Genomic DNA, 1,132,964 nt, shown 5'->3' on the forward strand with positions numbered 1-1,132,964 from the left:
CCATAATGTGGGAATTATCCCTCAATCTCAGTCTTCTGCTGTCAGTTGAAGTTTCATTTGCTTATAAACAATGCTCCCCACTCAGCAGCAGGAAACACCCAGAGGATGGCTTTCTTGCAGCACATAGGCAAGAAACAGTTGACACATAAGTTAGCTGGCAAAGTTCACATGAAAGCAAGACTGCTGGCCCACACTGTCCCCATCAGCATTGCTCTCAAATCCAAACTCTTGGGCAGCCCTCCCCAGCCTGGTGCCCTCCAGATGTGTTGGACTGCAACTCCCATGATTCCCAGCCAGCACGGCTGGGAATGGTTGCAGCCTAACACATCTGGAGGGCACCAGGCTGGAGAAGGCGGGGTTTGAGATAACTGTAATTGATGCTGCTTTATCCCTTTTGCCTAAGCCAACCTAAAATGCCAGGGTAGAACAGAGTTGAAAGATATTTGCGTACAGAGGGATTAAAGATGCATTTTCATATCACAAAACAGATAGCTAGAGCAGAAAGGCTAACAACCTGATATTGTTTCTTTCAGCCTTATTATTAAGCACCTCTGTCACACTTTGTTAAACTGCTTCCAGCAAGTTCTAACAAGACTATTTTGCTGAGGGCTGTTTCTGGAACTACCGTATCCATCCTTTTAGCATCCAAGGTGAGGGTGGGTGAGAGAGGCTGTGTTGCCAGATTATCAATGTGGAAACCTCAACCCAGAGCCTCAAAAATCCAAGGTTTTATTCAGAACTGCCTCAGAGGACTGAGAAACTCCAGCCTTGGCCTCCTGCATCCACTCCTTTTCTCTTGCATTAGCTCTCAGGTACCACTGAACTGAAGTGGAAACAATCCGGTTGTCTCTTTCTGTTGGCAACTTCTCTCTTTTCACCTCAGTCAGCAGTGAGTCCCAGAATTATCCATTGCCCTTCAGCCCAAACCTAGCTTAAAGGGAAGCCCAGCCTTTTCTACTGCATTTCCCCAGTGGTGTTGCCAGAGGGAAGCCGTCTGCAATCAATCAAGACAAAATTAGAGAGAAAAAAGCTTCCCCTACACTATGCTGCTGTTGCTATTAGTGCTGCAGCTATAGCGGGAGGGAATACATGACCAGAAACCACCCCAGTGGTTGAGGCAATGACAACATTAGAGGAGAGAAAACCCACCCACTCTCCACTCCATCCAGCCCACTCTTTCACTTGTAGGAACATCTACTGTGTTCCCCTCCCCAAACAATAGATGGCTCAGTTCAACAAACTTTATGGATATAAAATTAATTATAAGTCAGAGTGGATGAGCATTAATCTACAATATGAGTTAGTTAATGAAATAACTAGAAAAACATTTAAACATAAGACAATACCTTTATTTGGCCAAAGCAAAGGTAAAAAAAATTAGTGTGCAAGTTTTCAAGTTCTTGAGAACTCTACATCAGGCCAGATGGTAAAGAAGGCAAGAAGGTGGGTGGAGGAGTGGCTGATGCTGAAGCCATGGAGTTTACATTTAGTCCCAGTCTTCAGATGGAATGTGGGAAGCAACTGCAAACATTCAAATTAGGCTCTACTAGGTGGTTTCAGGTTGCACCTAGGATTGGCCCTAGGACTGCTGGGATGAAGAAACAAATGAACAAATTATGGTTGATTCCCCATTTTTTAAAATATAAAACCCAGCTGCTCCAAATAACGAAGAGACTCTTAATTTCAGTAATCAAAAAAATTAATCAAGGGATTTTTAGAAGAACTGAACTGTTGGCAACATCTTAAACTTATCCTGTCTGGGCAAACTGGTTTTGGTTAAAATGAAGATAACTGCCCCAAATTTTGTTTTTATTGTCTAATATCCCATTGGAATGTGTTGTTCAGTTGTTGTTCAGTCGTTCAGTTGTGTCCGACTCTTCGTGACCCCATGGACCATAGCACACCAGGCCTTCCTGTCCTGCACTCTCTCCCGGAGCGTGCTCAAGTTCATATTAATTGCATCGGTGATGCTATCTAGCCATCTCATCCTCTGCCGTCCCCTTCTCCTTTTGCCTTCAGTCTTTCCCAGCATCAGGGTCTTTTCCAGAGAGTTTTCTCTTCGCATTAGGTGGCCAAAATATTGGAGCTTCAGCTTCATTATCTGTCCTTCCAATGAGCAGTCAGGGTTGATTTCCTTTAGGATGGACTGATTTGACCTCCTTGCAGTCCAGGGGACTCGTAAGAGTCTTCTCCAGCACCACAGTTCGAAAGCATCAATTCTTCGGCGCTCAGCCTTCCTTATAGTCCAGCTTGGAATGTGACTCACCCATTAATTAAAAAATTGTAAAAATCCTTTGAGTTTATCTGGGCCAAGAAACCACCTAAAATTGCTAAGAGTCTTGTGGGATCTTATAGACATGGAGTGGGAAACCTAACCTACCTCACAGGGTTATGAAGGTAAAAGATAGAGGATCGAGTATGCTGCCTTGGGCTCCTTGGAGGAAAGGCAGAATATACATTTTCAATGCCCTTCAAAGGAAAAGTATTCTGGAAGGGTTGAAATGTCCCTCAAAAAAACATGTTTCAGATATTGCATGGTGTTTTATTGGAAAGCATTTTGTAGAAAGCACTGACCTGGTTTGCACATCATGGTAGCAACTGTGTGCGGGGACACACAGAGCGTGTCAGCCATTCCCAGTTTAAATAACAGCCTACACATGCCCATTCGTAGGTTGTTAGTGAGACATCTGGACACCCAGATACTGTGGCCTGGTCTGTACATAACAAGAACTCAGAATACAGATTTGAGTATGCGTTGTCATTGAATCATGGATTGTTGTTGAATCATGGATTGTTATGTGCAAACCCTACACTTTGGTTTAACTATGGGGTTAACCACAAACAACTCAGAGTTAAAATCCCAACAACAAAGCATGGATTCTCTTCCAGGGTTGTTTGTGGTTAACAATCCATTGTTAAACCATAGTGCAGGGTTTGAACTTAATGCCAACCCACGATTCAGCAACAACCCATTCTCAACCCATGCTCTGGGTTGTTGTTACATGCAAACCAAGCCTATGGGTTGTTTATAGGTTAAACAACCCAGAGTTAACCCATGGTTAACAACCTACAAACTGGGAGATAATAGGTTAATTGAAAACAGAAATGGCTCTCCTGCTTCGAATGTCCTCACAAATTGTGGGTTAATTAACCCATGGTTTCCTGCCATTATATGCTTCAATTCAAATCTGACAGTTTGTGGAATGTGCTGGTTGTTGGGCACATTTAAGAACTACCTATGATGGACATAGGAATATAGGAAGCTGCCTTATACTGAGTCAGAGCACTGGTCCATCTAAACCAGTGGCTCTCCAGGGTTTCAGACAGGAATTTTTCCAGCCCTTTCTGAAGATGCTGGGGATTGAACCTGCATATTCGCAGGAATTCAAACCTCCTATCCATCGGGCAAAGAATTGTGGCCGAAACAAAAGCAAAATCAATCAGAGGAAAATAACCTAATTTGTTTCAGGTTCGTGTTGTTGTTACTGTGTTGTAACAACTTCTTGGACATCGAACTTTTGAAACGGTGGCGCTAACCCGAATGCACGAGCCTCCCTACTTTAGAGAAGTGAGGAGGTGACTCCTAAGTATTTCCCTAACATTCCTTGCATTGCTTACAGACAGCACACGACGAACATCACCAGGCTGAAACTGCATATTTGTCCACTCTCAGCAGCTTCTGTTCTGCTACTATTGTAAAATCTCCCCAACGAAAGGGAGACGTCACCACGACGCTCCCACCAAGCGGATGAAACTTAGACGTCACACGTGTTAGGGGGAATGAAAACGGAGGGAGGGGGCGCTCTTAAATCAACCTATAAGAGCTGCGGGAAGTTGCGATTGACACTCGAGAGATTCAATGGAGGTCACGGTGCCCCTGGAAAATGAACTTTGGGCAACTCCGTTTAGCCAATAAGGTCAATTTGGAGGCAGGGCTGGTTTCTTTCTCCCGCCCTCTCCGCCCCCCCCCCCACCCCTTTGGTGTGTGCAAAGATTAGGTTGCGATCTAGCAGTGGGAGCTGCCTTCTCCACTCTCTCCTTTTGCTCTACTGTAGCTGCGTTTCAAGCAGGGAGCTCTCGAGACCAGCGGCGCTTAAGAGGAGGAGAAGCCTCAAAAAGCCAAACCAAAGGACACCAGTCTCGCAGGGATGGATCATTATGACTCCCAGCAAACCAATGACTATATGCAGCCCGAGGACGACTGGGACAGGGATCTGCTTTTGGATCCAGCTTGGGAAAAGCAGCAGAGAAAGGTAAACCTGGATGGATCCCACCTCCCTCCGGCTCCCAGGGCGGGGAAGGGATCGGAGGAGGCTGCGGAGAACTCCATTCGAGAAGGCATTTACCAGTGTGGAGAGGGCGGGGAGGGATAAGCATCTCGTTGGACACGCCGCGAGGGAGATCCATGTATGCGCGCACATGCCGCTTCTGCGCCTCGCCTTTTCCCGTGTTTTGCATCTCTTCACCAGGCTTCCATGCTGTAGAGATCCAGAGCGCTACTGAGCTGCTGGTGCTGGCTGCGCACCCTATAGAGACCCCCCTCCCAAAATAAACACACACGCGCGCGCACACACCGAGGCTGCCTACATGGCCCACTCGTTGATATCTCGTGTAATCATTTCAACGCGATTTTACTTCTCTCCATGTGTGCGTCAGGGAGGGCTGTGGTGTGATGGTAACAGTCAGCCCAACCCGGCGAAGGATTTGTCTCTACGGGAGACCTCCCCCGCCCTCGCGCCCCGGCCCCCAATCTGGAAATAATGTCGTGCGAGGACAGTGGCGCCCCGCTCCTTGTGCACAAGAGCTGGCGGGAGCTCATCTGATCACCAGTAACTCCTTGAAAAAAATGAGCTGGAGTTACGGAATTGGCTTGGTGGTCGTAGTAGGTGATGAGGATGAATATCTGTAGGGGCAGAGCAGTGTTGTGAGATTTCGGTCGGTATGCGTGTAGCCTGTTATTTGTTTTGTTTTTAATGTGTTTTTAGTTTTTTAATTTGTCAAATGCGAGCATGAGGTTGCTGGAGAAGCGAGCGGAGATGACGTGCAGCGGGGAGGCGGGTTGGGGTGGTGGTGGGGAGATGTTGCTGAAAGAATACGATCGCTCATGGAAGTGTGTGGCGGAAGGTAAAGAAAGGGAGGCGTTTGTATTGCTCAATTCAGTGGCTCCGAAGTTGCCTTCTCTGCCGCCACCGCCGCCGCCTCCTCTTCTAATGCAACAGATGTTTCCAGCGCCGGGAGACAGGCTGTCTCTACTGTCCCCTCTAGCTTTCGCAATGCAACCGACAAAAGCCACCTTCCCGGAGGGGCTCTTCGAACAGGGAAGTGGCTGCAGTTTGCACGCCCAGCCGCCGCCGCTTTGGTTGGTGCGAGGCTGGGCTCCAGCCCAGAGGGGAGGGCGGCGCGCAGGTAACGTGTGTTCCTGCCACACAGTGTCATTCCGAACTGCAACGCTTGCCCTCCCAAAGTGCAGTTGACCCGCCAAGGAAAGTTGCTTTAAGGAGGGATTTTAAAATTAGCGGTGGAAGAACGCGGAAAAAAAGAATCGGGGTCTAAAGTTGCCTTTTAGAAAGCCAAGAAAGCTTTCCCGGGGATGCAGCTGCAGTGCATGTTCTGGAGCCTCCGGTTCTTTCTAGTATCCCGGGAAAACCGGAGTGGGCACGTCTCTGTGTTCTCTCGGGAGATCAAGCGGATCGACTGAATGACTTTTAAGACTATATGGAGGGAAAGCCACGTTCTCCCTCCCTTCGGCACCCCACAAAAATCCCTTCATCGCGGGATGGTGGCTCACTTCAAGCTTTGAATGGTGCGGTTTAGGGCTGGGCTTGTGCGAAACTCATGTCCAAAAATGGTAACATTCATCCCATTTTTAAATTTAAGGAGGCGGGGGAGGGAGGTTAGGAGGCGTTCTAGCTTCTTCATTCCTCCCCCCACCCACCTAAAAAATGAGGAGAAATTACCAAAGGCATCCTGTATTAACTCACTCTGGAATCCTAAACCCTTCAACATTTCCCTTTAGTCATTTGTCAGACATTAAAGCGCGATTAGAAAGAGGAGGGGAAATATTTGGCAAAGTTGCCTCCTAGCAATGTGGCACATAGAGGTCAGTGGAGGGAATGGCTTCTTCAGACTTGAAGTTGTTGTTGTTTTTTTAAAGAACATTTTGCCATTTAAGAGGACTTTGGCAGGGTGGGTTGGGGGAATTGGCTGGTGGGTGAAAGGAATACCTTACAACCATATTTTTAAAGGAAGTTTTTATTACAAGGAGCTCTGAACAGAGGTGGGAATTTGTCAGTTGGAAGAACATATTAATTAGTGAATAGCCTGTTGTTGTTCCCCTTGCCTAGTTTTAAAAGAATGTATAGATACTTTAAATGACGTGTTTTCAATGGAGGCAAAGTTAATTAAAGCATTCCTGTCAGTCCTATGCATCCTGGCTTGACAAGGCTTCATAGAGACAATAAAGGCAAGAGAAATAAACCATGAAAACAAGGTTACTTACTGAAGAGTGGAGTTTGTGGTGGGTGACCCTGGCATGACAACAAAGAGGAGAGGAATGGTAATTTAATTCCCAGTCCATGTGGCTAGAATGTTAAATTGCTGGCCCATAGGATCTACCAGCAACTAAGAGATCCTTTGTAAAAAAAAAAAAAACCCTCAAAAGAATTATTGACAGATGATCCATCATTCTTACCGATTTTTTTAGGATAACACAGTGTGCTGACTAGTAAACCTTGCTTATGCAGTTAAAGTGAGAAATTCTGTGGATCATGTCCTGTGCATAGAAAAAAGGGACTTATCCCTCATTTCTCATACACAATGTATTTTTATCTATTTTTTACAGTTAACAACATGTTTACTTGCCAAGCAGAATTTACATGTAAGCAGCATGCATAGACAATAAACAATAACAAAACCCTTCATAAAATCAGATGTCATAAAAATTCATAATTGCAAGATAAAATATGATCAAATGCAATTAAAACAGTATAAAAGCAAAGCTTCTAAGATGCCCATCCTAGTATTATATCTGGGTGAATTTATACTTTGTTCTATAAAAATTTCAAAGATAGGCGTAAATAAATCTCTTTAGTAGTGAATTCCATAGTGTTTGGAGCCCCCAGTGAAAAGTGTCTGCATTGTGGCCCTGTCATTCTAACCTTCTGCTGTGAGGGAACCCCAATCAGGCCTTTATCTGTCAGTCTTAATGGGGAGACAGGGTAATATAGTGAAAAGTACTCCAAAGGCATTGTGGGCTGAAGCAGTGGAGGGCTGACATCCTAAACACACCTACTAGGGAATAGGGCCAACTCTGGGATTTACTTTTGAGCAAGAAGGATCATGCTGTTAGGGTTTATAGGTTAAAAAACAGCACCTCGAACTTGGTCTTGAAACTAACTGGCAACTTATTTAGTACTGCAGATATATGTTCCTCGAGGGCAGGCCATTCCTGATTGGGGTGGGAGGCATCTGATGCCTCAGTTCTTATTTTAAATTAACCCAGACTGAATTTTCTTACATGCCAAAGACTTTGGAGCTACTTTGGAAAACTAAGGATGGAAAGATGTTTGTAATTTTTATCTCATCTTTCCCCTAACATTCAGGGTGTGTAATAGCATTTCCTTAATCTGTTCTTCCTCATACTTGAGTCACTGTTCCCTTTTATACACACACACACACACACAACTGAGGCACTCCTGAGAGCTACTAGTGACTCCATGGCTGAGCAGGGATTTGAATTAAAGACTCACAGGGGTCTGTTTCTACTGTTGTTCTCTGGGCCAAACCAGCACATGGAACAATGGGCTGGAACCCTAGCTGATGTTTCTCAGACTGCAGGGGCAGGGAGGAATAATTCTGCATGTCTTGTTGGGAATAACAGGCTATCCACAGTCAAAGTTCACTGAGTTCTCCTGACCACATTTTCTCTCTCTTTTTCTGGAAAGGAAGAATGCTGCCATGGCACTCTGACTGATCCTAGTCTGGTGATGTTTGGCTAGAGATCCAGAGAATGGCAAGAGGGGAGAATAGAATCTGGGGAGAGACAGAATGTGGGAGTAACATGAATTAGCTTGGCAGGTTAGGATGAATTTGGGGTGGGGCCCAAAGAAGATATCGGAAGTTTAGAAGTGGGTATGATTTCATCAAGTTTGAGAAGCACTGGACTAACGTTGAATTGGTAAATGTGGCAGGAAGTTAATGTACTATGATGGATGACAGCCTTCCCCAAACTGATGCACGCCAGATGTTTTGGACTACGTGGTCATGCTAGATGGGGATGAAGGGAATTGACTAACATACCTGGACGGCACCAGTTTCGGAAGGCTGACCTAAAAGATCCTTTTTTTCCTACACAGGAATGCCGAATCCTTCCATTGCTCTTAAGCAACAGTTCTTTTAAGCCAGCATTTAGACATTCACATTTCCTTTTCTCACAAGCTCATTCAATTAATGTTGCTATCATTGCAAAATCAGTCTGGTTGAAACAAGGTAACCCCTAGCCTGGCCTATTGAAATGCAGTTCCCGTTTCAACATTGCATTTATTTATTTGTATTCTACCTTTCAGCAGATGCTTCTGAGGCAGCTAGTAACAGAAAGGGGAAAAATCAACATTTAGCATTAAGATTAACACAATAAACTACTTAAAATCACAATAAAAGTACAGCAATAAAAATAGGAACACCAGGAATACAATAAAATATCAATTTAAAGCTCCTGAGAATAAAATTATCTTCACCTGGTGCTGAAAAGCTATGGAAGTCAGCATCAGCTGAGAGACACTCTGGGTCTCTGGGGAGTGTTCTCCCCTCAGGTGCCACAACCCCAAAAGCCCTGTCTTCAGTCCTTACTTGCCTCCTCCCTGAAGGCAGCGTACCTAGACCAAGGGCTCTGATGCAGATACTCAAGGAGTGGTCTGCATGGGAGCAAGCAGCCCTTCACAAATGTGTGTTATTTGTCACTAGAGCCTGCTGCTTGGGTATGATGGGAGGTGTAGCCCAACACATCTGGAGCGCATCAGGTTAGGGAACGTGCACTAGAGGCTCTGTGACTTATTTTTCATCCGTACATTGTGTGGGTCTCAAATTCAAATGGAGTGATATGGTCAGTGGACTTGCAGAGGCATATCTAACAATAATTAAGCCTTTTGCTTTACAACATGCTGGGTTTGCTCAGCAACATTAACAGCCATACATGAGGAGTAGAGATGTTGGTCTTTATCTATGTAGTGTCATGGCTTTGCATTTCACTAGGCTGTCTTCCACTGAACATACTTGTATGTATGACTCCTTGCAGAATCAGTGCTTTTTAAAGTTAGTCTTTTAGCATAATAAGTACTATGCAAGGAAAACATCTCGCAGAAGAAATACGCCTGGAGCTTGGCTGTGCAGTTGCGCTCAGTTCACTACTTTTGCACAGGAAATGAGACAAAGGAAGTATGTTTCTCATGGGCTGAAAGTGTGACTGCTGGTGTGCAGACTGGCCCCATAACCACAGAAAGCAGTCAGCCAGGGAGCAGTGTGGGCTGAGGGAACCAGTGAGTGCACATCTGTCTCACTTCAAAACTACCATGCAGATGTAGCATCCTGAGTTTTTATGTGACTCACCTTTGTGTTATTTCAGCATGCATATGGATCTGTGTCTTTTATTTTCTCATTTTCTGTTGAATGCATTTCTTGCTACTTGCCCCTGAGATGTTCAGAGAGAAGGTGATTGAATGTGTGTGTGTGTGTGTGTGTGTGTGTGTGTTTTAAATTAAGGGCCTTGAGATCTTGGATAGAGAACTGTGAACTTGATAAACACTAGGGATGTATTGGCCTTCTCTCAAAAGCCAGCCTTAGAGTTCCGTACATCTCATTCATTCACATGCCACCACCACAAAAAAGAGCTGCATAGCTATCCAGGATCTTGGGAAATAGTCACTCAGTTAAGTTTCATAGATCACTGACTATCACTTCTTGGAAAAGCATGATTTTCCCGTGTTTGTTTGTTTGTTTGTTTGTTTTGCATAATAGGCTGTGTGTCTATGTGGGTGTTGTGCCTTGCTGACAGTTTAAAAAAGAATTCAAAAGCTCATCCTAGGATTGATTCTCGTTTTTTTTTAAAGAGGGGTGGGGGAAGAATGATTAACAGAACTAGTTCTGACTTTTAATAAGTTTCTGAACAGCCATTTGTGCTTTACACAGGTTGTTTGTGTTATGGGATTAACATACTTTTCTTCTTTAATACCAAAACATTTTTGGAAGTTCCTACTAGCTGAACTGCTTGACCCTCTTTCAATCCATTCCCTAACCTATAAACCTCAAGTAAACATTATCCATCTAAAGTAACCCTTGGAGAGCTTTAATAGGCTAACTGCTGTTTCTTACTGTTACATAATGAAACTTGGAAAAAGTCCTGTGCTAATATAATTGCGGTATGATGCAGACAGGCTGGGACCTAGTGTTCGTAAAGTTGTTGACATTTAATTGCACATCTATGCAGCTAGGTCTTCTTGAAAACCTCATACAACTAACCACTAATTTTGAAATCAACCAGGTTTCTCAGGTTCTATGAACCATACATAACCAAAGAAAGTCAGGTTGCCAAATAGCACTTGTTTTAAGAGAATGCTACTACTCCCAGATATGGCATCTCAACAGATAACAGTAGACAGCCCTCCAGATGTGTTGGTTGGGGATGATGGATGTTGTAATCCAACACATCTGGAGGATGCCAAGTTGGGGAGGGCTGACCAAAGATGGCCCCTTTTGAGAAATGTTTCAGCTACCAGTTTATGGCAACCCCTTTTATGGGTTGACATGCAAATGTGATGGGTAATGCATGCAAAGGTAAGTAATGGGCCTAATTCAGAACTGAGAAATAATATACTCAGCCTCTCAAGCTGTCCTGTGCACTGATCAAACCTGCCTTCTCAGTAGGATCAAGAATATATTCTTGTATGGATTCCTTTAGGAATAGTTGTTCTTGTTTATTTAAAGTGGTGGCAGTAAATTAGTCTCAAAGGAAGGAAATCCACTAGTTTAAAATAGATAATTAATGCCATTTTGTGTTCACACAAGTCTTCTTTATGCCAAATTACATGGGAATACATTGCCTACAAGTTCATTACATTAACTTATGGGTTTGCAAGAAGAACATTTTTGCCCAGTTAGCCCAGGTTTAAGAGCGAACCAGGTTAAAAGGAGAATAACCTTGTCATGAATTTAAAGGAGGTTACGGAGAGCAAATGGATGACCTGAGGAACCTGAAATATAAATTGCCAAGGAGTGTGTGAGTGTGAATAGCTAGAGGATTAATTAATTAATAAATTAATACAAGAGTATTTGTATTAATACTCAGATGTGTCACATAACAAATTTTATGTTATGTGTCTTTAATGCACAGTGCCCTATATATCACCTTAAAGTACCAAGCAAATATTACTCTAGTCTGCGCTGTGTTGTGAATTCCCAGAAGGATCCCAACAAAAGAAGCAAATTATTCTAGAGCAAAGGTAACTTCTTATGTTACATTTTGCAGATGTGGGAGGTTTTCCTGAGTTTGCAAACATAGCCAGTGCTCTTATATTGTTAATTCATACGTCCCAGATATGTGCCCTGTGGAGGTGTTTTCCAGAGTTTTAGGTTTCATGGGGTGTGCCAGAGTCATGAGGATGTTACTAATTTACACAAGATATTGGGTGTGACTGCAAGCTAATTTTAAAACTCACCCCAGTTTCACAAACTTATTTCAGCACAAAAGAGTGCTGTGCTCGAAATCAAACAAAGGCTGCCTGTAAACCTTGAACTGCACTGTTCTGGGTTGTAGCCATTATGTGAATGTAAGTCAACGGGTCATAGAAGATGATTCATGTAATAAACATGTGCCTTTGGTAGAATATTCTTTTCTGGGTATGCACTAAGCCATCAGTCAATGCTGAAGCACTTGCTACTGCAGGCAGAAAGAAGGGGTGAGTAAAGGGACGGTTGGACCTGTGGAGACTGAGGTCCCACTTCTGCACATCGGTGGTAGCTCATGCCTGCAAAAAGTAGGGATGATACAAGCCTTTCCCACCCTGCCAAGCTACTCCTATACTTCCCCTTGGCTCCAGCCACCTAGCCCTCCTCCTACCTGATCTGACCCATAGAAGCCCCTCTTATTATCCATATAAATTGCCTTTGAACATGGAGGTTCGCTATAACTGAATACTAACTATCGGGGACAAAGATTTTGCCCTTTATCTGTAACAGCTTGCGGGTGAATCTAGCAGCAAACCACCATTATTATATTTTGCTGCCACTGCGTTGCTGGATTGGTGATGTGGAGGGGACGGGGGGACTGCGTGTGGTCCGTGGGCCATGTGTTGCCCACCCCTGGACTAGACAGACCTAGACAGACTCGACAGAACCAGCAGGAATTTTCTGAAATTCTTGTGCAACAATCAAACCCAGTTATTTATTGTTTATTTGAAGTATTTTTAGGGTGCCTTATTTAGGGTCAAACCATCACAAGGCAGATTACATAACAGAAACGGAATATAAAATTAGAACATTGCATAAAACATAATCACCATAAAACATCATAAAAGTGGGAATCGGAAGCAATGAAATAGCAGTAAAACAGCAATAGCAATACATAACCATGTTCAGCCCAGCATAATATTGTTAATCAGATAGAAAAAAATTCCTACAACTCCCAGCATTTCCCAGCTGAGTTATAGGAATTTGTAGGAATGCTGGGAATTGTAGAATTATTTTCTGTCTAAACATATATAGGGTTGCATCTTTAGACAAATAAAGCACCAGGTCAAGCAGTAGCAACATAGTAGACTATCATGAAAAAGTGACTTGGAACGAATAGGTCTTTAATGCCTGTTTGAAGGCTTGTAATGATGGAACTGATGAACCACACTTGGAATTACACTCTCCTGCTCTATTAATTAATTAATTTAAATTTATTAATCGCCCATCTGGCCGGTCACCCAGCCACTCTATGTGTACTTTTTACAGATTCCATTTCCCCAAAATTAATTTCTTCCCAAACTTTAATTTCCCTCCCAGATTCCCCCACACACAAATAATTTCCCCTTCAAAAAAGGGGAAGGTATCCATGATAACATCCTGTGACAGAAGCTTTCAGTATCCAAAATCCTACCAACAGCCTCTTTCAGGAGAGTGACATACACTGTAGTAACCCCAAGCAGAGTCCTGTGTGACTTGGCTCTATAGACTTCCCCTTTGAGGTGTACCATACATGTAACCATTCATGTGTTGAGAATTGCCTTGATTACAGGGTTGGCATAGCATTTACTGGGGTGTTTTTGCAACTTGGGGTGTGTGTGTTTTTCCACCCTGGGAAAGGCAAATTTGTTTCTCCCACTATGGAAGAAAAAGTAGTTTCAAACTAGATCAGACATTTTTTTCAGATAACTTCTGTTATAACAACTGTTTGATTATATGGAAGCGCTGAAGATGATTGTACATGATTAAGTTTCAAACTTGGAGGGAGCAATCCTATGGCCACTAGTCAGCGGCTGGACGGCCATAGGATACATTGATTCCCAGAGAACCGACCCCCCCCCCCGCTGCCTTGGAAGAGGAGTGCAGAGCAGGGAAAACGGGGCGTTTCGGGGCCGGAAAGGTGGAAATGCCGGTATGACACATCATGTGCTGTCCAGCAGCTGCCTCTCCCGCTTCACCTTCCTGTGGCTAGACAGCCGAAATCGGCTGTCTAGCTACAAATACAGGGCAGCTGAAGCACAGAGGGGATGATCTGCTCCATGCGTCTCCTGCCCTGCATTGGATAGGCAGTCACCTCTGAGTTTAGAGGCGGCTGCCTATCCCCATAGGATTGCACCCTAAGTTGTTTAACCCTAAGCAACCTAGAGTGTCAAGTTCAGATGTCACAACAACAACCCAGGGTCAGGGTGTTCCTGGGTTGTTTAGGGAAGTGGAAGCAAACAGCACACAGGAGACAGTGTGGTCACTCGCTGCCATGCGGCTACAAGTAATCCATAGTTGTTAACGTGTGAACTGGGTCCTTGTGTGGCCCATGTCTGCCATGGACTCACTGATTAAGGTCACATGTCATGTCAAACTATGTATTGGCAGTATGGAAATGAGCCCTGTGCTCTCTTGTGCTTCCTTGTACATTGCACGTTCCACTTAATTAGTTACATTCTGGTTTACAGCAAACCACCTTTGCCTTTACATCTGAACTGGTAAAGTGTGGTTTGTGGGCAAACCTGCCAACCTAGATGTCAACCTACATCTAGGTTGGCAGTTTAAACCTGTTCTGGAAGACAAACGCAAACCATAGTTTGCTGTTTTGGATGTAATGGCAAAGTATAGATTGATGAAAACAGATTAATAACTTATTTGTGCAGGGGAGGACTGAGCACATGAGGACAATATTCAGCGATGTGATGCCAACCATGCTTTGGTGTTACATTTAGGCAACCCACTGTGTTGCCCTTGACCAGTTACTGTCTCTTAGCCTCAGCTCTACATCTGTATAATGAGAATTATAGTAATCTGCCTTTCACAGTGTTCTGAGAGCAAACATATAAAGCCTTTAAAGTACAGTGTAACTTATGATCATGTTGGATAAATATCAATTTCCAAAAATCAGATTTTTAATCAGACTTTTTTTTTTACTTTTTAGAATTCCCGTCATAGTAAGGGTCACTTTTAAAAAAATAATCAGGTTTAAAGTGAAATTTTAATTTAATACGAAGTCTGTATTGTTATAATCTGTTAAAACAGAGCCTACAGCCTGGCTCAACACGCTTGAGCTACTTTGGTATATAAAAGCAAACTATGGGTGGGTTGGGGATATATAACTTGAGTCACTCTTCAGTCATTACAAATATAAACAACAGGTCATGTATTGTACCATGTTGTCTTTACTATTGGGGAAAACTATGACTGTTTATGTCTCTAACAACCAAATATAACTTTACATATTATATAGAAAATTGTTTTGCCCAGCAAGCATTGGCCTTTTTCCTGGAAATTCTGGGCACTTCAGCCTGGGTCCAAAGAGGACTCGGCTTAGGATCGCGGAAAGGGCAGTTTCCTTTTTGAACAGGTGACCCCTCACCCAGTCTATAATAAACAGGCTCATAGCTGGTGGTTTGTAAAATCACCCCTCTCTGCTTGTTCTGTGGGTGTATTCATGTTTTCGCTCTGAAGACACTTTCATGTGTTCCAGTTCAAAGCATCCTTCAGTGTTCAGCACAAGTCATTCTCTGTTTCCTCCCCACCTCTTCCTTTGAGACAAGCTGATGTATGGGTAAACAATTCACTACAGCAATGATAAACCTTCACTAAGATGCTGTAGTAAATATGGTTCTTATTTAAAAGTGAAACTTCAGAGCTACCTCCCAATTGCTACATAGTAAATACAAAGCCCACCCACCCTGTGCAGCACCAGTTAAGAGTCTATACTTATAACAGTTGGTAGAGTTGTTTGTGATTACCAAAAGAAATAATTCTAAAATAAATTACTAGCAGCAGAAACGTTGGAAGAAAGGAATGTTTTTTAGGCATTCAGCCAGTTCAAAAGATGAAGAATGTTTTTTCTTCATTTTTTGAATTATCTGTTCAAAGCTGATAAACTTGGGGCTCCATACCAGCCTCCCCCAACATTGCACCAGATGTGTTGGACTGCAACTCCTACCACTGCCAGCCAACAGGGTAATTAGGCAATGATGGGAGTTGTAGTCCAGCACATCTGGATGGCACCAGGTTGGGAAAAGTTGCCGTACACCCAGGTGGGCAACCTTTCTACCCTCAAGTTCCACATATGCTGGTGGGTTGGGGCCACATGTTGACAATGGGTGTGGCCAAAGCCAATAGTAGGCAGGGCCTGGGCTTCATTCTCTTTTTCCCTTGCATGCACGCACGCGTGCACGCACACACATGCGCACACACATGCGTGCACACACACACACACACACTACACTGACTGACTCTTACATGCACACACTCCCCCCCCTTCCCCTCTTATCTCCCCAGGTTCTTGGGAGAAGTAAGGGTTAAACCTCCTCTCCACCCTGTGGCTCTTTCTCTCTCTGCTTTGAGAGGAGAGGTGGCTGTTATAGCTCATCTTACTCCATGGGTTCTGTATCAAGAATGTTGTTCTTGACAGAGAAAACATGGAGTACAGCAGGCTAGAGCAGCCAAAGAGACTCTAGCCCACTGCGCTCTGTGGTTTCCTTCTCAATAATGAAATTCTTGAAAGCCAGACCACAGAGTACAGTGGGCTAGAGTGGCAAGAGAGTCTGTTTTAGGCCCCAGGGAACATAGGTAAGGTGAGAGAGGTTCAGGTAGGGGAATTTGGGGATGGTGGCAGACTGCAGGGGAGAACCCCATCAAAGGCTGTGGGTTGCCCACATGTACCATACACCATCAAAATGGATATTTCATTACAGGAGCTCCATGGCCATTTGGATGTGGACTGGTAGTCTACTTCTCCTAAGGCTGGTTGAAAGCTTCCAGAGCCAAGGCAATGATTTGATCTAGTATTTGACTTAACTTTTATAATAAAATCCTATGATATCTAGTACAGATTTCCTTGAAAAATAAAGTAGAACTTTACCAAAGTAAAAGTGTAGGTGCATGGACATCCAAGGTTTCATATAACTATATTGATAACGTATCAGCAGAGTGGGTTGACATCAAGGCAGTTTAAATCACCAGGAAGGAAATCCCAATGTAAAATTGCTGATTTAAATCAACTTTCCCATTCTGTTAGTTATATATTTCCAGAATAAGCATGCTTGTTAACTGGTTGCTAAACAGGAACATACTGGTTTTCAACAAAATAGAGTCTTTGTATTACTTGGAAGCATAGTCCCAGACCCTTGCTCACGCAGCACATATCTTTTGCATTATAGAATTATATATGTTTGGAGGGATGTGTAATTAATCAATTAATCAATTTCTGTTTGGCCTTCTCTGTGCATATCCTAAAGCCAGGATCCAAAGAAGAGAACAAGCAGGTGTAGTCCAATTAGCAGCCACTTGCCATGATGTGCCAGCCTGCCTCCACTCCACTATGCCTCCTTCACAATCATGAGACACCAGTGCTGGCATAACTGCAACACTCAGGCTTGGTCATTCATGGCACTTGGGGAGTGGATCCTGCAAACCCCATTTAGTATCTTTCCAGTTTGCCTGCATGTCCCTGCAACCTCAAAACAACTACCACCACCCTACAGTTTAGTTTTCATGAAGACCTGATAGAAATGAATTACTATTGATTGATTGAGGTTGCACACATGTACATTCATTCTTATTTATTATTTTGCCCTTTTAAAATATGGTGGTGCAGTAAGCTGTCCAGAAGTTGGAAGTGCACAAATTGATCAGTGGTGATGTTACATAGTAGATTGGGAACCTTGACATAATTTGTGCATGTCTGCTTGATGATCTGATGACTGATTATAGAGTTTTGAAGCTAGATTCCTCTTCCCCCTTCTACACAGTATTGGTCAGACTGCGGCAGCAAATGAATTAAAGTAGTACTAATTGCTGCCTTGAGAATGCAGATCCATGTAGCATACAGAGAAAAATTTAACACTGACTGCCACATCATCTTTATTTGCACTAGAGTAGGGGTGTTGAACCTCAGGGGTGTTGAACCTGTGGGACACTGTTTGTATGATATGGACAGCACTCACATGGATCATTTTAATGATGTCAGCTGAACTACCTGAAAATGAATGATTCCAGTGATTCCCCCAGTTTATATCCACTTCATGTGCTGCAAGCATACCACTCGAGTAATTTGAGTATTAGGACACAGATGGTTGTTTCTGAGGCAGTAAAGTGTGTGGTGACTTTGTCACTTTAGTCTTATCTGATTTTACAACTTAATTACATAAGCAAGAGATAAATGCCAGGATAGGAATAAATATGCAGGCAAGGAAATCCTAAAGCTTAGTTTCTTAGGCACACTAAGAGCTTACATACAACAACCTGACAAAACAGCTGGCTTGTGAAATCTTCCTTCCTGTGGCTAACGACTTTCTTACCATGATGCAAGTCTTTTGCAGTTGCCTTCTTGTGGAAATATCTGGGTGGTTAGACAGGTCCCTGGTTGCATTGCTCCTGTGTGCAGAGAGTACCTGTCTTTGAGACTTTATGAGTACATACTGTCAGCAGAATAAGTGGACATATCATAAGACTTTCCACATGGAGGTTTCCCACCATTGATGGAGTGTAAAAATAAAAATCACCTTTGAGTAAAAGGCAGTTTATGTGAGCCAGTGTGTTAGATGTTTTCTGTTAATAAACAGGAGTGATCCCCCAGCGTATGCAGGCCATTTTGTAATGAAATGCTCAATAAGTAATCATGACCCAGTAAAGCTACTTTAACAGATTTCTTACCTGGTGAACTAAGTTTTATCATACAGTGTCTCAGAAACTGGGTCAACCAACAGAAGTTTGAGGTGATATGATCAAGGCCTCAAGTCTTGGTAAGGAATGAAGATGGTAATATGAGCAGTGGGTTGTTTGGCAATGGCTACAACAATAAATACTGGATGGCGGTGGGTGGGAAGGGAGGACAGGATGTTGAAGCAACCAAAACATGCCAACCATATGACACTGCAACTACAAGTATTAAAAAGATTAGCAAAGAGTTCTTTTCCAGTTTCGAATACTTTCTTTCCTTTTTTATTTTAACAATGCAGGGCAATAGCATATTTGTGGTAGGGCTTGGAGCCAAGGCAGGCCTCTTCACTCCCTACTGGGCAGTAAAGTAGCATTTTTCCCCTTTGTATCTATTTCCTGCCATATTGCAGTACTGCTGTCACTGAAACCTAACTCTTAGTGGTGGAGCTACTGTACTGCCTTGCCTATCTCAGTTGCTGCCACCGGAGACAGCTTCCATGGGGTATAGTCTGGAAAAGGTTACATAATCAGGTGTGGTGTTCCTTTTCTGCTGTTTCACATTCTTTTTCCCTTCTCACAAAAGTGGATTTTGAGGGGATGTAGGGGGGTGTCACTCTTCACCTTAAGAGATATTTATCACAACCTGGCAAAACATGTCAAAAACTAGCTCACTCGCCTAACCTATGCATACACTAGTCATTTGTGGCACATTGGTTGCCAGAAAGAACAAATAAAAAAGCTCTCTTACACTTTACAAAAGTTTTGCTGCTAGAGAAGAAACTCCTTTGGGCATTTGGCCAACAGGTGGGGTTGAAAAATACAAGAAATAAATACTTGCTGTAGGCAAGTAAATAGAAAATACTAGCAGCTTGCTTAATGGAAGATTAAGCTTGTAGAGGCTGCATCCTGGGAAGAGAACTGTACACATTTAAAAAACTGCTTTAAGGCTGTGCAATAATTTATCTTTGGAAACAAATTACCTATAGAAGATCAGTTTTTGAGAGCAAGTGATCAGCTCAGATGATGAGGCCCAGGCATCACTATAAGATGTCCTCTGACACAACCCTGTAGTTAATGCAGTGTCAGGATGACAGCATCTTTGCACTGTGTTTGAGCCTTGACATGGGCTGCACCGGTTCCCTTTTGTTCCATCAGTATGTAGATGCTGGCAATGGAAGTTCTAAATCCTGATGTTTCTACCATCATGTAGATGAGGCCTAAGGCTTTATTGGTTATAATTCATCTCTTTCAAAGTGGCTATGCTATGGAAAGTAGTTCTTTCTCTGAAGGTGTTTTTCTTCTTCTGCTCCTCCTCCTATTCGCCCACTGAAGAATGTAAATCTATTACTGTTATCCGTACGTGGACAGCCAAGTCTGAGTTCATTCCTGGCAGAAGTACCACATTTCATTGCCTTTACCCTGCTAGAGAATTCCTCCTCTGGCCCTAGAGTTTGATTCAAGCTTAAATAGGGGAGCCAGTCTATAGATACGGCAAGGCCATCTGATTCCTGCTGAGATGTGGGTGGATTGCAAGGATGTATCTAACTCAGACGTGCTTTTTTGGATGGGGAAAATGAGAGAGGTTCCTTATTATGGGGCTAAGAAGATATAGGAGAGATCAGTGCCTGTTCCTGCCAGTTGTGGACTTCGTTCATAAAAACAAACTGAAGCCCTGCTGTTCTTCACCAAATAAGGAGTTTTACATCACAGTGCTGATAGCACTATCTCTGATGAGCTGTCTTAGTGCTGCCTCTGATGAGCTGTCTTACTGCTATCAGTTTATTTCTTCTGTTTATCAGAGAATCTCCTGGGGTGAACACTGAAGATAATGTACTGTGTATTAATTACCCTGCTTTAAATTCTGTTTTGTTAACACAATTAAGTTGATTATATATATATGTGTGTGTGTGTGTGTGTGTGTGAGAGAGAGAGAGAGAGAGAGAGAGAGAGAGAGAGAGTGAGTGAGTGTATACAAGGCCTGAGGCATATGGTAACTATTCCAGATTAATTAATCCAGAATTAAAATTTATGGTCTTGTTATTTTATATATAGTTAGAGAAGGATTCTTGGATCATGGTTTATCGCTTAACAAATGACAAATGGATAGGTGCAGAAAAGTCACTCAAAACTGATCCAAGTTGTGTTACAGGCATACCTGGTTCCATGTGGCAATGAGAGCCTGCAAGTGGAAATCTGTGAAACTTCACACACAGTGCACCTTACCCTTTCTCTTCTGTCTTCTCTTTCTCTTTTTTTATGTTCCTTCTCTCTCTTTTCTCTCCCACTTTGATTTCCCCAGTTTCCTCTCTCTCATGCTGAATTCCGAACCAACTTTTGTTTCTCACTCCTAGCCTTTCACCTTTTCCCCGCTTTGCTTGTTGGGAAAGGTGCCCAGTCTGCTGTTTGCGACAGAAGATAGAGCAGCTTCCTTGGGTGTAAAATCTGCTAGTCAGGAAAGCACTTAATTTGCTGCAAAGCAGGTTAATGCAAGAGGAAACTGGATATTTTCCTCCTTTGCTCCTATTTAGATATAGCCTATCATGAGGATGTGGCTTGGTTGGCTGTTTCCTGTTCTTGGAATGTTGAGGGATGGATGAAGTCAGATATATTCAACATGGTGTGAAGCCAAGTGTTGACATCATAGAGCTGGCAAAACTGAGAGGTGGTGTGTTTTATGCGTGTGTGTGTGTGTGTGTCTGTGTAAGTGGGCACTTTCTGCTTCAAACCCTTGAAGCTTGAGATTTGTTTCAGTCCCTGATTCAGCTGCTGTTGGCAGCGTGGAAACAATTTAAAGAGGCGCACACAAAGACAAACATTTGGAGAACTCCCATTGTTAAACAGTTTCCTTGCTACAATAAATTAATAGGCCATCTTATAGTGACCATTTTTCAGTGCATGTCGTTACATCTTATAATTGCATATAACAATCTCTAAAGCATGATAGAACAAAGGTAAATATTAAAATGTACATATTAGCCTAAAGTGTGCCTTTAGGTTTGAGTAATGTAGATATTGTAGATTATAAATCCTGTAAATATAGTGTGAAGCCTCATCAAGCTGGTAACTCTTTTGCTTCAAGCAGTTGAGATGCATCCTTACTACTGTCTATATTGATGCATCCATTCATGGACACATTACTAGTGAGAGTGGTGCAGCTAGATAATTTTAGACCCTGGATGTAATGGTTTTATGCCCCCCCCCTTTAGATGGTCATGTGCATTACTTCAGTTGTGAAGCTAACAACTAACATTTCTCCACCCCCCTGCCGCCGGCTGCCATTCCATGCTTTAAAACTCTTTCTACATTCCTAATATGTTATAACAACAGCAACAAAATTATTTGCCAGTCCTGATTAAAACAGCAACAAAACCCTGAGCATGTACAGTTTTGCATGGTAAATTCACTTAAATCATAGCACCACCCAGGAATAAATGGAGTTGCTTCTGCTGCCCAGATAGACCAATCTCCTGGGTGGTCATTTGGGGGGTGGGGGCTTGGCTGCAGGACCCTGGACTTTGGCCCCCAAGGCCCAGCTCTACCTGCACCACTGATTAGTGAGACAAGACGGGTGGGGCTGAAATGGCTTTTTAGGAATTCCTCCCACCCTCACCGATAATGAGGTTTGTTTGTTTAAAAGCTTTTGACTGACTATACTCACAATCAGCTGCTCATTACTATGGTACCACAAGAATGTTAAAACTAGTACTGCCTATATAAGCAGGGCTGGAAAAACTTCTGCCATAGCCTTGTAGGGGAAATCTGAAACTTGGCAGGCAGTAGAAGTCTGGCAGACAAGATACTAGGTGTCTAAACTAGAAGGTGTCTAGGAGAATACCTTAAGTTTGTGTCTGGAGATATACAGTATGTGCTCCCACACATTCACCGCAGTAATAGATGTGCGATCTGGGTTAGTATTGTATTTTCTCTAGTGCAAACTGCAGTGCATCCAGATCAGAGAAGATGCAATAGCAACACAAGCACAACCTCAAGGGAGGATGTGGAGCATATGCCACAAATAAGTAGCAATGGCACACTTAGACTGCAGTCTTATACACACACTTATCATAGAATCATAGAATAGTAGGGCTGGAAGGGGCCCACAAGGCCATCGAGTCCAACCCCCTGCTCAATGCAGGAATCCAAGTCAGAGCATCCCTGACAAATGGCTGTCCAGCCTCGTCTTAAAGGCCTCCAGTGTGGGAGAGCCCACCACCTCCCCAGGTAATTGGTTCCATTGTTGTATTGCTCTTACAGTCAGGAAGTTCTGAGAATCTGAGAGTAAGTCTCATTGATCTGAGAGTAAGTCTCATTGATTTTAGTGAAGCTTACCTCTGAACAGACATGTATCGGATTGCACTGTTCTTGTACTATAAACTTGTAGAATTGCCCTTAGGTTCAAATTCTGTCACTCCAGGGGGTTAACACTATCTATCCCAAGGCTACACACTCTCAGACTCAGTTCCTCATCTATACAGTGGGTTTAGTGGGAACCAAATTCACTTACTTGTTGGTGTGATGAGAAATGCAGCGAAGCCCTTTGTAACTTGTAAAAATTATTATTGATTGATAGGTGACATTTTTGACCAAATGTTACTATCTTCCATTTGTGAATGAAAATCAAGAGATACTGTGAAGCAATGTGGTTGGAAGAGATTAGTGCTAAGGGTAAAGGGAAAGTAACGCTTGAACTTGTTTTTGTTTGTTGTTTTTAACAAAGGAATTACAGTATTTCTTTTCTTGCTGAGATGTTATATGTGCTCTTGTGCCCTGAAGAGCTTTATTTTTCTAAATATGTTTCAGTGAGTCAGTCTTTTGTCTCTGCTGACTCATTCACAGCTGAACCTCAGACTTCTCTTCCTGTCTTTCCCATTGTTGGGCCAAGTAGTGGCAAACCTACAGTCTGTTCCTCCCCCTTTACCGTGTCCTCCACCTGTCTAGCTACTTGAATAACCCTTATACACTTTTTCACACACTCAGTCTCTATTCTTCACTGTGTATAGTACTGGATCTATTGTCTTATATTACTCAGCATCACACTTTGGACAATAGATAATACAAATAACACAAAATAAGTTGATTATTGTGTAGGAGGGGGAAACATCATGAAGAATTCAAGCATCTTGTAAAGCCCAAAATATTGTGGCATGAAGTGGGGGGAAAGAGGAGAGGCAAAAGATAGTTTAGAGACGAACAAAACACAAAAGATGTGACAATGTTGAAATACTGGTGTGTCGTAGTGCCAAATTCTGTCAATTTTCAGACTGGATGTGCTGTGAGGTTGAATTGGTTTGTTCTTGTGTGTGTGTTGACCTATGGCATGACTGGGGAAACAACAGGAAAACCCAGCTGGGGTTCCTTAGAGCAGCATGTATTAGAGCAGCCCTCAGTGGCATGCTGGCTGGGGATGATGGGAGTTGTAGTCTGACACATCTGGAGGGCACTAAGTTGGGGGAGGCTGCCGTGTTAGAGGCAAAGAAGAAACATCCCCTGCTACAGACATCATGATGGTCTTGGCATATTTTAGGAGTCAAAGCTGTTCATTCTTCCTTGGGGGAAAAACAACAACAAATACTTTGTTCTCAAAATAATTTGGCTAATATATGCAAATTAGCTCATTTTTGCACAAATAATTTGCATACCTGGTTACTACTATTTAATTTGTATTTTGTGCTGGTAGTGTGCTAAGTGCTGTACAGAACTCTGAAATAATGCTAGAGAATGCAGGACAGGAAAACAACTGGCATACAGGCATACGGCCCCTGATGCTGGAGGTATAGCCATTATGACTAGTAGGCATCGATAGTCATATCATAAGAGCATAAGGAGAGCTATGCTGGATCAGATAGCTCTCCTTAGGGTCCATCTTGTCCAGCATTCTGTTCACACAGTGGCCAACCAGCTGTCAACCAGGAACCCACAAGCAGGGCATGAGCACAACCACCTGATGTACATAGGCTCATTGCCTAATCTCCATGAATTTCTTTAATCCCCCTTTAAAGCCTCCAAGTTGGTGACCATCACTACATTTTGTGGTAACAAATTCCATAGTTTAACTATGCATTGTGTGAGGATGTACTTCCTTTTATCTGTCCTGAATCTCTTGCCATTCACCTTCATTGGATGACCCTGGGTTCTAGTACTGAGAGGGAAAAAAAACTTCTCCTTATCCACTTTCTCCACACCATGCACAATTTTATACACATCTATCATGTCCCCCCTGCACACACACACACACACACACACTTTACTCACCTTTCTTTAAGCTAAACAGCCTCAAACATCTGTAACTTTTCCTTATAGGGGACTTGCTCCAGCTCCTTGATCATTTTGGCTGCCCTTTTCTGCACCTATTTTTCAACTGTTACGATATAACTTTTGATACGAAGTGACAGATTTTATTGTCTTGGGCTCCAAGATCACCGCAGACGGTGACTGTAGCCATGAAATTAAAAGACTCTTGCTCCTTGGGAGGAAAGCTATGGCAAACCTAGACAGTGTCAGGGTGGACACTGAGCCCATAGAATCCCAGAGTAGTTCTGATTCTGAGGAAGAGCAGTCGCTCCTGGGAGAGGAGCGCGCTCCTCTTTCCCAGGACCAACACCTGATGGAGATTCCTCCCACCAGCATTCCTAGTTTAGTTAGCAGTCCAGGGAGTGACCAAGCACAGATAGCAGACTTGGTGGATGCGCGACGCAGATGCAGAGAGCGGCGCCAGATGGAGGGCGCAGAAAGGAGGCGTAATGCCAGGTTGGCGTGCAAACAACGGCTGTGCCCCGAGGATCCAAGGGAAAAGGGGAGGGACTCTCCCTAGTCCTTAAGTTCAGGGGTCTGCCAGTAATTCCCTTTCAAACGGGGACCAACTGTTCCAACTTAGGGCATAGGTACTGTGCTGCTCAGATCTAGTTGCAATCAGTATAGTTGTTAAGTTGTAAAAGAAGAATAAAGCTTTGAAAGGAATTCCTTTGTCTGTGTCTGGACTTGGCTACTGGATTAGACTGAGAGAGGCCTCCAAGGAGCCCCTGACAGACAGCATAGTAAGAAGCAGAGCCATCACCTTGCCGACAAAGGTCCGTATCATCAAAGCTATAGTTTTCCCAGTAGTAATGTATGGCTGTGAGAGCTGGACTATAAGGAAGGCTGAGTGCCGAAGAATTGATGCTTTCAAACTGTGGTGCTGGAGAAGACTCTTACGAGTCCCCTGGACTGCAAGGAGGTCAAATCAGTCCATCCTAAAGGAAATCAACCCTGACTGCTCATTGGAAGGACATATACTGAAGCTGAAGCTCCAATATTTTGGCCACCTAATGCGAAGAGAAAACTCCCTGGAAAAGACCCTGATGCTGGGAAAGATTGAAGGCAAAAGGAGAAGGGGACGGCAGAGGATGAGATGGCTAGATAGCATCACCGATGCAATGAATATGAACTTGGGCACACTCCGGGAGAGAGCGCAGGACAGGAAGGCCTGGTGTGCTATGGTCCATGGGGTCACGAAGAGTCGGACACGACTGAACGACTGAACAACAATGAAGTGACCAGAACTATACACAATATTCCAAGTGTAGTCGCATCGTAGCTTTGTATAAAAGCATTATGGTATTGGCAATTTCCTTTTTTATTTTCCTTTCTTAATTATTCCCAACATGGAATTTGACTTTTTTTTATAGCGCTGGGTGATGTCAAGGGCTCCTTGGTGGCCTGTCTCAGTCTAATCCAGTAGCCAAGTCCAGACACAGACAAAGGGATTCTTTTCAAAGCTTTATTCCTCTTTTACAACTTAATAACTCTACTGTTAGCAATTAGATATGAGCAGCAGAGTACCTATGCCGTACGTTGGAACAGTTGGTCCCCGTTTGAAGGAGAATCACTGGCAGACCCTGAACTTATGGGCTAGGGAGAGTCCCTCCCCTTTTCCCTTGGATCCTCTGGGCGCAACCATTGTTTGCAGGCCAACTGGGCACTACGCCTCCTTTCCGCGCCCTCCATTTGGTGCCGCTCCCTGTGTCGGCATCACGCGTCCAGCAAGTCTTCTTCCTGCGCTCTCTCACTCCCAGGACTGCTATCTATGCCAGGAATACCGGTGGGAGGAATCTCTGCCAGCTGTTGGCCCTGGGAAGGATGAGCGCAGTCCTCTCCCAGGAGCGGCTGCCTTCCTCAGAGTCAGAACTACTCTGGGATTCTATGGGCTCAGTGTCCACCCTGACAGGTGAATACTTTCATTAAATTATCCACCACAGTCCCAAGATTCCTCAGATCCTATCACCTTGTATGTGAAGTTCAAAAAAATGCCACAATTTGCATGAATTTATAGTTGCTTATATTGAACTGCATTTGGCATTTTAATTAGGGCTGTGCAGGGACCCCCCGATCCCACTTGGAAGCTGCTTTGTGGCTTTGGAGGCAGGCCTGATTTGGCTCGGGCAGATTTGTGGGGGCCCTGACCCGACTTGGCCCCAAACCCGAAGCAGGATTCAGATGGCGAACCCCACTTCAGGTCCCCCCCGATGCCCCTGCGCAAACCCCCTTACCTTGCCATTGCTGTCCTCACTGCCACTGCCCGTTCCGCCGCTTCTGTTGCTGCCGCTGCCTCTGTCGCTACCACCACCACCATCGCTGTCCCCACCACTGTTTTCACCGCCTTCGCCGCCGCTGCCACCATTCTCACCGCCTTCTCTGCCGCCATCCTCACCGCCGCTAACTCCTGAGGCCTGGACACACGCGCCGACTCTTATTGCAGGGCGTTGCCATTTTTAAAATGGCAACTTCCTGGAAGTTCTCATTGTAAAAATGGCGACTCCCTGCAATAAGGGTCGGTGTGCACAACCAAGCCTCAGGAGCTGGCGGCAGCGAGGACGGCGGTGGAGAAGGCGGCAGCGGCGAGGACAGCGGTGATGAAGGCAGCGAGGACGGCAGCGCTGAGAACGGCAAAGGCGGCGGTGGAGGTGGCAGCAGCAGCTCAGGTAAGGACCTGGTGTGGCTGGGCTGGGGGTGCTGAAGCTCTGATGCACACCGAGTTCTTCGGAGAGCTCCCGACCCGCTCTGGGTTGCTTCATGCCCCCTCTACTTCACCTTGGAAGGGGCGCAAAGTGACCTGAAGCAGCCCGCTTTGACTTGGGGTTCAGGCCTCGGGCTGAAGCGGTACACAGCCCTAATTTTAATGCCATTTGTAGGAAGAGGAAATGACACAGAAGCACAGCATGCACCAATAGCCACAAATGGCTCAGAAGTGTTCATTGAACCCAGTATTACCTGGACATCACCCCTCACACCCTTAAAAAAAAAAATCAGATTATCAGGAATTTTAATTTTGCTCCAGAAATTAAATTCTATACAAAATGTCCCAACTAATGGAAGGGAAAAAGATCTGATCTTAATTCACTGTGTTTTATTTTATTTTATTTTATTAAATTTATTAATCGCCCATCTGGCTGGTCACCCAGCCACTCTGGGTGATGTACAAGCATATAATAAAACAGTTTAAAACAATAAAATTCTACAATAAAAACACTTTCTAAAATACCCTAACCCACCCCAAATGCCTGCCTGAACAACCACGTTTTTAATGCACGGCGGAAGCTCATTAAAGAGGGGGCATGGCGGAGTTCCCTAAGGAGGGAGTTCCACAGAGTGGGGGCCACCACAGAAAAGGCCCTCTCCCTCATCCCCACCAGTCTAGCTGTCCTGGCTGAAGGGACAGAGAGAAGGCCATCTGAGGCTGATCTTGTTAAGCGGTCTGTCTGGTGTTGCTGGAGGCGCTGCTTAAGAAAGGCTGGGCCGGAACCATATAGGGTTTTAAAGGTCAAAACCAACACCTTGAATTTGGCCCGGAAAACAACTGGTAACCAGTGCAACTCCTTCAGCACTGGAGTGATGTGATCTCGCCGGCGGCTGCCTTTAATCAGGCGTTCTGTACCAGCTGCAGCTTCCAAACCATCTTAAGGGTAACCCCACGTAGAGCGCATTACAATAGTCTAGATGAGAGGAGACCAGGATGTGTACTACCGATGGGAGCAGATGGTCGGGAAGGAAGGGGCACAGCCGCCGTATCAGATGGAGTTGATACAGCGCTGTCTGGCTCACAGCTGACACCTGAGCCTCCATGGACAGCTGGGAGTCCAAAATGACCCCCAGGCTGCGGACCTGGTCTTTCAAGGGTAGCTGTACCCCATTCACCACCAGGTCAACATCCCTCAGCCTCCTCTTGTCTCCCACCAAAAGTACCTTGGTCTTGTCAGGGTTCAGCTTCAGCTTATTCCTCCCCATCCAGCCACTCACCATCTCCAGACATCTGGACAGGGATTCTACGGCCAACCGTGGTGAAGATTTGAACGAGAGGTAGAGCTGCATGTCATCCGCATATTGATGACACCACACCCCAAACCTCCTGATGATAGCCCCCAGCGGCTTCACATAGATGTTAAATAGCATCAGGGAGAGGATGGAACCCTGTGGCACCCCACAAGTGAGTGGCCACGGGTCCGAAACCTCCTCTCCCAGAGCTACCCTCTGGTACCTGCCGGAGAGGAAGGACCGGAACCACCACAATACGGTGTCTCCAATGCCCAACCTCTCCAGGTGGTCCAGGAGGATACCGTGGTCAACGGTATCAAAAGCTGCTGAGAGGTCGAGGAGAACAAGGAAGGAGCATTCACCCCTATCCAGAGCCCTCCTCATTTCATCCACCAAGGTGACCAAGGCCGTTTCTGTCCCATGCCCAAGCCTGAAGTCCGACTGAAATGGGTCTAGATAATCGGTTTCTTCCAAGTGTGCCTTCAACTGCATCGCCACCACCTGCTTAATCACCTTGCCCCAAAATGGCAGCAAGAGGCTCTTTAGATCCTCTTCGCTTTCTGCCATTAGGGTGGTATCGTCTGCATATCTCAGGTTGTTGATAATTCTCCTGGCAATCTTAATTCCGACCTGTGATTCATCCAACCCAGCATTTCTCATGATGTATTCTGCATATAAATTAAATAAGCAGGGCAACAATATACAGCCTTGTCGTACTCCTTTCCCAATTTTGAACCAATGGGTTGTTCCATGTCCGGCTCTTACTGTTGCTTCTTGACCCTCGTACAGGTTTCTCAGGAGACAGGTGAGATGGTCTGGTACTCCCATCTCTTTAAGAATTTGCCAGTTTGTTGTGATCCACACAATCAAAGGCTTTAGCATAGTCAAATGAAGCAGAAATAGACGTTTTTCTGGAATTCTCTTGCTTTCTCCATGATCCAGTTAATGTTGGTGATTTGATCTCTAGTTCCTCTGCCTCTTCGAAACCCAGCTTGTACTTCCGGTAGTTCTCGGTTCACAAGTGCTGAAGCCTAGCTTGTAGGATTTTGAGCATAACCTTGCTGGCATGTGAAATGAGTGCAATTGTACGGTAGTTTGAACACTCTTTGGCATTGCCCTTCTTTGGAATTGGAATGTAAGCTGACCTTTTCCAGTCTTGTGGCCACTGTCAAGTGTTCCAAATTTGTTGGCATATTGAGTGCAGCACTTTAACAGCATCATCTTTTAGGATTTTAAATAGCTCAGCTGGAATACTGTCATCTCCACTGACTTTGTTGTTAGTAATGCTTCCTAAGGCCCACTTGACTTCACTCTCTAGGATGTCCAGCTCAAATTCAGTGAGCGCACTTTCATGGACATTAAGATCTTTCCTGTATAGTTCTTCAGTGTATTCTTTCCACCTCTTCTTAATCTCATCTGCTTCTGTTAGGTCCCTGCCTTCTTTGTCCTTTATCATGCCTGTCTTTGCACAAAACGTTCCCTTGAGATCTCAGATTTTCTTGAAGAGATCTCTAGTCTTTCCCATTCTGTTGTTTTCCTCGATTTCTTTGCATTGTTCATTTAAGAAGGCCTTCTTGTCTCTCCTTGCTATTCTCTGGAACTCTGCATTCAGTTGACTATATCTTCCCCTTTCTCCCTTGCTTTTCACTTCCCTTCTTTCCTCAGCTATTTGTAAAGCCTCATCAGACAGCCACTTGGCTTTCTTGCATTTCTTTTTCTTTGGGATGGATTTAGTGGCTGCCTCCTGAACAATGTTACGGACCTCAGTCCATAGTTCCTCAGGCACTCTATCAGGTCTAATCCCTTAAATCTCTTCCTCACCTCCACTGTATATTCATAAGGGATATGATTTAGGCCATACCTGAATGGTTTAGTGGTTTTCCCTACGTTCTTCAATTTAAGCCGAAATTTTGCATGAAGCAGCTCATGATCTGAGCCACAGTCAGCTCCAGGTCTTGTTTTTACTGACTGTATAGAGCTTCTCCATCTTTGGCTGCAAAGTATATAATCAATCTGATTTCGATATTGACCATCTGGTGATGTCCATGTGTAGAGTCACCTCTTGTGCTGTTGGAAAAGAGTGTTTGCTATTATCAGTATGTTCTCTTGGCAAAGCTCTATTAGCTTTTGTCCTGTTTCATTTTGTACACCAAGGCCATGCTTGCCTGTTGTCCCGGTGATTTCTTGACTTCCTACTTTAGCATTCCAATCCCCTATAATGAAAAGGACATCTTTTTTTGGTGTTAGTTCTAGAAGGTGTTGTAGGTCTTCATAGAACCGATCAACCTCAGCTTCTTCGGCCTCAGTGGTTGGGGCATAGACTTGAATTACTGTGATGTTGAATGGTTTGCCTTGGATTCGTACTGAGATCATTCGATCGTTTTTGAGATTGTACCCCAGTACTGCTTTTCCCACGCTTGTGTTGACTATGAGTGCTACTCCATTTCTTCTAAGGGATTCTTGCCCACAGTAGTAGATATGATGGTCACCTGAATTAAATTCGCCCATGCTTGTCCATTTTAGTTCGCTGATTACCAAGATGTCGATGTTCAGTCTTGCCATCTCATGTTTGACCACCTCCAGCTGACCTTGATTCATTGATCTGACATTCCAGGTTCCTAAACGATATTGTTCTTTACAGCATCGGACTTTCTTTTCACCACCAGACACATCCACAGCTGAGTGTCCTTTTGGCTTTGGCCCAGCGGCTTCACTCTTTCTGGTGCTACTTGGAAATCCCCACTGCTCTTCCCCAGTAGTATATTGGACACCTTCCGACCTGAGGGTCTCATCTTCCGGCGTCATATCTTTTAGCCTTGTGATATGTTCCATGGGGTTTTCTTGGCAAAAATACTGGAGTGGGTTGCCATTTCCTTCTCCAGTGGACCACATTTTGTCAGAATTCTCTGCCATGACCTGTCCATCTTGGGTGGCCCTGCATGGCATAGCTTATGGCTTCACTGAGTTACGCAAGCCCCTTCGCCACAACAAGGCAGTGATCCATGAAGGGGTATCAGGCAGGCTACCCACCCCTAAAAACACAACAGAATCCCCCAGAAATTAAACAAAAAAATAAAAATCCCCTTAAAAGGATTTTAAGCCAGGCAGGATTCCACAGTAGTGATAGTGGTGGTGGCGGCGGCACAGCAGCACCAGCCGGCACAGCAGCAGCAGGCATGCCTCTTCCCCGGTGGTGGCAGCTTCTCCTGCAGGCTCTGGCTCTCCCAGGCAGAGGCCTGAGTCTTCTGCTGTATCATATGCACTTGCTATAATGATGGAGGCTTGTGGGGAGGAACCCATTTTTTTCTCTTTTCCCCTGCCTGCCATTCCCATTCTTGTGATTATCTTGGAGAATTGGGAGGCCAATTATTGTTGGTGGTTTTGGTATTAATTTGATCTCCTTCCTAACAGCATTATTCTTGCATTTCTGTAGCTCAGTGATGTATAATCCGGACTGTACAATCTAAAGAAAATCTAAAGGGTACCAATTGTTTTGTTAAGAAATGGATAGAATCCTCCAAAATCACTCCAGTGCCAAAGCCTGTCCCAGAGGTTTAATGTACTACAACTACATTAAAACAGACCTTCTGTTGAGAGTTGAGTTGTAAATACCCACATGCCCTCTTATCCTTTTTTCTGACTACTGGTGGAAGACCCAGCTTGTAATTGTTCCCTTCCCCACACACTCTCTGAAATATATACAGCCTGCTCTCCTAACCACCTAATCGTGCACACCTAAATATATGTCCTTCAGTTCATCTCTGCTTGTCAATAATTGCACTTGATTTGGACAGTGAAAGTAAGTGGTCATTTTCAGATAGATTTCTGCACTGTCACAAGATGTTTGGTTTTCCACAAGAAGAGACAAGGAAAAATTACCGATAGTTTGGCTTGTGCGGCCTCCCCACCCCCATTACTTGTTACAGTGTTAAACTATTCTGCCATCATTACTGTTCATTGCTCTGATCACCATGAGTTCTGCTTTTGATTAATGTGCTGCCGTTTTTCAGTGCTTTGGGGAGTTTTACTTTTTCATTTCAAGTAACTGGCTTTCACACTCCATGTATTCCTGAATGGATATGACCATGGAAAGGAAGTACTGGGAAACAATGCTACCATTGATGAATGATTGGCTATTATCTCCAGTTTCTGCTTTTTGTATGATGTCCTAATTGTGCCATTTTTGAGGGAAATAAAAAAATACACCCCCCACCTCCGCTGATGACTAATACTTGCCACCCCTGCCATTTGTTCATTTTCTTTCAAATATGGCATAAATGGATTCTGCAAAGGTAGTTTGAAGAATGCATTCAGGAACAGTCTCTTATATGAAATACCACAATCCTTCATCTAGAACTCTATGTACTGTACAGTGGCTGAAACACTGTATGTAAACATACCTAAGTAGACGTGGAAGGATGGTCTTGAGACGAAAACAATGAACAGGGATTCTAAAGTATTTGAAACTCTTGATGGCTTGGTTTATTTATTTAAAATATAGGCCACCTTTCCAGACTGATTCCCCTCAATGCAGCTTATAGACACATTAAACCATAAAATCACAATTCACCAGTTATACATTTTCATATTTTTCTTTGTTACCGTGAGCATGTTGGGTAGTGTTGGTAGTATATGAGGAACTTTCTTCTCTACACACCCTCCAAAGAAATGTATTCCTTGCAGCCTTAGTGTGCAGCCTATACATGTTTACTCAGAATTAAGTCCCATCAAGTTCAATGGGGCTTACTCCCCCAAAAGTGGGTATAGGATTGCAGTCTGTCTGTTTTCTTTTTTCATTATAATGCAAGACATTGGTGTTTAAATCCTTCGGAGTTTTTGAATGACTAACAGAGCAAACAAATGCTATTCACTCAGAAGTAATTCCCTTGTGTTCAAAAGGGCTTACTCCCAGGAAAGCGTGCATCCTAAACACAAGTTCCTAGGGAATAAGCCTCCTTGAGCACAGTGGGACTCACTTCCAATGATAACTTTGAACAATAACCCATCTGCATTTGATAGAAAAACAGCTTTTAAAGCTCTGAGTAGGTGCACATTTAATAAAGTGCTCACATTTCTGAAGACAAATATTGAAACCCATTCATTCTCAAGAGTAAATGTCATCTGCAATCTGCCTCCAGAGGCTTGGTTGGTTGGAGGGGGCACCCAGTTGACTGGATAACTGTGTATCAGATTTGATGGGCAGTGTTCTTTCTGTATCATCTTAGCAAATTCCTTTAAATGCAAATAATAATAATAATAATAATAATAGATAAGTGGGGAGATGCAGCCATATAAATAAAATCTACTCATACAGAAGTATGCAAACTAAAATAGTTTTTCTTGTAGTCCTTACAGTATGCCCAGATTTGCGGGGGTGTTTTGTTGTAGTAGTTGCATGTTTAAAGTGCAATTCTGTGCATGTCTGGCTCAGTGGAGCTTGCTCCCTTGTAACTGTGCTTAGGATTGGAGTCTTAGTTGCAGCGCAAAGAGACGGCGCAGTCTACCCATTTTGGCCCTGATTAGTCTTCTGGGCTAGTTAATTTTATGTGTGTAAAACCTAGAACTTCACAGAAACTGGTTGGGGGTGGGGGGCGGGAACAAATTTGTTTTATTTCTACCCCAACTTTTAGAGCAAGATCTCACAAAGCAGCTTACAATAGAAATTCTAAAAACACTACAATAGTAGGATGAATAACATACAACAAAAACATCAGGTAAAATCAGATATAGCTGCCAACACTAAAATAAATAGAAAGCTTGGTGAGATAAAATAATCTTTAGGGTCCACTTAAAGGCTGCAAGTGAAAATCTTCTTGGGGTAGGGAGTCCTACAAGTGTGGGGCTCCACTGAGAAGGCCCTGTCTCTCTGGTACCTGCCAACCTCGGTGAGCCAGTGAGCAGGGGCCCAGAAGCCAATCATAGGGCTTGGGCAGTTTCCCTTGGGTGTAGGTGGTGCTTCAAATAATTTGATCCCAAATTGTTCAGGGGTTTAAAGGTTAATATCAGTACTTTAAATTAAGCCTGCAAACAAATGGGTGACCAATACAACTGATGCCAAATTGTATATTATGATCAAACTATCTAGCCCCCAACAGCATTCTGGCAGCTGAATTTTGCACCAGCTGACGTTTCTGAACCATTTTTAGCAGCTGCCTACACATAAGAGAGTGTTACAGTAATCTAGCCTGGATGTAACCAGCACCCATGTAGCTCGGCAAAATTAATATTTTACCTTAGCAATTTGCCTGGCCCAAACTTGTCACTTTTAATCCTTTTCTTTTCTTAAAAAAAAGGGGGGGGGTTAAAGCTGATTTGATGCACTTATTCAGCATAGACTAACTGCTAATTTCCTGGAGGGAGGACTATGATTTATTAGTCTGACCAAGTATGTTAAGATCCTCCCCCACCCAATACTTTTGTTTGCTTATTTGCCTGTCACTCTGTATCAAAAGTATTTGTATCCATATATGGATACAAGTCAGCCTTATTTTTGAGGAGAAATAGGTCCAAACCACATGTTAATGTTAAACCTGTAGTTCAGCCTTGCATGCTTATATTTTCAGCTTTACACAGCAACCTCAGAGGGCCTTGATTGGAACCATGCAGAGAGGGGTGTGTGGGGAAGAGTTTTTAACCCTTTACTCCTGCAGTGCAGTCCCAATGAAAACTGCCCCCTAAAGCTGCTATTTGTGTTGAGAGAAAAACTGCCGTTGGCATCAACTTTCTTGCAAAATGCAAATAACAGCTCCGTCTGCTTTGCATCTGCTTTCCAAAGCAATCCAGGAATGGTTTGTTGTTGGGTTAAAACCCTAGGTTGTTTAATCCTCAACAATCCAGAGTGCCAGGTTAGGATGTCATGACCAACAACCCAGGAACAGGGTGTTTCTGGGTTGTTTCAGAAAGCAGATGCAAAGCAGAAGTGGTGAGTAGGCGGAAGGCAGTGCGCTCGCTCCTGCATAGCTCTGCCAATTCATGGGTCGTTTAACCCATGAATTAGAATTATGTGTGAACCAGGTCAAGGTGAGGGCCAAAACAGACATTACTTTAAATTTGTGTCTAGCTAGCAGCTTGTCCTTTTTTATTTTTACTCTAGAGTAGGAGCAGAGGTCCCAGTCTGGATCTGAAAAGCCCGCCCTATCTCTTACACTAGGGTCCCAATTCATATTGGAGGCTCTGCCCTAGTTTAGAGTAAAAGGGAAAAAAAGAAGACATAGCTGCTAGACGTTTACAGTAACATTTGTTTTGGCCCTAATAGTATTACAGTCCTTGCTCAGACACCCTTCTTTCATGTTACTCAGTGAACAAGAGTTGGCTGACATGCACCAACTGATGTGGGGGTCTTCCTCCTGTTACTGCCACTCAAGAGTGCCAACATAAAGAGAGTTAACTGCAGTATTACAGGGCAAAGGCCGCTTTGCATGCACCCCTGTTTAATCAGGGTCGGCATTTAAATCTATAAGATTAGCATTCAAGCTCAAGCCTCTGAAACAATGTGTGCATTTCATGTCAGTGCTCTTGTTAATCTATGCAGACGACCATCAGTTTCCTGCATCTGTCTATTTATGGGGCATTGCCAGCGTAGAAAGGCATGTGCTTCCAATGCAGAAAGGCAAGTGTTTCCTAATGTTTTTGCTTAGAAAATTTATTTGATAAGATATATTTTCTTTGTTCTGGACTACTTCAGTCTATGCGGGTGTGGGAGACAGGTTTTTTTTTTTTTTGAAATGTGTAATAGTAGAACTTAGAAATGTTAATTTCCAAGCACATCTTCTAAGGGTGTTTAATTTTTAGGGTAGAGAAGGTCATTAATTTCTAAACCCCCATTCCCCTTGGCGACCTCATAGTACCAGAGCAGTATGTCATGGCAAGTTTATTGTCAGGAATCCAGAAGGCCTGATTCCAATTACTGATTTTTCTATCAGTAGCTGGGAACAAGCCTTCTAGTCTTAAAGTCAGAACACTCGAGGGGATCAGAAGGCCATCTTCAGTCTTCTACAGGCAGAGTTATCAATACAAAAGATTGGGCCTGTGAATAGGCATTCATTGTGGCAACTGGTAAGCAAAAGTCTTCTAAGCAAAAATACCAGGCAAGGAAGCACAAAGGTACTTGTGCGCAGGTGGCTTCTTTCCAGGTTTTTCCTCCTTCAGCTAATAATTATTAGTATTTCTGAAGCACCTACAGCAATTAGGAGCTATATAAAAGATAATTAAATAGTTACAGTCCATACTCCCAAGATTATACTCTAAGGCAGCCTTCCTCAACCTGGCACCCTCCAGTTGTGTTTGACTACAACTCCCATCATCCTCAGCCAACATTGCCATGGACACTGAGGAACACCCCCCCAAAAAAAATAATAACTAGATAGGCTGGGCCCATTATTTGTAGTAATTAGGTAGGCCTGCCTCCCCCTGAATAACACCCCTAATTCTCCTGTCCTTGGGAGGTTAGAGAAAGAAAGGAAATTAGCTCTTCTTGGAAGTTTCTGAAATCCCTGAAGAAGAATACATAGTGGCTCATAACATGTTAGATGTTTAAAGAGAGATTATTATAATCTTATTTACAACCACTTTGGGGTGTTCTCTTTCCTTTTTGTTACAATCTGAGGTAGACATAACACATGGGGAAAGCAAAGGATGAAATGTAATTGGAAACCAGAAAGGTGGCACCAATCTGAAGAGGAAAAAAAAGAGAGAGTAAAAAATTGGTTAGAAAAAAACATGAGAGGGAATTTGAGTTTTGAGCAGTTCTGAGTGGTAGCTAGCAATTAATTAGTATGAATATCAAGGCCAAGTGTATTCTGGAAATAAGGTGCTGGAATAGAGTACGAATGGGTAGCAGAAAAAAATCAGAGAAGTTGGGGACTGTTAAGATTAGAACAAGCAGAATAAGGGGAACGGGAAGGAACATAGAAGCAAAAGAAAAATGTGAAGTGGCAAGAGTGGAGAGCTTTAAAACAACAAAACAATAAGCTTTTACTTAATATGAAAAGGTTATATTGAGGAAATCAGTGAATATAGAGATACATTGTTGGAATAGTGGCAGGCAAAAAGATAAGTCAAGTAGTAGGATGAAAACTGGAAGCAAACTGGAAATGAGGAATAGATAATCCAGTGAAGAGAGCATTGCCACAGTCAACAGAAGAAATAACCTCAGAAATAACCTCAGAGGAGAGTAAGAGAAAAAGAGAGAGGGAGATGATATTTTAGAGACATTGCATAGATGGATGCAGCAGGTTTTACCAGTGGATCAAATCTGATGTTAGATAGTCAAATATAATGCCCAGGTTAATGACCAGCTACGGGCATATGATGAAATTGCCATATCTGAAGAAGTATTTGGCAGCTCTTAAATAGACTGGAATCTTCTAATGGGTCAGCGGTACATGATACATTGTCTGTTTCTTGCAGCTGATCCACTCTTGTAAGGTAGAGTGCACAGTTCACAGATTCCCTCTTCTTTTTCACTCTCACTTCTGCACATGCATTGATTTTTCAATTATTATTTTTTGCAATAGACAAGCAATTAACTAACAAGGAGGAGAAAGCAGAGTAGGAGGCCTGGAAAGTGTGCAAGGTTGGACATGAATACATCCCACTTAGCTAATCTAAATTGGAGCCCAGCACCAGTTACGATACCAAAATGTATCTCAGTGTTTTGCTTAGCAACTGTTGTCAAGGACAGTCTGTATGATAACATGATGAACAGATCTTGCTGCATTCTCATGTTAATCGTGCTTTATGTTCAGGGGGTGCGGTGCTTTAAATACATTATAAGCACTTTGACTTGTCTGTAACTGACTGACAGAAAATGTGCTGTGCAGGGGTGGGAGAATGTATTTTGGTTATGTATTAAGTAAAGTTTAATGAAATTGTATGCTTGGCTAAGTGTTCTTGGCTGCTGCCATTGTGTATATGTGTGACAATGATGGTAGCCTCCTGTTTATACCAGACTTCTGGCAATGAGATAGGCCCCTTTGATTTTGCAGTTGTGCACAAATCTGTATACTAGGAATTTGAATTGGAGCCACATAGCAAAATAAAGCAGTAAAGCTTTTCTTGGACTGAATCACTTGAAGCTCTGTGTGTGTGTGTGTGTGTGTGTGTGTGTGTATTTTATGCATAAATACTTCCAGTGGAGGCTGGTGGCTCTGATGTCAGTGGGGTGGTGGCTTTGTTCTGGGTTTCAGTCAGAATTCTAAAGGAGCTGTCCAAGGTATCAACATGGGGAAACAGCCCACTTCTACAGCCTCTAGTAGTAAAATCTAGGGAAAGTGTCACCTCTTGATTCTGCTGAATTGTATAGACTGACTCTTTGTGGAAGGGTACAGAAAATGTCTTGATGGGCTGGCAGAAGTACACTGGGGGCAATGCAGTGCAAAAGTTGCAGGAATACTTGGGGATTTATTTAATTTTTTAAAAGTTCATGAGCATCAGTTCTAATGGCATTACTGTTGACACTGCAGGGAATTTTGTCCAGGCATTCTTGCTTGGGCAAAGAGGAAATAACTTAAAATTCCCTTATGAGAAATACATTTTTCCACAATAGCTTCAAATCATCCCTTTTTTCCTATTTCATGTTCCTGCTCTTGCTTTTTCTGGTCTCTTCATCAGTGTTAACTGTCGCAAAGGTACTATGTGCACGTGAGCTCACATTTCATTTCTTCATTCTGTCCAGAGTGGAACTGCAAATGTGGCACTTCTCTGCATTGTGTTGGGAATTCAGAAATGCGGTGTAGATAGCTGTATCTTCATGGGTATGCAGTTTGGTTACTCAAAAGTCATGTACTACAATGGAATAGCCCAGCCTTCCCACACATGGTGCCCTCAAAATGTGTTGGATTACAGCTCCCATCATCTCCAGTCAGCATGATCAATGGACAGTTGTGATGGAATTTGTTGTCCAAAACATCTGGAGGTACCAGGTTGGGGAAGGCTGGAGTAGCAGCATGAGGGCAGATGGTGTAAATATTCCAGTAGTTAGCCCTTCTTAGAAGTATCTTCCCTTTCACTGCTGATCATACTGGAGAAATGTCTGGAAGCACCCAATTGCAAGAAAAACCAATTTGACTAAAAACAAAGTGGTTTAGTTTTAAGCAACTTAAAACCAGAGTCTTGGACAAGAATTTATTCAAAAGTATCTTTCCCTCTCTTAAAAGAACTGAAGCATCCACATTTTAAGTAGTTACTGAACTGATTTAATGCTATCAAACTAAGGAAGTTCCCTAAAGGGTGGCTGTATACAAGCAGTAAGAAAAAGCTGTCATCATTTGAACAAATCTGTTCTCTATTTTCAGAATGTTTCCAACTATAATCCCTTATAGCTGTGTCCTATTAATTATCATCTCTCTCATATTGGAATTATACATTTATGAATGATAAATGGATTGTAATTGGACACATACTAGAGAGGGTTATAGTGTCTTTTTTTCAACAATCATTTCTACTGTTTCATCACTGAAGACAGCTGTAATTGAGTTAATTGTGAACTGTATCTATTCTTGCTTATAAGTGGAAACATAATAAAACAAGGAGGAAAAAAGATTGCCCGTTCCTATAGTGTTTTATGTTTGCGTGTTGATGCTGAGGAATTTCAGTACATACATGTTGACAAGTGACATGAATATCTATGTAGCTTATTCAGAGAGAGTCTCATGAGCAGTAGCAACATACATAAGAATATAAAGGTCCATCTAGCCTAGCATTCTGTTCACACAGTGGCCAACCAGCTGCCCATAGGAAACCCACAAGCAGGACATGAGTTTAATAGCACCCTCCTGCCCATGTTCCCCTGCAGCTGGTGTACATAGGCATACTGGAGTGATTGTTGAATGAGTGGAGTGTATGAGTTGAATGGTTGATTGTGTATTTGAATGGTGGGTGGCTGTGGAGCATGTATGGGTATTTTATGGCGGTAAGGATGTGCCTAGGAGACTCTAATGTGGGGACCCATGGAGGGGGCACCACTATTCCAGTGACTTGGGGCAGAAGGAGATACGGCAGGAGGAGGGGGTTGGGATATCAAAGTAGAATGGGCCACAGGTGTTTATACACTGTTCCCCTTCTACCCCCCTCCTCTAGCTCTCATGTACCTGGTAGCTCTTCCACTGTGCCCTCCTGTCTTGTGGTGCTGCTATTTAATGCCAGATCGGTCTGCAATAAGACTGCACTCATTCCCGATTTAATTGTGGATGAGAGGGCTGACCTGGCGTGTATCACTGAGACTTCGGTGGGTGAGCTGGGTGGAGTCAGCCTGACTCAGCTCTGCCCACCTGGGTACTCAGTGCAGCACCAACATAGATTGGAGGGCTGGGGGGGAGGAGTTGCCGTGGTTCACAGAACTTCCATTTCTATCACCAGGAGACCACTCCACCTTGGAGCGGGCCTTGAGGGGTTGCACCTGGTGTTTGGCCATAGAGACAGATTGGGGATGCTGCTGGTATACCGCCCACCCTGCTGCCCAGCATCCTCCCTGACTGAGCTGGCAGAGGCAGTCGCAAGTGTGGTGTTGGAGGAACCCAGGACGGTGGTTCTGGGTGACTTCAACTTCCATGCTGAGGCTGTCTCTGGAGTTCCAGCTCAGGACTTCATAGCCTCCATGACAACCATGGGGCTGTCTCAGTATGTCACCAGCCCAACATATGAAGCAGGGCACACCCTTGATTTGGTTTTTGCTCCAACTTGTGAGATGGATAATCTGAAGATTGCGGGGCTCCAAGTAACCCCATTGTCATGGTCAGACCATTTCCTGGTGAGATTTGAACTTATGGCATTACTCTCCTCCTGCGGGGGTGGGGGGCCTATTCGGATGGTCCACCCTAGGAGACTGATGGAATCCAATGGATTTCTGAATGCTCTTGGGGATTTTCCAGTGGAGAGAGCTGGTGATCCAACCGAGGCCCTAGCCTCACTGTGGAACAGTGAGATGCGGAGGGCAAAAGACATGATCGCACCTGAGTGCCCTCTCCGGCACTGTGGAGCCCATTCTGCTCCCTGGTATACTGGGGAGCTGGCTGGACGTCAGCTGGAGCGCAAATGGCGCAAGACTCGAAGTGAAGACGACTGAGCACCTCTAGAGTGCATAATTGTGCCTATTGCATGGCAGTGTGGGCAGCAAAGAAGGTTTATTTTGCTTCCTCCATTGTGTCCTTAAGTAGCCGTCCAGCAGAGCTCTTCCGGGTGATCCGGCGGTTATTAACATCTTCCCCAGTAAATGGGGCCCTGGCCCCGTCGAGGACCCGCTGTGACCTTTTTGCATCGCACTTTGAGGAGAAAATCGCTTGTCTCTGCAGCGACCTTGATGCTGTTGTTAGTGCAGTACCAGTCGAGGTGTCTGATGCCACCATCTGCCCGATTTTGTGGGATCAGTTCCAGTTGTTACAGTCTGATGATGTGGACAAGATGCTTGCAATAATGCGACTGACCGCGTGCCCTCTTGATCCCTATCCCTCCTGGCTAATAAAAGCTAGCCGAAGGGGTATGACTGGGTGGGTCCAGGGAGTGATAAATGCTTCCCTACGGGAAGGGGTGGTCCCTGCAGAGGATAAGTTCAACTAGCCCCAGATGTGATGACGCAGCTAGCTCAAAGCCGAAAGGATGGCTAGCAGCCGATGGTGCTGGTGATGAACGATGAATCCGATGTTCTAAAGATCAACACACCACAGGAACCTGGAATGTAAGATCTATGAGCCAGGGCAAATTGGATGTAGTTATTGGGGAGATGTCAAGATTAAATATAGACATTTTGGGTGTCAGTGAACTGAAATCAGTGAACCACATCACTTCACATCAAATGACCACCAGATCTACTACTGTGGACAAGAGGACCACAGAAGAAATGGAGTAGCCTTCATAATTAATAATAAAGTGGCTAAAGCAGTGCTTGGATACAATCCAAAAAATGACAGCATGATCTCAATTCGAATTCAGGGTAAGGAATTTAACATCACAGTGATCCAAATATACGCCCCAACCACAGATGCTGAAGAAGCAGAAGGAGATCAGTTCTATGAGGATCTGCAGCACCTACTGGATAGTACGCCAAACAAAGATGTTATTTTCATTACAGGAGACTGGAATGCTAAGGTGGGTAGTCAAACGACACCTGAAATTACAGGCAAGCATGGTCTGGGAGAACAAAATGAAGCAGGACATAGGCTGATAGAATTTTGCCAAGACAGCTCACTGTGCATAACGAACACTCTCTTCCAACAACCTAAGAGACGACTTTATACATGGACTTCACCAGATGGTCGACACCGAAATCAGATTGACTACATCCTTTGTAGCCAAAGATGGTGGACATCTATGCATCTTGGTAAAAACAAGACCTGGAGCTGATTGTAGTTCAGATCACGAACTTCTTATTGCACAATTTAGAATCAGACTAAAGAGAATAGGGAAGACCCACAGAGCAGTTAGATATGAGCTCACGAATATTCCTCATGAATATGCAGTGGAGGTGAAGAATAGATTTAAGGGACTAGATTTAGTAGATAGGGTCCTGGAAGAACTATGGACAGAAGTTCGCAACATTATTCAGGAGGCGGCAACAAAGAACATCCCAAAGAAAAAGAAAACCAAGAAGGCAAGATGGCTGTCTGCTGAGACACTGGAAGCAGCCCAAGAAAGAAGGAAAGCAAAAGGCAACAGTGATAGGGGGAGATATGCCCAATTAAATGCAAAATTCCAGAGGTTAGCCAGAAGAGATCAGGAATTATTTTTAAACAAGCAATGCGCGGAAGCGGAAGAAGATAATAGAATAGGAAGGACAAGAGACCTGTTCCAGAAAATTAGAAACATCGGAGGTAAATTCCAGGCAAAAATGGGTATGGAAATTTGGAAAACACAAGCATGGCCAACAGATTGGAAAAAATCAACCTATATCCCCATACCAAAAAAGGGAAGCACCACAGAATGTTCAAACTATCAAACAGTGGCACTTATTTCACATGCCAGTAAGGTAATGCTCAAGATCTTGCAAGGTAGACTCCAGCAATTCATGGAACGAGAATTGCCAGATGTACAAGCTGGGTTTCAAAAAGGCAGAGGAACTAGAGACCAAATTGCCAATATCCGCTGGATAATGGAGAAAGCCAGGGAGTTTCAGAAAAACATCTATTTCTGTTTTATTGACTATTCTAAAGCCTTTGACTGTGAGGATCATAACAAATTGTGGCAAGTTCTTGGTAGGATGGGGATACCAAGTCATCCCATTGTATAACGACCAAGTAGCAATGGTAAGAACAGACCACGGAACAACGGACTGGTTTAAGATTGGGCAAGGAGTACGGCAGGGTTGTATACTCTCACCCTACCTATTCAACCTGTACGCAGAACACATCATGTGACATGCTGGGCTTGATGAAGCCAAGGCTGGAGTTAAAATCGCTGGAAGAAACATTAACAATCTCAGATATGCAGATGATACCACTTTGATGGCTGAAAGCAAGGAGGAGCTGAGGAACCTCATGACGAAGGTGAAAGAAGAAAGTGCAAAAGCTGGGTTGCAGTTAAACCTCAAAAAAACCAAGATTATGGCAACCAGCTTGATTGATAACTGGCAAATAGAGGGAGAAAACGTGGAGGCAGTGACAGACTTTGTCTTTCTAGGCACAAAGATTACTGCAGACGCTGACTGCAGCCAGGAAATCAGAAGACGTATACTTCTTGGGAGGACAGCAATGACAAATCTTGATAAAATAGTGAAGAGCAGAGACATCACACTGGCAACAAAGGTCCGCATAGTGAAAGCAATGGCAAAACTGAAGTACTTTGGCCACATAATGAGAAGACAGGATACCCTGGAGAAGATGCTGATGCTAGGGAAAGTGGAAGGCAAAAGGAAGAGGGGCCGACCAACGGCAAGGTGGATGGGTGATATTCTGGAGGTGACGGGCTCGACCTTGGAGGAGCTGGGGGTGGCGACGGCTGACAGGAAGCTCTGGCATGGGCTGGTCCATGAAGTCACGAAGAGTCGGAAGCGACTGACCAAAAAAACAAAGTGTGGCTACTCCTGAAGAAGCCCACCCTGGACTCAATGGTATTAGACAACTACTGCCCAGTTGCAAATACCCCTCTTCTAGGGAAGGTACTTGAGAGGGTTGTGGCGAACCAATTGCAGGCACTCTTGGAGGATACTGATTGTTGTTGTTGTTGTTGTTCAGTCGTGTCCGACTCTTCGTGACCCCATGGACCATAGCACGCCAGGCCTTCCTGTCCTGCGCTCTCTCCCGGAGCGTGCTCAAGTTCATATTCATTGCATCCGTGATGCTATCTAGCCATCTCATCCTCTGCCGTCCCCTTCTCCTTTTGCCTTCCGTCTTTCCCAGCATCAGGGTCTTTTCCAGGGAGTTTTCTCTTCGCATTAGGTGGCCAAAATATTGGAGCTTCAGCTTCAGTATCTGTCCTTCCAATGAGCACTCAGGGTTGATTTCCTTTAGGATGGACTGATTTGACCTCCTTGCAGTCCAGGGGACTCGTAAGAGTCTTCTCCAGCACCACAGTTCGAAAGCATCGATTCTTCGGCGCTCAGCCTTCCTTATAGTCCAGCTCTCACAGCCATACATTACTACTGGGAAAACCATAGCTTTGATTAGACGGACCTTTGTCGGCAAGGTGATGTCTCTGCTTCTTACTATGCTGTCTAGGTTTGCCATAGCTTTCCTCCCAAGGAGCAAGCGTCTTTTAATTTCATGGCTACAGTCACCGTCTGCGGTGATCTTGGAGCCCAAGAAAGTAAAATCTGTCACTGCTTCCATTTCTTCCCCTTCTATATGCCAGGAAGTGATGGGGCCAGATGCCATGATCTTCGTTTTTTTAATGTTGAGTTTCAAACCAGCTTTTGCACTCTCCTCTTTCACCCTCAACAAGAGGCTCTTGAGATCCTCTTCGCTTTCTGCCATTAGGGTGGTATCGTCTGCATATCGGAGGTTGTTGATAATTCTCCCGGCAATCTTAATTCCGACCTCTGATTCATCCAACCCGGCATTTCTCATGATGTACTCTGCATATAAGTTAAATAAGCAGGGTGACAATATGCAGCCTTGTCGTACTCCTTTCCCAATTTTGAACCACTCGGTTGTTCCATGTCTGGTTCTTACTGTTGCTTCTTGACCCTCGTACAGGTTTCTCAGGAGACAGGTAAGGTGGTCTGGTACTCCCATCACTTTAAGAATTTGCCACAGTTTGTTGTGATCCACACAATCAAAGGCTTTAGCGTAGTCAATGAAGCAGAAATAGACGTTTTTCTGGAATTCTCTTGCTTTCTCCATGATGCAGCGAATGTTGGCGATTTGATCTCTAGTTCCTCTGCCTCTTCGAAACCCAGCTTGTACTTCCGGTAGTTCTCGGTTCGCATACTGCTGAAGCCTAGCTTGTAGGATTTTGAGCATCACCTTGCTGGCATGTGAAATGAGCGCAATTGTGCGGTAGTTTGAACACTCTTTGGCGTTGCCCTTCTTTGGAATTGGAATGTAAACTGACCTTTTCCAGTCTTGTGGCCACTGTTGAGTGTTCCAGATTTGTTGGCATATTGAATGCAGCACTTTAACAGCATCATCTTTTAGGATTTTAAATAGCTCGGCTGGAATACTGTCATCTCCGCTAGCTTTGTTGTTACTAATGCTTCCTAAGGCCCACTTGATTTCACTCTCTAGGATGTCCGGCTCAAGTTCAGTGACCGCACTATCATGGCTATCAGGGACATTCAGATCTTTCCTGTATAGTTCTTCTGTGTATTCTTGCCACCTCTTCTTAATCTCATCTGCTTCTGTTAGGTCCCTGCCTTCTTTGTCCTTTATCATGCCCGTCTTTGCACAAAACGTTCCCTTGAGATCTCCAATTTTCTTGAAGAGATCTCTAGTCTTTCCCATTCTGTTGTTTTCCTCGATTTCTTTGCATTGTTCATTTAAGAAGGCCTTCTTGTCTCTCCTTGCTATTCTCTGGAACTCTGCATTCAGTTGGGTATATCTTCCCCTTTCTCCCTTGCTTTTCGCTTCCCTTCTTTCGTGAGCTACTTGTAAAGCCTCATCAGACAGCCACTTGGCTTTCTTGCATTTCTTTTTCTTTGGGACGGATTTCGTTGCTGCCTCCTGAACAATGTTACGGACCTCAGTCCATAGTTCCTCAGGCACTCTGTCTATCAGGTCTAATCCCTGAAATCTATTCCTCACCTCCACTGTATATTCATCAGGGATATGATTTAGGTCATACCTGAACGGTTTAGTGGTTTTCCCTACGTTCTTCAATTTAAGCCGAAATTTTGCAAGAAGCAGCTCATGATCTGAGCCACAGTCAGCTCCAGGTCTTGTTTTTACTGACTGTATGGAGCTTCTCCATCTTTGGCTGCAAAGGACATAATCAATCTGATTTCGATATTGACCATCTGGTGACGTCCATGTGTAGAGTCGCCTCTTGTGCTGTTGGAAAAGAGTGTTTGCTATGATCAGCATGTTCTCTTGGCAAAACTCTATTAGCTTTTGTCCTGCTTCATTTTGTACACCAAGGCCATGCTTGCCTGTTATCCCAGTGATTTCTTGACTTCCTACTTTAGCATTCCAATCCCCTATGATGAAGAGGACATCTTTTTTTGGTGTTAGTTCTAGAAGGTGTTGTAGGTCTTCATAGAACCGATCAACCTCAGCTTCTTCAGCCTCAGTGGTTGGGGCATAGACTTGAATTACTGTGATGTTGAATGGTTTGCCTTGGATTCGTACTGAGACAATTCTATCATTTTTAAGATTGTACCCCAGTACTGCTTTTCCCACCCTTTTGTTGACTATGAGTGCTACTCCATTTCTTCTAAGGGATTCTTGCCCACAATAGTAGATATGATGGTCACCTGAATTAAATTCGCCCATGCCTGTCCATTTGAGTTCGCTGATTCCCAAGATGTCGATGTTCAATCTTGCCATCTCATGTTTGACCACCTCCAGCTTACCTTGATTCATTGATCTGACATTCCAGGTTCCTAAACAATATTGTTCTTTACAGCATCGGATTTTCTTTTCACCGCCAGACACATCCACAGCTGAGTGTCCTTTCGGGTTTGGCCCAGCCGCTTCACTCTTTCTGGCGCTACTTGGAAATACCCTCTGCTCTTCCCCAGTAGCATATTGGACACCTTCCGACCTGAGGGGCTCATCTTCCGGCGTCATCTCTTTTAGCCTTGTGATACGTTCCATGGGGTTTTCTTGGCAAGAATACTGGAGTGGGTTGCCATTTCCTTCTCCAGTGGACCACATTTTGTCAGAACTCTCTGCCATGACCTGTCCGTCTTGGGTGGCCCTGCACGGCATAGCTTATGGCTTCACTGAGTTACGCAAGCCCCTTCGCCACAACAAGGCAGTGATCCATGAAGGGGGGATACTGATTATCTAGGCCCATTTCAGTCTGGGTTTTGTTCTGGTTACAGGACTGAATCAGCCTTGGTCACCCTGATGGATGACCCTCATCGAGAGAGGGACAGGGGGAGTGCAACCCTGTTAATTCTGCTCGATCTCTCTTCGGCTTTTGATACCATTGACCATGATATCCTCCTGGATCGACTCGATGGGATGGGTATTGGAGGCACTGTGTTACAGTGGTTCTGGTCTTACCTATGGGGCCGATTTCAGAGACTAACATTGGGTGACTATTCCTCGGCCCCTTGGCAATTGAACTATGGAGTTCCTCAGGGTACCATCCTGTCCCCAATGTTGTTTAATCTTTAACATCTATATGAAGTTGCTGGGAGCGGTCATTAGGGGATTTGGAGCTAAATGCCATCAGTATGCTGATGCCACACAGCTCTATCTCCCTGTGACATCTGAATCGGGAGAGCCTGTGCAAGTCCTGAATCAGTGCCTAGACTCAGTGATGGGCTGGATGAGGGCCAATAAACTGAAACTGAATCCTGGAAAGACGGAAGCCCTGTGGGTGAGTGGTTCCTGGGTCCAGGAGATAGGCTCATTGCCTGTTCTAGATGGGGTTGCACTCCCTCTGAAAGATCAGGTCCGTAGTCTGGGGGTACTCCTAGATCCATCATTGTCGCTGGAGGCCCAAGTGGTCGCAGCAGCTCGGAGTGCCTTTTACCACCTTCGGCTGGTTCACCAGCTACGACCTCTCCTGGACAGGGATAGCTTGACCACGGTGGTACAGGCATTAGTAACCTCAAGGCTGGATTACTGCAATGTGCTCTATGTGGGGCTGCCCTTGAGGCTGGTCCAGAAGCTGGAGCTAGTGTAGAATACAGCAGCTCGGCTGTTGTTGGGAGCTGCCCCTTTTCAGCGTGTAACTCCTTTGCTGAGGGAACTGCACTGGCTGCCTATTTGCTACCGGGCCAGGTTTAAGGTATTAGTACTAGTGTACAAAGCCCTAAACAACTTGGGACCAGGCTACCTGAGAGAGCACCTCCTTCCCTATCAAGCTGCCCAGTCACTTAGGTCATCAGAGGGCATGTTCCTGGTGGTTCCACCAGGAACATTGTGTTCTTTCTGGCACCTCCTGAAGACGTTGTTCTTTCAAGAGGCCTTTCCTTGCATGACCAGCCGTCGTTTGTTGAATTCTACTATGTTGGGATTTGTCTTTTAAAAATGTTTTAACTTTTTAAACTCTTTTAACCATTGTTTTATTCTTATCATGCTGTTCACCGCTCTGAAATCTTCTGATGAGGAGCGGTATATAAATATTGTAAATAACCAACCAACCAACCAACCAAACAAATAAATACTGCCTCTGATACTAGTAGCCATTGATAGCCTTCTCCTCCAGGAATTTGTCTAACCCCCTTTTAAAGCCATCCAAATTGGTGGCCATCATTACAAATCTCTGTTCCCAAAAGATAAAATTCTGCTGGGTATACCAAGAGCCCATTGCCTTCCAATGCAGTGCATAAAGACACAGGGGGAGCCAGTTCAGAGTGAACACAGAGTGCCAGATGTTACATAATTATGGAGAAGTAACTTTTAATCCAGCCATTTCAGGAAGCTTTTGCTTGGTGTCAGATTAGTCTCATCTTCCTTTTGTTAGTACTTTTATACTGACCATGCTCAAAAGACCATTCTCAGTACCCTGCTGTCTTTCCTTCAGATGTGTGATTTTCAGCTCAAAGTTTGCTGTTATTCTCTATCAGACTTTATATGCAAATCCTTCTACTTACATCACCCACTCCATTAATCTAGGGTGCTTCCAGAGAGAGGACTCCTGGTTTAACATTGGGAAAGGATACTCTCACCCTACCTATTCAACCTGTACGCAGAACACATCATGTGACATGCTGGGCTTGATGAATCCAAGGCTGGAGTTAAAATCGCTGGAAGAAACATTAACATTCTCAGATATGCAAATGATACCACTTTGATGGCTGAAAGCAAGGAGGAGCTGAGGAACCTTATGACAAAGGTGAAAGAAGAAAGTGCAAAAGCTGGGTTGCAGTTAAACCTCAAAAAAACCAAGATTATGGCAACCAGCTGGATTGACCACTGGCAAATAGAGGGAGAAAACGTGGAGGCAGTGACAGACTTTGTCTTTCTATGCGCAAAGATTACTGCAGACGCTGACTGCAGCCAGGAAGATGTTTACTTCTTGGGAGGAGAGCAATGACAAAACTTGATAAAATAGTGAAGAGCAGAGACATGACACTGACAACAAAGGTCCGCATAGTTAAAGCAACGGTATTCCCCATTGTAACCTGTGGCTGCGAGAGCTGGACCATAAGGAAGGCTGAGTGAAGGAAGATAGATGCTTTTGAATTGTGGTGTTGGAGGAAAATTCTGAGAGTGCCTTGGACTGCAAGAAGATCAAACCAGTCCATACTCTAGGAAATAAAGCCAGACTGCTCACTTGAGGGAAACTGAACTACTTTGGCCACATAATGAGAAGACAGGATACCCTGGAGAAGATGCTGCTGCTAGGGAAAGTGGAAGGCAAAAGGAAGAGGGGCTGACCAAGGGCAAGATAGATGGATGATATTCTGGAGGTGACGGACTTGACCTTGGGGGAGCTGGGGGTGGCAACAGCCGCCAGGAAGCTCTGGCGTGGGCTGGTCCATGAAGTCACGAAGAGTCGGAAGCGACTGAATGAATAAACAACAACAACAACAAACAGATCAAAAGGCATTGTGGAGCTATTTTGTCTTTCCCTTCTTAACAGGTTTTTTTCTGGTAAGGAAAAGGACAAGAGAAGTGGTGAGAAAACACAGGAAGGTAACAAATTGATGATGATGTCATCTGGATCCCCTGTAAATTCTATGAGGTAAAAGCCTCAACTGGAAGCACCCCGTTAATAGTAGAAAACAAACACACCAGTCCATGTAGTGCTGTGCCAAAAAATTATCCTACATTTTTTCCCACCATTCTCATTCCACTTGATAGAACAGAAATTGCTTTCAAAAAGAAATTCAGTGGTGAAGAAATTTCAGAGAAATTCTCATGGGTTGGGTTTGAGGTTCTTGTGCCTACTTTACTTAGGAAGTGGCCAAGGAGTGTGTGTGAGTGCCCTGTTTTTCTTTGTACAATAATCTCCCTGGTAGCCTGTAGCCTTCTCAGCTTCCTACACTTCAATTAAAGCCCAGGGGAAGGGATCATGAAGTAATTCTTCCCATAGGGTCTTTTCAGCTCTGGAAGTACAGGTAGCCTGGGAGTCTAGCAATGATTAGGCAAGCTCAAAAACACCACACACAAAAATTATAAAACACCCTGAGAATGACATAGAACAATGGAAGCCTCTTTTGCGGGGGAAGGAAATTTTAAGGAGCTAGACACAACACTGCCCCCCTCACATCTGCATTGTGAAGGTTGCAAAATGGGGACCAGCCTACCAAGATAGTGGATGTTGTTTCAGAACCAAAAAACAAAAATAAAAAACATCCTTATGGAAAAGGAAAACTATGCAACAATCTCTGGCAATGGTGAACCCTGCCTGTGAGGAATTGTGCAGAATGTCTCCTCTTCCTGGAGAAATTCAGTGAAATTGTTCCCCCAATTTCTCTGCCCACAAATAGAGTGGAGAATTTCGAGAGGCTACTTGCACACAGCTCTGAATCCATGCCCTTGGGGTGACAGCTTTCCGCATGGGAATTAGTAAGGTCCTGTCTAGATTGCAAATGTCTGTGGTGCACTGGTTCAGCATGAGGGTCATAAGAACATAAGAAGAGCCCTGCTGGATCAGACCAAGGGTCCATCTAGCCCAGCATTTTGTTCACATGGTGGCCAACCAGCTGGTCGACCAGTAACTCACAAGCAGGACACAAGTGCAACAGCACCCCCCCCCCCAAGCCATGTTCCCCAGCAACTGGTGTACATAGGCACACTGCCTCTGGTACTGGAGATAACACATAGCCATCAAGACTAGTAGACACTGGCAGTCCTATGTAAACCCTTTAGCTGGAAGAACCATGAGGGATGCTGAAGTTTGAAGATGATGGATATATGTCTATATCATTATTAAATCAGTGTAAACCTAGTTTTAACATGTAGAAATGCAAACTTTCATCTACATGATTGTGTGTGACACATTCCACCTGCGTTTGTTTTATAATCTGTCATTTTGTCTTTTAACATAGATGTTATGTAGCTCTTGTGCAAACAGATTAGGACTCATATTGAAATTTTACTTGTTTCTTGTCTGTATCCACTTTTTCCTTTTCACCTTGCTCCAATCTGGGACAATCTAGATTAGTTACCATGTTACTTTGTTACCATGGCAGCTGATCTCAGCTTTATATGTCTTAAGTTCTGCATATCTTTGACTCATTTCAAATAACCAGCAGTTGGTTAGGTTCTTTTCTTGTTTTTCTTTTAAAGTGAAGGAGTCCTGCATTGCTACTACCTACCCTATATACTAAGATGAGCAGAAAGAGAGTGCTTTGAATATGAGGATATCTAATTTCTGCCTTTTAAAGGTTGTTGTTGTTCAGTCATTCAGTCGTGTCCGACTCTTCGTGACCCCATGGACCATAGCACGCCAGGCCTTCCTGTCCTGCGCTCGTGCTCAAGTTCATATTCATTGCATCGGTGATGCTATCTAGCCATCTCATCCTCTGCCATCCCCTTCTCCTTTTGCCTTCGATCTTTCCCAGCATCAGAGTCTTTTCCAGAGAGTTTTCTCTTTGCATTAGGTGGCCAAAATATTTCAGCTTCAGCTTCAGTATCTGTCCTTCCAATGAGCACTCAGGGTTGATTTCCTTTAGGATGGACTGCTTTGACCTCCTTGCAGTCCAGGGGACTCGTAAGAGTCTTCTCCAGCACCACAGTTCGAAAGCATCAATTCTTCGGCACTCAGCCTTCCTTATAGTCCAGCTCTCACAGCCATACATTACTACTGGGAAAACCATAGCTTTGATTATACGGACCTTTGTTGGCAAGGTGATGCCTCTGCTTCTTACTATGCTGTCTAGGTTTGCCATAGCTTTCCTCCCAAGGAGCAAGCGTCGTTTAATTTCATGGCTACAGTCAGCGTCTGCGGTGATCTTGGAGCCCAAGAAAATGAAATCTGTCACAGCTTCCATTTCTTCCCCTTCTATATGCCAGGAAGTAAGTATTAATTGTAATAGTATGCATAGCTAGTTCAACCTTGTAAGTAAGTACGAATCCTGCTTGAGCTCATTGGATCAACAAGTATTCGTACTTCCTCCCTCGACATTCCCTTTGTCTGTGGCGTATCCTTTTGCTGCACCACTGTATCCTTGCTAGGACCTTGCTTTCTAGTGTGGACACTAAGGGCTTTAGCAAGTTTTTAAGAATCCAGGTATTTGTATCTGGGAATAAAAACGATAAAACATGGGGCCTGCATCTGCAGGAATGAAGGGGTTTAAAGGCAAAATTCTAGTTCTGCCAACCTGTTATTTTGTTCCTCAGAGTAATTGATTATTTGACTTTAGAAACGGTCAATGTATTGGAAGATAATTTGAGTTGCTACTTGAGACAGGATTGTTTCTAGGCCCTTTTGGCACTCAACGTGAAGTATTAACTCATCCCTAACTTGCTCTGAATCCTCGACCCTGGACTGAACACTTCTCCTTACCAATTTTACTTAGCCCTCTTGATTGATTGGCCTTCTTTCACACCTCTGCACACTCATGCCAGCTGTATGCTCCCTGCTCACATGCTTCTTAGCTGCTCCTCCCAGTGAGAGCAGCTGGATTCTTTGCCTTGTACTAATGTTAAGATCCCTAGGGTATTCCTTGAAGCTTTCATGCCTCTGTCTAGTGTTAAGCCACTATCCTTTCTTCCTGAGCAGCGTAAGCACTTCCAGCCAAGGCATTGCTAGGAAAGGAAAATTCTTCCCATCTGTGGCCACAGCAAAATGCTAGTAGTATTGAGGCTGGCACAATAACTTTGCATGGTAATACCATGATTATACCCACTTTGTTAGACCCTGTTCCAAAAACATAAATCTTTCCTGCCCTTAATGTTCATGCACTCTTCTGAAGGCCATTCCTGTTTCTTGAGCTTGAATAGTGGTGGCAACTGAAGACAAAAGGGCTGTTCACATTAGACATTTACGAAAGGGCAATTCTTCTAGCTGCTAGAGCTTCTGCATATTTCAGTTGCCCTGGCATAATAATTGCTACTTGTTTTTAGATGGAAGCCCTGCTGCAAATCAGGAAGAGCATCGACTTGTGACTACTGTGGAATACAGAAATGCTGTGAATATGTCCAGTTCCAGGTTACTAACCTGAATTTAAGAAGTACTCGGTAATCCTAAGGATTGGATGCTGCCTATGGAGTTCATCTCTGTGTTGATTAGACTGTCACACAGCTGCTATGGTGTCTGGTTGTCAAGGTGCTGAGAATATTTACATGCTCAAGGTTACCTCTGTCTCCTGGATACAGGACTGACTGCACTGGCTGTTTGCTTGCACTTATGCCTCCTCCACTTCAGTATCTTTGTGTCAGGAGCCAGAGGTCTTGGCCTATTCATACAATACTCACCTCTCCCCACATATCGTCTGTATGCGTCGTAAGATTGGGAGGGTCTGTCAGGCTCACACACACCTCCTTCCTCACTAGGGCTTCAGTTCCTTGAAAGCAGGGTTTGGATAACAGTTTTGAGGGACATACTGCACTGAAATAAACGTATCTCATGAATCAGGTGTTATGTTCTGTATGGATGGGGAGGGGGGCCAAGACCTAGTCCTGTTCCTCATTGCACATACACATTTGGGGTGTGAAAGAGACCATCATCTGAAAGCAGGTTCATTAATTTATTAATTTATTACATGTCTATACCGCCCAATAACCTAAGCTCTCTGGGTGGTTTACAAAGATTAAAAACCATTAAAATACATTATACATATGCAAACATATAAACAGACAGTACACACAAGATACACATATATCTAAAACAATTTTAAACAGTAAACAATTAAGAAAAATCCAGGACCTGATTAAAACCTTATCATATGCTGCCAAATGCCTGAGAGAAGAGAAAGCTCTTAACCCGGTGCTGAAAAAATAACTGTGTTGGCACCAGGTGGGACTTGTTGGGGGAATCGTTCCATAATTGGGGGGACATCACCAAGAAGGCCCTCTCCCTTGTTGCCACCTTCCAAGCCTCCCCTGGAGGAGGCAGCTGGAGGAAGGCCTTAGATGATGAACGTAGTATCATGGGTAGATTCATGCCAGGAGAGGTGTTCCATCAGGTATTGCGGTCCTGCGTCTTGTAAGACTTCATAGGTTAAAGCCAGCATCTTGAATCAGGCTTGGAAACATACAGGCAGACAGCGCAAGTGGGCAAGAATCAGTTTTATGTGTTTGGACCTTCTTGTCGCTGTTATCAATCTGGCTGCTGCATTTTGCATGAGGTGCAGTTTCTGAACCATCTTCAAAGGCAACCCCATGTAGAGTGCATTGCAGTAATCTGTCTTGGAGGTTACCAGAGCATAGACAACAGAAGCCAGATTATCCCTGTCCAGATAGCGTCGTAGCTGGGCCACCAACCAAAGTTAGGAGAAGGCATTCTGTTCCACTGAGGCCACCTGAGCCTCAAGTGACAGTGTTGACTCCAGGAGAACCCTCAAGCTACCAACCTGCTCCTTCAGGGGGAATGCAACCCCATCCAGAACAGGTTGAGTACCCTCCATCCGGTTCAAAGTCTTGTCTGCTGCTCTGTGACACGACAGGGTTCAGCTGGCAGCCTTCCCCCTCCACAAGTTATTTCATCGTTGTTGAGCTCTCTGCATGCTAATTGCTCCTGATTGCTATTGATTTCAGGTAGTATCTTTCTCCAATAAATCTGTTTAAACCTATTGACAGTAGTGCCTCCATTTTGTTCCCTCTCTTTCTCCATAGCCTTCAGTCTCTCAGTGCGCCATGGAGATGTTTGCTTCCCTGTGGCAACTGATCCCCCTTCCGCTGTAATGTACCCAAGTGCTCACTACCTGGAATTGGGCCATCACATGTGTCTCTATGTTCCCAGTGGCTGCAGGAGAGGGTGTGGAGTTTCACAGCATGATAGTCCTTATCTACCTGGTAAACACTTCTGAATGTTACAGTGTGCGAGAGGGTATCTGTTCCCAGGGGGAGACCATTTTTGGCAGCATCCCTGTAGCTAACAGTGCGTGCTCAGGCCTTCCGTGTTCTTCAGTTTCCATGGTAATCACAGCTAGCCAATAGCCAGTCTCTTTCCCTGGGCTCTTTTTTTAGTTGGTCTCTCTCCCATAGGGTTCACTAAATTATCTTCATATTTATAGAGCATGGCAGCCTGTCCATATCATAAGGAACTTCAATTTCTGTCACACAATTTGGTGTTCTGTTTCTAAATTTGTATTGTTGATGAAATCTATCTCTAGCACACTCATGAATTTGCTGCTTCCCACCCAAATTGGCAGCAGTGAGACTCCTCAGTCTTCTGCCAATCTTTGTGTATAAAAATCAGCATGAAGTACACACAGTCTTGATCCTCCTTCAGAAACGGAATGTGTATGTGTTGGACTGATTACCCATGCCCATTCTCAATTTCTATTGTCAAATAAATGCCTCCTGCCCAAAGCAAGGACGATTGTTGTGTCTCTTTATAGCTTTCTACATTTCTGTACTCCTGTTTCTTCCCAGCAAGACTGTAACGGTGGCAGCAACCTGATGCAGGTGCTCTTTGCATGCTACTCCCTATCCCCTCACCTCTCTACATGCACTGAGATCAGGAGAAGGCAAAGGGCCCATATGCTCCCTTTTCCTCCCCACCCTTCCCCTAAACATATATTAGAAGAGAGATCCTGGGATGGCTGGTAAAGGAAATCTCCCTTGATAGTGGGTATTGAACAATCCTGTATTGTAGGAACTGGAGTGATGTATTTGTTTAAGGCATTTAGTCCCTGCCTTGCCATTAATACATTCAGGGCAGATTACAATTTAAAAAATAGTTTTAAACTTTTCAGTTTTCATACAAAGCAGCCAGGGTACCACGAACCCCACCCTGACCTGAGTCTGACAGTGTATCTGACACAAAAATAATTTGTTAATGACCGTGGGGATTATATTATCTGTTGATTTAGATTTCACCCTTCCTCCAAGGAGCAACATAGGGTGGAATAGTTTCTGTAATGGAAAATGTTCTGTCCCACATCACTGTTTGGGCAGATGGTGCAATCTAAATACAACAAATATATATGTATGTATGTATATATGTATGTTTATATATATTTGCAGAAATGTTTAATTCCTAAAAATCAGTGTTTCATATTAATTGCAATAACAGTTAAACTGGGAAGCATCAGAGTTATGATTAGCTCTTTAAAGGTGACTATCCCTAGAGAGCATATGCAATACATATATCTTACAAACACACATGGCCATTCATTTGCAAACTGTGTGTGTGTGCAATTAAAACCAAAAGTACACATAATCCAAACATGCAAAATCAGATCCCAATCAGTTTTGGGCATCAGACTCGTATCAGGGGCTGGAAACTGCTGAGTCACATTTTAACCTGAGAACAATCCTGTGAGTTACATTAGATTCAGAAATAATGGTTGTCCCAAGGCCGCCCTGTGAGCTTCGTAACCAAATGGCGTTTTGTTTAAAAGAAGACAAGAGATTGTGAACCCTATAGGGCAAGAATGGGAGGCCTCTGGCCCATCTAGCCTGCACAATTTTTATTCATTTAAAATTATATTTAGGCCACTTTAAGAGTAGATCATTTTAAGGGTGATCAGAGATAGGCGAGTATTTAAAGGCAATTAAACTTTAAATACACTGCATAGCATTGAGCTGTTGCTTTGCAGGCGTGAAAGCTGTTGCACAGAATTGCCTATAGAGGTTTTTTAGTCTGCCTGTAGATGACCAAATACTCAGAAAACTGAACATAATTAGTGTTACATTTTAATTTGTATAAATTAATTGCAGTTATAGGCACTGGTATGGTATGCGCTACAGTAGTAACTATGATCAGGTAAGGGGAATTAACCATACCAGTATTTAACCACTGGTGTAGTTAATCCCTCTTTGCTTGGGGTCATGTATTTGTCTGCTAATGAAAGTAGTGATGATTGTTCCTTGGCTTTCCAGTGTTAGCGCAGAAATGCAGTGTTGTCTTCTCTCCTTCCCTTCTCCACCATAAGATGATGTGCAAGGTTTGGGGTGGAGGAGGAGTATTGGTCTCTGTGTGTCCTTCTTCTCTGGGGGAAGTCTTATAGATTTCACTACCACTCCCATGTTCCACATAGCAAGAGCTCAAAAGATTGTGAGGAGCTGTACTGAAGAGCACCTTGTGGCCTCCTTTATTTCCATCTCTCAGGATAGGGCAAGACATTGAGATCTGCCCCCCCTCATATGCCCAGGACTATGTATGAAATTTATATATTGCCTTGGTCACACCCTAAAACAGAGGGGTTAATACAGGTAGTACGTCACCTTTTCAACAACTCCTGATGATATATATGAGGCTAGAGTGGCTTTGATACAGAAGTGCTATCTGTAGTGAATAGTTACATTAAATTCCTATACAAAAGCAGAGCCCCAGTTACTGGCCCCTGAACTCTGAGAACCTTTCCTTTGGAAAATGGCAAGGAGCTGTGTTTTTACTGCTTTTGGTTTAAAAAAACATACCCACAAAGAAAATAGGCCCCACTCTAAGCAGCTTAGAATATTGACCTTCATGTAATCCAAACAGTATTGTTTGTGAGTACATACAGATTTTCCTTAGCAGACAATGCCTGGAATACAGTAGTGATAGCTTAAAATATAATCTTGGGCAGCCATATTTGTATGGGGACTCCAATTTTTACAGTCAAACGTGTGTACGGGAGAGGGAATTGAAGCCTCTTACCTCTCACTGTGTTTGAGTCCTTTCAGGTGCTTTTCTTCCCAGCCCTGTTCCAATACCAGATATGAGTTGAGTTTGGAAGAAAAGTGCCTGAGGAGACAAACCTCAGGTACGTAAGGCAGAGGAGGGTACAGCTCATATCAACACAGGAAACTGCCTTATACCAGCTCACACTGTATATTGGTTAATCTAGCTCAGTATTAAGTAGCTCAGGGCCAAACTGAGTTTAAGAGGTGATTTCATGTATATTCTTAAGGAATCTTGCCACAATTAAAAGAGTTGCTCAAAAGATCAAGCAGTGGCTGAAGTCCTGAAATATGTTCAGTTCGTTGTTGTTTTTAATGGGGCCATGGATGTATTAATTATACTAATGTTTAATCCTTTAATCCTACTAAGCATTTTACATCAGTGACAGGCTCTGGCAACGAGTTCTACAGGTTAATTCATTGCATGTAAAAGCATTTGATCTGTTAAAACTCCATGCCTTCTTTGCTTTTGCCTGACTCTTCTACTGTGTATAAGGGGAATATTTCCACCCTGATCTCACTTTTTGTAAACTTGTCAAACATTTTGTGGATCTCTCATTCAAGGATTTTGGTACTCTGTGAACACATTATTCTGACCTGCCTTCCCATCCCAAAAACAAGCTAGTGCAGGGTCATTATCACTTTGCACCTTAACACACTTTATTCTTTGGTATTTACAAAAGGATTGGTAATTGCTGTAATTCTGTTCATCCTTCTTTTTTAATTAAGGCTTACACTACAGTACTTGGAGAGGGGTAGTGCACAGTTTATAAAGAACTAAAAATGAAAAGAAATTTACAAAAAACAAAAGCTTTTTCAAAATAGGTCTTAAACATTTTTTTCTCCTATGGTTGACACTACTGTTTGATGGAGGAGGCCACAGAGGAATGGAGGAGGCCACAGAGCCTCAAAAGGCTTTAAAAAATCAAACAAGGCTTTTTAGAGTCGCAAAATGGTGTGTGTATGGGGGGCACTTGAGTCACTCCTCACTGTTCATGTCACAAATAATATCAAAAAGGTTCCAGGGACCTCTGTGCAACTACATTCCACACAACAATTACAACAGCAATGGATGCACTACATGAGTGAAGAACTCATTTTGCCAGGCAAATGTAGTACATCCGGTGCTGAGAAAAGTTACAGGAAGTGGATACAGTAATCAGGTTAAACTGGATGTGGTTTCACACACATGGTAAATCTGGGGGAATCAAGCTGAGGTAGTTCACAAAGATAAGGGTGATGCTGACTCTTCATTTTAAAATGTTTTTGTTAGTAAAAGTATCTCCTTTTAATACACCAGTGTGCCTCTGGACATTTAACGTGGCTAAGGATGGATTGAAGCTTCTCCCATTGACCTCAGAGATCCTCACTGCTGATAGAGCAAGGCATTCAAGGGAGCTGAATTTCATATAGTCACTCAAAAGACTCCCAGCACTGAGCAGATTTGATAACCCTGTTATAACCATAGGTTAGTTTCAGAGATTTGGGCCATTAGATCTCTGTACTTAGGCCAACTTCTTTCCTCTTATTTATTGGTTTATTACATTTATATCCTCTCTTTCCTCCATGGTGCTCAAGATTGCATATAACAGGGCTATAGAACCCCAGACCTGGGATCCTAATTTGGCCTCCTGGCGTCCTCTGGAGGCCATGCCCCCTTCTTCTGTTCCCAACCCCTTTCCCTCAGTCCTTGATCAGGTGGCTTCCTGGCTTTTGTGCAGTTTTCCCCTCATTCAAAAAAGGGTTAAATGCCGCTCCTTAAGTCTTAGTGATTGACAGTAAGAGCTTTAAGATAAAATGTCCAGGTATCTTTGGCCCCACTCCCTTTTTCATCAGCCTCACCCACCATTGGAATGTAGTCCTCAAGAGCTTCTCCAAAATTCAGTTAGACGCTCAGGCTGAAAAAGGTTCAACACTCCAGCATACATAGTTCTCCCCCATGGTTCTCTCCCCCCGCTCCCCCAGCACTATCTGAAGAGGGCTGGGTCACCCAAAGACCTTCAGAACAGAGAAAAGGAATTACTTCAGAGAATGCATGATTACCTTATGGAATTCATAAACCCCAACATGTGGTGATGGCCACAGTTTTTTGAAGGATTAGACGAATTCATGGAAAATAGGTTTATCAATGGATCAATAAATATTAGCTATATTAAGCTAAATGGAGCCTTCATGGTCTGAGGCAGTGTTCCTTTGCTGGATGTTGGGGACAAACATTGTTGTGGCTATTATATTACACCCTGCATATGACCTCGTTGCATCTGGCTGGCCACTGCTGGAGTCAGAATTCTGGACTATTTGGACTCTTGGTCTGAGCCAGCTGGTTGATTTTTAAGAACACGAGTGCAGCCACACACTGTACTCACTCTTAACTGTATGTTCCTATAAATTCATAGTTCTGCTTGAGAAGGCTAGAACAGTTGTTCTCTTGATCTCAGGACACTCGCCATGGCACAGTGTAAAAACCTTTGCTCTACACTTGTGCCAATCTCTGATTTATGACAGATGTCACATGTTCCATTCTTTTATTGAAGTTTCATAGCATAAGAACAATAACATCCCCCCCAACCTGTGCTTTTTAAATAAATAGAACGATCACTTCAGATATCCATGAAGAAGGGTGTCTCCCCCACCCTCCACCCCTGACTGACTTTTTTTTTTTTTTGCACTTGTGTGACAAAAGTGGCACAGTTGGTAAGGTTGTCAAATTAATAACTAAAGGAATAATAATAATAATAGTTTGGACTATGAAAAATGCTTCTACATTCAAACTATTGCCTTTTGGCTGAAAGATAAAACATGGTCTGGTATATGAGCCCTTTTAAAATCTAGCTTCCAAACCTAATTTTAGCAAAAGAGTCTAAATAGAGTGCAGAATAGAGGTGAAAAAAAATCCTTCAGCATCTGGCTTCAATTAAAAATGTCTGTCTCAGTAAAGGTTGTATTTACACTGAAGAGTGTAGCAGACAGTGAAAAGAATCCTAATGCTCTTAACATCTGAGAGCACTGTAGAACTGATCCTGACCTTCCATTGGAGTCTTCCATCAAACATACCTTTGTTTTGTAATCTTACCCCCCTACTCTGGCCACAGGTAACTAACCTAGATTGGCTGCTATCCTGTTAGCTAGGATGGCCATGTACTATCCTGGATGAGGTTTGAGTATCTTTTCAAGGCCTGTGGCAAGGCAGAACTCTGCCAAGCAACAAGTTCACTCCCTGCTTCACTGTGCTGCTTCAGCTTTCCTTTCTTTTTCTTCTTCTCCCAACAGCTTATATACTGTAGCACAGCCTCCTGCAGCCTGTTGCCTTCTAGCACCATGCTGGCTGGGAATGATGGGAGTTGCAGTCCCAACACAATTGGAGGACACCGAGTTGGGGAAGGCTGCTGTTGTTGTTCAGTCGTTAAGTCGTGTCCGACTCTTCGTGACCCTATGGACCATAGCACGCCAGGCCTTCCTGTCCTCCACTGTCTCCCGGAGTGTGCTCAAGTTCATATTCATTGCATCAGTGATACTATCTAGCCATCTCATCCTCTGTCGTCCCCTTCTCCTTTTGCCTTCAATCTTTCCCAGCATCAGGGTCTTTTCCAGGGAGTTCTCTCTTTGCATTAGGTGGCCAAAATATTTGAGCTTCAGCTTCATTATCTGTCCTTCCAATGAGCACTCAGGGTTGATTTCCTTTAGGATGGACTGCTTTGACCTCCTTACAGTCCAGGGGACTCGTAAGAGTCTTCTCCAGCACCACAGTTTGAAAGCATCAATTCTTCGGCGCTCAGCCTTCCTTATAGTCCAGCTCCCACAGCCCTGTATTACTATTGGGAAAACCATAGCTTTGATTATATGAACCTTTGTCAGCAAGGTGATGTCTCTGCTTCTTACTATGCTGTCTAGGTTTGCCATAGCTTTCCTCCGAAGGAGCAAGCGTCTTTTAATTTCATGGCTACAGTCACCATCTGTGGTGATCTTGGAGCCCAAGAAAATGAAATCTGTCACTGCTTCCATTTCTTCCCCTTCTATATGCCAGGGAGTGATGGGGCCAGATGCCATGATCTTAGTTTGTTTAATGTTGAGTTTCAAACCAGCTTTTGCACTCTCCTCTTTAACCCTCAGCAAGAGGCTCTTTAGATCCTCTTTGCTTCTGCCATTAGGGTGGTATCATCTGCGTATCTGAGGTTGTTGATAATTCTCCCGGCAATCTTAATTCCGACCTGTGATTCATCCAACCTGGTGTTTCTCATGATGTACTCTGCATATAAGTTAAATAAGCAGGGCGACAATATGCAGCCTTGTCGTACTCCTTTCCCAATTTGGAACCAGTTGGTTGTTCCATGTCCGGTTCTTACTGTTACTTCTTGACCCTCATACAGGTTTCTCAGGAGACAGGTGAGGTGGTCTGGTACTCCCATCTCTTTCAGAATTTGCCACAGTTTGTTGTGATCCACACAACCAAAGGCTTTAGCATAGTCAATGAAGCAGAAATAGATGTTTTTCTGGAATTCTTTTGCTTTCTCCATGATCCAGCGAATGTTGGCGATTTGATCTCTAGTTCCTCTGCCTCTTCAAAACCCCACTTGTACTTCCAGTAGTTCTCGGTTCACATGCTGCTGAAGCCTAGCTTGTAGGATTTTGAGCATAACCTCGCTGGCATGTGAAATGAGCGCAATTGTGCGATAATTTGAACACTCTTTGGCATTGCCCTTCTTTGGAATTGGAATGTAAACTGACCTTTTCCAGTCTTGTGGCCACTGTTGAGTGTTCCAGATTTGTTGGCATATTGAGTGCAGCACTTTAACAGCATCATCTTTTAGGATTTTAAATAGCTCAGCTGGAATACTGTCATCTCTGCTAGCTTTGTTGTTAGTAATGCTTCCTAAGGTCCATTTGACTTCACTCTCTAGGATGTCCAGCTCAAGTTCAGTGACTGCACTATCATGGCTATCAGGGACATTAAGATCTTTCCTGCATAGTTCTTCTGTGTATTCTTTCTTAATCTCATCTGCTTCTGTTAGGTCCCTGCCTTCTTTGTCCTTTATCATGCCCGTCTTTGCACAAAACGTTCCCTTGAGATCTCCGATTTTCTTGAAGAGATCTCTAGTCTTTCCCATTCTGTTGTTTTCCTCGATTTCTTTGCAGTGTTCATTTAAGAAGGCCTCTTGTCTCTCCTTGCTATTCTCTGGAACTCTGCATTCAGTTGGATATATCTTCCCCTTTCTCCCTTGCTTTTTGCTTCCGTTCTTTCCTCAGCCACTTGTAAAGCCTCATCAGACAGCCACTTGGCTTTCTTGCATTTCTTTTTCTTTGGGATGGATTTAGTTGCTGCCTCCTGAACAATGTTACAGACCTCCGTCCATAGTTCCTCAGGCACTCTGTCTACCAGGTCTAATCCCTTAAATCTAATCCTCACCTCCACTGTATATTCATAAGGGATATGATTTAGGCCATACCTGAATGGTTTAGTGGTTTTCCCTACGTTATTCAATTTAAGCCGAAATTTTGCAAGAAGCAGCTCATGATCTGAGCCACAGTCAGCTCCAGGTCTTGTTTTTACTGACTGTATAGTGCTTCTCCATCTTTGACTGCAAAGTACATAATCAATCTGATTTCGATATTGACCATCTGGTGATGTCCAAGTGTAGAGTCGCCTCTTGTGCTGTTGGAAAAGAGTGTTTGCTATGATCAGCAAAACTCTATGAGCCTTTGTCCTGCTTCATTTTGTACACCAAGGTCATGCTTGCCTGTTATCCCGGTGATTTCTTGACTTCCTACTTTAGTATTCCAATCCCCTATGATGAAAAGGACATCTTTTTTTGGTGTTAGTTCTAGAAGGTGTTGTAGGTCTTCACAGAACCGATCAACCTCAGCTTCTTCGGCCTCAGTGGTTGGGGCATAGACTTGAATTACTGTGATGTTGAATGGTTTGCCTTGGATTTGTACTGAGATCATTCTATCATTTTCAAGATTGTACCCCAGTACTGCTTTTCCCGCTCTTTTGTTGACTATGAGTGCTACTCCATTTCTTCTAAGGGATTCTTGCCCACAGTAGTAGATAAAATGGTCACCTGAATTAAATTCGCCCATGCCTGTCCATTTTAGTTCACTGATTCCCAAGATGTCGATGTTCAATCTTGCCATCTCATGTTTGACCACCTCCAGCTTACCTTGATTCACTGATCTGACATTCCAGGTTCCTAAACAATATTGTTTTTTATAGCATCAGACTTTCTTTTCACCACCAGACACATCCACAGCAGAGTGTCCTTTTGGCTTTGGCCCAGCGGCTTCACTCTTTCTGGAGCTACTTGGAAATTCCCTCTGCTCTTCCCCAGTAGTATATTGGACACCTTCCGACCTGAGGGGCTCATCTTCCAGCGTCATATCTTTTAGCCTTGTGATACGTTCCATGGGGTTTTCTTGGCAAGAATACTGGAGTGGGTTGCCATTACATATATACAGAGAGAGAGAGTGTGTGTGTGTTATAGCTCACAGGCGGAAGGGGAGACAGACCCTAATAGCAATCTGAAAGGGAGATTGGGTTGGTATCTATTATACCTTGCCCTACTACAAGGCTTTAAAGATACCAGACTGTTGTCCAAAACTCAAGGTGCCAGCCACTCCCCAAAGCAGGAGAGGCTGCAATAGCTCATTTGCACGATCAACATGGAACTGGCGTGATAGCACATTTCATTGTGCCAAGCAAATAATTTCTTATAATTTTAATATAAGTTCAAAATTTAAAATTGAAATTAACTAGGATTGAGGCTGAGTTTTAAAATAAAACTCCCTTGGTCAGAAAAAACAAAACCTCATTAGGCTCCTTTAATACCGTCCAGGTGGCACTATTAGTTTATGATGGTGCGTCCTACCTAAACTGGATAAATTGAGTCAGTTTATCTCAGCCCTTTACCAGAAAATCTTACATTCTGTCTAATTCTGTCTTGCTTTCACTGTCTTTCCTGAAGCTCAAAGCAAGCATTTCTCACTGCTTGTAGACAAAAAAGGCTTTATAAATGCGATGTGCTGTTTTCTCAAAATCACCCATGATAAACTCTTTCTGCGTGTCATCTAGTTCTGAAATGAAATTTGGACACACCCTTTCAGTTCACTGCTTTTATCATCATGTAAACTGTGCCCCTTGTGTCAGCATCACAATTTGGCCCCATCAGCGATACAGCCAAAGGCACAGTGAGTATTACAGGGGTTGGTGGTGCATCAGATGGATGCAATAATGAATACTGAACATCTCAGTCGGGGCTGCCTTAAGTGGACAGTGTGGTGGGGGAGAACTCTGTGCCAACCATCTGCCACCGCTAGTCATCACTGGATAGAAACTGTGTCAGACCTCATCTGCCTTCCGTGGTAAAAGCAGAAAGGACATGACAACTGAACATCCAAAATATCTGCAGAAGTTATTAAAATTGCTAGCTTAGATTATTGTACTTAATTTTTAGTGACTTGGATTGCGAGGAACAGGAGCAAATGCCTGAGGGAAACAAATATTTCTATATCGGCTATGGCCCACAGCAGGAGTTTTGGCATAATATAGAAGAGATACAACGTGGCTTTTCCTGATGCTGTTGATGTTGCGGTTACAGTTAGTTTTACATTTGAGGTGAGGCTGAGGTCCACATGTATCCTCACCACCACATTCAGACTGGCTTGAACCTTCATCCCCGTAGCTTTTAGAAGCATGTAAATTACTGTACACTTCCTCCTTTTTAAAACTTGCCCATAAGGAGATATTTCTCTTTCACTTTATTTGTTCTTATGAAAGCATACCCATTCCTCCTCCTCGTCCCTCATTATTATTGGACAGTGTTAGAGTACATGACCTCTTACAGAGTTATATAGGTGAAAATAGACAGGTCTCTGCCCCCAAAGAGCTTACAACCTAAAACAGATAAGGAGGAAAACAACAGGGTGAGGGCATAGGCCTCCTTTCAAACTACTGCCAAATGTGCAGCCATGGGGGGTGGGGGAGGGAGTGTTATTGCCATTGGGCATGGCAGCAGCAGGGGGCATGGCTTACAGGTATGTTCTCACTGCCCCGCTCAAAACATGAAGGAGTTAATTGTGCATTAAGCTGATAAGCCAAGTTTTGAGGGGGGATTTAAAGAAGGGACAGAGGTGGCACCATGTACATGTTCAGAAACATGTGTTCCACATGTGGGGGGTGGAGGCAGGGGTAGCAAGATAGAATGTGAAGAACCATTTTTTTAAATGTAACTTATTTGGTCCAAAGTTTGTCCAAGTCAAAACTCAGTCCTGAGTATCACTAAAGCAGCCTTCCCTAACCTAGTGCTCTCCAGTTGTTTTGGACTTCAACTCCCATCAGCCCCTGCCAGCATGTCCAATGGTCATGAATTGTGGGAGTTGTGGTCCAAAGCATCTGGGGGGGGCAACAGGTTGGGGAAGGTTACAGTAGAGCTTTAATTTTAAATCCTCAAGATTGCAATGTTTCAGTGCCTCTGCTGTTTTCTCATAAGGAAGCTTATATATGAATTTATTCTGAGCTAAATAAATAGGGTTGGATCCAGACTAAGTTAGTTGAACATAGTTCCTATTGAAATAATAGGACGTCAGTTAAATCATGATTAACTTGTGCCATTGAATTCAATGGGATCCAAGTTCGACTAACTTAGTCTGGATCTAGCCCATTGTCAGTTTAGCCTGCAAGTAGTGTAGCCTCTGATCACTGGCACTTTCCAGGCCTCAGAGCAACTCCAGATTTTACACAGCTGGCATGCTATTCTGGTGTTCGATAGGCCACAGTAAATATATAAAGTGTGAAGGGGAGATTCATGTTCCTAAGTTTATAATGGGCACCTGCCCACGATTTCTGGCTTTACACTATTGTGTTTACGGTGGCAAACACTTGTGTAAACTGCTGCAGCATAGCGAAGCAGCCCTCAGTCAGAGGGCTTTTCTCAGCCTGCTACCTGAGAGTCTTCAGTCAGGTAAAAGAAAACAGAGGCTTTACTACTGACCTGTGGCTTGTGCTACATTTCCGTTTTGTCCTGTAATCACGCTACTGTTCTGCTTTTTTAAATGGTGCCTGTCTGGTCATGCTAGAAGCCAGAAGACCTGTGGGATTCAACACCTAGCATTTTACGGGTTGCCTTCTGCATTTCTTCTGTCTTCTATAGCCTTGTAAAGTCTCTGTCTATAATTTTAGCCGTTGCGGCTCAAACCCTTTCCTTTTCACTGTTCATAAACTTTCCTTGCTGTGCCATATGTTAAATTAATCTTTTAGCCAGAGACAGTAGTGCAGTATTGGTAACCTAGGTTAGGCTAGTCAAATCTGAAGGGAGGAATGATCAGAAGGAAATAAAAGGTTTCAGAAAAGCAAGGCTTGGGCTAAGGAAATCCAACATCCTCTGCAGTAGAATATGCTGTCACTTGAGATATTCTTTTCTCTTTGTGCTTTTACCATCATTTTTATGATAGTCCCTTCATCACTTTATTGCCTACCATGATCATGCCTGTTGCTCTTCATGAAACTATATTTGTCCCTTTACAGGCCACTTCTCTTGGAATAGCCTTTCAGGGACAGGAACTCTTCTTTGCTGCTACATTTTGTGTGGCAGTGGGGGCTTCGAGGTGGGGTGGATACTCTGGTGCCCAAATGTATTGGATTTCTCCATTGATTCCAATGGGAGCTCTCCCTTCCATCCCTGAGGACATTTAAAAATAGCTTCTCAGTATGAGCCAGAAAATAATCCATGTAGACAATGAGTTGGTTCTCTCTGACATTTTTGTAACTGTGTGTTCCTTGGCCCACTTTTGCTATTTTCTGTCGGAGGACAAGAGAGGAGGCGCTAAATAGAGCAAAGGACAAAGGAGGAAGAGCGACAGAGATATAACTGGCCATCTTCTACTCTCCTCCTCATCCTTTTTGTGCCCCTTGCCTTCTTTCAGCTAGCCTCTCCTGCCCACTGACCAGTGGTGTTTTCTCTTGCTTTTGTAGCCATGCTTTGCTCTTCACCAGGTACTTTCATTTCATTTCATTTCATTTCATTTCTTACATTTCTATACTGCCCAACAGCCAAAGCTCTCTGGGCAGTTTACAAAGATTAAAATCTTAAAAATACAGTATTATGCATAATGTAAAAACAGTTTAGCTACAAATGTATAAACAGAGCAGACACATGCACACATGCAATATTCCATGACCTAATTAAAAACCTATCATATGCTGCCAAATGCCTTGGAGTAGAGGAAGGTCTTCATCTGGCATCGAAAAGATAACAATGTTGGCACCAGGCTGGCCTCACTGGGGAGTTCATTTCACAGTTGTGGGCTGCCACTGAGAAGGCCCTCTCTCCCTTGGGGGAGGCACCCGGAAAAGGACTTCTGACCATGAGCGTAGTGTACAGGTAGCTTCATGCTGGGAGACGCGCTCCATTGGGTATTGTGGTCCTGAGCCGTGTAAGGCTTTATAGGTCAAAACCAGCACCTTGAATTGGGCTCAGAAACATACAGGCAGCTGCTGCAGGTGGGCCAGAATTGGTGTTATGTGTTTGGAACTTCTTGTCCCTGTTATCAATCTGTCTGCTGCATTTTGCACAAGCTGCAGCTTCTGAACTGTCTTCAAGAGCAGCCCCACATAGAATGCATTGCAGTAATCTAACTTTAAGATTACCAGAGTATAGGCAACTGAAGCTAGGTTATCCCTGCCCAGATAGGGGTGTAGCTGGTCCACCAATCGAAGTTGATAGAAAGCACTCTGTGCCACTGAGGCCACCGTAACCTCAAGTGACAAAGATGGCTCCAGATGAACCCCCAAGCTACAAACCTGCTCCTTCAGGGGGAGTGCAACCCCATCTAGAACAGGTTGAGCCCCCTCCATCCAGTAAGAAGAACCATACACTACCAGCATCTCGATCTTGTCTGGCTTGAGCTTCATTTTATTAGCCCCCATCCAGTCCATTGTTGTGGCCAGGCACTGATCTAGCTTCTCCCAGCCAATTCCATCCCTCTCCATCAATTTCTTTTTTGACTGACTCCATGTTCTATGGCTACTGAGGACACTCAGTCCTCACTGTGTTGTTTTGGAAGCCCCCCCTCCCCAGTTTTTTTCTAAAGATTTTTTGTGTACTTCTGCAAACATTGGGGGTCCACTCTAGCCTGCTGATACCTCCCTTTTGTGCATGGATGATGCTGTTTTGGCTGCATTGTCACTGGAGAATGAGTTCAGTATTAGTAATGCCTCCCACACTTGAATGCCTCCCATGCTGGAGGCATTCAAGATGAAGCTGGACAGTCATCTGTCAGGGATGCTTTGACTTGGATTTCTGCATTGAGCAGGGGGTTGGACTCAATGGTCTTATAGGCCCCTTCCATCCCTACTATTCTATGAGTCTATGATTCTGATTCTAAGTTATCCCTACACAGTTTTGTTCAGCAGCAGCAACCAGAGCCTCTTGTTCTCTAAACAGAAATCTGTCACCTTAAGGTGTGTGTATTTTGGAAAAAAGGAGGGGAACTTTAATGATTATAGTAAAGAAGACTGAAGTTAAAATCAGTACTTCTCACTGTTAAAAAATAAGTGGACCATTACTTTTCTAGCCCTCCACCTTTCTTTTTTTTAGGCTGAAGTTTGGTCTATAGTATGTTAGGAAGGTAAACATGTCAGAATTCAACACAAACGCTTTCTGTTGTGTGTGCCCTTTTTCCACCATGCCAATGGCTATAATCCTTTTTTTGAAACAAAAGTTGAATCACTGGTGACTTAAATCAAAAGTTTGCACAACTGGGCAAAACTGCAGTGTCCTCTGTACCATACATTATACATGCCTAGTAAGCATGCTGACCAAAACAGATTTTCAGAATTGAAAAAATATTAAAAACCAAGGTAAGTGTCAAAACAGCTGTGCTTTGCAAAGCAGAATGATAATTGTATCTTTGCCTTAGAAGAATTCTGTTCTCTGCATTGCCAGTCATTTTGTTTGGAGTTGCTAGGGCTACCTTCAATGCAAGTGTGAGTTTGTGTGTGAGTGTGTGTGTGTGAATGCTTTTGACTATTCTCTACAACTGTTTTTCCACTTATTATGAAGTGGGTCATGTTTTCTTTTATCTTACTGATTATAAATGTCCTCTGGTTCATTGGTGTAAATTTAAAGTGAGTATACTGTATGGCTTCTCTGCCCTTGTATTGTGAAGAGCAAATATTATTCCAGGGTTTGGTTATAACCTCTCTAGTTCAACCAGTCCTTGATTATGGGTATATATTAACTAGTGTTTGACACTAGTTTTGAGGATTGATAGGCCAATGGGCTCCTGGTCACTGCTGTAACATCGTTACTGCTATCTCCTAAGCAAATCAGATAGCTATTTTAATTTTTGCATTGTATTTTATTGTGTCTTCGCAATTTTAGAGATGATTTTGATAGTGTTGATGCATTACAATGTTTTATATGAGTTGTTAGCTGCCCTGGGCTCCTTTCAAGGAAGGGCTTTTTCTCTGGGAAACACTAATATTTACAAGTAGACTAGTTTTGGCGATTAAATAATCAGAAACCAAAAATATATTCACCCATTTTTGCAAATCATGTTCCAGTATTTCACCAGCACTGGAAATACTCTCCTTTGTGGGAAGCATATGATGCTTATTTAAGAAACACTTTCATTAACCTCCAATCACTCTTTGAAAAAATGCAAATACTATTAAGAAACAAACTACAGAAATTAGGTATTGTTCATAAAAAATGTCTTGCCTTTGGTGATTAGTAATCAGCTCAAAACAAGTAAGATGTGATTGAAGCTTACAATATATTTTGTGTAGCCAAATCAGTTTTATACTGAAAACATAGTTGGCTTGAAAGTTAAAATAAATTAAGGTATTTGTTAGCTAGATTAATTTCTATGAAGCTTTTACAAGATATTGTCCCATATTAAAAGGTCAGGTGGTAGGTTTGCTAATTACTTTGAAGCTATGACAAATGAATTCAGTAATAATTATTTAAATCTATATGCTTCAGATAAACCTGAGGCAGAAATGCATGACTAAGAACATGAGAAGAACCATGCTGGATCAGGCCAAAGATTCATCCAGTCCAGCATTCTGTTCACACAGTGGCCCATGAGCTGCCTGTGGGAAACTCACAAGCAGGACATGAGTGCAATACCACCCTCCCGCTCATGTTCCCCAGCAGCTGGTGTACATAGGCATACTGCTTCTGATACTGGAGGTAGCACATAGCCATCAGGACTAATAAGCATCGGGACTAGTAGCCACTGATAGCCTTATCCTCCATGAATTTGTCCAATCCACTTTTAAAGCTATCCAAATAGCCTTTAAAACCATCCAAATTCACTCTGGGATCAAGCATAAATGAGATATCATCCACATTCTCTGATGTAGCAAGAAGTCCATGTGATGTATTAGTTCTCCTGGTTTGCCATGCCAGGAAGTGCCTGAATCAGCTCACAGGCACTTGCTTTCATTTTCCTGTCCACCCTTGCCTGCAGAAGTATACTGCATGGCCTATTCTCAGTAATCTTTATTTATTAAACTGGTTGTTATTGGTTTTGCATCCTCTGTGTGACCTTCTCTTCATGATCATAGAATAGTAGGGTTGGAAGGGGCCTACAAGGCCATCAAGTCCAACCCCCGGATATACTTCACTGGCAACAAAGGAGGGATGCTTCTGAGTATTTTCTCATGAAAAGGGAGGGAGGAGAACATAGTCCTGCTCAAGCTTCAATGAAGCTTTCACTTGAAGTCTTGTGAAAGTCACTACAAAGCATCCCAGGTCAGTGTGCACCTTGTGTGGAATATGGCTACCCTGTGGCCTTCTTGGTGGCTGCTTCCAGGCTCTGGAACTCTCTGCCAAGATAGGCTAGGTTGGTCCTTTCTTTGTTATCCTTCTGCCGGAAGGCAAAAATGTCGTTATTCAGGCAGGTCTTTGTCATATGAACTGGTCTGTTGCTAAAGGGGTTTTCAGTTGTTTAGTGCTGTTTATTTCTTTTATTGTTGTTTAAATTGTGTTCTTCATTTGTTTTTATGTTACGTTTTAATTAAGATTTTGTTTTTATATGGGTTTTATTGTTAGCCGCCGTGAGTACCATTTTTTGGTAGAAAGGTTAATTAATTAAATGTTGAAGAATTCAACCCCAGCATATGGGAAAGTTATGCAGCCAACCTGGAGTTTATTTTGCAGCAAATTGTATAACAGATCCAGAGAAGAAACATGCTGTAATATTCAGTGGCTGTGAAGCAGACACCTTTGAACTAGTCCTGGCCCTGGCCTTCTTTGCACCAGCAAAACTTGCTAATACACGAGAGTCCACTCCATGTTTTTCTACTAGTTCTAACATATCAGAATCTGGAGCAGTTTCAGCCCAGTTTCTACTTGGGACTCAGTCTCTCTCTATTACTTAGATGTTTTCAGGCAGCCATGAAAGATTCTAATAGGCCTTATTCTATATATTTGTTTCTACGAAGGCATAGTAATAAAACCATGCTTTGTCCTGATTATATTTTTCGGTTTTTCATGGGTCCTTGAAGAAATGTACAGGTGGATATAATATTTGTTAAAACGAATATGATGAAACGGGGTTGCTATCTGTGCATTTCCATAATAGGGAAAAGGCTGATATTGCATGGGGGGGTGGGGAAGCAAAGCATGAACATCTCAGAATATCAGATTTTGAGGGATTTTTATCCAGTGGCCTTTTAATAATTTATATGATGACAATGATAAAACTATTATACAGGTTATAATTCTGGGAAGATGAGTGAGTTCTCTGTATGTTTGTCATGGGGGCAGGATGTGCAGGTTCCCTGTTTGGACTTTAGCATACAGAGGGAGTATGAACAGAGGATGAACCCGTCATAAGCACGTTTACTATTCACAGTTCTGTGTAACATCCAGAGTTGCCTGAATGAAGCACTTTTAGAATATATATAACAGTGAGTGAAAGAAGCTTATCTGGAGGGAGCGTACTTGGTCCCCAGAGCTCCTATGTAAACAGCAGCTGTGTGGTGAGGTCAGCAAAAAAACTGAGTGTTCCAGAATTTGGCACACAATTGAAAGAGAATTCAGAGGTGTAAACATTAAAAGGGTCCATGATACACAGCACTGAATGCTGGAAGAGCCAGTCCTCTCCCTCGAATGGGAAGACAGTTTGGCAAACCATAAACGAATAGAACTGTCATGGGGCCAGGACTGGCCCATCCCAGTAGACAGCATAGGTGCCTGCCTAGGGAGGCAAAATTCCAACGCTCCAAGATATTCTAGAAACTTCTTTAAGGAGATCCACCATTTCCCCTGCCTCCTCAAGGGAACTGTATCTTTTCCAACTCCCAGGTTTTCCTGTCTGTGGAGCCTTTTCTCTCCTCCTGTAGAAGTGAATGGAACAAAAACAGTCATTTGTATGGAGCAGGGGAAAGGGGTTGTAAATGCAATCAATCAACCCTCAAGGAGGAATTGCAATTTGCACCCAACACCTGGATAAAATAAGGCGTGTCTGGTGTGTGTAATTTATTTTTTCCTTGGGCAGCAAAATAACTTCACCCACATAGTGTGGGCAGCTATTTCAATCATAAAGGGATGTCCTTTTGAATTTCCTGGCAAGGATACAGCAGAACCCCTCTGTGAATGCATGGTTGTCATACTACAGAGGTATGTCATTTCTACTTTGTCCAGTTATTGCACTAGGTTCATTCCAGCTGAGTCAGGTTGTGATTATTCTTGGAATGTCTCTGTGTGTACATTAAGTTTAAGCATGGTTTAAACTCATAGCAAGGTAATTAAACTTCTTTCATTTTGACTATCTCTGAACCATCATGATCAGAGACCACTAAAACCTCTGAATGTCCCTCCTTTTGAAACTCTGACCTCAATAAGAGGAGCTATCATACTGGATCAAGTAGTACTAATATTAATTATTATTATAACAGTGATTAAGCCAGCCTTCTCCAACTTGGTGTCCTCCAGATGTGTTGGGCTACAACTTCCATTTGAATTTTCTCCAGGTTGCGGGAGGTTGACTTAAGCTATGTGAAGTGCTTTGAACTCTTAGGAAATCCTTACATCATATTGTTGTTGTTCAGTCGTTCAGTCATGTCCGACTCTTCATGACCCCATGGACCATAGCACGCCAGGCCTTCCTGTCCTCCGCTCTCTCCCGGAGTGTGCTCAAGTTCATATTCATTGCATCGGTGATGCTATCTAGCCATCTCATCCTCTGCCGTCCCCTTCTCCTTTTGCCTTCAGTCTTTCCCAGCATCAGGGTCTTTTCCAGAGAGTTTTCTCTTCGCATTAGGTGGCCAAAATATTGGAGCTTCAGCTTCAGTATCTGTCCTTCCAATGAGCACTCAGGGTTGATTTCCTTTAGGATGGACTGATTTGACCTCCTTGCAGTCCAGGGCACTCATAAGAGTCTTCTCCAGCACCACAGTTCGAAAGCATCAATTCTTCGGCGCTAAGCCTTCCTTACAGTCCAGCTCTCACAGCCATACATTACTACTGGGAAAACCATAGCTTTGATTAGACGGACCTTTGTCAGCAAGATGATGTCTCTGCTTCTTACTATGCTGTCTAGGTTTGCCATAGCTTTCCTCCCAAGGAAATTTCATTTAATTTCATGGCTACAGTCACCGTCTGCAGTGATCTTGGAGCCCAAGAAAGCAAAATCTGACACTGCTTCCATTTCTTCCCCTTCTATATGCCAGGAAGTGATGGGGCCAGATGCCATGATCTTAGTTTTTTTAATGTTTACATCATATAGCCGTATATTATTCTCCCCATATTGCAGATGGGGGAGACTGAGGATCAGAGATAGTGGGGGTGTTCACACAAAATGACACCCCACCTGTGTGTCCCACCTGTGAAGCTGCGGTGCATGTGGGATGTGTGCGGCTGCCATTCTGAATATGCAGTCCCAACTTGAGGGTTGTCGTGTTGTGAGAACCCAGCAAGTGTGGGTTATGCAAGGGTTAAACAACCCTCGCATAACCCATGCTTGCCAGGTTCGCACAACCCCTGAGTGGGGATTGTATATGCAACATGGTGCCTGTGGGCACTCTGGCTCATCATGGGTTAAATGTTGTTTGAATCCAGTCAGTGCCTCGCTGAAGTGAGATCTGAAGCAGGGAGTTCTGGTTCACCACTCTTTTATTCATCACTCAGATAGTGTCTCTTCTATTGCAAATATACTTTGAGGGTCTCAGACAGAAGAATTTCTTGCTCCTGCCGGCTGAGATCCGTTAACTCAAGATACCAACAACTGAACCTTGGTGCTTATGCAAGCAAATAATGTGTAACAACACTGAGCTATGGGCCCCTCCCGATCTAGTTTCTGCATGTGTGTGCTTTCCATGCAGCTGCCCTTGAATCTGCTGATGTGGAGCTTGCCTTTCAGCGCAGGTCCTGCCTTGACTGTAAAGCTGCCTCTGTGAAATGCTTCTGTGCCAGGAAGCTTGGGTTAATAGGTGAACCGAGGAACTAGTGGACAGCAAGATATTAAGGAGGGAGTAAAAGAGCAGATGTAAAGGTCACTTACAATTGGCATGTCTCTTTGAAAGCTGTAAGAGACCAAACTGCCTGTTTGGCTTTTTAAATATCTGGCATTTGTATGATTGCAACATCGACATTTAGACTGCAGAAATCGCTGAAGGGCTCAAGTGACTTATAACTTCAATATCTTTTTTTCTGCAGTGGTTAGCGCTTCTGTGTTTCTTGCAACAGTGGCCCTTGTTGGTATGTTACTTAATGAAAAAATACTGCCACTTTTGCAAATAAACATAATAGTGGAAAGAACCTCGTATGCTACAGGGATTGACTGGACCTTTTTTCTGTATTCAAAACACTGGTGTAGAGAGGTCAGTTCTAAAGAAATTGCAGGAAGGGCAGAAGTATGTGTGATAAGAAACATGATGCTGCCACCTGAAACAGCCACCCTGTAGCTTTCTCTGTAACGTGTAGTACAATACTCCTTCCCCTGACATTATCCGTGCTAGTGGCAGCCAATGATACGGGATGGAGTATCATTGGCTGGTTTATAACAAAATCTAAATTTAACTCAAAGAAATATACTGAAGCCTACATTTATAATCTCAGGAAACAGAAATGATTGGACAAATGAGCCAGGTTCCACGTGACCAAATCAACAATTGGCTTGTATTTGTCAAACAGTAATCCTCCATGCCACATGGCAAACCACTTTTGAAACTAATCCTGGGGCCAAATTCCAATTTGGGAATAGTGTTGGGGCTGCATTCCAGAGTGGGCAGGACTAAGGGTACAGGGCAGGGCCAAGGACAGAGTACGTGGGCCAAAACAAAGTGAGCAGGGCCAGATGTAATTCATACCAGTTTGGACATTCTATACATGTCTGCTCAAGAGTAAGCCCCAGTGCAACAACTTTCATGCCTACAAAGCACAGCTCAGTTCTCTGCAACAGCTTTCATGCGTGCAAATCACAGGTCATTTCTATGCAGGATATTTAAAAATGCCCCCTCTGAGGGAGGTTCAGTTGGATAGCAACAAGGGAGAGGGCCTTCTTGTGGTGGCCCCCAACTGTGGAATATTTTCCCCAGTAAGGTCCATATGGCCCAAACATTTTCATATTTTCAGTGCCAGGTTGAGACTTTACTCTCAGGCATTTGATAGCATATGATAAGGTAGTTTAGGTTTTTATCAGGTCCTGGTAATTTTATTGCTAAACATTTTAACTTGTTTTTAAACTGTTTTAAACTCTTGAATGTTAAACTGGCCAGAGAATGTTGGCTGTTGGGTGGTACAGAAATGTAATAAATGAATGGATGTATTTAAAAGCATTGCTGGCTGGGGAATGCTGGGAGATGTAGGACTTTTTTCTGTCTAAACATGTTTAGGATTACACCCTAAATGTCTTGAAACATCCTCTTATCTCCAACCACTGACCAGAGATAACAGCAAAAGAAGCTTGTTGGAGGATAGGGAACACCAATGGGCTGGAGGTTCTCTATTCCTGAAGTAAGGGGACCCTCTAAAGCAGTTTGATGTGGCATGCGTTTGTGCCATTTTAAAAGAAAGAAAAAGTCAAAATTCTACTGGGCATACCCAAGCCCTTGTCATTGTCTAAAGTGTTTGGATCCTGGCCATTGAATTATACCATACTCTTTATGTAAAAGAAAGAACCAGGAAAAGCATTTCACTGTTGAGGTCAAGCATGATAAGTATGACACAATTGGTCTTATATTTATCACTGCGAGTGTCGTACTGGACCCAGAAATTGGCAAGTCATCATAACTGCTAGGATCAAAGAGAACACCAACCTGTATTTCACCAGGATTATCCATGGACCCCATCTTGGGTGGAGACAGCCTGTAGGACATAGTAGGAATATAGAAAAGAGAAGATGGGAATTGATAAATGGATAGTGGGGCCAAGAACGTCTTTAACAGAAAGAGCTGAAGGATTTCTGAAGCAGAGGCAGGATATTCTGAGCATGGTGCTGACCTGAATGTGATGGCAGGGACACATAGCAGCAGTCTTGTTGCCATAGAGAGGGCAGCCCCTTTCTACAGCTGTAGTGTTCAGCCAACCTGGTTGAATAGCTTGTGTCTCATTTCAAATTGATATGCTCAAAGGTGACAGCAGAAAAAGGGAAAATACACAGGACCCCATGCAAAAAATCTCAGTAGCTTGGGCTGGAAGCAAACTGTCTCGGAGGGGCACGCAGTTCCAGCTCACAGGGACAGACATGTGTAGATATGCTCTAAACAGATGGACGGCTTGGGGCTGGGGTTGGCAGGAGATGCGGGGATGGGATCAGCAAACACCCCCTCCACATGGTGTTAATTGCGTAGAGAGAAGGACTCCTTAATAGGGCTACTGTAATTAAAGAAATTAGTTGGGCAGGCCTACTGCAAATTTCCATACCTACTAAGCCCTGCTTAGCCTTGCTTGCTGTACCCTGCCTCTCTCTCCCTGCCCTTTGCTAGCTCGCTATTCATGATTGTCAGCTGATCCTAATAAATTGGGTATTAAGCTATGTACTGCTGGTCTTTGGGGGTCGTGTATAGACACACACACACATAGCTATAGATTGGGGCAGGCAACATGCAGACCCTGCAACCCCCCAGTGCAGCCCCCCCAAATTCAAGGGGACCCCGCAAATCTATGTATCTCTCTGTCTGCAAACAAAATGGTCTCTGGAGCTGCTACAGGATACCAACGTGGTCAAAATTAGCAGCTACTTTTGACCCTTTGGGCACTCTGTAGCAGCTCCAGATGCCATTTTGTTTGTTGGTTTTATCCCCCCCCCCATATTTGGCACACACAGGGGACGAAAATGGCCCCCAGACTTCCTGAAGTTGCCCATCCCTGATATAGATTAACACAGCTGCTTGCACTTTGGATTCACTTAGGGCATGGCTATGGGGCTGTCATGATGAGTGCCTGCCCTTCAACATTTACTACTACAACATTGCTGCTGCCTTAGGCTTGGAACTTTACCTGGCTTTATGGACTTGGGGCCTCTCCACATGGGGCTTTTATCCTGCGATTGAGATTGGTCAGTGACAGAAGTTTGCGGGCCCTGTACATGACGTCATCAACCTCCAGCGCCTCTCTCGTACTTTCCAAGCATTTCCACGGCTTAATTTGAAACAGAAATAATCTAGTAATTTATTTATTTATTTAATTTCTTGATCAGCCATCTGGCTGGTCACCCAGCCACTCTGGCCGATGTGCCGGGTGACCAGTAACAAGAAGATCCGTTTTCATTTCTCTGTGAAAAGAGGAAATCCGCAATAACAGGTGCTAGGCCATAGCGCCATCTAGTGGCTGTATAAATGAAACATATAGTCCTCACAGATGAAGGGGAAAAAGGGGCGGGGGGGAAGGAAAGAAGTTCATGTAAAGGGTGATCTTAATCCCGGAAAGAATCCGGAAGCCGAAGCACTGTTAAAATTGCAGAACAAAAAGCCCCTGTGTGGGGAAGCCCTTAGTTACAAGCCTGCCTTTTCAGTCATACTCACTGGAAATTTAGCATCACCAAAGCCCAGATGCTACATATCAGTATCTAGACAGATCATACTAGGGTGCAGAGACAGATTTATTAATAAATCAACAAACCCTCAATGTGTGATTTGAGCCACAGATGACCCTTCATCAGAGGAATTGCCTGCATTTAGAAAGCACAGTTATGGATCAAGGGAGTCAAAAAAGCATGCTGACACATCTATGACCTAGCTTTTGGTTCAAATGGTGGCATATGTCGGGGAAAGACATTGAATCTGCCTTTTCAAATGGTGACAGGTATGCTAAAATGGGGTGATGTGTAAAAATAGTAGGGCACCCCCTATTTTAAGGAAAGTGGTTTAAGTAATTTAAATATGTTAATATTACATTATAACCTCAGAGCAGTGAACATGGAGTGTCTTTCCTTCGCACCCCTGCCCTGCTTTTATTCTCATAGCAATCATGTGAGGTAGGTTAGATTGGGAGAGGGTGACTGACCTGTCATCGAGTTCACTTCATGCCTGAGACAAGTCTGATAGCCCAAGAGTTCTTTTTGTTCCTGGAGAACTGCTCACTGCTTCCAAGGATCTCGGGAAACACAGGTGTTTGTCACCACTTTTTGTCACTGTCAGTGTTTTTAAAGGAAGTGAACTTGGCATCTTTCAGCAGACTTTCCTCTTTCAAAAACCCACACAAACACACCCGTACTCCTTCCCATAGAAAGCATTAGAACCCATACCGATTTCCTACTGCTGCTTGCTTTAGCTAGTTATGATTAAGAGTCACAGAGGGAAAAATCAATGGTATTCTTTTTAGAAGGGATGTTATAGTAGGATTCTGTGAATAAAGATGGCCTGTAATTCCACATGAAGCCAGATGTCTAAATGTTGTTTCAGCCAAGAGCAATCTACTGTCAAAGGCAGAGCGACATGATTTGCATGTGGAATATAGCACCAAATTTAGGCTCCTGTTGAACCTCTAGTTTTAAGATACTTTCAATTTCTGCTTCATTTTTTTTAGTAAGACTCTCTTTCATAATCTACATGGTGCTGTTATTCAGGATGCATAGTTACAATGGAGGGCTGTATGAATGATATGAGTGTATGAATTCACAGAATTAAGCAGAAGGGTCTCTCATACACAATTATGTCCATTGGACATAAAAAGCTGTTCCAGCCTGACATGGCTCAGTGAGTGTCGGAAGTAGAAAGGGAGTTGCCATACCTCAGGAGGGGAGAGAAGACAACACCTGCCACTAAGGATACGAGGGCTGCATTGTGACAGCAGAGTCCAGTAGGATTAATTGCACTCACTCATGAAAAGGGCAGTGACTCCTGCCCTTTCGAACAGATGGCAGCATAATATAAATGAGAAGATAAATCCAGTGCTTAAAATCAAGCAGGATGTGAGCATGTGTTCTTGGCTCTGACATTATTGACTGGTCAATTAAACAGTCAAATAGTGCCAATCGGCTACTTTATCTTAGAAACCATAAGTGCTAATGCAGTTGGCTACCAAATATATATCAGTTGGCTGCTATGAAAGAAAATTCTGTTTTCCTAAGTGGTATGGTTCTTGCCTTTATAGCAAAGTAATTAAAATTGTTCTATTTATGTATAGCATGGTTTTATGTAAAAACAACGAAGGGTATTATAGCACCTTAAAGGCTAACAAATTTGTTATGACATTTTATTTATTATTTATTTATTAAATTTATTAATCGCCCATCTGGCTGGTCACCCAGCCACTCTGGGCGATGTACAACATATAATAAAACAGTTTAAAACAATAAAATTCTACAATAAAAACATCTTCTAAAATACCCTAACCCACCCCAAATGCCTGCCTGAACAACCACGTTTTTAATGCATGATGGAAGCTCATTAAAGAGGGGGGCATGACGGAGTTCCTTAGGGAGGGAGTTCCACAGAGTGGGGGCCACCACAGAAAAGGCCCTCTCCCTCGTCCCCACCAGTCTAGCTGTCCTGGCTGATGGGACAGAGAGAAGGCCATCCGAGGCTGATCTTGTTAAGCGGTCTGTCTGGTGTTGCTGGAGGCGCTCCTTAAGATAGGTTGGGCCGGAACCATATAGGGTTTTAAAGATCAAAACCAACACCTGGAATTTGGCCCGGAAAAAAACTGGTAACCAGTGCAACTCCTTCAGCACTAGAGTGATGTGATCTCGCCGGCGGCTACCTTTAATCAGGCGAGCCGCTGTGTTCTGTACCAGCTGCAGCTTCCGAACCGTCTTCAAGGGTAACCCCACGTAGAGCGCATTACAGTAGTCTAAACGAGAAGAGACCAGGGCATGTACTACCGATGGGAGGAGATGGTCGGGAAGGAAGGGGCGCAGCCGCCGTATCAGATGGAGTTGATACAGCACTGTCCAGCTCACAGCTGACACCTGAGCCTCCATGGACAGCTGGGAGTCCAAAATGACCCCCAGGCTGCGGACCTGGTCTTTCAAGGGTAGCCGTACCCCATTCAACACCAGGTCAGCATCCCCCAGCCTCCTGTTGTCTCCCATCAAAAGTACCTTGGTCTTGTCAGGGTTCAGCTTCAGCTTATTCCTCCCCATCCAGCCACTCACCGTCTCCAGACATTTGGACAGGGATTCTACAGCCAACCTTGGTAAAGATTTGAACGAGAGGTAGAGCTGTGTGTCATCTGCATACTGATGACACCAAACCCCAAACTTCCTGATGATAGCCCCCAGCGGCTTCACATAGATGTTAAATAGCATTGGGGGGAGGATGGAACCCTGTGGCACCCCACAAGTGAGCGGCCACAGGTCCGAAACAAGATTTGGGGGTTTCAGATGTATGCGGCATAGGCATAACACCTGCTAGCTTAATCAAGTGTTAAGTATGGAACTGCAAGGCAAGTATCATCGATTGACTTATGGGATATGATGGTCGGTCTTCTTCTGGATCAATAAGTGGTTAAAGAATAGGAAGCAGATAGTAGGAATAAATGGACACCTTCACAATGGAGAGAAATAAGAACTGAAGTCCCCTGAGGATCTGTATTGGGAGTGGAGCCTTTTTATTTGTTCATACATTGTCTGGAGCAGGGGCCGCAGGCCAAATCCAGCCCACCTGGGATTCCAGTCTGGCTCTCCTGGGCTTCCCAAATGGCCACGCCTCCTTCCTCCGGCCTTACCTCCTTTAGGCCCCCTAAAAGAAATTTGAAGGACGACATGATTTTACTTCCTGTCTTCTAGACGAGGTGTGTTGTTATTGTCTTGACACAATAAAGTGCTGCGTTTCTTATATAAATATATTATTTACACATACAACCAGTTAGAGTGAAATAAAGGACTTTTATTATAAAGATTAATTCACACACACCATTCATTCCTAATACAGAAACAGAAAAGAAAGACTTAGACTTACAACAATTCTGCCAGCAGAAGCCCTGTCCCTTTCTCACCAAGAAGAAGTTCTTTTAGAGTTGGGATAGAAGGCAGGAACCTCGTCCATTAGGTAACATTTTCTTTTATACCCATACATACTTATTTATTTGTGTCAGAAGCATCACAATTAAAAAACATACTATAACACATAACATTTAAAATATAAAATGTAGAAGTTAAATTATATAAAAATTAGACAAATATTGCCCAGAAACTAGCAATAGCGTTAATTGCGTTCTGTCACGCTGTCATAAGGTCCTCATGTGTACATTGGTCAGGGCACAAAGGGCAAGTATACATATGTGTTGTTGTCTGCAAGTCTCCGCAGACAACAACACATAGTTGTTGTTACGTATGGGATAGTCTACCCATATGTACTATGCTAACCCTTTACCTAATACTATATGTAGTATCTATTATGCTATAAGCTTACTGATTGGTTATTATAAGATGGTCTAGCATAATTTAAGCCCCTTACTTTAAATCTAAGTGTCTCCCTTCTGAAAACATTATTACTGTCGTCTTAGCTAATTCCAGAACTCACAAAGTTCTCAACTTCTGCTGAAGCATTCTGTCTCTATACCCTGTGGTTGGCGATATATCTAAAAAAGGTGCATTAACCACAAGCTTTTCCCCATAAACCTCTCTCATTTTCAGAGTCAAAGGATTACTCTGTTATCCAAATAAACACTTCCCAAAATTCACTCGTTCTCAAACTTGGTGCACAAAACCAAGATGTTATCAGGCCTGCTAATCTTTGGTTCTCTTAGCTATCCCATCCTATATCCATCTTACGCTGCTCTTATATAAGGAAAAACCTTATGGCAGGTTCATATAGCCGTCGGTTTTAAAATAAGCTCAGCTACAATGCCTTATAAGCTTCCAGCACCCCTACTGCCAATCGTTTGGTGATTTCCTGGCTTTTGCGCTGTGCGCTGCCCCCCCCCCCCCGGCATTCTGAAAGGTTGAAATGCCTCTCCTAAGACTTAGTTACTGGCAGTAAGAGATTAAAGCTGAAATATGCTGTTATTTTGGGCCCTGTCCCTTTTGCCTTTAGCCTCACCCACCACTGGTATGTGGCTCTCAAGAGCTTCTCCAAAATTGAATTCAGCCCTTGAAGTTCAACATCTGGATTTAGGGATGAGCAATGAAGGGGTCAAGATTGTGGATGAGGATACCAAATTATTCAAGGTGATGGATTCCTTGAGCTCCAAAAGGATCTCTCTAAACTGAGTGAATGGGCAGCAAAATGGTGAATGAAGATCGATGTAAATAAATGTAAAGTGATGCACAGTGGGCCCAAAGAATCCTACTTTAAAATATACACTCATAGGTCCTGAATTGGTGGTGACTAACCAGGACAAAGATCTTGGGGTCACGGTTTATAGCTTAATGAAAACATTGACCCAGTATGTGGCAGCTGTGAAAAAGGTGAATTCCATGTTAGAGGTAATTAGGATAGGGATTGAAAATAAAACTGCCAGTATACAAATCTGTGGTACGGCCACACTTGGAAAAATAGTTTTTCACAGTGTCACCATAAATCTCTCTGCCATAAAGGAAACTGACACCAAGGCTATCCCAGGTCACACACTGCTCAGGGAACTGAGAGCAAACTAACAGGGTACAAACATGAACACATTTGTACCCTGGTCTCCTTTTTTTAATCCTAGCCCTGTTTTTTTTTGTTTCTAATCACATTGTGGTTTAACCATCATCTTCATATGTGCGTGGTTAGACTGCAGAACATTGCCGTAACTACATAAAATTCTTGCTATCAGCAGGTGTGGCAACTGTATTTTCCTATTTTCTAAGGGGAAGTCCTAGGTTTCAATTGCACAGTCTTATATCAGATCTCATGGGATGCTGTCAGATGAATGCTAGTAGTCATAGGCACAAAGCTCTGATTTTAATCTATTCATCGTTTCCCTAATTAAGAGCCAGTTAATGAGTTGCCAATTGTAATGCTTCACTGTTATTTCATGGTACTTTCCTCCTCTTTAAAAGCTGCATAGGTCAGTCGCCTGGAGCAATAGCTCATCTCTTACTGTTTTCCAAACCATTTTCTCTGTGGAAGCTTTACTTGGTGATTAGCTTCAAATAGATGGCTTTTCTCCAGTGCAGCGTAACTGTCTTATTTCTGGCTATTATATGGCATGATTTCTCCAGGAGAGGCTGGTGGCTTCAGTTTCGGTGGGGTGAAGATTCCATTTCGGGTTTTGGTTACAACCAACCAGAAGTCTAAAGGAGCTATCCAAGGTGCTGAGTCCAATCCCTAAAATGGGTCCAGCACCTTGGATAACTCCTTTAGACTTCTGATTGGTTGTAACTAAAACCCAGAATGGGATCTTTGCCCTACTGAAACTAGAGCCTCCAGCCTCCCCTGGATTTCTCTTCACTCTCTTACTTGGAAAGCACTCTTCCATCGAAATAACTGTTGTGCTTGCTCAAAGGATGGCCACTGGCTTACATCACTGTGAATAAGAGACGAGGTGTATGGAGCACACAATTATTCTAGCCATGTCTGTTCTGTCACATTAAAGCTGTCTCTAAATAGCCATCTCAGAGCTTAATATGTGGAAGATTCAACAAGATTGTTGAACAATATTACAACTGAAGATGTCTGTTAAGAATAGACCAATATCAGTGGAAGGGGTGATCTTCCGGTCTTTTATATGGGTTATGTTTCTGCTTTTTGCTGATGCTGTTTTGCCATTGTTTTTAGATTGCTGGTTGTATTGTTGTTGGAATTTTGTATTTTTAATTTGATTGTGAGCTTCCCTGGGAATGCCAATTAGTATTGAAGGTGTAGGATATAAATTTTGTTGTTGTTGTTCTGTTGTTAAGTCGTGTCCGACTCTTCGTGACCCCATGGACTATAGCACGCCAGGCCTTCCTGTCCTCCGCTCTCTCCCGGACTGTGCTCAAGTTCATATTCATTGCAACAGTGATGCTATCTAGCCATCTCATCCTCTGCCGTCCCCTTCTCCTTTTGCCTTCAATCTTTCCCAGCATCAGGGTCTTTTCCAGGGTCTTTTTTCTTTACATTAGGTGGCCAAAATATTTGAGCTTCAGCTTCAGTATCTGTCCTTCCAATGAGCAGTCAGGGTTGATTTCCTTTAGGATGGACTGCTTTGACCTCCTTGCAGTCCAGGGGACTCATAGGAGTCTTCTCCAGCACCACAGTTCGAAAGCATCAATTCTTTGGCGCTAAGCCTTCCTTATAGTTCAGCTGTCACAGCCATACATTACTACTGGGAAAACCATAGCTTTGATTATATGGACCTTTGTTGGCAAGGTGATGTCTCTGCTTCTTACTATGCTGTCTAGGTTTGCCATAGCTTTCCTCCCAGGAAGCAAGCGTCTTTTAATTTCATGACTACAGTCACCATCTGCGGTGATCTTGGAGCCCAAGAAAATAAAATCTGTCACTGCTTCCATTTCTTCCCCTTCTATATGCCAGGAAGTGATGGGGCCAGATGCCATGATCTTAGTTTTTTTTAATGTTGAGTTTCAAACCAGCTTTTGCACTTTCCACTTTCACCCTCAACAAGAGGCTCTTTAGATCCTCTTCGCTTTCTGCCATTAGGGTGGTATCATCTGCGTATCTGAGGTTGTTGATAATTCTCCCAGCAATCTTAATTCCGACCTGTGATTCATCCAACCCGGCGTTTCTCATGATGTACTCTGCATAGAAGTTAAATAAGCAGGGTGACAATATACAGCCTTCATGTACTCCTTTCCCAATTTGGAGCCAATCGGTTGTTCCATGTTTGGTTCTTACTGTTGCTTCTTGTCCCTCATACAGGTTTCTCAGGAGACAGGTAAGATGGTCTGGTACTCCCATCTCTGTAAGAATTTACCACAGTTTGTTGTGATCCACACAATCAGAGGCTTTAGCATAGTCAATGAAGCAGAAATAGACGTTTTTCTGGAATTCTCTTGCTTTCTCCAAGATCCAGCGAATGTTGGCGATTTGATCTCTAGTTCCTCTGCCTCTTCGGAACCCAGCTTGTACTTCTGGTAGTTCTCAGTTCACATGCTGCTGAAGCCTAGCTTGTAAAATTTTGAGCATAACCTTGCTGCCATGTGAAATGAGTGCAGTTGTATGGTAGTTTGAACACTCTTTGGCATTGCCTTTCTTTGGAACTGGAATGTAAACTGACCTTTTCCAGTCTTGTGGCCACTGTTGAGTGTTCCAGATTTGTTGGCATATTGAAATTGGTAGTCTGATGTTGGATGTAGCACATAAAGCAATTTTTATCTAGCCCCCAGCAGCACTGCCATTTTTTAATCAATGTGTGGAAAAACATTTGTGGTGCCGTTGTACTCATAAGGAAAAGAAAATGGTTACCCAAAGGCACATGTCTGAGAGGCCCTTCTCAAATGCATATCCTCTGTTACTTAGAATGCAGCAAACAAAGACGTTATGGAAACAATTATAAAAAACTCAGATAAAAACACTTAACATAGATCAGACAAAAATGAGAACTAAACAAGTTATTTAGGAACAGTTCATGTACAACAAATGTAATAAGTCAGGTTGTCTAACAATAACATATATACACAATAATAAGTTCATTCAAATTTGTACTAAAAAAACAGAATGTGTTTCAACCTGACAGGTTTTCATTAGTGGTACAATAATCAACAATGTACGTCCACAGCCTCTCCAACTAATATGCTTGCAGAACAATAATGAGAAAAATAATATAGGGGGAAAGTGTGTCCAATGTAATAAATATACAACTTCATCAGTGGCAGGCCCAGAATAGAATAGGCATAATATCTACATCTTGTAAAAAAAATTCATTTAAAAGGAAGACAATTTCCTGCAAATAGTTGTGCAAGATAGATAGATGGACCAGGGATAACCTGACAAAGTATATTTTCACCCTTATCAGTAGGGGTCAAAAAAACACTTAATAACAAAAAGAATCAGTTCCCAGTCTAGTGCAGGACAAACCACCTCACCTCACCTCTTAAGAAGGCACTGTCAAAGCGAGCTACAAAAATGCTTATATTCCATCAGCTATATTAAGTGTTTTAATATGAGCTTTTAAATAATTATTTCCATAACGTCTTAATTTGTTGTGTTTGTTTTAAAAAAATCTCCTTTCACGTCTTCTCTGTTACTTTGAAGCCCTTACTACTACGTGGTGCCCTTCATTGTAACAGTGGCATTAACAAGGGGAATAGAACATCTCTGACTGCCTTGCTAAAACCACACACAGGACAATGCAGTGAGAACAAAGCAGCAGCTCTTCCTGAATAAAGTTGAGATGGTGGGGCAAGCCATCATGTACCTACAAATCCAATGTGATTCAAGAAGTTTCCTTTGCTAGAGGGCATTCAGCCCAAGCATGGCTTGGTTGGTGAGGGGAGGAAAGCTCCACCTGTCTCAAGTACCTATTCTCCCTTCTAGGTATTCCATGCAGGGTTTGTTGTTGTTGTTCAGTCGTTCAGTCGTGTCCGACTCTTTGTGACCCCATGGACCATAGCACGCCAGGCCTTCCTGTCCTCCGCTCTCCCAGAGTGTGCTCAAGTTCATATTCATTGCATCGGTGATGCTATCTAGCCATCTCATCCTCTGCCATCCCCTTCTCCTTTTGCCTTCAGTCTTTCCCAGCATCAGGGTCTTTTCCAGAGAGTTTTCTCTTCGCATTTGGTGGCCAAAATATTTGAGCTTCAGTTTCAGTATCTGTCCTTCCAATGAGCAGTCAGGGTTGATTTCCTTTAGGATGGACTGATTTGACCTCCTTGCCGTCCAGGGGACTCGTAAGAGTCTTCTCCAGCACCACAGTTCGAAAGCATCAATTCTTCGGCGCTCAGCCTTCCTTATAGTCCAGCTCTCACAGCCATATGTTGCTACTGGGAAAACCATAGCTTTGATTAGACGGACCTTTGTCGGCAAGGTGATGCCTCTGCTTCTTACTATGCTGTCTAGGTTTAAATCAAATTGAGTCTGAAGTCTCAATTTTAGTCTCAATTGAAGACTCAAAATGAGTCTGAAGGACTCAATTTTAATGATTTAAATCACAGTTTAAATCACTAGTGGGGAAGATTCTATTTAATCCTCATTTTCAGTAGAAGTACATTATTGTTTCATATAACCTTAAGGATACATGCAGCAGAAGTTTCCTCAGGAGTCAGGACTGTATTAATATGTTCTGTTTGCTTTTGGCTGCACTTTCTATTGCCCTCCGCTCTCCTTTGCATTTATATCCAGACCCCTCCTCCTTGTTCAGATCTCCTACATCTCCCCACGTTCGCTATACATCGACCTTGTCTATCTCTGCGCTTAGAGAGAGGCAAGGCCTTGAGAGAGCAAGAACGAGAGAGAGCAAGCACTTCTGTACACTACCTGCAGTGAAGAATAGGACTGATCAGGTTATCTCCCATCTCTATAAACTGCTGTTAACATATTCATAGAATATAATTAGAAGTTGTATAATTAGTATTCATGATGATGTCTTTGACCTAGACTCCTTTTTTTTTTTTACTAATTTTTTAAAGAAAATGTCAAAATCAGATTTAAATTAAAAAAAAAGATTTTTAATTTTTTAAAAAATCACTGATTTGTATCAACCCTGATTCCATGCTTTCCAATGGGGGGCACCCTACAGTTTGAGAGCCGCTAATAGAGGATATAGTTGATAGTGTGCAAGGATTGGAGAGGAGACCTACATGCTTGATATGTTTGGAAAAGAGGCAAGGCTGCAAACACCAGGCCTTGAAGGAAGCTCCTCAAGCCTTGAGAACAGCACCACATGAAGAGGATTGGCAAGAGTTTCCTCTATTGAAGCAGCATGATGGCAAAAGCCACACTTCTTTGGCATCTCCCTGCCATTCAACACCTTGAAAGCATAGCCGTTGGAGACTTGTTTGGATCAGGACTTGGCAATCCTAGTTGAAAAGAACCTTCACTTTGTCCTGGAAGAATGAGTGCGTTCTGTCTTTGATGAGAAGCCTGCTGAAACAGTAAATGCAGGAAGCCTTTTGTGAGAGTATGACCCAGTTCACACGTAATGACTATGGGTTAAACAACCTCCCGCATGCTTGCCGCTTCTGCTTTCCTTCCTACTTATTAAACAACTCAGGGATGCTCTGTTCCTGGGTTGTTTGTTGTGAACCATCGGTTTGAACTCCGGGTTGTTTGTCCCTTAACAACCCAGAGTTCCAGGTTCAGACATTGCAGCAAACAACCGAGGAATGCGGTGTTCCTGGGTTGTTTTGTAAGTAGGAAGTAAAGTGGAAGCGGGAAGAGGTCACGAGACAGTGTACTCACTCGCTCCCAACTAACCATGAGTTAGTGAGTTGATTACCCACAGATTGGCATTATATGCAAACAGGGCCTCATGTTGCATTTGAATCCATGAAATACATTCTGGCTGAGTGGCCAATTGACTCAAGAGTCTGTCGTTGCAGCACCGATACTCACTTGTGTACATGGAATTGCCTTTTTTCAGCTAGGGATTTTGTTTGCAGGACTTTTCTATGGAACTAGTACACAAAGAACCAATACATCTAAGTATATCTTGCTACTAACTCAGTAAATCACAGCATCAGTGCTTTTGAAATGTTATGGATTTCTTTGCAGCAGCCCTGTAAGTTTATGATTGATTGATTGATTGATTGATTGCATTTATACCCCACCTTTTTTCCTCTTGCAAGGAACCCAAGGCGGCTTATATTATCCTCCTCCTCTCCATTTTATCCTCACAACAACAACCCTGTGAGGTGGGTTGGGCTGAGAGCGTGTGACTGGCCCAAAGTCACCCAGTGAGCTTCTATGGCCGAGTGGGGACTAGAACCCGGATCTCCCAGTTCCTACTCCAACACTCTTGCCACTACACCATACTGGCTCTCTCTTAGGAGATTAGTGATTCTCTTTACATCTCCTTTCATCTTTTTCCAGACGTTTACAGCCTGGTGCAACTCTCACCTCCGCAAGGCTGGCACACAGATTGAGAACATAGAAGAAGATTTCAGGGATGGCCTTAAACTTATGCTACTCCTGGAAGTCATATCAGGTAAGCCACTCATTGTGCAATGGCTAAATGATTTGGGGCATTCTCTCAGACCTCATGAGTTGCAGAAATACAGAAACCAATAGTTCAAGTTTTCCCAACGGTAATGAAGAAAAAGCATCCCAGAGCGTGAGGGGAAATAACCCCCAAGATGCAAAAAATTGGAGTCTACTGGCATTCATCACCATTCATTCACAGAAGAAGCAGAGTTAGACCTGGTTCACAAGACATGATAGTCCACCGTGGCTTAATTTACCTGCAGGGGCTATTGTGACATGCTGGGCACCCATGGGTGCCTGGCTTGCCATGGCTTGTTGTGTCATGCGAACCCAGGTGACAGGGTTGTTTGAGGGTTAGACAGCCCTCAAATAACCTTTTAAAAGCCATGGGTTATTTGAGGGTTATTTAACCCTCCAACAACCCCTCCCACCTGGGTTCACACAACACAACAAGCTGTGGTAACCTCTGTCCAGGGCTTGCATATTCAAAATAGAGGCTGGCACGCCCCACAATGGCTTGCAAGGGTTAATGGACCCACGGTGGCTTGAGGTGACATGCAAACTGGCCCTGTATTAACACAAGAAACAGATGCAATGTGGAGTTGCATCTTTCCACATTGTACCCACTGGCAGGGTGTGCTGTGTATGTCAGCACTGCTTACTCAGCCAACCCACACACAGGCTCAGAGAAAAGACAAGAGCAGAGCTGACCCCTCCTCTACCTAGTTTCCTTAGGCAGCCCCTCTCATCCTTTGCTATATAGTCCTATGGGGCTTCCCAGGTGTGTGTGTGAGTTTGGTTTTTGTTTGTTTACTCTTCAGAAACAAAAGGCTTTGGGCAAACAAAAAACATTCTCCTTCCCATGCTGATTCAAATAGTTCAGGGTTCAAAATGCTGCAGAATTTGGAAGCCAGGAACTGAGAGGTCCCTGTGACATGACTTTCTTTGATGCCTGCCAGAAACCAGCTGAGTTGAGTCCCTCGCGTTATTTATTTTTGCCTTATTTATCTTGTTAGTGAAGTGCTCGCTCATGCATATGGAAGGAGATGAAAGCTGAGAGGAAGCAGTGTACAGACCATGATAGGAGGAGGGCAAATGACTGGGAGGGTGGGGGATTGTCTAGTTATTTCAGTTTTAAGAGCATTGGCATGTTACTGCCCAACACATACTCCTTGGCATTGCATTCTTGCCTCCCACCCTTCATCTCTCCTTATTTTTCTTTTTTTAGTATGCTTTTTTTTTTTTTAGTTTACACACTCAAGTAAGCCAACATACTATAGAAAAGCCCCTTGCTGCATGATTGGCACTGTTAAATCACGTAATTCTTGGTCTCTTCAAGGCCCAAATGACTCCTCTTTTCTCTGTAGAAAAACCAGGCTGGAAACCCTTTCTTTCCTATTTAGCAATATGGGATCACAAACGTACCCTTGGCATGTGCCCATGATCCCTTTTTGAAAGTGTAGGACAAGCACCCATTTTGTTGTGCCATCGTCGGGTGAAAAATACCATGACCACAGCAGGAGAGTCAATGGCGTCTTGTCAGAAGTAAATGGGGCTGTTGTTCTGTCTCTCTCAAGTTCATTTCTGGTTGCTTTTGGCAGCAGTTCAAAGTAAACGCTAACTTATAAAGGCTGGGCAGGCAGTATTTTGAAGTGAAAGGGTAAGTAACAGAAGGAAAGCAAGGACTATTGTGGACCAAGGCCCTTGTAACTCAAGCGGGTCCAATGCATTAGACCTCATCCCACCCCCCAAATAAGTGGTCATACCATTTTACAGCAGTTTTACCGATGGCCACTTGTCTTGAGACACACTCTTTATGTGTTTAAAATGGAACATGGGGGAAAATGCACATAAGCTTCATGCCAAAACCTCTGTGGGAAGCAGTCCTCAGTGCTGTGGTACACCAATGTTAACCCCACTCTCCTGCTTTTGATTAGAAGTATGCTTTGTGTACCCCTTCATGGATCGCTGCCTTGTTGTGGCAAAGGGGCTTGCGTAACTCAGTGAAGCCATAAGCTATGCCGTGCAGGGCCACCCAAGACGGACAGGTCATGGTGGAGAGTTCTGACAAAATGTGGTCCACTGGAGAAGGAAGTGGCAACCCACTCCAGTATTCTTGCCAAGAAAACCCCATGGAACGTATCACAAGGCTAAAACATATGACGCCGGAAGATGAGCCCCTCAGGTCGGAAGGTGTCCAATATACTACTGGGGAAGAGCAGAGGGAATTTCCAAGTAGCGCCAGAAAGAGTGAAGCGGCTGGGCCAAAGCCGAAAGGACACTCAGCTGTGGATGTGTCTGGTGGTGAAAAGAAAATCCGATGCTGTAAAGAACAATATTGTTTAGGAACCTGGAATGTAAGGTCAGTGAATCAAGGTAAGCTGGAGGTGGCCAAACATGAGATGGCAAGATTGAACATCGACATCTTGGGAATCAGCGAACTAAACTGGACAAGCATGGGCGAATTTAATTCAGGTGACCATCATATCTACTACTGTGGGCAAGAATCCCTTAGAAGAAATGGAGTAGCACTCATAGTCAACAAAAGGGTGGGAAAAGCAGTACTGGGGTACAATCTCAAAAACGACAGAATGATCTCAGTACGAATCCAAGGCAAACCATTCAACATCACAGTAATTCAAGTCTATGCCCCAACCACTGAGGCCGAAGAAGCTGAGGTTGATCGGTTCTATGAAGACCTACAACACCTTCTAGAACTAACACCAAAAAAGAATGTCCTTTTCATCATAGGGGATTGGAATACCAAAGCAGGAAGTCAAGAAATCACCGGGATAACAGGCAAGCATGGCCTTGGTGTACAAAATGAAGCAGGACAAAGGCCAATAGAGTTTTGCCAAGAGAACACGCTGATCATAGCAAACACTCTTTTCCAACAGCACAGAAGGCAACTCTATACATGGACATCACCAGATGGTCAATATCGAAATCAGATTGATTATGTCCTTTGCAGCCAAAGATGGAGAAGCACTATACAGTCAGCAAAAACAAGACCTGGAGCTGACTGTGGCTCAGATCATGAGCTGCTTCTTGCAAAATTTCGGCTTAAATTGAAGAACGTCGGGAAAACCACTAAACCATTCAAGTATGACCTAAATCATATCCCTTATGAATATACAGTGGAGGTGAGGAATAGATTTAAGGGATTAGATCTGATAGACAGAGTGCCTGAGGAACTATGGACGGAGGTCCGTAGCATTGTTCATGAGCAGCCACTAAATCCATCCCAAAGAAAAAGAAATGCAAGAAAGCCAAGTGGCTGTCTGATGAGGCTTTACAAGTAGCTGAGGAAAGAAGGGAAGCGAAAAGCAAAGGAGAAAGGGGAAAATATATCCAACTGAATGCAGAGTTCCAGAGAATAGCAAGGAGAGACAAGAAGGCCTTCTTAAATGAACAATGCAAAGAAATTGAGGAAAACAATAGAATGGGAAAGACTAGAGATCTTTTCAAGAAAATCGGAGATATCAAGGGAACGTTTTGTGCAAAGATGGGCATGATAAAGGACAAAGAAGGCAGGGACCTAACAGAAGCAGATGAGATTAAGAAGAGGTGGAAAGAATACACTGAAGAACTATACAGGAAAGATCTTAATGTCCCTGATAGCCATGGTAGTGCGCTCACTGAACTTGAGCCGGACATCCTAGAGAGTGAAGTCAAGTGGGCCTTAGGAAGCATTACAAAGCTAGCAGAGATGACAGTATTCCAGCTGAGCTATTTAAAATCCTAAAAGATGATGCTGTTAAAGTGCTGCACTCAATATGCCAACAAATTTGGAACACTCAACAATGGCCACAAGACTGGAAAAGGTCAGTTTACATTCCAATTCCAAAGAAGGGCAATGCCAAACAGTGTTCAAACTACTGTACAACTGCGCTCATTTCACATGCCAGCAAGGTTATGCTCAAAATCCTACAAGCTAGGCTTCAGCACTATGTGAAATGAGAACTACCGGAAGTACAAGCTGGGTTTTGAAGAGGCAGAGGAACTAGAGATCAAATCGCCAACATTCGCTGGATCATGGAGAATGCAAGAGAATTCCAGAAAAACGTCTATTTCTGCTTCATTGACTATGCTAAAGCCTCTGATTGTGTGGATCACAACAAACTCTGGCAAATTCTTAAAGAGATGGGAGTACCAGACCATTGTACCTGTCTCCTGAGAAACCTGTACGAGGGTCAAAAAGCAACAGTAAGAACCGGACATGGAACAACCGACTGTTTCAAAATTGGGAAAGGAGTACGACGAGGCTGCATATTGTCGCCCTGCTTATTTAACTTATATGCAGAGTACATCATGAGAAATGCTGGGTTGGATGAATCACAGGTCGACTTAAGATTGCCGGGAGAATTATCAACAACCTCAGATATGCAGACGATACCACCCTAATGGCAGAAAGCGAAGAGGATCTAAAGAGCCTCTAGTTGAGGGTGAAAGTGGAGAGTGCAAAAGCTGGTTTGAAAGTCAACATTAAAAAACTCAGATCATGGCATCTGGCCCCATCACTCCCTGGCACATAGAAGGGGAAGAAATGGAAGCAGTGACAGATCTTATTTTTTTGAGCTCCAAGATCACCACAGACGGTGACTGTAGCTATGAAATTAAAAGACGCTTGCTCCTTGGGAGGAAAGCTATGGCAAACCTAGACAGCATAGTCAGAAGCAGAGACATCACCTTGCCTTCAAAGGTCCGCATAATCAAAGCTATGGTTTTCCCAGTAGTAACGTATGGCTGTGAGAGCTGGACTATAAGGAAGGCTGAGCGCTGAAGAATTGATGCTTTCGAACTGCGGTGCTGGAGAAGACTCTTACAAGTCCCCTGGACTGCAAGGAGGTCAAAGCAGTCCATCCTAAAGGAAATCAACCTTGACTGCTCATTGGAAGGACAGATACTGAAACTGAAGCTCAAATATTTTGGCCACCAAATGCGAAGAGAAAACTCCCTGGAAAAGACCCTGATGCTGGGAAAGATTGAAGGCAAAAGGAGAAGGGGACGACAGAGGAGGAGATGGCTAGATAGCATCACCGATGCAATGAATATGAACTTGAGCACACTCTGGGAGAGAGCAGAAGACAGAAAGGCCTGGCGTGCTATGGTCCATGGGGTCACGAAGAGTCGGACGCGACTTAACGACTGAACAACAACAATGCTTTGTGTATCACCAATATGAAGGCAATCAAGCACAGCATTTCAAGCACTTCGCTCTGTCTTGGCAGGGTTCTTATAAATGTTCAACACGAGAGTTGCACGTTTATTTTTCAACTTTTGAGGCACTTCCGAGGCACAGGTAGGATGAACGCACATATTAGGAAAAAGCATGTGAAACAGTCTTCCTGGAACTGTACCATTTCAGAATACAAGTGTTGGGCTTAATATTTAAATACTCCCTGGTTCAAAAACTCCCTGCTTGTGGAAAGGTACCACATCAGGATGAAGATTTTAGCTTAGCCTGTTCCCTGATGTCCTAGTTTACTATATGTAGTGACATTTTTATGTGGGAAAGTATTCAAACATGCAATTCCCCCAATTGCTTTCTGAAATGGTGGAGTGTCAAGAGTGCATTAAATCTCAAATGTGAACAAAGCCCTATAGTTAGAAGTTGTGGTTTTACAACAAAAGATAAACTCAATGTTTCTTCAACTCTCTTCTTTGGATTGTATATAACTTGTTTACTGAGATGGAATGACACAGTTCATTAGAAAAGTGGCAAACTTTCTTTTTCTGACTAGGTGAACGTTTGGCTAAACCGGAAAGAGGCAAAATGCGAGTCCACAAAATCTCGAATGTCAACAAAGCCCTGGATTTCATTGCTAGCAAAGGAGTCAAGCTCGTATCTATTGGAGCAGAAGGTAAGCAGCAATCAACTCCAAGGCCACTGATATGATTACAGGAACTGGCCCTCTTTTTCATTGTCATTCCCCTCTGAGATAGCGATTTTTGTGGAATCCTGTCTTGTGAATAAGTTCAACGCGCACACACTTAGCAAGCACAGGATGCAAGGGATACTTTGGCAGACCATATTGCATATTGAGATAATTTGTAAGTCCGGTTCCACAAGACTCTCCATCATGTAGTTTCTACCCAAGTCTAGAAAAGTGCGTGGAATATGCACTGCCTTTGAATCTTTTGTTTTGCCTCCCTCCATTATATTTAAGGGATAGAAACCCTCAGAGCATGGGGTTACAGTGTCTGGATTGGCTGGAAGTTCTCTTTGACAGGGTTTGGATGATCAGCAGGGGAAACAATTCATTACTGGTTGTTGCCCCTGCTGGTCATGCAACCGGGATTACCCTAATTACCTGTGCCATGTCATGGATTGCCATGTCATCTGAACCCAGCATGTGTCACTGGCGTAGTGACTTTACACCCTCCCTAAAATGCCTACTGCAAGCCATGGGTTGTAGGGTGAGTGAAAAGTCACTATGCCTGGGTTTGCACAACATGGCAACCTGTGACGCAGTATGGGTAATTAGGGTAATCCTGGTCGTGTGACCAGTACCCACGGGGATGGGGGAAACAACTGACTATGTGTTGTTTCCCCTGCTGATCGTCCAAATATGGCCTTTGTGTGCTTCAGCTAGAGGTGTGTTCCCTCCATGTTCCTTCTGCTGTTTGTACACACTTCCTGGATAATTATTCTGCCTGACTGTGCTTGCATTCTGAGGGGAGAGGAGGAGCTTCCATTGCCTCTGTCCATTTTAAAAGAGGAACATTATGCCATCATCCACTAATTCAGGAACATGGTGAACCAGAGCTACATTCTTGCATCTGGAACTTGGCATATATCTCATGTGGCTTTCCAAAGGTTAAACGCAGGTGGAAATATTAACAATATGTGTGATTACAAGCTCACGTTGTGTCATGTAAGTGTCCCCACCCCCAGTCTCTATGGAATAGTCCAGTGTGTAGGAACAGGGAGATACTTAAAGAATAAGATAGAGGTTTGATTTATTTATGTTGTGGGGGTGATGTGTTGTTGTTGTACATTATTCCTTAATATCAGCATGAGGTGTAACAAGACTGTGGGCTGTAACCAGGTTGACATGTTTCACGAATATGCTTTAATTCCTCCAACTCAAACCTATATGTGCAAGCCAGAATTAATTCTAAACTGCTTTCTGTTAATATAAAAATAAACGTAGGCATAGTATGTGGATTCCTGTTCCACCCCACTGGAGGCATTTTATTTTGTGTGAAGACTGTAACACAGTATTTAAGTGGGTGTCTGGGGTTGACTGACAGCTCTCTGGTACAGTGCTTGCCCTATGAAAAGGATTTCCAGACTATGAATTTTAAAGGACTTAAATTAAAATGTTTAAAAGCTGTCACTGCTGTAAACTAGAAAATAAAAATCAATGAAGCAGTCAGAATGTTGTTAATGTGGCTCAGGAAGAATAAGCCACATCAAGCAGGTAGGAATTAACTAGAAAATCATATTGGATTAATAGAGAAGTTTTTAAAAATATATATTTTTAAGAACACCCTTAGCAGCATATGTTGCCTAAGGCTTTCCAGTGTTACTCAGCCTATTAAAAGGTTGCAGTGCCACACTGCTGTGTAATTACCTTCTTTGCTCCAAAACACTGATAAGCCAGCAATAGTAGTATCACAAATTTGAGGAAAGCAGAATTGATCCTGTACTGGCAATGTCAAAATTGCTCTCTGTGGTGTGAAAGAGGAAGAGTTTGAGCAACAGCTACAGAAAATTAGAAGTGGCTCTAAAGAAATTATATTTATACGACTGAAATCGATAACACTGGAAAGTTGTTGTTTTGTTTTTCGAATGGGTAAAGCGGAGGCTTACTTATCAAAGGGCTTGCAGTACTGCAAGGCCACTCTGGAAACTGTGGGTTAAAGGAAGCCCTTTGCTGGTGTGGTTTCTGAACAGTCAATGAACTGCTCATCCTGCTTGGATTCTTGTGAGCGGCACACTAGAAGTCCACATTTGATTATTAAATAGACTGCAACATGGAGTTAAATACTATTGAGAAAAGTAAAAATAGTGTTTTCACTCTCCTGTCATTGCATTTCCACTATATCAAAGGCTATCAGCTTCTTAAACTCTTGGGTCCTGATCTCATGGTATAACTCTGATCTAAAGTACTCCTGAGGTATGTAAGCAAGGAGGAAATTAAACTTTTATACTGTAGTAACAGGACAACCTTGGTTAATCAAGACCTCTTTCCACTTCAGTGAAAAGCAGTGCAAACATGCAGGCTTGGCTGTCTGTTAATGAGAAGAAGAGAACTATGGATTTCATCATTAAAAACCAGCAGCTAGTTGTTCTAGGCTTTTTCTCACTCATAACTGGGGAAGTGGGAGAGTGACTGACAGGGCTATGTTTCATTTTGCCTCCACTCTATATATACTAATCAATCAAGTGTGTTGAAATCAAAGCCATAACAAACATACGGCCTAGCTTTTATAATGCTTTTCAGGCTACCTCGCATGTTTCCTGTAGGCCTCAGGCTAGAAGGATGCCCCTCATTTTGGCTGCAGTCCATAAACCACTTAAACTAGCCCCTGTGCAATTAACATACTAATACACTGTGCAAGGCAATGACTGGGATATGGTTAGGTACAAATGAAGAGGGGACATGTTGGAGGTTGGACGTGCGACTAGCAACATCAGTGCAACCCTGCCTGTATCAGTGGGAAGAAGGAGCTTGCACTGCTGGAAGTAGTGCAGCAGTAGCTCTGTATCAGGGGTGGGGAACCCTTGGCCCCCCAAATGTTGTTGGACTACAACTCCCATTATCCCTGACCACTGGCCATATTGACCATGGCTGATGGGAGGTGGAGTCCATAAAATTTGGAGGGCCCCAGGTTTCCCACCTATAAAATAGGTTGCTAGAAATCCTTGTCCGATTGACTCTAGTTGGGTGAAGCTGCCAGATATTTTGGCTTAAATAGCTATGGCTTTCACTGCCTGTATGCCTTCTATTAGTATAAGAAAAATCCTGGGATAACAAGGGTGCTTCTTACCTTCTTGGAAATTGTAGTGCTGAAGCAGAATGTATTATGTGAAAACAGTATTAAATCATATTAAAAAAAAACTAGAACAGGTAGTTGATTGAATAGGTGGCATGTTGATTATTTATTTATTAAAAATATTTCTTCGCTGCCTTTCAGGGCAGAAGCCCTCCTGAGGCAGTGTATAACGATAAAACATATAAAAACAGTATATTAAGAATGATAAAAAACACAATAAAAACAGTAAGAAATACAGCAATAAAAAGAACATTAAAATAGCAATAAAAACAACAGTAGAACCAGCAATAAAAACAGCAACAAAAGCAATCATAGAAGGCAAGAGTAAAATAATATGTTTTTAAGGCCTTCTTAAAAGCCTTCAGTGTTGGAACATGGCGGAGCTCCAATGGCAACGTATTCCTTTTTTTTTGGTAGAAGGCACATTCATCACTTTTTTCCTCCCTGACAATTAACACTGACAATTAACACTGGAGAGCCAGTGTAGTGTAGTGGTGAGAGTGACGGACTGGGAGCCGGGAGATCCGGGTTCTAGTCCCCACTTGGCCATGGAAGCTCACTGGGTGACTTTGAGCCAGTCACAGACTCTCAGCCCAACCTACCTCACAGGGTTGTTGTTGTGAGGATACAACGGTGAGGAGGAGGAGAATGTAAGCCGCCTTGAGTTCCTTGCGAGAGGGAGAAAGGCGGGGTATAAATGCAATAAATAAATAAATAACAGTGGACGTAACACACTGGGCTGAGTTCACACATCATGGTAAACTGGTTCATCATGAATAAGGGTTAATATGTTTTAGGTGTTTAAATTATTTATTGTTTTATACTGTTTAAATTGATTTTATCTATATGCCACCCTGAGATCTTAATGATACATTATTTAAATGTTTTAAATGAATAAAATAAATAAGGAAAGGTGCTGGCACATGCTGCTCAATTGCTCCCACTTGACTTCTTCTTAAAGTGGGAGTAGCTAAATAAGCCAGGGAATCTTCATCCGTAGTTTGTTTAGTGTTGCACTGAAACTGGGATCTCTGGTTTGTTGCTCTCCTAACAAGCCTGAATCATAAGACAAGAACAAACCCTGGATTACAGCACACTTGCTCATTCACAATAAATCAGAGTTCTTAAGAATGTTGGCTTACCATGACAGGCAAACTGGGCTATGTGCTGGGAAAGTTGAGTGGATGTTAGTCCCAAGAGATCAGTTGTGACTTCTTGCAAAACAATGCTTATCCAACATTTAATCTTGTAGTATCAACCCCTTTCTCCCCTTCAGGGTATTCAGTGGCTGTGCTATTTCTGAAAGTACAGTCAAAAGGCCAAGAGACAATATAGTTCCTAAAAGTGGATTTGCTAGATTGTCATTTGAATTTGGAATGGAGGAAGAAGACTATACAGTACAACTGTATGCATATCTACTCAGAAGTAAGTCCCATGACCCACAGGCTGGGTTGTGAATAGGATTATAGCTTTAGTTACTCTCCCAAGGATTAGGATTACTGGACTGTGAATGTGCAAGAGGTGATGGCATTTCAGAATCCTGTTCTCTCAAGCAACCAAGTTTTATTTTGAAATATTCAATATTTATTGCCCTTCCACAAAAAATGGCCGCCAAGAAAGGAAAATGCTATCTTTATTTGTTAACAGAGGACTATTATAATAAAAGCAATGAGATGGAAACTAGTGCAACCCCCCTCCCCCCAAAAAACACATGGTTTCCTGTTACTGACTGCAAAGCCCCTTCCGTTCCAGTTCTTTAAACAACTCTCCCTCCCCAACTGAATGTAGATTTCAGGAAGAATCTCTGCTTGCTAATAGTACTGTGAAAAGCAACCTGGGGTTACTAGTAAGGAAGCAGAGAACGGTTGTAGAGTTCACACCTGGAGGGTGTTTTTTTTTGTAATCAAAACAAAGAAAGAGCCTTGTGGTGGCACCTTAAAAACTAACACATTTATTCTGGCATAAGCTTTCATGGACTATAGCCCTCTTCATCAAAGCATGGAGTATTATGGAGAGTTTCAGGTTTTGATCAAACCCACTTTTGCTTAGAGTTGCTTAGGTTAATGGAAAAGAAATACGTTGAAGTGCTTATTAGACTGGCTTTAGGTCACCATAAATTGCAACAGTTTCACAGGGTTCTATTTTACGCCCCATGCTGTTCAACATATACATGAAACCACTGGGGCAGGTTACCTGGAAGTGTGGGCTGAGGTGTCCCTGCCTTTCTATCAAAAATGGTAATGAAGGCAGCTTATAAGCACAATTAAGCTTGATTAAAACAGTAAAACAATGCATTAAAATACAGTTAAACATATTATAGAAAAAATTTAAAGCAGCATGCAACCCAACAGACCCACTTGCTTTCTTGAATGAAGCTGTCTTTGCCTGCCAGAGGAAGGACAGCAGAGAGAGAGTGAACCTAGCTTCCCTTGGGAGGGAGTTCCACAGCCTAGAAGTGGCCACCGAAAAGGCTCTCTCTCAGGTCACCACAACATGCACCTCAGAAGGTGGTGGTCTTAAAAGAAGGGCCTCTTCAGAAGATCGTAAGACCTGGGCAGACTCATTTGGGAGAAGGCAGTCTTTGAGGTAGACTGATCCCACGCCATATAGGGCTTCATGGGTCATAACCAGCACTTCGAATTTTGCCCGGAAAAAGCATTCTGGACCAGCTGAAGTTTTTGAACAATTTTCAAGGCAGTCCCACATAGAGCGTGTTACAGTAGTCCAAACGGGATGTAACTAAGACATGCGTGATCATGGCCAGGTCAAACATCTTTAAGAATGGGTGCAGTTGGTGCAGTAGCCTCAGCTGTACAAACACACTCCTGGCCGCTGCCAGGACCTGGGCATCCAGGTTCAGGATCAAGTCTAAGAGTGCACCCAAACTGCTAGCCTGAGTCTTCAGGGAGAGTGTAACCCCATCAAGCACAGGTTGAATCCCTATTCCATGTTCTGACCAAAAAAGCACTTGTCTTGCCTAGATTAAGCTTCAATTTGTTACTGACAATATGCAGATGACACCCAGCTCTGTCTCTCTTTTTCATCAAAACCGGTGAGGCAGTAGGTGTTCTGAATCAGTGTCTGAGTGTGGTAATGGACTGTGTGAGGGTCAGTATACTCAGGGCTGGCCCTACCATTACGTGGGCTCATGCAGCTCATTGTGTCACTATCTCACCGCTACCTCCCTACCTCCTCCAGCGGGTGTTCTGGAGAGCCCTGTCAGCTGCTCTCCTGCTGTGGCATTTGCCGCAGCAAGAGAGCAGCTGGTGGGGCTCTCTGGAGCAACCTTCTGTCATGCACTGCCACTTCCCCTTGCTGCAGCTATTGGGCCTCGCACGATTTCGACCAAACACAGGAGCTCTGTGGCCAGAAAGGGGTGCAAAGAAGCAGCAGCAGCTCGCTGGTTGGTAGCCAGATGGCAGCTCTAGCAGCAGCGGTGTGGTGTTCTTGCCTGAGACAGCGAGATACATTGGGCTGGGCCTGAATACACTCTCTCTGCACAGTTGGGTCTCTCTGATGAGAACTGTACATCTACATGCTTGTCAAGCTTTCCCTTCACGAGGGGTGTGTGTGTCTATACTTGGCTAAGTTCTGCTTAGTCTTCAAGTTTTGAGATGTGGGAAAGTATCTGTCGGCAGGATGTACCAGTCAGGAGCATGCCTTGGGGTAATACATTGCTCAGCCTTTTCCTTCATTTTGAGGAACGCAGACAACTAAACTGGAAGGTATGATGATTATGTGAAGACAGGATGTCATTGGCCCTGATGAGCATCTCCTACCTATGGAGTTGTTAAGAGTTATGCTGTCTCTCAGTCATGGATTTGCTACCATACACATCTGCGGGAATCAACTCAAGTTTCAGTACTGCCTAATTGGGGGCATATAAATATAGGTTTGCCACTGTACTGACTCGAGCTGATCCAGGCAATTTTCTGGACCACTGAACTGCTCAAATGAATGAAGATCATCTCCTGGCAAGAAGATGGTTGTATACGGTCTTTTCCAACAATTTGTGTGGTGGTACAATTCTGATTGGCTGGGTCTGCCAAGGGGTGCATTTAAAGCATTGTGGACTTATCTGCATGTAAAAGGATAATCAAACTGCTAAAGTGGCATAGAAGTGCTTACTAAGTTTTCAGTGTAATTCTGCTAATGTGATTTAGGTTTGCTGTGACTGATAACTTGGGGAGCTCTAGTAGCAGATAGGGCCTTACTGGCAGGTGTCTTGAGCTTATTCAGGGGAGCAGGAACTAATGGGAACCTCTGAGCACCAGATTGAAGAAGATGTAGGACATGACCCACTTCCCCCAAATACTCTCAGAATGCTGTTGCTAAGCAAGAATGGCTTCCCCAGCAGTACGGGCTGAGCTGCCTCTTAGGTGCAGTTCTATGCACAGGCACTGCAGTACACCAATAGACAATCAGCACTATTTTTTTTATTGTGAAATGGTGCTAATTGTACCAAACAAATTCACATCTCAAGAACAATGACTGTGGAAGGGCTTTCTAGCAGCTGTGTCTGCTTTTTAAACACAGATACACAATTTAATGCTCGAAGAATAGGAAGCACTAAAAAAGCCAGTCGTGAACAGCCAGAAAGTTCAAATGGGCATTCTAACAAGGGAACCAGATTGTAACCAAGCAAAATGAAACAAGAGATACGCAGTTGAGCCCTTTGATGTTTTTCTGCCTTGTTAATGATTGTAGATCTTTATCACACTCAGAGTATTTGTTATTATCTGTGCATTCAATGCAACACATTGGGCTGGTTCGCACGATCGCTGGCACCCACCATGGTTTAAATAATGGTTGTAGTAGGTGGTCGCCATGGCTTATTATGATATGTGAACCCGGGCAGGGTGGCTTGTTGCCATGTTTCCAAGCCACCCCAGAAACCTACAACAGCCCATGGGTTCTGGGTGGCTTGTTACCCACAGCAACAAGCCACCCTGCCTCGGTTTGCACGTAACGATAAGCTGTGGAGACAGCCCACCAGAGCTTGTATATTCACAATGGCAGCTGGCACATGGCGCAACCCACTGTGGTCTCAAGTGCAAGTAGCAAACTGCTTAGCTCTGACGCTGGGTTAATAGTATCTTAAAACGTATGCTTTTTAGTTGTTTAAGTTGTTTTTCTCTCTTGCAGAAATTGTTGATGGGAACGCAAAAATGACCCTTGGAATGATCTGGACCATCATTCTCCGTTTTGCCATTCAGGATATCTCAGTGGAAGGTAAATCCCAATGAGCCTACATCCCCCATAAAAGTATATCCTATGAGTATTGCATGTTATGGATTTCTGAAATGGAAATGATGTGAAACCCATGTACAGATCATCATAGCTGGTGAACATACAAGGGGTGTGTGTGTGTATGCAGTTGCTCCCTATGCATGAGCTGAGAAATCGTTTGTGCTAACACTATCCAGCAAGCAGAAACATTGTCAAAACTTGCTGACTCTATTTACAATGACAAAATTCAGGGTTTAGGGACCTCCAGCCTGTGTAGTCCCCATGAGTTCTGATAGGTATGGATGGGCTGATCTGTCAGTCTGGGTTTTGCTGAGGCTGTCATTTTTTTGAGTTCAAGCTCCTTCTGTTCTGTTTCTGTACAAGCTTGCAGTTAAAAAAAAAAAAAAAGCCATGCAGAAATTTGTAGGTTTTTGTGCACATTTTTCCTAATGTATGCATTCGTGTGTGCATTTTTAAATATATATTTTCCCCCAAGTACTTACATTACTGCAATGCTGCTTTTTATACAGTTTTCTCAAATATATGTATTTTGTGCATACTTCCCCTAATACGCACTTTTTGTGTGTGTGTTTTCCTGAGATGAGCCACATTGGAAAGCTTGCAAAAATGTGGATTTCGGAACACAATTTACTGAAGGCTTGGGAGGTGCAAATTGGGTAAATTGGGAGTGAATTTCTCATCCATTCATACTAGTGACTTGCTGCACAGGCCTGCTGGCTGCAAGTGGCTGCAAGCTTGTTGATTCCAAGACACTGTGGGCCACGTTGTCCTTGACCTGGAGGACCATCTTGTCTGCTCCCACAGGCAGAATAGCAAGGTCACGATTTATGCACGAGGGTTCCTGAGAACAATTAAAAGAATTGTATGGGCATTGTCTTCGAATACAAAGCCTTTTCCTTTCTTTTTGTGATTCTCTGCAATTTGATGGGCAGCGTTATTAAATATAAACCGTGTTTATTTTGTGGGAGGAGCTATTTTAAGCAATTAATCTACTCAAAAAATACGTGCTCAGAGCAATAGTTCTAGCACAGTGGTCTTAGAGAACAGCTTGCCCTTTCCAACTCTTATGTGACTGTGTGGCCTCTCATGGCACTACTCATAGCTGTGCCCCAAACCAGTGCTCACCCTGTAGTGTGTATGAGAACCTATTAATATTGCCATAAGTTAGGCTTGTAATTAGTCACCTGTGGTGAGTAAGAGTTCCAACCAGATGACCCTTTGCTCTTCCTTCTAGAGCTAAAAAGCTAGTACCTCCAGGGAACTCGAGGAAATGCGCAAAGGGATTGGGTTGAGATATGGGAACTGGCTAGAGTCACTCACCTAGCTTCAACTTCAGGTGGGGACTTAAAGCTGGGTCTTTCTGGATGTCCAAATCCCATACTCTATCCACTATGCTACAGTAGCCCTTTTAAGTTTAGATAGGAGACAGAGAAAGCTCCACATCTAGTCACCATAATGCAACCCTGTTTAATGTAAGGCTGCTTTCCATCCATCTTCCCAATTTATAACATGTAGCTTTTGTGTTTACAATGGAAATAGAGAGCAGCTGCGGATTCCACTATGCTGCAGAAATGTGTCACTAGTGGCGGTTGCCCATTTTGCCACTTTTGAAGGGCAGCATTATGAAATATAAACCATGTTTATTTTGTGGGAGGAGCTATTTTAAGCTTTGAAAGGTGCAATCCTATGCATGTTTAGACAGAACAACAGGCCTACAATGGCTTGCTGGGGCATGCTGGGAGATGTAGGCCTTTTTTCTGTCTAAACATGTATAGGGTTGTGTCCTAAACTCTTCAAAAAAATACATGCTCACGGCTAGATTTAAACACCAATAGTTCTAGCACAGTGGTCTGTGGTTGCCCATTTTGCCTCTCTCTTTCTGACTTGGGTGCCAGTGACTGGGGGGGATCTTAGTGTAGGAGAAGAGGGGCATGGGGAGGAAACTAAACTTCTATTTTTACAAGACTGCCATCACCTTTGATAATTAATTTGCAGTCTATGTAATCCTATGTAATCATACTGTTGTTGTTTTTTAAACTAAGTTCAGCGATTGTTCAGTAACCCTGATAAAAATGGCTGTCACAGAGGTTTTGAGTTGCACATGCTGGGCTTCAGTGTAAATGGAAGGAGTAGCCCAAATCCTCCTCAATGGCTTCAAAAGTTTTAAAGGTCAGAATGAATAGGCGGCTTTTAAAAGTTGTGGAAAAGCCCCACAGAGGTTGGCTAATCCTTGTATCTTTTGTTCCCTAGAGACATCTGCTAAAGAAGGGCTTTTGTTATGGTGTCAAAGGAAGACTGCTCCATACAAAAACGTGAACATCCAAAACTTCCATATTAGGTAATGCAAACGTGAAGGGCAGTAGCCTGTAACTTGTAATCTTGCATTTTCTAGGGAACTGGGACGCTGCTTCGTGCTTAGCCTGTCTTTAACTTACCATCGTAGACCATTAAAGGGGTGGTGGTGGAGTAGTTGTACTCTTAAAGCTGCCCTTCCTGCTCAGAGTTAAAAGACTTGAGACTGGCTGAGGGTTTCTTCCTGCACTATTCTCAGCACACAGTTATGCCTTTATTTCTGTGTCTGATATTAATTAAAAGGCTCGTGCTCTTTTTATTTTTGTGCTGTAGGTCCAAACACACATAGGCCCAATTCATATATACATTCCCAGCTTGCTAAACCATTGTTTAGCCAGCCAGAAATTAGTGTTAGAACCACATGTTCCTCCCTCACCCCTCATCTCACCTCTTCATCAATGTACCAGTCCTGGTGAACTTAAAATACAGTTCCTTGTTAAGTCCAAAAGAAGGAGGAACTGTGGTTTGATGTCAGATTACTAATCAGGGTCTTAAACCACATTGTGATGGGGAACTGTAGTTTTAAGCTAAACTGGTTTGGCAAGCCAGGAATGCATGTCCAAATTGGGCCACAGTCGCCAGGTGTTGTAGAACTGGGCCTATATAAATATATAATGAGGTGTAATCCTGTTCTTGTGCTTCAGGCAGTGGGGACTCCTTTTGTGGTCTTCCACAGGGTGTGAGGACATATCCTTCTGCTTCAATTGCAAACGAGAGAACAGTTCTGGGTACTGGGGATTTCCTCATCACTGTCCTACACATATACACACTGCAGTCACTTAACACATGTGTATAAAAATATCTCCCTGTGAGACTTGTTTCTACAAGCATTTTTGTACATGAAAATGTTTAAAGCTTGAATTTTAAAACTGGGACTGACCCTGTAGACAAGATGGAAGGAGTGGATCATATTCTGATAGCATAGTTGTACTTGCTTTCCCCACCCTCTACTTGTGAGCCATTACAATGCATCTAGTCAACAAGAACCCTGCCAAAAATCTGGAAGGGACAAGAACAAAGAGAGCAGCTACATGTTCAGGTTCATAAAGAGGTGTCTGTGGTTATGGTTCTTTCCACTTCCACATAAGTTCTGTTAAACTAACTATATTTGCCTTATTTTGAAGAAAAGATCATGTGTCATGTTAGATATTGAATCTGATACATTACATTCCCTCTCATCTTTTTACATAAACTGGTGTAATTCCTTGTCCAGGTCTGGCAAAAGAGGGAGCAAACTGCAGATTAAAATTATTTTACCAGGTACATCCAACAGGGATCAGTGAAAGAGTATATGTTCTTCATGTTTAATTCTCAGTCTGGTTCAGCACCACTATTCTCAGAACTCTTCTTACTAAAAGCTTTGTAGTTGGCATTGGTTGGGTTTACACAACTTGCTAACCCACACTCAGTGGTTGAGTGCAGGTTGTTGTTGAACCGTGGGTTATCGTGTTGTCTGAACATGGCATATTTTCTGCAGGGTGGCTTGTTAACCAACAGGGTGGCTTTTTAACCAGCCTGAACAACCCAACAACAAACCATGGGTTCTCAAAGTGGCAGGTTCAAGAAAAATAAGCCACACTGCATGGTTAACAAGCCATCCTGTGGAAAACACTCTGTGTTCAGACAACACAATAACCCGTGTTACAACAACCCACAGTTCAGCAACAGCCTACACTCAACCACTGAGTGTGGGGTAGCGCGTTGTGTGAACCCAGCCAGTGTGAAGAGACTTAAGCTGAAACAGAGGTCAGACTTTACAAGGTACTGAAGAAAAAGTAGATGAGGCCCAAATATAATCATTCTCTAAACACAGCTGTCCTCAACCCAGGTCTCTCCAGATGTTGGACTACAAATTCCATCACCCCTGACTGTTGACCATGCCGGCTGGGGATGATGTCAATTATATTTCAACATCACCTCTGGGGATTCAAGGTTCGAAAGACACAGCCTTCCCCGACCCAGCTCGGTCCAGATGGTCTTGGACTACAACTCCCATAATCCCCAGTTAGTCTGATCAACAGTTGGAGATGGTGGAAGTTGTAGTCCAACAATATCCATTGGGATTCTGGTTGGGGAAGACTACAGTCTAGACCAACAGCATTATTTGTGGCCTATGGTCTCCATGGGGAATACTGCTGATCAAAATTCTCGGTGGTTCCTTGATGAATGTCATTAATTGTGTCCTATCTGTCTCACAGCTGGAAGGATGGCCTTGGTTTCTGTGCCTTGATTCACAGACATCGTCCAGAGCTCATTGACTATGGAAAACTAAGAAAGGTACCGTTTTATATTCTGGGATATTCCAAGTAAAAACATTCTGAGAAGATGGTTTCTACCAGTTAGTTCCTGATGGAGATTTAGACCAGCAGCAAGTAAGGAATTACCTTGGTCTTAGAAAGTACGATTCAGGTAATTCGCAAGTTCAGACAGATGAAGACTGTCACATTCAGCTATGCTAGATTGGAAGCTGATTGGAAATATTTTCTTAGACTGATTGAGCTTATCAGTCCAGTCAACATTGGCCTTGGCGTCCTTGAAGAAAGCAGGTGCTTTCTGTGGATTAAGTATCCCACCAGTGCCTTGTTAAAAGCTTTAGTGCAGCCTTCCCCACTGTTGTGCCCTCCAGATGTTTTGGACCACAACTTGTAGGATTCCTGACAACTGGCGATGCTGTCTGGGGCTGATCAGAGTTGAAATCCAAAACATCTGACGGGTGCCATGTTGAGGAAGGCTGCCTTAATGGAATGCATGAAAACTCTTTCATTGGTTGTACAAAACTGCATATTTGGCCAGAAGACTTCTTTAAACTATTTTTGTGAGCCTTGTGAGGACAGGACTTTTAACATTTAGAAAAACAGTGTTAAGCCACTCTGAGTCCACAGGATATAATCAGCTAAATGAATAAACACCCCTTTCCTTGTCCTGCTTAAATCAGGATAGGCAAGGATGACCAAAAAAGTAAATTCTGCTAATAAGTAGATTTGCGTGTGCCAAAAGAGGCATCGAATCCTCTTTCTTACTGTTGCCTTCAAGCTGTAAGTTTGCTATATCCTAACAGTAGGCCATGAATTTGATCTTCTTGTCCACTAAGGAAGCTGGATGAATGCTTAACATTTTCCTCCAATAACCTCAGAAACATGCCACATTGGTCAGTAAGAACAGCATATTTTTGTGCCTGACACCTCCCATCTTGATTATTTTAATGTCATCATCATCATCATGAATTTAATTTCTGTACTGCCCAAAGCTCTCTTGGCAGTTCACAAAAATTAAAACTCTAAAATACAACATGATAAAAATTAATATAAAACCTTAACATACAAAAATTTAAAACAAGTTAAAACAGCTAAAAACAATTAACAATACAATATCAGGACCCGATAAGACAACGATCACCAAAAACATTTTTGGTAAAACTACATTTTACTAGGTGAGTTTATGACAGGCGTGGTTAACAGCTTTTACACAGTCCTCCTACCTTGCTTCAACAGTTTTGCAGATTTGCTGTTGCGAGAAAGCCAGTGATTGCTAATATTGCAGTAATACTGACTGGTGATATGGCAACATCTTACGAAATGTAGAGAGTTAGAACTTACTGGTAGGAGGGAAATAGTCTGTGCAAGTCGGCATTTTTATGCTGGGGTAGGGGAGAAGCAGTAGGGAATCTAGCATTAATTTCTCTTGTCAGCAGGTAAATGTACATTAAAAAAAAATCTGAATAGTAGTATTAGCTACTAAAACTGTAATAATCCTTATAAGTAAGGTTCATTTTTTTCTTTTGTAACTGCTGTTGAGCACAGCCTGGTTCTGTGTTTATGTATAAACTTAAACTTCTCAATAACTCAGTGGTTAACTCGTGGTTTGTTGTTGGGTTAACCTCTGGGTCGTTTAGCCTCTAAACAACCCAGCAGTCCGGGTTTGGATGTCATGCTCACCAGTCTATGAAGAAGCTGATGGTGGGCTGCTGAGTAAAAGTGGAAGAGGTGGGGCACATTGCAGGCATATGCTGTCTCTTTAAACTGATGGGTTGTCGTTATGAGCGAACCAGGTCAGTGTAGCATTTTGGGACCAATTCAATGAGAATTACAGTTGCACAGACATCCTCAAACTGCCTGTGCACACTTACCTAGGAATAGGTCCCATTTAGGTCAGCAGAACAGATCATGAAAAATGTGTGTTGATTTCCTCACAAGTGTTACAAAGACAAAACAAAGATAGACATTTCAACTATCTTAGCTAACTCTCTTCCATAGGAAAAGACCAAATAAAGGAAAACCAAAGTGTTTGTGTGTGTGTGGGGGGGGGGGGGGGGGATGGGAAAAGGCCGCCTGGTTCCTAGCCTGTTTAACATTTACCAAGAGCAAAATTTCGGCAAAATGCCAATGAAATCTATGTTTGTGCTAATAGTTCTCAGTCATATAGTTCAAGTGGTTTAGCAGTTGGCCTATTCCTATTGTACTAAACAGGAGAGAATAGAGTTGGTGTTCCACCTGAGGGGTGTGTGTGTGTGTGTGTGTGTGGCATGCTCTTGGCCGTTTGCCATTAATATAGGGGAAGGCTTCTCAAACATTGTCATACTGACCCTCCCCACGTCAAGGCATAAAAATGGTTTGAGCCTTCTCCAGTTGTAACTAACACTAAACAAGGACAAATGGCTTAGCTGGAAGCTCTCATGCTCACTGATGGTGCAGGAAGTAAAGCAGACTAATGGAAAAGGGAGAACAGGATCCATGGTGTCTGTTCAAGGTCTGTAAAGAAAGCTTTCTGGAGAGGCCATTTGGAAAACACATATAGCTCTTGTAGTTCCCTTTTACTGCATTAATGGGGTGGGTGGGATGGCGGTTATGTCAACCCTCCGCCTCCTGGGTCAGTCAGTACAAACAATCTGAGCTGAGGATTCCAAGGAGGAATTTGCACATCCCCTAATGACTGACTCCCTGTCTTCAGGAGGCCTGCCTGCCTCCCACTTTGAGGATCCAGCCTGGAGTTGGTACACAAGTGCAGTTCTATGTCAACTGTTGTGCAGGGAAAGTGAGGCCGCTATCATTACACTTAACTTTCTAGTGTGCCTGTCCTTTGGTGTAATGTCATCATTTCCTCTTATCTGGTTGGCTAGGCTTTCCAATTAAGAGCATAGTTATGTGGTGTATGTGTCTGATATTAATGCTATAGTTATCAGTCTGTATGATGACTCCATTGATCTTGTTTATTTATTTTATGTATACCCCACCTTTCCACCCAAAAATGGTGCTCAAGGTGCCTAACAGTAATAAAACCAAACTTAAAATAAGCTTAGTTAAAACAATCTTTGGCCTATCAATGACCCAAGGTTGTGTATCAATCCTATTAAAATGGTTTCTTCTGTTGTGTACTTATTGCTGATTTAAGAGTATTTCTTTCCTAGGATGATCCTCTCACTAACCTGAACACAGCTTTTGATGTGGCTGAAAGGTACCTAGATATCCCCAAGATGTTGGATGCAGAAGGTAAAGTAGAATCCAATTTTGATTGATTTCTTTCCTCCCTCCACCCCCAAAGAGGTTCCTCAAACTTTCCTTATGTACTTACTAGATCTTTCAGATGCACCCCCCCCCCATCACATATCTAGTCTAGAGTAAGTCCTGATACATATGTTACTACTGCAGCCTTGAAGTTGCTTTCTAAGGGCTGGATCCTACACAATCCTAATAACATTTGAAACATGGAATAACATGGGATGTACAGATAATGTAAGTTTCTACATTGGTGCCCCCAGCGGAGAGTAGCAGCATAGATTTAGAACCTTCTAACATGATCTGTCAGTTCTGCATGATTCTGTTCAAAAGTTACCAGGTTGACATGAATGGTGAATTAGGCTCCACTCAGCATCAAAAATGTATGAATCAGACCCAAGATGGATAATGGCAGGGTTGTGTTCTTGCTTCCTTCCATTTGCACCTGGTGTGAATGTCTCAAACCTGCTCTGTAGCTTGTTATTGAGAGGCTTATTTATAAGGCAGGAATAAATTCAGTAGTAGGTGGACACCTGTCTCTGACTGGGTTGGTGCTCCACCTTCAACAAACAAATTGGATTCTCATCAGACAGCAAATGGCATGGTAACTCTGCAATACATAAGGAGAGGAGAAAACAAAGGCCGGTCATCCCCCATTGTCTCCCACATCTTAGTTACGTTTCTCTGAACATTTTATTTCCTGAACCATTGTACTAATTAATCAAACCAAATAAAGCAATCCAAAAGGCATAACCTGCAGTACTTTAGATTCCTGGATACAATTTTAAATATCCCTTTTTGCCAAGTTGTCAGTTTTGCATTTTGAAAATCTACACTGGCACTGAAATTTATAGTTTTCTAGTTGCCCTTGTTCTTCAGTTCCCATTCATGACAATTTCTTTCCTTTCTTCCTTAAACTTTGGGAAAATATTTTGCTGCTGGTGGGCTCTGTCCAGTCCTGTTTTCCTCTTTCCAGGTCATATATTCTGTGGTTGCTTCCAGATGAGACTTTTGTCATGCAATCATCCTGCCTCCTTCATAGAATTTTACAGGGGGTACAGATGACAACGTCTTCAACTTGTCACCCTCCCATGTTTTCCCACTATTTCTTCCATCTTTTTTCTTTCCACAAAAAAATCTATTAAGTAAGAAAAGATGGAATAGCTACACAATGTCTTTTGACTGCTAGAGCTAGGAGCTCTCTGTCAGGAAGCACCCTGGGACCTTTTTGAGAAGTGTTGTTGACCATAAGCAGAAGTGGAAGACACACTCTGCTAGATCTGATCGCCACTCCATCCACTGTTTAATTATTTTAAATCATGCTTTAGTTGTAGTTGGTCCTCATCTTCATCCCCAGCAAGTAGCCTTAGGTGGGAGTCCCCAAGTTGCTGGCTCTGAATTTTACTAAGAGCATTTCTTACCCACTGGGCTTTCCCAAGGTATTGAAATGGTTAGTCGCATGGCAATGCATTTTTCCTTTTGTGCCTTAACAGCTATCATTCTTACTCATCATCATCCTTCTCATAGCAGCAAGGAAATGCTCTGAAAAACATTGCATGGCCTGAGCTTGAGAGGCGATGCGCACCTGCTTCTCCCACTAAAATAAGGGATGCCTGGCAAATTCCGACCAGCGACAGCATACTGGGAATGGTGCACAGTGGGGTGGGGAGAGGGGAGCACTAGTGTGCATTCAGTACAGCAGCACTGTGGGGTCATTTTCCACCTTGCTAATCTAATCGACTTCTCCCTCTGGAAGTGCCACTTGGCACATTTCCCCCAAAATAATACCTTGTAGTGAGGGGAAGAGGGCAGGGACAATTGCCCTAAATGTAGGGGAGAAATCTTGTGGTGAGAAAGTCTGCAAAGACCTGGGTAGAGAACATGCAGGTGCTAACATTCACACCCATCCCTGACTTGGTGTCCCCAGTACCTCACTTTGTTCACTCCCCATCAATTGATACGCTCTTTAACTTCAGGTTTTCTTTGACAGACATTGTTGGAACAGCCCGTCCTGACGAGAAGGCCATCATGACCTATGTTTCTAGCTTCTACCACGCCTTCTCAGGAGCCCAGAAGGTATCGCAGGATTCCAAGCTCCCTCCACACAGCGCACCTGGTCCTCTTGCTAATGTCCAAACCTTTTTTCTTTCTCTCTCTCCTCTCTAGCTACGGGCATCCTTATTATTATTTTTGGCAGTGTTGGCTTATTGGCTTGGGGTGGCACCTCAGAGATATAGCATTTTGGAAATGCAGATTGGTCAAACACAGTCCCACGGTCAGTGGTGTCATGCAAATCCATTCTTGTATGCAAAACTGTGGGTCACTTTGATGGCATTGGGAGCTCTGCTCTTACTCATTGAATGCAAGGATCTCTTTAGAGGTGAGCCTCCGGAAAGACAACTTTAACCAGGAAAACAGCTAACAATCTTCTGCATAGTTATTTCTCATAATACATACATTTGCTAGCAACATAACATTCTTCATGTCAATCCATGCTGAATTGCTTTGCTGAGTACTGACAGCATTTGGGCTCTTTTTGAAACCTCTGGTGTAGACGCCCTCCTTACTTTGCAAAAGTGCATCTTCTTCAGAAATAGGACCTGGATGCCTGCCACGGAGCAGTACATGTGCATTCTATTTTCTGACTCTGAAAATATAATTAAAGAAATGTCCCAAATAGAAGCATTGTAGCTTGATGAATCAACTGGTACCTAAGAGCTCAGTATGAATCAGATGGGCTTTGCAGTACAAGTCCATGCATGTCAGAAGTAAATCCCACTGACTTCAACAGAGCCTACGCCCAAGTAAGTGTGCAGCGAATTGTAGCCTTAGTGAACTGCAGTTGCTGTGATTATCTAGTAGTAGGTGTCGGCTTTGTGAGATGCTTCCCATGTTTCTTTTAGAAGAGACAGGTGTACACATCTGCATATGACGATGCATGGAAATGTAACATTAGAAAATTGATTATGGATTTCCAAGGGAAGATGTAGGTAGAGCAAAGCTTGAAAGTAGATCAAGAAGTCATGGCACTTCCCTTAGAAGTAGATTATGTGTCATATTTAGATGTAGCTTAAGATAGTGATGGATACAAGGTACACTACAGCCCACCAAAGGACCACCTGCTGGTTTCTGGGATTCTTGCAAAAAAGGCTGGACTAGATGGACTTTGATCTGATTTAGCTAACACATGTTTTTAACCAAGCGTGTATAATCAGGATCACATAATAGATTAGTTAATTAGTTATGCCTTAACTCTTAAGAGATTTTCAATATGCAGTCTTGCTTTATACATTTAAAAACACATCAGCGGGCCACAGGGGGTTTAATTAAAATGGGCCGTTCAGGACTGCAGCCTGCCTTCTTTGCCTTAAGAGACAGATGTCTCTTTGTCTCCTACAATGAAATGGGGAGCAGTACTGAAACATTTGTTCTTATATTTTGAACCTGCCATACTTGTGATGTGAGCTGCTTTTCCAGAATTTCCCTGGCCATGCAATTGTATGTCTTCTGTCATTTATTGCAATGGTATGGCACCATTGCCTTAATATCTGCTACACCAAGCAAGGGATTGCACTGCATTTTCTAGTGCACCTGACTGAACTAACAAGCATTCAGCAATTTGGAATGTCTGGTGACTGAACCTTTTAGGTGCCACTGCATTATCAGCTAATCTGTGTGTTCAGAAGACACACAGAGGACAGCCCTCCTGGGACCGTAAGTGCTTCAAAGTGCATATTGGGGATTTGCATGAGTGAATGATTTCCCTGTGGTAACAACTCCCTGTCTGTGAAAAGCTAGCATGACAGGGAAAATGCTAATCTAGAACTCTGTTTCAATGATCAGGGATTTTTGCTGTTGGGGAACAGTCAATCAAGGAAGTCCTTCATGTGCGTTTTGAGGTGTCATAATCCCTAGAGGCCTGTAAGTGATTCTCCTGAATATGAAGCTTGGCTCCAATCTGCCAAGAGAAATAGCTTATTTCTCAGTGGTGGAATATGATGCTATTAAGGTTTTCTGAGGGTACAAAAGTTAGAATAAGCATCATATGGAAATGTTCTTCTTAGTGATGAAGTGGCTGTCCTAAGACAAATGTAATGTTGCTCCATTTTGCCATGTCTAACTTTTGCTGGAGGGTCTTTATCAAATTTATCTACTTTACTCCTTTGTGTAGGATAGGCACACAAAACTGACTGTTCACTCCCCAGAAAAAGTTAGTTCTACTCTTGTTTTCAAGTGGGTTGAACCTACTGACTGTGGAGTTGTGTCAAAAATAATAATGATAATGTACACTAGGGCTGAAAATGGGTGGTGGCAACTGGTGCCACTGGAGTCCACAAAGCCAACCCTGCTGGTCACATTCTGGTCTCAATTCCCAGCTCTCCGCATGGAAATCTGTTTGGCCTGTCCTGCAATGCATGATGGGAAGTTTCCCCCCTTTCTTACCACCCATGACTGTTTTATTTTATTCTGTGTGCTGCTTCTTACTTTATCCTTTCAACCTCTTCTCCTTCTTTGCACAGATATTATAGGCACGCTAAGGCCGGATGAGAAGGCCATTATGACCTATGTTTCATGTTACTACCACGCCTTCTCAGGTGCGCAGAAGGTGAGACTTTACTCCTAACAAACCCCCTCCTCTTCCTTCTGTTTCCTGCCCATCAAATTCAGAGGAAGCGATCCTAAACCATTAGAGGTATGGAATCCCATGCTGGCTTTCACATTGAGCTATGAAACGTTACTACAACTTCTTGGGGATAAAAGTCCTTTAGCTTTGCTGAGGACTGTCTGGATTTCTTTCATCATAGTAGATCTCTGGCTTCTCTGAAGGTTTTCTACCTAGAACTGCTAGGCTGTAACCACACAAGTCCAAGTTAAGATTGGAATCAATATATTCAAAAGTGACGGGTGTGATGCCTGTCTGTTTGGAAGTGCCCTGTTAGCTCCGGTTCGGTGCTGGGTCCCTTAAGAGCCCACTAGGCCAAATTATTTTTGATGTCTGATACAACTCTAGTCCACCACTGGCAGTGTGAAATCTGTTGCGGGTGTTAAAAAAGCTGTTTTTAGCAGGGGTAATAATTACTGTAGTAGTAGGTGGCTGAGGTCCAAAGTACAAGTGACCTCAGAAGGGGGAGTTGGAGATCCGACCCCCAAGCCTGACCCCCCACAGCTGGCGCAGAGAGAACCACGCCAGTGTCAGGGGCTCCTTGGAGGCCTCTCTCAGTCTAATCCAGTAGCCAAGTCCAGACACAGACAAAGGAATTCCTTTCAAAGCTTTATTCTTCTTTTACAACTTAACAACTATACTGATTGCAACTAGATCTGAGCAGCACAGTACCTATGCCCTACGTTGGAACAGTTGGTCCCCGTTTGAAAGGGAATTACTGGCAGACCCCTGAACTTAAGGACTAGGGAGAGTCCCTCCCCTTTTCCCTTGGATCCTCTGGGCGCAGCCGTTGTTTGCGCGCCAACCGGGCACTGCGCCTCCTTTCCGCGCCCTCCATCTGGCGCCGCTCTCTGCGTCTGCGTCACGCATCCACCAAGTCTGCTATCTGTGCTTGGTCACTCCCTGGACTGCTAACTAAACTAGGAATGCTGGTGGGAGGAATCTCCGTCAGGTGTTGGTCCTGGGAAAGAGGAGCGCGCTCCTCTCCCAGGAGCGACTGCTCTTCCTCAGAATCAGAACTGCTCTGGGATTCTATGGGCTCAGTGTCCACCCTGACATCCAGCTGCCTCCCCAAGGTCGGAAAATCAACCTCAGAGAGGAGGAAAAGGGGGCATTTCAGTGGGTGGTGAGGGGAGGAGACCGGAGAGGCCAGGATAGATTTATCCTGAGCCTCCTTCGCTCCCCCTCTGAAGTGCCATTGCTACACAGGCAGAAAAGCCCGTCTGTCAAAAGATCAGAGGGCAGGGAGGCAAAGATCTCCTCCACCGCTCCTCCCGCACTGCTCTCTTCAGCCCAGCAGGGCACAGGAATCTCAGCAGCCTCCGAGTTCAGGGGCTTCTGAGCAGCGAGGGCCCAGTCCATAGGACTGCACCCTAATTCAAGACCAAACTCCAGTGATTTTTGCAAGTTGAGATGGCTGTCCTATCCAGCCTTTACTAACCTGGTGCCCTCCAGATGTGTTGGAACACAACTCCCCATCAACGATCGTGTTGTCTGGGGATGATGGGACTTGTAGTCCAACACATCTGGAGGACGCCAGGTTGGGGAAGGCTGTGTTACATCTTTCTAAAACATCCAGCCCTGGTGCCAGATTCGATTATAACAGTCTCTGCATGGTGCTCTTAACGCTTCCTTTTCTGCCCCCATCTTGCTTCTCCTTGCTCCCCCCCTTTTTTGTTCTTCCTCCACCTTCGGGTGCTTTCCTTCCTCATACCATTTGTGGTGTTTCTCTACCTCTACAGCTGTTTGGTTTTTTTTAGTCTATGTAGTCATCTCTCAACTGATGTCTCCATGTCTTAGGGCTGGTCCTCCCTTGACACTTTGTACTCAGGTACAAAATACATTTGCCTTTATTGATTGTCCATGTATTTTGTGGGAAAGCAGTGATTTTCACTTGAGTGTCATTCAGAACAGGCACTAGCTGCTTTCATCCATACCCGAGTATAGGCTGTCCAAGAGGAAAGCAGCCCTTATGCCAAACTCCTCTGGCTTCACACTGGGCAGCTCAGCTCCAATAAGAGCAGCTATTGTGTCGCTAATTCAGAACTTCTCCCTCACTATACCAGGCAGCCGTATGAAGTCCACTTTCTTAGAAGATAACCTTTGCCCTGTCTTCCCTTTATGCAGTCACATCATAATATCTTAATAAAAATGAGCATGCACATCTTTTTCTTTCCCCGACTTTGTTACCAAACTTGTGGGGGTTCCAAGACACAGATGTATATGCTAAACTGAAATATTACAAACTGAACTGAAAATTGTCACTCTGGGTCCCAATTTATGGGTTACCAACATGCCATGTTAGCTGCTGAAAAACCTCCCTTTCCCATGGTCTGCTTCTGCGTCACTTTGGAAGTGTACGAGTTAGACCTCATTCTCCATATTATGTTTTAAAAAGCACTCTCTTTTAAAATACTAGAGTGACAGCAGACCTTCTAAATGTGTCTTTTTTGCAGAACACATTTGACTCCTTTTAGACTGCAGTTGTATACTCAACTTACCTGGGGGTAAGCCCTTTGAACTCAGTGGGTCTTACTTCTGAGTAGAGATTATAGGATTGGTCTACAAGTATGAGAAAGTGTTTTAAGGCCCAATCTTATGCATGTTTAGAAAGAAAAAACTCCTACAATGAAATAGGAGAAGGCTGGCTGGGGAATGCTGCGAGTTGTAGGACTTTTTTTCTGTCTAAACATGCATAAGATTGCACCCTTAATCTGGAAAAGTCTGGGACACTAGCACATTCAAATTTTATTTAAATACCATGTTACCAGTTTGCTAAAAGCTTTACCCTAAATTTGTGTAAAACTCTTCTGGCATTAGGCAATATCTTGTTTAATAGACAACATAGATTATGGATCTGAGCATGCCATTTTCTAGAATAGGAAACAACAGCTTTGTTCAGTTCTGGTTGGGGTCTATTGCTATATGCAAAGTAGTTGATGCCTTGAAACTACTACTAAGATGCAAATGAGAGCATCAGTTGCATGACGTTGGGACCGTGTGGCTGTAAATATTTACCCGTGACATGAATGAAGTTGATGAAGAAGAACCTCTTCAGTAAATTATCTGAAGTTGAGCAGAATGCCAAGCCCTCAATATTTAATGTTAATTTTTCAGAGCACATACCAACTTTCTGATAAAGCTGAAGTTAACATACAAAGCCAATTCTCAATTCATCACATGAACAACTGAGAATTCTGGTTGAATTTGTGAATTTGATTATTTCATTTCTTTGCAAGGAGATACTCAAGGTAATGGTGGGGGGGGGGATGTTCAGCAAGTTTACATTTGTGAACTGGAACCCATTCCATGTGCAACCCAGCAAATGAACTAATATATATCAAAAAGTCCTACAACTCCCAGCATTCCCCAGCCAGCATGTTGTAGGCCTTTTTTCTGTCTAAACATGCATAGGATTGTGCCCTTAACTTTGTACTTAAAAATAATAATTCAATATTCATTCTGTTGAATGATTATCTGAACTTGATTGTCAAAATGACCAGTTCCATCCACAAAATGTTGGCGCCTGTGTCTAGCCAGCAATTGGTGCTAATAACCAGGCTGTCACACACATTGTTGAGCTGTAAAATATTTGTCACTGAACAAAGCCACTGCAGTAAGAATTCAGAGTTAGTTATTAAGGCATCAAGCCTGAGCTGATTTTAAAGGAAAGGTGTTTTTTTAAAAGTTGACTGCACTGTCAGCTGGCCAGTTAGTCTAGTTGTGTATTCACCTCCTAGAGGAGAGGGTCTTGTTCCTTTCCCTTTTGAAGCTCTCCCAATGCCAGTCTTCTAACAGCCCGCTGTTGAGAGAGACAGGCTCCAAATCTGGGGCTAATGCAGAGTGATTAGTAAGCATGTATTTCAGACTAGGCCCAGGAGCACAGAGTAGCTTTTCAAACTCTGCCCTCTTCCTTGACAAGGTGACTTACTGTGATGTCGCTCCATTTCTCATTCAGATTTCTCATTACTGCTACCAGCCCTGAAGGGGAGGTCACATGATCAACTTTCTGCTTCTTTCATTCTCTTATACTGAGTCTTTAAAGGTACAGGGGGCCCAGCCTGCCATGACATGTATGTGACTGGCTGCGTTTCCTTCATATTATTTGTTTGTGTGTGTCTGTGTATTTCTTCACATATACTTGCTTTGGTCAGTTTGCTTTTTTCCCCTGACTGCCTCTAACTTTCGTAACACTAAACTGCATGAATGTTTTTTTTTTTTTAAACTTCATGGGTTTAATAATACGTCTTTAATACATTGTGGAAATGGATTTCTCAAAATAATTTCCGGCTAGCCTTTTGAATAAACTTTGCTTTGGTGGGGCTAGCATCTCAGGACCTGATTGCTAATCTGTGCTGGTGAAAAGACAGATGCCTGGTATAATGCCTGCACTCACTCACTTTACAGGTAGTCTAGAAGCCAAGGGAGATACAGTAGGTAGGCATACCTATGCTGTACTTTCTTAATGAGGTATTGAGACAAAGTGGTGAGACAAAGAGGTGAGACAATACTAGCAAAATCTTCAATCTCTAGACTTGGCTGTTTTGTGAGTAGTTTCCAGTGCTATCGATCTAGTAACTTTCTGGAAAATCTTGTGGGTATGCCTTTGTCCAAGCTATAACTCATGAATTAAATTAATACCCCCTTTGGTACTGCACAGTAGAACAGGTTAGCCAGAGAAGTTGTGAAGTCTCTGTCCCTGAAAGTTTTTATTAGGAGACAAGAAAAGTAGCTTGATTTATTTTATATGATTTTAATTTATTTATTACTGTATTTCTATAGCTTGCGCTGTAACAGACATTCTCTGGGTGACTCAGAAAAAAGCAAAACATTAAAAAAAACACTCTGAAACAATAATAACTCTTTCTTAGCTTTAATCATTCTAACACAAGTTCTTTGATGGAGCAAACTTATTAATCAGTTCACATTCCTTTGGTTATGTCAGATAGTGGCCGAATGACAGAGCTTTCCCCTCTGCATTACACACATAGAATGCAGTACATTTTATCAGCTGGTAATGTCAGGCTACTTTCATGGCTCCAGAAGCTAGGATCGCCTTTCAGAGAGTCACAGCACCACAAGAAACTGGTTTATTGCTTGAGCTCTAAGTATCTGCCATTTTGAAGTGGCTAATAGGGCAAAGCTGCCAGCTCTTCTGGAGAGCTCCGACACTGGAGCCTCCAACATATACAAAGCTTTGCTGGCACAAGCCTGGCAGGGTGGAAGAGAGGATGGGGCATCGTTCCCCCCAGTCGTCCCCCCCATGCATGTTTTGATTTGGACACTCCCTCTCTTTAAATGGGGTGATCTCACCACACACACAGACACACACACACACACACACACATATATATATATATATATATATCCCACATCTCCCCTAAAAGTGCCTTAAGGCAGACGCATCAGATGCTAATAAAGCTCAAGTCTGTGCTAAAAGCAGACAAAGTAAAAAAAATTAAAGAAGTCTTAGAACACTTTTGAAAGAAGCTTGGACATTTAGTCCAAAGAGAGTGTGTTGAAAAGTTGCAAGGCAGCTGCTGAAAAAATATGTCTACGTCCCCCAGATGCCCTGGATTGGCAAGTAGATGGTTCCATCCATCTTGGGGACTGTGAATGGAACATGGAGGATGAAGGAGCCTCTCAGTTCTGTTAAACTAGAGGTTTGATGTTGTTGTTTTTACTAGTATCAGCAAAGCCCAAGGGGAAAGTAGGAGGAGGGTTTCAAACTGAAAACAACCAAAGGCTCATGTTGGTATTTTTAAAAAGGAAATTACTTTCCTCTGAAGAGCTCGAAAATCATTCAGTCAATTTGCCACATAGAAGTCCCAGTTCAAGTAAAGGATACATGACTGCCAAGGGATAGTTTTACAGCATCTTTAGTACAGATGGACAGTACTGTTCCCTTTGGATTCTGAATTGCACTTCATTTTTGAACTTGGGGATTATTGAAATTCCTGCTGCCTCCAGTCAGCTACTTCGCTTAGGCCCTCTTTCCTCAAATGGCTTTGGAGGCTGCATTCGCAAATTTGGGACAGTGTGTGGAACCAGTCCAACACAGGATTGCTTTGAGTGTTTAGTCCTAAACCTATACAGCCTTCCTCAACCTGGTGTCTTCCAGATGTGTTGGATTACAACTGTCCGTATCCCCCAGCCTGTTTGCTGAGGAATGCTGGATGCTGTAGTCCAATATATCTGGAGGGACACACTGCTTTTTGTTTAAAATCTAGTATATGTAATAATCAGAACTCTTACATGTATGGAATAGATCTCAACAGCATACCAACGGCTTCATGCTTTCTTCAGGGATAGGTTACTTTTGGTGTGGAGTGATTATCTGCAGCACCCAAAAATTAAGGTGGCAAAATAATTAAGCAAATGGGCAATGTCAGTCATTCAAAGCAATGGGGTTAGGCTTTACAGCAGTTAAGTTATATAAGCCAGTCTCAAAGCAGAATTGAATGTCCACTTACTACTTCAAACCCCCCCCCACACACACACGCACACGCATACATACACACACACGTTCTAGCTCATGCCATGCATTGGTGTGCACAGATGAAGCTGTTTCCATGAGTTATCAGCACCTGGCAATAAATACTGACACATATGGCTATACGTGTAAATGCATGAAAGATCAGGGTTGGGGAATCTCTGGCCCCTTCAGACTACAACTCCCACCATCCCTGATCATAGGCCATGCTGGCTGGAGATGATGGGAGTTGGAGTTGCAAAATCTTCTGGAGGACACCAGGTTCCCTATCTCCAATTTACAGTGAAAAACATCTTCGGGAGGGCAAGTGCACTTTCCAATCGAAACTTTCAGAATGTGTCTGTTATCCTGACAAGCAAGATGTGGTAGTGATAGCAAGTCACCTCTAAAGTTTTGTAGCATGGAGATAAATTTCGATCGGTAATGGTATCTTACAGAGAGACAGAATGGACTCTTACCTTTTCCAATAGGCAAGGAGAAGGAAGCTAAATAATGTATCATCTTCACTAATGATATATGTTGCTTTCTGTTTTCTGACAGGCGGAAACAGCAGCCAATCGTATCTGCAAGGTGCTGGCGGTTAATCAAGAGAATGAACAGTTAATGGAAGACTATGAGAAGCTGGCCAGTGATGTAGGTATTCCTGCTTTTGATTTCTTCACAGGGCTATGTGGAAATGCAAAGCCATCCAGTCCATAGAATGGATGTATTTCTCAGTGTTTTATCCTAGCAGGGCAACACAACAGGTATTTTGAAGTATGCAGTTGCATCTCTTTTTAAAGTGGGAGAGTCTGTAATGTTTCATTCATTCCAGCAGATAGTGTAAGTAAAGCTCCTTCCAAGTCCTCTAGTAATTTGTTTATTTAAACCACCACCACCACCACAACAACACTGTATAGGGCTGAGGCTATGGAAACAAACACAAATAGATCAGGAAAATATATCTGTCACTTAGGCTATAGGGAAGAAAGCATTAAACAGTGGTTAAAAATGGCTTGTGGCATGTGAGTAGGACGGTATCTTCAAATAGTGGAATTGTCAGTGGGCAAAACAAACTTTTAAAACTAATTGCAATGCTACTGCGGAAACTGCCAGAGGAAGTCTGTAGTCTCTAAAAAATATGGGGGTGGGGCAGGTTGCTTTCACAAAAAGAATCTAACCTGAAAGCCACAAGGCCTAGACAGTTATGTGGACTTGTGGAAAGCAATCCTTGGAGCCAGCCTGGCACCAAAGACTGGGGAAATAAATGAATTCAAAGCATGATTCAGGGAGCAATCCTATGGCCGCTAGTCAGCGGCTAGACAGCCATAGGATAGGTCGGTTCCTGGGAACTGACCTCGGAGCCTGTGCTCCGAGGTCAGTTCCATGAGAACCGACCCCGCCCCGTACTACCTTGCAGGCAATGTGGAACAGCCCCGTGTTCCACACTCGGAAGAGGAGTGCGGAGCGGCAAAAACGGGGCGTTCCTCTGGGTGTGTCGGGGTGGGGAAGTCAGAAATGCTGGTATGACACACCCTACGTGTCGTCTGTCCGCTGCTTCCTGCGCTCCAAGTTCCCATGGCTAGACAGCTGAAATTGGCTTAGCCGTAAATGCAGGGCAGCTGAAGCGTGGAGGGGATGATCCCCTCTGCACTTCTCCTGCCCTGCATTGAATAGGTGGTTGGCTCCGAGTTTGGAGGCGGCTGCCTACCCCGATAGGATTGCGCCCTTAGAAACTCTCGGCAGTGTTCAGTGTGATACTACCATGACTAGAACTGATGTTACTCTAGTGTAAATGACCGCTAGTGCAACACCGATAAGGCGTGCTGGTTCAATGGGTTTCCCAGGGAAACCTGCTAGCGTAATGTAATTTACATGAGTGGAATTGTCACACTGGATGCTGCCCACTGTTCAGCTCTATTGAAAATTAAAAGCTGAATTCCCTGTTTATCTTACTCGAGGCTCCAGTTCCTTATATATGCTTGTTAGTGTAAAATGTAGAGATGCAAACTATAAACACACGCACGCACACGTCCTTCTGCAAACCCCAAAGCTGGCAAAAATGCTTGTAGCCAAGAATAGACAAAGGTTATCATAAGGCTGAGGATACAAAAACTGTCCTTAAAAAAAAAATCTTTCCCATATCAAACATCAGCTATTTAGCTATTTAGCTTAGAGCCATCCCTGTGTTTTTCCTCCTTGGCATTTCCAGCTGCTGGAGTGGATCAGCCGCACCATACCCTGGCTGGAGAATCGGGCACCAGAGAACACCATGCAAGCCATGCAGCAGAAACTGGAGGACTTCCGAGATTACCGCCGCCTCCACAAGCCTCCCAAGGTTCAAGAGAAGTGCCAGCTAGAAATCAACTTCAACACCTTGCAGACCAAGCTGCGGCTTAGCAACAGGCCGGCCTTCATGCCTTCGGAAGGGAAAATGGTCTCGGTGAGTACATTAAGCTGAGGGGGTTCTGAGCATAATTACTTGGGGAAAACACATGTTTTCTAGGTAGATGCTCCATTGCCACTACAGCTTTCGAGAGACAATGATATTCCTATGTGCTGGTTTCGTGTGCTATGGAGCACTTTGGTTCTTATGGACCTCCTCAGTACAATTTGTGGCCCACACAATAATCATATCATAACCCTTTATGAAGAAGGGTCTGTAAATGGCAGGGCTCTTGCAAGTGGACTGTTTGCCCCTTCTAGGCACCCAGTAACTACAAAACAGTGATGCAAAAGGGGTGCTGTTATATGGGTGTGCCATGAGACAGGTTGTCCTTGCCCAGGACCCAGACACTTCTGCATCAGAATAGCAGTCCTGGGACATCAGGGACCCTGTTTGTGGGGAAGACCCTCTCCCTAGATCATCTTCGGAAGTGCCCACTCCTTCCATACCCTTGCTGAGGTGAAGATGGTTCCCAAGGGATTGCACTGCTTCTGTCTCCAGCTCCAGAGAATGTTTCCTTGCCAACCTTCTCAAATAACAAAACTCCTTCAACTCTGTTCCTTCACCACCACCTCTGGTCCCAGGTGCAGCAGGAGCCAATCAGACCTTGCCAGAGCACACACCTCAGAGGAAGAGCACTGGATCTTTAACTGGGGACTGATCTCCAGGGAAGCAGGGACTGGAAAGCACACCTCCCTGCAGGAGCGTTTCAGTCCTCAGTAGGCTTCAGATCAATGCAGCTGTCCAGGTTAGCTGCTGTGTGGCCTGGACGCTTGCAGGTTATCTATCATCGTGCCTCTAGCTCCCACATCGCACTGCCCCTGGTTCTGGTGTTGGAGTGTCACTGTTGCAGCCTACCAGCCTTCCAGGTTCTGTAGCCTGTCCATGGTCAGGACTGTGCAGGTATTCCACAGCCTTAACCCTCACCATGGCATTAGTGGCTCCTCTATGGACTTTGGACATGAAGGGGAGATAAATGGGGGCCTCCTTCAGACCCAGGAGTTTGTTTCTTAAATTGCTTGTGAATAGTGCAATGGCTTGCCTGCCTTTCCGGTTGATTTGCCATTGTCTTCTAGTGTAATCATACTGTCTGTCAGATTATTTGCACACTGCAATTCACAGTTCTTTGTGGGGTGATACTGCCTTTCATTAGCACATGCCGATCACAGGCTTGTTTGGGGAAACTATGGGAGGACAATGTTCTGGAACGTTTTGCTTCTTTCGAACGTTCCCCTCCTTTCTCGACAACGTTGTGCTTCTGCTTTGATCGTTACAGGATATAAATAATGCATGGGGTGGCCTAGAACAGGCTGAGAAGGGCTACGAGGAGTGGCTTTTGAATGAGATTCGAAGATTAGAGCGGCTGGATCACCTGGCTGAGAAGTTCCGGCAAAAAGCTTCTATTCATGAATCCTGGACAGATGGTAATGCAGGTCTTAAGTGTGTCCCATTAGCAGGGCTGTGTGTATTGTGAGCTAAAGTGTTTAAAAAAGAAAATCTGTATCAAGGGATCCCAAATTCTATGGCAACAAGAGTAGAATTCAATGACTTGTGTGTGTGTGTTTGCATACTTTATTTTAGGGGCAGGCAGAGGGTAGATCAGGATCACCTGGTGTGGTTTGCAGTGTAAATGGCCAGGGGTCCTGAATCTCAGTTGTTTGGTAATAACAGCAAAAATACTCATCCATAATTTGAGATGCACATACATGCATGGCATTTGACAGCATATTATCCTATTTAATCATAGGTGTCTATATAAGCAGACCAGATTTTCTGATAGATAGCCATGTGTCCACAATAGGTCATGCATTCAAATACTCAGCCCCTGGGTCATTGCTAGGCCTGGGCCCATGGGACCCTGACTCCAAATCTATTTCCTGAGGCCTAAATCTTTTCCTCAGAACCCTGAATATCAATTAGTGCAAATGGAAGAGTTTTCTTTTCTTAACTTAATTTCCATGAAGGGGGCAATGTTCAATGGGAATTGCAGCTGGGGAGGGAAGGGTTAACTGCCCCCCTCCCCATATGCTGCAGCCTCCCCCTCCCATGCACACACACACAAATCTTCCCCTGAATAGCAATTCAGCTTGGAAAAACCTTTTTCCATTTGTTTGGGATAATCCTGGGTAGGGTACAAATTAATTGAATAATATTTTATTTGAGATTACTTAAGTGCATCATTAATTGGTTGGCTTTGCCTCCTGTGAAATTTAAATAAGTCCTAGTAAGTACTTCTACATTTACATATATAGATATAAATCAACATATGCAAACTTTGTGCATATTTGTGTCCTATGGGCCTGGGTCCCAAACCCTTTAAGAGCCTAGCAATACCTCTGCTGAGTCTGTTGGTGAACGGAAGGCAGATGTCAGTCTTTCTAGGTCCCCGCAATATAGGACTCTAAGGGCGCAATCCTATGCATGTTGAGAAAGAAAAAAAGGTCTACAACTCCCAGCATGCACCAGCCAGTATGGTTGGCTGTGGAATTCTGGGAGCTGTAGGACTTTTTTTCTGTCCAAACATGCATAGGATTGCACCCTAAGTCACCATAACAGCTTGTAAGAGCCAGGCTGAATGTCTATCTGATAGGCCTCAAGTAGCAGATAAAGCTCAACAGTATGCAAGTGTAATTATTTATTTGTTTGTTTAAATAATTTCTTAGCCGGCCTTTCAGGGCAGAAGCCCTCCCAAGGTGGCTTACAGCAGTAAAATACAGAAAAACAATTAAAATATTAAAAGCGATAAAAACAACAATAAAATCCAACAATAAAACCAGCAGCAACTACACCAGTAACAGCAACAATAACAGTCATATCAAGAGAAGGCCACGGTAAAGTAATATGTTTGCAATGCCTTCTTAAATGCCTGCAATGATGGAGCATGGCAGACCTCCAATGGCAATGTGTTCCAAAGGTGTGGGGCCACTGCAGAGAAGGCCCTCTCATATGTGATGACCCACCTGACTGCTCTCATGGGTGGGCAAATGAGAAGGGCCTCTCTTTCTGATCTTAAAGTGTGGGCAGGCTGATATGGGTGAAGGCAGTCCTTTAAGTAATTTGGTCCCAAACCATTTAAGGCTTTAAAGGTCAAAACCAGCACTTTGAACTGGGCTTGGAAATATTTATTTATTTATTTATTTATTTAATCAGTCAATCAATCAATCGCCCATCTGGCTGGTCAGCCAGCCACTCTGGGCGATGTATATAATAAAAGAGTTTAAAACAATAAAATTCTACAATAAAAACATTTTCTAAAATACCCTAACCCACCCCAAATGCCTGCCTGAACAACCACGTTTTTAATGCACGGCAGAAGCTCATTAAAGAGGGGGCATGGCAGAGTTCAAATACACCAGTAACCAGTGCAACTGGTGCCGTATAAGACATTGTGTGATCAAATCGCCTTGCCCCTACCAATACTCGAGCGGCTGCATTCTGCACAAGCTAGAGTTTTTGAACCGTCCTCAAAGGCAGCCCCATGTACAGCACATTACAGTCCAGCCTGGATGTGACTAGTGCGTGGATAACTGAGGCAAGGTCTGTCCTCTCCAGATAGGGCTGCAGCTGGCGTACTAGCTCAAGCTGGTAAATAGCACTCCTGGACACCACATCGTAATAGCAATGTTCCTGTGACCAGATTGAGTCAGATGCAGATATCTGACCAGAAGGGGGTTATTATTGGGCAGCTCCCCATCATGTGCCAAAGACCTTACAGCGCCAATACTGGAAACTTCCTTCACGGTCAGAAAAAGATATTTAAGCTAAAGTGGATCAGCCACAACAACATAATAAAGGTGTAGATTTCAAGTCTGCATTTCATATCATGAAACTCACTTGTTAAGAATAATACTGGCTGCTCTATAGAAACTTCTGTTGGAGGAATGAAAATCTATACGGGCCAATCACTTGTTGGCCCGTTGCTCATTTGCCTGTGTTTTGGCCCCCCCTGTAGGTAAAGAAGCAATGTTGCAGCAGAAGGATTACGAAACTGCCACCCTCTCAGAGATCAAGGCCCTGTTAAAGAAACACGAGGCATTTGAAAGTGATCTTGCTGCTCACCAGGACCGTGTGGAACAGATTGCTGCTATTGCCCAAGAACTCAAGTATGGCTTCTGCATCACGCATGAGCTTCACTTTTGAGCACATAACCCAACAATGGAGTTTTCAGAACTCGGTCTGCTTTCCAATCCAATTCAGCTCAAAGGCAAACCTACTCCTTTCAGAACAAGGGTTTAGAGAAGCACCCTTGTTTGGAATAAAACCTTGACTAGTCAGTGAGCACAAAAACAGTGGTGTAGACTGACTAGGGGAGAAAGGATGTCTTTACTGTGACATTTGAGAAAACTTGCTAAGAGTTACGCAGCTGGCGTGCATAGGTGATGTAGATTCACATTTAAACACCCGTCTCTTGGAGTTCATGTTGTCTGCAAGCCCAAATAAGGGTTTACCTGAGCTCATAAGAGGTGACTTACAGCAGACATAATAGAGGCTGATAAAACTATGCACGATGTAGAGCAAGTGGATAGAGAAACATATTTCTCCACATATAATACTAAAAAGAGAGCTTTGGCTATCGGGCAGTATAGAAATGAACTAAAGAAATAAATAAAAATGTGGGGTCATCCAACAAAACTGGGAAGGAAACCTGCCACGCTAACAAGCGCCACTGACGTCACACAAGCATTGGTTTCTGCTAGTGCAACGTGAATAGCACTAGCAGCTGGAAACCACTGGATCTTTCCCATTGGCAGGAGATTCAGGACTCAGAGAAGAAAGTACTTCTTCACAAAGCGCATTAAGTCTGTTGACAACTATTACCCATAATGGCTAAATGTAGCCTCCATGTGCAGAGGCACTATACCACTGGGTGGAACAGGACAGGGCAAACAGTGGAGGAGATTCAGCTGGCCTTTGTTGGAAACAGGATGGTGGGCTAGATTGACTTTTGGTCTGATCCAGCAAGGCTGTTCTTCTGATCTTTGCAGTGTCATCAGCTGTTTCTGTTGTTGCAAGAGGGCTTTTTAAAGTATTATTAATAGATCCAAACTTTTATCAGTGTGTATCTGAAAAGTGTTTTCCCCCCATTATTTTTGTTAGTGAGCTGGATTATTATGATTCACCAAGTGTCAATGCCAGGTGCCAGAAAATATGTGACCAGTGGGATAACCTTGGGGCTCTGACCCAGAAACGACGAGAAGCATTGGAGGTAAGAGATGCTTGTGCATTTTAAGACTCAAATGTTACTTTTTTCCTAGGTTTCCTGACTACCCTTCTCTCAAAGGCTGGGAATGGGAATCAGTGCAGTTTCAAATAAATATCTCAACAGACAGCCTAGCCTCAGTGATCCATGCTCTGGTAACATCTAGGAGCATTTCTACATAAGGCATCCTGCACCTTTACTGCAGCTTCTGCGTCCAGATTCTTTGTGGGATTAAGATCAGTGCTTTACACAGCTGGTTTTTCTTTACATGCATAACACTACCTGCCACTTACACTGGTGTGTGGAGCCTGGCAGGATGTCATCAGATGTCAACAGTGTTGTATGCCCTTTGTCTACCCCCTCTAGGGTAGCCCCTCCCCCCTCTCAGCATAAACGTTTCCATTTCAACTTCCTTGTTTCCCCTTTTCACTTCAACTGCTTCCAGTCCCTACCTTGATCATGTTTACATAGAATCCACAGTACTTTTGCAACTTCAGAAGCATGCTCTCCTCCACACCCCAAAGCAACCAGTTACCCTTTTCTCATTCGTGTGTACATGGGAACTGAGTGGAAAAGGGTTAAAACCTTTCTGGGCAGCAACTGCAAAGAGGAGTGATCCTCCAGTCCCATTGTAAAGCACTGAAAGGAGGAGGAGGAAGCTGAAAGGGGTTGCATGTATAGAACCCACAGTACTTTTGCAACTTTGGAAGTCTGCTCCCCCCCCTACACACAAACACACACAAAGCAAGCAGTTGCACTTTTCTCATTTAAGTGTACCTGGGGATTGAGTAGAAAGGGGTTAAACTTTTCTGGGCAGCAAATGCAGAGCAGAGCGAAGCACCAGCTACAATTCCCCACCCCCACCCCATAAAGTTCTAGAAGGAGGAAGCAGCTGAAAGGGGTTGCACATGTCCACAGTACTTTTGCAACTTCGGAAGTCTCCTCTTCCCTCCCCGCCCCCAGCAAGTTACACTTTTCTCATTTGTGTGTACATGGGGACTGAGTGGAAAGGGTTAAAACACTTCTGGGCAGCAACTGCAGAGCACAGCGATCTCCCAATCCCATTGTAAAGTGGGGACAGCTGCGGTATCATTCTGGAACTACAGAAAATACTGCAGTTTCCCCATTCAGAGAATGCACTGGAAAAGCAGGTAGAAGGCACAGGATGAACGCTGGAGAAGAACGATGTTGTGTAAAGCAGCTGGAGAACATCATGCCGGAAGAATGACAGTCGCGCTACAAAACCCTCGTGGAGAGAAGCCCTACGTTAGACTGCTGCAATGTGGCCTATGTGGGACTGTTCAGAAACTGCAGTTAGTTCAGAATGCGGCAGCTAGGTTACTAGTGATCATATTACATCTGTGCTATACGCTGGCTCCCAGTCTTTTTCCAGGCCCAATTAAAGTACTGGTTTGGGTCTTTAAGGGCACAGCCCTATGTATGTTTAGACAGAAGAAAAGGTCTACATCTCCCAGCATGCCCCAGCCAACATAGACCAGGGTACCTGAAGGGCCTTCTGTATGTATATATGCCTGCCCATACATTAAGATATTCTGCTGAGGGCCTTGTGAGAGTGCCGCTGTCATCTGAAGCAAGGTGGGAGGCTACCAGTGAAAGGGCCTTCCCGGTGGTGGTGCCCCAATTGTTGGAACGCTTCCTCAGAGCACGCCTTTTGGCGTCTGCTTCATTATCCTTGGATGTTGCCAGGCAAATTCTTTTTATTTTTCTAGTCCTTTTAGATTTAGGTTTAGCCTTCATGATTTGTGATTGTTCTGATTTATTTTACTAATATCTTCATAATTTTTGTATTTCCCTTTTATGTTCACCGCCCTGGGAATTTCTCTTGAAGGATGGTATAGAAATGTCATTCATTCATTCATTCATTCATTCAGAAAGGAAGAAAGAAAGAAAGAAAGAAAGAAAGAAAGAAAGAAAGAAAGAAAGGCATATGCTCCTAAAACCAGTTTAAAAGCTTTTCAGGCAGGCATAAAACAATATTTATAAGATGATTCACACTGTTGATTATTTATTACATTTATATCCCACCCTCCCCACACAGAGCTCAGTGGTGTACACAGTTCTCCCACAGCCTTTTATCTTCACAGCTAGGCTAGGCTGTAAGGTAGGCTAGGCTGAGTGATAGTGACCAACCCAAGGTCACCCACTGAACTTCATGGCTGAGTGAGGATTTAAATGCTGGTCTTCCCAGCCCTAGTCTGACGCTCTACCCGTCATATCACGCTAGCTGATTTAGATGCCTTGTAGAATCTGGATTATTCAAACGTTGATTATATGTGTCTCCAATTCACTGTTTACTCTTCATATAAATAAGAACCACTTTCTGATCACAATTTCAGATTATTAGTGCTTTTAGATATCCTGTGAACTGTCCAGAAAAAGAAAATTGTTTTGAATGCCAAAAATGTGAAGCCCTTTGCTTGGGTGGTTTAATTAGGGCACAATCCCATGTAGATTGCCAGCAGCCTCCGAACTTGGAGGCTGCCAAGTATCCAATGCAGGGCGGGAGGACAGCAGAGGCAATCTTCACCTTCACACTCCAGGCGCCCTGCATGTCTGCTAGACAGGCAATTTCACCCATCTAGTGGTGGTGCCTCAGGGGGAGAGGGAAGGAGGCTACGGTAGCCATAGGATACATCGTCTTGCAGACGCCCCAGTCTCCTCCCTGCCCCCAGGAACATCCCCTTCTCCCTGTCTGCACGCTCCATTTTCCGAGCACGGAGAGGTGACCGTCACAGTTCTCTCCACACCGGCTGTGAGGGGAGGGGAGCACGGTTTCCTGTCTCTGATCTTGGAGCCCTGTCTCTGACCTCAGAGCCCGCTCTCCCAGTATCTTTTAAAGAAAATACCAGGAGAAAGGCCAGCTAGAACACAAAAGAAGAAATAGTGCAGTGTTCAGGATGTGATGCCTACTTTCTTGTCTAACTGTCTCTTTTTCTGGGGATTTCACAGAGAACAGAAAAATTACTGGAGACGATTGACCAGTTGTATCTAGAATATGCCAAACGAGCTGCCCCTTTCAATAACTGGATGGAGGGAGCTATGGAGGATCTTCAGGACACCTTCATTGTCCATACCATTGAGGAGATCCAGGTATCTATGAGGCCCTCTCTCTCACTGGATCCGCCTGCTTTCACTGTGGTTGCAGCTGGTGCTGTGTTCAGGGTATTAAACATCGACAGGTTCTAGCACTTACTGCCACCCTGTAGCAAAGGAAATGCCTACCCTCTCCCAAAGACTTAACAAAAAAATGAAACCACACAAACATTCGCATTTATTTTCATATGTAACTTTCCCTAATCTACACACTTTTGTATACAAGCTTCCCTGATATACCCATTTTTGTATGCAATTTGGAGAAGTGTTCAGTCCAAAGGATCACTGTGTTCCAATCCACATTTTAGTTCAGCAAATGCAAGTTAGGTTGATTCACTTAAAAATGTGGATCCATTCCTAATGCTTTGAAAATAAACGTTGTGATCTCTCCTTAACTTTTGACTCAGGGCCAAACTACATGTTATGTTTAATGTGTAACATGCAACTACATCTGTTGTTTAATTTGAATTAATTATAGTGGTGGGAGGGGGCAGGGGGACTGCAGTGCATGGGAAACTTATCCCTTCCCTCCCTGGCTGTGACCCCCCGAAAATGCCCTCCCCTCCACTGCCACTAGGGGATTAGTAAAAAAGTTCCCATATATATCAATAGGAACGTTTTTTGCTATACCAAATAGTGGTGGGGAGAAGGCAGTTTTCAGGGTGGAATGGCTGGGGAGAGAAGGAATATGCCTCCTTTCCCCACTTGCTGTGATCCCAATAACAATCAGTCTCCCCCGCCACAAACACACACAACTGTAATTATTTAAAGTAAAACAACAGACTTCCAGCAGTACATGTGAAGGGTGCAATCCTATGCATATTTAGACAGAAAAAAGTCCCACAATTCCCAGCATGCCCCAGCCAACGTTCAGTGGCTGGGGGAAAGGGGGTGGAGCCGGTGGAAGGGGAGTATGGGCCTTCTGGGGATCGCTGGAGGATTTGATTTGGCCCTCCAGGGGGCCAAATTTGGGCCCCGGGCCTGCAGCTTTGCACCCCTGATTGAAAGTGTGCTTGCCTTTTAATGAATGAAATGTAACAGATCTAGCAGTGGCTCAATAGGACAAGCAGAACTGTGCCTCTTGTGGGCATAACTGTGTGTGTCTAGAACAGCAAGCACTGGGCAGGCCACAGTCCCTGTGATGTGGATAGCTGGGCTTGAGAGGCTTGGTTTGCAAGACTGACAGGGATTTTCCTGGAATGAATATGTGGTAAGGAGGCTTTAGGCATATCTTCAAGTATGCTTTCTCTCACTTCTGTTTAAAAAGGGAAATCCCCATCAGTGTTTCAAAGTAGATGCACTCTTTATCCCAACCCTTAAGTTATGTAAAAGCCAGCCTCCAAGAATAGTAAAATGATTCTTTGTTTTTGGCAGTCTTGCCTTAAAACATTTCTAACAGGTCCTTTAGCAGTCATGCTGTGGAAAGCTGTATTTGCTGCACATTTATATTTCCACTGTCTCAACTGGGCTGTACAAATCTCTTAACATTCCAAGATATGGAAAACTGCACTGCTTAAGTTGCTCTGCTGTTCTGTTACAGACACAGATTTTCTGTACTGTGTTGGTGTTTCTCACACGTCATTCTGGAGAACGTTCCTTTTCTCTTTTTATTTATTCTCATATTGTCTGTTTCATTCAGGGATTGACCACAGCCCACGAACAATTCAAAGCTACCTTGCCAGATGCTGACAAGGAGCGCCAAGCCATCCTAGGAATCCACAACGAAGTGTCAAAAATCGTTCAAACCTACCATGTCAACATGGCAGGAACCAACCCTTACACCACCATCACACCCCAGGAAATCAATGGCAAATGGGACCATGTGAGTTTCTTTCCAGACTTGGAAATTATTCCTATAAGTAGGAAGCCTTAAGTCCCCATTGGCAGCTCAATCCCATGCATTTTTTTCCTCAGGAGTAAATCCTGTTAAGTTCAACAGGGCTTCCTCTGAAGTAAGCATGCATAGGATTGCAGCCATTGTGTAAATTCTCTTTGATGCACACTTGTGCACTCATTACTTGTCTTTCGTTTTGTAAGCAAGTAATCCACAATGCAGATCAGCTTTCCCCAACCTCGTGCCTTCCAGATATGTTGGACTACAACTTCCAGCATCCCCCAGCCAGCATAGTAGTCCAACGCACCTGGAGGCCACCAAGTTGGGGAAGGCTGGGATAGATTATTAAAGCTAATTCTGAATTTAATGTTACTCTCGTCTTGTGTGAAATAATTAATGCCAATGAAAGAGGTATTTCTTGAGAGGCCTGCTGACGTATGTCACTAGTGCTCCCACAGAGGAGAAATAATTTCTTCAGAGCACTTAATGGAATTGTTGGGATGCCATCTGCATGATCCATCTTGCCTTTGGTTGATCCGTTGAATTTTCCAGTGTAACATCTCATCTGCTAATAAATGTGCAGGTTTGATTTTGCTCTGTGGACATTAATTCACTTGAAGTGAAAATCCATTTCTAATAACTGCTGGTGCAGAAGAGTGTCGGATTTCATTTTCAATTAGCAGTGTATAAAACTTTGCGTCACCAGCTGCAGAATGCTTTGTGTTTATTAATACTGAACACCATTCAGTGAAATACGCTAAGCTTTGATCTTTTTGCTGAAGGTGAGACAACTTGTTCCCAGGCGGGATCAGGCCCTGATGGAAGAACATGCACGCCAGCAGCACAATGAGAGACTCCGCAAGCAGTTTGGCGCTCAGGCCAATGTCATCGGGCCCTGGATCCAGACCAAGATGGAGGTAGAAACTTGTTAATAGTTCAACTCACCGCTGTCTGCCGAAGAGCCTCCTATTATGCATTGTCTTTTCATGCATTAAAAAAAAGTGAAAAGAGTTCATGCACAAAGCAGAAAGAGAGACGTCCTGGGCTGCTTCCACACTAGGTGTTTACTGTTGAATAGCCACACCTCATTCACTCACTTTTTATGTCGTTAAATCATTGCCTTCAACCAGTGCTTTGGGGTAGGAAAAGGGGGTGGGGAGGACGAGAGAGCTGGTATCATCCTGGATTGGAATGGGGAGAGAAAAGCTTTCATTGGGGATTAGCCAAATTGATGGAGGATGAGGCTATCAATAGCTACTTGTCATGATGGCTATATATTACCTCCGGTATTGGAGGCAGTATGCCTCTCAATACCGGTTGCTGGAACTTGAGTGGGAGCATGCTATTGCACTCATGCTCTGCTTGCGGGCTTCCCATAAGCATCTGGTTGGCCACTGCGGGAACAGAATGCCAGACTAAACAGGCTGTTGGTCTGATCCAGCATGGAGCTTCCTACGTGAAGATAAAGCACTTTATTAGATGCAATGTGGAATTTCAGTTGTAATCTCACTTCCAATTTATCACACAAGAGTAATACCTCAGCAGCGGTAAGAGGCTCTAGTCTGGAAGCACCCCTGCTGACTAACCACTTTGTTCCTCTTTCTTTGAAGTTGGTGGATGCTGCATACATGTTTTATTTGAGATACTCTGTTGCCAGCCCCCCAAACTCTCTCAGTTACTTTTTATTTACTTTCTAAATTAAAATTACATTTTGAAGAACCACTTCCTTGAGAAGTTTTCCTATAATAAAAATATTGTCCCAGAGTTAACTAAATATGTTCGAATAAAGGTGACTGTGTATGCACCATCATTATAGCTTCCCCGTCTATACTGGAGCCAAGGTGATATTAGACACTTTCCTTTACTTAACAACTGAAATAGGGGGTAGCTTGCTTGGATGACACGGCAGCCCGTTCTGGGTTAATTAACCCTTGAGGAGCTGCAGTGTGGCCAGCCACCATTATGAATATGCAACCCCCAGTGGGGGCTATTTGAGAATTAAACAACACTTTCATAACCCTACAACAGACCATGGGTTACACGATGGTTATTTAACCCTCCAATAACCCCTGCCAGCTGGGTTCGCATGACACGACAACCCCCAGTCGGGGGTTGCACATTTATAACGGCAGCCAGTACACACCGCAGCTCCTCAAGGGTAAATTAATCCACAATGGGACAAACCGGGTCAGTATCCATGGCCACCAGTAGCGGGCTCATGTGTTCCTGTCACCCTGAGTAGACCCTTTAAAATGTGCATAATATTCTCAGTGACAGCTATGTTCCGTAATCTTGCTAACCAATTTTCAGTAGTTGGGACAACAGTCTCCTTCCATATTTTGGCCAAACATCTTTTTGCTGCAATTAATTGATTGCTGCAATTCATTCTTGTTCATCACAACTTGCAATATCTGGAATATATCCCAGCAACAAAAATTCAGGTGCATCTGGTGTTGGCTCTGCTATGACTCCAATTCTTAGAAGACCACTTCTAAGAAGACCAATTAGACCAACTATGAGGTCTGGCCAAAATTGTGTCAGCTGGGAACATCCAAACTGGGCACATCGCTGCTGCACGGCCAGCAAAAAAAAAAAAAAGTGGGGGTTGCCACCACTGTGGAAGCTTTAAAAGGATAAATAACTGAGCGATGTGGCAGCTGGGGGGGCGGGCGCATCAGAGCAGGGGGGAGGGGTGCATGCAGCTCATAGGCTCCATGTTGCCCACCCCTGCTTAGACCCTTGGCATGTGTCTGAGGAGTTTGACTGATGACTGTTGAGATGCATCTTGGAACCACTTTATGCTTCACATTTTTAGTATGTATGTGTTCCACGTTTGTTCTATATGAGTTAACTACAGATAGGCTTTAAAACATATACACTACAACCAGCTGCAGGTCCACACCCCATGTGCTCATAATGTATGTGCAGCTCTGAATCTACATTCATTTTTTAACTGCATCTACAATGTGGGTACCCGCAGGGGAAGCTGCGGCGAATCGTGGCACACTTTTAAAACAATATTTAGCTAATTCAGATGCTACCAGGCCCCCATTTACATGAGCCATTTACCCCAGGGCCGCTGTGGTCCGAGGACCTTCGAGACATATGATGCAGTCACCATTTCGCAGCCAAACCATAGTTTTCACAGGGAAAATACAGTGTTTTGCAGAGGCATTTTGCTGTGAGCTTTTAGATTGCTGTGGGTTTACCGTGGTTGCTCAGCCGTCTGTCCCTTCCTCGAACTGACTTCACAATATGCAGTGGGCATCAGGTAGGCATGCTTAGTGATTGTGTCACTCTGTGATGCCTCTTCACTCCTCCTTGTGCCTCCCTGTTCCTTTGCAGTAACAGAGGCACACCTGAAGCTCAGGGGGATCCATTTTGGAATGATGGGCAGGCACATACCTCTCACGCGGGCATGCCCCTTCACATGTGCAAACCGTCGCAAGAGTGTGAGGCTGGCGGACTGCCATTGTGATTGGGTACAAACAGTTGGCATGGTAACGGAGCAGACTGCCCACATCTTACCAAAGAGGAGCAGACAGACACAAAAGAACCCCTAAAATACCAAACAAGATTATAACCCAAAATGTCACACCCCACCCTCACGTGGCTGCGTGGCTGTGCTTTTAAATATAATGGTTAAAAAAAGAGCTGTGCGACCGCCGCCATTTACTTCACTTTAACGGCTATGTGTCAGGGCACAGTGGATTTTTCTGTTGGAGAAGTCAGCAGTAAATCATGCGTGTACCGCAGCACGAGCTAATTTGCAGCTGCAGTGCTGCGCAGTTATGACAGAATGAGCATTGAAAGCGGTGCCGTGTAGATGGCCCCCAGGTTTAACAGGTCTGTAATGTGTGCCCACTAAATGTTGCCCTAATTTGGATGATGGAAACAATTGTTTCCATCATCTAAAATATGTCCTGGAAACCAACCAAAAATGTGTTCTGGGAGCTAACACAGTTGGACAAGTCTTCAGCTGTTGTTAAAATATTGGTAGAGCTAGAAGGTTTTACGCCAACAACGAGAATCTAACCAAATTCTGTTTACTGCTCCTCTGAATAGCCTGCAAGCAGGGCTCTGTCCCCTTGAGATTACAAGGCCTGTGGTTAAAGCATTTTAGCTCATTTAGTGAACACTTGCAGGCAAGTGGCATACATGTTGAAACATGTCACTCATCTGCCCGTTTCCTTTGGGCTCCTGCAGGAGATTGGTCGCATCTCCATAGAGATGCACGGGACTCTGGAGGACCAGCTCAATCACCTGCGGCAGTATGAGAAGAGCATCGTCAACTACAAACCAAAGATTGATCAGCTGGAGGGAGATCACCAACAGATTCAGGAGGCGCTCATCTTTGACAATAAGCACACCAACTATACCATGGAGGTAAAGGCCATGGGAGGTCTGTGGGAGTACAGCGCAGCCATGCAAGCAAAGGGCTAGCTTCAGTCTTTGCATACACTGAACTTCCCTGTACCATCCAGCCCTGCTCTTGGTAAAACTGTTGTTGTAAAAGGGGAGAAGCTGCTAGCATTGGCTGGCCATGCTGCTGTGTACAAACATGGATGTGCAACGCATCTTGCTCATACGGTAAAATGGTCGTATAGAAGCCAGGGCAAATCCAGCAGCACAGTCTGAAAAACTCACTTGACTCCACTTAGCCTGAGGTCCATACTTGGCAGCCAGGATTAAACTTATGACTGTGTAGCTGATAATGGGGAACACAATCCTGATTTCATGTGGACTGCACAGTCCTTTAGGGATTCAATGTTTGAGGCAAGAAACTGCAGGGAGTGAAAACATGCTGCGAACAAGCCGATGGACTCCATGCCAGCCATTTAATCTTTGGTAAAGGAGGCCTTCTGTTTTAGAAACAGTTTCTTATTTTCACTGTCGAAGGAACAAAGTACACATTATATTAAATTCATAATATGTAGAGCTCTTATTTTGTATTACTCTAAAGTAAGTGTTTGGGGCTGCGGTGGCTTAGTGGTTAAGACGCTGAACTGCAGACTGGAAGGTCGGCAGGACAGCAGTTCGAGACCCGAGTGCTGCATGACAGAGTGAGCTCCCGTCTTCAGTCCCAGCTCCTGCCAACCTAGCAGTTCGAAAGCAAGAAATTGCAAGTAGATAAATAGGTACCGCTTCGGCGGGAAAGGTAACAGCGTTCCGTGCACCTCAGTGTTCAGCCATGCCGGCCACATGACCACGGAAGCGTCTTCGGACAGCGCTAGCTCTTCGGCTTAGAAATGGAGATGAGCACCACACCCTAGAGTCGGACATGACTGGTTGGGGACACCTTTACCTTTCTTTTTAAAGTAAGTGTGCCCCCGATATGGATTGGGACCTCAGCACATGGAGAGGGAGATTTAATTCTTCCCCACACATACAAATTGCCCCCTCACACACACACACGGCAGTCAGAGATTTATTTTTTTTTTAAAGCCCCTGGTAGTGCCAATGGGAGGTTTTTCTACTATCTCTAACTGCTAGATGAGGGGTGGGGATAGATTTGCTAGTAGGGAAGGAAAGATTAAACTTTAGCTCCCCATATGCTGTGGTCCCATTCCAGATTAGGGGACCCTGTGCCTACTTGAGAGTAAAATAAGCAGAGAGCTACATGCTATGAATTTAATGTAACATGTCGTTTGACCCGAAAGGAAATCTAGACATGTGCTTCCTTTTCCTGCTGGACAGCGTATATTTCAAGTGTAGGATCACTTAACTGAATTTGAATTAGACTTCAAATGCTGCTTCTCAGCGTTAAAAGTCTGAAAAAATATCCTCCCTTTTCTTCTTCAGCATATCAGAGTGGGCTGGGAGCAGCTCCTCACAACAATCGCTAGAACTATCAATGAAGTGGAAAACCAGATTCTGACCCGGGATGCCAAAGGAATCAGCCAGGAACAGATGAATGAATTCCGTGCCTCCTTCAACCACTTTGACAGGGTAAGGAGGGATTAGTAGTATCCAGGCCTGAAGGCAAAAGGGGGCGGGGCTAAAGGAAAAGGGTGGGGCCATCTGGGAAAACCCTCAGGGCTGGATTTGGCCCCCGGGCCTGAGGTTCTGCACCCTTGCTTTAAATGGTAGAACTCCCAACTCAAGCCACTGGATCCAGATGAAATATTGTATTCAGCAATCATATAAGGGAAGTATAACTGGCCACACAGAATGGTTGTACAAACTGAATTTGCCTCATGAGCTAACAGTGTGCAGCTTTTAAGTGTGCTCTGCTGAGCCTTCTGTCTCACCTGCATTTTAATATGGCTTATATTCACTATGTGGTCTTTTAAAAAAAATTTACAAGGTAAAAGTTACTGGGGACAAATTAATCTTGTATCATATCTGTGGGGGCATTCCTAAGTTAAATACAGTGATTCACTTTTCATTGTTGAGAGCTTCAAGCAGCAGACTCAGTCATACTTCTGTTGCATATATAAACTTTTGACTTAAAATGACTGCACTTGACTGAGATGTAGTTATTTGTAAACTACATCTGCTAGCATCTCCTTGCAAATCCATAGCTTCTCAAGAATGTGCAGTTTATTCTAAACTCAAAAGATTTCATTCTTGCTTTGACAGCAGGATTTTTCAAATGCTTCTGTGCAGTTTGAGTCAATGTGACAATGCTAAAGTGACTGAAGAAAATATAATTGATTTCTAAGGGGCAGAGGGTCTGAAGGAAAGTGGTTTTCAAAGCTTGCTACTAGCAATGGTTGATACGCAAACATTTGGTCTGACGTTGCCAAGTTTTGTGAGAAATAAACTTTAAAAAAAAAAAAGCATTACCACAATTGGAAATGTCGACATAGTATCTAACTTTGTGCACTTTTTATCCCTCCCTGCCTTTTTCTGCATGCTATTCTCTGCCCCCCTCATCCCTTTCTTCACCCACGGCATGGTGCACCTCCCTTTGTCCCACCTTCCCCTGCCCTTTTCTCTTCTGCTTCTTTCCTTTGTCTCATGCCACCACTCCTCCACTGCCACTGCATGTCCTGCTGCCTGGCGCACTGCATAACCAGGACCACTCCGGCACACTTGGCCCTGAGGAATTCAAAGCCTGCCTCATCAGCTTGGGTTACGATATTGGAAACGATGCACAGGTACTGAATGCTAGTGGGGAACACACCCAGATATCGAACTATAAGGAAATAACACATTTCTCCCCTCTCTTCTTTTTTGTTTCAATCCATCTGTTGTCGATGTTCTTATATTTTGTTGTGCATATTTCCATGTGCTATTGTGTGTTTTATCACAATTGCATTCTTTCTCTTTATGTGTTTTCAAATTTGTTCTTTTTGCTCTCTATTAAACATTCCATTTGCCTAATTCCCTAAACTTTTTCTGTCTTGCTTTGCCTTTCCCATTTTTCATTTCTTCTAATATCTCCATTCCCTTTTTCTTCTTGCCTATATTTAAACTTGCATTTCCATCTTTATTTTCTATGGAATGTGTCCATCTCTTTCTTTCTCAAACCATTGTAATGTTTTGTTTCATTGTTCAATACATCTTGTCTTCCATTTCTCCTTCATGTAAATCCATTCTTTGTAACATCTTCTGTGAGTTCATCTCTTCTTGGACTGCTTTCCATTTCTATCTCTCTTTTATTCCTCCATCCTTGAATTACGCTTTGTAGAAGAAGACTGGCATGATGGATAGCGAAGATTTCCGCACCTGCCTTATCTCCATTGGTTACAATATGGTAATCTATCACTTCTATTCACAATGGTATATTTGGCCCTTAAACAGGGAAGGGCATACATCTAGCAAATCAAGGTAAAGCCACATCAGTCCCATGACTTTCAAACATAAAATGTTGTATAGTTTAACATCTTTATCTTGCAGTTGTGTCTGGAAGGGAATCAAAAGCATACTTATTTACAAATTGGATTGATTTAATGTGAACTATATTTTGGAAGGAGAAACAGAATATTATCCGAATTGATTCCTCTGAGGATCTGGATGACTAATCTCTGAATAATTTAGCTAAGATTGAAACAAAACAGTATAAAGATCTTTTCCCATGGTCCATATTTTTTGTATAAAAAATATGTATCACTGACTTGTTGTGCAGGCCACACAATTTCCCATCAAGGCTGCACTTCTGCTGTAGGAATATTGCATTTTCCCAGCATTTACACTGCCAGATTTAGTTCTTACAAAAATGGAATTATTTCTTCATTGAGTACATCCATTGTTGTTTATTTTCATTTGCCAAAAATGGCATTCAGGGTAGCTTACACAAATCCATACAAACAATTGGATTTGTTTGCAATAAAATCCCACTGCAAAATCAGCAATCCATCAAACAGGTGAACACCAGTTTAATTCTGAAGCGATGCACTTTTTGAATATTTTCAGTGATGTCAGCACTGAAGAGCAATACAACTCCGCCAATCATTTTGTGAGTGGCTTACGTTTTTGCAGGGCAAGCCTAACCATGTTTGTTGTTGTTCAGTCGTTCAGTCGTGTCCGACTCTTCGTGACCCCATGGACCATAGCACACCAGGCCTTCCTGTCCTGCGTGCTCTCCCGGAGCGTGCTCAAGTTCATATTCATTGCATCGGTGATACTATCTAGCCATCTCATCCTCTGCCGTCCCCTTCTCCTTTTGCCTTCAGTCTTTCCCAGCATCAGGGTCTTTTCCAGAGAGTTTTCTCTTCGCATTAGGTGGCCAAAATATTTGAGCTTCAGCTTCAGTATCTGTCCTTCCAATGAGCATTCAGGGTTGATTTCCTTTAGGATGGACTGATTTGACCTCCTTGCAGTCCAGGGAACTCGTAAGAGTCTTCTCCAGCACCACAGTTTGAAAGCATCAATTCTTCGGCGCTCAGCCTTCCTTATAGTCCAGCTCTCACAGCCATACATTACTACTGGGAAAACCATAGCTTTGATTAGACGGACCTTTGTCGGCAAGGTGATGTCTCTGCTTCTTACTATGCTGTCTAGGTTTGCCATAGCTTTCCTCCCAAGGAGCAAGCGTCTTTTAATTTCATGGCTACAGTCACCGTCTGCGGTGATCTTGGAGCCCAAGAAAGTAAAATCTGTCACTGCTTCCATTTCTTCCCCTTCTATATGCCAGGAAGTGATGGGGCCAGATGCCATGATCTTCGTTTTTTTAATGTTGAGTTTCAAACCAGCTTTTGCACTCTCCTCTTTCACCCTCAACAAGAGGCTCTTGAGATCCTCTTCGCTTTCTGCCATTAGGGTGGTATCGTCTGCATATCGGAGGTTGTTGATAATTCTCCCGGCAATCTTAATTCCGACCTGTGATTCATCCAACCCGGCGTTTCTCATGGTGTACTCTGCATATAAGTTAAATAAGCAGGGTGACAATATGCAGCCTTGTCATACTCCTTTCCCAATTTTGAACCACTCAGTTGGTCCATGTCTGGTTCTTACTGTTGCTTCTTGACCCATGTTTACTCAGATGTAAGTTGTACTGCATCCAACGGGGCTTACTCCCAGTAAAGTGTGCATAGGATTGTAGCCTCACAGAGCAACCCTACATCAGAACTGGAGATACATCACCACTGCAGCAGTGGGACATCTGTTGTATCCAGTGCATGTTCAACTCGGGAGGGGAAAGGGAAAACACACAGGTTGAAGATACAGAAATGGTTTAACAATGGCAAGCGTGCCCCCAGCATCCCCAAAAACTCCATCAGTGCTCGCATGCCATCTCCACAGGGAGGAAGCCAATGAACAGACAACGGTGGGGACGCACCCCTGCACCACCACACACCCAACAGGCAACTTGATGCCAGAGCACCCCCCACTCCTTCAGCCCCAGCAGCTCTGCCAGGAGCGACCCCATCTGGGCAGTTCTGCTTGCGTACCTGTCATGGTGGTGTTCTGTTGCATCAGTGAGGCATCCCCCAAAACCCGTAGCCCATCAGCCGACAGATGGACAGTATAGGATTGCGCTCTCAGTAGTTTCTATTTAATGCCTGCAATAGTTGTGTATTCCCTACCACCACCACCTGGCTGCCCTAAGACAGAAAATTGCAATACACGCATACAAGGGCAATGAGTGAGCCTTGGGTGGCAAAGCAGAAAAGGCCAGCTTGGACATTCGGTCAGCTTCCTGATCCCAATCCAACTAAACTTAGTCGTGACATGACTAAGGCTTCAGTCATACGCATGGTAGCTTGCGTGTGCGTTTCATGGAACTTGGTGGGACAACTTCCGAGTAAACATTCATAAGATTAGGCTGTAAGCAGCACTGAAACCAACAGAATAACTTAGCTGTGAATTAACTCATCTTGTTGTATTGGTTTCAGTGGGACTTGGGCCGCAATCCTATGCATACTTATCTGGGAGTAAATCCCATTAAGCAAAGTGGGACTTGCTTCTGAGTAAACGTATTGCATTGCACTCCGAGTATGTTTAGCTGCAACATTAGAGGCCAATGAGTTTGTTTTATTTATTTCCAGCAACCCCTGTGGTCTTGAAAATCTACTTTAGAGCTTCCCTGTTCATGGATGTTACTGAAGCTGAACTCCATGAATTGCTTGCCTACGTGTTACTTTGCTCCAATGAATAGCCCAGTTGCATGGGCCAAGGGAAAAATAGAATAAAAGAGCAAGTGGAACATGTCAGTCAGGCCCTGATCTTGCTCTTGCTGAATTATTGGTAAAAGAGGGAAAGGAAGGCTTGACATCTAGAATAATATAAGAGGATGTGTGTCTGTCTATCAGCACTATAGCCTCAAGACCATGAAACCTAGACACCTGAAACTTGGCATGCTTACTAAGGGGACTGTAGGGGTGTGTGCCTCAGGGTCATTTGGTTTTAAAACACATTAATTTTAATTAATTTAAATGTATTGGTGTGTTTGAAGCTTGCAGTACCACCTTCAGTCACTAGGTGGCAGACTTCCCTAGCCAGTGCATAGCTTTGCAGTCCACACAGTTTGAAGTCAGGGGAAGTAGTCTGAGGTACAGCATTAAAAAGCTGCCCCCTCCCTCGCGCTGTGGGGCAGCTCCTCAGGGGAATGGAGTAGACAGAGCTCTTCCTCAGGATGCTACAGGGGTGCACCAAGGCAGGGGCTGTGCCTATGGATAGCAGTGGGCATGGCTTCACTCAGACAGGGTGAGCATAATGTGCCCAACTCTGACTTTCCTTGAAAGCTTCACTGTATCAAACTAAGGGCTATTCCAACCTATGCAAAGACCAGTCTGTTTGCTTGTTATAGAAATAAAATAAACTCGCAGAGTTGCTACTCATACATTATACACTGCTCATACAAGCAAGTAAGTAGCCAGTTGTCATGTGTAAAATATTATAAATCTTAATCTCTAGTGAGATCAGCTTTTTTAGCCATATGTTTCCTAGCCATGAAGATGCCAAGAATATTTTCCTGATATTTTGCCTGTCTGTAAAGGGAGTAACCATACATAACACTACCTTTTGTCTGCCCCCTAGCTACAGCTTCCCCTTGTTGTGCAACCAGTTCTCACATAACTGGGATAAGGGGCAATGGCTTCCAAGCCAAAGATTTGGGCAGTCATGGATTTGAATCCCAGCAGCTCCCATTTTAGAAATTAAGCACTGCTTGAATTACAGGGCTGGATATAAAGAGAAAGGATAAGTGGAAGTGCTGAAAACAAGAGATGGGGTCAGCCATAAGCTAAGAAAGGAGTAGTGGAGGGAGAGAAAGAAAGAAGCCGTGGGAAGGAGGAGTAGAGAGGGTGCTGAGAGAAGTGGAAGCTGGAGAAAGGGGAAGAGAGCAAAGACAGCCAGACATTTGCTGGGCTACTGTGAGGTCACAGAATGTTCTAGGGAGAAACCTCAACCAATGGGCTCTACATGCTGCCATTGGAAGGTGTGGACAGGCAAGGAGAGCTGAATTTCACATACCTACTGGTTCGCACAATGTGAGCGTTATTTAACCCTCAAATAACCAGCCCCAGCCAACAAGCCACAGACTCAACAAGCCATGGTAACCCCTGGTTGGGCTTGCATATTCATAATGGCAGCCAGCATGTGCCACAGCTCCTGAAGGGCAAATTAACCCACGATGTGCAAACAGGCCCACTGTTTGCTTGTCTCCCAGTGACAAGGATCATTATGTGAAAGTCAAGCAAAGCTGTATTTAAGATAGCACCTCTGTACATGCATGTATGACTCATGGCAGGATAGAGAGTAGAGACACAAAGAGGGCTGGATTTGGAATACATCAATTACAACAAATCTTTCTGCAAGTTTTTGTAGGCGTACACTTCTAAAAACATTAATTGCTGAGAGCTTATAGCTGAGTTATTAAGAACAAAGTAATAGCAACGTTATTAGCATTGGTCCATGCTTGAAGAATACCTGCACCTGAAAGATTTATGCCATTAGTTTCCATTTGTTGCTGCCTTATCATAAGGTCGGAGATAATAGAAGCAGCCCTCTGGGATTCAGCTGCATTGTTCTGGAGTCAGTGCTGGAGGATACAGTGCTGCCAACCCTTTTCGATTTGTCTTCCTTACACACACCCTCCCCACTTCAAATGCATTGAAATTATTTCAGTTCTTCTTGTGCCACATTCTAGATGCCCTATTACTCTTATCACGCCTAGCTAGCAAGCCAATGGCCCTGCTGGCTAGGGATGATGGTTGTTATAGTTCAACATATCTGGAGGGTACCAGGTTGGGAAAGGATGCCCTAGGGAAGAGTGTGCATGTGTACCAAATTTATATTTTCTCCTTTCCTGCTGCCAGTAGATTGATATTATTCAAACCCTTGTCTCACTGCCCAGGGTGAAGCAGAGTTTGCTCGAATCATGAGCATTGTAGATCCCAACCGCATTGGCGTAGTGACGTTCCAGGCCTTCATTGACTTCATGTCCCGAGAAACAGCAGATACCGATACGGCTGACCAGGTTATGGCCTCCTTCAAGATCCTGGCTGGAGATAAAGTGAGTTCAGACTTGAATGGGGTTCATGCAGTCTTGGAACACAATATAGCCTGGTTTTCAGGGTGGCCGAAATACATACATAGAAGAAAGGTTTTAGGACTGTTTTTACAAGATCATGGTGGCCATCCAGGCAAACCATTGTCCCTTAATCTTGCAAAAATCCCATTAGGAATTGTGAGCAAACCCCATGACGTAATTTCAGTGAAATATCTGAGCATCCAGATTGGTGCTCAGATATTTACAGAATTCTTCTTCCACCCACCAATATTTTGCCCTTACTTTTACGTGGTGAAGGAAGCATGTTCAGTGGAATCGAAGTCCTAATATTATTATTATTATGTTTTATTACACTTCTATACTGCCCCATAGCCGAAGCTCTCTGGGCAGTTTACAGAAGTAGTGAGTGCCTTGAATACCTTCATGCATGTACAGTTCACTTGGGCATGTCTACTGCATTCATGGATATTGATGGCTTGATTGCCACTTTCGGTAGGCAGATGGGGCACAAGTCAAACACAGACAAATAAATGGGTATTATTTAGTTACACTACCATGAGTCAGAACAACTGAGTTAATTGCGTACGTGCAAAGGCATCCAAGGCCTGTATTCGCCCTGTCCTTGGATGCTTTTATGCAAGCATGATCCATCCATTCCACTATTATGGAGGGATGGGGAGAGAGGCCCTCCACAGTAATGGAGGCAAAGGTGCCCAGGCTTAAGGTTGGGCAGATGTCTCAAACGTAGAGGGATCAATTACAGCATCGGTGCTACAGCCTTGAAGAAGAAGGCCTACAAAACCTCGCTGTAGATTCTGGCAAGTCCACCTATGTCTCCAGCTTCCCCTCAAATTTGGCCTTGGGAAAAGTTTGGCAAAAAACCTTATGGAGATTGGTTTACATACTCTTGAGAGCAAGGGGATGGAATGTTTCAATGAGAACTGGTATTGCAAAGTGGTGAAGAGACTGAGCTATGAACTGGGAAGTCCCTGGTCTAAATTTTGCCTCTTCTGTGTATTCACTAGCTAGCCTTTGGCAAGCCACACCCTTGCAGCCTCAGTTACCCCATCTGCAATATGGGGATAATAATACTGATTTACCTTAGTTGTTGTAAGGATGACAACTAGATAATTGTTGCACACAAAGCACTCTGAACATTTGAAAGCACTATACAAACATTATGCGTTGTTTATTGGTAAATATATGTAGGGCACAATCCTATGCATGTGTAGACAGAACAAGGTCCTACAATTCCCAGCATGCCACATTTGGGAATGCTGGGGTTGTTGGACTTTTTTCTGTCTAAACCTCCATAGGATTGCACCCTTCACTGTTGGTAAATATATGTAACTAAAGATATTTAACAATCCAAATCTGCTAAGTATCTAACACTGTTACACATAAATATAGTTTCTACTTCCGTATAGTTTGAAATATTAACCAGAATCTAGTGGCTTTCATTTAAAGTTTTCAGAGAGCTGTATTTTTCATGTTTTAAAAGCAAAGAAGGTTGAATATTTAAGTCACCCAGCTACAGTTATTTATTTATTTACTTACTTACACTGTTTTTACTCCGCGATTCAACCAAAAAAGGCTCCCAGAGTGGCTTACAAAGATTAATAATGACACACTGGGCCGGTTTGCATAATCAAACAAGCCACCGTGGCATATTTAAGCCACCGTGGCTTGTTTTGATTGTGCGAACCGGGTCGGTCCCTGCCCTCAGGCTTACAATCTAAAAGACGTGACACGAAAGGAAAAAGGCTCGGGAAGGAGGAGGAAAGAAAGCAAAACTCCAGTACCAGCTTTCAGTTTCAGAGTTCTTTAAAGTGTTCTTTCTGGCAAGAAAGGTGAAAACAAGCTCCCTGCTGATGTTCCTCCTCCGGCCATTGTAGGGGGTCAGGTGGGACTCCCCCTGACTGTGATGTTCTTCCTGGGAGGCAGGGGGTACAACCTCCCAGGGGCCCTTGGTTCTCCAGCTGATGGGTGAAGTACTCCAGGTTTCAAAATACTCTGGGTTATAAAAGATTCTGAATCCCAGTAAACATATGAGAGCATAACAAAATATTTAACAAATGAAGCTTTGATTTAATATGCAAATAAGGTACTGTTCATATTAATACAATTGTGTCTACCTCATCCAGTTAAAATGGAAATGGAACATCCCTGTGTTTTCTTACAGAACTATATCACTGTGGATGAATTGCGACGGGAACTGCCTCCTGATCAAGCTGAATATTGCATTGCTAGAATGGCACCTTACACTGGGCTGGATTCTGTACCGGGTGCCCTGGACTACATGTCTTTCTCTACAGCTCTCTATGGCGAAAGTGACCTTTAACTATCACCTGTCTATCCACCACACATCCTTACCCTCTCCCATCCAGGCGCACTTTTCTTTCTGTCTGCAAAGCGGGCCCCGCTCCGCCTCCCCTGCCCCTTCCTGTTTCCACTTCAGAGAACAGATCCCATTTGGGGAGGGAGGGAGGCAGAGGGAAGGATGTTGAAATGAAACAGGCTATCATACCCCTGAAAAATGACGGTTTACAAAATTATTTTCTGGGAAAAAAGTTACACTTAAGCAAATGTATTTTATTATAGAAAAAAGTATTTTTCTCCAAGATTGAAGCCTAAATAGAAAATTTTAAAAAGTATTACACAAAATGCGTGCAGGTTTTTTTCTTATTCTTGTTGGTGAGACATAGGAAACGGGGTTCAGTGTTGCATCCCGTCCTTACATACCGAAGTTCAGCCCCACTTCTTCTACCACAAGCCAACTTTCTCATCTGTCTCTATTTCCTTATCACATTTGTTTTTAGAGGGGGAGGCATGCAAGAACATGTATTGCTGGTTCACTCATTTCATGAAAATATTTTACAATAAAACTTTTTTGAAATTGCTGTGTTTTTTTAGGGAAAAATAATGTACACAGCTCATGTTTTCATATTTAATTAAAATTACAATATGCCTACTATGTGTTGTTGCTGAAAGTTGTCTGGTTTCCAAATACGGCGCTTGAGAGTTGGCATCTTTGATAATGCTTGTCACAGATGATATTAAAAAAACTTCTTGTGATAACAAATCTAGACTACATTCTTTTGTCTAGTTAACTTGTCTAATTCTATTTAGCTATTTCCAGAAAGACTTTCCAGCAGTTTTCAAAATATATTTGGTAGCTTGGGATTTTTTGTATATTATTCTGATGTCAATGTTTTTATCTGTTTTCTTAAATGCAAGACACCAAAGTGCTTTTCCCCACCCCCTACCTTCTTGCTTTGAACTGTATTGAAGTTTACGTGGCTGGTATTACTGCTTCAAATGAAGATACACTTATCATAATAAAATGCTATCTTGGACCAAATATGATAGTTGGACATCTCTGGAAATACCATTTTTATTTTTCCAGCAAAGAAATAGTTAATAATTTTACTGTTTTAATTGACTTAAGGCACAATCTTACTCATATTTAGACAGAAAAAAATCCTTCAACTCCCAGCATTCTCTAGCCAGCTATGCTGGCTGGAGCATGCTGGGAGTGGGAGGACTTTTTTTCTGTCTAAACGTGCATAAGATTGCTCCCTCACAGCCTGTTCTTATGCAAGTTTATTCAAAAGTAAGTCCCACTGCATTCACTGAAGCTTACTCCTAGGTAACTGTGCATAGAATTGCACCCTTAATTTAAAAATTCTTATCCCTATCAGCTGTCCCATAATCTCCAATCCTAGGCACTGGAAGATATGAAATTGACCCTGCTCCCCACCCCAGTGTACAAGACTGGCTTCTAAACAATTGTTTTCAAATACAATAAATTTTGTGTGTTTAGTCTGTCTTGGGCTTTTCTTTTCAGCTTTTGTGTATGTTTTAGTCTCCTGTCCGCACCTTTCTCCACAATGATAGATACAGCAATATATTTTTACACAGATGAGGAGAACAGATCTCCAAATCATACTAAGCAGAATCCTGGAGATTTTAGGGGAACAAGTGTCACAAAAGACTTATCGTGAACAGCACTGCACTGAAGTATCCCTTTACAAAACAAAAAAAAAAAGGATGAGAAAGATATCAGGGGGAAGAAGTGTTTTTCTCCAGTGCTAGTTTTCCCCCAAGAGTGTTTGAGCCTGTGTAGGCAATAGGGATTCTTGCTACAGTACTATAATTTAATTGTTGTTCCAAGAACAAGATTCCTATTAAGCAGTAATCTGCAAATTCACATGGGGCATCTGTTTTTCCTTGGTGTTAGCCAAGTAGCACCATGCTGCAGCGCTCACAAGAACACTGCTATGAAGTACCCTCACTTCATTTAAGTTTTTATTTACTGTAGTAGTACCTGTTTATTATTTAACTGCAAGGTCATTATAATATTGTATAGAAATACTAAAACAACAATAAAAATAAATTTCCTTCCAGGAGGCCATTATGGTACATCTGAAAAACACCTATGACAAATGCCCTTCTTGACAATTCACAACACTTGCTTCTATGAATGCCCAGTTCAGCTGCTTTATTTGCACCACCAATGTAGCAATGCTATTAGTTAAACTATTTTTCCTGGGTGAACAGAACGCACTCCATCTCCAGCTGTTCATTTGCATCTGGTATGCAGTCTAGAAGTTCAAATATAAACTTTCCCCAAGGCTCAACATATATCATTAGTTAGTATGATATCCTGTTCTCTGTAATCCGTATACACATAATCGCTGGTTGAACGGGACCTTAAAGCTCAGTCCTCCCAAGAATTGCATTGGTATAGTTTGAGATCCAAGGGCTCAAAAGGCCCTACGGAGGAAGCTAAAATTTATATCATGGAAATAAATAAGCCTTGGGGTGCAATCCTATGCCAGTTTAGACAGGAAAAATGGCTGGCTGGGGGATGCTGGGGGTTGTGGGACTTTTTTCTGTCTAAACATGCATAGGTTTGCAGCCTGTATTTTAAAATTTTTATTTATCATTCTTTTGTGTTCTATGCTTACTCAGAAGATCTCAAAACAGTGAACAGGGGTTTATAATTTTATTCTTGCAACAACCCTGTGGTTACCCTCTGAACTTAATGGCTGGACAGAGGCTCAAGTGTAGATTTTCCCCATCCAAATCCAGCTCAGCAGCCACCAGATTACAATGGCTCTTCACACACTCACTTTCTGCTGCTTTGTTGGCTGTGTGTATGATGTGAGAAATTTGTATGAATTACATTTAGGACTTCCCAACTTGAACTGTCCTGATTTCTGTAGAAGGTGGACAATAATGTTCTGTCTTATGAAAACAATATCTTGCCCCATGCCGCCCTCTTCTTTAAAATAAAACTCAGAATTGGGATTTGCTAAGCCTTTCTATTCCATATATATAAGGTTTCTTCTAGGTGTTCCCCAATACTTTGTGTACTCTGTTTATAGTACTAATAACTATTTCTCACACAGCCATTGCTCCCATAACAGAAATCCCTGTTTCTGTGTTAAGAAAACGGGATAGGTGTTGGTTTCTGGAAGGGAGGCTTATTTGCATCTCTTAGATTAGGTAGGAGCCTTCTTTTGTTACCTGACTTCACCAGAATGTACATGCTTTACACACCATGCTGATTACAAGCAAACCTAAGAAAGAAGGGTCTTTAGCTGAATTTTGGGAAATCCTTTTGCTTTCTCGATTTCTGCTGACTGTGATGTACTTCAGTGGGCAGTCAAAATCCCTGCTTGAGCCAGGCAAAATGGACAGTTGCACATTTCTCCTGTCTGCCTCTTTACTAGGGAAGTCAAACTTCAGGCTCATGGGCCAAATCCTTTTCAGAGGAACATGGCATGTCCTCACTTAAGGTCCTTGAAATACATAGGTTTTCTCTCCAGCCTGCAGCCCATCACATGGTAGCATTTTGGTGGCAGGAAAGTAAAGAAACAAGTTCCAAATTTATAGTTAATCTCCTGAATTAGGCCTAGTAATATAGAAAACTGCCATACGGTAAGCCAGAGTATTGGTCCATCTAGTTCACTATTGTCTACAACAGGTGGGAACATGTGGTCCTCCAGATGTTGTACTGCAACTCCCATCGGCTCTAGTCAACATAGCCAATGGTGAGGGATGGTGGGACTTGTAGTCGAACATACGGAGGGCCACACATTCCTCATCCCTGGTATACAACGATACAGCAGCAGCTTTCCCAAGGTTTCAGAAAAGAATCTTTCCCAGCCCTCCCTGGATATGCTGGAGACTGAAACTGGGATGTTCTGCATGCAAAGCATGTGCTCCATCACTGCGTTAAGCCTAGAAAAACGAGGCTACATAATTAGTCATTCCTGAAGTACTTGGCCACACATATATTGGTGGGAGGAGCCATTTGTGTGTAGCACCAGGATCAGCCCCCAGCAGAACAGTTTGTCTCCACAATGAAATGTTGTCAGGGCTAATTCATGATACTATGGTCATGAAGGAGCTGCTTCCCAGTGGTTGTCGTTACAGGGATGGGAAATTTGTGGCCCTCCAGACGTTTTGGCCTACAATTCCCCTCAGTCCTAGCCAGCATAACCAATGGCAAGGGATGATGGAAGTTGTAGGCCAAAAACAACTGGAGGGCCACAAGCTGCCCACCACTGTGATATGTAGGCTATGCAAGTAGGGTGAAACAGTAACTGGTTTTATTTCTTGTTTTTTTTCTTCCTATGGCATCAGTCTTAGACCCACACCCAAAAGCCCAGCACTGCAGCATGCTTAGTTCCAACTTATGCAAAAACATAAATATCTCTTACCGTCCTATTAGTGCTGTATCAGTATAGTATGGAACAGGAACCATGTGGGTCAGGTGAATGTTATGGTTACTTCACAGGCCAATAGAAAGCCACTTCCATAATTGCCCAACCTCAGCCTACGCGGTGGTTTGCAGCAAGCAGTCTGGAGAAATGAACTCAGTGGCAGCCAATACGCACAACTAGCCCCCTTTGGAAAGCCAAGGTTCAAAGACTAAAGAGAGATCTAAGGTGCTTCCTTTAAAACAAAGCATAACCTTCTGATCAAGTCTATATTGCATACATAGGTTTGATTGATGTGGAAATGTTCAGAAGGGTGTGTGCCATCAATATATAATTAGGCACAACATCTTGCTCCTAGTTTTGACCTGTAGTCTCATGCATGAAATTTAACCTAGATCAAAATATTTAACCAGCAATGGCCAGAAGGTCTCTCGAGATCTTTGGGTGAGTTGCAGTAGACCAGCAAGAATTTCTGACTCCCAATTATTTAACAGTGTCAAATGGAGAGCCAATATAGTGTAGGGGTTAGAGTGTTGGACTAGGACTCGGGAGGTCAGGGTTCAAAACTCCACTCCGCCATGAAGCTCACTGGGTGACTTTGGGCCAGTCACTGACTCTCAGCCTAACCTAACTCACAGGTAGTTGTGAAGATAAAATGGAGAGGACCATGTACACCACCTTACATTCCTTGCAAGAGGAAAAATTGCAGGATATAAATATAACAATATAAATAAAAATTTAAAAATAGCAATAAAATGACTCCCCTCCTGCTCTAAATTGTACTTCAGAAATGAAGAAAGCTTGTGGTAACATGGAGTGGATTTTAGTGTGGAGACTGTAAACTCTGTTCACTTCTGGTTCTCAAAACAAATTCCTGAGCTCAGAATTCTTTAATTCTGTGTGTGTTTTGCACCAGGCTCAAATTCACTGGTCTCAGGATTCTGGTAAAAAACGAAGTAGATCCTGCAAGCCTGAAGTCTGCCAACCCCAGTATTAAACAAATGGTAATCCTTGTGTATTTGCCTTTTGGCTTCTTCTCAAATAACAATTCACACTCTTAACTCATTGCATCAAATTAATGCAAATTAGAATGGAAGAAACACACCTTATAATAATATGTATGCATGTATTTAATAATATTTATGAATTGCTTATATCAAAGACATTTCTAAGTGATGTACAGAGGACAAGATTACCTTCCTGGGAATGCCTGTTGGAAAAGGTTATGTTTTTAGTTGGTGCTGAAAACCCAGAAGGGTTAGTGCCTGCCTACATTAGGGAGTTCCAGAGAGTGGACACTATGACACAGAAGGCCCTGTTCTGAATCATGGGGGACAGAACATCCGAAAGCTTGTGTTCCACCAAGAGGGTATCTCCTGAGCAGGCTGGTAGGGGATTAGGGGATCTCTTGGTCCTGAGTTGTTTGGGGCTTTGTAAACAAATTCAAAAACCTTAAATCTGGCCTGGGAGCATATCTGGCCAGTCAGTGTAATTCCACCAGTATAGATGTAATATGCTGGCCGCTCCAGTTTCCAAGCTGGCTGCAGCCTTCTGCACCAACTGCAGCTTCCAGGCCAACCTTGAGGGCATCCTCACATAAAGTGCATTGTAGTAATCCAGTGTTGAGATTACCAATGCATGGACCACAGTGGTCAAGCTATCCCTGTCCAGGAATCGTCATAACTGTTTTGCCCACCAGAGCTGGCAAAAGGCATTCCTAGCCACTGAAGACACCTGTTCCTCCACTGATAGTGCTGGATCAGTGAGCACCCCCAGACTTGCTCCTTTAGGGGGACTGTGGCCCCATCCAGAGTATGCAACTAACCCAGTTACCAGACACAAGAACCACTCACCCACAAAGCCTCTTTCTTGCTCGATTCAGACTCAGTTTATTGGCCCTCATCCAACCCACCACTGCATCCAGGCACTGGTTCAGGGCTTGCACAGCTTCCCGTGATTCAGATGTTACAAAGAAATAGATATGGGTGTCATCAGCATATTGATGGCACCTCACTCCAAATCCCCTAATGACCATCCCCAGTGGCTTCATATAGATATTAAATAGAATTGGCAACAAAACAGTGCCCTGTGGCACCCCACAGCCTAAACACCAGGGGGCCATGATCACTCCCCCAAAATACTCTGAGACTGACTCTGCAAATAAGACCAGAACCACTGATACCCATCTCATGAAGTCAGTCCAGGAGGATACCATGATGGAACAGTATAAAAAAAACATTGAAAGATCCAGTATGAGCAACAGGGTAGCACTCTCCCCAGCCCTCTCCCAGTAAAGTTCATCCATCAGGGCGACCAAGAAAGATTCAGTCCCAAAACCGGACCTGGACCCAGGCTGGAATGAGTCAAGATAATCAGTATCCTTCAAGCATGTCTGCAGTTGCCCTGCCACGACTCTCTTGAGAACGTATGAAGTTGCCTTATTCTGAATTAGACCATTGGCCCATCTAGCCTACTACTGTTTATTCTGACAAGCAACTCTCCAAGGTCTCAGGTAGTGGTTTTTCTCTTGGCCTTGTTACTTAACATCCTTTCTAAACTAGAGATGACAGGGATTGAGCTTGGGGTGTTTATATGCAAACACATGCGCTAAGCTACGTCCACTCTGTTTCTACATAGATCAATTAGTTGACTTAGACTTATAGAATCCCCTCCATCCCAAGAGCTAGGAGCAGGTAACAATAAATATTCTGCCACAGTTTTGCCCAACCTGGTGCCCCCCAGATGCCCCAGACTACAACTCCCAGAATCCTGGCTGTGGGGTTCGGGGAGCTGTTGTCCAATATATTAACTGATTGATTTTCTGTACTGTCCAATAGCTGAGGCTCTCTGGGTAGTTCACAACAATTAAAACCATAAAATACTGCATGACAAAAGACAATATAAAAGTTTTAAAATACCACATAAAACCAAAGTAAAACCCAGCAGCAGTTACAGCCCAGGGAAAGCCTGGATGAGAAGGTGCATTTTCAGGAGGGGTTTAAAAGTCACATTTTCTGCCACATTTTCCCGAACTGCACGAAGGTTTTCCGGGGGTGGCCGAGTGCCGCTACAAAGAAGGCCCACCATGTTGAGGAAGGCTGTTCTCCCGTATCTCTGGTCATCAAAAGCCATTCTAAATAAAAACGTTTTACGTCCTTCAGGAAGACACAGCTTCGGCGATTTTGCGGAAAAACAGAACTGCAAAAATGCCTCTGCGCCTCGGGAGAGGTTAACAGCCTCCCCCAACCCGCTGCCCTCCAGTTTTTTGGACTACACCTCCCAGCATTCCTGACCAGTGGCCATGCTGGCTGGGGCTGATGAGAGTTGCAGTCCAAGCACTTCAGGAGGACACCAGGCTGGGGAAGGCTGGGTTTATTTTATTGTTCGAAAGCACATTATTGTATCGAAGAATGGTAAGCCGAGCGTGTACACATAAATACACAAGGAGAGGCTAGTCGTTATTCTAGATTAATTAATCTGGAATAAAAACATGCTTTATTTACACGTCCTCACTGACGTTCCGAAAGTGCGCGAGATTAACATCTACGAGGACCAGGCGGTTGTTGTGCAACACTTTTCCTCCGAATGACAACACATCCCATCCTGCCTTTCTACCAACCCCCGCTCTCCACGAGGCCGTTCTAGTGGACAGCCGCCTACAATTCCCAAGGAAGTAAGCCCTCCCTCTATCCGTGTCTAATAAGGCGTTTGGGGCGCGCACTGCCATCTGGGAGCTGTAGTCCACAAGCGGGTTGGAGGGAAAGGACTGCGCAGCCGCAGCCGCCTCTGCTGCCGCTCCTCCTAGGGGAAGTAGCGCCGCCATTTTCTCTGGCGGACCGAAGTGAGTGTTGCGAGCGCGCACGGGGGCAACGAGTTTAGTTAAACGCCAGCACCGTCGGTGAGTGTCCGTCTCCTTTCGGGAGAGGAGCCCGGGGCAGAGTAGGAGGGAGTGGAAAGGCGAGGCGGCCGGAGCCCCAGCAGCAAGAGCGGGCAGGCTTTGTTTATCCGTTGCGGCAAACGGAGCGCAGCCAGGCGGTGAGGCCGGAGCGCAGCCTTGGTTGGGCCCTGCGTGGTATCCTTTCCCGGTATTGGCTGCTCGGTGAGGGCTTCGCCTCCTTTCCCCCGACGACCTCTTCCGTTTCGGCTCCATTTCTCTCAACCTTCTGCCGCTAACAGTCTCGCTTCCCCCTCCCTCTCTCCCCTTCTGCCTCCGGCCCCCCGCCCCCCACGCTTATTTTGCTTCCTTCCAGGTTCTCCAGGCCAGGCCTCGTAGACACGTCTAAACAGTCAAACTTCATCCATCCCACTCGAAAGGTAACTATTGGGAAGGAGGTGCATTTGCGTGGGATATTCCTTCATTTTAAGGCCTGGCGTGCTATGGTCCGTGGGGTCACGAAGAGTCGGACACGACTTAACGACTGAACAACAAAATTCCTTCGTTTTATTTTTCCTGTCTGTCTTGGGAAGCACCTCATGCTGGTTCTGTGTCTGATTCTGGCTCGTCATGAACACTAGGGGTGGCCTGGCAATCTTTTACTGAGCCATCTCCTCTTGCTGGAAGAGCATGCCAGCCTTTGAGTTACAGAAGAGTTCTGTGCAACTTGAAAGGCTTTCATGCTCCCATGCCAGTCGGAATTGGTGCGAGGAAAGCGATCTGTTTAATTATTTATTTCAGTGGAGTTGATGTTTGACTGCTTGTCTTGATAGTTCATTGGGTGCATTCTTAATAAATTTAGACCGTTTCAGTTGTCTGCAACTGTATCGGTATGCAATTTGCCACAAGCACAGTAAATAAATAAAAAGAAATAGATTATCATAAGAAATACATTACACTCAGGTGTCTAATCTGCATTTAAGGTCTCTGGACCTGGCTGGGTTTTGGTATACATTTAATAAAACTCTTAATGAGAACTACTAAACTTCGCTTTTTGCAGCGTAGATTAAAATGAGTGGTTGTCGTGTCTTCGTTGGACGTCTAAGTCCTCATGCTCGGGAGCGAGATGTGGAGAAATTTTTCAAAGGATATGGCCGTATACGTGAGATCAATCTGAAAAATGGCTTTGGTTTTGTGGTAGGTTCATCTGTTTTTAAAGATCTTTTATTTACCTGACTTATAAGACTGTAGGCAACTATCAATACATTATAATGTACAAACAGTAAGAAATATGATTAAAACATCAGAAATGTTAAACTTAAATGTTCTCTTAAACTGCCTAAATCTTTCTGTAAAATGTTCTTGTCCTGTGGTAACTCGCTGTTAGAGAAAGGAATTCTGAGGAAGGACTCTCTGAAATTATATGGTAACATGGTTTTTAGGTGAGATAAATCCGCCTTACAAGTAATCAGGATGGTGGGTAGCTTATACCCTGATTCGCTCACCTGAACTCCCCCTCCACCTCACCATTTCTCTCCACTCCTAGAACAGAGGGATCTGTTTTCACAGTCTCTTCCCCACTCCCAAAGATATTGATGAGACAGGTGGGGCTGCTACCATTTGTACTGCACTGTTTCTTCATTATGTAACACTAATAGCAGCAGTATCAATTCTCTCTCATGGACTTAGCTAAAGGTAAATACTCAGGGTGGCAAGTAAAGCTAAAGTCTGGGAGGAAAAAGGAGAAACAGGAACTATGGCAGACTCTGTAATAGGGGTGAGCTAACCAGTTTTGTGTGATGTGCTTCTTTTTGTACTAGAATTCCAGTGGTCTGATGGGTGTTAAAAGTACAAAGCAAGAGAGTGTACTTTTAACAGTAAGGAATAATTAAGCTGTGTTAAGTGATTCTGAGTGTGCATGTATGAATATAAGTGCCTTCCTGCATAAGACCAAGACCTTTCTAGCCCACCATTCTTAGCAAGAATTCCAGCAACTAGCAGGCATTATTATATGGTCCTCCAGGGAACCACAGTCATATTTTTTGCATACCTCTGTTCCATAATTCTGCTGCAGAAACTGGGCATGGGAGAGAAAAAAGCCATCTAGCTCTGCTTGACTGGGAAGCACAACAGGGCTGGTGGGCTGCATATCCTCTTTCTGTCCCCCTCTTTCTATCAGGAAGAGAGGAACAGAAAGAAATTAGTAACTGGCTGTTTTGCATGAGGCTTTGTGGACAGGAAGGCCTGGCATGCTATGGTCCATGGGGTCATGAAGAGTCGGACACGACTTAATGACTGAACAGCAACAATTCTCTGTTCCCCTATTAGTGAGAGAAGCCAACCTGCCCAGCTGGTTTCAACCAGCTGAACAAAGGGGTACATCGATTCTTTCTCCTCCCTGCCCCACAATCACAGCAAGGAAGAAAAAGAATGCTAGCCTATCTAGCTGATGTATATCCTATCAGACAGTGCCTTGCTGATGATAGGACTTCATTTTGGAGATGGCATATGTGACGTTTCACTCTGTCCCTGTAAGGAGGAGATAGGCAATCCGGCCTGCGGTCTTTAGAGCAAAGGAGCAACACTCTTAGCTATTTCTTCCAAAGGGAGGGGGAGAAATAGTCCCACATGCTACCTCCAAGGTTACATATAAATTGAGTGGAGGCTTACCTTTTCTCCCTTTCCTGCATGGTGGAAAGTGGATGCCCTTGCATGCAGCCTTCAACATTTATAGAGGCTGCATCCGTAGTTATTTTGCCTGGAGGCAATCTTTACTCACCCCAAGTGAGTGGTGGTTTTTCTTCTAGTTTGCACCATGTTCAGCACTGTAGATGCTACGTTAGACACAACTCTAAAACACAATAAGCAAGTTAAAATATTTATATACATAGAAACTTGCAGATTGGGTTTTTGTCTTAAGAAGAGGTTTATATAAAAACATTGTATTTTCTTTATATCACAGAAGTGGTTGTTCCTGAACTGTAATTAATACTAGTAAAGTGACCTAATGCTTTATTTTAATCCTGTTCAGTCAAAAGTTACTTTTTCTAATTCACATCTAGAAAATTGCATGTCAAAAAGTTGTATTGAATCAATCCATCCTCAAGTCCTTCCAAGCACACACCTGTAGATGAAAAGGATGCTTGCTTTTCTTTCACTTCAGTCAATGGAGCGATTCGTGTTGGAAAAGTAGTATGTAGCAGCAGGGCCTGATACTAACAGCATAGCAGCAGCCATCAGCACTTGCGCTGGTGGCTGTCCCCTGCCTCCAGAGCACTGCAGCAGTATTGCAGAAGGGTACTTGTGTCACATGGCAAAGGAAGCAGGGTTACCTTTGGGGCCTTTGCCATGAAGGATCTGATGGGTCTTTTGTGCTTATGCTTTTTCCCCTTGGCATCTCTCCCTGCTTTGCCTGGGGAAGGAGTAGAATATTACGGCTCACAGAGGTACCAGCTACTTACTACAACACTGTAGCTGCTACAGATCAGCACAACTGGGCTATAAGGAATTTGGGCAACTTTTGCAGCAAAGGGAGCTGTAATACTGTGTTTTTAAACTCCAGCTTTATGCTTTAAACTCCAAGGACCAAGCTGTGGTACTATTATTTTAATGAGAGTTTTATGTGCAATGTAAAGAATAATATACTGCATAAAATACTTTGTATGATTGTTACTATTGTTTAGTGATCAGACTTAAAATATATTAATGAATATGTAGCTGCAGAAGATTTGTGCACTATGTAGAATGTCCTCTTTTATGAGGAGTGAGGGGCAGCCTCCAAACCTGCAGTGGTGTAAGCCACAGGTGGATGAGATGGGAAACTTAGGCTGCAGAATACCAGTTGTGTTTGGAGCAGACCAGCATGTTATGTGATTGTAGCATATAGCATGAGGTTATTTTGATCTGAAAGCAGATGGGAATATATCATAAGCCACTTCTGGATAGAAGCATGGCCCATTTAGTATGATTTTATGATGGCATAGGAGCACTTGCTGCTGAACGCTGCCCCTTTGTGCCAGGAGTCCCTGGTCCTGGTGATAACCTCTTCACACCACCAATGTTTGGCAGATTTCCTGTGTAGTGTACTTAAGTGGCACCACTTGTATGAGTAGTTACACCAAAAGTGGTGATTTCTCAGCCTCTTTGTCCCTACAGAGAGGTCTTAACTTTTATTTACATAGAAGGTTTTAATTGTTTCACACATATACAACAACTCTATACCACCAAGCAGCAGCTGGCTTTTGCAGTTGCCAGGCATCGCACCCCTTAATTTTAAAAAATGAATCAGTACAGCAGCCTTTGAAACCTAGCACCTTCCAGATGTGTTTGACTACAACTCCCAGGATCCCCAGTCAACATGACCAATAAAATTGATTGGGCTGGATATAGATAAAATCACTTGGAAGCTGGCTGGCAGGAACTGACTTTTGTGTTCCATCCTCCCCCTGGCAGCCTCCCCAAAAGCCTCACCTAAGAGTTAGGAGACCCTGTTGAATGAGGTTGACAAGAAGGGAGATCCCACAAAATCGGGGCAGGGGCACCTTCTGCAAGCAGAGTTCCCACTCATGGAATGTGTGTCAGCCCAATTTTCAAGGAAACCCCCCCCCCCCCCCAATGCTGCAGTCCACACCATTCAGCATGGTTCCACAGACCTTGGGAAAAACTTTTCAGAGGGCTGCCTGGGAGAGCAGGGGTGGGAAAGTTGGCTTCTGATAGCCCCTTGCATGGGCTTTCTTATTCGGCTACCCTTTATGTATAATGATGATATATACAGTTCTGATAGGTTAAGTATTTTGGAGTTCTAGTTAACCAAAAATATCCATCAAGTTCTGTATACATACATCGTACAATATATTTTCATGAACCACACACTCTTTTTTATTATAAGAACTCTCACAGGAATGCCATTTTATACAATACTTAAAGAACAGTAAAGAATAAGCATCAAACTTAAATAAAAACACACACACACATTCAAATCAAAGCCAATGGCTAACACTTTCCATTGATTGACATTGTCTTATTCCAGTATTTAATAAAATGACTCCCAAGTCTTTTATCCAGCTTAGATTCTCCCCTCCCATAGATGTTCATCAATACTGTGTTGACTGAATGTATTCAATCAACATAGTATTCCAGGTTCTGTATTCCCACACATCTGTGATGGTAACTGATGTCTCCAAAGTTTCACCAACAAAATCCTGCTCATAGTTAACATATTTGCTACTAATCATAATTTACATACCTTTTCCAGTATTTTTTTTGAAGAATCATAGGAGTCAGTGGACCCTCTTAAACTATATTAAGAACATAAGAACAGCCATACTGGATCAAACAAGGATCTATCTAGTCCAGCATTCTGGTCACACAGTGGCCAACCAGCTGTCGACCAGGAACACATAAGCAGGGCATTAGCGCAACCTCACCCTCCCACCCATGTTCCCCAGCAACTGGTGTACATAGGTTCACTGCCTCTGGTACTGGAGGTAGCACATAGCCATCAAGACCAGTAGCCATTGATAGCCTTTTCCTCCAGGAATTTGTCCAACCCCCTTTTAAAGCCATCCAAATTGGTGGCCGTCACTACATCCTGTTGTAGCGAATTCCATAGTTTAAGTATGCACTGTGTGAAGAAGTACTTTTATCTGCCCTGAATCGTATTACCTGATATATTATGGAATGTGTTCTAAATATTTTTGTGCATATACAGTCTCAACACCTTGCACTTCCGTACAAACCTCTTAGGATTCCATACATCTTCTGTAGGTGTATAGTACAATCTATCCTGTATCTAATAAAAATTCTCCCTAAAAACCATATCTAATGAGCATCTGAATGATTTGTCACAGATTCTAAAGCCTTTGTGTTTCAAAAACCTTAATTTTTAAATCGCTGTTTTGTGTTAATGTACAACTTGAATGTGTTATATCTATTTCCATTAGATTTTTATATATTTGGGATAAAAGGCCAAACAACCTCAGAGGTTCAAAAGTTGTTAAACATCTATTGATGTTATAGATTGGGGTGGCTTCGCTGTGTATGGCCTCTCCCCAGTCAGGGAAAGCTTGTGTACGGCAAAGCTGGGTCCCCAGCTTAAGGGGTCAGCTGGATGAACTAGCACTTTAGCCAGGGACACTAGATGATGTCGGGGCTGTGGACTTACCCCATGGAGGACTGAGTGAGGGGTCATCTTCCCCCCCCACTATAGTTTGTCACCCCTGTTAAAGTACTTTAGATGAAACTTTGAAATTGTAAATTTTAGAAAAACTAGGTACTCGTTAGTTAAGTAAATGAAAGAAGGCTGCCATCTTTTGTGACATCTGGTAATACATGTCAATCAAGCGCTGTTAGTTTATCTCACATTTTCAATATTAGGAACATAGGAAGCTGCCTTATACTGAGTCATATGCAAAGTACTATAACAGGGTTGGGGTATCTCCATCCCTGTTATAATACTTTGGATGAAACTATATATGGTGGAAATAAAAGGATTTGGAAAAAAGTCCCTAGTGGGGAAATAAGATTTCACTCTTTAAAAATCTGACTGCATGACTCATTCCTTCTTTTCCTTTCCTAGGAATTTGAGGATCACAGAGATGCAGATGATGCAGTTTATGAACTGAATGGTAAAGAACTGTGCAATGAAAGGTAATGTCTGCATATGCACCTTACTGAGACAAAGATTGTGTGTTCCATTTTTCCAGGGGAGGGAAAGAGAAAGATGGCTTTCATGAAAGGGCATCTTATTTTTTCAGCTTCTCAAAGTGGAGCTGATTTTCCCTTTATTGGAGTTTGGCCTCTGTTCATCTTAGGGTTTGTTTCATGGTGGTGAACCATCACAAACTTCATCCACTGAACTCTGCTTTCACGTACCTTCCAGATTCTGTTCTTGATAAAGGGAGAGAGGGAGTCTTACATGGAGATACGATCAGTGTTAATTTGAACAACTTTCTTCATTATTTTTCTGTAATTATACTCCTGAGCATCGTATGTAACTAACGGAAAACAGCTAGACTAAAATTATTCTTTTATTAGAACTTTGGAAGTAGTCACATTACACTTTCTTTTTAACTGAGTTGTCTGGTCTTCATATGAAAGCTAGATTGCAAGTTACACTGACATTCAGAAATAATTTGCTCTTGCACCTCTGGCAAGGATGCCCAGCATTTTGTGCATACACTTTCCTAAACTCACTTGTACTGCAGTTTGGAGAAGGTAAGAAACTGTGTACTTCATGAGTGCCAGGTGCAAGGAAGAGAGACGGTCTCCTCTCATTGGCATTGTGATTTAAAGAAGATAAGAAACAGCATAAAGAACACTTCTTCACACTCCATCATGCATGAGAGAGAACCCCACTTCTCCTTCATGCATTCTGTCAAGCACAGAGAGTTTGGGAGAGAGGTGGAGTCTTGCCTCACTTGTGCAGAAGTTTGGATGAGATACAGCAGGAGTCTCTTCCCTCTGCTTCCTCCCTTCTCTATTCTTTGGCACAAATGAGAGATGACTAGAGGACTTGGAGAGTTTGGTGGCAAGCCAAATATTGGCTTGGCTTTCTAGTCAGCCTCTTTGTCAACCCCTGAGCAAATAAATTAAAAGCAAATATCTCTCATTTGGGTATCTTGTGGACAGTTTAAGTTGTCTATAACAGATGGATGTCTAAAGAACGTCAAGATATAGTAAGGATGAGAGATTATCTTGGTTACACTGGTCTGAGTAGGCTAGCATTTGTTTTTGTTTTCAAGTACCCAAAATTACTTTCATTTATTTGAATAATTTGGAGGAAGATACGTATTCTTGGTGTGTTCATTTTCAATAGAAAAAGATTGAAGTATTAAATAAGTGATGTATATTTTTAATTTTATTTTAAAGGGTTACAATTGAACATGCCAGAGCCCGAAGAGGGGGTAGGGGCAGATACCCACAGCGGTTCAATTATTACCAGTCTTACGGGGGTGGATCTAGGTAAGAAATCTGTTCTGTTTAGTGTAATCTCACTTGTGAAGTAAATGATATTAGACTAGATGTCTGAACATTCTGCATGCATTCAGGACTGCTAAATATTTCACATTCCTAGGTAGCTGCATGAGATTTCAAGGTGTCTGTAAGACCAGACAGCTGGGATTTTTCTACTCCTCTTTAACTTTTTAATCCTTGGTAGTGTAGCTCCCTGCACAGAATCTTGTGCTAACAATCGGTTCATTGAAGATGCTGGACTCCAACTATCATCTCTAAAGCTGAGAAAGAGAGGTGTGCCAGTGAAATAACTTAATTACTACTCTGTAACTAGCTGGAGGGATTTATCAGTAGCATGTGATACCTTCTTTATACCTGTTAATACTGATTGTGATGCAGAAGTTGTACTCAGTCTTATGTCAGCAGCCCAGTTTTGTCAGAGGATAAACTTCAGTCTTACAGCTCTAGTCCTGTATGAGCCTTACTGCAGGAGTAGGCAGCTTGGTGCCCTCCAGATGTTTTGGACTCCAACTCCCATAATCTGTTATCATTGGCCAGTCTGGCTGGGAATGATGGAGTTGTAGGCCAAAACAACTGCAGGGCATTATGCTGCCTATTCCTGCTTTATTGGGCTTTGCATGAATGGACTCTGCCCAAATTGGCTACAATTTTGGGCTGGAGCATGGTGGACTGCAGATGACTGTTACTGTTAAACAGGAACTAAATGTTAGTAATACCCCAAGTTTAGCAGAACCTACAATAAAACAGAATTTGAGGTCTGCAAGGATTGCAGTATAAGGCCAATATTTGTTTGAAATTTACAGGAGCCATTATAGAATGTATGTCTGGTGCATATTTGATACCATCTGTGGAAAATACTACTTTTTAAAGGGCACTATTGAGTAGTGCTGCTGCACCTCCATTAGTTCCATCGGGCTTAACCGCTAGTGCAACAGAAAGGAACTAGTGGTTCTTAAAGCAATCCTGGAAATGAGTGGAAATACTTTTCTGGAATGGGACATGTCAGTGGAGCTTCCTTCTGCAGGCTCCGCTGACCTGCCCTGAAAACAAGTGTTTCCACTGTTTCTGCTTGCTTCCACAACTTTCTTCCTGTTGTGCTAGTGGTGGGTCCCACTGATCCATGGGCAGCATTGGATACTGCCCAAAACATTTATCTCCCTTAACCTGTCTATTTCTCTATTACAAGCTGCTGCTTCAAGTAATCAGTACATGAAATTATTTAGACACTTGTAATGATTGTATAAAGTGTTGCTTTGAAATAGTTTACGTTTTTGCATTTTATTCAGAGACAGCCTTCTTGCCATCCTCATGTTTAAAAAAAACATTGGGAACAAATTTTGCATATTGAAGCATGCTGTTTAGATTCTCTTTTCTTTAGTGCAGTGATGTTGCTGCAGTAAGAGTGATCCAAGGTCCAGGCTAAAAGTGAACTTTTAAAGTAGGATATGTGACTGACGTTCATGGGCATCTGGCATGGTAGTCACGTTCATGACATCAGGCACATGGTGCCAGACAAGAAGAGACTACTATTTCCAGTAGTGAAAAGTGGGACTCGGCCTGCCAGTTGGGGGATTCTGGAACTTCTGTTTAAATGCTCTGAAGATCTGGATATTCTGAAAATGTGGGGCATTTAGAGGTATGCAAATGAAATGGCGTTGCCTCTGCTTCAGTGTCCAAAAGGAGCACATGTTGGTTGTCGCGTTTTATGTGATATGAAAGTACCACCATTTGGAGTGGATTTTGGCAGCTACCCTGAAGAAATCACAGTTGCTCGTACTATCACTTTATAATATTTGGGGTTTTGATGACAGTAAGCCAGATCTTGTAGTAGCACAAATATATTCATACAAAATGTACTAGATAGTGCCTCAGGTCACTGCAGTTTATTGAAGTACCATATTGTAGTAAGCATACACTTTCCATTGCCTTACTCTCCTAGGGCTGATTCATTCATGCCTGCATGTTCATTACTTGATACAAGTCTGCTAAATGTATGAACTCCACCAAAAACGTTCATGTTAGGTGATATCTGCAATTATGAACGTTTTCTGTGCTAGCTGTTGCACACATGGAAGCCATCAACTGATGAACACATTTGTGTGAACTGGCCGATAGTCTTTTGGCCCATGTCTTGTCATTTGTGTGTATATTCAACTTGCCTTTCCTACTGTGAACAGCAAGCAGCTGCCTTATAGCCTTGCCCCCATTGAAATAGAGAGTGGCTAAATTTCTGTGAAGATGTGCTGGTTTGCTGAACACATGAAACAATCTATCAAAGCAGAATGTATTTTAGTTTTCTGCAGGAGGTATAAATGAACAATAATGGGAAAACATGTTTCTCTTGTAGCCAGTATGGTCCACCTCTTCGTACTGAACACAGACTTATAGTTGAGAATCTTTCTTCACGTGTTAGCTGGCAGGTGAGTTGGACTTGATGTTAAATAACATTGGTTTACGCAAAACATGTTTTTTTGTTTCCTGAAGGAGGCGGCATAAAATTTAAGATTACAGTTAAAGCAGTCAGAACATTTTTATTAAAACCAAGGCTTAAAGTTTTCTAATACTTTATATACCAATACTTTACATACCAATTACATACCAGTGAATAAGCATTTAAGCAGCATGCTTTTGTTTTAAAACTCGACAGCTGATTAGTGTTTCTTGGACAACTATAATCCTCATCTAATAAGAATGGTAAAAATCAATTTTAAAGCATTAATATTTTTAATTGAAAAGCATGTCTCGCTCAATGGGAAGGTCTGCAGCTTGTTTCCAGTTTGTATCTGGCTTCAATAGAATGAACAGAATGCCACGTCATTAACGTTTTGATTCCTAATGCAGAATTTCGTGCATTATGTATCTATATTCCGAAAGGGGATTGTGGCCTACATTGAGTAGCTAATGTGTATTTTAAATATCGAATTCGTACATAAATTTAGACATAAATATTGGCACTGAAACTAGTTTTTTTCAAAGGCATAGCTTTTGCTCTTCTTTCCCTGCAAAGTATAATAAACACGTTACTTAAGCCTGAAAGCTTGTGCCACAAACTTGTTTGCCTTTAAGGTGCTCACAAGGTCCTTGTCATTTTAACTCTACTATATTGATGGGATTGCCATGGACCCCAGCAGTGGTTTGAAGTATTTGTTAAAAATTAGGAAACCTGAACCACTTTATACTCCACCTACTCCTCAACAACTACAGGGTTAGTTGTCCTGTGGTGTTTTATGTCTTCCCCCTTTCAGTTTTTCAAAAAATTACATTTAACTTTCTAAACTATCAGGGATCTGATTCATCCCTATTAAAATGAATGGGAAAGTGAAACTATCAAACACCTAGAGCTAACTGATCCATTCTATTCCCATCAACTTCTCAAAATAGGGTAGGGAAAACCTTAGCATTTTTCCTGTTTCATAAATTCCATTTTTATGTGGTTCACAGAGTATTTAAGTAGATTGTTTATGTTTTTGTAAAAATAAATAAATTAAATCCGTACTTTGCTCTGTGTACAAAAAATAATAATCCAAAGGATTTCTGTGGTCCACAAGACCCCAGGAATAATTTGACCCTAAGGGGTTAGTTTTGTTCCAAGTTGGCTTTATCTTAACACAGGAGTTAACATAGTAGCACTGTTACTATGTAACCTGCAGCACTGATTTCTTACTTGTAATGTTATTTTGAAATATAAGTCTAATGTGCCTAGGTATTTTTTGTTTCTATTTGGCTTTACCTTCTGTTAACACCATGAGGTGCAGTGTTCCCCAATAGCTTTTGTGTTAACTATGTTTTCGGAATGTGATGCCAATAATATCATGAGTTTTTTCCTGTTAAATGAATCATTTAAAAATCAATCATAAACTTTATTTCCAGCTAGGATTTGAAAGGGGTTCATAAGACACCAATAGCATATTGATACTGTCTCCACAAAAATGGTGGCAGGTTAAGTTGGCTATTTCACATGCCAGATAAATGCGATATAATTCTTGGTTGCAGTCTTTCAGTCTCTTGAGACCTGCTTCACACATTGTAGTTTCCATGCAAGTGTGGGTATGTTTGGATGGGGAGAAACTTGTGTACCCCATCATGTGTGATCACATAAATATTTTACCAGGTATGTTCTTCCAACCAGTTGCCATCTCAGAAGTGCAAGATGGCCTTTAGGTTGGCAGGCTTGCTATACTAAACAATTCATTTTGATTATACCAATCAAAATGAATAATATTTACCCTTAGTCTGAACATTACTTTTGATTCTTCCCTTTAGTTACTGCCTTCAGAATAGACCAGCTTCCTTTCTCATTTAGCTTTAATGCCTAGCAAAGCTAGCTAACCTTAACTGCTTCATAGGCCTTTAATTCTAAGGCTTGAATCCAGATTTAGGCACATGCAATGGGGGTGGCAGGAGCACATTTCTCAGCCCCTTCTTTTGTGTATTATTTTCAGAAGGCTCAAGGGACTGCTGTGGGGAGAGGGCTGGGAAGTCCATGTTCACTAGCCTTGTTGCACTTGCCTAAATATGGATCCAACTCTAAATCTGAAACAAAATTAGAGATTTCATTAAATCAGTAATGTTTAAATGTGTGAATTATATGTAGTACATTTAAGAAATTAGCCCATTTGTCATATCTAACTTAAAGCTGGTTATGAAGTTATGGTAGCCCTTGTTCTTCTAAAACTATATTTGTGTAATACTTTCTACAAAAGAGGAATTTGAAAATGAAGCTTCAGGTTTGCTGTATAGCTTGTAGCATGCATTCAGGACATATTAACATATTTGTGCAGGTTCTGCTACAGAGTATTTCGCCAATCAGTTTCCGGGTGTAGTGGTTGCATCCACGTTGGAGGCTAAATCTTTAACAAAGCAAACAAACCCCACATTCTGTTTACATCATGTCCTGAGTTCTGCAACTGTAGCCTCTATGAATAGTTAGGTGCTGTTGTGCTTAAATGAGCACCAGTTCTAACCTTCATTTTGATCGGCACCATCATGATATGATTATACGGTTGTCATTTTTACCTAACCTCAATTTTATCTTAATTGATGTCGGTTTCAACATGGGAAATGCCTTGCTTTTTAACTATGCTATAAACATCTGTTCTTCAAACAGGATTTTCCCTGGCACCTGAAGGGAGGAAGAAAGAGTAGGAACAGGTTGGGAGTAATTGCACAATTCAGGAACAAGAGAACTGTCAAGAGAATAATTGCAGAAACCTATTTAACATACTGCACAATAATCTTAGCTGAAAGTAAAGAGACAGGGCATGCTATTATGGAAAAAAAATCTGAAGCAAGTGAGCCTTCGTTGGCTGGCATAGTAAGTTGTGAAAGGCATGATGTGCTTGCCCTAAGTTTAGAGGCTCACATGAGGGATAAAGGGAAGCTTGGCACATACATTTGGGGGTTCCTTGTTTGTGAAAATATCAACTGAATCCATTTTAGAACAAAGTACACGTATTTGATATAAAAATGCTATTGTATCTTTCCAGAATTAAAGGGTTTAATTGCTGCCTTTCCAAGAAGTTGCTCAAAGCAGCATACAGATAAATATCAAGCTTGAGAGGAATGGGGTGCCAGTTCTTCAGCCACTTAAATTTTGTCCTTGTATTTTAATGTCAACATGGGACTCCTTCTACAGAGGCTACATTCAGTGTTACAGTTCCCTACTTGCATTTTAGAAAAACCTGGAGTAAAATAGCTAGAAAAAACAATACTTTGTCTTGGTGTTTATAATTAAAAGTGTTTAAAACTCTACTAAGTTCTGTTCAGAGAACAGAAAATGTATGTCCCTGCAAGAATCTCGTAGATAGGAACCAGTCAGAGATAGAACCATGAAGAGAAAACAAAAACAAATGCATGTAGAATCCAGATATGTAGCATTCACTTTACAGATAACCAGGTGGGCTGGCCACTGGTAGGAGTCTGTCCTAGGAAGGAGGAGCCCAATGGCAGTTCTTTTTCCAGAACAAAACACTACTGAATCACATCCAGGGGGCACCTAGTCTAGCATCTGGTTTCTATTAATGGCCAGCAAATGCCTTTGGAAAGTGTACATGCAGGGCTGGAAGTAACAGCTGTCCTCGTCTTTTATTCCCAACATCTGATATTCAGACTTACGCACTTCTTTATACAGAGGTTCCATTTAGCAACTATGGATATTCTTCCATTAATTTTGTCCCAGCCAGGTTGATGGAGAGAACTTAACTCCCTGTTCCTCCTCTTCTGACAACTGCCACATGCATTGGCCTTTTGATTATACTTGCATGTTACTGTTCTGACAATTCAGTCTAAGACCTGTGTACCACAAACTTCCCACTACATTTTCTGAAGTTTGTGTGTGCTGTACTTGTGTCTGTCCTTCCTGATGTCAGGGTTGGATCTGAGCCCATAGAGCCCCAAAGTAGCTCTAATTCTGAGGAGGAGATAGAGTCCGTGGGAAAGGAACCCCCTCAGGTTTCAGAGGCGCAGCTGGAGGGGGAGCGCCTCCCCGCTTACATTCCTGTGAGTGATACTGACCCTGGCATGGAAAGGGAGGGACAACAAGCTTTTAGATGCCAGGTGCAGGCTCAATCGAGAGGTTATGGTAGCCGAGCTGAGGTGCTCAGCCCGTTTGGCTCGACATCAGCAGCTCCAGCCCGAGGCCCCACGGGAAAGGGAGAGAATTTCCCCTCCTACTTCTTAAGTTCAGAGACTTGCTGCGTTTTTCTCCAAACGGAGACCAACTGACATCCTAACCCTTGGAAACCCCTGGTAGGCTGTTCCTTTGTATTTCCTCCCAATTAGCATCTATAAGCCTCATTAGGTTGAAAATAAAGCTTTGGAAAACAGCCCTTTTGTCTGACGGTTGATTCTGTCTATTGGAGGACTCAGAAGACTACAGGAGCATTCCTGACACCTGACATTATAAAGATGCAGCCACTTTCTGTATGCTTTACATATGTTCTAAAAATATAACATCAGAAAATATAACATCAGAAGCAGCCCTTGGGCAAACCCATCAGTACATTTATGACTAATGTGTTTGTTCTGGCAGTTCTGTTGTCCTATATCTAGTGTGACTACACTGAGGCCTAATTTACATGTACAGTAATGGTGTGGTGCCCTTGCTTTGCTCTAAAGGAAGGACAGGCAACTTGTAGCCCTCCAGATGTTTTAATCTACATTTCCCATCAGTCCTAGTCAGTATTGCCAGTGGTGAGGGATGATGGGAGTTGTAGGCCAAAGCATCTGGAGGGCCACAGATTGCCCATTTCTGTTCTAAAGTGTAGTTTACCCATGCAGCGACACTGCAGAAACTGCTTGGAGTTTCTCATGGCAAGCTGTTGGTATGAAGTTGCTTGCATTGCAGTTTTCACTGGGTACCTTGGGCCCTGCCTGGCTCTGCAGAAATGTGTTTTAAAAATAGCCAGAACCATTTGCTAGGCTGCTTCACCCGGCAGCTTGCTGCATGGAGCAACGTAGTTCCATTTTAAGCACCTACTGTGTTGTTTTTTCATGAGTGAATCCAGCCTTAGAACAAATTAAGGAGGGGAACACAACACGGTTTTTTGTTCTAATCAACATAAAAGCAGTGATCTTTTGGGGAGGATTTTGAATAGCAAAGTAAACATTTTCTGTTCACATCTGTTTTGCTGCCATGATACAAACTACTGGCTGTTTTATGGAAAAGTCATGTATGCTTTTGGTATAGGTGAGATTACCAATTGTATGAGAAACACTAAATTATTACAGGTACTAGATTATTTTAGAGGTTATTCAGTGCTTAGAGTTCTCATTATGCTTGGAAGAAGGTAGTGATTTTAACCTCAGGACAGCTTGACAAATGTTTTAATGCCTGCCTTATGTAGTCAGAAAGAAAATTTTGCCATATTGCATCCATGCCCATTTTTCTTCACTAACTAGTGCATAAACACACATTAAGTATGCCCGACTTTATCATTTCCATACACTTTGAAACAGAGGCTTAGCAGGAACCCCAGAAGTTTCTGATACATCATTTCCCATTTTAACATAATTAAATATAGCATCTGCTCAAGCCCTTGTCTCTTGGTACATATCTGGATTGCACGAAATAAATTACCGTAACTTGAAACCCTTACAAAGATTTAAACCCATTATTTTTGGTTTGTTAAGGCTGAGCACACATAACTGAGTGCAAGATCGTAGGCTTGGGATGCAATCTGGAAAATAAGCTAACAGTTTTCAAAGCCTGTTGGAATCAGGTTGTGGTTGCCTCATTTATTTTAGTGAGATTTAAAACAATAAAATTAGCTGCTCGCTTGATGTGAGTAGCAGTTGCCCCCAGGTAAGTACCTGTGTCTGGTCACTAGCCTTTTAAGCTTACAGGAGAGAGTGGGAGCCAGCCTGCAGCTGAGGGAGGAGCAGCAGAGATGACTGAGGCAAGGCTGTAGTTAAGCTCATAGGTTCTCTGGATTGTGCCCTGATGTTCAAAACTCACTAATGAACATCTCATGATCCTAGCATGCACTAAGCAAGCTTTAAGATGAGAGTACATATATCTGCTTTTCAAAGCCATTACATTCTGGTGTTTAAAGGTGTCACAATCTCCTATTGATTTCTGCCTTTTAAAATCCAGAACCCCTGATAGTGCATATTTGTTACAGCTGGTTTTCCCCTGCCCCGTACAAGTTCTCCATATGCCTAAGATGGGAAGCCAGAAATGTTGGGGTTTTTTATGAAAAGGTGTTGATATACAGAGATTTCAGATTTTTACGGTTCTTCTGAGTTCTAGAGAAAAAATTTAAGCTGTGAACTTCTGTACGTATTTTCCTTTTTGATATGTATAATGTTTAAAATTAAATTTACAGTAGATAGGCAATCAAATTTCAAATGTATCATCAAATTTTTAAATTTAGATATGTGCCCATGTAAATTACTCAAGAAGTGATAAACAACTTTTTGGCTTTGTCTGTTATGTACTGTGGATATAATCAGTTTGAAGTATTTTTTAACATTTTACATTATATGTTGTAAACTTTGTATTGGGAGGATTCAGTCCTACAGATGCTATGTACTTCAGTCTTGACAGTGCAAAGCTCTTGTGTCCATTGTTTAAGTGTGATTAGAAACTTTGCCACCAATAGGTCGTATACATTTGAGATGTGCATGTATAAATGTCATGCAGAATTTGGGCTAGAGTGCTCAGTATGTTGTAGAACTGAATCCTTCCATGAAGAAATGTCTGCTCTTAAAGCTTGTTTCATGTTAGGATAAAAGTTCAGGTTTCCAGACTGTGTTTGATTCACATGCTAGTTTATAAAAACTAAACTGAACTTTATTAAACACTAAATAAATTGAGGCATCCTGTAATCTGTAGTTCAGTTTTAGGCTTTTTGTTTGTATTTTTTTTTCACAAATATATCTCTAACCAAGTTCATTTTGAACCTCTTTTAACAGCCTTGCTTTGGGTTAGCCCTCGTTTCTCTTGTGTGGAGGAGAAAGAACCCAAGAGGTTGGGGTTCCTAGTGGCTGAATTTCTAGGGCTTGGCCTGTTCTGAGTTTTCCCTTTGGTACCCATGACACACCTATCTTGGCGATGTAGATCTTGGTTGGCCCACAGCTCGATTGGCTAGCACAGGTCAACCTCAGGTTCTAGAGCTGCTTCCGGAGACTGTGTCCAGTGCTTTCAGGGTCTCTGGTACATCCCCCTGAAGCACATTGCTATGATCCATTCCTCTGCCCCTCCCATGTAAGGGAGTTCCTCTTGGTCTGCTAGGCAATTATTGGACAAGCGACTCTTTGCTTAAGGTACCTGCTTATATCATCTGACCACTTGTGGTATGTTGTGGTAAGTAGCCTGTGGCTATAAAATGTCAGCTATTATTTGGGGCACTTTGTAAAGGTTAAGAAATAATTCATAAACAGCTTGTTTTAAAGCCTCTTTAACACTTAAGTTGTGTAGTGTTGCAACATAGACTCAGTCTCAATTACATTAAATGCAAGTCTCTGTTAAAATAACACTGAGGTTGTGACACAGACTGATAAAAGTCAGAAAAGTGGTTGCTACTGCCTTTTGACAGCTTGTGGCAGAATCTTAGCATTAACTTAATAAAGACATTTGTGTTTAATTTATATAGAAGAAAATAGGAAGAATGTTTGCAGGCAAACCTTTAATTTATATGTGAACTGAGACTTCAGTTTTGCTCAAATGCTTGCATTTAATAATGCCATTCATATATGAGATAGTTAAAATATATGTGGTAATCCTTTAAATTATAAGTTATATTGCCATATCTGAGCTATGTGATTAGCTTAATTTTGCTCATTATAGCTGTAATATATGGGACTTTACTATAATTTTTAGCCGTAACAAGGAGGTGTGTTTAGCACTATAGCTTGAGTTCTAGCTTCATTTTCTAAGCTGAACTGTAACTTTTACTGCAGGATTTGAAAGATTTCATGAGAAAAGCTGGAGAAGTGACCTTTGTGGATGCTCACAGAAACAATCCAAATGAAGGGTAAGGGCAAATTTTGTATCCAATGCAGTGAACGGCATAGATCCAAATAGCTATTTTTACATGTATCATGGGGATGGGGGTTTAAACAGCAGAACTGCCATATAGAAACCAGCTTTCAAAAGTCTTCTCAGTTTCAGACTTCATTTACCATGGTATAGGGGACTTCTGTTCAAAATAAGAATTCCAAAGCCCCTTTAGGTTCATAGAGCTCTTGTATGGTTCTTTGGTTCCCAGCCATTGGGTTCATGTTGTTATCCCAAGCTTGTTTGGCTCCAAACATCATGATAAGGATGTTACCCGTTGCAGCATACACAGGATGAGTAGAAGGAAATGAAGTTGTCTACTCCTGTGCAACTCTGTTTTCAGATAGGTTTCCTAGACAACCATTCCAAATGTTTTTGGCTACAAATTGAAAAGTGCTCTTGTAGAAGTTTTTAAGAAGCGACAAGGAACATATTTCCTGTGCTCTTAAATCTTTAGGTCATATCCTGGAATTCTCGAGAGTTTGGGAATTCAGCACTGATATTTATTTATTGCAATATTGTAACGATAATAGGTATTGAAGAAAGGTAGGCTCGTTGCTAATCCAAGCAGGAGAACAAACTATAATTTTTCATGTGTAGTAAAAGCAGAGTATTTATTTCCTATCACTATCATCAACTTATATGGCAGTTTTGCTTATGGCTATACAGTGTTGTGGAGTTTGCATCATCCAGTGACATGAAGAGTGCATTGGACAAGTTGGATGGCAGCGAGTTGAATGGGCGCAGAATTAAACTAATTGAAGATCGCAAAAGGCGCAGGTAAGTTACCACATAAGCACATCTGATGGACAGTAAAATGTCATCACTGGAAAAACAGCCCTCCCTTTTTGGATGTTCAGGATATATTGGAGCCCCAAATCTTCCTACCAAAGTATAACTGATCTGTCCGCTTCTGAATAATCATGAATAACAGTTTTTGCATACTGTGTGCTTAAGTACATCTACATCTTCCTGGATTTTGTAGCCAGCCATTATTTTCTAGTAGCCAGCTTTTGGTTCCTGTCCAACCACAGTATACTGAGTATCAGTAGCTGACAAATGTTCCTGCCAGGGGAAGAGAATATATGGAGAATAGGGCCTTTGAGTCGTGATCAAAGGGCATTCTATCCACACTCTGTATAAAGGAATATTTTCAAACATTTATTGCTTCATAAGTTTGGCAACCCATTTAGTTAATTCCATCATCCCAAAAGCTATTTGGTTATTGTCACACACTTCTCAGCTTCTTCCCTCCTGTGCATTTAGCTAAGGTAAGTAGTGTTAACATCACAATCCTATGCATTATTTACTTAGAAATAAGGCCCATAGCGTTCAGTGATTACTCCCAAGTTACTGAATATGGTAGAACAAAGCTTTTAAGCTGATGCATCATGAACCCACCCAGTAGTTTCCTTGATGCCTGCTCTCATGCTCAGTGTGAGAAGACCAGGGGTATGCATCATATTGAGTCTTGAGACAGCTAAACAAATGTATACTTTGCTGAATGAGAAATTAGGCTATATGGAACATCCTGGAGACATTCACACAGTATCTCCCTTCCAATCATGATTTTGGGAAGAGATTTATTTCCATCACCTCTGGCTACAAACCAGAAATGTTTGTAGCCAGCTATACAGATGGCAAACAACCTGGGAAACAGCCACTTGATAAGAAAAGACTTCCAGGTTGCTTAGTCAAGCTTGGCTTCCTTTTAAGACATTTTACCAACTCACTGCTTTTTTGTTTTCTGTCTAGCAGGTACATCCGAGGTAGAGGTGGTAAGAGGCTAGGTCTGTTTGGCGATGTCGAAGTAGAAGGGAGAAGAGGGACTCCCAATTATTAAACCTAACTACCCATCCTGGAAGCAACTCTCCCAGCTCTAGTTCACTTCATACAAATCTGCTGACTTGCTGAAAGTGAAACTAGCATTCACAGACCAGCTGCTAGCTGCCCTTTATACCTTCTCTCCAGAGGTTCTGCTTTGCTCCACAGGCAGCACCATTTTCCCACCAGTGGCTGAGGCCAGCATAGCAGCACCAACAGGAGACAGGGAATTTTGCCAGTGCACACGTGGTCCATATGTCTTGGTATCTAAATTGTGCAAGGAATGATGGAGGACAACAGACAACACACACAACACAGTGAAAGCACCTGAAACTGCTGCTGCTTCCACCTTTTGCCCTGCCTGAGGGGGTGGGCTGAGAGACCATTCCTCCTTCTCCAAATGGTACAGGAAAGGAAGAGTAGTTTCTCTCCCTCATGCTAGGTTTCTGCAGGAGGCATCAGCAAAAGTGAAGGGGACCCTTTGGGTGGATGTGTGGGAGAGGTGCATAGACACTTGCCAGAAAGGAAAGAGGCTATTGCTATTGGTAAGGAGATGAGCAGTTTTATGGAATCCTGTTGAAAGCTGCTTGCAGAACACAATATTAAAGCATCTGTTCTGCTGGTGGTCATAGTAATATTATGACTCATGCTTGTACTACTAGTATACCACAAGTATTAAAAACGCCTACAAACCCTTTTACTGTTTCAGGGATCACCATATATTATGAAGCATATAGGAATTCTTCACTTAGACCCAGACTCTGTCTCCTTCATGAAAGGAGGGTCAGATAGAAACTGAAATGAACTAAGTAGTAGTTGAAGGGAACTAAGAGACACTATATTGGCAGGGGAAGGAACAATAGTTAGCTCTGGATACAGGTTTGTGTTTCTCTATGATGTAACAGATTACAGGAGTCTGAGATGCCACTTAACTACAATTAGCGTTGAACATCCAGGATACAAATGGTTATGAAGGCAGTTTCTGCACATGCAGCAGGGCTTTTGAGTATCCCTTTCCAATTTCCATGCTCTGTAAACTTCTATTCAGCTCCCTCAAAAGCTCACATGAACGTCTTAAGAGCAACCTCTGATTATAATATGAAAAGGTATGAGTCAAAGGAAACAGGGAAGCCCTTGTGTGCATTTGTACAAAGGAGCATTTTGAATCCGAGCTGTAACTTAACGCTTTGGAATAGACCAGAAAGGAGAAACTTGAAGTTTGCAAACTAATCATTCTGTATGTTTGTTCCCACTTCTCTTTGCCTCCAGAGGTTGGCACTCCAGCAAGCAGTAAGTACTGTAAGTGAAGCTGAGGTAGGGAGCAAAAGAGAGACCTTCATTCTCAAGATTTTCTGTAGATAAAAAGAGCCAAGCTGAAAGAATTCAGACTCTAACATTGGTTATTTGGAGAGGTGCTGCCCAGTGTATAGGATCTTGATAGGCTCCACAGTTATGTGGTAGAAATATGCAAGACTGGATACCAACAAAGCATTTGATGAATATGAATACTGGATGTAGATTGTCATGCTTGAAACCTTTGAAACATTTTGCTGAATTGTTCAATATTTATTAGGAGCAGATCCCGTTCACGGAGTTATTCAAGATCTCGCAGCAAGTCTAGATCTGCAAGATCTTCCAAGTCAAGCAGCAAGTCTCGTTCTCGAAGCCGTACACCTGAAAAGAGGGGCTCTCGGAGCCGTACACCTGAAAGGAAGGGGTCTGAGAAAAACCACCACTCTGGCCCACAGAATTCCTCTCCATCTCCTCCTCCAGCGAAGAAGAGGTCTCGTTCTAGGTCGAGCTCTGCTGAAAGCCGCAGTTAAGGTATTTTGAGAGATGTATAAATATTTCATTTCTAAGTCAAATTTTCTACAAGCTTGAATAAGTTGCGAATGGGGGGGAAGGATAATTCATCAGGTGAGCATAGACCTCTGAAGAGTGGATGTAAACTGTCCCTCACTCCACCCTTAATAGAGTTAGGAAAATTGTAACCAGTAATAAAACAATTTCAATTGGCAAATTATAATTACCCAGATGTACTATGTACTGCTGTAGGTGAAGCCTTGCTGACTAAAGCTACACACATATTGGAGTTTTATCTTTGCTGTTGAATATGATGAATTTAAGACATGGACTGTGGTGCCACTTTTTCAGGGTCCTTTCACTGTGCTTCTTGTTTGCACATAGATTATCTTCTACGTAGCATTGAGTAAACCACCATGGCTGAGTTCAGCTGGCTATTTACCTGCAGTTTTGAGAAGCTCCACCTTGCATTCCCTATATACAGCCATTCTTTAGTGCTGCACAGGAGGGTATCTCAATTGTGAATGGTTTTGCTTATTCTAAACTAGTATTACATGAAACGTAGCAAAGAGGGAAGATGTTTAATTTGTTAACTTGTTAAGCAGACACTGTGTTTTGAAATGCTAGTAGAGAATAAGCCCTGGTCACGAAGTGGGTTTCCTCTTTAAGTTTCATCTGGACTGGGTACAAAGTTCTTCATAACTTAATACCTGTTAGAAATTATTCAGACAGAAGGAAGACTTCAGTAGAGCAGATTAGGAAAATATTTAATCTGTTGTCTGAGAAGGCTTCATTTTACAGAGGATGCCCTTTATACACCACTTGAAATGTCAAGTTTTTATTTTAATATTGCAAAGAGTGCATTGTTCTGTACGGCTACCAGAGTGTGACACTAAATACTGCAGGTACATGTGGTATCAGAAGCAGTACATTGTCAAACTTGATAGGGAAGGATTATTTTCAAACTGTTGAAACAAATTTCCAGTAAAGCTTAACGTGATGTGAATTTATTAATGCTAAAGTGTAAAAGGGCATTTTCCTTAGGTTTACAAAACATGATTTAGTTTTTGTTAGTAGATAGTACTTTGTTAATCCTTAACAACTTTGTGATCACTAAACTATCTGGCTTCCATATACCTAAAATGAGGGAATCTGCTTGAAATATTTGTAATTGACCCTAAAATGTTTAAATGTATTGATGTGATACAGTAAATACAATAAATGTTTCTCCCCTGCTTACTGCAGCTTCAGCGGTCTTTCTGTGTTGCTCATTAAAGCTAAGTTTGTAAACTTTTTCTTTGTTAGCAACAGTTTTTATTTTCAATAAAATTGATACATAATGAAACCTTAGTTTGTCGATCATTGTCCAAACTCATTACAAACGGGGGAGTTACACAAAACCATTGAGGAAGAGTATGTCCACCACCTTGGATTGAAGAGTGATGAAAATTTTGGGGAACACTCACTGCTAACAAGCCAGTTCCAAGCCTAAGGCCCATAATCCTCCAGAATAAGATAGGTTCAGTTGGTTAAATTCAGCTTTAGAACTAGCTCTAAGGGGCAGCCCCACATAGAGCACATTACAGTAATCCAGTGTCAAGGTTACCAGTGTGTGGGTCACTGTGGCCAGGCTATCCCTGTCTAGGAACAGGCATAGTTGGCATACCAACCTAAACTGGTAGTAGACACTCCTAGCTATGGAGATCACTTGGGCCTCCAATGACAGCAGTGGATCCAGGAGCACCACCAAACTATCAGGGGGAGTGCTGGTAATTCCCAGACTTGGGAACAACTCACCCACCGTGCGTCCATCTTAATGAGATTCATCTTACTGGCCCCTGCACTCAGGCACCAATCTAGGTTATGCATGATCTCTCAATTCAGATATAATGGAGAAATAGAGCAGGGTGTCATCAGCATACTTACAGCATTTCACCTCAAATTACTTAATGATTACCTGTGGTGGCGTTATACAGACATTAAATAGCAGGCAAGATGGTACATTGAGGCACTGCACAGCAAGATTGCCAGCGGGTTGACATATAGTCCCCACAATGCTATTTGGAACCTGCCCTGCAGACAGAAGCGAGACCACCATAAAACAGCGCCACCAATCCCCAATCTGCAGAGTCGATCCAAGAGAATACTATGACTGATGGTATCAAAAGCCACTGAGAAATCAAGTAAAAGTAAGTCTCACAATCTCTCTCCCAATAAGGGTCATCCATCAGGGCAACCAAGACTGATTCCATTTCATAACTGAGCTGGAACCCAAACTAGAATTGGTCCAGATAATCAGTATACAAGAATGCCTGTAGTTGAATAGCCACCACCTATTCTCAAGTACCTTGCCCCAAAAGGAGGCATTCACCAGGTAGTAGTTATGATAAAATCTCGGAGTCCAGGGAGGTTTTTTTCAGGGGTGATTGTACCATTACCTCCCTCACAATTATGTGGCCACCACTCCCTGAATCAACTCAGTCAAACCCCCTCAGCTAGTCTGATGAATCAGTCATGATGGGCAAAGGAGCGCCCATCTTAAGGAGCGCCTCCAGCAACACCAGACAGGCCGCTTAACAAGATCAGCCTCGGATGGCCTTCTCTCTGTCCCATCAGCCAGGACAGCTAGACTGGTGGGGACAAGGGAGAGGGCCTTCTCTGTGGTGGCCCCCACTCTGTGGAACTCCCTCCCTAGGGAACTCCGTCATGCCCCCTCTTTAATGAGCTTCCGTCGTGCATTAAAAACGTGGTGGTTCAGGCAGGCATTTGGGGTGGGTTAGGGTATTTTTTTTAAAAAAAATTTATGGTAAAATTGTATTGTTTTAAATTGTTTATGGTGGGTTGTACATCGCCCAGAGTGGCTGGGTGACCAGCCAGATGGGCGATTAATAAATTTAATAAATAAATAAATAAATAAATAAAGGTCCAGAAGACGGGGGTTGAACTGCTACAAGAAAAGGCAAGGGGGGAGTAGTGGCATGATTGAACTTTATAAAATTATATGGAGACAATCGATTTTCCTCATAATACTAGAATTCTGGGTCATTTGGTGAAACAGATTGGCAGTAGATTCAGGACAGACAAAAGTAAATACATTTGAGTCACTTTAAACACCAGACCGTAACAGTAATTGCAGATTTTTCTGTCAAATGATGTGATGGCTGCTAGCTTAGGTGACTGCAAAAGATTAGACAAAGTCATGGAAGATAATGCTTATAACAGCCATGTGTACCTTCTTGGTTTAGAAGCAATATGCCATTGACTACCAAGTACTAGGCAAGGGCTATAGCCCTTATGTACTTGAGGGTTTCCTCAAGGCATCTGGTTTGGAGCTAGGATCTATAGAGTAGAGGTGGACAACTTCAGGGGGACTGGGGTGATTTTTTCCTCCACGACCCCACTCCTCTGATGTGCTGCACTCTGGCAGCCACCACTGGGCCACTGAATTCAGGGGTGGTAAAATAACCTAGCAATTTGCCTCTGATTTTCTGTGGTAAACCATTACAGAAGGCTAAGATGACCACATTTAGCTGGAAAAACAAGCTAAATTTGGCCATTTGAGCCTTCCGTAGAGGTTTGCCACTGGAATTTGGCAGCAAACTACCAATGTGGCCATTCAGGTAAAGGGGAGAAGTCTCTCTCGGGCTACTCCAATCCCTATGCAGTGTCTCCCAAATTTCTGATAACAGGCACACTTTTGCTTCTGTTGAAATTGGAGGAACTCTACACTCAAAAGGGTATACATGTATTTCCTCAGTAAGTTCCCAGAGCAGTATTTCCTCCTTGCAAAACTAGTACAGGTCAGCTGATACTGCCTCCAGCCCTCCCTATTGATCAGTCAGGTAAGAGACTGATTTCTGAGCTAGGGTGATAGTCAGAGATTCACCCATACTTCCCAGATCTAGCCCAGGCTGCCTCAGGGAATCCCAGTACATCCTGTGGGATAACACTGCTGACGCATTGGCAGAGAAAAAGGATATCAATGTTGCACAGGGTCCTCCTGTTTAAAGAGTGATGGATGCATCCAATGGGGCTTAATTATTAAAGGCAAATGTCCCTTTTGCAGTACTGTTTGGTAAATGCTGCCCAAATGCGTCTCCAGAGCCTGCTATATTGTGGGATGGGGCAGGGTTACCAACTGAAGAATAGGGTAGCTCTATTTTGTAGTCATCTGCTCATGTAAATACAACCTGGACATTGAGGCATATGGAGTATTCACAGAAGAATGGTTGTTCATGCCAATGAACATTAGTCCTGCTTTTTTTGGATAACTTTCCTGAGTTGGGGCCTAATACATTCGAAAAATCTCCTCCTACCACTAAACTTCTATTATTGTTTAGTCCTAATGCTTTATTTCTGTTGAACTATCCGGGGCTTTTGCCTCTCTTCAAACAGCCTAAATGTTACTCTAGTGTGCTGGCTTTAAAAGCTGCAGCCTAATTGTTACACACTGCAACCGGTTTGGTAGATGCACTGACTTCCACCTTCAGCTTTTTTTCACTGAGGGGAACTGATTTGAACTCATTATACCACTAGAGGACACCCTTGATCTTTGCTGGACAATCAATTCAGATTTTGACCCAGATTTAGGTATATCAGAGTTACACTATCTAGAATTCCAGCATCTTATAACAAACCGGGGAAGGAGGTGAGGAAGCCTTTCTGGATTACTTCTGTAGCTAGCTGTTCTTGAGAGTATCAACAGTAAGTGGATGGCACTTCTCATGAACGTGAAAGGACTGGATGCAGCTGCACCACTGGGCACAGACCTTGGGGCCAAAGTCTGGAGCCCTGCAAAAGAAGACCCTGATTTCCTATTTTAAAAAAGGCTACCTCCTGCTGCCCACTGCAATAGTCAAGATGGCCTGATGGCTTTTTTGTTTTTTCCCCTCTTTAAAATGAAGCTGCAGGACTCAGAACATAGCCCAGCTTTGCTTTAAAATGAGAGCAGCAGAAGTGCTTGTGGGGTGGTGGAGGAAATGCACCTGGGAGTGAAGGTAAAGTGTGGGGAAATGAAAGGGCAGATTGGGGGGGGGGGGAGCCTGCCAATACTATCACCTAACTTAGAGGGACTGTTATCCACCAAAGGCTCCAGCTGAAGGAAGAGGATGAGGTGACTTTCCCCAGTTCCACCTTCTCCCTGCAACCCCATGCTGTTCTGGTGGGCCTCCCAACCATCCAGTGCAGTGTTTCAGGAGACACAGAGGGCTGCGGTGGGAAGGTGGAAGTAGGGCAAAAATTGCTCCCCTTGTCCCACACTCCAACAGCAGAAATCTGTGAGCAGAGTTCCATTCACAGGACGACAGGCTCTAAGCCACTGGTTCAGATTACAGAAATAAACTGAAATTATGATAGCATTTTTCAAAGGTTTATTTGCTGAAATGGAGCAAGATACAAATACAATAAATACTTTCCTTACAAGTTTTTTTTTTTTTACACATGTAGCCAGTTCCTATGCATGGTTTACGCACCTTCACAGACACCCCATACTTCCATGCATGTACTCTTCCACTCTATTCTCCTCCTCCTCCTCTCTCTCTCTCTCTCTCTCTCTCTCTCTCTCTCTCTCACACACACACACACACACACACACACACCCTCCCTCTCTCCCTCTCAATTCTGTATGGAAATCTAAAGGCACATTTCAACCACTAGATGGCACTCATGCTGCAACTGAAAGATTGACCAACTTTGGGGGCGGGGGGGGGAGGGGGGACCCACACCTTAAAAAAAACCTTTTAAAAATAGTTGTATAGTTCACCAGTTCACGTACAGGCAGGCAGAATTAATGAGAAACAGACTGAGTTAGCTTTTTCAACATCATGCTTTAGGGGTGGGGAATAGGAGCTTAAAAAAAAAAGTGGCTGCAGATACATCCATGAATAACTATTCTTTATGCAAGTTCAAGGTTGGTCAGATTTTTAGAAGAGGGGGAGGGAAGAAGAGTGTTGGTATTCTCTAAGCCAGAGGTGTGCTGAAGGTAGATCTCCAGATGGTTTGGACATCAACAAATTTATGATTGTAAGCTGCCTTAAATGCAATTTTTCTTGGTAGAAAGACGGGGTACAAACACCCAGAAGCCCCTGCCAGCATGGCCAATGGTCAAGAATGCTGGGAGTTGAAGTCCAAAACATCTGGAGATCTACTTTCTGCCCATCCTGCTCTAAACAATAGCTTCTGTAGGTTCTTAGTCTACAAACACATGTCTCTGCTTAAGTTTAATCATATTGACAATTCCACCAGGTAAAGCTAAGGCCTGTGAATATCCAAATTGCAGCAGGTGTGGAAGGCACTGGTGTAATGTACAGTATCAGACTAGGACTAAGGGGACATAGTAATCCAGGGCAGAAATGCCATATTTGAGGCCAACATGGGATTTTAGTGTGACATTGATGGAATTTGGATAGGCACAATGCCAGGGTGTCTTTTAAGGAACAGTCTTGGGATGGTTAGATGACTGTGAAAAGTTAGCACAAAGTTCACCCACTGAGAGGACTGAGTGAATGGAATCAGAACCTACTCCAGTAAGAGCCATTCCTTCTCCTGTTTCAATATACAGCTCTTATAATCATAGATCAGTGGAAGAGCACAAGGTTTGCATGCAGAAAATCCAAGGTCCAATCCTTGGCAGAACCCATTAAAAAGGGATCAGGTAGCAAGTGATCCCTACCTGAGACTTTGGAGAGTCACTGGGAGTAAGTAGGTGATACTGAGCTAGATGAACACACTGTCTAACCTGATATAAGGAAGCTTCTGGTGTCTTAAACTGTTAGTGGGTTGCTTCATTCTGAAAAAAAGTAATTTTAAAATATTTGTCCCATAGTATTTAGAGGGCTCATAATGAAGGAAAGCAATTGGTGTGTGCAATAATTCTAGCCAGTTGTCACCATTATTTGGTATGCCATTGCCATAGCAGCAAAAATCTATACAAATTGCAGTAACATTGACCCAAAATTGATTCCCCCAGTAATTTACCATCATTACCAAGGGTGTTAGCTTGGCACTGAAAGGACAATGTGGGCACTAGCCTAGCTTTCCTAAGAAGAGCCTGCCATAACTGGAGGACCACCACTCGGAAGGCCCTCTCTCTCATAGCCATCTTCCAAACCTCAGACTGATGGCACATTCAGAAGGGAGCCTCCACAAATGACCTTAAGACACAGGCAGTTACATATACAAGGAGGTGTTCCATCAGGTCCCAAGGCAGAGCTTTATTGGTCAAAACCAGCAAAACCAAATTCAATTTCAGATAAGTTCTTGGGGTACATGTTTCAGTGGTGGGCAGGACAAAGGGGACATGGCAAAAATACAAAGAAAGTACCTGCATATTATAGCTTAAAGCTCTGACTGCTAGCAGCTAAGCCTCTGGAGAGGCATTTCAACCTTTTAGAAGGGGGGGACGACTGCACAAGTGCCAGGAAACCAAACAATCAGTGGTTTGGGGAAAGAGGGCGTGGCCGTCTGGGAAACTGCAGAGGGCCAGATTGGGACCTCAGGTAGGCCAGATTTGGCACACAGGCCCAAGGTTAATCATCCCTGCTCTAATGACAGTGGTGGATCCCAAGAGCTACACGCTTGGTCCTTCAGGGGAGTGCAACCCCCTCCAGAACAGGTCAAGTCTCACTCGTTTGGGATAAGGAACCACCTACTTACAGGGCCTCAGTCTTGTCTGGATTAAGCCTCACAAACAGTTAGCCTTCCTTCATCCAGTCTATTACTGCAGCCAGACACCAATCCATCACCCCCCACAGACACACTTGGCTCTCATGAGAAGCAGAAATAGAGCTGTGTGTCATCAGCATACCTAAGACAACACACTCCAAGCCCCGCAATTGCCTCCCTCAGCTGTTTCATGTAGATGTTAAACAGCATGAGGGATAAGATGGGGCTTCGTGGGAACCTGAGGCAAAGATGCCACGGGTTGAGTAGAATTCCCCCAGCATCTTCTGGAAACAGCTGCCAAATATGAGAAATCCAAACACAAATCCGCCTTCACCCAGCTCAGACAGTTGCTCCGAAAGCATACAATGAAAGGTGCCAAGAGATCAAGGAGAATAAACAGGGTTGCACTTATTTGTTACACTTTTAGATCACCTAGGGAGCAATCCTATCAAGATAGGAGGCTGCCTCCGAACTTGGAGGCGACCGTCTATCCTAAGCAAGGCAGGAGAAGCACGGGGGAATCGTTCCCTCCATGTCTCTTCTGCCCTTCTATTTTCCACTAGGCAGCTGTTTTCGGCTGTCTAGCCGTGGGCGGCCATCTGGGACAGGAGGCTGTGCGTACGACACATAGGATGTGTCATACACACAGCTCCGCTCTCCCCGCCCTGGAACGCCCCCAGCCCCACCCCTTTTCAGTCACTCCACGCTCCTCTTGTGAGTGCAGAGGACGGGGCTTCTCCGCGCTGCTTCCGAGGCAGCACGGACATGGGGGGAGGTCAGTTTTACGGGAACTGACTTCAGAGCGCGGACTCCAAGGTTGGGTCCTAGAAAAGAGCATATCCTATGACCCTCTAGACAATGTCTAGTGGCCATAGGATTGCTGCCCTAGTAATCAAAGTTCCCTGGGCAACATACAAGTACATTTTTGAAAGGTATAAAAACAGAATAAAACAATAATAAAATAGCACAAGATATAATAACACAAAGTAAAATTAGCAGCTGGGGGTCAATACAAAACAGCACATAATAAAACCAAAGTCAAACCACCCGCAAAAATAAAACAATGTAGAGATCTAAAAGCACCAAAATAGTCCTTAAAATGCCTGAGAGAATAAAAAGGTATTCACCTAGCACCCAAAAGACCATAATGTAGGTGCCAGGTGAGACTCTCTGGAGAAGTCATGCCACAGATGGGGCCCACCACTAAAAAGGTGCTCTCTCTTATAGCCACACAGCTGGTCTCATTTGGTGGGGGCAACTGGGGGAGGACCTTGAATTATGACATTAGGGTCTGCTCAGGTAAAAATGGGAGAACACACTCCTTCAGTTAATCTGGCCCCAAGCCATTTAAGGCTTTAAAGGCTGAAACCAGCACTCTGAATTGGGCCCAGAAATGGACTGGTAGCTAGTGCAGATGGCAGAGCACTGACATGATTCTGACATATTATGACATAATATGACACAATTATGACATAATATGATGGTGTTGGCCAGTCCCAGTTAACAATCTAGCCACTCTATTTTGGACTACTGAAGTTTCTGGAGCATTTTCAAATGCCCAGGTGTAATAATCCAAATGGGAGGGTACCGGAGCATGAATAATTGTCACAAGGCTATCTCTGGTTAGATAGAGAAATAGTTGGCATATCTGTCTGAGTTGATTAAAGGTGCTCTGCCCCACACAGGCCACCTGTCTCTAGTGACAATGATGGACCCAAGAGCATCCCCAAACTTCAGACCTGATCCTTTGGGGAGAGTGCAACCTGCTCCAGAGCAGGCTGAATGCCACTTAACCACACAGGTGAATTATCCCAAACTGTATATCCATCTTGTCTGGAATGAATCTCAGTTTATTGGCCCTCATCCAACCCAAGCACTGGTTGAGAACATCAACTGCCTTACTTGCATTAGATGAAATGAAGAGATAGAGATAGGAGAGAGAGAGTTGGGTATCATATTGCTGACACTTTAGCCTATATCCCTGGATAACCTTCCCAGCAGTTTTATGTGGATGTTGAAAAGTATGGGGGATAAAATACAGCTCTGAGGAACCCACAGAACAACTGCTATGGGGCAGAGCAATAATCTCCCAGTGCCACGTTCTGGAATAAGCAACTCATGTAGAAGCAGAAGCACTACAATACAGTGCCCCCACATCCCAACCCAGACAGCATATCCAGGAGGATATCATGGTCAATGGTATCAAAAGCCACCGAGAGGTTGAAGAGAACCAACAGGGTCACACTCCATCCCAGGGTGCCTGGAGTTGATTAGTGACCACTCGCTAGAGTACCTTGGCTAGGAAGTGGATGTTGCCAATCAGCCTAAAGTTATTTTCATCTTTTGGTTCCAGTTTAAGTTTCTTCAGGACAGGCCTCACCATTGCTTCTTCTAAAGAGGCTAGTACTGCCCCTTCTCTCAAAGAGGAATTTACAACCTTCTGCACTCAGTTGGACATTTGTCTCCCCATTAGATATCATAAGCTGGGAGGGGCAAGGGGCATGCATACAAGTGGCCAGCCAAACATGACCAAGCATTCTGTCCACATCCTCAGGCTCCAACAACTGAAACTTATTGAACACAGTGGACACAACCACTATTGGAATTGCACCAACTGTGGAGTTCAAGTCCCCTAACTCTCCTGACAGAGGTCATCCCACAGGGCAACCAAGGGAGTTCTACTGCCAAAACCAGGCCTAATCTCTGATTGAAATAGACAGAAAATCAGTCTTATTCAAGAGAGCCTGGATCTGGTCTGCCACATGTTCGAGCAAGGAGAGGACATTTCACACTAGCCTATAATTATTAAGACTTTCTGGGTCCAATGAAAGTTTCTTCAGGAGAAGTCATACTACTGCAGGGGTGGGCAACTTGTGGCTCTCCAGATGTTTTGACTACAACTCCCATGATCACTCAACATAGGCCATGCTGGCTAGGGCTGATGGGACTTGTTGGCCAAACACCTGGAGAGCCACAAGTTGCCCATCCCTGTATAACTGCCTCCTTTAAGGAGGCTAGGACCACTTCCCTCTCTTAAAGAGATGACATCCAGGACCAAGCCAGCTGTTCCCTCCTTGCCAGGTGTAATCAGCCATGAGGGTCAAGGGTCAAGAAAGCATGTGGTCAGCTGAACACTACCTATTACCTTGTCCACATTCTCTGGCCCCACAAACTGAGTCATCTAGTAATATAGGATCAGACTCTGGACATCTCCATAGACTGACCTGTATCAACTGCAGAGTCCAGGCTGTGATAGATACAAGTGATATTTCTTTTTTGCTTCTTTGCCACCATAACTGCCACTGAGTAAGCTCAGTAATGAGCTCTTACTAGTGTTAGATTATATTCAGTCGATACGATCCACTTGCATTCTAGATGTCTCCGCTTGCATTCTAGATGTCTCCTGGCTTGCTTCATCATCCTCAGCTCAGGTGTATACCAAGGAGCTGCCCAGGCTCTGCCAAGCAAGAGAGGTCGCTTGGGATCAATCATGTCAACCACCCAGTCATCTCTGCATTCCACAGCTTGACCAAGGCTTCAACAGAAGCGCCAACCATACCAGCCAGAACACTCCCCAGAGTCCTCTGGAATCAATTGCAATCCATCAGCCTCTGGGGACGCATTATCCTAATACGTCCCCCAAAGATGCAGAGGGGAACAGCCACCTTAAGTCTGAATCTCAGCAGGAAGCGCTCTGACCATGACAAGAAAAAAGTTGTAAAATCCCCCACCTTCAGGCCTTTATCTTCCTGCCCTGTAGAGAAAACCAAGTCTAACGTGTATCCTGTTACATATATTGGGACAGCCCTATGGTCATCATGGCAGCCAAAAGCTGTCCTGCGGTGCCTGCATGAATACTGAGGTCCCCAGGACAATCTTTTGGTGGGGTCCTTGATACCAGATCTGAGACAACCTCTGTCAGCTCAGGCAGAGAGACTACTGGGCAAGGGATGGGTGGGTGGCTCACCAGCAAAAATCCCAATTTATCCCTCTGCTTGCACAACAGAGGATACAAACACTCCAGTGTTGCACATATTAAACCAATACATCTTGATGTCCCAGCAGCCAGAGTTAAGGGAAGGTGAGTGCAGTTAGAAATTAACCATTCCTGACACCTCCACCCACCTCCCCCAAAACTACCAATTTAACTCTCCAGTGCTTGAAAGAGGTTAGGGCCCAATTTCTTTATAAATGCCATAGGTCTCTACTTAGAAATAAAAATGTGAACTGCAGCGCATTAAAACAGCTCATTATAAGTATTATAAGTCTTTGTACAGAATGGGGAAGGACACAGAGCATGCCCATAAACAGACATGGACACAGCCATGTAGGAAGAAAAGTACTCCTTTACCCTGCCCCACCTCACACACATACAGGGCAGACTCTTGCTAAAACTGAAGGACTGTCAGGTCCCCCACTCCACCCCACCCATATGTCAACAAAAGAGAAAATCAAGCTAGAATATGTATAGGCTGCAGTAGGCTGTTCCAGCCATAGTTTGTATTCCCTTCCCCCATGAGGCTGGAGTCAGTCATGCACAGAGGGCTTCTTTGGTGTTTAATCCCACCTGGGCACTTTCCAATTGTTCTAGAATGCATTCTTTTTGCTCGTTGGTCCTGATCACTCTGAGAGCTGTATGTTAAAATGCTTTACTCAAGACAAACCCAGACAGACATTTCCAGACTACAGAACTTCTAACAGCTGCAAAAGCAGCGGCAACAACGCTGGAATCCAGACCACAGCCTTGACGCTTCAGTGTTCAGAGAAGCACCTGAATGTGTAATTAAAGCTCTTGTGTCTGAAATTCAGCACTGGAATTACAGTGGTAAAGTTTCCCACGCCTTCACTCCTGATTGGCTAGTTCAGGACATTGCCTGATTGGTTGTTCTAGGTCATAAGGATATTTACTAAGATACCCAAAACAACTTTTTTTTTTTATCAAGTTATGCATACAAGACATTGGCAGTGGCTGGAACCTTTTTTTGTTCAGTTTTGCATCCTTGTAATCATGTTCACCTTCTTATCTGTGTCTCAGCTACTCCCCCAAACTATTTGCTGAAGAAGTTCTCTATGTATTTGGGTCGCTAACGTTTAAACTAGTGGGGGGCTTCCTGGAGAGATCAGCTTTGAACATCTCCCAGGAGAGCTTTCCCTCCTCCTATCGTCGTTGACTTGTTTTAATACAATTCTTGCCTCACCTTGTCCTGATCCTGCAAGCTATGTCTTGAACTTGAATCTGTCTGGCTGTAATCTTTGTGTGTCTACCCAGACTCTTCCAAATGGCTTTTTACTGTGTGTGTTTTTCAAGCACTTAGCTTTATTTTTTATCCGTGCTTTCTAAAAGTCTACTCTCACTCTCTCTTAAGGCTTAGCTACTGGCAGTAAAAGCTTTAGGGAGCAATCCTAAGCAGATAGGCATCCGCCTCCGAACTCAGAGGCAACTGCCTATCCAATGCAGAGCAGGAGAAGCATGGAGGGGATTGTTCCCTTCGCGCTTCTCCTGCCCTGCATGTTTGGCTAGACAGCTGATTTTGGCTGTCTAGCCACAGGACAGCGGAGCAGGGGATGAGGCTGCCAGATGACACATTGGATGTGTCATACTGGCATTTCCGCCCTCTCTGCCCCAGAACACCCCGTTTTGGCTGCTCTGCTCCTCTTGGGAGCACAGTGCATGGGGCTTTTCTGGGCTGCCTGTGAGGCAGTGCGGAAGGGGGGGGGGAGGTCAGTTCTCCAGGAACCGACCTCGGAGCACAGGCTCCAAGGTTGGTTCCCAGAAAACAAGCTATCCTATGGCCGTCTAGCTGCTGACTAGCAGCCATAGGATTGCTCCCTTAAAGTATAACATACTGGTATTCTTTGTGTGTCCCCTGCCCTTTTGACTTTGGCCCCACCACTTTACCTTTGGCCCTGTCCTTCACTGGAATGCAGCCCCTGAGAGCTTCTCTGAAACTGAATTTGGCCCGTGGGCTGAGAGGTTCCCTACTCCTGACTTAAACCTTCTCCGTCAGCATTCTGCCCCATTGCTGAGTCCCAATAAGATCTCTGAATTTTAAAAACTCCTACCTAAGCTATTTTGTTTCTATTACAGTGGCACCTGAAGATCCTAACAGCAGTCAAGACTTTGAAAGATGATGCCCAGTTAGAATGTGGATATAGAAATTATGAAATTAGCATAATTGGAGTAGTCTGCCATTGGAAGCTCGACACACTGATAACCTGTCTGGTTCAACTGAATAAGAATTATACCATGTCAATTATCTCTGAAGACAGAGCATTGTTTGGCTGATGAACACTTTATTCCATAATGACCTACCTGAGAATTAATTGAGCTGCCGGTCTGACTCTGCCTATTAGTGTATATATACAAGTAATGGTTAAGACACAACAAGAATTAATGGCATTACAGAAAATAATGGTTTAAATGTCTTTAAATTGAAGTAGACAATCTATGGATGCTTAAAGAACTTTTTGCAGCCCACGAAAGAGCCTTTTACATCATTCCAATCACTGGGAGCAAATGATCTTAATATTGAACATTGCTAAAGGAACTTGATTACCTTACTACGATATTTCTTGTTGCTGTGCTGTAGTCCTCTCTCTCCAGCTAGCAACTGCTCTCAAAATTCTCTCTTGCTCTGGATTGCATTCAATGGTGTCATTCTGCTAGTGGCAGAGCTCCAAGTAGGGACGTACAAAAGTCACTTACCTTTTCGAAGGGTGACATTCGCGGTGGGGGGAGGCGGTCCGTCCCTCCCCCCGAAATTCTTCCCAGCTGGCTCCGCTCCGCGGCAACTCCGCTGGACATCAGGCCACTGGGCAGCCTGCACAGGGACGCTGTAGCTGCAGCCATTTGCGTCCCTGTATTTTGCCGTGAGAGGCTACGTAAATATTTACGTAGCCTATCACGGCAAAAAAAAAGGGAACACAAATGACGGCCGCCATAGCCACCGCCATTTGGGTTCCTTTTTTTTTTTTTTTGCTGTGATAGGCTACGTAAATACTTACGTAGCCTATCACGGCCTCCTCAGGGACGCAAATGGCGTCCCTGCATTAGCCGTGATAGGCTATGTAAGTATTTACGTAGCCTATCATGGCTATAACGAAGAAGCAAATGGCGGCCGCAGATGCGGCCGCCATTCACAAAGCAGCACGAATGGCAGCACATAGGTGCTCCGTTTCACGCGCCTTTCGTGGGGTGGGGAGGTGGGGGGCTTCGTTCTGCCACGGATTTCAGGGGGCCGAATGCAATGACATTCGGCCTCACCTAGATCCATGGTGGAATTCTGTGACATCCCTAGCTCCAAGTGCACTGAAGTGGGGTCTGCAAGAGAAAGGGGAGATCAATGAAAATGGCCTCCCCTCTTCTTCCAGCAGGAACCTCAATTAGACCCTTGGGTGCTTCCAGATAGAGGACTCTTTGTACTACTGATCAAAAAGCTCTGTGCAGCTATTCTGACTTTTTCTTCTTATCAGAATTTCTGCAGTGAGAGAAAAGATGGAAGAAGTGATGGAAAAACACTGGTTGGTTATAAGTGGAAGATGGTAATGTCTGGACCCCCTGTAAAATTTTGTGAATGAGGCTCTGAATGAACTGCACCACTTCAAAACAAAATAAATGGCCATCAGTAGTGAACCCAAGTTATAAATTTATAGATTTAAATGTTTTAAATTAAAAATTTACAGATTTAAAGTGTGTGTGTGTGTGTGTGTATATATACAAACGAACAGATTTCAAAATGTGATACATTTCGGTATAAAACACCAGTTTCAGTGTTTTACACCAAAATGTTTCACATTTTAAAATCTGTTTATACCTGTCTATCTATCTATCTATCTATAAATTATATCTAACAATTTTAAATTGTATTTTTTAAAATAAATTAAATTATAAATTTATAACTGGATGTGCTACTGGTGGTCATTTATCTTGTTTTGGAGTGCTGGCTTAGTGGTTAAGACGCTGAACTGCAGACTGGAAGGTCGGCAGGTCAGCAGTTCGAGACCCGAGTGCTGTGTGACGGAGTGAGCTCCCGTCTTCAGTCCCAGGTTCTGCCAACCTAGCAGTTCGAAAGCAAGAAATTGCAAGTAGATAAATAGGTACCGCCTCGGCAGGAAAGGTAACAGCGTTCCGTGCACCTCGGTGTTCAGTCATGCTGGCCACATGACCACGGAAGCGTCTTCGGACAGCGCTGGCTCTTTGGCTTAGAAACGGGGATGAGCACCGCACCCTAGAGTCGGACACGACTGGTTGGGGACACCTTTACCTTTTATCATGTGTATCACATCACCTACATGTTGGGTCAATTGCACCATAAAAGCCTTGACTGGAAGCACTCTCAGTCCCTTCTGTGACATCTGCATCCAACCTCTAGGATCCAGTGCTGCATTTCAAACAATTCTGGCCATCTCTTTGTTTTACCATAAATACGGTGGTAATAACAATCCTAATATTTCCAGCCAAAACATCTCCTATTCCACACTTCTCCGACACTGATAAACATAATTTTATTCCCCTATCACCATGGACCACCTAAATCCCTCTTTTCTTCAACATTTCTAAAATCTGTTCTTTAGTTGTTTAGACTACCGGGTGCATGTCCAGTCACCCCTGTTCAAATACTGTCCCTCTCTCTACACACACCCTCCAATGAATCTCTGGTTATTTATTTCTTTAAGCTTCTCCACAGATGTTTAGCCATTTTTTTCTTGCATACATTTCAAACTTCTAGCCTGGGGCACTGCTAGGTACTTAAGAGATTTGGGGCATGAGCCCATAAGACCACCCCGAGAATAATTCAGTATGCCAAAAGCTTGCAGAAGGGTTAACAGCTGAGGAACACTATTGTATAGATGCAAAATTAATTTCATCCAAATCACACCACATTCTTCAATTAATGGCAGCCCATCCCCAGATCGCCCCATTTTATAAAGGGAATAGGAGAAGTTATAGGATAACTGGGTAAGGAGGATGCCTTGAGAAAAAGCATGAGAAGACAATTATGAATGCAGGGTTTTTTCCCCAGGAGTAAAATGCTTTGCAGGGTATTTTATTTATTTATTTTTATTTATTTATTTCATTTCTATACCGCCCAATAGCCGAAGCTCTCTGGGCGGTTCACAAAAATTAAAACCAAACAGCACACAATACAACCACAATAAAACTTAGCAGCAGTGCAGGAATTTAAAATACAAATTTAAAACAGCAAAGCTAAAAGTTTAGAAAGCTAAAATGCTAAAATGATGGCCACAGCCCTCCTGCACTGTTTGTCCCCCAAGTAACTGGTAAAGAGATACATTGCTTTTGAAAATGGAAGTTCCATTATTGTGGCTAATACCCTTTGATAGACCTCTCCTCCATTAATGTGTCTAATCCTTTTTAAAAAGCCATCAAGGCCACGGCCCTCCCAACGTCTTGTGACTGTGAATCCCATATGTTAATTATATATTAGGGCAGAGAAACAGTAGGGACTAGGATGCAAGATTTGGAGAAATTGGCCACAGAGATGTAAAGGAGGGGAGGGGGGAAGACTTTGCACTATGGCAAAAGCTGGTTTGAAACTCAACATTAAAAAAACGAAGATCATGGCATCTGGCCCCATCACTTCCTGGCATATAGAAGGGGAAGAAATGGAAGCAGTGACAGATTTTACTTTCTTGGGCTCCAAGATCACCGCAGACGGTGACTGTAGCCATGAAATTAAAAGACGCTTGCTCCTTGGGAGGAAAGCTATGGCCAACCTAGACAGCATAGTCAGAAGCAGAGACATCACCTTGCCGACAAAGGTCCGTCTAATCAAAGCTATGGTTTTCCCAGTAGTAATGTATGGCTGTGAGAGCTGGACTATAAGGAAGGCTGAGCGCCGAAGAATCGATGCTTTCGAACTGTGGTGCTGGAGAAGACTCTTACGAGTGCCCTGGACTGCAAGGAGGTCAAATCAGTCCATCCTAAAGGAAATCAACCCTGAGTGCTCATTGGAAGGACAGATAATGAAGCTGAAGCTCCAATATTTTGGCCACCTAATGCGAAGAGAAAACTCCCTGGAAAAGACCCTGATGCTGGGAAAGACTGAAGGCAAAAGGAGAAGGGGACGGCAGAGGATGAGATGGCTAGATAGCATCACTGATGCAATGAATATGAACTTGAGCACGCTCCGGGAGAGAGCGCAGGACAGGAAGGCCTGGCATGCTATGGTCCATGGGGTCACGAAGAGTCGGACACGACTGAACGACTGAACAACAACAAAGCCAGGGGTCTTGGGAGGAAAGAGGCTTCTCCTCTTCCTCTGTACCTTCCCCAGCTATCTGCTGTCTAGCTCCCTGGTGGTATGCCTGCTTCCCACCCCACCCGAACCCTGCCCTCAAGAAAAGAAAAGAAAAACCCATGCAAAAAAATAACATTCACACATCTAGAGGCTAGCTGAGAGTTGGGGCATGGGCTCCATATACCCACTCCTAGCAATGCCCATGTTTCTAGCACTTTTCACTACTATGATTCCACTTACATCTCATCTCATCTTTTCCCTTCTTCTTGCTCCCTTTACTTCACCCAAGTTTTTGTTCTTTTCTTTCCTTATTGCTTTAGTTATGGAGAATGGTGGAGGGAGGTTATTCTAGATATAGGGATCAGCAGGAATGAAGGTACTTAATATCTTCATTTCTGCTGTTCCCTATATCTGGAATAACCTCTCTTCACCATTCTCTGTAACTCAAGCAATAAGGAAAGAAAGGAGCACCTTCAGCCCCCTTCCTAAAACCTCTCTCTTCAGAAAGCTATTCCCCAATCACCATGGACTTTATCCAAGTTATATTATCACCATTTAGTACTCCTCGCTTTCATTCATACTTACCATGCTGTATAAAATCCTACCTTGTCATTTCATGTTACAAGCCTACAAAGCAGGAATCACAGGACCTTCGGGTTCCATCCAGTTTCCAGGGCATTCGATTGGTGATAAATAAATAATAATATTTCAGATCAATACACAAAGAGTATTTGCTACAATTTCTTGGGAACTGGCACTGCTTTCCAATGCAAAACCTAGCTCAAACCACAACTGTGAAATCACAGTGGCACATTTATGATAGTATGGAAATAGCAGATGTTATCACTGAAAGACAACTATTACCCACATTCTCTCTCCCTTTTAATGAAAACTATACACAGCTATCTTACATCCTTATTCTGTACTGAGGCAGGTATTGGTGGCCTCTGGGTAGCATCCAGCCTAGCAAAAGTTTTCCAGAGGCCCACAGAACTTTCCCTGCTGCCATGTGGTGACTCATCTGTGAGTTAGTCCTCTCAAGGCAACTGAAGGAAAAACCCTGAGGGACTTTAAAGTAATGTTCACTACACTTCTCCGAGTGCTAAGTACAGAGCATACTCAGTAAGAAAGAACAGAGATACTTAGTTTCCTCCAGAGGCCATGGGAAGCTTATGGCATTTTGTAATAGTTGAGTATATTTACAACTATACAGGTTTAGTATAGATGGAGGCATAGTCTAAATACTGCAATAGACAGCCAAATCCTCTCCCCTACACCAGATCTCCAGAGACACCACTGATACTGCTAGTTTATGGAGCCCCCCCCCCCCAAACTCAGCTTTCTGTCACTTTCTCTCTTTGTCTCATCAAACTGCAGTCTGCTATTCTTTTCACACACAGAGATTACGTGTGTGTGTGTGTGTGTGTGTGTGTGTGAGAGAGAGAGAGAGAGAGAGAGAGAGAGAGAAAGAGAGAGAGAGAGAGAGACAGAGGGAGAGGGAGAGGGAGAGGGAGGGTGGGGAAGGAGGGAGGGAGGGATCAGGGGTCTTCTTTTGCCCTATTCAGAAGATTTAAGTCTCTAACAAATTAGTTCCCATGGAAACACATCACCTGTAATTTCCATGACAAGAGAGATGTCTGGCAACTTTGCCATGCACATCAAAGGGCATTTGCAGTTGTTCTGCCCCATTAACCCTCTCCTGTCCAAACCACTAATCTTTCAACATTATCCTCAGGGGTGGCAGAAGATGTCCTGCCTCCTGAGGTGGGATAATAACACCTGCTTCTCCCCTGCCACTGTTCTCCCTGCTCCTCTCACCACTCTCCTTGTGCCTCTTCCTCCCTCTCCCTCTCCCCAATGCCTTGCTCCAAGGGGTCCTTCCTCAGGGCTCTCTGGAGCAGTGGCAGTGGTGGGGGCTTCCTGGGATTTGTGTGTGTGTGTGCACACACAATTCGCCACCCCTCACTCTCCTTATGGGAGGGCTGGCCCTGATTACACTGGTTACTGTTAATCTACATACTTTGTTGTGCACATTAGATATGAGCCAGACATAACAGTCAATATACTGATTTGAGATGTTGCCACTGATGAATTTAGTTCTACCAAAGGCCAGTGTTGTACAGTAACTCCCTCCGCCCTACTCATAGTATGTCTGCTAGTGGCTTCATAGCATTATGCCCACAGAGCCTTGTGTCCACTTTCACTTCTAGCCCTTGCCATGAGGTGGCCTTTTGCTTGTTGCAGCAAAGGTCATAATCAATGATGGAGTTTGCATCTTTGTACATAGGGCATGCCAGAGGTCACTATACGCCTCCTTAAGCAAACAGGGATCCACGCCAGTTGATAAATCATTTACAAGCAGAAGTCAGAAGTGAAGAGCTAGAGATTAACCAGGTCACTGGGTGTCTTGGCAGAATGACGTGTTGGAAGAGCTGAACCAGCAGCTCCTAGAACAATAACCAATAAGATCCTCATGAATTGGCTGAAATGCATGAGAAAAACAAAACACCCTTGGGAGATTGGTAGAATCATTACTGCCAGTATGGATTAATGGCTAAAGAATTTAGCTTTGAATTTAGAGACCAAAGTTCAGAACTTTGCTCAGACATGAAATCATGCATGATTTTAGGAAAGTCACTGTCTCTCGGCCTCAGTTTTCCATTTATGTTATATTTTATATTTTTAAATAAATTTATAAGCAAAACATCCACCATTCTAATGGCTGGAGGATGGGTTTAAAAACGAGGCCTGTATGTTACAAGGGTCCTGGTGGTGGTGGAGCCGCTGCGTTAATTGCTCCTTAAACGAGCACTTCACCTTAGAGTGACTTTTCAAGCCCAGCACAATCAGGAAAGGAAGGATGCTTCTCACCAAGCTGCACAGCAACCTCATAAGCATGCCCTTCCTTAAGGACCTTATTCACATCTCCTCATTTGTCTCATCTAGAATAAAAGTCACTAATATCTACAGTGGAGGCTGGTGGCTCTGATGTCAAGTGAGGCAGTGAATTGCTTGGGGTTTCAGTCAGAATTCTAAAGGAGCTATCCAAGGTGTGGAAGCCACCCACCTCCACTATGTATCCATGACCATGGACAGTGATTCAACCTTTATGTGAAGGTGAATCAGACAGATATGGGAGGGTGCCAGCAAGGAGAGAGAAATCAACCAGAGAGAAAACATCATTTGTCTTTTCTGTTTCTGAGAGATAAACTACTGCACGCACACATACACACACACACACACACACACACACACGATCAGACATACCTGCTTCCTTCTGGAGATTTAAGGAGCCTTCTCCAGTGGAGGGGAGTGCAATGGAAGAATGCTGAGCATCTGCTTTTCAATAGACTGTAAGGGACTGAACCTTTGGGAAGAAGAGCTGCTGAACACAGCCCCACATTTTAAAAGATGTATGCTGCAGGCAGTGCTATATTGCTTAGGAAGAAACCCTTCAAGAGTTCTGGAAGCGTAAATGCCTTCATGTTCAATACTTAAAATATTTTTACCCCTCCTTTCCTTATGAACAAAAACTATAAAATACAACAGTATAGGAGTACTGAACCACTATGATTTTCATCATATAACATAATCTTTCCTTTACTATCATAATATTCCCCCCCCCATCCCCATCCCCAAATTAGGCTTATGTTTCAAAGCCTAAGATGTTGGTTTTACCACCTGGACAGACAAGCTAGTTTAATCAACAACAACAACAACAACATAGTGACAACAATATGGGTGTTGCTTTGCAAAATAACAAAAAAGGCCCTGCCCTTGTGCCCTGCAGAGCTCACAATCTAAAATTCAACACAGGAGTAGGCAACAGGGGCAAGGGAGCAAGATAGGAAGGATAGCTGGGGATGAATATTTATCTAGTTAAGTTGGCATCCCAATTGCTGTTTAGGAAGATAGGATGAGTACATTTGCTAGAGATGTTTGCTAAAATGATCAGTAGTGAGGCTTCATAAAATAATGACATTTTAAATAATCAGCACTGTATCTCAGAATTGTGTTGAATGGAAGTAGCCGAAATTGCATACAAACATGTATTCATTCACTGTGTGGTTCCCACCTGAATGATTCCCGTTAAAGTGGGGGGTGGGGGGATTGCCTGGGCCTCACACATGGAGGGGGCTACATCAATATTGACCAACACTACTTCCCAACTGAGAGAAATATGACATTGACACAGGGTGCAATGAGAAGGAAGGAGAGCTTCAAATTAACATTCAGCCCCCAGAGCCTTTCAGAGTCTTTAAAATGGGAATGTTCCCATATCAGTCAAAATGGAAGTAATGCTGTGTTTAAAACAAAAGTTCGGGTTCCAGAGTAAAAGTGTGTGTCAATGGGTGGATTCCCAGATTTCCTCACTGCCATGCAGGTGACAGTATGTATTACACCCTAAGGACAGTAAAGGCAGTGACTGCAGGAAGGTGCAGAGGTGTTATGAAAAGAGAGATGTCACCCTCCTAAATTGTATTGCATGGATTAATGAGATCACTGTCTGTTATTGACAATTAACCAAGATTCTCTACTATGATTAGAATAAATTTGAAGTCTTCTTTAGGCTCTGGAGAGAGCATAGTTACCAATCCCAGCCCTGAACAGGGAGTGAGTCACAATTCCACTGTGTTAGAAAAGGCTTCCTCAGTATGAGCTTTTTCACTTTAAAGTATGAAATAAGCTAAGCTGTCCACCTCAGCCCTGGTCTAGTAGCATAGAATTTGACTGAGGTGAAACTTCCTCAGAATTTTAAAAAACAAAAAGAAAACACTAGATCTTGAATGGGTGGAGTGTGAGAGTCAGTCAGTCAGTCTCTCTCTCTCTCTCTCTCTCTCTCACACACATTCACACTCACACACTTACACTTACACTTTTGCTTACATTTCTGCTAGTTTCCTGACAGGTTATTTTATCTTCATTATTTGTAAAAAGAGGTTTTAAAATGTGGGACTTGATTGTATTTCTCCACAGATTTCCCTCCTATGTTTTGCCCTGAACACTTTTACTGTATCTGAGTAGAAATGGTTACAGGCCTTCTGTGAACTTTTTGCAGCCAAGCCTGCTCATGAATGACATACCAGCCATTTGTTATTTCAGGGTAACTCTTTTGTGCAATGCTAATTCAATAGCTCTGATAAAAGTTGGGTTGTGAAGGATTTATGGTTTGTTTTCTGTTGTAATTAAAAGAGCATCGAAGAATTCTGCCAGAGTTGAAAGACTTTGGATGAAGATCTAAAAGAAAAGGTAGGTCATCTAGGTTTCTCAATTGTGCCCCTTTAATTGTAATCGGACACAAGCCAGGTAACCTATTAAGCCCTTTGCCCCTTGCACTGCAAGACGATAACAGCACGTAAAGTCCAGTAACTCTTTAACTAGGAGACTGAGCATTATTTTAGTTGAACAACAAATACTCTTTTGTTTCTTTGCCTCAGAGTTGCTAACAGGAGTATCTGCTCCACAACCCACAGTACCTCAAAGCAAAGAGCATCTGCTTTGCCAAAAAAAGAAAAGAAAAAACCCCCAATTTTTTTTTGTTTCTTTGGCTCAAAGTTGCTGAGCAGAGTTGCTGCTTCACAGCAGACTACTGCAAAGCAAAGTGCGTCTGCTTTGCCGAAAATGACTCTCTCTCTCGTCCCATATTTGGTGGCCCCCCTTGTAAAAATCCTTATACGCAGCTTTTATTGGGTATCTGTCCCTCACAGAGAAAAAAACATTACCATGTTTCCCATCTCCAGAATTTTTAGTGTTTTTTAAGCTGCAGTTAAAGGCTGTATGCTTAACTTTAACTAATGTAACCTTGTGCAGTGCAGCTCCCTCTGGCATGCCTGGGGCACGGCCCCTTTTGCGCCTTAGGAGCCACAGCAGAGGACTAAAGGGTTTGGTCTGAGGAGACTGGGGAGGAGTTCTGAGGAGATTCTGAGGAGAGTTATTCACAAAAATTCAGAGGGGAAAGAGACTGAGGCAGCTATAGAGCCAGAGAGAAGAAAAACAACCATTATCCAAAAAAGACAGTGGAGGTGAAAGCAGTGGCACCCCACTGCCCTCACATATACAATACAATAGCACACAATAACAATAGTTAGCATGTCTATCCATTGTTCTAACTGTTCCATAAGCATGGTCTCCATGATCACACCAAACCAGGTGTGGCATCAGATACATTATTGCATTTAATGTGCAGGTATATTTAAAATGGAAATAGCAACCTGGGGAGGGAGGGAAAAAAGACTGGGGCCACGATAGGCAGGAAAGGTAGTGCACTGCTATTTGCATTAGGTCACTATGCTATACCAGCTCTCACTCACTAGGGAGCTTCTCTTCCTCATGCAAGGGGAGTTTTGATTCTGGCCTGTGCAAATCAAGGAGACCAGATGCATACAAGTTAAAGTATTTTCATAAGAGCGTAGAACACATAGACCTCACCTCTGAAGAAAAATAAGCTCTGCATGCAGAGGCATTTTCAGAAAATGTAAAGCTTCCCACGCATCAGAAATCTGATTGCTATCTTACATTGCCTTAACATATGAGAATTTAACAATTAAAGTGGTCCACCTCTTAAAATTGAGCTGTTTCACTTATGCAAAATGTGACACAAAATGAGCACACACACGTGTCAAAAGTGAAGGTACTTTTAATTATTTATTATATTTCTATACCACCCAATAGCCAAAGTTCTTGGAATCATTACAAAAAAAGACTTTGAAAAATATTAAAACAAACATAAACAAGAAGTGGGATTGCTACTGTGTTAAGTCATCAAGAACAAGATATTCAAAATAGGTATGACAAATAATTTGTAGGTCCCACTTTTGTTCATGTAAGACAGGGGTGGGCAAATTGTGGCCTTCCAGATGTTCTGGCCTACAGTTCCCATGATCTCGCACCATTGGCTATGCTGGCTAGGGCTGATGGGAGTTGTAGGCCAAAGCATCTGGAGGACCATAAGTTGCCCACCCCTGATGTAACAGGACATAAGCATTTACATTATTCAGAACTCTTTGTAAGGACTACCTCACCACCTTACAGTGGTAATGGCAGGCACCAAATCCATTCGTCTCCCTATTCTTGTGGAAATTAGAATCGTTTAATGGAGTAAAATGGCAAATGCAGCTTAATGTAAGCAAGTGTAAAGTGATGCACATTGGGGCAAAAGATCCCAGCTTCAAGTATGAGCTAGCAGTGACTGATCAAAAAAGAGATCTTGGGGTTGTGGTGGAGAGCTTGATGAAAATGTTGACCCAGTATGTGGTTGGTGTGAAAAAGGCAAATTCCATGTTAGGCATAATTAGGAAAGGAATTGCAAATAAAACTGCTAAGATCATACTCCCCTTATACAAATTGATGGTGCAACCACACTCAGAATACTGTGTACAGTTCTGGTCACTGCACCTAAAAAGGCGTATTGTAGAGCTGGAAAAAGTGCAGAAAAGGGCAACTAAAATAATCAAGGGGCTGGAGCAATTCCCCTATGAGGAAAGGTTATAACAGCTGGCATTTTTTAGCTTAGAAAAAAAGGTAAGTAAGGGGAGGCATGATAGAGGTGTACAAAATTATGCATGGTGTGGAGGAAGTGGATAGGGAGACATTTTTCTCCCTTTCTCATAATATTAGAACCCAGGATCATCCCATGAAGCTGATTGGTGGGAGATTCAGGACAGATAAAAGGCAGTACTTCACACAGTGCATAGTTAAACTATGAAATTCACTTCCACAAGATGTAGTGATAGCCACCACTTTGGATGGCTTTAAATGGGGATTGGACAATTAAGAACATAAGAGCCATGCTGGATCAGACCAAGGGTCCATCTACTCCATCATTCTGTTCACACGGTGGCCAACCAGCTGTCAACTGGGAATCCACAAGCAGGACACAAGTACAACAGTACCCTCCCACCCATGTTCCCCAGCAACTGCTGTATATAGGCACACTGCCTCTGATACTGGAGGTAGCACATAGCCATCAGGACTATTAGCCATTGACAGCTTTCTCCTCCAGGAATTTATCTAACCCCTTTTAAAGTCATCCAAACTGGTGGCCATCACCACATCCTGTGGTAACAATTTCCAAAGTTTAACTATGTGCTGTGCGAAGAAGTACTTCCTTTTATCTGTCCTGAATCTCCCACCAATCAGCTTCATGGGATGATCCTGGGTTCTAGTATTATGAGAGAGGGAGAGGATAAAGCTATCAATAACTCCTAGTACTGACGGCTATATGCCTCCTCCAGTATCAGAGGCAGTATACCTATGTACACTAGTTGCTGGGGAACTTGGGCAGGAAGGTGCTGTTGCACTCATGTCCTGCTTGTGGGTTTCCCATGGGCAGCTGATTGGCCACTGTGTGAACAGTATGCTGGATTAAATGGACCCTTGGTCTGATCCAGCATGGCTCTTCTTATGTTCTTAATGTAGGTTGGAGACAGTCATCATGCACCACAGAAGCGTCAAACTGGAGCACTTCTCTTCCATTCTTGCCACATTGGCACCTAGTGGGAATGCAGGGGTGGCTGCAATCTCGCACAGATGATGGGAATAGGACATATTTTGGACATCACATGCAGAAGAATCTGGTCATGGTTGTGCTGACACATCCTAAAAGCATAATATGCATTTAGAAATTCAACCCATTTTCCCAAACCGCAACCACACTGAACTGATTGCAGATACTGCCCCTGAGTTAAGTATATTTTGTTCTATCATTCTTTGAAATCAAGTCTTTACTGTTATACTGAATGCTGGAATGAAGAGTCATTGCAGGAGGTGAAATTATGGGAAATGCTTTTACAGTTTTGAAAGCAAAGAAAGATTATATTACCACATGATGTGAGACATTCTCCCTACACAAATTCACAAAAAGTTACTTCATTGGATGAACTTTGACCGAACAATTTAAACATGGCACCATGACCTCAGGTTTCACTTCATGAAAGGGAAACCAAACCGAGAAGTGAATACTTTTGAAATAAAACTCAAGTTTGTAATGGGAGGAGCAGAGTCACTAGCCACATCCTGACTGCTCAGGTTGTTTATAGCTGGCGAAAGTCCCTCTAAAATTAACCTTCCACTGACTTAACCATTAGCTCTGCAACATTAATAACTGACATCCCTTCTCCATCCCTCCCAGTTGCTGTTCTTATTCAAAACCGTAATGGATTGGATCCAGACTCTCCCCTCCCCCACACCCAGCCCCACTGCTAACCGAACAGATCCTTCCATCCACAGAGGGAACTGAGATCCAGAGGAGGCTTCCCACTTGAGGCAGGGAGCAGAGCAGTGATTCCCCTTCCCCCTGCAGCCCCCACTGCCTCTTCCCACACTGTTCTAGGGGTCCCCTGGCTTTCCAGAGCAGCTTTCCAGGGGGCACAGGAGTCTGCAGCAGCAGGAGTTACAGGTGAAAATTGCCACCCTGCTCCTTCCTCCAGCACTAGCTGAACTCCACTGCACACAACTCTGGACCCAATCCATTGTATTAAATAAAAATTAATATACTCCCCCACTAGATAAGTTATTGTTGTTCTTCCATATATCAGATGTCACATTAGCACACAGTGGATACCACAATACACAAGATTTATGTCATCACAGATCCAGCCAATAGTAAGTAAGAACTCCACAAATGTATAGGGTTGGATCCAGGATCTGCCTTCCATTGACAGAAGGACTCCATACTCATGGAAGGTGCCTCTGTCCAATTTTCAGGGATCCCCTCTTTCCGCCCCACACCACACTTCACTCCATTCAACAGGGTCCCCTGACTCTCTATGAAGCATTTTCTGGGGGCTGGAGGAGCTGCTATGGGGAAGAGGGGGTGGGCACATCTGCTTCCATCACCCCAGCTGTATGCATCTAAGTGTAGATTCAACCCCTAGAGTACAGGTGAGGAACTACTTTCAGCACGAGCGCCTAATTCAATTTTGGAGGAGCTCTCAGGGGCTACATTCCAGTGATGGGTGGGGCCAAAGGTAAAGGGGGTGGGGCCAAAAATACAATACTGGCTCTTACTGCCAGTAAGTAAGCCTTATTAGAGGTATTTCAAATTTTTTAGATTGGGGAAAAGCTGCATGAAAACTGGGAAGCCACCAAATGATCAGTGGTTGGGGGAAAGTCGGTGAGGCCACGGAAGGGGGAGTGGCCAACTGGGGAACCCTGGAGGGCCACATTGGGACCCTGGGCCTGAGGTCCCCCACCTTGCCATAGAAACATACTTGGATATATGCCTTTGGTTAAATTTCATATACCTTTAAAAAACAAAAAGGGGGTGGTGGTGGAAGGGAAGTATACTGAGATCTTACCAAAGACAATTCAGTTTTAAATTTTAAGAAATTCTGTCAATTGTGACATGTGGTAAAATTAATAAGTTGCCAGCTCTAAAATTTAATTTGGGGGCCACTTTCTGTAATGAGTACTGAAGTTTCCATGTTGAAATGTTTTGCTGAAACTGGAAATGGAGTAAAAGTGCAATGATGTTAACCACAGTTGTGTTTCCATTATTCTACAGAGCAACAGTCACCTTAGCATGAATGTTGCTAAATGTTGCTGTCAAATTCTATTAGACAGAATCATTTTTTACTGCATTTTTAAAGTTAGAAGAAGCAGTTTTGCAGGCCACTCTTGAGGTAATTATCACTGTCAGTAGTCATTCCAGTTTCCTCTGACCTTAGGCACTAGGCAAGCCTCTCTGGGAAGGGCATTCCACAATCAGGGTGCTGCTGCTGAAAAGGCCTTTCTTCTAGTAGCACACTGCTGAACCTCACTTGGCAGGGGCACCCAGAGGAAGGCTTCTGGAGATGACCTTAGGTCCTGGTAAGTAAAAATGAAAGGAGGAGTTAATCTGGTCACAAGCCATTTAGGGCTTTAGAGGTTAGCACTGGCACTTTGAACTGGGCCCAGGAATAGAGTGGTAGCCAGGGTAGGTGAAAAAACACTGGCAGAATATGATTAAAACAGTCTGCCCCGTCAATAATCTTCTGCCCTATTTTAGACAAGCTGAAGTTTCTGGATCATTTCCAAAGGCAGCCCCACGTACAATGCATTGTAGCAATCCAAATAGGAAAGTAAATATATAAGAAGAGCCATGCTGGATTAGACCAAGGGTCCACCTAGTCCAGCATTCTGTTTACACAGTGGCCAACCAGCTGTCGACAGGAAACCCACAAGCAGGACATGAGTGCAACAGCACCTTCTCGCCCATGTTCCTCAGCAACTGGTGTGCACAACCAGAGCATGGATAACTGTTTTGTGTCTCCAGTTAGGGTAACAGTTTATCAACCTAAGCTGATAAAAGGCACATGATGCCACCGAGACTATCTGCATCTCCAATGGCACTGATAATTCAGGAAGCAATCCCAAACTGCAAGCCCGATCTGGTCAGATAAGCAGAACTTAAATTGGCGGGAGTGGAGGGGAAATGACCCCACACATAGCCCTCCATGGGCCAGATGACACCAGAGGGTGGGGCCACCCCCACCCCCACCCCCCAACACAATCAGGTCCGTGGCTGAAGCTCCACAATCCAGCACTTTCGTAGGGGACAGGGCTTTGCCTGCACCATGCTACCCCTATTGGGAAGGACTGCTCACTTTCCAAATTGGGAGGAAAAGTGGTGCAAAGGGAATACCCACTGTTATCTCCAATCCCTGATCGGAGATAACAGCAGGGATTCCTCTCCCCACTAGCCCTGAAGGGGTGGGGCTTGGGGGGTGGGGCTTGGCTGAGACTCTGCAGGACAGACTGGCAGGCAAAATTTGCCCCACACACTGGAGGTCCCCCCCTCCCTGTTTTAGAGGAAGTGCTTGGTTGCTCTCCCATTAAACATGTGGTTGAGTTTCAAAACAACTCAAAAGAAAGTCTGCCTCACATGGAAGCTCAACTTAAAAAAGAACTACTATTTACAGGGGATTGGGGTTTATTTCTGTGCAAATAGGAAAGGAAATATATTATCAAACTTTGACTACAGGGGGAAGTCCAAACTCAAACTTTATTGCAAACAATTGTTCATTGCAAAGGTGGAATATATGAAATTAACTCTGAAAATCTGAAGCTATTCAATGGCTTTTCAAGCTTTGAGAGAGGATTGTTGTCATTGCTTTTCAACGTGTCACAAAAGAGCAAGAAACAATAAACAGGTCCAACCTGGCCTATCTTATGTGATCTGTGAGTCATTCTTGTAAATCATATTAGTCTGCTTCAAAAGACTTTTGACATCTAATAATCAGCTGGGAGGGGGGGAGCTGTACAAAGCATCATCTTCCCTGTTCTCACTTAGCATGACCTCATTCTGTCTTGGTTATCCATTATACCACAAGGAGTTCAACAGTCTCTATTTAATTAACTTAATTCACCTTTCTTAGTATAAGTCTACAACATACTTTATCAGTACTCTCACCTGGCAACTGCTTTCCAGCAAAGAAAATATGCCCTTTCGGACTACTACACTTCTGTGGATCAAGGTACACCTGATCATTTTAATGAACTTGTTTAGAAAATGCTGAACCCTGTTGGTACTGTTTCATGCTCTCCTACTTCCACAAGCGGTCAAGCCAGTTGACTTACAACAATACCATCAAAGGACTGCAGCATACTTGAAGGTGAAGCTGGAGCTTTCAGTGATGTGGAAGTCAAGTTGCCAGACTGCAACTTAGTCTTCTTGCCTGTGGGTTACCAGGTTGCCAGCTAGAAATCTCACCTGTCTCTTTAACAACTCCACAGCCACAAGAGAGGATGCAGCTGTGGCTTCTCCTCCCCCAGTCCCACTGCACACCGTTCTGCCTGCTAGAGCAAGTAGGACTCTGGTTTTACCTCACAGCAGAGGGGCCAGTGGAAAAACGGGGTGGGAGGCACAGCTGCAGCTACATCCTCTCCTGCTGCCTATGAATCTTTAAAGCGATAGGCAAGATGATCTCCAGTTTGTGAGCTGTCAGCCCCATGAGGATTTCATCTTCCACTTTGCTTTAAGTGACCCTTGAAAGTTCCTTCCTAGAAAAGTGAAGCACTTTAACCATCTCACCTGGTCTCTTGCAAAGCCTCCTTTTCAGAACATAAGGTTGCTGAGAGCTACTTCACTTTTAAGAGTTGCATAGAAAGAAAACGTTCTACTCCATGCAGCCTCTCCAAACACTGCAGAGCTGTAACACTGAAGCTGCACCTGGCACACTCCTTTCTATGCAATTTTTTTTAAGTAAAAAGGCCTCTCAGGGTCTAGAGTTGGCATCCCAGATATAGCTCCATTTTGTCCATTACAACAGCAATTCAAATAAGGTGCATATGTGAAATACTGGGCCAGAATCCGATTCTCTTATGCCCCAATTGCACTGCACAAGTGGCCCCGACCGCTTGCGCAGTGGTAATTTAGCCCTTCCGGGGCAAACCGAAAAGAGTAGAAACACTCATTTCTAGAAGGAGGCAGGTTGGCAGAACTCACATCTGCCTCCTTCCAGAAATGAGCATTTCCACTCATTTCAGGGCTTCCTTTAGGAAGCACTAAATCTACCTTATGTAAGCGGTGGGTCCTGCTTGCACAACGGAATCGACAGGGCAGAAAAGTGTGTGTTCATATCCCAGGCATTTTTTTTCCCTTTCAGCAGCAATTTCTATTTTTCTCACAAGGAATCACTTGTAGGAATCACTATTCATGTGACCCCAATTCAAAGCCCCGTGCGTGCTCCCATGGGCACATGCCTCAACTGTTCATGTGGGCTTCCCCTTTAGTTCAATTGGAAGGGAATGCCTCAGTGACAAAAGAATGCACACACAGATCTCTCCCTCCAGTAGTGAGTGACTAACTAACATGCTGTCATTCACAGGAGTCACAAAATTCCCACAGTAGGCGGAGGTGTAATAACAAGAAGAGTCTCCAGTTTAAAAACTAATAATTAGAAACTGGAATAGAGATGCCTGAAGCAATTTATCTCTATGAATGTTATGTTATCCAACTGCAGTATTTCCTTCATTAGCCTCTGTGTTTGTTTATTTTCACTGAACACAAATAATGCAGTGGAGCCCTGCTGCATTTAGGATGCAACACAGGCCTGCACAATTTGTGAGAAAACCAAATGCAGCCCACCAGCCATGCATGGGCTTTATAAACACCATGTTGTTGTTGCCTGGCTGGAACTGCAAGAACAGGGATGGGAAGATGCCAAGCACCTGGCAGGCACAATACTTTATGGGTGGATCACATTTGGCTTGTTGGTGAGTCAGACGTTGCGTATTGCTTCACCGTGTAAGACAGATCCAGATAAATACATTTTACCTTGTAAAATTAAGAATTCAAAACCCTTTCGGTAATTTTGCAAAGTCATAAAAATGGGGATGGAAATGAGGTCTGTGGGAAAGTCAGACATCCAGAATGCACAGCAACAGGCCTACATTGGTGTGAAATGACAGCATTCATGTTTAGGACATCATTAGGTTGTGCACAATCTCAAATGATGCAACGGAGAAAGCTAGCGTATAAACCTTCATCTCTTCTATTTCTGTTACGACGTACCCTGCCTATAACTACAACAACTCCTCCTCCTCCTCTTCTCCTACTTCTCCTATGGATTGTAATATCGTTAGCTGCCTTGGGCAATGTTTATGGGGATGCAGGAATAAAATTATAAATAAACAAATAAATTATTCCTGTTGAATAATACCATTGGTACTTTCAAACTGATATTCCCAACCCAGAGGTCTCTGCTACACGCCGTCATTCAAAAGCAATTCCTGTCCAAAAAAGAAAAATAAAACAACAAAAATACTTTTAACTTGTATGTGCTTATGTTTGTCATAATGGAGTCCATCTTCCTATATATTCTGCAGCCTGCACTATGTGTCACACCCCTTTTTATTCTTGGCTGATCTACCATGACAACAGATAACCATCACAGGATTGTCAGGCTGGATACGTTTGAAAGCCAGTCCCTGCAATGGAGCAGACTCCTTAACAGATTTTGACCCATGAAGTTATCATGGGTTGGATCCAAATTTAATAATCGGTAGAGGTGACCCATTAAAGACAATTAGACTTAACTGAATCAGGACTTACTTGTCCTATTAATTTCAATGGATCTACTCTAAGCATGCCCCTTCATGGATCATTGCCTTGTTGTGGCGAAGGGGCTTGCGTAACTCAGTGAAGCCATGCCATGCAGGGCCACCCAAGACGGACAGGTCATGGTGGAGAGTTCTGACAAAATGTGGTCCACTGGAGAAGGAAATGGCAATCCACTCCAGTATTCTTGCCACGAAAACCCCATGGAACGTATCACAAGGCTAAAAGATATGACGCCGGAAGATGAGCCCCTCAGGTCGGAAGGTGTCCACTATACTACTGGGGAAGAGCAGAGGGGATTTCCAAGTAGGGCCAGAAAGAGTGAAGCCGCTGGGCCAAAGCCAAAAGGACACTCAGCTGTGGATGTGTCTGGTGGTGAAAAGAACATCCAATGCTGTAAAGAACAATATTGTTTAGGAACCTGGAATGTAACATCAATGAATCAAGGTAAGCTGGAGGTGGTCAAACATGAGATGGCAAGATTGAACATCGACATCTTGGGAATCAGCGAACTAAAATGGACAGGCATGGGTGAATTTAATTCAGGTGACCATTATATCTACTACTGTGGGCAAGAATCCCTTAGAAGAAATGGTGTAGCACTCATAGTCAACAAAAGGGTGGGAAAAGCAGTACTGGGGTACAATCTCAAAAACGATAGAATGTTCTCAGTACGAATCCAAGGGAAACCATTCAACATCACAGTAATTCAAGTCTGTGCCCCAACCACTGAGGCCAAAGAAGCTGAGGTTGATCGGTTCTATGAAGACCTACAACACCTTCTAGAACTAACACCAAAAAAAGATGTCCTCTTCATCATAGGGGATTCGAATGCTAAAGGAGGAAGTCAAGAAATCACCAGGATAACAGGCAGGCATGGCTTTGGTGTACAAAATGAAGCAGGACAAAGGCTAATAGAGAACACCAAGAGAACATGCTGATCATAGCAAACACTCTTTTCCAACAGCACAAGAGGCGACTCTACACATAGACATCACCAGATGGTCAATATCGAAATCAGATTGATTATGTACATTGCAGCCAAAGATGGAGAAGCTCCATACAGTCAGTAAAAACAAGACCTGGAGCTGACTGTGGCTCAGATCATGAGCTGCTTCTTGCAAAATTTCGGCTTAAATTGAAGAACGTAGGGAAAACTACTAAACCATTCAGGTATGACCTCAATCATATCCCTTATGAATATGAATGCAGTGGAGGTGAGGAATAGATTTCAGGGATTCGACCTGATAGACAGAGTGCCTGAGGAACTATGGACGGAGGTCTGTCACATTGTTCAGGAGGCAGCAACAAAATCCATCCCAAAGAAAAAGACATGCAAGAAAGCAAAGTGGCTGTCTGATGAGGCTTTACAAGTAGCTGAGGAAAGAAGGGAAGCAAAAAGCAAGGAGAAAGGGGAAGATATATCCAACTGAACGCAGAGCTGCAGAGAACAGCAAGGAGAGACAAGAAGGCCTTCTTAAATGAACAATGCAAAGACATCGAGGAAAACAATAGAATGGGAAAGACTAGAGATCTCTTCAAGAAAATCGGAGATCTCAAGGGAACGTTTTGTGTAAAGACGGGCATGATATAGGACAAAGAAGGCAGGGACCTAACAGAAGCAGATGAGATTAAGAAGAGGTGGAAAGAATAGTTTAGTGGCTAGAGTGTTGGACTGGGAGCTGGGAGATCCGGGTTCTAGTCCCCACTCAGCCATGGAAGCTCACTGGGTGACTTTGGGCCAGTCACAGACTTTCAGCCCAACCTACCTCACAGGGTTGTTGTTGTGAGGATAACATGGAGAGGAGGAGGATAATGTACGCCGCCTTGGGTTCCTTGCAAGAGGAAAAAAGGCAGGATATAAATTAAATAAATAAAAATAAATAAAATACAGGAAAGATCTTAATGTCCCTGATAGCCATGATAGTGCACTCACTGAACTTGAGCAGGACATCCTAGAGAGTGAAGTCAAGTAGGCCTTAGGAAGCATTACTAACAACAAAGCTAGCGGAGATGACAGTATTCCAGCTGAGCTATTTAAAATCCTAAAAGATGATGCTGTTAAAGTGCTGCACTCAATATGCCAACAAATTTGGAACACTCAACAGTGGCCAAAAGACTGGAAAAGGTCAGTTTATATTCCAATTCGAAAGAAGGGCAACGCCAAAGAGTGTTCAAACTACCGCACAATTGCGCTCATTTCAAATGCCAGCAAGGTGATGCTCAAAATCCTACAAGCTAGGCTTCAGCAGCATGTGAACTGAGAACTACGGGAAGTACAAGCTGGGTTTAGAAGAGGCAGAGGAACTAGAGATCAAATCACCAACATTCGCTGGATCATGGAGAAAGCAAGAGAATTCCAGAAAAACGTGTATTTCTGCTTCATTGACTATGCTAAAGCCTTTGATTGTGTGGATCACAACAAACTGTGGCAAATTCTGAAAGAGATGGGAGTACCAGACCACCTTACCTGTCTCCTGAGAAACCTGTACGAGGGTCAAGAAGCAACAGTAAGAACTGGACATGGAACAACCGATTGGTTCCAAATTGGGAAAGGAGTACGACAAGGCTGTATATTGTCGCCCTGCTTATTTAATTTATATGCAGAGTACATCATGAGAAACGCTGGGTTGGATGAATCACAGGTCGGAATTAAGATTGCCGGGAGAATTATCAACAACCTCAGATAAGCAGACGATACCACCCTAATGGCAGAAAGCGAAGAGGATCTAAAGAGCCTCTTGTTGAGGGTGAAAGTGGAGAGTGCAAAAGCTGGTTTGAAACTCAACATTAAACAAACGAAGATCATGGCATCTGGCCCCATCACTTCCTGACATATAGAAGGGGAAGAAATGGAAGCAGTGACAGATTTTACTTTCTTGGGCTCCAAGATCACCGCAGACGGTGACTGTAGCCATGAAATTAAAAGATGCTTGCTCCTTGGGAGGAAAGCTATGGCAAACCTAGACAGCAGAGTAAGAAGCAGAGACATCACCTTGCTGACAAAGGTCCGTATAATCAAAGCTATGGTTTTCCCAGTAGTAACGTATGGCTGTAAGAGCTGGACTATAAGGAAGGCTCAGCGCTGAAGAATTGATGCCTTCGAACTGTGGTGCTGGAGAAGACTTTTACGAGTCCCCTGGACTGCAAGGAGGTCAAAGCAGTCCATCCTAAAGGAAATCAACCCTGACTGCTCATGGGAAGGACAGATACTGAAGCTGAAGCTCAAATATTTTGGCCACCTAATGCGAAGAGAAAACTCCCTGGAAAAGACCCTGATGCTGGGAAAGATTGAAGGCAAAAGGAGAAGGGGACGGCAGAGGATGAGATGGCTAGATAGCATCATCGATGCAATGAATATGAACTTGAGCACACTCCAGGAGAGAGCAGAGGACAGGAAGGCCTGGCGTGCTATGGTCCATAAGGTCACGAAGAGTCGGACACGACCTAACGACTGAACAACAACTCTAAGCATGACTAAGTTTCGATCCAACCCAATGTGTCCAGAACTTAGTATCCAAGGTGCACCATGCCTGAGGCCATACATGTCATGCCATATACATTCCAAAATGTGGGGCAGGCCAAGATCCTACAGAGACAAACAAGGTTTTTTGGGAAGGTCTGAGCTCCATCTTGACCATTCCCTGTTCGGTTTTTGTGAGATAAACATTCGTCATCAGAAAGGGAAGTGACAACTTAGGCTTTCACCATCAGTGCAGTGCAAGCAACTATTGGCATGCATACACCCACCAAGTGCACAAAGTTGTGTTTGTCCTGTGGGACTGCTGCAATGGCCCTCACTACGTGACAGATGATAAGGCCATTGGTGGTGGCCCCCGCCCACAGGTACTTAAGGCGGGGCTGCCAGAGGCTGCTCGGGAAGGAGCCTGGGAAAGGAGGACCAGCCAGCTGCTGCACCGGGTGATCCTGAGCCTGAGCCTGCTTCTGCCCCCGCCCACAGGTACTTAAGGCGGGGCTGCCAGAGGCAGCGCCTCGGCGTTGCGCCAAGTGCGACGCTAAGTGCGCACTTAGCGTCGCAGTTGGAGTCACGTAGGACCTGAAGACCTACCCACCTGCTTCTCCAGAGACACCAGCAGCCACAATACCAGCAGCAAATAGCGGCAGCAGAGGGCAGCAGCTTTAAAGACAAGGGGAAAGGAGCAAACGTGGGCTTTATCTGCTCCTTCTTAGTTGCTGTTCTCTTTTATCTCTTTTATATTCTTTTAAACTGTTGTGCTATTTATATCTTAACATTTTAATATGTGCCTGGGAGGACTATTGAAAACTCAGGGAGTCAGAGAGGTGCCACCATAACTGTGGTCACGGGCAGGGGGAGGTATGGCATTGGGGGATTAACAGGCCAGATGAGAAGAGGGGCTAGACACCTTACAGCTGTCCCCTCTTCTGGTTCTTCCCCCAACCTGATGGTTCCTGGCAGCCTTACCAGTCTGCCCTCGGGTCTGGTGGTGCTGCTGCTGAATGCCAGGTCGGTCCAAAATAAAATCTCCCTCATCCATGATTTGATTGTGGATGAGGGGGCTGACCTGGCATGTATTACTGAGACCTGGGTGGGGGAACTGGGAGGGGTCACTCTCTCCCAGCTGTGCCCTCCTGGGTACTCGGTGCAGCACCAACACCGACTTGAGGGTCGGGGAGGGGGGGTTGCCGTGGTCTATAGGAATTCAATCTCCCTCTCCAGGCTTCCTGCTCATTCGAGCGCAGACCTTGAGTGTTTGTACCTTGTGTTGGGTACCCAGGACAGATTGGGGATTCTGTTGGTGTACCGACCACCCCGCTGCCCATCAGACTCCCTGCCTGAGCTGACGGAGGTGGTCTCGGACTTGGTGTTGAGGACCCCTAGGATGATGGTCCTGGGGGATCTCAACTTCCATGCCGAGGCCGCTGTATCCAGGGCGGCTCAGGACTTCATGGCCGCCTTGACAACCATGGGGCTGTCCCAACATGTTATCGGCCTAACGCATACAAAAGGACACACGCTTGATCTGGTTTTCTTGACTGGGCAGGAGGACGGTGATCTTAAAGTGGAGGAATTAACATCTGTCCCTTTGTCATGGTCAGATCACTTCCTGCTGAGGTTTAGACTCCTGGCGGCCTTTCCCCTCTGCAAGGGTGGGGGACCTATTAAAATGGTCCGCCCCCGGAGATTAATGGATTCCAATGGATTCCAGAGGGCTCTGGGGGATTTTCCTGCTGGTATGGCTGGTGCTCCTGTCAAAGCCCAGGTCGCTCTGTGGAATGCAGAGATGACTCGGGCGGTTGACACGATCGCGCCCAAGCGCCCTCTCCCTCTGAGCAGAGCCTGGCCAGCTCCTTGGTATACACCTGAGCTGAGGGCAATGAAGCAAGAGGGGAGACGGCTAGAATGCAGGTGGAGGAAAACTCGTGCTGAGTCTGACCGAACACAGGTAAGAGCCCACTATCGAGCCTACTCTGTGGCGGTGAGGGTAGCAAAGAGACAGTTCTTTTCCACCAGCATTGCTTTTTCTCAGTGTCGTCCAGCGGAGCTTTTCCGAGTGGTTCGCGGCCTGTTACATTCTGGGCCAGGGAGAGAGACGGTGGAACCCTCGGTAGCACGCTGTGACGAGTTTGCGCGGCACTTTGAGGATAAAGTCGCTCAGATTCGTCATGAATTGGACACCACCATTAATGCAGTTCCATTGGTAGAGGCGTTCAGAGCACTGTCTGGTCCAGTTTTATTGGATGAGTTTCAGTTACTGAGGCCTGAGGATGCGGACAAGGTGCTTGGCCAAGTCCGATCGACCACTTGTGTGCTTGACCCTTGCCCTTCATGGCTTATTAAATCAAACAAGGAGGGGTTGTCCGGCTGGGTCCAGGAGGTTGTAAATTCCTCCTTGAGAGAGGGAGTGGTGCCTGCCGCTTTAAAAGAGGCAGTAATTAGACCACTCCTGAAAAAGCCTAACCTGGACCCAGAGGATGTTAACAATTATAGGCCAGTGGCCAACATCCCCTTCCTGGGCAAGGTGCTTGAGTGGGTGGTTGTAGGACAACTCCAGGCACTCTTGAATGAAACGGATTACCTAGATCCATTTCAATCGGGCTTCAGGCCTGGTTTTGGAACGGAAACTGCCTTGGTCGCCCTGTGGGATGACCTCTGCCGGGAGAGGGACAGGGGGAGTGCGACTCTGTTGATTCTCCTGGACCTCTCAGCCGCTTTCGATACCATCGACCATGGTATCCTTCTGGATAGGTTGTCTGGGTTGGGAGTAGGAGGCACTGCACTACAGTGGTTCCGCTCCTACTTGGATGGCCGATTCCAGAAGGTGGTGCTGGGGGATTACTGCTCTGTGCCATGGCAATTGTGCTATGGGGTTCCACAGGGCTCTATTTTATCCCCCATGCTGTTTAACATCTACATGAAACCACTGGGGGAGGTTATATGGAGGTGTGGGCTGAGGTGCCATCAATATGCAGATGACACCCAGCTCTACCTCTCTTTTACATCAAAACCAGGTGAGGCAGTGACTGTTCTGAATCAGTGCCTGGGCACGGTAATGGACTGGATGAGGGCTAATAAACTGAAACTCAATCCAGACAAGACAGAGGAACTGTTAGTGGGTGGTTCGTCTGCCCGGCTAGGTGATATTCAACCTGTTCTGGAGGGGGTTGCACTCCCCCTAAAGGATCAGGTTCGTAGTTTGGGGGTGCTCTTGGATCCAGAACTGTCACTTGAGGCACAGCTGAACTCAGTGGCACGGAGCACTTTTTATCAGCTTAGGCTGATATACCAACTACGCCCTTATCTGGACAGAGATAGCCTTGCTACAGTTATCCATGCTCTGATAACTTCTCGTCTGGATTAGTGCAATGCGTTATACGTGGGGCTGCCTTTGAAAATGGTCCGGAAACTTCAGCTGGTCCAAAATAGGGGAGCAAGATTGTTAACAGGGACTGGCCTGTGAGCTCATATTATGCCAGTACTTTTCCAGCTGCACTGGCTGCCAGTCCATTTCCGGGCCCGATTCAAAGTGCTGGTGTTAACATTCAAAGCCCTTAACGGCTTGGGGCCAGGTTACCTGAAGGATCGCCTCCTCCTGTATGTGCCTGCCCGGACCTTAAGATCATCATCAGCGGCCCTTCTCCGTGAGCCCCTGCCAAAGGAAGTGAGGCGGGTGGCTACTAGGAGGAGGGCTTTTTCTGCTGTGGCACCCCGGCTCTGGAATGAGCTCCCTAGTGAGGTTCGCCTGGCGCCTACATTGTATTCCTTTCGGCGCCAGGTGAAGACCTTTTTATTTTCCCAGGCATTTTAGCATTTTAGCTTTCTAAATTTTTATCTTTGCTGTTTTAAATCTGTATTTTAAACTCTTGCACTGCTGCTAGGTTTTATTGTGGTTGTATTGTTATATTGTGGTTTTAATGTTCTGTATATTTTAAATTGTTTTATTGTGTGTTGTTTGGATTTAATTTTTGTGAACCGCCCAGAGAGCTTCGGCTATTGGGCGGTATAGAAATGAAATAAATAAATAATAAATAAATAATAAATTCAGGACTGATTAAAACTCATCATTTGCTGCCAAATGCCTGGGAAAAGGGACAGGTCTTAACCTGGCGCCCAAAAGATAATAATGTTGGTGCCAGACAGACCTTATCAGGGAAGCTTGTTCCACAGATGGGGGGGGGGCACCACTGAGAAGGCCTTCTCCCTTGTTATTTGCTGCCTTCCAAGCTTCCCTTGGAGAAGACGCTTGGAGGAGGACCTTAAATGCTGAATGTAGCGTATGGGTAGGTTCATTTCAGGAGAGGCATGCTGTCATGCATTGCGGTCCCAAGCCATGTAGGACTTTATAGGTTAAAACCAGCACCTTGAATTGAGTTCGGAAGCATGTAGGCAGCCAGTGCTAGTGGGCTAGAGTCAGATTTATATGTTCAGACCTTCCGATCCCTGTTATCAATCTGGCCACTGCATTTTGCAAGAGCTGCAGCTTCCGAACTGTCTTCAAAGGCAGCCCCACGTAGAGCGCATTGCAGTAATCTAACTTGGAAGTTACCAGAGCATAGACAACTGAAGCCAGGTTATTCCTGTCCAAATAGGGGCATAGCTGGGCCACCAACTGAAGTTGGTAGAAGGCACTCCATGCCACTGGGGCCACCTGAGCCTCAAGTGACAAAGATGGTTCCAGGAGGACCCCCAAGCTATGGACCTGCTCCTTCAGGGGGAGTGCAACCCCATCCAGAACAGGTTGAACACCTTCCATCCAGCCAGTAGAACCACCCACCAGCAGCATCTCAGTCTTATCTGGATTGAGCTTCAGTTTATTAGCCCTCATCCAGTCCATTGTCACAGCCAGGCACTGATCCAGCACATCCACAGCCTCACCTGAAGATGAAAAGGAGAAATAGAGCTGCGTGTCACCAGCATACTGATGATGACACACTCCAAAACTCCGGATGACTGCACTTAGTGGTTTCATGTAGGGGGACAAAACTGACCCATGTGGAACCCCATATTGGAGAATCCACGGGGCCAAGCAATGTTCCTCAGGCACCACCGCTGGAGCCAACACTCCAAGTAGGAGCGAAATCACTGCAATGCAGTGCCTCCCACTCCCAACTCAGAGAGCCATCCAAGAAGGATACCATGGTGGATGGTACTGAAAGCTGCTGAGAGAACAAGGAGAATCAACAGGGTCACACTCGCACTGTCTTTCTCCCAACGTAGGTCATCATACAGGGCGACCGAGGCTGTTTCTGTGCCAAAACCTGGCCTGAGCCCCGACTGAAATGGATCCAGATAATCGGTCTCATCCAAGAGTGTCTGCAGCTGGTTGGCAACCACTAGCTCAAGGACCTTGCCCAGGAATAGAACATTTGCAACCAGCCTATAATTATTAAGGTTTTCCAGGTCTAGGGAGGATTTCTTCAGGAGTGGTCTCACCACCACCTCTTTCAGGCGGCCCAGGACCACTCCTTCTTGCAAGGAGACACTAATCACCTCCCTAGCCCAGCCAGCTGTTCCCTCCCTGCTAGTTTTTATTAGCCAAGAGAGGCAAGGATCCAATATGGAAGTGGTTGCATGAACTTGTCCAAGCACCTTGTCCACGTCCTTGAGCTGTACCAACTGAAACTCATTCAAGGAAACTGGACAAGACTGTGCTCTGGATACCTCACCAGATTCACCTGCAGTTATACTGGAGTCTAAGTCTCAGTGGATGCAAGATATTTTATTCTGGAAGTGCCTAGCCAGTGCATTACAGCGGGCCTCAGATGGTTCCATAGTGTCCTTAGGGTCAGAATGTAAAAGGCCCTGGACAACCCTAAAAAGCTCCACTGGGTGGCATATGGATGACTGAATAGAGGCAGTGAAAAAATGTTCCTTGCCGCTGTCACTGCCTTTTAATATAGGCCATAGGCACACACCAGGGTTCAATTGCATCCACTAGGAGTTTTTCTCCACCTGCACTCAAGCCATCTCCTATTTTGTTTCATCACTCTCAGCTCCAGGTTATACCATGGAGCCAACCGTACAAGCTCTACTCTGGAGAGGACACTCAGGAGAGATCGTGTCAACCTCCCAGGTCATATCTGCATTCCACAGGTCAACCAGGGCTTCGACAGGAGTGCCCGCCATATCAGCCAGAAAACTCCCCAGAGCCCTCTGGAAACCATCTGGATCCATTAGCTTCCAGGGGCAGACCATCTTAATAGGTCCCCCACCCTTGCAGAGGGGAAAAGCTGCTATAAGTCTAAACCTCAGCAGGAAGTGATCTGACCATGACAATGGGACTGATGCAAAGTCCCCCACCTTCAGATCACCATCTTCATGTCCAGTTGAGAAAAACAGGTCTAGCATATACCCCGCTATATGTGTTGAGCCAATGTCATGCTGGGACACCCCATGGCTGTCATGGAGACCATGAAAGCCTGAGCTGCCCCAGACAAGGTGCCCTCAGCGTGAGTATTGACATCTCCCATAACCAACAGTCTGGGGGATCTCAGCAGCACACCCGAGACCACCTCTGTCAGCTCATCTAGGGAATCTGTTGAGCAGAGGGGTGGGTAGTACACCAACAGAATCCCTAATCTGACCCAACACAAGGTGCAAATGCTCTAGACCAGTAATCACATGGGCAGGGAGCATGCAGAAGGAGATGGAATTCCTATAGACCACAGCGACCCCCACTCCCTGGCCCTCAAACCTTCCCTGATACTGGAGCAAGTACCACAGTGGGCATAGCTAGGAGAGACCGACTCTGCCTTGCCCACCCACCCAGGTCTTGGTTATACATGCCGGATCGGCCGCCTCATCCACTATTAAGTCATGGATAAGTGGGGCCTTATTCTGAACCGATCTGGCATTTAAAAGCAGCATCTGGAGACCCAAGGGCAGGCTGATAGGGCAACCACCAAACCTGCAGGTGTGGGGAGGACCAGAACATGGCACAGCCAGTAACTGTCTCGGCTGTGTTCCCTTACCTGGCAAGTCCTCCTCATAACGACGTATCTCCCTCTACCCATCACTACACTGATTCCCCCCCACCTCAGGTCCCCCCAGTTGGCCCAATATCCTCCCTCCCAGGCACAGACTCAGGCCACCAGAAAGTCAGGCAGAGGAACAGGGTCAAAATCCTGCAGGGCCTCCTTAGGTTGCCTCCTTTTCAACCCCCTTCTCCCCGAGAAGCCCCTTGTGTGATGCTATTGTACCACATAGGGACTTTTAACCTGGCACTGGCATAGCTATGCCAAGAGTTGGTGCTGCCCTGGGGCAGGGCTGATTTCCAACTCTGGGCAAAGGAAATGAGTCTGAAATGAAGCCCTTGTGGCAGTTCTGGAAGCCTAGTGCTAGGTCCTATGCTTTGTCAACTTCAATCAATTGTTTGGCCTAACCTACATACACCTGAACAGAACAGTGCATAGTTGGTGTGCTGCCAGTGTTCTGTTCTGGGAATGGGTATTAATGCCATATGTACATAACTACTGTTTTACTCACAGATGAAAACAAATGAAGCCAAGGTTATTCTCAGACACCTTTTTGTCAGGTAGTCATCCAGCCCTTATTACAATAACAGTAATTATTATTACATGCTCCCTTATTATGCTCAAGTTCAGGTAGCTTTTTCCCATGGATTAGTAACTCCATGTTCTCATGATTCACTTATGATTCTTTCCCAATGTTCCAGGAATAGGAATATATTTTCTCTTGAAAGCGGTAGCTACTTTTAAGTAAGAGATGGAGAGATAACATGTCACTTACATGGCTCAATCATTTTACATCTGTGCTAAGTCACTCACATACTATGGGCTACACAAACAGAAAAGTAAGTATGGGGAAGTATATCAGGGCAACTCAACCCTAATCGAATATTAAAATAAAGATTCAGTGCTATTTCGGAGCTTATTTTTCCAGTGTACAGACATGGATCACTGTCTTCTTGTGGTGAAGGGGCTTGCGTAACTCAGTGAAGCCATGCCATGCAGGGCCACCCAAGACAGACAGGTCATGGTGGAGAGTTCTGACAAAATGTGGTCCACTGGAGAAGGAAATGGCAACCCACTCCACTATTCCTTCCAAGAAAACCCCATGGAACGTATCACAAGGCTAAAAGATATGATGCCGGAAGATGAGCCCCTCAGGTCAGAAGGAGTCCAATATACTACTGGGGAAGAGCAGAGGGGATTTCCAAGTAGCGCCAGAAAGAGTGAAGCGGCTGGGCCAAAGCCAAAAGGACACTCAGCTGTGGATGTGTCTGGTGGTGAAAAGAACATCCAATGCTGTAAAGAATAATATTGTTTAGGAACCTGGAATGTAACATCAATGAATCAAGGTAAGCTGGAGGTGGTCAAACATGAGATGGCAAGATTGAACATCGACATCTAGGGAATCAGCGAACTAAAATGGACAGGCATGGGCGAATTTAATTCAGGTGACCATTATATCTACTACTGTGGGCAAGAATCCCTTAGAAGAAATGGAGTAGCACCATAGTCAACAAAAGGGTGGGAAAAGCAGTATTGGGGTGCAATCTCAAAAACGATACAATGATCTCAGTACAAATCCAAGGCAAACCATTCAACATCACAGTAATTCAAGTCTATGCCTCAACCACTGAGGCCGAAGAAGCTGAGGCTGATCAGTTCTATGAAGACCTACAACACTTTCTAGAACTAACACCAAAAAAAGATGTCCTCTTCATCATAGGGGATTGGAATGCTAAAGGAGGAAGTCAAGAAATCACTGGGATAACAGGCAAGCATGGCCTTGGTGTACAAAATGAAGCAGGACAAAGGCTAATAGAGTTTTGCCAAGAGAACACACTGATCATAGTAAACACTCTTTTCCAATAACACAAGAGGCGACTCTACACATGGACATCACCAGATGGTCAATATTGAAATCAGATTGATTATGTACTTTGCAGCCAAAGATGGAGAAGCTCCATACAGTCAGTAAAAACAAGACCTGGAGCTGACTGTGGCTCAGATCATGAGCTGCTTCTTGCAAAATTTCGGCTTAAATTGAAGGACGTAGGGAAAACCGCTAAACAATTCAGGTATGACCTAAATCATATCCCTCATGAATATACAGTGGAGGTGAGGAATAGATTTCAGGGATTCGACCTGATAGACAGAGTGCCTGAGGAACTATGGACGGAGGTCCGTCACATTGTTCAGGAGGCAGCAACGAAATCCATCCCAAAGAAAAAGAAATGCAAGAAAGCCAAGTGGCTGTCTGATGAGGCTTTACAAGTAGCTGAGGAAAGAAGGGAAGCAAAAAGCAAGGAGAAAGGGGAAGATATATCCAACTGAATGCAGAGTTCTAGAGAATAGCAAGGAGAGACAAGAAGGCCTTCTTAAATGAACAATGCAAAGAAATTGAGGAAAACAATAGAATGGGAAAGACTAGAGATCTTTTCAAAAAAATCGGAGATATCAAGGGAACGTTTTGTGCAAAGACAGGCATGATAAAGGACAAAGAAGGCAGGGACCTAACAGAAGCAGATGAGATTAAGAAGAGGTGGCAAGAATACACAGAAGAACTATACAGGAAAGATCTGAATTTCCCTGATAGCCATGATAGTGCGCTCACTGAACTTGAGCTGGACATCCTAGAGAGTGAAGTCAAGTGGGCCTTAGGAAGCATTACTAGCAACAAAGCTAGCGGAGATGACAGTATTCCAGCTGAGCTATTTAAAATCCTAAAAGATGATGCTGTTAAAGTGCTGCACTCAATATGCCAACAAATTTGGAACACTCAACAGTGGCCACAAGACTGGAAAAGGTCAGATTACATTCCAATTCCAAAGAAGGGCAACGCCAAAGAGTGTTCAAACTACCGCACAACTGCGCTCATTTCACATGCCAGCAAGGTTATGCTCAAAATCCTACAAGCTAGGCTTCAGCAGCTTGTGAACCGAGAACTACCGGAAGTACAAGTGGGGTTTTGAAGAGGCAGAGGAACTAGAGAGCAAATCGCCAACATTCGCTGCATCATGGAGAAAGCAAGAGAATTCCAGAAAAATGTCTATTTCCACTTCATTGACTATGCTAAAGCCTTTGATTGTGTGGATCACAACAAACTGTGGCAAATTCTGAAAGAGATGGGAGTACCAGACCACTTTACCTGACTCCTGAGAAACCTGTACGAGGGTCAAGAAACAACAGTAAGAACCGGACATGGAACAACCAAGTGGTTCAAAATTGGGAAAGGAGTACGACAAGGCTGCATATTGTCACCCTGCTTATTTAACTTATATGCAGAGTACATCATGAGAAACGCCGGGTTGGATGAATCACAGGTCGAATTAAGATTGCCGGGAGAATTATCAACAACCTCAGATACGCAGATGATACCACCCTAATGGTAGAAAGCGAAGAGGATCTAAAGAGCCTCTTGTTGAGGGTGAAAGAGGAGAGTGAAAAAGCTGGTTTGAAACTCAACATTAAAAAAACTAAGATCATGACATCTGGCCCCATTACATCCTGGCATATAGAAGGAGAAGAAATGGAAGCAGGGACAGATTTTACTTTCTTGGGCTCCAAGATCACTGCAGACGGTGACTAGCCATGAAATTAAAAGACGCTTGCTCCTTGGGAGGAAAGCTGTGGCACACCTAGACAGCATAGTCAGAAGCAGAGACATCACCTTGCCGACAAAGGTCCGTCTAATCAAAGCTATGGTTTTCCCAGTAGTAATGTATGGCTGTGAGAGCTGGACTATAAGGAAGGCTGAGCGCCCAAGAATGGATGCTTTCGAACTGTGGTGCTGGAGAAGAGTCTTATGAGTCCCCTGGACTGCAAGGAGGTCAAATCAGTCCATCCTGAAGGAGATCAACCCTGACTGCTCATTGGAAGGACAGATACTGAAGCTGAAGCTCAAATATTTTGGCCACCTAATGCGAAGAGAAAACTCCCTGGAAAAGACCCTGATGCTGGGAAAGACTGAAGGCAAAAGGAGAAGGGGACGGCAGAGGATGAGATGGCTAGATAGCATCACCGATGCAATGAATATGAACTTGAGCACGCTCCGGGAGAGAGCGGAGGACAGGAAGGCCTGGCATGCTATGGTCCATGGGGTCACAAAGAGTCGGACACGACTTAACGACTGAACAACAACAACAACAGACCTTTCCCCCTGAGCAAAATGAAGGGGCATGAGGCAAATTGCTTGTGTGTATTGGCCATGCTGAGTGTGTATTCAGTAATGGCAGCGGTAAGTGCAAGAACAGGTACTGTGGGCACACAATGGCTCATCCTGACAATCTCAGCTTTTGTTATTTAAAAGAGGGGGAAATCTCTAGGCTTCTTTAAAGCTGCAAAAACAGTTTTCAAAGTCTGTAGGCAATGCCTGATGAAACCTCAAAGATCCCAATGGGTGAGCTGTATATAATCCACATTAAGCCAAAAGCATTTCCCGTACCTGTTTCTTTTAAAACACTGTACCACACTACAGTCTTGAAGACAGGGCATGCATAGTTTATTTAAGAAGTAGTGCATCTCATCTGTAAGTAGTTCTGTAGCAGTTCTATTTCAAAACAGTGTAAAGTTGGTTTAATTTGGACAGGATTTCACAGAACTAGCAAAAAAGCTCCTTTCTGATCTCCCAGCTTCCTCACTGCCAAATGTCAAAATCCTGCTCCAAGCACTGGAGGCGGTACTAGACCTAGTAAAATATATATGGTTTGAAAACATTTAACATTGGCAAAACTGGCTGAAGTTCTTTCACTACCCTTCTTGCTTACTGAGAAAAAGCTATAGTATCGGAAATTTCAGAACAAACAGGATAAGATTTTCACAGGTCTGAATGTATTATGTCACCATGAAGTCACTACAGCATTATATATTCATGAACACAGCACATTTATATCCTGCCCGCCCCTCCTCCAAGGAACTGAGGGTAGCATATTTGGAATAATCCTATTTTCATCTTCACTACTCCATCAGAGTGACAATCTAAGGGACTGCCTGTCACATCATGAACCTGTCTGGTTATTGCAATCTGCAGGAGAGGTCCTCTTGAGGACACCGTTACCTGCAGAAGCCTGTTTGCTGGGCACGTGTGAAAGGGCTTTCTCCTGTGTTGCCCTCAACTGTGGAATGTGCTCCCTCAAAAACTACAATTGGCCCCCACCCTCTTGGCTTTTAGAAAGAGTGTGAAGACACTTTTTTTTTTTACTACATCTGTACATCTGTAAATATTGCAAATACTATAAAGACACAATGGGTAGGATCCAGACTCTCATATTTAGAGTAGAACCATTGCAATAAATGGAATGTAAATTAGTCATGACTAACTTAAATGTCCTTGATTTCAAAAGGTCTACTCTTAGTATGAGAGTCTGGATTCAACCCATTGTTTCCAAGGCTCTTTCCTCCAAAGGAAACAAAATCCTACTTCTTACTGCTCAAGGAAGTGGGTTGTACATGCAACAACAGGAGACAGTAATCACAAAGCTGTCATGAAGACAGATAAAAGCTATAGAAGCACAAAAGTGGCAAAATCCTATCCTTGTCTACTCAGAAGTAAATCTCACTGACTTCAACCAGATTTATTTCCATGCTGAACAGACAACCTAAGGCTACAATCCAATACACATTTACTTAGGAGTAAGTCCCATTTGACCTAGTGGAGCTTACTTCAGAACAGGCACGCATAGGATTAGGCTTTGTAAGTGCTATGCAAGTAAACAAAAATAATAGTTTTGCTACTCTGCTTTCTTGTGATGTCCATTTTCTTAGAGACATTTAGTTCTATTCTGGTGGCTCAGTTTGAACAAGATGTTAATTTGACAAAGGTCAAGTTTGGACATCCTTTGCGTCATTCTTACACTGGAAGGCGTCCAAATGTTCAGCTGCAAGTTTTGAATGATGAGACACTACGCAATGAATGGGAGGAACAGCTAAAAGTTACTATCACTGACTATTTCAGTGGCTTTTCCACTTTTAACACGATTCTACAGCTAAATATTAAAAGCCAGACCAACTTGTTTGGAGTTTTCCAGTTTTTCTTTGAGCTTTGGGATCTGAGAGCATTCCCCCAAACATAGAGTAGCCTGGAAATTGCTTTTGGTCATGCTGAACAGACAACAGACCCAAGGGGATATTAATGCAGAAAGGGATTACTGGCACCTGTAAAAATGGCCTCTGCAGCACCAAAGGCAGCAGGCAGGGGGATAACAGCATTGACAACAGCTCTGTGTCCCTATTTCCCCACCCCAGAAATAATCCACACTCCTATGCATACTTCTTCTAAAGTAAAACAAAAAACAAAAACAGAAGGTGGCGCTGGAGGAGTTGAGCCCACAGTCACACCTTCCTAAAGTCAATCTGTTTCTTTTTCTACGATGACCTATTTTATTGTTGTTATGGATTATCTAAAGCACTTATACGGCCCTGTGAACTTGCATAGGGCTTGACAAACAGAGATAAAACAAGCTCCCTGCCCTAAAGTCTTACGGTTTAAATAAGAGCAAGACAAACACAAGATAACACATGGGGACACAACAATACCAGCAGAACAGGGTGTAGGGATTATTAGCAATGAGGAAAAGGGTGTGTGCTCTGAGGAGTGAACTGAAGAGGGGGTGGCTATGAGATGAAGGTAGAGGAACTGTTAAAACACAACTGGATTCCTCAGAGTTGTCTGTCTAAAGCAGGACAGGGTGCGTGTCCTGTACAACAGAACTGGGAAAGCATTACATTTTATTTATACATAGATACCAAGTGTGTACTGTACACTTTACAGAGTTTTAGAGGTAAACAATTTCAGGTCTCTGCTCCCAAAGAGCTTACAATCTAAATTTTGACCATGAGGAAGACAACGGAGGTAGCAACAAAGTGCAACAAAGGTAGCAACAGATGAATGTGACCAAATGTATTTAGGCTTGATTACAACTGGCATTATAGTTGTGGATAGGGATTCAGTGAAAGAGAGGTGGTACCAGGAACATGTCCAGGGAGCGGATTGCAGCAAACATAAGGAACAACAAAAGATAATGGGACAGGGGGAGTTAGGAGAGCAGGAAACCTTGGTGGATGAGGACAGTAGTGCTGCAAGAGCAAAAGTCACTGGTATTGACATATTAGGAGACAAGGGCAGAAAGACAGGACAGAGCAAGAATACGGAGAGAGTTTGGAAAGTAAGGACAAGAAGTTTGTGCTAGATGTGGAAGGGATTAGAAGTGAGGCATCACATGGTCAGATTACCAAGAGAAGTGGACTATTTTGGCAGCAGAGTTCTGGATGGAAGCAGAGAATGAATCAGAATTTTAGAATGTTAAATATTTATTTATTTATTTATTTATTTTATTAAATGTCTTAATCACCCATCTGGCCAGTCACCCAGCCACTCTGGGCGATGTACAACAATGCAAACAATTTAAAACAATAAAATTACACATTAAAACATCTTATTTCTAAAATTACCCTAACCCACCCCAAATGCCTGCCTGAACAACCATGTTTTCAACATGTGGCGGAAGCTCATTAAAGACAGAGCATGACAGAGTTCCCTAGGGAGGGAGTTCCAAAGAGTGGGGGCCACCACAGAGAAGGCCCTCTCCCTCATCCCCACCAGCCTAGCTATCCTGGCTGATGGGACAGAGAGAAGGCCATCCGAGGCTGATACTGTAGAGTGGCCTGTCTGGTGTTGCCGGAGGCGCTCCTTAAGATAGGCTGGGCCGGAACCATATAGGATTTTAAAGGTCAAAACCAACACCTTGAATTTGGCCAGGAAACCAACTAGTAGCCAGTGCAACTGCTTCAGCACCCGAGTGATGTGATCATGCTGACAGCTGCCTTTAATCAGGCGAGCAGCTGTGTTCTGCACTAGCTGCAGCTTCTGAACTGTCTTCAAGGGTAACTCCACATAGAGCGCATTACAGTAGTCTAGACAACAGGAGACCAGGGCATGTACTACCGATGGGAGCAGATGGTCGGGAAGGAAGGGGCGCAGCCGCCGTATTAGATGGAGTTGGCACAGCGCTGGCTGGCTCACAGCTGACACCTGAGCCTCCATGGACAGCTGGGAGTCCAAAATGACCCCCAGGCTGCAGACCTGGTCTTTCAAGGGTAGCTGTACCCCATTCAACACCAGGTCGACATCCCCCAACCTCCTCTTGTCTCCCACCAAAAGTACCTCAGTCTTGTCAGGGTTCAGCTTCAGCTTATTCCTCCCCATCCAGCCACTCACCATCTCCAGACATTTGGACAGGGATTCTACAGCCAACCTTGGTGAAGATTTGAACGAGAGGTACAGCTGCGTGTCATCCGCATATTGATGACATCGCACCCCAAACCTCCTGATGATAGCCCCCAGCAGCTTCACATAGATGTTAAATAGCATCAGGGAGAGGATGGAACCCTGTGGCACCCCACAAGTAAGCTACCATGGGTCCGAAAACTCCCCTCCCAGTGCTATCCTCTGGTACCTGCCGGAGAGGAAGAACCAGAACCACCGTAATACGGTGTCTCCAATGCCCAACCCCTCCAGGCGGTCCAGAAGGTTACCGTGGTCAACGTTATCAAAAGCCGCTGAGAGGTTGAGGAGAACAAGGAAGGAGCATTCACCCCTATCCAAAGCCCTCCCCCTATCATCCATCAAGGCGACCAAGGCCATTTCTGTCCCATGCCCACGCCTGAAGCCCGACTGAAATGGATCTAGATAATCGGCTTCTTCCAAGTGTGCCTTCAACTGCATCACTACCACCCGCTCAATCACCTTGCCCCCAAATGGCAGATTTAGGGATGTACGAAAGTCACTTACCTTTTAACGAAATTTGATTCGGGTGGGGGGGGAGACGCTCCATCCCTCCCCCCCGAAATTCTGGCCGGGGGGGGGAGGCGCTCCGTCCCTCCCCCCCCCCGAATCCTGGCCGGCCGGGTCCGCAAATGGCAGCGGCCATAGCCGCCGCCGTTTGCATCCCTGCAGTCAGCCGTGATAGGCTACGTAAATGTTTATGTAGCCTATCACGGCTGATTAAAAAAAAACACACGCGCATATGCAAATGGCGGCGCCCATGGGCGCCGCCATTTGTGTTCCTTATTTTGGCACGTCTAGTCTATGTAAACATTTACGTAGACTATGGCGAAAATAAGGGGAACGCAAATAGCGTAGACGTTACGCTATTTGCGTTCCCCTTATTTTCGCCGTAGTCTACGTAAATGTTTACGTAGACTAAGGCGTGTTAAAATAAGGAATGCAAATGGCGGCACCCATGGGCACCGCCATTTGCGTACGCGCGGGTTTTTTTTCTTCTTTTAAATCAGCCGTGATAGGCTACGTAAACATTTACGTAGCCTATCACGGTATTTTTTAAAAATCTAGCCGTGATAGGCTACGTAAATCTTTACGTAGCCTATCACATTTTTTTGTTTTTTGGGTTTTTTTTACTGGAAATGGCGGTGGTGGCAGCCAGTCGGAAGACCTGCCGTCGAACTGTGGCCGGAGCCGCCGCCGCCGCCAGGAAGACTCGCCCAAGGTAAGTCCCGTCCCGGGGGGGGGGCAGACCGTTTCGCCACCGATTTCGGGGGGCCGAATGCACTGGCATTCGGCCTCCCCGAGATTCGTGGCGAAATTCTCTGACATCCTTAGGCAGATTCGAAACTGGGCGAAACTTGTTCAGGACTTGGGGATCCAAGGAGGGCTTTTTTAAGAGCGGTCTTATCACTGCCTTCTTGAGAGCTGATGGCATCACTCCCTCCTCAAGGGAGGCATTTACCACCACCCTGATCCCCTCACCCAGCCTCTCTCTGCTATCGTGCCACATATATGGTGCCACAGAAGCTGAAACAGTTCTCAGATCCACTTAGAAAATTAAAAATGTACAGTTAAAATATCAATGAAGTATTTATTTTTAAAACAGGATTAAAAACCTACGGGACTTCAGTAAGACATAAAAACAGGCCAATTAAAATAGCAATCTGCATCACCTGCCAGATGCCTGTCAAAACAAGATCTTAATTTCTTTCTGAAAAGTGAGGACAGAGTTAGCCTAGTGTAGGGGTGAGGTGACCTATTTCTGTTGAGGGCCACATTCCCAGCAGGGGTAGTCTTTTTTGGAGCCATATACCAGCAGTGGGTAGGGCCTGAGCAAAAGTGGATGGGGCTACTGTCTTCTCTCTCCCTCCCCCTGTGAGGGAGGGGGAAATTGTTCTTGCCAGACGTCTGAACTGATCATCTGCAAAAAGCATTTGAAATTAGGCCAAGAGCCGCATGTTGCCAACCCCTGGCTTAGTGGGCCTCCCTGGGAAAAGAGCGCCAGAGAGAAGCTATTAGTGCTGAGAATGTAGCTCCCTATTCCTGCCAATTTGACTTCAGATGAAGGTGAAGGTCAAACTTGGCACATTCAACTATGCTTGGAAACAGTTCAGAGATAATGGAATGGTTAAAATGCCCCCTATAACTCAGTTTCTAAAGAGTCTTCAAAGGCATCCCTTTATAGCACATTACAGTGCGGAAGCCTGGAGGGTACCACAACACAGACCATGAATAGATCATTTCTGCAATGTCCTTCTCTGAGAGATCTTCCTGGCATCGTCACTATACATTTAGATAGCAGGTTAAGACTTCCTCTTCCAGCAGGCATTTCATCTTTAATCTATTGCTTTTATTTTTAACTTCACCGCTGACTCTTCAATATTGTAATGTATTTTAATGTTTTAATATTTTATTACATTGATATTTTCACTGTTATATTTATTGTTTTTGTTGTTATTTTATTGTTCTTTGGATGGGGTTACAACTGTAAATTGCCCCAAGGGCAATTGTCTGTTGGGTGGTATATACATTTAGGGCACAATCCTAACTAGATAGGTGGCCGCCTCCGACCTCAGAGGCGACTGCCTATCCAAAGCAAGGCAGGAGAGGCATGGGGGGATCGTTCCCTCCACGCCTCTCCTGCCTTGCTCTTTTTCGCTAGACAGCCGTTTTCAGCTGTCTAGGGGTGGGGGGGGCAACCAGGAGAGGAAGATGCCACATGACACATAGGATGTGTCATACGCACAGCTCTGCTCTCCCCACCCTGGAATGCCCCCAGCCCCTCCGCTTTTCAGTCACTCCGTGCTCGTCTTCCGAGCGCAGAGGACGGGACTTCTCCGCGCTGCCTCCAAGGAAGCGTGGACGAGGGGGGAGGTTGGATTTCCGGGAACCGACCTCGGCGCACAGGCTCTGAGGTCGATTCCCAGAACAGAGCATATCCTAGGGCCCCCTAGACAGTGTCTAGTGGCCACAGGATTGCGCCCTTAATTTATAAATAGCAGCCACCATGTTTAAAGGTACAGAAACACACTTTCTTCCCACCATGTGACAACTCAAGCTGCCAAGCCACTCAAGTCACTCACCCACATAGGAAGGGACTGAGAGAAATTTGGAGGTTACTGAAATACTGAATGGGAAGAAGTGATATGGCAACTAAATGAACATAAGAAGCAAAGGAGAGGTAGGAATCAAAGATAAAGCCAACAAGGTGAACAAAGACTGACAAAAGAGAAGACAGCTTGGGAGGAGTGTAAGGTGGACATCAGTTCAGTCCATAGAGAGCAGTATAGGAAAAGGCATCAATCTATTAAAAAAAGGAGGAGGAAACTATGAATGCAGATCTGGGAAAGAAGCTCAGAGGTAGCGGGTGATAATCCTGTTATTTGTTTGTAGCGCCAGAAAGAGTGAAGCGGCTGGGCCAAAGCTGAAAGGACACTCAGCTGTGGATGTGTCTGGTGGTGAAAAGAAAATCCGATGCTGTAAAGAACAATATTGTTTAGGAACCTGGAATGTAAGATCAATGAATCAAGGTAAGCTGGAGGTGGTCAAACATGAGATGGCAAGATTGAACATCGACATCTTGGGAATCAGTGAACTAAAATGGACAAGCATGGGCGAATTTAATTCAGGTGACCATCATATCTACTACTGTGGGCAAGAATCCCTTAGAAGAAATGGAGTAGCATTCATAGTCAATAAAAGGGTGGGAAAAGCAGTACTGGGGTACAATCTCAAGAACAACAGAATGATCTCAGTACGAATCCAAGGCAAACCATTCAACATCACAGTAATTCAAGTCTATGCCCCAACCACTGAGGCCGAAGAAGCTGAGGTTGATCGGTTCTATGAAGACCTACAACACCTTCTAGAACTAACACCAAAAAAAGATGTCCTCTTCATCATAGGGGATTCGAATGCTAAAGAAGGAGGTCAAGAAATCACTGGGATAACAGGCAAGCATGGCCTTGGTGTACAAAATGAAGCAGGACAAAGGCTAATAGAGAACACCAAGAGAACATGCTGATCATAGCAAACACTCTTTTCCAACAGCACAAGAGGCGACTCTACACATGGACATCACCAGATGGTCAATATCGAAATCAGATTGATTATGTAGTTTGCAGCCAAAGATGGAGAAGCTCCATACAGTCAGTAAAAACAAGACCTGGAGCTGACTGTGGCTCAGATCATGAGCTGCTTCATGCAAAATTTCGGCTTAAATTGAAGAACGTAGGGAAAACCACTAAACCATTCAGGTATGACCTCAATCATATCCCTTATGAATATGAATGCAGTGGAGGTGAGGAATAGATTTCAGGGATTCGACCTGATAGACAGAGTGCCTGAGGAACTATGGACGGAGATCCGTAACACTGTTCAGGAGGCAGCAACTCAATCCATCCCAAAGAAAAAGACATGCAAGAAAGCAAAGTGGCTGTCTGATGAGGCTTTGCAAGTAGCTGAGGAAAGAAGGGAAGTGAAAAGCAAGGGAGAAAGGGGAAGATATATCCAACTGAATGCAGAGTTCCAGAGAATAGCAAGGAGAGACAAGAAGGCCTTCTTAAATGAACAATGCAAAGAAATCGAGGAAAACAACAGAATGGGAAAGACTAGAAATCTTTTCAAGAAAATTGGAGATCTCAAGGAAATGTTTTGTGTAAAGACGGGCATGATAAAGGACAAAAAAGGCAGGGACCTAACAGAAGCAGATGAGATTAAGAAGAGGTGGCAAGAATACACAGAAGAACTATACAGGAAAGATCTGAATTTCCCTGATAGCCATGATAGTGCGCTCACTGAACTTGAGCTGGACATCCTCGAGAGTGAAGTCAAGTGGGCCTTAGGAAGCATTACTAGCAACAAAGCTAGCGGAGATGACAGTATTCCAGCTGAGCTATTTAAAATCCTAAAAGATGATGCTGTTAAAGTGCTGCACTCAATATGCCAACAAATCTGGAACACTCAACAGTGGCCACAAGACTGGAAAAGGTCAGTTTACATTCCAATTCCAAAGAAGGGCAACGCCAAAGAGTGTTCAAACTACCATACAACTGCGCTCATTTCACATGCCAGCAAGGTTATGCTGAAAATCCTACAAGCTAGGCTTCAGCAGCATGTGAACCAAGAACTACCGGAAATACAAGCTGGGTTTCGAAGAGGCAGAGGAACTAGAGATCAAATGGATCATGGAGAAAGCAAGAGAATTCCAGAAAAGCGTCTATTTCTGCTTCATTGACTACACTAAAGCCTTTGATTGTGTGGATCACAACAAACTGTGGCAAATTCTGAAAGAGATGGGAGTACCAGACCACTTTACCTGTCTCCTGAGAAACCTGTATGAGGGTCAAGAAGCAACAGTAAGAACTGGACATGGAACAACCGATTGGTTCAAAATTGGGAAAGGAGTACGACAAGGCTGTATATTGTCGCCCTGCTTATTTAATTTATATGCAGAGTACATCATGAGAAACGCCGGGTTGGATGAATCACAGGTCGAATTAAGATTGCCAGGAGAATTATCAACAACCTCCGATACGCAGATGATACCACCCTAATGGCAGAAAGCGAAGAGGATCTAAAGAGCCTCTTGTCGCGGATGAAAGTGGAGCGTGCAAAAGCTGGTTTGAAACTCAACATTAAACAAACGAAGATTATGGCATCTGGCCCCATCACTTCCTGGCATATGGAAGGGGAAGAAATGGAAGCAGTGACAGATTTTACTTTCTTGGGCTCCAGGATCACCGCAGACGGTGACTGTAGCCATGAAATTAAAAGACGCTTGCTCCTTGGGAGGAAAGCTATGGCAAACCTAGACAGCATAGTAAGAAGCAGAGACATCACCTTACCGACAAAGATTCATATAATCAAAGCTATGGTTTTCCCAGTAGCGACGTATGGCTGTGAGAGCTGGACTATAAGGAAGGCTGAGCGCCCAAGAATTGATGCCTTCGAACTGTGGTGCTGGAGAAGACTCTTACGAGTCCCCTGGACTGCAAGGAGGTCAACTCAGTCAATCCTAAAGGAAATCAACCCTGAGTGCTCATTGGAAGGACAGATACTGAAGCTGAAGCTCAAATATTTTTGCCACCAAATCCGAAGAGAAAAGTCACTGGAAAAGACCCTGATGCTCGGAAAGATTGAAGGCAAAAGGAGAAGGGGACGGCAGAGGATAAGATGGCTAGATAGCATCACCGATGCAATGAATATGAATTTGACCACACTCCGGGAAAGAGCGGAGGACGGGAAGGCCTGGCGTGCTATGGTCCATGGGGCCACGAAGAGTCGGACATGACTGAACGACTGAACAACAACAACAACATACAGCTTGATATATTAAAATCCCTCTGTAGTTCACAATAAAATACAATATAACACTAAAAAGCAAGATAAAAGTAATATATAATTAATTAAAAACATTAAAACATTACAAATATTACAGCACCAAAAACAATGAAACGCAGTAGTAGCAGAGTCCCTCACAGGTCAGCAAAAGCCTGGGTGAGCAAGTGTGCTTTCAAGAGCCATTTAAAACTAGCCACTGCGTCTGCCTCTTGAACTACACATATTCTAAACCCTATAATGGGAGAATAAAGGCCCTGCTACCAGCTCAGTTCTGGCTGAATCTTACATACCCCTCATCCTTTCCCGCCATTCTGTCTCTCTCTCTTACACACACACACACACACACAGATGAAACACGTGTTCTTGATTCATTTCCATTAGGTTTTATATCTGGCTTTGTGACAAAAATGGTATTGATTTCCCTCACAGACAATATTTGTTTGGAGATAGACAGTGGGTGTGATGGCCCTGTTTGTCAGACTAAATCACTAAGCCACACCTCCACAAAGGCACACAAACAGATGTTTCATGTTGCCTTTCCCTGTAGCTTGAGTTTTTCAACTTACTGCTGCCAGTAGCCACAGCCCAGCTCAGAATGACCTCCCCTGAGACCTCCAGCTCAGAATCCTCCTCCAGATCACATCATGACATTAATCTTGTTCTCCCTACATCTAGCATAACTGCAAGGCCCTCAACCTGTGCTGTCACTTTATGGTACCAGTTCCTAAATATTGACAGACTGCTGCAGCGAGATACAAACCGCCACAAAGAAAAAATAGAGTCCTTGTTTGGTTTTTTAAGAAGTGGGACCACGATTTCTGCAGAATAAAATCTTAAAGGAATTTTCCTTTAGGAGCCCCTCTTTCAGAGATTCAGGTCCCCTGCGAGTCCTCCCTCCCACCCTGCTGCAAAGAGCCACAATATGTTCTACCTGCCCAGCCAGTACCTATTTAAGACCCCCAAGCAAGGCAAACAAGGCAACTTCCAAGGCACCTGCATTTACAGCAGAGGTGTCAAACCTCTTTCAGCCCGAGGGCCAAATATAGTTTCAGAGCTCTCCGAGGCCACATTCCAGTGGCAGGTGGAGCTGAAGGCAAAATGGGTGGGGCCCTAAATATCCCCTCCCCCCAATACCAGCATATTTCTGCTTAAAGCACTTACTGCCAGTAACTCAGCCTTGGGAGATGTATTAGAATGGGAAAAAACTGCAAAAGCCAGGAAACCATCAGACAATTAGCGGTCAGGGGCGAAGCGGGTGTGGACATCTAGATTTGGCCCACGGGCCTGAGGTTCAACGCCCCTGCTTTGCAGTGCAAACCTGTGCATGTTTGCTCAGAAGTAAGTCCCACTGTGATCAATAGGTAAGCGTGCATAGGCTTGCTCAGAAGCAAGTCTCACTGACTTTATTGGGATTTACTCCCATGTAAGGGTTCATAGGATTGCACCCTTAGTTATGTTTTTGAGAGAGCTGCTTCTTGCACTTTTAGAGTTATCCACTTGTTTCAATTAACGTTTCTAGATGAGAGTGTGATTCTAATCTAAGCTAATGATAGTACCCAGGAATCTGGAGCCCTATTTAAGTGTTCATTTCTCCACATGCTTAACATTGAATAGAAACAGCTGAGCCCCATACGCTGCCCCCGCGTTCCCTGCTGGTCTCACCCCCACACTGTCCATGTGCTGAGGGTATATCTGCAGATGAGAAGACTGATGAATGTGTGTAGGCTGCCCCTATGAACTGGAAACCTGATTGCCCAGAGTTCCAGATCATGGGGACAGCCTATGCATGTTCAGCAAGCTTCCCACTATGTACATGTCTCCAGTGCGTGGAAACCATGGGGATGTGACATCAGGGGTGGGGCTAAGAAAACAATCATATAGACCTCTTTCACTGCTAAATGTGGATTATAAGATCATGGCTACTGCGCAGGTATCAAGGTTACATTAATATTTCCCCTTAGTATGTTCTGAAGGATCAGGCTGGCTTTGTAAAAGGGAGAAAATTGGCAGTTAATATGAGGAAGGTGAACAACTGGATTGTCACTGGAAAAATGCAAGGAAAAGAGGGGGGAAAAGATGGAGAACATTTTTATGATGGTGGATGCTCAAAAATAATTCAGTTTGGTAGAATAGCCCTATTTAAAAGCAGTACTAACTAAATATGCATTTGGAAATCAAATAATTTTCAATTACTTATGACAGGCCCATATCAAGTATCACTATGAATAAAGGTATTACACTAATGTGGATTATGAATAATGTGTTATCAGACCCAATCATATTGGAAAGAGGAACATGGCAAGGATACCCCTTGTTTCTAGTACCATTTGTTCTAAATAGAGATTTAGCAATGGCTATTAAGACAACTGTAGAAGGCATGAGGATGAGAGAAAAAGTAAACTAGCATTGTATGCAGACAAAATTGTACAGATTTTGGTAGATCCAGCAAATTAATTAGAAGAGGCTCTAGCAAGGATACAGAAACATGTTTCATGATATAAACTAACCAAATCAAAATCTGAAATAGCGGGCATAAAGATGGAACAGCAGGTAATCAATAAAATCTCATTGTTTTGTGAAACTCTACAGAAGAAGAAGGTTAAATATGTAGAAGTAGTGAAAGCAGCATCTTTTATGTTCACTGAATTATTCTCTGGACATAAATGAGATGCAACAGATGAAAAAATGGTCTAAAATACAGCTTTCTTGGACAGAGAAAATGGCTTCTATTAAAGAATGTAATGTCAAAGTTTTTTTATTTTTAACTTTACCTATTGCTATCCCTAAAAAGGGGGGCTAGATGATAAAGATATTAGCGCAAGTAAAAGATCTCGAATTGTGTATGAAGCGTTACATCAAAATAAGGCAAACAGAGGCATGAGAATACATAGTATAAAAACATAGGCAAAGATCCAGTGGTGTCATGGCACTAGTACTACTGATGTTGCACTAGCATGAACCACTGCTAGTACAATGGGTTGGAAACCCATCACACTAGCGATTACTACTGATGTTGTGCTAACAATATTTTAAACCAGCATTGGATCCTTCCCATATAATGTAGCGTCACAGATGGCTGGATTATCACCAGGGTTTTAGGTCTTTTGCTTAAGGACTAGTAAACATGCAAGAACAAGGTGGCATACACAGTCCTCCCCATTTTATCCTCATAACAACCCCTGTGAGGTAGAGCTGAGAAAAAGTGACTGGCTCAAGGTAATCCAGTGAGCTTCATGGCTGAGTGGGGATTTGAACCCATGTTTTCCTAGTCCAGCACTCTAACATTGCACCACACTGGTTTAAATTATTTAAAAAATTAAAGAAGACCTGTCAGTTTGGAGAAGCATGAATACTTTATTTTTAGGAAGATGGGCAAAGCAGTCCTATATACCAGTTACGCAACGGGAAGAGTCATGCTGTTGCTATGCTGGTAAAATGGTTGCCATATCCAGTACTCACTTCCCCTGGAGCGGGACAACACAACACAGAAAATCCAAATACGGTAAATACTTCTTCAGCATCCCTTGGTCAACCAGTCAGGAAATGTGCTGGAAACAACACCCACATGCTGCCCACACATGGGAGACAATGAACTCACAATAACATACCACTAGCACACACTCCTACATCACAACATGTACAACAATGCCACAGAGCTCCCAGTCCATCAGCAGCAGTGGCACAATTACTGCAAGTGCCCAGACATCCCTCCAAACAGATGTTTGAATCCCCTTATGGTGCTCTTTAGGAGCATTTTGGAGCATAGCACAGAAAGAGAAGGAGAGACCACACAGACACCCCACATAGCTCCTGTGGCAGGATGCCTGCAGAGATAATATGCAGTTCTTGAACAAGGGTTTAAAACTCACCCAGAAATGAAAAAAAAAAAAACTCTTTTGATAAGCAGCCACAAGTGGGGGGCCTGTGTCTGGAGTCCCAAGATGAGGTATCTATTATGGCCTAGTGCCTAGTAAAGAAATGTTAGGAATTTGCACAAGTTCCCATGTGTGTTCTGGAGACAGCCTGTTTTGTGCAATGTGCTCCCTTTTTATGTAAAGTTTCCTTTCTACCTGTTTGCTGTTACCAGAGTTCCCCTTGGGACTGTCATGCTGACGGCAGGGGCGATTTCTCTTTAAAGGCAGGGGGGAAGTGCCCTGCCATCATTCTATGCCAGAGCTTTCCAAACTGTGTGCCACGACACATTAGTGTGTCGGCGGCAGTGTGTAGGTGTGTCATGCGAAATGCAGAAAATCATGCGGAAGGGCACCACGGAGCTCCCTGACTCGCGTTTGCTTCCCTTGGCCCCTGGAACTTCCTAAAGCAGCTACTGTTAAAGCAGCTAAGGCTTAGCTGCTTTAACATTAGCTGCTTTAGGATCATGTGGCATCTTGACGCAGGGCGCTTGTGATTGGTGGTGTTGGAGCATACAGCGAGGTAGAGGCATGGGGCAAAGAGAGGGGCAGGGAGGCACCGCCCTGGGAGCAGAGCTTGGCCGGCGCAGAGAAGTGGCAGCGGCCCCCGGCCCTGCGAGATTTCGAGTGCACCCTTCACAGACTTCTGCACCACACTTCTGCATGGCCAGGCCAGAGTAGTGCGCAAGCAGGCCGTCCATTGTCTTGGCCAGTCGGAATGGAGCTCAGTGGAGGCCAGAAGCCTCAGAATCAGTGTGCTCCCAATCACCCAGGCGAGCGCAGCTGCAGGCTGTCACCCAGTCAATGCACCTGCTGCTGGCTGAAGGGTGGCCACCCTCCCAAGCCCAATGTGGCAAACAGCAAGCCACCCACCATGTGGCACTTATAATTTGATTTCCGCCATTTATTTTTATTTTTACTCTGCTGTAATTGTGGATTAACCACCCACCGGCAGTATACCACCGGAGAGTGCTGGAACTGGACTCTGGACATAGGCATTGCAAATATTTACAGCAATATAGCCTTGTAGTGAGACATATATATTTACACCATTTTTGTTGGACTTTTGCTTCTCTACTTCATGTGTTTTTGCAGCTGAGCTCCTACCTGGGCCTATGTGTCCTAATATGTACTGTAAATACTTCAGTTAATTTTGTTTATATTTCACATTTTCTTGCAATTATTTACATACTGTTACTCACAAATGACAACAATGTATGTTATTATCTTACAAATCATATATTTTTAAAAATATAAATGAAAGGTTTTCATGAGATATGTTCTATCCCCATACATTTCATTATTACAATTTATGTATGTGTCTGTATCTCTTATAATGGGTTAGTTTAACCTCCGGTTTGCTAGTAAAACTGAATTACCATGTCACAAAATGATGCATGTCTAAAAAGTGTGTCACCAACATGAAAAGTTTGGAAAGCTCTGTTCTATACCTTTCCCAAGAGAGAGAAGTCATTCATTTACTGTGCAGTCTTTTCCCAACCTCTGTTATTGCTGCTGGCATTAGGTGGAGGGGGGTGGGGTGGTGCTTCTGAGTACACATGCCTCCCTGTTCTCTGTTTCCTTCTTCTGGGCTGGGTAAGGCATTCTCAATCACTATTGAATTTCCCTAAGGAGGTAGCAGGCAGGCAGATCAGTCATCTTGGATGTTCTGCTGGATTTCCAAATATGGTCCTGATTGGTTCTCCCAGAACAGGGCAGCACTTCAGGGTGCCCACAGCCAATCAATACACTTGGTTATTACCAGGTGTTTTAAAAAATTCTTTCTGTGTCTGCTGGGCCCTTGAGAGATTGGAGGAAAGGGAGTAGCAGTAGCTGCAGCCAGAAGGTTGCTTCCTTTGTGAGTTTAATTGTGGGGAGGGGGGATTTCCGTGGGTGGGAGTAATTTGTTATTTTAAAAAACTAAAGGCCTGGGAGCATTTCAGAGAAGGGGGGGCTGTCCCAGGAGCCTCCAACCCCTTACTATTTCCCCCCTTTTCCTCCCATCCCCCTATTTTGCTCTATTTTTCTAGTTTGGTTTGCAGACATGATCTTAAAGTTAATTTGTCTCAGTTTCCCTTTTTTGTGTAATGTGTTGCTGCTGCTGTGGATTCACTGCTTTTGTGTGTTGCTGCGCGGATCACTCCTCCCCGAACTCTCAGCTTTGCAGGCATAATCTCCAAGTCAATTTGCCTCTGTTTCCATTTTCTGTGCAACGGGGTTGTTGCCTTGGCTCCACCTACTGCACACTCAGCATTGCCCACCATTGGCTGCCCTGCTATCAGTTTATCTCGAGTTCTGTCGGTGTAGTGGGGCTTTTGCCATACTTCAACCAGCATAAGGTTTTAATCCTGTGTTCACTTATTTGGTATAAGCCCTTTTGAAGTCTGTGGGGCTTACTTCTAAGGCTTTTTGGCTCAAGGTGAAGGACCCTTTTATCTTCCCAAGTTTTTATTCTTAAAGACTTGGGGGGGGGTACTTTTTGGATAGGTTGTACTGATGCTATTCGCTGTTGCTGATTTTATTTTGTTGCTCTTTCACTCTGTTATAGGTTTTCATTTCATTTATTTTCTGTTTTATTATTTTAATGGTTTATTTCTAAACTACCTGAAGAACTTTTGTTATCAGGTGGTATATAAATATTGAAAAGAAATAAACAAAACACACATAGGATTGAGCTGGCAATGTAGTCAGGATCACTGTATTACCAAAATGTAAGATTTACAATGCAAGAAATGGAAATGGTTTGTTCTGTCATAAGGAAAGGGGGATTTTGTGCATGCCTTAGAAATGCACAAGAGCTCAAAGATGTTGGGATATGACTTATGTTGTTGTTGTTCAGTCGTTAAGTTGTGTCTGACTCTTCGTGACCCCATGGACCATAGCACGCCAGGCCTTCCTGTCCTCCGCTCTCTCCCGGAGTGTGCTCAAGTCCATATTCATTGCATCGGTGATGCTATCTAGCCATCTTATCCTCTGCTGTCCCCTTCTCCTTTTGCCTTCAGTCTTTCCCAGCATCAGGAAAGTCTTTTCCAGTGAGTTTTCTCTTCGCATTAGGTGGCCAAAATATTTGAGCTTCAGCATCTGTCTTTCCAATGAACACTCAGGGTTGATTTCCTTTAGGATTGACTGAGTTGACCTCCTTGCAGTCCAGGGGACTCGTAAGAGTCTTCTCCAGCACCACAGTTTGAAAGCATCAATTCTTCGGCGCTCAGCCTTCCTTATAGTCCAGCTCTCACAGCCATACATTACTACTGGGAAAACCATAGCTTTGATTAGACGGACCTTTGTCGGCAAGGTGATGTCTCTGCTTCTTACTATGCTGTCTAGGTGTGCCATAGCTTTCCTCCCAAGGAGCAAGCGTCTTTTAATTTCATGGCTACAGTCACCGTCTGCGGTGATCCTGGAGCCCAAGAAAGTAAAATCTGTCACAGCTTCCATTTCTTCCCCTTCTATATGCCAGGAAGTGATAGGGCCAGATGACATGATCTTCGTTTGTTTGATGTTGAGTTTCAAACCAGCTTTTGCACTCTCCACTTTCACCCTCAACAAGAGGCTCTTGAGATCCTCTTCGCTTTCTGACATTAGGGTGGTATCTTCTGCGTATCTGAGGTGGTTGATAATTCTCCCGGCAATCTTAATTCGACCTGTGATTCGTCCAACCCGGCGTTTCTCATGATGCACTCTGCATATAAGTTAAATAAGCAGGGCGACAATATACAGCCTTGTCGTACTCCTTTCCCAATTTGGAACCAATCGGTTGTTCCATGTCCAGTTCTTACTGTTGCTTCTTGACCCTTGTACAGGTTTCTCAGGAGACAGGTAAGGTGGTCTGGTACTCCCATCTCTTTAGGAATTTGTCACAGTTTGTTGTGATCCACACAATCAAAGGCTTTAGCGTAGTCAATGAAGCAGAAATAGACGTTTTTCTGGAATTCTCTTGCTTTCTCCATGATCCAGCGAATGTTGGCGATTTGCTCTCTAGTTCCTCTGCATCTTCGAAACCCAGCTTGTATTTCCGGTAGTTCTCGGTTCACATGCTGCTGAAGCCTAGCATGTAGGATTTTGAGCATCACCTTGCTGGCATGTGAAATGAGCGCAATTGTGCGGTAGTTTGTTTATCCTTAAACCCATTTATTTATTTATTTATTTATTCATTCATTCATTCATGTCAGAAGCATCACAATTAAAAAACATACTATAACACATAACATTTAAAATATAGAAGTTAAAATATATAAAAATTAGACAAATCCTGCCCCGAAACTAGCAACTTTAATTGTGTTCTGTCGCGCTGTCATAAGGTCCTCATGTGTACATTGGTCAGGGCACAAATGTATACTTAAACCCATTAATATTTCTTTTAACCTACATAAAGCATGTAGTACCTGAAAAAATGTATAATCTTGTATGCATTGGTTGCAGCCAGAATGACATGCTAAACTAAAAACAGGGTGGCCAGATGCAAAAGAGTCCTCCTGCACCTTTAATAATTTTGCAGAAGAGGGCATTTCAGTAGGTGGAGCCTGCATGAGAAAAGTGGAATTGAATTGTAGAAATTACTGTGGATTAAAATATTAAGATCTAAATAAACCTGTCTTAACGACCATAACTGAGCTGTTTTCCCTGATGTATCACCCATCAGGGAAATAGTTACTAATAAGCTGAAACATAAACAAATTAATCGTTCTGTTCTGTGGCAGTTGCATTAATATTTCCACTAGAATCTATAACAGGCTCTTTAGGTTCTGTTCTTTTATAGGGGAGTAAGCCAAAATGATACCTCTGTATTTTCCAGTTATCTTGTGGAACACTTTATGATACAGGTGTTGGAGTCAACAATACTGCTATGTTGATCCTTGCCCAGGAAATCAAACTCTTCTGTTATCTTCATCACCCTACCCACACCATAGCACTCCCTAGTATTTACATAGTGTATTTCAGGAATTTCAAGTGTTTCACAAAATAAATAAATCCAAAGTGCTACACATACATTTGCCTTGATCCAACAGGAGGAAAAAACAGCTACTGCATGTACTTTCCCTGGGCTAAAAAAGCATGATCAGGAGGAGATGGCGTTTTGCCTGATGTCAATTATCTGTTTGTGGCATGAGAGGTGGGCCAGATTCAGTTATCCCTCTTCTCACATCCCTAGGTGACTGATGCTACTGATGATAATTTGAAAGGAACTGCACATGCCTAGCACCAGTTCTTGGGCTGGACTTTCCTGCCCAGGGAAATGGGCATGTATCAGTTTGTACAACTTCTGCCCCCTGTTGGATTGGGACAAACATCTCTATAATTATTACAACAACCCTGTGAAATTGGCCAGTATTTCTTTATTTATGTATAAAAATTAAATCCCACCATTCAATCACAAAACGATCCCAGGGTGGGTCACAATACAAAATATGTCATTAAAACCAAGAAAACCAGTAAAAATGCATAACAACTGTATCAGTATCAAAAATTCCATATAGACCACCAATTACTTGCTCTAATTCATAGGCCCAACCATCTATTCAAAAGGCCTATTGAAAAAGGATGGTTTTCACCTGACACTGAAAGCTAACCAATGTTGACACCAGCATTGCACAACCAGGGTCCCACCACCAAGAAGGCCCTATTATGAGCTGCGGAAGTCCAGACTTCGTTAGATGGTGGTATAACCAGAGGTGCCTCTGCAGTGAATCTCAATTCAAAGGCAGGATGATAAAGAGAGAGGTGCTCCTTTAGGCAGCCAAGTCCTAAGCTATTTAGGCCACAGTCCTATGGTGGTAGACGTCAGCCCCTGAACTCAAAGGCTGACATCTATGCAATGCAGGGCGGGTGGAGCATGGAGGGAATTCTCTCCTCCGTGCTCTGGCCACCCTGCATTTTTGGCTGGATGTGTGATTTTGGCTGTCTAGCTGGGGCATGTTGGAGCGGGAAGGGGGGAGGCTGCACGGCACATAGGAAGGCTTGTAAAGAGGCTTCTGCAGTCACTTCCACCCCTGCCCCCAAGAAAACCCCCTTTTTGCCCTCCTCAAGCTCTTTTTCTGAGTGCGGAGACAGGCAAGAACTGCACCGTCTATGGGGAGCACAGTTTCTAGGAACTAAGCTCGGAGGCCTTGCTCCCAACTCAGTTCCCAGAAACCAAAAGACTTATGGCCCTCTAGACACTGTCTAGAGGGCCATAGGAGCACTCTCTTAGGGCTTTAAACATCAAAACCTTGAACTGGGCTCAGCAACAAACAGGCAGTCAGTGCAACTCTCTAATGACTGATGTGATGTACTCTTGCACAGCTGAACCTGTCAACACCCATGACCCATGCAGCTGCATTTTCAAAACTGCAATCTCCAGACCATGTTCAAGGGCTGCCCCAGGTGGGGCGCATTATCATAGTCTAACCAGGACATGAATTATTGTGGCCAGGCTATCCCTGTCCAAGAATGGCTGTAGCTAGTGAACCAGCTGGAGCTAGAAGTCACTCCATCTCAGTACAGCCTCTTCTATACCTATTCCTACAAGGTGTGTGCAAATAAAGACATCCAGAGCAGACCACTCTGATTCCCAGACCCAAGAACCACCAATCCACAGTACCACTGTCTTGTCGGGTCCCCATAGCACAAATGTCAAGGGGCCAAGTAGAAATTCTTCAGTGCTACTTTCCACGACTGGCCCTAAAGGTAGGTGTGGAACCACTGTAATACCATGCCTCCAGCTTCCAATCCATAGAGCTTCCCCTCCCCCCCCCACACACACTTTTCCCAATTGAAATGATGTCACTTTTGCCTCTTTTCTCTCCCCCACCCCCTTAAACTGATCATTGTTGGCAAGCAGAGACGAGCCAATAAAAACGCAGCTTCAAATAATCTTAGTGTTGAAATGATTTTCTAGTGCCCTCCTTTGAACCTGGCAATCTTGGGAAAAACCCTGAAATAACAATTAAATAGGGCTTTTAAAAGGCACTGAGTCCAGGGAAATCTGCAGATCCAGAGGGCAATAGCATAAGAGAACATACTCCAATTGTTCCCTTTATTCTCAGTTGTGTCAACAGAATAACAGAATTTATATACAGTGAGAGAGAGAGAGAATGGTAAAATAAGAGAACTAGTTGTCTGTTGGATTGGAATGTTGCATTACCATTGCGTAATTCAATGTGGTTTACACACAATGACTGGGTTTGCATGACACAACTCACTGTGGGTGACAAGCCACGGTGGGTGGTTGTGTTGTGCAAACGTGGTCTGATTCCCACAGGGTAGCTTGTGCATGGGCAACAAGCCACCCTAACAACCCATGGCTTGTTGTTGGGGTTGTTTAACCCATGATGGGTTGGCGTGTCCTCTGAACCTGGCACTGCCAACCCATCGTGGGTTGTGGGCATCGGTGAGTGAGCCGTTTGGCAAGAGTGGCAGAAACCCTTGCTGCTCTTGCCGAGCAATATCGCCCACGAGTAAGCGATAGCCTTTCTGACAGTGCCTAAGTGGCACTTTGGAGGGCCTGCCACTTGTTCACTAACACCCCCCCTTTAAAAAAAAAAAAATTGTCCTCTGGACATTTGTGCAAATTGGGGCCCAGTAATGTGTACAAATATCCCTGTAATTTTTGTAAAATTATTTTTGTCAGATTTTTGGAGTTGGGGAAGTGCACAACTCCAAAATAGATAGGCTTGTCTGCTAACTTGTATGTTTCAGCTGTCAAACATACAAAGTAACTGACACTGTATATTGGCTGATTTCACAGCCTTTGATAGTTGACAGGTGGGGAAAAGGGGTGATCACTCCCTTAGCAGGGTGATCCCCAGGATTTTAAGTATTACCCTGACCCTTGGTGGTGCCCTGTTTTGAATCTCCACTTGTCCATGTCCCCAGCATGTCATTTTCATAGAAACCACCCCCTTTTTCACACCTGTTCAGAGTAACCACGGCTACATTTGACCAAGGTTGCCACAGTTAGTGTGAATAGGACTCAAAAAGGGGTTGCATGTAGAGTTCCTGCAAAGAGGAGGACTTGGTGGCAGACAAAATGGGTTCTGCTGCCAAGTCCCCTGGGATACCTGTCGGGGTCAACAGGAGGACCGAGGGGGAGAACAACCCACGGTAAGCCTGATTGCCAGGTTCACCATGGGTTGTTCTGACAACCCACACTGCATGGCTTATTTCGCAGGGTGGGTTGTTGAACTCGACCACCCTCTGTATTTTGGCTGATCAGACAGAGCTTGGGGTATAGAGAAATCTGAATCCTTGCTTCTCAGTCAGCGCAGGTAGATAACATGCCCATGCAAACGTGGCTTGTCTATTGGTGTAAATAATGCAACGTCCAGGCCAGTTCACATTAGTTGGCAGGTTGTGAGCACTTCAGGACTGTGCAGGGCTGTTGGGCATGTGCCTAAGCAGTACACAGCTATCTACATGACTGTCTAGATTTGTACGACCATGGCAATATTCTTTTGAGCCACTGAACTTGTGCAAATTGCCATTACAGTCAGTTCCTCGACTTGTTAACACCAAAGGTGCTTGCTGCTCTATGAATGCTGCCAAGCTGCAGACATGGCAGCCTCACACACTAATCAGGCACTCCCATGGGGGCCACCAGCTAAAGCTAGAATTAAGCAGCCCTCTGAGGAAGGGAGATCACAGCTCCTCCTTCACATTTAGGCAAATTGCTAGACAGGAGCAAACAGAACAGGGAGTTGGGCCAAGGCATGCTTGCTGGGATTCCTCAGTTTAACCATGCTGATCTGAAATTAGCAGAGTTCAGGCCTCCTTGGAGGTATAACAAGTGTTTCAAGCCACCCTGGAATAGCAAAAACTACTGAGAACTAACATCTATTGAATTCAGCGGGATGGATCTACTTCTGAGTAAACACTTTTAAAAATCAGGCTTCTGGTCTACACATGAACGTTAAGCATATAAAGTAGCAAGTTTTAAATCAAGTTTTTACTCTAGAAAACAGCGCTTACAGCAGACGTTCAAGCGCAGGCTTTTAAAAAATGATGTAAGCGTCACTTGAGGGGGGGGGAACCTTTAGGCCATAGAAAGAGGACGGCCCCTAACATTTCCGGCGACAGGCGCTGAAGAGGAGGAGCTTCTCATTGGCTCGCAACCTCTGAGTTGGGCTTTACAAAAAGGGAGGGGCCATTTCCGAGTCTCTCGCCTTTTCTCCCTCCTCCGCCCCTTCAGTCGCTGCAAACGCCTCCTTTTCGCTAGCTATGTTCGTCCTTTTAAGAGTTCTGCCTGGCAAAGAGCTAAGGAAAGGGAGGGAGGGGTGCGGCGTCGCTGACGAGTTCCCCACCACGCGCAAGCTAAAGTTAAATGAAAGTTCCGCGCCGGGCTCTTGTGTCTGGTATTGATTAGCTGGAAGAAGAAAATGCTTTAGAAAACAGTTTCATTCGGCTTACCAAAAAGACGGGGCGGGCAGGGGGAGAAAAAAGACAAGACACAAACATCCTATTTTAACTAGTAACACGTTTGAGGTATTTACATGATTGCGAGCGTGGGCTGTTTCCTGCAGCAGAATCTTGCCAGTTTCCAACGAAACGGAAAAAAGGAGTAACGCTGGAAGGGGAGGGGGAGAATTGTGAACCAGCGTGTAGCGACTCAGCTCGCAAAAATACAAAGGCAGCAGGGCGCCGTTAAAAATGGAGGCAATCGGCTTTAATCAGAGCGGACCAGAGGCAAGGCTGCCCCAAACCAGGAGGCTGTTGGGAGTTGGGAAAGGCCTGTACGATCGAAGCCACTTCAAATGTTCCCAGGGGAGAGGAAGTAAAGCGGTGCGAGGTGACCGAGATGCAAGCGCGGAGAGCTGTGGACTCCCGCTCTAAGCGCCGCTAGCCAGTGGCCTAATTGCGTCGCAATGGAAATTGCATCGCAGCCGCGCGGTTTCATAACAACTCGAGCATTTTTGAAATATCGCCCTATAAACGTCTGCGGGCTTGTGTGGGTGACACCTTGCTGTAACCAGGACACATGGAAATCGGAAGGAAAGAAAGATTGGTATTTCCACTTCAGTCTAACCTTGTATCCCACAACGGCGGGAGGGGGGGGGCGGATGTGCAGCGCAATCGTCTTTCTCTTCTAGATGCGAATTGCAGAGTAGCGCCCTGTGTGTTGTGTCAAGAGATCGACTGTGTCACGTTCCGATGCATGTGACCATAACTCCAATCCCGCCAAAAAAAACACGCCACCATGAAATAAAATCTGAATAAATCGGGAAACCATCTGCTAAATAGTTACAAGAAACGGAGCGGGTGGGCGGAAACAAAGCAGAAAGATAAGTCACCCATTGTTCAAACACGGACATTAAAAAATAGGTCGCATTTTCAGAAAGTTTACCAATACTGGAATCAAAAGCAGTATTTGAGAAAACTTTTGCAAACCGGTCTCTAAAATGGGGGGGGGGGGAAGCTGGAGGAAGCTCTACAAGACTCCAGAAATGACTTGTGTACGCAAACCTCTTAGGATTTTCTTGTCCCCCGCCCACACTCCTCCTTACAGACCTGCTTGCAGTATTTTTCAGATACTGGTTTTGATTCCAACACTGATAAACTATGTTTCTGCACAGACGACCGGATTTTTTGTTTTAATGCTGGAACTTCAGTACTGAAAAAAAAGGGGCGAACACACCTCCTCACCGCCTCTAACCCCGTCTCTAACTTGCACGTTTTAGCTTCACAGTCCCCGGCAAAAGGAGAAGAAAAAAAACTTCTGCAAGTTCTTGTGTATCCCATCCCAGCCTTACACACGCTTAGACGGAAGCCAGCTCTTTGATTTTAACAGAACTTAACTTCCAAGTAATCGTGCCTGTGGTCAGAGCCGCGCAGCCTGTTCCTATTCTTGCGGTGCTTACTCAGAAGTAAGTCTTGCTGAGTTCAATTGGTTTACTTCCCAAATAAGTGGACGTGCGGGTTCAAGCCTAACTGCGCACGTGATCAAATAAGCTCCTTTTCCCTTCGTCAGTGTTAAAATAAAGTCTAGTTTCCCCTTTGTTTTCTCAGCAACATGGAGGAACGAGGAAAGTGAAGTAACCAAGCTGCCCAGAAAACTATTTCAAAGGAAGACCTGAAAGTTTTGTGCGAGGAAAACAGTTGATCCCGCCTTTAAGCAAGGGGGGGGGCAGGCCCGAGTGGGTGCAGTGAATAGCGTCACATGTTGCATTCAAGTTTTGACAAAAGAGTCTTCTCGAGTCCTCCCCCCTCTCGTTGCCTAATTAGAGGTAACTTGCACAAACACTGTCGCACTCCTTAAAACTTTTTTTCCCTTTAAAAACAAGCTTCGTTTAGAAACTGTCTTTAAAGTACTCCCCCTCCCCCTCTTTCGTCCTCCTTGAAAGTTTTTGAAGATTTGACCGCATGGATGACTCAAGTCTTCACGTCAGGCAGCTGCCTCCTCCTCCTCGCTCATTTAAATGAAGTTGGAGCTCCTCCCACGGGGTAAGGTCTGAAACTTTATAAATCGAGCTTTACGCAAACTTCTTTGGAAGGAGAAAGGAGAATTGTTGGAGCTGGAGGGGGTAAAAGGAGTCCATCCCAGGGAAACTGGAGGCTGTGCCTTGCAACTGTGATTCATTTTATTTTTCTATTAGAACTATTCCACACGTTCATCCCTCTTTTTTTCTAGTTGAAGATGTCTACAGCCCTCGTGTCTCCAACCATCTTCGAGCTGAGTGAAGTTTTATGCAAAGTAAGTTGCCTCCCGCATTCTCTTCTAAAACTTAAAACACATAACTTTTTCGACCGTGTGAGGAAACTAAAAGCGATTGATCTCTCACGCTGCATCTGGTACACACCCCATCCCGTTTTTCTTCCATATTCAACGGTTAGGACATGGGGGGCGGGGGTTCCGTTTTAGGCAACACAAGATTTGTTTGTGATTGTAACTAGTGTGTAGTGCTGATAAGGTATTTAGAGGGACTTGCCTAAGGAAGAAGTTTAAGGTCGGTTGCTGCGCCAAAAGTCTGAATAAAACGCTGTTTTAAGTTTTAAGATTTTTTTCTTCAACCTAATTGTGTTTGGCTCTCTTTGACTTCCCTTCCCTTCCCTCAAGTCTTTGAAAATCGGATGCCTTCTCAAAACAAACTTTCTAGATGTTTTTAGTGACTTGCTGGGATTGCATGGCAACCGTTTTGGAATGCAGCATTTCTCTCTTTTTGTAAACCAGTTTAGAATGTGTGAAGCCGTGTGTGTATAAATCCGTGGAAAAATTACTGACTCTCGATTTGTATGGATCAGACAGCGTGTTTAGGATTGCAGCCTCTTTTCTTCTGGAAGTCCCCCTCCATCGTAGATTCTGTACTTTGAACTAAGGCGTGTTCTCTCCCTCCGGCCCCCCTCCTCCTTCCGCAGTGTTGTGGAATGCAAAACTGAAATAATTTGTGCGTTTCGGAGAGCAAAACCAACCGCTGGCATTCACGGGAAGGCTTACAGTGTGTGTTGGAAAGTTGTGGCTTGCGATGACTTGTTTGCTACACATCTAATTGCTTATACGGGGTGGGGAAAGATGGCTGTTGTCACGATTTCTCGCGACTCTGGTCTGTAGGTGCTTCACATTTATGGGTCTCTTCGTGCTTGTAGAGGGAAATCATGTGTGTCCGGGCTGAGGCTTCTGCAAAATAACGCTAGTAGGCAGTCACCCCGCCCCCCTCTAGTTTTGCAGCTCTTAAGAGTTTGCTTCTTCTGCAGTTTGCCTTCCTTATCTCGCAACCCACTCATGTGGCTTGGTTCTTCTCTTTCTCGAGAGCTTATCTTTGTTTAGCCAAAGTCCCTGCCTGTATGCATTTCCCCCATTTTTATGACTTAGTCTGAGGAGTGTTTCTGAACAGTTAGAGCTAACGTCGTGGGAAAGCCAGTTACTAGGCTTTCTTGAGAACAATGTCCTACTAAAATAGTTGAAATTCTGAAGTTGTACAATTGTTTCTGCTTTCTCGGGAACGTCCAGCGATTCCTAAAACGGAGTTAACCTGGGCGTTCTGTATCTAGTTTGCTGCTTTAGTTTTAGATGTTAAATATGGACACACAAGAGTAACTTTGGAAAAAGAAGCCTTCTTGGATAAGCCTGAAACGTATGCGTTCCCTGCCCCGCCCCTCATTCTTCTATACTTTTAAGCGGTTTAAAGCTGAGGCTGCAGACTTTTCTTTACAGCCCAAAGGCTAATTGCAAAGGAATCCACTTGTGGTTATGGGTGAAATTTGCCATGGATCACATGAAATGCAGTTCCTGTGCAGGAGGTGGAACAAGAGGGATGGGATTAATTTAGATTAGTAGCTAGTATGTTTCCCAGTATCACACCTCCTTTCAATTTAAGTCCACTTTCCCCCCTCTGAGACAGAACTTTTTGGGCTGCCGAAAGATGTTTTATATAACACACTTATAAAGTAATAGCTAAACATGCCTTCCCTTCACCTCCTACCCATAAAATGCCTGATTCTTTCAAACTGGAAGGGCATTGGAGTACGGGTTGAATAATGTACTGAGAGATTTGGAAGGGATTAACGTTAGGCCCTTGAGCATAAATTACTGTGGAAGACCAAAACTGGGACAGTAGTATGCTTTGGGGATGTGGCTGTTATGGCTGCTTTAGGAGTGGTTAGGTAGGCCGCTAGGGCCTTGCCTGAGGCAGGGAAACAAAATGTGTTTTGTTGAAGTGGCGGGAACAGATGAACCTGAGGCAAATGCAGCATTGTTTTCTGTGCTGCTTGGAAGCATTTTGATATACGGCTGTTCCATGACAGCCATAAGCTCATGTTTGTGCCCTTTCTTTACCTTGATGAGCCAGCAGGGCTTGGTCTAGTGACTTTTGTCAAGTCTGCTGGGCAGATACAGAAAGGGTAGCACAGAAAGGGTAGCGCAGAGGACAAGTTTAGGCTGCATCTCAAAGTGTAGCAAAAAGGTTCTTGAGAACGTTGGATTGCTGACTGCTTTCTTGCTTCCTACTTGCAGAGTAACAAGATGCTGAACTACAACCCCTCAGCGGTTGGAGGGTGCCTCTTGGACAGGAAGGCAGTGGGGACTCCGGCTGGCGGGGGTTTCCCCAGGAGGCATTCTGTCACCTTGCCGAATTCCAAGTTCCACCAAGCCCAGCTCCTCAGCAGCCTCAAGGGGGAGCCAGCCTCAGCCCTGGGGCCCAGGGAGAACCGCTTCCGGGACCGCTCCTTCTCTGAAGGTGGTGAGCGACTCCTTCAGCAAAAGCAACCTGGCGGCCAAGTCAACTCAAGCCGCTACAAGACGGAGCTGTGCCGCCCCTTCGAGGAGAATGGAGCCTGCAAATATGGAGACAAGTGCCAGTTTGCCCATGGCATCCACGAGCTGCGGAGCCTGACGCGCCATCCCAAGTACAAGACGGAGTTGTGCCGCACTTTCCATACCATTGGCTTCTGCCCTTATGGGCCTCGTTGTCATTTCATCCACAATGCTGAGGAGCGGCGGGCTGTCGCAGGTGGGCGGGAGCCTGCCATCACCGAAAGACCCCGCCTCCAACACAGCTTCAGCTTTGCTGGTTTCCCAAGTGCTGTTGCTGCCAATGGGCTGCTGGACAGCCCCACTTCGATAACCCCTCCACCCATCATGAGTGCTGATGACCTCCTGGGCTCTCCGACTCTGACTGACTGTGCCAGCAATCCCTTCACCTTCTCCAGCCAGGAGCTGACCAATCTTTTTGCTCCCAGTATGGGGGTTCAGGTTTCTGGTGGGGGTTCGCCCACTGCTTTCCTCCTGAGACCCATGTCTGAATCCCCCAACATGTTTGACTCACCTCCAAGTCCTCAGGACTCCCTCTCTGACCATGAAGGCTATCTGAGCAGCTCTAGCAGCAGCCACAGTGGCTCAGATTCGCCCATCCTTGACACCTCGAGACGTCTTCCCATCTTCAGCAGACTCTCCATCTCTGATGAGTAACCTGGTGTTGCCTCTTGGCCTCTTCCCACCTCTCTTTTACAAAGTTAAGCTTGTAATCGCTCTCTCTCCCTCCCCCCCTCTCCTCACCCCAACCCTCCCCCAAGTTTCCTTAACATCTCTGGGTTAGATGTTAACACAAAGGAAGTCCACCTGCCAAGAGTCCACTCACTGGCTGAAACCATAAGTGCCAAATAACAACAAAAAGTGATAATCGTTTACAAATGTAGTGCCTTTTAACATGTTCACTGTGACTATATTACCTCCCCAGCTGCAGAGGGCACCAGCAGCCTCCATAAAGCTCTGTGCATATCCAGATGTGCAGGGAATATCCGGAACCAGCAGCTCCCATCACTGACCATGATGCAGGATCCTTCTTCTTCCTTTCCTCCCCTTCCTTTCTTTTGACTAGTGTTTTGTAGACATAATGGCATGTGGACACCTGTTTAACATAAAACCCTTTCCACCTTTTAAAGACTAATTTTGCCTGAATCTACTCAGGTCAGCCAGAAGAACAGCTGAGAATGGACAGTAACTATATAACATGCACGGGACTTGGGAACTGGAGAGGGAAGCCAGATGGACAATGAAAGACTTGCTTTTGGTGCTACAAGTTCCCCGTGTGTACATGTGACATCTTCAAAAAAAAATGGGGAGGGGGTGTTTAACGGTGTTCATTCCACACATGCAAGTTCTGTGTAAACAAAGTTCCAGTAGACATAGCTTTAATGGTTTTGCTCTAGAGTACAATAGATCCATCTGTAGAGCACTCACGCCAAGCTTTTTTATTTTTTTTTTCCTGGGTTTTTAATTTTGTATAACTTTTCAGAAATTGGAGAGCAAATTTTGCTTGTCACTGCACAACAATATAAAGCTTATTTAACTTATCAAAACGTATTTATTGCTGAAACCTATGCTTTTTTTTGTTAATTTTGTTCATATTTATCTGGATGATGAATTCATAGAATATATTCTTTTATGTTTAAATTATGATCTTCCATATTAATCTTAAGATTGTGAAGTCTTTTTCTTTCCCCCTCCCCCACAGTTTAATATATTATACTACAATGACATTTTTTGTAACTTTACACTTTTTTGGTTATTTTATTTTAAAAAAATGAAAAATTAATTTAAAAAAATGCAACAGCTGTGTTTGGATTATTTATTTTAGATCGTCCCCCTTTTGTGTCGGACTGCAAATTGAGTTTAATGTGCTTCTTTGCCTCTCTTTGCCCCAGAAGGCCTCTCCCAGATGGGATGGAATTCTGACCATGCTGATGTCATTGGAAGCTTTGTCACTGATTTCAGTAGGGTGAGGATTTCACTGCAGGCCTCTAGAATGTATATGCACAAGCTGTGCTGTGAGACGATAAAAAGGAAGGCTGCTTGCCTCCTTTTTTTGTAAGTATTTAAAGGAAAAAAAAATCTACCCTTTGCTTTCAAGTGCCTATCTTAAAGACATTCCAAATGCCGTTTGTCTTTGCATTTCTGTATTCCAAGAATGGAGTGTTTCCTCTTTTAAGGTAAACATTACTGGCACAAAGAACACATTGAATGTAATTTTTCCCATTACTGTTCACTACATTGCCTTTTTCTTTTTTCCCTTTGTGTGAGTTTATTTAAAAGAATCTTTTGTAACGACTGTTTGCAGTTTAAATCAATAAATCCCAAGTGTTTTTTCAAGAATTTGACAGTGAAACTGGTTTTACTTGCAAAAATGTTAAAGAACTGTTTAGAACAAGATTCTGTTTTGCCAAAAACTCTTGCACTAGAATAGAAATTAATTTGCACAAACGTCTTTAGTAGTGCATGCTGACTTTCCTTAAGATCTGTATGAAGTTAAGCTGAGCTAATATTTCTGGATCTTTTGGCTTTCATTCTTCTCTGGGCTATTTTAAGTGCTTTAATATCTAAATCAGAACTTACTTGATCCTTGCTTTAAGAGCATATTTCATTGGGTGGGAGAAACAGAAAAGTATTGTCAAAATGCCAAATAGCTCATCTAGTAGCACAGCAAAAACATTGGGTGGTTTGCCTTATAATCCAAACTTTATCTTCAGTTTCCAGGAATTGTTAAAATAATGTCGCTGCTTGGTATACGAGCTCCTGACTAAGAACCTCTTGTCTCCATACCCCACCCCACACACGCCATGTGTTTCAGTCTTAGCATTTTGCTAAATTGCATGACGGTTCTTACTTGCACCGTGTGTGGAAAAACTTTCAGAAGTACTTAAAGAAATTTTTCTTGCCTTAACACAACACATGCACATACAATCTTCTGAATTGTGCTACATTTGTCTTGCATGCCTCTGGGGATTTAAAGAAGGCTACACAAAGTAGATTAATAAAAAGCAAAAGTGACCAGAACACAAACCAAACATGGTATACTTACACTCATAACCCTTCAGAAGTGTTTGTTCAAACCATTGTTTGTCTCAACTACCTTCATTAACTAGAAAACGTGGTCAAACTAGGAAACAAACTGATATCTGGATTCACTTCTAGAGAGGGGAACTGTTAGTCTTTTGCAACAACAAAACTTGTGGCACTTTAAAAGTAGTTTTATGGTATAGGCCTTTAAAGATCACTTTGTCAGATGCATGAAGTGTTACCCTCAGTTGACAGATTATATACACACAGATGTACAGAAGGGGGGAAATTAAAGCAAGACATAGTAGGCCTTACATGTTTATGCTTGTCATAGACCTACTGTGCTTCTTGCATTTCATAACCTAACGTTTTTGAGAAGTTTGTGTGTACCTTCAGTCTAAGGGTAACAATGCATTTGATGAAGTGGGCCCTAGTCTGAAAGCTTGTGCCGTAGATGTATTTTTTAAGGTGTTGCAAAACACTTCAAAATCTGGGCTCTGTTGTGTGCCTGTCACAGTGAAGCCTCTGACTAGCCCTGTTCAGACGCACTTGGGGAGAGGTTGGTTAAGGTAACGGGGGGGGGGGGGTGTTAGTGAAACCACGATGTGTGGGCCTGCCAGACGATCGCAGAACCATGCAAACCATGTGGTTCTGCTACCCCCACGTCCGTGGTTACCTGGCAATCATCCCGGCATGGTTAGTACGCATCCCAGCATCCTCAGCAGCACAAATGGGCAGCAAGCGGCCCCTTAGGCGTCCAAAGTGGTCACGTGGCCATAGAGAAAAGTCTGCAGCTGCTAAAGCGTCAACAGCAGTGGTGGGCAGTTTAGCTGGCAGACTCTGGTTGCAGCCTAGAAGTCTTCTGGAGCCTGTTTTAACCACCGGGGAGCCTGCCAGATGACATGCTAAGCAAAAACCAGGGCCCCTTAACCCTGTTGCAGGGTGGTGGTTAGGCGGGGTGGCATACTAACCCCAAGGAATGTGGTTTTCTCCCCCTATATGACATGCTAAGCTGCCGTGGTTAGCAAAAAATGCCTAACCATCATGGCTTAGCTTGACATCTGAAAAGGATCTGTATGTTGGCCATGCCCCCCAATGCACAGTCTGTCCATGTCCAATGCACAGTCTGTCCCTCAAACCACGTGTTTGACCAGTATGTGAATGATCCCTACATGTACAGAACACCTCCACATGATGGGAGATCCTGGGCCAATCAGGATCTCCCCTTGCATGCAGGCAACTCTATGTATAGGATCACCTCACATGCTTAAAAATGTGGCCAATGGGGGGGGGGGCAGAATAACACTGCTTCCCTCCCCATGAAAACCCTGAATGATTGGCAGAGGTGGTTTGATGTTAAAAGAATTTTACCAACATTTGAACAGAGATTTAAGGTGTTAATAATAGAGCCTTTGCAGTCTAGGCTCTGTGAGGAAAAGAGAAAACTCCATTTGTCAGGGATTAAAAGGCTGCATAGGCCTTAGGGGCAGAAAAAGTTCTGGAGCAGGTGGGCAACCTGAGGAATAGAAGTAAAAGGATGTAGGAAAAGTAGGATATGGGTTTTAGAGACTGAGTGCTTTGAAGGAAGAAGACAGTGAAGAGATACTGGAGCCTGGAAGAATGGGAGGTAGAGACTGAAACTCGAGAAAAAGGATGGGAAAGGAAGGGTCATAGGTCAGTGGCGCAGAGCATATGCTTTGCATGCAGAACGCCCCTGGCATCTCCAGGTAGGGCTAGAAAAAAAAACTGCCTGACACCCTGGAGAGCTGATGGACTAATGGTCTAAGTCAGATTTCTATATTCCTATAGCCTGACAACCCCAAGGAGGCAGCAGCAGTAGCAAGAGCTGGAAGGCAGTGCAGTGGATTGAAGTTCACCTGTTAATTTGAATTATACTTATTAATTGGAACTAGACAGCACTGTGCTTCTAGTCTCAAGTGTTTTCTCATTTAAAAGGTGAGTGCAAAGGATTCAGGAGCCTTGTGAGGAATATTTGGGAACTGGGCCTTTGCCATGATGAGTTTCTCCTGACTAGCCCACCACTTCTCTTTTCATGAGCACTACAGTGCAACTTGGAATAAGCCATTTTAGCACATGGGACTCCTAAAGGGGAGTGAGTGGTATATATGTAGAAACTGGATTAGCAAGGTAATCTAGGAGTACTTCACATACATTTGGGAAGTGTCCTTGGGAAACCTTTGTGAAGGGAGTTGCAGTGGTTCCAGGGAGGCTTCTGCAGTGAAGGTAGGTAATTGGGCAGAATACAGAGCAAGAGCACAAGATGGTATCTTGGTTACAACTAATAAGTGCTACGAGTCAAAACTGTTCTTACTTGACTACCATGCCAGAGGCTGCAGGCATCAAGATGAGAAAATCTTGCATGAGATTTTGCATAAGCATGAGAAAAGATGCTTATGCTTCCCACTCAAAAACACAAAACAGGATTTTTTTTCCTCCTTCATAGGCCATTTGTAAGGCGAGTATCCAGATAACAGAGGGCACATGAACTCACTTTATCCCTTTATCCCGGTGCTCTCTGTTTACAACGCTTTTGTCTACGATGATGTTGACTTCATCTGCTCCTGCATCCAAGCCTCAGTTTCTTGTTTTACAACGTTCATGTGCCCCACAGGGTTATGCCAGAGTAATTGGCATGTCTCAAGAGAAATGTGTATTCTTAATTAAAAGATAACTGTTTTAAGCCAATTAGTAACCAAACAGCACATTCAACATTTCTCAAAGAAAGCACAGTTTCTCATCTTCCCTTTCCGCACAGCCTTGAAACAAACAGTATGATTGCAATGTATTCATATGCAAGGAGCTTCCAGAGAAATAAGCTTAGCTGGATTGGCCCATTACCTTCAGTGCTGTGGGCAATGGCAGAACAATACAAAGGAACACTGGGTTAGTCCATGCATGGCAACCATTAAGCCAAAGTTGGGGGTTGAAGGAAGATTTCTGTCCACCCACATGCTTTGTTATTTTGCTGCTGCAAGTTGCAATGGATTTCTTTATGCAGAATTTCCCTAGACAACCTCCGTATTTATAACAGTCTTTAAAACATCCTAAATGAATACCTGCTGTGCTTTGATTGAATACTAAGGGCAAACCTGCTATTGATTTATGGCCTCCCCCTCTAAACCAAAGAGGGTTCCAAAGGAACCCACTACAGTGTTTAAATATAGCCAAAGGCGTTGAGGACCAGAGTTCTGCAATAACAACAACAAAGGAAACAGGACTTTAGGTCAGTTGCTTCCAGGCGTGATGTGGTTAATTACGTTTCCTCATGGGTATAACAGAACTCCTATTTGCTGTTGCTTTTTATGAGCCAGCCTGGGTTGCATTGAAGTGATTGCGCTGCAAATATTTTGAATTCCACCACTTCATTTATAAGTTCTGTCCTCCCTCAAGCTCCGCATTTTGATCCTTGAACTACTATTACCTGCCAGTGTCTTGGAAACAGTTTCACTCAGAACCATGGCTTTATACTAAAGAGGAACATTAAAGCTCTTGCTGCTTTAATACCTGCTACAAATTAATCTTTAAAAAAAAATAGCTTCATCTAAGATCTCCTGCCACCACCCTCTTGCTCAACACGCAGAAGTGAAACCTCCATTTAACTGCCTCCAGATTTTTTCAACTGCCTGTTTTAACATCTGGCTGCCATCTTCAGAACTTTCACAGTGTGGCATGGCAATTGGTATTTCCTAACTTTCTAAAATGCTGGGGAAATAATTGGAACTAATAAAGTCATTAAGGGTGCAATCCTATGCATGATTAGACAGGAAAAATTCTGGGGAATGCTGGGACTGATAAGACCTTTTTCTGTCTAAAATGGTTGCTTAACCTGTTCTGGATGGGGTTGCACTCCCCTAGAAGAAGCAGGTTTGAAGCTTGGGGGTTCTCCTGGAGCCATCTCTATTACTTGAGGCTCAGGTGGCCTCAGTGGCATGGAGTGCCTTTCGCCAGCTTCAGCTGGTGGCCCACCTACACCCCTATCTGGACAGAGATAACCTGGTTTCAGTAGTCTATGCTCTGGTTATCTCCAAGTTAGATTACTGCGATGCACTCTATGTGGGGCTGCCCTTGAAGACTGTTCAGAAGCTGCAGCTTGTGCAAAATGAGGCAGCCAGATTAATAACTGAGACTGGAACATCTGAGCATATAAGAAATTCTAACCCACTTGCATTGGCTAATTGTATGTTTCTGAGCCCAATTCAAGGTGCTAGTTTTAACCTATAAAGCCTTACATAGTTCGGGACCACAATACCTGACAGAACACCTCCCCCGACCTGAACCTACCTGCAGACTATGATCAACATCTGAGGCCTTCCTCTGAGTGCCACCTCTAAGGGAGTCTCAGAGGCTGGCAACAAGGCAGAAGGCCTTCTTGGTGGTGGCCCCCCGACTGTGAGGCCCACCTGGCATCTTTTTGGTGCCTGGTTAAGACTGCCCTCTATGCCCTAGCATTTAATGGCATATGATGGGGCACTTATGTCAGCTGTCTTGAACAGCTGTATTATTGACATTGTTTTTAGCTGTTTAAATTGTTTAAAATTTTGTATGTTAATTTTTTTTTAGACTATGTTTTATTGTAATGTTGTATAATCTTGTCATTTGTATTTTTCGTGAACTGTTGTGAATAGCCCAGAGAGCTTCAGCTATTGGGTAGTATAGGAATGAAATTATTATTATTGTTATTGTTGTTGTTGTTGTTGTTGTTGCATAGGGTTGCACCCTGAAAGGCGAAACCCTACCTTAATCTGCTGGTAACAACAGAGGTGTACATGCTTTATTACAATACACATCCTTAGGTCTGTTTGTTTTTCTATAGCAGTTCTAACTGTCAGCATGCAATGCTGTGAGTGCAATTGTTATTATTCCTGCGTATAATAGCGATAATAAATCATTATTCCTATATTAAGGGAATTTAACATGGGTGAAAACTTAATAATTTCACTGTTGAGCTGCACTTCCTCTTCCCCACAGTACACTTTGCCCTTCAACCAGAATATGGCATTGAGAATGAGGCACATACATACCAAAGTCTTGATTGCCTCTTACACAAGTATTTGGAAGCCTTAACTATGTGTATGTCTTCTGATTCTGAATGTTCTTCTTCTAGGAAAACATGAGGAGAAAAATGTAGGTTTTATGCACGTTCTTTTGGAGTAACATTAAGATTCTTTAATCTGCAGGACTGCAGGCACTTTGCAAATGTTAAAGTACTGTAAAAGTCTTTAGAGGTAGGCAAATATAAACAAGTCCCTTTTACAACTGAATTACTCGGCAAAAGATTAGTAGTGAGTCAACAGAAGCCCTAGGAATAGCATTTAGAAGCCCTGCCCACCCCTCTTCTCTACCTCACTCCACTCCCGCACCCTCTTCTCTCTCAAATCCACAGGAAATATTCCCTCTGAGAGCTGTGGATGGTTGGGATGAATAGATGTCAATGTTGATTCACAGGTCAAAGTAGTAGAACTGAATCCTTTGAAATACCAGTGCTGTGCAGGCCAAAAGCAGATGTGCTTTCTGGAGAAGAGACCAAGATACATGGAATAAAGGAGGAGTTGTTTTTAAATGCACTTGCTTTACTTGAAAGTATGTTATATTCATTTTCTTCTGCTATTTTGTAGGATGCAGTTGTGTACTAGTTAAGGGAGCCATGAATTAACAGCATGAGCTGTCAGGTGGAAGTAAAAGCTCACCTCAGCCAGGAACTCACTGGGTTGCCTTAGGTAAGCAACTCTGTCTCTCAACCTTGATCTGTAATATGTGGGATAATACCACTACCTTACCTTAAAGAGTGGTTGCAAGGATTATTGAAATAATGTATGTGAAACACTTTCAGCATTTGTAAAAAGAGCTATATAAATATCCATTTCATTCATTCATTACATTTCTATACCACCCAATAGCTAAAGCTCTCTGGGCAGTTCACAAAAATTAAAAAATATAAACCCTTATTACAATATTTATTAGTAGGTGTTTTTATACCACTCCTCAATCATACTGCCAGGGTGATTTACAAGAAAGAATAGAATGAAAATTCAAAACGTAATAAACTAAAAGGTCACAAAAGCACCATTAAAAAGTCAGTAAGATTAAAAGCGTATATAAAAAGCTTGGGAAAATAGTACGGTTTTTGCCTGGCACTGAAAATACCATAAAGTAGGTGCAGGCAAACATTTCTGGAGGGTGCATTCTACAACTGGGGCACCACCACCAAGAAGGCCCTCTTTCTGATAGCCATCCACCTCACCTCAGACAGCAGATGCACTGCAGTAGACCTTCCAGTGAAGATCTTCATGTGTGGGTAGATAAGAATTTCTCTGTAGCGGCACCCACCCTCTGGAAAACCCTTCCCTGTGCAGTTCAGGGGGCAGAAAATGTGGCATCTTTCAAATGCCTCCTAAAAACGCACCTTTTTGCCCAGGCTTTCCCTGGGCTGTAACTGCTGTTGGGTTTTTACTTTGGTTTTATGTGGTACTTTAAAACTTTTAAGTTGTATGTTATGTTTTATCATGTTGTATTTTATGATTTTAATTGTTGTGAACTGCCCAGGAAAATGTAGTAGTAGTAAGAGTAGCAGCAATAAAATAACAACAACAACAACAACCGTAAGAAGAGCCCTGCTGAATTAGACCAAAGGCCTATCTAGTCCAGCATTCAGCTCATACAGTGGCCAACCAAATGCCTTTGGGAAGCTCACAAGTAGAACATGAGCGCAACAGCACCCACCAGCTTGAGTTCCCCAACAACTGATATACAGAGGGATACTGCCTCCAATACACATAAGGGCAGACCGTTCTTCAATAAATATTTAATTTCTTTGTACCAAAGTGTCATACTGCTAACAGCCTACACTTTGTCTTTTCTGTATGCTTCTGCTTAGTGTTTCTGGCAGGCATTTATTCCTTCACTCTATTTGCACTTACCAGGGAGTGAACGAAAAGGGAGAACTAAGAGGAGTTTGGCAAGAGAATTTGCCGGAGGAGGTCCCTAACAAAATTTCCCCATAGGTCAGCGTGTGCTTAGAAGGGTCCACCAACTGAGCAGTGAAGGGAATAAGAAGAAGAAATGGCCACTGCATTGATAGCAAAGGGGGAAGGCCCACATGGAAGATAAAATGGACAGATGCGATTCAGCAGTGATGACCTACAAAATATGCAGTATGTTTGTTTTCCTGCCTAAAGATAAGATAGCATACATTTGCAGCAAGTGCAAGCTGCTTGCATTACTAGAAGAAAAGGTAAGAGTTCTGGAACAGTGAGTGGCCACGCTCCAGTGTGTAAGAGAGGATGAAGAGTTCTTGCACAGTATACAGGAGGTGCTGCAAGGACAACTGCAGAGGGCCACTCGGAAAGAGGAGCAGGATGATTGAAAAGAGGAGCAACCTGCATGCATGAGTGACACTCAGCAGAGATTCAGAAGCTACTCTGCACTGCTGGAGCTAAGAAACTGCTTTGAGGCTCTTGCAGGAGAGAGTGGCTGTGAGCCTTCAAGGGAAGATCTACAGCAGACCTCTGAAGACAGGAAGCAAGATGCTGGAGCACTATGGGACAGATGGGATGGAACTGCTCCCTGCAGCAAGGGGACGAGAAGGGTGGTCATGGCTGGTGACTCCCTACTGTGAGGAATAGAAGGGGATGTGTGCTGGCCAAGAAGTATGTTGTCTCCCAGGAGCATGGATTACAGATGTGATGGAACAGCTGCCAAAACTCATCAAGTCCAGTGATAGTTATCCCCTACTGCTTATCTAGTAGGGCAACAAAGATGATCAGGGGACTAGAAACTAAGTCCTACAAGGAAAGCTTGAAGGAACCTGGTATGTTTAGCCAAGAGAAGAGTAAGGGGGAATATGATAGCACTTTTCCAGTACCTATGGGGTTGTCACACAGAAGAGGGCCACAACCTGTTCTCTGTCATCCAAAATTGTAGAACACAAAGTAACAGGCTTAAATTACAGGAAGGCAGATTTCAGTTGAACATCAGGAAAAAAACTTCCTAATGGTCAGAGCGGTCAGCCAATGGAACCAATTGGCCAGGGAGGTGGAGGGCTCTCCATTGCTGGTGGTATTTGATCAAAGACTGGGCAGTCATCTGTCACGTATGCTTTAAACTGATTCTTACACTGAGCAGGGGGTTGGACTCAATAACCTAAATGGCCCCTTCCAACTCTGATTCTATGACAATTGGCTTTACAGTGTTACATTTATTTTCCCCAACTTTGCTCTTGCTTCACGACTGGTTCCAAATCCTTCCAAGAGTGCATCAAGCTTCTTTGTTTGCATACTGCTGCAAAACTGAGACTGATGCTTCCCAATGTCTACAGTGCTTTAGACAATTGTATTAACTTATCATAATTTATTTATTTATTTATTGCATTTATACCCCGCCTTTCTCCCTCTCGCAAGGAACTCAAGGCGGCTTACATTATCCTCCTCCTCACCGTTGTATCCTCACAACAACCCTGTGAGGTAGGTTGGGCTGAGAGTCTGTGACTGGCCCAAAGTCACCCAGTGAGCTTCCATGGCCAAGTGGGGACTAGAACCCGGATCTCCCGGCTCCCAGTCCGTCACTCTCACCACTACACTATACTGGCTCTCATCATAAGCCAGAGACACTTTTTTTTCTCCTCCATTTTAAATATGAGCTACATTTCACTTACCCTCTTTGGTTACCATTGTGAAAAGCCCTGCCTGTGGTAAGCTAGCATGTTGGGGAGAAAGGTTATAGCATTATTCACAGTTGCATTAGGGTTGGAGCAAGAGTTTGTCCGAGTCTGGCTTGGGGTTGAACCCAAGGAGTTTGGAAGACCTTGAGTCCAAATCACACATGGAACTTTCCAGCCTCTAAGCATCCTCTCTTATCCTTCAAAATCCGAGTGCTTGTGAGAGTAAGTCCCATACCCTACTCTTGCCTCTTCCACCTTCCTCCCACCCCAAAGCAATTCCTGCCTCTTCACTACTCAAACACCCTCCTTTCTCTTCCTTTCTTAGGAGGAGCAGTAGTCACAAGATGAGAGAACTGAAATAAAACCCCCTTCCCCTCTCTATAGTCACCTAGAGTAATGCTGATCATTGGCAAATTCTGGGAGTGGTAGTTCATTCAAGAGTTCCTTCAACTGCAGGACATCAAGTAATGTCTTACATGTGTGAAACAGCTACCATTGACCAAGCACCCCAGAGAGAACTTCCATACCACATTAAATGAAACATTTTCAGCTGAAGTAATTCACACATTCAGTTGTGAGTCATTGATGAGGAGTAGGCAAGTTTGCTTGTTGCAGCAGAAACAATAAAGAATCTTGTAGTATCATACAGACTCACAGATTTATTGTGGCATAAGCTTTTGTGGACTAAAGCCCAATCTGCTGCTGGACTCAGTCACCAGGCTTCAATAACAACCTTCTAAGGGAGGCTTCAACATGAAATTGTTAAACTATAGTTTATAGTATATTCTATTCCATTATGGCTTGATAAGAACTGTGGATTTCTTTCTCTCTGCAGGTGTTAAATTAGCATAGCTTAGCATAGCAAGATGGCATTCTCACCAATTACTGCTGTTGTAAATTGGTCACTCTGTTTGTACCTTGTATACATCCCATGCATTTCATAGCCTTTTGACCCTACCATCTACCATTTGTATGCACTATAGCTATGGATGTATAATATATATAATCTACCAAGTGAGGATAACCATGCATCTGACAAAGAGGGTTAACTCTATACTTATGCCATAATAAATCTAGTCTTTAAGGTGCCACAAGCATCTTTATTGAGTGATGAGTTATCAAGTGATGCATATGTCAGTTGGCTCATAGTGTTCTCATAACAAGGATAGAGAAGTTACTTGTTATAAACTTTAAGGTAGATATATTTCCCACCCTAACCACCATGAATGTTTTAAGTACTCATATTCCCTCTGCCTGTGCTGAATACCAGGGGTAAATATACAGAAGAAACCTTCTACTACTTAGTAAATATCTGAGGAGGAAGGGAGATTAGGGTGGGAAAAGAGAGTAAGAAAAGTAAGAGGTGAGATGAGAAAAGAGGTAGGTTTGAGAAGTGTGTCCTAAATTTAGCTCATGATAACCTCTGAAGGTTTGATCTATTTGCCGGATATAACAGTGCCTCAGCACCAGGTGGGGCATGCCTCCGCATGGTGCAAACATTTGCCTGCTCTAGCATGCCCTGTTCCCACCGGTTAACCTCACCCTTCTTCCCATACAAGACAGAATCAGAAGACCCAAAAAAAGCCATGCAGAACTGTATGTTCTTCTGGGTGTTTTTAACCACATACTTCCTCTTACTGTGTTATTTTGCTTCTGCACTAGAACTGAGGCCTGACTGGCGGTGGAGGGTGTGGGGCTTGCGGCACTGACTAAACACAACACTTCTTCATGGAGAGTGCTGCTGCTTCAGCAGTCACACATCTACCATTGTTGTTTTTGCTTCTAACCCAAGTTGCAGCTGTCTCAGAGCAAATCTTTACTGTAGCTGATAAGAGGCATACCAGACAAAACCAAAAGGCCATGTAGTCCATTGTCCTATCTCCAGCAGTAGCTAATGGGAGGAAGGGGGCTGACTTCCAGAAAATTTTCCCAGTTGTGCAATGTTATTCTATGGAAAGGGAAAAGAAAACAATTATTTAGCCTGAGGAGGAAAAGAATATGTTATGCAAAGTTTATTATTATAGTTAATTACACCTTTGGGTGTAGGAAAATTGTAACTGGGTTGAGATAATCAGATGACCTAAAATATAAGTGTATTCCCCACATAATAATAATTAGCCATCAATTAAGGTGGAAACCAATCCCTGGCCCAAAGAGGGTCCCTGTGCCCTTAACAACTGAATGTATAAAGTTCTAAGACTTGGACTGATATTGGTGTCTTCCATCTCCATAGACAGAAACCTCTAGTTCTTGCTCCAAATGGTAGACCCATTCAGCTTTTCAAGATCAGTAAGTAATAATTTAAGTTGCTCAGGAGTTAACTGTCCTTCATAGAACTGGATGGCCATCCCAACTGGTTCAAAGCTCTGTTTTGGCCTTCTCCAACCTGGTGCCTCCCAGATGTGCTGGACTACAACTCCCACATTCCCCAGCCAGCATCATTGGCTGGGGAATGCTGGGAGTTGTAGTCTAGCACATCTGGAGGACACCAGGTTGGGGAAGGCTACCCTATTTAAACTTGGTGAGTTTAGCTACCCTTCAACCTTGTACAATATACAAGTTGCCTTTGCTATGTGCTACATTTCACACTTTTCCATCTGCTCAGCGGTGTCTGATCGTGCTTCTTTTTTACAAGTAGCTGCTGTCTAGTTTTGCTTGTTCTCCTTTTGTATGCTACAGATTGCCTTTCTGGAAATTTTTTCAACTACCAGACCATAGTAAGTATTTAACCTCATCATAACTCCTGGTAAAATTGGACTCTCCTGGACAGAGAGCCATACTTCCTGGAAATCCACGTAACTGAAGTTGTAATGGCTCAGGACCAGAAATAATAAACAAGTCCAAGAAAGGTTTGGTAGCCAGTTCGGCATATCAGAATCAACCAACTTAATTCTAGTATCCATGGGGAAATTGATAATTAATATTGTCATATTGTCTCTGCCCTTAAGGCTACATGGCCAAACATACTAGACAGAAAAGTGTAACATTTGCACAGGAATTTGGAAAATGGAGAAAGGTAACACTGAAATATACCCAAATTTAAATATGGTAAACTGCACTGCTAACAATAAGAGTGCTGAGCTTAACTTTCATGTTGGGCTTAAAATGGCTGGATGTTTGATATTTAAATATGATGGGGGTGGAATGTACATGGTTTAAATTAAAACCATACATTAAACGCTTCTTTTGCTCAAATCACACAACTCCATGTTCCCCAGTTCCCCTTATCATCTTTTGGATGTTTCTATCTCAGAGTCTGGACACTGGGAAGTTGCTGCACTCTGCACTGCCTAGGACCCTGGAAATCTAACCACCACCACAAATGCAGTATCTGTTGGGGAACTAGGTGCTTCACAAACTTTATTGATCACATTTTTTTAACCATCCAGAACCTGAAGTTCTCTGGACAGTGCACAAATTAAAACCACAAAATACAAAGTAACAATAAAAGAATAATAAACAGGTCCAAGAAAAACAGCAACAGAACACAATAAAACCAAACATAAAACTAGCAACATGGGTAAAACAGTGCAAAGATCTAAAACAAGGGTGAGCAGCTTCAGGCAGTTTGGGGGCCAGCCCCCCCCCCCTCGCCATGGACCGCACTCCCCCTACCACCACTCCTCAAGAAAAGAGGGAAAGCAAGTTAAATTTGTAAATTTAATTGTTTTCTAACTACATTTGTCCATTTGTGTTCCTTGCAAGAGGAAAAAAGGCGGGGTATAAATGCAATAAATAAATAAATAAATAAATAATTTGAAACCTCTATAATGGGTTGCCACCAGATTTTGAGGGCAAATCATTACTTTTTCTGTCTTTTGAAATAAAAAAAAATAGCAGTGCCAGGGGCATACTGGGGGGTGGCAGAGGCTGTATATTGCCCAATCCTAATCTAAAAGCACTAAAAACAGTTCCTAACATGCCTGAGAAAGCAAAACGTTCTTCACCTGGCACCAGAAAGACCATAATGTGAGACTCTCTGGGGAGGGCATTCCAGGTGAGAGACCAGGTGAGGCTCTCTGGGACGGCATTCCATAGATGGGCTGCTGCCATTGAAAAGGTTCCCTCTCTTATAAGCATTTGCCTCACCTCATTTGGAGAAGGGCCTTAGATGAGGACCCATAGGGCAACGGTTTCAACAAGAACTTTTATGAGTCAGAGAGACCACGTATGCACTGTTGTACTCAAGACTGGGGGAGAAGCACTCAGCAGACAACAGAAATATCGGGCTGTATCCCCCTCCCACCATGAAACTGTTAATTCTCCTAATATACTTTGCCATGGATTGCAGCCCTAAAACATCAGGCCTTCACCCTGCCTGCAAACTTGAGGAAACCCCAAAGGTATTAAAAAAAAGAAGTAACCCCGCTTTCATATGTCACAAGTTTAAGTTCATTGCTTCATCGTTATCCACAGAGCTTCTTTCTACCAAGGAAATGAAGGGCTTCTTCAGACTGAGCTTTTATCCTGCTATTGAGATTGCTTATTCACAGACGTTTGTGGGTCCTTTAGATGATGTCGCCAACCTCCAGAGCTATCAAATTACAGCTCTTGAGTTCCCTCCTGAAAGGAGGAAAAGGCGCAATAAGAGGAGCTAGAGCACAGTGCAGTGGTGTAAAGAAACATATGGAAGACTCAGATGAGGGGGGAAAGGGGGAGGGGAGGAAGCACGTGTAAAGGGAGTCTGTCATGATCCTGCATTTGAAACAGAAGCAGAAAGCCCCATTTTAAATGCGTGATTTTAGGCTGGTGTAAAGACACTCGAAGACTGAGAGCCAAACTAGGCCCAGTCTCAGCAAATGCATGGTTCCAGACCTATGTTCATTGAGATACTGGGGAATGTAGAGGGATGGAGGTGGACATACAGGGGAGGATTGGCAGGCAGAGGGATCCTCTCCCCCACCCACCAATTCTTCTCTGGCTTGTTCCGAAGCTGGAATTACAGAGTTTCCCAGTTCTGACATGGCAAAGTCTGGTTAATTAGAGATACCCGATTTGATAGTTTGTACCAGGAAGAGAGGGTGAAGAGGCTGCACATGCAGGGAAAAAAATTATTGACATCTAGGCGTATTAAGCTGAGATATGCTGGTCCGAATGCAGGCACTGTCAATCGGCTCCAGCAATTTACTGGTTTTATTATCTTAAACTAGGCCAACCAGTCCTATCCCAGACCCAGCAATCACACAACCCAGCTTCAAAAGCCACAGCTTTTTCAGTTGTTCTGTTTCATTACCACACAGCTAAAAACAACATTTTGACTCAAAACCCAAAGAATTTGGTAGCTGGAAAAAGATCTAAGTATCAAATAACATCACTGAATTAAAAGGAGCAACAGACTTTAGTCTCCCCATGTCATTTTGCCATCTTAACACAGAACCTGTTTTCTGGGGGAATTATCTTTTGTTGTATGATACACTTCTATGTTTGGAGCTTCTCTACTGCTTCTTCTGGGATTGCAGTCCAAAGCCTGAGCAATGGCAGGAAGTTGTATTCACTCTTCCCAGCAAGAGAGTACTGCTGCTACTGATTTATCACCCATCCCGTTGCAAATTCTGCAGTGTGCAGCTGGACGAGGTTAGCAGGCTTTGACTTCACACTGCAGAGGGAAGGAAGATTAGGTACCAATAGTGTCTCTACATGAGGCATTTATCATATGCTTGTAATTGTTCACTCAAGGAAGTATATGGGTCCTTTTAATGACATCACCCTCCGATGCCTCTCCCACAGTTTTCAAGTGGGAATCTGCCATTTTATAAAACCCTGAAAATGCCATAATAAATCAAAATTGCACAATAAAACAGCACCATCTGCTGGCGGCATAACTGAAACATATGTGAAGGAAACCAGCAAAAACAAGTGGGAGGGAATGCAAGTATTGTGCCGATTGTTAAACCCACGAAGGCTCCAGAAGACAAAGCCCCGGTAATGCTGTGGGAATTTTGCTAAATATGGAGATGCCCTAAGACAACAATAACAAGAAGTGCAATAGTTGCTGCTGCAAACTTGTCAAAATTATGCATGCAGAGTTTGGAGTATGAAATGAATGAATTTTAACTCTATGCAACCTTTACAAAACAATTAAAAGGCGTCTGATCTGGGTTTCCACTCCACTGAGACTGGGAGTTTGTCCTGTAGGTAAGCACAGTTACGATTGTATTTTCTCACAGTCCTGGTCTGAAGAGGCATTCAACAAGGTAGGTAGGGATGGATGAAACTGCCAGTTTCATTTTCTTCCATTTTCTCAGTTTTCCAATCTTAAACTGGAACTTTTGGAACTTAAATTGGAACATCTCGAACTTTGAGAACTTCTCCAGTCTTAAGTTCAGCTCACCCTGAACGGAGATTTTTTTTTTTTTTAAGTTTGCATGAAAATTCATAAGTAAAGTTGTGTATACTTCTCCTAATACATGCATTTTTGTAAGCATTTTATAAAAGGGCTTCCTCCCTTGAGGCTTTCCACTACTGCTGCCTACTGAGTGCCTGACAGCTGAGTGAGGAGGAGGAGGAGGAGGAGGAGGAGGTAACAAAAAAACCAAAAATGCCTGGCTCTGCTTTCAGGCACTCAGCTGGCAGCAGTACTGGAAAGCCCCAAAGGAGGAAGTCCTGGCTAATAGGGGGCTTTACAGAAAGCTGAAGCAGCGCATAGGTTCCAAACCACAGGAGAAGGGGACTTAAGTAGAAAAAGAAGGAGCACATACACACACACCTTGACCACCTCGTTACAGTAAGGTAAGCCCTTAAGCACTGCACCTAAGAAACGTCTTTGAAATTCTCACCCCTCAGTGTTAGGATGTGAGTTCTTTTCGCCCCTCACCCCAATGAATGGGCAAAATTACATATATTGAAGAATACGGAACAGCTCTACTTTATACAAAACTATAGTGTGACCATACTTGGAATATCATATACAGTTCTGGTCACCGCATTTCAAAAAGGATATTGTAGAGCTGGAAAAGGTGTAGAAAAAGGCAAACAAAATGATCAGGGTGCTGGAACAGCTCACCTATAAGGAAAGGTTGCAACATCTGGGATTGTTTAGCTTAGAAGAAAAGGTGAGTAAGGGGAACAGTGATAGAGGTTTATAAAATTGTGCTTAGCGTGGAGAAACTGGATCAATATTTTTTTTTACCCTCTCATAATACCAGAAGCCAGAGTCATCCAATGAAAGTGAATGGTGGGAGATTCAGGACAGATAACAGCATGGTAGCAGCCATTCCAGCAGGCTGAACTGAGGGGGATGAGTGGGGGAAACCAGGGCATTCCCCCAGTCCTGCTAAAAAAAAGGTTTTTTTTCCTCTCCTCTCCTCTTCCCACCCTATTCCTTTTTCCTTATGTGTTGTGTCTTCTCAATTGTAAGCCTGTGGGCAGGGACTGTATTCTTTTATTTATAATTTGTAAGCTGCTCCGGGAGCCTTTTTGGTTGTGGAGCAGGATAAAAAAAGACTTTAAAAAAAGGTATTTCTTCACACACCACATGGACCCTCATCCAACAATGTGGGGTGCACTTTTCATTGCAAAATTTACACAGATGTAGACAGACCTACAATCTAGTCCTAGGAGATTGTCACCTGTGTGGGAGTAAAAAAAAAAAGTCCCCAGATTTCAGCCACTTCCCACTTAGGGTGCAAACCTATGCATGTTTAGACAGAAAAAGTCTGTTGTGGGGCATTTTTCTGCCCAGACATGCATAGGATTGCACCCTTTGTTTTCTTTCTCTACACAAAAAGGGCCAGGGGCAGAAAATGTCACCGAGCACGAAACAGCAGCTACTGAATCCTTGGTTTGTCTCAATCAATGTAACATGTTGGGAAACTTTTTTTCCAACAAAAAACAATCAAGAGGAGCAGATTTGAGTGCCCATACACTTTTCTTTCTGAAAGCCAAAAAGAGCCTCAAACAAAAAATAACCCAAGAAATCTGTTGCGTTTTGCCACTGAAATGCTTTTGTCCCAGCCAACGTTAAGGTATCGGGATTAAGAAATTTTAAAAAATGTCCCACTGGGATTTTTAAAATGCCCCATGATACAAGCAAGCAAAATGAAGTGCATTTCTTCTGTAACCAGACATGAGGCTTTGTTTGGGAGACATTTCACTACAAGATATATTTGAGGGTGGCTTGGAGGAATAAAATACCCCAGAAATCATCTATGTCAGGGTTCTTTGTGGTTGGGAGTTTTCTACGACGGTTAAACTATGGAATTTGCTACCACAAGATGTTGGGATGATCAACAATTTGAGTGGTCTTAAAAGGGGACTAGACAAATTTGTAGAAGATAAGGCTATCAATGGCTACTAGTAATGCGGGCTACAAAGTAGTGGTCAGAGGCAACATGCCTCTGAATTCCAGTTGCTGGAGAACAGCAGGCGAGAGCTATTGTCTTCATGGCCTACGTGTGGGTTTCCTACGCCTGATGCTGTTTGCTGAATAGTGCTCCAACTTCCTTATTGTCTTCCTGTACTTCCTTTCTTTTCAGTAAGAAAAATTGAGAGAGAAAGAGGAAAGAACGAATGAAAGCTCTTTCAGTGATTCTTTTAGGGACCTCAGAAACATCACATGGGAAATGAACCCACGTGACTTCTTCCACAGAAACGCATGAGTTGCATGCTCCAAAATATGGCGAGAGTTGCGAGATGGAGAGATAAAAACATAAGAACCCTGCTGAATCAGACCAAAGGCCTGTCTAGTTCAGAATTCTGTTGCCACAGTGACCAACCAGCTGCCAATGGAAAGCCCTCAAGCAGGACATGAGTGCAATAGCACCCTCCCCGCTCATGTTCCCGAGCAACTGGTATACAGAGGCATTTGGTTGACCAGTGTAGGAAACAGGGGGCAGGACTAGGCAGGCTTTTGGTTTGATCAAGCAGGACTCTTTTTGTGCTTTTAGGTTCCTCTACATTATGAAAGCCTGACGGGAGCTATATTGTAGTGTAGTGACTAAGAATATGAGTTAGGAAGTCCCTAGTCCAAATATCACCTCAGCCATAGACCCCCATCTGCAATATGGGAGTGATAAACAATGCTAGCCTACTTTACAGGGTTATTGTAATGATTACTGAGATAATGTATGTAAAGCATTTTCAGCACTCAAAAAGCACTATATAAATGCTAAGCATGCTCATGTTATGTGTGAAGATGTGGCTTTCTGTTCTGTACGGCCTATTAGACTAAACTCCTCTTGGTGGACCTTTTGCCCCAAACAAGATGTATCAGCTTTCTCTGGTCATTGAGGGTGTCTTGCACATTTCAGTCTGAAGTATCTGTAGGGCAGGAACCTTATTATCTTCTATCTGATGTATACTTAGTGCACTATCAAGTGATCAGGAAAGAAGCAAAACAGGTACTGCAAGGGCAGTGACAAAGCAAACTGCCTTCACAGATAGACTTCAGGTCAGCCTGCAGCAGGGTGGGGAAGGCTGCTCCAGATAGACACACCCACAACTCCAGGGTTAGCATCAGTCCCACTTAAACAGTATTTCAGACTAACTGGTTATTATATCTAGGCTGATTGGCATTCGGTATAGGCAGACCTACACAACCTACAACCTTCTAAGATGAATGCAGCCCACCAGTATGTATCGTGGGCTGCCAGTTGCTTGACGTCACAGGCACACACCACCAATTTCTGCAGTTCCAGGCAGGTTTACTGAACCCCTGATGGGCCACCATACAACACTGGTGGGCTTGTACAGGGGGCAATTGGAAGTACAGAGGGTGGCCAGGAGGGAGAGGGAATTTTTAGTGGTGCGTCCCTTCCCACCTCCTGGCTAAGACTTCTTAATTCTCCCAAGCATTTCGACATGTTTTAATAAGTTTAAAGATTATTTTAAAAAGAAAAGATTGTTACTAGTATTAGTAGTCTTTTCTTTTGATGCCGGTTGAACTAGTCTTAGCTCTAACTCTCCGCCAGCCTTCCCCAGCCTGATGCCCTCCAGATGTGTTGGACTACAACTCCCATCATGCTCCCAGCCAGCATAGCCAGCCAGCATAATGGCTGGGAATGATGGGAGTTGTAGTTAAACACATCTGGAGGGCACCAGGTTGGGGAAGGCTACTCTGTATGATCAGGTGACTTGACTGAGGTTGGTATCTGTTTTAATGTCTGTGCTGGTTCTGTATTTTGGGGCACAATCCTATGCATGTTTAAACAAACAAAAAAGTCCTACAGCGTGCTGGCTCAGGAATGCTGGGAGTTGCAGGACTTTTTTCTGTCTAAACATGCACAGGATTGCTCCTTAGTGTTGAAATTCATTGAATTATTGTATGTTACATTTTACTTCTGTTTTAAACATCACCTGGTGAACTAATAAGTGTCAGGGTGGAAACTGAGCCCATAGAGCCCCAGAGCAGTTCTGATTTTGAGGAGGAACAGCAATCAGCAATGGAGCTCGCTCATCTCTCACATGCACAGCAGCTGGCAGAGATTCCTCCTGCCAGCATTCCTGGGATAGATAGTGACCCTGGCAGTGATAGAGCGCTGGAGGGGGGCTTGCTGGACACTCGGCGCAGACGCAGGGAGCGACGACAGATGGAAGGTGCAGAAAGGAGGCGTAGTGCTCGTTTGGTGCGCAAACAACGGTCGCATCCCGAGGACCCAAGGGAAAGAGGGAGGATCTCTCCCTAGCCCATAAGTTCAGGGTCTTCCCGTGGTTCTCCTTGAAACGGGGACCAACTCTGGGCTACTCTGCTATCTTTCCCCAGTGCTGTTCCTTGCTTTGTCGGTAGTGATTAGTATCTGAAAGAGTCATAAAGTAATAAAGGAATAAAGTCTCGGAAAGAATTCCTCGTCGTCTGTGTCCTGAGTTAGCTATTGGTGGGGACTGCAAGAAGCAGCTAGGGCGCTCCTGACAATAAGGCTAGTAACAGTTGTTTATTTTTAAAATGAGCACCTTTTGGCCTGAACAAGTATGGAACTGCTGAACAGACTTGGTGAATGAGACTGGAGAAAGAGAAACAGTGGGCCTTTTCTGTAAGAATACCCAGGCTAGACTTGTGGCTCCCAGAGATGTTGAAGGTGATTCTGAAGAGAAAGTATTGAGGGAGGATAGGTCAGGTGGTTAATACTGTGCAGAAAACATTAGTTCCGACTCTTCCTACGACTGAGTTCTTTTGCAAACTTTGCCTTCTTACATTGCAATGTTGTGTGTAGTTGTCATTAGCAAGGAACAGTTTGCAAAAATCCTGACTTCGAGAGAATGAGGGAAAATGGAAAGAATGAAGTCAGTAAACAATACAAAATGGGAGACAAAAAAGAAAAGAGAAGTATAATGGCAATGATCTCACACTGACCAACACCACGAATATGATAACCCATCCAGAACTGGCTTTAAATAGCATGGAGAAGGAAAAATTTTAAAAACGTTTTTTGGATACAATTTCCTGAAATGGTTAGCAGCATGAGGGGTTGTAAAGGAAGGTTTGCTGCTGTTTAAAAAAATTCTTTTTTTTAAACTAGGACCAGCTAGTGTGTGAAAGAGTGCGCAGTGAGGAGAACATCCCACCCTGCAATTTACAACTGTAAAGTTCCTAACACTGCATGGGTGTGGGGGGTTGTTAGTTGTCTGATAGGTCTATGATACTCACACAACTACATTCCACACTGCAAGCCAACAAAAATCGATACACTTGTTGGGGGGAAATTGTGTTTTCTCTGGTGGAAGATGAGACAACAGAAGCTAAATCTCAAGGAAATCTCAAGGAGACAAGAGGAGGTTGAGGGATGTTGACCTGGTGTTGAATGGGGTATGGCTACCGTTGAAAGACCAGGTCCGCAGCCTGGGGGTCATTTTAGACTCCCAGCTGTCCATGGAGACTCAGGTGTCAGCCATGAGCCTGACAGCATTGTATCAACTCCATACAGCGGCTGCGCCCCTACCTTCCCGACCATCTGCTCCCATCGGTAGTACATGCCCGGGTCTCCTCTCGTCTAGACTACTGTAATGCGCTCTATGTGGGGTTACCCTTGGAAGACGGTTCGGAAGCTGCAACTGGTGCAGAATGCGGCGGCTCGCCAGATTAAAGGCAGCCGCCGGCATGATCACATCACTCCGGTGCTGAAGGAGTTGCACTGGCTACCACTTGTTTTCCCAGCCAAATTCAAGGTGTTGGTTTTGACCTTTAAAACCCTATATGGTTCTGGCCCAGCCTGTCTTAAGGAGTGCCTCCAACAACTCCAGACAGGCCGCTCAACAAGATCAGCCTCAGATGGCCTTCTCTCTGTCCCATCAGCCAGGACAGCTAGGCTGGTGAGGACGAGGGAGAGGGCCTTCTCTGTGGTGGCCCCCACTCCGTGGAACTCCCTCCCTAGGGAACTCCGCCATGCCCCCTCTTTAATGAGCTTCCGCCATGCACTGAAAACTGGGTTATTCAGGCAGGCATTGGGGTGGGTTAGGGTATTTTTAAATAATGTTTTAATGTGTAATTTTCCTGTTTTAAATTGTACTGCTGTACATTGCCCAGAGTGGCTGGGTGACTGGCCAGATGGGCAATTCAGAAATTTAATAAATGAATAAATGAATGAATGAATGAATGAATGCATGAATGAATGAATTTGTTTGGATAGCCCCAAACCAATGGGTAAAAGTGCATTTAACATGTTATAACCTGGTTATCTAGAAAGGCTTTAAGAAAAGGAACTATATTAAGGGGGCAATCCTAAGTAGATAGGCAGCCGCCTCCAACCTCGGGGGCGGCCACCTATCCAAAGCAAGGCAGGAGAGGCATGGGGGGATTGTTCCCTCCGCACCTCTCCTGCCTTGCTCTTTTTCGCTAGACAGCCATTTTCGGCTGTCTAGCAGCGGGGCGGCCGACCGGGAGAGGAAGCTGTCATACGACACATAGGATGTGTTGTACACGCAGATCCTCTCTCCCTGCCCCAGAGCACCCCCAGTCCCGCCCTTTTCAGTCACTCTGCGCTCGTCTTCTGAGCAAAGAGGACGGGGCTTCTCTGCACTGCCTCTGAGGCAGCACAGACGAGGTGGGGAGGTCAGATTTCCGGGAACCGACCTTGTAGCGCAGGCTCCGAGGTCGGTTCCCGGAATGAAGCATATCCTATGGCCCGCTAGGCAGTGTTTAGCAGCCATAGGATTGCTCCCTAATATTGCTACAATAAAGAGGCGTGTGAGTTCTTCAGGAAGGGGAAAGATTTGTTTGGCCTATTCTTCAACAGGCTTATTCAGGTCAGCATTCTATGGCACCGGCTCAGAACTCTGGTCAAATAAGCTGCTACTCTTTCCATGTGCATAAACCAATAATTTCAGTTTTTTATGTTGTTGGCATATCTTAAGAACTGCAATAAACAGATTTTTTTTGTTCATTAGAGGACATAGTAAAAGAATATGCCATAGTTCCAAAGTTGGAACAATTTCATAAAGAGCTTGATCTTTAAAAAGGCCAAATTGTATTTTTTTTTAAACACTCACACATAAGCCCCTTAATTTGTATGTGTGAAGTGCCTTGCAATCCTTGAAGGATTAAGGCAGCAGTCATTTTTATTCTACCTTTTCAGACAAGATACCATGAGACCTAGGAACATAGAAAGCTGCCTTATACTGAGTCAGACTATTGGTCCATCTAGCCCAGTACTGTCAACACTGACTGGCTGCGGGTCTCCAGGGTTTCAGGCAGGAGTTTCTCCAGCCCTTCCTGGAGATGCCAGGGAACCCTGCTGCATGCAAAGCATGTGCTCCTCTGCTGAGCTATGGCCCTCCCATTCTGTCTGTCTTCTCTCTGCCTTTTTCCTTCTTTCTTCTACTCTGTTTCCTCTTCCCTTCTCCTAAAAACCAGTTAAACAGTAGGAAAGGATAGGAATGGCATCCTTGGGTAAGAATACAGCCCAGTTGTAGGTCAAGACACACCAACTGCAGACAAGCATTCAGGTCATCTTTATAAGTAGTGCTGGGCTTGGGGAAAAAACTCCCCCCCCCCCCGTCCCTCAAATGCAGTTCTATAGAGCTGGTGATATCATGTCTATATAGCTGTCATCACAGACGCGACCTTGGAGGTCCCATGTAGTCCACTGTCCTGCTCAATGCAGGATCTACAATGCAGGATTAAATCAGTGTGCTGTTTTCTACACTTAAGGCAGTATCCAATGCTGCCCACACACTAGTTGTACCTAGTACTGGCACAACGGAATCTAGTGAATCCTGAAGTAAATGGAAACAATGGAAATGCTCATTTCCGGAACAGGGCAGATCAGCGGAGGTTGCAGAAGGGAGGTCTGCTGGTCTGTCCCATGCCAAAATGTTTTTGCTCATTTCCGTGGTTACTTTAGGAAGCGCCAGCTTCCTGCTGTGCTAGCAGTGGGTGCTGCTGGTGCAACAGAAACAGCGGGAGCACAGCGGCACTATTAGATACTGTCCATACAGTGATAAAATCCCAGTGTGATTAAATGCATAGCATTAGCATTCATTCATTTATTTTTCCGTATTTTAATTATTTATATTTTGCCCGTAAGAACAAGTTGTCCCCATTGTTTATACCTAAGCCAGGGATCCCTGGCATGCTAACACTGTGCATGCTGAGACCAATGACCCAATTTAAACATGATGCTGGCCATGTGGAACTCCTCCACAGGCAAGTTTTTTATACACAACCACATCCCTTTAAATACACAGTACACATCCCTTTAAATTGAGCAACCTGCTTTCATTTTGCATTTGCTTTCGGTCTACGTTGTTTTGAAGGGCTTGTCACGAGGGAGGAACTAAACTACTTCACCTCCTTTTCATAAGTTTACTGCCAAAAGTCAGCTGAGCGATGGTGCTGTGGGCAAAATGCATGAAAATTCTAAACTGGGCTGTAGAAAAGCAGCTCACCCTGGGGAAACATGATCTCAAGAATCAAACCCAGTGATGCCAAGAATTGAATTCTGTCCTACCCTAGTTCTTAACCAGCTAGTGCTTTCTACCAGCTTCAGTTGGTGGCTCAACTATGACCCTATCTGGAGAGGGATAATCTAGTTTTGGTAGTCTATGCTCTCCAAATTAAGATTATTGCAATGTGCTCTACGTGGAGATGGTTTGGAATCTGTACCTTGTGCAAAATACAACAATCATACTGATAGCATGGACCAGAAGGTCTGAACATATAACATTGATTCTGGCCTGCTTGTATGTTTCCAAGCCCAATTCAAGGTGCTGGTTTTGACCTATAAAGCCTTACATGGCTCGGGACCATAATACCTGATGAAACCTCCCACTGTGAACCTACCCATATACTATGATCTTCATCTGAGGCCCTTGTCCAAGTGCCTCTTGTGAGGGAGGTTCAGAGGGTGGCAACAAGGAAGTGGGCCTTCTTGGTGGTGCCCCCGCCATTATGGAATACCCTCCCCAGTATGGTCTGCCTGGCACCAATATTGTCATCTTTTTGGCATCAGGTTAAGACCATCCTCATACGAATATGACAGCATATGATAGGGTTTTTAACATCCTGAGATTTCTTATTGCGGATTGTTAAAACCGTTTATATTTTTTATGCGTAAATGGTTTTTATATTATATTACTATATTGTATTTTAAAGATTTTAAGCTTTGTAAATTGTCCAGAGAGCTTTGGCTGTCGGGCAGTATAGAAATGCAATTAAATAAAATTCTCCCCTTCCTCATCCACAGTCCCCACCCCCCATCTTCTCCTGAAGAAGAACAGCCTCTCCCCTGGTGAGAGGGAGTGCTGAATCTGCCTCTGTTTCAAGTTGGTTTTGTGCAGTGCAGGCCCTGTATGGCCAGGCCTCATCTGTTTTACCTAATCCCTTCTTGAAAGTAAATATTGAAAGAGAACAAAAAGTGTAATGTCCCAAGAATTTGGCAAAAGTTTTTCAGAGCCTGAGTCAGGATCGGTGAGTGGGCTTCCAGCATTCCAGATGATGCAATGTTAACTTAAAAGGCGAACCCTGTCTTTTCCTCTGGAGGCCGATGTGGGCAACTATAAGGGAGCACAAGTACATACGGAGATTATGCTGTAGCACACCAGTAGCAGCAAAGGTGCTGCAAACTGGGCGCATGTTTACCAAAGAGCAATGGCAAGACATGCAAGTCTGTTGGTTAGCAGCATTCTCCTCTCTGGAGCAGCAAATGCTCCTCTGTGTCTCAGCTGTGAGCGGCAAAGGCAGGAACCAACTAGTTCTTCAAGGAAGTAGATATTGTAATAAATAGAGTACATGTTACATCTTGTGGATGCATGCAAGCCCCGGTTCCCTGTACTTAGTTAAGAATTTCTTACCATTATCCAAGGGCAGAGGTGTGCTAGCTTTGGTTCAATGCTCGAGTTTAGCCTTTCCTGACTTGGTGCCCTCCAGATGTGGTAGACTGCACCATATGGCCACACTGCTTGGGAATGCTGGGAACTGTAGTCATCCACATCTGGAAGGCACCAGATTGGGAGAGGCTGCCCTGGTCACAGAATCATAGAATAGTAGGTTGGAGGGGGCCTACAAGGCCATCGAGTCCAACCCCCTGCTCAATGCAGGAATCCAAGTCAGAGCATCCCTGACAGATGGCTGTCTAGCCTTGTCTTGAACGCCACCAGTGTGGGAGAGCCCACTACCTCCCTAGGTAATTGGTTCCATTGTCGTATTGCTCTAACAGTCAGGAAGTTTTTCCTGATGTTCAGGCAGAATCTGGCTTCCTGTAACTTGAGCCCATTATTCCATGTCCTGCACCCTGGGATGATGGAGAAGAGATCCTGTCCTTCCTCTCTCTGACAACCTTTCAAGTACTTGAAGAGCGCTATCGTATCTCCCCTCAGTCTTCTCAAGGCTAAACATGCCCAGTTCTTTCAGTCTCTCTTCATAGGGCTTTGTTTCCAGTCCCCTGATCATCTTTGTTGCCCTCCTCTGAACCCTCTCCAGTTTGTCTGCATCCTTCTTAAAGTGTGGTGCCCAGAACTGGACACAGTACTCCAGATGAGGCCTAACCAGTGCTGAGTAGAGGGGAACTAGTAATTCCCGGGATTTGGAAGCGATGCTTCTATTAATGCAGCCCAAAAGAGCATTGGCCTTTTTTGCAGCCACATCCCATTGTTGGCTCATCTTCAGCTTGTGATCGACAACAATTCCAAGATCCTTCTTGCTTGTAGTGTTGTTGAGCCACGTATCCCCCATCTTGTAACTGTGCATTTGGTTTCTTTTTCCTAGGTGCAGAACTTGGCATTTATTCCTATTAAATGTCATTCTGTTGTTTTCTGCCCAGCGCTCCAGTCTATCAAGATCACTTTGAATTTTGTTTCTGTCTTCCAAAGTATGAGCTATCCCACCCAATTTTGTGTCATCTGCAAATTTGATCAGCATTCCCTGCACCTCCTCCTCCAAGTCATTCATAAAAATGTTGAAGAGCACTGGGCCCAGGACTGAGCCCTGCGGTACCCCACTCGTTACCTCTCCCCAATTTGAGCAGGTCCCATTGATAAGCACTCTTTGAGTCCTATTCTGTAGCCACCTGTGGATCCACCGGATCATTGTCTCATCTAGCCCACTTTGAGCTAGTTTGCTCATCAGGATATCATGGGGCACTTTGTCAAAAACTTTGCTGAAGTCGAGGTATGTGATGTCTACAGCATTCCCACAGTCCACAAGGGAGGTTACTTGACCAAAAAATGAGATCAGATTAGTCTGGCAGGATTTGTTCTTGACAAATCCATGTTGGCTTCGAGTAATCACTGCATTGTTTTCAAGGTGCTTACAGATGGATTGGGTCAAATTATGACCCAGGAAAATGCATGCTGTCCCCTTTAAATGCATACACCTTTGTAATATTAGCTTTCAAATATTCCCTGGTTTAGGTATTTAATTTGAGTCAGGGTCACCAGTCTTAGAACAATTAGGAATAGGCGGGAAAATAGTTTTTAGGGAGAGGAAGTTCCAGGCTACCTTGGAATCCTGATGCTTAAAAACAAAATGGAAACCAATGAATCACTTTCCAGTCCTTACCTATTTCATGTTGGTTAGTATTACCTAGGGAAATGAGGTACCATCAGAGCATGTATTTCAGTTCCTCATCTTCCTTTAGCTTTTGTAAAATTGTGTCTGTGTGTTTCTGAGCTCTGTAGCAGCCACAAACTCTATAGCTACAACAAAGGGCAGCAGCCATATTTTCAGTTGCTCATGTGTTTTATCAACCAAACATCTCCAAGCATAAAATATGCTGTATTTGCTTCTAGCTCAGAGTTAGGGTTTAAAGACACTTCTGCAGAGTCCTCTTAGTTATTTTCTTTTCTTTTCAGTTCCGATGGTGCATACACTGTGTGTGGTACAGCTCCTCTTCTCCACTAGATTTCAGACAATCTAAAACATTCAGAGTGATTGAAAATTCAGATGGATGAATACACTATCTGCATAAAGTCACATATACACGGAAGGTGCCCTTTCAGACAAAAGGTTCATATGAACAGAAGCTCGATTATTAGGATTGCTCTTTCTTTTTTGTATTACTTTTACGTAGTAAATAATAGCTGACTTGAGGCTGCAACATTATACCCACTTGCCTGGGAGTAAGCCCCATTGAACCTAATGGGCTTACTTCTGAGTAGACATGTATAGGATTGCGCTGTAAGGCTGCAGTCCTAAATACACTTAGGGCACAATCCTATTTGGATAGTTGGCCACCTTCAAACTCAGAGGCAGATGACTATCCAATGCAGGGTGGGCAGAGCATGGAGGGGATCCTCTCCTCTGCACTCCAGCTGCCCTGCATTTGCAGCTAGATGGCTGATTTTGGCTATCTAGCTGGGGACATCAGAGCAGGAGCGGGGAAGGCTGCACAGTGCATAGGAAGCGTCGTAATGACATTTCTGCGGTCTCCTCCCCGCCCCTGGGAACACCCCCTTTCACTTGCTCCACACTGCAGTTACGAGTGTGGAGATGGGGAAGAATCGTGCTGCCTACGAGGTGGTGGGAGAGAGGTCGAGGAGCACAGTTTCCGGCAAGCTTAAGATCCGAGCTTGGCTCCCAGAAACCAAAAAATCGTCTGGCCATCTTGATGCTGTTTAGCAGCCATAGGATTGCTCTCCCCGGGTGCAACCCTCTGTGTGTTTAGAAAGAAAAAAGTCCTACAACTCTCAGCATCCCTCCAGCTAGCCATGGTGGCTGGGACATGCTGGGAATTTTAGGACTTTTTTCTGTCTAAACATGGATGGGGTTGCACCCTTAAGGGTCCAGGGAATTTGCTTCTGACTAAATATCCTTAGGGTTGTATTGTAAGTAAGCCAGTATGTAGGCTTTTGAATTTGCCTGGTAGTGTGATATGTCATCCAAACATATGACACACACTGATTTCGTTTGGGTCTGACTTTGAGGCACTTCTCAGTTTTCAAAAATCAAGTCCAACGTGTCTCCCCTCTCACTAATTGCAGTGCAGCTTTGGCCAAATGTTGTGATGCCTAAGGGTGGGTCTGCATAACATTATTAGCCTATAACTGATATCCTTAGGTACCTTCCTAGTGGACAGAAGAGCTTTAAGCAAAAATATACTGGAATTTTGGCTCCACTCCTTTTGCTTTCAGCCCCATCCACCACTAGAATGTCCCGTGTCCCCCCCCCCCCCCGAGCTTTTCCAAAATGGAATTTGGCCCTGGGGTAAGCTGGGCTGAAGACAAAGAGGTGTGGCCAAAGACAAAAGAAGTAGGGCCCAAAATACCAAAAAACACCAGCATATCTTCACTTAAAGCTCTCACTGCCTCCTAAGCCTTAGAAGAGGCATTTCCACCTTGAAGAGTGGGGGGGGGGGGAACTGCACAAAAGCTGGGAAACCACCAAACAGTTGGTGGCTGGGGAAAATGCTGTGTGATCTGGGCATCAGAGGGATCCCAGAGGGCTGGATTGGAAGGGCTGGATTTGGGTTCCCATTCCTCTTGTACAGGATCTCAAGAAAAATTAGATTGCTCTAGCTGAAAATGATCAAGTCATACTAGAATACTCTATTAGTGGTGGTATACATGCTGGCCCGCTTCTGATGCAGTACTGGTTGGACTCAGATCCAGAGAGAGTGGGATCTGTGATGCCCCTCCCTCACTGAAAACCTCTCTCCTGGCGAGGTTTTCTACACCAGGCTGTTAATTGTTATATCTACTTTCAATTTCGTTGCAGAACTCAGATCCAAGCTCTACACAAAGAGCTTTTTCTTTCCTGCTTTCCTGCTATATAACCTCTAGGTGATGCTGTGCTATAGCATAATAGCACAAATACACAGTAGGAAAATGCCTTTTCTTTCACTTTCAGAAAAAAATACCCCATTTTCCCTGCTCTAAAAACCCCCTGGAAAGCGCTCTTAACAAACAGAAGCAAAACTGGAGGATCATGCATGACATCGTCTAAAGTACCCATAAACAGCTATGAGTAAGAAATGAGAGTACAATAAAAACCTCATGTAGAAAAGCTGGATGTCGGCAAGACTTGGCAGCAACTTTGAAACCCAGAAAGTGTCAGACATATAGGAGACCTATGACCTAATGCTGGAAAGCATTATACGAAACTTAGCAGATACTGTGGTTGGTAAAGAATGTAGATACCTGAAGGTGTTTCAGAAAGTAACAGCTACTTGTTGAAAATAACTGTTGCTTTGCAAAACACTTGTGCAGTCCATTATCTGCATGAGTTCCCTTTTCATATTTTGCAGGAAGTGGCGGAAAGTGGATGCGAATCTACTCACGTAGTTGTTCTCAACTACTTCTCGAAATATGCTCAGCAAGCCAAATACATGATACTGCAGCAATGGACCTGCAGCTTCATTTGTCTGCTTTTGTGGTTTTAACACATTTGGGGTGATTTTGTGATGATTAAGAAAGTGGTCTAGGATTTCTTGCCACATAGAACTCAAGCCTAAGAAGGCTGGCTTGTTCAGAACTGGAGAGATTTGTAGGGGGATGTAGCTCAGTGGTAGAGCACATGCTTTATGTAGCAGGTCCCAGGTTCAAATGCAGCATGTTGCTGTATTTACAATGAAATTATCAATTTGGGGATTTTAAATACCATAAAAGTAAGTGAAAGAAGTAAACCAGAAACCATTTCCCCCCAAATTGCTAATGAGAAAGACCAAAACTCTTATAATGAGAGATTTTTAGGCTGCAATACTATCCACATTTGCCTGGGAATAAGTCACATTAAACTCAGTGTGGCTTACTTCTGAGTAGACATGTATAGGATTGCACTGTAAGTTGTCTTTAGTAGTCTTAAATAATATAGATGACTTCTGCTTAAGGATTGTTTGTTGCTTTGTATCCTATCTCAGAATGTGAGTACTGCCCAGTTCAAATTAATTTCAAGAATTAAAAAGTAAAGTGGATGCTGGGACTCTTGAGTACTCTTTCCTATTTTTATAGATGCCAAAATAGGCATCCCATTTAGTCTATTTAAGAAAATCCTATAGGGTTTAATATGGATTAAAAACAATGGGAAACTGGATGGTACAAAAGTGGGAGGGCTAAAAATGAAGATTCAATCAGGATGACAGAATATCAGTCATATATTGCCTGCACATTTTTTGAAACATTAACATTAGAAGTCCCTACTATTTTAATGATAAACAGATTTTACCACAAGACAAATGGGGATCAGGTCTGTCCCTACCATTAGATGGAGTGGGGAGGCTGCCTCAGGTGGCAGATGTGTGTGTGGGAGTGCAGACAAGGAGGTGGCAGAAGGTGCAGAGAAGGAACAGTGTTGAGATGTTGGAGAACAGGGCTGTGTGTGCCACTGCACCTCCTAAGCAAGCCTGCTGCCCTCAGGGGCAGTGGAACATCGCCAGCATCGAAGTAAAATTCAGCTGCCAGTAATTCTTTCTGGGGATCTGATGTGGGTTAGCATATCAGCTGCCTGGCAAGTGTACATGCAGATTAGCTCCACTTATGTTCTGCTTATATTTTTATAAATAAGGAAAAGAAGTGGGGCTTGCAACAAAATGTTGCAGCATATGGTCCTTACTAAAAGGAGTGCTGCTGTTCAAAGTTCCAGCTAGCCATTTCTGGGCCTTTCCACTCCCCCACCCCCCAATCCCATTTTTCTTTTCCAACTATTACTGCACATTCTGTGTCTACTAATCACGTTCAGTCTTTTTGGGGACGGTTTTGAACAAAGCTTAGGGTTTGTTCCTTTTTAATGTTGATGCCTCCCTCTTGTTTCTTAGGGCTCTTCCACATGGAGTTTTTAGTGCGATTGTCATTCTTCAGTCATGGTTTTCCCATGTGCTTTACATGATGCCGTTGCCCTGCGGCTGTTGTCCCGCCTCTCCCCACCCCCACCCCATTTCCCTGTGTTATTTCTTAACAGGGAAAATGCAGCATCAAACTGCCGCCTCCTGCCCGTGAACTTCTGCCCTGACACAATGACCTGCCTTCATGTGGGCGGTTGTTGGGGGCACAGTTATCATGCTGATGCCTGTGAGAACCACAGGATGGGAGAGCCGCACCTTTGCCATTCTGCTATTGGTTGCCTGCAGAGCACAAGGATGGGCTGGGAGTTGTAAGCCTAGTGGAGCAGCTTTGCTGCCTCTCCATTTCTCCTTCTTGCCTGCTCCCACCACCACCCCAGCAGTGCTTTGAAACGGGATTGGGGGATTGCTCTGCAAGTGCCCAGAAAATGTTTATGCCTTCTGTTCAGTCCCCATGTACACAAAAATGAGAGAAGTGTAACCCAGTGTGGTGTAGGGGCGAGAGTGTTGGACTAGGAGCTGGGAGATCTGGGTTCTAGTCCCAACTCAGCCACGGGAGCTCACTGGGTGACTTTGAGCCTGTCACAGACTCTCAGCCCAACCTACCTCATAGGATTATTGTTGTGAGGATAAATTGGAGAGGAGGAGGATTATGTATGCCACTTTTGGTTCCTTACAAAAGGAAAAAAGGCGGGATATAAATGCAAGCAAGCAAGCAAGAAAGAGAAAACTGCTTTCCATTCGATCCCCACTGCCATTGTATACACAAATGAGAAAAGTGTTTCTGCTTTTACAATGACAATACTGAGTTGCGCGTGTCGGGGGTGGGGGGGCAGTCTTCCAAAGATTGATTGATTTATTATTTATTTATTTATTGCATTTATATCCCGCCTTTTTTCTTCTTGTAAGGAACCCAAGGCAGCTTACATTATCCTCCTTCTCTCCATTTTATCCTCACAACAACAACCCTGTGAGGTAGGTTGGGCTGAGAGTCTGTGACTGGCCCAAAATCACCAAGTGAGTTGCCGAGTTGCAAAACTGCAAAATTTCAGCACTTCACACACTAACAACAGAACTATAACTGCTTGCATTGGAGGGGGAAGCTACCCCAGAAGGAGTGGACAGCGTACAATGCTGCTAACATCAGAAAGCATCCTGCCAGGGTCCACCCACCAGTGTAAATGGCAGGTAGCGTTATGCAATTAAAGAAAAACTAGCTGTGTAAAGAGCCCATTTGAATCCTGAAAAGAATCCAGAAGAAGAAGGTGCAGTGAGTTGCGGCATAAAAGCTTCTGTGTGAAGGAGCCCTTAGTGGCCCCATTTTGACTCTGATCCTGGTGGCACTCACCAGCTGAGTTTGCTATTAGAATAAAGCAAATACTACAAAAATACCATAAGTCTCCAGTGCTCTCTCCTCCAAAGGAAAGGAAACATGAGTAGCACCACCCCTGCAGTGTCTTGCTACTTGGGGAAGTGGGGAGAGAGCAACAGTATGTCATTTCATACCAGCTGCTGAGGCATTGCATCTATGCAGCGCACAGCTCCCAGGCGTATTACTAATGCTGGCGATGACCACTTCCACAGAGTTCTGGTGAGAGGTGAATTGCAATAGCTTGATTTCTCTTCCAAAACAACAGATTCAGCATATGAGTTTTGAAACTGCATGGGGCGTGTCAACATTTGTCAACAAATTTCAACATTTCTAGTGTTTCCTCTGCCTCAAAGAGAAATATCACAAGATAAGCAACTCTTTTAGCATTTCAGCACTTTCACTTCCAGTCAAAGGCAGAACCGAGAAGTGTTGAAGCACTAAAATGAAATAAAATTTAAAGCACAGCAGTCATTGAGCCAGTAGCTGTAGCTAAGAGGTGGCTAAATGTGACTAGGACCCAACAGGTGTGAAGAGTTTCAGTGGGAAAAATATAGAAAAGGTAGTTTAAAATACAATCAGAGGATTGGAAACAACTTGAAAATCAACACAGACTAAAGGCACAATCCTATGCATATTTAGACAGAGAAAAGTCCTACAAGTCCCAGCATACCCCAGGGGGATGCTGGGGGTCGTAGGACTTTTTTCTGTCTAAACATGCATAAGATTGCACCCAAAGGGTGCTTCCAGATTAGACTTTTATGGTGCCATTGCCTTACTGCATTAACTGATGTTTATGGGTGGTCCAGGTATTGTCTTCTACTCATGACCCTCTGGAATTTTCTTGTCTCTCCTACCATCTTTTTCCTTAACTCACAAAATCCATTAAAGAGAGAAAGACTAAACATCTGGGGTGGGGAGTGAGGATGTGATTGATGGTTATCTAAACTTAGTTTAATCATGGAGTATCTTAGACAGTTCTGTAATAACCCATAAAACAGATGCAGACTTGATGAACCACACAACACCGCACGGTGCATTCTTATTCATCATCAACAAGTGTTATTAATAATAACGATAATAATAATTTATAGAATAAACAATCAATGTTAGTTTAACATAGATCTGAAAGTAGTTTTGCACCTCTGTTCCTCCCAGGTTACAGCTGAAGTATGTTAGCCTGGGAGTTCAGTACTGAAGCCAGTGCTGCTACCATTGGCCATGGCCAACCTGCTCTATAGACAGAGAACACCATTCTCCGGGCCCAAGTGCCTGCTTGCTTTCTCACCAGCACTAGAATAATATCTATGGAAATCTGTATTTTTAAAAGTGTGATTGGAGCCCCAATCCTGCCTTTGTTCCTGTTCTTTCTCACCCATTTCTATCTGCAGCTAATTAGCGAGCCCCTGCCAGCTTGTTGTCCGGAGTGAGGGGTTCACTCCCTGTTGCTAGGGCACGCCGACATGCAGCAGTGGTGCTAGCTCAGAGTGATGTGGGGGATTGTAGAGAGAAAAGGCTGATCAAACAGTGTGTGTGTGTGTGTGTGTGTGTGTGCGCGCGCGTGTGTGTGTGTGTTTAAATCCACCCATTTCAGCAAGGCTGAAAAGCTCACAATAGAGTGCGGGGAAACCTCGGTGAATGATAAGACCTTAAAAAGCTAATTAATTTGAGGCAAGCTGAGCTATGTGGGCAAGTTATCTAATCCTCCCTTGAAATAGAAGACTTTTTATCAAAGTTGGAGAGCAGGGTCTCTTTATGCTGAAAGGGTCTATGCCTTGAAAAAATGTAATTAGTCCCTCGGATTTTTATTTTAAAATATTAGCTTTCTACATTTCTGGTTTCTTTTAAAGATGGAAGCTGAAGCCTGTTGAAAGTGCTGTATCAACAGCCTCTTGGGCTTTTATTTAACTGCACAAAAACTAATAGTGTCATCATTTGATTTCTCTCTTACACCCATATGTAGTACTTGTCCAAGATCAGCATGAAGCCCCTGCTCTCTGGTGTACTGCTGAAAGTGGTTAGGTTGGTGAGTACCAAGGACAGGGCCTTCTCTGAGGTGGCCCCATATCTCTGAAATGCCCTCTCAGACCCTGCTAGTTCAGAAATGGCTTCTCCCAGTTCTGGTCACCATGAGGTTCACTGAACAACTATTCCTCCTGCTGGAAAACATGATTTATTGAAAGGGCTATCAATATATCACAGATTCCTGCAGGAAGACTACTTGGTGCCTACCACAATCCACCTTATTCATTGCACAGTGCTACATTTAAGGAGCTAAACACAGGACTTTGTTTAGGTTGCAGCATGGAGTCTACATATGGGGCCAATAGGTGCGACCACAAAGTTCCAAAGCTGACTCCCATCTCTATGCACATTGCTCTGTAAGGTGACAAGACCTAATGTTGGATTGTCTCTGTCAGACAACTAGAAGGAATGATAGAAAATCTAACACCTCTTGTGCCACTGTGAACTGTCTATAGACAACAACCTAGGTTCTGGCACTCAGTTGTCTGAGTGGCACAACTAATGTCATCCAGCCTTCCATAAGTAGCAAGAAGCAGGAAGGGCCTGGTCAGGTGGAAACCCTAATATAGCAGCAAAAGCTGTGTTTCCCCACTAATGCTCACCACTGCAATTTGCACAACAAATGAAGGGAACGATTCCCCACACAGCTGCCCAAACTACAGCAATCTCTTCAGCATTGTACCTCCTCAAGCAGGGTAAGGGACAAATCCATGACTGGACCTTCAAATGTCTTTTCCTTTGGTTAAATGCAGCCACAAGATGGCTTGACTTAAAGGAGAGCTGTGACAGTGGGGGCTACTGACACCTAGTGCAGTTCATCCTTGTCCCTGTGCCAGAGCCAGCTGCCTCGACTGCGGTTGCTCACCAATAATGTACTCAATCCTGGCATCGGTGCCAGGCATACTGGGGCATTTGCCAGGGCCCACGCACACTGGTAGGGCCCTCTGGGCTGTTTTCTTGCCTGCCCCCTCCAGTGCCCACCACCATGTAGGCCCCAGGTGGCTGCATTTCTGCAGCTCCCATCCTTCCTCTTGTGCTTGCAAACACACAAGAGGGAGGGGGAGCTGGTGGCTGAACTGCACTCTCGCTCTCAACTGGGCTTATCTGGTGGCAGCAGCAGCACTGAACTGGGCTGGGAGCTGAGCAGCCACTTAGCTCCTACCCGTTACAGTGCCGCCTCCACCTCCAGGCAAGCCTGCTGTCACATAAGCACAAGGAGGAGGCCCAAGTGGCAGCAGATGCTGGGCGGGAGGCATCCTCCAGAATTCGGAGCCAGGCCTGATGACACTGAGAGCTGAGGGCAAGCTGCGGGGCAGCCCATAATGGAAGCGGTAGCCCTGGGACAGGAATCCAGCAGAAGGAGTAGAAACAAAGGAGTGGGATTCCGCCAACTTGCTGGGGAAGATCAAGAAAGTGGTGCTGGACTCTCAGGAATTGCAGGGTCAGAGCAAAAGGAACTAACCGCCAGCTCTGTAAAACCACTGCAGTAAATACTTTCTGGTAATCACTGAAGTCCTCATGTCTGTGCTTCTTCAGAGAGGGGAACCTGTGAATGCTCGTGACACAGAGCTACCCCATCACCGGGCCAAGAGGGGGGTTACTCCTTCCCCTCCTCTGCATGCTGTTTCCTTGACTTAAATTGCAACTCCCACAAGCTCCTGTTAGCTAGCCATGTCTGTTTTCCTCATAGCAGCTAATAGCAGCTTTGAGGGGGGATTTATGTTGGGGAAACCGGGGGAAAGGGTTAAACCTTTTCTATCCTGTCACTGCAGTCCTGATCCAAGTCTCCCGCTGCCCTGCTGCAGCTGCTTTTTATTCAAAGAGAAAGATGCCAGAAGATCCAGTTACAGATCTCGGATGCCACATCTCCTTTGGCCCTAACAAGGCACATGTAAAAGCTGAACAGAAGGGAATGGGGGAGCATCAGCGAGGATCTTCTTGGAGCGTCGTCCGTTGGTTGCCTGCAACTCCTGAAGGAGGCCCACACAAAGGGCTTCTTCACACGGAGCTCCTGCTATTGAGATGGCTCATTCACTGACATTTGTGGGATCTTTAGATGACTTTGTGAACCTCCAGGGTATCTCCCACCATTTCCCCCAGCCTATCCCTTGTTTTTCTCAAACGCAAAAAAATGTGGTATTTTTTTCCAGCCCATGGATCAGGAGCGCCATGACCTCCCCATGAAATTCTCCAATAGCGGAAGAAACCACTGTGTCTGGGCAGCTGTGGGAGTGTTTTCGGTTGTTGACGGCATGGTCAGGATGACGAAGGCACTGAGGATTGGCTGTGGCAGGGAGGGAAGAACTGGTGGGAGGGTTTCTTGCATGGAAGGAGATTGAGCAGATTTGACAGGCATGAGGGCAGGAATCGCCCGCCAACTGTGCTGTCTCCCTTCCTTGCAAGGAGGGGAGGGTGCACGGTTGGAGGGCAACTCCAGCCTCTGCTCAAGTCTTGCAGAAGAAGGATTTTCCTCAATTCAAACCATGCGTCTGCCATGTAAATGCTTGAGCACATTTCTGGATTGGAGGGAGAAGAGGGTAAAATGCCTCCCTTACTTCCAAGTAAGTGTGCTGAGGGTTGCAGACTTACAGTGCAATCTTATGTCTACTCAGAAGTAAGTCCCACTGACTTCAATGGGGCTTACTCCCAAGTAAATGTGCCTAGGGTTGCAGACCTACAACCTTATGTCTACTCATCGTAGCTTTCCTGGGAGCTGCAAGGAAACAGTACAGCACAAGTTAAGAGATGAAAACAAGACTCCCCCTGCTCCTTTGCACACATGCCAGGGAAGGAGGAGAGAGGCACTCCTTTGATTCAAACCATGTCTTCTGAGTGGCAATCATCTAGGACGGCATGGAAGAAGGTGGGGCAGACATCTGCACAGGGTTGGCATGTACGTGCATATAGCCATTGAATAGACTTGCACACATGCCTGTGAAAACATCCGTACGATTGGGAAGCCAGCCAGCATCTCTTCTTCTAGCCTACCTTACAGGGTTATTGGGAAGCCAGAATAAGGGCAGAGAGCAACAACAGCATGTGTGTGGGGGGGGAGCCAGCCACTACCTCTTCTCCTAGCCCACCTTACAGGGTTGTTGGGAAGCCAGAATAAGGGCAAAGAGCAACAACAGCATGTGTGTGTGTGTGTGTGGGGGGGAGCCAGCCACTACCTCTTCTCCTAGCCCACCTTACAGGGTTGTTGGGAAGCCAGTATAAGGGAGAAGAGCAACAACAGCACAGGGCGGGGGGGGGGGGAGCCAGTAGATGTGAAGCTTCCTGTGGAAGCACCATGAGGACCTAAGCAAACATATCTGGAAGGAGGGTTTCCTCCACCTTTACTTCCCTCCTGCTGCGGAGGAGTGGAGGGATGGGTGGAGCCATCAATCGTGTTACAGGAACCAGTGATCAGGGGAGGGGAGGAGTCATGGGGCGAGCAGTCCCCTTCTGCCCTGATTTTTCCATGCAGCTCTGCCCAGCCATGAAAAGGTATAGAACAGAGGGACATGCTGTGAGAGATGCCTGTATACAGGGCCAGTCTAAATCCCAGAAAGGATCCGGAATCAAAAGAACTGGTTTGTAGTGGGATAAAATGCCCGGTGTGAAGAGAGCCAAATATAGGATGCCTCTAGGGGTTCCTGCTAGCCAGAGTGCTTTTTCTGAGGCATTGGGGATCTCCACACCTCACGTTTATTGCACATTCATGGTTGCTCACTCACTGAATTGTGTGGGTCCATTACATGACATCGTCGTTGTCCAGTCATTATACCACTATTTCCTCCCACCTATCCCGGGTTTTCCTCAAACAGAAAAAATTGGGTATTTTTCCAGATATGTACAAATGGAGCGCCATGTCCTCCCTGTGTATTTCTCCCCTAGCGTGAATGAAGCGCTAAGTGTGGTTGTTGGGGGCGTGGTCATGCTGTTGAAGGTGGTGACGAAGGTCTGATGAGGGTTCAGCCTTCTCGCTCCTGTGCCATTTTGGCTCTTCACCATTTTCAGCCTGCCTGTTCAAAGCAGAGCGGCAGCGAGGGGGAGCAGAGGAGGGGCTGGCCAAAGGCATGGAAGAGGGAAGTGGGGCCTGGGGAGATCGCGCGCGGGGGAGGGGGCTGTCTGCATGTCAGTCCCCATCCACCAGTAATGTGCAAGGGGAGGGAAAGGGGCAGGAACCCAGGAGCAAGTATTGCTGAACCTGGAGCGTGTGTAATGCCTCTTCATGGAAACATAATGCTATGGGAACGGCCATCTACAGAGAAGGAAGCGTGTGTAAAGGGAATCAGTTTTGATCCTGCAGAAGTGGAAAGCCCCGTTTTAAATGCAGGGTTTTAGGCTGGTGTAGAGATCCCCATTGTCTCCTGCCAAACAAAAGGGGCTTGGGCCTGATACTGCTATGGGGGCCCTGGTAAGTCTCTCTTCTGCATTCATCTCTGGGCACTCAGTACCTCCATCCATCTGCAGTCACACACAGCTCCCTAGGAGCAGCCACTACACTTCTGTTCCTAGTCGTGGGCGGGGGACGGGGGTCCTGCTTTTCAGCCCTCCAAAAATTCCATCCTGGATTTGAACCAAGCAAAAGGCTAGTTGTGCAGGTGAACTGTGGAGGGGCCTGCGTTCTCTGGGAATGCTGAATATTATTTACTTTCAACAGATGCTTTCAGTTCAGATCTTTAGATATGCAACCCCTCCTTGCTGTTAATCCCTTCTCCCTTCTCCACTCCTAGCATTTACCCCAAGCCATAGGAACAAACTGGGGCCCTTGTTGTATGAGGAGGATGGGATTTTCCACATGGCAGCTCTGCCTGAGAATAGGGCCAGAGTGTTTGATCTCATTCAGGTATCATCAGACATCCCTCTGCAGGCTGTTGTAAAGCAATCCGTTCCAGCTGAAGGCTTTTCTCTGAAGGAGGATCAGTTGTCAGAAGAGACAAGCTGAAGCAAGGAGCTGGAAATACCAGGAAGGAAAGAATCCGCCCACTTCAGATCTTGTGTGTGTGTGTGTTTTGTGTGCGCGCGCGCACGCATGCTTGCAGTTTATTCACATGATCAGTCACAGACCAATTATAAAAAATTTTAAATGAAGCCATTTCTCTAATGCAGCCTTCCCCAACTTGGCACTGCTCCAGATGTGTGGGACTACAACTCCCACAATTCCCATGTGGGGGTTGCAGTCCACACATCTGGAGGGCATCAGGTTGGGGGAGGTAACTCTAATGTTACAGTTCAGGGCCAAACCAGATGTTATAAGGGCCAGGTTATGACTAACACTGAGTCACATGTAAGTCATCCTGTGCTTTTTAAAAAATAACAAAATGCAGCCATGGAGGCTGGATGGAAGAATTACCGAGGGAGGAGGATTTCCATTTTTTGCCTCTGGTTGTTTTTCCCACTGAAAGTTACTCCTCAGCTGCTTTTTCCCCAAAAGGGGAAAACAATGTGGATTCCTGCCCTGCTCCATGTCTTGTTCCCTTTTAAAGTCTCATTCCAACCAGGTAGAACACAATGTCATCCCACTGCATGCTTCCTGCCAGCCAATTATGTGAGCTGGAAATGGGAAGAAGGTGCACAACCAGCCTTTTCATATCATTTGCAGTAGGAATGCCCAGGAAAAGAGAACCGGAGAGGTACACAGCAGTGGCAGCTCCGTGCCTCTGATAACATTATTTAGTTTGGCTTTTAGTAAGCATGCATTATTCCCTTTTACTTCTGTAGAACAGGATTGCTAGAAATGTGGGGTTAATTATCACCAACTCTTAGATTTATAACACTCGCTATGTTACTTAGGTAAGGAGTGAGATGTGCATTTTGTGGTAATATTCCCATTTTAAGTGTTCATACTAGGCTCCCTAGCAAATGACAACAGGAGAGAGCTTTTGCCTTCATGTCCTGCTTGTGGGCTTTCCAGAGGCATCTAGTGGAAAACAGGAAACTTGATGGACCTTTGCTGTGATCCAGCAGGGTTCTTCTTATGTTCTTATAGAAGATTCAGTGCTGGGCAGTCCCCTTTAACAGTTTACGAAGGGAAAATTAGAAAAGTTTCCTTTAACTCTGATGCATGACAAGCCACATCTGCTGAATTTCTTTTGTCTACCTTTCTGTTAAAAGCAGCAGAGTCCTTTCTAGTATTTGACATGGGCACTCTGATGTCATAGATTCATTAAAAACTTAGTATTCTTGCCATGAAAACTAAATGGATCAGTACAACCAGAGATATGTCGGTATACCATCAGAAGATGGGACTCCCAGGTCGGAACATGGTCAAAATGCTACTGGGGAGGAACAGAAGATAAGTTCAACTAGCCCCAGATGTGATGACGCAGCTAGCTCAAAGCCGAAAGGACAGCTAGCGGCCGATGGTGCTGGTGGTGAACGATGAATCCGATGTTCTAAAGATCAAAACACCATAGGAACCTGGAATGTAAGATCTGAGAGCCAGGGCAAATTGGATATGGTCATTGGGGCGATGTCAAGATTAAATATAGACATTTTGGGTGTCAGTGAACTGAAATGGACTGGAATGGGCCCCTTCACATCAAATGACCACCAGATCTACTACTGTGGACAAGAGGACCACAGAAGAAATGGAGTAGCCTTCATAATTAATAATAAAGTGGCTAAAGCAGTGCTTGGATTTGTTGTTGTTCAGTCATGTCCGACTCTTTGTGACCCCATGGACCATAGCACGCCAGGCCTTCCTGTCCTCCGCTCTCTCCCGGAGTGTGCTCAAGTTCATATTCATTGCATCGGTGATGCTATCTAGCCATCTCATCCTCTGCCGCCCCCTTCTCCTTTTGCCTTCAGTCTTTCCCAGCATCAGGGTCTTTTCCAGAGAGTTTTCTCGTTGCATTAGGTGGCCAAAATATTGGAGCTTCAGCTTCAGTATCTGTCCTTCCAATGAGCACTGAGGGTTGATTTCCTTTAAGATGGACTGATTTGACCTCCTTGCAGTCCAGAGGACTCGTAAGAGTCTTCTCCAGCACCACAGTTCGAAAGCATCAATCCTTCGGCGCTCAGCCTTCCTTATAGTCCAGCTCTCACAGCCATACATTACTACTGGGAAAACCATAGCTTTGATTAGACGGACCTTTGTCGGCAAGGTGATGTCTCTGCTTCTTACTATGCTGTCTAGGTTTGCCATAGCTTTCCTCCCAAGGAGGAAGCGTCTTTTAATTTCATGGCTACAGTCACTGTCTGCGGTGATCTTGGAGCCCAAGAAGGTAAAATCTGTCACTGCTTCCATTTCTTCCCTTTCTATATGCCAGGAAGTGATGGGGCCAGATGCCATGATCTTCGTTTGTTTAATGTTGAGTTTCAAACCAGCTTTTGCACTCTCCACTTTCACCCTCAACAAGAGGCTCTTGAGATCCTCTTCGCTTTCTGCCATTAGGGTGGTATCGTCTGCATATCTGAGGTTGTTGATAATTCTCCCAGCAATCTTAATTCCGACCTGTGATTCATCCAACCCGGCATTTCTCATGATGTACTCTGCATATAAGTTAAATAAGCAGGATGACAATATGCAGCCTTGTCGTACTCCTTTCCCAATTTTGAACCACTCGGTTGTTCCATGTCTGGTTCTTACTGTTGCTTCTTGACCCTCATACAGGTTTCTCAGGAGACAGGTAAGGTGGTCTGGTACTCCCATCACTTTAAGAATTTGCCACAGTTTGTTGTGATCCACACAATCAAAGGCTTTAGCGTAATCAATGAAGCAGAAATAGACGTTTTTCTGGAATTCTCTTGCTTTCTCCATGATCCAGCGAACGTTGGCGATTTGATCTCTAGTTCCTCTGCCTCTTCGAAACCCAGCTTGTACTTCCGGTAGTTCTCGGTTCACATACTGCTGAAGCCTAGCTTGTAGGATTTTGAGCATCACCTTGCTGGCATTTGAAATGAGCGCAATTGTGCGGTAGTTTGAACACTCTTTGGTGTTGCCCTTCTTTGGAATTGGAATGTAAACTGACCTTTTCCAGTCTTGCGGCCATTGTTGAGTGTTCCAGATTTGTTGGCATATTGAATGCAGCACTTTAACAACATCATCTTTTAGGATTTTAAATAGCTCAGCTGGAATACTGTCATCTCCGCTAGCTTTGTTGTTAGTAATGCTTCCTAAGGCCCACTTGACTTCACTCTCGAGGATGTCCGGCTCAAGTTCAGTGGCCACACTATCATGGCTATCAGGGACATTAAGATCTTTCCTGTATAGTTCTTCTGTGTATTCTTGCCACCTCTTCTTAATCTCATCTGCTTCTGTTAGGTCCCTGCCTTCTTTGTCCTTTATCATGCCCGTCTTTGCACAAAACGTTCCCTTGAGATCTCCAATTTTCTTGAAGAGATCTCTAGTCTTTCCCATTCTGTTGTTTTCCTCGATTTCTTTGCATTGTTCATTTAAGAAGGCCTTCTTGTCTCTCCTTGCTATTCTCTGGAACTCTGCATTCAGTTGGATATATCTTCCCCTTTCTCCCTTGCTTTTCACTTCCCTTCTTTCTTCAGCTACTTGTAAAGCCTCATCAGACAGCCACTTTGCTTTCTTGCATGTCTTTTTCTTTGGGATGGATTTTGTTGCTGCCTCCTGAACAATGTGACAGACCTCCGTCCATAGTTCCTCAGGCACTCTGTCTATCAGGTCGAATCCCTGAAATCTATTCCTCACCTCCACTGCATTCATATTCATAAGGGATATGATTGAGGTCATACCTGAATGGTTTAGTAGTTTTCCCTACGTTCTTCAATTTAAGCTGAAATTTTGCAAGAAGCAGCTCATGATCTGAGCCACAGTCAGCTCCAGGTCTTGTTTTTACTGACTGTACAGAGCTTCTCCATCTTTGACTGCAAAGGACATAATCAATCTGATTTCGATATTGACCATCTGGTGATGTCCATGTGTAGAGTCACCTCTTGTGCTGTTGGAAAAGAGTGTTTGCTATGATCAGCGTGTTCTCCTGACAAAACTCTATTAGCTTTTGTCCTGCTTCATTTTGTGCACCAAGGCCATGCCTGCCTGTTATCCCAGTGATTTCTTGACTTCCTACTTCAGCATTCCAATCCCCGATTCTGTAAAGAACAATATTGTTTAGGAACCTGGAATGTCAGATCAATGAATCAAGGTAAGCTAGAGGTGGTCAAACATGAGATGGCAAGATTGAACATCGACATCTTGGGAATCAGCGAACTAAAATGGACAGGCAGGGGCAAATTTAATTCAGGTGACCATCATATCTACTACTGTGGGCAAGAATCCCTTAGAAGAAATGGAGTAGCACTCATAGTCAACAAAAGGGTGGGAAAAGCAGTACTGGGGTACAATCTTAAAAACGATAGAATGATCTCAGTACGAATCCAAGGCAAACCATTCAACATCACAGTAATTCAAGTCTATGCCCCAACCACTGATGCCGAAGAAGCTGAGGTTGATCGGTTCTATGAAGACCTACAACACCTTCTAGAACTAACACCAAAAAAAGATGTCCTCTTCATCATAGGAGTGCTTGGATACAATCCAAAAAATGACAGCATGATCTCAATTCGAAGTCAGGGTAAGCCATTTAACATCACAGTGATCCAAATATACGCCCCAACCACAGACGCTGAAGAAGCAGAAGTAGATCAGTTCTATGAGGATCTGCAGCACCTACTGGATAGTACGCCAAACAAAGATGTTATTTTCATTACAGGAGACTGGAATGCTAAGGTGGGTAGTCAAACGACACCTGGAATTACAGGCAAGCATGGTCTGGGAAAACAAAATGAAGCAGGACATAGGCTGATAGAATTTTGCCAAGACAACTCACTGTGCATAATAAACACTCTCTTCCAACACCCTAAGAGACGACTTTATACATGGACTTCACCAGATGGTCGACACCGAAATCAGATTGACTACATCCTTTGTAGCCAAAGGTGGCGGACATCTATGCAGTTGGTAAAAACAAGACCTGGAGCTGATTGTAGTTCAGATCATGAACTTCTTATTGCACAATTTAGAATCAGACTAAAGAGAATAGGGAAGACCCACAGATCAGTTAGATATGAGCTCACTAATATTCCTCATGAATATGCAGTGGAGGTGAAGAATAGATTTAAGGGACTAGATTTAGTAGATAGGGTTCCGGAAGAACTATGGATAGAAGTTCGCAACATCGTTCAGGAGGCGGCAACAAAAAACGTCCCAAAGAAAAAGAAAACCAAGAAGGCAAGATGGCTGTCTGCTGAGACACTGGAAGCAGCCCAAGAAAGAAGGAAAGCAAAAGGCAACAGCGATAGGGGAAGATATGCCCAATTCAATACAAAATTCCAGAGGTTAGCCAGAAGAGATAAGGAATTATTTTTAAACAAGCAATGCGTGGAAGCGGAAGAGGATAATAAAATAGGAAGGACAAGAGACCTCTTCCAGAAAATTAGAAACATTGGAGGTAAATTCCAGGCAAAAATGGGTATGAGCAAAAACAAAGATGGCAAGGATCTAACAGAAGCAGAAGAGATCAAGAAAAGGTGGCAAAGATATACGGAAGATCTGTATAGGAAGGATAATAATATCGGGGATAGATTTGATGGTGTGGTCAGTGAGCTAGAGCCAGACATCCTGAAGAGTGAAGTTGAATGGGCCTTAAGAAGCATTGCTAATAACAAGGCAGCAGGAGATGACAGTATCCCAGCTGAACTGTTTAAAATCTTGCAAGATGACGCTGTCAAGGTGATGCATGCCATATGCCAGCAAAATTGGAAAACACAAGAATGGCCAACAGATTGGAAAAGATCAACTTATATCCCATACCAAAAAAGGGAAGCGCCAAAGAATGTTCCAACTATCAAACAGTGGCACTTATTTCACATGCCAGTAAGGTACTGCTCAAGATCTTGCAAGGTAGACTCCAGCAATTCATGGAACGAGAATTGCCAGCTGTACAAGCTGGGTTTCGAAAAGGCAGAGGAACTAGAGACCAAATTGCAAATATCCGCTGGATAATGGAGAAAGCCAGGGAGTTTCAGAAAAACATCTATTTCTGTTTGATTGACTATTCGAAAGCCTTTGAGTGTGTGGATCATAACAAATTGCGGCAAGTTCTTGTTGGTATGGGGATACCAAGTCATCTTGTCTGCCTCCTGAGAAATCTGTATAACGACCTAGTAGCAACGGTAAGAACAGACCAGGGAACAACGGACTGGTTTAAGATTGGGAAAGGAGTACGGCAGGGTTGTATACTCTCACCCTACCTTTCAACCTGTACGCAGAACACATCATGCGACATGCTGGGCTTGATGAAGCCAAGGCTGGAGTTAAAATTGCTGGAAGAAACATTAACAATCTCAGATATGCAGATGATACCACTTTGATGGCTGAAAGCGAGGAGGAGCTGAGGAACCTCATGACGAAGGTGAAAGAAGAAAGTGCAAACGCTGGGTTGCAGTTAAACCTCAGAAAAACCGAGATTATGGCAACCAGCTTGATTGATAACTGGCAAACAGAGGGAGAAAACATGGAGGCAGTGACAGACTTTGTCTTTCTAGGCGCAATGATTACTGCAGATGCTGACTGCAGCCAGGAAATCAGAAGACGTTTACTTCTTGGGAGGACAGCAATGACAAATGTTGATAAAATAGTGAAGAGCAGAGACATCACACTGACAACAAAGGTCCGCATAGTTCAAGCAATGGTATTCCCCGTAGTAACCTATGGCTGCGAGAGCTGGACCATAAGGAAAGCTGAGCGAAGGAAGATAGATGCTTTTGAACTGTGGTGCTGGAGGAAAATTCTGAGAGTGCCTTGGACTGCAAGAAGATCAAACCAGTCCATACTCCAGGAAATAAAGCCAGACTGCTTACTTGAGGAAATGCTATTAAAGGCAAAACTGAAGTACTTTGGCCACATCATGAGAAGACAGCATACCCTGGAGAAGATGCTGATGCTAGGGAAAGTGGAAGGCAAAAGGAAGAGGGGCCGACCAAGGGCAAGATGGATGGATGATATTCTGGAGGTGACGGACTTGACCTTGGGGGAGCTGGGGGTGGCAACAGCCGACAGGAAGCTCTGGCGTGGGCTGGTCCATGAAGTCACGAAGAGTCGGAAGCGACTGACCGAATAAACAACAACAAATGCTACTTTGTGTCTGGTCTGCACTCAGCCTGATTAGCATGATTAGCATACTGATTAGCATGACTGCTCTACACGTGGCAAGCAGCTTTTCTTTTCAGCCCATATTGCATTTTGCTCATGGCAAAGGGGGCATCCTCACAGGCCTAGATCATGATCAGTCATGCTGCATGCCACTGGATCAATCTGTGCCAAAGCTGCCGGACGTGAGTTGAACACGGTGGCGCTCTCATCTGTGTGCTATGAGCTCATACCAGAGCTTAGTTTGCATGAACAGCAGTGGGAGGGGAGAGCAGCAAATGATCATATTTTTGGCCATGATAATCGGTCCTTATTGTACTCAGATTTATAGTGTGTGAAACTTTTTGTAAAACAAACAAACTTGCATTAGTCACTCTTGACGCTTTTTTGTTTTTTTGGCCGGTACAACCAGAGTTCAAGGCACTGTATCAAATATTAAAAAGTCCAGCTTCTTGCTCCAAGAATTATCTCTGGCATCTCCATGTTAAAAGGATCTCAAGCAGCAGGATCTGGAAGGACCTGCTTGAGATCTTGTAGAGCAGCTGCTGTTCACATTAGATTAGACAGCCGTGAGCTACATGGATCAGTGGTCTGACTCACTATCAGGCGGTTTGAAAAAGCCTGCAAGTTGGAGCAACAGGGCAACTGAGGCTGGAATGTGAGAGAGAGACCGCACAGAACTGGGAGCAAATGCAGCTGCATATACTGTGTTTTGCTAGGAGTAAAGAAGGTAAAGGCCTTATACATGAAGTGACCTATCAAGAAGGATTTGAAGGGTGAAGGAGCATAACAGTGTAAACATCCAGGGAGCAAAGAAGTATATGCAAAGCTTGATAAAAGTTACAAAAGGGAAAATTGCAGACATGAGTGATATTCTTCTTTACTCTAAAGTAAACTCCTAGCAGTCCATGCAGCTGCATTTGCTCAAAACCTTGTTGTATAGTCCAGGTCTCACACTGCTTTCCCATTCCCTCTCTTACTTCCCTTATTTTCCTTTGTATTCTTCCTGAACATTTGAGGCTGCTGTATTATAACTGTTTATTATTAATTGTTGGCTGCCCTGAGAATAGAAATCCTGAAGGGGAGGATGCAATTAAAACACAAACAAATAAATGGTGAATCAGAGTCGGTGGAGGCTGTTGGCTCCGATGTCAGTGGGGTGGTGAATCTCCTCGGGGTTCCAGTCAGAATTCTAAAGGAGCTATCCAAGGTGTGAAGACCACCAGTCTCCACTGATCAGACTATTGTCCATGTAGCCCAGTATAGTCTACTATGAGCGACAGCTGGTCTCCACGGTCTCAGTCAGGTCCTTCCAAGACTTGCTACCTGAGATGCCAGGGATAATTCTTGAAGCAAGAAGCTTGACTTCTTTTATTCATTATTACATTTATATCCCACTGTTTTCCTCTTGCAAGGAACCCAAGGTGGCTTACATGGTCTTCCTACTCTCCATTTTACCCTCACAACAACCTGTGAGGTGGGTTAGGCTGAGAATCAGTGACTGGTCCAAAGTCACCCAGTGAGCTTCGTGGCTGACTGGGGACTTGAACCCAGGTCTCCTGAGCCCCACTCTAGCACCCTAATCACCACAACGCACTGGCTCTCTTATAAAGCCTGAACACCAAGAAGTAGGTTCGTCCAAGGCTGCAAAAAGCCATAAAATGATAACAACCCAGGGCTGGCCCCAGAAGTTACATCGCCCCAAGCACTCAAACCAACCCCTGAGATTTGCATCTTTCATGTCCTCCATGATATCCGCTGCAAGAGTTTCTGGGATGCATCTCTTGGATCACACGCTGCTTCATTGTCATCCCCTACAAATATTGCTACCCCCAAGTGGCTTTTTGGAGGGCTCGTGCAGTCAGGCCAACCTCATGGCAAGTATCTCTTTTGGATGTCAAGAGTGATGACTAACCAATGGGGGAGGGGGTGCTCTGAAAAGAAGCTTAATATGGCCAAAGTGGCTGGGAAGGTAAATAAAGAAGGGCTGATTCACACAACAATTTCCAGTGTGGTGGAACCATCCTGTTAACTGACTTTTTTGTCATGCTGTGCAGACTTGGTTTGGTATCGGGGAAGTTCAAGAGCAGCCATTGTTTTATTTACTTTACTCCAAACATAGAAGCTCATGTTTATATGAATACAAGATGCTTTGTAAGGTTCCAAAAATAGTCTCAACTTTCAGCTGAAGAGAATGCATCAAGACTATTCCCTAGAAAGGGGTGTAGTCATAGCTGTTTTTCCAGTGATTTTTGGTGTGGCCAGGAAGCTGGACCAGAGGTTTGGCTATGCATTGATATTTTTTGCCTATTTTGTAAAAAGCTGTGTACTTGTTTTAGTCAGTAATTTTATCCCAGTTAGCGGGGGGTGGGGGGAATTAATCCCTGTTGAAAAATTAATCCATATACTTGACTTGTGGGCTTCTTTTCTGGTCTCAGCACAGTGCCCCAGTCCGTTATGATGTCTTTGTATCATCACTGCCCCACTGTGAGACAGCATTTGCAGTTACCCTGTGGTGAAGATCCACATAGAAGATGCCATGTAGGTCTTGGAAAAAGCCCCAAACAATTTGGATTTGCAGGCCAACACACAAAGATTGGCAAGCTGAGAAATTCAGGGTTGCCACTGCCAGTTTTATCTTGCTCTGTGATTCTACCTACAGCCCCATTTCCATGTACAGTTTCACCATGAAGTGACTCCAAATCATCTGCATGACAGGAAGGAATGGTACTGTGCTAGTCACTCCTAGACAATTATAATTCTTGACAACTCTTTATTCAGTTTGCCTCTTTTTGGAATTCCATATTTTTACCAGGTCCGTTTGTAAGGAGAGAGTACAGGAGATATATGGTGTTTTTGTAATATCTGCTTTTAATTACAAATATAAAAGTTGAGCAGGGGGACAGGCGAGCATAAAGACAGATAGATAAACAGTACTTGTCTTGCAAGCAGCATCAATTTCTCCAAAGCAACACTATGTATCTTTGGAGCCCACAAATGCTCCTTCTTCCAGGCCAGCTGTAAAGCAGTCTCCTTTTCTCTTTACTAACTGCACTTAAACTGCCAAACTGTTTCGCCCCACTCACATAAGTGGTGTGTGTCAAGTAGCTAGAATCCACCAGCCATCAAAGCATGTTAAGCAAGTACCTTAATCCCAGGCACTATTAAAGATCTTTGAGAGAAGGTCTTTTTGCATATTAAATATTTCAGGGGAAAGCGCGAATGCGGTCCCCCACTACCACAAATTTTGCAGCCAAGTTCTCTGCATTTGGGAAAATTGCAGGGGTCAGTACATCCAGAGTGCAATGGATGAGCCTCACCCTGGGAAAACCTTCATGAACAAAGTGTGTCCTCTGCTTACCTGGCAGGGGTGGAACCTTGATCATGAAAGAGGTCTTTTTACATATCCATAGAGCGCAAATGAGACCTGCAACAAAATGTTGCAGTGTAGAGTGCTCCTGTTCAGGGTTCCACTCAGCTAGCCTGTTTTTCAGGATGTTCCATTCCATACATGGAGGATAAGACTATCAACAGCTACCAGTACTGATGGCTGTATGCTATTTCCAATATCAGAGGCAATATACCTACATATACCAGTTGCTGGGGAACATGACCAGGAGGGTGCTATTGCACTCATGTCCTACTTGAGGATTTCCCGTGGGCAGCTGGTTGGCCACTGTGTGAACAGAATGCTGGACTAGATGAACCCTGGGTCTGATCCAGCAGGGCTCTTCTTGTGTCCCCCACCCCGTTTTTCTGTTTTAACTTTGGCTTACGGTTGAGGTAATCCTGAAACAAACCTAAAATCTCAGTATGACTTATGAAGTATTATCATCATCTGTTGTCAATTACTATAAACCCATCTGCTAAATCCCAGAATGTACAAAGATGAAAGATTGCATAAATGTGTAGTTTCACCTAGGAACTACATGACTGACAGTGTAACATTGCAGAAAAAGAACAAAAAGAAATTGTACAGCAAGGGTAAAGGGCTCAGAGCCAGGCAAGGAACAGGCTGCTCTGCTTTGGACTCCATTATTGGAAATATATGATTTATATCCTCCCCAATGGTATGAACTTCACTCTCAGCTGAATTTCTTCTTGATTAAGGATGGAGAAGATGAACCCTTTGACCTTTACTGGCCCTCCGCATCTTTTACACAACTCACTAGCATTAATATCTGTCACATTTTACTCCTATTACTGAGCCTTGCTGCAAATAACATCGAACGTGCTTGAGAAGGGTTTGGTCGTTCAGGTTCCATATAATTGCATGGCTGCTGCTGCTGCTTCTGCTGCTGCTGCTGTGACATTTTCTAGAGAGGGACCACAGCTCAGTGGAACAACATAGGCTTTTCATGCTGAAGGCCGCAGGTTCAGTCTCTGGCATCTCCAGTTAAAAGGATCTTTCAGTACGCTGATGACACCCAGCTCTGTTTATCTGTAACATCTCAGTCAGAAGAGGCTGTACACATCCTGAGCCAATGCCTGGATGCAGTTATGGGCTGGATGTGGCCTAATAATCTGAGGATGGCTCCTGACAAGACAGAGATCCTATGGGTGAGTGGTTCCCAGGTCCAGGTATTGGGTTCTGGATGGGGTTGCACTCCCTCTGAAGGAACTGGTACATAGTTTTGGGGGTGCTCCTGAATTCATCTTTGTCACTGAAGGCCCAGGTGACCTCAGTGGCCCAGAGCACCCATTACCAAATTTGGCTGGTGTACCAACTATGCCCATTCCTGGATAGGGATAACCTTGCCACTGTGATCCATGCACTAGTGCCCTCACAATTAGACTACTGTAATGTGCTCTGTGTGGGGCTGCCTTTGGCCTGGTTCAAGAAGGTACAGCTCGTGAAGAATGCAGCAACTAGGATGCTCCATGAAGCACCTAGATATACACATATTACACCTGTGTTAAAAGAACAGCACCGGCTGCCTATTAGCTACCAAGCCATGTTCAAGGTTTTGTTGTCACACAAAGCCTTAAACTACTCAAGGGCAGAATGTCTAGCTGACTGCCTTCCCCTATATATACCCAGTTGACTCCTGAGATTTTCTGAGGGGGCCTTCTTCAGCCAATGGAATGTCACCACGTAATGGACGAAAGCGGGGCCTTCTCAATGGTGGCACCAGCCCTTTGGAACACTCCCCCACTTGTGTTTCCAAGAGACAGAAATGGTGGCAAGTCCCTGACCTATAAAGGATTATGTTACTGCCCTGTTTTATTGTTATTTTGTTGCAATGTTTTAAACTATTTATTATTTTATCTTGTTATATTGTATTTTTTAATGTAGACCACTTAGGGATTTTAATATATTACACAGTACAAAAGTGTTATAAATTAAGAAATAAAATGTCAGGTATCAGGGCTGAAAAAGACCGTTCTTTGCCTGGGACCTTGGGGAGCCATTGCCAGTCACTACAGAAAATGCTGGACTAGATGGCAGGTTCTGATGTATGCAGCCTCCTACCAGACTTCTGGCTATAAATGCCTATATAGAGAAAATGGCCAGAATCCAAAGAGCTACTTTGTACTTGTTGTTGTTGTTCAGTCGTGTCCGACTCTTCGTGACCCCATGAACCATAGCACGCCAGGCCTTCCTGTCCTGCGCTCTCTCCCGGAGTGTGCTCAAGTTCATATTCATTGCATCGGTTATGCTATCTAGCCATCTCATCCTCTGTCGTCCCCTTCTCCTTTTGCCTTCAGTCTTTCCCAGCATCAGGGTCTTTTCCAGAGAGTTTTCTCGTCGCATTAGGTGGCCAAAATATTTGAGCTTCAGCTTCAGTATCTGTCCTTCCAATGAGCACTCAGGGTTGATTTCCTTTAGGATGGACTGATTTGACCTCCTTGCAGTCCAGGGGACTCGTAAGAGTCTTCTCCAGCACCACAGTTCAAAAGCATCAATTCTTTGGCGCTCAGCCTTCCTTATAGTCCAGCTCTCACAGCCATACATTACTAATGGAAAAACCATAGCTTTGATTAGACGGACCTTTGTCGGCAAGGTGATGTCTCTGCTTCTTACTATGCTGTCTAGGTTTGCCATAGCTTTCCTCCCAAGGAGCAAGCGTCTTTTAATTTCATGGCTACAGTCACCGTCTGCGGTGATCTTGGAGCCCAAGAAAATAAAATCTGTCACTGCTTCCATTTCTTCCCCTTCCATATGCCAGGAAGTGATGGGGCCAGATGCCATGATCTTCGTTTGTTTAATGTTGAGTTTCAAACCAGCTTTTGCACTCTCCTCTTTCACCCTCAACAAGAGGCTCTTGAGATCCTCTTCGCTTTCTGCCATTAGGGTGGTATCGTCTGCATATCGGAGGTTGTTGATAATTCTCCCGGCAATCTTAATTCCGACCTGTGATTCATCCAACCTGGCGTTTCTCATGATGTACTCTGCATATAAGTTAAATAAGCAGGGTGACAATATGCAGCCTTGTCGTACTCCTTTCCCAATTTTGAACCACTCAGTTGTTCCATGTCTGGTTCTTACTGTTGCTTCTTGACCCTCATACAGGTTTCTCACTGGTGAGCATGCAGAACTAGTTGTGCAGTTCTTTGGATCTAGGCCAATTGCTACAACATCCAGATTTGAGCATCTTAGAATTATTACTGAGTGAGCATAAGTTTTAAAATAACTGCATTACTCATGTCTAACAGAAGCCTTAAAGGGCTGAAGCAGAACTTCCCAAATATGTAAAATCATGCAGTGCCCACCAGCTGCCTCAATGTCTCTCTTGCTTTCTTCTTAAGCTCTGAAAAGCCAAAGGCATAGGGAGCTACCAAGTCTGAGAGTTTGTCCAAAGCCCTCTGGCCCAGGAAGACTGACACCTATTGCCTACAAGGCAGTGATGGTATCAGTTCCACATGCCTAATGCTTTTGATTCCCTTAGATCCCCTTGATGCCCTTCTATCCATTCTCGTAGCCAGTGTAATCAGAGGTGATTTCACAGTAGCCTTTTCCTCCATTGTTGACATCATTTGCACACTCATTTATTTCTGAGAATTCCAGTTATGTTCAGCACAAGCTGTTCCATTCCTTTCTGTTCCAATATGACTCGAGGTTCCCACTGCTGCTAACTGGCTATGGATCTATCAGCATGTGAGTTCTCAGTCTTTGCATTACAAGTGAGAAGTGGGATGCTGGAGGGAGTGAGCAAGTAAACACATTCCCCAAAGACTGATCTTCCCTCCCTTCTAGCCCAACAAGGAAATTCTGCTGGCTTGATAATTGTAGACCCGGCTGCCTACCCTCAGACTGAGCTCTTACTTGGCTCCTTAGCTGGGGAGGCACACAGGGTGATCTTTTCTCATCCAGAAAGTAACTTTTTGTTAGTGCATGGAGACTAGAAAATGTGCCATTGCTACAGAACAGAGCTGTCCTCATTACTGATTCACTGCTGGGATGGATTAGCCTGTGATGAACCCAGGACATTTTCCAATACTGGCCTGGCTCAAGGAATGGATCTGTCTCAAAACTTACAGTAAGCCCTTGCAAATTTGCCCCTGTTCTGCCCAAGCACTCCATGTTCTTCTGCTTAGGCTCTAGTTTGGGCTCACTAGACTGAGTCAGAGCACAATCCTACAGGATGGATGCTCAATAGATGGGGGGCTCCAACACACACACACACACACACACACACACACAAGCAGCCACTATTTCCCCCTCACTATGCCCCAGAACAACATTAAGTCCAGGGCATTGTGGAGAGTGTAGAATGGTGCCCAGGTTACCAACACAAGCACAAACAAACAGGAAAAAACCCTTAGGAAAAAAGAAAAAAGATGCTGTGCTACTGTCACTGCTAATGATGAGAAATTAATTGAAATTATCCCTCCAATTTCTCTGCCACAAGTAGGGTGGAGAATTTAAACAGATCATTTGAGCACTGCTGTTATAAAAACAGCCATTCTAAAGATGAGGGTGCATATTTGGTTTTGTTTCCCAGATGTGGCACAGCAGAGCCATTTCAGAAGAGCCTACTCAGAAGAGCCATTTCCTTCCTGTGTCGCAGAGAAGCAGCAATATCTCTTCAGAGGTTAGTCAAATGAGCATTGTGTCCTGTGCATAAGAGAAGGGAGCTGGCTCTTCTAGAATGTTGTTAGAAGAGGCCATTTCCCAAAGTGTGAGAGGGAATGGGGAATGCCAGGTGGAATGCCTCTTCCATCATCATCTGGTATTTTCTCTTCCTTTACACACAGGAGGGAATGCCTCTTCTAGCATAATCTTAGAAGAGGTATCCCCTCTTCCTCTCACACATAATGCCTCTTCTGCAAGCATGCCTCTTTTAAGATGGCATCAGAAGAGGTATTCCCTCCTCATGCAAGAGAAAGGGAAATGTTCCTTCTTTAAGATGGCATCAGAAGAGGTATTCCCTCCTCATGCAAGAGAAAGGGAAATGTTCCTTCTAAGATGGTCTCTGTTCCCTACATCCAGCATTAGCACCTGGCACCCTAGGGAAGCTACCAGGGCTCCAGCACTTTGGCAGGGCCCACCAAAATCCTGGGCTCACAGCTGTGGGCTTACATGATGGTGGCAGTGGTGGCCATTTTAATTTTCCCCAATGCCTCCCAACACAGCACAACTATGGGGCATTGTAGGAAATTTAAATAGAGGAAACAGCGCAGCAGACATGAGAGGGAGCCCATCAGAGGGCTCTTTGCTAAAGGTTCCTCCAACCCTGAGGGCAGCCCTACAGCTATCCATGGGTTTTTAAATACTTGTACTGAAAATAATTTTTTTAAAACAACAGGAAAGGCTTTTAGTCTAATTGATTAATCAGCTGCACATTGTTAGCTTAGGGTTCAAACAACATAAGCAGTGGAAAATGAAATTTAAAAAAAAAAACCCAATAAAGAAAGGAAATTTGGTTTCTGCTTGAGGGGAAACTGCATTGAAACGCAGGTGATTTGGGGCCCCTTTAAAGACAGAGTTTGAAACAAATCTGACTAGGGATGGGGAAGAATTCATTTGGTTCACATTTTAATTCAAACTCACCTAATTTGCACTTCCCAAAACAGTACATGAACCAAACCACAGTTATATTTCGATATTCGCACTTTTCCAAATTTTGTGATGCAGTTCTCCAATCAAATAACGCATGCAAAATTAGGGGAAACTGCTTGCCAAAAATGCATGTATTAGGGAAAATTGTATGCATAAGAACCTAAGAAGAGCCCTGCTGGATGAGACCCAGGGTTCATCTAGTCCAGCATTCTGTTCATACAGTGGCCAAACAGCTGCCCATGGGAAATCCACCAGCAGGACATGAGTGCAACAGCACCCTCCCACCCATGTTCCCCAGCAACTGGTATACATAGGTATATTGTCTCTGATACTGGAGGTAGCATATAGACATCAGGACTAGTAGCCATTGATATGCAGAAATGCATATATTAATGAAAGCAAAATGTATTATATTAGGGAAAACTGCTTGCCGAAAATGCATATATTAGGCAAAACTGTGGGCAAAATTTGTACAGTAGGTGAAATGCATACAAAAATGCATATACATTTTCATGCAGACTTTTAGGAATAATTCACAAACTGATGTGGGAATTGGGACAAAACAAATTTAATGTTGGAAAAATAAGAATTTGAGAGAACAAATTGACACATCTGTCCATCTCTGTTCACTGCAGTGGGACAGCAGAACCCCAGGCTCAGGGGTGAAATCTGGCCCTCCTGTGGTCTCAATCTGACCCTCCAGGGAACCCCAGATGGCCACTCCCACTTCCTCTGATCCCACCCACTTTCCCTGTGGTTTCCTGGCTTTTGTGCAGTTTTCCCCAACCCCCATTTTAAAGATTAGTTACTGGCAGAGCTTTAAACTAAAATATGCTGGTATTTTTTGGTATTTTTGCCCTGCCCCCTTTTGCCTTTGGCCACCACTGGAATGTGCCCCCGACAGCTTCTTTAAATGGGATTCAGTCCTTGGGCTGAAAGAGGTTCAGTCTCCCTGCACTGCAGCCATAGTTTGCTGAGGTCAATTAGTGAAGCTTCCAAGGTGGCTTGAGATTCTATACAGCTCTGTCTACAAATTAAACACTGGCTCCTGGATCACAATTGGTGATAGGAAAAAAAACAGTGTAGGCATGCCAAACACACACACGATTTAGGAATATAGGAATGTAGGAAGCTGCCGTACACGGAGTCAGACCATTGGACCATCTAGCCCAGTATTGTCGACACTGACTGGCAGTGGCTCTCCAGGGTTTCAGGCAGTTTTTCTTGTCCTACGTAGTGATGCCAGGAATTGAACCTGGGACCTTCTGCATGCAAAGCATCTGCTCTACCACTGAGCTATAACCCCCCTGGGGCCCCTCAGGGTGGTTACTAAAATGATTGGACATACAAATATAGATGTTGCCTGAGCCCATTTTTAGGGTTATATATGGTACACTAACAAATAGTGAAGACTGCAAATTAGGATTTGATCAGAGAGCATGGGAAAAGGAGAGCATTTTTATTCAGAGTTCCCTAGTGCCCCATAAAACCCAAAATATACCATGGTGTAGAAGGGAATTGAGGCTGGCCAATTCATGTATGCAAACACACTCACCCACTCCTTCTCTGCTGCAAAGTGCCATCAGTGAATAGGGATGTCAGAGAATTCCACGACGGATCTCAGTGAGGTCGAATGCCAGTGCATTCGGCCCCCCGAAATCCATTGCGGAACGAAGCCCCCGCCCCCCCAACCCACGAAAGGCGCACAGGATGAAGTCCCCGCTGCCCCCAACCCACAAAAGGTGCACGAAACGGAGCACTTAACTGCTCCCATCCGCGCTGCTTTGCGAATGGCAGCCGTCCTGCGGCCGCCATTCGCTTCCTCCTCATAGCCGTTATAGGTCTACATAAACACGTAGCCTATCACGGCTAATGCAGGGACGCCATTTGCATCCCTGCGGAGGCCATGATAAGCTACGTAAGTATTTATGTAGCCTATCACGGGAGGGGGGGGAAACCCCAGCGTACGCAAATGGCGGCGGCTACCGCCATTTGCATCCCTGTATTGAGCCGTGATAGGCTACGTAAATACTTACGTAGCCTATCACGGCAGGGGGGAAAAAACCCAGCATACGCAAATGGCGGTAGCCACCGCCATTTGCGTACACTGGGGTTTTCCTCCCTGCCGTGATAGGCTACGTAAATATTTACATAGCCTATCACGGCTCAATACAGGGATGCAAATGGCGGCTACGACAGCCGCCATTTGCGTCCCTGCAGGGCTGCCCAGCGGCCGGATGTTCGGCTGCAGGCGGCCGGAGCCAGCCGGTGGCTCTGCGGCCTGGCAGGATTCAGGGGGGGAGGACCGGATCGCCTCCCCCCCATTGAGGATTCCGGGGGGAGGGACGGAGCGCCTCCCCCCCCACCGCGGATTGCCTGGCGCAGAGCCAGGTAGGTGTTCCGCACATCCCTATCAGTGAATGATTTGCAGGAGAGATGTGGTGGACCTGGGGGGCTTAAGTCTTCCTCTACTCATTCTCTTTGTAACCTATGTGTGATAATGTAAATGTCTGTGTTTGAATTATAAAATGTTATCCAAGTAAGTTAGAGTTAATAGAATGTTGGTGTGTGTGTGAAAAGTGGAAAGAGCTTGTGCGTGAGAGAATTCTAAAGCGTTTAAATCAAAAGAACAGGCAAATTAACAGTTAGAGTTTAGAGATTCAGTGAATAGGGTTTTGAGTGAAAGATTTAGAAAGGGTACATAGGTAGGTTAAGAATAAGGTGATTAAATAATAACCTATATAATTCTTCTTGTATTTAATAAAATTTTAGTTGTTTTATTATATATATAATTCCATGCGTTGGTTTGATTTATTAATGCTACCAAATAGAAAAGTCTATTTTCTTGTTACTACTCCTATATCACTTAAAAGAAACCACTTAACTTAGTAGGTGTCTCCTTGACACAAAGTAAAAGGGCTGAAGGTTTGGGATTCAGTGAGGACAACTGACCAAAGCTGAAGCAGACATCCTAAAGTTTTTTTAGTTTCAAGCATGTGTAATCTAGAGGGAAAATAACCCAGAGCAAGAGCGTTACAATCTTCCCCCTTTCCACAGCTGTTTTTCTCCCAGCAGCCTTTTGCCACAATAACATATGGAGTTTAATTCTTTGGAAGAGATGCTGCATCAGCTAGCAAAAGATCAGGGATGGAATGCAACAACTATCTCCATTAGCTACTGTGCAAAATGCCAAGTTCCTGGGTGGGATGATTGCATTTACATTCACATTTTTTGGTGTGAATAAGTACCATGAACATGTGTCCTGAAACAATAGCAAGGGGTGGGGGGTGGGGGTTCTGTGCTGCAGGGGAATTAGTTTGAATAGGAAAGGAAGCCCAGCCTTAAATTTGTGTGGATCAATATCCAGTGCTTGAATCACAGAAAACCAGGGGATTCTCGCCACCTTCCCTTTTGTGCCATGGCCCACTAGCTACTGTTTTTACAAGGCTAAAGAGGGGGTCCCAGTCTGGCTAAAATTGATGGAGTTGAGGATGGGGATTATGGATTGAATTAACAGCCCCTCTTCGTCCCCTTCAATAATTCAAACACTGTATATTTGCTCAAATCTAGGGCAATTAACAGTAAGTGTTTTTATGTCTTTAGCCTTGCTTTTGTACACACTTTAGAATAAAAACTGATATAAGCACTCTTTAAGGTTGAACATTTGCCAAGACCCACATTATTCACAGGCCCCACTGTACACACAACCACTCAGCTCTGTCCTTTGACATGTATAAAATCTAAAGCTGTCACTTCTTGCATTCTGTGGATCGGGGTGGGGGTGGGGAATTGCCTGATGTGTGGGAATGTGGTGGTGCAGCTGAGGTGGACACAAGCCTTTCCCCAGAAGGGAAATACAGACACTGGTTGCTGGAAGAACCACTTCAGAGGTTAGATATTTGGATTTGCTGCTAAAGCCTTTGCTACAAAGCTGGACAGCACAGTGCTCATTTTACAAGCACTGAAATCAGTTTTATTTAAGATCCACTAGAAATTCTAATTTGGACCAAAAATGTGCCATCCATGGAAATAGGCCATGTGCAGGAGAGGATGGTGTGTTTGCAGATTCTGAGATGGGCCTATATAAACAGAAGAATAAATATAGGCAGTCTCAGCACCACAGAGAACAGGCAGTTGACCCAGTGTCCTTTCGCAAGAGAAGCAAAAGAAAGAAAGAGAAAGAGAAAAGAGCGAAATTCTGGAGCATGTTGATTCTGTGTTAGTATTTGCTGCAGGTTCCAAATTGTGAAATCTCTCCACAATGTGGGACAGATGTTGTGGCAAGAAAAACAAAAACAAACAAACTTCAGGCTGGGAAAAGCAGGGGAGACTGAAATGACACTATTTTATAATTCCCTATGGGACAGCTCCATACGGCTTTCCAAATGACTGGACCGAACAAACCATATAAACAGAGCCGCAGCTCGAGGTTTGCAGTCAGTTCTGTGGAACGTCTACAGTGAGCAGCAATTCCCAAAGGCAGGGGAGGGGAAAGGAATATCTGTTTGCTCCAGTGTCTTCTAAATGATCCTGACAATATTCTGTCCAGAGCTGTTTGCATAACAAAATGTAATCAAGTGGATTTTTTACAGTGCTCATTCCGGTTGCTATGGCAGTAGATCAACAAAAGGATATTCAGCTAATTCAGGGGAAGGAATTCCCTCTTGCAGAGGAATTAATTCAGAAGTGGAGGTAAGATAAGGGCAGAGCTGTACCAAAGAAAAATAAGTGGGGGGTTATTTGATTTCTCTCAGAAGAGACATATAAAAGAATCAATATCAAGTACAGCTAGAGAGGGGAAAAGGAAGGGAAAGAGGATAAGTTGCCCCAAGTAGCTAAAGATATTGGGTTAGATCAAGGATCTGCCTTCTGCAAGAGAAAAGTTTCTGCTCGTGCAAGGTCCCTCTGCTGGATTTTTGAGGATGCCCCCTCCCCCACACATCACAACTCACCCCATTCAGCAGGGTCTCCTGAATGCAGCATTCTCAGGGGGCTGGAGGGGCTGCCAGGAGATCTACTTCCACCAGCATAGTTGATCCAGGGATCCAACCCATTACATACATCTTTCAATTACTTTGTCCTGGAAAATTGGCCTGAAAATACTCTTAACAGTCTTCTCCAACCTGATGCCTCCATATATGTTGGGGTAAATGGCCATGCTGGTTGGGGATGATGGGAGTTGTACTCCAACATATCTGGAGGGCACCAGGTTGGGGAAGGCTACTGTATAGAACAGCTTGGAGCATTTCCTTCCCAAGAAGAACCAAGCCACAAAAATACTGGACAAGGCTAAGGCAAATTATGAAATCAAGGATTTGAGAGGAAATTCAGGGAAGTTATTATTTTAAGTGTTTATTTCATCTCTTAATACAACTTGCAAAACCTCAATAGCAGGGGGCTTGGCTTACCTGAGGTGGTGGTGGTAGATTTTAAAAATATATCCTTGCTTAACCCATGTAGTTATTTAAAATAACCTGTAGTCAGAGACAACTTCCTTCTACCCTTAGGGCATAATCCTATGCATGCCTAGACAGAAAAAAAGTGCTTGCTGGCTGGGGAATGCTGGGACTTGTAGGACTTTTTCTGTCTAAACATGCATAGGATTGTGCCCTTATTAACTTAGGGCGCAATCCTATGCATGTTTAGACAGAAAAAAGTCCTACAACTCCCAGCATGCCCCAGCCAGCCTGGGCATCAACCATGCGGGCTAAGAGACGCTGGGAGCTTTCTTGCAAGTATTCTCTTGCTTTCGCCATGATGCAGCGAATGTTGGCGATTTGATCTCTAGTTCCTCTGCCTCTTTGAAACCCAGCTTGTACTTCTGGTAGTTCTCGGTTCGCATACTGCTGAAGCCTAGCTTGTAGGATTTTGAGTAAGAAGATTAACCCTGTTTAACTGGGCAGTTAACTGAATATGACCAGAATACATGGCGAAAGCAAGAGAATTCCAGAAAAATGTCTATTTCTGCTTCATTGACTACGCTAAAGCCTTTGATTGTGTGGATCACAACAAACTGTGGCAAATTCTTAAAGTGATGGGAGTACCAGACCACCTTACCTGTCTCCTGAGAAACCTGTACGATGGTCAAGAAGCAACAGTAAGAACCAGACATGGAACAATCGATTGGTTCAAAATTAGGAAAGGAGTACGACAAGGCTGCATATTGTCACCCTGCTTATTTAACTTATATGCAGAGTACATCTTGAGAAACGCCGGGTTGGATGAATCAGAGGTCGGAATTAAGATTGCTGGGAGAATTATCAACAACCTCCGATATGCAGACGATACCACCCTAATGGCAGAAAGCGAAGAGGATCTCAAGAGCCTCTTGTTGAGGGTGAAAGAGGAGAGTGCAAAAGCTGGTTCGAAACTCAACATTAAACAAACGAAGATCATGGCATCTGGCCCTATCACTTCCTGGCATATAGAAGGGGAAGAAATGGAAGCAGTGACAGATTTTACTTTCTTGGGTTCCAAGATCACTGCAGACGGTGACTGTAGCCATGAAATTAAAAGACGCTTGCTCCTTGGGAGGAAAGCTATGGCAAACCTAGACAGCATAGTAAGAAGCAGAGACATCACCTTGCCGACAAAGGTCCATCTAATCAAAGCTATGGTTTTCCCAGTAGTAATGTATGGCTGAGAGCTGGACTATAAGGAAGGCTGAGTGCCGAAGAATTGATGCTTTCGAACTGTGGTGCTGGAGAAGACTCTTACGAATCCCCTGGACTGCAAGGAGGTCAAATCAGTCCATCCTAAAGGAAATCAACCCTGAGTGCTCATTGGAAGGACAGATACTGAAGCTGAAGCTCCAATATTTTGGCCACCTAATGCGAAGAGAAAACTCCCTGGAAAAGACCCTGATGCTGGGAAAGACTGAAGGCAAAAGGAGAAGGGGACGGCAGAGGATGAGACGGCTAGATAGCATCACCGATGCAATGAATATGAACTTGAGCACACTCCGGGGGAGAGCGCAGGACAGGAAGGCCTGGCGTGCTATAGTCCATGGGGTCACGAAGAGTCGGACACGACTGAACGACTGAACAACAACAACAACAACAACAATCTTCTTACTGTCTAGGCTGTGACACACTGGGAACCTATTAGGTGCTGGCAACCTAGAAAGCCTTTTAAGTTAATTGATTTTTAAACTTGGTTATATTTCCGATCTCTGTTCTGGCTTGATTGTCCTTTATGTCCTGTGATGGCCATCACATGGGAAACCTCTGGAAAGTCTTCCAAATCAGCACTGAGTTCCTTCCAATTTGTCTTTGCTCTTATGCAGCTGTATGCATGCTCAGTGTTACTCAGACAGTTGTCAGTCATTCCTTACTATTCTAAGTTGATTCAGTCGATTAACTGACAACAAATGTCTCAGTGACATGCACAAACATGCTTTCCCTCTTCCATGTGTTCACTGCATTTTAACAAACAATTAATTACTGGCTGATTCAGAAGTTATAGAGAAATAGAGCATTATGTTCTGCTTGGTCACTGATTTACATTGGCCAAACTATTCTGTTTTTTAAAATGTTAATATTATATTATAGGATCTCTCTCAGTGGGTTTTGTGAAGCTTATTTACCTAAGGTTAACATTTGATCAGAATGCTGGTTCAGGACAAGGACACTTCTTGTCAGGACTCATCAAAAGTGGCCTTGAAGTACTTCAGATGGAAGCGGGGGAAATTGTGTGATCAAATTCTCCACTTACTTAAAACTCCCTATGTATAGAAAACAACCATGCCAGGGAAAATAGTTCTAATCTAGCCTTTTCCACGAAGTGCTAATATTCTGACTACAGGAAACGTTTTTACATGGGGAAGCATGCAAACATGTGATTCCTCACCCGCATTATGAAATGCTAGAGTTCCATGAGGATTGTATCATGCACTGTTCTGAACACATAAATCAGTTTTGAGAGTCACAGCATCACCATCACAGGACCTGAAGAGATCTCAAGAGTAATTTAGTTCAAGTTCTTACAGTGAGACAACATTTGCAACACCTAAACTATCTCTCACTGAAGTTTATCTTATCATAGATGTCTGTCTGTAACTTGAGAACTTCCCTAAGCAACTTATTCCACTCACCACCATTTCCATAGGCCAGTAATTCCTAGTTCCTCTTTTATCCAGGATTTTACATCTTTTATCATATTTTCTGCTTTCCTGTATACGTTCTCCAGTTTATGTATTTCTTTAAAAACAGAGCCTAAAATGAGAGACTGTGCTCCATCTGAAGCCTAAAGAATACAAAGAACTCATTGTTTCCAAGTATGTCCCAGATCTTTTGTGTCTACTAATAGGACCCAAAATAATATTTGACATTTTGCAACACCCTCACATTGCTGACACATTTGTGCTCACATGATTGATTTCAACTCCAGAGATTTCTCTGCACTGTTGCTGTACAGCTATTTGTCCCTATTTTGTACTAATGCACTTCAATTTTCCTTTCAAATGGGTGAAGCTTGTTATTCTTTATTTCTATAGCTGTAGCTCAGTGGTAGCAAACATGCTTTGCTTGCAGAAAGTCTCAGGTTTAATTCCGGCATTGCCATCTAAAAAGATCTCAGGCCTTGGAGAGCCACTGCCTGTCAGAAGAGACAATGCTGGGACAGATGGTTCAGTGTGGTCTTAGTATAAGACAGCTTCAATTTATCAAGGGACTGAATTGTACTGCTAGCCTCCCAAGTCTTTTCAAGTTTACTCAGTTTTATTGTCAGCTATATAATAGCTCTGGATACTGTCCCCTTCAGTTCTTTGCTATGCTATTCATATCAATGGTAAGTACCAAATTCAGGAAAACTTGGATGAACTTTATAGGAATAAGAACTGATATTAGGGCTTGCTTACATGTCAAAGGGTCTAGTTTAAAACACAAACATTTTTTGTAACATTATGCTAGTGTTTAAAGTATGGATCTTAATTTTTTTTAACCTCTTCATATTCTCTCTCCTAAACTTGTCATTTCTCAAATAGTTAACAATCATCAAGATATACTATAGCATCCAAACATAGTTTTCAAGGGGCAGTCAACAGAATATTACTGTGAACAGGAACAGGATCATTCCAAAAAAAGTGCCTGCAGTCAGAGCTGGCATCAAGAGTAGGTATGGTTGGGCACCTGCCAAGGGCCCACACCCCAACAGGGGCCCACTGACAAGGGTCCCCTGGGGTTGTTCCTTCTCTTCACCATTGTAACCTGCCTGTTCACCTGCCTCTCACTCTGGCCCAGACAATGGTGGTGGCGAGGAGGAGAAGCAGCAGATACTGCTGCCTATTCATTGGCTCTATGCCTGTAAAGCAAACAAGTGGTAGCAGTGATGAGAAAGCAGATGACAAGCAATAGCAGCTGGTGACAATGGTGGTTAGAAGGTAGACTCACTGAAGGAGGGGGCCCATTGAGGGTGTCTGGCCCAAGGGGCCTCCAAAACATGAAGCCAGCACTGCCTGAAGTCAGGTTTTGTTGTGTTCCTAAACACCTGAGTATATATTCACACTAGTACCTTTGTGCAGATGTGCACATATATTATGTACATACTGTAACATAGACAGACACTTGTTCATCTCTCATTATATGACTGTCCACTGAAAGAGGAAGAGAGAGAAAACGAACATACACTTTTTGAAGAACACTTGCCATCTTGCTATATTTCAGTTGTGGAAAGAGGAACTTATGTGTGACTTGCATAAGAGAAGCCTGCTTTGGGGTGAAAAATATGGTTCCCCTTCACTAGGTAGATCCAACTTCTGCATTCATGGCCAGTTAACATACAATACATACTGGTTTCCTGAAACACATGAGGCAGTCAAGCTTAATGCTGCCCCTAATGGAAGACAGTAGAATGAATGGAGTTAAGTATTCTTTGATTCCAATGTTGCTCATTATATGCATACATTTATTGTGCCAGGATATATCGTTAAAAATCATGAAACAGACCTCATGAAATCCTTCCTTTAAAATCATATTGCAACAAATCACAGAGGTTTCTGCCATTCTTCCTTCCAGAGATGCAACTGGGTTGTAGGTTTTGCTAGAACTTTCAAAATGTAAAAAGGCACTTCATATGTTAAACATTCTGGAAATCTTGTACTCATAGTAGGCATCAGGCATGCCGTTGTGCTCACTACTATGCAGGAATCATGTGCTTATGTATGTACGTGCATTTGCTACACATCGCATGCTACGCTGTATGCACTAAAGGCATACAGACAAGCACCCAGCCACCTCCAACACACACAATTTAAAAAATGATGAGTATCCCAACTAACCTTAAGTCAGCGGAGGCTGGTGGCTCCTAGTTCAGTGGGGCACTGAATCTGCTCTGGGTTTCAGTCAGAACCAGTCAGAACTCTAAAGGAGCTATCCAAGGTGCTGAAGCCATTTTGGGGATAGGGTCCAGCACTTGACCATGAGCACGCTCCGGGAGAGAGCGGAGGACCGGAAGGCCTGGCATGCTATGGTCCATGGGGTCACGAAGAGTCGGACACGACTTAATGACTGAACAACAACCAGCACTTGGGATAGCTCCTTTAGAGTTCTGACTGAAATCCAGAGCAGATTCACTGCCCCACTGAAGTAGGAGGCCCCAGACTCCACTGGTGATGAATGAGGGTGGAATGTTTTTGCTCTTCCTCCCTTCCTCAACTAGAAGGCCTCTCTAAAGGATCCAGATTTAGTCGTACTTCAAGCAAATCCATTGAAATAAATGGTATTGAAGTTTTCTGTACAAATAAGCCTGGATCCAAAGCATTGTTAATATTGTATGCATTAAACACAATTTGTGCAGATTTATAGTTGCCCATTCACAGAGTATTGAGGTTGACCTAAAAAGTGGGGGGAGCAAGGTAGTGGGTGGGGAATCACACACACAACCAGAAGAGAGAAGAAAACAGTGGGCTGGGTTTAAACTCAGACAAAGAACAACATTCCTTCTTCCATAGATTCTCACCAATATAACATACAGGTCTCAAAATGACTTTCTGATGTTATTCAAGACAGTGTATGACTCCCTCTCTCTCTCTCTCTCTCTCTCTGTGTGTGTGTGTGTGTGTGTGTGTGTGTAGAGAGGGGTAGACATGTCAACTAATATTTCAAAAGGTGTGTTCACCACCTTAAGAACTAGAAGCTTAAATGTGTTTGTTTTTAAGTAAAAGCTAGAATTCTCCTCATCATTGGGTTCCAAAAACTGGGGGCCTGTAAGAAAATAACAAATATTGTGGATGTCACAATAAAAATCCTAAAATAGGGTTTACACAAAGTAATGATCACACACACACACAAATCCCCCTGAGAGTAACATTATCATGCAGCTTGGCTTAAGATAAAACATACCACTTTTCTGTCAACAAAAAAGGATGTTCTTTTGTAAACGGACATGTAAATCTCTGAACTGCAGTAGATACAACTTGGACATAGTACAAAGGGTATGCGGAGTAGAACAAGCATGGTTGAGAGAACAAGCATGATCAATGGAACTTGTAGGCTTAAAGTTAAATGGCATGATTACATGGTAGCAGGAGGCAAGGAGTAACTGTCAGTAAAAGGAACAGTGTAAATATTATGCATGATGGATGCTGGCTCTACTGAAAAGGGTTTAAAATATTTATGACATCTTTCTCTGGTCCAAGGGTGAGTATATGTGCAATGTTTCCTGATACGTGCACAAATTTGAAACAAATGTTTAAAATTAAGGAAATCCACATGGGAATAGCTTCACAGTTAAAAAGAGTAGCAATCCAGGATGGGGTGCAGAGTCACACTTTGCAGATTCAACAATGTATAGAGATAGACAGACAGACATAGATAGGATGATAAACAACTTCCTTAAAAAGAAAAGAAAACAATACACGGAAACAACCATTTGGTAGCACATGCCAAATTATACACTCTTGATGGGTCACCTGAAAATGATTTGGGGTGATGTTCCCCCATGATGGCTGGTAATAAATAATAACAGGTGATAATTTTTTTTAAGGTAGTGCCTAATAACATTGAGCCAGCAAATGAAAACAGGTAATCTGAAAATCACTCTATACAAAGAGTTAGAATTCTAGACGTGTGCTATAAGACACACATTCTTATCTCGTCTATACATATAGATTCATATTCTTGGATCTTATCTTTGGCAGCAGGTAAAAAATGAACTTTGGAACTCAGGAAAAGATTGTACAGAAGCATCCAGGACAGGCTTGTCCAGGGATGAAGTTGAGCTCTTTAATCCTGTGCCAGCTGTGCTTTTAGCAAATTTCTTGCAGTGAATTTGAGCAACCTTTGGACTTTTGTAAGATATTTTGCTAAGACCTCTCTCAAGGAAACATTAGTCTGGAATCTCTGGCATAGGGCCTGTGAGATATCCTCTTCCCAGTAAAGCATTAGCGTGCAAGGACAACTAACGATCATATTAATTATTGGCTTCTGCTTTTTAACATGTTTGACTAATAACCTGTCTGAGTGTTTTATTAAGTTTAAATTATATGCTGTAATCAAGCAAAGTATTAATTTGTTAGTCTCTGTGTGTGTGTCTGTGTTGTGTATGCATGCTTACTGTTCACAGCTGGTGACATGCTGTGCTGGAAAGAATAAAGAAACAAATTAATGGATGAAGCAGAGGTTGCACACCTCATGTATGTGTGTAGCTGAGCTATTCCGCACTATGCTATGGATCAGTTGTACATTACCAGGGACAGGCTTCCTGTTAGGCAGAGTGAGGCAGCTGCCGCAGGTGGCAGGTACTGGGTGAGGTGGGGTGGGGAGCAATACCAAGAAGTTGGGGGACATATCTGTGTGTGCCACATGGCCTGCCTTGCAGCATTTAAACTAGTCTGCTGCCCTCAAGTGCAGTGGAGGACCCAACCCCATTGCCTGTGTTGAAATAAGATGCAACTGCCAAGCCAGTTGGTTTCTGTGTGTGGATTGGGAGGGGCATCGTCTTGTCCTTCACCTTAGGCAGTAAAATGTCTTGGGCCAGCCCTGAATTAGGCATACAAGCAATATGACTAATCTGCCCTGCTGGCATCAGCAGAGTGTTGGTAGCCACACTATGTCAGGAAAGTGTGGTGGTTCTTGGCTGCCCCATGACACATGGGTTCTTCATCAAGCAGTTGTGTTTCATCCCATGACAAAACTACATGTTACAACGCTGGCCTCAGATGCAGACTGAACCAAAGATGAGGAACAGTGGATCCCGCCCCCCCCTTTCCCCATCTTACGGATGAAGCACAGCTTGTGATCCATGCTGATGACTGAATAGAGAACCAAAAGTTCAAATCTATTCTAGATTGATTAATATAGAATAAAACATTGTGTTCACATGGCATCTCGGTCATTTAGTGGCAAAGAAATGGAGTAAGCCCCAAGAAGACCTCAGCAACTGGCTTGCAATGGGTTAACACAGGATGTATGTATAATTTGGCACACACTGTCTATAAACAGGAAAGGAGCTGAAATGACTGGCTGTGCTTCAACAGCTTATACTCTTCGCTAAAAGATATTTGCCTCCAAAGGCTAATGAGGTAATCTGAGTCATGCTGAGGCCCCTCCCAGGCAAGAAATTCCCCTGCACTTCATGACCAGCTTGACTGCAGTGACCATCAGAAGACATGTTCCCAGAGAAGCAGGAAGGGTGTGTGTGTGTGTCTGTGTGTGCTCCCCTTGTACATTCTATCTCCAATATGCAGACAGGTCCTAATAATCTTAGCTCATAATTACACTGTCATGGCAGGAATTCTGGGCCTGCTACTTGAGCTGTTGCCATCGCCACCAGCTCTTATACAGAAGAAAATGCTCCCGGGTGCAAATGCACTATAAAAACAGCAAGGAGTCCATTTCCTTTACATGCATAAAGTCAAATTATGTTAATATTTGGAAGTCCTCAGAGTTCCTTTCTCAGTTTCTATAGCAGCTGTCTAACAAACACATTATAGTTATTCTGGATCCATATGGAGTTGCTTTTTTCTTTTCTTTGGTAGTATGTTCCATCACTTGGGATTTCCATAGTAACAACTGGCAAGCAAAACCCTCCCTGAAGCTGACACAGAAGATGTGTTCCCGTTCTGATCACTCAGTGAAATCCAGACATAGAAGGCTAATTACAATATTAAAAGCCAGTTGAAATTCTTATTCACGATGTAGTTGGATGTTTTCCTGTTGTTGCTGACAGAATGCACAACTTTGTCAGTGAAAGAGCCCTGCAGATGTCTGTGGGGCTCCTCTACACAAGAGAAACCAGGATTGTCCAGGATTTCCACTCATGCAGAGGAGCCCCTGCAGGGGTGGACAAACTTTTGGTCATTGAGGGCTGGATGTGCTGATGGGCACTGGGCTGGGAGGTGCACTTTGGTGGTGAACATGGCCACCATCAGTGGGCATGGCCAGGGCCCCCTCACTCTTTCTCTCACAAACATGCACACACAGCCTCCCCCCCTCTTGCACACATCCTTCCCCCCTCACTAGAGCCATACTGGATCAGACTAATGGTCCATCCAGTCCAGCATTCTGTTCACATAGTGGCCAACCAGATGTCGACCGGGAACCACAAGCAGGGCATGAGCACAACAGCACCCTCCCACCCAGGTTCCCCAACAACTGGTGCTGGAGGTAGCACATAGCCATCAAGACTAATAGCCATTGATAGCCTTTTCCTCCAGGAATTTGTCCAACCCCCTTTTAAAGCCATCCAAATTGGTGGCCATCACTACATTCTCTGGTAGTAAATTCCATAGTTTAAGTATGCGCTGTGTGAAGAAATCCTTCTTTTTATCTGTTCTGAATCTCCATGCATGGGATCTCAGTGCATGGGATGGGGAGGTTTAAACTTCCCCTCCCTGCATCCTGAGATACCATCATGCCTCTCTCCTCTTCCCACCACTGCCCAGCTGATGGGTGTGGGAACAGCTGAAGAGAGCTCTCCTCAACTTTTTTCAGTACCAATCAGCTGGGCAGGGTGTGTGTGCACAATTTAAAGGAGGTAGACAGCATGCAGGGATGACCCAGCCTCTTCCCCATTTAAATCACACTCCTGCCAGCCCACCAAACAATTGTTTGGTGTGATTTCAGCAGCAGTGGCAGCAGGAGGTTACCTGTGGGCCGCAGGAGGGGCATCTGTGAACCACATGCAGCCCATGAGCTCTGGAATGCTCATATGTGCCCTACGTGCTGTGCTGCTTCCACCTGCCCCTTCCTGGAGGGGCTACATAAGCTGGCTGGCTGAGGTGGCCTGGGAGAACCAGGGCCTGCAGGAGAAGCTGCCACCACCAGGGAAGAGGCATGCCTGCTGCTGCTGGGCCTGCTGGTGCTGCTGCCACCACCAACACCAGACCTTCCCTGCGGACTTCTGCCTGGCAGACTGCCAGTCCCTGCAGGACCAGGCCCCCAGGTACTGAGCCAGTTATGAGCTCTGAAACAGGAGGTGAGATGGCTAGAGCGCCAGTGGCGGAAGTCTCGCTCCAAACATGATCAGACACGAACTAGAGCTGTATCTTCAGCCTATCACGTGGCGGTGAAGGCAGCAAAAAAGGAATATTATGCTGCCTCTATTGCGTCTGCAGAGTGCTGTCCCAGGAGGCTGTTCCAAGTGGTCCAGAACCTGGTCAGTCCAGTGGCTCCTGAACCACTGGAGCATTCTAAGGCCTGTGAGGCCTCGGCAAGGCACTTTGCAGATAAAATTGATCGGATGAGGAGTGTTACTCCGCACACTGTGAATACAGTTAGTGAGCAAGAGGCAGCCTGTGGCAAACCGGTTTTGTGGGATCAGTTCCAGCTTCTTCCTTCTGATGAAGTGGACAAGGTGCTTTCATCTGTAAGGCTGACCACCTGCTTACTTGATCCTTGCCCATCTTGGCTCATTATGGGCTGCAGAGAGAGACTGGGTGAGGGGATCAGGGCGGTGGTGAACGCCTCCCTTGAGGAGGGAGTGATGCCATCAGCCCTCAAGGAGGCAGTGATAAAACCGCTCTTAAAGAAGCCCTCCTTGGATCCCCAAGTTCTGAACAACTTTCGTCCAGTCTCAAATCTGCCATTTTGGGGCAAGGTGATTGAGCGGGTGGTGGTGATGCAGTTGAAGGCACACTTGGAAGAAACTGATTATCTAGACCCATTGGTCGCCTTGGTGGATGATATGAGGAGGGCTCTGGATAGGGGTGAATACTCCTTCCTTGTTCTCCTCGACCTCTCAGCAGCTTTTGATACTGTTGACCACGGTATCCTCCTGGACCACCTGGAGGGGTTGGGCATTGGAGACACCGTATTGCGGTGGTTCCAGTCCTTCCTGTCTGGCAGGTACCAGAGGGTAGCACTAGGACAGGAGGTTTCGGACCCGTGGCCACTCACTTGTGGGGTGCCACAGGGTTCCATCCTCTCCCCGATGCTATTTAACATCTACGTGAAGCTGCTGGGGGCTATCATCAGGAGGTTTGGGGTGCGGTGTCATCAATATGCGGATGACACGCAGCTCTACCTCTCATTCAAATCTTCACCAAAGTTGGCTGTAGAATCCCTGTCCAGATGTCTGGAGACAGTCAGTAGCTGGATGGGGAGGAATAAGCTGAAGCTGAACCCTGACAAGACCAAGGTACTTTTGGTGGGAGACAAGAGGAGGCTGAGGGATGTTGACCTGGTGGTGAATGGGGTACAGCTACCCTTGAAAGACCAGGTCCGCAGCCTGGGGGTCATTTTGGACTCCCAGCTGTCCATGGAGGCTCAGGTGTCAGCTGTGAGCCAGACAGCGCTGTATCAACTCCATCTGATACGGCGGCTGCGCCCCTTCCTTCCCGACCATCTGCTCCCATCGGTAGTACATGCCCTGGTCTCCTCTCGTTTAGACTACTGTAATGCGCTGTACGTGGGGTTACCCTTGAAGACGGTTCGGAAGCTGCAGCTGGTACAGAACGCGGCGACTCGCCTGATTAAAGGCATGTACTTTAAAGGCAGCCGCTGGCGAGATCACATCACTCCAGTGCTGAAGGAGTTGCACTGGTTACCAGTTGTTTTCCGGGCCAAATTTCAGGTGTTGGTTTTGACCTTTAAAACCCTATATGGTTCCGGCCCAGCCTATCTTAAGGAGCGCCTCCAGCAACACCAGACAGGCCGCTTAACAAGATCAGCCTCGGATGGCCTTCTCTCTGTCCCATCAGCCAGGACAGCTAGACTGGTGGGGACGAGGGAGAGGGCCTTTTCTGTGGTGGCCCCCACTCTGTGGAACTCCCTCCCTAGGGAACTCTGTCATGCCCCCTCTTTAATGAGCTTCTGCCATGCATTAAAAATGTGGTTGTTCAGGCAGGCCTTTGGGGCGGGTTAGGGTGTTTTAGAAAATGTGCTTATTGTAGAATTTTCTTTGTTTTAAACTGTTTTATTATATGCTGTACATCACCCAGAGTGGCTGGGTGACTAATAAATTTAATAAATAAATAAAATAAATCTGTATGCCGATAGAGCAAAAATCGTCCCTAAAGCTGACATGTAAATGCCAAAAGTTTGGCTTCCAGGGTCTGTAGCCAATAGGAATGCTGGCAGTACTTGAGTATGATTCTCACATATTCAGTGGATATGTGGAAGGGTGTTGTGTGAAAATTCCTCTACAGAACAACAATTGGATTGCAGAACTGGGCCGCAGCAACTGGGCCACAGCAAGTGCTATCTCGAAAAGTCGCACATATGTAGAGATAGGGCAAGGACAGGTGTAACCACAACCAGTTAGGAAAATACAAGGGTTTCTAATGCATCCTTAGCCAGCAAACTTTCTGAAGCTCCATTTTGTATTCTACTATCTTCTTGGTGACAATGCTCACCCAGTGGAGAGATGTGGAAGGTTAAAACAAAAGGGATATTGGAAACTTCAAACCTGATTTTATTAGGTTGGGTAGCGGCACAGCTGTTTCTGTGAAAAAACTGGTGAAATTACCATAACCTTCTAATCTCTAGGAATGGCTGATGTATGGAGAACACATACACAACACAAAACCCTTCCAGCCGCATTAAAGTCACGGGATTTATTCCAAGGTTTCATCAGATGCAGCGTGTGCTTTTTGGGAGTGCTGGTGCTCATATAAACTCGGGACAGATGTACGCAATATCTCTCCAAACAGATACTGGGAGGTGGACAGCTAAGTGATTTCATGGCTATAGCAACATGTTCTGGCCAATACATTCTTTTGAATGAAAGGGCAAAGGGAGCCCTTGGTGTGCTATCAGACTGCAGAGGCAACGTTCCATAGCATTCTGCTTGGGAGGGTGTGTCAGTGGAAGAGTAAGAATGATACAAGGGACAATTCCCTGAAGCCTTTCCCCCCTCCCCTCTGAGTTAATGAACCCTACCATCCATTTCTCTTCCTCAACAGTCATTCACAGCTGGGTTTTTAAAGTTGATTAATTTTAATACGTGTTTTACTGGACTTGCCTTTCCAGACAGATTAGCTAACTATATGCTCGGCCTCACTTTACAGCATGGACCAGGACTCTAAATATCTTGGATTTAAAAAAATGATATTGTGTTTTGTTTGTTTTTTATTTTTACCTCACAGCCAACTTCTCTTTTGATTTATAGAATGACTACTTTCCCAGAGATACCAACCAGAGATGCCTCAGATTTGGATTTGTTTTTGTAGTCAAGGTAGGGATAAACTAAACACTGAAGCACATAATGTGTGAGGAAAGAAGATATATGCTCTGGAAAATCAGACTTTCTTTCCTGAACTGTTTTCACCACAGGACAACTAAACACAGAAAGAAAACATTAAGAAAGAGAGAAAGAATGAATGAACGAATGAACTTTGGATGGTTTGAGCTGATCCAAGTTCCTATTTTTAGCAAGCTTATAGTGACCCAAGAGACACTGAATAAATTCTGAAGGGGTGGGTGAGGACTGAAAGACTGCCTGCCCCTGAAGAGGCTATTGTTGTGTGAAGTTCTTTATTTGGAATAACATTCCCAAAATAACACTTTGATATTACCTTGGCATAGAAGAACTCCTATATATGAACAAACACCACCAGTATTAACAGGGAAGCAATAGGAGGCTGTTGTTATTTGAATAATGCTCTGAGTTTGCTATCTGGTTAATGAGTCTAGGGTAGAGAGAAAAGAGGATTAAGGGGCCCGAATAAATGATTGGTTAATAGTCAGTGGGCAAGCTCTGCAAACCACATCTTTTGTTAGAGAAATTACAGATTAATGGCCCAGAACAGCAGTCCCCAACCTGATGCCCTCTGGATGTTTGTACTTCAACTCTCATCAGCCCTGGCTAGTATGGCCAATGGTCAGGAATGCTAGGAGTTGTAGTCCTCTCCCCCCACCTCACCCCATTCACAACTAAGGTGCATTTGTGGGAAGGGAACAATAGAATTGTGTTTTGTGATTGAGGCAGGTAGGGTTGGAACAGAAACATAGACTGAGGATCAAATGACATGTTACCTTTAATATATAATGTGCAGAGATGTCAATGCGTTTTTCTTACTCAAAAGTAGGCATTGGGGAACCTGATCCATATTGGGACCTTACTGTGTGTGTGTGCGTGCACGTGCATGGGGGCTTTAACTCTTTGCCTCCATTGTGCTCCTGACCCAGATTGGAGAGGCTGCACCTGCAATTTCCATAGGAATTAGGGAAAAAAACACCCCATTCACATCAATAGGAGCTTCTTTACTCCAGACACTAGGGGTTCAATCTGGATGAGATCACCCACACTTACTTTGAGTAAGAAAAAAAGCACACAACACTGCTATAGCTGCATGCTACACATTAAAGGTGACATGTAGTTTGGGTTTGAGAAAGAAACTGAAGTTTGGGAGATGGGGAGCTCAGAGGAGGAGAGCTGTGAGCCCTGGAAGGCATCTTGAGTTGTCCAGAGTGCCTCCCTGGGGATCTGATGAGGGCTCAGTGGATTTGCCGCTTGTAGGGTTGCTCCACCTCTGCTCTACTTGTATACCTGTAAATCAGCCTCCCCACAACCTGGTACCCTCAAGATGCTGGCTGGGAATGATGGGAGTTGCAGTCCAACACATCTGGAAGGCACCGGATTGAGGAAAGTGGCACTGTAAATAAACCAAATGTGACAGACTTGACATAGGTTTCCAGTGATCCTACCTCCAAAGAGAAGCCAAAGTAAGTGCTGTCCCTCAACCTTTATTTATTTTATTATTTATTATTAAGATTCATACCTTGCCCTTCAATCAAGTTATCAGGGTGGCTAACTTCTCACTGTTCAGGAAAGTGCGGCGTGTGCAGCAATATAATATTACTTAATAGTAGAGTAGTATTAATTCTATAGCGTCTATGAACTACTAAGCACAAACAGAGCATAAAATGAGTCATGAAACAGAAGGATAAGGAGAAAGGAGCAGCAAGAGAGATTCATTAATTAGTTATTTAGTTCTAGAGCAGGAAATTGAAGGCATTATAAATCCACCTGATGCTAGTACTGAAAGAAGGGCACAACATCTAAAACTGCATTCTTGCACAATATTTGCAAGTGAAACGTGGTTCTGCTCTAATTAACCCCACATAGCTTACATTGGCAAACATGGCAGACTGGATGCAGGAGTCATTCTACACATGAGGAGCTAACATGCAGGTAAACCTTCTATGGCAGGGAGCAACTGTAGAACCCATGCCCACCATGGCACAGAGGCTGGGAGGACTGCAGTGGGCTACCGTGGATGCCAATGTACTACTGCTCAAATTCTCTTCCAGGGTAGTGTAACCAGGTCCCACAAACCATGTGGCACGATAGGAGGATTCCTCCAAGTCTGGGTGGCTTGCTTGGACACCAGGGATAAATATAGCAATCAGAAGGGGCCAATGTGGAGTCTGTATTTCTTCAAAAAGGGCAGGTTGTTGGATGGGGAGAAACCCTAACCTAAAGGGGAAGGCCCTAACCATTTTGGCAAAACATTTGTTCCATTTTCATCACTGCCAGACACAGCAGTAAGATTGCCACAGGTGCCATATAATTAGAGATAATCCAGACTAGTTGCAGAGAGAGTATCTCTTAAAGGAATGAATAGAGCATAGTAATACTTATTTAAGTCTTAAATAATATTTAATAATATTTATCTTAGTCTTAAACCAGGGGAGAGCGGGAGAGACCTCGGGGAGAAGCTAGCAGGCCAGATGGGGACCTCCCATGGCTCAGATACGGCCCATGGCTAGAGGTTCCCCACCACCGATTTAAGAAATTTTTAGGCTGCCATTTAGATATAGTCCTCACAAGGCCATTTCACTAAAACTAAAATCCACAATATACATACGCAAAATACAAGAATCAAAATACAAGAAACATAATCACAAAAAAATAATATCCAGTGATCTATAAAATGAGCACAGCAGTAAAATATCAAACCAGCTAAGACCGCCAAAACCAACTAAAAAAAAGATGTAATACCGCTTCAGTACCAGAATTCAAGCCAATAGTTCTACAGTGTCTTCTTAAACTAGAGTGGAGAACCCGCATCCCATGGGGCATATCTGGCCACTGCTCAGTTTCATTCAGCCTGTGGCCACATTTCTAAGAATATCAAACAAAACTCTCATGGTGCCCTAAGAAAGAAGCAAGGTGCAGGCCCATAGCAGGGCAGAGACAGATTCTGGAAGGGGTCCTTTGGCCAGCACTTCCCCGATCTCCTTTCCTTCTCACCTCTTACTCTAAGATTCATGGGCAAGTGTGAAGACAATAGATCCAGGGGCCCCCTGCCAGCTCTCTTGCAATTGGGGGTGGCGCAAACTGGAAGCCCCTTCCTCATCTAGTACCAGTGGCATCTTTATTCCTGAAGGCACCACCTCAGCTATGGGCACAGCCTAAAATTAAAGGTTGTCTTCTGTGTCAGTATGAAGCCCTCTCCTGCCAATGCTTGCATTACACATGTAATGAATAAAATATATTATGCACTGATTCTATGCCTGTTTACTCTGAAGAAGTCCCACTGATATCCATTGGATGTATGTTACTGATAAGTTCAAGCTTGCTGCCATTTAAAGTATTCTCCTAATGTCTTGACTCTAGAAACTTCCACGTTGCCCAGGTAAGATACATCAACTAAAAGTTTGGGCATACAAGGCAATAAGTCAGATGCACATGCACTGTTCTCTTTTGCATGCCCAACAGGTAGGGTGTTTACTCCTATGCAATGGCTGTGGACCCTCCAGAATATGCAGAGGCCTTCCTCCTACCCAGTCCCTGACCCAACCAAGCCATACAAGGCACATCCTTGACAGTCCATTCTGAGCGCTATAGAACTAAAGACCTCTAGAATGCCCCCCACACCTCAGAGGAAGATCATGTCAAGGGGGAGATCAACCTGGCCCCATATATTAGCCAGAGAAGGAACAGCTGCAAGGACCTTGTTTCACCCTTCCTTCCCAGAAATAGCAACTATAAGAGCTTTGAAACTAAGAACGGGTGCCTGAGTTTTGCTTTTTTCCTCCTCCTTCCCAATCCCTTCTCCTTTTGTGCCATGTCTTTTACAATGTAAGGCAGTGACTGTCTTTATTACTAATCTTTGTAAGCCGTTCTGGGAGCCTTCTTTGGCTGAAGAGTGTGGTAAAAATGTTTTAAATAAATAATGAAGAGGGAAAACATCATGCCAAAGAGCACTGCCACTACTGGTAAACACACTAAGGGCGCAATCCTATCCAGACAGGCGGCTGCCTCCGAACTCGGAGGCGACCGCCTATCCAAAGCAGGGCAGGAGAAGCATGGATTGTTCCCTCCGCACTTCTCCTGCCCTGTATTTTCTGCTAGACAGCTGATTACGGCTGTCAGGCCATGGGAGGGCAGAGCGGGGGAGAAGGCTGCTGTACAACACATTGGATGTGTCGTACAGGCATTTCTGCCCTCCCTGCCCTAGAACGCCCCCAGACACGCCCTTTTTTGGCCGCTCCGCGGTCCTCTTGGAAGTGCGGAGGATGGGGTTGTTCCGCGAGGAAGTGGGGGGAGGTCAGTTCTCTGGGAACCAACCTTGAAGCACGGGCTCCGAGGTCAGTTCCTGGAAAACAAGATATCTTATGGTCGTCTGGCCACTGTCTAGAGGCCATAGGATTGCTCCCTCCTAGTAATTAGCATCAGTAAAGGTTAGGGATCTCTACACAAGGTATGCACACAGACCCTCTTTTGTATCCCCACTCACTCAGTCCCTTCCTACTTTCTTTGTTCTTAGGGGGGGAATCCTTCCCCGCACCCCCCCCCCAAGTTTTAGAAAAGGAATTCTAAAGCTTTAGTTCAGTTCTTTTTTGGTCATCCACTTGCCCCTCCTTCCTTTCCTTGCCTCCTGCAGTCACTTTTCCCAGCTCTGTTTCTTTATTTTGCACTTGGGCAGTTAGGGCTGAAGGGAATATAACAAGATGTCACCTTCGGTTGGTCATCATCACTGCTTTGGTCTGTGCTTTGAGGGCTAGGATGCTTAGTCATCAATTAATTGTGAGGAAATAATTCCAGGTAAGTCCTGCTGATGGAGTGGCTGCAGCATGATAACCCAGTCCTCAGAGTTAAATTGTGCCAAGACTCAGCCCTAGCCATTATTCTCAATGCCAAGGGTTAAGCCTGGAGTGTATGAATAAAAAATGTTTTAAAAACTCGACTACTTTCAAACTCCATGGTCAGAAATGGGGGGCTGCCGCCCAGCACAGAAATGGTCTCGCTCTGCCTATTTTTCATTCTGGCTCCATTTATTGGCGGCTCCGGCCTCCAAATGATTTTTTCTTGTGGTTGATGGCCCTTTATAGAAAATATGTTCCCATCCCTTTTCTAAGAAAAGCAACCCGAAAAAGATGGATCTTCAGAGCCTGCTTGAAGGCCTGTAATGAAGGAGCCAGACATACTGTATCTCACCTGAAATAGAACTCCAGAGCTCTGGAGCCAATCTACATGTGTGATTTACTGCAGAAGGAAAGCACTTCAGGGTCATTCAGGCACAGAATGTGGCCACCCTGCAGCCACCCTGCCACTTCCCCCTTTAAAATGCATATTTTCTGAATGTCGTTTTAGTGCATATTTTACCTTAAATGTGGCTCCTGCCTGCTTCAGCTGCAGGGTGCCCCATTCACCCAAATTAAATCCTGCATGTTGGGCGTGCCTAGGGGTGCGTCTGTGCCTGTGTCTGTGCCTGTTCCGGAGAAAGAGGTTGGGAGAAGAGCTAGCTAGGTCTACTCTGATGTAAGGAGCAGAGGTGAGAAAGCGAGCCAAGGGGGTGGCAAAGGGGCACTGTAAAGAGTTGCCATTCTGCCGCCGCCTGTCCTCCCCACTGCCTCCTTGAGCAGCATGCCCTCTATAGCGCCATTTTCCCATTGGGAAAATCGGAGTGTCCCCCCCCCCCCGCAGTAGAGCTGCTTTCCCATTAGAGGCTTGACTCGTTCATAAAATACAGCCAGGAGGAGTTGGGAGAGAGGGGTTGGGAGAACAACCCAACCTTACATCTACTTAGATGTAGATTACATCTTGCCTCTGCTCCTTACATGTAATCTACTTAGATGTTGATTACATTTTACCTCTGCTCCTTACATCTACTTAGATGTAAGGAGCAGAGGCAAGAAAGCAAGCCAAAGGGGTGGCAAAGGGCGCCATAAGGAGCTGCCAGTTAGAGGTTTGACTCATTCATAGAATACAGCCTGTTTTCTCCCCTCTTAAATGCAGTGTTAATCTTTAATCTTTCACAATATCCCAATGGTGGATGAGAGGGGAGAGGTGTGTGGTTAAACTACAGGGGTTTAATTCAGCGCTTCTAAACTTCCCTGAGCAGGGGAGCATAGACAGGGGCGGGGAACAAGTCTCTCATTTGCTCAGCAGCACCTACGAGTTTGATGATGTTCAGTGCAAGTGGCGGGATTCCACTCACATGACCCCAAAGTAAAGAGGACTGACATGCAACGTGACGTGCAACGTGACCTGTGAAGCACATTTTAAGGTACTGTATACTCTGCTTTTCTGGCTACATGTGTCCCTGATGTACCAAAGTCAATTTCATGAAAATCCACATTAAACTCGAAAGCGCTTCACATCCATTTGCCATGTAGATCTGGCCCTGGCACCACCATCAAGAAGTCCCTGTCTCTCATGCCAAGCAGCCTAATGAGTCTCACTGATAGGAATATGAGAAGGGCCTCCAAAGCCGATTGTAAGCCATGAATGGGTTTGTACTGGTGAAGGGAGTCCTTCTGGTATTACATCAGTAGAATTTAGTATAGTGATTTTGGAGTCCAATTATTTATAAAATAATAAAATATAGTTACAATAAATAGTTCCCAATCTTGGGTCCCCAGATGTTATTGGTTGACGTCTCCCATCATCCATGACAAGTGGCCTGCTGGCTGGGGATGATGGGAGTTGTAGTTCAACAACATCTGGGGGCCAAGATTGGGACCCACTTATTGTAACTATATTTTATTGTTTTAATTAAGCCCTTTTGAGGATCCTTCTGGATCAAAAGGCAGGGTAGAATTCAAATAAATGTAAAAAAATAAAACATGAAGAATAACTATTGTACATAGTCATGACTGTGGAACACCTCATATGCAAGACATTGTTTATAATAGTCTACTGACCTCATACAATTGTTATTTTTATATGAGGTCCTTCACTGTGTAAAACAATAGCTTTGCTACCAAGTGCTCTCTGTATCCTTCATATTCTCCTTCTGGGCAAGAAATATTGATTATTTTTAAATAATCTATGACTATATTGTCCTATCTGATGACCACTCAGGGGTGTTTTGCATTACATGTACTGGGGGAGCCAGGATGGACTATGCCTTCCTTATGCAATCTGTACATGTGCTGTACCAGATGTGATGATCTTGCAAGCTTTCTGCTACCCACCCAGAAATGCCTTCGGTGTAGAAATGGTGTCTTGTGAAAAGCAACCCTTGTTTTTCAATGCTGCTATGTACTGGCTGAAAAGGAACAATTTGACATTTCACAAATCATATCCATTTTGAAAGCACAAGCTCCTTCCCATGTGACTTGCTGTCTGCTTTGCATGTCTCCCATTCCACTCCTTACCATGTCTGTAAGTGCTCACCCAGACTTCCTTGTATTGCTCACACCTCATCTTCTCCTCTTGAAATTAACCTACTGGGCCTTGGCTCTTCTGTTTACTGACACAGTGCAACTGAAGTAGAGAACCAACTACATAATCTATGCTGGAGGCCTTCGTTAATCCATCCACCTAACCCTCCCCCCTCCTCTTGGTTTACTATATTACAGTCTCTTCCAACTTGTGATAGCAGAATGGCCTTTGGGTGACCCCAGATTAATGTAAATATTTGGCTTTCATTGGAAATGTGACATACATTTGGGATAGAAGCTATCCAGAGGCTGCAGGCCTAGGAGCCAAGCTTCTGGGAAAGCAGACACAGTGGTGGCCTCTGCAAGGTATTGATTTCTAAGTGCTTCAGCATTCTCTCCCCCTACCCCCCACTCCTTCCTTTAGAACAGTAACAAACAGCTTTCAGACTACAGCTGCTTGCCTTATAAATGCCAGGTTAGCTGCATTTCTAGGGCAGCCAAATTGTTCTCCATAATTCTCCACAAGAGATTGGAGGGCACTTTGCTGAGCATAATATCTCTCACTTATGTCTGCTACTGCCTGGGAACTGAGGATGCATTCACAGAACAAAGGCAAATGTCATTTAGCACTCCTGAAGGGGATTATTCAATAAGATGTGCATTACTTCAGTACCACCTAAACGGCAATTTCCAGACAGCAGCTTTGCTAGCACTGGCAGTACCAGAACAAGAAAACATCCCAAGACAGGGTACCTAGTAGCGCAGGGATTGGTGCTACTATCCCTAGTTTAGCCACATGGTTGCTATGCTATCCATGCCAATTCTTCCCATCTGTTTGGATCAGCAGCACTCAATGCAGAGGCACAACATAGGCTCTATGAGGTTTTGGGCATCTGGGATGTGGACAGAACCTCCATCTCAAAGTCTCTTTGTGCACAACAGCACTTACTCCAGTTTTACCCCACAAGGAGGAGGATTGTGTTCAGTGACGTCACTAGAGAGTTCTTCAGAGGCTTCCTGTGCTCCGTTTCTAGAGAGGAGTGATGCTAGAATTCCATGGCACTCAAATCTGACCTACATTCTTATGTCTTCTGAGTCTATTGGTCCATTAGTTAATATGCAGAATTGACATCAGGTCCTTATCACAGGACAATATTCTTGACTCTGGAAATGAATAGCTCAACAAAATATGCAATGAGGCAGCATGGGATTTATGTGATGTATGGGTTGACATTTTCGGGAACAACTACAGTTAAAGCAGTTCACTTACTTTCCTTGTGCTGCTGCCCAGACTCACCCATCATTTTCCATTGCAATAGGAAACATTTAAACAGTTTACTTGAAACGGCCTGAACTGTATAATAATGGCTGTAAAAAAAACCAACCCAAGTACCCCAAACCTCTTGGAAATGAAAAACCAAGAAAGAGATTAGATTCTTAAAAAAACAAAAACCCTTGTAATTTTGTTGTTGTTGTTCAGTCGTTCAGTCGTGTCCGACTCTTCGTGACCCCATGGACCATAGCACGCCAGGCCTTCCTGTCCTGCGCTCTCTCCCGGAGCGTGCTCAAGTTCATATTCATTGCATCCGTGATGCCATAATTGTTAAATTCTTCAGAGGCTATGTAATCCCCCTTGGTGCAATTACAGTGCAGGTGTGTTACTGTTCATCAGCAATTTTATCTGAAGTGGTGAAAGAAGCCTTTGGGTGATTTCAACATATGAAGGGGAACAGGCTTATTCTTTCTCGTACCACCATCTAGACTCAGAAGACAGGATCCAGTCAGCTAATGAGACTGTTGAGTCATAGTGATTGCAGTGAAAGAGATTTAAGTATGTGCTCACTCTGGTTGACACAGACAGGAGGATGTGACGAAAAATATTGGAACCTGATGGTGACCCATGACAGGCAGTTGATGGCACACTGCTTTCCATGCATCTATTATAAAGGCTTTTTAATACATTCAGTGTTGCAGAACACTTGGGCCAATTGAGGTTTTGCTCTCAACAGCAGCAGAGATCTTGGATATAGGTCTTCCTTTGCATATGCCATCTACTTACATAATATATAAGGGGGAGGGAATGGCTGATTAAAAGTAATGCCTTTTCTGCTGTGTAATTTTTCCTGACTGAAAGTGAAATATTTATTTATTTATTTATTGCATTTATACCCCGCCTTTCTCCCTCTTGCAAGGAACTCAAGGCGGCTTACATTATCCTCCTCCTCACCATTGTATCCTCACAACAACAACCCTGTGAGGTAGGTTGGGCTGAGAGTCTGTGACTGGCTCAAAGTCACCCAGTAAGCTTCCATGGCCAAGTGGGGACTAGAACCCGGATCTCCCGGCTCCCAGTCCGTCACTCTCACCACTACACCACACTGGCTGTCTACTACACTACACTGGCTCTATTTAGCCTTGAGAAGAGAAGACTGAGAGGAGATATGATAACGCTCTTCAAGTAATAATACTTTAATACTTTAATACCCTTCAGGAGAAGTACTGAAGTACTCAAAGGTGAGTTCAGTTAGAGTGCTCGCCGTTAGGCCATGACATTGTTCTATATGTTCAGCTTGTTTCCTGTCCGCCACCACTGCCACCTCCCTGCTCTGGCCTTTCTTCTCATACAGGGGCAAGCATTTGCATGCAAGATACACCAAATGCTGATGACAAGGCTGGACCCAAAAATGTTGCTGCCTCAGGCAAAGATGGTGCCCAGTCCACTCCATTCCAAATTCAAAAGCTGACTAGACAAGCAACTCAATCTTACTTCAACACTGATGACTGGACAGCATCTTCCATCGCACCTATTAGCAGCTGGCTAGCTTAGAGGGTGCAGGGCAGGCCATGTGGCACACACAGCTGTTATCCAAACTTCAACACCACTCCCCATCACCCAGCGTCTGCTGCCTGAGGGAGCCATCTCATTCTGTCTAATGGCTGGGCTGGCCCAGATTGATGACCCGGGGAGCGAGGAGTGTATGTGTGTATTCACACCATTTCCCTCACACTACTTGCTCCAGAGAGCACAGCCAAAAGGAGACAGAGGTCTGCCTGGATGTGAGTTGACGAAGAACATCACTGTGCAAGTCACGGGCTGCTCTTGTTTGTCAATGCTTCTTAAAGCTGGCAGAAAGCATTGATAATATTAGGTACCTTTAAATAAATAAAGTTCCTAAACAGCATTATCACACTTCAGTCTCTCCTGAACCCACAATAGGAAAGCTTATCTTACTTCTAACTAGAGTTGGGATTAATAATCAGAGCTTGAACCCAGTCCAAACATCCTCAAAATTCAGGGGTTTTCAGCACTGGCATTTGACAATTCTGAATGGTGTACAGACACAAGCTTCAGTGATGTTCAAAGCCAGACCCAAATTTAGAGTGCTGGTATTCAGTGGAGGCTGGTAGCTCCAATGTCAGTGGGGTGGTGAATCCGCTCGAGGTTTCAGTCAGAACTCTAAAGGAGTTATCCAAGGTGCGAAGCCTGGAGCAGATTCACTGCCCCACTGACATCAGAGCCACCAGCCTCTGCTGTCGCTCGTTCTTTTATAGGGCTTATGCTATTTCACAAAGGAAAGGTGATGGGGCTCAGGCATGCCTGGGAGTCAACCACTCTGTCCCAGAAACCTTATCTCCTAAATCCAGAGTGACTCATCCATGAAGGAAATACATAGGCACTCTCCCATGTATGATTACTTCACTGAGTTTTTACATTAAAACCAGGCTGCCAGACCTGATGGGTTTTGCTTCAAAATAAACCCTCACAGAGGTAGAGAAAAAGCTTGTGTTTTTTTGAGTAACGTTAAGTCATGTTAACAAGTTTTGCATGGGCTAGTGAGAATATCTACTTTGTGTAAGATAGGAGTATAACTCCATTAGCTAGCCACATGAGGAATGTAGAAATGGTAAAAGCTCACTGCTTTATTGAGAGGCATGAACTCCTGTCTCCTGTACACATGCCCATACCATAGAGGAAGAGCCCTTTCAATGCCAGAAACAACTTGCTGTCCCAGAATTACAGCTTCACAAGCCATGACCGACTAACAAAAGGTAGGCCAGGCATGGCAAGAGGTGTTTGCAGAATGGAAAAGACACCCTCTCCCCCACAGCCTTTTTTCTTTTTCTGTTTATCAACAGGATATAGGTGCTTGAAGACTGTGCTTCTTGTGAAGCCTCCTTTTCCTTGACAGAACTATAAGCAAACAAGTCTTAGCCTGCTGCCTGTAGGGAAATGGGTTTTGTTATGGAAGGAGCGCCTTGCTCTAAAACAACAAACAGAAGAATGGCTATGTTTGTTTTTTCATGTGCTGGAGGTGAGGGTGCAGCCACCACAGGCCTCCCTTCATATCCTCTCCAAATGACAGAGCAGGGCGAGGCAGAGACGTATGCAAACAGAGAAACTTTCCTGAGGTAATTTAATGAAGGATGATATTCCTTAATCCTTCCTGTATAGATGACCTCACACAGACCATATGGGAACTAATAACGTGTATGTAAACTCAGTTATAGATGTGCCTTCACACGTATAAACCTAAATTATGGGTTGTTTCCATACCAAGCGCATGTACTTAATATAATTATTGTGCAAAATAGTTTCTTGTGATATAGCTGTCTCAAATCCAAGATGAGTGATTAATATGTGTCCTCTTCTATGGTCAAAAGCACATTTATTATAATTATTGTATGCTATTCCACATCTTAGACCACACACCACAAACTTTTTAAAGTTTAAGATTTGTATCTTAATAAATGTCTTAATAAATCAAACCAGCTTACAAAATTATACAATAAAACCTTAATAAAAGCATCAACAATAAAATTACTTCAGCTTGTATAAGTTTAAAATACCATAGCAAAATTCAATCTAAAAGAGCATTAAGTTAAATAATTAAATCCCACTTGGAACAAAAGTGACTTATACCTTGACTTTTTCTAAAAGTAGGCATTAGCCAGGCCAGCCCTCCCCAACCTGGTGCTCTCCCGATGTTTTGGAGTCCAACTGCCAGGATTCTGGACTGTCAGCCATGCTGGCTGGGGCTGATGGAAGTTGAAATCCAAAACATCTGGAGGACATCAGGTTGGCAGAGGCTGGCTTAGGCACTAACCTTGGGAAAAGGCAGGTTGCTTACCTGTAACTGTAGCTCTTTGAGTCGTCATCTGTGAATTACACATATGGGCTCTGTGCCTGTGCGGAGCCTCAGTTTGGGAAATTTCCACAGCTGAGGATCATTTTGGCGGGAACCCTCCCCCACCATCCCACTGAGCATGTCCTAGCAAGTTCCCGCCTATCTCCTCAGTTCCTTTTCAACTGCCTTAGTGGTTGTCTCTTCAGGAGCTTCATCTGTGTTCTTGCAGTAGTTAGAGGTGAGGTTATTCTTTTGTTGTTCTTGTCTAAAAAAAAATGTGTGTGATGCACAGAGACCAGAAGAAGAACCACTGGATCACACATCAGACGGGTACATATGCCAGGGAGCTTGGGTTGGTTGTGGCTCCCTACCATAAATACCTGTGGTGCCATCACACATTTGCTATCAGTAGGTTAGATGAAGCTTCTTCGGCTCCATTCTGCTCAGTATGCTCCCACCAATGGAAGCAGGGAAGAGGGGATCTTTGTGGATTCTCCTCTCCCGCTGCACCCCCCCCACTGCTACCTCCTCCACTGTTCCAGAGGGTACCCCTTTCCTCCCAAGCCGATTTTCGGGGAGCGGGATAAGGGACTACAGTGGAAGGGGAGATTCGATGAAGAACACCACTTCCCCCATTCTGCCAACAGAAACGCACCACTGGATTGGAAGCCTTCCATGGATGGATCCAAGCTAGTATCTTTTTCCCTATGTGCATGAAGTGGGATGAAGCATCTGGGGAAGGATTGTTTTTATTGGGAAAATTCTGGGAGAGCAAGCACAGAGAGGTTGTATTCCCACCACCACACATGGGTCTTCTGCTTCAAATTTCTCAGCTGTATTTTTTTTAAATTTAGCTGTGAAACTACATGCAAGTCAGCATCACACATAGTTTAGCCCAGATATGAATATGCTTAGATATGGACATTCTTGTTCATATGCTTCTGTATTTGTTACAATTTTTATCCTGCCCTTTCTCCAAGGAACACAAGGTGGCACACAATTGGTTTTCCTTCCCCCTAGACACACACACAGGCACATTTTATCTGCACAACAACCCTATGAGGCAAGTTAAGCTGAGAGATAGTGATTGGTCCAAGGATACCCAGTGAGCTTCATGGCCAAATGGGGATTTGAACTCGGGTCTTCCTGCTTGTAGTCTGACGCTCTGACCGTTACACCATACAGGCTTTCATACATGCCTAGAATCCAATTCTGAAACCAATTCAGGATTTGGAAAGGAATACAGCCATTGGGTTATTCCATGCCTGAATTTTTTTCTTGAACCTACTGATCTTAGAAACCTGAATTCCAGTCACACTGTTTCCTTTCAGCATACAGGTTTATGCTGTATCTCCAGCTGTCTTATAAATAATGCTACAAGTTCTCAGAGCTCTGTGGTTAAAAGGAACAAAGTGCTTATCACCACCTTGGCATGAGACCGCCCCCAGTGGGAGACAACAGGGTGGGTAGAGGAGAGTCCAGCAGACTTTGAAATGGAGATTATTTCACACTTCAGTGTTATGACTAATTCAGTTTTAAAATGAGCAGTGATTTATAGCATATTAAGTGTCAATAAGGGATGAACCCACAAGACACCCCAGGGGGTTTGTGAGTGACAGAAACCATCCCCCAAATCTTCTGCATAACTAAGCACTGTCTGGGTCCATAGAAAGATTCCAGCTTAAAAAAGGAGTCAATTTAAAAATAACTTGTTTTGCCTAGCAAGTGTTTTCTAAAATTAGGCCTGGAAAGTCACTATGATTTGTGGAGTAGAAACTAGTCTGGGAATTGGGCAGCTGAACATGTATAATTGGGAAGTTATCAATACTTTCTTCTTTTTAAAAAAGGGATTCCTCTACCCAGTCCTTTTGACACAATCAAATATTTTTACAAGTCTTGAAGTGTTTGCTAGGTTTAATTCAGGATCTGGCAAGGAAGCATTACTGCATGGATTCAGGTCTTCCACTTTTGGGGGGACATGACATGTTGCCAAATCACCAGTAAATATGTCAGCAGTTTTTTTTAGTGCTTTAGGGCGCAATCCTATGGCTGCTAGTCAGCAGCTAGACGGCCATAGGACAGGCCAGTTCCATGAGAAATGACCTCCCCCCCACCCGCTCCCGTGGTGCCTCATAGGCCGCACGGAACAGCTCTGCACTCAGAAGAGGAGCGCAGAGCGGCGAAAACAGGGCATTCCTGGGGGTGTGGTGGGGCAGGCGGAAGTGCCATTCTGACGCTTCCTATGAGCCAGCCAGCGTCTGCCCCCCCGCCTCGAAATTGGCTGTCTAGCCATGAGTGCAGGGCGACTGAAGCGCAGAGGGAATGATCCCCTCCGCACTTTGCCTGCCCTGCATTGTATAGGCAGTCGCCTCCGAGTTTGGAGGCAGCCGCCTATCCCGATAGGATTGCATCCTTAATGTGCTGAAGAGTCATTATTATACCAGGGCTGTGTTTCTACCAGCGATTTACTCCAACCTGCCTGCGCTGTGGGGTCTCTATGGTTCCATGACGTCATGGCAAACCAAATGCACAGTTACAAGATGGGCTATACTTATCTCAAAAATGTTCCAAGCGAGAAGGATCTTGGAATTATTGTAGATCACAAGCTGAATATGAGCCAACAGTGTGATATGGCTGCAAAAAAGGCAAATGCTATTTTGGGCAGCATTAATAGAAATATAGCTTCCAAATCATGTGAAGTACTAGTTCCTCTCTACTCAGCACTGGTTAGGCCTCATCTTGAATACTGTGTCCAGTTCTAGGTGCCACACTTTAAGAAGGATGCAGACAAACTGGAGAGGGTTTAGAGGAGGGCAACAGAGATGATCAGGGGACTGGAAACAAAGCCCTATGAAGAGAGACTGAAGGAACTGGGCATGTTTAGCCTTGAGAAGAGAAGACTGAGGGGAGATATGATAGCGCTCTTCAGGTACTTGAAAGGTTGTCACAGAGGGGAAGGCCAGGATCTCAATCATCCCAGAGTGCAGGACACGGAATAATAGGCTCAAGTTACAGGAAGCCAGATTCCAGCTGACTATCAGGAAAAACATCCTGACTGTTAGAGCAACATGACAATGGAACCAATTACCTAGGGAGGTGGTGGGCTCTCCGACACTGGAGGCATTCAAGATGAACAGCCATCTGTCAGGGATGCTCTGATTTGGATTCCTGCATTGAGCAGGGGGTTGGACTTGATGGTCTTATAGGCCCCTTCCAACCCTACTATTCTATGATTCTATGTGGCATTCAGCCCCAGTGTCACATTTTATCGCTGAAAAACCGCTTCTTCTGAGACTGCTTATAGTCCGACTTTTCCTGTTTATGGCGGTTCCTTTACTGACCTGTTTCCACAATTGCACTGGGTTCGCTGTCTTAGCCCTGACCATGGGGTGTGTAGCCCGGCCTTTGTGGGTGTGTTGCTCTGACCTCAGTGACCCAACCCTTTCCCTCCCTGTTTTCCGGAAGTTTCATTCCTGTTTTGGAGCAGGATGCGGGATGATGAGGGACCAACTTTTAAAATATCATTGAAAATAAGCACTAGAACGCAGCCCATGACCCCAGTCAAGGGGTGTTTTCTCCCACTGTGCTGAATGAGGCTTGCCCTCTCAATGACCACAGAAATGACAGAGAATCCCCTCAATTGACATGGCACATATCAAAGCCCTTAGTTCTTAAATGCGATTAAGCCTGATCTCGAGGCTTCAGTCAATTGCCTTAGGACGTAACTCCTTCACAGCTTCCAAACAAAGATCCTGTGCGTTAAAATGGGGGCTGGTTTCGGACTTTTTCCCACAACTAACCCATTAGTGTCTCCTCAGAAGTAACTCCCATTGCTGTGGATGAGGCAGAGATTCCCCCTCAATTGAAATGGCACAAATTAAAGCCCAATTGCTTAAATGCATTTTGACGAAAGTACTTAGCAGCTTCGTTACAGCTATCCTGCGGGTTACAATGGGGGCTGGATTCTGACTTTGTCTTTACTACTCTCTTTCCCACAACAAACCTATTAGTGTCTCCTCAGAAGTAACTCCCATTGTGCTGAATGAGGCTTGCCTTTGAATGCCTACATCAGAACTTACAGAGATTCCCCCTCAATTGACAGGGCACATATCAAAGCTCTCAGTTCTTGAAATGCGAAATCGGTCCATTGCCTTAGGATGTAACTCCTTCACAGCTTCCGAATAGAGATCCTGTGCATTAAAATGGGAGCTGGTTTCACTCTCTTTCCCACAACAAAGCCATTACTGTCTTGTCAGAAGTAACTCCCATTGTGGTCAATGAGGTCCTCTGGGTTAAAATGGGGGCTAGTTTCCCTCTTTGTGTTCTCCCCCCCCTTTCCCAGCACAAGCATATGTGTGTCTACTCAGAAGTAACTCCCAGTGTGCTCAATGAGGCTTGCTCCTGAAATGCAGGTGCATCTGGACTTTCAGGGGAAAGGAGAAAGGGGGGGAGAGGGGGAAAAACCTTTTTAAAAATCCTGTACTTCTCCATTTGCTTCTCCTTCTGTTGGCCTGGAAACTGGTCTCACGAGGTGGGAACACTGAAGTTGTGTGAAGGAGAGGGGGAGATGATCCTGGAGGGAGCAGTCAGGCACAGATGAAAAGATGCACACATAAGCCCCCGTTTTAGGGGCAAGATAGAAAGTTTAAAGGGGTGTGGGATGCTCCAGACACAGCGCTTTGATTTTTTGCCACTTCATTAATGCACAATTGCGCTTTAAATCCCTGTTTCAGGGACAACAAAGAAGGTTTAAAGGGGGGGGGGGATGCTCCAGACACAGCACCTTGATTTTTTGCCCCTTTGTTAATGCACAAATGTGGTTTCAATTGCCATTTTAGGGGCAACAAGGAAGGTTTAAAGGGGTGGGGATGCTCCAGACACTTTGCTTTGATTTTTCGTTCCTTCTTTAAAGCAAAACAAAAGGGGGGGGGGAAGGCAAGGAGGAGACTGGCCAGAGCAGGAAACTTCAGCGGGGCAGAGGGGGCAAGGGAGGGGGGGAATCAGAAATAGGAGGAGGTGGGACCTCCTTGCAGTCCAGGGGACTCGTAAGAGTCTTCTCCAGCACCACAGTTCGAAAGCATCAATTCTCCGGTGCTCAGCCTTCCTTATAGTCCAGCTCTCACAGCCATACATTACTACTGGAAAAACTATAGCTTTGATTAGACAAACCTTTGTCGGCAAGGTGATGTCTCTGCTTCTTACTATGCTGTCTAGGTTTGCCATAGCTTTCCTCCCAAGGAGCAAGCATCTTTTAATTTCATGGCTACAGTCACCGTCTGCGGTGATCTTGGAGCCCAAGAAAATAAAATCTGACACTGCTTCCATTTCTTCCCCTTCTATATGCCAGGAAGTGATGGGGCCAGATGCCATGATCTTAGTTTTTTTAATATTGAGTTTCAAACCAGCATTTGCACTCTCCACTTTCACCTTCAACAAAGAGGCTCTTTAGATCCTCTTCGCTTTCTGCCATTAGGGTGGTATTGTCTGAGTATCTGAGGTTGTTGATAATTCTCCTGGCAATCTTAATTCTGACCTGTGATTCATCCAACCTGGCGATTCTCATGATGTACTTTGCATATAAGTTAAATAAGCAGGGCGACAATATGCAGCCTTGTTGTACTCCTTTCCCAATTTTGAACCAATTGGTTGTTCCATGTCTGGTTCTTACTGTTGCTTCTTGGCCCTCGTACAGGTTTCTCAGGAGACAGGTAAGGTGGTCTGGTACTCCCATCTCTTTCAGAATTTGCCAGAGTTTGTTGTGATCCACACAATCAAAGGCTTTAGCGTAGTCAATGAAGCAGAAATAGAAATTTTTCTGGAATTCTCTTGCTTTCTCCATGATCTAGTGAATGTTGGCGATTTGATCTCTAGTTCCTCTGCCTCTTCAAAACCCACCTTGTACTTCTGGTAGTTCTCGGTTCACATACTGCTGAAGACTAGCTTGTGGGATTTTAAGCATAACCTTGCTGGCATGTGAAATGAGCGCAATTGTATGGTAGTTTGAACACTCTTTGGCATTGCCCTTCTTGGGAACTGGAATGTAAACTGAGCTTTTCCAGCCTTGTGGCCACTGTTGAGTGTTCCAAATTTGTTGGCATATTGAGTGCAGCACTTTAACAGCATCATCTTTTCGGATTTTAAATAGCTCAGCCGGAATACTGTCATCTCCACTAAGGCCAACTTGACTTCACTCTCTAGGATGTCCTGCTCAAGTTCAGTGAGCGCACTATCATGGCTATCAGGGACATTAAGATCTTAACTGTATAGTTCTTCTGTGTTCTTTCCACTTCTTCTTAATCTCATCTGCTTCTGTTAGGTCCCTGCCTTCTTTGTCCTTTATCATGCCCGTCTTTGCACAAAACGTTCCCTTGAGATCTCCGATTTTCTTGAAAAGATCTCTAGTCTTTCCCATTCTATTGTTTTCCTCGATTTCTTTGCATTGTTCATTTAAGAAGGCCTTCTTGTCTCTCCTTGCTATTCTCTGGAAATCTGCATTCAGTTGGGTATATCTTCCCCTTCCTCCCTTGCTTTTCACTTCCCTTGTTTCTTCAGCTACTTGTAAAGCCTCATCAGACAGCCACTTGGCTTTCTCGCATTTCTTTTTCTTTGGGATGGATTTCGTTGCTGCCTCCTGAACAATGTTACGGACCTCCATCCATAGTTCCTCAGGCACTCTGTCTATCAGGTCTAATCCCTTAAATCTATTCCTCACCTCCACTGTATATTCATAAGGGATATGATTTAGGTCATACCTGAATGGTTTAGTGGTTTTAACTACGTTCTTCAATTTAAGCCGAAATTTTGCAAGAAGCAGCTCATGATCTGAGCCACAGTCAGCTCCAGGTCTTGTTTTTACTGACTGTATGGAGCTTCTCCATCTTTGACTGCAAGGTACATAATCAATCTGATTTCGATATTGACCATCTGATGATGTCCATGTGTAGAGTCGCCTCTTGTGCTGTTGGAAAAGAGTGTTTGCTATGATCAGCGTGTTCTCTTGGCAGAACTCTATTAGCCTTTGTCCTGCTTCATTTTGTACACTAAGGCCATGCTTGCCTGTTATCCCAGTGATTTCTTGACTTCCTCCTTTAGCATTCCAATCCCCTATGATGAAAAGGACATCTTTTTTTGGTGTTAGTTCTAGAAGGTGTTGTAGGTCTTCATAGAACCGATCAACCTCAGCTTCTTTGGCCTCACTGGTTGGGGCATAGACTTGAATTACTGTGATGCTGAATGGTTTCCCTTGGATTCATACTGAGATCATTCTATCGTTTTTGAGATTGTACCTCAGTACTGCTGAGTACCGCCGCCGGGAGCTGCCACCGCCAGGGATATTCGACAAAGGTAAGTCCCATTCCAGGGGGGTGGCGGACCGTTTCTGCACCAATTTCGGGGGGGCAAATGCATTGGCATTCGGCCTCCCAGAGATTCGTGGAGAAATTCTCCGACATCCCTATATTGGACACCTTCCGACCTCAGAGGCTTATCTTCCGGCGTCATATCTTTCAGCCTTGTGATACGTTCCATGGGGTTTTCATGGAAGGAATAGTGGAGTGGGTTGCCATTTCCTTCTCCAGTGGACCACATTTTGTCAGAACTCTCCACGTAAATAGAAGCATAGCTTCCAAATCCCGGGAAGTACTAGTCCCCCTCTACTCAGCACTGGTGGAGTATTATGTCCAGTTCTGGGCACCACATTTTAAGAAGGATGCAGACAAGCTGGAGAGGGTTCAGAGGAGGGCAACAAAGATGATCAGAGGACTGGAAACAAAGCCCTATAAAGAGAGACTGAAAGGACTGGGCATGTTTAGCCTTGAGAAGAGAAGACTGAGGGAGATATGATAGCGCTCTTCGAGTACTTGGAAGGTTGTCATAGAGAGGAAGGCCAGGATCTCTTCTCGATCAACCCAGAGTGCAGGACATGGAATAATGGGCTCAAGTTACAGGATGCCAGATTCCAGCTGAACATCAGGGAAAACGTCCTGACTGTCAGAGCAATACGACAATGGAACCAATGACCTAGGGAGTAGTGGGCTCTCCCACACTGGAGGCATTCAAGACGAGGCTGGACAGCCATCTGTCAGGGATGCTCTGACTTGGATTCCTGCATTAAGCAGAGGGTTGGATTCAATGGCCTTGTAGGCCCCTTCCAACTCTACTATTCTATGATTCTATGATTCTAACACAGTGTCCTGTGGAACGGTGTGCAGCAAGATTGGAATCTTTTGTGTGGGGAGTTCAACCTTCCGCCATATCTGACTGAGGGTATCACAACCTGGTTCATAAAGTTTTTGCTGGCTGCTCAGGTGGGCAGTGGGGAAAAGAGGGTGGAGCACCCCAGGGCTCCGTAGGTCATGGGTTGCCCATATGTGCTAAGGGAAAAAGCTTTGGGAAATAAAAGAGCAATTTGGTCCAGAGAAGTGGCCAGGGGGACCATGTAACCTTTTCTCCACCTGTTGCTTTTCTGCTGAAAACATACGATTGGATTGGAACCCCATGAGGGGAAAGCACCTTGAGGAGGTGGAAATGCAAGAAATCAGGAATGTCATGGTCGGGATTTTGTTACATACATTTGCATGTAACTTGTAAGTTAGGTCCTTAATCAACCTTTACTTTCTGTGTGGAAGTGAGGCAGAGGTAGAAATCCCTCAGAGCCTGTTGCAGGTTGTGGTATGAGCAATGGGTATAGAGACACAAACCAATATACTGACCAGAGGGAAGTGGGGAGAGGAAAGAAGATATTAAAGCTGGAGGGGGAGAAGCACAGGGAACAGAGATAGCCCATCTCTATGATGCCTGAGACAGAAAAATGCAGTCATGTTCCCCATGAAGGTAAACACAATTAAAATAATATACCTGCCTTGCAGTTAAGCACTATCCTGGTAACCACAGGCAACAAGGAATTCCATGCAGGTGAGTGAGTGGGCTGGTGGGGCAGGGCTGCAGTATTCCATCCCTCCTTGCACCCAGAGTAGAAACCAAGAGGGCTGTCAGAGGAGGGAAGCCCCTTCCTGCTACAACCAGCATAGGAATGCAGCAGGTTGCTGCAGGAGGGGTGCAGCTCCCTGTCCCTCCTCTGCCTGTCCCTCCTCTGCCAGTCCCCAGCAGGCTAGAAAAATGTACAGCCCCTTAATAATACACCACATACATATGTAGAAGCTAAAAATACCTGCCTAATAGTCAAGCTGACCTTGACAAAGAGAGGACGGGTCTCTTCCTGAAGGTAGAAGTAACTGCCGATGCAGTATACCCAGCCAATCTGAGGCCTTGAGGGAAAGTCAAGGAACCAAACACTCCACACCCTTAGCTGGACCAGTCTGCACTGCCAGCTGGGGCCAGTTTGCAAAGATGTACACTGTAGTATGGCAGCATGCAATGGAAATGTTTTCTTTTCAACTCCTGCTGCATCCATGAACTACAGATTTGAGGGGTAGTGCTAAGATGCACTGCTACTGCGAACAGGGCTGGCATCGGAGGTGGGCACTGTTGGATGCCTGCCACTCTGCAGGGGGCCCACTGCCAACTCTCAGAGCCTCAGGGCCCTGCTCCTCCTCCTCTTGCTGTCACTGTGTGTTCACCTGCCCTCTCTAAGCATGACTGCAGTGGCCAGCATGATCACTGGCAATAAGAGGTTCAAGCTAAACTATGCTGGCATTTTTGGTAATTTTGCCTCACCCCTTTTGCTTTTGGCCCCACCCACCACTGGAATGCAGCTCCTGAGAGCTTCTCCAAAATGGAATTTGGCCCTTGGGCTGAAAGAGGTTCAACACTCCTACCTTAGTGCTATTAAAACAGTAGGCAGTGGTAAAACCTAACTGAGGAGCTATCTGTTCTGGCAAATAAAGGTGCACTGGATATAATTCTTCAGAATTAATCTGACATACATGAGATATCCTGAATCTTCTTGAAAATAATTTTCTTGCAGCAGCAATCCAGCAACCTTTTCTGTCCCAGAAAAAACAATGTTGGGGCCCAAGGATGTTGGTTCCCAAATCAACTGTTTGCCCAGTCAATATTTCCAATTTGGCATTCATACCAGTTATGAAATTTTGGGTTTGGGCATATCTGAATACTCCAACCTTTATGTGCAAGTAAAATCCATCTAAACCCTGGAATTTGATACTGGAATTTAAGTTTGCAGAATTATTCACAGATTCTGCTACATAATTCTATATATACAAAACAAAGCCACACCATGGCTGCATGTACCAGTTCAGGGGGACAAAGCAGTTATGACCTCACTCACTTTGTTTGATTGTTTGTCTGTTTTCATGTGCATACGTATGTGAAAGAGAGAGAAGTTAGTTAGAACATTGCACAAGATTATGAAATATTGAAAGACCTACAATTAAAATACGATGTTCAGATTTCAATATAAGAACTTTGCATTAGGAAGCTAACCAATATGCATATAAAACCATCACTAGTCATTGTTTTGCAACCTTGTATTTATACAAATTATAAGCAAAGCAAAGAGAGATCGTTACCTTGTCATGGTGCTGGAGCTTGAGCACCTCAATGACATCATGAGCTAAACTGTGAAGTGACACCCAAGACGGGAAGGTCATGGCAGAGAGGTCAGACTAAATACGATATCCGGGGAAGGAAACGGCAACCCACCCCAGTATTCTTGCCATGAAAACTAAATAGATCAGTACAACCAGAGATATGTCAGTATACCATCGGAAGATGGGACTCTCAGGTCGGAAAATGGTCAAACTGCTACTGGGGAGGAACAGAGGATAAGTTCAACTAGCCCCAGATGTGATGACGCAGCTAGCTCAAAGCCGAAAGGAGGGCTAGCAGCCAATGGTGCTGGTGGTGAACGACGAATCCGATGTTCTAAAGATCAACACACCATAGGAACCTGGAATGTAAGATCTATGGGCCAGGGCAAATTGGATGTGGTTATTGGGGAGATGTCAAGATTAAATATCGACATTTTGGGTGTCAGTGATTTCACATCAAATGACCACCAGATCTACTACTGTGGACAAGAGGACCACAGAAGAAATGGAGTAGGCTTCATAATTAATAATGAAGTGGCTAAAGCAGTGCTTGGATACAATCCAAAAAATGACAGAATGATCTCAATTTGAATTCAGGGTAAGCCATTTAACATCACAGTGATCCAAATATACGCCCCAACCACAGATGCTGAAAAAGCAGAAGTAGATCAGTTCTATGAGGATCTGCAGCACCTACTGGATAGTATGCCAAAAAAATATGTTATTTTCATTATAGGAGACTGGAATGCTAAGGTGGGTAGTCAAACGACACCTGGAATTACAGGCAAGCATGGTCTGGGAGAACAAAATGAAGCAGGACATAGGCTGATAGAATTTTGCCAAGACAACTCACTGTGCATAACAAACACTCTCTTCCAACAACCTAAGAGACGACTTTATACATGGACTTCACCAGACGGTTGACACCGAAATCAGATTGACTACATCCTTTGTAGCCAAAGGTGGCGGACATCTATGCAGTTGGTAAAAACAAGACCTGGAGCCGATTGTAGTTCAGATCATGAACTTCTTATTGCACAATTTAGAATCAGACTAAAGAGAATAGGGAAGACCCACAGATCAGTTAGATATGAGCTCACTAATATTCCTCATGAATATGTAGTGGAGGTGAAGAATAGATTTAAGGGATTAGATTTAGTAGATAGGGTCCTGGAAGAATTATGGACAGAAGTTCGCAACATTGTTCAGGAGGCAGCAACAAAAAACGTCCCAAAGAAAAAGAAAACCAAGAAGGCAAGATGGCTGTCTGCTGAGACACTGGAAGCAGCCCAAGAAAGAAGGAAAGCAAAAGGCAACAGTGATCGGGGGAGATATGCCCAATTAAATGCAAAATTCCAGAGGTTAGCCAGAAGAGGTAAGAAATTATTTTTAAACAAGCAATGCGTGGAAGTGGAAGAAGATAATAGAATAGGAAGGACAAGAGACCTGTTCCAGAAAATTAGAAACATCGGAGGTAAATTCCAGGCAAAAATGTGTATGATCAAAAACAAAGATGGCAAGGACCTAACAAAAGCAGAAGAGATCAAGAAAAAGTGGCAAGAATATACGGAAGATCTGTATTGGAAGGATAATAATATCGGGGACAGATTTGACAGTGTGGTCAGTGAGCTAGAGCCAGACATCCTGAAGAGTGAGGTTGAATGGGCCTTAAGAAGCATTGCTAATAACAAGGCAGCCGGAGATGACGATATCCCAGCTGAACTGTTTAAAATCTTGCAAGATGATGCTGTCAAGGTGATGCATGCCATATGCCAGCAAAATTGGAAAACACAAGAATGGCCAACAGATTGGAAAAAATCAACTTATATCCCCATACCAAAAAAGGGAAGCACCAAAGAATGTTCCAACTATCGAACAGTGGCACTTATTTCACATGCCAGTAAGGTAATGCTCAAGATCTTGCAAGGTAGACTCCAGCAATTCATGGAACGAGAATTGCCAGATGTACAAGCTGGGTTTCGAAAAGGCAGAGGAACTAGAGACCAAATTGCCAGTATCTGCTGGACAATGGAGAAAGCCAGGGAGTTTCAGAAAAACATCTATTTCTGTTTGATTGACTATTCGAAAGCCTTTGACTGTGTGGATCATAACAAACTGTGGCAAGTTCTTGGTGGTATGGGGATACCAAGTCATCTTGTCTGCCTTCTGAGGAATCTGTATAACGACCTAGTAGCAACGGTAAGAACAGACTAGGGAACAACGGAGTGGTTTAAGATTGGGAAAGGAGTACGGCAGGGTTGTATACTCTCAGCCTACCTATTCAACCTGTATGCAGAACACATCATGCGACGTGCTGGGCTTGATGAAGCCAAGGCTGGAGTTAAAATAGCTGGAAGAAACATTAACCATCTCAGATATGCAGATGATACCACTTTGATGGCTGAAAGCGAGGAGGAGCTGAGGAACCTCATGACGAAGATGAAAGAAGAAAGTGCAAAAGCTGGGTTGCAGTTAAACTTCAAAAAAACCAAGATTATGGCAACCAGCTTGATTGATAATTGGCAAATAGAGGGAGAAAACGTGGAGGCAGTGACAGACTTTGTCTTCTAGGTGCAATGATTACTGCAGATGCTGACTGCAGCCAGGAAATCAGAAGACGTTTACTTCTTGGGAGGACAGCAATGACAAATCTTGATAAAATAGTGAAGAGCAGAGACATCACACTGACAACAAAGGTCCGCATAGTTCAAGCAATGGTATTCCCCGTAGTAACCTATGGCTGCGAGAGCTGGACCATAAGGAAGGCTGAGCGAAGGAAGATAGATGCTTTTGAACTGTGGTGCTGGAGGAAAATTCTGAGAGTGCCTTGGACTGCAAGAAGATCAAACCAGTCCATACTCCAGGAAATAAAGCCAGACCACTCGCTTGAGGGAATGATCTTAAAGGCAAAACTGAAGTACTTTGGCCACATCATGAGAAGACAGGATACCCTGGAGAAGATGCTGATGCTGGAGAAAGTGGAAGGCAAAAGGAAGAGGGGCCAACCAAGGACAAGATGGATAGATGATATTCTGGAGGTGACAGACTCGACTGGGGGAGCTGGGGGTGGCGACGGCCGACAGGAAGCTCTGGCGTGGGCTGGTCCATGAAGTCACGAAGAGTCGGAAGTGACTGAACGAATAAACAACAACAAATTTATACAAATTATGTATGCACATTATTCTGTACAGACACAATCATATGCAGATTGCAAAGTTTCCACTACATCAAAATAGTTCAAAATTAAGTTCATGTGAAATGCTCTGAGGGGGTCTGGTAGCTTGCCCATAACTGTAGAACATCCTTTCCCCCTGGATCCTTGTCAAGGTCTGAACAGATCTCAGAAGTATTGCAAACCTGGGCAGGTATTTGGTGGCCATGGCTATGCCAACAGGGAGAATGGGGTTGTTTGTTTGTTTGTTTGTTTGAAATCATGTATCAGTTGTAGTCATTTGGCATTTGTTTTTAATGCATTGTTACTAACTTGGAGCTATTTAGCACAAGGTAGTGATCTAATGACTTGAGGCAGGTGGCGAAGGAGAGGGCTTTTTCAGTGGTGGCACTCCAATTGTGAAAAGCCCTCCCAGAGAGGCTCACCTGGCACCTACGTTGTGGCATTTTTGGCACCAGGTAAGACCTTTTTATTTCCCCAGGCTTTTAGTCCTTTGTTTTTGTTTTTATATGTGTTGTTGTGTTTGTAGATCTTTACCCTGCACCTGGTTTTTACTCTGATTTTTACTCTGGTTTTCTTCTGTTTTAAAGTTTTAAAATATGTTTTATCATGTTGCATTTTAGGATTTTAATTTTTGTGACCCGCCCAGAGAGCTTTGGCTATTGTGTGGTATAGAAAGGTAAATAAATAAATCTGAACACAAATAAAATTACATGTACTCATGAACTCAGCATCCTTTGCTTTTTGGACACCATCTGCCTCTACCACAACCCAGTAGCTTGCTTTAATACAATGCAGTTTCTTATATCTTGTAGAGTTTGCTGACAACAGTTGAGGGAAAGTTGACTCTCCAGCTTTTTTGTGGATGGTGATGACAGCATGGTAGTCAGTGGTGGTAGGAATTGTTGGCTGAGCAGGTTGCCGCCCTGCCGCTCCAAAACGAAGAAGCAAAAAGAACCGGCCAGTGTGTGCGTGTCCCCTTTCTTCCGTGCTGTTTTCCAGCATGATCATTGCTGGCTTGCCTCTGACACTGCTGATCATATAGCCACCAGCCAGTTTAAACGTTACTATGGTTTTAGTTGTTGTATCACGCATGGTATGCATGGCAGCGTGCAAGTGCAACTTACCCTCTCCCCAGCCAGGAAAATATAGAGGATTTACTTGGAGGGTGATCATGCCAGGTGATCCTCCTGAGACACAGGATATAATAATACAAAAAAAGGAGAGGAAGCCGAGTTGTTCAGCATCCTAGTCAATCCAATTGTGTGTGGGGGGAATGGGCGGTGGCTAAGGTGCACGGGCCATTGAGCAGCAGCAGCATGTAAAAGGGGGACAGACCAGGCAGCTGAGCTAGCCAATAAAAATGGGGCTGGCTGAGGCTGGGGGACTGGCTGGAGTAGTTGCTTATTTTCTTTTTTGTTGTCTCAGCCATTTTGCTTCCTTTTCTTCGGCACCACCAGAAGATTAATTAATTTTGGGATCTATACTTTAACTTGTGGATTGATTTGAGTTTGAATATGTGTGTGTGTGTGTGTGTGTGTGTGTGTGAGAGAGAGAGAGAGAGAGAGAGAGAGAGAGAGAGCGTGCTCTTATTGAATTGTTCTTTTTCTTCAACCTTTGATGTGAGAGGAGCCAGCAAGAACAACTGCAAACTGAACCAACCGTATGCAAGACATATTTTCTTTTCTTCCTTTTATCCTGGGGTGGGGAGTTGCTGTATTGTTGCTGCTGTTGCTCTTTAAAAGATTATTGCATTTCTGGTTGCTGTGTGCCAGTGGATTTTTTAAAACCCAGTTCTGATGGTTGTGAGCCAGTAACATTTTTTTTCTTAGCAAGATATGATTGCTGTGCGCTTTGGGATTTCCTGCGTAGGATATGGTGGCTGTGAGCTTGGGATTTCCCCTCCAATCCCATATATGTTTGCAGTAGGGCTGTGTGTGTGTGTGCGCGTGCGCGTGCGCGCATGCATACATGTTTCAATCGTTCTGGGGTTGCAGAAACACAAGTGGTAAATGTAGGATAGGGGGAAAAAGTCGTGATATTAGCTATGTCTTTTGGTAGCATATTTATGGTCATATATGTGGGCTATGTGAAACTTCCACTGATAACAGCTCGTCTGATGAACTTGGTAACAACTTGCCTGATGAAGAGATCTGAAGATCCTGAAAGCTTGCACATTTTTGAGGGGTGACCATTAAGTTTGCTTAATAAAGATATTGCCCTAATATGGAATTTGGGTTTTTTTTCTTATGGTCCAAAGAGTTACTTTTGCTTACTGTAGCTTTAGTAAACCATGGACATATTTTAGCCCTGCTCTTTAAACAGCTTCACGGAATTGCAGATGAACTGGCTGGCTCATAAAAACAGCATGTTTATGCAGATTAGTCATCTGGTTTACTCACGTAAATATGAATTCTGCACATAAATATGGGTATATGTGCAAAAGAAAAAAGAAGACATGATCTTCAAGCATGGTGTTATAAGAGTTGCTTGTCATTTATAGTTACTTACATCCAGAGCTATTCTTCAGAAATTCTAACCAAAGTATGTTGGTGTCAGTTATAGGATGAACTTAGCTTGGAATAGCTGGGTTGAATGTATGGAGTGGTTTTACTTCTTATTCTCAGCTTCACATCTGTAAAATAGGAATAACAATGAACTTTTTTTGTTATTGGGGGGTGAATCAGATGAATGGCTAAAGATTGCAAACTCACTTTCTACCAATTAAAAACTGTCTTTAGGAAAGTTTACTAAAATGCTTCCAGATGGTTTAAGGAAGTGAGCAATGCCACATGCTGTGCAGAAAAAGAACAAGAACATCCATATATGCCATTCTGACTTCAGGGGAATGCTCATTCCTCACCCAAAATATCTCTTTTGTAATATTTATTTATTTAAGTGTAATAGTTGTTATTAACAGCTGAGTGTGAAACAAAACCCATTACTGTTTTTTAAAAATCAGCTTTTTAGCCAAGGCCAGCTAAAACATTTTGCTGCATGATGTGGGTTTCAGGGCTGGTGTCAAGGATAGCCATGGCTGGGCACCTGCCAAGGGCCCACACTCCAACCAGGGCCCACTGACAAAAGCTCCCTGGATCTGCATCTCCTCTTCACCATTTCAACCAGCTTGTTCACCTGCCTCTCACTCTGGCCCAGACAATGGTGGTGGTGAGGAGGAGGAGCAGGAGATGCCACTGCCTACTTGCTCACTGTCTCTCTGCTGGTCAGGGAAGCAAGTGGTAGCAATGAGGAGAAAGAGCAGCAATGGCAGCTAGTGATGGTGGTGAGAAGACAGACTCACTGGGGAGGGGAGCCACTGAGGGTGACTTGCCCAAGGGCCCTCAGAAACCTGGAGTTTGATGGGTTTCCATGGGAAATTTGTGGCATGATATTGGGGCATGATTTTTCTTGATGATGTTCCTCCCATGGTTCCTCCCAGATGTTGCCATCCCCACCAATGCAGCAGTGCACAATTCAAAATGGCTGCTACCTTGTCCAGAAAATTGGCAATATCTCCCCAATTTATGATTATACAGCAACCATTTATGACTCAAATTAACAGTAATTGTAAACTCTAAGATACTGGTCTATGTTTAGAACTGTTGTTAAGATGCTAATTGTAGAAAGGGAAGAATCCATGTTTTTGCAATGAGGTGCTTTATAAATAGCACCTCAACAATGACATCAATCAAAATTTGGGTAGAAACCAATATTACAGATGTTCCCAACCATGCTTGGGTTCCCAGATGTTGTTGGACATCACCCCTGATCATTGGCCATACTGGCTGGGGATGGCGCAAACTGTAGTCCAACAATATCTGGGGATATTGTTTAGTCATTCTCATGCATGCATATTTCTCCATGGGTTTTCAAGTCCTGAAGTGATGTCCACTAGTTTCCAGTAAGGCAGCCAAGATTTTTGGAGCAGGATTCTGAATTGCTGGTACTGCACTTTTTGATTTGAAATACATTTTAGTGAATTTATTATAGATTCATCACTGTTGCACAACCTTGGGCTACTGGACACCAGAGATTCATTCCTTTTAAGGGTTTACTGCTAAAACTACCCTCTGGAAATGATCCTACAATTGCAGGGTTTCCACTTCACCAACAGTAGTTCAACCGAGTTTTTATTTCTTTTGAAAGACACCATACTATCGCTATGCATCCAAGGGAAAAGGTAGTGCAGAAGGCCTCAGGATTCAGACTGAAACAGACTTTTTTGGGCAGTATCTCCTTTGTAAAAGTAGCAACCACTCGTTGTATTCCCTTTCTACAGCATTCTTCTCAACTTGAGGAGGAGTGCATGCCAGCCAACCGGAAAATAATCAGTAAAATATCAAGGGAATTTGCATGAAGACACCACAGAAATGAAATAACTAAATAATGATGTTACCAGAGAAGTCAAATATAAAATAATACGGGCAAATGCTGCCTGAATAAGCAAGCAAAAGCACTGTACAGTGGATTTCCTTCCTTTACACTGACATTTCCCCTGGCATCAGGTCAAATGAAGAAAGCCTTGGAAAGGAAAAATATCAGATCTTAAACTCCACCATATATTCTCTCATGTGATGGAGCTGAAAGCTGTGGGTATCTTGGAATTACATGGGGCTGTGAGGGAATATATATGTAGACTAAGGAGTGCACATTGCACATGACAGGGAAAGAGAAGTCTATGACTGAAGAAACAAGCATGTGGTTTGTGAATTACTTGCTCCTTTTTGCTTAGTCTGTAACTGGCCTTACTAACACAGTCAGAGAAGATCCCTTCCTGCCTCCTGATTTAGAAGGAAAGGTCATGTTAATTACATGAGATCGGCTTATTAAATGTCAACAGAGGCAGGAAGCATCCTAATGGACAATGGTTTGATTATGCATGTGGCTCAGTGAGAAAAGGAAGCAGTGAGGCTCTGTCTTGCTATATAACACAGAAGAGACCCTAATCTAGGCTGGGCACTAGGAGCCACCAATAGCTAGCAAAAGTCAATTGCCTACTAGACCCCCCTCTAGTGGGGACAGTGATTGTGCACTTGTGCAAGGTGAATTGCATAGTCTGTGGATCTAAGGTAGGCAGCTGCTGTTTCACAATAGTGATAATATTGTGCAGACTCTGCAGGCCTTCCCCTATGCCAATAGCTGACAAAAGAGAGCTTGCTATTCCAGACCCTCACTTAGGGATGGCGGAGAATTCCGCCACGAATTCGTGGCGGAATGGCCTCCTGCCCCCCTACCCCCCTGCAGAATCCCCCCGGGATGGCACTTACCTGGGGTGGATTTGGGGTGGCAGCGGCAGCTCCGGCGGCGGCAGCAGCTCCAGCGGCTGGTCTCCTGGCCAGCTGCGGCAGGGCTGCTGCCGCTGCCATTGCTGTCCTTGGACCATGATAGGGTATGCAAGAATTTATGTACCCTATCATGGCTAACCTAAAAAAACAACAAAAACGCAGCGTACGCAAATGGCAGCGGCTATGGTGGCTGCCATTTGCGTTCCCTATTTTTTGCCGATTTATCTTACGTATTTATGTAAGATAAAACGGCGAAAAAAAGGGGAACGCAAATAGCGTAGTGGACGTAAATTCTTACGTAGCCTATCACGGTTGTCTGGCTGGACGCAAATGGCGGCCGCTACAGTGGCCACCATTTGTGTCCTCACCAGGCCGTCCGCGGCCGGAAATCTGGCTGCGGACGGCCCTGGCCGGCTGCTCCACGGCCTGGCCGCAGAGCAGAGCCAGCTGTCGAGGATTTCGGGGGGGAGGACTGGATCGCCTCCCCCCCCCCGTTGAGGATTCCGCAGGGAGGGCCGGAGCAAAAGTAAGTGAGTTTCGTACATCCCTACCCTCAGTCATGGCTGATATATGTAGGTAAACTGAATTTCACTTACTAAAGCTGAGATGGCTGATGATACAAGCCCTTTTGGCATTTATTCACTGAGCTGAGGTGTTCTACTGCTCCTAATCAGCATTTTGACATTTGAATGTGACTTTCAAAATGGCCTCCTGTGGAGCTGTGAATGATGGAGTACATATAGAGCTCGAAACCTCTGGAGAAAGACTAGTTTAAGAACAAGTTGTGAACTTAGCCCAGGAGCAAGCAAGGAGTATGTAAATCAGGGGTGCAGAACCTCAGACCCGGGAGTCAAATCCACCTCCCACCCTTAGAGTTACCCAGATGGCAACGCTCCCTTCCCCAGGCCCCACCCCCTTTCTCCCAACCACCAATTGGTTCATGGTTTCCTGGCTTTGGTGCATTCTTTTCTCCATTCTAAAAGGTTGACATTTTATGTATGTATGTATGTATTTAATAATACGTCTATAAGCAGTTTACATTAAAATACAATGTAACAATATAGAAACAAGATAAAAATAATAAATAAAAACAGTTAATAACATTAGATCATAACAATAAAACGGGGCGGTAACAGAGTTCCTCATAGGTCAGGTAAAGCCTGGGTGAATAGGTGCGTTTTCAAGAGGTGTTTAAAATTTGCCACCGTTTCTGCCTTTTGAGGCAGAGCATGTGGGAGAATATTCCAAAGACATATTCTTACTGGCAGTAAGAGCTTCACGCTAAAATATGCTGATATTTCTTGGCCCTGCCCTTTTTGCACTTGGCTCCACTCCTTTTGCCTTCACCCCACCCACCAGTGGAACGTGGCCTCCTAAAGCTTCCCTGAAATGGAATTTGGTCCTTGGGCTAATGGGGATCTGCACTCCTGATATAAATTGACAAGTTCTAGAAAAGGACTTTTGAAATCCTGCATGTATGTCTGACAGTATTTATGTAACTGCTTTTTCTAAAATTTGCAGTTTGTAATATGTGTGACTCATGAAGTTACTATTCTATCTTTTATATATAATAATTTAATATAATAGATTTATGTAATATTTGAAAGTTCATTATACATATTTGCATGAATGTGTATATATTATTGTACCTCGAGGACAATTTTCTCTTTCACTTCCAGTATACATGCTTCTTTCCAGTATACATGCTTCAGCAAGGGATCTCATCAAGTACCACACGACATCCTCATGCGAAAAATGGAACAGGCACTCTCCTCCAACTCCCATGCCCCCCTGCAATGATGAGGGACCTTGATCTCATAAGAAAGTGCTAGCAACATTGTAGGAAAATAAACTCAATGTACAGCAATGACTCGAAGTGCAACATTAAGATTTGTCCTCCCTCCATCCACTTGCACTCCATTTCACTTTGTTGCTGTTTGTTTTCCCTCAGTACAAGACCTTTTATTTATTAGTACTGGATTTCACATTGCTTACATCTGCCATCAGATCACTTTGCAGCTGGATCCTCTTCAGTACAGTTGCTTTAAAAATATGTATTTTATATATTGTGGGGATACTGTTTGTTCCAATGTTTGCATATAGTAAAAAAGATTCTTCACATTTGGGAAAGCTGGGGGGAGCAATATTGTGTTATCCACAGATGTCTATCACTTTCATCAGATCTTGCAGAAAAGATAGATTTTGTAGAAAAGAGAGTGACACTAGACCCAAATCCTTAGGCCCCAGGATAAAAGATAAGGTTCAATTTGAAAATAAGCCGGTGTAGTGTAGTGGCAAGAGTGTTGGACTGGGAGCTGGGAGATCCGGGTTCTAGTCCCCACTCGGCCATGGAAGCCCACTGGGTGACTTTGGGCCAGTCACACACACTCTCAGTCCAACCTACCTCACAGGGTTGTAGTTGTGAGGATAAAATGGAGAGGAGGAGGATAATGTAAGCCGCCTTGGGTTCCTTGCAAGAGGAAAAAAGACGGGATATAAATGCAATAATAAATAATAAATAAATAAATGTTACATGTACTCTGACTGGCTTTGTTTTTGCTCTTTGTAGAATGAAGTTATTGTTGGAGAACCTCTTCAAAAATGTCCTGATCTTGCGAGGCTTTAGAGTAGTGGCCTCCCCTGGCCTCTGGTGCAGCTCCTGAGGCCCCAACACTGTACTGCCAAAATTGCTGGGGCAGCAAAAACCCAGATAGAAATCAGTGATTTGCTGCAGAATTTTAGTGGCAAACTGCTACACAGGCTTCAGAGTGACCAATTCAGCTTGAAAACAAGCTGAACTTCTCAGTTCTAACCTCCCACAGCAGTTTTGCCACTTCAGCCACTGAATTTCAGAAGTGTAGCCTGCAGGAGGGTCCAGGAGGGAAGTGGTCTCCAGACCCCCCAAAGTTGACTACCCCTACTTTAAAGAATCCAGCAATTTGTATGCATAAGATGAATCAAAGCCATCTACTTCTCTCATGTCAACATCAGTAAGTGACAGCGGACCTGGGGGGCATGGTTAGAACAGTGGGGTCTTCCACTCCCAGAATAATATAGCAAAAGGCTTGTTTGCATATATATATCCACAACAAACAAGGAGATGAGAGAACCTTCCAAAACAAGGAAAGAATTACAAAATATACAAAACTAAGCAAGCCTCAGAAATTGTGTGACAAAACGCTGTCCTTTTGACTTACGCATGAACAGAAAACCTGTTGCATGGGGAACAGGGGCAAGCCCCTCTGATGTGGGCCATACTTATTCCAGACATTTCATGCTGTGGTTTCCATCTCCATGTGGTACTGTACAGACGTCATGAAGAAAGCAGGGCAGCACAAGGCTTACAAAGCATACCACACTGGAAAAACAAGCAACAAAACACTAAAGGATTGTAATAGAAGCATGCTGCTGTGGATACAGCCATACAGCAGTATCCTATTATGCCCATGTGCCAGCAGGAGTGACTGCTTGTGCAATGAGTTTTTGCAGTTCTACAAGCAAACCCAAACAAATGCAAATACTCATTTCCGGAAAGGGACAGGTCTGCATAGCTCACAGAAAGGAGCTCTGCTGACCTGTCCCAATCTGGAAACAAGTGTTTCCACGCATTGCCAGGCTTACTTTTAGAACCACAAAAGCCTCATTGCACAAGCTGTCACTCCCACTGGTGCAAAAGAACTAGTGGGAGTGCAGTGGCAGCATAGGATATTGCCCTTGAAGTTTAAAAATAGGGACAGAGTGGACTCCAGAGTGCCTAGAATCTCAGGCATAGGATTAGAAAGAAAAAATGGAAAACTGCTCTTTTCCAATTTCTGCCAAAAACCTGCCAACAGCTCTCTGTGATTTCAAGATTCTCACTCAATTTTTCAGTCTTTAAACACCAGTATTTCATTTACGCTGGCAGTGAGGGAAGGAGAAAATATGAAATTATTAATGTTTATAAATATACTAGTTTCTTGAGTGAAATATCTCTAGACAGACTGATTAAGCAAAATATTTAAGAGCTTTGTCCTTGCAAAATCATAATGTTCTGACAGGACAGGAGAATCTGGTTAAACAACTCCTGCATTTTAAGTTAAAAAAAATATACTACATTCTCTTTCCCCCGTCCACCCCCTGAAGATTCTTGGCTTACACAGACCATGGCAGTTCCTTGGAGACCCAAATGTTCCTCAGTGGAATTTTCCTTGCCATTCAGCCTATTGTGCTGCTGAAAGGTCCTGGAACTAGACATGTGATCATTGGGGTGAGGGGTGCTGCCAGCAGGAGGAAAACCCTTCTGTGCCTTTGAATACTCCCACAAAATATTAAATGGTTATCCGGATCAAATACTGCCCCCCCTCTATCTAGTTAAAGCCAACGGTGGCATATGGCATCAAATGAAAAACACTCCTTTTTATTTTAAATTACCTAACAGGTAACACAGAAGGTGGGGAGCAGTTCTCCCATCCAAGATCTGATTTGCATTTTTTTAAAGTGGCTCATTGAAACAGAATAATGCTCTTGGTAGCTGTAGCAACAATTTCTTTGTGACTGGAGACAAAAGCAAGTGTATGGTTCTAAAAGATTCCCTCGGGATTTACGCTACCCCCCCCCCCACATGTGCATTAATAAAAATAAAGCCGCCGTAGTCCCAAATGATGTCTCAAAAGAGATACAGTCTCTTCCCTGAATGGGGTTATGTGGAGTAATTGTCATGATATGGTGAACAATTTTGCACACAGGAGCTCCAGTGCATGTATGGAACACTCCCCACTTAGACAAAATAATTGCCTATTAATTTAAAGCAGTGGTAGGGAACCTTTTTTGGGCTGAGGGATGAATTAGCTCCGGGCCTGCGTAAGAGCAGTGGGTGGGACCACAACCAAACGTGGGGGGGGGGAGCACAAGCACCCCACTGCTGGCATGTGGTCCCCAATGTGATTTCACACACCCCATTCACATGCTGATACACACACTCTCACACTCACGCACACAAAACGTACTCCTCTCCCCTGAAAATGCTCCCCTGCTACATTTATACTTTTAAAAAACCTGTTTGCAGCTGGAGAGGGGTGATTTTGGAGGGGGGTTTGCAGAGTTGGGGAGGGGTTGGTCCTTTCCTCCCCAGCAGCGACCTCTCTGAAAACACCCCTCATGCTGCATTAGGCTTTTAAAAAGCCTCTCTTGGCACAAATGGAGGCTTTTCCAAAGCCTAAATGCATTGAGGGGTGTGTGGGGGAGCAGGAAAACCTCTTATCTCTGATCAACTGCTGATTCTGGTCTGGGATGGAGAGAGGGTGGGGTCATATGGTATGGGCCATATGGGGACCTCCTGCATCTGGCTGGTGGGTCGGAAGTTGGAGGAGGTGGCAGCTCTTTGCTTGATTCTTTTGTGTGTGGGACTGCTCCCTCTATTGAAAGGCATGGGGAAAGTCTTAGTGTTAATATTGTCACATGGACTGAGGTTGTATGGTTGTTCCCCCCCAAGCTATTAAAAGGGTGAAGAGGAGTCCTATATCAAATTAGAAAAACATTTAACTCCTCATACTGTATTTCGTGAATACTCAGTGCCCCCCTTTCTACAGATGGTAGCCCAGCCAGGCTGAGTAGTTAAGGTATTTGTCCCAAAGACATCTCTTCTTAAGCATGGTTGGTTGCATACACTTTTACGCCCCTCACTGATCTACTAGCCAAACAGCTTTGGCTTGCCTCAGGCTAGGACTTGAAAAACTTTCAAGAGCCTAAGTAGAATCTGTACTTATCATTGTTTTTCATTGGATGTATTATTTTGTCTTCCAAAGGTGTCTGTATATGAAAAAGAAGTTTGATATAATCTAGCCTTTAAAAACAGATGGTCTGAATGTTCGTGACAGGAGTTCCAAAGGTAACTATGTGTGAGAATATATTAAAAATGTCATCCCTAATTTGCTTACTGAAAGACTTAGGGCACAATTCTATGCTTGCTTAGACAGAAAAAAGCCCTACAACTTCCATCATTCCCCAACCAGCATGGCTGGCTGGGGAATGCTGGGAGTTGTAGGGCTTTTTTTCTGTCTAAACATGCATAGGATTGTGCCCTTAAGGAATATTCCAGGGGTGGGGAACCTCATTCAGCCTGAGGGCTGAATTCAATTTTTGGAGAAGCTCTCGGGGGCCTCATTCCAGTGGTGAGCGGGGCCAAAGACAAAGGGGGCGGAGCCAAAGGCAAAAGGGATGGGGCCAAAGTACAAAAATACCAGCACATTTTTGCTTAAAGCTCTTATTGCCAGTCTCTAAGCCTTAGGAGGGGCATTTCAACCTTGTAGAGTGGGGAAAAAACTGCACGAAAGCCAGGAAACCATGAAAAGATTGGTAGTTGGGGGAAAGGGGGTAGGGCCGGCAGAAGCAGGTGTGGTCCTCTGGGACTCCCGGAGGGCTGGACTGGGACCCCAGGAGGGCCAGATTTAGCCTCTGGTGCTGAGGTTCTCCACCCCTGGAATATCCTGACCTTCTTCCCAATATGTTTCATTTAGTACCTGCATGATGAACCATAAGTGTAAGAAGCAAACTAAGTGCTTATCTTGCAAAAACAGGTATCTTTTCATCTGGGAGGCTGTTTCCCGCCTCCCAGCTGAGAAGAGCAGAGCAGAGCAAGCTGTCCAGCTGGTCCAAGGACTACAGAAGCAAGCAAGATCCCAGAGAGCGAGTGACCAGAGCGAGCGAACAGGGGGAGCAAACAGGAGTTGGCCAGGGGAGTTGCAGTGGTAGAAGAGACAAAGGAGACAGAGACTAAGAGGTAAGTGGGCTGCAGGAAGCCCAGGGGGCTGCCCTTTATCCTTCTGAGTGGCTGTGAGCTCACCAGGTGCTTCTGAGAGCTCCAACTGAATTGGGTGTGTGTGGCCTGAGTACTCCCAGCAGCTGAGTGGGCAGGAAACTTCAGTCTGTGTCCCACCTCCCAGCTGAGCAGAGCAGAGCAAGGCGGTCCAGCTGGTCCAGGGACTACAGAAGCAAGCAAGCTCCCAGAGAGCAAGCGACCAGAGCGAGCAAACAGGGGGAGCGAACAGGAGTTGGCCAGGGGAGTTGCAGTGGTAGAAGAGACAAAGGAGACAAAGGAGACAGAGGCTAAGAGGTAAGTGGGCTGCAGGAAACCCAGGGGGCTGCCCTTTATCCTTCTGAGTGGCTGTGAGCTCACCAGGTGCTTCTGAGAGCTCCAACTGAATTGGGGTGTGTGGTCTGAGTACTTTCAGCAGCTGAGTGGGCAGGAAGCTTCAGTCTGTTTCCCGCCTCCCAGCTGAGCAGAGCAGAGCAAGCTGGTCCAGGGACTACAGAAGCAAGCAAGCTCCCAGAGAGCAAGCGACCACAGCGAGCGAACAGGGGGAGCAAACAGGAGTTGGCCAGGGGAGTTGCAGTGGTAGAAGAGACAAAGGAGACAAAGGAGACAGAGGCTAAGAGGTAAGTGGGCTGCAGGAAGCCCAGGGGGCTGCCCTTTATCCTTCTGAGTGGTTGTGAGCTCACCAGGTGCTTCTGAGAGCTCCAACTGAATTGGGGGTGTGTGGCCTGAGTACTCCCAGCAGTTGAGTGGGCAGGAAGCTTCAGTCTGTTTCCCGCCTCCCAGCTGAGCAGAGCAGAGCAAGCTGGTCCAGCTGGTCCAGGGACTACAGAAGCAAGCAGGCTCCCAGAGAGCGAGCGACCAGAGCGAGCGACCAGGGGGAGCAAACAGGAGTTGGCCAGGGGATTTCGGCAGGGGAGGTCAAGGGGGAGGCCCCTAACATTTTTTTTCTTTTTTAACTAACTTTTTTCCCCATTTATTTTTCTTGTAACACACACTTCCACACCAGTGGGACTCTGCTTTTAACTTCTACTGAGTAGAGGAGCAGGCACAGGCTAGTCTAGAACAATCACAAAGCTAGACACAAAAAGGGAAAAGAGGCTATGGAAGGACAAGACTCTCCAGTGGTGGTGACCTGCAAGGTGTGTGCAATGTTTGTTTTCTTGCCTGAGAACAACATGGCCTACACCTGCAACAAGTGCAAGTTGATCACGCTGCTGGAAGAAAAAGTAAGTGGACTGAAGCGGCGACTGTCGACCCTCTGGGGAATAAGAGAACACGAAGAGTTCTTGGACAGAATGGGGGAACTACAGCAGCAAAGGGAAGACCAGAGGCTTGAAGAGCAATAGCAAGATGAGGCAGAAGTGGGAAATGCTGAGGTGAAGGACAAAGGAGTAGAGGATACTCCTTGGAAAAGGGTGACAGTTAGGAGGAGAAGAACTAGACACCACTCTGCACCAGTGGAAGCAATGGAGCTGTGGAACCGATTCCAGGTACTTGCGGATGAGACTGGAGGAAAGCCTGCAAAGGAAGAATCACAGGGGAACCTGCATGAGAGTGAGCAAGAGGCTGAAGGTCAGTCAGAGGCGATGAAACCCAGGCCTACAAGAAGAAGAAGAGAAGAGTGGTAGTAGTGGGAGACTCCTTGCTGCATGGGATCGAGTCCCAAGTATGTCACGAAGATCCGTGGACTCACCAGGTATGTTGCCTCCCTGGAGGACAGATTAGAGACGTGACTGAAAGGTTGCCTGCACTCATAAAGCCCACTGACAGGTATCCCTTTCTTCTCATCCATGTGGGAACAAATGATACCGCCAAGCGGAGCTACGAAGAAATCACATCAGACTTTGAAGCTTTGGGAAGGAAACTCAAGAACTTTGGGGCCCAGATAGTTTTCTCATCCATCCTTCCAGTAGTTAGAAGAGGGATAGAAAGGGAACGAAAAATACTCCTGGTGACTGACTACAAAGGTGGTGCCGATGAGAGAGATTTGGATTCTGGGACCACGGGCTATACTTCCTGGAAGATGGGCTGTTGGCAAGGGACGGGTTGCACCTCACAAAGAATGGGAAGAATGTGTTTGGCCACAGCATGAAAAACTTCATCAGGAGGGCTTTAAACTGAATCCTACGGGGAAGGGAGATGTAAAGTTGGGGGTAACAATGGACGTAGGCTCATGCACTGCAACAGAGAGAACAGCTCTAATAGCGCCCAATAATAGTCTTCAGACACATGTAGGAAGAAAGCCAGACTATGAAGCACATGGTCTTCGATGTCTATATACTAATGCCCAGAGTCTGGGAAACAAACAGAACGAACTTGAACTCTTAATACAAGAGGGAAATTATGACTTGATAGGTATAACTGAGACTTGGTGGGATGTCTGTCATGACTGGAATACAGCAATTGAAGGATATAACTTGTTCAAAAAGAACAGGAGGAACAGAAAGGGAGGCGGGGTTGCACTGTATGTGAAAAATACATATCTCTGCACAGAAATACAGGAGGATGAGCTTGGTAGCCCCATCGAGAGCATCTGGATCAAAATAAATGGAGCAAAGAATAAAAGGAACCTGGTGGTCGGAGTCTACTACTGGCCACCCACCCAATCAAGGAGAAGACAAGCATGAAACTTTTGAAAAGCAAATAGCCAATGTTTTAAGGAAGCATGATGTAGTAGTAATGGGGGACTTCAATTTCCCCGATATTTGTTGGGAGACAAATTCTGCAAAACATGGCCCCTCCAGGAAATTCCTGACTTGTGTGGTGGATAACTTTCTCCTACAGAAAGTAGAGGAAGGAACTAGAGGATCGGCTATCCTTGACTTGATCCTAACCAACAGAGATGACTTAGTGGATAAAGTAGCAGTTACAGGAACTCTGGGGGAAAGCAAGCATGTTGTACTTGAGTTCTTGGTTCTAAGGGAAGCAAAAGCCGAGTGTAGTCAAATGCGTACCCTGGATTTTAGGAAAGCTGATTTTAATAAACTCAGAACAATGATCAGTAAGGTCCCATGGCAAGCGACGCTAACGAGGAAAGGAGTCCAAGATGGGTGGGAGCTTTTAAAAAAGGAAATTCTGAAGGCACAATTACAAACAATTCCAACCAGAAGAAAAGGTGGAAGACAACAGAAGAAGCCAATGTGGCTTCGCAAAAAGCTTAGAGATGACCTGAAAACAAAAAAAGGACACATATAGGAAGTGGAAGGAAGGCAAAGTAACTAAGGAAGAGTACAGGCAGGTAGCACAGAATTGCAGGGATGGCGTCAGGAAGGCTAAAGCTGAGAACGAGCTGAGGTTAGCGAGGGATGCTAAAAACAACAAAAAGGCTTTCTTCAGACACGTGCATAGTAAAAGACAGAGGAAAGAAATGGTGGCTCAGCTATTAAATAAGGATGGCAAAACGATAACAGATGACAAAGAAAAGGCAGAACTGCTCAATTCCTACTTTGGCTCAGTCTTCTCCCAAAAGAGGGTCTATGACCCCCCTGGCGAAGGTGAAGTACAGGTTGAAGGGGCAGGATTGCAGCTTGAGATCGATAGGCATATGGTCAAGGAACACCTAATTAATTTGAATGAGTTCAAATCTCCAGCGCCAGATGAACTGCATCCTAGAGTAATAAAGGAACTGGCAGAAGAACTCTCAGAACCGCTGTCTATTCTCTTTGAGAAATCATGGAGGACGGGGGAAGTGCCAGATGACTGGAGGAGAGCTAATGTTGTCCCTATCTTCAAAAAGGGTAAAAAGGAGGAACCGGGGAACTACAGACCAGTCAGTCTGACCTCAATCCCTGGGAAAATTCTGGAGCAGATGATAAAGCAATCCATCTGGAAGCACCTTGAAAACAATGCAGTGATTACTCGACGCCAACATGGATTTGTCAAGAACCTGATCTCATTTTTTGATCAAGTCACCTCCCTTGTGGACTGTGGGAATGCTGTGGACATCATATACCTCGACTTCAGCAAAGCTTTCGACAGTGCCCCATGATATCCTGATGAGCAAACTAGCTCAAAGTGGGCTAGATGAAACAACGATCCGGTAGATCCACAGTTGGCTACAGAATCAGACTCAAACAGTGCTTATCCTTCTCAAACCGGGGAGAGGTAACGAGTGGGGTACTGCAGGGCTCAGTCCTGGGCCCAGTGCTCTTCAACATTTTTATTAATGACTTGGAGGAGGAGGTGCAGGGAATGCTGATGAAATTTGCAAATGACACAAAATTGGGCAGGATAGCTAATACTTTGGAAGATAGAAACAAAATTCAAAGTGATCTTGATAGACTGGAGCGCTGGGCAGAAAATAACAGAATGACATTTAATAGGGATAAATGCCAAGTTCTGCACCTAGGAAAAAGAAACCAAATGCACAGTGACAAGATGGGGGATACGTGGCTCAACAGCACTACAAGCAAGAAGGATCTTGGAACTGTTGTCGATCACAAGCTGAATATGAGCCAACAATGTGATGTGGCTGCAAAAAAGGCCAATGCTATTTTGGGCTGCATTAATAGAAGCATAGCTTCCAAATCCCGGGAATTACTAGTTCCCCTCTACTCAGCACTGGTTAGGCCTCATCCGGAGTACTGTGTCCAGTTCTGGGCACCACACTTTAGGAAGGATGCAGACAAACTGGAGAGGGTTCAGAGGAGGGCAACAAAGATGATCAGGGGATTGGAAACAAAGCCCTATGAAGAGAGACTGAAAGAACTGAGCATGTTTAGCCTTAAGAGAAGACTGAGGGGAGATATGATAGTGCTCTTCAAGTACTTGAAAGGTTGTCACAGACAGGAAGGCCAGGATCTCTTCTCTATCATCCCAGAGTGCAGGACACAGGATAATGGGCTCAAGTTACAGGAAGTCAGATTCTGGCTGAACATCAGGAAAAACATCCTGACTGTTAGAGCAATATGACAATGGAACCAATTATCTAGGGAGGTGGTGGGCTCTCCCACACTGGAGGCATTCAAGATGAGGCTGGACAGCCATCTGTCAGGGATGCTCTGACTTGGATTCCTGCATTGAGTAGGGGGTTGGACTCAATGGCCTTGTAGGCCCCTTCCAACCCTACTATTCTATGATTCTATGTAGCGCAGTGGCTGAAAGAATGATATCACCTCTGCCATAAACCCACTAGGTGACATTAAACAGGTCATTGTCTTTCAGCTCTAGAACCCTAATCTGCAATATGGTGATAATAATACTGACCTACTGTATTACAACAAGATAATGTTCCTGAAGTGCTTTGAATGCTCCAAGTCACTATATAAATGCTTATTTGTTATTATGTTTGTCATTGCTTCATAATGCAACTGCACTTTCCATAGTGCTGCTAGAAAGATCACACCATCCACACTGGTCTCCCCCGCACTGCTGCTTCTGACAGAGATAGTTCCGGATGATATCATAGTTGAGTGTGGATCGCAGAGGCTGGAGGCTCTCCTTCAAAAGAGGCATGTAAATATATCCTTGCTGTCAAGTATGGACAAATTATGTGATTTTTCTCCCATAAAGCTGGTCTACTTTGGTGCAGCAAAAGTGTATGACGTTAGCCTAATATTTGTGAACTGTTTTGAGAATGGAAACCAACTAGCTGAAATGGAAACCCAACTAGTTGAAATTCATGTTGGCCTTTTGGATTTTGCTGTAAGTGTGCTTTGAAGATTATGATGGACACCGAAGGCTGGCAGAGTTCACTGTAAGTTCTCAAACCTTGTGGATTAGTTTTTGCTGCATCCGACAATAGACAGAGATTAATTTAAAATGCACAGAAAATGGAAGACAAACACGGAACTATATCTCAGTTCTATTAACCAGCAAAGGACATCAGCCTATTGCAGGAGTAGTCAACCTTTTGGGGCCATGGACACATTTGGAAATTTGAGAAACTGTCCTGGGCATCACCACAAAATGGGAGGCATGGCAAAGACACGTAACCTGTCCACAAGACTGAGCACAAGGCAGAAGTGGGGTCTGAGCCCCAGCAGATGAAACAACTCCTTTGAACCCAGTTTTCAGAAACAGAAACCTATTTCACAACAATCCCAGCAGCCTATAAGCAAATATGTTTAAAAAATCTTTTAAAGTGGGAGGGGGTAGGAGACCTTGGCAGTTTCTGGGGGCACATTGGTGGCCTCAGGCACCACATTTCCTATACCTGGCCTATGGAGTTCAAGAATATTACCTTCCACTGTGTTTATGCTAATGTTAATTAAGGAGAACATGAAAGATTAAAGACTCTAGAGTTTATCATTGGTTCAGAAATCTCTGGTAGCCATCACAGTTACACAAAAAAAGCAACTCATACAGAAGTTCTTCCAGACCAAGAAAAACATAGTATCTATTCAGATCAAGTGACTTTTCTTTGTTCTCTGGGCTTCAGCATTCTCTTTTTCCAGTTGTTTGTACTGTTGAACAGCTGCTGTGAACTAGGGAGTATCACTGGTGAAGCTGGATAAAGCCATTTCAGGTTCAATGTTAAAGGTATCTTTCCTCACTTTTATTGCATGCAGTGCAGGACCTGTTCCTTCCCAGCTGCAACATAGCTGATCCTTTTGATCTAATTCTGAAACACACAATAAATAAAACACATTCAGTAAATATGATGTGCTATACATGCCTGTGTTGGTGTGTGTGTTAAGTTTGAATAATATTATTTCTGCAGGCAAAGAGAGACTGGATTCTTTACCCCATCAAGCAACTATTTCCCAATGTCAGCTAGTCTCTGATTGGTTGATATGTGCATCCTCATTTTTCTTCTGATTTTTATAAATGCAAGAATCATTATTCTTGCAGCAGTCAGATCAATTATTCCAGGGGCTTCCAGGCACCAGGTCAGCTGGGAGAGAGACCACTTGAAATAGTCCATTTTAATTTGTATTTTATACTGACTGTTCTTGACCAAAAATATTTTCCCCATTTTACTTGGCTGTCCTCTCCAAGGCAAATTATACTTACCACCTATATTTGTAATAGTCTGTAGACAGAGGCCTCCCCAGTACTTCAAGGGGAAGTTCTGCCACCATTGCTGATCCCCACCCCCGCAGTGTTTTGGGGGCCAGAATGGGGCATTCCAGGGACATGATGGTTTTTAAAAACGAGTCGGCACAGAAACTGGTAAAATAATTTTTTAAAAAAACCTTCTCCCCCACTTTCTGCCCACTGTGAGGCAGCAGGGTTCTGGACACAGATCCTCACCTGCATACTTAGGACTGTTCCACCCATAATACATATTTGACTGACTGAGAACTTGTAGAAGGTCAAACCACGCTATTATAATTGTCCTCACACTAAGCACCAAAGTAATGGGGAATGCTTACAGGTGCAAGCTCCCTCATGAGAGATGGCAGCATTTAGCATTAAATGGGGTAAAATCCCTCAATCCCACTGGTGGCTTTAATAGGAACAAGCCAACATTCAGACTCCTCCACCTGCTGAGCTGAGCAACGCCTTTGTCTATGAGCCAACATTCAGTGGGTGTAGACTGGTATGTTTCCGTTGAAATTGATGAAACATATCTGATTTGTATCTGCTGAGGATGTGGACCAAGCCATATTTATCAGGAAACTCAGCCCTCAGAGAATATGTGATGAAGGGCAAACAGCCCTCTCAGCTACTCTAGCCAATCTATGTATTAGAGATTTTCTAAAGGCAAAAGTATTTACTAAGGTTGGACACTGCCAGGGGAGCTTAAACAAATTTATCTTGCAGCCATTCATCAAGCTGCACCGGAACAATGTTCCTCTGTTGTGTAGGAGACAGACTTGGGGAGAGTATTCCCCAAACCAGGCCAGTACATGGCCTGAGGAGCAGTAAAGAAAGGCGAGAGCTCAAACTTCAAATTGCCAAAGGGTGTAGATGAGGTGGAGGAAAATATTGAAGCCTGTAGTAAGGATGTCCCCTAAGATCATCCACTCATTGCTATAGGCAAATGAAAAGGTAAGAAATGAATAGAGTAGCAAGGATCCAGTTCTTATCAGGAGAAAAATATTCAGTGATAATGAATTACTGCAGATTACATCTCCTTGTTTGGAGGGGAGTTTAGACTGAAAAGAAATGTTTGCTGCTGCTAATTGTACAGCAAGGTGACAGAGACCTAGGCAAATATGTGCTTCCCCATGTTGGATTTCTTCAGCTGATCATTCAAACAAGCGCCATTGTAGTGCTGAAAAGCAAAGTTCCTCCAAGGACCCCCACAGGGCAACATGCACCTAGATGAGCCAACGGCTTTTGTTCAGGAACAAAGCGCTGAAGTATGTCAATAAAGCTGGGTAAAGATGCAGTTTGAAAGTATGGGGATGCACACAAAAGGCCGATGATGAGTCTAATGTGAAGCAGTATATCAACTGGAAAGTTGGGGAGAGGGCAGCATGTGGCCTCTGGAAGAAGAAAGGGAACAGGTATGGGTTTTTTTAAAGACAAAGAAAAGAAAAATAGAAGCACCTCTTCTGTGCTCTCCTTCATAGCACTATCACCCTATCTCCAAGGAAGTAAAGTTAGGCTATGAAATCACCATACCAGATGAACTAGCTCTTTGCAAAACACAGAAGTACCCAGGATCTAGCCTGAAGTTCTTGTCTTGTTCAAGAAATGGAGCTCTTATTTGCCACTTGAAAACCCTAGAAAAAAACTAAGCTGCATATCTCAGCAAATTGTGAGTAGCTTCAGAATGTCCAAACTCCCAATATAGAGTCAGCTTGCACATCTGATGAGCGGGTGAGATGTGCACATTCCCTTTCAGACATCAGGTGGGATTCAGAGCTAGATGAGATATCCACTGGTGTAATGGGGCTTTCCTGGCTCCCCCCTCCCACTACAGCCCCCTGCGCACCCGGAAAAGCTATTCATGAGGGATGAAGGAAACTGTGGAATGGCATGTGATCAAGTACCGGGGACAACAGTGGGATGGGGAAATTGGGAGGATTCAGCAGGGCTGCCTTGTGCAAACAGAAGTTCCTTTCTGCTCACACAAGGCATCTCTGGAGCCAAACTAGTATGGAGAAACAACACCAGAAGAATATGAAAGAGACTGCACTGAACTGGCAGTGCTTCTCAATAACCAGTGTGGTGTAGGGGCGAGAGTGTTGGACTGGGGGCCGGGAGATCAGGGTTCTAGTCCCCACTCGGCCATGGAAGCTCACTGGGTGACTTTGGGCCAGTCACAGACTCTCAGCCCAACCAACCTCACAGGGTTGTTGTTGTGAGGATAAAATAGAGAGGAGGAGGATAATGTAAGCCACCTTGGGTTTCTTGCAAGAGAAAAAACGGCAGGATATAAATGCAATAAAATAAATAACCTTGCAAGCCACTCTAATTACAATAAAGTCCACAGGGTCTGGTTTCCTCATTATTTGTTCCCATAAATGCCACTAGTAGTTTGTACACTTTACATCAAACACTGTGTCCAATTTGAGCTGTACTAGTATTTTTAGCACTAAAGATACTACATAACAAAATAGTTACTAATCTAGCAATGCTAGTGATAGTTGTTTTTCCTAACTCCTTTAACCCTGGACATTGTCTCACAGCTATTTTACCTATATGAGGCCTTACAATTATCTCTTTAAAATTATTTTTACCTGTTTTCACAAGAGATGTCTTTTTAACATTATCTAACTTTTCACACTCCTGCCTATTTGCCATTCTACAGAGATATCTTTTGAAGGTTCTTCCCCTCCCTCCTTTGAAATATTTGCTACACCAGCAAATATAGCAGTGGGTATGCGTGGTGCATGTCTGGTGTGTGCCCATTTGACACACACACACACACACACACACACACACACACTCTGGCCAAAAAATCAAAAAACAACCCAATAATCATAGGCTAAGATCGTCTGCTGGGAACAGCAACAAGCTTTAATACTCTCCTGGCTGAAGACATCTGCTAGTGACCGCTTTGAGGATCGTTCTTCCAGGAGCAATTAACTTCCCTTACAGCTGGATGATTTAAATCACACTAAGACTACCCAAGAGTAGTGGGGAGCTTTTTCGATCCTCTTTCTATGAAGAATTATTGTCAAGAGCAAAGGCAAGTTTAGCTCAAGAGAAGTGAGCTTAACATTTCACGAATGGAACAAAGGCAACCAGGGCCATAACTGGACCACAAGATGGTTGTATGTGAACTCCACAAATTCTTGTAAGAGGGGTAGCATTCATGCCGTCCTGCACAATGTTGCAGAACAGAAAAGGAGCTCCCAACACTGGAAGTTATTTACCCCTGCTGTAGTATTAGTGGGGCACTCTCTCTAGAGCAAACAAAATTACTTTATTTGAAGACTTTCTGAGTGATGTGTGTGTGTGTGTGGGGGGGGGATTTCCCTGCCCTTATATAATCTGCCTTTGGATCTCAGCTTCCTCTGTTAAGATGGCTGGGAGGCAAAAAAGTAGGCTTTCAACCAAATTACAGTGGTGGCAATGTGCTCAGTGACCTGGCCATCCTGTACACACCCAATTCCAGGTGACCAAACACAACTGGAGAGAAATGTTGAATACTGATGGCATGAGATGACTTCTGCACCAAACTGACATTGAAGAAGATCTAATCCCAAGTGTGATTTTGCTTAAATAACTAATAATCTAGTTGATATTGTCCTATTTATAACAGACCTCTATGCTGGCTCCATGCGTTTCATTTCTACAATTTTACCAGAGAAGATATGCTGAGATATCAATATTGTTACAAGATGCACAGATGGAAAGCAGGATAGAAATGAATTTATTCTATTTCTGTTTAGCTACATTTATTCTTCACCTTTCCATAAAATAAGCCCAAGGCATATTAGTTGTGACCTCTATTAATTATTTCCTTGCTCATTGAATGTTTTCCTCGTTCTTGCATGGATGTTGGTATTTCAGACTAAGGGCGCAATCCTATTGTGATAGACAGCCTGTGAAGTCGGAGGTGACTGCCTATCCAATGCAGGGCGGCTGAAGCACAGAGGAGAGGATTCTTTCTATGCTCTGGCTGCCCTGCAGTTTTCCTTAGATGCCTGGTTTTGGGCGTCTAAGTGTGGCTTGGAGGAGGGGGCAGGAACGGGGCTGGAGGCCACATAGGAAGCTGTCTAAAACTACAGTCTCCTCCCCGCCCCGCCCCTGGGAACACCCTCTTTTCGCCCTACCCATGTTCCGTGTTATGAGCATGGACAGGCACAGAGGGGTAGCCGCGGCAGTTCTCTCTGCCCTGGCTACGAGGGGGAGGGGGCGGGGAGCACGGTTCCCAGGCTATGAGCTCATAGTGCTGTCTACGAGCTTGGAACTGGGAAACTAAAAAATCCTATCTCCCCTAGATGCTGCCTAGGGGACATAGGATTGCTCTCTAAAACATGCACGCATTACCTCCTTACCACTGAACACTTTCTTTATATTGATACTTGAAAGTAGATTCCAATACTAATACAGTATACTTCTTTCCTCCTCAGCATTAACAAAGTAAAAGCAAGGCTTTTTAAAGCAGACATCCTTGCAGTGCTCAGAATTTGGTTTCCTTTTAATATTACCCTCAGAAAACCAACTGAGATGGAGGTGGTTGTTGTTGTTGTTGTTGTATGATATTATAAACATTTATATACTACCTTATTTGCTAAAAAGCCATCCAGGATGCGCACAATGATTTTAAAAAATTAAACCTTAAAACGATTTTAAAAATTTCAAACAGTAAAACATTAGAAATACATTTTCTGTTAAAAGGGCCCCAATGTAATAATGTACCACGGCTAGAGATAAACTAACAGTAAAACACAATTATTAACATATGAACACAGTTCTTTATTGCTTTAATAGTAGAGGTGTCAGCCAAGTGAATATTTTTTCTGGCTTTTGGACCAGGGGTGGGGAACATGGGGCCCTCCAGATGTTGTTAGACTGCAACTCTCATCAACCCCAACCAGCATGGCCAGTGGTGAGGGATGATGAGATCTGCAGCCCAACAGCATCTGAAGGGCCACATGTTCCCCAGCCCTGATTAATGGATTAAATGTAAATAAATGTACATATTTAACAACAAAAACAACAATAATTTTAAATTGGTATCTTTTTTGGAATGCCGAAGGAAGAGCTTTTCCTAAGATAAAGATAACCTACAATTTAAGAAAAAAGTACTCTTCTTTCCTTGAACAATGTTTCCTTTTTCATCAAATGTAGTAATATAGTGTACCACAATTATAGTCATACATTAGGACCAAAACGTCTTCTAACATAAACAAATCCAAGGTCTGTGGGGCCGTCTATGCAGTATGCTGCATTGTAAAAGGAATTATGCAATAAAACCCCACTCTTCCTCCAGTCACACAGGGTCCCCATTCTTAAATAAAACCCTGACCCTCTAGCTATTCTTTCTCACCCCTTTAATGTGTAATATATTTTCTGGACAGTCACTGCGAAAGATGCAGCCATTGATTTCAGCTGTGCGCTGTCAAGTGCGTCTGGTTCGTATTTGTACAGGGGGATCCAGAGTAGTTTCATCCAGAATGGCAAGCTGTCTGCTTGTTATCAATACAACCCGGGCTGGAAGGAAAGCTCATTGCTGAGGGAGTTCGTGTGTGTAAAATTTGACTCAAAGAGGAGGGAGATTATGTGTCTGTGCAGTTTACATGGCAGAGGGTCCTTCAAGAGTCCTAAAATCTTTACTTGGTATTATTTCCATGGATTAATCTGGAGGCAAATTTTAATTTCCAACTAATTACACTGATAATCACTTAAAGCTTGCTGCTCCATTCGATGCACCCAGTCAAATTACAAATAGGCCATAATATTGCCATACCCACACTGCTGCTCCCAGCCCGGTCATTCACCCCCACACAAAGCATGCCCCAACGAGGCAGCTGGTTGGGGCATGCTGGGAGTTGTAGAGCTTTTTCTCTCTAAACATGCATAGGATTGCACCTTAAGACACAGAAGCAGACTGACATTCACTTTTACCCATACTGCTACTACCTCCATTGCCAAGTAGGGATAGGTGTAGGGTGATTATAATCTAAAAGAGGGATAGAACTTCTATACCATCCACAGGCTCTAAAATAATAATTTTCTCTATTGCTGGAATACCATGACAGGATCTGTCTTCTTCACAGCTCTTGAAAAGTCCTGTCACTTTTGGAATCTGGGCACTCTGAATAATGTGGGTGAATGTACGGCGAGAGTAAAGGGTTACAGAACCACAAGAAAAGCAATAATGGTTAATGCAAAGCCCGCAGGCTAACTAAAATCCATGGATCATATTGCAAGGATATTCACATGGAGTTGGGAGAATGGAAGAGTGCATGAATTTATGAGTAAGGCAAGGCACTGTGTTTGCCTTCTCAAATGTATATAACTGCTTAGAAATATTTTTGGAAATGGACCATGGCATACAAATCTACTAAATAAAATGAATGAATGAATAAAATTATTAAAATGCCATTTTATTTTGTCATTTCCCTCAAATAAGGATTATATATTTACAGGATTGTTCTATATAACAAATATTTAATAATTCATGAACAGTATAGTTTCAGAGGTTTAAAATAATCACATCTAAGGAAAAGTTGGGTCAAAAATAGAAGAAGGAAATTTGTAACACATCTGGCTTCTAAAGGGGATGGAAAATTCTGGACCAAGGGGCACTCCTAACACTAACTCGAGCTACAGGCTTAATATTCTCCCCACTGGAAAGTTCTAAAACACATTGTTTTTAAACTTCATAAGGGAAACCATTATAAAAATGCACTCTCTAGAGAAGATTCCTGAACTTGTGGGGGGCAGGGGGAGAAACATGAGAGACAGAAATAGAACATAGGGCTGCATGACCTATCAGATGTCACTCAATGGTAATTTATTATTGTAAGCAAGATCCATATCAGAATGTTAACATTTGCTGTGGGATCTGGTTTTTTTATCAGTTTACTATCTGTGGGAGGAAGGGGCTGCTCTGTGATCTTGGAGGAAGACGTACTCAGTGACCTTTTTATGTGCCTCAGTTCTATTATCCGAGATAGTTAAGGCTAGTTGCAAACATTCCCCTCCTCCCTCATTAGAGTCCTTTAAACTACTTTTTTCCTGTAAAATGTTACCTTCCTGGTTTGTTTATTTATTTTGCCTCTGACACCCCTCCCCCATTACAGGCTGCGCCAAAACACGCCCCAAGGCCTAACATTATTAAAGATGTGCTCAGAAATTTCTGTATTGCTGAGATGCATGGCTTTTGCTATAACAGAGGTATAGAGCCATAACAGTGGACTTCATGTGACCTCATTACTACTGATTGTATGCATGAAGTGACCTCACTCGCATGCTTGCACAATGGACTGGGCAACCCCATGCTCCCCAGTATGAACAGTAATGGAGGTTTTGGTAGAGCAGTTAAGCCACTTATGTAGTTTAGCACTCACTTCAAGACAAAGAGCTTTTTAATTATCCCTCCCACACACACACACACACACACACACAGTGTGAATGACAAGAGAAGCTCTGTTAGAGTTCTTCCCTTACATTTCTCAATCCTGTTTCCCTGAGGTACATAAAAAGATGATTCCTGACAGACTCTGTTGCTGTTCATGCTAGCAGGGAGTGGGTGGTGGTTTCAAGAGCCCTTTGTCCAGCAATAGTGGAGCCAGGGCTCACGGGGACGTGACGCCAGTGCTTTTTGGTTAACAGGGCTGCTGATGTCATCTGCCAGTCCCCACAAGAAAATTTCCTGCTCCCTCAGTGCTTAGCTGCAATCCTCACAGTAGATGAAGGAAAAATAATTTCCCTAGACAACAGTATAGAATTGTGAGCTATCCCTGTTATAATGCAAAGTATTGGAGGCAGGGGGTTGATCTTGAATGAGAATCTAAGGGCACAATCCTATGCACATCTAGAAAGAAAAAAGTCCTGGCTGGGGAATGCTGGTAGTTGTAGGACTTTTTTCTGTCTAAATATGCATAATAGGATTGCACCCAAAGACCCTTTATCTTCACAAACAGCCTGATCTTGATATGGATTAACCGCCGCCTGCATTTCTGGCCTCTCCATAGGGGCGGGGCTATGTGGACTGTCATGATGAGCGTCTGCTAAACCGCTCCCTTTGCCTCGGCTCGCATGGGAGCACGTGATGCATAATATGAGAGGTTAGTTAGTGCCTATTTGACAAGGCGCTCGCCTTGATGTGAAGGAAGTCCAAAGCCAAGCATTGTGCCAAATAAAGTATGGACTGCACAAGCCACTCACAATATTTCTAGGCACAAAACGTGTGGAAATTGTGTCAGGACATACTGTAAATCTGCGCACAACCATCCAAAAATTGGGTCACACTACTCTAAGGAAAACTGGATGATATCTCATGTATTTATTTATTTTAGATATTTTGAGGCCACCTTTCAGGGCAGAAGCCCTCCCAGGCAGCTCACAACAATAACATTCATATAATAAAAACTGATGTGGTAATACAAACAGCAAACATTCCTAAAACAATAAACACAGCATAAGGCAAAACCTATAAAATAATTGCAGCTACAACTCAGTACGATAAAACAAAATCATACGGGGACGGCCAGAGTAAACGAGTAAGTCTTCAGGGTCTTCCTAAAAGCCTGCAAAGATGGAGCCTGGCAGGCCCTGAATGGCAACACATTACAAGCTTTTTAAAAGCTTGTAATCTGGCTAATATAATATTACTTAGAGATGACCCAAATAGAGAATCATTATGGAAAATATATACAGGTAGAGGGATCAAATTAGGAAATGATACATACTTCCTGGTTAATCATCTGGGAACCAAGGGATGTTATGTTCCAGAGGTATTAGATACTGCCCATGCTAGATGGTTTAGCACATTTTTTTTCTTTGGTTCAGCTCCAGCAGGAGTTAGAGTGGGGCTTCTGGAGCCAATTGCCTTGAGACTGGCTTAGAAAATCAAAACATGGTGCCTCTACTCAGTCGTTTGATGCTTGCTTTGGCAATAGGTTTTGGGTCAAGGTGGCACAGGTAGACAAAAGGAACGTGGGCCCTTCTGATTCACAGAGCTTTTTGCAGTGTTGCAAACCAGCTGAGAAAGGTTCTCTCAGACCTCTGTGAGCTTTGTGTACTCATGGTTTAGCTTATCTTGAACATACTTGCACAAAAATGCAAGGGTTTGGCAAGGTTTAGGCTGTGTAGTATACAATGGTACAAGCTTTACCCAATACCTATTAAAACAAGGATTAACAGTCTGTATACTAAACCTGGTCCTGCATAGAAATGTACAAACAAAACACCAGAAAATGAATTGACACGTTACCAAAATTGCATTTGTGTTAAGACAGAAAATGTTTTAATGGCCCTGCCTAATTCCATCTCCTTTACAGTGCAGTCCTAACTATGTTTACTCAGAAGTAAGTCTGACCAAATTCAATGGGATGTACTCCCTAATAAGTGTGTTTAGGATTGCTACTATTCCAAGGGATTTTGCAGCGGGTGGCAAAGAACAAGTTGCTCCGCCCAACCTTCTACATGCAGATGCTATCTGGAGGGGTAGCTGAATCGAATTCCCACACTGGTGACAGGGCTATGTTGTTCACACCTCAGGGTAGCAGGCTAGTTTAAGGGGCACAGGGCAGGTTGTGTGGCAGACATACCCCTGTCCTCCAACAACTCATCACCACTCCCTGGCCCCCAGCATCTACTACCCAAGGCAGACACTTCACTCTGCCTTAATGTTAGGGCCAGTCCTAGTACAACACAGTATATTTTCCTATATTTAATAATACTTAGTATCTCTCTTTCATGGTTTAAATATTCTACAATCTGGCATATTTTTGTTTCCTCATTAATTATTATTCCCTCCCATCCAAGGGTCTCTTGTGAACTTTTGCTGCAAGAGACTGATAACAGCTTCTCCTCTAGATGTTGTGACCTTGTTATCTCTCTTCAGGCTTCAGTTATTAAACTTTTAAAATCATTATTCTTTGTTGAATTGTGCTGATTCAACAGATTATCTCCAACAGTGTTCAGGATGTGAAATAACCACAGAAAACAATACAGAAAATACACAACACATTTATTTTAAAGAAGGTAACTGCTAGCCATAAATGTAATTGTGCAGTTTCTGAAAATGAAAAGAAAAAACAAAACGCAAGAGAGTTCCTGCGAAGATGACAAAACCTAAAAGCAGCCACACATTTCTGGGGCAGTCCAAGAAGAGCCATGTTTCACAGGCTTTTGCCAACAACCCCTAAACGTGCCCTTTTTTGGGCTGTGTTTGCTAATTTCAGGCACTTTTAACAAAGTTACGTTAAAGAATTTGGCTTTAAAAGACATATGGCTGGCTGGATGAACTGGTAACTATCACTTTCCATTTTGAAAGTCCCACAAACATACCAGTTTCAAGTAAGACTTTTCAGAGAGATTAGCTACTCCAATGGAGGATTTCTAGGAGCTGAAATCAGGAAACAATTAAGTAAAAGCAGGTGGAGAGCAAAGCAGGAAATAGCAGAGTGTCTGAATGCATTCAAAAGAATGTTCTCTGTCTCTCCCCCTCAGCCCTTGGGCAGCTGCAGTGACTAGCTATCCACCCACTCCTCTGCTGCTCTTATCTCTATCAGCCCCTGAAGACATGCAGTCTTGAAGGCCACAAACACCATTGGCCTGAGTAATCCTCAGCAATTCTGAGCCAGGCCCTGGGAGTATTAGGAGGAAGCTGCCTAGAAGGCAGAAGAAGCAAGAGACCCACCCACTGAATTAAAGGATGAATGAGTAAGAAACACCCTATAAACGCCAGAGGCTGTACCTGAAAGGAACTGTCTAATGCCATGGTTCTAAAAACAAACAAAAGAAAAACCAGGAAAAACATACTATTTTTTTAATAGATCATGTTTAATCTTACAGTTCTTTAAATTGTGAAATCCAGGGATTGAGGTGAAACCTGGGAACTGGATGCTTTGTTTTTGGACTGTGTCTTTTAACTGAGATCTTAGAATGACAAAATAGCCAATAACTATTACATCCATTTAATTATGCAGCTGCATCATGAAGCAGAAGCTCCATCGTTTTAAGCATCTTGCTTTTTCAGTTGAAAGTTCTGGTCCTTGTAAAATCAAGCAGAATTTATCCAATTAATATGAAATTTGATATGGAGAACCTACCCTGTGAGGAGTATTATTTCTCTGGGCAAATTCCAGATAAATTGTGTATAATTCAGCCAATGAAAAATGGCTGAATTATAGTAAACTTTTTGCTTTGAATTTCAGGCATCCAACTTAGAAGCATTTTTCTGCCTACCCAAAATATACCTTCATTTTCTCCCTTCGCAAGCAAAGATAATACTTGCTTCTTAAAAGATATTGCATAGGAATGCCTTTCATGGTGTAATTGCTTCCTAAAACTGGATGCAGAAGGCTTTCAGCCACAGAAGCCAGCTTGGGGGGGGGGGGGACACAGGTGGAGCCAGTATTGTGTGTATGCCTGTGTGAGTGTGAGAGAGAGAGAGAAAGAGAGGCGCCGGCAGCACCACATCTTTGTGTATGTGCAAAGTTTTGCGTTCATGAAGTGCTGCTGTGTTTCCATTTGCTTGCATTTAAATGTGGCTGTTCTTTCTGTGTGAAGTCCTGCTCTCTGTGTTAGTGACTCTAAACTGCTTGTGTGTGTGTGTGTAAGTGAGAGAGAATTCATATTGATCAAGTCATTTCTGTCTCCATTCCTTATCTGTAAAATGCAGAAATGTGTTCTACATGCTAAATTCTTTGATTAATCCTTATTATGACTTCAGTTATAGGGCAGTATACAACAGGGCCTCTGCTGGTTCTGTTGTACTTGTGGGAGTGACTGCTTGTGCAACGGCTTTTGCAGTTCTAAAAATAACACCAGAAAGAAGCAGAAATGCTCGTTTCCAGATCAGGACAAGTCAGCAGGTCTCCCTTCTGCACGCTCCATTGACCTGCCCTGTCCTGAAAACGAAGGTTTCTGCTCATTTTGGATTATTTTTAGGACCACAAAAGCCCTGTTGCACCGGCTGGTGCATGCATATGATAGTACTACTCATAGTATATGGTTTTGCTCACTTCCTTGAGTTATCTGCTCAGTATGTGTTTTGTGATCTCTACCATGTTCACTTGATTTCCAGTGAACATGGACAGTGGACTATATTCATAGTTGCCTTTAGACATTTTGCCCCAGCTTTAGTGCCCCACTGCCCCCTTGGGGCAATATGAGAACAACAACATGTTGAATGTCTAGAACACATCTTGATCCACTTGTCAAACTATATAGATAAAACAGATAATATGGGGAAGTTAATAAAAACGGCATATTTACTAGACAGACAGACAGACGAAGAGAAGATGGGGCTGCAGTTGAAAGACCAAGGGAAAGTGTGAGTGCACGAAGGCTAAGTTGTAAACAAGCACAATGTGTGAGTATAGAATATACTTACATAGTATAGAAGTTAAGCCAGGCACCTTAAACAAGTTTAATGTCTTTTGGTACAATAGTGAATTCGGAAGCACCTTAATTCTTCTGATAAAAGAAAGTTTTTTTTGTTCCTAGTCTATATTGTAATTAAGATTTCCATGTAACAGCAGCAACATGACAGACTTTAATGAAAAGAAAAACTATAGAAAGAGTGGAAATACCAGTATTATATCAAAGATAACAAATTAGATGGATTCATGTTTTAACATAGTTGCATCGGTCTATTCTAATATGGAATAAAAAGACACAGTTACAATTGTTAAGAATAGCACTAATTTCCTGTCCCTTTAATAGGAAACAGACTGATGCAACTATGTTTACAACAAACTGAAACTGTGAATATTGTTCATTCAGAGATGGCACATAGATCCACTCATCACAATGCAGGAGCTCAGCTCTTTAATCACTGCCAAAACACAACAGATGTAATGGGAAGTAAAGAATATGGAAGATTGATTCCTCGTTTAATGCCTAGTTTGTGTTGTGTAAAAGGCATCTTATGCTCTTCCTACTAACATCACTGGAATCTGTCTATCTTGACTCAAATAAAGAAGAAATGTTCTTTTAAGTGTCCAGTCCTATGTATGTCCACGCTGGCTGTGGCATGCTGGAAGCTGTAGGACTTTTTTCTGTCAAAGCATGCACAGGATGTTCCCTGAGCCCCTATACACTAGAAAGTGTATGCTTCCTACTACACCTCTCTATGGAAGACAGCATATCAGTAATAGTCAGCTAGGCCTGCTTGATGACGTGGAAGGAAAATACCTTTTGGGAATAGGATTCTGAGGCCTCATTTGAAATCTGATGTCATCCCTGGTGTTCTCAAGTGAGTAGTTACATACAAACCTGGTGGCCTATTCCTACTTTAAATCATAATAACATGGCACTGCCCCAGACCAGATACCTTACTGTTTAAGGCTGCAATCCTATATACATTTACCTGGGAGTCAGTCCATTGCATTCAATAAGACTTACTTTTTGGTAGATATGTATAGGATTACACTGGAAAGCTTCATGTACACAAATGGAAGTTTGATACTCATTGCTTTCTACCTGTGTTAGAAATAGGGATGTACGGATTGTGTAAAATCTGTTCTGTCTGTGCTTTGTCAAGCGCCTTTCATTGTCAAGCGCCTTTCATTGTCAAGCGCCTTTCATTCCATCATCTGACCATCGACGGAATAATTTTTTTTGTTTCCACATTTGCGAAAATTCACACATGCAAAAATACACAAATTCCCACAAAATGCGCACCCCCAAGTATTCATTTTCATGCTTTAGCCTATGGGAGAAATGCGCATTTTCAGGTAGTTTTTAAAATTGTGCATATTTGTCTATGACAAAATTTGCCCCAAATTCCTAGAGGTTAGAAAAACAGTCCACAAATCTGTGGAATCTGCCAGACAGGGGAAAAGCCGGTCCGCTGCAGAATCCATGGGTCAGATTCATAAAAATCTGAACTCATTTGGTTCTGTTGTGGATTTTTCTGACATTCCTAGTTAGAAGAACTCCTACTTGAATGCTTCTACAATTACCTTTGGTGCATGATCATAGAGAGTGCAGCAGAGGGCTGTGAAGTAGTCACCACGATCTCATCCACTTTCTGTTGGGAAGAGATACTTCAATTCCCTCTTGTCATTAGGGATGGACGGAGCACTTCATTTTCACTCCATCTCTATTTCACATGTGTTGATGCATAATTCTGTCCTGTCTTGTTTCCTCCTCCTCCTTGTCATGTATTACATTAATCTGCAGTTGTTGCTTTTTAATCCATGCAAAATTAATGTTTAAATACATATTATTTTTAATGTATTTTCTTATAAAATACAGATTTCTAAATGTATTTTCTCTCTAAGTACACATTTCTAAACATATTTTGTCCTAAAACACAGATTTTAATTCACATTTGGATATGTTTTTAAACTGACAAGTGCACTACAAAATTCAAAGCTGTGTGAAATCTGAAGGATAACTGTGTTCCAATCCATACATTAGTCTTGAAGTTCATATCAAAATTTGCAAAGAACGAATTCCTCAAGCATCCTTACTTGTCCCTACAACAACTATCCAGACATTTGTCATTGCCCAGTCACCAACCTTGCTTTTGCCTCCCTGGTAGTGCCTCAGACCCAGACCTGGAAAATGTAAATCAGAAAGCTCAAGGAAACCTGAGGGACTTGGTCCAATCTAGAGATGAGCAGAGAAGGGACTGCATTACCAAAAGAGCCTTCTGTCTGATAGGGGTGCCAGACCCAGCAGAGGACCCAACAGGCCAAATGCAAGGGGTGAAAGGGGGCAGGGAAGGGAGGAGACTGGGGATGTGGGGCTATGAGGTATCCCCAGCCATCCCCAGCCTCCTTCCCTCTCTCTCCCTGAAGCCTCCACTAGATGGGTAAAATCACCCGTCTAGCTAAAATGCAGAGCCCATTGCACCTCCCACCCTTCACTGAATACTTGTAAGCCTCTGAGTCTGGAAGCTTATGAGTACCCAGGGTGCATCCCATAGGATTGCACCTGAAGTCATCTTCAAGGGCAGCCCCACATATAATACATTACAGTAATTCAATTGCACCAATCGTAATGCTCCTCCATCATGTGAATTAAAGCACCAGCCTGGTGTGTCCATGAACTGGGCAATGGTTTTGTTCAGTTCAAGCAAGGGCCCACCAGAATGACAAGCTGTGTCACTTCTCCTGGTTGTCCTTCTTTTCTCTCCTTCTTTTCTCTCCTCATTCTTGCATTTCTTCTTTGATCTTTGTCTTCTCTCTTTCCTGCCTTTCTTGATATCATTGGCTGATTTGCTCAAATGGGGTTCTGCAGGCAGACTTGTCAGGGTTGTTGTTGGCACTAATTAACTGCCACGAAAACTGTACCTGTCAGGACTGGGGAACCACTGCCTTCCTGTCCGATTTTGCAACTGGTAATGAAAGGCCTTTTTTTTTTTTTTCTCTGTGCCAGATTTTGCAACCTTTCTCGCTCTGACAGCCATTTAGCTTAGCTGCTCTGATATCACAGAGGACTGGGCAGCCCAGTGCAAGGTAGTGGACTGCTTAGGGGTTTATGGAAAAATTAAACATTTAATTTAACAACTTCAGGAAAAATTCAACTGCTTTCATCTATGGCAGTACCCTACTTTCAAATGGCATCTTGTGTGTGCAAAGCAGTTGAAAATCCTTGAGTGTGAAAGAGAGGGGGACGGGGGGGGGGAGAGAGAGAGAGGACATTTGATGCTTATCTATTAAAAATATCACACATTGCTATGGACTTTGGTGTAGGTGAATATACATTTAATTAAGAAATACACCCTAAAGGCCTTATGTGTTTTGTACATTACCTAAGTTTTTTAGGTCCTTCACGAATAATAAATATTATTATTGGACTCTGCTGCCAAAGTTTCAAGGATCTTCTATTTCTAGGGCCCATTCCTGTGACTGAGGTTGGGACTCCTCCTTACCCCAACTTTCAGGTAAGAATTGAAACAGGGGGTCCAGCTCACAGTTCGTCTTAAGATCACTGTAGAAGAATTTTGACTTTAAATTTGAGAACAAGAACTTGCTTACAATTGCACAGAAGATGCATTAACCAAGAGGCATTAAAATTGCTGGCTTGCAAATTTTTTTCCCAGATTGTGCTTTTGCTTTGGGTCAGTTCGCTTTGTGCCGATTCTGACTTAAAAGAAGCTTTCAATAGACCATTGAATGCAAGGGGTAAGAAAGGATGAGAAAGGAGAAAGCAACTCCTTAAATCTTTGCCCTCTTCAGAGCAAGCATACACATGGAAAGAATGGAAGATATGCATGAGCAGCTCAGTACCTCTGACCTTGTGACCTCTGAGTCCTGTATTCCAGGAAACGTATTCTTCCTTTGCTATGCTTAAAAAAAAACTTGTTTGTATTTACCAGGCTCCTCCTGGGATCCCCTTGTCTTCTCTTTGGTGATCCTGTCTTGTGGCTTTATGGGAACACAACTATTTGTGGATCAGCATTCAGGCAACATGGGTTAAGCATTGCAACAAATCTTTAATTAAATGTCTATGAAGTCTCCCACAGTTCTTCCAGAGGAAAGGCAGGAAAACAATCTTGTGTAATTCAGACCCATTCATCCATTTGCCTGCAGCTCTCTGGCAGAGTGAAAGATTATCTTGCATTAATCCTGGTTAAGTTGCCTATGCCATTCTCAACCCACTACAAGGCAAAGGAGTTTGTTTTTGGTCATTTCAGTAATAATTTAAAAAGAAAAAAAATATGAAGAGTGAAATAGTTAAGAAACAGCATTTGCTTGAGACACAAGCTTAAGTAGCTGAGTGCTCTTTAGAAAGGGGGGTGAGGGAGTGCAAAATAACGTGCTTCCACAACACTGCTTTGTAGTTTCAAGGGTCTATTTAAAAAATAATAATTTTTTTTCTTTGAAATATGGGCAGATGTTCTCTCCTGGCACTAGGAAGCTTTTGTGGGGAGGGGAGAGGAAAGGTGGTCAAAAAAGCAAACAGTCTTTTCCCCTCTCCAACAAGTCTATATCCCCTCCTCCAAGTTGGGGAGAGAGACACTCCGATTGCCATCAACAGGCCTGGCTACTTCCATCTGTCTTGCCCCGCAATTCCAGGAGTCCACAGAAAGCTGATTCTGGAAGGATCTGCAGGGTGAGAGACATTCTGGCAACCATAAAACAGATAGTGAAAGTGTTGTCTCATTTAATCCTGGGAAGGGAGGGTTAGGGTGCAATCTTACGCATGTTTCGACAGAAAATATCCTACAACTCCCAGCATTCCCCAACCAGCATGGCTGCATAGGATTGTGCCCCTTATTGGTCAATCCTTTGAGAACGCCCCTGGTGTGAGGTCGGAGGGAGGCATTGTGTGCGATATTACCTCAAGTGATAGATGGGAGTGGTGGTGAAGGTCACATGGGTGTGATGTTGGGGGTGCATGGGGCACTGCAGGGGGAGTGGAAATCCATTCTGCCAGTGCTCCCTTCTGCTCACAGAACAATACCATTAGATGCAACCCAAAGGTATTTTAAATACTGTTAGAAAAACTTACATAAATAAAACATGTATTGTTTTATTGTATACTTAATTCTTGGCTCAAATTATTTCAACAACCAAAAAGGTTGCTGCACCTCCAACAGTGACAGTGTCATTCTTCCTTGTCATATGTGAGAATAATGTATCAATTTGTTTGTAAATATATGTCTCAAACTTTAGTCAGCCATTTTAGGATGCAATGCTATGCATGTTTAGACAAAAAAGTCCTACAACTCCCAGCATGCCCCAGTCCACCATGAATTAATGCAATTGTGCTGATTTTTATTTCAGTTATTATACTCCTATATATTCAAATCATATTGCCCTGGTTTGTAGTTACTGCTGCTGCTTCAGCCTTGATGCAGTTATTGTGACCCCTTTGATTAGCAGACTGGCATACTGCTAAATTTCACTGTTCCTTCTGTATCCTTTATTGTAGTGCCCTTATGTAACATAAATATTCATTCCTCATTCTTATCACTTCTTTGTATCCTAAGGCAGTAGAATGCTAAAATAAGTGGCTATTAATTTCCTTCTACTGTATTCCCAGCAATATTGCAAACTTATACTTTCTCGAAGCACCACCGATTTCCTGGTCCACTTAGAGATGGTCTCTACATCCTTAGGTTTGCTGATATTCTGTATGCCGAAATCATAAAGAGATCTTTAAAGGCACTAATCAAGACTAGTAAGAATTACTGTTATAATGCCATGGCATCTGACATTAGGAATCACCCACACCATGCCAGACCAAGTATATAAAACGCAGGTGGGCAACTTCTGGCCCTCCCGATATTTTGGCCTATAACTCCCATCTGCCCCAGCCAGCATAGCCAATGGTGAGGGATGAGTGAGGTTGTAGACCAAAACATCTGGAGGGCCATAAATTGCCACCCCATATTATATGTTGAGCCACATTATAGGTTATATGTTGAGCCATATTTAGTGGTCTCTCTTCTTTCTAACTGATCCATCACTCTCTTCATTATTGGGATTTATTTAATTAATTGAAGATTCATAACCCAACCTTTTATCAAGATTTATACCCTGAGGCTTATTTATGCATGTACACAGAGACAAAAACCTTTGTCCCTAATCCCACAGGAAGTGGACATTCTGTTCCTCATGTTTGCAGGCCAACAGCATGTTAACTTTTCTCACTGCTAAAACAAAAAGTTCCTTTGTTATATGTTAATCAACAGACATGTTCGAAACTGTGAGGAGTGAGAGCCAAAGCGGACATGAATCGGGAGATAAGGACATAATAACATAAGGAGAGCCCTGCTGGATCAGACCGAGGATCCATCTAGCCCAGCATTCTGTTCACATAGTGGCCAACCAGCTGTCGACCAGGAACCCACAAGCAGGAGATGAGTGCAACAGCACCCCTCCCCTGCCCACGTTCCCCAGCAACTGCTGTACACAGGCACACTGCCTCTGGTACTGGAGGTAGCCATGGCCATCAGGACTAGTAGCCATTGATAGTCTTCTCCTCCGGGAATTTATCTAACCCCCTTTTAAAGCCATCCAAACTGGTGGCCATCGCTACATGTTGTGAAAGTGAATTCCATAGTTTAACTATGCGCTGTGTGAAGGAGTCCCCCCTGTTATCTGCCCTGAGTCTCCCACCAATCAGCTTCATGGGATGACCCCAGGTTCTAGTATTTTGAGAGAGGGAGAAAAAGGTCTCCCTATCCACATTTTCCACACCAAGCATAATTTTGTACACCTCTATTATGTCTCTCCTTACCCTCCTTTTTTCCAAGCTAAACAATTGCAGCTATTGTAACCTTCCCTCATAGGGGAGATCCCTGACTGAATTTACTCATGCCTTTTGCTTTGTTTAAAAGTATGTGTGTATGTGTGTGTGTGTGTGATTTAGACTGGGGCCACAGTGCTAAGGTATTTATTTATTAAAAATATAAAACAATCAACCAAGGAGCCAGGTTCAGCTGTTAAAACCAAAACATAAAAACATTATCTGCTAAATCATCTTCAACAACTGGCGAGAAACAGGGAGGGAGGGGGCCAATCATTCTTTATGAGGCAAGGTCTTCCATGCTCTGGGTGCAGCCACTGAGAAAGCCCTCTCTGTTGTTCTATTCAAACATCCCTCTGCCCTAGAAGGACACAGAGTAGGCCATGTCCATCTGACTAATTTAAGCACCATTGATTTCAATGGGTCTGCTCTAGGTATGACAACATCTGAATCCAGCCCCAAATCATAAATAAGGGAGGAAATATTTCAGTGTTCAGTTTATTGCTCAATAGCCAACTAAGCTTTTGTATATACATCAGATGAAACATTGGGGGTGGGGGGAGCAAAAGAGAAAAAAAAGGAAGGGCATGAATGTAGTGAGAGGAATGTCAAGAGTTAATCCTTGGTATATTATGCTGGAGGCTAAACTCATGCTGTCAGAAGAACAGTTTATGTAAGATTTACGGGCTCTCCCCCTCCCTCTGTGAACTTTAAGGTAAACCTCAGCCAGGGACTGCTGCATTCCTCATAAACCCCCAGCACAACACACTTCTGCTATTTCAAACTGCTTTCTCATTATTCAATAGCACATTTTTCCACAGCACTCTGCTCTTGTTTGTACATGCTTACTGCAGTACTAGCTTGGATTTTTTTTTAGTCCTACAGTGAAAACACCTGTATTTTATTAAGACTCAGAAATTGTGTTCTACCTCCTCATTTTTACTGCAGTCGGATTAACCCCTTAAGAAGTCTGCTTTTTGATGGCTCTGCTGAATGGAAGGGAAATAAGTTCATAAGAAGAATGGACTGTCAGAGATGCATATGTTGAGGGACAGGAAAGCATCAGGGTAGAATAAAGTGTTTGTCCGGGGAAAAGGAGGCTGGCTCCTCTTATCCTGCATATTTAATAAAATATGAGGGTGGGAGGGAAAAAAATGGGACACAAATCCCACATGGCTGGTGGTTGAGGTGGATTTCTTAGCTCTAGGATACTGCATAGCCATTGCAGAAGGAGGAGTCAGTCTGTTAGAAGTGCCTAGGAGACTATTGCCTTGGGTAACCCTTGCTGCCACATCACACAACGAAGCATGGATAGATGAACAGTTTACTGTAGCCCAAAGCTGTGACCTGGCCGCAGAAAGAAGAGAATAGAGGGGACAGGGTAGCAGACTGACAGCTGGATTTGAAAGGAACTCTGTAGTGACCTGGAATGGGTGAGAAGGGCTTGCAGGGCTCTGGTGGCCACTTGTGAATCTTCCAAAAAGAGGACATGTATAATCAGAAAAGAAGACAAAAGAGGGCACCAATTTGCATAAAATGTGCATATGTGTGTGTGTGTATATATATATATATATATATATATATATATATGCAAATTTAGAAATTATAATTATAATTTAAATAGAATTACAGTACATCTCACCACAGTGCGGAAAACTGTAACTAGGCGACCTGTATGCCTTGCTCAGTCTGCAGTCTGGGTGCTGTTGATGGGCAACTTCAAGGCCCAGCTCTTGCTCGGATGGCTCCTTATCTTTAAATCAGACTTGGATAGGTCAGCCCTTCAAATAGAGGGTGCCTTCAAAATAGAGGACAGTCTATTTTACACACAGAGGATTGTCCTCTGTAAAAAAGGCCCTTGGCCACCCGGCAAGCCCAACATATTTAGTATTTCACCTATGGTACCAAAAACAAAAGCAGGGGCCCTGGGAGGAAGAAGGCTAAAGTGCTTAAGACTGATTATATAGTTCTAATCTCCTTTATACATACTTCAGAAAGAGTCAAATGGGAGCAGAAAGGGGAGATGCTTATGCAATCAGATGTGCTCAATCCACATACATCCAGAAACCAGCACATGGTGATGCGCCACCCATTTGGGCCACAGAAGGGGAATATAGCAGAGCCATAATTTACACAACTCACAGTACTGTATTTGTACAGGGTGCTCCTATGCTATTGTGTGCCTTCTTTGTTTCCAGGAAAATGCTTCCCCTACAGCAGCAAATAGAGGCAGGAGAAATTCCTGTGCAGATGCATCTTTAGTGCTCAGTTGCAGGAATGCTGGAAACAGGAATTTCCCTCAAGATACAATGTGTCCAAGACTCAAAGTCATAAAAAAGCCAGGACAAGTGAACTAATGGAAAACCTTTCAGTACCATTTTCTTGACAGCTTAATGGATGCTGAAAACTTTAAAAAATAGTAAAAATCTTAGTGGCTTGAATGTTTCATTAATTTTATTCTCAGTTGTATCAGAATTATTGGGTACTATTGGCCTCAGTTTGGGCAGTTGTTCTTCTCCCCACCTCCCCACTCTAACAACTGTCTTCAGGCTAACTGGAGAGGGTTCAGAGGAGGGCAACAAAGATGATCAGGGGATTGGAAACAAAGCCCTGTGAGGAGAGACTGAAAGAACTGGGCATGTTTAGCCTTGAGAAGAGAAGACTGAGGGGAGATATGATAGTGCTCTTCAAGTACTTGAAAGGTTGTCACAGACAGGAAGGCCAGGATCTCTTCTTGATCATCCCAGAGTGCAGGACACGGAATAATGGGCTCAAGTGACAGGAAGCCAGATTCTGGCTGAACATCAGGAAAAACGTCCAGACTGTTAAAGCAATACGACAATGGAACCAATTCCCTAGGGAGGTGGTGGGCTCTCCCACACTGGAGGCGTTCAAGACGAGGCTGGACAGCCATCTGTCAGGGATGCTCTGACTTGGATTCCTGCATTGAGCAGGGGGTTGGACTCGATGGCCTTGTAGGCCCCTTCCAACCCTACTATTCTATGATTCTATGAACAAGCACAGATTATGGTATTTGTGACATTCAAAGAAAAATAACCACCTCTTATGTGTTTCTAAACAATATTCTTCTATCTGCAGGCACTCAACAAAAAAGGAAATTTACCATGACATTATAAACTTAATGATTTATGTTAACTTGCACAGAGCCCAGTTTTAGGGTGCCTTCAAAATCTGTATACATACCTACTGTGAGTTTGAAGAGGGAAAATTCTCCTATTTCATCTTAGCATGAAATGTGCTTGGATATATGTTTCGCAGATCAGACATTCCGATTGCTGTCCTTATCAATGCCCTTGCTTGAAGAAGTCATGGTTTCCATTTTTATTTTTTCCTTGATTGTACTTCATGGTATTGTGGAAACTTACTCTCAGTAATACCCATGGTGAAAAAAACATGGGCAATATGAAAGTGCCATCACAAATGAGCAATTTTATTAATGACAATAATCAAGAAAACAGGGGCTAGGATGACGACAGAGACTAAAATGGCCAAGTGGCGCCTGAGGACAAACCAGTTGGCCAGAATGGTCCAATGCACATCAACTGAAAAACAGAGCAGAGCATCTACGCAGGGCATAAATGTGGAATTTGTAAGCTAGTAAGCCACAATCAAACCAAATAAAAGCAATTTAGCTTGTCATGCAGTTACAATATAGAAAAATAAAGAACGATAATTTGGTTGACAGACCTTGTTCTTTTTGCTAACAAATAATTCAAAGGGCAGGAGCATTATATACTTCAAGCCCCCTCCCCCTATTCTGGCCAGGATTGAAAACACTGCATGAGTGGTCCCACGTGCCCAGTGGAATTCTGAATCCTTAAACAGCAGTCCACAAGTCAAAACATTTTTGAACCTGAGGAGACTTCCAAAAGCAGGTTGTGCTCTGACATTGGAGGAGGCAGTCTGCTGTTGAAAGAAACAGGAGACCAAAATCCCACTGGGGATGCCCATGCCCTAAAGTAGTTCTTTAGATCTTGGCCTCCATGATTTATTTAGTTAGTGCATTTTAAGTGCTGTACAAAAATAACTAAGGGAGCAATCCTATGCACGGTTGGACAGAAAAAAATTCTACAATTCCAGCAGTGCTGGCTGGGGCATGCTAGGAATTGTAGGACTTTTTCTGTCTAAACATGCATAGGATTATGCCTTAAGTGAAGCACAGGGGTAAAAGAAGGTCCTGCCAAAATGCTCACTATCTTACCCTACAAAACACATACAAAAATGGGATGGGGAAACAACAAAAAGGAGTAAAGCCAGCTTTGATGGGATTGATCAGATAGGAAATGATCATACAGTTGATGGTAGCAGAGCTGAGAGAGAGCCTTCAGCTCTTGGTCTTCTTTTAGTGCAATTTATACATAGGTGCATCTGAAAACTGAAATCACGTTGTGCAATACACATAAACCATCTTCCAAAGAACCTCACTGTAATTGTATATAAACCTGACTTGCACTTACAGAACTTCACTGGTTGTCAAAGCTGTAATTTGCATTTGGTTGTAAACTGTGGTTTGGAACCATTACGTATCAGAGCTGCAGAATGTGCACAAATTTAGGAAATCACATGGCATCACCACTAATTTACATACAAATGTAAACATCCTTACTCATGAAGTATCCAGAGCCTTGTTATTATGGAGAGTAAACTGCAATGATTCGCCTGTTATTTATACAGCCACCCAAACAGGGCATTTTCTACCACTCTCACCCAGTTGGGCAGCGCAGCAAGGGGTATAAAAGCCATCGGCTGACATATGTTCCAAAATGGCCTCATAATCATCCTTCATAGGTGGCCTGGCCACCTGGATTATGATTCGACAGTAATGTAGGGTTTGCCATTTCTGATGTTCTGGTTGTTGAACCACGTGGCATTCTTTTCCCTCTCTCTCTTTCTCTCTCTCTCTCTTTTACAAAAGCCTAGAGAAAAATGTAGAAACTTAGACATTCCTTCCCTTCCACCTCAGAGCTTTGAACATTTTCCCACTATTGGAATTACTCTGGCTACAGATGGTGTCCCCCACCCATCCCATATTTTCATCCATTCTAGCTGTGGAAATAAGCCCATTGTATTAACTTGTTTCATTCTATTGTACAGTATTTCTTTCTATTTCTTTCTAAACATCAGATTTGCAAGAAGTAAGTACAAACTCTCAAGCATATTGCACTGGCTTTGAAGAAAATGTCAGCAAGCTACTAGCTATGGAAGGTGATATGAAAAATAAATGTATGTGACCAACACTTGTTTCATTTCACCGTTGCCCCTTATTGTCCCAGGAGTAATCTCCCTTATTCCTGTTTCATGTACATACACTCTACTAACAGAATTGCAGGTTGGTTTTATTGTTTAAAAATAAACAAATACATTTATTCTTAATAAATCGTGATTTTTCACAATTGCACCCATCGCACCCAATTTTGATGCAGCTAGTTGAAAAAGATGGAGGAAGGAGCATCTTAAAACATGATCATGAAATAGCCAGGTTTGGCTTCCACTAAAAAAATGGGTACACAAAATCAACATGATATCTAGGTGAATGGTATGATGGCACAGTTGTCAGTAAAAGTGAAAATGAAAAAAGGCTCTGATAATGGCCAGGAAGAGCAACAGTATAATCCTTCTGTCCAGACCAGACCAATCCCTCAAAAGCGTGTTCCTCTTTAATGAGGTTAACCTTTTGTGCACAAACACAAGGAAGTAGAGTGCAAACAATACAGACTGTCGGATGAGGCGAGGGCTGTGCTCCCTTTTCATACAAATATCAACATCAAATTACATTAAAAAACACCTGTCTGCAGGCACCCTAAAATATGGAGCTCAGTAACAATCATAATTGTACATTACTCATGCATGCAAAACTTGTTCAACAAATCTGGTGACTGATAGTTGGTAAATTAGTAGATAAGCATGATCACCTGTAAATTATATGGGATAAAATGGGAAATATGGTAATTACAGAACTGTAGAGTAAGAGAGCCTCTGACATGTCATGGGCATAGATCACTTTGTGGTGGAGGGGAAGGCCATGCACTCTAATTGGCTGACATGCTGAGGAGCACCCCAACACCCCTGTTGAATACCGCTGGATCTAGGCCAAAAAGGTACCTTCATGTGATGAGTGAAAGCGCCTGTGGAAGTGCAATCCTATGCACATTAACTCTGAAGTAGGTCCACTGTGTTCAGTGGAGTTCATTCCTCAGTAAGTGTGTTTAGGATTGCAGCCTTCATTTGTGCTGCTGGACCAGGCCCTGCTCTTGCCATTTGTTCACAAGCTCTGCTACCTCAAGTGGTTTCTGGGTCAGGGGCAACTACCCTGGTCCCTCTGACACTTTTGGGTGGAGCTGATGCTCCTGGAAGCCAGCTGAGTACTGAGATCATGAGTGTGCCAACATGCTGGAAGCTCTGACCACACCACCTGCTTTGGGACTCAACTTTATCAGGGAAAAGGTGGGGCCAGAACATTACCATTAATGGCTGACAGCTAAAGGATGAACACAAAGTAGAGATGTGAAGTTTTACACTAGCTAGGCTCACCCTTCCTACTGAAAAGCTTCCGTCTGCTTCTCCCACTCCCACCTAGGGATGCAGAAGAAATTTCAGATAGATTAAAATGAGTTTGGAATTCTAAGAATGTGACCTGCAGAATCCACTGCAGACCAACCTCCTCAGGCCGCATGGAGTCCATGGACTTTCAGATCTTTTAAAAAAACTTTCCTGAAATGTATGCATATTTATGCATAGGAATAAATATGCAAGTTTCTGCTAAGACTGGTAAATATTCACGGGAAAAAGTTGAATGGAATGGGGGACAATACGCTAAATGTTATATACTGAGGTAAATTATGTAAATTGTTGCGAACCCTCTTACGGAATTATTTGTGTATTTTTCCGCATAATGGAAAAAAATCGAATCCGTTGGTGAGCAGACGACAGAGCAAAAAGCACCTGACAATCCATGACACACAGATGGAGCGGATTTTACACAATCTGTACATCCCTACTCCTACCCCAATCTCGGTCCTTTCAGTGAGAGAGAAGAGGGAATTGGGGGACAGTACAAGCACTTTAAACTCCAGAATCCCTCACACAGGAATTCATCACACACTGTGGCCCTCTTTTTCCAGCTGAAGGGCCAATTAGCAGTCACATTTAGGAGACTTAAACAGGAAGCACCTTTATTTATTTGTTTCACTTATATCCTGCCCTATATCATTAAGATCTCAGGGTGGCATACAGATAAAATCGATTTAAACAGCATAAAAAAGGTAAAGGTGTCCCCAACCAGTCGTGTCCGACTCTAGGGTGTGGTGCTCATCTCCATTTCTAAGCCGAAGAGCCAGCGCTGTCCGAAGACGCTTCCGTGGTCATGTGGCCAGCATGACTGAACACCGAGGTGCACGGAACGCAAACAGCATAAACCAATAAATAATTTAAACAGCTAAAATGTATTAAACCATTAAACAAGCTAATACCAATTAAAATCTAAAACAATAAAACGGTTAAAAGAGTGTGCAACTTTAGGGAATGCATTTATTTAGCCTTCAAAGGCTTTGGTAAAAAGCCATGTTTTTACTTGCGCCAAAATGAAACCAATGTCAGCGCCAATTGGGCCTTGGGGGGGGGGATTCCACAACCAGGGTGCCACAGGAGAGAAGGCCCTCTTCCACGTCCCACCACAGTGTATGTCTCGCACTGGTGAGATGCAGAGGAGGGCCCCTCCAACAGATCTCAGTCCTCAGGCAGGCAAATATAGGGAGAGGCGCTCCCTCAAATATCAAGCACCACTAGGGCTCTGCCAGCAAACAGAGTTGAAAATGGAATCCTACGTCCTGGCTCTTAAGCCTCTTCTCCAACAACTACTGTAAAAGTATCAGGGCTGCTTTCATATTATGCTTCTGTTACATGAGCATGCTCCAGAGTATCAATGCTGTGTCTTAGAATTCTTCCATGATATAATATAGGGAGGCTTGAGATAGCATCTGCCACTGAGGAAAACATGGAGACAAATCAAACACTTCTTGAATTTGGGTGACCTAATCTCCCCCCTTGCCCCATTACATACTGGAAAGTGAGATATGGGAGCAGTCCTGGTCTGTATGAAAGTAACTTTGGAAGAGGTCCTTAGAAAATGAATTAGCTGACATCTAATTTGCACTTATCCATGTTCCTGCAAAGATTAAAGAATAAAAACAAAAACAAGTACCCTGAAAAAAATTGGTTCTTCATTTATTCCATGCTCAAATCTAAGATGTGCAAATTCAGACAGAACAAAATAAAACAGAAAATGGGCATATTTGGACCGATTACTCAACAGGGGTCATTTGTGCCAGGAAATATGGCTTTGTGACTAATAGGCCTGACTTGACTTCCTTCCTCCTTCAATTTTTTTTTATTGCTAAACATCTTTTTTAAAAATGTTAAAGACAAGCAATTTTCCAGGAAAAAAATGGTCTGTGCAATATCTTATGAAGAATCAAGGCTAGAGTACACTCCTCCAAATATTCCTTCCAGGCTTCTTACTAGCGTCATATCTCCCCCTGCTTTGCTCAAAACATATGTCTAGCAGATCCCACTTTCTCCTGAGGGGAGGGGAAGCATATGACTCATATCAACATTTAACTCTGGAATTCCTGACAGGAAAACTAATTCCATAAAGGAAACTAGGGGACTCCTTACATTTTGTACTTTATTCAATGCCATTGCTGGTTCCTAATAATTATTTTGCTTTATGTATACATTGGAAAGCAATTTTGCATACGGACAAGAGTCTGATCTTGATATAGTGGGATGGTTCAGAGCCTAAAACAAAGGCAAAGCCTAATCCACACTGGCCACTGAGAAGGTTTACCTGGTGAAAACTGAGTGGTAGAACTATGCCAAGGCAGAGCATGGAATGCAGCAAGACCCAAAGCTATGGACCAGAAATAAGGTGAGAAGAAACAGATCCCAACAGCCAATGCTAGGAGGAGGTAATAGGGCATGTTCAATTAAGTACAGGGCAGGTTTCAAAAGCTGATATATGATGTCGCTAGATATCATATTATCCATCTAGTCCAGTGTCTGTTTCATACAGACACTGGACTAGGCAGATGCAATACCCCTTCTCTCCAGCAACTGGAATTTCAGAGGCGGCATGCCACTCACATGGAGATTCTTTTTAAGCATTATGACGAATACACCTATCTCCTATAAATTTGTCTACTCCCTTTTAAAACCCCTTATTCCAGTGCCATCACCAGAACTTGTGGTATGTGTCAAAAAGAACTTTCTCTTGTCTGTCCTGAATCTACTACCAAACAGTTTCATTATGTGGTCCTCAGTTATGGCCTTCTGGATACTCAGCCAACTTTTCATCAGAATTTGATGTAACCTAGGAATGGCCAGTCAATGAAAACTGGGTAGGTGGCTACCTATTTAGAAGCCAACACAGACTACTGCTGCAGTAGGCTACAAGTAGGAGGATGGCGTCGGTAGACAATGTCTTGGTATCCTCATAATCAGGCCTGAAATTGCAACATGCCCTAGTCTGAGACTAGTGGGATGTTATACATTATGTCTCTTCATGGAAAGATTCACTATGCCTTCTATTTGGTCTGCATTGTGAATTCGGTATTATTGAGCATTTAGCTGGACAATAAATGGAGAGCAAAAATGTATCTGTTCATCAGAACATTTCATAAATTTGCTGACGCTGGGTTTGGATTTAGAATATATAATATACTGTGTAATTGGGTTGCACAAAAATAAAACCATACATCTAAACATTCTGCATGGACATCCTGGAGTTCAGATCTATCAGAAATAGTAACTGACAATATATGTTGATACTGAGAGGTCAAAATTCATCACCCACAATTCAGAGGATTGCACAGTGTGTGCAGTGGGGCTCTTTGCTTTGGTTTTTTCCCTATTTAGTAAATGTACCCCAAACTGGATTCTGATGCAGTATGAGGAGCTTCTGTTTGGGGACAAAAGTGTGTCCAAAGGGGCTTCTCTCGTCATAGTCCCTGAAATCTGCTGGTAAGTGTGAGTGGGAACCACACAAGCTGAAAAACTGCAGCAAAAATTTAGCCATGAAAGGAACGTAAAGATGAAATGAAAAACACTTGTGTTCTAACTCAACTTATTCGAGAGGGAAACGCTCACCTTGCATCCATCCATCCATCCACCCACCCATCCGCTCACCTGAGATATGCTTTTTGTTACTGTGTGTCTAAGGAAGGGTATGAGGCCTCCCCAATACTTCAAGCTTATTTGCATCTTGCTCTACTTCCATGGCCCTGGCCACAACATGCTCACCATAGAGAAAGCATATGAATAAAGTCATGGATTTAATCAAGTGTGGATTTTGAAGAATAAACAGAAATAATGGAAAAACCTGCTCTTGGTAGAATATCACCAATCGAGGAAGTCAGAAGAGTTATATTCTTTCTGGTTTGTATATTCTTTAGAAGCAAACACAACGAATACAGCAGGAATGTCCTTCTTTTTAAATTAGCCCAGCATGTATGCTTTATGCACCATTTAATGGCAACTGTTGCTGTGAGGCGAAATTCATGCATGTTTATAGGGAACTTGAACAGAAGCCACTTATAGAAATTTAGAGCACTGAAGTGGCCCAACTGACTCACTGAGTGATGTAGAGGAATGGATCACAGGACATAAGGAGGAGCTCAAACCTAGAAGAAAACAGCTTACACTTGACAGTTACCAATGACTCTCCCTGTTTTTTCAGCTTGAAAAGTTTTTATTGTTTTCCTTTCAAACCAATGGTAAAATATTGCGGTAAGTTGAGACCACTTGCATTCTAGTCCAAAGGTGATTGCATGTCCACAACAGCACAGCGTTCCAGGAGCATACATCTGGTAGAAGGCTTAGGGATTCTTTAGATAAACTATGGTATATAAAAGACAGAATATGTTCTACCTGAAATGCACAGAAACTCACATTGCTTTTAATCTCCTTTCAGTTTTTGCTGCGACGATCAGACTTCAATTCCAGATGTTTTCTTTCAGGCTGGTTTGAAGCATGACAGGGTTGCTATTTTCATAGAATAAATAGTCTGGGATGTACATACAGTTATAGTCTACGCACTCCAATATGCCCATTCTTGGAGATTGCTAATGTTCCATTTCTCACAGGGTGGTTAACATATGGGCTGCTAGCATTTGAGGTATGTTAGCAGGGGGTTGAGTGTAGCAGTTTCCATGCACTGCATACATTCCAATGTACAGTAAAAACGGCGCTTCTAGGGGTTTAGCCCCAATGAGTGTTTAGTTGTTACATACATATGTTCCCTTTTTTGAAAAGTTTCCCCTCACATTTGATTCAGAACCCCCCCCCCCCCCCCGTAGAAACCATCTGGCACTTTAACACTTCCAGTTGAGAGCTATTTCTGAAAGTTTATCCAGATCATTCTTAAAAATCATCACCATCATCCTCGTTTCCACAATTGTTTAAACCCTGCCTTGTCAATTTGGCAAAAGTAAAAAAAACCCCTCAGATTACTGACCCATCAACAATCATCATCATTATCATCATCATCACCAAGAAATCAGGCCTACTATCAGTTCAAGTCTTTATAAACTTCCATGGTAATCCAGTGTAATTGTGCCATGGCTGAATTCTTTGTGCCTGTTAGGTGCCACATCACAGATTCTGATGGCAGGGCAGAGCTCTAAAGCAATCAGGTGGCAAGCCACAAAGTCTGGTTATTTAATTTTACGCTGGTTTGTTTTGTGTTTTGGATACCTGTGCCTGATATAAACACTGGTGTAGCCTGAAGGCTTGCAGAAAAACTTCTTTAAATAACTTGATTCAATAAGGATTACTTAGGGCTGGGGAATGCTGGGAGTGCAGGACTATTTACTGTCTAAACATGCATAGGATTGTATCCTTACTGTATGTATTTCACCTTGCACTCACATGACATTTTTTCCCACCAAAGAAAAGTTGGGAGGGGAGTTAGATGTGAAGAAAAGTAATAATGATGAGATAGATTTGCAGGGTTTTCTTCCACATATGTTTTTGTAATGTGGGAAAATTGAAGCGGGGAAATTTACCCTCCTTAAGACTAGTGCAATTTGCAGCATGTTGATAATGACCCCATTTCCAGATTTGTATGGGTCAGGTGTATGGTCCAGATTCCTCAAACTAACAGTGAATTTGAGAAGAAAAGAAACTGAAATGAATTTATCCAAAAGCTCTCTTCGAGATTCACCTCTAATTTTGATGGTGAATATTCTCCAGCTAAGAGGACATTCAGTGAGTAATTGCTCCTCAGCATCCAGGATTGATATCCAAGGGTTTTGCAGTAGCAGTCAGTATCTGAAAGTCTCTGCCATCAGAGATGAAGTGGCAGTCAGTATTTCACAATCTCAGGTGTAATGATCAGATGGCCCATATCACAGAGCACAAAAACGAGCAATAGGCAAACAGAATTTTTCCAACTCCCCGCCACCCACAATTTATTGAAAATGTGGTTTTAAAATATCCCAGAATTCGCAAAGCATTTGACGTTTGCTTTTCTTCCCCAACAGATACTTTCAATAGCTTCAAGAACATCATACGTCAGCAGGAGCAATGCAATGTTTGCATATGTGCAATGGCTGGACCTCAGCAGCAGAGCCCGTGCTTTGCATACAGAAGGTCCCAGAATCAATCTCCAGCTCCAGACAGGGCTAGTGAACATCTCAGTCTGAAACTCTGGAGATCTGCTGCCAGGCAGTGTAGCTAATAATGAGCTGGATGAACCAATGGTCTGGTTTGGTATGAGGCAGCTTCCTATGTTATATAGCAGCTCCACACAGAAAACACGGGTCTCTAGCATTTAGCAATCAGCACTGGACAACCAGCTTGACAGTATCATGCGTGCAACAATCAATATTCTTGACAGCAATCATGTAGTAGCAATCAGTATTTGACAGCGGACTTCTGATAGAATAATTACACATTAACTTCATTCATTTAGCGAATCAAAACAATTGCATTTTCCCCCTGAGTCCAGCTTTCTAACCACAGACTACATTGGCTGTCAAGCTAAGCAGTGCTCCAACCTGAGGCAGCTCCAGCTGTCATTTCTGAGTGGCCTTCAGAGATAGCAAATTCCAGTGGCTTTGGATTAAGCAAACTTCTGAATGAAGCTCTCTGGCTGTTTGAGACTCAACCCGTTTCCAGTCATCCTCGATTTCTAAAATCTTATCCTTTAAGAAAGTTACCCTCAAAACACTTCAGGATTAATGGGCACAGGCTTCTTTCCATACAGTGTTCTTCTTGTTTTGCCCTTGATCCATTTTTTAAATTCTTGATAACAAACTCCCCAGCAGTTAATTAAGAAAGTAGGGATACGAAATCTGAAGCCTGCCTGGAAGCCATTTCCCTTGAACCCATGCTGCCAAATGTCAGGCATGTGGGAGCTGGTCATGATTACCCAGTGGTGAGGGAAAGACTCCCTGCACTTGCCCAGAGGCACTTCAGTACACCCCATGTTCCAGGGCTGGGTCTAAGAATCCAACAACAAGATCCCAACATAAATTAAATACAAAGTTAGCAAGTGAAACTGATATCCATTGAATAGTTCAGAGCCTCTGTCTTTGCTGAAGGCTTGCTGTGCTGGAATCTGCACAAATTCACTGCAGTGTTAAGTTTTTAATTAGTAGTTTTGCCTTTTATATAACTCATATTGTATAACAAAAAATATACACTTGAACACATGCTTAAATCTCTCTATTGCCAGCACTGGATACCATTACAATTTCCTCCTAAAGAAGCACATTCTTCTCAAGCTGCAAGTCTTTCCAGTAATTCCATTCTTCCTTCCTTCAATTTACTTTTTTTACTTTTCTTTTTGCTACCCATTGGTGGTGGTTCTGCCATTTTAAGACTTGGAGAAGTGAGGTTCTCCTGCACGTACTTAAACACTACAGAGGCCAAGACTGAGAGTTTCTTAAAAAGGTCAGTTTTATATAGAAAAGCAAACAGTTGGGCTAATCAACTTTTTTTTTCTATGAAAGCTGCTGGCATCTGGCCCTGTCATGCACAACCTACAGTCTGACCAGGCTTCCTCTTGCTTGTTACTACATGTTCAGCTGTAGAAGTGAAGGGAAACTTATGCCAATTTTTAGCATTTAGACAAAACCACCCCCCATAGGATGCAAATTTAGGGGGGCACTTCAGCAATTTGGGGGGCAAGGGTCTGAACATGGGTGAATTATGTAACAGATTTACCAGTGACAATAAACTGTTCCTCACAAGGCAGAGTGAGGGCAGAAAGCATTGCCCTCAATCTGATGTTTAATGACATCACACAATCGCATGACATCAAATCAGAGGGCAACGCTTCCTGCCCTTACTCTGGAGGCATTGGGGGGTGGGAGATGGTGCCCGCCAGCAGCTAGGGCTCATGGGAATGCGGTCACCACTGCTATTACTTGGAGCCCAAAACAGGTGATGGCAGGTGATAGGGGCAGCTTCATTAAAGGTCCTACTTTCAAGTCCCACTTAGGGTTTTTATTATATTAAGTGGTATAGAAGTATTACTAATAAATAATAAATAAATACACGGAAAAGTTTGGAGAAGAACATTCCACTCATCTCTATTGATTAGAAATTCCGTTATCTGTTTTTAGGTAAGGGAAAGACTCCACCTTCCAAGGGTACTAAGCCTTCTCTTTTTTTGTTCATAGGTTAAATTAATTTCAGAAGAAATTCACCTCGAACTCATGCTGTCAAATGGGGGATACCTGTCACTTATGTTCTTCAAAATGTCCTCTGTGCATTCATAGCAATAGCAGGCATGTGCCACATTAGAACATTCTTGAAAGATGCATCTGCTAGGCTGCCGCTCCTGCTAGGCTGCCGCTCCACCAAGTTCTGCACATGCTCAGAAGACAGGGCCAATGTACAGGCTCACATGTCTCACATGGGAAACAAAACTGCCGTATGATAGATTGGTTATCTGCAGATGCACTGCTGAGTAGGAGTCACTTTCTTGAGATGCAATCCCATGCAGATGCAGCAGGTGTGTACATACTGAAGCCACATGGGTGGAGCTGATCACATTGGTCTTTCCCACCCAACTGCCATCCTGCAGATCAGGTGGGAATGACATACATAATTTTATTCTCAATTTACCTGCTTGTGGCCACACACATACCCGGGCTGTGCAGGATCACACCACAGTAAAGCAGCCTCTATGTAGTGCTACATGAGTGTGATGGCAGCCTTGCATACTCTACATCCAGGCAGAGAGAAGCAATGATATTATTATTTTCTGTTGCTGTCTTTCCTATAGAGTAAGTAGTATTAATTACTGCTGAATGTTGCAGCATCACCTGAATCTTAAATAAGGAGTGATTACCACTGAACTAGCATAACTGCAACATGCTAGGAATGGCATCTTTAAAACAGTAGTTAAAGACATAGCAGACACCTTAGGTAGTATCCTACCATGGTAATCTGCTAATGCAAATTACGTTCCACTAGCATACGGGACTTCTAGTGCAACACCAGTTGTGTTATATGGCACAAGAGGATTCCCAAATCTGATCATGCCAGCTGAGCCAATACAAGTGGTGTTGCACTAGAGGTCCCTTACACTAGCACAACGTAATTTGTGTTAGCAGATGGACATGATAGGATATTGCCTCTGATTTTAAATGGCTTTTACATACTGTTTTGAACTCATATCTTCCTTCCACCCCATATGAAATCATATGAAAAAGTACACATTGTTTAACAATTTAACATGCCTAACAGGCATGGAATAAATAGCATTGTGATGTGCAGAAACTTTAGTATGCAACAAATGGCTTGCTGCACGTAAAGGGAAGCAATGTTTATTAGAACTATAAAATATGTTGGACATGCCAAGCAACACTGAATCTAATCTTCCCTGGCTGTCTCTCTTCTCCCGGGATTCTCCATCTATCTTTAACTTCCCCCTTGTACAAGCTATAAACCAAAGTGTCTCTGGTGTTCTGCATCTGCTCTTCAGATTGCTCACGATTCAGAAAGTAACAGACAAAATCAGAACGATGATATAAAACAGGATATGCTCCTTGAAGCAGCATGAGACCCAGGAGCAAGACAAAATCTGGCAAATGGCAATGAGAATGGAAATAACAGTTGGTATGAAGGAGAAGAGATCTGACTCCTCTTTTCTGAAGCGTCACAGTGCCTACAGTAGAATGATGGTACTGAGTGTACAAGTGCTACAATCGCTCTAGGGATGTGACTAACTGTTGGGACCACTTGCACCCTAAACGAGTTCGCACACTTTTTAAGAAAGCGGACCCAGTCTTCACAGAACAAACCTACAATACATCCAGCAACAGAAGGCACAGCCAAATAGAATTTCATGTTAGGACTGCAGTTCCCTGTCCTTTCTGCTTCTAAGTTCTTCATCAGTCATTTTTCAGAAATGAGAGAATCATTAAAAGATGCCTGAAGCAACAAACCTTACAAAAATACATGGTGGTGCATCTGATCAAAAGTTTACCAGAGTAGGGAATACATCCTCATGGGACAGGGCAGAGAGATCATAAATGTGGGGGAAGGAAGGATGAAGGAATGCAGCTGCAGTGGAAGATTGTAGAGGCCTGGCCATCCTGAAACGTTACAAAGCTGGCTAAACAAACATATATGGATGTGACCAGAAGTGAAGACAAAGAGATGGAAACCAGAGAACCTCAGTGGAGGTTCTGGGGGGTGGGGTGGGGTGGGGTCTAAGTGCACAGTGGCCTTCAATCTCCTTGGCAGAATGTGGATAGGGAAAGCAGCACGTATCTCTGAAGGCAGACCAAGGCACAGGACAATTTTATAGCTTTACCTAATGATTGCTTATCTCCACATATACTTGTCTATCCAATAAGATACTCATGAGAGGTATCAGAGGTACAGTGGGTGGCTACGAGGGAGAGGGCCTTCTCAGTGGTGGCACCCTGATTGCGGAATGCTCCCCTCAGAGACGCCCATCTGATGCCTATCCTGATGTCATTTTGGTGTCATGTGAATACATTTTAATTTTCTTTTGCTTTTTTTTTTTTAATTTTGCAGGCTGTCCTGGGAATTTTATTGAAAGGTAGGATATCAGTCCTTCATATAAATCAAAGTCCCAGTCTAATCCCAAATGGAATTAAGAAAAATGTACCAGGAACTGCTAAATAGAGCTAAAGAAAAGCTTAAGCACTTGTGTTATAATTTTCACATGCAGATTGCAAAATTATTTCCCCAAACTAGAAAGCATGTTATGACTTTCCCTTTTCTTACGCAGTTCACACAACCACAAATCTGCCACTGGACATTATGTTAAAGAAGCTGACCCTGCCACATTCCTGTAAGCCTAATTTGTCTCACTGTCCAGGATACAAGAAAAGTGAGACAGGAATCTTTGTCTATCGAAGTTTCCCATATTATAGGCAGTGGGAAAACTGGGTACAAATGGAATATTTCTAAGAGCTGGTGAAGAGAATTGTAATCTGTTACTGAATATGGGATTGTTGTTTTCGGAAAAGCTGGAAGATATATTCTGTGCCTGGAGGGCTAGAGAGACAAAAAGGCCAGGGGAAACAAAGGAGCACAAAGAACCCAAGGAGGCAAGTGGGTTGGTCCAAACAGACAGTTTGTGCAGGACACAACATGGCAGAACAAAGAGGGAAAGTCAGGCAAGGAGAAGCAAGTTAAGCGAAGGAGGGACCAAGGAGAGAGAGCCAGAGGAAAGCCTCACACAGGGCTTAGCATCTAAAAGGGCTGTGTGCAGCTGGAGAAGTAAAGGAGCTGGTAAGGGACCAAGTCAGTGGACCAGAGGGTTGAATTTCACATACCAAACTCGGAGAACCAGCTAAACCTTTGGATGCAACTAAGATGGAATGCTTGTGCTTCAGTCTTTAATTTGTCTTCAGACTTTTAAAAGATATTTACTATAACGCTTTAGAGCAGGTTTAGGTTCCTAACGTGTACTGACCGAGTACTAAGTGTTACAGTGAGCAGGAAGAACCAAGACACAATGCATAGCAAACAGCAACCTATTATTCAATGGATTCAAGGCATATACGCTTTAGGGATTGAGGGAGAAAGGGATATGGTTTTAATTTCAGGCCTTCACTTTCTAGGTGCCCTCAAGGGGCATACACATTTCCTATATAAAGTTCAGTCTGTTTGCAATTAAGTCCTCCTGCTCTGCTTACTCCTAGCTAAATTAAAAATAGTAAAATCAGGATAACCTTGGACTTTTTGACATAAACAAGGCCACTGTTTCCAGAGGTATAAATATACTGATCAGGTTTATAGGTCTTAGAAACAGTCTTGTGAACTTTTCATGTTGAACAAATGCTACATTTCAAAAGCTAATAAGCAGCGGAGTCTCCTTTTGAAACCTGAAGGCTTTTCAGCTAGAGCAACTTCTGGCTTGAACTTCAAGTGTAGTTAGCGCTGTAGAATATCAGTCCTGGATGCCGCTTCCTTTTTCTGGACTTGCCTCAAATAGCTCTGAAGTGAGTTCTCAAAGGTCACCAGGGTGAGGCACAGGGACCTTTTGTACACTGACTTCTTCTAAGTATGGTTTTGGTCTTCCTAAACTGAAGCCACCACACAACATTCCTGTAAAAGTGGTTTCAGCAATATTCCATCCACAATACATTTGAGGGGAAGGCAAGAGGATGAGGAAAGACTTTCTGCTGTTTGCCACTTCTATCATCCCTTCCATTTCTGAAGTTCAGGGAGGTGAGCCTGGATCCTGATGTAACCAAAACAGCATCACCCATGCAAAGGGCGGAATCCAGCAGGGCCGCTGCACTTATGCAATTGACATAGTGCTGGCAGAAGCAACCTCCGTCACAACGCTAACAGCGTTAGCTGGTGTGATGGGTTTTCTGGGGAAAACCATCATGACAGCTTATGCTAATGGCATTGCACTTGAGGTTGCTTAGGGTAGCACTACCTCAAATGCGTAAGCACAGTGGCACCATTGGATAGTGCTCAACAGAGGGAAGTATTAGCAAGCTTGAGGGAACCCCAAGGTTTACAGAAGTTCAAAAATATATTATCTTTATTTTAAAAACAAAAACTGAGGACTGAGTGTGCTCAGTGGTCACAGAATGCAGACTGACTACTGGGGTATAAAAATGGAAAACAGGGCATTTCTAGAAGAGGATTTGATCATGCTGTCACCCTGCCTCATTCACAGAATTTTATGAGCGGTCCAGCTGATGTCATCATCTAGTTGTAACCCTTCCGTGTTTTCCCACTTCTTCTGTCTTTTGTTTTACTGCAGAAAATCTTTTAAAGAGAAAAACATTATTGACTGATTGACTGCTTGATTGATACTTTTTTATACCACCCAGTAGCCAAAGCTCTCTGGGTGGTTCACAATGCCTTCTAATAAGTAGTAGTAGGAGCCCTCCATCTGGAAGCACCTCTGGGTAGGAGGGGGAATTGACAAGGTTATGAAGCTAATCAGAAGGTCAAGCAACCTAAAAATGAGGAAAAGTAAGGTTCTTCTGAGTAACTGTGGGTTGTTGTCTTTTGATGGCCACATTATCTCAGGTACAAGCAAGATACTCACTGGTTGGTGGGGATGTGTATGGAAAATGCAGCCATAAGGATGGGCTTTAGCTGATGAGTGACAGCTTCCTTCCTTCCTGGAGGAGGCATAGCTGACTGGCTGGAATACTGAACAGGAGCACTCCACACGGCAACCTTTTGTTGCTCCTCCATGTGGAGGAGCACTTAACATGGCAACCTTTTGTTGCAGTTCCCACTTTTCTTTTTAATAGCATAATATACTTTGCTTATAGAGAAGGTCAAAGAGCTATAAAGGGAACTGAAACATGCCCTCTGCAAATCCTGTTCAGCCCTTTCTCTGGTTTCCTCAGTGTCAACCAAAATCACAGCCTTAGAGCCAGCATGCCCAGGCCCCAGTTTGGCGCTATCCCTATGGCTGATGTGGCTTAGCTAGATGGCAGTGGTGACTGTGGGGATGGCTGGCCCTAGCAATGTTGCTGAGTGTAGTTCTGGGCCCGCACACCATGCCTGAACTCACTGACACAATCCCTGCCCTTGAGGTATGCACACTGGGGGTGGGGGCAAAGTAAGTAAGTTGGCTGTGCTAGGGAGTTCAGGTAGCATGTAGGCTTAGAGCTACATTGCACACCATTGCCAGGCCTTGCTGGTTGGCTGGCAGGGATTCTCTTTATCATATCTACTTGTGACAAAAGTTCAATCCTGCCTAGACCTGGAACCTGAGGTCTTCTTGGAGGAGGAGCAGGATCCCCCAGCAGACCCTCACACTGCTAATGACCCTTGGGAACCATCGGAGCCAGACCTCCCCAGCCTGCCTTGGGAGTGGAAGACCCCACTTCAGTTGCCTGGCTGGCTCTCAGAGATCTCATCATCACCTTCAGGACCACAGGAGATGGCAACCCAGCAAGGACTGCCAGCAAAGTCCCCAGCTAGCTGTATGTGAGTCTACTTGGAAGGAAGGGGAAGAATGTGTGAGGGCTTGATGGAGAGCTGGGAAGGGGTGGGCTTGACTGAGCTCTTATATAAGCTCTTAGTCTGAGAAGAAACACTGATGAAGCCATGCTCCCTTAAAGCTCCAAGCCTTTCCAGTCTGGGGAAATGGACACATTGCAACCCTGAAGTCCTGACTGAGTAGAACTGAAGAGAGGCCAGAAGGAGGGCCAGAAGTAAGGGCAGAGAAGGCACCAGGCAGCAGCAATGGTGTAGAGAGGAGGAGGAATGAGAAAGTGGGGGGGCACAGGAAAGAAGGTGTAGAGGAAACAGGGGCCAAGAGGGAAGGACCAACTGGCTCGCTAAGAAAAGCAAGGCAAGCGGGATGGGCATGGAGAGAGAAAGGGCCCAGAGGAAGGGGAAATGAAATGAGGCAGCAGATATGGCAAGAGAGTCAAGGAAAGGAAGAATAGAGAATGCCGGAAATTCAGGGAGGAAGTGCCAAGGGAAAAGAAGGTGGGTGGGGCAAAGCCATCTGGAAACTGGAAGGGGAAGATGGCACTCATCAGCTAAAGCCCATCCTTATGGCTGCATTTCCATACACATCCCCACCAACCAGTGAGTATCTTGCTTGTACCTGAGATAATGTGGCCATCAAAAGACAACAACCCACAGTTACTCAGAAGAACCTTACTTTTCCTCATTTTTAGGTTGCGTGACCTTCTGATTAGCTTCAAGACCAGGTAAAACAGTCACTCACATTATCTAACGGCTAGATGGGAATATTGCTTTTGAAGAAGGAAATGTACAACTAATGGAAACGCTAGTTTTATGATACTTTGTTTATATATACAACAACTTGTTGATGTGTAGAAAAACTTTTGGCAAATGAAGACTCATTTCAGAACATGCATCCTGAAATAAGCAACATGTGGTGGCTCCAGATGCATATCTGAGAGTTTAATACCACCTGCAAGAGAAGGAGTGAAACTCAGCTGGCAAGATCTTGAGGAAGGGGTATTATGGCAAAAAATACAAAATGGTGGTCAATAGACCATATTCATGTACTATGAAATGCTCATACATATACAGTGAGAGAAAATAGTCTATAAATGAGGATGCCATTAGCTGTACGCGACTGACATAACAAGTGGGACGTACAACAAAACGTTGCTGTGTGTCCTAACCCTCTAGCAGGAGTTCTCCTGTTTAGGGTTTCTGCCACCTAGACAGCCATGTCTGCCTGCAGGATATATAAACTTTAAGAAGCTCAAGTGGGGCATTCTATGTCTCTTCCCCAACAGTTTTCCATTTCTCTTTCCCAACAGACACTCACTCTGTGGCTATGGAACACGCTCTGTCTTCACTGGCTGGGGGGGGAATGCCCACTTGGGTTTTTTTAAAACCTTGAGGTTTCCCCAAACATGCTGACACCTCCGTCTTGTTTCTCAGAGGCCCCACTTTGATTCCATTTCTGCCTGCACTCACCACTTGTGTTTGCTCTTACAGAGACTGATGTACATTGTGGCAGAACAGTTTACATCCTCAGAACAATCAAATGACCCCAACAATTCCGACTTTTCAAAACTCAAAAAGAGTGTTTAGGTTTTCTCTGAAAATTCTTCTTGGATGAAGAACCTCTGAAGTTTAAAAGCTCCCTTTGTTTCATTTAAGCAATTAGAGTTTGTCCAATAAAGGATACCATCATCACTTTTTTTCAGCAGCTTGTGATTTTCCAGCTGTAGATGTAAACTTCAACAAGCAAAATGCTGCTAAGTTGTATTTTGTCTGCATTAGCCCCTTCTGCTTCTACACCCTCTCAGCCCTGCATTCTTTGCTCCTTTGTTTATATTTCAGAAACCATATGTGGAGAAAAATAAAAGTTTTTTTTTAAATGAGAAGCATTTTTGTAATCCCCCGACTAAAAAAAAGATTAAGATTTCCACGTTCCTCCTTCCTATCTCTGACACTAAAGAAAATAGGAAATTGTATCTAAATGCAGAAAGGCTAAATGTGAGGTTGTTGTCCCACTGGCCCTACAATATGAGAAGGGGATTGTTTTTCTGGAAGAATGGACTACCTCAGAGGAACAGCAAGGATGTAAAATAAAAGTCACAAAATTATATTTAATGAATATTTTAGCTCTGTATCAAGAATAAAAAAATCTACCAGCGAGGTATCTTTGATGGTGTGAAATATTCTCCCACGTGTAGTGAAAGTGATTACTGTGGTCTCCCAAATGAGTCCCCTTTAAGTGGCAAATAGGTTCAGCAGAAACTAAAGAAAAATATTTTTCTGTGCTTAAGTTTTATTAAATTATACAAGACTGGGGATCTCAGAACAAAATTCTTTACTTTTCTCAAGCACGTAGGCCGGGTATATTTTCACTGGCAATTCTAATGTACTTTATGCTTGCTAGGTCTTTTTAAGCCCGTCACTGCAAAGTTCTATACTATAAACCTGACACTGGCCCAAAACAAAACTTACATATATTTATAAAATGGCAACCATGTCTTAGATGCACAGCAACAGGGAAAGTTTGTTTATTATTAATCAGAGAAGACAGCAGTACCAAACAAAGAATGGAAGTAATAAATTAAAAATTGTGGGGGTAAATGATCTTGTGGGGGTAAATGATCTCTAGTTCAACCTTGCGCTAAGATAGGATGTTCCACAAAAAACATTCCTAGCATATTAATTTATACATAATATACATAATTCACACTGAAGCTTGCAATTAAGGTTGCATGGAGAATTCAGTCTTTGCAAACGTCAATATTAACTGACCTGATTCATACCTCTTGGAGTAATGTGTGGATTAGAACTTTTAGCTTTAGTACTTTCCAAATGTTCCAACACAGTTCTTGGCTCAAATTAAGAAAACATGTTTAAAAATCTGTATTTTGACAAAATATGTTTAGAGAAAATACATTCAAAGATACATACTTAAATGTGAATTTTCAGGTGGATTTTTTTTTTTTTAATCACACTATGCAGAAATGAGATGGAGCAGATTTATGGATAAACAGATGTGAAAGTGACATGGATTGAAAACAGAATGATTCACCCAGTGCTACTTGTCACAAGTACAAACAAAAAGTCTAGAAGGACCAAGGTGCACCATGCTCAATTAACTCTTGAGCAATCTCCAACGCCTCTCACAAAAAGCCACTCAACACTTGCCCCACTCCCCATACCTTTTTTCCCGTGTCTGTCTTGGTGCCACAGGCTAATGCTAATGATAGTGGTGAATTTGGAGTTTCAAACTCCCTCAGTTCAGAAATTCACACACCTTTACAAATAGGGCTCAAGCCCCTCCAAATTCAGTCCTGTTTCATAATTGGCTTGTCCCCGCCACCAGCTGTCCCTGCCTGCCAATTTTTCCAGCCCTTCCAAGAAAACCTACTCTTGGAATTAGTGGCAGCGAGGCCCATTGGCACAGCCAGGAGAGAAGCTCTGCAAGAGAGCATGCTCAGTGTATCCTTTCCTGCCTCAGAGTTCATGGGATTTGTAGTGTTCTATGCCTCCCAACTCAACCCATATTCAGTTAAGCAGAAGCCTGTAAAGCATTTCCCACTGCTGATTTCCACCATTCCTTTGGGAACGTGTCAGTTTGCTTGGAGGTAGGGAGGTTGGCAAGGGTCGATGTCCCCCGCATTCAGGTTTTCTAGCTTTTTCAGAGAAGGCCTGGGAAGACCAAAGACTTTTGTTTAGGATTCTCCAAGAAATCTTTGCAAAAAAACAAATGAAATCTCAGCAAGAGGAGCTTTGCCCAGTCACTGCTTCAGACAAAGGTGCGCCAGTATGCCGGCACATAAAAAGGATACATCTTTTGTACTGACAGCAGCACTGAAAAGTCACAGTGCAGAATGGGATACATGGCAATAAACATACTGAGGAACCGCTCTGAAACAAAGTCAACTTTCTATCCATTCTTCCTGTCAACTTTGGACCTGGGTTTCTAATTCACCCTGCACCCACCAAATATTTGTTAATGATATCCAACGATGAAAGGAGAATTCAGGATGAAGAAAGGCAAAAATTAGCTTTCCACACAGTATCACAGATGCCCCCTCTTCCTTGCCATGTGTTCCTGAAACCTGGGACTGTTCCAAATCTTAAACACACTGGAAAGCATATCCTTAGGCCAGCTGTGATCTGGTCATGCTGTAATGAATGAGAGAAAACCGAAAGCCAATGCAGAGGCAGGCAGACAATAGGGCTCCTTGTTCTAGCCTGGAAGTGATCTTCATCCTCCATACCCCACTCCCCATCAAAGCATCCCGCATAAAGCAGGGTTCTGAGCGGGTTATGCAATATGCCCTGACTGATCCTTCCCTGCCTAAAGTGTCCTCTGTCTTGTTTTGGAGGAGATCCTCCTAGCATTTGAGAACATATGGGATGGGAGCCATTATAGGTCCTTTGAAATAGGTGATCAGCAAAGCAGTCATTATTTCTATTTATAAGCTTTCTGTGGATGTTGTCAGCAGTACATGGGAGGGTTATTTTAAAACAAAATCTCTAAAACAACAAGGATAAGAAGTCTCTTGAGAATGCTGGTTTTAATCTTGCTCAATACAGTTCTGAGAAAATCCACAGACCTTAGAAACCAGACATTGTTAGGGCCCATAACTCCACTGATGCTTTATATATTATACACTATGAGCCAAATTTATCACTACAAACAAACTGTAGCCCTGTTAGTATCTTGACCTTGGATTTTTAAAAAAGCTCCTAAAAATGTTTTCTTTTCATTATCGCTACCAGCCACAAAAGCTGCTAACACTGTACTCCTGTGAATGTTTACTTGGAAGTAAGTCCCACCAATTTCTGTGAGACTTACTCTCAGGAAAGTGCATAGGATTGCAGCTTAATTCAGTGCTTCTCAAATGTTTTGAAACAGACTCATCTGTTAATTTATTCAACATTTCAGGACCCATTTGTACATTAATTCCACCTTTTGAGTCCTACTTTCCCTTTCTGCAAGAGAAAATGCAAGAATGTCTCATCAGTAATTAATGCTGCATAAGTCTAGATTTTATTCATCATTTTTAATATTAATATAGGTCCAACATATAGGGAAGGAGGGAGGCTGTCTTTTAAATGGACATATATACAATGGTGTATTTTCAGCCCAATGAAGAAAGAGAAGAACCTCTGAAAATGAAAACCCCTCACTGTGCAACCCATCCCAGAACATGTTCGAACCTACACTCTGAGAAGCACTGGCTTAGGTCAATACTTGCAGGAGATGAAATTAATGGCATGCTAGATTCTGCATTGAATTAATGATGCTAGGGAACAGCAGTTTCCTTAAGATGCTGATAAATGTAACAGGTTGTTTAATTACGTTGATTATTGAGAGCCAGTGTAATGTTGTGGTTTGAGTGTTGGACTGGGACTCTGAAGATCCAGGTTCTAGTCCCCCCACAGCCTTGAAGCTCACTGGGTGACTTTGGGGCAGTCACTGACGCTCAGTTTAGCCTACCTCACAGGCTTGTTGTGAGGACAAAATGGAGAGGAGGCAGAGGACCATATAAGCCGCCTTGGATTCCTTGCAAGGGGAAAAAAAGTGGGATATAAATGTAATAACAAATAATAATGTAAATAATAATAATAATAATAAATATCCTCTGGTAGTTCATAAGAGATTAGGGAGATTAAGTCCTGTTGGCTGGCCACATTCTCCTTACCATTCATTAGAAGGAATACGGTAGCATCTAGAGCTTCTGCAGAGCCTGTCTTTTTTTAGGCTCCTTGAACATACACCCAAATGATAATTCCCAATTTAACTATTGCTATCTGAGGGCTGGAGTTCAACAAGGCTGTATATTGTCGCCTTGCTTATTTAATTTATATGCAGAGTACATCACGAGAAACGCCGGGTTGGATGAATCACAGGTCGGAATTAAGATTGCCGGGAGAATTATCAACAACCTCAGATACGCAGACGATACCACCCTAATGGCAGAAAGCGAAGAGGATCTCAAGAGCCTCTTGTTGAGGGTGAAAGTGGAGAGTGCAAAAGCTGGTTTGAAACTCAACATTAAACAAACGAAGATCATGGCATCTGGCCCCATCACTCCCTGGCATATAGAAGGGGAAGAAATGGAAGCAGTGACAGATTTTACTTTCTTGGGCTCCAAGATCACCGCAGATGGTGACTGTAGCCATGAAATTAAAAGACGCTTGCTCCTTGGGAGGAAAGCTATGGCCAACCTAGACAGCATAGTAAGAAGCAGAGACATCACCTTGCCAACAAAGGCCCGTCTAATCAAAGCTATGGTTTTCCCAGTAGCAACATATGGCTGTGAGAGCTGGACTATAAGGAAGGCTGAGCGCCGAAGAATCGATGCTTTCAAACTATGGTGCTGGAGAAGACTCTTACGAGTCTCCTGGACTGCAAGGAGGTCAAAGCAGTCCATCCTAAAGGAAATCAACCCTGAGTGCTCATTGGAAGGACAGATACTGAAGCTGAAGCTCCAATATTTTGGCCACCTAATGCGAAGAGAAAACTCCCTGGAAAAGACCCTGATGCTGGGAAAGATTGAAGGCAAAAGGAGAAGGGGACAGCAGAGGATGAGATGGCTAGATAGCATCACCGATGCAATGAATATGGACTTGAGCACACTCCGGGAGAGAGCGGAGAACAGGAAGGCCTGGCATGCTATGGTCCATGGGGTCACGAAGAGTTGGACACGACTGAATGACTGAACAACAAATCTGAGGGCTAGCCGAACATGCTTACAGTCCCCTTTTACTTCTTTAGCTTAAACCAAGGGTGGGCAACATGTGATCCTTCAGATGTTTTGACCGACAACACCTGTGATCTCTCACTATTGGCTATGCTGGCTACAGCTGATGGGAGCTGTAGGCCCAAACATCTGCAGGGCCACAAGTTGCCCAACTCTGTGCTAAACATACCAAGATGTCAAAGGGTAGCTGTGCACACAACAAAGTTGGGGCCATGGCTTGCTAGCACACCCTCGTCCCCCCCGGTCTAACCCTTCACGTGCCTATATAGGGCTTCTCTGTTCTAGAGATGGCCTGGGCCAGCAACTCATTCCTCAGAATATTGCTTGTTCTGTTGTAACACTGCTTCCGATTGGCTCCAGAAAATCTCTCAAGATCTAGACAATAGGTGCAGGGAAATAAATTTCTATAAGTAACCTTAAATTCTACAATTTAGCCTCAATGTTCCCTCTCATGATAATGGGGCTGCATGATAATTCCCCCATGCTTAGGCCCTGGTCATCTTTACTATCTCATGGCAGGAATATATAATTTCAACCAAACAGTGAAAGAGGTCTAAGATAATGACATTTTCAAAGTATGAACGTATACTTAGTCTTCTTACTTCAGTTACCATTACTTTTGTTATCTTCAGTATAGTACATTTCCTTTTTAAAAGTGAGTGTCTGTGTGAAGGGGAGAGAGCAAGAAAGTGAGGCATGAATTAGTCTGGAATGTAATAAAAAAAAAAAAGCCCGCCAAGGTCACAAAATATGGAAAGCAGACAAGAGGGCTATATATAGTACACAATGACTTGCAATAATTTATGTAAAATAAAAAAAGGAAAGAGAAAAATGAGAATTCAGAATCACTAGGGAAATGAATGAGATGTAATGGGAAAAAAATCAGTTTAGTGAAGTTGTTGGAAGCATTTAAGGGACTTGCTGTTATAAAGGCTGCTGGGGGAAAATTGCCACATAGAGTCAGCAGATGTATTGATAAACAATATATGCAGATGATGTATAACTGTACAAATGCTTAAGTTCAAAAGAATGTAAAAGCATTTCTAGCACAGAACACTTAGAACATTCACAACATCACACGTACACCAGCTGTACGAGGAACATATGAACAACTGTGCGCATCCTATGGTTCATTTCATGCAAGTCCAAGAGAAGCCAAAATGTCATATTGGGTGCAAGATGTAGCATCTTGAGAATTTTCGACCTTACTTTTAAGAAGCAAGCTGCCAGCCCTTACTGACTGTGAAAACAGCCTTGGAAGAGTATGGGCAGCCTGCTGAAATCTCAGAAGCCAGAATGGTGCCTAATAAACCAGAATTTCCAATGGTCATGGAGGGTGAGGCATCAGGGACCTGCACAGCTCCCATTACCATGATTGTTGTTGTTGTTCAGTCGTTAAGTCATGTCTGACTCTTCGTGATCCCATGGACCACAGCACGCCAGGCCTTCCTGTCCTCTGCTCTCTCCCAGAGCGTGCCCAAGTTCATATTCATAGCATCAGTGATGCTATCTAGCCATCTCATCCTCTGCCGTCCCCTTCTCCTTTTGCCTTCAATCTTTCCCAGCATCAGGGTCTTTTCCAGGGAGTTTTCTCTTCGCATTAGGTGGCAAAAATATTTGAGCTTCAGTTTCAGTATCTGTCTTTTAATTTCATGGCTACAGTCACTGTCTGCGGTGATCTTGGAGCCCAAGAAAGTAAAATCTGTCACTGCTTCCATTTCTTCCCCTTCTATATGCCAGGGAGTGATGGGGCCAGATGCCATGATCTTCGTTTGTTTAATGTTGAGTTTCAAACCAGCTTTTGCACTCTCCTCTTTCACCCTCAACAAGAGGCTCTTGAGATCCTCTTCGCTTTCTGCCATTAGGGTGGTATCGTCTGCATATCTCAGGTTGTTGATAATTCTCCCAGCAATCTTAATTCCGACCTGTGATTCATCCAACCCGGCGTTTCTCATGATGTACTCTGCATATAAGTTAAATAAGCAGGGCGACAATATGCAGCCTTGTCATACTCCTTTCCCAATTTTGAACCAATCGGTTGTTCCATGTCTGGTTCCTACTGTTGCTTCTTGACCCTCGTACAGGTTTCTCAGGAGACAGGTAAGGTGGTCTGGTACTGCCATCTCTTTAAGAATTTGCCAGAGTTTGTTGTGATCCACACACTCAAAGGCTTTAGCGTAGTCAATGAAGCAGAAATAGACGCTTTTCTGGAATTCTCTTGCTTTCTCTATGATCCAGCAAATGTTGGCGATTTGATCTCTAGTTCCTCTGCCTCTTCGAAACCCAGCTTGTACTTCTGGTAGTTCTCGGTTCACATAGTGCTGAAGCCTAGCTTGTAGGATTTTGAACATCACCTTGCTGGCATGTGAAATGAGCGCAATTGTACGGTAGTTTGAACACTCTTTGGCATTGCCCTTCTTTGGAATTGGAATGTAAACTGATCTTTTCCAGTCTTGTGGCCACTGTTGAGTGTTCCAGATTTGTTGGCATATTGAGTGCAGCAGTTTAACAGCATCATCTTTTAGGGTTTTAAATAGCTCAGCTGGAATACTGTAATCTCCACTAGCTTTGCTGTTAGTAATGCTTCCTAAGGCCCACTTGACTTCACTCTCTAGGATGTCCGGCTCAAGTTCAGTGACCGCACTATCATGACTATCAGGGACATTAAGATCTTTCCTGTATAGTTCTTCTGTGTATTCTTGCCACCTCTTCTTAATCTCATCTGCTTCTGTTAGGTCCCTGCCTTCTTTGTCCTTTATCATGCCCGTCTTTGCACAAAATGTTCCCTTGAGATTTCCGATTTTCTTGAAAAGATCTCTAGTCTTTCCCATTCTATTGTTTTCCTCGATTTCTTTGCATTGTTCATTTAAGAAGGCCTTCTTGTCTCTCCTTGCTATTCTCTGGAACTCTGCATTCAGTTGGATATATCTTCCCCTTTCTCCCTTGCTTTTCGCTTCCCTTCTTTCCTCAGCTACTTGTAAAGTCTCATCAGACAGCCACTTGGCTTTCTTGCATTTCTTTTTCTTTGGGATGGATTGAGTTGCTGCCTCCTGAACAATGTGACGGACCTCTGTCCATAGTTCCTCAGGCACTCTGTCTATCAGGTCTAATCCCTTAAATCTATTCCTCACCTCCACTGTATATTCATAAGGGATATGATTTAGGCCATACCTGAATGGTTTAGTGGTTTTCCCTACGTTCTTCAATTTAAGCCGAAATTTTGCAACAAGAAGCTCATGATCTGAGCCACAGTCAGCTCCAGGTCTTGTTTTTACTGACTGTATAAAGTTTCTCCATCTTTGGCTGCAAAGTACATAATCAATCTGATTTTGATATTGACCATCTGATGATGTCCATGTGTAGAGTCGCCTCTTGTGCTGTTGGAAAAGAGTGTTTGCTATGATCAGCGTGTTCTCTTGGCAAAACTCTTATTAGCCTTTGTCTTGCTTCATTTTGTACACCAAGGCCATGCTTGCCTGTTATCCTGGTTATTTCTTGACTTCCTACTTTGGCATTCCAATCCCCTATGATGAAAAGGACATCTTTTTTTGGTGTAAGTTCTAGAAGGTGTTGTAGGTCTTCATAGAACTGATCAACCTCAGCTTCTTCGGCCTCAGAGCTTGGGGCATAGACTTGAATTACTGTGATGTTGAATGGTTTGCTTTGGATTCGTACTGAGATCATTCTATCTTTTTTGAGATTGTACCCCAGTACTGCTTTTTCCACCCTTTTGTTGACTATGAGTGCTACTCCAGTTCTTCTAAGGGATTCTTGCCCACAGTAGTAGATATAATGGTCACCTGAATTAAATTCGCCCATGCTTGTCCATTTTAGTTCGCTGATTCCCAAGTTGTCGATGTTCAATCTTGCCATCTCATGTTTGACCACCTCCAGCTTACCTTGATTCATTGATCTGACATTCCAGGTTCCTAAACAATATTGTTCTTTACAGCATCGGACTTTCTTTTCACCACCAGACACATCCACAGCCGAGTGTCCCTTCAGCTTTGGCCCAGCGGCTTCACTCTTTCTGGTGCTACTTGGAAATTCCCTCTGCTCTTCCCCAGTAGTATATTGGACACCTTCCGACCTGAGGGGCTCATCTTCCGGCGTCATATCTTTTAGCCTTGTGATACGTTCCATGGGGTTTTCTTGGCAAGAATACTGGAGTGGGTTGCCATTTCCTTCTCCAGTGGACCACATTTTGTCAGAACTCTCCACCATGACCTGTCCGTCTTGGGTGGCCCTGCACAGCATAGCTTATGGCTTCACTGAGTTACGCAAGCTCCTTCGCCACAACAAGGCAGTGATCCATGAAGGGGCATTACCATGATTAGAAGGCAAAATAACGAACCATGCATATTAGAAATGCACGCATATATGTACTTAATTTGCATAATGTATACAAGTTGCAGAATTCAAGTTTGTGCTTTTTTTTTTTTGAGTAAAACATCTTCACATGCACATGTTCCTTCAATTAATCATGGGCAACTTTTTCACTAAAATCTTCAACTGCAGGGGCTCTACACAGGAATACTGTACTGAGATGGCATTGGAAACGGTGGTGTCTGGTTGTACATCACTTTGGAGCTGGAGATACTCTGAGTTAAGAACACTCCTTTGTTTAAATAAAGGACACTATGAAATAATTCAGATACTTAAACTGGCATCCTGCTGTCCAAACATCAGACAGAGGTAGAGCTCATGCTTTGCATGAAGAATTTTCCAGGTTCAATCCCCGACATCTCCAGGAAAAAGCTGGAAAAAACCCTGCCTGGAACTGTGGAGACCCAGTGCCAGACAGCGCTGACAATACTGGGCTTGATGGACCAAAGGTCCAATTCCATTTAAGGCAGCTCCCTATGTTCCTAAAAGGTTTACCTGTGCCTATACCTGTATAGCCACAGACAAACCCTTAGCCTAGAGGTGGGCAGCCTGTGGGCCAGATGCAGCCTCTGACCTCTCTCAATGTAAACTCTGATGCTCCCCCTGGAATTTACCACTGCTGCTGGTAGAAAGAAGAGACTAGTAGGAAGGCCAGTGATGCGGATGTGCAAACACGCCCTTTGAAAGTGCTCTCTGAGTCAGATGTGAGCTTGGAAGCCAAGTAACACAGCATGGTATCTAGAGCGAGAGGTATCATCCTTAGGAACTATGCTCTTGGTATTGTGCTCTGTGATTTGACCTCCAAGCTTGAGAGCACTTTCAAAGGACATTCTTCCCAGGGAGAAGAGGGGGCAGCCTCCTCCATGCCCAAACAGGGATGACTGAGAAATTTGTTCAGTAAGCATTTCAATGCAAACTTTCCAAATTTGCACTTCCTGAACATAAAAACAAATTGGAACAGTTAGATGTTGAAATCTAAACAGTTAGATGTTGAAATTTTCTGAGGTTTACCATGCAGTTAACAAAAAAAGCATGGACAAAAAATGCATACATTTGAAAAAAGTATGCACAAATGTGTACATTTGAAACAGTGCTTACAAAAAATGCCTATTTTTTGAGAAACGTGGCTCTCAACAGATTTCTGCTGAGGGAACGCAGTCCTCAGAGTTTAAAAGGTTGCCCACTTCTGCTTTAGCCACATGTTAAAATTGTGGAAATTTGTCTTTGCTTCTTTTGCTATTTCCAACATCTGAAAGTGTCTTCACTCTCTCCTGCTTTCTAGAACACCCCCAGTTGTGCTGAGACAGCCAAGCTGTCTGATTAAACCCTGGCTCAATTCCAGATAAAATTGGACATAAACTTTAGATACAATAAATTAAGGCTTCCAGGGTCACTGGGTAACTTTTCTGGTCTTCTAGCCCTAAAAAACAACCAACCACCCCACCCCCCCTCCGAAGACATATGATGCTGAGTCCTAAACTAGGATGCAGATTTGAAACTGTTCTGCTGAAGTCAGCAGAAGAGGAAGATTTACTGTAATTGCTTCTGGAGCACTCAATAGTGAGTCAGATTTGTCCTCAACCTGTTTCCTAAGAAATGCGTACAGACCCAGCTGGGTGCTCTTTGTAGTTCTGGCAAAGGTCAGACCTGTCTCTTAGAATACTTAGTGACAAGGAGCAAATTAGAAAAGGACATTTAGTGTAAGCAGTTCTCTGCATTGTTCCAGCAGCAACTGATGGTGTTTTGTCTGATGTATTATACCCAGGTGTGAATAGGCAAGTAATACTACTAAACAGAATGCTCAGTGTAGCCACAACAAGGACAAAAGCACTTGTTCCCATGGATGAGGCAGAAGCTAGATTGCCTGGTTGTTTTTGACTCATTCCATTGTTGCTGTGTTGGTTCCAAAGAAGGGGCACATGGCATTGGCAGGGTGATCCTTTTTACTGAATCAGCTTCAACTGGCTCACTTTCAAGCACATGCATTATCATTCCTTTACTAATTTTATTTTTTAAATGTATTACCTGCCTTTTCAAACAGCTTGTTGCTCAAGGCAGATAGAACTTAACACCATTTCTTAAAAAAATGTTTAAAACATTTTTAAAAATCCACTCGAAGCCCAGAACAGATGTTTGGAACCACAAGAGTGGGTAGAAGACAAAAGCTAAGAAAGAAAGAAAGAAAGAAAGAAAGAAAGAAAGAGAGATAAATTTTGGGTATAATTTAATCTATTGTAAAACTGGAACTACATCACGGAACATTGAGCTGACTTTCTGAGCTCAAAGTTCTGGAAGGGGGTCAGGATCCTTGGTGGTTGGGAGACTAACTTAATAATTCTTGCCGCTTTAGTTAGGAACGTAGGATATTATTTGGTGGCAAACAGCCTATGCTGTCCCAGTTTTTTAGGTTGCACCATCTCCCCAAAGAGCTCTTCCTCTTTCTTATTCAGGGAGGAGAGAGAAACTTCAGAGCCATTTTGCCTTTCTATCTGAAGGGGCGGGAGATTAAGAATTACATAAATGGAGATGCTTGGACAGAGGTGCCAAGCCTGCTGTCTCTACCTGGGACTGAGGGGACTAAACTCTTTTTTTATTTCGTCTGGGTTCTGGGATAGCAGGTGGGTGCTGAGATTTGGGAGTCTGTTCTGGGAAAGAATGGGAGAAGGCCAAACTGGACCCCCACTTCTCAGTGTTGGGTCCAATCCTGCTGAGGAACCTAGAGCCTTGAGCTTCTGGCACTTGGAAGAATGGTGGCACCAGGAATTTCACTTCCCATTTTCTGGGTGAGAATGAAAACAACTCACAGAGCTGGAATAGATTTCAGCAGGCAAAACCACGAACTGTTATCATGTCTTCATAAACAGAAGGGCTACAAATTAGATCTCAAAACAAAACAAACTCCAAGAAATTATGTAGTCATTGCCAATTTGAGAGGGTTTTACTCTTAAAGCCAGGATTAAAATAATTTTACATAAATAAATAGCCGCAATTTACAGGTTTTCCATACTCTTAGAGTAATCACAAGGACCACCAAGAAGAAAAAGGACAATAGTGACAATAAACTGTATTTATCCCAATATTAAGACGGACAAAGAGTCAGACTGGACATTTTAAGATATAGGAAAGTGATCTCTACCAATTGATACCAGTTTCAGCATGTACCTTATGATGTAATTAATGGTCTCCATTAACCATTTTCGGGAGGTCAGAAAGGGGGTACGCCCCAATAAAGTCAGTCAGACTGGACAGTCTGGAATTATGGACACTATTCCCCAACAGATACTGTTTGTTTCATCCTTATACCTCATGATGTAATTATTGGCCCTGAAAAGGGGATTTGGGGGCTGCTGCCACCCCCTAAATGCCCCAGGAGTTGATCATAAGATAAGACGTTTTGAAGGTGCCACAGCTATGTACAGGGTCCAGATAATCAAACCTTTTGTACCTGATGACATAAGTATTTTGACACAGACTGTTAGACTAGCATAGAATCATAGAATAGTAGGCTTGAAAGGAGCCTACAAGACTGTCGAGTCCAACCCCCTGCTCAGTGCAGGAATCCAAGTCAGAACATCCCTGACAGGTGACTGTCCAGCCTTGTCTTGAATGCCGCCAGTGTGGGAAAGCCCACTACCTCCCTAGGTAATTGGTTTCATTGTTGTATTACTCTAACAGTCAGGAGATTTTTCCTGATGTTCAGCTGTAATCTGGCTTCCTGTAACTTGAGCCCATTATTCTGTGTCCTGCACTCTGGGATGATTGAGAAGAGATCCTGGCCTTCCTCTCTGTGACAACCTTTCAAGTACTTGAAGAGCGCTATCATATCTCCCCTCAGTCTTCTCTTCTCGAGGCTAAACAAGCCCAGTTCTTTCAGTCTCTCTTCATAGGGTTTTGTTTCCAGTCCCCTCATCATCCTTGTTGCCCTCCTCTGAACCCTCTCCAGTTTGTCTGCATCCTTCTTAAAGTGTGGTGCCCAGAACTGGACACAGTACTCCAGATGAGGCCTAACCAGTGCTGAGTAGAGGGGAACTAGTAATTCCCGGGATTTCGAAGCTATGCTTCTATTAATGCAGCCCAAAATAGCGTTGGCCTTTTTTGCAGCCACATCACACTGTTGGCTCATATTCAGCTTGTGATCTACAACAATTCCAAGATCCTTCTTGCTTGTATTGTTGTTGAGCCATGTATCCCCCATCTTGTAACTGTGCATTTGGTCTCTTTTTCCTAGGTGCAGAACTTGACATTTATCCCTATTAAATGTCATTCTGTTGTTTTCTGCCCAGAGTTCCAGTCTGTCAAGATCATTCTGAATTTTGTTTCTGTCTTCCAAAGTATGAGCTATCCTGCCCAATTTTGTGTCACCTGCAAATTTGATCAGCATTCCCTGCACTTCCTTATCCAAGTCCTTAATAAAAGTGTTGAAGAGCACAGGGCCCAGGACTGAGCCCTGCAGTACCCCGCTCATTACCACTCCCCAGTTTGACAAGATCCCATTGATAAGCACTCTTTGAGTCTGATTCTGCAGCCAACTGTGGATCCACCTGAGAGTTGTTTCATCTAGCCCACTTTGAGCTAGTTTGCTCATCAGGATATCATGGGGCACTTTGTCAAAAGCTTTGCTGAAGTCGAGGTATGTTATGTCCACAGCATTCCCACATTCCACAAGGGAGGTTACTTATTCCAAAAATGAGATCAGATTAATCTGGCAGGATTTGTTCTTGACAAATCCAAGTTGGCTTCAAGTCATCACTGCATTGTTTTCAAGGTGCTTCCAGATGGATTGCTTTATCATCTGCTCCAGAATTTTCCCAGGGATTGATGTCAGACTGACTGGTCTGTAGTTCCCCGGTTCCTCCTTTTTACCCTTTTTGAAGATAGGGACAACATTAGCTCTCCTCCAGTCATCTGGCCCTTCCCCCGTCCTCCATGATTTCTCAAAGAGAATAGACAGCGGTTCTGAGAGTTCTTCTGCCAGTTCCTTTATTACTCTAGGATGCAGTTCATCTGGCGCTGGAGATTTGAACTCATTCAAATTAATTAGGTGATCCTTGACCATATGCCTATCAATCTCAAGCTGCAATCCTGCTCCATCAGCCTGTACTTCGCCTTTGTCAGGGGGGTCATAGACCCTCTTTTGGGAGAAGACTGAGCCAAAGTAGGAATTGAGCAGTTCTGCCTTTTCTTTGTCATCTGTTATCATTTTGCCATCTTTATTTAATAGCTGAACCACCATTTCTTTCCTCTTTTTACTATGCGCATAGTTGAAGAAAGGCTTTTTGTTGCTTTTAGCCTCCCTTGCTAACCTCAGCTCATTGTGAGCTTTAGCCTTCCTGACGCCATCCCTGCAATTCTGTGCTACCTGCCTGTACTCTTCCTTCCTACCACTTCCTATATGTGTCCTTTTTTGTTTCCAGGTCATCTCTAAGCTTTTTGTGAAGCCACGTTGGCTTCTTCTATTGGCTTCCACTTTTTTTCTTGAATACTATGAATACTCAAAAGAAAAGCAACCAGGTGTTTTTTTGTTTGTTTTTTAAGTCCCAATTGGAGTAACTTTAACTCTGTTGGGAGAACAGCACAACCTCCTGACAACTCCTACATGTATCTCTGTACAAGTGGGCAGGTAAAAGGCCCTCAGACCTTCACACGAAGGCTGGTGGCAAACTGCAGTCTAGCTTTTTGCTATTACACAGATTTAAAATATCTTTAAAACAACCGCTACAGATGTCCTTGCAAACAAAATATTGCAGAATCTGTGTTAACTGACTCATATTAATATAGAAAAAGTGAAGCAAGTTGCTGAAGTCTATTGAGCTCGCTGTTTATGAGGCACGAGAGGGCCGTGGAATGTTTTGGGGCAAGCCAGGCTGGTAAAAAAGGGACAGGTTCCACTTAAACTAGAATGGAACCAGACCTGCTGGTGCTTAACATGGAAAAAATGGCAGAGCATCTTTTAAGTGAAGTCTGGTCACTCACTTATACTGACCGACCAATGTAAACTGAAGCATTGCTGATACAGCAAAAAGTAAATGTGCATTAGATCTGTAAAGGTTCAGGCACTACAAGCCAAAGCAGCATCTTTGTAAGCAAAGCAATTCGGTTATCTTGTACTGCAACAAGGACCTAAGAATTAAAACACATGGCTTGGATCCAGAGTTGCCCTTGCATGGGACTCCTTCCATTTGCAGAAAGGCCATTGATCCAATAGACACTCCTGATGGCAGAAAAGGAGAAGGGAGCCAGTTTTAGTTAATCCCTCCTTCTGCCAACAACCCCTGCGACATTCCACCTATGTTGTTCCAGAGGGTCCTTCAACCCTCCAGAACAGATTTTCAAGGGCATAATGGGAAAGAGGAAACAGCAAACAGTGCCCTCCCACTCCTGTCAGTGGGACTGTCCTGTAACCAGAACTCCGCTCACAGAATCTCCAACCCATATTACTTATTTCCTCTATAAATATACTGTATTACTGTCTAGGTCATATTGTAGAGGTATTCATTAAATATTTTAAAGCTTCTTGCTCAAAGCCTGTCTTCCAAAATGTGAGAAGGGAAGATTTTTTTCCTGTGGGCACACCCATGCCTATTCCATCTTGCTAATAATTCTGCCAGAGATCATATCCTCCAGGCTCTTACACATTCTTCAGAAGTGGAAATTTGGAGGAAGGGCGGGAGGGAAGACTGTATTTACAGTGGGCCAGAATGCATCAAATAACAGGTATTAAAAAATCCCTGGAGGAAGACACCTGCAGCTTCCCTCTCTGGGCCTTCAACCTCACCTTTCTTTCAAAATTATTATATCTTGAATACTGCTCCACATTTTTAAAGGAGCAAAGCTTACAATAAAAAGAACAGCTTCATAGAACTTTGCCAGTGGGTGACTCCTTTGTATGGAAAAGCAATTTTGCTTAAGTAAGGAAACACAGCCTCTCTCGTGACACGCTCCCCCTTCTCCTGGATATTCCCAGCACAGTGAAGTTTCATGTAGACTTTTTTTGTGGAAATTGCCTGTGGCCTGTATTTGCAGAATATTGCTGTGTTAGCTACTGAGAGGCTCACTAATACCAGGAGGGTGCAAACCATGTAAGAAGTACTATTTGTGACCATTTTACATTTTAAGAACATATCCCCAACAAATGGGTACAAAAATTAACATTCCACCTTTCTGTTAAAAGTTTTGGAAGTAAATAAACTCATAGACATTCCAATTCCCCACTATCCTTTGTTGTTAGTAAATGTGGGGCCAATTTATACAGTCATTTTTGGGGCTTCTTTGCAATCCAGGCGTGGTACAAACACATGGAATTCAGAAACTCAATTTATCTGTACCATTTTGATTCCAATTCTGTTTTCATGGTAATTACTACATTTCTGTTGTATCCCAAAGTACACAATTCCATTGCTACTTAACTTCTTTTCCTTCCAAAGCTCACTTGATGCTAAGAAAAAACATTGCAGCTGTCCTATATGTGCTATTGCTCAGGGTTTCCTGTTTCCTTGAAGATAATAAATGAATATGGTACCAGTCCTGACTGGTTCATGACATCGTGCCAGACGTCAAGCAATAAATCTGCTGAGGACAAAGAAAATGGCACAATTTCCTGCACCAGAAGCCTCCACAGTTTTAATAATTCTGCTGCCAGGCCAGAATGGAAAGCAAGGCTTGATTGCTATTGCCTTGCCAAAAAGGCTCATAAGAGGAAGGAATTGTGCCAGTAAGGGTATTACAAATGGAAATATCCACAGAATCAGAGGCCTTTGCCCAGCTAGCAGAGCCTAGTGTAGGAAATTATGAAAGTAAGGTATTTTGTTATATAATATGTATCATACAAGGATAACTGGATAACTTCCTCAGCTGTAGGCACATGGACTAGAATGAGGCTATAAAAAGAGTGAGGAAAAACTGAAGAAGTGTTTCATAGAGAAAGGCCTCGTAAATATAAGTTATATGGTTCTCAATTGTACAGCAAGCAAATACCCATGAGAATCCCCATCTCCTTGTTTCAGAAAATGAAAAATAGTGGTACATGTCATAATTAAGGAAGATTGCTGAAGAAGCTTCCTGGTGACATCAAGGTCCCACTGAGAGCTCAAGAAAAAAATGGAAAAATATCTTTGTAGACAGTGAAAAACTGAATGAATGTGTCATCATGGACAAAAACATACTTCAACCAGTGAAGAACCTTCACATCACAATGAAAATACCTATCGCATTTTCCATATTACTTATCTCAAGTATCTTCTACCTTATTAAAAAAAAAAGGACAAACAATTTATGATGCCTTTTAGTAAATTCTGTTTTAATTTTGCAGTTTGGGATTACCAATTCTCCAGCATGCCAGAGAAGGCACTGTAGTGCCTCCTTCATCCATAATCACCACAGAAGGCATAGGCATGTGCAATCACCCCTAATCACCAGATCTTTTGCCCAAAAGGCCTTAGAAGAGTCTATCACAGTTCAAGCTATGTGAATTTGGGGATCATGGTGGACTATTTGCTTAATGAGATAATCCTTTTGTTTAACACTACCTGTTGTTGTTTATTCGGTCAGTCGCTTCCGACTCTTCGTGACTTCATGGACCAACCCACGCCAGAGCTTCCTGTCAGCCGTCGCCACCCCCAGCTCCCCCAAGGTCGAGTCCGTCACCTCCAGAATATCATCCATCCATCTTGCCCTTGGTCGGCCCCTCTTCCTTTGCCTTCCACTTTCCCTAGCATCAGCATCTTCACCAGGGTATCCTGTCTTCTCATTATGTGGCCAAAGTACTTCAGTTTTGCCTTTAATATCATTCCCAAGGATTAAAGCCTTGAAAAGAATCCTTTTGTCTGTGTCTTCAGTAAGCTATTGGAGTAGACTGAAAGAGGCCACCAGGGCGCTCCTGACACAGTCCAAGGCACTCTCAGAATTTTCCTCCAGCACCACAGTTCAAAAGCATCTATCTTCCTTCGCTCAGCCTTCCTTATGGTCCAGCTCTCGCAGCCATAGGTCACTATGGGGAATACCATTGCTTGAACTATGCGGACCTTTGTTGTCAGTGTGATCTCTGCTCTTCACCATTTTATCAAGATTTGTCATTGCTGTCCTCTCAAGAAATAAACGTCTTCTGATTTCCTGGCTGCAGTCAGTGTCTGCAGTAATCTTTGCACCTAGAAAGACAAAGTCTGTCACTGCCTCCACGTTTTCCCCCTCTATTTGCCAATTATCAATCAAGCTGGTTGCCATAATCTTGGTTTTTTTGAGGTTGAACTGCAACCCAGCTTTTGCACTTTCTTCTTTCATCTTCGTCATGAGGTTCCTCAGCTCCTCCTTGCTTTCAGCCATCAAAGTGGTATCATCTGCATATCAGAGATTGTTAATGTTTCTTCCAGCGATTTTAACTCCAGCCTTGGCTTCATCAAGCCCAGCAGGTCGCATGATGTGTTCTGCATACAGGTTGAATAGGTAGGCTGAGAGTATACAACCCTGCCGTACTCCTTTCCCAATCTTAAACCAGTCTGTTGTTCCCTGGTCTGTTCTTACCATTGCTTGTTGTTGTTCAGTCGTTCAGTCGTGTCCGACTCTTCGTGACCCCATGGACCATAGCACGCCAGGCCTTCCTGTCCTGCGCTCTCTCCTGGAGCGTGCTCAAGTTCATATTCATTGCATCCGTGATGCTATCTAGCCATCTCATCCTCTGCCGTCCCCTTCTCCTTTTGCCTTCAGTCTTTCCCAGCATCAGGGTCTTTTCCAGGGAGTTTTCTCTTCGCATTAGGTGGCCAAAATATTGGAGCTTCAGCTTCATTATCTGTCCTTCCAATGAGCACTCAGGGTTGATTTCCTTTAGGATGGACTGATTTGACCTCCTTGCAGTCCAGGGGACTCGTAAGAGTCTTCTCCAGCACCACAGTTCGAAAGCATCAATTCTTCGGCACTCAGCCTTCCTTATAGTCCAGCTCTCACAGCCATACATTACTACTGGGAAAACCATAGCTTTGATTAGACGGACCTTTGTCGGCAAGGTGATGTCTCTGCTTCTTACTATGCTGTCTAGGTTGGCCATAGCTTTCCTCCCAAGGAGCTAGCGTCTTTTAATTTCATGGCTACAGTCACCGTCTGCGGTGATCTTGGAGCCCAAGAAAGTAAAATCTGTCACTGCTTCCATTTCTTCCCCTTCTATATGCCAGGAAGTGATGGGGCCAGATGCCATGATCTTCGTTTGTTTAATGTTGAGTTTCAAACCAGCTTTTGCACTCTCCTCTTTCACCCTCAACAAGAGGCTCTTGAGATCCTCTTCGCTTTCTGCCATTAGGGTGGTATCGTCTGCATATCGGAGGTTGTTGATAATTCTCCCAGCAATCTTAATTCCGACCTCTGATTCATCCAACCCGGCATTTCTCATGATGTACTCTGCATATAAGTTAAATAAGCAGGGTGACAATATGCAGCCTTGTCGTACTCCTTTCCCAATTTTGAACCAATCGGTTGTTCCATGTCTGGTTCTTACTGTTGCTTCTTGACCCTCGTACAGGTTTCTCAGGAGACAGGTAAGGTGGTCTGGTACTCCCATCACTTTAAGAATTTGCCACAGTTTGTTGTGATCCACACAATCAAAAGTTTTAGCGTAGTCAATGAAGCAGAAATAGACGCTTTTCTGGAATTCTCTTGCTTTCTCCATGATGCAGCGAATGTTGGCGATTTGATCTCTAGTTCCTCTGCCTCTTCTAAACCCAGCTTGTACTTCTGGTAGTTCTCGGTTCGCATACTGCTGAAGCCTAGCTTGTAGGATTTTGAGCATCACCTTGCTGGCATGTGAAATGAGCGCAATTGTGCGGTAGTTTGAACACTCTTTGGCGTTGCCCTTCTTTGGAATTGGAATGTAAACTGACCTTTTCCAGTCTTGTGGCCACTGTTGAGTGTTCCAGATTTGTTGGCATATTGAATGCAGCACTTTAACAGCATCATCTTTTAGGATTTTAAATAGCTCGGCTGGAATACTGTCATCTTCGCTAGCTTTGTTGTTACTAATGCTTCCTAAGGCCCACTTGACTTCACTCTCTAGGATGTCCGGCTCAAGTTCAGTGACCGCACTATCATGGCTATCAGGGGCATTCAGATCTTTCCTGTATAGTTCTTCTGTGTATTCTTGCCACCTCTTCTTAATCTCATCTGCTTCTGTTAGGTCCCTGCCTTCTTTGTCCTTTATCATGCCCGTCTCTGCACAAAACGTTCCCTTGAGATCTCCAATTTTCTTGAAGAGATCTCTAGTCTTTCCCATTCTGTTGTTTTCCTCGATTTCTTTGCATTTTTCATTTAAGAAGGCCTTCTTGTCTCTCCTTGCTATTCTCTGGAACTCTGCATTCAGTTGGGTATATCTTCCCCTTTCTCCCTTGCTTTTCGCTTCCCTTCTTTCCTCAGCTACTTGTAAAGCCTCATCAGACAGCCACTTGGCTTTCTTGCATTTCTTTTTCTTTGGGATGGATTTCGTTGCTGCCTCCTGAACAATGTTACGGACCTCCGTCCATAGTTCCTCAGGCACTCTGTCTATCAGGTCTAATCCCTGAAATCCATTCCTCACCTCCACTGTATATTCATAAGGGATATGATTTAGGTCATACCTGAACGGTTTAGTGGTTTTCCCGACGTTCTTCAATTTAAGACGAAATTTTGCAAGAAGCAGCTCATGATCTGAGCCACAGTCAGCTCCAGGTCTTGTTTTTACTGACTGTATGGAGCTTCTCCATCTTTGGCTGCAAAGGACATAATCAATCTGGTTTCGATATTGACCATCTGGTGACGTCCATGTGTAGAGTCGCCTCTTGTGCTGTTGGAAAAGAGTGTTTGCTATGATCAGCATGTTCTCTTGGCAAAACTCTATTAGCTTTTGTCCTGCTTCATTTTGTACACCAAGGCCATGCCTGCCTGTTATCCCGGTGATTTCTTGACTTCCTACTTTAGCATTCCAATCCCCTATGATGAAGAGGACATCTTTGTTTGGTGTTAGTTCTAGAAGGTGTTGTAGGTCTTCATAGAACCGATCAACCTCAGCTTCTTCGGCCTCAGTGGTTGGGGCATAGACTTGAATTACTGTGATGTTGAATGGTTTGCCTTGGATTCGTACTGAGATCATTCTATCATTTTTAAGATTGTACCCCAGTACTGCTTTTCCCACCCTTTTGTTGACTATGAGTGCTACTCCATTTCTTCTAAGGGATTCTTGCCCACAATAGTAGATATGATGGTCACCTGAATTAAATTCGCCCATGCCTGTCCATTTTAGTTCGCTGATTCCCAAGATGTCGATGTTCAATCTTGCCATCTCATGTTTGACCACCTCCAGCTTACCTTGATTCATTGATCTGACATTCCAGGTTCCTAAACAATATTGTTCTTTACAGCATCGGATTTTCTTTTCACCACCAGACACATCCACAGCTGAGTGTCCTTTCGGCTTTGGCCCAGCCGCTTCACTCTTTCTGGCGCTACTTGGAAATACCCTCTGCTCTTCCCCAGTAGCATATTGGACACCTTCCGACCTGAGGGGCTCATCTTCCGGCGTCATATCTTTTAGCCTTGTGATACGTTCCATGGGGTTTTCTTGGCAAGAATACTGGAGTGGGTTGCCATTTCCTTCTCCAGTGGACCACATTTTGTCAGAACTCTCTGCCATGACCTGTCCGTCTTGGGTGGCCCTGCACGGCATAGCTTATACCATTGCTACTTGGTCGTTATACAATGGGATGACTTGGTATCCCCATACCACTAAGAACTTGCCACAATTTGTTATGATCCACACAGTCAAAGGCTTTAGAACAGTCAATCAAACAGAAATTGATGTTTTTCTGAAACTCCCTGGCTTTCTCCATTATCCAGTGGATATTGGCAATTTGGTCTCTAGTTCCTCTGCCTTTTCGAAACCCAGCTAGTACAGCTGGCAATTCTCGTTCCATGAATTGCTGGAGTCTACCTTGCAAGATCTTGAGCATTACCTTACTGGCATGTGAAATAAGTGCCACTGTTTGATAGTTTGAACATTCTGTGGTGCTTCCCTTTTTTGGTATGGGGATATAGGTTGATCTTTTCCAATCTGTTGGCCATTCTTGTGTTTTCCCAATTTGCTGGCATATGGCATGCATCACCTTGACAGCATCATCTTGCAAGATTTTAAACAGTTCAGCTGGGATACCGTCACCTCCTGCTGCCTTGTTATTAGCAATGCTTCTTAAGGCCCATTCAACCTCACTCTTCAGGATGTCTGGCTCTAGCTCACTGACCACACCGTCAAATCTATCCCCGATATTATTATCCTTCCTATACAGATCTTCCGTATATTCTTGCCACTTTTTCTTGATCTCTTCTGCTTCTGTTAGGTCCTTGCCATCTTTGTTTTTGATCATACCCATTTTTGCCTGGAATTTACCTCCAATGTTTCTAATTTTCTGGAAGAGGTCTCTTGTCCTTCCTATTCTATTATCTTCTTCTGCTTCCACGCATTGCTTGTTTAAAAATAATTCCTTATCTCTTCTGGCTAACCTCTGGAACTTTGCATTTAATTGGGCATATCACCCCCGATCACTGTTGCCTTTTGCTTTCCTTCTTTCTTGGGCTGCTTCCAGTGTCTCAGCAGACAGCCATCTTGCCTTCTTGGTTTTCTTTTTCTTTGGGACTTTTTTTGTTGCCGCCTCCTGAATAATGTTGCGAACTTCTGTCCATAGTTCTTCTGGGACCCCATCTACTAAATCTAGTCCCTTAAATCTATTCTTCACCTCCACTGCATATTCATGAGGAATATTAGTGAACTCATATCTAACTGATCTGTGGGTCTTCCCTATTCTCTTTAGTCTGATTCTAAATTGTGCAATAAGAAGTTCATGATCTGAACTACAATCGGCTCCAGGTCTTGTTTTTACCAACTGCATAGATGTCCGCCACCTTTGGCTACAAAGGATGTAGTCAATCTGATTTCGGTGTCGACCGTCTGGTGAAGTCCATGTATAAAGTCGTTTCTTAGGTTGTTGGAAGAGAGTGTTTGTTATGCACAGTGAGTTGTCTTGGCAAACTTCTATCAGCCTATGTCCTGCTTCATTTTATTCTCCCAGTCCATGCTTGCCTGTAATTCCAGGTGTCCTTTGACTACCCACCTTAGCATTCCAGTCTCCTGTAATGAAAATAACATCTTTGTTTGGCGTACTATCCAGTAGGTGCTGCAGATCCTCATAGAACTGATCTACTTCTGCTTCTTCAGCATCTGTGGTTGGGGCGTATATTTGGATCACTGTGATGTTAAATGGCTTACCCTGAATTCGAATTGAGATCATGCTGTCATTTTTTGGGTTGTATCCAAGCACTGCTTTAGCCACTTCATTATTAATTATGAAGGCTACCCCATTTCTTCTGTGGTCCTCTTGTCCAGCGTAGTAGATCTGGTGGTCATTTGATGTGAAGGGGCCCGTTCCAGTCCATTTCAGTTCACTGACACCCAAAATGTCTATATTTAATCTTGACATCTCCCCAATAACCACATCCAATTTGCCCTGGCTCATAGATCTTACATTCCAGGTTCCTATGGTGTGTTGATCTTTAGAACATCGGATTCGTCGTTCACCACCAGCATCCGCGGCTACTAGCTGTCCTTTCGGCTTTGAGTTAGCTGCATCATCACATCTGGGGCTAGTTGAACTTATCCTCTGTTCCTCCCCAGTAGCATTTTGACCATCTTCCGACCTGAGAGTCCCATCTTCTGATGGTATACCGACATATCTCTGGTTGTACTGATCCATTTAGTTTTCATGGCAAGAATACTGGGGTGGGTTGCCGTTTCCTTCCCCAGGGATCATATTTAGTCTGACCTCTCTGCCATGACCTTCCCATCTTGGGTGTCCCTTCATGGTTTAGCTCATGACATCATTGAGGTGCTCAAGCTCCAGCACCACGACAAGGTAACGATCTCCTTTGCTGAAGTAACACTACCTACTAACTGAAAAACATCATCTTTGAAGAAGAGAGGTACCCTGGTGTAGGAGCTAGAATATTGGTATTGAGTTTAGATTTGGGAAACTCAAACCCCTCTTCTGCTATGAAAAGTGCACTGTCTTGGGCATGTCAGTTTCTGTTAGGGGAGGCAACAATCACACACATAGAATTCCAAATAAAAAAATAAAGTAAATCTAGTTACATATTACCTTCTTGAGTAGAACCTTGGGTTTTAGAACATATGCAGTGTTATTTGCAGAGAAAATTGTCTGAGAGAGAGAGCAACTTTGGACACTTGATTAGATGTTTCCAGGAAGTGAAAACACTCAGCCTAACCTACCTTACTGTGAAGCTAAAATGCCACCCTGAACTCCTTTGAAGACTGGGATGCAAACATAAGAAAAAAAGAAATGCCATAACTAATGGCATTCACAGAAGCATAAAGTTACTTCAAACTTCTTATAATTATAGGGCCACTGTAGTGGCCACTGTAGGGCCACTGCAGACTCATCCTATGTTAAGGATGAGTCCGCTGAATCGCATTCTGTCACTATAATCATAAATTGGGGGACAGTAGATTCTATGGCTTATAGTTAGAAAAGGGCTCAACAGATTGATCTGAAACTTGACAGTGTAAGAGAGGTAGGTTTGAGGTTAGACCATGTTGATTTTGAGGTAGTATGGCAAGGAATGGCTTATTTATAGGAGTTTAAAACTTAATGAGTGCCCACCAGCCATTTGACAGGCATTTTCTGTTTTTCCACATAGACGTACATGGGTTTCACTTTGTAGTAACATTTCTCCATTTGTACAGTGACTTTGGAAAACCGTTTGTCATCTTAGTTAAAGGAGAAGGTGTCATATGTGCTTTGGCCCATAAGAAGCGTATGGCTTTTATAGGTTTTGAAGAAAAAATGCATTTTTTTCACCCCATTTTAGCCTATGGAGTTGATAAGCTCAAATTCACAGGATGGGAGGGGGGGTGTAGAATGGACTGTGAGATTTTTTTTCTGAGGGGACTAGAAAATAGGAGGAAAGTCCTGAGGAAGCTGAAGAAAGACAGCAGTCAGCTGAAGATATACTGTGATTTGCAGATTGAAGTTCATATTTTACTGTAAGATCTATTTAGAATTATATTGAAAATGGGCTCCTAAATACTTACATTCTTTGACCTGTTCCAGTGTATTCCCCCTTAATGTCCAATGAAATATTTTCTATGTTTGGGGAGAGGGGTTTTACAACTCATGATTTTACAACATTTCTAATAAGTTCTTATTTATTTATTTTATTTCATTTCTATATCGCCCAATAGCCGAAGCTCTCTGGGCGGTTCACAAAAACTAAAACCACCAGGTGAAGCATAAAACAATATAAAATATGAAAGCTTAAAACCACAATATAACAGTACAACCAGAATAAAACCTAGCAGCAATGCAGAAATTTAAAATACAGATTTAAAATACCAGAGCTAAAAGACTAGGAAGCTAAAATGCTAAAATACTGGGAGAATAAAGAGGTCTTTACCTGGCGTTGGAAGGAGTACAACATAGGTGCCAGATGAACCTCTCTAGGGAGCTCATTCCAACAGCTGGGGTGCCACAACAGAAAAGACCCTCTTCTTGGTAGCCACCTGCCTCACTTCCTTTGACAGGGGCTCATGGAGAAGGACCCCGGAAGATGAGTTTAGGGTCTGGGCAGGCACATATGGGAGGAGGTGATCTTTCAGATAGCCTGGCCCCAAGCCATTTAGGACTTTGAATGTTAATACCAGTACTTTGAATCAAGCCCAGAAATGGACTGGCAGCCAGTGCAGCTAGAAAAGTACTGGTGTAATGTGATCTCGTTGGCCAGTCCCTGTTAACAATCTTGCTGCCCTATTTTGAACTAGCTGAAGCTTCCGGACCATTTTCAAAGACAGCCCTGTGTATAACGCATTGCAATAATCCAGACGAGAGGTTATCAGAGCATGGATAACTAGAGCTAGGCTATCTCTGTCCAGATAAGAGTGTAGTTGGTATATCAGCCTAAGCTGATAAAAAGTGCTCCATGCCACTGAGTTCATCTGTGCCTCAAGTGACAGTTCTGGGTCCAAGAGCACCCCAAACTACAAACCTGATCCTTTAGGGAGAGTGCAACCCCCCCCCCCCCGAACAGGTTGAACATCTCCTAGCCAGGCAGACGAACCACCCACTAACAGTACTTCCACAGTGTCTGGACTGAGTCTCAGTTTATTAGCCCTCATCCAGTCCATTACCGTGCCCAGGCACTGATTCAGAACAGCCACTGCCTCAGCTGGGACTGATGAGAAAGAGAGGTAGAGCTGGAGGTCATCCGCATATTGATGGCACTACAGCCCACACCTCTGGATAACCTCCCCCAGCAGTTTAATGTAGATGTTGAACAGCATGGGGGATAAAAGAGAGCCTCCTGGAACCCTATGGGATAATTGGGTCCAGGAAAATCAACAGGGTCACACTCCCTTTGTCCCTCTCCTGGCAAAGGTAAGGGACAGAGTGACCGAGGCAGCTTCCATTCCCCAACCAGGCCTGAAGCCCAATTTAAATGGATCTAGATAATCCATTTCATTCAAGAGTACCTGGAGTTGTCCTGCAACCACCCACTCCAGCACCTGCCCAGGAAGGGGATGTTGGCCACTGGCCTATAGTTGTTAACGTCCTCCAGGTCCAAGTTAGGCTTTTTCAGGAGTGATCTGATTACCGCCTCTTTTAAAGCAGCTGGCACCACTTCCACTCTCAAGGATGATTTACAACCTCCTGGACCCAGCCGGACATCCCCTCCTTGTTTGATGTGATAAGCCATGAAGGGCAAGGGTCGAGCACACAGGTGGTCGACTGAACATGGACAAGCACCTTGTCCGCATCCTCAGGCCTCAATAACTGAAACTCATCCAATAAAACTGGACCAGATTCTTATCACAATCATCTGAAATATATAAATAGCTGCTTTAATCCTAATTGGAATAAGGATGATACCTCAGCAGAATCCACATATAACACCAATGGAGTTTCCCTCACACCAAATTTTGGAAGATGACTCTCTGCCATCAACAGTGATGAAACCAGATTATTTTCATGTTTCTTATTCCAAAATGAGATAAAATTAACTGAAACCAACTTCCCAAGTGGGTCAGATTCTAAGGGCAGGTTCCACTACTGGTTGGTTACTTTTGTTGTAAGACGCCTTAGATATTTTATTAAAAAGTATAGTATAAATGTTCAAAATAAATTGGCATGTGTGATGTCCCATAGTAATATCAATATGCATGCTACATGCAGAGAATGGCAAAAAGGACTATCAGCTAAAGTCATTTGTTGGAGATGCTTTGGGATACCAAATGTAGTGATGTTGCATCATGACAGAGCATAGAGATCTGCAAGACCATGCAGTGCTTCGCATGATAGGTCATCACAATGGATCACTCTACTTTCCTTAGGGAGCCTTTAATGCAGCCAGTACTCAACTGTGTCACATGTTATGTCACAAGTGTGATATGTGGCAGGCACAAGGGCCTGCTTATTGATTACATGTTAAGCCCCTTGTTATGTTGCCCGCAAATATGGTTCAGCAACCAGTGGACCCTGGGCTGAATCTGGCTCCCTGAGTGATACCACTTGGCCTTTTAATTTCTATCTCCCGAGGCAGTAGAGGAGTGTGGATGAGCAGCATCTGGGACAGTGGACTACAGCAGGCTATTATGAGACCCGCCGTGCCCCCACTCTCTTGTCAAAAGTGGCTGTCTGATAAAAGCAGTTACTTAGCAGGGCATTCAAAGTTTCAGAAAAAGAAATTCTCATTTTCCTGAACATGCGCTCATGCAGTGGTAACCCACAGTCCCTTCCAACTCTATCATTCTATGTGGATGGTATTGGTTGTACTTGTAACATGGAATGGTACCTTCATTTGCATGATAACTTCAGTTGCATAGACTCCATGTGCCTATTCCAGCGAACAGACAAACTTAGGTCCACCACTCTGCCACTGACAGCCATCCAGCTCCAAGGTAGTGGTGAAGCTGAAACTAACCACAGCATAGGATACCATACCATATGCATATTACCTAAATAATATGTCTGATAAGGGTGTGTAATTTCCCAGCATTTTGGAGATTGAATGAACAGGGACAATCTTTAACATAACGACCTGGTTTGCACAACACAGCCAGGTCATCGTGGGTTATTTAACCCACAATGAGCTGTGGTGAGTGGTGGGTACACGTGGCCACCATTTTGAATAACGCTCAATTAGTAGTAGGGTTATCTGAGGGTTGTTTAACCGTCAAACAACCCTTGAGGGCAGGGTTCACACAAAACACCGCAGCCTCTCAGCTTCGCCAGTTGGCGGCTGCATATGCAAAATGGCAGCCACACACACTGCGGCTCATCGTGGGTTAAATAACCCTCAATGAACTGGGCATGTTGTGTGAACTAGCCCAATATGTTAACCAGAAAGGTTTTCTGTCTATTGAATTTTAAACAAGTAACTAGTGATACCCACTATCTTCAAGCAAATAGAAAGGCAAGTAGTGTGTTAACTAAGACAAAAGAAGATATTGAAACCAGAAGAACTGCATGTAAGTCATCATCATTAATTGCTACCAGATATAGTTCACTTCTACTGGCAACTAGGACACTCATTTTAACACCTGAGAAGAATCGTATTCCAAAAAGTTGCTTCTTCAGATGCAAACACCAAAAAGACATTATGAACATTTCTATAGAAAGGGCTACTCGGTATAAGAAATACCACCTAGAGTTTGAGGGCTGTGTTTATACAAAGTGAGAAGACATGGCTGGCCACAGATAAAAGAATCATCAAGGCCAAATACTCTCAAGTGGAGAGCTTGACACAAATCAGCAACACTTGCTTCCTATTCCTGACAAAGAATTATCACCCTCAAAGAGATAGAACTGGAAGAGCGAAGTTCATATAATTAAACTGTATTTGAGCCATTTGGCACAGCTCCCAGTGGTCCTAGTAACCAGAGCATCAAAATGGCCATGTTGTTCAGAGGCTATTGATGCTAGAAATATATGGGACTTTATATTTTTACCAAAACAAAGGAACTAAATTTAGGTTGAAATCCAATGCGCACTTACGTGGGAGTAAGTCCCACTGAACGTACTAGTGAGTAAAGACACACTGGACTGCACTGTTTATCTATACTGAGCCACCAGGTGCCATATTTTACACTGCAGGTTTGTTTCGGGTGGAGGTTCTTCTTGCTCAGTTCTCTGGAAGATAATTTTAAAAGTTGCTACACAGGTGTGCAAACTCTACAATTACAGTTGTTTTTCCCCTGCTAGCTTTAGCAGAAAAGGCTTATGTGAATGCAGTGCCAGTCAATCCCATCATATCCTGGTTGTGCAATGACCTTTCCAGAGAGGCTTGCTTGGTCCCTACATTGTGGACTTGTTTTATATTATGTTTTATTTTGTTATTTAACAATATAATGTTTTATATAATGTTTTATTTTGTTATTTAATTTATGGTTTTAAAGTCTTATTTTGTGAACTGCCCAGAGAGCTTCAGCTATTGGGTGGTAGAGAAATGTAACAAATAAAACATTAAAATATTAATTAGCTATTTAGCTAAAAATACACAATGTATTTACTAAGAGGGGCTGAGCAGGTAGGGAGGTGAGATAATTTACATAGCAGTTTCATAGTGTTATCACTGCAATGCTAGGCACCATTGTTTGTGCTGTGGCAATAGTGCAGACTATCTGGCACAATGGTTTAGTCATAGCACTGGAGACTGGCTCCATCCCTTGCACTGGATCAAAAGGGGCTGGAATTGTTCTGCCTCCCCAGCCATTTTAGCAGCAAGGGGACAGCAGCATAATCAGTGATAAATAAATGTATGGCTTTGTTCTGAATTGCGACCAAAGTATGCTACTTCTGCTTCAGCAGGCCAAGCTTCTACTCATGCAACAATTGGTGAAGTGTGACCATAGGGTCAGGCTGTAATGAATATCAAATTAAGTTACTTTTATCTTGCAGAGAAGCAACTGATCAGACTACCATATGTAAGCCCCTATCTTCACCTCCTTCAAGAAGGATCTGAACAATGTACACGACACTGCCCTTATCACTGAGGATAGACTTGTAGTGGCTAACTTGTTGACAGCAAAGAAATTACCCAGATTTTTTAAAAGAATTCCCTATGGAATCACAATGTTTGATCCGCTGAACTCACATCCTGGCACATGGTATTTTCTTCAAACCATCCCAGTCTATCACTGCCATTCCCGGACAAGTGTTGGCCTAACGAACTATGATGCCTAGATCAGAGTTGTTTATTTTTATTTATAGATTAATATATCACCCTTCATATTGAAGCAATATAAACAATAACATAGTAATTCATAAAGAAACAATATTAAGTCAGCAGAAAACCAAACAAACTTAATAGCTTTAAAAGGGTTGGGAGAATGAAAAGACATTCTCCTGCTGCTGAAAGTAGCAGAAGAATTCTCAGAACCACTGTCTATTATCTTTGAGAAATCATAGAGGATGGGTGACATGCCAGATGACTGGAGGAGGGCTAATGTTGTCCCTATCTTCAAAAAGGGCAAAAAGGAGGAACCTGGGAACTACAGACCAGTCACTCTGACATCAGTCCCTGGGAAAATTCTGGAGGAGATTATAAAGCGACCAATCTGTAAGCACCTTGAAAACAATGCAGTGATTACTCGATGCCAACATGGATTTGTCAAGAACAAATCCTGCCAGACAAATCTGATCTCATTTTTTGATCAGGTAACCTCCCTTGTGGACTATGGGAATGCTGTGGACATAATATATCTCGACTTCTGCAAAGCTTTCGACAAAGTGCCCCATGCTATCCAGATGAGCAAACTAGCTCAAAGAGGGATAGATGAAGCAACTCTCAGGTAGATCCACAGTTGGCTACAGAATCGGACTCAAAGAGTGCTTATCAATGGGATCTTCTCAAATTGGGGAGAAGTAACAAGTGGGGTACCGCAGGGCTCAGTCCTGAGCCCAGTGCTCTTCAACATTTTTATTAATGACTTGGATGAGGAGGTGCAGGGAATGCTGATGAAATCTGCAGATGATGCCAAATTGGATGGGATAGCTAATACCTTGGAAGACAGAAACAAAATTCAAAGTGATCTTGATAGATTGGAGCACCGGGCAGAAAACAGCCAAATGAAATTTAATAGGGATAAATGCCAACTTCTGCACCTAGGAAAAAGAGACCAAATGCATAGTTACAAGATGGGGGATACTTGGCTCAACAACACTATAAGCAAGAAGGATCTTGGAATTGTTGTAGATCACAAGCTGAATATGAGCCAACAGTGTGATGTGGCTGCAAAAAAGGCCAGCGCTATTTTGGGCTGCATTAATAGAAGCATAGCTTCCAAATCACGTGAAGTACTAGTTCCCCTCTACTCAGCACTGGTTAGGCCTCATCTGGAGTACTGTGTCCAGTTTTGGGCACCACACTTTAAGAAGGATGCAGACAAACTGGAGAGGGTTCAGAGGAGGGCAACAAAGATGATCAGGGGACTGGAAACAAAGCCCTACGAGAACAAAGCCCTATGAGGACAGACTGAAAGAACTGGGCATGTTTAGCCTTGAGAAGAGAAGACTGAGGGGAGATATGATAGAGCTCTTTGAGTACTTGAAAGGTTGTCACAGAGAGGAAGGCCAGGATCTCTTCTCGATCATTTTTATTTATTTTATTTTTATTTATTTCATTTCTATACCGCCCAATAGCTGAAGCTCTCTGGGCGGTTCACAAAAACTAAAACCAAACAACACACAATAAAACAATTTAAAATATATAGAACATTAAAACCACAATATAACAATACAACCACAATAAAACCTAGCAGCAGTACAGGAGTTTAAAATACAGATTTAAAACAGCAAAGATAAAAATTTAGAAAGCTAAAATGCCTGGGAAAATAAAAAGGTCTTCATCTGGCGCCGAAAGGAGTACAATGTAGGCGCCAGGCGAACCTCACGAGGGAGCTCATTCCAGAGCCGGGGTGCCACAACAGAAAAAGCCCTCCTCCTAGTCCGCCTCACTTCCTTTGGCAGGGGCTCACGGAGAAGGGCCACTGATGATGATCTTAAGGTCCGGGCAGGCACATATGGGAGGAGGCGATCCTTCAGGTAACCTGGCCCCAAGCCGTTAAGGGCTTTGAATGTTAACACCAGCACTCTGAATCGGGCCCGGAAATGGACTGGCAGCCAGTGCAGCTGGAAAAGTACTGGCGTAATATGAGCTCGCAGGCCAGTCCCTCTTAACAATCTTGCTGCCCTATTTTGGACCAGCTGAAGTTTCCGGACCGTTTTCAAAGGCAGCCCCACGTATAACGCATTGCACTAATCCAGACGAGAAGTTATCAGAGCATGGATAACTGTAGCTAGGCTATCTCTGTCCAGATAAGGGCGTAGTTGGTATACCAGCCTAAGCTGATAAAAAGTGCTCCGTGCCACTGAGTTCACCTGTGCCTCAAGTGACAGTTCTGGATCCAAGAGCACCCCCAAACTACGAACCTGATCCTTTAGGGGGAGTGCAACCCCCTCCAGAACAGGTTGAATATCACCTAGCCGGGCAGACGAACCACCCACTAACAGTACCTCCGTCTTGTCTGGACTGAGTTTCAGTTTATTAGCCCTCATCCAGTCCATTACCGTGCCCAGGCACTGGTTCAGAACAGCCACTGCCTCACCTGGTTTTGATGAGAAAGAGAGGTAGAGCTGGGTGTCATCCGCATATTGATGGCACCTCAGCCCACACCTCCGGATAACCTCCCCCAGCCGTTTCATGTAGATGTTAAACAGCATGGGGGATAGAACAGAGCCCTGTGGAACCCCATGGCACAATTGCCATGGCACAGAGCAATAATCCCCCAGCACCACCTTCTGGAATTGGCCATCCAAGTAGGAGCGGAACCACTGTAGTGCAGTGCCTCCAACTCCCAACCCAGACAACCTATCCAGAAGGATACCATGGTTGATGGTATCGAAAGCGGCTGAGAGGTCCAGGAGAATCAACAGGGTCGCACTCCCCCTGTCCCTCTCCCGGCAGAGGTCATCCCACAGGGCGACCAAGGCAGTTTCCGTTCCAAAACCAGGCCTGAAGCCCGATTGAAATGGATCTAGATAATCTGTTTCATTCAAGAGTGCCTGGAGCTGTCCTACAACCACCCGCTCCGGCACCTTGCCCAGGAAGGGGATGTTGGCCACTGGCCTATAATTGTTAACATCCTCTGGGTCCAGGTTAGGCTTTTTCAGGAGTGGTCTAATTACTGCCTCTTTTAAAGCAGCAGGCACCACTCCCTCTCTCAAGGAGGAATTTACAACCTCCTGGACCCAGCCGGACAACCCCTCCTTGTTTGATTTAATAAGCCATGAAGGGCAAGGGTCAAGCACACAAGTGGTCGATCGGACTTGGCCAATCATCTTGTCCGCATCCTCAGGCCTCAGTAACTGAAACTCATCCAATAAAACTGGACCAGACGGTGCTCTGAACGCCTCTACCAATGGAACTGCATTAATGGTGGTGTCCAATTCATGACGAATCTGAGCGACTTTATCCTCAAAGTGCCGCGCAAACTCGTCACAGCGTGCTACCGAGGGTTCCACCATCTCTCTCCCTGGCCCAGAATGTAACAGGCCGCGAACCACTCGGAAAAGCTCCGCCGGATGACACTGAGAAGATGCAATGCTGGTGGAAAAGAACTGCCTCTTTGCCACCCTCACCGCCACAGAGTAGGCTCGATAGTGGGCTCTTACCTGTGTTCGGTCAGACTCAGCACAAGTTTTCCTCCACCTGCGTTCTAGCCGTCTCCCCTCTTGCTTCATTGCCCTCAGCTCAGGTGTATACCAAGGAGCTGGCCGGGCTCTGCTCAGAGGGAGAGGGCGCTTGGGTGCGATCGTGTCAACCGCCCGAGTCATCTCTGCATTCCACAGAGCGACCTGGGCTTTGACAGGAGCACCAGCCATACCAGCAGGAAAATCCCCCAGAGCCCTCTGGAATCCATCGGAATCCATTAATCTCCGGGGGCGGACCATTTTAATAGGTCCCCCACCCTTGCAGAGGGGAAAGGCCGCCAGAAGTCTAACCCTCAGCAGGAAGTGATCTGACCATGACAAAGGGACAGATGTTAATTCCTCTACTTTCAGATCACCATCCTCCTGCCCAGTCGAGAAAACCAGATCAAGCGTGTGTCCTTTTATATGCGTTGGGCCGATGACATGTTGGGACAGCCCCATGGTTGTCATGGCGGCCAGCCTATGGCTGCCCGCGGCCTGCGCTTTATCATCCTAAAGCGCAGGTCACAGAATAATGGGCTGAAGTTACAGGAAGCCAGATTCTGGCTAAATATCAGGAAAAACCTCCTAACTGTTAGAGCAACACAACAGTGAAACCAATTACCTAGGGAGATAGTCGGCTCTCCCACACTGGAGGCATTCAAGATGAAGCTGGACAGCCATCTGTCAGGGATACTTTGACTTAAGATTCCTGCACTGAGCGGGAGGTTGGACTTGACGGTCTTATAGGCCCCTTCCAACCCTAGTATTCTATGATTCTATGAAAGGATAGTAGAATAGGCAGGGCTGGCCCAAGACATTTTGCTGCCTGAGGCAAAGGACCAGATCTCTTGCCCCGTCTGCCCTGCAAGCACATGCACACGCATACACTGCACATACAGAAGCCAATCTGACAGGGCTCCTGAACTGTTACCTGCTACCTGTGGACAATTTACCTGTTGAATCCCTGCAGTTAAAGATACAGGAGCCCTTCCATAAAAAGGCAGCAGTCCTGATTATTGAGGAAAAGAGTGTAAGGAAGAATTTCCACATGAGTGCTCAGCAGTGGTTAGTTGCAATGTCAAGTATTAATTTGCATACCAAACACTGTAGCCATAAACATCACGTTTTTTCAATGGACGACGTTCACATTTCGAGCAATAAACACATCCAGTGAGGGTTTATAGGGGGATGTACAGTCAGGGCCAGAAATATTGGAACAAGGATAACTGTTCTGGCAGTTGGCCTCTGTACACCACCACACTGAAGTTGAAAGGAAACACACCCAGATGGGAACAAAGTCAGGACTTTCAGCTGTAATACAAGGGGTTTGACAAAAGTGGGGCACTAACCATTCAGGAAGTACAGCCAGTGGCATACACACGCCCCCAATAGTTGGTGGCTCATAAGTAATGGAACAAACCAACATCATTTCAAACTTAAGGATCACCTTTAATACCTGGATGAAAATCCTTTGCAGTCAATGACTGCCTGAAGTCTGGAACCCATGGACATGAGCAAATGATGAGTTTCCTCCCTCGAGATGCTTTGCCAGGCCTTTACTGCAGCTGCCTTTAGCTGCTGCTTGTTTGTGGGTCTTTCTGCCTTCAGTCTTGTCTTCAGCAAAAGCATGCTTCATTGGGTTGAGATCAGGTGACTGACTTGGCCATTGAAGAACATCCCCCTTGAGAAACCCTTGGGTAGCTTTTGCTGTATGTTTTGGGTCATTATCCATCTGCAATATGAAGCGGCGTCCTATCAGTTTGGCAGCATTCGGCTGAATCTGAGCAGAAAGTATAGCTCTATACACTTCAGAATTCATCCTGCTGCTTTTATCAGCAGTCAGGTCATCAATAAACACCAGTGACCCAGCTCCATTGGCAGCCATACATGCCCATGCCATAACACTGCCTTCACCATGTTTGACAGATGATGTGGTATGCTTTGCATCATGAGCTGTTCCTTTCCTTCTCCATACCTTTCTCTTCCCATCATTCTGGTACAAGTTAATCATGGTTTCATCAGTCCAAAGAATCTTATTCCAGAACTGGGCAGGCTTTTTTAGGTGTTTGCTGGCAAAGGCTAATCTGGCCTTTCTGTTCTTGAGTGTTACCAGTGGTTTGCACCTTGTTGTGAAGCCTCTGTATTTACATTCATAAAGCTGTCTCTTGACTGTAGATGCTGACAATGACATGCCTACCTCCTCAACAGCGTTCTTGACCTGGCTAGATGTTGTGAAAGGGTTCCTCTTCACCATGAGCAGAATTCTGTGGTCATCCACTTTAGTTGTCTTTTGTGGTCTTCCAGGCCTTTTGCTGTTGCTGAGCTTGCTAGTTAAGTCTTTCTTTCTCAGGATGTTCCAAACTGCTGTGTTGGCCACTCCCACTGTTTTTGCTATCTCTCTGATGGGTTTATTTTGTTTCCTCAGCCTAATAATGGCCTCCTTCACTTGCATGGACACCTCTTTGGACCTCATGTTGGGAGTTCCAGTGAACAGCTACCAAATGCACATGTAACACTCAGAACCACCTTCAGGACTTTTATCTGCTTGATTGGTCATGGGGTACCCAGGAAACAGGCCACACCTGGCCATGCAGCCGCTTGTCAGCCATTCGTTCCATTACTTATGAGCCACCAATGATGGGGGCGTGTGTATGCCACTGGCTGTACTTCCTGAATGGTTAGTGCCCCACTTTTGTCAAATCCCTTCAATTACAACTGAAAGTCCTGACTTCACTCCCATCTGGGTGTGTTTCCTTTCAAATACAATGTGGTGGTGTACAGAGGCCAACTGCCAAAACAATTATCCTTTGTTCCAATATTTCTGGCACTGAGTGTACATGCAAAACAGTTCTTAGTTAGTAGGAATTGGGGTGGGGGGAGAAGTGAGGTGGTATCAAGTGCTTACCAGTCAGTGAAATATAAGCCTCACTCCCCATAGATAAATCTATTTAAGAGTTCCTTTCTGGAAAGCTGGCTGCCTAGTCTGGCGATCAAAATCAGGGGCTTTGATAGACTCAGAGGAGATGGAATCTAAAGCAGCTGAGTTGGAGAGAGGACAGGGGCTAGGGAGAGAAAGAAGATGGGATTAGGGATAATTCTAGAGGAATGAGAAGGAAAAGGTAGAGGAAGCACAAGAAGGCTGAAATGCACCAGAAACTAAAGGTCAGGGTTAATGTGTAGAAATCGAGGAAGAGAACAGGAAGGCGGGAAAGGAGTGTGAGGTGAGCGCGGAGAGAATTGCTTGGGTATTGTCTCAGCATAGAAAGGTGGGAAGGGGACTGAAAAAGGTTCAGTTCGCCCTCACTCCAAATTCTCTAAGCTAGACAAGAAATCCAGTCAGAAAATGAGAGCAGGAAAGCAGAACTCAGGCTGCATGATGGTCGACTTCAGCAAGAGTGGGATGTTCCACGGATGGGGAAAGTCAAGGAAGCATGGATGGAAGCACGCTTTCTGTGTTAGTGTGTAGTACTCAGGACAGTGGGAAAGAAGTGCAAGGGGAAAGTGTTGCCAGGCACTTCAGGGACAGTCCTGATGGTTTCTTCTGGGCAGCACCATCATCCACTTGGAACAGCCTTGAGAGGTGGAGGAAACCAGCGGCAGTGCAGAGCTGACATGGTCGAGCATCAAGTGCTACAGGTAGGATGAAGAGCTGGCCAAGCCAAAGAACGTGGTGCAGGGGGCTCATTCCTCTCCCCCTTCACCCTTCATAATACATCAGTGGATGCCAGCTAGTCACCTCCCCCTTCCTATGCAGTGAGCAGAGAAAAATGAGCAATGGCAGCAGGATGACAACAGTAGAGCAGCCAGGGCTGGCCAGCAGCTCCACAGCTAGCAATCTCAGCAAAGGAGGTGGCAGGGAAACACACTTGATGGGGTCCCTCTCCTCTTATCTGGCACCAGTGGGTCACCACTGTTTTTTTCCAGTGCACATAGTGCACTACAAGACAGGAAAGGGTGACGTGAAGAGGGCCCCCATGATCCAGTTCTTCTGGAAGAGGCATCAAGAACTGGTGGGTCGGCTAGCCTGTGAAGTGCGTAGTGAAGGATGACCGGTGGAAGCAGTGGCAGTGGCAACAGTGGTGGCAGTGATGTTAGCCAAGCACTTGCGGTGGTTGGGAGGGTTGCAGGTGGCAGCGGCTGGTGGGCAGCTGCAGCAAGTGAGGGGCCTGGCCCTGACCCACTGCCCTGTCCAGCCCAGCGCCTGAGACAAACGTCTCAGTCTGCCTCACAGGAGGACCGGGCCTGCACATATATGGGCCAGGCAGGCCTCCTTGGAGAGGGAGTTCCATAAATGGGGCACCACAGCCCCAAATGCCCTTTCTCTGGTAAACTCTGATGGTGTCTCACCTCATTTGGAGGAGATTATTGGTAGATGATCTCAGTATATGAGCAGGTTGATGGGGGAGCTGACACTCCTTCAGTTATATGTACTGATTTGGGTAAACAGTATGTGGGATAATCCTTATTTATTTATTTATTTATATTTTTATATTTTTAAAATTGATAAATGGCCCTTCGTCCACAGGATCCCAGGGTGGTATACAGAACATCAAAAACAGACAACAATAACTAGTCCTTAGACAGCCAGTGTGGTGCAGTGGTTAGTGTTGGACTGGGACTCAGGAGATAAGGGATCTAGTCCCCACTCGGCCATGAAGCTCACTGGGTGACTACAGGCCAGTCACTGACTCTCAGCCTAACCTATCTCACAGGGTTGTTGTGAGAATAAAATGGAATCATGTATACCGCCTTGGGCTCCTTGGAGGAAAGGTGGGATATAAATGTAACAAAAACACACAAAAATAAATACAGTGTATGAAATGTGTGCACATGGAACCAGTTGTCCCTAAGGTCCAGCACTTTGCTTTAAAAATACAGGTTCAGTAAAGTCCTATGCAACAATATAACAAATATTTAACCACTCAGAAAACAATATAAAATTCCTGCTCATCTAAGAAAAAAACGTAACTATTAAGAACTTTGTGCATGTATCTGCCATATCAGAGGCTGTTTCTTATTTGTTTATGTATGGTTCTCCTCAGCACCACACATGCAAAGTGCATGCTACTAGTAATATGTCAAAATATAACACATCAGTGAATGAGAAGGTCCCAACACCTCATAAAATAAGCGTGTGGATTGAGAAAATGGAAACAAACAACCTCAGCATTCCCTGGATGAGTGGATTTAGGCCTGTACTTAACCATTCTAAGTTGTGTTTTTCTTATTTGTTTGAGCATGTCTCCAAAAGGCCAAAAAAAAAAGCATGCAGAAAAGAATGAATATAAGAGGTAAATTGCAATTTAATTCTCACCAGTCCTTGCAAAAGTAGAGGTTTTAATGTACTGTCTTATCTCTTGTTTACATCTCGCTTCTTCTTTTATTGTATCTGCACAGGCAAAGCATGCACCCAAAGAGTATATTCTGACATACTGGTAAGTATGCAAACAAAAATGATGTGCACCTTTGCTTAGAAAAATTATAAACTGACTAATCTCATACTGCCAAGTCAGAGGAGTTGCAGTAAGAAAACTAAGTGATGAGAAATACATGTGATATTTTACATTCCTTCATCTGTCTCACTTGCTACTAGCAGCACATATAACAAAACATTAAAAATAGATGCATCCAGATTCTGCCTGGGAGTAGCATGCATAGTCAGTTCAATCACAGTGGAGCTAAATGTGATTTTCAAGTCTTCATATAAAGTGTTACAAATCCCCCCCCCCCACGCACACACGCACACACACACACACACAACCTGGAGGATAAAACTTTAATATTGAAATGAAAGGAATGTATGTGCTCCACTGTGTACATTAGCCAGTGCACCACTCCCTGCAAGCCAGCTGGGGGGAGGGAGGAGTCAGGGCTTTCGGTGCAGTTCCACACTACAAAGGCCTCCTTTGTTATTCTAGCTCTGTTTTAAATATCTGATGACTGTTCTGATCCTTGTCAATGCCAAATTCTCCTGCTTTGCTGCAGACTTCGTACAACAGCACATTGTGGGTAGACTGGATGGGGAAAGGCTGCTGGTGTGCTCCAGTTCCTATGCTTCTCAGGCAGGTTTGCTTATTGTCTCTGCCATCTTTCTTTTTTTTCTTTTCTGTAATCCCCCATGATACTACCTGGCTGCTTTAGGAACACAGAAACACAGCTAGCTCCTGATACAGCAGCTTACCCTCAAGCTGTGTGCCAAGATGAGTGTAATCATTCTTCTTAAACTAAGGAAGGCAAAACAACCGAAGTGTATCCATCTTGCACAGTATAACTGTGTAATAACTGGCTAACCCTGTACCATCTCTTTTGTGATCTAGACAGGAGATTTCCTAGGGGAGCTTAAGTGCTAAATTTGGCAATAATTTAGGAGGTTGTACTTCCTTTAAGACTGAAGCCCTAATCAGGCATTCTCTTACCCAGGCAGATCAAACACCTAAGGAGGGAAATTGCTTCAGCCACACCCCTCTCCCTTGTTCCATCTCTCGCCTTGTACTCGTGGAGGGTGATGGCTGAAGAGGAGAGCCTCCTGTATCCATGGAGGCATTCCACATCAGCCAGAATGCTGGAAAATCGGTGTTCTCCACTGCATGGGGAGCCTCCATGGATACAGGAGACTCTCCTCTTCAGACATCGCCCTCCATAAGAAGAGGGCGAGGGCAATATGCGAGGAGGGAGGTTGGGCTGGAGTGCTCTCCCTCATCTCGTGTTTGATCTACCCAGGTAAGAGAACACCTGAACAGGGCTTATATTAAACACATATCCAGAATCAATAGGTTCAGGAACCAACTTCTTATAACTCTCAGTTAGGGCTGAGGGCTTCGTGAGTAGGCTTCCATTGTCCTGTTGCACCATATTAACATAACGGTGGAAGTGTAAGGGCATGAGTTTTTCACATTACAGTGTTTCACAACATCTATGTATGATTAGGTGTGCACATATCCACATACATCAATATATGTTAGGCACCAATATAAATGTCACCAGAAAACATGGATGAGGCTGCTTTGCTCTGACATGACATTGGCAACATGGACCCTATTCAGGCATTCTCAATGTGGCTAAAGTGAATGCACAAACAGGGGGAATGGGTACGAGTGTGCTAGCCTTGCCTGCACCTCACACATTTGTGTCACCCTCTACATGTGGAGGGTGACTTTTTGAAGGGGAGACCCTCTTCCATTCATAGAGACTCTCCCAGTGATTTGGAACCCTGAAATCATGGGGAGAACCTTAACGGACAGAAGAGGATCTCCCCTCCAGAAAGTCACCCTCTACAAGTGGAGGGAGGGTGATGAAAACAATGGCAGAGGGGGGTGGAGCTAGTGCACTTATCCTGTTCTCCCTCTTCATGTATTTAGCTTACCCATATTTAGAATGCCTGAATAGGGCTCCACAGTATGTATTGGTGCATGCAGATATATGCATGGATGTGTGGTATGAGCGCAAACACACAGTGGAAAAAGTGCAGCTGAGACAGGGGAAGTGAGACACAGTGTGGGCACGTGGCACCTGTGGGCAAATGCTGGGGGCCCAAGTGCTTCAGACAGCCTACCACAGCTGGTGCCAGCACCCTGTTACCCTTTAATTTATTATTTTATTACAGCCCAGCTGTGTACTTAGAAGAAAAGTGTCAGGCTCAGTGGCTGGAGCTGCCCCCCTCTTAATATTCCCATAATTCCTCTGGGCCCCAATGTAATGTTGTACAGTTATGTTAAATTGAGGGCAGAGCCCAGAGGCATTGTGGGGGAATTAAGATGGTGGTGGCCCTAGCCAGTCAGCCCAGAGCTCCTCTTCTGAGTGTCAGAAGATGGCTGATGCCACTGCTCCTTACAGCACTGCTGTTTGTCCCCATTGCTGCCTGGAAAGCCAGAGTGCATGGCTTGGCTGCTAGAAAGGCACCAGATGCAAACTTGCTTATCTCTTCAAAACTAGCACTAGACCTGGGGTATGTGCATGGCCATACCCAATGTAACTTGCACTGAGTGTTCAGCCATACCTTCAACAGTGTGCATTTAAAGGAACAGCTGTGATTGTGGCACATTTGATAGCAGGGGTTGATCTTTGGAGATCTGTCTTGTGACATGGGTTGGACCTGATGGCCTTTTGGTACCTTCCAACCCTTTAATTTTACAGCATTAAGTACGACAGCAATAAAAACAGACTATTAAAGGCTTTAAGAACTGTTTTTTTTTAAAGAAAAAGTATGACAGTACTAATTAACTTGAAGTCTTACCCATTACATTTAGTTCAACAGAGAACCTGACTTTCAAAATTGTCCTGTCACCTGCATTTCAGTTTGCCTTCTTAAATTCCAAAGAGAAATACATTTCTCAGTGACAGTCATGACTCTGAAATTCAGTTCAAAATGTGGAGCAATGGAGTCTGTAGTGAGAAACAGAATAAAGTTTAAATGGGCTACAGATCCCACCACCAATTGCTCAACAACTTGCTGGACTCTTCCCTCTTCCATTGCCAGCATAGTATATGGGTTGAATATGGGGCCTGGAAATGTGAAACTCAGGTTTTAATCCCAACTTCACCACCAAGGTCACAGAGAACCAAACCAGATACGATGCGGGAATCTGTGGTTAAAAAAAATATATTAACAGCAGCCATTGGGTGGTTTAGATTGCAGCTATGGTGCTGAGTAGGGAGAGTTAACCTCTCCCCATCCAAATCTCCACTCCCACAGAGCACTTATTTGTCATTTGGGAGAAAACATATGGATGGGAAAATAGCGGTTTAATGGACTTACACTGAGAACACAGCCTCGGCCCTCAACATGGAGATCCCAATCGGAATTCACCTCCACCACCACCACTGCTGCTATTAATATTTTTTTAAGAATGAAGGAAATCCTGGCCATAGGTCTCCCGTGTCATGTCTGGTTAGCCTGGAGGGGCAAAGTACATGTTGCAGTGCTGCTTTGTAGAACAATGCTCCATCCGCACCATCTCCTTTGCAAACACCCACAGGAGGAAGCACTTTGAAGCACAGTAGCAGTAGAGACAGGAGTGCTTTGCTGTTCCTCTGGTAGTTTCCCCCAGCTATTTTGACCACTACAGGGTCCCAGGTAACATGGGTCCAGAACACTGGATGGGGTAAGAGCACCTGGAAGGAGAAGTGTAAAGCAGCCCCTTCCCTCCTATCCTTTCTCCTATACAAATTCCCCTTTTCTATGGGCAATTTGCAAAGAGAAAGGAACTGTTCTGTTTGCCTCTTAAGCTAAATTAAGCTAAGCTATCACACAGGTTGTTGTCAGGATAAAACACGTTAGTCACATCTACGCCACCCTCAGATCCTTGATGGGAGGACAGAAGAAAAATGAGTAAATAAAAAGCCTACAATGGACTCTGTGCGCATAGGAGGGCTGTACAGCAGGGCTAAGCTATGGCCTATATATTGCAAAGAACAGTCAAAACAGAAAACTGCACAATTTCAAAGCAAGCACTATTTCTTCTTGGCCTATTCTAAGTTTTGCTTCCAAGTCCTTTAAAAGCAATCACTGCAGACCGCTGTGTGTGAAGAACATCGGAGCAATAAAGCCACAGACAAACCTCAAGTGACCCCCCTACCCCATGACATTGTCAAGCTGCCCAGTACAGAGAAAGACTGCACCATGCTCTGAGGTTTGGTATGGGTCCATCTTCTAGCTGTGTTTCAATATGGCTAGATGAGCTGAGTTGGCAGAATCTAACTATGCATGAATTGATCAACAGGTGCTAGCTTACTTTACTTCATGACACATGGAAGTAAAGCAGGAAATGGGTCTGTAGCAGATAGAGCCTATGGGAGAAGAGGGCAAGTAGGAAAGCATCACATTTTAAAAAGTGAGCTTTCCCATCCTTCACTATGCCTGAGCAGGGAAGTCTAAAGCACTGCAGGCTTTCTCCCCAGGCTTTTCCTTCCCATTAAGAACCTAAAGCAATGGAAGCATGAACTGATGGAAGACTGTGAATATGAAATGGGGTGGTGATTTGCTGAAGTACAAGTGTGTGTGGGGGGGAGAGGACCTATGTTTCTCACAGGAGACCTGAGCGATGGTGAAGTGGAGCTAGGACTCGCAGGGTCAGAGTGCCAGGACTTCCTGACTGCCGGACAATGACGTCACCTGCCACCTGCCCTCAGGTTTCTCTTGAGCTCAGCTGCAATCCTCACAGTAGCTGGGGGGGAAATGGATTGCCCGAACAACACTACATTGTTGTGAGCTATCCCTGTTGTAATGCAAAGTATTTTGGGGTGGCCTGGTCTTGAATGGGCAATTAAGACCCATGAACTTGATAAAAGTCCTGCTCCTGGTGGAGCTAAAACTGCTAGTAGTGGTTTGTTGATATGGATCAGGGCAGCTGCCTGCATTTTTGGCCTCTATTAGGGGCATGGCTATGAGGACTGTCACGATGAGTGCCTGCACGTCAAAATTTACTCCTGCACCACAAGACCTGAGTCCACATATAGATTCTTATTTAGAGAAGTCGATGGGCGTTTTATACCTCATTGTCCACTCAGGAGTATGTGTAATTAACAATACACACTTTCTTAACAGACTGGACGTAATGCTCACACTCCTGCATATAACATCTCTCTTTGTGTGAACACAGGAAAAGTGATAGGGAGGGACTGAACTATGTGCTACAAGAGGCAGAGAGTACAGATGGGAATGTGCTCTGTGCGTGGGAAAGGGAAGGGAAGTGTTCACGCATGAACCATGTTCATGTGTGTCCCCAGCACTAGGCACTCCAGACCTATCGATGTGATCCAAAATTTAAAAAAAACAGAGCGCTTAATACATATGGCACTTAAGAGAGGACAATCTTGTTCACTATGTTCATTCACCTGTCACAATCTTGTTCACTTATTCGTTCATCTGCATTTTGACACATGGCAAAGAGGGCTAATATTGTAGACATAATTTAGGGCTGGGCTGAAACTACTCACAGTTTTGTCTTCATGCACATTTCTTTTTTATTGATTATTGGGTAGTCTTCTTGACATGTTCTGTTAATTTAAGTTTCATCTGTGCTTTGAGCACTTGGCACAGTTTTCACACTGGAAGTGTTTTTGGGGCTGACTCAGGGCCTACACAGCTCCTGTGTGCAGCAGCTTCAAAAACAACAACCTCTGCACCTCCCCCCGCCAACGAACACACATTTTTAACATAATAATAATTTAAAAATCACTAATCCACTTAAAAAAATTATTTGTTAAAGGTGAGAATTTTGACTAGAAGATCAAAATCCATTAAAATTTGACACATCCTTATGCAATGAGCATACAATGCTGCATATGATCTCATAAATACATTAAAAATTACTTTGTAAAACAAAGTCAGACAAGTTTATGAACATAAGGATTTATCAATGGATAATCATTAGGATGCTCATTCCTTGGATTAATCGTTTAAAGTGCAACCGGTTGGTAAGAGCACGAAATGGAGAACCCTGTACAATTAAAAGTTCCTGAAGAAGCATCTAGTTGTGAGAATGGTTAAAGGTGATACTGGGCTAGCAACTATGGGTCCAATCCAGCAAAGGTGCTATAAATGCCATTAATGGTCTTAAAACTGGATAAGTGAGATCCAGCATGTGGAGGTACCCAAGAGGGAAGGTTAAAATCAAACTAGGAAATGTATATGTGAGAAAGTAAATAGTATAGAACAGTGTCTTTATTCCTTTCTCCTCCTCCTCTAACAGTCTTTTGTATTTTATAAAATTAGGTGTTCTACATCATAAGATCATGCATGTGCCTCATTTTGCTATCAGCAAGCTGCCTACATTGCAAAGGACCTTAATATAATGGCCATTCTCTCTCTGAGAAGGAACACAGAAGAGATGGATTTGGTGCTAAGGATTCATCCCTAGTTCTTAGAACTTGAATTTACATAAACATGCTTTTCATTTAGCTTGTTCCCTTGAGGATTCCAAGATGCTCAAATTATTGCAGATAAAGGTTTTTAATCACTTGCATGCCTGTCAAGGGGAAGAAAGCCTGAGGGAGGATAGTAGTCTGTGATTACTTGTGTAAATCCACCCCAGGGCCTCTTCTCACCTTACATCTGTAAACAAACTGCTCTCTCAGAAGTTCCACTTATATCTGTTATTTATTTTACTTGTGAAATTAACAGCCAATGTATAAATATAATACACAGTTCTATGGAACATAAGCAACTGTCTCGGTGAAAATACCCATAACACCTGAAGATGCATCCAGATTGTGGAGCTCAGTGTTTTGTATGAACAGGAGCTAGCATTGCTCTGTTTCATGGTGAAACAAACTGAAAAAAGAGCAGGGAAGTAGTTCTGGTCACAGTCCAAGATTTACTGATTTCTGGTCAACCTGTTAAAATGATTAAATCTTGCATCTCAGATAAAACACTTTGGTTGCTGCTAAGAGATGGTGACAGACAAGCTCTTATGCTAACAGATTATGGATGAGATCATTACTAATATAGCCAACAGAACTTCCCACTTCCATTACAGCACAGATATCACTCACATGAACCGAGGAGGAAAAGATACTTGGTACTGAATCAAGGGACAATTATGGTAGATTTTGGTGGGAGAGCTGTTGCAGAAAGAAGTGGTATTATTGGCTGGGCCTTGAGTGTGTTTGTCTGCCCCACCTTCCACACAGATATTTGTCTCCAACTTGCTCAGTGGAAGGGCTATTGCAGAAAAGAGTGGTGTTACTGGCTGAGTCTAAGTATGTTTACACCAGGTATTGGAGACGTCTCCTTGCTGGAAGTGTGAGCCAAAGGGCGAGAGCCAAAGAGCTCTCAACCTGAGGCTATTAGTCATGGGTAAGAAGCTACTAAACAAAAGCAGCTACCTTAAGAGAAGAGTGGAAGTGGTTGAATGCCTGGAGTGGTGAGCAGCCACACACACAACGGGCCACAGCCGTGCAGAGGGCAAGGTCTGGATCAGGCTATTGTTCCTGTTGGGAAGTGCGAGTGTGTGCTGACTCCCACCCTATTCTCCATGTGGAACAACGAGCCTCGTCACCCCAGAATAGGAAGTGTAGAGACCTAGCCAGTGTTGATGAAAGCATAGGGAAGATCCCAAAAATATTATGCTTTACATAGGTTTGATTTTAATCAAGTATTTTAGATGTAGATATTTGGTCTGAACAGAGGCATTTTTAACTATCATTGCTAGCACTCCCCTTTCAGTCCCTTCTGTGTTATGTAGAGCTGAACTAGCTACAGTGACAATACAATTTCAAAATAATGTTAAATATTGGTTAAAATTATCTCCAGTGAGCCTTTGTATCCTCTTAGAATAGCCTTTGATGAAATTAACAATTATTCTTGGAAGGGGTTTTCCATCCTTTGCAGTGAAATTAGGCTTTTCTGAAGTGTATAGACAAAGAATTTGGGGATGGAGCCTGCCAAAAGGTTTTTGAGGCAGAAACTGACTGACATATCCTCACAGATGGACAGAGCAATGGAGGGAGCAATCCTATGGCCTAGTCAGTGGCTAAATGGCCATAGGATATGTCGGTTTTGGGGAATCGACCTCGGAGCCCGCGCTCCAAGGACAGTTCCCTGAGAACCAACCTCCAATTGCACCATGCTCTGAGGTTTGATATGGGTCCATCTTCTAGCTGTGTTTCAATATGGCTAGATGAGCTGAGTTGGCAGAATCTAACTATGCATGAACTGATCAACAGGTGTTAGCTTACTTTACTTCATGACACATGGAAGTAAAGCAGGAAATGGGTCTGTAGCAGATAGAGCTACAGATCCCCTCTGTGCTTCTCCTGCCCTGCACTGGATAGGCAGTCGCCTCTGAGTTCGGAGGCGGCCGCCTATCCCTATAGGATTCTGCCCTAAATCATATTACATAGTTCTTTGCATAATGTGCTAAAGGAACAATATTTGGCTCAGATTTTAGAGAGATATTTGGGGAGGTCTGTCCATGAAACTATCAGCTTTGTGGGCAAGATAGATATCTAACTGCAAAGATGGCATGTTTTCAATCTACAGTAATTGGTGTTATAGAAAATTTTAAAAGGAGAATGTCATGCCTTGTCAGGGAGATTCAGAACTTTAAGTTCATGAGTGATCTATATAATTTCTATTGATATCTACTATCCTTTGTTTAAATATTTGTTTGTGATGATCTGACAACTATCTACAAAAAAACAAATCTGATCTGATTGGGTGGATTTTTAGCCAGCTTTGTGCACCAGGGATTGAAAAGCTGTGGTCCAGCAGTAGATGAATAATTTGGGTACATAAGAAAATAAGAAGAGCCGTGCTGGATCAGACCAAGGGTCCATCTAGTCCAGCATTCTGTTCATACAGTAGCCAACCAGCTGCCGACCAGGAACCCACAAGCGGGTCATGAGTGCAACAGCACCCTCCCACCCATGTTCCCCAGCAACTTGATGTACATAGCCCACTGACAGGTATCCCTTTCTTCTCATCCATGAGGGAACAAATGATACCGCCAAGTGGAGCTACGAAGAGATCACATCAGACTTTGAAGCTTTGGGAAGGAAACTCAAGAACTTTGGGGCCCAGATAGTTTTCTCATCCATCCTTCCAGTAGTTAGAAGAGGGACAGAAAGGGAACGAAAAATACTCCGGGTGAATGACTGGCTACGAAGGTGGTGCCGACGAGAGAGATTTGGATTCTGGGACCCCGGGCTATAATACTTCCTGGAATATGGGCTGTTGGCTAGGGACGGGTTGCACCTCACAAAGGATGGGAAGAATGTGTTTGGCCACAGCATGAAGAACTTCATCAGGAGGGCTTTAAACTGAATCCTACGGGGAAGGGAGATGTAATGTTGGGGGTAACAATGGATGTAGGCGCATGCACTGCAACGGTGAGAACAGCTCTGATAGCGCCCAATAATAGTCTTCAGACACATGTAGGAAGAAAGCCAGACTATGAAGCACATGGTCTTCGATGTCTATATACTAATGCCCAGAGTCTGGGAAACAAACAGAACGAACGTGAACTCTTAATACAAGAGGGAAATTATGACCTGATAGGTATAACTGAGACTTGGTGGGATAACTCTCATGACTGGAATACAGCAATTGAAGGATATAACTTGTTCAAAAAGAACAGGAGGAACAGAAAGGGAGATGGGGTTGCACTGTACGTGAAAAATACATATCTCTGCACAGAAATACAGGAGGAGGAGCTTGGTAGCTCCATCGAGAGCATCTGGGTTGAAATAAATGGAGCAAAGAATAAAAGGAACCTGTTGGTCGGAGTCTACTACCGGCCACCCAATCAAGGAGAAGACAAGGATGAAACTTTTGAAAAGCAAATAGCCAATGTTTTAAGGAAGCATGATGTAGTAGTCATGGGGGACTTCAATTTCCCCGATATTTGTTGGGAGACAAATTCTGTAAAACATGGCCCCTCCAGGAAATGCCTGACTTGTGTGGTGGATAACTTTCTCCTACAGAAAGTAGAGGAAGGAACTAGAGGATCAGCTATCCTTGACTTGATCCTAACCAACAGAGATGACTTAGTGGATAAAGTAGCAGTTACAGGAACTCTGGGGGAAAGCGACCATGTTGTACTTGAGTTCTTGGTTCTAAGGGAAGCAAAAGCCGAGTGTAGTCAAATGCGTACCCTGGATTTTAGGAAAGCTGATTTTAATAAACTCAGAACAATGATCAGTAAGGCCCCATGGCAAGCGACGCTAACGAGAAAAGGAGTCCAAGATGGGTGGGAGCTTTTAAAAAAGGAAATTCTCAAGGCACAATCACAAACAATTCCAACAAGAAGAAAAGGTGGAAGACAACAGAAGAAGCCAATGTGGCTTCACAAAAAGCTTAGGAATGACCTGATAACAAAAAAGGACACATATAGGAAGTGGAAAGAATGCCAAGTAACAAAGGAAGAGTACAGGCAGATAGCACAGAATTGCAGGGATGGCGTCTGGAAGGCTAAAGCTGAGAATGAGCTGAGGTTAGCGAGGGATGCTAAAAACAACAAAAAGGCTTTCTTCAGCTACGTGCATAGTAAAAGGCAGAGGAAAGAAATGGTTCAGCTATTAAATAAGGATGGCAAAACGATAACAGATGACAAAGAAAAGGCAGAGGTGCTCAATTCCTACTTTGGCTCAGTCTTCTCCCAAAAGAGGGTCTATAACCACCCTAGCAAAGGCGAAGTACAGGCTGAAGGGGCAGGATTGCAGCTCGAGATTGATAGGCATATGGTCAAGGAACACCTAATTACTTCGAATGAGTTCAAATCTCCAGGGCCAGATGAACTGCATCCTAGAGTAATAAAGGAACTGGCAGAAGAACTCTCAGAACCACTGTCTATTATCTTTGAGAAATCATGGAGGATGGGGGAAGTGCCAGATGACTGGAGGAGGGCTAATGTTGTCCCTATCTTCACAAAGGGTAAAAAGGAGGAACCTAGGGACTACAGACCAGTCAGTCTGACATCAGTCCCTGGGAAAATTCTGGAGCAGATGATAAAGCAATCCATCTGTAAGCACCTTGAAAACAATACAGTGATTGCTTGAAGCCAACATGGATTTGTCAAGAACAAATCCTGCCAGATGAATCTGATCTCATTTTTTGATCAGGTCACCTCCCTTGTGGACTGTGGGAATGCTGTAGACATCATATACCTCGTCTTCAGCAAAGTTTTTGACAAACTGCCCCATGATATCCTGATGAGCAAACTAGCTCAAAGTGGGCTAGATGAAACAACGATCATGTGGATCCACAGTTGGCTACAGAATCGGACTCAAAGAGTGCTTATCAATGGGACCTTCTCAAACTGGGGAGAGGTAAAGAGTGGGGTACCGCAAGGCTCAGTCCTGGACCCAGTGCTCTTCAACATTTTTATTAATGACTTGGAGGAGGAGGTGCAGGAATGCTGATCAAATTTGCAGATGACACAAAATTGGGCGGGATAGCTAATACTTTGGAAGACAGAAACAAAATTCAAAGTGATCTGGATAGACTGGAGCGCTGGGCCGAAAACAACAGAATGACATTTAATAGGGATAAATGCCAAGTTCTGCACCTAGAAAAAAGAAACCAAATGCACAGTTACAAGATGGGGGATACGTGGCTCAACCACACTACAAGCGAGAAGGATCTCAGAATTGTTGTTGATCACAAGCTGAATATGAGCCAACAATGTGATGTGGCTGCAAAAAAGGCCAATGCTCTTTTGGGCTGCATTAATAGAAGCATAGCTTCCAAATCCCGGGAAGTTCTAGTTCCCCTCTACTCAGCACTGGTTAGGCCTCATCTGGAGTACTGTGTCCAGTTCTGGGCACCACACTTTAAGAAGGATGCAGACAAACTGGAGAGGGTTCAGAGGAGGGCAACAAAGATGATCAGGGGTCTGGAAACAAAGCCCTATGAAGAGAGACTGAAAGAACTGGGCATGTTTAGCCTTGAGAAGAGAAGACTGAGGGGAGAGATGATAGCACTCTTCAAGTACTTGAAAGGTTGTCACAGAGAAGAAGGCCAGGATCTCTTCTTGATCATCCCAGAGTGCAGGACACGGAATAATGGGCTCAAGTGACAGGAAGCCAGATTCCGGCTGAACATCAGGAAAAACGTCCAGACTGTAAGAGCAATATGACAATGGAACCAATTACCTGGGGAGGTGGTGGGCTCTCCCACACTGGAGGCCTTCAAGACGAGGCTGGACAGCCATTTGTCAGGGATGCTCTGACTTGGATTCCTGCAATGAGCAGGGGATTGGACTCGATGGCCTTGTAGGCCCCTACCAACCCTACTATTCTATGATTCTATGATTCTATAGGCTCACTGCCTCTGGTACTGGAGGCAGCACATAGCCATCAAGACTAGTAGCCATTGATAGCCTTTTCCTCCAGAAATTTGTCCAACCCCCTTTTAAAGCCAAATTGGTGGCCATCACTACATCTTGTGGTATTGAATTCTGTAGTTCAACTATGTGCTGTGTGAAGAAGTATTTCCTTTTATCTGTCCTGTAGCACTAGTAAGACATTCTATGCCTATTAGACAGCAATCTTATGGTCCCGGAGAGAGTGTCCCAGGAACCACAGGATTGCTCGGAAATCCTTCTGAGGTCAGAGACAGCGCTCCAACCATAGAAGGGGGAGTTGGAGATCCAACCCACTCCCCCTCGCATATGGTTTAGAGAGAACCATGCCAGCTGCCCCTCTGAGGTTGGAAATGCGACCTTGGAGAGGGGGGAAAGGGGCATTCTGGTGGGTGGGGAGGACAGGAGATTGGAGAGGCTTGGATACAATTCATTCTGAGCCTCCCCCAACTTTCTTCCATCACCTTCCAAAGCACCCTCACTAGATGGGCTGAAAAACCTGTCTAGCGAAAATGAAGGAGATCGGAGGATGGGGAGGCAAAGATCACTTCTGCCATACCTCCTGCTCTGCTGGCTTCAGCCTGGCAGGGGGGCACAGGAATCTCAGAAGCACCTGATTTTGGAGGCTTCCAAACAGCGAGAACGCAGTCCATAGAATTGTGCCCTTAGGCATGCTTAGTCATGGAAATTCAACTTTTTTATTCTGGGGCTCTTTTTCGAGCTCTGTTTAAGCCTGCACAAGTTACGCCAGCAATCTCATTGGCAGCTGGCTTAACTTGTATTAATTAGTTAATTAATATTCCCAACTCAGGCTTCTTTGTAAATGTATAACAGGAGGATAAGGTACTCACTGCAAGCATATAAACAAAGTATTGTTCATGTGGACATTTAGTGGGGATGCGGACTCATTAAGAACTGGGTGGCTAGAGTTGTTACCAGTTCCTCATCTGACATCAGTTATATCTAAGCAGACAGACAGTGATAAAGTCCATGATCCACAGGCCTACATGTGCCTAGTGGGGCTTTTGACCTCCCCCGCCTCCCACTTTTCTTTAACTACAACTGCCCTGCACTGCATAGACAAGTCACTTTTGGAAATCAGGAAAGTTTCAAAAGCAGTTTGTGGAACTGGGGTTGCTTTTCAAAGAAAAAAAAAAAGAGTCTCACTGAGCAAACAGAAGCCTTTAGATCACATGTAACTGATCTGTCTGGACTGTGGCCATGATCATGTGAAGGCAACCGAAAGCAGAAGATGAATCCATCACAACAGAGATCCTGTTTTGAAGTCTAATGCCCCAAGTATTGCAGAGGAAAAGGCCAGGAAATGTGATACGCAACCATTGTTCCTAAAGAGAGTGCTTTTAGAGGTTTCTACATGACATTATAACTGTTTATAAAACTATATTAGCTGTGAGATCCTTAGAGGGACATCACAAGGGAACATTTGCTTTTTAAGCTAAAGGGCCTATTTCTTTGAGGGGGGAAATAAGCATCCATATGAAAAAATAATATATTTCATAAAACTTTGCATGTATGAAACACACCCTCCTCCTCCTTTTGCCCTTGCCTGTACCTCTTAATTTCTTCTCCATATGTTGTCCTGCAACTGAATTCAACTCTGATTGGGAATGAGAGGACACAGGAAGAGGCTTCAGCTGGATCTTCATGAAACAGCCTCTTGGTTTAATAGGTCCAATGTGAATGGACCAACCTGGCTTCTCACAGACGTAAGACCAAGTTCAAACACTAGCATAACACTTACTGTTTCAATAGAATGGTTTCATGTTATGTTGAGAATTACTGGGGTTGTGAATGGGGCATTTTTGAGTGATTTGTGAACTGAAATGAAATTCTCATACATCCCATATATATGTATATGTATATGTATATATATGAACAACTGTACCCATAGCATGCACCAGAGATGTCAACAAGGAGGGTGTGAGGTACAAATGGGTTTCCAGCAGAAGGCTGGCTTTACATGTCTCAGTCAGCCTGCCTAATTCTAAATATTTGTATTAGTTGAGACTATCCAGCTCTCCTCTACTATCCTAGCAATGTGCCATTCCTGCCCTAAGAAAAATAGCCTAAAAGATGTCACACACAGAGGCTGTGTAGGGCCATGTCCCATCCCCTTCCTGCACCAACAGTGTTCCAAATTGCTCTTGGGGTATTGCAGCAAGGCCAAAGAGCAGCCATAAGCCTGCCAAGAGCTGTTACTGAACTGTATTACTGGTGCAATTCAAGAGAATTCCATTCTTCTAGCGCTGAATTCACAAATACAGAGCTGTTAGATGCCACCTACAAATGCAGACAGAAACTATAGCAACCTGGTGCCCTCCAGATGTGTTAGACTACAATTGCCGATGGCTGTGCTGGCTGGGGTTGCCTGGGAATTGCAGCAAAACCCATCTGGAGGGTACCAGGTTGGGGAAGGCTGATCTAGAGCTATCCAAACAAGCCTGCTAGTCTTTTTACATTGGTTCTTCCATAGCCATTAACACTGGATATAAAAAGCCCATGGAGTGGTTCAGATGTCATGGCAATAAGGGGGAAAGAGAAGGAACAAGCACTCCTCACTTCCATTCCCTACACTTCAGCAGAATGGAACAACACCACAAGCAACAACAAAAGGATATTCACATCTCCCAGAAGTACAACTCCCAAAATTGGGCAGTTTGTGCATCATACCATTGGACATATGCAGAAGTTCTATTTTGAACATGATGGAGAAGTAAAGAAACGGGAAGTGTGAGGAACTTGCACTTTGTGTTCTCTCCACATCTATGTCATGGTTGACGCTGCTCTAAGAAAAATAGATTTGTTCCATGAAAGGAAAGGCATGCCTGAAGAAAAGATAGCAACCATTCTGATCACTAAAGGGTAACATTGACAAGTTAAGGGCAAGAAGTGTGTCGAACAATGCTAATCTGATGGAAAAGTTGAAGGGAGGATAGCATGCACTGAAGCCTGAATTTTGAATTCCAGGTACCAAGGTATGAAAAACACCACGTACAACAGAAAAAAGAAAGCCATTACTATTGTTTAATATTTTCCTATTTATTGAATTTGTGGCTGCCTTAGCATGGCAATACTACATTTTCTAAATTATTTTCCATCTGGCAAACAGTGATTCCTCCACCCCCATGTTTCGATTTGAGCTGAAATTAACATACATAGCAGTTTTCCTTTAAAGATCATCAACAGCTTATGCAACACTTGGTCTTGCCCAAACATCTCTGCTTTGCTCATCAGCAAAACACTAGCATGCACAGCTATGGGAATGGGTTTTGTTACTTAACAAGTTCTAGCAGAGCCAGCAGAGGGAGCACAAAATATTGTCACTTGCATGGATGGTAAAAACAACAGCTGATTACATCACCCCACCCCTCAATTTCTGATGAGCAGCGCAGTTTACTGGGACACAAATTACACCCAATCACAGCTCTTCTTCAGAAACCAGAGGAGGAAAAGAACCCTTTGAACTGACCCCCTGCAGGGGAAGGAAGAAAAAGCAAGATAGTTGCTGATAATTCTATTTTTAAAAACACAAGAGATAGCTGAGGTCCTGTGGCAATGAGGGCTTGCAAAATACCCACATGGGCAGAATGGAATTTTCCCATCTTACTGCTTTAAGCAAAACTGGGTAAATGAAATGAGGAGGATCTGGACTTCAAATTTCAGAAGCAAAGATCAAAACCAACAACAACAAAAAGAGAGAGAAAGCCAGGAACATTTGACATATGTTTCCAAAGCTAAGAGCAATGACCTAGGACATGACCTTAATTTCATTAATGTACTCACTTCTGCTTTTGTGAAAAATCTTACTCTCAGGCAGAGACACCACTGTGTTAGCGGTGCTTTACACATGGCGTTTTTGCTGCATGGAATTAAATCTCCACAGAGGATAAATGTGTGCACCGTCATTTGTACAGTGTGACACAAGTTATATTTTCTGTAAGTGTGCATGGATCACTTTGGATGCCAGCTCCCCAAACCTGTATTTGCAGAAAAACAGAGGTTTGTGCCACACTTCTTAACTAATGTATACAAGCTGACTCTGCCTTGGGACTTCTCCCTGTTTTGGGAAATGCTAGGCAAGATGGAGAAGAGTGCTTTCTCTCCCCCAACCCCTTAAGCTCCCCAGTCCGTGGCCTGCCTGGAACAATTCTGAGTCCCAATGCCATGTCTGAGTGGGGCATAAAACAAGAGGTCAAGAGAAAGGTAGGGGTTATGATCCTGTGAGCAAACAAAGGAGGATTCTAGCAACCCACCTCTTTGGGAAGCCCAGCCATGGGTCTAAAACACACACACATCTCAGCCCCATGCCAAAGAGTTTAACAGGGAAAAAGAGGGAATCTTTTCTGCAGCTGAATTTGTCCCCAGTGCCCATACTGGCAAAATCAAATTGGCTGTGTTCAAAAAACAGTTTTCCGGAGGTATGTTTTAGTTTTTTGTGGCAACCCAGACCAAAAGCAGAAAATAAATTTGTTATGTTTTAAATTTTTACACCCCCGCCCCCCAAGTAACAGTAATCTATGCACTATTATTCATTCTTTTTTGCTTTTGCATACTTTTTGGAAGTCTGGTTATAGCTTCTGTTAAAAAAAAAGTCCCAAAAATGTTTTGATAAAAAGGAAGTTTAAATACATTATTACTACTTCCCCCCTGACCAACTATATGGTAAGAGGCAGATTTTGAACCAACAAGCAGAAAGCCCCCTTTACTGCGCCTTTCTGCAGAGCTCATAGCAGAAGACTAGAGAGCTAAAATAGCCTAGATTTAGGAGAAGGAAAGAAGGAAGGGAAGGGCATTGGGACCCCTTGAATACTAATTTCCCTGGAGCCCAACATTTCTGTTCCAGGCATATTTTGGAATGCATTTGATGGAGAAATATAACAGGCAAAGTGGCAGATCAAATATACAACCACCAGCAATTCTTGCCAGCTGTAGCTATATGAGAAAAGTACTGTGTGAACCAGCCACCAGCCTTCAGAATGAGTGTGTGTGTGTGTGTGTGTGTATGAGAGAGAGAGACTGACTGCCAGCACATTTACATGTATGTTTTTAAATAAGTAATTGGATATGAAGGGGCAGAAATTTCAAAAAGTAAGCAGATTGCACTGGAATCTCAAAGCATGGCTCAGTTTACTAGTCTATAATTTTAATCGGGCAAGGTTTACTTGGAATGATGTGCACCAAGACAAGTCCAACCATTTTTCCTGAACATAAGCAGATTGTGTTCCACAGAAGGGCTCACAGATTATTTAATGAAATATTGCCGCCTCATGACATTAAATCACAAGTATAATTTACTATAGAACTATGAATAAGACAAGATCTGACCTGCCAGTACATCCACTCATCAGCAAACCCATTGACTGGTGCAGCTTCATGGTCTGCTACCAACTCAGATTAAATTCCAAGAACGCCCCCTTCTGAGCTCATGCTCTGGTAGCCAATTTAACAAAACTGAACACACTCCAAAAAGAGATGTTTTTTCTCTTTGTAGGGCAGTTTGTTCTGTGTACTTCCCAACAGATCTGCCTATTAGCAGTTTGAAGAAAATGTGCAGAGGTCTGTGAATATGATTCAAGGTCTGCCTTAGTGTTGTTGCATGCTCAGTTTTTATTCCAGCTTCTTACATCATAGCAGCTTATCCTCCCCCAATGGTTTTGCTGATTTTGCTCTTCTTAGGGAGCAATCCTATGTGGATCGACGGTCGCCTCCAACCATGGGGGCAACCACCTATCCAGTGCAGGGCGGGAGGAGTGCATCTCCTCCGGCCCCCCTGCCCAGCTTTTGCGGCTAGACAACCAATTTCAGCTGTCTAGCCGCAGGATCTCAGGGCGCAGGAAGGGCAGGTGGATGACACATAGGATATTTCGTACCGGCCTTTCTGACCTCCCTGCCCTGCCCCCAGGAACAACCCGTTTTCGCTGCTCTGCACTGCTCTTATGAGCTCAGAGTGTGGGGCCGATCTGTGCTGCCTTCGAGGCAGCGTAGGAGGGGGTGTGGGGTCAGTTCTCCAGGAATGACCTCGGAGCTCAGGCTCCGAGGTCAGTTTCTAGGAACTGACCTATCCTATGGCCATCTAGCCGCTGACTAGCAGCCATAGGATTGTGCCCTTAGATATTTTTTTAAAAGTTCTTCACTTAAATATAAATACTGGTGCATTTTTGTATAACTTACATTGACCCGGTTCGCACGTCAGAAGCTACCAAAAAATGGGTTATGAGTCTGGGTTGTTCTTCTCCCAGCAGCTTCCAATTCCAGGTTCAGATGTCATGATAAACAACCCAGGGATGGAGCGTCCCTGAGTTGTTGTTTCTTTAACATCTTTAAATTGAGCAGGAGCAGGTGGCCCACTTGTTTATGGCTACCCAGGGTTTAACTGTGAGGCGTGAACAAGGTCAATATCCTTTTTTCATTCTTTGTTACAGGAACACACCAGAAACAAAATAGCCTCAACTGATAAACAAGTGTGACTTTTAATTCTCAGGCTCACAATTAAAAATAGACTCTCCCATCCCCTGCTTGACTAATGCTTTAGTCAATTAATCTCTTGATTAAATCAATTTAAACTTGTAGCCCTGCTAGCTTGCTCTTTATTAAAAGGTGTATGCAAATGCACCCTAAAGGATTTCCAGACCGATGTGTTTCCAAGCACCAGTTGCAGTGAATCATTACCTCGAAGGCCACATGGGGACGTTGTGGATCCCCTTGCTGATTGCTGCTGGCCCAATAAATTCCTGGGACTTGCACAGATGACACAGCAACAGTGGTATCAAACCAGCCATGACAACATGTCAAAACCCCACATTAAGAAGTTCCTTTTCTTTGAGGTTGTTCCTAATTCTTTCAGTATTGTTACTGAGCCTCACAGCATTTGTATGATGAAACAGAGAGAGTAATCATGTAAAGTGACCAAAATCTCACCATTGAAAAGAGGATCCAAGAAACCCAACTTGTAGTAAACCAGCACAAACTGGATGATCCTTATAATTACCAAAAGGAGTTGGTCAAATACAACTGTAAGGGCAGGCATTTTTTCATTCAGTATTCAAAGCATGTGTCCAATATAAAAGAATTAAATAGGGCTAGACTAGAACATACATATATGAATGAGTACAGATATTGAATCCTTGTGCCTAAGCTCTCACTCCTCCAGCTGGCAGACTCGGGGAATGCTGCATGGGAAACTAGCTGGGAATTGGGGGAAGGTGAAGGAATAGAATTTGCCATACCAAATGGAGACAATTGCTTCAGCTGTTCTAGTCCTTGGTTTTCAGCAGATGTTTGCTGCTTTCAGAAATCCAAAGAGAAACTAACTCCAATGCCATCTACTCATAATCCATCCTATCTGTGTTCCACTCAGCAACACCTGAGAGAGATGGTGACAGTTCTCTAAAGAGATTTCTGCTTTGAGTTCTCCTTTCCGAAAAGCACTGCTACTGTGATAGGCATTACTGTGCGTGTTTTTCTGTGCGTGTGGTGAAAACACAAGAAGCCCCAGGAATGGAGAGAGAGAGCAGAAAACAATGTGATCTAATAATAATGTTCATGCCATTTTTCAGTGCTTTATCATTCTTACATTATCTATCCCCACAACGCCGTGATGTAAGTTGGGTCAAGAGACACAGATATTTGCCCAAAGCCACACAGTGAGCTTCATGGCTTAGTGGGGATCTGAAGCTGCTTGTCCCACAGTCATTGGTGGCAGCAGGACTGGCTCACGAATAGCAACACACATCTGGGCAGAATCTACACTAGAGTTCCTTTGTGTATGAGGCATCGCCATGCTGGTATTTCTGCAAAACGGAATCATTGCTGTGGTGGCACAGGCTAATGAGTACAGCACAGGATCCACTGTGTTTATGACATGATAGAGCATCATGAATACATGCAACTGTGGGTAGGAGGAATTTCCTTTTTTCTTTCTTTTTCCTGTTTTACTCAGCTGACAGCATGTGCACCTTCAATGGTGTTCAGTAACTGAGGTTTAAAAATAACTTGTACGGCAGTTCAGAACTCCACTCCACGGTATACACAGAGTCAAAAGTATCTGGGGGAAAAATTACAGAGGAGGAGGAGAAGGATGTAGAGGGAGCTGCCTTTCAGCTGCTTCAGCCTCCTTCTCCTCTTCTTGTGTCTCTGGCATGCCAACTGGCAGGGGGCCTCCACTCACCCCCAATGCCCTATTCCTTTCTCATTTGCTCTTGCATGGCACCATCCAGCAAAATGGCCCCTTGTTGCTGCTGTCACCCCCTCATGTCTCCTCCTCCTCCTCCTCTTCCTCCTTTAATTTCCTGCACTTTCCTTGGAGCCAGAAATGACGAACAGCCTTTTTTTGCTGTGCAGCACTATGCAAGAGCAAGTGAGAAAGGAAGAGGGGCTGAAGGGCAGGGGGTTCCTGCCCACAAATCCCATTAAAACCAGTGTGAGAAAAGAGCAGGGAACGAAAGGAGAAGAGACAGGGTGGGGAAAGCTTTAAACCCACTCCTACCAGTAAGAGTTATAATATAATAGACTGTAACACACACATTTTTGTAGCATATGGAAACCACAAGCATCAGAAAAACCATCATAAAGGTAGTTTGGAAAACAATGGAATATTGAGGGAGAAATAGGGTGAGGAGGACAGTTTGGGGTGAGCCAGGCATTACAATCCTGGTAAAAAAAAAAAAAAAACCTTGCATAAATTGACCCCTGGATGGGGTATTTATGGGATTGGGGGCCAGCATTGCCAAGGAACCTCAGGAGAAATTTGCCATGTCAAAATATCACACAGTAAGGGTAGTCCAAAACAAAGTCTTCACTAGCCAGCATCAAATCCAAGGAGGATAGAAGCAAAATGCAGAAGGTAATGGAGGGGAAGGCAGAAAGCTGGGAAGCGGATAAACTGGGGCAGTGGGCCAAATGTTGCAAGAAGAGGAGGAGGCAGTCGAGCAAGCTCAAGTGAGGCACTGACTCAGGCCTGACCTGTAAGCATAGCAAAGTTAGGATGAACAGCCTGCCTGGAGGCTGGGGGCCATATTTGAGCACATAGAAAAGAATATTGCCCCCTCTCCTCTCCATTCTGTGACCAGAGGTGACTCAGAGACCCCAGCATGCTGACCAAGAAGTATCCCCTTCCTAATAAAACACCTGTAATAAAACACCTGTGGCTATATCTCACAAATGGCTGACAAGGTGAGAAACCTGGGTTTGGTCTGCAGGTGGGGGCTCACATGTTCAAAGTCCCTTTCATTAAAAAGAAGAAGAAATCCATGCACATAGAGAAGTGGATGTCAGGAAAGTAGCAGGGTTAGGTAGAACCCTGCTCCTTGGCATTTTACTTTAGGGATGGGCAAATGAGCGATGTTTGAGCTCACGAAGTTTCTCTGAACATCAGCTTGCTGCTCATCTCACCTCAATTTGTGCATGTGTTTCCAATTGCTATTCATTTTGTGCAAATGGGGAAAATGCACAAAATGAACAGGTATCGAACGTGAAAGTTGAGCAAACAATTCCCAAATTTCACAAATTTCCCCCACAGACTAAAGTGTAGGTGATTTAAAATGTGCATACTTTGAGAAAGTTGTGCATTTTGAGAAAGTTGCATATTTTGAGAAAGTTGTGCATTTTTCAACTACACATTTTGTGAACATGAAGGGAAGTTCAGGAATTCGCTAACATTTTCAGAGAAAATGTGCTTTCATTTGTGTTCAGGACTGCGAATGGGGCATTTTTGAGCAATTTGCGAACTGAAACAAAATTCTCATACACCCCTAGTTTAATTTTCTATATGCAGGGAATTGTTGTTTTTAAAGGGAGGAGCATGTATTCATGTGACTGCAGCCCAATGTAATTAAGTCTAGACACAGGTGGTTTACTCTCTCATCTGCTGTTTGTGAGGACTAGGCCTTATAAACCTTTTTTCCAATTGAGAACCAGTTCTCAAGGAAATCACCCAATGTGTGGATACACATACATACAAAGAATGTCATGCCTCTGACTTGGTTCCTCACAAGCCTACATCGTAAGACAATGTGACATGCAGTATTTGTCGAGAAGCAAGACACACAAATTCATGCAATATATTTCCATCAACACCCAGACTGGAGGAATTGCTCATGCGAATAATCTTGCATTTGGGAACAGTGTTAAGATTAGAACTGGTCCTCAATCTTATCTAACATGACTCTTTTTTCCATAGGCAAGAGTTCAGCGTACACAGGGTTAAAGATCCTCTCCTCTGCCACTTTGGCTTGGTGCCCAGAGTATTGATTACACTCCTCAACAATAGCAAGTCATTAGGGGAGATTTTCTTAGTCGGTCTCACAATCGCCCCTGACACCGAGGGGCCTTGTCTTGGAGGAGGCACAGCAGGAATAATCCAGCAGGGTCAGAAGGGGGGGGGGTCAGAGGCCAGAGGCCAGCACAGGTCAATGCTGGGCACCCAAGCTCCAAGCCAGTGGAGCAGGTGAAAGGTCCATTTTGGTTTCACACTAGCCGTCCTGATGGAAACTTAAGATGCACTTTGGGAGACTCAGTGAGTTGTTTCAAAATAACCGGGAGTAATGGACAGGAGATGGCATATGTCCCATAGTTTTTCATTCTGAAGAAAAGTGGAGCACTGGAAATGGGAGAAAGTGGAAATCTGCAGTATTTGCACTGCTTGGGCTTCTCTGTGGCTATTTATGCCAAATGCAGGGGAGGGGGAGCAGGGGAATCAGCTAGTGTGCCCTGCAGCAACAGCCAGTTGCACGAGATGGGCTCGTGCTGGCTTCATAGAACCAATGTGTTTTTTTCCCCTTGTGAGTTTTTTCTGTGCTAAAAGACATCTAGACAGTCACAACTGTCTACTGGGTCTTGTCTGTATTCAGGGATACCTAGACTGAAATTTTCATAAATATATTTGGGTACTATCCACCAGGAATGTCTCCTCCTTAGAAAACATTTTTTCCCACAACCCACCTTCCTTGAAATAAGGCGTGCACAGGAGAGTACACAGGCAACATTTAGCTGAGTCCTGTTTTTTTAATGTGCAGTTTCTTATATGAACAGATCATGAATAAAGATAGAACACTTCTGAAAAGAATACTTATACACTTCTGAAAGTTTCCAGTACCATGCATGGCAGCTCTATTTCAATCCTTTCTTTATCATTAGGGACGCTCTGCTTTATTTTGCAGGAATGAGATTAGTTTACTATAAGGGCAGAAATAACCATTAAGTGACATGTCCTGTCAAGTGGGGTCCCAGCCAAACTGGAGCCCTGGCCCTAGGACAATTAACAGAGGACCGGTGTGTGAACACGTTCCCTTTAAGACAACACATGGCTCGATTCTTTGAAAAGACCACACAGCTCAGAACATGATTGTTGTTTCTTTATTATTAATTAACATCATCATCAAATGCCCATCTCTATAACAGGCATTATATAGCGAGAGGGAAGTCTTATATATTACAAGGGCCTTTGGGAGATGTTCATGCATACACCTGCATTCTGCACAGAGACACCTGTGCACCCACCCGCCTACAGAATGGCTGCTAGTGATCCCCCGACTGTCAGGGATGGAGGGCAGACTTTACTCTCACTGCAGCAATGTCCCCATAGGAGTGAATGGAAGCTGTTCACTTGCATGGCACAAAGCAAAAGGGTGCATTTAGGGATGCAACTGTAGTGCAGGGCTAAACCTGCATCCACAAGATGCGCCACTTATGAATCTCAAGCCAGCTTCTATCTGCCAAAGGCCATCTGTCAATCTGCATGGCCTCATCCCACGTTCTGTTACTTTGTCACACTAGAGTGACACTGGCTCATCAATGGCTCCTCGTCAACCTGGACAGAAGTGACAAGTGGGGTGCTGCAGGGTTTGGTTCTGGGCCCAGTGCTGTTTAGCATCTTTACAGACTTTATAAATGACTTGAAAGAAGGAATAAAGGGATGCTCATCCAATTTGCAGATGAGACAAATTTTCTCCCTCTCTCATAATAATAGAACCCGGGGTCATCCCATGAAGCTGATTGGTGGGAGATTCAGGACAGATAAAAGGAAGTATTTCTTCACACAGCACATAGTTAAACTACGGAATTTACTTCCACAAGATGTAGTGATGGCCACCAATTTGGATGGCTTTAAAAGGGGGCTAGACAAATTCCTGGAGGAGAAGGCAATAAGTGGCTATGAGTCCTGATGGCTATGTGCTACCTCCAGTATCAGAGGCAGTATGCCTTTGTACACCAGTTGCTGGGGATCGTGGTTGGGGTGTGTGTGTGCTGCTGTTACACTTGTGTCCTGCTTGTGTGTTCCCGGTCGACAGCTGGCTGGCCACTGTGTGAACAGAATGCTGGACTAGATGGACCCTTGATCTGATCCAGCATGGCTCTTATGTTCTTGACAGACAGGGTGGGAAAGCTAATACCTTAGACCACAAGCTAAACAGGAGTCAACAGTGTGATGTGGTGCTAAAAAGGCTCGTGTGGTGGCTAAACAGATCATGATAAGGAATAGTACTGCTCTATTCTGTTTTGGTCAGACTTCATCTGTAGTGCTGTATCCAATTCTGGGCACCACAGTTTAAGAAGGATTTCAGCAAACTGGAATGCATCCAGAGGAGGATGACAAAGATGGCGAGAGGCCTGGAGACCAAATCCTGTGAGGAAAGATTGAAGGAGTTGGGTATGTGTAGGCTGGAGAAGCAATATGACACCCACCTTCAAATACGTGAAGGGCTGTCACATAGATGATATAGAAAAAAAAATCTGTTGTTTCAGAGGGCAGGTCCTGAACAAATGAGTCCAAATTACAAAAAAAGGTATTTAGATTAAACATCAGGAAAACGGCATAAGCTCTTTAACATCAGAACAGGCTGCCTGAGAAATGGATGGACTCTCCTTCATGAGAGGTTTTTAAGCAGAGGCCGGATGGCCACCTATCAGGAGTGCTGTGGTAGTGGATATCCTGTATCAGAGGAGGGTTGGGCTAGATTATTTTTTAGCTCCCTTCCAACTCTGATTTGGGGCTGGTTCAGGCACAATGATCACAACTTAATAAACTGCGGTTTATGAAGCCGAGAACAAGTATTAGGCCTGCTAGATCCCTCCTCCCTTTCTCATGCACTGGAACTCAATATGTCTGGGGTTTATTAAACCATAGTTTCCCCTTGCATCCAAATCAGAAAAATGTGGCTTAGGGCATAATCCTATGCCATTGCAGATGCCTGGCAGAGCAGAAGGAGTGATGGAGGCAATTTTCCCCTCTCCATCCTCCTCATTGTTGTTATGTCCTGATGGCTCTGTGCTACCCCCTGTATCGAGTCAGTATGCCTATGTACACCAGTTGCTGGGGAACATGGGTGGGCTGTGCTGATGCACTTGTGTCCTGTTTGTAGGTTTCCCGGTCGACAGCTGGTTGGCCACTATGTGAACAGAATGCTGGACGAGATGGACCCTCAGTCTGATCCAGCATGGCTCTTCTTATGTTATTTCCTCCAGATGGGCATCTGAGCTCATCTAGAGAGGTCTGCTGCCAGCATTGGGAACAGGGCTGGTGAGACGACAAGATCCTGCAAATCCTGGCCTTTCCTCTCCCCTTTCCTCCCCGCCCACCAGAATGCCCCCCTTTTACCTTCCTGAAGTCACCTCAGGAAACAGCCACCCTGGTTCTTCCTGTGGCAGTTGCAAGGGTGGGGTGAGGAATCCAAACTCAGAGTCCCCCTCCTGTGGTGGTAGGCATGTCTACAGTGATCTGAAAAATGATATGGTCCCTGGGATGCTCTTCCAGTGAACACAGGATTGCTCTATTAATCTCTCTTCACTAACCAGGATATGAAACCAGGATCAGATTGTGAGATAGGTTAGAAAGAGAGTTAGTGGCTCACATAAGGACATCCAGTGAGATTTATGGCTGAACAGGGATTCAATCCTAACCCTGTAATTCGCTATAGTAACCACATTTTCAGTTACAGGGAAGTTTGAAGTATTAGTAGTCTCTAGCTTTTCTCTCTTCTGAAGGAAACTTCTCCTGTAAAGGCACCCTGTACCTCCCACTGCTTGGGGATGGGAAGCAATGAAGCAATACTCCTGCTTAATATTTTCATCACCTATACCTCAGGCTCTCTAGTCTATGAATTATCTCTCTGAGATACTTTTACACAATGATTGAAACAACACATGTGATTTGACTGATTGATTGTCAATGGTGTTTGAACTAGACTTTCATTACCAATATCTATCAGCCACTTTTATTATCTGGTCTCTTCCTTTCTTAGCCATAAGCACACATAATATACGTACCATTGGCAATCACTTTCCTACAACTACAGAAGGCTTTTGAGATTTGTGGATCACAACAAACTGTGGCAAATTCTTAAAGAGATGGGAGTACCAGACCACCTCACCTGTTTCCTGAGAAACCTGTACGAGGGTCAAGAAGCAACAGTAAGAACTGGACATGGAACAACCGATTGGTTCCAAATTGGGAAAGGAGTACGACAAGGCTGTATATGGTCGCCCTGCTTATTTAACTTATATGCAGAGTACATCATGAGAAACGCTGGGTTGGATGAATCACAGGTCGGAATTAAGATTGCTGGGAGAATTATCAACAACCTGAGATACGCAGACGATACCACCCTAATGGCAGAAAGCAAAGAGGATCTAAAGAGCCTCTTGTTGAGGGTGAAAGAGGAGAGTGCAAAAGCTGGTTTGAAACTCAACATTAAACAAACGAAGATCATGGCATCTGGCCCCATCACTTCCTGGCATATAGAAGGGGAAGAAATGGAAGCTGTGACAGATTTTATTTTCTTGGGCTCCAAGATCACCGCAGACAGTGACTGTAGCCATGAAATTAAAAGACGCTTGCTCCTTGGGAGGAAAGCTATGGCAAACCTAGACAGCACAGTACGAAGCAGAGACATCACCTTGCCGACAAAGGTCCATCTAATCAAAGCTATGGTTTTCCCAGTAGTAACGTATGGCTGTGAGAGCTGGACTGTAAGGAAGGCTGAGCGCCGAAGAATTGATGCTTTCGAACTGTGCTGCTGGAGAAGACTCTTACGAATCCCCTGGACTGCAAGGAGGTCAAAGCAGTCAATCCTAAAGGAAATCAACCCTGAGTGCTCATTGGAAGGACAGATACTGAAGCTGAAGCTCAAATATTTTGGCCACCTAATGCAAAGAGAAAACTCCCTGGAAAAGACCCTGATGCTGGGAAAGACTGAAGGCAAAAGGAGAAGGGGACGGCAGAGGATGAGATGGCTAGATAGCATCACCGATGCAATGAATCTGAACTTGAGCACACTCCGGGAGAGAGCGGAGGACAGGAAGGCCTGGCGTGCTATGGTCCATGGGGTCACGAAGAGTCGGACACGACTTAACGACTGAACAACAACAACAACTCCAGCTGCAACTATATTCCCACAAAACAAGATTATCAACAAGACAGAGAGGCAATGTCTGGAAATTAATCTCAAAACCACCAAAAGAGAAAGAGTATGTATAGGATCACTGGACTTGTCATGCCACATTAAGGAAATAGTCTATCTATCCCAACATCTAATATAGCAACAATGCAACCCCCCTGCCCTGTAATCTCCAACCTGTTGGGGAAGAGGAATGTGGACCTGCTGCATGGAAAATGCTGACTGTTCTGTTTCATAAACAAGCCAAAGGGGGAAGTGGTCAGGAAGCAGCCAGGGTCAGTGCTAATATCAGCAGAGCATGCTGTGCTTGGGCTGTGAGAAATTTAGTTTTATAAGACCCCTGGCTCTGTGGTTTGGAGACAGGAAAACAAGCTAGGAACAGCAGCCCTGTCCTTCCTGGCTTCTTCTACTCCACTGGAGATGGGTTCACTCTAATCTTTCGGTCTTCCATCTTCCTGGCCACATCTCCTGTTGTCCAGCAGTGTGCTGATTTTGAGGGTTGGTGCCTGAAGTTGGGTCAGTGAGGCAAGATTGGGATATACCAACCACTCAGCTTCCTAACTCTTTCCTTGACTAAGCTGATGGAAGTGATTTTCGTAATGACGTTCACTTTATTGTTCTGGGGGACTTCAACATCCACACCAAAGCCAACTTGTCATGGTTACAAGTATGGTACTTCTTAGATTCACAATCAGTCCAACATAGGTGAAACTCTCAGTTTGATTTTCTGTTCTGAATGAGAGGAGGGTGATCTATGGGTTGGGAAGCCTGAAATCATTCCCTTGTTATGGAGAGATCACTACCTTGTTAGATTTAGGCTAGAGGCAGCCTCAAAGATCTGCAGGGGTAGGGAGAATAACTAGTACGGGGTCCTAACTGAGGCTTATGGTGCCTTCATTGTTCACTTTTAGAGCTTTGAGAACAATTTTATTTCAGAAAACATGTTTTAGTTATGGCTCTTAGAGGATTTTTAAATTCAATAATGCTTTTAAATCATTCCTGTTTTAGTAATGTTACTTGTTTTGTTATTTTTTGTTCTACATTTTAAACCCTTGTGAGATGTTTTGAGTATATCTTGATATAGAAGGGTGGAATGTAAACTAAACAAACACGCAAACAAACTCCAGTTTCAGTGGCATAGTTTAAGAGATCTGGGCTGCTCTGGAGTTTAGCTAAGGCTACCCTCTGTCTTTTGGTGGGGTACTTGTGGCCCTCCAGATGTTTTGGCCTACAACTCTCATGATCCCTCACCACAGGCTATGCTGGCTAAGGCTGATGGAGTTGTAGGCCAAATCATCTGGAGCACATCTTATTAAGGAATCTCTCATACATTTCCATGGGACTAAAAAGTTTGAAAACTACTTCAGACAAGCCTTAATCCTTAAACCAGTGGTGGACCACATCCAGGGATCTGGGGGTAAATTCCACTGGGGGCCAAACCCCCAATTGCTGTACTGCCAAATCTGCCACTGAAATTCAGTGGTGTGGTGTGGTGGCAGCAACCCCACCCCCCTCATGCTTTTGCTGTAAAACAAGGGGCATGGGGGGCAGGTGGTTTATTCTAAAGCAAAATCACACTTCTGGTAGTATTACAGGAGAGTGATTTTGCTTTAAAACAAAGTGTGTGCTCCCTGTGTACCTTGTTTCACAGCAACATTGCTGGTGTTTTTGCTGCTATGGCAAATTCAGTTGTGGTGGTGGCCACACAAAAAGCCTGGGGGTCATATATGGCTCATGGGCCACCTGTTGCCTGCTCCTGGCTTAAACTAATGGATCAAGAATTAGAAATGTTTTAAAATTTAAAAGTGGTTGAATTAACATGGATGTTGTGCATTTCTTTCATGAGAGTGAGATGCAATTTTTAAACATTTTGATCTACTGGCTTCCCAAATCTTAACGTACTTTGATTTAGGATTTTGATGAAGAACTGAAGCCAAGTTAATACCACTGGGAAAAGGAGGCAGAAAAAGAAAACAATATAAGACAGTAACTTAATTTTCATCTTATGATGTTATCATTGGTCTCAAATCACCTCCTCTGCTTACAAACCATGTAATTTCCTGATATGGAGGAGACAAACCTGACTTGGGAGTTAGGAGAAAATAATCTTTTAAGGGCAATAAAAGCCAGACTACGCAAGAGTATCACCTTGTTAAATCTAGGTTTTAGCAAAGCAAATTGTATTTGCTTTCAGCTTGTAGAGATAAAACTAGTATGCTGAAGAGACAGCAGGATCAAGATGCATGCTGGCTGCACTCACAAAGTCCAAAGGGTATGCATAGTAGGAGAGTAGAGCACCGGGACTAAATTCTGCCAGCATCCATTCAAGCAAACCAATTCCTGCATGAAAATACATGTGGTTCAAACTATTCTTTTTATTTTTAGAAAAGCATTTTAAGCTCTGTATTTTTAATTATCACTCTGTGTGATGGATGTGCTTTTTGTTGAAATTGGGTCACAGCATTTTACCTTCTCCTCCCATGTTTGAGACTATTTGCTGTGTCAATTTGTGCTACATTAAAAAAATGTGTGTACATCCTCTGAGCTAGGGGCTGAAGTTATAAACTGTTACTGACTCTGGCTCACTCCACTCTGGCAGGTTTTAGTGTGTGTGTGTGTGTGTGTGTGTGTGCGCGCATGTGTGCATGAACACAGAAAGTGTTCTGTGCCGCTGTGGGGACACCGAGCGGTTTCCTCCTGTGCCAGTGCAAGTTGCCAATAAACCCCACTCTATATGACTACAGAGGCAAGGAGATGTCCTGCAACCTTCCTGACACCACGAGAGTAATATTTTGTTTCTACCCAGTCAGAATCCACAGTTTTCACCATCAGATGGCTGCAATGCTGTCCAATCCTGTGGCACCAGGAATGCTTGGCTCCATGGAGTTGCTTTTCATCATCAGAGACGTGCTTTTGGAATCATTCTGAACAGGTAGATTTAAGGCCATGCCTTTCACAAACTCCTATGCAAATTTCTCTGAACACTGCCACAAAATAGCTGCCAGATTTTGGAGTTTTTATGCCTGTGGGATTAACAAGGTAGTGCACTGCTTCAGGAAACAGGCTGTATATAAATAAGAGAAAAGTAGCAGCCGCCTTTAGCATGTCAGTGCAAGCTCTCTCCGCATTTCCTCACAAGCAGTGCCCAGATTCCAAATGTTTATTGTGCAGCTTGAGCCATTCATGCTTTGGTGCACCACTTAGATGAGAGTTACTGAGCCTTTTAAGTCAACAATAAAAGAAAAATACAGAGATGGGCTTTTGTTTCCACTATACCATTCATTTCAACTGGGAAGGAAACAGCAAATTTGAACTCATCAGCCATTTAATGGCCCCAACTGAAGACAGGCTGTTCCAGCATCACTGACCTTGGCTGTAAACTCCAGTCTTCTGTCACCTCCATTAGAGCATTCTCTATCTGGCCTCCTGCCCTCTTAGCCTTGAACAAGCTACATATGCTTCTAAGAGCCCTGAGTAAGGGGCTCAGGTTACACCCTGGAGAACCAGCAGCTGATCAAAGCTCTTCACAGTCCAGGGAAGAGCTGGGCACTAGTACTGCCATTGCGCCCTCATTCTATTACCAAACCCATTGTTTGTGATGTGATATCACACCCACACTACTGTAACAACAGCCAATTTAATTCCTCAGAGTTCGTTATGCTCCAAGAACTTCCACACGATAGCATGCAAAAACCTTTGTTTTCTTATGTTCTGATGCAGAAAACAAGGTCTTCGTACAAACAGAACCTTCTGGCCTCTCTCCTAGCACTTGTAAATGGGATGAGTGAAACTTCCCAGAAGATATACCACTTGAATACCTAGCTGGCTAATTCAAGGACTTTCACAGTTGTGAAACTGAAGGGCCTCTCCAGATTATCACGTTATGTGCCCCAAGCACAGTTTTCCTACAGAGGAACAGAGGAAGGTGCCTTATACTGAGTCAGACCATCGTTCCATCTAGCCCAGTTTTGTTGACACAGTGACTGGCAGTGGCTCTCCAAGGTTTTGGGCAAGAGTTTTTCCAGCCCTACCTAGAGATTCCAGGGATGGGACCTGGGACCATCTGCATGCAGAGCAGGTGCTCTACCACTGAGCCACTGCCACTCTCCAAATCAATGCATTAGTCATACATTTAAATTATTTTTTACTCCACCTTTTGGTATAAAATTCCCAAGGCAGCTTATGATCATTGGATTGTGGAGAAGGAACTTGGCTATCAAAAAAACAAAAACCCTACATAAAATAGATTTTTTAAAAAGAAGTTAATTAAATAATGTGACACAAAGACAGGGGAGAGAGAGAGATAAACCTGCTGGTTTCACACACACACCCCCCCCGCTCTCTCACTCTCTCTTTTAAGGCTAGACATGTGCTTTCCAAACTGGACAGATACAGTAAAGGAGTTCTCCACATTTTAATCAAACCAACAGAAAATGTCACAAAATTATAGGAGATGGGGAAGAGTTGTGGTTTTTCTCTATGCCACAGGCAACATCTGATAGCTGACCATGAGACTTGCACAAATGCAGTGGCTATGCTATGTAAGGAAGGAATTGCATTTCCCCAAGTACATAATGCTGTTCTTTGAATGCTCAGGTAATGCAGTATCTGTCTCCACAACAGAAGTCTGGGTCTTGTGAAAAGGTTTATTGTCTTTGCCCACTTATAGTGAGGCACACAACAGTGTAGAAAGGCTTTTGGTATCCAGACTCCACTCACCAGGGCCCTTATCTTGGAGAGGATCAAGAGTTCCAGCTTTGCTAAATGATGCATTTGCAGGCAGTCCTGAATTATTATCTGTGAGGGACTTCACATCAAGATTCTCTGATGCAAACTTTACTTCCCCTCCCCCCTTGCTTTCTCCCTTCCTCCTGTATGTTTTATTGTTCTGTAAAACTTTCAAAAATACCTAATACAAATGAGTTTAAAAAAAGTAGAGACTACTTGATTACTGAAAAACAAACATAGGTATCCCTCTGCATCAAAGATGTCTCCCGTCTATTGGATAAGAATGGGATTTACCCTAAAGAAACCCAGGGTTTGTGTTGTTTCTGTTCATGGCATTTTTATGGTTTTAATTCTGGGGATATTCTCTTCCTTTCAAATCTTACTGTGTTGATGACTATTTCCCTTTTTTTTTCCTTCCCTCCTGTGGCTCCAAAACCCATGGCTTGCATTTGTTTTGAGGGTATGGAAGATATTTCAGATGTCAAGTGTACTTCATTCAGTTCACCTGACCTCTGCAAACCACACAAATTTGTGCCAATCCTACTGCTGAACCCTGTCCGTGCAAATTGCAAAGAACGTGTACTAGGATCAATGCAGGTGGCAGTGCCCATAGCAGCAACTAATTCTGAAAAGCCTGACCCTACTTTTTGACACCTCTGACTCTCATTGCCAGTTTAGTGCTACAGAGCAAAATCAGTTGTGGGGAGAAAGTGCCAGCTGCTCAAGCTCTAAGTGTTTATATTACTGATTCTGCTTTAAATGAAAACAAATCTTATCAACGACAGTCTTTCTATAATTTACCATGTATCTGTGTTATAAGTTACAGTTAATTCTCTCCCAATGCATTTGATCCTCTGAGATGCTCATATGCTGCCCCACATACAAGGTTTCAAAAGGGACACTACCTGAGGAATAGTTAATAACTCTCTACATTGGCCAAGATTTCTACAAATCTTCCCTTTTGTTGGCATTAGTGGGGGGATCCTTTGCTGACAAAATAGCAGCATTCATCTCCAACTTTCTTTGAAAACCAGCATTGCTCTGCATAGGCTAATGAAGGCTTGGGCAACCTGTGGCCCTCCAGAAGTTATTGGATTCTAACTCCCATCAGCCCCAAACAGCATGGCCAATGCTCAGGAATGGAACTGTAGTCCAACCAAATCCATGCTGGCTGGGGGATGCTGGAAGTTGTAGGGCTTTTTTCTGTCTAAATATGCATAGGATTGTACCTTAGGCATATTTCTGGAAACAAGACAGCATTATCTGAAGGAGGACCACTCCCTCTATCAGCCTGCCCATGACCTTAGATCTCCAGGGGAGACTGTTCTCCAAGCACAATAGTATATTATGTGACAACAAGGGAGACAGCCTTCTTGGTTGTGGTGCCCTGACTGTGGAACCAAGTCACACCCATGGAGGTGCGACAGGTGCTGAGATTGTATTCTTTTCAGCACCAGGTCAAACCCTATTTGTTTGCCCAGGCATTTTAAATTGCTTTATGAAGCTGAGTGCTGCTGCCTATTTTATGTCTCGTCTGCCTTCTTTGTTGTTGTTTCATTAGGATTTTAAAAAATAAATAAATTACATTTTCTAAGTTTTCTTATGGCACCATAAGATGAAAGGTGGTATATAAAAACATTAAAATAAATGATAATGAATGTAAAAAGCTGCCCTTAATGACATAAGAATTCCTTTACTCTGTAGTAGGCATGAATAATTCAGCTATATCTTGGTGGTACCATGATGAAGCAAGGTATTTATGACTGGCAGCTTTGTGGAGGTGCCTGTGCTACATCTTCCATTTTTCTATCACCAGTCGCACTTCAATCGTGTCAAAATTAAAGACAGATGTTTGGCAGAGAAATAAAACCTAATGCAAAGGTAGCTTGTGCCTTACTTCTGTCACAGTTTCAGCAGACACAGAAAGTTCTTGTGAATGTTATTCACGTTTTAATTAGGGAACTCAAGCAAAAATTTAATTGGACCTATCTGAAATACAACACAGGAGTCTGTTGTCCCCATGTCTTTGCTTTGGCTTTTCTATCCCCTACATTTTCTGTGATTGCTACTTTCTCTGCTCTATGAATGTGCATTTCCCTTCCCTTCTCTGTATAGCCCTTGTTATTGTGGGGTCAACTAATGACTGCATATATGTGCCTGCTAATTTACTGAAGGGTGGCATGTGAATGATGGCTTGGTTACTCTGGTTTGTTTAGTATAGCAAGATTCCGTCTTCCTTCCAACGAAGAGGTAGTTATTTTGAGATGACAAACACAAGAATTACACAAACACTGAACCATTTTTTTTGGTTTCTGTGTGTGTGTGTGTATGTATGTATGTATGTATGTAGGTGTATATATATCTATGGGAGAGTATGGTGATGGTGTTCTGAAAGCCAGGTTTTGAAAGCCAGGTCAAAGCACCACCCATCCTGCACTCTGCAGTGCTTCATGTGCTCTCCATTATCAGTGAGGGTAACGAAGAACAGAGGTTCTAATGCTACAGGAGCTGTGGGCCCATTTGTTTTCATTGGCAAGAGTAGCCTGGGCGCAGCATGCTCATGTGGGAAGCTGTAAACTGGGGTCAAGGAAAACTGCTGGCCCTGGATAGACATTGGCAGTTACTGCTACAAGTGAGAGTTGGCCCTTTCAGTGTTGAACGGATGTGAATAATCCCCCCCCCAAATTCTCAAAATATTTTTACTGTATTTACACTTATCAAGTATCACATCCCCAAACTCAGAGATTTGTGTAGGATACTTTCCAAAAAGAGAAGAATTTCAAAAGCCAGCCCAAGCCCACCCTCCCAGGCAGACAGAATGTCCGGCCTTTTTGCTTAGCATCCCTAAATCCTACTCCCTCCCTCTCAAGGAAAATAAAAGTGAAAGACAAGTTTCTGGGTTGGTTTTAAAAACCACAAACCTTCTTCCTCATATGTGCTCACTAGCTGTTTGGCAGAAATTTGGAGTTACATGAAACTCAATAGTTGGCAATTCTGGAAACCTAAAAAAACACAAATTGCCGGGTCTGAGGTGGGGGTGGGCCAACCTAAGGTTTCTCTAAAATGCCTTACCACCTGAGCTAGAGGGAAACCTCTCTTGCCCTTCTGGAGTTGTAAAAAGGAGGAGTAAGAAGCTCTGGCGGGAAACACACTTCACTGCACCATTCTGCATCACTACAGATGTCAACTGAAATGTTTTGAAGTGTGAATAAGGAAATACAGCTACTCTCTTAAACTACTCTCTCTGACATTTTAAATGGCCAGAATACCAGTCTTTCCATCTACAGTTTTATAATTTGGAAAGCCCATTTGAATGTGCAGGTAAATGGCATATGCAATACTATCACTTAATACCCTATGTTTTCCTCTGGGACCACGGTGATCAGCACTGATGCATTTTCTGTCTGGAACAGGGTTTGGGGATTTAGAGATCACATAGCACAATAATGTGAATGCAATTTTCTATGCAGGAAAGGCTAAAAACCAATAGGCTACATTAAGCAGTGGTCTCCTCCAGTCTCTGGGGTTTTCAGCAATTGAGGATCCAAGCCCACCAATGTTTTTCCTTTCTCTTCAGGAGCCTGTGATGTATGGAAATTTGGGGCTCTGATGCTTTCAGTTCCAGCAGGCGGTAAAGAAGCTAAGGAAAAATGAAGGGAGAAAATCTGCAGATGAAAGTCTGAGGCTCTGTTTTCGTTTCCAAAGTGCTGCTATGTTCCCATAAGCTTGTGGCTTCCTGCATCCTGCTGCAGTATTAAAAAAGATCCTTTCTATGATATCTTAAGAGGCAAATGTCCAGTACTAACAGGAGGCCTTTTGTTCTCCTCATTTCTAAGTGGACTTTAACCCAGTTACTACAAAGTGAGTCACTGTATAAACACATAAAACAAAAGCTCTTCTGTTTTGTCCCCTTGGACAGGTCAGGGACATGTTAGACTCTGCTCTAGTCTAACCCTCTTTGCCACCTGGAAGTAGTAACAAAGGATGGCATCACTAAACAAGAAACAAGCTTAATTGCTGCTCTTTATTGAAATGAAACACACACACATTTATCCCTTTTAATCCCATCACTGTTGGTATTCCAATAGAGTAAGTTTTTATTACCCTAAGTAATGTGGGGTGAAAATACTCAAAAGAAATGCACAATATTAGGAAACTGGAAAAACTTGTCTATATTGACTATGACTATGGAAAAACTTGTCCAGCAAATGTTGCAATAGATATGTCACAAAAACATCGGTTAGCACTGAAACCAGAATTAGAAAATTGAGCTATTTTGCTAGGAAAAATTTGCTGGCTCAGAATGGATATGGGTTGGAAAAACTGGAAATGGAAGTTAATCCTTTTGGCTCCAAGCGCAAGCAAGAGAAGACAAAAGGATGCTTTAGTAAGGACTCAGAAGATCCTGCAGGGCCTCTCCATCCTACTTAATAAAAACTACCTGTCTTGAAAGGCTGCTACTTACCTGGGAGTAAGCCTCATTGAACACAATAAACATGCATAGGACTGGATTATAAGTACCTAACACTAACTAGAGGAAATTCATTACATTGCAAATAAGATGAAAATATATACTACTGCACTAAATCAACTCTGATAGGCCACACATCTCAAAATGTATTAAATAAATGGAATGCTGTGGAGGACATCTAAGCAGTTCTCCTATCTAACTGGGAACTCTGGATCTAGACCTTGCATTAATTAGTCTATATTCAACCATGTGAACAGCTCATTCTTAAACTAAGGATAGCAAGCATATGGTAGCACATTGGTTAGGCTTCTTTCTTGAAGATGCCTCTTTTGATTGATTTGCTGGATGCGAGAGAAGGAGAGATATGGCACAGTGGCATCTATATGCTGTGTTGCACCAATAATAAAACAAAAGCTATCTAGCTTAAATTGTTGACTTACAAAAGAGCTAAACTCCTTCAAGAAGCTTTACAAAGGAGTTTAGGTGGAGCATGCATATACTTTGCATGTAAAAGATTGCAGATTCAATCCCTAGCAGGTTTTCTTAAAAAAAAAAACTCAAGTAAAAGGCTGGGAAAGATCCCTTTCTGATGCCCTGGAAAACCACTATAAGTCATGGTAGACAATACTGAACAAGATGTATTATTGGTCTGATTCAGTATAAGGCAGCCCCTTTCAGGGGTGGGCAACTTGTGGCCCTCCAGATGTTTTCCCCACAACTCCCATCATCCCCCAGACATAGCCATGCTGGCTAGGGCTGATGGAACTAGTAAGCCAAAACATCTGGAGGGCCACAAGTTGCCCAGCCCTGCTTTATATGTTTTGGTTTAAAGTAGAATCACAGAACAGTAGGGTTGGAAGGGGCCTTCAAGATCGTCGAATCCAGCCCCCTGCTCAGTGCAGGAATCCAAGTCAGAGCATCCCTGACAGATGGCTGTCCAGCCTCGTCTTGAATGCCTCCAGTGTGGGAGAGCCCACCACCTCCCTAGGTAATTCGTTCCACTGTCGTATTGCTCTAACAGTCAGGAGGTTTTCCTGACGTTCAGCCAGAATCTGGCTTCCTGTAACTTGAGCCCATTATTCCATGTCCTGCATTCTGGGATGATCGAGAAGAGAGCCTGGCCTTCCTCTCTGTGACAACCTTTCAAGTACTTGAAGAGCGCTATCCTATCTCCCCCCAGTCTTCTCTTCTCAAGGCTAAACATGCCTTGAGACTGAAACATTCTTTCAGTCTCTCTTCATAGGGCTTTGTTTCCAGTCCCCTGATCATCTTTGTTGCCCTCCCCTGAACCCTCTCCAGCTTGTCTGCATCCTTCCTAAAGTGTGGTGCCCAGAACTGGACACAGTACTCCAGATGAGGCCTAACCAGTGCTGAGTAGAGGGGAACTAGAACGTCCCGGGATTTGGAAGCGATGCTCCTATTAATGCAGCCCAAAATAGCATTGGCCTTTTTTGCAGCCACATCACATTGTTGGCTCATATTCAGCTTGTGATTGACAACAATTCCAAGATCCTTCTCACTTGTAGTGTTGTTGAGCCACGTATCCCCCATCTTGTAACTGTGCATTTGGTCTCTTTTTCCTAGGTGCAGAACCTGGCATTTATCCCTATTACATTTAATTCTGTTGTTTTCTGTCCAGCGCTCCAGTCTATCAAGATCACTTTGAATCTTGTTTCTGTCTTCCAAAGTATTAGCTATCCCGCCCAATTTTGTGTCAGCTCAGCTCTTGTAAACTTTGTACAGCTTATCTTAATCAACATTTCATAACTCTTTAGATAAAACAGGACAGTAAAGTATCAGAGGTAGACCAGTCCTCGTTATCTGCATATTGCTGCCCAATTATCTGCCAGAGTAAAAAAGTAAATATTAAATAGGTAGAGTAAAAGTTAGGGGAAGAGAGGCAGGTACCTCAAGTAAGGTTTGAAATTACTTTCACTTAATCTGTAATAATAAACTAGGATGTGTACCTATTTATCTGTCCGTCGCCACCATAGCTCCAAGACTGTGAAACCTAGACACCTGAAACATGGTATACATACTGAGGGGACCCTAGGGGTGTGCACCTCAGGGTTATTTTATTTTAAATATATAATTTAATTAAAATATGTCCATGTGGTTGAGGCCTGCAATGACGCCTTCAACCACTAGGGACAGACTTCCCTAACCAGAACATAGCTTTGCAGTGCATACAGTTTGAAGCCAGGGGAGATTAGTAGGCTGAAGGACAGAGCTGTATGCCTGTCCCCTCCACCCTGCTGTGGAACGGCCCCCTCAGGGAATGCAGTGGACAGGCACCTCCTTGAGGTGACTATAGGGATGTGCCATGGCAGGGATAGGCCTAGGGATGCTAGCAGGCATGCCTTCATTCAGACGGGGCAGGCACAATGTGTCCAACTCTGACAGCTTCATGCATTTGCTTGAAGGCTTCCCTGTATCTAACTGAGGGCTATTTCAACCCTTGTAGTTGGGTCCCTTTGCTTGTAGGAAATAGAACCAAGGTATGTTGTTGTTTATTCGGTCAGTCACTTCTGACTCTTCGTGACTTCATGGACCAGCCCACACCAGATCTTCCTGTCGGCCGTCGCCACCCCCAGCTCCCCCAAGGTCGAGCCCGTCAACTCCAGAATATCATCCATCCATCTTGCCCTTGGTCGGTCCCTCTTCCTTTTGCCTTCCACTTTCCCCAGCATCAGCATCTTCTCCAGGGTGTCCTGTCTTCTCATTATGTGGCCAAAGTACTTCAGTTTTGCCTTTAATATCATTCCCTCAAGTGAGCAGTCTGGCTTTATTTCCTGGAGTATGGACTGGTTTGATCTTCTTGCAGTCCAAGGCACTCTCAGAATTTTCCTCCAACACCACAGTTAGAACCAAGGTATACAGTCAGAAATATCATGCGGCACACTATTCTGGGGACTGTATGACTTTAAAATTAAGGTTGGGGAGTACCTGTTTAAAAACACTCCCTGCATGCAGGAAAGTAGCACAAACAGAGAGATGGCTAAGTTGAAACTGATATGCAAGCTTTCACAGGGGAGCAAGTCAATTTTGCAGCCTTCTGCTTGCATTCTGAAATGGTACAACCCCATGAGCTTTCTGCTATGTAATATTTCTGAACCAACAGATTGGCCTTACCTTCTCACGGAGTCTAAAGATGAGCAGAATGTTCTCAAATGAGAAATTTCAACTTGAAAATTGGGGGAGGGGTAAAGGGCAAAAAGCGGAGCAAATAATCATCCTTTCTTCAACGTTTTCACTACGGCTACTACCAGTTTTGCAGCATTAAGCAGAGCTCTTCCTGGAGAGACCACCATTTCCCTTCCATAATCCATCCGGAACTGAGAGGGAAATAGGACGCTGCCTTATACTGAGCTGGACCACGGGTCCTTCTAGCCAAATATTGTTGACACTAATGGCAGCAGATCTCCAGCATTTCAGGCAGGAATTTTTCCAGCTCTGCCCGAAGGTGATGAGGACTGAGCCTGGGACCTTCTGCATACCAGACATGTGCTCTGCCACTGAGGTCTCCCCCTGAGCTACAGGCCTATATCTACACAAAGCAGAAAGGCAAGAGATGAATGTGCCTTTTGAAAGTAAATAAATAAAACCTCCAAGTTCAGAGACAGTATGCCAGTGGCTGGGGAGGAACCATGGGAGAGAGCTTTTGCTTTCATGCCCTGCTCATGGGCTTTCCATAGGTATCTGGCTGGCCACTGTGGGAAAGAAGATACTGAGTTAAATGGACTTTTCATATGATCAAGCAGGGCTCTTCTTATGCTCTTACATTCCCTTGATTTCAACAGAACTCTGTTAATGATGTCATGTATTGCTCTTGTATAGCTATTGTGCACCCAATCTACAGCACGTCTTGATGATATCACACCCAGCCTTATGAACAGGCTGTTGGTTATGCTTCTCCTGTACACATCTCTGTGAGCCTTGTGTTGTAAGAACTGTGTAGCAGTTCACAGCTGATGTTCAAATTCCAAACAACTTGCTCAATCCTGTTCAGTCAGAGACTGGCTGAATTAGAGATTCCACTCAAAATTAAATGCATGTAAGCAGGATGCTTTAGATACATTATGTGCTCAAGTATGATTCCCACCCCCGCCCCCTGTTACCAAACATCATAGAAACGCTTTGGTTATGGAGGCAGGAAAGTCCAGCAAAAGACTCGTCTGGACTGAAGCTCAACAGACAAACTTGCAGTTTCGTTTAGAGCTATACTTAATTTCTTTCAGACATCTGGCGAAGAATGGGTAGAAGCATTTGCAGCAATGGATTATTATTTTCCCTGTGTGAGCACAGGGGGCTAGAGAAAGGGGGAGCCTCTTTTACAACTATTAATTGGACAATGAACGGCAGTGTAACTGTAAAGCCCCATAAAAAGAATAACACCATTGTATCTCTGGCTTGTTTCCCACATTTCAAAGGCTACTCAGCAGCAGCATCTTTGCCCCTGGGTTACTGAGAAGGCAGAGCCTTGCGCTTATTATGATGGCTTTCCCTAATGATCTGAAACAAAAAAAATGCACACAGTGATGTGCATGTTTAGAGCTTCTGCGGCCACAAGGTCAAACACATTTTAAAAAAAACAACCAAAAGTTTGGTCCTACAGTATTAAAGGAGACCCATTTGTCCACCTCTCCCCCCCGCCCCATTTTTTCCCCTGCAGTCGGAGGCCCTGCTTTCCAACACAATTAAGCAACGGGCCAATAGTATTTGTGCCACCCTTTCTTCCACTTGGCTTCACTGCTGAGAAACAGCCTTGGTCGGCAGGGAGGTGGGAGCACTGACTGAATAGCCTCTAAGCATTCATTATCTGGCTCCTAATTACATGGCCGGCATACTGTTGCCTCTGCCTACGTGGGAACACTGCATCACATTAATCAGCAGGGGGATATGCCAAGATGAAAGGGTCTCCTTGTGTATGTTCTTTGCTGTGGAAAGCTGGGACAAGGGTTGGGTAAAAAGAAGGAGATTTATCAAGTCCCACTGGGCAGTGAAAACACAGCAGGTGAACTGCAACTCCATCCTTAGACCAATTCAGCACCCCAGCTTGACTTCACCATATTCCCATGCTGGCCTCCAAAAGTAATTCACAAGCCTACTTTTAGTGAATCTGTGCTGCCAAAGTTATGGGGCCAATGGCCCTAGAAGCCTCTATTTGAAGAAAAGGTGAAGTACAAGCAGCAATAAGCCAAGCTCCTCACACCACCCTGGTGTGTAACTTGGCCCTCCCTTCTGAGTCAGAGGGAATTTGACTGTTCGTTTTTTATTGCACAAGTACCATGGGAAGGGCACTTTTAGCATCCTCTGAGAATACACCTGTGTAGCATGATTCTAAGTGTACAAAGGATTGCAGCCTTGAACCTGGGAGGTCTGAGTTTAAGCCCCAGTTCAGTCAGATTAGCTACATATTATGTGCAAATTTGCATATTAGAACCCCGATCAGGGAGGGGAGATAACTTTGTTTGGTTTGCATTTTAATATGAACCAACCTAATTAGCAGTTCCTAAACTAATAAGCAAACTGGAACACAACTATCCTTCAGTTTTCACACTCCTCTGGTTATTGGAATGTGGTTCTTTGAACAAAAAATGACTAAAAATGCATACATTAGGGAAAACAGCATACAAAGAGGAATATAGTAAGAAAAAATGTTTACAAAAATGCATATATTAGGGGAAAACGTGTATATTACTTGAAAAGGGCTTTGACAGTCCTTCGCTATTGGTTAAAATATTCTGGCCTGTTTAAATCCCACTATTATTTATATGTTGATAAAGTTATCTTACAAGCTGTAAGGTGTTTTGTTTTTTTTTAGTACATGGAATAAAACTAAATCATATAAGAAATGTCAGCCAAAGAAGCAAAGGCACAAACTAATATGGGACAAAATCCTTAAGCCAGGAAGTCAAGGTCCTGGGCTCCAGGGAGCTGGGAGAATTCATCTTTAGAAGTAAAAACTCAGGAAGACCTTTGGTATGATGTCTCTGTAAAAATTAAGTTTCATGTTATTTGGCTTCTCTGCTTGTGTGCTCCTTTTGAATGTTATTGGAGACAATGTTCTTGAATAAGACCTCATAGCTTGGCATATTCTGCTGGATCCCAGAGATGTAACTATCCCCATAGCAGTCTGTTCTAATAGATTCAACCCAGGACTGGGAAACAAGGAATGCCTGAGTTTTAGTTCTGGCTCTCAGCTCCTTCAATAAATTATTCTCCGTTCTTCACATTGTCTCTCTCCTCTGATGGGAATAATACAAGAGCAGGAGGGAAATTTACTGATTATTACTGTGTTTGTAAGGCGCTTTTAAAATGTGGTAATACAGTTATGAAGTGTGATTTCATTTCATCATACTGAACAAACTATTGGCTGCTTTACAGTTGTTCCTCATTCTGAGAACATGGAATACTTCCTCAAACAGTAATATCTTGAATCCTAGTGAAATGTCCCAATTTAATTCTAAGAAAACAAAGGTGGTAGGCCACGTGTTATTTCACAGCCTGATTTAATACTCACAAGAGAAATTTGCCTTGAGCAGCGTTTGAGAATTTGCCTTGAGACAGAATTTTCACAGTGGTTAGAACATTCTTGTATCTTATTCAGCCTTCTTGATCATTTTTTATTGAAGCACATGGGTTTGCTGGTGGGTTCACATCCTAGTGGTGGGAGGTCGCCCCTGCTGTCTTCTGGTCTGAAATCCTCAGGTAGTCAGAATCAACACGCAGACAATAGGGCCCTTTTCCAAGGCTTTATTTCCATTCAACCTAATGATGCTTACAGATGCTAATTGCTTAATCCTAGGACTAAGATTTAAGAGAGCTGCCTACTCGGGGGTTCTAACCTTAGGAATCAGTGATCTCTGTTTGGAGGGGAAGGTGGGGAACCTCTGAACTTATGGGCTAGGAGGAGAGAGTCCACCCCTTTCCCGTGGGGCATCGGGGCGCCGCTGCTGCCGTCGCGGCAAGCGGGCTGAGGGCCTCCTTTCAGCACCCACCATCTCCTGCTTGATGCTGCGTTGGCGCCTAGCATCCAGAAACTGCTGTTGCGCCTCCCTGCCAAGGTCACTATCACTCTCAGGAATGTGTACCAGGAGGGGCTCTCCCCCTGGCTGAACCTCTGAACAGAGCACAGGTTCCTCTCCCATGGTTTCTATCTCTTCCTCAGAATCGGAACTGCTTTGGGGCTCTCTGGGCTCTGATCCAACCCTGACACCCAGTCAGGATTACATGGAGGCATTAGGTGATGAACCAGGATCTCCACACGAGCAGAGGGCATGTGGCTTGGCCAAAATTGTCTTAAACCAGTTCATTTCTGCTAAAGGGAAGCTGACTGAGGCCAGATCTACACCTTGTGTTATATAATTACAATCCCATCATGGTAACGCTATATCCCTCCTGCGCATTTATACCTCGCAGGACACACAATTACATTTGTTGCAGTATGCGGATGACGTGGTATAAAAAGCAGGTAACAATGCTACAAAAGTGGTATATCAAACGTGTAATGTGCCCCAACAATTATCAGTGCACTTCAATACTGCTATAAAGCAGTAGTGTACATCTAGCCTGAGGGCTCCTTCACATTGAGCTTTTATCCTGCAACTGAGATTGCTCCGTCACGGAGGTTTGCAGGCTCTTTACATGATGCTGTGATCATTCAAGGCATCTCCTGCACTAAATGCCCTTTGTTCCATTTTTAAATAGATAGCAGATAATGAGCTATCAAACTACCCTGTTGTGTTCCACTTCAGTTTCCACTGTGAAAAGAGTAAAAGCGGCAAGAAGAGGAGCGAGATCAATGAAAGATAATGGAAGACTCAGATATGGGGAGAAGGAGGGGGAAGGGGTGGGGGAGAAGGAAGCATGTGAAAAAGGGAGTTGTTGTGAAAGCAGAAAGCCCATTTTAAACGCAGTATTTAGGATGGTGTAGAGATGCCCTAAGTCAGACAGAAAAAAATGGTTTTTTGGATGCATTATGAAACAATACATTTTGTATTGACAATTTAATAGACAGAGAACACTACGTTTAACCAGAAGTGTAAGAAATGCAAACTATCTACTGGATGAATTTCATTGAATAAAACATATGCATATTATTTAATTACATAGAGCTGAAACCTAACACACTAATCTTCCATTAGAAACTGGACCAACAAATTGTATCTTCTTACCTAGTTATTATCTCTTAAACCAATATTAACTACAGTGTTTGTATAGTACAAGGTGCAGGTAAAGAACATAGAAGCTATTATTTCTGCTTAAGATAAGGCAAGAAATGCCAAGGGCCAATGCAGAGGTAGGTGTCTATATCCCTAACCACGATTCGGTAATCAAGAGAATGCCATGGGACTGCAGCCTCCCTTCCTCCAACCTCTTCCCTCTTGCTTGGAAATTCCAACATTAACCACAGTTAAACATTAGCATTGACATGAACCCTAGTTAAGGCTAATCATGGTTCACTTTTAACCAGGGATTTTAAACCAGCTTCAAACTCAGTTCTTATATCCTGGTTAAAAACATCCCCAGTAAATGTAACCATGGGTGTGTCAGGTGTAACTTTTAACCACAACTAAAACTGGTGGGTGAGATTGAATAACCTCTGCCATGATTAAAGGATTGGGACCATTACATCTGGAAGACGCTAACAGAAGTAGTAAAGCTAGTTAGGAGTGAGATTGCTTGTGCCTGCTTTTAGGAAGTTCAGTTGAATTAAAATGCAGACAATCTGTGAGAGAATATTCCTGCACTTCTGAGCAAACTTTTGTTTTGTTTTAGTGTGTCTGTTGGGGGATATTTCTGGTGTATATATGTCCTCACATCTAGAGAGAATATGTGGATGCACTTCACAGGGATATGTCTGCCAGAACATTAATAAGGAAAGGGCAGGAATGTAATCTTACATAATTCATTGCTGCTGAGAAAGGAGAGAGGTTGAATGGAAAAAACAGTTCATAAAGATGCCAGTGGTCTCTAAGCAGAAACAGCTGTTGAAGTCTTAAAAAAGAGGTCAAGCCTTCAACAAATCCAGTAACAGGAAAGCCTGCAGTTGATCATTTCTACCCTCATCCACACTATGAGCTGTGACCTCCTGGGATCAATATAGATGCTTACGCAATAGTTTACAGAATGCATTGAACTCAGTTTTTTAAGGTGGGTTGAAAGAACAGGATTGGGGAACTCAATACTTAGGAAAGGAATATTGGTGTGTTGAAAGGAAGCTGAAAAACAGGAAAAATAAATCAGATCATCCAGTCTATCCCAGAAGTGTCCTTTCGAGTGCTTTATCTTGTCAACTTTTAGATGCCCTAAAAGACAGGGCCCTCTCCCCTTTCCCTGGGAAACTATGTTGTCTCAAAGATCTGCCTTTGCTCCCTGTAATAATTTATTCTGAATAACACTGATTGCTACCTCTAGGCAACAGTGTTGCATACAATTCTCCTTTCAGTGAAGCAGTTCTTTCAGAAAGGAACTGTACTTGAAGCCCTCCTGTCCTTTCGGCAACAACCCTCTATTGAAAGCCTTCACATATTATTGCACCTCTATCCCTCTGTCCCTCTTCCAAGGAGCTTAGAGCAGCATTTTAGCTGTTTAGCAGCATAGTTGTTACAACAACTATGTGAGATAGGTTAGGCTGAGAGAGAGGCTGACATGCCCAAAGCCACCTAGTTAGCTTCATATGTATGCAGGGTTTTTCCACATCCAGACCCAGCACTATAAGTCACTGTAAGAAGGTTCCACCCCTAAAGGTGGCCTAACTTAATTAAATCACTAGGAGCAATTCTTGTTGGTATACAAAGCATGGGAACTCCAGAAGCAGCAACTTTCTCTCTGATTGCTAAGTTACTGTTTTCATCAAGCTGCCTACGTATACCCTGAATCAGACAATCCAGAGCCCTGGAGGAGAAAATCCTCAATTCATAAAGCATCACCATCATCACATTAGCAGTCATTTACAGCTTTTAAGGACAGCAACCTCCACCCAATATTTATATGTGGCATATATATATCACAACCTAAAACCCCTACACCAGCCTTCCCCAACCTGGTGCCCTCTAGATGTTTGGACTACAACTCCCACGACTCCTAACCATTGGCTATTCTGGCTGGGGCTGATGGGAGTTGCAGTCCAAACCATCTGGAGTATATGCAAACTCCCGATGGTAAAGGGCCAACTCAGCTTAGCTACCTATTCAGTTCAATATTTCTCAGTCCAAGAAACACAGACTCTATGATGCTTTCTTGGCCAAAGACATTTTCCTTTTACCACCCTTTGAGAGCAAGGCTCACATGTTTAGGATTTGGATTTGGTTCCAGAAGCATCATAATAGACAATAACCCAGCCCTTCCAGGCACTGACAAGAAGGCATGACACTGTCAACAACTGGCAGTTTCCTGATGACATCTCATTTCCTTCATGGGCACACAGTTTGGCTTTTAGGCACAGCATAACTTCAAAGCACAAGAACAAACAAGAACCCGCGTGCATCACATCATTCCCATCACAGGCCTTCAACTGGTTGCAACAAGAGGGCTAAGAGGTTTAATCAATTTGGATGCATTACGTCCCTCTTCTACTGTTGGTCCCTTCTTTGTCAACACAAGCAGTAAAATCTCGGGAGTTAAGGTTTAAGGAAACTGTTTTTAACTCAGTCAGAGCTTCTAGAAAACAAATGGAAGCCCCTCTGACATTTTATCTCTCAGCTGACAGATTAAAAATAGTCCTTTAGATCAAAGGCACAATGCATTCTTTCGTAATTCTTGTCAAACTCTGCATTGGTTTAGTCTCTGAAGGAAGGAAGGTTGCAATGTCTTGTTAGGTCAGTCATTAAATGCAAAGAGCCCAGAAGTCACCAGAGACCATAAACCAGAAAGAGATTCTGCCATCCATCAGACAGCATGACTTCTGACCCCGTTAATTCCCTTTCGCTCCCCTCATCACTCCTATTACTATAAAGGGAGAGTCACTCCGGTTTATGTATAAGATCTTGCCATAACAACTCATAAAAAGGACAGTCTTGTGCTGGCACTGATCCTGCCTTTGTCTCACTGCATTCATTGTCCATGAGAACATAAGCCAGATTAAAAGGGGTTTTTAGAGTGCAGCAAGGCACCAAGATTAATAACTGCTCTGATTCAGGATCAGTTGGGTGCGCACATGTGAGGTGGACATTTCTAAATAATCTGCAATGAGGGGAGAGTAATAACAGTTACAGAATAGGAAATTTAGCAAATCAAAATTCAGCTGCTTTAGTTTTCTTCAACAAATACCTTGATATGTACAGAGTGATCAAACACAATTCTCCATCTCAGAATAGCACTTATGTTCATCTCCAGAGAAAGGAACGTAAGGGAACCCTTCTGCTATGTATCAGGAAGGTGGGAGCTCTTGTTTGAACTTTTCACACAGACGCATTCACATAAAAGGTTTGCAAAGGACCCCCAGTTTCATAGAAGCAGTATGACTTCAATGTTTTTAAAAAACTCATCTACATAAAAAGATACATTGGTGAGTGACAAATGCTTTCTTGCATCTTACAACCCTGGACACTTTAGACTGTTGGAACTATAAAACAGGGATATTACTAAGCAGTTGAATGTAGCACTGGTAGTGAGTTTGCTCCTTCAGCACTAGGCCTATATGTAATCTTGCATTCCTTCAAGCATTGATGGGAACAAACCCAAGCCCCGATGGAGCTTATGAAGTACATTAGATGAATTTTAAAAAATTGGTCAACTAGCTGAAGTGGACAGCTTCATATTTAAGGCCTAAAATTCATTGGAGATTGTGGGGAAGTGAGTACGTGACAGCAATAGACACCCCCCCACCACCCTTGTTTTTCTGTTAGATAAGTAATGCTAATTAATTTTGGAGTGTTTCAGGGAAATTTCTTAGTTTGGGAGAGCACAATGAGGACTCGTCGGTCCCATCCTCGCGTGAGGTCATGTATTAGCATGAAGAGCTGTAACTTCTATTTTCTTTACTTTCTGTGATTGGGAGTTTAATCTCCGCTCCCTCCGCATGGGCCAGCTTGTCAATTCCCACCTTAATTGGTTAAAACACTTTCTGCCCAAGAAAATATTAAAGGAACTTTCTATCCTGCAAAAAAGCTTGAAATAGGACAACTTTTATTTGTAAGGAAGATCTTTGTGGGCTAGGAAGGGCTTCCCTTTGGCTTGGAGAACTCCAGGTGAAGGTGCGTGCACACTTCAATATGCGCTGATGGTCTGCATTCCGTCATGCCTACTTTGTTTTCATAGAGGCATGTGTGAGAATTCGTATTTTAGAAGGGTTAGACAAAGGGACTATTTTCCTGCATACAAGGACTTGAGAACCCACCAGGCAAGAAACATCATGAATTGGGCGTGGAAGAAGCTTGCTTTGTTTATCTTTTAAAACTTCTCTTATTTTCTAGTTTTTTAATGCCATGTAAACTCTGATTTCCTTGAATAAATTCAATGTTAATGTTATTACTACAAATCAGTGCCTGAGGTTTATTTACAACCTCTCCCATGCCTGCTTGGTTGATGGCACTGCAAAGTTTGAATTATCCCTAAATAGGGAGATTCTTTTATCAATGATTTGAGCTCCCCACAGTTATTGAGGGGACCTTTTAGCAGTAGTTTTCAATTAGATTTTCATCTGAAGCAATGCTAATATTGGATATGGTAGCAGCTCAATAAAGTGTTATAAAATGATGAGGGTCCCTATACTCCCTCTTTGACTTAGATCCATCACAGAGGCGCACTGCTGGTCTCATCAATTCCTTCCTAACCATCAGAACTGGACTAGAGCTGATGGTAAAGAGAACTCCGTCTTCTTGATCCCCTTTTCTTTTTGTGATCCTCACAATACTGCAGGATAAATATCCACTATTTGCATTTGACCTATGTTAATCAAATGATTAACATATGAGATTCAGGATAATTTTCTCATCCATAGAAAATAATTAATTCAGAAGAAAGGACTTACATATGGAAACTAGTCATCTCCTTTAGTGTTCAGATATATTTAACATGGCAACAGGAAGAAAAGTGTCAGTTAACAGATTGATCATGGACTTTGGTTTTGTAAGGCTATCTCAAACTTCACTGCAACAGACCACAGTGGCATTAGCATTTGAGGGAGAATCATTCAAACTCTTTTCACTGTCTTATATGCTAACAATTGTTTTGGGCTGGGCAGAGATTTGTATCATTGGCTAAGGCAAGCGGGTACTACTAATGGCAACCTCCAAAAAGTAGGGATGCTATAAATCCCTCCCACTCCACATGGCGCACCCAGAATTGGATTCCGGTGGATCATTTAATTTGTTATTATTGTATTTTTTACCATCAGGGATAGGGAGAGGTGCTTGTGGGATTTTCTTCCTTACATGCCAAAATATGTATAAGCCTGAGAATAAATGCATACAGAAATAAAATAAATAAATAAGAATGAACACCAGAAATTTTGAAGACGGTTGCAGCCACTCCACCCCCCCACACACACACTTATGTCTTCCCTATCTTCCTTCAAGCAAGCCACCCTCCAATTTACACCCATTTACCCAGACCAAATAAGGTGTCATGAAATCCCAGACTAGGCTGTGCTATTGCTTTTTCTTTCAGCACAAGGTGAAAAGCTGCAAAGTCAGAGAATGGATTACTTCCAAGCACGCCAGGAAGAGAGACTTGTCAAAAGAGCTCATCCCAGCGCCTGGCTTTTTTGTTTCTGGTTGGGATCTCTGTAAATATAGAAGGAAGGTTGCTTGGGGAGAGATGCAAAACAGTCTTGGGCCCCACATAGCACATGGCTTCAAGGCCTGCTTTTCATTAGTCCCGCTTCGCAGCCACTCATCTCCAGCAAATCTCATCACGCCCTGGCAAAGCATCTGCGGCATGTTAATCTTTTCATTTAATAGCATAGCTGCTGTAATCTTTCTTCCTTTTTCCTTCTTAAAGGGCAGACAGTAATAATAATAACAGAATCAGGCCAAAAAGACTGTAGCTCTATTCCTTAGAGCTCTCCCCTCCCCAGCTCTTTAAAAAAATCTAATACTGTCCATGCACTTGCGCATTTGTGTGTGTGTGTGGACACACATTCTGGTTGATAACTACCAGCTGCAACAGGAAGCTTGTGCTATGTACAATGTAAAAGGGAAGCATTTGGCTGACTGTCAGCTGGGAGGGGAGCGGGGGAAGTAGCGTGACCTTCTGAAGGAATGGTTTCAAGCTAAACTTCTGGATTCAGATACTCTAACTGAGCCTCTCTAATAAGCAAGCAAGAAACTGGTTTTATCCAGTGGGTCTTGCAGACAAATGATGTATTCCTTTATGACAGATATCATAAGTCACACAAACCAGCTTCTGCATCTTTTGTGTCCTAACAAGGAACATCACACATATAAGATAAAGAAGCAGGGCGGATTTGTGTGAGTTAAGATGGAAAGGAATACAGTGTTTATCTGCATGTATAAAGGAGCAAAAGGGATTCAGTGCTCCTACCCCACCCTAGAATTGTTTGAAAATGTTTCTTTATTTCAGTAATTTTTAAACCTTTTATTATGAATATTTAAAATGTTGGACTTCTCTGCTGGTTTCTACTACCGACTCGGCAACACATTTGTCGATCCCGACCCACTGTTTAAAAATCAGAACTCTGAAGAACTTATTCCCTGCCTGTGGTTCATGCACACCTTGCCCATGTTCCTTTTGAAGAAATTCTAATGCACAACAATACAGTGTCTGTTACCTGAGGATTGCAATTGCAGTAGCCCTCTGGAGAACTACTGCTCCCCTGGAAAGGTCTCCCTGGCTTTGTACCCTGATGTATAGTGACCCAGCATGTCACTGAAATGGAAAAGAAGAAGGAGAAAGGAAATGGTACATTTGTACTATTCTTCTCCAGGGCCAAACGCTGGGGGAAAAAATGGATTTGCTGGTTTGCAGCAAAAGCTAGCTGTGCATGGCCCTGACTGGCTGGCATCCACAACGTTACCAAGACCCCACCCCCCATCTCACATAGTTTTCCACTTTAAACAATTGAGGCATACATGTACATGCAGTGCTTTTAAAAATCAAAATGGCAGGTGGATTCTTGACACAGGGAGGGGCAAGACTGACCACTGAACCAGTGTTTGATTAGCCAGTGTGTATGTCTGCCATTTTGGTTTTGAAGCCAGGGGAAAGACAGGCTCACCATGTGGCTGAGGAACCCACTGTGGGCCCTCTTTATATTACATCCGTTTTCACCCAGATTTGACCCCATTTAAAGATCATATTCAGTTCTAGAAACCCAAGTCTACGAAGAAGATTGATACTTGAAAGGATAGCGAGGATAATGATAATAATTATGGAGGCAAATCATACAATGGACTGCTTAAGGAATTGAGAAGCTGGTAACGAACCTGGGAACTAGTGATGGAGACTCAGGTTCAAGGTAAAATATTTGAGTGCTACTACTATGCCCTACTATGTGGCAAAGTGGGGTGGAAGATTTTGAACGCCATTAAGGGGGGGGCAGAATGGGAAGTAGATGTATCTAGGTACAATCCATTACGGCATTTTCCTGTGCAAGCCCATTGTTTCAAACAGGAGATGCAAAAGAGCATGGCAATGCCCTACTCACTTCAATGGATTATGTGCAAGAGAACTCCGAGGTGGACTGTATTCCATAGCAAATGTAGGGTGCTATTTAGATGCTGTCCTATAATGTACCACCCTATTCAGGATGGAACTACACATGACCCTGGCAAACAAACAAGCAAACAGTTTCCTTTGGAGGGTGGGGACATTTGCAAGAAAATCAGCCAGTGGGAGGAGGAGGATTAACCATTTCTCTACTCACAAACTCTCCTTTGCTGGTGTCCCCCCAGGCCCTGCTGTTCCTACTGAGTATTTTCTCCAGGCAAGCTCCAAGACTGGAGATAGGCCTGAATGGGGAGAAAATGGACCAGAGGGGGCATTTGCAAGGTGAAATCAGCGGACATGGCAAGGGTTAAACACTTCCCTCCTGCCAGTTCTCCCCTAGAAATCCCCCCATCCTCACCATTAGTGTTACTTTGGCAAAGCTTGGCTTGGAAGCACACATTTTCCTTGAGTTGTGGAAAAAATGTGGCTGCAAAAAAGGCAAATGCTATTTTGGGCTGCATTAATAGAAGCATAGTTTCCAAATCCCGAGAAGTACTAGTTCCCCTCTACTCAGCACTGGTTAGGCCTCATCTGGAGTACTGTGTCCAGTTCTGGGTGCTACACTTTAAGAAGGATGCAGACAAGCTGGAGAGGGTTCAGAGGAGGGCAACGAAGATGATCAGGGGACTGGAAACAAAGCCCTATGAGGAGAGACTGAAAGAAATGGGCATGAAAAAATAAAGAACTTATTTATTTATTTCATTTATATCCCACCTTTTTTCCTCTTGCAAGGAACTCAAGGAGGCTTACATTATCCTCCTCCTCTCCGTTTTATCCTCACAACAACAACCCTGTGAGGTGGGTTGGGCTGAGAGTCTGTGACTGGCCCAAAGTCACCCAGTGAGCTTCCATGGCCAAGTGGGGACTAGAACCCGGATCTCCCGGCTCCCAGTCCGTCACTCTCACCACGACACTACACTGGCTGTCTACTACACTACACTGGCTCTATTTAGCCTTGAGAAGAGAAGACTGAGAGGAGGTATGATAACGCTCTTCAAGTACTTGAAAGGTTGTCACAGAGAGGAAGGCCAGGATCTCTTCTCAATCATCCCAGAGTGCAGGACATGGAATAATGGGCTCAAGTTACAGGAAGCCAGATTCTGGCTGAACATCAGGAAAAACTTCCTGACTGTTAGAGCAATACGACAATGGAACCAATTACCTAGGGAGGTGGTGGGCTCTCCCACACTGGAGGCATTCAAGACGAGGCTGGACAGCCATCTGTCAGGGATGCTCTGACTTGGATTCCTGCATTGAGCAGGGGGTTGGACTCGATGGCCTTGTAGGCCCCTTCCAACCCTACTATTCTATGATTCTATGCGTTTGCCTTGAAACATGTAGGCTGGCCCTCAGTAGGGGTGGCAACTTATTAATTGCCCCCAAAATGCATTAGCAAAAAAGAGGATAAAAGAGGACAGTTATTTGTATAACATGTGCATATGCTTATGTATATGTATAGATGCAAATTTAGAAATAAATATAATTTACATAGCAATATAGTACATCTCACCATAGTGTGGAAGACTATGACCAGGTGACCTGTGTGCCTGCCTGCTCAGCCTAATGGGTGATGGTTCTTTATCTTTAAACTGGAATTGGATCAGACAGCTCTTCAAATAGAGGACACCTTCAAATAGAAGACAGTCCTCTGGCTGCCCTTCAAATACAGTACCGTCCTCTGTAAAAGACACCTGGCTACCCTAGCCCTCAGGCAAGATGTTATCCAGTAAACGGGCCACTGAGAATGAACTTCCCCCCACCCCACTGTGCTCCCAGGCCAAGAGTAGCACGTGATGAAAAGAGACTATTCTGTTGCTATCTAATCTATAACAAAACAAAGGAATTCAGTCTTTTATCACCTTTCATGGCATTGTAGCATTGGACTGACAAAAAAATTTGCAGGCAACAATGAAGCTGCTGCTCATAGATGAAGAAATTAATATTCTAGATACCTAGGGGTAAAATGCTTGCTTTCAACTTTGACATTATTCAAGGGAGTCACCTCAAATATGGAAAATGTCAATCTTTTATGTCGAACAAGCTGTTTATCTCATGACTGAGAAAATGGGAACTTTCTTACCATCAATTTAAGAACATAAGAACGTAAGAAGAGCCATCAGACCAAAGGTCCATCTAGTCCAGCATTCTGTTCGCACAATGGACAACCAGCTGTCAACCAGGAACCCACAAGCAGGGCATGAGCACAACAGCACCCTCCCACCCATGATCCCCAGCAGCAACGGGTGTAAATAGGCTTACTGCCTCTGGTATTGGAGGTAGCACACCGCCTTCAAGAGTAGTAGCCGTTGATAGTCTTTTCCTCCAGGAATTTGTCTAACCCCCTTTTAAAGCCATCCAAACTGGTGGTCATCACTACTTCCTGTGGTAGCGAATTCCATAGTTTAACTATGGAAAAATTAAACGCTGTGTGAAAAAGTACAAAGAAGTATTTCTATTCTCTGAGAGGGCATTGCTTCACCTTGGGATGATGCCTTCCTCTAGCACAGGTAGGGAGGGTCCAGTCTTCAGTTTGCCTCCCCAAGGTGGAGGGGCCAGTCCACCTGCCCAGGCTGGACTGGGAGGAAGACTAGCCCTTGGCCTCTCACTGACTTGACACTCTATTGTAGGCACATCTTGCTAAGTGTCACTAATGCTGAAAAACAACCATTAAAACACATCAGAACTATGAATGAGAACAGGACAGGGCTCGCTGAGACACAAGCCTTTGACTTTCATGATCCTGAAGCAGAGGCAGGTGGAATGCCCTCCAGGAGTCTCAGAAAATAGAAATTAATGTTGAGGAAAATGCAGTTTTCTCCTGAGGCTCCCAAAGGCCATTCTTTTACCTTGGAATCTGACAAAGCAGTACAACTGAGGGTGGGCTTTGAAGGATCAGCATGCTAATGAACTATCACCTTCTGCAAGACTTTCTTGCCAAATATGACATCTGCAGAAAAGAAGGAATCTATTTTGTAGTGCTTAGAGAATGTACGAATAGAAGCCTAAGCTGCCGCTCTACATACATTTTCTAGAGGAAATTGCCACAAAAGGCTGCTGACGCTGTTGCTCCTCTCAGTGAGTGAGCTGTAGCCCTCCTCAAAGGTTGTTTGTCTTGGGTTATGCTTGGGCAAAACACTCCTTTAGCCACCTAGAAATGGTGGATTTCAGAACTTTATTCTCTATGGATTTCCTGTGGAAAGCAAAAAAGAGAATCAATTTTTCTGGGCTCAGCTGTTCTGTGCAGATAGAGGTGTACAAAATTATGCATGGTGTGGAGAAAGTGGATAGGGAGACATTTTTCTCTGTCTCTCATCTGGGGTCATCCCATGAAGCTGATTGGTAGGAGAATCAGGACAGATAAAAGGAAGTACACAGCACATAGTTAAAACTATGGAATTCACTACCACCTGACGTAGTGATGGCCACCAATTTCAATGGCTTTAAAAGGGAGTTAGACAAATTCATAGAGGAGAAGGCTATCGATGACTAGAACTGATGGCTTTATGCTACCTCCAGTAACAAAGGAAGCAAGCCTTTGTACACCAGTTGCTGGGGAAATGGGTGGGAGGGTGCTGTTGCACTCATGTCCTGCTTGTGGGTGTCCTGTCGACAGCTGGTCAGCCACCGTGTAACAGAATGCTGGACTCGATGGACCCTTGTTCTGATTCAGAATGGCTCTTCTTATGTTCAGATAAAACCTGAGGGCTAATTTGTGCCAACTCTTCTCTTAGGGATGGGTTGGCTTTGGGCAAAAGGAAGGTAATTTCTGTGGACCATGGAGGGTAATCAGGTGGGCAACCAGGGCTACTAAGATCTTTGTAAATACTCTGGTGCAGAAGTCAGCCCAAATGGCAGCATTTGGTACTGGTAATGGTGCCTGTGGTAACAGAAGTGGAAGTATTTCCTGTGTCTTCTCCATATCAAGATGTGGAGACAGGTCTCTGTGAAGGCCAACCAGTCCTGATTGTTGATGGTTGCTGTGACTGACTTCAGTTGAAGTGCCTCTTTGTTCAGGTGTTTGTGACCACTTAAGATCTAGAATGGCTCTGAATGCCATTATTTTTAGGCACCAATAAAAAGACTGAATAGACCCTGACTCTATGGCTTAAATGGAGAGGAGATGTTGAATTGCTTTCAAGAAGGCCTTGTGCTTTTTCAGGTTTCTGGAGCATGAAGATGATCTAGATTTGTTTCATGGGACACCGAGAAATTCTAGGGAGTAACCTTTGGTAACTTTGTCCCATACCCACTTGTCCATGATCATACAGACCCAGGCGTGAGCAAAGTGAAAGAGGCGGCCTGCAATGGTTCCCCGGGTCACAGACTCCCTGATGTCAGGTCACAGGACTTTTTGGGGGACTTTTTGTAAATTCAACCCTGCTGAATTTACAAGACAGAACTGGAGGACTGGGTGGCATCCCCCCCCCCCCAATGTGTAATTGCATTTCCATGTAGGCTTAAATCCTCCTTCAGAACCAGACTGAGGGTCAGGGGAGATTAGTCCCTGCCCTTGAGTTTAGCTGCTTTGGGTGGTCCTTGAACCCCCACATTTTTCCCATGACCATATTTGGCCTTTTTCCGGGGGGGAGGGCTCAGAAATCTGTTCAAGAGACTGGAGGATTAAGATCCTTTGGAGCAGGGATGAGTAACCCAGACTCTTTATGTGGCTTGCTGAACCCCATGCACTTTTCCTCACGAACCAGGAAAAGACTGCTGTACTAGTGCTGCTATTAGCAGGTCTGGGACAGCAATCCCAATCAGGAGTGCTGAGGAGGGGGAAGAAGTTTTAACCTTCCCACCCCAAGCGATCGTGGTGCCACAACTTATAGCAGCAGGGAAACAGCAATCTCAGAGGGGATCGCTGGTGTATGTGCATGTGCGTGCATGGAGAAGCTCTAATCTCCCCACTCCCAATGATCGTGCATGCATGTCTGTCTGTCTACCTACCTACCTATCTACACATGCATGTGTGTACACCCACCTGGCACTGCATGCAGTCCTTGGGGCCTAAAATGTTGCCTACCCATTTTGGAGGATCAGGAATCAGAGGAACAGCTTCTTGAGGGGGACTGTTGTATCTTTTAGTAGCAGAAACCCTAAAATGTTCCCACTGCATTAGCAAACTGACACAAAAAATGGTCATTTCTCCTGACCACAGTTGATGCTAAAAATCTACTTGAAATTGTTGTGCATATTGGCTTCCAGTTCATGTAGAAGCACTGCCATGCACAGCAGCACACTTTTAGCCCAATACTACTGGCCCATACTTAGGGTAGCTGGTAACTAGGGATATATTAAAATTTTGTTTTAGTTCACAAATCACTCAAAATGCCTTGTTTGCAACCGAGAATGCGAAAGAGAAAGGGACAGCACGTTCCCCAAAAACGCCTTCAAATTCCCAAACTTGCATTTGCAAAATGTGCCCTTTTAAAAATGTACAACTTAAAAAATGCACTATTTGAAGTACGCCTTTTAAAAAGTGAGATTTTTTTTATAAAACACACACCTTAAATTGTGCATTTTCACTCTTTAGTTAATGGGGGGAAAGTGTGCACTTTTGAAAAATGTGCACTTCCCCCTTCTAACGAACTGAAACACCCCCCCCCCAAGTCACAAATAAGAATGGGAGCAAGCTGAACCAAGTTTTGAAGTAAAGTTCAGAGAATTTCAGTGAGCAACATTGGTTCTCCTGTCTCTACGGGTAACAGCATATGAACAGGCTTATCCTGAGTGTCACAGTACATGGCCAGTTCAAAGGCACAATGCACTTGCATATAGCAATTTTAAGCAGATTTCCAGTGACTGCCAAATGCCCTGTGGTTGTGTGAATCAACTAAGAGCACACCAGTGGCATTCACAGCTGTGCATATATGGAAAGAGCAGTGTGAAGCAGCCTCACAAACAATTTTACTATGTGTCTCTATCTGTCTCTCTGTCTCTGTCTGTCTGTCTGTCTCTCTCTCTCTCTCTGTATATATGTTGTTGTTGTTCAGTCGTTCAGTCGTGTCCGACTCTTCGTGACCCCATGGACCATAGCACGCCAGGCCTTCCTGTCCTCCGCTCTCTCCCGGAGCGTGCTCAAGTTCATATTCATTGCATCCGTGATGCTATCTAGCCATCTCATCCTCTGCCGTCCCCTTCTCCTTTTGCCTTCAGTCTTTCCCAGCATCAGGGTCTTTTCCAGGGAGTTTTCTCTTTGCATTAGGTGGCCAAAATATTGGAGCTTCAGCTTCATTATCTGTCCTTCCAATGAGCACTCAGGGTTGATTTCCTTTAGGATGGACTGATTTGACCTCCTTGCAGTCCAGGGGACTCGTAAGAGTCTTCTCCAGCACCACAGTTCGAAAGCATCAATTCTTCGGTGCTCAGCCTTCCTTATACTCCAGCTCTCACAGCCATACATTACTACTGGGAAAACCATAGCTTTGATTAGACGGACCTTTGTCGGCAAGGTGATGTCTCTGCTTCTTACTATGCTGTCTAGGTTGGCCATAGCTTTCCTCCCAAGGAGCAAGTGTCTTTTAATTTCATGGCTACAGTCACCGTCTGCGGTGATCTTGGAGCCCAAGAAAGTAAAATCTGTCACTGCTTCCATTTCTTCCCCTTCTATATGCCAGGAAGTGATGGGGCCAGATGCCATGATCTTAGTTTTTTTAATGTTGAGTTTCAAACCAGCTTTTGCACTCTCCTCTTTCACCCTCAACAAGAGGCTCTTGAGATCCTCTTCGCTTTCTGCCATTAGGGTGGTATCGTCTGCATATCGGAGGTTGTTGATAATTCTCCCAGCAATCTTAATTCCGACCTCTGATTCATCCAACCCGGCATTTCTCATGATGTACTCTGCATATAAGTTAAATAAGCAGGGTGACAATATGCAGCCTTGTCGTACTCCTTTCCCAATTTTGAACCAATCGGTTGTTCCATGTCTGGTTCTTACTGTTGCTTCTTGACCCTTGTACAGGTTTCTCAGGAGACAGGTAAGGTGGTCTGGTACTCCCATCACTTTCAGAATTTGCCACAGTTTGTTGTGATCCACACAATCAAAGGCTTTAGCGTAGTCAATGAAGCAGAAATAGACGTTTTTCTGGAATTCTCTTGCTTTCTCCATGATGCAGCGAATGTTGGCGATTTGATCTCTAGTTCCTCTACCTCTTCTAAACCCAGCTTGTACTTCTGGTAGTTCTCGGTTCGCATACTGCTGAAGCCTAGCTTGTAGGATTTTGAGCATCACTTTGCTGGCATGTGAAATGAGCGCAATTGTGCGGTAGTTTGAACACTCTTTGGCGTTGCCCTTCTTTGGAATTGGAATGTAAACTGACCTTTTCCAGTCTTGTGGCCACTGTTGAGTGTTCCAGATTTGTTGGCATATTGAATGCAGCACTTTAACAGTATCATCTTTTAGGATTTTAAATAGCTCAGCTGGAATACTGTCATCTCCGCTAGCTTTGTTGTTACTAATGCTTCCTAAGGCCCACTTGACTTCACTCTCGAGGATGTCCAGCTCAAGTTCAGTGACCGCACTATCATGGCTATCAGGGACATTCAGATCTTTCCTGTATAGTTCTTCTGTGTATTCTTGCCACCTCTTCTTAATCTCATCTGCTTCTGTTAGGTCCCTGCCTTCTTTGTCCTTTATCATGCCCGTCTTTGCACAAAACATTCCCTTGAGATCTCCAATTTTCTTGAAGAGATCTCTAGTCTTTCCCATTCTGTTGTTTTCCTCGAGTTCTTTGCATTGTTCATTTAAGAAGGCCTTCTTGTCTCTCCTTGCTATTCTCTGGAACTCTGCATTCAGTTGGGTATACCTTCCCCTTTCTCCCTTGCTTTTCGCTTCCCTTCTTTCGTGAGCTACTTGTAAAGCCTCATCAGACAGCCACTTTGCTTTCTTGCATTTCTTTTTCTTTGGGATGGATTTCGTTGCTGCCTCCTGAACAATGTGACGGACCTCCGTCCATAGTTCCTCAGGCACTCTGTCTATCAGGTCTAATCCCTGAAATCTATTCCTCACCTCCACTGTATATTCATCAGGGATATGATTTAGGTCATACCTGAACGGTTTAGTGGTTTTCCCGACGTTCTTCAATTTAAGCCGAAATTTTGCAAGAAGCAGCTCATGATCTGAGCCACAGTCAGCTCCAGGTCTTGTTTTTACTGACTGTATGGAGCTTCTCCATCTTTGGCTGCAAAGGACATAATCAATCTGATTTCGATATTGACCATCTGGTGATGTCCATGTGTAGAGTCGCCTCTTGTGCTGTTGGAAAAGAGTGTTTGCTATGATCAGCATGTTCTCTTGGCAAAACTCTATTAGCTTTTGTCCTGCTTCATTTTGTACACCAAGGCCATGCCTGCCTGTTATCCCGGTGATTTCTTGAATTCCTACTTTAGCATTCCAATCCCCTATGATGAAGAGGACATCTTTTTTTGGTGTTAGTTCTAGAAGGTGTTGTAGGTCTTCATAGAACCGATCAACCTCAGCTTCTTCGGCCTCAGTGGTTGGGGCATAGACTTGAATTACTGTGATGTTGAATGGTTTGCCTTGGATTCGTACTGAGATCATTCTATCATTTTTAAGATTGTACCCCAGTACTGCTTTTCCCACCCTTTTGTTGACTATGAGTGCTACTCCATTTCTTCTAAGGGATTCTTGCCCACAATAGTAGATATGATAGTCACCTGAATTAAATTCGCCCATGCCTGTCCATTTTAGTTCGCTGATTCCCAAGATGTCAATGTTCAATCTTGCCATCTCATGTTTAACCACCTCCAGCTTACCTTGATTCATTGATCTGACATTCCAGGTTCCTAAACAATATTGTTCTTTACAGCATCGGATTTTCTTTTCACCACCAGACACATCCACAGCTGAGTGTCCTTTTGGCTTTGGCCCAGCCGCTTCACTCTTTCTGGCGCTACTTGGAAATACCCTCTGCTCTACCCCAGTAGCATATTGGACACCTTCCGACCTGAGGGGCTCATCTTCCGGCGTCATCTCGTTTAGCCTTGTGATACATTCCATGGGGTTTTCTTGGCAAGAATACTGGAGTGGGTTGCCATTTCCTTCTCCAGTGGACCACATTTTGTCAGAACTCTCTGCCATGACCTGTCCGTCTTGGGTGGCCCTTCACGGCATAGCTTATGGCTTCATTGAGTTACGCAAGCCCCTTCACCACAACAAGGCAGTGATATATATATATATATATATATATATATATATATACACATACATACACACACACACACACACACGCACACACATTCATAATGTTAAAAATATCCAGTGATGCTTGCCTTTTATTCAGCTGGCAAGAATATAGCTTTCAAACTGTTTTGCATTCTAAAAGGAAAATGTTTGTCAAGCTGACAGGACATTTGCTAAGTGCAGGAAGGCGCTTGGAGCTGGTCTCATTAACCAAGGTTACACAGGTGTTGCTGCTTCAAACTACAGAGTAAAATAAATTATCACTTGTTTGAAGGGGGGGGGGCGGGAATCTAGATCTTCCTACTGCAGAGATGTCTAACCACAGGCTTGCTTCAGCCATGCTGACTTCCTTCAGCCAGCCAAACATCACACTGAAATTCTTTAGTGAGTTGTGGTTTCCAGATTCTGCCATATGCAAAGCTGAGGTTTGCTCAGTTCTTAGAACCAGTCACTATTTGTGTACGTTTTGGTAAACTTTTAGACTCAACATGCCAAGGTAAAGCTCACATGCTAATGGGTCTCCGCATTGCGATAAGTTACACACTCTGGTATGATTTGACAGCTTTGTTATTTTTTATTTTAAAAAAAACCTTTCCCCACCCCCACAAAACCAGAGATCATTTCAAATACAATGGAAAAATTCTGAAAACTGATATGCCTTTAAGAGAGCAATCCTATGAGGATAGGCAGCTGCCTCCGAACTCAGAGGCAACCGCCAATCGTGAAAACCAAATAATGCTATGACCATCCAGCTGCTGTCTAGTGGCCATAGGATTGCACCCTAAAACTCCCATTATGACCATCAAACGCATAGTGTAATGAAGCCTGGACCAAGCCTGGTTCTGTTATTAGTGGCAATGGGCCTACAGCAAATCATACCGCTAAAACGCACACACTTTGGAGACATACAGATTTAGGCTGAACAGATATCTAACAGCACACTTGCAGGGGCTGTTCTCACACTCCCACTTACATGGCTGTGTAAGAAATAGACCTAGTGACAGAAAGGATGATGAATCATAGCACAACGTGTGCTGACAACACCTCTTCTAGGATTGCAAACTGCACCGCCACTTGCCGGCACTACCATGCTCTGTGTCTTCAGTACACATAGGTGGGTAACTAGAAGGAAAAATGTTCAAACGTCAACATTTCCTTCTTTTTAAGAGTGCACATTCCTTTCACCACAGATATCTGAACTGTTGAATCTCAAGGTATGAAAAAATAAAGTAGCCGTTCCAAAGCAGTAGACCTTCTGAAGTGGTCTCTCCTTTCACCCAACAGTACTTATTTTTCACTGCTTATGAACAGGAGATGCAATCAAATTCACCACAACCTTGTTTACTTAGCACTTCAAAGACCAGAAGTGTTGTAAATTTCAATATCCTGCTTGCTTAAAAGAATAGAGCAAAACTGGGTGTGGGGGAGGAGAAAGGAAACGTCTTGTGGTTGAACAGGCAAGGGCATGGACTGTAGAGTTTAATTCTTATTCTATCAGTCTTGACGTAGTGTCTCCCTTTCCTTCAGAGAGATAAACAGGAAAGAAAACATATCAGGGTTACTGTTCACCAAGCAAAAAAGTCTGTCAAGTAGGGAATGAAAGTCTTTTGTTCAGTGTTATAAACCTCAGTTTAAACAATACAGAATAAAACAACACTTTTACAGGACAAATTAGCATTGGGAAAATGGAACACTCTCAAGTCACTATGCTGGGAATCTATGATACTATCAGCACGTAAAAACAGATGCTATCTTCCTGTGTTATAAATATAAGTGCATTTTGCTATTCTAAGGCATCTATAATAATTAAACCATTAATACTGTGAAGTTTGAAAATATTATTTGACCATTCTAGTGATGGTAAAAGAGAATAATAGATTTCGTATTTGAAAGGTTCTTTTAACACAGGATGCAACCTTACATTTCATTAACCCAGGGATGGACGAAGACATTTTGCCCGAGGTGAGGGACAAGATGGTCCCCCTTGCCCATTCCATGTACAGAAGCTGACTGGATGGTCATTTGAATCTTATATCAATACTGATGATGGGCTAGAATCCTCCAACATACCTGAGGGCAGGAGGGCAGTTTATGGGAAACAGAACAGGCTGCATGGCACATGTAGTTCTGTCTTCCAACAGAGGTGAATGATTGGGGAGGGGCTGAGGAGGAACATCTGGGGGGGCTGCCATCTACCACCTGACGTGGCTGCCTCACTTTGCATAATGGTAGGGCCAGCCCTGCAGTAGCCTCATGACAAGGGGCAATGGTACACTTAAAGAGGGTTGCTAGAGGAAGATCACAAGCTACCATTGGGTCTGTAATCTTATTCCACCATGTTGTATAAGTATAATAAGTATAATGTTGCCCATCTCACCAGTACACTCTATCCAGAGCAAAGGAGCACAGCTTCCCTGGGGAAGCAGTATCCCTAGGTAGTGACCTGCATGAAATCAGCTTGAGATTCTGACACAAACAGGCATTCACCATCATAACCAGTTATTCTGCAGTTGGCATTAAATTACCCTTTCCTTGCAGGAAACCCCCTTTCCACCAAAGTTGTCTGAATCATGCTAGAAAGGCATATTAATTCATAAGCACCAGAGAGGGCTCCGGCTTCTCACTTCTGTAACTCCACCAAAGATAATATGTAAAATAAAGTTGGAAGGCAGCAAACACCACTGCTACCACTGTTTGCACTGTCATCCTTCCAAGATTTTGACGGACTTCAGTTTTAAGTGTTGTGATGCCAATACCTATCTTTGAACATTCATCCTCATATTGAACAGCACTCTTGTTCTCCCTTCAAGTCAGTTCTGCATGCTACCCATTGACATTCAGCTCTGCTATTGGTGTTGTTTGCAAATACAATTTAACAAAAACACTTTTCTCCTAAAGTGAATGTTGGGACAGAGAATATTCTGTGGTACCCCTCTCCTCAAGCTATAATATGGTATAAATTAAAGGCCTAAAACAATATTTAAACCTTCTGTAATGGGAGACTATTATAGCAGTTTAATTTAATATACACACACCTATGTGATATAGCAAATGAACTTTGCAACTAATGTTCAGTCAGTACAGTTGTTAATGAGGCAAATTTGGAGGCTAAATGTTGGCAGAACATTATAGAATGCTTTGGGGGGTAAGATTAACTGATTTTCTTCTCACCGTCTATCAGAGTGGGCTGGTTCTCTGCCCTAACAAGCAGAGACATTTGTTTTCACCATAAACTGAAGGAACAGTGAGCTAATTTGGTAAATGATCTTTATCAGCCCATCATTTGTGACTGAAAATAAAGTTATGTCTTCAGGTTCCTTCCACCAGTTTAGGAAAATGAAAGAAGAAACAGTGAAATGTAACAAATTTAAAAGGAACTTAGCTATTGCTTTCGTGAAAATAACTTGACCTATGACCCATTTTTTTCAAGCCTGATCCCAGACTTTTCCAGCCAGCTGTCTGGAAACCACAGTAGGTGCTTGAAAGCGCATGAGAAACAGTTGGTTCTAATCTTGAAGGGAGGAAACTACAGGAACAAGGTGGCTACTTATGGCAGAATGTTATTTTTTCTCCAGTGTCTGCCTGCATATTTTCCTAACATGTGTACTCTGTCACTTTTCTATTTTTCTTGGGTAAATATCTCTGATTTGAATGAAAAGAGCCCAGGGGTCTGACTTGTTAGAGTTGCACTCACCTTGATATGTTGTTTTTGAACTGAGCTTATACACCCTAGATACAGTGGATGCATTTCAAAAGGGGAGCATAGCTGTTATAGATGTTGATTTTACTAATACTGCTCCAGATGCTGCAAGAAGCAATAACTGGGATTCTATGACCTAACCATCACCAGATGCAAGGGGCTCCTGGAAGGGGATTATGCCAGCCTATTGGAAGAAACTTGCATATCTGAACTGTTTTCAAGAGACAAAGGAATGGATGGCAAAAAAAACCCTTCAACATATTCCAAATACAGTTGAGGATTAAAGGTTAATTAATGTTAAAGGATCTTCTGTTTGGCCAGAAAGAAGCAACACTTCCTACTCTATGGGAATGAGCAGGCCCTTTGATGTCTCGCCAGTGGAATTTATTTAGATAGATGATCAAGAGAGATTACTTGATTGCACACTACTCTGTTCAGTCCTAATCTACAAATGAGAATACACCATAGAGCAAAGTAGGCCGTTCAAGATACTTTCCTTTAAATAAAGCAGACCTGGGATATAGCAAGGTAGTCCGTTAGCCTTCTTGAAAGTAACTTTTAAAACTGGTAAATGTTATAGGTCCAAAATGTCAAGATATAAATAAAAACTATTTTCACGGAGATTTCTTTGAAATGACTGTCTTATGCAAAAAATTGCCTTAATTACTTTCTCACCATTCCTTCCTGAAGAAGGGAAAAGCCAACAAAAGTAAAATCATCGAACAAGATTCTTAGGCAAACCATATATGCACAAGAAGTTGGATGTCAGGAAACATCAAAAAGGTTTCCTTTATGTCATTCAAAGTCTGAGCATTGAAGAAAGCTTTAATAACTAAAACTTCCTATGGGAATTGGGGCAAACACACCATCAACCTGGAGTACTTATGAGCCCACCTTTGGAATATATGAAATGGGATATTAATGCATTTGCATGGCTATCTTCTTCTAAAGTCAGTCTCCACAAGGGCCTTTTCAGATATAGCCACTCCTGTTCTATAGAGTTTAACAGCAATATAGAAGAGAAGCTACTTATACCTTGATACCCATTGGGGGATCACAACATGTTCTTCAGCTAGTGCTATGTGGCTCCATCACTTTAGAATGAGAACAGTAGGAAACAATAAGAAAATGCAGCTAAGTACATCAAAATTCTATAATAATATAAAGTTTGTCTTTCCAGTCCATGCTAGCAAGGTTCCCTGCGAAGTCAAGTACTCATTTCTAGTATTGTATATCTGCATACTAAGAAAGAGTTGGATTCAGCCTCCCTTTTCTTAAAAGGAGGTTCTAAGCAAAACCATTTTAGTTCTAGCTTTATTTCCCTCCCAACTCTATGGAGGTAATACAAACCAGTGTAAATCAAAGAGTGTTCTTGCCGTCAGACCTGCCCTGAAACCATTTCCAAACAGGGAATGTAAAATTACCATATTTACAGCATCTGCAGTTGAGCCAAGTACAAATCAAGATGAATAGCTGTGACGCACAAGGTAGAGTGTAAAAGTATGCAGCTGGGTTTGTGAACAATATAGGCCCTTGGTGTTAAAGCTTCTCTAATGCCTTTCACAGTGCACAGAAACAACAACAAAGGGGGAGAGGAGAGGGGGGGGGGCAAAGCAAAATTCCAGTAAGATGAGTGAAAACATAGCTCAAATCCCAAGCTGCTCTACTAATGGGCAATAGAAATAACTCACAAAGAGGCAAGTAGGGAATTCAATTAATTAGCAATGTGACTGCACTACAGGGAAGAGGGAAAGAAAAGAACACTGGCAATATCAGAAACTGCCTCCATTCTGCCTTTCTTGTTACTTGTTATAAGAAAAGGCTGATAGAAAACCCCAAGGGAAGAAAAAAACAAAACAGGGATTTCTATAAGGCAGGCCCCCTTCTCAGGGCTCCTTATAAAAGATGTAAGGAGACAGTCCAGACTGAATTTTCTTGAATCCAAGATGAGAAAACAATCCTTTGTGACCTGTTCTGAAAGTTCTTGGTTTGAAGGGGAGGATCACTGAAATATCTCACCATATCCTTTTTAGTCGTGAGTCCAACTGATTTCAACAAGACATATCTTCCTGCATTGTGTTTAGGATTGGGGTGAAAAGGAAGTAAATTAATAAAGCTGCTGAACAAGCCAGTGTACCTGCAGGACTTATACTTCCAGTTTTTAATGGCTTCCCGAAATTGGCTATTAAAGGCAAAAGAAGGGATTATATTCAAATGGCCAATGTAAACACAGCACTGTAGGAAACTGGGCCATACAGAGTGTACACTCCTTCCTCACGATGTCTCTCTTCTCATGCATGAATCCTTAGCCATGCTTAGTTGTTATGCTTGAAATAACCTTGGTCTTAATTAATGTCAACCAGGGTTTAGCTACACCTGCTAAAATTCCTACTTCCACACATTCATTTATTTAGGTAGCACTTCTATACTGCTCCCGTGCCACCAAAGTAGAACTTCAAGCATGTACTATGAATAATTATAATAATAATCTCCAGAAATTAACTGATAGCAACTCAAGGCAACTAAAATTCAATTGCTACAGGTGGGTGCTATGCACAAATTATTATCTATTTATATAGTGCCATCTATGTACAATGGTGCTTTACAATGAATGAGAGGCCAAGTCCCTACCCCAAGGGGCTTAAAATCTACAAAAGGCAACAGTGTGACAACAGAGGAAGGGGAGGGAAATGTGGGCAAGAGTTAACAGGGGAAGAAATAAGACACATGCCCAGCCCTCAGGATTACAAATGAAAAGACAAAATGCACAAGGGAAGGGGAATAGAGGGAAAAGCTAGAGGAGGGAAACGAGTTTGATATTGGCCCACTTCACGTCACAGCAACCCAACATTGATGTTTTTAAACTCTGTGTTACCGTGAGCGGACCTGTCCCTGGCTTGATGTCTGAACCAGAAACTCTGGCTAGTCTTTCCGCCAACAAGCCAGAGTTGTAACCCAAGGTTTGTTCTTGGGTTACAACTTTGGCTTGGCTTGTTTAGCCACTCCCACAGGCAGAAGGAGCCAAGTGGAAACGATCAAGCTGCATGAACTAGCATATAGTCTCACTCATGGTAATCTAGAGTTCAGAAAAATTGGGTGTGTGATGTGCGAACCCTCCCAATGCCAGCATGAAGAGATGAGTTGTTAACTGGCACATATCCAGCTGGAGTCAGACTGATCTGAACTTCCTGAGATGCAGCTGGTTCTGAGAACCAGCAGCCTTTGGTTCTCTGGCTGGGTTCAGAGGCCAAGGTGTCCCTCCCTCCCCTCTGCAGTCACAGGGCAACTGGCATGTCAAATTAATTGTTTTCAACATGGCGTCATACATTCTGAGCTGCACAGACTGATTATTAACCAGGATGCCACATAATGAGCCAGTTAATTTCTGAAGTGTCTTCAAATGCAGCACTACATAGAAGTTCTTTCTCGATATCACAGGAGAAAGTTATCCTAATTCCAAAATTAAAACAATTAAAACGAATTCCCTTCATCCCTGTAATAAAAACCTAGTATTTATACTAAGGCAATTGAGTGGCAAAGAACAATATGCTACAGCATCACTTTTACTCTTTCTCCTAGTGTTATATATTTAATCATAAAGTCTAGCTAATGAAATGCAGGGCTTTGCCCTACCCTGACCCTGCTATTATTTCTATTTTGGCTCAGCACACCTTTAGTTTGCAAAACAATTACAAGCACAGGCGACATTCCCAGGACTGTTCATCTAGTGGCTCCTTCTTGGCTTTTTTGCCTGTTAGAGGCCATTCATCACTATTGAGCATGTTACTTAGGAAAAGAACCTAGATAGAAGAGTGCCAGTTTAAAAGATTGGTCCAGCCAGTTTGCAGTGGCTCTACAGCAAACCTTGGTGACAACCCTGAAGAACCTTCGGCAGTTAAATCCATATATGTTTTAGAAGCTTTTCTTACTGTGCCACTGCTCTTACCTTTGCTAAAGCTGAAATTTCAAATAATTATTTTTTTAACAGTTTCCTGAAGGCAGTAAGTTCTCATCATGGCCAGTTAGGAGACATGGCAATTTCGACGTAGTGCTTCATTCCAAGATGTGGAAGTTTCTTGTTGCCATTGGGGATGGCCATTCTGGGCATGCTCTTCTTACACAGTTTATCCAGAAATTTTGGAAAAGAAATCTTTGTTGGAAAAAGAAAAGCAAGAAGAACTCTGGAAAACCCTATGAAACATGCCAGCAAGACTGAGATGTGTGGTGGTGCAGGAAGACACCAAAATATTGACATAAGCTTTAAGTAGAGGAGACGAGCTGCTGTTTAGGATGGGCTTTCAGATGTCAAGGGGGCGGGTGGTTTGTAGTCAAGTCTGTAATGCAACCAATACGGGGTTGCTAATACTCACCCTGGACATTGGACACTGCCCTTTAAAGGCCAACTAGATGATGATAGCATCCTTTATTTAAGAATCAAGCCACTGAAATATATCAAACAGGGAGTTTCGGGCATTTAAAATGTAGCATGGGAGGGGAAGGCAGAGCTGAACCCACCCACAACGTGCATATGGGGTGAACCTACTTTGCCCTACCTGAAGTAGTGAGACCAAAAGTAACCACCACCAGAAGAAAAACAGCTGAGGGGAAGTGGTTTCTGGAGGGAAGAAGTGCTGTGGAGAAGCCACAACTGCCTTTTCTAGCTTCAACTAGAGATTTAAAGGCACATAGAGTATCCAAGGTAAGAGGTGCTAACCCCACTTAGCCCACTCCAATGTCCTTAAACTCAAGAAACCCAGTGATGAAAAGGTGCAAAATGTTTCAAACTGTAGCGCTGTAGAACCACAGAATGTTCAAGAAAGGCATCGCTAATGTTTCTCTGCCCAACAGCGAGGCACTTCATGGCTCAAAGGCAGTCTTGTGAAACAAGACATAGGCCACATGTCTAAGGTCTGAAGTCCTTAAAACAGATCTCTTGTTATTATCCCCCTCTGCATGATTGGAAAGAACTTCAAAGGCATTAGATCAACATTTGAGTGTCTGGTTCTTTGTCAACTGAACAAATACGTTCAAGTTGCAACTGTCTGTTAAGTGAAAGTAATGGGTGATTTAGACACTGCTATTTCCAGGTGTAGGGGCCGCGGTGGCTTAGTGGTTAAGATGCTGAACTGCAGACTGGAAGGTCGGCAGGTCAGCAGTTCGAGACCCGAGTGCTGCATGACGGAGTGAGCTCCCATCTCCGGTCCCAGCTTCTGCCAACCTAGCAGTTCGAAAGCAAGAAATTGCAAGTAGATAAATAGGTACCGCCTCGGCGGGAAAGGTAACAGCGTTCCGTGCATCTCGGTGTTCAGTCATGCCAGCCACATGACCACGGAAGCGTCTTCGGACAGCGCTGGCTCTTCGGCTTAGAAACGGGGATGAGCACCGCACCCTAGAGTCGGACACGACTGGTTGGGGACACCTTTACCTTTTACCTTTATTTCCAGGTATTCTGTGTGGAGGGCTTTATCTGAGTTACTTCAGGTACCTGAGCCATTTGGCTGCACAAGTACTGCCAGAAAGATGGTGCAGGACTTCTGAAAAGGCATCATGGGCCATGGCTACTGTTTAGAAGAGGCTGCTTGGATGGCGTGTTGCTACCTGCTGGCACCACTGATGAATCTCCTGAGAAAGTGTTATTCTTTGTTGTCAAATAGAAAGCTGTTGTTATATTAGGATGGTGCCCAGAGGTGAAGCTGATCAGAATGCCTCCATTGTTAGTGATGCTATTGCACAAACAGGATAGAGAAAGAGAGCAGTTACTTTTCTACCTGTTATTTGCTCATTGGCAAATTACAGGCAGTGGCAAGAGACAAAGGTGAAGGCAAATCATATGCTACAACTGTGTGATATATTAGGATGCATTTTACCTGTATTGTAACCATGTGGGCAGGGCCCACATTTTACACCTACTGTGCTTACCTACCTTAGGCACTAAAATATTATATCCCAGTTCCAGTGCACTGAACTTATATGTAACTTGAATTATTACAAGAATAATAAATGTATTGATGCCTTTTTCTCACTCTTCATGATGCAAAGACATTATTTTAGATTCTCCAATCTTAAGGATACTGGTAGACATTCAGTGATCCATTGAGTCTGAGGGTGCTGTTAAATAAGAGGTTGGTTAATGGTTAAAAAAAGCCTCCCACCACCCAGGATTTAATGCTGGATAAACCTATCAGCTTGGCATGAATCCTGCAGACTTGGATGGACAAAGCGGGAGGACTGAATCTCTCTCAACTCTGCTCACCCGGTTTTCAGGTGAAACATCAGCATTGGCTTGGTGGGCAGGGAGGTGGTGTTGGTGTGGTCCATTGAGATTCTTTCTCCCTTTCCTGATATCCATCCACAAACTAGCCTGTTCTGAGTGTTTGTACATAGTATTGGGCTCTTGAGATGGCACTGGGATTTTTTTTTAGTGTGCTATCCACCCCACTGCCTAAGAGTTTCTCTGCTTCAGCTGAGGTGGTCTCAGAAGTAGTATTGAGGACCCCAATAGTTGCAACTGTTTCATAGTTATTATAATCCTTGGGATCCAGGGTGGATTTCTTGAAGAGTGGTCTCACAACTGCCCCTTTCAAGGTATCTGGGATGTCTCCCTCTCGCAGGGAGGCATTAATTACCCCCTAGACCGAGCCATGTTATCAACTATGATGGGCAACAGCTGAGCAGACATGTGGTAGGTTGCATCCCTCCAAGCACCCTGTCCACCTCCTCAGGTTGCTATAACTGAAATTCATCCCACAAACCAGGACCAGATGGTGCTGGACACATTCATTAATTAAACTACAGAACTCATGGCATCTAAGTCATGGTGGATATAAGTGATTTTACCCTTGAAGGGTCTTGCAAACATGTCTCAGCATACTTCTGAGAGCTTCTGTACATGCCCTGTGGGTCAAGATGGAATAGGCTCTGAACTACTTGGAAAAGCTCTGCTAGATGACACCCTGAGGATGCACAGGGGCATAGAAGTACTGTTTCTTCATCAGCATTCCCACCACTCACTCTGTTCCTAGCGCCCAACATAGGGAACAAACACACAAAACCAGTGCCTGCTGGACAAGAATCTTGGAGAGGCAGATGGAATTGAGATCGAGTACTGCTACTCCCATTCTCCAACCCTTAAGTCTGCATTAGTGACTCACCAAGAATCCAGATGGACCTAGCTGAACAAGATCAGCTCCTCTCAGCTCATCCACCCAGGTCTTGGTCATACAAAGCAGGTCACTCTGACCTGGCATTAAGCATTACTACCACCAGGGTCTAGAGCAAGTTGACAGGCCAAGTCAGAGCACCAAGGATGGAAGAGGACAAGAAGGGGGTGGCATTAAGATTCACAACAGAGGCCATCCTCTCTGGGCCATCATTAATAATAATCTGGTACCAGGGACTAGGTCTTCCCAGTGGTGGTGCCACAGTTATAGAACCCCCCCCCCCCGGCATTCCCGATTTAATGGCATCGGAAAACATTTTTATTCTGGAAGCCATTTTACTATGGACTCTGCTGTTTTTACTTTGTGCTGCTGGTTTTTAAAAGTGCTCTATATTTTAGTGCTTTATTTGATTTTTAGTGTTGTTGTTGTAATACGCTTCTTCTGTTTTAAGTTGCCTTGGGAAATAAATTTGAAAAGCAGGGTGTAAATGAATGAATGAACTCTTTCTAGCATACTTCCCAGAAGACAAGTTAATATGGTACTGTTAAAGTTCCTGTTTACAGAGACAAAACCAATATCATTCAGACTGGATTTAACTCATCATTTAAAACAATGCAGTCCACTGGAGAACATGTGCTGCTCTACTTTAGTTTTGTTTTTGTTTCTCATTTGCTTCTCACAACCGCAGTCCTGGGCCCAGTGCTCTTCAACATTTTTATTAATGACTCGGATGAGGAGGTGCAGGGAATGCTAATCAAATTTGCAGATGACACACAATTGGGCGGGATAGCTAATACCTTGGAAGACAGAAATAAATTTCAAAGTGATCTTGATAGATTGGAGCTCTGTGCAGAAAACAACAGAATGAAATTTAATAGGGATAAATGCCAAGTTCTGCACCTAGGAAAAAGAAAACAAATGTGCAGTTACAAGATGGGGGATTCTTGGCTCAACAATACTACAAGCGAGAAGGATCTTGGAATTGTTGTCGATCACAAGCTGAATATGAGCCAACAATGTGATGTGGCTGCAAAAAAAGGCAATGCTATTTTGGGCTGCATTAATAGAAGTACAGTTTCCAAATCACGTGAAGTACTAGTTCCCCTCTACTCAGTACTGGTTAGGTCTCATCTGGAGTACTGTGTCCAGTTCTGGGCACCACATTTTAAGAGGATGCACACAAACTGGAGAGGGTTCAGAGGAGAGCAACGAAGATGATCAGGGGACTGGAAACAAAGCCCTATGAGGAGAGACTGAGAGAACTGGGCATGTTTAGCCTCGAGAAGAGAAGACTGAGGGGAGATATGATAGCGCTCTTCAAGTACTTGAAAGGTTGTCACAGAGAGGAAGGCCAGGCTCTCTTCTCAATCATCCCAAAGTGCAGAACACAGAATAATGGGCTCAAGTGACAGGAAGCCAGATTCCGGCTGAACATCAGGAAAAACCTCCTGACTCTTACAGCAAATACGACAATGGAACCAACTACCTAGGGAGATAGTCGGCTCTCCCACACTGGAGGCATTCAAGATGAAGCTGGACAGCCACCTGTCAGGGATGCTTTGACTTAGATTCCTGCATTGAGCAGGGGGTTGGACTTGATGTTGTAATAGGCCCCTTCCAACCGTAGTATTCTATAATTCTATGAACCAGTATAGGACAGAAAACACATACACATAGCTAAGTTTAAAAATGACTGCTAAACTGGTTCTTTTGACAGAATAAACATAAATTCAGGTTACATCCTTAAGCTTTCCAAATACGGTGTTAACCACCCTCTTTTTTTCTTTGGATTTCAAAGGTGTCATTGAATTTCTTCCTATTTTCTTGCTTTCACATTTTAGGTATTCATTACATTTTCTCTGTGCACTTCCCCTCCATAATAGTCTTAATTCTGTGATTCATTACTTGCCTGTGACTTCTCTCCTTGCACAAAATTTCCTCTTATCACTTGCCATTCCTACTCTCACTCTTGTTTCAGTCCCCAAATTCACCTGTTTCTTTCTTCATGTCTAGTTCATTCCAATCCTCCCCTGTTTGTCCCATTTCAATTTTCCTCACCGATTTCAATACACTTAAAATCCCCCTTGTTCCGCTGGAGACTTTATTTTTGTCGCCTATGAAAGTTTCTTCAAGAAAAATTGTGTTGGAGTAGCATTGCTGTGGCATTTCCTAGTTAGTAAAATGGGTCTCAGATTATTTTTAAACAACTGTGCACAAGTTCCACAGTTGGCAAACATGCATCTAGCTTCTGTAACTGTATGGGAGACACAGAAATGAAACGTCATTGCATGTAAACAAAAGCAGATTAGACAACAGACAAATACGAGTATTCAATGGGTGTACTAAGTAATATGCCCATTGAATACTCTTATCTAAGTAATATCCCCTTCATGGATCACTGCCTTGTTGTGGCGAAGGGGCTTGCGTAACTCAGTGAAGCCATAAGCTATGCCGTGCAGGGCCACCCAAGACGGACATGTCATGGCAGAGAGTTCTGACAAAATGTGGTCCACTGGAGAAGGAAATGGCAACCCACTCCAGTATTCTTGCCAAGAAAACCCCATGGAACATATCACAAGGCTAAAAGATATGACGCCGGAAGATGAGCCCCTCAGGTCGGAAGGTGTCCAATATACTACTGGGGAAGAGCAGAGGGTATTTCCAAGTAGCGCCAGAAAGAGTGAAGCGGCTGGGCCAAAGCCAAAAGGACACTCAGCTGTGGATGTGTCTGGTGGTGAAAAGGAAGTCCGATGCTGTAAAGAACAATATTGTTTAGGAACCTGGAATGTCAGATCAATGAATCAAGGTAAGCTGGAGGTGGTCAAACATGAGATAGCAAGACTGAACATCAACATCTTGGGAATCAGCGAACTAAAATGGACAGGCATGGGCGAATTTAATTCAGGTGACCATCATATCTACTACTGTGGACAAGAATCCCTTAGAAGAAAAGGAGTAGCACTCATAGTCAATAAAAAGGTGGGAAAAGCAGTACTGGGGTACAATCTTAAAAACGATAGAATGATCTCAGTACGAATCCAAGGCAAACCATTCAACATCACAGTGATTCAAGTCTATGCCCCAACCACTGAGGCCGAAGAAGCTGAGGTTGATCGGTTCTATGAAGACCTACAACACCTCCTAGAACAAACACCAAAAAAAGATGTCCTCCTCATCATAGGGGATTGGAATGCTAAAGTAGGAAGTCAAGAAATCACTGGCCTTGGTGATAACAGGCAGGCATGGCCTTGGTGTACAAAATGAAGCAGGACAAAAGCTAATAAGAGTTTTGCCAAGAGAACACGCTGATCATAGCAAACACTCTTTTCCAACAGCACAAGAGACGACTCTACACATGGACATCACCAGATGGTCAATATCGAAATCAGATTGATTATGTCCTTTGCAGTCAAAGATGGAGAAGCTCTGTACAGTCAGTAAAAACAAGACCTGGAGCTGACTGTGGCTCAGATCATGAGCTTCTTGTTGCAAAATTTCAGCTTAAATTGAAGAACGTAGGGAAAACCACTAAACCATTCAGGTAGGACCTAAATCATATCCCTTATGAAGTGGAGGTGAGGAAGAGATTTAAGGGATTAGACCTGATAGACAGAGTGCCTGAGGAACTATGGATGGAGGTCCGTAACATTGTTCAGGAGGCAGCAACAAAATCCATCCCAAAGAAAAAGAAATGCAAGAAAGCAAAGTGGCTGTCTGAGGAGGCTTTACAAGTAGCTGAGGAAAGAAGGGAAGCAAAAAGCAAGGGAGAAAGGGGAAGATATATCCAACTGAATGCAGAGTTCCAGAGAACAGCAAGGAGAGACAAGAAGGCCTTCTTAAATGAACAATGCAAAGAACTCGAGGAAAACAACAGAATGGGAAAGACTAGAGATCTCTTCAAGAAAATCGGAGATCTCAAGGGAACGTTTTGTGCAAAGACAGGCATGATAAAGGACAAAGAAGGCTGGGACCTAACAGAACCAGATGAGATTAAGAAGAGGTGGCAAGAATACACAGAAGAACTATACAGGGAAGATCTTAATGTTCCTGATAGCCATGATAGTGCGGTCACTGAACTTGAGCTGGACATCCTAGAGAGTGAAGTCAAGTGGGCCTTAGGAAGCATTACTAACAACAAAGCTAGTGGAGATGACAGTATTCCAGCTGAGCTATTTAAAATCCTAAAAGATGATGCTGTTAAAGTGCTGCACTCAATATGCCAACAAATTTGGAACAGTCAACAATGGCCACAAGACTGGAAAAGGTCAGTTTACATTCCAATTCCAAAGAAGGGCAATGCCAAAGAGTGTTCAAACTACCGCACAATTGCGCTCATTTCACATGCCAGCAAGGTGATGCTCAAAATCCTACAAGCTAGGCTTCAGCAGTATGCAAACCGAGAACTACCAGAAGTACAAGCGGGGTTTCGAAGAGGCAGAGGAACTAGAGATCAAATTACCAACATTCGCTGGATCATGGAGAAAGCAAGAGAATTCTAGAAAAACGTCTATTTCTGCTTCATTGACTACGCTAAAGCCTTTGATTGTGTGGATCACAACAAACTGTGGCAAATTCTTAAAGAGATGGAAGTACCAGACCACCTTACCTGTCTCCTGAGAAACCTGTATGAGGGTCAAGAAGCAACAGTAAGAACCAGACATGGAACAACCGATTGGTTCAAAATTGGGAAAGGAGTATGACAAGGCTGCATATTGTCACCCTGCCTATTTAACGTATATGCAGAGTACATCATCAGAAACGCCGGGTTGGATGAATCACAGGTCGGAATTAAGATTGCCGGGCGAACTATCAACAACCTCCGATATGCAGACGATACCACCCTAATGGCAGAAAGCGAAGAGGATCTCAAGAGCCTCTTGTTGAGGGTGAAAGAGGAGAGTGCAAAAGCTGGTTTGAAACTCAACATTAAACAAACGAAGATCATGGCATCTGGCCCCATCACTTCCTGGCATATAGAAGGGGAAGAAATGGAAGCAGTGACAGATTTTATTTTCTTGGGTTCCAAGATCACCGCAGATGGTGACTGAAGCCATGAAATTAAAAGACGCTTGCTCCTTGGGAGGAAAGCTATGACAAACCTAGACAGCATAGTAAGAAGCAGAGACATCACCTTGCCGACAAAGGTCCGTCTAATCAAAGCTATGGTTTTCCCAGTAGTAATGTATGGCTGTGAGAGCTGGACTATAAGGAAGGCTGAGCGCCGGAGAATTGATGCTTTTGAACTGTGGTGCTGGAGAAGACTCTTACGAGTCCCCTGGACTGCAAGGAGTTCAAAACAGTCCATCCTAAAGGAAATTAACCCTGACTGCTCATTGGAAGGATAGATACTGAAGCTGAAGCTCAAATATTTTGGCCACCTAATGCGAAGAGAAAACTCTCTGGAAAAGACCCTGATGCTGGGAAAGACTGAAGGCAAAAGGAGAAGGGGACGGCAGAAGATGAGATGGCTAGATAGCATCACCAATGCAATGAATATGAACTTGAGCACACTCCGGGAGAGAGCGCAGGACAGGAAACCTGGCGTGCTATGGTCCATGGGTCACGAAGAGTCGGACACGACTGAACGACTGAAGAACAACAACAACAACTAAGTAATATGCTTACATCTGAGAACTTCACTAACTTGAGGTGCAATCTGACCAAAAAATCAAACCATTTATCTTCAAAATAAACAAATTGCATAATTTCAAGTATAGGACTGACAATCTAAATATGTTGCATTCTTTACTGTCTCTAAACACTTGCATTATTAACCTAGTGCATTGGACCTGAAGAGAAATGTTTTTATCTGATTACTATTCAATCTCTGTTTGGGGAGGCTGCTGATACTCTGAAACCTGACAGGTGGAAAACCTCTTTGTCGTTCCAGATGAACTGCTGAATTAAACAAGTGCTTTTTCAGGCATGGAAGAGAGCCTTTGCAGAATCATAGAGCTGGAAGGAACCTCAAAGCTCATCTAGTCCAATCCCTTCTTGCTGATGGAAGAAACCACTATAGCATCCCTGCTTAAAAACCTCTAACAAAGGAGAGTCTACCATGTTCCAAGGTGGTCTGTTCCACTCTTGAACAGCTTATAGCATTAGGGCATGTTCTTTCTAATGTTTAGCTGAAATCATTTTCTTTTTTCTTTTGGTAATTTCAACCCACTGATTTGGGTCGTACATTCTGGAGCAACAGGAAACAAATGTACTCCATCAACCGCTATGCCAGTAACACATAGGTCCATCCCACTGTCAGTGCAAAAATCCATGCTGTATCATCCCTGATAGATGACCGTCCAGCCTCTGCTTAACAAGTGCTAATAAGGAGAGTCCACCATCTTCCGAAGTAGTCTGTTCCACTGTTGAACAATTTGTACGCTCTGGAAGTTCCTCCTAATGTTAGTCAAAAGTCCCTTGTAATTTGAACATGTTGGCTTTTACAAATTCGCTCCATCAAAAGACAGCTCTTCAAGTATTTGGAGATAGCTGTCAAATCACCTCTTAATCATGTCTTCACACTGAACATACCCAACTCCTTCAAGCTTTCCTTATGGGACTTGGTCTCCAGGCCCCTCACCATCTTTGTCACCCTCCTCTGGACACTTTCTAGTTTGTCCATATCTTTCTTAAATTGTGGTGCCCAGAAAACTACTCCAGGTGAGATCTGACCAAAGCAGAATAAAGTGGTACCATTACTACTCATAATCTGGACAGGAAATCATGCAAGCTAGAATTGCATTAGCCCTTTAACTGCCACATCATACTGCTGATTCATGTTTAGCCTGTGGTCTACTAAAACCCCTAGACCCTTCTAACATGTACTGCTGTCGGGCCAGGTATCACCCATCGTATATTTATTGGTCTGATATTTCCTACCTAAACGCATAACTAAATGTTAAAATTCATTATGTTTGTTTTGGCTAGGAATGGATGAATGAGCAATGTTCAAGATTGCTAGGATTATCTGAACATGGTCTTGCTGCTCGTCTCACGCTCAATTCCTGTTCGCCTTTGCTTTCACTGCTTGCTCTGTACGAACATGAAATGTATGCAACTTTCCCCAAATCTGCACACATTTCCTCTTTTGCGCAACTTTCCTTCATAGAATAATGCGGGCTGATTCTGTCTACAGGGGAAAGTTGCAGAAAAGCAAACTGAGAAAGTTGCGCAAATCGAATGTGTGTACATGTCCAGCAATTTGTAAACGTTTTTGTGGACACGCACTTGCGATTGTGTTCAGGGCTTTGAACAGGACCTGCTTGCATGTTTTGTGAACAAAAACAAAATTCTCGTACATCCCTTGTTTTGACCTAGTTCTAGGGATGGACGAAAGTCCCTTACCAGTCCTCGAAGCTTGCTTCGCGGTGGGGGGGAGGCGCTTCGCTTCTCCCCCTGAAGTTCATGCGAGGGGGGGGAGGCGCCCCGCCTCGCCCGGCCGAAATTCAGGCCGGGCGGGAGGCGCCCCATCCCTCGCCGGAGAAATTCAGGCCGGGTAGAAGCGCCCCGTCTACCCGGCCGCGAAAAAAACAAACAAACCCACCCCCGTGATAGGCTACGTAACGATTTACGTAGCCTATCACGGCTAGATTTCCAAAGTCAGCCGTGATAGGCTACGTGACGATTAACGTAGCCTATCACGGCTGACTTTGGAGATCTAGCCGTGATAGGCTACGTTAATCGTTACGTAGCCTATCACAGGGTTTTGTGTTTTTTTTTACTTTCCTTGTAATGGCGGCGGCAGCAGCCGGTCGAAAGACTGGCTGCCGCCCCCGCCCCTGATGAAGACCCGACGAACCGCCGCTGGGACGGACATTCTTGAAAGGTAAGTCCCATCCCGGGGGGGGGCGGAGAATTTCACCGCCGATTTCGGGGGGGCCAATGCGTTGGCACTCGGCCCCCTGAAGTTTTGGGGAGAAATTCTCCCCCATCCCTACCTAGTTCTCCATCTTCTCAAGATAATCCTGAGCCCTGTTTCTGACTTTTAAGGTATTAGCTACCCCATACCATTGGATATCACCTACAAATAGGTACCGCTTCAGCAGGAAAGGTAACAGCATTCTGTGCACCTCAGTGTTCAGTCATGCTGACCACGGAAGCATCTTCAGACAGCGCTGGCTCTTCGGCTTAGAAATGGAGATGAGCACCACCCCCTAGAATTGGACACGACTGGCTGGGGACACCTTTACCTTTACCTTACAAATGTGATCACCATCCCTCTACTTCTTCATCCAAGTCATTTATAAAGATGTTAAGCAACACTGGCCACAGGACAGAAACCAGTAGCACCCCACTTGTTTCTCCTCTCCAGTCTGACAAGAAGCCATTGATGAGCACTCTTTGGGTATGGCCCATCAACCAGCTACAAATCCACTTAACATTAGCATGGTGTAGCCCACATTGCTACCACCTTGTTTGTCTACCAGAATATCCTGGGGACCTAGTAATTCTATCCAAAGAGCCGATAAAGTTAGTCCGGCATGATTCATTCTTGAGAAGCATGAGCTAGCTCTTTGGGCAGTATCCAATAAGCACTGACATAAAATATGTTGCGCTAACTTAAGGGACCTCTAGTGCAGTGCCAATAGTGTTAGCTGGTGTAATGGGTATTCAATCCTGTTGCACCAGCTAATGCTATTGGCATTGTACTAGAGGTCCCTTACACCAACGCAATGGAATTTACGTGACTTATTGGATACTACTCTTTGTAACTGTAGTGTTCTTTTCTAAATACTCACAGAGTGACTGTTTAGTGATCTGATCTAGAACCTTTCCAGGTATCCATGTTAAGCTGACTAGTGGGTAGCTGCCTGGATCCCCCCCCCCCCGCCGCCGCCGCCTTTTCTAAACATAGGAACAACGTCTGTACACGTCCAGCCTCTTGGCACTTCACATGTTCTCCAATAATTTTCAAAAGTTATAGACAGAGGCTCTGAGATTGCATCCGTAAATTCCTTTAGTACTACAGGATGCAATTAGTCTGGCCTCGAAGACTTGAATTCATTTAGAATGTCCTCTACTACCACGTTAGCTATCTTGGGCTGTAACTCATTCCCTTCACCTTTGATCTATTTTTGTCATGTTATGCAGTTTCCCTTGTAGGAGAAGCTAGAGGCAAAGCAGGAGCTGAGCAGTTTCACCTTCTCTCTGTCATTCGCTAACATTTTCCCCTCTTCTCCACACAGTGGGCCTACTGCTTCTTTGTTCTTCTTCTTGCTCCAAACATAGGAACAAAAAAATAAATAAATCCCTTTTTGTTATTTTTAACATCTCTCACAAGCCTATGCTCATCCTGAGCTTTAGCTCTCCCTACAAGCTTTGGCTCCTCATTGGTGGTTTGCCCCTCCTTCCATTTCTTATACACGCCCCTTCTAAAGCTCATCAGAAAGTCTGCAGCGACCCCAGTTTCTTTACATGCCTCCCTTTCCTGCTCATTGGAGTAGTTTGTGATTGTGCTTTCAACATCTCACTTTAAGAAACTCCCATCCATCTTGAACTGCTTGCATATTTCTGTCCATGGGATACCATCCAATATTTCTTTAAACGTGTTGAAATCAGCTTTCCTAAAGTCCAAGGTGCATATCTGAATATGCTCAGCTTTCCCTTGCCTCAGAGTGATGAATCCCAAGATGACGTGGCCACTTCCACCCACAGCAATACCAGACAGGAACCTAGGCCACAGTCCCCTTGGCTGCATCCTATAAACAGCAGCAGTTTCGTAAGTAGTTGAAAAAAACAGAGCAATTTGGGCAAACATGCATAAGCTTGAATGGCTGCAGTTACTAACATAAGGTCCACAGCTGTGAAGCAACTTACACCAAGTAAATTTATTGTGAGTAGGGGCAGCTGCACAATGTTCGAAGGGTGGGGAACCATGTCCTTCACACTGTCTGTCCAGACTTTGCAGGGAAGTTTGAAGCTGTGTAATGTGGTACTGACTTTCCCATGACAAAACCCAGAAGTACAGACTTAATCAAGGACACCACCTGGGATGAAGTGCAGACTTTACCAGCTGTTCACAGTATGTTCTGGGACATAGTCTGCAAAAACAGCTGTTCAGGATTAATAGGAAAGCAATTGTTCTCTTAATACAGGTATTTTAAACAAGATGGTTGCTCTTGGTTCACAGATTAATGTAGACAACATTACAGAGTTTCAAAGCGAGAATTAATTTAATTATGTGCATCATTTGATCCCTTTACCTAAGATGGAGCAAACAATAAAGGTTAAATTATTTTTTAACCAAAGTGATGATATTAGATAATTGTAACAGTTCTAATTAAAAATATCACATTACTTTAATATTGTATCTTTGGGGACTTCACTTCTGAAGAGAAAAGCATTGCTCATATACACAGCACTTTTGAATTTTACTCCCATTGTTTGGGTTCTTGCTTTGTGCAATACGTTATTATGTTTCCCTTTTATTTTGGGACTGTGTGCACATGGGAACACAGAGAAGGTTCTCTGACTGATCATTCAGTACTAGAATCCCATACCAAAATATCCAAAATCCTTTTCTCCATCATTAGGACCAATGTTTGTCAGATCCAGTTTACAAGCAGCATGACGAACAATGCATCTTGGACTCTTCTCCAATAGAGTACTAAGATTTATAGATACTTTTCAGCCGATAAACTGCTCAGTGTTTATCTTCACCTTGACTGTGATTGTGAGTTGATCATTCATCAACTAAGATGAATGATTTGCATTCATCTTTGTTTCATTTCATATATACACAACTTGTATCATCAGTATGCAGAAAAAAGTAACCAAAATGATCAAGGGGCTGTAGCATCTCCCCTATGAGGAAAGGTTACAAACCTTGGGGCTTTTTAGCTTAGAAAAAGGGAGGGCATGTTAGAGGTGTATAAAATTATGCATGGTATGGAGAAAGTGGACAGGGAGATGTTTTTCTCCCTCTCTCATAATATTAGAACTTGAGTTTATCATCCAATGAGATTCAGTACAAACAAAAGGAAGTACTTCTTCACACAGTGCATTGTTACACTATGGAATTCACTTCCACAAAAGAGGACTATTCAAATTCATGGAAGGTAAGGCAAAATTGAAGTACTTTGGCCACATCATGAGAAGACAGGATACCCTGGAGAAGATGCTGATGCTAGGGAAAGTGGAAGGCAAAAGAAAGAGGGGTCGACCAAGGGCAAGATGGATGGATGATATTCTGGAGGTGACAGACTTGACCTTGGGGGAGCTGGGGGTGGCGATGGCTGACAGGAAGCTCTGGCGTGGGCTGGTCCATGAAGTCACGAAGAGTCGGAAGCAACTGACCGAATAAACAACAACAAAAGGCTATGAATTGCTGCTAGTCATGATGGCTATATATTACTTCCAGGATTAGAGGCAATATGCCTCGCAATACAATCAGTGCAGGTATACAGAATTGGGAGAGTACTCAGGTCCTGCTTGTGGGCTTCCTGTAGGCACCTGTCTGGCCACTGTGGTAACAGAATACTGGACAACATGATAGGCCTTTGATCTGATCTAGCATGGCTCTTCTTATGTTCTTAGCACTTAACTCTCCAACCTCTTTAATTGTAATGGACCGCTGCTAAATAGCCTTCACAAAGAGTGGAGCTGGGATCCTACATTAAGTAAGCTTAAGGAAGTTTACAGAAGAAAAGTTCCCCTATCCCCCCCTGCACCCCCAAGAAGACTTTCTAGATGATCCAGAATAATGTGGTACGGGGCATGGGATGGGGGAGAAATTGCCCAAATGTAGGTGGAGATTTTGTATTATATCTAACTCTAAACTTAGTTAAGGAAGCTCCTAAACTCAAATTTGGAAGCTTATTACATTTCATTGTACGATAAGATCAAATTTGCAATAACCTGGCTGTTAAGACAGGTTTGAAAATGCTCTAGCTATATAGCTTTTCAGGATGTATGAAGCAAACCCCTGTGAAAATTTAGAATCTGCAGAATTCTGGAAGAATGGCGCAATCACAGGCATTAAACAATTAGCTCAGCTTGTACTACTGATCTGTTGTGTATACATGGACATTCCTGCAAAGCAAGCAAGAATGGGGCGGCAGGGGGGAGAGAACTGCAGTGAACCAGGTGGAAGACTGGCTCACCTGGGCATGCAAATCATCCTTTGTAACAAGGGAGATGGATAAAGGCAACAAGAGAACAAATAAGGAACAGCACAAGGGCACAATCAAATCTATTTATTTAAAATATTTATATCCTGCCTTTCCAGGTGGTTCACAATCATAACAAATATATGTATCACCTGGGATAGTGCCAATAGGTAAAATGAGATATTCTTCCACAAATGTTGGGCTGTCAATTGTAGACAGGCCCAGAATCAGGGGTCAGCACAATCAGGAATCTGCTGAGGCTGATACTGTTGCAGAAGGCCGACTGCCAAGCCCCAGAGCCTCCATTCTGTTCTGTCTATTCATCTGCCCTCTCTGAGCATAAAAGCAGTGACAAGAGGAAGTGGAAGAGAATCCTTCACATGCCTTGCATCCTCCCTCTGGGTGATCGTGTGGATTGGGCCCTGAGGGAAATAGTAAGCAAATGTGCAGTAATGACGGTGGTGAGGACAAGTGGGCCCACTCAAAGAAGGAACCTATGAGGGCATCTTGTTCAAGGGCCCCCACCGACTGTAGTGCTCAACATCAACCTCTCTTTTCCACATATTAATAACACAGTAACTACACATATGCCAGAGATACACAATAAATAGAAATTGTTACACCGTCAACTACCAATAAAGCAACACCTCGAGGAGAATACCATACAGTTCATAACTGTTAAACTGAAGCACATGATATAATTAGAAATCCTGAAACTCTGCATCAACAGCCCCTCCACCCCATTCTCAGCCCCCCCACACTTTTTTTTCCTTCTGGCACTTATTAGTGTCTTAAATAAACAGCTGCCTTCCCACATGCTGGCCAGAGCCAAAATAAGCTGCCCCTGCAGATGTGAACACCCAGACACAAACACACTGCTTTTCTCTCACAATCTCTTTCCTCTGTAATATGAGACATGTTCAAGAGAAACTGAGTACTGTTCTGGATACTGCAGTGGAAATGCTTGTCTTCACACTCTGGCACAGGGAAGACTACTGTTCCCCCCCCCCCTTTTTTAAATCCTGCTCTTGGCAATGTTTGTTTTTCTAACTCATTCCCAGAAATCTCTTGGGGGCTCCCTACCCAGAAAGAAGTAATTACTGCATTACCTTAGCCTTAGCCACAATGTCAACCTTGTTTGGCCTGGTCTGTGGAGACGGCCAGATTCAAACACCTGCTGCTGCTGCATTTATTTGATAAGCTTCATGGTTTGTTAACATAAACCTGATCCCCCTGACCTGAACAAGGATGAAAAAGGATGAGAGGTGGAAGGGACGGATAACTCAAGGAGTCTCATGACCCTCCACCGCACAAAAACTGAAGACTCTTTCCCCATGCAATTCCCCTACTGCTAGTCTTTCATATTTCATGCCAATTGCTTCCAAGGGTTGACTTTCGCCCTGCAGTTATGCAAGCAGATGTGGAAGAGGCTTGAATTCTCATACTTTATGAGGGATTAACCAACAAGCACAGGATCAATAAGGGAATTGTTGTCGTTGTGGCTGCATATGGGGCTTTCCAAAGCAGACAGAATGGCTACACACACTTGTTGGCATGGTGGCATGCACTGAAAAGCTCACTTAATAATGTAGCCCATTTGTTAACAGCAAGAGGGGAGTGATGGGGAGGGGGATGAGAATGACTTATAGCAGGAGATGAAAAAATGTGGGGGAGAGATGGAAATCTACATTTGGTTCTCATGCCACAAAGGGTGCCTCTTTGTATAGTAAAAAGGAAATGAAATAATGCTCCCACCCACTCCCAACACATAGATAACACACACAGGAGCCTGTCCTCCTTCTATAATTGGTGGCAATTAAACAGAAACATCCTCCAATTTCCATAATGCTTAAGGCTTAGAAATACCAGAAAAAAGTAAATAAAAGGACAGTTGGGGAAAATGTTGAAAGACAATATTCCCTAATATAACTTTTGTCAGTTTATTTATTTCACGTTACGTTTAGCATGCAACAATACTGCAAGTGATTTCAAATGTTTGTTTGGTAGGTAGAAACAGTTCATTAGCCCAGAAGAGTGCGCTTCCCTGGTGTAGAGAAAAGGGAAACACAGACACAGTATATTTTAACATGTATACCTGGTACACAAAATATCCCCTCATATAAATCAAACAGGAATGTTTAACTTTGAAATGGAAAAGGCTCTGTTACAAAGCCTTCTTTGAAGTAAAAGACTAACTAATGAGTGATTCATAATATCCATATCCTCAATATTGTTCATACTGGTTTGTACAACACCTGGAGAAATGTATTTATGAGGTGTTTAATTAATTAGTATTAAAATATCCTTAAACTAAACAAGGCAGTGATCCCCTTCATGGATCACTGCCTTGTTGTGGCAAAGGGGCTTGCGTAACTCAGTGAAGCCATAAGCTATGCCGTGCAGGGCCACCCAAGATGGACAGGTCATGGCAGAGAGTTCTGACAAAATGTGGTCCACTGGAGAAGGAAATGGCAACCCACTCCAGTATTCTTGCCAAGAAAACCCCATGGAACGTATCACAAGGCTAAAAGAGATGACGCTGGAAGATGAGCCACTCAGGTTGGAAGGTGTCCAATATACTACTGGGGAAGAGCAGAGGGGATTTCCAAGTAGCGCCAGAAAGAGTGAAGCGGCTGGGCCAAAGCCGAAAGGACACTCAGCTGTGGATGTGTCTGGTGGTGAAAAGAAAATCCGATGCTGTAAAGAACAATATTGTTTAGGAACCTGGAATGTAAGATCAATGAATCAAGTTAAGCTGGAGGTGATCAAACATGAGATGGCAAGATTGAACATCGACATCTTGGGAATCAGCGAACTAAAATGGACAGGCATGGGCGAATTTAATTCAGGTGACCATCATATCTACTACTGTGGGAAAGAATCCCTTAGAAGAAATGGAGTAGCACTCATAGTCAACAAAAGGGTGGGAAAAGCAGTACTGGGGTACAATCTTAAAAACGATAGAATGATCTCAGTATGAATCCAAGGCAAACCATTTAACATCACAGTAATTCAAGTCTATGCCCCAACCACTGAGGCCGAAGAAGCTGAGGTTGATCGGTTCTATGAAGACCTACAACACCTCCTAGAACTAAGACCAAAAAAAGATGTCCTCCTCATCATAGGGGATTGGAATGCTAAAGTAGGAAGTCAAGAAATCACCGGGATAACAGGCAAGCATGGCCTTGGTGTACAAAATGAAGCAGGACAAAAGCTAATAGAGTTTTGCCAAGAGAACACGCTGATCATAGCAAACACTCTTTTCCAACAGCACAAGAGGCGACTCTACACATGGACATCACCAGATGGTCAATATCGAAATCAGATTGATTATGTCCTTTGCAGCCAAAGATGGAGAAGCTCTATACAGTCAGTAAAAACAAGACCTGGAGCTGACTGTGGCTCAGGTCATGAGCTTCTTGTTGCAAAATTTCAGCTTAAATTGAAGAACGTAGGGAAAACCACTAAACCATTCAGGTATGACCTAAATCATATCCCTGATGAATATACAGTGGAGGTGAGGAATAGATTTAAGGGATTAGACCTGATAGACAGAGTGCCTGAGGAACTATGGACGGAGGTCCATATCATTGTTCAGGAGGCAGCAACGGAATCCATCCCAAAGAAAAAGAAGTGCAAGAAAGCAAAGTGGCTGTCTGATGAGGCTTTACAAGTAGCTCACGAAAGAAGGGAAGCGAAAAGCAAGGGAGAAAGGGGAAGATATATCCAAGTGAATGCAGAGTTCCAGAGAATAGCAAGGAGAGACAAGAAGGCCTTCTTAAATGAACAATGCAAAGAAATTGAGGAAAACAACAGAATAGGAAAGACTAGAGATCTCTTCAAGAAAATTGGAGATCTCAAGGGAACGTTTTGTGCAAAGATGGGCATGATAAAGGACAAAGAAGGCAGGGACCTAACGGAAGCAGATGAGATTAAGAAGAGGTGGCAAGAATACACAGAAGAACTATACAGGAAAGATCTGAATGTCCCTGATAGCCATGATAGTGCGGTCACTGAACTTGAGCCGGACATCCTAGAGAGTGAAGTCAAGTGGGCCTTAGGAAGCATTAGTAACAACAAAGCTAGTGGCGATGAAAGTATTCCAGCTGAGCTATTTAAAATCCTAAAAGATGATGCTGTTAAAGTGCTGCATTCAATATGCCAACAAATCTGGAACACTCAACAATGGCCACAAGACTGGAAAAGGTCAGTTTACATTCCAATTCCAAAGAAGGGCAACACCAAAGAGTGCTCAAACTACCGCACAATTGCGCTCATTTCACATGCCAGCAAGGTGATGCTCAAAATCCTACAAGCTAGGCTTCAGCAGTATGCGAACTGAGAACTACCGGAAGTACAAGCGGGGTTTCGAAGAGGCAGAGGAACTAGAGATCAAATGGCCAACTTTCGCTGGATCATGGAGAAAGCAAGAGAATTCTAGAAAAACGTCTATTTCTGTTTCATTGACTACGCTAAAGCCTTTGATTGTGTGGATCACAACAAACTGTGGCAAATTCTTAAAGAGATGGAAGTACCAGACCACCTTACCTGTCTCCTGAGAAACCTGTATGAGGGTCAAGAAGCAACAGTAAGAACCAGACATGGAACAACCGATTGGTTCAAAATTGGGAAAGGAGTACGACAAGGCTGCATATTGTCACCCTGCCTATTTAACGTATATGCAGAGTACATCATCAGAAACGCCGGGTTGGATGAATCACAGGTCGGAATTAAGATTGCCGGGCGAACTATCAACAACCTCCGATATGCAGACGATACCACCCTAATGGCAGAAAGAGAAGAGGATCTAAAGAGCCTCTTGTTGAGGGTGAAAGAGGAGAGTGCAAAAGCTGGTTTGAAACTCAACATTAAACAAACGAAGATCATGGCATCTGGCCCCATCACTTCCTGGTATATAGAAGGGGAAGAAATGGAGGCAGTGACAGATTTTACTTTCCTGGGTTCCAAGATCACCACAGATGGTGACTGTAGCCATGAAATTAAAAGACGCTTGCTCCTTGGGAGGAAAGCTATGGCAAACCTAGACAGCATAGTAAGAAGCAGAGACATCACCTTGCCGACAAAGGTCCGTCTAATCAAAGCTATGGTTTTCCCAGTAGTAATGTATGGCTGTGAGAGCTGGACTATAAGGAAGGCTGAGCGCCGAAGAATTGATGCTTTCGAACTGTGGTGCTGGAGAAGACTCTTACGAGTCCCCTGGACTGCAAGGAGGTCAAATCAGTCAATCCTAAAGGAAATCAACCCTGAGTGCTCATTGGAAGGACAGATGCTGAAGGTGAAGCTCAAATAGTTTGGCCACCTAATGCGAATTTATTTATTTATTTCATTTCTATACCGCCCAATAGCCGAAGCTCTCTGGGCGGTTCACAAAAATTAAAACCAAACAACACACAATAAAACAATTTAAAATATATAGAACATTAAAACCACAATATAACAATACAACCACAATAAAACCTAGCTGCAGTGCAACAGTTTAAAATACAGATTTAAAACAGCAAAGATAAAAATTTAGAAAGCTACAATGCTAAAATGACTGGGAAAATAAAAAACTCTCGAAGAGAAAACTCTCTGGAAAAGACCCTGATGCTGGGAAAGACTGAAGGCAAAAGGAGAAGGGGACGGCAGAGGATGAGATGGCTAGCTAGCATCACCGATGCAATGAATATGAACTTGAGCACACTCCGGGAGAGAGCGCAGGACAGGAAGGCCTGGCGTGCTATGGTCCATGGGGTCACGAAGAGTCGGACACGACTGAACAACAACAACAAACTAAGCAACTTTTTAATGTGAACATGTAGCAATTTCAGCACTCTGGATGGAAGGAGCTAAGTTTTAGTCTTCATTGTATACTTTTGTACTTCACTGCTTGAAGAGATATTGATCTGAAGATAAAGTGCATAGGAGGCATGAGCAGGATAAAAACTAAATTCAAAATCAAAGGCACAAAATGATGAGCTAGAATTCCAGAGAACCCTAGCTTATCATTCACGAGCAAGCATGCTGGTGCATCTTGCCAGATCACTTCTGCTTTCCTCCTCCCATGAGAAGAAGCAACTTTTGTAGCCAGGAACTCACCAGAAAGAAAAAGCTTAGTATTACTTCCAAATCACAGCAGCTGCACACTGTGCTGACATTTCCATCGAGCTGTCCATCACAACCTCATGATCTCTTTCTTGGTCAGTCACTGCTAGCTCAGATCCCATCAGCTTATACTTGAAGTTGGGATTTCTTGCCCCAACGTGCATCACTTTACACTTGCTTACATTGAACTGCATTTGCCATTTGGACGCTCATTCTCCCAGTTTGGAGAGATCCTTTTGGAGCTCCTCACATTCCCTTTTTGTTTTAACCATCCTAAATAATTTGGTGTCATCAGCAAACTTGGCACTTCACCACTCACTCCTAATTCCAGATCATTTATGAATAATTTGAAAAGCATTGGTCCCAACACAGATCCCTATGGGACCCCACTATTTACATCCCTCGATTGGGAGAAATTACCATTTATTCCTACTCTCTGCTTTCATTTCTTTAACCAGTTATTGATCCATAAAACAACCTCTCCTCTTATTCCATAACTGACAAGTTTGCTCAGGAGTCTTTGATGAGGGACTTTGTCGAAGTCCAAGTAAACAACGACTACCAGATCACCCCTGTCCACATGTTTATTGACACTCTCAAAGAACTCTAAAAGGTCAGTGAGACAGGACTAACCGTTGTGGAAGCCATGTTGATTCTTACTCAGCAGAGCTTGTCCTTCTATACGCGTACTAATTTTATCTTTAATAATGCTTTCAACCAATTTACCCAGAACAGATGTTAAGCTAACTGACCTGTAATTTCCCCGATCCCCCTTAAAATTAAAAACTGGTGTCAAATTGGCCATTCTCCATTCAGAGGTTGATCTTAAGGACATGTTACATATTTTTGTTAGAAGATCAGCAATTTCATATTTGAGTTCTTTAAGAACTCTAGGATGAATTCCATCTGGGCTTGGTGATTTATTATCTTTCAGTTTGTCGATTTCATCTTTTGTCACTACTACTTACCTCAGTTCCTCAGACTCTCTTCCTGAAAACATCTGTTCCGGTACCGGTATCCGCCCTGTATCTTCTGCAGTGAAGACAAATGAAAATAATTCATTCAGCTTCTCTGCAATCTCCTAATCCTCCTTCAGTACTCCTTTAACTTCATTATCATCCAAAGGTCCAACTGCCTCCCTAGCTGGTTTCTTGCTTCTGATATATTTAAAGAATTCTTTACTGTTGGCCCTGAAGTTGTTAGCGATATGCTCCTCAAAATGCTTTTTTGCATCTCTTATCGTCTGCTTACATCTCCTTTGTGCAAGCATGTGCACGCTTCTGTTTTCCTCATTTGGGCAAGACTTCCATTTTCTGAAGGAAGGCTTCTTTTCTCTAATAGCTTCCTTGATACTGCTCATTATGCAGATGACCTCTTCGACTTGGTGTTACCTTTCCTAACCTGTGGTATACATTCTATCTGATATCCTGTTATTGTGGTTTTGAGTAACCGCCAAGCATTTTAAAGGGATTTAACCCCCTTGTCTCCCCCTTTCAACTTCCTTTTTATCAGTTCTCTCATTTTAGAGAAGTTTCCTCTTTTGAAGTCAAATGTGACTGTGTTGGACTTCCTTGGCAATTCTCCACTTAAATATATATTTTCCATTGAAATATATATAAATAATCTGAGAGCACTGTGGTCACTGTTTGCAATTGGTTCAGTTACATTCACATCTTGTACTAGGTCCTGGGAGACACTACTTAGGATTAAATCCAGGGTTGCCTACCCTCTAATCGGTTCCATGACCAGCTGTTCTAGGGCATAGTCATTTAGGGCATTGAGACATTTAACCTCTTTGTTGTGACTGGAACATGCAGTTATCCAGTAAATGTGGGGGTAACTGAAGTCACCCATTATTACAACACTTCCTCGTTTGGGGGCCTCCTTAATTTTGTTTTCCATCTCAAGATCACCCTGAGCATTCTGGTCTGGGAGACAATAGCATGTTTCTAGTACTAAATTAGTTTTGAAGCCTAGTATTGTCATCCACAATGCTTCTGTGGAAGAATCTACCCCTTTTAGGTTTCTAGTCTGCTCGATATTATGTTCTCTTCGCCATACAGAGCAACACTTCCTCCAGTATACCCTTCCCTGTCCTTCCTATAAAGTTTATATCCAGAGATGATTACATCCCATTGGTTCTCTCCATTCTATCAGCTTTCCATAATGCCCATTATATCTAGGTTCTCTTTTAAAACCAGGCACTCCAACTCTCCCATTTTGGCTCAGAGGCTTCTAGCATTTGCATAGAAACACCTATACAAGGCATCCCTCCTTAGATGTCTCTGGCATGTGCATCTTCTTAGATGTGCACTTAGGCCTCTTTGGCTATAACGTTTCACCATATGCTTGTGGCCTATTTCCTCCCCTTCTACGTTTGGGCAATTGGAAACATTTTCATCTTCATCCCATAGGGATGATTCAACCTGAATCGGATGCTTCCCAGCTCCTGTTGGCTTCCCTCAGGGTTCAGTTTAAAAGCTGCTCTGCCAACTTTAACATCTCCTTTAGTAGACTGCCTCCCTTACCTAATATTTTTTCTTTGGGGCAAGGTACTATTTCCTATTGAAAGTTGTTTTTAATGATGTATTAAAAACCAGTACAAAAGGCAAACCATTCTCTGAATAAGTTTAGAGCACACTCCATTGTAATTAAGATTTATTTCAAGGTACTTCCAGCCCAACTAAGAACAGAAAGTTTATCTGTATGATCTGAAGGAGACTGAAGAAGTTCAGTTAATGGATGACTGATGACCAGTCATAATCTTCTAGATTTCTAGTGTTCAGCTCCGTTATTCAGGATCAAGAAACCAGAAAAAAGGGCCAAGTGCACTCAGAAACCTGCCCCTACCCCCACCCCATTTCTCTGAGAATGGTAGTTAAATAATGTTAGGCTTTATGGGCCTCATTGTATCTTTGTACAGTGCATAAGGACTGCTCTTGTAAACACAGATTGCTGTTAGGAAATAAAGTTTTTTTAAAAAGTCCCTCCAAAAAAGCAAATCACCCAGCACTGTGTACTGTTGGATTATTGTAACAGCTGTGTCTTGGGAAGTGCTATAAGATACAAAACAGAAGGGCTAATTGACTTCAAGCTAGAAATAACCCAGTTGTTTGGCAAGCTAGATCCTCAAGTATGGAAAAGACAGATGCAACTTATTAACGGCCCACTGGACAAGCACTGACCTGAGCACAAGTCTGCATGGTGGTAACTGGTACAGTCAACCTGTTTAAAATGAGGTCTGACCCAACACTGGGTTGGTTACAGCTGAAACAAAGTGATTTGATATGGAAAAAGGATATGAAGGTATGATTTATCCTACTGCTGTGCTGGAGTGAGTCTCCAGACTCACTGTCCAGTGTGAGATACTGGGAGGAAAGCATGGAGACCACATCTCATGGCTTATATGTAGCCAACAGCACCAGAGCAGGCACACGCATTTTGATGCTACCGCACCATGGTTTACAAATGAATTAAGTGTTTGGCAATGTAAAGACCAGTAGAGATCCCCGTGAAGGTAATTCTACATAAGTTATGCATGCATCTGACACCTTTTCTGGACTGTTATGCCTCTTGTCATCTTTCCTATGTCCCATCACTGCCCTATCTTCTTCCTTCTCTCCTTCTGTTGCACTTCTTCCAACTGTGACACAGATACACAGAAATCAGGATGCAGAGGTAAGCCAACTATAAGTAATAATACACATATTACTTTATTACATAACTGCTTTATTAGAAATTTAATAATATTTTAAATAATAAAAAGTTCAGACTATTTTCTCTGCTACACCTCTGCCAGGGTGACAGAACTTTCTGTGCAAGGACAAAGTTTACCACACCAGTAAAAATGCCTTCAGGTTAGAAAATTCACCTCATTTGGATAATATGATTTTCAACTACAAAAGAAGGTATTACAGTTTGCTTACTTTTCCCAGAAAACAAATGAGTGGAGAATTTCAAATAGTGTATCTGAAAGAGTTTTTGTATGATTGTTAATGAAAAGGTTTTAATGTGCAATTGAAATTCTCTGCTCTTAAGCAACCACTTAACCAACCCTATTTAATTATATACGCCAAACACTTCAGAGCAGAAATCCAGTTGTTTATCAGTGGCAGCCAATCCTCTCTAAAGCTGCCCTTCACAGCACTACCCATTCTTTGTGTTGAGTAAATTACTTGCAGGAAAAGAATCAAAATTAATTAAAATCACATGAAGATCTTCTCCCCTATAGCCCCTACTAGGAGACTGAGGCCGGATCAGTCCAGTTCAGCTCAGAGTTTTGTGTTTCTTAAATGCTTTATCTTAAGCTCAAGCCATAAATACACTGCAGGTGATTTTCATCCAGATGAACTTGTTTCATGTAGAAGACCTCTCTTCTCTTCAGTTTTAAAAAGTATTGCATATTGTGCATTATATATTGAAGCAAAAGGGAGGTGCCACTATTGGTAATCTACTCTCCATTTGCTGACCAGCCGAGCATCCTTATTGTCCATATAAGGACTAAAACCGCCCCCAATACATCCCCATTGTCCTGGCAACTGGGCCAACACTCCCTGTTTTGTTTTGTTGCACAGCAGTACTTGCACAGCAGGACTTTCACTCTGATCCAGCTCTAACTGCCAGCAGTTTACACATGATTAGTTGGGGTAATGTATGAGTAGGGATACATGTCCAGATGGACACTTGGATATGCCCCAATTGCTTCAGCAAATGGGGTCGCATTCCCTCCTTCCCCCAAGGCCAAAAAGGGGTGCAAAAACCACCATAAAGGGGCCCACATCATGAAGTGGTGGTGAAAGCTTTCATGAAACTCATTTCCACATTTTGGATCAGCATTAGTTGGCAGTAATAAGAACACTTGATGATTGTATGATAGTTTATGTAAAGGAACTTGTGATTCAGGTTAAAAACAACCCAACACTGTCAGCACTATTAGCCACCTTACAAGCAGTTTCAGTGCACAACCTAGGGGTCTCTGTTTGAAATAAGAGGTCAAGCTTCCTTGGGACAGTTCCTTCAGCATGATCCTCATTAAATCATAGGGCTGAAAGGTTTCATCAAGTCTAACTCCCTGCATGGTGATGATATTATTATTATTATTATTATTAATACCTCAGCTTTCCCCCAGTACTGGGACACAAGGTGGCTTACAAAAATTAAAACATATACAAATGATAGGACTGAACGGGCCAAAGCCAGCCACGAAAAATGTTTACTGAAGCTCAAAGGACTGGCTCCAGGTTCTTCTGACCTTCTTCTGAAAATCACAAAAACAATAAGCAGGGCTAGGGATGGGGGAGGGAGCAAGACGAAACATCAGGGATGCAAGATGGACCCAAAATGGAAGAGCAGCTACAGAGGGCAAGAGAGATGGCAAGGGATGCACACTAGGAGCTGTCAGCAAGAAAACAGAGAGGGCAGAAGAGCAAGGAGAGGGAGAGAGAAGAAAGGACACCTAGAAAAGGGATTATGCATGTAGAATTATTTTAAATTTAACTCTGAGTTTCCTGAATTTAAAAGTCACCTTGAGATTTAAATATAACACTGCTTTATTACATGACTTAGTTTAAGTCACCCCTTCATTCCTTGTAAACATAGATTTTGTCATAATTTTGTCTTGCTTTAATTAAAAATTCCACTAATAAGCAACACAAATAGAAAACTGAAGTATGATGGTTCCAGACCAGGAAACTGAATCCTTCCATTCTCTTTCCCTGCACAATGCCTCCCCAGGTAATCTTCTCCCAGCCACGCTTAATTCTAGTATTGGAGCTCAGCCAAGGGTTGTGGGAAGAGCTTTGGGGATGGAGTGTGCAAGCAAGAACAGCGAGGTAGAGAGGGTCTAGCACACATCACCCATGCAGCCATTTTGCACTTTATATCACACACACACACACACACACACACACATACACACACTCATCGCTTTATATGTGATCTGAGCGGAGAGACATTTGAACACTCTGATCTGCCATTACATGTCGTTTGGACCCAAGTGGAGAGTAGATGAATCTTGACTTTAATACATGCATGATCAAGGACATAAAATGCCACTGCAGTACTTCCTTTTCACTCACACACCATCAACTGTCCATCAGGACGGTAAATGATGCTGAATCTGTGTTAGCATTTTGGCTGTTCTATAGAAAGTACAAGCAGATCCACTCTGAAATTAAACATTTTATTAAGTTTTTTAAATAAGCAGCTTTGGTCACCTTACTCCAACATTCTACTTCTGAAACCAGTGCAGAACAAGCTATTGCAAAGTACATTAATACAGTATATGGCAGGTGGAAAAGAACTTCCTGCAAAGTGGAGTACTGTGCTTAGGCCCAGGCAGTGATCATTGGCATGAGAATAGGGGTGTGACAAAACTGTCCCTATTTTTAATCTGTGAAATGTGGGAGGTATGGCATATGTTGATGTATGATATACATGTGCATAAAATTAGGACCCCACACCACTACCCTCAAATCTTTTGAGGACATTTAGAGGCAATTCAGTATTTTCTTGATTATTTATTTAACTAAACTAGTTATTTGACTACAAAACTCCAGATTACCAAAAAGGTAATATGTATAGTCAACATCACAGCAGATTTTCCTTTCTGCCTGAATGAGTACTTGCTTAAGTAATTAGAGAGGGGACAGTAGGCAGTTGGCGGAAGGTTTATTTGTATCTCTAATTTAGCTGTGGGAAGAACAGACAGCTGGAAGAAAATCTATGACAAAAGGAAACTTGTACTTCCTGCTTGTGTTTTACTTAATAATGCTATTCTAGATCATTCTCAAACTTTTTTCTTCATCTGTTTTTGTCTTGTGTGCAGCAAGCAGTCCTTCAGCTATAGAATTGATTTCAAAGTGTCTGGAGGGTTCACTCCTTTGCCTCTTACAACTGCAGTTGTTGGACTCAAGTGCCTGACTGTAAATAATGCCATATTTCATGTGTCTTCTAGGATTATAAGAACAGCCTTGTAAATCCAGATCAATTTGCTAGAGAAATCCATTTTTAAAATATAACGAACATAAATAACCTCATTATTTAAAATGAACATGAGATTATTATTAGTGGATATAGGAAGGTTGCTTACCTGTAATAGTAGTTCTTTGAGTGGTCATCTGGGCATTCATACATATGGGCTCTGCACCTGCGTGGAGCCTCTATTTGGGAAACTTCTATAGCTGAGGAATGTTTTTGGTGGGAACCCTCCCCCACCGTCCCACTGCGCATGTCCGAGCAGGTTCCTGCCTATATCCTCAGTTCCTTGAGACTGCAAAAAATAGTCTTGGATCTGAGGATCCCTTCGTTTCAACATCGAATGGATATCAACACCGAAGTGGGGATGGTAGGTAGGTTGTGAGAATGCACAGATGGTCATTAGAAGAACTAAAGTTACGGGTAAGCAACCTGCCTTTCTTCTTTGTGGTCTCTGCACATCACACATATGGGCAATTGACAAGCCAACTTACTGTAGGTGAGTAGGTGTCCTATTGCAACACAGATGATAGCACTGCTCTTCCAAATGTGCAGTCCAATCATGCATGCATGTCCAATTTATAATGCTTCACAAAGGTCAATGGGGGAGACCACATTGCAGCCTTGCACAGGTTCTTTAAAGCCACCTCTCTCCCAAAGGCTGTAGACATTGCTATAGGTCTTGTCGATTGTGCTCGGATTCAATGCAAAGGTTCTTGATCAAGGAGCTAGTATGCCAGTTTGATGGTCTGAGCTATCCAACCTCTGGGATGACACCAGCAGTCCCTTGTTAGGTCCAGCATAGCACACAAAAAACTTTTTCAATCTACGCAATGATTCAGTCTTTGCTTTGTAAAAAGCCAGAGCCCTTGCGCAGATGTCTCTCCAAATCTGAAGATGGTAATCGGAAAAAAGGTTGGTAGCACAATAGACTCATTAAGATGAAATTCCAAGACCACTTTTGGAATAAATGTGAAGTCTGGCTGAAGGACAACCTTGTCTTTGTGAAAAACTGTAAATGGGGCATCAATATGGAGAACACAGAGTTCACATGCTCTCCTAGATGATGGGACAGCCACTAGGAAGGCCACTTTCCATGACAGTAAACAGAAGTCAATCGTAGCCAGAAGCTCAAAGGGTTTTGATGTCAAAACCCGTAGCATGAGCAAAAGGTTTCACTGTGGAGCTAAGTCCTTCACAGGAGGGACCAAGTTCCACAACCCACGCAAAAATTGCTTGGTGAGAGGACGAGTGAATATTGAAGATCCTTGTACCTGTCCCCTAATAACTGATACAGCTGCAACAAAGACCTCAATAGAGGAATACTTAAGACCTTTCTCAAACAAATTATGAAGAATCATTTAGTTCAATCATCTAGTTCAATCTCAGAATATCTGAGATTGAACTAGAAAAAGAACAAACCACTACAACACTACAACCAAGAAGGATCTTGGAATTGTTGTCGATCACAAGCTGAATATGAGCCAACAATGTGATGTGGCTGCAAAAACGGCCAATGCTATTTGGGGCTGCATTAATAGAAGTATAGCTTCCAAATCCTGCGAAGTACTAGTCCTCCTCTACTCAGCACTGGTTAGGCCTTATCTGGAGTACTGTGTCCAGTTCTGGGCACCACACTTTAAGAAGGATGCAGACAAGCTGGAGAGGGTTCAGAGGAGGGCAACAAAGGTGATCAGGGGACTGGAAACAGAGCCCTACATGGTCAGACTGAAAGAACTGGGCATGTTTAGCCTTGAGAAGAGAAGACTGAGGGAAGATATGATAGCGCTCTTCAAATATTTGAAAGGTTATCACAGAGAGGAAGGACAGGATCTGTTCTCGATCATCCCAGAATGCAGGACACAGAATAATGGGCTCAAGTGACAGGAAGCCAGATTCTGGCTGAACATCAGGAAAAACCTCCTGACCGTTAAAGCAATACGACAGTGGAATCAATGACCTAGGGAGGTAGTGGGCTCTCCCACACTGGAGGCATTCAAGATGAGGCTGGACAGCCATCTGTCAGGGATGCTCTGACTTGGATTCCTGCACTAAGCAGGGGGTTGGACTTGATGGTCTTGTAGGCCCCTTCCAACCCTACCATTCTATGATTCTATGAAACAAACATTCTCCATTTACTACAGTATTTCCATTGGGTAGCTGGTTTCCTTGCAGCATCCAACACCCACTGTACCTGTGACAGTACGGACCTTCAATCCTCCTATATCGAATCCTCTATGCTGTCAACTTCAGGGTGTTCAGGTCCGGATGCTGGATCCTTCCCTGATCCCGAGAGATTAGATTCTGCAGGAGTGGAAGACGAAGAAAATTCCCTTTGGCTATGTCGGACAGAATCGTGAACTATGGCTGTCTCAATGTGATCAACAAACAGTTGGACTTCTCTTCTTTGATCTTCACAATCACTTTCGGTAGCAGAGGAAATGCAGGAAAGATATAAAATAATGCTCCACCCCAATGAAGGAAAAAGGCATCTCCCAACGACGACTGACCTACTCCTGCTCTTGAGCTGAACATCTTGCAAACTGCATTCGATGGGTTTTCAAACAAGTCCACAGATGGCCAGTCCCATCATTAAAATAGGCAATATAGGATGAGTGGAGACATTTCCCATTCATGGGATGCCTGGGAAGTTTGACTGAGGGAATCTGCCGAAGTGTTGTTTACTCCTGTGATATGAATCGCTGTCAGGTCCTGCCTCTCAGGACAACCCAATCATAGATTTTGAGTGTGAGACCCACCAGTTTGGATGAATGGGTACCTCCTTGTTTGTTCAGGTGCCAAACCATTGACTTAGATTTCTGCATTGGACTTGATGGTCTTATAGGCCCCTTCCAACCCTACTATTCTATGATTCTATGAACAGAAGTGTTGTCCATCAAAATTTGGACATGCCTGCCCCAGAGATAGGTCACAAAGGCCCTTAAGGCTTTCCTTACTGTTAATAACTCCAGAACATTGATGTGAGCCCGCCTTTCTGCTTTTGACTATCGACCTTGGATTTGCAATGGTCCACAATGGGCTCCCCAACCCAGAAGAGAGTTGTCTGTGGTGAGAACCTGAGATGGAGGTGGTTGTACAAACAGGATGCCTTGACTGAGATCATTCGGATTCATCCACCAGTGAAGAGAGGACACAACATGGTCCGGAAGCCAGCACTGGATTCGATGAGCATCGGTCTCGTTGTGGAAAACCCAAATAAAACAGGTCTGTAAGAGTCTCATTCTCAGATGTGCCCACTCTACTACTTACACAGCTGCTGCTATGTGTCCTAAGAGACACTGGATGGTGTATGCCGACGCATGCTGGCCTCAATACAGAGCGCTTGCCAAGGTGATTAAATGATCCAAGCGTTTTTGAGGAAGTTATGCGTGCCCCGCCTTTGCATCCAATACTGCTCCAGTGAAAGCTATAACCTGAGTGGGAGACAAAGTCAACTTCTCCTCGTTGAGACACAGACCCAGAGTGTCGAGAAGATTCAGGACAACTACGATGGTACAAACCAGGGACTCCTTGGAAGGACCGACTAGGAACCAGTTGTCCAGATATGGGTAGACTTCGATGCCCTTGACGTGAAGGTACGCACGGACTACCACCATGCATTTTGTGAACATCTTTGGAGCAGTAGCTAGTCCAAAGGGTAGCACATGAAACGGGAACATGTTGGATCTGATCGCGAAACAAAGGAATCTCTGACATTTTTCCTCAGTGGCAACGTGGAAATAAGCATCTTTGAGATCCACTGCAGCAAACCAGATGCCCTTCTGAAGGAGAGGGAGAATTGTTGCCAGGATAGTCATTCTGAATCTCTTGGGTGTGATGAATTCATTCAAGAGTCTTAGATCTAAGATTGGGTGAAGTCCTCCGTCCCTTTTGGGAACCATAACATATTGGGAGAAAAAATTCCTGTCTTTCTGAACAGGGGAAATGTGTCGAATGGCTCCTTTCCAAAGAAGCAACTCCGTCTAGAGATGTAACGGCTCTGATGGTGAAGTCACTCAGACAATTCCCACCGTAGGGAGGACATCGAGCTCGATCTTGAATCCTCAGCGGACAATAGCCAGCACCCAAGAATCTAATGTTATCACATGCCAAGCTGGGAGGGAGGGAGGGAGGGCGGGAGAAAGAAAGAAAGAAAGAAAGAAAGAAAGAAAGAAAGAAAGAAAGAAAGAAAGAAAGGCGGGCGGGCGGGCGGGCGGGCAGGCAGGCAGGCAGGCAGGCAGGCAGGCAGGCGGTTGCCAAAAATCAGGGTAGACAGAGGTGGTACGACAATGAAAAGCTCCAAGTCAAAGATGCCATTTAGAAGAGAAGTCAGCCTTCACGTGGGATTGACCAAACTTGGAAGAAGAGTACTGTTTCCTCTGTTGCTGCTGTTGTGGTTAGTACCATGGGGCATGATTGCCTTTGAAAATACAGTTGATGTCTAAACCAATGCCATGGTCTGTAAGACTGTTGCTGTTGTGGTTGTCCAATGCCCATCTTTTTTGCTGTTGATCTCGCATTTTGAACAGGGTGCATTTGATCATCTGTTTTAGAATTAAAGAATCCCTCTCCATCAAAAGGTAAGTCTTCAATCCTAGACCAGGCCTCCAGTGTTAGTCCAGCCGAATGAAGCCATGCATGACATTGCAATGCTACGGAGCCTCGCATGGATTTCGCACTGCAATCTGCCTGATGACAGGTGGTATTGATTTGTTGACGAGAAAGTTTAACTGCTTCTGCCTGAAACTTTCTGGCCAGCTTCCTCTGGGCTTCTAGAAGGTAAGTACACAAAGAGTCCATCTTTTCCCACAAAAATAATTGATAAAGTGACATCATGGCTTGATAGTTCACAACACCAAGTCCTAAAGCCATATCAAGTCTGCTTTATCAACTGGAGATTCATGAGATTTCTGGGACTGACCCTGAGCTGATTTGACTATTATTGAATTTGGATGAGGATGAGAAAAAAGGCAGCATCTTTTTCTTGAACCTTACACATTGACTCTAGATGCTTCGAGGTGGGAGCCATCAAAGATGGAGTATTCCAAGTCTGCGTCACAGTCTGGAGGAGAGTAGGAAGAAAAGGAATCGCTACTGGTACTGATGCCTCCATACACATGGCATCCAACACCGGATCTTATATGTGTTCTGTGGGTTGCTGCACATATATTCCCAGAGACTGTGCCATCCATAGCACCTACTCTGAAAAATGACCCATATCTTCTGAAGGAAAAGCTATGTCTCGAGTACCAGCTACGTGACTAGCTATGAAGGTGGTGCCAATGCAAGAGATTTGTATTCAGGGACTACGGGCTATAGTTCTTGGAAGATGGACTGTTGGCAAGGGATAGGTTGCACCTCAGAAGGGCTGGGAAGAATGGGTTTGACCACAGCATGAAGAACTTCATCAGGAGGGCTTTAAATTGAATCCTATAGGGGAGACGTAAAGTTAGGGGTAACAATGGACAAAGGCTCATGCACCACAACGGAGAGAACAGTTCCAATAGCACCCAATAATAGTCTTCAAAAACATGTAGGAAGAAAGCCAGACTATAAAGCACATGGCCTTCGATGTCTATATACTAATGTCCAGAGTATGGGAAACAAACAGAACGAATTTGAACTCTTAATATGGGAGGGAAATTATGACTTGATAGCTGTAACTGAAACATGGTGGGTTGACTTCCATGACTGGAATACAGCAATTGAAGGATATAACTTGTTCAAAAAGAACAGGAGGAAGAGAAAGAGAGGTGGAGTTGCACTATATGTTAAAAATACGTATCTCTGCACAGAAATACAGGAGGAGGAGCTTGGCAGCCCCATCGAGAGCATCTGGGTTAAAATAAATGGTGCAAAAAATACAAGGAACATGGTGGTCAGAGTCTACTACTGGCCACCCAACCAAGGAGAAGACAAGGATGAAACTTTTGAAAAGCAAACTGCCAATGTTTCAAGGAAGCATGATGTAGGAATGGGGGGCTTCAATTTCTCTGATATTTGTTGGGAGACAAATTCTGCAAAACATGGCCCCTCCAAGAAATTCATGACTTGATTACAGTGACAAGATGGGTGATACTTGGCTCAACAATACTACAAGCGAGAAGGAACTTGGAATTGTTGTAGATCACAAGATGAACAACAGCCAACACTGTGATGTGGCTGCAAAAAGGCAAATGCTATTTTGGGCTGCATTAATAGAAGCATAGCTTCCAAATCACATGAAGTACTAGTTCCCCTCTACTCAGCACTGGTTAGGCCTCATCTGGAATACTGTGTCCAGTTCTGGGCACCACACTTTAAGAAGGATGTAGACAAACAGGAGAGGGTTCAGAGGAGGGCAACAAAGATGATTAGGGGACTGGAAACAAAGCCTTATGAGGAGAGACATGTTTAGGCTTGAGAAGAGAAGACGGAGGGGAGATATGATAGTGCTCTTCAAGTACTTGAAAGGTTGTCACAGAGAGGAAGGCCAGGATCTCTTCTTGATCATCCCAGAATGCAGGACACGGAATAATGGGCTCAAGTGACAGGAAGCCATATTCCGGCTGAACATCAGGAAAAACCTCCTGACTGTTAGAGCAATACGACAATGGAACCAATGACCTAGGGAGGTGGTGGGCTCTCCCACACTGGAGGCCTTCAAGATGAAGCTGGACAGCCATCTGTCAGAGATGCTTTGACTTAGATTCCTACACTGAGCAGGGGGTTGGACTCGATAGTCTCGTAGGCCCCTTCCAACCCTACTATTCTATGATTCTACCAACAACTTCATCTGGAGATGAAATTAACGGAGGGATGGAGGAATAGGATGAGGAATAAGATTGATAGTTCTCCACAGAATCCTGGGTGAGCTCTTTCTGATTTATTGTCTTTACTTGCTCACCCTGCTCTTGCACAGGAGGGAATGGTAAAGGATGATCAGGAGGAGCCTGATCCACATAGTCTTGAGGTTTGCCCAAAGAAGACAAATGCGGAGGCACTGGAGGTGGTGGAAGAAACACATCCTGATCCAGTGGGCACGAGATCAAAACTGAAGGACAAGTTCTGTACCAAGGAGAAGTCACTCCTAAGTACCTGGTTCGATCATAGTATAGATCATAATCTCTACGCAGTCACCATAGAATCACAGAATCATGGAATAGTAGGGTTGGAAGGGGCCTACAAGGCCATCGAGTCCAACCCCCTGCTTAGTGCAGGAATCCAAGTCAGAGCATCCCTGACAGATGTCTGTCCAGCCTCATCTTGAATGCCTCCAGTGTGGGGGAGCCCACCACCTCCCTAAGTAATTGGTTCCATTGTCGTTTTGCTCTAACAGTCAGGACGTTTTTCCTGCTGTTCAGCCGGAATCTGGCTTCCTGTAACTTGAGCCCATCATTCCGTGTCCTGCACTCTGGGATGATCGAGAAGAGAGCCTGGCCTTCCTCGCTGTGACAACCTTTCAAGTCCCTGAAGAGCGCTATCATATTTCCCCTCAGTCTTCTCTTCTCAAGGCTAAACATGCCCAGTTCTTTCAGGCTCTCCTCATAGGGCTTTGTTTGCAGTCCCCTGATCTAGGGATGTACGAAAGTCACTTACCGGTTCGCGGATTATGTTGATGGTGGGGGGGAGGCGTTCCATCCCTCCTCCCGGAATCCTTGCCGGGGGGGGGAGGCGCGCCGTGCCTCCCCCCCTGGAATCCTGGCTGGCCGGCTCTGCTCTGCAGGGATTCTGCGGAGCCGCCGGCCGGCTTTGCCAGCAGCCGGACATCCGGCCGCTGGCTAGCAGGGACGCAAATGGTGGCGGCCATAGCCGCCGCCGTTTGCGTCCCTGCAGTCAGCCGTGATAGGCTACATGAATGTTTACGTAGCCTGTCACGTCTGACTTAAAAGCAAAAAACAAAAAACAACACGCGTATGCAAATGGCGGCGGCCACGGCTGCCGCCATTTGCATTCCTTATTTTAGCACGTCTTAGTCTACGTCAAGATTTACGTAGACTAAGACGGCGAAAATAAGGGGAACGCAAATAGCGTAGCGGACGTAACATTTACGTAACACTAACGTTACATTTACGTAAACATTTACGTAGCCTATCACGTTTTTTTTTTAAAAAAACCTAGCCATGATAGGCTACATAAATCTTTACATAGTCTATCACGTCTTTTTTTTTTAAACTGGAAATGGCGGCAGCCGGTTGGAAGACCGGCCGCCGCCGGAGCTGCCGCAGAGCTGCCGCCGGAGCCACCGCTGCCCGGAAGATCCGCCCCAGGTAAGTCTCGTCCCGGGGGGGCGGGGGCCGTTCCGCCAATGATTTCGGGGGGCCGAATGCACTGGCATTCAGCCTCCCCGGGATCCGTGGCGGAATTCTCTGACATCCCTACCCTGATCATCTTCGTTGCTGTCCTCTGAACCCTCTCCAGCTTATCTGCATCCTTCTTAAACTGCAGGGCCCAGAACTGGACACAGTACTCTAGATGAGGCCTAACCAGTGCTGAGTAGAGGGGAACTAGTACTTCCCGGGATTTGGAAGCTATGCTTTATGTATGTATGTATGTATGTATTTATTAAATTTTTTAATCGCCCATCTGGCCAGTCACCTGGGCACTCTGGGCAATGTACAATGGTACAATTTAAAACAGTAAAATTATACATTAAAACATTATTTAAAAATACCCTAACCCACCCCTATAACTTTGAAGGATGAATTTTGCCCAGGGTCTGAATGAGAATCACATTTGGGGCTCCTCCCCTGGGTCCCTGTGGGTTTTCTGCTTTACCTGAAGCGTGCAGCTTGGCTCACTTGCTTGAGCCCTCACCTGGAGCCATGTCTTCTGCAGGCACCTTCTGATGGCACACCTGCTCTCTGCTTGAAGCACATATTCCGCATGGCTTGATGTGTCAGGGGAAGGTGGCTTCAGCTGAGGGGGTGGACAGACTAGATGGCCTCTGAGTCCCCTCCAGTGTTGTGGTCCTAATGGCCCTCCATTGACAGTTCCATGATGTCAGCTTGACTTTGGAGTCTCCTGTTTTTTTTGTTTCTGCAGCATTAGATACTGTTCGTCTCTCCATATCTGCGCAGTCTGGGGTGCAATGAAGTTGGAGGAGGTGGGGTGCCCCTTTTACTGCCCATGTCGGGAGCTGAGGCAGTTTACCGGGTGAGGTGGAGGGGTGGAGCGGAGGTGCCAGAGCTCTGAGAGAGGAGAGCCATGCAGATGCAGACGCATCTCCCAGTGCCGTGCGTGCACGTCGAGCCCTTCTTATTCCGTGTGTGGTTGTCGGAAACAAGTGCATACAATGCTCCCCCACAGCCGCTTCCTATATGTGTCCCTTTTTGTTTTCAGGCCATCTCTAAGCTTTTTGTGAAGCCACATGGCTTCTTCTGTTGTCTTCCACCGCTTTTTCTTGTTGGAATTGTTTGTAATTGTGCCTTGAGAATTTCCTTTTTTAAAATCTCCCACCCATCTTGGACTCCTTTTCTCGTTAGCGTCACTTTTCATGGGACCTTACTTATCATTGTTCTGAGTTTATTAAAATCAGCTTTCCTAAAATCCAGGGTACGCGTTTGGCTACACTCGGCTTTTGCTTCCTTTAGAACCATGAACTCAAGTATAACATGGTCGCTTTCCCCCAGAGTTCCTGTAACTGCTACTTTACCCACTAAGTCATCTCTGTTCGTTAGGATCAAGCCAAGGATAGCCGATCCTCTAGTTCCTTCCTCTACTTTCTGTAGGAGGAAGTTATCCGCCAATCATCACATTGGTAAGATCTCAGAGGTGGCACAGACCAGCCAGAGAGTCAATCCCAATTGTGATGAGGAGAGCGAGGCTGATCAAAATAATTCTTCATGGTATCTTAGTGGTGACTGATATCAAGAGACGGAGTCCCTGGGGATGGGAGATGATTGTGGCCTTCTGTACCAAGGTGATTGCAATTCTTGATCTCGGAGGTTCGCTGATGGAGACTGTGAGGGTTGATCCCGAGGACTGGAATCAGACCCGTGTTGAATGGAAGAAAAATCCCTGATCTCGCTTTCAGAGGCCGCAAACAGAGCGTCCAATGGTGCAAGAGCTGTCTGTACCAACAACAGCCTCAGAATCTGCAAATTTAGAAGAGGAGGAGGAGGGATCTCTGACTCCAAAACGCTTGGTGGAGTCTTTTAAATCTCCTTTTCCTTCTTTTTTTCAGTACAGCCTCTGGCATAGGCTTAGTATGCTTTGCCTTTTTAGAAAACATTTTGGCCACAGACAATGCCAGCGAACGACCTGGTGTTGGAGGGTCTGTTCGTCCCACCTCTGATGTTGATTGGGGGGTGAAAGTAGGTACCCTGTGCCATCTTGCTATGCCCTGGAGCACCTGATTGAGCTTGAGACTTTTGGTCCACTGCTTCCAACATCCTTTTCCACAAGATCGCTTTCAATCTGTCCGAGATATTTTTATGGGCTTATTTGGAGAAGGATTTACAATGATGGCAAGTCTTTACAATGTGAGCCTCTCCAAGGCAGGGGAAGCATAAAGAGTGTCCGTCAGAAGGAGGCAGTTTACTGCCACAGTGGATGCACTTTCTGAAGGGGGCCTTTAATGCCATATGCTGATAAAAATGATTAAAGAGGAACAACTATACTTACTACTTTTTTAAAAGATAACAAGAAGAAAACAAGAAGAAAACAAGGAAAACCTCAGCACTAACTCGCATGGAAAAAATGCAGATGAAGTTCCCAAAGAGGCAGCTGTGATGGCGGTCAAAAAGGAACTGAGGAGATAGGCGGCAACCTGCTCGGACATGCGGAGTGGGATGGTGGGGGAGGGCTCCCGCCAAAAACATTCCTCAGCTATAGAAGTTTCCCAAATATAGGCTCTGTGCAGGCACAGAGCCCATATGAATGATGAACAGAGACCACAAAGAACTTAATTAATCAGATATTGGAAAATATGTATGCTGTTGTGAATGTTTCACAGTGCAATCCTATGCAGGTTTACTCTGATGTCCCACTGTGTTCAATGAGATTTACTCCAAAGTCAGTATGCAAAGAATGCAGCCTGTGTTTTGGCTTTTGTTTTCCACTATAATCCTACAGGTATCTGGGAATCTGAACAACCAGCTCTCTCCAGTTTTCTCTCCAGTTACAGTTTTTCTGTAATAATCCAATAGATCTAGCCACACTGCTAATTGTCATATCATTTATAAAATAAATCAGTCTAAAGCCTTTTCCAGAAGTATTACTTGGTTTGCAGGATAGCATCCATTTGTAATTGTTTCTCTCATGTTCTTAGTTTGCTGTCATCTCCACTTAGTCAGGGCACACTGAAAGTGTTCCTTAGGTAACAGGTTCTGTTCCTTTCTTGCGAATTATTTTTTTTAAAGGACTTAGTACGTAGACTAATATTTCTGTTTGTTGCTTTAGAAATCCAAATTTGGCTATATTTAAAAATAATGGAGACATCAAATCTGTACATCTGATCTAGGGATGTACAAAAGTCACTTACCTTTAACGAAATTTGATTCGCGGTGGGGGGGAGGCGCTCCGTCCCTCCCCCCGAAATTCTGGCTGGGGGGGAGGCGCTCTGTCCCTCCCCCCCCCGAAATTCTGGCTGGGGGGGAGGTGCTCCGTCCCTCCCCCCCCCCGAAATTCTGGCTGGGGGGGAGGCGCTCCGTCCCTCCACCCCCGAATCCTGGCCGGCCGGGCCGCAAACGGCGGTGGCCGTAGCTGCCGCCGTTTGCGTCCCTGCAGTCAGCCGTGATAGGCTACGTAAATGTTTACGTAGCCTATCACGGCTGAGTAAAAAAACAAAAAACCGCCCGTACGCAAATGGCGGCACCCATGGGTGCCACCATTTGCGTACGCGCGGTTGTTGTTGTTTTTTTTACTCAGCCGTGATAGGCTACATAAACATTTACGTAGCATATCATGGTATTTTTTAAAAATCTAGCCGTGATAGGCTATGTAAATCTTTACGTAGCCTATCACTTTTTTTTTTTTTTTTTACTGGAAATGGTGGCGGCGGCAGCCAGTCAGAAGACTGGCCACCGCAGCCGCCACCGCCAAACCACCGCTGAACTGCCGCCGGAGCCGCCGCCGCCGCCGCCAGGAGGATTCACCCAAGGTAAGTCCCGTCCCGGGGGGGGTGGGAGGGTGGCAGACCGTTTCGCCACCAATTTTGGGGGGCCGAATGCGCTGGCATTCAGCCTCCCCGAGATTCATGGCGAAATTCTCTGACATCCCTAATCTGATCTGCTTGTGTTGTATAGCACTCAGAAGAGATCAATACACTGTGAGGGCACAGATGTTTATAGAATTTATGAGACAGGTAAATCACAAGCACAGAGGATGTTACCTATATAGAACATATATACTCCCCAGGGAATGTATTCCTTATGGGACTAAAGTTTGCATTCCGCATACTGTGATGCTTAGCTATGTAACATGGATTCACATTCATTCCATGGCTTTTGGACTGTTCTGCCTGAAAATACACTTATTACCTTATTTCACTTAAAACTTTCTTTGTCTTTCAACACAATGTAAATGATTCCAGGGAACAGGCCTACTTGAAGTGGTCCCCTTACTCTGGGTACTGATCTACTAAAAATCACCACAGCTGCTTCTGCCATAATTGCCAGTGAATCTGTTGCTGTGGCGAAGGCTGCAATTTTGCAAGGAAACAGAACCAGGAGGCTTTCAGATTTGACAGCGGGGGCAGGAGGCCCACAAAAACGGCAAGTGAGTGGGCATGTGACCCATACCATGTCTGTCGCCCATTCCTGTACTAAATCGAACTGAGATGGATCTTGTCCTGCCTGCTTTCCATCTAAGTTTCAAAATGCAACATTTTAAAGTAATTTTTAATTTATTTCCAGGAGACTATAGCCAAAGGTGGGTGGTCTTGTAATTTTCATTTTATTTTCCAGTCAGTAGGAGTTTTCTTCCCATTATTTTTGTTGAGCTCTGTGGTTTAATTTTGGAACCACAATGCCCAGTCTATAATATTGTACATTTGTATTCATTTTTCCAAAGTCTCAAACATGATCCAAACAAAGACCCAAATCAAATTTCAATGAAAGTTAGAAATCAAAAGTCATATATTTTTTATCATCTCTTACACACGGAGTAGAATATTTTGACCTCTCTTGCAAGCACACTTCTCAAATGTTGCCTGGGACTTTTCCTTGTCTTCTCCCAGGTGCGGCCAATATATTTTCCACTCAGTCAATTCAGAGTAATTTATGGCACATACCAAGATACTTTGACATTCTCATTATAGAGCTATACTTTTGAAGGGATCAATTTAAGCATCCAAATTCAGTGAAAAATTATGATCTGTTCTTTACCTTAGGTATCTCTTCACTGCTCAAGCATATGTCTGCTGCTCATCTGGTTACTGAAAAAATGCATACATTCTAAACATATTATGCAATTCACTATGGGTGCAATCCTGTGCATGTTTAGACAAAAAAGTCCTACAATGGGATTGATTAAGGGTGCAATAAATCAGGCTAGAAACTGGCTACCAAGAGAGATATAGATGTGCGCACACAGTTCAATGTAAGATAAGCTCCAGACTATTTCTGACCCACTAATAATGTATCAGATAATCACCAACACTGAGGCACCTGAGAGGCAAGTTACCTATAAGCTCAATATACTTCACTTTAAGCTACCAACATTTTAGTACTTTTAGTTAGTACTTTTTTTAGTACTTTTAGACTGAGGGGAGATACGATAATGCTCTTCAAGTACTTGAAAGGCTGTCACAGAGAAGAAGGCCAGGATATTTTCTTGATCATCCCAGAATGCAGGACACAGAATAATGGGCTCAAGTGACAGGAAGCCAGATTCTGGCTGAACATCAGGAAAAACCTCCTTTTAGAGCAATACGACAATGGAACCAATGACCTAGGGAGGTAGTGGGCTCTCCCACACTGGAGGCATTCAAGATAAGGCTGGACAGCCCTCTGTCGGGGATGCTCTGACTTGGATTCCTGCATTGAGCAGGGGGTTGGACTCAATGGTCTTGTAGGCCCCTTCCAACCTACTATTCTATGATTCTACTGACCAGTTAGACCTCATGAAAGGTTATATATAGTTCAGAGCCCTGCTCTTCCTCACATTTAGTGTTAGTGTAGCCAAAGTCTACAAGGCTTCCTATCCATTCTGATAGCAAAACTCCCTTCCTTCCTTTTGCTCACATTAAGAAACAACATTGATGTAGAAGAGCAGCATTGGATGTGCTAATATGATGCTTTCTTGGACTCAGAACTCTAACATTAATTTGTACTCAGTTTTGTTTTCAACGGATCCGTGAATAGAATGTATAGCCTTCTAACCTCAACATCATCTGTACTCCTTATTGTTTTAATACTCATGCACCTCAAGTCTGTGCATGTCTACTTAGAAGTAAGATCCACTGAGTTCAATGGGGCTTACTCTCAAGGTGGTGTGCATAGGAGTGTAGCCTTAATGGTATGTCTGGGTTGGACTTCAAGAGCTATATGTCCAAGTGAAAGGTTAGTCACAAAATTTTGAAAACTGTCAGAAGCAGAAGGTTGATTTGGCTGACAGGAAGATGTAGAGACAAGAAATATCAGAGGGGCTTGTGGAGAGACAAGGAACCTATAGATCAGGCAACCAAGAAGATGGGGGCAGGGTAGAGTTTAATTTCAGCTATCAATTGAAATAATAAGCTGCCATTTAGTTATCCCATATGTTATCTCATAACAACTAGAATACATAAGATACCTTTATTGCAGGTGTTCTTTAACTATGCCCTACTGAGACTCCCCATGTCAAGAAAAATATTGTTCAAACCTTCCCAAGTTCAGTTCAGTAGGCACCACTCACTCTTGACTAATCAGAATTTCGTAGACCACATGAAAAGGTAATGAGGAATATAATACAGTCCTACAGTCTGGAGTGACTTATCCCAGGAAAGCAACATTCCTATGGAAAAATAGAGGGTAAGCTCCTCCACCCATAGCACTTGTAATCAGCAATAGATAACTGTCTATATTGCACTGGTTGTGAAAGCAGGAGGGTAGGTTGTATTTTGTTTGCCGTTTTACTCAGTATAGACTTCAAAAAATGATCTGGGAAATGAAAATACTAACACCCATTTCCCTTCAGGGAAGCTCACCTCACATTTTGAAAACCATGGCTTTCAGCAATTTGCTTATTTCAGATGCAAAGTGGCAACATCCTTATCTAAAATGCATATGTTGTAGGGGGAGGAGCATTTCTTTTCCTTTTATAGATAAACAACAAATACTGGTTTTTCAGTTTGGAATGCTACTGTTAACTACTAATTAATCATAATTTAAAAGAGATAATGAAGAAACACCACTGGTCAGAGATACGTAAACCTTTGTTTCTTGGCCAGTTTAGAGCAATGGACAAGAAAAAGTGACAGATGAAAAGGCTGGGTGAGGAAGGATTCTAATGAGCTTCCTCCCGAATCATCTCTCTCTCTCTCTCTCTCTCCCCCTCTCTCAAAGGATGTGCCAGAACAGCACAGAAACTGAAGCAAGAATGAAAGAGGAGCTGAAATCTGCTAAGGAATGAATGGGGTGCTGAAATTGTTCATTGTATTCCCAGGGCTCAATAAGCAAATTTAACCTTTCTTCAATGGATGGGTTTGATTTGTGTACATACAGTGGTGTGCTGACGTTTCCTGTGCCTTTGGGGGATACATCAATTGGTGCAGCCTCTGCCAAATCACACAGCTGTGACCAGCTAGCGGGCTGCCTTTCTCTTTTTCCTGTTCAGACTTGATGATAGAATTTAACTCATTTTATACTTAACTTTCCAGGAGGAGAAATCTGGAGTTACTCTCGCTCTTTGCTGTTGCCTGTGAGTCTTTCTCCTCAAGCGAGTAAGAAATCTTTTGAAAAGAAAATGATGCAGGTTTTCTGGTGGCTACATAGTTCAGTCTTTTTAGTGCCATGGTATGCATGAAATTCAGCCAACTATTGGTTCCTCATTGCCTGAACTAGAACGATTTGTAAGCAAAACTCAGGGAAGGAAGGAACAGTGATCATTATCTTTTCCATGATTAGACACTTGAGGATAGTAGAGGACAATTTTGATAGTTTCCAAAGAGGTACTATCCAATCAGAGCAGGAAGATGGTAGTCATAACTGGAATTTTTTTCTTGTGGGTATCGTGAATGAGATACTGTACTGGATGACTCTCTCCAAACTGCTCAGAGATTTAATTTTTTTTAACAGTCAGATTTCTGTCTGAAACTATCCCCCATATTTAGTACTACTACTACCACCACCACCTATTTCTTTACATCCAGACAGGTTGTAGTTCTTGGGAATCTACATTAAAGAATCAGCTGTTGTGAATCTATGCACACCATTCTCGCTACTTACATGTAGGTTTCAAATCTACAACAGTACAAGCATATCTAGCATTCCAAATTCCTGGTTTAATTCTCTGTAGATGGTAATTGGGAGATACAGTGATAGTCTTAAAGGTTACAGAATTCTAGTCACCTCAGTCCATATTGTTGAGAGGGGAAACCTTGGTTTATTCTGAAGATGTTGTTAGAAGCAGGGCATGTCCAATTAAGCTCATCAGTGAAGATGACCCTGAACAAAACAGGATTCCTCTGATATTATAACTTATTGTGGCATGGAACTTTTTCCAGACAATTGGCCATTTACATAGTTCTAATACAATTATGAGCTTCCAGGCAGACTGAAACTAATGTCAGAATCCTGTTCACCAAATCAAGTAGTTGATTATTATTATTATTATTAATAATAATTCAGGTATTACTTTTTAACTTTACATTTTATACATTTGAAAGAAATAACCATTTCACAATTTCCCACTTCCAACCACTCCTCTTTGTAGAAATCTACTAACCCACCTTCCCAATTCTTTAAATCATATCCACCTGACATGATGCACATATAAAAGTAGAAAAAAAGAAAAAAAGGGGGGGGGAGATTAGGAAGAGGCATAATATGATGATCGAAGTCCCCTTTTCTTTAGGAGCTAGTTTTCACAGATCTTCAGGAACTAGTACCATTTTAAACTGAACTTATAAGAAGAATTGCATATGTTATATTTATGTTTAACGTCCCCTTCCCCCGCCCCGCAACATCTAACATTTCCAACCACTGCTCAATCTTTGGGGGTATTCATATTTTTCCAGTGTTCGAGGATTATTTTCTTAACCACTAAAGCTACCTTGTTCATTCATTCATTGTATTTCTTTGGGAGTGCCCAGATGGCTGATACATATCCAAATCTTAAATGATTAAAGGTAACAGTTAGATCCTGAGGATAAGGTAATGTTTATGCAATCTCCCACTTCTTTCCAGACTGGTGAGATGACAGGGCAATGCCAGAACATATGGATTAAATTAGTTTGTGGCTTGTCATACTTCCAGCAGAGATAATTTGTAGTCAGCCTCAGCCTTAAAAACTTACTCAGAGACCAACGAAGTTTCAGGAAAACTTTCTGCTGAATTAATCTAAGTTACATATCAAGAGCAGACAATTTAACCAATGTAAGGGTAAGAGAAACCCTCTACTACCCTTTTCAGAGGTTTTAATCCTGTTTGTTCACTCCATTTTAACCTTAAGGGTTTATACTAAGTCTGATTGGTTCAAGTATATATAGACCTAGCAGTTTGAAAGCAAGAAATTGCAAGTAGATAAAAAGGTACCGCTTTGGCGGGAAAGGTAACAGCGCTCTGTGCACCTCGGTGTTCAGTCATGCTGGCCACATGACCACAGAAGCGTCTTCGGACAGCGCTGGCTCTTCGGCTTAGAAATGGAGATGAGCACCACACCCTAGAGTCGGACACGACTGGCTGGGGACACCTTTACCTTTACCCTTTATATATAGATTTATATATGAGCCAATCAGACCTGATGCATACCATCTATGGAATCTAAATGCTGGGCAGAATGACGACTGTGGCTTTATTTTTTAGGAGCTGTAGATTTTAGGGATATCAGAGACAAAGAACACATCTTAAAATATAGCTAAATTAATAAAGATATAGTAAAAATAGTAACAATACAGTAAAAGCCTGTGCTAAAAACAATCACTAGGAGGGGAGGAATCAGGAAATACATCAGAAGTTAAAGTCCAGGGAAAATAAAAAGGTATTTTACAGGCATCAAAAATACATTAGCCTAAGTGCCAATAAAGGCTACCTGGAGCTTCCCCCCACCCCCTGAAAAATGGCTGTGGATTCCAATGGCCAGGAGTTGCTCATTGATACAACTCCATTGATCTGATTTAACTTGATACAACTCTGTTGCTACAGGTCCAGATGGCCTCAGTGTTACAGAGTGCTTTTTTACCAGTAAGGGCTTCAAACCCTCCTGGACAAAAAAGCCTGGCTACCATTGTCTATGCTCAAGTAACCTCCAAGTTAAACTACTGCGATGCATTGTACATGGGGCTGCCTTTGAAGACTTCCTGGAGACTGCAGTTAGTTCAAAACACAGCCACTATGTTACTAGGCAGTAGGACTAGGCATTGGGAGCACATCTTGCCAGCATTTAAAGAGGTCTACTGGCTTCCAGCCTGTTTCTGAGCAGTTCTCAAAATGCTGGCACTTACCTTTAAAGCACTACATGGCTTAGGGACTGGATATTTGAGAAAATGTCTTCCACCACCTTAACCTGTCCGTACACTTCCTCGGAGACCCTCCTTTGGGTCCCCCCACCATCCAAATGGAGGCACGTAGCTATAGTAGATAGGGCCTTTGGGGCTGTGACGTCTCGCATGGTTAATATTGGGGGTGACCTGCTCAGCTGGCAGTCCACTCCTAGGCTCTACTCTGTAGGCAACGCGCAATAGATTCAGGTACCTTCACAACAAGGTTACTTATTACTACAATACATAAGAAAACACTAACTTCTGAGGAGCTGCGTGGCACACTGTCTCAGCTCCAAGGCCTGCACTAAGAGAGAGATGGGAGAGGCTCAACTTAAGCCTCCTGCAAAAGCTAAAAATGATAGATGCTGTTAAAACTATATACACACAAACAACCCCCTTTACTCCTTAATAAATTGCACTGCTGCTACAGTAAACTACAATCAACTTCACAGCCCCATTTGCTTTTCTCTAAAACATCAACACACCAGGAGAATGGGTAACAACACTGGACTACACTGTAGAGTTATCTTACACTACTCTAACCCTCACCCCACCCCATAAAATGGGAATAACAACACTGGGCTACTTTACAGGCCTGGTGTAACCCACACTTTCTCAGCCACAGCCTTTCCTCCTGCAGTATGGGTATAATAATGATGAACTTTATCTGCACAGATTGTTGGGGTATTTTTTATATTTACAGTCAGGGCCAGAAATACTGGAACAAGGATAACTGTTTTGGCAGTTGGCTTCTGTACACCACCACATGGAAGTTCAAAGGAAACACACCCAGATGGGAGCAAAGTCAGGGCTTCCAGCTGTAATTCAAGGGGTTTGATAAAAGTGGGGCACTAACCATTCAGGAAGGACAGCCAGTGGCATACACACACACCCATCGTTGGTGGCTCATAAATAATGGAACGAATGGCTGACAAGTAGCTGCATGGCCAGGTGTGGCCTGTTTCCTGGGTACCCCATGAACAATCAAGCAGATAAAAGGCCTGGAGGTGGTTCTGAGTGTTACATTTGCATTTGGTAGCTGTTCACTGGAACTCCCAACATGAGGCCCAAAGAGGTGTCCATGTGAGTGAAGGAGGCCATCATTAGGCTGAGGAAACAAAATGAACACATCAGAGAGATAGCAAAAACAGTGGGAGTGGCCAATACAACAGTTTGGAACATCCTGAAAAAGAAGAAGGAATTAACTGGCAAGCTCAGCAACAGCAAAAGGCCCAGAAGACCACGGAAGACAGCTAAAGTGGATGACCCCAGAATTCTGCTCATGGTGAAGAGGAACCCTTTCACAACATCTAGCCAGGTCAAGAACGCTCTTGAGGAGATAGGCATGTCATTGTCAACTTCTACAGTCAAGAGACAGCTTTATGAATGTAAATACACAACAAGGTGCAAACTACTGGTAACGCTCAAGAACAGAAAGGCCAGATTAGCCTTTGCCAGCAAACACCTAAAAAAGCCTGCCCAGTTCTGGAATAAGATTCTTTGGACTGATGAAACCAAGATTAACTTGTACCAGAATGATGGGAAGAGAAAAGTATGGAGAAGGAAAGGAACAGCTCATGATCCAAAGCATACCACATCATCTGTCAAACCTGGTGGAGGCAGTGTTACGGCATGGGCATGTATGGCTGCCAACGGAACCGGGTCACTGGTGTTTATTGATGACCTGACTGCTGATAAAAGCAGCAAGATGAATTCTGAAGTGTATGGGGCTATACTTTCTGCTCAGATTCAGCCGAATGCTGTCAAACTAATAGGACGCCGCTTCATATTGCAGATGGATCATGACCCAAAACATACAGCAAAAGCTACCCAAGAGTTTCTCAAGGCAAAGAAGGGGGATGTTCTTCAATGGCCAAGTCAGTCACCTGATCTCAACCCAATGAAGCGTGCTTTTCACTTACTGAAGACAAGACTGAAGGCAGAAACACCCACAAACAAGCAGCAGCTGAGGGCAGCTGCAGTAAAGGCCTGGCAAAGCATCTCGAGGGAGGAAACTCAGCATTTGGTCATGTCCATGGGTTCCAGACTTCAGGCAGTCATTGAATGCAAAGGATCTTCATCCAGGTATTAAAGGTGATCCTTAAGTTTGAAATTATGTTGGTTTGTTCCATTACTTATGAGACACTAACGATGGGTGCGTGTGTATGCCACTGGCTGTACTTCCTGAATGGTTAGTGCTTCACTTTTGTCAAACCCCTTGAATTACAGCTGAAAGTCCTGACTTCACTCCCAGCTGGGTGTGTTTCCTTTCAACTTCAACGTGGTGGTGTACAGAGGCCAACTACCAGAACAGTTATCCTTGTTCCAATATTTCTGGCCCTGACTGTATAAACTCGGAAAAAATATATTATTAGGAGGACCTGAGTTCAAAAGATCATGAACTCCTGTCTTTGCTGATACCTTTTGATTTTTGTTATACACACTACTGTCTAAACTCAGCAACACTAAACTCTTGAATTTCTAAATTGTTTTTTTATGATGCTACAATTACTTCCTAACAGGGCTGACCCCAAAAAGGCTTAACACACCCAGAAGGGTTAACATATCCATGTAGTGGGGTTGCTAACCATTGTCTTGACTTCATTCATAGGCTAAAAATATCGAAAGACAGGAGCAGGCTAGTTTCTCACAAAATGAATGGGCAGAATATTGGCTGAATATTTTGCCTCATATCTCGGGTTCTACAAGGGCTAGATATGTGCTTTTTTAATGAATGCTGTGAATCTGGAGATTATGGCTCATCCAGGGGGGTAACTGTACCCCTTGCCCCCTTCTGCGGACATCCATGCCCCTGACTGTGAACAGGGCCTGATCGATTAGTGGGAATGCAACCCCTTCCAGGACATGTTGAACACCACTTCCATGAGTAGATGAACCACCCACCAACAGTACCTCTGAGTTGTTGGGAATGAGCTTCAGTTTGTTGGTCTTCAACTAGCCCATCACTGTCCCCAGGGAGAGATTCAACACTTCCACTGCCTTGCCTGAATCCAATGTAAAAAAGAAACAGAGATGAGTGTCATCTGTACCCAAGCCCAAAATGGTAGATGACCTCACTAACGTGGCTTCATACAGAAAAGCACAGGGGACACATTGGTATCCTGTGGGACAGGAGAAAGAGTAAGGTATCCCACTAGCTGGTCACAACTGCATGATTTGGCAGATGCCTCTTCTTGAATCCTGTTTCTGTCTTATAAAGCATTACTCCCCTCAACCCCAGTAAGGTGTCATCTGCAAATGTGATTAGCATCTCCTCTACTTCTTTGTTCAAGTCATTTATAAAGATATTGAACCATACTGGGCCCAGAATAGAACCCTGCAGCACTCCACTTCTCTCCAGGTTGACAAGGAATCACTGATGAGCGCTCTTTCATTAGCTTGGTATGGTCCATCGGTTTTGTTCCTTACTTTTCCAACAAGTAAAGGTTTAATAAATTGGAAGTATTTTTCCAATGTATGGAAGAGGTGTTGCAGTCTGTCAAGTACTGGCTCAGGTGAAGCAAATGGAGCACCAGGTTCCAAGGTGAAGTGGCTATCAAGCACTTTGAACAGATAAGGTTGCCATAAGCTAGGCTGGTACTTAAACTACCAGTGTAGTTCACTGCCTGTGTGGAAGGAGACTGCTCAGATGGCATCTTGGAATTAATGATATGGTTTGTCTTTGTTTTCTTCAGGTCTAGTGGGCTGTGTCCTGGTCCCAATCTGTTTTTTTTGCAATCCACAGATCTCTTGGCCATGAGGATTGCTTAGACACCACACCTTTGGAAGTGGTTTGGCATAGGGGTTGGGGACATATTCTGAGAGAAGAGGAGCTAAAGCAGAACAGAGAGGAGATGGAGAAGTGTGGGCAGATTCCACTGCCCTGGCCTCAGTATCTTGGAAGCTTGATAACTGGAAGAATAGTTCCTGCAGGCTTGTTTCATCGATTGGGTTCAGACAACATGTTAACCCACGATGGGTTAAATAAACCACAATGCTTTATTCAATCCATGATGGCTTAACATGTCACCTGTGAGCTCTTTTCCCACCCATGATGAGTTATTTACCCACAATAATCCACTCGGATAACCTTTGATCTGCAGTTAGGGTTATTTAACCCATCATGGGTTAGCATGTCTTCTGTTGCACAGCGTGGGTCAAATTGCTCGTCTACAGAGTTGCTCAACAAGAGTGGTCAAAACCGCTGCCGCTACTCTGCTCCTCTTGAGCAATCTCTGTTTCCAAGATCTGCCTAGCAACAGATTGTGTTGCTGTTTCCCTCAACTATGCCTCCCACCTCCTTTGGAGAAGTGCTCTGCAAACTGCCAAAGAGTCTTCCACCCGCGCGTCTCCCCAAGACTTTTCCATGTGGTACAATCCTCACATTCCCACAGAGAGGCATAGCTGTGCAGGGTTTTTGCTGTGCATCGGGTGCCTCCCCATGAGGGGAACCCAGATATGAAATTTCCTCCCATTCCTGCAAACTTTCAGGGGTTTATAGCCACCCACCCCTTTTTGGTGTGAAGTAGGTTTCTCTTGCACAGGGTTTTAGTGTGCATCTTGTGCCTCCCCATGAGGGGAACATGGGTATGAAATTTCCTCCCATTCCTGCAAACCCTATCCCAGAAATGAAGCAAGGGAGTGCCTTAGTACATCCAAAGCAGTATTTAGCGACCCCAGTTTTAAGCAAGCCAAAGAAGCTAAATAAGACCAATAAGCCACTTTGTATGACAATAAACAGTTCCTTTTTATTTTATGTTGTGCTTTGTTGCTTACCAGCGGAGAGAGGCTTGGACATTGGTGGTGGGATAGGAGTAAGGAGTGGGAGGGCGTAAGCAGGTCCAGGAAGGGAACTGTGGGGAATGAAATGACCTGCACCAGTGCACTTTTCCACCGAAAATCAAAGTTGCACAATTATCCAGTAGTGCATGTGGTGGCACCCCGTGAGGATAGCATGCATATAAATTTTTGCCCCATTCCAGCAAACATTCAAGGAGTTAGAGCCCCCACCCCCTTTTTGATGTACACGGCTGGAGATAAGGAAAGGGCTTGGAAAACCCGCTTGGGAAGCTGGGTGGCTATGGGCAGAATCGGGAAGGAAGGCCATGAGAATTGGGGCAACATAGGGTGGGTGGGGCTGTGAGGAGAATGGCAGTGAGCTGGCAGAGACAGGAAACAGCTGAAGACACCCTCGCATGAAACCAGGCAATTGGAGGGGGGCTGGTGACATGGCAGCGGCACAAAGGACTGTGAGATATGGTTTCCATCGCAAAGGAAGCTGCGATACCTGCCTGGCCAGGCGGGAGAACTACAGAGGGAGGAGGAGCGAGGGGGAGGGAAAATAAGCTATGCACAGTAGCTTATTTGTCTGATCATGTGACGGACACAGTGGACTATTTTTTAAAATAAGCTACTGTGAGTAGCTTATAAGCCAGCATGGCTTAAAGTGACATGCGAACCCACCCAGTAACTTTTAAGAGTGAGCAGAAGAATAAACTTTGTGCTCTTCTCCCAACCTGATTACAGAGAGGTCATGACCATCAGAAGTGAACACTTTGCCCCCACAAGCTTGGCATCACTTATAGGAAAGTCCCTGCACCTAAAGGGCACCGTGGGAAAGTAATATGCATGCAGTGAAACGGAAATACAAGAAGGAACCACTATCCAATATGAATCTGAAAGTAAGGGAAAAATGTCTCCCAGTGACCTAGATCAAGTTAAACAGGGACTCACAGAGAAAACTCTACAGATAAAGTTTTCAAAAGAGAACAACTGAGTAGGAAGATGCTTGTTCCACTATCAAGACATGTCCATAAAACAAAGACTCCATCTCAAGGGCAGGACATAAGCACCAGAAACTGGATCTGAGTGCTAGGAACTTCCTGAGGTATAATCTGTGAAGGCACAGAACTGATACACATATCTGAACAAAGATTATAAAGAAGAAAATAGCATTAATGTGTTAGCACCTTAGAAGGTTATAGAATGCCTGATTTTCTGTCAATAACTACGCCTTCACAAATAGACTGAAAACTGTATTTTTCCATTCTCACAGTATTCCAGGAACATAACGATCTAAGCTCTGCATAAAGGGAAAAGAAAAAGGAAAACAAAGAACTAGTGGTTTAGACTGGCCTTATCAGTCCTCATTCATTAATTTCACTTCATTTTTGTTACATTTTCCTTTTGATGTATCCTGCATTCTACAGTACAAAGGTGATAGAATCTAATTCTCCCTGTCTGATCTGAGATGTTCAAAACATGGATCCTCAGGAATCAGACACTCTCACCACTTCCAGCTACTGAACATGATCATATGCTTTTGTATCCTATTTCAGGGTGGAAAGCAAAGATAAATGTTGGACTATGCTCTTTACACAAGGATATGCTCCCAACTCTCTCTGATATATATTTGATATAGAGACACAAACAGGATGCTGCATACAGCTATGAATTATGTTCAGGAAATAAGGCACAATGGGTTAAAAAATAAGAGGCTCTAGCATAAGTGTACTTCTCACCTTTTGCTTCATTTAACTCTTACGATCATGACAGAAATACTGAGAAACACAGGAAAAGTGTATGCTTTAAATTTACAATCATCTTGACAATCCCGAGATAATGATGATTTTGTTTCCCATAAAACAATGATTTCTAAACATTTTACTAGGTCACTGTAAGGTGTTGGGGGACTGAGCCACTTCACTCCCTGTGCCTCTGGTTTAGCTCGGAGGTTGAAGTTGTTACTGGCTTGATCTTTCCCATGCTGCACCATCACCTATGTAATGGCCAGAGGGGGGAACTGCTGCTCATCAGCCCAGCTGAACCTAAGAAACCAACAGAGGTTGGGCACACTATCTTACTCTGACCAGGTTTGGTTATTTAGTTTGAGTCACCACCACCCCACTAAAAATACCAACTGGGAACAATGCTACATGACATACCATAATTCTCAATGGGTTGGGGGCGGGGGGGGGGGGAGAGAAATGGCAGTTGCTTAGTCTCCCCATTTCATTCCCCCTGAAATATTGTCATGTTCCCCCCCCCCTTCATTACCAGCAAATGGGACAGTAAGATGGGTATGTGTGTTCAGCTTGGAATATACAGTCCCATAGTTCAAGTCAAGATGAAATGGTTCTGTATTTTAAACTGCTGCTCTGGCAGTAGTAGAAGGATTAATACAAAGTGAATGTTGCTCTGGCCTTGAAGGAGAATAGTTAGATAATATTGGACTTCTTATGTCTTTAGGTACATGACACAAAAAGCCAATACTTTCAGATCTCATGTCTTAGGCTGTGTTTCCAGGACAATGGAAGGAGAAGCTAATAGAGCAGTACTGGATTTTTTTTTAAGGAATTGGCTGTGCTGTGAGCATGGTTCCATGAGCAGATTCTCCGAAGCAGTAAAAATAGCTTTACAGAACATACTTCCTGGTGGGGGTGGGGGTGGGGGTTGGAGTGAGCGTCATCTGACTGGCAGGGGCTGCTCAACCAATAAGAGAGACTTCCCCCCTCTAGTCCCCTTTCTGCTTTCCCCTGAAAGTCCAGATGCACTTGCATTTCAGGAGCAAGCCTCACTGACCACAATGGGGGATAATTCCAAGTAGACACAGATGTGCCTGTGCTGGGAAAGAGGGGAGGGGGGAGTACACAAAGACAGAAACTAGCCCCCACTTTAACCCGCAGGATATCTATGAAGCTGTGAAGTACTTCCTAAGGCAATGGATTGGCGCCTCGAGATTGCACTTGATCACTTAATCGCACTTAAGGAATTGGGCTTTAAAGTGTGCCACTTCAATTGAGGGGGAATCTCTTTAAGTTCCGATGTGGGCATTCAAAGACAAGTCTCATTGACTGCAATGAGAGTTACTTCTGAGGGGGACACCAATGTTTTTTTTGTGGGAAAGAGCCCAAAACCAGCCCCCATTTTAACGCACAGAATCTCTATAACAAAGCTGTGAAGGAGTTACATCCTAAGGCAATAGATCGGAGCCTCTAGATCGCGCTTAATTGTATTTAAAGAATTGGGCTTTGATATGTGCCGTGTCAATTGAGGGGCTTCTCTGTCATTTCTGTGGTCATTGAGAGGGCAAGCCTCATTCAGCACAATGGGAGGAATCACCCCTTGATTGGGTCACGTTGAAAGGCACACCCCTGGGCAGGGCTAGCATACCCGAGGTCAATGTGGGGGTTCGGGCATACAACAACTACACCAGGGAGAACCCGACTTAAAGAAACGAAGCAGACTTTAAGCAGTCTCAGGAAATCCAGTTTTTCCCTGATAGGCTCCGGGGGTGGCTGCTGGATGGCCACGACCTCATGTATCCCTAACGACCTCAACATGCAGCTGGCTCAGAGTAAATTGCCGGTGGAGACACCCCTTAGACTGTATCCAGAACAATCCTAGCTTCAGAAAATAATGGCCATAGCAATTAAAATGAATTTCACCATAGAAACATTTTAGTAGAAAACATTAAGTATATAGTATCTTCTGTGCAGCAACCCACAAATTGCTGGCAGAGGCAAACTGGAGTATCAAATGTCTAAATCAGGGGTGGGCAATTTGTGGCCCTCCAGATGTTTTGGCCTACAGCTTCCATCATCCTTCAGCACTGGTAATATTGCCTAGAGCTGATGGGAGTTGTAGGCCCAAACATCTAGAAGGCCAGAAGTTGCCCATCCCTCACCTAAACTATCCTGTTTTATGTTTCCATTCCCAGGATGGTTTATTGACACAAATCACAAGCAGACATTCAACCACTATGTGTAAAGGCCTCTTGGAAACGACACATGACAACATTTGTTCCAATACCTTGCTAAAAACGTATGAGCACAGTCTATTAGAATCAGGAATTCATTAATGAGAGAACAGCAAGGGAAAACTCCCCTCTGATGATGGCTGTGAGGGCAGTTTTGCTCTAAAGACCTTTCAGGGGATGCGAGTCACGTTTAGGGCTGGGCAAGGAAAAAATAATTTACCAAGTGAAGATAAATTTCTGCTTTCTATGTCAGTAATATAAAAATCAAAACAACATCAATAGTTTCAAAGTTCCCTACTAAAGATTTAAACCGGTATGAGGAAAGCATCCTGATACATATGTTTTGTAAATCATTATGTGCAATTCCCTCATCTTATTGGGCAGTTTCCTTCCATTTTAAAATGATACTTAACTGAACCATATCTTTTTTTTTTTTTTTACATTTAACTCAAAAAGAAGTGGGGTAAGACAAACTGGGGAGGAATAGCACAACCTGGGATTACAAATTTATATGTAAAAGGGAAACTATAAAGGACAATGGGGATGGGGAGGAAAGGGGTGCAATTAATTGCTTTGTTTGCTACCATCACACACTGGTGCTGTTTGCATGTATAGACACCCCATCAGTTAAATAAACCATGGGCTGTCAGGGACGAGCAAGAGAGACCACCATTTCCACTTTTACTCCACAACCCACGATTGGCTCGTTGGTTGGTTGTGAAGTGTGAGGTCCAAACCCAGACCAGTGGTTAACCCAACAATAAAGCACAGGTTAACCACTAGGTTGTTTAGGGGCTAAACAACCCAGTGCCCTGGGTTCGGATGTCACGCTCCACAATCTATGAACAAGCTGATTGTGGGTTGTGGAGTAAAATCGTGCATGACAACCCGTGGTTTATTTAACCAATGGGTTGTCGTTATGTGCAAACCAGGGGCAGGATCCAATGGGGGCCTTCCTCACATGGCCAGTCCCGCCGGTCCCGGGGCGTGTGCAGCCCCTACCACTGGCAGCCACGATGTAGCACTTCTGGGGGCAAGCCCCAAAATGAGCGGAAACACTTGTTTCTGGAAAGGGCAGGTTGCGCCCCTTCCAGAAATAGATGTTTCCGCTCATTTGGGGGCTTGCCCCCAGAAGCGCTACACTGCTACTGCCAGCAGTAGGGGCAATGCATGCACCAGGACCAGAAGAGCCAGCCACGTATGGAAGGCCCCCATTGGATCTTGCCCCAGGTCAATAAGCCAATGTTTTCATTGAACTATCTACCACAACTCCAAGGTTTCTTTCCTGGATAGTCACCTTGATAGTTCAGATCTCATCACACCTCCATGGGAAACTGAGATTTATTTTTTTTTTGTCCCAATGTGCATCACTTCCAGTGAACTGCATCCATTTTGTTGCCCGTTCACCTAGTTTGGAGAGATCAGTTTGGAGTTCTTTGCAAGACTTAGGTTTCACTAGGTTTGTATTGAAAAGCATCAGTGCTGCAACGTTGACCTTGAACTTAGTGTTTCAGGGTGCTTAAACAGGCACCTGAAATGAAGAGCTGTGTTTCAGCTGGTCAAAAATACCGAAATGTTGGGGTTGGGTTTTTTTTTGCAGAATTACCTTTTTAATGTTTTTTTTTCTTTTTTCAAACTGTTTGCCCAGACAGCTCCTGAGAGCTGTCAACACCTTGCTCCCAGCTCTATTCTAGAAGATCACTACACTAGCATCTATTTAAAGATATTCCAGGAGGAGAACAATGGTGGCATGAGGAGCTCTTTCACCATTGCCTTAAGAGGCAGCTGGCCACTGCAAAAAGCTCTCTCGCCACCACTATAAGAGATAGCAGCAAACAGTTTTTAAATTTTTTTTAAACAATTAAAAGGTAACCCCAGTGAAATGATTTGGTATCTTCACCCTGATTCAAAAAATGATGACCTCCCCCCATATCTTACAATCCTAATATCACCATCCAAAATAATTTGGTGTTATCTGCAATTCAACCACCTTACAGCTCATCCCTTACTTCAATCCTAATATCATCAAATAATACCCTTAACATCCATCCAAATACAGATTGGGGTGGGTGTGGGGAATCTCACTGCTTACTTCCCTTCATTGCAAAGAATGTCCATGTACTCCTTCCTACCCTCTGCTTCCTGTTGCTTAACACATTACCAGGCCCTTTTATCCTGTGATTGCTAAGTTTAGTGAGGGTCTTTTGTCAAAAAGCTTCTTGGAAGTCTAAGTATATAATGGCTGCCAGATCAGAAGATGAAGGAACAGAGCTCATCTGTTTGCCACTCAGGGCAGATAGTGACAGAATTTGCCAGGAGCATAGCTTGTCTGTGTTAGTGGGAGCAGGTGAGTGTTGGGAGTGATCTCCAGCCAGCACTACAGCTGGAGGAACGGAACTGGCTCCCTTCTTGGTGATAGGCATGGAAGCCTCAACCTCTGCAAAATTAGGCTACACATGTATGAGATGGCCAACGCCATATTTCAGTAGGTACACTTAAAGAAGGTAACTGTGACTATCATAGGCCAGGACTACTTTAAAAATGTTAGCGTCAGAGGCTTCTAAGTGGTAGCAAATTAAATATGATCAATTCTGTAATGAATCTAATAAGCAGAAATTACAGGATAATATGTGATATCATTACATCGAAAGAATGAAAGTTAAAGACAAGGTTCTCGCAAAAGAGAAAAAAGCGAAGAGGATGCCCAGAATGTTTTCTCTAAACTATATATTTTTGTTGTTCATTTACTTTCTATTCTTGCTCAGTTTGTTTTGGAGAGAGAAGGAGGAAACTAAAACCTACCATTTTTCTTTTCTACTTTTACTTTCAGGATCTAGACAAGGCCAGTTTCCAGTTCAAGGTCTGAACTTTAAACTAACAGAAACAAACATCTTCTTAGTTTAAAAGAAAGTGAAGTTGAGCCAACACAGCCCTTTTAGTTTTGTTTTCACTTTGGTTATTATCAAAAACACATCTGTTTTGGGGAGTGGTTTTGGATACCCCTTTTAAGTTGATCCTGGTCACCAGAAGGAAGTCTGCAAAAGCCCCCAATGGCTACTTTTTAAAGACTTGAGTAGAAACTGAGCTAAGCTACAGGGCACCACTCAGGGTAGCTTCTGAGATTGCACGCAAAAGAGTTTTGCAGTCCCATATTTTGTTTGATCAAGCTCCATTGGACTGAGCTAAAACTTAGACAGAATTCCTTTAAAAGCTCCTGGTAAACTCTTCCTTCAGCCCATATGACAGTAGGCAAGACTGGGGGGTGGGGGAGCAGGACTGTTATCAGTCACATTTAGGGTTCCCATTTCTTTGGGCCCAGTGGTTGACCTTTGGACCTCCAAGCCAGTAGCCCAAATTTCCACTCTACACCCCGTTGGATGAAATACCTGAAAATGCTCTAATTTTTCCAACTTTTGAAAGTAATCTTCTAACATCAAGTCCTAGGAGTGTTGCTTGTTAGCATACGCTCCAACTGTCCTTATTTTCTAGTGCCAGTTCCCTTGTAAATTACTGTCCCTATTTTTGCTGTTGGAGGAAGGTCTTGTTAAACCTTTGTTGGTGTGAGTTGCTCTGCAGGGTCTATCAAAGTTAAATCTCCAAGTAGATGAGCCTTTTCCTTAGCACACATGCACATAAATGTGTACATATGAACATCAAGGCACCATGCAGGGCACAGCTTGCCATGTCACATTCTGATGAGGCTCATTTTGAACTACTGAGAACATATTGCAAGGCAATTATGTTTTTCAAGTATATCTTTAGGCAAAAGAACAAACATCCTTGGATTTTAAATCAGTGCAGGATAAGCTACTGCAACTTAAACAAATGCACCCGGTGGAGTGCAGTCTTTCAGCAATGTGTAATAGTTTACATGGGGAAGCTTGAGTACAGTGTATATAAGCTTGAGAGCAGTTTGGTTTAAGGATATCAGAGAATTCCGCCATGGATCTTGGTGAGGCCGAATGCCAGTGCATTCGGCCCCCTGAAATCTGTCACGGAACGAAGCCCCCCCCCCACCCCATGAAGGCGCGTGAAACGGAGCACTTACCTGGTGCTGTCTGCACTGACTTGCGGCCGCCCTTCACTTCCTCATCATAGGTGTGATAGGCTACATAAATAATTACGTAGCCTATCACAGCTAATGCAGGGATGCCATTTGCGTCCCTGCGGAGGCTGTGATAGGCTACGTAAGTATTTACATACCTTATCACAGCAAGCTAAAAAACAAACAAACACCAGCATACGCAAATGGCAGCGGCTACGGTGGCTGCCATTTGCATTCCCCTTTTTTCGCTGTTTTAGCCTACGTAAATATTTACATAAGCTATTACGGCGAAAAAAAGGGGAACGCAAATAGCGTAGTGGGTGCTAGTTGCGTTACTTTTTTCCCCGCCGTAACAGCTTACGTAAATATTTACGTAGGCTAAAACGGCAAAAAAAAAGGAACGCAAATGGCGCCCACTATGCTATTTGCGTTCCCCTTTTTCTCGCCGTAATAGCTTACGTAAATACTTACGTAGGCTAAAACAGCGAAGAAAAGGGAACGCAAATGGCGGCCGCTGTAGCCACTGCCATTTGCATACGCTGTTGTTGTTTTTTTGCCTGCAGGCTGCCCAGCAGCCGGATGTCCAGCTGCGGGCAGCCCCGGCCGGCAGCTCACAGAATTTCCACGGAGCGGAGCCGGCTGGGTTAGGATTTTGGGGGGAAGTGTGGAGTGTCTCCCCCCCACCGCGAATCAACCCATCGAAAAGGTAAGTGACTTTCGTACATCCCTAGTTTGGTTGGGGAGTGTCTCTGAGCTTGGTTAGACAAGCTCAGGAACTGCATAGGTCCCTTGTTCCCATGGTTTAGGAGTTGCTTTGTGCTGTGCCTCGTGGGCTAGCTCAGAGCCTGTTCCTTTCCCTGGTTCCTTTAAAAACAGCCTTTGGGGGCTTTTACAGATCTCTGTTGGAGCTGTGATGAGTGACCACAACTTGGATGAGAAGTAGAGAAACACTTCTGCTTTTTGAGCAATTTGCTTAGCAGTTCAATGGAAAGTTCTCCTTCATCAAAAATACACATTTCAACACAAAAATAAGAACTTACAAAAGCTTAGCCCTAAATAAAAGAGAAATCATGCACACATTCCTTTTTGTATTAGATTAGTTTGTAAAACTTGGTATTTAATTAAATTTTAGGACTTTGGATCTGGTCCAAAAAACTACTTAAGCACATCTTGATTTCATCTGCCAGATACGTTCTCTTGAAAGCAATCCTAGACTGTGAAGGAAAGCAAGGAAGTCCTACAGATTGAGTTAGTTCTAGACAGCATTTTTTTTTGCCAGGGCAAAAGTTTAGTGATATTTTCCTTAGCCACGCCTCTTAACAGCATACAGGAGAATACTTACAGGGCAAAAGAGGGTGCTTGCAGAGTAAGTTAACTTACTGCAGGAACAAACCACCTGGTGGTAAAAACAACTCTCTGATTATATTTTTCTCTGTTGTTGTGTCTATTGTATCTGTTTTGACTACTGAAATTTATAAACTGGCTTGACTATGCAAATATAATTGAATCCACTAACTTGAATCATTGTCTTACAAAAACCACATAGATCCCTGATCTACTTTAGTGCTTATTCTTGTGTTACAGTATAGATGTTCCATAGCACCCTTCTTTAGTTCAAGAAAACCAGGAAAATGGCAAGTCCTTAAACAGTCTGATCTGCATCATTGTTACAAGTGATTAGTGAACTCCCCTTGGCTCATGATGTAATGAATTCAGGTGGTGGTTGTTTTACTTTTGAACTTTCTAGGATAATTCTTGGGGAAATCTCTGGGCTTTCCAAGCTTTATCCAAGAGAGCACAGAAAAGCAAAGTCTGGGGAGGCTACCACCAGATATCTGTGCCAGTTTCCCTGCTCCCAAGCAGTCACCTTTGCAAGGGACTGGAAGAAACTAGTGGCAGAGAGGGCTCACTGGTGACAGGAGAGGCCTTGCTGACCTCGTCCTTAAGTTCTGGACACACCCAAGCCAAATCAGAACATAATTTCCTATCAGGGTCAATGGGAATTATTTCTTAGTCATTCCCAGCCAAATTCATCAAATAGGAAGGCATATGAGGCTGCAACTACAATGTACCAGAGCTGGAAAGGATGCTCTGGAATATCCAGACCTTAGAATGCATTCTGGATGCCTTCTCCTATTGCCAGTAAGCTTTCCCTACAATTGGTATCTTCCCCTTTCACAAGGGTAAGTTTGCTTGGGGAGACTGGAAATGGATTGTTGGCTGGTGATGGTGAATCCATGTCAAGCTGGGACCAAAGTCTGGACGGGGGCTGGGCTCAGCTCATAATGGGCCATGAGCAGGGGATTTGGAGCATGGCATCACCAATATGCAGATGGCACTAGTTTCTATTTCTCCATTTCAACTGAATCAGGAGAGTATGTGCAAGTGCTGGACCTGTGCCTTGAGGCAGTGTTGAGTGGATGAGGGCCGATAAAATGACATTAAATCCTGATAAAATGGAGGCTCTGTGGGTAGGCAGTTCCTGGATCTGGGAATCAGGTAGACATCTTGTTCTGGATGGGGTAGCATTCCCCTGATGGAGCAGATATGTAGTCTGGGAGTACTCCTCAATTCACAACTGTCACTGAAAGCCCAGGTAACATCAATACTGAGGACTGCTTATGGCCAGCTACAGTTAGCTCACCAACTACAGCCATTCCTGGACAACAATAACCAGATAACTTCCCAACAGGACTACTGTAATGGTCTCTATGTAGGACTTCCCTTGGAGATGGTCCAGAAGCTGAAGCTGGTGCAGAATGCCACTGCCCACATGCTGACAGGGGCAGTGAGATGTGAACATATTACACTGGCTTTGAAATTTCTGCACTGGCTGTCAGTGAGCTACTGGACCCAATTCAATGTGTTAGTACTAGTATACAAAGTCCTAAACAGCTCAGGACCCAGATATTTGAAGAACTGCCACCCCCAATGCCAAATGTGATTTATGATTGACGGGGGGGGGGGGCTTGGCTTGTGGGACCGTTGAGGAATGTGGCCCATGGCAAAGCCTTCCTGTTGGTGGTACCCTATGTAACTCCCTTCCTACAGCGATTCAGCTGTCCCTCACTGTTGTCATTCAAACACCAGTTAAAGATGTATTTATATGTACAAGGTTTTGGGGATATAAGCAAGTCTGTTTTTGGTGGTGGTGTGACAGTTTTATTGCATTTGTAATTTTAATTTGTAATTTGTATATTTGTAATTTTAGAGTTATGGCTTGAATGGTTGTATTGTTTTTATATGGGTTATTAACTGCCCTGGGTTCCTTGTGAGGAAAGGCGGAATATAAATATAAGACTAGATCAATGTCTAAAATTTGCAAGTATCACTGTTTCTTCTTATCAGCATTCATAGAGTTAAACTGATAGCTAGAGGATGCTTAGCACAAACTTAATTCCCTTGGCTGGACAGTAGAAAGCAACAACTAGACAGCTGTAATCTATGTCAAAACATACACTGGGCTCCAAAATTCTTTATCGAATATATTGCCAACTTTGCTTGTACTTACACAGGTGCAGCTGTACAAATATGTAATACTGCCATTGTACAGAGTGTAATCATTTTGTTCCTCATGCTGGGCAGGAAACCAGTATGCTGCATTCCTCCACAACTGGGAAATATATCATAGTTGTCAGGGTGGAAACTGAGCCAATAGAGCCCCAGAGCAGTTCTGATTCTGAGGAAGAACAGCAATCCGTGGGAGAGGAGCTCGCTCATCTCTCACAAGCACAGCAGCTGGCAGAGATTCCTCCTGCCAGCATTCCTGGGATAGATAGTGACCCTGGCAGTGAGAGAGCGCTGGAGGGGGGCTTGCTGGACGCTCGGTGCAGACGCAGGGAGTGACGACAGATGGAGGACACAGAAAGGAGGCGTAGCGCTCGTTTGGCGCGCAAACAACGGTCGCGTCCCGAGGACCCAAGGGAAAGAGGGAGGATCTCTCCCTAGCCCATAAGTTCAGGGTCTTCCCGTGATTCTCCTTCAAATGGGGACCAACTGCCTTACCTGGAGCTTAGGCTACTCTGCTATCTTTCCCCAGTGCTGTTCCCTGCTTTGTCGCTAGTGATTAGTATTCTGAAAGAGTCATAAAGTAATAAAGGAATAAAGTCTCGGAAAGAATTCCTCATTGTCTGTGTCCTGCGTTGGCCATTGGTGGGGACTGCAAGAGGCAGCTAGGGCACTCCTGACAATAGTGATCACATAGAGAGTTGTGAGGGTTTTAAAAGGAATTCAGCAGAGGGTAACAGGATGCTCTCTGCGATGAGGCCCTCTCAGGTAATGCACTACAGCCAAATCTCAAATATGGCTTGGATTTACTCTGTGTAAGGTGCTGGGGGTTAGGATTTCAAACTGGAAACTCTGGCAGCAGGGCTCAGGCATCTTGCTTTCTCCATTACTAGGGAAACTTGCAAGCAGAGGGAATTGCTGTCCTGAATGCTATGACACTACAGTGCCACCACTGCATCAGGCCATAGGGTGCACTGCAGCCTTCTGCTCTTGAGGAACCAACAGGGTCCCTGTAGCCTTTTATAATGCTGACAGTAGCCTGACTTCTCAGGCTAAGCACCTTCTTACACTGTGTCAGTTTGCATGACACAAGGGTGGTTAATAGGCCATAGTGGTTTGTTTACCACCCTGTGTGTTCCGGCCCATTTTACATAATTACCCTCACCAGCCGCAGCTTCTCATATCTTCTCAACCTGGTAAAGGTGGCTTGTTAGAGTGGTTAACAAACCACCCAGAACCCACAGCCTGTTCTCGGGTGGTTTGTTAGCCACCCCAACAAGCCACCCTCACCGGGTTCAGATGACACAAGAAGCCATGAGGTGCAGGGGGGAACTGAACGTACATCTTGGTGCCCATGGTTGCTACAATCCACCATGGCTTAAATAAGCCATGATGGGCTGTACTGATCGTGTGAGCCAGGTCAATGTGTAGGCTGAGCTACAGGTAGACTGCCTGGAGCCCTATCTGAGCCTCTACTTAGTTGCTGGCTAGCCTTCCTGGCTACTTCAAGCCACCAGCCCTCACTGTCTAGCATTGATTCTCAGCTGGGACCTCATGACACCAATCTGGAGGTGCCTCATTCTAAGATGGATATATCAGCAGCACAATCATTATTTGAATTTTGTTTAGAGAAGGAAGCAAGAGATCATCAGAGAGGGAGGAGTAATGTATGAGAAAGAAAAAAGGAGAATTAAAAGAGAGAAGATGGACTGCTAAATCTGCTCTATATCACCCATAGTATGCTACATGGAGGAGTGTGGAAGCATTGGGGCATTCCTTAAGCAAAAAGCTACCTGTACAAAAGTACAAAAGTACCCTGTACAATTGTCATACACTAAAGCAATGGTTTCCAAACTGTATTGTGGAGAATTCTGGGGTTCCTCAGTAACTTGTCAGGGCTCTCTCAATTAGAAGTTCAGTAATGGCAAACAAAAGAGCCTACCGCAGAGTGGTAGGCAGCAGTATTGCAACCGAAACTCTCCCCACAACCTGAGTTCGATCCCAGCAGAAGCCGGGTCTCGGGTAGCCGGCTCAGGTCGACTCAGCCTTCCATCCGTCCAAGGTCGGTAAAATGAGTACCCAGCTTGCTGGGGGAAAGGTAGTCATGACTGGGGAAGGCAATGGCAAACCACCCTGCTATAGTCTGCCATGAAAACAGCAAGCAGGCGTCCCTCTAGGGGTCAGTAATGACCCGGTGCTTGCACAGGAGGAACCTTTCCAATGGCAAACAAACGTCCCTGAAAGTCAGCTTGTCCATCATGACAGATCTTCCCCTGTAGTGTGATGCTGCAGGGGAAGAAGCACTGGTTGTATTGAGGGCACGCCCTCCATTTCCATGGACCAGCACTGAGGCCCCAGAAGTCCTGGCGAGCATCCAGCCTGATGTGACTGTGTGTCTCATCTCTACAAACCTCTGCAGCATGTGGTGGTCCTTGGCAGATATTGACATAGAACAGATCCCCTGAAGTCAGAATGTGTGGAAACCATTATACCAAAAAGTCAAAACTTGGTTTGTCACATTTTAGATCACTACCAAGTAAAATAACTTCTTCCATCTCTGGGAGTTGTATGACATCGAGTGCCCCAAGTAATCTATCTCAATTGAATAAACCCCATGTTGAATCCTGATTTCATTTACATCTGAGCCAGTCAGGATTAACTCCAGTACATGATTTCACAAGGACTGCTATTTTCAATAACTAGAATCAGACATCAGTTATTTCAAGCATGGCTCTACTAATAATTGCAGATACAAAGGTTTTTATTATTAAAATAACTCTTGAACTCTCCATTCCATTTATTAAATGCTGTTGGTTTGAATCATAGCCATTTCCTTTCCTGACACAAGCAAATTCCATCCCCTTTCCTCTAACAGTTAATATGGGGGTGAAAACGAACTACTCATACTTGTATACCACCAGGGGAATCAGCATCTGACTGGTAAATGAAAAACCGTTACTGATGAAAACTGTATATATGAAATAGAACTAAATTTAAAAGATATTTCCCAGTCTTGAGGGTGGGGAGCAAGGCTCATACCTCTTGGAGGTGGGTGGGTCCATAAATGCATACATTGCTTTAAAAAAATATTTACAATTAATGAACAAGCAAAGCTGGCTGGCTGGGGAATGCTGGGAGTTATAGGCCTTCTCTCTGTCTAAACATGCATAGGATTGTGCCCGTAATGTTTTTTCCTCTTTACTTTACTGACAAAAATATAGGCTTGTAACCCTGACAGGAAAACAGTCTTTGAATTTGCATGTTTGGCCTCATAAATCAGAATCATTGGGAGGGAATAAATATAAATATAGAACCTTATCAATATTTTCAAAATACTTTTACTGGGTTTAATACAAAAGCAATTTCAACCAGCAATTGGGTACTACAGGGTACTATTGCAGAGCTCAGGTGACAAAATTTAGATCCACATAAGAGGATATAATCTGCAATGTGCAAATCCAAGCTTTTAATTCGTCCATTTATATAAATGACAATACTTACAAGATCTAAAACCAAGATTCTCAAGCCTTAAGGAATTTGTCACTGAGGCTTGCTTATCTTTTTCCTCGTTCACACAATGTACTTGAAACATGGTTCAAAATCTAACTCAACCCTTTGACCAGCCATCCTTGTCTTCAAATTGTTGAGCAGCATTTCCCAAGAGGGAAAGTAGCAATAAAAGAGCCACTGAATAATTGGATTCTTTTCACCACTGAACACTTCAAGTTTAAAAGGCACAGAAGTCTCTCACTGCAGTGCTCTTGGGCAGCTTGGCGATCTCCTAAAATGATATAAGAGGTGCAGTTTTCCCTCCATCCAAGTCTCACTAAACAATTTTCTGTGCTTGTACCAAGACCATGAGATCCAAAGAGACTAGGCAACAGAGCAGCAATTTACATCAACAAAGGGGATTCTGATGCACTCCTCTGAATGAGGCGGGATTACCATGTTAATAGCTTTTTCACTCTCAGTCCAGGACGCTGAAACTTTTGCAAATGGAGAACAGTTCCGCTTTCCATTTTAACTGTAACAATAGCAGAGGAGCTCCTTAAATTGCATCAAACAGCAGTCAGTGAAATCCCTAACTAGCCATCCTCTCCTGCCGTTTTATTAACCACCAGGACCATGGAACAAAAGAGGGAGAAAACATGCAGTTTTAATTCTATCCCCTACCTCCTAGTTGCCTAGGGACAGCAAGAGGAATTGCCTGCAGAGCTGCTAAATCAAACATTTTACCATGTTCTTGTTGTTGTTTTCCTTCCTGTCCTCTACAATAAAAGAGGTTTCAGGTATGTTTTCTAATATCAGTTTGTTTATGGCCTCCTGGTTAACAGAGTTGTGATGGGATGGGACTTTCCCTCCCCGACCCCCCGCCTCATTTTTCAGACAGCTGTTGGTTCTTCACCCGTTCCCACACTCATCCACTTGTTCCCTTGTCACATACTTTGAATGTGCTCTCCTCCTGACACTGACTGCTTCACACAATAAAGAATGAATGGAAATGTTGCCTCTGCTGTCAGACTGTGGAATAGAGCCCATTCGTTAGTACTAAAATGTTCTTCTGCCACCAGCATAGATACTATCCGATACCTGACACTGCTCAACAAGCTTCCTTTTACAGAAAGGGGTCGCCCTTTTATGCAGTTTGTGGTCACCTTTTTAGCTGGCTAAAGTATGGTCTTGTCTGGATGTTACTTCGCTCCCACTTACCCCTCTGTGCAGTGAGATCATAGGCATATTTGGGGCTTGCACACCTCCTCTCCACCAATACACCACTCAGATCAACACTGATTGCCAGTTAATGCAATATAAAATAACCTTTGCTTAGTTATCACAATATTTAAAAAAATCATACAGCACAACATACTGAACTACTCAGGTGCAGATAAATACACAGGTTGTGTCTCTTGGCTGGTCTCTGTGATTATAGTTGCACAGAGAAGAACAAGTAAAATGACCTTTTCAAAATATTATGTCAACAAGACGGTGCCATATTGTTCATTTTTGCATAATTGAAGACAGAAATCTCTGTCAAAGCAAAATATACCTGCTGCACTGGCAATACATAAAAAAATTAAGACTTTTGGCATTTTTTTCTCTCAGCACATAATTCAGTAAAAATTGGAGTTACATCAACCTAACCGATATCCAAGTAGTAAAACAAAGCTCATTTTCACATTATGTTCTTACCTTGAAGAACCAAACCGGAATTTTCAATCATATATAGAAAAGATGTGACTGGTGCAACGGGGGACTTAGCAACCAGAAGCTGCAGAAACAAAGACAAAACCCAACAAAAATAGTTATGGTACTGATTACAATTCCAGTTTACAGAGAAAGTCAACAACTGCAACCACAAAAAGTCTAGCATATTTTCTCACAGTGGAACTGCAAAGAGTTTATGCTAACACTACTTTCGTTTGTAATAAATATGCCTTAGTTCTTTATGTTCAAATGATTGATTCAGATTTTGCAAAGTTCCACGCCATTTGAATATGCCCTTCCATTTAGTTGTCTATGTACCAATATGCAGCACAGAATGCCCCAAACTCTTGACTGATCTGTGTGTTCTAGTAAACCAGAAGGAGAGAAGACGGACTACGGCAAAGCAGTGATATGCCCCATATAGCTGTTTTCACATAAGGAAAGGAGAGTCACCTCTACCAAAACTAGCCAAAGCTTGTACCTGTGTTGGTATAGTTTTCATGGTGTAAAATATTGCATTGCAAGGCCAAACACAAGTTCATGCAACCAGCCCCTGATATTATGACTGGCATGTAGAACTCCAGAATGGACATTGGTAATTCATGGGACTCTGAGGGCTCGCTGCTGCCATTCCTGCAAAACATGTCTGCAACACAAATTTGAAACAGATTTCCTCTTTCTGCCTCAGGAAAAAAAAGGGAAAGGAACTGGAAAGCAATTTCCCAGACCGTGGTTTTCACAGCGACATTTCCAACTTTGCAGCCCTAAGGGCACCATTTAACAAGCCCGCTGATCCAAAGCACATTCTGGTTCTTTTCAGAGCTCTGTTTCAATTACAGTGATGTCATACCCATTTTACAAAGACCCAGAAAATACACCAGACCATACTACTTTCTTCATTTTTATGTATGCATGTACATTTGAAAAATATCCACAAGGCCTACAAACAGCACAGTCAGGGCTACTCTTCTGTCTCAGGATTTAAGTTCTCCCGCTTAACACACCTTATCAGTCTTCTCAACTTTGGTTCATGAAACATTCTGCTATTTCTCATTGTTCATTAAATAACGCAGTTCAGATGTGAGAGCCATGAGTTTATTACTGCCATACCAAGCAGTGGAATGGTTTTTAAGATTTCAGTCTACAAGCCAAAGGGTTTATTGACCCTGAAGTATAACTGAAGGTTATACTGCAACCACAAAAAGGTCTAACATATTCAGTTCTTCTGAAAAGCCTTCTGTAGAGGCCTATGCAGCAACAAGTACTGTATGGACAAGTTCTGAAAGCTGCTACAAAAGAAAATACTTGAATAGGAAGGAAGAATTCTTCAGAAGAGTATTTTTACATCACTGTTTTTAGGACCATCACACAACTAATATTATACCATTTTTATAGTGGATGAGTCTGGACAATCACGCAGAAATCCTGAGAGATTGTATGATTATGCACAAAGGCCCTTAGATACTTATTTCAGGCTGCAATAAAAAGCAGCAGCAGATACAGATCTTTTAGATCAAGGATGGGAATGTTGTTGGACCCCAACTCTCATCAGCCCCACCCAGCATGGCCAGTGGTCAGAGATAATGGGAGTTGTAGACCAAAAACATCTGGAGGGTCAAAGGCTCACTTCTAGATCTACATTCACCTTAGAGGCATCCCAGACTTTGGTTAGATTGATCATGAGAATATGTAATGGTTTGTTGCTACCTGAGACTATCTGAACAGTACATCATCTTTCCTGGTCATGTTTGCTGAAGTGTTGTTCCTCTAAAGATCCATGCAAGCATTAGGCAACATATTATGTTCACATCTATAATGCCAAGTGACCACTGCTTGAAATTTTGTACTTCTACCTACTTATAGTATGATACTAAAATGTAACGTTTTGATGTTTGGTGGTTTTTTAAAAGAAATTGCAAGTGTTTTTCTAGTGTAGCCTTCCACAGCCTAGTGCCCTTCAGAAGTTTTGGACTACAACTCCCACAATTTCTAATCATCAGCCACGCTGGCTGGAGCTGATGGAAGATGATGTCAGAAGCATCTGGAGGGCATCAGATTGGGCAGGCTACTTTGTGGATTCTTGCCACTTATTTTATTCTTCTGATTTCTACCATACAGTAAAAAATGAAACATTCCTTTATAACGTTGCTGCATGAGCCCTCAGGAACAGAGTACATGGCAACTCCAATGCTATCCCCATTTTTGGTGAGGATTAATTACATCATCGAGTGAGAGTAAATTCAGGAAAGGAAATTCGATTTCTGCAGGGATTCATCATGGCTACAGGTGACATACCCTTTCCTTCTCCAACTGCTTTTTTCCCAGGAAGAACTGTAACATGCTGAGGAAGGGAAAGTGCTTGCATTGCAGATTTGCACCATGAAGCAGGTCACCGAGTTTATATCACATCCTGAGATGGCTTTGCTGGCGTCACATTACTCAAAGCAAAACATTGACATGGGTTGCTAAGCCTGTGCTTGCTGTGCTGTGTGTTTGTCTTGTACTTTCATACCTCCCAAGTTAAGGAAGATACGTATGGGCTAGCAGATGTTATATATAAATTGGAACAAGAGGTTGCTTGTAAGTATCCTACAGATGTACCTTTAAGTAGATCCCCCCACAATTGCTTCTATTGTGGAGTGAGCCCAGTCTCGCCAGCCTTCACAGCTTATTCAACTGGCATACTAATTTGTGGTTCAAATTCTGATCTCAGTCATCTATCTTGCTCCCCCCCCCCCAAGTTTTCAGGTGGACTGTCTGCCTTTTTTATTTTTTAAAGTGCATCATGAGCATTTATTCATTTAAATATTTATCTCTTTTTTTAAAAAAGGAAAATCAATTTTAAAAGAACTTCAAGACTGCTCCAGGTGTCATTGCAAACTCCAGCCAATCAGCTCTGAGCATGACTGACTTCTGCTGCAAACTGGCTGAAATCAATTTCCCCTGAGGTCAGTCCTGGACTGGAATTATATGTCTGTATATACAATGTACTGAGTGATCTTCCATAGTGGTTTATGGCCATTTCTCACAGTAAGTACAGGGCAGATTTAAGTTTGCTCGACCTATGTAGACCACACTTATAGGAGACCTGATTTTCAAGTTCTGTATAGATAGGAAAATTATTGTTTTAAAAGATCAAGGTGTTGCAGCAGTGTTCAGGTTCTGGAGCAGTCCACTTTGTGTACTCCATGGCTGTGTCTCCACCAGCGTTTACTCCAACGTGGCTGCACAATGAGATCTCTGTGTTTCCATGATGTCGTGGCCATTCAGCCCCAGCACTGCATTTTATTGCTGAAAAACCATTTCTTCTGAGACTGCTTATAGTCCAACTTTTCCAGTTTACCGTGCCTCCATTGCTGACCTGTTTCCACAAGTGCACTGGGTCCGGTATCATAGTCCTGCCCATGGGGTGTGTAGCCCAGCCTCTATGGGTGTGTCGCTCTGACCTCAGTGACCCAACCTTTCCCTCCCTGTTTTCTGGAAGTTTCATTGCTGTTTTGGAGCAGGATGCCGAGGGACCAACTTTTAAAACATCATTGAAAATAAGCACTAGAACACAGCCCATGACCCCAGTCAAGGGGTGTTTTCTCCCACTGTGCTGAATGAGGCTTGCCCTCTCAATGACCACAGAAATGACAGAGAATCCCCTCAATTGACATGGCACATATCAAAGCCCTTAGTTCTTAAATGCGATTAAGCCTGATCTCGAGGCTTCAGTCAATTGCCTTAGGACGTAACTCCTTCACAGCTTCCAAACAAAGATCCTGTGAGTTAAAATGGGGGCTGGTTTCGGACTTTTTCCCACAACTAACCCATTAGTGTCTCCTCAGAAATAACTCCCATTGCTGTAGATGATGCTGAGATTCCCCCTCAATCGAAATGGCACACTTTTAAGCCCAATTCCTTAAATGTAATTAAGCGCAATATCAAGGCTTTGGTCCATTGCCTTAGGACGTAACTCCTTCACAGCTTCCATATAAAGATCCTGTGCGTTAAAATGGGGGCTGGTTTCGCATTCTTTCCCACAACAAACCCATTACTGTCTTGTCAGAAGTAACTCCCATTGTGGTCAATGAGGTCCTCTGGGTTAAAATGGGGGCTAGTTTCCCTCTTTGTGCTCTTCCCCCCTTTCCCAGAACAAGCATATGTGTGTCTACTCGGAAGTAACTCCCATTGTGCTCAATGAGGCTAGCTCCTGAAATGTAGGTGCATCTGGACTTTCAGGGGAAAAGAGAAAGGGGGGGGAGAGGGGAAAAGCCTTAAAAAAAACACCCCATAGTCCTCCATTCGCTTCTCCTTCCATCGTCCTGGAAACACGGCCAAAGAGGTGGGAACACTGAAGTTGTGTGAAGGAAAGGGAGGGAGGATCCTGGAGGGAGCAGTCAGGCACAGATGAAAAGATGCACAAATAAGCACCCGTTTTACGGGCAAGAAAGAATGTTTAAAGGGGTGTGGGATGCTCCAGACACAGCGCTTTGATTTTTCTCCACTCCATTAATGCACAATTGCACTTTAAATCCCTGTTTCAGGGGCAACAAGGAAGGTTTGGGGCGGGGGGAATGCTCCAGACAAAGCGCTTTGATTTTTCGCTCCTTATCTAAAGCAAAACAAAAGGGCTGGGAAGGCAAGGAGGAGACTGGCCAGAGAGGGAAACTTCAGCAGGGCAGAGGGGGTGAGGGAGGGGGTAATAGGAAAGAGGAAGAGGTGGGAAAACAGGCAGGGTAAGCAACCCACTCCAAAAAGACTCCACCCAGCCATCAAGAGAATGACGGGATTAGGACTCCGTGGAAACAGTGCAGACTACCAGGGTACAACGATGATAAACTGGGCGTTTTAGGACATGGAAACACGCGAGAGAGAAGATGCGATTGGGGAAACATCACAACAGAGTTGGACAAGAAGTGAAGCCGATAGTATGGAAACACACCCCATGTGTATTCACTAACCAGATGGCAAAAGGTGAGAACATGGCTATTTGCTTCTCATTTGCTGCCTACAATCTGAATATCTTCCCTCAAGGTATGCAGCCCACCAGCCAGAGCTCAATAGACCTTTTGCTATTGCTGCCAGCTTGGGACTGAGGAAACAGAGGGGCTATCAGGCATGGCCACATTGTGTAGCTGCTAAGTAGTGTTCTGTATGGTTGATGACAAGTCATGTAAGGCCTGGAGCAATGGGTTTAGGTGTATATTAGTGCAGTTTCTCAGAGCTCAAAAGGCACCTTTTTATACAGTGGAAAATGAGACAATTCCTCCATGTAGCAGTCATTGCTGTTATGATTGCTGCGTTAAATGTAGTTGCATGCTACAGACACCTACAGGTTATTGTTTGTGATTTAGGGTGCAATCCTATGCTGGCTGGGGGATGCTGGGAGTTGTAAGACTTTTCTCTGTCTAAACATGCATAGGATTGCACCCTTAATTAATGACAAGTGGTACAACTCAGCTCCGCCGTCCCCTGATAAACCCTTTCTTAGAGACTGCACATTATCCTTGCTTTACAATCCCCATTAGAGGAGCACAGGTGCAATGCTATCTCTTTGCAGCAAGGCTTGCCATCCACTTATTCCATGCAGATGGGATATTTTACTACTGTCACTGGTTTGCAGGACTGCTTTGCATTGGCGGGGTGGGGGGGCAGTTGTGGCTTGTTTTCAGGGATCACTGAAGGGCCCTGCGATGTGTACAAACTTCTTCCTTACTAAATAGCAGCTGAGATTCTAAATTCAAGATATGCAACCAGCTGTGGCAAACATGAAGGCTTTACCTGAAACTGTTGCTTTCTGGAAGAGTCACTTCTTGTGTCATATGTCAATGATTGCAGCAATTACAGTCCTGAAATCCTCTGACAACAATTTAAATGTGATAGTATTCTATTACTGGAAATGGTGAGAGAAAAATAGTGCACCTACTATCCTGTTTGGTGAGATGCAGTCACACTAATGGATATGATTCAGCAAATAAGCATATTACTCAGAGTTATACGATACAAGAGAACCAACAAGTTAATGCTACTGCACGAAACACCAGAAGTCCACACTCCTTCAAAATGTGCCCATAGCTTCTACAACAAATGTCACTGACACACTTGGACTATTACCCAACTATCTTACAGTACAGTTCTATGCATATTTAACTGGAAGTAAATGCCACTGAGTAGGACTTACTCCTGAAAAAGTGTGCACAGGATTGCAGCCTTAATGGTATTTTTGAAAATGGCCAACATTTCAATTCTAGTCAATCAAGGCACAAAGCATACACATTTCAAGGTGGTGGAACAATAATAAATGTAGATCAGAGAAAGATGAACTGTAGCTGAGAATTATAATCAATAAAAAGTTAAAGTAAGATCAGTGAACTCATGCTCGCTCTAACTAATTCTTGGAGTTATTCTTAAACCACGCAAAGAAAAGGACAATCATGCGCAGGCGATAAATTTTAACAGACTGAAACTAGCAAGTAAATGGAAGAATTGTATGATAGTAGCATATAAGGTTAAATGCATAGTGAAGTCCCGACTTGCAAAAATGAGAAACCAAAAAATTCTTTGGTTCTTTTAGCGGCATACAAGATCCAAATATCAGATTGTAACCAATGGTGGATTTGTACTATCAGAAAGCATTTCCGTATGTACCCTGCCCATTATAGCCCCCTTGACCCCAAAAAGCTGCTCCTGAGAATTGGGGAACTCTCTGGAAGAGTATGTGATAAGGGATGGAGAGTTGCAGGAGGTAGGGAGGATCAGTGAAAATGGGATGCTTTGACTTATATGAGTCTAGTGCTTTCCGCAAGCACAAAGCCATAATTGAATATAAGCAACAGAGTTTAGGAGGTCTGTTACCAAATTAGGCACATATACAAGGTACAGTAAAGATAAATCATGTTCAACTAGGAAAGCAGCTATGGAGTCTGAGATTTTTTGTTGTTTATTCAGTCAGTCGCTTCCAACTCTTTGTGACTTCATGGACCAGCCCACGCCAGAGCTTCCTGTCGGCCGTCGCCACCCCCAGCTCCCCCAAGGTCGAGTCCATCACCTCCAGAATATCATCCATCAATCTTGCCCTTGGTCAGCCCCTCTTCCTTTTGCCTTCCACTTTCCCTAGCATCAGCATCTTCTCCAGGGTATCCTGTCTTCTCATTATGTGGCCAAAGTACTTCAGTTTTGCCTTTAATATCATTCCCTCAAGTGCGCAGTCTAGCTTTATTTCCTGGAGTATAGACTGGTTTGATCTTCTTGCAGTCTGTCAGGGTGGAAACTGAGCTGACAGAACCCCAGAGCAGTTCTGATTCTGAGGAGGAACAGCAATCCGTGGGAGAGGAGCGCGCTCGTCTCTCACAGGCACAGCAGCGGGCAGAGATTCCTCCTGCCAGCATTCCTGGGATAGATAGTGACACTGGCAGCGAGGGTGTGCAGGAGGAGGACTTGCTGGACGCTCGACGCCCACTCCGGGAGCGACAACAGCTGGAGGGCGCGGAAAGGAGGCGTAGCGCTCGTTTGGCGCGCAAGCAACGGTCGTGTCCTGAGGACCCAAGGGAAAGAGGGAGGAACTCCCCCTAGCCCATAAGTTCAGGGTCTTCCTGTGATTCTCCTTGGAACGGGGACCAAATGCCTAACCTGGAGCATAGGCTACTCTGCTGTTCCTTGCTTAGTGGCTGGTGATTAGCATCTGAAAGAGTCATTAAGCTGTAAAAGGATTAAAGCCTTGAAAAGAATCCTTTTGTCTGTGTCTTGAGTTAGCTATTGGAGTAGACTGAAAGAGGCCACCAGGGTGCTCCTGACAGCTTGGTCCCCGTTCTTCTTTTTTTTCTCTCTCTCTTCTCCTACTGCCAATGAAGGTTGCCATGGACCCAGCGGTGCAAGCTCTGGCGCAAGAGAACCAGGCTCTTCGCGATCAAGTGGCTCAACTGACAACTGCCATACAGAATCTGCAAGCTGAGGTTCAACCCCCACCACCTCCGATTCCCCCCCGTCGCAAGTGCCCGGTGGCTCTGCCAGAGAAGTTTTCTGGTGAGAAAGGACTTTTCCAGATTTTCCAGGCCCAATCGGAGCTGTACATGCACCTCCGACCTGAGGATTTCCTGACAGAACAGGTTCGTGTGGGCTTCATCATTAACCTACTTTCAGGCGTGGCGGCTAAATGGGCTTCGGGACTTCTTCTCGCTAATGACCCCCTGCTCAGGGACCATCACGGTTTCATGACGGCGGTGGCCAGATTTTTCAGTGACCCCCTGCGCATGCAGACGGCTTCCCGGGAGATTCGCCACCTCAGGTAGGGCAAGGACTCAGTTTCCAGCTACGTGACGACTTTTCGCTTGCTGATGCAGGATTTACAGGGGAATGATGCCGCACTGGTGGCTCAGTTTTTGGACGGTTTGAATGACGAGATCTTGGATGAGTTGGCGCACACGCCTAGCCCGCCTACTTTGGAGGACCTCATCCAGACCTGCCTCCAGATAGATAGTTGGCTGGAGGGGCGCTGGCAGACCCAGCGGGCCACCGGGGGCTGAGATTTCCCTCCTCCCATTCCCCCACGTTTCCTGCCCCCTCCCCCACCCCCGTCCCTGCAGTGGGGGCGGAGGAGACCCCGATGCAGCTGGGAGCTACCTGAGCCCCGCTGCTGCCAGAGGAACTAGAGTGGTGGCGCACCGATGCTTTCAGTGTGGAAAGCTGGAACATTTCGCCAAAACCTACCACGCTAGACTCGCAGCCCCACTGCCTCCCTCTCCTCTCCTTCCTCCTCCTCCTCCTCCTTGTCCCCAGGCCTGACTAGGCTGCCCCCCAAGCCTGTTGGGGGTCACCAGTGTGGGGGTCGGTTCCACACCAGGTGGATGCCTTCTGCAACCCCCCACCCTCCCATCTGCTATTGCATGTTCACCGCTGCTCCTCCCAGTGAGGTGGGGTGGAGGCCCTAGCTTTAGTGGACTCTGGGGCTATGACCAGTTTCATGGACGAAACGTTTGCCCTCTTCCACAAGATTCCTACCCTGCCTCTTCCTGCCGCCTTGGCAGTGGAGACCATCGATGGGTGTCCTCTTCCTTCAGGCGCGGTGACCTGGATTACAGCTCCACTCACTCTGCGCGCCCAGTCCCACGTTGAGCAGATTCAGTTTCACTTGGCCAAGGTTCCCCAATACCCAATCGTGCTGGGTGTTTCCTGGCTCTCTAAGCATAATCCTCAGATTTCTTGGGAGCTTCAGCAAGTGGAGTTTGCGTCTCCCTACTGCCGGGGGCATTGCCTCCCAACCGAGGCGCCAGTCCCAGCCCAGGCCTTAACCCTTTCCTCCCCCTCCTCATCTGCTTCTGGCAGTTCTTCAGCTACCGTGATCCTCCCAGAGAAGTATGCGGCTTTTCGGGATGTTTTCGACAAGAAGGAGGCCGACCAGCTCCCCCCCCCCCACCGCCCATTTGACTGTGCCATTAAGTCATTCCAGGGGCGACCATCCCCGCTGGCTGACTGTATTTGATGTTGGAGCTGGAACTTCGAGCTCTGCGGGAGTTTTTGGACACAAACCTCAGGCGTGGCTACATTCGCCCTTCCTCCTCCCCCACCTGCACCCCTACCATCTTTGTGACCAAGAAATCTGGAGAATTCTGCCCGGTGCACAACTACAGAGCCCTCAATTCGGTCTCGATCCCTGACAAGTACCCCCTCCCCCTGATCCCTGAGATGCTGGAGCACCTGGGGCGAGCCAAGATTTTCACAAAGTTGGACCTGCGTGGTGCCTACAATCTGATTCGCATTCAGGAGGGGGATGGGTGGAAGACCTGTTTCAGCACCCAGTACGGAGCATATGAATTTCTAGTGATGCCGTTTGGGCCCGCCTGCGCCCCCCCCCCCACGTTTTCGCATTTTATGAATGCCATCTTCCGGGACTATTTGGACTCTTTCCTCATTGTGTATCTTGATGATTTACTTATATTTTCTGAGGACCCCCATGCCCATCAGCACCATGTCTCCGCCATCCTCCAGCACCTCCACGAGAACCATCTGTATGCCAAGCTGGAGAAATGTGCATTTGACCTAACCTCTTTGGACTATCTTGGCTACATTATCTCAGCTGACGATATCAGGATGGATCCTGCAAAGGTCCAGGCAGTCCTCTCCTGGCAGGCTCCATCCACCAAGAAGGACTTGCAACGTTTTCTGGGGTTTGCTAATTTTTACAGAAAGTTCCTGCCCAGCTTTGCTCGGCTGACATCTCCTCTCACAGACCTCCTTAAGGGCAGGAAATCTCCTTTTCATTGGACGGCATCTGCCCAACAGGCTTTCAAGGAACTTAAGAGGTTTTAGTTCTGAGCCGATCCTGTTACATCCCGACCCCAGGAAGCCTTTTGTACTGCAAACTGATGCCTCTGACTTTGTGGTGGGGGTGCTGCTTTTTCAGCCAGATCGGGCGGGCAGTGGGTTGCAACCCTGCGCCTACCACTCCAGGAAGCTGAACATGTCTGAGAGGAATTATACTATCTGGGAGAAGGAACTGTTGGCCATCAAGTCCGCTTTGGAGACCTGGCGTCATCTGCTGGAGGTGGCACAGCACCCAGTCGAAGTTAGAACCGACCATCGCAACCTGGAACATCTTCAGACAGCCCGTGCCTTAAACCAGCGGCAAATTAGGTGGTCATTTTTTTTTTCCCGGTTCCACCTTAAGATTTGCCATGTGAAGGGTTCCGACAACCTACAAGCAGATGCTCTTTCTCGTAAGCTGGACCTCCAGCCAGGGGGTGAGGGAAATCCCCCCCCTCTGATTATCCCCCCCCCAGAGCCTGGTGGCAGCTGCAGTGCCTCACTCTTGGGAGGAGCTCCTTCATGCTGCACAGGCTCAGGATGCTTTTGTTTGCACAAAAGTGGAGGAATTGGGGCTAGCCTCTGGCCTCCCCCACTCTACCCCCTTCTCCTTGCATGGTGGCCTGCTTTACTATTCCAGCCAGGTCTATGTGCCTTCTAGACCCCTCTGCGAGAAGGTCCTCCATCAGTGCCATGACTCCCGCACTGCTGGGCATTTTGGCTTCACCAAGACCCTGCACGGAGTGACGCAGGATTTTTGGTGGCCTCGTGTGTGTCGGGACGTCAAGTCCTATGTTGCCTCCTGCCCAACCTGCCAGTGGGTTAAGGCCCCCTCAGGCAAGCCCACAGGCTTGCTTCACACCCTGCCTACCCCCTCAGGACCTTGGAAACTGCTCTCCCTTGACTTCATCACTGACTTGCCTCGCTCACACGGTAAGACCACTATTCTGGTGGTGGTGGATTTGTTTTCTAAGATGGCCCATTTCATCCCCTGCTCTGGGTTGCCCACAGCCAGGGAGACGGCGGAGCTTTTTTTGGTGCATGTTTTCTGGCTCCACGGATGGCCCGAGGGTCTCATTTCAGATAGGGGGCCCCAATTCACTGCCCATTTCTGGAGGGAGCTACTTGGGCTTCTCCATGTGACGCTCCGTCTTTCCTCCGTCCACCACCCATAGACGGATGGTCAGACCGAGCGCACCAATGCAACTCTGGAGCAATATTTGCGCTGTTATGTCAATTACCAGCAAGATGACTGGTGTTCCTTGCTGCCACTCGCAGAATTTGCTTATAACAATGCCCACCATGCTTCCACCCACCCCAAGGCTTTCCCGTCCACTCTAGCTTCCTTTTCGGTACCAGCGGCCCATGACTTTTTAGAGGAGTTGCGAGCAGTACACCACCTCTTATGGGACTCCCTCGAGCAAGCCAAGTCAGCCTACAAAGCCTCTGCGGACTGACGGCGCCAGCCGGGTCCATCTCTGCAACTGGGGGACTGGGTTTGGTTGTCCACCCAATACCTCCCCTCTCACTCACCCGCAAGGAAGCTCATGCCTCGCTGCACAGGGCCTTTCCAGATTACGGCCCAGATTAACCGTGTTGCTTTTCACCTGGCTCCCCCCCGCTCCATGAAGATCCATCCTGATGATGGATCTTCATGGATGATTGAAGATCATGATGACTGATGATTCTCCTTCAAACGGGGACCAACTGCCTAACCTGGACCACAGGCTTCTCTGCTGTTCCTTGCTTAGTCGCTGGTGATTAGCATCTGAAAGAGTCATTAAGTTGTAAAAGGATTAAAGCCTTGAAAAGAATCCTTTTGTCTGTGTCTTGAGTTAGCTATTGGAGTAGACTGAAAGAGGCCGCCAGGGCGCTCCTGACACAGTCCAAGGCACTCTCAGAATTTTCCTCCAGCACCACAGTTCAAAAGCATCTATCTTCCTTCGCTCAGCCTTCCTTATGGTCCAGCTCTCGCAGCCATAGGTCACTACGGGGAATACCATTGCTTTAACTATGCGGACCTTTGTTGCCAGTGTGATGTCTCTGCTCTTCACTATTTTATCAAGATTTGTCATTGCTGTCCTCCCAAGAAGTAAATGTCTTCTGATTTCCTGGCTGCAGTCAGCGTCTGCAGTAATCTTTGCACCTAGAAAGACAAAGTCTGTCACTGCCTCCACGTTTTCTCCCTCTATTTGCCACTTATCAATCAAGCTGGTTGCCATAATCTTGGTTTTTTTGAGGTTGAACCGCAACCCAGCTTTTGCACTTTCTTCTTTCACCTTCGTCATGAGGTTCCTCAGCTCCTCCTCGCTTTCAGCCATCAAAGTGGTATCATCTGCATATCGGAGATTGTTAATGTTTCTTCCAGCGATTTTAACTCCAGCCTTGGCTTCATCAAGCCCAGCATGTCACATGATGCGTTCTGCATACAGGTTGAATAGGTAGGGTGAGCGTATACAACCCTGCTGTACTCCTTTCCCAATCTTAAACCAGTCCATTGTTCCGTGGTCTGTTCTTACCGTTGCTACTTCGTCGTTATACAGATTCCTCAGAAGGCAGACAAGATGACTTGGTATCCCCATACCACCAAGAACTTACCACAATTTGTTATGCTCCACACAGTCAAAGGCTTTAGAATAGTCAATAAAACAGAAATAGATGTTTTTCTGAAACTCCCTGGCTTTCTCCATTATCCAGCGGATATTGGCAATTTGGTCTCTAGTTCCTCTGCCTTTTCGAAACCCAGCTTGTACAGCTGGCAATTCTCGTTCCATGAATTGCTGGAGTCTACCTTGCAAGATCTTGAGCATTACCTTAGTGGCATGTGAAATAAGTGCCACTGTTCGATAGTTGGAACATTCTTTGGTGCTTCCCTTTTTTGGTATGGGGATATAAGTTGATCTTTTCCAATCTGTTGGCCATTCTTGTGTTTTCCAAATTTGCTGGCATATGGCATGCATCACCTTGACAGCATCATCTTGCAAGATTTTAAACAGTTCAGCTGGGATACCGGCATCTCCGGCTGCCTTGTTATTAGCAATGCTTCTTAAGGCCCATTCAACCTCACTCTTCAGGATGTCTGGCTCTAGCTCACTGACCACACCGTCAAATCTATCCCTGATATTATTATCCTTTCTATACAGATCTTCCGTATATTCTTGCCACCTTTTCTTGATCTCTTCTGCTTCTGTTAGGTCCTTGCCATCTTTGTTTTTGATCATACCCATTTTTGCCTGGAATTTACCTCCAATGTTTCTAATTTTCTGGAACAGGTCTCTTGTCCTTCCTATTCTATTATCTTCTTCCGCTTCCGCGCATTGCTTGTTTAAAAATAATTCCTTATCTCTTCTGGCTAACCTCTGGAATTTTGCATTTAATTGGGCCTATCTCCCCCGATCACAGTTGCCTTTTGCTTTCCTTCTTTCTTCGGCTGCTTCCAGTGTCTCAGCAGACAGCCATCTTGCCTTCTTGGTTTTCTTTTTCTTTGGGACGTTTTTTGTTGCCGCCTCCTGAACAATGTTGCGAACTTCTGTCCATAGTTCTTCCGGGACCCGATCTACTAAATCTAGTCCCTTAAATTTATTCTTCATCTCCACTGCATATTCATGAGGAATATTAGTGAGCTCATATCTAACTGATCTGTGGGTCTTCCCTATTCTCTTTAGTCTGATTCTAAATTGTGCAATAAGAAGTTCGTGATCTGAACTACAATCAGCTCCCGGTCTTGTTTTTACCAACTGCATACATGTCCGCCACCTTTGACGACAAAGGATGTAGTCAATCTGATTTCGGTGTCGACCGTCTGGTGAAGTCCATGTATAAAGTCGTCTCTTAGGTTGTTGGAAGAGAATGTTTGTTATGCACAGTGAATTGTCTTGGCAAACTTCTATCAGCCTATGTCCTGCTTCATTTTGTTCTCCCAGACCATGCTTGCCTGTAATTCCAGGTGTCGTTTGACTACCCACCTTAGCATTCCAGTCTCCTGTAATGAAAATAACATCTTTGTTTGGCGTACTACCCAGTAGGTGCTGCAGATCCTCATAGAACTGATCTACTTCTGCTTCTTCAGCATCTGTGGTTGGGGCGTATATTTGGATCACTGTGATGTTAAACGGCTTACCCTGAATTCGAATTGAGATCATTCTGTCATTTTTTGGATCGTATCCAAGCACTGCTTTAGCCACTTTATTATTAATTATGAAGGCTACGCTATTTCTTCTGTGGTCCTCTTGTCCACAGTAGTAGATCTGGTGGTAGGGATGGACGAAAGGGACTTACCTCGTCCCGCAGCTAGCTTCGCGGTGGGGGAGAGGCACTTCGCTTCTCCCCCCGAAGTTCAGGCGAGGTGGGGAGGCGCCCCGCCTTGCCCGGCCAAAATTCAGGCCAGGGGGGATGCGCCCCATCCCTCGCCGGCGAAATTCAGGCTGGGGAGGAGCGCCCTGTCTCCCCAGCCGCGAAAAAAAAAGTACAGGAAAAAAAAAAACACCCGTGATAGGCTACGTAAATCGTCACGTAACCTATCACGGGTGACTTTGAAAAAAGGAAAACAAAAGCGTGTACGGAAATGGCGGCGCCCATGGGCGCCGCCATTTGCGTTCCTTATTTGCACAGTGGTAGTCTACGTAAAGATTTACGTAGACTACGGCGAAAATAAGGGCAACGCAAATAGCGTTCCCTTATTTTCGCCATAGTCTACGTAAATCTTTACGTAGACTAGACGTGTCAAACTAAGGAACGCAAATGGCGGCGCCCCATGGGCGCCACCATTTGCGTACACGCTTTTTTTCCCCCCTTCAAAGTCACCCGTGATAGGCTACGTGACGATTTACGTAGCCTATCACGGCTGACTTTGGAAATCTAGCCATGATAGGCTACGTAAATCGTCACGTAGCCTATCATGAGTGTGTGGTGTTTTTTTTTAACTTTACTTTTTTATTTTGTAATGGCGGCGGCTCGGGAGACCGGCTGCCGCCCCCGCCGAACCGCCGCCGAACCGCCACCGGGACCCGCCGCCGAGAGGGACATTCGCAGAAGGTAAGTCCCATCCCGGGGGGGGGTGCAGCGGAGAATTTCCCCACCAATTTCGGGGGGCCGAATGTGTCGGCACTCAGCCTCCCGAAGATTCGTGGAGAAATTCTCCGCCATCCCTGTCTGGTGGTCATTTGATGTGAAGGGCCCATTCCAGTCCATTTTAGTTCACTGACACCCAAAATGTCTATATTTAATCTTGACATCTCCCCAATAACTACATCCAATTTGCCCTGACTCATAGATCTTACATGCCAGGTTCCTATGGTGTGTTGATCTTTAGAACATCGGATTCGTCATTCACCACCAGCACCATCGGCTGCTAGCCGTCCTTTCGGTTGTTCTGATCTATTTAGTTTTCATGGCAAGAATACTGGGGTGGGTTGCCGTTTCCTTCCCTAGGGATCGTATCTAATCTGACCTCTCTGCCATGACCTTCCCATCTTGGGTGTCCCTTCACGGTTTAGCTCATGACGTCATTGACGTGCTCAAGCTCCAGCACCACAACAAGGTAACGATCTCCTTTGCTGGAAAGTCTGAGATTATTTGATGCTGTATCTCTGTTCAAACTGTAGCAAGGATTAATAACAGAATTTGGAGAAGCACCTACATGACCCTAGGACCTAGAATTGCAAGAGAAATCCTGGCCTAGCTGAAGGGTTGAAGTCTCATAGAAAGTCAGTAGAATATATGGGCAGTATCCAATTGGGGCCTTCCACACATGGCCTGCCCCATCAAACTAGCCCTGAAATAAGCAGAAACACTCAGTACTGGAAGGGGCTGTGCTCCAGTGATCTCCCTGCTTCCAGAAATGAGCATTTCTGCTTGTTTGGGGGTTTGCCCCTGAAGCACTATATTGCATCACACGAACAGCAGGGGCCGCTTGAGGACTGGGGCCTGTGGGGCTGGCCACAGGCGGAAGGCCCCAATTGCCATTTTAAAGTCCTGCCATTTTCATTTCCGTGCCATTTCCCAGAGTGTCCCCCTGGGCTCCACATGGGGCCCAGAGGTACTTTGGGATTGGGAAACTGATGCACATAGAGCTTTGCTTCTCCACAAGACTATACCTACCTTGCAAAAATTAAAAAAAAACCCACCACATACATAGAAAGGAAATACAGAAAGAGGTTGCCGCTATTGTTTGGGAGCCATTTGAGCTGCAGGGCAGCTTGACCTGTGCCCAGAGGTCTGGCCCTAGTGGTGCTATCAATAAAACCTTATTCTTAAAATCCACAAAATAAACTTCCCAATATTCTTAAAATGATTTTTAATCTGCTTCAGCAATTTTTTTTAACCACAATTAACATTATTGTTAACAAATAACTTTCATAAGACACTTATCCAAAGGAAATTGCAAAGTGGTGAACAGAACTTTGTTCAGTTGGCTAATCTTAGCTGCATACTAAATCCCAAACTCACTAATTATCTAGTTTGTGACTATACTTGCATAGAAGAGGACAGATGAAAAGTGAGAAGAAATTCACTGAATCAGCAATGCTATTCAACAAGGGATGTGATTATCTTAGAATGTTCAATTAGATTCATGTACTAATAAAACCACTGCTAAGCAAACAAATCTTTCCTCTGACTGTGCCAAACGTCTGGGACAGACAATCCTTATGCCAAAATCTCCCTTCTTATTGTAGATGGAGAAATTTTGTTTTTTCAGCTGCTTTAAAAAAACAGGAAAAGAGCCAGTGGGGAAAACAACACAGTTGTCTTCTGCATCACATCAAGAAACTTGACTGTCCCCTGTTTGCTCATATCTTCTCTACCAAGCAGGAGTTTAATCTGCTGTTCTAGTACCAAAGTACATGGGCAAAATACACACTCCTCCCCCAAGAGTTAAAATCCTGAACCAGGGCTGGTGCAAGCAATCCTGAAGCCTGAGATGAGAGGACATGCACGACATCTCCCCACCCATCCATCGCTGTTGTCATAGTTGTGGCCACTTCTCCACTCCTCTCCTCTCCTCCTACCCCAATTGCTACGACCACCTGTCCTCAGAACAAGCCAGCGGATAGGCAGGCTCTCCAAAGAGCCGAGTTGGCTGGAAAAGGGGGCCAGCGTGGTTCTCTAGATGGCAGGCCAGGCCCAAATGCCTGGCTGTGAGAGGGGCCTTCCTCAGAGCCAGATTGTGGGAGGGGTGTCCCTGGAGATTGCCTGTACTGCCTTATGTGGGCGCCAAATGTTACCAAAGAAGCATCAATAATTGTAATGTATGACTCCAGTCCTCACCTGCATAGGCCTGTGCATGGATTCTGTTTATATTTACATGATGCAACTCCCATTCTTAATTTGAAAAAATTTGTGAAGGACAGCAGGGGTATGTGGACTGGATAGAGCAAGCAGCGTGAATTGGCTGTCATCTTCTGGAACAGGCTGAAGCTGGAGAGAGGCAAGGCCATAAATAGTGCAACTATGCTAGGGAGAGTAAAACCAACACACAAATACTGATCACTATGGAGAGAGAATTAAAATAAGTCTGTTCAGCTGATCAGATTTGGGGAAAAGTTCCTGAAGTCTTCTTCAGGGAGTATGCAACCCATACCTGGAAAATCTCATTCTTCCTATAGAGGTCAATGATTGGGCATCTGTCTCAAGCAAATGAAGTGAGATAAGAGGAAGGACTAGTGGAGGCATTCTGGGCTCCACTTTACCCTGTCAAGGTTATTCTACATGAAAGAAGGCTGGAGGGATCTTGGGAATTTCTTCTCCAGCAGCCTCATCAGCGATAAGGAAGTTTAGCCAAGCAGCGTAAAGAATGAGTAATTAACCATAATGAGGAGAAATCACCCCAAGGAAAATGTTCTTGTCCAGTTTTCTTCTGTTAAAAGGAGTCTGGGGTGGTTCTCAATTAGGTTTAGAGAGATAAATTCACACTATGTAAGACTGAGGCATATTGGTAGTCATACATGACATGACTTCCCTACACCTGGACAATATACTGTGAAAGACGTCCATGCTCTAGGACTGTTCATCCGTGTCAGAATGGTCTCCAAACAAGAAAATCACACCGTTATTTGTGTGTGCTGCAGTGGAAAAACTAGACCTCCAAAACTCACTAAGTTTGAAGAGAGGTTTTCATTAAAACCAGGTTAATGGGTCACAATTCAATAAAATTCTTTATAGTGCAGTCTAAATGCATCATACCTCCTCCACTACCCCATGAGAAAACCCTATCCAACGGAAGCTGCTAAGAAAGGGATTTCCTCTTTGCTACTTTATAGAACAGCAGCAGTGGCTGCTTGGGGCACTTTATAAGAAGTGGGCCATAAATCCAATCCAATTAGTGAAGACGGTACACAGGCAGCATTTATGTTGAGTATACATCCCACACAAGTACACTTTGGGAGGCAGGGATCAGAATAAACAGCAGCAAGATGAACAAATATAAGTCACAAAAGTGGCCCCCACTCCAGAAATCCCATGACTACATTTCCTTGCCTTGTTTGTTTGCCCCTACCTCAATTTAACACACAACGTATTTGTAATTGAAAGGTAATCTCAAAGCACCTTAATGATGATAATTTTTTATATAGCGCCATCCATGTCCACGGTGCTTTACAAAGAATAACAGGACTGGTCACTGCACCAAAGGTAGTGATATAGATAGATAGATAGATAGATAGGTAGATAGGTAGATGTAGATGTAGATGTAGATATATAATCGCCAGCCCACCTTTAGTCATCTATTGCAGATGGCTGATAGACTGGTCATGAGACCTTCTATACCAGTGAATAAATGCCTAAGATGGGACATCCTAGTCACAGCACCAGTTAACAGTCTTCTGTTTGGCCTGAATTCCAAGAACATTACTCTGACCCTATCTGATTGGAGTCTTGGCCTTTGCTATTTGAAGAAGTGTCTACTCTTTAATTCCTGATTTGTTAAGCACTAAACATATATTAGATCTCTTGCTTGGGAGGTAGATAAACAAAAGATGGAATCCTATGCATGTTTAGATAGGAAAAAAAGTCCTACAATAGGAAAAAAACTCCCAGCATGCCCCAAGTATCCATGCTGGCTGGGGCATGCTGGAAGTTGTAAGGCTTTTCTTTTTTTGTCTAAACATGCATGGAATTGCACCTTAAATAACAAGATACATCAGCAATATTTCTTGATCCATTGTGCAGATAAAGAGAACATGATATATTCATTCATTCATCCATCCATCCATCCATCAAATCATTATGTAGGAACTAAGTCATACCATGTTCTCCCTACACAGCAAAAGGTCCCAATGTAAGCCTGAAAATGGTATAAGGAGCACTTTGAAGGTCCTCGGATTTGTGGATTTCCAGAAGCAGCCAGGAACATAATCTATGTTTGCAGAATGTATGCTGTGTTTATTAATAAATAAATAAAGGGACAGCCTGTCTTGCTATGCACTTGCCTGAGTATTAAGAACTGTAGGAGAGGTCCTTTTGAGGAAGCCAGTACCTTCAGAAGCCCATTTGTTGGGCATGCATGAAAGGGCTTTCTTTCTGTTGCTCCCAAACTATGGAACGTGCTCCCTAAAGACTCACCTTTTCAATGTAGTTTTTTAAAATATATAGTTTTAATGTTTCAGGTTTTTATTATTTCTAATGTTCTTGTTCTTATTGTTTTAGGGCTTTATTGTTTTAAATTGTTGTATGCTACCTTGATAGAGTTTTAGCAGAAATAAATGTCAATAATAAATAAATACAGTATTTTTGTTTGTGTTTTTGTATAGTTGGAGTCACAGTTATAGATACTGTTCTCTGTAATTTCTTCCTCCCTTTCTTGATGAGTTTTGTCAGTCCGTATGTAGCATTCTAAGCTTGCTTCTGCTGGGCAACAATAAATATTCATGTAAGCAAATCAACATCCGAGTCCATAGCTCATAATCTCAAGCAAACCATTCTATAGTTCTTCCTCACAAGCTGTAAGTGCTTGGGGGATTTCATGTGATGACAGGTTGACAGCTATGCTGATAAGCATGAAAGAAATCATACCAGTGTCTCTCCCCCTCAATCCTTCATGAAGGGTAGTAGGCACTATCTCTCACACACATACATACTTATCCAGCTTATGCTAATAACAATATAAAGTGCAAGTTACTAAGTCCCAGACTCCAGCCAAGAAAAGATGAGATTTCTCCAAGCCCTAGACCACAGCATAAATATTTTCACCCACAGCACAGGCTGCAAAATGATTTTAGCATAAAACAAGATGTTTTCCAAAACTCCACCACCACTCCTAAAACATGACTCCCTGGTGAAAATCTAAGGGAATATTAGAGAACACACATTTGAAGGCTTGAATGGAATATATTTCTGGTGCCACTAGACAAACAAACAAAAAGAGAAAAATAAATAGTTGAATTTGAGCCTGATGTACAAACCAACCAACATTTTCCAGAAGAACAGTGAAACTAAATCAGAGGTTCTTGGCCCAAAACAACATTACTTGAAGAAAATTGGTTAAGTTTCCCATTTTTCTATGTATATTTATGGCAGACATCAGTTGTAAGTATTGATAACAAGCATAGGATCAAGCCAAACCACACAATAACATAATAATCACCTGTTCTGGCTTTTAACCACATAGTCTGGCTTTTAACCTTTGTAATAATTAGAAAACTGAAGGTATTTTCACCCGGTCTATAGCAAAGACTCCAGGATATCATATCAACTATTTCCTTGAGGCAAGGGTTAATTCCTATAGCCTTTAAAAAAAGACAGCAGTGAGACCCTTATTGGAAAAAATGACAACTTTGGAGCCTAGGCTCCTAGAATATTTTAGGCCAGCTTCAAATGTTCCACTTTTGTGTAAGATGATGGAGAGGATGGTGGCATCTCACTTCCAAGCAGTCTTGGATGGAAGCAATTATTTAGATCAGAGGTGCAGAACCCTTGGCCCACCAAGCTCCACAATCTGGCTCAGAGCCTGCTGGGGTTCCTGAGATCAGAGATAACAGCAGGATGGAAGGAGTAACCCCAGTGAGGGTAACAACAGGTGTGCGGAAGTGGCACCTGACTCAGCCAGTGCATCCGACTCAGCTGGTTCATGTGCAGCTTGATATCCCCATCAGGATGACAAGCAGCACAAAAAACTGGGCACATGACCAGCACTGAGAGAAACAACTGCTTCTCCTAGCACCAGCTGAGTCTTCCTCCACACCTCTCTCACTGTTCCTGATGAGACTGCAAGAGGCATGTGAAGGAAGTGCTCAACTTGGCCAATGCTGGCAGGAGCAGCTGGTCCTTTCAGCACTGGCTGAGTCTGTTTGTACACTGCTTGTCGTCCCCATCGGGGGACGAATTTGGGGACTCTGCCCACACTAGGGGGAATGACTGCTGAGTCCCTTTGTCTGTGCTGAGAGGTACAGAACTCCAGGCCTCTCCTCAGCACAGAGAAAGTGAAAATGCGCAGGGTGATGCCATGAGTGGGTGTGGCCCATGGAGGGCCTGGGGGTGCAATCCATCCCCTATCCCAAAAATCTTTTGCATCCCTGATTTAGATCCATTCCAGTCTAGTTTCAGGCAAGGTTATGGGACGGAAACAGCCTTGGTCACCCTGGCGGATGCTTTACGCTGGGGAATGGCCAGGGTGTGTGTGACTCTGTTGGTTCTCCTGCACCTCTCAGAGGCCTTTGACACCATTGACTATGATATCCCTTTGGGTTTTCTTGCTGGGCAGGATTAGGAAGCGCAATTTTCTGATGGCTTTGGTCCTTTCTGATGACTTTGGTCAATGGCAAGATGTACTCAGTTGGTAGTACTTAGGGATTTTGTTCCATCTTAGGGCCCCTCAAATGCCACAAGTTTTTATTCTGTCCTCCATGCTCTTTAAACATCTATATGAAGCTGCTGGGAGATGCCATCCAGAGGCTCTCGTTTCTTTGTTGCAGATAAAACATTGCCAAGCTAGTGCTTTTCATCAATATAAATTCCATATAAAATTGCATATCAGTATGCAGATGACATGCAACTCTATCTGTCATTTCCATCTACTAATCTCCAGGAGGCTGTGGAACTCCTGAACAGGTGTCAGGAGGCAGTTTTTGGGGTTGTTGAGGGCAAACAAGCTGAAATGTAATCCTGACAAGACAGAGGGTACCGTGCATTGGGAAAGTGGTTGTTCTAGATAGAGGTATTCACAACCAGTACCAGACGGGTTTGCACTTCCTTTGAAAGACAACATTTGTTGTTTGGGGGTCATTCTAGACTTGGTGTTATCGGTGGAAGCACAAGTGACGGCAGTGGCTAGCAGAGCCTTTTATCAGCTTAGGGCTCAATCCTATGTATGTTTAGACAGAAAAGGTCCTACAACTCCTAGGGTGCCTCAGACTGTCAAGCTGGCTGGGGCATGCTGGGACTTAAAGCGCTTTTCCTGTCTAAACATGCACACTTAAACTGATATACCAGCAACAACCCTACGTCACATCTTGCTTCAGTTACTCATGCCCTGTTTGTATCCAGACTAGACCACTATAATGCACTCAAAGTAGGGCTGCCTTTGAAGATGGTTTAGAAGCTTCAGCTGGTTCAGAATGCAGCAGCCCTTATGTTGGTAGAGGCCAAATATGTGGGCCAATTCTGCATCAACTTGACTATTAGCACCTCAACCCAATTCAAAATGCTGGTATTAACCTTTAACATCATAAACAGCATGGGACCAAGTTACTTAAAGCACCGCCTAGACCCAAATGAACCTGCCTGAGCATTACAATCATCTATGGAGGCCCTGCTTGTATATTCACCAGGAGGAATGGTTAGGCTGGTGGGCACAAGAGGAGGGGCAGTCTCCATGGGGGCTCTGAGGCCATGGAACTCCCTCCCTCCCTCCCTCCCTCCCTCCCTCCGGAATAACATTTAGCCCCCTCCTTATTTTCTTTTAGCAGTGCCCTGAAAAGTTTTTGTTTCAGACTGCTTTTAATTAAAACTGTAGGTGAGAGTTTTATTGATGTTCTCAATGGCTCTGTTTTTAGATCCTATGGAAAGAATAGATGGCTAAAATTATATAAAAGATTCAGTTTTATTGTTATGTACTGCTCTTCTTTTGCATATTATTGTTTTTGTTATTTTGTTCATTGTTTTTAATGTTGACAGGGGCTTTAATATTAATTAATTAAATGTCTATACCACCTTTCCTCCAAGGAGCCAAAGGTGGCGCAAAAGATCCTCCTCCTTTCCATTTTATTCTGCCAACAACTTTGTGAGATGGGTTAGGCTAAGAGTCAGTGACAGGCCCAAAGTCACCCTGTGAGACTCATGGAAGAGTGGGGACTAGAACCTGGGTCTCTTGAGTCCAACACTCTCACCACTACATCACACTGGCTCTTTTCACTTCTTGCAAGCCGCCTTGAGAAAGTATTGTATTTTGAAAGGTGGTTTATAAATCTTCTAAATAAATAAATAAATAAATAAACCCAGCCAGCCTTTGGTTTCTCTATTGTTTATAAAATACAGTCACGTCTACCAAACTAGTGCCTTATATCAATATAATTTCCACATAAAATTAATACAAACAATTGCTGGAGGGAAACAGGGAGAAGTATATGAAACAATACCACTGCATCATTTTTACATTTTATTTAGTGTAATTTCTAATTCAGGTTTTATAAAGAGCTCACCACTGATACCCGAGTGGCTAATGGATTAGTATCAAAGACAGCTAAAAATAATGTAAACATTTTTCCTCTATAAAAGCCCTTCTGTAGAGGAGTAGGACATAAATCCAACCATTTTGCAAAGCTCTGACAATGCTTCTTTTACACACGCATCCCACACAGGTCCATTAGGACTGAACCTTGATAAACAACCGCAACGTGAATCAACATACACTGCAGATAGCTCTGTAGCAATGGTTTAAGACCCTAAGTATGTCTTCTAGTGTCTCCCTTTCTTCCCTGCTACACTCCTTTCACTTAGTGCATCTCAAATATTGAGATAGTGAGTTTTTCTGAAAGGGGGGGGGAGGGGAGGAGCAATTAAGGCCTCCACACAGATGGCTGGCTTAATTAGCCACTAACTGTCATGTCAGGTAAACCAAGGGGGGAAAGGCTGAGGTTGGGACCATGTGAGCCTCATCTTCCCACAGAAGTAAGAAGCCCACAAGGGGCCGCCATGTTGTCCTTTGCTACCCACAACAATCTCAAATCAGTAAGTCATCAAACAGCTTCTTCTATGCTTATTTGGGAAGAAGGCATCACCCCCTTGTTTAATGAGCCTTGTTAAATTAGTCTCTCCAAATGTGAACTGGAGTAGGCTCAGTCCCTTGCAAGTAAGTGCAATGTTTACGTCTAATCCATTTTTCATTCAGACTCAAAATGAATGATCTTTAATTCAGACTCATTACGATATTGCTACCCCTTGGATACACAAAATTACCTTCTCTCAAGGCTTTTGTGTAGCCTAATAGCTAAAAATGTTTCATTAATGATGCTCCAGCTGATGCTCCTATAACTAAGGGTGCAAGTCACATCTACCTACAACAGGGGACTGAAATGAGTGATCTGCCTGTGTGCACATGTGGCGGGGTTGTGTGAATGTATGCAGCCAAGGAGAAACAACCTTGAGTTTGTGCAGCTAGCTGGCAAGAAAAAGGCTCCCCCCGAAACTTACTGTGCTCAGAGAAGTGAGGAGAGCAAAACAATATTGTTTGAAATATAACAGCATTTTACTCTTTCCCTGATTTATAGAGTTCATAGAGTTCATAGAATCATAAGGTTGGAAGGGGCCTGCTTTGTTAATACTGTTAATACTGTTATGTATAACACTATAGAAAGTCAAGGGGACATGGAAGTCCCGTCTCTTTCCGACAGAGTCCTACAAACAGTTATAGTGAAAAAAGACCATGGACTTAAATGAAAACTGTTTTTACTTGTACATAGAGCACTTTTGTATCAAGATAAGCACGTTGTATGTTTTAATGTGCAGGGATGGGGAATCTCCAGGCTGGCCCATCTGGCCCACAAGGCCTCAGGTAAGCCCCCCCCTCCCCCAAGCCCCACCCCTGAAGGCTAGCAAGGAGAGGAATCCCCGCTAGTGTCTCTGATCAGTGATCATAAGAGTGGAGATTCCCCTGCCTGGCACCTCACCCCACCCCCCAATTGGTTGGGGTGGTTTTGCTGTGCAGGGGGGGAAGTCATCCAGCCCTCCACCGATTATAGTTCCCTACCCTTGTTTTAATAGATGATTATTGACTGAACAAAATATTTGGGGAACTAAATGGAATCTCCAAATAAGAAGAACCAAAATGTTATGAAACTATTACAGTCCCATACTTGCTAAACTGGACACTGTAAGTTCAGTATTATTCAATTCAAAGTGAAGGGGAAAGGACAGTGAAGGGGAAAGTAAATTAAGAACACTATGGTAGAGTAGGGAGTAAACTGATAGGGAAGGAAGTATTCAGGTTCCAAATTAGGTTTTGCTGGCAAGTGTGAATGATCTGTATATAACAGAGATGCAACATTTCCAGACATTTTGAAGCCATGGGGAAAATGTTTTGGTTTTTTCATTTAAAACGGAAATTTGGGGAAACGTTGAAAAATGTGCAATTTGCATAAACTTACTTTACTACACTAAAATATTTATGAAATGTTGAACTGTAAACATCTTAATTGTTATTCAAACAATAATTACAACTATTGTTGTTGTTGTTCAGTCGTTCAGTCGTGTCCGACTCTTCGTGACCCCATGGACCATAGCACGCCAGGCCTTCCTGTCCTGCGCTCTCTCCCGGAGCGTGCTAATTACAACTATACTCAATGTTAAAGATAGGGTGCAGCAGCTTGCAACTCCAAGCCTGAAATTCTATGCACACTTAAGTTATACTACACATTACTTAAGCTGCATAATACTTAAGCATAGTTGGAAAATATGAAAAAAAAAAAAGTTGAAAACAGGAACCATCAAAAGTGTAGTAAAGAAAAGGAAGTCTTTCTTATCTGGCCTTGGAAACTTCAGCATTATCATACAGAAACAGAAGAAACAGATACTCAAAAAACAAATCCCATAACGTTTAGATAGTCATTTAAACTTTATAACAACACTGAACTCATTGTGTATCATCATCATCATCACTCATGGCAAGTGTCATAGTAACTGTAGACAGCATTAGCCAGACTGAACCCATATTTATTTTATAGGGCTGAGCTGAATGTTTTCCAGCAAACATTCTTGTATCTACCACCATCCACATGTGGTACTCAGGCCATAAGAGAGCACTCGGTTCATCCTACTAGGATCTTCATGTGGGATTTTAGACTTTTTCCCTTTCTCATAGTGCCCTCATTTCTTGCATACCAGATAACAGCATTGGGAAAGCAGGCTTTTCGCCACAAAAGTTCTAAAAAATGAATGGGGGGCTCCAACCCATGAGCTGAATTTGCCCTGCCGGTCCTCCCGACTGGGTCTGTGAAGGCCTCGGATGATGCCCTTCCCCTCCAAAGAACAGAGAGGGGGCGGGAGAGCAGCGCCTGACTGAGTGGCCGCCTCGAGGAGTGCTCCTTAGGACTGCGGATCAGTTGGCTTCGCTCCCCTTTCATCTCTCTCTGACTGCACCGAGCCAATGCCTCAAGGAGCAGCTCCTCGAGGTGGTAGCTTGGTGGGCTTTGCCTCCCCCTTGCGTTCCCTGATCAAGAAAGTGAGGGGCAGGACCAGCTGGCTCCTGACTGAGCTCATACCTCAAGGTGCGCTCCTTGAGCCAGAGGCTCAGTTTGGAGCCTGCCTTGCTCCCCACCCTCGCCTTTCCCAATCAGGAAAGGGAAGTCAAGAGGGAAGCCGGCTCCAGACCAAGTTGCTACCTCGAGGACTGCTCCTCCAGGTGCCAGCTCAGTCAGGAGCCAGCTTTGCACACCCCTCACTTGATGTGACTCAGTTGACATCGCTCCCCTCCGCCTTTCCCAATTGGCTTGGATTAGCCCAGGAGCAGAGTGGTCCTGGATTGGCTTCTCCTCTGTCATATCATTTATGATATGCAAAACACCTTCCAACAGCACGCCAGATCTTTTTCAGCATCCCAAATTACTCTTTTAGATATTTGTTAGGCCTGCTTTTTCTATAGTTATTGCACAGCCTCAGCCTGCCCATTACAGCTGGGTTCTCCTCTGTCATGTCATTTGTAGTATCAGAACATCTTCACATCTCATTGGAAATCTGAACCTCTCTACTGCCTACACTCATATGGGGCAAAAAGACAGCATATAAATACTCATATAAATAATAATATTCCTTAATTTAAGAACTGATTTTATCTTGTTATTCTGCCTCCCTGCACATCTTTCATTTCCCTCCTTTTGCTTTTATCTTAGTTTTAAGTACAACAGTCTACTTAATATAATGCCTCCTTGCACACATTAGACTGAATTCTCCTACCTCCTCTACCATTCTTATCTGTTTTGATTTGTATGCCCACTGCAAAACAAATGTTCAGTTAACGTGGGAGTACTGGTTTTAGAAAAAAAGTCAAACCCTCACTGAAGGCATGGAGCAAGGAATGTGTCTTACCCAAAAATGAATAAAGATATAAAAAGAAGTGGAAAAGTAATAAGTGTAAAAACATTTTTTTCAGAGTTAGTAAGACTTTTGTTGAAAGACGATAACAACGTCACTTTTAGATTTTAAACATAAGCCATCCCCTGCTACCACCACTCAAGATTATGTTTGTGTGACAGTCAGAATACTGGAATGCTATTTATATAGCACTAATCAGACAAAGGTAAAACCAGCTGTTCTGTAACCAAGGACACCCGGAAAGTTATGTCTGGCATCAGTAGGCCAGGGAAATCTTGAGCATATTCTTACATCATGATTCAAATTCATATCTAGAGCAGAAAATTGCTGATCTACAGCTCTTGTGATATTTGTTGACAATATCCCTCTTCATGTGTCATTTGAGTGAAGCGGCAACATGGATACAGTGGGGCTGCCTGTTTAGCCCCGCCCCCAAGGTTGCATGACTCCTCCCCAACCCCTGATGTGATGAGGATGAACATCTGTAGCAGGGAGTTTTTGTATCCCTGGAGGCTCCCCATGCAATTTAGAATCCTAGAAGATCAGAATTCTAAATCATGTGGGGAGATGGATGGAAAAGGCTCTCCATGGCAGAAGTTATCCCTCAACACATGAGGGACTGGAGGGAATCATGCAACCTCAGGGGTGAAACTAAATATGCAGCTCCGCTATAACCATAAGCTCTTCACTCAACTAATGCCTGAATAGGGCTTATGTGTCTTTAATCCTAAATATTCCTCCCTGACAATAAGCTCCACAGGAAAGAAAAGAAAACATGGGATAATTAAGCCATTTGCTTAATTTATCCTATGGCAGCTTCCAAGGAGATCTGGCTATGCTCAGGAAATATCCAGCCATTACAGAAAAGGAACCAGTAGACTTAGGATCAAAAGCATCTGAGCCTGAAGGCTCTTCCTATCAGCAAGGGCCTATATCACAAAATACCATTAAAAGGTTTTGAACATTGTGGAATTTCAGACAGTGTGTGTTCTTTACCAACAGTAGCGTAACATTCACCCTGTATCTAGAGAGCTTGAGGTAAAACTGGGATATTAAGCTATTTGAAAAATTACATTCAATGATAGTGAGAATGTAATAATAGAAACACCAAAAGAAGAAAATGAAATAAAGTGCTTGTTGAAAAGTGTGCCCTTGTAATCTTGTCTTTCTGTATCTCACTGTTCCCTTTCAAAAATAAATCTTTCCTCCCACACACACAAAAGCAACAAAATATTTTCAAAGACATCACTTGAAATTGTGAGATTTGTCCATTAAAATGGTGGGTGTATTTTAATTCCTGGGAGCTGTTTATTATGCAAGGGAAGGGAAAGCTGTGTTTGCAGATGGAGATGATAAAACTCTACTTGCAAATAGCTACAGAAACATAAACATTTACTTCTTAAAATGTAAAACGGATGTTTGACATCAAATTACAGGAAAAATAAGATAATGTTCAAAAGTTCCTAAAAGTCTATGCCTACAACTACCACAGAAAAGCAGATAGTCCCTTCCAATTTAATAAGCTAAATCCTACGGTGCTTAAATAAATCGCAGTTATTTTATGTAAGAGGTTAAAATGGGTTATGTAACAGTTAAAAATGTAAGAGGACCCATTTAAGAACTTATTTGAAAAATGTAAATGGGCCATTTAAGAACACAGGTAACCAAATAGTTTATCTCCAAGGAACAGAGAATGATACTAGCCCTGGTAATGTATTAGATATCTGTGGTGCTAACCCTATATAGTCTTAAGATGCATGAAAATGTTGCAAAAGGATAGAGGGATAACACAGACAGCCATTTCTCAAAATGAAACATATTTCTACATGTTCCAAGCCCTTTTCCAGATATAGATGGCTGCATAACCTTTCCTATATCATATTTTCACACATTACATATATAGATCTATTTTTAAAGGAGATATACACATGTGGAATATGAAACAGTCAGAGTGGGAGAGAGGACTGGGTAAGAGAGAGGCCCGGTTTGCACAATCACGGTGGGGGAAATAAGCCACAGTGGCTTATTTCTTCTGCCATGTGTGCTGGGGGGATTTGCATAATTATCCTTGCCGGCACAGCTTGCCATGTTGTGTGAACCTGGCAACGACGGCTTGGTTAACAAGCTGCCCCAGAACTCTAAAATAGCCCGTCTGCCAATGAAAAAGAGACCCTCTAACATTGGGTGCTTCCAGTTCGAGAGCTATTAGTGCAACCAAACAAAAGCACTGTGCAGCTATTCCACCTTTTCCTCCTTAGTGGATTTTGTTCTGGTAAAAAAAGAGATGGGGAAGTGGTAGGATATCACATGAGGATTACAAGTGGAAGTCAACGATGTTTGGCCCCCTCTAAAATTCTATGAATGAGGCAGGGCAATTGCACAATAAAAGCCTTGTCCAGAAGCACCCACTGAAGAAAAATAATGGGAGGTTGAAATGGCCTTCACATCCTGCTCCCCCATATCCCATCCCCATAACCACAAATGCTGTGGATGAAGACAGAGCACGTGTCAAACTACCCCAAACCCCAAGCAGCAGAGAGCAGTGCACAAGCACTAGTTTTCACTCACTGGGGTGAAAGAGAGAACAGGGAAATGAAGGCAGGCCAAGTCCTCTGCCACCAAAATTATCACGGAGGGTGGGGGTGGGGGGATTTTTCTTAAAGACAATTCACTGTGTTTGACTTCATTCCCCCTCTCCAACAATAATTTCAGGAATTAAGGGAAACTGCAGAAATTCAGGAACAGCATGTCCTCCCACAATTGTTTTTGTAGATAAAGAGAGGCTGAGTTCTCCCTCTACTGATAGAGCAAATGTAGGAGGAGGGGGGAAATGGGCTCTGAGGTCACGCCCACAGTGACTGATCTGCTGGGGGGGGGAGGTGTTGCCCCCCTCCTTCTCCCCCCAGAATCCTCACTTGTATCACCTAATAGAAACATGAGAATTACAACTTAGGGTACATTCCCTGAGCAGAATGGGCCTGTTGGACCTCAAGCAGAGCCCAGGATACATGGCTACAAGAATAACATGCCTCCTTTGGTTCCTCACCTGTCTGGTCTGTGAATCCAGATACTGCAAGATGAGTCTTGTATTCACACTATGACTCCATGTATTCCCCAGTGCTGCAGTCACATAGCCAGACTCTCCATCTCCATTTCTAGAAGATCCTAGAATAAAAATGACTGGAGCATTAATGCTGGATTATTGTAATTGAAGGAAAATTAAAGCTCATACTTTGAGTCCAATGTATTTTCCAAGATAATACAACAGAGATAAACCAAAAAGGAGGAATATAACATATTCACATTATGCTGGGCATACTTATTATGGATAGCTTCATCTAGACTTTTTTTTTAATGGTAATTACTAATTCTCACAGTAAGAGAGCTGCTTGTACTTCCCATGTCATATCAGACAAAATGAGCTTGCACCAGTGTGTCCCATAAAAGAGGGGAGACTTGCAATGTGCATCAGAACACCTTCTTATGGAAGAGCCAAGACCACAATTCTCACAAATCCCCGCCTATGATATTATACAATTCACAGAAGATCACTGTTTTCCTTAACATTGTACTCATACGCCTCAGTCCCATACACAGAAGCTTCTGTGTAGGAATCTTGTAATATATGAAAGTGGTCCTAAGAAGGAAGCAGGGCAATTCTCTAGTTTTTAGTACCAGAGCATTGAAAGTGGTGTGTGTGGGGGGGGGGGGGGATGGAGAAAGCTCTGTGTAAGAACCTTGTGCTGCTTCAGATTGCCTGGAGAGGACGCTGGATTCGCAACCATGGCTAGCTGCTGTTTTTTTCTTTTTCTTTCAGCAGACAGAACTGAATCCATGGCAAACTAGTTGCCTGAAGTGTTTGTCACAACCACGGATCACCATTTAGAATACCGTTGCTAAAAATAAACAAATAAGTGGATTGAGCCATGGTCTGACAAGCTATGATTAACATTTTGAATTAGCAGTTCACTGCAAACACAAATCTTCTTGGTTTATAAATAAATAAATGGAGAATTAATTTAAAAGTGGCCAATGCATAGTGGATTCTTGGGATTACCTCTAAACATGGTGGTTCTTACATTTATACTAAGTGCAGATGATTTTTTTGTCTCCTTCTCTTATCCATAATACAATGAAGGTAGGTCCAGTCTTCTATAAACCTTATACTTAAGAAGAGTTTTCTCTTCTCCTCTTTAAAGGGCTTCTTCACTTTTCACTCATGTCCATTCCCCCTCCCCCAAACCCAAATCTTCCAACAAGACAAGGCTCACAATCATATGAAATAAAGTTAGGATTCTCCATTCAACTACTACTGTAGACTTTTCATTTCATCATTAAAAGAGTAGGCATAACAAACAGAACCGCCCAAAGAGCTTCGGCTATTGGGCAGTATAGAAATATAATAAATAAATAAATAGACTGACATCAGAAAACCAGGGGGTTCTTGTTCAAGTCCATACCAAACTTCCCAAAGTTCTTATTTCTGCACTACTTATCGCTTCTTACATTCTGGAAATTGCAATATGGAGATGGAAATGGCTAACAAATGGTTAATCCACAGCATCCAAGTGGAGGAAATATATCATTACCCTCTCGACTTCATGGCACATTCCAGTACACACCCAGGACTCCCACTTATGTGGACAGGTATCCTGAGTGAACAGGGGAGGCAGGTTCAGGGGCACAGTGATTAGGAAGAGAACAGGTAAATAAATCATTCTGCCCTTATTTCTGAGGGGCAAGCTTGTGGTACCAGGCTACAGCAGCACCTGCCTTGACAACTGCTTGCTGGACTATTTGTGTGACCAACCTTCAGATAAACTCCCCTCTGCAGAGTTGCTCATATGTATGCTTTAGTGTAAGCTAGTTGTTTAAGGGTAAGGCAACCTCCATTTTACAGGGTAGCCAGGGGTGTGTATGTGAAATCCCTCGCAGAGAAATGTTATATGCCTTCTGCACTCTTTACATGTTGTGTAAAACAGAGGGAAGCAAAGGAGGAAATGGCAATGTGAGCCATGGAGGAAACGGAACAGCTCCCTAGGGGAGTTCAGCAACAGTTGACAGCCAGATGCATTGCCCCTTCTCCCTGCACTGCACACCAGACGGCAAGCGATGTCTCAGGGGCAGGAAATTGGAAAGGGCAGGAAAAGAGATAGGCACTCAAATATGCTGCTTTAAAAATGATTTTATTATTTTAACTTTGAAATGAAGTTTAATAAGATCATGAAAGAAGATTAATAGAGGTTAGTGTATTCGGACACACGTCCCTTCCCTTGCTCCATCTTCCACTTCACTGAAAGTATTTTCTTATTTGGAGTTAAATGTCATTTTATCCTAGGAAACGGACAAAAAAGAGACCAGTCTGTTGAGCTGTCTTAATTTACCAGGACCATCATTCAGGGTTAATTTCCCTACGAGTCTTTCCTTTACCCTTCATCACCATTCTACTGGGTGATGAAACAAAATCATCACACCTTGAAATGGTCTCTGCCCACCTAACGGTTCCTGTTTCCATGCGATTATTGTCTGTCTCATCTGTATACTTTCTGACAGTTTTGTGATGCTACAGAAGATCGAGCAAATATCTGCAGGTTCTCCCATCTTGCTCCCACCCAACAGGTACAACACACATACACTACTGAGGGTGTGCATGTGTCACATGTGCCAGATAATGTGGGAAACTATGCCCAGTCCAAGACATAAAAAATGGAACTCAGCAACCTATTTATTTATTTATTTATTTATTTATTTAAAACTATTTCTTGGCCGCCTTTCAGAGCAGAAGCCCTCCCAAGGAGGCTTACAACTATTAACCCAGTTCACACATAATGCAAAATCGTGGGTTAATTAACCCACAAAGTGCTGGGCACAAACAGAAGTGAGTGAGTGCACTGCTTCTGGCATGCTTGTAACATCTGCTTCCAATTAGCAATCTACAATCATCCTCTTCATAGGTTGCTAGTGTGACATCCGAACACCCATAATTGCCGATCATGTGCGAATCCGGTCACAGTGTTGTAATACCAGGGCATGTTGGCAGCAGGCTCTTTTCTCGCAAAATGATCAGAGAGGATAGCGCCTGAACATTTTGTCTCATGTGTCAGGTTCTACCAGGGCTTTTTAAATAAAAGCTGGGAACCTGGGTTAGCTATTAGGCCTCCTGAGATGGCTACAGCAAGGCCATCTCCTGAGATGGCCTTTTCTGTGGTGGCCCCCACTCTGTGGAACTCCCTCCCTAGGGAACTCCGTCATGCCCCCTCTTTAATGAGCTTCCGTCATGCATTAAAAACGTGGCTGTTCACGCAGGCATTTGGGGTGGGTTAGGGTATTTTAGAAAATGTTTTTATTGTAGTATTTTATTGTTTTAAACTGTTTTTATTGTATGTTGTACATCACCCAGAGTGGCTGGGTGACCAGCCAGATGGGCGATTAATAAATTTAATAATAATAAAAAAATAAATACAGCACCCTTAGCTCATGGGTTAATCCAACTGTGCTCCCGGCACAGGTCATCCCACAGGGCAACCAAGGCAGTTTTGTTTCAAAACCAGGCCAGAAGCTATACTGAATGGATCCAGAAGATCAGTTACATCCATGGCTGCCTGGAATTGATCAGCAACCACCCACTCAAGCACCTTGCCTACACATCTGTGAGTAAGCAATATTTGGCTTTCTAGGAGTTACTTCTGAGTCAACATGTATAGGATTAGGAAGCTAAATTATAAGCCTACTGTGTTTCAAAAGTGAGGGCAGGCTGTGAATGGGTCCAATACTGAGTTAAAAATAAATTCGAAAGGAATCCTAACTGTACTGAAAAAAAAAAAGTACAGCTGAACAGATTGCCTTGGGAGGTGGTGGGTTCTCCTTCACTGGAGATATTTAAGCAGAGGCCGGGCAGCCATCTGTCAGGGATGCTATAGCTCCATTCTGTACTGGGCACGGGGTTGGACTAGATAACCTCCAAGGTTCCTTTCAACTGCTTGATTCTTTGCCTGATCATCCTTGGATAAGCAAAGCTCCTCCAACCAATTGGTGGGGAGGGGGAATCTAGCCCCTCTGTTTCCCCACCCATTTGGAGTCTCTGCTTTTTACAAAACACAGTAAAAATAAAGAAGGCAGAGGAATGTTCAAAGAATCAGCACCCTAATACAACAAATACTTCACTTTCCGCTTCTGGCTGAAGAACCATGGCCTCAGAAGAGGCATTGCCCATTCTCTCTCATGCACAGGAGGGAATGCCTCACCTAAGATGGTGCTTGGTGCCAAAATGCATACAGATCTAAAAACAAAAGAAGTCAGTTTTTTCCTTCACAACTTCTGGTTTTACTCAGAGGCAAATTCACGCAAATGAAATCATTGCATGTATTAATAAGATTTAAACTAACTGTTTTTCTTTCTTTCATCTTTTTAATAAGGGGCCAGTGCTACTCAAAATAACTTAATGGGGGAGACATTTTTTAAAAGAGCCACAAAAACCCATGTCTACATAAACATGATGCCCTTCACATTTATTTTTCCTCCCACTCTTCAGTCTCTCAATTTCAAACTCTTTTGCCTCTTCTCAGTATTTTGTTTGATCTGGAAGTGTGTATGATGTCCAAACTGATGAGCTCATTGCCTTTGTCTGGCTGGCCAAGGTGCATTCTGTACCCATTACATGGCACATGCTCCACTGGCCATCCATGTGTAACTAATACATAAATACTTGGGGGATATACAGAAATTGATTCAAACATGCATGCCACCACTTTACATATAAATCACAAATGATAGATAACTAACCACTTTGCACTGCATTATCTTGTGAAAAATAAAACACAGTGGGGGAAGGGATCAGTTAATGATACAAAGATGCACATATTGTTCAGATAAACTGAATTTTGCGAGAAGTTCTGTCTCCACACCACCTGCTTCCCAGACAATCCACTATGTTCTATGGAGATACTGAAGGGCAAAATTTAGATCATTTTACAGATACTTCTCATCCTGCTAATGTAGACTTTGCCAATACCAAATATTAACAAAACAGCTTGATGATAAACAATTCAGAGCTGCATACTACTAATACAAATAAGCATTTCCCCAAGACATTGCTGATGCCAAAGGGGTACAACGTGTTACCACTGAAATCCACAAAGGGGAGTCCTTCCCCACTTTGAAACATCAGGATGATGCTCACCCACAGCCATTCATTCTTTCTGCCTAGATATGGTCAGTGAGCATACCATGGGAAGCATCAGCTGATAATAACAAGCTGACCCAGGCTGCAGCCAAATATAACACAGTCACTCTGGGTTTACTTTGAAAACCACTTTGAGACAGTTCTTGGGAAGAAGAAGAGAAATTGAATTAATAATATTGTTATTATTGTAGGAGGGAGAGTTCCAAGAATGTAGGAGTAGGACTGCTAACCAACCAGGCAAAAATAATCCTAGTTTCCTCTTCTTTTTGGCAGTTGCTAGAAAAGCAGTTTCCCCCGACCCCCCACTCAGCAAAGGGCAGTTTCCCTCTACGCAGATTTCTATTAATTTTTTTAAATTTCAGTGATACACTTTAGGTGAAGGATGGGAACTTCTAGTCCGCAGGCCTAATCCAGCTGCTACTTTCTGTTGTATAAGTTGTGGGTCCCACTTGTGCAAGATTGAGAGGGAGCACAGTGGCAGTATTAGATATTGCCCTTGATTGACTAACCTGAGAAACCCCAAAGCTACTGATGAGCAGCCCCAAACCCATGTGTTTGTTGAATGAGAAGAAATGTAAGCTGAGTTATGACCACTGATTATGCAACAGTTCCTGCTGGAAACAAAAAGACACATTGTTTCTCAGATTCTGGGTGATAGTTACAGTGCCATTATACTTTAGGCAACATCAGCTGTAAGTAAAATGCATGACAAATTGTTATTTTAACAGCCTTTTATTACTTATTCCCATTTCAATAGTAACAAAGGATCCTAAATTTATTTATTTTTAATTACTACCATAGTTTTGTTCAGCTATTATTTAAAAAATGTGCTGGCTTTTGTTCATTCTTTCTCATTTGGATCACCATGCTAAAGAACATGTGAATAAACATAGTGCTATAGTAAACAGATTTTTTAAATAAATAGATCCCCCCCTCCTTGCTAGTAAGACTTATGAGACTTCTTTAAACAACAGAAATATCTAAGCTGTGCTCCACCCAGAGAAATAATTTGGGATCTTGATAGTATTAAGGACAGTAATTAAGAATCCTCTAAGGGTCGGTCAGATGATGTTTTGTTTTTAATTTCAGGATCCTTGGAACTGGCTTGCAGGTTCAATGTCATAAACATGTTTTGCATTAGGGAATCTCAACTCCTGGCATCAATGAGTTCATACTGATTCCATTTTATTTTGTAGCTCTTCAGTGAGAAAGACCCTAAGCTTGTACTTAGGCTCTCATCTATTAAAGAAAAAAAAAATGAAATTATCCAGCTGTTCTGAATCCTGGCCAGATGATCCACTAGATGCACCAACCTTGAATAAAATTGTCATGTTTCATTGATGCTGTGGAGGTGGGAAGGCAGCTGGTAGTTTTACTGCAAGAGAGACAGGATGAGATTAGGAGTTGCAGAAAACCACAAACCTAAGGAATTGATGAGATTGTCTCCCTTCATTAAAAAAAAGCTTCTCTGGTTTAACAATAATAAATATTCCAGTGGGCTTCCTTTTCTGGAAATATTGTACTCTGTTGTACCGCTTTTGCAGCAGTGATGGTGGTGGAGTGCAAGAATGTATAAGACGACAGAGTCTCTCCTCTCATCAAGAACTCACACTGCTATTGATCAAATTCAGTATTTTCCTCAGCTTCTCTATTAGACATGATGAAAAATTCTAACCATAAACTTGCAAAACTGTCTCTATAACGTTCCTATGTTCTCTACTATTGTTTCATTCTTCTGTTGTTAGAATTCTGCACCCATTATCCAATTGTGTTTCCCCCCTTCATTGTTATTTCTTGTAGTACAAAATAGTTTCCATAGCAAAATCATAGTTACATATTTATCCTTAAAGAAAAAAAAGTATTTCTTGCCAGTGGACAAGTACACAATGGCCCAATTCACATGCAACAAACCAGGTTCTTTTTTTAAAAAATCCCCTGGGTTGTTATGAATGAGCCAGCATGCTAGTCACTGCGGCTTGACTGCTACTGCTTGGCTCTTCCTGCCAGCGGGAGCAGCTAAAAAACTCAACGATGCTCTGTCCTAGGGTTGCTTATCATGATGTCCTAAACCAGAATTCTGGCTTGTTTCTCCTGCAACAAGTCAGAGTTGGAACACAAGTACTTGCCCAAATAGCATTCCTAAATTAAAAAAAAAAACAACAGGTGGGACCTGCAACAAAATGTTGCAGTGTGGAGTTCTTCTGTTCAGGGTTCTAGCCAGCCAGCCATATCCTATTTCAGGATACTCCATTTGATACTTCCCACTATTTTTCAACGCCCCCCCCCCCCGCAACATTCAACCACCATTATGTGCCCACTGAGCATGCTCAGTCCTCACTGAGCTGTTTTGCAGCGGGGGAGGAGATTCTAAAGATGTTTTGGCACATTTTTGGGTTCCCCCAAGCCTGCTGATAACTCCCTCTTGGGCATGAGAGGTCCAATTTCGGCTACATAAGGAGCAGTACCTGAAGGACTGAGTTCACAATTAGTTTATATGATAGTATTCGTATGAGCTGCTACTGGATCATGTAAGGTTCTTCCCTTAGGAGATAATATAATGGTAATAAGCATATTGTACATGGTGTTTGTGGGGGAGTGGAGGGGTGGAATGTTTGAATTACATGTATTTATGTCCCTTAAGGTTTGAGTAAGGAACAAGAGAGATCTGAAATGGACAGTGCCAATGCAAACTACTTCAGCACACTATGCTGAAAACCTCAGGGTAAAGCATTTCATTTTCCCACGCCAGTCTCTCTCAGCTGTTATGCCATATCATTCTTTGCTTCTGTTCACCCATCATCTGGATTTGCCGTTTTTCCAAATCCCACAAGCTAAAACCTAGAAAGTTAGGGTAAAAAAAAAGCAGCAGTACTTTCAGAGAGGGAAAACCAAAAATATTTAAAATCAGTATGATTGTCCCAAAGGCTCCCTTCCCAGCGAGGCGAGAGTGACACCCTCCTTGGTATGTTTCCACATGCAGGCAAAAACTTTTTTGTTCTGGCAGGCCTTTGAGGATAGATAGATAGTCTGGAAGTGTGAGAATATGATAGATTGATACTATTGTTTATGTAGTTGCTGTCTTTTAAAATTGTAATATTTTATACCATTTTAATATTATTGATGATTTAATTATATTTTTAACTTTTGTGTATTTCTATGTTTTAACTGTAAAAGTTTTTAATGTTGTAAAGCCGCCTTGAGTCCCAGTATTGAGAAAAAGGTGGGTTATAATAATATTAATAACCATCCCTCCCAGCATACTGATCCATACTATTATTTTTAAAGTGCCTAAACTAGGCCATATGCAACAAATGTGAAGTCATGCTACAGGAAGATTAATCTCTCTGTATGTGTTGTGTCTGTTAAATAAGGTGCTGCATTGACATCTACAGGGACCAAATTCATTTCTTTTTACGCACTTATTGCTGTCATCTGATGGTGAGATGCATGTTGAATCAAATTACTGAAAAGGTCCCACCTCTGTTCTCACTGCAAACCAAAATGAGTTCATCTAACATTGCTCAAGTCATTTCCACGTGGATTTCAACTTGTGGTAATGAATAAAAAATCTCAGTGTAGAAAAAAAAAACTTCTGGATCCATCCTTGAGGGTAATCTTGAACTGGATCATAAGTGTGATTAAGCTTCATCATTTCTCTGTGTTGAGATGGGCCCAGGAAATACTAGCTGGGGAGGCCACAATTCTAGTGTGGTCTATAACTACTCCAGCTCATTTCACAGAAGCCCATAAAATCTCAGCAGTTGGTATCATATAGATATATAGTTGGTATAGAGAGCCAGTGTGGTGTAGTGGCAAGAGTGTTGGACTAGGTGCTGGGAGATGCGGGTTCTACTCCCCACTCGGCCATGGAAGCTCACTGGGTGACTTTGGGCCAGTCACAGACTCTCAGTCCAACCCACCTCACAGGGTTGTTGTTGTGAGGATAAAATGGAGAGGAGGAGGATAATGTAAGCCGCCTTGGGTTCCTTGCAAGAGGAAAAAAGGTGGGGTATAAATGCAATAAATAAATAAATACATACATACATACATACATAAAATATCATGCATTGAAGCTTCCATGACTCCCATGCAGTCAGGTCCTGTCAAGTCTGGGTATTTTTGAGCAAGACAGTTGATCAGGACAACTTCACATTTGTTGCATATGGCCTAGTTTAGGCACTTTAAAAATAATAATATGGATCAGTATGCTGGGGGGGATGGTTGTTGTTGTTGTTATATCCCACCTTTTTCTCAATACTGGGACTCAAGGCGGCTTTACAACATTAAAAACTTTTACAGTTAAAACATAGAAATATACAAAAGTTAAAAATATTATCTCATTGATGAAATTGTAAGCTGGAGTCAGTTCCAGAAAAAAAGTCCAGACAGATGGGAATGAGGAACCAGTGAAACACTTACTGGGACAGGGAGAAAATGCAAGAATGGGCACAGTCAATCTGGCTTAAGTTTCTATCTCAAAAGGCATTACAAAATCAGAATGAAGAGAATGATAAGGCCATTGCTGGATTCATACAATCAAGTGCCACACACTATCTTTACCTTCTCACACACAAAAGTAAGCATTGTCCCTATCCTGCCCAGACCAGAACTCTGCCACAATAAAGAAAACATGGACATAATGTTCCCCAAACCAAGTGTGTAAAATGTTCACACAAAATGGAAAACAGCCCATGTTTCTCAATTATTTCTTAAGGCAGCAACCATCTTGCTCTTAACTGCTGGAAATGTTTGTAGGAGCATCTACTCTCAATCAAAGGAGAAACTATTCTCAGGACAACTTTCAATGCTCCTTTATTGGTGGGATTACCAAATCCTCAAGATACAGGTACTAGAGGAGGAAAAATGAATGGAGACATTCAGAACTTGGATCAGATTCAGAGCTGGTTCTTGTGTAATAGAAATAGTGTGGCTCTGTGGTTACTTCCAACATTGGTTTGGTGATTTAGGAAAAAGGGTTCATGTAGGAAGGGTGGAATGACAGGGGAAGAACCAAGCCAATAACAGAGGCCAGAGTAGGGTGGAAGTGTTGCAGGGGAAACAGGAAAGAGGGAGCAAGAACTATGCTGCTTCATAACATTAATACCGATTCTCTGCAGTATGAATAGACAAAAAGCAGGAGTCCTTTTTTAGAAATGAGAATATACTGGTTTCATGGGAAAACATGGAGCAGCAAAGCACTGTGATTAGGTGGAGCCATCCCGAAATCACAGTCATATTGAAAACAATTCCTCCAGGCCACATTTGGCTGGGTGCTCACAATAATTTGAATCAGCACTGAGAAGATCACAATGTATTATTTATCTTTTACTATTTAAAACATTTCTATACCGCCCTTCATCAAGCAGATTCCAGGGTGATGTACAATAATATAAATAATAAAATTATTTAAATCCTAAATAAAACACTGACATGAAACAGTCATAATAAAAGAAAGCACTTTTTTTGAGGCAGCCTAAGCAATTGTATGTATTAAAATGACTGGGTAAATAAAAACATCTTAATTTTGTGTCCAAAAGACTGTAATGTAGGATGCAGGTTGCACTTCTTTAGGGAGGGCATTCCAAAGCTGGAGCACCATCATCAAAAAGGCCCGTTCTTTTGTGACTACATAATGAACTTCTGATAAGGATGTGCCAATATAAGGAAGGCACTATGAGTAGGGTCTCAGCAGAAGATTAAGACATGGCTGGTGTGAGAAGAGCATTTCTTCAGGTATTTGGGTTCCATTTAGAGCTTTAATGAATAGGCACAGTGGCCAGACTATCCCTGACCAGGAATGGCCACAGCTGGCAAACCAGCCAAAGCTTGTAAAAAGGTACTTCTGCACCACTGAAGTTACCTGGGCTTATAGTAACAAAGCCGGATCTAAGAACATCTTCAAGCTGCAAACCTGCACTTTTAGTGGGATTGAAACTCTGTCCAAAACAATTTGAACACCATTTCCTCAGAACATATGACAACTATATATGTAACTATCAAATTTATATGGAATCTACTTTATATTTGTCTGCATTGCAGCCAGGTCACCAGTTCACAACTCTAAACGAGGATATAAGGTTCTGATTCTTCAAAATAGAAGATATCTTCCTCTGGTGAAATTGCATAGAATGCATCTTGACTCTTTTGGTTTTTATAATTCATTGTAAATAAACCCACAGAAGTTACTTACATGCAAATTTTAAAGCAAAATTTTGTTTGTTGTGCCATGTTTCTTGACCATGCCACAATGAAAGGAACAATTTGTATCTGGAGTTGTTTTAAAGAGATTCTGCTTTTCTTTATAAAATCTAATCTCATTTCCAAGTATTTGGGGACTCGTTCATTTTGAGTGTCAGTGTCTTAGGACTATATGATATAGGGAAGTCCCATAACTGTAAATGAGCTCCAGCCATTCTGCAAGTTCACTGCAACTGCTCATAGGGCAAAGTGCTTATCTTGTTTCTTGGGAGTAGGGATGGATATGATTTTTTTTGGTTTTGCGATTTAATGTAAACTTACCAAATCCACCCTTCCTGAATGTACACATCAACCAGAACAGTTATACTGTCATATTCACACTTTTCCAAATTTTGTGATGCAGTTTGCAAAAATCAGCACAAAATTGCATATAATAGAGGAAAGTGGCACAAACTGTGAATATTGTGGGAAAGTATGCACAAAAATGCAGTATATTAGGGGAAATCACTTGGAAAAATATGTATATTTAGAAAGGTGCATACAAAAATGCATATATTAGGAGAAATGTGCCTGAAAATGAATTTTCATGCAGAGTATTTTACCCCCCAAAAAAATAATAATCGCAGACTAATGCAGAAACGAGACAGAATGAACTTATCGTTGGAAAAAAATGAGAAACTGAATGCAATTAAACTGGAGGGATTCATCGATCCCTACTTTGTAGCATGGACAGCCCACAATGAAGCATATGGTTAAGTTACCTTACTTCATGCTGAAAAGCATACCTGGCTATGCAACTGAGCAATCAGATATCTGATATGCACTTCAGCTGCACTGCACATTGAATATTCCACACAGCTAAAGATGATTTTTGGTTGTCTAACAAGACTCTTAACAAGACTCTAAAACGCAGCTTGAAAACAAGAAGTTAAAATGTAAACATTGCTCTAGTGTATGGATATATGATAGTCTATAGTGGTTGGTGTCATACCTCCTATAACAACAACAAAAACACACTCCACATCTGTAGCATAATAAAAACCATCGCTGCTTTAAATGAAGTGATTACTACAGAGCCACATGAAAAATAAAAAGCCTGAATGTTTGGGCTCTGCTGATCTTGTCTCTTCTGTGAAATATTCATTTTTCTCCTCAGTCATTGAAATAAAAAAAACACAAAATGTCATTTTTTAAATTTGAAAAAGAAGATAGTTAAAGATGTTAGAGGCCAAACTATTTCACAGAGACCCTTTTTTGTTGTTTTTGCAATAGAGATGGGGGGTGGGAAGAGGGAGATGGGAGGAAGAGAAGTTTCAAATAGCAACATTGTCCAAAAGGGTGAAAGGGAACAGATGGCCGTGGAGAATGCAGACTCAAAGCTCTGAAGAAAAGGCCTATATTGACAGATCTTGCTGTTTCCTATTCAAGCATGAACGCTCTGGCATGGAGAGTTAAGACGATACAAGGAGCGACCTCTGTTCCCAGCAACCCGCTATGGGCAACTGGCCTCTGAAGCTTTCTGAGAAAAACAAGGAGACTCAGACAGACAAACAGATATGGCAACAAGCCCAGCTCTTAGCTATCATCAGGGAAAAAAATAGAAAGGCCAGAAACAGCTGCCTTTTCCTGGCTCCAGAGCTGAGCATTAGAAAGAGTATTTCCAGCCTTTCACATCTTCCTTTTCAGAGCAAGCTTCTTCAAGAGGTCAACCTCAAGCTGCTGGTCTTTGCCCCGAGCTGAGGTGAAAAAAAGGACAGATCAGAACTTGTCTTGCTCATTGAAAACTGTTCCCTTTAATCATAAGAACTCCCTCCAGCAAACAAAAATATTTCAGACATAACCCCCTAATGATAATGCTTGAGGTTTTGTGTATAACAAGCCTGGGGGATTTACATTTAAAGAATTTAAAGCTGCAGTTCCCACACTCAGGCTTAACTGAGCCCATTCTGTTGTGTGAACAGCAGAGACACATCCCCCCTCCCTCAAGCACTGGGCTGGGACAGTTAATTATACTCTGGGAATCACATTGCTAACAAGTGTCCTGTATATATATGTGTGTGTGTCTCACTCTACCACCATATTATAGTCAGTGTTATTTTCCTGTGTTGGATACATTTAAAGCACACATCCAAAATTCAAACTTTAGAATGCAAAAGATTTAAACACAAATCAATGCTAAAAACCCTCAATGGATTGGGAAACGGTGGGGAAATTGAGGGTTGTCTGCAGTGCACTGGTGTTTAAGAGCACTGGTTCATGCCTTCCCCCATCACATTTCCTTCTGAAAGCACAGGAAGTATCTATATGAATATGGCCTCTGCAAGAAAGACTTCCCTTTTTCACAGTAGTCTAATCAAGGTGTCCAGCCTGCTCAGCAATGAAGATAGATTCTGAAATATTTGCCATTACTTACATTCAAATAAATCTTTGGAATCATGAGAGCTAGAATGTAAATACACGCGCACGCGCGCACACACGAAAACTGGGGTTCTTGGGATTGTGGTTAAAAGCAGCAACCAAGTGCTCCAGGTCCTTGTACAACCTCTGGGTCACAACTTTCTCAATCTCCTCTAACCTAACAGTCACGATATCGGAATCATCCCACTTTACTGTTTCCACAAATACACATCTGGAAGCGCACAAGGGAAAAGTGATTTGGGAAGGGAGCCTTGTCACGGAAAAGCAGCAGGTGGGAAAGATTTAAGCCTCCCACCACTTCTCCAGATTGAAAGAAAAGCAGCGTCCAGAGGGCACAAAGGGGCTCTTGGATCTTGCTATGTGCTTTTGGATGTAGCATATAGTTTGGTCCTTAGAAGTGGAGGCTGGGCTATTGAGCTGAATGGGGCATTGTCCCACCAGGTTCAGGCTGCCTGCTCACCTCCTTTACTCCTGCCTTTTTATTTACAACCAGTCCGGGAGGTAGCTTTGTCTACCAGCCTCCTCTTAGAGCGTGATCGTATGAGATCTGCCCTTGATACCGTTAGGCCTCCAAACGCAGAGGCTTAGGAGCATCAAGTGCAGAGAGGGAGGCGTAGCACACGCAATTGTCACCTCCACCACACCGCCTGCTCTTTTTGCCTGTCTATCTGAGGCACTGCAGAGGGGGAGGGAAGGAGGCTGGAGAGGCCCGAGGATTCTCCAGTCCTCTCCCTGCCCACAGGAATGCCTTTGGAGAGGCAGCCAGTGTGGTTCTCTCCATGCCGGCTACAATCGGGAGGGGGTGAGGAGTGCAGATTCCCAGGCCTGAGGTCAGAGCGCTGTCTCCAACTGGGAATCTGAAATATCCTATGGCCCCCAGATGCTGTCTAGGGGCCATAGGATTGCTCCCTCCGTCTGTCTCTCAGACCTGTATTTAAGGAACCCAACAGACAAGGCCCTCCCTACAAAGACTCACAGGCACACAGCATTTTTTTCTTAAAGATTTAGGAGGGTCTTCATGAGCAGTGAGAAGAAAAGACTGACATGACTGATCAATGGATTCTTATTGAATCCACTGACCAATGAGGGACTCAAAAATGTAGCAGGGGCCTCCGCCCTCTGGTCAATGAGCTAGCATTTAATCAATGTATTGTATTAAAAATTTCACTTCCTAAATACTATAAATTTTCAGTGGAAATCACCACTGAAAATTTATAGTATTTTGGAAGTGAAAATTGTTCTTATATTAGTTTTCATAGTATGTTATATATATAATTAAAAAGAGTGGTCTATATAGCTCCTGAGGAAGACTATTCTTAGTCAAAATGGTAACACACCAGGACTGATATGTTTGATATGATGTATATGCATTAGAACTGACTGAGATGTTTCATATGAGATTGCTATGTTTGATATGTATATGCATTGGAAATATTTACTTCCTCCTTAAATGCTTACTTCCTCTTTGTGCATAATCGATTTTGCCTTATTTCTTTATACACAGGTTTATAAGCCACAGTACAATCACTTCTTTTATACAATATATTGATTAAATGCAGTTCTGTAAGGACCCTTGGATCTTGTGTGTTTTTGCTGACCTGTGATTGAGGATCCTATCTTTTCTGTTTTATAGCAATGAGCTAGCATGCCAGCACCAGATCTAGGTGAATGGCGTGATTTGGCTTAGGCTTACTGTTAGACAGTTCCTTTACTTTCAACTACTGCTTGGAAGAGTCCCTGGTATAGCTACGCTTTGGTTAGATTAAGCATGGGTTTTGTTTTCTTTTACTCAGGAGTTTAGGCGTGTAGGCAGAAGGGAAGTTGCCTTGAAAAAAACTCCACCCTATCTCTCCCAGCCACTACAGAAAACTCTGTAGCAGCTACAACCTCAGCAGCGCGCGTGTGTAGAATACGCACTCAGATTTCCCACCCTTCACAGCCACCGCAGAAAAATCCGCAGAAGCTCCCTCATTTGGGGTCAGTGTCATGACCTCTGGAAAGGGAGGAAATGGGTGTTTGGCAGGCAGGACTGTGGGTAGGGAGGAGAGTAGACATGGATCCATCAGATTCACAAGCCTCTCAGCCTCCATCCCCGGCCCCGCCTGCACATGACAGCTGGACGGGCTCAGAGGCCCATCTAGCAGAAACTGAAGGAAAGGAGGACAGAGTGGCTAAAAAGTATCCATTGCTACGGTCACTCCTCCCATCCTGAGCAGATGGGCAGAGGGCTCTGAGAATGGAGCCCTCCATCTGTCAAGCATCATTCTGATAGGATTGCACTTTTACTGCTACTGCAAGAGATGAGGATGGGGACAAAACCAGAATTAGTCTGATCTGCCTATCACTGGTTTGGCTCCACCTACCATTGGCTTTGGCTCCACCTACCATCCCAAAAGGCACCAGCTGCCACTAGGCCTTAGATATAAAGCTTTACAATACAATACAACATGTCTAAATGCTAAAATTGTTCGTGCTATAAACGGCTACATCAATTGCAGCAGGAACAGAAGAATGTTTGGCTGGAAGAAATAAATTAAACATATAATTTTATTCTACTATTTAATTTATTTCTTCCAGCCAAACATTCCTCCAGAAAGTACTTCCTCCAGAAACTTCAAGTGTCTGTGGAATGCAAATAGCCTGATGTTACATTAAAACCCTTATTTCCAGAGTAAGAGAACAAATGCATTAATACCAATGCAAGAAGCAGCACTTGCAAACTGGGTCTGTTTTTCACATTTCAAGACAGGTGTCCCCCAAAGTATATTCCCACACATTCCATATACCACATCTGTTGTCTAATGCAATGTTAAGCTGCTTTAAGAACAGTGGGAGTTTAAAAATGTGATATATAAAAATATTAACGGATCACTTACAACATCTGTCTGCACACAAGTACTCTTGTCGCTTCCAAACAAGATTTATGTCATAAAAACATTTAGCCCTCATTATATTGCACCAAACAACAATATTAGCAGGGATCCTTGTGGGAAGTCAACAGACATGTCTATGTGTATTTAATACCATTTTATATAGTGATTTACATTTTGAAAAAGCTATCTGTGTATGTGGGTATGGGCAATATGCAACATGGCACAGCTACTACATTGTGCTAGCTTAAACTACTCTAGTGCAACACCAATCTTATTAGCTGGCGCACTGATTTTCCTGGGAAATTTGGGGGTTCATCACATGGAGCTTTTATCCTGCTATTGAGATGGCTCTCTCTCAGAAGTTTGTAGGCTCTTTAGATGACGCCGTTACCCTCCAGGGTGTCTCCCGCCATTTCCTCCAGCCTATCTCATGTTTTCCCCAAACACAAAAAATGTGGTATTTTTTCCAGCCCACAGAACAGGAGTGCCATGACCTCCCAGTGAAATTCTCCCATAGCAGAAGAAACCGTTGTGTCTGCCTGCTGTGGGCATTTGTTTTCAGTTCTTGGTGGCGTGGTCAGGATGAGTTTTGACAGACGCGAGGGCAAGAATCACCTGCCGATTGCATCTCCTGCCTCCGCATTTCTCAGCTGGAGGGAGAAGAGGGTAAAATGCACTGTACTGTATTATTTATTATTTATTGTACACTGTGCATCGCCCAGAGTAGCTGGGTGACCGGCCAGATGGGCGATTAATAAATTTAATAATAAATAAAAATAATAAATACAGGGTGATCTTATGTCTACTCAGAAGTAAGTCCCATTGAATTCAGTGGGGCTTACTCCCATATAAGTGTGCCAAGGGTTGCAGACTTACAGCACAATCTTACATTTTGTCTACTCAGAAGTAAGTCAGAGGTTTCCTGGGGGCTGCGAGAAAAGAGTACAGCAGAAGTTAAGCTGTGGAAACAAGACTCCTCCCCCCTCCTTTGCAGACATGCCAGGGAGGGAGAAAGGCACTCCCTCAGTTCAAACCACGTGGCTGCTGTGTAAAGAAGCCCTTCCTAATCCCGCAAAGAAACCAAAAGCAGGAAGCTCCAGAAAGGATGTGGGGTTTTGAGGGGGTTTTGCTTAATGTAGAAACCCCCTTGGGGAATTTGGAGAAATTCAACTTTTTTTTCTTCACTATTCCTACTTTATTGCCCTTCCTTTCTTTTTGCCACAGGCGAAATGATAGCACAGAAATGGGGAGAAGAGGTCAGTGGAAGCAAATGGCAAAATCAGCTGAGCAAATAAAGTTGATTTTCCCATCTCATGGCAAACTGCTGTTGAATTAGTGATTATAGAGTCCCTTCTATTTCCACAGATGGAAATATGTTGTTTGGGGAACTATAAACCAGATAAATTTCCATTTATTTCCTTTGTTTTGCTGAGACTCCAAAATTCCCACCATATTTCTTCTTCATATTCAGTCCTTTTGAAATCCCAATAAGTATACCAGGGGAGGGCAACCTCCAGCCCACAGCCCTAATTCTGCCAAGAGAGGTTCTCAGTATAGAGGTTCTTGCCCTCCCCAAGCCCCACTCCATATCACGGAGGCTACCAGAGCTGGGAGAGGAGATGCGGATGTGGAAGAGGAAACCCCATGTTATCTCCAATTGCTGCTTGCCCTCCCAATGGGGGATTTCTCTGGGAGAGGTGCTGTGCTAACACTTGCAGAAGCCGGTCCTGCAAGCACCAGCCAAATCTTTCCCCATGACCGACTTGGCCAGTGCTTGCAGAGACCCAACTCCTGCAAGTGCCAACTGAATTCCTTCCCACCCTGCTCGCTCCCCAATTGGGATGCAAATGGAGTGGAATGGAGGTGCTGGCTGAGTCCTTTTCTCTATACAGAGAGAGGAACAAGAGTCTGGTGTCCCTCTCTGCACAAAAAAAGGAAAAGGGGGGGAGGTGATGACATGGGTGGAGCTTTGGGGCAGGGCCCTGCCCCTTGACGCCATCCAGCCTGCTGGCTTGGTCCAGGGAGGCAACCCCATCCCCAGACCACCTCTGACGTATATGCATGCGCACAGGCATAGCCATAATTTTGTTTATAAATGAAATTTAAGAATAGCAGATTCCAATGTTCAACTAAGGGTTAACTCCCCAAGCTGGACATGAACCTAACACTAACACAGTGAAATGTTCCAACTGCATATACTAGCGCAGTATTATTGGATTGTATCCAGTGGTAGCACAAGCGGAAGGTACCCTTGTGCAGTGGGGTTCCTGGCCCTTCCTCCCCACTAGTCCCCTGTGCTCTCCAAAGCCTCTTCTGAGGGTGGTAGATCCCTCGGGAAAGGCCTGGAATGGGGCTGTTGGAGGAGGAGGGGAATAGCTCAAAATCTGGGAGAATGAAAGAAGGACTAAATATGCAAATGTGTCCCAAAACATATTAAATATATATACAAAAATGAAATCTAAAACTGAAAGACAAGGGCTGGGATAAGGATGAGCATGTAAGGAGTTCTGAAACAATATTATCTTCTATTTTGAATGGTGCTGATTTTACAGTAGAACAGCTTCAGAAACAGAGGCTAAGGAGCACTGTGGGCATGATCCAGCCAACGGTAGGCAAATTACCAGTGCAATCCAATACATGTCTATTCAGAAGTAAGAACCACTGAACTCAATGGGACTTACTCCCAGGTAAGCATGTATAGGACTGCAGCCTATGTCTCATTAATTTCAATGAGAGAAACTTAAGGATGTACTTTACACTTCTATTTAAATAAATTAGTTATATATGCTTAATGTGGCCTGAATTGTGCCTTTTGAAAGTAGATGTGGAGGTATGCAATACAGAAGGGAGGGAAAGTAGGGATGGAATTCAGGGTGGGCTTTTAAGGGGTAGGCCCAGCCCATCTGTTATTAATAACTTGGGAGTCTCAGTATTTAATCATTTAGGGCTCAACACTATGTCCCACAGACAGTGTCTGGGGGACATAGGATAATTTGGTTTCTAGGATCTGAGGTTGGAACCACGTCCTTCCCCCCTCCCCTCCCCTCCCCCCTCATAAGTGGTGTGGTTCTCGTCCTGCCGGCTATGTCTCTACACTCAGAAACGGAGTGTGGAGATGGAGAAAAGGAGGCAATCCTGGGGGCGGGGCAGGGAGAAGACTGCAGAAGCTGCGTTACGCAGCTTCCTATGCATGTCCCGGCCTCCTTCCCTCCCCTTCCCCGAAGCCATGCCTAGATGGGCAAAATCACCTGTCTAGGGAAAATGCAGGGCAGCCAGAACACAGAGGCGAGGATCACCTCAATGCTCCGGCTGCCCTACACTGGATACTTGCAGCCTCGCTGCTGACTATCAAGATAGGATTGCGACCTTAGTTGTGTTACATTAACAGTAAACAATAGAAATATTTAGTATTCCACTAGTGTCTTCCATCTGTAAAATGGGTAAATATTTCTAGCCTGTGACAGGCTAAAAAAAATACCCATTTTACAAATGCTTAATTCCTTGATAATATGCTACATTTATGCTATGCTTTGTGACTTGATATGCAGTCTGTAGATGAGATCATGTGCCCAAGTTATTGCCTCTTCCTATATTTCTAGTTCTTATACAATGTGCCACAAGCACAAAATTAGTCTGGATCGTGGTAGGTTGATAGCAGTGGCTTCATATCTGTGGTGGCCTGCTTTCTTCTTGAGTAGCCTAGGACAGCTTAACAATAATGGTCAGAAAACTGCACCAATGCAGAATAATTTTAGGCAAATTTTGCATTAAGATTGTGATTTGTGGTACACAAACCAGAGGCCACACAATATAGCATTACTGATTAAGGGAAACTGTAATCCCAAGCAGTGGAAGTGTTTCGTGTTTTATATTCAACATTTTTTTGGTAAATATGCAAAAACATTTTGTGCTAGGGGAAATGAATTAATACTCTCAGCACAGTCTCTCTTATTGTAATTATAGAAAGGAATTTTGTTTTGGCAATGTCACAAGCATTTTCTGGACAGGAGAGAGGAATTGTCAATCAAATTAATAAAACCTGCTACACCATCTTTTAAAAAAAAACCTTTAAGAAAACGGTTTACGTTTTCAAAAACTGATTGGGAGGTTGCATTTTCACACTGCACAATTTGTGCACTGCAGCAAGCATAGCAACTTTAAATGCAAAAAAATAGCCGAAATATAATATACACCTTTTTGTTTTGTGTCTCTAAAAGTGGCAAATTTCATCAAGGCTACCAGAAATCATACAACCCAACAAAAATACACGTTATATGAATGAAATACTGTCAGGCAGGAATTCAGAAACCACCTGAATAGCTTTCTCCCTGTAATTGCAACTGTACTGAGTCCTTAATGCAGGGACTGGGAACCTGTGGCCCTGCAGATGTTGTTGGACTGCAGGCCCCATCATCCCTCACCATTGGCATGCTAGCTAGGACTGATGGGAGTTGCAGTCCAAAATCATCTGGAGGGCTCCTACACTAACCAAACCTAGGCTTGTCTCAATGAATTCTTTGAATATATTTGGATCTCCTTCACTCATTCTCCAAAACTGTTTGCCTTTGAAGTAGGGGATAGCACCATTTAAGTCAGAACAACATGTCGATGCTGCTTTGGGAAACAATCAACATTTGTTTAGAGAAAAAGTGTGCCTCAAGCTGAGAATACAATGCTCCCAGGGTATTTGAATTACGGGACAGATGTTGCTGGATTTAAAGGAATGGCTGTGCAGCCAATCAGCTACAAACACATATTTTATAATATTTTAAAAGACTCTTTCGTCTCTTTTTTCTTGAATTTGTCATGGGAGCCAAATGAACATGGTAACTTCTTCTTTGCTGACTTTTAAAGCACTCTCAAAAATACCTGAGACACCGGGGGGCAACAGTGGGGTGTGTGAATATTTGCAGAACTCTATGTCAGATATTTGGCTGTACTGAAAAATAAATGTCCTATTTATTCACAAGGCCAGATGTGGTGGAAGCAGCTCTGATGCAAACTTCCTTTGCGCTCTTTGCCAAGGATTTCAGCCCTGACCCATAGAGACATTCTCTACGGGAGGTGAGAGGCAATTTACTTTCCAGGCTTAGATCAAATGCTGGCTCAGCCAAATGCAACAAATTGAATGAGATGCTTTGAAGACTCAGACTTCATGTTTCTGACTGTCTAAAAAGGGAAATTTTGACTTACCATAACTTCTTATTCTCAAGAGTGGACAGGGGGGCAGTCTTTGCCTCCTAGAAAGCACCACCTCCTAGTTGAAGTGAAAGTTTAATTTTGCTTCATCATGGAGAGGAACCTCCCCCACCCGCCCAACACAGCCTGGCAGGACAGAAACCCCTCAGTCCCTGGCACTAGTAAATGAACAGTGCAGACACCAATTTTGGCAACATTCCAAATGTAATAGAATACAGTTTAAAGAAGTGAAAGGGACAATCCTAAGAGGTCCTGTCTAACCTTACATATGTCTATGACACAGTTAAGATGTAACACTAAACGACGGTTTAGTGTAGCATTCCCGAACCTGAATCCCTCCAGGCGCTTTAGAGTACAACTCCCATGAGCCCTAAGCCAGTATGGCCAGTGGTCATGGATTATAGGAGTTGCAGCCCAAAACATCTGAAATGACTCAGGATGAGGAAGGCTGGTTTAGCATTACATACATGAGCACTGGGCTCATGTGCTCCTCCTCCTCAAGTGCGGTTGTGAGATTGGAAGTTCTCATTTCTGTTTTCAATTAATTGCATTTTATTGTTGCATCCAAAACCATAGTTGTGGTTAATCTAACTATGGTTCAGGAAAAGAAGTCAAGTTTATAAGCCACACTGAAAAATGTCAACTCACTTTGAAGTATCTTTCTCCCAAATGACTGAGGTAAAGTTAACTTTGTAATGTCTCATGAAGCTGTCAGCCAGAAGTCCTGCTGCAAGAGAAAATCTTAAGACTGACTGTTCATTTTGGACAGTGTGCACAAACGCCATGTGGCAAGCCTACAAATCTTTATTATAGCAACATGACCACAGAAGGCGAAAACAGCAACTGAATGAGCAGTGATGCCTACCAGTGGAGCCCTGGCTAGTCCCAATACACTACTACAATACTGTCCTTGACCCATCTGGACAATGTAGCTTTAGAAGCATTGTTGAGACAACTGTAGGACACAGACAAATATCCCTCAAGTCCTGTCAATATAAAATTTTGACATCTAATTTATGTCACCCCTTACAAGGACATATGGGACGTTGTGCTGATAGGCCAGGAGTGCTAGGCATATGGCTCAGAACTTAAGTTTGTTAATGCTCATGTGAGTCTTGTGTGACCACATCTCCTGGGCTCCATGATCCTGGAGGTAAACAGACTTGCATCCATTATTAGTATAGTATAGTTATGTAGGTTCACTTATTGGAAAACCCCAAAACTACCTCCCCAAGTGCAATATGCTCACCTTCTTGGGAACTCATACAAGGGCATGCTGCTCTGAAGCTACTTTCTACTGATATGGCCAAACGAACCTCTTTTGAGGTCAGACATGGCACTTAAACTACATCACCACATTCAGGCAAGATACCAGCATATCTAGCAGCTGGGCAAGTTCTAGCTCATCTGCCTGTTGTTTGCATCTGTTATTTTTGATAACAGCACCCATCTTCAGCACACTCTTCTGTAAAAGGAATCTTCAGTCCTGAGACATGTCCAGGGCACTACTATGTGTTCTATTAGCTCAGGGATGGGCAACTTGTGGCCCTCCTGATGTTCTGGCCTAGAACTCCCACCATCCCTCACCATTTGCTATGCTGGCTAGGGTTGATAACAGCAGGGCCACCCCTGTATTAGCCGCTCTGGATGTAAAAAGCTCTTTTCCATGTTTATGACAAATTTGTACATGCAGCTCAGGGGTGGATAACACACAGTCCATGGGCTGCATGCATCCCCCAGCCTTTACTGTCCCCTGCTAAGTCACCACTGCCAAATTGCTGCTGAATTTTGGCAGTGTAGCAATGGCAAAAAAGTTGCATTTTCAAGGGAGCATGTGCCTTGTTTTAATGCAAATTCAGGCTCCCTTGGGCTTCCAGGAGTATGATTTTGCATTAAAACAAAATGCGCTCTCCTGCATGCCTTGTTTTAAAGTGAAAATGTGGCCTTTTGCTGCTGTGGCAGCAATTTTGGCAACTGGTGTGTGTCTCTCAGTCAAGGGTCGGAACTGGCCCCAGACCTTCTGAAGCTGCCTACCCTTTATGTAGTCTAAATGTAGGCTTGTGTCACAGATGGAAAGCTTTTCAGGGTGCATCTAGGTGGGCAAGACTGAAGCCCATGTATCCCAGGCCAGCAGTGCTACCAGGTTCATGGTAAACACCCTGAGAGAGAATGTTAAGTGAAATGGTAGGGCTCTATAATGATAGTGTCTTTTGTTGCAAGCACAACAAAGGAAATGGTAGTTGGACCTTATGGGAACATGAAAGTAGACCTCTAAGTGGTATATAGACATTAGATAATTCTTCAACATGAACTCAGTAAATTTGTCCTTCCATAACCATTCTAGGGCATAACCCTTTGACACAATCTCTTAACACTGAAGAATCTCTGGGGGATTCTGGCTCTTTGTGGCTGAAGTGTTAGAAGTGACCTCCAGTGCTGCCAGGACAAGCTGGTGTTAGAATTGCCATTTCTTCTCAGGTTTGAAGGATGAGGAATGACCTGAGGTTCCAGTTATGGAGGATTCTTTAGGAAAATATTTGATATGGTCCCTCTTAATTCGATGCTTCTTCAGTTTATAGAAAGGTCCGAGGCTTGAAAATAAGAGGCTTTAGCTGGATGTACTATTAAGTTGTTTGTTTTATTATATTAATCCCCTGCTCTTCCTCTTCCAGAGAGTTCAAGGAGACCTGGTTCTTCTCCCTCCCATTTTATCTCCAAATCAACCCTGTGTGGTAGGTTAAACTGAAAGTTACTGACAGTTCCAAGTTCACCCAGGGAATTTCATGGCTGAGTAGGGATTTGGAATAGGGTCCCCTGGTTCTTGTCTAGCCACTGTGCCACATTGGCTTTTAATGTGAATGCTGAAGAATTGCAGCATGTGAGACAAACCTGGCTGGAACCAAAAATGACTGCCATAACTCACAGCCACTGGTGCGATGTTCTTCATTCGTTCAGGGTGGGTGGGTTACAGGCTACATTTGAGTCACACAGCAATAAATTATTGTGTTTTCTTTATAGCAGAGACATAAGCTCAGCAGTATTAACAAAATCCTTAATCCATCTTGATTTAAATGTTTGTTTTTAAAGGTAATTAGAGCAAAAGTCCTTCACTTCAGCTTCCTTTTTCAGAAACTAGGAGGCACATAATGACCCCCATTGAGCATAAGACTCAAGAGCACATCATCATTACCCTCTGGGTATACGCCTTCATTATCCATCATTTTATTTCTGCCCAGTTCAGTCTTTGCTGGTGTCTTCCCAGCTTTCCCATATGCTGTACCATTTTTCTCACCACAGGCCACCAGTTTGTCAGGATTTAAGCCTGCAGTGCATCCTGAACCTGAAGCATTAAGGGTATCAGACAGTGATTAGCCTGGGTGCTGCTGCCAATCTCCGACTACAACAGAAGAACGAGTGGAGGAATAACTGACAGCAGAGGCCAGAATGGAATGATAGGTGGACTTAAGTGTCAGTTGGGATAGTCAGCTAGTAAGTATGATCAGAGGCAGGGGGTGGATGAGAAGAGAGTGAGACAAGTTATGGAGAGCAAAGATGTTGCGATAAGTTATTGGAACTATTATTTATTACTATTTATCAGATAACTCTTCTGTGTCATTTCCTCTTAAAATTCTGGTCATCAACATTCTGAGCAATTCAAGGCTTGCATCCTGCTTTTTAAAAAAAAGCAAATCCCACAAATTCAAACCTCACAAATTCAAATCCCACCACCACCACCAAATTGTGATATATGTAAGGATTCTGTACAGAGCTCTGGCCCCTAGAGGTCACTGGGTCCATATTTTCCCTAATACTCTCCAAAAATACCTGCTACCACTCCCTACTGATTTGCAGAGAGAAGTAGGACCTTCCTCTTTATATCTTTAAATGGTGTACTTCAAAGCTAGTACGTAGGATGAGATATGCCAACTTTAGAATCCACCCAGACCAGAACACAGGTAGTTAAAAGTCTAAACATTGATTGATTGATTGAACATATCAACATCCAGAACTGACAGCATTTTTTTTTGTCAATCCAGGGCGCAGCCATTCTGACGGCCCTGACCTTCTTCCATACCTTTCAAGAAATAAACTGGATGTACCTTTTTACAAGCATGTTTACCTATAATAGTGACACAACAGAGAAGTACATAGTAAGAATGGATGGCTCCAAAAATGCAAATCAATCTAGCCTAACCAGGTCTCTAAATAGTCTTCAGTTAGAAAAAGAGTCATAACGGATATCCTGTGAGAGTGGCCTAATGGAATTGCACATAGAAATAGGATACCATCTAGACATAAAGATAGGAATATAAGGCATCAATGATCTTTTGCATTTCCTAGTGCATCAAGATAATCTGAATAATGCCACCATTTTGATTGGGAAAGTAGGTCTGAAAAGATGGCTAACATACGCAGCTGAAAAGTTGTTAAAACCTACAGTTAGATTAACAATGATGTTATTCCCTTCTAGAACTGGATAAGACTTACTAAAATAAATCAGTGCAGTGTCTAATCAACTGGATTAAGCAAACGAAAGACAGATAACGTAACATTTCTCACTAACTCTGCACTATAACACTACCTTTGTTCAAACTGTATTTTTCACATTCCTGTTGGTCTATCATATTTGACCTAGTGACAAAGAAGGAACAGCAAACTATAATGTGCCAAAGGATAACCTTGAAGCATAAAAATTATATTTTTGGAGCTATCTCTATTGTAGTTGTAAATCAAACCGCATAATTATTAGGCTGAATGGAAAAAATAATAAATTAAAAAGACTGAACAAGCTGAGTGTGTTATTTTTTTCTGGAAGCATCTCTTAAGCCTGTACCTTCCCATTTCCAGCACGGTGGTTTGTCTAAACTTGAAATATGATTGTAGGTAAGAATAAGGGAACTGGTTACAATATATTTTAAAAACTCAGAAAAAGAGGAATTACGGAATTGAAAATAACACATTGTAATACAAGTGTGGGTAACCCAAGGCCTGTGGGCTGCATGTGGCTCTTGGAGGCTGCCTGGGCGTCTACAATGGGTGCCCCCCATTTCCATTTACTGCTGGTGCCACACAGGGCATGAAGTTAGAATTTTTTGCCCAGCGTGCATTACTTTACACTTGCGTACGTTAAACTGCATTTGCAATTTCAGTGCCCATTTCCTTAGTCTGGATTCTTTGGAGCGAAATGCAATCTGTTTTTGTCTTAACCCTGAATAATTTAATATAATCAGAAAACTTGGGCACCTCACTGCATATCCTAGGCTCCAGATCATTTATGCACAAGCTAAAAACACCAGTCCCAATATAGATCCCTGGGGGACCTCACTCTTTACATTCCTTTATTGGGAGAACCATTTATTCCTATTCCCTGCTTTCTGTAATTCAACCAGTTACCAATCCATAAGAGGCTCTCTATTCTTATCCCATTATTACTACATTTGCTTAGAAGTCTTTCCTGAGGGACTTGGTCAAAAGCTTTTGCAAATCTCGGTAAACAATGGCTATTGCATCACCCCTGTCCACATGTTTAATGAAACTCTCAAAGGACTCTAAAATGTATATGAAACAGCACTTAACTCTGCGGAGTTAATGTTGATTCTTTTTCACAACTTGTCCTTCTAAATGCTTGATAATTTTATCTTTAATCACACACTCCATTGGAAACAGATATTAAGCTAACTGGCCTGTAATTTCCCGGATCCACCTGGCTCCCCTTTTAAACCTTGGCGTTATGTTGGCCATTCTATGGTCCTTTGGTGCACAGACCAATCTTGGGGAACTCACAGAATCATAGAATAGTAGGGTTGGAAGGTGCCTACAAGGCCATCGAGTCCAACCCCCTGCTCAATGCAGGAATCCAAGTCAGAGCACCCCTGACAAATGGCTGTCCAGCCTCGTCTTGAAGGCCTCCAGTGTGGGAGAGCCCACCACCTCCCCAGGTAATTGGTTCCATTGTCGTATTGCTCTGACACTCAGGAAGTTTTTCCTGCTGTTCAGCCGGAATCTGGCTTCCTGTAACTTGAGCCCATTATTCCGTGTCCTGCACTCTGGGATGATCAAGAAGAGATCCTGGCCTTCTTCTCTGTGACAACCTTTCAAGTACTTGAAGAGTGCTATCATATCTCCCCTCAGTCTTCTCTTCTCAAGGCTAAACATGCCCAGTTCTTTCAGTCTCTCTTCATAGGGCTTTGTTTCCAGTCATGTGATCATCTTTGTCACCTCTGAGTTCTTCAAGAGGTCTTGGATGGATACTATATGAATTTGTTTGTTTCCTATTTGTTTATAAGGTCTAAAACTTCACCTCTTGTCACCATTATTTGCTTAAGTTTCTCAGATTCTCTTCCTGAAAATATCTGTTCAGGAATGGGTATTTGTCCTACATCTTCTACAGTAAAGACAGATACAAAAAATTCATTTAGCTTCTCTGCAAACTCCTCATCTCCCTTTAGTACTCCTTTAATTCCATTGTCATCCAACAGTCTAACTGCCTCGCTAGCTAGTTTCCTGCTTCTGATGTATGGAAATAATTTTCTATTGTTGGCCTTAATGTTATTAATGATATGCGCCTCAAAATCCCTCCCCTTTTTTCCTGCACCCCTTATAGCAGGAACAGGGAATGTGTGGCCCTCATGATACTGTTAGACTGCACTCCAATCATTCATTCATTCATTCATTCATTCATTCATTCATTCATCTACAGTATTATAGCGCTTTACATCAAAGATTTCAGAGTGGTGAACAACAAAAGAATAAAACCCCATCATTAAAACAGTTAAAACATTTTAAAGGAACAGATTCTGAACTTAATAAACCGCAGCTGGTCACTCAGGGGAGGCCTCTCGAAATAGCAATGTCTTCAGGAGGCACCGAAAACAACACACCGTTGGTGCCTGCCTGACCTCCACAGGAAGGGGGCCAACACACTGAAGAGTCTTTTCCTGGTGGACTCCAACTGGGCCATAGGTCCGTGTTGCAAGCCCTCCGATGACCTCAGTGATCAGGCAGTTTGGTAAAGAAGAAGGTGCTCTCTGAGGTATCCTGGTCTCAAGTTGTTTAAGGCTGGGTTAAAATAAATGGGGCAAAGAATAAAAGGAACATGGTGGTCGGAGTCTATTACCGGCCACCCGATCTAGGAGAAGACGAGGACGACACTTTTGAAAAGCAAATTGCCAATGTTTCATGGAAGCATGATGTAGTAGTAATGGGGGACTTCAATTTCCCCAATATTTGTTGGGAGACCAATTCTGCAAAACATGTCCCCTCCAAGAAATTCCTGACTTGTGTTGCTGATAACTTCCTCCTACAGAAAGTAGAGGAAGGAACTAGAGGATCGGCTAACCTTGACTTGTGTCAGGGTTGGATCGGAGCCCATAGAGCCCCAAAGCAGTTCTGATTCTGAGGAAGAGACAGAAATGGTGGGAGAGGAACCTGCGCGCAGCTCAGAGGCGCTGCCGGAGGGACAGCCCCTCCCTGATCACATTCCTGAGAGTGGCAGTGACCCTGGCAAGCAGGGGGAGGGACAAATGGAGCTTTGGGATGCTAGGTGCCGGCACAGGGACAAGCGAGAGATGGAGGGCGCCGAGAGGAGGCGCTCAGCCCACTTGGCGTGACGTTAACAGCTGCGCCCTGATGCCCCATGGGAAAGGGGTGGACTTTCGTCTCCTAGCCCTTAAGTTCAGAGGCTTCCCGCCTTTAACCTCCAAATGGAGATCAACTGATTCAATAAGGCTAGAAACCCCTAGTAGGCAGCTCTCTTAAGTTTCCCTCATTAGGCTCATGCAATTAGCATCTGTAAGCATCATTAGGCTGAATGGAAATAAAGCCTTGGAAAAGAGCTCTATCGTCTCTGTGTTGATTCTGGCTACTTGAGGATTTCAGAAGGCAGAAAGGGCGCTCCTGACAACTTGATCCTAGTGGGAGTTTTTAAAAAAGGAAATTATAAAAGCACAATTACAAACAATTCCAACAAGAAAAAAGGGTGGAAGACAACAGAAGAAGCCAATGTAGCTTCACAAAAAGCTTAGAGATGACCTGAAAACAAAAAAAAAAACATATATAGGAAGTGGAAAGAAAGCCAAGCTACTAAGGAAGAGTACAGGCAGGTAGCACAGAATTGCAGGGATGGCATCAGGAATGCTGAAGCTGAGAATGAGCTGAGGTTAATGAGGGATGCTAAAAGCAACAAGAAGGCTTTCTTCAGCTACGTGCATAGTAAAAGACAGAGGAAAGAAATGGTGGTTCAACTATTAAATAAGGATGGCAAAATGATAACAGATGCCAAAGAAAAGGCAGAAGTGCTCAATTCCTACTTTGGCTCAGTCTTCTCCCAAAAGAGGGTCTATGACCCCCCTGGCAAAGACGAAGTACAGGCTGAAGGGGCAGGACTGCAGCTTGAGATAGATAGACATATGGTCAAGGAACACCTAATTACTTTGAATGAGTTCAGATCTCCAGGGCCAGATGAACTGCATCCTAGAGTAATAAAAGAACTGGCAGAAGAACTCTCAGAACCACTGTCTATTCTCTTTGAGAAATCATGGAGGATGGGGAAAGTGCCAGATGACTGGAGGAGGGCTAATGTTGTCCCTATCTTCAAAAAGGGCAAAAAGGAGGAACCGGGGAACTACAGACCAGTCAGTCCGACATCAATCCCAAGGAAAATTCTGGAGCAGATTATAATGCAATCCATCTGCAAGCACCTTGAAAACAATGCAGTGATGACGCGAAGCCAACATGGATTTGTCAAGACAAATCCTGCCACACGAATCTCAACTCAGTTTTTGATTGGGTAACCTCCCTTGTGGACTGTGGGAATGCTGTGGACATAATATACCTCGATTTCAGCAAAGCTTTCGACAAAGTGCCCCATGATATCCTGATGAGCAAACTAGCTCAAAGTGGGCTAGATGAAACAATGATTCGGTGGATCCACAGTTGGCTACAGAACTGGACTCAAAGAGTGCTTATCAATGGGATTTTCTCAAACTGGGGAGAGGTAACTATTGGGGTACTGCAGGGCTCAGTCCTGGGCCCAATGCTCTTCAACATTTTTATTAATGACTTGGAGGAGGAGGTGCAGGGAATGCTGATCAAATTTGCAGATGACACAAAATTGGGTGGGATAGCTAGTACCCTGGAAGACAGAAACAAAATTCAAAGTGATCTTGATAGACTGCAGCGCTGAGCAGAAAACAACAGAATGACATTTAATAGGGATAAATGCCAAGTTCTGCACCTAGGAAAAAGAAAACAAATGTGCAGTTACAAGATGGGAAATACTTAGCTCAACAATACTACAAGCGAGAAGGATCTTGGAATTGTTGTAGATCACAAACTGAATATGAGCCAACAATGTGATGTGGCTGCAAAAAAGGCCAATGATCTTTTGGGCTGCATTAACAGAAGTATAGCTTCCAAATCCCGGGAAGTACTAGTTCCCCTCTACTCAGCACTGGTTAGGCCTTATCTTGAGTACTGTGTCCAGTCCTGGGCACCACACTTTAAGAAGGATGCAGACAAACTGGAGAGGGTTCAGAGGAGGACAACAAAGGTGATCAGGGGACTGGAAACAACGCCCTATGAGGAAAGACTGAAAGAACTGGGCATGTTTAGCCTTGAGAAGAGAAGACTGAGGGGAGAGATGATAGTGCTCTTCAAATACTTGAAAGGTTGCCACAGAGAGGAAGGTTAGGATCTCTTCTTGATCATCCCAGAATGCAGGACACAGAATAATGGGCTCAAGTGACAGGAAGCCAGATTCTGGCTAAACATCAGGAAAAACATCCTGTTAGAGCAATACGACAATGGAACCAATTCCCTAGGGAAGTAGTGGGCTCTCCCACACTGGAGGTATTCAAGGTGACGCTGGACAGCTACTTGTCAGGGATGCTTTAACTTGGATTCCTGCATTGAGCAGGGGGTGGACTCGATGGTCTTGTAGGCCCCTTCCCACCCTACCATTCTATGATTCTATTATTCTAGTACTAATACCTTAAACCTGGCCTGGTAGTGGATAGGCAGCCAGTGCAGTTTCCTCAGCAAAGGAGTTACATGCTGAAAAGGGGCAGTTCCCAACAACAGCTAGGCTGCTGCTTTCTGCACTAGCTACAGCTTCCGGACCAGCCTCAAGGGCAGCCCCACATAGAGCGTGTTGCAGTAAACCAGTCTTGAGGTTACTAATGCTTGTATCAATGTAGCTAAGCTATCCCTGTCCAGGAGAGCCCATAGTTGGTGAACCAGCCAAAGCTGGTAAAAGGCACTCTGAGCTGCTGCGACCACTTGGGCCTCCAGCGACAGTGATGGATCTAGGAGTGCCCCCAAACTATGGACCTGATCTTTCAGAGGAAGTGCAACTGCATCCAGAACAGGCAATGAACCTATCTCCCAGACTCGGGAACTACTCACCCACAGGGCTTCTGTCTTGCCAGGATTCAGTTTCAGTTTATTGGCCCTCATCTTGCCCATTACTGAGTGTAGGTACTGGTTCAGAACTTGCACAGCCTTTCCTGATTCAGATGTCACAGCGAGACAGAGCTGTGTATCATCAGCATACTGATGGCACTTGGCTCCAAATCCCCTAATGACTGCTCCCAACAGCTTCATATAGATGCTAAACAACATTGAGGACAAGATGGTACCCTACGGCACCCCATAGCTCAGTTGTCCAGGGGCCAAGAAATAGTCACTCAATGTTACTCTCTGAAATTGGCCCTGTAGGTAGGACCGGAACCACTGTAACACAGTGCTTCTGATACCCATCCCATGGAGTTGATCCAGGAGGATACCATGGTCGATGGTATCAAAAGCCGATGAGAGGTCAAGCAGAATTAACAAGGTTGCACTCCCCCTGTCCCTCTCTCAATAAAGGTCATCCATCAGGGTAACCAAGGCTGATTCAGTCCCATAACCAGATCGAAACCCAGATTGGAATGGGTCTAGATGATCAAGAGTGCCTGCAGTTGCTCCGCCACAACGTTCCCTAAGAAAGGGGTATTTGCAACTGGGCGGTAGTTGTCTAATACTGTAGGACCCAGAGTGGGCTTCTTCAGGAGTGGCTGCACTTCAGCCTCCTTAAGGACAGCAGGGACCACCAAGGACCACCCCTTCCCACAGGGAAGCATTTATCACTCCCTGAACCCACCCAGTCATAGCTCCTCGGCTAGCTTTTATTAGCCAAGAGGGGCAGGGATCGAGAGGGCATGAGGTTGGTCGCATTGCTGCAAGCACCTTGTCCACATCATCAGGCCGCAGCAACTGCAACAGATCACACAAAATTGGGAAGATGGTGGCATCAGACACCTCAACTGGAACTGTGATAACAACAGCATCAAGTTCACTCCAGAGACAAGCGATTTTGTCCTCAAAGTGCGATGCAAAAAAGTCACAGTGGGTCCTCGATGGGGCTAGGGACCCATTTGCTGGGGACGATGTTAACAACCCTCGGACCACCCAGAAGTGATCCTCTGGATGGGTACTCGAGGACGCAATGGAGGGAGCAAAATAAGCCTTCTTTGCTGCCTGCACCACCATGCAATAGGCACGATTATGTGCTCTAGAGCGTGCTCAGTCATCTTCACGTTAAGTGTTACGCCATTTGCACTCTAGCTGATGTCCAGCCTGTTTCACTGACCGCAGCTCCCCAGTATACCAAGGAGCGACGCAGGTTCTACAGGGCTGGAGATTGCACTCAGGTGCAATCAAGGCAATGGTCCTCCGCATCTCTTTGTTCCACAGTGAGTCTAGAGCCTCAGCTGGATCACCAGCTCTCTCCACTAGAAAATCCCCAAGAGCATTCAGAAATCCATTGGATTCCATCAATCTCCTGGGGTGGACCATCTGAATGGGTCCCCCACCCCTGCAGGAGGGGAGTATCACTGAGTTCAAATCTCACCAGGAAATGGTCTGACCATGACAATAGGGTTATTTGGACCCCCCCCCCCAAACTTCAGACCATCCCACTCAGAATTTGGAGCAAAAACTAAATCAAGGGTATGTCCTGCTTGGTGTGCCGGGCTGATGACAAACTGAGACAGCCCTGTGGTTGTCATGGAGGCCATGGAGCTGGAACTCCAGAGATAGCCTCAGCATGGAAGTTGATGTCACACAGAGCCACCATCCTGGGTTCTTCCAACAGCACACTCAAGAACCATTGGTTCTGCTGGCTGTAGCTGATGAGCGTTGCAGCCCAACAATATCTGGAAGGCCACATTTATTTATTTATTTACATTTATATCCCACCTTTCTTCCATCGCGGAACTCAAGGTGGATACATGTGGTTCCCAGTTGGTCTCCCCTCCAAGCACTGACCAGACCCAGACCTGCTTAACTTCAGCAAGGCAGCTGCCTCATGTGCTTTCAGACCATGCCCTCAGACCCCATATGTTCCCCACCCCTGCTTTATACTATGCTAGAACTTCCTTTGTGCAAGGTGGGGGGGGGAGTTGAACAAGGAAATGATACAGCTGAGGTGCTATCTTGTGTGATTGCCTTCTAATTACCAGAATATGTGGTCCCCCTCCCCACCACCTCAGAGACCTCCTGCTTTGAAGATTATAGTTGTGCTAGAGGCCTCCCCAGCCTCGACACAAGAGTGAAGCAGCTGGCTAAGCTGATTCTTTACCTTCAGCACATACTCACCAGAAGGCATTTTTATGATGGAAACAGACCCCTGTAGAAAAGAAGGTGGAGAGATATCACTAGCCAGCTGGCCCAGTCACACTGCAGAGGAGGGGAGAGGATGAAGGGGCATAGGTCTGAGCCTTGGTCTCAGGCACTGCTAAGGAGGAATAGGAAAAGGAAGGAGGGTGGTGGAATCTGCCTCAAGATAATTCTGTTGTAGGTTCCTCTGAGCAGGCACAATTTTAAAAACAATCACCACCAAAACAATGATTGGCTCTGGGCATCCTCCATGGACACCCTATTCTCTCCTTAACAGTTGCTGGTTTTGGTTGGCTCAGGGAACCAAGCACATCCATATATGGCAAGCAGGCAGAGAAGTCTCTCAGATGTCCTGCCTGGCCTGCCCTCAGTCTCAAGTTGTCAGAGCAGAGGACTGTTGACTTGGCAGTATGCTAGCTGCTTTGTTGGTTGTGGGGGGTTAGGGAGAGGGATGGGTGATGGGGATACAGATGGGGCTCTGCCCATAGTGCCCATAGTGACGGTCACCTCCCTCTACTTGTAAAAGTTATGAGGATCCATGCCTTATATCTTTGCTTTTTCACTGTGGTGGTGCCATGAAATGCTGGATCCATGACTCTTATGTTGCTCCTAGATGCAAATCCACTGCCCCTCAGAGGCATTCCAGCACCCAAGGATGTTGTCAGTCTTCAGCTCCCAGCTTCTCTTGCTCTCTGTCGAAAATATAGTTTTGTTTTGCTTTTTCTTCACAAAGAGAGGCCTCAGCTTGGGCACCTTAGCTGCCTGGGGCAGGTGTGTCACTCTTCCTGGATTCTGATGGGTTTCTTCCTTTCAGAACACTAAAGAGATCTCCAGTTCTTTCCTTGTCCAAATACCAGATTCTGACTAGGTATTGCTTTAAGGCAAACCAACAACAATATAAACATAGTTCACATCACTATCCATAGACAGCATAATAAAAAGGCACATCTAGTACCATGTGGCACCTCTGTGCTGCAAAAATCTAGATCTGGTTGATTTGGGAGGTCCCCATCTAAAAATCATGAGAATTCATGAAGCTCTCTCTCTCAGATCCATGTTTTTGCACCATTTGATCCATAATGTTTATGGTGCAGCCCATGGACAAGGTTGTGAACTGTAATTTCATGCTGGATTATTGTGATCTATAAAAATAATGCAAGTTCAGGAAGAATCGTGTAGATTCTACTCCATTTAAACTTGTTGATTTTTATTCTCGATTAAACTGATGTTATGTGGCATGGGAATCAAAATGTTAAGCTCAAAATTCTAAGTGCACTAAGTTAATGACCTCAACTGAGATTTTGAATAAAGGCCCATTTTAATGGTCTTTCTTGGTGAAGCAAGAATTACACATCTTGAGAGAAGGCTGTAATTTTGAATTTTCAATGGTAAGGATAAAGAAAAATCCATACAAGTGGTGGCTTTTGCATTTAAAGGTTTCCTTTAAGCCTTTTGCTTAAAGGCTCGGGGACTCAATAAATAGCACATTCCAATAAAACCACTGCTTTTTCTCTCAAACAGTTACTGCAGTGTATTCCTCCCCCTATCTGACTTATTTCTTCAGGGCCCTATTATTGAATCTCCTCTCTCTCTCTCTCTCTCTCTGTATCCCTTACCCTTGAAAACTGTGGCAGATTCTGTGGTTTGCAACACTACTTCTGTACTTATGACACATCACCATGTTTCCTTCCCCACTCCATTTGATCCAGCATCTCCAGTTGTTGCAGTGACATTACATCCAAAACAATATTTTCCTCCGATCATGTATGTTCAAATCTTAATGTACAACTTTGTTCAAGGTTTTTCTTACTCCTCAGAGGACAGGTTTCCTATATGCAGAAGCCCTTGGTCACTCTCTCCTAGCTCATGCTCCATTTCAGATACCTGTCAAGAACAGATTTTCAGCTTGGAATGCAAGGTCACTGAGGACATTTGACTTTCCCTTTTTTATTAGACTCCAATTTCCCTGCAGCCCCTATAAAAGGAAGTAAGAAACTGCTGCTGACATGCTGGTCAAGAGTTCCTGCTTAGAGCTCTTTGGCTGTACCTAGGAAAACAATCCTAAGTTGAGGGGTGGTGGTGGCAGGTGATCTGCTATTTCCAAAAGAGGCAGGAGTTTCCTCCAGTAATTTCAGTGGCAGTTCTTTCTTTACCTGCCCCCCCCCTGACTACTGGGTTCAATGGTGGGGGGTGGGGGTTTAACTACACTACCTCCAGGCTGGCAAAGTTAGGGGATTGATCCTGGGGCTTCCCAGGGGAAGGAAGGGGCTTTGGATCCACTGGAAGCAAGACCACCTCTGACCTGCCCCATTTTACAGCCTACTACCAGCAGAAACACCACCAGCAATACATCTACACATGCAGAGCTTTCCACGTGTCAGCTGGGGGCCTCCACAGCCCATGGCACCTGCCACTGATAGAGCTCATCTCCTCCAGCGGAGGGACACTCTCACCCCATCCAAACCTCCTCCAGCCAGGGGATGCATGACTTTGGATTCCTCTGTGGATTATTATTCTTTTGCAGCTCTTTCTTGACTCTTCCTGAATCTTGCTCAGTCTGTTCATACTCAGCTTTCCCCAAAACCTGCCATACCACCCACATCCTGGCTTTCCTGGCAGGATAATCCAATCAATTAGCCAGGTATATAGAATTGGCTTAATTACCGAGTCCTCTCTCTTCCTTGCAGCTAGATTTAAGGTGATGCAGTCATCCTGCCTTTCACTCCAGAAGGCTGCCAAAAACTGCTCTCTCCTTTCAATTTCTGCAACAGAGCACTGAGTTTGTCTGCTCAAAAGTACTGCTCCTATATTGTAGGCCATATTTTACACGGAAACAGCTGTGCATATAATAGAATGGTCACGCCAGTTAAATGAACTTTATTACAGTCCTCTCTCCCCTTTGTACTACACAGTCTTATGCAACAGCCATTAATTTAAGAACCATGTTAGCAGGAATTTGCATCACTTCTAGTGTCATTATATACCAGGCAATCTTTTGCAGAGATCTGAAATGGGATGGGGGAAGCCTAGGGGAAAAAATTCTGAAAACCTTGTATGACATCATCAAAAACACATTCAAGCTGAGTAGAATTAAGTTTCATGATGTGGTTGCATTGTTAATTCAATTCATAGTTAGTGGAACAATTGCATAATTTACCGATTAAGAATGTAAAAAGATCCCTGCTGGATCAGCCCAAGGGTCCATCTAGTCCAGCATTCGGTTTCCCACAGTGGCCAAGCAGATGCCTCTGGGGAACCCACGAGCAGGACACGAGGGCAACAGCCCTGTCCTGCTGTTCCTCTTCCCCAGCAGCTGGTATCAGAGCAGGCCGAGACATTTTGCCACCTGAAATGGATATGCAAATGGCATATGTCCTGCCCCTGGTTCTTAACCGGTGGGAAAGCAAATGAGCAGGGGGAGAGCAGGTAGGGGAGGAGAGCGAGTGGGCCAACAGTCAGGCAGGGAAAGTGAGCAAATGGCTGGGCAGGGAGAGCGAGTGGGCCAGGGCTTGCTCCAGCTTTTTGTGGGCCCTTTGGGCAACAATCTATCACCCCTCCTCCTCTAAATACATACCTTCCCTCTTTGGCCCCATCCTTTACTCTTTTAACTACACTTCCCTCTTTCAAATTAAACACTTCAGATGGACCTTGCATATCACCTCAAACACGATGCTCTTCAATTGTATCAGCACAAGTAGAGAATAATCAAATGTAGAGAAATCATGTGATGGTCACTTTTTGAAACAGCACCAAAGGCCCATTTCCCACATTCACTTTTGTTAAAGTTGATTTTTACGTTTTCAAGTACTACATGGTGAATAGTTCTTATGAGTGCAGTCATTGTTAGTGACAGCTATTATTTACCATGTCAGGGAACCTGTTCCCAAGCTTTTTACCTTGGCATGATAAGTACCAGTGGTCCCCAAAGAGGGGTGCCCATTCTAAGAAATGTTGTCCACATGAAATATGTGAGGTAAAATTAGATTTTTCGTTTTATTTTTGTTTTTACCATGGCGGGGGGGAAGCAGGAGCCTTAGCGAGCCACACATTGTCCACACCTGGTTAAGACCCTCTGTTACTTGAGTCCAGGATGTCATCATGATGGTTGCTTCTCATGTGTTTTAACATCTTAAGTCCACATTACCACTCGCCCACCTTTGCAATGGCGAGTGTTTCATCACCTTCTGGCAAGGGTGGTAAGAGAGAAGATCCATCCTTCCTCTCAAGCATGAAACTGGGGAGGGAGTGGGGATTGTCCCTGCAGTTGCACTGAGCTTTACTGAGCACAATAATGAAGAAGATACCTGCCCCATCCCCCTCCAGCTCTAAGCTAGAAAGGAAGGTTGGACTGGTGGTTGGTGGCGGTCACCTGAGCACTCGGTCACCCACTACCAAAATGAGCCACAGCCTTTCCCTTTAGCAACAGAGGAGAAGTTTGAGGATGGCTGAGGCACTAGGAGCAACACCGCTGCCAACAAGTGCCAGAGATGAATGCTGGGAATCACTGCTTGGGCCATTGCTCCCCTCTAAGGGTACAACACTTACTTAGCATAAAGTCCCACTGAGCACAGTAGGGCTTACTTTGAGTAAACATGTCTAGGAACCTAAGAGTCCAACAATCACAACCTAGCCAAACATGTAATTTCAGAGATCACCGGAGTTGAACACGCTTCTCAATAAATCTAGATATATTTGCCTAGAATATTGGTCTTAAAGACCTATGGTACTGAGGTTTTCTACTTCATTATATCTCACAAAGAGAGTCAGGGAAAGGCACCTCTCACAAGAGTTATCTACCTGTGAAGGTTGTAGGCCTACAGAGGCATAGGGGGAAAAAGGCCAGGCTTAGAGGCCTGAGTTTTTTTGTTGGGAGCAGGAGCATCCCTGAGAGAAGTAGTTTAATTTCCCCAATTAGGTTTTAGTTTCATTTCCCCAGTTAAGTTTCATTTCTTCAGGTTTGAAACAGTACCTTTGGTTTGGAGGGAGGAGGGTATATAAAGAAAGTGAGAGAGCCAGTAAAAGTAGAGTCAGGGAGACGAGAGCCTGAAGAGGGAGCAGGGAGCAGCCTGAAAAAGTCTAAGTACAGCTAGGGTAAAGGAACTTGCATTTTGCAACTTTTATTTTCTCTTAATGCCTTTTGTATCACTCAGCTTTATTGTGTAAATACCTGTAGTTGTAATCTGCTTGCTTTAATTGATCAGTAAACTGTTGTGGTTAAACTCTGTGTCTAGAGTGTCAATCACCCCATGTCTACAGCCTAAACCCCATGTTATTGGAAAAGGGAAGGTAAAAGAAGGAAGGAGGGGCTCTTAAGGAGCCAAGCGATCCTTAAGGACTTGCTCAGGGGGTCCAGGTGATAAGGGGAACCCTGACACTACCTACTTACAATTTTTAAAAAATCTTATACCACTTATATTTTGCTTTTATATGAAATTCAGTTCACATATCTGTGCTATAGTTTCCAGTAGGAGCTTACACTTCTACCAACCAGCATTTCACAAAGGCCACATCAAACACTTCAGTCAGAAGACTCCTTATTTTATATCCCAAAGCACTTCAGAATGAAATGGTATAACAGCAGGCTGCTTGTTGATAATTTAGACAATGAAGTTACTAATACCATTATATATTTGAGAGAAGCCTCAACGAAGTTAGAACAGCTAGCTAGTTACTAATACAGAGAGCTGACTTTTTCTTCAAACAAATCCACATCTATGAAATGTTGTTCTACCAATAGCTTTTTGTTTCATTCAAAGAAGGTCATGGAACTGGCCAATATGTTCTACAGTCAGCAGGGGTTTCATTTCTATATGGAAGGCTGAGCACTGAAGAACGGATGCTTTCGAACTGTGGTGCTGGAGAAGACTCTTACGAGTCCCCTGGACTGCAAGGAGGTCAAATCAGTCCATCCTAAAGGAAATCAACCCTGAGTGCTCATTGGAAGGACAGATACTGAAGCTGAAACTCAAATATTTTGGCCACCTAGTGCCAAGAGAAAACTCCCTGAAAAAGACCCTGATGCTGGGAAAGATTGAAGGCAAAAGGAGAAGGGGACGGCAGAGGATGAGACGGCTAGATAGCATCACCGATGCAATGAAATATGAACTTGAGCATGCTCCGGGAGAGAGCGGAGGACAGGAAGGCCTGGCGTGCTATGGTCCATGGGGTCACGAAGAGTCGGACATGACTTAACGACTGAGCAACAACAACAACAACCACCTAAGAAGTGCCTCAAGAGTTTTAACCAGAAAGTGAGACAGAAAGCCCACTGTTCATTTACTAGTTATGGTTTATTTGTTACATTTACTAGCGGTCATTAAATTGGCAAGGGACTGTGATTAATTCCCCATCAGCAATAAGATATCTAATGAAATAATGGGCACTTCCTCTTATTTTTCATATGCACCTTAGAATGAAACCTGCCACTGTTCACAAACTATGGGCCTGTTCAGACATCACGCTAAGCCATGATGATTAGCATTTTTGAGCTAACCATGATGGCTCAGTGTGACATTTGAACAGCGTTTTTCCCAACCATGGTGGTTTATTAACCACAGACTAACCATGCTCACTAACCACTTGCTGCAAGATGGTTAGTGGGCTCTACCATGGCTTAGCGTGATGTTTGAACAGCCTCCGTGGTTAATTAATGGAGCTGCATGGCAAGAATGGCCAAAGAAGGAGTACTCATGCCTGAGTGACAGATCTCTATGGTTGAGATCGGCCTAGCAACAAATGACACGGCTGCCACAACCCCGCCAATATGCCACCCCTGGCAACATTCCACTGCAAGCCAGCAGAGAAGCAAACATAGAGTTGTGGCTCACAGACGCTTGTGCCCTGGTCCGCTGCCGCTACAGGCACACTACGGGCACAGTCAGGCACCGCCATGTGTGATGGTGCCTGTTACAATGCAACTGCAGAGGCAGCATGGACTCCAGCACTGTGCCTGCAGCGGCATAAATGGTCAGTGGAAGTGATGGAAGCTGATTCCTGGTGGCCACCTGTGTCCGTTTACGCCACAGGGGATGCGTGAATGTGCTTTGCATCAAGGCGGAGGATTCCAGCAGTGAGTGGCAATTATAGGCCTTCAGAACAGGAAAGACAGATCTCAAACCATGTGAGTCCATGCTGCGAGATGTGTCTGGGGGCTGTGTACACAGGGGGCAGGAGACTGCTGAACCGCCAAGCACCAAAATGGCCAGCAGCACAAAGGCTGCTGGGATGCATGGCCATCCATCTGGAGGACTGCAGGTTCCTGTGGGAGGGTGGTTAGAGAATGGTTAGTCTAACCACGTTGCAGAACACGGTTACCTGCATGCGTGGCAGTAGCACTTGCAGTGGTAAGCAGTAGCCACCATACACCATCGTTAGCGTAACCACCCTTGCTCAATATGCGTCTTAACAGGGCCATTATAGTGTTATTACCACAGACTCTCACCCGCTCACTGCATTTTTTGCACAGATCTTGCCATCTGTACTCTGTGGAGTAATTGGCCTGCACAGGAACCACTTTAATCAGCAGTTTAGCCTTCCTTATGAATCAGAGTTATACTATTTTACCTAAAAGGTTTTGATGAAATATTTATTTTAAATGTGTCTTCTGTAAAATAAATGTATTTTTAAATGTTGACATTTATTTTTAAATGTCTTAAACCGAGACAACATTTCATTTATACTCCATTAAATTCTTCACAATGATAGTTAAAATTCTCCTACTTAGGACAGTGCTTAATAATGACTACTTCTTTGGTACAAAGAACTAAAATAAAAGATAGCAAGACATCTTTCTGCTGGGAAGTCAGTTGCATGAAAGCCTGCTACCCTGCCAGGTTAGTAACTAATGAGCATGTGGATCTGACATGAGGTTCATGGTGTCACATCTGGTGCCTTCTAACTCATAGGCTGCATCCTTTCAACTATTTTACAACGTTCTTATTTTGGAGAAATTCTTTCTGCAAAATCCAAGGTCCAGCAAGTCCAGAATCATAAGAGAAGACAACTGGATTTTGAAGGAACAATGGAAGAGCAACTAGATGTTTAAGGGAAAAGTGAAAGAGTAGTTGGTGACAGGCCAGTCGATATCATATGCAGGATATACTACAACTTTCTGTCAAATGTAGGATATCCTGTATAGAATCTACTGACAAAGATCTCCCCACTGAGGCCCAGCTGGTACCAACACTGTCATCTTTTTGCCCTCTACTACCAGGCATTTAAGGGCATATGATGGGCCATTTGTTAGTTGTCTTGAACAGGTCTAGTATTGAAATTGTTTACTGAAATTTGTTTTAGCTGTTTAAACTGTTTTGAATTTTGTATTAAAAAAAATTATACTATGTTTTATTATAATGTTGTATCTGTGGTTTGTTGAAGGCAAAAGGAGAAGGGGACGGCAGAGGATGAGATGGCTAGATAGCATCACCGATGCAATGAATATGAATTTGAGCACACTCCGGGAAAGAGGGGAGGACAGGAAGGCCTGGTGTGCTATGGTCCATGGGGTCACGAAGAGTCGGACACGACTGAACGACTGAACTTAATGGTAGACCACATGCTTTGCATGCAGTAAGCCTTCAGTTCAATCACTGGTATTTGCAGTTGAGAAGATCTCAGGTAGGTAGCAGTATCAGGAAAAAAACTTTCTATCTGAGACTGTGGAGAGCTGTTGCCAGCCAGAATCTACAAGACTGTGGTAAATGGACTAACAATGTGACTCAATACAAAAGACTTCATATATTCACGTGTCTCACAGTTCAGGGTGGAACTACATGTCGAGAGACATAGACAGGGTTCCCAACTCTGTGTTTACTTGCATTGCTAATGTGGCAGCTGAGCAGAGAAGGCCTTTGCAAGTCATAGGGGAATGCATAACACTTTTCATGCTTGCTGGTGCTCCCCCGCAAATTCCCCCACCCAGCAGGTTTTAGCTTACGTTTTCCCAGCTGCTTCTAAGACAGGAAGCAAACCTGTATTTGGGGGAGGGGGGCATTTATAGGAGAGAACTGGTGAGTGGGGATGGGTTAAGAAGTAACCCCTTCCCATCCACCAATTCTCCAATGCAAATATCACCTCCCCCAATGCCCACATATGCCTTATTCCGGCAAATATGAACCTGAGAACATTGCTGAGGCAATATGTAGTTCCTTCTTCAGATATTACAATGTCTGAAGCAGTGGCTTACCTATGTCAAATTTCATAGTAAGTCTCCATCCACTGTACCCAGATGAAGGTGAAGGGACAGAGGGAGGAGAAACTCCATCACAGCTCCCTGTGGTCCAGTTCTTCCCAGGCTCATGGCTCCTTTGTCATTATTATCTCTGGTTTTAAACGAATAAATCGAACAGGACTTGACTACGGTACCAGGAACTCACATGGCAAGATACAAAAGGGATTAGAAGAACAGTTGTAGATAAGCCATCTGTGTAAAAACAGAAAAATGGCAACTGAATTTTTGGATTAATACGATAGTCACAGGGATTAAATTGCCAGATCCAACACCCTCATCTCCACAAAACCCTTGCAGCTCAAGGAGTATATGGTCTGGCAAGTCCCTGACCCTGGGGGATTGGAGAAAGATGCACACTGGAGGTGGGGAACTAAAGGGTCCTGGGTGTCTGGGTAGGTGTGTTTTGCTCACCATAGATACCACTTTGAATCTCTGTCTATGTCTTCAATATAATTCAACAATTTTCATGTATACTGAGCATGAAATCCTGACATATTTTTTAAAAATAATGACTTATGTTATCAGAGTGTACAGCCCCTCTACACATTATAATTGTTTCAGTAAACACCAAAATTTCCTGCAGCAATCAGGTGGACATCATATGGACATGGACATGCAAAAGAATACCATGGCCTAATCAAGGCTCCCATATGCATTATATAGTTCTTTAAATGTGCAGGTATGCATGTGTTTCAGGAAACTAGTGGGATGCTCAGAGAAGCTCCTTCCTTCCGGCGAACTTAGCTAAAAGGTGCAGGTTTTGGCAGAGAATAGTTAGGGTATCTTTTAGCTCTTCAAGGAAGTTTCTTTTCTTTTCTTATGATGCCATCCAAATGGTTTTGGGGCTGTAACAGCTGCAGAAGAATGTTTCCTGATGTGCTTGGGCTAGATACAGAAACCCACTATAAACAGAAACATGCCAAAACTTAGCCATAAATTAAGCTCACAAGAAGCTGCAGATGGCTTCATACTGAATTGCATGAAAAGGAATATTTACACACATACACCTCAGCCCTCCCAGCACAAGCAAAGAGGTTTATTTTAGATGAACTTGCCCCTTGTGAAAGATAATTATTCCCCTGCCTGCTACAGTGTCATGTAAAGCTGTGGGCAACAAATGACCTCCAAGCCACAGTGCTGTGTGTGTAACTCCAAACAAACAGGGGAGTGGAAAGGAGGCAGTGCTGCAGGGAAAGCAGAATCTATGCTATCATGTCATCCTATGATAGCTCTACTGTGCAATCTCCAGGCACAGCAGAAACATGCTGCTTATCCCACAGGACCTCAAGAAGCAGTCTAGATAGTAATGAGATTACACTAATGGTTTATGAAAATATAAGGCACCCTGTCCTGACATTCATCTCTCTCAACCTGGCAAATCATGACAGCTCAAATTTCTGTGCTGAGAAAACACACCATCCCATTCCAGCTTGCAAATACATACACATCACACTTATGTCCACTAAGACAAGTTAAGATTCAAGGCTTTGAATAAAAACCTTATGATTAAAAATAAAAATACAAAACACACCTTTTACTTGCTTAAAACCATGTGCTTCCCTATAAATATGCATAAATGCAATTTTTGCCAATTTCTTAGACGGGGGCAGGAGGTGAGTGGAGGAATGTAATAGCTGCAGAATAACTTGGTGCATGCTTGCACAGAATATGTTCCTGTTACATGTGCAATTAAAGAACAAATGATCATGGGCTCAGTTCTGCCATATATAAGCACTCTTAAGCCCTATTGCTTTCAGTGGGTGAATTAACTATGTGAACCATATCCTATAGGGGAGGGAAGCATCTCTCCAATTGAAACAGCATTTAGAAGTGTTTAATTTTGGCTAGATCATGCACAAGTTTTTTTTTAATGTATATCATGCAAAACTGTTGGAGCTCATCTAATCAAGAGGAATGATGGCCCAAAATAGTTTTACTGATCGACTGATACTCTGCTTTTCTATATTAACATGTACTAAAATATAATCTACCCTGTGGGAGACAAGAGAAGCACACCTATACAATCTGTGAAGGCAGATGGAAGGGACGAGGAAGATAACAAAAACAAAACTCTACTCACAGGCAAAGTATCCATGTTCCCATATCATTGTATGTATGTATGTATTTAAGAGGTTTATAATCTGCCTTTCAAAATACAGTATTTTTTCAAGGTGGCATAAAATATTTTAAAAATATTAAAATAAATAAATAAAACCCATACCAGCATCAAAATAATAAGTAAACCCCCCAATAATACATAAAAATAGTAAAACCATATCATTTCAGCCAGCCATTCTCTCATAAAATCTAAAACCAGAGCCATGAAAAACATACAGCAACAGAAACCACTGATCTACCCTCTTAATTAGAACCTGTCTGAAATAAAAAAGTCTTTAGGGCACACCTAAAAGGAAACTGAAGGAAAGCTAGCCATATCTCCCAAAGGAGCGTGTTCCATAAAAATGGGACTACTACCAAGGAGGCCCTGTCTCTCTTGAATGCCAGACTAACTTCCTTTCCTGGTGGACAATCAAACAGGGCCTACACAGCTGATCTTAATATTCAGGAAGGTTCATATGGGCACACGCGGTCCTTTAAGTAACTTGGTCCCAAACCATTAATGCCTTTAAAGGTCAACGCTGCCGCTTTGAATTGGGATCGGAAGCAAAAACATAGCCGTGCAGCTGATGCAGAATAGATATAATACTGTCTGAATGTTTCACCCCTACCAACATTCAAGCCACTGCACTCTGCAACAGTTGCAGCTTCCAAACAATCTTCAAAGGCAGCCCCATGTAGAGTGCATTATAGTAGTCTAGTCTGAATGTATCCAGGCAATATCTGCTGTATCCAGATAGGGTTGTAGTTGGTGTATTCATATTACATACACGATACATTCTGATATACGTATCTAATGACCATACTGCAGCTTCCTGGTTCTGACAAAAAGAAAATGCCCCACAGAAAAGTACATTCTGTGGTTAAAAAGCTTTACAGAACTACGATATCCAGCTTCCTCAAGAAGCATTCTTCATAAGGTTTCCTGGCAGCGTTTGTTCCTTGAGGAAATTGTATGCTGTGGCTCTCAGGGCACTGAGAAACCATTCAACCACGGAACTGATCGTGAGTGAATTTATGAAAAGTGGTCCTTGAGGGTTCTAAAATGAAAATGTACTTTTTCGCTAGGACTTTTTCTTCCTCACCATTGCATTTGCTGATCATGAGTAGAAATCTAAACAAACATCCTATTGCAGATTTTACGCTATAAAATATGATGATGCTTCCAGTTCCAAAGCATTTTTAGTAAGAAAATGTTATTGATGTTGCCGTAAGTTCCTTATTTAGGAATTCTGAGGCATTTCTGTGTGAATGGTAACATCATGCAACCCTAAAAAACCATTCACTATCTATTTGCAAGAGTTTTGTGAAAGAGAAAGAAAGACAGATCTGGAATGGCATAATGGGTGAGTGTGGAGTATAGAGGTGCATGTAGCCCATGGCTCCAGAAGAATCCTCCTCATCCACAGAAGACATAAGAGTTCAGGCTGTGGGTGAGGAGGATTCTCCTGGAGCTATGATGGCCATAGAAATATTAAAGAATGCTCTCCTGAGGCTACAGTAGCAGTTCAGAAGTGAAGCTCCTTCCTGCTGATGACCACACTAGATCCAGGATTTCAGAAGTCAACAGAGAAGGCTTTTTCAGGAAAGCACTGACAAAGTGAGATCCCTGTAGTACTGAGGAGGTGGACAAGGAAGGGTGGACAAGGACGGACTACAGAAGCAATGGGGCATTTGCTAAAGTGGACAGTATGTCCAAGTAAATGGGAAGGAGCAGAGTTCTCACTGGGGCCCTCAGAAAACCAAGCCTAGGCAGGGTCTTGGCTAAAGGTGAGAAGCACATGCTCAAGAGAGATGATCATAGTAAAAGTCAGATAGAATTATAGAACAAATACAGGATTAAAAACAATATCCACAAGGGCCTAACAGCAAAACTCCTCAAATGGTACGGAGGTTGTGAAAGTTGAAATATATGGATGTCTACTGAATTGGGTAAATTACTGATTATTGTAAATTACTGACTGAGCTTTCATAACTGAGGAAGTGTTCAATTATCAACTATCAAATATTTACATTTGTCATTGGTAACTGATTATTGACTCTTAGTTAATACAACAGATGGGTGAACTGGGACAAGGAGGTAAAGAAAAATAATTTGGTTTACTTGGTGTCTCTGAGGGGATAGAGAGGAACAGTTTATTTTATTTTTTTAATGGAGGAAAGAGAGGGAAAAATACACATTACTATCATATAGAAACCGTCTAGAGGCAGGCTTCACAGCCAGTGATGACAAACTGCTAGTCTCCTATATGATATCCTTCCCAATTCAGGAATTTGATTTTAAGCGGCATGTGATAATCCCTGGATATCAAACTACAGTATATTTTTAGAAAATAAAGCAATGTTACTGAAGCAATTCCCTAGTGATTCAAGTGAGTGGAGAGAGAAAATAACCTGAAACTGGACAAACAATAATTACACACAAGCTAAAAAGGAAACTGCCAGCCCACAAACTAAACAGGAAGGCGGGGGGGGTGGGGGATACCTGAAATTTAGACACTAGAACAATACTGCAGCTGAGTATTTCCTTCTTTGGATAATGAGTATATGTGTGTGTCACAAGGTGTTAAGTTACTTAGGCACTTTTAAAATATTTTCATGCATTCTACTTAGCCTGGTGATTCACATGTGCACACAGACATGCACATATCCCTGTAGTACTGAGGAGGTGGACAAGGAAGGGTATGTCAAGGAAAGTTTAGGTGACTACAGAAGCAATGGGCATTTGCTAAAGTGGATAGTATGTCCTGTCCCCCACCTGTTTAGAGTCACAGAGAAATTTGATTTGGGAATGCAATTTTAAAACTGGGTACACCTATTATATGAAGCTCCAACAACCAGAATTATGTTTGTTTGATGTCTTTCAGTAATATTAAGTTAATACATCGAAGTTGTCAAGGCAATGTCACCTCTCCTGCTTGCATTTAAGATAGAATCCTCGGCAGTTACAGTTTCTGACAAGCAACACTGGTGAGTAGGGGAGGAGATGAAAACCTTACTATATACCCATGTAAAGATCTCTGTACAATATTCTTTGAAAGTTATTATAGCCCTACGAAGTACTATTTGTAAATTTTCCAAAATATAAATTCAATATAAATGTCAGAATTGCTTGAGATAAAAATTGGAAAGGGCTAGTGAACAGGAAGCTTTATTAATAACTGGCAAATAGAGGGAGAAAACGTGGAGGCAATGACAGACTTTGCCTTTCTAGGTGCAAAGATTACTGCAGACGCCGACTGCAGCCAGGAAATCAGAAGACGTTTACTTCTTGGGAGGACAGCAATGACAAATCTTGAGAAAATAGTGAAGAGCAGAGACATCACACTGACAACAAAGGTCCGCATAGTTCAAGCAATGGTATTCCCCGTAGTAACCTATGGCTGCGAGAGCTGGACCATAAGGAAGGCTGAGCGAAGGAAGATAGATGCTTTTGAACTGTGGTGTTGGAGGAAAATTCTGAGAGTGCCTTGGACTGCGAGAAGATCAAACCAGTCCATACTCCAGGAAATAAAGCCAGACTGCTCACTTGAGGGAAAGATATTAAAGGCAAAACTGAAGTACTTTGGCCACATAATGAGAAGACAGGATACCCTGGTTGGGGGAGCTGGGGGTGGCAACAGCCGACAGGAAGCTCTGGCATGGGCTGGTCCACGAAGTCACGAAGAGTCGGAAGAGACTGAACAAATAAACAACAACAAAGATACCCTGGAGAAGATGCTGATGCTAGGGAAAGTAGAAGGCAAAAGGAAGAGGGGCCAACCAAGGGCAAGATGGATGGATGATATTCTGGAGGTGACAGACTCGACCTTAGGGGAGCTGGGGGTGATGACAGCTGACAGGAAGCTCTGGCGTGGGCTGGTCCATGAAGTCACAAAGAGTCAGAAGCGACTGAACAAATAAACAACAAAAGTGAACAGGAAATAACATCTAAGTTTGGGCTAAAGTTGAAAAGTAAATCTGTTAAGTATTTGGGAATAAGGATCAGTGGAGATCTTAGTCAAACCAAATCATGAACCCCTACTTGTTCAAATTAAAAAAAGATTTTTTTAATCAGTGGAAGAAACTGGAATGTTTATGGTAGGTAAGAATATCAACCATCAAAATTTCATTTGTGCCTAAACTGCTGTTTCTTTTTTGTAATCTTCGAGGGCGGGGGGGTGTTGGTCACAGAATGGAAAGGTAAGAAGGCATGAGTAATAACTAAAACTTTACCACCCTCAAAGAAAGGGCAAATGATATCTAATGCTAAAATCTATTATCAGGCTGCTCATATTAACTGGGCTAGTTCAACAGTATAACTGTCAAGTCAAGTCAACCTTTACCTACGGTCAACAGACCATTAGTGCATCATGTTAAATACACACATATTAAGAATACATATCCACAGAAATGGAAGGATATAAAATCTATGAAATACTAATCAATAAATTTTAAAGAAAAATCAGATGATCATGAATAGTCAAATTCAGTGAATAGTCAAATTCAGTGAATAGTCAAATTCAGTGAATAGTCAAATTCAGAAATATAGCCACTTGCTCCATAATTGACTTATTGGTACCCTGGAGTAGAGTAATCATAAGGGGCTCAATAGAGCAACCAGGGAAGAACTGCATGATAGGATATATTGGGTCTTTTCTGGCCTCTTGATAGTAACTACAATGGAAGAAAACATGCAAGATGGACTCCACCTTGACGTTATTACAGGGGCAGCATCTGTTATTCATTGCAGTCTTATTAAATCTACTCTCTAATAATTTGGAGGAGAGAACATGTAACCTTGCTAAGGAGAATGCCTTTCTATATTTAGGGACAGTTAACCATGTTAAGTAGGGCATTCCATCTGGTAGTCCCAATGACTGAGGGGAACATGGTCCCCATGCTGCTTCTTGGAGCTCCTGATTGTGTATAACCAGTAAACTCTGTTAGACAATTTGGTACTTTCCAAGTCCATAGATAACAAATAGGAGGGTGAGAGGCCTACTGCAGTGATTTTTTGCCTGACAATTGGAAGCCAACTCTGACAATTGGAAGCCAAGGAATTGGGGGTAAGCACATGACAACAGCAGAGCAAAAAGTGGATAAAATAAATACATGCCGAGCATTTTAAAGAATTCAGCCCAGCCTCCAGAGTAAGGGCAGCCCCAGGGACACACCTGGGAACACCAAATATCCACCTAAGAAAATAGGGTTGAGTTCCTTCAAAAGAACTCTTAGAGTAAGGAAACCAGATCGGTTGCCCCAATCAGAATCTGAGAGACAATTTTAGCTTAAAAAACCCAGAAGGCTGCTAGTAGAAATTTCCCACCCTTCGTTAAAAAAGGGGGTGTGTGCTATCATGCCCGTATTTTGTTCCATGTTAGCCTTGGCATATTTGTCCTGTACTCTCCAACTAACAGCTTCATGGAACCATATGCCCATTTATTTATATGAATCAACTTGCTCAATTCTATTATTCCCCATACACCAAGGAAATCTGATCTTCCTCCTAGAGAAGGCCAATACTTTAGCTTTTGTGTAGTTAATTGTTGAAAAGTTGTTGTTGTTGTTGTTTTTACAATACTCACCAAGGCCGCTCAATAATCTCTTAAGGCCCAAGCGAGTCTGAGAAATCAGAACCGTATCATATTAACTAGGCTAGTTCAATAGTTTAACTGAAAAAGTATTAGAGTAAGAAGTTGTCTCTATATCATTAACATTATATGGCTATCTAGGAAACAACAATCTAGACTGCCATGTAAAAATCAGATATTTCTCAGATCTTAGGAACAAAGAACTATAGGGAAATTATCTTGCCTCACTTTCTTGCAGCTTCTCTCTACAAGGGTGGTGGGCCTATTTGAATGAACTGACTCTGGAGGCTGATGGAACCCAGAGAGCTCTGGGTGAGTTGCCAGCTGGCATGGCCGCACTGTCAAAGCCCTAGCCATTCTGAGATTAGACGACGACGTGGGTGGTTGACATAATTGCTCCCAAGTGTCCTCCCCCATTTAATTTAGCCCATTTGGCTCCTTGATTTGCCAGGGAGTGGGGAAAATGAAGCAGTTGTCACATTCCCTTGGCCCCCTCCTTCCTCATGAACACACACAAGAAGAGAGGTTTCAGTCTCACACCTTTAATTCACTGTCAACAAGTTCATTACAGATGCAAATCCTCAAAAATTCTCAGGCTACAAAGGAATGGCGACAGGGGATCCAAATGGGAGCTATGATGTGGCCAGCAATTTGAAACAAGAACTTGCTGGCTAGAATAACTTAGGGAGGGACGCCCTTCCCTTCCAGTGATGCTCCCCTACGTGGACCCTCACACATCGCCAACAGGGTCGACCATCTGAGCTCCGCCTCTAACTTTTCCCTCTTAGCTCTGCACCGCAGTCTAGCATCCCTCTGGTCACACCTCGCACTCTCCTCCTCCTGGGTTCTCACAGAGGAGGGAAAGGGGGTGGGGGCTTCAGGCCCACCCATCTGAGTGTTAGCATCCTGAGAAGCACGCCTATCCATATCTGAACTCACTTGGGAAGATGCCTCCCCCAGTTCTGGCTGTTCCCCTTCTGAATCTGAACTGCTTACTATTTCCATACGCTCAGAATCAATCCTGACAGCAGCGTGGGAGACTTGAATGCAAGTGGCGTGAATCTGATCACACACAGGCAAAAGCTAATTTTTTAGCCTAGTCTGTAGTGATGATCAAGTCCATCCTATGTAACTAGGAAGTAGTGTGTCAATAAATGAGCCAGGTTTGACTTGTCCAGAAAAGGCTGCAGAAAAGATTTGTCCAGAAAAGGTCCACCAGCTGAAGCTGAAAAAAGCACTCCTTGCCACTGCTGCTACTTCAGTATCCAGGGAAGTTATTAGGTCAAGAATCACCCCCAAACTTTGAGGGAAGTGCAACTTCACCTAGACAGGTAGCATAACGTCTTCCAAATTGCTGGAATTCCTGATTAAGAGCAAATCCATCTTATCGGGATTAAGTTTCAATTTATTCACCCCATCTTCTCCTGAACTGCCCCAGACACTGATTTGTCATATGATGTTGGAAACAAGAGGTAGAGTTGAGTGTTATTCATGCACTGCTAACACTTCAGCCCAAACCTCCAGATGATCTCACCCAGCTTTCGTAGATGTTGAAAACTGTGGGAAGTAAGATGGAACCCCGTGTGCTCCACAACTGAAAGGCCACAGGAAACAGTAATTTCCAAGCACAACCTTCTGACACCAATCTTATAGGAAGGAGTAGAACCAAGGAAATACAGTGCCCCACAGCTCAACCCTTTCAGCCAACTCAGAAAAATACCATGGTTGATGGTATCGAAAGATGCTGAGAGGTCCAGAAAAATCAACAAGTTTGTACTCCCCCTGAATATCTCCTGGTGCAGATCATCCAAGGTGTTTTTATAATGCTTCAGAAATTGACAAAATCTGTTTAAACTAAGACAACAATAGGGAAAGGAATAAGGGTGCACACTATACAAAACAATGCCTCCATCATGCCACCTTCAAGTCTCTTAAAAAATAACCCTAATGCCTATCTCCAGTGTAAGTGTGAATGGACACTGGGTTCATTCTCTTTGCTGCCCTTCTCTATTTCTTCGTAACAGGAGAGAGTTTAGATAACAATCCATGTATTATTCTCATTGTAGTCAGAGGGTATTGCATTTAACGTGACTATCTTTAAAACCCAAATAGCAGACTGAGGAGTGGCAGAGGGAGGACTGAAACCATGCCAGGTGGGGAAGGGAAGTTTAACGTTTCCTCCTGCTGCAGTCCTGATGTTCCTGGCCCTGAAGCTGCTATTTGTATTGGGAGGAACGCTACTGACACCAATGGGGTTTTTCCTCCCAATAGCTTTCCTCCCAATGTAAATAGCTTCAGCGGGACATCTTTCACTGGGATCCTCGTCTATGATGCAAAACATATTCTGAGTAGAATTATTTTCCAGTCTTTCATTTTACCTCTTTTGACATATTTTACACATGGTATATTTTTAAAATAATATTTGATAACCTAAGAGAAGGCAACTTACTTCAAGGATAGCTGGATTGTTGTACTGCTACAATCCCAGCAAGAATATCAGGAAGGAATCTGGATTTAAGTGCCGGTTTAAGAGCTCACCTTTTTGTTCTGGCATTGTCAACTGGTCCTCTACCACTATCTTTTTGATAAACCCAACAAATGCCAAACTGGAGCTGGTGGACATGCTGTATTTATACAACACACTTATTCTGCTTCTCTCCAGTGTTAAAAAGATCTTGAGTAAATGTTCGGTGGGTTGGGAAATCACACATTAGTTTAGAAATCTGAGAAATAATCTCATTTGGGCTTCTTTCTTATTTGTCCTCTCGTCTCTGATTGTTAAGCAATTTTTGCTGTTAAACATTCAAAGTATTGAAAATATGACAACTATATACTAGATTTGCAGAGAGGATTGGAAAAGTTGATAGGTATAACAATAAAAGCCCCAAACTGGGTTTTCAGCTATATAACAAGAGCCCATGGACCACATGGTAAAAGTTACTCTGGCACCATATGATTCAGATCAACACCAAACTATGGCTTGATGTCACATGAACAAGCCTTGGGCTAGCACATTCTCTCCTCTCGTTCTCTTTTCACTATTGCTGACTTCCTGTTTTGTAGCAAACCACTGTTTGCCATTGGACCCAAATCAATCTCTTGTCTCATGCCTTCTGGCAAAGTGTTAATTTTGTTTAATTTTAGCTCTGTCACAAATAAAAGAATATATAAAGGGGAACTTCAAAATCTCAGTCAGGCATATTGCAAGTTTGCTAATATATACCTCCTGTTCATTTTTAAACCAACAATATATTAAACTTAGGGTTTACTGACTGAATTGGAAAATGTGGAGTCAGGAAAGTAATTTGTTACACTGTTTTATGAATGTTCAGATAAAAAGCAATAAAATGGTATTTGTGCTTAAACTGCAGAGGAAAGAAGTGAAATTAGAAAAGGCAAAGGCATTTTATGTAGAACCTAATAATCCCTCTGTGAATTATCCAAGTTCAACAGAGTGACAGTCTGTTACAAGGACTAAGTATGGTATTTGATGCAGCTTACTGTAATAGCAATTTGGTACATAATACAAGCTCTGTTGCTGAGGTCAGCACAAATTGATTTTAAGAGAGACAGTATAAGCCTGACTGATCCTGCATTCATACCTTACTCAAGTTGAGAAAAATTTGAGTAGAACCACGGTCTCTGCCTGGCTTATAGCTATGTCTATGAAATGGCAAATTAATGGCTCTCTATCCTATATTTATAATGAAGGATAACCCAGACTTTGGAAAAACAGTGTGAGGCATATTTATTACTCCAGTGATATCTGGAGCAGGGAAGAAAACATTTGTCATTTCATCAATGGACTATTATAAATCTGTTCCCAACAGGCATATAAACTGGGGCCCAAGATTACAGACAGACTCTGGAAAATGTAGCAGAACATGCAGGTTGCTCCACAGCCACCAGGAGTGCATTTGAAAAGGTTCTTTGGAAATGACCAAAATGTAATCAAGATAGAATTTATATTTGATTAGAACAGCTATCTGTATGTAATCTTCTTTAATTATATCTATGTGCTAAAGCACAGTTAGTGATAATGCTTGGAATTTCCACCCTAAATAGATATGACAATAGATTAATGTCCATATTTCAAGTGATAAACAAGAGATTTAGGGCGACTTCATATATTTCTTTTCTACAAGGTTGTAAATGAGCATTAGGAAAAGATGTGCACATAATCAGGAGGTGAAAATTACACATTTATATCTTGCTGAGTGTACTTAGGTTCCCCAGGTTGGGAACCTGCTGCTAAGTGCCAATTCCCAATTGCTGTACATGATTACACATGACAGGTACACTCCCCCATCCACCACTGCTATACATACATGTATAAGAAAAAGATCATGTGTGAAGCACCTCTTAGTTTGCATTCATGAGACAGTGGAAAATTCAGCACTGGATTCCTCCTCCCAGCAACCTCAATTGCAAAGAAAGTAGGAGGGAAAGAAACCATAATGTTGCAATGCCTCCTGGGTAACATCGTACTGGTCATGTCAGAAAGCAATTTGCAGCAGATTCTATAATCCACAGTAGAAGGCAGTTCTAGAGCTTGAGTTTATCCATCATTAGCAAGCCCTAATAGTCTAGTTCAGCTCAGACATAACAAACGGAAATGTCTTTAAATTATCCTTCCCCTGAGACATGATTTCATAAGAGAACAAACTCTGTATGCGTATGAAGAAATTTCCAGTATAAACATGTGGTGGACTCCAAAAGCACTGCAGTTGGGGTTAGGATATGTATATGCCAAATGCCAAGTGCAAGATAAAATTTCAAAGTGACTGATTTCTTTCTAATTCACAGCATGTACTTGGAAGACTGAAGACTGAAAGCATGTAAGATGCTTTCTAGCCAGGGCATAATCTGCTGTGTTTCATTTCCTTCTACATGAAATGGCTGAACTACAGAAGCTGCCAGTCTAATAGGTTGATGACCAGCAGCCTCACACATTTGGTTCTATCCACACCCCACAATTGGGCTTTGGAATTAAGCACACATTGGTTTGGGGGAGATTTGATTACAGCTGTCTCTTTCCAGCAGAAGCCCTCCACATTCATATTCTTGGCATGATGAAGGAAATGTGAATTTGCACCTCATTCTTTTACTGACAGAGGCCCAGACTCCATACTTTCTGTTTTAAGTTTATTATTTGAAACAAGACAGACATCCCCAAAAGTGGCATTAGATTATATATGCAACAGCCAGGCAAAGATGAGTTTTATCTCTGATGTAAATCCCAAATTTGTATTTATTTTATTTAAAATATATTTCAAATCCAGCAAATCCTCAGGCTACATCTATACTAATGCAAGTCCAGCTGTGTGCATGTTTTTAGACCCATGTACACATGCTTAGGAGCCCTGGTGCAATGAGGATTCCCAGACACATTTAGACAGGTGTTTAGAGACAGTTGTCTATTGTTCACACTTGCTTGCAGAGGGAAACATTTGTATAACCCCAGTGTACATATAGCAATCATGTTTGCTGCATAAAGTTTTACATTTACATGTGCACTAATGAGCAACTAACTTCTGGAAGCTACGCTATCATAGATTGGCTTTGCATCGCATATCTATCAATGGGCAAACAGCAAGTGATCTCATTGACACATAGGAGTGATGATGAGGATTACTACTACTATTTGATTTCTACTCTGCCTTCCTAGCGGAGTGTTTGTTTCCATATCATGTCAGGAATACACCTGGCACCAGAGTTTCCTATACTGCACGGCTCTACAATATGGTTACAGCCTTTCCTTGTATTTTCTCCCACACTAGACCTGGAGGATCTAGTAATGCAGATATAAAGACGCTGGATCTCCAAACATTTTGGCTCAGTGGGTAGATTTACAAGTTTGAGAGAAGGTCATGGGCGCTCTTACAAAATGACTGCCTTTTGGGTGTGCGGCTTGTCACAAAACACCCATTTCCCAAAGGCAAACTGGTGAGGCCAAAAGAAAAGTAACTTGCCCAAGAACAAGTACAAGGCAAAAGTGTGATCTGAGTTCCAAAACACAAACACACTCTTTTGAACCCACAGTTTTCTGCTCCAAAATCCATTACACAGAACACACACTGGCAGGCTCTGAGACAAGTAACTTCATGAAAAAACTGAGTAAAAGGCAGAGGTGAGGTTTGTGCCTCAAATGCCAAATCAAATATTTGTCCCCATAAAACACAACAAAATACCAATTTCACAATGACACACATATGCAAAACATCCACAGTCACCCCCCCATGCAAAACCTACACATTACACAACATCTGAAATGCAAGCAACACACACACACACACACACACACACACACTGCACAGACAATTGTATTATTTATTTATTTTGTTATGTTTCTAGACAAATAGCCAAATTCTCTGGATGGTTCACAAAAATTAAAACCCTAAAATACATAAAAATAGTGGGGAGCTGCAGCCCAGGTTGCCTAGCACCCAGAAAAAAGTGGGGTCCAGAGGCATTCTCTGAAATAAAGATAGTGCTGGAGGCCAGCACTTCATTTAGGAGGATGCCAGCCTCCAAACATTTTTTTAAAAAATTTAAATTAAAATATCTAAATAATAATAATAATAATAATTCAGTTGGGGCAGGGAGCCTGACAAGCACCAAGAGAGGTATCCACGGGCACATTGGTGTCCATGGGAACCACACTGAAGACCCCAGGGCTATGCTAACATTATTACTACTTTTTAATCCTCAATTAAGACAATGATTCAGCAAAGTCATAAACACATTTCAAAGCTGAATATTTTTAAATGCTTTGCTGGATGGTCCGAATACAGAGTCAATATCCACAATAAAACAGAATGAGGTTTAATTTTTAATGTCCACTATAGAAATTATGCAGCTTAGTTCTTTCTTTCTTTTCACAGGTTAACAACTACTTTGGAATAGCAGAGTTAATATCAGCCAAATAATTCCAGTGGCAGGCTAACTCCATTCATTGTAAACAAACACTTGTCAGGAATTTCTCACTTTTTTCTGGTCTGGTGCTTGATTACATAAAAATTCCTAATATCTCTGCCAATAAAACACCAAAAGATTAAGGTTATCATCAAAAGCAGCTGCATATCTGAGGATTACAAAAGACATAAGATTTATACCAAGCCATTTTGGATACTTGAATATAGTGGAGATAAGTTCTCTGAATAACCTCAGGGCAATATCTACACATATGTGTACCTAAAACTATACCTTAATTTTTGGTAGCTACAGTCAGGGCCAGAAATATTGGAACAAGGATAACTGTTCTGGCAGTTGGCCTCTGTACACCACCACACTGAAGTTGAAAGGAAACACACCCAGATGGGAGCAAAGTCAGGACTTTCAGCTGTAATTCAAGGGCTTTGACAAAAGTGGGGCACTAACCATTCAGGAAGTACAGCCAGTGGCATACACCCCCCCCCAATCGTTGGTGGCTCATAAGTAATGGAACAAACCAACATCATTTCAAACTTAATACTTGGATGAAAATCCTTTGCAGTCAATGACTGCCTGAAGTCTGGAACCCATGGACATGAGCAAATGATGAGTGTCCTCCCTCGAGATGCTTTGCCAGGCCTTTACTGCAGCTGCCTTCAGCTGCTGCTTGTTTGTGGGTCTTTCTGCCTTCAGTCTTGTCTTCAGTAAGTGAAAAGCATGTTTCATTGGGTTGAGATCAGGTGACTGACTTGGCCATTGAAGAACATCCCCTTCTTTGCCTTGAGAAACTCTTGGGTAGCTTTTGCTGTATGTTTTGGGTCATTATCCATCTGCAATATGAAGCAGTGTCCTATCAGTTTGTCAGCATTCGGCTGAATCTGAGCAGAAAGTATAGCCCTATACACTTCAGAATTCATCCTGCTGCTTTTAGCAGCAGTCAGGTCATCAATAAACACCAGTGACTCAGTTCCATTGGCAGCCATACATGCCCATGCCATAACACTGCCTCCGCTATGTTTGACAGATGATGTGGTATGCTTTGGATCATGAGCTGTTCCTTTCCTTCTCCATACTTTTCTCTTCCCATCATTCTGGTACAAGTTACTCTTGGTTTCATCAGTCCAAAGAATCTTATTCTAGAACTGGGCAGGCCTTTTTAGGTGTTTTCTGGCAAAGGCTAATCTGGCCTGTCTGTTCTTGAGCATTACCAGTGGTTTGCACCTTGTTGTGAAGCCTCTGTATTTACATTCATAAAGCCGTCTCTTGACTGTAGATGTTGACAATGACATGCCTACCTCCGCAAAAGCGTTCTTGACCTGGCTAGATGTTGTGAAAGGGTTCTTCTTCACCATGAGCAGAATTCTGCGGTCATCCACTTTAGTTGTCTTCCGTGGTGTTCCAGGCCTTTTGCTGTTGCTGAGCTTGCCAGTTAATTCCTTCTTCTTTTTCAGGATGTTCCAAACTGTTGTGTTGGCCACTCCCAATATTTTTGCTATCTCTCTGATGGGTTTATTTTGTTTCCTCAGCCTAATGATGGCTTCCTTCACTCACACGGACACCTCTTTGGACCTCATGTTGGGAGTTCCAGTGAACAGCTACCAAATGCACATGTAACACTCAGAACCACCTCCAGGCCTTTTATCTGCTTGATTGGTCATGGGGTACCCAGGAAACAGGCCACACCTGGCCATGCAGCTGCTTGTCAGCCATTCGTTCCATTACTTATGAGCCACCAACGATGGGTGTGTGTGTATGCCACTGGCTGTACTTCCTGAATAGTTAGTGCCCCACTTCTGTCAAACTCTTTGAATTACAGCTGAAACTCCTGACTTCGCTCCCATCTGGGTGTGTTTCCTTTCAACTTCAACGTGGTGGTGTACAGAGGCCAACTGCCAAAACAGTTATCCTTGTTCCAATATTTCTGGCCCTGACTGTACCTAACATTCTATCACACCGCACCTATACTAACACATCTAGGCAACTGCAGTCCAGTGGTTAAAGTAACATTTTAGTTCAATAATCATCTGCCTTTTAACCAATTAAATAAATTTAAATATATTTGCATATTCACAGAACCTCAATATATGTGCTTTGTGTTTTAACAAAATTTCAATATATGTACCTTTTAAAGGAAGCATGAGATAGCTCTTAGATATTAATTTGTGACGGCCAAACTAAGTACATCTATTGAAGTGCCGTTAAAAAACAAAACAAACCTCTGGGGGTATATTCATTGGGACCACAGCTAGGGATGGCAGAGAATTTCTCCCTGAAACTTCGGGGGGCCAAGCGCCAACGTGTTCGGCCCCCCAAAGAAGTTTCGGGGAGAAATTCTCCCCCCCCCGCCCCCCGCGCCCCCCCCGGGATGGGACTTACCTTTCCCGAATGTCCCTCCCGGCGGCGGGTCCGGCCGGCGGTTCATCGGGTCTTCGTCAGGGGCGGGAGCGGCAGCCGGTCTTTCGACCGGCTGCCGCCGCCACCATTCCAATAAAAGAAAAAAAAAAAACGCCCCCGTGATAGGCTACGTGACGATTAACGTAGCCTATCACGGCTAGATTTGCAAAGTCAGCCGTGATAGGCTACATAAATCGTCATGTAGCCTATCACGGGTGACTTTGAAAAAATAAAAAAACGCGTACGGCTAATGGTGGCCCCCATAGGGAGCCGCCATTCACGTTCCTTATTTGGTCACTGTAGTCTACATAAAGATTACGTAGACTACGGCGAAAATAAGGGCAATGCTATTTGCGTTGCCCTTATTTTCGCCGTAGTCTACGTAAAGATTTACGTAGACTACAGCGACCAAATAAGGAACGCGAATGGCGGCTCCCTATGGGGGCCGCCATTTGCGTACGCGTGTTTTGTTGTTGTTGTTGTTTTAATCTTTAAATGAGGCGAGGCGCCTCCTCCCCGGCCTGAATTTCGGCCGGGCGAGGCGGGAAGCCTCCCCCCTGGCCTGAATTTCAGCCGGGCGAGGCGGGAAGCCTCCCCCCCCGGCCTGAACTTCGCGGGTAGAGCAGCGAAGCACCTCCCCCCCACCGCAAAAAGCTGCGAGACCAGGTAAGTGACTTTCGTGCACCCCTAACCACAGCACACAGAAGGCATTAACCCTTTCGTCTCCACCATGATCCTGACAAAAATCCTGCCCGCCAAGGCAACTATTATCCCTGAAGGGCAAGTTTCCACTGGCACCTATGTATTACGAGGCTAATAGCCATGGGGGAATTTTTGCTGGAACTATGGTGGGGGAAGAAAGGGTTAAACCACTCCCCAGAAGATCAGAACAAAAATTGCCACCCCTATGAATTAAAGCCCCCCACAAAGCTCTATGAACAACTTTTATTAAAAAAAAATCAAGCGCCATCTTTAATGTCACATCAAGTTTGGCCCTGAGTTAACATTGATTGTTAGAAGCTCATCTTTATATTTTCTTTTTCATCCCTTATTACAAAATTCTATCACAAAAAATAGAAAAAGGGGGTTGGACTCAATGGTCTTGTAGGCCCCTTCCAACCCTACTATTCTATGATTCTATGAAAATAAGCTAACAGGTCAATTACTCTCATCCAGATTAAAATTTGACCTCACTAATTAAATTGGTCCCTACCAATTAAAGCTTTAATTTATTCTTTTGATTAAAGCTTGCAGCCATAATCTCAATTAAAGTACAGCAATATAAAAGGATCCTATAATACTCTCACCATGCCAGAAATTTCACAGGATTTTTAATGGCTTTCTCTTTTCTGAAACTTTAACAGACCCTTAAGTCAGAACTAGGAACAACTCTTTGAACTGGCACATGAATTAAAATGGTGAACATTTTCACTGCTGTGGTGACTCTTGAAACACTGGAAATCACTCCCTTGCTATGAATAGATGCTTATTGAGCACAATGAAAAAATATCCCCAGCTTCCCTTATCTACATAAAAAAATTATAAAGATGAGCAAAGAGAACAGCAACTCAAGAGGAAGAAAGCTCCATTATTCTATAAACTGGCATGCAGCCCAAAGGAAGCTGAAATGACTACTCCACTGTGAGCTATTCTTTGCAGAGGCAGTTATTTCTGAAAGATCTTAAGTTGCCCTAGATAGTTTTGACAGATGACAGGAAACTAAATCCAAATGAGATGCCAGTTACAAAGAGATAAACACGAGAACCACTGTTGGGCAATTCTCGGACTCTCCATTCAGATACAGAAAGATCCCAAGAGATGCAATTGGCAGGAGAAATATCAAGGGAGCGGGATGAGCTGGGAAGGTCTCCCAGAGATCTGCAACCTGATTTGAAAGAATTTGGACTCTTGCCTACAAAAGCTCATACCATGCTGCGCTAGTTAGTCTTTAAAGTGCCAAACAGTGCTTCATCCCAAGAAGGACACTTGTATCTCTTCCTCCTGTCAGAAAATGACTCCAGTATCTCCTTCTCCAGCAGCATAAAGCCCGAGCTTCCTCATATGCCATCAAACACAGCAGGGGTGGAACAGATTGATAGCAGGAGTGTTTCATTTTGTACTTCATCATATGCAGCTTGACAATATGTTGGAAATTCATTAGCAAACTACTTCTATTGTAGAAGTGATTTCAGATTGAAAAGAACTTTGGCACGGAATGTTATCCATAGGCAGTCACAATTACACAATGCATAAATAGCCAAATACATTACAAAGACTCGACTGTGCTATTGAACATCATCATAACTGTAACAAACAAGGAGAAACAGCCTTAGGGCATCTCGACACCAGCCTAAAATCTTGCATGTAAAACAGGGCTTTCTGCTTCCATTTTAAATGCAAGATCACAACGACTCCCTTTTTCACGACTCCCTTTTTCACGTGCTTCCTTCTCCTCCACCCCTTCCCCCTCCTCCCCGCATCTGAGTCTTCCATTATCTTTCATTGATCTCGCTTCTCTTCTTGCTGCTTTTACTCTTTTCACAGAGGAAACTGAAGCGGAACACAAAGGGGTAATTTGATAGCTCATTATCTGCAATCTATTTAAAAACGGAACAAAAGGCATTTAGTGCAGGAGACACCTTGAATGATCACGGAGTCATGTCAAGAGCCCGCAAACTTCCGTGAAGGAGCAATCTCAATTGCAGGATAAAAGCTCAGTGTGAAGGAGCCCTTAGTTTCTTCCCATTCTCTCAGCACTGTGCACTTACCTTCCTTTTTCTCTTGCAAAACACACACACGCACACATGCAGCTGAAGAAAAGATGAAGACCAAGATCCAAAGCATCATGCAACTTGTTCAGTATTGTGTTCAGCGATGTAGTGGTGGCAGGTCGTATCGGGGCTTTGTGTGTTGGGGCATTCCAAAACAGCACTCCAAATTGCAATATCACTGCTAGCTGGGGGGGGGGGGACTCCATTTTCCTTTCCAATAATCCATTGCTGTTTCCATGGTAGAAAATATGCTATCCCAGTAACAGCAGTGCTTCCTTAAGGAAAAATATCTTGTCAAAGCAGACATCAAACCATCACACCACAAGGTCACTACCTTAAATCTCACTCAGGTCAAGAAACCAAAATGATTCAAGGAATTAAAAATATGGATAAACAAATACTGTAACAATCTGACAGCTACTTAGAGATCTGAGAGAATGAAACTTGTGCTTTTACTGCATGAGGCTCATCCAAATATTCCTGCTCCTCATTAGTTGTACACTGAAGCATACAAATTCCCAAGGGGAGAACAAACTGTTGCAGGAGACCAAAGTTCTGATGCCATTTTATGTCCCCTCAGAGAGCACATTGGCTCAAACCATTTCCATTTTTGTAGTGAATGTCAAGCTGCACAGGGCAAATTAAGCTACAAGTTCCCACCAACATTTTCTGTTGATATGAACAAGAGAGTGACACCCCCACCTCCTGTTCCGCCAATGCTGGATCCCCTGGAATTGTAAATGCCCCACCTTCTTCTGGTTCTGGTCTAACCAAGCTTCACTGTACTACCTATTAATTGGCTACTGAAAGCCTTGAGAGATAAAGTGTGCTGTACAAAAAGTACTGTAAATCTCACTACCAGGGCACATTTCACTTTTTTTGTTAAACAATCACCACTTTGGGGGGCGGCACACACCTAGAAATCGCCCTGCTAGGACCACCCTTTTGTACAACAAGGTTCACCATAGTCTATAATTGTCCTGGCAAGCCAGATTTTCCTTGAGTTCAAGTTCCCTTTTCCATGGAGCAGTCCCCTTTCCCGCTGAATCCCTTACTCCCCTGAGTATGCCCTTCTATTCCCTAGGTGGATGATGTCCACCTTGCATCCTTGAATCATCGTCCCATTCTCATGTTTCCAGGCAGAATGATATGGAGGAACCAGTAATACCAGTTTTCTCTCTCTCCCTTTTACTCTCTCTCCTCCTGCTTTCTCTAAGTTCCACCACAATTCCCCTCTTGTCCCACCTCCTCTGAAGCTGAAAGCCATTGTTCAACAGCGCCACACACTCTACAAGCACTCATTCTCCTTTTCTCACTTTCTTTCTGGGAAACCTTACCTAGGGAATCATTTAATTCCTATTTGTTGTATTTTGCTCAATGAAGCTCACCCCCCCCTTTTTTTTTCGATAGAGCTCTGAATCCATAGTACTTTACGAAATTCTTGGGTAAGTTACAATGACACTCTGCTACCTGGACTAAACAATCAGAATGTTACCCATGCTTGTCTCCCTTGTGTTTTGGTTGTAACGTGGTAGTTTCGGCTCTAGTGGACAGACAGTAGCTTGTCCTCCAGCTGAAAAGAGCCAGGGGTCACAGTGGGAAACAATTTCCCCACTTCCTTTGCTCGAGCCCAAGCTCCTAGAAGACTATATATGTGTGAAAATGGGAAACAGACTCACACAGTGGCTACAGGTGGATGACAAGATAAAAGGGTGCAACTTGCACATCCATTCCAAACAGCCTTCAGCCTGCTTTTTTTCAAAATTGTAGACCACCACAAACTTGGTTGGGCACTTAGGAAAAAAAACTCTTTGAAATATATATGAACAATCTCCTACTGGAATCATTTGTGGGAGAAGTCAAAACTACTTTGAACATTTATGCCTCCCCTGTTCTGGACTCTTCATTTGGGACCTTATGACAACATGCAGCCCGTTTTTAAAGTGCAGTCCTTTCCCATTATTTTTTTTTTCTAAAGTTTTGGAAGAAAATAGAAATCACTCATTCATGCCAAGCTCCAAAAATCGGCCAATATCCATGTCAGCATTTGGGAAAATGTTAATGTTAACTCAAGGCAGAGTTCTTACATTTTATAAGATCTTTCTGACTCCACTGCAGTCAGCAATGCTTCTTTGTCCAATTACGCTTTTAAAATCATTTTGGGGGCAACTTTAGCATTATCCTGAAATTAAAATCAGAGGAGAAGAGTAGGTGGTACTGAAATGGAATTGAATACATTAAAAGTTGCTGTATGGACAGCATTTCTGTCAATAGCTATTCACCATGATAACTAAAAGGAGGCTTCCTGTTGTTAGGCAGTAAACCTCTGAATTACAGTTGATGGGGTAAGCAAAGCAACATGATATGATAGTCAACACCTTCATCCTCTGGTTGTGAACCTCCAGAGGCACCTGGCTGACTGCTGCTGGAACCAAAATTCTGGACTACATGGACCTTCATCTGATCCAGTAAGACAATTCTTCTACTTGGAAATGTAGGAACATAGAAAGCTGCTTCATACTGTGTCAGACCGTTGGTCCATCTTGCCTGGTATTGTCGACGCTGACTGGTAATGGCTCTCCAGGGTTTCAGGCAGGTGTTTTTCCAGCCCTACCTGGAGATGCCAGGGATTGAACCTGGGACTTCTTCATGCAAAGCAGGCGCTCTACCACTGAGCTACATTCCTTCCCATATTCTGGTTCAGAATATGGCGCCCTGGTTATCAACTAAAATTGACCAATACATACCTTGCTGATATTAACAGATCTTCATCGGCTTCCAAGCTGTTTCTGAACATAATTATAGGTGCTGGGTGTGACCTAAAAAGCTCTTTATGGAAACAGGGTATCTGAAAAAAATGCCTACTGCCATATTATTATGCCAATTCCTCATCAGAAGTTCTGCTCCGCTGCCCCCAACCTCAGGGGTAAAGTGGGTGGACAACTGGAGATAGGGTGTTTTTGGTGGTGGTACTCCAATTGTGGAACAATACTTTCCCCAAGGATACTCAGCTGATGCCTCCTTTGTTGACTTTTAGGTGCCAGGCAAAGTCCATGTGTTCTCCTGAGCTTTTAGTGGATAATTTTAAGTTCTGTCTTCATTTTTTATTGCTATATTAATGTTTTTACTGCTGTTCTATTGTGAGCTTGACAGTGCAATCCTACACATGTCTCAGTAGGACTTACTCCCAGGTAAGTGGGTATAGGATTCCAGGCTTAGTGTGTTATTGTATATTTAAACAGATCATTTTAAAGTTTTGTTTTTAGCTTCGGCAGAAAGGTGGGATAAAACCTTTTAAACCTTAGGTTTTAAATCAATAAACAAACAAAATTTTGAACAGTGTAAGTACTCTATCAGGAACAAATTAAAATAACATTCCAAAGTCCATTTTAGTGTAATCCCTTTATTAGGTCAACTAAAAGATTACAAAAAATGTGCAAGTTTTCAACAGCTCCAGATCTCTTCATCAGGCAAGATGATCTTTTGGTTGGTCTAATAAAGGTATTACTCTAGTATGGACTTTGGAATTTTTCTTATAGTCAGCACAGCTACCTTTGCTTGTTGTGTGCGTAAATTAAAGTAAAAAGATCAAATTGAAACATATCTACATCACCGTAGTATTCCAAGATAGGCACTCCCATGACTGCAAATATTGGGATTTAAGCATTGCAAAAATTGATAGCTGAATGTTTTCCCATGTTTAGAAAAGGGGGGGGGGGAGCTTTCCCTCCATACAGAAAACTAGGATGTCTGGGAAACACAGGCAGCCAAGGGAAAAGGCTAGACTAGGACCTTGATCCTAGTCCATAGGAAATACGTTTTCTCCCTCTCCATTTTGTTCACACCACTGTAAACAAGCTTTGTCTATTTTATTTCATAGACTGCAAAGGCAGCTTGCCCTATTGATTTCCCTGCTTTGACGGTAACAGTGACAATGTTAATCCACAACATGGAGAGATTATATAGGGCAGGAAGTGTAAGAAAGAAAGGATCTGGAGAAAAAGATTTGTTCTCCTCCTCCATAACCCATAAAAGGAGGGTACATACCAGCACAGCAAGTCATCCCCACTCCTCTCATCTAGATTTGTGAAAACTTATTGCCAAGCAGTTAGCGTGTCCTTATGAGGTCAACCCTGGTTGTATGTCGGGCTCAAGCTGTTTAGAGCTCTTTAGATCAAAGCCAACCCTATGAAGCATGCACAGAAGATAATAGGGAACCAATGCAGAGATTGGAGAACTAGTGTTCTCAGTATTTATCACTGTCTGCAGCCTCTGAGCAGCTGTCAAGGGCAGCCTGAATGCTGATTCGGCTTTGCAGAGCAAATCTGCTATTTTGTGTGGGGTTCATTAAGGAGGAGGAATTGCTCAAACAATTTTTTTTAATAGATCACAAAATAGGCTGCTGAGTTTTCTTGCACATATCTAGGCTATTCTGTGAATTCACCTTTCATTCTCTCACACCCAGCTCATGTCACAGCTTGCAACTAACTGATATGACATAGCTCAAGTGCACTGAAGCTAACATTACTATCCTCCTTTCTTTATCTTCTCCACTCAAACTATAATGTTACTGACACACAGATTTCTGAATCAGCAGCAAATGGATTAATTCCTTTCTCTAAATTCTAAACCATTACAGCACACCAAAAATGTGCTCCTATGCACTGCACAGAATTAAAAGTGGACAGGTGAACAAAATGCTCTGGTGACAGAAAAACAGTTTTCAAAAGGAAGGCTTATGGATCTAGCTGATTTAAGCATATTGGAGGAAAAGTCATATGAACAGTTTTGTTTTTGCAAGGCTGGACAAAGCCTACATACATTTAAATACACCCCAAGTCTGGCAAGTAGTGCACTGTAACAAGATCCTAAGGAGAAGTATGCATGTCAGAAACAGCTACAACACTATGCATTTTGAAAATTCTTTTAAAAAATTATCCCGTATTCACTTTCAGTAAGATAGTGCAGAAACGTCAGTCTTCAATAGCCATCTTCTTGGCTAGTACTATTGTTGAAAACGCAGGGCACATGACTCTGTGATTCAGAGTTGAGGAGGGAGAAACAAGGAAATACAACGTCACTGTATTGGGGAGGAACCTAACTGGAAAGGAAAATTTCTTCAGTTTGTACATAAGGATCTTGGTAATAACTAACAATGGGAGGAACATGAAGAAAAATACATGGTCATTACTTTGTGGTCAGGATAAATTACTGTGTTCCGTAAAACTTGCTCGAGTTTGGCAAAGCTCCTGCAAGTCTGAATTTCAAAGCTCAGAGAAGGCTCTTTGTTTATTGATGTTGCTGGACTGGTTTTTTTTTTAAGGCAGGTGTACAGAGAATATTCAGACTGAAACACACTCTCACTAGTTCCTGTTCACTGCAATTTCTAGAGTGGCTTATGGAAATACTGCCAGCAGCATTTCTTGCTACAAGCTGTTACTGTGCAAGCTTCGCTGAAATTAAATATTTTGCTCACAATTCATATCCGTAACTGGATCATTAAAAAAAAAAAAGGCACTCAATCCTAATTATGTGCCAAGAGCAGATAAACTCTTCCATCTGTCCAGGATAGCTGTTCAACACAAAAGAGCATATCTAATGCACTGCATTTCTTGGGTAATCTAACTAGCATCTGTCGAACTGAATTCAGACTTGGGCTATGGAGTGCTTCATATACAGCTCAAACTCTGATGAAATTCTACAGTTACTTAAAAACATAAGAAGAGCCATGCTGGATCAGACCAAGGGTCCATCTAGTCCAACATTCTGTTCACACAGTGCCAACCAGCTACCCACAGGAAACCCACAAGTAGGACATGAGTGCAATAGCACCCTCCTGCCCATGCTCCCCAGCAACTGGTGTACATAGGCATACTGCCTCAGATACCGGAGTTAGCATACAGCCATCAAGACTAGTCTTATCCTTCATGAATTTGTCCAATCCCCCTTTAAAGCCATCCAAACTGGTGGCCATCACTACATATTCTGGAAGTGAATTCCATAGTTTAACTATGCACTGTGTGAAGAAGTACTTCCTTTTATCTGTCTTGAATCTCCCACCAATCAGCTTCATCGGATGACCCCGGGTTCTAGTATTATGAGAGAGGGAGAAAAATGTTTCCCTATCCGCTTTCTCCACATCATACATAATTTTGTATACCTCTATCATGTTTTCCTTTATTCGCCTTTTTTCTAAGCTAAACAATCCCAGCTGTTGTAACCTTTCCTCATAGGGGAGTTGTTCCAGTCCCTTGATCATTTTAATTGCCCCTTTTGGCCCTTTTTCCAACTCTGCGATACCAGTTTTTGGGTGAGGTGACCAGAACTGTTCACGGTATTGTAAGTGTGGTTGCCCCATAGATTTGTATAAGGGCAGTATGATATTGGCAGTTTTATTTGTGATTCCTTTCCTAATTATGCCTAACATGGAGTTTGCCTTTTTCACAGCAGCTGCACACTGGGTTGACATTTTCATTGAGATGTCCACCACAACCCCAAGATCTCTTTTTGGTCTGTCACTGCTAGTTCAGATCCCATCAGGTTATACTTGAAGTTGGGATTTTTTGCCCCAATGTGCATCACTTTACATTTGCTTACGCTGAACTGCATTTGCCATTTTGATGCCCATTCTCCCAGTTTGGAGAGATCCTTTTGGAGCTCTTCACAATCCTTTTTTCTTTTAACCACCCTAAATAATTTGCTGTCATCAGTTATTAGGCCTGATTCATACATGCCATGGGGTCAAGTGCTGAAGTAGTGTAGTGGAGCAGAGTCCCATCCCCTCTACACCATAGATACTCTTCTTTGTGAGCCAGGGCCTCCACATGAATGGGCAATTTTGAAACAGCCCTGTGTGCATGATTCCCCCACCCCCTCCACACACACACTTTTAAAAGTGGCATATTGGCATGAACAGGCCCTCTGTGCAATTGGACATTCACATGGGAGGTTGCCTGAATGGGGGAAGGGCTTTGCCCACCTTCCTCCACACTGTTTGAGCACTAGCTTCCAATAAATGCGTGAACTGAGGCTCCATCATTTCCCAGAAATCTGTAATAGGAAATAACACCCCTTAGAGTGGTTTTCAAGGCTTGTATCAATTAAACACATTTCTGGCACTTTCTTAATGGCATACTTTCCCTGGAGTCAAAAGCTGCTCCAAATTCTGAGGTCATTTGTTTAATATAAAAGCAAATGTTATAGAACAACAACTTCAGGTTTCATCAGCCAAACCCCTATGGCTTTAAAGAAAAAAGCAACCTAATACATTTGCTGTCTTATGAACAAGATAAATTAATTATTGTGTTCCTGTTAAAATGATATCAAATTTCAGCCAGGATTTTCTTCTCTTGCTCCTATTTTTTTAATATGTTAAATACTTCTCTGCTTATTAAGTTTTCATCTTTCTTGCCTGACTTTGTTGCTTGCTGTTCTTGCCTACCAAACATCTGGAGTAGATTTTGTCAGCTGGGTTTAAAGAAAGAACTGTAAACTATGCAGTAATTTTAAAAATTAAATTTATTTATAGCAAAAGCCAGAATCATGTTTTAAATGGTTGACGTTTTAGGCTGGTGGGTCTCCAGGAATGTGTAGTGAATAGTCTTTGCTGCTGTTTTCTCAAGAATTCCCTAGGTGGGATTATGTAATTCTCCATCTTCTACAGGACCCCTTAGTTTTGCACGTCCCATGCCTGAAGCAATTTTATTATACCAATATGTGAAATGTTTTCCGGGGGGTGGGGGGGTGGGGTTGGTAAGACAAGTCAGGCAATACATTATGAATGATTAACAGAGTAAGTGTGCCTTTAATAATTAGAGGATGAAGCATAGCATCAAGATTCATAGATTTGATTCCCAACTCTGCTTTTAAATAAGCATGAGATCAGGGGGCTGTGGCATACCCTCTGTCATTTAGTTCTACTAATTAGATGATGCAGGACTCTTGAATGAGCTGCCTCCAATGCGTTGACAACACCTAACTCTGTCATTCCATTTTATCTGAAACCAGGTCTTGTGATCTTGGTGCTTACCTAGTGCCTAGCTGCAATGATAGACTGGGTAATATGGGCACGCTTATTAAAGCTGAATGTAGACAAAATGGAAGTAAAGATGGTTGTGAAGCTTTGTGACTGGGAAAGAGGGGAGGGGGACATCTACCAGTGGCAGGACTCAGCACCCCGATCACTCAGGTTCACAGACTGGGTCCATCACTACACCTGAAGCTTTACGTTTTGCACATGGCCAATAGCATTTTCCACAAACTTCATCTGGTGAGGAGGCAGCAACTGTTTATTCCAATTTCAGATCTCATGACTGCCATGTATGTCTAACAAAAATGCTCCAATGCCCTCTGCATGGAGCTCCCTTTGCAGTTAAGGCAGAAAGGCTGCAGCTAGTGCAGAAAGCCATGACTCACCATCTCCTGACTACAACTGGTTTCTTGAAGCCTATCATCCCAGTGCTTTAGGGACTCTGCTTGCTCCATGTGGCCTTTTAACTATAAAGCACAAAGCAGTTTGGACCCTACAAATCTAAAATCCCATTAAGGAGAGCTGATTCAAATTACATGACTTTCTCTTCCAGTTTTAATTTTCAAGTTGTCTTGTGACAGTGCCCCTATGTGGTAGCAAAACTCTTTCCTGTGACATACTAGTTTTCCATGAAAAACAACAAAGGGTCTTGTGGCACCTCAAAGTCTAACAAGTTTATTCCAGCATACAATTTTGTGGACACTGTCCATTTTATCCGATGCGTTATCAGGTGCATAGTTTTCTGTGTGCAGGGGGGTGTTTCTTTTCCCCTATAGGACAGTATTAAAATATCAATAAGGATTGCCTTGTTAAATTGAACCAAAGACTGGCCTGGAACTTGCAAATGAGTCATCTGCTGTCTACAATAACTCAAAACAAACATCTAATGCTACACATCTAACCCCCTCCACCCAATCTAAATCTGTGTAACCCCAATTTCAACCAGGATGTAACTACTGAACAAAACCACTGTAATGAAGTAACCAAAGTAACAGCTGCTGTAATATTTGGGACAAGCCTCTTCTCGGGGGGGGGGGGCGTGATTATGTTGTATCCGCATTTACATAAATTGTGTATGGATTGAAACTGTTAGAAAACATCTCAAGATCACCTTTTGCCTATGTGTGTAGTAATGGATCTTAGACTTGAATTTTTTTTAAACTGTGAAACCACTGAAGAAGGTCATTTCTCAGTGTCCTTGGGCATCCTCCTTTAAGTTTAAGCTATTTCCACCCCTAACAACTAATCTATCTTTCTGCCATTTAAATCCACTGTAATTTACATGAACGTCTGTGGCTATCAATATGCAATAGAAATAGACTGCATATTGGAGAAGGGTTGGGGTTAACAGAAGAATTTGAAGGATGTGGTTGACATTTTAAAGTTTTGAAACAAATGTAGGGCAAGTCCATTTTGTTGCCATAATCTAGACCAAAAAAAATTTAAAGGAGGGAAAAAATAAAGTGCCAATTAAACAAACATCTGGCATACTTAAGGTACCTTACTCTGTGATACTTCATATTTTTTTACAAGTTACTTCTGTTCCCTTATATGTAACATTTTCCAGTGCACAGAAATATCCCAAAAATCTGTACAGCACATATGAAGTGTGTTACCACGTGTCCTCATGTCACACATGTACACAAACTCGCACATATTCATGTATACACATGAGGAATTAAGCAATTTCCTGAAGAAATGTGATGTGCACAAAGCAGAAACATTTTGTGGGCAATAGCTACTTAAAGCAGGGAAATCAGCTCAAAAACAACCATTAAGGTTCAAAAAGACAAGTTTTTATTTTAACCACCAATAAGTTACAGCACAGAAAAATTCTTGGTTAGTATACCCCCTAGCACATGGCCTAGTATACTAGTTCTAATAGGTTAAATCTAGAGATAGATAAAGATGGATGTCTGGGAATTTACGCCTGCCAGTTAAGGAGTGGGGAGGAAGGCACTCTGGAAATGGCAAGGCAGGGTGTCAAGAATGGGTTAATAGAGTAAGGAGTTGGAGGACCAGAGGGATAGTCACGTACACAGCAGACACCCGGAAATTATTGGGCCTGGGCCATTATTCAGCCGGGCAGCTCAAGGCCATAAAGTTGCTCTGCATAAGGGGGGGAGGAGATAACAACAGTGCCTGGCGGAATGAGGTATCCTCCTTAGACGGGCAGGATGGGGTGATCTGGAATTAAGCTGGGATTAAAAAGGTAAAGGTAAAGTTGTCCCCAACCAGTCGTGTCCGACTCTAGGGTGCGGTGCTCATCCCCGTTTCTAAGCCGAAGAGCCAGCGCTGTCCGAAGACGCTTCCGTGGTCATGTGGCCAGCATGACTGAACACCAAGGTGCACGCAACGCTGTTACCTTTCCTGCCAAGGCGGTACCTATTTATCTACTTGCAATTTCTTGCTTTCGAACTGCTAGGTTGGCAGAAGCTGGGACTGAAGACGGGAGCTCACTCCGTCATGCAGCACCCGGGTCTCGAACTGCTGACCTGCCAACCTTCCAGTCTGCAGTTCAGCGTCTTAACCACTAAGCCACTGCAGCCCTTAAAGCTGGGATTGGGCGCTGCCAAAATCTGCCTGGAGTTGCTAGGGCCAGACCTTAAAAGGAGAACAAAGAAAGAGGTGAGCATCTTGTCTTGCCCTGATGATACCAGGGGATGCTGCTGGTCGCTGGTTATCCTGGGAGGCCCATACTTTGATATGTACAGGATAGTGTAGCTGTTGTTGTTTATTCGGTCAGTCGCTTCTGACTCTTCGTGACTTCATGGACCAGCCCACGCCAGAGCCTCCTGTCAGCTGTCGCCACCCCCAGCTCCCCCAAGGTCGAGCCCGTCACCTCCAGAATATCATCCATCCATCTTGCCCTTGGTCGGCCCCTCTTCCTTTTGCCTTCCACTTTCTCCAGCATCAGCATCTTCTCCAGGGTATCCTGTCTTCTCATTATGTAGCCAAAGTACTTCAGTTTTGCCTTTAATAGCATTCCCTCAAGTGAGCAGTCTGGCTTTATTTCCTGGAGTATGGACTGGTTTGATCTTCTTGCAGTCCGAGGCACTCTCAGAATTTTCCTCCAGCACCACAGTTCAAAAGCATCTATCTTCCTTCGCTTAGCCTTCCTTATGGTCCAGCTCTCGCAGCTATAGGTTACTACGGGGAATACCATTGCTTTAACTATGCGGACCTTTGTTGTCAGTGTGATGTCTCTGCTCTTCACTATTTTATCAAGATTTGTCATTGCTGTCCTCCCAAGAAGTAAACGTCTTCTGATTTACTGGCTGCAGTCAGCATCTGCAGTAATCTTTGCACCTAGAAAGACAAAGTCTGTCACTGCCTCCACGTTTTCTCCCTCTATTTGCCACTTATCAATCAAGCTGGTTGCCATAATCTTGGTTTTTTTGAGGTTGAACTGCAACCCAGCTTTTGCACTTTCTTCTTTCACCTTCGTCATGAGGTTCCTCAGCTCCTCCTCGCTTTCAGCCATCAAAGTGGTATCATCTGCATATCGGAGATTGTTAATGTTTCTTCCAGCGATTTTAACTCCAGCCTTGGCTTCATCAAGCCCAGCACGTCGCATGATGTGTTCTGCGTACAGGTTGAATAGGTAGGGTGAGAGTATACAACCCTGCTGTACTCCTTTCCCAATCTTAAACCAGTCCGTGGTTCCGTGGTCTGTTCTTACCATTGCTACTTGGTCGTTATACAGATTCCTCAGGAGGCAGACAAGATGACTTGGTATCCCCATACCAACAAGAACTTGCCACAATTTGTTATGATCCACACACTCAAAGGCTTTAGAATAGTCAATCAAACAGAAATAGATTTTTTCTGAAACTCCCTGGCTTTCTCCATTATCCAGCGGATATTGGCAATTTGGTCTCTAGTTCCTCTGCCTTTTCGAAACCCAGCTTGTACATCTGGCAATTCTCGTTCCATGAATTGCTGGAGTCTACCTTGCAAGATCTTGAGCATTACCTTACTGGCATGTGAAATAAGTGCCACTGTTCGATAGTTGGAACATTCTTTGGTGCGTCCCTTTTTTGGTATGGGGATACAAGTTGATTTTTTCCAATCTGTTGGCCATTCTTGTGTTTTCCAAATTTGCTGGTATATGGCATGCATCCCCTTGACAGCACCATCTTGCAAGATTTTAAACAGTTCAGCTGGGATACTGTCATCTCCTGCTGCCTTATTATTAGCAATGCTTCTTAAGGCCCATTCAACCTCACTCTTCAGGATGTCTGGCTCTAGCTCACTGACCACACCGTCAAATCTATCCCCGATATTATTATCCTTCCTATACAGATCTTCCGTATATTCTTGCCACCTTTTCTTGATCTCTTCTACTTCTGTTAGGTCCTCGCCATCTTTCTTTTTGATCATACCCATTTTTGCCTGGAATTTACCTCCGATGTTTCTAATTTTCTGGAACAGGTCTCTTGTCCTTCCTATTCTATTATCTTCTTCTGCTTCCATGCATTGCTTGTTTAAAAATAATTCCTTATCTCTTCTGGCTAACCTCTGGAATTTTGCATTTAATTGGGCACTGGCAGGGTGGACACTGAGCCCATAAAATCCCAGAGTAGTTCTGATTCTGAGGAAGAAGAGCCGCTCCTGGGAGAGGAGCGCGCTCATCCTTCCCAGGGCCAACAGCTGACAGAGATTCCTCCCACCGGCATTCCCAGCATAGATAGCAGTCCTGGGAGTGAGAGAGCGTGGGAAGCAGACTTGCTGGACGCGTGACGCCGACGCAGGGAGCGGCGCCAAATGGAGGGCGCGGAAAGGAGGCGTAGTGCCCGGTTGGCATGCAAACAACGGTTGCGCCCAGAGGATCCAAGGGAAAAGGGGAGGGACTCTCCCTAGCCCATAAGTTCAGGGTCTGTCAGTGATTCTCCTTCAAACGGGGACCAACTGTTCTAACTTAGGGCATAGGTACTCTGCTGCTCATATCTAGTATCTGCTGCTATCATATCTGCTGCTCATATCTGCTCATATCTAACAGTAGAGTTGTTAAGTTGTAAAAGAGGAATAAAGCTTTGAAAAGAATCCCTTTGTCTGTGTCTGAACTTGGCTACTGGATTAGACTGAGAGAGGCCCCCAAGGAGCCCTTGACAGGCATATCTCCCCCTATCACTCTTTCCTTTTGCTTTCCTTCTTTCTTGGGCTGCTTCCAGCATCTCAGCAGAAAGCCATCTTGCCTTCTTGGTTTTCTTTTTCTTTGGGACGTTTTTTGTTGCCACCTCCTGAACAATGTTGCGAACTTCTGTCCATAGTTCTTCCGGGACCCGATCTACTAAATCTAGTCCCTTAAATCTATTCTTCACCTCCACTGCATATTCATGAGGAATATTCGTGAGCTCATATCTAACTGATCTGTGGGTCTTCCCTATTCTCTTTAGTCTGATTCTAAATTGTGCAATAAGAAGTTTGTGATCTGAATTACAATCAGCTCCAGGTCTTGTTTTTACCAACTGCATAGATGTCCGCCACCTTTGGCTACAAAGGATGTAGTCAATCTGATTTCGGTGTCGACTGTCTGGTGAAGTCCATGTATAAAGTTGTCTCTTAGGTTGTTGGAAGAGAATGTTTGTTATGCACAGTGAGTTGTCTTGGCAAACTTCTATCAGCCTATGTCCTGCTTCATTTTGTTCTCCCAGACCATGCTTGCCTGTAATTCCAGGTGTCGTTTGACTACCCACCTTAGCATTTCAGTCTCCTGTAATGAAAATAACATCTTTGTTTGGCGTACTACCCAGTAGGTGCTGCAGATCCTCATAGAACTGATCTACTTCTGCTTCTTCAGCATCTGTGGTTGGGGCATATATTTGGATCACTGTGATGTTAAATGGCTTACCCTGAATTCAAATTGAGATCATTCTGTCTCTGAGCACTGCTTTAGCCACTTTATTATTAATTATGAAGGCTACTCCATTTCTTCTGTGGTCCTCTTGTCCACAGTAGTAGATCTGGTGGTCATTTGATGTGAAGTGGCCCGTTCCAGTCCATTTCAGTTCACTGACACCCAAAATGTCTATATTTAATCTTGACATCTCCCCAATAACCACATCCAATTTGCCCTGGCTCATAGATCTTACATTCCAGGTTCCTATGGTGTGTTGATCTTTAGAACATCGGATTCGTCGTTCACCACCAGCACCATCGGCTGCTAGTTGTCCTTTCGGCTTTGAGCTAGCTGCGTCATCACATCTGGGGCTAGCTGAACTTATCCTCTGTTCCTCCCCAGTAGCATTTTGACCATCTTCCGACCTGGGAGTCCCATCTTCCAATGGTATACCGACATATCTCTGGTTGTACTGACTTTATTGTTTTCTTTTGGGAGTACACGCTTGGAGAGTGGTGATCTCTGAATTGGATTGCAGATTTGTATTCAGTCGGTGAACTTGTAAAATCTTGTAACACCCAAACCCTTTTTCCCTATCCCCTTCTCTTTGCCCCTTTCCTTACCGATAAACTTTATCCCAACTTTCTGTTGGTGTGACCTGTCTGAGTAACTTCAGTGCTAAATACACTGCCTTTTGGCCTGGGTGGGAGCTACTGGGTTAATTTGGGAAAATTGGAGATCCAGCTGGGTTGGTTCTACCTTGCAGGATTGTTGGACATGGTGGCAGAGGTGGGATAAGACACTGAAGTTGTTCAGGGAGTTGCGGGGCACGGAGGCATTAGAGAGAGGGAGACACCAGGGCCAGGGTATACTCCCAAGGTTTGTTGTTTTGTTTAGTCAGGGAATATGCAGGCATCGGCCCGAAGTGGATCGGACAAAGAGGAGGTTGTTTCCTCCCAGTTGCCTGGAGCAGAGGCTGGGAGTTCGGCTGTCACTGAATGGGTGGTGGAGGCTTCTGCCTCTGGATTGGGAGAAGGCGAAGTACCAACTATGGCTATGGAGGTGGCAAATTGGCCTATGGATTTACCTGCTGCCCCCCCAGTTAGTGGGAACCGAGAGAGCCCGGTACCGGCCTCTGAATCAGATAGCCTCCCTAGCAGTGCCGAGGAATGGAGGCATGTTTCCCAAGAGGCCCATGCCCGGCAGATGAGGCCGATGGAATTGCAAATTGAAGTGTTGAAAGCCCAGTTGGGGCCCCCAGAAGAAAGGAATGTGTTTGCCCAGCTGGGTCGTAAACTTTTTCCGGTTTATCAGCCAGGGCAGGATGTGCTTGGGATTTTCTCTCTGTTCGAGCTAGCCTGTGAAGATCAACAGGTGCCACCCCACCAGCGTATGGCCCTCTTGAGGGCTCATGTTATGGGAGACTTGGCAGATTTATTAGGATCTGTGGCTCGTTCAGATGCTAATGACTATGAAATGTTTACGGTCCTAGTAAAACAGCATTTTGACCTGTCTGCTGATCATTGAGGCCAACTGTTCCGAATCTCCAGCCTGTGACAAAGGAGAGCTATGTCGCCTTGTCGGGAAGACTAGCGAAGGCTATGGACATATGGCTGGAGGCGGCGGGGGCTCGGTCCTTTGAGAAGCTGTGGGAACTGGTAGGGCTGGAACAATTTTTGTCCTTACTCCCTTTGGAATTGGCCATTCTAGTCAGTGACAGGAATCCCCAGACCTTGCGAGAAGCCGGGCTCATGGCTGACCAGATGAGTATCCATCGCCAGAGAGACTCTTCCCGATCTGTGTGTTCCAGGATTTTTGGAGGAGCTAGTGGCGGGGGAAGTGAGAGAGGGGGCGAACCCAAAATGACTAATGGCCCCCTGAGAACAGTGGAAGTGACCCAGCGGGAGCCTCTACCTAGAGACACGTCCACCCCCTAAACAGGGGGCTGCTATTACTGTAAAGAGGTGGGCCATCTGAAACGCGACTGCCCCAAGCTGGCTCGGAAGAAAGCGATGGAGACCCAGCCAAAGGTCACGATGATTGCCCGCCCATGACTCCCGGCTGTGGGGTCCTCTACTTCCGAATGGGTTGAGGAAGACTGGAAAGGACAAGTTGCACCTGGGCAGCTGCTGCGTAACCTAGGGGCAGCTGGAGGGGAAAACGGCTGCCCGTCAGAAACCCCTTTGCCAGTCGCCCCGAGGGCTTGGAGAGATGCTGAAAGCATCTTCAATCAACTGGAACTGACCAGTTCCAGTTCAATCAACTGGAACCGACCAACACAGTTTTACTGGCTTGGGCACCCCAGCTACTGGCTCCCCAGTGGGAATGCAGCTGGTACAGTCGGGACAGATCAAATGGAGCCAGATGCAGTTTTGTGAATGTATTGTTGCTAATGGGGCTCGAGTCAGGGCTTACCAGGACACAGGGGCAGATGTAACGGCAGCAGACAGATGATATTTGGAGGAGAGGCAGCTTAAGGAAGGCTGGACTTATTCCGTCACTCCTTATAACTCCCCAAGTATTGAGGTTCCTGTAGCTAGAGTCCGGGTGGAGTATAAGGGCTGGAAGGGGGAATTGGATGTGATTGTTCATCAGGAGGAGTCCTCCGCCCCATGGCATATTTTGATCGGGAATGATCTTGCTTACAGGGCACAGATGAGGGCCGTTACCCGTAGCCAAGCTGCTAAACTGCTGGGGGCAACTCCTGATTGGGGGGCTGACTCGCTAGAAGGCTTTCCTAGGGCTGAAACCAAGGCGGCCGCTGCTAGTCCTCGGGCCAAGGTAGACGACGGAGACTTGGAACGGGAAAATAAAGATGGAGACACCCTAGAGACAGGGGGTAGTTCTAGTCCAAGCTTCATTACAGCCCAGATCTCTGACCCTACCCTCCAGACTTGCCGAGAAGAGGCTGCCCAGGGTATTGCCGATGTTTCCTCAGACTGCCCGGCCTGGTTCCTGTGGGCGAATAGCACACTGTACAGAGAGTTCGCCCCTAAGGGATGTGGGGCGAAGTGGACCCGCCAACGTCAGCTGGTTGTCCCCCGAAGCTTCTGAGAACAAGTTCTCCGTTTGGCCCATGAGGTGGCATTGGGGGGGGAGGCATTTGGGAGTTAAACGTACACAGAGTATCTAAAGGTTTCTACTGGCCTCTAGTGGCCAAAGCAGTAAAGGAATATTGTGCTTCCTGCAAAACCTGCCAGAGAGTAGGTTTTAAAAAAGATCATCCTAAGGCTCCGCTACAACCTCTCCCTTTGGTGGAGGCTCCTTTTGAATGCATCAGTGTTGACATCATGGGCCCCTTTAACACCCCGACTAAATCAGGAAAGAGGTTCATTTTGACAATCATAGATTTCGCCACCAGATATGCGGAAGCGGTGCCTTTGTCGACTATCACAGCTACCACTTTAGCTAAAGCCTTGCTTTCCATTTGTTCTCGTCTAGGAATGCCCAATACCATTTTGTCAGATGGGGCACCGGGTTTGTTTCGGGACTCCTGCAGAAGATATGGGAGATCGGGGTGTTGAAACTTCTTTTAGTGTTCCCTATCATCATCAAACCAATGGGTTGGTAGAAAGATTTAATCAGACATTAGGCCAAATGATTCGGGCTTATGTACTCCAGCATCCAGCCGACTGGGACCAAGCCTTGCCGTTTTTGTTATTTGCCTACCAGGATGCACCTCAGGAGAGCCTGGGATTTTCACCCAATGAACTGATGTTTGGCCGAGAAATCCGGGGAGCCCTGGCACTGCTACGAGCTGAGTGGAAGGGGGCTGTGGCTTCTTCTCCCCAGTCAGTGGTGACCTTTATGCAGAACTTACAAAACACCTTAAGAGACGTTCGGGAAGAGGTTCAAGCTAATCTGGCTCAAGCTCAAGAGGGGCAAAAGATCTGGTATGATTGAAAAGTAAACTCTGGGTGTTTCAACCGGGAGACCAGGTGTTGGTCCTTAAACCCCTTAAGCCGGATAAATTATCTGTGAAATGGGAAGGTCCCAGGGTAGTCCAACAGCGATTGGGGGAGGTTAACTATCTGGTGGTCTATCCCAATTCAAATCGACGGTTGAAGGTATTCCATGTTAACATGCTAAAGCCTTATGTGAGTAGAGAGCATGTGGTGTTCCGATTCTTGGTCGAGAAAGAGGAGGTGGGGGAAGTGGTGGATATGCTGGAAGAGTGCCATGACCTGGGGGGGGGTAGAAGATGTGGTCCTCCCACCAACTTTGACTACGTCGCAGCAACAACAGCTGGAGGTCCTCTTACAAGACTTTAAGTCACTGTTTTCTGCTGTGCTGGGGTGGACCACCCTAGCCAGCCATTCTAACATGACTGGAGACCACCGCCCTATTCAATCTTCCCCCTACCATGCTACAGGCAAACATGCTGCAGATATTGCCCGAGAAATTCAAGCTATGTTGGAGATAGGAGTCATCAGGCCATCCTGAAGCCCTTGGTCCTCTCTGTGGTGTTAGTAGAAAAAAAAAGACGATGGGGGCATCAGATTCTGTGTCGACTATCGAAAATTGAACTTATTAACGCAGCCAGACCCCTACCCCATGCCCAGGATTGAGGCCCTTTTGGAGGATCTGGGGAAGGCTCGATAAATCACGACCACTGATTTGACTAAGGGGTATTGGCAAGTGCCCTTGGACGAGGAGGCGATTAAGAAGTCGGCTTTCGTCACCCATCTCGGCCTATATGAATTTGTAGTACTCCCCTTCGGCCTGAAGGGGCCCCCCAGTACCTTTCAAAGGTTAATTAATGGGCTACTGAATGGGTTGGCAGCTTTTGCCTGTGCCTATTTGGACGACGTAGCTATCTTTAGCCAGACCTGGGAGTCCCATTTCGAGCATGTTCATCAAGTGTTTGTGAGCCTCAAGGAAGTGGGTTTAACTGCTAAAGCTTCTAAGTGTCAGTTCGGCCGGGGGGAGGTTACCTACCTAGGCCATAGAGTGGGGGGAGGTACTACTAAGCCTCTTGATGCCAAGATAGCGTCCATTCAGGATTGGCCGGTACCCAAGACTAAGAAGCAGGTCCAGTCCTTCTTGGGCCTAGCTGGGTATTACTGACATTTTGTCCCTCACTTTAATGACTTAGCGGCTCCTTTGACAGATCTGTGTAAAAAGAAGCAGCCGATCCAAGTGAGGTGGATGGCTCTATGTCAACAAGCCTTTGATCAACTGAAAAAACTATTGGTAGACTACCCGATTTTACAGGCCCCAGATTTCGAGGGCCCTTTTGTTCTGCAAACAGATGCTTCCGAGGCAGGAATGGGGGCTGTTCTTCTGCAAGAGGAGCTCGATTGAGAGTTGCATCCGGTGGTCTATCTGAGCAAAACGTTGTTGCCCCGGGAGCGGAACTTGGCCACAATGGAGAAGGAGTGTCTAGCCATTGTGTGGGCTTTGGGCAAGCTCAGACCTTATCTGTGGGGCTGGAAATTCCTGTTACAAACTGACTGTTCTCCCTTGTGCTGGCTAGACCGGGTCAAAGGGTCCAACCAGAAGCTGTTATGATGGAGTTTAGCCTTGCAGGACTATGACTTTGAGGTTTCTCATATAGCGGGCAAGAAGAATATCCTGGCTGACAGTCTCTCCCGGGTGCATGATGGAAGCTTTCAAGTGGGGAAGGGAGAGGTTGTTAGTTGGATAATTCAAGAGTGCTGAGTCTTGTTTGGGGGGGGTAGTTGTTTCTTGTTTTTAGGAGGGAATAATATTTTAGAAAAGTTTTTAGACATAGGTTAAGTAGAAAGAGAGAGACTCGGGAGGTTGTCCCCCGAGTCCTCATCTTTTAAAGGGAGGGATGTCAAGAATGGGTTAATAGAGTAAGGAGTTGGAGGACCAGCGGGATAGTCACGTACACAGCAGACACCTGGAGACTATTGGGCCCGGGCCATTATTCAGCCAGGCAGCTCAAGGCCATAAAGTTGCTCTGCATAAGGGGGGGAGGAGATAACAACGATACCTGGCGGAATGAGGTACCCTCCTTAGACAGGCAGGATGGGGTGATCTGAGCTGGGATTGGGCGCTGCCAAAATCTGCCTGGAGTTGCTAGGGCCAGACCTTAAAAGGAGAACAAAGAAAGAAGTGAGCGTCTTGTCTTGCCCTGTCGATACCAAGGGCTGCTGCTGGTCGTTGGTTATCCTGGGAGGCCCATACTTTGGAATGTATAGGGTAGTCTAGCTAGCTTTATGTTTTCTTTTGGGAGTATACACTTGGAGAGTGGTGATCTCTGAATTGGGTTGCAGATTTGTATTCAGTCGGTGTACTTGTAAAATCTTGTAACACCCAAACCCTTTCCCCCTATCCCCTTCTCTTTGCCCCTTTCCTTACCAATAAACTTTATCCCAACTTTCTGTTGGTGTGACCTGTCTGAGTAACTTCAGTGCTAAATACACTGCCTTTTGGCCTGGGTGGGAGCTACTGGGTTAATTTGGGAAAATCGGAGATCCAGCTGGGTTGGTACTACCTTGCAGAATTGTTGAAGAGAGACCAACAATCCTTCACACAGTGTTTGGGAAGCTTGAGTGCTAGTGAAAAGGTGGGCCAACAAGGGGTAGAAATTATAGATTTAGAGGAATACAATGAGAAGGAAAAGGAATCAAACTGTTATATTTACCTTGTTTCAGAGTAAAGGGAGCACAAAGCACTTCCTGGTTAGTCACGGTTACTTAAAAAATCACAGTGGGCCTAGGCTACCCTCTGATCTCCCACCTTTTGGCTATGAATTCAAAATAGGTATTGAGTACCATGTTGCCCAGGAGAAGAGCCAGGTGATGGGGAGACCAAATGGAGGCTTAGCCATCACATTTCAGTTACAAATGTAAAATTTAAAATGGAGAGCCTTAAAACTGGGCTCTTCCTTAGACCCTGACTACTTCGATGAAAATAACAAACACAGATAGAGGCAAAAGAACTAGGAAGATGAGGCAAGGAAGGGAACTTTAAAAAAAGAAGCTACAAAAAGAGTGGCTAAATAAGTGGCTGCGATTGACCTGAGACCTTTGTAGACACTTCCACAATGCCCTAGATTCCCTGCTTGACCGCTACCACTGGACTCAGAGCCAGCAACTCATGTAGATGGTGCAGCCCCTGCACGGCCCCAAAGGGGCATGCAGGCAGCTCACAGGGTGAGTACATCCTGCATGGGAACAGGCTCTAAGCTCAAGAGGCGTTTCACCAGAGACATCTATACAAGGCAACACAGATGCAGCAAGGTGGTTCAAGCTATGGCAGCGGTGGGCTACGGTACTGGAAAAGTGAGCTCCGTGCCAGAGGAGAGCGGTAAGTGTTCTAGGAAAGGATCACAAAGAAGGGTCCTAAGAGCCAAACAACCCCCAGGTGATTATTTTTAGAACAGAACTGAGACCTACCATGGCAGAACAACAAGAACGCCCACAAAAAGAATGTGCCAGGTGCCCAAGCCCAAGGGCAATGATAGATTTTAGAACAAAGAGCACAAAGGACTCAATGGCTCTGAGGTTGGACTATGGGTGGGATCAAACAAAAGGATAAACAGTTTGACTCTGGGGTATGAAATGAGACCTCAAAGAGGTTCCTGGATACTTTACTGAGTTAAAGCTAGTTGACTGAGCTTTAAAAAAGCCATGCATCTGGGAGATACAGTACAGTATACAGAACAAAAGACATCAGGTGGTACTCTAACCAGTATTCTATCTCAGGATGGAGACACTTCAGGATTTGGCCATGTTTTCCCCCAAGGCTTTGGACTGACCCATTTAATGATACCCTTGTGTGATGGAGAAATGGAAGTCAAGTAGGCATATGTACGTACTTGCAGTTCCATGGGAGCAATTTCCTTTAATTTAATCAGTATAGGGTAGGCATAGATAATTAGATTCCAGCCCCCTTGAAGCCATCTGGGGCTCTTTTCTCATTCCTGGCAGCCTCCAAGCCTCTGCTCTGACTGCCTTTCTGGGGGGAAATGTATCTTTAGCTAAGGTACCAGGGTGATGCCAGTAAACATGCAAACTACACCCTATATGTGTACAAAAAGCTAAAATGTCTGAACTCCTCTTTTACCAGAGAGATAGGATGTTTGTTTATATATGATATCTCACTCTTCAATAGGTTCCTAGGGTGGCTTACCAAAATTACCACTATCAGCCTTCATAGCATGGATATGAATTCAATCAAATTTCAAGCCTCCTTCTGTTCTTCAAAACACTGATAACTGAACATATTTTAAGTAGCAGTTAAGAAGACAGTGTGGGATATCTTCAATTTCCTATTTAAGGACAAATTATAGGTCATTAATCAGCAGTATTGAGGCTACAGCATGTTCTAAGAGTTACAAGCTAGTTCTATCTTCTCCAGTCCTTGAGAATCGAAAACATTGGTACAGGCCTTGAACAATGTGGGAGCACCACCTTCTCCTTTGAAGCCCAAGCTGTCTAGGCCTGGGAATGATTCCATGAACTTCAACATCATTTGGACTTAATTCCTTCGTGTCACAAATCTTTAACTTTTAATGGAGTGATTCTAGTTATGCATATGTAAAACTTACTTGAAATGTGATCTTTCTACCATTTACCCGGTGTAGCCATAGTCTTTCAATTAGTATTAACAAGACTTTTTTTTTCCTCCATCCACTTCCATCTAATGTTTGAGCATAAACCCCAGTGAACATTATAGACGTTAATTTGAAGGGGATACAATTAGCAGATACTGGGGAGCTGTACAGTGTGACAACAAAATGAAATCCAATACTCTAGCTGTTAGAAGAAATGGAGTGCTGTCAGTTTAGACTACTCAAAATGATAACCCAAACCGGTATTTTATTAGAACTCCAATGTATTTAATCTCAGGAACCTAATTCCAATGGATTTGTGGCAACAAAGGATGCCTAATCACTTATGATTTGTTAAAAAAAACTTTCTAGTAAACCTGAGTATTTGACAATTGTAAATCACTTTATTTCAGAGCATGCCTTCATGACGCACAGAGGCAAACTATTGCTGCCATCAAAAGGGGCTTGAACAAACAAGTCTGCAATTGATTTAAGCAGTTTGCTGCCGTAACAAAGAAGAGAACAACCCAGCATGTGTTAAAATGTTATTCCCTCAAGTGTTTTTCAATTTCTAACATGCTGGAACACTTTATGCTTGAAATGCTTGTTTAAACTTCTCACAACCAAACAAATTCTGAGACTTCTTTGTGCTCGGCTTTTTCAGAAGAATTAGTAAATGTTACTTTGGTCAAAGATGCACAACTCAAGTCACTCTGGGTGCCATTTTGACATTTTTACTAACTAAAGAGGGTTGTGTCACTACTTTAACCGGAGAAAAGCATTTTTCTTTCGATGTTAATTAATTGTCAGCCTGGTTTTTCTTTCTGCATCCCACAGAATGCTTCTCTCCTCCCTCTTTGTTAACCCTCCCTTCTTTTCTGTCTCTACTCTATAACACATGCACGCTCGCACGCTCGCTCACTCTCTTTCTGTATTGCCCAAGTTTTTCCCCTTTGCCTACAAACTGTCTGCATTTCTATGAACATAAAAAGAACCGGAATCAGAACAAACCTAGCCCAGCACCCTGTTTTCACAGTGGCCAGCCACATCCTATGGGAAGCCAGGGAGCCATGGCCAATCCCAGCTCCCTGGCACACATACCAACATAATATCTGTATTTACAAACACATATTTTTCACATTCTTGCATTACAATTTTCTGAATACACATAAAATATTTTATGTATGCATGTAACCGCCCCCCCGTCCCTACAAGTGATGCGACCAACAGTTTCAAGTTATGTCCATCGATGGAAGGTATACATCTTTCCTAGTTCAATGTATTTAAGCCTACTAGCATAGACTGTATCACACTGTAGGGCAAATAACATACTAGCAATAGTCATTTTTAATTGCTTTTATGAAGTCTTTCTAGTTAGAAATAAGCAATTAATAAAATATTTTAATCCCTAAATTTCTTATTTTCTGTCTAAAATACGTCAGGTTTCTATTATATTTTCCATCAGTATGAAACTGTTCCCTATCCATGTTGCAACGTATATTTGGAAGTATCCAACAGGGCGCAACCACTAAGGTAAATTACATTGCACTAGCATAAACTACTCTAGAGCATTAACATATAATAGCATATAATAACATTAGCATTTGCGCCCTATTGGATACTGTCCATAGTTCAGATTAATGCATCACGGATAAGGTAATGGACTCAGAAAATTGCTTTTAATTCTGCCACCGACTCCTATAATTTCACTTTGCCCCAGTTCTACAAAGGGCATGCTATAAGTATAAAAGCTATAAAGAACTTAGATAGTGAAGAACTGGATACTCTAGGGATAAGAGCACATGATTAGATGGAAGATAATTGTTCCAATTGCCTCATTTCCATATCCTTATCAGATGCAGGTTTTTAACAAAATCAGGCTGTGTTACATCATACACAAGTTTCAACAGCATAATGTAGTACTCAGATCTGCACTTTGCTACGCTACATTTGAAACAAAACAAGGGATGGTTCAGGATGCACAAGTGAATATTTGTTCTTTCTCCGACAGAGCTAAGCTGTTTTTCGTTTGAATAGCTGATAATTACTGTCAATTCCCGGTTTCATCATATCACGTTAGATCAGCAGAAGGATCTAGCTAGTCCCTCAAATATCTTGCCTCTAACATTAGGGGAAGTTCTGTAATTCACCAACTCAGCAGATGCTTAGTAATTGTTTTAAACATACTATCAAACAAATCACGGGATGAACATTCTATGGTCTAAGCATGTAGATTTTAGATTAATACCATTTACTGGTCTATTAAACATTTAAACTTTTCAAAGGTTGAACTCTAGCTACATTTTATACTGGGTCTGACAACCACATTTGTGTTGCCCCTTAAATATGAACAAGAGACTTACGACTGGCAGCGGAGATTTGTGTTAGAGTCAGGTTTCAACTGTAATAAAAAAGATTGCTTACCTTCAGACAGGGACAAGTCATCAGCTGGAGACAGCAGGTCTGCTTGTACTGCAAGACCATTGCTTAGCCACGTGGTAATCTGATTCGTCAAGATAACCTGCAAACAGACATGGAGAAGGAAAATGTATTCGAATTATAAGAAGACAGAAACTACAGTAGTCCAGTCAAGAACTGGAATGTATAGACAAGACAGACAACCCTCAACACCCAGGCTAATATTCAGCTATTTCAACTCCTTCCTAGAAAATTTGGAACAACTATAAGAGCATCTTAATAGAATGTACAGAAAGCAAATCCTTTCAAGTAAACCTTTCAAGATTACCTCGCGGCTTCACATTATACCTCATCTCTCTGATAGAAGAAAGGGATACCTTTGTTGAAAGCGAAGATTGGTCCAGAGAGAGTAAATATGTACGAAGCAGGATGAGAAGTGATTAATGTATGGGGTTGGGGTGGTGTGAGTTTGTGCAAGAAGAACCAGAACAATGGGAAAGGAGTAAAGCTAAAGAGCCAGATGGGTATACCCAACAAGGTTTCTTCAGCTGGCATGGCACGGAATATTTATTAAGATGAGAATAAGGACTGATGTGTGACTTCATAACATCTGAAAAATACTGTGACATTCAATGAATTTGCCAATTTCCTGTTAAGCCTGCAGAGAGCCTCTGCTTCTGTGGAAGTTGGTGTACTGAGATGGAAAACAGAACAGTTCAATGTCTATGCAATGCTGTAGGCCACAGGTGGGCAACCTCTGTCCTGGGTGGTGGGGGGGCAGAAAGGCAGAGAGAAAAGGGGGTTGCCCTGCCCACTGCTTACTTCAGCCCTGGCTGTTGTCAGCATGTTCGCCCAAGAGAAAATCCCCAAGGGAATGGATCTCCCAAGTGAAACATTTCACCTTCTCTTCTGAGGCTGATGAGCTTTTTGGTTGCCTGGAAGAGATAGGATACCTCACATGACTGGATAAGACCTAATAGTGATATATCATACATAATAACTATTCAGAGATATCTTTTGATATGGTCAGTGATATATAAATTGATTGAATAAATCAATAAATATTGGAAAAGGCTACCTTCATGACTTGTTTGGACCCTATCTATTTCAAACCACCCTGTTTGGCTTGCATGTGGCAGCTTCTATGTTCCAACAAGCCACAGATATGCTTTTCACACCTTTTGACTAATTCCTATGACATATGCAGACACAGCTAAGTTTGGGATCACCAAAACAGGCATGTATTTGCTCTCCACTGACGAAGGTGAACTAAGGACCACCACGAACAGCTACCACTGATGCCACTGAATGATGGCATATGTCGGTTACCATGTGAAGACCAACTTCTGCTAGATGAAATGGCTAAATGGATAAAGTAAATCTTCCCTGCACAATAACATATTGGACATGGGCCAAGATGGTGATCTCAGCTAACAGTCCTATGCACCCCTCCATATTCCTAAAAGAAACTTTTCCAAAAAAAAGAGTAAAGGCTAGAGTTGCCAGAGAAATCTGAAATTCAATCTGCATTTTTCAGTGTCAGCCAGGTGGAACCTGCCACGGACTTTCACTTTTACTTAACAAAATCTGCTACGGTTTTCTATGGGTTCCTGGGGGTCTCCCAATGAGTTATGCTTCGCTATGGATTTGAAGAGGTCTCTAGGCACTAGTGAGTCAGGGCTTAGAAACAGTACCTGCTCAACATAGACGGGGTCATTCCCACCATCCTTCCTTATGTCAAGGAGCGTGGAAAGGAGGGCCCAATCCATGCCATGTAGGCCACATGCTTCACAAAAACCTTGAATGCTGCCTTGCAAGTGCAGTGTCCTCATGGTCATGCACTATCAACAGGGCTGTATCCTTTGAGCCATCCCTATGGACACGTAGATGATGGCTTTTTATCATCATGAGCCCTGCAAAGTTTGCTCAGTAGTTAATAACAAAAATGCTAACCACTGAATGAACAAAGAAGAGGGACAATCAGGAGCATCTTAGGAGGCAGTTGGGCACTTGATGCACTTTCTGGATCACCTGCCATAGGACTGACTTCCATCCTGCTACTACGCACACTTGGAAAAGGCTTGGACATATGCATACACATACAGAGCCTGGGGGACTACCAGAGACCCAGACACAAAGAAAGAAGTGCAATGTACAGAATTCCTACATTACATAAACAACAATGACAATCCACACAAATAGAATTGGTCTAATGGGTACAACACTGGAATGGATGTAGCATTTAAGCAGGCTCCATTGACACCAGTATACCAATCCCAGTTTCAGAATCCTAAGGAGCACAGGAGTTCAAAGGAGCAGAAACGTGAAGAAAGACCCAATAGAAACAGATGTGAAGGCAAGGAATAGGATACATTTCAGAATTATGTACAGCTCATGCACAAACTTCCTCATTACGGCATGGTAGAAAGTTTTTATTGGCAGATGTTTGCACTGACTACATTATTCACAAATGTCAAGAGAACCCATGAGTGATATGGTCATCTCAAATTTGTTCCAATGTAAACTTTGCACTGTGCCATCATGTGCTTTGTTTATGTCACATGGCTTTCAAAAGTAACTACAGCACATTTAATATTTTCTTTTAAAAGCCCAAGTACTGTAATTCATAGCCTGTTAGGTCTCATCTTGAGTATGGTGTCCAGTTCTGGGCACCACACTTTAAGAAGGATGCAGACAAGCTGGAGAGGGTTCAGAGGAGGGCAACAAAGATGATCAGGGGACTGGAAACAAAGCCCTACGAGGTCCGACTGAAGGAACTGGGCATGTTTAGCCTTGAGAACAGAAGACTGAGGGGAGATATGATAGCGCTCTTCAAGTACGTGAAAGGCTGTCACAGAGAGGAAGGACAGGATCTCTTCTCAATCATCCCAGAGTGCAGGACACAGAATAATGGGCTCAAGTGACAGGAAACCAGATTCTGGCTGAACATCAGGAAAAACTTCCTGACTGTTAGAGCAATATGACAATGGAACCAATTACCTAGGGAGGTAGTGGGCTCTCCCACACTGGAGGCGTTCAAGACGAGGCTGGACAGCCATCTGTCAGGGATGCTCTGACTTGGATTCCTGCATTGAGCAGGGGGTTGGACTCGATGGTCTTGTAGGCCACTTCCAACTCTACTATTCTGTGATCACTGAAAAAAGCCAATTCTACTAGTTTCCAAGTACAAAGAAAATATACCTAATTACAAGTAAAGGCCTGCAAAAAGATGATGACGGGGAGTTTCTGTCAAGTACCTTCTTTGTATCTATTTTATTTTATTTTATTTTATTTTATTTTATTTCCTTTCCTTTCTCTCTCTTCTCAGCTCCCACACAGTCAGTCACATGCATATATACAGAAAGTCACATAAACATACAGAGCTGCACTAGACAAAACCCAACCCCACCAGCTGAGGAAAGAAACCCTATCAGCTACTGTGCCACTCATCACTGCCCATGTTGCAGAGGCTACAACTACAATAACCATATAAATAATAATAAAATAGAGCAGCAGCATTATTGATTACGATTAATTACAAGCTTGAGAAAGCCTGTGCAAACAAGTGCATTTTGAGGAGGTGTTTAAAACATGCCATATTTTCTGCCTCTGGGACTGCATGGGTGAGGGTGTTCCAAAGGGTGGGTGCCACTACTGAAAAGGCTCACTTCCAAGACATTACGTGGTGGCATTCTGATGGTTGCAGAATGACCAACAAGGCCTCCTCTGAAGAGCTTAAAGGTCAGCTGGGGTGGTCCGTTAGGTATCCTGATCCCAATTTGTTTGGGGCTTTGTATGTCAACAAGGTAACCTTGAACACGGCTCAGTACTGTATAAGCAGCCAGTGCAGTACTTTTAGCACAGGTGTAATGTGAACATGGCTGGGCGCTCCACTGTGGACCTTAACTGCTGCATCCTGCACAAACTGCAGCTTCTGAACCTGGAGCAAGGGCAGCTCCGGATAGAGTGCATTACAGTCAAGACTGAACAGGACTAGAGGCAATGCTAGCTGAGGAAATACGTATTGGGCCCAACAGCCAGGCCAGTGTAGAAGCATGTTCCTCCCCACCCCTTGGCAGATGCATCACCTTCCATCTCCAGTGGCATTTCCTCCAGAGTAGAATACTCTCTTGCACAATGAAAGACAGGGAATACTCCCTGCTCCTTCCCCACCATCCTCCCCTCCCCCTTTTCCTTTCACTCTTTCACACACATATGCATGGAGAGGGAAAGAAAATCTCCCCTTTATTCTCTCCCCCCACCTCTTCTTGGTGCTGTCCTTCTCCTGCTCCCTCACCTCTCTCTCTCTCTCTCTCTCTCTCTCTCTCTCTCTCTCTCACACACACACACACACACACACACACACACACACGAGGGTCAGAGGGAAATTCCTGCTCTCTCTTGTTGGCTGGCCTTCAACCAACTGTTGCTGCCATGGGAGAAACCAGAGAATGTCTGTGATCTAGCACAGAGTCCTCCTGCTTTCTGGCTCCATGGTGCTAACATGCAGGAGGAAGGTCCAGTAGCAATCATTGCACTTCACCCAACAATCGTACCTCTGCAGTCCATCTCCCAAACTCCTCCCCATCACATACTCACACTCACACACACTGGTTGGACTCTTATACCTAGAGAGAACCCAGCTGGGAGAGAAGTGACTCCCTCAGGAGGATCCACAGAGGGAAAGATGGTAGGTTGGGCACATCCCTCAGGTGCTTTGGATCACACACACATTTTATATGTGATTGGGACAGATCCGTATTTGAAGACCTGTGTCTTCTGTCATCACATGCAGCTCACTTTGAGCATGAACCCAAGATCTCTTGCTCTGGAGAAATTAAAATACCTAACTTCAGGCACCAATATACAATTGCATTGGATTTAATGCACACCTTGTATAAATCTGTAGCAAAGTTTATAAGAGAGAGCTGTCCCAGAAATTGAGTTAAAACTACTTCTGTATGGAAAAATAAACAAGCAATTTTTATAGTGCATTTTCTCAAATATATCTTCTGCCCTCCCCAGGACCACACTGAGACTACTAAATCTGACTCTGTCATCCTTGCAAATCTGGTTGAGTAAATAAGCCATTCTCTGTAAACTTGTGGTCTCAGCCTCCTTGTTAGCTTATTGCAAAATTAAAGGGAACATAGTACAGAACCATCAATCAGTAACCAGCAAAGGTACAAAGGCTTTGGAATGCACCAAAAGGGGAGGGGGGAGCCTCACATGAAATGGATGATTATGAGAACAGAGTAAAATTTCCCATGTCATATGTAATACCATTTAGGAAAACACTTATTAAAGGCTTCCTATTGAGATGGGAAAGCTAGTACAAAACATTAAAGAGGAATCCAAAATGGCTTTCCTCTTTATTAGTACATGCTTCTTTCTGTCTTTAGCACACTCCAGCAACACAGCTAAACATAATGAGGTGAAAGTAGCAGTCATTTTCATAGGACTTGTGCAGTTACTCAGCACTTTGCAGAGGAAGGCAGTATCTGTTTTTTTAATCTCTAGGGCAGCAATTTCCTATCTGGCAGGGCAGACTGTGCATCTCAAAACCCTAAGCTACATGTTTCTCCTGCCTAGAAATGTCAGCATGCTTAGCAAGCAGGACTGCTGTGCTATATGAACTGCTGATAATTGGTTGAAATAACAGTGCCTCGAGTCAAGCCTTTGATGAAAGAGAAGACAATAAAGTAGAGCTAGGAACACTAAGAAGACATTTACCAAGTCATCATGACTGGTAAAACACAGTGGAACAATGGGGAAGTAAGACACAGTGGTGATGACACAGTTGCACCCTGTGTTGAGCTGTAGTAATGGCCAGTGTTCATCTGAGCACAGGGACAGCAGCTGTACTCAGGCCTGCACCTGCTACAAAAGGCAGGCAGTGGTTACTGACAACACATAACTTAGACTAGACATTGGATTAGCAACTTCCTTCAGCTCTAGTCTCTCCCCAGGTAAAAATCTGTTCCTTGAGCATTAATAACAGCTTGCCACACATGGTTGAACAGTTGCCCATTACCTCATCCAGGCTTACAGTAAATCACTGTGATATCAGCAACTTTCAAAATATTAGTGGTCTTTATACAATTACACTATGGATATTTACAATGAGAAAACAAGATTCGTGATATTAGTGCAACAGAGCAATATTGGATTTTAGGAGGAAAAAGAACCCTCCCAACTGCTATAATTATGGAAATAATGCTTTCACATTAGAGCCCTTCCACACTTGTATTCTTACAGTAGGGATTCTCTGCAAAGGGCAAGGTTCTGCCCAAATTATTCAAAGCATCAGAATGATTTTTTTATGTAGGGTTTTCTCTATCCAGTGTCTATTGCCCTGAGAAGACCTGGTTCTTATTGGTGCTCCCCACCTCATTTAATGAATCCAAGTCAAAATAGAAAAGGTGTGTTTTTAAAAAATTCCCTTGCAAGTAACGCTGCTCAAAAGTTTTTGTTTCATTCACAGCAGATCACAACTTCCTTATACATAACAATCCCCAAGTAGTCACATAGGTAGTTAACCAAGCAGTTAGGCACCTACTCAGTTTGGGATCCCAGCAGCTACTACACCACTTGGATAATGCTTGTATCAGCCCATGTCAACCATTAACTTCATTCTTGCCCATTTTTTAAGAATGGGAAACAAACAGAACGAACTTGAACTCTTAATACAGGAGGGAAATTATGACTGGATAGGTATAACTGAGACTTGGTGGGATGACTCTCATGACTGGAATACAGCAATTGAAGGATATAACTTGTTCAAAAAGAACAGGAGGAACAGAAAGGGAGGTGGGGTTGCACTGTATGTGAAAAATACATATCTCTGCACAGAAATACAGGAGGATGAGCTTGGTAGCCCCATCGAGAGCATCTGGATCAAAATAAATGGAGCAAATAATAAAAGGAACCCGGTGGTCGGAATCTACTACCGGCCACCCAACCAAGGAGAAGACGAGGATGAAACTTTTGAAAAGCAAATAGCCAATGTTTTAAGGAAGCATGATGTAGTAGTAATGGGGGACTTCAATTTCCCCAATATTTGTTGGGAGACAAATTCTGCAAAACATGGCCCCTCCAGGAAATTCCTGACTTGTGTGGCGGATAACTTCCTCCTACAGAAAGTAGAGGAAGGAACTAGAGGATCGGCTATCCTTGACTTGATCCTAACCAAAAGAGATGACTTAGTGGATAAAGTAGCAGTTACAGGAACTCTGGGGGAAAGCGACCATGTTGTACTTGAGTCCTTGGTTCTAAGGGAAGCAAAAGCCGAGTGTAGTCAAACGCGTACCCTGGATTTTAGGAAAGCTGATTTTAATAAACTCAGAACAATGATCAGTAAGGTCCCATGGCAAGCGACGCTAACGAGAAAAGGAGTCCAAGATGGGTGGGAGCTTTTAAAAAAGGAAATTCTCAAGGCACAATCACAAACAATTCCAACAAGAAGAAAAGGTGGAAGACAACAGAAGAAGCCAGTGTGGCTTCACAATAAGCTTAAGGATGACCTGAAAACAAAAAAGGACACATACAGGAAATGGAAAGAAGGCCAAGTAACAAAGGAAGAGTACAGGCAGGTAGCACAGAATTGCAGGGATGGCGTCAGGAAGGCTAAAGCTGAGAATGAGCTAAGGTTAGCAAGGGATGCTAAAAACAACAAAAAGGCTTTCTTCAGCTACGTGCATAGAAAAAGGCAGAGGAAAGAAATGGTGGTTCAGCTATTAAATAAGGATGGCAAAACGATAACAGATGACAAAAAAAAGGCAGAGGTGCTCAGTTCCTACTTTGGCTCAGTCTTCTCCCAAAAGAGGGTCTATGACCCCCCCGGCAAAGGCGAAATGCACGCTGAAGAGGCAGGATTGCAGCTTGAGATCGATAGGCATATGGTCAAGGAACACCTAATTACTTTGAATGAGTTCAAATCTCCAGGGCCAGATGAACTGCATCCTAAGTAATAAAAGAACTCTCAGAACCGCTGCCTTTTCTCTTTGAGAAATCATGGAGGACGGGGGAAGTGCCAGATGACTGGAGGAGGGCCAATGTTGTCCCTATCTTCAAAAAGGGTAAAAAGGAGGAACCAGGGAACTACAGACCAGTCAGTCTGACCTCAATCCCTGGGAAAATTCTGGAGCAGATGATAAAGCAATCCATCTGGAAGCACCTTGAAAACAATGCCGTGATTACTCGAAATCAACATGGATTTGTCAAAAACAAGTCCTGCCAGACAAATCTGATCTCATTTTTTGATCAAGTAACCTCCCTTGTAGACCTTGTAGTGGGAATGCTGTAGACATCATATCTGATGTCACTGTCTGGTCCAGTTTTATTGGATGAGTTTCAGTTACTGAGGCCTGAGAATGCGGACAAGGTGCTTGGCCAAGTCCGATCGACCACTTGTGTGCTTGACCCTTGCCCTTCATGGCTTATTAAATCAAACAAGGAAGGGTTGTCCGGCTGGGTCCAGGAGGTTGTAAATTCCTCCTTGAGAGAGGGAGTGGTGCCAGTCGGTTTAAAAGAGGCAGTAATTAGACCACTCCTGGAAAAGCCTAACCTGGACCCAGAGGATGTTAACAATTATAGGCCAGTGGCCAACATCCCCTTCCTGGGCAAGGTGCTTGAGCGGGTGGTTGTAGGACAGCTCCAGGCACTCTTGAATGAAACGGATTATCTAGATCCATTTCAATCGGGCTTCAGGCCTGGTTTTGGAACGGAAACTGCCTTGGTCGCCCTGTGGGATGACCTCTGCCGGGAGAGGGACAGGGGGAGTGCGACCCTGTTGATTCTCCTGGACCTCTCAGCGGCTTTCGATACCATCGACCATGGTATCCTTCTGGATAGGTTGTCTGGGTTAGGAGTCGGAGGCACTGCACTACAGTGGTTCCGCTCCTACTTGGATGGCCGATTCCAGAAGGTGGTGCTGGGGGATTATTGCTCTATGCCATGGCAATTGTGCCATGGGGTTCCACAGGGCTCTATTTTATCCCCCATGCTGTTTAACATCTACATGAAACCGCTGGGGGAGGTTATCCGGAGGTGTGGGCTGAGGTGCCATCAATATGCGGATGACACCCAGCTCTACCTCTCTTTCTCATCAAAACCAGGTGAGGCAGTGGCTGTTCTGAACCAGTGCCTGGGCACGGTAATGGACTGGATGAGGGCTAATAAACTGAAACTCAATCCAGACAAGACGGAGGTACTGTTAGTGGGTGGTTCGTCTGCCCGGCTAGGTGATATTCAACCTGTTCTGGAGGGGGTTGCACTCCCCCGAAAGGATCAGGTTCGTAGTTTGGGGGTGCTCTTGGATCCAGAACTGTCACTTGAGGCACAGGTGAACTCAATGGCACAGAGCACTTTTTATCAGCTTAGGCTGGTATACCAACTACGCCCTTATCTGGACAGAGATAGCCTAGCTACAGTTATCCATGCTCTGATAACTTCTCGTCTGGATTAGTGCAATGCGTTATACGTGGGGCTGCCTTTGAAAACGGTCTGGAAACTTCAGCTGGTCCAAAATAGGGCAGCAAGATTGTTAACAGGGACTGGCCTGTGAGCTCATATTACGCCAGTACTTTTCCAGCTGCACTGGCTGCCAGTCCATTTCCGGGCCCGATTCAAAGTGCTGGTGTTAACATTCAAAGCCCTTAATGGCTTGGGGCCAGGTTACCTGAAGGATCGCCTCCTCCCATGTGTGCCTGCCCGGACCTTAAGATCATCATCAGCGGCCCTTCTCCGTGAGTCCCTGCCAAAGGAAGTGAGGCGGGTGGCTACTAGGAGGAGGGCTTTTTCTGCTATGGCACCCCGGCTCTGGAATGAGCTCCCTAGTGAGGTTCGCCTGGCGCCTACATTGTACTCTTTTCGGCGCCAGGTGAAGACCTTTTTATTTTCCCAGGCATTTTAGCATTTTAGCTTTCTAAACTTTTATCTTTGCTGTTTTAAATCTGCTTTTTAAACTCCTGCACTGCTGCTAGGTTTTATTGTGGTTGTATTGTTATATTGTGGTTTTAATGTTCTATATATTTTAAATTGTTTTATTGTGTGTTGTTTGGTTTTAATTTTTGTGAACCGCCCAGAGAGCTTCGGCTATTGGGCGGTATAGAAATTAAATAAATAAATAAATAAATAAAATCATATACCTCGACTTCAGCAAAGCTTTCAACAAAGTGCCCCATGATATCCTGATGAATAGCTCAAAGTGGGCTAGATGAAACAACGATCCAGTGGATCCACAGTTGGCTACAGAATCGGACTCACAGAGTGCTTATCAGTGGGACCTTCTCAAACTGGGGAGTGGTAACGAGTGGGGTACCGCAGGGCTCAGTCCTGGGCCCAGTACTCTTCAACATTTTTATTAAGGACTTGGAGGAGGAGGTGCAGGGAATGCTGATCAAATTTGCAGGACACAAAATTGGGCGGGATAGCTAATACTCTAGAAGACAGAAACAAACTTCAAAGTGATCTGAATAGACTGGAGAGCTGGGCAGAAAACAACAGAATGACATTTAATAGGGATAAATGCCAAGTTCTGCACCTAGGAAAAAGAAACCAAATGCAGAGTTACAAGATGGGGGATACGTGGCTCAACCACACTACAAGCGAGAAGGATCTCAGAATTGTTGTCGATCACAAGCTGAATATGAGCCAACAATGTGACGCGGCTGCAAAAAAGGCCAATGCTCTTTTGGGATGCATTAATAGACACATAGCTTCCAAATCCCGGGAAGTACTAGTTCCCCTCTACTCAGCACTGTTTAGGCCTCATCTGGAGTACTGTGTCCAGTTCTGGGCACCACACTTTAAAAAGGATGCAGACAAACTGGAGAGGGTTCAGAGGAGGGCAACAAAGATGATCAGAGGACTGGAAACAAAGCCCTATGAAGAGAGACTGAAAGAACTGGGCATGTTTAGCCTTGAGAAGAGAAGACTGAGGGGAGAGATGATAGTGCTCTTCAAGTACTTGAAAGGTTGTCACAGAGAGGAAGGCCAGGATCTCTTCTTGATCATCCCAGAGTGCAGGACACGGAATAATGGGCTCAAGTGACAGGAAGCCAGATTCCGGCTGAACATCAGGAAAAACTTCCTGACTGTTAGAGCAATATGACAATGGAACCAATTACCTAGGGAGGTGGTGGGCTCTCCCACACTGGAGGCATTCAAGACGAGGCTGGACAGCCATCTGTCAGGGATGCTCTGGTTTGGATTCCTGCATTGAGCAGGGGGTTGGAATCAATGGCATTGTAGGCCCCTTCCAACCCTACTATTCCATGATTCTATGATTCTATGATTCTAACCTTGAGTCACTTGCCACGAAGTCAGTACATTTGGAGGGGGGGGAGTCAACAGGACTACTGACTGCCAATAGCTTTCCTCCCATTAAAATGGCTACTAGGGTGGTGGGCTTAATTATGGTGCCTACCCATTAAACATTAACCCGCTCACTCAAAAAAATGGTTCCACACTTCATTATTTATTTGATTGATTGATTGATTGATAAGCCGCCCATCTGGCCAGCTAAGGGCCACTCTAGGCAGCATACAATACTAATAACAAATTTACACAATCAACTGAACAAAAAAAAAAGACAAAAAAAAGATAATGCTGCTCTAAAAAACCCTAACCCACCCCAAATGCCTGCCTGAACAGCCAGGTTTTTAAAGCCCGGCGGAAGCTCATCAAAGAGGGGGCATGGCGGAGGTCAGTAGGTAGGGAATTCCATAGAGTGGGGGCCACCACAGAAAAGGCCCTCTCCAGTCTAGCTGTCCTGGCTGATGGGACAGAGAGAAGGCCATCCAAGGCCAATCTCGCTGAGCAGTGTCCCTGGTGTTGTAACTGTGCATTTGGTTTCTTTTTCCTAGGTGCAGAACTTGGCATTTGTCCCTATTAAATGTCATTCTGTTGTTTTCTGCATTGAGCAGGGGGTTGGACTCGATGGCCTTGTAGGCCCCTTCCAACCCTACTATTCTATGAATCTATGAATCTATGAACCTATGTGTTGTTGGAGGAGCTCCTTCAGACAGACTGGGTCGGAACCATATAGGGTTTTAATGGTCAATGCCAACACCTTGAATTGCGCCTGGAAAACAACTGGTAACCAGTGCATCTCCTTCAGCACTGGAGTGATGTGGTCTCGCCGACGGCTGCCTTTAATCAGGCGGGCCACCGCATTCTGCACCAGCTGCAACTTCTGAACCATCTTCAAGGATAACCCTACATAGAGCGCATTACAGTAGTCTAGGCGAGAGGAGACCAGGGCATGAACTACCGATGGGAGCAGATGGTTAAGGGCGCAGCCGCTGTATCAGATGGAGTTGGTACAGTGCTGTCTGGCTCATGGCTGACACCTGAGCCTCCATGGACAGCTGGGAGTCTAAACTGACCCCCAGGCTGCGGACCTGGTCCTTCAGGGGTAGCCGCACCCCATTAAACACCAGGTCAGCATCACTCAACCTCCCCTTGTCTCCCACAAAAAGTACTTTGGTTTTGTCGGGGTTCAGTTTCAGCTTAGTCCTTTCCATCCAGTCACTCACTAACTCCAGACACTCGGACATGGTTTCTACAGCCAACCTTAGCGAAGATTTAAATGAGAAGTAGAATTGCATGTCATCCACGTATGGGTGACACTGCACCCCAAACCTCCTGATGATAGACCCCAGTGGCTTCATATAGATGTTAAATAACATTGGAGAGAGAATAGAACCCTGTGGCACCCTGCAAGTGAGCAATCAAGGGTCTGAAGTCTCCTCCCCCAGAGCTACCTTCTGGTACCTGCCAGAGAGGAAGGAACAGAACCATGTAATACAGTGTGCCCTATGCCCAAACCCTTCAGGCGATCCAGGAGAATACCGTGGTCGATGGTATCAAAAGCCGCTGAGAGATCGAGGAGAACAAGGAAGGCGCATTCGCCCCTATCCAGAGCAATCCCTATATCATCCACCAAAGCGACCAAGGCCATTTCTGTCCCATGCCCAGCCCTGAAGCCCAACTGAAATGGATCCAGATAATCGGCTTCTTCCTAGTGTGCCTGCAACAGCAAAGCCACCACCTGCTCAATCACCTTGCCCAAAAACGGCAGATTCAAGACCGGGTGAAAGTTGCTCAAGTCTTGGGGATCCAAGGAGGGCTTCTTTAACAGTGGTCTTATCACCGCCTCCTTGAGGACTGATGGCACCACTCCCTCCTCAAGGGAGGCATTCACTACCGCCTTGATCCCCTCCCTAAGTCTCTCCCTGCAGCTCATAATGAGCCAAGATGGGCAAGGATCGAGTAAGCAGGTGGTCAGCCTTAAAGATGAAAGCACCTTGTCCACTTCTTCAGAAGGAAGGAGCTGGAACCGATCCCACACAACCGGTCTGCCACTGGCCACCCCTCGTTCACTAACTGTATCCACAGCGCACGGAATAAAGCTCCTGATCCAGTCAATTTTATCTGCAAAGTGCTTTGCAAACTCATCACAGGAGGCCTTAGAATGCTCCATTGGTTCCGGAACAACTGGACCGACCAGGTTCGAGACCGCTTGGAACATCCTCCACTCTGCAGACACGATAGAGGCAGCATAAAAATTCATTTTGCTCCTCTTATCGCCACATGGTAGGCTGAAGCTACAGCTCTAACCCGTGTCCAGTCGTCTTCAGAGCGAGCACTCTAGCCGTCTCACCTCCTGCTTTAGAGCTCGCAACCATGGGGTGAACCATGGTGCAGTCTGAGCTCTGTTCAGCAGGAGAGGGCGTTTCAGAGCCACATGGATTAATGACCCAGTGATGGCAGCATTCCAGCCATCCACCAGGGTCTTGACCAAGCGGCCATTTGTGTGCTCCAAAGAATCCCCAAGGGCAGTTGGGAATCCATTTGGATCCACAAAACGCCTGGGGCGGACCATCTTAATAGGTCCTCCACCCCTGCGGAGGGGTTGTGGAACCAAGAAGTCCAACTCCACCAGGTAGTGATCTGACCAGGACAAGGGGGTCGTGGATATACCCCCACTTTCCAGATCACTCCCCACCTCTCCGGAAACAAACACAAGGTCTAACACATGGCCAGCTACATGGGTGGGCCCTGTTGGAATAGGGTGCAGCTCCCAGGAAACCATAGTCTCCATGAAGTCCTGAGGCATCTCCACAAGGATGGCCTCCGAATGTATACTGAAGTCCACGAACACCAACAAGTTAGGGGACTGCACACGCACATCAGAGACCACCTCAAGTACCTCGGCCAGGGAGTCTGTCATGCAGCAGGGTGGACGGTACACGAGCAGAATCCCCAGACTGCCCTTCAGGCCTAACCTCCAGTACATGCAGTCAGCAACCCTGGTCTCCCAGAGAGGGAGTCTGGTGAGGACCAAGGACTCCCGGTAGATAACAGCCACTTCCCCTCCCCGACCCCCAGCCCTCAGCTGCTGTGCATATGAAAATCCAGCCGGGCAAATGGCCACAAGAGTGGGAGCGGCAGCCTCATCTAGCCAGGTCTCTGTAATACATGCTAGGTCCACACCCGCATCCAGAATCATGTCATGGATGAGAGATGTTTTATGGGCAATGGACCTGGTATTACACAGCAGCAGACGAAGGCCAAAGGATGGAGTCACGCATCCCCCAGCCATCCTTCGGTTCTGGACAGGCCTGGAACAGGGGACAGATATTACACATCTCTCCCCTGTTCCCCTTACCTGGTATGGCCTGTCCCTAGCGCTCCGCCAGCACCTGCCACCCAGCCTCGGTATGTTCTGGCCCCCAGAACTCCCCCTACTTTCTCCGCCAGGTGGATACATGCCTCCCTCACTTCTGCCTATCAGGTGGGCATCCCGCCCTTAATATAAAAAATACAGCCCCAAAGCCCGCCACCCACCAACAGTTTTTCAAAACTACAACTCAGGCCCTCTGCTCCCTTGTGGCTCCCCTGAGTAGTTCACCCAAGTTATAAGCCTTTTGGGATCGACCAAAAGCCATGTGATCTTTCTAGCAGGGAGGGGCTGAGCAAGCTCCCTGCAACTCCTCCCCTTCTGGCCGATGTATAGGCCCAGGTTGGTCTCCCCCTTGTAATGATGTCCTTCCCGGGAGGCTGGAGGTGCAGCTTCCCAGTGGACCTCAGTTCTCCAGCCAATGGGTGTTCAATTATGAGGGTTTTGTGGATACCCTCCTGTTTGGGGGCAGAGCTTTAGTTCAAGGGATTGGTTTTCACTTCAGAGGAGAAGACTTCTGTGGTTCCTGAGGTGGAGCAACTGTCTGTCCCAATCTTCAGTTAAACATTCTCGCACTGGCACCCTATGATTTCTAACACTCCAAGCGGCCCATTGGTTCTCCATGACCTACCTATAAATGCTTCTGGATCTGTGCCTGAGCAACAGCCAGGGCTCCTTCACACAGAGCTTTTATCCTGCGATTTAGATTGCTCCTTCACGGAAGTTTGTGAGCTCTTTACATGATGCCATGAACCTCCAAGGCATCTCCTACATTAAATGTCCTTTCTTCCATTTTTAAATAGATCGCAGATAATGAGCTATCAAATTACCCCGTTGTGTTCCGCTTCAGTTTCCTCTGTGAAAAGAGTAAAAGCGGCAAGAAGAGAAGTGAGATCAATGAAAGATAATGGAAGACTCAGATGCGGGGAGGAGGAGGAAGGGGGTGGGGGAAAAGGAAGCACATGAAAAAGAGAGTCATTGTGATCCTGCATTTAAAATGGAAGAAGAAAGTCCTGTTTTAAATGCAGTATTTTAGGCTGGTGTAGAGATGCCCCCAGACTTCAACCTTGCCTGTGTTGCTCTTTAGTCTTGCCTGACTGTTCCCTGGTTGCCTCCATTTTAGTTTGCAAGCTTCCCTATCCACTTGCCCACCTTTCTGCCTGGTTCCTGCCTGCATTCTCATTTCAGCACACCCTCCAAACAGACTTTTGGCTCAGACTCTTGTCTGCCACGGACTTTGCCCCTCATGGGGCAGATTTGGTCCCAACCCTGCTCCCTGTGTGCCTGGATCCCTATGAACAAGCCCTGACAAAGGCAGCTCCTGAAACGCTTTCTCTAACAAGGACAATCCAAAATTGCACAGGCTGTGTGTAAATCAGAAAGCAAAGCCAAGGGGCTTAGTAGAAAAGAACTAGACATCATTGCAAGCTGACCCCTATTTTAGTTCTGCTTTAGAAAGGAAAAATACCAAGTTATGCAATTCCTTTTTAAGAGCTTTCTGGGAAGAGCAGAAGCTGGATGCAGGCCTGTGCCAAAGGCTTAAAAATAATCACAAGAAATTAATAAGTTCTACAACAAGGGAGAAAAAACACAAAACAACACACAAAAATGCACTCGTCCCAAGCAGCTACATGTCTTCAAGTTGAAACTACCACCACCCAGAAATAGCCTCCAGGTATTGCCTTTCCTCCTCTATGAGCAAGGAACACAGCCAACACAAACGTAACCTTCACAACCTACCCTCCTGCCCCCCGTGTTGTTCTGCTCCACCAAAAAAGTCTACGTGCCCGGAGGGACTGCTTCATATCCAAACAGCCTATGCATTTGCAGCCTGTACAAACCTGTTTGCAGAGACATGCGCAAGACATCCCCAAAGGCCAGGGTGGATCAGATTGCCTTGCCTCTTCCACATCCTGCCAGACTCCCAGGGCTTATGGGTTAGTTTCAACATGCTTTTCTTATCCTCTAGAAATTTTTTGAATAAAAGCACAGATTTCTGAATGGAGATTCTTAGTCCAAAAAATGAGAACTATCATAAGTACACTAGACAGTCTGTGCAGAGTCAATATGCAGGGCAATTCTAAATTACAGCTAACTGATTGATCAAAATATTCTTCATTTAGAAGATGCAAACATTTTACAGTAGATTACAGGGGGAGCTTTTTGACTAAAGGCAGCTTTGGGGTGGGAAGAAGCTATTTTGCACACAGCTTGCCTTTAAACACATCCTCTGTCTTGGATAAGTACCTTTATGTTATAAGAGTAAACTGCTCACAGTGCTAATAGGCTGCAGTATTCTGTAGCTCTCTATTCCTACTTTTAATTCAGTGTTAGCTGTTGAAAGACTTAAAATTGTGAACAATCATTTGCTGAGCTCAAAAGATTCAGATATAGGCCCTGGTGTAAGGTTATATGAAAATTATATGAAATTGGTTGTATGAGGCAATGGGTAAGTAGATTTGTCTATGATGTTTTAAGGCCCTCAAATGGACAAGCACCATGCCAAAAAAATCACTTCATAAATTGCTTCACCATGTAAATCTTCAAGCAGGGAAGATGAAACCACCTGTAAGAAGAGTCCTGCTCCCTTAGACCAAAATCTTATCAAGTCCAGCAACCTACAGTAGTCAACCAAGCAAGCCCACAAGCAGGATATGAGTGAAATAGCATCCTCCCACTTATGTTCCCCACCAACTGGCATTCAGAGGCATACTCTGATACTGGAGGTAATATATGGCCACTATAACTAGTAGCCATTGATAGCACAGCATTTTGTTCTTGTTTTCTTCAGTGAGCGTACACTGCTAAATATTTGGTTTCTCTCTCTCTCTCCCCTAACTAGCAGCTTTACAGAAAAGCATTGTTAAACCCATAAAAATGTACATATTTTGTTAATTCATAGAGTGGACTGAAATGTGTAAGCCAGGGGCAGGCAACCTGGTAACCTCTCAATGTTTTGGACTACAACTCACATCAGCCCCAACTGGCATGGCTAATGATTAGGGATTGTAGGAATTATAGCCCCAAACATTGGGAGGGCACAAGGTTGCCTACCCCTTACGTAAGCCATTATTCTACACTGGTCTGTTCTGGTTGCTTTCTTCATATTTGGACTAACTAGTCTAGGAATGTATATCTGGCTCTTTTCTGCACATGTGTATATCCCTATAAGGACAATTCCCACTCCCCCCCTGCCCCGCCCCCAGCACCTTTGCACAGCAAACATTTTAATTATAGTGGCAGAAAGTTCTCTGGGTTTCTGGATAACCCCCCTAACATTATGTGTTTACCCCACAGATAACATAGCGTGGATACTTGCATTCTGATACGGACCTTACTGCTGCTTCTCTGAGATTTCCAACATCACGTTCCAATATGTCTGTGCTAGCTAATAGACAATTTTAAATATGCAACTATTTAAATTAATTTTTATATATATATGGAAGTGATGGCATGGACAGATGGCATGTCTATGTAACACTATTAAAAACAGGGTTATGTTCCACTGCCAAAACCACCATTAGTTTCACTTCTCTGCAATGCTGTGTGCAGAAATATGCATAGGAAGAAGTGAGAATGAACTGCAGTCTGTAACAGACAGGGCCTCAGAAGTTTGTTATGTAACGGAGTAATGTAAGCAGAGGAGGAAATCCAGAAAGCTTGATGAGAATTAATTTGTATGTTCTAAGTTTTATGTGTTTTATAAAAATGTAATGGAAAATGTATAATGTAAAGTAATGTTATATTATGTGGTGCCATGATTTCGGCTCTCTTCACACCTGGCTTTTTATCCCACTACAAACCAGTCCTTTTGATTCCAGATCCTTTCTGGGATTTAAGCTGGCCCTGTATACAGGCATCTCTCATAGCAAGTCCCTCTGCATTATATCTTTTCATGGCTGGGCTGAGCTGCATGGAACCATCAGGACAGAAGGGGGCTGCTGGCCCCATGCCCCCTTCCCCTTCCCTGATCATTGGTTCCTGTAACATGATTGATGGCTCCGCCCCATCCCGCCACTCCTCCACAGCAGGAGGGAAGTCGGAAGCAGTCTGGCCTGGACAGGGGGCTATGGGAGCTGGTCCCCTCCTTCCTCCTCCTTCCTCCGCGGGAGAGTCTTCTCAGTGGCTTACCCCAAGGTTGCTGGCGCTGCTAGTCCTTCTCTGCTAAATATGTCAGTGTGTGATGGAATTAAATGCAGCAGATTGCTTGCACTACTGAATTTGAAGGGTATACCGATTTCCAGGTTCCCAACTACAGAAGTAAGAAATCCACAAACGGACTTATATACAGTCAATGCACCAAGCCATCCCTAGTGCCACCTCCCCCGGCACCCACTTCATGGGGGACATCTTCATTAGACCGGGTTTGTTTCCCCCACACACACACTGTTGTTGCTGTTCCCCCTTATTCTGGCTTCCCAATGACCCTGCAAGGTGGGCTAGGAGAAGAGATAGTGGCTGGCTAGGTGGGAGGGAGTACTATGGAAAACCACCTCAGCATTACTGCCTTATCTAAAAACTCCACATCCAAAAAGGAAACTATTAAAAATGACCATTCCAAGCTCTGCATGATGAATTTATTCAGGGGAGGAGAAAAGGCACTTTTAATTCCCACTGAAATCCTAACTGTCAAGCCTTTCTCCTGTGTGGCTGAGAAGGGAGACCCCCCCTCCCCCTTGGGACAAAAAAAGCCCATCAATCTGGTCATCAATAGGGAGAAGAAGCAGTCAGTGAAGTCAGTGGAAGCGGGAGGTTCCAAGTAAATGCACTGCAGGGGATGGGAGACCTTAAGACTGCTACTCTAAGTAGACTTACAATGCACTCCTCTGCATGCCTACTCAGAAGCAAGCCACACAGTTTTCAGTGGCACGTACTCCCAGAAAAGGAAAGCCTTACAGCCAATGAGTTTACTCAGAAGTAAGCACTGCTGTGTTCAAGGGGATCTCGGAACCTGCAGTGGAATGGGAGAGGCAGAAACAGTCACTGGAAGCCCAGTCAGTGACCTGCCCCCACTTCCCATCAATTTGTTGTCATGACAATGTTATTCAACACCGCCCAGCAACACCCCCTAGAACACGCCCACACAAAGCAGGACAAAGCGCTAAAGGGGGAATACACAGGGGGGAAATGATGATTTCAATCACAAGCACAGAAAATGCTGGGTTTTCCCCTTTCTCAGATAACACGGGAAGAGGGAAGGAAAGTTGTGAGATAGCAGCAGGAGAGCAGCGGCGTCATCTAAAGCTTCCGTGAAAACCAGTGATTAAAGAAGAATGATCCTGCTAAAAAACTCTGGTGTGAAGAGAGCCTTGGAGGGTGTTAATTTGGAGTTAACGTGGGTACGCTCACTGACCAGATGGGAATTTAAGCCAAAGCCCCAAGGGCAGATGGAAGGGGAAGGGGAAGCATTTCTGTTGTTGCTGCTGCTAGTTCTTGTTCAAATGACATTTGAAAGAAGGAGAGTATTATAGACAGAGTGTGGGAGGCTTCAATAAGAAGCTAGCAGATTGTCCTAGCTTCTTGAGAGCTGTGATATCTTCTTGCCTTCTGGAAGAAAGACTGCTGTGCTGCTCCTGCCTGGGCTAGAAGCTGCTTTGCAGTGAGGAGCTGAGAGTGGTTTTTCAAGGAGTGAGAACCTGTTTGATGAACAGGGACCTGGTGGCTGTTACAGAGTTGGAGGCTGGTAACCTCCTGAACCAATGCTGAGAGTGACTAAACTTTGCTATCTTTTGTTAATTGCTACGAGACTTTGGTTTGTGATGTTTGTGACCAATCCATCTATGAACATATGAAGAATTGTGCTAAGCCACTCAGTTGTGTTTTGCTATCATGAAAAGGACTCATTCGGGTTGACCTTACTTGATATTCTGTTGAGTGTGGTTTTTGTTTGATGTGTATTAATAAATCTCTTGTTAATTGACTTCCCCGTGTCCAGATGTGTGAGTAGGGTTAACTACCTGGGTTGTAAGTAGTAAGAATTGGGTTACATATCAATAGGCTACGTTCAATGTCATGTGAGCAGACTTCCACTCATGCAACAGGACTTTTCCTCTCCCCCTGCCTCCACCACAGCTCCCTGCCCCCAATGCTCCCAATGCTCCAGAGCACATATGCAGGGGCTGGGGCTGGGAGAGATCTATTCCACTAGTGGATGCCACTATGGTTGAATACAACTGGAAAACTGGTATTACGTATTTCACTCTTAAATTGCAGGCATTTTCTCAGCTATGTACATGCAAGTGTCACGATTCTATTTGACAACCATGTACAACTCAATATAAGAACAAAGGAACATTTGTCTGAGCGGTTAAAGTAAACAGAATTAAAATACTAAACTAAGATATTTAAAATCAGATTATAACAATAAAACTGTGGCTGATCAATTACAGAAGGCTTGTTTTAATAAAAATATCTTCAGCAGGCACTAAAAACAAAACCATGTTGGTGCTTGGCATCAACAGGCAGGGAGTTCCACAGAGAGGGAGCCAGTACTGTGAAGGCTCTAATCCCCATCATTAAATCCTGTGGTAGTAAATTCCATAGTTTATGCATTGTGTGAAGTACCTCCTTTTATCTGTCCTGTATGATATTGGCAGTTTTATTTCAATTCCTGTTCTAACTGTGCCCAACATGTGGCATAATGTCAAATTTCCATCCATTTACCTTGTTAGTTTTGACTACTAAATCTATCCTGAACCCCCTGCATTCAACTTCATCGTATAAGTCCAGGTTCTAGAATTATGCTCCAGCCCTTCTATTATTTTGGTTGCCTCTTTCTGCATCTTTTCCAACTCTACAATATCTTTTTTGAGGTGTGATGACTAGAACTGCACACAGTATTCCAAGTGTGGTCACACCATAGATGTACTGTATATAAGGGCAGTATGATATAGATTTATATAAGGGCAATCAACTGGGTCAACTTTTTCATCAAACTGTCCACCACAACTCCAAGAGCTCTTTCTTGGCCATTCCCTACCAGTTCAGATCCTATCAGCATATACGTTTTGGTCCAACATGCATCACTTTATAATTTTTTAGATTAAACTGCATTCACCATTTTAATACCTGTTCTACCAGTTCAGAGAGGTCCTTTTAGTTGTTGTTGTTGTTGTTGTTGTTCAGTCGTTCAGTCGTGTCCGACTCTTCGTGACCCCATGGACCATAGCACGCCAGGCCTTCCTGTCCTGCGTGCTCTCCCGGAGCATGCTCAAGTTCATATTCATCGCATCGGTGATGCTATCTAGCCATCTCATCCTCTGCCGTCCCCTTCTCCTTTTGCCTTCAGTCTTTCCCAGCATCAGGGTCTTTTCCAGAGTTTTCTCTTCGCATTAGGTGGCCAAAATATTGGAGCTTCAGCTTCAGTATCTGTCCTTCCAATGAGCACTCAGGGTTGATTTCCTTTAGGATTGACTGATTTGACCTCCTTGCAGTCCAGGGAACTCGTAAGAGTCTTCTCCAGCACCACAGTTCGAAAGCATCAATTCTTCAGCGCTCAGCCTTCCTTATAGTCCAGCTCTCACAGCCATACATTACTACTGGGAAAAACATAGCTTTGATTAGACGGACCTTTGTCGGCAAGGTGATGTCTCTGCTTCTTACTATGCTGTCTAGGTTTGCCATAGCTTTCCTCCCAAGGAGCAAGCGTCTTTTAATTTCATGGCTACAGTCACCATCTGCGGTGATCTTGGAGCCCAAGAAAGTAAAATCTGTCACTGCTTCCATTTCTTCCCTTTCTATATGCCAGGAAGTGATAGGGCCAGATGCCATGATCTTAGTTTTGTTAATGTTGAGTTTCAAACCAGCTTTTGCACTCTCCACTTTCACCCTCAACAAGAGGCTCTTTAGATCCTCTTCGCTTTCTGCCATTAGGGTGGTATCATCTGCATATCGGAGGTTGTTGATAATTCTCCCAGCAATCTTAATTCCGACCTCTGATTCATCCAGCCCAGCATTTCTCATGATGTACTCTGCATATAAGTTAAATAAGCAGGGTGACAATATGCAGCCTTGTCGTACTCCTTTCCCAATTTTGAACCACTCAGTTGTTCCATGTCTGATTCTTACTGTTGCTTCTTGACCCTCGTACAGGTTTCTCAGGAGACAGGTAAGGTGGTCTGGTACTCCCATCACTTTAAGAATTTGCCACAGTTTGTTGTGATCCACACAATCAAAGGCTTTAGCGTAGTCAATGAAGCAGAAATAGACTTTTTTCTGGAATTCTCTTGCTTTCTCCATGATGCAGCGAATGTTGGCGATTTGATCTCTAGTTCCTCTGCCTCTTCGAAACCCATTAGAGCTCTTCACAATTCCTTTTTGTTTTAACTATCCTAAATAATTTAGAGCCATCAGCAAACGTGGCCACCTCAATGCTCATGCCTAATTCCAGATCATTTATAAAAAGTTAAAAAGCATAGATGCCAATGCAGATCCTTGTGGGACCACACTGTTTACCTCCCTCCATTGCAAGAACTGACCATGTATTCCTACTGTCTGCTTTCTGTCCTTTAACCAGTTACCAATCCATAAGAGGCCTCTCTTCTTCCATGACTGCTATGTTTGCTCAGGAGTCTTTGGTGAGGGCTTTGTCAAAAGCCTTTTGGAAGTCCAAGTAAACAATCACCCTTGTCCACATGTTTATTTACAATTTCAAAGAGCTCTAAAAGATTAACAAAACAGGACATACCTTTGTGGAAGTCATGTTGATTCTTTTTCCGCAGGACTTCTCTTTCTATATGCTTAATAATTTTATCTTTAATAACACTTTCCACCAATTTATTCAGAACAAACATTAAGCTAACCAGCCGGTAATTTCCTGGATCCTTTAAGTTTGCTTTCTCCATGGTTCTCATTGCATTTATCTGGAATCTTGTTCAAACACTGATTGCTAAATAATGCCTGCAATCCAGATATCCACAAGCCTTACCCTCCTTCCATCTCTCATAGAGATGGGAGAAAAAGCACTGAGTTTCCCCCCAGGGATGGGAAGAGGAGGCTCCACAAGCATACCAGCAAGCATGCAGTTGTACTCTTAAGGTCTCTGAATGCTCCCAGTATATGGACGACCCAAAGCAATGGTTGCAGAGTACAGGCAGTGGAGGGGGTCTATGCACCTCCTTAGAGAAAAGGCAGAATATATATGTCATGCCTTCCTCCAGGCTGCTATGGGCTCTTCCCTGTCATATCACTTTTCTTTCTTTCTTTTCCAATTGACACTCAACATTCCATGGTTCCTGGTGTCCACTGAGTATACTTAGTCCTCATTGGGCTTAAGGGCATGTGTGCTCCCCATTTAGGTGCAGTTTTTAAACTCCAGGGAAGGAGGGAGGCTGAGAGATAGTGTCTGGCCCAAGTTCATCCAGTAAGAGTCATGGCTGCGATCCAAACTGCACATGACTACATGTAACTCCAGCCTTGAGTTTTACACATAGTCAGCATGTGCCCCCTAGTATCAGGACTTTAACATGGAGATAGGGGGAATTAACCTTTTGCCCATTGCTGTGGTCCCAATCCAGGTAGGGAGTCTCAAACCTTCAATTTCCAGTGCAAAAAAGAAACCTTCCATTTGTTTTAATGGGAACTTTTTTTTGCAATGCAAATTGCAGTTGTGGTGGACATGACTAACGTCATGTCTGGTTTGTCCCTCACTGGACATTTGGATCTGGGTTTCTGCAGCCCTAGTCTAACACCCTAATGACCACAACTCACTGATTCTGCATGTAAGGTCATATGAATTGACCTAGAAGCCCAGCTCCCTAATCCCATTTGTGTGGGGGCAGCTGGGGTGACACAGCAGTGAGAGAAATAAACTCTGTGCATATTCAAGAGGCCTGTTTTCTGTTTACAATTTCCTAGCATTCATAACAGGTTCCAGAACTTTTTCTCTGAAAACACTGGCTCAAACTGAGACCTGCCGCAGATAAAATTGGGTCCAAGGTATAGTTCACTATTGTCCCAATTAATTTAACCAAACTACAGAGAAAAAAAAAGGTCAGCCTAGAAGTGGAACAGAAGTAAGTGCTATAGATCATAGTGGATTAGAAGCATGCTACAGAAAAGTGAAGTTACAAGGCCTGTGATTGGAAGAGATATTGTCTCAGAAGACTTGCTATTTATAACAATAGAAGAGTGTCCTCTGGCACTCTAAAAATAACAGATCTATTTTTAATTGATCTTTAAGATGCTTCAAGATTCTTTGCTGTGCTTGTTGCAGCAGACTAAGACAGTTGCCCCTTTGGAATTCTGTAATATTATTCCACACACCTGTGACCCTGTCCGTCCATCTTCTCTTCCTGAACTGCTTTGCTTGTTTGGTTAACAGAAGTAGTCATAAAGCTGAAAAGGAGGGGAAGGTACTAGACTTATGTTTGGAAAACCTGCAACCTTTGGCTGGGATGACGGGGACAGGCAGCTGAATCCTTTTTGCTTGGCAAGAGAGAAGAAACTTGCAGTCTTTTGCCTGGGAAAGAGCCCTCTTGTGAATTGAATATGGCAATCTCAAGGCTTTCTCTTGCTTTAGGAAGAATACAGTGCCGTTATGGAATAAGAAACCATGACATTAATCCCGTCCCTCATAATCACAGAACTATTTCCACGCCTAACAACGAACATACGTCTCATTAAGGAAATGGTACATTCTTAATAGCGGAAGCAAAGAATCAAGAATAACATAGGAATACAGAAGTATTGCCTTAAGATTGTATTGATGGATGCAAGAATGGGTTTGGCAGGACCAGAACAGCTGGGAATTCAGTATCTTAAAAGGACACTTCCTGAGCAGTATGAAACACCCAGGACTGAACAGTGTGCTGCTGGAATTACAAATTAGTAATCTTAGACTGGTAGAGAAACCGACAAGCTGTAAGACTTCTGCTCGCTATATTTGATTGTACTGCTCTCTTTTCAGAGAACCATATGCAGAACAATCTTTAAAAATAATAAATATATTATTATATTATATTTCTATGCCACTATTACATGGGACTTCAAGGGGTCTCCCATCCTGGAGACTGATCAGATCTACACATGCTTGGCTTCAGCAGCACTGCAGCATCAAGTGCTCCCAGACCATTCACTGAATGCACTATACAATAAGTTTGACAATAAGCCAATTTTAATACAATTGTTGTGTGAAACAAGCATTGGCATTACTACTATACTGCAAAATACAACAAATGCCTCAATCTATGCTATTTTCCAAAGATCTTCGAAACAAGTATCAACTAGTTAACAGTTGGGCATTTCAAAAACTAATAATACAAAATCCCCTTAGCTATTGGCTTTTGCCCAGGATTCAGGAGATCTGATAAACTGATATTTGACATTTTGCCCACAAAGGTTGCCACGATTTAAGTTCCGAATAGGTGTCTCCCATCGTGAGTGTATTAGCAATTTTATACACATGCAACCAGGAGGTCTTGTTTCTATGTTACGTATATCTGTTTTCACATGAAAAGAGATAGGTTTGTTATTGTCATCTGTGTAACAGAATATTTTCTCAGACTGCCCCCAAATCATCCTAGACTTTGCCATATCCTCTAGAAGAACAGTTTCTTCCTGTTTTAAAACATTTATTCAAAACAAATGAGTCACATTTTTGTTCTTACCCTTGATTCCTACACTCACAAGCTACGACACCTAGGAAAGTAGAGCAATCTTTCATACATCAGAGTTTATCTCTCTGCCATTTCTAGATACTTGAATAGCTTAGGGAAATAATTCTTGCCAAGTTAACAATTCAAAGCCTAGATCGAAGAGTAAAGTTTACTCTTCGATCTAGGCTTTGAATTGTAACTTGGCAAGAATTTTTTCCCTAAGCTATTCAAGTATCTAGAAATGGCAGAGAGATAAACTCTGATGTATGAAAGATTGCTCTACTTCCTAGGTGTCGTAGCTTGTGAGCGAAGGAATCAAGGCTAAGAGCAAAAATGTGACTCATTCAAAGCCTAGATCAAAGAGTAAACTATAGTTGACCTCTATAACAGACCAAACCAAACCCCCAAGTGATAGCTTCTTCACATGTCCCAGTGATGATGTGGATAGGAAATCTGATGACAAATGAAATGTCAGAAGACTCTGTGGAAGGAAAGGTCTGTCAGCTGTTCCCCAAAGACATCAATGGTGGTGGTGAGTTTCCGTAAGATTTCAAGCAACAGCATAGTCTGGGTAGAACCAGCAATCACACTTTCTGAAGAATGAAAATAGAATTCTGCAGAAATCAGGGAAAAGACTGTAAAAGCTAACAAGAGGAAATAAAGAGAGCACTGTCAGCTTGGAACAGAATCCAAGGGCATATCTACACCTGCAGTTTATTGCACATTCATGATTAGCCACTTACGGAAGTTTGCGGGTCTATTACACGACGTCATAATCCTCCAGTGATTTACCTGCCATTTCCCCCTGCCTATTCCATGTTATCCCCAAACGGAAAAAATGCAGTATTTTTTCAGCCTGCGCAACAGGAGCGCCATGACCTCCCTGTGTATTTCTCCCATAGCGTGTGTGTACAACTGTGTGTGTGCAACCACTGTGTGTGTGCAACTGTAGGAGGTTGTTTTGATTTGTTGGGGGCGCGGTCATGATGATGAAGGCAGAGACATCAGGGTGGTGGGTGTGTTGGTACACTGACCTGCTGGCTTGCCTTGACTAAATGCAATGAACCAACTTTTGATCCCGACTTCAGCTGTTTACTCCACAACACAGAATGGCCAGCATGCTGGCACGCCAGCATTCCAGCAGTTCACTGGGAAGCCAGTGCATGCAGGGGCGGGGTTTGGGCAGTTCGATGGAGGTTGCTGTCCACCTGCATTGCATGTCAATCACAACCAAACCACCAGTAACCTGCAATGGGGGGTAAAAGGGCAGGAACCAGGGAGGAAATTTTGAGATGCCCTCAATGCATGTAATGGCTTTTTGCAGAAAAGTAGCCACCCCATGAAAAACTAAGGAACAGAATATAATGCGATTGAAACAACTGTGTAAAGGAGCCAGATCTAATCCTGCGATGAAACTGGAAGGAGAAAGTGCTGGTACTGAAGTGGATTTCTCCGCCCATGTGATGTGTATATTAATATTAACAGACTCATTGGTTAGGAATCTTTTGCTCATTATGATGATTGGTCTCATAACTACAAACAAGAACTCCAGAAGGAGTGTACAAACAAACTCTGCCTAGGTTTTTGCCTAGTCCAGATGGGTTTTTGCCTAGTCCAGATGGGATGCTTCCTAACTACATAGCCCTGCACTCTGAAGAGTCAGGGAGTTCTTTGAGCTGTGTATTGTGGGCTAGCTCAGGTGCTGCACAGTTACTTGGAGCATTATAATCTAGCCTTCGAGGGTTTATGTATACTTTAGCCTGGTTCAGACATAATACTAAACCATGCTTTAGCCACAAGGTTTAACCATGAGATCAAAGCCAAGCTTTTGCTTAAGAACCGCAATTCCCTGTGACATCCAAACTGCCAGACAAATCTGATCTCATTTTTTTATCAAGTAACCTCCCTTGTAGACCGTGGGAATGCTGTAGACATCATATACCTCGACTTCAGCAAAGCTTTCGACAAAGCGCCCCATGATATCCTGATGAGCAAACTAGCTCAAAGTGGGCTAGATGAAACAACGATCCGGTGGATCCACAGTTGGCTACAGAATCGGACTCACAGAGTGCTTATCAATGGGACCTTCTCAAACTGGGGAGTGGTAACGAGTGGGGTACCGCAGGGCTCAGTCCTGGGCCCAGTACTCTTCAACATTTTTATTAAGGACTTGGAGGAGGAGGTGCAGGGAATGCTGATCAAATTTGCAGATGACACAAAATTGGGCGGGATAGCTAATACTTTGGAAGACAGAAACAAACTTCAAAGTGATCTGGATAGACTGGAGCGCTGGGCAGAAAACAACAGAATGACATTTAATAGGGATAGATGCCAAGTTCTGCACCTAGGAAAAAGAGACCAAATGCAGAGTTACAAGACGGGGGATACATGGCTCAACCACACTACAAGCGAGAAGGATCTTGGAATTGTTGTCGATCACAAGCTGAATATGAGCCAACAATGTGACGCGGCTGCAAAAAAGGCCAATGCTCTTTTGGGATGCATTAATAGAAGCATAGCTTCCAAATCCCGGGAAGTACTAGTTCCCCTCTACTCAGCACTGGTTAGACCTCATCTTGAATACTGTGTCCAGTTCTGGGCACCACACTTTAAGAAGGATGCAGACAAACTGGAGAGGGTTCAGAGGAGGGCAACAAAGATGATCAGAGGACTGGAAACAAAGCCCTATGAAGAGAGACTGAAAGAACTGGGCATGTTTAGCCTTGAGAAGAGAAGACTGAGGGGAGATATGATAGCACTCTTCAAGTACTTGAAAGGTTGTCACAGAGAAGAAGGCCAGGCTCTCTTCTTGATCATCCCAGAGTGCAGGACACGGAATAATGGGCTCAAGTTACAGGAAGACAGATTCCGGCTGAACCTCAGGAAAAACTTCCTGACTGTTAGTGCAATACAACAATGGAACCAATTACCTAGGGAGGTGGTGGGCTCTACCACACTGGAGGCATTCAAGACGAGGCTGGACAGCCATCTGTCAGGGATGCTCTGATTTGGATTCCTGCATTGAGCAGGGGGTTGGACTCAATGGCCTTGTAGGCCCCTTCCAACCCTACTATTCCATGATTCTATGATTCTGTGATTCTAACCTTGAGTCACTTGCCACGAAGTCAGTACATTGGGGGGGGGGATCAACAGGACTACTGACTGCCAATAGCTTTCCTCCCATTAAAATGGCTACTAGGGTGGTGGGCTTAATTATGGTGCCTACCCATTAAACATTAACCCGCTCACTCAAATAATTGGTTCCACACTTCATTATTTATTTGATTGATTGATTGATTGATTGATTGATTGATAAGCCGCCCATCTGGCCAGCTAAGGGCCACTCTAGGCAGCATACAATACTAATAACAAATTTACATAATCAACTGAACAACAACAAAAAAAAGACAAGAAAAAAAAGATAATGCTGCTCTAAAAAACCCTAACCCACCCCAAATGCCTGCCTGAACAGCCAGGTTTTTAAAGCCCGGTGGAAGCTCATCAAAGAGGGGGCATGGCGGAGGTCACTAGGCAGGGAATTCCATAGAGTGGGGGCCACCACAGAAAAGGCCCTCTCCCTAGTCCTCATCAGTCTAGCTGTCCTGGCTGATGGGACAGAGAGAAGGCCTACTGAGGCCAATCTTGGATTCCTGCATTGAGCAGGGGGTTGGACTCAATGGCCTTGTAGGCCCCTTCCAACCCTACTATTCTATGATTCTATGATTCATCAATCCATGGTGCTCTGAATACTTCTGGTTACATCCCTGGCCTTTGCCTAGCAAACAGTTACCTACTTGCCTTCCATGTCTGTCTCACTTCTCTACACTTTCTGTCACTGACTTTCACACTGTGCCCTCCAATTTATCTGCCTGTCTTCCCTTCTGTAGTCATTTCCCTGCATTCCTCTGCTTCAGACAGGCTCCTCAAACCTGACATTAGCTTTCAACCATATGAACCTGCCAGGGCCTTGAGACAGCATCGGAACCCCTGCTTGTTGGCCAGCCTTTAAGATCAATCAGGCTGACAGATACTAAAGACAGTAGTGGTCCCCACTCTCATGTAGATTTTAGGTCATGTGTTTTTATTAGACATGCTGCTATTTTACTCCTGTGGCTCTGGAAACTGTTTTTGTACTGTCTGAATTATATTTTAAAGTATTGTTGGTTGTTTTTGTATGCTGGAATGTTAACATTTTTGATGTAATGTTATATTATTGTAACTGAATGTTTATATTGTGGCTTGCTGCCTCTGGTGGACTTTGCCCAGAAAGGCAGCGTATGAGTTAAAATAATAACATAAAATATAAATAAATAGCTTCTGACCAACTTTATCACCAAATTTCCCTTTCTGTGCAAGTCCTGTGTAGACTTACCTCTTAGACTCAGCCTATGCCCTTCTGAGGGACTCTTCATATGCTCCTTGAAGATGCAAGACCTGGCACTGCTAAGACATAGACCGAACTAGATGTGATATGGACAATCCATGTTTAGAATCCCCCCATTTTAAAAAAACAACTCAACTAATCAGCACTCCTATGTGGCTGTTTTGAAGATTAGGAAGAACACTCTGGGGAAAAGACAAAGAAGGAAAGGGTCAAGCTCCTTCTTCCATCCTAGTCCCCCCAACCAATTATTAGCTGAGGGGAGAAGGCAGGTAAAAACGCTATACCTGTCTCACTCACATGCTGGTTGGGACATGCTGGGAGTTACAGGGCTTTTTTCTGTCTAAACATGCATAGAATTGCACCCTTAGATGGTAAAAGTTAACAGGAAGAAAGAGTTAAACTCTGTTTACCAGAGCACCACTTCCTCGAACTTCAAAGCAGTAGCATGGTGCTGCTAATTAATTTTTTATAAGCAGTTTGGCCTTCAGTTTTTAGCAACCCACTGTTGATTGGACTACCTACAGCCCAGTGTTGACACAAAAGCTGAGAGTCCTCATCAACAAAACATACCACATGCCAAAAGTTAAGACAGCTAGTTTGAATGCTCTTTTGTCTTAGATATGGCTGATGAGCATAAATCACTCATGCCTTAGCACATAAGTCTGTTATCATATACTGGGAGCAAGCATGGCTGGAAGCCAAGGATGAAGGTTCAAACCAGCCAGAAAAGAATCCTTAAAACCTAAAGGGAGGAGAGTTTGTAAAAGAAGAAAAAAGATCAAGTGTGTCAGAAACTGGTGAGAGATCATATAGAACAAGAATAGAATAGAGGCCCTTCGATTTAGCAGCCAGGAGGTCATTGGTGATTTAGCAAGAACTGTTTTGGCAGAATTAAAAGGACGGAAACCAGACCAAAAGGGGTCAAGGGAGCAATCAGAGGAGAGAAATGTATTACAGCGGGTGTAGTAGACCACACATTCAAGTAACTTGGAGACAAAAGGAAGGAGGCACCAAGTGGTGCTTTTTGAGGATGAAAGAAACAGTGGCATGTTTGAAAGCTGTGGGAAAGTGAGAAGTTGGTGATGTGAAGCAAAAAAGGCAAGATGGTGGCCTGTTAGAAGATAAAAGGGGTAGAGCAAGATGGAAGAAAGTATGCAAGGGATTTCACTAAGGGAAGCAGGGTTGAAAGCATTTTTTAAAACTGGACAGTGGATGGGAAGATGGAAAAGGAAACATTCCTGATCTATAAAAAAGTGAGCTGCTGAGCAGAAAGATGTATAGCTTTAAGAAGAGAGCAGTGCATGGAATTCTGGAGTGGGACACTGATGAAAGATTACTGCTGCTTTGCAAGCACTATCTTAAGTGAGCTAATTTAAATGCACTTACCATGTGTGCTGACACATACCTGTAAATTGCTGGCACACCAGTGTTTCTGGCCCAGGTGGATACACTCAATACATGCTAATACTGCATGTGTATAGGCCAGCATACTGCAGTAAGTGTGATTAAATGTGGCAGTGGCAATGTGCAATACTTACATGGGTAAAGTCATTTGCCCATGGCTAATGTGGCATTTAAATTTTCCCCAAGATTAGTTAAGAGCAGGGGCTATTTCTGTTATGGCTACAATACTCATTACTTTGGTCACCAGATTCCTTTGAGCATGAACTGCAGGTATTCAGAAGAGCTATTAAAACTTATCTTGAGGACCACTTCCTACATTATGCTTTGCTGGTGTGTGTACATTAAACACAGTGCTTACGCCAATCACAATTCCCTAATGAGTTACCTGTACAATACATGAGTTTGGCACATTCACCTTTTTTTAGGTATACTTAATAAACAAAGTATGTGTACAAGTTAAATGTATGTAGTTGCTCTGTGAATGAATGACTACTAATGTTGTTTTACCAGGAAGATTTTGATTTTTAAGAATCTGTTTTTGTACTTTACATGTGATGAATGCTAATTATATATTATAGAACTTTACTACATGTGTTTTTGCATTTTAACTGTGTTAGGCAAATTGGTTGAAAGGAAAGTGAGTTATAAATATGTAAAAATAAAACTCCAATTGAAAGTAAACAAGGGCTAGGGGAGGAGAGAACCTTCAAAACGACATAAAGAAAATCACAGTGGTGTCCACTGTGGAAAAAAGTCTGCAAATGAATAATCTGACAAACCCAATTGTGGGTATACTCTCTTTCTCTCTCCTTTATATTCACTGAGTGGAACCTGTGAAATGAGATATGTGACCTTTAGATGTAACTACTCTGCCACCTACTGTTGCTTTCATGGATAAATTAGAATTGTTACTGAAAATTAAACAACAACCCAGCACAATAGCACTTACCAGATTTTATTTTTAGATGACACAATTTTAGTACAAAATTTAGTACTCTTTAGTACTACTTGAAAAGTCAAGTTTTATAAGCACTTGCAAAACTGTATATATTAAAGCTATAAACATTGTTCCCCTTTTTATCCTTCTGCATAAGGGCTGTTTGTTATTATTTGCACTTATTACATCTCCGAAATATCATTTAATCTTCCACAGGATGATTCTTTCTAGAGTAATTGAGTGTAAAGTGTTTACATAACCCACAGGAACTAGAGAAGTCAAACAAATCTCAGTGTGTGGTATCATCTGGTTCCCCAATTTTGACAAAGGAAACCACCCATGAAATTTTGTCTTTGTGAGCACCAGCATCCAAAGCAAACCCTGCACGTCACACGCCTTCAAAATACTATTTTAGCAGCCTTCCAACCAACCCACAATGATCGCTCACCCCACTGATAGATTCCAACTCACTATTGTGGAATTATGGAGTCAACTCCAGTCTGATGCTCTTTAGGACTTAAACAAAACTTTAGATGTGTTTGCTCACTTCATTCCTCTTTACCCTTATTATCTTTCCCACACCTTTCTCACACAGTGGTTTCATTGGTTTCTCTCTCTCTTCATCTCTGTTGTAATTTAGAATGTAAGTTGCTTGGGATCAGGACCTGTCCTTTTTGTCTGTGTTACAACACAGTGTACATGTGTTTTGTCTGAAGGTACAACAACGACCTTTGATACAATCCCTCCCCTTCCACTGAGGTACTCTTCTGCTTAAGCCGAAGGCACTGCCAATAAAAGCAATAAAGGGTTAAAACAGTCTATCCCTCGTTTACAGCTCTATTAGACTTGTTGTACAGTGTTAGTTTTGGCAGCTAACAACTGCTATTTAGAGTAAACATACACCCTCTCTCCAGAGTCTTTGATTTCCAGCTGCCTCATAAGACAACATTCTCACTTCCCTAAGTAACACATCTATAGCAGCATCAGATTCCTACATAGGACCTGAAGAATTTAATTTCATCAAGTATACAGATTAACTGTCAAGACAACATCCCACCCACAAAATTTCTCCAGGACGTATTCTAGGAAATCCCAAATCCCAAGATGAAAACACTGCAGGAAAACACAGCCAGCCGTTTCACACATGGTGTGACTGACAGACAGACTTCCCAGCAATTCATTAAAACTGCAGGAATGTAGAGGTGGATTTTCTGGTTGGACTGCAAAAGTCAACTACAGTTTATGCATTTTGTTTACTTTACAAGCCATTCTCATAAGCCATTCTTTCATTTATTGTAAAGATTTATTTTAAAAATTATAGTCACCTTGATCCATAATATGTACCTTAGAGGCTTTTAAATTTTCTTACATAAAATGTTCAATAATATAAACTATCATGCTCTTGCTACTAATTAGGTCAGTTATTTTCTCATAACAAGGTTCAGAAATATTACAATAACTGACCAGAATACTTCCATAAGATAACTCAATTTTATCAGAAATAAACTGTATGAAAAAGAAAATAATTTAACTCAAAGAAGTCTCTTACACAAATAAAATCTACTTATGTTCACTTCACTGACTGTTATAGATTTCCTACAACACAAGATAGTTCCTGGGGTAGGGGTTCTGCACTATATTATCCTTTTTCCATTCAAAATAAAAGAACTGTCAGATATCATTCTGCATTTATCTCATTATGCAAGTCTAGCATCCAAACTGAACACCATTTTTGTTCATCCTGATTGTTATAGCCATGATTCTATAATCCTACCCCCTTCCCTTTTGGGGAGGGGGGCGTAGATCACCTACCCTCCGTTCAAAACTCTTTTCTAAACCGGACAGGATCAGTGTAGTAATGCACACCAATTTCTAAGGCCCACCATAGTCAAGGAAGTGTGACATGCAGCATCGCAGTTACCTTTATCATCCTCAGTCCAATCTAGCATGTATCCATTTACATCTGGGTAGGCTGATGTCAAACCCACAACCTCCATCAATATAATCAACCTAACTACTGGACAAGCAGCATGCCGCTATCCTTAGAACACAGATAGTGTGATTACTCTGACTTCTGGGAAAGAAAAAACAAATCTTCTCATTCTTCTGAAATGTGGAGTATCTCTCAAAATCTCCAACAGATTCTGGCACTGCTTGCAGCCCATGACTTGATGAATTTCCTCTCTATTCCTAGTCCAATCCAAGCAACTTTTTTGAATTACAGGAGTAATTCCATTCTGTACCTAATGTGAGCACAGGCAACATCACAGCAACAGAGTTTGTCATTGTGAGACAAGTACAAAATGGACCTGTGGTAGAAACATTTATTTCTTCTCTAGCCAAATCCTTCACTACAGACAGATAAGGTGGAAGTTAACAGTGAGTCAAGTTGGCACTGACGTGGCAAACCCCTTCTATTGCAAAGACATTACAGGACAGGATTGGGGAGGAAATCCAAAATGCCACAACTTGATCTGTATGTAAAAATGTCAGGACCAGTACTCCTGCCCTCACCAAAGCAACCCAAACTATGTCTTCTTTGTTTCAGACATCAAGAACAAGTTTGCTGACCTGCAAGAAAGCAAATGCACAGAAATCCAGGTCTGTGTAGGGACTGTGAACCAGGAAGTCCCCAGTTCAAATAATTTAATTTATTATATTTCTATGCCGCCCCATAGCTGAAGCTCTCTGGGCAGTTCACAAAATCACTTTTCTACCAGGAACTGCTCAGGCAAGGCACTTTCCCTTTGACTCAGGTTCAATCTGCAATACACAGAAAACAATACTGAACAGGGCTGTTGACATAAAGTATGCAAAGTACATGGAGCACTTGAAATAATGCATATTATTGTTGGTGGGAACACCAAAGGTAGGTCTAAACTCCAAGGGGAAAATAATCCTGAATCTTGGCAAGATGGAGGATCTGTGCATGAGCAGCTCCCATGTACGGGAAGTGGGTCAGTTGCCTGCTCTGGACAGGTTTGCACTCCCCCTAAAGGAGCTGGTGTTCATTGATCCAGTACTGTGTCTTTGTTGGCTAGGAGTGCCTTTTGGCAGCTCTGGCAGGCAAGAAAGCTACAGCCATTCTTGGACAGGGATAGCTTTACCACGATGATTCAAAACTGGATTACTGCAATGTGCTTTATGTGGGGCTTCCCTTCAGATGGATCTGGAAGCTGCAGTTGGTGCAGAATGCTGCAGCCAGAATGGTAACGGGAGTGGCTTATTGCCAGCATCTTACACCTCTGCTGAGGGAAATGCACAGCTTAAACCAGGTCAGGTTTAAGGTTCTGATACTTGCTTACATAGACCTAAACAACTCAGGACCAGGATACTTAAGAGACTGTCTGACCCCCTACCCACATGTGTTCGGTTGGTGCATTCATTAGGAGATACCCTCTGGGCTGTGCCCTATAATATTATAGCACCCACTCTCTGGAACTCCCCACCAATACAAATTAGACAGGCATCAACCATTCTGGGTTTCAGCGCCTACTGAAAATGTACTTGTTCCAACACGGATCCCCAAAAAGGTTATCTTGTCTTCTGCATGCAGTAATAATACACAGTATTTTATCATGGTCTTATATTGTATTGTTTTGTGCTGTGCTTAGAAATTTATTTTTATCTAATTCATAAATATAGTTAAATAAATAATAAATACAAATAAGTGCCTTCCTTTAGCTTCACACTTGGAGACATACGTAGGAGTGCACAACAGAATCCTCCACCCTGGAAGACACAGGAAAAACAGCAAAAACGGCAGCAGGAACATCTACTCTTACCGGTGAAGGAAGTTAGGGCCACTATACATGTAGTGATGGGCAGAGGGTGTTATGGTGGTGGGGGGCGTCAACATCGGAAGAGGGGAAGGCGACTGAGACACCTGTGCACTCTATCCCCTTCCAGTCTTCCTTCCAACCTCAGTAGCTCTGGTGGCTTGCCTGTAGCCCCCTCTAGCCTGAAGATGCCGTTGATGAATGCCAAGTCAGCTACTCAAAAAGGTAATATCATTTCTGAGCTTATAGCTGAAGAACATGCCGACCTGGCTTGTGTTACCAAAGCCTGGTTGGATGAACGGGGTGGAGTGAGTCTCTTCCAAATGTGTCCGCCAGCATTTCTTGTGCAGCACCAAGCTTGACTAGAGGGGCGGGGAGGGGGTAGCCTTGGCCTGTAGAGATTCCATCCCCCTGGTCAGATGCCCTATCCAACAGTCAGCCAGTTTTGAGTGTCTGCACCTGGTGTTGGGCACCCGAGACAGGACTGGGATTCTGTTGGTGTACTCCCCACCCGCTGCCCAATAGTCTCCCTGCCTGAGCTGACTGAGGTGGTCTCAAGCATGATGTTGAGAGCCCCAAAGCTTATGGTTTCGGGGGACTTTAATATTCATGCCGAGGCTACTTTGTCAGGAGCGGCTCAGGATTTCATGGCCGCCATGTCAACCATGGGCCAGTCTCAAATTATATCATGCCCAACACATGTGGCAAGACACACTTTGGACCTGGTTTTCTGTGCTGGTTTGGGAGAAAATGTTCTGCAGGTGTGGGAGCCGGTAGTGACTCCTTTGGCATGAACAGATCATTATCTGATCAGTTTTGACCTTCAGGCCACCTGTAACCTCTGCAGGGGTGGGGGCCCAGATCTGATGGTTCGCCCCCAGAGACTGATGAATCCAGATGGATTGTTGAGGTCTCTTGGGAATTTTCCTGCAGGCTTAGCCGGTGGTCCTGCCGAGGAACTGGTCACTGCTTGGAATGAGGAAATGACCCGGGCTATCGATATGATAGCTCCCAAACATCCTCAACCTAGTCGTATAACCATGACAGCTCCTTGACATTCTGAGGAGCTGAGGGCGATGAAACAACTGTGTTGACGATTAAAGCGCAAATGGTGGAAGACTCAGAATGAATACGAATGAACACAGGTAAGAATCCACTTGGGAACTTATTCTGTGGTGGTGATGGCGGCAAAGAAATCCTCCTTCTCTGCCACCATTGCATCTGCTCAGTGTTGTCCAGTGGAGCTCTTGCGTGTGGTTAAAGGCCTCTTGGGTATAGGCCTTGGAAAATAAGAACTCAAACCCTCAAAGGCCCACCGTAAACAATTTGCCAGACACTTTGCAGATAAAATCGCTCATATTTGTGTTGACTTGGATGCCATTGTTTTGACAGGGTCTGATATGGACGGGGCTGGTGCACCGTCTAGTCGTGTTATGGATACCTTTCAGCTTGTGCAACCTGAGGATGTGGACAAACTGCTTGGAGGACTGAGGCCTGCTACTTGCCCTTTAGATCCTTGCCCATCCTGGCTGGTGAAATCTGCCAGAGCTGGGCTGGATATCTGGGCCTCCTTGAGGGACGGTGAGGTCCCCGCAGCTTTGAAAGAAGCTGTAGTGAGGCCCTTCCTGAAGAAACCAAATTTAGACCCTATGGTCTTGGATAACTACTGCCCTGTGTCAAATTTCCCATTCTTGGGCAAGGTGCTGGAGCGTGTGGTAGCCTCACAACTCCAAGCCGCTTTGGATGAAAGTGATTACTTCGATCCATTCCAGTCACGCTTCAGGCCTGGTTATGGGATGGAAACAGCCTTGGTCGCCCTGGTTGATGACTTAAACCGGGGAATGGATGGGGGGAGTGCAACCCCGTTGGTTCTTCTGGACCTCTCAGAAGCTTTCAATACCATCGACCATGGTATCTTTCTGGATCATTTATCTGGATTGAGTTTGGTAGGCACAGTTTTAAGGTGGTTCCAGTCCTTTCTGGAGGAGTGGTCTCAGAAGGTGGTGCTGGGGGACTTCTGTTCCACCCCATCACCATTAGTCTGTGCGGTGCCTCAAGGTTCTATCTCGTCCCACATGCTTTTTACCATCTAAACAAAACCGCTGGGGGAAGTCATTAGGAGGTTTGGGCTGAAATGTCATCAGTATGTGGATGATACTCAGCTCTACCTCTCATTTCCATCTGCACATCCCAGGTAGGGATGTCCGAGAATTCCGCCACGGATCTCAGTGAGGCTGAATGCCAGTGCATTCGGCCCCCCGAACTCCGTGGCAGAACGGCCTGCCACCCCCCCGCCCCCCCGTGGATCCCCCCCGGGACGAGACTTACCTGGGGCGGATCTTCCAGGCGGCAGCTCCTGTGGCGGTGGCTGGTCTTCTGACCAGCTGCTGCCGCCACCACCCTTTCCAGTCTTGTAAAAAAAAAAAAAAAAGACGTGATAGGCTATGTAAAGATTTACGTAGCCTATCATGGCTGGGTTTAAAAAAAAAAAAAAACACGACGTAATAGGCTACATAAATCTTTACGTAGCCTATCATGGCTGGGTGGGTTTAAAAAACAAAACCTTTTACGCAAATGGCGGCGGCTATGGCCGCCGCCATTTGCGTTCCTTAGTTTTGGCCGTCTTAGTCTACGTAAATATTTATGTAGACTATGATGGTGAATATAAAGGGGAACGCAAATAGCGTAGCGGGCGCTATTTGCGTCCCTTTTTGATTCGCCGTTTTAGCCTACGTAAAGATTTACGTAGGCTAAAATGGTGTATCAAAAAGGGACACAAATAGCGCCCGCTACGCTATTTGCATTCCCCTTTATTTTCGCCTTCATAGTCTACATAAATATTTACGTAGATTCAAACGGCCAAAAATAAGGAACGCAAATGGCGGCGGCCATAGCCGCCGCCATCTGCATACGCGGTTTTGTTTTGTTTTTTTCCCTAGAGCCCTCCGCGGCCGGAAATCCGGCTGCAGACAGCTCTGGGCTGGGCCTGGCCGGCTGCTCCGCGGAGCTGCCGCGGAGCACAGCCGGCCATCGAGGATTCTGGGGGGGAGGAACGGATCGCCTCCCCCCCGTCCAGGATTCTAGGGGGAGGGACAGAACGCCCCCCCCACCATCAACATAATCCACGAAAGGTAAGTCACTTTCGTACATCCCTGATCCCAGGGAGGCTGTGGAACTCTTGAACTGGAGGCTGTTTTGGGGTGGATGAGGGTGAACAAGCTGAAACGTAATCCAGACAAGGCAGAGGTACTGTGGGTTAGGAAAACAACTACTCCAGATGGAGGTTTACCATTGGTCTTAGATGGGGTTGCATTACCCTAAAAGACCAAGTACGCAGTCTGGGAGTCCTCCTGGACTCTGAGCTAACTGGGGAAGCCCAAGTGGCTGCAGTGTCCAGAAGTGCTTCTTACCAGTTTAGGCTGATACACCAGCTGCGGCCCTGTCTGGAGAGGATGGACCTTGCTTCAGATATCCACGCACTAGTCACATCCAGGCTGGACTACTGTAATGCACTATACATGGGGCTGCCTTTGAAGATGGTTCAGAAACTTCAGCTCATGCAGAATGTGGACGCCCAAGTATTGGTGGGTGCAAGGCAATTCGACCACATAATGCCTATACTGCATCAGCTGCACTGGTTACCGGTGTGTTTCCAAGCCCAATTCAAAGGGCTGGGTTTGACCTTTAAAGCCTTAAACCATTTGGGACCAAGTTGAATGACCGCCTTCACCCATATCAGCCTGCCCGTACTTTAAGATCAGAAAGAGAAGCCCTTCTCACTTGCCCACTTGTGAGGGCAGTCAGGTGGGTGATCACACGTGAGAGGGCCTTCTCCGCAGTGGCCCCACACCTGTGGAACAAGTTGCCATCAGAGGTCCATCTTTGCAGGCTTTTAGGAAGGCCTTGAAAATATATTATTTTACCTTGGCCTTCTCTTGAAATGACTGCTATTGTTGCTGTTACTGCCGTTATCGTTGTTGCTGGTTTTACTGTTGGCTTTTATTGTTGTTTTTATTGTTTTTATTTTTTTATCACTTTTAATATTTTAACTGTTCTATGTAGTTCATAGCTGTAAGCCACCTTGGGTGGGCTTCTGCCATGAAAGGTGGCCAAGAAATATTTTAAATAAATAAATTTAGAAGTAGCACCCAGTGTGGGTTGGGGATTTCTCGCAGGTATTTTCCTGATGCCTTGCCTCCTGGCAGGACCAGCTCCAGGTTCAAGTAAGCCTCTGAAAAAGTTCCATCTGGAGTCCTGCTGACAGCACACCCTCAAGGGTGAGCCCAGTCTGCAGATATCAGCAGTGATGAGCCATTAGCAGATGCCCAAAGATGTCAAGTACTGATGCCAGGCCTGCTGTCTGGAAGCCTTACATGAATTCTCTTCCCCAAGTGGGATACTAGGCTCACAAATGGTTTCGATCGATTTGATCATAGCCTATAAGTACTAACAACATTATTTTGGAAGGGAATGCCAATCAGTTATTCTATTCTAAAGACAACTAATGAAGCCACATTATTTGCTCTGTAGTTACTTTCAAATAAGCTAGAAGCTTTGGGGAAAAAATAGAAGTCAAGAAATACTGCTGTAACCTGAACACTTGGGATACGTTTACACAGACTCATGTGGGTTTGTTACCCTTAACTGTATTCCACATAGATCTTTCATGAATGGTAAAGGGTTTTATTAACAGTTTAGCACACTTCTTTTTCTGGGAAGGCCTTCTCATATGGTTGCCCTTCTCTGGCTTCTTCCCCATAGCTCCTCTTTTCTTTCAAATAAACTTGTTCCTCTTCTACAGAACAGAAACACTTTGTTCCACTATTCCATCTTTAGGAAGGAGTGTTTTTGAGGCTAAATTGTTTTTTGCCCCTCTGCTAGGGCTAATGTATTTTGTAGCTTGGTGCAGCAGCACAGTGGAACCAGCTGAGTCAATACAATATGTACCAACCGAAAAAGGAGGGTGGTGGACATATTTCATGGATTCTTCTCATTCAGAAGAAAGCATGTTTAAAACTCACTGAGGATGTCTGCTCAAAAACCCAGAAAACAACCACACATACTAATATGAGTACAACCTACTCTAGGTTTTCTGCCAATTCATAACACCTCCACTATGACTAGGTCAAGATGACTGAAAGGGATGCAAGCTACATACCCAATTCCAGTATCGTCTAACTTCCCGCATTTATTTACTAACTAGGCACAGCTTCATTTGCTGAATCTAACCAAAATTACACCTAAATGCAGGCAAATGTTTGCTGGACACTCAGGATATTATAAATTTTCCTTGTGGTAAAAGTAAAAAGAAAAGTAAATAGAGTAACTACTTAACGAATATCGCTTTCTCTGGGAACTGGGGTTCGGAAAAACAAAACATGTCATAATACATATGAAAAGGTTTTTCAATTAACATGTCTGTTTTGAAACCAGGATTACACGATAGCAGCTCCCTTGCAAGACTCTGCCAACATTTCAGTAGCGCTTGAAAAGATACTGTTGACCAACTGTCTCATTTCCCCATAGATCTACATCTGTCCTCCTCAATTTGGAGCTCATCCAGCAAACATCTGGAGTTATTTTTTTCAGAATTCCAGAATTCAACAAGAAAAGGTATAAGAATGTCTTATCAACATCAACAGCTAGGAAAAAGTACAACACAAGAAACCTTGTGAAAGCAGAAGTGCAGCATCTGCATAAGTCAGGGGGTTTCCATAAGTTTTAAAAAAAAAAAGCTTGGCTCCCTTGCTAAGATGCTCTCTGCTTTTTATAGAAGTACCACAGACCAATGATGATCATTTATTTTGACAGCACATCTGTTCTCTTTGACTTCACTGTGCAACTGCCCCAGATAAAAGTAAAATCACTGAGGTCTGGTCTACAGCTGAGACATTTTTCTAAATGTAAACCTCAGCTTGTCAAGTTAGCCACTTTATTCACACATAAATTAGATGGCGACAGAGTTTGAGATGGCAGATTCAAGATTCTGACCCTACTATACCCGGATACATATCCTGAATTCCCACTGTGATACTTCAACCAGTCCTATCTCCAGAACTCAGTAAGCATAAATTCAGAGTACGGTACTTATCAACAAACACATACATAATTGATGTAACTAAGTAGTTTAACAGTGACGGGTGGTTTTGATATAACAGACCATCAACAGACACATTTTGATGCATAAAAATGTCACTTAATTTTCTGAATGTGTGTCTAAACAAATAAAAAGGTGTTCCACACATCTTAGATCTCACAGCAACTGAGATCTCAAAACAACAAAGCTAGGCCAAGCAACAAACAGGTATGGGTCAATTCACAGAAGGATTCCTCTAGCTATACTGTAAGGTTAAGAAACTTCATAAAACAATACAGGACCAGGACAATGTGGGGCATATTTGCTGTTCCCAAGCACTCCATCCTCCCCATCTGGATTTGGGCCTGAAAGACCAAGGAAAACTGTGGGTGCATGGAGGATAAGCTGCAAACAAGCACAATTTATGAAATTGCACAACATCATTACTATCACAGAGCACATCTGTTAAAGCATCAGCCTAAGCCTCCAATTTCCTGGCTTTGTGGAGCTTGAGCCAACATGAGATCGTCTTAATTGCAGTCTTAAAATGGCAGGTTTTTTAAATCACTGAATATCATAGTTACACGGCTAATTGCCATGGAAGTGGAACTCATTTGTACCATCTAAGCTGAAGAAGGCTTCAACGAATTGTGTATTTTTTAAATGAAGTCTGTGTCCCTCCCCCGCTGGTAATACTAGCCTCAACCATGTTCCACTGGCACTTCTGGATTCCCCAGGTCCCTTTCAGGAAGCATCTGGCCATTTCTACATCTTGTTGTTGTTCAGTCGTTCAGTTGTGTCCGACTCTTCAAGACCCCATGGACCATAGCACGCCAGGCCTTCCTGTCCTGCGCTCTCTCCCGTAGTGTGCTCAAGTTCATATTCATTGCATCAGTGATACTATCTAGCCATCTTATCCTCTGCCGTCCCCTTCCCCTTTTGCCTTCCGTCTTTCCCAGCATCAGGGTCTTTTCCAGGGAGTTTTCTCTTCGCATTAGGTGGCCAAAATATTTGAGCTTCAGTTTCAGTATCTGTCCTTCCAATGAGCACTCAGGGTTGATTTCCTTTAGGATGGACTGATTTGACCTCCTTGCAGTCCAGGGGACTCATAAGACTCTTCTCCAGCACCACAGTTCAAAAGCATCAATTCTTCGGCGCTCAGCCTTCCTTATAGTCCAGCTCTCACAGCCATACATTACTACTGGGAAAAGCATAGCTTTGATTAGACGGACCTTTGTCGGCAAGGTGATGTCTCTGCTTCTTACTATGCTGTCTAGCTTTGCCATAGCTTTCCTCCCAAGGAGCAAGCATCTTTTAATTTCATGGCTACAGTCACCGTCTGCGGTGATCTTGGAGCCCAAGAAAATAACATCTGTCACTGCTTCCATTTCTTCCCTTTCCATATGCCAGGAAGTGATGGGGCCAGATGCCATGATCTTAGTTTTGTTAATGTTGAGTTTCAAAAGAGCTTTGCACTCTCCTCTTCCACCCTCAACAAGAGGCTCTTTAGATCCTCTTCGCTTTCTGCCATTAGGGTGGTGTCGTCTGCGTATCTGAGGTTGTTGATAATTCTCCCAGCAATCTTTATTCTGACCTGCGATTCATACAACCCGGCGTTTCTCATGATGTACTCTGCATATAAGTTAAATAAGCAGGGCAACAATACGCAGCCTTGTCGTACTCCTTTCCCAATTTGGAACCAATCGGTTATTCCATGTCTGGTTCTTACTGTTGCTTCTTGACCCTCGTACAGGTTTCTCAGGAGACAGGTAAGGTGGTTTGGTACTCCCATCTCTTTCAGAATTTGCCAGAGTTTGTTGTGATCCACACAATCAAACGCTTGAGCATAGTCAATGAAGCAGAAATAGACGTTTTTCTGGAATTCTCTTGCTTTCTCCATGATCCAGCGATTGTTGGTGATTTGATCTCTAGTTCCTCTGCCTCTTCGAAACCCACCTTGTACTTCTGGTAGTTCTTGGTTCGCATACTGCTGAAGCCTAGCTTGTAGGATTTTGAGCATCACCTTGCTGGCATGTGAAATGAGCGCAATTGTACGGTAGTTTGAACACTCTTTGGCGTTGCCCTTCTTTGGAATTGGAATGTAAACTGACCTTTTCCAGTCTTGTGGCCACTGTTGAGTGTTCCAAATTTGTTGGCATATTGAGTGCAGCACTTTAACAGCATCATCTTTTAGGATTTTAAATAGCTCAGCTGGAAGACTGTCATCTCCGCTAGCTTTGTTGTTAGTAATGCTTCCTAAGGCCCACTTGACTTCACTCTCGAGGATGTCCGGCTCAAGTTCAGTGACCGCACTATCATGGCTATCAGGGACATTCAGATCTTTCCTGTATAGTTCTTCTGTGTATTCTTGCCACCTCTTCTTAATCTCATCTGCTTCTGTTAGGTACCTGCCTTCTTTGTCCTTTATCATGCCCGTCTTGGCACAAAACGTTCCCTTGAGATCTCCAATTTTCTTGAAAAGATCTCTAGTCTTTCCCATTCTGTTGTTTTCCTAGATTTCTTTGCATTGTTCATTTAAGAAGGCCTTCTTTTCTCTCCTTGCTATTCTCTGGAAATCTGCATTCACTTGGATATATCTTCCCCTTTCTGCCTTGCTTTTCGCTTCCCTTCTTTCGTCAGCTACTTGAAAAGCCTCATCAGACAGCCACTTGGCTTTCTTGCATTTCTTTTTCTTTGGGATGGATTTCGTTGCTGCCTCCTGAACAATGTGACGGACCTCCGTCCATAGTTCCTCAGGCACTCTGTCTATCAGGTCTAATCCCTTAAATCTATTCCTCACCTCCACTGTATTTATTTATTTATTTATTTATTTATTTATTAAATTTATTAATCGCCCATCTGACTGGTCACCCAGCCACTCTGGGCGATGTACAACCCACCATAAACAATTTAAAACAATAAAATTTTACCATAAATTTTTTTTTTAAAAAAAATACCCTAACCCACCCCAAATGCCTGCCTGAACAACCATGTTTTTAATGCACGACGGAAGCTCATTAAAGAGGGGGCATGACGGAGTTCCCTAGGGAGGGAGTTCCACAGAGTGGGGGCCACCACAGAAAAGGCCCTCTCCCTCGTCCCCACCAGTCTAGCTGTCCTGGCTGATGGGACAGAGAGAAGGCCATCCGAGGCTGATCTTGTTAAGCGGCCTGTCTGGTGTTGCTGGAGGCGCTCCTTAAGATAGGCTGGGCCGGAACCATATAGGGTTTTAAAGGTCAAAACCAACACCTTGAATTTGGCCCGCAAAACAACTGGTAAGCAGTGCAACTCCTTCAGCACTGGAGTGATGTGATCTCGCCGGCGGCTGCCTTTAATCAGGCGAGCCGCCGCGTTCTGTACCAGCTGCAGTTTCCGAACCGTCTTCAAGGGTAACCCCACGTAGAGCGCATTACAGTAGTCTAAACGAGAGGAGACCAGGGCATGTACTACCGATGGGAGCAGATGGTCGGGAAGGTAGGGGCGCAGCCGCCGTATCAGATGGAGTTGATACAGCGCTGTCCGGCTCACAGCTGACACCTGAGCCTCCATGGACAGCTGGGAGTCCAAAATGACCCCCAGGCTGCGGACCTGGTCTTTCAAGGGTAGCCGTACCCCATTCAACACCAGGTCAACATCCCCCAGCCTCCTCTTGTCTCCCACCAAAAGTACCTCGGTCTTGTCAGGGTTCAGCTTCAGCTTATTCCTCCCCATCCAGCCACTCACCGTCTCCAGACATTTGGACAGGGATTCTACGGCCAACCTTGGTGAAGATTTGAATGAGAGGTAGAGCTGAGTGTCATCCGCATATTGATGACACTGTACCCCAAACCTCCTGCTGATAGCCCCCAGTGGCTTCACATAGATGTTAAATAGCATCGGGGAGAGGATGGAACCCTGTGGCACCCCACAAGTAAGTGGCCACGGGTCCGAAACCTCCTCTCCCAGTGCTACCCTCTGGTACCTGCCAGAGAGGAAGGACTGGAACCACCGCAATACAGTGTTTCCAATGCCCAACCCCTCCAGGCGGTCCAGGAGGATACCGTGGTCAACAGTATCAAAAGCCGCTGAGAGGTCGAGGAGAACAAGGAAGGAGCATTCACCCCTATCCAGAGCCCTCCTCATATCATCCACCAAGGCAACCAAGGCCGTTTCTGTCCCATGCCCAGGCCTGAAGCCCGACTGAAATGGGTCTAGATAATCAGTTTCTTCCAAGTGTGCCTTCAACTGCACCGCCACCACCCGCTCAATCACCTTGCCCAAAAATGGCAAATTTGAGACTGGGCGAAAGTTGTTCAGAACTTGAGGATCCAAGGAGGGCTTCTTTAAGAGCAGTCTTATCACTGCCTCCTTGAGGGCTGATGGCATCACTCCCTCCTCAAGGGAGGCGTTCACCACCGCCTTGATCCCCTCACCCAGTCTCTCTCTGCAGCTCATAATGAGCCAAGATGGGCAAGGATCAAGTAAGCAGGTGGTCGGCCTTACAGATGAAAGCACCTTGTCCACTTCATCAGGAGGAAGAAGCTGGAACCGATCCTACAAAACCGGTTTGCCACAGGCCGCCTCTTGCTCACTAACTGTATCCACAGTGTGCAGAGTAACACACCTAATCTGATCAATTTTATCTGCAAAGTGCCTTGCCAAAGCCTCACAGGAGGCCTTAGAATGCTCCAGTGGTTCCGGAGCCACAGGACCGACCAGGCTCCGGACCACTTGGAACAGCCTCCTGGGGCAGCACTCTGCAGACGCGATGGAGGCAGCATAATATTCCTTTTTTGCTGCCTTCACCGCCACGTGATAGGCTGAAGATACAGCTCTAGCCCGTGTCTGATCGTCTTTGGAGCGAGACTTCCGCCACCGGCGCTCTAGCCGTCTCACCTCCTGTTTCAGAGCTCGTAACCGCGGATTGAACCATGGTGCAGTCCGAGCCCTGTTCAGGGGGAGAGGGCGTTTCGGAGCCACCTGATCTAATGCCCCAGTGATTGCGGCATTCCAGCCACCCACCAGGGTCTCGACCGAGTGGCCGTTGGCATGCCCCAGAGAATCCCCAAGCGCGTTCAGGAATCCATTTGGATCCATAAGACGCCTGGGGCGGACCATTTTAATGGGTCCTCCACCCCTGCGGAGGGGTTGTGGAACCGAGAAGTCCAACATCACCAGATAGTGATCTGTCCATGACAAGGGGGTGGTGGATATACCCCCGACTTCCAGATCACTCCCCGCTTCTCCAGAAACAAACACAAGGTCTAGTGCATGACCGGCTACATGGGTGGGCCCAGTTAGAATATGGTGCAGCTCCCAGGAGGCCATGGTCTCCATGAAGTCCCGAGGTGCTCCTGTGAGGATGGCCTCCGAATGTACGTTGAAGTCCCCCAACACCAGTAAGTTAGGGGACTGTACACGCACATCAGAGACCACCTCAAGCACCTCGGCCAGGGAGTCAGTCGTGCAGCGGGGTGGACGGTAGACGAGCAGAATCCCCAGACTGCCCTTCGGGCCCAACCTCCAGTACATGCACTCAGCAACCTTGGTCTCCCGGAGAGGGGGTCTGGTGAAGACCAAGGACTCTCGGTAGATAACAGCCACTCCCCCTCCCCGATCCCCAGCCCTCGGCTGCTGTGCATACGAAAATCCAGCTGGACACATGGCTGCAGGGGTTGGAGCAGCAGCCTCGGCCAGCCAGGTCTCCGTAATACATGCCAGGTCTGCACCCTCATCCAGGATCATGTCATGGATGAGGGAGGTTTTCTGGGTAACAGACCTGGCATTGCAGAGCAGCAAACGAAGGCCAGAAGATGGGGTCACGCCTCCCCCAGCCATCCTTTGGCTCTGGACAGGCCCGGAGCAGGGGACAGATACTACACATCTCTCCCTTGTTCCCCTTAGCTGGCATGGCCTGCCCCTAGCGCTCCGCCAGCGCCTGCCGCCCAGCCTCGGTATGTGCTGGCCCCCAACACTCCCCCCACTGCCTCCATCAGGTGGACACATGCCCCCTCGCTCCCGCCTATCAGGCAGGCTACCCACCCCTAAAAACACAACAAAATCCCCCCCAACAAAATAAAACAACAAATAAAACAATTAAAATCCCCTTAAAAATGCCAGGCAGGAGTCCACAAGGAAGGCCTGGTGGTGGTGGCAGCGGCGGCGGCAGCAGGCCCAGCGGCGGCAGCAGCAGCAGGCCCAGCGGTGGCAAGCACGCCTCTTCCCCGGTGGTGGTGGTGGTGGTGGCTTCTCCTGCAGGCCCTGGCTCTCCCAGGCCACCTCAGCCAGCCAGCTTATGTAGCCCCTCCAGGGAGGGGCAGGTGGAGCAGCACAGCTGGCTCGGTACCTGGGGGCCTGGTCCTGCAGGGACTGGCGGTCTGCCAGGCAGAAGTCCACAAGGAAGGCCTGGTGGTGGTGGCAGCGGCGGCGGCAGCAGGCCCAGCGGCGGCAGCAGCAGCAGGCCCAGCGGTGGCAAGCACGCCTCTTCCCTGGTGGTGGTGGTGGTGGCTTCTCCTGCAGGCCCTGGCTCTCCCAGGCCACCTCAGCCAGCCAGCTTATGTAGCCCCTCCAGGGAGGGGCAGGTGGAGCAGCACAGCTGGCTCGGTACCTGGGGGCCTGGTCCTGCAGGGACTGGCAGTCTGCCAGGCAGAAGTCCACAAGGAAGGCCTGGTGGTGGTGGCAGCGGCGGCGGCAGCAGGCCCAGCGGCGGCAGCAGCAGCAGGCCCAGCGGTGGCAAGCACGCCTCTTCCCCGGTGGTGGTGGTGGTGGCTTCTCCTGCAGGCCCTGGCTCTCTGTATATTCATAAGGGATATGATTGAGGTCATACCTGAATGATTTAGTGGTTTTCCCTACGTTCTTCAATTTAAGCCGAAATTTTGCAACAAGAAGCTCATGATCTGAGCCACAGTCAGCTCCAGGTCTTGTTTTTACTGACTGTATAGAGCTTCTCCATCTTTGGCTGCAAAGGACATAATCAATCTGATTTCGATATTGACCATCTGGTGATGTCCATGTGTAGAGTCGTCTCTTGTGCTGTTGGAAAAGAGTGTTTGCTATGATCAGCGTGTTCTCTTGGCAAAACTCTTATTAGCTTTTGTCCTGCTTCATTTTGTACATCAAGGCCATGCCTGCCTGTTATCCTGGTGATTTCTTGACTTCCTACTTTAGCATTCCAATCCCCTGTGATGAAGAGGACATCTTTTTTTGGTGTTAGTTCTAGAAGGTGTTGTAGGTCTTCATAGAACCGATCAACCTCAGCTTCTTCGGCCTCAGTGGTTGGGGTATAGACTTGAATTACTGTGATGTTGAATGGTTTGCCTTGGATTCGTATTGAGATCATTCTGTCGTTTTTAAGATTGTACCCCAGTACTGCTTTTCCCACCCTTTTGTTGACTATGAGTGCGACTCCATTTCTTCTAAGGGATTCTTGCCCACAGTAGTAGATATGATGGTTACCTGAATTAAATTCGCCCATGCTTGTCCAGTTTAGTTTGCTGTTTCCCAAGATGTCGATGTTCAATCTTGCCATCTCATGTTTGACCACCTCCAGCTTACCTTGATTCATTGATCTGACATTCCAGGTTCCTAAACAATATTGTTCTTTACAGCATCGGATTTTCTTTTCACCACCAGACACATCCACAGCTGAGTGTCCTTTCGGCTTTGGCCCAGCCGCTTCACTCTTTCTGGAGCTACTTGGAAATTCCCTCTGCTCTTCCCCAGTAGTTTATTGGACACCTTCCGACCTGAGGGGCTCATCTTCCGGCGTCATCTCTTTTAGCCTTGTGATACATTCCATGGGGTTTTCTTGGCAGGAATACTGGAGTGGGTTGCCATTTCCTTCTCCAGTGGACCACATTTTGTCAGAACTCTCCGCCATGACCTGTCCGTCTTGGGTGGCCCTGCATGGCATAGCTTATGGCTTCACTGAGTTACGCAAGCCCCTTCGACACAACAAGGCAGTGATCCATGAAGGGGTTTATAAAGCTAATAGGTCTTAATTGCCCATTCAACAGGAAGCTACCCCAAAATACTTTGCATTAAAACAGGGCAGCTGAGCTCAGAAGGGACAGGAAGCCTGAGGGAGGGGCAGATGATGTCATCATCCCTGCTAATCAGAAAGTCCCAGTGCTTCAACCCTAGAGCCCTGACTACACCACTTGCAGCACAGCTCAACTAAGTTAAAGAAAGAAAGGAGGGAAGAAAGCCACCGCCAGTGACTTCATCTCATAGTAAGAATGTCCTCACCCCCCAATGGGAATTGTGCCATTGTACCCTATTTATTTTAAATTTTATTGAGGGTAGTAATGAAGTTTATTAATGGAGGTAATTAATTCAAGGCAAATTGATTTTGGAGGAGAAACTGGATCACTTGGGTGGGAAATTAATAAGAGTAATTATTTGGGTGATCTGGGATGGGGTACAAATTAACTGAATAATTTATTTGGGCTGATTTGGATGGGAAATTTGTTTCCTTAAGTAAAATTTCAAGTCTAGTAATTATTTCTAAATGTGCATATGTACATATAAATTTGCATGCGCACATTTTATACAAATATGAGCCCTGGCATAGGTCTTTTTAGTACCTAGCAATTCCCCTGAGAAGAAGCCCCCATGTTATTGTCACATATATTTGTTCTATATTTGTTTTATAGTTAAAAGGTTTAGCAGTTCTCAGTGTAGTTCTCATGACAAAATCCAAAACATCACAATCACCATGTTTTCCTTAAATAAGAAGAGAGTTCCTGAACTTCACTTGGCCAAAAACCATCAGTAGTGAACTTATTTCTTTATTTATTTATTGAAAAGATTTGTATACCACACTTCATCCAATAGATTCCATGGCAATAAAGAGCTAACATCAAAGAACATTAAAATGTACAATAAAACCATAACATTAATGATAAACTGAGGCAGCAATTAAAAACGTAGAGCAGGGTAAGGCATTTCTCAAATGCAATTAAATGTAAATGTCCACATGTCAAAGTCAGTCTGTCAAATCAATCAATCAATCAATCAGTAAATCAGAGGGTAATGGACCAGAACATGCAATGCAAGCTCTGAACTTGTGGTTGGGACATTTAACACTTTCTGGAGAGCAAAATATTATAAACAGTAAGATTCTAATATCTACCCTTATAAGTACGTTTTCCACATTACTGAATTGTTTCAAAGGTTATTCATCTGAAATGTAGCCAAATACTTCAGCAGCTTTAATTTCACTTTCAAATGTAATACAGTGCAGATTTGGAAAATACAAATACCTTTAAAGAAAACCATATGGTGAAAGCAGAGTCCTTTAAGCTTTCCATAAACACCTGGAACTCTTTCCCTTCTGACTTTAAATATACTTGGGGTTTAAAATTATTTTTCATGCTCATGTCATCATCTTTCTTGTATACAACCCCTCGCCCAAATATACCTATGTACAGCATACTTGCAGTTAAACAAATGTGCCTGTGAAAACTACCTCTCTTTCATTTTATCTGCACGTCTTCAAAATGAAGTAAATACACCTAAAATACAGCATGGATTTTTCTTTGTTATAATAATGTTATATAATAATAATGTTATAATAATTAAACATAATTAAGGTAGGCAAAATAGTTTCCAACGCTTTCCATTCCTCTTTAACATGTATAAGCAACAAGAAATACTTACCCTAACAGAGAAATGTGTAGAAACTTCTGGCCCAAGGAGTTATGATGCACAATGCAACTCCTCAGCCCAATTTAAGACATGTAACAGCCTTCTCCAACCAGGCAACCTCCAGATGTGTAACACTACAACTCCCACCATCCCCAGCCAGCATGGCCAATATCCATGCTGGGTGGGGATAATGAAAGTTGTAATCTAACACATTGGGGGGGACAGGTTGGACAAGGCTGCCACTGAGGTGTAGTGGTTAGTATTGGGCTGGGACTTGGGAGATCTGGGTTCTAGTCCCCACTTGGCTATGAAGTTCACTGGGTGACTTTGGGACAGTGACTGACTCTCAGCCTAACCTACCTCATAGGGTTGTTGTGAGGATAAAATGGAGAGGAGGAGGTCCATGTAAGCCGCCTTGGGTTCCTTGCAAGAGGAAAAAAGGTGGGATATAAATGTAATAATAATTAAAAAATAAATACAGAATATGTTGAGATGGTTTCATTAAGTGGACCAATATTTTAGTTGAAATTTAAACAAACACAAACCATAACATTACATAATACATTTCACAACCCAAAAGGAGGAGGGAAGTGGTAGGGGGCTGGCCCCTCCCCTTAAATCTTGACAAAGTCACAACTTGAATTTAGATGGCTGAAAGCAGTTTTTAAAGACTGTGAAAAAGTTTATTTTAAGAAAGAGACCTCACAAAAAATACCTTAAGTATTACAAAGCAAAACGAAGATAGCAATGGTAGTGAAGTTCAAAATATAACTACAGAAGTAATCAAATGACAGCGTTTATTTATGCATAGAAGTTTAAAGAGCTGAAAAGTTTTAGGTTGCCTAGGTCAAGAAAAAACACAGATGATTTTTTCATATGAGAAATATAACCTACCTAAGTGTTGCCACTGGATAGGAAAAACACAAAGCCTTCTGTTTTATGTTGGGACAAGTACAAGGTAAGATATATCAGAACGCAAGCGTCTGAAAAGTATAGGAAACGGCAATAATTATAGGTTCATGGAGAAAGACTAAGAAAAATACCTTCTTTGGAATGGTTTTAGAAAGTTTTAGAACAAAGAATACATGAAAACTAAGTCAAATCATAAACTGAAAGATCATGGTGATTTTGCAATCTGAAGTATTTGTCATGGAAATCAGTATTTTATTGCAATATGGTTAAAGGCTGATTATCCAACACACAGTTTTTCTAAAGTACAGATGAAAGGAAGTCAGGAAATTCTTCCCAACAGTTTTTAGCTGATCAGATTTTTAAAGCTATTTTGATATTTATCTTCTGCTTTTAGAATTGTTGTAGCTTTTAAATTATTTTTCATACATTTTCTTTTAAATGATGTTATTAGTTTTATTATTGGTCTTATTGTGTTTGTTTTTATTAATTCCCAGCCTCTAAACTTGTGCAAATTTCCCTCCTTTTAATTCCCAGCCTCTAAATTTAGGCAAATCTAGAGGTTGGGAAGTAAAGCAAGGGGAAATTTGTGCAATAGTACTCTTTTCCAACAGCAGAAGAGGCGACTTTACACATGGACATCACCAGATGGTCAATATCAAAATCAGATTGATTATGTACTTTGCAGCCAAAGATGGAGAAGCTCTATACAGACAGTAAAAACAAGACCTGGAGCTGACTGTGGCTCAGATCATGAGCTGCTTCTTGCAAAATTTCGGCTTACATTGAAGAACGTCGGGAAAACCACTAAACCATTGAGGTATGACCTAATCATATCCCTGATGAATATACAGTGGAGGTGAGGAATAGATTTAAGGGATTAGACCTGATAGACAGACTGCCTGAGGAACTATGGACGGAGGTCCGTAACATTGTTCAGGAGGCAGCAACTCAATCCATCCCAAAGAAAAAGAAATGCAAGAAAGCAAAGTGGCTGTCTGATGAGGCTTTACAAGCAGCTGAGAAAAGAAGGGAAGCGAAAAGCAAGGGAGAAAGGGGAAGATATAACCAACTGAATGCAGAGTTCCAGAGAATAGCTAGGAGAGACAAAAAGGCCTTCTTAAATGAACAATGCAAAGAAATTGAGGAAAACAACAGAATAGGAAAGACTAGAGATCTCTTCAAGAAAATCAGAGATATCAAGGGAACGTTTTGTGCAAAGACGGGCATGATAAAGGACAGAGAAGGCAGGGACTTAACAGAAGCAGATGAGATTAAGAAGAGGTGGCAAGAATACACAGAAGAACTATACAGGAAAGGTCTTAATGTCCCTGATAGCCATGATAGTGCGGTCACTGAACTTGAGCCGGACATCCTCGAGAGTGAAGTCAAGTGCGCCTTAGGAAGCATTACTAACAACAAAGCTAGCGGAGATGACAAGTCTTCCAGCTGAGCTATTTAAAATCCTAAAAGATGATGCTGTTAAAGTGCTGCACTCAATATGCCAACAAATTTGGAACACTCAACAGTGGCCACAAGACTGGAAAAGATCAGTTTACATTCCAGTTCCAAAGAAGGGCAACGCCAAAGAGTGTTCAAACTACTGTACAATTGCGCTCATTTCACATGCCAGCAAGGTGATGCTCAAAATCCTACAAGCTAGGCTTCAGCTCCCCTTCATGGATCACTGCCTTGTTGTGGCGAAGGGGCTTGCGTAACTCAGTGAAGCCATAAGCTATGCCGTGCAGGGCCACCCAAGACGGACAGGTCATGGCAGAGAGTTCTGACAAAATGTGGTCCACTGGAGAAGGAAATGGCAACCCACTCCAGTATTCTTGCCAAGAAAACCCCATGGAACGTGTCACAAGGCTAAAAGATATGACGCCGGAAGATGAGCCCCTCAGGTCGGAAGGTGTCCAATATGCTACTGGGGAAGAGCAGAGGGTATTTCCAAGTAGCGTCAGAAAGAGTGAAGCGGCTGGGCCAAACCCGAAAGGACACTCAGCTGTGGATGTGTCTGGCGGTGAAAAGAAAATCCGATGCTGTAAAGAACAATATTGTTTAGGAACCTGGAATGTCAGATCAATGAATCAAGGTAAGCTGGAGGTGGTCAAACATGAGATGGCAAGATTGAACATCGACATCTTGGGAATCAGCGAACTAAAATGGACAGGCATGGGCGAATTTAATTCAGGTGACCATCATATCTACTATTGTGGGCAAGAATCCCTTAGAAGAAATGGAGTAGCACTCATAGTCAACAAAAGGGTGGGAAAAGCAGTACTGGGGTACAATCTTAAAAATGATAGAATGATCTCAGTACGAATCCAAGGCAAACCATTCAACATCACAGTAATTCAAGTCTATGCCCCAACCACTGAGGCCGAAGAAGCTGAGGTTGATCGGTTCTATGAAGACCTACAACACCTTCTAGAACTAACACCAAAAAAAGATGTCCTCTTCATCATAGGGGATTGGAATGCTAAAGGAGGAAGTCAAGAAATCACCGGGATAACAGGCAGGCATGGCCTTGGTGTACAAAATGAAGCAGGACAAAAGCTAATAGAGTTTTGCCAAGAGAACATGCTGATCATAGCAAACACTCTTTTCCAACAGCACAAGAGGCGACTCTACACATGGACGTCACCAGATGGTCAATATCGAAATCAGATTGATTATGTCCTTTGCAGCCAAAGATGGAGAAGCTCCATACAGTCAGTCAAAACAAGACCTGGAGCTGACTGTGGCTCAGATCATGAGCTGCTTCTTGCAAAATTTCGGCTTAAATTGAAGAACGTCGGGAAAACCACTAAACCGTTCAGGTATGACCTAAATCATATCCCTGATGAATATACAGTGGAGGTGAGGAATAGATTTCAGGGATTAGACCTGATAGACAGAGTGCCTGAGGAACTATGGACGGAGGTCCGTAACATTGTTCAGGAGGCAGCAACGAAATCCATCCCAAAGAAAAAGAAATGCAAGAAAGCCAAGTGGCTGTCTGATGAGGCTTTACAAGTAGCTCACGAAAGAAGGGAAGCGAAAAGCAAAGGAGAAAGGGGAAGATATACCCAACTGAATGCAGAGTTCCAGAGAATAGCAAGGAGAGACAAGAAGGCCTTCTTAAATGAACAATGCAAAGAAATCGAGGAAAACAACAGAATGGGAAAGACTAGAGATCTCTTCAAGAAAATTGGAGATCTCAAGGGAACGTTTTGTGCAAAGACGGGCATGATAAAGGACAAAGAAGGCAGGGACCTAACAGAAGCAGATGAGATTAAGAAGAGGTGGCAAGAATACACAGAAGAACTATACAGGAAAGATCTGAATGTCCCTGATAGCCATGATAGTGCGGTCACTGAACTTGAGCCGGACATCCTAGAGAGTGAAGTCAAGTGGGCCTTAGGAAGCATTAGTAACAACAAAGCTAGCGGAGATGACAGTATTCCAGCCGAGCTATTTAAAATCCTAAAAGATGATGCTGTTAAAGTGCTGCATTCAATATGCCAACAAATCTGGAACACTCAACAGTGGCCACAAGACTGGAAAAGGTCAGTTTACATTCCAATTCCAAAGAAGGGCAACGCCAAAGAGTGTTCAAACTACCGCACAATTGCGCTCATTTCACATGCCAGCAAGGTGATGCTCAAAATCCTACAAGCTAGGCTTCAGCAGTATGCGAACCGAGAACTACCGGAAGTACAAGCTGGGTTTCGAAGAGGCAGAGGAACTAGAGATCAAATCGCCAACATTCGCTGCATCATGGAGAAAGCAAGAGAATTCCAGAAAAACGTCTATTTCTGCTTCATTGACTACGCTAAAGCCTTTGATTGTGTGGATCACAACAAACTGTGGCAAATTCTTAAAGTGATGGGAGTACCAGACCACCTTACCTGTCTCCTGAGAAACCTGTACGAGGGTCAAGAAGCAACAGTAAGAACCAGACATGGAACAACCGAGTGGTTCAAAATTGGGAAAGGAGTACGACAAGGCTGCATATTGTCACCCTGCTTATTTAACTTATATGCAGAGTACATCATGAGAAATGCCGGGTTGGATGAATCAGAGGTCGGAATTAAGATTGCCGGGAGAATTATCAACAACCTCCGATATGCAGACGATACCACCCTAATGGCAGAAAGCGAAGAGGATCTCAAGAGCCTCTTGTTGAGGGTGAAAGAGGAGAGTGCAAAAGCTGGTTTGAAACTCAACATTAAAAAAACTAAGATCATGGCATCTGGCCCCATCACTTCCTGGCATATAGAAGGGGAAGAAATGGAAGCAGTGACAGATTTTACTTTCTTGGGCTCCAAGATCACCGCAGACGGTGACTGTAGCCATGAAATTAAAAGACGCTTGCTCCTTGGGAGGAAAGCTATGGCAAACCTAGACAGCATAGTAAGAAGCAGAGACATCACCTTGCCGACAAAGGTCCGTCTAATCAAAGCTATGGTTTTCCCAGTAGTAATGTATGGCTGTGAGAGCTGGACTATAAGGAAGGCTGAGCGCCGAAGAATTGATGCTTTCGAACTGTGGTGCTGGAGAAGACTCTTACGAGTCCCCTGGACTGCAAGGAGGTCAAATCAGTCCATCCTAAAGGAAATCAACCCTGAGTGCTCATTGGAAGGACAGATAATGAAGCTGAAGCTCCAATATTTTGGCCACCTAATGCGAAGAGAAAACTCCCTGGAAAAGACCCTGATGCTGGGAAAGACTGAAGGCAAAAGGAGAAGGGGACGGCAGAGGATGAGATGGCTAGATAGCATCACGGATGCAATGAATATGAACTTGAGCACGCTCCGGGAGAGAGTGCAGGACAGGAAGGCCTGGCGTGCTATGGTCCATGGGGTCACGAAGAGTCGGACACGACTGAACGACTGAACAACAACAAGGCTTCAGCAGTATGCGAACCGAGAACTACCAGAAGTACAAGTGGGGTTTCGAAGAGGCAGAGGAACTAGAGATCAAATCGCCAACAATCGCTGGATCATGGAGAAAGCAAGAGAATTCCAGAAAAACGTCTATTTCTGCTTCATTGACTACGCTAAAGCCTTTGATTGTGTGGATCACAACAAACTCTGGCAAATTCTTAAAGAGATGGGAGTACCAGGCCACCTCACCTGTCTCCTGAGAAACCTGTACGAGGGTCAAGAAGCAACAGTAAGAACCAGACATGGAACAACCGACTGGTTCAAAATTGGGAAAGGAGTACGACAAGGCTGCATATTGTCACCCTGCTTATTTAACTTATATGCAGAGTACATCATGAGAAACACCGGGTTGGATGAATCACAGGTCGGAATGAAGATTGCCGGGAGAATTATCAACAACCTCAGATACGCAGATGATACCACCCTAATGGCAGAGAGCGAAGAGGATCTAAAGAGCCTCTTGTTGAGGGTGGAAGAGGAGAGTGCAAAAGCTGGTTTGAAACTCAACATTAAACAAACGAAGATCATGGCATCTGGCCCCATCACTTCCTGGCATATAGAAGGGGAAGAAATGGAAGCTGTGACAGATTTTATTTTCTTGGGCTCCAAGATCACCACAGACGGTGACTGTAGCCATGAAATTAAAAGATGCTTGCTCCTTGGGAGGAAAGCTATGGCAAACCTAGACAGCATAGTAGGAAGCAGAGACATCACTTTGCCGACAAAGGTCCGTCTAATCAAAGCTATGGTTTTCCCAGTAGTAACGTATGGCTGTGAGAGCTGGACTATAAGGAAGGCTGAGCGCCGAAGAATTGATGCTTTTGAACTGCGGTGCTGGAGAAGAGTCTTATGAGTCCCCTGGACTGCAAGGAGGTCAAATCAGTCCATCCTAAAGGAAATCAACCCTGAGTGCTCATTGGAAGGACAGATCCTGAAGCTGAAGCTCCAATATTTTGGCCACCTAAGGCGAAGAGAAAACTCTCTGGAAAAGACCCTGATGCTGGGAAAGACTGAAGGCAAAAGGAGAAGGGGACGGCAGAGGATGAGATGGCTAGATAGCATCACGGATGCAATGAATATGGACTTGAGCTGGCTCTGGGAGACAGCGCAGGACAGGAAGGCCTGGCGTGCTATGGTCCATGGGGTCACGAAGAGTCAGACATGACTGAACGACTGAACAAGAACAACAAATTGTTCCGAGAGCCGCAAAAGGGGTGGGGGAGCCAATAACTCCCCTTTCTGGACTTGCTGGTGACTCGGGGAAGTGTTGATAGGGAGGAGGACAATGAGAAGTGTCAGTTCAACACTTAAAAGTTAGAAGATTACATTGCCAAGTGGGCAATACTGTCCCCCATCCCCTATGGTGCACTTATTTCATTCACATTTTTTTTTTCTTTTTTGTGCTTCTGTATTGTGCAAATAGATTCCTCCTTTCTCTTACTATTTCCCCCTGGTCCTTCACAACCGTGTGCAAATCAGCCTATATGCAGCCTCATTTTCCTTGTATGCTCCCTACTCTGCTTCGGAGCTCCCTTTCACAGCTGAAACATACAAGGAAATTTAAACAGCAAAACTATACATATTGGACAGCAGAATCTGTGTTCTTCTGCACTTGCAAAAGACCAGGGGAAAATGAAAAAACAAAACAAAAAACAATCCTGAAAAAAGAGTAGCACTGGAAAAAAAACACATGGCAAATGAAGGAAATGCTTCGAAAATGGGTAGCAATTGGAGTGGGGAAGGGGCTGGGACAAGGAGACAAGACAGGTTGCCACACAAAGGACACTGGGATATGTGTAGGCAGTGGGCTGAAGGACTGAGGGGAAGACAAGCCATGCCAAGCCGCCCATCATCTGCCAGGGAGTAACATGGGTTGGTGAGCAAACAGCCAACCCACCATGATTTATCCTAAGCATGGCTTATTGTTATGTGTGAACTGAGGCACTGTGTGTGACAGTCATTAGGCACAGACTTCACTATGGCTTACGCATAGCACTAGTGAATGAAAAATTAAGAGTACAACTAATGATCTGGGGAGTCAGTAGTGCCATCAAGAATGAGAGAGAGAGAAAGAGAGAGAGAGAGAGAGTTTAAACCACTTTTTATGCCATTAATTCCTTTATCAATAGGCTACAAACGCACCATTTATTTGTTTCTTACCACTGTTCTCTAAAAACATAGAACCAAGACAGGTTGCATATTATGAAGGAAATAGAAATACCTTAAAAATTAAGATTCCCCTAGCATTACTTCAGTGCCAGTCCATGAAGCTGGCAGTCCTATCTTACTTAGAATGTTGTGTCTCAGCCTTTCTCCAAGAAGTTCATTGTGGGAATCCCAGGCCAAGCAGGAGTACTTGCCAACCTCTTTGACTTGTACTCTTTGACAGTTCCCTGGTTAATAAAAGAAACCAATCACAAAAAACTACCTATTGCTTGCCATCACCCCAAATGGCCCACCCTCCTTTACTTTTTATGTGTTTAGGATGCCTTAGAGTGCAATCCTACAGAATTGATGCTTGTAGGACAGCGGGCTTTGAGATCACAGCTTTCCATCCATGCTAAGCCCCACAAGAGGAACAACAGAGGCTTTTATGTTTCCCATTCCTTCCAAAGAGCACTTAATGCTAGATGGACCTCTGAGCCCATCTAACACACTTACGCTGTGGGTGGGACAGAAGCTGAGAGGCCTGTGGATCCAGCAAATCCACAGCCTTCTCCTCTCTCCTCCCTACCCACCACCACACACCTGTTCCTCCCTCCCCATCCTCTTTTGAGGTCACAACTCCAGCCTTGGAAAAGGAGCTGCTGCAGAGCTTTCTGCAGTGATGGGGGGCAAGGAGGGAATCCCTGCTCGAATTCCCCCCACCCAGGCTGTAGCTGTTTATGGCCTAATGGAGCGGGGAGGGGGGAGGAATCCGCAGCAACCTATGGCCCCTCAGACAGTATCTAGAAGTCATAGGATTGCTCTTCTAATTTCTCATTCAAAACTAAAATCTCTGTTTACCAATAATATATGGTGCGAGACTAGTCTTGTTATCAAATCAATAGAATTCAAAACATAACAGAAAAAGCATTCTAAAAAGTTCTCTGCCTTTTGGGTCTTGTGCTTGCTTGAGATACAGAGTTCAAAGGATTCAATTTTCAAATGCTGGGTTACATTAACTGGAAGAAAGTGGCCTCCATAAGCCCTAAGCGTATGTTGTCCAAGAGCAAGGAAGCAGGAACTGGAATTTTGCCCCAGAGCAACAGATCATTCCAAAACGAAAGCTAAATTAATATCAGTCTCCCAGGACCTAGGTGTCTGGGGAATGGAAAACACTTCAGAATTCGTCAGCTTCCATGTTTGCTGCTTGGGACGTGTTCTCACAAAACTTCAAGAGGGAGAACTTCTAAAAAAGATATTAGAGCTAAGCTATAACATGAGCTTGGGCAACCTACTCTTGCCTGATAACAAATGTTATCATTTTTATCAGAGATTCTAGGAAAAATAGAATGCCTACCCAACACTTTCTCCAATGGAAGCCCAACCAGTTTCCTCCAGCTAGTGCAGAGGTGACAAACACAGACAGACATTCCACTAAGACTGACTCCTGAATGTCTTTCTTTTGAAATGGACCTTGGGCATTTTAAAAATGGAAGCCAGTCATGTCAAGCTGCCCAAACCTTAGCCATCCTGGGTTAAATATGCCGTATATATCACACCCATCTTTTGCTGACATTCCTACATCAGAATAAGTTATCCCCATCCCATGTTACTGCACAAACCCTAATAACAGGGCTATAAATCTGAGGTTTAAAAGAGTAGCACTGAGTTAAATAAACTCTTGTGCTGCCTTGCTGCAAGAAAGCCATTATCCCCAAATTTAGTACCATTGCAAGACGACACTGGTTTTTACACTGCTGTGAAAAGACAACAGTTGCCCTATTCAGACATAACATGGGAAAGGGTGGTTAGGCTCACCATGGTGCATGGTGGTTACCACTAACCACGCCACATGCTCCTGCCACACGTGCACGGAACCACGGCCCACAGCATGATTAGCCTAGCCATCCTCCATCCCACAAAACCCCACAGTCAACTGGCTGGGCCACCATGCATCCCAATGGCCTCAGAGGAGCAAGTGGCCTTCTTGCGGCCACCACAGGTGGCCATCTTCAGCCAGTGCTGCAGCCGCCACCTTCCCACCATTCATGTCTCTAATCTTGCGTAAATAGTGGCTTTACGGCTATCATTTGCATAAAATACCTTTTATGCAGAATAATGAGCTGCCATTTTTATGCAAAATGACAGCTTGCTAGAGGACCGGGCAGCCACATACATCTCAAAGGATGCTTGCTGGGTTGTCCAAGGGCTCATTCAGCGTGACAAGCAGGGGTGCCAGTGGGGTCTGCAAATCCCAGTCTCGCAGGCCGAGAGGGGGGTGGGGAGTCTGTCAGATTCCATCTCTGTATCAAACACCTGCAACATCCCTAGCAGGGACCTTTCCACTTTCTGCAGAGGCCGCAGGTATTTGTGCCTGGGAGCGCAGAGGTCTCAAGGTCGCTGTGCTTATAACACCAGCATAGGATTGAAAACATCTTTGTTCCCCATGCACTTCTCCAATTTCGTACTGTGGGCAGGGATGGAGAGTGAGGAGGCTGGCTCTTGGCTGCCACGTCATGTGTTGCTAGGCAGATTTCAACCATGGAGATCTCATGTGCTGGTGAGAGCAGCAGGGCCATTTTCAGCTGCTCTTGCTGTGGAGCTCTATGGCAGTGCTCAGATAACCAAGGTGGCCCTTCACACATCACACTAAGCCACAGTTAGGGGTGCTAACCCTGCTGCAGCACGTGATTAGTGAGTGTGGTTAAACCATGGTTATATAGCCACCATGGTTAGAAAAAAGCCTTATACACAGCACGCTAAGCCATCATAGTTAGTTCAAATACTTATCCACCATGGCTTACCATTATGTCTGAACAGGGCCAGTGTCTACAGGAATAGATGACAAAGATATGCACCATTATTTTCAATGAAACAACCAAACTCCACCAAATTTAAATCTGGAATGTTTTCAGCCATCCAACTAAAAAAAAAAACACTTCTATTTGAGGAGTTGGACACTATCATGATACAACTATGCGGGACATTTAACCAGTTTCTGAGAACATTCCACTAGGAGGAGGAGTAATTTGGGGGCATTCTTATTCATATATTCTTGAAGCATTATTGTTCATTTTATTTCTACTGTAATCTTAATTTGTTGCTGTTATGTCTGAATAATATTGTTCTCATACTGTCATTCTGGGTTCCATGATGTCTATCTTTAGGACTGAAGACAACAGAAATGAAACCCCAAGGGTTTAATATGTTTTATATACAAAGAAATCACCAACGTGGGATGTGGAGTAAGAGACAAGCACACAACTAAGGGACATAATCTTGCACAACAGGATGTGGCTACCTGAAAGGTAGAAATTTCTGAATGCTTCTAGGAAAGTCTCCCTACCATACAGTTGTAGAAACGTGCTGGGATCATAAATTGCTACTCAGAGAACTTCTAATCTCAGTGTTAAGTCTCATCCAAATAACCCACACAGGGTAGGCTGCATGGCATTCAATATGTCACAAGAGAAGAGAGGGTTGAGTTGACCTTGCCAGCAGTTTAACCTGTGGTTCCAGGAAGTCTGGGCTGTACCCTAAAAATCCACTGTACCACTGCCACTCTACATTTGGGCGTGTTGATGATCTATAACACTTTTGACTGTAAATTCTGTTGGGTTAAAAGAAAAACTTTATTGGGATTTTGGAAGCTAAAAGGGAAAAGAAATATTTACTAGATGTTGAGATGTTTTTCTTAATTGTGTTTTACCCCCAGAACCTCTATGAGTGTACTGATGGAAACATTTTGATAGTAGTTTCATGTATCATTTCATTTTGAATGAAGACCACTTTCTTTAATGTTTTTATATAGTTTGACAAAATATGTTTTGCAAGTTTATTTTAACCTCTAAAGCCTTCTGTACTCAAGCTGTTGCATTAGTTCATCACAGGAAGAGGCCTCTTTGGCTTGCTCATGAGTACTATAATTGGCCTCAGGTACAAATTTGTTTTCTGGTACAAGCTTTGACGGGTTGTAAAATTTTAACTTCTGTCCAAACCACCACATATTTATTTAAAGAGTTGCTGTTATTAAAGAAAACTGTCAAAAAGTGTCTAATATATAAGTTACTTGGCAACTGCACACAACAGACCCATATATATAAAAAGCAGGAATATGATTTTGTTGATATCACGGTTTAGTTGCCTTGCATAACACAAAATATGGACACAGTATTTATATTAAGTTAACAAACCCATTTAGCTAATATCTGAATAAATCAGATGAAAAGCTATTGGCTGGATTGTCCAGTCCTACCATGTGTAAATTATGTAACTCAACAGAAACCAATGCAGCAACACTAAATTTCAAGTATTAGAATCTACTGGACTAAATCCAATGTCACACCAGTGGACTGAACGTTTAGAGCAAACAGTGAAACAGCAGCATATAACCGAATTATTATTTCAACATGAAACAGCGGTTTCAGGCTACCTGAAAATTTTTCCAATAGTGTCCCCAAAACTTACCTTTTGTTGTCCATGCTCTTTGTAGCCTTAATTGGGGGCAATATCGGCACCTTTTTGTTTACAATAGCTCTTCTTAATAACCTAAGTTACCCATTGCGTTCTGAGGAGAGGTAACCTAGGTGGAGAGGTGTGATGACTCGCCAACCCATTGTGGATACAATAACCCCAAGAACAAGCCATGGGTTGTTGGGGTGGCTTGTTGCCCACGGGAATCAGTCTGGGTTTGGACAACCCAACAACCTGCCATGGCTTGTCACCCATGATGGGTTGTCGTGTCATGTGAACCCAGTCACTGGGGTTTACTTCTGAGTAAACATGTATAGGATTATACTGTGAGCTTCTAATAAAATATAAAAAACTTTTTCATTTTTGACCATTCCTCAGAGAACCAAACCTGAGACAACACTTCTTCAAGGTGTGTTTGTGTCTAACAAATGAAATGTGATTGCTTTCACAGATCAAAATAATGAAATGATATGTGTATAATTATATAATTTCATAATTTATTCTGCTTGATGTGATTGTGCAGAATTTGGCTTTCCAGAGTGCAAAATTTTCTCTTTGACATGAACTAAATTAAGGTCCCTAATCCAAAGACACCCAAGGAAAAATAAAATAAAATAAGAATCTGCATCAACATTCCTTTGTCAGATTTCTTTGGTAAAACCAATACAATGGCTGTATTTTTTCAAACTGTCATTAAGGCTGCAGCCCCATACACGTTTGCTTGGGAATAAGCTCTACTGAACTCTATGGAGTTTACTTCATAGTAAACACATATAGGGCTGCAGTGTATGCGTCTTGTGATCAATTAAATCTCTAAAGATTGCCCTTGTTCCAAGTAATGAACCTGGCTTTGTCCAACTATGACTAAGAACTTGGTCACTGAGAAGCCTCTGAGTTGAAATTTAACTGTACTGCACACAAAGCATGTCAGACAGTTGAAAGGCAGATATGTTGCAGCTATAGGAAATCCCCATGTTGTTGGCCCATATAAAATTCAGTCTATAGTGTAGAAACAACAGTGCTATCTGACAGCAAAAAATTGCCCAAGACTTCTCAAGGTTTCACAGCGCAGGGCTAAAATTTCTGTTACACAATCAAGATAGTTTTAGAATCCCATCCCATCAACAAATACTTGCTGTTTGTCATCTTGGAAAATAATAATAATAATAATAATAATAGTTGTTAACTACACCCTTGTTAAATTTTACTCCACACAAAAAACTATACAAGGAAATACTGTCAGTCATTTCGCTTTCTTTTGTTTAGTCATTAAAAAATAAATTAGTAAAACATCTTTAAAATGTAGATGATTAGCTGCAGTCCTACATGTACTTACGTGGCTATAAGTCTCATTGAACTCTGTAGGGCTTACTTATGAGTAGGACTGCAGTGGCAGATTACTGCCTTATATTTTTGCATTACATTTAATACTGAAATTCAACAATCCCACTTTAAAATAATCTAAATCAAAGTAAAATGAATAGCAATAAATACCAGAAAGTTCATTTTTTAGTAGCAAAACTCAATTTTCTCTTCCCAAAACTGTGGACAAAGAACAATTGTGGAATTTGTGGACAATCGTGGAAAATAGAGCTTTATGGTAAAATCTTGGTTTTTTAAACTGAGAATTTTGAGGTTCTGTTTTGCAAATTTCTGAAGAACATATTCATTTTGATTTCAAACTGGTTTTTTTCCTCATTTCCCTTTGCTCTAATTGTTTCACAACTAAGAGGATATAAACAATATACAAAATTATTTCAGCAATTTGTAAGGATTAATAGAGAAAGATAAATGAGCATACATTGCAGCTGGTTCAAGAAAACCTTATATCATCCCTATGCAAGGAAATACTGTAGCTTATTAAATGAATCCCAGCGAAAAGTAAGATTTAGATAAATAATAAGTTAGCACACACTTCCAAGTGTGGAGTGTGTTTCCAAGCATTAGGCTCCAGTCTCATTTTACTAGTTCTAGCCACAAAGAACAGTGCTGAACGGACATTTATGGTCACACACATTTACAAACACTGGGCTGTATGAAAAATGGTTTTCTGGATACCTGCCAATGGGAACCTCAGAGCTTCATGGCTCTAAAAGGAGGAAGATATTTAGACTCAAATAGGAAGCATTCTCCCCCTGAAAGATGGTGTCATGGAAACCAGCACTCACTCCCAGTTTTCATGAAATTATATATCACCAGTGGTGTCAGAGGCAGCTTCATCTAGCCAGATGTTAAATGACTGAAAGGAGCTTGTTTTCTGTTGCTATCCCTTTCATTTAAGTGAAATAAGACTGCTGTTCAGAATTTAGTATCTCCTGATGGAAAATACATTTAATCATTTTCTACAGAGGCTTGACTGTGTCATAAAATGCCAGTCAGAGTAATATGTCTTTAGATTTATTTGTTTGTTTGTTTGTTACATTTTGGCCCGCCTTTCCTCCAAGGAGTAATTTTACTCCTTAATTCCTCCAAGGAGTAATTTTACCTGATCCTCCTCCTCTCCATTTTATCCTTACAACAACCCTGTGAGGTAGTTTAGGCTGAGAGTCAGTGACTGGCCCAAAGTCACCCAGGGAGCTTTATGGCCAAGTAAAGACTAGAACCCACATCTCCCAACACTCTAACCACTATACCACACTGACTCTCCTTAGATATGATAAGGAGAAATCCCATCGTTTTCTCTGTTCACTGTTTGTGATCTGGCACACCCACGATTAAAAGCAGAAGATTTTTGTGTTAAATACACTGCTTCAGTTCCATCTGTGCCTACATGGGACAACATGAATGCACTGCTGGAACCCCCCTTTCTACATGTGTACCATATGTCAAAAAGAATGTACTAGCTCTTGTCAGGGTTGGTCCAGTCAGAAATTGCCCTTTTCTTGACTTCCTGCCTATTGTAATGCCCCACCCTTCATTATTGAGCCTTTTCCTTTCTTTTAATTCTTTTAATGTCGAATTTGCAGGACTGCATCCATTCATCTTATTAATTTTGTCTACTAAATCTGGCTACCACCACCACCCATTTTAATGGACATTTAAAAAGCAAATGGGGTTCACTGTAAGTGTGTGTAAAGTGACACACTTTATTTATTTTTTATTTATTTATTTATTTATTTCTATACTGCCCGATAGCCAAAGCTCTCTGTGCAGTTCACAAAAATTAAAACCAAACAGTGTACAATAAAACAATATAAAACATATAGAACATTAAAACCACAGTATAACAATTGTTGTTCAGTCGTTCAGTCGCGTCTGACTCTTCGTGACCCCATGGACCATAGCACGCCAGGCCTTCCTGTCCTGCGATCTCTCCCGGAGCCTGCTCAAGTCTATATTCATTGCATTGGTGATGCTATCTAGCCATCTCATCCTCTGCTGTCCCCTTCTCCTTTTGCCTTCAGTCTTTCCCAGCATCAGGGTCTTTTCCAGAGAGTTTTCTCTTCGCATTAAGTGGCCAAAATATTTGAGCTTCAGTTTCAGTATCTGTCCTTCCAATGAGCACTCAGGGTTGATTTCCTTTAGGATGGACTGATTTGACCTCCTTGCAGTCCAGGGGACTCGTAAGAGTCTTCTCCAGCACCACAGTTCGAAAGCATCAGTTCTTTGGCGCTCAGCCTTCCTTATAGTCCAGCTCTCACAGCCATACATTACTACTGGGAAAACCATAGCTTTGATTAGACGGACCTTTGTCGGCAAGGTGATGTCTCCGCTTCTTACTATGCTGTCTAGGTTTGCCATCGCTTTCCTCCCAAGGAGCAAGCATCTTTTAATTTCATGGCTACAGTCACCGTCTGCGGTGATCTTGGAGCCCAAGAAAATAACAGCTGTCACTGCTTCCATTTCTTCCCTTTCCATATGCCAGGAGGTGATGGGGCCAGATGCCATGATCTTCGTTTGTTTAATGTTGAGTTTCAAACCAGCTTTTGCACTCTCCTCTTTCACCCTCAACAAGAGCCTTTTTAGATCCTCTTTGCTTTCTGCCATTAGGGTGGTATCATCTGCGTATCTGAGGTTGTTGATAATTCTCCCAGCAATCTGTGATTCATCCAACCCGGCGTTTCTCATGATGTACTCTGCATATAAGTTAAATAAGCAGGGCAACAATATGCAGTCTTGTCGTACTCCTTTCCCAATTTTGAACCAATCGGTTGTTCCATGTCTGGTTCTTACTGTTGCTTCTTGACCTTCGTACAGGTTTCTCAGGAGACAGGTAAGGTGGTCTGGTACCCCCATCTCTTTCAGAATTTGCCACAGTTTGTTGTGATCCACAAAATCAAAGGCTTTAGCGTAGTCAATGAAGCAGAAATAGATGTTTCTCTGGAATTCTCTTGCTTTCTCCATGATCCAGCGAAAGTTGGTGATTTGATCTCTACTTCCTCGGCCTCTTCGAAACCCACCTTGTACTTCTGGTAGTTCTCGGTTCGCATACTGCTGAAGCCTAGCTTGTAGGATTTTGAGCATCACCTTGCTGGCATGTGAAATGAGCGCAACTGTGCAGTAGTTTGAACACTCTCTGGCGTTGCCCTTCTTTGGAATTGGAATGTAAACTGACCTTTTCCAGTCTTGTGGCCGCTGTTGAGTGTTCCAAATTTGTTGGCATATTGAGTGCAGCACTTTAACAGCATCATCTTTTAGGATTTTAAATAGCTCAGCTGGAAGACTGTCATCTCCGCTAGCTTTGTTGTTAGTAATGCTTCCTAAGGCCCACTTGACTTCACTCTCAAGGATGTCCGGCTCAAGTTCAGTGACCGCACTATCACGGCTATCAGAGACATTAAGATCTTTCCTGTATAGTTCTTCTGTGTATTCTTGCCACCTCTTCTTAATCTCATCTGCTTCTGTTAGGTCCCTGCCTTCTTTGTCCTTTATCATGCCCGTCTTGGCACAAAACGTTCCCTTGATATTCTCCAGTTTTCTTGAAGAGATCTCTAGTCTTTCCCATTCCGTTGTTTTCCTCGATTTCTTTGCATTTTTCATTTAAGAAGGCCTTCTTGTCTCTCTTTGCTATTCTCTGGAAATCTGCATTCACTTGGATATATCTTCCCCTTTCTCCCTTGCTTTTCGCTTCCCTTCTTTCCTCAGCTACTTGTAAAGCCTCAGCAGACAGCCACTTGGCTTTCTTGCATTTCTTTTTCTTTGGGATGGATTGAGTTGCTGCCTCCTGAACAATGTGATGGACCTCTGTCCATAGTTCCTCAGGCACTCTGTCTATCAGGTCTAATCCCTTAAATCTATTCCTCACCTCCACTGTATATTCATAAGGGATATGATTTAGGTCATACCTGAATGGTTTAGTGGTTTTCCCTACATTCTTCAATGTAAGCCGAAATTTTGCAAGAAGCAGCTCATGATCTGAGCCACAGTCAGCTCCAGGTCTTGTTTTTACTGACTGTATAGAGCTTCTCCATCTTTGGCTGCAAAGGACATAATCAATCTGGTTTCGATATTGACCATCTGGTGATGTCCATGTGTAGAGTCGTCTCTTGTGCTGTTGGAAAAGAGTGTTTGCTATGATCAGCGTGTTCTCTTGGCAAAACTCTATTAGCCTTTGTCCTGCTTCATTTTGTACACCAAGGCCATGCTTGCCTGTTTTCACGGTGATTTCTTGACTTCCTACTTTAGCATTCCAATCCCCTATGATGAAGAGGACATCTTTTTTTGGTGTTAGTTCTAGAAGGTGTTGTAGGTCTTCACAGAACCCATCAACCTCAGCTTCTTCGGCCTCAGTGGTTGGGGCTTACTGTGAATTACTGTGATGTCGAATGGTTTGCCTTGGATTCGTACTGAGATCATTCTGTCGTTTTTAAGATTGTACCCCAGTACTGCTTTTCCCACCCTTTTGTTGACTGTGAGTGCGACTCCATTTCTTCTAAGGGATTCTTGCCCACAGTAGTAGATGTGATGGTTACCTGAATTAAATTCGCCCATGCTTGTCCAGTTTAGTTCGCTGATTCCCAAGATGTCGATGTTCAATCTTGCCATCTCATGTTTGACCACCTCCAGCTTACCTTGATTCATTGATCTGACATTCCAGGTTCCTAAACAATATTGTTCTTTACAGCATCGGACTTTCTTTTCACCACCAGACACATCCACAGCTGAGTGTCCTTTCGGCTTTGGCCCAGCCGCTTCACTCTTTCTGGCGCTACTTGGAAATACCCTCTGCTCTTCCCCAGTAGTATATTGGACACCTTCCGACCTGAGGGGCTCATCTTCCGGCGTCATCTCTTTTAGCCTTGTGATACATTCCATGGGGTTTTCTTGGCAAGAATACTGGAGTGGGTTGCCATTTCCTTCTCCAGTGGACCACATTTTGTCAGAACTCTCCGCCATGACCTGTCCGTCTTGGGTGGCCCTGCAAGGCATAGCTTATGGCTTCACTGAGTTTCGTAAGCCCCTTCGACACAACAAGGCAGTGATCCATGAAGGGGACAGCATAACAATACAACCAGAATAAAACCTAGCAGCAGCGCAGGGATTTAAAATACAGATTTAAAACAGCAAAGCTAAAAGTCTAGAAAGCTAAAATGCTAAAATGCCTGGGGAAATAAAAAGGTCTTCACCTGGCTCTGGAAAGAATACAGTGTAGGTGCCAGGCGAACCTCACTAGGGAGCTCATTCCACAGCTGGGGTGCCACAGCAGAAAAAGCCCCCTTCCTTTGGCAGGGGCTCATGGAGAAGGGCTGCTGAGGATGATCTTAAGGTCCAGGCAGGCACATATGGGAGGAGGCGATCCTTCAGATAACCTTGCCCCAAGCTGTTAAGGGCTGTGAATATTAATACCAGCACTTTGAATCGGGCCCAGAAATGGACTGGCAGCCAGTGCAGCTGAAAAAGTACTGGCATAATATAAGTTCACTGGCCAGCCCCTGTTAACAATCTTGCTGCCCTATTTTGGACCAGCTGAATTTTCTGGACCATTTTCAAAGGCAGCCCCACGTATAACGCATTGCAGTAATCCAGATGAGAAGTTATCAGAGCATGGATAACTGTAGCTAGGCTATGTCTGTCCAGATAAGGGCATAGTTGGTATACCAGCCTAAGATGATAAAAAGTGCTCTGTGCCACTGAGTTCACCTGTGCCTCAAGTGACAGTTCTGGATCCAAGAGCACCCCCAAATTAGAAACCTGATCCTTTCGGGGGAGTGCAACCCCCTCCAGAACAGGTTGAATATCACCTAGCCAGGCAGACAAACCACCCACTAACAGTACCGTCGTCTTGTTTGGATTGAGTTTCAGTTTTTTGACCCTCATCCAGTCCATTACCGTGCCCAGGCACTGATTCAGAACAGCCACTGCCTCACCTGGGTTTGATGAGAAAGAGAGGGAGAACTGGGTGTCATCCGCATATTGATGGCACCCCAGCCCACACCTCCGGATAACCTCCCCCAGCAGTTTCATGTATATGTTAAACAGTATGGGGGATAAAATAAGAGCCCTGTGGAACCCCATGGCATAATTGCCATGGCACAGAGCAATAATCCCCCAGTACCACCTTCTGGAATTGGCCATCCAAGTAGGAACAGAACCACTGCAGTGCAGCACCTCCAACTCCCAACCCAGACAACCTATCCAGAAGGATACCATGGTCGATGGTATCGAAAGCCCATCCAGGAGAATCAACAGGATCACACTCCCCCCATCTCTCTCCCGGCAGAGGTCATCCCACAGGGCAACCAAGGCAGTTTCCCTTCCAAAACCAGGCCTGAAGCCTGACTGAAATGGATCTAGATAATCCATTTCATTCAGGAGTGCCTGGAGCTGTCCTGCAACCACCCACTCAAGCACCTTGCCCAGGAAGGGGATGTTGGCCACTGGCCTGTAATTGTTAACATCCTCCAGGTCCAAGTTAAGCTTTTTCAGGAGTGGTCTGATTACCACCTCTTTTAAACCAACTGGCACCACTCCCTCTCTCAAGGAGGAATTTACAACCTCCTGGACCCAGCCAGACATATCCTCCTTGTTTGATTTACTAAAGGGCAAGGGTCAAGGACACAAGTGGTCGATCGGACTTGGCCAAGCACCATGTTCGCATCCTCAGGCCTCCGTAACTGGAAATCATCCAATAAAACTGGACCAGACGGTGCTCTGAACGCCTCTACCAATGGAACTGCATTAATCATGGTGTCCAATTCATGACGAATCTGAGTGACTTCATTTTCAAAGTGCTGTGCAAACTCATCAGAGCGTGCAACTGAGGGTTCCAAAGTCTCTCTCCCTGGCCCAGAATGTAACAGGCTGTGAACCACTTGGAAAAGCTCCGCTGGATGACACTGATAAGATGCAATGCTGGTGGAAAAGAACTGCCTCTTTGCCACCCTCACTGCCACAGAGTAGGCGCGATAGTGAGCCCTTACTTGTGTTCAGTCAGACTCAGCACGAGTTTTCCTCCACCTGCCTTCTAGCAGTCTCCCCTCTTGCTTCATTGCCCTCAGCTTGGGTGTATACCAAGGAGCTGGCCGGGCTCTGCTCAGAGGGAGAGAGCGCTTGGGCGTGATCGTGTAAACCGCCCGAGTCATCTATGCATTCCACAGAGTGACCTGGGCTTCGACAGGAGCACCAGCCATACCAGCAGGAGAATCCTCCAGAGCCCTCTGGAATCCATCGTAATCCATTAGCCTCTGGGGGTGGACCATTTTAATAGGTCCCCCACCCTTGCAGAGGGGGAAGGCTGCCAAGAGTCTAAACCTCAACAGGAAGTGATCTGTCCATGACAAAGGGACAGATGTTAATTCTTCCACTTTCAGATCACCATCCTCCTGCCTGGTTGAGAAAACCAGATCAAGCATGTGTCCTTTTATATGTGTTGGGCCGATGACATGTTGGGACAGCTCCATGGTTGTCATGGCGGCCATGAAGTCCTGAGCCACCACAGATACAGCGGCCTCGATATGGAAGTTGAGATCCCCCAGGACCATCATCCTAGGGGTTCTCAACACCAAGTCCAAAACCACCTCCGTCAGGTCAGGTGGGTGGATCTGGGGCAGAAAGAGGCTCAGGGTCCACCTGGTGCAGCTGGTCCTCCTTCCCATATTGGGGCAAAAAATCCTAACTTCATGTACACACTGGTGAGAACAGAGCTGGCAGTGACTGACCACAAAAGAGATCTTGAGGTTCTATAGGACAGGTCAATGAAAATGTTGACCTAGTGCGCAGATACTGTGAAAAAGGCAAATTCCACATTGGGCATAATTAGGAAAGGAACTGAATATAAAACCACCAATATCATAATGCCCTTATTCAAATCTATGGTGCAACCAAACTTGCAATACTGCATACTGTTCTGGTCATTGCAACTCCAAAAAAAAGTACTGTAGAGCTGGAAACAGTGCAGAAAAGGGCAAGCAAAATGATCCAAGGGTGGGAGCAACTCCGCAATAAGGAAAGAATACACCTTCTAGTGTTATTTAGCTTAGAAAAAAGGTGAGTATGGGGAGACATTATAGAGGAGTATAAAGTTATACATGGTGTGGAGAAAATGGACAGGGAACTTCACCCTCTCCCATAATACTAGAACCCGGGGTCATCCAATGAACTTGGATATTGGCAGATTCACAACAGATAAAAGGAAGTTCTTATTCAAACAGTGCATAGTTAAACTATGGAATGAGGTATATTGACTGCCATCAACTTGGATGGCTTTAAAAGGGAAATAGATAGGATAAGACTATCAGTGGTTACTAGTCATGATGGCTATATGTTACCTCCACTGCCAGAAGCAATATGCCTCTGTATGCCAATTGTTAGGGGACATGAGCAGCAGGGTGCTGTTGCAATCATGTCCTGCTTGTGGGCTTCCCAAATGCATTGGTTGGCCACTGTGTGAACAGAATGCTGGACTAGATAGGCCATTGGTCTGATCCAGCATGGCTCTTCTTATATTCTTACCATTGTTTTCAGCAAATTGTTATCAGAAATGTCAAGATGCACACAGATGTAATTGGGCAATTTCAGTATAATTTTTTTAAAATATGCCTGCAATTTAAATTGTGCATATAAATATAAAAATACAAAGGGAGGAAGAGATAAAAGTGAATTAAATGCAACATGAATCCTGGTCAAAGCAAACTAAAAAAGAGAATGTTTCCTCTTCTCTTCCAAAAATGTGATGATGAATAGGCTTCTTTGTTTTCTTAAAGAAGTATGGATTTTGCAAGGGGAAAAAAGCCAATTGAAGTATTTCTTATTCCTGTAATCACTAGTAGAATTAGACAAACAATATGTCAAATTCTACATAGTTCTAGCCACAAATCAACAGGACCTCAAAACCTGTTAAACTCTCACATACTAAGATGGTCTCCATAATAATTTTTCCCTGCCTATTTCAAGATTTGGCTTCATAGACCACAAAAATCATGGTTACTCAGTTTGACTACCTGTTCCTTGGGTGAAACAAATAATAAATTTTCTACAGAATATAATACTAGCATACTTTTTATCATGATACATTGTTAAGAAAATTATGCCATCAGTAAACAAAAATGGAAGTGCTAATGGCCGCCATCCTACAAGAATAACCCAAGTATTATTGCTTTTCAAAACAATTTGGTTTTGAAAGTATCTTTCACTTCAGCTCCTAGAAGAAACCTTTTTCTTTCACTCACATATTACTTGGACTATAAAACTGCTTTCTTTTTAAAAGGCCAGTTATTATTTATTTAATAGATTTATACACCACTTACCATATTTTAAAAAATCACTCATATACATGTGTATGTATGTGCGTGTGTGTTTCAGGGCATCAGCTGAATGGTTCAAGAAACAAAAATAAATAAATAATTTGTCAACTTAAAACTTAGCACTGCAAAAAACCACCACCGCCCACCCACACACACACACAAAATCCACCCTCCCATATCCTCCAAAATATAGAATGGATAAAACTAACAATGGCATAATACTGAATTTGGAAGACCAATGACACGACAAAATATATCTTATGCTTCTGCATTATTTTAGTGTAGTTTATCAATTTAAAACAGGTTAAAGCTCTAGGCAGAGTATTGATACACTGTTACTTCTTGAAAGGCATACATTTTATCTGACTGAAGCATCAGGCACTGTATAAACAGAACTCATGTGCAAAGGTAGCATAACATTTTAATGTCTCCACTCTTCCGCTAACTTGGTGATTTCAGTCTATACCTGCCTTTTTAGGAATGGCTTCAAGGACAATTCCCATGCTGAAGCACTGCCTGTGTGCAAAAGGATACCAGCATTTAAGATCAAACAGATTGCACACACAACAGTAGTTGTAGAAGTTAATCTGCTACTACATTTATACTGCCTGGGCGCAACTTTGTTTGAAAAATGTCAAGGTTGTGTGCATTTATCCAATGAAAATAAAGGCAAACAATTTCTAGCACTGCAATTAATCTGTGTGTGTGTGGGTGTATAGAGCACACAGCTACTGTCACAAACCAAACCAGAAAAGGCTGAGATCATTCCATAACCAGACATCAGAATTTTGAGGTGGCTGGGCAGGAATTAACACATGTCTTACAATCTCTTCCTTACTTAACCTGTAAAACTCTTGGGGAAATTAAAAAAAAAAATGTCTGGACTGTCCCACCTGATTTAGGTTAGGATGCTTTACAGAACAAATGCAAAATGAAGTGGGTCCAGCTGAACTTGCATTGCAAACTCTTCATTCCTCATAAAGCTGCCTTGCTGGAACATGAACAGAGCTCAACAGACAGACCAGCATAATAAACCAGTTGATTAGAACTGCTTTTTAGGTGAAACTTGAACCAATTAGCATAACAGCAGCTGACATAAAAATTTGAGGTTTCATAGAACAAACAAGTTAGTGACAAAAATGAAAATAGTGACTGTAGATACAGAGATTGGGACAAAGGACAGTTTCCTAGCTATATTATGTATTTGCTTTTTTAGCTTTTTTTTACATTGGGCGAATCTTCCTGGAGGCGGTGGCTCCGGCAGCGGCGGCTGCAGCGGCTGGTCTTCCGACCGGCTGCCACCACCGCCATTTCCAGTAAAAAAACAAAACAAAAAACCGTGATAGGCTACGTAAAGATTTATGTAGCCTATCACGGCTAGATTTTTAAAAAATACCGTGATAGGCTACGTAAATGTTTACGTAGCCTACCACGGCTGAGTAAAAAAGCAAAAAAAACAAAACGTGCATACGCAAATGGCGGCGCCCATGGGCGCCGCCATTTGCATATGCGCGTTTTTTTGTTTTTTGTTTTACTCAGCCGTGATAGGCTACGTAAACATTTACGTAGCCTATCACAGCTGACTGCAGGGACGCAGACAGCGGCGGCTATGGCCGCCGCCATTTGCGGACCCAGCCGGGCAGGATTCGGGGGGGAGGGACGGAGCGCCTCCCCCCCCGGCCAGAATTTGGGGGGGAGGGACGGAGCGCCTCCCCCCCGGCCAGAATTTCGGGGGGGAGGGATGGAGCGCCTCCCCCCCGGCCAGAATTTCAGGGGGAGGGATGGAGCGCCTCCCCCCCACCTTGAATGACATTTCGTTAAAAGGTAAGTGACTTTCGTACATCCCTACATGGTCCCTCCTGAGGGATACAAAGGGCTTCTCCACATTGGGCTTTTATCCTGCAATTGAGATTGGTTACTCATGGAAGTTTGCGGGTCCTATACATGACGTTGTCACCCTCTAGGGCCTCTCCCATGCTTTGTGACCATTTCTGTGCCTTATTTGCAATGGGGATAATGAGCTATTTAAAAAATGGTGGTTGGAATCAATTTGAATCTAAGTGTGTAATGTAGGGATGTCAGAGAATTCCGCCACGGATCTCAGTGAGGCCGAATGCCAGTGCATTCGGCCCCCCGAACCCCGTGGCAGAACGGCCTGCCACCCCCCTCCCGCGGATCACCCCCGGGACGAGACTTACCTGGGGCGGATGTTCCGGACGGCAGCAGCTCCAACGGCGGCTGCTGCGGCGGTGGCTGGTCTTCCGAATGGCTGCCGCTGCCGCCGTTTGCAGTCTGTTTCTCCCCCCCATTCGTGATAGGCTACATAAAGACTTACGTAGCCTATTACATCTGGGTTTTTTAAAAAAAGCATACGCAAATGGCAGCTACAGCCGCCGCCATTTGAGTTCCTTATTTTTGGCCGTCTTAGTCTACGTAAATATTTACATAGACTAAGCCAGTGAAAATAAATGGGAACGCAAATAGCGCCCGCTATGCTATTTGCATTCCCCCTTATTTTCGCTGTCTTAGTCTACGTAAATATTTACGTAGACTAAGATGGCCAAAAATAAGGAACGCAAATGGCGGCTACGGCCGCTGCCATTTGCGTATGCTTTTTTTTTTTTTAACCCAGACGTGATAGGCTATGTAAGTCTTTACGTAGCCTATCACGGCTGAATACAGGGACGCAAACAGCGGCAACTACGGCAGCCACCATTTGCATCCCTGCTAGCCAGCGGCCGGATGTCCAGCTGCTGGCAGAGCTGGCCGGCGGTTCTGCGGAATCCCCGCGGAGCGGAGCAGGCCAGCCAGGATTCCGGGGGGAGGGACGGAGCGCCTCCCCCCCGCAGCGGTACCCAGCGGAGCCAGGTAAGTGGGGTTTCATACACCCCTAGTGTAATGACGGAGTTGCACTTCAACAGTAGCACCATCTACTGGCTGTATACTGAAACATACAGAAGTTGCAGATAACGGCAATCCCGGGGGAGGGGGGGAGTGTGTGTGAAGGAGCTGATCTTAATCCCACAAAGTATCTGGAAGTTGCAGGATAAGTCCTGGTGTGGAGAAGCCCAAAGTCTAATTTGTAAATGTAAGAGTTTCTAGATATGCTTCTGTAAGCAATGCGTGTACAACACCTGCAATCCAATAGGTTCTGTGCTGATCCCTGCTGATCCAAATGTATGGGACTGAAAAGTGTGGGTGGCACAGCAACCGTTGCACAAGACGCAGCACCCCTTAAATTAGTTGCTGCGTCTTTCACAAAGGATTATGCTGGCAGGCTTCAAGCTATAGAAGCCTGAGAGACACTCTGCCCCAGTATTTTGTATAACATGATATACTGTCACTTTAAGAAGTTCAGTCTGGCACAAGCCAGGAAGGTGGGCATCTCCAGCTGAATGGTCAAGTAGTACCAGTAAATGAGTGCCTTCTAGGATATTAGCATCTGGTCACGTACCGAGGTCAAGAAACAGCAATATGACTTAATCAACCACACTAAGCTTGGTTGCCTCATGAAGAAATTAGGCACATTAAATCAAGAGATAGGTATGAATTATGCCCCAGGCAAAGAGCTGCATACCCCCCCAGAGTTGCAGAATTACTGATAAGTAATGTGGTCAGGCGGAGGTCATAAGTACAACAATCCGTAAGTACAACAATCCCTGGGAAATCCCAGCCTGATTAGAGTTCGATAAAGAACCTTCAAGGTATCAAAAGAAGTATTCTTCCAGCATTCATTTTGCCCAGGGACATGCTTCCTTTTGTCTAAATCAGGGGTGGAAATTTCCAGAGGTCTGGGGGACATTTTTGCTCCCTGGACCCTCACCACGGGCTGCATTCTGTGGGGGCCACACAGTCCCTGGGGCACACTCAAAAAAAAGAAGAAGAAAGGTCCGAAATCGCCAGTTTGCTGCTGAAAATTGACGGCAAACCACTCCATAGAACTACAGAGCACTGCAATGGCTAAATTTAGCATGTTTGCAAGTGTCGGGAGCGCCCTAGCGGCCTCTTTCAGTACACTCCAATAGCCAACTCAAGACACAGACGAAAGGATTCTTTTCAAGGCTTTAATCCTTTTATAACTTAATGACTCTTTCAGATGCTAATCACCAGCGACTAAGCAATGAACAGCAGAGTAGCCTATGCTCCGGGTAGGCAGTTGGTCCCCGTTTGAAGGAGAATCACTTGAAGACCCTGACCTTATGGGAGATCCTCCCTCTTTCCCTTGGGTCCACGGGACGCGGCCATTGCTTGCGCGCCAAACGGGTGCTACGTCTCCTTTCCGCGCCCTCCATCGCTCGTCGCTCCCTGCGTCAAGCGTCTAGCAAGCCCCCCTCCCGCACTTTCTCACTGCTAGGGTCACTATCTATCTCAGGAATGCCGGCAGGAGGAATCTCTGCCAGCTGCTGTGCCTGTGAGGGATGAGCTGGCTCCTCTCCCACGGATTGCTGATCCTCCTCAGAATCAGAACTGCTCTGGGGTTCTATCAGCTCAGTTTCCACCCTGACAGCAAGCTAAATTTAACCCTTTTGGGGCACCGTAACAGCTACTGAGCACAAAAGGGCCAAATTTAGTTTGCAAACAAGCTAAATTTGGCCATTTGGGCTTTCCATAGCCACTACCAATGCCAAGCTTTTGGGGCCACTGGGGGAGGGTGGGGGGCACATGCGGCTCACAGGCCATGTATTGCCCACCCCTGGTCTAAATGCTATAAAACCTCAGAGTTCCAATACCCAGTGTTCCTGGCCTCCCATAGGTTCAGTGCCATACATTTTAGTGCATAGCAAGTACCATTTCTGGCTGCATCCATTGGTCATGGAACCTACTGGTCTGCATAATGCATAGTTAATCCTTTCCCCACAGGACACCCAGTTCTGGCAGACAGTTCTGGACTAACCCTGCTTTGCTGGTGCAGCGTCTTTCCCTGGAATCCCTGGAGAGCTATCTTTTCAATTCTAATCTGTTTTCTAGAGGTCCTTTCCCTACAAATTGTAGCTTCTACACCCTTTATCTGATTTCCAATTGTGTGCTTGTGTGAGTGTTGAGGTGTTAGACTCAGGATACTGGCTAGCCTCTGTTATGCATGTGCCTTGCACAAATTGCTGCTAAATTCTTCTTCTCTCTCAAATCTGTAGTTCTCTCCCCAATCTCTCTCTCTCTCTTCCAGAAAGCCTTAGAATCCAAATTTGCCTGGTCCCAACCTCTACAGATCCCCCAGAACCATAGTCCATCCCATTTAGATCCACACTAACCTTCCATGTACAGCAAATTTCAGTCTAGACATTGAGCAGGACTTTAATTGAATTACCCCACCTTCTGAGCCCTGTATGTAGATGCCTATGATATTGACTTTGTTTTCTGCCTTATCTGTTCAGTGTAGGGATGTCAGAGAATTCCGCCACAGATCTCGGTGAGGCCGAATGCCAGTGAATTTGGCCCCCCGAAATCTGTGGCGGAACAGCCTGCCACCCCCCTGCCCCCCCGCGGATCCCCCCGGGACGAGACTTACCTGGGGCGGATCTTCCGGGCGGCGGCTGCAGCAGCTGGTCTTCCAACCGGCTGCTGCCGCCGCCATTTGTCTTGTAAAAAAACAAAAAACAAAAAACAACGTGATAGGCTACGTAAAGATTTATGTAGCCTATCATGGCTGGGTTTTTAAAAAAAACGACGACGTGATAGGCTACATAAAGACTTTTTTTAAAGTAAAGATTTTTTTAAAAGGTAAAAAACAAACAAACCCGCATACGCAAATGGCGGCGGCTACGGCCGCTGCCACTTGCATTCCTTATTTTTGGCCATCTTAATCTATGTAAATATTTACGTAGACTATGATGGCGAAAATAAAGGGAAACACAAATAGCGTAGCGGGCGCTACTTGCATCCCTTTTTGATTCGCCGTTTTAGCCTACGTCAATATTTACGTAGGCTAAAACAGTGAATCAAAAATTCACTGGTTATGCGGTTTGTTTGTTTTTTTCCCCCAGAGCCCTCCGCGGCCGGAAATCCGGCTGCGGACGGCTCTGGCCTGGCTGGGCCTGGCTGGCTGCTCAGCAGAGCTGCCGCGGAGCACAGCTGGCCGTGGAGGATTCCGGGGGGAGGAACGGAGTGCCTCCCCCCCTGTCAAGGATTCCGGGGGAGGGACGGAACGCCTCCCCCCCGCCATCAACATAATCCGCGGAAAGGTAAGTGACTTTCGTACATCCCTATTTCAGTGTGCCTAGGATTGTTTGCTGTTTATGAACTAATTAATTCAGTTTTGGAGTTCGTATAGTGCTTTTTACCAATCACCTATCTCCTAATGTGATCACCTTTGGAATAGACACGTGTGTGTGTGTGTGTGTGTGTGTCTCACTGGAACAAATCTGCCAAGATTCATTACAACCAATGTTAAAAGATACCCTAGATTAGTTTATCTTGGAATGTGTATATATTCCTGCATGTGTTAAGAACGGCCATTCGTGAACTACTATCTACACGACAAATTATATGAACTTAAGCCTCACTGACGTTGACAGGACTTGCATATGCGTAACTGTTTACAAGCTTCCTGCAAAAGGCAGAACCAGGAGTCAGAAGCAACTACTGTTTCTAATTCAAGAATTAAGGACAAAGATACCAGTGTTTTTTTATTTGCAACTGAAGGTGACACAAAAACAAGCACAAGCAATGTATCACTTTTAGCAGCAAGGCCAACCATAATGAGTTTTAAGAGACTATCGTTTCAGAGCAACCACAATTCTCTCCAGAGCTAGGCACATTGGCTGAAAGCAAACAGGGATCACAGTCACTGGTGTGTCCGTTGTGTGAGCTCGAGGTTGCTTTCTTTCTGGATGCCAACTCAGTGCTTTCTATCTCTAAGGGCATGCTTGGGCCAACTACAATTAATTGCACTTCAAAATCTGCACTGCTGCTCCAATCTGGACGATCCCAGCAACAGCATGGTACAATCACTGGCAAGAATGTGCTTCGTGGGGCTGCATGGCTGCCAGGCCAGACCAGCACTGGATCATTTCACACCACATCTTCCCTAGTTTACAAGGTATTGAGTACCTCCTAACACCTCCTCCCACTTCCTGCTGAGCTGGAGGAGGAGGAGGAGGTGGTAGTGCTGCAGACACTGCCTGGGCAAACTCACACACGTAAACCCATTTAAAGCATTCTTGCAGCTTTTCTTCTTTTTACTTACTGGCAACACAAAAGAAAAGAACTGTTGCTACTGAAGAGCTGAGGGAATGCATAAAATGTACTGAGTGCACTAAAGAATAAAGAGATCATTCTGCAAACAGTATTGTAAACACTATGCAATTCTTCCCATTTTTATGGTGAGCTAATCTTGGTAGGTAACACTCTGTTCTTTGTTTACAAAGTTAATCTGCCTGATTTGTTTACTCAGTCTCACTTAGTTAAGACAAATACCTTGAGAGACTAAAGGTCTTATCCAGCTCTGGGAAAGGAAAACTAAATGGAGTGCTGTGCTTTATTAGCAGATAAAGTGCAAACATTCATAATCTTACTAAATGGCCAGTGAAGACCACTGCCCACCATTTACTAAAACCAAAATTAGCATTGGGTGGCAAATGCTTATCTGATCTGAGCACATTAATCATAGTTAGTACATGTGATGCTATAGGGGTTGTCCTTTCCAGGGCACAGAACACTATATTTCTTGAAGATTTGAATTTGTATTAAATACAACATTATGCACATCGCATCTGCTGTTTGGAAACCATCTACTTTGAGAGAGGACTAACAATCTAAAAATGCCATCAGGATCACACCAAGATTCTAAAACACACTCATTTAGAAACAGTCAAATTGACTACTTACTTTCACACATAACATACATTTGTGCACATGCATGCACATAAATAGAGAGTCTGGATTCATACCAGATTAGCAACTTGATCTCATCTCTGATTTCTATTTCTATTATTTAAGGTGTATGATTTGTATCCCCTTCATGGATCACTGCCTTGTTGTGGCGAAGGGGCTTGCGTAACTCAGTGAAGCCATAAGCTATGCCGTGACACTCAGCTGTGGATGTGTCTGGTGGTGAAAAGAAAATCCGATGCTGTAAAGAACAATATTGTTTAGGAACCTGGAATGTCAGATCAATGAATCAAGGTAAGCTGGAGGTGGTCAAATATGAGATGGCAAGACTGAACATCGACATCTTGGGAATCAGCGAACTAAACTGGACAAGCATGGGCGAATTTAATTCAGGTGACCATTATATCTACTACTGTGGGCAAGAATCCCTTAGAAGAAATGGAGTCGCACTCATAGTCAACAAAAGGGTGGGAAAAGCAGTACTGGGGTACAATCTCAAAAACGACAGAATGATCTCAGTACGAATCCAAGGCAAACCATTCAACATCACAGTAATTCAAGTCTATGCCCCAACCACTGAGGCCGAAGAAGCTGAGGTTGATGGGTTCTATGAAGACCTACAACACCTTCTAGAACTAACACCAAAAAAAAAGATGTCCTCTTCATCATAGGGGATTGGAATGCTAAAGGAGGAAGTCAAGAAATCACCGGGATAACAGGCAAGCATGGCCTTGGTGTACAAAATGAAGCAGGACAAAGGCTCATAGAGTTTTGCCAAGAGAACACGCTGATCATAGCAAACACGCTTTTCCAACAGTACAAGAGACGACTCTACACATGGACATCACCAGATGGTCAATATCGAAACCAGATTGATTATGTACTTTGCAGCCAAAGATGGAGAAGCTCCATACAGTCAATAAAAACAAGACCTGGAGCTGACTGTGGCTCAGATCATGAGCTGCTTCTTGCAAACTTTCGGCTGAAATTGAAGAACATAGGGAAAACCACTAAACCATTCAGGTATGACCTAAATCATATCCCTCATGAATATACAGTGGAGGTGAGGAATAGATTTAAGGGATTAGACCTGATAGACAGAGTGCCTGAGGAACTATGGACAGAAGTCCGTAACGTTGTTCAGGAGGCAGCAACGAAATCCATCCCAAAGAAATGCAAGAAAGCCAAGTGGCTGTCTGATGAGGCTTTACAAGTAGCTAATGAAAGAAGATGACATCATATACCTCGACTTCAGCAAAGCTTTCGACAAAGTGCCCCATGATATCCTGATGAGCAAACTAGCTCAAAGTGAGCTAGATGAAACAACGATCCGGTGGATCCACAGTTGGCTACAGAATTGGACTCAAAGAGTGCTTATCAATGGGACCTTTTCAAACTGGGGAGAGGTAACGAGTGGGGTACCGCAGGGCTCAGTCCTGGGCCCAGTGCTCTTCAACGTTTTTATTAATGACTTGGAGGAGGAGGTGCAGGGAATGCTGATCAAATTTGCAGATGACACAAAATTGGGCGGGATAGCTAGTACCTTGGAAGACAGAAACAAAATTCAAAGTGATCTGGATAGACTGGAGCACTGGGCAGAAAACAGTAGAATGACATTTAATAGGGATAAATGCCAAGTTCTGCACCGAGGAGAAAGAAACCAAATGCACAGTTAAAAAATGGGTGATATGTGACTCAACAACACTACAAGCGAGAATGATCTTGGAATTGTTGTCGATCACAAGCTGAATATGAGCCAACAATGTGATGTGGCTGCAAAAAAGGCAAATGCTCTTTTGGGATGCATTAATAGAAGCATAGCTTCCAAATCCCGGGAAGTACTAGTTCCCCTCTACACAGCACTGGTTAGGCCTCATCTGGAGTACTGTGTCCATTTCTGGGCACCACACTTTAAGAAGGATGCAGACAAACTGGAGAGGGTTCAGAGGAGGGCAACAAAGATGATCAGAGGACTGGAAACAAAGCCCTGTGAAGTGAGACTGAAAGAACTGGGCATGTTTAGCCTTGAGAAGAGAAGACTGAGGGGAGATATGATAGCACTCTTCAAGTACTTGAAAGGTTGTCACAGAGAGGAAGGCCAGGATCTCTTCTTGATCATCCCAGAGTGTAGGACACGGAATGATGGGCTCAAGTTACAGGAAGCCAGATTCCGCCTGAACATCAGGAAAAACTTCCTGACTGTTAGAGCAATACGACAATGGAACCAATTACCTAGGGAGGTGGTGGGCTCTACCACACTGGAGGCGTTCAAGACGAGGCTGGACAGCCATCTGTCAGGGATGCTCTGACTTGGATTCCTACATTGAGCAGGGAGTTGGACTCGATGGCCTTGTAGGCCCCTTCCAACCCTACTATTCTATGATTCTATGAGAACGAAGGGACGCATGAGCAAATCAACTAACTTAATCCATCCTGTGTTCATCACTGCTGCCACTAAGTGAATGTCTTTATCTCTTGCCTGCCTCCACTAAATTGGCCCTTAAATCTCTAACTTATTACTTACCCAGCCATTTCTGTATTGTGTGGATTAGTAAGGCAATTAAGCATGAGATGAAAATCAAGGCATCAGACCATGATTAAACCAACAACAACAAAAATAGTTTTAACTAAAGGTTTTGAAAGACAGCAATCAAAGTTACTGTATTTTTAGGGGGGAAATCATATTTTGAAACAGTTCTAGAAGTTAACCATAAGAGCAATGAGGGTATGAAAATAACATGGGAAAATGCACCCATCTAAATCAAGTCTAGACTGTTTCCCTACTTAGCCAATATTTAGGAATAAAACAATTTCTATCAGCTCATCCTAGTTCATTGGCAGTACAGATTCCAGCCTTCTTGCTATCAGCTCAGCTTCTTTTATCCCTGTAGTCTGGGTTCTCTGCAGTAATCTCATAGAATCATAGAATAGTAGGGTTGGAAGGGGCCTACAAGACCATCGAGTCCAACCCCCTACTCAATGCAGGAATCCAAGTCAGAGCATCCCCAACAGATGCTCAGTCTTGACATCTTGACAGTCCAGCTTCATCTTGAATGCCTCCAGTGTGGGAGAGCCCACTACCTCCCTAGGGAATTGGTTCCATTGTCATCTTGCTCTAACAGTCAGGAAGTTTTTCCTGAGGTTCAGCCGGAATCTGGCTTCCTGTCACTTGAGCCCATTATTCTGTGTCCTGCACTCTGGGATAATGGAGAAGAGAGCCTGGCCTTCCTCTCTGTGACACCCTTTCAAGTACCTGAAGAGCGCTATCATATCTCCCCTCAGTCTTCTCTTCTCAAGGCTAAACATGCCCAGTTCTTTCAGTCTCTCTTCATAGGGCTTTGTTTCCAGTCCCCTGATCGTCTTTGTTGCCCTCCTGTGAACCCTCTCCAGCTTGTCCGCATCATTCTTAAAATGCGGTGCCCAGAACTGGACACCAGATGAGGCCTAACCAGTGCTGAGTAGAATAATCTCCAGCCTAGCTTCTTTTGATTTCTAGCCCATTTCTTCTTCTGAACTGTCCAGTTTGGGCTGATAACCTGCTCCGCTTTTACACACTATTTTAACTGCCACTCCCAACTGCTTAGCCAATCAGGATGGCACTAGAGTTTTGTTAAGTTTCTGATTCCCATTATAACCAGATTTCCTCCCCCCTCACCACCCTTAAGTTTCCGTTTCCTGGGCTGACTTTTTGAATCTCCAGGCAAGAACAGCCTCTAAACAGAAAGGAACCATTATGGAATAGTGAGGCAGAAAGACACAACCACTCTCAAACATCTTCTCCTGCATTGTAGAGGCCAGCTAGGCCTCTGGTTTTCCAGATAGCTGGGGGTGATGAAACACCCTCAACTAGAACTCAGATTGAGCAAGTCTCGTAGCAACTATGACCAGGCGCATTATCGTGCCTACCCTGTGACAGTGGGCGCCAGGCAAATTCCATCCTGATTTCAAAGGACAAAATCTTCAGAGCTAGAATCATAAGTACAACACTCTTTAGCAGAGCAAAGATATGAGTCGATGAGAGCCAGAGCTCACCACAGTTCAACAACAACCTGTTCTTAATGCCAGAGCCTAGCCTTGGAATAAAGTAAGTAATATATTTTCAGGTTCCTAACTAACCAAACCTATGAAATTTCTAACCAATCCCATTACATAATCTGAAGTATTTACAAATCCATATTAATTGCCACATACCACCAAAAACTTATAAAGGTATGCAACCAAGTTCTGGAAAAATAACTGCTCACATTTTCCATATTTTACCATTAAACAAGCATTTATTTTAACTTTGGCCTATCAAGCCACCGAGAGGCCCCCGGTGGTCAGAAACATGGACTAGAAATATTTGTTTTAATTATGAAGTTTATTCCACATTTTACAACACCAACAATGTTAAGATTGAAGTATTTTGACCAGAACAAATTCTAAGAGCAATTCTCCAAGGCTTAACCTATGCCTATATTTTCTCCAGTGTTTTAAATAATTACATCATAAAATAATTTCCATAAATACAATCTCACTCTTTATATGAAATATTCATAATAAATAACAATGCAAACATGACCCTTTATCATCTCTTAATAACTGAAAGTCAGTTTGATAAATAGCAGGGACTCACTACATCATGCTGATAGAAGAGTATCTATCTAGGGAAGGGACACAAAGCTTGATGCACTAGCATTAAAAACATAAAGCAATAGCAGTAAAGTTTATAAACTGGGTCAAATAAAGAAAACACAGGACTCTATTTCAGTCATATCACCTGAAAGAGCATCTCTGGAAAAATTACAGCTCTGTTAAAGAGGTTCAGATAGTTCAGTCTGGCCCAAAGCATAATCATGGTTATCTTCTGATTAGAAAGCCCAAATGAATGTTTTTTATATTTCAGGTAGGAGTAGTGCCACATTCGGAAAGGTTTCATCACTATACTTCCACCACACAAGAAAAAAAAGAACAGTATAAATGCCTGTTCATTAACAAACGCTAGAGTACAAAGCAGTGATCCAATGTGATTCGGGAGTAACTTCTACAAAAATCACCTTATTTCTGGAGTTTAGCGCAGTCCCATACCGTCCCCGTCCCCCTAATGTATACCTTGATAACTGGAGCAAAACCTAGTCATACCTGAAATTTCTAGTTAGGACATTTGCTCTATTATTTCACTTTTCACTAGCATATATTTAAATGTATGAGATTAGACACACACACACACACACACGATAGTGGAAACGGTTATGAAAGACGTTGCTCTAAAATGTTGCTCTGAATATGAAAATCATGGCTAGTTCGTAGTCATGTGCTAGTGCATTTAGGAAGGCTGTAATATGTTTATGGTTCTTAGTAGACAGACACCATCTCGTTAAATTTTCTTAAAATCCAGTATCTTGGTGGAGGTAACATTTACTGTTTAGTGTAGCTTTGGTTGTTAGGGGTTACCATGAAGGTTTTGTTATTCCATGACATCAGCTGCGTTCTGAGGGGAAAGTGTGCCAATGAATTTCAGTAATGACTTTTGTCTCACCACACTGAAAAGCCAGCCAAGCTTCGCTGCACCTGCAGGCCAGCTGAGCAGAGGAAAAAATGAAGTATACAGATTAAGTGGGATTTCTGATTTGGTTCCTAATTAATCAAAATTCCTCTGGCAGGAAGTGTAAGGAATTTTTCTTTGGTTCTTTTCTTCTTTCAGTTCTCAAAACATAGTTCTTGAAAGCTCCAGTGATACATATCTGTCCAAAAGCAGGATACTTCCTGCAGAATGCTTTAAGGATTATTAAGGCAAATCCCCCTATTTTAGTGTGTTATACCAGGATTTGTGTATTTCTTAGGAAACCATTTTGGCTAAAGTTTTAAAATGAATGCCATACTCGTTGTTTAAAATGGTTGATAGTAAGCTTCAGTGTGGTGGTTAGTATTTGTATTTCTAGACGCTGTAAAATAGAAGAAAGGATTCTTGGTGTAGTCATGGCGGTCCTTGTCAGGTTTTAATGAATACAATCCACTTGAATTAAAAGAGGCAGTAATGAGCTAATTATCAATTGTCACATTTAAAAAATGTTTTGCAATCCACCTTTACGTCCATCAAAATCCACAATGTGTTTTGCTAACAATATAAAACAAGCCATTAAAATATCTAAGAAACAACAACACATAAGTATTGACAATAGTACCATGTCAGCAGCTACAATAAAACAAGAGAGTTAAATGTGTGACAATCCCACATTCCTCCTCTCTCTGGTAACACTTGCACTGCACATTAAATATACTGCAATATTTCTACACCTCAGTCCTGGTAAAGTCAGAATATTTTTGTAGTTTGTGGTATTTTCCTTAAAAATAATATTGTTCTTCATGAAGCAATAGTAAAAATAACTATTTCAGTATAATTTTTTTCAAACAATTAAAAATGAGATAAAAATGCAGCTTCTTCCAGCTATTTAAAATGTTGTACTTGCAGCAAAGGGTGGCTTCTAGGGTTACGCATTAAAATCAAGATGCTGATAATCAGCATATCTAAAAGTATATAAAAATGTAGTGGGAGAATAAATATATGTGCATCTAAGTGCTGAGCTACACATCCAGCTAAATCATAGAATCAGAATCATGGGATAGTAGGGCTGGAAGGGGCCTATAAGACCATCGAGTCCAACCCCCTGCTCAGTGCAGGAATCCAAGTCAAAGCATCCCTGACAGACAAGCATCCCTGACAGACAAATCACATAGTGTATTCCTTTTGGGATGCTATCACTTCAGACTGCAGATAGGAAAGAAAAATCATCAACATGAACAAATAACATAGGGCCAAGTTGGACTTTTCTTGGGCTGTAAATGGGAGAAGCTGGATATTTGAATACCATCCCCATGGGTAGGAGTCTCATCACATATAAAACCAGTACATTAGAGAGAGGGTTAGGCCTAACTTTACATGTAAAGCCTTACATGGTCTAGGTCCAAGGTGCCTTAGGGAGTGCCTTCCCTACGTCCCAGTCCACCACCTATGGTCCTCTGAGGGCTTTCTGCTGCGGCTGCCTAATGTGAGACTGGCAGCCACACGCAAGAGGACCTTTTCCTTTGCCGCCCCTCAGTTGTGGAATGACCTGCCGGTTAAAATGCGCCTGCTCACCTCGTTGAAGGTTTTTAAGCAGGCATTAAATACACTATTATTCCAGCAGGCCTTCCCTTTTTAGAACTCTTGTTCCTTCTGCTGACTTTTGTATACTGTTTTAAACGGTGTTGTTTTAAGCTGTGTTTTACTGCTGGATTTTAAAAAAAATGTTTTTAAAATCCAGCAGTACTCTAAAAAAAGTTGTTTTTATTTATATGTTGCTGTATATATTGTCCATATGTTTTTATGTAAATGGTTCTTAAACTCTGTATATCATATTTTAATGTTTTAACTTTTGTAAACCGCCCAGAGAGCTTCAGCTATTGGATGGTATAACAATAACAACAACTTTTCCTCTGATCACACTAGTTTTCTATGTGAAGTGAGTTTGAGGGCAGCATTCAAATGTACATCTCTCCTATCTGCAGACTAAAATGGTGCAGAGCAGAAAAGCTTTATCAATTGCTTCTGCTGAAAGTACAAACTGGCGCTTAGACAACTAACAACACATCAAGGAAAGACCTATTCAAGAAACTCTCCCCTGGTGTGCCAATTCTCTAAATACAGGAACTTTTAAAAATCATTCAAAAAAAGCAAGCTCCCATCTTTTAATTTGAAATAGAGCATGTGGGTCTTCCCCCTTCACAACTTTAACAGTCCTTGAACTGGTCCAGGGGAGGGATGATGGCAGCCCAGAACACATCTATGCTTGTAACCTAAAAGCTCCATTTACTATTGGATAAGTATCAGTGCACTTCAGTTTCTTTGGAGCATACCTTAACAGTAGCCAGATCACAGAGTGCAGTTTCAGGTGTCCCAAAATGACCCCCAGAGACAGAGTAATGGCTTCAGGCCAGTGGCAGCAAATCACAGTGCACTGTAAAAAACAAAGTGTTGTGCCGGCCAGTCAAGGCTGCAGCTGTGGACCAGTTTACTTTAAAAAATTTCCCCCAATGCGAGAGTAGAAATGAGCTGAAACAATCAGACACTGCCTTTAGGGGCATTTGGCCAATGAGGGACAGAGAGGGGCAGGCCTCTAGCCACTCCAGTGCACAAGAGGCTGAAGAGCCAGCATACTCAAATTTGAAATCTTCTTTTGGAACTTCCCTAATAAATGACAAATAGGGTCCAAAACACATTGGACAACAATAAATACTTTTTCTCGTCCACCCCACTTTGTCATCTTTGCCTTAAAAGAAAAAAATGGGGCAGTGAGGGGGAGAGCAGAGAGGCCTAGAAGGCACTTGGCCAAGGCCCCCCTCAAACCAGACAGCACATATGTATCTTAATACAATAACTTGTTGAGCAGGCTAAATAGTTGTAGCGGCACTGGATATTCTCAAGGCAATAATCTTGACTGCTGCATGAGAAAGCCATCTTTTTCACCCCTGGAGTTTTGGAGCTCATGTCTCTTCTATTGAATAATATTTTCATGTATTAAGTAGAGCAGCATTTGAAGAAGTCTGGCTGGTCTTCCTTGTGTATCTGCTGCTCTCATAAATTTTCAAAGTTTAATGAAGTCATATAAAAAGTTTAAAAGATGACATTCTTGGCCTATAAATTTGTATAAAGACTCCAATGAGAGAATGAAAATATAACCCAACCTTATAGCTTTTCTGAGTTTCCATTAGCAGCTCAACACTCCTACCCCTTTATTTGTAAGGTATTTTCTTTTCCATCCACCTTAGATGTTTTCCACTTAAAGAGTTATCAACTAGAAGTGTAACTGAGCCTGGCACAGTTTACCACTCAAAGATTCACAATCTGATCCCATGTGTTTACTTGGAAAGTCCCACTTTGTTCAATGGACTTTCTTCCTAGTACACATAACTAAGATTGCAGCCTTTGTCATCTGCCAGGTTTTATCATGCAATGCATAGTGGAGTAGGAATGTGAACCAAAAGACAGGAACCTGGTGGAATTGTAAAAGGGAAATACCCTTGAAAAACAGCAGCAAGTTTGAAATAGACCACTGTCTTCTAGTGCACCACTGGGTGTTTTTCTCTTGGACGTTTTTTGCTGAATTGGTATTGCTCTCTTATTTCTGGATTGAGTGCATGTTATGCCAGAAAGTGAAATGGTTGGTTTTTCCATAATCCCTACTTTCTGCCTACGCCACCAGTGTGGAACTGAAAAAAATATTCTGCTCAGAATTTGTGATCTGCAAAAAACTCTACTGCCCTCAGTGCTGTCCTCATCTTTAACTTGCCTCACCCTGTGATATTCAATTCCAGCCATGCTAGTATACCTTCAGTCAAGCCCTGCAGCAACTTATGCTTCATATTTTGTTTTGCATCTATCCTGGCTGGAATTACTGATTGAGGTATAACTCATTGTAACTACAAACCCACAGCATCCACACATCTATGAAGTAGTACTAAATAACAAAACGCATGTGTCTTGTCTAAGGCCATTCATTTATATACAAGGATATTTTGGAAAATAAAATTACAGGATAACTGTCCACATTATATATTGAAAATTGCAGTTACTTTCCAAAACACTCACAATTCTTCTTCTCTAGACTAGGCGTGGGAAGATCAGGATGTACTGGCAGGATGATTTGCTGTAGATGGGCAACGGTTTCAAACTCCGAGCTGTTTAACAATTGCAATAACAAAAAACACCCCCACCCTCAAAATCAGGCTGCTAGAATTACTGATCTGATAGATTTGTACATGCAATGGGGAGTAATTGACTCCATCCCCTGAGCCATAATTTTCATCTGGCTCAATCTCCCACGCCAGTATTTTGCACCTGGCTCTGATTGGTGGATCTTGGGCTTCTAATACAAAAACAACCCATCCAAAAAGCCTGGGATTATCATGCCTGCTCTAGATGTTTGGGTGAAGTGTCTATCACCTTTGAGGATCCACACAACTTCATATGTCTTTGCATTAACCATGTTAAGCCCACAAATCCTAGTCAAAATCATAGAATCATAGAATAGTAGGGTTGGAAGGGGCCTACAAGGCCATCGAGTCCAACCCCCTGCTCAATGCAAGAATCCAAGTCAGAGCATCCCTGACAGATGGTTGTCCAGCCTCGTCTTGAACCCCTCCAGTGTGGGAGAGCCCATCACCTCCCTAGGTAATTGGTTCCATTGTTGTATTGCTCTAACAGTCAGGAAGTTTTTCCTGATGTTCAGCTGGAATCTGGCTTCCTGTAACTTGAGCTCATTATTCCGTGTCCTGCACTCTGGGATGATCAAGAAGAGATCCTGGCCTTCTTCTCTGTGATAACCTTTCAAGTACTTGAAGAGTGCTATCAAGAGGTGGTGGGCTCTCCCACACTGGAGGCCTTCAAGACGAGGCTGGAAAGCAATTTGTCAGGGATGCTCTGACTTGGATTCCTGCATTGAGCAGGGAGTTGGACTCGATGGCCTTGTAGGCCCCTTCCAACTAGGGATGGCGGAGAATTTCTCCACGAATCTCCGGGAGGCCGAATGCCAACGCATTCGGCCCCCCGAAATTGGTGGGGAAATTCTCTGCCGGCCCCCCGCCCCCCCCCCGGATGGGACTTACCATGGCCGAACATCCCTCTCAGCGGCGGGTTCCGGCAGCGTTTCGGCGGCGTTTCGGCGGGGGCGGGGGCCGGTCTCCCAACCGGCTGCCACCGGCGCCATTGAAAAAAAAAAAGTAAAAAAACAACGACACACACCTGTGATAGGCTACGTAACGATTTACGTAGCCTATCATGGCTAGATTTCCAAAGTCAGCCGTGATAGGCTACGTGATGATTTACGTAGCCTATCACGGCTGACTTTGGAAATCTAGCCGTGATAGGCTACGTAAATCGTTACGTAGCCTATCACGGGTGTGGTTTTTTTTTTACTTACTTTTTTTTTCGCGGCCGGGGAGACGGGGCGCTCCTCCCAGGCCTGAATTTCGGTGGCGAGGGATGGGGCGCCTCCCCCCCGGCCTGAATTTCGGACGGGCGAGGTGGGGCGCCTCCCCCCCGGCCTGAATTTCGGCCAAGAGAGGCGGGGCGCCTTCCCCCCCTCGCCTGAACTTCAGGGGGAGAAGCGAAGCGCCTCCCCCCCACCGCAAAGCAAGCTGCGGGACCAGGTAAGTCCCTTTCGTCCATCCCTACTTCCAACCCTACTATTCTATGATTCTATAATTCTATGATTCTATGATATCTCCCCTCAGTCTTCTCTTCTCAAGGCTAAACATGCCCAGCTCTTTCAGTCTCTCTTCATAGGGCTAAATCCTTAGCCATGACTTTCCTTCTCATGAACACACACATGTCCATGGTCATCTTACAATGGACTTGGAGTAGCAGAATTGTATGTAGGTGGGGCACACCTGGTGTCAGCTCTGGGCCTTTCCAAACTTCCCAGCTACGAATCTCTCTCCCCACACATGCACCAAATCAAGACTACACAAGATGCCAAGTATATCTAGTTAGATTTCTTACATGTGAAGGAATTGGCCAGCTTGCCTCCCACACAAGGGTAATCGGAAGAAACTGCCCTATTTCAAAGTTGCTGTGGTCGTCATTATTCTAGAGGAAAATACATTTACATATTTAATTGATTAGTCAGTCATACAATCAGCATACATTCACATAATGATCCAATCGCTTTTCTAAATGGTTTTCTTCTTACTTTTCAATATTCAGTGAGAATCAGTTCCCCATTATTGATATGGCCATCATTTTATTTATTTATGTTAATAATTTATATCATACCTTTCTACTAAAAATATAGCACTCAAGGCTACATTAGTGATAGCCAAACACATAATATTAAAAACACAAGCATAAATCACCTTTCATTCTTAACAATTTGAAATATACCCAGGATGGCCTTCAAATACATTCTTGTTCCCAACAATTAACAAACAATGTGGTGACATGAGAATCTCATCAACTGTTACCATAGGCAAGATCCATGAATCTTCACTTCCAATATTATTTTATTACCAGGAGAGGGGTGAGTCGCATGTCTGCAACACAACTTCTGAGTAACATCCACATCAGCCTTTTCTACCAAAAAATATAAAGAATGTGTTAAAATCTCCAAGACTGCTGATTTTTGGCAAGCCTAGGAATATCTTTATAATGTAAAATAATGCATAGGTAATATTTGTGCTGAATTAAGATTTATTTTCTGCTGCAAGTAGCTTTGCTTTAACTTAGTATGTGAGCAAAAGGTTTGCCAGTTTTACTTGCTTTTTGCATAAACAACAATGCTCTGATGCCAAGGACAGCACTAGATTTCATCTAGAGTAAGTGCCATGCTTGGCATTCTACACAAATAAGCTAGCCATCTTCTGAGTTCCAACAAGGAGTAATGAACAGAAATTCCATGGGAAGAACTATGAATAAAAGAACAGACGTGCGGTTTTCAGTACAAAGTTAACCAGTCTTACAATAATTTTTATTCAATTAAACCAGGTCACAGGATCTGGATGAGTCTCTCATTTCATCCACCCACTTTCTTCTCCTTTCCTGTGCCAACCAATGAAGGACTGTTCACACAAGTGTATTGCAACTTAAATCATTGGTAAAGTGTTTATGCTGTCTGTCAAGGATATTGCATCAGAGGTTTTGACTAGAATGGAAACATTTCCAGTTGGGAGCACAAAAAACCTAACAACATGGCTATAGTTTAAAGGGCAGAAAGAGAAAGTCTGCCAACCTGAGTGGAGGCTACAAAGTATATTAGGCAAGCCAGTATTCCTTTAGGTTTAAGAGGTTTGGGATAATTTGTAGTACCAGAGAATTAAAGAAGACATCAACATGCTCATAATATGTTAAGAAATATGCAATGAGCAATTAACACAGCAATCCTAAGGCTCCCCAGACACTGTCTGGGGTGCCAAAGAATGCGCCAGATTCCCTCCTCCTTGGGCAGAGCCTCAGAGGACCTCCTGGACACTGTGGAAAGCTTTGCGGTGACTCCTCTTCCAAGGTCAGAGGTCCAAGCTAGGGAGGGAGAGAGGTGTGTTGGTTGGCGGGATGGGGAGGGGAGAGGCCAGGAATTCACCAGATCCTAAAGCCAGTCAGGCCCTGGCCCTGGCAGTGTGACCCAACTAGACAGGCCAAGAGGCCCATCTAATGAAGAAAGTTTTTTGGAGGGCAGAAAAGTGAAAATCGCCTCCAGCACTCCTCCCACCCTGCTGGCAAGAGCCTGGCAGAGCAAAGGATTCTCAGAAGCTTCTTTTTTCTTTGAATATATTTTTATGTATTTTATCTTCATAAGTGAAATAAACAATACCAAAATTACCAACAACCTAATCAATACTTCAATTTCCCAACAGTACAATATTCTGATGAGGACACCACAATAACAAAGAGAGAAGAAAAAAGAGAAAAAGAGAAAAAAAGAAAAAAAGGGGGGGAGGGAGAAGCTTCTCATTAAGTGAATAATATTAAGTAAATAAATATATTAAATGAATATTAATTTAAAAGTCTCTGATCTGCAATGTCAGGACAGTTGAGAACTTGTATAGCCAGATGTAACATGCTTAAGACCATACTGAATGACACCCCTACAATTTACAAAGGGTGTTTTTTCTCCTGCTTATTTTTGAGCACTCATTCTATAGTGCCATCACATCTAATGTGCAACGGTAAAACTCATATAACTGCTTTTTAAAAGAATTTAGATAGTAAAAACAGAAACCTGATCTCAATAGAAAATCAAATTACTCAAGTGTAATACAGCTGTTACAGAAAAACAGATGAAAAAGATAAGAGAATGGACCCATAGAAATGTATGAGCAGGAGATACAAGCTGAGTGAGATGTAAAGAAATACAAACTAAAACAGCACAAAATGCAACCAGGCCACCATCAGCTGAATCTATTCTGACCAGACGGTGTTTTTCCAACTTAGTACACAATCTTTGCATGATAAAAGAGAACTGAAATTCAGCAGTGCGCTTCTGATATTTAGTTGCCTATTTTATTTTAAAACATTTATACCTTGCCTTTTCTCCTAGGAATTCAAGACAGCTTACAACAACCAAAAATCAAAATCAAACATTTTACACTTAAAATATTCTTTCAACATACAACATAAACACTAAACATTAAAAGCATGAAACAGCAGAAATTAACCATGCAATCAAAATAATAAAAAATTGACATATTAAACACAGCAAGCTAAAATTACATACTAAAAAACTTCCTAAAAAGAAAAGTCTTGTCCAACTTTTGGAAGGTCATTAATAAGGAGATGAGATGGGCCTTCTTTGGAAGGGAGTTCCACAGCCTAGGCATAAACACAGAAAAGGTCCTTTCCCAAATATCTCTGGGGTTGTTGGGACATCCAAGAGGGCATCAAAGATTATCTCAATAGGTGAGCAGGCTTGTACAGGAGAAAGCAGTCTTTCAGATATCCTGGTCCTAAACCATTTGGGGCTTTAAAGGTATTCACCAGGTTTTATTCTTTGCTCTGGTTTTTTTCTTGATTTTATTCTGCACTGCTTTTATTCTTTGTTTTCATGTTTATATTTTATGTTTTAATGTATTGTGCACCACGCAGACAACTTTGGTTATTAGGTGGTTTAAAAGTGCAGTAAATTACATAAATAAATAACTCATCCGCACTTTCAATTATACCCAGAAACAACCTGGAAGCCAGTGCAACCATTTCAACAAGAGAGTTTCATGCTCCCCATATGTGGCCCCTGTTAACAATTGGGCTGCTGCATTCCAGATCAACTGGAGTTTCTGAATACTCTTTAAACGGCAGCCCTATATAGAGCGTACTGCAATAATTAACATGAGATGTAACAAAGGGATGTGTCACTCTAGCCAGTTCCGCATTCTCCAGGAACATGCATAGCTGGTGCACTAGCCTCAGCCAGCCAAAGGCACTCCTGGCCACAGCCAAGACCTGGGCATCCAAGGTCAAGGATGGGTCCAAAAGAACTATGAGCCTGCAAGTTGAAGACAAGTGCTATCCCATCCAGCACAGGTTGAACCCCAGTTCCCAAGTCAGCACCTCTATCTTGTCTGGATTCAGTTTCAAATTGTTAGCCCACATTCAGTCTACTACCATCTTCAGGCATCGTTTGAGGACCTCGAAAGCCTCTCCTGAAAGAAGATGGAGACAGAGTTGGGTGTCATCTGTGTATTAGTGATGATGAACCCCCCCAAACCCCAAATGACTTCTCCCAACTACTTCATGTATATATTAAACAGAATGGGGGACAAAACAGAACCCTGAGAGATACCACAGACCAACGGCCAAAGTGCTTAGCAGGAATCCCCCAGCACTTCTGAAACCAGTCCTCTAGAAAGGAACAACACAACCATAACACCATGCCCTGAAGTCACATTCTTGTGAGCCATCCAGAAGGATACTATGGCGAATGGTCCTGAAAGCCACTGAAAGGTCCAGCAGAACCAACAGGGACACACTCCCACTGTCCAGTTCCACACATAGGTCATTCACCAAGATGACCAAGGCTGCCTCAGTTCCAAAACCTGGTCTAAAGATGGATTCAAATGGATCAAGAAAATTTGTTTCATCCAGAAAAACCTACTGTTGAAAAGCCATCACATACATGAGCACCTTGCCCAAGAATGGAATACTAGAGATTAGCAAGAAATTCTCCAATATGGTGAGACTAAGGGGCGGGGGGCTCAATAATGCTCTGGCCACAGCCTATTTCAAACATGCAGAGCCAAATCTTTCTGTAATGAGGCATTTACATTCTCACCAAACATTCAGTCAGCTCACTTCTGCCTGCTCTTATTAGTCGAGGTTTGAGTATACATGCAGTTGGCCCCATCTCTCCAAGAATCCTGTCCACACCCTAAGGCTGCACAAACTGAAATGTATGCAGTTTAACTGGATAAACAGGTATCCAGTTAAAGATCCATCTACTGGTACTACCCTAACTGCAGCATCTTAGTCAAAACAGATACAAGGAACTTTATCCACAAAGTACCTCACAAATTGGTGATAGTGGTCATAAATTACATCTTGTAAACCAAGATGTAAATGACCTCTAGCTTCACAGAACAACTTCACTGCCTGGCAGATGCAACGGTGGTGGAAAAGCCTGCTATCTCAGTGTCTGTCTCTTTAAAGCTACTAATTCTTGGCCAAGATAGCTTGCATCCATTGCTTTACACTGACAACCTCACCTTTTCCCACATTTTTCAGATCCACAAATGGGAAGCCTTTTGATGTATTAAGTCTGCCAGAAATAGCCAAAGTAATCTCCTTTTTAATTAACACCTTTCTAGACTTATCTCCTCAACCTAAATGGTGAGAAGATTGCCTTCCTGGCAACATGTGATTCATTTGATTGGTTAAACCTGTTTACCTGAGTTGTCTAGCCCCCTGGCTAAATATCACAGAAATAGACTAATGTATTCCTTTAGTCCTTTGCCATCTCCTTTGACCATTTGAGGACGCTGTGTGTTGAATCTACCCAGGTGACTCCTACATTGTTGTATTTTCCTCCAAGAGTTTTAGTATAGGTTAGTAAGCTTCTTAACATTTGTTTCATTTTCAAATAACTTTTCCGCTTTCCATTTGTCCATTATTGCATCCTTTTAAACACCTTTCTTTCAATCTGGACCTGAGGTTTGCTTTCTGATGAACCCAAAAGAGAATTCTCCTCCCACCTGTCTAGACTGCCCAAGTTACACAATGAGGCTCTAAGCTAGCAGGAAGTAAAGAGGATGGGCGGAAACTTGACAGCAGGAATTTGGGGGCTTGGCACCTTACATTAGGAGAAGCACACTCACTCCCAACTTAGGCTGACTAAGAGAGTGCACGGTGGCAGGTGCAAAAAACGGATACATTACCTGCTGCCTGCCCTACAGGGTTGGTCCTAGAACGGTGTCACTTAGTCATTGTCACAAAGACATCAACAAAAGACAACTCCGTACCTACAACTCCATGTCTCTGTTGTCCTTTTATGGTGATTGTTAATGGCTACAGGTTACATTCTAGCAATTATTTGCAAAAATGGTGGGAAATGACCTTTGCTGTGACCTATGGTAGAGCAGTTCCAATTATCTAAGTGGACATAAAGACTAACCATAAAATCTGAATACTCACATTTATTTACATGTGTTTGTGTTTCACCTATTACTTTACATCCTTCCATCTATTTATTGCACTCACTTTTCTTAGCTTAGATCTTTCACTTCAAAGTAGCCTGGCAGATATTTCACAGAACTACCAAGATAAAGTAACTGCACTGAGCTCAATACTGACGAGAAAAATATAAAAACAAACGCTCTTGTGCCTGCTTCTTCTCCAGACTTGCAGTTAATGGAACACAGCTGGAATACAGCTGTCAGTTTTTATTTCTCAAGCCTCCATTAAAACAGCTACAGCTCAATCATGACAATTACCTCAGAATTACAGAGCTCTGAACTCAGGACATTAAGAACAATTAAAAATTAGGTAAGAACTAGAGGATGACAAACAAGCCTGAAGGCTCAGACATTTGGGGCATATTATTTTTTATAAGTTTTTAAAACATGAAATACACCTTCTGCACTTAGACAGCCTACAAACATTATTCTTGCTACTCTATATAGTGCCTTTCAATTATGAAAATTGTGAAAGGATACTAGTAATACACCCTTTTTGTGCAGAGTGAGTAGCTGCATGTATTGCTGCACAGATTTTTATCAATGTATGGAATGGCTGAATGTCTTTCTGATCTGTCTAAGCACAACAAAATTAGCTCTAATTTGAACAGAACATTTTATTTATTTATTATTTGTGTTTATATGGTACTAATAAAACAAGTTCTTTAGACATCATACAATTATTTTAAAATAATACAATACAATAAAATACAAGCAAAGATCTTAAAACACTATACAAAGCAAACACAATAAAAAATGCAAACGCAAATACAAAATCATAATGATAAAAAAAACCAACCAGCCAATAACATACAGTAAAAAATGAAGAGCCAACCAAGAAATAAAACAGGAGTTAAAAACCACCAAGATGTAATAATGACCAAAACAACGATTCTCAAAGGCTGGGGAAAACAAACAAGTCTTAACCTAGTAACAGGAAAAAACCAATGATGTTGTCAGGCGAATTTCCCTAGGGAGAGTGTTCCATAGCCAAGGGGGCACCACCGAGAAGGTCCTCTCTCTAGTAGTCACCCTCTGGGATTCAGAATGAGGAGGCACTTAGAGGAGGTCCTCTGTAGATAACCTTAGGGCACAGGTAGGCATATATGGGAGGAGACTTTCTGTCAGGTACCATGTGTTGAAGAACTTTGTAAGTCAAAAACAAAACTTTGAGTTGGACTTGGAAATGAACTGGGAGCCACTGCAGGTGAGAGAGGACTGCCATGATACCTTCAAACCATCTGGTCCCAGCAAGAATTCATTGCCATATTTTCCACCAGCTGTAGTTTCTGGACCATCTTGAAAGGCAGCCCCACATACGGTGCATTACAGTAGTCCAAACTGGAGGTTTCCAGAGCATGGAACACTGCAGCCAGGTTACTCATCTCCAGATAGGATCATATCTGTTATACCAACCAAAGCTGGTAAAAGGCACTCCACCCCACAAATGTAACTTGAGTCTCTAATGGCAATGATGAATCCAAGAGCACCCCTGATCTACAAACCTCATCCTTCAAGGGGAGTACAACCCCTTCCAAAACAGGTTGAATACCCCATCAGGCACTCAAGCACCTTGCCCAAGAGGGCGACATTTGCCACTAGCCGATAGTTATTGAGATCTTCCAAGACTTTTCAGGAGTGGTCAATCTATTGTCTCCTTTAAGAAGGCTGGGACCACTCCCTCTCTTAGAGAGGAATTGATTACTTCCAGGATCCAGCCAGCTATCTCCTCCTGGACAGATGTACTCAGCCATGAGGGGGAAGGATCGAGTATGTGGTCAGCCGAACCCTACCAAACACCTTGTTCACATCCTCAGGCTCTACAAATTGGAAGTCATCAAACAATATAGGACTGACCTGTATCTACAGATTACAAGTGATTTCAACCCTCAAAATCTCTTGCAAAAGTGTCACAGCACGCCACTGAAGGCTTTACTACATCATGATAGGGGCTAGATTTTGAAAGGATGACATTGAGAGAGAGGATGCAGTAGTGTGTGTTTGTGGTAGAAGGGATGCTTCTCCACCACTATCACCAACACTATGTAGGCTTGCTAATGAGTTCATGCTTGTGTTTGATTTTTAACATTAGAGACCTTGATATTTTATAAGATTATTTCAACTTGCATGCAAACGAAGTAGTAACATTTGGTTTGACTTCAGTGTTCTTATACTCTTAACATAGGACATGGCCCAGCCAAAGTTCAGTAGTTTTAAATTTTTGTTGATGTCAGTGGGCTAAATCCAACATAATGCGAGTGCACTTGCCCTTGCGAAATAGGAATTTCCCTCCCCGTCCGACTTCCAGCACACCACCTAATGAAGCTCTAGAGGGTCCCCAACCTTCTAGAATAGATTTGGGAGTTCACAGGGGGTATGGGCGGCGGGAGAAATCTGCTTCACCACCAGCGTCCATTCTGCTGGCTGAAGAACACCACTGGATGCAACCTAATGGAAAAGAACTATTCACACACTTAACTCTTCCATTTAAATCAGTGGGACTTTGGCTTGCTCAAGCCCACAGGCTTTATTGGGGAAAAATCTACTTAGTCAAGAACTTGACCCAGTTTGCATGTAACAGCTAGCTATGGGTTGTGCGCTGCCTGCTTGTCGCTTCTACTTTCAATCAGCTGTAATCAACAGCCCAGGAATTGCCCATGGTTTGTTGTTGGGTTAACTCTGGGTTGCTTAATCCCTAAACAACCCAGAGTCCCAGGTTCGGATGTCACTATAACAACCCAAGAATGGGGTATTCCTCGGTTGTTCATTACAACTGACGGAAAGTGGAAGTGATGAGTGCACTGGAGAGAGCATGCTCATTCACTGCTGTGCAGCCCTGCCAATTCCTGAGTTCCTGAAACAACTAAGGAATTGATGTGACGTGCAAACCAGGTCTTTATGTCCAAAATATGTAAGATATTGCAAATTATTTCAGCTTGTATAATTATTACACTACAGACGTGTCAATTTGGTAGAAATTTTAAAATATGCTTCCATATTTGTTCAATTATGTATTATTCATTTAAATTTTTAAGCCATTTTTAGGGCTGTACCTTAACAAAGCACTATACAAACAAAAGCACGGTCAGATAGAAGACATAACAGCCACAGTAGTATGCATACAGTAGCATGCATACAGTAGCTTTTCCAAAGCTGCTTTGAACACAACTGCCAATTATGAAGTCAACTGAAGGAGCTTTAAGTAGAAAAGTCTTAACTGCTCACCTAAACGCCTGCACAGAAGGGGCTAGGTACAAGTCAATAGGAAGGGAGTCCCACAGTGCTGGGGCCACCATGCCAACCTAGAAAATCTCAGTTGGCCTAGCTCAAATTATACTGGGCTCAAAACATGTTGCAGTTTGGATCTGGGGTTCTGTTTGGAGTTTGGGTAGAAGAACTAGCAATGGTTTCATTAGACAGGTCATTATCTGATCAGGTTTGGCCTTCAGGTTACTTGTGACCTCTGCAAAGGTTGAGGGCCCAGTTCAATGGTCAGCCCACAGAGATTGAAGTCCTTAATATATGATCCTGTAGCCTTAGCCAGCAGTCCCATCAAAGCTCTTTTTTAAAAATCTACAGATTACCTTTTTTTAATCTACAGATTTATCTATAGAAGTCTAACTTTAAATTTGGTTTCAATGAACATAGCATATCAGTAAACTATCTGACAAAAGATACTTTCACAATTTATACAGAAAATACATTTGTGTTATCTTTTTTATTCCTGTGGTATCTAATGCAGGAAGCAGCATATCTGAATTAAATAGATTGTCCTATCTGTCATTCAAATTTAAAATGGTTGTCTTTGATGCTTGTGAGATAATATAATATAGTACACTAGCAATGCTGCTGAAAATAAAACTTCTGGGCTCCTCTCTTCTCTTGGGAATGTGGTCTTATCCATAGTTCACTTAATGCATAGACAATTCAGTTAAGATTCAAGTGGCGTACTGCAAGAGCAGTCACTGAAGCAAGATGCTTGGATCAACTGATCTTGATGACAGGCTGCTATCAAAGTCTGTTCATTATCTAAGTTCTTCGAAGGAGGGTGATAATCCCATGTGAGTAAAGGTGCTGTGTATACATGCGCTGCAAATATGCAAAGAGAAGAACAAGAAGAGATAAACTAACCAAAATGAAATGAAATGATCTGCAATAGAGGGGTTTCTCATTTGACTTTGGGTTTCTACTGAAATACTTATCTTCAAGTCCACATACTTGGGGGTTGGACCTGATGGTCTTATAAGCCCCTTCCAACCCTACTATTCTATGATTCTATGATCTCCATGATACACTTCCTGCTGCAAAATCATTTAAAGTGGCACCTTCTAAAGTTTACACAGCTGCTCAATTAATACCATCAAATTTTATTTTTAAAAAGATAACAGTCTTGAAATTGCCTCCACTTACTTATTCTAATTAAGCACATTTTCTTTAGCTGCTTTAAGGAGCATTAAAATTTATTACAGCTTTCCTTTAACAAATAGCCTGAAGAGCCATTGCTTCCTGCTGAACAAGACGGAAGGCCGGATGTTCAATCCTATTGCAAACACCCTATATAAACACATAAAACTACTAATAAAACGACTGCTGTTTACAAATCAAAGAGATACAAATGAATGAATGTTCCCTACACTGAAGTCATCAGGCTGTTATTAAAATTTAATCAAATTGTGTGCACTTAATCAAACCTTAAATCATTCAGTACTCCCAACAATATGTTTCAATGGGCTTCTGTGTTGTTGGCCTTCAACCTTTTCTTAAAATGGTGTAAGCATCAAGTCCTCCTGCAGAAGCCTGCTGGCCATGCCATGAACAACAGAAAGTAGGAAAAACAGTTCCTAAATCAAGTACGTGCTCCTGGGAATAAACACATTTTCAAATGATGTAATTATAACAGTATGTCACATGCTGTTTCAAAATTAATACAACATTGAAATAAAGAATGTGTGGGTAGGAAATATAAACAAAAATGATATAATGCTCCTTTGAAGCCAACTGCTGTCTGTTTTCAATCAGGCCAGCTGTTGAAAAACTATTTGAAAGGGAGGAAAAGTCTCACTAAATCAGGGAAAATTTTGTTTAGATCAGATCCCAATGAACCAAGGTCATATTTAACCTGTAATATAAATAAAGACATCCAAAGCACATATATATCCTAAGAACAAGTTTGGTTTCACATTAAATTACTACTGTACAAAATGTATCGACTGTATGGCAGGGCTGGCCAAGGGGAAGCCAAAATAGTCATACAAATGCACCAAAAAAATGAAGGAGCAGGAATAAACACAATGAAGACACAAAAAGCTCTAGGCCTTCACTTTTTGATTGTCTCATCATAATCTAACACACATATAGACTACTTCTTGATTGTATTCTATTTATTTATTTGATATCCCACCTAATAATCCTCAAGGCACGCAGGAAGCAACATCAAAACTGCTATATTAAAGAGTAAAACAATCTAATAAAATCATAAATAATAAATTCAATAAGGGGTAGCAATAAAAATTATCCATAGTGCTAGCATAAATCATTAGTAGAGAATACATAAACATTTTGCCACCCTGCTAAATATACCCACATACACAACTGAGGAATCATTACCTGAAAGACATCAGGGCCTCTCCCCCAAAAGAAGCACTTATAACACTGGCATCTTGTGCAATGTTATACGTGAACTGTTAAATGAAATAAGAAGAGAGGTGAAACCTCAAAACAGAACTCAAGAAGTGATTTTCTGATACATTTCAATTGCCCAACATATTTAATAGATAAACAGGGGCACTGTATCCCAGGAACTTGGTAGTCTCACACACTACTAGCAAGAAATAATGGATGACTATATTACCGGGAATATTTTGTACCCTTTAGCTAAAGAACAGCCTTCTTGCAGTGAAAAGGCCTGTCTCTGCTGTCCTTTGGTTCTGGAACTTATACTGAAACCAATTCCTATGTATTCTCAGCTTCCCCTTTGAACCAAAATCTGTTCCACACACAAAATGGGAGATGGCTCATTTCCCCATGTGAGACTGTCACATCAACCTATATCTTAAAATGTTTTTTTCGATACTAATGAATCTTTCCAACAACTCTTTCCAAGTTTTGCTAGGCTGACATCACATACTATACTTTTGGCGGCTAGAAGAAAACAGCCTATAGGTTTTTTTCTGAAGTGGCTACGTCAATCTTGGGACTTTAAGCATCATCACATACTAGCATCATTGCATATTCTATTTTTGAACTTTAGAGGAGAACAGTTGCCATTATGTAGCCAAAACAGCAGCACCCACGCACAAAAGGGAGTGACCAGAAGACTAAAGAGAGACCTCAGAGGTTTGCAGAATTACAAAACAATCTTTAGGGAGGAAAAACCTGGGGAGAGATCCCCAGGACAGCCCCGTAAGCACAGAATGTTGGGAGGCTGAGAAGGAAAAAACTGACGACCATAGGTAGGGACTAGCTGGAAAGAGAGAAAGAGATACATAGAGATAAAGAGGTTCAGAGAGAGCCATCACATTGTCTGAAAATGTTATTTCCTGGTTCACCAGGAGAAGCTATTTAAAATGTCACCAAGGACAGAAGAGAGCTTCAGCTATTGGACAGTATAGAAATGTAATAAATGCATGCATGCATGCATGCATGCATACATACATACATATGAGGTACCCACAGAAGTCAATGGAGAAATATGAGATTTTAATGCAGCTGGAACTGAGCACCAGTGTATCTACCTCACCACATTCCATAAAAATACCCCCAAAAGGTAACAGCAAAGAGAAGAGTTCCTACTCTGAGTTCTTATTTAATGTGAAACATTAAAAGAAAATCCCACTAATGCAAATTCCAAGGCAAATGCAGTTCATTGTCCACATTGCGGAAGGGGCTGTGACTAGCAGAGTGGCTTATGACAACCCTGCAGCGTAGGCCAGAAGTATTAAACTTCTACTGCAGGAGGGGAGTTGGGCTAAAAGTGAGAGAATGCAATGACCGTGCAATGTTATCCATTGCTTTTATGCCCATATTGCTGGTTGGGCTGAGAGTAGTATACAACATCCCAGCAGTTTAGTTCATTTTTACCTCTACTGAATGTTGCAGGGTTGTGCTGAGAAAGTAAGTAGCTTACAGCAGCCATACAATGTAGTATACTTTTAATATTGCAAGTCAGAGGGGGACTGAGGCTAGTTTGGATCAGTCAAAAATCCCAAATAACCTCTGAGGTTGCAGCAAAGGTCAATCTACATAAATTGCCTCCTGAGATCTCCTCCCAGTCCAAATCTAGCACTCAACTGCATGCAGACGCCTCATGCTTTACTGGTTTGCATGCAGACTGGTTGAGCTTTTAAAAGTTTAAAAACTAATTAAATATTTTTTGCACATAAAGAAAGACCCAAGTTAGAACAGGGACTCCCGTCTTTGATACTAACTTTTTTTTTTTCAGTCTCATCAGCCACAGGCTCTGGTAACATATGCACACTAAGGATACGCTGCAACATTTTGTTGCATGACTCCATTTGTGTATATTAATACCAAAATCAATTACCCAACTGCTAATCCTTATGAAGCAAAAATGGCACCATTCATGCATAAGAAGGAGGTATCAACAGGCTTGAGTGAACCCCGAGGTTTGCACAAGTATAAAAAATATTTAGAAAAACAAGCCACAAAAGGGGGGGGGACACACACAACCCAATAAGGACAGAGCATGCCCAGGGGGCGTGGAATGCTCACTGATTGTTGAAGGGAAGGGAACCAGCAAACCAGACTGGAGGGAGAAAGTAGAGGGCATGGTTGACTGTCTGGTACCCTGAACAGGAGTACTCCACACTGCAACACTTGGCTGCAGGTCCCACTTCTTCAACAACTTTTGCACAGTCAGTTTAACAGTCCTCTTTCCTAAATAATTTTTTCAACTCAAAATATTCTATATTGTTGTTTGGATGAACATAATACTTGTCAGCACCTCCTAGCCTAGCCAGAATCACCTATCGTAATAGGACTACTCTAGGCCAATGAGGCTATGACTAACCCCTAGATGGCTTTGGTGAGTTGCTCATCTCTGCTGAGTAACCATAATGATTCAAAGCACATTAATGCTTGCTTAACTCATGACAAGACATTGGATGTGTAACCATGTGATAAAAATAATAATGACTCGTTAATTTGGCCCACTGAAGCAAAAGACATAATTGTGCCTTATGATTCACTAGCACAACCAGGCAGAAAATGTATTGAACATAGATTAAAATAAAACAACATTCCAGAAGAAACACTTCGTTGTATCCAGTGGTTGTGTGAGTGGAAAGCAGCTTGCACAACCCCATTTTTCTCTTCCCCTCCTCCCCCTGATGCCCCATGTACCACCAGAACCCCTGAAATCCCTCTCCAGAGGGTCAGTGGGCCCTTCTGAACAGTGGGGTTTATGTTGTATGGGGCTGGAGGTGGGAAACATCCAAAATCAGACAGAGGGATCTCGTGCCAGTAGAGTTCCGGGTAATGTCCCTCTCACACCACAGCCCCATAGGATACAGCTCCCTTTGTTAAGGAAGGAGCCTCATCCTTCTGAAGGGGGATTTCAGGGGGTACAAGGAGAAGCAGGGAGGAGGAGGGGAAGAGAAAGGTATTCTTCCTTCACAAGTTGCTTTCCACTCACACAACCATTGAATACAACCCATTATTCTAATAAAACATATGCTTGATAATATTTTTGCAAAGCCTTAAAACTGACAGCTGCAATTTACCACTCTTTTAAGTGCAGCCCGATAACTATATATCCTTACTGCTGCTTCTCAAAGCCATGTTGCTATTTTGTTTGTTACTAGCTGTGGAAAAAAGATTGAAGAACACATGCAGTATAAAGGAATGTTTGTGCCCTATAAAAGCCAGAAAGAAAATCAGAGTTGCAGTTAAGCATATAAATTTAAGAACCAGGGGGGGGGGGGGGGAGAATTACCAGGAAATCTACAAGTCTGTTGGCAAATGAGATGATATGAGGGAAACATTGATTGATTGGGTGATTGATTGATTGCATTTATACCCCGCCTTTTTTCCTCTTGCAAGGAACCCAAGGCGGCTTACATTATCCTCCTCCTCTCCATTTTATCCTCACAACAGCAACCCTGTGAGGTGGGTTGGGCTGAGAGTCTGTGACTGGCCCAAAGTCACCCAGTGAGCTTCCATGGCCGAGTGGGGACTAGAACCCGCATCTCCCAGCTCCTAGTCCAACACTCTTGCCACTACACCACACTGGCTACATGAGGTTCCCAAGCCTTTACCCCAGTGATAACAGTAATGCAAGGTCTGGGGAATATCTCCCCTGCAAATCCCCTCTACCCACCCTGGGGTGGTTTTTAATTTTTCCCATTTGGACTCCGAAGTCAGAAGTTAGCTCAGGTGGTACAGCACCTGCTTTGCATGCAGAAGGTCCCAAGTTCAGCCCCTGGCATCTCCAGGCAGGGCTAGGTCCTTCCTGAAATCCTGGAGAGCTGCTACTAGTCAGTGTCAACAATATGGGCTAGATAGAACCATGGTCTGACAGCATAAGGCAGCTTCCTATATAAATAGCCTTAGAAGTAGAGTTCTGCAAGGGAGAATTGGCGGTCACAAGAGGAATTAAATACACCCCTCTATTAAGGCATGTGCTCCCTAGATATATGTACAAACTTGTCCGTGTTCTACTGGACAAACATTAGTGAAAAGGACCTTTTGACCTTGGCAACAGAGCATCTGTGGCAAGAAAGCCGATCCAAACATGAGAGAGAAGAGAGAACGAACTTGGGGCAATGCCACTTGGCACATTTATTGACAAGAATATGAAAAGCACAAGTAGTTTGGGGGGAAATTAACTTAGTAGAGCAGTTGCACTGTAAACACAAGCATAATACTAGTGTTGAACCTTAAAGACTTTGATGAGAATGGTACTTTTGTGGGGAAATTAGCGGCATTCGTAGAATAGCTGGTTCCTGAACCCAAAGCAAGGCTGCGGACATAGAATTGTCCCCTGATTGATGAGAGGGGTAGGTTGGGATGCTGGTGGAGGAAAGAGGGGATTGGGTGGAGTACCTAATACTCATGGAAGTAGAGAGGAAAGGAAAGAGAGGGTCAAGGTGCGTGACTGGGAGGAGAGTGAAGGGAGTGGATTGAAGGGAAGCTAGTCTCAAGGGAAGGGGGTTGTCTACAACCGGCATTCACTCACTGTAACTAACAAGATCACAGGCAGAGGTGGACCTGGAGCTTGTAACACACACACATACTGCAAGAGGGGATAGAGGGGGTGGAAGATACATTTGTAGAAGAACCTCCAAAAGCTATAGACCTTTCCCTGGGCTGAAGCCCTTTCCTGCAGATTGGATACTAGCAGCATTGCAACACCTGAGTTGAGGTGGCACAGGAAAAAATGTGTCCCTTTTAAAATGAAGTGGGGGGCTGGGTATGGCAAGGTACATACCGAAGCAACTAACGGGGTAAACCTAATCTGATTTCAGCAATAGGAAGCCTTGATCTGGTGAGCCAGGAACCGATAGATGGCACCTTGCTCTGGGAAGCAAGCAGCCCAGTGATTTCAGCAGGAAGAAAGCTTGCTTAAGTAGGCCAAGCTTGGAGTGATTTCAGCATGGAGCCTTTCCTCTTAGGTGGAGAGGCTGAGTGATTTAAGCAGCAGCATGGTACCTTAGCCTTGGGAGGTGAGGCACACTGGCTGCCCCAAACTGAGTGTTTTTATTCAGTTTAGACAAAGGCTGTGGCATCACAACTAGCATGTCCACAACACAGTAGGTATGCCAACTCAAGAACTGCAGTTCCTGCCTGCAAACAAAAGAACCTAAGCACCATACTTTACTTGAGCCATCCATACACAAAAGAGAATACTTAATGAGAGTGGGTGCTCCAGCTAGTTGATGCGTTTCTTAACTTGTGAGACCCTTTCACCTGGTCAGATTCTTTGTTGTTGTTGTTCAGTCGTGTCCGACTCTTCGTGACCCCATGGACCATAGCACGCCAGGCCTTCCTGTCCTGTGCTCTCTCCCGGAGCGTGCTCAAGTTCATATTCATTGCATCGGTTATGCTATCTAGCCATCTCATCCTCTGCCGTCCCCTTCTCCTTTTGCCTTCAGTCTTTCCCAGCATCAGGGTCTTTTCCAGAGAGTTTTCTCTTCGCATTAGGTGGCCAAAATATTGGAGCTTCAGCTTCATTATCTGTCCTTCCAATGAGCAGTCAGGGTTGATTTCCTTTAGGATGGACTGATTTGACCTCCTTGCAGTCCAGGGGACTCATAAGAGTCTTCTCCAGCACCACAGTTCGAAAGCATCCATTCTTCGGCGCTCAGCCTTCCTTATAGTCCAGCTCTCACAGCCATACCTTACTACTGGGAAAACCATAGCTTTGATTAGACGGACCTTTGTCGGCAAGGTGATGTCTCTGCTTCTTACTATGCTGTCTAGGTTTGCCATAGCTTTCCTCCCAAGGAGCAAGCGTCTTTTAATTTCATGGCTACAGTCACCGTCTGCGGTGATCTTGGAGCCCAAGAAAATAACATCTGTCACTGCTTCCATTTCTTCCCCTTCTATATGCCAGGAAGTGATAGGGCCAGATGACATGACCTAATTTTTTTTAATGTTGAGTTTCAAACCAGCTTTTGCACTCTCCTCTTCCACCCTCAACAAGAGGCTCTTGAGATCCTCTTCGCTTTCTGCCATTAGGGTGGTATCGTCTGCACATCGGAGGTTGTTGATAATTCTCCCGGCAATCTTAATTCCGACCTCTGATTCATCCAACCCGGCATTTCTCATGATGTACTCTGCATGTAAGTTAAATAAGCAGGGTGACAATATGCAGCCTTGTCGTACTCCTTTCCCAATTTGGAACCAATCGGTTGTTCCATCTCTGGTTCTTACTGTTGCTTCTTGACCCTCGTACAGGTTTCTCAGGAGACAGGTAAGGTGGTCTGGTACTCCCATCACTTTAAGAATTTGCCACAGTTTGTTGTGATCCACACAATCAAAGGCTTTAGCGTAGTCAATGAAGCAGAAATAGACGTTTTTCTGGAATTCTCTGGCTTTCTCCATGATGCAGCGAATGTTGGCGATTTGATCTCTAGTTCCTCTGCCTCTTCGAAACCCAGCTTGTACTTCTGGTAGTTGTCGGTTCGCATACTGCTGAAGCCTAGCTTGTAGGATTTTGAGCATCACCTTGCTGGCATGTGAAATGAGCGCAATTGTGCGGTAGTTTGAACACTCTTTGGCGTTGCCCTTCTTTGGAATTGGAATGTAAACTGACCTTTTCCAGTCTTGTGGCCACTCTTAATGGTATTTCCTGATCATTGTTAGATCGCCTTTGACCTGGATATCTACATAGTTATTAATTTTGTGTCCCCAGGAGGCCTCTGAGTTTTAGGCGGTTTCAATTGTTCAGATAATGTCAAGCCTCACCCTTCTGTATCTGACCAAAGACTGATGAGCAGCCTCCTTTGCTCATGTCTGGCCTTACCAAAGTAACTGCACCCCTACCTCTGTAGGCCTTATGCCAATGGCTGCCAGCTGCTATGGGTGTGTGTGCACATGCACACAAGGCCTGCTTGCCAGCCATGCCATCCACGAACACCTTCTTCCGTTCCACCTCTCCTCCCTTTTATGTCCCACAAACCCACATTTGCTCTATAAAGTGTTGAGATCACACATTTGCTGCAGTAAGGAAACCTAGAAATATTGCTGTCAATAGGCAATAAGTTTGCTTGCACCAAGGAGTAGACAGATTGTGCTTCCTCCTCTGGCACTGGCTGACTTCTGCTGGCAGGAACTGAATGAGAGGAACCATATTCCTCCCACCCTTATTATAAGATCTCAAGCCACCAATGAGGGAAGAGTTCAAGCTCTATATTTCGCAAGGTAGCAGCCAAGAAAGCCATAGATTCTCCCTTTCCCCACTGAAAAAAATGATGAATAATGTCCTATATTTAAGCAGTTAACAGGTGGTATTTATTTATTATTGCATTTATATCCCGCCTTTATTCCTCTTGCAAGGAACCCAAGGCGGCTTACATTATCCTCCTCCTCTCCATTTTATCCTCATAACAACAACCCTGTGAGGTAGGTTGGGCTGAGAGTGTGTGACTGGCCCAAAGTCACCCAGTGAGCTTCCATGGCCGAGTGGGGACTAGAACCCGGATCTCCCAGCTCCCAGTCCAACACTCTTGCCACTACATCATACTGGCAACTTCTTAAATCACTAAATGAACAGCTCTTCTCTAGTGCCCAATACTTTATTTAATTTATTTCATTTCTATACCGCCCAACAGCCGAAGCTCTCTGGGCGATTCAGAAAAATTAAAACCACAGAGTGCAGCATAAAACAATATAAAATATGAAAGCCTAAAGCCACAATATAATGGTACAACCAGAACAAAGCCTAGCAGCAATGCAGAGATTTAAAATACCTGAGCTAAAAGATCAGGAAGCTGAAATGCTAAAATACCGGGAGAATTAAAAGGTCACCTGGCGCCAGAAGGAGTACAGGCGAACCTCTTTAGGGAGCTCATTCCACAGCTGGGGTACCACAGCAGAAAAGGCCCTCTTCCTGGTAGCCACCTGCCTCACTTCCTTCGGCGGGGGTTCCCGGAGGAGGACCCCTGAGGATGATCTTAGGGTCCGGGCAGGCATATATGGGAGGAGGCGATCCTTCAGGTAACTTGACCCCAAGCTGTTTAGGGCTTTAAATGTTAATACCGGCACTTGGAATTGAGCCCGGAAATGGACTGGCAGCCAGTGCAGCTGCAAAAAATACTGGCATAATGTTATCTCATTGGCCAGTCCCTGTTAATAATCTTGCTGCCCTATTTTGGACCAGCTGAAGTTTACAGACCATTTTCAAAGGCAGCCCCACATATAACGCATTGCAATAATCCAGACAAGAAGTTATCAGAGCATGGATAACTAGAACTAGGCTATGTCTGTCCAGATAAGGGTATAGTTGGTATACCAGCCTAAGCTGATAAAAAGTGTTCCATGTGACTGAGTTCACTTGTGCCTCAAGAGATAGTTCTGGATCCAGGAGTACCCCCAAACTACAAACCTGACCCTTTGGGGGGAGTGCAACCTCCTCCAGAACAGGTTGAACATCACCTAGCCAGACAGGCAAACCACCCACTAACAGTACCTCCGTCTTGTCTGGACTGAGTTTCAGTTTATTGGCCCTCATCCAGTCCATTACCATGCCCAGGCACTGCTTCAGAACAGACACTGCCTCGCCTGGGTTTGATGAAAAAGAGAGGTAGAGCTGGGGGTCATCCGCATATTAATGGCACCTCAGCCCACACTTCTGGATAACCTCCCTCAGTGGTTTCATGGAGATGTTAAACAGCATAGGAGATAAAACAGCCCTGTGGAACCCCTTGGAATAATTGCCAAGGCACAGAGCAATAATCCCCTAGCACCACCTTCTGTAATTGGCCATCCAAGTAGGAGCAGTACCATCCAGAAGGATACCATGGTTGGTGGTATTGAAAGCCACTGAGAGGTCCAGGAGAATCAACAGGATCCCCCTGTTCCTCTCCCAGCAATGGCCATCCCACAGGGTTACCAAGGCAGCTTCCGTTCCAAAACCTGGGCAAGGGTCGCACACACAGGTGGTTGACTGGACTCGGCCAAGCACCTTGTCCGCATCCTTGGGCCTCAATAACTGAAACTCATCCAATAAAACTGGACCTGATGGTGCTCTGGACACCTCTACTAATGGAACTGCATTAAATGTGGTGTCCAATTCATGATGAATCTGAGCAACTTTATCTTCAAAGTGCTGTGCAAATTCGTCACAGCATGCAACCGAGGGTTCCAAAGTCTCTCTCCCTGGCCCAGAATGTAACAGGCTGCGAACCACTAGGAAAAGCTCTGCTGGACGACACTGAGAAGATACAGTGGTGGTAGAGAAGAATGCTCTCTTTGCCACCCTCACTGCCACAGAGTAGGGTCAATAAATGAACTCTAACCTGTGTTCGGTCACTCAGCACGAGTTTTTCTTCACCTGCATTCTAGCTGTCTCCCCTCTTGCTCCATTGCCCTCAGCTTGGGTGTATGCCAATGAGCTGGCCAGGTTCTGCTCAGAGGGAGAGGGCCCTTGGGTGTGATTGTGTCAACTGCCCAAATAATCTCTTCATTCCACAGAGTACCCTGGCCTTCCTCAGGAGCACCAGCCATATCAGCAGGAAAACCCCCAAAGCCCTCTGGAATCCACTGGAATCCAGGGGCGGACCATTGTAATAGGTCCCCCACCCTTGCAAAGTGGAAAGGCTGCCGAGAGTCTGAACCTCAGTAGGAAGTGATCCGACCATGACAAGGGGACAGATGTTAATTCCTCCACTTTCAGATCACCATCCTCCTGCCCAGTCAAGAAAACCAGATCAAGTGTGTGTCCCTTTACATGCGTTGAGCCAATTAAATGTTGGGGCAACCCCCATGGTTGTCATGGCCATGAAGTCCATGAAGCCATGAAGTCTTGAGCCACCCCGGATACAGCAGCCTTGGAAGTTGAGATCCCCCAGGACCATCATCCTAGGGGTCCTCAACACCAAGTCCGAGACCACCTCTGTCAGCTCAGGCAAGGAGTTTGATGGGCAGCAGGGTGGGCAGTACACCAGCAGAATCCCTAATGTGTCCCGGGTACCCAACACAAGGTACACACTCAAGATCTGCACTCAAATGAACAGGAAGCCTAGAGAGGGAGATCAAATTCCTACAGACTACAGCAACCCCACCTCCCCGACCCTCGAGTCAGTGTTGGTGCTGCACTGAGTACCCAGGAGGACATAGCTGCGAGAGCAACCCCTCCCAGTTCCCCCACCCAGGTCTCAGTAATACATACCAGGTCGGCCGCCTCACCCACAATAAAATCATGAATGAAGGAGATTTTATTTTGGACTGACCTGGCATTCAGCAGCAGCAGCAGCACCAGACCCAAGGGCAATCTGGTAAGGCCACCAGGAACCATCTGGTTGGCAGAAGAACCAGTATCTAGCCCCTCTTCTCCTAAGATGGCCTGTTAATCCCCCAATGCCGTACCTCCCCCTAACTGTGACCACAGTTATGGTGGCACCCCCCTGACCCCCTGAGTTACTCAATTAGTTCCCAGTCACATATTAAAAATGTTAAAATATAAAACAATATAAAAGAGAGAACAACTAATACCAACTAATCACAAAGTGTTAAGCTAATTTAGGCCTGGTTCGCATGTAATGGGAAGCCACTGTGGGTGAATTTCCCTATGGGGCTTCTTGTCACAGCATCAACCACCAGTGTGAATATTCAAGCCACAGCCGGGGTGCATAGCTTGTCATGTGCGAACCCAGCAAGGGTGGGTTGTTGGGGTGGTTGACAAGCCACCCAGAATCTATGGGCTGTTTTAGGATTACAACAAGCTACAGTGTGTCCCCGCCATGGCTCAAACATTCAAAATGGCAGCCTCTGCCACAACAAAAAAACCCTGTGAGGAAATTCACCCACAGTGGATTTTTGTTACATGCACACCAGGCCAAAATCTTTTATTCATCATACAGCAATGCCACTCTGCAGTCTAAGAGATCAGCATAAGAAATTACTATAAATGAGATCAGGGGAAATGCCAATAGGCAAAACATAATGAGCAAAGTGGAATGTGTAAGAGTACCACGGATAACACCATGGATAATACAAAATGTTTGAGAGACTTTTGATGACTGCAAGAACGATGAATCACAATCCACAAATCCCAGCTTACATTTTTAAAAGTATCAGACATGTCTTAAAATAATGTGCTTTTAAGTACTTTAACTTCTCTCTGCTCTGATGAAGCTTTCCATCAAGTGCATATTGTTCAAACAATGTAACAAAGACACTTTAAACTTGTCACCTGTAGTTGCAAGAAAAAACATGACATCTCAGATAAACTGAAATTATCATAAATTTGTTGTTGTTCAGTCGTTAAGTCGTGTCCGACTCTTCGTGACCCCATGGACCATAGCACGCCAGGCCTTCCTGTCCTCCGCTCTCTCCCGGAGTGTGCTCAAGTTCATACTCATTGCATCAGTGATGCTATCTAGCCACCTCATCCTCTGCCGTCCCCTTCTCCTTTTGCCTTCAATCTTTCCCAGCATCAGGGTCTTTTCCAGGGAGTTTTCTCTTTGCATTAAGTGACCAAAATATGTGAGCTTCAGCTTCAGTATCTGTCCTTCCAATGAGCAGTCAGGGTTGATTTCCTTTAGGATGGAATGATTTGACCTCCTTGCAGTCCAGGGGACTCGTAAGAGTCTTCTCCAGCACCACAGTTCGAAAGCATCCATTCTTCGGCGCTCAGCCTTCCTTATAGTCCAGCTCTCACAGCCATACGTTACTACTAGGAAAACCATAGCTTTGATTAGATGAACCTTTGTCGGCAAGGTGATGTCTCTGTTTCTTACTATGCTATCTAGGTTTGCCATAGCTTTCCTCCAAATAAGCAAGCAACTTTTAATTTCATGGCTACAGTCACCGTCTGCGGTGATCTTGGAGCCCAAGAAAATAACATCTGTCACTGCTTCCATTTCTTCCCCTTCTATATCCCAGGAAGTGATGGGGCCAGATGCCATGATCTTCGTTTTTCTAATGTTGAGTTTCAAACCAGCTTTTGCACTCTCCACTTTCACCCTCAACAAGAGGCTCTTTAGATCCTCTTCGCTTTCTGCCATTAGGGTGGTATCGTCTGAGTATCTGAGGTTGTTGATAATTCTCCCGGCAATCTTAATTTCGACCTGTGATTCATCCAACCCGGCGTTTCTCATGATGTACTCTGCATATAAGTTAAATAAGCAGGGTGACAATATACAGCCTTGTCATACTCCTTTCCCAATTTTGAACCAATCGGTTGTTCCATGTCTGGTTCTTACTGTTGCTTCTCGACCCTCGTACAGGTTTCTCAGGAGACAGGTGAGGTGGTCTGGTACTCCCATCTCTTTCAGAATTTGCTATAGTTTGTTGTGATCCACACAATCAAAGGCTTTAGCATAGTCAATGAAGCAGAAATAGACGTTTTTCTGGAATTCTCTTGCTTTCTCCATGATCCAGCAAATGTTGGTGATTTGATCTCTAGTTCCTCTGCCTCTTCGAAACCCAGCTTGTACTTCCGGTAGTTCTTGGTTCACATACTGCTGAAACCTAGCTTGTAGGATTTTGAGAATCACCTTGCTGGCATGTGAAATGAGCACAATTGTACAGTAGTTTGAACACTCTTTGGCGTTGCCCTTCTTCGGAATTGGTATGTAAACTGACCTTTTCCAGTCTTGTGGCCACTGTTGAGTGTTCCAAATTTGTTGGCATATTGAGCGCAGCACTTTAACAGCATCATCTTTTAGGATTTTGAATAGCTCAGCTGGAATACTGTCCTCTCCGCTAGCTCTGTTGTTACTAATGCTTCCTAAGGCCCACTTCCTAAGCCTAAGGCCTTCATTCTCTAGGATGTCCGGCTCAAGTTCAGTGACCACACTATCATGGCTATCAGGGACATTCAGATCTTTCCTGTATAGTTCTTCTGTGTATTCTTTCCACCTCTTCTTAATCTCATCTGCTTCTGTTAGGTCCCTGCCTTCTTTGTCCTTTATCATGCCGTCTTTGCATAAAACGTTCCCTTGAGATCTCTGATTTTCTTGAAAAGATCTCTAGTCTTTCCCATTCTATTGTTTTCCTCGATTTCTTTGCATTGTTCATTTAAGAAGGCCTTCTTGTCTCTCCTTGCTATTCTCTGGAACTCTGCATTCAGTTGGATATATCTTCCCCTTTCTCCCTTGCTTTTCGCTTCCCTTCTTTCCTCAGCTACTTGTAAAGCCTCATCTGACAGCTTTACATCCACTTTGCTCATCCACTTTGCTTTATTGCATTTCTTTTTCTTTGGGATGGATTGAGTTGCTGCCTCCTGAACAATGTGACGGACCTCCGTCCATAGTTCCTCAGGCACTCTGTCTATCAGGTCTAATCTGGTCTATCAGGTATTCATCACCTCCACTGTATATTTAAAAGGGGTATGATTTAGGTCATGATCCATGAAGGGGTATCATAAATTAGAACTCTCTAAAATGAAAGAGTTGGGAAAAAGTTGTGAATCAGGCTTCCCCCAACATAACCTAGGCCAGCAGTGAAAAGACTTCTGTTTTAGATCAACGTCACATTACCAATTTTCTCAGTTTCTACCTATTTTTGATATGGGGCAGATTATTTTCAACATGGTAGCATCCAACCTGACTCAAAAAAGGAGCACTGCAGTCAGTACAAAGCAGTATTCTACTACCTAGATTTTATCATTATTCACTCATTGGGCTGGTTTGGAAGTAATGCTAAACCTTAGTCTAGCCTCCTCCCTTATGTAGATAAGGTCATTGCTTGAATCAGCGGGGGTAGTTCTTTGTAAAGTTAGTGTTAACTTGCTTCAGTTTGCCTTTTCTATACAATGGTTTGGATACAGAAGGCTTTTGTGTGTTGCTCTGTGGATCTCTCCCCCTTCAGCTGTGCAGGCATGACAGTAATGTCACCTTGCCTCTATTTGCCTTTTCTGTCCTGTCGGCTGCTGCTGAGGATTCAGAATACTGCTTTGTGTGTTGCTATATAGATCTCTCCTCCTCCCTCCAATCCTATATTTTGCTCCAAGCACCAACTACTGCAAACACTTTTTTCAAGGCCGAGTTTTGCAGACAAACTTCGTTTCAAAGACTGGACAAGCTATAGTTTTGAACGCTCTGGGACCAAACTCCTTGTTTAAGGAGTCGTGTGCCTAACTGGAGGATCAGGGTTGTAGAGGCCTTTTCTCCCAGCAAAGAATCAAGTCTTCAGTTTAATGAGATACTATTTAACTGTAATGCATTGCTTAAGTGTTGTTAGGGCCTTTGCAACTGAGGAGGGTGGGGAGATAACTAGATCTACTTGGCTCTATCTATTGTGATCCCTTTGGCTCCACCGATCACTAGCTGCCCTGCCCATCACACCACCAGCTCCAATAAGCACATGCCATTGCTGGTGGCAAAAATGGAAAGGGGAGCAGCTTTGTTATCCCACACATGCTGAACTCCCAGGAATAACTGTTTTTATGGTTTTTGTGGAAGGAGTTTCTCCTAATACGAAAGAAAAATGAAGGGGTGCAAATGATGGGGTTTGATTTTCCCACCATCAGTGTTGAGTGCAAAAGGGTACAGAGTGTAAAAGGAGGACAAACAAATATTTGGGTGTAGGTTCCTAACTAATAGGTGATTATTACAGGCTGAATGTCCATTATATGGTTTTCCAGCAGTTCTTATATGGTGCTCTTTACTTCTGAAGGTCCTCAAAGCCAATTAAATGGGCCAAGCAGGGGATGTACACTTTCCAGAAGTCCCATCCCTCCTGATGGTGGAAACAGCTGTTTTTCCATGCCAGTTGAGAAAAGCTAGTGTATACTACAATGTATTCTGTTCTGTGTGGCCAGTTCTTTACCAGCTCACTTTTCTAAGGTAAAAATTGAGACTTTTGGAGTCAGACTGCTAGGGCAAACACTTTAAAATGGCCATAGGACTTGTTCTCTTGACAATTTACTGAACAGCCATGGGGACGGCAGAGGATGAGATGGCTAGATAGCATCACAGATGCAATGAATATGAACTTGAGCACGCTCCGGGAGAGAGCGCAGGACAGGAAGGCCTGGCGTGCTATGGTCCATGGGGTCACGAAGAGTCGGACACAACTGAACGACTGAACAACAACAACAACATCTTACATATCCCATGTTTTCTTCTTGCCTTTTACGTAGATTCTAAGTATCTTAGGCTACAATCGTATACATCCTTACCTGGGAGTAAGTCCCATTGAAATAAATAGGGCCTAATTCTGAATAGACATGCATAGAATTGCACTGTCTGAACAGGCATCTGCTTGGGATGCTCTAGCTCTGGATTTCCTGCACCAAGCAGTGGATTGGACTAAATGGTCTACAAGGCCCCCTACAACTCTATGATTAATGAAGAGAGCCACAGCTCAGTGGTACAGCATATGCTTTGTATGTGTAAGGTGGTGGTCCCAACCTCAGTCATCAGCATCCCTAGATAAAGGATTCTTGGGTACCAGGGTTGGGGAAAACCTCTGCCTGAGACCTAGGGGAACTGCTGCCAGGCTAGACAGGCAAATGGATACATTTACTGAGGAAGCATTGTAAGTTCATATGTAACTGATTAACTGGAGGATAGGTCTTAAAATTGCATAAAACTGGTTCTAATTTGTCATTTGAGACAATGACTTTGGATGATCCTATTTTCTTTACTTTTAGTCAAATTAAAGTCTTCTGTCAAATTTCATAGTCTACATTAATTTCATCACACATGAAAAGATACACATTTTTAAAGGGTGTCAGTAACCAGACAAATAAAAATGCTTTGCATCTGAAGCTTACATGCAAATAAACTCACCTGCAAAATGTATTTATGTTCCCACTTTTCAAAGACTTGTCCAGTAAGCTGCCATATCCTGATTGAATTAGTTCCCTCCCCGCCCCCTCATCATCCCTAATACAAGAAATTGAAAACTTTTCCACTTGGTCGGGTACACTCAATAGAAGAGATAGAATTTCCTAGCATTTCTTCAACAAAACTTAATTTAAGTGGAACAATATCAGATTCCGCCGCCCCCCCGCCCCAGTTCAACAATAGTTCCAGTGTTATTGGATGATACTGTCAATCCACCTGTCAAATACTTGCAGAGTAAGACAAATTTATGAATTTGCACAGACTTCCTAGGAATGTTCTCTCTGAAGAGAATGAATACTCCACAAGTGTATATTTGGTGAGACAGAAACAGCTTACTGATAGGAAATTGAAAATGCAGGGCTTTGTTATCCTACACAAGGTTCAATATTTATTAAGTAGCAGATGTAAAAAGCGAATATCCAGACCTTGCCTTTATCAACCCTTTGCTCTAATCATGAGTCCATATTTGGAATTTTGCCTAGGATGTCTCAGTTTCAGTAACTGAAATCACTCTCATGGTACAAACCCCTATAGAAAAATAGCCAGTTAGGACTGGTGAAGTCAAACTTTTTTTTTTTTTTTTAAAGCTCATCTATGTAAATTCCAGTTTTCCTTCCCTACCTCAACTCCCTCAGAATCTGAAATGGGAATTAACTGCCAGACAGATGTGACCTAGAGTTGATCTTCTCTGCTGTCATTCAATGATGTTAAGTAGTTACTCAAATGGCAAAGCATGTGCAAAACAACCAGATCCAAAACAAATGAAGCTATTTCGTTAATTGTATGAGACACAACCAAGATGGAACAAAAGGTAATAGCAGTGGGGGGAAATATACAATGAAAACTGGTGTCTTGAGATGGCCCTAGGCAAAGTACCCTATGGCACCCCTGATGTCCCCTCAAGTGCCACCTGGATTACACCCCCCACAACAGACAGGCAAAGCCTCCCCAGAAAACTTACCAGGCAGCTACAGAGGTAGGAAGAGGCAGAGACCAGTGGTACTGAAAGGAGCATTGGCTCTAGCCACCCAGTGCTCCTCTCAGTGCTGCCCACCACTGAGAGCAGTAGTACTAGGCCGGGTGGCTAGAACCATCCCATCCTAATTCCTCCACAATATCTTCAGGCTTCATCCCCTATGTAGCATCACAGAGTGGCTCGAGTTTGAGTCAGCTATGGCGAGGCCTCCGGGCTGTTTGGGCCCTTGATATTTCTCCAAGGGTCTGACCTGGATACCAAAGTGGATATGTAAGAAAAGGGATAAAAGGTGAAATCCAATATAATGCATGTAGAAGTCTACTCATGTGACAGGACTTTCTCCTCCCCACTGCAGCCCCCCATGCCCCCTAAAATATGTTGCAGAGAGCCCCTCAACCCTCTGGAGCAGATTTTGAGGGGGCATGGTAGGCTGCAAGGGACAGGGAGATTTGCCCCTCCTGGTTCTGCTGGCAGAAGCAGTTCTATCCACAGGAGAGCTTAACCAGCCACAAAATGCATCATGTTTTTCTAAAATCTTTAATTAGAAGAGTAGGTAAGGTGAGAACTAAATGCATCATAAGTGCTGGTATTTCCATATAGTAGGACACGAAACAGACCACTGTTTGGTGCATGTATTGCAAGAAATATGCATAACTCTTGTTAAGAACTTGGTCAACACAATGAAATCTGTTAAATAAAAAAAAGATAAGAGCAATGTAATTTATGTAAAGATACATTCGATATCTTCAAATGCATCACTTTTAAAAAAATATTCTGATATAGATAATTTTGGGACATAAACCAATTATATTCTTGGAGAATAACCATGCAGCTTACTCAATCAGTGGAAATAAGCAAATTCTTTCACATTATAATACTAGCACAGCTTAGACAAGAATAATTGTCAGCATATAGCAGCCATTAGCCTGAGGGCCATTTCTGACATCATATGGCTCAGCAAATACAAAAACATGCACAAATGTTGGAGGGAAGTTACATGAGTGCTGCCCCTCCTGCCCATGATATTCTTGTACAATTGCTCTATTAGATGTAGGATATATTCAAGTGTCATGGAGGAGCTGGCCTTTCTTACAGCATCTTTGAGATATGAATATGCATGTTCCCTACTTGCGAGTAAAGTCATTTTTAGGAAGATCAAGTTGTTTCACAAATTCTTCCAAATTAAAATTTCCCATTTTTCAGACTAGATTCTTCACAAAATTTCTCCAACAATGGATGCAATGGACAAGTGGAACACTGTCAAAAAAAAACCAACACAAACATCAGCTTTTCTAATGGTATTAGTTCTGATATTTGCAGCTTGAAGTACATTTGTTGTTGTTCAGTCGTTCAGTCGTGTCCAACTCTTCGTGACCCCATGGACCATAGCACGCCAGGCCTTCCTGTCCTGCGCTCTCTCCCGGAGCGTGCTCAAGTTCATATTCATTGCATTGGTGATGCTATCTAGCCATCTCATCCTCTGCCGTCCCCTTCTCCTTTTGCCTTCAGTCTTTCCCAGCATCAGGGTCTTTTCCAGGGAGTTTTCTCTTCGCATTAGGTGGCCAAAATATTGGAGCTTCAGCTTCAGTATCTGTCCTTCCAATGAGCACTCAGGGTTGATTTCCTTTAGGATGGACTGATTTGACCTCCTTGCAGTCCAGGGGACTCGTAAGAGTCTTCTCCAGCACCACAGTTCGAAAGCATCCATTCTTCGGCGCTCAGCCTTCCTTATAGTCCAGCTCTCACAGCCATACATTACTACTGGGAAAACCATAGCTTTGATTAGATGAACCTTTGTCGGCAAGGTGATGTCTCTGCTTCTTACTATGCTGTCTAGGTTGGCCATAGCTTTCCTCCCAAGGAGCAAGCATCTTTTAATTTCATGGCTACAGTCACCGTCTGCGGTGATCTTGGAGCCCAAGAAAGTAAAATCTGTCACTGCTTCCATTTCTTCCCCTTCTATATGTCAGGAAGTGATGGGGCCAGATGCCATGATCTTCGTTTGTTTAATGTTGAGTTTCAAACCAGCTTTTGCACTCTCCTCTTTCACCCTCAACAAGAGGCTCTTGAGATCCTCTTCGCTTTCTGCCATTAGGGTGGTATCGTCTGCATATCGGAGGTTGTTGATAATTCTCCCAGCAATCTTAATTCCGACCTCTGATTCATCCAACCCGGCATTTCTCATGATGTACTCTGCATATAAGTTAAATAAGCAGGGTGACAATATGCAGCCTTGTCCTACTCCTTTCCCAATTTGGAACCAATCGGTTGTTCCATCTCTGGTTCTTACTGTTGCTTCTTGACCCTCGTACAGGTTTCTCAGGAGACAGGTAAGGTGGTCTGGTACTCCCATCACTTTAAGAATTTGCCACAGTTTGTTGTGATCCACACAATCAAAGGCTTTAGCGTAGTCAATGAAGCAGAAATAGACGTTTTTCTGGAATTCTCTGGCTTTCTCCATGATGCAGCGAATGTTGGCAATTTGATCTCTAGTTCCTCTGCCTCTTCTAAACCCAGCTTGTACTTCCGGTAGTTCTCGGTTCACATACTGCTGAAGCCTAGCTTGTAGGATTTTGAGCATCACCTTGCTGGCATGTGAAATGAGCGCAATTGTGCGGTAGTTTGAACACTCTTTGGCGTTGCCCTTCTTTGGAATTGGAATGTAAACTGACCTTTTCCAGTCTTGTGGCCACTGTTGAGTGTTCCAGATTTGTTGGCATATTGAATGCAGCACTTTAACAGCATCATCTTTTAGGATTTTAAATAGCTCGGCTGGAATACTGTCATCTCCGCTAGCTTTGTTGTTACTAATGCTTCCTAAGGCCCACTTGACTTCACTCTCTAGGATGTCTGGCTCAAGTTCAGTGAGCGCACTATCATGGCTATCAGGGACATTCAGATCTTTCCTGTATAGTTCTTCTGTGTATTCTTGCCACCTCTTCTTAATCTCATCTGCTTCTGTTAGGTCCCTGCCTTCTTTGTCCTTTATCATGCCCGTCTTTGCACAAAACGTTCCCTTGAGATCTCCAATTTTCTTGAAGAGATCTCTAGTCTTTCCCATTCTGTTGTTTTCCTCGATTTCTTTGCATTGTTCATTTAAGAAGGCCTTCTTGTCTCTCCTTGCTATTCTCTGGAACTCTGCATTCAGTTGGGTATATCTTCCCCTTTCTCCCTTGCTTTTCGCTTCCCTTCTTTCTTCAGCTACTTGAAAGCCTCATCAGACAGCCACTTTGCTTTCTTGCATTTCTTTTTCTTTGGGATGGATTTCGTTGCTGCCTCCTGAACAATGTTACGGATCTCCGTCCATAGTTCCTCAGGCACTCTGTCTATCAGGTCTAATCCCTGAAATCTATTCCTCACCTCCACTGTATATTCATCAGGGATATGATTTAGGTCATACCTGAATGGTTTAGTGGTTTTCCCGACGTTCTTCAATTTAAGCCGAAATTTTGCAAGAAGCAGCTCATGATCTGAGCCACAGTCAGCTCCAGGTCTTGTTTTTACTGACTGTATGGAGCTTCTCCATCTTTGGCTGCAAAGGACATAATCAATCTGATTTCGATATTGACCATCTGGTGACGTCCATGTGTAGAGTCGCCTCTTGTGCTGTTGGAAAAGAGTGTTTGCTATGATCAGCATGTTCTCTTGGCAAAACTCTATTAGCTTTTGTCCTGCTTCATTTTGTACACCAAGGCCATGCCTGCCTGTTATCCCGGTGATTTCTTGACTTCCTACTTTAGCATTCCAATCCCCTATGATGAAGAGGACATCTTTTTTTGGTGTTAGTTCTAGAAGGTGTTGTAGGTCTTCATAGAACTGATCAACCTCAGCTTCTTCGGCCTCAGTGGTTGGGGCATAGACTTGAATTACTGTGATGTTGAATGGTTTGCCTTGGATTCGTACTGAGATCATTCTATCATTTTTGAGATTGCACCCCAGTACTGCTTTTCCCACCCTTTTGTTGACTATGAGTGCTACTCCATTTCTTCTAAGGGATTCTTGCCCACAATAGTAGATATGATGGTCACCTGAATTAAATTCACCCATGCCTGTCCATTTTAGTTCGCTGATTCCCAAGATGTCGATGTTCAATCTTGCCATCTCATGTTTGACCACCTCCAGCTTACCTTGATTAATTGATCTGACATTCCAGGTTCCTAAACAATATTGTTCTTTACAGCATCGGATTTTCTTTTCACCACCAGACACATCCACAGCTGAGTGTCCTTTCGGCTTTGGCCCAGCTGCTTCACTCTTTCTGGCGCTACTTGGAAATACCCTCTGCTCTTCCCCAGTAGCATATTGGACACCTTCCGACCTGAGGGGCTCATCTTCCGGCGTCATATCTTTTAGCCTTGTGATACGTTCCATGGGGTTTTCTTGGCAAGAATACTGGAGTGGGTTGCCATTTCCTTCTCCAGTACATACTGACCTCTAATTTCAAAATTCTAAAAGTATCCCATTTCTTCATATCCAAGGGCAGAACTGAAAAGTACAAAAATTGGTCCACACAGCTACTGGTAGACAGAATAATCTGTATTGTATTGAAGTAATCAAACATATTCCACCAAGAGTCTGTTTGAAGTCTTTAAATTATTTTGCTTTTACAATGGGGTATCACATGTTTAAATCATCAACATCCAAAGAGAGATCTTAAAAAGCTAAAAATTGATCTACTAGAAGTAACTTTTTCCTAAAGGAATAATGAGTTGTAAATATCAGACAGAAGCAAAAAGCACCAGAGAGGAACAAAACACAGTCTGACCTTGTGAGTGGAAGATGGTTTCATTTTTTGCTGACTTTCTGAAAGGATATGAAGGGGAAGCCTACTATGCACTCCTATGCATTTTTACTCAAAAGTATGCCCCAATAAGTTCAATAATACTTACTCCCTAGCGTTAGAACCTGATTTAGGCATTGCAATTAGGCTGGTGGAAGAGGAAGTGGACTTCACCACCCTTTTCTCCCCATTGCAGCCATTCCACCCCACTGAAAATGTTACTTAATCCCATTAAAATCAATGGCTTAAGTTAATTAAGGATTTCAACCAAAGCCCCATTGACTTCAATGGATCTACTCAAAGTGTGACTAAGTCTGAAGCCAACTCATTATGCAGGATGAAGACATTTACATCAGCAAAGAAAAATATGAGTTAAAGATCCCTTAAAATGTAAAGCAGATAAGAAACATAACCTTTATTTTTTTTAGATTTTGAAAATATCTTTCAAAACATTTCTTCTGCTAAGTAACACAAGGAAAATTTTGCTAGCAGATATTCCCAGCATTTAATTAAGAACAATAGAGTGTCAAGTAATACAAGTCAATGACTGGGTTTGCACGACACGACAACCCACGATGGGCAGCCTGCCATGGTGGGTTGTCGTGTTGTCTGAACATTTTTTGTGTTGTCTAAATTATTTTTCTTGAACAAGCCCCCTGGGAACCCATGGATTGTTCTAGGGTTGTTCATTCCCATGGTGGGTTGTCGTGTCATCTGAACCAGGAGTCTGATTTTATCATGGGTTGCTTCAATCAGCAATAGAGCTGCTCGGCAAGAATGGGAAAAAAGCCCATGCCGGTCGCTCTTCGGAATCTTACCAGTGGCTACCCTTCCACTGATGCTGAAACGGCACTTTAGAAGGACAGTCACTCATTCCCCAACTTTTTAAATTTATTTTTCGGTGCCTCAAAAATGCACAATTGGGGTTGTTATTGTTGTTGTTGTTATTATTGCAAGTGCACACTTAGGACTGTCTGATATGTGTAGCCTTGCCTGGTCAATTTCCTTGTACATTTCAGCTGTCAAAGTGAGCATGAAGTGGAGCAGGTAACATACAACAAAATTGACAAGATGAGGTTGCACATGGGCTAATTTGTGCACGGTTGTGAAGGTCTAGGGGATAAATAAATAGTAAGAGAAATGAGCGACCCAGTAGTGCAATTCAGAAGCACCAAAAATAGTGGAGGGGAGGTGAACAGAGTAAATGCATCCAAAGGGGGGGGGGGCACACAATATCTGCCCTTTGGCAATGTAATCAATCCTCTCCTTTTTAAGTGTCGAATTGACACTTCTCAGTGTCCTCAGTGTTTCAACACTTCCCTGAGTCTCCAGTTAATCCAGCAATGAGAGTTATTAACTCTCCCCACTTTTCATGGCTCCTTTTAGAGCAGTTACTGCTGCAGTCACTGCACTTCAGTGGATGTGCACAAATCTCCATGACAGTTTTTTTTTTTAAACTCCAAGAAGCCAGCTGCATGGGACAGACTGAAAGAGGCTGGGGGGGGGAGCACTGCTGCTGCGGGTGCCCTAATTGCTCCATCCTGTTCAGCCAGCATCTAAGGTTCTTCTTTTTTAACTGTTGGGAATATTTGTTCAAATTTAAGGGCTGGGAAATACATGGAGGCGAATTTTGCATACCTGCAGTAACTGCTCTGAAAAGAAGCCATGAAAAGTGGGGGGAGCCAATATCTCCCTTCTCTGGACTTGCTGGAGACTTGGGAAGTGTTGAATGGGAAGAGGACACTGCCAAGTGTCAGTTCAACACTTAAAAGCAAGAGGATTACATTGCCAAGGGGGACATGTTGCTCGACTCCTTTGGTGCACTTACGCTCTCGCATTTTTCTCCTTTTTCAGTGCTTCTTGACTGTGCAAATGAGTCCCTCCCTTCTCTTACTATTACTCCTCACCCAGTCCTTCACAACTGTGCCCAAATTAGCCTATCTGCAGTCTTGCCTTGTCAATTTCCTTATACCTTACCTATTTTACTTCCTTGCTCCTTCTGACAACTGAAACATACAAGGACATTTCAGCAGGCAAGACTACACATATCAGACAGGCAAAAGTGTATTTTTGCGCACTTGCTAAAGAATGAGAGAAACAATTTAAAAATTACTAACACATTTCCATACTCCCAAAGCACCAGAAAAATAATTTTTTAAAAGTGGCAAATGAAAAGGGGTAGCAATAGGAGTAGGGAGGGCCCGGGGGGAGGAGACAAGACAGGTTCTGATGCAAAAGCACCTGGGATATGTGCCGGAGCTGGTTGGAGGACTGAAGGGAAAGGAGAACAAGCCATGGCAAGCCCTATTGTCCGATCATACTGTGGGTTGTTCAGTGAACAATTGACCCACCATGGCTTATTCGCAGGGTGGCTTAGTGTGACATGCAAACCCGTTCAATGTTTTTGAGATTTTGAGTATTCCTACAGCCCTCTTCAACCTCTTCTAGTATGTATGCAGGGCAGCTAGGCCTGAACCTGAACACATTTCAAGTTTTTCTTAAGCAGAAAAAGCTGTTCCATTAGACACAAACAAGAATTGCTGGCATGACAGTTGTAGTCCTGCTTATAATTGACAGAGGCAGATGTGACAACATGAGAATCTGTGAATCATACAAGAGAAAAATTTGAAGGAAATAAGTAGAAACTGCTTTGTAAAAAAGAAATCTATTTTCTATCTGTGTGTCTTCATCTTCCGACAAATATGAAGAGTATTTCCAAGAATACAAGGTGATAAAGAAATTCAGAATAACAAAACATTTGAAGTTAGAACTCAATAGTTTTCTAGAACCTCTACTTTCAATAAATATGAGTGAATCCTCTGTATAACACAGATGCTCAATTTCATTTCATTTCTTTCATTTGTATATCACCAAATAGCCAAAGCTCCCTGGACACGTTGCATGGGTGGGGGTGGATAGATTTGTGTTCTGCTCCCTCCTGCTCTGTGATTCTGTATACGGGGAGAGGGGGGTGTCATAGGACTTGTATGTACAATGCCTCCAATGCAATCTCCAATTTAAACTCCTGACATGTATGACTGAAACCTGATTGGGAGGCGATGGCACGGTGTGTGTGCTAATTTGATGCAGTTATGTCCACCAGGTTTCTGTGTGCAACAGCAAGCTAGCTCTGATAGACAGGAGGTAGGGGTGCAAGTGATCTACTCTGAGTCTATCCCCCTATCGAGGTATCCCATTTAGCAATTTGAGCGTGCGCACCGGGTGTTACAGCAATGAAGCAATAGGGATTCTGTTGATGTACCACACATTCTGCTGTACACCCATCTGCCTAAGTTGCTTGAGGTAGCCCCAGAGGCACTACTGGTGTCCCACAAACTGATTGTGCTGGGAGATGTCAACATTCACACCAAGGCCCCCTCAACAGGAATGGCTCAGGATTTCATGGCTTCCGTAGCAACTATGGGTCTATCTCAATATCTGGCCCTACACATGTGTCAGGGCACAAACTTGATCTGTTTTTTGCTGACTGGGATGAACAGGATTATACCCTTAATTTCATACTTTCAAACCAATACACAAACTGAAACTCAGTTATCCTTCAAAACTCTCCGTTCTCTGAATTGTAATGGAGTTCTCCAATCAAAAAATGCATATATTAAGGGACAGTACACACAAAAATATTTATATTAGTGACATTAACATTCAAAAACACATTATATTTGGAAAATTACTTGCAAAATGTGCATATTAGGCAAAACTAGGAAAAATGTGCTCAAAACTGCATAGAATTCTCATGCAAACCTTTTTTAAAAGTTCAGGACAAACCAAACTTAAGATCAGAAAATGAGAGACAGAGAGAAACCAAAATTGAGAGATCAGCCATCCCTATTCATAAGCATCCTCTCACAGGATACAGAACTCAAGCTTCTACACTTCCCAAGGTGCTCAAGGCAATGAAACTCCTAGGTAGATGACTATAGCGATGGTAGAGAAAAATGTGTGCCAAATTCAATCAAACACAAGTTAGAGCTTATCTAGGACAGGTCAAATCAGTCCATACTAAAGGAAATCAATCCTGAGTGCTCACTGGAAGGACAGAAACTGAAGCTCCAATATTTTGGCCACCTAATGCGAAGAGAAAACTCTCTGGAAAAGACCCTGATGCTGGGAAAGACTGAAGGCAAAAGGAGAAGGGGACGGCAGAGGATGAGATGGCTAGATAGCATCACCGATGCAATGAATATGAACTTGAGCACACTCCGGGAGAGAGCGCAGGACAGGAAGGCCTAGCGTGCTATGGTCCATGGGGTGACGAAGAGTCGGACACGACTGAACGACTGAACAACAAGGACCTATTCAGTGGCAGTGGGTACAGTGAAAAGTCTTTCTTATCTGTCTTCATTATGTCAGCATAGTGACATCCAGTGGAGTTATTTTGGGTGGTTTGGGGGCTATTACATTCTCTTCCCAAAGTGGTGAGGATGAACCCACTGTGACAAGAACGCAAAACCCCTCACTGATAAAATCACTCACATCTGCTCAAACTTGGGACTCCACACTGAATACAAATTCTAAGGAGAAGAGTGAGGCAACCTCTTGTCCGGTATTGATGGAGTTTCAGTTTGTGAGGAGGTTACTCGGCAGGTTGAGGCCAACTACATGCCCTTTAGACCTACGTCCATCCTGACTGATAAGAGCAGCCAGAAGGGGACAGGCTGATTTGGTACTGAGAACCATATTCTTTCTCTTTGAAAGAAGTTCATGAACTGGGTATTTATTTATTTCATTTCTGTAACATCCGACAGCCGAAGCTCTTTGGGTAGTTCACAACAATTAAAACTATAAAATACAGTCTAAAATACATTATAAAAACTTAAAGTATAAAACTACAGCATAAAATGAAGTCAAAACCAGAATAAAACCTAGCAGCAATGCAGGGATTTAGAATACAATAACAGATTTAAAACAACAGAGCTAAAAGAGTCTAAAGTAGGCTACTATAAGACCTTTCCAGGTATGACCTAAATCATATCCCTGATGCGAAGAGAAAACTCTCTGGAAAAGACCCTGATGCTGGGAAAGACTGAAGGCAAAAGGAGAAGGGGACGGCAGAGGATGAGATGGCTAGATAGCATCACCGATGCAATGAATATGAACCTGAGCACACTCCGGGAGAGTGCGCAGGACAGGAAGACCTGGTGTGCTATGGTCCATGGGGTCACGAAGAGTCGGACACGACTGAACGACTGAACAACAACAACAACTATAAGACCTTTACTGAATAAGCCTTCATGGACTCCCATCACCTTCAATAATTATCGGCTAGTTTCTAATCTCCTTTTTTCTGAACAATGTCTTAGAGTGGGTGGTGGCCTCACAACTCCAGATTTTCTTGGATGAAATTAAGTATCTGGATCCTTTTCAATTTGAAAGGGAAGGAGAACCCACTCTGCACAACCAGAAGTCCACTCAAAACACTGGATGGACTCTACTATCTCTTTGTATTCCATTAGGTATTCTGTTAAGTATTATCCTCTGAATCATGAAGGGGTGGTGCATTTTAGTGGCTTCTGTGTAGCAGAGGATGGATTAAACATTGCAAGGTTCTTATGGCAGCCACAGATTTCAAAACTTTTGTAATTTAGATTGTGAGCCTTCAGGACAGAGACATGTTTTCACTTGTGTAATATCATATAGCGATATGCAGCACTTTACTGTGCCCTTCTGGATAGTGAGGATATAAATCTAAAGTAACACTAATCAGTCCAAGAAATCTACTACTGTTTGCACGGTCATCCTCCATTAAGCAGCGGACTCAGGTTTGATTTTTACTAGGGAACTTCTACATCTATTTATTTTGCAGTCTCATGTATATGCATATGATTTTTTGCCTGCATGCTGGCACTTGAAGCTGATTTCAGGTTTAGCTTGGTTTAAGTGCCTTCTATCAATACATAAGATCATTTTAGTTAGAACATAGTTGATGCTTATACTCCCAGGTTTTGAATACTGGGTACCGGCCCTAACATGTGTTTGTGATATATTAAGAGCTGGCAGATTTGCAAGTAATCAATTTGTTTTCTACAATTCTCCTTTTAAAAAATACCCTTCCTATGTACTTCATAACCACAATTCTGGGTGCTAGAACAAAGCACTGCTGTTAATTTATCACAGCTTCCCATGATGTTGAACCTGGGAACTGTGATTAACATTTAACTATTGTTAGTTAAAACAATCCAGCTTCAGAAATCACAGTTTGAAGCTGGCTTGTTTTCAACAGACTGTGATTAACATTAACAGTAATTAATCACTCCAGACAAGACAACCCAGGTTAAGGGAAAGCAAACACTTCCTTCCAGGTTGTATGGGGAGGATAGAGGAGTAGGGGAAGCATGTGAGTTGCTGCAGCTCGTTCCTGCTTGTGCATATCATGCTAAACTATAGTTTAGCATAATGTATGAACATGGCAAATGTCAATTTACTCAACTGGTACATAGCAGTTTCCAAGAACTGGTCAAACATGACCAGTAATTCTCAATTCACTTGATCTGATTTGTACATTTTTATTTGCTGCTCAGTTGTAATAAATGATATTTTTTTATAATTAATAAAATACTTTTTAACAAAAAAAATGATACTAAGGTGTGACTTTGTGTTCTGTACTTGATTTCCAATTTTCCTATAAATAAATTCCTTAAAATTAGAAATAGAGATGTGCAGGACATGGAATAATGGGCTCAAGTTACAGGAAGCCAGATTCCGGAAAAAAATTTCCTGACTGTTAGAGCAATACGACAATGGAACCAATTACCTAGAGAGGTAGTGGGTTCTCCCACACTGGAGGCATTCAAGCTGATTCCTGCATTGAGCAGGGGGTTGGACTCGATGGCCTTGTAGGCCCCTTCCAACCCTACTATTCTATGATTCTACATATAAGCTAATTAGGCAATTCTCATTAAGGCATTAATTAATGCAAATTTGGTGTGCTTACAGTCCAAATTTCCTTACTATGGTGGTCAAATTGAAGGAACATCATTCATGTGTCCATCATCCCAGCAACTGAAATAGTAAGGCTTGACTGGACTCAAGTTGGGGCCTTAATAGCTGCTAACCACTGCTTGTTTTTCGTTCCATACTGAATCAACATTCAGCTGCTTCTAGCTATGTGCCTATTTCTAGCAAGAAGAATTAGGGGCCATTTAGAGAGGATAAGTGTATGGAAGAAATTGGGAAACCAGAAAGAAGGCTAGGACAAAGACTACTCCACAATGTCATCGATACACAATCTAAGTAAAAATACAACCTTATGCATTTTTATCCAGAAGTTAGTCCTACTATATTCAATGGAGCTTACTCCCAGAAAAGTGTGCACAGGATTGCAGCCTAAGATTCTAAGGCCATGTCTGATTATTACCCACCGGAGGACACCTAATAGTGGAAACCAAAGTCTGATGAAGAATCTGTTGCCAAGAAAGCAGGTTCCAGTAAGAAAAGCTGGACTACATAAAATCATTTGGAACTGATGAACAGGAACTGGCTACTCTGAGGGATAGTTCTAGCATCATCATAATGTTATGGTGCGGGGTCAAAGTGGTTAACTGACTTTAGTTGCTTTGTTTTTCACTTCAAGCGTTTTGTGCAAGGTAACACTTTGCTTCAACACAGTCCTTCGATATGGCTTTTCCCATGAGAAACTTGGTTGGATTACAGAAGAACATGGAAAACAGCATAGTACAGGAAGGATGAGCACTTGCCAAATAACAGTTATCCTCTTGCATGCAAAGTATAGTAACACTCACTAATTAAACATACAATTAAAAGTGCTGACATACAATTTGCAAGATAGAATTTCCCATGTTATTAGTCATCTTCTGAGAAGTGGGACATTACATGTGGAAGGAAACAATACAAAGGATTATTCCCATTCGATTGCATGGGAAATCTTGGAGTGTATGTGGAGACAACTTTTTCCTCACATACAAAATTGAAACAAGATCCCAATAGTCAAAGTGTACTACTTAATCTTTGGATTTCAGATTTTTAAAAGCTTGGTGTGTAACTTGTTCACTATGCAACTCATAAATCTAGATGGTGGGCACTGAAGACCAAGAAGGCTATCTGGAGGAATCTGCCTACACTCTTCTGCAAGCACAAGCTCTTGGAAGTCTAGGTCAGTGGCTACTCTAAGGATGCCTTGTAACAATGGGTTGAATCTAATGGCATTTAGATCCCTTAAATATCCGTGATTCCATACACGCACACTTTCAAACACACCCTAGACATTTAGTGGACAGATCAAACACACACACACACACACACACACACACACATATATATATATAACAAATTTAGAAAGAGAATTACATCATTCATAGAATCATAGAATAGTAGGGTTGGAAGGGGCCTATAAGACTATCGAGTCCAACCCCCTGCTCAATGCAGGAATCCAAGTCAAAGCATCCCTGACGGATGGCTATCCAGCTTCATCTTGAATGCCTTCAGTGTGGGAGGCATTACTAATACTGAACTCATTCTCCAGGGACAATGCAGCCAAAATGGCATCATCCATGCACAAAAGGGAAGTATCGGCAGGTTAGAGTGGACCCCCAATGTCTGCAGAAGTACACAAACATTCTTGAGAAAAAATGTGGGGGGTGGGCCTTCCAAAACAACACAGTGAGGACTGAGTGTCCTCAATAGCCACAGAACATGGAGTCAATCAAAAAAGAAATTGATGGAGAGGGATGAAACTGGCTGGGAGAAGCCAGATCAGTGCCTGGCCTCAACAATGGAGTGGATGGGGGCTAATAAACTGAAGCTCAGTACAGACAAGACTGAGATGCTGGTAGTGTATGGTTCTTCTTACTGGATGAAGGGTGCTCAACCTGTTCTAGATGGGGCTGCACTCCCCCTGAAGGAGCAGGTTTGTTGCTTGGGGGTTCATAGAATCATAGAATCATAGAATAGTAGGGTTGGAAGGGGCCTACAAGGCCATCGAGTCCAACCCCCTGCTCAATGCAGGAATCCAAGTCAGAGCATCCCTGACAAATGGCTGTCCAGCCTCGTCTTGAAGGCCTCCAGTGTGGGAGAGCCCACCACCTCCCCAGGTAATTGGTTCCATTGCCGTATTGCTCTGACACTCAGGAAGTTTTTCCTGATGTTCAGTCGGAATCTGGCTTCCTGTAACTTGAGCCCATTATTCCGTGTCCTGCACTCTGGGATAATCAAGAAGAGATCCTGGCCTTCTTCTCTGTGACAACCTTTCAAGTACTTGAAGAGCGCTATCCTATCTCCCCTCAGTCTTCTCTTCTCAAGGCTAAACATGCCCAGTTCTTTCAGTCTCTCTTCATAGGGCTTTGTTTCCAGTCCCCTGATCATCTTTGTTGCCCTCCTTTGAACCCTCTCCAGCTTGTCTGCATCCTTCTTAAAGTGTGGTGCCCAGAACTGGACACAGTACTCCAGATGAGGCCTAACCAGTGCTGAGTAGAGGGGAACTAGTACTTCCCGGGATTTGGAAGCGATGCTTCTATGAATGCAGCCCAAAATAGCATTTGCCTTTTTTGCAGCCACATCACATTGTTGGCTCATATTCAGCTTGTGATCGACGACAATTCCAAGATCCTTCTCGCTCGTAGTGTGGTTGAGCCACGTATCCCCCATCTTGTAACTGTGCATTTGGTTTCTTTTTCCTAGGTGCAGAACTTGGCATTTGTCCCTATTAAATGCCATTCTGTTGTTTTCTGCCCAGCACTCCAGTCTATCCAGATCACTTTGAATTTTGTTTCTGTCTTCCAAAGTATTAGCTATCCCTCCCAATTTTGTGTCATCTGCAAATTTGATCAGCATTCCCTGCACCTCCTCCTCCAAGTCATTAATAAAAATATTGAAGAGCACTGGGCCCAGGACTGAGCCCTGCGGTACCCCACTCGTTACCTCTCCCCAGCTTGAGAAGGTCCCATTGATAAGCACTCTTTGAGTCCGATTCTGTAGCCAACTGTGGATCCACATGATCGTTGTTTCATCTAGCCCACTTCGAGCTAGTTTGCTCATCAGGATATCATGGGGCACTTTGTCGAAAGCTTTGCTGAAGTCGAGGTATATGATGTCTACAGCATTCCCACGGTCTACAAGGGAGGTGACTTGATCAAAAAATGAGATCAGATTTGTCTGGCAGGACTTGTTTTTGACAAATCCATGTTGGCTTCGAGTAATCACTGCATTGTTGTCAAGGTGCTTCCAGATGGATTGCTTTATGATCTGCTCCAGAATTTTCCCAGGGATTGATGTCAGACTGACTGGTCTGTAGTTCCCAGGTTCCTCCTTTTTACCCTTTTTGAAGATAGGGACAACGTTAGCCCTCCTCCAGTCATCTGGCACTTCCCCGGTCCTCCATGATTTCTCAAAGAGAATAGACAGCGGTTCTGAGAGCTCTTCTGCCAGTTCCTTTATGACTCTAGGATGCAGTTCATCTGGCCCTGGAGATTTGAACTCATTCAAAGTAATGAGGTGTTCCTTGACCATATGCCTGTCGATCTCAAGCTGCAATCCTGCCCCTTCAGCCTGTACTTCGCCTTTGCCAGGGGGGTCATAGACCCTCTTTTGGGAGAAGACTGAGCCAAAGTAGGAATTGAGCACCTCTGCCTTTTCTTTGTCATCTGTTATCATTTTGCCATCCTTATTTAATAGCTGAACAACCATTTCTTTCCTCTGCCTTTTACTATGCACGTAGCTGAAGAAAGCCTTTTTGTTGTTTTTAGCATCCCTCGCTAACCTCACCTCGTTCTCCGCTTTAGCCTTCCTGACGCCATCCCTGCAATTCTGTGCTACCTGCCTGTACTCTTCCTTTGTTACTTGGCCTTCTTTCCACTTCCTATATGTGTCCTTTTTTGTTTTCAGGTCATCCCTAAGCTTTTTGTGAAGCCACATTGGCTTCTTCTGTTGTCTTCCACCTTTTCTTCTTGTTGGAATTGTTTGTGATTGTGCCTTGAGAATTTCCTTTTTTAAAAGTTCCCACCCATCTTGGACTCCTTTTCTCGCTAGCATTGTTTGCCATGGGACCTTACTGATCATTGTTCTGAGTTTATTAAAATCAGCTTTCCTAAAATCCAGGGTACGCGTTTGAGTACACTCGGCTTTTGCTTCCCTTAGAACCAAGAACTCAAGTACAACATGGTCGCTTTCCCCCAGAGTTCCTGTAACTGCTACTTTATCCACTAAGTCATCTCTGTTGGTTAGGATCAAGTCAAGGATAGCCAATCCTCTAGTTCCTTCCTCTACTTTCTGTAGGAGGAAGTTATCCGCCACACAAGTCAGGAATTTCCTGGAGGGGCCATGTTTTGCAGAATTTGTCTCCCAACAAATATCGGGGAAATTGAAGTCCCCCATTACTACTACATCATGCTTCCTTAAAACATTGGCTATTTGCTTTTCAAAAGTTTCATCCTTGGCTTCTCCTTGATTGGGTGGCCGGTAGTAGACTCCGACCACCAGGTTCCTTTTATTCTTTGCTCCATTTATTTCAACCCAGATGCTCTCGATGGGGCTACCAAGCTCCTCCTCCTGTATTTCTGTGCAGAGATATGTATTTTTCACATACAGTGCAACCCCGCCTCCCTTTCTGTTCCTCCTGTTCTTTTTGAACAAGTTATATCCTTCAACTGCTGTATTCCAGTCATGAGAGTCATCCCACCAAGTCTCAGTTATACCTATCAAGTCATAATTTCCCTCCTGTATTAAGAGTTCAAGTTCGTTCTGTTTGTTTCCCATACTCTGGGCATTAGTATATAGACATCGAAGACCATGTGCTTCATAGTCTGGCTTTCTTCCTACATGTGTCTGAAGACTATTATTGGGCACTATCAGCGCTGTTCTCTCCATTGCAGTGCATGCGCCTACGTCCATTGTTACCCCCAACATTACATCTCCCTTCCCCGTAGGATTCAGTTTAAAGCCCTCCTGATGAAGTTCTTCATGCTGTGGCCAAACACATTCTTCCCAGCCTTTGTGAGGTGCAACCCATCCCTAGCCAACAGCCCATCTTCCAGGAAGTATAGCCCGTGGTCCCAGAATCCAAATCTCTCTCGTCGGCACCACCTTCGTAGCCAGTCATTCACCCGGAGTATTTTTCGTTCCCTTTCTATCCCTCTTCTAACTACTGGAAGGATGGATGAGAAAACTATCTGGGCCCCAAAGTTCTTGAGTTTCCTTCCCAAAGCTTCAAAGTCTGACGTGATCTCTTCGTAGCTCCGCTTGGCGGTATCATTTGTTCCCACATGGATGAGAAGAAAGGGATACCTGTCAGTGGGCTTTATGAGTGCAGGCAACCTTTCAGTCACGTCTCTAATCTGTCCTCCCGGGAGACAACATACCTGGCGAGTCCACGGGTCTTCGCGACATACTTGGGTCTCGATCCCACGCAGCAAGGAGTCTCCCACTACTACCACTCTTCTCTTCTTCTTCTTGTAGGCCTGGGTTTCATCGCCTCTGTTTGACTGACCTTCAGCCTCTTGCTCACTCTCATGCAGGTTCCCCTGTGATTCTTCCTCTGCAGGCTGTCCTCCAGTCTCATCTGCAAGTACCTGGAATCGGTTCCACAGCTCCACCGCTTCCACTGGTGCAGAGTGGCGTCTAGTTCTTCTTCTCCTAACTGTCACCGTTTTCCAAGGAGTATCCTCTACTCCATTTTTCTTCACCTCAGCATTTCCCACTGCCTCATCTTGCTGTTGCTCTTCAAGCTTCTGGTCTGCCCTTTGCTGCTGTAGTTCCCCCATTCTGTCCAAGAACTCTTCGTGTTCTCTTATTCCCCGGAGGGTTGACAGTCGCCGCTCCAGTCCACTTACTTTTTCCTCCAGCAGCGTGATCAACTTGCACTTGTTGCAGGTGTAGGCCATGTTGTTCTCAGGCAAGAAAACAAACATTGCACACACCTTGCAGGTCACCACCACTGGAGAGTCTTGTCCTTCCATAGCCTCTTCTCCCTTTTTGTGTCTAGCTTTGTGATTGTTCTAGACTAGCCTGTGCCTGCTCCTCTACTCAGTAGAGGTTAAAAGCAGAGTCCCACTGGTGTGGAAGTGTGTGTTACAAGACAAATAAATGAAAAAAAGTTAGTAAAAAAAAAATAAAAAAAAATGTTAGGGGCCTCCCCCTTGACCTCCCCTGCCGAACTCCCCTGGCCAACTCCTGTTTGCTCCCCCTGTTCGCTCGCTCTGTTCGCTCGCTCTCTGGGAGCTTGCCTGCTTCTGTAGTCCCTGGACCAGCTGGAGCAGCTTGCTCTGCTCTGCTCTGCTCTGCTCAGCTGGGAGGCGGGAAACAGACTGAAGCTTCCCGCCCAGTCAGCTGCTGGGAGTACTCAGGCCACACCCCTCCAATTCAGTTGGAGCTCTCAGAAGCTCCTGGTGAGCTCACAGCCAGTCAGAAGGATAAAGGGCAGCGCCCTGGGCTTCCTGCAACCCACTTACCTCTTAGCCTCTGTCTCCTTTGTCTCCTTTGTCTCTTCAACCACTGCAACTCCCCTGGCCAACTCCTGTTTGCTCCCCCTGTTCGCTCGCTCTGTTCGCTCGCTCTCTGGGAGCTTGCCTGCTTCTGTAGTCCCTGGACCAGCTGGAGCAGCTTGCTCTGCTCTGCTCTGCTCAGCTGGGAGGCGGGAAACAGACTGAGCTGTTTCACCTGGAGCCATCTTTGTCACTTGAGGTTAAGGTGGCCTCTGTGGCACAGAGTGCTTTCTATCGACTTCGATTGGTGGCCCAGCTACACTCCTATCTGGGCAGGAATAACCTAGCTTCAGTTGCCTATTCTCTGGTAACCTCCAAGTTAGATTACTGCAAAACATTCTGCGTGGGGCTTCTTTTGAAGACAGTTCAGAAGCTGCAGCTTGTGTAAAATGCAGCAGAAAGATTGATAACAGGGACAAGAAGTTCTGAACATTTCATACCAATTCTGGCCCACTTGCAGTGACTGCCTGTATATTTCCGAGCCCAATTCAAGGTGCTGGTTTTGACCTATAAAGCCTTACCCGGCTCTGGACTGCAATACCTGATGGAGTGCCTCTCCCAGCATGAAGCTACCTGTACACTATGCTCATCGTCTAAAGTCCTTTTCCAGGTGCCTCCTCCAAGGAAGGCTTGGAAGATGACAACAAGGGAGAGGGTCTTCTCGGTGGCAGCCCACAACTGTGGAATGAACTCCCCAGCGAGGCCAGCCTGGTGCCAACATTGTTATCTTTTCGATGCCAGATGAAGACCTTCCTCTACTTGAAGGCATTTGGCAGCATATGACAGGTTTTTAATTAGGTCATGGGATAATGCGTGTGTGGGTGTGTGCTCTTTTTATAGGTTTGTAGCTAAACTGTTTTTACATTATGCATAATACTGTATTTTTAAGTATTCTTTGTAAACTGCCCCGAGAGCTTTGGCTATTGGGTGGTATAGAAATGTAAGAAATGAAATGCAAGTACCTGGTGAAGAGCAAAGCAAGTCTACAAAAGCAAGAGAAAACACCACTGATCAGTGGGCAGGAGAGGCTAGTGAAAAGAAGGCAAGAAGCACAAAAAGGATGAGGAGGAGAGTAGAAGATGGCCAGTTATATCTCTGTCTCTCTTGTCCTTTGTTCCATTTATCTCCTCCTCTCTCGTCCTCCAAGAGAAAACAGCAAAAGTGGACCAAGAAACACACAGATACAAGAAGAGCAGAGAGAACCAGATCATTGTCTACATGGATTATTTTCTGGCTCATGCTGAGAGGCTATTTTTAAATGTTCTCAGGGATGGAAGGGAGAGCTGCCCATTGGAATCAATGGAGAAATCAAATACATTTGGGCACCAGTGTGTCCACCCCACTCCTAAGCCCCCACTGCCACACAAAAAGTTGCAGCAAAGAAGAGTTCATGCTCCAACTGTTCTTTAGTGTGAAACATTTAAAAAACAGTCCTGCTAATGCAAATTCCAAAGTAAATGCAATTCATTGCCCCCATATTGCATGAAGGAAGGGGCTGTGCTGAGATAAGAGTAACTTACAGTGCAATATACTATTGCAGGGAAGAGGTAGCCGGAGGCTAATCTGAATTCCCAGTCAAAAGTCCCCCACACCTCTCAGTTTGTAGCTAAGGTCAATCTACTTAAATTGGCACCTCAGACCTCCTCAGCCAAATCTAGCACTCAGCTACACGCAGAAGCCTCTTGTTGCACTGACTTACATGCAGAGTAGTTGCACTTTTATGGCTGCAACCCTATACACACTTACCTGGGAGTAAGTGCCACTGAACTCAATGGGATGTACTTCTGAGCAGACATATATAAGATTGCACTGTGAATGTTCAAAAACTAAATAAATAAATGTTGCACATGAAGAAAGACCCTAGTAACAGCAGGTCTTCCCATCTTTGATGCTAACATTTGTTTTTTTCAGTTGCTAGAGGCTCAAGTAACACATGCATGCCAGGAATATACTGCATTATTCTGTTGTAATATTGTAATCTTTCCTAATAGGGTTACTGCCTTATTTTCTACTAGGGCTCCTGTGACTAGCTGCTATGTGATAGGCAGAAGTTCAACAGGCACAAATTTCCACAGAGATATGTTTGTGAAGAGTATAATAATTTGCAGACATGCCAGGAAACAGAGGAAGAAGATGAATTAGGAAAGAGGGAAAAGAAACAACAATTTCTAGCATATCCGAAGTTGTACTTCATTACATTTTCAGCCAACACTGGAAGCATAACCTCCAAACATAAACTGCAGTACTGACGACAGGTTGTGGCTATATTAAAAATATTATATTATGCAACTCTATTAGCAGGTAGTTCAGGAATGTCATTCAGAAAAGATGCCTAATAGTCCCTCTTTCATCATTACAGGTATGCATCAAGATACAAAGTGCGACTTCACATTTAGAGAATACTTCCTGTCCTTGCAAGGGAATCTCCATTAGTAGTCCATACTACACTTTCACACTGTTAATTTGAATGTATTGCAGCATATTGAAAAGTTGCCCTCCTCTCAGCAATAAAAACTAAAGCAAACTACTGGAGCAGTTAATCTATGGAAGTCTCTGTGGTAATGTTTCTTGACAAGATTGATTTGATAAATAAGGAAATAGTGAAAATGTTCTAACTTGTTTGACTTCCACAGCCTATTTAACACACTTATTGGCCGCAACACATCACAAACTGCAAGTCAAAACTTTCTACAACAATGGAACTGAATGAAGAAGACATGCCCATAAACAAGTGCAAGCTTCATTACATTCACTCCTCCATCCATCCAAACCATAAAAATGACCTTGTTATTTAGATCAACAGCTGGACTTGCACATTCACACTTAACTCCATGATTTAAGGAGCAATCCTATGCACGTTTAGACAGAAAAAGCCCTACAACTGGCTGGCTGGGGAATGCTTGTAGTTGTAAGACTTTTTTCGGTCTAAACATGCATAAGATTGTGCCTTAAACTCATATAATCCAAGTGCATGGGTGTATAGTCACATGAAACAGTAAACTTCAGTTTGGTAATTTGTAGAAGGATTGACTACTACAAACACAGAGCTACTGAAAGTACAACAATGAGCTACAATTAGCATTGCCAGGTATGATACATCAAATTCACATCAGTTCTGTTATTCAAGCTCTCAATAGACTTGCAGAAAAAGACTGCTATGCACCAGTTAAGAGGTAAAGCTTTTTTCATGGAAAACGAAAGAAATAAGTGAATAGAGGAAAGGGCATGAAGAGGTATAAATGACTGCAAAATAATCTACAGATAACCAAGGTGAAAATATGCTGAATTATGGTGTGTTGAACCTATGAATTAGTACTGTACACAATGGGGAGTAAAAACTTAACAGAAACTGTACAGTACCATTACTCACTAATTCTAAATAATGGATTATATTTCACTCTAGTATCCAAGGGTCCATCGCATCACCAGTTTATTAGTCATAGATGATATGCATGTGAAGCCATCATTCTAGGCTATAATTCAATTGCCAGACTTTTACAGCATGGCTTTTCTGCTTCACCACAACTTTCAGTTTGGCTTATGGAGGACCCAACTGTTTCAGACAACAAGAGGAGTCATAATGGGCAAATGGAAAACTGCATCAATTCAAATCATCATATATTGTGGATTGGATATAAGAAACTTTCCTTAGGAAAGCTTGGCACACTTGCAATAGAATCCTATGCATGTCTATTCAGAAATAAGTCCCACTGAGTTCAATGGGACTTAATTCCCAGGTAAGAGTGCTTAGGGTTGCACCTAAGCTGTTTTTGCAGCAATAAATGTATATAAGCCCTTGGTCATCCATATTGCTCATCAGCCTAACACCTTTAAAATGTGGTGCTTTTTCACATCACTAGGTTGTTTAGTTTTTACCACTAAAGAAAACCATATTCTATAAATGATAAAATAATTTGATCAAACTAGGAACATAAGAGGTTGTCTTATACTAGATGAGACTATTTGTCCACATAGTCCAGTACTGTCTGACTGGCAACAACTCTGCAGAATCTCAGGCAGAAGTATCTTCAACTACCTGACCCTTTTAACTAAAAGTGCCAGGGACTTAACTTAGGTCTTTCTGCATGCAAAGCATGTGCTATACCACCAAGCTATGGTCCAACCCCTCTAACCCTATAAAAATACTGTATAGATATAAGATTTTAGGAAAACCTCTGCATGCTGGAGAACTCACCACGACATTGCCCATATTTGGTAGGAATGTGCTTCTGGATAAATATACTAGAAAACCATCCTCTTGTATTAATGGTATTGTTAGGTATGAGATCCCACTGCACCTTTTTGTATCATTGTGCCATTTTGGCACTCATTGAAGAGATTGTTGCAAGCCTGGAGAAGGGTAGAGAAATCTCCCAGATCTTGTTGATTGTGTAATGGTTAAGAAAGCCCTATCACTGCTAAATGTTGCCTTCTGGTATGCAGTTCTTATATTAAATGTTTGATTTATTTTATAAATATACTGGTAAAAAGATATTCTGAATTTTCATTTGAGTTTAATCTGTACCACTTCCATTTTAAATCTCAAAAAGGCACTGCTACATAACTTAAGCAACAGTAAATGGGATGTAACAACTATGAGTCATCCTAGACATGACTTAAAAGCTAAAATTGATTCCAGAAGAGCTGCTTGAAAGAACTGCTTTACATAATGAAAAGTCTAAACTCTCTTGTTATAAACTCATAACTAGCTGAAACCAGCTATAATATATCCTGTAGATGCACTTTTAAAAACTGAAGCCTAAAAGCCATAATGCATTATAGAGAAGATGCTCTCTCCCCTAAACCTCCACTTGTTATGATACATCTGTAAAAGAGAAGGATAAGATTGAAGAGTGATTACACTACATGATTAAGGTTGCTGTCCTATACACCAGGGGTGCAGAAACTTTTCCAGCCTGACAGTTGAATTCTAATCTGGAGAAGCTCCTGGGAGCCACATCCCAGTGATATGCAGGGCCGAAGGCAAAAGGGGCAGAGGCAAAAAACAAAACATACCAAAAATACCAGCTATTTTAGCTTAAAACTCTTACTGCCAGTAACTAAGCCTTAGCAGAAGCATTTCAACATTTTAGAATGTGGAAAAACTGCATAAAATCTGGGAAACCATCAAAATGGTTGGTGGTTAGGGGAAGGGGATAGGGCCAGGGGAAGGGGATAGGGCCAGGGGAAGTGGGCATGGCTTTCTGAGACATCCAGAGGCAGGATTGGGACCCCTGGAGGGCTGAATTTGACCCCCGGACTTGAGGTTGTGCACCTCTGCTATATATGCTTACTTGGGAGTAAGTCCCTTTGAACCCAATGAGGCTTATTTCTGAGTAGAATGTATAGGATTGCACTGTTATTGTATTAATACATGAGCATTTTGATGGACTTCATAACTGCTGGAGACTGAGTTACTGGGTGTCAGACTGTGGACAAAAAACAAGTGACACAAAATCACAAAAGTGCCTCTTTTTATTTATTTATTTTTAATTTATAAATTCTTTCATGCCCGCCCATCAACTTTATTTCATGCCCACCCATCAACATTTTGGAGATGAACTCCTTCCTCACTGTGGTGTAGCGACAAGAAGTGTTTTAACTAGTGTAGGTAGCCCTTACGGAAGTAGTTCATTTCTGAAACATTCGTCAGACTGGCACAAAATAAACAGGCACTTTTGTGATTTTGTGTCACTTTTGTGTTTTGGCTACTTGGTGCCTCCCCACTTTTGACTGTCACAGATTGTGGGGACAGAGCGTCTGTTTTCTCTCTGAATAATTCCCATTATATATAATTTTTCTACTCTTTTATATTTTAATGATATTAAAATTCAATTAAAATAATTAGTAGAAAAATATATCCTCCCCATGTAAATAAAATGTGTTTTGGCATTTTCACATATATACAGAGTGGGAGAAAGCAAGAGGCGGTATCTCTGTACACAGAAATGCTGGCAGGTAGGATAGTGTGACCTGTTATTCTGCACTTTCAATCTTTGCTTCACAAACTCTTTCAAAATTATTTTTACAATGCAGAGAGGACTTTTTTCTTATTATTATATTCTGTACCTTGGGGTGTGCAGGCATTGCTTTACCAGTTTGTCATAACAATAGATGACTTCTGCACAAGATTTTGAAACATTATAAAAGTGTGAATTAAAAATTAAGATATAGTGCCACATATATGCATCTTGTAGAACCAAGTTATTTCATATCCTGTTGGAAAATGTCAGGATAATTCCTGGCAATGATTGCCAGAACTGATTGACTATTATGGAATATAGTTGAAGGCTTTACTATATGCTGAAGACTCAAAATCTGAAGACGGAAGAAAAGCTGACAGATTACTCAAACTTCAAGCGAGGCCTCTAAGTTCCCAAACAGTGGGGAAGAAAAACAACATGCAAGTCAAGGAGAAAAGCAAGAGCCTGCCATGAGATATCTGATCAGATTACAAGTCTGTGTGCACAGTTTGTCTTTGACTTTATCTATTTTACCGTGCTTTGATTTGGAAGCACTTCAGAAACAATAAACATTACTACAACTCCTATGAACATAGTTATTCTTCCCACACCAGCACTGCCTATTCCAAAAACTGGGGCAATGCTGGCATGGGAGGAACTGAAGTGTGGGTTCCTCCAATATGGCCCAGGACTTACGAACGTATTTGAATGATGTGGGAAAGAGCCATGCTGGAGCAGGTTCCACATCACAAAGGTAACATGAGATGGAGTGCTTTGTAAACTGAGGGGGGAAATGTTGGGCTCTAGAGTAACATATGAACTGCCCAGAATGCTTTGGCTGTTGAGCAGTATAGAAATGTAATTAATTAATTAATAACAGGTTTGAAGTTCACAGTGATAGAAGAGTACTTGAAATTTCAGTTTCCCAAGGGCAAATGAAAGTATTAAAGACTCCTGCTGCAGAACTGCGGTCCCCCCACACAAATCAGAATTAGTCACATTGTGATGTAAGAAGATGCAAAACCAGCCTTGTATTTAAGCACTTGCCTGGTTGATGGCAACTGTTAGTGATTGTAAGCCTCCCTGAGCACCATTTTTGGAAGAACAGTAGGGTACAAATCAAGTAAATAAATCGGGAATTGCATGCAGGAAAGTACAGGCTAGTAGAGAAGGTATGGAGTGCTTTGCCCCTTCTCTGAACTTGACATAGAAACCAAGCGGGCTGCTAGCAGAGGAAAGTCCTCTCCTCTATGCCCAACACAGAAATGCAGCTCTCTGTCATGCCTCTGCCAGCCCCGAGCAAGCTACTAATTTTTTTTGCAGACTACAAACTTTTGTGGGTTTATTTACAAGGCTGGGCAAAGCATAAGTAAAGTAGTCCTAATAATAACTTATTGGAGTTTTATTGAATATGGGAAAAGGGAAAAAAGTCTGCTAGAGAGTTACTAGAAGGCATAATAAATCTATTAAGACAGCACTATCAACCTGAAAGCTTAAGTGAGAAGTCATATTCATGACAACTCATAATCACCCATACCGTAAATACAATCTGAAAATTATGTTTTTCACTAGTGTTAATCTCCTAGTGATTTAGAAGTCTGGCACAACTATTAAGTTGTGGCTCTACTTATTAAAAACATTACGTAAACTATATTACACAAGTCTTTGTAACACATTTTATCCAATGTACTTATGGGAAAAGTTTCTTTGTTTTGCTTTAATACTTTGTCTGTTCGGGTGGCCAACAAAATTGCCAAGCAAAGAAGTAAACAGCGGACTGCAAAGTGGATTGAGGCAAATTAAGTTAGATACTTGTTTCATGAAAATTAGTGAAAAGCCATAGTTACTCCCTAAGTAGTAGGACCAAGTATATGTCTCTTTATATACTTTTATATCACTCAGTGTTGAATGCCAATTCCATTCTTGATCTGAACTGTTGACTCCAGCTAATGATAGACAGAGCAGTCAGCATTCTCTAGAAGATGAAAATATAAAAAGCTAAAAATTGCTCTTACAGTGGTATTTCATTATTTAGATGTTCAGAGAGCACTTAACAGATTCACTTTTTTAAAGAACAAAACAAAATTCTATAACCATAAACAATTGTTTTTCTTTTTCCTTGAGGCATATACCATTGACATATTTGACATATGTTAAAATTATTCTCTTAAGCGATTTTAGCTTCCTTCGTATTTAGATGAATTTAAAGTTATTATCTATCTAAGCAAAAGAAAGAATCAATAAAACAGGTACTTTTTGTGTGAAAATCTACTAGTGATGAACAAGTACATCTTTGTTCAGGCAATATATATATGTGTGTGTGCCGGGGTGCAAACAGAGGTTATGAAAAGAATACTTGATTCAATGACCCTGTTCACATGTAATGGCGGCAAATCATGGGTTAATTATACCACAATTTGCCATGGTGCATGCCAGACACATTCCGCAGCCATTTGGAATATTCAACCCTGAATCAGGCCAATCGGGTGTTGCTACGTGATGTCCAAACCTTGACACTATGCGCTATTCAAAAAAGTAGCACAACAGCTCATACATATTCTGGAGCTTTGTTGTTGTTGTTGTTGAGTCGTTGAGTCGTGTCCAACTCTTCGTGACCCCATGGACCACAGCACGCCAGGCCTTCCTGTCCTGCGCTCTCTCCCGGAGCCTGCTCAAGTCCATATTCATTGCATCAGTGATGCTATCTAGCCATCTCATCCTCTGCCGTCCCCTTCTCCTTTTGCCTTCAGTCTTTCCCAGCATCAGGGTCTTTTCCAGAGAGTTTTCTCTTCGCATTAGATGGCCAAAATATTTGGGCTTCAGTTTCAGTATCTGTCCTTCCAATGAGCACTCAGGGTTGATTTCCTTTAGGATGGACTGATTTGACCTCCTTGCAGTCCAGGGGACTTGTAAGAGTCTTCTCCAGCACCACAGTTCGAAAGCATCCATTCTTCGGCGCTCAGCCTTCCTTATAGTCCAGCTCTCACAGCCATACATTACTACTGGGAAAACCATAGCTTTGATTAGACGGACCTTTGTCGGCAAGGTGATGTCTCTGCTTCTTACTATGCTGTCTAGGTTGGCCATCACTTTCATCCCAAGGAGCAAGCGTCTTTTAATTTCATGGCTACAGTCCCCGTCTGCGGTGATCTTGGAGCACAAGAAAATAAAGTCTGTCACTGCTTCCATTTCTTCCCCTTCCATATGCCAGGAAGTGATGGGGCCAGATGCCATGATCTTCGTTTTTTTAATGTTGAGTTTCAAACCAGCTTTTGCACTCTCCTCTTTCACCCTCAACAAGAGGCTCTTGAGATCCTCTTCACTTTCTGCCATTAGGGTGGTATCATCTGCGTATCTGAGGTTGTTGATAATTCTCCCGGCAATCTTAATTCCGACCTCTGATTCATCCAACCCGGCATTTCTCATGATGTCCTCTGCATATAAGATAAATAAGCAGGGCGACAATATGCAGCCTTGTCGTACTCCTTTCCCAATTTGGAACCAATCGGTTGTTCCATGTCTGGTTCTTACTGTTGCTTCTTGACCCTCGTACAGGTTTCTCAGGAGACAGGTAAGGTGGTCTGGTACCCCCATCTCTTTCAGAATTTGCCACAGTTTGTTGTGATCCACACAATTCTGGAGCTTGGCATGCAGTAAATATATTCATACTAGACACTGATGCATATAAAAAGATTGTGTGAATTTGCCCAATGACCATTTCATTTCTCAACAGTAAAGGTGCCTCCCTGTTTAGGAATGGGAAAGGAGCTACCTCTTCATCCTTTTGACTATTACACATCTGTTTAGACTTGGCATATTATATATATGTGTGTGTGTGTGTGTGTGTGTGTGTACGTATGTTTGTTTGTTTGTTTCATTTCTATACCGCCCAATAGCCGAAGCTCTCTGGGCGGTTCACAAAAATTAAAACCAAACAGCACACAATAAAACAAATTAAAATATATAGAACATTAAAACCACAATATAACAATACAACGACAATAAAACCTAGCAGCAGTGCAGGAGTTTAAAATACAGATTTAAAACAGCAAAGATAAAAGTTTAGAAAGCTAAAATGCTAAAATGCCTGGGAAAATAAAAAGGTCTTCACCTGGCGCCGAAAGGAATACAATGTAGGCGCCAGGCGAACCTCACTAGGGAGCTCATTCCAGAGCCGGGGTGCCACAGCAGAAAAAGCCCTCATCCTAGTAGCCACCCGCCTCACTCCTTTGGCAGGGGCTCACGGAGAAGGGCTGCTGACGATGATCTTAAGGTCCGGGCAGGCACATATGGGAGGAGGTGATCCTTCAGATTACCTGGCCCCAAGCCGTTAAGGGCTTTAAATGTTAATACCAGCACTCTGAATTGGGCCCGGAAATGGACTGGCAGCCAGTGCAGCTGAATAAGTACTGGTGTAATATGAGCTTGCAGACCAGTCCTTATTAACAATCTTGCTGCCCTATTTTGGACCAGCTGAAGTTTCCGGACCGTTTTCAAAGGCAGCCCCACGTATAACGCATTGCAGTAATCCAGACAAGAAGTTATCAGAGCATAGATAACTGTAGCTAGGCTATGTCTGTCCAGATAAGGGCATAGTTGGTATACCAGCCTAAGCTGATAAAAAGTGCTCTGTGCCACTGAGTTCACCTGTGCCTCAAGTGACAGTTCTGGATCCAAGAGCACCCCCAAACTACGAACATGATCCTTTCGGGGGAGTGCAACCCCCTCCAGAACAGGTTGAATATCACCTAGCCGGGCAGATGAACCACCTACTAACAGTACCTCTGTCTTGTCTGGATTGAGTTTCAGTTTATTGGCCCTCATCCAGTCCATTACCATGCCCAGGCACTGATTCAGAACAGCCACTGCCTTACCTGGTTTTGATGAGAAAGAGAGATAGAGCTGGGTGTCACCTGCATATTGATGGTACCTCAGCCCACACCTCCGGATAACCTCCCCCAGTGGTTTCATGTAGATGTTAAACAGCATAGGGGATAAAATAGAGCCCTGTGGAACCCCATGGCACAATTGCCATGGCACAGAGCAATAATCCCCCAGCACCACCTTCTGGAATCGGCCATCCAAGTAGGAACAGAACCACTGCAGTGCAGCACCTCCAACTCCCAACCCAGACAACCTATCCAGAAGGATACCATGGTCGATGGTATCGAGAGCCGCTGAGAGGTCCAGGAGAATCAACAGGGTCGCACTTCCCGTCCCTCTCCTGGCAGAAGTCATCCCACAGGGCAACCAAGGCAGTTTCCCTTCCAAAACCAGGCCTGAAGCCCAACTGAAATGGATCTAGATAATCCGTTTCATTCAACAGTGCCTGGAGCTGTCCTACAACCACCCTCTCAAGCACCTTACCCAGGAAGGGGATGTTGGCCACTGGCCTATAATTATTAACATCCTCTGGGTCCAGGTTAGGCTTTTTCAGGAGTGGTCTAATTACCGCCTCTCAAGAAGGAATTTACAACCACCTGGACCCAGCCGGACATCCCCTCCTTGTTTGATTTAATAAGCCATGAAGGGCAAGGGTCGAGCACACAAGTGGTCAACCTCTGGCAGCCCCGCCTTAAGTACCTGTTTGGCGGGGGCAGAAGCAGGCTCAGGATACACCTGGTCCAGCTGGCTGGTCCTCCTCCTATAGCATACTTTCTGCCAGAAACTGCAGAGCCTTTATCTATTCAGCAGTGATAGGAACAGCAGCAGATGGCAGAGCTTCTGCCAGAGAGATAGGAAAAGACAATAAAGCCAGCAAGAGTAGAAAAAAGCAATTTTTCCCTACTGCAAATTCTCATGATTATTTCATTCTGCTGTAAATTCAACTCAGATATTCTGGTTAATGCACAACAAATATCTAGGAATCAGAATGTATTCATTTTTACACTTCACAGGTCCCTTTCAAGTTAATGAGATTTGTATATACATAGCTGGAAACTTACCATAACACTGATTTCAGTAAATCTGAATCTAACACCGATTTCACGTGCAATCTTGGACTAGTCACAAAGTCATACTTCAATATTTCAACTGATAGTAAAGTTCCCTGATGTACTAGGTTAAGAAATCCTTAAGAATTACATACATATTTTAACAAGATTACAGAACTTTAATAAATTTTAATCTCATTACCATCTTTAAGATAAAGTTAATCTTACTACATAGGAACTGTACTTAATTATATGGAAAAAAATGGGCCATAATGTTCAATAATTTCCATTATTACCTGGTGCCTTTCAGTAGCTGGCACAAACATACAAGCATATTTTTCTATGGCCACGAAGGGTTCTGAATCACTGTCTGAAAAGAATATGATCTTCTAGGACTAAGAGAATCTCCAGGTGTCTACATAGATACGTCTATTTGTTTTGGGAACTCGCAACAACCCATGTTGATTAATAAAACATTTAGTATTTTCACATTTTGGTGTCAGTGGTTTATTAGTTTTGGCAAAAGACTGTGGAAACTGGTATGAAATAGCCAGGATGCTTTCATATTTCAATGCAATTGAGTTTTTTCAAGGAACAGTTCCCCTTGTAAATTTGCCTGCACCTCATTTAATCAACCAAATTTCCAGTTGTTAACGGTTTGTCCTTCTATATCCCAACAGTATATAAATCTTGTAAACTGGTACAGAAGCCAGTTAACAATCAGACTTTTAACTGGACAGTACAGAAAATGAATAAATGTAATTAAAACTAGCCATAAAAAATTATAATCTTTTGCTGGCTGTAGGGGAAACCATTTTCTGCTGAATACGTATGTATCTCCTCAACTAGGCTAACACAACTCAGTACATTATTGCAAATTTTAAAATCCTATGCATGTTTAGAAAGAAAAAAGTCCTACAACTCCCAGTATTTCCCAGCCAGTATGGCTGGCTGGGGAATGCCTAGAGTTGTAGGACTTTTTAAGTCGTATCCAATGGTGACCGGCCACATGCTGATTTTGTTGTGCAAGCAACCCCTACCGCTTGCACAACAGTGATTTAGCACTTCTGGGGGCAACCCGAAATGAGCAGAAATGCTCGTTTCTGGAAGGAGGCAGGCTGGCAGAGCTAGCATAAGGATGCTCTGCTTATGTGCCCCACTCCAGAAACAAGAATTTCCATTCATTTCAGGGCTTGCCCCTGGAAGGGCTAAATTGCCTTTACGCAAGTGGTGGGGGCCACTTGCACAACGGAATTGGCAGGACTGGCCACACACAGAACAAAAGCACAGATATTTTCTGTCTAAAAATGCATAGGATTGCACCCTAAATGAAGTTAAAGTAAATCAACTATCTGAAAAAGCTAGAAGAGATTTTAAAAAATCTAAATAGAAATATGTTCCTTATTTTAGACCTATGATTTTCCATAATGATGTGAATATTGATCCTGCAAAATAAAGGAGATGGCCTCCTATGGCCAAGGATGTGCTGAGTTGGTTTGTGTCTATTGGAGCATGGCTTCTTGTTACCTTTGGATAAGGAGAAAAAGAAGATAACAGCTTGAGAAGCAGACTAAAGCATAGTTACTTAGCTTTAAACCTTTCAGGACCTCTACTGTTGTCCCAAAAGGATGCTGTGTCTTGACTTTCTTCTCCTTCAGTGCCATAGGGAAAGCCTTCTTTTTATTTTGGTTTCCAGTGGGAAAGCTTCTAGTGAGTCAAAGAGTTGTGAGCCTAAAGTGCTCAACAGTCTGGACTGCAAACTGATATCCACATCCCAGCTTCATAGCCAGATATTGCATCTGCCCACAACATTGGTGGCCATAGACCTTGAGATAGCTGGACTGCATCCAGAGATGAGTCTGCTAAAAGGGCTGTTAACAGAGATATTTTTAAGGCTATTCTTGCCACTTTTAGGTATGCTTGACTTTTCAGAAGCAATTCCCTCTGCTCACAAATAGGTCATTTGAGCAAAAATGGAATTTTCCATAGAAGCTCTTGGTGAAGCTTCACCTTATGGAGGTCAGCTTCTACTCATTTCTCACAGGAGTCCCTAGAGCCCCCTCCCCCTTTAGAAGGAATGGCTACTGAAGAGGGCAGGGCTGTACCAAGTGCATCCACCAAAAGGATCTTGATGCACTTCATATTAGGCTCAGGGAGCAAATACATCTTGTTCACTAAGACGATAAACCATCTTGTTCCTGGGCGGACTGAGAGGCTAGAAGTATGCTTGAGGATACACCGCCCAAACAGCAAGGGCAAAGAGGAGGATAAGCCTTGATCCTGTGGCTTGTTCATGGTGAGGTGTAGAATATTCAAGACTTTGGAGAGAAGCTTATGTTTAGAGCAGCCACAAGAGTGGCTTTTATGTCTCAGCTTACCTTATAACTTTGCTCTGAGAGTACAGCAACTTTGACTTCCCTTGCCACAAGAGTTTTGATCCAGGCCAGTAACTCTGATCCTGCCTAATCTTAGGTCTAGAGAGGGCAGGGAAAACTTACTATACGTCTAGTCTCCTACCTCACTGTTGCCTTCCATCTGCTCAACCTCTGGATCTGCCTCAAACTGATGTTGCTGAGCCTCAGAAACATAACAGCCATGCCTTCTTTGTCTGCCATGCCTTGTTAGACTATGTTACATATACACACTGCCTCCTGTCCAACCCTGTGCACCTGGCCATGAGGAAAGAGAGCAACTGCGGAGGACTTAGAGCACCTTGCTGTTTCCCCCTCCCCAGATTAAATTATCTAAGCTCCCATAGCCTGAAAAGCTCCAGCTGAGGTGTGGGCTGCAGGGGATGGCATATGGCCTTGTTCCCATTCCTGTGTGCCTGGCCCAGTTTGGAAAAGGCACATTAAGGAACTGATGAATGGTGGGGGCGGGGGGAGACAGAAAAAAGGTGCAAAGCGCCATGGATAGATCTCTTACAGTTTGATGGGCCTGCCCCTCCTCAGAGTGTGGCCAGGTCCTGGTGAAAGACAAACTGCAAAAACTGTGGAAGTACAGCCGAATTGCCTGGTGCCCTGTTCTCTTCAGAGAGAGGTAGGGAGACAAGCTGTTGATGGCCCAAGACTTTTGCAGCTGTTTAGGGCCAGGAAAAAACAGGAGACGATGCAGGCTGCGAGAATCCAGCAAACATCCCAACCAAGTGCCTCCTCCTTGCAACCTTGTGAAGGGCCCTGTCCATCTCTGCAATGTATCAGTGGGGGAGGGGGGAGTTGGTGAAAGAAAGAAAAAGAGTTAAATTAAACCCACAGAAAAGGAAGCTTACGCCCAGAAATCAGCAGTCTCTTAAGGAGGCAAGCTGAAAGTCTGCTACCAAGCTACTAGGCAGGGAAGGTCCGGAGAACTTGGAGAAGCAAATTAGCAGCTGGCCTTGCCTCCTAGCTCATGGGAAGGGTAGTGACTGTCCTCCTTCCTTTTCACAGCGAGCCCTCGTTCTAGATTATGCCCTCAGCTTTCCATATATTTCCTGTTACTTTCTTTGCTAGAATTATCTTAAGTCATAGTTCTGCTTTACTGGTGGATTAGACATGGTGCTGCTCCCTATGAGATTTTGGTTAGAAGTTTGAAGACTGAAATCTGAGGACAATATCCCCCTTGCAAAATGAAATACAATAAAAACAGTCCAACAGCAACTAAAGTAAAAATAAAACACAAGGAAACCTCACTCCTACTAAATTATAGAATATATTAACTCAGCCTTTATTTAATCTCCCTGGAGCTTTAAATATTTGAGGATTTAATTGAGCGGATGCATAAAACTTTAAGGCAAACAGTTCTATGCTGTTTACCAAGCTCCCCTGGCACCAGCTGGGGAACTCTTTTTCAAGTTCATCTATCATAAATAGGAAGCATAGGTTACCTAACTACTCACCCATTTTATACATATTTCAGTTTCACAGGATTCATCATAGAAATAGGATACTTCAGTGGTCAATTCATCTGAAAGGACTGCCAAAGTCATTTTTATAATATTAGGTTTAGTTCCCTGCCAGGGTATTTGTTTTCCTGTCTCTTGATGAAGCTCAAAATTATAGCATTATTTAACACCATATTTTAGCTACAATGGATTCCTGTCAAACAGCAAGATCAATCTGAAAGTAATTATGCTGGTTCAATGGCTACTAGTCTTGATGGTTACGCGCTACCTCCAGTACCAGAGGCAGTGAGCCTATGTACACCAGTTGCTGGGGAACATGGGTGGGAGGGTGCTGTTGCGCTCATGCCCTCCTTGTGGGTTCCCAGTTGACAGCTATTTGGCCACTGTGTGAACAGAATGCTGGACTAGATGGACCCTTGGTCTGAACCAGCATAGCTCTTATGTTCTTAACAGCATTTAAAGCAGAACAATATGAGTGTACAACAATTTTGAGGGCTACTTCACACACTGTATTTTTCCAACATAGGGATTAAGGGCTGGATCTAATGCTGGTCATCCACTAGCAGAACAGAAACCACTAGTGGAACAAAATTCCCTTCCCCTTGCAGCCCCCCAAATCTGCTCCAGAGGGATGGGGGACCCTCCAGAGCAGACTTGGGGCACTCAGGAGGGGTGCAGGGGGGAGAAGAGGATGGTGAAGTGTCATTGCACCAGCGGATGTCCGCTCACACAACATTAGATCCAACCCTAATGAAACCCCTGAACACTGTGCATATTACCAACAGTCTTTCATGTTGTTATGCACATGTTGCAGAATTCACACTTTCAAACATAGAGTGTACCAAAAGAGAAAGATGTGGGAAACAGTAATATGGAAATTACTTCTTGGTCTTCTACTCATGATGTATTTTGGAAGAAGCCTTATTGCTGACCAAGCTGTCCACAGTAGTATTTTGGCTAAGGAAAGTATAACATTTAAGAAAGAGACAGCAAGAAGAGTAACAGAGGGAGGGGTATTGAGATTGATAAGATTTAAAACATCTGCCACTGCAGGGTGGAAATACTGTGACTTTTTGTACATTACTCATCCCATAACTGTGGTGGCAGATTTCAAACCTCTCTTCCTTGCCTTGAAATAAAAACAAAATTTAATGTCAAAAATCTTGTGACAACCACCACCAAGGAGGTTGGAACCAAAACATACAGAGAACAATAACAATTAACAATAGTGACTGGGACAATTAAGCCAGTGAAGGTGACCTTGTGCCTGCTCAGCAGATGAAAGTTATAAGCGTAGAGTCAACAACGATGGTATGAGAAAGAAGGAAATTAACAGTTACAAAAAGCTTCTCCTCCAAATAGGAACAAAAATACTAATAAAAGTTAATACACACATAACAATAGGAAACTGTAACTGTAGCATTTGGTTCTTCTTCAGAATTCCATCCTCCCTACCAGTTTTCCCCCTATGCCAGTCACATTCCATGCTCGCCATGCATTCTCAAGTATTCATTGGGCTGTTCCATGTTTTTTCTCCTGAAGATTTTTTGTTTCTCTGGAAATCTTGTGGTCTCTGGAAACCTTGTGGTTTTTGCAAGCTTGCTGATACCTCCCTCTTTTGTGTGGATGGTGCTATTTGGGCTATATAAGAACCATCACTCAGGAGAATTGAGATCATTATTAGTATATACAAAGGGGACCTGCAACAAAATGTTACAGTATGGAGTGCTTCTGTTCAGGGTTGCAGCCACTCCATTCCATTCCTATCCCTCATCAGCATTCCATAGCCACTGAGCACACTCAGTCCTCCTCACTGGGCTGTTCTTTCGGAGGTCCCCTCTTGGGGGTGGGGAAGAGCACCAGCTGGAAGAGAAAAGGAAGGGAGAGAAACAGGAGGTGACATACCTAGGAGTGTGGGCAGGGGGGCAGAAGGCATCTTGCCCAGAGACTTTCAACCCTGGCAGCACCACTGCCTCCTTGTTCAATGAAGGCTTTTAAAAGAGGGGAAGAATCACTATCTCATTTAAAACAGGTGAGATACTACCCTTCTCCAAGGATGTATTTATACTTCTAGCCAATGGTCAAATAAGATACTCTTGAGAGGACATCACCAGCCAGTGGATCTAAGCTACAGATAGTAGCGTTCACAACATTCAACACCTTGTCAACATATTTGGGGTGGGGTGGAGAACAGGATGAACCTATTAAAGACATTGCATTAGCTGGGTGCATTTGAGTCCCGGTATAAACTTAGTATTAATGGCAGCATCTATCAGATCAAACAAAATCATGCATGCCCCTAAACAGATTTTTAAAAACTATCGTTCTCATTTGAGGCCAAGAGGCAGAGGCAGAAGTGAGTAGTTGAGTTCTTTTAAAAATGGAAATCTCCAATGTTTCAGTCTTTAAAAAGTGACCTGCATGCCTGTTTGTTTAGTTTTATAAAAAGTGGCTTCAACAGGGCCTGTTAAATCCATTCTATTGATTAAAGCCATATATAAGGCTCAATAAAAATACGTGCACAGAAATGTTTCACCACTTTTCTCTGGAACCTCTTGCATAAAACACTGACCCCTATAATATTTACAAATCAAATGCTGCTTCCAAGTGCAGTAAGTACCACTCCAACATTCTCAAAACACCAACAACAGTTTAACTTCAAAAACCTTAAATGGAAGAAAGAATTAATTAACTATTTGTTCTAGATAATTTTGTCATTCAGAATTTTTTTCAGAGTTTAGCCCCTTGGGTATGTTTAAATCAGAACAAAGTAAGTCAGCTCAGAAGATGAAACAAAAAAACAATCACCGCACTGTTCAGAAGCACCATGGGGAATGGGGGAAGCATCTCTGCAAAACAGCACACTTTTTTTGTTGTTCTTCTGTAGTTTTAATCTTTGGCAAAATCTGTTTTATTTATTTCCTAATATCTCTGATCACTGTTAATTCCAGTTCCTTAAACACTCACACATCCCTCTTTCTTTTCCCTTCCATAATGCCAAGGAAAGGTACTTTTTTAATGTTTGACATTCAAGGTCAACTGCCTTTTAACGTTATACTTTAGGTACTCAGAGTATTATAGTACTGAAGCTTTATTTTCTTGATGGAAGCCTTTTCAAAATTTGTTTGCTATTCAGAATAAAAGTCAAAGAATCTTAAAAAAAATACATTTAGGGAGCAATTCTATAGTTACTAGACACTGTCTAGAGGGCCATAGGATTTTTTGGTTTCTGGGAACTGAGGATGGAGCCAGGGCTCCAAACATGGTTCCCAGAAATCACACTCTCCACCCCTTCCCTGCCCCCTCGTAGCCAGCCTGGTTCTCTCTGCACCAGCTACATCTCCACACTCAGAAACAGAGCATAGAGATGGTGGAAAGGGGGTGGTCCTGGGGCGGGAAGGAGAGGAGACTACAGAAGCCGCTTTACGCAGCGTTCTATGCGCCATGTGGTCTCCTTCCCTCCCTGAAGCTGCGGCTAGACAGCCTAAATCGGCAAAAAATCTAGCCAAAAATGCAGGGCAGCCGGAGCATGGAGATGAGGATCACCTCCATGCTATGGCCACCCTGCACTGGATACTCGGCAGCCTCTGACTTAGGAGGCTGCTGACTATTACAATAGAATTGCGCCCATATTTAATTAAATCCAAAGCAAACTGTTAGTACCTAAGAGTATCTGTTTTAGGATTCAAATACCTTCTAAGCAGCTTCATACTTCAACTTAATTATGACATAAATAATGTGAATTCCATAATAAGTCTTTTCCAACAAATTCTAATGATCTTATTTCATTTGAATAATACTGCAGTCCTAGACATGTCTGCTCAACAGTAAGTCTTACTGAGTTCAACGGGACTTGCCCTGAGATAAGAGTAGAAGATTGTACAGAGCTTTTCCTCTCATAATGAATAGGCTAAATTTTCCTTCCTGTGCTGTGGATCATTTTGTTCCTGCTCTCTATCATGTACAAATGTAAATATACTATATATAAGACAAGAATTAACATACACATACACAATTTATGATCAATTAGTGAGGCTGCAGCACTAAAATCAAAAGCATAGAGGCTTGAGGCCAAGATATGTGAAAGATCACCACCTCCTGTATGTACCCGCCTATACCTTGCGATTTTCATCAGAGGCGCTATTATATGTCCCACCACCAAGAGAGGTTAGGTTGGTGGATTCATGAGACAGGGCCTTTTATACAGCAGCACCCCAACAGTGGAACTCTTTTCCCAAGGCTGGTCTGGTTGGCTCCATCTCTATTGGGTTTTAGAGAGGCAATGAAAACTGTACTGTTTTGCTAAGCCTTTGCCTTTCAAAATTATTTTGGCTTGTTTTATAGAATGTTTTCTGTTTTTTGGTTTTTATTCTATTTTATAGGATTTTACATAATTGTACATCACTTTGAGAATGCCAGTGGGCAGAAAAGCAACAATTACCTTTAATAACAACAACAATAATATATTGGATGAAGCAGTAAGATCTACCAGAGTTCATTAGATTTACGCCTTTGTTGATGCCTGATGAGGTAACTGCTGTATATACAGCTATGATTCTATACCCATGCAACAGCTAAAAGAAATTACTAGGTGCAGCTAAAAGCCAGTTGTCACAATAATATTTGCCACTAAAGTATATCTAGACAAGGAAAGGAGAAACCGTTGTGGCCCAAAAGCTGAATTGGCTCTGGACAAGCATGTCGGGGGCCACATGCCAGCAGTGAAAGGGGTCACAGCCTGCAGTGGGCAGGGCCAATATCAATGCTGGTGTGCAACCCTGACATACTTGTTCAGAGCCAATTCACACAAACATACCTAAACCCCCCAAACACACCCACAAATGCACCATCCCATTCACTCGCATACATATACACCATTCACTACCACAGATATACATACACACACACACACACACACACACACCCCATACACTACATTCTCTCTCTAATACTCCACATCCATTCATTCATTCTCTCACACGCACACGGACACAAGTGCACACCCACGCTACTTGGCTTCCATGCTGAGTGGTGGGAAGGGGGCTCCTCTCTTCAAGCAAAGCAATCTGGACATGGAAAAAGAGAGTGATCCCTCGTCATTTCCCTAGCTTGCTTGCTCTCCTCTAAGAGAAGTTTTCCCTTATTCAGCAAGAGAGAGAGAGAGAGAGAGAGAGAGAATTTTCCTCTTTCTATTTTCCCCAGTGCACTCTATTTTTGTACCAGCTTAGAGGGCTCAAGGAGAACCCAAGTTTTTGTTTTAAATTCTGTACCATTCAGAGTATAAGGAAATCTACAAGGGCACAGCCTAACCTCAGTCCCCCATCAAAGCCGTTTTTATCACTGTTTGTGGAACAAGCAGCATCTTGCTGTCTAAGACCCAGGATAATGTAACCCATCCATAATTCATAAGTAACAACCTATGCAATCTAGGTGCTCTGGTCCCAGAGACGAACTCCTGGATCACAGCAGACCCTTTAGGAAGAGCCTTAAGGAATAGGTAGTATCCGTACTTCAGTCTCTTTTCCTTTCTCACTCTGCATTCCTCTCTTGCCTCCCTAACTTTGGAACAGCTACCCTTGTCTCCACAGGCTAGTGTATCTGCATTTTGATCGCCATCTCCAATCTAATTAGACCTCTTGTGTGTCTATCTGGATCCTATCACCCTCTTATTTCCTTATTAGGATTTGCCTGCCCTCCTCCATCCCTCCAAAACCCTTGCATATGTTGCTCAATCTCTTTTTCTCTCAGTCTTTTCTCACCATTCCCAAACTTCTCTACAGATTTAGCCAAATAATTGCCAGTACCACCTGAATAATGTTCATGTGATTATTCTTTGTATTTTTCCAATGAACTGTACAATGCAATAACTTTGGCTTATTGCCTCTTGATTTCCCCCCCACCTGGGTGCCTCAAGTACTGTTGTAGTGGACTGTGGTTTTTGGCTAGATTCCAATATGTGTTGCTTGGGTATATGTGCATGATTACACACTTGTACACATATTAACAAAATGCAGCTGCTAGCATGGGAACTGTGTGTGAATAGAAAATTCTGTAGAAAAGGACTGTATGACTGCCCTCAAAAATCTATTAGGATTAACTGCAGTCTTCGTCTAAAAAAAATAATTTGGGAAGCACATCAAAACTACGCAGTATTAAGTTACACAAAATATTATCCCTGCACAAGCCCTTTAAGATGTTGCATAAAAAGGCCATATGAGTTTGGTATGTTTTAGCTGATATATGATTTAGTAAAAAAAATAATTTAGGTTTTCAGTTTAACTCTCATATACTCATTTGAGATAAGTAAACAGGCATTTTCATCACACTGCTTGTGTTAATTGGCTTACCTAACACTGGGATATTTGTGTCATTGCCACTGTTAACAACGTAATGGCCACTATCTGCATTTTCTGCATTTCACTTCCCTTTGACCTCACTATTTATAACACACACACGCACCCTGTAATTCAGGATAACATGCAATTGATGAAATGGACTATGGTCCATGGACGTTTATGCCATAATAAATTTGTTAATCTTTAAGGTTCCACAAGACTCTGTTGTCTATGAAACTCTTCTCCAAACATAGAGAGGTTTTGTTTTGAATGACCTATTAGCTCTGGACCAGAGCTTGGTATTTTGGGGTTCCTCAATATGGCAACAGAGCCCCTCTGGTATGAACCTTCCAATAAGGACTTTCCTCTCCTCCCCTGGCAGGCTCCAACCCAGGTACAGCTTTACTCTGACTGGACTCTGAATCTGATCCCAGCTTATACCCAAAGACCCAAGTTGCTATATGCTCCTACTACTTTTTGAACTATTTTCATTGATGTCATTTGATATCGTCTGTCTTGTTGTAACTTTATTAAAGTTTGTGTATTTTTACTCTGACTGAAAGCAGCCTTGGATATTTCATAAAAAGATGGGATATAAATCCTGATAGAATTTGTTTTTATTTTAATTACTCAGATAAACATAGTGACAAAGTAGCTCCATAAGTGCACTGCACCAGCGGGTGGATGAGGTTAAGCACACATCCTCCACCCAGCGTGAGTTGCATGCACTTTGACAAGGGCTGGATTAGGCTCAACAGTCTACATGTAACTGCATTGTACCTTGCCACTACTACTAATATTTATGTCACAAGAGTAATATGGGTTGTGCTGCACACAAAGCAAAGAAATAAGACAGGGAATGGAGCCTCTGCCACCAGTGACAAGTTGATGTTTTAGATATCAGTTCTCACAGCCAGCCATCAAAACAAATACTTGAGCTATCCATCCTACATTTACCTGGGAGTAAGCCCCATTGATCACAGTGGGAGTTACTACCACATAAACAAGCATAGTACTGTGCCGTTAATGGTAATCCTGCTGATACCATAGCATACATCTGAGTTCATACCTGATGTAGAGTTAGTAATATCTTTTACTAGATACGATGCGAGTTTAATAAATGGTTGCCACAGGTCAGAGGAAAGAGCCATGATTCAAATCTTGCATATCTTTTGCTGTTTCAATGGAAATACTAATCTCCTACTCTTGAACACTGATCTCCCACAGATAGTATTTATTCTGTCCACAGCCAACAAATTCTTCCTCAAGACTAACCTTATTACCAAGCTCACATGAAATCTCTGAAAGAACATACGTTAAAACACCATACGCCTTATTACCCATTTTCACTGAGCAATCAAAATATTAATGCACTAGATTTGTATGTGTATCTTGTCTGGCATCCTTTGTTCTGCTTAAAGCCCTGTTCATTAAACCTTTCCTCCAACCTGAAATTGTTTGGAATCTCTCATGACCATGCGAACAGTACCATGATTGGACCCAAAATTCACATTGGCTTTTCCAAACTGCAGACTATATAAAAGGTTACATGTTAGTTGCATGTCAAGATCTTCAGTCTCTGTTGTTTGGGTGACCAGCGTGATGTAATCAGAAATTGTCACACTAAAGAATTGCTTTCTGAGGCCAAGAGAGAAACTGCTGGAAATTAATCTGGAAGCTGCAGCAGCTAGACACATAACCTTTATATTTATATAAAAATCTTAGCAAATTATATGAAAAAATGTACATCCTGCTCCTAATATAATAAGTAAAGGCAAGTAAAATGGAAGTGCACAGTTTTCTTCTAAAAACAGGATTCCTATGTTGTTGCTTTCAGTGCTTTTACAATAAATATTACCTTGTTTAAATTTGTTACTTTTTGCTTTGGATTATTTTGAAATGTTGGTGGTTTAACCTCCATCCCCAACTGCCTTCTGTGTTGGATACACTACATCTAAGAGGGTAAAAATAGTTGAAACAGGATCTGGAACAATAGTTCAGGGAGCAGGGCCAATCACTGGCTCTCCTACTGAAATCTGAAATGACAGCCTGCATGAACTGAAAACAAAGCTGAAAGGAGTCTCAAGGATCAACCAACCCCATCCACAGCATGGAAAAAGCAGCACTGAAGCCAAGTCTACAATGCTAGTGATGCTTTTCAAGGACTTACTAAAATCAAAAGAATAATGCCTGATCCATCAGCCTATGCAAGTTATGCCATTATCCAAATGTTCTTATGCCTAGGGTGCAATATAAACATACTTGCTTGCAACATACATATATACACTGTAAACAATTTAACATTGCCCCCTTCCTCCCTGCCTTTGTAACTTACTTTGCACTGTCATAAAACAGGATTTCATCACCACGCACTTAGGCATGGTTCAGATGCAATGCCAGAACATGGTTTATTGTTATTAGAATGAGCACATGCAAGCCTTGGACTCACACACTCTCCCTTTGCACATGAAGGAGGATCTTTAACGCTTCTGGTCTCCGATTTGAACAAACAGTGGTTCCTGTTATAGCTAAATACGATAAACTGTGGTTTGTTCTAACAATTACTTGGGAAAGCCTTGCTAGACAACCCAGAGAGGACGCAACGGTGATGGAGAAAAATGGCTTCTTCACCACCATCCCCCCCGCCCCCAAGTAGGCTCAAGAATGAGCTCTTAACAAATGTTCGATTGTATTCGCTCTGGGTTTTCTCCGATTGCAGTCTAGACATCTCCCAACTTGCTTTATTGCTCTCAGTTCTTATGTATACCATGGAGCCAAATGGGCTCTGCTAAGCAGAAATTGCTCAGGAGCAATCATGTCGACTGTCTGAGTAATCTCTGTATTCCACAGATTGACCAGGACTTCAACAGGGACGTCAGTCATACCAGTGAAAAAAGACTTGAGAGTCCTTGGGATTCCATTGGAATCCATCAGCTGGGGGGGGTGCATCCTAATAGGTCCCCCACTCTTGCAGAGGGAGACAGACACTGTTAAGTCTAAATCTCAACAGGAAGTAATCTGACCATGATAAGGGACAGGTTGTAAAATCCCCCACCTTCAGACCACTAGCCTCCTGTGCAGTAGAGGAAACCTGGTCTAGTGTGTCCCCTGCCACATGTGGTAGGCTGATGACATTTTGGGATGGTCTCATGATTTGCATGATAGCTATGAAGTCCTGAGCTACCTTGGATCCAGTGGCCGCAGCATGAATGTTGAGTTCCCCCAGGACCATCATTCGGGGGTCCACAACACCAAGTCCAAAACCACCTCCTTCAGCTAAGGCAGGGAAATTGCTAGGCAGCGGAGAGGGGGGTACACCAGTAAAACTCCCAGTTTGTCCCGCTTTTCCAACACAAGATAGAAACATTCACCTGGCCAGAAAGCCTGGGGAGAGACAGACACAGACGGAGAAAGATAATGCATTCCTGTGCACAGCAAAACCCTGTCCCTGACCCGAGAGCCTGTTCTGGTGCTGAACTGAGTACCCAGAGGGATATAGCTGTTAAGGTTAACTCCCCACAGCTCTCACACTCAGTCTCAGTTATGCACATCAGGTCAGCTTCCTCATCCACAATTATGTCATTAATGAGGGAGATTTTGTTATAAACTGGCCTGGGATTGAACAACGGCTACTTCCAGCCCTGCCACTCAGCTGCCTATAGGTACTTTGCTCTGTAAAATGACTCCTTTGCTGCCCTATGCACAGAGCTCCATTTATGGTGCTACTTCTTTCTCCTCCTTCAAAATCCTTCTCATAATCCAGCTTCTTCATAAAAGGTTTGGCTTAACCAATTAATCTTTGTTCCAGCTGTACTTATGTTCATGTAACTTCATTTGCTCATAATCAACCCTCCTTGTCCTTATCTCTCCCACCCCACTTTCCCCACTGTAAGCACTTTGTAGGCAAGGGCTTGTCTATGTGTTTTGTTTGTGATAGCAGTGTACCACCACCACCACCAAACAACAACATGTCCTTACTGCTCTTTAGCTTTGCATTTCTCATGTATCTGAAGAACTGCTCATGAAGTCAATGTAAATCTTCATGGCATATGATAAGATGTTATACAATCCCTTGCTTTCACAATCACCTGAGAAGAACTATGATTTAATGTTCCTATTGCCATAGGATTGTGAACATTTTACTAGTCCTATTCCTGTGCTTTTAACAGCAGTTTGACACATAGAATTTAGTGGGTGAAGCTTTTCCTGGCATAGAGATTAAGTCAGAGAAGGTCTTTAAATTTCTGAGCTAATTAATAAACTGGGAGTAATAGGCAGCCAAAGAAACAAATGCTACAAAACTGAGCCAAAATCTCAAATAGCAGAATTGGAAGAGAGCCAGAAAGCAAGTAGCTAAAAAGGGAGTGCACCAACTGCTGAGTGGAAGTTTATGAGAATGGGAAAGTGCATTCTTACTGGTGTATTGAGAAATGAAAGAGTTCCCCTCAAAACCTCTTTAAAAAAGAAATGGAAAGTGAAGGCAAGAATTCCCTTATCATCTTGTGTTAGAAACAAATGCAGTTGAGCAATACATAGTGACAGCATGATGATTCAGAGCTCACATTGTTAATTAAGAGGAATCAGATCAAAGGAAGAAAAGCAGGGACAGGGTGTACCAGTTCCTTTCTCTTAATTACTCCATCTGAAACAGCAGAGAACCCCAGGGCTCTCCTAAGAACTTGTCTTCCAAAATTCTAGACTTGCTCAGCTATGGAAGAAATAAGCTCTGTAAAGGCTGTGGAAGCCTGTATGGAAATACTATCTAGTGTGTACCAAGGAAGCGCCCTTGTATATGGATTCTCACTCATACAGCCAGATGAACGTTTGAAGCTACCTTATACAAGGTCACATTATCAATCTATCCAGCTCAGTACTATCTACTCTGACTGGCAGCAGCTCTCCAAGGTCTCAAGCAGAGGTCTTTCCCAGCACTGCAAAGATGCTTTTACAGGGAGATCCCAAGGACAGAACCTGGACCTTTAAGGAAAGCATGCAGTCTAAGCTATAGCCTCTCTACATGGTTCATTTGGTAAGTCTGATGACTTTCATTTAAAAAAAAAATGAAGGCAAAACACTGGGAGATCCCACATAGCATGCATTTTAGTCCAGAATCAAGGAGTAGACCTTGTATGCTAGCTACAAAAGATTAGGGGCCAATGCAAGTGTTACAGCCCCCATGGGGAGTATGCCACAAATGCTTCCCCTCTATACAGGGATCATAAATATGGCAGTTGCTTACCACAAAGATAACTTAATCATGAGAATTTCCATACTGGCACCATTTTGCCCAGAAGAGCTGTTCTGTTCAATGCCAATGGAGCTACTTTCCACACAATCAGGGCGATCCACAGGGTAAATTCATTATAAACATTACATAACCCACATGGGGCAACCCCACAGCAGTTTAATACGGCAGGATACAAAGGGGTGCATCATGCGTTTTTAAGCCACTCTTCCGGCTGGAATTCCTGGCATTCCACAAAAAAGCCACTCTTGGGGGTTGGGAGAACATACACTGAAATGTTTTAGGTATACATACAGAGATCTTTGGATTTTTCTCCAGCTATGTTATCCTCTATGCGTTATTTAAAAGCCTGGGCTTGTCTCAGCAATCTGTTTTCATTTGTTTGGGAAATAACATAGTAGCTGAATGTTCCTTAGCTTGTCAAGCTGAGTCATGGCTAGGTGAAAAGATAAAATGCTTATCGCATTACTATTCCAGTTAACTAGACACATAGCAAAAAAACAGGATAGTTAAGGAGTCCACTACTGGCAGGGAAACATCACCAAAAGGAGTTAGAATGGCAGACGGAAAGAACATTCCTAAACCATGACAAGTGTTCTGATATTCATAAAGAGGGTAAAAAGGTATAAATATATAACAAAATTGAGCATTATTAAAAACCACTTTTTTAGGAGCAAAGAAAGGAATAAGCAACAGAGGATAAAAGAAGGCTCAACAATCCAGACCAGTCACCACTAGAGCAGTGCAGAAAATAAACCACCCATCATATTTGATAGCCATATACAGCTTTGAAAAGTGCCCAGGTATGAATATATATGTAAAAGGGCATAGCACTCCATGATAAAACTTTAGAAAAAAATCATTATTTTGTTCACACACACACACAGTCAATTCTCAGAAATAATTCATGGTGAGCAGAGCTGGATGTAAGAAAAGCTGGCATACATCAAAGTGGATTACTTACCAAAATTGTTCTACAATTTTGAGAAATTAGTATTACAGAAAGTGTAACTACTGTTAAGCAAGACAGCCAGAAAGACCAGGAAATGAAGCAAGAAATAAATATCAGAGTAACTGATTGGAAGAATAGATTAGGAAAACAAAGCAAACATTTGGCAGCATTTAAAACAGAAATAAACAGATAAATTGCACCAGTGTATTTATGATTCCAATGGATCATGTCTTACATTTTTAGAGAACAATGGAGCATAAAATCAGGGACCAGAGAATAGTGGTTTGTGGTTTTTTTGGAGGGGGGATCTAAATCATGCTTATCTTATCAAAAGCAAAAGTTTTCCAACTCCTTTACTGATGAAATATTGCCTATTCAAAAACTGTACTTCAGAGCTTAGCAGCTTTAAATCTCTTTTCCATCTGCATAATCAGGAATAAAGCGCCATCTACTGTGTCTGCACTTCAGGTTCAATATCAGCGCCAAGAAAAAGGTACAGCTATATCTGGGTACAGGGAGTAGAAGTAATATGTAGTTTTATGACAGCAACTCCCAGCTCACTAAATCTTCAAGATTGGTTTCAAGATTTCAGCCTTCATACTAATTGAATAAATAGACCGTGCAGTTTCAATCATTCAGAACAAAAGCCATACAGCCAAGCAACTTAAAACTGTCAACAGAGTTGCTGGTACACTTTACATGTTACTTCCTAGTGTTTGTTTTCTCTTGCTATAGTTATCTACTCATGTGAGCAACACAATGTGTGAGAAGGGAACTTGCAGATTTCAGCTGAAGCAACTTCCATAAACTGTTGGATACCATCTGGAGCTTCAGAACAGAAGTTGCTGCAGTTGAAATAATGAATTCCTAACTCACCCAAGTAGATAATATCAGGGGAGGGATGGGGGAATAAGTGGCAAAAAGTAATACATGAATCAGCCAGGTATTAGTGGTATAAAATTATATTCTCCAGTTCTGTCACCTACTTTTTTGGTTCTGAAACTTATTTTTCTCCAGCTTATATGAAATTCCTAATCAGCACTTGAAAAATACACCTCTTTTCTCACAAGTCACAATACCAAGGTAGAATTGGAGGGTTGTGAATGGAGAGAAAGCTTTGACATTTTTTAGAAAGTTTGCAACAGCAAATCTAACTGCAGCTCTTCTTATACTTACCTGTCATAAACATATGTCATGAAACTGCCATAAGAAAGTCTTAATGTTGAAATGGGCCCATGTATAAAATATACACACTCTGCTCTATGACAACACATCATACATAGTGGATATAACTTACTGTTCAGAGTGGGCAGAATTATGTATGTTCTTATGATGATTATGATGTACCTGCAACCACTCTCAGTAGTAGGACAAAGCCACCCTATGTGAAAAGGCTGTTTGGACAGGCATGCAGCTGGGCTAAGATAGTACTGCCTGCTGATTAACTCCCCACCCCACCACTCATAGGTGATGGGGGTAGTATTAGGGGGAAACTCAAATACCACCATATGGGCAATTCTTGATCATTTTCAGTGGTGACTGCACTACCAAGAAATGCTCTTGAATCCAAGTTTAAATTCCAAATAAATTTTGTTACTGGTCACTTTCACAACAATGTTGTTGCCCAATATGATAGGTCTACTTTAATCTTAGACACTTTGAGACAAAGCTTTTATTATGCAATTCCCGGCCTCAAACACAAATATTTACAGGGGGTCCAGACAATGATGTCTTCCATTTGTAACCTTCTTGCATTTCGCCAGTGCATCTTCCATTTTTTTTATTACCACAAAAAATCCATTAAGAAGGGAGAGACAAAATAGCTGCCTAATGCCTTTTGATTGGTAGCACTAGGACCTACCTGTCTGGAATCCCTTAGTCTTGACTAACAATCAATCTGCCTTGATTATTAATTAGGCAGTGATAAGTAATAATTAAATTTCATGAAAGTAGCACATATTTTGCATCAGAAAAATCAAGTTTTTAGTCATTTGTATTTATGTCAAAGATGGAAACATATGCCCTCTTAGTTAGTACTGATACCATGTCACTGTGAAAGAAGTGAAGAATTCCCCACAATGCTTCTAGAGCATTTGTGTTAAAATCTATTTATTGTGCTTCTATTCATCTGCAGATAGATGCAGATATGTGGGAAGCAAAGAAAATAAAAGTTGGAACGAACAGGTATAAGCGTCCCTCTGCAAATATAGCTACCCCACTTTTTTTTACAGTATGTCTAAAATCAAACAGAAAAGCCCTCTCCCTTCAGAATGAATACCTTTGATACGGTTAGCAATTGAAAGGGCAATCCAATCAATCCTCTATAAAATAAAGAGATAAAGAATCCTCTGGCCACCCCAGCCTCCTTTTCTCCCTCTCCACAGAGCCTCAGGTAGACAGGTGAAGTCGCTGTCTAATGAAAATGCAGGGCAAGAGGAGCACAGAGGCGACAATCACCTCTGCACTCCTTCCACCCTGCATAAAATCCCCGTTAGCCTCTGAGTTCAGAGGATGATGGGCATCTCCACAGGACTGTGCCCTTAATTACTTAACTACCCACAATTAGAAGTTAGGTTAATTGTTTAACCCACAATTAACCTATATAGTATATGGGTTTGGACGTCACGTGGCAACCCCCAATAGGAGGAAGAATATTAAAAAAGCTGCAGAATGCACTCAGCATGCACTACGGCACATTGTGGGTTAATTAATTAACCCACAATATGCTGCTTTTAGGTGCGAACAGTTCCATGGACCTGGTTCACATGTAATGACTACCCATGGTTTAATTAACCCATCAGTTGTTGCCTTACCCAGAGTTAACCCACAATTTGGCTGCCAGACGATCAAGCAAACCACTGCTTGTTTGGTCAAATTCTGGATTGTTCGGTTCCCATTTCTTTCACCCGCTCCCTCCCTGTATCCCAAAGGCTTTTGTGGCATTGCAGTACTGGCATGTAGAGTGGCTGGTATTTTTACCACCACTCTTGCTTTCCACCTCTGTAGCCTGGAGAAACAACCCACAAACAACCCACAGTTCTGGGTTCGCACATAACACAACCCATAGTTTAAACTACCCAGAGCTCACAACCCAACAACAAACTATGGGTTATCTTCATGGTTTGTTCACAGATAACAACCAATAGTTAACCCATAGTTAAACCACAATTCAACAACCCATAGTATGTCTTGTTACATGCAAACCATGTCATTTTCTTAGTAGTGTCACAGAAGAACCATAACCTCTAAAAGAAATGGCAGAATGGAAGCTATATAACTACTACAGATTATTCTTCATATTCATTTCTGTTCAACCCTATAACTGGTAATCCAGTAACTGGTAGATTCCAGTTACCCAGGCTGCCCAGGCTTCCAAAATAAAGACTACACTCCATACTGCAAGCACTTAATGCAGAGATTAAAGTGCCACAAATATTCTACAGATGATAAACAAACACCACATAACTTGATAAGAAAATAGAAAAGGGATCTTGGATCTGAAAGTTGCAATTTGGGCAAAGCAGTTTGGTATCACATCAAATAACCTGAAAAGAAAAAAGGTAAAGGTAAAGGTGTCCCCAACCAGTCGTGTCCGACTCTAGGGTGCGGTGCTCATCCCCGTTTCTAAGCCGAAGAGCCAGCGCTGTCCGAAGACGCTTCCGTGGTCATGTGGCCGGCATGACTGTACACCGAGGTGCACGGAACGCTGTTACCTTTCCCGCCGAGGCGGTACCTATTTATCTACTTGCAATTTCTTGCTTTCGAACTGCTAGGTTGGCAGGAGCTGGGACTGAAGACGGGAGCTCACTCCGTCACGCAGCACTCGGGTCTCGAACTGCTGACCTGCCGACCTTCCAGTCTGCAGTTCAGCGTCTTAACCACTAAGCCACCGCGGCCCCAATAGCCACCGCGGCCCCAACCTGAAAAGAAGTGGGGTTTAATTTCCATGGACAGTTCTGTTGCCAAGAGATATCACTCACAGATTTCAAAATTCAACTGTTTTAACATTGTACAAATGCCACTTAAAAAACTTTTTAAAATACTATTTATTGCAGATCAAAACAACATTCAGCTACCCTGAGAGTCAAATTCTTCATGTACATCACAAGTAGAAGTATACAACTTTATTTGATCAATCACATTTGATTTACAAGACAAACACCATCCTGCATCACAAGTAGTACAGATTCACAGTATGCCATCTGTATAGTATGTTTTGTTTTCTGCCCAAATTGCAAAATCTATAACAATAAAAGAGGATGTATGTTTGTCGGTCTGTCCTCACAACCATATCACCAAGATTGTGAAACCTAGACATCTGAAACTTGGCATGCATAATAAGGGGACTTAGGGATGTGCACCTCCAGGTTATTTTGTTTTTATAAAGCATTAATTAATTTGAATTAATTTAAATGTATCAGTGTGGTTGAGAACTGCAACATCATCTTCAGCCAGTAGGGGTAGACTTCCTTAATGAGCATACCGACTTGAGTATTTTAACAAAGGAAGAAATGGCCGCTGGAAATACTCTCCCTTATATAGTTTCGAGGACAATGAATAGGATGAGGGTGGGGGTACCAAGGTGTAAGACAAATTTATTTAAGTGGGGGTTGCTGGTTGACGACAATACATTATGTGAGTGTGGAGAAACCCAAGACCCAGTGCATCTGATGGTGTGTCAATTACTGCTGGAGTCTTGTATTGTTGATGATCTACAGCAAGTTAATGACAAAGCTGCGGTGGTGGCTACATTTTGGCAGAGCAAAGTTTGATCTGGACACGAAATAAATAAAAAAAAACTGCATAGTTTTGCAGGCCATACAGTTTGAAGCCAGGGAAGATTAGTAGGCTGAGAGGCAGAGTTATATGTCTGGCCCCTCCTCCTTGCTGTAGAATAGCCACCCTGCAGGGGAAAGGACAGACCCCTCCCTTAAGGGGCTATACGGGTGCTCTGGGCAGGGGCCATGCCTAGGTGTGCCAGTGGACGTGGGTTCCCTCAGATGAGGCAGGCACAATGTGTCCAGCTACATTTATTAGCTGCTCTTCAGCCAAGGCTCTCAGAGCTTACAAAGTAAATCTTCAAAATTCAGTTCAATCCAACAACAAATTTAACAGTCAAAAGCCTGGACAATTTTTTTAATCATCTGATGCTGAAAATAAAATTTAAAAGGCAGCAAGCAGTCCTCTCTAGGAAGGGGGTTCCACTAACAGAATGCCACAACTGAACTCACCACTGATCACTACCCAGTTTACCTCCAATAGTGGGGGGTCATGCAGCAGGGCCTCCAAGGTCAATCTTCATGGCCATGCAGGTTCATGTGGGAGAAAGCAGACCGCAGACCTTCATGTACTGGGCCCCAAGCTGTTTAGGGCTTTATAGGCTAAAACCAACACAACTGTGCTCAGAAATGGACTTGTAGCCACTGTAGCTGTTTGAAGGTGGGCATAATATGCTCCATATGACTTGTCCCAGTTAAACAATTGTGCTGCTTTATTTTGCACTAACTCCAAAGGTTTTCCAAACAATCTTCAATGGCAGCCATCATATAAAGCACACTGCAATAGTTTAAAATGTTACCAATGCATGGGTGACAGTAGCCAGGCTGTCTTTACCCAGTCAGGTGGCGTACCCACCTGGAGTACCCACCACAGCTGGAGCATGATGGTATGAGTCACATAAGTTACTTGAGCTTCCATAAATAAGTCCAAATTTAATAGCACTCCAAGGCTTTATTAATTAATTAAGACTGATCTTTCAGGAGGAGTACAGAACAAGCAGAACACCATCTCCCAGTCCAAATGAACCACTAACTCATATCTGGACTTAGCTTCAACTTACTGGCCCCTATCCAATCCATTACCACTTCAGGACAGCAATTCAGTACTTACACAGCTCCACAGGAATTTGATGGGGGGGGGGGGCGGAAAGAGCTGCTGTTATCAGTATACTGCTGACACCTCACTTCCAAACTCCAGATGACCTCACTCACTGACTTCATGTAGATGTTAAATAGCAGAGGAGACAAAACAGAACCCTGCCTTAAACCAGAGAGCACTTGCTATGGGGCAGAGCAACAGTTTCTCTGCAGCACATTCTGGAACCAACAATGGCTATCTACTTACCACAGTGAAGTACCACCATTTCCCAGACACACAGTCCAGAAGGATGCCATGGTTGGTAGTACTGAAGGCTGCAGAGATGTCCAGGAAAAACCCAACAGGATTGTAACTCCTTGTCCCCAGGAAAAATGTCATCCATTAGGATGACTTTCTGCAAAACATGGCCCCTCCAAGAGATTCCTGTAGGGATGGACGAAAGTCACTTACCTTTCTGCGGATTATGTTGATGGTGGGGAGGGAGGCGTTCCGTCCCTCCCCCTGGAATCCTCGACAGGGGGGGAGGCGATCCGTTCCTCCCCCCCGGAATCCTCCATGGCCGGCTATGCTCCGTGGCAGCTCCGCAGAGCAGCCAGCCAGGCCCAGCCAGGCCAGAGCCGTCCGCAGCCGAATTTCTGGCTCCGGAGGGCTCTGGGGGGGGGGGGGACCATGTACGCAAATGGTGGCATAAATGGCCACCGCCATTTGCGTTCCTTATTTTTGGCCATCTTAATCTATGTAAATATTTACGTAGACTATGACAGCGAAAATAAAGGGGAACGCAAATAGCGTAGCGGGTGCTATCTGCGTCCCTTTTTGATTCGCCGTTTTAGCGTAAGTAAATATTTACGTAGGCTAAAACGGCAAATCAAAAAGGGACGCAAATAGCGCCCGCTACGCTATTTGCGTTCCCCTTTATTTTCGCCGTCATACTCTACGTAAATATTTACGTAGACTAAGACGGCCAAAAATAAGGAACGCACGGCCGCCGCCATTTGCGTACACAGTTTTTGGTTTGTTTTTTTTAAACCCAGCCATGATAGGCTACATAAATCTTTATGTAGCCTATCACGTCGTGGGGGGTTTTTTTTTTTTTTTTTTTTACAAGACTGCACATGGCGGCGGCGGCGGCCAGTCGGAAGACCAGCTGCTGCAGCTGCCGCCGCCACAGCCAGAGCCTCCGCCGCCCGGAAGATCCACCCCAGATAAGTCTCGTCCCAGGGGGATCCGCGGGGGGGGGGCGGAGGCCGTTCCGCCACAGACTTCGGGGGGCCGAATGCACTGGCATTCAGCCTCACTGAGATCCGTGGCGGAATTCTCTGCCATCCCTGGATTCCTGACTTGTGTGGCGGATAACTTCCTCCTACAGAAAGCAGAGGAAGGAACTAGAGGATTGTCTATCCTTGACTTGATCCTAACCAACAGAGATGACTTAATGGGTAAAGTAGCAGTTACAGGAACTCTGGGGGAAAGCGACCATGTTATACTTGAGTTCTTGGTTCTAAGGGAAGGAAATGCTGAGTGTAGTCAAATGTGTACCATGGATTTTAGGAAAGCTGATTTTAATAAACTCAGAACAATGACAAGTAAGGTCCCATGGCAAGCGACTCTAATGAGAACAGGAGTCCAAGATGGGTGGGAGTTTTTTAAAAAGGAAATTCTCAAGGCACAATTACAAACAATTCCAACAAGAAAAAGCAGTGGAAAACAACAGAAGAAGCCAATGTGGCTTCACAAAAAGCTTAGAGATGACCTGAAAACAAAAAGGGACACATATAGGAAGTGGAAAGAAGGTCACACAACAAAGGAAGAGTACAGGCAGGTAGCACAGAATTGCAGGGATGGCGTCAGGAAGGCTAAAGCTGAGAACGAGCTGAGGTTAGCGAGGGATGCTAAAAGCAACAAAAAAGCTTTCTCCAGCTACGTACATAGTAAAAGACAGAGGAAAGAAATGGTGGTTCAGCTATTAAATAAGGATTGCAAAATGATAACAGATAACAAAGAAAATGCAGAAGTGCTCAATTCCTACTTTGGCTCAGTCTTCTTCCAAAAGAGGGTCTATGACCCCGCCCTGGCAAAGGCAAAGTACAGGTTGAAGGAGCAAGATTGCAACTTGAGATCGATAGGCATATGGTCAAGGAACACCTAATTACTTTGAATGAGTTCAAATCCCCAGGGACAGATGAACTGCACCCTAGAGTAATAAAGGAACTGGCAGAACTCTCAGAACCACTGTCTATTATCTTTGAGAATTCATGGAGGACGAGTAAAGTGCCAGATGACTGGAGGAGGGCTAATGTTGTCCCTATCTTCAAAAAGGGTAAAAAGGAGGAACCGGGGAACTACAGACCAGTCAGTCTGACATCAATCCCTGGGAAAATTCTGGAGCAGATGATAAAGCAATCCTTCTGTAAGCACCTTGAAAACACTGTCAAGAACAAATCCTGCTAGATGAAGCTGATCTCATTTTTTGATCAGGTAACCTCCCTTGTGGACTGTGGGAATACTGTGGACATAATATATCCCGACTTCAGCAAAGCTTTCGGCAAAGTGCCCCATGATAACCTGATGAGCAAACTAGCTCAAAGTGGGCTAGATGAAACAACCATCAGGTGGATCCACAGTTTGCTACAGAATCGGCCTCAAAGAGTGCTTATCAATGGGATCTTCTCAAATTGGGGAGAGGTAACGAGTGGGGTACCGCAGGGCTCAGTCCTGGGCCCAGTGCTCTTCAACATTTTTATTAATGACTTGGAAGAGGAGGTGCAGGGAATGCTGATCAAATTTGCAGATGACACAAAATTGGGCGGGATAGCTAATACTTTGGAAGGCAGAAACAAAATTCAAAGTGATCTTGATAGAATGGAACACTGGGCAGAAAATAACAGAATGGAATTTAATAGGGATAAATGCCAAGTTCTGCACCTAGGAAAAAGAAACCAAATGCACAGTTACAAGATGAGGGATACGTGGCTCAACAACACTACAAGCAAGAAGGATCTTGGAAACGTTGTCAATCACAAGCTGAATATGAGCCAACAATGTGATGTGGCTGCAAAAAAGGCAAATGCTCTTTTGGGATGCATTAATAGGAGCATAGCTTCCAAATCACATGAAGTACTAGTTTCCCTCTACTCAGCACTGGTTAGGCCTCATCTGGAGTACTGTGTCCAGTTCTGGGCACCGCACTTTAAGAAGGATGCAGACAAGCTGGAGAGGGTTCAGAGGAGGGCAACAAAGATGATCAGGAGACTGGAAACAAAGCCCTATGAAGAGAGACTGAAGGAACTGAGCATGTTTAGCCTTGAGAAGAGAAAACTGAGGGGAGATATGATAGCGCTCTTCAAGTACTTGAAAGGTTGTCACAGAGAGGAAGGCCAGGATCTCTTCTCAATCATCCCAGAATACAGGACACAGAATAATGGGCTCAAGTGACAGGAAACCAGATTCCGGCTGAACATCAGGAAAAATTTCCTGACTGTTAGAGCAATACATCAATGGAACCAATTACCTAGGGAGGTAATGGGCTCTCCCACACTGGTGGCGTTCAAGATGAGGCTGGACAGGCATTTGTCAGGGATGCTCTGACTTGGATTCCTGCACTGAGCAGGAGGCTGGACTCGATGGTCTTGCAGGCCTCTTCTAACCCTACTATTCTGTGATTCTATGATCAAATCTGTTTCTGTATCCAATCCCAGCTGAAATCAATTTGACATGGATCTAGATAATTTGTATCATGCAAGAATGACTGCAGTTCCCCACTCAAGCACTGTACCCAAGTAGGGTATACTGGTGACCAGTTGACAATTCTCTGAATCTAACATGGCTTTCTTCAGGAGTGGACACAAAGCCACCTCTTTAAGTTGCTGTGTGTGGACAATCAGTGTGGTGGAGTGGTTAGAGCTGGATGGTTGGATGGACTCGGGAGATCCGGGTTCAAAAAGGTGATGAAGCTCACTGGGTGACTTTAGGCCAATCACTGACTCTCAGCCTAACCTATGTCACAGAGTTGTTGTGGAGATAATATGGAGAGGAGGAGGACTATGTAAGGCGCCCTGGGTGCCCTGAAAGAGGAAAAAAGGCAGGATATAAATGTAATAATGATAAATAAAGTAAGTGTGGCTGATACTACTCCCTCACTGAGGTAAGGCATTTATAATCCCAAGGACCCAATCAATTAACCCACCACAAGCTATTGCAAGCTAAGATGGGAAAGGGGGAGCTCCTCCAAGCACCTTGAACATGTCCTTGGGCCTCAATAACTGAAATTCACCCAACAAAACCTGACACATCAATAGGCACTGCAGTGGTGTCTAAGCCTCTACATAGATGAGTAATTTTATCTTTAAAGCCCTTACCAAATAGATCACCACAGGCCCTGAGGCATCTCGCACATCATTTTGATGGCCCTGATGGAGAAGGCCCCAGGTCACCCTGAAGAGCTCCACTGCACTTAAGGATGCAATGGTTACATACAAGTACTGCTTATTTGCTGTCATCACTATCAGAGAGTAGATTTGAAGAAGACTCTTACTTGTGTCCACTTGTGTTCACTTTGAGTTATACAAAATGACTATTCTTGTAGTAGAATTCTGGACAGTTCCAATAACATTAAGCATCCCTTTGTAAGGCTTTCTATTTATTGACTTGGACTTAGTTGCATGATAAACATGCACCACCTAGTGGCTGTTTCTGCATGTATAAAAAAACCTATTTCAATTTTAAAAAAAACACACACATCTCAATCTAAGTATACTGGGGAGAATTAACTTGCTCTTATAAAAAGAGTTTTCAGAAACTGAGACAAACTGGAAGCACAGAATGTTTCAGTAAACAATATCTGTATAAAATCCAGGTATTAAATGTCTGCAGACCCTCCTCTCGCATTTCATCTTGGGACCCTGAACATGCAAACACTGTGACATCACCATCATCAGTTTCCCCCGCCCCCTATCTCCCCCCACTATCTGCTTTTTGTAACATCTTTCTTGATGATCGGGAGACATTGAAAACTTCACATTTTTGTGATCTTTTGGTTGCCCTAAAACTATTTCCCTAATACATTTTTGGAATAAAAAATATGGTAGTTTGCTATCAAATGAGTGAAACATACATTAAAGCTTGCCTTTACATTGTTGCATTTGTGAGCATTTTCATCTGGTCCTAATTAGATTGCAGACTAGGTGAGGTTTCCTTCAGTAAACCCTCCCCATCTTATTTTTCTTCTACCCAAACTATTAACAATAGTCTCAAGTAAGACAAACCTACACATAGTAACGAAGGAAAACCACACCAGCAGTTTTATTAGAGTTTTTAAAAACAGACTTTCTGAAGTTATGTCTAAAATGACAATTTATGGCCTCGTTTTCATATGTGGAACTTGTAAAAACTTTATTTTTAGTGAATTTAAGACACAATAGTTTTCCTGTAATATATAATTCATATTATAACCAACACACAGCCTGTCTTCTCAAAAAATATTCCCCTCCCCATATAAACCTCTCTAGGTTAAGCTGAGGACATGTACCGAGGAATATAATTGCTTTGGGTAAAGATAAACTATCAGCATAAGATTCCAATGTATGTCCTGTTAATGCACATATTCAAATAGCAAATTATGCTTGATCACAGATAGCTTACTTTTTCCTTTTTTCCATTTTACACCATACAAAAAGAACAGGCAGTGTACTGTAAAATTACAATGCATCAGTAACAGATAAGTATGAATGGGTTAAAAGCAATCAATATAACATGTAAAGATATATTCAAACTGTGATGGCCAAGACAGTGAGCAACTAGATATTCAGAATATTTTAAATTATATAATTCTAAAGGAATCTTTTGTTGCCCTGGATAGGTTTGTACTTGAAAAGTTTGCATTTTTCTCTTAAAGAATACACCAGATCTTAACCACTACTTGAAAGAAGGGGAGCTGACTTAGGCTGTAGTCATATACCCCAGGGATGCACAACTTCAGCTGGTCCAAAACAGGGCCATAGGACTGTTAAAGGGGACTGGCCAACGTGATCATATTATGCCAGTACTTTTCTATCTGCACTGGCTGCCAGTTCATTTTCAGGCCCAATTCAAAGTGCTGGTATTAACATTCAAAGCCCTAAACAGTGTGGGGCCAGATTATCTGAAGGATTGTCTCCTCCCATAATTATTTCTTTATTTCTTTATTTTTAAAATTTCTTGGTCGCCTTTCAGAGCAGAAGCCCTCCCAAGGCGGCTCACAACAATAAAATACATGAAACAGTGAAAATATTAAAAGCAATAAAAACATAAACACAATAAAATAGCGATAAAAGCAACAATAAAAGTTGACAATAAAACCAGCAACAACAGCAAAAACAGCAACAGCAGCAATAATATGTACCTGCCTGGACCTAAGATCATCTTCTGCTGTCCTTCTCTGGGAGCCCCTCCCAAAGGAAATGAGGTGGGTGGCTAGCAGGAAGAGGGCCTTTTCTGCTGTGGCACGTCAGTTGTGGAATGAGCTTCCCAGAGAGGCTCACCTCTTTCCAACACCAGGTGAAGACGTTTTTATTTTCCCAAGCATTTTAGTCTTTTAGCTCTGTTGTTTTAAATCTGCTATTGTATTTTAAATATCTGCATTGCTGCTAGGTTTTATTGTGCTTTGTACTTTTATATTGTACTTTTAAGCCCTTAAATTTTGTATTGTACTTTATGAAGCATTTGTGGGTTTAATTGTTGTGAACCACCAAGACAGCTTCAGCTTCCTGTAATAAACAAACAAACTTTCTCAATCCTGAGAACCACACTGCGTGTCTGCTGGGATGCCGGAGGCCAAACATGTGTGCGCATGCGTGCACACACACACGTTCACTCTTCAAGGGTCACTGTTTTGGGATCGCTGGAGGTGGGGGATGCTATAGCCCCCTCTCCACCCCAATGACCCTGACCCAATTGCTGCTTCATGGTCACTCAGGGAGGAAAGAGCCTCCTCCCCCACCCCCAACCAGAGACCCTGAGCCGATATCAGCCCCTGACCGCTATTAACAACAGTAAAGCAGAGATCTGGGCTACAGGTTGTACACCCTTGCTATACACACTTATCTGGGAGTAAAACCCATTGAATACAATGGGACTTCTGCATAGACATGTATATAACTGCACTGTTATTCTATTTTTAGGCTATAATCATCTTAGCAGCCACTAAAATTATAACATTAATTGTCTAGGAAGTCAGATCTGATCATTACAAGGTTCAGCAGCAAAGGTTAGTCTTCTAGTTCCAAAGTAAAACAGGTGATATCTCTGATACTTTATTTAGAATATTTATACTCTGCTTTACAAAAGGCAATTTCCTAACAGAATATAAATCATTGTAAAAACATTATAAAATCCCAATACCAAGTCAATAAAAACAGCCTAGAACAATAGGATGACTACAAAACCATAGACCAGATGTAAGTCATTAGCAGCAGGAAAGATTAAAAAATCATTTGAAGTACAAGCAAATAAAATTGTTTTAACCTGATGGCATTGGGGACCAAAGCCTCAGAACCAAGAAACAGTCAAGCCACACGTAGACATGTGTGCTTTGAAGGCCACAATTGCTCCAAGCAGATGACAGCCTTTCCTTTACATGCTGTCCACCTTGTCTGGCACCAGATTTATATGCAGAACTTCTACCAATTACACTTTACTTCTTTTTTTCTAGTTGACTACTACTAGAGGCATTGAAAACATTTTGTATGAAAGATAGTAACTCTATTTTGGCAGCTACTTGTGGGCAGACCCTCACATTACAGGAGACTGAGCTGCTGATGAAAACAGCACCCCTGTGTTGAGTTCCCCTCCCATGCGTAGTAACACCCAATGCCATGACCTCATAGTACTGCATGTTTCCCAAACCTCAACAGCAGCAACCAATGAGGTTGAGTGGAGGCAATGAAACACGTAACATGATGTCATGACACAGGCTTAGTAATAGCTAACCATCACAGCAGAGAAGGGAAAAAACATGGTCCGGGGATGCCATTTTTGGTAGTAGTAGCAATCCCACGTTCCCTGTATCATCTAATTCCACCAAGAGTTGCCTTAGTGTCTTATGAACCTCACCATCCAAAGTGCAAATCAGTTTTATCCTCTTTCTTATGCCTATTCCCAAGATCTCATAATCATAAGAAACAGTCACAAAGAGCAAAACTTCTACTATCTTTGTCATTCTTTAGTCTACCAAAATGTTCCCTGTGTACACCCTATGATTTACAAGAACATACATCCAGTGGTAGCAGCATGAAGCAGCAGCTCTGACAGAATTCTTAAATTATTTTGTTAGGGCAGGGGCAGTTCTTCTAAGGCAATTTCCCTTGGGTTTACAAAGCACCTGAACAGTGCAGAATATCTATATCTACATGGGACATTTAAAAAAAAAACCCAAACAGTCCTAACACTGTAGATCTGTGTTCTAGGCAGGCAATTTTGTATTTCTGTAAGCAGGTATTAGTCAGTTACTAGAACTTGCTACAAGTTTGTCATTTTTCAGTTGAAATGTTTGATTTTTAAAAGAAGTTATATTCAGCTATCACTAGAATAGGTATTTCAGATAGGTCACAGAGCAATTTCTTAGCAATTAAGATTACACAATCAAGATTCCCCACTCATGTCCTTTACTAAAAAGGCCAACTGTATCAGAGGACAGAGGACCCAGTACTATTTCTGCCACAAAATGAACAGTGAGAAACCTGAAAACAAAAACAGACGCCATCTTTTTCAACACTGTATTACTTTAAAACCACTTCCCTTTCTACACTTTTCTGTGACACTGAAACAGAAAATACCACACTAGCCTTTTTATTCCTTTTTCTGAACAGTATTAAAATTTTATGAGCATGACTATTCCAGAAGGAACACCATGTCAGACCATAAACTCCAGGAATGCATATTCTTGTGACACTCCAAAGCACATAGATGGCAGCAGCATTGAAATGACTTATAAAACACATTTACAATGTAGTAGTTTTCAAAGTAAAAGTTGTGTTGCAAGAAAATAAATTTTAAAAAGACTCTTAAGAGAAAAATGTACATGATGAATTTCTATTATTCAGATAGGTTGGAGGGCCTTCCGCACTGCCTGAGGGACAGAAGACAGGGATAAAAGTCACCTCCTGAGGAAGAGGAGAAAACCATCTCTGAATGAGTATGATGGGAGCTAATCTAAATCTATATGGCAATTTGCTACAACTTATTAGAGAACATAGAGATAAATAATGCCAAAAAGACAATCTGTTACATTCAGCATCTCATGAGCAGACTTCCATTTGCACAATGGAACTTCCCTTTGTTTGTTTGTTTGTTTGTTTGTATTAAATTTCTTAATCGCCCCTCTGGCCGGTCACCCAGCCACTCTGGGCAATGTACAATAATACAAACAGTTTAAAAACAATAAAATTACACATTAAAACATCATTTTCTAAGATTTCCCTAGCCCACTCCAAATGCCTGCCTGAACAACCAAGTTTTCAACACGTGGTGGAATCTTATTAAAGAGAGGGCATGGCGGAGTTCCCTAGGGAGGGAGTTCCACAAAGTGGGGGCCACCACAGAGAAGACCCTCTCCCTTGTCCTCACCAGCCTAGCTGTCCTGGCTGATGGGACAGAGAGAAGGCCATCCGAGGCTGATCTTGCTGAGTGGCCTGTCTGGTGTTGCTGGTGAAGCCCCATTGAGCACACGCTCATCTGGGAGGCCAAAGGCTCAAAGAAGTTCCAAAACATTCCAAAACATTCCACAGAGATATGTCTGTACAAAGAAGCAGTGCAGATTATTTTCTTGCCAGCTAACACTGATTTTGATCATAAATGTTTTAACCAAAATTGTACATCTTAGTGTTACTGATTGCTATAGTATGTTGGTTTGGTTTTAATCTTAGTAGGTAGCTGTTTTTAAAAGCCCTCCATCACTTTTGTGGACGCTTTAAAATCAAAGTATCTCTTGGGCCAAAGGTGAATAAATCAATCTTCAATACACAGGAAAACGTAAGGCAGATTTCCAAGACTCTCAATAGAAGGGTATGTTAATAACGTAATCTGTTTAATTTTTAAAACACACACACACACACACACACATATTGCCTGCATTTCCAATTACATGTTCAAGGTAGTATACACAGCCATTCTAAATGGGATATAGATACACCAAGTACAACAACTCAAAATAACTACATGAAATACTCTGAGGTTCTATGAATTTAACAGTAATAGTTCAAGCTCCTTATAAATAATCTGTCCATGGTATATATAGGGTTAAAGTATCAAAAGGATGCATTAATAAAACAAGCACCAGTGCTGCTTTTCCACTCATTCAGCATCTCTGGAAAACATTAAAAGCTTCATGGATCTTAGCTTTCTGTCTCCATGTTCTTAAGCAAGGCCAAAGGGCATGGTCTCTGGGCTGCTCCCCATAGCTCAAATTTACAATTTTAATCAACTGAAATGTAATAACTAAAAGACAGAGATATTAACATCTTCCAAAACAAATTGTATAACCTTCCACTTTGCCAAGGAATTGCATCATATTTGCTCTAAATGTGAACAGAAGTGCCATTAAAGTCAAAGTTTTTCAGAAACAATTTTCCTGGCTCCTTTTTAAATATATACTTAAGCATGCATCATAGGGTGCAATGGTCTGGGCCACTACATTTGCACACAATTTTATAGGCATGGATTAGGAATGTTTTAGTTTTTCAAGACATCTGTCAAGATTTATATTAGATTGAAGAAATAAAATAAGCCCAGCTCCTGCCGAGTTTCAGAGGTCCTTTCTTCCCTTACTCAAAATGTATGATTGACTGAGGTGACAGCTACAAGAACCAGAGAAGTCACAGACAGAAGAGTCCATAGGTGGAACAGGCCTACCCAACACGCGCGTATTCCTTATAACGTGTGCTTCCTACACTTGTTGAATATTTAAAGTTAGACCACACTGATCTCTCTTGGCAGTCATTCTGTTTTAAAATTGTTATTTTTGGACACAAGGGAAAATGTTTTTGAGACATTATTTCTTTTAACACAGATTTACTTAACTTTGCTCAAAAAGAACCTATGATTTTGTATTATTATGATAATTTATTCCATGGATACCCTGCTTGTCCTCTTAAGGAACTCAGAGCAGTTGAGTTCCTAAGGTGGGTCTCCTCTCCTGACAGCTTACAGAGCCAAACCTGCTTAACATCAGCATTAGAACTCTTCATGTGTTCTAAGACCATTTTCTGGGCCTCTTGAAGGCACACATGGAAAAAAGACACACTCTCTACATGGCAAATTTTGAAATAAGGCATATCTTTAACTGAGCAAATCAAACACATTAAAAAATACCAAGATTGCCGGGAAATTTCATACACCTCTCCTAAGTTCTCTGAACACATCTCCCCTCACTACCCCCCACAATATCAACATTGTCAGATGCAATATTGTCATTTTCTAGTTTAGTTTTTTTTAAACCTGATCTTGATGCTATGTTTCTACAATGAACAAATGAAGCAGGAATTCATCTCTAACTACCTCCAAACACAACAATTACATCACTGTGCTCTCTCATCACTGAGTAGAATGTTTTGAAAGCTTGCCTTCTGCCTGATCATGTGAATTCAGATAATCCACAGAAGCCCTCCTGTCTGTTCCAAAGCTATGTTTGGTTGGAACAAGGGAGAGTTTTTTCTGCTGCTGCACAAAACTTTGACATTCCCACCTAGGGAGATCCATCTTGTCCTCTCATTGTTGGCCTTCCATTGCAGTGTCAAGACCTTTCTGTTAAGAAAACTTTTGGCCTTTAAATGCTGAATTGTATAACGTGGCTTTATTTTATTTGTATGGCTTTCCAAAGATCTCTTATTATATTTTTATCACTACTGTTTTTAATTGTTTTATCTGCTAGCTTATTTTTCTTTCTGGTTTTTCAAAATTGTTTTTTATTATTCTTATGTAGCCATCATGAACTGTACAAGGCAAAATGTGACATCAATATTTTAAATAAGAAGTAAATAATTAATAAGTACATCATGTCTAGAACTACAAAACACATGAAAAGCAACAAGATCTGAACACACTACTTCTCATTAACTGTTGTACGAAATTACAACAAGGAGGATGCAAATGTAGGTAGTGTACACCTACTGCTACACTACCTATCGTTAAAAAGTAAGTTAAATCTAACAAAATGCCCATGATTGTGAAACTTCCTTCCTTAGTCTATGGTAATATACAGCCACAGTCCAATTTTGCCAAGGGCAAAACGTATCACCTCTTAGCACTGTGAAAATCCACCACACAGATAATTTCAATCCCAGGGGAACACACTGGAGACTATTCAGTGAAATACCTGATGAAAAAACATGCTACAGCATCCTAATGATGCAAATCCATGCAGAAGAGATAAGAAACCCACCAGGTCAGTAATGGGATTGTAATAGCAGTAGTCTTGTCACCCATGTTAGCATATGGGCTCGTCATGAGGCTAGCTGTAGCTGTGCCAAAGTGCAGTAACCGCTAATTTGCCTTAGTATAACCCATCAACTTATTTCTGGCAGCAAATCTAATTCATGCAGAACGTATCATTAACAGAACACTCAAAAGGAGACAGTTAAAGGAATGAGAGCAAAAGATGCCAGTGCCCTGATTAACTAAACTTAAATGCCCTCAAAGTTGGCAAAGGGTAGCACTAATTGTTCATGTTGCAACCAAAGAACCAGAACTGCAATTTGCTTTATTCTGCATCAGGAAGGTCACCCCCCAACCAATCTTCTTGTCAACTGAAAGGAAGAACTTATTCTCCTCCAGCAGAGGTGCATACCAAGTGGCTTCTCTCCCTTCCCTTCCATAAGCCCTATAGCTCTCAACTACAGTGGTCAGGCTGCAGTAGAAACCCTTGCTCTGAAGGCTGTAAACTATCACTTCTCTGCCAATAAGTAAGGTGTTTTTCTTTTATTACAAATGCACAGCACTCCGTATCCCAAAGGATATGTAATCTTAAGAAAGTTTCAAGCCCTTCTAATACCTATAATCTTCATCTGTTGTCTCTAGATATAAAACTTTAGGTCAAACATCACACACAAAAAGTAGAAAGGGGGAGAAACTTACTGGTATTGAAAATTCTTCAGCCAAGTATTTCAATATTGATGCCTCTCTACTCAACAAGTTGCTCCTTTCTTGCAGGTTGCCTTGAAGTTTTGTATCAAATTCTTTTCTGACTACAGAAGCAATAGAGTCAATTACTACTAGTTTAACATTCTTAGAAATAATTTCTTCTTCCAAAGATTCAATCCTGAAAAGAAATAAAGTGTTGATTTAGTAGGGATACTATTACTAGGATTAGTGTATCTATGTCAGGTGATAAATTAAGACATACATAGATTTGCTCAGAAACCTTCTCTTTGCCTTAAAACTCTCAGATGAACCCTGCATTCTGGTGAGTTGAGTACCACACATGCGAATGCATGCATGCATGTACGCACATGCTAATGAGACATGTACTCTCACAGGAGGATTTCACATTATTCAGGCAAATGTGGCTTGTGTATGCCCAACAGGTAGCTGCAGCCAATATCAGTTCACCATTATCAGTTCCCCAACGAGAATACTTTAATGATACACGTGTTGCCAAACATACATTTGCTGTTCCCCACTTAACACTTTTAGGTGTGCATTTAAAACATCTTATGCGAGACAGTTTGTAGATGCATGACATATATATGTTATTACAGGAAAGCTGTAGCAGGCTCCACACGATGCCCTAGATTCCCTGCTCGACCACTACCATTGGATTTGCAGCCAGCAACTCATGTGTATGGTGCAGCCGCTGCAAGGCACCAAAGAGGCATGCAGGGAGCTCACAGGGTGCCTGCATCCCGCATGAAACCAGGCTTTGGATACAACGGGTGCTTCAGTAGGAGGCAAAGCTCTATCTGGGTATACAAGACAACATAGCTCTCTCTGGGAAATGAGGCAAAACATGGTTCAGGTTGAAGAGAGTGGGAGATTCTGGCCCTGGAAATGATAAGCAGCATAAAAAAAATCAATCTGCAATTCTATTAGTAATAATAATATTCAAATAATATTTTGAAAGCGTCTTATATGTAAAGTAGCCCTTTACTTTCACTTAAAGGAATCTAGGATAGTTTCTCTACAGGGGCCCTATGTTAAGATCACAAAACGGCCTCCATGGAACATGTGCCGCTACCAAGATATCAACAGTTTACTGTACACTAGTAGTTTCTAAACCATAAAAACACAGGAGCCCATTGGCTATAAGCAGCTTTTGCCATGCAATTTTCCACAGAAAATTTTCCACAGGATGGATTCCTGACATTTTCACTGTTCATATTTTTGTAAGAGTCTAACTCTCTCTAAAAGGCCCCCAACCATTCAGAAAAGCAGAGAGAGAGAAAATAAAACAAAATAAAGGAGTCTCACCATTATACTTAGGGATATATATTTGAAAACTATAGCTCAATGGTGAGCTCATGCTTTGCATGCTGAAGGTCCCACATTCACGCCTCAGCATCTTTAGTTAAAAGGATCAGGTTGAAGACTTTGGGTAAGAGCTCTACCTGAGACCCTGCAGAGCTACTGCCTGGATAGACAATATTGGGCTAGATGGACCAATGGTCAGATTGATCATAAAGTAGCTTTATATGTTTGGCATGAAGGCAATGGCTCTGGTGTTCAGAATGTGATCCTTTCATGCCTGGAACACCTACTTTTCACCTTTCTCATAGTCACTGGGCATGTTCCATTACATTACCACCCACACCGAACTTCCATTGCTAAAAATTATTGTGTTGAGAATGTAACATACACTTCACTCAAAACCAGCAAATCATCACAAGTCTTGAGGATTTGCATACCATATTTTGGATATAGAATACTGATTCCTTAGAATAGAGACAAGACAGCTCTGGCTGTGAGACAAACATGATGTTCCATAAAGCTCTCAGCAACTCCTAGGAAGAAAGAGCACTGAACATCAAGACAAATGTCAAGTTACTACAGAAACCTACAAAAATGTTACCCTAACCAATAAAAGCCTTGATGTTGCTATGCTTTCTGTACATATAGCACAACGTAACAACTTAAGATGATAGTAAAACCTAAATATTCCTGAAGGTACAAAAATACTTGTATTTTTTTAAAAGTCCAAATATGTTTAAGGCAGTAGCCCTTCTTCAAGGGAAAAAACACCATGGAAAGTAATGTTAAGCTCCAAGATACCTTTCTTTGCAATCTTTGTGTATTCTGTACAGGCTGTTTTACACATCTAATATCTTGCTGCACCCAACAAAGTAGTCTTACCTTTTAAGTACAGTGTCACAGGTGAGTTCCCGATAGAGGTGAATGCTGCTGGGCATTGAAATCAGATTTTCTTCTGTGGCAAAATAATGAGGGAAACGGTGTTGTGCTATCTCAGTAAGCCTGTTGAGAGTCCAAAAATATGCCATTGAGAGAGGATAAGAGTCCAAATTCAGTCATTTCCCCCCCAAACATTCAAATTCATTTTCAGAATTATTGAACATGAAAGAAAAAACACAAAATAGAATACATCTATTACAGGGTTGCCCAAACTAAGGCCTGTGAAGCCAGCAGGAGTCCACACACTTTACCCTGCAGCTGGTCAGCTGGACTTCAGCAGGGGAAACAGTGTTCCAGCACTAGAGATAGGGAATGGAAGAGACTTTCACCTCCACCACCACTACCCCAGCGATCCCTAGAACTCAGCAGGCAGAGAGGGGAGGATGAGATGTGTGTGTAGGGTTGGAAGAGAGTGGTGTGTGTGTGGGCATGCGTGTGGCCGCCGGGACCCCAGTCAACACTAGATGCGGCCCTTGGGGCCAAAAAAGTTACGCCCACCTAGAGATGAGAAGGCTTGGGGGGGGGGTGGAAAAATTCAGAGAAAAAACAGGGTTTTTTTCTGTTTTTTTCCCCAAGAACTATTTTTGCTTTTTTTCCGAAAAACTGGAAAAACTGAACAGCTTTGGATTATGAAATACTTCCTTTTAGAATTTAAGACTAGGTGTTTATATACTGTTATCAAGCCTTTACTCCCCACCAAATGATTTCTAAAAACTATGTAATTAGACTTTTATAGAAGGACTAAAGATGTAAAATGTCTGGAAATAATGAAGCCATGGCGGAAATGTTTTTTAATCCTCTCTGTAAGATTCTCAGGATAGTTATTTCTTTCATTTATTAAAATTATTGATCTAATGTTATCTTTTACCAATAGACATTTTGGGGTGCTCCAAGTCATACTCAGTTTCCCTGCATGTGAACAGAGTCACCATATCATAATATGGAAGAAAAAGTACATTCTTGAAAGTTTGGGTTTTGTTCTAGAAAGTCCTGTGCTTCTGGACTTGTCTTCCTTTGCCTCTAGTTCTTCCTGCTTCTTCAGGCTTCTAGGATGATTCAGATGTTTCAGAAACTACTTGCTGAAGTTCCCTCTGGTCAGACATAAGCTAGGAATCTTTTATACATATAAAATATGTATAACGTTCGCTCATAAAATTAATCATGTTTGGTACTTCAAAAGTATAGTTTATTCAGACGATAATTATAAATTTACTGAGTTCACTTTTTAAAGTTTTCAAATATAATGACAATTTTATGAGCAAACCAAATTATACATAATATAACTTTAAGAACATAAAGACTTCTTTATGTTCCTAAAACAGGCTTCCCCACCTGTTGCCCTACAGATGTTTTGGACTACAGTGGCCAGCATTTCTGGCCATTGGCCATCCTGCCTGAGGCTGATGGAAGCCAAAGTCCAAAACATCTGGAGGGCACCAGGTTGGGGAAGGCTGTCTTAAAGCAAGAAAGTGTGTTTAGATCTGTAAAGAATTCTTTAAAAAGAAGTAATGCTTATTTTCAGTTTTTCCCAACATTTCTGTTTTTTCTGGAAAAAAAACAGGAAAAAAACTTTGTTTTTTCCATGGCTTCAAAATTTCTGGAAATTTTACATCTGTACACACACTGCATCTTCTAAAAATAAATAGAAATGGATGTAGAATATGCACAGCTTGATAGTCTCCTCAGCTATTGTGGCACAAGCATCTTGTGGCACAAGCATCTGATTGAATGCCATGACAACTACAGCAGCATCCTCTGTGAGTAAACACAACACAACCAGACAACTCTGCCCCACTTGCCTCCGAACAGAGGAGGAGAAGTCTTCGCTATAGCTCCTGCAGTGTGCATGTTTCGGGAACTTAGCGCTGCTGCTCTAAGTTACAACCTGATTCCCTTCAATACCTCCCCACCCAAAAAGTCCCTTTTGCAGAACTCAGGGGAAGCAGATCGCTACTCTTGGGAATCAGTACACTGATGGGAGCTTCCTCTTTAGCACAGAAGGCAGGGGTAACTCCAGAGGGGTACCCTGGTACATGGTACTGGGAGTACCAAAGTATATACTTGTTGTCACTGTATTGGAGATAACAAGACTGGGCTCTTGCTTCCTTCTCCATTAGCTAAAGATATACAGAAACTGCGGAAAGAAATATGGGCATCATGAGCAATCAAGTAGGGGTACAGCACCCCTGCTCAAATGCTTGCAAGCAGGATTGAGACAAGGGGAAAGGGTAGATAGAAGTAGCCTGCAATCAAAAAAACACTCTCCTCGATAAGAATGTGTATAGTGTCCATTTCCTACCTGGAATTCTTGGACTAGTCCCAAACCTCAGCCAGAAAAGACACTCCACTGGAGGCCTCTGGGAGTACTTGCCATCACCTCCACCTCCACTGCTGCTTTCCATGCAATCTGAGTCTTGGAGCAGGGGAAAGGGGAGGCAGTGACAGTTGTTTCATGAGCACCTTTGAACCTTTGTGAGCATCCACCCTGAACACCTGCAAAGCTGTCCAGCTTTTGCAAGCATTTGACTGGAATGTTCACAAAGGCTCAACCTCTTTCAAGGTGAGCACCAGAACCCTTCTTCATCCTTAAAAGGAAGCCCAACTGGAAGAAACATAAAATAAAAATCTTAGAAAAAAAACTCAGTGGTGATTGCCGAAGGATTTTTTTGCCCTCAATTAAATTGGCTGCACCTATTGCAAGCACAGAGAAATAAATATAATGTATTCCTCCGTTTGACAAACACACTCACATATGATTCCACAGACTTGCATTCATAAAGTATTTTGAGTGAGATTGTTAGTCCTCACTGAACAATTTTTAAGTGGCACTATGCTTATAAAGTAGTGACTGATATATATGTGATGATAACAAGAAGAGGCAGTGGAGAAGGGGGACTAAAATACCCTGGTTGCAGTCCAACTTCATTAAAACCATTAGAGGGTATACTGTTGAACTGGATCATACATCTTGTTATATTCCATGTGATCTCTGAAGAAAGAGATCACATTTAAATGACTGAATGTGTAACTAAGCCCACAATCAACCTCTTCTATCAAGTGTTTCTTAATTATTTCAAATGCAAAACAAGAGAAATTGGGAATATAATATGGAAGCATCAGTAGACATACAGCAGCAGTGATGCCACATTATTATTTCAGAAGACTGAAAATGAGAACATTTTAGACACCTCTGAAGCTTTCACCATCAACTTCAACAGGATCAGGACTGAAGTTGTGGGTGGCATTTCACAAATGGCCATACTGTACCAAAATTTCTCTCTTACAGCAATGGCATGGACAGCCAAACTCCAGAAAAACGTAGGCATATCTGCGCTCCAACATCTGGCATTTTTTGTGCCTGACCAGAGCAGCCACCACCAGGTGCCTCAGGCGTACAAGCGGTTGTACCTTCTCCCACCATCCACAGCAGCACTGAAGGGTGTTGCACTGCCTATGGACCATGTATAATCTGCACTCTGGGTGTTTGGGGCTTGTGAATGCTGGAGAGCGGGTGGAAGGAGTCAGGGGTTTTGTACTGAGTCCTCATTTCTTCTCAACAAGGACATTGTGGCACCTAATTAAGTAACCTTAGACTGTAGACATATGTCATGAGAAGTGCCACATAAAGCTGAAAATACTAATTTTTTTTTTACAAATCTTACCTTTCAGCACTGAATGCAGATTCTGTATCAATATATATAACAGCCCCATCCAATCCTCCCATGCTCGTGGGCAAAGTAGCTAGCAAGCTCATCATAATACAAAACTGAGTTTTGCCACAACCTGAAGGGCCAGTTATCTAATAAAAGAAACACACATTTGAAACAGTGTCATATTCATTCTACAGAAACAAAACCTCTGCTGTTGTTTTTAATTGTAGTCTACAGACTGCCATTCATTTGTGACATCATGTAACTTACAATAGTGCACAGCCCATCTCAAATTGATGAGAATGACAAATTGGTGCTGACCTTAAAGGTACAACTTCTAATTCTTTAACTTGCTCTAGAGGAAAAACTAACAATCTTGTACAGGACAACAAAATTAAACATTCATTTTGGGAGAGGTTTATCCTGCCTTGCCAATGTACCAGCGCCCCTATACTTTGGTAGAGTATTAAAGCATATTTACAAGGGTGCCTATGTTTCCACCCCCTCAGGAAATACAAAACGCTGAGTAAATTAAATGTTGTTGCCCAGTTCATAACTATTTGTATTAAGGATACATATTTGCATTTAAAATAAGTGTACTGAATTTGAAGGATAGAATCTCTCCAGACACTGCCCCTTGATACAATCAATGGTGCAGTTAGTTCTACACCCACTGAGATATGCATTTAAAAGTGTAACTCCTCTAATATTTTTAGTCCAGTTCTGAAAGAATTAATGACATGTGTGCAATAATTTTTATATAAAGGTAGGCTGAAAAGTACATTGGTGTTAGTATATTCTATCAGGGGTCCCCAATGAGGTGCCCGTGGGTACCATGTCTAGAAAGGGAGAGAAAGACTACTCTAACATTCTCCAAGGTTTTTCTTTAAAAAAGATATTTTTGAAGGGGTTAGGGAGTGGAGAGCTTAATGGGATGTCATTGGAGGTGCCAAGTTGGGGACCCCTGCTCTACCTTGCCTTTGCCTTGCCGTTTCCCTCTCCCTACCAAGACTCTAGCTTTGCTATTTCTCTCTCCACCTCTATACCTTGCTGTTTCTTCCCCCTCCCTGCCTCTAGTTTTGCTCTCTCTCTCCCCTCTACCCCTTTGCCTTGCTGTTTCCCCCTCCCTCCCAGTCTCTAGCCTCACTATTTCTCCCACACACACACCTCACTTCTGACTAGCCGCAATCCTCTGTGGGAACTAGCCACATTCTCTGTGGGAGCCATTTTGTGGTGGTGCCCACAGCAGTTTCTCAAATTTCCAAATGTGTCCACAGGTCCAAAAAGGTCAGGGATCCGTGCTCTACGTTTTATATGGCTATCTTTTGTTTGTTCTCTACCCTGCCCATTTTTGGATGATTGTTCTCTGTTAGGCACATATGGTTGGATTCAAACTTAGTCATACTTCAAGTATCCTTACTGAAATCAATAAGATTTAGCCATGACTAATTTAATCTCCATTCATTTCAATGGCATTATGCAAAGTATGACTAAGTCTGGATCTACCCCATATTCTACAAAACAAAGGTAACTTATTACAACAAGAATGGAGAAGCTGCAGCCCGCCAGATGTTGCTGAACTACAACTCTCATCAGCCCAAACCAGCATGGCCAATGGTCAGGAATTATGGGAGTTATAGTCCAGCAACATCTGCAGGCCTACAGATTGCCCACCCCTGGATTACAGGATGTGTGCATTGATACGGTATGTATTGATCATACGAACATAAAAAAAGCCATGCCAGATCAGACCAAGGGTCCATCTAGTCCAGCATTCTGTTCACACAGTGGCCAACCACCTGCCCACAGAAAACCCACAAGCAGGACATGAGTGCAACAGCACCCTCTTGCCCATGTTCCCCAACATAGGCATACTGATATTATATGTATCATGAATTTAATCAGCAATGGAAATTAATATTCATCTCTGTATTATCTAATTTCACCTTCAGGGACAGTGGAGGTACATGGCTTTTCACTTTTGTTTATATTTATTACTAACTGGAAAAGTATGAGTATATTTACATTATATACTAGGGAATTTTTAATATAAAATAACGTCTCTTGGATCCAATATTTTGGGCACAACTGTCCTAAAGATAAGCAGTTTTAAATTCTCACTGATTTCAGTGGCTCTGTTCAGTACAACATAACTCCCTCCCGCTAAGATCAATGGGACTTAAAAACACTTATCTTTGGCTGATCATACCCTTTATTTTTTGTAATTGGTGATGGAATGACTCCCACAGATTCATTCCATCACCAAAATGCTGACTCTCCAGAACTATTTTATTCCAAAACCCATTGAAAATTCATAGAGTTCATCTTATTCCAATTTTAACTTGAAATCAGGTGTCCACCCATGTAACAGAGACCTCACTATGATAACAGCATTCAAATTTTCCTGTTTGGAAAGAGGCACTTTTCTTTTTTCAGCTAATACTACATTATTTTCAAGTCGTGCGTTGATTGACCACAAAAAGTTACTTACAATTCAGTTTCCAGTTTAAATCTCAATAGTGGTTTGGAAAAAAAGGGTCAGTGCCAGCACAGTTTCCTGGCTCTCAGAGAACAAGCACAAGATCTGACAGTAGGGGATACCACTGAAATCTTTACTTTAAATGGCTCGTGTATTTGAGTTCCAACTTTCCAACCACCATCATTGTTGGATAACATAAGAAGAAAGAATGGTCACATTTTTAAAAAGGGTTTCATTAAAAGCACAGCCACAAAGTAGAAAATAAAACACTCTCCCCTTGAGATAAAAGTGCAGTCTGCATTAGCTGTGTTTTTAGGATATATAAAATAAACTCAACTGAGGCCGTGTTCAAACAAGATGGAGCACTGCATTAAGGGACTGTTCATCTGCAAGTTTCAGCTTCATAACAAAGAAGTAGACTGCAGCAACATGCAGCAAATACCAAAACATATATCTTTGTTTATAGCAAACATAGTGCCAGTTCTAATAAACTTTTTCCTGTATGATTCTCATCCAAAAATACACACAAAAAAACTTTTAACACCAGAATGCAAAAGCTGTGTAGACACAATCCAACGTTTAAGTCCTACTTAAAGAAGACCTCCTAAAATGAAGGGCACTTAAGCTGGTCATGACTAACTTAAGTCCCATTCACAGCAATGGGTCTACTTTAAGTAGACCCAAGGGGACATTATCCTGCTCTTGGGATTTTACCCAAGAGCAAGATAACATGTTCTGCTCAGACATAATTTCTTCAGAGATCACCTGTATTCTGACATATTTTCTCCCTGTATTCCTCAACATTATTATTCTAAAACATTCTAAGAAGGAAAGTTTGTGAAATAATTAGTGCTTGTTCACTACAATTTCAGGGGAGGAAAAACTGGTAATGGACATAACAGAAGAACATATGTACGATGCATGATTTTATGAAAAGCTAAGGTTGGCAAAAAGAAAAATTCCAAGAGGAAAATGCTAAAATTTCTATTAGCATAACACCTTTATTAGGCTACAAAATACTGTGAATGCTTTTGTTCTTTAGAACTTATCAGGCGAGATGTTAAACAAAAGTAAGCAAAGTAAAAAAAAAAAAAAAGATGGAGAAAAGTGTTACATCTATGGACTCTGCATTTGGTTAGTCTTAAGATGGAAAGTGGGAAAAGGTTACAGATATTCAAATTAGGCTCTACCAGGTTTCTGGGAAGAACAAAACAACAGTGGCAGACCCCCCATTTTTGAAACTATAAAATCCAGCTGTTTACTCAAAACTGCTCCAACCTTAGGCAAGACACACAGGTTCTTTAGTAAGTGAAAACAGAAGTAAAGAGAAACTATACAGTTTTTATATTTTAATATTGACAAGGGGAGGCAATTTCCAACAGTGTACAATGTTTAAAAAAAAGTCAATGTTTGCCAAACTGGGCAGTTGTATCTAGTGGGGGGGGGGGGAAGTACCCTCAGAGAACAAAGGTCCAGCTTCAAATGGTATAAGAACATCTTCCTCCAGCACAGGAACACGCTGTTGAATGGCTAACACAGGATTCTCCAAGTCACATAAAAAGTGAGAATAGCTATGTGGGTCAAAAAAAAAAATAAAGGACTAAAATCCCTATTAGAGCAATACCTTGATTAGGCCAACACCAAAGTCACAAAATACTGTGCAAAGTTTCAAATTCTTCAGAATTCTTCACCAGGCAAGATGGTAAACAAAGAAGGGCGGGTGGACTGGCTGATGTTAAAGCCATGGAGATTGCATTTGGTTACAATCTTAAGATGGAAAATGTGAGGGATGAAGTATCTCACAGATGGCCATGCCACAGTTTAAACTAGAAAAACTACTAACTGTTTAGAAGATTAGCTCAAATGAACTGCTTCCTATCAATAAATTGGCTTAACAGGAGATGCTTGTAAAGGAGCCTTACAACACAATCCTATGCATGCCTACTGAGAATTAAGTCCTATTGAATTCAGGCTGAATTCAATGGGACTTACTCCCAGTTAAGTGAGTACATGGCTGTAAACAACTGCTGGAATAATATCATTCCTCTCTTGTTAATGAGGGGGAAAAGGTGGATCCAGGAAACTAGACCAGTCAGTCTGCCATCAATACCAGGCAAAATTGTAGAACAGATTATTAAGCGAATGGTCTGTGAGCACCTAAAAAAAAATGCATTGACTCCTAAAAGTCAATGTTGGTTTGTCAGAAGTAAGTCATGCCAGACTGAGCTTCTCTCTTTTTACTACCTTGATAGTTCATGGGAATGTCATGGACATAGTATATCTTGTTTGCAGCATAGCATTTGACAAGGTTCCCCACAGGATCTTTATTGACAAGATGATAAAATGTGAGTTGGATACTACTACTGTTAAGTGGATCAACAGCTGGTTCAGCAAGCATACTCTATGACCTGGTTTGCATGACACAACAACCAGCTGGGTTGTTGTGATGTCCAAACCCAGTGCAGTTTCCAAAGGGTGGCTTATTTTTCACAAACAAGCCACCCTGACAGCCCATAGAATGTTGCTGGGTTGTTCAGGGTGGCTCTTTTTCAGGGTGGCTCTTTTTCAGGGTGGCTTGTCATGACATCCAAACTTAGTAGGGTGACTTCATCAAGGGTTGTTGGGAATGGCTAGAGAGTCATCCAGCAAGAGCAGAGAAAACTCCTGCCACTCCTTGTGATTTCACTAGTACCACTCTCATCCTCCTTCATCCCTTTTCAGTGCCCTATGCCCCATTCTCCTAAAAATCGATAAGAAGGGACACCAAAGAATGTCCTGAACACATTTGCAACCTTTTTTCTTTTTTCTGTCTTGTGCAAATGCGCACATTCAAAAGACTGCAACTATGAAATTTGTGTAATTTTCCCTTCCGCTTTCCTGCTATGCCATGAAATTTGTATGTATTTACCGATTCCCCTCACTGCTCTGTAACCCATATGTATCTGGCAGCTAACAACAGAGGACAGTGGAGGAAAACAACAAGCATGAAGTGGGAAGAGCCAAAAGTGGCTCGCGGCTGCAAAAGGAGCTTTTTTGGGTGGGTATAACTGGTAGTACCTGAAGCAGCCTCTAAAATACACAAAAAAGGGTTTAACCAGCAAGGCAAGCACTAAAGTGGAGGATGAAATTGACAAGGACATTGACAAAGGGGAAAATGGGTATGCTAGGCTGAATAGTAAACTTGTGCAAGACCTAAAAAAAAAAAAAGTTTGCAAACCTTTTACTGGGTTCATAAGGGCTCAGAAAATCAATTCCATTTAGCGATCTGATGCCAGGGGCAGGGGTGTCCTTCAGTAGCCAGCAACCCCAGACCAGTCGCAGAAAGGATGCTGAAGCAGGAAACGAGTTCAGCCACAATGGCACCTGGGATACCTGGCAGAGGTGGCAGGAAGACTGAGGGGGAAAACAAGCCACAGAAAGCCACAGAGCACCTGATCGCCTGTTGGGTTAGTGAGCAAACAACCAACCAATGGTGGCTTATTCTCAGGGTGGCTTAGCGTGACATGTGAACTTGCCCAGTGAGTGCTCATTAATGACTCAGCATCCTCCTGGAGGGAGGTCTCGAGTGTAGTGCCACAGGGTTCTGTCCTACGCCCTGTGCTATTCAACATTTTTATAATTTATTTATGTATTTATTTAAAACATTTGTATCCCACCCTATGCCATTAAGATCTCAGGGCAGCATACATAAATGACCTGGATGAGGGGCTGCTTATCAAATTCGCAGATGACACAAAGTTAGAAGAAATAGCCAACACTATAGAAGATAGAATCAAAACTCAATAGGATCTTGACAGGCTGGAATGTTGGATCAGAACTGACGAGATGAAATTCAACAAAGGTAAATGTAAAGTCTTCCATTTAGGTTCAAAAAAATTAAAGGCACGAATATAGGATGAGGGAGACCTGGCTTGGCAACAGTACATGTGAAAAGGACCTACGTGTCTTAGTGGATCATAAGCTGAATATGAGCCAGCAGTATGATACAGCTGCTAAAAAAAACCTAATGCAATCTTAGGCTGCATTAAAAGAAGCATAGTGTCCAGGACGCAGGAAGTAATAGTTCTGCTCTGTTCTAAGTTAATCAGGCTGCATTTGGGGTACCATGTCTAGTTCTGGGCATCACATTTTAAGAACGACACTTTCAAACTGAAGTGCATCTAGAGAAGACCAACAAGAATAATGAGGGGTCTGGAAACCAAGTTCTATCAGGAGCAGTTGAAAGAGTTGGAGAAGCAAAGATTAAGGGGAGATATGATAGTGGTCTTCAAATATTTGAAAGGCTTTCATGCAGAAGAGGGAACAGAATTGTTCTCTGCTGAAAAGATGAAAACCAAAGGGTGGAAATTGCAGGGAAGCAGATTTCAGCTAAACATGAGGAGAAACTTCCTAAAAGCGAGAGCTGTTTGGCTGTGGATCAGACTGCCTCAAGAGGTGGTGGGTTGTCCTTCACTGGGAGTATTTAAGCACAGACTGGACTGCCATCTGTCATGGATGCTGTAGCTGCATCCTGCATTGCAGAGCCTACAATGAACAGGGGGTTGAACTAGATGATCTCCAAGATCCCTTCCAACTTTAACTAAATAGCAATGTAGGATTTAAAAAGTAAATTACAGACAAGGTCTCACAAAAGATAAAGCTGCCCATATTTCTAGAAGCTCCTGTAGTGAAACAAACTCTAAAGAGCCCCCGCCAAAATGTATCATCTTTTTTTTTTTGGCCTCCAAGACAGTGAATTCAGCCTGCATCTGAAACTTTCAGTCAGAAAAGCACATACTGTGGAAAACAGAGAAACACTGACATTTCGCCCATCCTTTGTGGGTAAAATTTCACAAAAGCAAAATATTATATTTTAATTTACCACTATTACTGAGCAAGATTACAGCACACATTATTTGTAATAATCAATTAGATTCAAAATGAACCAATTATTTTATAAAAGGTTCAGTGCCTCACATTTTAAACCTTCTAAATGAATTGTGACTCCTTTCGATATGCAAAACAGAAACATCTCTTCCATCTTCTGTTATATAAATGGAAGCAGATATGTCCATTTTTTTTACCTCTGTAAGAGATCCACAGGCAATTCCACCATGTAATATTTTATCCAAATCTTCCAGTGTTGTTGGCAAGAATGCTGATGAAGGATTGATGGTTCTTTTCATTTTCATTTCATAAACCTACAATAACCAAGATGAATTAAACAAAGATGCTGCATTTATCTGGTAAGAAAAATGTCTGGTATTTGTTTCTCACCAAAGCAGAATTGCTTAGTGCTTGCTTGCCAAAAAAGAAAGAGAATACCATGTAGACCTTTCCCATCCTTTAATAAGATTTTCCCCAACCTTCTGACCAAACCCCAAACCACAAAATAATATTAAAGACTGTAATGTCTATCAACATTTTTATGTTACAGTCTTCAACTTTACAAGTTTACAAAAGTACTTTAAAATCATTTTTCATCTTTTGGACAATATGCAACACATGATTTGCAAATTACCACTTCAGAAGAAAATATTATCCTTGTGGTTAAGTACAGCTGGAAAACACACACAATGAAACCCCAGACTAAGAAAAAACTGGCTGGTCCTGTTAGCTATTCCAAAATGTCTGGTTCATTACAAGGATTATTGAGGTTTCTAGGAAGAATTCTGAAGCTTTTATAAAGAAATCTAACAAAATATTTAAAGTGAACAAAAGGTGGCTAGGGGACACTTGGATATTCTTTTCTGAATATCTTTTGCTTTGCCTCAAGAAGTTAAGAGTTGTTGTAGAGGGCAGCCTTTTAAAAGGCTTTCAAAACGTATGCTAAACACTATGACACTAAATAACAGGGTTCATCATGTCTGATGCGCTAGAAAATTTCATCAGAAGGAAACATTTGCTTTTTGGGAGTTTGTATACATATGTTTAATCTAATAAAAAATACCATCCTACTTATCAAATAATTTTTCTCACTTTTGCACAACATGCAACATTTCATTTATAAATTATGACTTGTGAAGAAAATACTACCCTTGTGGGATAACAGTCAAATAATCACTACATAAACTCATTAAATATAATTTCTTAAACCTCTCACAGAAACAAGTATGTCTCCAAACTTGCAATAATTTTTGTAGAAGATATTTGAATCCTCTTCAACATCATTTTAAAACTAATCAGTAGTAATGCTTTTGTGATATCATAAGGGCACGGGTCTTTTAGACACATTACTCCAGGGAATGACAAAGCCCAAGCGGATACAGATCACAATTAATCCAGGACTTGCCACAGACCCCTCCCCCTCAAAAAAAAAAAAATAGATGTGCAAAGAATCTTAAAGTCTGCATGTGTTTCAGACCCATATAGGAATACATTTAACTTGAGCAGACATCCCCATTCTAGTACATGAATTCTGTAGCTGCCATTTTCCAAGATGGCTGACAGGTGGATGGGGATATGTAACAACTCATGAACAAATACACACTGAACACTCATTTTGGTGGCAACATTTAGGTTTTTTCAGTCAAGATGGGTAGACACAGAATCATAGGGTTGGAAGGGGCCTACAAAACCATCGAGTCCAACCCCCTGCTCAATGCAGGAAGCCTGATTCCCAGGTGGTCTCCCATCCAAGTACTAACCAGGGCTGACCCTGCTTAGCTTCCGAGATCAGATGAGATCTGGTGCATCCAGCCCTTTGCTAGCCACTGTTAACACCTGTATGGACTAGTAGATAGAAAGCTGGACTAGGAGCAGGAAGACACGGATTCAAATCCCTGCTAAGTTATAGAGTTATAACCAGATACACTTCAAATAGTCACATCTCTTAGACTAATCGACTGTAACAGGACTGTTGTGAGCCGGAAATGCACACCACCCTGTTTTTTTTTTATAGAGGAAGGGTGGAATAAAATATTTAATAGCGTTGATCAGAGATTACACTCAAACAATAGCATATGTTTTTGACTGATAAATACAGGTAAATTATCGAACTTGTTTGTTATTTAAGAGGTATTGAGACACTGCTTTTCACGCTTGCACAAAGTACAGCAAATCCTTGAGAACTGCTTGTATTTGCATATTTGTGTGGCAAGTCTTGCACCCACACATTGTCATCAGTTCCTATGGTAAAGGCATAAGGTGCTTGGTTGACTGTAAAACACCACTATTCCTTCCCAACTGTAACCCAGTGGATTCTGCATTGTTTAGTCATCCTGATCCAAGAGGGTGAGCAATTCTCTGGCAGCAGTGAATGCTTTTTGGCTGCATGTTGTGGAGGCTGGCAGCAGGTCAGCAAGAGATGTATTCAACTTTCTGTATGCATCAGCCCTCAACTTGTGAAAGGTGTTCACTTTTGCAGATACTGTCTACACCACCCGTCCCCAACGTACAGGTGCCCCACTGACATTTTGGACTTCAACTCCCATTAGCCCCAGCCAGCATGGCATGGCCAATAGTGAGGGAGGATGGGAGCCATAGTCCAAAATATCTGGAGGGCATCGGGTTAGGAAATGCTACTCCACACTCTCAGCAGATATTTTTCAGCATTTTCTGTATCTTTTTATGATTGGGCATCTGTCTCTTCAAATTTGCCATTTTCAGGCCATTCAATCAGCGTTGTGTGTTTGGTACCAATTCAAGACAGTTTCTGTGGTGGTGAAGATGACAAAGAAGGATTTCTTTTCCGCCTCCATTGCAACTTCACAGTGCCATTCAGCAGAGGTTTTCCAGCTGGTAAGGGGTCTGTTGCAATCTCGTCCAGGGAGCGAGAAAGCGCGATTTACCCTCACTTGCAATTTGCACTCTGTGACAGGTCTGAAAGACACTTTGAAAATATAGTTGTTTGCATCTGTCACGAGTTAGACTCTACAGTTAGTGCAATTCCAATTACAGAACTATCATACCAGACCCCTTTAGTGCTCCTGAGGGATTGCTGTTCAGTCGTTCAGTCATGTCCGACTCTTCGTGACCCCATGGACCATAGCATGCCAGGCCTTCCTGTCCTGCGCTCTCTCCCGGAGGGTGCTCAAGTCCATATTCATTGCATCCGTGATGCTATCTAGCCATCTCATCCTCTGCCGTCCCCTTCTCCTTTTGCCTTCAGTCTTTCCCAGCATCAGGGTCTTTTCCAGAGAGTTTTCTCTTCGCATTAGGTGGCCAAAATATTTGAGCTTCAGCTTCAGTATCTGTCCTTCCAATGAGCACTCAGGGTTGATTTCCTTTAGGATTGACTGATTTGACCTCCTTGCAGTCCAGGGGACTCGTAAGAGTCTTCTCCAGCACCACAGTTCGAAAGCATCCATTCTTTGGCGCTCAGCCTTCCTTATAGTCTAGCTCTCACAGCCATACGTTACTACTGGGAAAACCATAACTTTGATTAGACAGACCTTTGTCGGCAAGGTGATGTCTCTGCTTCTTACTATACTGTCTAGGTTTGCCATAGCTTTCCTCCCAAGGAGCAAGCGTCTTTTAATTTCATGGCTACAGTCACCGTCTGCGGTGATCTTGGAGCACAAGAAAATAAAGTCTGTCACTGCTTCCATTTCTTCCCCTTCCATATGCCAGGAAGCGATGGGGCCAGATGCCATGATCTTCGTTTTTTTAATGTTGAGTTTCAAACCAGCTTTTGCACTCTCCTCTTTCACCCTCAACAAGAGGCTCTTGAGATCCTCTTCGCTTTCTGCCATTAGGGTGGTATCGTCTGAGTATCTGAGGTTGTTGATAATTCTCCCGGCAATCTTAATTCCGACCTGTGATTCATCCAACCTGGCGTTTCTCATGATGTCCTCTGCATATAAGTTAAATAAGCAGGGCGACAATATGCAGCCTTGTCGTACTCCTTTCCCAATTTGGAACCAATCGGTTGTTCCATGTCTGGTTCTTACTGTTGCTTCTTGGCCCTCGTACAGGTTTCTCAGGAGACAGGTAAGGTGGTCTGGTACTCCCATCTCTTTAAGAATTTGCCACAGTTTGTTGTGATCCACACAATCAAAGGCTTTCACGTAGTCAATGAAGCAGAAATAGACGTTTTTCTGGAATTCTCTTGCTTTCTCCAGGATCCAGCAAATGTTGGCGATTTGATCTCTAGTTCCTCTGCCTCTTCGGAACCCAGCTTGTACTTCTGGTAGTTCTCGGTTCACATACTGCTGAAGCCCAGCTTGTAGGATTTTGATCATAACCTTGCTGGCATGTGAAATGAGCGCAATTGTACGGTAGTTTGAACACTCTTTGGCATTGCCCTTCTTTGGAATTGGAATGTAAACTGACCTTTTCCAGTCTTGTGGCCACTGCTGAGTGTTCCAAATTTTTTGGCATATTGAGTGCAGCACTTTAACAGCATCATCTTTTAGGATTTTAAATAACTCAGCTGGAATAATGTCATCTCCGCTAGCTTTGTTGTTAGTAATGCTTCCTAAGGCCCACTTGACTTCACTCTCGAGGATGTCTGGCTCAAGTTCAGTGACCGCACTATCATGGCTATCAGGGACATTCAGATCTTTCCTGTATAGTTCTTCTGTGTATTCTTGCCACCTCTTCTTAATCTCATCTGCTTCTGTGAGGTCCCTGCCTTCTTTGTCCTTTATCATGCCCGTCTTTGCACAAAACTTTCCCTTGAGAGCTCCAATTTTCTTGAATAGATCTCTAGTCTTTTCCATTCTGTTGCTTTCTTCGATTTCTTTGCATTGTTCATTTAAAAAGGCCTTCTTGTCTCTCCTTGCTATTCTCTGGAACTCTGCATTCAATTGGATATATCTTCCCCTTTCTCCCTTGCTTTTCGCTTCCCTTCGTTCCTCAGCTACTTGTAAAGCCTCAGCAGACAGCCACTTGGCTTTCTTGCATTTCTTTTTCTTTGGGATGGATTTCGTTGCTGCCTCCTGAACAATGTTACGGACCTCCGTCCATAGTTCCTCAGGCACTCTTGTCTATTGGGTCTAATCCCTTAAATCTATTCCTCACCTCCACTGTATATTCATAAGGGATATGATTTAGGTCATACCTGAATGGTTTAGTGGTTTTCCCTACATTCTTCAATTTAAGACGAAATTTTGCAACAAGAAGCTCATGATCTGAGCCACAGTCAGCTCCAGGTCTTGTTTTGACTGACTGTATAGACCTTCTCCATCTTTGGCTGCAAAGGACATAATCACTCTGATTTCGATATTGACCATCTGGTGATGTCCATGTGTAGAGTCGCCTCTTGTGATGTTGGAAAAGAGTGTTTGCTATGATCAGCATGTTCTCTTGACAAAACTCTATTAGCCTTTGTCCTGCTTCATTTTCACTTTAGCATTCCAATCCCCTATGATGAAGAGGACATCTTTTTTTGGTGTTGGTTCTAGAAGGTGTTGTGGGTCTTCATAGAACCGATCAACCTCAGCTTCTTCGGCCTCAGTGGTTGGGGCATAGACTTGAATTACTGTGATGTTAAATGGTTTGCCTTGGATTCGTACTGAGATCATTCTATGATTTTTAAGATTGTACCCCAGTACTGCTTTTCCCACCCTTTTGTTGACTATGAGTGCTACTCCATTTCTTCTAAGGGATTCTTGCCCACAGTAGTAGATATGATGGTCACCTGAATTAAATTCACCCATGCTTGTCCAGTTTAGTTCGTTGATTCCCAAGATGTCGATGTTCAATCTTGCCATCTCATGTTTGACCACCTCCAGCGTACCTTGATTCATTGATCTTACATTCCAGGTTCCTAAACAATATTGTTCTTTTCTTTTCACCACCAGACACATCCACAGCTGAGTGTCCCTTTGGCTTTGGCCCAGCCACTTCACTCTTTCTGGCGCTACTTGGAAATACCCTCTGCTCTTCTCCAGTAGTATATTGGACACCTTCCGACCTGAGGGGCTCATCTTCCGGCGTCATATCTTTTAGCCTTGCGATACGTTCCATGGGGTTTTCTTGGCAAGAATACTGGAGTGGGTTGCCATTTCCTTCTCCAATGGACCACATTTTGTCAGAACTCTCTGCCATGACCTGTCCATCTTGGGTGGCCCTGCACGGCATAGCTTATGGCTTCACTGAGTTACGCAAGCCCCTTCGCCACAACAAGACAGTGATCCATGTAGGGGCCTGAGGGATTATTTTTCCATAATTACCAGGAAAAAGGATTAAAATAAAGGTTCCACACAAGCACTAAATATAATGCTATATTATCCAGAAATGCCCTTCCCTACAGCCAAGATCCTCCTGTAATGTTTACCTCACAAGTCAACATAATTCCTAGCAACATTAAAGTTTCTTCAGCTCATTACTTGGTGATGAGTAGAGGGGTGTGTGCTGGGTGGGGGGACAGGGAGGTAGCAATGGACAGCCTAGTAATTGCCCATAGAATAGCCTGTCTTAGGGCACAATCCTATGGCAGCAAGTCAGCAGCTAGACGGCCATAGGATTGGTCAGTTCTCGAAAAAATGACCTGCACCCACTCCTGCACCGCGTCATACGCAGCGCAGATCAGCCCCACACTCCACACTCAAAACAGCAACATGGATTGGGGGAACGGGGCATTCCTGGGGGCAGGGAGGTCACTTCCTATGTGTCATCCGCCCTCCCCACCCTGAGCTCCAAAATCAGCTGTCTAGCCATGAAAGCAGGATGATGGGAGCGTGGAGGAGATGCCGCCTCACCACTCTTCCTGCCCTGCAGTGGATAGGTGATCACCCCCCGGGTTCGGAGGCAACCATCGATCCCCATAGGATTGCTCTCTCCATTGTCCCAATGTCAGTTTGTGTTCCTGGGGAGATGGAGAAAATTTAATTACCTATTTGCTCTCATTTACTTCTCTTTCACAACAAAGTAGTGTTATTTCTCTACAGAAGCATTATCTTTTCTGCTTTTTCTTTCCTATATCCTAAGCATGTATTTGCTGGTATAAACATTCTCACGAACAAGGCTGCCAATATGGAAGACTTTGCACATTACTTCTTTCCTATAAGGAGATAAGCTTTTAATGCATATATACCGTAATACCTGAAGTATGGTGCCTGCCACAAATAGACACATCAGACAGGCAGTGCACATAGTGATAACAATTAGTTCTTTCCTATCCTGCTTTGCAAATGTATACTTACAGTTTGCATTCTGGGAGCACAGGACTGGCTGACTGTGCAAAGAAGTTTCTGCACATTCCAGTAGCTCTGTCCAGTCACTTTCATTAGCTCCAATAGTGAAAGACATAAGAAGTCCTGAAACATAATAATCAAAAACAAATCTGAGGGAATTAAGAGTAGAAAACAGCTGAACAAACTTCACATATTTAAAAGCAATTTCTAAAATGCCTTCTTATGATCTGTACATGCTCAAAGTCACCACACTTTTAGGGATGGTCTTGCTCATGCCGTGAGTCCCCTGATAGTGCAAGCCTTTGGGTTGGATCCAATGGGACCCTTGCGCTGGTGCCCCACTCCACTGGCAGCAGCGTGTGTGCGGCTGGCCCGGCCAGTGGCGGCACACATGCAGCCCCTGCCACTGGCAGCTGCAATGTGGTGCTTCCACAGCCAAGCGCCAAAATGAGCCGAAACACCAGCTGCCGGAAGGGGTGCAACCTGCTGCCAGAGGACCTGGGGCGTCAGCACACCGGCCCTATTGATCCAACCCTTTATGTCCCTATCAAATGAGTCTCACCTGACAAGTAGTAATCTGATGTCGACTTAATCTCTCACAAAGATACTGTGGCAAACCTGATCTTCTCAATTTCTTACTTGCCATGTTCACATGTTTAGTTGCCAGAAACTCAATCCTAGGACATAACAAATACAGGATTTGAAATATTAAATTTAAGAACCATGTATACACAATGTTACCTTCATCCTACTCAGTTTTATGATTTATTACAACTCTTGATTCAATTTATTCTGTACACCCATTTCAGTGCATCTGTCTAGTTTTTCACAAGTATAGATCCAGCTCTGGCCCCTTCCCTGAGTTGGTTAAAATACAACCAACACATGCCAAGATGTCTCTCTCCATGGTTTTTTACTTCACCTCAAATTGTGCAATACCGGGGCTATGTTCAAAACGAAGCTGCCACAAATACTTCTTTCTGGGACAGCAAACAGGGGTGTTCTCCCAGCTGCCGTCCGTGCTGGGTCCTGGAGCATTCACTGCTTTACATTAAGGAGTATGGGTTGAAACCAGTCAGGCCCTGTTATGGGCAATGGCTTCGGATGATTTGGAGGTGTATTGATATTCCTCAGAGGCAGAGGTGTAATTCTGCTAGACACACCTGAGAAAGATTTAAGCCCAGGTCATTAAGGGTTGAACCTACCTTAGATCCACATAAAACTCATTTACCTGGAAACACAGCACCTTGATATCAAGGAAAATTACTTTGCGATCACAACTTAAGCCAAAAGTAACTCTGGCTGAATTCATATTTGCCTGCTCCAGCCCCTCACCACTGCCTATTTTCAAAAGAGATAAGCCAAAGAACAAGGTTGTCTGAAAGCCATTCCCTTTAATCCAGGGGGCAGCAACTTGTGGCCCTCCGGATATTTTGGCCTACAACTTCTTTCATTCCTCACCACTGGCTATGCTGGCTAAGGCTGACAGAAGTTCAAACCCAAAATATCTGGACAGCCACACATTGCCCATTCCTGCTTTAATCCAAGGTGTCTTGGGATGGCTGCAGCTACTGTCATGAGGGAAACACACTATGCACACAAGCTTAGGATGTACACTTGTATGGTATTCATTATGTCAGTGTTTTTCTCCTATCATTTTTATTTGCTGGTGGTATTTTAAACTCATCTTACTGTTTTATGACAGGTGATTATAAGCCACCTTTGAGACCTCAGTTGTTGCAGAATGCAGGATATCAATGGAAAAACAGAAACAAATAATAGACTCTGTATCTTGCATACCTCTCTTAAGCCCATTTTGCTCCCACAAAGGATATTAGCCCAGTATTAGCCTTTCATTTTTCTGTCCCCACGTCAATATTCTGCTTGTGCCCCAGAGTGAACATAATAACCCCTTTCATCATCCTTTTTGATACTGGGGCGTGGGGGATTCAAAGAAGTCTTAAAGGGAGAAGGGGAGACAAAACATGTTAACAATATGGCAAAGATGCTAATTTTGGTGGAAAAAAATCCTTCTTTGCTGGTGTTTGGCACATTTTATGTGTTAAAGGTTTCATGAGTGCTTCATAGAAGGAAAGTAATCACCATCTAAGGGCGCAATCCTAAGTAGATAGGAGGCCACCTCCAACCTCGGAGGCAACCACCTATCCAAAGCAAAGCAGGAGAGGCACGGGAGGATCGTTCCCTCCGCGCCTCTCCTGCCTTGCTCTTTTTCACCAGACAGCCATTTTTGGCTGTCTAGCAGCGGGGGGGGGGGGGGGGGGGCGGGGCGCGCGACCGGGAGAGAAAGCTGCTGTACGACACATAGGATGTGTCGTACGCGCAGCTCCGCTCTCCCTGCCCTGGAACACCCCCCAGCCCTGCCCCTTTTCAGTCGCTACGCGCTCGTCTTCCGAGCGTGGAGGACGGGGCTTCTCCATGCTGCCTCAGAGGCAGCACCGACAAGGGCGAAGGTCAGATTTCCAGGAAAGGAGTATATCCTATGGCCCTCTAGACAGTGTCTAGTGGCCATAGGATTGCTCCCGAAAGAAGTTTAATTTATGGCAACGTAAATGTCACAAAATAGCATGGGAGTGGGAACTGCTCGACATCAACACTAGCCAAACCAAAGGGAAGAAGGTTCAGCAAGTTATGGAAGTATAGGGTGAGGGATGGGGATATATTTGCAAGTGTTTATTTCCATTCTAGGTACCGCTCAGTCTCTGAAGATTTTAAGGTACAAAATGATATTTGGGCGAGTATGTGTCACAGTCCAAACAGTTCTTCCTACTGGAGGCAGTACTTCTCCACTGATATAACATATTATTATTGGTGGTGGTGGTGTTTTTATATCCCGCCTTTTTCCTAATACCGGGATTCAAGGCGGCTTTACAACATTAACACTTGTACAGCTAAAACCTATAAATAGAAGTATACAAAAGTTAAAAATATAATGAAATCATCAGTAATATTAAAATTGTATAAAATATCAAAATGTTAAAAGACAACAAGAAATATAACCACAGTATCCATCCGTCATATTCTCACAGATCCAGACTAGCTATCCCCAAAGGCCTGTCGGAACAAAAGTTTTTACATGCCTGCAAAAGCATATCAAGGAGGATGCCACTCTCGCCTCCATGGGAAGGGAGTTCCAAAGCCTTGGGGCAGCCACTGAGAAGGCCCTCTCCACGTTCCCACCAGACATGCCTGCGATGGTGGCAGACCGCAAGAAGGGCCTCCCCTGAAGATTTCACGAGTAGGCTCATAGGGGACAATACGGTCTTTCAGATAACCTGGACCCGAGCCATACAGGGCTTTATAGGACATGACCAGCACTTTGAATTGTGCCAGGAAACAGACTGGGAGCCAGTGAAGCAGTTTTAGAAGAGGAGTGGTATGGTTTCTGTAGTCAGCCCCAGTCAACAGTCTGGAAACAGTTCTTTGAATCAGCTGAAGTAGCAGGCTTGAAACATTAAGGCTGTACTGGATCAGACCAAAGGCCTATCTAGTCCAGGAATCTGTTCACACAGTGCCAGATGCCTATGGGAAACCCACAAGCAGGACATGAGTGCAACAGCACCTTCCTGCTTGTGTTACATAGGAAGCTGCCTTATAATGAGTCTCACCATTGGTCCATCTAGACCAGTACTGATGACGCTGACTGGCAGCGGTTCTTCAGGGTTTCAGGCAGCGTTTTTTTCCAGCCCTACCTGGAGATGCTGGAGATCAAACCTGGGACCTTCTGCACGCAAAGCATGTGCTCTGATCATTGAGCTGCAGTCCTTCCCCAGCAATTGGTACTGAGAGGCATACTGCCTCCAATAGTGATGTTAATATATAGCCTTTAGGACTAGTAGCCATTGATAGCCTTATCCGCCATGATGAATTTGTCTAATCCCCTTTTAAACCCATCCAAATTGGTGGCCATTACTACTTCTTGTGGTAGCAAATTCCATAGTTGAACTCTGTGCTCTGTGAATAAGTACTTCCTTGTATCTGTCTTAAATCTTCCACCGCTGAGCTTCCTTGGATGACACTGGGTTCTAGTATTATGAAAGAGGAAGAAAAACATCTCCCTGTCCATTTGCTCCACACCATACATAATTTTATACCCCTCTTACTCACCATTTTTCTAAGCTAAAAAGCCCTAATGCTGTAGCCTTTCCTCATAGGTGAGTTGCTCCTGCCCCTTGAGAATTGTTACTGCCTTTTTCTGCACATAGGAAGCTGCCTTACCAATCGAGGCACAGAGGGAGCAATCCTATGGCCGCTAGTCAGCAGCTAGATGGCCATAGGATATGTCGGTTCCCTGAGAACTGACCTTCCCCCTCTCCCACACTGCCTTGTAGGCAGCGCAGAACAGCCTCCGCGCTCCACACTCGGAAGAGCAGCACAGAGCAGCGTAAAAGGGGCATTCCTGTGGATGGGGAGGGCAGAAATACTGGTATGACACATCCTATGTGTTGTCCAACCGCTGCCACCCCTGCTCCGACTTTCCACACTAGCCCAAATGCAGGGCAGGAGAAGCATGGAGGAGGCAATCCCCTCCGTGCATCTCCTGCCCTGCAATGGATAGGCGGTCGCCTTCAAGTTCAGAGGCGGCCACCTATCCCCATAGGATTGCGCCCTTAATTGATTAAAACTGCAATCCTATATACACTTACAAGGGAGTAAGCCTCACCTTTAAGTAGACAAGCATAAGATTGTGCTGTGGCAGGTGTTCGCATACCCTACAACAGCCTTCCCATGCCTGGCGCCCTCCAGATGTTTTGGACCACAACTCCCATCAGCCACAGCCAGCATGCTCAACTGTCAGGGATTATGGGAGTTGTAGTAAAAAAAATCTGGAGAGCACCAGGAGGTTGCCCTTACAACAACTAAATAAAGGCTAAACAACGGCTGGATATGCTTGAAAAAGCCCATGGCCGGCTCCAGCGTAGTGGGCCAGGCAACACTTTCTGGATGCAGAGGTGCGAAAGGCAGCCACCGAATGGAGAAAGCAACTAGGCTGTAACACCCAACTCCTGCAAAACGGCCGAGTTTCCTGACAACGTCCCAACACTACGATCGGTTCCCCACGCCGCGCCACATCCCCAGCATAGGTCAGCAGGCCTACGCCCGAGGCTTCCCTCCAGCTCTGGGAGACGGAGACGGAGACCAGCGCCAGCCACCCCCAGCCCCACCGCCGGCTCCTTCGCCTTTCCGAGCGCGGAAGACAAAGCGCACGAGAGGCCCCTTTACCCACCCTACTGAGGAAAAATGCTCCCAGCAGAGGCGGGGGCCCGTCTCCCAGGCGACGGCGACAACAACAACTTCACCGACGCCCAGCCCCCGCTGGGAAACTTCTCAGAGCCTCCCACTCCTCTGCAGGAGGCGGAAACGTCCGCGACGGGGCCTCTAGAGCTATGATTGGTCTCTGACTCAAGACCTTCATCCAGTCATTTGTGGCAATAATCCCTAGGCCCAAGAAAGGGATCCTGGGAGTTGTAGTTCTCTCTTACTGGGGAGCGGGCAAAGAGATCTCGCATCTGTGCACCAACCTAAGGGTGTTTCCACATTCAGCAAAACCCCCGCAAAACCCCACATCCTTTCCCGAGCTTCCTGCTTTCGGTTTCTTTGCGGGCTTAGGAAGAGCTTCTTTACGCAGCAGCCACGTGGTTTGAACTCAGGGAGTGCTTCCCCCCCTCCCTGGCATGTGTGCAAAGGGCGGGGGGGGGGGTCTTGTTTTCCTAGCTTTACTTCTGCTGTACTCTTCTCTCAGCCCCCAGGAAACCTCTGACTTACTTCTGAGTAGACATAAAATGTAAGGTTGTGCTGTAAGTCTGCAACCCTTGGCACACTTATGTGAGAGTAAGCAGGATTGAACATAATGGGACTTACTTCTGAGTGAACATAAGATCACCCCGTAAGTCTGCAACCATTGGCACACTTACTTGGGAGTAAGCCCCACTGAATTTAATAGGGTGCTCTGAAACAACAGAGGATGTTGCTTCTGAGCTTGGTGGGGTTGTTGTTCAGTCGTTAAGTCGTGTCCGACCCCATGGACTATAGCACACCAGGCCTTCCTGTCCTCTGCTCTCTCCCGGAGCGTGCTCAAGTTCATATTCATTGCATCGGTGATGCTATCTAGCCATCTCATCCTCTGCCGTCCCCTTCTCCTTTTGCCTTCAATCCTTCCCAGCATCAGGGTCTTTTCCAGTGACTTTTCTCTTTGGATTTGGTGGCCAAAATATGTGAGCTTCAGCTTCAGTATCTGTCCTTCCAATGAGCACTCAGGGTTGATTTCCTTTAGGATTGACTGCTTTGACCTCCTTGCAGTCCAGGGGACTTGTAAGAGTCTTCTCCAGCACCACAGTTTGAAAGCATCAATTCTTCGGCGCTCAGCCTTCCTTATAGTCCAGCTCTCACGGCTATACGTTACTAATGGGAAAACCATAGCTTTGATTAGACGGACCTTTGTCGGCAAGGTGATGTCTCTGCTTCTTACTATGCTGTCTAGGTTTGCCATAGCTTTCCTCCCAAGGAGCAAGCGTCTTTTAATTTCATGGCTACAGTCACCGTCTGCGGTGATCTTGGATCACAAGAAAATAAAATCTGTCACTGCTTCCATTTCTTCCCCTTCTATATGCCAGGAAGTGATAGGGCCAGATGCCATGATCTTAGTTTTTTTAATGTTGAGTTTCAACCAGCTTTTGCACTCTCCACTTTCACCCTCAACAAGAGGCTCTTTAGATCCTCTTCGCTTTCTGCCATTAGGGTGGTATCATCTGCGTATCTCAGGTTGTTGATAATTCTCCCGGCATTCTTAATTCCGACCTGTGATTCATCCAGCCCGGCGTTTCTCATGATGTACTCTGCATATAAGTTAAATAAGCAGGGCGACAATATGCAGCCTTGTCGTACTCCTTTCCCAATTTGGAACCAATCGGTTGTTCCATGTCTGGTTCTTACTGTTGCTTCTTGACCCTCGTACAGGTTTCTCAGGAGACAGGTAAGGTGGTCTGGTACTCCCATCTCTTTAAGAATTTGCCACAGTTTGTTGTGATCCACACAATCAAAGGCTTTCGCGTAGTCAATGAAGCAGAAATAGACATTTTTCTGGAATTCTCTTGCTTTCTCCATGATCCAGCGAATGTTGGCGATTTGATCTCTAGTTCCTCTGCCTCTTCGGAACCCAGCTTGTACTTCTGGTAGTTCTCGGTTCACATACTGCTGAAGCCTAGCTTGTAGGATTTTGATCATAACCTTGCTGGCATGTGAAATGAGCACAATTGTACGGAAGTTTGAACACTCTTTGGCATTGCCCTTCTTTGGAACTGGAATGTAAGTTGACCTTTTCCAGTCTTGTGGCCACTGCTGAGTGTTCTAAATTTGTTGGCATATTGAGTGCAGCACTTTAACAGCATCATCTTCTAGGATTTTAAATAGCTCAGCTGGAAGACTGTCATCTCCACTAGCTTTGTTGTTAGTAATGCTTCCTAAGGCCCACTTGACTTCACTCTCTAGGATGTCCGGCTCAAGTTCAGTGAGCGCACTATCATGGCTATCAGGGACATTCAGATCTTTCCTGTATAGTTCTGTGTATTCTTTCCACCTCTTCTTAATCTCATCTGCTTCTGTTAGGTCCCAGCCTTCTTTGTCCTTTATCATGCCCATCTTTGCACAAAATGTTCCCTTGATATCTCCGATTTTCTTGAAAAGATCTCTAGTCTTTCCCATTTTATTTATTTATTATTAAATTTATTAATCGCCCATCTGGCTGGTCACCCAGCCACTCTGGGCGATGTACAACATACAATAAAACAGTTTAAAACAATAAAATTCTACAATAAAAACATTTTCTAAAATACCCTAACCCACCCCAAATGCCTGCCTGAACAACTAAGTTTTTAATGCACGATGGAAGCTCATTAAAGAGGAGCATGGCGGAGTTCCCTAGGGAGAGAGTTCCACAGAGTGGGGGCCACCACAGAAAAGGCCCTCTCCCTCGTCCCCACCAGTCTAGCTGTCCTGGCTGATGGGACAGAGAGAAGGCCATCCGAGGCTGATCTTTTTAAGCGGCCTGTCTGGTGCTGCTGGAGGCACTCCTTAAGATAGGCTGGGCCGGAACCATATAGGGTTTTAAAGGTCAAAACCAACACCTTGAATTTAGCCCAGAAAACAACTGGTAAGCAGTGCAACTCCTTCAGCACTGGAGTGATGTGATCTCGCCGGCGGCTGCCTTTAATCAGGCAAGCCACCGTGTTCTGTACCAGCTGCAGCTTCTGAACCATCTTCAAGGGTAACCCCACGTAGAGCACATTACAGTAGTCTAAACGAGAGGAGACCAGGGCATGTACTACCGATGGGAGCAAATGGTCGGGAAGGAAGGGGTGCAGCCGCCGTATCAGATGGAATTGATACAGTGTTGTCCGGCTCACAGCTGACACCTGAGCCTCCATGGACAGCTGGGAGTCTAAAATGACCCCCAGGCTGCGGACCTGGTCTTTCAAGGGTAGCCGTACCCCATTCAACACCAGGTCAGCATCCCCCAGCCTCCTCTTGTCTCCCACCAAAAGTACCTTGGTCTTGTCAGGGTTCAGCTTCAGCTTATTCCTCCCCATCCAGCCACTCACTCTCTCTAGACATTTGGACAGGGATTCTACGGCCAACCTTGGTGAAGATTTGAACGAGAGGTAGAGCTGCGTGTCATCCGCATATTGATGACACTGCACCCCAAACCTCCTGATGATAGCCCCCAGCGGCATCACATAGATATTAAATAGCATCGGGGAGAGGATGGAACCCTGTGGCACCCCACAAGTGAGTGGCCACGGGTCCGAAACCTCCTCTCCCAGTGCTACCCTCTGGTATCTGCCGGAGAGGAAGGACCAGAACCACCGCAATACGGTGTCTCCAATGCCCAACCCCTCCAGGCGGTCCAGGAGGATACCATGGTCAACGGTATCAAAAGCCACTGAGAGGTTGAGGAGAACAAGGAAGGAGCATTCACCCCTATCCAGAGCCCTCCTCATATCATCTACCAAGGCGACCAAGGCCATTTCTGTCCCATGCCCAAGCCTGAAGCCCGACTGAAATGGGTCTAGATAATCAGTTTCTTCCAAGTGTGCCTTCAACTGCATCGCCACCACCCGCTCAATCACCTTGCCCAAAAATGGCAGATTTGAGACTGGGCGAAAGTTGTTCAGAACTTGAGGATCCAAGGAGGGCTTCTTTAAAAGCGGTCTTATCACTGCCTCCTTGAGGGCTGATGGCATCACTCCCTCCTCAAGGGAGGCGTTCACCACCGCCCTGATCCCCTCACCCAGTCTCTCTCTGCAGCCCATAATGAGCCAAGATGGGCAAGGATCAAGTAAGCAGGTGGTCAGCCTTACAGATGAAAGCACCTTGTCCACTTCATCAGGAGAAAGAAGCTGGAACCGATCCCACAAAACCAGTTTGTCACAGGCCGCCTCTTGCTCACTAACTATCCACAGCGTGCAGAGTAACACACCTAATCTGATCAATTTTATCTGCAAAGTGCCTTGCCAAGGCCTCACAGGAGGCCTTAGAATGCTCCAGCGGTTCAGGAGCCACAGGGCCGACCAGGCTCCGGACCACTTGGAACAGCCTCCTGGGACAGCACTCTGCAGACGCGATAGAGGCAGCATAATATTCCTTTTTTGCTGCCTTCACTGCCACGTGATAGGCTGAAGATACAGCTCTAGCCCATGTCTGATCGTCTTCGGAGCGAGACTTCCGCCACTGGTGCTCTAGCTGTCTCACCTCCTGTTTCAGAGCTCGTAACCACGGATTGAACCATGGTGCAGTCTGAGCCCTGTTCAGGGGGCGAGGGCGTTTCAGAGAAACATTCTATTGTTTTCCTCGATTTCTTTGCATTGTTCATTTAAGAAGGCCTTCTTGTCCCTCCTTGCTATTCTCTGGAACTCTGCATTCAGTTGGATATATCTTCCCCTTTCTCCCTTGCTTTTCGCTTCCCTTCGTTCCTCAGCTACTTGTAAATCCTCATCAGACAGCCACTTGGCTTTCTTGCATTTCTTTTTCTTTGGGATGGATTGAGTTGCTGCCTCCTAAACAATGTTACGGACCTCCGTCCATAGTTCCTCAGGCACTCTGTCTATCAGGTCTAATCCCTTAAATCTATTCCTCACCTCCACTGTATATTCATAAGGGATATGATTGAGGTCATACCTGAATGGTTTAGTGGTTTTCCCTACATTCTTCAATTTAAGCCGAAATTTTGCAAGAAGCAGCTCATGATCTGAGCCACAGTCAGCTCCAGGTCTTGTTTTTATTGACTGTATAGAGCTTCTCCATCTTTGGCTGCAAAGTACATAATCAATCTGATTTCGATATTGACCATCTGGTGATGTCCATGTGTAGAGTCGCCTCTTGTGCTGTTGGAAAAGAGTGTTTGCTATGATCAGCTATGATTTGTTCTCTTGGCAAAACCCTATTAGCCTTTGTCCTGCTTCATTTTGTACACCAAGGCCATGCTTGCCTGTTATCCCGGTGATTTCTTGACTTCCTACTTTGGCATTCCAATCCCCTCTGACAAAAAGGACATCTTTTTTTTTGGTGTTAGTTCTAGAAAGTGTTGTAGGTCTTCATAGAACTGATCAACCTCAGCTTCTTCGGCCTCAGTGGTTGGGGCATAGACTTGAATTACTGTGATGTTGAGTGGTTTGCCTTCGATTCATACTGAGATCATTCTGTCGTTTTTGAGATTGTACCCCAGTACTGCTTTTCCCACCCTTTTGTTGACTATGAGTGCGACTCCATTTCTTCTAAGGGATTCTTGCCCACAGTAGTAGATATAACGGTCACCTGAATTAAATTCGCCCATGCCTGTCCATTTTAGTTCACTGATTCCCAAGATGTCGATGTTCAATCTTGCCATCTCATGTTTGACCACCTCCAGCTTACCTTGATTCATTGATCTGACATTCCAGGTTCCTAAACAATATTGTTTACAGCATCGGATGTTCTTTTCACCACCAGACACATCCACAGCTGAGTGTCCTTTCAGCTTTGGCCCAGCCACTTCACTCTTTCTGGCTCAGATATGTCTCCCTTCATTGCAGGGAGGCATTTTACCCTCTTCTCCCACCAATTGAGAAATGCAGAGGCAGAAGATGCAATCGGCAGGCAATTCTTGCCCTCACTCCTGTCAAATCTCATCCTGACCGCACCCCCAACAATTGAAAACAAACGCCCACAGCAGGCAGACACAGTGGTTTCTTCCACTATTGGAGAATTTCACAGGGAGGCCATGGTGCTCCTCTTCCGTGGCCTGGAAAAAACACCACATTTTTTGCGTTTAGGGAAAATACAGGCTGGAGGAAATGGCGAGAGACACCCTGGAGGGTAACCGTGTCATCTAAAGAGCCCGCAAACTTCTGAGAGAGAGCCATCTCAGTAGCAGAATAAAAGCTCTGTGTGATGAACCTCTCAATCGCAGAATAAAAGTTCCATGTGAGGGAGCCCACAGCCTAAAATCCCGCATTTAAGATAGGGCTTTCTGCTTCCATTTTAAATGCAGGATCATGCGGACCCGCTTTACATGTGCTTCCTCCCCCCTTTCCCCCTTATCTGAGTTTTTCATATGTTTCATTAGTCTAGTTTGTCTTATGTCCCATTTTCCTTTTTTATGAGGAAACTTAAGCGGAATTCAAGCATGGTGATTCAATGGGTCATTATCTCCGAACTTTTAAAAATGGAATAAAGGTCATGGAGGGAGCAATCCTGCAGGGATAGGCGTCCGCCTCCAAACTCAGAGGCGGCTGCCTATCCACTGCAGAGCAGGAAAAGCAACGAGGGGGATCGTCCCCTCCACGCTTCAGCCACCCTGCATTTGCAGCTAGACAGCCGATTTCAGATTTTAAAAATCCCACAGGATCACGAGTGTGTAATGCTGATGTAGTGCTATAATTTGGCCACTAGATGATAATGTTTCATTGAAAATATAGAAAGACCCTCTGTCACCCTGGTAAGGCTGCTGAGAAAGGGTATTTTCAATTCCATGTCATGTGTTCCAGGTCTAAAGGAGCCCATGCTAATAGCACCACAGAAACAGAAAGCCCCAGTAAGGCTGTGGGATTTTTCCATAATATAGAGAAGCCCTGAATCTTGTGGTAACAAATTCTGTAGTTTAACTATGCACTGTGTAAAAAAGTACTTCCTTTTATCTATCCTGAATCTCCCACCAATCAGCTTCATGGGATGGCCCCAACTTCAACTATTATGTGAGAGGGAGAATAATGTCTCCCTATCTACTTTCTCCACACCATCCATAATTTTGTACACCTCTGTCATATCCCCCATTACCTGCCTTTTTTTGCTAAGCTATAAAGCCCTGCATGTTATAACCTTTCCTTGTAACAAGAGTTGCTCCAGCCCCTTTATCATTTTGGTTGCCCTTTTCAGCAACCAAGAGAGAGAAAGATGTTCCTTCTTCCTACTATGGCAGGAGCAGAGGCAGCAAGGTAAGCTGCGGGAGGGGAGGTTGGAGACTCACACGGGAGGGGGCAGGCACTAAGTTCTTTACCAGCTCAGATTAAAAAATGAGCCAGCCAGAAGGGAACAGGGTGGTTGAAATGCTCATCTTGTATTTGAGGGAAGCATTATACACTGCCAATGTTCATATTCCAAGCCAAGGAATTATGAAGTGCAGTGCATTGCTAATAAAGATGCTTGGGCCTTACTGATTTTCTGGGGTGTTGAAATGGTTAAGGACAGTTGCCCATAACTGAGCATTTGTCAAAAGACACACCAATTATTAGAAATATCTAGAACAGAGTTTTATACAGCTTTCCCTCAGAACAAAGTATTCCACGCCTGGAAATATTGTAACCATTTCAAGAATACTGAGTTTAGGCTTCCATTCCAGTTGTTGCCAGCAGGGACTTTTCTTGCTTTCTTTTGGTTTTAAAATCCAGCATTTTGCTATTGAATATAGTGGGACCCCTGTGGCTTATGATTCTAGATTCTACCATAATAAAACAAACTGATGTAATTCACTGCTAACTCTTACTGTAGTGTAACTGCCCTGCTAAACTGGGACATGGAGGTCAGATTGTCACAAGAAAGGCAAAGAACAGCAGCAGCAACAAAGGGAGATTTGTGAGGTGACATCAAACACTCTAGTTACCATCAGGGACTCAAGGATAATGTGCTTACCAAAGGACAAACTAGATGATGGAATATTTTAAATCTCTTCTTCACTCCTTCACTTGGAAACTAAATTAAGATGACTTTGCTGCATTTCTGCAATCTAAAGGAGACACACTGCAGCATTCACAAAGGGGGTCAAGAAAGCAATCTAACCTTTGTGCAAAAGATAATGCAGTTCTTGTAAGTATTTTTGTGAAACATTTATTTGCCTAGCAAATAGTCTAATCCACTTTGTTCAGGAATGGGGGAATCCTATAACACAACAATGTTAAACAACTTAGTCTGGGTTAGATAAGTAGCTTCCGCTCATCTAGACCTGAACTTCAGGAGTCTAGTACTATTTATTTATTTGTTTGTTTGTACATTTATATCCCACCTTTTCCTCCAAGGAGCAGAAAGCAGTGTACATGATCCTTCTCCTCCTCTCCATTTTATCCTCACAACAACCCTGTGAGGTAGGTTAGACTGAGAGCCAGTGACTGTCCAGAGGTACCCAGTGAGCTTTATGGCCAAGTGGAAATTTAAATCCCGGTCTCCAAGTTCTAGTCCAGCACTCTAACCACCACACCACACCGGCTAGATTGCAGTTGAGTTTCAGAACTAGTGAGAAGGAAGGTGCTGCCAATCCTGAAACTACAGTGTGTGGAGGGGGTATTTTTTACCTCCCTTTCTCTATGCTCAGTGGAGAGCTGAAGGGGGAAAACTGGGTTCCAGGGATGCGCATCACATGGTGCATATTGCCCGTCCCTATTTTCACACACCCCGTTCCAGGATACTTCAAGCTGTTAGAGACTCTGCCACCTTCACAAAGAATCCTGGGCCCACTCCTCACAGTCGATTTAGTGTGGTGCATGAGCACATCAGGCTGGTTTGCAACAGATGATGCAGCAACCCTGCAGCTTCCCTCTGGAAAAGGCGCATTTTCAGAAAGTCCTTTTAGTGCGTCTTTTTTCCTAAAAACACTGCTCCTGTGCAGTTCCGCTGCAGTGTGACCCATCCCACCCGCATTAAATCCTGGGTGTGCCTATTTCTGTGACCTGGCTGTGACCTGGTCAAGGGGTGGAACCACCTGCTTCTCCCCCACCCCCATTCCCTCTTTTTCCCCATTTGCAGTAGGGCTGCTTTCCCATTCACAGTATCTAGCCTCTTTTTCCCATTCACAGTATCATAGTTGCACGGTTTCGGGCATTTCCCATTCCCAGTATGCAGCCTGTATTTCCCATTCATAAAAGCACAGTAACACTGTTTCAATCATTCACAATAGCGCAGTAGCAGCTTTATCCATTCACAGTTTGTGGCCTGTACTTCCCATTCAGAATAGCACAGTTGTGCAATTTCAGGCATTCACAATACTGGAGTAGCTGCTTTATCCATTCACAATATGTAGCCTGTATTTCCCATTCATAAAAGTGCAGTAGCGCTGTTTCAAGCATTCACAATAAGGCAGTAACTGATTTCCCCATTCACAGTATGTAGCCTGTATTCCCCATTCATAAAAGTGCAGTAGCACTGTTTCAATCATTCATAATAGCGGAGTAGCTGCTTTACACATTTAGATTATGTAGCCTGTTTTTCCCATTCACAATAGCACAGCATCTTTTAATCTTTCACAATATCCCAATGGTTGATGAGAGGGGAGAGGTATGTGGTAAACTACAGGGGCTTAATTCAGCACTTGCAGTAAACTTCCTTGAGGAGGGGAGCATGAACAGGGGTGGGGAACAAGCCTCTCTCACTCACTGAGCAGCAACTATGGGGTTGATGATGTTCAGTTCTACTCCACCCACCCAACCCCAAAGTATGGAGGTTTCAAGTGCTGTGTGACCCATGAAAATTGGTTTTAGGTAGTGTATACTCCTCTTTTCTTGCTTCATGTGCCCCTGATGAAACAAAGCAATTTCATGAAAAATCTGGATATAACCAGAGAGCACTTCTCATTCTGTTTCCATGTAGATGGAGCCCTGGTTGGGGTGGTGGTAGATGAATTAGGATTGAAGGAAGCACTTGTTCTCCAATCTCTCCCAGGACACTTTTACTCCAAAGGAAGGAGTAAGAGCCCTGAAAGGCATATAGCATCCTGAACTAGGCAGTGTCATGGCATGCGTCACTCAACACCACCTCTTCCTTCCAGGACACTAAGCTCTTTAGAGTTCAAGAGACCTATCCCATCCCTGTTTTTCTTTCCCTCTCCCCTTTTCTTTTCCAACTAACCCTGGAGTGTGCTCAATATTCCACACCTCCTCAAAGGTAGTAAATTGCATTCAGTCCTCACTGGGCTGCCTTGGTGTTTGTTTTTCCCTTTTCTTTCTCTGCATATCTGGGGAATAGCCTGGGTGGCATGGGACAACCAAGTTCTCTATGAGTACATACTGAAGAAATTAGATACAAAGTATCATATGAAAGTCAGATTAAGATGGAGAACCCAACTTCCAATCTCTCAGCTCCTTGCAGCCCAATCCTAATCATATTTATATGGCAGAAGGAAGTCCCCTGAGACTTTGTTACTAACTTGTTTGCACATACTTAAAATTGCTGTAGCTTAAACAATAAGCATTATGACAATAATGCGGAGCACTTTTTATCAGCTTAGGCTGGTATACCAACTACGCCCTTATCTGGACAGACATAGCCTAGCTACAGTTATCCATGCTCTTATCCATGCTCTACAGTTATCCATAGATTACAGTTATCCAGACGAGAAGTTATCACTTCTCGTCTGGATTACTGCAATGCGTTATACGTGGGGCTGCCTTTGAAAACGGTCCGGAAACTTCAGCTGGTCCAAAATAGGGCAGCAAGATTGTTAACAGGGACTGGCCTGCGAGCTCATATTATGCCAGTACTTTTCCAGCTGCGCTGGGTGCCAGTCCATTTCTGGGCCCGATTCAAAGTGCTGGTGTTAACATTCAAAGCCCTTAACAGCTTGGGGCCAGGTTACCTGAAGGATCGCCTCCTCCCATATGTGCCTGCCCGGACCTTAAGATCATCATCAGCGGCCCTTCTCCATGAGCCCCTGCCAAAGGAAGTGAGGCGGGTGGCTACTAGGAGGAGGGCTTTTTCTGCTGTGGCACCCCAGCTCTGGAATGAGCTCCCTAGTGAGGTTCGCCTGGCACCTACATTGTATTCCTTTCGGCGCCAGGTGAAGACCTTTTTATTTTCCCACCAGGCATTTTAGCATTTTAGCTTTCTAAATTTTTATCTTTGCTGTTTTAAATCTGTATTTTAAACTCCTGCACTGCTGCTAGGTTTTATTGTGGTTGTATTGTTATATTGTGGTTTTAATGTTCTATATATTTTAAGTTGTTTTATTGTGTGTTCTTTGGTTTTAATTTTGTGAACTGCCCAGAGAGCTTCGGCTATTGGGCGGTATAGAAATGAAATGAATAAATAAATAAATAAATAAATAAAGTCTTATCATGCTCAGTGGGAAGGGTTTGCTTCCTAGTAAGTGCATTTAGGATTGCAGCCCTAGTCTGGAACTCCAAAAGGTATCCCAAATAAAATGTTCTTAAACTTTTCTTAAAGCTGCTCAGGTTTGGGCTTTCACATGTGTCTTTGAGTTTATGGGGATGTCTTTGGGCAGGGGGTGTCTTGTAAACAAAGAATTATGTAAACCAACAATTATGGTTTACGCGTCCTTGCTGTTCTGACTTTGGGCCCACTCCCAGATGGTATAATCAAGAGCATAGCCAGAGGTTGACTGTGGTGACTGAATTAAATTGACCATGGTATCCTTCTGGATAGGTTGTCTGGGTTGGGAGTTGGAGGCACTGCACTACAGTGGTTCCGCTCCTACTTGGATGGCCGATTCCAGAAGGTGGTGCTGGGGGATTATTGCTCTGTGCCATGGCAATTGTGCCATGGGGTTCCACAGGGCTCTATTTTATCCCCCATGCTGTTTAACATCTACATGAAACCGCTGGGGGAGGTTATCCGGAGGTGTGGGCTGAGGTGCCATCAATATGCGGATGACACCCAGCTCTACCTCTCTTTCTCATCAAAACCAGGTGAGGCAGTGGCTGTTCTGAACCAGTGCCTGGGCACGGTAATGGACTGGATGAGGGCTAATAAACTGAAACTCAATCCAGACAAGACGGAGGTACTGTTAGTGGGTGGTTCGTCTGCCCGGCTAGGTGATATTCAACCTGTTCTGGAGGGGGTTGCACTCCCCCTAAAGGATCAGGTTCGTAGTTTGGGGGTGCTCTTGGATCCAGAACTGTCACTTGAGGCACAGGTGAACTCAGTGGCACGGAGCACTTTTTATCAGCTTAGGCTGGTATACCAACTACGCCCTTATCTGGACAGAGATAGCCTAGCTACAGTTATCCATGCTCTGATAACTTCTCGTCTGGATTACTGCAATGCGTTATACGTGGGGCTGCCTTTGAAAACGGTCCGGAAACTTCAGCTGGTCCAAAATAGGGCAGCAAGATTGTTAACAGGGACTGGCCTGCGAGCTCATATTACGCCAGTACTTTTCCAGCTGCATTGGCTGCCAGTCCATTTCTGGGCCCGATTCAAAGTGCTGGTGTTAACATTCAAAGCCCTTAACGGCTTGGGGCCAGGTTACCTGAAGGACCGCCTCCTCCCATATGTGCCTGCCCGGACCTTAAGATCATCATCAGCGGCCCTTCTCCGTGAGCCCCTGCCAAAGGAAGTGAGGCGGGTGGCTACTAGGAGGAGGGCTTTTTCTGTTGTGGCACCCCGGCTCTGGAATGAGCTCTGGAATGAGCTCCCTAGTGAGGTTCGCCTGGCGCCTACATTGTACTCCTTTCGGCGCCAGGTGAAGACCTTTTTATTTTCCCAGGCATTTTAGCTTTTTATCTTTGCTGTTTTAAATCTGTATTTTAAACTCCTGTACTGCTGCTAGGTTTTATTGTGGTTGTATTGTTATATTGTGGTTTTAATGTTCTATATATTTTAAATTGTTTTATTGTGTGTTGTTTGGTTTTAATTTTTGTGAACCGCCCAGAGAGCTTCAGCTATTGGGCGGTATAGAAATGAAATAAATAAATAAATAAATTAAATTAAATATCAAACTCCACTTCAGCTATATAGACCCTGTAAATTAAGCAACTTCACTTTGTATATTTAAGATGCACATTCAATTCTAACTGCAGAATTTGGCTTTCCTTTATGTATATCATGTGTCTCTTGAGCATAACTTGCCCTACCAATATTTTCAAATAATGTATACCACAGACCTGAATCCAGAGAAGAGGGAGGCAACACTGATATAATTGCCTAGAGACTCTACAAATTCTCGAAAGCCAGATTACAGCAAAATACTTCTTCCCAGCATTCCTTAAGAAGCAGGAAACATTGATGAAGGTTTTGTACATGAAAAAAGAGACAAGGGTGGAACCAACTCCCCAAGTATCTGTTTCTCCTATCTCTTGCTCCTGTCCCAATGGTCTCCTCATCTGGTTCATTTTTAAGACATTTCCCTTTTGCTTTTATTTGGTTGTTGGATATGTATTGTTATTTTAAATTATATATCACATTGAGGGCCCCAGTGGGCAGAAAGGCAAACTATAAATACTTTAAATAAATAATAATAGTACTTGCATTCTCTTTAGACCAGAGGTAGGCAATCTTTTGGGGCTATGGGCACATTTGGGAATTGAGCAACTGTCCTGGGCACCACTACAAAATGGCTGTCATGGGAGGTGTGGCTAAGGACATGTAACCTGCCCAATAGACTGAATACAAAGCAAAGGTGAGGTCTGAGCCCCAATACACTAAACAACTCCTTTGAAAACACAGATTTCAGCACCAACAGAAACCTATTTCACAGCAATCCCAGCTTCTGGTAAGAAAATCTGTTATTAAAAAAACAGTGGGAGGAGCAGAGCACCTTGGTGGGTGCCAAGAAAGTTGTCCAGGGGCACATTGGTGCCCGTGGACACTGCGTTGCCTACCCCGGCTTGAGACTCTAAGCTGTGTCATGGGACTCCTGTTCCCATGAACAGGAGGGGAACGGTGGCAGTGGGACACCCCTATCTTGCTTTCCTGGCAGCAGTTAAAGCCCCTTATAACTCAATCTACGCCAAAGGATTTGTTTTGTTAAAACACTTAAATTTCTTCAAAGACAATATTACACATCGTGCACAAACAAATCTGCCCCTGTCGGATAAGGAAGCAGGCACATCTTGCAGGCACAGCACAGCCAGGCAGACCATTTCTCTGTACTACAAAGCAAGGGCCTCTTGCATAGAAGATGAGCCTTGCAGGATTTTCATCAGAAGCCCCACAAGACAAGTGAGAAGCCTTTGGGGATTATTCTACATTTAGCCTTGACTCCTTTAAGAGGATTGTTCCCCAAGATCACATTTGTTTACCTTATCTTGATTAAAGGAGAAATAGCGCCCATCTGTCTGTGGCAGTCATGTCTAAAGGAACACTGCCTTATGTTTTTCTTCTTTGAAAAGGCTTTTAAAAGAGTCAAGGACAATGAAATCAACAAGTCACTGGGTCCAAATGGAATACACTTGAGAGTTCTTAAAGAATTCAAATGTGAAATTGGTGAGCCACTGGCAGGAATATGCAATGTGGTTCTTACTAAAACCAGCCACTTTACTAGAGAATTGGAAAATAACACTAACTTTTTTTTAAAGGGAAGCAGGAGGGGGCCAGGGAATTACAAGTCACTTAAGATGCAATCCCATGCATATTTAGACAGAAAAGAGCCCTACAACTCCCAGCATTTCCCAGCCAGCCATGGTGGGTAGCACTTTGGTCTTCCACCAAAACACAGTTCTGAATGATGGTGGCTTTTGCTTCAGAAATTCAGCTTGTATGAAACAGTCCTTGTTGTTGTTGTTGTTCAGTCATTAAGTCGTGTCCGACTCTTCATGACCCCATGGACCATAGCACGCCAGGCCTTCCTGTCCTCCGCTCTCTCCCGGAGTGTGCTCAGGTTCATATTCATTGCATCGGTGATGCTATCTAGCCATCTCATCCTCTGCCGTCCCCTTCTCCTTTTGCCTTCAGTCTTTCCCAGCATCAGGGTCTTTTCCAATTAGTTTTCTCTTCAGATTAGGTGGCCAAAATATTTGAGAAATATTACTAGGAAAACCATAGCTTTAATTATACGAACCTTTGTTGGCAAGGTGATGTCTTTGCTTCTCACTATGCTGTCTAGGTTTGCCATAGCTTTCCTCCCAAGGAGCAAGCGTCTTTTAATTTCATGGCTACAGCCACCGTCTGCGGTGATGTTGGAGCACAAGAAAATAAAATCTGTCACTGCTTCCATTTCTTCCCCTTCTATATGCCAGGAAGTGATGGGGCCAGATGCCATGATCTTCGTTTTTCTAATGTTGAGTTTCAAACCAGCTTTTGCACTCTCCACTTTCACCCTCAACAAGAGGCTCTTTAGATCTTCTTCGCTTTCTGCCATTAGGGTGGTATCATCTGCTTATCTCAGGTTGTTGATAATTCTCCTGGCAATCTTAATTCCGACCTGTGATTCATCCAGCCCAGCGTTTCTCATGATGTACTCTGCATATAAGTTAAATAAGCAGAGCGACAATATGCAGCCTTGTTGTACTCCTTTCCCAATTTTGAACCAATCAGTTGTTCCATGTCCAGTTCTTACTGTTGCTTCTTGACCCTCGTACAGGTTTCTCAGGAGATGGGTAAGGTGGTCTGGTACTCCCATCTCTTTAAGAATTTGCCAGCGTTTGTTGTGATCCACACAATCAAAGGCTTGGAATGTAAACTGACCTTTTCCAGTCTTGTGGCCACTGTTGAGTGTTCCCAATTTGTTGGCATATTCAGTGCAACACTTTAACAGCATCATCTTTTAGGATTTTAAATAGCTCAGCTGGAATAATGTCATCTCCGCTAGCTTTGATGTTAGTAATGCTTCCTAAGGCCCACTTGACTTCACTCTCTAGGATGTCCAGCTCAAGTTCAGTGAGCGCACTATCATGGCTATCAGAAACATTAAGATCTTTCCTGTATAGTTCTTCTGTGTATTCTTGCCACTCTTCTTAATCTCATCTGCTTCTGTGAGGTCCCTGCCTTCTTTGTCCTTTATCATGCCCATCTTTGCACAAAACGTTCCCTTGAGATCTCCGATTTTCTTGAAGGGAGCTCTAGTCTTTCCCATTCTGTTGTTTTCCTCGATTTCTTTGCATTGTTCATTTAAGAAGGCCTTCTTGTCTCTCCTTGCTATTCTCTGGAACTCTGCATTCAGTTGGGTATATCTTCCCTTTCTCCCTTGCTTTTCGCTTCCCTTCGTTCCTCAGCTACTTGTAAAGCCTCATCAGACAGCCACTTGGCTTTCTTGCATTTCTTTTTCTTTGGGATGGATTTCGTTGCTGCCTCCTGAACAATGTTACGGACCTCCGTCCATAGTTCCTCAGGCACTCTGTCTATCAGGTCTAATCCCTTAAATCTATTCCTCACCTCCACTGTATATTTATTTATTTATTTATTTATTTATTTATTTCATTTCTATACCGCCCAATAGCCGAAGCTCTCTGGGCGGTTCACAAAAACTAAAACCAAACAACACACAATAAAACAATTTAAAATATATAGAACATTAAAACCACAATATAACAATACAACCACAATAAAACCTAGCAGCAGTACAGGAGTTTAAAATACAGATTTAAAACAGCAAAGATAAAAATTTAGAAAGCTAAAATGCCTGGGAAAATAAAAAGGTCTTCACCTGGCGCCGAAAGGAGTACAATGTAGGCGCCAGGCGAACCTCACTAGGGAGCTCATTCCAGAGCCGGGGTGCCACAACAGAAAAAGCCCTCCTCCTAGTAGCCACCCACCTCACTTCCTTTGGCAGGGGCCCACGGAGAAGGGCCGCTGATGATGATCTTAAGGTCCTGGCAGGCACATATGGGAGGAGGCGATCCTTCAGGTAACCTGGCCCCAAGCCGTTAAGGGCTTTGAATGTTAACACCAGCACTTTGAATCGGGCCCGGAAATGGACTGGCAGCCAGTGCAGCTGGAAAAGTACTGGCGTAATATGAGCTCGCAGGCCAGTCCCTGTTAACAATCTTGCTGCCCTATTTTGGACCAGCTGAAGTTTCCGGACCGTTTTCAAAGGCAGCCCCACGTATAACGCATTGCAGTAATCCAGACGAGAAGTTATCAGAGCATGGATAACTGTAGCTAGGCTATCTCTGTCCAGATAAGGGCGTAGTTGGTATACCAGCCTAAGCTGATAAAAAGTGCTCCGTGCCACTGAGTTCACCTGTGCCTCAAGTGACAGTTCTGGATCCAAGAGCACCCCCAAACTACGAACCTGATCCTTTAGGGGGAGTGCAACCCCCTCCAGAACAGGTTGAATATCACCTAGCTGGGCAGACGAACCACCCACTAACAGTACCTCCGTCTTGTCTGGATTGAGTTTCAGTTTATTAGCACTCATCCAGTCCATTACCGTGCCCAGGCACTGGTTCAGAACAGCCACTGCCTCACCTGGTTTTGATGAGAAAGAGAGGTAGAGCTGGGTGTCATCCGCATATTGATGGCACCTCAGCCCACACCTCCGGATAACCTCCCCCAGCGGTTTCATGTAGATGTTAAACAGCATGGGGGATAGAATAGAGCCCTGTGGAACCCCATGGCACAATTGCCATGGCACAGAGCAATAATCCCCCAGCACCACCTTCTGGAATCGGCCATCCAAGTAGGAGCGGAACCACTGTAGTGCAGTGCCTCCAACTCCCAACCCAGACAACCTATCCAGAAGGATACCATGGTCGATGGTATCGAAAGCCGCTGAGAGGTCCAGGAGAATCAACAGGGTCGCACTCCCCCTGTCCCTCTCCCGGCAGAGGTCATCCCACAGGGCGACCAAGGCAGTTTCTGTTCCAAAACCAGGCCTGAAGCCCGATTGAAATGGATCTAGATAATCCGTTTCATTCAAGAGTGCCTGGAGCTGTCCTACAACCACCCGCTCAAGCACCTTGCCCAGGAAGGGGATGTTGGCCACTGGCCTATAATTGTTAACATCCTCTGGGTCCAGGTTAGGCTTTTTCAGGAGTAGTCTAATTACTGCCTCTTTTAAAGCAGCAGGCACCACTCCCTCTCTCAAGGAGGAATTTACAACCTCCTGGACCCAGCCGGACAACCCCTCCTTGTTTGATTTAATAAGCCATGAAGGGCAAGGGTCAAGAACACAAGTGGTCGATCGGACTTGGCCAAGCACCTTGTCCGCATCCTCAGGCCTCAGTAACTGAAACTCATCCAATAAAACTGGACCAGACGGTGCTCTGAACGCCTCTACCAATGGAACTGCATTAATGGTGGTGTCCAATTCATGGCAAATCTGAGCGACTTTATCCTCAAAGTGCTGCGCAAACTCGTCACAGCGTGCTACCGAGGGTTCCACCGTCTCTCTCCCTGGCCCAGAATGTAAGAGGCCACGAACCACTCGGAAAAGCTCCGCCGGACGACACTGAGAAGATGCAATGCTGGTGGAAAAGACCTGCCTCTTTGCCACCCTCACCGCCACAGAGTAGGCTCGATAGTGGGCTCTTACCTGTGTTCGGTCAGACTCAGCACAAGTTTTCCTCCACCTGCGTTCTAGCCGTCTCCCCTCTTGCTTCATTGCCCTCAGCTCAGGTGTATACCAAGGAGCTGGCCGGGCTCTGCTCAGAGGGAGAGGGCGCTTGGGCGCGATCGTGTCAACCGCCCGAGTCATCTCTGCATTCCACAGAGCGACCTGGGCTTCGACAGGAGCACCAGCCATACCAGCAGGAAAATCCCCCAGAGCCCTCTGGAATCCATCGGAATCCATTAATCTCCGGGGGCGGACCATTTTAATAGGTCCCCCACCCTTGCAGAGGGGAAAGGCCGCCAGAAGTCTAAACCTCAGCAGGAAGTGATCTGACCATGACAAAGGGACAGATGTTAATTCCTCCACTTTCAGATCACCATCCTCCTGCCCAGTCGAGAAAACCAGATCAAGCGTGTGTCCTTTTATATGCGTTGGGCCGATGACATGTTGGGACAGCCCCATGGTTGTCATGGCGGCCATGAAGTCCTGAGCCGCCCTGGATACAGCGGCCTCGGCATGGAAGTTGAGATCCCCCAGGACCATCATCCTGGGGGTCCTCAACACCAAGTCCGAGACCACCTCTGTCAGCTCAGGCAGGGAGTCCGATGGGCAGCGGGGTGGGCGGTACACCAACAGAATCCCTAATCTGTCCCGGGTACCCAACACAAGGTACAGACACTCAAGATCTGCACTCGAATGAGCAGGAAGCCTGGAGAGGGAGATTGAATTCCTATAGACCACGGCAACCCCCCCTCCCCGACCCTCAAGTCGGTGTTGGTGCTGCACTGAGTACCCAGCAGGGCACAGCTGGGAGAGAGTGACCCCTCCCAGTTCCCCCACCCAGGTCTCAGTAATACATGCCAGGTCAGCCCCCTCATCCACAATCAAATCATGGATGAGGGAGGTCTTATTTTGGGCCGACCTGGCATTCAGCAGCAGCAGCACCAGACCCGAGGGCAGACTGGTAAGGCTGCCAGGAACCATCAGGTTGGGGAAAGAACCAGAAGAGGGGACAGCTGTAAGGTGTCTAGCCCCTCTTCTCCTCAGCTGTCCTGTTAATCCCCCAACGCCATACCTCCCCCTGCCCGTGACCACAGTTATGATGGCACCTCCCCCACCCCCTGAGTTGTCCAATAGTCCTCCCAGGCACATATTAAAATATTAAGATATAAAATATACAACAGTTTAAAAGAATATAAAAGAGATAAAAGAGAACAGCAGCGAAGAAGGAGCAGATAGTCCATGTTTGCCCCTTCCCCTGGTCTTTAAAGCTGCTGCCCTCTGCTGCTGCTGCTATTTGCTGCTGGTGTTGTGGCTGCTGGTGTCTCTGGAGAGGCAGGTGGGTAGATCGTGCGACTCCAAGTGCGACGCTAAGTGCGCACTTAGCGTCGCGCTTGGCGCGACGCCGAGGCGCACGCCGAGGCGCTGCCTCTGGCAGCCCCGCCTTAAGTACCTGTGGGCAGGGGCAGAAGCAGGCTCAGGCTCAGGATCACCCGGTGCAGCTGCTGGCTGGTCCTCCTTCCCCAGGCTCCTTCCCGAGCAGCCTCTGGCAGCCCCGCCTTAAGTACCTGTGGAAGTATATTCATAAGGGATATGATTTAGGTCATACCTGAATGGTTTAGTGGTTTTCCCTACATTCTTTAATTTAAGCCGAAATTTTGCAAGAAGCAGCTCATGATCACAGTCAGCTCCAGGTCTTGTTTTTACTGACTGTATAGAGCTTCTCCATCTTTGGCTGCAAAGTACATAATCAATCTGATTTCGATATTGACCGTCTGGTGATGTCCATGTGTAGAGTCACCTCTTGTGCTGTTGGAAAAGAGTGTTTGCTATAATCAGCATGTTCTCTTGACAAAACTCTATTAGCCTTTGTCCTGTTTCATTTTGTACACCAAGGCCATGCTTGCCTGTTATCCCGGTGATTTCTTGATTCCTGCTTTAGCATTCCAATCCCCTATGATGAAGAGGACATCTTTTTTTGGTGTTAGTTCTAGAAGGTGTTGTAGGTCTTCATAGAACCGATCAACCTCAGCTCCTTCGGCTTCAGTGGTTGGGGCATAGACTTGAATTACTGTGATGTTGAGTAGTTTGCCTTCGATTCATACTGAGATCATTCTGTCATTTTTGAGATTGTACCGCAGTACTGCTTTTTCCACCCTTTTGTTGACTATGAGTGCGACTCCATTTCTTCTAAGGGATTCTTGCCCACAGTAGTAGATATAATAGTCACCTGAATTAAATTCGCCCATGCTTGTCCATTTTAGTTCACTGATTCCCAAGATGTCGATGTTCAATCTTGCCATCTCATGTTTGACCACCTCCAGCTTGCCTTGATTTATTGATCTTACATTCCAGGTTCCTAAACATTACTGTTCTTTATAGCATCAGACTTTCTTTTCACCACCAGACACATCCACAGCTGAGTGTCCTTTCAGCTTTGGCCCAGCCACTTCACTCTTTCTGGCGCTACTTGGAAATTCCCTCTGCTCTTCCCCAGTAGTATATTGGACACCTTCCGACTCAAGGGGCTCATCTTCCGGCATCATAACTTTTAGCCTTGTGATACGTTCCATGGGGTTTTCTTGGCAAGAATACTGGAGTGGGTTGCCATTTCCTTCTGCAGTGGACCACATTTTGTCAGAACTCTCTGCCATGACGTGTCCGTCTTGGGTGGCCCTGCACGGCATAGCTTATGGCTTCACTGAGTTACGCAAGCCCTTTCACCACAACAAGGCAGTGATCCATGAAGGGGAAACAGTCCTTAATTATGGTTAATTAATAGAAGTTGTCTATGGAAGTTTAAATTAGGAGTTCTCTTAATGGAATAACTAGAAATTCAACAGCTCATTGTACTTCCATTCTCAGAAACACTTTACCTGTTGGGTTTCTGACAGTCATGCAGCTGTTAGGCACACGAGCACCCATCATTAATAACATGTATCCCACACTCCAGGAGAGAGCAGAGGACAGGAAGGCCTGGCGTGCTATGGTCCATGGGGTCACGAAGAGCTGGACACGACTTAACGACTGAACAACAACAATGTATATAGAATCTTCTCTGGCCTGTTTTAAGCGGCTCATAACGGAACTAGGAATAATTTTGATACATCCTGTACTTCTAGAAATGTGTAACATAAATCTGAAAGTGTTATAAAATATGGCCCCCAGATGGCAGTAGTACATAATCAGACAAACCAAAAAAGAAGAGTATTAAATGCATTAAACATTTGGTGCCACTAATGACTGTGAGAGAAAACAAACTCAAGGAGCCAGTTCACATTTTCTGTAGAAATATTTTCCATCCAGAGCTCCAATATATATAGAGGGAAATTGTAACTTAGATAATAACTGTATTGGTTTTACTATTGGCTCACACTGCTAGTGCAACCAAGAGCTAGCGGTCCTCAAAGCAACCCAAAATAAGCAGAAATGCTCACTTCTGGAATGGGGCAGGTCAGCGGAGCTTGCAGAAGGAAGCTCTGCTGACCTGTCCCAATCTGGAAACAAAAGTTTCCGTTGGTTTCTGGGGTTGCTTTTTGAACTGCTACCTTTTTATTGTGTGACTGGTGGGATCTGCTAGCGCAATGGGAACAAGCAGGATTGCATACCGCCATGACTGCTTTGTTTTTGCTGGGCATGGGTGCCCATTTGAGTTACATGTAGGGCAGTTCTCTCTTGTCTTATTTAATTATTTTTATTTAAAATATTTCTTGGCTGCCTTTCAGGGCAGAAGCCCTCCCAAGGTGGCTTATGGCAATAAAACACATAAAAACAGTTAAAATATTAAAAGTGATAAAAACAAAGAAACAATAAAAACAACAATAAAACCATCAACAATGTTAACAGCTGTAATAGCAACAATAGCAGTCATATCAAGAGAAGGCCACAGTAAAGTAATATGTTTTCAAGGCCTTCTTAAAAGTCTGCAGTGACCATAGCAGACCTCCGATGGCAGCTTGTTCCAAAGGTGTGGGGTCACTGCAGAGAAGGCCTTCTCACATGTGATCACCCACCTGACTGCTCTTTTTTTTTGTTCTTAAAGTGCGGGCAGGCTGATATGGGTGAAGGTGGTCCTTCAAGTAACTTGGTCCCAAACCATTTAAGGCTTTAAAGGTCAAAACCTGTACTTTGAATTGGGCTCGGAAATTTACCAGCAATCAGTGCAGCTGGCGCAGTACAGGTATTTTGTGATCAAATCAAAACACCCCCACCAGTACTCAGGTGGCTGCATTCTGCACAAGCTGGAGTTTCTGAACTGTCTTCAAAGGCAGCCCCATGTATAGCACATTACAGCAGTCCAGCCTGGATGTGACTAGTGCGTGGATAACTGAGGCAAGGTCCATCCTCTGCTGATAGGGCTGCAGCTGGCATACCAGCCTAAGCTGGTAAAAAGCACTCCTGGACACCACAGCCACTTGGGCTTCCCCAGTTAGTTCAGAGTCCAGGAAGACTCCCAGGCTGCGCACTTGGTCTTTCAGGGAGAGTGCAAACCCATCTAAGACCAGTTGTAAACCTCTATCCAAAGTAGTTGTTTTCCCAATCCAAAGTACCGCCATCTTGTCTGGATTAAGTTTCAGCTTGTTCAGCCTCATCCATCCCAAAACAGCCTCCAGACACTGGTTCAAGAGTTCCACAGCCTCCCTGGGATGTGCAGATGGAAACGAGAGGTAGAGCTGAGTATCATCCACATACTGATGACATTTCAGCCCAAACCTCCTGATGATTTCCCCCAGTGGTTTCATGTAGAAGTTAAAAAGCATGTGGGACAAGATAGAACCTTGCAGCACCCCACACACTAATGGCCATGGAGGGAACCAAAGTCCCCCAGCACTACCTTCTGAGACCGCTCCTCCAGAAAGGACCAGAACCGCTTTAAAACTGTGCCTCCCAAACTCAATCCAGATAAATGATCCAGAAGGATACTGTGGTTGGTGGTACTGAAAGCCGCTGAGAGGTCCAGAAGAACCAATAGGGTCTCACTCCTGCCATCCATTCCCCGGTGTAAGTCATCAACCAGGGCGACCAAGGCTGTTTCCATCCCATAACCAGGCCTGAAACCTGAATGGAATGGATCTAAGTAATCACTTTCATCCAAAACGGCTTGGAGTTGTGAGGCCACCACACGCTCCAGCACCTTGCCCAAGAATGGCAAATTTGACACAGGGCGGTAATTATCTGGAAACATAGGATCTAAATTTGGTTTCTTCAGCAAGGGCCTCACCACAGCTTCTTTCAAAGCTGCAAGGATCTCACCATACCTCAAGGACGCATTTACCATCTCAGAGGTCCAGATACCCAGCCCAGTTCTGACAGATTTCAAAAGCCACAATCAGTAAGGATTTAAAGGGCAAGTAGTAGGCCTCAGTCCTCCAAGCAGTTTGTCCACATCCTCAGGTTGCACAAGCCAAAAGGTATCCATAACATGACAAGATGGTGCACCAGCCCCGTCCATATCAGACTCTGTCAAAACAATGGCATCCAAGTCATACGAGCGTTTTTATCTCCAAAGTGTCTGGCAAATTGTACACAGCAAGCCTCTGAGGGTTTGAGTTCTTGTGCTCCAAGGCCTACGCCCAAAAGGCTTTTAACCACATGGAAGAGCTCTGCTGGATGACACTGACCAGATGCAATGGTGGCGAAGAAGTAGGGTTTCTTCTAAACCGCCACAGAATAAGATCCCAAGTGGATTCTTACCTGTGTTCGATAGTATTCGTTCTGAGTCTTTCGCCATTTGTGCTCTAATAGTCAACACAGTTGTTTTATCGCCCTCAAGTGGTGACCAGACCTTGGCAGGACCACCAGCTAAGCCTGCAGGAAAATCCCCAAGAGACCTCAACAATCCATCTGGATTCATCAGTCTCCAGGGGCAGACCATCAAATTTGGTCTCCCACCCCTGCAGAGGTTACAGGTAGCCTGAAGGTCAAAACTGATCAGATAATGATCTTTTCATGCCAAAGCAGTCACTACTGGCTCCCACACCTGCAGATTATTTTCTTCCAATCCAGCACAGAAAACCAGGTCCAAAGTGTGTCCAGCCACATGTGTTGGGCAATATATTATTTGACACAGGACCATGGTTGACATGGCAGCCATGAAATCCTGAGCCGCTCCTGACAAAGTAGCCTTGGCGTGAATATTAAAGTCCCCTAAAACCATAAGCTTTGGGGCTCTCAACATCACGCTCAAGACCACCTCACTCAGCTCAGGCAGGGAGACTGTTGGGCAGCGGGTGGGCAGTACACCAAGAGAATCCCGATCCTGTCTCAGGTGCCCAACACCAGGTGCAGACACTCAAAACTGGCTGTCTGTTGGATAGGGCATCTGACTAGGGGGATGGGGTCCCTATAGACCAAGGCCACCCCCTCCCCGCCCCTCTAGTCGAGCTTGGTGCTGCGCAAGAAATCCTGGCGGACACATTTGGGAGAGACTCACTCCACCCCATTCATCCAACCAGGTTTTGGTAACACAAGCCAGGTCGGCATGTTCTTCAGCTATAAGCTCAGAAATGATATTGCCTTGTTGAGTAGCCGACTTGGCATTCATCAGCAGCACCTTCAGGCTAGAGGGGGCCACAGGCAAGACACCAGAGCTACTGAGGTTGGAAGGCGGACTGGAAGGGGATAGAGTGCACAGGTTATCTTCTCTCAAAGTCATCTGAGGGGTATCAGTAAGGATATCATAAAAAAAAAAAAGCCAGGCACAGGATGGAGATTTAAGTCATTTGCACCATGGTGCAAGGTGAGGGGAGATTTAAACCTTCACTCCCCACCTGTGAGCTCAGGGGTTTTTTTAAGCCAATGGGAAGTTTCCCCCCCCCCAATGTTAAGTGCTGCAAGGGAGGGAATTTGTACTGAGCATGGCTAGAGAGCAGTAGTTTAACTTCCCCTCACCTCATGCTGCAGTGCCGATGACTATTCTGCACCCACCCACATGCCTGATATTTAATTTTTAAAAACTGATGACATGAACTACGGCCCCTTTTTCTGATTTAAAGAAATCTTATTCAATCAATCATGTAAGCATAGTGGCATAATCAATCAATTGATTGATTAAATCTGCATCAATTCCCATATGAGAAAAAATAGTTCTAAAAGGAAAAAAAGTGTACTGTCATTCTTTTAGATAATGGAGTAAATGTTGCACCAGAGATCACCTTAAAACAGGGATTTCCCCTTCTTTCACACATGTAGGTGAGAATGTGTCTTGCACTTATGTCCTGCTTGTGGGTACCTTGCTGGCCATTGTTCTGTCTCGTGCATCAGTAAGAAACAACAAGTTTAGCTTAAGCTGCAAAATATTATTTGCGATTGGAATAAAAGAGAGAAAAGATGGTAGTTCCAGTAACTTAACCCAGTGTTTTATGGAATTAGTTTAAGGTTCTTCATGGCTGGAGACAAGGGAACCTGAAGGACCATCTCTTTCCATATGGACCTACCCAGACCTTGAGTTTGGATAGGTCCTTTCTGAGTGCCCCACCAAGTGAGGTGTGGCAGGTGCCACAGGAGAGAGGGCTTTTTCAGTAGCGTCTCCCCAGCTGTGGAATGCCCTCCCCGCAGAGGCTCGCCTGGTGGGCACCTACCTTGGTGTCATTTTGACACCAGGCGAAGACCTTTTTATTTTCCTAGGCCTTTAAATCTGTCTTAGCTTTAAACCATTTTTACTCTCTGTCATTGTTTTTATGCTGTGTTTATACCTTTATTGTTTTATTGTTATTGAATGTTTAATTGTTTTTTTCTTGCTTTGAGTCACTCTGCGAACTTTGTTCTAGGTAGCCTATAAATACTGAAAATAAGTAAGTAAGGGCGCAATCCTATGCATGTTTAGACAGAGAAAAGGCCTACAACTTCCTGCTTTCCCCAGCCAGCAAGGGAGTTGCAGGCCTTTTTTCTGTCTAAACATGCATAGGATTGCGCCCTAAGTCAAGTTCCACTAGCTGAGCATCCTGCATATGTTTCCATTAACTGAAGGTGACATTGGGTGACTTCTCTTCCACCCTTTGAGATTTATGCCTCAGGGTTCATCTTGACACCAATACTGTTTCACATCCATGTGAGGCCAATGGAAGTAATGGTCCTGACACATTTTCCTCCTAAACTGATCCAGGAACAGTTATGCAAGTTGTAATCTAATACCTGAGTGCTGTTAAGAGACTGGAGTTGATTTCAGATAAGACAAAGCTGGGGTCGGTGGTCTGCTGTGGAAGTTTAGAAAATTATCTCCTCTGTTATACATTTGGAGTCAACTGATTCTTCCTGCTGCCTGGTATTTTAGTATTATTTATGTACTGCTTATATGGTTTTATGGATTTGTTTTTAATGTGCATTGTACTGTGGTTTAATTATTATGCTGTGCATCATTTTGGATGCTTTTCTGGCAGAAGAGTACTTACACATATTGGAAAGAAAACTAAAATAAATGAAACCCATTAGGAGACATTTGGTTCATAATAACCCAATGGATCAAACTACATTTTAATCCATTATTTATTTATACTTTTTAAATCTAAGACATCCTCTTTCAAAAGTCAACAGGGGTATGTTTGCTTCCTTCAGCTGCAGGCTTGCATATGTTTAAAAAAACACACTAAAAAAATAAATAAAGCAAAATAAGTACTTCTGCAGAAATTGCTCCAGAGGTGAAAAAAGTCAAACAGAGCAAGCTGTTCTAGGAATGCTGCTTCTATAATAAAATGGGATTTTTGCTTGGCCTGCAACAGTAAAACAGAGTTTCGACCATGTATTTATCTCCATGTAGGAGGTGACTATTGAGGTGCCCTTGACAAAGAAAGTACACACTTTACTCAGCAGATGACAACGGAACAAGATGTTCACAATCCAGTACTTTTTCCATCCCCATATGTTAAGAAGTATGTTTCAACACATTCAATACATTGCAGGGGACAATGCACACTATTAAGAAAGTCTAATCTCTATGACCAGCCAAAATACATTTAATTGAAATAATCACATAAATACCTAGGTGCCGACTGTACTAGATCAGACTAAAGGCCTGTCTAGACCAGCATTCTGTTCCCACAGTGGGCAATGGTACTCTCCCACTCATGTACCCCAACAACAGGTATTCAGAGGCATACTGCTTCCAATACTGGATGTACTATATAGCCATCATAACTGGTAACCATGGACAGCCTTCTCCACCATTAATTTGTCTAATCCCCTTTTGAAACCATCCAAGCTGGTTTGGGTCTTTGCTATGTCTTAGCCCTATTTAGGCATTCTAGAGGTGGATAACGCAAACATGCAATGAGAAGGAGTATGTTAGCCCCACCCCTCTCCCTTGTCGCATTTGTCATCCTCTGCTCTTGGAGAGTGACAGTCTAAAGAGAAGAGCCTCCTATATCCGTGGAGGCTCTCCAGAATATTGGAAAATTCATGTTCTGGCTTACATACAAAGCCCCCACTAATAAAGGAGGCTCTCCTCTCCTCCACAAACAGAGGGTGACAAATGTGACAAGGGAGAGGGGCCGGGCTGGGCATTCCCTCTCATTGCGCGTTTGCCTCATCCACACCCAGAATGCCTGGATAGGGCTCTTGTGGTAGCAAATTCCATAATGTCACTATTCGTTGTGTGAAGAAGGACTTCCTTTTATCTGTCCTCGGTCTCCCACCATTCAGCTCCATTGGATAACCCTAGTTCTAGTATTCTGAGGGAGAGAAAACCTTCTCCATAACCCCTTGCTCTGCACCATTCATAATGTTATACTTTACTTATAATGTGTCCCCACACTTTACTCGCCTTTTTTCTTTTATGCTGAAAAGCCCCAAATATTGTAATCGTTCCTCATAGGGAAGTTGTTCCAGCCCCTTGATCATTCTGGTTGGCCTGTTCTGCTCCTTTTTTAACTCAACAGTATTGTTTTTGCAGTGTGGTGATCAAAATATATTCTCCCCCTGCTTACCTGTGCCTCCATTTCCCACCCCCTTCCTGTTGGTTCTCTGTATCTGCTTTAGATCACAGATAGTGATTATACACACACACGCATATATAATCAGCATGTGATGGTACAGGAGCCTCACTAAGTATTCCAGTTAGACGTGGATAAAGTAAACCTTGGCTTTTTAAAAAACTAGAGATGATTTTTCTTTTGGTTTTTGTTCAGTATTAGCTTGAATGTAATGGATTATTTTTCTGGCTATCCAGGTTCCCTGAAATTGATTTGTTCTGCCATCGATTTCCCAGGAGTCCTCTACATCCTTCTGTATGTGATTTCTTATGTCCAGGGCTTAGAGGCCTCTGAGCTACTTTGGCCTTAATGGCATGGATTTGGACCTCCTGGCAACCTGATCAAGATGTCCGCAGGAAGGGCTGAACTCCAGCCAGGGCACCAGTGACTGGATTTACAGTCTAGAGAAGTTCTTCCTGCATATAAAATCCCTGAAAAATCTGCTGGGCAAACATCTTTTTGCCTACCAAATCTTTGGACTAAACATCAGTATATAGTTTGAGCAAACAATATGGGCTAGTACTTGTTTTTCTGTGTTTCATCCAGTCCTGCAGCCAACTTCTGCTGAATGAGTTCAAGGTCATCTTGTAGTGTGCAGAGGCCACAATAAATACTGGATGTTTAATATGAAGCAGTTTTCAGTAGTGGAACAGCTTTCTCTTAATCCTACTTATTCTCAGTCCTGTAGCCAGGACAATAATTTAATTTTTGTTTGCCTATAGGGGGTTTAATTTCTCTGCATTCTGTGAAATATCACACATTGATAGGAGAAGGAGGGTAGTTCTTCAGTGAAGTTAATTTCTTTGTATATTAAACAAAAGTAGATGAACCAGACCTTGGATCAGTTCCAGCTTTGCACACATTCATGCCAACCTAGAGATCAAAAGTTAGACCTAGGGTGCAGAACCTCTTTCAGCTCAAAGGGCAAATTCAATTTCAGAGAAGCTCTCGGGGCCACATTCCAGTGGTGTGTGGTGCTGAAGCAAAGGGGTGGGGCTCAAAACACAAAAATACCAGCACTTGTAGCTGGAGAGCATCTCTACACCATGCTAAAATCCAGCATTTAAAATGGGGCTTTCTGCTTCTGTTTTAAATGCAGGATCACAACAGACTGCCTTTACACTTCCTTCCCCCCACCTTTCCCCCCTTATCTGAGTCTTCCATATGTTTCATTATATAGCCACTAGATGGTGCTGTGGTATAGCTTCTCTTATTGAGGGTTTTCCTTTTTCATGAGGGAACTCAAGTGCTATAATTTGATAGCTCATTATCTCCGATCTTTAAACAAAAATGGAATAAAAGTCATTTCATGTGGGAGACACCCTGGAGGTTAACAACGTCATCTAAGGTAGCGGTCCCCAACCTTTTGGCACCAGGACCGGGGTGGATGGTTTTGCTGGCGGACTTCTGGCCACTGGGACGCAAATGGCGTCCGCATAGAGGATGCCATTTGCATCTCTGTTCTTTGCAGTAATAGGCTACGTAAAGATTTATGTAGCCTATTACTTCAAGAACAGGGACGCAAATGATGTCTGCTATGCAGACGCTATTTGCGTCCCAGCGGCCGGAAGTCCACCAGTGGCCTGGAGCCGGCCAGCAGCTCTGCGGACTTGCCACGGAGCAGAGCCGGGCAGGGCCAGCGAGGATTCCGGGGGGGGAGGGACGGATCGCCTCCCCCTGCGGACCTCTGCGAACCCAAGGTAAGGGGGTTTCGCACACCCCTACTACGGCCCGGTTCCTAACAGGCCACGGACCAGTCCTGGTCCGTGGCCTGGGAGTTGGGGACCCCTGATCTAAGGGACCTGCAAACTTCCGTGAGTAACCAATCTCAATAGCAGGATAAAAGCTCTGTGTGAAGAAGACCTAAATCTCTTATTGCCAGTAATTAAGCCTTAGGAGAGGCATTTCTCCCTTTTAACCTTTTAGAAGGGGGGGGGGAACTGCACAAAAGCTGTGGCCCCAGCAAATGATTGGTGGTTGGGGGAAGGGGCTGGAGCTAATTTAATCCAAAAGTACTAAATTGCTTTTGGAATCTAGTATTGTTACCTGCAGCGCTTCTGAGGATGAGTCTGCCCCTTTTAGGGTTTCTAGTTTGCCTGACACTATACCCTCTTTAATGTACAGAGCAACACCATCTCCTGTACTCCCTCTCCTGTCCTTCCTATAGAGTTTGAGAAGTGACAGTATCCCACTGGTTCTCTCCATTCTGTCATATTTCTGCTATGCCCACTATATCTAGGTTTCACCTTTAAAACTAGGCACTTCAACTCTCATGTTGATGTACGCCTCTTGTGTGAAGCTTAAGTAGAATGCTCTTCTGCATTACTGTTGTCAAATTCCAAGGTTTTTCTGCCACTGTATAGGCTTCTAAATGCCATGGAATATGACTCTAAGCAACAAAGCATGTGCAGACACACAAAGAAAATGCAGTGCATGCTATGCATGTGAATTACAATCACACACCACTGTACAGCTCTTCACACACACACACACACACACACACACGCCCCAAGAAAAATTACTGCAGATGCCCATGGGGTGAGTGTGTTTTTTCTCAAGACTGCATTTTCTCTCTCACTTCCCTTTTGTCTTAAGGCTAAAGAGTTCAAAACCAGCTGCTTCTTAAAAAACAATGCATGGAAGGGTGGGACAAATATCTCTCAGATTCTATGGTACAAGACAATTGAATCTATTGTACACAAATAACAAACCACAAAGGAAGACAGAAAATAACAATGATGTCGGAGGAGTCCAGAGAGAGAGAAAGTATTCCTCCGAACTACATTAGGAAAATGTAATATAAATGATCACAGACTCATTGAAATATAGATAAGGGAAACAAATGCATAAGGATCATGCAAATGTATGCTTCAGATGTGATGGTTTTCCTACATGGAGATTTTTTATTTATTTATATTTATTTAAAACATTGCTTGGCTGCCTTTCAGGGCAGAAGCCCTCCCAAAGCAGCTTACAGCAGTAAAATACATAAAAACAGTACATAAAATATTAAAAGCGATCAAAATATAAAACAATTAAAACAACAATAAAAGCCATAATGGGCTTCTTCACACAGAGGTTTTATCTTGCTATTGAGATTGGTTACTCACAGATGTTTGCGGGTCCCTTAGATCAGCGGTCCCCAACCTTTTTGGGACCAGGGACCGGTCCGTGGAAGATAATTTTTCCACGGACTGGGGGGGGATGGGACCGGGCCTCAGTAGGGGTGTGGGAACCCCCCTTACCTTGGGTCCACAGGGGGGGGTGATCCATCTCCCCCCCCCCTGGAATCCTCGCCGGCCCTGGACTCGCCACAGAGCTGCTGGTTGGCTCCGGCCGGAGGAGGACTTCCGGCCGCTGGGATGCAAATGGCATCCGCATAGCGGATGCCATTTATGTCCCTGTTCTTTGCAGTAATAGGCTATTACTGCAAAGAACAGGGCCGGAGCCGGCCGGCAGCTCTGTGGACTTTCCGTGGAGCGGAGCCGGCCAGGGTTGGCGAGGATTCTGGGGCGGGGGGTGGGGACGGATCACCTCCCCCCTCCCGCGGACCCAAGCTAAGGGGGGGTTCCCACACCCCTACTGCGGCCCGGTCCCTAACAGGCCATGGACCGGTACCAGTCCGCAGCCCAGAGGTTGGGGACCCCTGCCTTAGATGACCTCGTTAACCTCCAGGGCATCTCCCACACTAAATGACCTTTATTCCATTTTTTAAAAGATCGGAGATAATAAGCTATCAGATTATGGTGCTTTAGTTCCACTTGAGTTCCCTCCATGAAAAGAGGAAATGCCGCAATAAAGTCGCAATTCTATGACCACTAGTCAGCAGGTAGACAGCCATAGGATAGGTCAATTCCTTGAGAACTGCCCTCCACCCCCTCCTGCACTGCCTTGTAGGCAGCGTGGATTGGCCCTGCACTCCATGCTCGTAAGAGCAGCGCAGAGCAGCGAAAACGGGGCATTACTGGGGGCGGGCTGGGGCAGGGAGGGAGGAAGTGCCTTTCCAACGCTTCCTATGCGTCGTCTGGTGTCCGCCCCCCCTCCGCTCCGACGTCCTGCGGCTAGGCAGCCAAAATCGTCTGTCTAGCCACAAATGCAGGGCGGCTGAAGTGTGGAGGGGAAGATCCCCTCTGCACTCCTCCTGCCCTGCATTGGATAGGCGGTCGCCTCCGAGTTGCACCCTAAGAGCTAGCCCACAGCACCATCTAGCAGCTGTATAATGAAACATATGGAAGACTCAAATAAGGGGGAAAAGGCAGGGAAAAGAAGCACGTGTAAAGGGAGTCCATCGTGATCCTGCTTTTAAAACAGAAGCAGAAAGCCCCTTTTTAATTGAGGGATTTTAGGCTGGTGTAGAGATGCTCAATGTCTGTAAAGAAAAACATGTGTTCTGTCACTTCTGAAGTGCAGTGCAAGTATTTATTTTACTGCAAGGAACATAGTTTCAGGAAGCTGGTGGATATTAAAATAGATATTACAGGCACTGCTGTCCCTATGGAATATGTAACTGAGATAACCTTGTTGTCCTCTCTTGACTCCTATGTGGTTTATGGGGACTGTTGTAATACTGCTGCTAGCAAATGAGAAGGCAGGTGCTGAAAAAGTACATGCTGATGCATAGACTTTCTGTACAGTTCCATAATCATGACTAACTTTACTCTCCTTTAATATATTGTGAATACCTTTTTAGGCTATGATATATCTTCTGCTGGAAGAGTGAAGGAGAGGGTATTCTTGATTTCAATGAGCTTATTAAAAATAAATACATTAGCTAAATAGTATCCAAAGAGCATTTCCACCACTTAGCATTCCCTAGCTTAGCTTATTCATCCAGTTTTTACATCCCAGCAAATGATACTCTGACGCTGGTCCAGGATTGGTAGTCCTAAAGGTTTAATATTAATAGAAATAAGAGAAAACTGGAAGCAATTTAATGTCTTAAGCAGACATTTGAACCCCAGTTTTCCAGGCCCTTTTGTCATCAGTATAAACAGCTACATAGACTGCTAAGGCTTAAAGCTTTGTGCCTGACTGACACTCAGCTTCAGACACATCAGTCATGGGCAGATAAGATAAGCAAGCTAAGACACTGCTGGCGAGATTCTCTACCAAAAAGCCATCTCAAGGGATCTTAACACTGAATATTCTTGAAACTTCCAAAGGAAACCTTTGTGGGAATCCTATGAACAGGACTCCATCTGCAGACTTTCCTTGATAGGTGAGAAAGTCCTGTTCAAAGGACTTATTCCTTTAATAAGAAATTGTAAGTACACCCTTCTCAAAGCAGAACTTTACTGACTTCCTCTTAGCATTTCTTACAGGACTGGAGCTGTCAGTAATCCCTTAACCCTCCCACTTCAAAGTTCCACATCAAATGGATTTCCAGAAGAGAGGAACTCAGGGTGCTCCTAGAGCTAATAAATCATTGCTCTTTGGCTGTAAGCTGTAAGCAGAATTGCGGACTTTCCACACTACCTGGGGATATTGTGCATTTTCTGTGTTCTGTCCATAACAGTGTTCTTAGCACTACTCTTCTGTCTTCTTCAAGGGGGATGCTGTGATATTGGTAGCGATTTATCAGGCAGCTGAACCTATCACAGCTCAGCACACATTCACTATACCCTTTGCAATGGGCACCATTATTATCACCCTTTAAAAAAAAACAACCTTTTAAGTAACACTAACACATATTTCGTCTTAAAAAAACCAAAATAAGAATATTTAAATAATGAAATAGCACTTAAATGAAAGTGTTATAGCACTATGCCCCTATAATGGTATAGATATAGATATGATGGGGGGAAACCCTTTCGAGTTAAAACCATTTTAGCAATGTGGTTAATGCAGGAGGTTTTGTTTATTAGCATTATGGAAGAACAGCGCTGTGCCTCTCTTCCATTACCATACTTTTTTTCTTAAGTAGCTTTGCAGGGGCATAGGGCTATAGCACTATAATGCTAATTAGAAACAGTAAAAACAGCAACCGCCCCAACCACTGGTGAACAGCAGCAGGAGAGGGCTATTGCATTCCTGTCCTGCTTGTTGGTTTCCCAAGAGAAATCTGGAACGCAGGGTGCTAGACCAGATAGAGCCCTGCTGGATCAGGTCAAAGGCCTGCTGATGTTCTTTGTCTTTTCCTTTCTTGATTTTCTTCCTTCACTTTCTAAATTCTAAGCTTTCTCAGCAAGGCTCTGTTATTCTCTTTCCTAGAATGCGGACTGCCCTGATGGCAGTAAATAATTAATAACAAATAACAAATAATTGTGTAGTGGGCAATGACTAAACACCAGGGCTTGCTGCCATACATATTATTTTGTATTCATCTGGGGTCTGCTTTTGCAAACCTTTACTGAAGAAATGCTAATCCTTTCCTTTTTATATACATGGAGGGAGCAATCGTATGCCTCCGGGACAGTGTCTGGGGGGACACAGGATTGTTCAATTTCCCAGATCCAAGGTTGGAGACAGAGCTTTGACCTCGGAGCCCAGAAACCACCACCCCCTACCCCTTGTAACCAGCGCAGTTCTGGCTATGTCTTGGAAACGGAGTGTGGAGATGGGGGGAAAGGGGCAGTCCCAGGGGTGAGGAGGGGAGGAGACTGGGGAAGCTGCATTATGCCTCCTTCCTCCTGCTCTGAAGCAGTGTGGCTAGACGGGCCCTCACGAAAACGCAGGGCGGCCCGAGCACAGAGGCGAGGATGACCTCTGTGCTTGGGCTGCCCTGCATTGGATACTCGGCAGCCTCCAACTTTGGAGGCTGCTGACTATCTCCACAGGGTTGCACCCTTACTATTGTTTCAGTCATTTGTATATCTAATGTGACAGGATTTGGACTTGCATATCAGGGTGTTTTTATTTTTGCATCAACTAATTGTTTTAATACCTTAGATGAAGTTAGATATAAATCAATTATTGAAAAACTGTTCTTAGAAGGAGAAAAAAGTATAGTGGGTGAAAATATGTCCACACATCATGTAGACTAAACAAAATGATAGCTTTTAATAATTGAATTAGGCTGCAATTCTATGGACCCTGGGGAAGGGGGTGTCCCAGGGGCTATAGAATATATTGGATCTCCTGCTCCAAAAGCAGACGTGGGTCCACCCTTGAAGGCATGAAGGCAGAGATCTGATCTCGGATTCCTCCTTCCATGACCCATGGACATTCCACGTCATTTATCTCTCCAATGTTGGAGCTCCAACACTGGGAGAGGCCAAAATGGCGTGGATCGTGGGCATGGTATAGCTGCATTAAGGGAGGGCTCCCAGACCCCAACCACACCTCCAACCAGGGGGAAATTCATACCAGGCATGGACCTGGTGTAAATAATTGTAGCAGTGGAAGGAGCATAGGTCAACCCCTACCCCACAGAACAGGAAGGAAGAGAGGAGAATGCTGCTCCTCCCTCAAGTCCTTGGCATGAGCCCTGCAGGGCCTAGGATATGGTGGAGTACTCCACATCTAAAGTTAGGATTGCCTTGCTCAAGTGTCTATTGATTTACTATATTTAGTTCTGTCCTTCACTTTATCCATTATCAATTTCTCCTAATGCTTCTTCTACATATTAATTTAAAACTTCCAGTATTTCTTGATAGAAAGTTTTCTGTCTTGACTGGGGGCATAAATACATCATCTTCATGTGAAATACTTAGATTTTCATTTGCAGTGAAATCCCTAGAGGGTGTGCGCAACTGCTACTTAGATGTAAGGATTTTTAAGAACAGGTCCATAGCCCACCGCAAAAAGTGTATAGAAAAGTTAAATAATGGGGTGCTTGTGTTATGAATAAAATTGTCAATTCTGAACCAAAGGGAAAATGGGCAGCTCAGCTGCTTGTGTTTGCTTGCTTTATTTTGGGGTTGGAATGTTGGGTGGCTGGGAGGGAAAGAAAAGGGCAGGGGAAGTCTCCACTGGATAACCCTGCACTGGATAAATACTTTCATTATGTAATCTTCACCAGGCTAACCCTGGTAAAGGGACGGCTCATAGCTCACTAGTAGAGCACGCACTTTTCATGAAAAAGGCTCCAGGTACAATCCCTGGTATTTCTGGGTGGGGCTGAAACCCTGGAGAGCCACTGCTGGTCAGTCTACTGAGCTGGATGTACCAATGGTCTGACTCAGTGGCTGGGTTCAGATGATATGCTAACCCACTGTGGGTCGTGTTCAGGAGCAACCCACGATGGGTTAGCATGTTGTGGGTCTGTGTGTGTTTTCCCACCCACGTTTGGTAAGTTACCCATCCTCTGCAGAGTGGGTATGGGGCCCCGGGGCGGTTGTGTCATCTGTTGGGCTCCCCATTGATAAATTTGGCTGCTCTGTTGATAAATCCGAGCGATGGTTGGCTAGAGCACCCAGAAGTTCCAGTGACTCTCTAGGCCATGTGGCTGAACTCTATGGTTGCAGTCGCATAGTGACGGCTGGAGCAGCTGGTGCGACCCCATTCCTACCGTGGTGGTCACTGGGATATGTGGCCGCCGCAGAAGCAGCAGGACGACAAAAACACGGAGTGGAGATGGGTAGAGGAACCATGCTGCCATGCGTGATTCCATGGCTGTGGGGGGGCATGCATGTCATGGTTTTCCTACCCCTCCCAACAGCATGGTTCTGCTATCCACCCTCCCCCCGTGATTGTATGAATGGGCCCAGTATAAGGCAGCTTCCTATGTTCTTAACCCTGCCTATCCCCCTTGGAGAATTACTGCAGACAAATACATATAATCTGTTTACATTGCCTGTTGCATATGTTGGGTTAAAGTATGAATGGAATTCAGCCATCAAATCTCCATCGCATTGGAGAACTCTCACACTGTAGAACTCTCTACCATATCAGTAAAGGCAAGATAATAACCCAATTTGAAAAGAGTTCTCACTTACCAAAAAATCAAAATAGCATCTCTGCGTTGCTCCCAGCAAGGTTCTTGTTATCATGTGCTTAGAGCTGCAATCTTTGATGTTTTTGTGGCACCCAGCAGCCATCTCACCTGTTTTCTCTGTCCTTTGAAAGTAATGGTACACAACAGATGGGAAATAGAGCTGAGTTTACAGAGATCACTCTAACAGCATTACCAGCAAATCCTTCTGCCTACTGGGAATTGTAGCCTGTGCGCTATGCAGGGGACATTGTAATGTGCCTTCCCAGTTACATAGCTTCAGAGAGGTCAGACAGAGTAGAACTTTTTTTTTTTTAAAGAAGGACTTATGATCATAGTCTGCATGACCAAAATAATCAGTTTGGCAGAGCTCAGCTTTCACAGAATGATTGGAACTGGTGCGGGTGTGTCTCTTAATTCTGGGGGTAGAAACAGGGAGGATGCCAGATTTAACTATTACAGCAGAGATCACCACAGCCGGATAAAGTTTTTTTTACTACGATGAGCTTGTTCTAGAGGCCTCAACACATCTGTGTTCGGGGAGTGTGTTTGTGAAACAAGTAGGGCTTTCCTTGCACACAGATTCTCAACATTTACAGTAACTGGGGTAGAAATGGTTTCCCTCTTTCACCCTAGCCAGCCAGATTAGTTCCTGATCCTGGGAGAATGCGGTTAACTGTGGCATATATAGTTGAGCTTGGTTAAGTAATGTATTTCCTAATAATTGTTTTAGGGATTATAGACTTAATATTCTAAAAGTGTTTCATCGTTTTTACATGCAAAGCTTCAGTTGCCTTTAAGCCTCTCTTACTCAGTTTATACTAAAATCTGATAAGTCATTCATACAAAAGAGAAAGCAGAGGACAAGGATTTGTAATACACATGGGCATTCTGGCCAAAGTGGGTTTCACATTTGTATTACCAAGCAATTGAAGGAAGAGCTGCTTTAAAGCTCCTGATTAGTATAATGCCCTTTCAGCTATTTGTTCAGGTGGCATTTTTCTATGTGTACTTGCTTGGTATGTGGCACACTGCAGTATGGACTGGATGACCTGATCTATGTAGTGCTGGTAGGTTGATGGTGCTGCTTTGCAGTAAGGAAGATGAACTAGTCGTACTTCTGTTCACTTCTGGTTCAATAATTTCATGCTATTGTATTTCTACCATGGATCCCCTTGCTAGGTTTGTGTGCTCACACCCACCCACACCCACACCCATGTGTGCATGCACTTGTACCAGTGACTATATGAACTAGAACAACATTGGAGTATTATGTCTGTTAAGCCCTGGCCTAGAGAATGAGATAAACAAACTCATATAAACTAATAGAGGCAAGGATTTGAGCTTGGTCCTTTTCAAATGATGTATTTATACATACATACATATCGCCCCATACTCCATAATCATGAGGGCTGGAATCTGTCTTTTTATTTAATTATTTGATTTTTACCTCACCTTTGTATGGCACACATGTAAATGGCACTCGAGGTGACTTTTTCCATTGTCCCTGTCTGAGGTAGCAATTCTGCGGCTGGCAAGAAACTCATGAAGGAGCCAGGCCCTGTTGCCAGGGGCAGCATAAGGGCTCATGGAGGCTGGGGGCAAACAACACGTTACACTAATCACGTAGCTGAGGCTTACCTTTTTACTCTTGTGTAAGCACACGTGGCCCCAACTTGGATTGAGACCACAGTGCTTGGGAGGGGAGGGTTAAACCTTCCCCTCATTTTCCCCACAAATTCCAGCCCCCTGTGAATTGGGGTTGTGCTCACACAAGAATAATAGGTAAGACAAGCCTCAGGTACACACTGTGTGATTAGTATAACATGTAGTTTGGCTGTGGCTGGCATTCACTGTGGCTGGCATTCACTGTGGCTGGATGGAGGGAATTTCCAGCACCTGCCCACAGAACTATAGCAATTCTGTCTCAGTGGGACATGTACAATTCTAGATATGACTACCAAAAAAGAAAAAGAACAGAAAAAGCAGTGGGGAAAGTAAGCATTTTTGTAAGAATCATAAGGGTTGCAACAACTCTGTAAGGTAGGCAAAATTAAAGGTTGCCAAGTAAAGCCTATGACAAACATCCTGTGCTGTAATCCAAGCATCACCCCCAGTGTATTCCAAAAGGTGGTGGTGGGGTATATGCTGGTAGAGTTGCAGGGAAAACTCTGCAGGGAGAAGGACCTTGTGATTCTTACAAAAATGCTTACTTTCCCCACTTCAGCTTTACCACCATATCCACCTCCCAGGCACCCATGAATACAGTTGATGGGCTTAAGGCATAGCTACTGGAGATACCTTTGTTTACTGAATGTAGCAGGATCTTCTCTATTTTACGTATATATAAAAGCCTGCAAATCCCACCCAACCCTGACTTGCTAATTGGAGTCTCAGGCACCAGTTGCATTGTTCTACACAGTACAATTTTCCCCTACATATAAATAGATGTGCTGCACGCCATCTATTTTTTAATTAAAATTTCACTTTTGTTTCCTATGTACATAACAGCTATTGCAAAATCTTCTGTCTCGAGGAATTAGGGAACTCCACAATCTCCTGGATCAGATGCTTGGTTTACTAAGTTTACCATACTGCTAACAGCTAGTTTACAAGGAAAACAGGCAAAGCACATTTAAAATGAGAATTTATTTCCATTTTAAAGTAGAGTCTTCCTATCCCAACTCTTGCTAAACTGCACCTCTTGATTCTGCCCCTCCATTTTTTTATGTTATTTTTTTATTTTACAACATCTTAGCGGTATTTAAAGCATGTCTACTTGAGGTGCTGTTGTAACCCCTGTGACTTTTATTTTTAAGGATTTTACGAAATGCTTATTTTTGTCTTCCTTACAGAGTTGTTGTAAAAGGATCTTTTTGATTCAGAACTGAAACGGTGTAACCTTTGTTTTTCTGCTTTTTACAAAATGCTTACTTTTTCCCAATGGGAAAATAAAAGGCTGTTTTCCCAATGGGGGAATTAAATGTCTCCTACACTTGAAATAATATAACGCTGGTGATCTGTGGGATGGCTTCTACATCTCAACATAGGAATTAATGATACAAAGTCACTTTACAGGGGTAAACATACTTTTTTTGGGGGGGGGGGAGCCCTACCAGCATTTTAAATGTGTCTAGAGTGTATGGCTAACGTAAAACTTTCTAACAATAAAGGGGGAACATAGTGGTTGGATCCTGATATTCTGTGGACTCCTTTGCTTATCTGTGTCTGTCTTCTACATCTCAATGTGGGGAGTAATGAGACAAAGTCACTTTATAGGGGTGAGCATAGTTTTTGGGAAACCCCAAACAGCATTTTAAATGCGTCTAGGGTGAAGGGCCAGATTGCAGGTAAGCTTATAGTAGGTTTTAAATATAAAAACAAGTGCTCTGCAGAAAGGAAGGAAGGAAGGAAGGGGTGCTGCTAAATAAGACTAACACAAAACTCTCTAACAAAAGTGTGTGTGGGGGGGGGGTAGTAGTTGGATCCTGGCAGTTCTGTGTAGTCCCTTGCTTGATCTGTGGCTTCTACATCTCAAAATGGGAATTGATGATACAAAGTCACTTTACAGGGGTGAGCATAGTTTTTGGGAAACCCTAACAGCATTTCAAATGTGTCTAGGGTGAAGGACGAGATTGCAGGTAAGCTTGTAGTAAGTTTTAAACATAAAAAACGCTCTGCAGGAAGAAAGAAAAAAAGGAGGGGTTATGATGGACAGCTTAATGCTTTTTTGACTGGGAAACCTCTTTTTCTGTCTCCCTAAGTCTTGCCCCCTTGTAGCTCTGTGAAAACTGCAATTATAACTTTTGTGGCAGTACATCTATATAGATGCAAAGTCCCTTTCTTCCTTAAAGTTTTATTGAACTGCTTATTGCGGATGGTCTTCATTGTTTTAACAGGCTGCTTACAGCCTCCTCAAATTTTCCAGGAATTCTGTAAAAATGTCTACAGGTATGTTCTCTGCCACAGCTGCATCTTTTCTTCTTACATTCGCAAGAGCTATGGCAGGCTCTCCCTTTCTAGTTCTTTTTAAAAGTCTGTAGGCATGACTTGGCTTACAGCCTTTCTGGGGTTCATCATTCAAGGGTGCCTGGCATCTCCATGTTCTCTGTGCTGGAAACATGTCTGGACAAGCTAAATGGCGACATTGATTGAATCTGGCTGCACCTCTTCTGACTGGCTGATGAGGCAGGAAAGATTGTTTTTCTGGGGGTAAACTATCCCTACTGGCCTGTTGGGGGTGGGGATGTGACCGTATACAGTTCCAGGGCCCCTGCACATGTCAGGGGGCTACACCCTCTTCCTATTGGTTCGTTGTGATGGGGTGAGTTCTTAGAGGGGACACATGACTCCTCTGGGCCAATCTGGGGAGGGTTCGGAAATGGCCCTTTGGGCCGTTTCCACACCCATACTTGTTAGGGCTCTAAAACCTCATCCTATTGGTCCACGGTGGTATGACGAGTTCGTAGAGTGGTTGCATGACCCCAATCAGGTGACCCTGAAGGTCACATGACCTGACCAGCTGATCGCTCCTTCTGAAGGTGGGACTTCTGGCTACGGTGCGACATCCGGTCTCCAAAGGGGGCGGGGCACTTGTCACTTTTGGAAAGGGGGCATGGTTTAGAGTTTGATGCGAGGTGCCCCCTTTCACTACTATTTCCTCATAACCAACAGAATCTTCTATAACTCTGTTGTCAAGCTCAAGCCTATGTATATTTTAGCATATATAAATGGTGAGTGTAAGAAATATATGTTAAATAATGGCTTTTGAAAGTTCAAAAGTTTACCTACTTATATTGAACATTTTCCTTAAATAAGATAAATAGTAGTTTCCCTAAGTTTTCCCTTATCCTCTTTAAGTATCCAGCCATGTTCACAGTAATAATAGCTAAAGAGTTGTTTCTCTTCAAGGATGACTTAAGCATGATCAGAGTGACTGTGATCTTCACAAATCCATCCTGAGCTATGGGGTGGGAAGAACTGGATGAGGCAGGTAGCTGAAGTTTGAAGCATGTGGGCCCATCACTGACTTTAAAAACAAAACAACAACCCAGAATGTTCCTATTTAAAAGGAAGGTGTCATTCTTTAAATGGAAGTAGTAATGCTACAAATCCAAAAGCATATTTTAAAAGAAATCAGTACTGGCCCCACTCTGGCTACAGCCCTGCCTGAACAGAAAGAAGAGATGGATATGCAGTGCAGAAGCCAACAGATGCAGGCAGTGTTTTATTGCCAAGCAAAATCCCCAGTGCATTTTGAATGTGACAGTTCTTCCTCAGGGAGAAAAATTAAAATATAGAAGTAACTTTTTAGCCTAATTATAATCTTCTCAAACTTCCACCAAAGTAGATCAGCTGATTCAGTAATGGAGCAAGTGCAAGCACAGCATTCTGTTCAGGTTTGCTGTTCACAAAAAATATGCTTCTTCCAAGCTTAGCCAGAGGAGATGGCCAGAGAAGGAGTGAGGTCACCAGGAGAGAAGAGACAGACAGGCCAATCTTATAATGAGAGGGAAAATAGTGGTCACTGTTATGGGCATCTGCACGAATTTTTCTGGGTGGGACAAAGCTGCACAGTGGTGTGAACTTGTTATTCATACACAAGCTACAACACATCTGTGCATTTTCCTTGTATGTCTGCACATGCTTTGTTGCTTAGAGTCGTATTCCATTATATTTAGAAGCCTACACAGAGTGGCAGAAAATCCTGGGAATTTGACAACACTAACGCAAAAGAGTACTCTCGTCAGGTTTCACACAAGAGGCATCATAAACTCCAACTAAACTTTATTTGGAGTGAGGGATATAAAAAACCTCCCTAAGAACAAGAGGGAAAAAACATGCACAAATGCAGAACAGCAGTTTTAAGAATGTCATATTGGAAATTTTATAGCATCACTGTCCTTTTCGTAGAATCATAGGAGTTGGAAGGGACCCCAAAGATCATGTAATCTAACCCTGTGCTCAATGCAGACTCTGCACTGCAGGGTGCAGCTACATTGCATATTTTTTTCCTGGAACTGCACATTTTGTGTGTGTTGGAAACCAGCCCCATTTGAACCCGCAGGATCTCTATTAAACCAAACAAAAGAGAATTGGAGCCTCAAGATCACACTTTGCCGCACTTACGGAATTGGGCTTTAAACTGTGCCATGTCAATTGGGGGATCTCTGTAAGTTCTGATGTGGGCATTCAGAGGGCAAGCCTCATTCAGTACAATGGGAGTTCTTCTGAGGAGACACGAATTGGTTTGTGCAGGGATGGGAAACACAGGAAACACCCCTTGACCAGGGTCACGGTGAAAGGCACACCCCTGGGCAGGGCTAGCATACCCGAGGTAAATGCGAGGATTGAGGCACACAGCAACTATACTGGGGAGAACCCAACTGAAGGAAAAAAATTGGACTTGAAGCAGTCTCAGGAAATCCGGGTTTTACCTGATAAGCTCCGGGGTGGCTGCTGGATGGCCACAACGTCATGTATCCTTAACGACCTCCACACGCAGCCTGTTCGGAATAAATTGCTGGTGGAAACATTCCCCAGTTTATAACTGACTTCACCCCACCCCCAACAATTAAATATTCAGTCCTCCTCTCCTTACAAGTGAGAGGGCAAAGCCAACAAACCACAAATTTTTATTGCTGGTGAATTCAAACAGACAACTTTAATCTACCGAGGAGGATATAGACACAAGCAAATCTTTAACTGAGGATTGTGTTTTATTGTTACGGGTTTTGTACGCTAGTGCTTCCTCCACCACACAGTGTCTGGGTTACTATTGTCAGCAATGTGGCTGTCATTGCTGTGTTGTTTAAGCAACCCAGCTGTAAAACAACATCAGTAGTTTTTTCACTTGAATTGGGAGAAAGAGAAAAGAAACAAATGAAGTGAAAAGGGTAAATCTGTAGCTGCAACCAAGTTGACTTTGTCCAAAAGGAGTAATGAGATTTGGGGGCCTGATGCATACAGTAACTTGGAGAGAATGAAGAACAGTGTTAAAGAAGGCTCATATGGTCACAGGGTTATCTGGTTGATGCTACATGGGTAAGAATTAACGTATTAGTCCCAGCTCAGTTCCTGGTGTGCAAACTGCGAATAAAGTGCACTTGCGTGTGAAAATTATAGCCCCTTGACATGTCTATGCAGTACAAACTAGGGATGTACGAAAGTCACTTACCTTTTCGAAGGGTGACATTCACAGTGGGGGGGAAGCACTCCGTCCCTCCCCCCGAAATTCTCTCCGGCCGGCTCCACTCCACAGAGATTCCGCGGAGCCGCTGGCCAGGGCCGCCTGCAGCCGGACATCTGGCCGCTGGGCAGCCTGCAGGGACGCAAATGGCGGCTGCCGTAGCCGCCGCCATTTGCGTCCCTGTATTTTGCTGTGATAGGCTACGTAAATATTTATGTAGCCTATCACGGCAAAAAAAGAGAAAAAAACAGTGGACGCAAATGGCGGTGGCTACGGCGGCCGCCATTTGCGTTCCCCTTTTTTTTTTCCGTTTTAGCCTACGTAAATATTTACGTAGGCTATTATGGCAAAAGAAAAAAGGGAACGCAAATGGCAGCCACTACGCCATTTGCGTTCCTTTTTTTTTTGCCGTAATAGGCTACGTAAATATTTACGTAGGCTAAAACGGCAAAAAAAACACAAAAAAACGCAAATGGCGGCCGCCGTAGCCGCCGCCATTTGCGTCCGCTGTTTTTTTCTCTTTTTTTCTGTGATAGGCTATGTAAATAGTTACGTAGCCTATCACGGCCTCCTCAGGGACGCAAATGGCGTCCCTGCGTTAGCCGTGATAGGCTATGTAATTATTTACGTAGCCTATCACAGCTATAATGAGGAAGCAAATGGCAGCCGCAGACGTGACCGCCATTTGCAAAGCAGCGCGAACGGCACCAGGTAAGTGCTCCGTTTCGCACGCCTTTCGTGGGGGGGGCGGGGGCTTCATTCCTCCACGGATTTCGGGGCGCCCAATGCACTGGCATTCGGCCTCACTGAGATCCATGGCGGAATTCTCTGACATCCCTAGTATAAACCAGATAAAATGGCATAAAGTGAGCTTTAGGAGGTGATGTTCTGATGCATCATGGGAAAATGTAACTTATTTGTATGAGGATTTCATATGTTGAAGGCCAGACACCATTCTTCAGTGTAGGCAAGTAACTATTGAAATAACTATGCCACTTAGGATGAGATTATAGACCCCCAAGGACCATGGGACTGTGCTACTGGTCAATGCAGGGGATAGATATTACTACCACCAAGATGCAACCCTTCCTAGTCAGCTACTGTGCCATTTTTTAAACCTTCCTTTAGTGCTTTTGAAATGCCAGTTAACGAACCACTGTTGCAGGGTAATGCAGAACACATCAGAACTAAATGTCTAAGGGTGAAATCCTATGCATGTTTAGACAGAAAAAAGTCCTACAATTCCCAGCATGCCCCAGGCAGCCATGCTGGCTGGGGAATTCAGGGAGTTGTAAGACTTTGCCTGTCTAAACGTGCATAGGATTGTGCCCTAGACTCATTAGAAGTCTGTGACCACTAGTTAAAGTGGGAGGCTGTATTTATCCAGCTTTATCCTATAACTCACAAACTGTGGTTACAGGAAACTTCACATGTAGCCCATTTCCTACTGGTACTATTCTCTCCATCACAAAATACTTGGAGGAAAATTTCTTTTAATGTTTTCTAAACAGTTCTTCATGAAAAGCAACACCCGAGGTATTTCCAATTTTTCTTACTCTTTTGTGGTTAGTGACTGAAGTTTAGAGAACTCAGATGCCAAGAGAACAGTTCTTTTCACAGTATTCACTAAGTCCCACTATATAAGGCTGTAATCCTATACCCACTTCAAATCATATAATTTTAGAGGAGGAAGGGACCTTGGAGATAATCTAGTCCAACTCCCGCCCATTGCAAGGGAAAAGGCCTATTGAACTCAAATGAACTGACTACACATATAATAGGACTGCACTGTAAGAGAGCTTAAGATCATGACTCCATTCCATGAATTGCCCCACCATCTTATATTCAACTCCAGTTGAGCATTGTTGCAGGGTCAGTAAGAAAGAACTCTGCAATGTATGGCACCATACCATACATGAAACACAGTTTGAGTCAGCAGTAATTTTTAAAAAGAACCAAAAGCTGATGAACTGTAACAAGGGAATATTAAACTCTGTGTTTGCTGGGGATTTCAGGAGACGCTGTCTAGCACAGGGCAGACCTGATTAAGGTCCTGCTGTCAGTGCTCCTGCCCATCGTAAGAACATAAGAAGAGCCCTGCTGGATCAGACCAAGGGTCCATCTAGTCCAGCAGTCTGTTCACACAGTGGCCAACCAGCTGCCCATGGGAAACCCACAAGCAGGACATGAGTGCAACAGCACCCTCCCACCCATGTTCCCCAGCAACTGGTGTACATAGGCTTACTGCCTCTGATACTGGAGGTAGCATATAGCCATCAGGACTAGTAACCATCAATACCTTTATCTTACATGAATTTGCCCAATCCCCTTTTAAAGCCATCCAAATTGGTGGACATAACTACATCTTGAATTCCATAGTTTAATTTTGCACTGTGTAGAGAAGTACTTTCTTTTATCTGTCCTGTATCTCCCGCCAATCAGCTTCATGGGATGACCCAGGGTTCTAGTATTATGAAAGAGGGGAAAAAATCTCTCCCTATCCATTAAGAAAACATTAAAAGAAATTTTGTACACCTCTATCATGTCTCCCCTCTAAGCTAAACAATCCCAGATGTTGTAACTTTTCCTCAAAGGGAGTTGCTCCAGCCCCTTGATCATTTTAGGTACCTTTTTCTGGACCTTTTCCATCTGTACAATATCCCATTTTAGGTGTGGTAACCAGAACTGTACACAGTATTCTAAGCATGGTTGCACCATATATTTATATAAGGTGAGTATTATCTTGGCAGTTTTATTTTCAATTCCTTTCCTAATTATGCCCAACATGGAATTTGCCTTTTTCACAGCAGCTGCACACTGGATCGGCATTTTCATCGAGCTGTCCAGCACAACCCCAAGATCTTTTTCTTGGTCTGTTACTGCTAGCTCAGATCCCCTCAGCATGTATGTGAAGTTCTGGGTTTTTTGCCTCAACATGCATCGTTTAAAACTTGCTTACATTGAAGCACATTTGCCATTTGTATGCCCATTCTCCCAGTTTGGAGAGATCCTTTTGGAGCTCCTCACAATCCCTTTTTGTTTTAACCGCCCTAAATATTTTGGTGTCATTGGCAAACTTGGCCACTTCGCTGCTCACTCCTAATTCCAGATCATTTATGAACAGGTTGAAAAGCATTGGTCTTAATACAGATCCCTGTGGGATCCCACTATTTACTTCCCTCCATTGGGAGAATTTACCATTTATTCCTACTCTCTGCTTTCTGTTCTTTAATCAGTTATTGATCCATAAGAGGACCTCTCCTCTTATTCCATGACTGCTAAGTTTGCTCAGGGGTATTCGGTGAGGGACTTTGTCAAAAGCGTTTTGGAAGTCCAAGTAAACAGTGTCTACCAGATCGTCCCTATCTACATGTTTACTGACATGCTCAAAGAACTCTAAAAGGTTAGTCAGACAGGACTTATGTTTGCAGAAACCATGTTGATTATTTTTCAACAGGGCTTGTCCTTGTATTTGCTTACTAATTTTATCTTTAATAATGCTTTCAACCAATTTACCCAGAACAGATGTTAAGCTAACCAGCCTGTAATTTCCCGGATTCCCCCTGGATCCCTTTTTAAAAATTGGTGTTACATTAGCCATTATCCAGTCCTCTGGTCCAGAGGTTGATCTTTAGGACATGTTACATATTTTTGTTAGAAGATCAGCAATGTCATATTTGAGTTCTTTGCTAACTCTAGGATGGATACCATCTGGGCCCGGTGATGTATTAACTTTCAATTTGTCAATAAGGTTGAGAATTTCATCTTTTATCAGCATTATTTTATCAGAACTGCCTCAGTTCCTCAGACTCCCTTGCTGAAAACATAAGTTCAGGCACAGGTATCTGTTCTATATCTTCTGCAGTGAAAACAGATGAAAAGAATTAATTCAGCTTCTCTGCATCTCCTTATCCTCATTTAACTCCATTGTCATCCAGTGGTCCAACTGCCTCTCTACCTGATTTCCTGCTTCTGATATATTTAAAGAATTCTTTATTGTTGGCCTTGATGTTGTTAGCTATATGCTCCTCAAAATGCTGTTTTGCATCTTGTATGTCTGCTTGCATCTCCTTTGTGCAAGCTTGTGCTCCCTTCTGTTTTCCTCATTTGGGCAAGACTTCCATTTTCTGAAGAAAGCCTTCTTTTCTCTACTAGCTTCCTTGACACTGCTTGTTAACCATGCTGGTGACCTCTTGGACTTGGTGCTATCTTTACTAACCTGTGGTATACATTTTAGCTGAGCTTCTATTATTGTGGTTTTGAGTAATGTTTTTGATTAATTATTGTGGTTTTGAATAACCATCCATTGCCAGCAATGGATATCACACCCAAGGGGAAATGGGGAGAAATAAAATGATCAGACACTCAAAATATTAGGCAAGTCAGTGATACATTTCTTAAGATTGGGTAGAACCTATTCAGAGTGGCAGGATGTCTTTGTTTTTTCCTCCCTAGAATGGAACTCAACAGAACAATAAACAGCTGTGTGAGCTGAGTGCCAGGTGGATAAAATGGTCAATGGTCAGCAAAATAATAATGCAGTCTTATCTTAAAGAAAACATAGAAGAGACTCTGCGACCCCATAAAGTTATTCACATCACAAGCCCAACTCGTTGCTAGTGCAATTCCATTCAGTGCAAATTATACCTGGAATTTTTCTGGTCCAGGAAGCCTAGTGACAGCATACCCTCCTCTTAAGGCTATTGGAGGCTTGTCATTTTGAGCACCCAAAAAAGAGTTTTTCATTCACAGAACAAAATGTTTTTAAAATCCTTTTATGGCTGCCAGATACCATGCTTCTTTCTTCTGACTACTTCTTGCCATTTCTCTGAAAGTCATAGATCTCTTCAATACATTCACATTTACCTCAGGCTGTAGAATACCTGCAGCCCTTGCTACACTGTTCACAACCCAGCTGGAAGTTCTTAGAGACACGGTTCAATGCACCCCGCTATGATGCAGTGGGATGCCACCACCAGCTCCTCATAAATAGCTTTATGAAGAGAATTTGCTACACCACTAATACTGCTGTTAGTACATTGAGAACACTAGACAGAGATGAGAGAAGATCAATACAAACAGAAATGAGCACAAGCACTGAACAGTCTGTCATGCAAGATTCCACCTCCTGATGAATCCAGTTGACTTTAATGCCAGGGCGAATGGTCCACATTTATAGCCATTGGTATCATTGGTGACAGAGAATTCCCTGGGAAGGAAGCCCGAGAGGATCCTGGTGATGTGAACAGTTACTATGGGAGTTGCAAAAATCAGACCTGAAGCAGCCCTTCTGTGATGTTCTACTACAAGGAGAAAGGATAGAAGGCAGGGAAGACTTGAACCATTTCTCTCCCACTTTTGACTACCTGGCCAAAATGCAGCTTGCACAGTAATGATATAATTCAACCAGCAGAACAGGCCTTTATTTAAAAATATATATATATATATATATGAGAGTGGGAGAACAAGCTCTCTAGTGAGCATCAGAATGGATGATTCAAAAAGTAATATTTTTATATAAATCCAGCAAGATGTCCAGCACCATAATATCATACACTGTGGTGCAATTAAAAAAGTGTTAGGAAGAGCACACAAGAGGCTCCATTCTACCTCCCCATTAGACTGCCACTGTTGGGCTATCTCAACAGTGGTTGATTGTTCCTTGATCCTGCAGCATCTCAGGTCCCATGGGAGGTATTGGTTGCAAGCAAGCACCTGAATATTGCCTAATGGAATATAAGCCAATCACTAAGTTAACTGGGGCATCTGTGCCAATCTACTAACTTGTTATTAGTACAAGGTTGACTAGCATTTCTCTTATTTTTCCCCGAATGCAGTAAAATGCAGGTAATAGGACTGGTTTCATAGTAAGTTAAAGTTACAATGTGTCAAACTATCCAGCCAACAGGTAACTGACAGTGCTACTTGTGGCTTAAAAAGCAAAAAAGAGTAAAATTCATAGAAAACCTACTGATTCCACTTTTTCATGCACACCTCCAAATCCAGGAGGTTTGTTTATCATACAGGAAGGAGAAGTTTTGTTTTTGAGGCCATCATCACAAGTCTCCAATGAAGGGGGCAGAACAGTTCACTTAGTCAAGGTGTAGCTCTAAGTTATTATTCAATTAGTTTTCACATGGCCATTGGCCAAGGTTACAGCAGCAGTTGGAACCCCTGGTTCAGCATTCTCATCAAAACGCAAACGCAGGGTGTTCCTGATGACTAGCTGTTCCATGATAAATGCTGCACAGAACCATGGGATGGCATACTCCAGGGTTATCAGGCCCATGAAGTTCAAGTCAAACTGTGAATAGTCCCAAGGGCAGGCATCGAATTGGCGCAGGGTGAAGCCAGTGGTGAACTCCCAAACATACGTCCACAGGGTGTAAATGAGGCAGCGCACTAGTATGTTACACTTGTCCTTCAGGTACAGGTACATCTTTTCTACAATGAGGATGGAAGTTCCATAGATGAAGAGTGCCCATACACTGGTGACACCTGGGAACTTCCAGTTAAAATTGACCACAAATTCCCAAGCGGCTGTGAACATCACCTCGCAGAAGTAGCCATGAATGGCATAGAGGTACCAGCGGGAGAAAGCAGTCAAAGGTTCTGCAGCTGCCATTCTTCCGTACAGTCCCCAGCAGGAACTCTGTAGGACAGGGAGGGGAAAAAGATTAAAGCCTCAGTAAACAAGGATAACAGCACTAGGTATTGTCACACTTGAAGGTCAAATACGTGAAGTAATAATGTAACTGATAACAAAAGTGGCATAGATCTTCAAAGTGACCTGTTCAAGGACAGAATAGAACTGGGGGTAACTTTTTGTCTGATTGGCTAAGTTTAGAAGAAGATTTTCAAACGGTATTGTCTCCCATTTGTCTGAATTCTTGTTGTATACTCAAAACCAGAATACAGTGCAATAAACTGTGAGCTCACGCATGCCCCAGGGAAATTTATCCTCACAACAGGATATGAGAACAAGCTTTGAGCTAGCGCATCCTCCTCCCCATGCATATAATTCTAATGAGAACTGAGGCTTTTGTGCATAAATGCAAGCATGAGTAGGCCTCACTTTCACAGTCCATTCATCCTTGCTTTGTTCTTTGCATATAAAACTGCGAGTTCTCACTGAAGGTAGTAGGCTGTGGGAGTCTTGTTGCCTCTTCACACTTCAGTCATACCTGGGTTTGTGGGGCTGAAGGTGCACCAATTATTAGAAAGCCTGAAAACAGGACATGTTTACACCTCACTTAAAAAGTGATGCATGAAGTCTATCTCAACACAGCAGCCAGGCATAAGACCACACCACACTCAGTCAGACAAGAGAATGGTGGTGCTCTAAATCTAAATAGAAAGCTTAAAAGAAATAGAAAGTTGAAGTGAGTAAAAAGGAGTGTAAGATGCAACACAGTTGAAAAGGAAACATAAAGAAGGAAAAAGAATAATATGAAGTAAAATTGGCAAGTGACACAAAAGGTAATGAAAAGGCATTTAACGAACTCACTAAAAAACAAGAGAGTGACAAAAAAAACAATAGGTCTGTTCATGTCAGCTTTGGATCGGAGCCCAGAGAGCCCTAAAGCAGTTCTGATTCTGAAAAAGAGTTAGAAACCGTGGGAGAGGAACCCGCATGCATTTCAGAGGAGTAGCCGGGGGAGAACCCGTCCCGGTACACATTCCTTAGAGTGATAGTGACCCTGGCAGGGAGAGGGCAGAGCAACAGCAGTTTCTGGACACTAGGCACTGGCGCACCCTCAAGCGTGAGACGGCGGGTGCTGAGAGGTGGCACTCAGCCTGCTTGGCGTGACGGCAACAGCGGCGTCCTGATGCCCCACGGGAAAGGGGTGGACTCTCTCCTCCTAGCTCATAAGTACAGTGGTTTCCCGCATTCCCCTCCAAACAGAGATCAACTGATTCCTAAGGTTAGAACCCCCAAGTAGGCAACTCTCTTAGGTCTCACTCGTAGGATCAATTAGCATCTGTAAACGTCATTAGGTTGAATGGGAATAAAGCCTTGGAAAAGAGTCCTATTGTCTGTGTGTTGATTCTGGCTACCTGAGGATTTCAGAGGGCAGCAGGGGCAACCTCCTGACAACTCAGATGTATTGTCAAAACCATGTTTTGGTGTTAGGTGAATGAACCCTGTTCTTGCTCATTCTTTCTTCTCGTGTACTCTGATTTGTTTTCTCAAGTCCAATTTAGCAGCCCCGTCATAATTTTCTGCAAACCATTATTTGTCTGGTACAGATTTAATAGTTAAGTATGGGTTGCTGCTAAAGCAGAAGTGATGACAGGAGAATGTATCCAAGCACAGTGCTCATTCATGTAGTGCCAAACCATTATTTGGCATAATATGTGAACTGATGCAGGATTGGGCCTATACTGAATGAGGTTGGGGAAGTGGAACACACGACACAGAAAAGGCAAAAATACTAAATGCTCTGTCCAGCTTGATAACTGAATGTGTAAAGCAAGGGGGTACAGAACCTTTTCAGGCCCAAGAGCCACATCAGGTACCTGCTGGGGTAGCAGGGGCTACATGTGTCCAAACATGCATGCACATATTCAAATACAATCTCTCTCTCTCTCTCTGTCTCTCTCACACACACACACGGGTTTATTCCCCTAAACACATCTACAAAAAACCATCTGATAAATTACCAGAGCAATTAATCACAGATGCTATATTACAGTTTCTGCTGGAAGAGACACAAGCTAACATACATTAGCTTTAGTTTACCAAAGAGCATTGCCATCTCTTTTGTAGGTGCCCCTGTAATAGGACAGGTAGAATAAAGATAAGATAGGAAACTGAAGCCCCCTCCCCATCCCAACCCAATCACAAAAAAAAAGAAAGAAAAAAACCACGCTAGGAACGGACTCTATGGTTCTTACCACAGAAGCCTTGTTCCTAGAACATGCCTGGAACATCCTAGGAAGCGGACAGGAACCTTCCAACACTGCTTCCTAGGATACTCCAGGAATGAGGCTTCCATAACAGGATCTGGCAGTGATCTGGTGATGCCCACTTGCATAATGGATAGAAGGAGCAGCTATTCCATTAAGCTGCAGAGCACATGGAGAGATGGGAAACAGGGCCACACCATCAGCTCTGATGAAGACCAGTCACTTTTGGCTGTCTTTTCAATGTATTCTAGCTGTTATAAGAACACTGTAACTTTAAAAAGCAAACTTTAACTCCGCGGTTACGAGTTCTGAAACAGGAGGTGAGACGGCGAGAGTGCCAGTGGCGGAAGTCTCGCTCCGGAGATGATCAAACACGGGCTAGAGCTGTAGCTTCAAACTATCACATGGCGGTGAAGGCAGCAAAAAAGGAGTATTATGCTGCCTCTGTTGTGTCCGCAGAGTGCTGTTCCAGGAGGCTGTTCCAAGTGGTCTGGAGCCTGGTTGGTCCAGTTGCTCCAGAACCGCTGAAGCATTCTAGGGCCTCCTGTGAAGCCTTGGCAAGGCACTTTGCGGATAAAATTGATCAGATTAGGAGTGTTATTCCATGCGCCGTGGATACAGTTAGCAAGTGAGAGGTGGTCTGTGGCAAACTGGTTTTGTGGGATCGGTTCCAGCTTCTTCCTTCTGATGAAGTGGACAAGGTGCTTTCATCTGTAAAGCTGACCATCTGCTTACTTGATCCTTGCCCATCTTGGCTCATTATGAGCTGCAGAGAGAGGCTGGGTGAGGGGATCAGGGTGGTGGTACATGCCCTGGTCTCCTCTCGTCTAGACTACTGTAACGCACTCTACGTGGGGTTACCCTTGAAGACCGTTCGGAAGCTGCAGCTGGTGCAGAACACGGTGGCTCACCTGATTAAAGGCAGCCGCCGGCATGATCACATCACTCCGGTGCTGAAGGAGTTGCACTGGTTACCAGTTGTTTTCCGGGCCAAATTCAAGGTGTTGGTTTTGACCTTTAAAACACTATATGGTTCCGGCCCAGCCTATCTTAAGGAGCGCCTCCAGCAACACCAGACAGGCTGCTCAACAAGAGAGGCTGCTCAACAAGAGATGGCCTTCTCTCTGTCCCATCAGCCAGGACAGCTAGGCTGGTGAGGACGAGGGAGAGGGACTTCTCTGTGGAACTTCCTCCCTAGGGAACTCTGCCATGCCCCCTCTTTAAAGTGCTTCTGTCACGTGTTGAAAACGTGGTTGTTCAGGCAGGCATTTGGGGTGGGTTGGGGTAATTTTAGAAATATGTTTTAATGTGTAATTTTATTGTTTTAAACTGTTTGTATTGTTGTACATTGCCCAGAATGGCTCGGAGACCAGCCAGACGGGTGATTAAGAAATTTAATAAATAAATAAATAAGAAGTGATGCCTGGGTTTGCCTTTTTCCTCCTCACCCTTTTTTCCTTTTCTATTGTGTCTTCTAGATTTTAGTCAGCAGGGATTTTAAAATATATATATATATATCTTTAAGCTACTAAGGGCACAATTCTATGTATGTTTCAATAGAAAAAGGTCCTACAACTCTCAGCATGCCCTAGTCAGCTATGCTGTCTGGGGGATGCTGGGAGTTGTAGGGCCTTTTTCTGTCTAAACTTGCATAGGATTGTTGCCTTAGTGAGGCTTTTTGTCTGAAGCATGGGGTAGAAATGCTTTAAGTTAATATGTATATATTTTGCCAGATACATCTGGGTGAAGGATTGTTTCTAGGTCTCACATGAAGGCTTGTTCATCCAGGAAGGTTGCATATAGTTGGGGCTCCTATGGGGAGCAAGAAGAGTGGTGGGACCCGGGTGACCATGACAAACTGAATTAAAGTGTTAACATGAACACAGCCTGTTATACTGTATTTCTCTCAATTTAACACATTCTCTTCCTTCTACAATAAAGAGCTTTTTGTTATACGTATGGGGCATGCTTAGGTAGAAGGGAGAGGTAAGGGTCAAATACCTACTTGATATCAACTGGTCCTCCATGTGAGATGAAGCCAGTGCTATGTTGACATCATGCCTCTTCCTGCTTTATAACAACATAAAAAAATCAGCCCTCATGGCGAGACATTTTCAGGCCAATATCCAACCCTAAGCTTCCTGAATATGGTACATTATCAACAGCTCCCTAGTCAGATCTTAGTTAATTGACCTTTTGAGGCTTGTGAGTTGTCACTGATGAGGTCACAACTACTCCATTGAGCTGGGAATAAACTAGGTAATGGTATACTTAAACTTATGTGTTTTTACATCTTCATTCCCAGCTGCACCAAAGTGTATAAGTTCTCAGTAAACTACAAGACAACATTACAACGCCATTACTGGTTAGATACTTGAATGTCCTTGCTGTTTTACCACTAAGGTTCTATTTTTCTATTCAGCACACAGATGTATGGATGATGCAATCGTCCTCTTGAAAATCCCTACATTCTACTGGAAGGAATGTGTAAGTAACACATACAAAGTAAAGGGGAGCAATGGAGATAAGAAAATGCTAAGATCATGTGAATGAACAGTGTAGCTAACATATGAAACTGGGTAGGTTTTTTTAGATAGCTTGTGAGACATCTAGTGGTGCTCAGAGCACTTGACATGATTCTAGGTCTACTCTGTACAGCTTTGGCATTTCATTTAGGATTGTGTCAATAGTTATTTTGATCCAGACATTTGCCTGGCTTACTCGTAGTTAATTGTGAAAAAAAGCAAATTAATCGAACTTCTGGTAGAATTCTTCAAACAATGCAATCGTATACATGTCTGCTTGGATGTAAACCCCATTGTGTTCAATGGGACTTACTTCCAGGTAAGTGTAAGTAGGATTGCAGCCTAAATGGAATTTCCTATTTCCCACTTATACTGACGAAAGGACAGTCTTTCTTCACACAATGCATAATTCATTTATGGAATCTGCTGCCACAACACGTGGTGATGGCCACACACCTAGATGGCTTTTTTAAAGGGTTAGACAAACTTGTGGAGGAAGATGGCTCTATCACCAGCGATTAGCCATAACAGTGAACTGGAACCTCTATGTTCAGAGGCAGTATACCTCCGAGTACCAGATACTGGGGGCAAAAAGTTGCCTTCATGTCCTGCTTTATGGCCTTCCAGGAGGGATCTGGCTGGCAACTTTTAGAAACAAGAAGCTCAAGAAGATGGACCCTTAGTATGATCTAGCTAGGCTTTTCTTACGTATTACGCATTTCTTCTTCTGTTTGTTGTTATTATTATTAGCCCCGTCTCATGTACCCACCAACCTAGCCTCTCTTGGCGGTAGGACATACAGCAGGATTACTGATGAAGACCACAAATTATGGGCAGGCTCATATGGGAGACAGTGGCCTTTCGATATGCTGACCCCAAGCCATTTAGGGCCTTGTAGGTCAAAACCAGCATCTTGAATTGGGCTGGGAAACAAATAAGAAGCAAGGGGAGTTGGTTAAAGACTAGTATTATATGGTCTATAAAGTGCACTCCACACAACAATCTGGCCTTTCTGTTTTGCACTAGCTGTAGTTTCCAAATACTTTCCAAGGACAGCCTCATATACAGACCTTTAAAGTAGTCTAAGTGAGAGGTAATTAAGGCATGAATCACTGTGGCCAGATCTGCCTTCCCCAGGAAGGGGTGAAGCTGGCACACCAGTCAGAGCTGGGCAAAAGCACTCTTGGACACAGGCACTGCCTGGCTCTCCAGGAGCAATGCTGGGTCCAAGAGTACCCCACAGCTGCAAACGTGATCCTTCAGAGGGAGAGCAACACCATCCAGATCAAGCTCTACTCCCAATCTCAGGCTGGCTTGCTTAGTGACTAACAGAAACCTCATACTGCATGAACCGAGCTTCAGTGTGTTTGCTCACACCCAAGCAAAAGGGAGAAAAGTGCACACGAAGAAAAAAAGGCTGGTTGGTCCTTATCTACAACAGCTGGAGTGACAGAACACCACAGATGTCTGCCCTCACAACTGTAAGACATAGCAGTAAAATTTAATTCTAGACAACTTTTAGTGTATTGGTTACACCAGTTCCTAATTGTACATGGCACACATGGCACAGATGGGGCACATTAAATAGGCATTAATGCATGGGGAAGAGCCAGAGCAGGCAAGCCCTCAGGAAATGTGATGATAGGGGATAAAGTTGGCTACCATTTAATACTTCTGTCTTGTGGGGAAAACTTGTTGGGTGTTAAGACCAAACAGCTTTGTTCTTAATGGTACCAGCTCATCTCCACAATTAGAAATAAGAATGAATAGGGCAATATCTTTGGAGCATATCCCGTATCTCACATGGAGGCAGCAATGTGAGCAATGGTTTGTGAATGGCTGTTATATTTCATAGGAGCCATCCCTTGCTTGCAACACTAAATCAACTTTTAAAACATCTGTATTTCATTAAAATGCTTTTCTTTGAAAGGCTAGGCGGAAAAATATAGCTATACATTTTCCTTGTGTCCTTTTCTCAGTCTGCTGTTAATCAGAAAGAAAAGGAGGAGGTGTCAAAATTATTATCTGCCTGTGGCATTGCCTGCCCAAGAGCCGACTGTGCTTATCAGAAGCCTGTCACTGCCTTTCTGGTGGTTAATGATAGCATTTGCTGGCAGGATGGATGCCAGTAGCCACTCAACGGCCAAGATCCTGTCCCCTTGCTCTGAGGCCTCTTCTCTTGCCATTATGGCTGTTTCCACCCAGTGTGACATTGGCCCTAGGACACCAGGGGATACATTTTAATTTCAGGTAACTGGGGGCTTTATCAGCCATAGTTATACTTATTAAAAGCTGTTCATGCAAGTACACAAGGCAGCTTCAGAATAGCAAATAAACAGATACTGCCAGAAGCATGTCATTTCTTTTGTTTTCTTTTCAAAGTGTGCTTTGGACATGACACAATAATGATTCTTCTCCAAGTTATACTGCAGTGAGTCCGGGACTATAGGATTTGTTCTACTGGCTAATATTAACATTAATTTATACTCTCTTCTCTGGGAGTTCTAAACCCTATGAGGCTAGTGTGATACTACTAGGGTGCAACCCTTATCCCATTGAAATCATGGCACAACTCCCATAGATTTTAATGGGTCTTTATTTAGTACAACGAAGTGGTAGGTACCATACATAACATCACAGTGCTACAATCCTTGCCCAGGTTTACAGTCTGCATGAGCCAGTCAAGACAGAGATGAAGAAAGATGTTAAAAGGCTTTTGCGCTCATTTCTCGTTCTGTGTTTAGACTGTGTAGTTCAGGTAGGGAAGCAGAGCAACCTATCTTCCACTGGTTTGTTTTTAGGTATTCCCACTGTGCCTATGCTTGCTTCTTTCTTTCTAGAGAATTCACCTCCCTGGGCTGTCTTGTTGCTCAGTCCAGTGCAGACTGTGTCTTGTGTCAGGAGATGATCCCTGACTAGCTCTCAAATCTACCCTGAGTAAGATGGATAGAATAAAAAGGGATGACAAAAGAAGATTAAGTTAAGCCAAAAGGGCAGAGAGGTGCAGGCTTCACAGTCATCAGCAGAACACATCCATTCACGCTGGTCAACAAGCATTTTGCCCTAGTTCTCCCATTCAGTGAATCTCTCAAGCCTATTTCTCTTGAGGACCCCAAAGAATGAAAAGCAGATGTGGGGACTAAGAAGACATAATACCAACAAAGTGCGATGGAAAGCAATGTCTGAGGAAGGAACGGTCTGTACAATCCAGAGTAAGGATGATAATCAGTATGGAATAATCTAAAGTCCTTGGACAACTGAACCTGGCTCTCGGAACTCTCTTGCTGATCAAGACTATCAGAGCATATCTGATCCCTCAGAAAACAGTTAATGCAGAAATGGCCAAGGGGTGGCCAAGACACTTTAAAATTAATATTGTAATAATACAAAAGATCCACCAAAGTAGTACCTGATCAGAACTGAATAAAACTAGCTGTCTTGCAATTATTATGACTAGATAATGTTGCAATCTAGGATAAAGCAAAAACTAAAAGAAAGCTTTACCACTGAGATTTAGGAAGCAGTACTAAACCTGGTATCCAACCAGGATTCCAGCCTGTATGGCCAATGGATTGGGCTGAAAGACTTACAGAACTTCAAAGCTCTGGAGCCATGAAGGACACTCTAGTTATCTAATGGATCATTCGTTTCCTGAGAATGTCACTTTCTCAGCAGCACTGATGATGAGATAATTGCAACATTCTTCAAAGGAATTTAGTGTGTACAGGCATACCAAAAAACATGAGTTACAGCACATAGTTACCCAGTAGGGTGAGCTTGGCTTCCTCATGCTAACAGTCATTGTTGTTGTTGTTCAGTCGTTCAGTCGTGTCCGACCCTCCGTGACCCCATGGACCACAGCACGCCAGGCCCCCCTGTCCTGCACTCTCTCCCGGAGCGTGCTCAAGTTCATATTCATTGCATCGGTGATGCTATCTAGCCATCTCATCCTCTGCCGTCCCCTTCTCCTTTTGCCTTCAGTCTTTCCCAGCATCAGGGTCTTTTCCAGAGAGTTTTCTCTTCGCATTAGATGGCCAAAATATTTGAGCTTCAGCTTCAGTATCTGTCCTTCCAATGAGCACTCAGGGTTGATTTCCTTTAGGATGGACTGATTTGACCTCCTTGCAGTCCAGGGGACTCGTAAGAGTCTTCTCCAGCACCACAGTTCGAAAGCATCAATTCTTGGGCGCTCAGCCTTCCTTATAGTTCAGCTCTCACAGCCATACATTACTACTGGGAAAACCATAGCTTTGAGTATGCGGACCTTTGTCGGCAAGGTGATGTCTCTGCTTCTTACTATGCTGTCTAGGTTTGCCATAGGTTTCCTCCCAAGGAGCAAGCATCTTTTAATTTCATGGCTACAGTTACCGTCTGCGGTGATCTTGGAGCCCAAGAAAGTAAAATCTGTCACTGCTTCCATTTCTTCCCCTTCTATATGCCAGGAAGTGATGGGGCCAGATGCCATGATCTTCGTTTTTCTAATGTTGAGTTTCAAACCAGCTTTTGCACTCTCTTCTTTCACCCTCAACAAGAGGCTCTTGAGATCCTCTTCGCTTTCTGCCATTAGGGTGGTATTGTCTGCATATCGGAGGTTGTTGATAATTCTCCCAGCAATCTTAATTCCGACCTGTGATTCATCCAACCCGGCATTTCTCATGATGTACTCTGCATATAAGTTAAATAAGCAGGGTGACAATATGCAGCCTTGTCGTACTCCTTTCCCAATTTTGAACCACTCGGTTGTTCCATGTCCGGTTCTTACTGTTGCTTCTTGACCCTCGTACAGGTTTCTCAGGAGACAGGTAAGGTGGTCTGGTACTCCCATCACTTTAAGAATTTGCCACAGTTTGTTGTGATCCACGCAATCAAAGGCTTTAGCGCAGTCAACGAAGCAGAAATAGACGTTTTTCTGGAATTCTCTTGCTTTCTCCAGGATCCAGCGAATGTTGGCAATTTGATCTCTAGTTCCTCTGCCTCTTCGAAACCCAGCTTGTACTTCCGGTAGTTCTCAGTTCGCATACTGCTGAAGCCTAGCTTGTAGGATTTTGAGCATCACCTTGCTGGCATGTGAAATGAGCGCAATTGTACAGTAGTTTGAGCACTCTTTGGCGTTGCCCTTCTTTGGAATTGGAATGTAAACTGACCTTTTCCAGTCTTGTGGCCACTGTTGAGTGTTCCAAATTTGTTGGCATATTCAATGCAGAACTTTAACAGCATCACCTTTTAGGATCTTAAATAGCTCAGCTGGAATTTGGATTCCTGCAGTGAGCAGGGGGTTGGACTCGATGGCCTTGTAGGCCTTGTAGTTCCAACCCTACTATTCTATGATTCTATTCTATGATTCTATGAATACTGTCATCTCCGCTAGCTTTGTTGTTAGTAATGCTTCCTAAGGCCCACTTGACTTCAGTCTCGAGGATGTCCGGCTCAAGTTCAGTGAGTGCACTATCATGGCTATCAGGGACATTCAGATCGTTCCTGTATAGTTCTTCTGTGTATTCTTGCCACCTCTTCTTAATCTCATCTGCTTCTGTTAGGTCCCTGCCTTCTTTGTCCTTTATCATGCCCATCTTTGCACAAAACGTTCCCTTGAGATCTCCGATTTTCTTGAAGAGATCTCTAGTCTTTCCCATTCTGTTGTTTTCCTCGATTTCTTGGCATTGTTCATTTAAGAAGGCCTTCTTGTCTCTCCTTGCTATTCTCTGGAGCTCTGCATTCAGTTGGATATATCTTCCCCTTTCTCCCTTGCTTTTCGCTTCCCTTCTTTCCTCAGGTACTTGTAAAGCCTCATCAGACAGCCACTTGGCTTTCTTGCATTTCTTTTTCTTTGGGATGGATTTCGTTGTTGCCTCCTGAACAATGTTACGGACCTCTGTCCATAGTTCCTCAGGCACTCTATCAGGTCTAATCCCTGAAATCTATTCCTCACCTCCACTGTATATTCATAAGGGATATGATTTAGGTCATACCTGAATGGTTTAGTGGTTTTCCCTACGTTCCTCAATTTAAGCCGAATTTTTGCAACAAGAAGCTCATGATCTGAGCCACAGTCAGCTCCAGGTCTTGTTTTTACTGACTGTATAGAGCTTCTCCATCTTTGGCTGCAAAGGACATAATCAATCTGATTTCGATATTGACCATCTGGTGATGTCCATGTGTAGAGTCGTCTCTTGTGCTGTTGGAAAAGAGTGTTTGCTATGATCAGTGTGTTCTCTTGGCAAAACTCGATTAGCTTTTGTCCTGCTTCATTTTGTACACCAAGGCCATGCCTGCCTGTTATCCCGGTGATTTCTTGATTCCTGCTTTAGCATTCCAATCCCCTATGATGAAGAGGACATCTTTTTTTGGTCTTAGTTCTAGAAGGTTTTGTAGGTCTTCATAGAACCGATCAACCTCAGCTTCTTCGGCATCAGTGGTTGGGGCATAGACTTGAATTACTGTGATGTTGAATGGTTTGCCTTGGATTCGTACTGAGATCATTCTATCATTTTTAAGATTGTACCCCAGTACTGCTTTTCCCACCCTTTTGTTGACTATGAGTGCTATTGCATTTCTTCTAAGGGATTCTTGCCCACAATAGTAGATATGATGGTCACCTGAATTAAATTCGCCCATGCCTGTCCATTTTAGTTCGCTGATTCCCAAGATATCGATGTTCAATCTTGCCATCTCATGTTTGATCACCTCCAGCTTACCTTGATTCATTGACCTCACATTCCAGGTTCCTAAACAATATTGTTCTTTACAGCATCGGATTTTCTTTTCACCACCAGACACATCCACAGCTGAGTGTCCTTTCGGCTTTGGCCCAGCCGCTTCACTCTTTCTGGCGCTACTTGGAAATACCCTCTGCTCTTCCCCAGTAGTATATTGGACACCTTCCGACCTGAGGGGCTCATCTTCCGGCGTCATATTTTTTAGCCTTGTGATAAGTTCCATGGGGTTTTCTTGGCAAGAATACTGGAGTGGGTTGCCATTTCCTTCTCCAGTGGACCACATTTTGTCAGAACTCTCTGCCATGACGTGTCCGTCTTGGGTGGCCCTGCAGGGCATAGCTTATGGCTTCACTGAGTTACGCAAGCCCCTTCGCCACAACAAGGCAGTGATCCATGAAGGGGGCTAACAGTCATACTAACTAGTAAATCAAATAGTGATTCAATTGATTGTTTTGCCTTTCACGTGGCTTTATTTTTGAAATTAACTTAAAATTATGAACAGTTTGTTCCTCCATTCAAGTGAACATTAATTCCTAGCCTTTAACAACAACAACACTTTTTTTTAAGTTGTAGAACTACTTTGAAGATGGATGGACATCACAGGGAATGAGCCAATACAGTCAGCCAGCAAGAAACAAGACAAACGTACTTCCCCTAACCCCGATCCTTAGGAAAAGATTGTACATCTGAAAAGAACATGGTGGATGGAGTTTCACAGTGGGCTAACTGCCCAAATTATGCAAATCTGAACACACTCATAGTTAATGCCCATTTATAAGATCATTTTGGTGGGCTCCAGTTTAGGGTGTGTGTGTGTGCTGAAATTACTACTGGTAACCCCAGAGAAAGATTCTTCAGTATCTGCCCAGATTAGAGGCAACTCCACTGAAAGCAATGGAACTGTGCTTGCATCTAAGGAAAGTGTGCAGTTTCACTCTTGGGAGAACAGACTGCCAATGAAATCAGGATTTGAAGAAAACATAGTATATAAACAAGTGATAAAATGTATTTCATGGCTTGTGATGATTTTCTGCACTTGAGAAGTTGTTTCGTACTTTACAAAAACATCTGTTTCATTGGCAATTCACAGCTCACCTGCCTAGATTCTTCCATATTCACAGGCATGTCTGGGCACGTACAATTCCTACAAGATAAAATTAAAAAGTGAACTAAGATTCTAGAAAAGGTCAATGTTTCCTCAGAAGCTCACATTGGAACAACCAAGCTGTAAGCAAGCAGCACTCAAATCTCTAAGCTGCAAAGGCTACCTCCTGGGATGATTATGCAGAACACACCAAGAACTGGTCTGACATAGAACTGCTGCCAGTGCAAAAATACCCCTCCCACAACTTGTGGGATGTTGGGCTAGAAAGGCCACTTAGGTTGCAACCCTATGCATGTTTAGACAAAAACGTCCTACAACTCCCAGCATTCCCCAGGCAGCATGTAGGACTTTTTTCTGTCTAAACATGCATAGGATTCTGCCCTTGGTATTCCATTTTTACTGCAAGCATTTTGACACTGATAGCTGGGAACACACTAGCAGAGGTGCTGTGGCTAATATCTTTCCATGTAAGGCTAAAGGGCTTCACAGCTCACATTTTCAAAAATCGCAAGCAATTTAAATGGTTGCCCCAGTTTCAAACCATTTTTTTAAAATGGGGGTTCCCCCTTTTATTTGAAATGAAAAGCATAATGTTCTTCAGAAAAGAAGAATAAATCCAGTGCTTCTACTCTACAATCAATGAACCAGCATATAGGTACCTTACCAATACCTATGAACAGCATAAATAAGATGTGGTCAGGAATGTGTTCTAAAGTAATTCCACACAGAACATTTTGTACTTCTCTTTTAAGCAGCTTGAGTTTACTGGCAAAATGGCAGCCGTCTGAAATGTACACATGGAAAAAAGATTTCATTATTAAACATTTAATTAATAATTAATGGGTGAGGGTTTCAATAGAAGATGTAGAGAGGAGGGAAGCTGATCTTAAAGATGCTGAAGAGGTTGGAGAAAATCAACAGTTTGTATGTAGGAGAAGAAAAGAGTCAGATGGTGCATTTTTGAGAAAAATAAAAAGTATTGCTAGCGATGGCAGCAACAACAAGGCTGGGGGAGAACAGAGCGTTTCAGTAGAAAGAGGAGCTGTCTTTATCGTGTGCTATTTGAGGTAATAATGCTCTAGAAGTGATATTGCATAGAAGGTGGAAAGTTAGATCACTTTGAGAATTGCCCCTGGTAATATAGTAGCTAAAACCACACAACTGGTAAAAGTGCATAATAAAGTGGAGGAGGGAGTGGGCGGGGGTCTGTCAGAGTTTTAAGGGAAGAACCATCAATGTGATGGAGAAGAACAGAATGACAGAAGTAGAAGGGAGAGAAGAAAGTGTAGATAATACAATGTTGACAGGTTGTGAAGAATCGGATAGAGGCCCTTGGATACGTCTGGAAAAGAGACCAGCCTAGAAGGTGGTCTGAAGAAACTAGATCAGTTGTACAAGCCCAAATATTACCTTCAGCGAAAGTACTCCCAGCTCAGTAGCACAGTTAACTAATGGCCCGCAGTATTTCCCCTGAATCAGAAAAGGGAAATTGGAGGCCACTGTGGGTTTGAAGGCATATTTTTCCATGCTTGTTCCTAAACCCATGTACCTTGATATTCAAGACCATTCTCAGTACAAAAATGCTTATCTGCCTTGCTGCACAGGAGCAGTTGCCATTGTGCTCCATTCTAGATGCTCATTTGCCAAACTTAATGAAAAAAATATACCACACAGAAGAGATCCTGACAACAATGATACAGAAATGAGAGCATGCCAGACTCCTTGCATGGAAATAATTTTATAGCCCTGTTCACACAACTGTGTGTTTATATGTATACAACTATATGCACAAAGGTTTGTCCGCATGATTGAGGACCTGCCTTTTGCAAGTTGCACACAGTCTATGCATGTAGAGTTTCTACATACATAGGATCTGTTCTGACATTCTACTGAATGTGTGTAGGTTACAGCAAGGCCTGCTAGAGCGATCCTGCTCTATCTTCCCCCCATTTTCCTGCTTCAGTAAACACATATTTGGCACATGAAGACTGGAACTTTACAGTTCTGATTAGGCCAGAAAATCCCTGTTAAAATATCAAATGGTATGCATGGGAGTGCCTTTTAGGGAGGACAGGGAAGGAAGGGATTCCCCCACCTCCTGCCCACACAAACACAGTATTTCAGACCACATATGATCATTCCTCAGGAGCATCTATATCTCTGGTAATTGTGAAGTGTAAAAAGTCTTAATGCACTTTCTGGAATTTGACTTTGAATTTGATCGAAGCAGCTTTTGAATCCTGCTGTGAATCTTTTCCCTGTTCTGAAATCTGACATGGCACCTTTGTGTATGCTCTTTAAACTTCAGCGATATTCCCAGCAAAATTTAGAATGCAATGGTCAGGATGGATTTAATTTTGTTGAGCCCTTAGCAGACAATATCTGTATTCCTCTGTATATGGATGTAAGAAGGAGCAATAGTATCACACAGAATCTATATTATAGATAGTTGTCGTCCCAGCCTTGTTATCTCTCAACTAAAATTAGCATGCTGTAAACAACTTTGTCTCCGATCCTTTCCTTCCTAAACCAATCCTAGTTCTGCCAATTTCTGAAAACCTAAAAAGCATTTTATGCCATTTAACTTATATTGCTAGTCTGAATGTCTCTCTATTTCACACCACCCCTGAGACAATGCATTTCAACTTTACTCTTGGTGCATTTCACCAAGCACTGCTGTCAAACAACTTTAATTAATTTTGGTGGGGTTTGCATGAGGTTCTCAAGTACAGACCCCATTTCAGTGGAATAGAGGATATATACTAGAGGTAGTCAGTGCTTCTCACTTAAGAAGACGTTGAACATTCCAATTCCAGAATTCCTATGTCATGTGTAGACTCTTAAATCTTCCACAATAATTGTGGAACGGCTATTGCCTTTGTCTGCTTTTCCAGGACATAATTAATTTCAGTTTCTTCCAAGGTCTTACAGTTGTTTCATACATTAAACAGAATCACATTTGCCATGGCTACAGTGGCATTTGCTGCCGAAAACAAGTTTGAAAGACATGTGCATTTCTAAACAGCTGGGGATGCATGCTGGGAGTTGTGATTGGCCAAGATGCAAAGGCTATGTTTGGAGATGCACCTCTCTCCCTTTCATACATTTACCATAACAAATGACACTGTAACAATGGCATATCCTCAGCAAACATGACTGCCATAAGAAGTGTGAGATGGTGCTTATACTGAAGCCTAATGTAATGGTGTAGACCCCCATTAACATGCAAATCAACATGCTCCTTTATGACCACCACATTTATCCTCTTCCCTCCCTAGGTAACAATGACCTTTTAAAATCAAGACTTGGATTTCATATATAATTATGTTTTCAGTTAGAAAAACTCTTTAAAGTACTATCTGCATATGAGTGTGAGATCATAAGATATACAGTCAAGGCCAGAAATATTGGAACAAGGATAACTGTTTTGGCAGTTGGCCTCCATACACCACCACATTGAAGTTGAAAGGAAACACACCCAGATGGGAGCAAAGTCAGGACTTTCAGCTGTAATGCAAGGGGTTTGACAAAAGTGGAGCACTAACCATTCAGGAAGTACAGCCAGTGGCATACACACACACCCATCGTTGGTGGCTCATAAGTAATGGAACGAATGGCTGACAAGCAGCTGCATGGCCAGGTGTGGCCTGTTTCCTTGGTACCCCATGACCAATCAAGCAGATGAAAGGCCTGGAGGTGGTTCTGAGTGTTACATTTGCATTTGGTAGCTGTTCACTGGAACTCCCAATATGAGGTCTAAAGAGGTGTCCATGCGAGTGAAGGAGGCCATCATTAGGCTGAGGAAACAAAATAAACCCATCAGAGAGATAGCAAAAACAGTGGGAGTGGCCAATACAACAGTTTGGAACATTCTGAAAAAGAAGGACTTAACTGGCAAGCTCAGCAACAGCAAAAGGCCTGGAACACCACAGAAGACAACTAAAGTGGATGACCGCAGAATGCTGCTCATGGTGAAGAGGAACCCTTTCACAACATCTAGCCAGGTCAAGAACGCTCTTGAGGAGGTAGCCATGTCATTGTCAACATCTACAGTCAAGAGACAGCTTTATGAATGTAAATACAGAGGCTTCACAACAAGGTGCAAACCACTGGTAATGCTCAAGAACAGACAGGCCAGATTAGCCTTTGCCAGCAAACATCTAAAAAGGCCTGCCCAGTTCTGGAATAAGATTCTTTGGACTGATGAAACCAAGAGTAACTTGTACCAGAATGATGGGTAGAGAAAAGTATGGAGAGGGAAAGGAACAGCTCATGATCCAAAGCATACCACATCATCTGTCAAACATGGTGGAGGCAGTGTTATGGCATGAGCATGTATGGCTGCCAATGGAGCTGGGTCACTGGTGTTTATTGACGACCTGACTGCTGCTAAAAGTAGCAGGATGAATTCCGAAGTGTATAGGGCTATACTTTCTGCTCAGATTCAGCCGAATGCTGCCAAACTGATAGGACGCCTCTTCATATTGCAGATGGATAATGACCCAAAACATATAGCAAAAGCTACCCAAGAGTTTCTCAAGGCAAAGAAGGGGGATGTTCTTCAATGGCCAAGTCAGTCACCTGATCTCAACCCGATAGAGCATGCTTCTTACTTACTGAAGACAAGACTGAAGGCAGAAACACCCACAAACAAGCAGCAGCTGAAGGCAACCGTAGTAAAGGCCTGGCAAAGCATCTCAAGGGAGGAAACTCAGCATTTGGCCATGTCCATGGGTTCCAGACTTCAGGCAGTCATTGACTGCAAAGGATTATCATCCAACTATTAAAGGCGATCCTTAAGTTTGAAATGATGTTGGTTTGTTCCATTACTTATGAGCCACCAACGACAGGGTGTGTGTATGCCACTGGCTGTCCTTCCTGAATGGTTAGTGCTCCACTTTTGTCAAACCCCTTGAATTACAGCTGCAAGTCCTGACTTCACTCCCATCTGGGTGTGTTTCCTTTCAACTTCGATGTGGTGGTGTACAGAGGCCAACTGCCAAAACAGTTATCCTTGTTCCGATATTTCTGGCCCTGACTGTACTGTTAAATAATTGACCACATCCACATAATTCTGGAAAGGTAGAAAGTGTACATTTTCTCTTAGAGAAGTCGCTATATTAGAAAATTAGGGAGAGAGGGATTGCTCTATCATGTTCCCAAAGCTCTTTTGTTTATACATCACTTATTAGCAAATTAATATTTTATTAGAGAGTAACATTAAAAATAGTTGTTGAATTCACTATTTGCTTTTCTGGCAAATAAAGAGACAATAGAGTAGACAATATAGATCCAATAATAAAGTGCAACTGTATATTGCTGTCAGTCAACAGATTACAAAATATAACAGCACATTGCTATCATATATATTTTTAAGTTGTATGTAGAAGTTTGATTGTTGTACTCCTCTGATATTCCTATAATAGCTGAAAACTAACAAAAAAGGATAATGAGTGTACTGAAAATTCAGAAGAGCACCTGCTTTGCATGCAAAGGGTCCCAGGTTCAATCCCTGCCATCTCCAGGGAGGGCTGGAAAACACTCCTGACTGAAATCCCGGAAACCTGATGCCTGTCAGTGAAGCTGAGCTAGAGGGACCAGTGGTCTCACTCAGTACAAGGCAGCTTCGTATGTTCCTGGGATTCCTGGGATTTTTCTGCCCAGAACATGCGTATGACAAATATATTGTATGGATCTGCTCTTACTGTTTGTACTATTAAAAACAGCCAGCTGACCCCCAAAATCTGCCCAGTTAAATGGCCCAAAATAAACCACGTGGATTGGTTCCGAGTTTGTGCAAGTGCTAGTTCAAGTTTTGTCAGCATTATCCTCTTTTCTATGCACAGAAAGAATAGTTTCTTAGGGCGTAGCAAAATAGATGTTCTCTCTCTTCAAGACTATGAATCAAACTGAGAAAGGCATTTATGTTAGAGCTCTGAAGGACAGCCTAAGTAACTTACAGAATAATCCCAAGAATAATTGTGCAAGCAGCAAACAAAAGCTTAGGGCTACTTCACCTATGGCCCTTTCCCTGTATGGAGATACACTTACATGTAAGAAAGTTGTCATTTTTGAGTGTTAATAGGGTTAATTTTGAGTCAGGGCTTAGGCTCAGAATGTGTAACACATGTCAGAGCTTGGCCCAGGAATGACTGAGGGTGCCTTTGACAATATGCAGAGTGTATCCCACAAACTGAGTAATCATCACAGCCTATCCAATGTCACTAAAAATTAGAGTACAGGGCTGTGTCACATCAGGCCTGAGCCTTGGCATATCTTATTAAGAGATAGCCATGTGGTGAAACTTGACATTGCACCAACACTGCAGTCAGTATTGCTGACACAAGAGATTAGGGCCTTTTCTGAGGAGGCCCCATCCTTGTGGAATGCCCTATCACAGCATGTGCGTGTTCCTTCCTCCCTGGCTGTTTAGAAACAGGCCTTAAAGACCTGGATGTTCCAGTCAACTTTTAAATTAATGGATGCCCATTTTTATTTTATAAATTTTGCTGTTATTTTGTATGTTTTATGTGCTACTTAAGTTAATTGTATTTTGTATTTTATTGTTTTAACATTTTATCTTATAAACTGCCTTGAGGAGGTTTTGTGTTGAAAGGCGGCATAAAAATATTTTAAATAAATAAATATATCACCACAAATATCTACTGTAAATCTTGTGTGTAAAGATGCACTGATATGACATTACGTCTTTAGTACATAACTACTGAGGCACTAAATCTTAATGTGAGCTTCATAGTGGGTATGAAACTAGTGGGTATGAAGCTAACATAGGCCATGCAGTTATACTATGATACATACATAAACCTCTTCTGGAGCATTTGTTGTTGTTGTTTATTCGGTCAGTCACTTCTGACTCTTCGTGACTTCATGGACCAGCCCACTCCACAGCCTCCTGTCGGCCGTTGCCATCCCCAGCTCCCCCAAGGTCGAGCCCGTCACCTCCAGAATATCATCCATCCATCTTGCCCTTGGTCGGCCCTTCTTCCTTTTGCCTTCCACTTTCCCTAGCATCAGCATCTTCTCCAGGGTATCCTGTCTTCTCATTATGTGGCCAAAGTACTTCAGTTTTGCCTTTAATATCCTTCCCTCAAGTGAGCAGTCTGGCTTTATTTCCTGGAGTATGGACTGGTTTGATCTTCTTGCAGTCCAAGGCACTCTCAGAATTTTCCTCCAGCACCACAGTTCAAAAGCATCTATCTTCCTTCGCTCAGCCTTCCTTATGGTCCAGCTCTCGCAGCCATAGGTTACTATGGGGAATACCATTGCTTGAACTATGCGGACCTTTGTTGTCAGCGTGATGTCTCTGCTCTTCACTATTTTATCAAGATTTGTCATTGCTGTCCTCCCAAGAAGTAAACGTCTTCTGATTTCCTGGCTGCAGTCAGCGTCTGCAGTAATCTTTGCACCTAGAAAGACAAAGTCTGTCACTTCCTCCACGTTTTCTCCCTCTATTTGCCAGTTATCAATCAAGCTGGTTGCCATAATCTTGGTTTTTTTGAGGTTTCACTGCAACCCAGCTTTTGCACTTTCTTCTTTCACCTTCGTCATGAGGTTCCTCAGCTCCTCCTCGCTTTCAGCCATCAAAGTGGTATCATCTGCATATCGGAGATTGTTAATGTTTCTTCCAGCGATTTTAACTCCAGCCTTGGCTTCATCAAGCCCAGCAAGTCGCATGATGTGTTCTGCGTACAGGTTGAATAGGTAGGGTGAGAGTATACAACCCTGCTGTACTCCTTTCCCAATCTTAAACCAGTCTGTTGTTCCATGGTCTGTTCTTACCATTGCTACTTGGTCGTTATACAGATTCCTCAGGAGGCAGACAAGATGACTTGGTATCCCCATACCAACAAGAACTTGCCACAATTTGTTATGATCCACACAGTCAAAGGCTTTAGAATAGTCAATAAAACAGAAATAGATGTTTTTCTGAAACTCCCTGGCTTTCTCCATTATCCAGCGGATATGGGCAATTTGGTCTCTAGTTCCTCTGCCTTTTCGAAACCCAGCTTGTACATCTGGCAATTCTCGTTCCATGAATTGCTGTAGTCTACCTTGCAAGATCTTGAGCATTACCTTACTGGCATGTGAAATAAGTGCCACTGTTCGATAGTTGGAACATTCTTTGGTGCTTCCCTTTTTTGGTATGGGGATATAAGTTGATTTTTTCCAATCTGTTGGCCATTCTTGTGTTTTCCAAATTTGCTGGCATATGGCATGCATCACCTTGACAGCATCATCTTGCAAGATTTTAAACAGTTCAGCTGGGATACTGTCGTCTCCTGCTGCCTTGTTATTAGCAATGCTTCTTAAGGCCCATTCAACCTCACTCTTCAGGATGTCTGGCTCTAGCTCACTGACCACACCGTCAAATCTATCCCCAATATTATTATCCTTCCTATACAGGTCTTCCATATATTCTTGCTACCTTTTCTTGATCTCTTCTGCTTCTGTTAGGTCCTTGCCATCTTTGTTTTTGATCATACCCATTTTTGCCTGGAATTTACCTCCAATGTTTCTAATTTTCTGGAAGAGGTCTCTTGTCCTTCCTGTTCTATTATCTTCTTCCGCTTCCGTGCATTGCTTGTTTAAAAATAATTCCTTATCTCTTCTGGCTAACCTCTGGAATTTTGCATTTAATTGGGCATATCACCCCCGATCACTGTTGCCTTTTGCTTTCCTTCTTTCTTGGGCTGCTTCCAGTGTCTCAGCAGACAGCCATCTTGCCTTCTTGGTTTTCTTTTTTCTTTGGGACGTTTTTTGTTGCCGCCTCCTGAACAATGTTGCGAACTTCTGTCCATAGTTCTTCCGGGACCCTATCTACTAAATCTAGTCCCTTAAATCTATTCTTCACCTCCACTGCATATTCATTAGGAATATTAGTGAGCTCATATCTAACTGATCTGTGGGTCTTCCCTATTCTCTTTAGTCTGATTCTAAATTGTGCAATAAGAAGTTTTCTGTTACTTTCTAGAAAGATGCAACAGATATAAAGTCAAGTCACTACTCTTCAAATTATAACAGCCAATTGGGAATGTAACTTTTGAGATAATTGCCAAAGTACAAATGGAAAACTTGATTAAAATCACTGATCAGAGCTTTCCTCTTTAAAATCAACTAATCAGAGGAAAAGTCTCTTTGGGCTCCTTCACACAGAGCTTTTATCATGCGATTGAGATTGCTCCTTCATGGAAGTTTGCGGGCTCTTTACATGAGGTCGTGACCCTGCCATGACCCTCCATGTCTCCTGCACTCAATGCCCTTTGTTCTGTTTTTCATTTTCCTCCCTGAAAACAGTAAAAGTGGCAAGAAGAGGAGCAAGATCAATGAAAGACAATGGAAGACTCAGATACAGGAGGAAGGGGAGGGGGAAAAGCACGTGAAAAAGGGGAGTCGTCATGATCCTGCATTTAAAACGGAAGCAGAAAGCCCCAAAATGCAGGAGTTTAGGCTGGTGCAGAGATGCCCTTTGGCTTAAAACACTTGAAAGCATAATGCCTCTCTTTTTGAGCATGAAGACATGAAAGACAACTTCCATCCATTGTCACTTTTGGTGAACGCTTACTGCAGCCTTCCTCAACTTGGCGCCCTGCAGAAATGTTGGACTACAACTCCATCAGCTGGAGTCATGTGAGTTGTTGTCCAACACATCTGAAGGGGAACCAGGTCAGAGATGGCTGACTTACTGTCTGGACCGTTTCTTAAAATGAGCTACTGCTTTCAACAAAGGGACGGCTGGGTCCCTGAAATAGTTCCCTTGGCAGTAAGCCAGTCTCTTGCCAGTTCACAGCAATTATCTCACCACAGAGATTATTATGTTGCTTACACCTGTGGTTTACAGATGACTTAATTAGCAGTGGAAACATATTGTATGGTCAGTGATGACTTCTACCCATTTGAGCCAACTCTTTAGGGCATTTACTGGAATCTGAAGAACCTTTAGCAAACCAGTCAGGCAGACCATATTTGGTCCAATAGTCAACTGCTAATCAGACATCATATTACAATATATGTATATCTAAGAGAGTAGAAAGGCCAGGGTGGGGCAGAGTAAGGAAGTCTGGACTGGACTTGATGTCTTGAGCCCAAGCTCTGCATCGCCTTCTGTCCCTGTGGCTCTGAGATCAGGACTGGGGAATGTGTGCTCCCCCATATGTTGGTGGACTACAACTCCCATCAGCCCTAGCCAGCATAGGCTATGGTGAGGGCTGATGGGAGTTGCAGTCTAACAACACCTGGAAGGCCACAGGTTCCCCATCCCTGTTCTAGATAAAGGACTTTGCCATTATAATGAAGCTGTGGAACTGTTTTATCAGTGTATAGTGGATTCCTACTTAGGCAAGCAGGAAAGGAAATATTATCTGCCCTGTTGAAGAGGTTATTCTAACGTGCAGCTGGACACATTTTGTGCAGTTGGAAAAAATGTGCAGTGGAAACTAAGTTTTTGTGCGGTTAGGAATATGGACTTTTAAGTACTGAAACTCCATCTCAGCCCTATGTACCAATTCTGCACTGTTATAGGGAGAAAAAAAGAGATGCTAACTTACTCACAACTACTCTTGCAGAAAATATGTATGCACTCAGAGTCAGGTTCTTTGCATCTCCAGAAGTGTGTAGGAGGAGGGCGCCAGCTTTGTCTGCTGGTTTTTCATTGGCCTTGGATATTGCTTTCCCCATAGAGGAAACCTGTGTGGTTTCCACAGATGTCAAGGTTAACAGTTGGAGCGCTTTAATGCTTTCACTGTGATAGGATTGTTTGAGATGCTCCAACTCCCAGGGTCCTTTGGAGTCCTGTTGTTCCTGTTCAGCAGTATTAGTCCATCATCCTTCCAAAGAACTGTAGACTTCTTGAAGAACACTCATATCACATGATTGGACTTGCAGAAGGTTCAGTTCAGCCCAGGCTGTTCAGGAGGCAATATTTCTCAGGCAGGCTCCCAGACTGAGGGCTTCTCCACATGGGGCTTTTATCCTGCAATCGAGATTGGTTATTCATGGAGGTTTGTGGTCCTTTACATGATGTTGTCACTCTCCAGGGCCACTCCCGTACTTTGTGACCATTTCCACGGCTTTAGTTGTAATGGTGATAATGAGCTATTTAAAAAATGGCAATTTGAATCTATTTGAGTCTCAACGTGTAATGACTCCAACGTGTAATGACTATAACCACAATGCCATCTAGTGGCTGTATAATGAAACATATAGAACTTACAGATAAAGGAAATCCCCGGAAAAAATAGGAGAAATGTATTTAAACGGCTGATCTTTATCCCACAAAGAATCCGGAAGCAGAAGCCCCAGTAAAGTTGCAGGAAAAGAAGCCTGGTGTGGAGAAGCCCTGAGACAAGGCCTCAGCTCAGCTCACCCAGCACATTGCCAGGCCTTACATGGCCAAAGAGCACAGGGAATCCAGCCGCAGTTAAGGCCAGTTTGTTATATATATATATATATATATATATATATATTATATTGATGTATGTTCGTGCATTTCCAGAGAACTTTGTCAATAAGACATGGGATTTTTGTTACACTGCAGTAGTGTCTGTATGTTTTGTTCCTTTAAGGGAGGGAATCCCCTGTCTCCTAGCTCATAGCCCCCCCCCCCCCGCCCTTATAGTAACACGCCTGGCTTCTAAAAGTTTCTCTGCCAATTCCTGCTGGATTTATTCCCAAATGTTTTACTATATATCTTTGTGATCTTCTTACTGCACCAATTGCTCCCAAGCCCTTACAACAAATTTGCAAGTCAAGGGTAGCTATGCAGTTTTGGAGCTGCCATTTTGTGAAGAGCCTCTATTCTGTGACAGCTTTAGAACCTATTATCCCTAGTATCCCCTTCATGGATCACTGCCTTGTTGTGACGAAGGGGCTTGCGTAACTCAGTGAAGCCATAAGCTATGCCGTGCAGGGCCACCCAAGACGGACACGTCATGGCAGAGAGTTCTGACAAAATGTGGTCCACTGGAGAAGGAAATGGCAACCCACTCCAGTATTCTTGCCAAGAAAACCCCATGGAACGTATCACAAGGCTAAAAGATATGACGCCGGAAGATGAGCCCCTCAGGTCGGAAGGTGTCCAATATGCTACTGGGGAAGAGCAGAGGGTATTTCCAAGTAGCGCCAGAAAGAGTGAAGCAGCTGGGCCAAACCCGAAAGGACACTCAGCTGTGGATGTGTCTGGTGGTGAAAAGAAAATCCGATGCTGTAAAGAATAATATTGTTTAGGAACCTGGAATGTCAGATCAATGAATCAAGGTAAGCTGGAGGTGGTCAAACATGAGATGGCAAGATTGAACATCGACATCTTGGGAATCAGCGAACTAAAATGGACAGGCATGGGCGAATTTAATTCAGGTGACCATCATATCTACTATTGTGGGCAAGAATCCCTTAGAAGAAATGCAATAGCACTCATAGTCAACAAAAGGGTGGGAAAAGCAGTACTGGGGTACAATCTTAAAAATGATAGAATGATCTCAGTACGAATCCAAGGCAAACCATTCAACATCACAGTAATTCAAGTCTATGCCCCAACCACTGAGGCCGAAGAAGCTGAGGTTGATCGGTTCTATGAAGACCTACAACACCTTCTAGAACTAACACCAAAAAAAGATGTCCTCTTCATCACAGGGGATTGGAATGCTAAAGTCGGAAGTCAAGAAATCACCGGGATAACAGGCAGGCATGGCCTTGGTGTACAAAATGAAGCAGGACAAAAGCTAATAGAGTTTTGCCAAGAGAACATGCTGATCATAGCAAACACTCTTTTCCAACAGCACAAGAGGCGACTCTACACATGGACGTCACCAGATGGTCAATATCGAAACCAGATTGATTATGTCCTTTGCAGCCAAAGATGGAGAAGCTCCATACAGTCAGTAAAAACAAGACCTGGAGCTGACTGTGGCTCAGATCATGAGCTGCTTCTTGCAAAATTTCGGCTTAAATTGAAGAACGTCGGGAAAACCACTAAACCGTTCAGGTATGACCTAAATCATATCCCTGATGAATATACAGTGGAGGTGAGGAATAGATTGAAGGGATTAGACCTGATAGACAGAGTGCCTGAGGAACTATGGACGGAGGTCCGTAACATTGTTCAGGAGGCAGCAACGAAATCCATCCCAAAGAAAAAGAAATGCAAAAAAGCAAAGTGGTTGTCTGATGAGGCTTTACAAGTTGCTCACGAAAGAAGGGAAGCGAAAAGCAAGGGAGAAAGGGGAAGATATACCCAACTGAATGCAGAGTTCCAGAGAATAGCAAGGAGAGACAAGAAGGCCTTCTTAAATGAACAATGCAAAGAAATCGAGGAAAACAACAGAATGGGAAAGATCTCTTCAAGAAAATCGGAGATCTCAAGGGAACGTTTTGTGCAAAGACAGGCATGATAAAGGACAAAGAAGGCAGGGACCTAACAGAAGCAGATGAGATTAAGAAGAGGTGGCAAGAATACACAGAAGAACTATACAGGAAAGATCTGAATGTCCCTGATAGCCATTATAGTGCGGTCACTGAACTTGAGCTGGACATCCTAGAGAGTGAAGTCAAGTGGGCCTTAGGAAGCATTAGTAACAACAAAGCTAGCGGAGATGACAGTATTCCAGCCGAGCTATTTAAAATCCTAAAAGATGACGCTGTTAAAGTGCTGCATTCAATATGCCAACAAATCTGGAACACTCAACAGTGGCCACAAGACTGGAAAAGGTCAGTTTACATTCCAATTCCAAAGAAGGGCAACGCCAAAGAGTGTTCAGACTCTGGCACCATTGCGCTTATTTCACATGCCAGCAAGGTGATGCTCAAAATCCTACAAGCTAGGCTTCAGCAGTATGCGAACCGAGAACTACCGGAAGTACAAGCTGGGTTTAGAAGAGGCAGAGGAACTAGAGATCAAATTGCCAACATTCGCTGCATCATGGAGAAAGCAAGAGAATTCCAGAAAAACGTCTATTTCTGCTTCATTGACTACGCTAAAGCCTTTGATTGTGTGGATCACAACAAACTGTGGCAAATTCTTAAAGTGATGGGAGTACCAGACCACCTTACCTGTCTCCTGAGAAACCTGTACGAGGGTCAAGAAGCAACAGTAAGAACCAGACATGGAACAACCGATTGGTTCAAAATTGGGAAAGGAGTACGACAAGGCTGCATATTGTCACCCTGCTTATTTAACTTATATGCAGAGTACATCATGAGAAATGCCGGGTTGGATGAATCAGAGGTCGGAATTAAGATTGCTGGGAGAATTATCAACAATCTCCGATATGCAGACGATACCACCCTAATGGCAGAAAGCGAAGAGGATCTAAAGAGCCTCTTGTTGAGGGTGAAAGAGGAGAGTGCAAAAGCTGGTTTGAAACTCAACATTAAAAAAACTAAGATCATGGCATCTGGCCCCATCATTTCCTGGCATATAGAAGGGGAAGAAATGGAAGCAGTGACAGATTTTACTTTCTTGGGCTCCAAGATCACCGCAGACGGTGACTGTAGCCATGAAATTAAAAGACGCTTGCTCCTTGGGAGGAAAGCTATGGCCAACCTAGACAGCATAGTAAGAAGCAGAGACATCACCTTGCCGACAAAGGTCCGTCTAATCAAAGCTATGGTTTTCCCAGTAGTAATGTATGGCTGTGAGAGCTGGACTATAAGGAAGGCTGAGCGCCGAAGAATTGATGCTTTCGAACTGTGGTGCTAGAGAAGACTCTTACGAGTCCCCTGGACTGCAAGGAGGTCAAATCAGTCCATCCTAAAGGAAATCAACCCTGACTGCTCATTGGAAGGACTGAAATATTGGCTGAAGCTCCAATATTTTGGCCACCTAATGCGAAGAGAAAACTCCCTGGAAAAGACCCTGATGCTGGGAAAGACTGAAGGCAAAAGGAGAAGGGGACGGCAGAGGATGAGATGGCTAGATAGCATCACGGATGCAATGAACATGAACTTCAGCACGCTCCGGGAGAGAGCGCAGGACAGGAAGGCCTGGCGTGCTATGGTCCATGGGGTCACGAAGAGTCGGACACGACTGAACGACTGAACAACAACAACAATCCCTAGTATACATACAGAACCTTCAATATATTTTTCAGGACAACCATCTTGTGAAAGGATACATTCTAGTTGCACATATATAATCACAGGAAAGGGATCTCAGCTCCTCATTTACATTTTTTGTGGGGAGGAAATCCAGTTACACTTTTTGCAGGGAGGAAATCTGAGTCCAACTATAGTTTAGGGAGGGAAGATAATCTCACCCATTCTTTGCAAGGCACCTTCATTGTCCCTTCTCTTACTTTCCTATCCTTTTCTTCCTTTTTTCCTTCCTGTCTCTCTTTCTCTTAATTTCTCTAATTCTCATTTACTCTTCCCTCTTTCATATTTTTATTTTTTCCATTAGAATTTTTTTGGGAGGTGCTCACACATTGGGGATGGGGGGCTTCACTGGCTTCTTGTGCAGTTGAAAACAATAGAATAAATCATGCCCTCTTGAATGAAGGCCCACGCCTGTGTCACTGAAGCAAGGGTGGAAGGCCAGGCAGGTGCTTTCCCTGTCCATGCTGGCACCACAGAATGAGACTCTTGGAAAGTTCAATTATTTAGAACTTCTACAAGCCACTGGCTTTCTTCATGAGGCATGAACGTTCACAACAACAACAACAAGAGAGAGAAGAATATAAGGAACAACCCAGAGACACGATGAGGGCAGGGCAACCCTCTGCCTAAAGAGGAAGGGTAGCAGCTCATGCTCAGACCATCCCAGAATTCCACCAAAACCTCCCTAGAAGGAAGAGCTGAAGACAGGATCATATTCCCATGAAGCTACACCCAACTCCAAAAGAGGGTGATGTGTGGCCAGAGGTCATTCACAGCTCAAGCTCCTAATCATTCAGGGTACAACCAATGCAGTTCAAGAGGCAAACATGCCCTTGGGGATTATAACACAAACAGGTGATTTACATTTCTTAATGCCACCTTACTTATTATTTGCTACTTACATTTTTATTTACCCTTCCTCCAAGAAGCTCAGGGCAACATACATAGTTTTTCCTCTTCCCACTATCTTCCTGGTTTCAGTCTTAATACTCTAACCTCTAAGGCACACTGGCTCTCCAGTGGATACGGAAGAAACATCTTCTAAAGCTGCTGCGAACTAGAACATCTCAGCATATGACACCTCTTTTGCACCAGTTACATTAATTACCCATTTGTTTCTATGCTGGTTTCGAAGTGCTGGTAATATTACCTTGTAGGCCTTTTCTCTGTCTAAACATGCATAGGATTGCGCCCTTAATGCCTTAAATGGTCCGGAACCAGGTTAGCCTTTCCTGAGTAGGTGTTTTCCACTCTCAACAACATCAACATAGCTTAATTTCCTCAATTTTGATAGGCTGTTTTTATATATTTATATATGCTCCAACCCTTTATTGTGTCCAACCCCTTTATTGTTCATAAGCCCCTTTGTGGGCATATATCTCTGAGAAGTGGGTTATGAATGTACTGAATTAATTAAATATATGAATGCATCTGGAAAAGAATGTGTGATGCATATGTACAAAAACTCCCTGAACATACCAAATGTCCAGGAACAGAGTTTATTTTTGAGTATTCTCTGCAAAGGAATATTTCTGGAATTCACAACAAAACATTTCATCAGATCCAACCATCTTTTTGCACCACTGCTACATCCTGAGATAAAGTCAATACTGGCTACACCAGAATAGAACTGGCTACAAGGAGAGGTCTGTGGCATTCTGGCTGCCCTTTTATCCACCTAATGTGCATCAGCCAGTTTAGAGGAGGGATGAGCCAAATGAAATTTCTACAAAGTTAAAGTCTCAACTCAAAATGTGTTTATTACACCCATGCCTTTTTTGATAGATTGCCTTATCAGCTTGAATTTTCATGAAGGTTCATTAGCTATTTCCTACCTCCTTGTTCAGTCAGTGACTAAGCAGATGGGTCCATAAGAAGAGTGGCTGTGGTTATTCTTTTGTTGACATATCACCAATACACAAATGCCTGTAGATATAGCAGAAGCAAAGAGAGCAGATGGGCAAATGATGAGTGGAGCATCTGCTTCCCTACTTTAGAGGCCTGAACCACCTCCCAGGGTTGTCTTTCTGTGAGCAGTAAGCCTTCTGTGCCATCTGCTATTCCACCCAACTCTTAGCTGAAACACATACATGCACATGTAGGATCTTAAACATCTGAGGCTTCAGCTATTCATAATCACCAGTGTTTGCATGCTGACAGAAGTGGCTTAATCCATGCTAGGACTCAGCCCCAGAACATGCTTTCAGCAACAAAATATAACTCCAGAGCAAGCGAACTGATAAATAGTGCCTCTGAATGTATGCAGAGTTAACTCTACATAACACAGAGTTATCACAATCAGCACTCAAAGCATGAGGATGCAATGAGGCCCAGCCCCTGTGTTTAGAGATCAAGCACCCCACATGGCCCATCTCTCAGGTGTGGATTAAAGGAATTTTGAACTTTGCTGTTACTTCATAGCAAGAAGTCCCCAACTACACTTTCCACTCAAAGCAGGTGACATCATGCTACTGGCTATGGCAGTTTAAGAAACAAGTTACTGAAGCCACAGGATTCACTGTCTTGTCTGCAGTGCACTTGATGACAGATGTTTGGACCAGCTGTCCCAAAGGGTTGTCAATAATTTCCTCAAGGTCCTCGGTCAACCCTGGTTTTGAATTTCCATCTCGGTGCAGTTCCAAAGGCAGCAGAACTGTTGGCATGCCTTTGAGGAAAAAAGCAATCTTGAAAGAAGTGGGCAGGTTCTGGCTTACTCTGAAATTAAAGGGTGGCTGCTATAGCGACCCATCCAAAAATGAGAATCACCCACTGATTATTCCTAATTAATCCAGTTCCCGTATGTGCCATTTATGAGTCAAGATGACAGTTTTCAGTTACCGAGCCCAAGTCAATGGCTGCTCTTTTCTCTCTTTTATTCCTATTACAAAATAACATTCTGTAGCTTAATCTTATCTTGCAGTTTTCTTGCTGATGCACAAGACAGAACAGACTCCAGGCTGTCGAATTTGCTTTAACTATAATGACTGTGCATGACTAATCATAGGGGCACATGATTCATGCCGTTAAAATATGTAGATAAAAATCCCCATCCAAAAAGGTAAAAGGGTCACTGTCAGTTCACAATACACTTTTAATCCTACTGTTGCTGCGGGTAATCCCCCAAGTCTTTCTTACTTACTTAATAATTTATTTCATTTCTATACTGCCCAATAGCTGAAGTTCTCTGGGCGGTTCACATAGTCTTGTTACAGGGCATTGGTAAGATTCAGATATGAGCTAGTATCATTAACATTTTAGGGGCAACTGCTTTCAAAATTCCACATAGGACTCAGAATGCCAGAACTCAGGAATAAACATTTTTAGTCTGATGCCAATCCCTAGTCACCGCACCTAAACAGGATATTGCTGAGTTGGAAAAGGTGCAGAAAAGGGGGAACCAAAATGATCAAGGGGCTGGAGCAACTCCCTTATGACAAAAGGTTACAACGTCTGGGACAGTTTAGCTTAGAAAAAAGCAAGTAAGGGGAGACATGACAGAAGTGTACAAAAGTATGCATTGTCTGGAGAAAGTGGTCAGGGAGACATTTTTCTCCCTCTCTATATGGAACCCAGGATCATTCCATGAAGCTGATTGGTAGGAGATTCAGGATAAATAAATGGAAGTATTTCATCACACAGTGCATAGTTAAATTATGGACGTCTGGTCAACATACCCTTAATAGTTTAGTTCACTCACATTCTGAAGGGGAGACATGAATAAATCAGTGGCTGCTATCTGTGAATGGAAAAAGCAAACTGCTGTGTTATTCTGAAGGGGCGACACAGCGCAATTCCGTGATTGGGGAGGTTTGTTCCCAGCCCTGACCACACTCCCTTGCTGTATTGGCCTCCCTTTCTCCTTCCCTTCTGGATATTCCTTAGTTGTAGGTGTACCATACCACTGTGAAGTTGTAGGTGTATTGTGACTGCGAAGTGCCGAGGCTGGCTGCCCTCTCTCCTTCCCTTCTGGGTATTCCTTAGTTGTAAGTGTATCACGCCACTGCAAAGTTGTAGGTGTATTGCAGTAACGCAACTGTGAAATACCGCAGCTGCAGGCTCCTGCTACTGGCTGCCCTTTCTCCTTCAGCTCTGTGTATTCTTTATTGTGCATTACTGTGCACTATTGTTCACTACTGTGAATGAAAATATTCATGCTATTATGAATGGGAAAAGCAGACTACTTATTGTGAAAGCAGCCCTACTACAAATGGAGAAAAAGAGGGAAGGGGGGGGAGGGACGGCCCCACCCTTTGACCATGTCACTTGCAGGTCACAGAGGCACACCCAGGATTTAATGCGGGGGGACGGAGCACACTGCCGCAGAACTGCTCCGGAGGTGCATTTAAGAAAAACAACCGAGTAAAAGGACTTTCCGAAAATGTGCATTTTGGGGATGGATGCTGCTGGATGGTGGTGGATTGGCAACAGTACCATCTGTCGCCAACGACCCCAATGCACTCTACCACCACGTTAAATTGGCCACGTAGACTGGCCCAGAGAAGCACTCATTGCTGCATTTAGGCAGGTCCCATTCCAGTGGTGCTAACCAACCACTCTAGGAACTAGAGTACCTGCCTGAGATACATGAGAGACTCCACTCTATGTGTATAGCTGCAATATTGAGACTTGTGTGTATCAATCCCCTCAGAAATCCAGGCAGACCCATGCCTTGCTTTGAGAATAAGTAGCAGGACTATTATGAGTCATTGGCTTTAAGCCCAGTGGTTCCCCTTTCCTGTGGCGAAGCTAAGAGCCAAGGGCATTTTGTTATGCCTTCAAAGTGTCTCAAGTCAGGCATGTCTAACACCTATCTACTTTCTCTTCTCCAGTTCACCTGTTTCTTCTCTGTGTCCGTTATTTTCTTTGAATTAGCTAGGATCTCAGAAAAAATTCTGACGAGGAACCTGTACAAGCTGGGTTGTCATTGCCCTCTATGAACCTCTAAGTAATTACGAACAACTTGGAAGAGAAGCACCATTCCCTACCTCTTCTGAAACAGCTAAATATACCCACTACAACTTTCTTTCTGTCCTTCTCCTGATATCACTCTGAATTTGTCTGTTCTACCCCTCGCATAGATAACTCTGTGCCATTGAAACTCAAGTTTTCCCAGTTGGGCTTGTGCCTCAAATGATCACTCCACCATTACCTTAGTGCCCTTTCTGATCCTTATTTGGGATACATTATTTCCCACCTCTGTCTCTTCTGGGTCTATCGCTGTTATTAGGAATCTTACTTTTCTGCTGGGCCAGTGTTAAGGGTAGTGTACCAACCAATCATTTCTTTCTGTAAATATTTGTGCTAAAAATTAAAATGCGTATGCTTCGTGCTTAAGCTTTGTCCATGTCCTTGAACAAATTTCCCCACTGTCTCTAGCCCCGTGCACAAACTACCACATCCGCACCATGCCTCTGCCACAGATCATGGTATTTCCATGTCAATCAAGTACATGCGTATCTATGTGCATGTGCGATCAAAGACACGGGTAGCAGTTTTAGTAAAAAGGATGATCATTTGATTCCAACACTGCAAAATGTTTTAAGGAGCATCATGTTACTTATTCATTATGCAGGTGACTGCATAAACACAAATTTTCCATTCATTCCCTTACAAAAAAAAGTGTTAAAACAGCATTATACTTGTTGGCACAATTTATACCAATAACCTTGTATACAGTGTTCTTGGAATGACACTGCAATTATCCCCCAGACCTAACATGATAGATAAATCTAGCAGATGCAGAGTTCTTAATTGCCAAGTCAAGATACTAGAGCCCATGCAGATGGAGGGAAAATGCTGTTCTTATAATACTATATTTCTACTAACATCAATATAGCACCAGTTGTGCAAGATCTTGCCCCACAAAATGGAAGGGGTGGTAGAATTTCATTGTAAGGTACAGACGGAACTGTTTACCACATCAAGGTGACGTCAGCAAATCTCCAGCACCTGAAGTACAGGAGAAGCAGAGAATGCAGCTTTTAAATGAGCTATACATTTGTGTATGAAAATTAAAAGGACTAGGATGTTGTGAGGCATTGCTCTGTTATGATTGTTAAAACACTCTGCCTGCATTGCAATGCAGGACTCCTGCATGAGAACTTCTACGTGAGTGCTCCTGCACTGTAATGCAGCAGGGGAGTGAGCCACTTCCAAATGTAGTAATATGCAATATGTGTCGGCTTGAATTGCTGGTACAATGCAATACTCCATAGCAGAAGTGCTGCCTGGAGGAATAGTATCCAAGTGCTTTGCAACAAATGAGTAACAAGAGTGAAAATAAGGGAAAGGTCCTAAGCCACTAGCAAAGACTTATAACAACAGCACACAGACATGATTCACACCTATCAGTCCAGGATAAAACCAACCTGATCTCTGCAGACAGAAGGGATGGATAATCATCTCTAGTATGAAATTATCCTCACCACTGACATTTTTTTTGACATCCCAGAGACAAACATTTGCCAAAGAGAGAGAGGCTGAATTCTACCTTGCTCCAGATGTGTCTACTCCAGTGTCAGTGCTTTGAGGTATGAGGGAGTCTGGAGGGTTTCACTGTTATTGTTGACGCTTTCATTTTGTTGAATATCAGAAGAGCGCAGCAAACCTTAGCACTAACAAAGCAACCAGCACAAAATCCCTTTACCACAAAGCTAATTAATCCCTGGCATTCCGGTGCCCTTATTGCAGTGGAACACAAGAATGGCAAAACTGAACTGGAGTAATCCAGCCATCCAGGTGCCAGGTTATCTTTGCCCAGGGCAAAGTTTCAAATGTAAACCATATGGAGAGCAAAGAGGGTCCCATTACCTTTCAATGGCTCATTTCCTGGAGTGCCTCTCCCTGCCCTACAGTACTTGTGAAGTCATATCATATTCACAGGCAGCTCACCCTTGGATGAGAGCCCTCTCCTGCAGAGTGAACAAGTGAACACTATGCTCAGCAGCTTAGAGCAACCTGGTATTTCAGCCTCAGAAGGAAGTTGTGTGGAGGCCACTTCCTGTTTGCAAAGCCCTCTGGCAGCTGTAGTCATGTTTAGAAGTTACCATATAGACTGCTGAAGTCACAAAAAAGAGTTTAGGAGTGGTTTGCGGCCTGTTATGTTCTGCGCCAGGGAGAGAGTCTGTGGAACCCTCGGTTGCACAATGTGACGAGTTTGCACAGCACTTTGAAGATAAAGTCACTCAGATTTGTCATGAATTGGACACCACAATTAATGCAGTTCCATTGGTAGAAGCGTTCAGAGCACCGTCTGGTCCAGTTTTATTGGATGAGTTTCAGTTATTGAGGCCTGAGGATGGGGACAAGGTGCTTGGCCAAGTCCAATCGACCACTTGTGTGCTTGACCCTTGCCCTTCATGGTTTATTACATCAAACAAGGAGGGGATGTCCGGCTGGGTCCAGGAGATTATAAATTCCTCCTTGAGAGAGGGAGTGGTGCCGGCCACTTTAAAAGAGGCGGTAATCAGCCCACTCCTGAAAAAGCCTAACCTGGACCCGGAGGATGTTAACAATTATAGGCCAGTGGCCAACATCCCCTTCCTGGGTAAGGTGCTTGAGCGGGTGGTTGCAGGACAGCTCCAGGCACTCTTGATTGAAACGAGTTATCTAGATCCATTTCAATCGGGCATCAGGCCTGGTTTTGGAACGGAAACTGCCTTGGTCGCCCTGTGGGATGACCTCTGCCAGGAGAGGGACAGGGGGAGTGCGACCCTGTTGATTCTCCTGGACCTCTCAGCCGTTTTCAATACCATCGACCATGGTATCCTTCTGGATAGCTTGTCTGGGTTGGGAGTTGGAGGTGCTGCACTGCAGTGGTTCCGCTCCAACTTGGATGGCCAATTCCAGAAGGTGGTGCCTGGGGGATTATTGCTCTGCACCTTGGCAATTATGCCATGGGGTTCCACAGGGCTCTATTTTATCCCCCATGCTGTTTAACATCTATATGAAACTGCTGGGGGAAGTTATCCGGAGGTGTGGGCTGAGGTGCCATCAATATGCAGATGACACCCAGCTCTCTCTCTCTTTCTCATCAAACCCAGATGAGGCAGTGGCTGTTCTGAATCAGTGCCTGGGCATGGTAATGGACTGGATGAGGGCCAATAAACTGAAACTCAGTCCAGACAAGACAGAGGTACTGTTAGTGGGTGGTTCGTCTGCCCGGCTAGGTGATATTCAACCTGTTCTGGAGGGGGTTGCACTCCCCCGAAAGATCACGTTCGTAGTTTGGGGGTGCTCCTGGATCCAAAACTGTCACTTGAGGCACAGGTGAACTCAGTGGCACAGAGCACTTTTTATCATCTTAGGCTGGTATACCAACTATGCCCTTATCTGGACAGACATAGCCTAGCTACAGTTATCCATGCTCTGATAACTTCTCATCTGGATTACTGCAATGCATTATACGTGGGGCTGCCTTTGAAAACGGTCTGGAAACTTCAGCTGGTCCAAAATAGGGCAGCAAGATTGTTAACAGGGACTAGCCAATGAGTCATATTATGCCAGTACTTTTCCAGCTGCGCTGGCTACCAGTCCATTTCTAGGCCAGATTCCAAGTGCTGGTATTAACATTCAAAGCCCTTAATTGCTTGGGGCCAGGTTATCTGAAGGATCGCCTCCTCCCGGACCTTAAGATCATCCTCAGCGGCCCTTCTCTGTGAGCCCCTGCCAAAGGAAGTGAGGCGAGTGGCTACTAGGAGAAGGGCCTTTTCTGCTGTGGCACCCGGGCTGTGGAATGAGATCCTAGTGAGGTTCGCCTGGCACCTACATTGTATTCCTTCCGGCGCCAGGTGAAGACCTTTTTATTTTCTCAGGCATTTTAGCTTTCTAGACTTTTAGCTTTGCTGTTTTAAATCTGTATTTTAAAACTCTGCATTGCTGCTAGGTTTTATTCTGGTTGTATTGTTATACTGTGGTTTTAATGTTTTATATATTTTATATTGTTTTATTGCGTGTTCTTTCGGGGGGTTTTGTGAACCACCGAGAGAGCTTCGGCTATTGGGCGGTACAGAAATGAAATGAAATGAATGAATGAATGAATGAATAAATAAATAGGAGGGATATGAGACACCGGCTACATTTACTCCATTAGAAAGAACTGGCGGGGGCTCCAACATCCATGACTTTACAGGGGACATGCAGCACTACCTGGAACTAAGATCCATGAAGCCTGTACAAAGAAGAAAAAAGACAGCTGGGTAGTACTCCTGTTCAGGGCCCACGAAGCCCTGGCCCCAAATGTGTTTCCAGGGGCTTGGATCTATTCCAAGGAGCCTTGAGTGGTCACTGGTGCCAATGGAAGGTTTTTAATTCTCAACTTAATTGCCATACATGGGGCAATATTCAAGGGAGACTGAGACTGGAGAGGGAAGTTAATTCTCCCCTTCCACATGGGGCAACATACAGACACCAGTCTTCCTTTGCATGGCAACTGACCCTAGAAAAAAACATTTTCCATTGGTTTGGGATGATCTGGGTCAGGGTGCAAATTAATAGAAGAATTTCTTTCATTTGAGATGATTTGGATGAGACATTAATTAGCTGACTTTGCCTTCTGTGAAATTTAAATTGTTGTTCAGTCGTGTCCGACTCTTCGTGACCCCATGGACCATAGCACGCCAGGCCTTCCTGTCCTCCGCTGTCTCCCGGAGTGTGCTCAAGTTCATATTTATTGCATCAGTGATGCTATCTAGCCATCTCATCCTCTGCTGTCCCCTTCTCCTTTTGCCTTCAATCTTTCCCAGGATAAGGGTCTTTTCTAGTGAGTTTTCTCTTTGCATTAGGTGGCCAAAATATTTGAGCTTCAGCTTCAGTATCTGTCCTTCCAATGAGCACTCAGGGTTGATTTCCTTTAGGATGGACTGATTTGACCTCCTTGCAGTCCAGGGAACTCGTAAGAGTCTTCTCCAGCACCACAGTTCGAAAGCATCAGTTCTTTGGCGCTCAGCCTTCCTTATAGTCCAGCTCTCACAGCCATACATTACTACTGGGAAAACCATAGCTTTGATTAGACAGACCTTTGTCGGCAAGGTGATGTCTCTGCTTCTTACTATACTGTCTAGGTTTGCCATAGCTTTCCTCCCAAGGAGCAAGCGTCTTTTAATTTCATGGCTACAGTCACCGTCTGCGGTGATCTTGGAGCCCAAGAAAATAACATCTGTCACTGCTTCCATTTCTTCCCCTTCTATATGCCAGGAAGTGATGGGGCCAGATGCCACGATCTTCGTTTTTTTAATGTTGAGTTTCAAACCAGATTTTGCACTCTCCACTTTCACCCTCAACAAGAGGCTCTTTAGATCCTCTCACTTTCTGCCATTAGGGTTGTATCGTCTGCCTATCTGAGGTTGTTAATTCTCCCGGCAATCGTAATTCCGACCTGTGATTCATCCAACCCGGCGTTTCTCATGATGTACTCTGCATATAAGTTAAATAAGCAGGGCGACAATATGCAGCCTTGTCGTACTGCTTTCCCAATTTTGAACCAATCGGTTGTTCCAACCAATCGGTTGTTCCAAGACTTCCTACTTTAGCATTCCGATCCCCTATGATGAAGAGGACATCTTTTTTTGGTGTTAGTTCTAGAAGGTGTTGTGGGTCTTCATAGAACTGATCAACCTCAGCTTCTTCGGCCTCAGTGGTTGGGGCATAGACTTGAATTACTGTGATGTTGAATAGTTTGCCTTGGATTCGTACTGAGATCATTCTGTCGTTTTTGAGATTGTACCCCAGTACTGCTTTTCCCACCCTTTTGTTGACTATGAGTGCTACTCCATTTCTTCTAAGGGATTCTTGCCCACAGTAGTAGATATGATGGTCACCTGAATTAAATTTGCCCATGCTTGTCCATTTTAGTTCGCTGATTCCCAAGATGTCCATGTTCAATCTTCCCATCTCATGTTTGACCACCTCCAGGGTACCTTGATTCATTGACCTCACATTCCAGGTTCCTAAACAATATTGTTCTTTACAGCATCAGACTTTCTTTTCACCACCAGACACATCCACAGCTGAGTGTCCTTTTGGCTTTGGCCCAGCTGCTTCACTCTTTCTGGAGCTACTTGGAAATTCCCTCTGCTCTTCCCCAGTAGTAAATTGGACACCTTCCGACCTGAGGGGCTTATCTTCCGGCGTCATATCTTTTAGCCTTGTGATACGTTCCATGGGGTTTTCTTGGCAAGAATACTGGAGTGGGTTGCCATTTCCTTCTCCAGTGGACCACATTTTGTCAGAACTCTCCGCCATGACGTGTCCGTCTTGGGTGGCCCTGCACGGCATAGCTTATGGCTTCACTGAGTTATGCAAGCCCCTTCGCCTCAACAAGGCAGTGATCCATGAAGAGGGAAATTTAAATAAATCCTAGTAATTATTTCTAGATTTGCATATATAGTTATAAATTAGCATATGTAGATTGTATGGCCCTATGCACCTGGGCTCAAAATCTTTAAAGTGCCCAGCACCACTTCTGCTACTGTTGGAAGGACCAATTTGTAATAATGACAAATATGCACAATAATGTTGGGGCACAGCATACCTTAACTTGGTATAATCTAAATGCCTCTGTACAAATGCCTAAGTCTCCATCACTGATGGAGTTTATGGTAAATGTACCTTGGCCCCAAGAGAACATGATGTGAAGCCTGGGAACCTTCCAGACCTCATCAAACTCCAAAATCACAACCTTTTCAATGCCAAACTCCTCCACCCTCCAAGGCCTGGCCAGTTCTCAGCTTTATTTTGTGTACTTAGGGACACATACACCAGTAGTCTTTGGTAGCATTTACACCCAAGCACAAATACCTAATTGAGAAGCATCCCTAAGATTTCTATGAGGCTGCCTCTCTATTGTATAAACTTCAGGCATACTCCATACAGTGCAGCAGCAGCACAACACCGAGAAACTGGCTGTTCTAGGATTTTCACAAGGGTGATGCTCAATTGTACAAGCTGCTGGAATATGTCTTGCACAAAATACTGGGATCTTTAATTTGGTGCTGCTAGGCATAAGATCAAGTTAGGGAGAGAGCAAATTACCCACTGAGTGACACCATCTAGTTCAGCAGCTACATGTTTTCCAAGAGTGGAAGCTGATCAAATCTTACCATGCTTGCTTTATAGAATTTGACAGAACAGTAGGTGGGATCTCAGCATCTCGGTAATGTTAAAGCTTTGCAAAAGGTTTTAGCATTTCTGTGTTGTATGTCTTTTTGTCCCTTTTCCATGTGCACTCATTTCCTTCCGGTCTCCTCCCCTTTCTATCTTTACCCAGGGTCGGCCCAACACATGTTGCTGCCTGAGACAGAGCAACATATGGCACCCTCTTCCGCAAGTCAAAGTGCAGAGTATCAAAGGGCAGCTAGGTTATTTTATCACTTGTGACAGAAATCCCACAAGCACATTAAATTATGAACAATTCGCTGCCCTTTCATGGCACCCAAAGTCAGCCACCTCACTCTTCCTAATGGTAGAGCCGATCCTGTCAGACCTGCCACCTCCTCTAGCAAGTGCCCCTTTTGCGGGTGCCCCTTACTGCAGCACAGGGGCCTCTCATCAGCTATATAATTAGTTGGCTGAAAATAATTCAGTATCCCTTTCTACAAAAAGGACCCATTACACCCATTACGCCCACTGGCCATAAGGACAGTGCTACACAAGCACAAATACACAAGAGGAGAGTCTTATGCTAAGGCAGTGGAACAACAAATGCCCAGGAGCACAGCCAGAATCACCTGCCCAAGATAGGCTGGGTGGGTGAGGGGGGTGGGATAGTCTTCAGCTCCAACTCCAGCTGAATGGAAATGTCTGATACGGGTGTGTAGAAGAGAAATTGCTACAGAGGTCTGGGTTGGCACTCAAAGTTATATGAACAAATTTCCTTATCTTACAGTTGCAATCAAAATTATTCAACCCCCATTGCAAATCAGGTTTACTGTCAAAATTTACAGACTTTCAGCTGTTTGCAATGAACAAATCAAACAAAAGCAATTGAAATAGCTCAACACAACGAATGCTTCAAGTGGTTCCCCCAAATTCAACTGAAAATGCAACTTATAATGACTTCTCCAATCTCAAAATTATTCAACCCCTTCATGGCAAGCATCTTTAGTACTTAGTAGAGCACCCTTTTGCTGTTATGACCTGCTGCAAACGAGATGCATAGCCAGACACCAGCTTCTGGCAGCGTTCCTGAGGAGTCTTAGCCCATTCTTCATGAGCAATGGCCTCCAATTCAGTAATATTCTTGGGTTTGCGTGCTGCAACTGCGTTCTTCAAATCCCACCAGAGATTTTCTATGGGGTTCAAGTCAGGTGACTGTGATGGCCACTGTAGAATCTTCCAGGATTTCTTCTGCAACCAAGCCTTGGAGGAGTTTGAGGTATGCTTAGGATCATTGTCCTGTTGGAAGGTCCACTGACGCCCAAGCTGCAGCTTCCTCACAGATGGCATGACGTTTTCTCCTAGGATTTCCTGATACATCAATGAATCCATCTTGCCTTCCACACGCTGCAGGTTTCCAGTGCCAGAGGATGCAAAGCAGCCCCAGAGCATCACTGAGTCACCACCATGCTTAACTGTAGGTAGAGTGTTCTTTTCAGAGTATGCTTCATTCTGCTTCCTCCAGACATACCGCTGATCCATCGAGCTGAAAAGTTCCAGTTTTGTTTCATCGCTCCACAGAACAGAATCCCAAAACTTCTGTGGCTTATTTATATGATTTTGAGCATATTGGAGCCGACATTTCTTGTGCTGTTGGGTCAGTAGTGGTGTACATCTTGGAGTTCTGGCATGGAAACCTTCTGCATTTAATACGTGCCTTACTGTGCTCACTGAAACCTCAGTGCCTGTTGCCACCAAGTCTTGCTGCAGGTCTTTTGCAGTTACTTGAGGGTTTTTCTCAGCCTGCCTTCTAGAAATCTGGTTGCAGCCGTTGATAGCTTCCTTTTTCTGCCCCATCCAGGTAGTGTAACCACTGTTCCTTTACCTTTGGACTTGCGAACTATGCTTCCAACGGTGTCTCTAGGAACATTCAGTGCCTTCGCTATCTTTTTGTATCCTGTTCCTTGTTTATGAAGGGCGATTATCTCTTCTCTTAACTTTTTGGACCATTCTTTTGACATAGCCATATTTCTGACATGCAGTCAAACCTGACACTCAACAAACCCCTAGCCAGTTCAGGTATGTCATGTGTTCCAGCTCAAGCACACCTGGTGCAAATAATGAAGCCCTTGATTAGTTGCATCAGGTGTGCTTGAGACAACACCTGTTTTGCATATTTGTGCTGTTGTGAGGGATTCTATTCAGGGGGTTGAATAATTTTGAGACTGGAGAAGTCATTATAAGTTCCATTTTCAGTTGAATTTGGGGAAACCACTTGAAGCATTCGTTGTGTTGAGCTATTTCAATTGCTTTTGTTTGATTTGTTCATTGCAAACAGCTGAAAGTCTGTAAATTTTGACAATAAAGCTGATTTGCAATGGGAGTCAAATAATTTTGATTGCAACTGTAGATGTTACACAATAAATTTACAATGAGAAGGATTAAGCAATTATACAGATTACGCAAGTGCTACTTGAGTATTCATCTAATAAAACTAAATTTGCTCTGACAGATACAAATGCCTTCCAGCATCAGAAGAGTAATAGCTTCTTCAAAACAGTGTTACCTGTAATAGGCCAGATATTCTGCCATAATTACAGATCAGAACAATTATGCTGAGGGGAAGGAAGAATGGAAATCATGGGCAGCAGGTAGGGTCCATGAAGGAAATGGCTGAGCCATTTGAGGTGGGTGGTGGGTGGAAAGAGAGCTGTTAAGAAAGTTGCATAGGAACTGACAGCTATTCCCAAATCACAATTTGGCTGCACAATAGTAGCCAGGATTGTGTACACTCTGCCCTGTAAAATACATTCTGCTAAGACAGCTCACATTCTGCACCAAGAGATTCTACGTTCTGCAACCTGTATAAATTAAGGGCACAGTCCTATATATGTTTAGACAGAGAAAAGGCCTACAGCTCCCAGCATGCCCCAGCTTTTTCTCTGTCTAAACGTGCATAGGATTGTGCCTTAAGCCAATTTCATACATGGACTTTTTCCAACTTAGTTTTTTTCCTCCTGCAAATAGTCATGGGAAATAGGAAGGATCTATGGAGGGCACTGAAGTATCTGTCCGCTGACTACTTGATATCGTATTTAGGAAACTCCTCCATCTTCTGAGAATTCACCAGCTACTGCTCACAGACTTTCAAGCCCACCTTCACAGCTATAAAATTGCTTTGAAAGTAGGCACACTCAGGGTGCTGAATTCAGTGCTTGGTACCAAATGCTGATTTGCACAAGGCTTGTTTGGGTTCACAGAGCAATACATTCACATCATCCACCTTTAGTTGGTTGTAGAATACTGGGAACCTCAGGATTCTTAGGAGATGCACTACATACCACCAAATATTTGCCAAATTCTGTGATTTGCTTCCAATCACACTCAACTAACATTCTGGATACTGGCATTACTGGTTCTATTTGTGGCGAGAAGGTTCATGGGTGCATTTATATGATATGTAAGGTTGTGGAGCATCTCTACACCAGCCTAAAACCCCACATTTAAAACAGGGCTTTCTGCTTCCGTTTTAAATGCAGGATCACGACTGACTCCCTTTACATGCACTTTCTTTCCCCCTCCCCTTTCCCCCTTATCTGAGTCTTCCATAACTTTCATTATATAGCCACTAGATGGCACTGTGGCCTAGCTCCTCTTATTGCAGGTTTTCCTCTTTTCATGAGGGAACTCAAGCGGAACTCAACTGCTGCAATTTGATAGCTTATTATCTCCGATCTTTTAAAAAACGGAATAAAGGTCATTTAGTGCAGGAGTCGCCCTGGAGGTTGATGACATCATCTACAGGACCTGCAAACTTCCATGAGTAACCAATCTCGATAGGAGAATAAAAGCTCCGTGTGAAGAAGCCCAAATACTTGAAATTGCACCAGCATATGCTCATTGCATTGAATATTGTTACCTGCCCGAAATGCTCGGGGTGTAGATGGATTAAAAATGTGTGCAAATAAATTTCAGCTCTGTGGGAGAGTGTAGGTCATATAAAAACCAAATAATGAATGAACAGCAAGTAAGTGAATGGGAGAGGGCATAACAGAAAATTACATAACTACACCAAAAACCACAACTGGAAGTGGGGTATAAATGTTTTAACATAAGTAATTGATAAAATATTGCCAATTAGTATAGAACAGCTTACACAAGGATGGCTATCACATATTGGCAGAGACAGAGTATTATATCCATTGGCAGGGATAACATTCTGGCTCCCCATTTTCCTAAGGCAGGAAGCATAGCTCCTAAATTGCCTAAGGCTAGCTATTCTCCTAAATTGGCTATAAATTTGCCTCAGAAATTTGCCTTAATCCATGGCAAAAACAGAAAGATCAGATGCTGTGACATTACTAAGCCTCTCCTTTGCAATTAAGAAACCACAGAAATAAATATAAAAGTCTTACAGTCACTCTCTCAAGAAACTGAGCTTTGGTTTGGTTTTAAAACACCATTTTCAGTTTTCAATGATGGCCACATCTCATGACAAACTCAAAAACAGAGTAGATAAAAATGATGAGAGAAAATGAAAAGAAATTAGATTATTAAAATTTTAATCAGAATTTTAACAGTTATATTATTTTTTTAAAGAAGGAAGGTGGATTTAATTTTAAATCAGGTTAATACAAATCAATATGTTAGTCTACACTTTTCTCTGAGAAAAGAATCCATTGCGTTGGAGCATGGACATTTATGGCACAAGTTACCTATTTAAGCCCTATTGACTTCAATGGGAAAACATTAGTCCCATCCCAGTAATTCTGTTCATTACTATCTTTTAGGCACCAGGCCAACCCACCCTATTTGCATGAGCTTTTTACAGTAATGAACTTGCAATGCAAACCTCTACATGTTTACTCAAAATGAAGGGATGTTGTGAGCATCTGAGCAGGGATGCTTCCAAAAATGAGCAACCCTGCATGAACGCTTGCTTTGAGCAGGGTTGCGTTTGCCTGACCAGAGAGACATCCCCCATGTCCCCCACTGAGAGCTTTCCCCATGATTTGCATAATGTCAGTTGCCTACCGGGGATTCCCAGGACAGTGTTTAACGGTAGTCCTACTTAGATTAGGCCCATTCACTTAAATTGGTCTACTCTGTGTAGAAGTACCATTGCATGCAGCCCCCAGTCCACAGCCAGAAACGATGCTCCACTGGGACCCTGGGAACACCTGCTACCACCTCTGCCCCTTCCTTCCCCTTCCTCTGCCCCCAAGTTTTGTTGTTGACTTTGGATGCAGGAAAAGAGGGAGGCAGCAAAGGTGAGTGCTTTGCAGCCATTATTGAGCCTTTTGACATTTTTTCCAACCAAATGCTCACAAAAGTTTGAACGCTTTCAGGGCAAACAATAGGATGCGTCTGCATCCTTAGTCCCACTGTTTTCAACGGGGCTTACTCCAAGGCAAGTGTGTATAGGATTGCAGCCTGAACCAGTTTTGTTTCACCTATACTGTTTTTGTTTTCTTATTTTGTTTTTAAGATCTTTATTGTGGTGATTTTTAAAGGAAGGTTTCATGGTGCCTTAAATACTTTTATGGCGGAACAATGGGGTATGCAATTTTACATAAATAAAATAAAATATACTTAGCATTTATATGGTGCTTTAACTGTTCAAAATGTTTCATATACATTAATATAATAATTCTTACAATACCCCTGTAAGCTAGGCCAGTATTATCCTCCCAATATTGAAAATGGGTTTAGGAGAATAGCTGGCCTTAGGCAAGTCACTAATAAGTTAACATGGGAAGATTTGAACTGATCACCTCCCAGACCACAGCCTATTAGCCTAACCATTATGTTACACCTTTTGCTATGACTTTTAGCCATTCTTAGATCCTGCTGAAACGTTCTGGGCACTTGGCTGACAAGGAAATGATCTCTCTTTGGTTCTTGTATTGAGGGCCAAACATAATCCATTAATTTCACAATTACCTCCTCTTATCTCTAATCAGATAAATCTGAGGTACCAAAGGTACGGAGATTGCATGTCTACCGGTTTTGGACTATGCTCCTATGTTGTATAAAAAGCTCTTAGTTGCAAAGCCGTCTTTTCATTGTTATAGAAACCAATTGGTATGAATTACAACATCGGAAAATCGATTTTTAGCAATTAATCTATTCTGCTCAAAACTGTAAAAATTAAAAAGGCTTAAGAATAAGGCATAAGAATAAAAGTAACTCTGGCATGAATAGAACTATTAACATTTCCTGCAAACATATCTATATCATAACATGCTCAGGGCTCACACATGCAACATTTGAAGTATACATGATAGCAGTATTAACACGTATCCTAGTGGAGTAATTGTGCAATTTCTATACATCATGACGACTACGAGAGGTAGAAGCAAGGGGAAAGGGCATCTGTGTTGAATATTTATTAAATATATATAGCACCATCTTCTGCTTCTGCAGTTCAAGTAGTATCCCCAAAAATCCATGGGGACTTTCAATGAAAAAAACACAAAACAGGGAAAGCCTCTCTGTGGAAGAGCTAAAGCCTTCCAACTCCATTTCTCTAAATGCAGTTTGCTCAGGTGGTCATCAACAAATATGAAATCAGATACAAACACACTCTTGTTCGTCTTTGGATTTCCCTTCTGCTGCTCAGTTTTGATATATCTGAATATTTTGCCACTGAAAGCACCTTTGCTACCTGTGAAGTGTAACAGGAGGCTCCAGAGTTAAAAGCAAGAAGATCTCTACAGCAACATTGCTATGGAAACTACTCAGACACATATCCTGATCCTGCTGAATTTGACAAATAGGCAGTGAATCCTTGCCATGAGATCCTCCCCATCTTGAACTGCTCCCCAAGGCCACAACCTAGGGGTTGTGCAAGAGAATGTCATTATAACTCATTCATTTAAGAAGTCCGTTGAACATCTGTGATGCTGCTATCTGTGGTACTGCAACTGTATGGGTTCCAAGGTTGTCAGGACCAAGGTTGTACAGCCAGAATAGCCATCCCCCAGTGTCTGTGCATTGAGCATGAACATCCGAAGAGCCCAAATGTGTGAGTAGCTGTTTACATGAGAGAACCTCTTTGGACATCTGTTCTTAATATGTGGATATCAAGGGCAGGGCCTTTCTCCTGTGCAACGTGTGAAGGGTGCCAATGGTAACATGCCATCCCACTTTTCCAACATTGTGACCTGGTTCAGACATGATGCTAAACTATGGTTTAGCTAAAACTATGGTTTAGCGTTATGGGAACAAGCCTACATGAACCTGGGCTCGCTTGCTCTCTGTTCCCCTCTCCTCCTTTGCACATGCACAGACTAGTTTGAAAGCTTCCACTTCAGAACTATAGTTTCCTCTGACAGCTAAACTTGGGAAACTATGGGTTGTTCTAACTATGGTTAAATAAAACAAAATCAATATCAAACCACAGTTTGAAATTCTGGCTTGTTTTAACTAGGTGTAGTTAGAACAAACCACAGTTCCCCAAATTCAGAAGTAATGTTGATCTCCTTCTTAGATGAAGGAGAGAGTGAGTGCATGAGCCTAAGGCTTGTGCAGCCTCATCTGAGCCATTATTCTATCACACTCTCATGTAATCAAGGCTCAATACCCAGGACAGTGTTATGCAGACAGGAGCAAGGTTGGTTCTTACCAGGGTCAGGCAGCAGGATAACAGCGACTGTGACAGTATCCCTGAGTGTATGCCCTTACTGTCCCCCATATACATGAATGATGACCGGGACCCCATAGCTCAGCAGCAGAGCACATCTTTTGCATACAGAAGGTCCCAGGTTCAGTCTGTGACATCTCTTGTTAAATGGTCAGGTAGCAGATGATGTGAACCTGAAATCCTGGAGACCCACTGCCAGTCAGAGAAGGCAACACTGGCTGACTGGATGAATACTCTGACTTGGTATAAGGCAACATCCTATGAGAAATAAAACTGGGGCATGTAGGGAAGACTACCTGTGCTACCTTGGAGATCTTGAAGGAAGGGCAGGATTTAAACAAATGTAACTAATACATAAACATTAAAAAGTAGAGTACTGCACACAGGGACAACTTTGTGGTGGGGGCAAAACCTGCCCACACACCCAAGACAATGGCCAGGTCTGAAAGGGCCAGGGCAAGGTGCCTTTTGGTGGCCCCCCTCCGGTAAGTTTACCAGATAGTGAACAGCACTGGGAATGGACATCCCCTTTTGTTTCTTTTCTCTTTTAAAGGCATGTTTTTTAGGAGGCCAGTGGGCCAGCGACACTCCAGCTAGAGCTGTGAAGAGAAGCACCAAGTGGAGGTGTAGCCACCACCACCTTCATTTCCCTAAAGGCCTCCCCCACACCCCAAAATCCAGGAGCCAGGGACTAGTCAGCGTGAAATGAGATTAGAGGAAGGACTTAAACTCTCCATCCCTCTCACCAAACTGGTGAGCCTTTAAACAGCGGTAGTGGTAATTATTATAAATAAGTTTGTAATACTGTTCAGGGGAAGGACTTTAGCTCTTGCAGTGCAATTTTATGCATGTCTACTCAGAAGTAAGTCCTATTGAGGTGACTTGCATATTACCAGGTAAGTGTGTATACTATACAGTATCATATAGACTGTATAGGATTGCAGCCTTAACCTTTTACTGAGAACCAGTCAATATAACACAGTACACAGAAACATACCGGGGAAGAATAACAGTGGATGGTGACAAGATACAGGGCTTTCTCAGTTGTGTCTCCCCCTTCCAAGACAGCCTCACCTGTCACCATTTTTATACTCTATTCAGATGAAAACTGTTTTATTTCCCTAGGCCTTTTAAGTTGGTGTTTTTGAAAAATACAAAAATATGCTGGAGTTTTAAGTGCTGCTGTAATTGGTTATTATTTTAAGGTATTTACTGTATTTCTCCCCTTCATGGATCACTGCCTTGTTGTGGTGAAGGGGCTTGCGTAACTCAGTGAAGCCATAAGCTATACCGTGCAGGACCACCCAAGACGGACAGGTCATGGCGGAGAGTTCTGACAAAATGTGGTCCACTGGAGAAGGAAATGGCAACCCACTCCAGTATTCTTGCCAAGAAAACCACATGGAACGTAGCACAAGGCTAAAAGATATGACGCCAGAAGATGAGCCCCTCAGGTCGGAAAGAGTGTCCAATATATTACTGGGGAAGAGCAGAGGGAATTTCCAAGTAGCGCCAGAAAGAGTGAAGCGGCTGGGCCAAAGCCGAAAGGACACTCAGCTGTGGATGTGTCTGGTGGTGAAAAGAAAGTCTGATGCTGTAAAGAACAGTATTGTTTAGGAACCTGGAATGTGAGGTCAATGAATCAAGGTACGCTGGAGGTGGTCAAACATGAAATGGCAAGATTGAACATCGACATCTTGGGAATCAGCAAACTAAAATGGACAAGCATGGGCGAATTTAATTCAGGTGACCATTATATCTACTACTGTGGGCAAGAATCCCTTAGAAGAAACGGAGTAGCACTCATAGTCAACAAAAGGGTGGGAAAAGCAGTACTGGGGTACAATCTCAAAAACGATAGAATGATCTCAGTACGAATCCAAGGCAAACCATTCAACATCACAGTAATTCAAGTCTATGCCCCAACCACTGAGGCCGAAGAAGCTGAGGTTGATCGGTTCTATGAAAACCTACAACACCTTCTAGAACTAACACCAAAAAAAGATGTCCTCTTCATCACAGGGGATTGGAATGCTAAAGTCGGAAGTCAAGAAATCACCGGGATAACAGGCAGGCATGGCCTTGGTGTACAAAATGAAGCAGGACAAAGGCTCATAGAGTTTTGCCAAGAGAACACGCTGATCATAGCAAACACTCTTTTCCAACAGCACAAGAGGAGACTCTACACATGGACATCACCAGATGGTCAATATCGAAATCAGATTGATTATGTCCTTTGCAGCCAAAGATGGAGAAACTTTATACAGTCAGTAAAAACAAGACCTGGAGCTGACTGTGGCTCAGATCATGAGCTGCTTCTTGCAAAATTTCAGCTTAAATTGAAGAACGTAGGGAAAACCACTAAACCATTCAGGTATGACCTAAATCATATCCCTCATGAATATACAGTGGAGGTGAGGAATAGATTTCAGGGATTAGACCTGATAGACAGAGTGCCTGAGGAACTATGGACGGAGGTCCGTAACACTGTTCAGGAGGCAGCAACGAAATCCATCCCAAAGAAAAAGAAATGCAAGAAAGCAAAGTGGCTGTCTGATGAGGCTTTACAAGTAGCTGTGGAAACAAGGGAAGCGAAAAGCAAAGGAGAAAGGGGAAGATATACCCAACTGAATGCAGAGTTCCAGAGAATAGCAAGGAGAGACAAGAAGGCCTTCTTAAATGAACAACGCAAAGAAATCGAGGAAAACAACAGAATGAGAAAGACTAGAGATCTTTTCAAGAAAATCGGAGATCTCAAGGGAACATTTTGTGCAAAGACGGGCATGATAAAGGACAAAGAAGGCAGGGACCTAACAGAAGCAGATGAGATTAAGAAGAGGTGGCAAGAATACACAGAAGAACTATACAGGAAAGATCTGAATGTCCCTGATAGCCATGATAGTGCGGTCACTGAACTTGAATCGGACATCCTAGAGAGTGAAGTCAAGTGGGCCTTAGGAAGCATTACTAACAACAAAGCTAGCGGAGATGACAGTATTCCAGCTGAGCTATTTAAGATCCTAAAAGGTGATGCTGTTAAAGTGCTGCACTCAATATGCCAACAAATTTGGAACACTCAACAATGGCCACAAGACTGGAAAAGTTCAGTTTACATTCCAATTCCAAAGAAGGGCAACGCCAAAGAGTGTTCAAACTACCGTACAATTGCGCTCATTTCACATGCCAGCAAGGTTATGCTCAAAATTCTACAAGCTAGGCTTCAGCAGTATGTGAACCGAGAACTACTGGAAGTACAAGCTGGGTTTCAAAGAGGCAGAGGAACTACAGATCAAATCGCCAACATTTGCTGGATCATGGAGAAAGCAAGAAAATTCCAGAAAAATGTCTATTTCTGTTTCATTGACTATGCTAAAGCCCTTGATTGTGTGGATCACAACAAACTGAGGCAAATTCTTAAAGAGATGGGGGTACCAGACCACCTTACCTGTCTCCTGAGAAACCTGTACGAGGGCCAAGAAGCAACAGTAAGAACCAGACATGGAACAACCGATTGGTTCAAAATTGGGAAAGGAGTACGACAAGGCTGCATATTGTCACCCTGCTTATTTAACTTATATGCAGAGTACATCATGGGAAACGCCGGCTTGGATGAATCAGAGGTCGGAATTAAGATTGCCGGGAGAATTATCAACAACCTCAGATACACAGACGATACCACCCTAATGGCAGAAAGCGAAGAGGATCTAAAGATCCTCTTGTTGAGGGTGAACGTGGAGAGTGCAAAAGCTGGTTTGAAACTCAATATTAAAAAAACGAAGATCATGGCATCTGGCCCCATCACTTCCTGGCATATAGAAGGGGAAGAAATGGAAGCAGTGACAGATGTTATTTTCTTGGGCTCCAAGATCACCGCAGATGGTGACTGTATCCATGAAATTAAAAGACGCTTGCTCCTTGGGAGGAAACCTATGGCAAACCTAGACAGCATAGTAAGAAGCAGAGGTATCATCTTGCTGACAAAGGTTCGTATAATCAAAGCTATGGTTTTCCCAGTAGCAACGTATGGCTGTGAGGGCTGGACTATAAGGAAGGCTGAGCACCGAAGAATCGATGCTTTCGAACTGTGGTGCTGGAAAAGACTCTTACGAGTCCCCTGGACTGCAAGGAGGTCAAATCAGTCAATCCTAAAGGAAATCAACCCTGAGTGCTCATTGGAAGGACAGATGCTGAAGCTCAAATATTTTGGCCACCTAATGCGAAGAGAAAACTCCCTGGAAAACACCCTGATGCTGGAAAAGATTGAAGGCAAAAGGAGAAGGGGACAGCAGGGAATGAGATGGCTAGATAGCATCACCGATGCAATGAATATGGACTTGAGCACACTCCGGGAGAGAGCGGAGGACAGGAAGGCCTGGCATGCTGTGGTCCATGGGGTCACGAAGAGTCAGACATGACTGAACAACTGAACAACAACAACAACTGTATTTTATGTCTTACACTTTTTGCTGCCCTGAGAGCCAAATGCTTTCATTAATAAATACATACTAAGTAAAAGTAAATAAAGAGAAGCAGAAGTGAGTTGTGCTTCGGTGGTCCCTGCTTCTTTTGTAACATACAAAACCAGACCTCATTAATCCCACCTATAGCTCGCATTTTCACCTGATGGAATATCCCACTGTCCAACTTCATACATTACAGGAGAAATGTGACTCACATTTCTATCTTCACTCCCCCGCACAAAAAAACACCCTTTTCTGTGAGACGTAATGGATTTTAAAAGGTGGCAGCTCTGGAAAGGAGACTGAAACCACCTTGAGATGGAATAAGCAATGGTCCATAGTTAAGAAACCTGACTCACACTGGAATTAAACACTTGCTTTAAATAACTAGGCAGTGCACTCACCTCCACAGCTTGGCAAGCCAAGACACAGCCTGTTGGATCAATGATTGTTTGAATAGTCAAATGTAAAAGAGGTTCTTGAATCTAAGGGCAAAAGCCTTTTATCATCACTGCAAGCAGGGAGGATAAAGGGCCGTACTGCAAATCAATACCTGGGAATGAGCAAACAAAGAAGAGGATGTTCTGCAGGTGCTAGATAGATAGCTTGGGAGAACAAAGTTCTGTTTACTCTCCACTCAGACTTTCTCCTCCCATTCTGACTACCCTGCCAATACACCTCACACTTGACCTAAAGAGACCTCTGCAGAGACAGGGAGAGAAATTCCCCCTCTGAAACCCTCAGCTGGCAACTATGATATGGCCAACTGCCCAGCTAGTAAGTGACTCAACACAATTAATTCACTTCACTGTGCAATTCTTTAAGCAGCTTTGCTTAAGATGGTGGTTCAGGTCGAGTCAAAGCCTTGTCTGTTTTTAGCAAGGTTTTGGCAGAGTCAACCCCTGCCATTCTTTCAACTGTGCCCCCAAGAAAAGCAGCTTGGCACATATACAAAGCCATTTCCAACCAAGTGCTGGGCCGCTCCCTCCTTAGCCCACCGCAGATTACCTGGTAAAACTCACCAGACTACCTTGTTGCATCACTCACCTAGAGAAGGAGCCAGTTCTAGTGGCTGCCCTCACTACAGAAATTCTCGGGACTACCAGTTTTGATGAGGTGACAATCATGGGTCCAACACTCAGCCTGTCAAGCCAACATCACAGCTGCTGTAATCTTCTGAACCAGAGGCAACAATCAGTGTCTGTCAGGTTTTATCCCCGAAGCTTTGGAAGTAGATCTGTCTGCATCTCAGCAGCTTGTGCACCAAAGCAGCCAAAATGGATGGAATGCACAGGAGGCATTTGGGGCATGAATTATTCATACCTTCATTCAGCTGCCAATACAGCTATGTTCTTCGAGGCCCGCATGGTGTTCCGCTTCTGTTTTAACAGTAATGGAAGACATCGAGCTTTCCTTCGATGGTTCTAGAGGGCAAATGATAAGTGGCATTTGGTCCACTCATAGCAACAGCAGGCAATCCTCAGCCGAAACAGGACGACCTTCACTCATATCTGTCTCTCCCACACTGCATGGTTGCCTGCTCTGTGGCTCAGTAGTCCAGAGGCAAAACCACACCAAGGCACTGCAGGGGGGAGACAGGGATGACTGCATATTGTAGTACTACGGTGGGCACCACAGTGTCAGAGTCGTATACTTGGGACATGGCTGTGGCACACCCACTTAAAAGACTGACCAGCACTGCCTTGGGAGAAACTCCCAAGCCCCTTCCCTGCAAATTTCGAAGTTAGGGAGAGGAGAGTTAGCAGGTACCTGGTTATCAAGGAGAGAAACTAATTGGCAGCTACAATACAGTGAACGATTGCTTACTTGAGATCCATCATTTCTCTCAGGGTCTGCAAGACCCAAATAGATTCAGACAATAATGCAGCCCCAGAGCCACTTTGCTGAGACAGAAGCTAGGTTAAGGTGTGTGTTTTTGATGTGTGAACATACCTTAAGCATTAGTTACTTGGAAGAAGAAACTAACTGGAAGAAAGAGACGAGTTTCAGTACTTCAAACAACTGTGTAATGGTAGAACTTCAGAAACAAAGAGTCAGAATCTTCTGGGAACCAACTATTAAAAATAAACCCTGCTGGGGAAATGAGATACCACGGGAGAAGAAATGGTGAAAAAAAATATATATATATATATATATATATATATATATATATAACTCTAGAAGTTCAGTATGAACAACTACTGTTGTGTAGGTCCTCAGGAATAAGAGCCACAAATGAAGTCAATATCTTTCACTAGATGAACAAATGATGTATTTCAATTTTTAATTTCAGATTTTTATCCCAAGAGCAAGAGCGGATAACACTATACTAACTCAAGAGCCCAACAATATAAAATGTCCATTAAAATGTAGAATACTGTAAACAAAAATGTACTAGTAAAGCACATGAACTCTCTCTTCAGATATTCTATTACAATACATTTTGCATTTCTCTTCCTTTCCCTCCAGCCCCAGCCCCTAAAATGGATATGGGGGAAGGGCTGAGCTATAGCTATTTGAACTCTGAACAAATAAATAATTATGAGGTAAGCATGCATGCCAAATCTCATTGTGATATCTTCAGTGAGATATTGCAGTGCAGTGCATTTTACATCGTTCCTGATGCTCTTAAAAACGGATCTGACGATTAGGCTAGACTCAATGTTCAATATACACCTATATCCTGAACCGTAACACCAACTTTTATTCCAACATTTCAGTCTTCAAGACAGATATTTCATTTTACTATATATTACATTCAAATGTGAAATGAATGTTGACATTCAAATGTGAAATGGAGAATTGTGTTCTGAACATTGTGTACCAAATTTTATCTTAGTTTCAATGGAGACACTGTGCTACAAACAATCATATAAATAAACAAAACAGAATGCTACACAGACAAGTAAAACCAAAGACCTCACTAATAACTTCCAGGGTCAGACCAAATGAACTTCCAGAACACACACCATTCTTTGTAAAGCATTATGGAGGGGTTCACGGAGAGCAAGCCTTATACTGAATCACATCACTGGTCTGCCTACTTCAGTATTATCTACACCTGTGATGGGAAACCTGCCGCCTGTAGCCACATGTGGCCTGCAATCACAACTGTTTCCAGTACCCAGATCTGGCACAACAGCTCGCTCTGCATGCCTCAACAGTGCTCCATTCTTTGGAGTTCTGTAGCAGCAGAAAGAGGAGACACAGGAGTTGGCATAGCAGTATCAAGGACCAGCATAAGGCATTGGGCTCTGAGAAACTGCAAAAAGCAGCAGGGGAATCCATAACGAGGATCAATATCCCCTTCATGGATCACTGCCTTGTTGTGGCGAAGGGGCTTGCGTAACTCAGTGAAGCCATAAGCTATGCCGTGCAGGACCACCCAAGACAGACAGGTCACGGCGGAGAGTTCTGACAAAATGTAGTCCACTGGAGAAGGAAATGGCAAACCACTCCAGTATTCTTGCCAAGAAAACCCCATGGAACATATCACAAGGTCAGAAGGTATCCAATATACTCCTGGGGAAGAGCAGAGGGTATTTCCAAGTAGCGCCAGAAAGAGTGAAGCGGCTGGGCCAAAGCCGAAAGGACACTCAGCTGTGGATGTTTCTGGTGATGAAAAGAAAATCCGATGCTGCAAAGAAAAATATTGTTTAGGAACCTGGAATGTGAGGTCAATGAATCAAGGTATGCTGGAGGTGGCCAAACATGAGATGGCAAGATTGAACACTGACATCTGGGGAATCAGCGAACTAAAATGGACAGACATGGGCGACTTTAATTCAGGTGACCATTATATCTACTACTGTGGGCAAGAATCCCTTAGAAGTAATGGAGTAGCACTCATAGTCAACAAAAGGGTGGGAAAAGCAGTACTGGGGTACAATCTCAAAAACAATGGAATGGTCTCAGTACGAATCCAAGGCAAGCCATTCAACATCACAGTAATTCAAGTCTATGCCCCAACCACTGAGGCCGAAGAAGCTGAGGTTGATCGGTTCTATGAAGACCTACAACACCTTCTAGAACTAACACCAAAAAAAAGATGTCCTCTTCATCATAGGGGTTGGAATGCCAAAGTAGGAAGTCAAGAAATCACCGGGATAACAGGCAAGCATGGCCTTGGTGTACAAAATGAAGCAGGACAAAGGCTAATTTAGTTTTGCCAAGAGAACACGCTGATCATAGCAAACACTCTTTTCCAACAGCACAAGAGGAGACTCTACACATGGACATCACCAGATGGTCAATATCGAAATCAGATTGATTATGTCCTTTGCAGCCAAAGATGGAGAAGCTCCATACAGTCAGTCAAAACAAGACCTGGAGCTGACTGTGGCTCAGATCATGAGCTGCTTCTTGCAAAATTTCGGCTGAAATTGAAGAACGTAGGGAAAACCACTAAACCATTCAGGTATGACCTCAATCATATCCCTTATGAATATACAGTGGAGGTGAGGAATAGATTTCAGGGAGTAGACATGATAGACAGAGTGCCTGAGGAACTATGGACAGAGGTCCGTAACATTGTTCAGGAGGCAGCAACTCAATCCATCCCAAAGAAAAAGAAATGCAAGAAAGCAAAGTGGCTGTCTGATGAGGCTTTACAAATAGATGAGGAAAGAAGGGAAGCGAAAAGCAAAGGAGAAAGGGGAAGATATATCCAACTGAATGCAGAGTTCCAGAGAACAGCAAGGAGAGACAAGAAGGCCTTCTTAAATGAACAATGCAAAGAAATCGAGGAAAACAACAGAATGGGAAAGACTAGAGATCTTTTCAAGAAAATCGGAGATATCAAGGGAATATTTTGTGCAAAGACGGGCATGATAAAGGACAAAGAAGGCAGGGACCTAACAGAAGCAGATGAGATTAAGAAGAGGTGGCAAGAATACACAGAAGAACTATACAGGAAAGATCTGAATGTCCCTGATAGCCATGATAGTGCGGTCACTGAACTTGAGCCGGACATCCTAGAGAGTGAAGTCAAGTGGGCCTTAGGAAGCATTAGTAACAACAAAGCTAGCGGAGATGACAATATTCCAGCTGACCTATTTAAAATCCTAAAAGATGATGCTGTTAAAGTGCTGCACTCAATATGCCAACAAATGTGGAACACTCAACAGTGGCCACAAGACTGGAAAAGGTCAGTTTACATTCCAATTCCAAAGAAGGGCAACGCCAAAGAGTGTTCAAACTACTGTACAATTGCGCTCATTTCACATGCCAGCAAGGTTATGCTCAAACTCCTACAAGCTAGGCTTCAGCAGTATGTGAACCGAGAACTACTGGAAGTACAAGCTGGGTTTCGAAGAGGCAGAGGAACTATAGATCAAATCGCCAACATTTTCTGGATCATGGAGAAAGCAAGAGAACTCCAGAAAAACATGTATTTCCGCTTCATTGACTACACTAAAGCCTTTGATTGTGTGGATCAACAGTAGCAACAGTAACAGTACAAGCAACAGTAAGAACCAGACATGGAACAACCCATTGGTTCAAAATTGGGAAAGGAGTACGACAAGGCATATTGTCGCCCTGCTTATTTAACTTATATGCAGAGTACATCATGAGAAATGCCGGGTTGGATGAATCACAGGTCGGAATTACGATTGCCGGGAGAATTATCAGCAACCTGAGATACGCAGACGATACCACCCTAATGGCAGAAAGCGAAGAGGATCTAAAGAGCCTCTTGTTGAGCGTGAAAGTGGAGAGTGCAAAAGCTGGTTTGAAACTCAACATTAAAAAAACGAAGATCATGGCATCTGGCCCCATCCCTTCCTGGCATATAGAAGGGGACGAAATGGAAGCAGTGACAGATTTTATTTTCTTGTGCTCCAAGATCACCGCAGACGGTGACTGTAGCCATGAAATTAAAAGACGTTTGCTCCTTGGGAGGAAAGCTATGGCAAACCTAGACAGCATAGTAAGAAGCAGAGACATCACCTTGCCGACAAAGGTCCATATAATCAAAACTATGGTTTTCCCAGTAGTAATGTATGGCTGTGAGAGCTGGACTATAAGGAAGGCTGAGCACCGAAGAATTGATGCTTTCGAACTGTGGTGCTGGAGAAGACTCTTTCGAATCCCCTGGACTGCAAGGAGGTCAAATCAGTCCATCCTAAAGGAAATCAACCCTGACTGCTCATTGGAAGGGCAGATACTGAAGCTGAAGCTCAAATATTTTGGCCACCTAATGCGAAGAGAAAACTCACTGGAAAAGACCCTGATGCTAGGAAAGATTGAAGGCAAAAGGAGAAGGGGATGGCAGAGGATAAGATGGCTAGATAGCATCACCGATGCAATGAATATGAACCTGAGCACACTCCGGGAGAGAGCGGAGGACAGGAGGGCCTGGAGTGCTGTGGTCCATGGGGTCAAGAAGAGTCGGACACAACTGAACGACTGAATAACAACAACAAATCATTGGATCCTTTGAAGAAAAAGCAAAGAAGAATATACCAAGTAGAAGACACATGGGGTGGCAAGTATAGCCCAAGTTATTTTTCTGTGAAATTCATAAGGAAAAGGTTTGGACATGTGGTTTGTTTGTTCTGATCTTTCTCAATGGCAGGAAGGGCTGGTGTTGGGAAATGGCTGTCTAACCCTGCCCAGCCACTGCAGCTGTCACTATTCATATCACTACCAGCTCTACTATCGCTACCACAGCATCCTCTTTCTGGCAAGAATGCAGAGCAGTCTAGTACTGTTCCATGCTGGGAAGCCCTTCTTCCAGCCCTTAGCTTTCACGTGAAGCCAGCCGTCCTCTGTAGCTCTAATGGCCCCCCAAGTCCCATAGATGTCCATGTAAAGGGAGCATTGTCAGTACTGTCTCCTCCATGACCCATGAAAACACATCAGCTTTACATTAGAGGCAGAGGTCACCCACCAGTATACCACCAGTGGCTTCTGCTGAGCTGCAGCTTGTGTGGAGGTCAGATCAAGCGGGCAGTTATGGCTTTGCAGCAGTTTGGAGAAACTATTGTACATATTCTGGGCTTGCAGCATCTCATAGAATCACGCAAGGAGATGACAAGCTTATTATTGTTAAATTTACTGGCCTCTGAAATGAAAGGATTCACAGCTGATGAGCAGTATCACACAGATCTTTTGGTTTCTAGGTATAGCCCAGATTTTGCCTTGCTTTGAACGTTGTTCTATCTTTGTCTGCAGGGTAAATGGAGCAGGCTGCAGAAATATTATTTATACTAAGATGGAGGCTTGGATTCAATTTGGGGGCTCTTTTTCAAAAACAAATTATTACCTAATGAAAGCATGTTTCAGTGAATTAAACCAGGAATACATCTTTTGTACTGTAACAGGATCAATGAGGTTTACATTGCTATATAAATACAAGGTTTCTCTATCTTCTTCTTTGTTAAAAAAAAATATTAAGTTAACTTTATCGAGATTTTTATTTAATTATATCAGCTTTTCTTCCCTGATTTTCTATATTGACTATAATCAAGACAGCTTACAGCATTACAGTGACAAAGAACAACCGTAATAGAAACCCCAATATAAAACAATCTAGAATAATATAAATCCAGTGGCAACAAGACAGCATCAGACCAAAGCCAATTGAAAAGACACCATGTCCTAAAAATGCCTGATGAAATAAACACAATTTCACTGCCCATCTAAGAGAAGGCAGTGAAGTGGCCAAATGAATACCCATGGGGGGGGGGCTATTCTACTCTCTGAGTGCCACAGCCAAAAATGCCCCACCTCCCTTGCCTTCCTGCCACACTTCTGACAGCAAGCAGGCATAAAGGAAGCCCTCAGAAATGGAACAAAGTTCTTAGGAATGCTCAAACAGGAGAAGATGACTGTTAAAATACTCTGGTCCAAGACTACTTCGAGCTTTAAAGAACATAACCAGCCAACTTTGAACTGAGGCCAGAAACAAAATGCTAACTGATGAAGCTGCTAAAGAACCAGTACAGTAACATCAGATCTGCTGGCAGCAGACACATTCTATTCTACTCCAGCTGAAGTTTCTGGACCGTCTCCAAAATGTATTGCAATACTCCAACCTGGAGGTAGGTATATGCAACTATCCTCCTTAAAAAACGGTGAGAGCATAGGCCCCAAACTTTTCACTCAGAGCTACCTGCCCCCAATTTGTTTTCTGGGAAACAAAAAGAAAAATCTCATGAACAAGCAGCTTTGCAGCAAATATGAATACTACTTATTTTTAGGTAGTATTCACATAAATGTCAAGTTTGCTCCCACATTATAATGTAAATTAACAAAACTGTGTGCTCTTCTAGGCCTTAAAACTGAAGCATAGAGCTGCTGCTTGCATTCAAGTAGATCTAAGGAAAGTGTGGGCAGGTGTACTGACTAATGAACGCGTGCACCCAATTGGAAAAGAATGAGGAGTTTTAATCTTGCCATCTCAGGGTCTCCAAAACAAAATGGCATCAGAGCAAACTGTTGAACAGCCAAAGGACTTTGGCTCTCTTCACACCTGCCATTTTATTCCACTACAAACCAGTCCTTTTGATTCCAGATCCTTTCCAGGATTTAGACTGGCCCTGTATACAGGCATCTCTCACAGCGTCCCTCCGCATTCTATCTTTTCATGGCTGGACTGAGCTGCACGGAACAATCAGGCCAGAAGGGGGCTGTTGGCCCCATGCCCCCTCCTCTCCCCTGATTATTGGTTCCTATAACATGATTGATGGCTCCACCCCATCCCGCCACTCCTCCACAGCAGGAAGGAAGTCAGAAGCGGTTCTAGTGGCCTGGATAGGGGGCTGTGGGAGCTGGTCCCCTCCTTCCTCCTCCTTCCTCCGAGGGAGAGTCTTCTCGGTGGCTTACCCCAAAGTTGCTGGCGCTGCTAGTCCTTCTCTGCTAAATATGTCAGTGTGTGATGAAATTAAACACAGTATATTGCTTGCACTACTGAGTTTGAAGGGTATACCGATTTCCGGGTTCCCAACTACAGAAGTAAGAAATCCACAAATGGACTTATATACAGTCAATGCACCAAGCCATCCCTAGCAGCCCCCCCACACAAGCGACCACTTCACAGGGGACACCTTCTTCATTAGACCCGGATTCCCCCCCTCGCACACACGTTATTGTTGCTTTCCCCCTTTATTCTGGCTTCCCAATGACCTTGCAAGGTGGGCTAGGAGAAGAGATAGTGGCTGGCTAGGTGGGAGGGAGTACTATGGAAAACCACCTCAGCATTACTGCCTTATCTAAAAACTCCACACCCAAAAAGGAAACTATTAAAACTGACCATTCCAAGCTCTGCATGATGAATTTATTCAGGGGAGGGGAAAAGGCACTTTTAATTCCCACTGAAATCCTAACTGTCAAGCCTTTCTCCTGTGTGGCTGAGAAGGGAGACTCCCCCCTCCCCCCGGGACAAAAAAAGCCCATCAATCTGGTCATCAATAGGGAGAAGAAGCAGTCAGTGAAATCAATGGGAGGGGGAGGTTCCAAGTAAATGCACTGCAGGGGATGGGAGACCTTAAGACTGCTACTCTTAAGTAGACTTACAATGCACTCCTCTGCATGCCTACTCAGAAGCAAGCCACAGAGTTTTCAGTGGCACGTACTCCCAGAAAAGGAAAGCCTTACAGCCAATGAGTTTACTCAGAAGTAAGCACTGCTGTGTTCAAGGGGATCTCGGAACCTGCAGTGGAATGGGAGAGGCAGAAACAGTCACTGGAAGCCCAGTCAGTGACCTGCCCCCACTTCCCATCAATTTGTTGTCATGACAATGTTATTCAACACTGCCCAGCAACACCCCCTAGAACACGCCCACACAAAGCAGGACAAAGCACTAAAGGGGGAATACACAGGGGGGAAATGATTATTTCAATCACAAGCACAGAAAATGCTGGGTTTTCCCCTTTCTCAGATAACACGGGAAGAGGGAAGGAAAGTTGTGAGATTAGATGACATCAGCAGTGGCGTCATCTAAACCTCCCATGAAAACCAGTAATTAAAGAGGAACGATCCAGCTAAAAAACTGAGGTGTGAAGAGAGCCTTTGGCAAAACTAATGCTGGAAGGTACAGCACCACTACAAAATGAAATTCAAAGTGTGGGATGTGTATCAAAATGTGCAATGCTAGAAAGGTTCTGCCAGCTCTTTTTCTGGTCACCAGACCTGTTCTCTCACTCCTAAGACTTGAGAGATGCCACAGTGTGATTAAACACTCTGTTCTTTATTCGCCATACTTTCTGCTGACGGAAAGTCTCATCAAACATTTACACTGATGATCAGAGGTCTGAACAGCCACTGATAAGCAAAGCATGACCTTTTTCCACACCTGATTTTCCCTATGAAAACACATATTTAATCTTCAGGTCAGGCCACCTGCAGAATGTGGTTATTCTACATACCACCTAAGAGAGAGTGCTAGGTTAAAGGAAGGACATAGGGCCTGAACAACTAAATGGATATAGGGAAGAACATAGCCAATGTCAGCTTTCCCCAACCTGGTGCCCTCTAGAGGTTTTGGACTACAGCTTCCATTAGCCTCAGCCAGAAAAGCCAATGATCAGTGTTAATGGACAGCAAAACAACTGGAGGACACCAGGTTGGGAAAGACTGGCCGATATGTTGGGAAAGGGCCATAGCTCAGTAGTAAGCCACATGCTTTTGTACGCAAAAGGTCCCAGGTTCAATTATCAGCATCTGAAACCCTGGAGAGATGCTGCCAGTCAGTGTAAAACAGCCATTACCTATTCTGGCTGGGGAGGATGGGAGCTGTAGCCCAACACATCTGGAGGGCACCAAGTTGTGGAAGGCTAGTGTAGATCATACTGAGATGAACCAGTGGTTTGAATCGATTAATGGCATTTCCCCAGATTTCTAAAATAGATCTAGCTTTTCCTAAAGAAAAGGAGAACTTATTTATATTAATAAACATTCTTTTCCTTCCCCAATTTGCTGAGGGTTAATGAAAATTTTAATTGATATTTCACATTTTGGCTCTTTATCCATTTGACTTGTAGCCTAGCTGTAACAGGCTAAGGTTAATTTTGGGTTACTAGCACTGACAGGAAAACCAATAAAAGTTAGCTTTGTGCAAGCCCATATTGCCAGATTCCAATTTCTTTTAAAGCTTTAATTATCAGTATTGAAATTTATTATCAGCATGCCTTTGCAAATGTACTAAACAAACAATGGTGGGCACTGGACGCCAATGAACATGAAGAAAAGGGTCTGTTCTCATAAAACCCCACCCACACCAGCTCTATCAAGGTTTAGAGTAGAAAATGTAATTCATAAGTAAAACTCCCCTTGATCCAATAGGGACTGAGGTGAGGACACAGTTGCTTAGCAACTTCGCAGATTAACATTTCCCAACTGCTACATACTCTGTGGAGGGCAGTGGGCTGTTTACTGGGACACTTCACTTCTATTCTGGGTTCTTCCACTATTTTACTGTTGTATTCTTTGGATTTCTTTTATGGTTTGGTTGATTGCTCAAGCTTGTTTTTAGATATATATTGTCACTTTGTATACTGTCTGTGTATTTTTATGTTGCTTTTTTGCATATTGTATTTTTAAGGTTTTTAACCTTTGTAAACCGCCCAGAGAACTTTGGCTATGGGGTGGTATAGAAATGTAATTCATCATCATCACCATCTGAAATGGGTGATTAGGCTGCAATCCTGTACACTTACCTGGGAGTAAGTCCTATTTAACACAATAGGGTTTACCTCTGAGTAGATATGTATAGGATTGCATTTTAACCTTTATTTTACTAGCCAAATCATCTGTAAATTGGGCATGAAGGTGTACACACACACACGCATATATATATATACACACACACATACACACACACACACATACACACGCACACACTCTCACCGCTGTGGCTATGCATTTATTTTAAGCAATTTTATTCACCACTTTTCAGGCTGACCCCACAAAGCAGTTTATATACAAATATATACCAGAGATGCAAACATGTAGGACCACCAAGAAGGATATGACTTTTAATCAAAATTCACTTTTCCATTAACTATCAAGAAGATAATGTGCAACAGTTTACTTTATATTCTTAGGATTTCTCTTCACTCCCTAAATGCATAAGTTCATAATTCTTAGGATTCTGAACTTGGCTTGCTTGGACACATCATAGTTAAGACTAACCACAGTTTGCCCAGTTCAGACATAACAACGAACTCTGATTAGTTTAAACTGAAGCAGATGCTTTCAGTCTCCTTATGGCTGTGCTGGAGGAGAGAGTAGGGGGGAGCATGCAAACCTGAAGCTCACCCAGAGCAAATATTTGTTTGCTGGAAGCACCTCTCCAGTGCAAAAGGAATTTACAATAGGCACTTGATTCTTGTTGAAGATTCTGATTTGAAATGGAACAAGCAGCTCTGATTTGAAATGGAACAAGCAGAGGGTCAAATTCTAGTTCAAGCCCCATCACTTAATTCTAAACTAATAAGCACCAATTCTCAAGCATTATGCAATGTAGAGAAGATAACACATGATAGTGAAGGCGCTTAATGGATGAGATCCTCTTTATGCTCTAATCCATCTTTTATATAGAGCTTGAAGACCAGATTGCATAGGGAGAGGATTTATTAGAAAGGGTTGTCCCAAACTTCTGCACTAAATTGATTAATTCAATTGCAGCAGTCAAAGCACAGGATGGCAGAGTTCCTTTCTTCCTTACCCTCTAACATAAATTAATCCCAATCCTCATAGATGTGATGTGTCAAGAGAACTTTCAAAGCAACTTTAGTCCAAAACTGTTATGAACAAGCACTCAATGTGTAAAATAGCATATGACTTCCAAGTTAGATGTCCCTGAGATTGTGATTGTTCTCTGCTCTTTGACACACTTTGGTAGTCATATTGCTGACAAAGTTAAGAGAGCAATCCTATGGCCGCTAGACACTGTCTAGCAGGCCATAGGATATGTCTTTTCTGGGAACCAACCTTGGAGCCCATGCTCTGAGGTTGGTTCCCGGAAAACTGACTGCTCCTCTTGTCTGCGCTGCCTTGGAGGCAGTGCAGAGAAGCCCCATCCTCCGCGCTCACAAGAGGAGCATGGAACGACTGAAAAGGGGCGACGCCGAGGGGCATTCCAGGGTGGGGAGAGCGGAGCTGCGCATACGAGATATCCAATGTGTTGTACGGCAGCTTCCTCTCCTGGTCGGGCCTCCTGCCGCTAGATAGCAAGGCAGGAGAGGCGTGGAGGGAATGATCCCCCCTATGCCTCTCTTGCCTTGCTGTGGATAGGCGGTCGCCTCTGAGTTCAGAGGCAGCCACCTATCTAGTTAGGATTGCGCCCCAACGCTCTCAACAAGCCACAGTATGGCATCATGATCTCCAATTAGCACATACAGTAGTATCTTTTGCTAATGAGCCAAAGCACCACAAGATATTAGCACTGAGTTACTTAAGTTACAAATACCACTAGCAGATGGAAAATAAAGTGCCTTTTTAAAGAAGAGAGTAGGGAGTTATACTAGATAAAGTAATATTGTGAACTCTTAGATTTATTCTTTCCCCATTCCAAAGTTGCTATGGTTTGAACAAGAGGATACTTTTGAATTGTGACTGCTGCAGCCTTCTACTAGGATCCAAAGACTTTGGGACTCCTTTATCTTCACATGCTATAGAAACTTACATGGAAGCCTATACTTTCACTTTCATAGTGGGGTTACACAACTGTCAAGAAGAAAACTGCCAAGTGGCAGGAAGAGCAACAGACGCATGCCTGAAATTTGCATGGCAGGCTGAACTACTAAAGAGGAGGTAGGACCACTTTGTATAAAACTGAAAGGAATATAGGAGGAGCATTTGGCACCAAAACGATCCTTAAAAATCAACAACAACCCAATAGATACATTTTACTATGAATGAATATATGTTTCTTGCTAAACAAGACAAATTCATCCCTGCTTTATAGACCAAGCTACAAAGCTAAGAGCTGCTTCAATGTGACAAAGCATAAATAAAAACTACTCTCAATCAAGGAATAAAGTTTAACCATTGGATTAGATTACTGTAATGCAGGCTTCCCCAACCTGATGCCTTCCAGATGTGTTGGACTACAAGTCCCACAAGTCCCAGCCAGCATGGATTTCACTGGCTGCCAATCTGTTTCCAAGGATAATTCAAAGAGCTGGTTACCTTAAAAGTCCTATATGCCTTAATTTCTGGGTATCTGACAGCAACCTATTCCTGTCCATGCATTAAGGGCATTTGAAAGCCCTTCTCCGAGCGTCTCCACTTTCTGAAGTTAGCCTGGTGGAGACCAGAGATAGCACCTTATCAATTGCGACACCCCATCTGTGAAATACTGTCCCTGCAAAAGCTCATTAGGGCGTCTTCATGTGTTTTCAGCACTAAGCAAGGATCTTGTTATTTTCTCAGGTCTGGCTTTTTAAAATATAACTTCAGCTTGGTTTTATTCTGCAGCTATGCTTTTATAAATGCTACTGTTCTAGCTACATGTCGATTTCCTGTTTTATTGTATTGATTGCTAATAGAATGACATGTAATATAAATTTTAGAAACAAATGAATGTATAAATAAATAAATAACCAGTGTATTTCATCATATAGAAGTGCATATGTAATTAGCTGTGCTACATTACAGTCTACACATAGGTTTTAAGGCACGCTGTTCCTTACACACACACACACACACGCATGCACACGGGGTGGGGACAAAAATAACCTCCCTAATTAAAAAAACACCACCATATTTGGGGCTCCTTCACATGGAGCTTATCCTGCTATTGAGATTGCTCACTCACGGAAGTTTGCGGGTCCTTTTCATGACGTTGTTAACCGCCAGAGCACATCCAGAGGGATCTCCCAGTTATTTCACTTCAGAAAGATCTGGAACTAATGGACCATTTTTTAAAGTCGGAATGTAACGTGATTGAAACAGCCACTAGATTGTGCTGTTTCATTGTGTTCTGTGAAGACTTGAAAAGTAAATGCTTCCTCTCTCAGCAATCACATGGTCGCTGTCTGGGAGCCCGTGATAAATATCGAAAGGCTCCGGAACGGGAGAACTGCAGGGTTTTTCTTTAGTGTAAAGGCAGCCTTTAGCTTATAACTTGCCAGTAACTAAGCCTGAGGAGAGGCATTTCAACCTTTTAGAAGGGGGGGGGGGCTGCGCAAAAGTCTAGAAACCACCAAATGATTGGTGGTTGGGGGAAAAGGGCTGAGACAAGGGAAGGGTGTGTGGCTATTTGGGGGACTCCAGAGGGCCAGACTGGGACCTCAGGAGAACTGGATTTGGCCCTTGGGCATGCGGTTCCCCATCCCTGATCTAGATCCCTTCAAGTTTGGGTTTCAGCTTTAGTTTTAGGACTGAAATAGCATAGATCACCCTAGTTGCTAGTGTATGACTTCCACCAGGAGATGGTCAGGGAAGTGTGACCCTATTGATTTTCTTGGACCTCCCAACAGCCTCTCATACCATCGACCATGGAATCCTTCTGGGCTGTCTCTTAGGGATGGGTTTTAGAGGCACCATACTCAGGTGGCTCCACTCATTTCTGGAGGACAGGTCCCAGAAAGTGGTAATGGGAGTGGGGGTCTACAGTTCTGCCCCATGGATTTGACTTTTGGGTACCTCAGCTTTCCATTTTGTCCCTCATACTTTTCAATATCTGTCTGAAGCTGCTGAGTAAAGTTGTCCAGAGCTTTGGATTGATAAGCATGCTGATGACACCTAGCTCTATCTCTCATTTTTATAAGATCCTAGAGAGGCAATAGAAACTTTTGCCTATTGCAGAGTGGTAGGCAGCAATATTGCAACCGAAACTCTCCCCATGACCTGAGTTCGATCCCAGCAGAAGCTGGGTCTCTGGTAGCTGGCTCAGGTCAACTCAGCCCTCCATCCTTCCGAGGTCGGTAAAATGAGTACCCAGCTTGCTGGGGGAAAGGTAGTCACGACTGGGGAAGACAATGGCAAACCACCCCACTATAGTCTGCCATGAAAACGCCAGCGCAAGCGGCGTCCCTCTAGGGGTCAGTAATGACCCGGTGCTTGCACAGGAGGAACCTTTTTTTCCTGTGAGGGACAGGGTTGGAGGGAACAAACTGAACTTTAATCCAGATAAGATAGGGGTTCATCTGATCTGGGAATAGGTATACCACCTGTTTGGAGCAGGGTCACACTCCACCTGAAAAATCAAGTTCACAGCTTGGAGATGCTACTTGATCCAGCACCACTTTTAGATGATCAGGTGGCTGCAGTGACTAGGAGAATCTCTTACCAGTGTTGACAGGTTTAACAGTTGCACCATTTCCGAGAGATGTCAGCTCCACCCATGGTCATTTATGCTTTAGTAACCTCAAGACTTGACTACTGCAATGTGCTCCCTGTGGAGCTGCCCTTGAAAAATGTTCAGAAACTTCCAACTGGTGCAAAATGCTGCTATCAGGCTGGTGATGAGCATTCCCTCTCCAGGGAAAATCATCAGGCTCAGTTCGGTTCTTAAGGAGGTAATGTAAACTTGGCTCTTTAGGAAGGCTTTAGGGCCCTGTGTTTTTTTTTTTGCTTCTATTTTCCACTACCTTGTTTTTCTGTATTCCTGCTGAATCTGTAACTTGATGGTAATTGTACTGTGAATTTTTTTTTGGCACTGTTTGCTATTTTATCTTTGATTTCTTTACTTTTTAATTGTATTGTTTTATGCTTTCTTATGTAATACTGCTGTGGGGTTTAGCTTTTAAGGAAAGCAGAAAATAATAATAAATATGACATTTGTAGTGACTCTAAGAGTACCTCAACGGAACCATCCTTCCCTTTCAGCCAACACAGGAAGTGACAAGTTAGAAGGTCAGATATCCAGATTGGGCCCACAGCCAGTCAAGAAGCTGCATATTTCCCTACATAGTAATAAGCCAGATCAACATAGGAGAGAGGAGAGATGTTTTCTGCCAGCCTTTTAACACTTAAGTCAGCTCATCATACTGACCCATCTGCCTTAGAAGATTTACCTCAAGGATATTTAATGCTGACTTTGAACAGGTAGGTTGTCTTCTTTCTAGACCAGCTTTCTCACTGCATAGTAAAATATTGTCTTGCCACTTCAAAACAGAACTACCAGACAGCGCTGGGATGAAATGGGGGCACTCAATGGAAAACATGGAGAAGTTAACACTGAGATACCTATAAATCACTAAGACATGCAGATGGGATAAGAATCACAGAGTATCAAAAGGAAAGGTCCACTCGTCAAGCCCATACAGAAAACCAAGTTACACCAGGGTAACTTGGCTACCTGGATCATCCTGCCAAGTGGCAAGGAGGATTTTAACAGGCATTAGGTGCAGATATGTGATAAGGCATGAGATGAAATGTGTAGTAAAATGGTCATCCATACTCATCCTTTGTTCAGTCTTAGCGATAGAGCACAGATATCCACTTCAAAGGCTAAGGGGGGTGGGTGCCTAGCTCTCACAATTAGCATGCAAGGTGCTAAACCAGTATCTGTGCTGTACAGACTACAAGCGGAGGCTCACGTGAAAGCGTTTCCCCATGCAAAAAGATAAAAATAAAATTCCTCCTCGCACAAAACTAGACATCGGGTTCTCAAAAGAGTTCTAATCTAGCCTTCTCCCTGCTATTTATGTAAGAAAAATGACTATGGAAGGAAAATCTATGCAAGGACATGTGAGCAAGTGAGGGCTTACAGTTTTTGAGCCCCCACCTGCTACCTAAAGTGATACCACCTACAGGTTCACCACCCCATCTATTGCTTGTGAGAGCTAGCTAGAGACTACTAATTTTTATGGAAATATTTGGAAAAAGAATATGAATTTTCTCCCCAAATATTTCTTCTTTAGATGTCATTCAGGAAATTCACTTCCCGTGCCTGTCTACTAAACAAAGCTGATGAGACAACAGTTATTTGTGAATAAACTAGGTCAAATTTTTATTCTGAGATTTAGCCTAGAATCTTATTATTATAATCTGCCATTTGGGGGGAAGGAGATATATCAGACTCCCAGGTTATCAGCTGAATAGCTTTTACTGGCTCAAGCTGGCCAATTCTGGTCACAAGCAAAGTTTCTCTCTTGGATTGTTTTCATTACTTTCAAGGCCAGCATCAGGGGTCAGCATCATTGGGCACTTGTCAAGGCCCACACCCCTGCAGGGAACCCACTGTCAATCCCTGGGGCTTCCTGGTACTGCTTCACCGTCCTGCTGGTACATGTTCACTTGCCCTCTCCTAGCATGCAGACAGTAACTACTAAAGTGAGAAGATGGAGCAGTGTTCTTCACTTGCCTTGTACTATCCTTCTGAGCACTCCTGCAGTCTGGGTCCAGAGAGAGGGGGAAAGTGAGTGGGTAGTGGGGACAGAAACAGAGGTGGGCATTGAAGTTGTCTTGCCCAAAGATCTTTCAAAACCTGGGGCCAGCAGTGATTACTTTACATTAGAGATTAAGGTTCAAATTTCTGCTCAGCTGCGAACCTTGCTGGCTGATCATGGGCCAGTCACTATTCAGTCCAGAGTTCAAAGCTGATGAGAAAAATGTGGTTAAAGGGGAGCCTGGTTTGTTACCATCGATGGTGGTTAATGTCAGTGCCTATTCATGTGGGAAAGGAGAGGGAGGGGAAGGGAGTGTGCACACTCCCAATTTCTAAAGCATGGTAGGAGAAATCAGGGCTTTCTTCACATGGAGCGTTTATCCTGTGATTGAGATTGCTCTTCCGGAAGTTTGCGAGCTCTTTAGATGATACTATGACCCTCCAAGGTGTCTTCTGCACTAAATGACCTTTGTTCCATTTTTAAATGGATCACAGATAATGAGCTATCAAATTACCGCATTGTGTTCCACTTGAGTTCCCTCTGTGAAAAGAGAAAGCGGCAAGAACAGGAGCAAGATCAATGAAAGATAATGGAAGACTCAAGATACGGGAAGAAAGAAGGGGAAAGGGGAGGGGGAAAGGAAGCAGTTGAAAAAGGGAGTCGTAGTGATCCTGCATTTAAAATGGAAGCAGAAAGCCCCATTTTAAATGCAGGATTTTAGGCTGGTGTAGAGATGCTCCTAGAATGTAACATCTGCACCTTCCCAGCAAGAGAGGAGTATGCTTGAAATGAGTTAGTTGAAACTGTTGCACAGTCTTTCCATGTACTATCCCTGATAATGATATAAAAAGTTATGCCTTCCTACACAGTATTTAATTAGTCCTTTATTCTTCTTCTCTTTCTATGAGCAGCAGCTCAGGAACAGTTAATGACAGGAAAAGTTTGCATTTGGCTTGAATTAAACCCTTTTGTATAGCAACTGTGAAATGGAAATTTAAAGACTAAAGTTAATTAGCTTCTAAAAGCACTCCAACAACCTTGAGTACTACAGAAATGCTAATTGATAAAAATGGTTGCTTTTGTTGGGTTACCAGTTCAGTGGCAGATTATTACATAAATACCGTATTCCTGAAAGCTTGTTCCCTTTCACCAAGGGTAGATTTCCACTCCACCCCGCTCTTATTTTTCAAAGGGAAAAGTGAAGGTTTATTTTCTGTCATAATGAACAGGGCCAAAAGCTACCCTCTGCTGAGGGCCGCAAAATTACAGGGAGAGATCTGTAACATGCTGTATGATCACAGATCTTTGCTCCTTTAATATTGTTTTTTTGTTTGCTTTGCTTGTTTGCTACGGCTATTTATATACTGCCCTTCAACAACATTCTAAGGGCAGTTTACAACTTTTGTTACTTGTTTTGCAGCTCTTCTACCCATCTCTTGCCAACATACCCCGCCCCCGCCAAATCCTTACATTTATTTACCACAATGTCCAGAACCTGATCCACAAGTTCGGCAAGACAGGTACCTGAAAAACATCCTACCTCTAAAACTGCAAGCCACTGCATGCCTGCTAGAAACCAAATTGCATTAAAATAAGCAGAACATACTTCTGAGTAAATATTCTTAGGTTCAGGCTGTGTTATTCTTCACCTCCCAGTCAAGAATGCATCCACAGAGTTACAATCCAACATTTTAAATCAGCAATAGAAGCCGATTTAGGGGGTGCTCCAGTCAACATTATGCTAAAAAATCTTCCATTTAAACCAAAAGGCTTAAAAGTGCTTAATCTTTGTTGGATCACGCCCCATACAATACCCTCAGTTATTATAGTCCCAGTTCCATAGATGGATAGTGAATTTACCAGTTTTTCTAGTTATATTTCTCAAAAACCTTCACTCACACAAAGATACATTTTGAATAGTGCTTGTAATATGGAGTCAGAGTGATCCTAGGCAGCAAAGAGCCTAAGTCATGTGGTCCTGAAAACTCAGGAGCAACAACGAACATATATGGAATTAAATACAGTAGCCATACCACTTTAAAATCGGTTCCTCTTTTCAGATGGAGAAAACGTAGGTGGTACTTAGCAGTTCTAAAGTTAAGCAGCACAGGTCTCTAGTAGATTCTCCAACAGAATTTGTGATACTTATCATCTGCTAAAAAACTGGTTGTTTTATTATAGCTATGTATCATGTGATCAAGATCACTATTACTCAGTTGGTCAAGTATAATCAGGATTATGTTTAGAATCATAAGAAACACATACACAGGGGAAGGGGAACCCTACAATTTGGTGATGGATACAACATTCAGCATCCTAATAATCTCACTTTTAAAAAGCAAGTTGCTAGACTTTATGGCCCTCCCAAATAGGCTTGGAAATGTGTGGCCAATGCCTAGTGAAATCTCAGAAGCTGGGGTGGGGCTCTGAAAATAATTTCTCATAATTAGGACTTCAGGCTTAAGTAACTCCCAGCTCTTCCCATAACCAATAGAAGCAGAATAGATTATGTAAAATAAGCAATGTATAGTTATTATGCATAGTTCAGATTTTCTTAGCATCAAATTTGTGTTATCTTGGAGCAGAAATTATATTTATTTATTTGGAGAGAGCAGACCACTCCAACTATAATTTCTACCTTACTGAGGAAATATTTTCTTGTAATCTGGCATATGTCAGGTTGAATATTCACAAGAATTCAATAATTCCACAGTTGTTCGTGTTAGCAAATTCACCTCCATTCAGATGACAGTCAGGTTGTCAGTCAGGTATGAAATTCCCCAGGGCTCTGTTCTTTCTTCAATGATTATAGGCACTATTTTCAAACATTGGTTATTTCAGTCAACACAATTCAGCAGGTTTAAAAGCAACATGACTTGATCACAGAATAGTACACACATCTGTTGTCAAGCTGGTCCATATTTAGCTGTGAATATGAGGATATTGACTTTGCCCCCTTGAAAGAGAATTAAATGGGGAGTAAGCAACTAATGTACCATTCCTCCATCCCATTCAGCTTTAGTCTCGAAGAATCCTTTTTAATTCTCTGTTAGAAGGAAAAGAGTACAGGCTTATTCACTGAAGAAACTGACACCACCCCATGTGGAAAACTTTTCTGGCTTCTGATGGGATGGGAGAATGAGGTTGCTGGTGGAAGAGATAACACGATTCCTGGTGGCTGGTTCTCACATGCATGCCCACCACTTCATGAGTTGTGTATGAATGGGCCATCACAAATACACAGATCACCACACCACAGGCAGAACTGTCACATCTCTTCACGTAACCCCAAAACACAAATGCTTGTCAATGCAGTCCATTGACATATTCAGATGCTTCTCACCAGATGGAATATGATCCCGTGTAGAGAAATCAAGCGATGTACATGAATGTATGAGCCAGACCCAACATCTTAGATATCACAAGAAACCCTCACCAACTGTACTTAATTCCTATTGGCCCCTCTATGTATATATATTTGTGCAACCAGCCTCTGGCTCTAACGGAAGTACACTGTACTGCCTTGGGTGCTTCCAAACAAGGCTTTTATTGTGCCATAATTCTGCCTCATTCATGGGATTTTACAGGGGTTCCAGACATCATCCTCTTTTAACCCTCCTTTCCCACCACTTCTTCCATCTTTTTCTTCTTTCAGCAGAAAATCTGTTAAGAAAAGAAGAGGAAATAGCTACATAATGCCTTCTGATTTTTAGCACTAGGACCCCTCTGTCTGGAAGCACCCCTAGATATGTCCATTACTGAAATAGTAGATTCCCTTACTATAGCAGGAGAACTAAAGAACTATGACAAATCCCAGAGAAATAACTATGCTAAGTCTTACAACACAACAACAATAGCCATGCTGCTCCATGAGAAAAAACAAATCCAAGATCTACAGTTGAGTAATACCTTTATTAGAACCAACCAAAATGTGCAAGCTTACAAATTCTCCAGAACTCTTTATCAGGTTAGGAGGTACAAAAAGGAGGAGATGGGGGAAGAAACATAAAAGTCCAAAAATCTAGCCAGTTGTGACCATGAACAACCAGCTGCAACAACTCATGGCCACAACAGCTAGGGTTCTACTCCAATTAGGAGCATCTTTCCAAGGTTATGTTAAGTCTGTAATATGTTAAGTGGATAAGTTAAGTCTGTAACAGCGAAAAAGAATAAAGTGCTACGACATTTTAGAGAGCAGCAAGTGGATTGTGGCATGTGTTTTCATAGGCAGCCAACAATCAACTCATCAGATGCACAAAATGGGTTGAGGAGGTGGTAGGAATACATGTGGGAGGTGGAGGAATAAATTAGGCGGAGAGGAGCAAGTTAGCCGACAGAGATTTAGGCTTAGATCTGGTCCTACCTACTCTTTCAGCCTCAGTGTCCTATCTGTAAAATGGGGTGAGTGGGTAATAGTGGCTGGACTCTGAGGGTCCCAGTGATGAACACAGTGGAAGTCTTAAAGCACTTTGCAAAGGAGGAGGAGCGCTATAAAACAGTAAAGAGTGGCAGTTTATGTGGCGAGAAGAAAACCAGAGACAACAGCCTATCCTGAACAGCTGGAGAAGACAACATATAGCATACATAAGGCGAGCGGTCGCTAGAGAATCAGGGGGAAGCCCCAGCATTTTACAACTACTGCATGGCTCCACATAAACAATCCTGCCGCTCACTAAGGAGGACCCAACTGCTTGGAAGAGGGCGGAGGGAGGGGGGGCGGAGGGCGAGGAAGCAAAAGCGACGTCAACGCATGGGGCATCCTTGGACGGATAGTACTGGCCCGGAGTCCTGAAAAGCCCCTTTCGACCCCAGCCGAGCTCTCCCGCCGCGTCTAAGCGGGGAGGATTCCCGATCTCCGCCCCACCCCGCCGCCGCCAGTCTGTCTCTTCCTGGACTGCGGGCGACGCGCTCGAGGCTCCGTGTCTCCGGCGAGGCAAGAGCGCGCCCAGCCAGCCCGGCTCAACCTCTGGCCGAATCGATCCAGGCCAACCTGCCCGGCGTCGGCGGGATGCCGCTCCGCATCCTTCCCAGGCCGGCGGGGGCGTGGCGGCTCGGAAGCCACGAAGGACCGAGGCAGGAACTCGGTGGCCGGCTGAGCGCTCGCGCGGCGGCAAGATCCGGCGGAGGGAGGCAGCCTGGGCGGGAGGGCGCGCCGCTTGTTTGCCTTCCGCCGCCCAGCCAGGCGCCGCCTTCTACTCGCTTTGTTGCAGGCTGCGCTCGCCCCTCCTCTGCCGGCTCTCTCCCTCCTGTCCCGCGCTGATCCGCAAGGAAGTCCCCCGAGCTGGGACTTCCACCGGGGAAGCCCGGGTGGTGGCGGCGGCGCCTGGCGCTGATCGCCTCGGTCGTGCGGCTCCAGGCATCTCCGCCACACACCCGCCCGCCCGGTTGCGGGGAGGGAGGGAGGGAGGGAGGAAGGAGGCCTCTGCGGATGCACCTACCCGGGTGCTGCTGCTGGGGAGCGGGAAGGGGCGCGCAGCGGAGGGCCCGGGCGCAGGGGCCCGCTCGCGGCGACACGGCTCGGCTCAGCAGCAGCACCGCATCGCCCCGCTCACCTCCATGCAGGGCTCCGGGCGCCTGCCGCCACCGCGGCTGGAGATCAAATGTGCCGGTGGTGGGAAAGGACCCATAGCACGGATGCGGCGGTGGCAAACTGCACATGCTCTCTCCTGACAGCCGGCCTCCCCCCGCGTCCCTTCATGGCTTAACTCTTTCGCTGCCGCAAGCCAGGCGGGCCGTGCGCGGTCCGACCAAGAGCCGCGCGCCGGGCGTCGCGTCCGTTCTTAGGCTGGGCTTAGGTCCTCCCCGCGCCCTGCTGTTGGCCCCAATCCCCACGCCCGCCGCCGCCGCTCTCTGCTACAGTCGGGTGATCGGCTTGGCAAGCCGCGGGCTGCGAAGGGTTAGTTCGCCCAGGTCCTTTGCCAGGTACAGTCAGCCTCTTCCTGGTTTGAATAATGTTCCTGGCAGATCTGCGCGCCTCGAGGTTGCTTCGTCCGGCAGCCGCCAAACAAAGGCCCAGAATCCACACGGCTTCTCGGGACCTGAGGCCCGCGCCTGGGGACTCCATCATGCCAAGAAGCCTGATCTCGTAGACTTGTGAGGTGCCGCATGTGACGTGATGACAGGGGAAGATGCGGGAAGAGAAACAGATCCTTCCTTTCCATCCTGCCTTGCAGCTGTCGCGCATACATCACCTCATTACCTGCTAGGAGTGAGGGATGGAAACGTGGAAGGCAGACGAGGGTCCCTAGGCCATCACGCTGGTGCAGGACTAGGTGCTGGAGGGGTCAGTCCAATTTCAGAGAAGCCCTTTGGGGCCACCATCGGGCGGTGGGTGGGACTGAAGGCAAAAGGGGCGGAGTCAAAACTTTAAACAAGCAGCATATTGTAGTTTAAGGGCACAATCCTATGAGATGCACCCTGGGTAGTAAGCCTCCAAATTCAGAGGCTTACATGTATCCAATAGAGAGCAGGAGATGCCTTGTGCGTCCCACTCTGTATTTAAACTAGATGGGTTTCTCCGCCACTCTGCACCCCGTTTTATGGGTGCAGAGAAGCAGCCGGCGTGGTTCTCTCCGTGCTAGCTGGGATGGGGAGGGGAGCGCAGCACAGTTTCCTGGCTCTGAACTTGGAGCCAAAAAACTAAAAAATCTTATGTCTCCCAGATGCTGTCTAGGGGACATGGGATTGCTCCCCAAAGCTCTTACTGCCAGTAACTAATTTTATTTATTTATTTATTTATTGCATTTATACCCCGCCTTTCTCCCTCTCGCAAGGAACTCAAGGCGGCTTACATTCTCCTCCTCCTCACCGTTGTATCCTCACAACAACAACCCTGTGAGGTAGGTTGGGCTGAGAGTCTGTGACTGGCCCAAAGTCACCCAGTGAGCTTCCATGGCCAAGTGGGGACTAGAACCCGGATCTCCCGGCTCCCAGTCCGTCACTCTCACCACTACACTACACTGGCTCTCCAGTAACTAAGCCTTAGGAGAGGCATTTCAGCAGTTTAGAATGGGGGAAAACTGCATGAAACTGAAAGGCAGAAAACAACCAAATGATCCAGGATCTGGAGTACGGGGTGGGGCCGGAGAAAGGGGGTGGGGCCTTCTAGAGGACCCTGGAAGCCTGGATTGGGACCTCGGGCAGGCCAGATTTACCCTGTGGGCCTGAGGTTCAACACCCCTATGTTAAATCATTAGCTTTACATAAAAATCTTAGGAATGGAGGGGATCCTCCCATGGACTCAGTAGTCCAGTGCTTTGCCCCAGACCATAATATGATTAGATTCCTGCATTGAGCAGGGGGTTGGACTTGACAGTCTTATATGCCCCTTCCAATCCTACTATTCTATGATTCTATGTATATAAAAGCACTCTTGACCAAAGACACAACCCACTGGGAGATTTGTGCTCTTGTGCAGCTTCCATTAATTTCATTGAGACATATGCTATAGACTGTTGATGGATTTTGCTGTATTTTGTCATTGAAATTGGAAGATGCCTTGTAGGCCCCTTCCAACCCTACTATTCTATGATTCTATGCTGTGTTGATACTCATAATATGCTCTTATAAAGTGGGGTTCCATTCTGCCATTTCTAAAACCCATTTATTCGGGCTCTGGAAATTTTGGTAGGTCAGTCCAGTCAGAAATGAGGTGTACATTAGTTAGTAGTTGTTATGATGTAATCTTGTTGATCAGCAGCTGTTATATTCTGATTTGTAGGTGATTGACAATTCCACTGCTAAATATTGACTGCTGTAAGCTCGGCATTTTACCCTTATACATCATAACTAAAAAAATAAAATAAAGTTCCATGACAAAGCATTGCCCGTGAGATGTCACAGGTCAAAATGTCATCAACAAGACTTGCAATGTGTCCTCCTTTTCTTTGCTAAGTACCATGGATCAAGTGGCAGGCATTTGCTAAAAAAGAACAATTAGATAAACTCACTCTGTGCCAAAGCCATTATACAGAGTGGCCCAAAAGTAGGTATACAGTATAGTTTAAATAATTCTAATTTATTTATTAAAATATAAATATTTAATATTTACTCCCCTCACTCTCTATACTTAACTGATTTAACTGTCACTTCCTGTCACTCTTCCCAAATGTCATTCTGACTCCACCCACACATCTTACACATTCTCTCCCCCCCCCCCATTAACATTCTAAACAACTGTATACCTACTTTTGGGCCACCTGGTATAATTCTAATCTCTTACAAATTCATGGTAGACTGACTTTGAAGTGACACACAGTCCTTGCACTTAGAAAACTAGATATTTCTGACCTAACCTACTTTACATCTAGTGTTCTATTTCAAGGACTTTTTTTTATGGAAGACCATTCAATCATGCAAACCCACCCACACACCCCGGGCCGCAACTACAGCCTGTAGCAGCAGCCCAGTCTAGAATCAGATTTACCACCTCACCTGCTCTTTGTGATAACTAGACCCTTGTCCTTCTTAATTAAAAGAGCCAGTAGCTCTAGGCTGGACAAGAGTTGTGTGTGTGCAATTATCAAAACAAACACAGTGGGTTGGACCCAACTTCCTCATTGTGCCTGGGAACAGAGACTGCTGGTGGAATGGAACTTCCTCCGCCTTTCCTCCCCTGGCAGCCCCTCCCCTGCACCCTCCAAATCTGTTTTGGAGGATTCCCCTACCCTCCTGAGCAGATTTGGAGGGTGCATGGGAGGCTGCAGTATTGGAAACACCGGACAGTGGCTTATCCCTGTGGCAGTTGGGGGGTGCCTCTCCTGCTCAAGGGTGGTGCCTGCACACAGATGATACCCAGAAGAAGGGCAGAGCAGTGACACATATGTGGACAAAGCATTGCCCACTATGCTATTTGCCTTCAGCAAAGGAGATCGTTACCGTGTCATGGTGCTGAAGCTTGAGCACCTCAATGACGTCATGAGCTAAACCGTGAAGGGACACCCAAGACGGGAAGGTCATGGCAGAGAGGTCAGACTAAATACCATCCCTGGGGAAGGAAACAGCAACCCACCCCAGTATTCTTGCCATGAAAACTAAATGGATCAGTACAACCAGAGATATGTCGGTATACCATTGGAAGATGGGACTCCCAGGACGGAAGATGGTCAAAATGCTACTGGGGAGGAACAGAGGATAAGTTCAACTAGCCCCAGATGTGATGACGCAGCTAGCTCAAAGCCGAAAGGACGGCTAGCAGCCGATGGTGCTGGTGGTGAACGACGAATCCGATGTTCTAAAGATCAACACACCGTAGGAACCTGGAAATGTAAGATCTATGAGCCAGGGCAAATTGGATGTGGTTATTGGGAAGATGTCAAGATTAAATATAGACATTTTGGGTGTCAGTGAACTGAAATGGACTGGAACAAGCCCCTTCACATCAAATGTCCACCAGATCTACTACTGTGGACAAGAGGACCACAGAAGAAATGGAGTAGCCTTCATAATTAATAATAAAGTGGCTAAAGCAGTGCTTGGATACAATCCAAAAAATGACAGAATGATCTCAGTTCGAATTCAGGGTAAGCCATTTAACATCATAGTGATCCAAATATACGCCCCAACCACAGATGCTGAAGAAGCAGAAGTAGATCAGTTCTATGAAGATCTGCAGCACCTACTGGATAGTACGCCAAACAAAGATGTTATTTTCATTACAGGAGACTGGAATGCTAAGGTGGGTAGTCAAACGACACCTGGAAGAAGACGTTTACTTCTTGGGAGGACAGCAATGACAAATCTTGATAAAATACTGAACAGCAGATCACACTGACAACAAAGGTCCGCATAGTTAAAGCAATGGTATTCCCTGTAGTAACCTATGGCTGCAAGAGCTGGACCATAAGGAAGGCTGAGCGAAGGAAGATAGATGCTTTTGAACTGTGGTGCTGGAGGAAAATTCTGAGAGAGCCTTGGACTGCAAGAAGATCAAACCAGTCCATACTCCAGGAAATAAAGCCAGACTGCTCACTTGAGGGAAGGATATTAAAGGCAAAACTGAAGTACTTTGGCCACATAATGAGAAGACAGGATACCCTGGAGAAGATGCTGATGCTAGGGAAAGTGGAAGGCAAAAGGAAGAGGGGCCGACCAAGGGCAAGGTGGATGGATGATATTCTGGAGATGACGGACTCAACCTTGGGGGAGCTGGGGGTGGCGACGGCCGACAGGAAGCTCTGGCGTGGGCTGGTCCATGAAGTCATGAAGAGTCGGAAGCGACTGAATGAATAAACAACAACGCTATTTGCGTTCCCCTTTATTTTCACCGTAATAGTCTACGTAAATATTTACATAGCCGCTGCCATTTGCGTACGCTTTTTTTTTTTTTAACCCAGACGTGATAGGCTACGTAAGTCTTTATGTAGCCTATCACGTCTATGTAAAAAAAAAGAAAAAAAAAAAGACGAGACTGCAAATGGCGGTGGCCGGTCAGAAGATCAGCCGCCGCTGCTGGAGCCGCCGCCAACCAGAACATCCGCCCCAGGTAAGTCTCGTCCTGGGGGGGGATCCGCGGGGGGGGCGGGGGGGCAGGCCATTCCGCCACAGATTTTGGGGGGCCGAATGCCTGTGCATTCGGCCTCACTGAAATCCGTGGTGGAATTCTCTGCCATCCCTAGTCAGTAGCCTATGGAGGGCTGAACACTGCTGCAGGGAGAGGTACATGGTCTTGGCTGCACCTTCCATGAGAAGCTCAGCTCTTGCTTATGCAGTTAATGCTTTGGTTCTGACTTGTGCACTCCAGCAATGCTAGAAACTTTCCTGGGAATTATGAAGCCACAAAGTCATGATGACAGAAAGAGAGGGAATCACTGAAATGGAGCCGCTGGTATCTGAGGATCTGGAAGGAAGACATTCCCGGAGACTAGGATGCATGGTGCCTGGGGATGTTTCTCCTTCACTGAGTGAGATCTCAGCAGAGGATGGTTCACCAGTGCCTCGTACCTCGAACAATCCAGTAAGGGGTCTCCACAAATCTCAGGACCTTCACTCTGCCAAGAAACCTCCTGTCATAATGAGGTTCCTGAGTACAAATCCTGAGCTATGGCAAGAAGTGTTTGTTACATAATGCTTCAGTATTGTATCGTTCCACTTCTGCAATCCAGTTTTTCAGCACCAACTTCCTTTGAAGGCAACCAGAGTTATATGTTGTTGTGAGAGTCTTTTAAATATGCAAATACTCAGGCTGAGAAGGACTGGTGGGGAAGCAAACACAAACTTTGTTCCCCAGAGTCTGACTAGCTCAGGTCTTCTTCTGCCAATTCCTTCGAGCATTTAATAAAAACACATTCAAAATGCTTCCCTTTTCTTGGGCCTGATTTTCAGGGGGGAAACCCTCTATGCCTTCCATGCAGTCTAGCATACAGGTTTGAATGAGCTATTTAAAATCCTAAAAGATGATGCTGTTAAAGTGCTGCATTCAATATGCCAACAAATTTGGAACACTCAGCAATGGCCGCAAGACTGGAAAAGGTCAGTTTACATTCCATTTCCAAAGAAGGGCAACGCCAAAGAGTGTTCAAACTACCGCACAATTGCGCTCATTTCACATGCCAGCAAGGTGATGCTCAAAATCCTACAAGCTAGGCTTCAGCAGTATGTGAACCGAGAACTACCGGAAGTACAAGCTGGGTTTCGAAGAGGTAGAGGAACTGGAGATCAAATTGCCAACATTCGCTGCATCATGGAGAAAGCAAGAGAATTCCAGAAAAACGTCTATTTCTGCTTCATTGACTATGCTAAAGCCTTTGATTGTGTGGATCACAACAAACTGAGGCAAATTCTTAAAGTGATGGGAGTACCAGACCACCTTACCTGTCTCCTGAGAAACCTGTACGAGGGTCAAGAAGCAACAGTAAGAACCGGACATGGAACAACCGAGTGGTTCAAAATTGGGAAAGGAGTACGACAAGGCTGCATATTGTCACCCTGCTTATTTAACTTACATGCAGAGTACATCATGAGAAACACCAGGTTGGATGAATCAGAGGTCGGAATTAAGATTGCTGGGAGAATTATCAACAACCTCCGATATGCAGACGATACCACCCTAATGGCAGAAAGCGAAGAGGATCTCAAGAGCCTCTTGCTGAGGGTGAAAGAGGAGAGTGCAAAAGCTGGTTTGAAACTCAACATTAAAAAAACTAAGATCATGGCATCTGGCCCTATCACTTCCTGGCAAATAGAAGGGGAAGAAATGGAAGCAGTGACAGATTTTACTTTCTTGGGCTCCAAGATCACCGCAGACGGTGACTGTAGCCATGAAATTAAAAGACGCTTGCTCCTTGGGAGGAAAGCTATGGCAAACCTAGACAGCATAGTAAGAAGCAGAGACATCACCTTGCCAACAAAGGTCCGTCTAATCAAAGCTATGGTTTTCCCAGTAGTAATGTATGGCTGTGAGAGCTGGACTATAAGGAAGGCTGAGCGCCGAAGAATTGATGCTTTCGAACTGTGGTGCTGGAGAAGACTCTTACGAGTCCCCTGGACTGCAAGGAGGTCAAATCAGTCCATCCTAAAGGAAATCAACCCTGAGTGCTCATTGGAAGGACAGATACTGAAGCTGAAGCTCAAATATTTTGGCCACCTAATGCGAAGAGAAAACTCTCTGGAAAAGACCCTGATGCTGGGAAAGACTGAAGGCAAAAGGAGAAGGGGGCGGCAGAGGATGAGATGGCTAGATAGCATCACCGATGCAATGAATATGAACCTGAGCACACTCCGGGAGAGTGCGCAGGACAGGAAGGCCTGGCGTGCTATGGTACATGGGGTCACGAAGAGTCGGACATGACTGAACGACTGAACAACAACAACAACAACTCCTTGATTCAGGGAAATGGCTAATTGATCAACTTAATCAGTGCAACCTAACCTGAACAACTAGAGGTTTCAGGGAGAAGGTGGAGCCCAAACCGCATGGCAATCAGTATAATATATTGCTGATCTCTCAAAACATGGCTTTACTTCAAGCAGCTATAGTCATAAGCTGCTGTTCAGTGCTTCACACTTGGGAGAATCTGCAATAGTAGTGTGGCCAGACTGGCCCTGAGGAAATGTCACATTTGCCATATGGACAGGCCAGTCTTGGTCACTTTGAAAAATAAGGTCGTGTGCCTTTCGAAGGCCATTACCTTGTGGTATAATAGTTGTGTTGGTCTGTCTCCCTTTAAGCTAGGAGTACATAATCTCTTTGAGCCAGAGGGATGAAAACCTTCAGAGCAGCTCTCAGAGGCGGTATTTTAGTGGTGGGCAGGGCCAAGGTCAAAAGGGGCAGGACAAAAAATACCAGCATATTTTAGCTTAAAGCTCTTACTGCCAGTAACTAAGCCTTAGGAGAGGCATTCCAAGCTTTTAGGCTGCAATCCTGTACCCACTTACCTGGGAGTAAATCCCACTGAACTTAATGGGGTATTCTTCAGGGCAAACATATATAAGATTGAACTGTTAGAAGGCGGGGGGGGGGAGGAATGGCAAAAAAGCTGGGAAACCACTGAACAACTGGTTGGGAGAAAGGGGATGGGGCAAGGGGAAAGGGTGTGGCCTTCTAGGGAACCCCAGGGGGTAAGATTGGGAACTCAGAAGGGCCACATTTGGCCCCCAGACCTGCAGCTCTGTACCCCTGCTTTAAGCAAATATATTCTCTAAAATTAACATTTACTTCACTTTATGAATTCAGACAGCAGTACCGATACCTCTGGGTTTAATTCTTATCTGTGAATATACCCATAATTAATCTCTCTAGGTATGTAGAACTCAAGCCTAAGCCATCCCTAAAGGTTTCTATGGTCTTGGGCAGGAATGTAAGCCTCATTGGGATGCACTGTATGTGTCTGCATTCTGTTCCATTTCATAAATGAAATCTTTCTCCTCTAGAAGATTTGTTCCAGTTATTTAAAAACTTGAATAAAAGTGTTTATACCGATAGGTATATACCCACAGATCTTGAGAAAAACATGACTTTGAAGAGTAAAAATCTATGAATGAAAAATACTTCAGACAGTAAACATTAATCTTTTGACACTTCCTGTAGAACAATCAATATAAAAATACAGTTATAGCTTTTGAACATGAATTTAAAGAACCCCTCCTCAGCTACCAAATGGACATACAATGTTTTTCTATTTGGTGATAGGGTATAAAAGAAAGAGGTTGTTCGGGTAATTATACAAATTACATATGCCACTGTAGTGAATCTGATTTTCATAATATTCAAAATAGGCTGTCTGGTTTTGTGGTTCTTGTATATGGCAACCCTGTCAGAACGAGCTATGTGAGTCAAATATCCTTCATGTCTATGTTGGGATATATCTGCTGAAGACAGCTTTCCCAGAGATAAACAAGTTGGGGCTCTAATGGGCTATGATTCAGCTTTGGAGGATATGAGGCAGCTAACTGATATAGTTTTGGAAATATGAGGAAATCAAAGAATACCTTTTGGCACAAGTCAAGCCAGGTCATTTATTAGCACCTATTACTTTGTGGCTTTACAACGGAACAAATATTTTGGATAAACTGCTGCAGCAGGAACATCAGAGCTTCCCTTTATGAAGACCTCTGTGTTTATTCAAATTCATGGGGTCTATTTCTTACCTATATTTTGGGCATCTATATATGTTTTTTAAGATTAAGAAAGACATATACATAAAAGCCAAAGAATGGACACATGTTAAAAATGTCTCCCAACTATTAACAATAAAACTCTTCCTGCTCAACCACAGGCATCCCCCATCTAACACATTCTTTGAGAGAAAGTATAGCCAGAGGAACACATTCTCAAATGGTGCAATCCTGTACATGTTTACTTGGAAGTAAATCCTGCTGTATCCAGTGGGATTTATTTCTAGACAATTAAGTATAGGATTGCAGCCAAAAAATATATAATTAGCATTCTGTGGATAATGGGCATAAATAAATTATAGAACCCTCAAGGATCCTTCCATAATCCTTTGTCCCACATTTTTACACACACACACACACACACACACACACTTAAATAAAGTAACTGTTCTGGTTTTCAAACTTCCTGAAATAGAATTTTAGAAACTGGCAAGTGGCACAGTCTCTGGTCAAAACTGTCCTGCTAAGAGGTGTCATCTCAACACTAAATTCAGAGGTAAAAACAACATAATGGAGCAATAGCTATAAGAAAATGGACTTCATGATCAGCTACACTGGGGCTTGGGAGGGAGGGAGGGAGAGTGGGTTTGGGGCTTCCCCCTCCCCAACTGATTACTGAAAACTGGTTACTGACTGTGGTTCTAAAATTACTTGAGGTTTGCAAGCAAAGGCATTTTCCTCAGCACCCAAAGAATTTAAAGACTATTCGATCCTATGAAGTTCTCACAATACAGGGCTACTTTCATTCAAGCTCTTGTTTGACCTTCCACCCAGCCTCTTGAATGGCTGTGAAACCAGATGTAAACTTCATCCAGACATTGGGAGTTGGGAGTTGATATTGAATAAACCATTCAAAGAGCACTTTGGTAGTTTTCAAAGGACTAGGGAAAAGATAAACTGGAGAAGAGACCTCAGCATAGACACAATTGCATATGCATGGGACTCTTGACTTAGAACCCCTTCATGATATGTAAGGCTGAAAACCAGGACTGGCCCAAGAAATTCCTGCCTGAGGTGAAGGACAAGATGGCATTCCCGATTCCATATACAGAAGCCAGCTGGATTGGACTGGAAGTTGAAGTAAGATTCAACACTGGTAATGCGACAGAATTCTTCATGGCAGCAAGCTGAGGACACAGGGCAGGCTGAGGGCTTCTTCACACGGAGCTTTTATCCTGCTATCGAGATTGCTCACTCACGGAAGTTTGCAGGCCCTTTAGATGATGTCCTTATCCTCCAGGATGTCTCCCACACTAAGTAACCTGTATTCCATTTTTAAATAGATCAGCGATAATGAGCTATCAAATTACCCTGCTTGTGTTCTGCATGAGTTCGCTCGTGAAAAGAGTGAAACATGCAATAAGAGGAGCTAGACCAATGAAACATATCGAAGACTCAGATAAGGGAGAAAGGAGAGGGGGAAAAGAAAGCCCATGTAAAGGGAGACCATTGTGATCCTGCATTTAAAACAGAAGCAGAAAGCCCCATTTTAAAACCGGGATTTTAAGCTGGTGTAGAGATGCTCTGAGTAGCATACACAGCTCTGTCCTCCTAACACCTCACCACTCCCCCCACCCCCCCAGCATCTGCAGCCTGAGGCGAATGCTTCACTCTGCCTAATGGTAAGGCCAGCCCTGCCCAACACAGATGATTGCTGATTCCTCCATTCTGTATAGGTCAGCATTTGTGATTGGACTGTCTTAAGTTCTCTTCTTATCTACCTAAGGTCTGTTCGAACAAGCAAGCTTTCTCTGTTGATCCTATCTGGACTTATCAGAGTAATAGGTGGCTAGGCCAGGATCACAGCCAGAACAACCAGAGGAGCAGACAGGATCAGGAACCCAGGGAGACATCACTGTAACTGGACAAGAAGAATTAAAGTAAGGAAGGCCCACAGAGAGGCCAAACGGACTGAAAAGCTTAGGAGATTGGTCAAGCAATGACAGAGGAAGTTGTAACTGCAAGCCACGGTCCGATGCTGAAAAGTAAACCATCCCACCCCGAGCAACTATTTCTTGCTTCTTTTGGCAGGGGCTGCTGAAAATCTGAGGCCCATGAGAAGAGTGTATCATTTTTGTCTGTCTAACGTTTATTTCGGATACAGCAGTGCAGGGTTGAGAAATAAGTTCTGATGCAAAGTTTGTAAAATGTATAAATTGTTAAAAAAGAAGATCCATACGAGTCACTAATTTATATCTAATTTACAATTATGGAACTAACTTCATCAACTATTCAAACAATGTGCAAACATGTTACAAAAATAACATCTTTATTATATAAAATATGAGATTCCCTTGCAGAATGGGTGGGAATTGCATGAGCTCCAAGAAGGGTTTCATTTGTTCCACTTAATTGTACACAAAGTACAGTTTTCTCTGTACACTACAGAGAAAAGTCAGTGGGAAGGAGGGCTGTTCTGAACCACTACAGATCCTGATGCAAATGCTGTCTGACATGCTAGGGGGACAACATATATTATTCAGCAGCAGGAAGCACAATAAGCTGGGGGAGGTGATTCATGGGAAAGAATTTAGGTCAAAGTTTCCAAGAAAAAAATGAATAAAATGTTCTGTAAACAACTTGCCTGAGGGGATGAGATGGAAAGTACCTCTGACTGCATATGCTCATAAGACTATGAAATTGAGACTTTTCTGGGACATGGAAGTACAGTAACTGATCTTTGAAAACGTAGGTACCTGCCTGTGCAGCTGCAAACCTAACGTTTGTTTCTAGAAATATTTTTTTTAAGTAATACATGGAAAAAACAGGAGTCCCCACCACATTTAAAAACCCAAATAAGAATCTTGCCAGAATTCTGACATGTGCTGTAAATCTCAACATCGGCCAAATATTGTTGGTAATGTACCAAATATCCTCCTCTTTTTCATGATTTACCAGTAATTATGATTTACTATGGACAAACCAAGAAAGAGGATGTCGCTGGGGCTAGATAATGACAATAGCCTACACTGTAGCCCTGCTGTGAATGTCCAAAGCAAGCCAATGTCATTTTCTATGGACCTCTGTATCGTCATTATCACCATTATCATCATCTCTACCTGACAAATTATCGGTAAGTGTCAACATTTGCTGTAATATTTCCTTTATCTCTCTATAGCATGGGTGTTGAACCTCAGGCTTGTGGGCCAAATCTGGCCTGCCTGGGGTCCCAATCCAGATGGCGCTGCCCCTTTCCCCCAACCACCAATTATTTGATGGTTTCCTAGCTTTTGCATATCCCCCCCCCCTTCTAAAAGGTTGAAATCCTCTTCTAAGGCTTAGTCACTGGCAGAAAGAACTTTAAGCTAAAATATTATGGAATTTTGGGGTTTTGGCCCTCCCCCTTTTGCCTTCAGCTCTGTCCACCACTAGAATGTGGCCTCCGGGAGCTTCCCCAAAATCGAATTTGGCCCTCAGGCTGAAAGAGGGTTGACACAGCCCTGCATGCAACCCCTCAAACCCCAAGTGGGAGCAGGGCTAGGGAAAAGCTGCATGGGAGCACTCATGTTGATTGCCTTTAACAGTCCTTTATTCTACTGATCTGCTAGGCAAGAAGGCCTAGACAGGAAGGAAGCTGGTGGTAAAACAGACCATTCTGGAATCCTATTGGATAAGTCTCTGAGGGCAGATTTTTTTTTTAAAAAATTAAAATTTAATGCATTCACCACGGCTGCGGAGGGAAGATAGATCCATAGATGGTGAAAATTAAAGTTTGATATGGATGTTATCACTGAACCTAAATTTGAAAGGACACTCTTGCTTCATTTCTCAAGGTCTCACTGTGTTTCTTATGCACCAGTTGATTTGCTGGAAAGTACTTATTTTTCTTATACGTTACATGTAGTTTTTACATGACTGAATGTTGGCCGGAGATTCCCAAAGGAGTCCCATCTCTACACAACAGGTCGCATTTGGACTACAGTCCCTTAGACTTTAAATACTGTCTTAACTTATTTAAATTCAGTAATTAGTTTTCAAACTGAGTTATGCAGGCTCAAAATATAGCAATGGGGCTATTAACTCTGCAAAAAGAGCCTAGAAACATTGACCCAGTACTTAAAATACCATGTTGCTTTCCCTTGCATCCCTTGAAGGGGAGGTGGTTGACATTCTAGCAGTGTACAAAGGAGCATTGTTAAATGAAAGCTAATTAGGATGGGATTTGATGTTGCTGAGAGCTACAGCTTCGGTATGGAAAAGAGTCAAACAGCAAGGGCAGGGCATAAGTAGCAAATGCTTAATATTGCTTCACACACTCTTTGGCCAAGCAATGGGAAGTTCAGGGGAAACTTTACAGAGTCAGTTTCCATTAGAGGAGAATAATAGCACAGCACTGCAAAAGCTGCCACGCATGACTATTCTGATCATGTGTTTCAGCTATTAAAAAGGTTAGAGTTCTGGCAATGTGGTTGGGTGGGGGATGTTTAACCTCAACGACAGAGGATTTTGTCCTGTGTCAAAACAGTCACACTACATTAATTGAAAAAAATAGTGCAAGCAAAGATTAAGGCAGTTTTTCCCCCAATTATTTTATTTGCTAGAGACTCAAGGCATCTTTGTAATAACCTGCTTATTTATAAAGTTGAACAGGTAGGTTAGGGACACTTTGACTTCACAGCAACGTCAATTTAGGCTTCCCAGATACAACCAGCACACCAAGCCAAAAATCAAAAACAAAAAACCCACAAGCTTTTCCAGCCATTTTCAGACTCTCTGCAGGATATCCATAAGAAATTTTGTTTGTTTGTTTGTTTATACATACATACATATTTACCATTTAATATAATACAATCTCTAAGCAGAGATATAGGTTTTTCCTGTCTGTTCCCTCCCCATCCTGCTCCAGTAAAGGGTAATATGTGGCACAAAACAATCACTTTAAAACTGTTTTGCTACAGCTCCTTGCCCCTTCTGTTGCCCCTGCTAAGTGCCATATGTTTGGTTCATTAAATAGGTTAGTTCTGCTACCGCAAACTCTCTCATGAAAGGAACTGTAACTCTGACATTAGAGTAACTAAGGGTGCAATCCTATGCATGTTTAGTCAGAGAAAAGTCCTACAATTCCCAGCATGGCTGGCTGGAGAATGCTGGGAATTGTCGGATTTTTTCCATCTAAACATGAATAGGATTGTGCCCTAAGGATGCAATCCTATCTTTGTTTAGAGAGAAGAAAGTCCCACAACTCCCATGCTGGCTGGGGAATGCTGGGAATTGTAAGATTTTTTTTTTCTAAACATGCATAGGAGTGTGCCCTGAATTATTAAAGTACTGGGCTCCATCTCTGCCCCAAAGTAACACACTAAGGGCACAATCCTATGCACATTTAGACAGAGAAAAAACTCCTACAACTTCCAGCATCCTTCAGCCAGCATGTTGTAGGACTTTTTTCTTTCTAAACATACATAGGATTGTGCCATAAGTGCTTTCATCCCCTGTAGTCAGATCCACTGTAGTCATTCCCCTTCATGGATCACTGCCTTGTTGTGGCGAAGGGGCTTGAGTAACTCAGTGAAGCCATAAGCTATGCCGTGCAGGGCCACCCAAGATGGACAAGTCATGGCGGAGAGTTCTGACAAAATGTGGTCCACTGGAGAAGGAAGTGGCAACCCACTCCAGTATTCTTGCCAAGAAAACCCCATGGAACATATCACAAGGCTAAAAGATATGATGCCGGAAGATGAGCCCCTCAGGTCGGAAGGTGTCCAATATACCACTGGGGAAGAGCAGAGGGTATTTCCAAGTAGCGCCAGAAAGAGTGAAGCAGCTGAGCCAAAGCCGAAAGGACACTCAGCTGTGGATGTGTCTGGTGGTGAAAAGAAAGTCCGATGCTGCAAAGAACAATATTGTTTAGGAATCTGGAATGTAAGATCAATGAATCAAGGTAAACTGGAGGTGGTCAAACATGAGATGGCAAGATTGAACATCGACATCTTGGGAATCAGCAAACTAAAATGGACAAGCATGGGTGAATTTAATTCAGGTGACCATTACATCTAATACTGTGTGCAAGAATACCTTAGAAGAAATGGAGTAGCACTCATAGACAATAAAAGGATGGGAAAAGCAGTACTGGGGTACAATCTCAAAAACGATAGAATGATCTCAGTACGAATTCAAGGCAAACCATTCAACATCACAGTAATTCAAGTCTATGCCCCAACCACTGAGGCCGAAGAAGCTGAGGTTGATCAGTTCTATGAAGACCTACAACACTTTCTAGAACTAACACCAAAAAAAAGATGTCCTTTTCATCATAGGGGATTGGAATGCCAAAGTAGGAAGTCAAGAAATCACCGGGATAACAGGCAAGCATGGCCTTGGTGTACAAAATGAAGCAGGACAAAGGCTAATAGAGTTCTACCAAGAGAACACGCTGATCATAGCAAACACTCTTTTCCAACAGCACAAGAGGCGACTCTACACATGGACATCACCAGATGGTCAATATCGAAATCAGATTGATTATGTCCTTTGCAGCCAAAGATGGAGAAGCTCTATACAGACAGTAAAAACAAGACCTGGAGCTGACTGTGGCTCAGATCGTGAGCTTCTTGTTGCAAAATTTCAGCTTAAATTGAAGAATGTAGGGAAAACCACTAAACCATTCAGGTATGACCTAAATCATATCCCTGATGAATAAACCGTGGAGGTGAGGAATAGATTTAAGGGATTAGACCTGATAGACAGAGTGCCTGAGGAACTATGGACGGAGGTCCGTAACATTGTTCAGGAGGCAGCAACAAAATCCATCCCAAAGAAAAAGAAATGCAAGAAAGCAAAGTGGCTGTCTGATGAGGCTTTACAAGTAGCTGTGGAAACAAGGGAAGCGAAAAGCAAAGGAGAAAGGGGAAGATATATCCAACTGAATGCAGAGTTCCAGAGAATAGCAAGGAGAGACAAGAAGGCCTTCTTAAATGAACAATGCAAAGAAATCGAGGAAAACAACAGAATGGGAAAGACTAGAGATCTCTTCAAGACAATCGGAGATATCAAGGGAACATTTTGTGCAAAGACGGGCATGATAAAGGACAAAGAAGGCAGGGATCTAACAGAAGCAGATGAGATTAAGAAGAGGTGGCAAGAATACACAGAAGAACTATACAGGAAAGATCTGAATGTCCCTGATAGCCATGATAGTGCGCTCACTGAACTTGAATCGGACATCCTAGAGAGTGAAGTCAAGTGGGCCTTAGGAAGCATTACTAACAACAAAGCTAGCAAAGATGACAGTATTCCGGCTGAGCTATTTAAAATCCTAAAAGATGATGCTGTTAAAGTGCTGCACTCAATATGCCAACAAATGTGGAACACTCAACAGTGGCCAGAAGGCTGGAAAAGGTCAGTTTACATTCCAATTCCAAAGAAGGGCAATGCCAAAGAGTGTTCAAACTACCATACAGTTGTGCTCATTTCACATGCCAGCAAGGTTATGCTCAAAATCCTACAAGCTAGGCTACAGCAGTATGTGAACCGAGAACTACCAGAAGTACAAGCTGGGTTCTGAAGAGGCAGAGGAACTAGAGATCAAATTGCCAACATTCGCTGGATCATGGAGAAAGCAAGAGAATTCCAGGAAAGCGTCTATTTCTGCTTCATTGACTATGCTAAAGCCTTTGATTGTGTGGATCCCAACAAACTCTGGCAAATTCTTAAAGAGATGGGAATACCAGACCACCTTACCTGTCTCCTGAGAAACCTGTACGAGGGACAAGAAGCAACAGTAAGAACTGGACGTGGAACAACCGATTGGTTCAAAATTCGGAAAGGAGTATGACAAGGCTGCATATTGTCACCCTGCTTATTTAACTTACATGCAGAGTACATCATGAGAAACGCCAGGTTGGATGAATCACAGGTCGGAATTAAGATTGCCGGGAGAATTATCAACAACCTCAGATACGCAGACGATACCACCCTAATGGCAGAAAGCGAAGAGGATCTAAAGAGCCTCTTATTGAGCGTGAAAGTGGAGAGTGCAAAAGCTGGTTTGAAACTCAATATTAAAAAAACTAAGATCATGGCATCTGGCCCCATCACTTCCTGTCAAATAGAAGGGGAAGAAATGGAAGCAGTGACAGATTTTATTTTCTTGGGCTCCAACACCCCCGCAGACGGTGACTGTAGCCATGAAATTAAAGGATGCTAGCTCCTTGGGAGGAAAGCTATGGCAAACCTAGACAGCATAGTAAGAAGCAGAGACATCACCTTGCCAACAAAGATCCACATAATCAAAGCTATGGTTTTCCCAGTAGTAACGTATGGCTGTGAGAGCTGGACTATAAGGAAGGCTGAGCGCCGAAGAATGGATGCTTTCGAACTGTGGTGCTGGAGAAGACTCTTACGAGTCCCCTGGACTGCAAGGAGGTCAAATCAGTCCATCCTAAAGGAAATCAACCCTGAGTGCTCATTGGAAGGACAGATACTGAAGCTGAAGCTCAAATATTTTGGCCACCTAATGCAAAGAGAAAACTCCCTGGAAAAGACCCTGATGCTGGGAAAGATTGAAGGCAAAGGGAGAAGGTGACAGCAGAGGATGAGATGGCTAGATAGCATCACCAATGCAATGAATATGAACTTGAGCACACTCCGGGAGACAGCGGAGGACAGGAAGGCCTGGCGTGCTATGGTCCATGGGGTCACGAAGAGTTGGACACGACTTAACGACTGAACAACAACAAGTCAGACAGCAGAAAGCACAACTAAAAGCCATTTAGCTGCAGCCACATTCAGATGCTACGTAATCTGGGGATTATGAATTAATGGAGGGGAGAGCAGTGTTATAATGGAACCAGGGCTCACAGGGATGCAAGCAGCATCAGCACTTTTCTACTAGGAGAAGTGCTGATTTCATCCCCCCACCCCACCCCGATTCCCTGTACCCTCCAAGCTTAGCTGCAGTTCTCCCAATAGCTTGTGGGAAATGAATTTCCCCAGAAACAATGTATTGTTCTCCATATTAATGCAAAGCATTTACTGAAAGGTATTGGTCTTGAATGGGGAATTTAGGCCCATTAGTTTTACAAAAGACCTTCTCCTGGTGGAGATAAAACTGCTAGAATTGGTTTGTTTTTATGGATCAACATAGCTGCCTGGATGTTTGGACTGTCATGATGAGCGCTTGCACTTCAAAATGTACCACCATGCCATTGAGGGAGAGAAAGCACATAATATTGCATGTACAGGGTTTCTGCATTTGCAGTTTGCAGAGCTGATTAACACATGGAGTTTGGATGAGATCGCACTTTACATATTCGTAATCCTCAGATTACATATCATCTGCCCAAAGCTGATTTCACAGTGCAAAGCTCCAACACAGAGCTCTACCCTTTTAAATTCCTTTCAGCCTTAGATGAGGGGCAGGCCTTAGTAATCAATCCTGTACTAGGATACAAGAGCTCATGTGAGTTTGGGCCTTTGCTGATGCAATGTCTGTGTTACCCACAGAGCAAACCGAGGTTTTGCAGACTCTCTTGCTTTCTTGTTACCTGCTAGTTTATCACCCAGCCACCTCATTTCTCTGCTGCTGAATCCAGTAACTTGTTACCCCAAAGTGTCCACCTGCTGCCTGTCACATCAAGCACCCCAGCCTCTCAGCCCTATCCATCATCTTTCTATCTCAGATGGATAATTCTTTATGTGTCTGTGTACTGTTCATCCAGAAATGGTATCCATGGGCATCTCCAGAAGACCAGCTAGCAAGCTTCAAGATCATGGGGTATATGTTTTAAATAAGTAAATAAATCATATATAAGAATGATTTTGCCGGTCTCAACATATGCCTATCCATACTTTAAGATACTCATCAGAAGCTCTTCTCTGAGTTGTCCCACCAGCTGAGGAGCAGCAGTTGGCAACAGCAGAGAAGCCTTTTTCCATGGCAGCTTTGTGGCCTTGGAATACTCTCCCCAGAGTGGTTTGCCTGGCACCCACTCTGATATGTTTCTGGCACCTGGCAAAGACATTTTGATTTTCCCAAGGTTTTAAACTTGTGTTGATCTGTTGTATTTGGATGTTTTTATAGAGTTGCTGGTTTTAGCTTTATTTTAATGCATTAGTTATTTTATGGTGTTTTTAATGTTTTATTAAACATCCCAACAATGGATTTGAAGGGCAAGTTATAAATGAACGAATAAATACATAAAAATACAAGGGCCTGCATCTGATGAGGTCAACTATTTGAATCAACCCCATTAGCATCTATCAATGTTTTTCTTCTCTACATATCCTGTATCTGAAATTTTAGATTTTATGTTTATTGAACATATACTGTCCTGTGCACAGGGCTTAGGTGGATCACACATATGTTTAACCACATATCACCATCTGTTTAAAAAGAGAGAGTAAAAGAAACTGATTTCTGTACCTGAAAGGGTTATAAATTCTGCTGTGAGCATGCTAAGTGAAGACATAACCATTTTTAGAGACTTCAGTATAGCATGGCAATTAATGTGTGGGAGGGGCTGGAAACGGAGAAAATTGATTAGTATAGGTAAAACTAAACACAACACAACACCTTTTTGTTCCAAGCAACTAGACTGTACTTTGAGTCACCCACCTGCCAGGTTGTCAGTATCCACAGGTCCCAAACAAGGAGCTCTGAAGTTTAGGCTCTGATTCCCGATTCCTTAGGCCACCACGGCCAGTTATGAGACCCTAGCTAGCATAGCCAATGGTGAGGGATCATGGGAGTTGTAGGCCAAACCATCTGGAGGGTCACAAGTTGCCCACCCCTATATTAGAGGAAGTAACTGCAGGCATTTCAAACCAGGATACAAACACCATAGACCTGATCTAGGAGAGCCAATCGCATGTCAGGGCCTGTTATATAGCTACAAGGCTTTCTGCAAGTTTGTAGGGATGACTAGGCTGCCCCTCTACATTTCCACACTATACTGTATCTCTGCCCTGCTGGTTATTGCGCCCTGCCCCTACCTCTTGATCAGTTCCCTGGCCTGTCCTTCCATGTTATAAGTATCTGGCAGACCCTGCAGCCATAGGAACCATGGCGCTAGCTCCAGCTCCCCATCTGTGCTAAAGCCTCTACCACTGCCCATTTATTCTGCTTCCAGCCACCAACAGCTTTGCTAGCCCCAAAGATCAGATCCTTCCAACACTCAGTACTGAGCAGTTTACACAGGGTGGAGTGGAAACCTATTTTGCCTTACCAAAGAGAGTGATAAGAATTGGAAGAGCAAAGGGAGAAACATCATCATCATCACACTAAGAGCTGATGGTGCAGGACTGAATCTGATATTGCTATGCTTGCGGTACCGACTCTGTGCTTGCTGCTGCACCCTTACAATGCCTCCTCAACCTGTGCATGCATAAATTAACAGATGATTACAAAGATACCCAAAAGTTTCCAGTTCTTTTTTCCTCCAAATGAAAAGTTAACCTGAATTTTTACCACTCAGAGAAGGGAAGCATGGAACAGTGTGCATGAAGTATGTGTGGAAAGGGGGTCCTTTTGAAAAGCCCCGGTTGCTCCCAAATACCGCTCTTCCATTATCTCCAGTCACCTATACTCTTCATCCCTGCTCCCAAGATTATCCACAGAAACTCCATTTTACTCATCAGGAAACCCCTCCACTTTGGGACAGGCTATGAGGGCCTGTATCTTGTGCTGGGCCAAAGGTACAGACTGGGGATGCTATTGCTATACTGCCCATCTTGCTTCTCAAAGACCTACTTGACCGAGCTGGCTGAGAAAGTTTCAGATGTGGTTCTGGAGAACCATAGGACTTTGGTCCTGGAGAACTTCAATATCCTTGCTGAGGCTGCCTTAATAGGGCCACCTTGGGACTTCATGGCCTCCATGACAACCATGGGGCTGTCTCAGTTTGTAATTTGTCCAACACACCCTAAAACAAAGACCAGATCAAGGATGTGCTGAAGCAAACTCTTGATCTGGCCTTTGTCTCAGGGTGTGAGGGGGGTGGTCTAGATATAGAGGTGGAAGTCAACCCACTGTCATGGTCAGACCACTTCCTGGTGAAATTTGGTCTCATCGTGTCAGAATCTCCCTGCAGAGGTGGGGAACCCGTTAAGATGGTCCGCTCCTGGGGACTTATGGAATCCGAGAGTTTTTTGAATGCTCTCGGGGATTTTCCAGTAGCTAGATCCAGCAATTCTGTTGAGGCCTTTGTCATGCTATGGAATGGCAAGGTGCAACAGGCCACTGACACAATCACTTCTAAGTGCTTTCGTCGGCACTGTGGAATTTGGATGGCTCCCTGGTTTACCAAGGAGCTTTGGACAAGGATTATCTTGATAAATCTGAATAAAATTGATTATTTTGATCTATTCCAGTCTGGGTTCAAGTCTGATTTTGGGATGGAATCAGCCTTGGTCGCTTTGATGTATGACCTTCTTTGGGAGAGGGAGAGGGGGAGGCTGTGGCTCTATTCTATTCAATTTTTTACATTTCAATTTGTGATCCTTTCCATCTCAAGGACTCAGGCAAAATAGGCCATGTTTAAACCATCAAAATAAAAATAGTAACAATACCCATTTAAGATACAAAACTACTGGCCTCAGATTGTAAGGAAACATGCACATTAAAAACATACAGTAGAACCCAACATTAAAGGAATGAAGGAGGGGTTGGGGTTTGTGAGCAACCCTTTCTACAGAGAAAGGTTTAGCTGGAATCGCTAGCTGTAGAATTCTGGTGGAGAGCAGGGAAACAAGGAGTTATAGTAAACCCCCGCCCACTGCAGCCAGCTGCAGGAGCATAAATCCTTCTGCGCGATTCCATCACTGCCTCTTGCTATCCCAATCATACTGGTGCAGAGACACCCTGTGCTGGACTGGTGCATTCACTGAACTGTGTCACACTGTGCATTTTTGTAAACTTAGTATGATCCTAAGAATGCTTACAGATTGGATATATATGCGAGTGCTGCAAAGTGCAGAAAGGACTCTTTGTTTTCAGATTATTTGTTGTGGGGGCCTGGGTGGGGGGACACTGTCTGCTGTACTTTGCCCATTGAGAGTATTTCTTTCAATGATCTCAGAGGAGAACACATCATACTCAGCCCCAGGGCAAAGAAGTTCAACTGCACTGAAAAACCTGAAGTCAGTGAAACTGTGATTGCTCTGGTGTAAAGTCACTACAATCCATTTTCTCTTGGAGAAAACACACAGCTTGTCAAGAAGTGGGGGGCACTCAGCTGCCCCATAAAAGTATGGGTCGAAAACCATAAGCACATCTCCCATACTTCTTGTGGGTATGGAGGGGAGGGCTCACTCTAGTGGGACCCCCTATGGGGTCTCTCCACAGAGCGCTTCCTGTCTTCCTGAAGAGAGACTGAAGAGAGAAGACAGACTGAAAGAACTGGGCATGTTTAGCCTTGAGAAGAGAAGACTGAGGGGAGATATGATAGCACTCTTCAAGTACTTGAAAGGTTGTCACAGAGAAGAAGGCCAGGATCTCTTCTTGATCATCCCAGAGTGCAGGACACGGAATAATGGGCTCAAGTTACAGGAAGCCAGATTCCGGCTGAACTTCAGGAAAAACTTACTGACTGTAAGAGCAATATGACAATGGAACCAATTACCTGGGGAGGTGGTGGGCTCTCCCACACTGGAGGCCTTCAAGACGAGGCTAGACAGCCATTTGTCAGGGATGCTCTGACTTGGATTCCTGCACTGAGCAGGGGGTTGGACTCGATGGCCTTGTAGGTAGTGGCAAGAGTGTTGGACTGGGAGCTGGGAGATCCAGGTTCTAGTCCCCACTCAGCCATGGAAGCTCACTGGGTGACTTTGGGCCAGTCACACACTCTCAGCCCAACCCACCTCACAGGGTTGTTGTTGTGAGGATAAAATGGAGAGGAGGAGGATAATGTAAGCCGCCTTGGGTTCCTTGCAAGAGGGAAAAAGGTGGGATATAAATGCAATAATAAATAATACTATTCTATGAATCTATGAATCTTCCCTGGAGAATAGCTTCTCATGGGCCCCATCTACATGAGCATTTTACTCTAGAGTGGCTGCGAGTCGAGGTCCCTCAGGACAGATGACACAATCGCCACTTTGCAGTCATCCATGGTTTTCTCCTGGAAAATGCAGATTTCTAAGGCGGCATTTTGCTGCAATGTTTTTCATTTGTTGCAGGTTTCCAGGTGTCCGTCCCTTCCCCAAACCGTCTTCGCATTTTGCAGTGGGCGTGTTGTAGGCATGTGTAGTGCTTGCGTCACTCTGTGAAACCCCTTTACTCCCCCCATCCCTTTGCAGCTGTGCAGTTACAGAGGCACAGAGAGGTGTTGTCATTTATTTAACCACACTTTCGCACATGTTTACAGCTTTGTATCTTCGCAATGGTTGTCTTGGCCTCAGTGCCCAAGGGCTGGGGGGTGGGGTCTTGGGGGAGGACCAACTTCGCTCCGACCACCATTTTGGAGCGATGGGTAGGCATGTACCGCTCATGTGAACCATTACAAGAGTCTCAGGCTGGGGAACTGACAAACAGATGGCCTGGAAATTAAGGGACACAGGACACCCACTTTTTACCTAACGAGGGGTGGAAAGACACAACAGAACCCATAAAATACAAAAACAGCCACTGCAGTGTCACACCCCTGTGCTCACAGGACTGCACAGCTGCGCATTAAAGTGTAATGGCAAAAAAAGGGCACAGTGGAGTCTATTAGGGAATTGCGCAGTAAATCGGAGGTGTATCACAGCAGAAGCTAATTCGAAGCTGCAATTCTGCGCAGTTGCGACAGGGTGGGGGGTGAAAGCGGTGCCATGTAGATGGAGTCCTAATCTTATTGGTAGAGACACAAAAGGCACAGCTCTGAAGGGAGGGGCAAGCTTTTCATCAACCCTGAGCATCATTCCCCTGGCATCTTTGTGGTCATCCTCCTGCCTAAACCTATCAAAGTTCTTGACCTTCCCTCCCTCTGAGATGGACAAATTCCACACCAGGGGTGGGCGCAGCTTCAGTGGCTGCTTCTGGGGAGGTAGTCAACTCTGACACCCAGCCAATCACTCACTTTGCTTGCCTGACACAAGTCAATGGCATCTGACCTACAGAGACTTCTGCTTGACCCAGGAGTCTCTGAAACCAGTACAGGGGACATTGAAGATGTGCGTAACCAGAGAACAGGGTTAGAGCCAAATTTCACAAGATGGTTTGTTTTGGCATTTAGTTATCACTCATCATATTTTAAAATTAGGGGAGTTGCAATGTGAGAATAATTAAGAAGGAGTCAAGAGAACAGTATCATCAATCCCCTCACCTGAGGGAGTTCAACCAATCCTTTTATACAGGGCTTTTGCTTGTTCTGAATAAATCACCTAATAGGTAAATTGCATAGGTAATTAGCTGCCAAACCCCTAAAAGGGTATTTCTGACCTTAGATAACTAAGGAGAGTGGTAATATTGCTCAAGCATCTAGGCATATAGGGTGGTTCTACTTGAACTTGCAGGATTTTCTACTGGCCTCTCGTTTGTTCAGTTTAGCAGATATTTGCGAATACAGATCTTGTCGTAGTGGTGTAAAAGTGTAAACTGTAGTGTTGAATCTGTTGCATGTGGTCAAAAAGAAATGGTTGTATAATAACTTTGGCTAATCAGAGAGCTTTGGCTATTGGGTGATATAGAAATTAATGAAATAAATAAATAAATAAATAAATAAATAACTAACTTCTCTGCAGATGGCTTTGAGAAGTTCTCTTTCAGGATTTGTTCTGAATCATGGGTAAAATTTAGGAAAATCCATTACAGTGAATTTAATTCAGTGTAGCAAATTGCAATTAATTTGAAATCATATACACTGCTCAACACACACATCGATATACTCACGCTAATCCGTAAAGTATACCTGCGGGTTTGTAAAGATTTATGGTTATGCATATGGAATTTAGAGTTAGACTAAGCAACATCCAGCTCATGAAGTTATTTGGTTCATTCAAGTTTTTAGGACAATGCTTAGGGCTGGCCCTATCATTAGGCAGAGTGAGGCAGCAGCCTAAGGTGGCAGATGATAAGGGATGTGGAATGGAGAGAGCTATATGTACCATGTCACCTGCTATGCAACCCCTAAGCCATGCTGGATGCTTTGTGTCAGGGGCGCTTCTCAGCGCAGAGAGTGGGAGAGCAGTTCAGAGTCTGAAGAGGAGCCACCAGACAGGGGGGTGGGGAATGTTCCCAGGTCATTCCAGAGATGGTGAGGCAGGCTCCTCAGGTTTCAATGGTGTAGCTGGAGGAAGGTCCCTCTTCACACACACACCCCGTTAGAGATAGCGAGCAGGGAGAAGCGGTGTTTGGAGAATCTGAATTAATAGATGCAAGGCACAGATGCAGAGCCAAGAGGGAGATGGCCGGGGCAGAACTCAGGAGGTCTTCCCGATTGGCCCTGCATGAACAGCGGCACTTAGAAGCCTCACAAGAGAGAGAGAGAGCTCCCCCCACCCTTTAAGTTAGGCAGTGAGCCCGCCTTTTCTTTAAATGGTGGGCAACTTTCGTAGCTACCTTTTGAACCCCCTGAAGGCATTTCCTTACAGACTGAGAGTCACTGAGAAGTTGCATCTGTATTGTCAGGGTGGAAACTGAGCCGATAGAACCCCAGAGCAGTTCTGATTCTGAGGAGGAACAGCAATCCGTGGGAGAGGAGCGCGCTCATCTCTCACCGGCACAGCAGCTGGCAGAGATTCCTCCTGCCAGCATTCCTGAGATAGATAGTGACCCTGGCAGTGAGAGAGTGCTGGAGGGGGGCTTGCTGGACGCTCGATGCCGACACCGGGAGTGACGACAGCTGGAGGGTGTGGAAAGGAGGCATAGCACTCGTTTGGCGCGCAAGCAACAGTCGCGTCCCGAGGACCCAAGGGAAAGAGGGAGGAACTCTCCCTAGCCCGTAAGTTCAGGGTCTTCCCGTGATTCTTTTTCAAATGAGGACCAACTGCCTAACCTGGAGCATAGGCTACTCTGCTGTTCCTTGCTTAGTCGCTGGTGATTAGCATCTGAAAGAGTCATTAAGTTGTAAAAGGATTAAAGCCTTGAAAAGAATCCTTTTGTCTGTGTCTTGAGTTAGCTATTGGAGTAGACTGAAAGAGGCCGCCAGGGCGCTCCTGACATGTATGACCCTTTGTGGTAATGGAATAAAAAGCTGTAGATTGAAGCCTCGTGTCTATGTTTGATTCGGCGTTAGAAGATCAGTGGGGGCAAAGGGACCTTACACTTTGTGAGGAAGGGCAAGATATAAATACAATCAAGCGTTGACTCGATAAAATAAGCTACCCATCTGTCCTCATTTGCAGTGGAGGATGCTGTCCAGTCACCAGTGTTGAAATAAGATTCAGCTGCCACTCTGGTCAAGTTTCGTACACAGAATTGGCGCTTGGGGGGGGGGCACCTTGTCCTTTGCCTCAAGCAGCACATTATTTCAGGACAGCCCTGACAAAACCTGCATTATTTGAGTTCTGAAGTGTACAGGTGTTTCAGGGGAGCCATATAAGGAGGTGTTTCCACCTGGTCTGGCCTTCTCGTGTCCTTCTGAGAAAGGTTCAGTACACAGAAAACCAGCCCCGGTGCAAGCTTTCCTCCCACCTGAGGTGAGAGAGCATATGCGCAGCCACATCTCATCCCCTTCTCCTTCCCTTCACTGGGGCACGTCCTCCCCTGTTCTCCTCCCCTTTATGCATCGTGTCGCCGTGCCCCCTACCCTCACTTCCCCTTACTTTTACCACTGAACCAACACAGCCATTGGAAGCAACTGGCCTGGCTCTTCAGAGAGCCTGCCAGGCTGAAATGCCTGCCTCTAAGGGGGTCCTTCCTCAGAGCTAGGCATGGGAAGAATGTCCTGTGCAGGCAATCTCCTGGGACACCCCTCCAACAGTGACTGGCTCTGTGGAAGGACCCCCTCAGAGCCAGGCATTTCAGCTTGGCTGGCTTTCTGAAGAGCTGCTGCTTCCTTGGCTGACAGGCCTCTCCAGAGGGCAGCTGTTCCAGAGAGCCCTGCCGGCTGCTCTCTCACTGTGGCAAATTCAATGGCGGGAGAGCAGTTGGCAGGGCTTTCCAGAGCACTTGCTGGAGGTGGCCGTGGCAGGGCCTCCTGCTGGTGGGGGTGGGGAGAGTGGCACAGTTCGCCATTCCTCCCGCTCCGCCACCTGAGGCAGGGGTTTCGCCCTGTCTCATGGGAGCACCAGCCCTGCAGAAAACAGGTAACACTTTTCATAGCATGGCAGTAAACATTGCTGCCTGAGAACTGCTGCAGATCCAACTGCTGATAAAGCGATAGCTACAGCAGTTGCTTCAAAATCTTGGACAGGTGTGCCCTGCAGCAAATTGTTGCAAGCTGAAGTGCTTCTGTTTGGTGTTCCAGCAAGCCAGGCATGATCTTTTCCAGGATAACACATCCCATCCCTGCTCCCCTAATGTTCCAAGCCCACTGAGGACCCTCAGTCTCGGGAGGGGGTGTGTGGAGGGTCTTTCCAAGGATTTTTTGCAATCCTATGCATTTCACTCAGATGTAAGTTACAGGTTGTTCACATTTCATGCCAGGTTCTCAGACAGCAAGGCTGGGACAGATGTCTGCCTGAGACTACTGAGCTACAGTCAATCAGAGCAAACAGTACTGTGCTAGATGGATCAATAGTGACTCATTAGAAGGCAGCTCTTTATATAAATCATGCCATTGTTAAACAACCTTGAAAATGATTTGCCATCTGGCTGCTCTCACCATTACAAAGGTGCATCTCTTTTGCCATTGACACAGGGGAAAATAACTGCATTATCAGCCCTTAAAAATCCCTAGAATAGCCACAGGAACAGACTAATTTCAAATATATTCATGCTTGCAGTCTAATGTTAGAGACAGATCACCATCATCCCTGAATTCACCTACCAGAATTTGAAGTCAATTTTTTTTAAAGGACAGATTGTGATTCAGACTGAGACTCTGGGCCCTGAATTGCCATTTGAGGTATTATCAGACGCCCAGGATGTTGCTCTAATCTCCAGTAATGATCCTTCTCTTTTTTCCTTGCTGACAATGAAATAAAAAGGTTTATCAAGATGTACTCCTTGTTCCCCCTTATCTTCATTGACATAAGGGGGAAAGTTTCCCCAGCGTTGAGCCAGCATATGTCCTGACACCTGATTCTTTATATAGTGAAGAAAATGTGTTCACACATCAAATGCAGTGAATGACATTAGCCCCTAGGTGGCCTCGGTGGACAGTGTGATGATAATTGCTTTGCATCCTTCTGGTTCTTGACCAAGCCACAAGTGATGTGTGCAAAGGCAGCTTCCCGCTTCAGGCTCTAAGGCAGCCTTCCACACTGTACTAGCTGGGGATGATGGGAGTTGTACTCTGACACATCTGAAGGCACGGCAGGTTGGACAAGACTGTTCTAAGGGTACCACATGAATCCCTTGTCGCCCATCTTGCCTGAATGAAGACCACTGATTCCGCTTAGGCTTGACTTGGATTGGAATGTATGAAGTAAAAGCATAGCAGAGAGCTTCTGGGCATGTGCAGAGCGCCTTTTCCTCAGCAGCGAGGAGCCACAGCCCATCCTCACACATTGACAATAAGGGACCGGTCCCAAGGTTAGAGGAGGTCGCTTTGAGGCATGTTTAAACCCGGGCAGTTCTTTCTTTAAAGTAAACCCACTGTTCCCCACACAGAACTGCAGCATACATTGTTGAATGAGAGCTGGATGTTATGGATCTCCGGTGTTCCTGAGTGTGCCTTGACTTTTCCAACAAATCAGGAGTGTTGAACCTCTTCCAGCCCAAGGAATGAATTCCATTTTGGAGAAGCTCTCAGGGGCCACATTGCAGTGGTGGGCAGGGCCAAAAGCAAAAGGGGTGGGCCCCAGATACCAGCATATTTTATGTTAAAGCTCTGATTGCCAGCAACTGAGACTTAGGAGACACATTTCAGCCATTTAGAATGGGGAAAACTGCACAAAAGCCAGGAAACCACAAAATGATCAGTGGTCAGGAGAAAAGGGGTGGGGCCATGGGGAAGGGGAAGGGGGCATGACCCTTGAGAGAACCCCAGAAGGCCAGACAGGGATTTCAGGAGAGCCAGATTTGGACCCCCAGCCTGAAATTCTGCAACCTTGTTATAAATGAATTGCAACCATTCACTCCAATGAGAAAGAGAAAAGAGAGCACTGCAGTTGAGGCCAACATTGTGGGGGGAGGGCGGTAGCCTGTTCCCCCCGCCCTAACAGTGAATAGCCTGCACACCATTGAGAGGGAACCCAAGAGGGACAATGAGCCTCTGCCACCCACCCTCGCTGGATTTGGATGTCACGACAAGCCATGCCCGCCCAGCAAAGGTAATTATGGAAATCGGGCCAGCATGTGCAGGGTGGTTAACAAGCCAGCATGGCTTATTAACCATCTTCGTCCTGTGCAAACTGGGTCATTGTAAGCTGGCTGAAGAGCCCAAGCTGGGTGTTTAGGCAGGGTAGAAATGTTTAAATAAACAAGAAAGCAAACAGAGAAGCTTGGACTGTCATCAAGAGAACCACATGCACGTGCTCCCTCCTGCTGTTTAATTTAAAAGCTCCTTGATTCAGATGACAATGGGAAGATCCTGGCTGGAGACCTAGAGTGATTGCAAATTACCACCTTTTTTTTCACCGTGACATGGGGCGTATCTACAGGAGGTTTTTATCCTGCACCGTTACTGGGGCTTCTGATCCTGGAGTCTTTGCAGGATTAAACTGCATGTCATCAGCATACTGATGGCAAGGCACTCCAAAACTCCTTTGACCCCACTGAACAGTTTCATGTAGATGTTGAATAGCATGGGGGCCAAAACTGACCCTTGCAGAACCCTCTGCACTTCTCCTGCCCTGCATTGGATAGGCGGTCACCTCCGAGTTCGGAGGCAGCCGCCTATCCCGATAGGATTACACCCTCCAAGTATAATCCTATGCCTGTTTAGAGAGAAAAAAAGCCCTAAAACGCCCAGCATGCCCCAGCCAGCCATGCTGGCAGGAGGCATGCTGGGAGTTGTAGGACTTTTCTCTCTCTAAACAAGCATAGGATTGCACCCTTAAAGGGGGCTGTGTAGATTGCAATATGCATTACTTTACTTACTTAAAAGTGAGGTAAGCCATCCCTGCTGCATTTGGAGACTCTCCTCCTCCTTCTCTTGAGCAGGACCTTGGATATCTGTTCCAAAGTCCTGCACTAATAGCACCACTGCTGAATATGTTTAAGATTAATCTAGTCTACAATAAGTACAAACAGAGGCATTGTGAGACTAAACATTCTGATGTTTCTAAGGGACGGTATAAAAACCGGAATGGAACAGAACAGGCCAGAAGGACATCTTCATTTAAAAACAAACAAACATGCCAAACACTATGGCATGTGTAAGAGACAACTGAGAACAATATTTTAGAACAGAAACCCTTGAAAACATATATTATTATTAACCCTTTAATGCCCAGAACACATCCGGAACAGAATAGAATGGCCCAGAACAGCCACTTCCAAATGAGCCAAATCAACCAAATTCATCAGTAACACATAACTACATGGGACTGATGCAATAAAATGCAAAACTTCCACAGAAACCACGTCTGGATACCAATTCTGGGCAATAGTCGACATTCTCAAAAAATGGCCCAGAATGGCAACTTCCACGTGAGCTAACTCAACCAAATTCTCCAGTCACACATAACTACCTATGAGGCATGCAATAAGCCACAAAATGTCCACAGAAACCATGTTCAGATATTCATTCTGGGCAATAATCCATATTCTCGAAAATGGCCTGGAACAGCAACTTTCAAGTGAGACAAATCAACCAAATTTATCAGCCAGACATAACTGCATGGGAGGTATATAATAAGCTACAAAACTGCCACAAAACCATGTTCCATTACCTATTTCAGGCAACAGTCTGTATTTTGTAAAATATCTTGGAAGAGAAACTTCCAAGTGAGACAAATCAACCAAACTCACCAGTCATGCATGACTAGATGGGGGTGATACAATAAGCCATAAACAAACACTGCCACTTAATATTAGAATTAAAAGTAATCTTTAATGTATATTACAATAATATAATAGAATCAAACCCACTTCAAAAATTAGCAACAAATGTCTTTAACTTTTAGCCCTACTGAGTAACATTTGACATCATCAAATTACATTTGTCTGTTGTTAAACCAGCGTAATTTATATTCAGTGATTTATTTCAAAAAGACTTCTGGTTTAAGACCAGAGTTAAAGCTATCTCATGTTTTCTTAAGGTTCACAAATCCAGGGAATTGGAAGCTAAGTTTGGTGCCTTGACTAACATGCCCCAGTAGTGACGATGTTGTACAATGTCATGAATTCTGCTTGCTTACAACCTACCTTCCACATTTGTCCTAGGTCTTTCAGGTCCAAATCCACACAAAGAAGATTGAGTGCCTGGGGCCAGCAAAGATGCCTCATGTTGTCCTGGGGCCTATCATCCTGGGGGATTTGCTGTGAATTGGGAGCATTTTGAGGTTGCTTGTCACACATGATATAGAATCATAGAATCATAGAATAGTAGGGTTGGAAGGGGCCTACAAGGCCATCGAGTCCAACCCCCTGCTCAGTGCAGGAATCCAAGTCAGAGCATCCCTGACAAATGGCTGTCCAGCCTCGTCTTGAAGGCCTCCAGTGTGGGAGAGCCCACCACCTCCCCAGGTAATTGGTTCCATTGCCGTATTGCTCTGACACTCAGGAAGTTTTTCCTGATGTTCAGTCGGAATCTGGCTTCCTGTAACTTGAGCCCATTATTCCGTGTCCTGCACTCTGGGATGATCAAGAAGAGATCCTGGCCTTCTTCTCTGTGACAACCTTTCAAGTACTTGAAGAGTGCTATCATATCTCCCCTCAGTCTTCTCTTCTCAAGGCTAAACATGCCCAGTTCTTTCAGTCTCTCTTCATAGGGCTTTGTTTCCAGTCCCCTGATCATCTTTGTTGCCCTCCTTTGAACCCTCTCCAGCTTGTCTGCATCCTTCTTAAAGTGTGGTGCCCAGAACTGGACACAGTACTCCAGATGAGGCCTAACCAGTGCTGAGTAGAGGGGAACTAGTACTTCCCGGGATTTGGAAGCGATGCTTCTATGAATGCAGCCCAAAATAGCATTTGCCTTTTTTGCAGCCACATCACACTGTTGGCTCATATTCAGCTTGTGATCGACGACAATTCCAAGATCCTTCTCGCTCGTAGTGTGGTTGAGCCACGTATCCCCCATCTTGTAACTGTGCATTTGGTTTCTTTTTCCTAGGTGCAGAACTTGGCATTTGTCCCTATTAAATGCCATTCTGTTGTTTTCTGCCCAGCACTCCAGTCTATCCAGATCACTTTGAATTTTGTTTCTGTCTTCCAAAGTATTAGCTATCCCTCCCAATTTTGTGTCATCTGCAAATTTGATCAGCATTCCCTGCACCTCCTCCTCCAAGTCATTAATAAAAATGTTGAAGAGCACTGGGCCCAGGACTGAGCCCTGCGGTACCCCACTCGTTACCTCTCCCCAGCTTGAGAAGGTCCCATTGATAAGCACTCTTTGAGTCCGATTCTGTAGCCAACTGTGGATCCACCGGATCGTTGTTTCATCTAGCCCACTTCGAGCTAGTTTGCTCATCAGGATATCATGGGGCACTTTGTCGAAAGCTTTGCTGAAGTCGAGGTATATGATGTCTACAGCATTCCCACGGTCTACAAGGGAGGTGACTTGATCAAAAAATGAGATCAGATTTGTCTGGCAGGACTTGTTTTTGACAAATCCATGTTGGCTTCGAGTAATCACGGCATTGTTGTCAAGGTGCTTCCAGATGGATTGCTTTATGATCTGCTCCAGAATTTTCCCAGGGATTGATGTCAGACTGACTGGTCTGTAGTTCCCAGGTTCCTCCTTTTTACCCTTTTTGAAGATAGGGACAACGTTAGCCCTCCTCCAGTCATCTGGCACTTCCCCTGTCCTCCATGATTTCTCAAAGAGAATAGACAGCGGTTCTGAGAGTTCTTCTGCCAGTTCCTTTATGACTCTAGGATGCAGTTCATCTGGCCCTGGAGATTTGAACTCATTCAAAGTAATGAGGTGTTCCTTGACCATATGCCTGTCGATCTCAAGCTGCAATCCTGCCCCTTCAGCCTGTACTTCGCCTTTGCCAGGGGGGTCATAGACCCTCTTTTGGGAGAAGACTGAGCCAAAGTAGGAATTGAGCACCTCTGCCTTTTCTTTGTCCTCTGTTATCATTTTGCCATCCTTATTTAATAGCTGAACAACCATTTCTTTCCTCTGCCTTTTACTATGCACGTAGCTGAAGAAAGCCTTTTTGTTGTTTTTAGCATCCCTCGCTAACCTCACCTCGTTCTCCGCTTTAGCCTTCCTGACGCCATCCCTGCAATTCTGTGCTACCTGCCTGTACTCTTCCTTTGTTACTTGGCCTTCTTTCCACTTCCTATATGTGTCCTTTTTTGTTTTCAGGTCATCCCTAAGCTTTTTGTGAAGCCACATTGGCTTCTTCTGTTGTCTTCCACCTTTTCTTCTTGTTGGAATTGTTTGTGATTGTGCATTGAGAATTTCCTTTTTTAAAAGTTCCCACCCATCTTGGACTCCTTTTCTCGCTAGCATTGCTTGCCATGGGACCTTACTGATCATTGTTCTGAGTTTATTAAAATCAGCTTTCCTAAAATCCAGGGTACGCGTTTGAGTACACTCGGCTTTTGCTTCCCTTAGAACCAAAAACTCAAGTACAACATGGTCGCTTTCCCCCAGAGTTCCTGTAACTGCTACTTTATCCACTAAGTCATCTCTGTTGGTTAGGATCAAGTCAAGGATAGCCGATCCTCTAGTTCTTTCCTCTACTTTCTGTAGGAGGAAGTTATCCGCCACACAAGTCAGGAATTTCCTGGAGGGGCCATGTTTTGACCATGTTTTGCAGAACTGCAGTTTTGCAGGGACCATGTTTTGCAGAATTTGTCTCCCAACAAATATCGGGGAAATTGAAGTCCCCCATTACTACTACTAGTACTATTACTACTACTACTATATCATGGTCAATCTGCAGCCACCCTGGAGATTTCTGCTGGAAAAGCCAGATTTTTGCAGACTACTTTTAGTCAGTTTTATTTCTTTAATTTGGCTCCTCTGTATTTCAGGTGCTGTGTGACCTGATCCTCCACATTTACTTCAGCATGATAGTCCTGCCCAGAGGCATGTCTTTCTCCAGGCCATGACCTCGTTGACCCCTCCCTGTTTTTCCCCAAAGTTTCCACCATTTCACAGCCAGACGCAGCAACATTCAGAGCTACATGTAGGTATTTCTCCTTGCCTGTGTAGCTCACACTACTTTACTAGATTATTTTTCTTTTCCTCTATCCTCCATCCTCAAGCCCACAGAAGTAGCTGATCCCAACTTAGGAGCCAAATGTAAAAACAGGATAAAATGCATGAAATCACCAAGGCATTAAATTGTAATTGTGCATTAGTGTAACCATGCCCCCACGTGCACCCGAAACAACTGGTCAGGGTTTAGCAGCTGCAGCCTCCAGGGAAGGGTTAATGCATGAAATTGCTAAAGCGGTAAATTGTGATCGTGCATTAGGGCAACTGCGCTGCACTTAGACCAAAGTAACTATAACCGCTTTGTGCAGCCAGGGTTTAAACACGTGAAATCGCAACTGCGCACTATCAAAATTCTGTTAGATCAGCATTTCGGGTCTCCATTACTTCCAAAATTGCTCTACTTCAGGATCTCACCCTTCCTCTCTCCTCCCAAGGTTTTGGCTGTGGTGGTTTTCCTGCAACTGTTTTCAATGGCTGTAGCAGAGTCTGTGAGCAAGGGCTGTGGTGTATCCTGGAAGCATGAGGCAATCCTTGATCTCCTGGACATATGGGGGGAGCAGAAAATCAAGGAGCAGCTTCTCTCCAGTCACAGGAACATTTATTCCTATGAGCAGATTGCCCGCCAAATGAACAACCAGGGCCACAAACGAAGTGCAGTAGAGTGCCAGACAAAGATCAAAGCCATGCGGCTGGAATATCGAAGGGTGGTTACCCACAACTCCCGCTCTGGGAGTAATGCTGCAACCTGTCCCATCTACAAGGAGCTCCATAGCATCCTTAGAGAGGGTGCTACAGTCCAACCAAAGGGGGTTAGCCGGAGCATCGCCATTCACTGGAGGCCTGTTGCTCCTCCTCCTTTTCATATCCAGGAAGGATTCAAGCAGCTTTTCAGCCATGATCTACAGACTCTTAATGTTCAAGTATACATGGCTCCAGTGGAAGAAAATTGAGTAAGTACATCCCTCACCCTTCCCCGTGTCCCCAGTTACACTCTGTCCCATTCTTTAACTGTTCATTTCTTTACATAGATCCTGACATTGCAGACTCCGCGGAGGGGAAAATGTGTGCAGAACAGCCACATGGTGACTGTTTAGATGGCCTCCATAGCCGCTATTTCTTGGAATGGCCACGCACATTTCATCTTCCGACCCTTGATGTCCTGCCCAGTGTTGTTTGCCTAACAGTGCTCCCTCTCAGGCCTACACTTCAACCCAGGGGTACAGGCATGAATGCACTTCAGGAGCACTAATCTTTCTGAGAAAACCAGCATTTCCACCTTTCCTCTGAGCATTCTGGATTTCAGTGAAAACCTGTGAATAATACAGTCATTTTGCTGAAGAGTTATGGTCTGTACAATTAAGGAAGTTTAGACCAAGCAGCCCTCCCTCCTAGGGGGATTTACTCTGTGATCCCATTCCAGGGAGTGTTAGTTCTTTTATTGGGTGGTGTAGGTGCTCATCAACACTTTTTCCCTGATGGAACATTTAGCTTAGATTCAAAACAAGTGAGTGGGTGCAATGTGCCCTACGCACCAAAATGTTCTGGGTTTGTTTTCTGGACTCCAGTATTTCTCATGATTCTGCAGTCATGGACCTGAGCCCACTGCATTTCAATCAACATCTTACCTTTTGATAACTGACTATAGTCATGGAAATCAGCCCATACCTTACACTACCATTGGTGGCAGACACTGTTGTAAAGAAAAACACTGCTTGGCCTGAGCCTCAGGTCCAAGTGTGGACTTGCGCACAGATCGCTTGAATTTCATACTCCCTAGCTGGCAGATGTCCACCATGAGCACAACAGACCGTAACTATATCTTCCTCTCTAACACACAGCTTCTACATCTACTGGACCCTCCATGGATGTCAGTGAGTTGACAGATGATGCAGAGCTGCAGACTTCACAGGAGTCTAGCTTGGAGAATGAGCAATGGCCAGGTAGGCTCTGGCGGGCCACACTACTGCACTTTCTCAGTGCAACACTGCAATAGGTCCCGTGGTTGTTCTCGCATCTTCCTCAGTGCTATTCATTCCTTCTCTCAAGTGGCTCTTTGTTGCTTTCCCCCAGCCCAACCCTCCCCCTCCCCCACCCCTGCAAAGGATGTGGCTGTTAGTGTGTGTGTGTGTGTGTGTGTGTGTGTGTGACCACCTTAAACCCCGAATACTGGGAAAGTTCCCCTTCCACAGTGATCATGGGCCCATGGCAATGGGGGTTACTCTGAGGGAAGTGTGTAAAGCACAGCAACCTAAGTTCCATCTCCAAAACGATCAAGAGCCTACGACAGCCCTCCCTATCCTGCTGCTCAACAGATGTTTTGTTCTACAACGCCAAGCATCCTGATGACTTGCATTGCTGTTTGCAGGTTTTTGGAGTTAAGAGTCCAAAGCACTGGCAGGGCACCAGGGTGGGAAAGGATGGCCTGTGCCATGTTTCCTCATCTTGACATCCTGTCAGGGCTGTGAAAATTGCTGTAGCAACAGAGCACTTACTTGAGCATCTGAATGGAAGGCATAGAGGAGGGCACCTGCTACACACTTCTCTCAGACCCCAGTTGATGCTTCTGCATCACTGCTGCTAATCGCCCCACCACCACCTTATTCTACTACTTATTGACCTGTGGCAAGCAGATTGGTAATGATACTGCCTTCAACAATTACAATTTTCATTTCTCCAACTGTTTCAGACCCTGGCATCCCCAACCACAAAGCTACCCTGCCCCCAGCAATGGCCCAGAACCAGAAGGCAGGTTGGTCTGCAGCTAATGACCTAGATTGCTTGATGCAGCATACGACATCAGGGAATAACCAACTTCTCCGTGCATTTGAACAGGACACCCAAGTATATGAAAGAAGCACTGAACACATTGCAGCAGTTGAAGCCAAGTGCAGGAGGGACAGACAGGCACTGCTTGCCTCTATAGAAGGGCAATGCAACCTTCTGGAGAAACTAGTTGGGAAACTTTTAGGGGAGGGATGGCCCATGCATAAGCCAGGGGAAACTTCCCACTGACAGTGATGATGCCATCCCAGAACTATGTCTAGAGGAACAACCAGAGTTTCCTCTAACCCAACCAATGGTGGATCTATGCCACTGCACACCTCTGACAACTGCTAACATGCTTCCCCAGCATGCTTCCACCCCTAAGAAGTGCCTGCCTGGCTGTAGGTGAGAGGCTTGCCTGGTAGAAACCCAAGAAGTTCTCCCCATAGCCCCCAGGTGCTACATCACTGACAGCTTACCCAGCCCCCACCCTGCTTACTGGGTCACCATAGAAATCACAAAGAGGCAGGGATCTTTTTAGTTAATTTTTTTGTAACTACATCGGTCTTGCTGTTTTGTTTTTTTAATAGGGGTGTTCTGTTTAGAAAATAAAGTTGGAATGCAAAAGGGGAAGGGGAAAGGGGGAAACTATCTACAAAGGGCAAAAGAAAGGGAGTGTTCATCGTTCAAGGGGGCTGGCGTGTTGTGGTGGTCCTGGCAGTGGGGCTGCCTGGGGGTGTCTCACCCGTTCCTCCTCCAGTACCGCCACACATTCAGTAACTGTGTTCACTACAGACAGGGGGGAAGTGCTGGTTAGTCTGTTGTTTCCTTTCCCTGGACTTGCAGACTGCAACCATAGTAAGAGTACTTATGCCCGTTCCTGATCTGCAGCACTGTCTGCAGGATCTCTTGGAGCAACCCTGTGCTGGTGGCTATGGCCAGATAGCGGGCACGGTCATGGGCCAATGCAGGGCACTCTCCTGCAGCAGCTCCTGCTCTGTGGGCAACTGGGAGGGTAGCAGGTCACTCTGGTTGGTTCCTGGGGATCCAGTGCACCTGGAGCAGCAGCAAGTCCCACTTTGGGGGCTTCCAGTGGCACAGGGGCACCTGGGGGGAATAAGGACATAATTAATGTTCTGTCCACATATCCACTGCCAGTTAGCCTGCTTCTCACCCTCAGAACAACAACCTGCTGTGGTAGCCTCTGATCTGTCTCCCTAGGTGGTGTTATGTGGCAGGATCCCCTTTTTCCACCTCTCTCAGAAACGCCTCCTGCGGGGGGAAAACCACCCACCGAGACACCTCAGTGGTGACACTGGTGGAGCACAATCCTGTTGGTGGGACACCGTGGTACTCACCCCACAGCACTGGCAGGTGCCGGGCCTGGACCCCCACCTCCTCCCATTCATGCTTCCGGCGAGATGGATAATGTAATGGGAAAGACCTTAGTTTCTTGGTTCCCACATTGCAAGAGAGAAGAGGCCTAAAAAGTCCTCCATCTCCTTTGCTTTTAATGCTAATTCCAGGGGGCATTGCCAGCAGCTGATTGGCTGGAGGTCTGGTATGAGAGAAGCAAGGACTCCATCACACAGCCACAAGTCTGGCTCTCAATGCAAGCTAGTCCTGATGGCTCTGTCCCCTTCCAAGTATGCAGAGCAGGATGCCAGTGTTCACTATTTGCTGAAGAACATGGGTGGGAGGCCCCCATTGCATTCATGCCCTGCAGGAGCACTTCCCCTGGGCAGGTCTTTGAGTGGTACGTGAGCAGAATGCTGGACTACATGGACCCTTGCGCTAATCCTGCAGGGCTGTTCTCATGCAGCTATGAAAGAAGAGCGATTACTTCAATGGGACTCTCAAACAAGTGAATGTTCACCTAATAAGTATAGGGACTGGCCCAGTGATCATACTGGGAGAAAGGGCTATCTAACCGTGGGTGGAATTGCAGTCTTTGAGTGCAATTCTTTGTTATGTCCTCTCCCACATAAATCCTATGGAACTCAGGCAAATGTGTGTAGGGTAGATGGTAAAGAGTACATGTAGAAAACCTTAAAGCGTTCCAATACACAGTAGCAGGAGCCTGCTAGACTCAGTGCTGCTCCAAACACCAGTGGGGGGGGGCAGTCTGAACAAATGGGAAGAGGCAGTGACCACTCACCAGTAGGTCTCTGGAGTTCCAGGCTTAGCTGGCCAGCCAGCATCCACAGCTCCTTCAGTTTCCTGAAGAAGGGTGGTTGAGTGGCACAAGGCGGATTCTCCCTGTGCAGCTCCAGGTCCTGATAGAAAGCTTGCATTTGGACCTGCACAGGAGGGCATCTCGCTGGTAGCCAGCATCACACAGGTTGTGAGCAATCCTCCGGTACAAGTAGATGGCCGGGAGGCAGGAGCTACACACCAGTCTCTCGACCAATCCACTGTCCTAGATCTTGCTCAGCAGCATGCAGACCTCTGGTACCAGCCAGTATGCACCCCACTACCAGGGAGCCATCTTGTTCTGGATAGTATAGAGAAGCCCCTAACTACCTGCTTATGGTGGACCATAGGATCACAATACCGTATCTATGGTTCTGCGATTTAAAGGGCCAGCATTTTTTTATTTTACACCAATGGTCCCTAGCTGAGTTGAGTTGAACCCGTACCTGGTATGTGGGAGTGGGGGGGGGGGTATTGGCTAGCAAAAGCCTATTTGGTTACAGGAGTAGTTATACATTGCTTTAACACTTCGGAGGATGCTAGGCCGTCAACATGCAAAAGCGATTCTGCAGTTTGTCTTTGCTCAAACAGGAGGAAAAGAAGCCCTTTCTGTTTGGGAAAATCATTACTCCCCTGTACCACTCCACCTGGATAGCTAGGCACTCCTTCTCCCACCCGTGACACCCCGTTCTGCACAAGATATAATTTCCCGCTGTCGCTATATCGAGAAAGCGATACTGCACATTGCTGTGCTACTTCACGATATCAAGAAAGCGATGCAGTTCATTGCTGTGCTACTTTGTGATTTTGAGAAAGCGATTCTGCACATTGCTGTGCTACTTCTCTGTATTGATGGTGCACATTTTTACAATGCCTCTTCCACGATATATTGCTTAAATGATATATTTCTATGGTGCCTCACTGCACCCGCCTATTCGGTGTCCCTTTGTTTCATTGGGGAGGAAAACTTGTAGCCCTACCACCCCATTTTTTAAATGAACAAGCAGAGTTGCTTATGCAGCATCATGGCCAATTGTGAAAGATAAGAATGTGCACAAGTTCCATGAGGAAGACTGCTAATGGCATGTCCAGTTGTTGGAGAAGAGCTCCCCCCCACCCCCCCTTCCCAATACCCCTCACAGAAGTGTATATGTGACTGGAATGGTTACAAGAAAAGGTTTTATTGATTACACTTCCAGCAGTATATCAGTTCTGACTGCAGGTTAACTTCCAGAGAGATTAATGGTTGCCTACTGAAGACCAGAGAAAGTCTGTGAGGGCCTCCTGCATCCTCTGTGCAGTATGGCACCTGCTGTCATTGTCCAACACTGCTCCCAGAGTGGCTAGCTCAGTCGGTTCTCTCCCATCCATCTCCTCCTGAATGGCATGACTCTTAGTCTCACAGATGTTATGTAGAATAACACAGGCAGCAATAACAGAGACATGTTCTCCTTGGCAATCTCAAACCTTGCTGTTAAGCAATGCCATCAACTTTTCATCAATCCTATCATGTTTAGACAGAAAACTCCCAGCATTACCCAGCTATGCATAGGATTGCACCCTAAGGCTGCATTCCTATACATACTTACCTGGGAGTAAATCTTATTGAACTTAATGGGGCTTGTTGTTCAGTCATTCAGTCGTGTCCGACTCTTCGTGACCCCATGGACCATAGCATGCCAGGCCTTCCTGTCCTGCGCTCTCTCCTGGAGTGTGCTCAAGTCCATATTCATTGCATCGGTGATGCTGTCTAGCCATCTCATCCTCTGCCGTCCCCTTCTCCTTTTGCCTTCAATCTTTCCCAGCATTAGGGTCTTTTCCAGGGAGTTTTCTCTTTGCATTAGGTGGCCAAAATATTTGAGCTTCAGCTTCAGTATCTGTCCTTCCAATGAGCAGTCAGGGTTGATTTCCTTTAGGATGGACTGATTTGACCTCCTTGCAGTCCAGGGGACTCGTAAGAGTCTTCTCCAGCACCACAGTTCGAAAGCATCAATTCTTCGGCACTCAGCCTTCCTTATAGTCCAGCTCTCACAGCCATACGTTGCTACTGGGAAAACCATAGCTTTGATTATATGAACCTTTGTCGGCAAGGTGATGTCTCTGCTTCTTACTATGCTGTCTAGGTTTGCCACATTAATAGATCACACTGATAGGAGTACTTTCCCGACCCCCAGAAAATATACACAAACATCTGTTCCCCATAAGTTGTCAGACATGGTAATTAGCACATACTTGGGTTTCTCCAGCTAGTACCATCAAGATCTTTAGGGAATGTCATCAGGATCAAGATACTTGAATGTTTTCAGTTGAAACATGTACCTTTTACATGTACCTTTATTTTTCTGGCCTGAGCCTCTTTCAGGTGGTTATTGACAGTATTGCTGATTGATTCCTTGTAGGCAGTTTTAAGGCAATTATCATGTCAGGCAAATCAAAGAGGCATAGCTAAAATGGTTGTCTGAACCAAAGTTTGCTTTTGATTTATTACTGGCAGGAAGCTTGACCTGGGGAAAAGAGAACGTTATGAGAAACATTCTTGCTCAATAGGTTTATGTTCTAGACAGGTCAAAACCACAAAGGACAAGATGGGAAATTTCTACAGAACTGTACAAGTAAAAACACAATGTCATTAAATATGAATAAATATGAAGGGGCAGGATAACAGAGTACAGTATCCAATCAGAGTACAGTAAGCAATGACATCACATATCATGTTCAAGTGTAAAACTATAAAAGTAAAAGGAAGATACTGGGTGGGGTTGTTCCCAGCAGGGTGTTATCTCTGCTGGCGGGAATCCGTATTGGTAATGTATGCATCATGTGTTGTCATGTTTTCTTTTCCTGTTGTAACTTTTGTCAATAAATACCATGGTATCAATTTCTTTATATGATTGTCTTAAATACACTTGCTTGTTAATAAATGCTTAAAATATAGTCTATGAGCATCTGTTTATAAAGTAACTGTGTTGAGTGTAAAATGACTGAGTCCTCAGCATTAGAAAGACCACATCTCTATGGACCCAGATATAGACAGGAAGTAGGAGTCTGTCTAGATAACAGGAGGTCTGCTTAATTAGGCTTACTATGCATTAATTATTTCTCCTACATCCTAACAGCATGCCTTCTTCATAAAAGACTGAAGTAGATACTGAGCTGATCAACCTTCTAGTGATCCTAAATGTACTGGGTAGAAGTCAGCTTTCTTATCTGCATGCAATATAATCCTACAGAGATCTGCTCAGAAGCACGTCCCATTGAGTTCAGTGGAACTTACTCCCAGGTAAATAAGTATAGGACTGCAGCCTTAATCTCCACATAGTATGTTTATGATCAGGATACCAGCAGGCAGTATTCTAACATGCCACTAGCTGGTGCTGTTCCTTTATTATGAAAGTTTAAAGTAAGCCTGAAATATAAGTCAGTTTTGAAAAGTGTCAACATAATGGCTGCCTGTGTTGTATATTAAAAAACGCATAGACACGCATCAAAAACCCTGCAGTTACTTTCCAAAACACCCTCATATATTGTGTTGTGGGTTTGGTTGGCTTGTTCACTGTGAATTTGAGTGGTCAGGGTGCTGAGAAAAGAACATTAATGTTTCTTAGGATGCAATCCTATGCATGTTTAGACAGAAAAAAAAAATCCTAATCCCAGCATTCCTCAGCTGGCCATGCTGGCTAGGGAATGCTGGGAGTTGGACTTTTTTCTGTCTAAACATACATAGGATTACGCCTTTAATGACTCTGGATGGTCCCCTGAATGGGCATTCATTTGCAGTGGGTGGGTGTTTAACAAAGGCTTTGCAGGATGTGTGTTTGAGAAGCAGCCATTTGCATAGATAGGTGAAGAGAGGCTGACACTTTCAAGCTTGTGTTAGCTGGAACTGGTAATCTAATTTAGCATTGTTCACTTATTTGGAAGTGGGGAAGGAGGGATGTTTGTGCCCTGTAGGGGGCACACAGCCTACTGCTCTGCAAAGCACATCTGGACCTGCTATGAAAAAATGCACAATTGTATGCTGTCCTTTTACTAGGATATGAAGGCACAATACATTTGCCACACGAACACAGTGCCTGCACATGGTGGATTCCCATAGTGCTCAATATAGTCTGGTCTTCCCTCCTTTCCCTGCTTATGTGTGTGCACAAGAAGCGCATCCCACCACTGAGAGGCAGGGGAGCTCTGTTTGTGTCTCCCACATCCCCATCCTTTCCTCCCACTCTGCCTTGTATCAATGGTCCGTGCTTGCATGTGGCACTTGCAACAGGCTGGATGGGGATATGGGAGAGACAAAGAGACCTCCCATGCTCCCGATGGTCTGATGTGCTGTGCTCTGTTACAAGTAAATTGTACTGTATGTTACATTCACAGTTAAGTGAACATAAAGCAGCCTTTCTCTTCCTAAAGTTATTTTATGTATGTTCGGTCATAACATTATCATATTTTAAAACTTTTAAAAGTAAATTCATTTAGTGACTTTGTAATTCTTGTCTGAATAGATTAGAACTACATTGAATGACTGCTGCAGCATCAGAAACACAGGACTCTATAAAACAAAACCCAAGCTGTCAAGACTGCACATTTGCTGTCAAGAATACACAATGGTGACACTTATTGTGTTGCGGGGAGGGCTTCAACCCTTTGCCCTCACCCTGACTGGAATCTCCCCTCCCCTGCCTACCTGGTATTCACAATGGAAGGAAAGCACTCAATGGCACCAAATCAACCACAACCAGACCATAGTGTTGTACCATACAAATACTAATAAATAAAAATAATTGCAGGTGCTCTGTCCTGTCTCCAGGAGGGCTGGGCTAAGTAGTCCACATGGCAATTCATAATGTTCTTCAAAGAACCTGTGAACCTGTGAAAGAACCTGTCCCTTTTTACAAGGCATTCGAGCCTAAGCTTCACTCTTCTTTCATCAGGGAAAGAGAAGCATGGGGTCCTTCTTGCCCTAGCCCAGGTTGGGCAACTTCATACAATCTTGGGGCACTCCTGTCACTGCCACACCTCCAAAAAGGTGGGGGAGTTTTAAAAAAGCCTCAACATTTTAAAAATTTTCTCTATTAAAAAAAAAAGGTTATGTGAGAATTGCACTGGGGGGCTGAGGGGGCCACATGCTCCCTGTGGGCTGTGTGTTGCCCACCCCTGCTCTAGCCTGTAGAGTCAAGAAGCCCAGCTTATCACTGTGGCTATTCAAGGGTGCAATTCCTCTTTTTTGCTCTTATTTGCTTTTGAGCCAATTTCCCATTATGCAGTAATCATTACGAGAGATGTGAAAGCCTGGGAGGAAAAAAACAGGAAAAATGTGCGTGTATGGGAGGGACAAAAAACTAAAAAAAGGATTTGTTTTTTCTAGGGGTCTTTGAGAAAAACATTTTTGGTGGAAGGGGTTTTCCTCTGAATTCTTCTAGTTTTTTCTAGTTTTTCCCCAAGCCTCCACATCTTTAATTATTACATTTGTGCCTCTTGCAGTTTCCCAACCTCTAACTTCCCTAGCAATATCTCTGGCCCACCATGAGCTGGCATATGTCTAGGACCTAGACAGGAAAAGCTCAGTGGGTCCCCATTCCCCCTGCAGACTTCATTGGAGGCATTAGTATGAGTCTGGCTCACATCTGAGCTCAATGTACTTGGTCCCTTTGACCATGCACCTGTCCCCTGTCTGCAGCCTCCACTTCCTTTCCACCCATCACCACCTTGGCCACCTCTGCTCTTTATACACCTGCAAGGAGGGTAGGGAAGCATTGGGTAGCTGGCCAAATCAATTTTGGTCTGACCATGTTTACATCTGGTTGGGCTGGCTGTGATGTAAGCCCCAGCTGCATCCAACCTTCCACAGCCCTACAATCTGGAATATGTTGAAATTTGTCAGAACACTTTCCCCCCAAAGAATTGCAACTCAAATGATCGGTATTTTGAAAATACAAGGTTAGAATTTTTATGGATGGAATTTTAAATCAAGTAATTAAGTATGGAATTAAACACATCATAATGGCCTCCTAGCCAGACTGGGGCAAAGGGTAGAACAGCAGCAGCACAGGATATCCTGCCACCTGAAGGCAGGAGGACACGCCCTGCTGTCTCCCTCTGTGCCTTGTTCTGAGGGGTTCTTCCTCAGAGTGGGGCACTGTGGATGAGGTGGCCATAGAGACTGTCTGTGTCATGGCATCACAGGCGGTCAACAGGGCCACCTTGCCCACAATGCCCCACTTTAAGGAAGAAGCCCTGAGAGGAAGGTATCTGGGCCTGGTGGGCTTGCTGGAGAGCAGAATCTGTCAACTTCTTCAAAGAGCCCATTGGCTGCCTTGCTCTGAAGGATCATCAGAGCAAGACATCAGGCAGGCAGCTGCTCGTGCGGCTGCCCTTGGAGAAGAGCCAAGTGGGTTAAGTGAAAACCATGGTGTAACCAAGGCAACTTATGAAAGAATTTGGTGGACCATGGGTAGATCCTGGCAAATCTAGGGCTGAGGTCAATTGCTTTTCCAGGTACACTCTGGCAGGCATGTGACCTGGTTTGTTTTTTACCGTTATCAATATATATATATATCAATAATATATGAAAAATAGTCTGAAATGTCATGCATGCTTATTAAGAGATTTCCCCTTTGCTGTTGTGCTAATATGAAATCTGTGACAATGAGAATAACAAAGTGATTTGGGGTGAGAAACTCTATCTTTGCTTTCACATTTTCTGAGGATGCCAAGGATGCTGTGTTGTGATAACAGGTTGTCTTAGAAGGACTCTAGCAGCTTGATGGTCACTTGTGCTGGGAAGTAGTTCTGGATGCCTACCAGAATACCTCTGAGTACATCCACAGATATACCAAGCCTACATAGTCTGTGTCTTAAGGAATGAGGGGAAATTTTCAGAGCACTCTGGTCATTTCATAAAGTTTGGTGTAGGGCTTAATCCAAGCCAGAGGTCAGCCCAAGAATCAGCATTCAATCCCAGAGTTCAGACCTTGGGCTTTGTGAAAACAAAAGCAAATGCAGCAAATGCAGAGTGCCACTTGGCCTATTGTTTCTTTATCTCAGAGTATCTCCAAGCACCCACGCCCACACCTGGGATTGTGTAAAAGGCTTACAGGCAAGATAGTGTGGGTTGATGTAAATTCATCAACAGCCCAAGAGTCAATGAAATTGTATATAAACAGAACTCTGGTTTATCTGAATGCATAGCTCCCTGCATGTTCTGGACATTCTTCCCCAATCAATTTTGACTTGTTAGACATTACTGTATTTCTATATTGAGGAGGAGTGCACACTCACAATCTCTCGAACTGGCCTACCTGCATATGAATGTCTAACCATGTGATCTTGGTATCTTCTTCACATCATCCACGGCTTGTTTGAGTAGGATGCTGGCCACATTGTCTTGAATGTTGCTGGCTGACATGAAAGCTTGCAGGAGCTCACTGATGATGTTCATTTGGGGCATAGCTGCATGAGATCAGGAATGAACTAGGATGCAAATGAAATAATTGCTTCATGTGAGTATTTGTGTGGGAAAGAATATCATTTCCAAGAATGCTGCTGACTAAAATAACCAATATAAAAAAGATCTAAGGGTTAAAGCAAAAATATTTAACCCTTGAAAAAAGAAGTGGGAGCTGAAATAAAATAATAGTGTCCCAACTAACTCTGTACCATGGAATTGAGAGTAACTCTGTACTATGGAATTGTGCCCTCATGATGTTTGGAATTTGTTTTGGTATTTCCTTCTGAAGAATGACCTCCTCCCAATACTTGCTTATGTCTCCTACCTTACAGGGATACCTGTACTACCATGACTCATGTTTTCATTACCTCAGAACTTGATGGCTGCAATGCCCGTTGTGTATGGATGCTCTTGAAGAGTGTTCAGAAGCTTCAGCAAGTTCAAAATGCAGTGACAGACCTGCAAGCAGCCCTGTGATACCAAGAGCATATTGCCCCAATGCTTCAGCATGTCCTATGGGGTTACATGTTAGGCTGGTGAGAATAAGGGAGAGGGCTTTCTCAGTGGTGGCCAGTGACAAAAGGGTATTTTGTTTTGTTGTTGGATTGTATGTTTGATGATTTGCCTGAATGATGTATTCTGACATGTCCTTTCTCTTTAAGGCTATGGGAAGTAGGGGGGAGTTAGAATGTTCAGATTTTAAATGGTGTCTCCTGATTGGCTGTTGCTTTTTCAGTTGTGAGAGAGAGGGAATAACAAGCTCTTAGTTTTCTTTAGAGGAAGATGGGGATTTGGCTTTCTGAGGGTTAGGACTAGGGTACTGGGCTCTAGCTTTGGGGGTGGTTAGAGTCCCTGGGGAGGTAGAGGGAGGTATACTGAATTATTATTTTAAAGTCTTATTATTAGTAAGGGTAGAGTAGGGAAGGAATTAATAAAAAATTTGGAACAACAATTTTTTGCCACATGAAACTCAAACTGTATTGAAACATCATACACTTTGTAAATAAAATTTTATCTTTGAATTATTCTTTCAAACCACGCCATACTCGGTCTCGTTACCAGAAAAGTTATGAAAAAAATAAGCCCAAGTCTCAGAATCTACACCCACACACAAAAACTGAAGGTTCTCTCCTCATAAGGAGGAGGGTGGTGGCAGCATCCTAATAAAGGTTTCTAAAAAGGTTTTCTCAATAAGGGTAGAAAAACACAACAGTGGTTGTTGTTAGGGTTATATCTGATGTATTCCTTACACACACACTTGCTCTAAGGTATTGACACAAGGAAGAGGTTGAGTTGAATATAAAGGTACTGAAATTCTGGAATTACAATTTGTGTCTGGTGTTGTAAAAATACTTATGAAGAGTGGTGATGAAATAATAATCACAGGTGGGGGAAGAATGATATGTCACATGGCCCCACTGAAATCAGCTTCCATTAGGACGCTCATCAGGCCCCTTCTTTGCAGGTCTTCTGGAAAGCTCTGAAGACCCACCTGTTTTCATTGGCCTTTTCGTAGTTCTTCAACTTGCTGGCTTTATTGGTAACCATTGTTTTTATTGGTTTTTTTATTGCACAAGTATTTATTGATTTTTTAAAAAAATGTATTTGTTTTGTATGGTTTTTATCTTGTGTGCTGCCTTGAGCGGGTTCTACCTTTAAAGGTGGGCTAAAAATAATTTTAAATAACAATTAAAAATTAAATTTGAAGTTCTAATTTTAATTAATACAATCCTAAATGAGTTGTGCACTACATAACATCATGACCATCTACCTCTTTTGTCATCTTGCAATTTCTATGGGCTGCTTCTTTTTGATTAATAGTTTCATTTAAAAAAGGCGAGGGGAACAACATAGACACAATACACATAATTACAACAACACACACAGGGATACACTAAGATACATCTAAGATTATAAGGTATCTACCTTCGGCTCCCCTTACACAACAAATGGTTATTATTGTTCTCTACTTCTTATCTTACTTGTTTATCATATATTGAGTTCACAGACATTATCTCATTTCTCTCTATGGGCTGCTTCTTATGTTTTATTTTGTACACAGCTCCAGCTATCAAATGACAAAATAACACAGGTGCAATATTTTATGTGAAGGGCATCCATATGTACAAATGGCAACAGTTTCCTGTACAATAGTGGTGCAGAACCTCTGCCCACAGGACTAATCCAGCCTGCAGAGGCTTGTGGCACCTCTGCAGACCCTGCCTCAGCACTACAAACCCCACCCCCCTATGAACCCTGCCCCAAATGGGGTTGGGGATGGGAGAGGAATCATCACAGTTCTCTCTGTACTCCAAAGAGTGGGCTTTCCACAGCACTGCTGCTTCGTTGCTCATGGGCTTTCCTATTCAGGGAAGCCCAATGCACAGCAAAGCCAAGGCAGTCAAGCCCCCTCAATCTTCCAATGGAGAATCAATGGGGACTCTGCTGATGCTGCCCTGACTTCACCCACCCTGCCTCCTTGGGGAAAGGGGCTTCCCCCATCCAATTTTAGTTCTAAACCTCTGATTTACAAGATATGCAGATAAGGACCTTGCGAACCACCTCTGTAAATCATAGAATCATAGAATAGTAGGCTTGGAAGGGGCCTACAAGGCCATCGAGTCCAACCCCCTGCTCAATGCAGGAATCCAAGTCAGAGCATCCCTGACAGATGGCTGTCCAGCCTCATCTTGAACGCCTCCAGTGTGGGAGAGCCCACCACCTCCCTAGGTCATTGGTTCCATTGTTGTGTTGCTCTAACAGTCAGGAAGTTTTTCCTGATGTTCAGCCGGAATCTGGCTTCCTGTAACTTGAGCCCGTTATTCTGTGTCCTGCACTCTGGGATGATCAAGAAGAGATCCTGGCCTTCCTCTCTGTGACAACCTTTCAAGTACTTGAAGAGCGCTATCGTATCTCCCCTCAGTCTTCTCTTCTCAAGACTAAACATGCCCAGTTCTTTCAGTCTCTCTTCATAGGGCTTTGTTTCCAGTCCCCTGATCATCTTCGTTGCCCTCCTCTGAACCCTCTCCAGTTTGTCTGCATCCTTCTTAATGTGCGGTGCCCAGAACTGGACACAGTACTCCAGATGAGGCCTAACCAGTGCTGAGTAGAGGGGAACTAGTACTTCCCGGGATTTGGAAGCTATGCTTCTATTAATGCATCCCAAAAGAGCATTTGCCTTTTTTGCAGCCACATCACATTGTTGGCTCATATTCAGCTTGTGATCGACAACAATTCCAAGATCCTTCTTGCTTGTAGTGTTGTTGAGCCACGTATCCCCCATTCCATAATGGTTATCATTCCATAACTTTCCCTCCTATGGTAAAAGTAAGTATAGTCCTAATAAAGCTTTTTATCACCTGTCACGAACATCCATCTTGACAGTATGAAGCCTCAGTCAGACTGTTAACTACCTCTCACTTTGCCAAGACTTGGAGCTTATCCTGCTTGTGACATCATATATGATGTCAGAATGTTGTATTTGCATTCAAACTAGGCAGTCTCCATGCCAACGGCAGTAGCCTGTAAACCTCTGCAACTAGGTAACCATCAGGCAGACTCTCTGGCAAGTTTGATGTTTGATCTCATAACCTAAGCCTGAAGAAGAGTTTAGTGTAACCCGAAAGGCTGCTTCTAGTATTAAATGAACAAACCCAAACCCTAGTTGATCCAGTGATCTCACTAGTGTATATGAATTTTTGTGAGCCCATTTTTATAAAGAGGACCAACCAATGTAATATTTCCTGTGTTCAGGATAAACCCTTGACCCAACATCCTATACCTGAAACTTTCTCTTCACCCCACCTGCTTGTCTCAAGTCCTCTATTTTAAGGGAATATTCTATCTAAAATAGAAATCCAGCCATCATTTAAAAAAAAATCTATAGAGTTTAATCTCAGATTACACTGCAGAGTTTAATGCAACCTCTTCTATGGAGCATTTTGCTTATGGCCTAAGTCCAAATGCCAAACTGAAACAAAAGGTTCATCTTTTTTTACCCCAATTTCACCCTCCCTCTACTCTCTGTATTGTCTCTGCCACCCACCCCACCCTGTCCGAATTTAGACTGAAAGCTTCTTGGGCAAAATATCTGTCTTTTCCTTCTGTGACTAAGTAAAACAAATACTATGTGCACAGACGGCACTTTGTAAATCACTATCTTCATAATTGGTAGGCTTCTCCAGGCTCCATGACATAGGTGAGGGCAGACATTAGGGAACCATGTGAGAAGTCTCTCTGTATGGAATTATATATTTTACAAACTTCCTCCTCACATCAGATGGGCTTTTCTAAACTAGTGGGGCAGTAGAAGCGGAAGGACAATTCCATGATGGGGTATGTGAAACAGCAAAGATAAAGGAAGACTCTGTAAGGAGGAAACAATAATCAGCATAGATAAGTTTTCTAAAGAAGCAATAGTGATTTAAACCAGCAAAACGTTCTCTCCAAAGGCTGGAGGGCTCTTATTGCTTTGGCTCTTACCTGACATTTCACTATGCTGTTCAGTCGTTAATTCATGTCCGACTCTTCGTGACCCCATGGACCACAGCACTCCAGGCCCTCCTGTCCTTTGCTGTCTCCCCGACTGTGCTTAGGTTCATAGTCATTGCATCGGTGATGCTATCTAGCCATCTCATCCTCTGCCGTCACCTTCTCCTTTTGCCTTCAATCTTTCCCAGCAACAGGGTCTTTTCCAGGGAGTTTTCTCTTCGCATTAGGTGGCCAAAATATTTGAGCTTCAGCTTCAGTATCTGTCCTTCCAATGAGCACTCAGGGTTGATTTCCTTTAGGATGGACTGATTTGACCTCCTTGCAGTCCAGGGGACTCGTAAGAGTCTTTTCCAGCACCACAGTTCGAAAGCATCCATTCTTCGGCGCTCAGCCTTCCTTATAGTCCAGCTCTCACAGCCATACATTACTACTGGGAAAACCATTGCTTTGATTATACGGACCTTTGTCGGCAAGGTGATGTCTCTGCTTCTTACTATGCTGTCTAGGTTTGCCATAGCTTTCCTCCCAAGGAGCAAGCGTCTTTTAATTTCATGGCTACAGTCACCGTCTGTGGTGATCTTGGAGCCCAAGAAAATAAAATCTGTCACAGCTTCCATTTCTTCCCCTTCTATATGCCAGGAAGTGATGGGGCCAGATGCCATGATCTTCGTTTGTTTAATGTTGAGTTTCAAAACAGCTTTTGCACTCTCCACTTTCACCCTCAACAAGAGGCCCTTTAGATCTTCTTCGCTTTCTGCCATTAAGGTGGTATCGTCTGTGTATCTGAGGTTATTGATAATTCTCCTGGCAATCTTAATTCTGACCCGTGATTCATCCAACCCAGCGTTTCTCATGATGTCCTCTGCATATATGTTAAATAAGCAAGGCGACAATATGCAGCCTTGTCGTACTCCTTTCCCAATTTTGAACCAATGGGTTGTTCCATGTCCGGTTCTTACTGTTGCTTTTGGCCCTCATACAGGTTTCTCAGGAGAAGGTAAGGTGGTCTGGTACTCCCATCTCTTTAAGAATTTGCCATGGTTTGTTGTGATCCACACAATCAAAGGCTTTAGCGTAGTCAATGAAGCAGAAATAGACGATTTCTGGAATTCTCTTGCTTTCTCCATGATCCAGCGAATGTTGGTGATTTGATCTCTAGTTCCTCGGCCTCTTCGAAACCCAGCTTGTACTTCTAGTAGTTCTTGGTTCACATACTGCTGAAGCCTAGCTTGTAGGATTTTGAGAATCACCTTGCTGGCATGTGAAATGAGCACAATTGTACGGTAGTTTGAACACTCTTTGGCGTTGCCCTTCTTTGGAAATGGAATGTAAACTAACCTTTTCCAGTCTTGTGGCCACTGTTGAGTGTTCCACATTTGTTGGCATATTGAGTCAGCACTTTAACAGCATCATTTTTTAAATAGCTCAGCTGGAATACTGTCATCTCCGCTAGCTTTCTTGTTAGTAATGCTTCCTAAGGCCCACTTGACTTCACTCTCTAGGATGTCCGGCTCAAGTTCAGTGACCGCACTATCATGGCCATCAGGGACATTCAGATCTTTCCTGTATAGTTCTTCTGTGTATTCTTGCCACCTCTTCTTAATCTCATCTGCTTCTGTGAGGTCCCTGCCTTCTTTGTCCTTTATCATGCCCGTCTTTGCACAAAACGTTCCCTTGAGATCTCCGATTTTCTTGAAGAGATCTCTAGTCTTTCCCATTCTGTTGTTTTCCTCGATTTCTTTGCATTGTTCATTTAAGAAGGCCTTCTTGTCTCTCCTTGCTATTCTCTGGAACTCTACATTCAGTTGGGTATATCTTCCCCTTTCTCCTTTGCTTTTCGCTTCCCTTGTTTCCACAGCTACTTGTAAAGCCTCATCAGACAGCCACTTTGCTTTCTTGCATTTCTTTTTCTTTGGGATGGATTTACTTGCTGCCTCCTGAACAATGTTACGGACCTCCGTCCATAGTTCCTCAGGCACTCTGTCTATCAGGTCTAATCCCTTAAATCTATTCCTCACCTCCACTGTATATTCATCAGGGATATGATTTAGGTCATACCTGAATGGTTTAGTGGTTTTCCCTACGTTCTTCAATTTAAGACGAAATTTTGCAACAAGAAGTTCATGATTTGAGCCACAGTCAGCTCCAGGTCTTGTTTTTACGGACTGTATAGAGCTTCTCCATCTTTGGCTGCAAATGACATAATCACTCTGATTTCGATATTGACCATCTGGTGATGTCCATGTGTAGAGTCGCCTCTTGTGCTGTTGGAAAAGAGTGTTTGCTATGATCAGCGTGTTCTCTTGGCAAAACTAAATTAGCCTTTGTCCTGCTTCATTTTGTACACCAAGGCCATGCTTGCCTGTTATCCTGGTTATTTCTTGACTTCCTCCTTTAGCATTCCAATCCCCTATGATGAAAAGGACATCTTTTTTTGGTGTTAGTTCTAGAAGGTGTTGTAGGTCTTCATAGAACCGATCAACCTCAGCTCCTTCGGCCTCAGTGGTTGGGGCATAGACTTGAATTACTGTGATGTTGAATGGTTTGCCTTGGATTCGTACTGAGATCATTCTGTCATTTTTGAGATTGCACCCCAGTACTGCTTTTCCCACCCTTTTATTGACTATGAGTGCTACTCCATTTCTTCTAAGGGATTCTTGCCCACAGTAGTAGATATGATGGTCACCTGAATTAAATTTGCCCATGCTTGTCCATTTTAGTTCGCTGATTCCCAAGATGTCCATGTTCAATCTTGCCATCTCATGTTTGACCACCTCCAGCGTACCTTGATTCATTGACCTCACATTCCAGGTTCCTAAACAATATTGTTCTTTACAGCATCAGACTTTCTTTTCACCACCAGACACATCCACAGCTGAGTGTCCTTTCAGCTTTGGCCCAGCCGCTTCACTCTTTCTGGCGCTACTTGGAAATATCCTCTGCTCTTCCCCAGTTGTATATTGGACACCTTCCAACCTGAGGGGCTCATCTTCCGGCGTCATATCTTTTAGCCTTGTTATACATTCCATGGGGTTTAGTTGGCAAGAATACTGGAATGGGTTGCCATTTCCTTCTCCAGTGGACCACATTTTGTCAGAACTCTCTGCCATGACCTGTCCGTCTTGGGTGGCCCTGCACGGCATAGCTTATGGCTTCACTGAGTTACTCAAGCCCCTTCGCCACAACAAGGCAGTGATCCATTAAGGGGTGACATTTCACTATAAATGTTGAATATATGTGATGGATGTACTCTAATGTGGTTCTCAAAAAACGCTGTACTGTCCATGGCCTCTCCTTTCACTCAGATCCAGCAGTCCTTGTCCCCCATATGCTGTTCTCTTCCATCTGTTTTCCACAAGTCTAGCTCCTAATAGGTTTCCTATAGTTGAGGGTTAGGAAAGAGAGAGTTCCTGAATAAGGACTGAAAACTTCTTATCCTCAAAAGGCCTGCTGCATCAAAGCAAGCTTTGTGTGAACTACAAAGTGACTAATACAGAAAACTCTTATAGTCCATTTAGTAACAATACACTGCTTCAACCATCTGAACAGGACAGGCTGTTGCAGAGTAATAAATACAATGTCATATAACAGGCAAAGAAGAACTTTCAGCAGTATGTGATGTGGAAGTGATTCAAGCAGTGAAAACAGAGATGTGAAGTATGTAAGAACGTCCTTATGTGAAATGTTGGAGTGAATGCAAAGCACTGAATGAAAACCGCAAGGTGGGAGAAAATAATGGTTTCTGAAATCTTTTTTTGTAGAGGCCTCTGGGCACTGCAGTTAAGAGTGAGAACATTTTCCACAGTCTTTTACAGTTTCTGTTTTCCCCTGGCATCCAATTAGTGGTTTTCAGCAAATGTAAACTTTGTGGGAGAAGCTCTGTATTTTATGGGAGCCCCAGGAAGACCTGGCCTCTCACTATTGTTTGGGGTTGCAGGATGTGCCAGCTGTGCTTGTTTATAAGAACCTGTGAATGACCCCTCCTGCATGACTCAGGCAGAGGGCTCAGCAGGGGGTTCCTCCCTCCCTTCCTGGGAATGAGATGATCTTCTCCAGTCACATGTTTCCCTGACAGGCCTGAGAGATAACAGAGAGCAGGTAGTCCAAACATCTGGCAACAGTTTGGCTGTTGTCAGCATGAAGCCAGGACAGAAGCCAAGCCAAAACACCATTTCAGAAAAGCTGACCTCATCTCTCACTAGCAGCTCTCACCTTTCAGGTTTCTCAAGCTGTCAAAAATCTTCACTTAATTCTATGGAACTCTTGGTGTTCAAATCATTGAACAATCTTCTCCCTTCCAGTTAGGTCAATAGTATTCCCATCTTGCAGATGGGAAAGAGAAGCTGAGATACAGGGTGCTTCCAGATGGAGGGCGGCTAGCTCTACCAGCCAAAAAGCATTGCGCAGCTATTCCGCCTATTTATTTATTTATTTATTCATTCATTCATTCATTTCATTTCTATACCGCCCAATAGCCAAAGCTCTCTGGGAGGTTCACAAAAATTAAAACCAAACAACACACAATAAAACAATTCAAAATATATAGAACATTAAAACCACAATATAACAATACAACCACAATAAAACCTAGCAGCGGTGCAGGAGTTTAAAATACAGATTTAAAACAGCAAAGCTAAAAATTTAGAAAGCTAAAATGCCTGGGAAAATAAAAACGTCTTCACCTGGCGCCGAAAGGAATACAATGTAGGTGCCAGGCGAACCTCACTAGGGAGCTCATTCCAGAGCCGGGGTGCCACAGCAGAAAAAGCCCTCCTCCTAGTAGCCACCCGCCTCACTCCTTTGGCAGAGGCTCACGGAGAAGGGCCGCTGACAATGATCTTAAGGTCCAGGCAGGCACATATGAGAGGAGGCGATCCTTCAGGTAACCTGGCCCCAAGCCGTTAAGGGCTTTGAATGTTAACACCAGCACTTTGAATTGGGCCCAGAAATGGACTGGCACCCAGTGCAGCTGGAAAAGTACTGGCGTAATATGAGCTCAAAGGCCAGTCCCTGTTAACAATCTTGCTGCCCTATTTTGGACCAGCTGAAGTTTCCGGACCGTTTTCAAAGGCAGCCCCACATATAACGCATTTCAGTAATCCAGACGAGAAGTTATCAGAGCATGGATAACTGTAGCTAGGCTATGTCTGTCCGGATAAGGGCATAGTTGGTATACCAGCCTAAGATGATAAAAAGTGCTCTGTGCCACTGAGTTCACCTGTGCCTCAAGTGACAGTTCTGGATACAGGAGCACCCCCAAACTACGAACGTGATCCTTTCGGGGGAGTGCAACCCCCTCCAGAACAGGTTGAGTATCACCTAGCCGGGCAGACAAACCACCCACTAACAGTATCTCCGTCTTGTCTGGACTGAGTTTCAGTTTATTGGCCCTCATCCAGTCCATTACCGTGCCCAGGCACTGATTCAGAACAGCCACTGCCTCACCTGGGTTTGATGAGAAAGAGAGGTAGAGCTGGGTGTCATCCGCATATTGATGGCACCTCAGCCCACACCTCCGGATAACCTCCCCCAGTGGTTTCATGTAGATGTTAAACAGCATGGGGGATAAAAATAGAGCCCCGTGGAACCCCATGGCACAATTGCCATGGCACAGAGCAATAATCCCCCAGCACCACTTTCTGGAATCGGCCATCCAAGTAGGAGCGGAATCACTGTAGTACAGTGCCTCCAACTCCCAACCCTGACAACCTATCCAGAAGGATACCATGGTCGATGGTATCGAAAGCCGCTGAGAGGGCCAGGAGAATCAACAGGGTCGCACTCCCCCTGTCCCTCTCCTGGCAGAGGTCATCCCACAGGGCAACCAAGGCAGTTTCCGTTCCAAAACCAGGCCTGAAGCCCAATTGAAATGGATCTAGATAATCCGTTTCATTCAAGAGTGCCTGGAGCTGTTCTACAACCACCTGCTCAAGCACCTTGCCCAGGAAGGGGATGTTGGCCACTGGCCTATAATTGTTAACATCCTCTGGGTCCAGGTTAGGCTTTTTCAGGAGTGGTCTAATTACCGCCTCTTTTAAAGCGGCAGTCACCACTCCCTCACTCAAGGAGGAATTTACAGCCTCCTGGACCCAGCCAGACATCCCCTCCTTGTGTGATGTAATAAGCCATGAAGGGCAAGGGTCAAGCACACAAGTGGTTGATCGGACTTGGCCAAGCATCCTGAAGTTCCAGATGGCTTGTAAAAATTAGAAACAAATGAAAAACTAAGAACAAAGCCAATTAAAAAGCAACACAGACACAAATGCATATGACATCACAATAAGCACCATGCTGTGTTCACAGAATTAATATGAGGTCTCAAGTCATTGGTTAAGATTTCCTAGATCTATATTCCTGGTTCAGTGTTATACTGGTATTAGCAGTGAAGACCCACAGATTGCTGAAAATAGAAGAAGATTCAAGTCTTCAAGAAGATTCTTGAGTAGTGCTGGCCTCTTTAACCACTGCTGAAAAAGCCTAACCTGGACCCGGAGGATGTTAACAATTATAGGCCGGAGGCCAATATCCCCTTCCTGGGCAAGGTGCTTGAATGGGTGGTTGCAGGACAGCTCCAGGCACTCTTGAATGAAACCGATTATCTAGATCCATTTCAATTGGGTGTCAGGCCTGGGTTTGGAATGGAAACTGCCTTGGTTGTCCTGTGGGATGACCTCTGCCAGGAGAGGGACAGAGGGAGTGCAACCCTGTTGATTCTCCTGGACCTCTCAGCGGTGTTCGATCCCATCGACCATGGTATCCTTCTGGATAGGGAGTTGGAGGCGCTGCAGTGCAGTGGTTCTGCTCCTACTTGGATGGCCAATTCCAGAAGGTGGTGCTAGGGGATTATTGCTCTGTGTCAGGGTTCTCTTTTGTCCCTGCTGAACTTCAAATAGCCAAATCAAAACACAGACAAGAGGCTTCTATCCAGGCTCTTTAATCCTTTTACTTCAATGAGTCATACAGATGCAAATTGTCAGTAACTCACAGTCTAAAAAGGAAATTCCTTCATGGAGTTCAAAGGGAAGCTACAAAGGTTTGAGAAAAGGCGGGCACACTTTCTTAACTTAAGGGGTAGGGGAGTATCTCCCTCTATCTCGTGAGGTCTCTATGCATAGCTGTTCCAGCCGGGCCAATTGGGCAGATAGCCTAAGCCCCACCCCTGCCATCTCTCTCTTGGCTCTGTGTCTGCACCTGGCATCTAAGAATTCAGGCTGTCCAAGCCCCGCCTCTCCCTGTTCGCTATCTCTCACAGGGGTGTGTGAAGAGAGGCTCCCTCCATCCAGCTGGACTATTGAAACCTGGGGAGTCTGTCTCTCCCTGTCTAGAAGAGTCTGGGAAAGTTCCTCCCCAACGTTTTGTGGTTCCTCTTCAGAATCTGACAAGATGGAGATACTGTTAGGGGGTGGTTCATCTGCCTAGCTTGGTGATATTCAACCTGTTCTGGAGGGGGTTGCACTCCCCCAAAAGGATCACGTTCATAGTTTGGGGGTGCTCTTTGACCCAGAACTGTCATTTGAGGCACAGGTGAACTCAGTGGCATGGAGCACTTTTTATCAGCTTAGGCTGGTATACCAACTATGCCCTTATCTGGATAGACGTAGCCTAGCTACAGTTATCCATGCTCTGATAACTGATTACTGCAATGCATTATACATGGGGCTGCCTTTGAAAACGGTCCGGAAACTTCAGCTGGTCCAAAATAGGGCAGCAAGATTGTTAACAGGGACTGGCCAACAAGCTCATATTATACCAGTACTTTTCCAGCTGCACTGGGTGCCAGTCCATTTCCGGGCCTGATTCAAAGTGCTGGTGTTAACATTCAAAGACCTTAACGGCTTGGGGCCAGGTTATCTGAAGGACCGCCTCCTCCCATATGTGCCTGTCCGGACCTTAAGATCATCCTCAGTAGCCCTTCTCCTTGAGTCCCTGCCAAAGGAAGTGAGGCAAGTGGCTACTAGGAGGTGAGCCTTTTCTGCTGTGGCACTCTGGCTGTGGAATGAGCTCCCTAGTGAGGTTCATCTGGCACCTACATTGTATTCCTTCTGGTGTCAGGTGAAGACCTTTTTATTTTCCCAGGCATTTTAGCATTTTAGCTTTCTAGACTTTTAGCTTTGCTGTTTTAAATCTGTATTTTAAATCTCTGCATTGCTGCTAGGTTTTATTCTGGTTTTATTCTGGTCGTATGATTATATTGTAGTTTTAATGTTTTTATATTTTAATGTTTTTATATTTTATATTGTTTTACTGTGCGCTTTTTCATTTTAATTTTTGTGAACCGCCCAGAGAGCTTCGGTTATTGGGCGGTATAGAAATGAAATAAATAAATAAATAAATAAAATTTATGGAAAGGCTGGAGTATAAGGAAGGCTGAGCGCCGAAGAATTGATGCTTTCGAATTGTGGTGCTGGAGAAGACTCTTACGAGTCCCCTGGACTGCAAGGAGGTCAAATCAGTCCATCCTAAAGGAAATCAACCCTGAGTGCTCATTGGAAGGACAGATAATGAAGCTGAAGCTCAAATATTTTGGCCACCTAATGCGAAGAGAAAACTCCCTGGAAAAGACCCTGATGCTGGGAAAGACTGAAGGCAAAAGGAGAAGGGGACAGCAGAGGATGAGATGGCTAGATAGCATCACGGATGCAATGAATATGAACTTGAGCACGCTCCGGGAGAGAGCGCAGGACAGGAAGGCCTGGCGTGCTATGGTCCATGGGGTCACGAAGAGTCGGACACGACTGAACGACTGAACAACAACAAAAGGATACAATATTTTAAATAAAATAAATATGTAAACCATGAGAATGGTGAAATAATTTAGCATAAAAACAATTTAGCTTTTTTTAGCATTTTGGCATTCTAATCTTTTAGCTCTGTTTTAAATCTGCTACTGCATTTTAAATCTCTGCATTGCTGCTACGTTTTACTCTGGTTGTACTGGAGTTTTAAGCTATTATATTTTATATTGTATTTTATGTTGTATTTTGTGTTTTTCATTTTTGTGAACCACCCAGACAACTTCAGCTATTATGTAATAAATAAATAAATCCATATAACGCTTTTCTTAAGTGGTCCAAGAACTTCACATTCATTATCTCACTAATCTGTACAAGTACCCCATAAATTGAGGTAAACCAGTATTATTATCCCCAGATTACGGATTGGGGAAGGGCTGATGCTGAGATGCGAGGGGCGGCCACCCACTGATTTCATGACAGAGCCGGATATGAGCCAGTGGTATGCCATCTCATGCACTGAACTCAGTGGGTCTTCTATTCAACACCACCAGTAGGGGAAATCCTCAGATCAACTTTTTCTTCTTGAAATTAAAGTCAGCAAGTGTGGCAAGACAAGTTGCTATACTTATCAAATATCAATTAATTTGTATTCACAGGGAAGATTTTTAATCTGGTGTCCCAAGAGTCTGCTTTTCAGCATTTAAGACCTCCTGTGGTGGGAGAACCAACAAATTAGTGTCATATATTGGTATACTTAGGGCACAGTCCTGTGCATGTTTAGACAGAACAAAAGCCCTACAATTTCCAGCATTCCCCTGCCAGCTATACTGGCTGGGGAATGTTGGGAGTTGTAGGACTTTTTTCTGTCTAAAACATGCATAGGGCTGCGCCTTTAGTAAACCAGACAGTTCTTTGGCTGTTGGAAGTGTTCTAAGACAACTTGGGGCACCAGGTTGAGTAAGGCTATTCTAAAAGCTTGTACATACATTGTCCTAAGAGTTTCTTTTGAACACCCAGCTCAGCCACTGAGACAGCAATCAAAGCATAGAGAGAAAAACAAATTCAGCATTCTTACATAGGCTCAGTCCAAGACATTACATATACAATTGTTTGTAGTCAAGTTATCTATAGTGTCATGTAGTATCTTTTAATTCATAACTACTCAGGACAACAAGATTGACCCAGCATGTTTGTGCATATTAAGAAGTACTACGTTTTCCATTATGTTGTGGTATTTTATCCCTTAGCATATGAACAAAACCGTTTGATATGTCACTCCAAAGCTGTCAGTGGGTTTCTTGCTATTACTAATTACACTGATTTTGAACTACCTATTTAGCTGTGGAATATTTTGCATTAAATATTTTTGACTTCAGGATAATGAGCCTCAGTCTGTCAAAAGTTATGGTTTATGGTAGAAAAAATTAATTTACTTAAGTTCTGTGTGTGTAGTGGGGGGGGGAGAACTGTTTTCAAACTTTCCAACTACAACTAAGATAAAATAAAGAAAGGCCCATTGGCTGTCAGTGTTCACTTTTATCTTGGGTCTGGGGATAAGCAAGTGAAAAGAAATTGAGAAATCAGAGATAACTTGAGCATGGATTTAAGACAGCAATCCTATACCCATTACCAGGAAGTAAGCCCCATTGAACTCAGTGGGACTTACTTCTGAGTAGACATGTACAGGACTACACAGAAAGAACCTTAAGCAAGGATTGGTGTTGGGGGGAAAGAGGCATAGCAACCTCAATAACCTCAGAGGGCCAGATTGAGACCCCAAGAAGGCTGAATTTGGTCCCTGGGGTTCTTCACCCTTCTTCTTAAGGATACTAACAGGGGAGAAAAGGTCCAGTGAGAATGTTGAGTGTCCTCCCCACCACCTACATTGGTATCCAGTGCTTGCAATCAGTATAAGCATGAGAGAATGTATAGTTCACAGATCTGATTGTATGGTGCTGTTTGGGAAAGACTGGGAGGGTAGTTTTCTATTCAGGCTCCAAGGCCGATCAAGGCACACAAAAGCATGGTAAGGAGGTGAGTTAAGGAAGCAGACAGGAGCTTGCCTTGCACCTTTGAAGGTGGTCTCTGCTCTTGCATTCATAAAAGTCACCCCTCATACTTAAGCTATGCCTGCCACCTAAATCAGGGTATTCTTTAGTTCCCCTCATTGGCTGTGTTCTACATAGCTCTCATTCCTTGGCTATCTGTCCTATCTCCTGAATACCACCTTATCCACAGCAGCTCAGCTTGATCTTTACTTTCTATGATATATTATGTCTGACATCACTTGCATAGCATTTACCGGACAACCTGCTGACTCAGAAAAAGGTGCAAGGACTACTCTGGTATGTGAGGACATCATGTTCTGAATGCTGCCAAATACTAGTCACAAAATGATTGCAGAAAACTAATCTGCTATCAAGCACATTCTCCTCTTCCTTGGCCCTGTGTACTCCTACACATTTGCCTCTCATTCCTAACCTGCTGCATAATCAGGACAAGCCACACAGAAGAACTGTGAGAATGATGCTTTTTTATTTTGGGGCTTCAATCACTGTATTGAAGGCAAAGTGATGAAACTGAAAATCTCTTGTACGTTAAAGGGGTAAAGAGCAGCTATTTTCCTCTTACCTCAATGCCAGGAAACCTTGGGAAATAGGACAAAACATAAAATAAACTGTGAACAGACTCCAATGTGTAGGAGATTTGGGGATTTCCAAATAAAACGTAATAAACTATAGGAGGGAATGTCCAGATATCTAAACTAGCTGCTATATGTTTTAAAAAAGTGAAAAAGACAAAGACACAATTGGATTGCTGCTTGGAAGCCTCTGAACTTGGAGGCTTCTGAGGTTCCTACGCGCTACACATATATACAAGCTGAGCAAAAGATGAGGGTTCACACCATTAACACTCCAGCAACTGAAATACTATCGCACGATGTCTGGTGCCATAGGATTTCTTGCAGAGAGCAAAGTCAGCTCTTTGCCTCCTTTTCAAATCCAGTTCCAGCACAGATAGACTTTGTGCTAAACACAAAGACGTCACTCACCTCCTCCCCTTATGTAGTGGGTAGAAGAAAGATAAGTCATCGCTACCATCACCTGTGCCTTCTTGGGTCATCCTAGCTCCCCCTGAAACACATCATCAGAATGTTACCAGCTATCAGTTGTTCTTCTCAGGTCTTAAGAGATATCACCTTAAGGCACCTATACTGATTGCTCTGCTTATAGAAACATTAAGAGTCATGGATTACATAGTTGGGACTTGAGAGGGATCTAGGATCTCTTTGCAGTCACAGGCAATAGACTATAAGATAGGGGTGGGCAGAAGGTAGATCTTTGGGTGGTTTGGACTTCAGTTCCCAGAAGCCTTTGTCAGCATGGCCAATGGTCAGGAATGCTGGGAGCTGAAGTAGAAAACATCTGGCAATCTACTTTCTGCCCACTCTTGCTGTAAAGGACCCCTAAAATCTCATTCAAACCAACACCCAAGCCTGTAACACTGGAAAGAGGGGTATTGGGAGGCAGTTCTGTAGAATCTGTACCCCAGTCCTAACTGTAATGACTCAGAAAATTCCCATTGCTTTCAATGTGACTTATTTAGCTTGAAGTTTGTTAAAGACTGCAGCCTCTGAACTTCTACCTGATACAAAGGCATGACAATCTAGTATAAAAACAGTGGTATAGCGCAGCCAGGGCTTGCAGGGATCCAGCACAAGCACTTTTTAATTAGCAGGGAAACTGATATCATCTGCTACCCCACCCCCATCCCTCCCTCAGATTTTTCTGTTCCTTCTCAGCTATTACCAAGTACCTTGATTGTAGAGTGTTGGTGTAAAGCTAATAAGCTAGGCACTTTCACCCCCAGTCTCAGCAATGCAGGAAAAGCAGAGAAAAGGGGTATTACCCTATGCACTGTCACATACCAGATCAAACAATGACAGTTCTAAGCAGACCTCCAAAAATGCATGTGCCTCAATGCAAAAGTTTTCTGGGATAAAATAAAGCAAGGCATGTATGCGTTTCATACACAGTGTGATATCTCTCCAGAGTATGGCTAATGACTTGCAGTATGCTACAATTGTTGTAACTTTACTTTCATAACAAATGTAGACAAGATAGCCATCCTCATAAAATACTTCCTTTTGTTATGAAAATGGATGTAGGAGCCATCAGGGGCTTTGCTTCAAGGTGAGCACCACCACTCCCAGTAAAAGGAGCAAGTTTTGCAAGTTTTAACAGAATTGTCACACTGGTTGTGATGTGAATACTTTTGTGTAGAGAGTATAAAATGTGAGTTTTTTTGTAGCAAAGGGCCACCGTTTTTCTCAGGAGAATTCCTGATCAACTGTGGTTGTGTGGACTTCTACCAGAGGAATTCACTCCAAGGAAGGGCTCTAGAAGAAATTGCTCCAAGGAAGGGCTCTAGGGCTGATTTCCCAGAGTGGTGAGAGAGAGGCAAACCTAGCATCCAGCTCCTTTCAGACAAGCCCAACTAATGAGCCCCCCTTCCCAGACAGTGGATGCTGCAGTTCTGCTTAGCTCAACCCCCACCAAGCTTTGCCTGCCTAGCTAGGTAGTAGCTCACCAGGCTAGGTCTGTGTCTTGCACCCTGCAAGCGCAAGCCTAATTTTTTAAAGGGGAAAGTTTGTCTTCAGCCAGTCAGACTGGAGATTCTCATGAGTTCTAGTCTGAAGTAAAGAGCTTTAGCCCAGGGAAAGGTATATTGTTCTTAGAGCCACTTAAAGAAAAGTATCCTCCACTCGCGCTACCCCCTCTTTTGTGTGTGTGTGTAAATTGGCTCTAGTCTTTAAGATTTGGTCAGAACTCCAGCCGCTAAAAACACAGCCAGAACCCCTCTTTTCTTCAGGCTGGTCCGCCTTGTTTCCACATCAAGCTATTGCTACCAAGACAAACTCTCCTGGAGAGGTTGTCGTGACAGCCGTTAACTGGTCACCCAGTATTCATAATATATTCCTAGACGAGAAAACAAGTGGAAGCCTCCTGAGAAGTAAGCAAGCTATGTGTTTTAGACAAATCACTTCTCTCCCTCCTTTCTTGCTACAGTGACTTGGGAACCCACCCAATTGCATAACTTATTTATTAATTCATTCCATTTCTATAGAGCCCCGTGTGGCGCAGAGTGGTAGGCAGCAGTATTGCAACCAAAACTCTCCCCACGACCTGAGTTCGATCCCAGCGGAAGCCGGGTCTCATGTAGCTGGCTCAGGTCAACTCAGCCTTCCATCCTTCCGAGGTCGGTAAAATGGGTACCCAGCTTGCTGGGGGAAAGGTAGTCACGACTGGGGAAGGCAATGGCAAACCACCCCGCTATAGTCTGCCATGAAAACACCAGCGTAAGCGGCATCCCTCTAGGGGTCAGTAATGACCAGGTGCTTGCAAAGGAGGAACCTTTCCTTCCATTTCTATACCGCCCAATAGCCGAAGCTCTCTGGCTAGCATAACTGGCTAGCAGGACAAATTCCCTATCACCTACTCCTTCCTCCCTGCTCCCAAAGTTCACCCCAACCCTGTTGTTCTTCTTTTTCTGTTTCCATGAGTGTTTGTTTATTTATTTATTGGGGTATTTTTACCCCACTCTTCAGCTGAAAAAGGCTCTCAGAGTGGCTTACAAAGATGAATATTAAGACAGTCCCTGCCCTCAGGCTTACAATCTAAAAGACGCGACACAAAAGGAAAAGGGATTGGGAGGAAGGAGGGGAAGGAAAGCAAACACACCACTGATAGATGTATAGGACCAGGTTGGTCTCCCCCTTGTGATGATGTTCTTCCCAGGAGGCAGGAGGTGCAGCCCCCCAGTGGCCCTTGGTTCTCCAGCCAACAGATGAGGCCAGAGTCTGCAGTCCTGAGCTGTGTGTTCTTTCTAGCAGGGAGGGGTGGAGCGAGCTCCATGCAGCTCCTCCCTCTCTGGCTGATGTATAGGACCAGATGCCTTGTTATGTTATGGATGCCTCATTACCTAATCCCCCCCCCTTTGCCCTATCACCCCAACTTACTCCTCTTCCAAACCAAACAGTCCATGCATGTCTGCAGCCTCAGTTTTAGGCCTGAAACCTGATTTAACTGGGAATGCAGCTAATTTCTCCACTGAAGTACAGTTCTCGGTGAAGGCTGAGTGTCCACTACTGGTTTGCTCAGCCTTCACCGAGCTTTGCTCAGCTATTTTCTCCAAAATCAACGTATGTATTTTAAATTCATGTTGAACTCAATAAACGTGCCAAGTGGTGTTACCCCAAAATCTTATGTGAGTGTGGATCTTTTGGGTGGAGATTTGCTTTTTAGTCATAGATGCCCTGTTCCCAATGTTAAAAGGTAACTTTTGTGAATGCATGTCTTGTGAGAATGTATTCAGCTTTGTACACGTGTCTAGACAGGAAGCACATTTGGTAACAGTCTAGCGCCAATCATCACAGTAGCTGGGAAAAATTAATTTTCCCAGCAACTATATATTTTTCACTGATGTGATAGTAAGTATTTTGAGGTGGCTTGTTCTTGAGTGGACAATTATGACCCATTATCTTTACAAAAGACCTGGGCTGGTAGAGATGAAAACTGCTAGAACTGGTTTGTTGATATGGATCAATAAAGCTGCCTGAATGTTTGGACTCTCCTTGGAGGTATGAGGGTAGGGACTGCCACGATGGGTACCTGTACTTCAGTATTTACAATTGTACCACTGTATAAAAATTGCAGGGGGGGGGTAGTCTTTGGTGCTCAGTTTTATCATAACAGTGCTGCCATCTGCAATTGTATTTCCCTTCATTATTTTGATTTCACTGACTCAGGGAGAAGTCCTTATTTCTAGCATTAAAAAGTTTTCGTTTCAGTTACTAGGAGTTCATTTATATGCCCCCATCTTAACACCTGAAGGAATGTAGCCTTGGTGGATCCCTGCATAAGACAAACAGCAACAGAAAGTTTCAGGGTTACTTCTTGCAGCAATTTATTGAGGCATATCTCTGTATTCATTTCATTTCATTTATTACATTTCTATACTGCCCAATCGCTGAAGCTGTCTGGGTGGTTAACAAAGATTAAAAAATGTCAAAAAATACATTATCAAAGCCTTTTTATATCCAAATAAACGAAAAGCACATGCAGAGACAGACATAGATCTAAAACAATTTTAAACAATCAACAATAAAAAAAATCCAGGACCAGTTTAAAACTTCATCATATGTCACCAAATGCCTGGGAGTAGTGGATGGTCTTAACCTGCCACTGAAAAGATGACAATGTTGGTGGTAGATGGACCTTAGTGGGGAGAGCATTCAGCAATCAGGGGGCTACCACTGAGAAGCCCTCTCCTTGTTGCCATCCTTTGAGCCTCCCTCGGAGGAGGCACTTGGAGGATGGCCTCAGATGATGAGTGTAGTATATGGGTAGGTTCATACTGGAAGAGGTGCACCATCAGGTATTGTGGTCCCAAATCATGTAAGGTCAAAACCAGCACCTTAAATTGGGCTCGGAAACATACAGGCAGCCAGTGCAAGTGGGCCAAGAATCAGTGTTATATATTCAGACCTCCTCATCCTTTCTATCAATTTGCCTGCCTCATTTTGAACAAGCTGCAGCTTCCAAACTATCTTCAGAGGCAGCCCAATGTAGAATGCATTGCCGTAATCTAACTTGGTAGTTACCAGAGCATAGACTAGTGAAGTGAAGTTATCCCTGTCCAGATAGGGCTGGCAGAAGGCACTCTGTGCCACTGAGACCACCTGAGCCTCAAGTGACAACGATGACTCCAGGAGAATGCTCAAGTTACAAACCTGCTCCTTCACAGGGAGTTTAACCCCATCCAAAACAGGTTGAGCACTCTCCATCCAGTAAGAAGAACCACACACTAACATCAATACTTGTCAGAGGCCAAATGTCATATGGACATGATCCCATCACGGTAATGCTATGTCCCTATTGCACATTTATACCTCGTAGCCCACTCAATGACATCTGTTGCAGTATTTTGGATAATACAGAATAAAAAGCAGGAAATAACACCAGAAAAGCAGTATATGGAATGTATAATGTGCTCCAACAGTTATCAGTGGAATACCGATAAAAAGCACTAGTGTAGATCTAGCCCAGATTGAACTTCAGTTTATTAGCCCTCATCCGGTCCATTGTCGCAGCCAGGCACCAATCTTTCTTGTCCACAGCTTCACCTGTTTAAAAGGAGAACTGCATGTCATCAGCATACTGATGGCAAGGCACTCCAAAACTTCTTTGACCCCACTCAACAGTTTCATGTAGATGTTGAATAGCATGGGGGCCAAAACTGACCCTTGCAGAACCCCATACTGGAGAATCCATGGGGCCAAGCAGTATTCCCAAGCACCACCTTCTGGAGCTGGCCATCTAAGTAGGAGCAAAACCACTGAAATGCAGTTCCCCCCACTCCCAACTCAGACAGTTGTTCCAGAAGATACCATGGTTGATGGTACTGAAAGCTGAAAGTTGAGCATGAACTTCAAGTGTTTGGAATTTGGAATTCAGGAGAACTGTGCAGCCTGCTCTGTGGTTTCCACAAGTTAGACATGAATAGCATTGGGTGTCATGGCAGAACTATACTCATGTACCCCACCTACATTACCGGAGATGAGCACACAGGCTTCATCAATTAGCCTGCCGGGGATGTGCCCCTTTGAATGGCTGTTTATGTGGGGGCAATGACTGAGTGAAGGAGAAGATTTTTCTTTTCTCCTAGCAAGCCCTCCTTACTCCTGAGGAGATCCTCTCCTGCCCCTATTTAGCAGCTACAGCTTACCTGTCAAAGGCGAGTCCTTCTGGAGAGACTATCCAGGAATGGCTGTTCAGGTAAAAGTGCAGGATCAAGGCAGGGAACATTATGAGTCATAGAGGGAATATAAGTCTGGGAAGGTCACTGCCTTAGCCTGTTAGATCACTTCTCCAGGTCATTTCTCCTACAGAAAGAGTAGCAGCCATTCCAATGCTAGCAGTTGGTCCTTCTTTCAAGCTGTCCTCAGAGATATCCAGCCATCACCTGGTCTGTCTGTCTGTCTTTCTTCTAACTCTGCAGCTGAAGCTAGGACTGAATGAAGCTAGGTGTGGTCCTCCTAATGACACTCCAAACTATAGGTTCAATTAGCTCCCTAGACTTTTGCCCCTTCTGGAGGTAAAGTCAACACAATCTGGGCCATGAAGGACAGTAGCCATCCTTCTTCTGTCATTTTCTTAAAGGAACTAAGGGGTTTTCTACATAAGGCTTTTGACTTGCCACTTTACCACAGGTCTTCCTTCCGGATTCTTTGTGGGATTAAGATCAGATCCTCTATACACATTTTTTCTGGGGTTCCCCCCCTTCTCTGCCTTTGTATATGTTCTGCTACATAACCTCTAGGTGTTGTTGTGGTACAGAGGAATTGTGCAACTACACTAGCATTTAATTCCACCTGTCAGACCTCCCTTGGACTCCTCCAAGGATGAAGGAGAATGGCAGGCTCCAGACTCAGGGGAAGGAGAACAGCACCGAGTATGCCTGGCTGCAGCCCCCACCAGAGGATTTGGAGGACGAAATGCCGTTGACCCCCCACAGCCTGAAGGTGGCTGCATGTAAGGGAACAATTTTGGTGAACCTCTGTCCGTTTAAGACAGAGAGGCTCTCAGAGGCAGGAGGACTGATTGGATGCAGCTGCTTCAGGAAGCAGCCATTAAAAGCAGGAGGCAGGCTGGGGCCAGGCTGCTGGACAATGTCGTATCCTATGTCAGACCTCTGCCTTGACCCTGGATCTAACCCACTGCCTTGCTTGTGTTCTCTTGTGTGTTTTGGACTTCGGATTGGAAAACAGACTTCTCTTTGCCACATCACTTTGGATTCAACTGCCCTGGTAAAATTCCTTGCTTCAGCTGCCTTTTTCCTCTCGCAGCCTTGGACAGGTTTACGACCCTGTTATCAGCCAGTGATTTATTGCTGCCAGCTGCAGTCAGCTGGCAGGAGCCAACACTACCAATCCCCAAAATACTGGGCTTTCCCTGATCAAAAGAAACACGTGAAAATGCTTGGAAAGCATGAGAGAAGCCCTGGAGGATGACAATGTCATCTAATGTACCCACAAACTACTGTGAGTGAGGAATCATGAGTGTACAATAAATGCTTTGTGTAGAAAAACTCCCAATCCCACGGAAGGAGCAGTGGATGGAATATCAACCAAAAGTGAATGAGAGCAGATTAACAACATAGGTTAAAAAAAAAAAGCCATACGACCCAAGGAAGTATAGATCCCCTTCTGTCTCAGCTCCCCACTCAGCAAGGTCCCCTGGGCCTTCAAAGAAGCTTTTCAGAACACTTGAGGGGGATGAGAAGGGGGTCGGAAAGTCATGCTCCACCAGCCCCTTTCTGCACATATTTCTCTGGATCCAACCCATTGGCTCCATCAGGTCATCTGACCCATTGAGTGGAGCCTAGTAGCCAATGCTCTGTAGACACCACAGAAGAGAGGGAAGTAAATAAATAGATTAAACTAGAGAAATGTGTAAATGGGTGAAATATAGACTACTTCATGTATTACACTTTTTAGGTTTACAGTTAAGAGGTTTGACATATATACCTGAAAATGTAAAGTGTGAATGCAACGAACATATTTGCAATCATTTGTATTACACAAGCACACTTATCCGGGAGCTGTAAGGGGCTGATATCTCCTCTTGAGTGTAGACTTGATAGCAAGCCTATAACAATGTAAAGTTATAGAAAGAAAAATAGGCAAACAGAATACCTAAAATTAATTTCTGGCTTTACTAATATAAAGACTGTCACATTCTCTTTATTTCTGTTTTCTGGCCACATGAGAACATTTCTGTTTCTTCCCCCATCCTCTGCTTGTGGTTCCATATCACCTGATTAAGAGTTCTGGAGAACTTAAAAATGTGCACAATTTTGGGGGGTGGTCCTAATAAAGGCATTGCCTAACTGTGGATTCCCATCCCCCAGATTTTGGAGAATCTATACAGTTAAGTGAGCAAAGAAACAGTACCAGAGCTGACAGGCACCGATTAAAGATGGTATCTAGACAGAGCTGAATTGAGTCCTGGTGCAGCTGCCATTTTTCACTCAAGGAAGCTTTCCTATCCCTAATGATTCCTAGCTCCACAGACAATAGTACCTGGCAGAGAGCAGGCAGTGGTATTGAGTTTTCCATTTAAGTTAATCATTATTCATAGTTGCTAAGATATTGTAATAAATAACGTGCTAGAGTGCTTAAGGGTTTCCCAAAGGGATTTTTTGAGAACAAGAGAGAATAGAACTTCTGTCTCTCATTACAGAACACTTCAGAAGTGAATCTGGCAACAAATAAAAGGATGCCTTGAACTTGGAAGGCATTTCTTCTGAATCCAGCCCCATTCTGAGATCTGATATACCACATCTTGGAGAGCCACCAAAACAAAAAGTTCAAAATAAATGTGTTCCACATGGAAATAATGGTGGAACTCATGTTTTGACTATACAATATGACAGGTTAACACAGGAATCAGGACTAGTAATCTATGGCCCTTTAGTCTCGTCCAATTGGACTCTTTCCCATCGTGTATGAGGCAAGAGGTCTGTGGTCCAACTGAATTTAACACTAAGCAACTTTATTTAACACTAAGCAACTCCCCACATCTGCATATTTGGTGGTTGCCCTATCAGCCTGCCCTCGGGACTCTGGATGCTGCTTTTAAATGCCAAATTGGTTCAAAATAAGACCTCTTTTATCCATGATTTAATACTGGATGAGGCGGCTGATCTGGCATGCATAACCGAGACCTGGGTGGGAGAGCAGGGTGGAGTTAGTCTCTCTCAGCTCTGCCCACTGGGGTACTTGGTTCAGCATCAGGGTAGATTTGAGGGTTGGGTGTGTGCGTGTATGCTGTGGTCTATAGGAATTCCATCTCCCTCTGCAGGCTCCCTGTCCATCTGACTACTAGTATCTAGTGTTTGCACCTTCTGTGGGGTCAGCGGGACAGATTGGGGATTCTGTTGGTGTATAGCCCACTCCATTGCTCAGCAGTCTCCCTATCTGAGCTAACAGAATTGGTCTCGGATGGGTTGTTGAATGCTCCCAGATTGTTAGTTTTGGGGGATGTCAACATTCATGCTGAGGGCAACTTGTCTGGGGCAGCTCAGGAATTCATGGTCTCCATGACAACCGTGGGGACAATCTCAACATGTCATCAGCCCAGCACATGCAGCGGGGAATACTCTAGACCTGGTTTTCTCACCTGGACATGGAGATGGTGATCTAGAGGTGGGGGACTTCGAATCAGTCCCTTTGTCATGATCAGATCATTGCCTGCTGAGGTTTACACTTACACTTTTCCACTCTGCAAGGGTGGCAGACCGATTAAGATGATCTGCCCCCTGAGGTTAATGGATCCAGATGGTTTCCAGAGGGCTCTGGGGAGGTTTCTGGCTAATATGGCTGGTTCTCCTGTCGAAACCCTGGTTGATCTGTGGAAAGCA

General features: G+C 43.7%; 5 protein-coding genes, 2 long non-coding RNA genes and 1 pseudogene across 77 annotated transcripts; 5 read left to right on the forward strand and 3 right to left on the reverse strand.

Annotated features, from left to right (window-relative positions):
• The first annotated feature begins 3,974 nt into the window (after positions 1–3,974).
• On the forward strand, positions 3,975–153,878 carry ACTN1 (actinin alpha 1). 7 transcript variants are annotated; one of them, XM_084848015.1, is made up of 22 exons: positions 3,986–4,253; positions 91,216–91,330; positions 97,071–97,190; positions 105,478–105,564; positions 107,833–107,920; positions 110,133–110,211; positions 113,339–113,420; positions 115,417–115,502; positions 125,123–125,215; positions 126,774–127,004; positions 128,284–128,431; positions 130,960–131,110; positions 132,105–132,213; positions 135,178–135,318; positions 136,961–137,143; positions 137,938–138,072; positions 141,362–141,541; positions 142,958–143,104; positions 144,178–144,258; positions 144,792–144,857; positions 149,901–150,059; positions 152,239–153,878. In XM_084848015.1, the coding sequence occupies exons 1-22, from the start codon at positions 4,149–4,151 to the stop codon at positions 152,395–152,397; spliced, it is 2,745 nt and encodes a 914-aa protein (XP_084704141.1). In that variant the 5' UTR covers positions 3,986–4,148; the 3' UTR covers positions 152,398–153,878. The 7 variants fall into 7 exon arrangements, with proteins under 7 accessions (XP_084704110.1, XP_084704124.1, XP_084704118.1 ...); XM_084847984.1 differs by lacking the exon at positions 144,792–144,857 and having other exon boundaries at positions 3,975–4,253; XM_084847998.1 differs by lacking the exon at positions 144,178–144,258 and having other exon boundaries at positions 3,975–4,253.
• Positions 153,879–160,593: 6,715 nt separating this feature from the next.
• LOC146357468 (serine/arginine-rich splicing factor 5-like) lies at positions 160,594–184,105 on the forward strand. 8 transcript variants are annotated; one of them, XM_084848049.1, is made up of 9 exons: positions 160,594–160,886; positions 161,038–161,101; positions 161,722–161,858; positions 167,239–167,309; positions 168,531–168,623; positions 170,983–171,055; positions 179,037–179,110; positions 179,803–179,913; positions 182,531–184,105. In XM_084848049.1, the coding sequence occupies exons 3-9, from the start codon at positions 161,733–161,735 to the stop codon at positions 182,778–182,780; spliced, it is 798 nt and encodes a 265-aa protein (XP_084704175.1). In that variant the 5' UTR covers positions 160,594–160,886; positions 161,038–161,101; positions 161,722–161,732; the 3' UTR covers positions 182,781–184,105. The 8 variants fall into 8 exon arrangements, with proteins under 8 accessions (XP_084704175.1, XP_084704206.1, XP_084704168.1 ...); XM_084848080.1 differs by having other exon boundaries at positions 161,727–161,858; XM_084848042.1 differs by having other exon boundaries at positions 160,594–160,685.
• A 72,062-nt stretch (positions 184,106–256,167) lies between these two features.
• ZFP36L1 (ZFP36 like 1 zinc finger CCCH-type) lies at positions 256,168–261,260 on the forward strand. 2 transcript variants are annotated; one of them, XR_014789833.1, is made up of 3 exons: positions 256,168–256,372; positions 258,629–259,685; positions 260,628–261,260. XR_014789833.1 is itself a non-coding variant. In XM_084848028.1 (2 exons), the coding sequence occupies exons 1-2, from the start codon at positions 256,316–256,318 to the stop codon at positions 259,580–259,582; spliced, it is 1,011 nt and encodes a 336-aa protein (XP_084704154.1). In that variant the 5' UTR covers positions 256,168–256,315; the 3' UTR covers positions 259,583–260,248. The 2 variants fall into 2 exon arrangements, 1 of the variants encoding a protein (XP_084704154.1); XM_084848028.1 differs by lacking the exon at positions 260,628–261,260 and having other exon boundaries at positions 258,629–260,248.
• Positions 261,261–311,473: 50,213 nt separating this feature from the next.
• Positions 311,474–311,622, reverse strand: LOC146357470 (U1 spliceosomal RNA; annotated as a pseudogene).
• A 46,519-nt stretch (positions 311,623–358,141) lies between these two features.
• On the reverse strand, positions 358,142–933,728 carry RAD51B (RAD51 paralog B). 30 transcript variants are annotated; one of them, XR_014789868.1, is made up of 16 exons: positions 929,285–930,152; positions 928,925–929,039; positions 928,372–928,485; positions 921,367–921,483; positions 913,837–913,973; positions 910,118–910,237; positions 907,907–908,090; positions 814,788–814,850; positions 814,281–814,367; positions 810,638–810,738; positions 772,156–772,218; positions 720,131–720,243; positions 719,315–719,411; positions 630,997–631,115; positions 600,135–600,213; positions 375,108–380,709 (listed from the first exon to the last, which is right to left on the reverse strand). XR_014789868.1 is itself a non-coding variant. In XM_084848119.1 (14 exons), exons 2-14 carry the CDS (start codon positions 929,006–929,008, stop codon positions 380,622–380,624), a joined length of 1,353 nt encoding a protein of 450 aa, XP_084704245.1. In that variant the 5' UTR covers positions 929,009–929,039; positions 933,608–933,728; the 3' UTR covers positions 375,108–380,621. The 30 variants fall into 30 exon arrangements, 24 of the variants coding, with proteins under 24 accessions (XP_084704359.1, XP_084704365.1, XP_084704277.1 ...); XR_014789878.1 differs by lacking the exon at positions 772,156–772,218; XR_014789909.1 differs by lacking the exons at positions 772,156–772,218; positions 810,638–810,738.
• A 49,771-nt stretch (positions 933,729–983,499) lies between these two features.
• Positions 983,500–1,061,131, reverse strand: TMEM229B (transmembrane protein 229B). Of its 28 annotated transcripts, none has more exons than XM_084848292.1 (4): positions 1,060,491–1,061,131; positions 1,000,894–1,001,145; positions 997,339–997,387; positions 983,500–984,744 (listed from the first exon to the last, which is right to left on the reverse strand). In XM_084848292.1, exons 2-4 carry the CDS (start codon positions 1,000,917–1,000,919, stop codon positions 984,214–984,216), a joined length of 606 nt encoding a protein of 201 aa, XP_084704418.1. In that variant the 5' UTR covers positions 1,000,920–1,001,145; positions 1,060,491–1,061,131; the 3' UTR covers positions 983,500–984,213. The 28 variants fall into 28 exon arrangements, 25 of the variants coding, with proteins under 25 accessions (XP_084704418.1, XP_084704389.1, XP_084704424.1 ...); XM_084848263.1 differs by lacking the exon at positions 1,000,894–1,001,145 and adding an exon at positions 1,037,702–1,038,078; XM_084848298.1 differs by lacking the exon at positions 1,060,491–1,061,131 and adding an exon at positions 1,050,791–1,051,411.
• Positions 1,050,264–1,062,801, forward strand: LOC146357473 (uncharacterized). The gene is made up of 2 exons (XR_014789944.1): positions 1,050,264–1,051,033; positions 1,053,434–1,062,801. It is a non-coding gene; the product is annotated as an uncharacterized LOC146357473 (long non-coding RNA).
• Positions 1,062,802–1,102,562: 39,761 nt separating this feature from the next.
• Positions 1,102,563–1,109,839, forward strand: LOC146357474 (uncharacterized). The gene is made up of 3 exons (XR_014789946.1): positions 1,102,563–1,102,620; positions 1,102,928–1,103,091; positions 1,104,311–1,109,839. It is a non-coding gene; the product is annotated as an uncharacterized LOC146357474 (long non-coding RNA).
• Positions 1,109,840–1,132,964: the final 23,125 nt, after the last annotated feature.

This window comes from Heloderma suspectum, chromosome 1 (assembly GCF_057233095.1).
Source record: "Heloderma suspectum isolate Gila_16-S chromosome 1, 16-S_ref, whole genome shotgun sequence".
Lineage (NCBI taxonomy): Eukaryota > Metazoa > Chordata > Lepidosauria > Squamata > Helodermatidae > Heloderma > Heloderma suspectum.

Bases quoted from the DNA above. Each gene is read 5' to 3' on its own strand.
- ZFP36L1 (XM_084848028.1), top strand. From the start codon at position 256,316: ATGTCTACAGCCCTCGTGTCTCCAACCATCTTCGAGCTGAGTGAAGTT. The intron at 256,373-258,628 runs GTAAGTTGCCTC...TCCTACTTGCAG, and splicing joins TGAGTGAAGTTTTATGCAAA to AGTAACAAGATGCTGAACTA.
- ACTN1 (XM_084847973.1), top strand. From the start codon at position 4,149: ATGGATCATTATGACTCCCAGCAAACCAATGACTATATGCAGCCCGAG. The intron at 107,921-110,132 runs GTAATGCAAACG...TCTGTCTCACAG, and splicing joins ATCCAAAACTTCCATATTAG to CTGGAAGGATGGCCTTGGTT. The intron at 125,216-126,773 runs GTAGGTATTCCT...TGGCATTTCCAG, and splicing joins ATGAGAAGCTGGCCAGTGAT to CTGCTGGAGTGGATCAGCCG.
- TMEM229B (XM_084848263.1), bottom strand. From the start codon at position 1,037,781: ATGATTGTCACCTCATCAAAACTGGTAGTCCCGAGAATTTCTGTAGTG. The intron at 997,388-1,037,701 runs GTGAGTGATGCA...TTTATCTTGTAG, and splicing joins AGAACTGGCTCCTTCTCTAG to GAATTGTACGTGCCCAGACA. The intron at 984,745-997,338 runs GTGAGCTGTGAA...CCTGTCCTACAG, and splicing joins ATATGGAAGAATCTAGGCAG to AGTTCCTGCTGGGGACTGTA.
- RAD51B (XM_084848105.1), bottom strand. From the start codon at position 929,400: ATGCTCCAGGACCCAGCACGGACGGCAGCTGGGAGAACACCCCTGTTT. The intron at 814,851-907,906 runs GTAAGTTTCTCC...ATTTTTTGGTAG, and splicing joins CTGAAGAATTTTCAATACCA to AAAAGGCTGATGTGGATGTT. The intron at 719,412-814,280 runs GTAAGAAATCTA...GTCTGTTTGCAG, and splicing joins GCTGGCCAATTCCTTCACAT to GTTATCTTGACGAATCAGAT.
- LOC146357468 (XM_084848049.1), top strand. From the start codon at position 161,733: ATGAGTGGTTGTCGTGTCTTCGTTGGACGTCTAAGTCCTCATGCTCGG. The intron at 168,624-170,982 runs GTAAGAAATCTG...TTTCTCTTGTAG, and splicing joins TCTTACGGGGGTGGATCTAG to CCAGTATGGTCCACCTCTTC. The intron at 179,111-179,802 runs GTAAGGGCAAAT...ATGGCTATACAG, and splicing joins AGAAACAATCCAAATGAAGG to TGTTGTGGAGTTTGCATCAT.